The 966,152-nt window shown below is 36.0% G+C and overlaps 55 protein-coding genes, 1 long non-coding RNA gene and 1 other non-coding gene across 73 annotated transcripts; 27 read left to right on the top strand and 30 right to left on the bottom strand.

The window, feature by feature from the left end:
• Nucleotides 1-718: 718 nt before the first annotated feature.
• On the bottom strand, nucleotides 719-10,020 carry LOC137406215 (calpain-15-like). The gene is made up of 10 exons (XM_068092785.1): nucleotides 9,886-10,020; nucleotides 9,446-9,651; nucleotides 8,618-8,801; nucleotides 7,639-7,780; nucleotides 6,726-6,915; nucleotides 6,019-6,180; nucleotides 3,209-3,367; nucleotides 2,476-2,654; nucleotides 1,841-1,965; nucleotides 719-943 (listed from the first exon to the last, which is right to left on the bottom strand). The coding sequence occupies exons 1-10, from the start codon at nucleotides 10,018-10,020 to the stop codon at nucleotides 719-721; spliced, it is 1,707 nt and encodes a 568-aa protein (XP_067948886.1).
• A 2,321-nt stretch (nucleotides 10,021-12,341) lies between these two features.
• On the bottom strand, nucleotides 12,342-28,996 carry LOC137392338 (target of rapamycin complex subunit lst8-like). The gene is made up of 9 exons (XM_068079000.1): nucleotides 28,857-28,996; nucleotides 24,958-25,009; nucleotides 22,741-22,903; nucleotides 22,006-22,081; nucleotides 21,820-21,894; nucleotides 20,682-20,759; nucleotides 19,971-20,098; nucleotides 19,728-19,879; nucleotides 12,342-12,845 (listed from the first exon to the last, which is right to left on the bottom strand). The coding sequence occupies exons 1-9, from the start codon at nucleotides 28,962-28,964 to the stop codon at nucleotides 12,736-12,738; spliced, it is 942 nt and encodes a 313-aa protein (XP_067935101.1). The 5' UTR covers nucleotides 28,965-28,996; the 3' UTR covers nucleotides 12,342-12,735.
• Nucleotides 28,997-29,119: 123 nt separating this feature from the next.
• Nucleotides 29,120-35,890, top strand: LOC137385866 (26S proteasome non-ATPase regulatory subunit 4-like). The gene is made up of 8 exons (XM_068072445.1): nucleotides 29,120-29,257; nucleotides 31,931-32,071; nucleotides 32,380-32,491; nucleotides 34,113-34,268; nucleotides 34,511-34,735; nucleotides 35,069-35,171; nucleotides 35,261-35,430; nucleotides 35,596-35,890. The coding sequence occupies exons 1-8, from the start codon at nucleotides 29,232-29,234 to the stop codon at nucleotides 35,773-35,775; spliced, it is 1,113 nt and encodes a 370-aa protein (XP_067928546.1). The 5' UTR covers nucleotides 29,120-29,231; the 3' UTR covers nucleotides 35,776-35,890.
• A 36-nt stretch (nucleotides 35,891-35,926) lies between these two features.
• Nucleotides 35,927-51,967, bottom strand: LOC137385865 (early endosome antigen 1-like). The gene is made up of 25 exons (XM_068072444.1): nucleotides 51,822-51,967; nucleotides 50,941-51,006; nucleotides 50,372-50,467; nucleotides 50,201-50,270; nucleotides 49,338-49,392; nucleotides 48,693-48,879; nucleotides 48,025-48,153; nucleotides 47,425-47,597; nucleotides 45,654-45,879; nucleotides 45,392-45,445; nucleotides 45,072-45,293; nucleotides 44,563-44,793; nucleotides 44,259-44,396; nucleotides 43,663-43,893; nucleotides 42,954-43,133; nucleotides 42,771-42,851; nucleotides 42,614-42,676; nucleotides 41,547-41,786; nucleotides 41,150-41,281; nucleotides 40,753-40,848; nucleotides 40,407-40,659; nucleotides 39,492-39,546; nucleotides 39,225-39,345; nucleotides 38,417-38,515; nucleotides 35,927-36,415 (listed from the first exon to the last, which is right to left on the bottom strand). Exons 1-25 carry the CDS (start codon nucleotides 51,864-51,866, stop codon nucleotides 36,293-36,295), a joined length of 3,366 nt encoding a protein of 1,121 aa, XP_067928545.1. The 5' UTR covers nucleotides 51,867-51,967; the 3' UTR covers nucleotides 35,927-36,292.
• Nucleotides 51,968-52,083: 116 nt separating this feature from the next.
• Nucleotides 52,084-63,799, top strand: LOC137385796 (dihydrolipoyl dehydrogenase, mitochondrial-like). The gene is made up of 11 exons (XM_068072360.1): nucleotides 52,084-52,207; nucleotides 54,928-54,982; nucleotides 55,836-55,915; nucleotides 59,593-59,829; nucleotides 60,227-60,472; nucleotides 60,607-60,822; nucleotides 61,459-61,595; nucleotides 62,026-62,215; nucleotides 62,662-62,799; nucleotides 63,002-63,091; nucleotides 63,335-63,799. Exons 1-11 carry the CDS (start codon nucleotides 52,163-52,165, stop codon nucleotides 63,398-63,400), a joined length of 1,500 nt encoding a protein of 499 aa, XP_067928461.1. The 5' UTR covers nucleotides 52,084-52,162; the 3' UTR covers nucleotides 63,401-63,799.
• Nucleotides 63,800-74,353: 10,554 nt separating this feature from the next.
• Nucleotides 74,354-75,618, top strand: LOC137393138 (uncharacterized). Its single transcript, XM_068079564.1, has 4 exons — nucleotides 74,354-74,443; nucleotides 74,574-74,700; nucleotides 74,986-75,011; nucleotides 75,181-75,618. The coding sequence occupies exons 1-4, from the start codon at nucleotides 74,354-74,356 to the stop codon at nucleotides 75,424-75,426; spliced, it is 489 nt and encodes a 162-aa protein (XP_067935665.1). The 3' UTR covers nucleotides 75,427-75,618.
• A 602-nt stretch (nucleotides 75,619-76,220) lies between these two features.
• LOC137393129 (integrator complex subunit 6 homolog) lies at nucleotides 76,221-90,081 on the bottom strand. The gene is made up of 6 exons (XM_068079554.1): nucleotides 90,002-90,081; nucleotides 88,493-88,605; nucleotides 86,245-86,395; nucleotides 83,777-83,892; nucleotides 82,008-82,224; nucleotides 76,221-76,961 (listed from the first exon to the last, which is right to left on the bottom strand). Exons 2-6 carry the CDS (start codon nucleotides 88,601-88,603, stop codon nucleotides 76,858-76,860), a joined length of 699 nt encoding a protein of 232 aa, XP_067935655.1. The 5' UTR covers nucleotides 88,604-88,605; nucleotides 90,002-90,081; the 3' UTR covers nucleotides 76,221-76,857.
• Nucleotides 89,578-106,410, bottom strand: LOC137406123 (uncharacterized). The gene is made up of 6 exons (XM_068092685.1): nucleotides 106,347-106,410; nucleotides 106,019-106,114; nucleotides 96,006-96,129; nucleotides 91,614-91,711; nucleotides 90,002-90,151; nucleotides 89,578-89,621 (listed from the first exon to the last, which is right to left on the bottom strand). The coding sequence occupies exons 2-6, from the start codon at nucleotides 106,098-106,100 to the stop codon at nucleotides 89,578-89,580; spliced, it is 498 nt and encodes a 165-aa protein (XP_067948786.1). The 5' UTR covers nucleotides 106,101-106,114; nucleotides 106,347-106,410.
• Nucleotides 106,411-106,534: 124 nt separating this feature from the next.
• LOC137405951 (dihydrolipoyl dehydrogenase, mitochondrial-like) lies at nucleotides 106,535-112,235 on the top strand. Its single transcript, XM_068092472.1, has 7 exons — nucleotides 106,535-106,574; nucleotides 107,083-107,246; nucleotides 109,895-110,031; nucleotides 110,462-110,651; nucleotides 111,098-111,235; nucleotides 111,438-111,527; nucleotides 111,771-112,235. Exons 1-7 carry the CDS (start codon nucleotides 106,535-106,537, stop codon nucleotides 111,834-111,836), a joined length of 825 nt encoding a protein of 274 aa, XP_067948573.1. The 3' UTR covers nucleotides 111,837-112,235.
• A 10,732-nt stretch (nucleotides 112,236-122,967) lies between these two features.
• On the top strand, nucleotides 122,968-124,232 carry LOC137405736 (uncharacterized). The gene is made up of 4 exons (XM_068092148.1): nucleotides 122,968-123,057; nucleotides 123,188-123,314; nucleotides 123,600-123,625; nucleotides 123,795-124,232. Exons 1-4 carry the CDS (start codon nucleotides 122,968-122,970, stop codon nucleotides 124,038-124,040), a joined length of 489 nt encoding a protein of 162 aa, XP_067948249.1. The 3' UTR covers nucleotides 124,041-124,232.
• Nucleotides 124,233-124,359: 127 nt separating this feature from the next.
• On the bottom strand, nucleotides 124,360-182,171 carry LOC137385910 (nuclear factor 1 C-type-like). 5 transcript variants are annotated; one of them, XM_068072520.1, is made up of 13 exons: nucleotides 182,046-182,171; nucleotides 163,025-163,180; nucleotides 156,479-156,854; nucleotides 153,787-153,855; nucleotides 153,459-153,554; nucleotides 144,825-144,948; nucleotides 140,151-140,248; nucleotides 138,538-138,687; nucleotides 137,030-137,142; nucleotides 134,789-134,939; nucleotides 132,402-132,517; nucleotides 130,624-130,843; nucleotides 124,360-125,575 (listed from the first exon to the last, which is right to left on the bottom strand). In XM_068072520.1, the coding sequence occupies exons 1-13, from the start codon at nucleotides 182,076-182,078 to the stop codon at nucleotides 125,472-125,474; spliced, it is 1,806 nt and encodes a 601-aa protein (XP_067928621.1). In that variant the 5' UTR covers nucleotides 182,079-182,171; the 3' UTR covers nucleotides 124,360-125,471. The 5 variants fall into 5 exon arrangements, with proteins under 5 accessions (XP_067928621.1, XP_067928623.1, XP_067928619.1 ...); XM_068072522.1 differs by lacking the exon at nucleotides 182,046-182,171 and adding an exon at nucleotides 166,782-167,166 and having other exon boundaries at nucleotides 130,567-130,843; XM_068072518.1 differs by lacking the exon at nucleotides 182,046-182,171 and adding an exon at nucleotides 166,782-167,166.
• A 493-nt stretch (nucleotides 182,172-182,664) lies between these two features.
• On the top strand, nucleotides 182,665-191,297 carry LOC137394223 (transferrin 2-like). The gene is made up of 14 exons (XM_068080947.1): nucleotides 182,665-182,811; nucleotides 183,302-183,568; nucleotides 183,681-183,770; nucleotides 184,111-184,269; nucleotides 184,379-184,578; nucleotides 185,976-186,109; nucleotides 186,221-186,441; nucleotides 188,473-188,609; nucleotides 188,697-188,809; nucleotides 189,325-189,557; nucleotides 189,714-189,890; nucleotides 190,152-190,318; nucleotides 190,408-190,511; nucleotides 190,618-191,297. The coding sequence occupies exons 1-14, from the start codon at nucleotides 182,721-182,723 to the stop codon at nucleotides 190,859-190,861; spliced, it is 2,337 nt and encodes a 778-aa protein (XP_067937048.1). The 5' UTR covers nucleotides 182,665-182,720; the 3' UTR covers nucleotides 190,862-191,297.
• Nucleotides 191,298-197,144: 5,847 nt separating this feature from the next.
• LOC137407043 (uncharacterized) lies at nucleotides 197,145-204,068 on the top strand. The gene is made up of 8 exons (XM_068093650.1): nucleotides 197,145-197,275; nucleotides 197,616-197,756; nucleotides 197,957-198,180; nucleotides 199,543-199,712; nucleotides 200,691-200,986; nucleotides 201,266-201,439; nucleotides 201,672-201,829; nucleotides 202,978-204,068. The coding sequence occupies exons 1-8, from the start codon at nucleotides 197,158-197,160 to the stop codon at nucleotides 203,233-203,235; spliced, it is 1,539 nt and encodes a 512-aa protein (XP_067949751.1). The 5' UTR covers nucleotides 197,145-197,157; the 3' UTR covers nucleotides 203,236-204,068.
• An 82-nt stretch (nucleotides 204,069-204,150) lies between these two features.
• LOC137405657 (uncharacterized) lies at nucleotides 204,151-218,290 on the bottom strand. The gene is made up of 20 exons (XM_068092030.1): nucleotides 218,271-218,290; nucleotides 216,812-216,914; nucleotides 216,505-216,605; nucleotides 216,321-216,412; nucleotides 215,966-216,054; nucleotides 214,907-215,026; nucleotides 214,533-214,668; nucleotides 213,287-213,385; nucleotides 212,745-212,868; nucleotides 212,084-212,210; nucleotides 211,726-211,950; nucleotides 210,838-211,012; nucleotides 210,574-210,621; nucleotides 209,859-210,053; nucleotides 208,960-209,116; nucleotides 208,486-208,583; nucleotides 205,481-205,643; nucleotides 205,290-205,348; nucleotides 205,012-205,090; nucleotides 204,151-204,268 (listed from the first exon to the last, which is right to left on the bottom strand). The coding sequence occupies exons 1-20, from the start codon at nucleotides 218,288-218,290 to the stop codon at nucleotides 204,151-204,153; spliced, it is 2,328 nt and encodes a 775-aa protein (XP_067948131.1).
• Nucleotides 218,291-219,110: 820 nt separating this feature from the next.
• On the bottom strand, nucleotides 219,111-224,406 carry LOC137405577 (uncharacterized). The gene is made up of 10 exons (XM_068091914.1): nucleotides 224,274-224,406; nucleotides 223,129-223,179; nucleotides 222,726-222,798; nucleotides 221,401-221,531; nucleotides 221,130-221,286; nucleotides 220,346-220,408; nucleotides 219,901-219,962; nucleotides 219,636-219,716; nucleotides 219,414-219,541; nucleotides 219,111-219,243 (listed from the first exon to the last, which is right to left on the bottom strand). The coding sequence occupies exons 2-10, from the start codon at nucleotides 223,144-223,146 to the stop codon at nucleotides 219,111-219,113; spliced, it is 846 nt and encodes a 281-aa protein (XP_067948015.1). The 5' UTR covers nucleotides 223,147-223,179; nucleotides 224,274-224,406.
• A 394-nt stretch (nucleotides 224,407-224,800) lies between these two features.
• Nucleotides 224,801-241,426, top strand: LOC137394270 (DNA primase large subunit-like). Its single transcript, XM_068083723.1, has 13 exons — nucleotides 224,801-224,886; nucleotides 225,445-225,569; nucleotides 228,399-228,505; nucleotides 228,655-228,728; nucleotides 230,547-230,664; nucleotides 230,785-230,868; nucleotides 230,958-231,095; nucleotides 231,213-231,353; nucleotides 232,395-232,580; nucleotides 237,494-237,620; nucleotides 237,809-237,891; nucleotides 238,123-238,285; nucleotides 241,285-241,426. Exons 1-13 carry the CDS (start codon nucleotides 224,855-224,857, stop codon nucleotides 241,395-241,397), a joined length of 1,491 nt encoding a protein of 496 aa, XP_067939824.1. The 5' UTR covers nucleotides 224,801-224,854; the 3' UTR covers nucleotides 241,398-241,426.
• Nucleotides 241,422-252,362, bottom strand: LOC137385253 (palmitoyltransferase ZDHHC17-like). The gene is made up of 14 exons (XM_068074754.1): nucleotides 252,290-252,362; nucleotides 251,358-251,535; nucleotides 251,137-251,254; nucleotides 250,287-250,435; nucleotides 250,047-250,185; nucleotides 249,747-249,909; nucleotides 247,722-247,850; nucleotides 247,384-247,532; nucleotides 244,547-244,772; nucleotides 244,006-244,162; nucleotides 243,824-243,907; nucleotides 242,716-242,864; nucleotides 242,487-242,578; nucleotides 241,422-242,044 (listed from the first exon to the last, which is right to left on the bottom strand). The coding sequence occupies exons 2-14, from the start codon at nucleotides 251,461-251,463 to the stop codon at nucleotides 241,924-241,926; spliced, it is 1,782 nt and encodes a 593-aa protein (XP_067930855.1). The 5' UTR covers nucleotides 251,464-251,535; nucleotides 252,290-252,362; the 3' UTR covers nucleotides 241,422-241,923.
• Nucleotides 252,363-252,986: 624 nt separating this feature from the next.
• On the bottom strand, nucleotides 252,987-263,733 carry LOC137393214 (uncharacterized). Of its 2 annotated transcripts, none has more exons than XM_068079667.1 (5): nucleotides 262,909-263,733; nucleotides 260,947-261,043; nucleotides 258,749-258,902; nucleotides 255,227-255,532; nucleotides 252,987-253,420 (listed from the first exon to the last, which is right to left on the bottom strand). In XM_068079667.1, the coding sequence occupies exons 1-5, from the start codon at nucleotides 263,494-263,496 to the stop codon at nucleotides 253,201-253,203; spliced, it is 1,365 nt and encodes a 454-aa protein (XP_067935768.1). In that variant the 5' UTR covers nucleotides 263,497-263,733; the 3' UTR covers nucleotides 252,987-253,200. The 2 variants fall into 2 exon arrangements, with proteins under 2 accessions (XP_067935768.1, XP_067935776.1); XM_068079675.1 differs by having other exon boundaries at nucleotides 253,281-253,420; nucleotides 255,319-255,532.
• A 667-nt stretch (nucleotides 263,734-264,400) lies between these two features.
• LOC137405489 (band 4.1-like protein 4) lies at nucleotides 264,401-276,488 on the top strand. The gene is made up of 14 exons (XM_068091810.1): nucleotides 264,401-264,493; nucleotides 265,169-265,276; nucleotides 265,862-265,904; nucleotides 266,485-266,575; nucleotides 267,839-267,936; nucleotides 268,737-268,863; nucleotides 268,969-269,056; nucleotides 269,509-269,661; nucleotides 269,866-270,029; nucleotides 271,253-271,414; nucleotides 271,544-271,666; nucleotides 275,172-275,366; nucleotides 275,664-276,189; nucleotides 276,356-276,488. The coding sequence occupies exons 1-14, from the start codon at nucleotides 264,401-264,403 to the stop codon at nucleotides 276,368-276,370; spliced, it is 1,986 nt and encodes a 661-aa protein (XP_067947911.1). The 3' UTR covers nucleotides 276,371-276,488.
• A 126-nt stretch (nucleotides 276,489-276,614) lies between these two features.
• On the bottom strand, nucleotides 276,615-296,053 carry LOC137392776 (recQ-like DNA helicase BLM). Of its 2 annotated transcripts, none has more exons than XM_068079101.1 (26): nucleotides 295,986-296,053; nucleotides 295,388-295,745; nucleotides 294,489-295,168; nucleotides 294,219-294,327; nucleotides 293,920-294,068; nucleotides 293,535-293,641; nucleotides 291,358-291,440; nucleotides 290,822-290,976; nucleotides 290,153-290,193; nucleotides 289,960-290,058; nucleotides 288,641-288,765; nucleotides 288,250-288,352; nucleotides 287,641-287,759; nucleotides 287,325-287,435; nucleotides 287,048-287,146; nucleotides 286,718-286,866; nucleotides 285,733-285,886; nucleotides 284,212-284,325; nucleotides 283,783-283,978; nucleotides 282,970-283,154; nucleotides 282,406-282,535; nucleotides 281,657-281,863; nucleotides 280,541-280,684; nucleotides 279,531-279,716; nucleotides 277,133-277,325; nucleotides 276,615-276,788 (listed from the first exon to the last, which is right to left on the bottom strand). In XM_068079101.1, the coding sequence occupies exons 1-26, from the start codon at nucleotides 295,994-295,996 to the stop codon at nucleotides 276,626-276,628; spliced, it is 4,170 nt and encodes a 1,389-aa protein (XP_067935202.1). In that variant the 5' UTR covers nucleotides 295,997-296,053; the 3' UTR covers nucleotides 276,615-276,625. The 2 variants fall into 2 exon arrangements, with proteins under 2 accessions (XP_067935202.1, XP_067935210.1); XM_068079109.1 differs by having other exon boundaries at nucleotides 289,960-290,025.
• Nucleotides 296,054-301,884: 5,831 nt separating this feature from the next.
• LOC137385355 (large ribosomal subunit protein eL36-like) lies at nucleotides 301,885-310,404 on the top strand. The gene is made up of 4 exons (XM_068071805.1): nucleotides 301,885-301,949; nucleotides 302,280-302,372; nucleotides 302,457-302,591; nucleotides 309,967-310,404. Exons 2-4 carry the CDS (start codon nucleotides 302,280-302,282, stop codon nucleotides 310,054-310,056), a joined length of 318 nt encoding a protein of 105 aa, XP_067927906.1. The 5' UTR covers nucleotides 301,885-301,949; the 3' UTR covers nucleotides 310,057-310,404.
• On the bottom strand, nucleotides 309,995-331,069 carry LOC137385354 (E3 ubiquitin-protein ligase NEDD4-like). The gene is made up of 18 exons (XM_068071804.1): nucleotides 331,033-331,069; nucleotides 328,020-328,117; nucleotides 327,783-327,888; nucleotides 327,346-327,456; nucleotides 326,483-326,593; nucleotides 326,069-326,205; nucleotides 324,179-324,287; nucleotides 323,949-324,089; nucleotides 322,675-322,822; nucleotides 322,434-322,552; nucleotides 321,908-322,137; nucleotides 321,312-321,433; nucleotides 319,975-320,045; nucleotides 316,402-316,571; nucleotides 314,632-314,752; nucleotides 312,103-312,210; nucleotides 311,487-311,656; nucleotides 309,995-310,948 (listed from the first exon to the last, which is right to left on the bottom strand). Exons 4-18 carry the CDS (start codon nucleotides 327,442-327,444, stop codon nucleotides 310,846-310,848), a joined length of 1,959 nt encoding a protein of 652 aa, XP_067927905.1. The 5' UTR covers nucleotides 327,445-327,456; nucleotides 327,783-327,888; nucleotides 328,020-328,117; nucleotides 331,033-331,069; the 3' UTR covers nucleotides 309,995-310,845.
• A 4,892-nt stretch (nucleotides 331,070-335,961) lies between these two features.
• On the top strand, nucleotides 335,962-375,608 carry LOC137394242 (arf-GAP with SH3 domain, ANK repeat and PH domain-containing protein 2-like). Its single transcript, XM_068080966.1, has 27 exons — nucleotides 335,962-336,174; nucleotides 341,414-341,486; nucleotides 345,024-345,113; nucleotides 349,055-349,116; nucleotides 351,402-351,526; nucleotides 352,653-352,782; nucleotides 355,026-355,111; nucleotides 355,196-355,355; nucleotides 355,478-355,657; nucleotides 356,609-356,656; nucleotides 356,903-356,954; nucleotides 357,373-357,421; nucleotides 359,336-359,502; nucleotides 359,596-359,729; nucleotides 360,106-360,203; nucleotides 360,565-360,745; nucleotides 360,964-361,005; nucleotides 362,161-362,252; nucleotides 362,563-362,749; nucleotides 364,059-364,166; nucleotides 364,261-364,531; nucleotides 366,697-366,726; nucleotides 367,823-368,470; nucleotides 369,335-369,404; nucleotides 370,691-370,844; nucleotides 371,995-372,141; nucleotides 375,052-375,608. Exons 1-27 carry the CDS (start codon nucleotides 336,058-336,060, stop codon nucleotides 375,127-375,129), a joined length of 3,579 nt encoding a protein of 1,192 aa, XP_067937067.1. The 5' UTR covers nucleotides 335,962-336,057; the 3' UTR covers nucleotides 375,130-375,608.
• Trnaq-cug (transfer RNA glutamine (anticodon CUG)) lies at nucleotides 345,303-345,374 on the top strand. Its single transcript has one exon. It is a non-coding gene; the product is annotated as a tRNA-Gln (tRNA).
• Nucleotides 375,609-377,160: 1,552 nt separating the features above from the next.
• On the top strand, nucleotides 377,161-380,823 carry LOC137402336 (chymotrypsinogen B-like). The gene is made up of 7 exons (XM_068088837.1): nucleotides 377,161-377,185; nucleotides 377,294-377,455; nucleotides 377,838-378,065; nucleotides 378,293-378,485; nucleotides 379,899-380,173; nucleotides 380,367-380,503; nucleotides 380,659-380,823. The coding sequence occupies exons 2-7, from the start codon at nucleotides 377,404-377,406 to the stop codon at nucleotides 380,821-380,823; spliced, it is 1,050 nt and encodes a 349-aa protein (XP_067944938.1). The 5' UTR covers nucleotides 377,161-377,185; nucleotides 377,294-377,403.
• A 5,617-nt stretch (nucleotides 380,824-386,440) lies between these two features.
• On the bottom strand, nucleotides 386,441-404,905 carry LOC137398883 (ankyrin repeat domain-containing protein 13C-like). The gene is made up of 13 exons (XM_068085053.1): nucleotides 404,858-404,905; nucleotides 403,568-403,830; nucleotides 403,186-403,227; nucleotides 402,415-402,519; nucleotides 397,693-397,824; nucleotides 396,311-396,377; nucleotides 394,620-394,761; nucleotides 394,160-394,291; nucleotides 393,309-393,376; nucleotides 391,381-391,471; nucleotides 389,873-390,155; nucleotides 388,221-388,338; nucleotides 386,441-387,593 (listed from the first exon to the last, which is right to left on the bottom strand). Exons 2-13 carry the CDS (start codon nucleotides 403,818-403,820, stop codon nucleotides 387,578-387,580), a joined length of 1,449 nt encoding a protein of 482 aa, XP_067941154.1. The 5' UTR covers nucleotides 403,821-403,830; nucleotides 404,858-404,905; the 3' UTR covers nucleotides 386,441-387,577.
• A 579-nt stretch (nucleotides 404,906-405,484) lies between these two features.
• Nucleotides 405,485-412,418, top strand: LOC137393769 (cystathionine gamma-lyase-like). Its single transcript, XM_068080462.1, has 10 exons — nucleotides 405,485-405,593; nucleotides 405,928-406,087; nucleotides 406,178-406,259; nucleotides 407,282-407,487; nucleotides 408,112-408,243; nucleotides 408,355-408,490; nucleotides 408,590-408,742; nucleotides 410,779-410,953; nucleotides 411,294-411,432; nucleotides 412,189-412,418. The coding sequence occupies exons 1-10, from the start codon at nucleotides 405,508-405,510 to the stop codon at nucleotides 412,198-412,200; spliced, it is 1,281 nt and encodes a 426-aa protein (XP_067936563.1). The 5' UTR covers nucleotides 405,485-405,507; the 3' UTR covers nucleotides 412,201-412,418.
• A 1,314-nt stretch (nucleotides 412,419-413,732) lies between these two features.
• On the bottom strand, nucleotides 413,733-442,002 carry LOC137385898 (insulin-degrading enzyme-like). Its single transcript, XM_068072500.1, has 21 exons — nucleotides 441,956-442,002; nucleotides 437,283-437,448; nucleotides 436,730-436,806; nucleotides 435,734-435,864; nucleotides 433,988-434,157; nucleotides 429,125-429,247; nucleotides 427,415-427,617; nucleotides 426,426-426,591; nucleotides 425,174-425,346; nucleotides 422,756-422,859; nucleotides 421,536-421,761; nucleotides 421,364-421,446; nucleotides 420,917-421,061; nucleotides 420,714-420,824; nucleotides 419,309-419,478; nucleotides 417,832-417,989; nucleotides 417,397-417,547; nucleotides 417,117-417,258; nucleotides 415,994-416,203; nucleotides 414,566-414,694; nucleotides 413,733-414,276 (listed from the first exon to the last, which is right to left on the bottom strand). The coding sequence occupies exons 2-21, from the start codon at nucleotides 437,446-437,448 to the stop codon at nucleotides 414,169-414,171; spliced, it is 2,946 nt and encodes a 981-aa protein (XP_067928601.1). The 5' UTR covers nucleotides 441,956-442,002; the 3' UTR covers nucleotides 413,733-414,168.
• Nucleotides 442,003-442,277: 275 nt separating this feature from the next.
• On the top strand, nucleotides 442,278-462,928 carry LOC137400093 (lysophospholipid acyltransferase 6-like). Of its 2 annotated transcripts, none has more exons than XM_068086412.1 (13): nucleotides 442,278-442,423; nucleotides 445,686-445,764; nucleotides 446,332-446,474; nucleotides 446,906-446,983; nucleotides 447,151-447,246; nucleotides 449,332-449,439; nucleotides 452,190-452,334; nucleotides 452,738-452,822; nucleotides 457,472-457,570; nucleotides 459,258-459,337; nucleotides 459,450-459,647; nucleotides 461,046-461,197; nucleotides 462,396-462,928. In XM_068086412.1, exons 2-13 carry the CDS (start codon nucleotides 445,711-445,713, stop codon nucleotides 462,508-462,510), a joined length of 1,353 nt encoding a protein of 450 aa, XP_067942513.1. In that variant the 5' UTR covers nucleotides 442,278-442,423; nucleotides 445,686-445,710; the 3' UTR covers nucleotides 462,511-462,928. The 2 variants fall into 2 exon arrangements, with proteins under 2 accessions (XP_067942513.1, XP_067942505.1); XM_068086404.1 differs by lacking the exon at nucleotides 442,278-442,423 and adding an exon at nucleotides 442,483-442,533.
• An 8,320-nt stretch (nucleotides 462,929-471,248) lies between these two features.
• LOC137405406 (uncharacterized) lies at nucleotides 471,249-474,103 on the top strand. Its single transcript, XM_068091693.1, has 6 exons — nucleotides 471,249-471,380; nucleotides 471,923-472,058; nucleotides 472,180-472,350; nucleotides 472,472-472,672; nucleotides 472,773-472,901; nucleotides 473,720-474,103. Exons 1-6 carry the CDS (start codon nucleotides 471,249-471,251, stop codon nucleotides 473,917-473,919), a joined length of 969 nt encoding a protein of 322 aa, XP_067947794.1. The 3' UTR covers nucleotides 473,920-474,103.
• Nucleotides 474,104-477,872: 3,769 nt separating this feature from the next.
• Nucleotides 477,873-529,038, bottom strand: LOC137404356 (phosphatidylinositol 4-kinase alpha-like). Its single transcript, XM_068090556.1, has 38 exons — nucleotides 528,946-529,038; nucleotides 528,469-528,570; nucleotides 527,813-527,981; nucleotides 526,901-527,101; nucleotides 526,420-526,523; nucleotides 525,374-525,648; nucleotides 525,028-525,123; nucleotides 524,178-524,367; nucleotides 523,546-523,621; nucleotides 521,715-521,893; nucleotides 521,163-521,319; nucleotides 519,489-519,619; nucleotides 518,902-519,035; nucleotides 518,475-518,628; nucleotides 514,425-514,577; nucleotides 513,813-513,950; nucleotides 512,911-513,117; nucleotides 510,834-510,993; nucleotides 510,491-510,690; nucleotides 510,066-510,224; nucleotides 506,739-506,922; nucleotides 505,579-505,654; nucleotides 505,016-505,134; nucleotides 503,679-503,837; nucleotides 502,401-502,480; nucleotides 500,607-500,788; nucleotides 499,048-499,180; nucleotides 494,493-494,672; nucleotides 493,294-493,414; nucleotides 491,934-492,134; nucleotides 491,505-491,577; nucleotides 483,459-483,618; nucleotides 480,335-480,439; nucleotides 480,099-480,224; nucleotides 479,900-479,960; nucleotides 479,368-479,460; nucleotides 478,960-479,026; nucleotides 477,873-478,335 (listed from the first exon to the last, which is right to left on the bottom strand). Exons 2-38 carry the CDS (start codon nucleotides 528,544-528,546, stop codon nucleotides 478,110-478,112), a joined length of 5,307 nt encoding a protein of 1,768 aa, XP_067946657.1. The 5' UTR covers nucleotides 528,547-528,570; nucleotides 528,946-529,038; the 3' UTR covers nucleotides 477,873-478,109.
• Nucleotides 495,607-498,642, top strand: LOC137410631 (uncharacterized). Its single transcript, XM_068096085.1, has 6 exons — nucleotides 495,607-495,710; nucleotides 496,495-496,630; nucleotides 496,752-496,922; nucleotides 497,044-497,244; nucleotides 497,343-497,471; nucleotides 498,443-498,642. Exons 1-6 carry the CDS (start codon nucleotides 495,615-495,617, stop codon nucleotides 498,640-498,642), a joined length of 933 nt encoding a protein of 310 aa, XP_067952186.1. The 5' UTR covers nucleotides 495,607-495,614.
• A 7,937-nt stretch (nucleotides 529,039-536,975) lies between the features above and the next one.
• Nucleotides 536,976-540,326, top strand: LOC137401631 (large ribosomal subunit protein mL42-like). The gene is made up of 6 exons (XM_068088076.1): nucleotides 536,976-537,015; nucleotides 537,503-537,566; nucleotides 537,959-538,016; nucleotides 538,626-538,749; nucleotides 539,942-540,063; nucleotides 540,160-540,326. Exons 2-6 carry the CDS (start codon nucleotides 537,506-537,508, stop codon nucleotides 540,212-540,214), a joined length of 420 nt encoding a protein of 139 aa, XP_067944177.1. The 5' UTR covers nucleotides 536,976-537,015; nucleotides 537,503-537,505; the 3' UTR covers nucleotides 540,215-540,326.
• Nucleotides 540,327-540,348: 22 nt separating this feature from the next.
• On the bottom strand, nucleotides 540,349-556,793 carry LOC137405329 (uncharacterized). The gene is made up of 26 exons (XM_068091580.1): nucleotides 556,515-556,793; nucleotides 555,716-555,926; nucleotides 554,713-554,949; nucleotides 554,139-554,342; nucleotides 552,654-552,725; nucleotides 551,550-551,786; nucleotides 550,839-551,052; nucleotides 550,087-550,271; nucleotides 549,174-549,359; nucleotides 548,376-548,636; nucleotides 547,311-547,415; nucleotides 546,576-546,716; nucleotides 546,245-546,420; nucleotides 545,837-546,032; nucleotides 545,165-545,335; nucleotides 544,824-544,987; nucleotides 544,507-544,675; nucleotides 544,182-544,306; nucleotides 543,708-543,861; nucleotides 543,306-543,497; nucleotides 542,773-542,989; nucleotides 542,428-542,600; nucleotides 541,475-541,651; nucleotides 541,146-541,254; nucleotides 540,749-540,936; nucleotides 540,349-540,645 (listed from the first exon to the last, which is right to left on the bottom strand). The coding sequence occupies exons 1-26, from the start codon at nucleotides 556,791-556,793 to the stop codon at nucleotides 540,563-540,565; spliced, it is 4,626 nt and encodes a 1,541-aa protein (XP_067947681.1). The 3' UTR covers nucleotides 540,349-540,562.
• A 1,005-nt stretch (nucleotides 556,794-557,798) lies between these two features.
• LOC137405248 (zonadhesin-like) lies at nucleotides 557,799-571,256 on the bottom strand. The gene is made up of 12 exons (XM_068091501.1): nucleotides 571,199-571,256; nucleotides 568,873-569,144; nucleotides 567,883-568,184; nucleotides 565,259-565,512; nucleotides 564,952-565,077; nucleotides 563,581-563,781; nucleotides 562,753-562,911; nucleotides 562,287-562,442; nucleotides 561,494-561,630; nucleotides 561,094-561,242; nucleotides 558,898-559,111; nucleotides 557,799-558,056 (listed from the first exon to the last, which is right to left on the bottom strand). Exons 1-12 carry the CDS (start codon nucleotides 571,254-571,256, stop codon nucleotides 557,799-557,801), a joined length of 2,286 nt encoding a protein of 761 aa, XP_067947602.1.
• A 2,726-nt stretch (nucleotides 571,257-573,982) lies between these two features.
• On the bottom strand, nucleotides 573,983-606,898 carry LOC137407242 (protein fuzzy homolog). 3 transcript variants are annotated; one of them, XM_068093850.1, is made up of 12 exons: nucleotides 606,801-606,898; nucleotides 602,490-602,651; nucleotides 601,784-601,905; nucleotides 598,383-598,536; nucleotides 596,717-596,827; nucleotides 594,852-595,052; nucleotides 579,788-579,883; nucleotides 578,308-578,411; nucleotides 576,853-576,932; nucleotides 575,517-575,621; nucleotides 574,492-574,621; nucleotides 573,983-574,324 (listed from the first exon to the last, which is right to left on the bottom strand). In XM_068093850.1, the coding sequence occupies exons 2-12, from the start codon at nucleotides 602,565-602,567 to the stop codon at nucleotides 574,273-574,275; spliced, it is 1,233 nt and encodes a 410-aa protein (XP_067949951.1). In that variant the 5' UTR covers nucleotides 602,568-602,651; nucleotides 606,801-606,898; the 3' UTR covers nucleotides 573,983-574,272. The 3 variants fall into 3 exon arrangements, with proteins under 3 accessions (XP_067949951.1, XP_067949959.1, XP_067949963.1); XM_068093858.1 differs by having other exon boundaries at nucleotides 606,797-606,894; XM_068093862.1 differs by lacking the exon at nucleotides 606,801-606,898 and adding an exon at nucleotides 604,234-604,323.
• A 164-nt stretch (nucleotides 606,899-607,062) lies between these two features.
• On the top strand, nucleotides 607,063-623,471 carry LOC137385482 (tetratricopeptide repeat protein 39C-like). Of its 2 annotated transcripts, none has more exons than XM_068071951.1 (12): nucleotides 607,063-607,136; nucleotides 611,808-612,039; nucleotides 612,834-612,928; nucleotides 613,294-613,438; nucleotides 614,439-614,585; nucleotides 619,186-619,419; nucleotides 619,933-620,180; nucleotides 620,491-620,604; nucleotides 620,956-621,117; nucleotides 621,453-621,581; nucleotides 622,692-622,809; nucleotides 622,946-623,471. In XM_068071951.1, the coding sequence occupies exons 2-12, from the start codon at nucleotides 611,829-611,831 to the stop codon at nucleotides 623,146-623,148; spliced, it is 1,806 nt and encodes a 601-aa protein (XP_067928052.1). In that variant the 5' UTR covers nucleotides 607,063-607,136; nucleotides 611,808-611,828; the 3' UTR covers nucleotides 623,149-623,471. The 2 variants fall into 2 exon arrangements, with proteins under 2 accessions (XP_067928052.1, XP_067928051.1); XM_068071950.1 differs by having other exon boundaries at nucleotides 607,080-607,167.
• On the bottom strand, nucleotides 623,404-643,986 carry LOC137385484 (glycoprotein 3-alpha-L-fucosyltransferase A-like). Of its 2 annotated transcripts, none has more exons than XM_068071953.1 (8): nucleotides 643,849-643,986; nucleotides 634,696-634,824; nucleotides 634,212-634,454; nucleotides 632,122-632,417; nucleotides 625,083-625,346; nucleotides 624,727-624,881; nucleotides 624,335-624,506; nucleotides 623,404-623,971 (listed from the first exon to the last, which is right to left on the bottom strand). In XM_068071953.1, exons 2-8 carry the CDS (start codon nucleotides 634,814-634,816, stop codon nucleotides 623,807-623,809), a joined length of 1,416 nt encoding a protein of 471 aa, XP_067928054.1. In that variant the 5' UTR covers nucleotides 634,817-634,824; nucleotides 643,849-643,986; the 3' UTR covers nucleotides 623,404-623,806. The 2 variants fall into 2 exon arrangements, with proteins under 2 accessions (XP_067928054.1, XP_067928053.1); XM_068071952.1 differs by having other exon boundaries at nucleotides 643,790-643,927.
• A 441-nt stretch (nucleotides 643,987-644,427) lies between these two features.
• Nucleotides 644,428-652,259, top strand: LOC137385927 (translation initiation factor eIF2B subunit gamma-like). The gene is made up of 11 exons (XM_068072547.1): nucleotides 644,428-644,614; nucleotides 646,159-646,313; nucleotides 646,411-646,592; nucleotides 646,864-647,026; nucleotides 647,348-647,549; nucleotides 648,287-648,363; nucleotides 648,722-648,903; nucleotides 648,990-649,061; nucleotides 649,431-649,579; nucleotides 651,758-651,855; nucleotides 651,997-652,259. Exons 2-11 carry the CDS (start codon nucleotides 646,166-646,168, stop codon nucleotides 652,044-652,046), a joined length of 1,323 nt encoding a protein of 440 aa, XP_067928648.1. The 5' UTR covers nucleotides 644,428-644,614; nucleotides 646,159-646,165; the 3' UTR covers nucleotides 652,047-652,259.
• A 141-nt stretch (nucleotides 652,260-652,400) lies between these two features.
• Nucleotides 652,401-667,801, bottom strand: LOC137385926 (lysine-specific demethylase 4A-like). 3 transcript variants are annotated; one of them, XM_068072544.1, is made up of 17 exons: nucleotides 667,545-667,801; nucleotides 666,567-666,742; nucleotides 665,695-665,888; nucleotides 665,445-665,609; nucleotides 664,493-664,734; nucleotides 664,013-664,161; nucleotides 661,960-662,123; nucleotides 661,087-661,211; nucleotides 658,386-658,452; nucleotides 656,901-657,064; nucleotides 656,027-656,186; nucleotides 655,225-655,469; nucleotides 654,704-654,901; nucleotides 653,667-653,840; nucleotides 653,436-653,549; nucleotides 653,114-653,206; nucleotides 652,401-652,738 (listed from the first exon to the last, which is right to left on the bottom strand). In XM_068072544.1, exons 1-17 carry the CDS (start codon nucleotides 667,677-667,679, stop codon nucleotides 652,622-652,624), a joined length of 2,682 nt encoding a protein of 893 aa, XP_067928645.1. In that variant the 5' UTR covers nucleotides 667,680-667,801; the 3' UTR covers nucleotides 652,401-652,621. The 3 variants fall into 3 exon arrangements, with proteins under 3 accessions (XP_067928645.1, XP_067928647.1, XP_067928646.1); XM_068072546.1 differs by having other exon boundaries at nucleotides 652,401-652,700; XM_068072545.1 differs by having other exon boundaries at nucleotides 656,027-656,183.
• A 3,232-nt stretch (nucleotides 667,802-671,033) lies between these two features.
• LOC137410477 (uncharacterized) lies at nucleotides 671,034-683,275 on the top strand. Its single transcript, XM_068095894.1, has 8 exons — nucleotides 671,034-671,094; nucleotides 672,251-672,381; nucleotides 673,452-673,554; nucleotides 675,826-676,020; nucleotides 676,357-676,522; nucleotides 681,059-681,116; nucleotides 681,703-681,826; nucleotides 682,504-683,275. The coding sequence occupies exons 1-8, from the start codon at nucleotides 671,083-671,085 to the stop codon at nucleotides 683,110-683,112; spliced, it is 1,398 nt and encodes a 465-aa protein (XP_067951995.1). The 5' UTR covers nucleotides 671,034-671,082; the 3' UTR covers nucleotides 683,113-683,275.
• Nucleotides 683,276-683,809: 534 nt separating this feature from the next.
• On the bottom strand, nucleotides 683,810-728,886 carry LOC137385758 (low-density lipoprotein receptor-related protein 6-like). The gene is made up of 19 exons (XM_068072298.1): nucleotides 728,071-728,886; nucleotides 724,587-724,826; nucleotides 719,441-719,615; nucleotides 716,794-716,997; nucleotides 713,517-713,707; nucleotides 713,053-713,187; nucleotides 712,349-712,546; nucleotides 711,975-712,170; nucleotides 710,131-710,381; nucleotides 706,797-706,943; nucleotides 704,634-704,791; nucleotides 702,692-702,823; nucleotides 695,036-695,262; nucleotides 694,601-694,791; nucleotides 694,300-694,500; nucleotides 693,827-693,955; nucleotides 691,295-691,518; nucleotides 689,538-689,731; nucleotides 683,810-685,853 (listed from the first exon to the last, which is right to left on the bottom strand). Exons 1-19 carry the CDS (start codon nucleotides 728,174-728,176, stop codon nucleotides 684,197-684,199), a joined length of 4,956 nt encoding a protein of 1,651 aa, XP_067928399.1. The 5' UTR covers nucleotides 728,177-728,886; the 3' UTR covers nucleotides 683,810-684,196.
• Nucleotides 728,887-738,665: 9,779 nt separating this feature from the next.
• On the bottom strand, nucleotides 738,666-755,630 carry LOC137385347 (cathepsin Z-like). The gene is made up of 9 exons (XM_068071797.1): nucleotides 755,557-755,630; nucleotides 747,608-747,734; nucleotides 747,243-747,361; nucleotides 744,502-744,623; nucleotides 743,870-743,972; nucleotides 742,784-742,931; nucleotides 742,229-742,304; nucleotides 741,837-741,935; nucleotides 738,666-739,094 (listed from the first exon to the last, which is right to left on the bottom strand). The coding sequence occupies exons 2-9, from the start codon at nucleotides 747,724-747,726 to the stop codon at nucleotides 738,978-738,980; spliced, it is 903 nt and encodes a 300-aa protein (XP_067927898.1). The 5' UTR covers nucleotides 747,727-747,734; nucleotides 755,557-755,630; the 3' UTR covers nucleotides 738,666-738,977.
• Nucleotides 755,631-755,954: 324 nt separating this feature from the next.
• Nucleotides 755,955-766,931, top strand: LOC137385346 (vacuolar protein sorting-associated protein 4A-like). The gene is made up of 11 exons (XM_068071796.1): nucleotides 755,955-756,089; nucleotides 757,420-757,531; nucleotides 757,664-757,811; nucleotides 758,198-758,265; nucleotides 758,502-758,659; nucleotides 759,865-759,983; nucleotides 760,088-760,236; nucleotides 762,847-762,928; nucleotides 763,206-763,421; nucleotides 765,258-765,402; nucleotides 766,479-766,931. Exons 1-11 carry the CDS (start codon nucleotides 756,066-756,068, stop codon nucleotides 766,578-766,580), a joined length of 1,323 nt encoding a protein of 440 aa, XP_067927897.1. The 5' UTR covers nucleotides 755,955-756,065; the 3' UTR covers nucleotides 766,581-766,931.
• Nucleotides 766,886-776,302, bottom strand: LOC137385345 (rho GTPase-activating protein 19-like). 2 transcript variants are annotated; one of them, XM_068071794.1, is made up of 13 exons: nucleotides 775,996-776,302; nucleotides 775,666-775,773; nucleotides 773,989-774,192; nucleotides 773,140-773,330; nucleotides 772,440-772,526; nucleotides 771,631-771,765; nucleotides 770,758-770,922; nucleotides 770,028-770,108; nucleotides 769,758-769,859; nucleotides 769,401-769,496; nucleotides 767,677-767,910; nucleotides 767,238-767,282; nucleotides 766,907-767,023 (listed from the first exon to the last, which is right to left on the bottom strand). In XM_068071794.1, the coding sequence occupies exons 1-13, from the start codon at nucleotides 776,243-776,245 to the stop codon at nucleotides 766,955-766,957; spliced, it is 1,767 nt and encodes a 588-aa protein (XP_067927895.1). In that variant the 5' UTR covers nucleotides 776,246-776,302; the 3' UTR covers nucleotides 766,907-766,954. The 2 variants fall into 2 exon arrangements, with proteins under 2 accessions (XP_067927896.1, XP_067927895.1); XM_068071795.1 differs by lacking the exon at nucleotides 767,238-767,282 and having other exon boundaries at nucleotides 766,886-767,023.
• A 680-nt stretch (nucleotides 776,303-776,982) lies between these two features.
• LOC137385353 (uncharacterized) lies at nucleotides 776,983-784,018 on the bottom strand. The gene is made up of 4 exons (XR_010977765.1): nucleotides 783,923-784,018; nucleotides 778,907-778,962; nucleotides 778,148-778,238; nucleotides 776,983-777,163 (listed from the first exon to the last, which is right to left on the bottom strand). It is a non-coding gene; the product is annotated as an uncharacterized lncRNA (long non-coding RNA).
• Nucleotides 784,019-790,969: 6,951 nt separating this feature from the next.
• LOC137395952 (tRNA N6-adenosine threonylcarbamoyltransferase, mitochondrial-like) lies at nucleotides 790,970-807,228 on the top strand. Its single transcript, XM_068082268.1, has 10 exons — nucleotides 790,970-790,998; nucleotides 792,193-792,287; nucleotides 794,345-794,407; nucleotides 794,795-794,924; nucleotides 795,200-795,404; nucleotides 797,039-797,187; nucleotides 799,405-799,535; nucleotides 806,269-806,343; nucleotides 806,898-807,001; nucleotides 807,100-807,228. The coding sequence occupies exons 3-10, from the start codon at nucleotides 794,370-794,372 to the stop codon at nucleotides 807,120-807,122; spliced, it is 855 nt and encodes a 284-aa protein (XP_067938369.1). The 5' UTR covers nucleotides 790,970-790,998; nucleotides 792,193-792,287; nucleotides 794,345-794,369; the 3' UTR covers nucleotides 807,123-807,228.
• Nucleotides 807,229-809,302: 2,074 nt separating this feature from the next.
• LOC137398948 (polypeptide N-acetylgalactosaminyltransferase 11-like) lies at nucleotides 809,303-833,401 on the top strand. Its single transcript, XM_068085115.1, has 13 exons — nucleotides 809,303-809,418; nucleotides 813,884-814,125; nucleotides 814,795-814,878; nucleotides 815,153-815,234; nucleotides 816,874-817,046; nucleotides 818,624-818,754; nucleotides 820,020-820,249; nucleotides 820,546-820,663; nucleotides 827,578-827,730; nucleotides 828,189-828,407; nucleotides 829,048-829,149; nucleotides 831,807-831,938; nucleotides 832,672-833,401. Exons 2-13 carry the CDS (start codon nucleotides 813,912-813,914, stop codon nucleotides 832,810-832,812), a joined length of 1,779 nt encoding a protein of 592 aa, XP_067941216.1. The 5' UTR covers nucleotides 809,303-809,418; nucleotides 813,884-813,911; the 3' UTR covers nucleotides 832,813-833,401.
• Nucleotides 833,402-833,453: 52 nt separating this feature from the next.
• On the bottom strand, nucleotides 833,454-838,368 carry LOC137398956 (H2.0-like homeobox protein). The gene is made up of 4 exons (XM_068085123.1): nucleotides 838,123-838,368; nucleotides 836,959-837,198; nucleotides 834,368-834,564; nucleotides 833,454-834,018 (listed from the first exon to the last, which is right to left on the bottom strand). Exons 1-4 carry the CDS (start codon nucleotides 838,301-838,303, stop codon nucleotides 833,677-833,679), a joined length of 960 nt encoding a protein of 319 aa, XP_067941224.1. The 5' UTR covers nucleotides 838,304-838,368; the 3' UTR covers nucleotides 833,454-833,676.
• Nucleotides 838,369-847,305: 8,937 nt separating this feature from the next.
• Nucleotides 847,306-870,065, top strand: LOC137405171 (glutamate receptor ionotropic, NMDA 2A-like). Its single transcript, XM_068091418.1, is given in 20 exon segments — nucleotides 847,306-847,656; nucleotides 851,498-851,682; nucleotides 852,528-852,644; nucleotides 853,034-853,167; nucleotides 854,499-854,700; nucleotides 855,245-855,413; nucleotides 855,877-856,026; nucleotides 856,151-856,266; nucleotides 856,406-856,562; nucleotides 857,488-857,671; nucleotides 858,240-858,371; nucleotides 858,800-858,805; nucleotides 859,310-859,438; nucleotides 859,677-859,773; nucleotides 861,102-861,225; nucleotides 863,563-863,723; nucleotides 867,362-867,543; nucleotides 867,734-867,975; nucleotides 869,614-869,780; nucleotides 869,870-870,065. Coding segments are annotated over 20 exon segments (3,201 nt in total).
• Nucleotides 870,066-870,196: 131 nt separating this feature from the next.
• On the bottom strand, nucleotides 870,197-876,149 carry LOC137385411 (uncharacterized). The gene is made up of 5 exons (XM_068071864.1): nucleotides 876,019-876,149; nucleotides 872,015-872,198; nucleotides 871,505-871,637; nucleotides 870,640-870,751; nucleotides 870,197-870,456 (listed from the first exon to the last, which is right to left on the bottom strand). The coding sequence occupies exons 1-5, from the start codon at nucleotides 876,124-876,126 to the stop codon at nucleotides 870,346-870,348; spliced, it is 648 nt and encodes a 215-aa protein (XP_067927965.1). The 5' UTR covers nucleotides 876,127-876,149; the 3' UTR covers nucleotides 870,197-870,345.
• An 829-nt stretch (nucleotides 876,150-876,978) lies between these two features.
• On the bottom strand, nucleotides 876,979-888,690 carry LOC137405042 (cell division control protein 6 homolog). Its single transcript, XM_068091270.1, has 11 exons — nucleotides 888,577-888,690; nucleotides 887,220-887,598; nucleotides 886,598-887,050; nucleotides 885,951-886,150; nucleotides 885,711-885,867; nucleotides 885,350-885,466; nucleotides 883,418-883,557; nucleotides 881,384-881,549; nucleotides 878,585-878,781; nucleotides 877,523-877,663; nucleotides 876,979-877,366 (listed from the first exon to the last, which is right to left on the bottom strand). The coding sequence occupies exons 2-11, from the start codon at nucleotides 887,572-887,574 to the stop codon at nucleotides 877,280-877,282; spliced, it is 2,013 nt and encodes a 670-aa protein (XP_067947371.1). The 5' UTR covers nucleotides 887,575-887,598; nucleotides 888,577-888,690; the 3' UTR covers nucleotides 876,979-877,279.
• A 251-nt stretch (nucleotides 888,691-888,941) lies between these two features.
• Nucleotides 888,942-903,755, top strand: LOC137410659 (pre-mRNA-splicing factor CWC22 homolog). Its single transcript, XM_068096121.1, has 15 exons — nucleotides 888,942-889,066; nucleotides 893,675-893,863; nucleotides 894,002-894,163; nucleotides 894,268-894,624; nucleotides 894,731-894,844; nucleotides 895,290-895,418; nucleotides 896,920-897,142; nucleotides 897,271-897,477; nucleotides 897,729-897,864; nucleotides 899,735-899,875; nucleotides 900,112-900,347; nucleotides 901,639-901,800; nucleotides 902,633-902,751; nucleotides 903,041-903,142; nucleotides 903,417-903,755. The coding sequence occupies exons 1-15, from the start codon at nucleotides 888,969-888,971 to the stop codon at nucleotides 903,550-903,552; spliced, it is 2,511 nt and encodes an 836-aa protein (XP_067952222.1). The 5' UTR covers nucleotides 888,942-888,968; the 3' UTR covers nucleotides 903,553-903,755.
• A 142-nt stretch (nucleotides 903,756-903,897) lies between these two features.
• On the bottom strand, nucleotides 903,898-925,808 carry LOC137392438 (proton-coupled zinc antiporter SLC30A5-like). The gene is made up of 15 exons (XM_068079007.1): nucleotides 925,680-925,808; nucleotides 924,457-924,561; nucleotides 924,012-924,134; nucleotides 922,641-922,872; nucleotides 921,129-921,299; nucleotides 918,960-919,130; nucleotides 917,880-917,999; nucleotides 916,935-917,106; nucleotides 913,727-913,932; nucleotides 910,651-910,808; nucleotides 907,012-907,141; nucleotides 905,275-905,443; nucleotides 904,860-905,086; nucleotides 904,437-904,565; nucleotides 903,898-904,310 (listed from the first exon to the last, which is right to left on the bottom strand). Exons 2-15 carry the CDS (start codon nucleotides 924,519-924,521, stop codon nucleotides 904,161-904,163), a joined length of 2,223 nt encoding a protein of 740 aa, XP_067935108.1. The 5' UTR covers nucleotides 924,522-924,561; nucleotides 925,680-925,808; the 3' UTR covers nucleotides 903,898-904,160.
• A 1,230-nt stretch (nucleotides 925,809-927,038) lies between these two features.
• LOC137407282 (uncharacterized) lies at nucleotides 927,039-931,697 on the bottom strand. The gene is made up of 6 exons (XM_068093887.1): nucleotides 931,533-931,697; nucleotides 931,141-931,280; nucleotides 930,030-930,191; nucleotides 928,346-928,539; nucleotides 928,043-928,192; nucleotides 927,039-927,627 (listed from the first exon to the last, which is right to left on the bottom strand). The coding sequence occupies exons 1-6, from the start codon at nucleotides 931,535-931,537 to the stop codon at nucleotides 927,217-927,219; spliced, it is 1,062 nt and encodes a 353-aa protein (XP_067949988.1). The 5' UTR covers nucleotides 931,538-931,697; the 3' UTR covers nucleotides 927,039-927,216.
• Nucleotides 931,698-934,171: 2,474 nt separating this feature from the next.
• LOC137407289 (uncharacterized) lies at nucleotides 934,172-938,954 on the bottom strand. The gene is made up of 6 exons (XM_068093898.1): nucleotides 938,813-938,954; nucleotides 938,430-938,569; nucleotides 937,722-937,883; nucleotides 936,001-936,194; nucleotides 934,947-935,096; nucleotides 934,172-934,718 (listed from the first exon to the last, which is right to left on the bottom strand). The coding sequence occupies exons 1-6, from the start codon at nucleotides 938,815-938,817 to the stop codon at nucleotides 934,329-934,331; spliced, it is 1,041 nt and encodes a 346-aa protein (XP_067949999.1). The 5' UTR covers nucleotides 938,818-938,954; the 3' UTR covers nucleotides 934,172-934,328.
• Nucleotides 938,955-950,130: 11,176 nt separating this feature from the next.
• LOC137401440 (zinc finger protein basonuclin-2-like) lies at nucleotides 950,131-965,670 on the top strand. 3 transcript variants are annotated; one of them, XM_068087793.1, is made up of 10 exons: nucleotides 950,131-950,233; nucleotides 950,326-950,428; nucleotides 954,866-955,107; nucleotides 956,095-956,238; nucleotides 956,767-957,083; nucleotides 958,019-958,185; nucleotides 958,557-958,789; nucleotides 959,315-959,450; nucleotides 959,743-959,984; nucleotides 964,285-965,670. In XM_068087793.1, the coding sequence occupies exons 1-10, from the start codon at nucleotides 950,144-950,146 to the stop codon at nucleotides 965,083-965,085; spliced, it is 2,475 nt and encodes an 824-aa protein (XP_067943894.1). In that variant the 5' UTR covers nucleotides 950,131-950,143; the 3' UTR covers nucleotides 965,086-965,670. The 3 variants fall into 3 exon arrangements, with proteins under 3 accessions (XP_067943894.1, XP_067943903.1, XP_067943885.1); XM_068087802.1 differs by having other exon boundaries at nucleotides 958,016-958,185; nucleotides 959,743-959,978; XM_068087784.1 differs by having other exon boundaries at nucleotides 958,016-958,185.
• The last annotated feature ends 482 nt before the right edge of the window (nucleotides 965,671-966,152 follow it).

Genomic DNA, 966,152 nt, shown 5'->3' with positions numbered 1-966,152 from the left:
GAACATTGCTAGTGTATTTCAACTATAATTTGCAAAGGCAACTCGACCTTCATGATATATATAAATATATACGTATATACAATTGAACATCAGTGTAATACTGGAACTTCTCGGCCAAAATGAACCATTTTTTACTAGCCAATATTATCAGTGGTTTGAAAATGCATGTGTCTATAGTATAACAAGTCTTGTCCTATTGGAGCATAATGAAAATTAAACAGGGAACCAACTGTTGCCAATAGCAACTCTTGGTTATGCACAAGCTTCCCAAACTATATAAGACCAGTACCTTGGCAGCCCGGTGTACTGTGAGATATCGACTAACTAACTACTAATCGATACTAACTACGAACAGCCCAATTATTTCAAAATAAGATAAGGCAGTTGATTGGTGCTGGTAGCATTGTGTACATTTATGAAGCCAGAAGTCAAGAGCTCGAATCTTATTGTAAGCAATCTTTTTTCTAACGCTCTAAACGTGGCTTGGGACAGATGGACAGACACAGCCCTTACTGTAGTAAAGCTTTTGAGAATTAGGCTTTAACATTAAACGACATCAGACTGTTTTATAACAATTTAATTTTCTTCATTTAATTAATTTAACTTAAATTATTTAACTTAATTAAGGTTGTCATTGTAGGAGTACAGTGGATCAGTGTGTAGTGAACGCTGATGTCTCACATAATATATTGATCAGCTTTTGGATTTAAAAAAAAGATTATTTAGCTTTTCCTAATCGACATATTTTAGCTAGAAATAACCTGTGGCGAGGAGGGATACAATCATCAGTCTGTTTTCCTCTTGAACATGTTATGTTTTCCTCACTTGTTGTGGTCAACTTTACAGCATAGTGATTAGTATCGCTATAGTTAGCAACGGCAAGCATTCTTCCCCACCAAAATGATGACTCGACCGTGTATCTGATAAGTGGCTTGTGGGCTTCCTGTAACATATTGTAGATAAATATTGATGGTCAACATGACAGCTTGATGAAAGCAGACGCATGAAAATGTTAGTATTTATTAAACTGAAGAAGATAAGAGACAAGGAAACCTCTATACTTGACTGTTCATTATTATTGACACTGGAACCACATAATCATGGTGGAGAAACTGACTAGCACACTAACAATGTCCATGGTGCCTACTACCGAGAAGTATCAGAGGTTGGCAACCTCCACCAGACATATACATGTATGTGGTTGAACAAAGGTGACCTAATAGCCAATACAAAGTTGCTAATAATAGCGGCGCAGGAGCAAGTCCTCCCAACTAGGCAACTTCAAACACAGATCTATCCACTAGAAGTGGTCATATGTACAGACTGCGCTAATATGCATTAGAGATTATCCAAAATCTAGGTATATTTCCATATATATCATAACGCATAGATTTCGCGATCGAAAAAACTGAAAATAGGAGGTAACAGCACATTTGAAATTGAAAGGGCACATTTGAAAATTACAAGTTAAAAAAATAGGTAGGAAGGGGAAAATAGGGCCTGATGGTAAACAAACTAGTTTTTCAAAAATAAAAATAAAACAAATGCAAAAGATAATACATGTATTAATTAAAAATGACATCAATAAAATGTACCAATTTAGATATTAGATTTACAGAACAAAAATTCAGCTGTTTGCAGATATGAAAATCTACAGAAAAAAAGAGAACCAAATTAACCAATAATCTAGCCATACCAAACACAACATATTAAAAAGAGATGTTTGGTAAAATTAAGAGCTTCTTATAATCTAATAACCATAGATTTGTTGCTAGCACACTTCTCTTAGAAGGTCCTCAAATGTTATTGGAACTAAGGTTAGGTGCACAGCTAATCTTACCACGCGCTCTCCAACTGCAACGATGTAATTGTAGAGGATATCAGTCATCATGTTTGCAGGATAATCAAAAACAGTCATGCGAACCTCCTCACTGGAATGACAGATTAAAGTGTAGTTCACTGGCTCTAAAACCAAATAACTACATGTATATGAACAAAACACTTACCTACTACAATGCATTGAGATATTTCAGTTGCACGATACTGTGGAGCTCAGGCAGCATGCGATACTCACATCGGTTTAACTTATGTGGATAATTATAACCAACATTTAGAGATTTCGGCAAATTTTCATTGTTACCGAATCGTGTTCTTTAAAGTATTCCAACAGACTATTCCAAATACCCAACCATCCTCTTCCTAATTACGCCTCACAAACAAAAACCACTGAACAAACCAGGCATAAACATCTTTCCTATATCTTGAACAACCTTCTTGTATTACAAGAATTCCTTTTTTAAATACTAATGCTTTCTAATATTATTATTTTTCCACACTACCTGATTTGCTTCAATTGGCATTGGCTGGTAAAATAAAGTTATGCTCAGATCAATATATATGATTTTGAGCGTTTGACACTCAAGATGAGGTACAAGCGCGTGACAAAGACTCAAAGAATTCAATGTTAGGGCTCACCTCCCTTTTGCCATTTAGTATGTGAAAAACAGAAGGCATAATAGTGACCGGAGCGCAAGTATTTTTTAGTCAGGACAAGATTGTTGAGTTCACCAAAGTGAGAACCAATCAACTTCCATTGTGCATCATAGAGAACAAGAAGAGCCTCTGTTTGGCTGTTAATCAAAGCTTCAGGGGACCTAGAACATTAACACTAAGGTCTGTTAATTTCTACAAATTAAAATGAATATTGAGGCGCAACTAATTTTACATTTTAAATTGATCTCATTTATAACTGCGAGCTGTATATACAAATACAAAAATACAAGATATACACGAATACTGATTAAATGAATTCATTTCAGCATACGAGTTACGAGTTTCCTGTTACTTTCACTTAAGCCCCATTTTATTAGGTTCTAGATTAAACTACCTTTAGAGATGACTGTAGAAAAATCTACTTTAATTTACACTAATTGAGATATTATCAACACTAAACACTTTATTGTAACGTAACATGTATCAAAATAATATGCGCAAAAAGTTCCAAAATTCCATAGTGATTAGTTAGTTTTTACTGTAGTTGTATGCAGGTACGTGAAGATCATAGACTAAGCTACTGCCTCCAACAAAGTTATTCATAGTTGTTGAAGTATAACAAATAGATGTAACGCTGTGGATTGTGTTGATTTATCTGTTGAGGCTAATAGGTGAAGTATGTAAAACACAAAGTTCAGGTATCCAGGCTACTTACTGTAGGATTTCTTGTATGTGAATATCAACAAAGGTATCCTTTGCAACATCTATTCTAAAGCCTTGAAAATATGTATCAGGGATACAAGGAAGTTTGCTGGACAGATGGTAGTCGTACCAGTCTGACCTGACATAGCATATGCCAACATCTCGGAAATGTCTAGAAAACAATCTGACTCATAAACCTTTCAAATAGTTCCAACTAATGCTTATCAATTATTTTCTGTCATACAGAAGATAAACTTTTTTGTTTAGACTAGCAACTAAATTTAATAATCTTCTTAATAAGCTTCTTAAATTCTTTTAAGTTTTATGCATTATTGCAGGCTCAGCCAGATGAGCCTTGTAATGGTGTCAACTGCAGTGGAGCAGGAGGAAATTGCAAGTTTATTGCTAAAAAGGGTGCCAGGGTATATTATATAAATAATAAATGGGTATATTATTTATATAATAGATCATGAAACATATAATTAGCAACAGTGACTTTGTCATTGTGTCTTTTTGGGCAACCAGTTAACTTTTTTCTTTTAAGAAGAAAAAATCATCGTACGCCCCACCCTCCTATGTGAATATACCTAGTATCATTTGTTTATAACATTGTTATAAGTGTGTATCTATATAAGACTATTATTTTTAACGGAAAAGAAAAGAAAAAAATATGGACCAACTTACAACAAAGAATAACTTCACTAATTGTAACAATAAAGATTTAAACTCATGTATATCTAAAAAGTACATCTGAAATTCAAAAATTAAATTAAATTCTTGAGTAAACTATGAAAGATTTTGTGGTTGAACATGTCAAACCACAGGGTACTTCACACTCCTGCTCTGTGCTACGCGCAGCGCTCATGCTCAGTGCAAACAAAACTCCTACACCACAGAGAAAATGCTCCCCGCGCGCATTCTGATTAGAAGGCAACTGCCAGTGAAGGGGCGTTTGCTCATTTTTCCACAACAGTAAACAAAGTAAAATTTAAAGAGCAGGTTTCCAAGGTCCAACACAACCTTCCCCCTTGGCGAAACCTCGCACTCACTATTTGAGAAACAATGGTTGAAACTAAAACATCGCAGAGTAGCATACTATTTGACATATTGACAAAGTTATCTGCTGTGTACATACTAATCATTACTAAAATCACCGATAAGAATAACAAAGTCTTGGTCAAGCAAACAGGTTAATTTTGACATTCGCTAGATGTGCATGCTTCTTAGATACATTTGAGATCAGACAACCACCGATGATCTGATGTTTGTCTAAAGTATGCATAGTTGTCCAGATTTTTAAGCTTGTAATACCGCCTTGAAGGTGCTGGCAGATTCCTTCGCTAACTCAGTTACTGGGCAATCAGCTAAAAGCATTTTTAGTCAGAGCTGGGGCAGAAGGGAAACTTATAAGATGTTCGCCAAATTTTCAGCGAATATTTTGCGATCAAATTTAGGTAGCTGTTAGGTAACATGTCAGCGGTATATCATGAACCACTGCATAGCAGTTATAGCTATAGCCTCATGCCTCTTATCTTTTCTAATGTTATTTCCTGTTTAGATAACTATTGCCTCTCCCATATTCTTCAGATTCATCAATCTTAGTTCAGATTGCATGGCTAGCAGGTGCTATACAATGAATTTGCAAATCAATCTTCATGTTTGTCTTAGTGTGAAAGTTCAAGGATGCTCTTTGCTAGGCATTTCTTACCTAATTAGCAGCTTATTTAGCAGAGAATTCCTTATCAGCTATGGCTTTACTAGGTACGTTCTTTATAGATTTATATTGTTTGCTTTCGTACCACTAGCCATTAACATTTGGAAGGCCTAACAAACAACATGTGACAGTTAATATTCTTGGATATGACAAATATTTACCATACATCTTTAGATATGAAATAATTAGTATGCAAGACTTAGTTTCACATTAGGTTTTTGGTGAAAGTTGTGCAAATATGCTCACAGCTATCTTTTGCTTGCTAAGGTGATACCCTCACTAACATGTTATTACTAGTGTATATTTACACTTGAGTTCTGGGAATTAGATGCTGTTGGTCCATGTCGGTGTCAGCACTATGAGGGCTTTTATGACAGGCATAGCCAAACTAATAAGTTCGTAGAGTTACTGAGAAATGACTTGTGCAAAAGCTCCCGTCAATTAAAAAGATGAAATGAAATTAAATTCAACATTATTGCTAATAGGTTAAGTATGTAAAACACAAAAGTTCAGGTATCCAGGCTACTTACTGCAGCCTGGATTGTAGCAGACTGCAGTAAGTAACCTGCTAATTCAAAATAATTCATATTGAATTATTTAAATAATTCAATTTGAATATCTGTAACAAATATAATTGAGAGTATCACAATAAATCATTTTCCGAGTTTAATTGGAATATGAAGTAGAAATAAAAAGGAGAGAAGAAGATTGACGAAGATATAAATTAAAGTAACAACTGTTGAACAAAATGATAAATAAGCTCTTGAAGGAATGGACATCAGATAGACAACAGACGGACAATGGACGGACAATGGACGGACATCAGACAGACAACGGACGGACAACGGACAGACATCAGACAGACAACGGACAGACAACGGACGGACAATAAACGGGCAACGGACGGACAACAAACAAACAACGGATGCTAGTGTGATGTGCTTTCTCCAAATCTTAATAGCAACAACTTAACAGTAATAAAAAAAACCTGTGTTAAGCCTTTTGTACCAACACTTATAAACTTTCTATTAGCAGAAAGCTAAAAGCGACAATCTCAACAAAAAATTTCTGATACAGTTTAGACAACACGATGATCAATACTAACGTACACGAGAATGTCTACATAGGATATCCAAAATATTCCATCCTCACTGCCGCCAATGCCTTCTATTGGCATTTGCTCCTTAGGAACATCGCGCCAGTTTTGAGAACCTTGGCTCCAGTTTCCAGACCAACTCGGAGTGCCCCAAGAATCTTTTAGGCGGAACAGTCTAAAATGGAAAAGAGTTGAAGTACTAGTGGAATCACTACTGTACGACTTCTCTTAGCTCAAGGAGTTAATAATCAGGAGAGACTATCCCTTAGTATTGTGAAAAAGACCAGTTATGTAGTGTGTTACCTTATTAAAAGCGCTATTAACCATAGGGACAAGACTTCATCCTTTTCAAACCACGGTCTTTCTTAGATACAGGTAAGTGAGAGTCATAGACTAAGCTACCAGTAAAGTTACCCACAGCTGTTGGAGTACAAAAGAAAGAGATAACATTGTGTCTTATGTTGATTTATCTATTGAGGCATTTAGTGCAGGGTTGCTAGTAGGTGAAGTATTTAAAACACACAGGCGCAGGTCTTCGAATGCTCCCACTTGTGAAAAGTTTTTTTCCTTTAATTACAATTGAATAATATCTGCAGACACCCTGCATTTATAATGTTCCCTTCAAAATATTTCAAGGAGCACTAGTCCACATCTGTACAAACTGGCAGAAGTGAACCATTACTTGAAATCTCTTTTACGGAAGGTGAAGTGTGTACATACTTGTTCTGGTGAATAGTTTCAACATTCAGCATCAAGTAAATGTGGTCTTTGGTGAGTTTAACCTTAGCATAAGTAGCAGCATCGATGTTCTTCTGATCAGCACAACACATTACGAGCATACCCTCTGAGATTGCTTGACGAAGCTTGGTATGGAAACGATGATAAGTTGGCTGGCTAACGCACTCTTTGCCTGAAATTGGTGGAAGTCTGGCTTTACAGCAACAAATGGTTTTAGTGTATGCGTCTATCATTGAAGTGCTATTGGCTATGAGAGTACAATAGTGTATAAAAGAAACAATAGATATTGTGTAAGAGCAATTGTAAAAACAGTGTTTTAATTATAGAGTGCAAATGTTTTTTAAGTATTTAAATTTCATTTAGTTTATCAATTAAAATATAAAACAATATTTTAATATTCTATTAACTAAAAACAGTGCTATTATGAATTGAACAACTGTGTACTAGTTTTAGTGGATGTTGAGAACTCCGAGCTCTGAAGATCATTAGCCTAAAAAATCTCTTGTTATGAATATTTTTTGTCATTTCAAAACCTTCTATCTTCAAATAATTTAAAATACATCTAATTCATTTATCCTTAAAAGTTTTCATTAAAAGTAAAAATGGATACAAAACTGTTTTGAATTATAAAAGAATAGAAATAGTTTTGTCTTTATTTGGCAGTACACACAGTACATAATAAAAATTGCTGTACTGTTGAATTTCAGAGAATAACAGTTGAAATAAAAAAGAATTTATATTTTTTATAGTTATTAAATTATTTGAAATAAAGTATTTTATAATGTTCAAATATTTTATCATGAAATTTATAGCAAGTTATAGCAGTGCATGTTTCCAGTGGCTCTCATAAATAATTTTTTCAGCATGTAAGAGCATTCCAGTCTAGCATATTTACCAGTAATAAGCATTTCAACCGCTTGCCCAGTAAAAAGATGCAGGCCAGAGGCTACAGAGCCACTTGCTGTAGCTGCATAACTTCCGTATAGCTTTGCTATGGCTTTCTCTAACAGAGGCACCCAGAGTTGCTTACGCTTGGCCTAAAATGTACAACCACCAGAGGGCATGCAGTAAAGTGAAACCTAATATATACTAACACCAGAGGACCTGCAGCAAGGTGAACCTTAAAACATACAATGACCAGAGAGCATTCAATAAGGTGAACCCTAAAATATACAACCAGTAGAGGGCATGCAATAAGGTGAACCCTAAAATATACAACCAGCAGAGGGCATGCAATAAGGTGAACCCTAAAATATACAACCAGTAGAGGGCATGCAATAAAGTGAACCCTAAAATATACAACACCACAGAACATGCAATAAGGTGAACCCAAAAATATACAACACCACAGAGCATGCAATAAGGTGAACCCTAAAATATACAACCAGTAGAGGGCATGCAATAAGGTGAACCCTAAAATATACAACCAGTAGAGGGCATGCAATAAGGTGAACCCTAAAATATACAACCAGTAGAGGGCATGCAATAAGGTGAACACTAAAATATACAACCAGTAGAGGGCATGCAATAAGGTGAACCCTAAAATATACAACCAACAGAAGGCATGCAATAAGGTGAACCGTAAAATATACAACCAGTCGAGGGCATGCAATAAGGTGAACACTAAAATATACAACCAGTGGAGGGCATGCAATAAGGTGAACACTAAAATATACAACCAGTAGAGGGCATGCAATAAGGTGAACCCTGAAATATACAACCTCCAGGGAACACACAGTATGTTGAACCCTAACATGACAACCACCATGAAAAATGTATTAAGGTGAAATCTAACATATATGACTACCTGAGAGAATATTGTGATATAAAATTCAAGGCATAAATGCTAGTTGACTAATATAATTTGAGCCGACCTGCCCAAAGACAAGACAACCTGCTGAGTCACATGGTAGGAGGTCATCAACAATCACTTCAATCCATTGTCCATAAAGGCAGAGGAGCATACCATAAACACCGGATCGATTGTATTCCTTGGTGACAAATATTTTATCTAGGAGATCTGGTTGCGTGCTTATGAGAGACATTGCAGTCATTGCCCTGAAAGGCCAAGCAAAACAAAGGCAAAATTGGAAAACTGTGAGCTGTCGCTGATAACTTACAATGACCAAACAAGGATTTTAAAAGTAGGCCAATGGATTGTCTAGCCAATGCGCTATTGTATGTTACCATTATGCTAGTCATGCCTTCACCATGGCTTGTGAAGGAACAGTCTCTAAAACTCGTCAAAATCAGAGGGTCAGACGTTAATAATCAGCTCAAGCAAGTCAATAAAAATCACTAAATGGCAGCTATGTGTGTAAAATACATGTTTCGCATACAAACAAAAATTCCAACAAAACATTATGTGTAGAAAACAGATGTTTTGATAAAAAAATTTCCCCAAAAGCCTACAATTTTGTCAAAATATTTTACTTATAGTTCATAATTATTGATTAGAGGTTGTTAATTTTCAAGACTGGAAAACTGTGAACTATTTCAATTAAAATTTTAAAAAGGAAATTGTATTATTGTAAATTGTAATTGATATTATATTTCACTGTTTCTATCAAGTATCTTTTCATTGTCTTTCCTTTTAGCTGAAGTTCACATTATGACCAAACAATATAAAAAGATTTATTAAAATTTTGTTTAAATATACTAAACAAAATATAGAGATAAAATCAAATCACTGTTAGCTCTACCAGCAGTTTTCTAGCTTCCCCTGCACTACGTCAGCTTTGTTTTTTGAATGATTAAACAGACTCCATTCAAGTGCCGGATCTTCGTTGTTGACTACAACGTGCTTTGGGCGTCGCCAGCTGCTGACAGAAAATTCCACATTGTCTGAAGGTTTACATAAAGATGTTTTATTAGCTGGAAAGTTCTTATCTATGAATTGAGCATCTTTCTACAAATAAAAACATTTCAACAAATAAACAACTGTGGAAATAATAAACATTCTTCTGTCAAAGGATTTTTATCCAAAAAGGGCTTGGCAATAGCGCAACTTATTAGGCTGCTGACTACGGGGAAAGCTACAACTTCATAATTTCTGTTGTACTCATACAATGTGAAAGTGTAGAGGTGTTGATAATAGTTGTCACATGAAAATATAAAAACTTTTGTATGATTAAATACTTACTGCTTTCCACTCAGTCATTAATACCTCCAATTTTTCTTTTAGTTGCTTAGCGGCAGTGGCATGATCTTTTCTTGTTAGTGAAAACCAATTACTATGACCAAGGTCAAACCCTTGCTCTTCTAACTCTGCCGCCATTACCTACAATCGTTATTCAACTGTTTTAAAAATCTGACGCTAAGCACTTCCAGAGCTGTACAAAGCAAAGTAGAACAAAAATGCATTAAGAAAGCAAAAAGATTAAAAAAGCAGGAATACCAAAATACAATTCGGCTTTGTTAAAATAGCTAATTGATCAACAATGATTCAATTTACACTTAAAAGAGGTGTGGCTGGCTGACAAATTCTACATGGAAATAATTAGCAAGCTGTGTGGAAGGAAAACTGAGCAGTAGTCAGGTTTTAGCATACAGAGTGTGAGAACTTTACATCGCTCAATCAGAAATAGATGGAGCAGTTTGGATCAGGTGTGTTGACAGGTGAAAGTGACAGGTAGCACACATGATGGAGATATCAGAACACTGTAATACTACGCCCTCCGAATGCTGCTTGTCATCAAGCATACCTACTGCTGGAGGGAGGGGGCAAGAGAGTTTTTTGTATTGCATACATACCAAAGTCTCCGATATATTGATGATTCACCAGAAAACTGAATTTTCATAGACCTAATTCCAAAGATACTCTAAATATTTTACATATTACCTCAGACATTCCCTCACTTTATTGTGTAGTGTAGAATAATGAGACTTACTCGAGTAATATACATATATCTGTCTAGTAAAAATGATATACACTTGCTCACTCTAATGTATGGTGTGGAATGATGATATTTGCTCAAAGAATATACATATACTATTTCTCTTGTAAAAATAAGATAAAATTATTTTGTACTCTTTTAAAACCAGTTTCTTACAAGGCATGCACCTATCAATTTGTATGGATTGGTATATCAGTACATGTAAGATGTCACTTCATTTGTTGTATATATATATATATATATATATAAATATATATATATATAATTGGTAATATGTAACACACACATATCTATATACTGTATATATTTCTCAAAGTCTGTCTGTCGTATGTGTGTAGGTTTTCCGGCTGTAGCTATTATTAGAACAGCTGAGCTGGACAACAATGCGGACTCAAAGTAATGGCTTACCGTCATTGGAAGCCTAACCTTATTAACTAGCTTAGTGGAATTTTCCATTGGCAATATGCCAGGCTACTAGCTTGAAAGGTACAGTTATTTGACAAAGTTTTAAAACTTTTACAGTTGTTTTTATTTTCTCTTAATTTACTTCAACTACACGACACACTTCTCTCATGATATGTAGTTTGAAAGTTAGAATGGCAAATGTTGTTATATGTTAAATACAAATCAATTTTCTGTCCAAATACTCTTCTATTACACAGGCAACGCTGGGTGGCACAGCTAGTGTATATATATACTAGCTGCGTTACCCGCCTACAGGAACAGATTCACGTGCAGCATAAGGTTTATTGAGAGTTGTCTTTCGTGCTGTAAAACAACTCCAAATACGCAGTCTACTGAAACTGTTGTACTGATCAGAGTATGCATGCACATATACATGTCAATGTTGGAGAAAACAATTAAAATCTGCAATGTGTTTCACAGCTAGATGAGTGTAAAATCTAGTAAATATTCTAAATTCATGTGTCTAGATTCATGCATCCGTTCATACCCGTCTATATTTGCAGTTGACGATCGCGTACTTTTGCCGCTGAGCCCTCGCCTCGGCTGACCAGTCTTTACCCGCCCCGCAGTTGACAATCGCGCTCTTGCACTCGCCTCACAATCAATCGCTTCGCAATCAACCACCTTGCAATCAATCGGCCCGCACCAGCCTCGCAATCAATCGCCTTGCACTCTCCTCGCAATCAATCGCCTCACACTCGCCTTGCAATCACCCCCACTCGCCTCGCGATGAATCGCCTCACACTCGCTTTGCAATCAATCACAAACGCACGCAGACAGACGATTGCCGTTTATATAGTAGATATGTGTTAAACATTACCAATTACCTTCAACTAATCACTATTAGTCGTATACATGTCACCTACATGTATATTGACATTGTTGTATCGTGCTTTGCCAATACATGACAGGTTTGTGTACTATGTTGATCAAAATAAGTTGCAAGTTTATAGGTATCAATAGAAAATAACTCCATTGGAAAGTTTTTGTTCAAAAACTATCAGTTGTATTTTCTGGGTAATTCTATATTCTTGAATGAGCCAATTCATGTTTATGCATTCTATCAAGTACTTGAAACTGAACGTTTCATAAGAGAGAGCTATTTCCCTATTTATGTGCTACAATATCTTCAAGTGAAGAGAACTCAAATGTGCAAGTAATAGTAACAGATTAACTACTCCAGGACTTGCAACAATAATCACAGTTGATAAGTACGTATTCTGAAGCTTTTCACCGCTCTGTTGTAAGCTGCATATTTATTTGTTGGTACATAACAATAAACAGTACAAATGTGCCAGTGCACCACATATCAGAACCTTGCATTATGAATTGCATGGATATGATATCTCTGCTATACTTGAAAAGCATCGATTTAATTAGCATGAATTGCGCAGACTTCGTGAGAAAGCAACTTCTTAGTGAAGAGTCTCATAAGATGCTAACATACACCATGTAATGATGGTAGTGAACGGGCATACACATCAGCACCAGTAAGGATTTGATAATTTAATAGTAAAATACATGTAAAAGTTACAATACTAACATCAGTAATAAACTGCTTCAGAAAACAAAATGACCTGGCACAATCAGCCTTGGCTTCTAACAATTAATATAATAGTAGAGTGGTGAGGTCAGGACTCCTTGAAGGCAAGACTTGTGATAGCCTTAGTGTGGCCAGCAAACTCTTTCTCAACTTTACCTGTGTCTATGCACCACAGCCTTGCGAAGTTATCTGAAGAACCTGTGTGAAACATAGAAACTACACAAGATCTGAATGCAACTAATATATATACACATTGGGGACAGGCTGCGAAAGACAACTACCGTAAAACATCTAATTGAACGCCACCTCCAATTGATCACCACTCCGAGAGAAGGGTTGAAAAATAGACTGCCGCTCTCCATTTGACCACCACTTTGACATTACTTGATCTTTACGAGCCCATAATATCAACTGATCAGTAGAAAAGTGTCCACACAATCGTATTAATAATGAATCATTTATATCAATAACAATTAATTCTCTCGTTGTCCAATTTTCTAAATTTCCCAAATCTCGTTGTCCTAAGCTTTTTTTTCGTTAAAGCTTTGAAAGCAACAACATAGCAATAATCAATAACGGTCTCAGGCTAGTAGAAGTTATCTGTTTAACGCGGTCTTTCTACTTTGAAATAGCCTACAATGCTTAAAGCAATGCTATAGAAATTATTACTGTCTCAGGCTAATAGTAGACACTTGATTAACGTGGTCCTATTACTTCGAAGGACATGTGTATAAAAACTGATTCGCAAGTTTTGAACCAAAGGTTACGAATCCTAAGCAAACTTTTATGCGTTGCATTAGCGCTAAATGCAGCACGTGAAAGTTTTGCTCTGCTAAAAATTGTTTGGATGTTAATATTGACTAGTTTAGCAGTGCAGAGAAAATGTCGAGGTCAGAAGACATTGTGGAAGGTATTGGACAACCACAACAAGCTCGTGAAGCATCGAAAGCAACAATCAGAACGCAGCTATCCGAGCAAACGATAGAAATATTTTTGTTTTAAAGACGTTAATTTTTGTTTCTGCATGTAATGTAAGTATGATTCGTTTATGTCACTTGTTCATCAATTTATATTTCTCAAAGTACGTCTGTCCTTTGGTATGTCCAGCTATAGCTATTATTAGAATAGCTGTAGCTGGATAATGTTGATGCAACGTCATGGCGTACCGTCATTAAAAACGCAGTGCTTATTAGCAAGCTTACTGGAATTTTCCATGGGCAGTGTGCCAGGCTAATAGCAAGTGGCAAGCAACTCTCATTACGTCTCACTGTTTATAAGTTGATTTTTAATACCACTGACAATGTGCCAGGCTAATAGCAAATGGTAGGCTACTCTCATCACTTCTCATTGTTTATAAGCTAATTTTTAATACCCGGGCAACACCGGGAGGCACAGCTGGTCTATATTTATATTTCTCAAAGTATATCCGTGTGTATGCATTTCGGCTATAGCTATTAAAGTCTTGGAATAAAGAATCCGTACTGAAGAAGATTTAATCTCAGACCCTACCGTTCACCAGTTCGACTCCCTACCCAATGGGCCACAGCGAATGAGTTGATAGCTTTTCGATATAAGTCACTATATGAAAGCACATACCCAACGGCTTTGCATACCACGCAAGGTGATTGCGTAAGAAAGTGATTGTCATTAGTTAGCTTACTAAAAGTTTTCATTGGCAATCTGCCAGGCTAATAGCAAGTGGCAGGCAACTCTCATTACTTCTCATTGTTTATAAGTTGATTTTTAATACTCGGGCAACGCCGGGTAGCACAGCTAGTAAATATATATATATTTGTATCATTGGATAGATTATTATTGTATAATTTATAAATATGCGGATTTATAGCATGTTATTTAATAACATCCTTGCGGCTATCTTAACACGGCTTACAATGGATCATTGCTCATAACTCTACTTCTATCGCACATAAAAGCTAGTTTTGGCTGCAAACTGTAGCAAACATACCAGTGAGCTTTTATGCAACAATGTTAAATATAGATATAAAATAAAAATATGTTTTGAAATTTAGAACGAAATAAAAATTGAAAATGCCTGCAAATTGCAAAAAAGGACACAGGCTATAATATCAGTGCAGGTCAATTGCAAACAATAGATATCAACTGGTAGAGATATTTCTCAGTTTCTCAATCCACGTTTATTAAGAGATCTTTGACAAGTTAGTGGTACAAATGTAAGTTAGCACATTTATTGCATCCAAAAAGTTTAATATCGCTCCACCGAAAAAAAGAGCAAAATATAGGCGACATTCGCTTTGCCCGTAAAAAGGCTAGATTTATCTTCCGAAAATTTTGACAGCCATTTGAAAAATAGACCGCCAGCCTCTATTGTAACGCCGCCTCCAATTGACTGCCACTATAATAGAAAAAGGGTTGAAAAATAAAGCGCCACGGCGCTCAATTAGAAGTTTTACGGTATCTTACCTATCTTCTATCTATATAGAGAAGCTAGGCAAATTATATATATATATATGTAAGTAACTGTATATATAAAGTGTGTATACATGTAACTTTCAATGTTTGTTTGTTTATCCAGTTATAGTAACAAAGTTTTGAAAATGAAAATTCACTGTGCACTGGATTTGGACTCAAAACCTCCAGTTCTGCAGACAGGCATTTATCCAATACACTGGACTGTCAAACTGGCTGTACTGTGGAATAAATTGTGCACGTACTCATTACACATGCCAACCTTTCATGATTTCACGCTAAACATTTCAGCAAGTATTATGCTAGAATTGCTGGCCAAAAGACAAATGCTTAAACTCACATGGGCAGCAAGACTATTGCAATCAGTATAGATTTGTAGTAGGCACTGCAGCTGGTACAGCATGAATTACACAGAAATAAACACAGTACACATAAATAAACACAGTAGACAGAAATAAACACAGTACACAGAAATAACACAGTACACATAAATAAACACAGTACACAGAAATAACACAGTACACAGAAATAAACACAGTACACCGAAATAAACACAGTACACAGAAATGAACACAGTACACATAAATAAACACAGTACACAGTAATAAACACAGTACACAGAAATAAACACAGTACACAGAAATAAACACAGTACACAGAAATAAACACAGTACACAGAAATAAACACTGTACACAGAAATAGACACAGTACACAGAAATAGACACAGTACACATAAATAAACACAGTACACATAAATAAACACAGTACACAGTAATAAACACAGTACACAGAAATAACACAGTACACAGAAATAAACACAGTACACAGTAATAAACACAGTACACATAAATAAACACAGTACACATAAATAAACACAGTACACAGTAATAAACACAGTACACAGAAATAACACAGTACACAGAAATAAACACAGTACACAGAAATAAACACAGTACACATAAATAAACACAGTACACAGTAATAAACACAGTACACAGAAATAACACAGTACACAATAATAAACACAGTACACAGAAATGAACACAGTACACATAAATAAACACAGTACACAGTAATAAACACAGTACACAGAAATAAACACAGTAGACAGAAATAACACAGTACACAGAAATAAACACAGTACACAGAAATAAACACAGTAGACAGAAATAAACACAGTAGACAGAAATAAACACAGTAGACAGAAATAAACACAGTAGACAGAAATAAACACAGTACACAGAAATAAACACAGTACAAAGAAATAAACAAACACCTTCATTCAACACACCAGTTGATATCTATTGCTTGCAATTAACCTGCGATGATATTATAGCCTGTGCTCTGTTGTGCAATTTGTTGGAAATTTCAATTTTCTATTTCATTCTAAATTTGAAGGCATAATTTTATTTTATAATTATATTTAACAATGTTACATAAAAGCTCATTGCACTCATTGATATGTTCGCTACAGTTTGCAGCCAAGACAGGCTTTTTATGTGCAATAGAAGAGGAGTTAAGGGCGACGATCTATTGTAAGCCGAGCTAAGATAATCAAAAGGAAGCTATCAAATAATACGCTATGTCTGCAAATTTATAAGTTATATAGTAATCTATCAAATGCTACAAATATATATTCAAGAACAAGTGACATAAACAAATCATACTTATATTACATGCAGAAACCAAAATTAACATTTTTGAACCAAAAATATTTGCATCGTTTGCTCGATCTGACTTCAACTCTTCCTTCTTCTATACTGCTAAACTAGTCGATATTAGCGTCCAAACAATTCTTTCGCAGAGCAGATAAGTAACAAGAAACCTTTAGCCACATGGTTAAGCACAACTTTTAGCCGAAAACTAGCCATTCATAAACCATCGTAATCGTCAACCATTTTTCACATACGTCAAAGTATTACGAATGCATTAAACAAGAAACTACTATTAGCCAATACAGTTCTTAATTATTGCTATGTTGTTGACTTGTTGCTTTCAACGGTTTAACGAAATTACCGAAAAGCTTTGAAGCTGGAAAACGGACTTCGATACAAACAGAAACAACGAAAGAATTAATTGTTATTGATGAACCTAGGCAGTATTAGCATAATTTTGCGGACACTTTTTTACTGATCAAGTGCTATTATTAGTTCATAAAGATCAAAGAATGTCAAAGTAGCAGTCAAATGGAGGTGGCATTCAAACAAACGTGGGGATCAATTAAAGATTTTTCGGTATGTTGATTAAAGGAAAATTTTCTGTGTAAAACCTTTTTTATTACCCATGCAATGCCGGGCATTAAACTAGTATAAGAATAAGGAAAAAACTAATGAAGTTAATGATGTCCACTGCTGCAAATAGATCCTGTTGTATATATCCTTTAGTATATATATCCTGTTGTATATATCCTTTAGTATATATATCCTGTTGTATATATCCTGCTGTATACCTATTGTTGCTTATTTACTTTATTATACATCATGTTGTATATACCATGTTGGATATATTTTGTTGTATATCTCTACTGTTGTTTATATCTTGATATATACATCCTGTTGTATGTACCTACTGTTGTGTATATTCAGTTGTATACATCCACTGTTGAGTATGTCCGGTTGGATGTATCATAGCGTATATATAAGGTTACATATACTCCATGTAGCTAGCATTTTAGTTGACGCGAATCACACACTTTACTTAACTATACAACTACAAACTATTGATCAGAGCTATTGATCAAAGCTATTGATCAGGGCTATTGATCAGAGTTATTGATCAGAGCTATTGATCAGAGCTATTGATCAGGGCTATATCCAAATCGGCGATAATTTAAATACTCAATTATTTGAAAAAACTAGCTCTTGTGGTAATTCAAGTGACTACTGATTCCCTTGATTAGATGTGAATAAATACAAAACTGATTTACAATGAAACTTAAAGAGCAAATAAAATGATTCACGATTTGGACTTAACAAACAAATTAAATAATCAAAGAGCAGGCTCCTATGTAGCAGTGCTAGTGAACTGTTTATAGGCTGAATAATGGAAGTGAAAGTTAGTCCAGCAGCATAGCTGGACTAACTTTCACTTTTATAGTGAAAATTATTAAATTATTAATACGTTCCTATTAAGGTGAAATTATCTTGAAGGTAGATCTGTTGGTATGCTAGCTAGAACATGATAAAGCCCACAGTAATGATCAATATCATACGATGTTAATGATATCTCGAGGCAGTTGACATCAAGCTGAGGCAATCCAATAAATATGAAAGACAGTAACAGCAGTGAATCAATCAAGTCTTTGTACGCAACAATTTGCTGTTCTTACATTTGACTGATTATAATATTTTAATTTGTAGCTACAAAAAGCAATTCTGATAATAAAGATGGTCTTGGAATATAATTTATACACTCATCATGTAATATAATAACTCATCATGTAATATAATAACTCATCATGTAATATAATAACTCATCATGAAATATAATAACTCATCATGTAATATAATAACTCATCATGTAATATAATAACTCATCATGTAATATAATAACTCATCATGTAATATAATAACTCATCATGTAGTATAATAACTCATCATGTAGTATAATAACTCATCATGTAATATAATAACTCATCATGTAGTATAGTAACTCATCATGTAATATAATAACTCATCATGTAGTATAATAACTCATCATGTAATATAATAACTCATCATGTAATATAATAACTCATCATGTAGTATAGTAACTCATCATGTAATATATACACTTATCATGTAGTATAATAACTCATCATGTAATATAATAACTCATCATGTAGTATAGTAACTCATCATGTAGTATAATAACTCATCATGTAATATAATAACTCATCATGTAGTACAATAACTCATCATGTAATATAATAACTCATCATGTAATATAATAACTCATCATGTAGTATAGTAACTCATCATGTAATATATACACTCATCATGTAGTATAATAACTCATCATGTAATATAATAACTCATCATGTAATATAATAACTCATCATGTAGTATAGTAACTCATCATGTAATATATACACTCATCATGTAGTATAATAACTCATCATGTAATATAATAACTCATCATGTAATATAATAACTCATCATGTAATATATACACTCATCATGTAATATAATAACTCATCATGTAATATAATAACTCATCATGTAATATAATAACTCATCATGTAATATAATAACTCATCATGTAATATATACACTCATCATGTAGTATAATAACTCATCATGTAATATAATAACTCATCATGTAATATAATAACTCATCATGTAATGTAATGACCAATGAATCGTTATGACAACATTGTTCAATTAAATCAATTGATGAAAAAAACTGATGAGTTATCCTATCTTGTTAAACACACGCTTAGCTTTTGTACTGATTGATTCAACAAACATTTCCAAATCATTGTTTAGTGATTTACTATTTGAATTGTGCACATCATTCAAGTAATATGACAAGTATATGACAAGCACAAGAGATTTGATTTCACTCCAATTAGTATTTGTAAATGAGTGAACGATTTGAAGGCAAACAAATAATTTGGCCACAACTCAGCTGTTGAATGAGAAATTTAGTACCTGAGATGATATATGTAGAGTCATCACTGAAGGCGCAGTCCCAGACCCACAACTTACTGTTCTCAGCACCAAGGCTAAGTTCAGCCACCTTGCTGAAGTCTATTGTCTTCCATATTCTGATCGTGCCATCAGCTGACGTTGTAGCCAGCAAACTAACATACAAAAAAACCAATTCTCATAAGATTCACTAAAAATACAAAAACTTTTTTTTAACTAAAAGTTAAATTTATAAACTAAACTCACGTGGAATCTGGACTGAAGAGACATTTCAGAGCATATTTTCTGTGTGCAGTGAGCTTCTCCTTAGGGTGAGGCTGTGTGAGTTCTCCTGAGCCTCTACCCTGTGTCAGATGCCAGATGAAACACACTCCCTGCAAAGAAAAACAGGTAACAGGAGAACCAATCTCAAATTCAGGCATGAAGTGAAGGTGCTCAAGTAGTTATACGACATGACGTAAAGGTGATCAAGTAGTTACATGACATGAAGGTGCTCAAATAGTTATGTGACATGAAAGTGCTCAAGAAGTTTTATGACATGACAGTATTCAAGGAGTTATATAATATTACATGAAGGTGCTCAAGTAGTTACATTATATGACATGAAGGTGCTCAAGTAGTTACATTATATATATATATATATATATATTCGAATCTGTCCAATACGCCCGAGGGCATTATATGAACATAAAATTTGAGATAAAATGATTGATAAGAACGCTAAAACCTAATTTGTTGCAACACTAAGATCGTATTAAAATATGACATGACGTGAAGGTGTTCACGTAGTTACATTATATGACATGACGTGAAGGTGTTCACGTAGTTACATTATATGAAATGACACGAAGATGTTCAAGTAGCTACATTATATGACATGACGTGAAGGTGCTCAAGTACTTATAACTACAGAGAGTGAATGTCTGCTAGAGCACCGTGTATCGACTGAGTACCAACCTTATCAGTGACAGCAGCCATGTGAGTTCCTTCAGCATCAACTGATATAGATTGGATACCTGAAGAGGCATCTGGCACCTAAAAAGTATATTTAGCTTTGCGCAGGTAATTGCCATGGCATATTATTTAATGCGTAACTGTTTGGAGGTATTATTATATAACAGCCAAAGCTGTGTAAATATTTGGAGGTATTATTATATAACAGCCACAGCTGTGTAACTGTTTGGAGGTATTATTATATAACAGCCACAGCTGTGTAACTGTTTGGAGGTATTATTATATAACAGCCACGGCTGTGTAACTGTTCGGAGGTATTATTATATAACAGCCACAGCTGTGTAACTGTTTGGAGGTATTATTATATAACAGCCACAGATGTGTAACTGTTTGGAGGTATTATTATATAACAGCCACAACTGTGTAACTGTTTGGAGGTATTATTATATAACAGCCACAGCTGTGTAACTGTTTGGAGGTATTATTATATAACAGCCACAGATGTGTAACTGTTTGGAGGTATTATTATATAACAGCCACAGCTGTGTAACTGTTTGGAGGTATTATTATATAACAGCCATAGCTGTGTAACTGTTTGGAGGTATTATTATATAACAGCCACAGATGTGTAACTGTTTGGAGGTATTATTATATAACAGCCACAGCTGTGTAACTGTTTAGATGTATTATTATATAATAGCCACAGATGTTGACAAATTTACTGTTTCCATGATGCGTTAATTTACAAGTTTGTATCCGCCAGATGGAAATAACAAGAATCCGCAAGTCAAGTGAGTTTTATTACTAGCAAATTTTCAACAAATGTTTCATGCTTGGGAATGATGGAAATGGCACTTGCGAATGATGCGCAAAAAATGTCACGCAAGCTATTCCACTTTAAACATTTTCCACACTTCGGTCGCTGCTATTTCGATTTCAGCAGTTCTGAAAGCACCGCTATGACCTCTGGTGGACAAATTCTCATCTTTGACAACAAAGCGTTCGCATTAATCCGCATCATGCATGTGTCAATTGAAACGCTTATCGCATGGTAACTCAAAGTGCACACAATTCCAAATCTGCATCAATGGAAAAATAGTGATTATTAACATACAGTGATCATGTAGCTAATACTACTTACATATTGCTCTGTTCGTTCTGATTTGAGGTCCCAGATGTGAATTGCTCCACTCTGATCCCCAACAAACAACTCTGCCTGTGTAAAGAAACAATTATTTCAAACATAAAAGCATTACTACTTAAGAACTGTTAATATGATACTTGGAGGATTAGCGGCGAATGCACTAAACAAAGCTGCTAAACAAACCTGATTTGGATGCAAACAAGCACAGTTGATAGCAGCCTTTGTCTGAAGGGTTCTTTGGCAGGCATTTCCTCTTGCCCTGTAATTACAACACTATCATGAACAGCCACAAAATCTTTCGTAACTTACATCAGAATGTAGCAGTATTTTTCTATCATTTGTGATTGTTTTCGATGTTTGAGGTAATCTGATTTCCAGAATGTTTCAAGTTTAAAATCGATAAAACTTGATCACAAATTAAAACACTCAGATCAAGGGAAAGAGCAATTATGATGTATATAGTTGCAAAGAGACCAACAGAATATAGACGCGTAACACATAACGTAATGTTTCAACTTGAAGACACTAGCCAATATCATCTATCACAACTATTAACATCATTTCACACATATTTTTATTTTGACCGTTTTAATCGTAATCAAGTTATATCAATTTTAATCTTAACACATCCTGACAATCAGATCACCTCAAACATAAAAAAAAACAATCACAAATGATAGAAAAAATACCAATATTTTCTAATAAAACCTACAAAACTTTTGTGTAAGTTCTTTTTTAAAACATGCACTGGTTCATACATTATGGAGTTGTCTTATCTAAACAGCGTAACAACTAGCACTGCAATAGCTCAATGATAACGCAACCATATTTGGTTTAAACTGCAAGAAACGACACTCAAACAACTAAACAAATAAGCAAATGAAGACACTAGATCAAGTTTAACAAATAAAAACTTACCGACGGTCCCATATTCTAGCGGCATGATCTTCTCCTGAGGAGTACATCCATGATCCTTCTTCATTGAATCCAATAGCCGTTATGTTCTTAGAAATATCTTCATATTTTGTCACGGGGTTTGGGTTGCTAGAGTTTATATCAAAAACTCTTATTTGTTGGTAGCCTAAAATGCAACGTGTCAGCAGATCATATATAAGAACAATATGTAACTTGCAGATAGGTAACAAAGCCAGTTTCTCGCACAGGATCAATCCAAAAACCTTGCAGTCTTCAAGTTGCTATAGAATGAATAGGCTGAATGTTAAAACCCTAAGTGTAATAGATATTCTTGTTTCAGTATCAGTCATTTGTAAGCCTAAGTGCGCTAGCATGTCGATGTCATTTTATATACCGTATATATATATTTTTTAGTATAATCTACATATAGATTTCTCCAAGTTTGTGTGTGTATGTGTGTAGTTTCAGCTATAGCTATTAAAATCTTGGAATAAAGAAACCATATCTCAGAAGATCTGATCTCGAACCCTCCGGTTCACCAATACAACACCTTACCAATTCAGCCACACAACTTGATGTATTCATTAGGCGATATATGTCGTTATATGGGAGCAAATAAGAGCAGATGGTGTTACATCATGAGAAGTGTAGCTCTTAATAGTAAGCTTACTCAAAATATCCATTGGCAATGTGCCAGGCTAATAGCAAGTAGCAGACACCTCTCATTACCTCTCATTGTTTATTAGCTGATTTTTAATACCCAGGCAACGCCGGGTAGCACAGCTAGTATACAATATAAAGAGTGCTTAGTTGTTAGTTAACCACTACAGATACGTTTCAAACATACGGGTCTGCTATCATCAGGTGATAACTTCAAAAAGTTCTTTTTTAAAGGCTTTCAGAAAGTTTTAGAAAAGCTTTCTGAAGTTATCACCTGATGAGATGGCCATGTGACAAAATATATCATTTGGTTGATGACTGCTAATGATGATAAAAAGTTATGTGCATACATGCGTTAGAAAGCTTGAACAACACCCAAGCGTCCTAGATGCAAATAAAGACAGCAGATTTTGGAAAATAGCTGTAAAATGTAAGTTTTTTTCTGAAGTCCATCAAAAGAAAAACATTACCTGAAATACTAACTGAACAGATTAATCATCAAAGTACAGTACAACTTTATAGACATTGCTGTATGAATGATATAGAAGGATATGTTAATTGATATAGAATAATATATTAATTCATATATAGATATATATGAATTAATAGAGCGATATGATTGTACCACAGGCCAGCCACACTTCTATAGAGAAATTAGGCTATTCTTATCAATGTCTAGTTTATTGTGATACTATTCAGCTCCATGGGTGGCTTACAAAGATGTTCTGTTACAAATATTAAAGTAATTTTTTCAAAGGTGGCTACAAGGTGTCCTAAGAAATTAAATTTTGAATACTAATTTTATAAGTTACACCTAGGCTCTAGTATTTTTAATGGTACTATCAAACAGCTCCTGTGCTCCCCCTCCACCAACTCCGCTACTGTGGTCCAGTCCTATTTTTAATTTAACCTTTAATATTTGTGATGATTATATCATCAACAGGTATCACAGAGATGGCAAAAGGTAGCAGGTGATTTTTGCTGTCTTGGTTTCATTTCGGCAACAAGATTACAGTGAAGCACTAATGAAATAAACAACCTGAAAAATATTTTGTTTGTGTTTAAACAAGCACCTGTCTGTTTATTCTGAAAAGATAGATTTAGAACTTTAGCAGAATGTGAAACCATACTTTATTGGTCCTTGCACTGACCAAGTTATTCTCTTCATTGGCTGGATGCGAAAGCAATTCAAGATAAGATGCCTTCCTGCCTCCTGGCAAAGGCCTTTTCGGCAATTGAACCAAACCTGTTGGTTGTAGGTCAAGATATCTAGACCTCCCAGACCACGAACACTGGTAACTCAAATATGCAGCTCCCAATGGATTGGGAGCTGCATATTTGAGTTACCAGTGATGAGGATCCCAAATAAACAGAACAAGCCGTACTTTTTCTTTAGTAGCTATGACAAACATATACATATACTTTGAAGTAAGAGGAGTAAGTATACAGATTAAAACATATGAGCAAAACAGAAACAAAGATTTAGAATAGAAATAAGGCTTACACCAGCAATAAACACACAAAAAATAAATTACATAACTATGAGCATATTGGATTTACCTGCGGATGCGATAGATTGTCTGTCAGGAGTGATGGCCAAGTCATTTACAGGCTGCAATAGCAAAAAAAGCTGATGGAAGCTAACCTAGACGACTTCTAGATGTTTTATCACACACACCTAAAGACCACCCTGCTCAGATGTATACAAAGAGTCAAAAACAAAGATAAAAAAACTCTGGGTAAGCCTTGCTGAAAATGTCAAAATTTTTGTTTGATATGTTAACGGTGTCAAAAACTATTAACTTTATCTATGTTAATGATGCACTTGAAAAAACTGCTTCTCAACAGTAACCTTACAACAAATAATGTAATCGGTTTATGAGTACTATTTTATCAACACCTGTATTACAGTTGATGTTTAATAGACGAGAAGGAAAAAGTGGAGGAGAGGAAGAAAAAAGAGTGGAACAGGAAGTGGTGAGAGGGAAGGAAAGTTTGGAGGGCAGCAAAGCGGAGGAAGCCGAAAAAGGGGTGGAGGGAAACAAAGGACTAGAGGAGAGTGTAGGAGTGAAGAGAGAAGAAGGAAGAAGTGGAATGGAGTGACAGGGAGGCGGAGCAAAGAGTGGAGGAAAAAAAGTAGAAAAGACAGAATGAAAGGGAAAAGTCGAAAAGTGGGAGAAAGAATGCGGAGAGGAAAGAGGTGGAGTTGTAGAGGATGTTACAAAGAAGAGAAAAGGAGCAAAGGAGGGAAGGGAAAAATGTAAAATGAGATAAAAGAAAACACAGGAGTGAAAGGAAGAAGGGTTGAAGGGAAGAGACCTGACGATTTATATAATGATAGATATATAATACACTGATTTACATAATTATAGACTTTGCAGATGATTGAATATCTCTAGTGACCTCTGTCCAAGGTTAATTGCCTTCAGTATGATGACAAGCCATGAAGCAAATTCTCAAGTTGTAAGTTCTTAGAACAATATCTTGTGAGCTAGAAAAGTGTCCGCCATACGTTTTTAACAACTACATTTACGCTTATAATTAATTCATCCAATGCTATCCAAAAACCACCTCCTTATAATACATCTCTGTCTTTTCAATATATTGCTTTAAAATTATAACCGAAAACCTGAAGATTTTCGTGGTTTTATCAAATAAGTCTCTGTGATGCATTTACTGCTATTCTCTTAAAGGTTGACTTGCAACAAAATTCACATTACAATTATTTGATATCAAAAGATTCACCATGTCTTACTCTGCTGTGTTGTAGGGGCAAAATATGTGGAAATGGGAAATTGGGAAATTGTGCAATTGGGACATAGTTGAACACGATGGCTTCTGTTTACAGAAGCCATCGTGTACCAAAGTTGGCTGCATGATGGCTTCTGTTTACAGAAGCCATCATGCAGCCTCACTCGTCGAAATATTTCCACAAATATACTTACTATACAAGTATTCAATAAAACCATATCTATTGTCCTTATGCATCTATTTCATCATCATAGTAATGTTGTCACTTTGAGCATTGATATCTCAAAACCTACTGTGAAAATTGGTTTAACTTTTTAACCATAGCTCGAAGGAGTGCATATCATCCTCTGATAAACATGATGAGCCTGTAGGAAACATGTGATAGTCAAAAAATGCTGCAGAAACTGTTCACGCCATTTGGCAGGAAGTATGAGTCACATGGTCAGATTACGATTAGATGATTAGACCGAACTGAAACGAAACTGTAAATTAGTGGGTATCTATGTTTGATATGGAAATTCATATTTTCCATATCAAATATATATTATTTTTTATTCTATTTTCGGTAGAACCCGAAGTGTTTGTCATAAACTAGTGCTACAAGACGTTCTATATTGAGCCTTTTATTGACCTTTCAATTCATGTAATAACATCACGTATCAAAACAATAACCACAATAGTTGAGTATGTCATCGAGACAAAGGGACTCCAACCTACGGCGTTTTCGTGATGGCTGCGATTAACTGTTCTTTTTTCAGAGATTGTAATCACATTTCCATATATTTTGGACCTACAACGCAGCAGGGTAAGCCATGGTGAATCTTTTGATACCAAATAACTGTAATGTGAATTTTGTTGCAAGTCAACCCTCAAGAGATTGTGTGTTCATATGTAGGAGCTCGAGTCTTTTTTCAGTTAGACAGCGCTGTGCTGGTCATGTGCTTTTGCAATCTAGCAAATTCGCTTTAATGCTTTACTTTAGGCTCTCATGTTTCTGATTTTAATAGTAATAAGAGTTAAATAACTTTCTTTCATTTGTCTGATGTTTTGTCGCATTAATTATTGCTAATCATGCCCTGCTTTGCTTTTATCTAATGTATTGCATATTTTTTGCTTTAAGCTTGACGTTGGCTGTCTTCCATAAAGGTAAATTTTCTTTCTTTATTAGCACATTTTTAAAATAATGAATCTTATTGTTTTTCTGTTCTGACTTCGATGATTGAGTTTTTAATTGTTTACCTTTCATCGATTTTGATGTTGCGGCAAGTTGGCATTTTTTGTTAGATTGTGATTCTTCATGATATTTTTCTGCATTGTTATGTGTTCCATCATTCTGACCAAAAAAAGTCAGCCTACTTCGTTGACTGTATTAGGATTACACTTAGGCATCATATTTAAAAGGTTATTTGTGACCTCTTTATTTGAATATCAATATCTAGCTAATTAGGTATTATTTTAACGCACTATCTGCCAAAGGCCTGTGATCACTCCAGCTGGTGCCCTGTGGCACTGCCCAAGGACGATGATAGACAGACTTATCATCCGGCCAGCCACTGTAGCAAGATGGGAATACAACATGTCTCGACCTATTCTTGCCCGTTGCACAACATTTCCGGACAGCCGAGAGAGAGTGTCCTTGGTAAGGTGAAAGCAGAGGGTCACTTAGCTTTTTTGCAATGCAGTTCTATGAAATATGGCAATGATTACAGATCAGAACGCTGAATAGTATACAGAACTCGAGCAAAGAAACTACATACGTACATGAAGAGACAACTGAGGGACATTATGAGGATAAAGTGGTACAACAAAGTTACAAATGAAAAAGTTCTTAGACATGCTAGCCTGCTTACAATGGCTGACATCCTTTTTAAAAAGAACCTTCATTGGCTTGGCCATTCACACAGGATGGAAGAGACAGACTTCCCAGACAAATGCTCTACTCAAGGCTCTGTGAAGGAAGAAGAAATCAGGGAAGGCCTAGACCAAAATTCAAGGATGCAGCAAAACAGAATATGTCTTGAGTAAACATATAGACAACATGTTGGTGAACAACAGCAGACAACTGTGTCCTGGAGAGCCACAATCAAAACAAAGCCATAGTACGGTCTTAGACGCTTCGACTAAGACCTGAGAGAGAGAGAGAGGTATTATTTTATCATCACTTTCATAATCAAGTTCAACTGTCCCAAAACATAATCCAAAAGAGTCACAAACTCTTTGGTGATCCAGTACTCCCCACTATTGTAAATAAAACGAAAATAACCAATCAGTTTTGCATTAAGCAAGTGTCTACATTTGAAAGAAAAGCATGCTACTTAAGCATAGCCGGGTTTCTAGCTATCTCTGCGGGGTGTCTCCTGTAGCTGGATTAGCCTGTAAAGATGAATGGTTCAATTAGGGTACAATAGAGGAAAAAAGAGAAAAAAAACTAGATCTACAACTTGAAAACTCGATTAAAATGGATTTTTCACTGCGTTAGTGTTTATATTGTGCTTTATAGCAAGTTATTGCATCTAGCAAAATATTAAAAATTGGTTTGTATGAACCGATGAATATCTACTTTAAGATCTTGAGATTGGATTTAACTCAAGGTGAGCAGGTCTTTCAGTGCCCATCTGCGTTCAAGGGTTTCCCAATCTCTACTCATCATTTTAAAAGAAATATTATCAAGTTTACCAAAGCCATATGTTTTGCATAGCTAAGTTTACCGAGTCAAGATGTTGCAGCGTCTTCTTGCAAAGACCACTATGGGGCTTCCAAAATCTGATTGAATGGTCATATCCCCCAGTTGCTAATATCACATTGTCGCTAGTCATCGTAACATATAGAATCGTCGTTAGAACTGCACTATGATCTAAAACCTAGCCAATGCTCTGAAGCGAGGAAAGTTTTCTGTGTTTTAATTGGGATCGCTGCATAGATCAACTTATGCATCCCTCTTTCTCATTGGTTGGACCAATAAAGATCGTACAATAGATTGGTGGCTTTCACGCATCTGTGATTAAGTGCTATAGAAAACTTACATTTAAAGAACGTATCGTTTTTAAAATACATATTAACAAAAAGATAGCATACAACTCGCGATGGTTTTGGAAAGTACTATTGTGTGGTAAGAAATAATTGTAGTGAATATAGAAATAAAAATAGTTCATAGTCAACTTCAAAAAGTAACAGAAGTAAAGTAGTTATTTAGGATTTATGTTGGCTTTTGTAACTTCACACCAAGTACGCAATACATAATCAGTGATCCACTTATATAAAATCGCCAATGCAAACTCAGTGTTTAATGTTCTGGTACGTAGGTAGAATTGTCGATTTAGTTTTCAGTAACTCATCCAAAAGCTTAACAGAGACTGGCGGTTTTATCTTACAACAATTTTGGTCAACTTGAAATGTTAGAGCTTTCCTACAAATATAGTTAGCAATTGCCTCATATTGGATGTTTTTATTTAAGGTAAATAATTTTCTGTAATGTTATATTTCTTGTATGATTGGAGTGGCAATTGTTAGAATGCCGATATTGTAGTGAGGGAACAACAGTTTGTATTAGCTAGTAAATTCATGTGATATAAAAGCCCGTCACTTAGGCTATCTATAACAGAAAGACAGAAAACACACTAAACAAGGTGTGAGCAAGAACTAATTAAATATAAACAAGAAACACGAGATATTACAACTATGAAATGGCAAACGTAATGATGGTTAGTTACAGGGAAGGATGGATGGATGATGATGAGACTAAGATCAAGAATGTCACATTTTCCATGTTTTTTTTTCATTTTCTTAATAGACATTTTAAGTGCTCAGTACCCATAACCTCCATTTTAATAAACAAACTTTCGAGGTTGTTCTTTGTTGTGTGATTTATTACATTTTTCAACAAAGGGTAGACTTGACTGGTCTAAACTACATTGCCTTGCATAGGTATCATGCGGCAGAGTTTGAACAAAGAGTTGGTTCTATTGTTGTGTACTGTTATTAAAATGGGAAGAACCAAGTAGATTGTTAACATTTTGTGTCGACTTTTGATTGTTTAGCTAGGACAGTATAATAGCTGGACCATAAGGCACAGCAAAGGTTTGGAGTATGTTATACTTTTACATTGTGAATAAAGTGGATAGTATTATTGTTCTAGAGTTCATATGTAGAATGTGTACCTTTGTGTGAGGAACAATGTAATGGTGTGTCTTGCGATAAAACTTGCGAATGATTAAATATCATAGCAATTAGAAATCATAGCAGTTTCTACAAGGTATTTTGCTTGTTCATTCTGCATCTCACGCTTGAATTTCGGTGTTTGCTTCTCATTATTAAAGACAGTGTTAATAGAAACGGATTGCTACTGGTTGAGTAGGTTTCACTCATAGTCAAACAGCACACAGTAGTTCAAACTGTTTTGTGCATTTTTGACGGTTAGTTTTGGATTAATCTTCAGTGAGTTAAGCAGATTAGCAGTTCCATCTGTATGCTGCCACATATACCGCGGGGCATCCAACACCCAAAACTTACATCCTGTAGGTCTACATTGATAAAGGCGTGGCTTCTTCAAGCCTAACCCGTTACTTGCAGCCCAAATTCTTAAAACGCAACTTGGGGCATGCGTATATAACAGTCAGCACTAGAAGAATTAGTTTTAAAATAAAAAGGATAATTCTATTACATGTACAGTAGGCACCCACCTGTACAACATAATAGTTCATTCTAAAATGTTTACATCAGACCCATAGGGATTTTATGGTATGCTTATTCAAATACGTATGAATAGCCCAATCCTTTACAAGATTTCTCTATACCCAACCCTCTGGCCTATCGAAATAAAAAAACTAAACTTCTTAATTTAATAACTGTACAGTAACTGCAGTATTATTGGTTTGTACTAACAACTTTGCCCCTTTTTTCTTATAACTTTCACTCGATGCAGGGCACACAATTGCGGTAGTTTTGTGTGAACATGCAATGTCAATTTAAATATGTTTTTCACTTTTTTTCTCCACAGCAAGGTTTATTGCTACGAAAAAAAGGAAAACAAATTTATATGTCTAAATCAAAGTAAAGCAAAAAATATACATAATAGATGCCCATCCCTATGCATTATTTCCTCTTACAAGTGCAGCAAGATTAAAAACGATACTTTTAAGGCTAACTATGAGGCTCTTGTTATTCGAATTGAATGTGAGCACTTGCTCCACCTTGACCCTTTATATTATATAGGATTTTTTAGATACTAAGCTGCAAAAACCTACATGAATTCATTACATTTCCTATAATTTATGTAAAAGGAAGTTTACATTATGGGGCGTTTTCTGTAGAGGGTTAGCTAGGTTGTTTCTAGTTATTGTGGCAATAATTGCGGAGTTGTCTGGCTCTGCAAAATTTCATGCAATACACTCTTTCTACGCAAAATATATTTTGCTAACAATCGTTTTGTTTTAATATAACTCAAATGATTCAGACAAAGTTTTATGTAATCTATCCATGATAGTTTTAAAACAGTTTTGCATCAACTTACAGTAATAAAAGAATCCATTAAAACACAGACTTCTAATAATATCAAAATGCTGATATGTATAGATTCTGATATAAAGATTTTATAAGATTTCTTCCAAAATGCGCAGTGAAAGGTTGTGCTAGTTTAGTTGCGAGTTTAATGTTTTTCATAGTACATGTATAGCTTAATTATAGAAAATAGAGAATGTCTATGACAGCAGCTATGAAGAATGAGTAAACATTTTAGAAATTGTGTTCGATTTAAATAGTTATTGTAAACTTGTAAATCTTTTAGCGTGGACAATAGTGACTATATGAGGAATGGAGATTATCTACCTACAAGATTGCAAGCCCAGCAAGATGCTGTAAACCTTGTATGCCATGCGAAAACCAGACAGCATCCAGAAAACAATATTGGCCTTGTAACGTTGGGCGGGTATGATGCTGATATTCTTTTGTGGTATACTGTTTGACAATCTGTCATTTTTAAACATAACAAGATTTTTACGCTACCTTTAAAGTTTTATTACATTGTATATGGTAGAATATTGTGTATAAATGGTATGTAGTATACAATTCAATATATAAATTGTATTGAATATCGTATATAAATTATTTTTTAGCATAACCTTATTCTTTCAGAAATATTATGAAATGTTACAGCTTGTTTAAATATGAAAAGATACTAGTGAGTGATTTGGTGACTGTTTTTTTTTGTCTATAAATATCTCTTTCGTCATTCAGGGGAAGAGTTTTACTGACACTAACTGGTGATGTAGGCCGTGTGCTCTCCAAATTACATGATGTACAGCCTTCAGGCAATATCAACTTTCTTAGTTCCGTAAGAATAGCCCAGGTAGGTTTATTTGTTTATTTCTTACAAATTAGTGATCTTTCATTCGGGGAAGGGAGGTCTGGCATGCACAAGTGGTATGTGTGGCCTCTTAGCTTTTGGTGAGTTTCTTTATAATGTGCTTCAAGTGTTGAGGCTAATTTAGATCAGGTTAGTTCAAGAAAAACCTAATAATTTTGCTTTTCTTTAGGCTTTATGCGTTTATTGGATAACACTTTTGGGCTTTCATTTATGGAGAGCTAATTGAAGGAAGACATAGCATAAGCACTTTGACAGTTGTACGGTATGCAGTAATAGCTTCTCCCTACTTGGATTTCTACCATTAACAGTTGTGGACTTGCCTCTCCACATCTAGCGTTTATGTGGTGGAATGTTAATATGTTGACGAGTACACATTTTAAAAAGTTGAGAATATTGACAATTTCAGTGCAGATAAAATTAAAGGAGTTTCTGTGCGCTGTCTTTTGCAATAAAACAAACACAAGATCAACTCATAAATGTTTCCGACTTTCGAGCTGTTGGAATAGTTATATGGTGTTCCTAATTTTGATAGACAGCAAGTCGCAATATATTTAACTTGATTAACAATGTATTTCCAAAGAAAAATAATTAATATAATTATATTAGTGGCAAGAGCTCATAGTTATATTACTCGTAGATTTGTTATTGAGACAAGTACGAGCAATTAAGCAATCTTGAACAGAATTCTTCAAAAGCTTTGTACGACTGAAAACTACACAGTAATAATGCGCTGCATGGAGGCCTAATTGTTTATTTAACCAAGTAGAGAGTCGGCTTCGTAACCAAATTCTACGGTAGTAATTGACCGGCGTTATTGCTTGCACACGACCATGCTCTCCTGATTAAAACATGGTTGTCTGCTCTATAATAACTGTTTTTGAAAAATGTGTAGACTTAACTGCTATCACATCTTTTTTAGTAAATCTATCAGCACTGTAAATTAATTAGTTATTAGATCAATGCTATTTTGCAGCACTTGCTGCTAGTTAAAATACCAACAGTATTTTTATAGTAGTTTAGACATACATGTATATGGTTGTCATGAGAATTAACAATTTCCTATTTGAAATACAAGAAGAATTTATATACAATTTATGTACATGTAAGTCAGATTTAACGCATTACAAATGTTCTTTCACACTATTAAATGTTGGTTTTGGATTGGAAGGTTACTGTTTCTTGATGTTGAGAAATAGTAAAATAAAATATGCAGAAGAGTTATAACGAGTTAATAACAATTGATAGCATGGTTTTGCATTGAATTATTTTCATATCAACTGGTTTTAACCTACAACTTTGGTAAATTTTCGCTTCTGATAATTACATTATGCAGTTGTTTCTAGAAAAATTTTAAAGTTATGTACATTGTATGTGTTTTTATTGTTTCATTGCTGTTATTACAGGCAAAAAGCACTTCTTCATTGCATATAGATGTAAGAAAAGGTTTTGTGCAGTGGCAAAATATATTTATCAATTAGATTGTTAGTGCAATATATGCATTTCCTATCATGATACTGCATCGTGATCAAGTTTTGGATGCTGGAAATATGTACAGTGTTTTCCAAGTGACGCCTAATAGGAATAGATAGTATCTATCTTGCAGCTGGCATTGAAGCATCGACAAGGCAAAAATCATGCTCAGCGAATAGTTGCCTTTGTTGGCAGTCCAATCGAGTCGGAGGTAGCAGATATGGTGAAATTGGCTAAACGTCTCAAAAAGGAAAAGGTCAACGTAGATGTGGTGAACTTTGGAGAGGAAGTATGTATTACTTGTTGCTTAGTAGAAGAGTTTTGGTTTGCAACCTAAAACTGCTCAGCTTCATTGACCCGGAATGCAGACATTTCTAGTTGGTTTTTCATTGTTATGTGAGAAATAAACTTTGAAAACAAGTCTAAAAATCTAACTAGTCTAACAGTTATTTTGATTTGTTATATTGTTACTAGGGCAGTTGCTTGTTTGACGGATACCTGTAAAAACATAGCTAGTATTCAATCTTATAGGGCGACAATGATGCCAAGCTCACTAAATTTATTGACACTATCAATGGAAAAGAGGGTACTACTTCACATCTTGTCAGCGTCCCTCCTGGTCCAATGCTCTCTGAGGCCCTGGTTCACTCCCCAATCGTGGCCGGCAGCGATGGACAGTCAGCTGCAAGTGCCATGGGCAATACTGGTGGCTTTGGATTTGACTTTGATCCTAATGAGGACCCAGAGCTGGCGTTGGTAGGTGTCTTCCTAGGTGTCACCCGTAGTTGTCTTTGTGTGCAATTCTTAGGTTATGGCAAGGCTAAAGCTATGGTCCTTTGATAACCTATCTTGTTCCAAGTAGTGTCTATCAACCAGTTCAGGGTAGTACTTATTGGTGCAAAATAGTTTAACTATAGAAGGCCAGACCTGGACTGCATACATTATATGGAAGAGGCAACTGTTATGGTACTTGTAGGTCAGTTTAAAAATCCCATGACAGTTTTAGCTGCTCTACAAGTATATTGTATATGTAATACAGTAATGTTAGTAGCTTTACATGATATAAAGGCTAGACTGTTATCATTGCAGGCTCTGAGGGTATCTATGGAGGAGCAAAGGGCCAGACAAGAAGCAGAGGCACGCAATGCAGTTTCAGAGACCCCTGGAGCTGACGCCCCGGCTTCACAGATGGGTGCGTGCATATTATAGCGCTAGTTCAGCGTACACCCATTCCATTATTTTACAATTTTTATTATTAGTCTACTAATTCTCTCGTTTTAGCAACAAATGAAGAGGAAATGCTGAAGTCAGCGCTCACCGAATCTACCCCGGACTACGAAGCTATGACGGAAGATGAACAAATAGCATTTGCATTACAAATGTCATTGGCGAATGATGCTGAAGCTATGGAGACGGCTACTACGCCAGCCTCCGCTGATCCAGTAGTTGCTGTATGTAACAGTAGTATTTGCTTGTAAACTTAATTGCAACCTTATGCTTCTTTCTGTAGTGAGCTTCTTTGGATAACTTTGCTAGTTGGCTGCTACAGCACACAACTAAATGCATGCAAGTATATCTACTAAAATATCGCTCTACACTCTATTTTAATTTTTCAGACCGCCTCTGCAGCAGCAGATGACTTTACTGAAGAAATGGATGACCCTGAGTTTCTCCAGGGAGTACTAGCTAATCTTCCTGGTGTGGATCCAAACAGCCAAGAGATACAGTCAGCTATGAGTCAGCTTACCAAGAAGCAGGACACGAAGGATGATAGCAAAGACAATGAGGGCAAATAAGCAGCTTTTACCCGCAGGGTTTCTCTGACAACCTGAGCCACAATAACGCATATATGCTTTTTACAACAAATACAACATTAGTTAAAATATATAATTGGTATGCATCAATTCCCCTTGCTCGTATCTTTCATTGATGAAAACATCTCGGTGAGAATTTTTTCTTCTCGTGCTCGTAAAATTGCACACATGACCTTTGAATTGAAACGCATTGCATCATGTATGTGGTCAAAGATGAAAGCCAAACATTGCGGAAGCACCATAAAGACATTTTCTTATTCACAAAGGTAAAAAATAGGAATGTTTTACTCTACACACTCAGTTCAAAATACACCAATAGTGTAAAAAGCATACTGACTGTGCACAAATCTGTGACATGTAACGTCACAACCTTCATAGCTGCAATAAAAGTTTCAGCCAGATTACAGATTACTGGTCTCAGTACTGATTGGATTGCCAAGCAAAACCGTTGAGTATAGCTTGAGTATAGATTCTGGTAGCAGTGCTTCTTTTTACAGTATCACCTGCTCAGTTCAACATAGCAATTGTCACAAACTCGAGATGGTTTAGAGCTGATGGGAAGCTGTAGTTGTTTACTTGAGCAATCATGACAGAATATATTTCCACAGTTTCGGCAGTGATGCTGCAAGGCAATGAGACAGCATAGTAAAATTGATTTAAATATATTAAGTAAAATTAACAACATAATATTATGACAACATTAACATGTACTTTTGCATTCGTAACCAAAAGTAGCTTACAAAAGAATGACACCAAATGTTTCTATCATGGACATAAATACAACATTGTTATGTAATCTAGAAAAAGTAAAATTTGATCTGCCAGCTAACAATAATTGCAACAAAATTAACAAAGATGTTACAGCATAGCACCATAGATTTTAATGCCGCAATCTTAATATTAACAATTGTACACAGATTGTTATCGGTATTCTTGTGATTTGTTTAACGATGCCTCTCTATTAACTTCACCAAACATAGTGTAACAAACAACTTGATCAATTTGGAGATCAAGTTTGTTTCCATAAATAAGGTATGTTATATTTGGTTCAGTGATATCAACATCATTTTATATGTATATTAAATATTTTCTACAATTTTCAATTTCACTATTTTAGGATAAAAGCTGTCGTAGTGTATCTTACTGAATGATGCACCAGGACTGACCGAAGCTTTTAAAAAACTATTACTCCTAAAAATACCAAAATGATTAATTTAAATTTTACAACGCGCACTTGAAAATATACCTACTAATGGAGTTATAGATATAATGCTTTGAACAGTATGGGTAAAACTTTCAAATTAGCATTATGATTTCATAGTATCTAGCTAATCAATAGTATACCAAGGAGTAAAAATGCTCTCGAGTAAAGCTTTACACAGGTAGTTTTCCACATAAGCCTTTTTCTTGGATTCTCTCCTCGAGTTCTTGCACATAGTGACTAGTTCCATAACTTCTTTGAAATTCAGTAGACTACATGGCATTGATTTCTTTATTTAATTTACAGTTGAGCATCAAGAAAAGCACTATCAGCAACTTTGTTAATAGCTATATAAACCATGTACTATATAAACTATGTATGTTGCAATAATATGTGATGACAGAGTAGATGCTTTCTACAGAGGTTTATTTTTATTTCTCTGAGTGAAGTCATCAGACCACCTCAAACTACAGTAATTACTAGAGTATAATACATGTATGTTGGTCTCTTGATAAGCCTCTATAACCAGACTTTTACAGCTTTTTAAGCACCATCATACATTACCATACATAGTACATTTCTCCTAACCAGTGATATCGTACATACGTAGTACCCTTCTTTTAACTAGTTATATGTATACATAGTACACTTCTCTTAACTAGTTATATACACATGTATTCATAGTACCCTTCTCTTAACTAGTTATATATACATGTATACATAGTACACTTCTCTTAACTAGTTATATATGTATACATAGTACACTTCTCTTAACTAGTTATATATACGCGTATACATAGTAGACTTCTCTTAACTAGTTATATACACATGTATTCATAGTACCCTTCTCTTAACTAGTTATGTATACATAGTACCCTTTTCTTAACTAGTTATATATACGCGTAGACATAGTACACTTCTCTTAACTAGTTATATATGTATACATAGTACACTTCTCTTAACTAGTTATATATATACACGTATACATAGTACCCTTCTCTTAACTAGTTATATATACATGTATACATAGTACCCTTTTCTTAACTAGTTATATATACGCGTAGACATAGTACACTTCTCTTAACTAGTTATATATATACACGTATACATAGTACCCTTCTCTTAACTAGTTATATATACATGTATACATAGTACCCTTCTCTTAACTAGTTATATATGTATACATAGTACACTTCTCTTAACTAGTTATATATATACACGTATACATAGTACCCTTCTCTTAACTAGTTATATATACATGTAGGCCTATACATAGTACCCTTCTCTTAACTAGTTATATATACATGTATACATAGTACCCTTCTCTTAACTAGTTATATATATATGTATATATAGTACCCTTCTCTAAACTAGTAATATTACATGTGTACATAGTACACTTACATTTAAATGCGATCTTACCTTTCGAACTCGCACATTAAAACTCTTTGCACAATTGGTACAGTCCAACACATCCTCATCTTCCACCCACCTTCTCGCTTGAGCTTTGGTAGTCTTTATCTGCATATTGAGAATCAAATGACTGATGATATCACAGCACAGTTAACATATAGAATTCTGAATAGCGGCTAATACAGGTTAAAAAAAAGTATCACAGCAATTTGGGTGGTCTCTCTACAATAGTACAAAACATGTGCATTTATGGACAAGTAAACAGTGTACACTGACAGTAACATGGTGGATAATGGATGATGGATAATTTTGGGATTTGTGTACATATATGCATTTATCATGAAGCTCCCAAACACTCGCTTCGCTCGTGTTTGGTCGTGGGACAAGTAAAGAGTAACAGTAACAATAAACAATAAACACTAACAGTAACAATAAACACTAACAGTAACAACAAACACTAACAGTAACAATTGCAGTAGCTTAGAACATTAAGCGCCTAATCCCCAGTGAGCAGCCTGAGGTTCTACAGTTACAGAAATGTTGGGGGTAATGTCGAAAAGATAAACTGATTTTAAACATTCCAGTGTTATATTAACAACTTCAGACTTTCTGATTGCAACTGACAGGGCTTGGCCGAACTGCTGTGCAGTAATCGTAAAAGGGATTAACATCTTATCATGGCCTTTGGCTTTATTTGGCTAACCTTTACCAAATTGACCTAAATCATATTTTGCAACTAGTTAAGTCTTATAAATTCAACCAATATTACCTCTGGTACACAAACTGGAGCCATTTAATTTCACAACTTCCTGTTTACCTGCAGGGATTGATTTTCGCGACCGAGTTCATGTAAAGCTGAGTTCAAATTTTCTATTTGAGATCGTAGACTCTCCTTCTCATCTCGCAGCGCTTTGGTTTCATCTTCGCTAGTCATACACCTACATACACAACATTTACTAAAGTATTTTCGATGTTATATATGTACATATACTAACAAATAACGATCTAGATATGATACCTAATCTACGATTGCCAGATGAACCAAAACCCAGGTGGGGTCCAAAAGTACCAATGGCAAATTTACCTGTTCCACAACATATTTCGTTCATCATTGCTTGCCTCAAGCTTGGTTTCCAATTCTACAGCAAGATCAGATAGACAGTGTACATATGATAAACTACAAGATCGCACGAAGAAGCTGTATTATTAGTAACTATCACACAATATTTATTATAATAAGAGCCTACCGTACTTTTCGGACTATAAACCGCACCCCTATATAAGCCGCATCTGCTTTATTTTCAAAAAAATGATAATAAAACAATACATAGACCGTACCTTTGTATAGGCCGCAGAACTCAGGACGGTGCTTTTTAACGCGGCAGCAACTTTCCAGTTTAAAACGAAACAGTGCCTAACTGCACAGTTTCGTATTAATCGATGCTTTTTAACCTAGTGCCTAACGGAATAGTACCGTTAAGCATTGTTTCGTATTTTCTCTCACCGCTAAAGGCGCACTAACCGGAGATTCTGGTTAATGCGCCCTAGCGATGAAAGAAAAAGCCACAGATTAGCCGCACCCTTATATAAGACGCACGACGCAAATCATCAGAAAAAAGTAGCGGCTAATAGTCCAAAAAGTACGGTAGTCTGTTTGTCTGAAGCCAAGCTGAAAATGTGAAAAAAAATCACACCGCACAGGGATTGAACCCAGATATTTTGATTTGAAGCCAAATGCTACCGCTGCACCACTCCTTCACCTTCCTGCCTATTGGAATAATTATGTATATAGTTGTTACACATGATGATCTCTCACGGTGCACGGAACTGCCAGCGCACTAGTGTTGATAAAATCTATGAAAAACAATGTCAGCCTAACTCCAGTCATTCAAGTTAAGTTGCTAAAATGAGTTAAATTGAGTAAGACAGAAAAACATTATAAATTTTTGGACAGTAAAACAAGGAGCCAACCATACATGAACCAGCTACATAAACTGACCAATATTAAACCCGCGCAGCTCATCGTTATGTTTAACAACGTCCATGAGCTTCTCCTGGGTGGCCGTCAGATCAGTCTTGTTGAGGGATAGATTCTCTGTGAGACTCACAAGCTGCATGTTGAAACCAGCTTCAGCCTCCTCCATCTTGGACTTTTCTGCAGCTAACGCAGCTTCCAATATTCTTAGATTGTCTTGTGCCTTTTCCTCCGCCTCATCTCTTGCCACAACCATCTCCCGCAATTCCTTTTCAATCTACATCGCAATAGACCATCGCATAAGACTAACTTGTTACATGCAGGTTGCACCGGGAACAAATGCAAAAATATATTGACCTTAGTTACTGACCTTCAACTTCTCTTCCTCGATTGCTTCATACTTGTTTTGCATATCTAATTTATAAGAAATTAATAGCTGTTTCGTTTCTTCAGAAGTTGTCATCTCCTAAAATAAAGCAAGCAATTGATGAAACTGCAAAGTATTTATGAAATTATATGGATGTATGTTTTAATTTTATTAGTACTGGTAATCACCCACAAAATCATGTTTTCCATTACTTGCCAAAAAGAAAACAACATGAAATGAAAAATGAACAGACAGAAATCACGAATTATTAAGTGAGCTGAACAAAATATTCATGCCTTGTGTCATTCTTCTGCCTCCTACCCTCCTTCTAAGGGACCACGCTCTGTTGACGAGCAGTGGAATCTCAAGCTATATTAAGACTCACAATATCACAACTAACCTGCTGCATAGCTTGTCTGACTGCTTCTAAATCATCCTGTAGTAGCCTGTGCTTTGATTGCCAGTCATCGCTATTCTTCTGGGCATTGAGCAACTGCTCTTCAATTACTGAATTTTCTGTTTTTAACTCAGTCTACAAAAAGGAAGATAGTACGAGTTGTATTGACAATGACGACTGAGATAAAGCTATGACAGAATATAAAATGTAGCAGATAATTATGAAATTTTAATTTTAGTAACATTGATAAAATTTTGCAAAAGTTGTTACGTGAAATAAACAATATAATAATTTGGTGAAATTTATCGGAAAAGCGAAATTAGCCGTTTAAAATTGGAAACTCATCAAGAGAGTTCAACTACAATGACATCCAATAGCCCCTCATCATACTCATACGCACGAGAGCTCTAGTCAGTGCTTCATTCTCGTCGCTAGTCCTCTGTAGAATTTCAGTAGTTTCCTGAAGAATGTGGCTATGATCATCTGATCTCTTGTCCATCTGCTGCTGAAGCGAGACCACCTCAGCCTTTGCACTTTCACACGCTGCCTCCATGCTTTTTAGCTGGCCTTCCGTAGTGTTCAACTTATCTAGGGCAGCTGAGTGCTCTCGCGACAGCGCAGCATTAGTCTCTGATTGTTTCTGCAGCAGAAAATATATACCAGCTTCAGTAGATCTACTAAGAGACCTGAGAACCACAAAAAATTAAACAGCAATACAATAGGCAACCAAATAAGGCAATGAGGATTGCTCTCTCATGGCCAGTTTCGTGTACACACTTATATATGCACTACTGATACTGTCGAATTGGTAATTCGTGACTTCATCACTGATACTATAGTATTAGCAATTAGTGACTTCATCACTGATACTATAGCATTAGCAATTAGTGACTTCACCACTGATACTATAGCATTAGCAATTACTGACTTCATCACTGATACCATAGCATGAGTAATTAGTGACCTCATCACTGATACTATAATATTGGTAACTGGTGACTCTACCACTGATCCTCTGACAGTGATACCTAGTGACTCCATCATTGGTACCATAGCATTGGTAACTTTTGACTCTATCACACATGCTCTAGCATTGAAGCTAGTGACTTCATCCCACTCTTCCAGTATCGGTAGCTAGAAACTCCATCAATGATACAACAGTATTGAAAAATAGAGACTCTATGATACCTTAGAATTATGAACTGGTGCCTCCAATATTGGTACTCTAACATTGGTCAGTGATATCCCTAAGTGTATAGTACCAAAACTCTGCAGAAGACGCGCGCGCGTGCACACACCTTAGAAGACGCGCACACGCACACCTTAGAAGACGCGTACACACACCTTAGAAGACGCGCGCACACGCGCACACACACACACCTTAGAAGACGCGCGCACACACACACACACCTTAGAAGACGCACACACACCTCAGAAAGAACACACACACATAGAAGGCACGCATACCTTAATCTTGTTGTGTAAATCTTTAATCTCTGTTTGGAATTTTGATACTTCTGTCTTTCTTGCCTGTAAAATACATCATTTAAACTGTGATATAAGCTCACTTCTTCTAAGCAAAGAAATATGAATCAACATCATATCCCATTGGTACTTTACCTACAATTTCAGCTTCTTTAGCTGCAGTTCCCATCTGATCAATCTGTTCAAGCAGAGAGTTCTGCAGACTCTCTCCTTCTTTAGTCTACAGAAAAATCAGGTCAAAAGCACTACCCTAAGTAAAATTGGAGACAAATATAGGTCAACTATGATCATTGCGGGTATTAGAAAACTTTAGCCTCTGTACCTGAGTATCGACCTGCTGTTTTAGTACTAGTATGCTGGCCTCCTTTTCTAATACCTGCTGCTTGCTTCTTTCCAGTTCTGCAGAAACAAGGCCTAGCTGTGTAAAATTGTTGTCCGACTGCGTTTGCATTCGCTCCGTCTCTCTACTCAACTCCAATTTAGCCATTTCAAGGCTTGTAACCTGTATTTAAACAAATTTCATAACTAACCTGAATTGAACGATAATCAAAGGTATTAGAACGCTTATGGACAACCAATCAGCCATATTGTCAGACAAGGCATTTTTCATGAACATCTATAATATCTCTTAGATATTGAAGATTATGGCATTCGATAAAAAGTCATATCTACCCAAATCATGACATAAGACAACCGCCATTATCACTTTAAGAGGATCAACATAAAGTTTCCAGCCAACTCTGTGTACACAATTTTTGTGATCACTTCATCTAAACCATAAGAGAAGACACCGAGTAGGAAAGAGACAAGAATAATTTTGACATGTTGCAAAGCAAATTGCAAATAGTAGCTTGGAGACCAATTCAGCTAGTTAGAGAGATAACTATTTGAAGCCAAGAGAGAGAAAGAGGAAGTAGCTCTATGATACGAGAAAGGAAAAGTGATATTGGTGATGAAATGAATACTCACTCAAGGCCATGAGAGAAGACAATTACTCGCAGGTACAAAAAAGTTTGTTAATAGGCAATTACCAATGCTTGCATGCTAATGTTTTCCTCATCCAGTCTTCTTTTTTCCGACTCATTGGAAGACAGAAGTTCTTTGAGCTCGAGTACTTTTTCATTTAACACTGCAGAATCTTCCTGTAGCTGATCAAGAGCGGATAACTTCTCTTGAAGCAATTCTTCCGACGCTTTAAGATCAACTTCTAGCGAAGCAATCCTCTCATTAAATGAGGTGATTTGCTGCTCAAAGTTACGGCTCTAAATATAAGATGTATGAATGCTAACTGAAGGATACATAGAGGGACACAGTTATGTTGTGTCAGCAACAGAAACAAGTAGGTTAAAGTCAGTGTGTAAATGCAAACAATGTATAACAGAGCATTATACATTAATTATATATTTAATGCATGAAGAGGGTGCCTTGTTAATGAAATGAATTTAGTGAAGTTGTGTTGGTCCAATTAAAAACTGAAAGCATGTACTGGTGAGCTGGTGTGAGTTGGATGATAACCATAAAACAACTAGATGATAACATGAAATAAAGACAGCCAGAATATCGCTCATACTAGTAAGTTATTAGCACTTGCTACAGAGTCGTAGAGAGTGAGATAACTGAAACTTACCTGCTCTAGTTTGTCATGGGAAGTCAATTCTAGCTGCTGTTTTAAAGATGCTGTCTCTGTGTCCCTTGCTGCTAACTCATTGGTTAAACTATCATTTTGTGTCACAAAAGAAGACAACTCTTCTGATTGCTGAGCTAGCTGCAAAGTGAGCACAGTTGTTATGAATTTTTTCGAGCCCATAGCAACTACACCTAAAAGGGCAAAATCTTTGAACAAATTAAAACTAGTTAGGCCAACTATGAGCAGACATGGTCAACATAAAACAATTATTATCTACATGAATGTGACGGGTGTCAAAAAGCACCTGCTGTGTAAGGTTATTACAGCTATCTTCCAACTGAGTCACTTTCCCCTCCCTATCAACCAATTTTTGACTGAGTGCGGACACTTCACTATGTCTCTCTTGCAATGATGCAGACACCTCCTCTTTTTCTTTCCTCAGATCCACAAGCTCCACCTCCAGTGTTTGGACAGCATTTGTCTGATGGCTAACTTTGGCCTCAAGACTGATGACGAGAGCCTCTTGTTCAGATCGCTAAATACGAAAAAAACAAACAACTCATTATAAAAAAAGTGATTTCATAGTGAACTTGTGCTTAAGAATTAAAAAAATGAGTACTTCGGAAACGTAGAAAACATTCAAAACTAGTAAGTTGACGCAATAACCAAAACCAATACAAATACCTCTGTACTTTTGTAAGATCTGAGCTATAATAAAATATTTCATTCAAATCTTGTTTATGAATGTTTTGAGCAGCGGTGACCAGAGAAGTACAGATTTAAACAATGACTAGGCAAAAGCAAGCAACGCACCAAAGATGATAGATGTTGTTCATGAGAAGAAACTAAGCTGTCTTTCTCTCGCTGTATAGCGCTAAGCTCCGCCTTCGTCTCCTCCACTTTGATGGTTATAGCAGAAAACTTCTGCTCTAACTCCTTTTGTCTAGCTTCAGCTTTCCTCAATTTTTGATAGCTTTCCTCTTTCTCCAACTGCAGTTTCTCCTCGGTGTGCTTGAGTTTTTCCTGAACGCGAGCCTAGAGCCAAGCAAATCAAATCAAGTGAACCCAAATGATCAGTAGCTGCAGAAGTCAAATGCATGCACACTGAAAGAAAGTTTATCCTAGAAACTTACGTTGTCTTCCTTCAGTTGCGTTACTATCAAATTAGTTCCTTCACCTGCATCTATCTGTAATAAGATTACACATTTGATAGTCCATATGTTATAGTATAACACATTTGCTAAACTATTGGTTATGGTATAACACATTTGCCAAACTATCTACAATGCTATTACACATTTGCTAGTTTATCTATAATGGTATTACGTATTGATGACAAAGGACCTGCAATACTTGTCAATAAGGCAGCACTAGAGGGCAGAAGAGTACCCTTACCCGCTGCACAAAGTTTTGATGGAGATCATCATATTTTTTATTGGCCTCCAAAAGCTCTGTTTGGCTTTCGCTTAGTCTCGTCTCGATAGTAAGAATCTTGTGCTGCAGCTGCTCGTTGTCAGACAAGGCTCTGTCAAAAGAGGTTGTCTTCTCCTGCATAAGTTCCTCCATAGAATGAATCTTAGAGTCCATCGCAGTCTTCATCTCTTCATGTAAGACTGAGCTCCTGTCAGCGATGTATAAAATCAGGTGGTCCAAAGAGTAAATTTAATGCATTTGCTTAGTGATATCATTTCTCAGCCCTGTCCTTCACCTAGTACCAGAGTAGTTATTTGAGTCGCCTAGAACCTTGTTTCCAATGAGAACTAAAAACTTGAAAACGCGTCACATTTTGTGTTTTCCGGTTTAACACAAGTGCAAAAAACCAGGTCATTTAGTGAATTTTATTAATTCCTTTAATTCCTTAATCATTTTATTAATGTTATTAATTTAATTTTTATCAATTTGGCCACTTTGTGTATTTACATTGAGAAAAGATAATGTTGCTGCTTTGGCAGACATCAGTCGACTGCATCCATCTGATGCCAATAAAATGTTGAGCCAGATGTGGCAAGTTTCATAGCTGACTATCAGCTTTGTGATTGGCTACATCACATAAACACAGAGTGATTGAAAATGCTGCCGTTGAAACTTTTTTACCATTCTTAAAAACCATATTTTATAACATGCCTGCATTCACTTGAGTGATAGTTGTCACTACCAAAACCACCTGCTACATTGTAGTCTGTAACTCTGAAAGCCATATTCGTAAAACAGTATAGATTCCTAGTTACCGTTCTATGAATATAAACTTTATTTACGAACAGTGCACGAAGCCAATAAAGTCATAAAAATTATGATAAAATGGTAAAGGTGATTGCTGTCAATGAAGGAAAACACAAAACAGTGATTTGCTCATCAGAGTGGTGTGGCAGCGTGTCAAATGTGTCAATCAATCTTTTACAGCACATGACTGTAGGACTGGAGAGTAGGGATATGACAGCTTAAATGATGTTGTGGAGTGTGTTTGACCTTGAGCACATATTTTGTACCTATTAGCTGTTGATAGGTGTTTAACTCTGTAATGGTTGCCATATACAACCGCTCTGTATAGGATTCTATATAAGGGTATGTGATACGGAAGCAGAGGCTTTGATGCCTCTCTAGTAGGTCTGTTGATTGTTGTGGAACACAGCTATACCAAGCTGGAGCTGCGCAAGACAGTATTGGAATAATATGTCCTTGATAAAATCTTACAAGGCATCTACTTTATGACGTTTCAGCGTAAATAATCCATGAACAGCAGACCTAAATTTACTTATGACTGAATTAACAGGCTCATTGAAGTGCAAACTATTATTCTTGTTCAGTCCTAGAAGTTTTGCAAATTGAGTGTGAGGGATATGAATTTCAAGTGCTAGTTTGATGGATATGAATGTCAAACTCAATCTTTAAAGCTTCTTGGACTGAACATGGATAGTCCTAGAAAACAGTAACTCCAAATACCACTTGAGAAAATCCCTACGAATCGAATGAGTTGCAATGAATAAAATGGCTTTATGGCGGGACACCAAGCCGGTGTCCTGCCGACACCAAGCCGGTGTCCTGCCGACACCAAGCCAATGTCCTGCCGACACCAAGCCAATGTCCTGCCGACACCAAGCCAATGTCCTGCCGACACCAAGACTGGTGTATGCCGGTGTCTACAAGCCGGAGCCTAAGACATGCATACCTCATGAGACTTTCATCTTTTGTCTCTAGCGCCTTCTTCAGCTGCGTAATTTCGCTTTCGTGTTTGATTGAGTTCTGTTTGCCGTCATTAATCTGTTGCTCAAGATTCCTGCAAAGTTCTTCTTTGCCAGCAAGCTTCGCGACAACTTCATCAAATCTTCCAGCAGTTTGTTTCTGCAAAGCAACGTTTATACTTCTTAGAGAATGAATTAGCATTTAATCTGATAAGCTGACAGTGCAACACAAATAAATTAATCTAGCACATGAGTATGACATCACAAGCTTACTGTAATGACAATGTTGCGAAAAACATAATGCTCTTCTCTTAATTTATAATGGACTAGTACCCCGGCATTTTCGAGTGCCATAAGAGATCTTCAGACATGACAATAAAACAAAAAATAAGTATATAAAAATAATTCTAAAAATCTTAAAGGCGAAGGATTAGTATAAGTTTTAGTTCTATAAAATGGATCATTCTATTGAATGATACATTCTATAGAATGATTCATTCAACTACACACACTAACACTTTAATAGTAAACCTCAGCAAGGCTATATAAAAAACGAAAATAGTTTTAGTAAAAGAAGAGTGAGCAACCTGCTGTTCCACCGACACTTCAGCCTTGCGAAGCTGCTCTGAGAGCCTCCTACATTCCTCTTGCACGGTGCCACTTCGCTGCTTCTCCTCTGCCAACTGTTGAGACAGCAGACTGTACTTGTCCCGTTCCTAGTAATACGCAAGCACTCGCTATTAATTATTATAGATAGCACTAAGGCTAACCACCACAAAGAATCTCTGGCTGCCGCTAATAATAAAATCTGACCAGAACGTTCTGCTATGAAGAGATCCTCCACTGAGACTAGGCAGCATTTAAAACAAATTATATCAATGCTTTAAAATGAACTTTCTAAAATTACTAAATATTTTCAATTAATTTGTTATCTAGTTAATTGTGAAAGGCTCTTATTTTCATGAAAAAGACATCAGTAATTTTGCATATGTACATACATATACTTGGAAAGATTTTCCATGACAAATTTACTAATAGACATGAGGTTTACAAGAATATATCTTATAACCTATAGGGTAAAATCAGGTAAAATCAGTAAAAATTTTGCAGACAGCATAATCAAAGCGATTGAGAGTATTCCACTCCCCTTCAATAACACGCAGTTTCAAAAGTTGTCAAGAGTTTTCTGCTCCCACTATAGTAACGTACAGTTTCAAGAGTTGTGGAGTTTTCCACTCCCACTACAGCAACATACAGTTTCAAGAGAGTTGTGAAGTGTTTTTTGCTCATGACGGCTAGTGGTCAGATTCTCCTGTGCCTCCCGGGTACATTTGTCTGAGAGCTGGCACTTTTCTGCCAGTTCTGTGTTCTCTATTTGTAGAAGTTGCAATTGAGTCTCTAGTCTTTGCACTTCTGGCTTTAGATCAGGAGGCTGGTCTGGCCTACAGAGCACCAGTAACCAAGTGAGTTATTCAAAAAAGTGCAAATGATACTACGTAGTTTACAAAATAACTAAAATCATACAGTAATATTTATTTTATTCATTATTATATTATTTAGATATATGTTGCTTGTTGAGTTACTATTTAACTTACAGGTACTTAACCGAAGTTAGCCATCACATTAGTTAGTAATCCATTGCTACTTGACCAATGGTAGCTAGCACACTATTGGTTACTCTAATGTGTCTTAGCACACTATTGGTTACTCTAATGTGTCTTAATAATTCACTTACTAATTTGCTAATGTTATCTATAATATTGTGGTCTTAGTTTATGTTAACTACTTACTGATTGGCTAATGTTATCTATAATATTGTGGTCTTAGCTTATGTTAACTACTTACTGATTGGCTAATGTTATTTATAATATTGTGGTCTTAGTTTATGTTAACTACTTACTGATTGGCTGCCAGTTCTTGCAGCTGTTTCTGCATATTCATCAATTCTGAACTGACTGCAACAGATAAGATAAACTATTAATAAAAAAAGTCTATCGTTTTTGCGTAGTTTTCTATGCCGCAAATAAGCTAACACAGTCAAAACTAATGTTTTTCACCTCTCCATTATACATTTAAAAACTTAAGTTGATAAGGAACTACAGCAGCTTATGTCACATGTCAAATGAAAAAAAGTACATAAAAATATTTCAATTGGCTGCGATAACACCTCGATGTAAAACTTTGAAATATCATAACAGTTGGCACATAGATGCAAAAGTTGTACGCATACTAATATCCAGCTACATTTGATCTGCTGAAGAATGCTCTTCTGCTGTGTCCTCCCGCTGCTCATTTTACCCTTGAAGCAATCTATTTTAATTCTGCGGAACTGCAGAAGCAAACTAAAAGCCAAACAATTTATAACTGAATTTAAAATAAAACACAATAAATATGAGCTTATTCTTTCGCCAGCCCAATAAGCATTGTAAAGAGAGATGTGTGCTGCAAAGAAAACACAATGTTGAGACGTAAAAACTCTCAACACCTATTTTGAGACAGCCACTAAACCCAGTTTTGTACAGAGCAATCGAAAAATTAAAAATGAAAACAAAAAGCAGTGCATGACAAATCTGCTGATTGAGAAAAGACAAGTCAATATTAGAGTTACCACAATTTGAACAAAATGAAAATTTACGTATCCACCTCCTACTCTCAAAGGGAAAAAGAATCTGGCAGCTTATGAACACATTTGAGCAATGGCCAAGCACAAAAGTGCAAGCATGATTATACAATCCAAAGCGGCAAGCGTCTGTCACCACTTACGTAGAGATCTACTTTCCTCAGAGGCTGTTAGCTGCATCTTGAGAAGTTCCAGCTCCTTGTCAGCAGGCACCTTTTGAAGGATGGTAAAATGACATTAGCAAAGTCAAACCATATCAAAGGTGAAGCCTTGACACTTTAGCATGATATTATATAACGGCTACAGTAGGTTACCTGTGCAGAGGCTGCATCACCATGGGAAGCATCAAAGTGTCGTTGAAGCTGATCAACACTAGGGTATGCCTTCATGCACACCGGGCAGAGTAAACCCTGCAAAGTATTACACAGTGGTAAATCACACATCATTATAGGCCAACCTATGAAGAACACCAGTACAACACAAAACCTCAATTATTAGATCTCTTAGACAGAATGCATGGTATGGAATGACGCATTTAGTTATAAAGATGGTTGATAACAGAAAGTCTGCTTTTATTAATGAGTAACAACAAACTTTGAAAAATAAAAATAAAAAAGATTTGCTGTCAACACCTAAAAATAAATTCTAAGTTAGCATGCAGTAACTTGGGAAAGTATTATTTATGACTAAAAATAAAATAGTATAAGAATACTGAAAGGATATGACAAGAAAAGTAGAAAATAGTAAAAAAACTACTAGTAAACATGAAGCCTTTGATTGCATTTTACTGTAAGTGTATAAAAGTGAATCAATCGACAGCAAAAACTCATAAGTGAGCGCAAGCAATGCAAAAATAATACACAGTGTAAAGTTATGGCTCTACCTCTGGGTTATCCTTGCTGTCTGTGTCAACTTGACCATTTTGAATTGCAGGACCTCCCTGTGAGCTCTAAAATGGTATAGCTTTTGCTTAAATATAGATTATGCAATGACCAATAATTGAAGTGATTCATAATCTTGGCTTTTCTAAAATAATTACTCAGTCGTACAAGGCTACTCATTGCTACTCAACAGGAAGCTGCTCAGTTCCAACAAAAAGTGTTTACATGTACTGAAAATACATTGATCATTACAAACATAGCAAAAACTGAAAACGTAAAGTTGTCTTAACAATTAAAACTGGATTGTTATTCTAGGTAAAGCAAGACTTTATGACAGTCCAAAAACTTGGAGATTTTCAAGCTGATCAGAACGACCAATTATCCTACTGTTATTACTCATACATGCAAATTTGGTGTATTATTCATTTGAGTAAAATTTGTCTTTCTTTTTTATCTAAAAAGATTTTATACAGATGACCTTAATCTAGTAAAAGGATAGTAACATCACGTAAATAGAATTCTTAAAATTGCTCAGTAGAACAAATTGACATAACTATACAATTAAATATTATCAGCTCCAAAGAGCTAACACAAGTACATTAGATTTGAAGTGACAAAAATTAAATGACTAATAACTACGACAGATTGGGATTTTGCGAGCTCATTATACCTAAAAAGTTTAGAGCTGAAGCGTTATATGAATATACAAAGTATCTTAGTGAATTGTGCTGATATAACGTTATCAACAATTTAAAACAGCGGATTTCTATACATTTACTAAATTTATAGTTATGTTATATTCCAGCTCAACATTTTATAGTAATATCTATATAAGGCCGAGCTGTGATCTTAACCGAAATGTTTATATACAGTGTTTGCTTACTGTGGCTTGTTGTTCCCGTTTAAATATGCTTTTAAATTTGTCCATGACTAATATTCAGTAGCTATAATCAATATTTGCGCATCTTGTAAGAACTTTAAAACTGTTGTAGATGCTTATGAACATTTAAATATAAACTGGATGCGACAATTCACTTTCCTCCCATATTTATGTTTCCGGTTATTGTGGCGAGCCGAACACAATTGCGAATTGAAAACTTCTTTTACAGGTATACAATTATAACGTTGTTATTCTGCCTGTTTTTGCGGAATTCGGACTAAGTTTGTGTGATCCGCTTGGAAGATTGTGCACCGGCCGCAAGATACAATTACTGCAGCGTCAAGATGCTTGCGTCCTCCACACACGCACTAAGGAATTGTCATCTCAAGGTAATAACATTCATTTGCTCATATAACCATAATTTGCATTACTTAGTTTGATTTTATTGACAAGACTAGTGAAATAGGCGTAAACTGAAATCAGCTTCCAATTAGGTGAAATAATAATTCGAATATTAATGCAAAAACTGATAGTTTCTATACATGGATGGATTTCAAATTTATCGGTGTTTCTTCATAGCCTAAACATATACAGGTAATCTGTAATCTCCCTTTCTCATAAGGTAGAAATCATAGTTAGCAGAATAAAATTAGAAAGGTTTGCTCGTTCCTCGTTGCATAGCAAGACCCTGCGTTCAAAACCTTTTTTGGGTTCGCAGTCAATTGTGTCGAACAAAACTCATTTACACTTTTGTTCATCTGCAGTCTTAAACAACTGATGTAGTGTTAAAGAACCTCTAGAGTCTTGCAGGGATCGGCTCTGGGCCCCCTGCTGTTTTTGATTTTTGTAAACGACATGCCCTTGACTGTGAAAGGCGCATTCTGCCCATTTTATTTTATGCAGATGACACCTTACTAGGCATGAATATTACAGAGTGTGAGGCTGCTGGTTTTCAAGATATCGTAACAGCACTGTATATACAGACTGGTCTGTCCTATGGGGCATGACTTTCAACCCAATCACATGTGTTCATATAGAGGTTGGGAAGAAATTTCTCAATTTACTTTAGAGCTAAATAAAACTTCTATCCTTCAAGCCAACCTGTGTGAGATACTTACGCGTCTTTATAAAAAATAATTTCGAATGGCATGAATACAAAAGTTGCCAAGAAAGGTAACAAGACCACGGGCTTAATAAGAAGTCTTTTTAACACTTCCTGCAAAACCAAGCTGATCACTTATAAAGCAGTTGTGAGGCCAATTTTTTAATATACCTGTCAGGTGTGGTCGCTCAATAGAAGTCCTCAAAAGATAGGCTAGAAACTATCCAGCGATGTACCATTAAATGAATTTTCAGACTAGGGCAGTCATAACGTGTCATCAAGTGTTTGAAAGAATATGCTATAGCTACACTTGAGACTCGACCACAAGAGTTTATTATTAAAAAATTTATTAAAAACATTGAATCTGGTCAATATGACATTGACATAAATGATAACGTCTCTTTCAATAAATGGTATTCTCCTCATTCATCCTTATTCTTGTATCGCTCCGCATTTTCGCTTTGACCAATTCAAGTTCTCATTTTATAATAGAATTAAAAATTCATTAGATGGGCAGGCGCAGACATCATCGGGGAAAGTGCGGACAATTCCTGGTTTCGTTTTAGTGAGCAAAAGGGAAACAGAAAAGGGAAAAAATTTTTTATTTAATTTTCAATTTTAGTAAATATCCATGTAATGCTCGTGGGCTTAATAGATCATCCTGTATATATGATAAAATATAGTCTGGTCGTCAGGACATAAAAAGCAACACCAAAGTCTTGTTGCTGGAAACCTTCATCGGATGACTTATTGTTTAGGCAAGTATAGGCTAACAAATTTTGCTGATGATAGCGCTTTATATTGTGGTGTATATTAAATATGTCAGTAGCCAGTAGCAAAAGATTTAGCAATCATTGATGTTACAAAAAATAGCACCAGGTTGAAGTTGCAGTGCTTGTCTGGAAGTTTCTCTCTAGTTGTTTTTCCTTATTTGATCAATATTTTAGACCAAGATTATCAACGCTGTAAACATTTCTTTAAAATAAATCATATTGCTTGTTGACTGTTCAATGATTTTACTCTGTGTATGCAAAATTACTTTAAATATTCAGCATATTTTCAATGGCCTTCGTTGTTCCTGGTTGCTTGTCCGTGCATCTATCAAGATCCGGACAGACCTTATAAAACATGAATTTTAAAAGGCAATTTTAAATCTAAAAGGCAAATCCTTACAGTCCTGCATTTTATCTGAACTGGAATTTTGTTAGTGTCATCAGTAAAATTCTACTGCTTTTCTCTGATCACTTTGGTTTTTTACGCTGGTAGATTTAGATGGTATTTTGAACAAACTCTACAAGTTATGTCTCATTGGATGAAAAAAGTTTTAAATACAGTTTGTGATTGTCTTTTCTTATTGCGCCACACCCGCAACAGATGTAATGAGTAAAACCGTTCATCCACATAGTCACCTAATGAGTAAAACCGTCCATCCACATAGTCACCTAATGAGTAAAACCGGCCATCCACATAGTCACCTAATGAGTAAAACCGTCCATCCACATAGTCACCTAATGAGTAAAACCGTCCATCCACATAGTCACCGGCAATTCATTTTCATTATATAAGAATCGTTGTTGGTTAATTGGATTAAGCTTTGTTCATTGATGTCCTTCTTGTTTATGTATACATTGTACTTTTATATTCTCAAACTGTTGACAACTTTTACATGTGTTTAATAATCTGTCATTTTCTAGTCCGGTTTTTAGTTTTTGATACAGCTGTAGGAAGATCAGTAACATTTTAGCTGAATAATTCCCTTAAGACCCACTGCAAATTTAATTTAACCACAGAGACGAAAAATTTGTATGTATATATAGATATAACATCTTGAACAACTTCTCATGTTTCCTCAACATCATCTGTGACACTTATATTTGTTTTTGTCAGTTATCATTTAATGTATCTAATTGTTTTCTTTATAAATTTCTCAATTGAGAATAATAATTTGAAGACTATAAGTGGATATACAAGAAGTTGTATTTGTCACTTTGTTCTTTTATATTGCAGCTGTCATTATGCAAGTCTCTTACAGTCAATACGGCAAGACTATACTCGAGCACAGGTAAGTCTGTGTACATTGCAGATGTGTGAAAGTCATATTCTGTGTTATAGTTTGCTGTTTTACTGATATTAAAATAATCCTCAAATATTTTGAGATGATTTACATATTTTGTACATAAACTAATGTGTTAAATGGAATAGCTGTTTATACACTAGCAACACCCATCGCCAATTTTTTGACTAACCTACTCTAAATAGCTTCTAATCAGGTGCCTAAAACTGCTATTTTTATTTGTCAGTTTTATTCTTTATTCTGGTCTGCTTATTATTAGAATTTCAAAGATATTCTACATTTTACTTAATCATTAGACAGTTTGAAAAAATAGAGACCAAAATATTTGTAAATATTTTGGCTTCTTAGATCTCTAATGTAGAATTGTATCCTGTAAAAAAGTTTGTTTTTCCCCTCAGTCATTGGTATAGAAATCATCTGAACAAGAGAACTCAACTTTATAAGGAATTTCTGAATTAAATTCTAATAAACATACTGCCCAACAAACGACCGATTGATTGGTTGTAGGTATATGGGTTTGCCTTCGCGACATTTTAAAAGGAAAAAGTCTTAAACCTGTAAATTCTATTGTTGAAGCGAGTCTTCCTATAAGCCCCGTGATTGGTAATGCTGCTTGGTGTTGTTTTGTTATTGTTTCTATTTTATTTGGCTCACAACATGCGTAGCAGATGTCATTTAATCACATATTTGAGTTTGTATGTGTAGTGTGGCTCTTCATATTTGTACACTTGTAGTTATGACATAAATAAATGTATTCAATCCAAACAATTCTTCACTGAGTATGCGCATGCATGACTCCCTTGTGACTTCATGAAGTTTTGAATTGATGGATGTTTTACAGAAAATGCTGACTTGGTAGTGATTGGCTCCGGCCCGGGTGGCTATGTGGCAGCAATTAAAGCAGCACAATTGGGGCTCAAGGTTAGTCATTCATTCCTACTTGTAATTGGACATAATTTAGTTGTCAGTATTCGACTTGGATCTACCGCTAACGCTTGCTCTGTCGTTCTTTCAGTTCCTTAAAGGTTGACTTGCAACAAAACTCACATTACAGTTTTTTTGTATCAGAAAGCTCACCATGTCTTACTCCGTTGTGTTTTAGGTGTGAAATATGTGGAAATGTGATTACAAGCTCTTAAAAGCTCAAAAACGAACAGTTAATCGCAGCCATCACGGAAACGCCGTAGTTTGGAATCTCTTTATTTTGATGACATACTCAACTCGATGGGGTTATTGTTAGATTAGGTTATTGTTTTGACACGTGATGTTATCACGTTAAATAAAAGGCTCAATATAAAACATATCGTAGCACTAGTTTATGACAAACACTTCGGGTGCTGTCGGAAAGCCCTTAGCAAATATAGATGCTCACTACTTTACAGTTTCGTTTCAGCTTGGTCTTAATCGTTTAGTCGTAATCTGATCATGTGACCCATACGTCCTGCCAAATGGCGCAAACAATTTCTGCAGAATTTTTCGATTATCACAGGTGACCAACAGGCTCCTCATGTTTATCAAAGGATGATATACACTCCTTTCGAGTTAATGTTAAGACATTAAACTAATTTTTAGACTAGGTTCTGAGATATCAGTGCTCATGGTGACAGCATTACAACGATAATGAAACAGGTGTGTAAGGACAATAGACATGGTTTTATTGAATGTGGGAAGTATATTTGTGAAAATATTTCAACGAATGAGGTTGCATGAAAGTGTAAACAGAAGCACATCGTGTTCAACTACGTCCCATTTGAGCCGTTTTGGAAAAGGATTCTAATCTATGGCATTTTCGTGATGGCTGCGATGATTTGTTCGTTTTTGAGCTTTTAAGAGATTGTAATCACCTTTCCACATATTTTGCACCTACAACACAACAGAGTAAAACATGGTTAATCTTTTGATACCAAATAACTGTAATGGGAATTTTGTTGCAAGTTTAACTAGTTGTGCGAGCTTTCTCTGCATTTGATGTCAAGGTTTAGTGTGGGTCTTGTGAAGACGGTAGAGTCTAGTTTGTGACAGGCTTTACTTATCTATGGCCAATGTAACTGTAATTGTGATTTTCTAGAGGATGTTGTAAAAGTTTGATCAAATGACTTCAACAAGTTTATTACATGTAATGCGCAACTTTCCTTCGATTTTTGGCTGTGCACTGCTGCATATTAGCAGAGCAATATGGAATAAAAATGGTGGACATTGTACCCAGTTGCTTTAAATCTGTGTTTACATCTATCCTGAATAGTTAATAATGCGATTGTTGAAAGTTCAGCTGTGACCAGCGGTTCGCTGGCTGTCTTGTCAGTGATGCTAGGAGACTGTGTTCAGGTCTCCTGCTCTGCTGTTTTTTGTACGGATAGCGACTGCATTTTAATATTTATACATAATATTACTGAGCTGTTTATTTGCGCTTGAAAAAATTATTTTCATTATATATGTTACATAATACTATTATTAACTGACTATTCCAACGCCATATGACATCGAAATACTTATATATTATCATGGATATACAAAAGGACAATAAAAATATGTATATATGGATATGATTAGGATCTCACAGTTCAAGCCAGACCTGCTATATTTTTATCCTATGATTGATTATGATGTGGAACATTGTACGTGGCATTGTATTAGCACTCCCTGATAATCTGCTGGAAAGACTGCACTCAACACTATTGTTATTTCTCTTTCTACACTATTGCTGGTTTCATGTACCGCTTGTAATAGAAAGTCTTTTTTAACTACACAAATTTTAACATTCTATAAAACTACCGTATATGCATTTTGGATCATATTTAATTAAAAAACAAAGAAGATAAGATTGGTTGTAAGGATCTTCAGTGAAGATTGTTTATATTGCCTATATTTGTGATAACCAACATGAAGGGTGCATTTAGTTGCCATTATCATGTTGCTAAAGGCTGCAGGTTCAACCTGTATGATTCTGATTTCATGTGTTCATTCCCAACCGATGTAGTATTATTATAGGAGATAACAGTTGTGTAACTGTATTATTATTATATGAGATAACAGTTGTGTAACTGTAGTATTATTATATGAGATAACAGTTGTGTAACTGTAGTATTATTATATGAGATAACAGTTGTGTAACTGTCAGTAGTATTATTATATAAGATAACAGTTGTGTAACTAGATTACAGTCATACTTCGACTTGCGAGCTTAATGCGTTCCGAGACTGAGCTCGTATGTTAATTTGCTCACATGTTGGTGCAATTTATTTATACAGTATATAGAACAATTAAATATATATTGATTGGTTTCCATACTCTAAAAAATGCAAATAAAACACTCAAAACAAGATATTGTAACAGAAAGAACATGTTGGTTATTGTCCTAACTTACCACATGCTTTCAAAAAGCAACAAATAAAAAATAATGCAAGGAAATGTGATTAATTAAAATGTAAAATTAAATACATACAATAGCAGCTAACGCTAGCATTTGCCAGGGAGGGAGATATAAGTTATCCTTCATTACGACAGTTGACTTTGATAAATCTGGATTTTATTAATGTCTTAAAAGACAAACTTAGAAGCAAACCTAAAAGCGAACTTTCATTTTCTTTAAAATTAAAATTTCTTCGGCGTTCATAGTTTGAAGTTTCTCGCTAGTTAGCTAATTTTTCCTTTGTTTCGCTTTCACGACCAGCCGGCCGTTTTAAGATAAACCTATCTAAGGACGTTTGCCTTTGTCGCCCTTTCAACCTGTTGCAATTAGGACGAACACAGGTGTCATCACAAAGGGTTAATGCACGACCACTAGCCAACTTGTCCGAATGTCTATTTTTATAGTTTTGATAGATAGCACCGGCCTTTTCACATAGCATCGTTTCAGTACGCTGTCACCGGCCAATTGTTTATCTTTTATCCAATACCTGAGCAGTCTCTCCATCAGCGGTCGTGAAGATCGCTGTGCCGTTTATAAACTATGGTTAGTTGCGAACTAAATGCCCTGAATATAATCCTTCTGTTTGATAATTGTGGATGTATTTCTGTCAAATTGCTGAGCTAGCTCAATCACGCATACACATTTCGCATATTTTTCAATAATTTTCCGTTTAATATTGACTGTTATCATTCGCTTTTTCTTTGCATTATCTTTCATTTTACTTGCAAACTTATGGTCAACGCACAGTACTTTTAATTCACATAATTCTGCAATGAAAATCGCGCACAAAAAACACGGTACAACAGTATAACCTGAGCAGTTGAAAAATACAGAGTGATGCTGTTCTCGTAAAACACCTCCGGCATACTTGGCAACTGACTCACGTGCTCGTATCTCAAACATTGCTCGTATGTTAGTGCTGAAACTTGCTTAAAAGCTGGCTCGTATCTCAAGTTTCTCGTACGTTGGAGCACTCGTAAGTTGAAGTATTACTGTACTGGAATAACAGTTGTGTAACTGGAATGCTACTGGATAATCTAAATGTTTACGGTACTTTTTTCAACCAAGCTTTCTTGTGAAAGGCCTGTTGTTTTGCAACTTGTTTTCACTCCTAGATTTTTAACTTTTATACATTCGCATGTTGGATGTTTTGTGAATACACAAATGGTTCTTTGCTGGTCCCTTACAGACTGTTTGTGTGGAGAAAAATGAGACTCTCGGAGGGACATGCCTTAATGTCGGCTGCATACCCTCAAAGTCGCTGCTAAACAACTCCCATTTGTATCACATGGCTCAGCATGATTTCGCCAGCCGAGGCATCGTGGTGCCCAATGTCTCACTTGATCTAGAGAGTCTTATGAAGGCCAAGTCCAAGTCCGTCCAGCAGTTGACCGGTGGCATCGCTGGCCTGTTCAAGAAGAACAAGGTGAGTGCCAGTCATACAGCACAGTTTGAGCCCAGTCAAATAGTCAGCCGCCACTACTGATGCAGTACCTGATTAAATTCAGCACTCATGGTTTTCGAGAGCATTACTATTTTGTTTTGCTAAACATCGAACAATCTACTGCATCGAACTATTTAAAGTTTATCTTGCAGTTTTGTAGCATCTAAAAATAATACAGAAATTTTATTTACACCATGGAAGCCAACTGGCATACCACAGCCAGATTGAAAAACATATTTGATGTTAATAAAAATGGTTGCAATACAAAAGTGCTTCTTACATTTTATACTCTTCTAAATTGCATGTTTACTCTGTTCCTAGCTTGTGCTCCTAACATGTGCATTTTCATTTTTATTCATTGTCTGTTCTTTGCACTCAGGTGACTCATGTGAAAGGCTTTGGACGAGTCAGCGGTCCTAATGAGGTCACAGCTACAGCTGCTGATGGTACTGAGCAGAAAATACAGACCAAGAATATACTATTAGCGACTGGGTCTGAGGTGACGCCCTTTCCTGGTATCGAAGTCAATGAGACAAATATTGTGTCATCCACGGGAGCACTTTCTCTATCCAAAGTTCCTGAGAGTATGATCGTCATTGGAGGGGGCGTGATCGGTCTTGAGTTGGTATGTTAGGCTGACTCAGTCTAAGGTATTTTTTTACTAGCATTGCTTTTGACCAAACCTATCTTGTATCTCTTAACTAGCTGGGCAATAAAATGTCTTACAATGTTTTTATGCCTACCTATCATTTGCTGTAGGGGTCCGTCTGGTCGAGGCTAGGATCAAGCGTCACTTGTGTAGAGTTCCTTGGACATATCGGCGGTGTGGGGATTGATATGGAAGTTTCTAAGGCTACGCAAAAGATCCTAACCAAACAAGGTCTGAAATTTATGCTTAACACCAAAGTTACACAGGCTGCTGACAAAGGAGGATCAATAGAAGTCACTGTTGAAGATTCAACAGGCAGCAAAACTGTATGTGATTAAGTTTTTATGATTATTGGTAAAAAAAGGCCATAGCTTCATTTACAGTCAAATCTCTGCTTAACTTGCGAGATCTGCTTTGTATGTCAAAAGCGTTGCATGTTGACACAACTAATTCCATAAGAATACGTTGTAGTTTATATATTTCGTTTCACAGCTCAAAAACCTATTATGCTTCCGTAATGAATGCTGCATTAAAATAAATGTATCATTTTAAACTGTAGAAAAAACTTTATAATATGTAACAAATAGATCAAGACAGTGGTATAGTAATCTATAAATAGATGCTTACATTGTTGCTTTACCTTAAGAACGCAGGAGTGGGCGTGTAGGCTTGGGGATTTATAGATTTGAAGGCATAACTTAGATTAAATAAAATTTAAACCAAATTAATTTATTTCATATTTTTACATACTTTATGTTGTATTTTGATTTTTGACCAACCACTTCATTGTCATTTAGAAATCTGCAGCATTTTTAGATATTTCAAATGTTGTAGCGGAGTCGAATAGTCACACTAATTTCACATCACATTTTTAAAATTTGTATGTTGAGGTGATTGTATATTAGGAGGTTTCACTGCATTGAAATAGCTATGCTATGTCTTAGCCATCTTCTTATTTTTAGTTGGATTGTGAGACACTGCTTGTCTGCATCGGCCGACGACCCTTTACAGACAAACTTGGGTTGGAGTCAGTTAATCTCCAGGTAGATAAGAGAGGTAGAATACCGATCAACGAGCGTTTCCAGACTGCAGTACCAAGGTGAGAATTCATCTGTTTTTCTAATCGCTAAAAACAGTTATATACAAGTCTTGTCATCACTGGAGACGTTACTTCAATAAAGCACTACAACAATTTTTATGATCAAATATTCTACAAGAGAACACTAATATCATAAATTTAAATAATAGATCATCCCGATTGTGGTCTTTTTCACATTTAATCGGTAGAGTTTGAAAAATAATTCTAGCAGCGTGATGCTATACATTGAGTGCAGTGTTGATCAAAATATTCCTCAACGTACATTTGTTGAAGCACCTGTAGTACATTGACGGATAACGTTTTGACTCGATGTCCCAGGTTAACTCCAACAAAGCTGATAGCATGATCATGCAGCATACTGTCAATCTATCGGATCCCCTTCGCAACACGAGCATCCAATCGCTTGAGTTCTATCTTCTTCACTTTCTAGCATATATGCTATTGGAGATGTGGTGGATGGGCCAATGCTGGCGCACAAGGCAGAGGATGAAGGCATCATTTGTGTGGAAGGAATAAATGGCAGCATACCACATATTGACTATAACTGTGTGCCCTCAGTCGTTTACACGCATCCTGAGGTGGCTTGGGTAGGCAAAACAGAGGAACAGCTTAAAGAAGAGGTATGCATACGTGTTACAGAGCTCTAATCTCCACCACATACTCTATATACACTCTGTATATTGTATATAATGATAAATGGGCAGGTGTGTGAATCTGATGGTCTTCAGTCTCTCTTCTTCTGGTTGTGCCGAGTAATATTAGCATGAAGATGTGGCACATGGCGCAGCCTTAAACACCAGTTCTATTAAAATAAGTTTTCCATTGACATAGTTCCTCGTAGTGTAGTCCATTTCTGCTAAGAGTTTGCAGTATTTTTATTTTGCTGATGCATTTGGTTAGCGTCGTTGCCAACAAATTTTAATATTTTGAACGCGAAGACTAATGTTTTAGTATTCATTTTAATTATTAGAATTAATGAGTCTAGAACATGTCTCAGCCAGGCCTGTCTGGGTACCATTCCCGATTCAATTATGATTCATGTCTTATAAATGATTTGTTTATATAGGGAGTGCCATACGCTGTAGGCAAGTTCCCTCTACTCGCTAACAGCCGTGCTAAAACGAACAACGATCAAGATGGCATGATCAAAGTACTTGGGCATAAAGAGACAGACCGTCTACTCGGTGTGCACATGATTGGATCTGTGAGTATGCAGATTACTCTGTTATTCATTTGCCTTGTGTGGTCGGTTTTTACCAATTCTGTGTTTTAGTAGTATGCTAATCTATGGACTGTATTAGTTTATGTAATCTGTGTCTATGTACCGTATAAGTCTACATAATAAGCGTGCCTGTGTAATATGTTATGCCCAAAAATACAAACTAAAGTGTACCTGTTGTGCCTAGGTTGCAGGGGAGATGATTAATGAGGCAGCCTTAGCCATGGAATATGGCGCTTCCTGTGAGGACATCGCTCGAGTCTGTCATGCACATCCTGTAAGTACTTACCTCTATCTTCCATTATTTTTGCACTTACATTTCAAGTATGTATAAACCTCAGCTAGTTCTCCACCTGTTTCTTTCTCTTAGCATCTCCATCAACAGCGGTCATGGCATCTCTCATCAGCCAGTGTAATATGTCTGAAGTTATCTTACCATTGGTTCTATAACTCACCATGCCGTATCCCAGAATCTGGCTAAACGTAATTCTCATCACTATCTGTTCTTTTGCATTTGTAGACGGTGTCAGAGGCGTTCAGAGAGGCTAACTTAATGGCATATTGTGGGAAGGCTATCAACTGTTAGCATCAGGCTCTCGCTAGCATGGGAGCCATGGCTAGACTCCATCTCAATTTGCCCTGTCATTACCTATGATTGGCATACAATAATCTCACTAAAAATTTTATCTTTATTAACTTATTATACGCTGCAGCATTGAGACCAGCTGCCAGAACTTATAACGTGTCGGTTATAAGCTCAAGTGAAACAGCTCGTTTGACTAGTGCTAGAATAAAACTTTTGGAGTCCGTGTCTCAAATATTACTTTCAAATAATGGGCCATTTTGTGCAACTTTATCTTGATCCACCTTCTAAAACTCGGTTACTGGCTTAAACATGCATAAACATTGCCAAAATATACTGAGCTCTGTTGTAAATACCGATAATACGAAAATACATGTATTTGCATAATAAAATGTTTTGAATACAAAAGTTGAAAATATTGAACTGCTCAGCATCATCTTCTTATTCCGAATGGCCAGTTTCTCTCAACCTTGGATCGGGATTTCTTCCTTCTTCGGCTGCGTCTCGAATGGGTGGATGCTGCTCAGAAAAACAAGATAAGAGAATTTACAAACTACGAGAAGTGTAGCTATAACAAACTCTTCTTGTTTGTAGGATTAATATCCAACACTAATACTTATCGCTTCTCACGAACAGCTTTCAGCTTATTTTTAAGGTAAAAAAAGACTAAAGTTTTAACAGCTACCTATTTTGCTGTACACGGAGCTGTGACATCAAATAGGTACATGTACACTTATCTGTAACATTGAATAGCTATCTGTACACTTATCTGTGACATTGAATAAGCTACCTGCACACCTATTACTGACATTGAATAGCTATCTGTACACCTATTAGTGACATTGAATAGCTATCTGTACACCTATTAGTGACATTGAACAGCTATCTGTACACCTATTAGTGACATTGAATAGCTATCTGTACACCTATTAGTGACATTGAATAGCTATCTGCACACCTGTTAGTGACATTTAATAGCTATCTGTACACCTATTAGTGACATTGAATAGCTAACTGCACACCTATTAGTGACATTGAATAGCTATCTGTACACTTATTAGTGACATTGAATAACTATCTGTACACTTATTAGTGACATTGAATAGCTATCTGTACACCTATTAGTGACACTGAAGAGCTATCTGCACACCTATTAGTGACATTGAATAGCTATCTGCACACCTGTTAGTGACATTGAATAGCTATCTGTACACCTATTAGTGACACTGAATAGCTATATGTACACCTATTAGTGACATTGAATAGCTATCTGCACACCTATTAGTGACATTGAATAGCTATCTGTACACCTATTAGTGACATTGAATAGCTACCTGTACACTTATCTATACCTTGAATAGTTACATGTACATCCAGCTACTATAACTTACATCTGCCACCATCATCAGCATTCACAACATTAATATTGAGTGGCTCGGGTGTTTCAGGCCCAGCTAGAGCATCAAATGAAGCATTTGCTCCTTCACCAGCCATCTCTTCTTGCCACTCATCACTTGTTGGGTATTGCGAAAGCTTGTGCGCGAAGAATATCGCTACTAGCTAAAATAATTTCAATGAGTACTCTAACAGCATTACATAGCGTGGCGAAGCATGAAGCAGTTGCTTATATGTAGAACATGCTCAAGGATGCCGGTCTGAAAAATATGATGAAAAGCAATCAGCTAAAATAAAAAATGATATCTTGTAACAGACTTGTGTCTACAAGTGGGTATCTGCTACATACCGTAAGAACATTCATTAGAGTTTTAAGCTGAAGGAATCAAAATAACTTGTGAAAGTACAACCGCTCTTTTTAGTACGCAAAAAAAACTTACGAGAAGAAAGGTAGCTCCAATAGATGTCCCCACTATAACGTAGATATTCTTGCTGAAGACAGTCAGAAACGCGTTATAGCAGCCCTGTAAAAAGTTGATAAATTGGTCTGTTACCAAACAGTTAACGTTTCATTAAACCATTTGCGTAGCACGATTATCATCAGTGCTTTTTTGTTGGTAGCAGTATACTCTATGAAATAATGATTGACTTGCTCAAACCTTTATAGTTTTTTACTACTATAATATAGCAAACAAATTCAACCTTCAATACTAGGAGGATCTCTTAGTCTATGTTACACTATCATTCAAGCAAAGGAACTTGCAAGCAAACAGGACTCACTAAATTTATGGTTTCCGTGTGTGGCAACCTTTTATAGTTTCTTTTAAAAATAGCTAATAAACCACCTTTCGATTGGCCTGTTCCATTTCAGCTGCCGCCAAATTAGGGTGATAGTAAAAAGTAGCCCTAATTTTACCTGATCTGCTGTAGAACCTTCCCCTGTATGAGTGCAGGTTAAATCTTGAATCAACAGATTAGAAAAGTCTTTAGGCAAAGCAGAACCCAGCACGTCTTCATTCTTGCCATCAGAAGAAAGAAGCAGGCAACAGCTTGCAGGAATTAATTGCACTAAGGCTACAAGCTCAAGTCTATCTGTAAGACAAAATCAAAACTATGATTTCACGTGAAGTAATGAGCAGTCATAAACTTTTGCTGCGCTTGTCCGTAGCAAACTGTATGCTTAATATACATATATTTTGTATATTATGATATATATTTGACCATATATAATTATTTGAAATATATATTTGAAAACTAAACTATTGTTTTTATTGCAACCAGAAAAGATTTGTATAACAAACTTACTGACGCCTACTTCTGAAATTAATGCAACACGATTATCAAGGGTAAGTATTTTGTTAGCTTTTATCGGATCAAACTGGGAGATGTTGAAGACCTTTGTGGTTCTGTTCCATACTTTCGTTTGTTTGTAATCTCCACCACTCTGCCATCCACAACAATTATACTGTAACAAAGTATAATTTCCAGGACAGAAATTAGGTATTTTACATACTTGAACATATTGTAGAACTGGTCTGTTCAGCAGATATACGTAGTCAGTTTTTACTTTCTGAACTATGCAATTCTCCGAAGTTACAATTTTAAGGAATTTACAATTATAGAGAATGCTGGATAATTGTTTAAGAGCTACCTTAACTTGCATCCATTGCCACATGTATGTAACAGATGCACCTGGACTTGTGTCATCTAAACCATTTGACTTGCCTGTAAAACCATTATCCAAGGTAATATTACCAAAAGTGTGTATCTTCTCTTTAGCCTACAATATCAGTTATAGCCTAATAAACACATCTGATTGAAGTTGTCTTCTCAATTCTAGTTGTTCTCAAGCATGCAATAATAGCAAGTAATGCATTTTATACAAAGACAAAACAAAACGGTTTTATTAAAACATGTAGATTGCTGTTTTATTTTAGCACCATATAATCAATTTTCTAGGTAGCCTAAACTTTAAGCAACAAGCGAGTGTTTCCAGTTGTTTCAAAGTTACCTGATTTTAAAAGGAGTTGTCGGTGCTTGAAAATGAGTACAAACAGACCAATTATTTCATGGCTTACACTATTAAACCACTTAGTTTATTAGCATTTGTGATCCTAGAACTCTTAAATAAAAATAAAAGTATAAAAAACTATAATTATGTATTACTTTTTTTCATTTACAAAACCTAAATGAGTAAACTTTCAACTAAATTTTTGGTGCACAAGACAACAATTCCAAAAGTTAAATGATTGATTTGTTACGAGCTAGTACATTTAAAAGACTATTTTAATTTCTAACAAATACCTGACATAGTGATTGTCACTTGTAGGCAAGTCACTGGAGCACGACCCTTATACATTTTAAAATGATTGTCTTAAAGGTTTCCTGCCACAGAGAGACATGTGTTGAGCCAATCTCACCATATAAAAATTCAATGATCAAAAAAGGGTTTGCTTAAAACCAAAATAAGGTTGTTCAATGTATCAATAGGAAGACAAATGAAGTTTCTATTTCAATAGGCAATATTATAATGTATTATGGTACTATTACAACATATTATAAAATATTAACCATTTATTTAATTTGATTGACTAATTGTTGCCGTCTTTTTTAATTTCGGTATGGCACAATTAAAAAAATATTTCTGTTTGAAATGAAATTATTGCCAATAAAGTAACAATTAAAAAACAGCTAAAATCAGTTCTTAAAAGTGAAGAAAGATCAAAATGTGATCGAATGAGTTGTTTAAAAACTCTGCACATGCAAATAAGTTTTGTATACACTACGCCTACATGTGAGTCCCATAAACCGTAAGAATATTCTAAATGTATTTGTGGGTCCTGTAAACACAAAAAATTCTACATATACTTATGGGATATTTGAAATCTTTAAAAAACAGAAAACCCTGCATATCCATGTAGGTCTCATAACCACAAAAATACCTTGCATGTACATATAGGTTTTGTGAGCGCATGAATATCCTGCATGTACATATAGGTCTTCTGAGCACGTGAATACCATGCATGTACATGTAGGTCTCGTGACCACATGAATACCCTGCATGCACATATAGGTTTTGTGAGCACATGAATATCCTGCATGTACATATAGGTTTTGTGAGCACATGAATATCCTGCATGTACATATAGGTTTTGTGAGCACATGAATACCATGCATGTACATATAGGTTTTGTGAGCACATGAATATCCTGCATGTACATATAGGTCTCGTGAGCACATGAATATCCTGTATGTACATATAGGTTTTGTGAGCACATGAATATCCTGCATGTACATATAGGTCTTGTGAGCACATGAATACCGTGCATGTACATATAGGTCTTGTGAAAATTAAATTACTTCTATGGCACCAATCTTAAGAACTAGATAGCACAATATTGTAGTAATTTTAAAAAAGCTCATTTGGTATTTCTATGTTATAAATGGCATGTAGAATTAAGAGTGTTATGCTATTGTACTTATCTATAGCTTATCACCTTTACACCCTGTGATGCATTTTTATGAAGTGAAAAAAGCTGCCAAGAATATGTTGAATTTATACCGTGCACACGATGTATGCACCCATGTAAGTCAATTTGATAAAATAAAATATATATTCTTACCGAATCTTGGTTGGCTGCAACTAATACTATGAAAACAATAGTTGCTGCTGCAACTATACCCATAGTCACACTGTACTGAAATAGAAGAATAGAGGTTGAAAATATCACGCGATGGTAAGATGATCGTAAAACATAATGCTAATGCTGACACGATTCAGAAGTGCAAGAAAAACTTGTCTCTGTCAATACTCATAACTTCATTAATAACTGTCTCATACTGCATTGTAAAAACTTGTCTCTATCAATACTCATAACTTCATAAATAACTGTCTCATACTGCATTATAAAAACTTGTCTCTACCAATACTCATAACTTCATAAATAACTGTCTCATACTGCATTGTAAAAACTTGTCTCTACCAATACTCATAACTTCATAAATAACTGTCTCATACTGCATTGTAAAAACTTGTCTCTATCAATACTCATAACTTCATAAATAACTGTCTCATACTGCATTGTAAAAACTTGTCTCTACCAATACTCATAACTTCATAAATAACTGTCTCATACTGCATTGTAAAAACTTGTCTCTATCAATACTCATAACTTCATAAATAACTGTCTCATACTGCATTGTAAAAACTTTCAACACGCTCTCATAGCTCACTCATGATAGTAGAAAGAACAATAATATTAATAAAATTTTATTCTAGGCTATTTTAGTAGTTGATAAAAGACTTATAAACTGCTTTAATTCAAGTTGTATTTACAGTAGAGAGCAAACAATTCCACATTTCTTTTATGTGTTCATGAGATTTTAACCTGATGACTGCATAAAATAACAACTGGTGAGCTTTCATTCTTTTATTAAATTACTATATTAGCAAGACTTTTATTTTTATTTCATGATCATAATATCAATGATTAATTGTTGAATTATTGTACAAAGATGGGGAACCCCTGCTTATTGTTAACAATGTAGGTGCATCCAACAAAAAAACTGCTCAGTGTATGCAGGAAGTGACATCATTTGTAAACAAACTTTAGTATCAACTTGATATTTTTATATCATTGCACTGAATCCACTCGCAAACCTGTACACCCCCTGTACACTAGCTCAAAGTGATCAGTATTGTTATACTTATCAATTGATTATGGAAAACTCAGTTTTAATACTCTAAAATAATATCTAGAAGAGGGTACTGGAGTCAAAATGTTTGCTGTTAAAACCTATTTGTTTTAGTAAGCAAATGACCAATTACGCAACAAACTATTTACGTCGTAATTCCTAATATGATCTGCTATAATTTTAGTATGACAGTATTCTAGAGCAAATTGTCTAAAGTGCAGTAAAGTTATATTACAAAACATTCATCACAATTATCATTTTTTTTGCTGAATAAATTTTTTGTTGAGTAATTGTATACGGTTATCCTGTACAATATATAATGGGAAACATTCTAAGCTATAGATTTATTATAGCTAATACCCATTTTAATTTTGTATTAACATCATTTCAAGGAGTAGACGGAAGATGAATGAGGCAAAGCCTTCTTAGAGTATTTGAGTATACTATTACCATATGTATAATATATAATAATATAATCTTGAGTATTTGTACTCTTGTAATTAACCCACTTACCATGTTAAGAATGCCTCTTTTGTGCAATGCCGCTCCTCCACATCCACAAAAAGAACACAAAGAAATGAAGGAAGCTGTACCAATTGCCACGTATACAATGTTATTGGTGATAGCTTTGATTCCCTCAGCCTTCAGAACATCATAATCCTCATCCTGGTTTATCGATATGGTGAAAGAGAATATTCTCCAAATGATCGCCTTACGGTGCATGGCAAATAGCGCAAGCATGGCGCAGCCTCCTGCCTGAATGGAAATTTACTCAGACTGTTGAAACTTGACTATGATCACAAAACAGAACAGAGACAGTAATCAGGCGCATGGTAACAAGCAAGCCAAAGTTACAAGATACCATAACTGTATGACCATAGCCAATGGTAAGCCACTATTTATTCTCGCATAGCTCTGTGTTGACTACTAAAATTTAGACTTCTGTGTTAGCTTTTCTACCGCTTCCAACTTGGATTACTAACTCACTTATTACACTGTGTATAAATCTACAGCTTGTATGGCAGCTATCAAATTGTAATAGACAAAACTATGAAATTGTTCCCACAACTATTACAAATATTGTCGAGAACTGAGTTTAGTATGTCTGATATGTATGGGCAAAAAATAGCCGCCAGAGTTCTAAATACAGCCTATTCACAAACTTAGCGTAGTTTTCCATGAATAAATAAAGGCACCAATTACATATTTTTTCAGGTCAAGCAATGTTTGCTTATAGAAAAATCTACTAACAGCATGCAACTGACAGCCAAATATATATGCCAGAGTTTACTATGGGTCAGAACTTACTATAAGACAGAACTTACTATGAGTCAGAGCTCACTATGAGTCAGAGCTTACTACGAGTCAGAACTTACTAAAAGTCAGAACATACTACGAGTCAGAACTTACTAAGAGTCAGAGCTTACTATGAGTCAGAACTTACTATGGGTCAGAACTTACTGTGAGTCAGAACTTACTGTGAGTCCGAGCTTACTCTGATTTGAAGCTTATCGTAAGCTCTGACTACTATAATGTCAGGGCGCGCAATAATATTCATAGCTTTTAAAGGAAATGTATTAAAGATGATTACAGTGCCTCAGAAAAACTTAACTATCATTCTGATAATATTATTCTAGCTGACTATTAGAGTGGCTTAAAAATATATTGTTATACTGTTTTAAATTCTTACGGCGGAGATGATGGTAATAATTGTTACTATGATCCTGAAGATCCCTCTAAGAGGTTCATGAGGATCAGCGGCTTGACTATTCATAGACACAGCAATCTGTTGATATCTTTCAGCAGTTATAGAGAACTCTAGATAAAATCTGTTTTTGTTTGCGTTCCATTGTTGAATATCCTAAATAGTTAAAAGATAGTGAGCCAAGTCAAGTGACTGTATCTCAAGGCTTACAATAGCCATCCAATTATATTTTATAATTATATCATATAATCATATATTAAATCATTTGTTATATTCAGGTTTATTTTACTTCATGTGTGACTATATTTTTTCTGCTAACACCTTACACAAAGTTTTCAGCACGGTTCAATTGAACTGTTAACAGATAAACTAGATTGTTTTATCTAGTACATCCTTATATCATTAGTTTCTTTTTTAAACACTTTTGAATTTTATGTTGTTATTGTATTTATTTATATAATTATTTTTCATCATGATTTGATTTGCTTTTTTCAGCGTTAGCTTGTGAAATCAATTTAAGGTCAAATCAAATAATGTAAAAATTATGTTACCATTTTTTTGCAATTGTATGCCATCTAGATTTCAACCTGTAAATTACAGCAATTCACGGCTAACAAAACCTATTTTTCAATGTAGTGATCTTTTGATCCAACCAAATTATGAAGTATTTGCTAAGTGGTCCAGCTCATATGGTAACAACTGAAAATGTCATGCGTACCGCAGCAATAAAACTTTCCAAGGCAGTTGAACTGGCTAGCTTTGCAGGGTGCTGACAAAGGGCAAAGGCAGCTGCTAGATGTGGTTATCAGGTGAATGTTATTCAGTTTAGGTTTAAAGTGGTACAGGAACTCACAATAGTGTTTGATGGCAGAGACTAGATTTTATATTTAAATGACTATTATATCAGCAATCAGCTGAGCAAGATCGACACCTGCAATCTTGAACATTGATGCTGCTGACGCAGCGCAAGAAAATTAGAATCTTTGGATTTCAATTTTATTACAGAATGCTCTGATATCAAACAGATATACATCAATTCCAAATGCAAAAAAAACAATATCTGCTATTTTAAATCTTCTTTTGCTGTGAGATAGTAAAGATAGACTTATGCGAATAGAGTTATTGAAGTAAACAAAGTCAAATAAAACCGTTGAACAACTCTTCAATAAGAGTGGGCCCAGAAAAGGGCTTTTGGAGGAATACCAAAGGGCAAATATGAGAACAGTTTCTCACTAGGATTTATGCTTCTGAGAGTGATTTGCTATTGGTCAACTTCAACAAACCTTGATGAAATTAATTTTAGTAGCATAAAATATAATGCAAATTAGTTTGTTCTAGGAAAAGAAACACAGTAATGAGACCTATTAACAGCATTAAAACAGTCTCTGTTCAAAGTACTGCTTTTACAATAAATAACTAGCCATATTTTTGTCAAGTCTCTGCGCAACTGAAAACTACATATTATAAAACAGACTTTTGCTCTTTACATTAGGAGGTAGAAATTTGTTCCCTTCATAACTCATCGTATTCACAAATGCCGTTGAAAACTGCCGTTCCTATTTTTACACCAGTCTGGAGAATATTAACTAACATTTGGTATGCCTCACTATTTGGAGTTACTCTTTGCCACAACAGTGTTGAATATATGTTATCGGGACAGATGTACTTTTGTAGTTCATCAATTAAACGGACAAAGAATTGATGTTCAGATCAGGATCAGTTAGACAATTTTTGTTGTAGTTTGCACACAGATGTTCATTCAAAAGGAAAATTGCTTAGTGTTTCAATTTGATACCATTTCTTAACTTGATACACTGTAAAATTGGACCCTCACTCCGGGTAAGACTCGATTAAAATGACATCTTATCCTCAGAGGAAGATGAAGAACATTTTCATGTCATCATGCTATCTTTGATCCTTAGTACATACCAGTCATTCAACAAGTTTTTTTTTCGCAACGATGCACCAACTCTAGCAAGCTTTACACTCTTTGCTGATGACCGGAGCTATCTAAATTGTTAGGAAGAGACAACTCCAACCTATAAGGTCGTGGTAGAGATAAAATACAAAAGATTGTGATTGTTAATTGATGCATTCTTTTTTAAATAGACAATCAATTGAGCATATTGTAAACCAACAGCTACACTATTGTCTATGTTTACTCATGCATATGACTATCTAGAATGTACACAAAAGATATACATGTACAACAGGATTAGTGTTAAACCTACTATATACTAACATACTGCAAACCTAAACAAGGCCAACTTGATACAGATGAAAGAAAATGAATATTTTTACAGCAGCAACTTTACTAAACAGAACTATGATCCTAAAATGTTTCTACACGTTTACTATAATCTCAAAGTTAATGAATGCAATATAAAAACATGCAAAACAGTTTATCTAATAGATACGCTAACATGTAATTAATCTTGTGATTCTACAGATTTAAAGAAGATATAGATAGCTTTTTACGAGTTTTTTCCCCAACACATAAAGCCTGTTTTTTAATAAATTTAACATACTCTAATGCGCCACAACTTATTTTTATGATAATTTAACAAATAAATCTCATTAAGAACAAAACAAAGTACTAAATAGTGCCATATGATTTCTCTGGGCAATACAATAAAATATTATGTAATGTGTTAACACATTACATCATGCCACTTCAGTATTTTTTATTTTAATCAACTCTAATTAATTAAAGTTAATGAATATTAAACTCACTTTACCATTGTAGAATATTGTGGATAGGATTTATCTACGAATGACTCACCACAACAGTTACGACTTCAAGTTACCCTTGTTCAATGAAATTAACGTGTTTCACAATAACAGAGTGAGCTTTTTAATTTTAGAGTATGAAAGCCAAAATATTGAGCCACCATTTCTCATGAAGCTTCAATAATTGAGACAACTATGCATGAACATTGAAATTAATTTATAATCACCGCTTTTTAAACTCAGGCTATAGCATTTAGTTAATCTATAGTAATGAAACATATACATAATATTACACACTATAAAATTTTTTTTCTCTAAGTCTACAAAATACATGACTAAAATTATAGGAAATTCTGTTTAGATATCTATGACAAAACTGAGTTGTTATTCACGCATTGGGATTTCCCAAAATCACGTGGTTTCAAACTAAAATGGCCGACACTAACGATAGCGACTTGTATGCTCCTCAAAACACCTCTCCTTCCGTTACACCAATATATCACAGTCGTAGTTTACTATGGGTAAGTTACTCAAGTGTTAATTAAAAAAAATTACTGAGGCTAGAAATATAACTTGTTGCTGATAGAAAAGATCAGATCGGTTCATCTAGCCCTTTGTTCTACTGTTATTGCCAATATGTGGGCTTTGTAGGGAAAAGCCAACAAACTATGCGGCTTTTTGACCTTCTTCGTTGCTGCAATTAGCATTGTCGTTTGCGCTGTAGTGGGTTCGACCAAGGCTGATTCAACGGATTTCCTTGCGCTTCTGAACATAGCTCGTGAGTAAAGTTTCTAATATATAAATTACCTTACAGTTAAACGTAGTAGTAGCTCTTAGAAATATATATATCAAGTTTACATTTGCTAAAATAAAGAAGTTTTGTATAGCTTCTATTGTGTCTCTGCATTGGCTTGCAACTAATGATTTTAAATTGTTTTGACATGATTAAGCATACTAACGCTACAAATTTGACAAGCTGTAATATCTCCTCACTTTATTGTTTTCTTTGTAAAGTTATAGGCTACTTTGCGTCTGTTCACAGCATACTCTGTTTGTATTTTAGTTACGAATTTAATTGCTGTGGTCCATGTAAGTATTCTGCCCAATCTTATGCAAAACTAATCTAAAGCATGCTCAGATGATTTGCACGATCAGCAGGCTCTGATGAAGATTATTTTACAATTTACAATACAGTACCAAGGAAACTATGCTTTCAAAATAGACGTTCAAGTACTAAAGCAAATAAAATTTGTTACAGGTTTGGTGGTACAGAAAGTCACATCTAGCTGAAGAAAAGTTATGGTTTCTTTTCTTCATCTATATGGTTATATGGACTCAGTGTATAACATCTGTTATCTACATCTGCATACAGACAGATGGTTCACTCACACCAACCACAACCACCACTCCTGTACCGCCAATAACCAGACACGCCAATGCCACTGCATACACTTTGCGCCCCGCTTCTACTAGGAAACTGCTCCAAACTATCAAATTAGTTTAACAACAGGTTAGCTCAGCCACAGTCCTGCGCAAATTTTCAACCTATTTGATAGTCCTATATATATAGTTTTTGTATATATGAAAAACTATATCACGATATACATATCATCACTTTTAATTATACATAACTGTGTACGAGCTTAATCATAGCACAGGTATGATACATTTTATACATCCCTTGAAGAGTTGCTAGGACGAACCTGTTACGACAGCAAACTTGTTGACAATGTGTGCTAAACTGCTGAGATTGTTAACTAAAGTAAGTACCCAATGTCCTAAATTCTCTTGCGAGCTTCAAAACTCATTACAATGTCTAATGGTTTGAGGTCTTGTGTACAGAACTTTATTGATATCAATAAGAAAATATAACTCTGGTGTGCTCATAATATAATGATAGCGCGGCTCACATTGCTAGACTGTAGATAGTAGCAGCGTTATTTAGAAAACTAATGTGGTAAAAAATCTGGATCAAAGCAACGGCGGCGTCAATGGAAGAATTTAAATTCATTCTAACAATTAGATATTAGCTTATGGTATCTAATCTCAGTTTTAGCAAGTCCCTAAAAGCATTGACACTATGCTGCATATACAATTTAAAAAATTGTCAAACAGTCACTGCAAGAATGCTCAAAATTTGAACAGGTTGTAAAACTCACAAACTGTATGGCACATACATTTGAATACAAATACATGTAATTGCATGTGCCTGTAGCAGCAATCCCTGAGCGAATCTGCTATACTATGGATTCGTATCTGACAGTGTCTCACTATATCACTAAACATTCCAGCGAGTGGTACGACAAGAATGCACATCTGATATATAGGTATACATATAATATACATAGAATAAACTCTGCAACTCTACCAGTGATGCAATACAAAAATAATGTTGTGATTTGTCTTAGAAACAATGTGATTACAAATGTAGCGAACCAAAAACATTACTAACAGTAACTCTACAAAAGTGATTCAATTTCTTTGACTATGAAAATGAAAACAAATCCCACATATTCATGAAAAAATAAAGGCATATATACAATCAGAAACATGTTAGGTGTCATGACACATTCTTAGTCTCTCCATTTTACCTACCTGAAAACATAGTTGTGTGTATGTCCAAAACAAAAACAATCAGCTGTATTGAGCACCCAAATTGCATACTATTGCACCACACAGAGTGAGCTTCAGCCAAAATTCAACAAAGCTATACAGAAATAAAAGGCAACATATAATACAAATCAATTGTTACCCAGCAGCTTAGGCTATCCTCCTTTTGCTTGCCAGTCAAACACCAGCCTTGCGTGAAGTAATTAAACACACTTGCATGTCTATAAGCATATTTTCTGATGGGTGAGGTGAAGGATACCTTGTGTGAGTCAGTTGGAAACCAAGGCTAACAAAGCAGTATTTCATTTGAGGCAACTGCTAAATGTCAATCACGCTGTTCAGCGCGAGCTCTTCCTAATGCAGCAGGAGACGATGACCTAGATGCTGAAGCTACCAGATGCTCCATATATTGTAACTGTAAAAACCTCTCTGCAAAAGTCCATACAATGAGTGTTAGCTTAAGAACGAAAAGGGAACAAATCTGGTGACATTAAAATGGTGTTACAAAAGCTGCTGCTCAGTGTGTGTCTCATGTCAAGAGAACAATATAGCGTAAGACAACATTTGTGGGTTTGATAGATTGGTCTTCGATGAGTACTACAATAAATTTGATATTCTGTCATTAATTGCTCCAGGCAATTCCCAAGCTACTTAAAATATCGCATATATGACCTGCTGCCAGGAAAATGATAAATAGCCTAGCAACAATTCAACTTGAAAGAGCAAACAGTGACAGCTGAGGACACGAAACAAGCTTGCATTAGCTCAATAAGCGGCTTACCACTTTCACAGCCCACACAGACCAACAAGCAAGCCTATTAGCTCGAACGTGACATCCCGATATTAATGGTGCAATTCATTCTAATCTAGATCAAACTGATCAACTACAAATAGAAATTGTCTATTTATAAGAAGACAACTCCTAATTCTACATGTATTGTTGCAGCACCCATGTTTACACTGCTCAATATAGCTTAATTAGACCTGTTGATTTGGCAGAAGGATGCCACGGAAGAGCAAGTCATCGTTCCATTTTTGAAATAAGTTGCATGAAGTGAATAAATGATGACAGGCCCATTTAGAATACTTTAAAAGCTCAAGAATGGTATTAGACTCCATTAGATATAACTCATTACTATTACTGCCCACGGCAAAAATTTGATAGTAAAAATATAGTTATAATCACCTTTACAACAGCACGAATCAAGAAGATACAGGTTGATACATTTGACATGATATAACTTTGAATATTGATCCTGGCATGAAAATACTACGCATGGTGAAATTTTGACCCAAAGACTGATCCGAAAGTTGCTAAACCATTTATATGGTAACAATCTATGAAATATGGCAGTTAGAATTTGTAACAAAAACGTTCTTATGATAACATCATAAAAGAAAATAACCTTGCGCATACTCGACATTTTATAACCTATGCTACCAACCTTGGCATAGCTTCGACCTTTGTTAATGCTTAAAGCGAGAAGTAATAAAGTTGATTGATAGAGGTTGATCTCAATTTATGTTTTAGAAAAGTAGATCTTTTGGACGAGTCAACCAAGTTTGGCGATGGACATTGGCTAATGAATTCTTCTTGATTTACGTTTGCTAGAAACAGGCTTTGAAACCATATTTAAAAACAGCAGTCTTATCTTTCCAATCCAAGAGCAGTGACATAATGATGCAAGTGTGCTATGCACCAGTTTCTGAAAATAAATGCAACACATGTAGTTGCTGTTATAAGTACCTTTCAACAATCTCACTTTTCTAAAGATGAGTACATTGTAGTGATTTACTTCATTCTTGAGAATCTTTTACTCATTTGCTACGGAGGTTCCTTTTATTTAATTAAACCTCTAAGATTACTTCTTAGCAACAGTATATTTAAAACATGGAGTACAAATACATTGTTATAAAATTGAGCTGAAATCAACCTTGCTTCATTTTATTGTTTTATTTTATCATGAGTAATTTATGTACAGTAATTGATGAAAACTTTGCTATGTTAAAATTTCCTGCATAAGACTTGCACATATTTGAAGAGGTTAGCATCTATAGCTGCATTGCTCATATACACATTAATTAGACCTTAATTGCTTAACATTTACACCATACGTCGCGCGTAGAGTGTTACTAATATAAGCTACAATGTGGGAAGAAAACTCCCAAAATATACCATACAATAATAACCTTTATCTTTTATAAAATTAGCACACAACAGTAATAGTTGTTTGCTAATAATGTTGCTGAACTTTTTGTAACCTGTGATTAGAGGAAGCTGAATAAGAGCAGGAGTACTACTCTTGTCAACAACAGCTGCATTTCAGCAGGTGAACCTCAAAACTATGTATTTGTAAATGTTTGCTCATTTGACCATATTTGTTTTATAACGGTGGCAGGAGTATGTTGTCATTGGCACAGTGAGAAAGCAAATAGTGCTAGTACCTTTCGGTATGTCTGAGGACAATGAAAAATCAAAGCAGCCCTGTGCCGGCCTAGAACCATTAGATATGGATGAAAGCTGTGTGCTGAGAGCCAAGTGTCACAGAAAATTGTGTGCTGATTGGAAAAGCATGTTGTCATGAATTGACTAGTACACCAGTTTGATTGATGTACTTATCGCAATATTGTCACGAGCAATCGTCATGTGACTCTTTCTGACCTTCATTTTCTCTATCAATGTCTATGCTAGTAGTGCTCCAAACTGAAGATACCGAGTGAGCAACCTAGTCCACTAAAACTATGTATGATGTCGACTCATCGCAAGCAATCGCAGGTCATTCATTGTTAATGACTTTTTCATACACTAGTCCAACCTGTCACCTGGTATTTCATTTACGACAGGAGTGCTTTGAAAAAACACGAACAACATAAAACAGCCATGCCTATGGAGCATACATTATACAGTGTAAAATATGTCTATAACTGTATGTCAAAACTAATACTGGAGAACTTGGTATGAAAAAATAACAGATGAATAATAAACAACTGAAAATCAAATTTTACAAATATGTTTTTAGCATAGTCTTTTGAAGATGAGGGTCTAGTTTCCTAGAGTACTTAGTTGCTAAAAGCCGGTTGGTACACTGCACTCATGTAGGACACGCACCAAAGTTTAAAAATCTTACTGATAAAACTCGGGCCATTAGGTATAAATAATAGAATAAACATTTTGATAGCAAATCCTGATATCTACAAAAACCTGTGACTATGACACACTTTTCAAGGCATAGAGATTTTTATTGGTCTTACTAAACTTGTGTCCAGAGCAACTGATTAAAATGTACTCGCTCTGCTCTATGTTAATGCCACCCCATGGCACACATCGCATGGTTTCTAAGGAAAGTAGAAAATCTGAGGACATTTTAGCAGAAAGGACAAAATGGGTTAAATCGCTTCATTTAGACTTAGTTCCTAGTTGTCTCATTTGGGTCACAGCTGTTAGCACACAGAGCCCTCAACCTTGAATGACTATAGTGATACACGCATGGTTCACCGCTAAATATTATTTTTTGTTGAATTTGTCTGAGTGAATAATTTATACAATATACATGTAGGTGCTAAAAGCTTAAAAATTATGTTGCAGCGGCTTAACATATTCAGCTATGTAAATAAGCCTAAATTATATTCAAAGAAAACAAACAGTGCACTTGCAATCTGGCTGACAAATGTATTTGGCAATCGCACTGATCTTTTACACACATTTGTCACACAAGATCGCTGATTATCTGCAATAACCATATCAACAAAAAAGAACAGGTTTATCCATTGGAAGTAGTTTAGAGTGAACTTCATTGCCATTTGAAGCATTTTCAGTAAGGAAGAAATCCAAAAAGCAGAAACACAAATTTTAAAGAACTCATATTGTTAAGTGCTTATGAGAGAATTATTTGTCGCTAGAGAAGTAACATTTAAGCGCAATATAAATCTTGATGATATTCACCTTCAAACGCTAAGATTTCAAACATTTCTCATTTCTGTGAAACTACTTAATGCAAAACTGGACCGAATAAGCTTAGAAAATTTGCTGACCTCTTTTCTGTTTGAAAGGCTGATACAAAATTTTGTTATAACCACAACCTGACTTGAAGAAAATGGCAAAGATATTTATAATGCCTCACAAATTGGCCGAATTAGTTTGAATGAATTGTTGCATGAAAAGTACCAGCTCTTTACATTTAATAGTGACCCCTTTTAAGGAAATTGTAAGAATAAACAGCCTCATATTTGTATTTGATCAAATACTGCTGAAATTGCTCCCAAGTTGATGAGATCTCTTGTTTAGCAAATGTTTCGAATGTTTTTGTACTATTCTGCTTAGCAGTAAATTATGTGTTAAACAGCAAAAAGTCTTAGATGCAATACAGTGTCTAACAGGTAGAATCTAATGGCTAAATACAAATTACACTAGCAGCAAATTTAGTCAATGTGTTGGTCTTGATTTGTAAAATAAACCATTTTCAATCCTTGACACAATTTTTCACAATCACTTTGCGCAAGATAGATATGTAAAACCTGCCAACTATCACACAAAAACAAATTCATAAGTGCATGAAGTGTGGAGATAATCCTAAATATTTCCATCAAAGACATGATAACTCACTAAAAGACAAAGCATTATTCTAAAAGGCATAGTCAAGTCACATCGAATTCATGTAACCTGTCGTACTTTGGTAGCTCAAACAACCTATAGCCAGCCATCTCTGAATAATTACTAACACAAGTGGCTGGGCTGTCTTACGGCTAGGCTAATGTCTCTCCACCTTATTATGAAACAGCAAACAGAAGATGTCCCTGAAATAAACGCAGTAAGAAATAAGCATAGTGGAAAATGAGCGTACAATGCACATATATCTGGACTATGTAGAGTAGAAGAAGAGCATCGTCACCCAACCACCATTTTATTGTTCAAGCTGCTGTCAATACTGTCAGACAGTTTAACTCCCTAACCAGTCATAGAGCATAGCATGAGGCAGCGGCAGCAGTCAAAGAGCATGTTGCTGACGTGGGCACCTATTTCCTTGCATTATCCGTTAGCCAAATTTGATTTTCCACCAGGCAATAGACAGTATTATCGTTTGAAGATAAAACTCTCTTCGACAAATATCAGTAAGACTGATGATCAAAAGATGCATTCGGCCCCTGGCAGCACATACAAGCTCTCGGACACGCCGATGGCTGCCCACCTACTATGCTATACGCAGGAATGAAGCCTCTTGTGAATGACTGACCCAAATCACCTCGGCTCTCATGCAGGCAGTATTAAGTAAAGCTTGAGCAATAACCATGGCTGCCTAAGAAAGCAACATGCATTCAGTTACCCTCTCACAGGAAGCGCGTATATAGCCATAGCTTGTCTCAACATAAACTAGGATGCATGTTCCTTACTCAGCTGGCGGTAGGTGACGCAGCTCTTACCTCTCGCTAGACCAGGGCTAGACTCAGGCTAGATAGACCAAGGCTACATAGTTGTACCTCCTGCCAGGTCGTCGTTGTGAGCCCCAGCCGCGAGGTTGGCCATCATTGTCTGATAGTCCATATTGTCATCCATTTGCAGCAGGTTAGGCGGCCATCTTGGTATGGGTGTTGAACGAGGAGTGGTCCGAGGAGTCGGTACCGGAGAAGCGAGCAGACTGAACGTGGTAGGGGAAATGACTCCGCTGAAGGGGCTGATTGTGGGGTAGTTAAACAACTGCTGGTAGAGAAAGGAGTCAAGGTGAAAATAACTAATCACTAGTTGATTGGCAACAGCGGCAAAGACAGGGTTAATATCTGGAGTATGAACTGTAGTTAGGCTAAGAAGACTATGATGAGAAGCCAGCACGACAAATTCTTGGCAGAATAATGGATACGAAGGTAAGGCTCGTTTGTCACGCCTCATCGCCAGGCCGATCATATCGTATCACATCAAACGCATGTTTACTCTCAAGCCGTGTGCACTCTAGAGTCGCTACTATCTCCTTGTTTAAAATATTGTAATCTAACCGCAAAAACCATGATATCATAGAAGATAAAGGTTGATATCACAATCTATTAAACTGAAAGCGAGTGCACGCGGCTGCTGGGTGCACAACAGTCATGACCTGCAAGCTTAAGAACCAACCTATCAACAAGGAAGCATGACTAACAGACAGACAGACTCTTATCATTGTCTTTAATAAGTCAATGACAAACAGGTTCATTTATTTCTGATGATTTCTTTATCAGACAAAAACTAACTGCTTAGGTTTTGAGTACTAAACACGATTGTTCGCAGGATGGAAGAATTTTTCATGCCAAAAACGATGCGAGTGAATAATATTAACATTTTTATTGCCGCTGCAATGTACCTTAGTAATATTTTTACAGTATGCCAACAAATCTTTACCAACATAATTTACTTCTACTGGGTCCAAAGAACAAAAACATTGAAACCACTAGTACATGGAAAAACACGAATTTTGCTTAAATACAATTGTTATAAAATGTGCCAGCCGCTTGCAACAACTCCAACAAAGCTCCAACAAAGCTCCAACAACTCCAACAAAGCTGTTATAAAGACAACCTTATCACTATTTAAATACACTGATACGTTGTCTACACTGGACTGCTAGTCTGTAGCAAAACACTAATTAATAACAGATGACTAGCATAACAATGTACACCAGAAATGACTAGCTTAACAAAATCTTTGTTTCAGACTTCTTAAGGAAATGTGAAAATGATTGATTTGAGCGTTTTCCTTGCTATTTCATCTACTTTAAAGTAAACCTATGTTGCTGGTAAGCTTTTTGTAGCTACGATGGCATGCTAGCAACTGGTCCTACAGTAACTATAGTTGTTTGCAACACCTTCAGTGCCACTTTACAATTTGCCTACCGTTGTTTGGCTTGCAGCGATGCGGTGAGATTCAAAGATGAACTTGCACAAAATTTTAGTAATTTTATCAGAAAGTATCGGTATTTGTCTATGATTGCTAAAAACGATCGCTTAAAACTAAAAATTATAGAAACTAGTGACATCATTTTGCACAGATTTTCCTTCAGAGTGTTCCAACCGCGACCAAGTTCTTTCGATTTTAATCTTGAAACATCCTGGCAGTCAGATCATCTTAAACATAAAAAACGATCACGAATAATAGGAAAATACAGACTTTCGAATAAAACCTGCAAAAATGTCGTGCAAGTTCACCTTTTAAAACTACATGATTTTGTCGTTTTTGATAGTTCCTTCGACGAAAGTATCAACAACTAAAAAAGTCATACCTGCGTGGGCTGGGGATGAATGTGAGTGAAACCATGGTCTCCTCTGAGATTGAAAGGGCTAGTCATGATGCTTCTCGTCACTGGCACACCCTCCGACATGGCAGAAGGTGCTGGGGCTATAAAATAATCAATAAAAAGTTTGAGATTTTGGCTACGAATGCCTAAAACCTGCTTCACACCAACTGACCAATGCTTGCGTGTAATGCTTACAAGCCTCAAGCGTAATAGATGCATGCCAATCATATGAGGCAAATGAGATGTTTTGCTTGAACAAACTTTTCTGGCTTAACCAATGTGAATTATAACAATTTCAGACAGCGCTTGTGTAAGAGGCGAGTTACAATGTCATCTAAACAAGCGCATGTACCGACAGTCAAGTACGGTGTACAACATGAGAGATTATTTGCCTCTACACCTAAAGATATTCAAAGTTACTCAAAACATGGCAGTTTCACAAGTGAGGATAAAATGATGGGTGATAATTAACAACTACATGGAAAACATAGAAAAATAGAGATGTACGAAATAATTTAAACATCACCTAGTATAAATTAAAGAAGCTACATCACCTCACTGTCCTCTAAATCCAACCTACACATTGTTGAGCAATACTTTTTTCATATGCGTCTAAATGAAAATAAAAGCAAAACTTATATTTATTCATTGCGACTATCAATTTAGCTATTGAGCACCATTTAATTTTTTACAGTTTACATAATATACAGTGCACCTTCGGGTTACGATGACCCTGTTATACAACCTTTTCGCCCTGCTATGTAGAACACGCTGATTTTCACCCCTCTCTATACAAAATATTTTTTGCCATATGAAATCAACAAAACTTTCCCTCGAAATTCAAATTTGGCAGTCAGTGTGCTGATTATGTCGAAATAATAGATATGCTGATATGCTATTCAATGAATTCCCTCTGATAACGAATTAAAGAGATATGATGCTCAATCTCGCTTAGTTTGGTGTTATTCGTTATTAATCATTGTGAAAATGAAACCAGAAACAAATAGGTATAATTTTAGCGATAGTGATATAATTAGTGATATAATTTTAGTGATGAAAAAGTTGAAATTCAGTAAAATAGTTAAAAATATGTACTAAAACTTAGCTTTATGTAAGTATTTAGTAAGCTAAATTCATTTAGATTAAATTCAACGTTTATGTTAAACGTATGCCTCGACCGTAAGAGCTTCCTACGGTACGTACTGCACGTAGTACATTGTATTGTTACACTTTCTTGCAGACCATAACCACTAAATACACTAAAGTTACTGTATGTAACTATAGTTACTAAGGTTAACATATTATTTTGTTACTAATTTTTTAATTTTAATTTAACAAAATAAAATATGTACAGTACCTATATAAAATTTTGATGATTTTTACCAAGGGGTGTTTGCATTAGATATTTACTATAGGTTTCTATACCTCTCTATACAATATTTTTACCTTACGATGCCAACACTGGAACGAATTAAAATGGTATGTCAGGGGTCCGCTGTAACCGTATTATTGCTACATGTAATTATCTGCAGTAGGATATTTATTAGGAGGTAATGAAAGTTTTAGGGCTGAGTAATGAAGTAAGCAAACTGCACTGTAATCTCATGACAATATATATATTTGCTCAAGCATACGTGTACGATGATATTATTATATGAAGCAGAGCTCAAGCATACGTGTACGATGATATTAATATATGAAGCAGTGCTCAAGCATACGTGTACGATGATATTATTATATGAAGCAGTGCTCAAGCATACTGTACGATGATATTATTATATGAAGCAGACCTCAGCACAAATGAACTTCATATGCGGAGGTTTCACTGTATTGTCTAAACTAAGATGTTCATCTTAGTTTAACGCTAAATTGGAACGCTAAACATTCCAATCTTTTAGAAATATACTTATAAACCGATACCATATTTTACCATTTTATTTTCTATTTAAAAAATTAATAACATAGAAATGATTATGTTAACATTTTACTGGTAGAATACTGTGGGTAAAGGAGGGCATATGATTTGATATTTATGTATATGTTAAACATCTACACGACAGTCTCTTAGCTAGCTATATCGAATAATACTGCTTGCGCGTGTCTACTATGCCATCAAAGCCACACCCACCATCTTCATAATGTCGGTTTAATTATCAATCTCGTTATTACCTTCAAAAAATGAGCTGTGATGGCCAGGATTTTGTGCTAAACCTGTTTTTTATTGGCAAAAGTTTAAATAGCGCTAAGACTAGCTCCTTGTTTAAAAAGCGGCTACATACATGTAGCTGAATGGGGTTTAAACAATATCCATAGTGAACCGCGGTTAGCTCTACTCCAGGCCGTTGTAAACTCTATCCTAAACAAAATGTGGGTTCTGTAAAGCAACATACGTAATTTAATGTGCATTAAGCCCTTGGGCCACAAAGGTTTTTTGTTGCACAAAAGTTCCTTACCTGAGCTAGTAGCACCTGAGGAAGTCGTTGCATTCTGTCCGACAAGCGCCACGGGTCTGACTGGAGGTCCCGGAATAGGTGGAGAAACAAAGACGGAGCTCAAAAAATTCATTTTTGCTGCTGAACGAATGGTAGGAGTTCCTGGGTTAGACTAAAAATGGCAATAGATAAAAAGGTAAACTAAAATGCAGAAATGCTATGGACGAAATTGTCGCAGCTTGGCTAGCAACAGTAGCTGAGCTAGACAAGCAGCAGTAGACACAGCCAGGTGTGACCAGCACTCCAGGCTGATAAGCCATCAAGAGATATCAGTTACCTACTCCATCACTGCCATTACTGTCACAGCATAAATCACTACTCACTGGCACATCCTCTTCTCTACACTAAAATGTCGTGATTGATGACAACATTGAAAATTGATTTATCAATATTTTGTGATCGATGCAGCCGAGGGCAGATCAGAGCTGACCTACCACTACACAAAAAAGTGATTGATCTCATTGATCTTGAGTGAAGCGAGTCTCCTATCGAAATAGATATTTCACCACCGACTGAATGCTTTATTTAGCTGCAGAAGCTTACGAATAAAAAGGTGCCTACGCAGACTCAAATTTTCTACTGATACATGTTACGGACATGTTAGGCACATAATTCCACAGGCATCAGCACTAAATCTAGCTGTAGTTGTTGTTCAGCCACTCTTCTGTTTATGCCCTATTGACTAATGCTAACAACAACATTGGCTAATATACCACCTCATCAGTCAATTTCATTACTTGCTAAAACACATAGTAATAGGGGAACGATATTTTTGAAATAAAAATATTGTTCAAAATTGTTCTAAACATGTAACTACTATGCAAACTACGAAGGAATTATCGTTTTTAAAAATTCATTGCAAAAGCTTTGTGCTTTTAATGATAAAAGTTGTCTACAAAGATGGCCGACAACGATAGAACGACGTCACGAAAAAACGAAGGATTGGATTAAGCAAAAGTTAATATTCTTTTACTTACATTTTGTTATCACTGAAGCATTTTACAGCCGTGTTTAAGTAAATCTCTCAAATGGCAAAGATGCATTATTATTTCTTAAAGCATGGCAACATTTTAAAGCATCTTTTATTAAAGCACGGCATCACCAGAGAACATAAATGTAGGATTTTAAGCAAATAGCTAATCATAGCAGTTTTTGGTAAGGCACTTTCAGGGTTAAAGTAATCCTTCTTAGTAACATCCACGTAAAACAAAACCGCAAATATTTATTCACCTCGAATGTCAAAATAAATATGTGTAAGTATCCAGGTTTATTCAATGACAATTCACAGCACCTTGAAAACTACTAATTAGGTATTAGTAAATAGGTGGACAGACATTAAAAACTGCCAGATGTAAAATACAAACATATATTTAATATAAAATCCAATTAACAGCTTACACAAAGATGCACCTATTTAGTGCGCTATATGGTAAATGTGATAAACAGTATATTAGGAGCTAGATTAATATATATTATAAATCCCCTAAATATCATCTTCTTCATAGAATTGGGTAATATTGTAGCCATAATTTCTCATTACCTCATTACAAACATTAATAAAAATGTTATTTATATAATTCTTTTCACAATATATTTTCTACGGCATGAAAGAGTAGCGGCGCTGTACTCGATAGATTTATTCAGATAAGTCTGCAGGGATATCTGATAGTAGCGCTGAATACATGTATACTATAGAGCCATATATACAAGAGTAAGCTGACACGGATAATCTGTGAAAATTGAAAATTAAAAATTCAAATCTTAATCTCATTGCATAAATCACCCTATTGTGAATATTTTCCTCAAGCTTACAGTGACTTAAAATGAAAGCTTAAAATACGATGAGACCGAATTTCAGGTCTTGAGATAATCTGCTTTGAATAGTTCGACAGGCAATAATACTCACGATGTTCGACTAAAGGTGCTTATCATGCCCCATAGCGCATCATTTCTCATGTAATGCATATCTTAGAATAGACGAGCTTGGTAAAAGGAACATTTCTACATGAATAAATAAAGGATTGTAGCCTGAAATGAGCCAATCGTTTCTTGGCGGACACAGGTAGGTAAAACCTCGCTTGTCGCTGTAGGCAGGCATGCCCCTCGTATGAACGATAAACGAATACTGTAGCAGGCAATTTTAACAAAAGCAAGTTACAACTTCTTGACTCGGCGACGAGCTTGTCTTACGGTCGAAGGGAAACCATACCTGATTTGGGTTCGGTTGTTCTTGACAGGCGATCGTGGCAAGATCAGTGAGGGCAGAAGAATCACCACCACTCCCTCCATGCGCTTGCTGCTGAGATGATGTGATTGTCATGGCTGCGAAATATTCACCGACATGATAACTAGTGAGTTTGCCAAAGCATAAACTGAGGTTTGTGAGGTTTGTGTGAATGACAATCAAAAACTATAAAGACTATCAACCAGTAAACAGTATAGCATCTAAAAGTACCTCAAGATCTAAACGTTTTTGTAAAACTTGAATACCAAGTTTGTGAAATATTTTAACAGAATATTTTACAAAAATTGTGAAAACAAAAAATGTAACAATTGAGAAAAAGATGGATGACATAAAACAACATGCTAATTCATGCATTTCTGTGAATCTGAAGCTTCTTCTAATCTTCTTCCTCAAATTACTAATGAAGTTAGATGCTGGATGTAAATATATTATATAAAATAAATATAATTTATATTTATTATATATATGTTATATAATATTAGATTACATATATATTATATTTTACAATATGTCATTTGTGTGGCCTAAACATACCAGGAGCATTTTATATACCTACATTTTTTTGTACATACTGAATATGTTAATCCTCGTGTCATTTGTGTATGAGAGCCAACAAAAGACTAAATTTTTCAGAAGCCTTGTGCAGGTCATGTAGCGTGTGCTATGTAAATACTGGCAACAGTTGCCAAATCATATTCACTTCCATTTTAGAAGTAAAGTACTCTTTTGAGCAGCTGCAAGTAAAATAACTCTCATGCGCTGCATCGTAGGCGCTGCCAACTTCCCCCCATAGCTATGTCAGAAATGAACTCGTGACTAGCCGAAATTGAAAAACATTTTTGATATCGTGTTGCAATAGCTTATGGCACCCACTTCCTGCAGCGCCATCCACCGCAAAAACGTTAATTGTCAAAAATATTTTGTAAAATCACTCACTAGCCAAGTTTTTAGCGGCAAATTTCAAATATATTGTTAATTATTTATTGTTGTGCAAAAATCGACCCCAACTTGACAGAAGCTCAACGAGCCATGTATGTCTGACAATATAATCAGCGCGTGCGTGAATCAGCCAGCCAGTTGTCGATAGGTGAATCTAAGATAAAGAAACAATTTGGCAATTTTCGAATTAGAACAGCCGGAATTTCTTTTGCATTCATTTAGAACAAGCTTTTAGAGCAAACAACCCAAAAACAATTGTGGATATGGAGCTTTATGATGGTAATTGAAATTTATAGTTATGATGAATTAAAACTAAATTTCAATCTGTGTCACTATGAATTATAAAACTTAAGCGTATCTCTACTACGATAAAATATATATAGAATGGTGGATCAAACTGAGCATTTATGAATTTACCGATAAAAAGGCTGCGAAAAACCAGACCTATTGAACTAGTTATAATTCCATGATGAAGGAGAGAAAGTATGCAATATTTGGTGATGAAATATCTAGTAAAGAATTTTGTAAACGTACGTGCTGCCTCTCCGTCGAGTGATCCAGTAGAGTTCCTTTGGAGTGAGCAGGAAACTGATACAAAACCACCCCTATCCCTTTTTATCTTGTCAGGGTGAATAAGATCATGTCCGCTAGGTGAGGTTAATTGGGTTGGACTTTGCACCATTTCTGCAAAAACAAACCGAACTACAGCGAGCTTAGAAGGTGCTGCAAACCGGAATGTGCAGCACCGCAAAATGTACCATTAACTTGTCTGGCTTCCATTTAAAAATTAAAATTGAATTCTCACGTAGAATTTGGCACAACGAATGATAAGGGTCATTTGCGAGTGTTGCTATTGGCTCAGCTTTTATTCTATTGTTTTTGAGCAATAACTATCTATATGCATATTTAAATCAATATTTCTTATATTTAAATACTTATTATATATCCAATGCAAACGCAATGAGAAGCAAACAGATAAAAACATTTATCGCCAGCATCTCTAATGAAAAGTACAGCAAAGGGATCAACGGACCTTCAACAGACGCTACATTCATGGGCTGAGCGGTAGCTGTACCCAGCATAAATTTATCTTTTTTAAAAACCATATGTAATGCATCTTATGCCTTAAATCACAAGGAGTGCCAGAAGTACTGGGAGCATGAGCAGTTGACGCGTAACTATGTGTAAATTAGCCGTAACCATTTTACATTCTGCATCAAGATTGGCCATTTGAAACACATCAGTAGGTCACCGACTTGGCCCGCCATCACTATGGAAGTACAGAGACTTTCAAGGCCAAAATTGGGTTATATTCTAGTCTGAAGATAATAAAGTACTATACAGTTCTAGTGACACTTGACAGCTTCGCTATGCGCAGCCAGCGATGTAGCAGTTTATATATAATTTTTAGGTGAAAAACAGACAAATAATGACACCAGCTAAGAACGAGTGAGCGGGTGTAGATAAAAGTGAAACCTGAATACTGTGATCCGCCGATGATTGTCTTGACATATTATGGTAAAAGTGTAAGTGAAAGTGTAAGCATCATGCATTAGTCACACCTCAACCTTTACCAATTTATACATGAATCTATCACAAGGTTAAGAGGTTAACGAATAGTGAAGGATACCATTACCTTACATTTATGCATTTGATAAATACTTTATTACGCCAGCCATTATAAAACTGTGTTAAAAAAAATAGTTCTAAAATAAACATGATATTTGTGATGTTACTTCACACCGCAAACTAATTTTTACGGAGGAACTTTTGAGGACCTTCACAGCACACCGCTGTTTATGTATAGATTTTCATAGGGCTAAGTTGTCGCCTTACGACTTACCTCGTTCAGTAGTCCCTATTTACCTATATCTAAATTTCAATACTTACTATAATTAGCCATGTGAAGCGGCTATAATGTAATTAGTTTTATTTTACAGGGTTGTAAAGCTTTTCAAGTCTCTAAAACAAGAAAAGGGTATGATGCTATAACACTTAAAAATTCTTGTTAGGAAAGGTAAGGTTTGCATGGCTCCTTGGCTTTGTCACGACAGGCTATCTGGTTTACAGCGCATAATACCATTACTAGACTATGTGACAACCATGCTTAGAAACTAAAATCATGACAAATGTGAAAGAGCCTAACCTGTTGGTGAGCTGGGATACATCGTGCTCTGTCGTATATTATCATTTTCATCATTCTCTTCTCCAGAAATGGAAGCTGATGTCTTAAATCGCTTCTGTCTGCAACCATTGAACAACAACAATACAATATGGTCAGCTATATGAGTGATACCAGTCCCACCAAACACACATCTGCACCACTATACAGAGACATCTGCACCACTATTTTATCGCGACATCTGCACCACTATACAAAGACAGCTGCACCACCATACAGAGACAGCTGCACCACCATACAGAGATAGCTGCACCACCCTACAGAGACATCTGCACCACCCTACAGAGACAGCTGCACCACCCTACAGAGACATCTGCACCACCATACAGAGATAGCTGCACCACCCTACAGAGACATCTGCACCACTATATAGAGACAGCTGCACCACCATGCAGTGACATCCGCACCACCATACAGAGACACCAGTCACATCGTAAGAGACATCAGGTTAACTATACAGCGATCTCCAAGAACCAAACAGTCATTTTTTTTCATATAGGTTGTTGATAGTCTAACCAAGTAGTGGCCCAACTATAATAATTGCTAACTGAAGCTAACTATCCTTGTAACATTCGGAGTAGTGTATAACATTTATTAGCTGACTTATAGAAGACCAGAAGAAAGCTGTGCTAACACAAATGGCGTTTTGCATTCGCCTAAGCAAGCGATTGGGAGAAACCCACATCGAATATTATAACATGCCCAATAATAAATATTAATACCGTTATGTAATGCTGTGTATGAAATGCAAATAGTGATTTTAAATGCATAGAACTTCCAGTGGAATAAATTAGTGAAGATTCCCACAGAAGAGAGACAAATGTTAATATGCTTAGTGATGACTAAGTTAGTGTTCAAACTCTATCAGCAAACTATCACAGCCAATCACAGCCAATCACAGCCAATCACAGCCATCACCCGCTATACGAGTCATCATTTTCATGAATATTGTTTGCAAAAATAAAGCTTTGAATTACAATTAAAATAACTGTACTCAGCAAAGCTTGGTGATATCGATATCACATCCGCAGCGTATTGACTTTGTATTATAATTAGAAGGACGATTTTCTATAAATACATTAATCTGCGAGTGTAAAACAAATGAATAGTTGCTCAACTGTAAGGAGACGGGCGAGATAATCCGCATGCAGGGTCAGTTTAGTATCTTCAAGTGCATAATATAATATGGGGAAACGTGATGGATTAATTCATCATGTGATTATTTGTGAATAACTGTGAATAGTGATAACACTAACCACTTGTGAATGTGTTACCACAAAAAATATATACTGTATATGTGTATATATACAGTATATGTGTAAAAATCCATCTATTGAATATATTAGGATACGTCAATTGAATGTGTCGGCATATGTCTATTGAATGCGTTGGTATATGTCTATTAAATGTGTCAGCATATGTCTATTGAATGCGTTGGTATATATGTCTATTAAATCAAATGGTTCAGCATGTCCTGGTAATTAAAATAACAAATGAAATTTAACAGGCCTGACATTTCTATAAGTACTATAAGGAGGTTACAATGACTGCACCCTGGCAGCATGTCTGAGTGACAAATGGTTACAGCACAACTATAAAAACATATTTAAACAGCTCTCCAAATTTGATGATAAGGATGCAGTGCCAGCGAAATTTGATTATAAGAAAAAGAAATAATCGCAATCCACAAATTTGGGTTCATGAGAAAATAGCAGATCATTTTCTGAACTGTTCTCTTGGTTCTGAACTGGCGCTGCACTAAATGTCTCCTGCACTAAATGTCTCCGCACTCCATTTTTTGCCTATACAAACAAGTTAATTTATTTTGGTCGAGTTAATTTATTTTGGTCGTGACCTTGTCCATTATTCTAACCAGCCCAACCTCACAGTGCATCTTCTATCCTACCTTTGCAACTACATGATATGTCCATTAGCGAAAAAACAGAGTGTCTCGTAATGCGAGTAACAGCTGTTGAGCCGAAAGAACAATACCGTTTATTTTATCGGCAGCTGCTGCCTAAGCTATTGCCCACTGAATATCCCTAGTGATGGTTATAGCTTGCTATTGAAGCGGTTAGTAAGGCGCAATGAGCATGGCATAGGCAAGTTACACACTAAATGAAACAATGTGTTCTAAATTAGAAAACCTAAACCGCAGCTACCAACTGTGTAACTCGTGAATAATTACCTATAATTTAACGCTTACGCATGACATTAACAAGACAGTAGATTTTTAACACATTCATGAACAAGCAGTTGTTCAATAAGGTCAAATAATATTACAATCAAGTTTGAAGTAAATTGTGGGCATCAATGACTTTTGCAGAAACAAAACACCACTGAATGAGTGCTCTTAAAAGAAATGAAATACCTTACAGAAGTAATCTAAAACTGCTGTCTTGAGAGCAGCCATGCCGGTCTGGTATGATAATGAATGTGCATTTCACAACCTTACTAAAATCTACCAATCACTGTTATGGATATGATCTTGGTTCAAGTTTTCATAGAATCTATCAAACAACTTATTGTTGTTTGAACTCAATCCATCTCAAAAGCTAATAACTTGTTCAAGTCTTGTATTAGCTACTCGCATGGCAACGCATGAAGTTTTTACAGTGGGTAGTGGATAAAACCTGAATTCCTACTAGTGGTCTATGGTAACTGATGTTCAGAATTTTTGGGGTTATTCATGAAAGTGAAAAATGACAAAGGCTTGCTAAGGATTATAGATTAGAGTCTCAAGCGTGGATAATCATGGCAGATTTTGTATCATGAGGGGATCATCCTTGATATATATATATTTATATATAATTTGTGGAATTTTAAGACGTGCCTTGTCACAAAACCTGTTATACAACTGGAGGGCAAGAGGTACTGACAGAAAGAAACTACAAAGTATTTAAATACCAGCAGGTTTAATAGAACTGACACTGCTTTGTCACGGAAAATGCGACCTAAATCTTGGAACATCCAGTTGTTGAACGCTTGCTGTATATGAAAGTTGCTGTAAATGCTGTATATGTTTATGAAAGTTGCTGTAAATGCTGTATATGTTTATGAAAGTTGCTGTAAATGCTGTATATGTTTATGAAAGTTGCTGTAAATGCTGTATATGTTTATGAAAGTTGCTGTAAATGCTGTATATGTTTATGAAAGTTGCTGTAAATGCTGTATATGTTTATGAAAGTTGCTGTAAATGCTGTATATGTTTATGAAAGTTGCTGTAAATGCTGTATATGTTTATGAAAGCTGCTGTAAATGCTGTATATGTATATGAAAGTTGCTGTAAATGCTGTATATGTTTATGAAAGTTGCTGTAAATGCTGTATATGTTTATGAAAGTTGCTGTAAATGCTGTATATGTTTATGAAAGTTGCTGTAAATGCTGTATATGTTTATGAAAGTTGCTGTAAATGCTGTATATGTTTATGAAAGTTGCTGTAAATGCTGTATATGTTTATGAAAGCTGCTGTAAATGCTGTATATGTATATGAAAGTTGCTGTAAATGCTGTATATGTTTATGAAAGTTGCTGTAAATGCTGTATATGTTTATGAAAGTTGCTGTAAATGCTGTATATGTTTATGAAAGTTGCTGTAAATGCTGTATATGTTTATGAAAGTTGCTGTAAATGCTGTATATGTTTATGAAAGTTGCTGTAAATGCTGTATATGTTTATGAAAGCTACAAATCAAACTTATGAAGTCCTAAAATTAATTAGCTTTCTACTGCGAGGTTTGACTACATAACCCAATTTTATTGGATGCTCAAACATTCATAGCACCATATCGCACCTTACCGCTGCTTTGTTGGCAAACACTTAAGAAGATGAATATATATAAAACAATAAACAAAACAAGAAAACTACTCCTGATAGCCTAATATTCTTTACCTGTTACATTCTGTACCAGTTACTTTACCAGTATGGTTGTGTGTATCAGCACAACCATACTTTGAGAATAGATAAATCATTCCCTGATACTCATCGGCTCATATTTGTTAAATTGTACAACCAAACTAGTTTAACTACTTAATGAAACCAGTTTAACCAAACAGTAACTCCAGTCTAACCACACAGTAACTCCAGTACAACCACAAAGTAACTCCAGTACAACCACACAGTAACTCCAGTACAACCACACAGTAACTCCAGTTTAACCACACAGTAACTCCAGTACAACCATACACTAACTATAGACCAACCTTATAGTTCCAGGGTCAATTGTGATAGCTACTAAGCAGGAGGTACAGTAGGAGTCTATGGTGAAGTAATCCTGACCAGAGCAATAATACTGACTCGACCATGCAGACATACTGACCAGCAACACAGTCATAAGGCTTGCATAATTAACAATACCTGTGAGCAGCCATCACATCTCCTCCGTTATGAGCAGGACCTGGCATGGACATACTCCTTACACTGATGTACTGCGAAGTGGGCGGCCTCATGGATGATCCATCTAATCCAAGCATTATCGATGCTGTAAAAGAAGTAAACATTGTGACAAACAAGTGACAAATGTAGAGTCATCAATGGTATAATTTTAAATGTGGGAAGCATTACGTTTCACAGCCGGTATATATAATAATCCATTAATGTAATGAAACTCGAAAAACCATATTCTCTCCAGCATGCCGGGACAATTTTATGCAGTCAGTTTTATGACTTGTAAAACTTGTTGGCCATGGACTTCCAGCGAGAGTGCGAAGCAAGGGAGAGAAGATTACTCTTAGGGCTCCCTGTCAATCTAGCTCGTACCAGATTGGGTAAACCGAGAATGGGAACTGTAAGTGGAGAATGCCATGTGAAGAAGACATGTAGCATGCACATTTGCGTACAAAACATTTTTTTTTCAACCATAGCTCCAAGTTTACAGTCTTCTGACAAAATGGTGGGAATACCGATGCTATTTATTTCAGTAGAACACAAACGAAGGCGCATCATTCGGCAGCGTCTAACATCTATAGCGAGAATATATAGAATAGAAACAATCTACGATAACATCTATGATGGCAACATCATAGATGTTTATAATTAGTCACTAATTATAATTCATCACAATTTTTATAATTAGTGAATCAGGTAGAAAGCACTAGATTGGCTCAATCTAACTAAATTGGTTTGAAAACTGTAATAAACTGGCTGGAACACTAAATGGGCAGTCGAAATATAATCAAATAGTAGAGTAAGCAGATAAAACCATTATAGAGAAATTAAAACCAAACTGATAGATAAGTATATAAAAAGCAGGTTACCTTAAGATATTTTATATAATTACTATATATAACAATTTTACATAATATATGTATATTATCATTATTTTATATTAGTAACATATCATTATTATATAAGATATTTTTACGTCAGAATATCACAAGATTTTACAGTTATGAAAAACCGAGCCTCTCAAATGTTATTTCAAGCCATGAGGCAAAGGAATATAGTGCAAATCGTTAAAGCACTTGCCCATTTGCGTCAGTTGATTTGAGGCTCTAGCAACTGCAAGCTCACATATCATTTGGTCATCCGATGTTTCTATAACTCTTCGTACGGCTTATATTTCATGTTTATTTTGTATTATACCCGATCGGATTTTACTGATATTTATTTATGAGAAACGCTGGCATTAATGACAGCAATCTTTCAGAGAGGCGTGACATGTAACAGGTGAGGACTTTATTATACTGAAGTCGTGGATTGTCATTCATGCGAAGGTAATCGAGGCAATCAACTAACCACAGAAAAAAGATTATTGCTGTGCATCGATGAGCAAAATCATACATCAATTAGTTTTTAAATAATTTTTCACTTTCAGCTATGACATACCGATGTGAATCACCTACAAAACGATCTGCTTGAGCGGCAATCTCTAAACAATGGCTCATGAAATATCATAAGTACTCTATTGGTTGCCTCGTTTAACTCTAAACAGCAAACAAAGAGAAAACCTCATCTAACAAAACCTCATACTAAAAAAATCAACTACGGTTAAATTGGAATGGCCAAAAATATTTGAGGCAACCATCAACTGAAAAATACCTCTTGCCATAATATTTTATTTAAAGTTAACATTATTAAGTTTCGTTATCAAAGGGTGCTTAAAATTCGAAATATAGCGAACAGCTAATATACTATAGTAAGTAAATAGCTCAATTTATCACCATATTTTCCAGGTGAATGTAATAAGAAGATATTTTCATTTGGTGTCTGATTGGCCAACCGGATATTGCAGTAACTGAGCAATACTTTTGATTTGGTTATCACTCTACTGCAACTGCCAATGTTGGTTAACGCAAACAAAAATTTATTTAAAATTAATTTTTGTTGTTGTATGTAATTATGTGAAATCTGTTTCTAATTTGGCAAACAAAAAATAAATTTTTATAAAATTGGTTATTTTCATACAAATAAAGTTTGCACAACTTAAAAGTGTGATAAACTTAAATTTAACTTAAAACTTGATAGTTAAAATCTAACTAAAGCCATAAAACGAGCAAATATATTAGCAAATAATAAAATACTTCCACTATAGATAGTTCAATTTTAACTACAGAGTATGAACTGGCAATGGCAATTTCGAGAGAGGTTGATGATCGCTCAAAGTTAAAAAGCTAAGGTAGCAAAAGGACAAATAAATTAAAAAAAAGAAAACTGAGCAGAGATATTGTTGACAAATTATACAAGCCAAACGGTAGCTACTGCTATAGTGTTTTATATGTCAACCTTTCTGCCACCACAAACTTCTATACATACAATTAATGACATAGCGAAAATGTCGGCTAATATGAATCCATGACATACAGCTGAAACCAACTGAGCTAATCAGCATCCTTCTAAAGACTCAGAATAAGTGTGCCAACCCGAGAGAATAACTATTGATTTGTGACAGAAAAAGCGAACAGATAAGTGGACAGACAGATGGCCAACGGCCAATAATACAGACAGGATTAATTTTCATTTCAATTATATTTCAAGCGCCTTGAATATTTTCCTTAAATTAAAAACTGTATCGTATAACTGCGCGACTGTAGATAAGTCATATCTACCCTAAAACGAAAACATTGCTGTCATAAAAAGAGGCTTCATTTCAGTCAAGAAAATGTGGACCCTCTGCAGTTAATGATGAGTTCAATCCTTAGCATACATCAAGGGCAATTGTGACATCGTTATACCTTAAAGCAATTATGTTTTTGAAGAATGAATATTTAACAATGCCGATGCTTTTAGAATCAATTATGAAAGGCCTGACAAGAAAAAGCCAGATGAGGGCTGTAGTAATAGAAATTTCGAGCATAGAAACAAAGAGACAACTCAAAGAAAATATTTTCTTAAATTGAACATAATTTAAAAAATTCTTTATGGTTTTTAGAACAGTGTCATTATTCTAAAGAAGCTAGATTGGTGATATCATATCATTCCATGAACCACCTCCAAGTTTGCTTAGCGCAAGTATTTCAATTAATTGATTTTTTCTTATTAATTGCATAGAAGTCAACTCATGCAACACTCTACGTGTGCAAATGAATAATAATTGTGCAAAAAGACCTCTTTGGGATAAACTGCTATTAACATGGGTTTCACACATTTTTCAACCATATTCTTCTTCGAATAAAAAAACATAAATTTTAATGTTATTAATTACATGTGTGTTTGAGGTTTTCAATCTAAAACTGTCGTCGAGAGAAACAAATTCACACTAGTGCTTGGCAATCGTACACCGTAAGCGGGTACAAATAATTTACAAAGAATACTTAAGTAGTACAAAAAGTAACTTCCTACTAGCAACCTTAATATATATTGAAAAAATTGAGCAGTAACAAAACAAGTAATTGCAGAACAATTGCAAACCACTGATCACTTAGATAGCTTAAACTGCCACAAGTACGTCATTCAGAGATTTTATCTATGATGTTTAAAATTGAAAACCTAAAACTAGGGTTCAAGTATCAGATGGCATCAGCAGACAAAATATTTACTTATCAAAATACATAAGGGGTAATTTTGAGTTCAAATCTTGAGTTCTGCTAATCATTCAGTGATGGTGACTATTAGGATTTGATCTTCAGACCAGCAGAGAATGGACTATAATTATAATGGCACTTTCGAATAAGGACTTCATTGAATGTCACATAGGTTTCATTCGCAAAACTCCCTACTGTTTAGCAACGTCCCACAGTTTTTGGCAAACGACAAACGCAATTTTCGAAATGTGCCAACAACCAAATGTGGCAAAACTTTTTGCACCTGGGTATTATCCGCTTGGTTTATGGCCAAAATGTCCCAATTCAATCTATTTTGGCAAGAATTTATGACTAGGCACTAATACCGCAAATAACGCAGAGAAATCTTTCAGCTGCTGCCGCAAATAGTCGGCAGCTAGTCATATTAACATTATATCTAGCTAAATACATAGCGAGCTATGCAACTAATAGACATCCCCCATGACTAAATTTTTTAGAATTATGAGTGTACAAGAGTAGATAGAATCATGAGTGTACAAAGTATAGATAGAATCGTGAGTGTACATGAATAGATAGAATCGTGAGTGTACAAGAGTAAATAGAATCGTGAGTGTACAAGTATAGATAAAATCGTGAGTGTACAAGAGTAGATAGAATCATGAGTGTACAAGAGTAGATAGAATCGTGAGTGTACAAGAATAGATAGAATCGTGAGTGTACAAGAGTAGATAGAATCGTGAGTGTACAGGAGTAGATAGAATCGTGAGTGTACAAGAGTAGATAGAATCGTGAGTGTACAAGAGTAGATAGAATCGTGAGTGTACAGGAGTAGATAGAATCGTGAGTGTACAAGAGTAGATAGAATCGTGAGTGTACAAGAGTAGATAGAATCGTGAGTGTACAAGAATAGATAGAATCGTGAGTGTACAAGTATAGATAAAATCGTGAGTGTACAAGAGTAGATAGAATCGTGAGTGTACAAGAATAGATAGAATCGTGAGTGTACAAGTATAGATAGAATCGTGAGTGTACAAGAATAGATAGAATCGTGAGTGTACAAGAGTAGATAGAATCGTGAGTGTACAAGTATAGATAGAATCGTGAGTGTACAAGAATAGATAGAATCGTGAGTGTACAAGAGTAGATAGAATCGTGAGTGTACAAGAGTAGATAGAATCGTGAGTGTACAAGAATAGATAGAATCGTGAGTGTACAAGTATAGATAAAATCGTGAGTGTACAAGAGTAGATAGAATCATGAGTGTACAAGAGTAGATAGAATCGTGAGTGTACAAGAGTAGATAGAATCGTGAGTGTACAAGAATAGATAGAATCGTGAGTGTACAAGTATAGATAAAATCGTGAGTGTACAAGAGTAGATAGAATCATGAGTGTACAAGAGTAGATAGAATCGTGAGTGTACAAGAGTAGATAGAATCGTGAGTGTACAAGAATAGATAGAATCGTGAGTGTACAAGAATAGATAGAATCATGAGTGTACAAGTATAGATAGAATCGTGAGTGTACAAGAGTAGATAGAATCATGAGTGTACAAGAGTAGATAGAATCGTGAGTGTACAAGAATAGATAGAATCGTGAGTGTACAAGTATAGATAAAATCGTGAGTGTACAAGAGTAGATAGAATCATGAGTGTACAAGAGTAGATAGAATCGTGAGTGTACAAGAGTAGATAGAATCGTGAGTGTACAAGAATAGATAGAATCGTGAGTGTACAAGAATAGATAGAATCATGAGTGTACAAGTATAGATAGAATCGTGAGTGTACAAGAATAGATAGAATCGTGAGTGTACAAGAGTAGATAGAATCGTGAGTGTACAAGAGTAGATAGAATCGTGAGTGTACAAGTATAGATAGAATCGTGAGTGTACAAGAATAGATAGAATCGTGAGTGTACAAGAGTATATAGAATCGTGAGTGTACAAGAATAGATAGAATCGTGAGTGTACAAGAGTAGATAGAATCGTGAGTGTACAAGAATAGATAGAATCGTGAGTGTACAAGAGTAGATAGAATCGTGAGTGTACAAGAGTAGATAGAATCGTGAGTGTACAAGAATAGATAGAATCGTGAGTGTACAAGTATAGATAGAATCGTGAGTGTACAAGTATAGATAAAATCGTGAGTGTACAAGAATAGATAGAATCATGAGTGTACAAGTATAGATAGAATCGTGAGTGTACAGGAGTAGATAGAATCGTGAGTGTACAAGAGTAGATAGAATCGTGAGTGTACAAGAATAGATAGAATCGTGAATGTACAAGAATAGATCGAATCGTGAGTGTACAAGAATAGATCGAATCGTGAGTGTACAAGAGTAGATAGAATTGTGAGTGTACAAAGTATAGTTAAAAAGCCAGGAAAAAATTGAATGAAAATTTGTTTTTGACACAAATTTAACACAGAAACCAACATGATAATGACAAATTCATGCACAAAGAGATGATAAAAAGTAAAAGCTATTTTGCCTTCTACCCACTATTAGAGAGCCATCAGATGAAAAAGATATATTTGCTGCAAAAGACAATCCATCTTGTATGAGAAACTAATATTCCTGTTTGTTTAAACACTAATTGGCTCCTAATAAAATCAGAGTTGTGACACAAAATGTTTTTTATGTAATTTGCAGACATTGTTCATTGCCTTGTAAAAAAATTGATGTTTTCTAACATTGAACAAATCAACTGTAAAGCATCGACGATAATAAAAACAAGCTTCCTTATAGAGCCCTTAATGAAGTAAGCTTGGATTCTTTTTTGGTCAAAAAATTTTTTGTGGGAGCAACTCATCTTATCTATATCAAACATTGACTTAATTTTACATAAAAACTCTCAAACCATCTGTTGGAAGTCGTTAACTCGAGCACGAAAGCTGATGAAGTTTGTTAATAAACCTTACGGTGAAGCTATTATTTCAGACACACTTATGTAACTAAGGGTGCTTTCAACTTCCCTATGTGTGCCTCTACGGGGTGTGCCTCTACGGGGTGTGCCTCTACGGGGTGTGCCTCTACGGGGTGTGCCTCTACGGGGTGTGCCTCTACGGGGTGTGCCTCTACGGGGTGTGCCTCTACGGGGTGTGCCTCTACGGGGTGTGCCTCTACGGGGTGTGCCTCTACGGGGTGTGCCTCTACGGGGTGTGCCTCTACGGGGTGTGCCTCTACGGGGTGTGCCTCTACGGGGTGTGCCTCTACGGGGTGTGCCTCTACGGGGTGTGCCTCTACGGGGTGTGCCTCTACGGGGTGTGCCTCTACGGGGTGTGCCTCTACGGGGTGTGCCTCTACGGGGTGTGCCTCTACGGGGTGTGCCTCTACGGGGTGTGCCTCTACGGGGTGTGCCTCTACGGGGTGTGCCTCTACGGGGTGTGCCTCTACGGGGTGTGCCTCTACGGGGTGTGCCTCTACGGGGTGTGCCTCTACGGGGTGTGCCTCTACGGGGTGTGCCTCTACGGGGTGTGCCTCTACGGGGTGTGCCTCTACGGGGTGTGCCTCTACGGGGTGTGCCTCTACGGGGTGTGCCTCTACGGGGTGTGCCTCTACGGGGTGTGCCTCTACGGGGTGTGCCTCTACGGGGTGTGCCTCTACGGGGTGTGCCTCTACGGGGTGTGCCTCTACGGGGTGTGCCTCTACGGGGTGTGCCTCTACGGGGTGTGCCTCTACGGGGTGTGCCTCTACGGGGTGTGCATCTACGGGGTGTGCCTCTACGGGGTGTGCCTCTATGGGGTATGCGTAACAAAATTTCCTACTGTTGCCTGAGCGTATGCGATTAGGAATCACTGAGACCTACGTGCCTTATAATCTTGAAGTTATCCTTTATATGCTGCTGCATACGCTGAGTGATCGGAATGGCAATTACTTTATCGATTAAAGGATGATCCATTGATGACTTCAATAAAAAAATTTTTAGCATTCGACAAACATGTCTGTTAGGTAGCTCACAGTTGGCTATCATAGCCTAAAAACAATAAATATGTACCAAGCTCTCTAGCTATAGTTTAGAAGGTCGGTCGAAAGGCGCTTGCTTACTCCCCTCTGATGAGAAGTACAGAACTTGATGTGGTGCCCCAATCATCACACAAAACTATCATACTTTTTTACAATTGTGAGAGACAAGTGGTCGGAATCTGAACACCATATGCCTACCTATACGCATATCCCCTACACGTAGGTAGTGAATGCAAAAGCACCATGATTGATAGCGACACCTTGCTAAACACTAACAGAGCTTCAATATCAAAACCGCATTGCCTCATAGTCCTGGAAGATGCTGACCCTAGCACACAGCTAGCAGACAAAAGCTATCACGATAAAAGGAATACTTGCCACTCAGGTCATGCAAGAAGGTGCTAGAGAAGAGATGAAAGGCATAAAAATGAAAAAGGCAGGATGAAAACCTAGATAGCGAGCAACATTTGCCCTGGTACCAGCTTGCTCTCATTGTTCACTATATCAAAGTGTAACTCTTAAAGAAAGGATGGAAAAGGATTTTTACCATGTTCTACAAGGCACAGCTGTCTTTATTGATTTAATGTTAACTACAATCGGGATTTGCCTTTCTCAGTTCGCTAATCACTCTGTGTTAAACCGAAGTAGCGCTGACTTAGCATTTTATAGCTGCCTATGAGACATCTCATAACTTATAATAACATATGAAAGACTGTATACTGTGTGGAACATTTTCTAAAACTTACTTTAGTTTCATGAAACTCGCTGCAGTTCCCTTGATCGGTACACAAGAGGACTACTTCAAATAAAAAGCATACGACCATTTTTGATAATGATTGCATAGGCTGCGACTGACATGAAATCTAAAAAGATATGATCTTTTACCAACTGGTTTAAAAGTCAGTCAAATATGTTTTGAAACTTTGCAACCATCGTCACCCTTTACTATTCATCTTGAATAGGGCTAAAAATAACTTTTTTAACTACGTAGTTAAAATAGCATGAAGATTGAAAATACCGATTACGCATTGATCATTCTGTATATGTTGATGTGGTCGAGCTGTAACTCGAATACAGCTTTGTGTGGAGTGGACAACACTTTCAATGTTAAGTCCAAATTAATTTTTGCTACCTTCTGCACCTAAAGCCTTGTCAATGCACTCGTGACAATTTTGTAATCATTGTCACGGGTAAGAATGTTTGTGTTGAAGCTGTTATAAAGTATTACTTCCACAATTAATACATTTTTGCTCAAATACTTTTCTGGTTGGCACTATTTGCTTTTCTTGAACTTCAGATATATTTATTGTTAAATAATATTTCAGCATGCTACAAATGAGTTAAAAGTCTTAGGCATATAAAAATTTATTTATTATGCATCTTTAGATTTACTTCCATCCATAAAAAACGCTTCAATATTGCAGCAATCTGCTAGGCCTTTTGTTCTGCGTATAGTTTAAACATGCGCCACATAACAAATTGATCGGTGTCCTTCCGATATTGTTTCTAAAGTATTTCTATTCAACATTGGTTCACACATCCATAAGAATTTTAATAACCTAAAGATTAATAGGGATGGAGTTGTTTGCACAATTAAAGAATATATACATTTTCTGGTAGTGCAAGCAACTCCGCCTATGCTCATATCCCTGAAGGCTACGCATGTGTCACTTCATGGTTCTGCTAAAAAAGACCAACTGTTCACTGAAACCCACAAGCTATAAACATAGTCCTAGTACTGAATCATCAACTTTTGATCATAATAAAACATTCAAATGATGCGATTTTCTTAAAAAGTGGATTGAAATATTGAATTAGTTTGCTTAATAAACCTGTAGTAAAACCATATTCGAAATAAACCCAACATTTAATGGTTTTATTATGCAATAACCTCTAATATTTAGGTAAAACTAGGCCAGTATCATAAAAACTCAATGATGAAAATATAATAAAATCTGTCATAGACAGGTTGACTTCTAAAATGCTTTGAAATGTTACCATAGCTACATGACATGGTTAGCGATGATTATGGTCTAAATACAAGCTATAGTTTTGTAACTACGATTTATAATCCTCTATTTTTTAAGTGACGAAAGAGATTTGGCAATTAGCAAAGCACTAACCATTGATGAGCATGAAGTACACCACTCATATTTAAATAAACATAATTTTTTTGAAGGTAAATGTGAAAAGTAGGGCGACTAGTTAACATAGCATGTTTATGAGCTGAGCTTACCAAATTCAAATGAAAAATTTTGATCCCTAGACGAGTTCACGAGTATGTAGCAGTTACTGGTGTTATACTTCCTTCAACTCCATCATCTTACGTATGACATTAAAAATCACAGATACGGTGATGGCTGATACGTACAAAACAGGACAATAAATGGAATGTTGAAGCAACTGGTAAACTGACCAAGCGCCACGTAGTACTACTAGCACTTACGTTGTGTTATGTGAACCAACTCATGGGCTGAGAAGACACCAGTCGCTCTTATACTTTCGTTGCCCTGAACCATACCAGCCATGTGACCTGAGGGAACTGCAAAACGTCAACATCTTTTACAAGAAACGCAAAACCAGTTTCAGATAGGTGTAAGGACTGCAGCATCGCATTTGGTGAGTTCAGTTAGCAATAGCTTTAGCACCAGCAAGCCCCACAGCCATTCTATGTATTGAGAGCAAGAAGTAAACCTAATGGGTCACTAAGACTTGAAATAGATGGACATACTGCTAGACTGTGAATGAAGTAAAGAGGAAAACAGTAGAGTTACCTGCTATAGAATCAGAATTGTCTACTGCTACAGTGGGACTCGACGGCTCGGCACCAAAATCCCTGGGAACTACAAATGAGAGACTGTGTAGTGGCTACAATCCCCCTGCTGTGATAGGCTGGATGATGTGGAGGCGCGGGAGAAAACAAATAAACCAGAAAAAGAATGATTTGTGTTGGGTGATTGGCATGAAACTGCAGGTTCAGCGTGGCAAACTCCTGCGCAAAGGTATGTATGTATCTCTTGGAATAATTCCTTCTGTTTTCAGAGTGCCTTCAGCATGTGAAAGAGCGCTTACGGATTTGGCGAATTGATGTAGAAGCTCCAATCAAATTAGCACCTTCGAATGTGCGTTTATACTGGTAGACTAGAAATGTATTAATTCTGGTCGACTCTTTTGACACCGTTATTTGACCGATTCTAAACAGTATAAAACAACTTCAAACTTAGTTACCAGTTCAACCTTGTTAGTGACAAAAGAGAGACATTACCAAATTTCAGCATATTTGCTTTGCAGCTAACAGATTATTTATGAAGAAACCTGTGCCTTAAAAATTACAGAATAATTTCTCAGCAATTTAATGATATTTTAGAGACAAAAGATTTAATGAGATATTTAAATCCATATTTCATAAAGTTCCATGGTCAACCTAAGCTGGCACGACAGGGATATTTGTGAGTACATTTTCATTCCGTAATTGAATCACTTGTTAATAGAATTAACTCATACTACTAGCTTGCTGGCAAGTTCCTAGTAGAGAAGTGACATACATGCAAAGCATAGATACTCATATATCTCTAAGCAGTCCGCAGGTGCTGGCAAAAGCAAGCACTAGCAGTAGCCGAGGCAACCATCAAACCTTCATTTTCCTTCACCGTATAAGCGATATGCAGATGCAGGCTGGTGCTTGCTATGGAATGTGGTTGCCAAGCTAGAAGCATGAGGCAAGTTAGCTCAGAGCCACTGCACGGCATACCTCACAAGGCAATATGCAGAACATGCAGCAACACACGTACAGTGAATACATCAAAAACAGGCAAAAATCCTTCACACCATATTTATAGAGGCTAAATATTGGTGTACAATAAAATTCACTTGTAGTCTTAATGTTCTAAAATGAACCATTATTTTAGCTTAACCAGTGATATTGCTCAAGTCAAATATTTTTTCTGTAAAAGGTTTTTGCCCAGTGCTGTAGTCTGAAAAAAACATTATCTTCTATCCTAAACTACATTACCAGATTGTTCTAAGAAGGTGAAACTTATTAAAAATAACGAACAGAGAAAATAGTGGGTATGCAAGCATTTATTTGAGCTAAAACATACAACGATGGGATATTTATTATACACACTTTTATTTAACACTGGCTATTCATTTTTGTTAACCTGCCATATTCCAGTAAATATTATGTTGCCTTAAAAATTATAAAAATCGCTATCAAAAAGGTAAACCTTTAATAATCATCTTAAAAGACAGTTAAAGTAAATAAATATTGGCTTGCATGCAAGGGTCCAGATATGCATGAATAACTGCTAGGTACACTTTCCCTGTCATCTTTCCACAAAGGTAATCAATTTGATTGCAAACTCATTAAAACATCATATTAAATTGATTAAGTTATTTATTTTATTTATAATATTATATTAAAGCATTAATAATTAGAAATCAACATTTGCATTTGACATGTGATATGCGGAGAGGTCATGTCATAAATTTAAACATTCAATGTAGACCATATTTAACCTTTTCACCCTTGCGCGAGTCCCAAAATAGTATTTTCAATAGGTTGAAAATTGTTTTTGTGTCGAGAAGTTGTTTGACAATTTAAGTATAATGAATTGTATTGAGGTGATTCTTTAAGCATGCAAATGATTCGATATAAAGCTGGCTATTGCAACATCAAAACATATTTTACTTTCTGCGACAGCTATACGAATACGTAAAACGGACCCTCCATACAACTTACACATCAACCGATAGGTATTTAGGGACCCTCCATACAACTTACACATCAACCGATAGGTATTTAGGGACCCACCATACAACTTACACATCAACCGATAGGTATTTAGGGACCCTCCATACAACTTACACATCAACCGATAGGTATTTAGGGACCCTCCATACAACTTACACATCAACCGATAGGTATCTAGGGACCCTCCATACAACTTACACATCAACCGATAGGTATCTAGGGACCCTCCATACAACTTACACATCAACCGATAGGTATTTAGGGACCCTCCATACAACTTACACATCAACCGATAGGTATTTAGGGACCCTCCATACAACTTACACATCAACCGATAGGTATTTAGGGACCCTCCATACAACTTACACATCAACCGATAGGTATTTAGGGACCCTCCATACAACTTACACATCAACCGATAGGTATTTAGGGACCCTCCATACAACTTACACATCAACCGATAGGTATCTAGGGACCCTCCATACAACTTACACATCAACCGATAGGTATTTAGGGGCCAACTCAAAACTTACGCAATTCTTTCACTCAGTACCCGAGTTAAGCAACTATATTTTAGAACAACCAAACTTTTTAAATTAAATTAATCATTACCTTTTTTAAGTAGTTTATTCTGACAGGATATGTTAAAATTAAAAGTCACACCCATGTGAAATAGCATCGATCTAAACTGAAAATGGCATCAAACCCGCCTGAAAAGATGGAAATTCTTATTACACGCATAATTTTAGAGGAAATAAAATACCTCCATTTGGCACATACTATAAAGCAGAGGCACCAACTAAGCGATTATTTATTATAAATTATTTACTCTATAGAAAAATGGGTTTGGGTACGTCTGCCAAAAAACTTTTGTGATAACATATTGACAAATTTTAGAATTCAAGTTTAACTACATGTATGTGTCAACAACTGTGAATTACACAATAATTCAATAAAATAACATACTTGGGAATAATGAGGCTTTCGAGATGAAAATCATGAGGCACTACTATGATCTACTTTGTATGTCAAAAGCGTTGCATGTTGACACAACTAATTCCATAAGAATACGTTGTAGTTTATATATTTCGTTTCACAGCTCAAAAACCTATTATGCTTCCGTAATGAATGCTGCATTAAAATAAATGTATCATTTTAAACTGTAGAAAAAACTTTATAATATGTAACAAATAGATCAAGACAGTGGTATAGTAATCTATAAATAGATGCTTACATTGTTGCTTTACCTTAAGAACGCAGGAGTGGGCGTGTAGGCTTGGGGATTTATAGATTTGAAGGCATAACTTAGATTAAATAAAATTTAAACCAAATTAATTTATTTCATATTTTTACATACTTTATGTTGTATTTTGATTTTTGACCAACCACTTCATTGTCATTTAGAAATCTGCAGCATTTTTAGATATTTCAAATGTTGTAGCGGAGTCGAATAGTCACACTAATTTCACATCACATTTTTAAAATTTGTATGTTGAGGTGATTGTATATTAGGAGGTTTCACTGCATTGAAATAGCTATGCTATGTCTTAGCCATCTTCTTATTTTTAGTTGGATTGTGAGACACTGCTTGTCTGCATCGGCCGACGACCCTTTACAGACAAACTTGGGTTGGAGTCAGTTAATCTCCAGGTAGATAAGAGAGGTAGAATACCGATCAACGAGCGTTTCCAGACTGCAGTACCAAGGTGAGAATTCATCTGTTTTTCTAATCGCTAAAAACAGTTATATACAAGTCTTGTCATCACTGGAGACGTTACTTCAATAAAGCACTACAACAATTTTTATGATCAAATATTCTACAAGAGAACACTAATATCATAAATTTAAATAATAGATCATCCCGATTGTGGTCTTTTTCACATTTAATCGGTAGAGTTTGAAAAATAATTCTAGCAGCGTGATGCTATACATTGAGTGCAGTGTTGATCAAAATATTCCTCAACGTACATTTGTTGAAGCACCTGTAGTACATTGACGGATAACGTTTTGACTCGATGTCCCAGGTTAACTCCAACAAAGCTGATAGCATGATCATGCAGCATACTGTCAATCTATCGGATCCCCTTCGCAACACGAGCATCCAATCGCTTGAGTTCTATCTTCTTCACTTTCTAGCATATATGCTATTGGAGATGTGGTGGATGGGCCAATGCTGGCGCACAAGGCAGAGGATGAAGGCATCATTTGTGTGGAAGGAATAAATGGCAGCATACCACATATTGACTATAACTGTGTGCCCTCAGTCGTTTACACGCATCCTGAGGTGGCTTGGGTAGGCAAAACAGAGGAACAGCTTAAAGAAGAGGTATGCATACGTGTTACAGAGCTCTAATCTCCACCACATACTCTATATACACTCTGTATATTGTATATAATGATAAATGGGCAGGTGTGTGAATCTGATGGTCTTCAGTCTCTCTTCTTCTGGTTGTGCCGAGTAATATTAGCATGAAGATGTGGCACATGGCGCAGCCTTAAACACCAGTTCTATTAAAATAAGTTTTCCATTGACATAGTTCCTCGTAGTGTAGTCCATTTCTGCTAAGAGTTTGCAGTATTTTTATTTTGCTGATGCATTTGGTTAGCGTCGTTGCCAACAAATTTTAATATTTTGAACGCGAAGACTAATGTTTTAGTATTCATTTTAATTATTAGAATTAATGAGTCTAGAACATGTCTCAGCCAGGCCTGTCTGGGTACCATTCCCGATTCAATTATGATTCATGTCTTATAAATGATTTGTTTATATAGGGAGTGCCATACGCTGTAGGCAAGTTCCCTCTACTCGCTAACAGCCGTGCTAAAACGAACAACGATCAAGATGGCATGATCAAAGTACTTGGGCATAAAGAGACAGACCGTCTACTCGGTGTGCACATGATTGGATCTGTGAGTATGCAGATTACTCTGTTATTCATTTGCCTTGTGTGGTCGGTTTTTACCAATTCTGTGTTTTAGTAGTATGCTAATCTATGGACTGTATTAGTTTATGTAATCTGTGTCTATGTACCGTATAAGTCTACATAATAAGCGTGCCTGTGTAATATGTTATGCCCAAAAATACAAACTAAAGTGTACCTGTTGTGCCTAGGTTGCAGGGGAGATGATTAATGAGGCAGCCTTAGCCATGGAATATGGCGCTTCCTGTGAGGACATCGCTCGAGTCTGTCATGCACATCCTGTAAGTACTTACCTCTATCTTCCATTATTTTTGCACTTACATTTCAAGTATGTATAAACCTCAGCTAGTTCTCCACCTGTTTCTTTCTCTTAGCATCTCCATCAACAGCGGTCATGGCATCTCTCATCAGCCAGTGTAATATGTCTGAAGTTATCTTACCATTGGTTCTATAACTCACCATGCCGTATCCCAGAATCTGGCTAAACGTAATTCTCATCACTATCTGTTCTTTTGCATTTGTAGACGGTGTCAGAGGCGTTCAGAGAGGCTAACTTAATGGCATATTGTGGGAAGGCTATCAACTGTTAGCATCAGGCTCTCGCTAGCATGGGAGCCATGGCTAGACTCCATCTCAATTTGCCCTGTCATTACCTATGATTGGCATACAATAATCTCACTAAAAATTTTATCTTTATTAACTTATTATACGCTGCAGCATTGAGACCAGCTGCCAGAACTTATAACGTGTCGGTTATAAGCTCAAGTGAAACAGCTCGTTTGACTAGTGCTAGAATAAAACTTTTGGAGTCCGTGTCTCAAATATTACTTTCAAATAATGGGCCATTTTGTGCAACTTTATCTTGATCCACCTTCTAAAACTCGGTTACTGGCTTAAACATGCATAAACATTGCCAAAATATACTGAGCTCTGTTGTAAATACCGATAATACGAAAATACATGTATTTGCATAATAAAATGTTTTGAATACAAAAGTTGAAAATATTGAACTGCTCAGCATCATCTTCTTATTCCGAATGGCCAGTTTCTCTCAACCTTGGATCGGGATTTCTTCCTTCTTCGGCTGCGTCTCGAATGGGTGGATGCTGCTCAGAAAAACAAGATAAGAGAATTTACAAACTACGAGAAGTGTAGCTATAACAAACTCTTCTTGTTTGTAGGATTAATATCCAACACTAATACTTATCGCTTCTCACGAACAGCTTTCAGCTTATTTTTAAGGTAAAAAAAGACTAAAGTTTTAACAGCTACCTATTTTGCTGTACACGGAGCTGTGACATCAAATAGGTACATGTACACTTATCTGTAACATTGAATAGCTATCTGTACACTTATCTGTGACATTGAATAAGCTACCTGCACACCTATTACTGACATTGAATAGCTATCTGTACACCTATTAGTGACATTGAATAGCTATCTGTACACCTATTAGTGACATTGAACAGCTATCTGTACACCTATTAGTGACATTGAATAGCTATCTGTACACCTATTAGTGACATTGAATAGCTATCTGCACACCTGTTAGTGACATTTAATAGCTATCTGTACACCTATTAGTGACATTGAATAGCTAACTGCACACCTATTAGTGACATTGAATAGCTATCTGTACACTTATTAGTGACATTGAATAACTATCTGTACACTTATTAGTGACATTGAATAGCTATCTGTACACCTATTAGTGACACTGAAGAGCTATCTGCACACCTATTAGTGACATTGAATAGCTATCTGCACACCTGTTAGTGACATTGAATAGCTATCTGTACACCTATTAGTGACACTGAATAGCTATATGTACACCTATTAGTGACATTGAATAGCTATCTGCACACCTATTAGTGACATTGAATAGCTATCTGTACACCTATTAGTGACATTGAATAGCTACCTGTACACTTATCTATACCTTGAATAGTTACATGTACATCCAGCTACTATAACTTACATCTGCCACCATCATCAGCATTCACAACATTAATATTGAGTGGCTCGGGTGTTTCAGGCCCAGCTAGAGCATCAAATGAAGCATTTGCTCCTTCACCAGCCATCTCTTCTTGCCACTCATCACTTGTTGGGTATTGCGAAAGCTTGTGCGCGAAGAATATCGCTACTAGCTAAAATAATTTCAATGAGTACTCTAACAGCATTACATAGCGTGGCGAAGCATGAAGCAGTTGCTTATATGTAGAACATGCTCAAGGATGCCGGTCTGAAAAATATGATGAAAAGCAATCAGCTAAAATAAAAAATGATATCTTGTAACAGACTTGTGTCTACAAGTGGGTATCTGCTACATACCGTAAGAACATTCATTAGAGTTTTAAGCTGAAGGAATCAAAATAACTTGTGAAAGTACAACCGCTCTTTTTAGTACGCAAAAAAAACTTACGAGAAGAAAGGTAGCTCCAATAGATGTCCCCACTATAACGTAGATATTCTTGCTGAAGACAGTCAGAAACGCGTTATAGCAGCCCTGTAAAAAGTTGATAAATTGGTCTGTTACCAAACAGTTAACGTTTCATTAAACCATTTGCGTAGCACGATTATCATCAGTGCTTTTTTGTTGGTAGCAGTATACTCTATGAAATAATGATTGACTTGCTCAAACCTTTATAGTTTTTTACTACTATAATATAGCAAACAAATTCAACCTTCAATACTAGGAGGATCTCTTAGTCTATGTTACACTATCATTCAAGCAAAGGAACTTGCAAGCAAACAGGACTCACTAAATTTATGGTTTCCGTGTGTGGCAACCTTTTATAGTTTCTTTTAAAAATAGCTAATAAACCACCTTTCGATTGGCCTGTTCCATTTCAGCTGCCGCCAAATTAGGGTGATAGTAAAAAGTAGCCCTAATTTTACCTGATCTGCTGTAGAACCTTCCCCTGTATGAGTGCAGGTTAAATCTTGAATCAACAGATTAGAAAAGTCTTTAGGCAAAGCAGAACCCAGCACGTCTTCATTCTTGCCATCAGAAGAAAGAAGCAGGCAACAGCTTGCAGGAATTAATTGCACTAAGGCTACAAGCTCAAGTCTATCTGTAAGACAAAATCAAAACTATGATTTCACGTGAAGTAATGAGCAGTCATAAACTTTTGCTGCGCTTGTCCGTAGCAAACTGTATGCTTAATATACATATATTTTGTATATTATGATATATATTTGACCATATATAATTATTTGAAATATATATTTGAAAACTAAACTATTGTTTTTATTGCAACCAGAAAAGATTTGTATAACAAACTTACTGACGCCTACTTCTGAAATTAATGCAACACGATTATCAAGGGTAAGTATTTTGTTAGCTTTTATCGGATCAAACTGGGAGATGTTGAAGACCTTTGTGGTTCTGTTCCATACTTTCGTTTGTTTGTAATCTCCACCACTCTGCCATCCACAACAATTATACTGTAACAAAGTATAATTTCCAGGACAGAAATTAGGTATTTTACATACTTGAACATATTGTAGAACTGGTCTGTTCAGCAGATATACGTAGTCAGTTTTTACTTTCTGAACTATGCAATTCTCCGAAGTTACAATTTTAAGGAATTTACAATTATAGAGAATGCTGGATAATTGTTTAAGAGCTACCTTAACTTGCATCCATTGCCACATGTATGTAACAGATGCACCTGGACTTGTGTCATCTAAACCATTTGACTTGCCTGTAAAACCATTATCCAAGGTAATATTACCAAAAGTGTGTATCTTCTCTTTAGCCTACAATATCAGTTATAGCCTAATAAACACATCTGATTGAAGTTGTCTTCTCAATTCTAGTTGTTCTCAAGCATGCAATAATAGCAAGTAATGCATTTTATACAAAGACAAAACAAAACGGTTTTATTAAAACATGTAGATTGCTGTTTTATTTTAGCACCATATAATCAATTTTCTAGGTAGCCTAAACTTTAAGCAACAAGCGAGTGTTTCCAGTTGTTTCAAAGTTACCTGATTTTAAAAGGAGTTGTCGGTGCTTGAAAATGAGTACAAACAGACCAATTATTTCATGGCTTACACTATTAAACCACTTAGTTTATTAGCATTTGTGATCCTAGAACTCTTAAATAAAAATAAAAGTATAAAAAACTATAATTATGTATTACTTTTTTTCATTTACAAAACCTAAATGAGTAAACTTTCAACTAAATTTTTGGTGCACAAGACAACAATTCCAAAAGTTAAATGATTGATTTGTTACGAGCTAGTACATTTAAAAGACTATTTTAATTTCTAACAAATACCTGACATAGTGATTGTCACTTGTAGGCAAGTCACTGGAGCACGACCCTTATACATTTTAAAATGATTGTCTTAAAGGTTTCCTGCCACAGAGAGACATGTGTTGAGCCAATCTCACCATATAAAAATTCAATGATCAAAAAAGGGTTTGCTTAAAACCAAAATAAGGTTGTTCAATGTATCAATAGGAAGACAAATGAAGTTTCTATTTCAATAGGCAATATTATAATGTATTATGGTACTATTACAACATATTATAAAATATTAACCATTTATTTAATTTGATTGACTAATTGTTGCCGTCTTTTTTAATTTCGGTATGGCACAATTAAAAAAATATTTCTGTTTGAAATGAAATTATTGCCAATAAAGTAACAATTAAAAAACAGCTAAAATCAGTTCTTAAAAGTGAAGAAAGATCAAAATGTGATCGAATGAGTTGTTTAAAAACTCTGCACATGCAAATAAGTTTTGTATACACTACGCCTACATGTGAGTCCCATAAACCGTAAGAATATTCTAAATGTATTTGTGGGTCCTGTAAACACAAAAAATTCTACATATACTTATGGGATATTTGAAATCTTTAAAAAACAGAAAACCCTGCATATCCATGTAGGTCTCATAACCACAAAAATACCTTGCATGTACATATAGGTTTTGTGAGCGCATGAATATCCTGCATGTACATATAGGTCTTCTGAGCACGTGAATACCATGCATGTACATGTAGGTCTCGTGACCACATGAATACCCTGCATGCACATATAGGTTTTGTGAGCACATGAATATCCTGCATGTACATATAGGTTTTGTGAGCACATGAATATCCTGCATGTACATATAGGTTTTGTGAGCACATGAATACCATGCATGTACATATAGGTTTTGTGAGCACATGAATATCCTGCATGTACATATAGGTCTCGTGAGCACATGAATATCCTGTATGTACATATAGGTTTTGTGAGCACATGAATATCCTGCATGTACATATAGGTCTTGTGAGCACATGAATACCGTGCATGTACATATAGGTCTTGTGAAAACTAAATTACTTCTATGGCACCAATCTTAAGAACTAGATAGCACAATATTGTAGTAATTTTAAAAAAGCTCATTTGGTATTTCTATGTTATAAATGGCATGTAGAATTAAGAGTGTTATGCTATTGTACTTATCTATAGCTTATCACCTTTACACCCTGTGATGCATTTTTATGAAGTGAAAAAAGCTGCCAAGAATATGTTGAATTTATACCGTGCACACGATGTATGCACCCATGTAAGTCAATTTGATAAAATAAAATATATATTCTTACCGAATCTTGGTTGGCTGCAACTAATACTATGAAAACAATAGTTGCTGCTGCAACTATACCCATAGTCACACTGTACTGAAATAGAAGAATAGAGGTTGAAAATATCACGCGATGGTAAGATGATCGTAAAACATAATGCTAATGCTGACACGATTCAGAAGTGCAAGAAAAACTTGTCTCTGTCAATACTCATAACTTCATTAATAACTGTCTCATACTGCATTGTAAAAACTTGTCTCTATCAATACTCATAACTTCATAAATAACTGTCTCATACTGCATTATAAAAACTTGTCTCTACCAATACTCATAACTTCATAAATAACTGTCTCATACTGCATTGTAAAAACTTGTCTCTACCAATACTCATAACTTCATAAATAACTGTCTCATACTGCATTGTAAAAACTTGTCTCTACCAATACTCATAACTTCATAAATAACTGTCTCACACTGCATTGTAAAAACTTGTCTTTATCAATACTCATAACTTCATAAATAACTGTCTCATACTGCATTGTAAAAACTTGTCTCTACCAATACTCATAACTTCATAAATAACTGTCTCATACTGCATTGTAAAAACTTGTCTCTATCAATACTCATAACTTCATAAATAACTGTCTCATACTGCATTGTAAAAACTTTCAACACGCTCTCATAGCTCACTCATGATAGTAGAAAGAACAATAATATTAATAAAATTTTATTTTAGGCTATTTTAGTAGTTGATAAAAGACTTATAAACTGCTTTAATTCAAGTTGTATTTACAGTAGAGAGCAAACAATTCCACATTTCTTTTATGTGTTCATGAGATTTTAACCTGATGACTGCATAAAATAACAACTGGTGAGCTTTCATTCTTTTATTAAATTACTATATTAGCAAGACTTTTATTTTTATTTCATGATCATAATATCAATGATTAATTGTTGAATTATTGTACAAAGATGGGGAACCCCTGCTTATTGTTAACAATGTAGGTGCATCCAACAAAAAAACTGCTCAGTGTATGCAGGAAGTGACATCATTTGTAAACAAACTTTAGTATCAACTTGATATTTTTATATCATTGCACTGAATCCACTCGCAAACCTGTACACCCCCTGTACACTAGCTCAAAGTGATCAGTATTGTTATACTTATCAATTGATTATGGAAAACTCAGTTTTAATACTCTAAAATAATATCTAGAAGAGGGTACTGGAGTCAAAATGTTTGCTGTTAAAACCTATTTGTTTTAGTAAGCAAATGACCAATTACGCAACAAACTATTTACGTCGTAATTCCTAATATGATCTGCTATAATTTTAGTATGACAGTATTCTAGAGCAAATTGTCTAAAGTGCAGTAAAGTTATATTACAAAACATTCATCACAATTATCATTTTTTTTGCTGAATAAATTTTTTGTTGAGTAATTGTATACGGTTATCCTGTACAATATATAATGGGAAACATTCTAAGCTATAGATTTATTATAGCTAATACCCATTTTAATTTTGTATTAACATCATTTCAAGGAGTAGACGGAAGATGAATGAGGCAAAGTCTTCTTAGAGTATTTGAGTATACTATTACCATATGTATAATATATAATAATATAATCTTGAGTATTTGTACTCTTGTAATTAACCCACTTACCATGTTAAGAATGCCTCTTTTGTGCAATGCCGCTCCTCCACATCCACAAAAAGAACACAAAGAAATGAAGGAAGCTGTACCAATTGCCACGTATACAATGTTATTGGTGATAGCTTTGATTCCCTCAGCCTTCAGAACATCATAATCCTCATCCTGGTTTATCGATATGGTGAAAGAGAATATTCTCCAAATGATCGCCTTACGGTGCATGGCAAATAGCGCAAGCATGGCGCAGCCTCCTGCCTGAATGGAAATTTACTCAGACTGTTGAAACTTGACTATGATCACAAAACAGAACAGAGACAGTAATCAGGCGCATGGTAACAAGCAAGCCAAAGTTACAAGATACCATAACTGTATGACCATAGCCAATGGTAAGCCACTATTTATTCTCGCATAGCTCTGTGTTGACTACTAAAATTTAGACTTCTGTGTTAGCTTTTCTACCGCTTCCAACTTGGATTACTAACTCACTTATTACACTGTGTATAAATCTACAGCTTGTATGGCAGCTATCAAATTGTAATAGACAAAACTATGAAATTGTTCCCACAACTATTACAAATATTGTCGAGAACTGAGTTTAGTATGTCTGATATGTATGGGCAAAAAATAGCCGCCAGAGTTCTAAATACAGCCTATTCACAAACTTAGCGTAGTTTTCCATGAATAAATAAAGGCACCAATTACATATTTTTTCAGGTCAAGCAATGTTTGCTTATAGAAAAATCTACTAACAGCATGCAACTGACAGCCAACTATATGCCAGAGTTTACTATGGGTCAGAACTTACTATAAGACAGAACTTACTATGAGTCAGAGCTCACTATGAGTCAGAGCTTACTACGAGTCAGAACTTACTAAAAGTCAGAACATACTACGAGTCAGAACTTACTAAGAGTCAGAGCTTACTATGAGTCAGAACTTACTATGGGTCAGAACTTACTGTGAGTCAGAACTTACTGTGAGTCCGAGCTTACTCTGATTTGAAGCTTATCGTAAGCTCTGACTACTATAATGTCAGGGCGCGCAATAATATTCATAGCTTTTAAAGGAAATGTATTAAAGATGATTACAGTGCCTCAGAAAAACTTAACTATCATTCTGATAATATTATTCTAGCTGACTATTAGAGTGGCTTAAAAATATATTGTTATACTGTTTTAAATTCTTACGGCGGAGATGATGGTAATAATTGTTACTATGATCCTGAAGATCCCTCTAAGAGGTTCATGAGGATCAGCGGCTTGACTATTCATAGACACAGCAATCTGTTGATATCTTTCAGCAACTATTCATAGACACAGCAATCTGTTGATATCTTTCAGCAACTATTCATAGACACAGCAATCTGTTGATATCTTTCAGCAACTATTCATAGACACAGCAATCTGTTGATATCTTTCAGCAGTTATAGAGAACTCTAGATAAAATCTGTTTTTGTTTGCGTTGCATTGTTGAATATCCTAAATAGTTAAAAGATAGTGAGCCAAGTCAAGTGACTGTATCTCAAGGCTTACAATAGCCATCCAATTATATTTTATAATTATATCATATAATCATATATTAAATCATTTGTTATATTCAGATTTATTTTACTTCATGTGTGACTATATTTTTTCTGCTAACACCTTACACAAAGTTTTCAGCACGGTTCAATTGAACTGTTAATAAATAAACTAGATTGTTTTATCTAGTACATCCTTATATCATTAGTTTCTTTTTTAAACACTTTGGAATTTTATGTTATTATTGTATTTATTTATATAATTATTTTTCATCATGATCTGATTTGCTTTTTTTCAGCGTTAGCTTGTGAAATCAATTTAAGGTCAAATCAAATAATGTAAAAATTATGTTACCATTTTTTTGCAATTGTATGCCATCTAGATTTCAACCTGTAAATTACAGCAATTCACGGCTAACAAAACCTATTTTTCAATGTAGTGATCTTTTGATCCAACCAAATTATGAAGTATTTGCTAAGTGGTCCAGCTCATATGGTAACAACTGAAAATGTCATGCGTACCGCAGCAATAAAACTTTCCAAGGCAGTTGAACTGGCTAGCTTTGCAGGGTGCTGACAAAGGACAAAGGCAGCTGTTAGATGTGGTTATCAGGTGAATGTTATTCAGTTTAGGTTTAAAGTGGTACAGGAACTCACAATAGTGTTTGATGGCAGAGACTAGATTTTATATTTAAATGACTATTATATCAGCAATCAGCTGAGCAAGATCGACACCTGCAATCTTGAACATTGATGCTGCTGACGCAGCGCAAGAAAATTAGAATCTTTGGATTTCAATTTTATTACAGAATGCTCTGATATCAAACAGATATACATCAATTCCAAATGCAAAAAAAACAATATCTGCTATTTTAAATCTTCTTTTGCTGTGAGATAGTAAAGATAGACTTATGCGAATAGAGTTATTGAAGTAAACAAAGTCAACTAAAACCGTTGAACAACTCTTCAATAAGAGTGGGCCCAGAAAAGGGCTTTTGGAGGAATACCAAAGGGCAAATATGAGAACAGTTTCTCACTAGGATTTATGCTTCTGAGAGTGATTTGCTATTGGTCAATTTCAACAAACCTTGATGAAATTAATTTTAGTAGCATAAAATATAATGCAAATTAGTTTGTTCTAGGAAAAGAAACACAGTAATGAGACCTATTAACAGCATTAAAACAGTCTCTGTTCAAAGTACTGCTTTTACAATAAATAACTAGCCATATTTTTGTCAAGTCTCTGCGCAACTGAAAACTACATATTATAAAACAGACTTTTGCTCTTTACATTAGGAGGTAGAAATTTGTTCCCTTCATAACTCATCGTATTCACAAATGCCGTTGAAAACTGCCGTTCCTATTTTTACACCAGTCTGGAGAATATTAACTAACATTTGGTATGCCTCACTATTTGGAGTTACTCTTTGCCACAACAGTGTTGAATATATGTTATCGGGACAGATGTACTTCTGTAGTTCATCAATTAAACGGACAAAGAATTGATGTTCAGATCAGGATCAGTTAGACAATTTTTGTTGTAGTTTGCACACAGATGTTCATTCAAAAGGAAAATTGCTTAGTGTTTCAATTTGATACCATTTCTTAACTTGATACACTGTAAAATTGGACCCTCACTCCGGGTAAGACTCGATTAAAATGACATCTTATCCTCAGAGGAAGATGAAGAACATTTTCATGTCATCATGCTATCTTTGATCCTTAGTACATACCAGTCATTCAACAAGTTTTTTTTTCGCAACGATGCACCAACTCTAGCAAGCTTTACACTCTTTGCTGATGACCGGAGCTATCTAAATTGTTAGGAAGAGACAACTCCAACCTATAAGGTCGTGGTAGAGATAAAATACAAAAGATTGTGATTGTTAATTGATGCATTCTTTTTTAAATAGACAATCAATTGAGCATATTGTAAACCAACAGCTACACTATTGTCTATGTTTACTCATGCATATGACTATCTAGAATGTACACAAAAGATATACATGTACAACAGGATTAGTGTTAAACCTACTATATACTAACATACTGCAAACCTAATCAAGGCCAACTTGATACAGATGAAAGAAAATGAATATTTTTACAGCAGCAACTTTACTAAACAGAACTATGATCCTAAAATGTTTCTACACGTTTACTATAATCTCAAAGTTAATGAATGCAATATAAAAACATGCAAAACAGTTTATTTAATAGATACGCTAACATGTAATTAATCTTGTGATTCTACAGATTTAAAGAAGATATAGATAGCTTTTTACGAGTTTTTTCCCCAACACATAAAGCCTGTTTTTTAATAAATTTAACATACTCTAATGCGCCACAACTTATTTTTATGATAATTTAACAAATAAATCTCATTAAGAACAAAACAAAGTACTAAATAGTGCCATATGATTTCTCTGGGCAATACAATAAAATATTATGTAATGTGTTAACACATTACATCATGCCACTTCAGTATTTTTTATTTTAATCAACTCTAATTAATTAAAGTTAATGAATATTAAACTCACTTTACCATTGTAGAATATTGTGGATAGGATTTATCTACGAATGACTCACCACAACAGTTACGACTTCAAGTTACCCTTGTTCAATGAAATTAACGTGTTTCACAATAACAGAGTGAGCTTTTTAATTTTAGAGTATGAAAGCCAAAATATTGAACCACCATTTCTCATGAAGCTTCAATAATTGAGACAACTATGCATGAACATTGAAATTAATTTATAATCACCGCTTTTTAAACTCAGGCTATAGCATTTAGTTAATCTATAGTAATGAAACATATACATAATTTTACACACTATAAAAATTTTTTTCTCTAAGTCTACAAAATACATGACTAAAATTATAGGAAATTCTGTTTAGATATCTATGACAAAACTGAGTTGTTATTCACGCATTGGGATTTCCCAAAATCACGTGGTTTCAAACTAAAATGGCCGACACTAACGATAACGACTTGTATGCTCCTCAAAACACCTCTCCTTCCGTTACACCAATATATCACAGTCGTAGTTTACTATGGGTAAGTTACTCAAGTGTTAATTAAAAAAAATTACTGAGGCTAGAAATATAACTTGTTGCTGATAGAAAAGATCAGATCGGTTCATCTAGCCCTTTGTTCTACTGTTATTGCCAATATGTGGGCTTTGTAGGGAAAAGCCAACAAACTATGCGGCTTTTTGACCTTCTTCGTTGCTGCAATTAGCATTGTCGTTTGCGCTGTAGTGGGTTCGACCAAGGCTGATTCAACGGATTTCCTTGCGCTTCTGAACATAGCTCGTGAGTAAAGTTTCTAATATATAAATTACCTTACAGTTAAACGTAATAGTAGCTCTTAGAAATATATATATCAAGTTTACATTTGCTAAAATAAAGAAGTTTTGTATAGCTTCTATTGTGTCTCTGCATTAGCTTGCAACTAATGATTTTAAATTGTTTTGACATGATTAAGCATACTAACGCTACAAATTTGACAAGCTGTAATATCTCCTCACTTTATTGTTTTCTTTGTAAAGTTATAAGCTACTTTGCGTCTGTTCACAGCATACTCTGTTTGTATTTTAGTTACGAATTTAATTGCTGTGGTCCATGTAAGTATTCTGCCCAATCTTATGCAAAACTAATCTAAAGCATGCTCAGATGATTTGCACGATCAGCAGGCTCTGATGAAGATTATTTTACAATTTACAATACAGTACCAAGGAAACTATGCTTTCAAAATAGACGTTCAAGTACTAAAGCAAATAAAATTTGTTACAGGTTTGGTGGTACAGAAAGTCACATCTAGCTGAAGAAAAGTTATGGTTTCTTTTCTTCATCTATATGGTTATATGGACTCAGTGTATAACATCTGTTATCTACATCTGCATACAGACAGATGGTTCACTCACACCAACCACAACCACCACTCCTGTACCGCCAATAACCAGACACGCCAATGCCACTGCATACACTTTGCGCCCCGCTTCTACTAGGAAACTGCTCCAAACTATCAAATTAGTTTAACAACAGGTTAGCTCAGCCACAGTCCTGCGCAAATTTTCAACCTATTTGATAGTCCTATATATATAGTTTTTGTATATATGAAAAACTATATCACGATATACATATCATCACTTTTAATTATACATAACTGTGTACGAGCTTAATCATAGCACAGGTATGATACATTTTATACATCCCTTGAAGAGTTGCTAGGACGAACCTGTTACGACAGCAAACTTGTTGACAATGTGTGCTAAACTGCTGAGATTGTTAACTAAAGTAAGTACCCAATGTCCTAAATTCTCTTGCGAGCTTCAAAACTCATTACAATGTCTAATGGTTTGAGGTCTTGTGTACAGAACTTTATTGATATCAATAAGAAAATATAACTCTGGTGTGCTCATAATATAATGATAGCGCGGCTCACATTGCTAGACTGTAGATAGTAGCAGCGTTATTTAGAAAACTAATGTGGTAAAAAATCTGGATCAAAGCAACGGCGGCGTCAATGGAAGAATTTAAATTCATTCTAACAATTAGATATTAGCTTATGGTATCTAATTTCAGTTTTAGCAAGTCCCTAAAAGCATTGACACTATGCTGCATATACAATTTAAAAAATTGTCAAACAGTCACTGCAAGAATGCTCAAAATTTGAACAGGTTGTAAAACTCACAAACTGTATGGCACATACATTTGAATACAAATACATGTAATTGCATGTGCCTGTAGCAGCAATCCCTGAGCGAATCTGCTATACTATGGATTCGTATCTGACAGTGTCTCACTATATCACTAAACATTCCAGCGAGTGGTACGACAAGAATGCACATCTGATATATAGGTATACATATAATATACATAGAATAAACTCTGCAACTCTACCAGTGATGCAATACAAAAATAATGTTGTGATTTGTCTTAGAAACAATGTGATTACAAATGTAGCGAACCAAAAACATTACTAACAGTAACTCTACAAAAGTGATTCAATTTCTTTGACTATGAAAATGAAAACAAATCCCACATATTCATGAAAAAATAAAGGCATATATACAATCAGAAACATGTTAGGTGTCATGACACATTCTTAGTCTCTCCATTTTACCTACCTGAAAACATAGTTGTGTGTATGTCCAAAACAAAAACAATCAGCTGTATTGAGCACCCAAATTGCATACTATTGCACCACACAGAGTGAGCTTCAGCCAAAATTCAACAAAGCTATACAGAAATAAAAGGCAACATATAATACAAATCAATTGTTACCCAGCAGCTTAGGCTATCCTCCTTTTGCTTGCCAGTCAAACACCAGCCTTGCGTGAAGTAATTAAACACACTTGCATGTCTATAAGCATATTTTCTGATGGGTGAGGTGAAGGATACCTTGTGTGAGTCAGTTGGAAACCAAGGCTAACAAAGCAGTATTTCATTTGAGGCAACTGCTAAATGTCAATCACGCTGTTCAGCGCGAGCTCTTCCTAATGCAGCAGGAGACGATGACCTAGATGCTGAAGCTACCAGATGCTCCATATATTGTAACTGTAAAAACCTCTCTGCAAAAGTCCATACAATGAGTGTTAGCTTAAGAACAAAAAGGGAACAAATCTGGTGACATTAAAATGGTGTTACAAAAGCTGCTGCTCAGTGTGTGTCTCATGTCAAGAGAACAATATAGCGTAAGACAACATTTGTGGGTTTGATAGATTGGTCTTCGATGAGTACTACAATAAATTTGATATTCTGTCATTAATTGCTCCAGGCAATTCCCAAGCTACTTAAAATATCGCATATATGACCTGCTGCCAGGAAAATGATAAATAGCCTAGCAACAATTCAACTTGAAAGAGCAAACAGTGACAGCTGAGGACACGAAACAAGCTTGCATTAGCTCAATAAGCGGCTTACCACTTTCACAGCCCACACAGACCAACAAGCAAGCCTATTAGCTCGAACGTGACATCCCGATATTAATGGTGCAATTCATTCTAATCTAGATCAAACTGATCAACTACAAATAGAAATTGTCTATTTATAAGAAGACAACTCCTAATTCTACATGTATTGTTGCAGCACCCATGTTTACACTGCTCAATATAGCTTAATTAGACCTGTTGATTTGGCAGAAGGATGCCACGGAAGAGCAAGTCATCGTTCCATTTTTGAAATAAGTTGCATGAAGTGAATAAATGATGACAGGCCCATTTAGAATACTTTAAAAGCTCAAGAATGGTATTAGACTCCATTAGATATAACTCATTACTATTACTGCCCACGGCAAAAATTTGATAGTAAAAATATAGTTATAATCACCTTTACAACAGCACGAATCAAGAAGATATAGGTTGATACATTTGACATGATATAACTTTGAATATTGATCCTGGCATGAAAATACTACGCATGGTGAAATTTTGACCCAAAGACTGATCCGAAAGTTGCTAAACCATTTATATGGTAACAATCTATGAAATATGGCAGTTAGAATTTGTAACAAAAACGTTCTTATGATAACATCATAAAAGAAAATACTCTCGCGCATACTCGACATTTTATAACCTATGCTACCAACCTTGGCATAGCTTCGACCTTTGTTAATGCTTAAAACGAGAAGTAATAAAGTTGATTGATAGAGGTTGATCTCAATTTATGTTTTAGAAAAGTAGATCTTTTGGACGAGTCAACCAAGTTTGGCGATGGACATTGGCTAATGAATTCTTCTTGATTTACGTTTGCTAGAAACAGGCTTTGAAACCATATTTAAAAACAGCAGTCTTATCTTTCCAATCCAAGAGCAGTGACATAATGATGCAAGTGTGCTATGCACCAGTTTCTGAAAATAAATGCAACACATGTAGTTGCTGTTATAAGTACCTTTCAACAATCTCACTTTTCTAAAGATGAGTACATTGTAGTGATTTACTTCATTCTTGAGAATCTTTTACTCATTTGCTACGGAGGTTCCTTTTATTTAATTAAACCTCTAAGATTATTTCTTAGCAACAGTATATTTAAAACATGGAGTACAAATACATTCAGTTATAAAACTGAGCTAAAATCAACCTTGCTTCATTTTATTGTTTTATTTTATCATGAATAATTTATGTACAGTAATTGATAAAAACTTTGCTATGTTAAAATTTCCTGCATAAGACTTGCACATATTTGAATAGGTTAGCATCTATAGTTGCATTGCTCGTATTCGCATTAATTAGACCTTAATTGCTTAACATTTACACCATACCGTAGTGTTACTAATATAAGCTAGAATGTGGGAAGAAAACTCCTAAAATATACAATACAATGATAACCTTTATCTTTTATAAAATTAGCACACAACAGTGATAGTTGTTTGCTAATAATGTTGATGAACTTTTTGTAACCTGTGATTAAAGGAAGCTGAATAAGAGCAGGAGTACTACTCTTGTCAACAACAGCTGCATTTCAGCAGGTGAACCTCAAAACTATGTATTTGTAAATGTTTGCTCATTTGACCATATTTGTTTTATAACGGTGGCAGGAGTATGTTGTCATTGGCACAGCGAGAAAGAAAATAGTGCTAGTACCTTTTGGTATGTCTGAGGACAATGAAAAATCAAAGCAGCCCTGTGCCGGCCTAGAACCATTAGATATGGATGAAAGCTGTGTGCTGAGAGCCAAGTGTCACAGAAAATTGTGTGCTGATTGGAAAAGCATGTTGTCATGAATTGACTAGTACACCAGTTTGATTGATGTACTTATCGCAATATTGTCACGAGCGCCTCAAGCAATCGTCATGTGACTCTTTCTGACCTTCATTTTCTCTATCAATGTCTATGCTAGTAGTGCTCCAAACTGAAGATACCGAGTGAGCAACCTAGTCCACTAAAACTATGTATGATGTCGACTCATCGCAAGCAATCGCAGGTCATTCATTGTTAATGACTTTTTCATACACTAGTCCAACCTGTCACCTGGTATTTCATTTACGACAGGAGTGCTTTGAAAAAACACGAACAACATAAAACAGCCATGCCTATGGAGCATACATTATACAGTGTAAAATATGTCTATAACTGTATGTCAAAACTAATACTGGAGAACTTGGTATGAAAAAATAACAGATGAATAATAAACAACTGAAAATCAAATTTTACAAATATGTTTTTAGCATAGTCTTTTGAAGATGAGGGTCTAGTTTCCTAGAGTACTTAGTTGCTAAAAGCCGGTTGGTACACTGCACTCATGTAGGACACGCACCAAAGTTTAAAAATCTTACTGATAAAACTCGGGCCATTAGGTATAAATAATAGAATAAACATTTTGATAGCAAATCCTGATATCTACAAAAACCTGTGACTATGACACACTTTTCAAGGCATAGAGATTTTTATTGGTCTTACTAAACTTGTGTCCAGAGCAACTGATTAAAATGTACTCGCTCTGCTCTATGTTAATGCCACCCCATGGCACACATCGCATGGTTTCTAAGGAAAGTAGAAAATCTGAGGACATTTTAGCAGAAAGGACAAAATGGGTTAAATCGCTTCATTTAGACTTAGTTCCTAGTTGTCTCATTTGGGTCACAGCTGTTAGCACACAGAGCCCTCAACCTTGAATGACTATAGTGATACACGCATGGTTCACCGCTAAATATTATTTTTTGTTGAATTTGTCTGAGTGAATAATTTATACAATATACATGTAGGTGCTAAAAGCTTAAAAATTATGTTGCAGCGGCTTAACATATTCAGCTATGTAAATAAGCCTAAATTATATTCAAAGAAAACAAACAGTGCACTTGCAATCTGGCTGACAAATGTATTTGGCAATCGCACTGATCTTTTACACACATTTGTCACACAAGATCGCTGATTATCTGCAATAACCATATCAACAAAAAAGAACAGGTTTATCCATTGGAAGTAGTTTAGAGTGAACTTCATTGCCATTTGAAGCATTTTCAGTAAGGAAGAAATCCAAAAAGCAGAAACACAAATTTTAAAGAACTCATATTGTTAAGTGCTTATGAGAGAATTATTTGTCGCTAGAGAAGTAACATTTAAGCGCAATATAAATCTTGATGATATTCACCTTGAAACGCTAAGATTTCAAACATTTCTCATTTCTGTGAAACTACTTAATGCAAAACTGGACCGAATAAGCTTAGAAAATTTGCTGACCTCTTTTCTGTTTGAAAGGCTGATACAAAATTTTGTTATAACCACAACCTGACTTGAAGAAAATGGCAAAGATATTTATAATGCCTCACAAATTGGCCGAATTAGTTTGAATGAATTGTTGCATGAAAAGTACCAGCTCTTTACATTTAATAGTGACCCTTTCAAGGAAATTGTAAGAATAAACAGCCTCATATTTGTATTTGATCAAATACTGCTGAAATTGCTCCCAAGTTGATGAGATCTCTTGTTTAGCAAATGTTTCGAATGTTTTTGTACTATTCTGCTTAGCAGTAAATTATGTGTTAAACAGCAAAAAGTCTTAGATGCAATACAGTGTCTAACAGGTAGAATCTAATGGCTAAATACAAATTACACTAGCAGCAAATTTAGTCAATGTGTTGGTCTTGATTTGTAAAATAAACCATTTTCAATCCTTGACACAATTTTTCACAATCACTTTGCGCAAGATAGATATGTAAAACCTGCCAACTATCACACAAAAACAAATTCATAAGTGCATGAAGTGTGGAGATAATCCTAAATATTTCCATCAAAGACATGATAACTCACTAAAAGACAAAGCATTATTCTAAAAGGCATAGTCAAGTCACATCGAATTCATGTAACCTGTCGTACTTTGGTAGCTCAAACAACCTATAGCCAGCCATCTCTGAATAATTACTAACACAAGTGGCTGGGCTGTCTTACGGCTAGGCTAATGTCTCTCCACCTTATTATGAAACAGCAAACAGAAGATGTCCCTGAAATAAACGCAGTAAGAAATAAGCATAGTGGAAAATGAGCGTACAATGCACATATATCTGGACTATGTAGAGTAGAAGAAGAGCATCGTCACCCAACCACCATTTTATTGTTCAAGCTGCTGTCAATACTGTCAGACAGTTTAACTCCCTAACCAGTCATAGAGCATAGCATGAGGCAGCGGCAGCAGTCAAAGAGCATGTTGCTGACGTGGGCACCTATTTCCTTGCATTATCCGTTAGCCAAATTTGATTTTCCACCAGGCAATAGACAGTATTATCGTTTGAAGATAAAACTCTCTTCGACAAATATCAGTAAGACTGATGATCAAAAGATGCATTCGGCCCCTGGCAGCACATACAAGCTCTCGGACACGCCGATGGCTGCCCACCTACTATGCTATACGCAGGAATGAAGCCTCTTGTGAATGACTGACCCAAATCACCTCGGCTCTCATGCAGGCAGTATTAAGTAAAGCTTGAGCAATAACCATGGCTGCCTAAGAAAGCAACATGCATTCAGTTACCCTCTCACAGGAAGCGCGTATATAGCCATAGCTTGTCTCAACATAAACTAGGATGCATGTTCCTTACTCAGCTGGCGGTAGGTGACGCAGCTCTTACCTCTCGCTAGACCAGGGCTAGACTCAGGCTAGATAGACCAAGGCTACATAGTTGTACCTCCTGCCAGGTCGTCGTTGTGAGCCCCAGCCGCGAGGTTGGCCATCATTGTCTGATAGTCCATATTGTCATCCATTTGCAGCAGGTTAGGCGGCCATCTTGGTATGGGTGTTGAACGAGGAGTGGTCCGAGGAGTCGGTACCGGAGAAGCGAGCAGACTGAACGTGGTAGGGGAAATGACTCCGCTGAAGGGGCTGATTGTGGGGTAGTTAAACAACTGCTGGTAGAGAAAGGAGTCAAGGTGAAAATAACTGATCACTAGTTGATTGGCAACAGCGGCAAAGACAGGGTTAATATCTGGAGTATGAACTGTAGTTAGGCTAAGAAGACTATGATGAGAAGCCAGCACGACAAATTCTTGGCAGAATAATGGATACGAAGGTAAGGCTCGTTTGTCACGCCTCATCGCCAGGCCGATCATATCGTATCACATCAAACGCATGTTTACTCTCAAGCCGTGTGCACTCTAGAGTCGCTACTATCTCCTTGTTTAAAATATTGTAATCTAACCGCAAAAACCATGATATCATAGAAGATAAAGGTTGATATCACAATCTATTAAACTGAAAGCGAGTGCACGCGGCTGCTGGGTGCACAACAGTCATGACCTGCAAGCTTAAGAACCAACCTATCAACAAGGAAGCATGACTAACAGACAGACAGACTCTTATCATTGTCTTTAATAAGTCAATGACAAACAGGTTCATTTATTTCTGATGATTTCTTTATCAGACAAAAACTAACTGCTTAGGTTTTGAGTACTAAACACGATTGTTCGCAGGATGGAAGAATTTTTCATGCCAAAAACGATGCGAGTGAATAATATTAACATTTTTATTGCCGCTGCAATGTACCTTAGTAATATTTTTACAGTATGCCAACAAATCTTTACCAACATAATTTACTTCTACTGGGTCCAAAGAACAAAAACATTGAAACCACTAGTACATGGAAAAACACGAATTTTGCTTAAATACAATTGTTATAAAATGTGCCAGCCGCTTGCAACAACTCCAACAAAGCTCCAACAAAGCTCCAACAACTCCAACAAAGCTGTTATAAAGACAACCTTATTTAATAAGACACTATTTAAATACACTGATACGTTGTCTACACTGGACTGCTAGTCTGTAGCAAAACACTAATTAATAACAGATGACTAGCATAACAATGTACACCAGAAATGACTAGCTTAACAAAATCTTTGTTTCAGACTTCTTAAGGAAATGTGAAAATGATTGATTTGAGCGTTTTCCTTGCTATTTCATCTACTTTAAAGTAAACCTATGTTGTTGGTAAGCTTTTTGTAGCTACGATGGCATGCTAGCAACTGGTCCTACAGTAACTATAGTTGTTTGCAACACCTTCAGTGCCACTTTACAATTTGCCTACCGTTGTTTGGCTTGCAGCGATGCGGTGAGATTCAAAGATGAACTTGCACAAAATTTTAGTAATTTTATCAGAAAGTATCGATATTTGTCTATGATTGCTAAAAACGATCGCTTAAAACTAAAAATTATAGAAACTAGTGACATCATTTTGCACAGATTTTCCTTCAGAGTGTTCCAACCGCGACCAAGTTCTTTCGATTTTAATCTTGAAACATCCTGGCAGTCAGATCATCTTAAACATAAAAAACGATCACGAATAATAGGAAAATACAGAGACTTTCGAATAAAACCTGCAAAAATGTCGTGCAAGTTCCTTTTAAAACTACATGATTTTGTCGTTTTTGATAGTTCCTTCGACGAAAGTATCGACAACTAAAAAAGTCATACCTGCGTGGGCTGGGGATGAATGTGAGTGAAACCATGGTCTCCTCTGAGATTGAAAGGGCTAGTCATGATGCTTCTCGTCACTGGCACACCCTCCGACATGGCAGAAGGTGCTGGGGCTATAAAATAATCAATAAAAAGTTTGAGATTTTGGCTACGAATGCCTAAAACCTGCTTCACACCAACTGACCAATGCTTGTGCGTAGTGCTTACAAGCCTCGAGCGTAATAGATGCATGCCAATCATATGAGGCAAATGAGATGTTTTGCTTGAACAAACTTTTCTGGCTTAACCAATGTGAATTATAACAATTTCAGACAGCGCTTCTGTAAGAGGCGAGTTACATTGTCATCTAAACAAGCGCATGTACCGACAGTCAAGTACGGTGTACAACATGAGAGATTATTTGCCTCTACACCTAAAGATATTCAAAGTTACTCAAAACATGGCAGTTTCACAAGTGAGGATAAAATGATGGGTGATAATTAACAACTACATGGAAAACATAGAAAAATAGAGATGTACGAAATAATTTAAACATCACCTAGTATAAATTAAAGAAGCTACATCACCTCACTGTCCTCTAAATCCAACCTACACATTGTTGAGCAATACTTTTTTCATATGCGTCTAAATGAAAATAAAAGCAAAACTTATATTTATTCATTGCGACTATCAATTTAGCTATTGAGCACCATTTAATTTTTTACAGTTTTACATGATATACAGTGCACCTTCGGGTTACGATGACCCTGTTATACAACCTTTTCGCCCTGCTATGTAGAACACGCTGATTTTCACCCCTCTCCATACAAAATATTTTTTGCCATATGAAATCAACAAAACTTTCCCTCGAAATTCAAATTTGGCAGTCAGTGTGCTGATTATGTCGAAATAATAGATATGCTGATATGCTATTCAATGAATTCCCTCTGATAACGAATTAAAGAGATATGATGCTCAATCTCGCTTAGTTTGGTGTTATTCGTTATTAATCATTGTGAAAATGAAACCAGAAACAAATAGGTATAATTTTAGCGATAGTGATATAATTAGTGATATAATTTTAGTGATGAAAAAGTTGAAATTCAGTAAAATAGTTAAAAATATGTACTAAAACTTAGCTTTATGTAAGTATTTAGTAAGCTAAATTCATTTAGATTAAATTCAACGTTTATGTTAAACGTATGCCTCGACCGTAAGAGCTTCCTACAGTACGTACTGCACATAGTACATTGCAATGTTACACTTTATGGCAGATCATAACCACTAAATACACTAAAGTTATTGTAGGTAACTATAGTTACTAAGGTTAACATATTATTTTGTTACTAATTTTTCAATTTTAATTTAACAAAATAAAATATGTACAGTACCTATATAAAATTTTGATGATTTTTACCAGGGGGTGTTTGCATTAGATATTTACTATAGGTTTCTATACCTCTCTATACAATATTTTCACCTTACGATGCCAACACTGGAACGAATTAAAATGGTATGTCGGGGGTCCGCTGTAACCGTATTATTGCTACATGTAATTATCTGCAGTAGGATATTTATTAGGAGGTAATGAAAGTTTTAGGGCTGAGTAATGAAGTAAGCAAACTGCACTGTAATCTCATGACAATATATATATTTGCTCAAGCATACGTGTTCGATGATATTAATATATGAAGCAGTGCTCAAGCATATGTGTACGATGATATTAATATATGAAGCAGACCTCAGCACAAATGAACTTCATATGCAGAGGTTTCACTGTATTGTCTAAACTAAGATGTTCATCTTAGTTTAACGCTAAATTGGAACGCTAAACATTCCAATCTTTTAGAAATATACTTATAAACCGATACCATATTTTACCATTTTATTTTCTATTTAAAAAATTAATAACATAGAAATGATTATGTTAACATTTTACTAGTAGAATACTGTGGGTAAAGGAGGGCATATGATTTGATATTTATGTATATGTTAAACATCTACACGACAGTCTCTTAGCTAGCTATATCGAATAATACTGCTTGCGCGTGTCTACTATGCCATCAAAGCCACACCCACCATCTTCATAATGTCGGTTTAATTATCAATCTCGTTATTACCTTCGAAAAATGAGCTGTGATGGCCAGGATTTTGTGCTAAACCTGTTTTTTATTGGCAAAAGTTTAAATAGCGCTAAGACTAGCTCCTTGTTTAAAAAGCGGCTACATACATGTAGCTGAATGGGGTTTAAACAATATCCATAGTGAACCGCGGTTAGCTCTACTCCAGGCCCGTTGTAAACTCTATCCTAAACAAAATGTGGGTTTTGTAAAGCAACATACGTAATTTAATGTGCATTAAGCCCTTGGGCCACAAGGGTTTTTTGTTGCACAAAAGTTCCTTACCTGAGCTAGTAGCACCTGAGGAAGTCGTTGCATTCTGTCCGACAAGCGCCACGGGTCTGACTGGAGGTCCCGGAATAGGTGGAGAAACAAAGACGGAGCTCAAAAAATTCATTTTTGCTGCTGAACGAATGGTAGGAGTTCCTGGGTTAGACTAAAAATGGCAATAGATAAAAAGGTAAACTAAAATGCAGAAATGCTATGGACGAAATTGTCGCAGCTTGGCTAGCAACAGTAGCTGAGCTAGACAAGCAGCAGTAGACACAGCCAGGTGTGACCAGCACTCCAGGCTGATAAGCCATCAAGAGATCTCAGTTACCTACTCCATCACTGCCATTACTGTCACAGCATAAATCACTACTCACTGGCACATCCTCTTCTCTACACTAAAATGTCGTGATTGATGACAACATTGAAAATTGATTTATCAATATTTTGTGATCGATGCAGCCGAGGGCAGATCAGAGCTGACCTACCACTACACAGAAAAGTGATTGATCTCATTGATCTTGAGTGAAGCGAGTCTCCTATCGAAATAGATATTTCACCACCGACTGAATGCTTTATTTAGCTGCAGAAGCTTACGAATAAAAAGGTGCCTACGCAGACTCAAATTTTCTACTGATACATGTTACGGACATGTTAGGCACATAATTCCACAGGCATCAGCACTAAATCTAGCTGTAGTTGTTATTCAGCCACTCTTCTGTTTATGCCCTATTGACTAATGCTAACAACAACATTGGCTAATATACCACCCCATCAGTCAATTTCATTACTTGCTAAAACACATAGTAATAGGGGAACGATATTTTTGAAATAAAAATATTGTTCAAAATTGTTCTAAACATGTAACTACTATGCAAACTACGAAAGAATTATCGTTTTTAAAAATTCATTGCAAAAGCTTTGTGCTTTTAATGATAAAAGTTGTCTACAAAGATGGCCGACAACGATAGAACGACGTCACGAAAAAACGAAGGATTGGATTAAGCAAAAGTTAATATTCTTTTACTTACATTTTGTTATCACTGAAGCATTTTACAGCCGTGTTTAAGTAAATCTCTCAAATGGCAAAGATGCATTGTTATTTCTTAAAGCACGGCAACATTTTAAAGCATCTTTTATTAAAGCACGGCATCACCAGAGAACATAAATGTAGGATTTTAAGCAAATAGCTAATCATAGCAGTTTTTGGTAAGGCACTTTCAGGGTTAAAGTTATCCTTCTTAGTAACATCCACGTAAAACAAAACCGCAAATATTCATTCACCTCGAATGTCAAAATAAATATGTGTAAGTATCCAGGTTTATTCAATGACAATTCACAGCACCTTGAAAACTACTAATTAGGTATTAGTAAATAGGTGGACAGACATTAAAAACTGCTAGATGTAAAATACAAACATATACTTAATATAAAATCCAATTAACAGCTTACACAAAGATGCACCTATTTAGTGCACTATATGGTAAATGTGATAAACAGTATATTAGGAGCTAGATTAATATATATTATAAATCCCCTAAATATCATCTTCTTCATAGAATTGGGTAATATTGTAGCCATAATTTCTCATTACCTCATTACAAACATTAATAAAAATGTTATTTATATAATTCTTTTCACAATATATTTTCTACGGCATGAAAGAGTAGCGGCGCTGTACTCGATAGATTTATTCAGATAAGTCTGCAGGGATATCTGATAGTAGCGCTGAATACATGTATACTATAGAGCCATATATACAAGAGTAAGCTGACACGGATAATCTGTGAAAATTGAAAATTCAAATCTTAATCTCATTGCATAAATCACCCTATTGTGAATATTTTCCTCAAGCTTACAGTGACTTAAAATGAAAGCTTAAAATACGATGAGACCGAATTTCAGGTCTTGAGATAATCTGCTTTGAATAGTTCGACAGGCAATAATACTCACGATGTTCGACTAAAGGTGCTTATCATGCCCCATAGCGCATCATCTCTCATGTAATGCATATCTTAGAATAGACGAGCTTGGTAAAAGGAACATTTCTACATGAATAAATAAAGGATTGTAGCCTGAATTGAGCCAATCGTTTCTTGGCGGACACAGGTAGGTAAAACCTCGCTTGTCGCTGTAGGCAGGCATGCCCCTCGTATGAACGATAAACGAATACTGTAGCAGGCAATTTTAACAAAAGCAAGTTACAACTTCTTGACTCGGCGACGAGCTTGTCTTACGGTCGAAGGGAAACCATACCTGATTTGGGTTCGGTTGTTCTTGACAGGCGATCGTGGCAAGATCAGTGAGGGCAGAAGAATCACCACCACTCCCTCCATGCGCTTGCTGCTGAGATGATGTGATTGTCATGGCTGCGAAATATTCACCGACATAATAAGTAGTGAGTTTGCCAAAGCATAAACTGAGGTTTGTGAGGTTTGTGTGAATGACAATCAAAAACTATTAAGACTATCAACCAGTAAACAGTATAGCATCTAAAAGTACCTCAAGATCTAAACGTTTTTGTAAAACTTGAATACCAAGTTTGTGAAATATTTTAACAGAATATTTTACAAAAATTGTGAAAACAAAAAATGTAACAATTGAGAAAAAGATGGATGACATGAAACAACATGCTAATTCATGCATTTTTGTGAATCTGAAGCTTCTCCTAATCTTCTTCCTCAAATTACTAATGAAGTTAGATGCTGGATGTAAATATATTATATAAAATAAATATAATTTATATTTTATTATATATGTTATATAATATTAGATTACATATATATTATATTTTACAATATGTCATTTGTGTGGCCTAAACATACCAGGAGCGTTTTATATACCTACATTTTTTTGTACATACTGAATATGTTAATCCTCGTGTCATTTGTGTATGAGAGCCAACAAAAGACTAAATTTTTCAGAAGCCTTGTGCAGGTCATGTAGCGTGTGCTATGTAAATACTGGCAACAGTTGCCAAATCATATTCACTTTCATTTTAGAAGTAAAGTACTCTTTTGAGCAGCTGCAAGTAAAATAACTCTCATGCGCTGCATCGTAGGCGCTGCCAACTTCCCCCCATAGCTATGTCAGAAATGAACTCGTGACTAGCCGAAATTGAAAAACATTTTTGATATCGTGTTGCAATAGCTTATGGCACCCACTTCCTGCAGCGCCATCCACCGCAAAAACGTTAATTGTCAAAAATATTTTGTAAAATCACTCACTAGCCAAGTTTTTAGCGGCAAATTTCAAATATATTGTTAATTATTTATTGTTGTGCAAAAATCGACCCCAACTTGACAGAAGCTCAACGAGCCATGTATGTCTGACAATATAATCAGCGCGTGCGTGAATCAGCCAGCCAGTTGTCGATAGGTGAATCTAAGATAAAGAAACAATTTGGCAATTTTCGAATTAGAACAGCCGGAATTTCTTTTGCATTCATTTAGAACAAGCTTTTAGAGCAAACAACCCAAAAACAACTGTGGATATGGAGCTTTATGATGGTAATTGAAATTTATAGTTATGATGAATTAAAACTAAATTTCAATCTGTGTCACTATGAATTATAAAAATTAAGCGTATCTCTACTACGATAAAATATATATAGAATGGTGGATCAAACTGAGCATTTATGAATTTACCGATAAAAAGGCTGCGAAAAACCAGACCTATTGAACTAGTTATACTTCCATGATGAAGGAGAGAACCTATGCAATATTTGGTGATGAAATATCTAGTAAAGAATTTTGTAAACGTACGTGCTGCCTCTCCGTCGAGTGATCCAGTAGAGTTCCTTTGGAGTGAGCAGGAAACTGATACAAAACCACCCCTATCCCTTTTTATCTTGTCGGGGTGAATAAGATCATGTCCGCTAGGTGAGGTTAATTGGGTTGGACTTTGCACCATTTCTGCAAAAACAAACCGAACTACAGCGAGCTTAGAAGGTGCTGCAAACCGGAATGTGCAGCACCGCAAAATGTACCATTAACTTGTCTGGCTTCCATTTAAAAATTAAAATTGAATTCTCACGTAGAATTTGGCACAACGAATGATAAGGGTCATTTGCGAGTGTCGCTATTGGCTCAGCTTTTATTCTATTGTTTATGAGCAATAACTATCTATATGCATATTTAAATCAATATTTCTTATATTTAAATACTTATTATATATCCAATGCAAACGCAATGAGAAGCAAACAGATAAAAACATTTATTGCCAGCATCTCTAATGAAAAGTACAGCAAAGGGATCAACGGACCTTCAACAGACGCTACATTCATGGGCTGAGCGGTAGCTGTACCCAGCATAAATTTATCTTTTTTTAAAAACCATATGTAATGCATCTTATGCCTTAAATCACAAGGAGTGCCAGAAGTACTGGGAGCCTGAGCAGTTGATGCGTAACTATGTGTAAATTAGCCGTAACCATTTTACATTCTGCATCAAGATTGGCCATTTGAAACACATCAGTAGGTCACCGACTTGGCCCGCCATCACTATGGAAGTACAGAGACTTTCAAGGCCAAAATTGGGTTATATTCTAGTCTGAAGATAATAAAGTACTATACAGTTCTAGTGACACTTGACAGCTTCGCTATGCGCAGCCAGCGATGTAGCAGTTTATATATAATTTTTAGGTGAAAAACAGACAAATAATGACACCAGCTAAGAACGAGTGAGCGGGTGTAGATAAAAGTGAAACCTGAATACTGTGATCCGCCGATGATTGTCTTGACATATTATGGTAAAAGTGTAAGTGAAAGTGTAAGCATCCTGCATTAGTCACACCTCAACCTTTACCAATTTATACATGAATCTATCACAAGGTTAAGAGGTTAACGAATAGTGAAGGATACCATTACTTTACATTTATGCATTTGATAAATACTTTATTACGCCAGCCATTATAAAACTGTGTTAAAAAAAATAGTTCTAAAATAAACATGATATTTGTGATGTTACTTCACACCGCAAACTAATTTTTACGGAGGAACTTTTGAGGACCTTCACAGCACACCGCTGTTTATGTATAGATTTTCATAGGGCTAAGTTGTCGCCTTACGACTTACCTCGTTCAGTAGTCCCTATTTACCTATATCTAAATTTCAATACTTACTATAATTAGCCATGTGAAGCGGCTATAATGTAATTAGTTTTATTTTACAGGGTTGTAAAGCTTTTCAAGTCTCTAAAACAAGAAAAGGGTATGATGCTATAACACTTAAAAATTCTTGTTAGGAAAGGTAAGGTTTGCATGGCTCCTTGGCTTTGTCACGACAGGCTATCTGGTTTACAGCGCATAATACCATTACTAGACTATGTGACAACCATGCTTAGAAACTAAAATCATGACAAATGTGAAAGAGCCTAACCTGTTGGTGAGCTGGGATACATCGTGCTCTGTCGTATATTATCATTTTCATCATTCTCTTCTCCAGAAATGGAAGCTGATGTCTTAAATCGCTTTTGTCTGCAACCATTGAACAACAACAATACAATATGGTCAGCTATATGAGTGATACCAGTCCCACCAAACACACATCTGCACCACTATACAGAGACATCTGCACCACTATACAGAGACATCTGCACCACTATTTTATCGCGACATCTGCACCAGTATACAAAGACAGCTGCACCACCATACAGAGACAGCTGCACCACCATACAGAGATAGCTGCACCACCCTACAGAGACATCTGCACCACCATACAGAGACACCAGTCACATCGTAAGAGACATCAGGTTAACTATACAGCGATCTCCAAGAACCAAACAGTCATTTTTTTTCATATAGGTTGTTGATAGTCTAACCAAGTAGTGGCCCAACTATAATAATTGCTAACTGAAGCTAACTATCCTTGTAACATTCGGAGTAGTGTATAACATTTATTAGCTGACTTATAGAAGACCAGAAGAAAGCTGTGCTAACACAAATGGCGTTTTGCACTCGCCTAAGCAAGCGATTGGGAGAAACCCACATCGAATATTATAACATGCCCAATAATAAATATTAATACCGTTATGTAATGCTGTGTGTGAAATGCAAATAGTGATTTTAAATGCATAGAACTTCCAGTGGAATAAATTAGTGAAGATTCCCACAGAAGAGAGACAAATGTTAATATGCTTAGTGATGACTAAGTTAGTGTTCAAACTCTATCAGCAAACTATCATAGCCAATCACAGCCGATCACAGCCGATCACAGCCAATCACAGCCATCACCCGCTATACGAGTCATCATTTTCATGAATATTGTTTGCAAAAATAAAGCTTTGAATTACAATTAAAATAACTTTACTCAGCAAAGCTTGGTGATATCGATATCACATCCGCAGCGTATTGACTATGTATTATAATTAGAAGGACGATTTTCTATAAATACATTAATCTGCGAGTGTAAAACAAATGATTAGTTGCTCAACTGTAAGGAGACGGGCGAAATAATCCGCATGCAGGGTCAGTTTAGTATCTTCAAGTGCATAATATAATATGGGGAAACGTGATGGATTAATTCATCCTGTGATTATTTGTGAATAACTGTGAATAGTGATAACACTAACCACTTGTGAATGTGTTACCACAAAAAATATATACTGTATATGTGTATATATACAGTATATGTGTAAAAATCCATCTATTGAATATATTGGCATACGTCAATTGAATGTGTCGGCATATGTCTATTGAATGCGTTGGTATATGTCTATTAAATGTGTCAGCATATGTCTATTGAATGCGTTGGTATATATGTCTATTAAATCAAATGGTTCAGCATGTCCTGGTAATTAAAATAACAAATGAAATTTAACAGGCCTGACATTTCTATAAGTACTATAAGGAGGTTACAATGACTGCACCCTGGCAGCATGTCTGAGTGACAAATGGTTACAGCACAACTATAAAAACATATTTAAACAGCTCTCCAAATTTGATGATAAGGATGCAGTGCCAGCGAAATTTGATTATAAGAAAAAGAAATAATCGCAATCCACAAATTTGGGTTCATGAGAAAATAGCAGATCATTTTCTGAACTGTTCTCTTGGTTCTGAACTGGCGCTGCACTAAATGTCTCCTGCACTAAATGTCTCCGCACTCCATTTTTTGCCTATACAAACGAGTTAATTTATTTTGGTCGAGTTAATTTATTTTGGTCGTGACCTTGTCCATTATTCTAACCAGCCCAACCTCACAGTGCATCTTCTATCCTACCTTTGCAACTACATGATATGTCCATTAGCGAAAAAAACAGAGTGTCTCGTAATGCGAGTAACAGCTGTTGAGCCGAAAGAACAATACCGTTTATTTTATCGGCAGCTGCTGCCTAAGCTATTGCCCACTGAATATCCCTAGTGATGGTTATAGCTTGCTATTGAAGCGGTTAGTAAGGCGCAATGAGCATGGCATAGGCAAGTTACACACTAAATGAAACAATGTGTTCTAAATTAGAAAACCTAAACCGCAGCTACCAACTGTGTAACTCGTGAATAATTACCTATAACTTAACGCTTACGCATGACATTAACAAGACAGTAGATTTTTAACACATTCATGAACAAGCAGTTGTTCAATAAGGTCAAATAATATTACAATCAAGTTTGAAGTAAATTGTGGGCATCAATGACTTTTGCAGAAACAAAACACCATTGAATGAGTGCTCTTAAAAGAAATGAAATACCTTACAGAAGTAATCTAAAACTGCTGTCTTGAGAGCAGCCATGCCGGTCTGGTATGATAATGAATGTGCATTTCACAACCTTACTAAAATCTACCAATCACTGTTATGGATATGATCTTGGTTCAAGTTTTCATAGAATCTATCAAACAACTTATTGTTGTTTGAACTCAATCCATCTCAAAAGCTAATAACTTGTTCAAGTCTTGTATTAGCTACTCGCATGGCAACGCATGAAGTTTTTACAGTGGGCAGTGGATAAAACCCGAATTCCTACTAGTGGTCTATGGTAACTGATGTTCAGAATTTTTGGGGTTATTCATGAAAGTGAAAAATGACAAAGGCTTGCTAAGGATTATAGATTAGAGTCTCAAGCGTGGATAATCATGGCAGATTTTGTATCATGAGGGGATCATCCTTGATATATATATATTTATATATAATTTGTGGAATTTTAAGACGTGCCTTGTCACAAAACCTATTATACAACTGGAGGGCAAGAGGTACTGACAGAAAGAAACTACAAAGTATTTAAATACCAGCAGGTTTAATAGAACTGACACTGCTTTGTCACGGAAAATGCGACCTAAATCTTGGAACATCCAGTTGTTGAACGCTTGCTGTATATGAAAGTTGCTGTAAATGCTGTATATGTTTATGAAAGTTGCTGTAAATGCTGTATATGTTTATGAAAGTTGCTGTAAATGCTGTATATGTTTATGAAAGTTGCTGTAAATGCTGTATATGTTTATGAAAGTTGCTGTAAATGCTGTATATGTTTATGAAAGTTGCTGTAAATGCTGTATATGTTTATGAAAGTTGCTGTAAATGCTGTATATGTTTATGAAAGTTGCTGTAAATGCTGTATATGTTTATGAAAGTTGCTGTAAATGCTGTATATGTTTATGAAAGTTGCTGTAAATGCTGTATATGTTTATGAAAGTTGCTGTAAATGCTGTATATGTTTATGAAAGCTGCTGTAAATGCTGTATATGTTTATGAAAGTTGCTGTAAATGCTGTATATGTTTATGAAAGTTGCTGTAAATGCTGTATATGTTTATGAAAGTTGCTGTAAATGCTGTATATGTTTATGAAAGCTGCTGTAAATGCTGTATATGTTTATGAAAGTTGCTGTAAATGCTGTATATGTTTATGAAAGCTGCTGTAAATGCTGTATATGTATATGAAAGCTGCTGTAAATGCTGTATATGTTTATGAAAGTTGCTGTAAATGCTGTATATGTTTATGAAAGTTGCTGTAAATGCTGTATATGTATATGAAAGCTGCTGTAAATGCTGTATATGTATATGAAAGTTGCTGTAAATGCTGTATATGTATATGAAAGTTGCTGTAAATGCTGTATATGTATATGAAAGCTGCTGTAAATGCTGTATATGTTTATGAAAGTTGCTGTAAATGCTGTATATGTTTATGAAAGTTGCTGTAAATGCTGTATATGTTTATGAAAGTTGCTGTAAATGCTGTATATGTTTATGAAAGTTGCTGTAAATGCTGTATATGTATATGAAAGTTGCTGTAAATGCTGTATATGTTTATGAAAGTTGCTGCAAATGCTGTATATGTTTATGAAAGTTGCTGTAAATGCTGTATATGTTTATGAAAGTTGCTCTAAATGCTGTATATGTTTATGAAAGCTGCTGTAAATGCTGTATATGTATATGAAAGCTGCTGTAAATGCTGTATATGTTTATGAAAGCTACAAATCAAACTTATTAAGTCCTAAAATTAATTAGCTTTCTACTGCGAGGTTTGACTACATAACCCAATTTTATTGGATGCTCAAACATTCATAGCACCATATTGCACCTTACCGCTGCGTTGTTGGCAAACACTTAAGAAGATGAATATATATAAAACAATAAACAAAACAAGAAAACTACTCCTGATAGCCTAATATTCTTTACCCGTTACATTCTGTACCAGTTACTTTACCAGTATGGTTGTGTGTATCAGCACAACCATACTTTGAGAATAGATAAGTCATTCCCTGAAACTCATCGGCTCATATTTGTTAAATTGTACAACCAAACTAGTTTAACTACTTAATGAAACCAGTTTAACCAAACAGTAACTCCAGTCTAACCACACAGTAACTCCAGTCTAACCACACAGTAACTCCAGTACAACCACAAAGTAACTCCAGTTTAACCACACAGTAACTCCAGTACAACCATACACTAACTATAGACCAACCTTATAGTTCCAGGGTCAATTGTGATAGCTACTAAGCAGGAGGTACAGTAGGAGTCTATGGTGAAGTAATCCTGACCAGAGCAATAATACTGACTCGACCATGCAGACATACTGACCAGCAACACAGTCATAAGGCTTGCATAATTAACAATACCTGTGAGCAGCCATCACATCTCCTCCGTTATGAGCAGGACCTGGCATGGACATACTCCTAACACTGATGTACTGCGAAGTGGGCGGCCTCATGGATGATCCATCTAATCCAAGCATTATCGATGCTGTAAAAGAAGTAAACATTGTGACAAACAAGTGACAAATGTAGAGTCATCAATGGTATAATTTTAAATGTGGGAAGCATTACGTTTCACAGCCGGTATATATAATAATCCATTAATGTAATGAAACTCGAAAAACCATATTCTCTCCAGCATGCCGGGACAATTTTATGCAGTCAGTTTTATGACTTGTAAAACTTGTTGGCCATGGACTTCCAGCGAGAGTGCGAAGCAAGGGAGAGAAGATTACTCTTAGGGCTCCCTGTCAATCTAGCTCGTACCAGATTGGGTAAACCGAGAATGGGAACTGTAAGTGGAGAATGCCATGTGAAGAAGACATGTAGCATGCACATTTGCGTACAAAACATTTTTTTTTCAACCATAGCTCCAAGTTTACAGTCTTCTGACAAAATGGTGGGAATACCGATGCTATTTATTTCAGTAGAACACAAACGAAGGCGCATCATTCGGCAGCGTCTAACATCTATAGCGAGAATATATAGAATAGAAACAATCTACGATAACATCTATGATGGCAACATCATAGATGTTTATAATTAGTCACTAATTATAATTCATCACAATTTTTATAATTAGTGAATCAGGTAGAAAGCACTAGATTGGCTCAATCTAACTAAATTGGTTTGAAAACTGTAATAAACTGGCTGGAACACTAAATGGGCAGTCGAAATATAATCAAATAGTAGAGTAAGCAGATAAAACCATTATAGAGAAATTAAAACCAAACTGATAGATAAGTATATAAAAAGCAGGTTACCTTAAGATATTTTATATAATTACTATATATAACAATTTTACATAATATATGTATATTATCATTATTTTATATTAGTAACATATCATTATTATATAAGATATTTTTACGTCAGAATATCACAAGATTTTACAGTTATGAAAAACCGAGCCTCTCAAATGTTATTTCAAGCCATGAGGCAAAGGAATATAGTGCAAATCGTTAAAGCACTTGCCCATTTGCGTCAGTTGATTTGAGGCTCTAGCAACTGCAAGCTCACATATCATTTGGTCATCCGATGTTTCTATAACTCTTCGTACGGCTTATATTTCATGTTTATTTTGTATTATACCCGATCGGATTTTACTGATATTTATTTATGAGAAACGCTGGCATTAATGACAGCAATCTTTCAGAGAGGCGTGACATGTAACAGGTGAGGACTTTATTATACTGAAGTCGTGGATTGTCATTCATGCGAAGGTAATCGAGGCAATCAACTAACCACAGAAAAAAGATTATTGCTGTGCATCGATGAGCAAAATCATACATCAATTAGTTTTTAAATAATTTTTCACTTTCAGCTATGACATACCGATGTGAATCACCTACAAAACGATCTGCTTGAGCGGCAATCTCTAAACAATGGCTCATGAAATATCATAAGTACTCTATTGGTTGCCTCGTTTAACTCTAAACAGCAAACAAAGAGAAAACCTCATCTAACAAAACCTCATACTAAAAAAATCAACTACGGTTAAATTGGAATGGCCAAAAATATTTGAGGCAACCATCAACTGAAAAATACCTCTTGCCATAATATTTTATTTAAAGTTAACATTATTAAGTTTCGTTATCAAAGGGTGCTTAAAATTCGAAATATAGCGAACAGCTAATATACTATAGTAAGTAAATAGCTCAATTTATCACCATATTTTCCAGGTGAATGTAATAAGAAGATATTTTCATTTGGTGTCTGATTGGCCAACCGGATATTGCAGTAACTGAGCAATACTTTTGATTTGGTTATCACTCTACTGCAACTGCCAATGTTGGTTAACGCAAACAAAAATTTATTTAAAATTAATTTTTGTTGTTGTATGTAATTATGTGAAATCTGTTTCTAATTTGGCAAACAAAAAATAAATTTTTATAAAATTGGTTATTTTCATACAAATAAAGTTTGCACAACTTAAAAGTGTGATAAACTTAAATTTAACTTAAAACTTGATAGTTAAAATCTAACTAAAGCCATAAAACGAGCAAATATATTAGCAAATAATAAAATACTTCCACTATAGATAGTTCAATTTTAACTACAGAGTATGAACTGGCAATGGCAATTTCGAGAGAGGTTGATGATCGCTCAAAGTTAAAAAGCTAAGGTAGCAAAAGGACAAATAAATTAAAAAAAAGAAAACTGAGCAGAGATATTGTTGACAAATTATACAAGCCAAACGGTAGCTACTGCTATAGTGTTTTATATGTCAACCTTTCTGCCACCACAAACTTCTATACATACAATTAATGACATAGCGAAAATGTCGGCTAATATGAATCCATGACATACAGCTGAAACCAACTGAGCTAATCAGCATCCTTCTAAAGACTCAGAATAAGTGTGCCAACCCGAGAGAATAACTATTGATTTGTGACAGAAAAAGCGAACAGATAAGTGGACAGACAGATGGCCAACGGCCAATAATACAGACAGGATTAATTTTCATTTCAATTATATTTCAAGCGCCTTGAATATTTTCCTTAAATTAAAAACTGTATCGTATAACTGCGCGACTGTAGATAAGTCATATCTACCCTAAAACGAAAACATTGCTGTCATAAAAAGAGGCTTCATTTCAGTCAAGAAAATGTGGACCCTCTGCAGTTAATGATGAGTTCAATCCTTAGCATACATCAAGGGCAATTGTGACATCGTTATACCTTAAAGCAATTATGTTTTTGAAGAATGAATATTTAACAATGCCGATGCTTTTAGAATCAATTATGAAAGGCCTGACAAGAAAAAGCCAGATGAGGGCTGTAGTAATAGAAATTTCGAGCATAGAAACAAAGAGACAACTCAAAGAAAATATTTTCTTAAATTGAACATAATTTAAAAAATTCTTTATGGTTTTTAGAACAATGTCATTATTCTAAAGAAGCTAGATTGGTGATATCATATCATTCCATGAACCACCTCCAAGTTTGCTTAGCGCAAGTATTTCAATTAATTGATTTTTTCTTATTAATTGCATAGAAGTCAACTCATGCAACACTCTACGTGTGCAAATGAATAATAATTGTGCAAAAAGACCTCTTTGGGATAAACTGCTATTAACATGGGTTTCACACATTTTTCAACCATATTCTTCTTCGAATAAAAAAAAATAAATTTTAATTTTATTAATTACATGTGTGTTTGAGGTTTTCAATCTAAAACTGTCGTCGAGAGAAACAAATTCACACTAGTGCTTGGCAATCGTACACCGTAAGCGGGTACAAATAATTTACAAAGAATACTTAAGTAGTACAAAAAGTAACTTCCTACTAGCAACCTTAATATATATTGAAAAAATTGAGCAGTAACAAAACAAGTAATTGCAGAACAATTGCAAACCACTGATCACTTAGATAGCTTAAACTGCCACAAGTACGTCATTCAGAGATTTTATCTATGATGTTTAAAATTGAAAACCTAAAACTAGGGTTCAAGTATCAGATGGCATCAGCAGACAAAATATTTACTTATCAAAATACATAAGGGGTAATTTTGAGTTCAAATCTTGAGTTCTGCTAATCATTCAGTGATGGTGACTATTAGGATTTGATCTTCAGACCAGCAGAGAATGGACTATAATTATAATGGCACTTTCGAATGAGGAATTCATTGAATGTCACATAGGTTTCATTCGCAAAACTCCCTACTGTTTAGCAACGTCCCACAGTTTTTGGCAAACGACAAACGCAATTTTCGAAATGTGCCAACAACCAAATGTGGCAAAACTTTTTGCACCTGGGTATTATCCGCTTGGTTTATGGCCAAAATGTCCCAATTCAATCTATTTTGGCAAGAATTTATGACCAGGCACTAATACCGCTAATAACGCAGAGAAATCTTTCAGCTGCTGCCGCAAATAGTCGGCAGCTAGTCATATTAACATTATATCTAGCTAAATACATAGCGAGCTATGCAACTAATAGACATCCCCCATGACTAAATTTTTTTAGAATTGTGAGTGTACAAGAGTAGATAGAATCGTGAGTGTACAAGAATAGATAGAATCGTGAGTGTACAAGTATAGATAGAATCGTGAGTGTACAAGAATAGATAGAATCGTGAGTGTACAAGAGTAGATAGAATCATGAGTGTACAAGAATAGATAGAATCGTGAGTGTACAAGTATAGATAAAATCGTGAGTGTACAAGAATAGATAGAATCGTGAGTGTACAAGAGTAGATAGAATCGTGAGTGTACAAGAGTAGATAGAATCGTGAGTGTACAAGAGTAGATAGAATCGTGAGTGTACAAAAGTAGATAGAATCGTGAGTGTACAGGAGTAGATAGAATCGTGAGTGTACAAGAATAGATAGAATCGTGAGTGTACAAGTATAGATAGAATCGTGAGTGTACAAGAATAGATAGAATCGTGAGTGTACAAGAGTAGATAGAATCGTGAGTGTACAAGAATAGATAGAATCGTGAGTGTACAAGAGTAGATAGAATCGTGAGTGTACAAGAGTAGATAGAATCGTGAGTGTACAAAAGTAGATAGAATCGTGAGTGTACAGGAGTAGATAGAATCGTGAGTGTACAAGAATAGATAGAATCGTGAGTGTACAAGTATAGATAGAATCGTGAGTGTACAAGAATAGATAGAATCGTGAGTGTACAAGAGTAGATAGAATCGTGAGTGTACAAGAGTAGATAGAATCGTGAGTGTACAAGAGTAGATAGAATCGTGAGTGTACAAGAGTAGATAGAATCGTGAGTGTACAAAAGTAGATAGAATCGTGAGTGTACAAGAGTAGATAGAATCATGAGTGTACAAGAGTAGATAGAATCGTGAGTGTACAAGAGTAGATAGAATCGTGAGTGTACAAGAGTAGATAGAATCGTGAGTGTACAAGAGTAGATAGAATCGTGAGTGTACAAGAGTAGATAGAATTGTGAGTGTACAAGAATAGATAGAATCGTGAGTGTACAAAGTATAGTTAAAAAGCCAGGAAAAAATTGAATGAAAATTTGTTTTTGACACAAATTTAACACAGAAACCAACATGATAATGACAAATTCATGCACAAAGAGATGATAAAAAGTAAAAGCTATTTTGCCTTCTACCCACTATTAGAGAGCCATCAGATGAAAAAGATATATTTGCTGCAAAAGACAATCCATCTTGTATGAGAAACTAATATTCCTGTTTGTTTAAGCACTAATTGGCTCCTAATAAAATCAGAGTTGTGACACAAAATGTTTTTTATGTAATTTGCAGACATTGTTCATTGCCTTGTAAAAAAATTGATGTTTTCTAACATTGAACAAATCAACTGTAAAGCATCGACGATAATAAAAACAAGCTTCCTTATAGAGCCATTAATGAAGTAAGCTTGGATTCTTTTTTGGTCAAAAAATTTTTTGTGGGAGCAACTCATCTTATCTATATCAAACATTGACTTAATTTTACATAAAAACTCTCAAACCATCTGTTGGAAGTCGTTAACTCGAGCACGAAAGCTGATGAAGTTTGTTAATAAACCTTACGGTGAAGCTATTATTTCAGACACACTTATGTAACTAAGGGTGCTTTCAACTTCCCTATGTGTGCCTCTACGGGGTGTGCCTCTACGGGGTGCGCCTCTACGGGGTGCGCCTCTACGGGGTGCGCCTCTACGGGGTGCGCCTCTACGGGGTGCGCCTCGACGGGGTGCGCCTCTACGGGGTGCGCCTCTACGAGGTGCGCCTCTACGGGGTGCGCCTCTACGGGGTGCGCCTCTACGGGGTGCGCCTCTACGGGATGCGCCTCTACGGGGAGTGCCTCTACGGGGCGTGCCTCTACGGGGCGTGCCTCTACGGGGTGTGCCTCTATGGGGTATGCGTAACAAAATTTCCTACTGTTGCCTGAGCGTATGCGATTAAGAATCACTGAGACCTACGTGCCTTATAATCTTGAAGTTATCCTTTATATGCTGCTGCATACGCTGAGTGATCGGAATGGCAATTGCTTTATCGATTAAAGGATGATCCATTGATGACTTCAATAAAAAATTTTTTAGCATTCGACAAACATGTCTGTTAGGTAGCTCACAGTTGGCTATCATAGCCTAAAAACAATAACTATGTACCAAGCTCTCTAGCTATAGTTTAGAAGGTCGGTCGAAAGGCGCTTGCTTACTCCCCTCTGATGAGAAGTACAAAACTTGATGTGGTGCCCCAATCATCACACAAAACTATCATACTTTTTTACAATTGTGAGAGACAAGTGGTCGGAATCTGAACACCATATGCCTACCCATACGCATATCCCCTACACGTAGGTAGTGAATGCAAAAGCACCATGATTGATAGCGACACCTTGCTAAACATTAACAGAGCTTCAATATCAAGACCGCATTGCCTCATAGTCCTGGAAGATGCTGACCCTAGCACACAGCTAGCAGACAAAAGCTATCACGATAAAAGGAATACTTGCCACTCAGGTCATGCAAGAAGGTGCTAGAGAAGAGATGAAAGGCATAAAAATGAAAAAGGCAGGATGAAAACCTGGATAGCGAGCAACATTTGCCCTGGTACCAGCTTGCTCTCATTGTTCACTATATCGAAGTGTAACTCTTAAAGAAAGGATGGAAAAGGATTTTTACCATGTTCTACAAGGCACAGCTGTCTTTATTGATTTAATGTTAACTACAATCGGAATTTGCCTTTCTCAGTTCGCTAATCACTCTGTGTTAAACCGAAGTAGAGCTGACTTAGCATTTTATAGCTGCCTATGAGACATCTCATAACTTATAATAACATATGAAAGACTGTATACTGTGTGGAACATTTTCTAAAACTTACTTTAGTTTCATGAAACTCGCTGCAGTTCCCTTGATCGGTACACAAGAGGACTACTTCAAATAAAAAGCATACGACCATTTTTGATAATGATTGCATAGGCTGCGGCTGACATGAAATCTAAAAAGATATGATCTTTTACCAACTGGTTTAAAAGTCAGTCAAATATGTTTTGAAACTTTGCAACCATCGTCACCCTTTACCATTCATCTTGAATAGGGCTAAAAATAACTTTTTTAACTACGTAGTTAAAATAGCATGAAGATTGAAAATACCGATTACGCATTGATCATTCTGTATATGTTTATGTGGTCGAGCTGTAACTCGAATACAGCTTTGTGTGGAGTGGACAACACTTTCAATGTCAAGTCCAAATTAATTTTTGCTACCTTCTGCACCTAAAACCTTGTCAATGCACTCGTGACAATTTTGTAATCATTGTCACGGGTAAGAATGTTTGTGTTGAAGCTGTTATAAAGTATTACTTCCACAATTAATACATTTTTGCTCAAATACTTTTCTGGTTGGCACTATTTGCTTTTCTTGAACTTCAGATATATTTATTGTTAAATAATATTTCAGCATGCTACAAATGAGTTAAAAGTCTTAGGCATATAAAAATTTATTTATTATGCACTTTAGATTTACTTCCATCCATAAAAAAACGCTTCAATATTGCAGCAATCTGCTAGGCCTTTTGTTCTGCGTATGGTTTAAACATGCGCCACATAACAAATTGATCGGTGTCCTTCCGATATTGTTTCTAAAATATTTCTATTCAACATTGGTTCACACATCCATAAGAATTTTAATAACCTAAAGATTAATAGGGATGGAGTTGTTTGCACAATTAAAGAAAATATACATTTTCTGGTAGTGCAAGCAACTCCGCCTATGCTCATATCCCTGAAGGCTACGCATGTGTCACTTCATGGTTCTGCTAAAAAAGACCAACTGTTAACTGAAACCCACAAGCTATAAACATAGTTCTAGTACTGAATCATCAACTTTTGATCATAATAAAACATTCAAATGATGCGATTTTCTTAAAAAGTGGATTGAAATATTGAATTAGTTTGCTTAATAAACCTGTAGTAAAACCATATTCGAAATAAACCCAACATTTAATGGTTTTATTATGCAATAACCTCTAATATTTAGGTAAAACTAGGCCAGTATCATAAAAACTCAATGATGAAAATATAATAAAATCTGTCATAGACAGGTTGACTTCTAAAATGCTTTGAAATGTTACCATAGCTACATGACATGGTTAGCGATGATTATGGTCTAAATACAAGCTATAGTTTTGTAACTACGATTTATAATCCTCTATTTTTTAAGTGACGAAAGAGATTTGGCAATTAGCAAAGCACTAACCATTGATGAGCATGAAGTACACCACTCATATTTAAATAAACATAATTTTTTTGAAGGTAAATGTGAAAAGTAGGGCGACTAGTTAACATAGCATGTTTATGAGCTGAGCTTACCAAATTCAAATGAAAAATTTTGATCCCTAGACGAGTTCACGAGTATGTAGCAGTTACTGGTGTTATACCTCCTTCAACTCCATCATCTTACGTATGACATTAAAAATCACAGATACGGTGATGGCTGATACGTACAAAACAGGACAATAAATGGAATGTTGAAGCAACTGGTAAACTGACCAAGCGCCACGTAGTACTACTAGCACTTACGTTGTGTTATGTGAACCAACTCATGGGCTGAGAAGACACCAGTCGCTCTTATACTTTCGTTGCCCTGAACCATACCAGCCATGTGACCTGAGGGAACTGCAAAACGTCAACATCTTTTACAAGAAACGCAAAACCAGTTTCAGATAGGTGTAAGGACTGCAGCATCGCATTTGGTGAGTTCAGTTAGCAATAGCTTTAGCACCAGCAAGCCCCACAGCCATTCTATGTATTGAGAGCAAGAAGTAAACCTAATGGGTCACTAAGACTTGAAATAGATGGACATACTGCTAGACTGTGAATGAAGTAAAGAGGAAAACAGTAGAGTTACCTGCTATAGAATCAGAATTGTCTACTGCTACAGTGGGACTCGACGGCTCGGCACCAAAATCCCTGGGAACTACAAATGAGAGACTGTGTAGTGGCTACAATCCCCCTGCTGTGATAGGCTGGATGATGTGGAGGCGCGGGAGAAAACAAATAAACCAGAAAAAGAATGATTTGTGTTGGGTGATTGGCATGAAACTGCAGGTTCAGCGTGGCAAACTCCTGCGCAAAGGTATGTATGTATCCCTTGGAATAATTCCTTCTGTTTTCAGAGTGCCTTCCGCATGTGAAAGAGCGCTTACGGATTTGGCGAATTGATGTAGAAGCTCCAATCAAATTAGCACCTTCGAATGTGCGTTTATACTGGTAGACTAGAACTGTATTAATTCTGGTCGATTCTTTTGACACCGTTATTTGACCGATTCTAAACAGTATAAAACAACTTCAAACTTAGTTACCAGTTCAACCTTGTTAGTGACAAAAGAGAGACATTACCAAATTTCAGCAGATTTGCTTTGCAGCTAACAGATTATTTATGAAGAAACCTGTGCCTTAAAAATTACAGAATAATTTCTCAGCAATTTAATGATATTTTAGAGACAAAAGATTTAATGAGATATTTAAATCCATATTTCATAAAGTTCCATGGTCAACCTAAGCTGGCACGACAGGGATATTTGTGAGTACATTTTCATTCCGTGATTGAATCACTTGTTAATAGAATTAACTCATACTACTAGCTTGCTGGCAAGTTCCTAGTGGAGAAGTGACATACATGCAAAGCATAGATACTCATATATCTCTAAGCAGTCCGCAGGTGCTGGCAAAAGCAAGCACTAGCAGTAGCCGAGGCAACCATCAAACCTTCATTTTCCTTCACCGTATAAGCGATATGCAGATGCAGGCTGGTGCTTGCTATGGAATGTGGTTGCCAAGCTAGAAGCATGAGGCAAGTTAGCTCAGAGCCACTGCACGGCATACCTCGCAAGGCAATATGCAGAACATGCAGCAACACACGTACAGTGAATACATCAAAAACAGGCAAAAATCCTTCACACCATATTTATAGAGGCTAAATATTGGTGTACAATAAAATTCACTTGTAGTCTTAATGTTCTAAAATGAACCGTTATTTTAGCTTAACCAGTGATATTGCTCAAGTCAAATATTTTTTCTGTAAAAGGTTTTTGCCCAGTGCTGTAATCTGAAAAAAACATTATCTTCTATCCTAAACTACATTACCAGATTGTTCTAAGAAGGTGAAACTTGTTAAAAATAACGAACAGAGAAAATAGTGGGTATGCAAGCATTTATTTGAACTAAAACATACAACGATGGGATATTTATTATACACACTTTTATTTAACACTGGCTATTCATTTTTGTTAACCCGCCATATTCCAGTAAATATTATGTTGCCTTAAAAATTATAAAAATCGCTATCAAAAAGGTAAACCTTTAATAATCATCTTAAAAGACAGTTAAAGTAAATAAATATTGGCTTGCATGCAAGGGTCCAGATATGCATGAATAACTGCTAGGTACACTTTCCCTGTCATCTTTCCACAAAGGTAATCAATTTGATTGCAAACTCATTAAAACATCATATTAAATTGATTAAGTTATTTATTTTATTTATAATATTATATTAAAGCATTAATAATTAGAAATCAACATTTGCATTTGACATGTGATATGCGGAGAGGTCATGTCATAAATTTAAACATTCAATGTAGACCATATTTAACCTTTTCACCCTTGCGCATGTCCCAAAATAGTATTTTCAATAGGTTGAAAATTGTTTTTGTGTCGAGAAATTGTTTGACAATTTAAGTATAATGAATTGTATTGAGGTGATTCTTTAAGCATGCAAATGATTCGATATAAAGCTGGCTATTGCAACATCAAAACATATTTTACTTTCTGCGACAGCTATACGAATACGTAAAACGGACCCTCCATACAACTTACACATCAACCGATAGGTATTTAGGGACCCTCCATACAACTTACACATCAACCGATAGGTATTTAGGGACCCTCCATACAACTTACACATCAACCGATAGGTATTTAGGGACCCTCCATACAACTTACACATCAACCGATAGGTATTTAGGGACCCTCCATACAACTTACACATCAACCGATAGGTATTTAGGGGCCAACTCAAAACTTACGCAATTCTTTCACTCAGTACCCGGGTTAAGCACCTATATTTTAGAACAACCAAACTTTTTAAATTAAATTAATCATTACCTTTTTTAAGTAGTTTATTCTGACAGGATATGTTAAAATTAAAAGTCACACCCATGTGAAATAGCATCGACCTAAACTGAAAATGGCATCAAGCCCGCCTGAAAAGATGGAAATCTTATCACACGCATAATTTTAGAGGAAATAGAATACCTCCATTTGGCACATACTATAAAGCAGAGGCACCAAACTAAGCGATTATTTATTATAAATTATTTACTCTATAGAAAAATGGGTTTGGGTACGTCTGCCAAAAAACTTTTGTGATAACATATTGACAAATTTTAGATTTCAAGTTTAACTACATGTATGTGTCGACAACTGTGAATTACACAATAATTCAATAAAATAACATACTTGGGAATAATGAGGCTTTCGAGATGAAAATCATGAGGCACTCAGCAAAACAGAATGATATATACCGCTTTGCATTTACTCACCATACGAGAGGATATAATTGGAGAGATAAAGGTCGAGCTCGCGGACTGACACGCTGATGTGATGTGGATTGACACAGAGACCTGTGTTTAGACACTCCATCGACTTCTCGAGCCGCTCTCCATCTGTACTCTCCAATGGAATTGCTTTAAACAATATCACCATGACAAGGTCGAGTCGCCAGACCTTGTCGGCTTGTCTTAGACAGTCTATTCGTCGCATTTTTCCTTTCTGGTCCGGGTTGGAGAGAACACATGTAGGAGCTCTCTTCCCAGTAATACTTAATACAAAATCTTCTCTGTACTCCTGTTTTATATCTTTCCGTAGCTTCGCTAAAAGTCGAGATGCCCATTTTGATTTCACCTCCTGTTTTTCATTCTGCAAAACAATTAAAAATAAAGATAATCTTCGGGGCAATGAGAGGTCACTTCTAATAGGTTATTAATTGAAACTATTTATAAGGTGACACTAGTGAACGTCCATAACCAGGCGGCCAGGCCACGTAAACCATCTTTTTATCTATCTAAAAATAACACAAGGTTTCCTACCGACCATCAACTTTCCTACGCGCTCATGACATTGAAGTCATCACATAATCCTGTTTTACATACATGTACAGGCTACACTATATTCTTGTAGATAAAGAAGTGTGCTAGTCTAAAAGTGCATATTCAGTAATTGTTGGCTGAACTTGGTGACTTCCTGGTACGTATATATGGTCTACAGAGCATCATCATGCTTGGCGACACAAACAATACAAAACCTTTCCTATGTGCGTCATGTGGTCGTTTCGCCAACCATGCATGCAAACCTGGCAACTTTGGTAAGTAATTTGTTTACTACTGCCCATTATTGACTTTCTGGCATCAGTGCTGCTGCTTAAAAGATAACGCTGGACAACTATTACTACTGACTGATAACATCAACAGGCTTAGTACACTTAGCTGAGAATATGTGGAATGTGTTGGATGACAATGGTGTCTACAGAACACAAATCTCTGATTTTGGATGTATCTTGAGTCAACCATTTGCGATTGGTTGACCTGGACATAACTGGCTGTTTTAACTCTTTTATACTGGGGAATAATTGCAGTCAGCGAAAACTAATATTTGGCAATGGTGCATATAAGTTGTCACGACTTTAAAACTGCAAGGTGGATGAAAAAGATTTTTATACCAAATTAATCAGCATAAAACTTTATATCAGCTGATGCCATAACAGCAAGTTTACAGATGTTACAATGTAGAACGTAGAATGTAAAACAACACAAAAATGTTCCAAACAAAAAACAGACAAACTTTTAATTTCATTTTAGCATTATTATTATTGCTACTACGATTCTTCTGGTTGAAAGAATAATACTGACTGTCACTACTATTATCAATCGATAGAAGCTTATCTAAACCATGTGTATCTACTATTTGGCAAGCCTTGGTAGCTATAATACCTCTGGGACGGTTGGTAACTTTTTGTAGAGAACAGAAATTTTTGTAGAGAAGAACAGAGAAGCAATAAAACCCGAAGTTTCAGATTTTAAACGTGGAAAACACATTTTCCATTATCTCAAAACAGCCAGCAGAATGCTTCCTTTAATTTAAGTTCACGCACCATAGGCTAACTAAGTAATTTCTCACCAAGCAAGTTTTGTTCCACAAAGCTCACTATAATAGCTGCACCACGCAGCTCGCGGCCATAGGCAACTGCTGTGCTGAGCTCCGCAGTGATGAGTAAATAGAACGTGTAAAGGACAAGTTTCCACAAACACCAATGACAAAGGTAGTAGCTGAAATAACCTCTGGTGGATTTAGTTGACCGAGAATACAAGATTTGCTAAGAAAGGGGAACCAAACGCTGCTTTCGGTGATAGTATCACAAGGTGTTGGTCTGTCAACATAAACCTTAGAATAGGAAAAACTAATGATCCTAATTTTTTTGTGATAAAAAATGTAACTTGACTCACTAGCTCATTAGATTTGACCACATTTGCATCTTCTGAATAGCTTATGATAACTTTTTTCTTACCTTGTCATTGCAAAAAATTTTACCTACAAATATGGCAAATAAATGTATTTGTAGTCTCTTCAAGACATCTAGTATCATCAGACACTGCCTCTCTTGATAGGTACAAAACTGAAGCCATACAAATAACTTGCTGGTTTTAATCATTACTGCCGGACTCTAACCAAGTACTTGTAGACATGCGTTTTTCACATATGACATTACAAATAATAAGTTACTTTTTTCATGAGGCTCTTTAGCCTCTGTGATTATTGACTACACACGATATAAAATGCGGATATAAAATTGACAAATAAATAGAGCTCAAACCTGGTAAAATCACTACAACTTCTTTTATGGGCCCTCATTAACACTTATGTGAGGTTGTAATCACGATATAGCAGTGTTTACACAGGTTATATGTGATTTTTAATAACATTTAATTGCATTTTAGAAGATCACTAAACGTAAGAAGAAGGAAACGTAAGAAGGACTTTAGTGTTAAATTACTCGTGACAATGAAACACACTTCAACTAGATTGTTGGTATGATATTTGACGTCTATGATGATGAGTTGGCGCTTTTATATGTGAAAGTGAAAGAACATGAATTATAAGTAGTTTGAGGCAGTAATGGGCTATTCAATTCTACTAATCCTTCAACATTAAGACAAAAGAACAGTAACTCTGGCGGTGTAGCAGAAAGTGGGCTGATCCCTGACAGCAAGAGGGTTAAATCGCAAGGCAAGTAGAAGTGGTGTCAATTGATGTGAATCAACCATGAAACTTGCAACAGTGATAGAATTCTAATGCACTTAGAAATACAATGTAGCAATGTGGTTTAACTAGTTATTAACATTTTCAAGTATAAAATTCCTTTATTCTAGTATTTAAATACTTACAGAAAATGTGGCCAATTTTAAAATTCATTACGCTGCATGAATCCGCCAAATATAAAAGAAAATGCTTTTACAGCCTTATCAGAGAGCCTTAACAAAAAAACAGACAATTTCTGCTCGCAATAAACAGAAAAGCCTTTTAGTGAAAATGTGTGACTTTATAGATTAAATTGATAAAAGAAGCTATTATTTTTTAAAACAAAAATAAATAAAGCTTGAAATAAAAGAAAAATTCACATATTCTAACATGATTGTTATCGATATAATATTATAGGTATTATGACACTTTTATGTTATTTTAAACTTCTCCAAGGACTCTCAACTACTAGCTAGCCGAGTATTCAACTTTTGCGCACCAAAAACAACCCTCAGCAAAGGACGCTATGAAATTCTTTAGCCCAATCAAGTCAGTTGCATCATATTTAATATGACAAATCGCGTTAGTATTTGTGTCGCGTTATGCGCCTCAGACTAAAATTGCGCTAAAATCGCGCACGCTAATAATTTGTTTATCTAATTAAAAGCGTTTCGTCGACGATTTCGGTGAGCATGCACAGCTCAACTATTCTGTCAATTTCGGCCGAACAATTTTGTGTTTTTCGTTCGTTTCATAATTTTGGTCAGAATGAACGAAAAAATCATTACGTGTGACCGTACCTTTAAAATTTTGCGCCGACGACGAGTAACTACCAGCCCATTGGGATTCCACTGACCGACAGAAGGCAACTCCTAAACATGCTTACCATCTCGATTGAGGGTGCATGACTGGCTTATATAAAAATATATGCCATGCCTTACCTGTTCCTGCTGAGCTAGCCAAAAAATCAGCTATGCACATTAGTTTTGGCGCTTGCGTATGCATTTTATTAAGGTCAGACTCGATATATTAAATATATGAAAGCTGAATATTCAAGTGGAATTTAATCGATTAGCATACAATAGTTTGCTCAAATTTGAGATCAGCATTCTCGAATCTCCAGGGATCAGTGCTTTGCCCTCTAGTAACGAAACGTACATAAAAACTTATTTTGCGAATAAAAGCTATATATATTACCAGTTTTAATCTGAAAATCTTTTTACTTTGGCGCTTCTCAGTCAGCCATATAGTAATAGATATGAATATTACAACATAACAAGACATACTGGAATCTTATGTAAGAATATTGGCAGAAAAATGTTTGTCGCATAAAATATATAGATGCAAAAATGCAACATGCAAGGTTCATCATTTTAAAGCAAAAATGTTGTAAAAAAATAAAAATCTGTCAAAACTCCACATACACCATAAACGTGCTTCGAGGTGTCCTTTAATGTTAAATCCACCCATGTTGGAGCAAGTATTTAAATAAGATTATACTGTGTTTTATTAAATTCGTTACACAGCCTACAATTTAATAATAAACACTTTAGGTTTATAGCACCAACAAAAATGCCTTATATTATAACTGTAAATATATAAACGTAAAAAGTAAATTATATTTGAATTATAATTGAATTAATAATCAGCATAAAAAGGTTTTATTGTAACATCAATTTTACATTAAACAAAGGTGAACAGAGATGTAACCTTACCGATACAGAATATGAATGGGAAGGTGCACAGAGAAAGGTAGTCAGACTCAGGCTGCATGAACGTATAACATTTATTGGTAGGCCAAACCTATCCAAGCAAGGGCTATACCTGCCAAAATACTGCTATTGCTAATATTGCTAAGTTTGTGGGGAAATCTATGCCAATTTCTTGGGAGGTTGAATATTTATTTGGCTTGGTAGCTGTGAAGGATCATTCACATTATGTAATGTAGCTATTTCAAGAAGCCTATAGCCAAACATTGTATGCATAAACAGCAGACCTGAGTTACGGTGATTGCATGTTCAATACTCGCCAGCAATCCATCTCTATTGACTGGTCGTCATACACTATATCGTCGTATGACGACGTTTTTTTCAGCGTTCATCGTCGATTATGTGCACCATAAACCGATGGCATTGACGAAGCAACGCGGATACGCCGGGAAAGTTTGTAGCTGTAAAACTTTCACGGTATTTCACCTAGCTTCGACGACCGCCTGTACAATGAGAACCATTTCAGCGATAGTAATTCGCGGATAGCGTGATTTATTTATTTCCATTTATGATAGTCACTGGAGGACTAGTACTCGATTCAAACATGCGAAAACAACATCTACGATCACCGAAGTCTTCGGGCATAAATGCTGAGATATGATGATATAATGTGAGCCAGCCTTAAGCGACTTTAATATTTTCTTATTCGATTCAACAAAAGCTGATTTTGGATTATTAGTGATTAACATTTGAAAGGCATCATATTATCTCAGTATGAATTCTCTAATTTACCAAGGTGGTCCCATACTGAACTCCATCGGCTTACAATAGTCATAATTAAAAATAAACAAATCATAAATAAGCAGGCACATGTCAACATGCATTATAATTTCTCAGAAAAATTGACAACAAAATTGGCATCTTTAATTGAATAAAGTTATATAAAGTTGTACACGCAATAAGATAAAACTAAAATAGAAAAATAGCGCTGTCTCATGGTCTTGCTATATTACTGAATTCCCAGTAGATGCTGCTACTAAACCATAATTTGCTGAGAAAAAGGTGTTTAGAAGTATGCCTGACATTTGCCTGCGCGCTGTGTATTCAGGCACGGTAAGGAAAGGAAGCTAAAAAGCTAGAATTGGTTATGCTGGTAACTATGCAAGATTTAATCAGCCCAGCCCAGTAATGTAACGCATATAACAGCATCTAGTCGTAGTGGATATCCGTTGACTCACACCTCCTAGTAACCTACTAAGGATAGCTGCCTATAACCCACCGTTGATAGCCGTCATCTGCTGCCAGCACATTCATTGAAGCAGCGGAATGCAAACAGTAGTTTCAGAACCGATCAGAGGCATGTCAAACAGCTAAACAAATAACTTTTAATGCTTACTGAAAGCCTAAATGTGCCTTCAAATGGAGAAAATAAATCCGTGAAGGACATATGTGACTTCTACTGCCACGATATATATATATATATATATATATATATATATATATATATATATATATATATATATATATGCAGCTCTATTCACTGTGTTCTCAAGCTGTGAAGCATCTTACATACTGTGGATGGTTGGATGGGCTGTGAGATATTAAATTCTCAGTCTATAAATTAGGGACACAGCATCGGATGATGAATTCTATGTACTTCTAAATGTACTGACTTTTTGCAGAAATAGTTACATAACAGAAACTGACGCATAAACAAACTATAAATCTAATAAAACAATAATTTTATGTCGCTACAAAAATTTGGTGCCATTGTCTCGTTTCAAAATTTGGTGCCATTGTCTTGTCTCAAAATCTAGCCAAAAAAGGTTTCAGAATTATAATTTATGCAGATCACTTTATTCGAAATCATGTGTCATTCGCTGTCAAGCATCTGCCTTCAGTATGCCTTTGATGGGCTTACATGGTTGAGCCACTCACGTTATCATTGGCCGTACCAATGTGTCACCAGCCCAAAATGTCGCTGGCAACACTTCAAAAACGGGAGAGAATACGAGGCAGTGAGGCGAAACTGAATTAAGTTGAGTAGAAATGACCAGTAACCCTCAGAGTAACCGTCAGACTTACTGTTAGCTCCTCTTTAGTTTTCCTCTCCTCGTCCAACGGCATTCGCTTCTCATGTTTCTTGTAATATTTTCTTTTTGCTGCTTGTAGGTTAAACCAGACAAAACTAAAGGATTTGACGTATGGAAGAAGGGCTTCTATGAACGGATGAAACTCGTCCTAAAGAATACATAACCATATGATTATAATTATACAGATGTTATTAACAACTGACACGAAACAACAATAAATTACATGGCGAATGACATCCATCGTCGTCATAACACTAACATCAACATACATGTAGTATAAAGAATCAATATGTTGTATATATTACAATGATGTTAAAATTTTACAATGTAATTTTGCTTTACTATTATTTAATATATTTCTTGTTTCATGGTACAATTTTCTTTGAACGACATTGGTCGGTGATAATAAAGTTCATATCTATCTACAATAGGCCTACGTATTTAGTAAAAATTTTTATTTGAATATGTGTACTAAACAGATTACAGGCATATCCTGATCAAACAATTTTGTGTGTGAAATTATGGGACTAAAAACCCACTTTTTCTTGAGCCATACTAAAAATTCCATAATATGCTAAAAACTTATCTTTCAAAGGCATTAGTTTGTAATACCAAACACAATAAAATAACAAGTTTTGAATGCTGCGTTCTATTACAGGGTGTTTTATATAGAACCGTGTATATATTCATTTTACTTGAATAAAATAACTAATTAATGCTATAAATTATAAAACTGGTAGTAATTTGTAAACATATTTTACTGACTTTTTAAAAAATAACAATGTAATGTTTTACATATAACAAACAGGTTGAAATGTCCAGTTATTTATAGATATATACAGTAGTATATTTGATGCTGCCCAAAGCCAGATACAGGAATTGGTCAAGCACTTAATCTAGCCACTACCGAATGATATACCAGTTCAAGTAACCGCTAGTCATTACAACTTGTTGTTGCTTGAAACTAACTAACAAGTGATTGTTTACATTCTGTGGTTGCCATATTTGTGGTTTAAACTCTTCGCCAACAACTTAACCCACCAACATTTATAATCACACCAATCCTTCCTGGAAAATACTAATAAGTGCAACTAAATAACAGCCGCTTAGCCTTTTCATTAAACACCTTGCTATGAAAGCTTGTTTCATGCTGAATAGCTAGAGCAATCAAGTCCATGTGTGACAAAAAACTTCATCAGATTCTGCGGTGAAACTACTTTTAATACATATAAAGTGGTTTTATAGAATTTCGGCGACTGCTAGATAAATGTTATTCCCAATATAAAAGATGTCGTTTCTTTTAAAAAACTTTCAGAAACATTCACCTTCTCAGTTGGCTACGTGGTTGTGTCAGATATAGTATAAATTGCAATAATTTGCTCGTCTTAATAATAAATAATTGTAACAAAAACCTTAACAGTAGTAACAAAAATCATCCACAAATTAGTTTTTAGTTGAAAAAGAATGTTGCGGCCTCTCATGGAATTATTTTTGTAAGTTTCGTAGTTTTCACCAAACCAAGTGATTCAAAAGTTTAGCCTTGAGACTGTTCGATACAACAAGAAGGTTGTAATCTTCATCACAATAATAGACGGCTAAAATTAAAAACATGCATTGAATCATTCACTCACATACTTTTTTAAAACTAAGGCCACGAGTATTGAATTTCGATTATGTATAACCTAAAAAGTAACTCACATTATTTGATGGAGCAAGAAAAAAAGCGAGACTAATAAATAAACAAACAAAAAGATATTGTGATGTCTTAAATCATATCAAAAATATTTTTGTTGAGATTTCAATTTCTTGCTGCTAGTGCCCAATTTTGCCGAGACCTGTCTCGTAAGAGTGAAGAGTAATATTTTCGACTCCCAATACTATCAGTAAGGTTAAAAAGAAGTGGCTACCTTAACTACAAGAACTCGGGACAGGGCTGGTTACACAGGCTTGGCAAGAATGTTGAGCTTGCATTTTGTTGGCAGAGGATGAATCTGCTACCTAGTACACAGCTGGCCATTGCCCAAACCATTCGCAATAGAGAGCTTTCCCTCCCGCAATACCAATTCAGCCACAATACAAACAATGAGGCAGAAAACCTGCCATTTCCGATGCATTCAAGCAGCCATCATGACTGTGTCTGTAGAAATGTACACCCTCGAGTGAGCCTCCATAGATGGTCAATAGTCGTAGCACAAGCAGTCAATCGAAAAAGTGCCTGCTGCTCTTAGCCAAGATGGAGGTTACAGCTCTACGAACAACTGCAGAAACCGAACAACGCAACACTTTCCTCGTCATCTCTCCGCTACTGATTTTCATAAAGGATCAATCAGCCGGCTAATGAAGCAAAAAATGAAAACCAGTGACTCAAGACCAAAGAACCTTGACTACTTTTTATACAAACTTGGCCATAATATATCATGTATAATGCATTGTAACATGATATGGCTGATTAATAACCTTGTTCATTTCGGCCATCTGTCATGCTGCTGGACCAATATATATATATATATATATATATATATATATATATATATAGGCTATATATAAAACCTTGAAATTAATCACAAATTAATATCTTTGTTAATATCGATAATGATTCCACCTATATGTCATTATTTGAAAAAGACATTCTTCAGATTCATCACGACTATTACCATTCCATATAAATAGCTGAAAGTAGCGGTAATGCGCAAATACCACTTGCATTACAAAGAAACGCCCAAAACACATCAGATATAACAATCAGCTGGGAAAAATTAGGGTGTAATGGGAGAGTTTTCAATTTTAACACATTACTTGAATGGAACAAATATGTTTATCTAATATTTTAATATTTGTTACAAAAAATGCTAGATAGAGTATAACACTAAACTTACTGAAATATTAATTTCTAATAAAGCTAAAGGCAAAAAAGACTAATGAATGATTGCTCGTAAAAATATAGCAATGAAATAATTTGAAGAAAGGGCAGTGTGCAAGTCACATGCTTACAACCTATAATACTGCGCGTTTAAAATTAAGAATTTTTCAACGAAGTAGATTTTTCTTTCAATCAGGTTACAGTTATGAGGGAATGCAAGCTATTAGGATGGCAGGTAGAAGCGTTGTCTTGGTGTCCAGGATTCAGTTCCAGTAACAATGCGACCGAGGCAACGAGGCAACTAGAAGGTGAGGCAACACTTAGTATGCCACTAGGGAGATGTATGCTATGAGGAATAAGAATTAGCATATGATAAATTCATTCTCCAGATGGCTGATGTAAAATACAGATGACAAATGTTTGCTGATCTAAATTTAAACAGAGTGACAGCTGAAGTTAAAGTTCCAAAAATGCTCTCCTGCAATAGCAGTTTGTCCTCCATACAATCAAACAGTCTCGCATAAAACAACAATGGCTATCACAAACATTTAATCTTTGGAATCCAACATGGCTCCTGCGCGGACAAGTAACTTACCCGATATGAGAGCTAAGTGGTTATGAGTATGAGTCAAGCAGTAAATGCCTTCCATGTACACTAAACTTGGATTAGTAAAAGCAAAACAAGAAAGATTGGCAATGGCATAGAAATGTACTGAATATCCTTGGCCACACCGCCAGAATAGCCGAACAGGCGCACATGCCAAGAGCCTTAGGACTGCCAAACATTGCCTTTCAATATACAATAAAAAGAAGAAAAACAATACACTCATTACACTGAAACATTTGGACAAATGTTGCACTGGTGAGTGGATGAACGTAAGAAGCTTACCATTCCAGTCGACGGATAAGACGACCATGGACGATGATCGTCCATCGGGTGTATGTCCGACACGCATGGCATCATGGAATACATAACAACATGTGTAAAGATATCACAGGCAAGAATAGAAATATATGAAGGCTCTCCTAAGGAAATTTCATAGGTATAGAGATTGTAGTTGGATCGAGACGGTCACACTTTTTATGTAGATAAATCCACTGCACTCCTCCGAGTTTAAGCTATATAATGCATGAAGTGTGAGATGGGTATAATTTAATGAGATCGAAGCTTATCCAGAGCCAAGACGAATTGAAGCACCGGTATGATATCTTCAGCTCCTTTGGATACACTACAGCACTGTCCATCCAGAGAGTTAGAGAGTGACAATGGTTATATCCTATTACATCACACAACAAACGATTCCAAATTACACCAATCAATTGGCTCGAAGCGTAGCTGGTCTCAGCTGATTCCAAGACCACTCAAGCAAGTCAAAGTGAAACTACGTTTCTGCACAGACCAGGACTCTACTCGTATACGCTTCAATATAGCGCTCTCAGCATGATGCAAAATTTGGTAATAAGATGCTTTAGAACAGGACTAACTCTAGTCTACCCATGGCTTACCAGCTGTTGGCAGTTGTGGAAATTATATTAATAGCACAAGACAACTTGCTTCTCTGTGAAATATGAGTGATTTTCATAACTGGTTATTGCGGCAATTAAAATGTCAAATGAAAATTCAGCGCGGCACCTTCTTTATGTACAAGTGCCCATAAATGGAAAAAAATCTAACAATAAATATGTTTACAGTATTAGTTGGAATAAAATTTTTTTTCAAATTTAAGAAAAGTGGAAGAATGACCTGCTGACATGAAAAGACAGAGATTTCATGTTCAAGTATTTGAGGGCTGTGAACATTAGCTTGCAAAATATTCCTAAACACTTTTGTAGATATTCAAATAAGTTGCATGAACAATGTAAACAATCTTTTTTATATTTTTGACGATTTGGCTTTTTTACGCAAACATAAGCATATTGATGATGCTAGTGAGAAATAACTTTGTAATAACCAAGCAAAAACAAGGTTACCAAGGGTTTATAAAATTGAAAAAAAATTCACTTTTTTAAATAAAATAATTAAGTCTGTGAATGATAGATTAGTGTTTGATGTGAATTTATTCATGCAAGTAGGATTAAAAAAATGTTTTCATGAAATAATATCACATATACTATTTTATTCTAGCTTGTCTGGCAACTAACAATTTGATACGTATCCCATAATAGCGAGCAAATATCAAATATGCAATTAAGTAGCATTAAAATATGTGGCTACCGGTTGACGTTGTTTGCAAATTCATAATTTTGTTATTCATTTTAGAATGCCACATCCATAAATATTCGTGAAAGCTATTTTCTCCGCCTGAACTCCAAATGAGCAGCAACACCTAGTCAGATAGCAACACTTCAAAATTGAAACATTACGAATATGAATAAATGCCAATCAAAGCATTCTCGTCTGATATTATTTTCCAGTCAAAGTAATGAAAAGTATAAATTTGATATGAAAATTCAACGAAAAAAAATGGAGAAGAACTTTTGAAAGAACTATTGGTTATTGGAGAATGGCAATAAACAATTCTTTTACAAAACTTATATAGGGTGAACTGTTTGTGAAAACATGAATAACCCAACGCAATAATTTATATAAATTATATGGGAAAAAATGTTATGAAACTAAAAAGAAAATGAATTTACCTACAATATTGCTATCACAGTATAATGAACCTTTTTATACAACACATATGACAATAACAACACATAACCACAAACGCTTCAGTTTAGATGCAACCATATGCCTTTTTTTGTTACACTTTTTTATATGTGGTGTTTTATTCGCATGAAAAACTTTCTTTCAAAAATCATTAAAATTAGATGCGTAATAAGGATACATCGGTGAAAATAATATTTATATTTTATGTCCATTTAAAAGGTGATGCAAGCTTTTGTAAGCGGTGAAGCAGAAGGAACCGAGCGCTTTACTGCAAATGGCAGCACAGACAGCAAAAATTTATGCCCAGTGTTTATTTGGCAATGTGGAGAGGACAGTCGCTGGCTGAGCAGTCGATCATGTTAACCAAGGCCACATAATAGTCAATTGTGAGGCAGGTCTAAAGAGGTAGAAGCAGAAGGCAGTGTTGATTAAACCATCAACTATGCTGTCAAGCAAAGCAAGCAATGTTTTCAGACACAGCAGATGAGCATTTGATGAGGCAACAGTTGCTTATAGGCTAGCTCCTGGGCTAACTCTATCATGGCCGAGGCATGAAACTTCTCTGTAATATCACGTGGAATGGCCATCTCAACAATGCTGCCTAGTTTTATCTTCGCTCATAATGGCATCGGAGTGCTGTTATGGGCAGCATTAGACCAGCTATGGCCATGCTTGTCCATAAATGAGCCACCTTACATAACCTCACGCCATAGTTATGGACTTTTCTTTATGTGAGAAAGAATACGTAGGCATAGTACATGACCAGTAATGGACGTTAAAGATAAAGGATTAATAGAAAGTGAAATCTAGTACATGGAGTTCAATGAAAATAGGAAGTGAGGACTACTGTTAATGATACTATAATTGCACATCACATACTGTAAAGGCCTAACTTTGCGTACGCTGGACGCTACTGATTGTCCGAGGCATGATAATCTATCCAGGTATCCGCAGTAAATGACCAAGCCAGATAATCCATACGGAGGATTAATCGTAGGAGGGTACGGCCCAAATTTATAGCATGCTTAACGCCTGCGTGTCAGCATTGATGTCAGATTTTACAAAACCTCTTTCCGTCTCTTTGAAATGACAGATACGTATTTCTCACATTATTCCATCTGTGTGAACCATTCTTTGTCCTACAGTGACTTTCGACTGATTTATCCATGAATAATGACAGAATATTAAAATAAATTTAGTTAGTTGCGCAACTGATGATCAGTAAATCACTGGGGAGAGCCATTAAGCGAGATGACAGTTTGATATAGCACATCAATCACCCATCTATCTATCAACGTTTTCTCAAATGCTTTGATCAGTATCCGAAATCATAAACTGGTTGTGCAGAAAAAGCCTAACGTTACTGACAGACAATTCACGAGCCAGCATTAGATTGCCTTGTGAAACAAGCTAAACCGCGCATGAATAACGAAATGCTTGTTAACTAAAACCTACCGTTACCATAGAGACATATATATTGAGCAATGGATGAGGAATTCTGAGGGAACTGATGAGCCGAGTGTACTACCCAAATCGGTGAGCATCACTATCAATAACAAGTATACCACAAATAGCCCTTCCCTCCACATCTCAAACGAGTAGATAAATGCTCCTGCTATTTGAACCAGAAACAGGATAAACAAAAACAACGTTGTTAGGTATTAATCATTAAACGTTGGCACTTATGCACAATCACACCAATGCCTGACCGCAAGCCACACTGCGCAGTGACAACTGTACCACTATCAAATATAGTAGTGAATACCTCGTGAAAAGCAGATGGTTAGCGGTAATTATGTAAATCTGTTGGCCATCTTGGTGGGAGTTTGACGGAAATGGAAAACGCAGGGATAGTGAAGTTGAGAGACACCGCTCAATACGTGTAGGTGACAGTCACTACGAATACAACTTCTACGGATTTTAGAAGGTGGTCGTGATAGCTTAAACTGGCCTAGACTCACCACAGTGGCAGAGATATTAATAATAATAGTAATAATCCGCTTAAGAATAAATGAATGATGATACTACCTAAAACTAGATGAACCAATATATCTGAGTCAAAGTTGTTTGGTGTCATAGACATGTATCAAATTAAACATTTATCACTTAGTTTGGTATGGAATGTGATGTTACTGTGACGAGATTTTAAGCTGGTGCGACAAAACTGAGCCATGAATTTGGGAGTCAGATTTTGCTTTTAAGTAACAGAGAAAATTCCTTTATTACTAATTGATGAGTAAAATTTGGATGGTCTACAGATTATCAGATATCAAAAGATATAACAAATGAATTGCTTGGCGAAGCGTAAAGACAGTGGCATAATCTATATAGGATTGATCAAATGTTTTCTGGGTAAATCTTGTTATATCTGCCTTTTTGGAACATACCACAATTCATTCCTGATAAATAACACATACAACAATTCGTTCCTGACGAACAACAAATAAACAATAATTACGAATTTATTTATACAAAACTTGCTATATCAATGATACATAATTGAATATTAAAAAGTTATTATAAAAGCTCAAGTGAATTGCCAAACGTGATTACAGATTTGAAACTTCAATGAAATGTAAATATATCAAAGGGTCAGCTATGAAAACTCAATCATGATTATTAGATATTATAATGCTCTAACCTTGGGCAAGATATGTTAATAATCAAGAAATGTTGGTAAAAAAGTGTTAACTAACCATTTTGATAGCAAAAACCTCACTATTTTCTATCCGCTTTAATTTTTGCATTTGAAAAAAACAACATTTCAACAAAATCCTATTGGCTCACAATGATTTTTAAATATTGTAGATTAGAGCCTGCAGAAGATTACTTTGAAATATTAACCATTTTAGTTTATGGGAATGCCCAAATTTAAATAGCAGTAATTGACGCTGTCTTGACAAGGCTAATTAACTTTAAATGCATCAGCTGTAGAAATAGGCTCACAGATGAATACATGTAGAAGAATCATGCAAAAATCATCATAAATTAAAAAGGCACCAATCACCACTTCAATGCGGATTGACCAGCATATGTAGAAACTACGGGTCAAAATATAGATTGGCAAACTGAGGGAAGGGCTTGAACTAAAGGATTAAGCTTCATGCTTAGCAACCGATGTCATTTTTCAGCAGCAAGTCTTCACTTAATCACATATGGTATGTCATTTTTACTGTTATAAAAATCTCTGTGGCTGGTATGACAGTATCGATGAGGTGAATATCGACGAGGTGAATATCGGATGAACAACATTACCTATTTCCTTTGACCAACACGTAGAAACAACCAAAACAACGATGTTTAGTCAATTGTTACTCGTTATCATTATGAAGTCATACGAAAGATTACAATTTGTACAGTTTTGGTTACAAGTGATGAGTAAACATGACACGAGTAGCACACAAATCTCAGTAAACAAAAGTTCATCGCTGATAACCGTTTTGAACGCTAGGCCTATCTTTACTGTTTGACTTGAATCATGCCAGAACCGACCACATGGTACAGCCGAGAACTTTTTCTTACCAACAATTTCCTTAGAGTAGCTCCTACAGAGTTACATAACCGGCCATAGGAAATTCTTTTGCCATAGAGCTCGAGAGCAAGACCTGACCATAACTGAGATCAGAGTATATTGTTGAAGATTGACGTAATCAGACTTGCTGGCTAGTACAGTGTTTTCCTTTCAGATATACAAACTGATAATGAAAAAGAGATTATCGCCTGACATCTAGATCAGAATTCGGAAAATTGTAGTGACTGATTTAATCAAACCGGTGAGCATCTGAAACAAAAATCTAGCAATGCTTCAATTTTTTTCACCAAGCATATAATGCAAATCAGCCTACAGGTTTGTAGTGCTTATTTAGGCTATAAAAACTAGAAATGTGTGATAAGTACCGCTTAAACCAGGAAGGAATGGTGTGCGTTTATGCTTCAAGCCTCACAGTGATGGCTCCATTTACTAGAAGATGGTTCAAATGTGTAGTTATATGCAAAATGAGCAATATACTTCTCAATTTTAATTTTCATTTTTTGTTCATGAACAGAAAACCAGCTGACAAAAAATAGTTTACAGCAAAATTTGAATATTTTAGCATTGATACTGTTGATAGGAAAACTACTAAAATTGTGTATTTGAAGCACTGACTATGCATCGAATAAATGGCACATCAAAACATATTGATGGATCTTCCAATATATATGACAAATATAGAAGCAGTGGGCACGATGAGCAAACAATGAAAACTATCTCCAAGGTGATAACTGGTTTGAGATACGTAAGAGCAATTATAAACAAGATAACTCAATATAAGCTAATCCAGTTAGTGCCAAGTCTAAATAACTCCTCTGAAAAACACTAGCCTACAACACAAACAAGGTTTTTATTTTCCGCTGTATGCAAAACCTACCAGCACAACATAGTGCGAAGCGCAGCGCTATATCGAGGCAGCAAATATCTATCCTATAGTTTGAAGCCAACTACGCAACTTCACAAGAAGCCCAACCAACTAAACAACTAGTGTGATATGATAACCAAATCCGATGAAAGTACTGGGAATATGATCAAGTACAACTTTAAACTTTGAAAAGTCGCTTAATCAAAGAAGCAACAATGATCTGCAGGTGTTGACACCATATCTATGGTTAAAACTTGGCAAGCAACCATGTCAAACAAATGTTAGAGGAGTTGCCTTGCCTTTGACACATTACATCATCATACAACCAACAACTCCCAACAAGCCAAAAATTGCTGATGGCCCTCTCAGATGCAGTAACAGACTGCAACGCAGATTGTTGTTGACCTACCATAATATCAAATATCTAAAATGAAACAACTTGGTTGATCTTTTTTTACCATGCTAGCGCAGTAATGACATTGTGCAGGATACACCAAAGAGTGGTTGGCTAGTTCAGAGCAGGACCAATCGCAGAATGTGCCTTCACATTCATCCTTTAAACAGTAAAATTTCAGAACAGTCCTAATGGTCCTTTGGCCAGTTTTTGCATTATGTATTTTTATAGAGACAGGAAATGGTTCAAGTTTAAATCTTACATCTTGCTGAGAGTGATTACAGTATTAGCAATTAGTGATTATTATCAATCTTTATTAGGTTTATTGACGTCTACATATCAGTCTTAGATGAATTTCCTACATAGTGTCAAATAATGATACAATTGTAATTAAACGGACTTTATAACCCTACATTCGCAATCACCAAGTATCTTGTTATTATTACAAGTAACATGCAACTATATGGGGACTCATTATTAAAAAGGTTTCTGTAGTTGCTTAATACATTTGTTCGCGAGAGCGCAAGCGAATTGGTGTTTACCATGGAGATCATTTAGGTATATTTATATTGATGAATATGTTAAAATGCAGCAACACAATGTTTAAGCTATTAGTATCTATAATATTATACATGCTAGTCACTTGTAAAAGGCGATGCTAGTACTTAAAAATGTATACAAAGAGTGTAGAAAAGTGATGCGAGGTCTGCATCATGTAGTAGCCATAGCTATAATATTAATCCTCCATCAAGTTCGCTCACAAATATGAACAACTAACTACAGTACTTTGCTCCTATTAGAATCAGAAAGGAAGCTAACAATTGTGAGCCACTAGTGGATAGAATTAATACATGTTAAGTTCTAACAACGAAAGAATTATATATGAATATTTAGCTCTTATGCAAAAACAATATCTCAAACTCCACAATCATTAGCCACTCTCATACAAGGGCAACTCAAGCAATGAAGGCATTCCAACATGGAATATACATCTCCCAAATAGAGGTAATCCGTAATAGCGTACGATGATGCATCCAATCATCAAAACAGGTAAAATTATTTAAAACTGGTACATAAAGTAAAATATATTTTTCTATAAAAATGAGCCATGGTCTGCCCAATAAAAGTGGTCTGCTCAATAAAAGTAGTTATATATATATTATATATATAACTGCTTTTATTGAGCAGACCATGGCTCATATATATCATTACAAAACATTTAGACAATGGAGATGCACAGATATTTAGACAAATTTCACAACATAATAGACTAAGTCACCAAATGGGAAATAATTACATGTAATTGCAAAATAACATTGCAAGGTTAACTCTTGCTAGACTTCACCGAATAGACAAGACCATCATCTGTGCAGGTGGATTAGCGGTATACGGCGTGATTAAATGCTCACATTTTTGCATAAAAATATAATTGGGTATGAATCAACCTTTGCATTTTTCAGAATTTTTGACAGTGATTATAAAAACCATCAAATGACAGATTACTTGTTCAGGCCTATGCCAAAAGTATTGAAGATTAAAACATAAATTACCAGGGTTTTTTATTACTTAGCTACTCCAAGTTATAATTTATTTAATTGCATGTTTCACACCTTTGAGAGCTTTTGTGTGCCAATTAATCTGCAGATTTCTACACAGACGCTTTCATAAGCAACTTATTACAAATAAAACTATTCGTAAGTTCCACTATTGCGGTCTTTAAAATAGTAATACTAAAGAACCTAATTTCAGTGAGATTGAAATGTATAGATACGCGTAATGTACATTGGTTCAGTTGGGGAGCTATTAGTAAAATGATTTTTATATTCTTCCTTTAACAAAACATTACTTTTATTTAAGTGCTTTGATGCGGATTATAAAAGTGACAAACGTAAAACTTAGACACCAAGTTCAGATTAAAATTAATTGTAAATCCCTATATCTTTGGGACTTGAGGATTGTACCTAATATTCTTAGCCAAAACCAAAAAATCATTCGAACCGATAAAAAACTGTCTTGATGGTTTGAAACAGACCTGTATCAATGCATTGGTTTAAATGTGCACAAATGCAACTTCAATCTCTAAGCAGGTGCGGACAATAAAAGTGAGAGTTCAGTTCAACAATTCAAGGACCATTTTGTTACATTTTTATAACAATGATGCTTAGCCTAATGCAATGAGCCTGTTCAGCATCTTAGCACAGATTGTAAGATTTAAAAAAAATTATGACACTACATCACAATACGATTGACCAATCACACAAAATTATTTCTGATCAAACAATGCAAGGAGACTATGCCAGTATTTTACCAGAAATCACATAATGTATCATTTTAAATGGTTTTGTCAAAAATGTACTGTAATTAAAGTTAGTCAGCCCTCATCAGAGAGGTTGCTTCAATGTGCGGTATATGCAGGAAAACAAGAAAATTCGCCAAGCTCTTCTGGCAGCAATTCAGAAGACCAGAACATAAAATGACAGTATTTGAAATACACAAAACTCAATTACAAAAATTTCTAAGAAAAGTGATCAAATTTTTACTTAATTTCAGATTTACAAGAGAGCGTGCTTATAGCACAATGAACTAAATGTAAAGAGGCACTAATGACACAAAATACTAAAAACAGATTTATAATTGTAACCTCCTGTAAAGAATAAAGATTTGTTTCAGCACCATCTGTAATTCTGCTAGAAATATGAAGTACCAACATAACTGTGAGAAAACACAAGGTAATAATTTGGTAATTCTTGGGGCACGTAATTTCTTTCAATATCAAGCGTGAATTGGATAAGCAGGAATAAATATTGCATTAGCTTTGATCAACTTCAAATCAATAGGATATTGGATATAAGAACTTCATGCTGAATGTTAGATATAACATTCAGCATCAAGTTATCGATCAAATGTTATATACATAAAACCTCTAATTGAAAGCCACCTCCATTTGACTATGAGAGACAGGTAACAGTACAGCGCCACTCTCTATGTGAACGCCACCTCTATGAGAACGCCACCTCTATGTGAACGCCACCTCCATTTGAACGCCACCTCCATTTGAATGCCACATCCATTTGAACGCCACGTCTATTTGAACGCCACGTCTATTTGAACGCCACTTTGACAATCTTTGATTCTTATGAACCCATAATATCAATGGATTAGCAGAAAAGTGTCAATAACATACATCAATAACAATCAATTCAATCGTTGTCCAACTCCAAAGCAAAAGGCAGCGCGTAAAAGTTTTGCTGTGCCAAAAAATTTTGTTTGGACGCTAATATCGACTAGTTCAGCAGTGCAGAAAAAGAGTTGAGGTCAGAAGATATTGTGGAACATATTGGACAAATACAAGATGTTCGTTCTATCGAAAGCAACAATCAGAATGCAGCTATCCAAGCAAACAATGAAAATATTTTTGTTTTAAAAACGTGAACTTTTTTTCTGCATGTAATATAAGTCTGGGTCATTTATGTCAGTCGTTCATGAATATATCTTCGTAGCATTTGATAGATTATCATTATATCACTTATAAATTTGCAAATTTATAGCATATTATTTTAGCATATTATTTGATAACATCATTGCAGTGATCTGATCTTTCAATTGATCGACGCTCGTAACTCCTCTTTTAGTGCACATAAAAAGCTAGTTTTGGCTGCAAACTGTAGCAAACATATCAATGAGTGCAATAAGCTTTTATGCAACATTGGAAAGTATAGATATCAAATAAAATTGTCTTCAAATTTAGAATGGATAAAAAATTGAAAGCTCGAACAAACTGCAAAGCAGGACACCGGCTGAAATATCATTGCAGGTTAATTGCAAGCAATAGATATAAACTGGTAGAGATATTTCTCGGTTTCTCAATGCATATTTATTCAAAGATCTTGACAAGTGGGAGGTCAGTTAGCAAACTTATTGCATCTAAAAGGTTTAATATCACTCCGCCAAAAAAAAGCAGAATAAAGGTGGCATTCCCTACGCCCGTAAAAGGGCTAAATTTATCTTCCCAAAATTTTGACGAGCCGTTTGAAAAATACACTGCCAGCCTCTATTTGAACGCCGCCTCTAATTGACTGCAACCATGAAGAAAGGGTTGAAAAATAGAGCACCATGGTGTTCAATTAAAGGTTTTACAGTAAGTCCGGTAGTTGTTAATAACTATTGAAGGTTTATCAATATTAATATATATGCCACACACATGAACGAATTAATTAAGAAAAATTATAGGTTTGCAGCGAAAAGAAATTAGGAAAAAGTTTACTAGAGGAAGAACTACTATCATCCTAGTAGGTTAATAATATGTCTGATGAATAGATGGAAATTTTGTTGCTTCTGCGATTGTTCCCAGATATGCTTCGTACGTTTAAACCGTCATATGTTGCAACAAATATTGCTAAAGCAACATACTGCCCTTCGTTTAATTTATTCACCAGTCCAAAATAGGTAAATACACATAGTACCAAAACAAATATGGTATAAAATGAAACTAAGTAAAAACTTAAGTATAAAAAACAGTTAAACGATCTATAAAAAATAAAGCCAAAAATAAATAATCACAAAAACGATATTATTGTCACTTGGCTCTTATGTTAAAGACGAACATACACAAATACACAAACGTTTAGTTGATTCTACCATAAAGTATCAATCAATTCGCATTTTTTATCATTTGCAATTGTTTTTGATGTTTGAGGTAGTCTGACCGCCAGGATGCTTCAAGATTAAAATCGATAAAACTTGATCGTTGTTAAAAAACTCAGATCAAGTGAAAGTGCAACTATGATGTCTATAGTTGCGAAGAGACCGACAGAATATAAACGTGTAATGCTGAAACTTGAACACAATAGCTGATATTAAGTATCACAACGATAACAACTAATGACGTCATTTTCTACGTTTTTTTAGCGTTTGAACCGAGATCAAGTTTTGTTAATTTTAATCTCAAAACATCCTGACGGTCAGATCACCTCAAACATCAAGAACATTCGCAAATGATAGAACGATGCCAATACTTAGTTTTTCTTTTTAAAATTGACATTTTCACAAGCTATATTTACTCGGCGCATCCAGCTCTGCAATTCCACTTGTTTGGGGCTTTCTTTTTTTGCATAGCTTTCATTTTTTTGCACAATAACTACTGAACTGCTCAGTTTTTAAAAAACAGACCTAACCGAGTTTGCCCTAATTTCTACAATTCTTTGCCTCAATTTCAAGGAAAGCATTGCCCTTTTCCGATTTCATCACTCCTACTAATCAAGCTAGTTTTCTTATAATCAGTGATTGTAAAACTAAGAAAGGGCAATATGAAGCGCTACTAAATATTATTCGAAATTCGTACGACCAAACAATGTAAAAGGTATCTGGGTATATAGAATACAGATTTACTAAACTGCAATGTTTCATGATACTTTAGGCATTGTATGTTGGATATTATTTCGCAAATAGAGCCAACTGTTTGTTTAAATTTTGCATCATTCATTGAAAAGTATGTCGGAGTGATTGCACCTGAATGCAATTCAATTTATTGCCAAATTGAGACATCTTTTTTGTAATAGTGAACTATGGCTACAATGTATTAACTTTTAATATAGGCCTAATCGCATACCTTTTTTCTACCCAATCAAGTAATCTTAAAAATACACATATTTTATTATTCAGTATAAAATTCAAATAGTTTTAAAACCTTTTGTAAAACATTGCATATTATTAAGACAGCAAGAGAGTAAACAAAGAGTGTTTTATACCTACTCATGGAGTATGACTCGAGACATGCCTTTTACGCAACTTCTACATAACCACACTCATTTCTGCCAATCTAAACAATGAGCACACTTTAGCACTGATCAAAGTAACTATGTGTACTGATAGTTTGCCAGATAAACCTGCTACTTATTTGTCACTAAAACGAGGGAGGTGAACATGTTTTTATTTTTTACAAACAATAATTCTCAGTTTAAAGAGTCAACAACGAGAGCCTTTGCTTTGTCATTACTAAAATTCTAATGAACATGTATTGGAAGCCATTTCATGAATATATATTTGTATCATTTGCAGATTTATAGCGTGTTATTTAATAGCATCTTTGCGGCTATCTTAACACGGCTTACAATGCTCATAACTCTACTTCTATTGCACATAAAAAGCTAGTTTTGGCTGCAAACTGTAGCAAACATATCAATGAGTGCAATGAGCTTTTATGCAACATTGTTAAATATAGATATAAAATAAAAATATGTCTTGAAATTTGGAACGAAATAAACATTGAAAATGCCAACAAATTGCAAAGAAGGACACAGGCTATATAATATCATCGCAGGTCAATTGCAAGCAATAGATATCAACTAGTGAAGATATTTCTCGGCTTTTTGATGCATATTTATTCAGAGATATTTGACAATTCGGAGCTAAGTTAGCAGATTTGTTGCATACAAAAGGTTTAATATCGCTCAACCAGAAATAGAGGGCAAAATATAGGCGACATTCGCGTCGCTTATAATTGGGCTAAATTTATCTTCCCAAAATTCTGAAGAGCCATTTGAAGAATACACTGCCAGCCTCTATTTGAACGCCGCCTCCAATTGACAGCCACTAAAGAGGAACGGTTAAAAATAGAGCACCATGGCGTTCAATTAGAGGTTTTATGGTATGTTTATTTCAAAGATTCTTGTAAGGATTCAAGATAAGAATTCGATAAGAATTCCAATAAGCATTGCCTAAATTTTTTTGCATAAGCCACATGAAAGGATCCGTTTTAACTTATCTTGACATGATGAAATTATGCTTGTCTAAATTGCTTGAAAGCTTGACCCAGCAAAGCAAGCAACTAGTAAGCACAATTTGAGACTAGTCAAAAGGATAGACAATAGGTGATGAACCTCTTGTTGGACTGCGATTGAATATTAAACATCTTGTTTGGCTGCAACCATTAGGCCTACTTTGTTTTAATTGTATGTTAAATATAGACTTGGCACACATCAAGTTACCAAAGTGTTGGCGTGAGCCGTCGAAGTCAATGGTTCACCAACAAATCAAGCTGGTCCCAGTCAAAATGAAAAGCTTGGTTCTGCTAAACTTAACGGCATATTCCATGAACCCGGTAAAAGGTATGGATGCGAACTGGTTGATGCAGTTTATCCCAGTGTGCTCTATATGTTATTCTGAGATAGAAATACAATTATTATTTATACATGTATGTTATTGCCTGAGCGTTCTTCATGGCCTACTTTCACTAAAATTGTGCCATATTTTCCATTTAATTTCTTTACCTTGAACGGCAGTCAAGGCAAGAAACATGAACATATAGAATAGCGCACAGTAAGAGAAAAAATATTTTAAATACCATGATGAAAGGAAGAGGGCCAAACAAAAATGATGTTTAACATACATTGTTTTGTTACAATAGATAATTGTGATGGTACCACCGACAAGCTTTTAAATTTTCTATAAACTTCTATAATTTTTCTAAATATATATATACACATATAATGTATATATACATTATCAAGAATGAACCAGTCTGAGACAATTTTTGGCAGTCTAAATAGACAATCTAAATAGCAAGCCGACATGGTTTAACCGTTATTAAGTATTCTTAAGCATCTAAGATAGTGTCTTAGACAGTCCCAGGCTTGAATGAACCAAAGCTAAGAAAAAAGATGCTGAAGGCCATGTCTTAATATTACAAGTGAGCGCAGATGAGCTATGTGTTTCATTAGTACGCAAAAAGAGACTCAAAGGGAATGTAGAACAGACAAATCTAAAGCCACAAGCAACGACAAGTATGGTTAGTCCTTCTGAGCTGAACTAAACTATAGTTTAGATTTATGCATAAATAAAACATTTTAAATTTTGTATGAGCGTCTACCAGCTAAGTTACTTTTTCTTGCATAAAACTGTAAGCCTAACTTCGGCATACAAAAAGTTTGACACAGGTAGGCCTATCCAACATTGATTTGGCTGGTTGGCCGGCCCATCAGACTGAACATGGATGCAACAGCTGAATAGTCCATTATTGCCTCAACAAAACTAGATGTAGTTTATGACACACAAAAACATTTGTCATTTAGGTGGTACCATAATTGGAAAGTAATGAGAATATCTAATGGAAAGGCCCAATATTTACCATTGCACCGGTGTTAATGATACAACCTTTAAACAGGTGCCATACTAAGCCCTTAACTGCAAACATGTGCATACAGAAACAATCACATAACTACAAACCTATTAATTCTTGCTTTTCTATATTAATTCACTATCGAATTCTACTAAGACTCTACCTTTGCCCAAGAGATGCAGTAAAATATGAACTATGTAACTAGCTTACAAGAAATATAGTTCTTTCACGTAAAAAGTAATCATAAGTAAATTACACCAAATATATAAATTAACGATTCAACAAGATTGCGTTCAATCTGAAGAGAAACGAGTAATAACCATATAAGTTAAGGTGTATAAAACTAACAATTAGGTTTCCTGCCAAAATAGTCACAATTTACCGGGTTTCACGTTAAAACACAGAGAAAGTACTTAAAAGTTAAACCATTATAACCAAGTGGTTACAACAAGCACAAAGAGCATGTCATTGTATACAAATATTTGTTCGACCCCTTCCTACTCGGCAAATACTAAAAAATACGGATAGATAATATTAGTTACATTCTGTGGTTTGAATTATTTTTTGTAGGCCAACAGCGCCACTAAACTGACCATAGTCATTTTGCTGTCCCCACCATCAGGCATTTGAAAAAGGCATGGTTTTCCTGGCAGTGGTCCAAGTTTTGAAAGAACACGAAATTGGCTGGCGATAGTTTGGTAATGGCCGTGAATTCTTTGCAGATGGTGTTATTCCTTGCAACTATTCGCCAATCACGGACGCGCTTACAAATTTAACACATGTGGGCGTGGCTAATCAATAATTACGAGTTGTCCCTTTTTGTCGTAGAATGTGACAAAACCATGTTTTCAATCTGATACCGAGTATACAGCACAATGCACTTGCAATACTTTTATGAAAACGAAGAGCAGCACACTGCGTGCAACGATCCCACACTAATAGTTACATATTATATAATGTTAATGGTAAAAAGTAAGTTATTGATTTTTGAAAAATAAATTTGAAAAAAATTTAATCGAAATGCTAAAAAAAATATTTGACAATTACGATATTTTTACATTTGACCCAATACAACGTTCAAGGCTTGTGGCATACATAGCTTCAGGTTGTACAATTCTATAACTGAGAAGTCTAGAATGTACGCATATTGCGTGTTACCAATAAAATAATTCTATGTCTGTGAGGAGCTACAGTTCCAAAGCAGCTAACCAATCAAGCGCTGATCAAATGTAGCTATCAATAGTGGCGTATTGTAGAGCTATTTCAAGATGATAGTTTTAACAGTTTCGAGTTTTAACAGTTTGTTCGTTTTCATCTTTTTGTTGTTCCACACTTGTCTAATATTTACAAACAGTCAAGGTAAGGTGTTTTTCAACAAATATATGAATACTGTCTTCATTGTTTGATGAAGCATTGTTAACAAAAAATATTTATAAGACAATCGTTACTTACGTTACTCATAATCGAAAGCAAGGTTAACCTGATCTAGTAAACGAAAATTTCTGATTTTGCTCAAGATTTCGTTATGGTAGTTGAAATTAAACTTTTTATCACAGTGCAGCGATAACATTTTTGACGTTTAATTCCATCAATGTCAAAGGATTACGCGGTACAGTGTAGTTAATTAATTTTGACCTACTTTGGAAGTATGTAAATTTTTGTATGTCTGAAGCATAGTGTATTTGTGCCTATGTGTATTTTAATTCATTTCGGTATATGATCGCACTTTTTTTCACTATATTCTGTAATTTAGAAATTGAGAAGAATGCATTTTGTTTTTCAATCTTTAGGATTTCATCGCATAAACCTAAAGCTAATATTTACTTTTTGCCTAATGTTTTTTTTGTAGAGCTGCGACTGTGTGTTCGAACAGTGAAAGAAGCAGATAAATGCGAATGGCTTAAAGCAGAAGTAGCTGCTAGGAACTATCCAACAACTGAAACAGGGCGGAACATCAACTCTGTTGTGTGCGTGACAGCTCAAGACAGTTATGACTGTCTTGTAAAAATTGAGGATGGCCAGGCTGATGTAGTTAATCTTGATGCTGGAACTGCGTACTATGCGAGTATAAATTTTGTATCAACCTTACTCAACGCAGAGCGTTATGATGATGATGGTTAGTAACAATACAGTATCGATAAGATCTAGCATATCATTTAGCTTTCCAGTTTGTTGCTTCCATCAAACTTAATTTGAGGATACTAAGTTGGGTGCTATTTATGTTGTAGAGGAAACTTATCATGCTGTAGCTGTCATTTCCAGTTCAAGTGAGATTAGAAGTCCTCTTCAACTTCGGGGAAAGCGATTGTGTTCTTCCGGTAATAATGCATGTGACACTGACAGGAATGATAGAATTAGAAAGTCGTTGCTGTTATGCAGTCGATATAATGGACCAAAATAGTATCTATATAAATGATTGTGTATTACTGATAGGTATAATTAATTCATTTTGCACTGGGGAAAAGGGTCATATATGAGATGGCAATAAAACAAACTATATTTACAGGTCTGCACATCTGAATATTAACATTTTCTCCAGTTTCCATGCAGAAATGCCGCAAGAGTTTATTATTCTTAAAAAATTGTATGGTCGTATCTTGTGTAGAAAATGACATTGTGGATAATTTGAGTTGGTAGAAAGTTTCTCTTGTATTGCAGGAGTAGGGGAGGCCGCTGGTTGGACCCTTCCTTTGAGCCTCATGGCAGAGCAAGGCATCATGCCTGTCACCACTTGCAATGTTGATGTGAAGACTGCTGCAGGATTTTTCGGCTCAATGTGTGCACCCGGTTCTCTAAACAGCTATAATAATCCATTCGGTAAAGTATATGCACTTCCTATGCTTTTCTGAAACACCAGAAAGTACTTGAAATTTTAAATGTTTACATTTTATACAGAATAGTGTGGTAAATATTCTATGCCTTGTAGGAGACAACCCTGTATCCACTTGCCAGCAGTGTGGTTCAACTGGCGCAGACTGGTGCACTTATAAGGATAAGTATGCTGGCGGAGAAGGGCCACTTTTGTGCTTGCAGGATAACAAGGCTGATGTCGCTTTTATGCGCTCCATTGATGTAGACTATCTGACCAAACCACATCACGGAGAACCAGCTGCCTACAACCCTGATGTAAGCTGGTCTAGCTTGTGCTCTTCATTGTTTATTGCAAGGAAACAGCTGCTGCGCAGTGACTGCGCATAGCTCTCATGCCGTGGAGACGGATTATTCGAGGGCCGTGAACTAGTAACAATGTTATCCCGTTAATCTTGTTTTTTGTCTATTCGTCCGATCTTCTTTCACCTAAATTTACTTATGGTCTGCACCCACGAGGATGATGAGGTGATTACTTTCCTGGACTTTGTTATCGATGCCAACACTTTTCGAAAAATAGGTGGCAAGTCTTAAATTAACGTTTAAATAATATATTACTTAAAAATACTTGTTAAAAATATATTACTTTGTAAAAATTGTGTTAAGGTTTGTAAAACCTTGTGAATGTGTATTGTAAATAAAAGTATAATGACGACAGAAGCATAAAAAGACCATTTCGGACGTTCGGTATCCGTGATCGATTCTATTTCTCCATCAGGCGATTCGATTTATACAATTTCTCTTCTCTGGCTAATTTGCTGAAAACTACTGTGCAGCATGGAAACGTACAATCCCCTCGACTTCTGAGAGGGCTGCTTCGCAGTACTGTGCACCATGGAAACATACACAATGGGTCTATTCTTACAACGTATAAAACCATTGATGTATTTTTTAGCATTGCATTATTTATATTAGCAGAGGTTAGTTGTCTTTTAGTACAGTAGATGACCCTATAATGTAAACCTCCTTTTAGTACGGTAGATTACCCTATAATGTAAACCTCCTTTTATGTAAATTCCACTGAATGCAAAAAAAATTTATGTTAAGGTTGTACATTGCATTACGTGAAAATTCTATATAGACTAAAGCGTTAAATCGGTGCAAGCTCTCAAGTTCTGTTATAATAATGAGGGTATGATAGTTAGCCTTAGAAGTCTCGTTTGCTGTCTGGATGCCTTTGGGGGAGAAATTGACATACGTATATGGATATTTGAGATATCTATTATATAAACACATATTTTTTCATTTTATTTTAGACATTTTTCCATTGCAGTATAGGCATTGCTTAGGAGGAAAAATAAAAAAATAGACGTAAATTGACATTGACAGTGTCCGCTCTATTAACTTAATGTGAAATTACTGTAATCATGGATCCTTGTTGATACAAAATAATAAATAACTGCAGTTACTGTACAGTCATCAATTTAAGAAGTTAAGTTTAGTTTTTTTTCCACTTTGAAGGGCGAAAGGGTGAGTTTGGGAAGATCTTGGAATGGATTAAGTTACTTACGTGTATTTTACTGTTAGTATAACAAATTTCCTGTCGTGTAAACATTCTTGGAACAGATAATTTACATACATTGTAGTGGAACATATTTGAATGTTTTTGTTTTTTCATTTCTTGATTTCTAATGTAATTCACTACTGCTTCATAGGAATACATGTTACTCTGTCCTGCTGGAGGTACTAAAGAAATTGGATCATACGAGGCGTGTAGCTGGGGCCTCGCCCCCTCCAATGTCATGGTTACCTCTGCTGCCCGATATGCTCAGGATCAGGAGATGTACAGGTTAGTAAGACTTTACAATTCTTATTTTTTCTCTGCGCCACCAGGCGCAATCCTGATAGTGTTTTCATATGTCATTTTTATTTATTTGTTTATTTTTGACTATGTTGATAGGCAGTTTTTTGAAAGACTCTCAATGGATTTTCCCCCGTTGTCGGACTCTGGAGGGCCGAATTCTGGCTCTGCTGGAAATGCGACCACTGCTGCACCATTACCAGGAAACACTGATCGTTTTACACTCTTCAACACCAACTACACTTATGGCCTCAACTCTATCGTCAGCTCAGCTGCTAATAATTTAAAGAAGGAGTATCGAGATGGCTATTCGTATATAAGTATGTACTCTTCATAGCGTGCAGCTAACTGCTTGTATATGTAAATATTAGGTGGATGTCCGGGTAATAAAAACAGATTTTACAGAAAAAAATTATTTTAATTCAACTTATAACAACATTTACCATTTTAATTTTCAAACTTCATATCGTGAGAAAAGTGTTTTGAGCAGTTCAAATAAATTAGGAGAAAATATTAAACAACTGTAAAGTTGTTTAACTGTAATGTGAAATAATTAATAAGTAATGGTTAAATAAAGTCTGTTTTGTTTCGATTAAAATGAAAAACTATTTTGCTTACACTTAAATGATTTTATGTGTTGGCATCGGAAGGCGAAAATATCATATAGGATGGTATAGAAATTCATAGTAATTATCTAATGCAACACTCCCTGATAAAAATCATCAAATTTTACATAAGTACTGTACGTATTAAAAATTAGTAACCAAACAATGTATTAACTTTAGTAGCTATAGTTACCTACAGTAACTTTAGTGTATTTCGTGGTTATGGTCTGCAAGAAAGTGTAACATTACAGTGTACTACGTGCAGTACGTACCTTCAAGACAGAAGTATAACATGAGCATTGAACTTAATTTAAATGAATTTAGCTTACTAAATAGACATTTAAAAGTTTGACTTGCAACAAAGTTCATATTGCAGTTATTTGGTAACAAAAGATTCACTGTCTTACTCTGCTGTGTTGTAGGTGCGAAATATGTGGAAATGTGATTTTAAGCTCTTAAAAGCTCAAAAACAAACAGTTAATCGCAGCCATCACGAAACCGCCGTAGATCGGAATCCCTTTCCACGAACACTAAGTTGAACACGATGGCTTCCGTTTACACCTTCATGCAACCTCATTGAAATATTTTCACAAATGTACTTCACGCATTCTATAAAACCATGTCTATTGTCTTGCGCGTCTATTTCATCGTCATTGTAATGCTGTCACTTTGAGCCCTGATATTTCAAAACCTACAGTAAAAATTCGTTGAATTTTTTAACCTCAGCTCAAAGGAGTGCATATCATCTTCTGATAAACATGACGAGCCTGTTGGTCGACTGCGATAGTCGAAAAATACTGCAGAAATTGTTCGCGTCATTTGGCAGGAAGTATGGGGCACATGATCAGATTACGACTAGACGCTTAGACCAAGCTGAAACGAAACGGTAAAGTTGCGAGCGTCTATATTTGATACAGGCTTTGCAGTAGAACCCGAACTGTTTGTCATAAACTAGTGCTATGAGATGCTTTATGTTGAGCCTTTTATTGGCCTTTCAATTTTTGCGAGAACATCACGTGTCAAAACAATAACCAAAATGTTTGACAACGTCATCGAAATAAAGAGATTCCAAACTACGGCGTTTTCGTGATGGCTGCGATTAATTGTTCGTTTTTGAACGTTTAAGAGCTTGTAATCACATTTCCACATAAGTTGCATCTACAACACAACAGAGTAAGACATAGTGAATCTTTTGATACTAAAAAACTGTAATGTGAATTTTGTTGCAAGTCAACCTTTAAGCTAAGTTTTAGTACGTATTTTGCTGAACTTCAACTTTGTCATAGGCTAAGATTTTATCGCTTATGTGTTTTCGAGTTCGTTTTTACTATAACTCATAAAGAATAACGCTGAACTAAGATAGCGAGCTTCGTGTATTTCTATCAGGCGTTGTTTCTTAAGGTTGTTTATTAAGTTTCTTTTGGTGTCAAGGTGTGTTTGTTAAAAGTGGTGGTTTTCAACTCTGTTTAGTAGCAAAAAGGCCCAATTGCTTTGAGTCGAACAAGGCCAAATCTTGGGGATTTAGCAGTTTAGCTTTAATTAGGCTAGCAAAACTTGTATGAATGACATCGATGTTGCTTTCATTGACTTTTTGTATCATGCAGATTTTTATCAGTTGCCAGTTGCTTTGATTGCCTCAGCAATACCGAGTTTCAGCTAGGTATACAAGCTACCCTAAAAATAGTGTTAAAGAGTTTGGTACTTCTCGCCGTTGGTGAGGCACTTAAAGTTCTATTGTTTTGATAGACGGAAGGATCTTTCAACAGAAAATAGATTCTCTCCAGACCTGCTCTCTTGCCTCAGTCAGATTTTGTGTTGTATCTGAATATGAAATGAGAAAATGTGAGAACATGCTACTTGCTCTCAAATCTAAGAATCTTCGGGTAAGTTTTTACTTGTTGGTTTGGGAATCTTTTATCAGACCAATAAAAAGCATGACCAAATTTTTGTATCGCTCTGTTTTGTTTCAGCCTGAAATGGACTGCATTCTAGATAACTCAACGCAGAACTGTATGCGCAAGATCCAAGAAGGAGATGCAGACATCATTGCTTTAGACGCCGGAGATGTGTATGAGGCGGGCAAGTATGTGTCATTTTTATCTGTTTTAGCATTTAGCTTGTGATAATACTTAATAACTAAAGCCTGGTTTCCATCTCAATTGCGAGACTCCGGTGGCAATATTGTGCAGCAAAATTCTTGCGACGCTAGGCTCGGCGGCTTATGTTCACATAAGCTGCATCGCTAATAAAGGCATAAAAATGTTCGCTCGCAATACCGTTTCGATAATGCTGACCGTCACCTGTACAGGGCTTTTCCGGAAGGTTTTGCCGGCGGCTCTTCGCGAAATTTGAGCAGCACTAAACTCTAGCGTTGCGGCCGGCAACTACCAGCGGTACCCGGCGCGTAGGTTCCCATTTCACTGCTAATAGCCTGCGGTGCTGTCGCCGGTGCTTTGCGACGTATATGGAAACCAGGCTTAAGAGATGTAAATTGCTTGTAAATTACATTAGAGGATGTACAACAGCAATTTGCCAATTTCAACAAAATGAGCGTATTGTATGCTTTATGGGGACAATCTGCACACTTGTCTGTTACAGGTACTACGGATTAGTACCAATAGCTAATGAAAACTACGGAGATACTGGCAGCTTCTACTATGCTGTCGCTGTGTCACGGAAAACTGAGTCAAAACTAACCCTTTTCAACCTTATAGCACGAGATTCTTGCCATGGCAGCATTCGGTCAGCCTCGGGCTGGATCTACCCAGTCCTGTCTCTCATGGAAACCGGGCAGATAACTCCTGGAAAATGCGAGGCTGTGAAAAAAGTTGGTTAGTAATTACTTTATAGCTTCAGTCGAAATATTGTCTCGGTACTTTTGTGACTGACAATAGAAAATTATCAAGTTCAAATATTGCAAGTTTTATCGTAACACATTCACTTAATGAGTTGCTTTTAACCGCTGTAGTGAAGTACTTCTGCTGTAGGTGAGTTGTTCAGGAGAAGTTGCGTTCCTGGTATTCTTGACTCGCACTACAACAAAGCTGGTACAAATCCAGTCAATTTGTGTGAGAACTGTGGGGCTGGAGGCATGGACAGGTGCCAGAGGAACACAAGGGAGCTTTATTATGGAGATAGCGGTGCCTTCAGGTGTTTAGTTGAAAGTACGTAGCTTACTGATGACTTCAAATGCTGTCGTTTCCATTTTAGGTTTGGTTTTGACAATAAGATGATCTGTTGTTTGTTAACATTTGGCTCGAAAAAATTCCTGTTGAGCAATTGGAAGTTTCCGTTTGGCTGCATTGGTAAATAAATAACTGTCATGATATTGTGGTTTTGTTTTTCTCTTTCATGCGTTTGGTGATGCCATCTCAGTCCAGTTGTAAAATTTGCTATCTATGACTCTGAATGTGCTCTCTTTGCAGATGCTGGAGATGTTGCCTATGTACGTCACATGACTCCCAGGGACAACACTGATGGAAGGAATGCTGATTTCTGGGCAAGAAACAGGAGATCAGATGACTATGAGCTCCTCTGCAAAAATGGGAAGAGAGCTGCTCTGGGAAGTTGGAGTAACTGTTATTTGGCAAAGGTAAGGTGGAAGATTGAAGTAAATGTTATCTAGACTAAGTAAAGTTGACAAAGTTGTTCATTGTCAGCCTTTGCCTCTTTGTTTTGCAGATACCCGCGAGGGCTGTCGTCGCTGCTGGATACAGATCAGCAGAGGAGCGAAAAATATTTTGGAATTTACTAAACTATGCGCAGCAGTTCTATTCCTCTGACAGGTACTCACCCTACTGCGCAATTGGTATTTCTCTGTTTGATACGAGAGAATTGTTGTGATAGGCGCTATTGTTGCTATGTTTCTAAAAATTGTACTTTTGGTTGTAGTGATCCATATTTTACAATGTTTGATTCGGGAGTTGACCAAGACGATTTGCTTTTCTCTGATTCTACGGTAAAATTGGTTGAGGTCGCCCCAGAGTTGCAGACATATGAAAGCTACCTGGGTGAGAGCTTCCTCAAGGCGGTCAATACATTGGATCAGTTTGACTGCACTTCTAATGGGCACATAAAAATCTCTCTTACATTATCACTTCTTTTAATTTCTGTTTTATATTGTTTGATTTTCTAAACACATTCCGCATATTGATTTATAACAACATTCCAAGAGTTATAGTTCTTGATATGAAACTGTCAGGATGAAGCATCATTGTGGCCATTCCGCTGTCTACAGGCTCAAGCCTTTTTGGTGCTTCACGTTTCATAACAAGTTGTGATTATAAAATAATTATGCATTTTATGCATACTTTTGGAGAGTAGTGCACTCTTTTCTGTATAATTGCGTGGTTATTTCCTGACGTATAATTGAATTTGTCATGCTGAGACCTGACGTTTTGAAATTTTTTATTCAACATTCCGAAGCGAAATTCTATGGTATACATAGTATTATTTTCATAGTCTGCTTATATGTATTTTGTACATAAAAATTCTGTTTCACATTCTTTTTGACTTTTGCATACATTATATTGGACAAAGTTTCTTGAAATAAAGTATGTATGAAGGACTGACGTCATATCTAGACACTTTTCAGTCAAGACAAAACTAGTTCAAGAAGTTCACAGAATGGTATTACAGTAAAACGTGACTCGCTACAACAGCTGTCAGCTTGTGTAAGCTGATACCTAATTACTAAATTGCTGATACTAAAATTATAGTAAGGTTTCACGGCTTTTTATAGCTAAATATTTACAAGTAAGATGGAACTGGTAATCGGTTGTCGTCGCAAATAAAGCAACTTTTTGATGTTTTATTGGAGTTGTCGGTTCATGCAGCTCGTAAACTACATGATTGACAAATTCTCGATTGCAACTGCCGATTTTATAGTCGCAATGTAAACACGCGCACGTACAATTGCTTCATAAGGTTTTAGAAGAATGCGCTTCACCTACTTCGCATATAGCGTAATATTTTTTATAACAAAGTACATGTACATGTATTAAAAATAGCATGTTTTTGTTGCCTTGCTTTAGCAAATTTAAAACAAAAGAATTTTGTTGTAGTTTTTTGCTTAGAACTTTAAGAATGAACATGTAATGAAAGATTTAATCCAATTAGTGCTCAAATCTACATTACCTATAGCTTTGGCTAAAATATTTGCTTCGGTAATTTGATCATCTTTCACATTTCTTCTGTTTTAGCAAATTCAAATAAAATGATTGAAGAAGTTGTGTGCGTGTTATTTGCCATATATTTGACCAATGTCAAATCATCAGTCAGATATTAATAAAATCATCGATTCCTGTTCTTACAGAGTTATTTATAAAACTGAGTGATCAGTTTATTTTCAACTTGAAAGTGAGTGTTTAAAAAAAATCTATATCAAAGTTATTATATTTAAACTGCAAGGCTCTGTAAGCTAGTTTTTTTTGTACGGCTGTCCTTATTTGAAACCCAGCTGGCCTAATAACCTCTTTACTCTTTAGTCCCAGCATTTAATCACAATGGGATGACTACTGTTTGCATCACCCTTTTCAGACGTAGGGGAGAGTCGGACACATTGCAATGCGGGGCACGTTGAAACATTCCTCAAATTTCTTGCTTGTTTACAGCATTTTAAATCCTTGCCTCACTACCTAAAAAGCTTTCTATGTCATTTTATGAGATATCTTGATTGTATGAAATGAAAAAAAATAGCAATTTCCGTGTGCCATGATTTTGTAAAATTTATTGGTAGTTCTTTACTCTTTTATTTTTATATCCAAATTTAGAGAATTGCATATTTTCTTTGTACATCATCCCATGTTAACAAAAGTCAGTGGAGGCAGCTATAGACATGTGCTCTTCACAATGCACCCACCAACTTCATGATGTTACATCATCCTGAGTTGGGATGAACATTTTGGTTACTCAGTATCGAGTGGGGCACGTTAAAACAAAAAAGGTATGGGGCCAGTTGCAACAGATTTTAATGATAAGAATAGGAAGGCAAGTTGCAACATGTTGCAACTTGTCCTTCTATTCTTATAGAGGGAACAGCTCGAGTAGCATTGAAATTGCTATTTGATACAAACCTTGATGGAAGTTAAAAGTTAATTCTCATGATGAACCCCTAATTTCACGATGAACCCCGAAATTTCATCTTTATATCAACACTAGCTGTACTACCTGGCATTGCCCGGGTAATAAAAAGTCTTTGGACAGAAAGTTGATTTGTATTTAACATATAGGTAACAAAATTTGCCGTTTCAACTTTCAAACTACATATCATTAGAAAAATGTTTTGTGTAGTTTAATTATTTAAGAAAAAAATAATTTAAAGAAAAATAATTTAATAGAGAAAATACAAACAACTGTAATGATTTTCAAACTTTGTCAAACAACTGTGACTTTCAAACCTCATATCATGAGGAAAATTTTTTGTGCAAGTCAAATAAATAAAATTAAAAAAACAATTATACAAGGGTTTAAATGTGAAATAATTGGCAAGTAATAGCTTAATTCAGTCTGTTTTGCTACAATTACAATAAAAGATGATTCGGTAATGATACAATTAATACGAACTGAGAAAACAAAATAAAAATTCTGAAAATGTTGAATTAGTAAAGACAACTCTTGCATAGAAGTGTGTATGTATAAAAAAGGTTACTGTTTCACCAGAAGCTATCATCAAAAATTTGAATACGATGATACTGGTACCTCTCGATACCGGTACAAATGAAAAAATGAGCTATCATACTGTCTTTGTGTGACCGAACAGAGAGAGAATGTCGAGGTTCTTCCTATGGAGATAATGCAATTGTCCATGTGAAAAAAATTGGCCTTGACCGCGATATAGCAATTGAACCTTATAACTTAGAACCTTAAAAACTTAAAATAGAAGTTCAAGAAAGTGTTTCTTAGAATTAATAGAATTCGTAGAGCAAAAAATAATTTAGCATGTGCATACGCTATGCGGTATATGATAGTGTCTTTGGTCAACACGTTTTGTGTAGCCCAGTGGTAGCGCACTTGAATTGATAACTTGTGGTTGCAATCTCCGTGAGTTCAAATTCACATAAGAATGCAGAATTTGAATTAACACAATTTACAAGCTATAGCTGGACATACACAAACACACACAGAAACACCTACAGACAAACTTTGAGAAATATATTTATAGATGTATATAGGTTTTCTTTTATTGTGGAAGTTTGTTTGTTGTGATTGTTGTACACAGTGTTTTGAAGTTCATAGCAAACTCTTTTTAAGTTTTTCTTGCTCAGATATTTAGGGGAAATTTGAATTGTTTGGCTGATAATAAATTCAAAAAACACAATTCTAAAATTAAAATTTACTATGAAAATCGAAGACGTTTCAACGTGCCCCATAGGGTGTTTAAACATACCCCCTACCGGGGCACGTCGACACCAATTATGCAATTAGTACTTTTGTGATATTTTCCAAAGTATACAACCAGCAGAATTGGCATTTGGTATACATATGTAAAACATATTTCTGCATCTTTGTGAGTATCTACACTATATTCGAATATTTTAGGAAAACGGTATACCCGAAAATGCATTTTTTGTTGCGACTTGCCCCACCCTCCCCTATATTGTTTTTGTATAAAAGTTTGTCGTGTGCTGCCAGGAGTTATTTTATAATTGACAAGTTACCCTTTAGAATGCGTCTATAGTTCATATACAAAATTTGCAAAGTATATCACAAACTGTAGCGGATTGTAATTTCCTGTGTTGTGTTTCATTTCACTTAATCAGTTTTACTTGTATGATATAAATTTCTTTACGTGCGCTGTCCTTTCATGGACTAATAAGGTCTTAAAGTTAAGAAATAGGTATAACAAAGTTAGATTGAGGGCACAAGGGTATTGTGAATGACAACTTACCAGTATTTAAAGTAGATCAAAAAGGCCAGTTTCTGTGTTACATGCTTTTGGTCACTAAGAAACCAGATCAAGTTGTTATGTCCACAAAAAATTAAAAAGAGATCTGTTTTACCAAAATAACAGCAAAGTAGTTCATTGTAGAGGCTGAACAAGTAAAAATTGCTCCGCTTTAAATTGTTGGTTTAAAAAGTTAAGATAATTTAGTTTAGGTATTTGATTAATTCACTTGGAATAATCATGAAGATAAAGAGGACACTGACGAAGTTTAAGATCAGTTGTGCACCATGACTAAACATTGGCTTTCAATTAATCTGAAACCTGGATAGACTTCATTAAATGAGTTTGTGACTGAGTTAAGCGACATGACCAGGCTTTGAAAATTGGAGCTTTTTATGGTAGGGTGATCTTGTAGGTGTGTATTTTCGATATAGAATGATCCAGCATAATCGATTGTTGCATAATCGACAAATTCATATGGCGCTAGCAAATGCTCTAGACGTATGCCACTCAGTAGTCAGTACGAATGGAAACTTCAAAACTGTTGCGTGCAAGTTTCAGGAAAAAAATGAAAATGGTGCCCAAGGACAGAACGAAATTGAACCAAAGACATTTAGAAGGCTTTACTGGGGCGTGCTAATGTGTTGCAAGCAGACATCCACCCAATTCTTGTTCGTCATGCAGTAAACAACACAGGTGCCAGAAAATAAATTATTACTCAACTTGTTGCACATCTAAAAACAACATCAGAATAAAATAAGCAAAATCCAGTAACAGCCTGATGCAGCAGTCTTACACCAAATAGAACTACTGCTTAGAAGATGAACTCAGCAACAGCTTGTCTATTACGAAACAAGATAAAGCTATATCACGCTAAACATTCCTACTAACTAGCCAAAGCTGTAGAATTTAGGCTTGACATGGGCTACATGCAGCACACTAACGGAAAGAAGAGAGCAAGTCAATCAACTTGATATGATAGTTCCCACTGCATGCCGTTGGTGTGATGTTTTCTAGAGAATCAAAATAAAAAAAGAGAAGCTCATCATCTCAAGTTTTTGGTAATCAGTACGGCTTAACACAGTTAATTATTGTTATACATGTTTGCACTTGGAAGGCCGTCATTTTAAAAGACTGTCAATCTAGTATCGGGATTTAGTACTTTCCTGGGTACTAAGATGTATCTGTTGTTAAATTAAGTATGATAGATATATTTTGGATTTTTCAATGAGCGATAGCTATTGTACTTAACAATTGATTCTTCTTAAACTTGAATTTGCTCTTTTGCCATTTATGTGATGGCATAGTTAAGAACTATTAAGTAACCATTTTCACAGCAATATTCTTCAATAACAAACATATAGCAGAAATTGAGCTACTTATATATTTATATCCTGGTTCCCTAATATCCTAAATTTTCCATTGACCTAGTACAGACGAGCCTCCGACATACAACTCCAAAGGTTTTTCGAAATAACGGTTTTGCGAGTGAAAAAAATGACAGAAGTTGAAACCGAACTGTATAAATTAAGAAATTTAAACTATATTAGTGTAAGTTGGAGTAAGTTACACAGTATATTCTACATTTTACTATCATTAGCTAAGCAGCTATTATGATCTATCTGTCAAAACTGTCATATATTGGAGCAGATATTCTTATGAGAATACATTTTTATTCCTTTTAATTTGTTCTCGAGCCAGATAATTATTTTAAGTAATTACATATAACTCTAAAACAAATACAATAAATGAAACTATATAAATAACTAAATGGAAATACTAAATTCAATAAGTAATATCGGCAAAAAAGGTTTTTATTGTTACATTATCGTAGAGACAAAAGAGTATGCTTGGCTATGCTTGATCATGGAGTGATATAGTTTAAATTAACTTGAATAATGTATTTTTTGATTATTTTCACATTTTATTCATAATTTTCACCATCTTTTTTAGTTTCTCTTGTTATAAAGTTATAATATTTTGAAAACTTTAATATTTTGAAAACTTTTGCGCATATTGAGACAAATATTTGTTCAAACTTTATGTCGGGTGTTAAAAAATTTGCCTGCAGAATTGATACAAAGTCGAGATTTGACTTTGTACATGTGTGGTACCTGTGTTCAAGATGTTTTATTTTATTTACAGCTAGTAAGCCTCTGCAAAGTTTGCTTGAGAAAACGCGAGACAAATATTTGCAAGATTTTGTATATAACAGCGGGTTAGCCCAACAGTCGCTCTCAAATCAAACTGTTATGGGATGCAGGTCTTGTAAAAACAATAGCACTAAAAGTTACATTAAGCCAAGAGGCGTTAATAGTGAATGCCCTTTGCAGTCTCATTTCGTAACAGTAAGAATGAAGGCTATGCTATAACAGAACAAATGAAGCTGGAGTACAGCTGAGTCAACAGGTGTCCTAGTCATGTATGTATAGTCGTGTTGATCTACTTGCTTGTAAGCCATGACAAGCATCGCAGGTGCTGTCTGTTGCAAAGGAAATGAAGTCTACCCAGGTTACGCAAACCACATACATCTCTGCTTCAGATAAATGGTCACAACTGGGGATGCCATGAGAAACCATTTTAGTCTACACCTCTACAAGTATGGCATGAGGTACATGATCTCTGTAGCCTTGATCTACGTCTTCATCAAATGGATGAATAGAGGTAGGCAGATAGAAATGAAGGTGTTTAAACATTTAGTAGCCCTGATAAAATTGACAAATGTGATACATTGTGTCACTAATAACTAACTATCGAGGGAGGGTTGTGAGTTGCTAAACCCTACATGTATATACTTTGAGGTTTCATTCTCGTTCTCAAATTCTCATCTATAAGTATGGAGGATCTGTCCCATTCTCCCTTTTGCTTGCTAGTAATAAATCACAATGATTACATACTCTTTCTGTTGGATACATATAATAATCTGAGTGGTTAGCCAGTCTACTTATATTTTGACAAGCGGTCTCATTTTTTAAATGATTCAGTATTTCATTAAATTTTGCAGAGCCAAGAATGCCAGACCCACTTCTCCCATCTGAAGTAGATGCCATAGAGTTGTTCGGTGATCAACTTCATGGTGACGGTCTTCACTTCACGTGGGCTCATGCGGTTAACAGTCAAGCCAAGTTAGACTCTGCGCTACAAGGTTTCCCGCTAACAGTTGCTCTGTTGCTACTTTCCTTGGCAAATCGCTCTCTTGGCACAAAAATAGATCAAACATTTGCTGGTTTTAGCTGCACCACATTTTATTAAAAGAATAATGAATAAAGTAACGTTAAATGAATGTCAGTAGACAGACATTCATTGATATTCTTCGTATAAATTGGGATTAATTTGATTCGCTAGCTGGAGTGAATGGCATAGAAGCTGATGTCATACTGAAGAATGAAGGGACAATTGATCAAGAACTTCTTCCTATTATGGCTCATCCACCCGCCCTTCGCAGTGACATAACTCTCAGACTATTTCTTCACCAGACTATCGTTGGTGACTCTATGATTAAACTAGATTTCAAAAGCATCTCCTCTGTAGAACTTTCATTGCAGATTCTCAGCCAACTCTCTGACCAGGTTTGTGTACTAGTTTGTTGTATCTCATTGGTCTTTACTGCGTATTGCTTTGCAATTCTATCAATGTGCATTGATTCTACAAGCAAGAAAATTCAGTTTCATGCGAAAGATGTATTGCCGTTGAACCACATGGCATAGTGCTGTCAAGCTGTGTTATTATATCAGTTTCAGTTTTCAGTTCTGCTTTTTAATAATGATAAATGTGTGCTGTATTTACCATAAAATTACAAAGGTAGCCCATCATTTTACCACCACTAACCCTATCAGTTGGGCATCGCTGGCATACCTCTTTAGTATATTACGTTTGCGTATCCTCAGGGGTCCCTGTAGTTCTTGTACTACTGCTATGCAATTATAGTTGTTGAGCCATCGAGCTACTAGGAATTTTCCAGTTGTCAAGCAGTACGCAATGTTAGAATTCTATTGGGAGTTGTTCCCTGCAGGTTCGCAATTTAGTATCGAAATATTATATGAAGAAATTTAGATGTTCAACTCAAGAGCAACAAATTTAACTTCTCATTGTGTTAGTCAATTTTGACTTGTTTGTGTTTGTTTGACATAAAGCATAAATAATAGATGTACTCATTAGATGTATGTAAAAATATCTAAGTTCAAAGAACCTTTAAAGACTGGTTAGTTGCAAACAAGTTATGCAGAAATTTGCTAGAAGTTGACATACTACAAATACTTTTGCATCACAGAAGGAAAGAAACGATTGATTGTAGTCAAGTAACCACAGGGATCTAGATTGAGCCAATTGACTCGCATCACAACATCAGCGATGACTATTGTTAGCTTTACGCTTTGATGTTACATCGTAATATTTTTGGCAGCCTATTATTATTTCATTTGCAAATGTCAATTTGCAAATTTCTTTCATTTACTAGCAAAGCTTCTAATTGTTGGAACAGCCAAATAAAATGTCAAACAATACAAGTTCTATAACTAATCAGTGATTAGTTCTTCGTCATGAACTGCCATTGCTCGCTCTAGACTAGGATTGGACTATCTCTCTTCAACTAAACTGGCAATTCCAGTTTAACTAGACAAGCGGTTCATTCTTTTGAATAAGTGCAATTATTAAAAATCATTTTGAAAAAAGTCTGATAAAATTGAAATTGGCGATATTTATACTCATATAAGTTATATAACATAATAGGTACTAACTACATTATATATAATTATATTACATTGCATGTATATGTATGTACTACATTACATATAAATATATTACATCATATATACTACATTACATATAAATATATTACGTTATACAGGCTACATTATTATATATAGAGTAATTACGTATAGTCAAATTCCATGTATAAGAATAAGTATTGGCGAATACGCTCGTTGCTGTAGATCAAAGTGCCTGTATGGTTGAACGCTGATATCCTAAAGGGACCAGGGAATGTCGGCCTCCCTCCAGTAGACGCCACGTCCTTCTTGAAAAAGATAGAGACATCTCAGTTCAAGCATTATACGCTGTCTCTTGGCTGGACCAGCTCTGTCGAAGTTTTGCAGTCCTACAGGTTAGCACATTATCTGATGCCAATGGATATAAACAGCTTACATGCAACTACAGTCAAACCTCTATATATGTCCTTGACTTACAACCGCCTTTACGTTCAAATTCTGTGACACAATGTAAAGTTTTAGTGAATTTCTGTATTAATATATGAAGCAATTGCACATCAGGACCTTCTCAAACATTGAGATGTGAGCAAAAGTAAGATGACTGCTGGTAGAGAGAAGAGAAAAATAACAAAATATGTAAATTAAGTTAATTTAAACTAAATCTAGTGTGAGTTAAAGTGGTGTTGTGAACTTGGTGATGTGGAGGTTTACTACCACTGAACATCCACATTGCCAAACCACACTTTTCTCATGTGTCACTGAGGTGACGTGAAATTAAAAGTTTTTTGAACAACTATCACTTTATTAATTTAGTTTTTACATTTGCATTTATTTTTTACATAGATTTATATATATTTTATTTTATATAGATTTATATATTGCAATTATTTTAATGGTATGTGTAATTACTTGTGGTTTTCATTATCGTTTGTTGGGCTCTGAAACAAATTAAACAAAATGCAATGATCCCTTATAAAAGTTCTTGTTCCAAAATACAAAATTTTTATGATACGTGTACAAATAATGGATCAGATTAATTTCATACGTGAAGGTTTGACTCTAACTGCTATTTTCTCATCTAGTGTTCTAGTACAAGGGATTGAGATGGTTCACTTCCCTAGTCATCCGTTCGTCAAGGCTTGTCTGTTTGTTGCATTTGAGTGGAGTAACAAATTGTTTCATTTAAACGAATGTTAAAAGTATGTTTTAAGATCTGGGTCAGGGAAGTTTGTACAATTTATCATAGGAAGGATTATCTGATTCTATTGCTATTGGTTGATGCATGCTAACTAGCCAATTAGAGCTCCAGTTCTCTTCTTATGTCTCATATGTAGATACAGGAATCATGTGCAGAGGGTGATATATATTTCTAGCTGGGAGCACGTCTATGACATGTATAAGCTGTTAAAGCCACGAATAGTCTCTAGCCAGAGTATCACATTTCCAGTGAATGCAGCTTTATTGCGAGGCTCCATCATTCCCCTCAAATGGTTATGCGAACAGTTTGACAGTTCTCTGACTATCTGGCAGTCTCAGGCCCATGTAGAGATTTCTGAACTCGTTTATGCCAGGATAAAGTTTCCAAAGAATAAAATATACTATGATCTGCAGGAGGAAACGATGGCTAAGTTTATAGCTGTTGCTAATGACAACAGAACTCTCAAGGAAGGTGGGTTATGGCTGCAGTCAATGTCCTATACTGTATGTCATTAGATAGAGTTTGTGCTTAGAAACAATGAAGTTTTTGAAACGTGGAATAGTTTTGCTAATTGCTTGCGAATGAGTTTATGACTTCCTCTCCAGACAGCATATGGCAACTTCTTAAAGTGCCTTTTTTGTATTATTACAACCAATACTTAAATAGAAGCAATTATCATCTTTTGGTTACCTTCGCCTGATTGGTCGCTGAATATCACTAGTCATAGAGCGAGTATGGCTGTGTTTATAGAGCATCGGGTGAGGGAGGCTCACTCATATGCCACCCAACACTGGATCCTCAAGGTGTCTAACAAAGAACAAAGCAGTCTGCTCGTCGGTGATGATGTCATTTGGCTCAGCGGTCCTGATGCTCAAGTGATCAGCTCACGAAAAGTCAAGAGAGGAGAAACTTTCTCTATTAAAGGCAAACAAGAGTTGAACAGTCTTAATGTTCAAATATGCTTTTATAGACTTGTGTCAGCATTCAAGATGCGGTTCTGTCAAATTTATTTTTGTTTGTTTCCATTCATACTGTTACTGTCTAATGGCTCATTTCTACTCCGGTCTCCCCAGCACGTTCTGTATTTATACTCCTGGTATAAGCGATATCACTAGTCCTCACTCTTATTGTTTGATCTTTATGCCTCTTTCCATAGGCTCTGTCACTTTCCTGCCAAGAACCGGTGATAAGTCCAACTTACAAATATTCCTGTTTGGCAGAGGAGATGTTATGAACCACCCCAGTGGAATCCGCTGCTCTATTGACTCGAAGGGTCGAATGGTCATAGCATCTGACCATCTTAAAACTTCTCAAGTAAGGCTGAGCATTATTAGACTATAGCTATGCTTGTTGCCAGGTTGCAGATGTGCTGTAGATATGTCATAACCAGGGCTGGGGCCACTTGTAATGCAAGTGGATTTCGTACTGCATTTCCACTTCTACTAGTATAATGCATAGTGGTATGCAATGTATGTTCGGCTAGTGGATAGTGCGAAATAGTGAAGTGCAAATGTTAATGAAAAGTGAATAGTGTGAAATAGTGAAGTGCAAAATTATAAAAAAAGTGCAAAGTGCAGTGCAAGTGGATTAACTTCAACCATAAAGTGCAAAGTATAAAGTGCAAGTGTATGATTCTGTTCTAATAGCGCAAAGTGCAAGTGCATAAAGCTCCACCTAAAAGTGCATAGTGCAGGTGCGTAGTGCAAAACTATGGCTGGCAGTGCACTTTAGTGCAGTGCGTCCAATATTTGCTAGTGGCCCCAGCCCTGGTCATAACCGCACTTATTGCAGAGTTGTAGGTATGCTTGCTGCTAGACCATAGCCATTCCTTTTGCCAGGGTACAGCCATGCTCATTGCTAAGGGTTAACCTTGCTTGTTGCTATAGATTATAGGTTATAGCTTTAGATGTTGCTGGACCATAGCTGTGCTTATTGGCAGGTTATAGCAGTGCTTGTTGCTACGTTACAGGTTTGCTTGTAGCCAGGTTATAACCGGGCTTGTTGCTAGGTTACAGATTTGTTTGTAGCCAGGTTATAACCGTGCTTGTTGCTAGGTTACAGATTTGCTTGTAGCCAGGTTACAGCCATGCTTGTTGCTAGGTTACAGAATTGCCTGCAGCCAGGTTATAACCGTGCTTGTTGCTAGGTTACAGATTTGCTTGTAGCCAGGTTACAGCCATGCTTGTTGCTAGGTTACAGAATTGCCTGCAGCCAGGTTATAACCGTGCTTGTTGCTAGGTTACAGATTTGCTTGTAGCCACGTTATAGCCATGCTTGTTGCCGAAGCTGAAAGATTGCCAGTCCAACGCTGCGCTTGTTAGATCATAACTGCCTTTGTTACAAGACTAAAGCCATGCTTCCTGTTAATAGAAATTAAGATATAGAAGCTTTATCCTTCTTGCTCTTCTTTCTGCATTGTGGTAGCTGTGCATCAGTATAGTTGGTCTACATATTTATTTTAGCTGTACAAAGATGAACAGCTCGATGGTGTACCAGCCGGCTGTATCCAATTTCACATTACCGTTTCTGACAACAATATCGAGTTTTTAGCAGCCGCTCCCGAATCAAACTGTCATGTGATGCAGGACTTAATGAAACCTAAAACTTTACAAGTTACATTAAACGAAGATGAGCTCGTAGTACCCTTTCCTGTCATTATCCGTAACAGTAGGAATGAAGGCTATGCTATAGCGGAACAAATGAAGCTGGAGTACAGCTGAGTCAACAGGTGTCCTAGTCATGTATGTAGTCGTGTTGCTCTGCTTGCTTTTACGCCATGACAAGCATCGCAGGTGCTGTCTGTTGCAGTTGAAATGAGGTATACTAAAGCTATAAATGACTCGGTTAGATTTTGCTCATCTTTATTTTCGTATTGATGACTGAATGTACGCTATATTGTTAATTTATGTTGAAACCTTCTGTTGATGATTTTATGAATTCGTACTCCATCATGTCATCCAGTAAATTGAATTATATTTAAATTGTAAAGCGCTCATATTTATATGGAATATATAATTCCGCAAACAGTTAATGGTGGGCCACAGCGGCTTACAATTCAAGACAGATACAAGAAGTTTTTCGAGCTGTTCAACCGCGTGATAGGTCAACAACCAGTGTCTGCTAGCCCGATTTCCTCAACAGCAAATAGACAGTACTATGTAGCCGGTTTTGGTAAGGTCTAAGCAGTATTACGCACTTTATACTTTTTAAGCACTTATTAGCAGCTTTTTATGAATCTGTACACCATCATGTCAGCCATGAAATTAAACTATATTTGAATTATAAAGCTTTTATATTTTTAAAGAATAATTACATAATTCTAAAAACGTCTCTATATGTAGCAGGTTAAATAAATGTGTTTCATAAGCAGGACCGGAACAGTAAATATGTACAATGCATGACCTACACAAAAGTATCCCATACAACATACAGTATCCTCCATACAAGAAGTGAATTATGGCCAGCTTTTTATCGTCAAAACGTCTCGGCTAATGCCTGTTGGCAGCTTTTGAATCAATATTTGTATGTCTTTCTCCTCTTTTAGTCCTTAATTTAAGACTAGGAAAGGTTAGTAAGCAGCCTTCTAGTCACCAGCCAAAAGAAGATGCCCAGTGGGCTATGATGGAGTCATACTCTCACTGGAGCGCTCTGTGCACCATTGCATTCTTCACGTACTCAGTCCAGGCCATTTCTCGCTGTACTTCGAGTAGCTGTTTCTTGTCTCTCATATTTGATCTCGTTGATAAGAAGGTCCTACAACACACGAAAGGTATAAGGAGCAGAGGCTACTGTGAATTAGTACAGACAAAGAGTTTTTTTATATGGCTGACACCTATGAGAATGGATTAGTAAGGTCAATTGTTAGTGTTAATGTGACCACAAACCTTTGGCACACATTGTTAGAAAAAGTTGGTGCATTCAGCAGAAGTAATCCTCTCTTGCCGCTTTGGTATCTTCACCAGTCTTTAAATGGGGATCGCATAGGTCTTTGACATTACACCAATTTTTTTTGTAAGGCATGAAAAACTAAATTATCACAAAATATTTCATCTTTGCTACTTCATTTGAGCTGTTGTATAAAACTAACATGCATATATATTTGTATTAAAATATACAGGTAAATGAGTCGCTTGGTGAAATAGAGACAAAATCAGATACTTAATTCGGTAAAGGCTGCCATGACAGTGTACACTGTGCTAAGGTCACATAATTCCAATAACATCGGCTACTTGCACAATTTGTTAAGAAATCCATTTTATGGATACACACTGGAAGTAAAACAACCGTAAATTTGCACTCTCTTAAATTGTTACAGACAGGAAGTGTTGTTAGATAGATTGCAAGATGATCATTGCAAACATTGTTAGCCCAATTTGGGTTGCGTCTGAAGTGGTTAACCAATATGACACACTCATCCAACTGTTGGCAGTTAGTAGAAAGTAGATGCACAGCAGACGGAATCATTCGAGCTAAACCGTGGAAGCCTTCGCCCTAACCTTTGGTATGACGTTTGCTGAGGTAGAAACTTGTACTGCTGAAATGCCAGCTGCTGATCATACTTTGATTGCCCTGTAGCTGTATATAAGAAGAAACAGTTAGTGTTTTGAAACAAAAAATGGCTGTCATCTTCAAAGCTGTAGATAATCCATTACGATGAAATGCATGATTTGAAAAAAGTGAAGATGTGAAGTTAAATACGTCAGCAGCCAACCTAGGACACGTGGTCTGTTCACCCCACTTGTTGCATACTATACACTGTTTAAAGTTAACATACCATGCAAATTATGAATTTTCTGAGTTCTGGTGCTGCCACTCTTACCAGTAGACAAATATCTGCAACACAAGTGACAAAAGTGTGAGTAAGCACAAACTCAATACTAGGGTGTAACCTATTTCCTCAGAAAAGTCTAAATTAAGGCAAATATGGAGACTAACATAGTTACTGGAAAAAAATAATTATGATACCTTGTGGTATGGGCACTGAGAGTACGTGGGGCACCCTTGAGCCCCTCCTTCCAACCTGGCACATGCGCGCTATTAGGCCGCTTCTTCATCTCCTCAGAATGGAGATCTCGGCCACCTCCCATCCACAAATTAGCCCATTTGACAGACACATTAGGAGTGCAGTCTGCAGAGATTACAACAAATGTTAATAACTAAGTATCATTAACATCTCAGTATTGTTAGTACCTCAGTACTGTTAACACTTCAATATTGTTAACATCTCGGTATTGGTAATGTACCAGTATTGTCAACACCTCAAAACTATTAACATCTCAGTATTTTCAACACCTCAGTATTGTTACCATTTCAGTATTTTTAGCACCTCAGTATTGTTAACATTCCAGTATTTTTAACACCTCAGCATTGTTAACCTCTCACTACTGTTAACATCTCAGTATCATTAGCATCTCAGTATTGTTAAAATGTCAGATTTGATAAAATCCTAGTATTTTTAGTATCACTGTCTTGTTAACATTTTGGTACTGTTAACATATCAGTATTGTTAACATCTATCTTGTTAACATCTCAATGTTGTTAACACATCAATATAGAAGATGAACAAAGCTGTTTCTGACAGACAGTGATGACGCACATGAACTATTCTGAAGCCCTTCAGCACACAGCTGCTGCACTACATCCATGCAAGTCAATACCATAGTTCACTAATTACTACAAATCATCATTCTTCAACTCTTCCCATGCAGATACTTGGCAAGGTTTTTCCGAACCATTGCGGTGAAATATGCAATGACTAGCTGTGTTACATTGTGGTTAGTCAGCATACATGTAAACGAGGGATTTTCTTGTCACCTTTTATGGTTAATTCCTGAACTGATTTCTGTATTTTTAACAATATTCTAAAAAGTGAGTTTTCCGTCATCTTTTTTGCTGAACAAACTCAAATAATCAGAGAAGTGTGTCATCAACCATTCTATAACACAAATCATGAAATACTTTTACTGAATGATTGAACAAGCTTCAAAAATCAGCCCATATTAATTAATTAGCCCAAAATTCAATTATTAATTCTGTTTAGCTATTTGGCTAATGCTAACTGACTGGATGAACAGCCAACCCAAAGTGTGATTATAGCATACAGCATCAGGCTAGATCTCTTAGACAACTATATCACAAAAAGCTAATCTTTACAATGTACTTGTAGTTTTTTAATTTTTTTGTTATATAATAAAAAACATTTTGTTGATTATTAAACGAATAGAAGTTATACATGCATACATACTTGCAGAAAAGAGCTGTGTTTGTTAATTTGCTATGGTAAAGGAAGTATAGCTGTGGTGTGTGGTGCACATCAACGCATTAATGAGAAATAAAATTTGTGATAAAGTAGTCTAACCACCTACCAAAAAACCTCAATTGAACGCCACCTTAATTTGAACGCCGCCTCTATTTGACTGCCACTGACATTCTTCGATCTTTATGAACCAACTAGCTGTGCCACCAGGCGTTGCCCGTGTAATAGAAGAGTCTTTGGACAGAAAATTGATTTGTATTCAACATATAACAACATTTTCCATTCTAACTTTCAAAGTACATATCATGAGAGAAGTGTGTCGTGTTGTTGAAATAAATTGAGAGAAAAATAAAAACGACTGTAAAGGTTTTAAAACTTTGTCAAACAACTGTACCTTTCAAGCTAGTAGTCTGGCATATTGCCAATGGAAAACTCCACTAAGCTAGTTAATAAGGTTAGGCTTCCAATGACTGTAAGCCATGACTTTGAGTCTGCATTGTTGTACAGCTCAACTGTTCTAATAATAGCTATAGCCGGATTTCCGACGACACACGGATGGACTTTGAGAAATATATATATAGATAATAGAAAGTGATCAGTAGAAAAGTGTCCACAAATCATACTAATATTGACTCCGGTTACTTCAATAACAGTTAATTCTATCGTTGGTTCTGTTCATATCAAAGTTCGTTTTCCAACTCCAATGATTTTCAGTTTTTTGTTAAAACCTTGAAAGCAGCACCATAGAAATAATTAATAACTGTATCAGGCTAACGGTAGTTCCTTGTTTCACGCAGTCTTGATACTTCGACGTATGTGAAAAACAGTTTACATTTGCGATGGTATACGAACGACTAGTTTTAGACTAAAAGCTGTGCATGGTGGCTAAAAGTTTATCATTATTTGTGCGAAATGTAATGCGCAAAAGTTTTGCTCTGCTAAAAAAATTGTATTATAAGTAGGCCTATGGTTTATTTATGCCACTTGTTCTCCAATATATATTTGTAGCATTTGATAGATTGCTATATATAAATTTGTAGATTTATAGCATATTATTTGATAGCATCATTGCGGTTATCGTAACCTGACTTACAATGGATCGACGCTCATAACTCCTATTCTATTGCACACAAAGAGCCAGCTTTGACTGCAAACCAGCAAACATCAATGATTGCAATGAGCTTTTATGCAATATTGTTAAATATAGTTATAAAATGAAAATATACCTTTAAATTTAGAATGAAATAAAAAATTAAAAGCTCCAACAAATTGCAAAGCAGGGCACAGACTATAATACCATCGCAGGTTAGTTGCAAGCAATAGATATCAACTAGTAGAGATATTTCTCGATTTCCCAATGCATATTTATTTGGAGATCTACGACAAGTTGGAGGTAAATTAGCAGATCTCTTGCGTTCAACAAAGGTTAATGTTGCTCCGCCCGTAGGAGAGTGAAAGATTTACGTGACATTCGCGTCTCCTGTAAAAGGGTTAAATTTTTCTTTCCAAAATTCTGACAAGCTATTTGAAAATACAACGCCAGCCTCTATTTGAACGCCACCTTTATTTAACTGCCACTATAAGGTAAGGTTTGAAAAATAGAGCCCCCTAGTGTTCAATTGGAGGTTTTACAGTATATACTTTACGTTCAAACATAAATTTTCGGTAATTAAGACAACGCATCCACAAATGTATCAGGTCCTAATAGAAATACCTGGGTCGAATATCTTCAGGTCCCACTCTAAATTTCGATGTCTAAGCTTTGGTTGAATGTTATCCCCATAACCAACTTGATGATGCCTAGCGGAGGCCCTAAACAGACAAGGAGAATGATAAGAAATATAGCTATCTCTAAATGGAGTAAGGTTAAATTTCAGAAAAGACCTTTTAATAGAATAATGTTACACTGTCATTTTAACTTATCATGGAAACCTGCAGAACTAATGTACAAGTTTTATAATTTGATCTCAATATTGCTGTATTCAGTTGCAGCATGCATTGAAACTTGAAAGTACGTATTTAGAATTCAAAGCACGTTGCATTGAAGTGTAACGGTGACAATAATACTGATAGGGCTCATTGCATTCAAGTGTAATGATGAGACTGATATTGGTAGAGCTCATTGCATTCAAGTGTAATAGCAATGATATTGGTAGAGTTCATTGCTATTCAAAACCATGAGACTAACCTGAAAGTTTCCTCGGCTCGAAGCATTTTGTAAACTGAGTTAATGTTAGCGCTGGGTTGTCTCGAGGAGGTCTGGTTGCTCACTCGACTATGGCACGCCCTCAGATCTGGAGAGTTACTAGGGGCCACATGCCTTTCAGCAATTCCCATCTCTAAGTCTATTATATAAGAATAATTCTAATAACAAATAACTAATTGTAAATACATGTACTGCATAACAGCTGTCTACTCAGCATTGAAAGTAAACCAGAATAATTTTTTAGTAAACTTGGCAATGAAGTTTTCAAATGAAAAACAAAAATCTGTTTTCAAGCAATTAATTAGACATATGCAAAGACACATCAAACATAATTGTGTAGAAATTTAACTCAAATTTTTTAGATTTATACATCTGTGTAATACATGCATGAATATTTTTAGCTAATTTTAATATAAAATGTTTATGCATTTGACATCACGCTAATAAACCTGTATTTATAGCCTTAGAAGTAAAATTGCAAAAGACAAAACCGCTCTAGGTACGATGCGCTGCTGCGATACTCTCACACCTAAAAAATATGTGAGAAAACAACTTCAGACAAAGCATTTGTGATATACCTGGGTCAAAGAAAACTACAGCAAGTGACTGTTTTAATCCTAAAATCCTGTGGATTATATCACACCATTACTTCTAGATGAAAACAAAATCAATGTCTAGAAAAAGAATAACACAAAATGGCAGCTAAAGAAAGGAAAAAATGATAAAAATAAGAAATAAATGTCTAGCAGCTCTTGGAATGAATATCCATATGGTCAGGAAAGAAATAACTTCAACAGAAATGCGGTTGTTTAAAGGAACAGTTGAAGTGAACATAATAACTAGTGAAAGAGTAAAGAGAAGCTGTGGCTCCATAGAATTACCAGTAGTGCTAAGTGTGTCTCTTATCAGGTCTTCCCTAGCAAGAGCGGACAACTCATCCTCATCACTATCTCCATCATCTAGCGTAAACTCAGCTGATGTGTTTAAAGGTGTTGCATTGCTGGCCACATTCTCATCAGAGGTCACATCATGACCAGTTGGTGATTTACAGTTATATTCTAGAAAGCATTCAGTCGCTACCAAAGTTCAAGTACATAGCCTCAGAGAAGGCAACTGTGCTACTGTGAGAATGGAGGATGAATACTGGAGAGAGTGATAAGAAGTAACAGTAGTAACAACCAGCTGTTTGAGATGAGTAGAGCGCAGAGAAGCTGGAGAGTGGTATGAAGTGACAGCAATAACCACTAGTTGTTTGAGATGGGCAGAGACCAGAGTTAAGGTGTTATAAATATTATAAATCTTTGAAATCTTTAAAGGATAAACTCACCAGTTTCTCTTTTGTAACTTTTTGTGAACCATAAAAGCTGATACTTACTTTGAAATAAATTCGTTTTTGCTAACAAGCCACGCTATTTTATGCAATGATCAGTTTACAAGTGAGCGAGGTATGAGATAACACCTCATTAGTAAGCAAAAAGCAAAACATTTCTATAGGAAATTATCACTTTTATTAATAAACCTAAAAAACAGATCTAGAATAAATTCTGATAGGACGACATAACATGGAATGCAAATGATGGGAAAAAGTATTCATACCAAATGGGAAGAGAATATAGGTGAGCGTGCATGGGGTTCGCCTTATCCCTAGCAGTGAAACAATAGCAGAGACTTCAAAGAACTGACAGACAAACAACAGTATAGCAGGCAAATAAGGATTCACTAGAAAAGCTCTAACTCTGGCTCATAAGCCAGTCAACAGCAGACATGTCTGGACATGCCCGCAGGACAGTCAGTGGACATGTCTCAATGTATCAATTAACAAATATGTCTACATATTACTCCCTTACTAAGCCTGTGTACCTGGAGATTGTGGTGGTGGAGATTGAGCTGAAGCAAGCACGTCATTAGCGCTGGGAGCGTGGCTGAGTTTGGGAGGTATTGTAACTCCAATCTGTACGACTGACAGTTGTTTAGGAGTCCTCGGTGTTGGTGATGAAACCTCTGGATTCACTTCTTTTTCGCCGATTGGAGTTGCCTATTAAGAACCAGGGTAATTTTATAGTCTATACATTCATGCGCACAAGATGAGTTATGAGTGATTACAAAGACAACTATTATATTCACAGCTCGATGAAGGAAAGAGGAAGCAGGCTAGACTCAGAGGAAACTAGACACAAACAAATAGCAAGAGAAGGCAGAAAACATAACTGCATGGGAGTCAGCGATAAAGTCAAAGCGACCGACTGCAAGAAAGAGACATGCTGCCATCATATGCCACATGACTGCACAGAACACTGTATTTCCATGCCATACGAATTTGAGTGAAACACTACAGTTACATGCTGTATGATCTTGTGTACAACGCTGCGGTAATGTATCACAATAATCTTGAATATAACACCGCAGTGATAAGCCATGTGACCTCGCATAAGATACCGTAGTCATATGCTACATGACCTTGCAGGGAAACTTGCAGTTGCTTGTCATAGCACTTTGTGCTAAGCACGGCCGTGGTGTGCTATGGATGACTATCTCTATTTCGTTTCTTAAGCATCGATATAAATTCCAAAATGAACTGGGAGCCTCAGTCAAACGAGTTGAGAAAAGATTTAAGCAAAGTTTCCAGGCTTTTTTTCTACATCAAAATTTATGCCATGGTCAATTCTGATTTTTAATACTTCATTTTTATTAATTGTCGTACTTGATGAGATCATAAATTCAATTAAAAACTAAGCAGGAAGTACCTACCGCTGGATTATTATTATTATTGGAGTTGCCTTTTTCGTCTGCAATTGAGAGTTTTTGTAGCTGTACTTCTCCAGGCGGCAGAGCTTGTTGTCTGCTTGGTGGAGGTGAGTGGATGGGTGAGAATGTTGGCACTGAGCTTGGTGCGCGTGGGCTAACAGTAAGACGATCCCGTGCTATATCAGTGTCAACAACTAAACCTTGAACATCGCACTCATCTTCCGACGGCTACAAAACGTAAACAGAAGCAAACTTGCTTTACAAAATGTTATGAGAGTTATCAGAGTCATAGTTAGGAATCATATAATCACAAGACCTTGTACAGCTAGTATGCCGAGTCAAAGATTGTCACGAGTCTTACCATTGGAACTGTAATAGGAGTTGCTTTTCCTCCGATGGAATGATGGCAGACAGTGACTTCGGAACTTCCCATATCAGAGACAGTATCATCAACTAGTTCATTCTTCTTAACGTAGCGCAGACTCACTCTTAAATATTTTAGAGCATTTGTAACAAACAACAGCCAGCGGTATACTGTTGATAACCAGCCACAGACCTACGAGCCGAGTACCTACTAGCCTAATCCAGTGCCACTTGACAGGACTTTCTCAACTCAGCTGTACGATGAGACGCAGCAAAGAAAATCAAAGAGCTACTTTAAAAAGGCCTTTCCACACAAGTGTGTTTCTGGTAGGCATAAAAGCTCTGACAGAAGGCTAACATTATGTATTCTTAAGTCATGCCTGCAGTGCTAATTTGTAAGGCCGTTCAGATTCTCTGAAAACAGTCAGGACACATTGACTACTTGCAACCTGTTCTCTATTCCCAATACAGTCCTTTGTATTAGAAACTAATCACGTTTGTACATAGCATGAATCGCTATGTAACCTGGTATTCGTTACATAGACATCTTTCATTAAACTCTATTCCGAGTGCCCAAGTAAATGAAGCTTCGCTTTTGAGCATATACATAAGGCCAATTACCTTTTGACATTCTATGAGTAGCAGAAAAAAACTTATACCTGTTGCCGAGCGTACCCCGAGGTTTCCAGTATGACTTGGCGCTGTCCCAGATAAGTTCTCTAGTGTCTATATACGCGTAGTGCTCCTCAAACGATGGCGCCTTTGACTGCATAGCGCCGTTCACTGTAGGCACAGCAACATGTGATAAACAGCCTTTGACTTTATGACAGCAAAATAGTAAAAGTATGCATGCGGAAATGACATGATATAGAAACTGCTGTTAAGGCAGAATTTAAACTTGTTAACAGTTAACAAGTTTAACTTGATAAACTTGTTGAGCTCTCATCTTTCCGAGGCATAGAAGACTGATCGGCTTTTAAGAACACAGATCACTATTGACAGAGATCGTTGTTCATGAATCAGCTACACCAAAGCAAAACAGCTCAATCTCTCACCCGCATAAATGCGATAATTACGACACAACACGTAAAAACCAGTCAATAACTAGCAGCAGAAATATAGTATTTAAGAAAAAACATACGTAGCAAGAAAGGTTGCATGACTGGGATGGTTACGGGAGCAAATAACACAGTTCAAATACCTGGAATCATTTCTAGCAATACAAGAGCAATATCTGGCTGAGGAAGAGAGACTACTCTAGCTAGACACTGTGGAGACGTCAGCACAGTCTCACCCACATCTGCAATAGTAGGACTAGTGATAAAGTCTAAGGCCGGCTAAAAGATTTATAAATAGTAAAGCCTTTAGACTGGACATGATAGACAAATTCACGGTTTTTGTTACAGGCATAGATCTTCATAGGCATATTAAAGTGAAATTTTGATGCTATGTTCCATGTCATCGTGCTACAGATGAAGCAAATTAAAAGGAGATTCACTCGAAATGCAGAATTACCATTCATAAACTTAAATAACGCAAGGGCCAACAGCGTGCTCTTTGAGAAAGTGTTCAGAATACAGCAGATGTTATGCTTTTATGAATAGTTGAGAGAAGAAAACTACCTATGTGTGGTATGACAACTCTGCATGGTCCTGTCAAGATGCTTAAATTAACAATCAGAGCAGTTACAGTAAGAAAATGAGTAAAGTTGGCAAACACAACACCACAACTATTAGTTTGTATATTAACTGTACTACTTTTAACCAATACCTACAATAGCATGCATTATCTCACAAATGAACCAAGTTATTACTCCAAATTCCTATCGGTGAAGGTCACGAGACTATTTTTTTTAAACTTGATAATAAAATCGCAATACCAAAATTGCTCGGAAGATTATTTGAGTATATTAAACATTACACACAGACAGAAGACTTGGACACACTAGCAGTGGCTACTAGCAGACAAACACAACAGTAATTCCTAGAGGTTTCTCTTAATAGCCGCCTCTAGCCACCATGGCTGGTAGTTTCCCTGACAGGCTTTGATTTGTGGATACACCTAGCAGTTGCCCTCATAAGTCATTCCTAGCCGTCACTCTTGCAGCCACTTCTAACAGCCACACCACACAGCTAATAACAAGTCTTTAAAAGGCAGACGAGTTGCTGGAAGTAGATTCGCTCGCCTACCATTATTCCTTGACAGTTCCCAAACCATTTCTCTAAATTCCTGACGACTAATCTCTAAGCAGTAAAAACAATGAGATCTGAATCTGTATAACAACAGCTGCTGCGCAATAAACATATGCATGTAGGATATGACACAAATGAGGAATAGGTACTAGGATTTGAGTGAGCTCAATATTTGATAACCTGTATTTGGTATGCTTCTTTTTCAAAAACACTTATTATAAGATTGTAAGGGAATGATGAACGTTGAAGTGTTACCTGGCTGCCTCGCTCTTTCAGGTTTAGCGCTCGTGATACGGGGTGGGTTTGTATTCGGACTCGTCTGCCCTTTCATGTGGTATGATGATGAAAACACAGGCCCAGACATTGGTCGTTTGGGCAAGGGTTTTTTTGACTGCAAAAATGTAACAAATACACTGAAACCTCTGAAACGTTGACTCAATGAGTGGCAGAACTCACTGAAATAACAATCATCTTAAAGGCTGCAGACGAACATGAAATATTCATCCTGAACTTAAGCGTGAAATGTTCAATGCCTGCTGAAACTTGGCAATTGCACAAAGATAATTAATGACATAGCAATGGTCTCAGCTCTGGCTTGTTGTTCTAGTATGCAGGGTGTAACAACTCACAAATATCTTTTGTTCCTCTGATGGAGATTGAATAGCTTTTTCAGGTGTTTTTGCTAAGCTGAACATGACAGCTGATTGAATGAATTGACCCAAAGCTTTAATTTGCTCTGGTTTGCTAACCTGCAACAATCATGTATAACAAGCATTAGACAACATGAATGACATCATCCACAATACACCAACATCACTACAAAACATTTAGTAAAAGTAATAGATTGGTATTATGATCACATCAAGAGATGAACATTCATACGTTTAGTCTAAGGTCTTTGTAACTTCTTGAGACCTTCAACAGACCTTCAAACTGTTAAGGCCTGCAATGGCGATTGTAATCATGAGACTGTTTAAAATAAACACATTATTGTTAGACGTATTATTTGTCCTTAATAGTGTACATAGTTTATAAAGTATTTATTTGATGAATTATGGCAATATACACATCAGTGGAAAGCTAAGGATGTTCTACACATGAATATTATTAAATATCAATTACTATCTGCCTCTTTAGCGTGGAGGTGTGAGGTGTCAGCATATTTTGAAAAAAATCCAATAAAAACTAAATTTTTATTCTCCGACAAAATTGACCCAATGTAAGACTGTTTTTGAACATATGTATACCTGTAACTATGTGAAGGTAAGTAGGTAGCCTTTGGAGTACTAGCAGCATCTTAGTAATTAGTTGGCCAGTCCTATATTTGTAATCACAGGCTAAGATAGAATGGGTACCCAATAAATAGATTAGTATATTTCTTGAGAATACTTTTGGTGGAAGATGGAGTGTCTACAAAACTTGCTTCTCAAATAGATATAGCAGGTATGGTCTGATATGAATAATAATGAATGTGAGTTTATGTTATAAACGACAAAGAACACAAAATACTACTAGGTGGTCTCATTATGATGATTACCACTGCAATAGGGACAATCTGAAGTTTTTTGGGAGTTGTCTCATATTTACAAACTATAGCTTTAGATTTGAAAGGTAGTGATGGCACAGTACCATACAAACTAACACTAACAAACTGAGTTCTTAGACTATAAAACGCTGTTACGACTAACATTTTTCTTATCCAGATCAGCTTTGAGAGTGGATACATTCTTGACTATTTCAACATCACTTGTGGCTGTTGTAGCTAGAGTCATCACACCTGAAAAAGAAAAGATCATCAAATAATTTTGGACTTTACAGTATATACATGTATATACAAAAATATTGCACCATGTATATACAAAAATGTTGCACCATGTATACATGTATATAGAAAATATAGCACTGATACCAAATAAATAAATATAATAAAACAACAAAAAGCACAAAATATGGTACAATTTCAATAAAAGATGAGGTGTATTATCAAATTTCAGCCTTCTCATGAGTGCAAATACTAACATGAACTAAAGGCGGTTGACTCACCGGGTTCCTTCTGCAGATAATCAGCAAATGATGGAACGTAACACATGAGAAGAACAACCTCTGCTGCAAGCAGTGATCTGTATTGCTTGTACCTACATCGTGTCAAAATATGTTAACAGGTGCTTTCCAAGTGCTATACCTAGCATCCATGCCTAGCCAATGAAAGGGAATATAGTTTACTTACAGCCCATTAGATGCTAAACTCGTTCTCTTTGGTGGCTGTTTGATGCACTCAGCAAGTAAAAAGTTCATGCTGAGGTAGAGCTTGTCATACAACCCACCTGACTGTAAATACAGATTACAAAACCAAGTAGAAAGCAGAAGCAATGCGTTTCATTTACTCTGAGATTTCAAAAAACTTTAATTACCACTTCTGTTGATAATAAAAGAAATACACACCTATGACAAGAGTGATGAAAGACAAACAGGTGCCAATATTTAGCTTTACTTGAAACAGTGAAAAAGGATTTTAGAAAGATTTACGACTTCACCTGTTTCTCCAACCTTTCAACCTTGACCGCACTTAGCAGAATGGCAGTGACTAGAGCTCGTGAAGAAGGGGCTAAGGTAAAAACTTCCATAGCATTCACATTCCTAAAACAGAAAGTATCAACTACTAGCCGCTATAAAATCTACCACATTTGGCCATTCCATATTATATTTTATTTAAAAGTTTATCAGTCAAATGAGAGGAGCGTGTCCAATTAAAACCACACACAACTGAATAGGTGTGATGAAATAGCAAAAGTATGGTAGTTGTTGTTCAAACATTTCATAGAACAGAGTTGTGGTCTCCTATCATATATTATGAAAGAGTTGTGTAATCAACTTGGATACTATACTAAGTTCTACTGTCTTGCATTATTATTATTTTATATCTACTATATTATGAAATTCTGACCTTGCAATCTTGCTTAAAACTGTCGCACTGAAAAGATGATATAGGCTTCATAAAAGGTTGCTTTACGCTAGTCTCTAACCCATGACATTCAGCTTGGGAGACCAACATGCTGCCGCTTGCACTACTCGACAGCATTCCAATGTTAAATAACAATCATAAGAGCAATGCGGCGTTAAATTCTCAGGTGAGGGAAATGTTATAAGAGGGGACTCACTACGACTTATTTAATGTGAAAAAAACAACTTTGGTTTTCCATATGAATGTCCCTCGATTTATCTACGCCGAAACTCAAAAATCGGTCTTCGCGTGCTTTAACAACATTTGTCCTCAATGAACATGCTCATGGATTTTTAGCGAAAAACAATTTGCATTAAAAATAAAATAAATCCCAAGCATTGCTTACGGCTAGAATTCAATAAATATGTTTACTGTAGTCCTACACACTTGATGCTCACTCCGTCTTCTGCTGATGTATTAGAAACAAATTAAGTTGGTGATCAATTTATCAGTCCAGGAGAGAAAAACTAGAGAGCAATCATGACCTAGGGATCTAAAGGCCTGCCCTGTGAGCATCAAGCTGGGATTTAATTTTAGACTGTACAGAGTTGTCATACCATACATATAGAGCTTTCTTCTCTCAACTACACTTAAAAAGAAGTATTACATCTGCTGTATTCCGAGCACATTCTTAAAGGTCATACTGTTGACATTATTCAAGTTTCTGTGGTGTAATTCTACGACATCAACTCCTACAGATTAGTCAACAGTTCCTTAGCTGGTGTTTGATGAGAGGAAAATGTTGAGTAAAACTACAGCAACAACTCAACCAAGTTTTATTGGATAGATGATGAGTAAGAGAAAAAAAACTGCCAAATATTAGAAGTAGAAATTCTGCTAACAAAACCTCAGAGCTATGAGAATACAACAGGTAATATTATGTCCAGATAACAAATACATAAAAATTACTAGCAGTGTGATAAGCAGGCAAAAACAAGACACTGCTATGTTAACTTTTACAGACTATTTCATCATTTAATAAAAGTACTCACCCAAATTTGTCTAGTTTCATCAGTTGCATCGTTTCCATAAATAAACTGTCTGGTACTTTAAACTCCATAGATGTCTGAAACACATGTTAAAAGCAATATTACAATTATCTCTGTCTGTAAGAGGCAGCTAGAGTTAAAAAACTTTCTGATACATATTGCTACAATTCATAGCGTCTTGTACTTGATGTACTGAAACTTCTCAAATACAAAGCAAGGGCAGCACATTTGACACCATTCTTTTCATTATGTTCTATAATTATATTTTATAACTTACTTTTTAAATATGCAAAGTAAGTATGGTCTGAGATAAGAACGTGAGTTTATGCCATAAATGACTAAGAATATGAAAGAATTAGTAGATGGTCTCAGAGTAGCGATCATCACTGTACCAATAGGGACAATCTGAAGTTTTTTCGGAGTAGTTTCATATTTACAAACCATAGCCTTAGATTTGAAAAAAAGGTAGTGATGGCACAGTACCAAACAAACTAACGCAAACAAACCGAGTTCTTAGTTTCATCCCAACAACAAAGTCAGCAACGGTCATTGAAAAGAAACTCGATAGCTTTAGCGCTGTGACTGCTGTCCGCTTTAACTGGTAAATTCGAATTTTTAAAGAGAAGTCAGCCATCTTAGTCCAGTTTATTGATATATAGAATGGCTAAATTTCAAACTGTTGGTAGTTGTCCTTTGCTAAGTGCACAACAAGCTTATGTACATGAATGGGAGACATGCACTCCAGGAGGCTACTTAACAAAAACACTGTCTAGTAACCATATTTGAATGAACGACAGCAAAGGGTCAGCAATGGCTGCACAATACAGTCACACAAGGGTCTACTTACAAGTCAGCACACGAGGGTTTACTTACAAGCAGCAACATAATGAACATGTTACACCGCAGCGTGTCTACACTTCTTGCTGCCAACAACTCCACAAGGAACGTTTCACTGATTGGCAGTGGGTGGTGCTTGCTGTGTAACATAAAGTCAAGAAAGAAAGTGCAAACAACAGGATAAGGTGTAATCTAGATAATATAAATCATAGAGGTGGGTGCTTAAAAGCAGCATAAAGTGCGTGGGAGAGAACAGGCAGGTAACATTCCATGAAGCTCGTATGTTACGCTATCAGTTCCTGTATTCACCTTTGCAAGGCATTAAAGTGCAGAATGATATCTTGGGCTACATTTTGAGCTAAATAGTTAAGTCGTCTTTTGTCCAAATCGACATTTGGGGCATCCTGCTTGGGAAAGCGTCTCATCAGATGAACCACCTGAATGCATAGAATTGTAGGCTATCACTTAATTCTAATACACATACATAATCACGAAACAAGTAGTGCAAAAGCTAAATAATAAAAAAGTCACCTTCTCTCCAAAAATGCCATCAATCTCTCGCTTCTTTTGCGCCGAAGGAACAAAACTACGAAATGCAGGAAGCTTGTGTCTCTGCAAAATATGAAGCAACAATTGATGGACGATTAGCTAATACTGACTGACTGGGGAGAATTAATTAAATCACTCACTGAGATAATGCATAATGCATGAGATATTGCATTATAAGTTATTATAATGCATGATTACAGTAGAATGAAGTAAGACAGAGAGATACTGGAAGCTTTCAAGTACTCACAACAGGTCGTTCCGAAACGGCGGAGTCATCAAAGAATGTTTTGACTTGTATTCTCTCAGCAGCTGCAAATCAATAGAATTACGTGAATAGATACCTACAAAGCGGTAGACAAGTGAAGGAATAAAGACTGTACTTGGGCATATGGCTCAGGCAGCATGCTATATACAGTACATGTCAATTACATGAGAGCATCTTTGAGGTTACTACCAATTGCTGTCTACTTGCAAACATTGATAATTGTGTGCTGCTGATGATAATGAAAGCTATGACATAGTCTCTCAGCTCTTCTTTTCCATAGAACCTATCCTTTCACCACTCCAATTCGATCAAGCCAACGGTTAGCTGGGATCTTAAAAGATTGATCGTATTTCTAAGAGGTTTCCCTAAAGCTTGAAAATACCCAAATTTCTTAAAAGAGTATAAATACTTGGCTATCAATGCTTACAAGTCACCAGTCGTCCATCCAACATCCAGATGTTAGGAAGACAGTCTATGACATGAATTCGATCTAAAATATTCAGAAGATAATGCTAACAATCTTCCTTTACTTAACCACCTGCTAGTCTAAATATACAAAGGGCAGCACCAACAGGTTTAATAACCATCACACATTGATTACTCTCCCTAATTGTACTCTGTGATATACGAGCTGTCGTAGATGAATCGATATGAAATTCTACGCACCAAATTAGAAACGCAAACAAATGATTATAAAGCTAGTAGAAGAGGTGATAAGCCTCGCTACTCAGTTTCAATTTATTTGATCAGCGTGTGATTAACTGGAAAAATTCATACCGCCTTAAGTGTTTGTATATACAGCAAACAGACTGTTATTGAAATTGGGTGATAGCCATTTTTAGAAGTAATATGAGTTGGTACTGTTACTCTACACTCAGTGAACACACCAGGTCCAAATTTTCCTCTTCACCCAGAATTATCCCTTTTACTGGTTGCTAAAAATAAATAGCTCTCTATCACGACAGAGAGTAGACCTGGACTAGTGGTCTGAACACCTGACCTGCAAACAACAGATTGGGGGTTCAATTCCCAGAAAAGGTCACATGTAGTGACAAGATTGATATACAATCTTATATTGCTCCTCGCAACTCGGTATGTCTCCAGTCATCAGGTTCCCCTGCATGTTTATATATGACCTTATATTTGCAAAGACTCAGAAGTAATCCACAAGTCAAAGCTGAGAGATCAAGCAAGTAATCTAAGAGGCTCACAATAAGGGTCTTTCTCCAGTTGAGGATTGCCATGTAGCCTTAGGTCAAGTAAGATCAGATGTTGAAGCTTGCTAAGATCAGCCCATGCTAACTGGTTGTTAGATAGATCTAGTGTTCCTAAGGCCACAAACCTTCCAAATCCTTCCAGACATTTCACCTGATGACACAATATTTAAAAACCTCATGGTAATTTATCATGTAAAAAACATTATTTTTATATCTCAATGCAAAATAACATAGTTTGGTGGGAAAGACAAAAACGATTTATTACCCTATTATTGCTGACATTGAAGGACCAAAGCTGTGGGCAGTGCTCAATGCATGTTGACACACTCTCTATCGAGTTGTGGCTGAGATCCAAAGACTGCAGCCTCGTGCATGGGTTCAGCTTTTCCAGCACAGCTGTTCAAGTTGATACAAAGTGACAATTAAATGTAGCATTACGGTAGTAGTGAAAGCGGGATGACTAGAAGGAAAAAATGAGAAGACGGAGTCGCTGATAGGGCATATGAAAAGTTATTAGTAGATGCAAGTGAATTGGTAGGTGAGCAATTGAAGTATAAGATAGAAGATAATCGAAACAACTATAAACTAAAAGACAGCGATAGAAGTCTAGTCCAAGAGCACCCATAACTTTAAAACATGCTCCGCAGTGTCACATATGTATATGTTCAATAAAGCACTAAACATAACAATAAACAAAGACTTTGACTAGAGTAGTCACGCAAGAATGCATTTAAAATGTAATAAAAGTTTTTTAAATCACTGAAATATTTAAGAAAGTGATTTTAAATATATAACCACCTAGTATATTAGTGTGATATCTCATGTCTGTTTGAGCCCTACTAAGACCATGATAGTTTCCGAAATATTAGTAGGAGCTGTAAGTATAAACAGTCAAATAGCAAACACTTCAAATGCTTTTTGGTCAAATAAAATAACTTTGAGCAATGGCACTATACACTGAAATAACCCAGCATGGCTACACAAGCAATTTACATGCCAAGAAATAATATCATTTCTCAATTTTTTGCAATAGGTTAGGTTATTTTGCAATAATTAAAAAAGATGTATTTGAAAGAGAAGGAAGACTAATGACTAGAAAAAGAGAACTCGTCAAAATAAGGAGTAAGAGAGAACTGTTAAGTCAGCCATTTCATTAATATTACAGTTTCGCTGTTGGGTCAGCGTCTCAACAGTTCAGTGACTCGTTGCACAATAGTCCCATAGAAGGCAATATATCGGCATTTGCTCAATTAAATAAGAGCTTGCTTTTGACTGGCTCCACCCAATCAGACGTTGTGTGAAAACATGTGTAAAGAATAAGCGAATGGTCAGACACAATAGCTTAACAATACATGACTGGAGTCATTCAAAACGTTAGGATAGGTATTTCAATGCCCAGAAAGCCATTTCTAATGTTGTAAGTAAAACCTACAACAAAGTGTTGCGGACATCAGATAATAAATACTGCAGCTATGTTTGCGTGGGTTTGTCAACACTCAAGTCTATGTATATCGATAAGCTCAAGAAGTATATTAACATTCCTATGTGTAGATCAAGACTTGAATTAGTGTACCAGTTTGTATTACTTACATATGTCCAGATGAGACAAGTTAAGATGGAGAATAGACTGCAGAGAGCTCAGTCTCGCTTTACTCCTAATCAACTGCAACCACAGACATGTACAACTACAGACATCAACTTACTTATACAAAATTAAATACTTAGGTTTGTATGAACCTGCAGAATTGTGAAACTCTAAATGAGTTCAAAGATTGCGAGCGGATAGGATTGCTAGCTGATCTAGCAACCCTACAAATAGGTGTCAAGCTAATATTACAGGTGTTAATCTACCAAAGAGGAGTTGCACACATATAATAGCAATCCGGTGTAAATCAATATACATCAGATTTCAGCTATAATGGATATTGAACTGTGAAAGGCTGATAGAAACTGCTTCTATACGTAGAGTTTGAGTTATGGACTATCAACCTACCTGGTTAGTTATCTTCATCACAGGTCAAAGACTTGCATCTAGATCCCAATCCTAAAAAATGAAATATAGTAACAATTGCACTGCGTATAATTTCAAAAAATGCTAACAGAATTCAACTTGCTAGTACTATGACAGTATCAGAGTTTATTGTAGAAATGTCAAAACTGCTTACTCTAGATAACTGTTTTTTGTTTTACAATGTAAAAACATATTTTCGACGTTGGGTGTAATTAGACAATCATCTACAACATCTATCCTTGCCAGAATAACCGTTAAAACTGTGTTGAATTGAAGCTATGCGTATAAATAAGAAAAATAAAGCTGACTATTGTGGCTAAAAAGAAATGTAGAGTCTGCTAAAGCATAAAAATAATTCTAGTGGAGAACTTTTGGGCTATAATCAGTCATTCATAAGCAAGCAAACTAAAAAAGCAAATAACATGCTAGCATCTTACAATCTACTAAACAAAGAACAGAGAAAATAAATTCAAACAAATTATGTAGCAGGCTTCAACAATTGCAGTACTTGTGTAAAACCCATTATTTTCATTCATTAGCTCTATGATAGTTACTTTAAAGTAAAAAGTCATTGTAAAATTATTCCAGAATGAATTATTTTAGTGTTCCGTCATACTGCAAAGCCACTAATTGGTACAACAAAAACCAGTGTATACACTACTTTACATATATTAGCTCATCAGCTGTTCTTGTGGGAATAATAATAATGATGTTGATAATGATGATAATGAATAATGATGTTGTGGAACTCTAATCTAAATAATCTTAATATAACTGCAGCTATATTGTGCAAAAAGAATTAGCACAAACTGTACAATTACTATAATATGATCAGACATTCAATATACAACTCTAAACAAAAACAGTTTTAAACGACCTAAGTGTTAATGTGCCAATGCTTGAACAACATTGTCTGATTGCAACAAGACTGGAATGAATATTGGCGAGAAAGACTAGTAACAAACTTTAGAGTGAATATAAGTAGAATATAATCTGTTTGGCATTTGCTATAATTCAAGCAAATTGAATTTGTTTACAGTCAATCCAAGCTTGGCGTATAAATTGTCAGGCTATGTAGGTTAGCTCCGCTGTAGGTCCGTTAACGAAATTGATAAAAATATACTTACGATGGTAGTTGCCAGAGCTTTTTAGTTAAATTGTTATTCACCATGTGTTTATTGTTTGTGAGCCTAACATTGATAGAGCACGATCCCTATGCCAATCAACGGCAAAATACAATAATATTATGCCAACAACCAGTTCACAGAAATCGCATAATGCTGGAAAACACTAGCACGCGGCTGTCGCGAAGTGCCGAATTGCGATGGAAATAAACATACAAATGCGCATAAAAAGTATTGTTGCAGCATAATTTATAGAAACAAATAAAAACAAACAGTTATATAAATCTTTGTTAAATTTAAATTAAAAAACATTTGCAATTAATCATATAATTTATAGTACATTAAAATTATGTTGAAAAATACAAACTCAAATAAAAATATTAGTCAAATTGCGCGAATAAATACGCAAACAGCATAAATAAAAAGGTTTGGCTCGCTATTTATTGGTAAAATCTGAATGAGCCTAAGTTCTGAATGAGCCTAAGACAGCCTCTCCACCCCGTCACGAAACTGCGGTTATGTGTCGATCGCGGGAAATCAAAGAAGACTGCGTTATTAAAAAATATAGTAGTTAATAGGTAGTTATGGACTTCAAAAGAAGCTCAAGAAGTTTGAAGTGAGTGGCAGCTGCCCAGTCTGTTATAATTGTTTTATTTTTGGTGACTTTTCTCGTAAATAACTTCTGATACTCGATCAAAATAATATTTTGCATGCTAGTTAGTAAGTACTAAATGACATTTGAAAACATGTCAAACTTCTAGCAAGTTGGTAGTACTACCAACTTGCTAGAAGTTTGACGTTATCTTAGCCCGCCTTAAATCTGTACGTTGACCAACGTTTCATTACAGTGTAATAATTCAACGTGGAAAGGTTTGGTCTACATAGGAGGCTCTTGTGGTTGAACAATTGTTCCATTTTGGTTTGGGCAATGCCTCTGTGTACATTGGAAGCGGCCTATTTGAAAAAGAAGTTGTAAGCAGTGACTTGAGTAATCGTTTATAGTGCGATTAAAGTTTTACATCGCTAAAGTTAAGCTTTTTCATAGCTGAACGATACCAAACAAGCTCTACATGAAGCCAGGCTTTGGAAGCAGGCCGATTGTATTTAAACGTAGTAATATACATTTGTTTACTAGACAGATTATTTGTACACTGTTTTCGTCAATATTTTCAAGTTATGATTCGGCACATGTCTTGGACCATGGGCAAATATATGGCTACCATTCATTTTACAAGCGAGCTCCAACAGGATCTATAACTCTTCAGCAGTTTGAAGCGTATGCAGTGGAAAGGTTGAAAGGTACACAAATCTGATATTAATTTTGATTGCTTTCCTAGTACATATACATCAGCTTTCAAACTTTAAACTAAAAGTATCTTATAGTATTATTATTAAACTATGAGTATATGATCTCGGTCTGCTTTGAGTAAACAGAGTTGTAAACCATTTCAGTTGACTTTTTGTTTGTTAAAAAAAGCAAACGGGTCTATACACCAAGTCAGTTAAAAGTCATACTAAATAGGCATTGTTTTAAAAAATTGGCTGTTGAAATCTATTGCGATGAGGAATTACATTAGAACTGCTATTAAAAAAGTGTTGGCCGTAAAATTACTTGAAAGAGAATCACCGCATTGACTGCTAGTATTTTTTTATCAAATAAAGTAGCAAAGAATAGCAGTAAAACCTAGTGGCTCCCGTTAGAAATTCCTGATGAGCTCGTCTAATGCTCGGAGACTGTAATCCACCTTAGATATATGCATCTCATATACAGTAAGATTTGCATCTCATATACACATCTAGACACTCTCTGGTCTTATGTCTGAGTTTATTGAATTGTGTTTGGCTTGTTTACGTCATGCACACCAAAACATGCGACAAGTCTGGTGCAGACATACCAAATACACAAACATCACTCACTAAAGATGAGGTGAAAGGTTATTAAGAGTCAAATTACTTTAATTGACCAGGAATCGGATCAACCAACTTTTTTGCCTTGAGACGCATTTTCAGTAAAGTATATAATGGCTATAACGAATCATTGGAAGAAAGATATGTGGATAGCCAGCTACTGGCTACTGCAAACTTTATTAGCGTGCAACTTATTTTGTTAGCAGAGCTCTGTGTGGGTAATTCCTCGAAAAGCAAGCATGTCTGTTTTGCATACCGCAAGCATACTGCATATTTTCTAAGAACATTTGTGGAGCAAACAATGTCTCTGTGAACCTAACTAAAAATATCTGATCAAGCGGCTAGGCAGCTCAGGGAACCTTGACAGCTAGAGACATACTCAGTTTCAGATAGTAACTTACGTGTAAGGTCATATGCCATTCCTGCCTCCCCTGGTGGACTTGTTTGTGAATACAGTCATACTTCGGCTTACGAGCTTAATGCGTTCCGAGACTGAGCTCGTATGTCAATTTACTCGCATGTTGGTGCAATTTATTTCTATATAGAACAATTAAATATATATTGATTGGTTTCCATACTCTAAAAAAATGCAAATAAAACACTCAAAACAAGATATTGTAACAGAAAAAACATGTTGGTTGTTGTCTTAACTTACCACATGCTTTCAAAAAGCAACAAATAAAAAATAATGCAAGGAAATGTGATTAATTAAAATATAAAATTAAATACATACAGTAGCAGCTAACGCTAGCATTTGCCAGGGAGGGAGATATAAGTGTTATCCTTCATTACAACAGTTGAATTTGATAAATTTGGATTTTATCAAAGTCTTAAAAAACAAACTTAGAAGCAAACCTAAAAGTAAACTTTCATTTTTAACTTAGCGTAATTAAAATTTCTTTGGCGTTCATAGTTTGAAGTTTCTCGCTGGTTAGTTAATTTTTCCTTTGTTTCGCTTTCACGACTAGCCGGCCGTTTTAAGATAAACCTATCTAAGAACGTTTGCCTTTGTCGCTCTTTCAACATGTTGCGATTAGGACGAACACAGGTGTCGTCACAAAGGGTTAATGCACGACCACTAGCCAACTTGTTCAAAATTTTATAATTTTGATATATAGCACCGGCCTTTTCACATAGGCCTTTTCGCCTTTTAACCACCGGCCTTTTCGCCTTTATTGAAACATCGTTTCAGTTACGCTGTCACCGGCTATTTGTTTATCTTTTATTCAATGCCTGAGCAGTCTCTCCATCAGCGGTCGTGAAGATCGCTGCGTCGTTTAGAAAGTATGGTTAGTCATTTTGCAAACTAAATGCCCTGAATATAACCCTTCTGTTTGATAATTGTGGATGTATTTCTGTAATATTGCTGAGCTAGATCAATCACGCATACACATTTCGCATATTTTACAATAATTTTCCGTTTAATATCAATTGTTATCATTTGCTTTTTCTTTCCATTATCTTTTATTTTACTGGCAAACTTTCGGTCAATGCAGAGTACTTTTAATTCACATAATTCTGCACTGGAAATCGCGCACAAAAAACACGGTACAAAAGTGTAACCTGAGCAGTTGAAAAATACTGAGTAATGCTGTTCTCATAAAACACCTCCGGCATACTTGGCAACTGACTCACGTGCTCGTATCTCAAACATGGCTCGTATGTTAGTGCTGAAACTTGCTTAAAAGCTGGCTCGTATCTCAAGTTTCTCGTACGTTGGAGCACTCGTAAGTTGAAGTATTACTGTAGAACTCAACCTGCTGTTCACAGGTCAGAGGATCTAGACCACTAGGCCATGGCTAGGCCAGTGTAGTAAGTAACATTCAATTTTCAAAGTATAAAGTACGTCTGTGTGAGTGCATGTTATACTTATACATCTGAGTTGTATAATAGCACTCCGGACAGCATGGAGTACTTGCTGACTCCTGCCAAACCCATCAAGTCAGTTTTATGCAGCCACTTAAAAGACAATCAAAGGTTCATAGGTTTGTTTGATAAGCTCATCTTTTTAGGATAAGGTAATTTTTGAAAACTTTTAGCTTTTCAGTATTCTGTATAGTTTCACAATAATGTGGTGTACGACTTCAAACATATTTCAAATGCCAATAACTGACACGAATTAAACAAGCCAACTGCCAATGACCTATCAATAAATTGCTCACAGCTCGATTTTACTAATAATTGCCACCTTATTGTGTCATGAAACCTGGATACTTACAGTGCTGAAGGCCATAGAGCTCAACAGCATTATGAAAACGAAATATGAAGAATTTGCTATTAAGATGAAGGGACAGTTCAATGAGTTGGGCTGGCATTTCCTGACCTCGGTATGATAGATATACGCTTGCTACTGTTTTATTACTGTGTATTCCCTTTTTTAGGTGTTCTCTACTTGTAAATATGTTTTATAATGGTATTATAAGACTTTTTATTGTAGTCATACTGTGTTGCAGCTGCTTATACATGTATGTTACAGGGAAAGTTAAACAAGGAAGACAATGAGAAAGACCTGATTTCACACCACATACTTAGACTTGCCTATGCTAAATCGTACGTTGGCTATTTCTTTACAAGATTTTTAGTTCTGTCTGTAAGCGGACGGGTATTTTGTTGACATTCTGTAATAATTCAATACTAGCTTAATGGCATATCATGTTAAATTATACTTGAACTAGTCCCTCATTAGCCATTATAACATGACTACAGGTAAGGCTATACAAGCCTGCTACCAGTAATACATGTAACCCTGTATAACCTGCGCATGGGTCTGCCTGCCTGACAGTGACTAAAACCATCAACTTCCATACAAGTGGGAAGGGTGAACCGGGCACCCTTACAGGACCAAAAGCAACATTTGTAAAAATATTACGTTATACTAGTGAAGTACTGTTGCAGCATCTGGAAAGCGAAAATAAACATGGGAGAGAGAGAGTGACCGAGATGCGGTTAACCTCAAATATCACCTAGTCTAAAACCTCTATAATATTTGAGTACCACCTTTTACTTAGCGTCACCTCTAATGGAATGCCACTATAAGGGAAAGGTTGAAAAATGCTGCCCCTCTCTTTAATTGAATGCCACTTCTATCACACCGCCACTTTGCCTTTCATTACGTTTAATCTTTACAAACCCATAATAGAAAATGATCAGTAGAAAATTTTCCACAAAATGGTTTTAATAATGACATCAATAACAATTAATTCTTTCGTAGTTGCTTCAGTGATTGCCAAGGTTACAGTAACGATGTGGCTGAAAAGATCGATCGACACAGTCATCAGAACGACACGCTAATCGCAATCAGGAAGGTCTAAATCCGATCCATTGTTTTTAGAATTGTCCATAATGTGGTTTAAAACCTGATGTGAAGATATTAAAGCATTTTGATGAATGATGAGAATAATCTTTAAGAACAGTGTACAACGTAATAGCAGCCATTGTTCTGGCGTATCGAAGTCTGTTTTCTGACTCCAAAGCTTTACGGTTTTTTCCTTAAAACTTTGAAAGCAATGCTTTCAAAATAAGTGATAACTTTATCCATTTAATATGTTTTACTCAAAGTAGTTCCTTGTTTAACCTGGTCTGATACGAAGATGGTTTAGCAAAATTCTGAGGCCGGATGGCATTAATGACCGGAGGAGAGTGCAAAATAAAGGCGACAACGATGTTTCTTCGTCAGTAAAAGGCTTAAATTTATCTTCCTAAAATTGTGACGAGCTAGTTGAAAAATTAAGCGCCACCCTCTATTTGAATGTGGCCTCTAATAGAACATCACTATAAGGGAAAGGTTGAAAATAAGAGCGATATGGCACTCGACTAGGGTTCAAATATGATAAAAAATACCAAAGTGGTTGGTAAAAATTGTGTTACATTTATTTTAGCGCATGGTGATGCTCTGAAGCTTAAAGCTCTATGGAGATGTGCAGTTCAATAATTTTATAATAACCTATTGGATACTGACCCTTAAATTACTATAATTAGCCTCAGTGCTAGCTAATCTGATATTGACATACACTGTTAGGTAGTGCATCACAATTTCCAAAGTAATACACAATCAACAAATGGTTGTTGTCAACCTCCCCTCCTTACTCTTCACTTTGATATTATTGTTAATGTAAGTAACTTCTACCTCTTTGCGGGAGGACCTACCAAGAGTGATATCATAGATATGTCATATCATACCGAGAGTGATAAGGGCATCCATAGTCCTGTAGCTTTGTTCATGCTAGCGCAACAAATTAGTGATGACCTGTAGTCCTTGGAGTCTTGGATTAGTTATATTCCTTTGGTGTTGTATTAAATTATCTAAGTTTAGCTTTCCGAATGTCTATATTAACTCTACTTCAACTCAATGTTCCTGCTGTAACTCAGGGAGGCGAAGAGGCAGTGGTTTGTGACGCAGGAAGCTGAACTTTTACGGCTTCGAATGTATCATGTCAAGAACCTGATGGACAGACTCCTCGAAGTAAACCATCTTCGATCCAATGTGGTATGTGAAAATACTTCAACCTCTACTAAATTTTGAATACGAAGGTCATTGTTTTTCAACTGGCTTTAAATTCTGCAATGGTCACTGTTAAAAAGGTTGTTAGTTTGATCTGCTTTTTAGGTTCCAGAAAATGAAGCTCAGAACCTTGTAGAAGAACTGAAGGGTTGCCAGAGTGGTTTGATCACAAACCCTACTTATTATAAAGTTAGTTGCTAATGTCCACAGGCAGTATCATTAATGTCTTTATTTGTACACATTAGCTCATGGTTGTCATGGTAATACGCATGTCATAGGTTGCATTTGAGGAAGTGCTTCAACTCGTTTCTATAAGAAAAGTGTACCTGTCGGAGGGCTTTGCATACCTACCATCTAGCGAGCTCACTTCCTTTGTGCTGAACAAGTATAGGATTCACCTAAAGGAACAAATGGCTGTGAGTGTTGACACCTACACTTGCTCTATATCATCCTTAGATCTCTGTAAAATGAGTGAAGTAATTGACTCGATCAGTAGAGAAACAACCTGTACAGTGTCTGGCCTCTGTTTTCAGGTAGCGTGCAAGTTGCTGCCAGGCTTGGAGGAAGAGAATCGTGTTATGAAACAGCTAAATGCACTGAGTGGGGCTGACTTAGGAGCTTCTTATACAGCAAAGGCTGTCGGAGACGAGATCACTTGTGACATGCTTGATGAGGTTGGAGTCTTGGTTGTCTTCCTTACTAGCTACTACAATGATGTCTATGTTGTCTATGTAATTATGAGACCACCTAGTGATTTTTTCATATTCTTAGTCATTTATGACATAAAATCTTGTTCTTTATTATTCATAACAGGCCATATCCGCTATATCTATTTGAGAAGCACGTTTTGCAGACCCTCTGTTTGCCATCAAAAGTATTCACAAGAAATAAAATTTATTGGGCATCATTTTATCCCATCCTGTGATTGACAATAAGGGCTGGCCAACTAAATGTAAGATGCCACTAAGGCACTAATACTCCAAAGGCCACCAATTTACCTTCATATAATTATATTAGATGAGCGCCTGGGTAAGAAACAAAATTTGCACAAAAAATTTGTTTTTCTTTAACATATACAACATTTACCATTTGAACTATTAAATTTCATATCATGAGAAAAATATTTTGCACAGTTCAAATAGTTTAAAGGAAAAACCGAAACAACTGTAAAGGTGTTTAAATGTGAAATAATTAGCAAGTAATGGCTATATAGTCTGTTCTACTACGATGAAAAATGATTTGGTAATGCTACAATTAATATGAACTGAGAAAACAAAATAAAAATCATGAATCTGTTGAAGTAACAATAAAAATGAGTACATAGAAGTGTGTGTATAAAAAGGTTACTGTTGCAGCAAAAGCTATCCATGAAAATTTTGAATACAACGATACTGGTACCTCTCAATACTGGTACAAACCTTAAAAATGAGATATCGATTTTTAGTGGTGTGTACACTTTCAAGCGATTGCCCTTGGGAAGAACCGGAAATTGAGGGAATGTAACGGCACATTTGAAATTGAATCTGTATGTTTGAAAATGACAGATTTAAAAAAATAGTTAATGGTTATAAGGCGTTTAGAAGATTTTCAAAAAAAATTAAAAGCAAAATGGGAATATCAATTAATAATAAAAAGTACATGCTTGTATATAACCCAAAGCCGGGTTATTGAGATACATCTGTTCTCAGTCTTTGCCGCACTTTTGTTTTTGATAGCTGAGTGGCCACTCATACCCTCTATGCATGCAAAGTCTTCACAAGCACATCCGGAGCAAGCACCATGCTAAACATACAGGGCGCATGCAGTACGGTCTTTTTCTCAAGGGCATTGGTGTCTCACTTGAACAGTCGCTTAAGTTCTGGAGGACAGAGTTTTGTAAAGGAGGTATGGAGGTAGACAAGGTGAGGAGTTGTACGACCTTGTGTCCGTATAATCTTAAGAGATCATTTTACTTTTGATGTTTCTATCTTGCCTTGTTATGTCCCAATCGAAGGAAAGAGACCATAGCTCTTGTAGTGTGATACAGGAATCCCACACTTTTCGTGGTTAATCGGGACGGGCACCTCCAGCGATAAGTGAAAATCTGCAAAATAGAAACTATCAAACTCCTATCTAATAAAGTCACTTTTTCTTTAATCGTAAACATTTTCCTCCTTTTTTATGTTCATCAGACAATGTTGAGGGTCGATGGCATATAAGTGACATGATAAAGGGTGTCATAAGCACTTCGCACTTTCATAATTCACAAAACATAACAAGAAAAACAGTGAACCGCAGCGATCTATCATAATATGATAACAATAGATCATGATGCTCGCGGAGAGATCTCACTGGGCCAGAGTATGAGTAAGATTTATGTATTTTACATATTTGATTTTTTTATGTTTATTTATAATCATCTTTTACCCCACGAAGTAGCGAGGGATTACTGTATTAGCCACAATTGAGGGGCAGGTACCATATACCCATGCTAATGAATAATTCTTGGCTATCAATTGGAAGGAAACTTTAGTCCAGCTGCTTAGGTGTGTTATTGTCAAATTTACAAGAGAATATCTCATAGTATGCTTGTTAAAAGAGGCCCAGGGTAGTGTTACAATACTCTGCCGATTATCCGGTCAGGCAGTGGACTTTCTGAAAGCTGAACTATCTCAATTGCAAATTCTAGACATTATCTGTAGGAATGTTAGGCCTTTGGTATCCATGATTTTCACGATTCATGACATTCTCATTTTATATAGTAGCAATTTTTTGTTAATTTCAATTTATAGCTTCAAAATTTAATAATCATAGATATAGTCATAGAGGTACTCCAAGAAGATTTATACTCGTATAATAATGACTAAGAATTATTATTTCACCATTGCTGAATTAAATAATAAAGTGAGAAGCTGATTGTACCCATCGCCTATCTTGAACATCCGCTTTGCTTTTGGGATGTTTCTATATTCAACGACTTTTCAAATATTTCCAAATCATTGTATCATGATTTTTGTTTTGAATTGTGCACAGCAGGTGTGGGATTTGATTTTTTAGACATCAGTAACTGTCGTCAACAGTTAGTTTGACTTTTATCAAATCAATGTTTATGTTAAATTTACAAAGGTGGTTTGTGCACAGCTCTTATTTTAAAGGTTGACTTGCAACAAAATTCACATTACAGTTATTTGATATCAAAAGATTCACCATGTCTTACTCTGCTGTGTTGTAGGTGCAAAATATGTGGAAATGTGATTACAAGCCCTTAAAAGCTCAAAAACGAACAGTTAATTGCAGCCATCACAAAACCGCCGTAGATTAGAATCTCTTTCCAAAACGGCTCAAATGGGACGTAGTTGTACAAGACGGCTTCTGTTTACACTTTCACGCAACCTCATTCGTCGAAATATTTTTTTAAATATACTTCACACATTCAATAAAACCATGTCTATTGTTTTTACGCGTCTATTTTATCGTCATTGTAATGCTGTCACTTTTAGCACTGATATCTTATAACTTATCGTGAAAATTCATTTAATTTTTTAACCTTAGCTCAAAGGAGTACATATCATTGTCTGATTAGCATGACGAGTCTGTTGGTCACCTGTAATAATCGAAAAATGCTGCAGAAAATATTTGCTGTTTGGCAGAAAGTATGGGTCACATGATCAAATTACGACTAGAAGATTAGACCAAGCTGAAACAAAACTGTAAAGTAGCCAGGGATTACGTGTTTGTCACAATTTCCATTTCCATAATTCATTTCCATAACATTTCCATAATTTATTTCCATATTATTTCCATAACATTTCCATAATTTATTTCCATTTCCATAATTCATTTCCATATTATTTCCATTTCCATATTATTTCCATAACATTTCCATAATTCATTTCCATAGTTTTCTCCATTTCCATAACATTTCCATAATTTATTTCCATATTATTTCTATTTCCATAATTTATTTCCATTTCCATAATTTATATCCATTTCCATAATTTATTTCCATTTCCATAATTTATTTCCATAATTCATTTCCATATTTTTTCCGTTTCCATTACATTACCATAATTCCTTTCCATATTATTTCCATTTCCATAACATTTTCATATTTCTAAAATAAAATTTCCATATCCATTTCCATAAAATTATGGAAATATTTATGTTTATGGAAATGGATATGGAAAAGTAAACATTTCCATAATATGTTTAGCGGTCCCTGCAGCAATAGCTTAGCCAGGCATGCATAATGCCTGGCCTTCTTTGTTCTAGTCTCTCCTCACTAATCTACTTGCTGGCCTTGTCAACATTCCTTTATATTTATGAGCTCTACTGAGGCTATTGTTACTCGTCGGAGCATTGAGATACGGCAGTCCTGGTTCTGCTCAGCAATTACCTCTCCGTCGCTCGCTTGACTGTCAGCGTTGAGCAGCGGCTTATGCGAGTTTTTGGTTGCTGCCTAGGTGGAGCGCTGAGTCAGCAAATGATCTGGCTCGCCACAGGAAGTTGCCTTCTATCATGACTAGTGCAAACACTATGTTTCCATTGATTGTCTTCACTCAGTTCTGTCATGAGTCAGGATTTTCACTTTGCGGCTTTTGGCAAAACAGTTATTTGTTGTGTTTGCATGAGTCCATGATAATGTATCCTGGGTATCACACATGATTGCCAAAGCCTAAGAACAAACACCCTAGCCTAAGGACTAACACCCTAGCCTAAGGACTAACACCCTAGCAGTCACGCGTACAGTGTGAGATCGTCAGGTTTAATAACCATACCGTGAGCCGAGATGCCGTGAGTGGTTGATCTACCAGCAAACAGTGGTTTACCGAAATAAATATCGCAAGTTTGAATCCTGTTAGAAGGAATCTTTTTCCTAACTCGTAAGGATGGCTTTGGACACACAGACAGACACAGCTTTTATAGTAGATAAGATTATGGGTGCTTTTAATTTATTTACTGGGACTGGGATGTGTGTGAGTTATTATAGTTGTGTCCCCCTTGAAGTAATCCGTTACTTGCCTAGAATTTCACAACTAAACTATTTTCATAAAAACAAGTCAATTGTGTAGAATTTGGCTGTGTATGTATTATTATATTGCCTTAAATTAGGTAGAACAGCGATACTAAACCATGTAAATACTTGTTGTGAAAAAAACATAGAGATTCTTTTATAGAAGCCCTGGCCAATTCTGACATTTTAATTGAAAACACACTGTCAGTATGACCACATCAGTAGACCAATCATGGTGGCACACTCATGATTATAGAAAACCATGTCAAAGCCTGGATTTGATAAACCTAAAGTAATGATCAGTAAAAACAATGGCAGCTGCTAGGCTGTGTACGTATGTGTGCGCGCTTGCGTGTCAAATAAGTGTATGTGTGCAATCGTCAACTCTATCCGAACATGTGATTAATTTATACATAATATGATTACGATATTTGCTTGCTAATATACTTTATTTAGGGTCCAGGCAACATCAAAACTGTATGCTACCATTGCCTATAACTAAGCCAGAGACGATTTGAGATAGTTTCTTTCAGACTCCCTTAGTAGTTTCTGTAGTACCACTGATGTTAGCTGGGTTTGTGTGTGTTACCATTGTCTGTACATGTAGCCAAGTCCAGAGACAATTTGAGTTAATTTCTTCCAGACCCCTTTAATAGTTTCTGTAATACCACGGATGTTAGCTGGGTTTGTGTGTTACCATTGTCCATAATACATGTAGCCGAGCAAGAGACAATTTGAGTTAGTTTCTTCCAGACCCCTTTAATAGTTTCTGTAATACCACTGATGTTAGCTGTTTGTGTATTACCATTGTCTATTCATGTAGCCTAGTCTATACAATATAACTCCCCTCTGTTTATATTTTGGATTACGTGTATGTTACAATTTCCATAATTCATTTCTATATTATTTCCATTTCCATAAAATTTCCATAATTCATTTCCATAATTTCCATATTATTTCCATTTCCATACCCTTTCCATAATTTATTTCCATATTATTTCCATTTCCATAATTTATTTCCATATTTCCATTTCCATAATTCATTTCCATATTTTTTTCCATTTCCATAACATTTCCATAATTTATTTCCATATTATTTCCATTTCCATAACATTTCCATAATTCATTTTTATAGTTTTTTTCCATTTCCATAATTTATTTCCAAATTATTATTTTCATAATTTATTTCCATATTTTTTCCATTTCCATAATATTTCCATAACATTTCCATATTTTTTCCATTTCCATAATTCATTTCCATATTATTTCCATTTCCATAACATTTCCATATTTCTAAAATAAAATTTCCATTTCCATAAAATTATGGAAATATTTATGTTTATGGAATTGGATATGAAAAAGTAAACATTTCCATAATATGTTTAGCGATCCCTGAAAGTAGCGAGCATCTATATTTGATACGGGGTCTTCGGTAAAACCCGAACTGTTTGTCATAAACTAGTGCTACGAGAAGTTTTATATCAAGCCTTTTATTGGCCTTTCAATATACGTAAGAACATCACGTGACAAAACAATAACCAAATGTAATGACTACGTCAGAGAAATAAACTGATTCCGATCTACGGCGATTTCATGATGGCTACGATTAACTGTTCGTTTTTGAGCTTTTAAGAGCTTGTAATCACATTTCCACATATTTTGCACCTACAACACAGCACAGTAAGACATGGTGAATCTTGATACCAAATAACTGTAATGTGAATTTTGTTGCAAGGAAACCTTCAACCAATTACACCAACTGGTAGCCTGTTCTATGTTGATAGTTGGCCATTAAGGCTTGCATATATTGCTATTTGTCAGTTTGACAAGAGCTATGCATATGGTATCAGACACAATTATGGCAAAGAAGGGAAGCGTGCCGACTACACTCCGTATAGCTGCATGAAAATCATAAACTTACCCGAAGCACAGGCTGACCAATGCCATGGTAAGGTCAGACTGGTGTCTGAGTTGATTATGGATTTCATGTGTATTGACTTTTATGCTAATCCTAAAAGCAAGGTAAATTATATACAAAATGTGTTCTCCTGATTGTAGTAGCGCATCTTGACTTTGCCAAATTATTCTGTAAAATTGGTGTTAGTGAACTTACATATTATCGCATACTTTATCTAGGCTGCCCCTACAAAATAGCAGATGATTTGACAGTTCGACAAATGTTGGAAAAGAGGAAAATATCTTTAGAGGCAGTTGAAGAGGTAGGAGTTGCTTAGATGTTTTTTCGATAATAAACCTGCTTTCTTTGTCTAAAGAATGATTTGTTCTCTTAATGGAGTTGTCTTCACTTTGGCCATAGAGATTTGGTAGTTTGTAAATGTCCTCCACCCTTATATTACATATAGGAATATTTGTTGCATACTGAGATCTAGTGATCCTCAAAAGATATGGGTGGAAATTGCCAACTGATCAGAAAAATGCGCATGTTACAGATTATGACACTAAAGAAGCAAGGCCACTATCAGATAGCCTGCACATCTTTGTTTAAAGCCACTCATCCGAAGGAAGGCTTACAAGATGGGCTTCGACATCCAAACCAGTACTTTGCAGAAAGTCAGGCTATTTTACACGGGACATCCGACTCTACAGAATCAAGTTAGTACTTCCTTGCTCTGGTCTACGTGCGGGTGCTAAGTAACGCACATTTTTGAAGTAGAGGGAAATCTACCATATAAAAAAATGTATATAAACTACCATAACATTTTTATAAGGTGTATGGAAAATCTGTTCTGGGCCTTTTCTGGCTTATTTGCACTTAATTGGCCGAAGTACCAAAGTTTATGTTATGTACTACATAATTGTATATTATATCATGACATATGGTGTGATCTTGTATTGCCACTGTACACTTTGTTGAGAAGTCAGTTCGCTTGTTTGTGTTCACTACTCAGCTTGATACGTCTTCGACGGGTGCAATCTAGTAGGGCCACAATTCAAATAATATTGAAAGACCAGTACAATATTGTAACTCACAAAATATACTAGCAAAATGCAATATCACCTCATGGAGGGCAGAGCAAATAATTTTTCTTTTTAATTTAGCATGATTTAATCATACAAATTGTAAATAAAACGCATTTTATTTGTTGTATAATGGCAGCTTAGTGTTCTTTATCTTTATTAAAAAGGTGAACACAGATTTTTAAATTGTTCAGTACAATAGGTCACGTTTCCTTTTATGTAATTATAACTGAGAGATAGTAGAAAATCAAATTGAAGCAGCTTGGACTGGATGAGCTAGTATTTGGCATTTGATGATCTAAGGCTTCATCTATGGTCAAGGAAAGTCATCCCGACACATTCGCTTGTGTCGGGTTCTCCACACATTTCATAGATACATACTTGCGGCAAAAAATATCGTTTGTTGAATCCAGTGCGGTTAATCTCATGTGTATCCGTAAACTTGGAGTTATCCTATACACGCTATTTCACTGATATATGATCAAATAAACCAAACATTTTTGTTATGAGGCAAGTGTACTAACGAGATTGTGGGCTATGGCTGTAAATGATCCATCGACACTCATGTACTGATCTAGTGTTGACGGACCATATTTACTTATTGCGTAACTAATCAAGGAAAAGGTTACCGTCATTCTGCTACAATTGTGAGGGAAACCTTGTGTCTTCTCTCGTGTATACCCAACCTATCAAACCCATACCCCTATGCGGGGGGGGGGGGGGGGGGAATTTAAAAGCGCCCTTTTGTGGAAATTTCACATCCTTTTTTACTGCGAAAAGCTGGCTACCATCTGTATGCTTGCAACTGCACTGGTCACACAGCAGTATTCCCAAAATCACAAACGCTGTTTTATATAAACATTTAGTTTGTGCTCAAGCATATTGTTTCTTAGCAATTAACTCAAGTTTATTTTGTTAGAGAATTTGTTAAGTTAGGATCAGACTGATGCAGTGTATAATGGAAGCTATAGAGTTCTAAAACTGACAGCAGGTGAATAATTGAAAAGAATAGCAAATTATCCAGAAATGGCCTTCTGTAAGTTGGTAGTTGTGAATGTCCATCATTAAAGATCACCTTTTTATGCACGTCTCAGTTCAAAAGGAGCACCCACGATTAGTAGGACGTGTACGGTATATGCGGGGTGCGATTAATAGTAGTAGGGTGTTACTAGGATATGAATGTAAAGTGTTTGCTGGGTGGTAAAAAGACAGTAGTATCTCACTGAACTTTTCTAAAACTTTTCTAAAAGCTGTGAAAGCTTGTAAATATTGTACCTAAAATTAGACTTAACCTTTTCGTTTTGCACATAGTATGCGGAGTTGATTGACGCAGGTGGCAGTGTCGTTTTACCAAACTAAAGGGTGTAAGTTCAAATCCCGTTAAAAGCAATATATTTCTTAGGCAATGAATTAAGGTAAAAATATAGTGAGTAGATCTATTTATTTTCATTGGCACAATTGTAGTTTTCCAATTCACTTTGCTTTTATACCAGATATCCTACTGCATTTTTGACAAGTTGTCTATCACCATCAACTGACTCATTATATTCCGTCACACACTCACCAAGGCTTAAAAAATCGCTTTTGTCCGGACGGAGTTGTTTTAAGGATCATCATCGATTGCTAGGTATTAGATTACAAATGTGACTGCTTGTTATGCTGCGACTAATAATTTGCGAACTTTAATGGGTTTTTCCAGTTGTAACTCAAGTGAGCTTTGGATAGAATCTCATATCCTACTGACTCATGGTCTTACAATTGTGTATAAACTGGATAGAGTGACATTGCGATGCTATATACCGTAAAACCTCTATTTGAACACCACCTTTATTTGACCCTTACTATAGGAGAAAGGTTGAAAAATACAGCACCACCTTTTAATTGAATGTCACCTCTATTTCACCGCTACTTTGGCATTTTTTGATCTTTACAAGCCCATAATAAAAATATGATAAGTAGAAAAGTGGCCAAATGGTAATAATAATGACTTCGTTACATCAAGAACAATTGAGATGTTGCTGAAGTGGTGGCTATGGTTTTAGCGATGGTGTACCTGAGAAGATTGATCTTCACGATCATCAGAACTACACTCGGATCGAAGTCACTAAGGTCCAAATTCTATCCAACCTTTTTAGATTCATCCATAATGTGGTTTAAAATCTTACCTGAAGCTTTTTGAAGAACAATGCAAACACTCTTGAACATCATACGATGTAATAGTTTTCATTGTTATTTCGTATTTCAACTTGAAAACGTTATGTTCGTTTTCTAACTCCACAGCTTAACGGTTTTTTCTTTAAAACATTGAAAGCAACACCATTGCAATAATTAATTGCATTACTCTAAAATTTTATGATCAAAGTAGCTCTTTGTTCTGCTCGAAGGGAAGTGCAAAAAGGCGACTTTAGCATAGTTTCACCTGTCAAAGGGTTAAAGCTATCTTTCTAGCGCCAGCCTCTATTTGAACGCCCCCTCTATTTGACCGCCACTATAGAAGGGTTGAAAAATAGAGTGCCATGGCATTCAAATAGAGGTTTTACGGTAGCTTGTTTGAGTGAGTTCAGTTTAAAGTATACGCCTTGAGCATGGGCAGGTAGGTGATTTTGAATTGAAAACCCATAACTTTTTTGCAGAGGCGAAGCAGGAGCTACGCAAGCCTTCAAGTCACCGAAATACCTCAAAGCAGTCTAGCCTGAACAAAGAAAACATGGAATTCACTGATGAATTCACTGATGACCTGGAATAAGCCGTGATTGAAATAACTCTTGCCTTAGAACCACAATATCATTATTATATTTATATACTACATCGATGCATGAAACCTAAATATTTTAAAAAGCGATTTTGCCACCTATATACATGGCTTTTACAAATATCAATCAACATGAAAAGGATTTGCCTAATGAATGTAACGTACTGACACATTGTGTATGAAAAGCAATATACAATATGACTAGTCGTTGAGCTGTAGGTCAAAATGAACCTTGCAGTTTGTTCTATATGCTCGTCAGTATTTCAACTGCATTTAAAACCAATATAAGCTTTGCGGTCTATACTAACAGAATGTGGTCTATGCTCAAACACTTTACAGAATGTGGTCTATCTTAGAAGAAATAACAAAAGCTGAGAAATGTCACGCTTGTTCATAGTTTGAAATCTAAGGCTAGTGCATAATGGAAGAAAGAGGCTAGAGATTAGAACTTGTTGCAAGGGAAGAAGTTCCATCGATGCTCATGCAGATAGATGTGGAGTCTAAGCTATATTAAGCTTTATTAAACATACTCCCGGTTGTTATTCAGCTTGTAGACTGTCTTCCAGTCAGTGTGGGAGGGGCGACATAGACCACAACAACTCCATCTCATTGTGTCCACACAATTTTGTACAGGACCACGACTACAGCATCATAATGAAAAATGATACATAATGTTTATAGGTAAATTATGTATAATGCCATTAGATGCTACATAGTACGACAGGTGCTATGTAGTGCGACAGGTGCTATGTAGTGCAACAGGTGCTGCGTTGTGTGACAGGTGCTATGTAGTATGAAAGGTGCTATGTAGTGCGACAGGTGCTGCGTAGTGCAACAGGTGCTACGTAGTGCCATAGGTAATGCTAGATGTAGTTCTAGGCAGCAGTAATATATACTACTTTTAATAGCAATTCCCCAATAGGAAATCATGTTCAAACAGTAATTTGTCACAGAAGCAAAACCAATTGAAAGCCAAGAGAATGATTTTGACAATCCTGGGTTGTCAATAGCAACAGAATGTTCAAGACGACAAGAAAACTTCTAGCACAGGTAAATGCTATATACTAAATAACCAATGCTTACTTGAATGGGTTATAAAACACTCCGTCTTTTTTTAAATGCTTGTAGCGGAATTTGTTGATGTTCTCATTGGTCGTAATGCCTAAGTAAGCGATCTACAACAGGAAACATGCAGCACTATGACAGCAATCTTAAACCGATTTCTTCCACCTACCCAAGATCGTCTTTATATAAAAATTAGCCTAAAAAGTGCTTGAACGTATCAGTTTGGATGAGTAGTGGAAGCTGGTACCTGGTAAACCATGTTGCTAAGCAAGATGCCAACAAAAACAAGATGGACGCAGCAGTGAAGGAAGATCCATGAGACCCAGGGACTGCAGCGTATCACATCTATTATATCATGCATACCGAGTGATGCCATACCGCATCCATTCAGCCAAACTGCAACAAACAACTCAGGTTTAGGTTAAAACGATCGGTACGGCTAAAAGAGGAATGTTAGAAGTGTAAAAGTCCCCAGTAATAGCCTTCTGAGTGAGAGAAAAGATACAGGATTGCTCTGAGCAAACTTGAAGCTAAATAAAGCCTTTTAGAATTTAAATCGATTAAAGATAAAAATTGAAATATTTTATTTAAGTTTTCTAAAGCCGTAAAAGAGAGCTTTTTCTTTATGCCATGAGCACCACATATGACTCTAAGAAATCTTTGGTTTAGAAGCCAGCTTAAAATATAGCATTTAATTATTAACTGCATCATCTGCTGTCAGCAATACTGCTGTAATATGTGGTTTTAAGGAGACTCTCAGATATACTGCTCACATATCACTGAAGCTTTTTAGGGCCCCGTTACATATGCACGGTAAAACATGTACACACATCACACAAATTTCACGCAAATGAATATTACATTAGTGAGAATTACTAATATACTGCTAGTTTCGGCGAAGAAATTGGTAAGTTATTTCTTGGAGGCATGCAGCTGATAATCCAGGTTTTACATCCCAAATCTTAGAGCACACTCCGTTCAATTAAATCACCGAAAAGAGCCAAATCCTTGCAGTGAGAGTACCAGGAGGATATCTATATATTTAAGTAGTAACTCTTTTATTTTAAGATTTGGTAAAAATATAATTTGATCTGTTTTAATTGAACAGTCATGTGGCAAAAGCACCCTCATTAACTGTTGACTACACATACACCAGACTGCACATACACCAGACAGCGATATGTATGTATTTACTTCTCATGATAAAAGCATGACAAGTAAATACATACATACATATCGCCACTATTCTATTCAGTAGGAATTAATGCCGTACATACATCTATACAAGGCTATCATGACCACTTAGTCGCTAACTATAGAGCAGCTGCCGTAGATGATCTGTAACAGGTACTTACAAGTGATACATCCATAGGCACACCAGAGTATCATACCAATCAGGTATGTCAAATAAAGCACAAAGTATCTCACGTTGCTCGCGCCTACAACAATATAAAACATTTCAGACAGGAAAATGATTGCTTGTTCAGGCCTGCTTACGGAGAATGATGACGAAAAAAACAAGTACTTTTGCACTCACCTACACAGTTGTATATCCATGGACAATGATGATCAAACATGGCCACACACTTATCACATATAGAACAATGCTTTGACCTCAACGGCTTCCGTAATATGCATGTGCTACAGAAATCCTCAACAGTTAAAGTGGAAGTCTCTGATAGCTCCATTATTGCCTAGCAACAAAGCACAAAACAACCGCTGATCTCATTTAAATTCGGAGATATCATAACTTTGCTAAAACACCAACTTAGAAAATCCCAGTGGTAGTCTCACTTACATTTCATCGACTTTGACGACCAATTATGTCAATGGTGACTATTCAACACCCACATGCTTTATACCAGTTCAAATAGTTAATAAAACTGTATGGAGGTGTGTCAAGCTGTTCGCAGAAAAGTTAAATGCTGTACATACGATGGTCTTCATGCAAAAGACAGTATCTATATCTAAATGTGAGAAAATGTCAAAGACATTTTGTGAAAATATTGCCATGATTAGGAAGCACTAACAAGCTGACGGCCAAAGGCTATTGACACACGGGGACCATTATTCTATACCTGATGCTGCTGCTCTCTGCTGGGTCGAAGATAGCCAGGATCACAACGTACACTCTTAGAAAAGTTGTACACAAGGAGTACAGTAGTGGCAAAGAAGGCAGCATGTAATAGTAGGCTGTCTATATATGGTAGTGCATAGAAAAACCATGTAAAGTACATCCAGAACTTGGTAGCCATGTAGAGTCCAAATGGTATCGTATTTCCTAGTCGTTCATCAAATAAATGCCTGCAATAGTTTCAGGGCTATTCCAAGTACATAATTTAAAATTTATGAAGATGAAGCCGAGACAAATATACCAGGTATTGATAAGTACACACAATAAAAACCATACATACAGTCAAACTGCACATACAAAGTTAACCGTTCTGATATTTGCTCTGTATGCCGAAATCATCCAACGTTGAAGCAAATATGCTTCTAATAATCCAGTGTCTTTTATTCAACCCATTCCAGAGTTCCAAAACCCATAATACATCAAGTAATACATATAGCATCAAAGCAAATACAATAATACATGAAAAAATAAATTGAAAACTTAAATTAATTAAATTAAACTTAATTAATAAAATAATTAACAACAAAAAAGCTAAACCTTACGGACACGGGAACAGAGTGAACAGGAGTGTATACTCAGCTATGCAAGTTCAATTTAAGAGAAAGTGGTAGAAATAAGCAGCATAACTTACTCTGACTTACACTTCATAGTTGAACCTACTTTATATAGTTTTTGTTATTTCTACGTTAAACTTTTAATTTCCACCAGTTTTTAGACGTCATACGTTAAAAATAACATCATGCCCTCAGACCAATATTTGCAGAAATTTTAGATCAAATGTAAAAAATTTGTATGTGTCCAGTGTCCATGGCAAGTCGAGGTTTGACTGTATTTGAAAATTGATTAAAATTATCTGATAACTCTGATCATAACGAGCCATGTGAGGTAAGAGATTGCGTGTGCAACCAGTATGAGTCATATGAGTATGTTATGAAACCCTATTATTACGTGTACAGCCAGTATGAGTCATATGAGTGTGCTGTGAAACCCTATTATTACGTGTGCGGTCAGTATGAGTCATATGAGTGTGCCGTGAAACCCTGTTATTACTTGTGCAGTCAGTATGAGTCATATGAGTGTGCTGTGAAACCCTGTTATTACATGTGCAGTCAGTATGAGTCATATAAGTGTGCTATGAAACCCTTTTATTACGTGTACAGCCAGTAGTAGTCATATGAGTGTGCTGTGAAACCCTGCTATTATGTGTGCAGTCAGTAGTAGTCATATAAGTGTGCTATGAAACCCTTTTATTACGTGTACAGCCAGTAGTAGTCATATGAGTGTGCTGTGAAACCCTGCTATTATGTGTGCAGTCAGTAGTAGTCATATGAGTGTGCTGTGAAACCATATTATTATGTGTGCAGCCAGTATGAAATATGAGTGTGTTGTGAAACCATATTATTTGATGAGACCCTCCCTAATGTGCGCGAAACCATGAATTTGCACTTATTTAGAAGCTAAAAAACCTGTTAGAATTATTACCACATAATAAACAGGTACATAGAGCAGGCCCTTGCATTGTTACCATGCGTATCACAGGAAGGAGAGAGAGCAAGAGGACCAATAAAAACATGATGAGTGTAAACAAGTAAAAAATGAGGTATCAGCCTACGACCCAGTGAGATTGAAAATTGGAATAAAGGAAGAAGTGTCACTAAAATAATTTACTATTTTTTAAACATTACATGGGTGACAATCAATCACAATAGTTTTTGCCGCAGCATTTTCCTTACAAAAAAGAAGAACAAACAAGCTAGTTTAGACCACTGCTTTCAGAGAAAGCAGCACACTGGATCAAACATCTTAGTTTTTTAATGCACAAGCAATAAAAATGAAATGTTGGTGAAATATGTTTTTATAATACCCTACAGGATAAAAATATTCGATGGATTTAATAATTCGTGAGTTCACGTACAGTCAAATCCACAAATTATTACAATCCGCGAATAAATAATTTCATTTTTAACACAAGGGAGAATAACTACTACCTCAAATTAAAAACTAGCCGCTAGGCGGAGTGAGTAAACGTAGCTGAGTTCCAAACTCTTTTAAAATCTTCGCCGGGGCTTTGAGTTAAGCCCATTGCCAATGCATCACACTTGTTAACAATATTTTTTAAGGTTGTCACAAGTTATTCGGAGTTCGGCGCGGCATCATCATCGACAAAAATCCCCTGCAGTTCTTTACATTGAAAAAAAAACTCATAACTTACCACAAGTTGTTGGTTCACCAAAGGCCTCCAAATCGATGAACATTCATGAAAACCTCTGGATGCAGCCAAAAATTTAAAGCTTAGCATGATCGACATAAAATTCTTAGCTAAACAGAAACCTAAACACGTGGTATACACATGTGAAAGTTATACTCTATTGCTAGATGCTTTCACGAATTAATTTATTCACAAATGTGTTCATCCGTGAATAATTTGGTCCACGAATATGCTTCAAAAAACAATTTTCACGAAATTTAACTTCGTGAATAATTTCATCCTGTAGGGTATGATTACTAGTAGCGTCTTAATTACCAACTATAAGTATAAGCTTTTGCCTGATCGGCTGACATAAGCTAATATGCACACGTTACAGGTACCGATTCAGTCAATCTAAAAAAGCGCAAATTCACAGAGCAATAAAATTTGCAAAGGTTTTATGTCGCTGAATAAATGGTTTTCTAGTAGTCTCGGATGTTAACAATATATTAGAAGCATGTAGTAAGAGTTACGCACTACTTAAAAATAATTTAGGGTTACTTACTGGTTAACGAGCAGCGAAGTATACTTACTGTTTGGAGTACTTCCATGAGAGATATACGAGTCCAAGCAAAAGGAAACGCACCCACCAGAAGCACCACCAGTAATCCATTTCAAAGGTCCATCCAACGGCCCATAGAGCGAAGAATGGGTAACCTATCATGTATTTTTCTCTAAATGCCTACAATAATACTTGTTTGTAATTGCTTGAGTCCATGAAACACTGACATCACCTATCTACATGACACCTGTCAACACCCTTACGATGATCAAGTGAATAAGTTAATCCAGTCACCCATCTAATAAAACGTACAATTAGCTCATTTTTCAATCATTCACATGTCGTTATTTCGAGAGATTTGTTCCCTACCCGGTTATACTTAGTCCTGCGTTGAACAAAGCCCGGGTTATCCAGTCCGCTGTCCAGTCTTTTTTTGGCCAGCCTCTCAATCATCCAGCGATTCTTCTTATTCTTAGCGATGTCGAGTGAAGTCTGACCCTGTTTAAAACATCAACACAGACCCTTGGTCATTCCCCCACTAGACCTGTATTACACTATACACGCTTTTAATAGTTCTCCTGACCTACTATGCATTTACCTGTTCTACTATCACTTTACTAAACCTACATAGATTTGAAATGTCCCATCACTAAACCTGATCAGCTAAGACAGGGGTCAGCAACTCCGCTGCTCCCTCTGACTTTGGATTGTTTCTTTTTTTTATCATATTCCAAGTAATTCATAACAATATCGAAGTTTTATCACTAGATTTTGTAATATAATTTAAAAAATTGTAAATATGGTAATAAATCAAACATTGTCGTTTGCTATGCGTCATTATTTATGCGCCGATAAAGCCGGCAAAATTACGCCAGCCAGCACGACACTTCTTGATTTTTTACCCCAAGTAGGCAAACTATGGTGAACACTTTGAAAAATGACAGAGGAAAACAGAACATTTAATCTTACGCAGGCTATTTCGTTTGCTTTCACTCCTGATGAGACTGGCTCACCAGTTTGCTTAATATGTAATGAGAAATGCACGCTTACTCACCATACACGTCAAAAGACAGCACACGGAAAAAACGTAGGACATTTGCTGCCGTTAGCAATTTAAGTTTGGCGTTTTATTAAAAGAAGGACTGCATTAAACATGAAGTTGCAATTTTTCTTGAAACTAACCTTAAAAACAATGTAATATTGTTACGCTTAAGTTATTATTAGCTATTTTATTGTTGTTTGCAAAAGTGTGATTTTGTTTTCTCAGCAGTTAAATCATTATACACGCCACACTTTTTCGTTTTATGGTGTAAACATGGTATAAAAGCATTAAAAGCTAAACCAAAAAACGTTACATGTAGTAATTATTTTTTAATTTAAAATATCGAAGAGGGTTTGTGGCTCCCACTGCGTTCTTTCCTGCAGAAAACGGGTCCAAATGACTCTTTGAGTGGAAAAGGTTGCCGACCCCTGAGCTAAGCATTTATCCGTCTTATTATTTTACATTTCCTACAGTGAGCTTACTGTCCTCCTACTAGTATATCTGTCCTCCTACTAGTCTATCTGTCCTCCTACTAGTCTATCTGTCCTCCTACTAGTCTATCTGTCCTCCTACTAGTCTATCTGTCCTCCTACTAGTTTATCTGTCCTCCTACTAGTTTATCTGTCCTCCTACTAGTCTATCTGTCCTCCTACTAGTCTATCTGTCCTCCTAGTCCATCTGTCCTCCTACTAGTTTATCTGTCTTCCTACTAGTCTATCTGTCCTCCTACTAGTCCATCTGCCCTCCTACTAATCTATCTGCCCTCTTACTAGTATATCTGTCCTCCTACTAGTCTATTTGTCCTCCTATTAGTCTATCTGTCCTCCTACTAATCTATCTGTCCTTCTACTAGTCTATCTGTCCTCCTACTAGTCTATCTGTCCTCCTACTAGTCTATCTGTCCTCCTACTAGTCTATCTGTCCTCCTACTAGTCTATCTGTCCTCCTACTAGTTTATCTGTCCTCCTACTAGTTTATCTGTCCTCCTACTAGTCCATCTGCCCTCCTACTAATCTATCTGCCCTCTTACTAGTATATCTGTCCTCCTACTAGTCTATTTGTCCTCCTATTAGTCTATCTGTCCTCCTACTAATCTATCTGTCCTTCTACTAGTCTATCTGTCCTCCTACTAGTCTATCTGTCCTCCTACTAGTCTATCTGCCCTCCAACTAGTCTATCTGTCCTCCTACTAGTCTATCTGTCCCCTAGAAAATCATCCATTCTTCTTCAAGTTTTACTATATTCCTACTAAACTACGCATCCTTCAACAAAAGGAATAGGGCTGCTTTTGCAGTTCTCGCGCTTTAGAACAACTGTATCAGAGGAAAGAGGTTTGCATATTTTAAACATACAGCCAAGTTGAGAGCATCGAGGTCTACATTCTGTTTGGTTAAAAGATTGAGAGCAGTCGAATTGCCCACAAGGAGACCCCAGTGTAAAGGAGTGTGTCCATGTTGTGTATCCTTCTTGTTCACATCAGCTCCGAGTGTGATGAGCAGCCGAGTGGGATCCATACTATCAATATTAAAGTACAGCTGACTTATTTTTATGAAATTTTGTTGAATTCTATCATAAATAGCCAAGTAAATATACCATTTTAGTGAAATGTTTTGAGTTGAAAAGATGTCTACATAAAATCCCAGTTTCCTTACCTCGCAGTTCTGTAGCAGGCCCACATCAACGGGGTCATTCCATTTTTATCTGGAGTATCTACATCATAGCCTTTGGCTACGAGGTAGGCCACTATTTTGCTGTGTCCGAACATGCTGCACAGATGTATGCACTGGTAGCCTGTAACAATATTGCTGCATTGCTATAGCATTAGCCCTAACAATAAAAGATCATTAATAACACTGTACAACATGTAACATGATGAGGACTAAGCTGCATACCTTCTCCATCAACAGCGGTTGGATCCGCACCAACTCTCATGAGTTGAACTACCATTGGGAGATGGCCTTGTCTGGTGGCCCAGTGTAAGGGAGTGGAATGGATGGTTCCGCCATATTTGTCAATCACTGCCCCATTGTCAATGTACAACCTGCAAACAAGCATGACAAGCTATAAAATTTATAGAAAGTTTGCAACTAACATGCCTCCAAATTTACTGTATATACCGACCCATGTATAATATATGAGGTTGACATTGGAATCCCAAGAAAAGTTAAAAAAAGTACGGAAGATTCTTTCTGATGTAAGCAATTTAGTCATACCCCGAGTAGAATATAGAAGAGTATAGACAATCATGTAAACATTGTTTTATATAAAACCTCACTTGCGGTGGCGGCACATGTTTAGAAAATTTGCATACACTTGCATTGAGCTGAATTTTTTTACACTTTTTGAAACTTAAAACCCGTGCTAAAAAATAAATATCAACTGGAGGAATTTTATATTAGCTTAAACTAACAAAGAAGTTTAAATTCTAATAATAATTAAAAAATTAATTATTATTCAAAAAATGGATTTTACCAATTATTTGACATACAATTTTGGAGTTTTTTTTAAACATTTAGGAAAGGAAAACTTCTAATATATGGGAATCGCCAACGAAGTAAACAATGAAAAAGTAGAATTGTTGTGGTTAAGTAACCCTAGCTACTTTTTGAAGTGGATTTTTGGAAGGTGAAAGTTAGTGTCTCAGTAATATGTTATCAATTGGAGGCGTGCATTTCCACCGCTACGGCTAACCAGCTATGACGTAATTGTCTAAACTCTTATAATCATAAACTCAGGTCATACCCAGCTATTTCTTGTTGATTATTAATAGCAGCCCAGTGTAACAATGAGGATCCTTCAGCATCTAACTCGTTCACATCTGCTCCTTGCTGTACTAGCTGCTTTACCCGTTCCACACAACCTACACAGCAAGAGTATTAAAGAATGCCACATCATAAAAAGCTCCAACAGGTTAAAACAATAATCTATAGAAATTTATTTATATGATTATTTTAAAAACTTACCAAACTGTGTAGCTTTTTTTATACTGTATGTAGATGGATCCTCAGCAGGTGCGGTTGTTTGAGATTGTTTGAGAAGTTCTTGCTGTTTTTCAAATTCTGCATACATTGGATCACTGGGGTCAATTTTTTCCTGTACAGGATATGGCTTGTACCCATCGTAAGGAGATTCATGAGCATTCTGTATGTGAAAAACAACTAATTTTTCACAATGTGAAAATAAATAACCATTCAATCACGTTGCATACATTGATCGGTCAAATTAAATATGCATGAATGCTTAGTTTCATAGCAATCACTCCAAATAATAAAATAAAATTCAAAGAACATTACCATACGACTCTTTAATTTTAAAACCATATGACTTTTTAATCTTAAACATACAAATCCAGTTAAACGGTGTAAAAACAATGTGACGCTACTCCATTTGACAACATTATAGTTTGAATTTGAGGTTTTTGGCTTTTCTTGTAACGTTAGGCGTGTGTTTAAAATATGAGGTTATTTGGCTTCATCAATATTACAACCAATTTACGCTCTACATAAAAATCCTGTCCTATTTACAATACATGAATAACTTACGAGACAACTTGAAATATCAGAAATAAACATTTGGAAACACCAGACGCAAAATTGAATCGTAAATAAAGATAGTTATGCAAAACATCAACAGTTACTGATAATATATTCAATTATATATTATTTTGTTTAAATCATCATGCTACAGAGTATGCCAATATAGTGACAAGTTATCTAACTTGTACAAATTCATTTTCACCCAAGATAATACGAATGTTAAAAAACAACATTATGGAATTAAAAATGTAGCAAAAGAATGTTCATCAAGGCACACAAATGTTATAATGAAATTAGCGTGCTATAGGCTTATTGACTGCAATAAAATAGATATAGTAATATTAGTAAAAGAGACATACAGAGCTAGAAGCGGCTGCATTTATCACTCTTTCAGCAGGATGACAGTTTATCTCCTTAGCTTCCTTGGAAGTTGCCATGTTGTATGATACCTCCGTTTTGTGAAGATTCGAAACGCAGTTCATGTACTAGTTTATAGCCTGTCTTGACAAACTTGTTTTTTGCGGAGTTGTCTTCCCGTCGAGCGAACGAGCAACACAGCAGTTGTGTTGCTCGAGACAGGCTAACTATAGCCTGGGCATGGCTCTCGTGGGGGATTGGCAGCAACGCCCAATCCCCACGAGAGCCATGCCCAGGCTAGGCTAACTGCTAGTTTGGTACGGGTCATGCGCAGGTTTGCTATATGTGACACAACTCCAATTCGATTGGCGATGGTGTACCGTACAGACATTATTGGAGCAGAAAACGAAACCTTTCACGTAGTATTTATTGGTTTATGAGGGAAAACTTATAATGTTACTAAATTATGACACTTCAAAAACACATGGCGGATAAAGCAGCCAGTTGTGAGATTTTATGTAAATGTGTTATGAGACAAATAGTCAGCTTTCGAATATATTTTATTGGTTCATTTACTTATTGAACAAGTATTAGAATGAATGACTTCATAAACATGTAACCCAAAAGCTTTAGCTCGAAAGACACAAAATTAAATGTTGTGACTGATATTGACTGGAGTTAATAATAAATAAAATATGGTGAAGTCACCTTCTGCTATATTAATTAATATCCATCAACCGTGTTACAAATTTAGGCACTTTGTGCAGACCAAGACTAGTAGTAAATAAACAGTTGTGAAATAAATTGGGCAGTTTGATAAACAGACAGCAACGAGAATCATTCATTTGACAGCTTCACAAAGAAATCTATAAAATAATACACTGAGTCAATAAGATGTAAGAATAAAGACTCCTTAAGGCGAGGGTGGTGCTTTGGGGGCTTTGAGAATTCCACGAGCTCTAAGTGCTCTCACGATCAGTGGAGCACATGTTAAGGTCACAGCAATCCGAGCAGGAGCAAATATCTTGTGAACGGCATATGCGACAGCAAAGGTAGATGCCGTACGTACAGTAGGCTGTGCACCGCCCACCGATATGTTGAAATAGGCCAGTAGACTCATCACATCCACGTTACTACAAAGTAAATAACAATTAAATGAAAGTGTAGGAGGTTGGACTCTTACATTCACTAGACTTCTGCGTTTGTTGCTCAATAACCTATGGTGTTTTTTCATATGCGAGAGCCATTGAAAAACAAGGTGAAGTTATTTATAAAAAGAGTTCCATAAAAAATAAAACCATAACTTTTTTCTTAAAGTTGATATAATCTCTACTGATGACTCATAATTTATTTTAGAGACTATACGGTCATGTGATCCTTAGCAAAATGGCCAAACAAGAAACATGCTGCAGAAATGAACAGAGATCAGTTATCAAATTGTTGATAGCTGAAGAATGAAAACCTATTGAGATTTACAGAAGAATGCTGAATGTTCATGCAGAGGGCAGATCTAGCAAGAAAAAAACCTGCAAATGACAACATTGTTTAGAGAAGACTGGACAAGTATGGTGATGAAGAGAGATCAGGGAGAACGCCTGTTTAGTCTGAGAGGAGGGTACAAGTTGCAGAGATATTTGGGGTGACTGTTGGTACAGCCCTAAAAAATTACTCATGAGGATCTGGCTCATTTTAAAGTCAGCTGTCACTGATTCCCCAAATAGCTCACTCAAGAGTGCAGACAAAAGAAAGTTGAGTTTTGTCAACAAAACCTTTCTCATTATGAAAGAGAAAGTTATGAGTTCTTTAGCAGAATTGTCACTTGAGATGAGACCTGAATTTGGCACTATGAACCGTAATCCAAGTGTCAGTCAATGCAGTAAAAACAAAGCAAATCTTCTGTCAAGAAAAGTTCCAAGTTACAGCGGTCTACCCAAAAAGTCATGCTTGCTGTTTCTTTGGGATATGCATGAGACTGTCACTATTTCCTATCTTGAAAAAAACATCGCTGCCAACAGTACCACCCACTGTGACTTTTAAAGCAGGTTAAGAAGTGTGTAAAGAGTAAATGTTGAGGTTTACAGTCAGCTGGGAGTCATCTTTCACCAAGACAATGCTAGGCCTCATACAGCAGCCAGAACAATAGAGACAATCGACAAATTTCATTGGACGTTGCTACCATATCCTCCCTGCAGTCCTGATCTGGCACCATCTGACTTTCACCCATTTGGGCCTGTTATAATTTCTGAGAGAAACCCGCTTCGATAATGGTGATAAGGTTAGGATTGCAGCGAGTGATTTCAAAAAGTCAATCTAAAGATTTCTATACTGAAGGCACTCAAAAGCTGGTAGGTACCTTGATGGCAAAAGCATGGGTCATAGCATGGAGATCATGTCACGTCACATGATCTCCATGTCATAGCATGAAGTTCATGTTGAAAAATAAAATCTTGTAAGCTTCTACTTATAATAGAACTCCTTTTATAAACCAACTCACACTATTTATTGTATGGCCCTCATATCTAATCCAGATGTAGTACATGAATATCAGCCATGTGTCTACATGTACAAATAACGAAGGAAATCAAATATCACATGAGAAGCGATTTATGTCCAAGAAGCTATTGAAAAAGTATTTGTGATGTAATTCCAAACTTACAGTACCTGGATGAGGTTTCATTCTGAAAATATGCCACTGCCTTGATTATAGCAGCATTACACATGTACATGCATCAAATGACAACTATTGCACCACTAACCAGCCGTTGAGAGAAGACTACCCAAAGCTCACAGACGATACGTTGGTTAGCTGAAACAGGAGCAGTTTTATGATGCTTAGTACTACAAATGCAGAGAAAGCGTTACAGAAGCCTTCGTTGTTTTCCTGTACTATTGTGCTAATAAAAAGTTGGTGCCTTGCATGCAATAGGAAGACGACTCACCTTGCCACCAGAGCATAGAACATGCCAAGAGAGGCAAGAGACATGCTAATGTGAAACACCATCACCGTAGAGCCATAGTCTCGGACTGCTACCTTCAACCTAGTGGCTCTGGAAGGTTTTACAGGGGCTCCTTCAGGCACGCTTTTCACGCTTGCATCCATGGCCTCAGAATTAAATGAATGCTTCAAAACTGTGGGTTCATCTTGCTGCGCCCCTAAGCCATCCTGTCGAGAGGTAGCCACTCTTTGGATTTCTAGATCATACTCGAGGAAAAGCTGAGCCAGTGTTTTCCGACCTGCTATGTACCTTCAACAAAATTAGTTCTGTAGGTTCCACTCTGAATGCATTAGGTTAGAAATCAACTTTTAGGGAATGACTAACTTTACAACCTTTGCATTTGATGTTTGTTAATTCCATACACCATTTTGAATATAGTTTTAAAACTGATGCATTTTGCATCAATTTTCCTTTACGGTTGTTAAGGTAGTCAATGTAGTGAAGGTAGTCAATGTAGTGAAGGTAGTCGATGTAGTGAAGGTAGTCGGTGTAGTGAAGGTAGTCGATGTAGTGAAGGTAGTCGGTGTAGTGAAAGTAGTCGATGTAGTGAAGGTAGTCGATGTAGTGAAGGTAGTCGATTTAGTGAACGTAGTCGATGTAGTGAAGGTAGTCGATGTAGTGAAGGTAGTCGATTTAGTGAAGGTAGTCGATGTAGTGAAGGTAGTCGATGTAGTGAAGGTAGTCGATTTAGTGAAGGGAATCAATGTAGTGAAGGTAGTCAATGTAGTGAAGGTAGTCGGTGTAGTGAAGGTAGTCAATGTAGTGAAGGAAGTCAATGTAGTGAAGGTAGTCGATGTAGTGAAGGTAGTCGGTGTAGTGAGGGTAGTTGATGTAGTGAAGGTAGTCGATGTAGTGAAGGTAGTCGATTTAGTGAAGGTAGTCGATTTAGTGAAGGTAGTCGATGTAGTGAAGGTAGTCGATGTGGTGAAGGTAGTCGATTTAGTGAAGGTAGTCGATTTAGTGAAGGTAGTCGATTTAGTGAAGGTAGTCAATGTAGTGAAGGTAGTCAATGTAGTGAAGGTAGTCAATGTAGTGAAGGGAATCAATGTAGTGAAGGAAGTCGATTTAGTGAAGGTAGTCGATTTAGTGAAGGTAGTCGATGTAATGAAGGTAGTCGGTGTAGTGAAGGTAGTCGATGTAGTGAAGGTAGTCGATTTAGTGAAGGTAGTCGATTTAGTGAAGGTAGTCGATGTAGTGAAGGTAGTCGATGTAGTGAAGGTAGTCGATGTAGTGAAGGTAGTCGATGTAGTGAAGGTAGTCGATTTAGTGAAGGTAGTCGATGTAGTGAAGGTAGTCGATGTAGTGAAGGTAGTCGATTTAGTGAAGGTAGTCGATTTAGTGAAGGTAGTCGGTGTAGTTAAGGTAGTCAATGTAGTGAAGGAAGTCAATGTAGTGAAGGAAGTCGATTTAGTGAAGGTAGTCAATGTAGTGAAGGTAGTCAATGTAGTGAAGGTAGTCAATGTAGTGAAGGTAGTCAATGTAGTGAAGGGAATCAATGTAGTGAAGGTAGTCAATGTAGTGAAGGTAGTCAATGTAGTGAAGGTAGTCGGTGTAGTGAAGGTAGTCGATGTAGTGAAGGTAGTCGATGTAGTGAAGATAGTCGATGTAGTGAAGGTAGTCGATTTAGTGAAGGTAGTCGATGTAGTGAAGGTAGTCGATGTAGTGAAGGTAGTCGATTTAGTGAAGGTAGTCGATGTAGTGAAGGTAGTCAATGTAGTGAAGGTAGTCGGTGTAGTGAAGGTAGTCAATGTATTGAAGGAAGTCAATGTAGTGAAGGAAGTCGATTTAGTGAAGGTAGTCAATGTAGTGAAGGAAGTCAATGTAGTGAAGGTAGTCGATGTAGTGAAGGTAGTCGATGTAGTGAAGGTAGTCGATTTAGTGAAGGTAGTCGATTTAGTGAAGGTAGTCGATGTAGTGAAGGTAGTCGATGTAGTGAAGGTAGTCGATGTTGTGAAGGTAGTCGATTTAGTGAAGGTAGTCGATGTAGTGAAGGTAGTCGATGTAGTAAAGGTAGTCGATTTAGTGAAGGTAGTCGATTTAGTGAAGGTAGTCGATGTAGTGAAGGTAGTCGATGTAGTGAAGGTAGTCGATGTTGTGAAGGTAGTCGATTTAGTGAAGGTAGTCGATTTAGTGAAGGTAGTCGATGTAGTGAAGGTAGACAATGTAGTGAAGGAAGTCAATGTAGTGAAGGAAGTCGATTTAGTGAAGGTAGTCAATGTAGTGAAGGAAGTCAATGTAGTGAAGGTAGTCAATGTAGTGAAGGAAGTCGATGTAGTGAAGGTAGTCGATGTAGTGAAGGTAGTCGATGTAGTGAAGGTAGTCGATTTAGTGAAGGTAGTCGATTTAGTGAAGGTAGTCGATGTAGTGAAGGTAGTCGATGTAGTGAAGGTAGTCGATGTTGTGAAGGTAGTCGATTTAGTGAAGGTAGTCGATGTAGTGAAGGTAGTCGATGTAGTGAAGGTAGTCGATTTAGTGAAGGTAGTCGATTTAGTGAAGGTAGTCGATGTAGTGAAGGTAGACAATGTAGTGAAGGTAATCAATGTAGTGAAGGTAGTCGGTGTAGTGAAGGTAGTCAATGTAGTGAAGGTAGTCGGGTGTAGTGAAGGTAGTCGATGTAGTGAAGGTAGTCGATGTAGTGAAGGTAGTCGATTTAGTGAAGGTAGTCGATGTAGTGAAGGTAGTCGATTTAGTGAAGGTAGTCAATGTAGTGAAGGAAGTCAATGTAGTGAAGGTAGTCAATGTAGTGAAGGGAATCAATGTAGTGAAGGTAGTCGATGTAGTGAAAGTAGTCAATGTAGTGAAGGTAGTCGGGTGTAGTGAAGGTAGTCGATGTAGTGAAGGTAGTCGATGTAGTGAAGGTAGTCGATTTAGTGAAGGTAGTCGATTTAGTGAAGGTAGTCGATTTAGTGAAGGTAGTCGATGTAGTGAAGGTAGTCGATTTAGTGAAGGTAGTCAATGTAGTGAAGGAAGTCAATGTAGTGAAGGTAGTCAATGTAGTGAAGGGAATCAATGTAGTGAAGGTAGTCGATGTAGTGAAGGTAGTCAATGTAGTGAAGGTAGTCGGGTGTAGTGAAGGTAGTCGATGTAGTGAAGGTAGTCGATGTAGTGAAGGTAGTCGATTTAGTGAAGGTAGTCGATTTAGTGAAGGTAGTCGATTTAGTGAAGGTAGTCGATGTAGTGAAGGTAGTCGATTTAGTGAAGGTAGTCAATGTAGAGAAGGTAGTCAATGTAGTGAAGGTAGCCAACCATTGAATAAACTGTTTCATACTTCACGCTTTCTCAAAGCAAAAACAAACATAGGCTGGCATCTCGCAGTAACACTATGAATGCGTGTCAAAACTTACACAACAAGGTCGATGCTATGCATCACGTCCACAGTCATGCACTATTGGCTGTGACAAAACTTAATGGTTTTGCTACTAGGTTGAGCAATATTAAATATAGAGAGAGAGAGAGAGTGCTTACTCGTTAGCAAGCATCTCACACTCCTGCATATTGCCATGGTGGAGACAGTTGGAGAGCCAGAGCTTGAACTGCTCACAGTCCTCGCCTTGAATGCCCTGCGGACACGGATCAGCAACGAGTTGTTCTAGCTCTGCCGCTCTGTATGTTATGTTTCCTGCAAAAGAGAATCAATTTGGATATCCGTATATTATAAGCAAACCATGGGAAGTCTATTAACAAATTGAGTAACAGGAAGGGCTGTTGGGGCGATGGCATTGTACTAAAAGTAATATGAGAGTACAATGGCAAAAATGTGAAAACCGTTAAAAACATAATAAATCATCCAATCAAACTCAGCATCTTAAGAAAATAATAATGTTTCTAATATTGTTTTATATATTCTCTACTATTTAGTAGCAAATGAAAAAGGCGGTTAAAAAACATACTGGTCTTTACTTTGGGTCGCTTTAATGTGTCTAATCAGACTCAAGCTTTGATAAAACCTTTTTAGTTGAACAGGACGGAAGCTGTTAAGTTACAAACATTTCTATTTCGACTGTTGCACTTCAATAAAGCTTCCTTATGTCATCAGTTAGGATCCAGTTGCAGTATGGCCACCCTTGTCTTTCTCGGTCTAACCTTTCATAACTTAATTAACTCCAATACCAACGAAAAGAAGAGGAAAATGACAAGTACCCGACCCAACTGTCTAAGAATAAACTTGTTCAATAGAGAAGGCATACAGGTATATCACATAATAGACAATGCATACAGGTATATCACATAATAGCCAGCAAACCTATGTAATGACCAATGCTGTTCTCTCAGCTAATAGTATGCTAAAAAGAAAATAGAGTAATTTCAACATGTTGAGCAGGCAAACACGGTAGCTGCCACTTGCTATGGTACAATATAAAGGGCTTATTTTCACCACTTACAGCCACCTTGGTACACCTGTCAAACCCGATAGTGAAATACTGCATGTTTCTAGTCTTTTCATAGGACATAGATGATCAAAACTCTTTAACTGCACAGTTGAAAAGAATTAAAATTGTCAACTATGTGAAACTTCCAATATGCCGCAGCTGCAGAATTAATGACAGCTGCAGAATTAATGACGCAGCATTCTTGCACTCTTATCAATATGCACTGCAATGAAGCTTGCATTTATTGCGATATACTGGCGGCACGACTTCGCAACATGATCGATGGCATAGCGAGGGGGTATTGTATAACGAATATTTGCTGAATCATTGTCACATATCCTTAGCCTAATGAACACACAAACTATTGCCGAGAGCAGAGTCAGTGACCCCAATGACAGAGCGACAGTCAATGGTAACAGGACATAGCTATCTGATAGACAGACAGCTTATATGCACATAAGATAAACAGGGTAAGCCCATCCACCAATACACACCCATACACAAACAGCATGAGGTAAATTGGTCATTCGTTGGCAAGCTTAACGCTTTTTCTAGAAGAGTTTCCACATACTAACACCAAAATGCACATTTGTTGCAGAAATATTATTCAAACCATAACAACCACCACAATCCAAGGATTTTCATTCAACACATAGATGCCACAATCACGTTTATTATATGCAGAGCATTCTCATGTACGTTGTACTGGTTTTCACTTCTGTATTCAGTTTCCATTTTGAAATGCTAGTCAAATACAACAGTAACTTTGTATTAGTTGATATCCAATTTAGTTTCCAGAATTCAGAAATTTTCTGAGTTTCGGCTTTCTGATACTAAATACGCATAAAAGATGCTTATTAATAAAATTCTGAAATTAAATTGGATATCATCAAATACAGAGTTACTGTTGCATTTGACTAGAATTTAAAAATGGAACCTGAATGAATGAGTGAAAACCAGTACAATGTACATGAGAATACTATGCAGATAACAAAAGTGCTTCTGGCTTTATAATACTCCAAGATGTTGAGTGAAAGTCACCTAGAAAAAAACTTCTAACAGCAGAAGATATAGCAATAATGTTATGATTCCTAATAAATGCTGTAAGATCTGTTTAAAAAAGGCGAATTCCCCTCCTGTTATAGCACAGTAATACATGAGTACATAATACACTAACAACCCTTTAACCACTACAGAGTTTGCAAAAGTCTTGGTTTAATGAAAATAAAAGCACAAAGCGGAAGAAATCAAGTTGTCACTTGAGAGACAAGTAAACAGTGAAAATGTATATACCGTGTTCATCTAACTGGTTGTAGGAGCGTGGAACAGCAGCAGTAGAAAACTCTCTCTTTCCAGTCATGTCTGATAGCCTTCCTTGTATGTACTTGTCCTGCAAAACGCCATATTATATAGAATATAAGGTCGCACCAAGTATCCAAGAGCTAGCAATGCTAGGCCTAGCATAGGCCTACTTGGGTAACCAACAATTTTATCTGTTATAATGAGCAAAGCAGTATCTAGTCCTTTGCAAGTCTCAACAAAATCTTCAATCTCGGCCTTCCCTTCAATCTCGCTACTGTTCAACAAATGGTTCATGCTATATTCGTGGACAAGAATCCAGCGCACGCACAGTCTTCTGATATAGAAATGACATAACTGACAACTAGCTCATGTTACATAACTGAAACCACAACATAGTATATAGCATAATATGCATATTCACATATCTTCACAGTACCCTAGGACACTTATGTATTCCAGTCATCAAACTTTCGCATTTTCGCGGAGTCATCCTCTCGCGCAAATTTCATGAGCGAAACTAAACTATCATAACGAACGAGCGAAAACACGAAATTAAATAGCTTTGTTCATTGATATCCACAATAAAATCGTCATATTAGAAATGCAAGTAATTTTCGTGTGTGGTTATGCTCATTGGGAAATTTCTGGTAAACTCGTTATAGCTAATACACATAATCAGCAGCATGGCAAAGCAAATTAAGATAACAAGTTTTTTTGGAAAAGCCAAGACAAATGAAGAAGATGATATCAGTTTAGTTACCGAATTTGTAACTGATGAGGATGAAAGTCTGATAGGTGAAGTCACAAAATTGAATAATAATTATTGTAGTGATGAATTTTATTACCAACCAAAAACAATAACAACCCTCACCAGGTCCAACCATGTTATACAGTTTTGGTTGTGAAGTTGGTTGTTATCTATTTTCTTCTTCTTGGGACTTGAGTGTGAAAGACATGTGAAAGTCACGGCGGGAGGGACCTAGACGTCATTGATAGTCCAACAAACAAATGGCAGCAATCGATCAAATTGAATTATCGATCTCACCCACACATTTCTACCTGTGGTTTACAAATACAAACTAGTCCCAAATTGAAAAAATTTTCTTACTAGCGAACTGGACCTGAGGAATCTAATGTTTGTTCCACTGCATTTATTTTCACATCACTATATTTTGGCATTCATCAGAGCCGCGAAATTAAGTTGCAGCGAAATTTTACTCTGTGTGCTACTCACGAAACTAAATACTAGCGAAATAAAAGTGTCCTGGGGTAAGTTAAAATATTCAATAAAGCACATCATTTGCCTTAACATGTGTGCCATAGAATCTTATCATTAGCCAGTTAACAATTTGGTCAATTCACTAGCAATGACTCATCCATGTATCCATCCCTAATATTCAAATTGAAAGGAAAATCCTTTATTTCTAATCTTTTTTTCACACCTGCCATTTATCTGCAATATGCCAATTATGACAAAATTGTGTTCGGCTGTAGTATATCATTATGTTTAACAAGTTTAAGCTAAAATTAGCATAGCATAAAAACTAGCTACCACTAAATGATTCATCCTAAGAGCAACTTATAAAAACGATTTCAGTCTGTAGACAGACATTCAGTAGTTAGTATCTATTTGCGGTGACATTCAAAAATGTAATCAATCATAGCTTTTAGATTTCCATATTGCACAAAACTCAACTGTAGTGAGAGGTTGAGATTCAGAATAGAAGTTCTCAAATGATAAACATTTGTTTTAGTGTTTTAATGACAGGACCGAACAATTTAAAGTACAGATGTGGCTGAGAAACAGTTCAGAAAATAGCCTAAGTTCATTGGGGAGATAATCTATGCACCAAAATGCTTAATAAACACATACTTATTTTACGTGACTATATATATCCACAATATATTGATCAAAGTCGATTAATGTCAAAAGGCATACACCTAGATGCTTACCTCACGACGAGCTACACCACCAGGCATGTTCATGTGTGTAGGGCTTTTTCCATATGGCTCTGGAACTTGAGATTGCATACATGCAGATAAATTAACACTGGTCATGTGATTGTAAACATCAACATGGTGCTCGGATGCGAGATCAGTTTGATAACTTTTAGCAGTTGGTTGCAAGTCATTATCAAACTGATGCAAATCGAAGCGATTGGCTGCCTGCTCAAGCTTTATACTGCTACCAAATCTGTGAAGCGGTTGTCCATGAGTCTCCAACTCATTTGTATTTTCAGAATTACCCGACTTCGAAGGTTCTTGAGTGCCTGCACTTTGATTGTTGTATTCTTTATGAAGAGGTTTACTGGAACTCAAGTAGCGACTTCCCCATGATGAATCATAAATAGGAAAGATTGAATTTGTTAATGGTAAATATAAACTTTTACCGCCGAGTATAGAGGTGCGTGCAAGCCTCGCAGAATGCATATGCATGAACCTAGAATGATTCTGCGAAATTGTTTTAACCGTACTCAAACGAGCTAGGCTTCTTCCAGTGTCTTTCACACCCAAAATCTTAGCAGTCTGCCAATAACCCATAATCCGTCAGTAGTACAATGTGGTTAGCTACAAATAGTTCGTAGCGGCGTAAACCTCTAAGCGAGCTGTAGATTAAAGTAATTAGTTAGGACAGTACTTGACCTAAAACTACTCCAAAATAAATAGATTTCTTGAGCGTTATTCCAGCCAATCCACCATGTTGCAGCTTCCTTACATGTGATGAATAAAAATTGGAGCAAATCATCAAGTAACAAATACTCAATCACTACAACCGGATGTGATGAACACGATAAGAAAGCGTGAAAATTTAGACGCAAGCCTAAATCTTACAGAATTACGTCTGGGCGTTTTAGACTCCCTAAAATACTTGCTGCTTAGAAACTAAAAAACGCTAACTGGCTGTCCGTAGCTTTAGTCACGCCTATATTCAACAGCTAGTGGTTCCATTGGCTAAACCAAATGGTTTCCCCGCAGACACGTGAGTGAGTTCTAATTGAAAGGCTTTTACAACAGCAAATAATGAAGACAAGGAATGAATACTATGGGTTAGGAAGTTGTAGCGTACATTTCACTGCCTGCATAAACCTAAGGCAAGTAAAGCACATCATTTTTAAATCACTCAAGTATAGAAATGTGTCTGCAGCTGTGTTACCAAAATATTTAGTATTGTGGGTTATCAAATTAAACAGAAGTGAAGGAGGATTTATAGAATGTTATATGAGACAAGTTGATCTCTGTTAGTATCATGCCTTATATTCAACCTTCAAAATTATACTGACGAAAGGCTGGTAGCATTGCATTGTTTTGATTTTTCATGTTTATAATATGGACACTACTGAATAATTTTTCGCTAGACTAAATTGTGTTTTTAAAAGTACCAGATATTAATTATTACATTAAGAGATGGTGTCATCATCCTTGTATCCACTTTTGGTTATAGATCATGAACTGCTTTGGTAGATTTCCAATCAAGAATGCTCCATACTGCTGCACTGTTGAACTGCTGGATGGGTCTGAGTTAAAGCTTTATGTCAAGGTACCTGAGCCTTCTATTTCTGTCTATTATGATGTTCAATTATATAACTTTTAATAAGAGTATAAGTATACATAGTTTTTGTTTTTGTGTACATTATCTCTTGCTTTCATCAGAAAATATTAAATACAGATGCAGCCATTCATTCTTCGAAAGCGATGATTCTAGTCATGAGTAATTAAGCTGTCTTTTTGAGTTATCTATTGTTTTAGCCTCTCGTTTGATTATAGATGAGCATTTAGCATTGGAACTATTGATTGCTTTCTACCTCATTGACATATTATTAGGTTATTAGATAATTGCTTTAGAAAAAGACTATCAGTCATATTTTGTTCAGTGTTCAGTCAAGGTCGGAAACTCTGGGATAGACAAGTTCAAAACCCTTCGTTAAGTCGAGAGCTGTGACAAGGCTCATTCTGTTTTTGTGTTAAATCTTTCACCTTAATGTCACACACTGCCACTCATCCATTTTTAAAACTACAGTCTGTGTATGTGGTATGTTCACATACGAAAAGATCGTCTGTAATGGGAATGTGCCATATTCCATATAAGTTTGAAATAGTTAAAAATAAAAGTTAGTATTACTGGCCTGAAATTCCTGAAAACCAAAAACCTGAAATTCCTGAAAACCTTATAAACTAGATGCACAGCACCATATTCGTTGACACATTTTTTTAGGAAGAAGATTGCGGATCAGTTCTGCTGCAGAAGGTCTGGGACAGGTTAAACCTGTTTGAACGAGACTATTTTAGCTTACGATTCGTCAACAGTTCGAACAAAACATGGGTGAGCAAGGTTGTACGCTTAGTAGACCTGCTGGATAGCTTATAGGAAAGCTTGTGTGATGTGCAATAAGTTGGCTGCAAAGACAAAAAATTCAAGCTGTTTATAATTCCGTCAGCCTTGCAATGAAGGTAAATCACAGGATCGACTAGGCAAGCTAACTCTACATTGCAGAGTAACAGCCATACAAAATATTACTTTCAGCAAATTCTATCATTTTTATATACTATATCAAGTAATTTAAAATCAAGCCTACATATGGTACACGCTGAAGCTTTAGATGTGTGCTCTCGTTACAATCAAAAATTTATCCATAGATAGTACCTATATATTTCCTCTCTAAATTAATGGCTATACATGTCGTATAAAGCAAATGACCAATCCTTAGAATATCCACATATATTCCTCACACGAGTGGAATTTGTTCTAGTGACCGGAACTGACCAATCCTTAGATTATACTGATATAGTCCCTGCTAGAATAAAGGTCGCTCTCAAGGTCACGCATTCTCGCTGTTAGAAATTGAGTTTTGTTTAAATGGCTACTACAGAACCTTGGAGCCTTTACTAATACAGTTTATTGTTGTAGTTCTGGATAGATGCACAGAAAAACATACAGAAACAGCTCAAGCGTAAGTATATCAAATCAGCCATTGTGACAGTTTTGTTTTGAAATGAAACAATATAATAAAGTGCTCTCCAGCAAACAAACATTTAATTACAAAGTCTGCGTGGCTATTATGTTGCTTGAGATGGAATGCAGTTAACCAGTACTTTGGCAGTTCACCTTTCCTATAAGCTTTGAAAAGTTTAGTAATGGGTATCGGAACCATCTGCTCATTTAGTACCACTCATTATTTTTGTGTCAAAAGTTTAATTATCTTATTCCCACAACACGTGGGGGCACACAACACGTGGGGGCACGCAACACAGGAGGGGGACACAACACAAGGGGGCCACACAACACATAGGAGACACAACACGTGGGGGCACACAACACAGGAGGCACACAACACGTGGGGGCACACACACCACACATATATATACACACACATACACACAATGCCAAAATGTGATTTATTAATATAGATTGTCTTCCATCAATCTAACCATTTCCTGCTTCAAATATTGGTAGCAACTAAACTAAAACTTTGTAATTGCTGACAGCCACAGTCTATTTTGTTCATATATTTGCCGTATTAAATATTCCAGGTCACGGCATTAGAGAGCGTCATCCAAAGTTTTACTTTGGAGTCAAGTTTTATGCACTAGACCCATGCTCTCTTCGCGAGGAAATAACCAGGTGAGCAGTTAGTTAGCAATTGAGCTTACTCACTAGTTCGAATGTTTCCATTGACCCTGACCGTATGTGCCAGCTCCACTCATTTGAGTTTTTCGTTTGCACATGTAGCTATATGTAGGAAAATTTCAGGCTACAAGCATATTTTTACATGATCAGGAATGGCAACAGAGCAAATGTGGTACGGATATTTTGTATGTTATAGCCGTTACCTATTTTTACTATATTCTAGTGCTGTGTGCTTCTATTTGTTTTAGATGCAAATGAACTTACCATATAAACATTGTGTTTAGCACTATCAAATTTTATATTTGATGATGATAAACCATGCAAAATTTGCATGCGAAATCAATATGCTAGACACAAGTGTAGTGTATTGGTTAATTGGATGTCCGCAGAACTGGAGGTTATGAGTTCAAATCCAGATTGCAACGGATTTCTCATTCTTAAAACTTTTTGGCCATAGCTGGACAGATGGATGAACAGATGGACAGACAAGCATCGAGATTTATATGCATAGAGATTAATGCACATGCAGATATCTAACTCTTAATTTTGTTTATCTGTGTCTGTGAACCAGTAGCTCTTTATTGCATCTATCATAGAGGTATGCTCTTTGGCATAGTATCAGTAGTTGAATATTTAAACACATTCATTGCCTAAAAATTTAATTTTGGGTGATGGGGGTTTTCAAATTACATGTAAGATATCAGGCGAGATGATAGGACAAATCTTAGTCATAGCATTACCCTTCCAGCTTCTTGTTTAGGCATTCTTACTTAAATAATCACACACAGTATATGTAATTATCTTTTTCTATATGATTAGGAATACAATGTGCCACAGCTGCTGGTCATACACAAATGCATACCTACATAAGTTGAACTGGTGAAGGCCTCTAATCGGCAAGCATCATTCTATTCCTCACTAATAAGACGCTTGCGTAATCTGTGAAGGAGAGTATAACAGGGTCTATTTACAAGGACTTGAATAGCACGATTTGAGCAAGGATCAGTTAGTTTCCTATTGTTGCTTGAGCAGGCCTCCTGACACCAATAAACTCTATTGCTATAGGCGGTCTGCATTCTCACTGGGTCGTACGGTCAGCAAGACAAATGGAATTACCATTCAGTAGTAGATGCCCATTGTGGGTAGTTATTATATTACACATCTATAATAATGTAGATGCCGTTTATCTGGTAGCTGGAAATAAGCATACGGTATTAGGTAAAATATAGACCTACAAATCGTGGTTTTTATTTTTAGGTACCAGTTCTTTTTGGAGTTGAGACGAGATGTAGCTGGTGGTAGACTCCCTCTCTCATTTAATTTAAGAGCAGAACTTGGAGCTCTCGCTGCTCAATGTAAGTCAGGAATTAGAAACGTAGACATCAAATTAGAAATTTGATGGTGATAAACACAATGTACAAAAAGGCGACAAACACGCCCAAGTTGAAAGTGACAAACATATCATACTTGAAAATGACAAATACACCATAGCTGAAGCTGAAAATTACAAACATGCCATAGTTAATGATGACAAACACGCCTTACTTAAAAAAGACAAGCATACCATAACTGAATATGACAAACACGCCATAGCTGAAGGTGACAAACATGTCATATTTGACAATAAAAACCCGCTGTACTTGAAACTTACAAACACACTATAGTTGAACTTCACAAACCCACCAAAGTCAAAGGAGACAAATACATCATACTTAAAACCAAAAAACAAAAAATAATAACATTGTTTTGAAATTTCATTTGCTCACATCAAATTATGGCTAAAGCATGAGTAATAATCTGTTTAGTTATTAGCAACCAGTATTAGCAACTGGTATTAGCAACCAGTATTAGCAACTGGTATTAGCAACTGGCATTAGCAACTGGTATTAGCAACTAGTATTAGCAACTAGTATTAGCAACTGGTATTAGCAACTGGCATTAGCAACTAGTATTAGCAACTAGTATTAGCAACTGGTATTAGCAACTAGTATTAGCAACTGGTATTAGCAACTAGTATTAGCAACTGGTATTAGCAACTAGTATTAGCAACTGGTATTAGCAACTAGTATTAGCAACTAGTATTAGCAACCAGTATTAGCAACTAGTTCAAAAGTGACCTTGTATCAAGTTTATGATTTTCTCTCATAATTTCTAGCTGAGCTCGGAGACTATAATCGTAAAGTACACAGGCCTGGTTATCTGCATGCATTAAATCTGACAACTGATGATTTACCTGATGATCTCCAGTCTGCAATTACAGAGATTCACAAACGCAAGTTGAAGTAAGCAAATGTTAAACCTAGTGCTAGTCCAGTATCACTTTTACACATGATTCCACTTGTTTCTCTTTTGAACTGCCCGAGTTGATGCCTTGTTTGATTTGTTAGGGGAATGCTTCCATTTCAATGTGAGCTCATGTATCTGGATATTATCAGAAAGCAAGATATTTATGGAGTGGAGCTTTACAATGTCAAGGTCAGTTAAATATGAAGCTGATGAATGTTCAGCTGCTGTTTGTTATTAACAATGAAAGACAATAATTAGCATCATTGAGTGGATATAAAGACCAGTTGAAGGGCTCATTGGCAATAGCAGGATATTTTAGTAAACTGCGTGTAAGAATGTGTCAGTCAGGTATCTAAATTAATGTAATGAACTATGATGAAATACTGTTGATGCTGAAATGTCTCCTTCAGTCAAATGGCGTACGTGACTTGTAGCTTCATAAGTTGTTAGATATGACGGCATTGATTTGAATGAAAACCTTTTATTGTTGTTGATATTAAATCTATAAACGGATAATCGAGTGTTTTGTGCACAATAATATTGCCTTGGTGACATTAGAAAATCTTTATAGTTCTCTTTTCATAAAATTGTGATGTTAGATACACTGTGAGTCAATTTATCTTAGTGTACACGGTTAACAGGGTTCTGCTGGCGCGGAGTATAAGATTGGGCCAAGTCCGCACGGCATTGTGGTATATCGGGGCAAACACAGAGCAGCCCTGTATCACTGGCCTCGTATAGACCTTATAAACTTCAAATCCAAAGAGCTAATTCTACATGTGAAAGACAAATATGTAAGTAGTAGTCAATACAACATCCATAGGCCGTATTTAATACATAGTTAAATATTTAAAGTAAACAATAGCTGTAATTATTTAAATTAAAGTGAATAAAGGGTCTAGATCCAATGAGTTCCATTTATAGCCCTTTTGTGTCACTCGTATTACAACAGGTTAGTTGATAGCCTGAGAAACTGTATAATGTATGTTGTCACACAGGGAAATGAAACGACAAACCAAAGCTTCACTTGCGCAACAAACAGAATCTGCAAACAGCTATGGAAGTCCTGTGTAGAGCACCATAGCTTCTTCAGGTTGGCAGCAAAACAAGAGTCAGCAGACAAAAGCAAACTTTTTCAACTCGGCTCTAAATACAAGTTTACGTATGTATCACGCTCAGAATTTTTAAAGTTATGTATTATTTTATGTATGAGCTTTGTGTTAATTTTTAAATAAATGATTGACATACATGTATTTTGAAGTCGAAAAACTTCTCATGCATTTTCAAAATAATCCGCTGTCTGTCATGACATTTTTTTAGAGCTTTGTCAATTCACTATTTCTTAATTATATTAAATTTATAACAGAACTGTATTTATAACACATACTGTCCGAACATTAGTAGTGATGAGATTTTTCTCTTTAACTACAATTTGTGCAATATTCTACTCAAAAATGTTAATTTTAGGAAACTGGTACAAAATGGGTTTCAATTAAATACTTGCAATACCTTCGCGTATTATTGACACTAGTTAGCCCTGTGAACATACTCGGGGCTCTTGAACCAAGTTTACGTTGTATTAGTCAGAGATTCATGGTTTATAAAATCACCAGCCATTTCTATATACTAGCACAATGGAGCGACTTTGAGGACAACTATTCACATACCATGGAATGATTTAAGGTCAGAATTTTGATACATTTACATAAGCTCTACCGTTCTTATAAACTAAAAGCGTTTTTTGTTTCTAGTTACTGCAAATCTGCTCAGCTCATGGCTAACAAATATAATATTTTAGCATGGGGTATCGAATATAGTATTACAGCAAAAGGTATCTGATATAGCATTATAGCATGTGGTATCTAATATAGCATTATAGCAAGGGATATCTGATATAGCATTATAGCATGTGGTATCTAATATAGCATTATAACAAGGCTTATCCGATATTGCATTATAGCATGGGGTATCTAATATAGCATTATAGCATGTGCTATCTAATATAGCATTATAGTATGTGGTATCTAATATAGCAATATAGCATGTGGTATCTAATATAGCATTTTAGCATGGGGGAGAAGGGTATCAAACGTAACGTTATAGCTCAGACTTTCGTAATATAACACCATAGCTCTGGGGTGTTACAATACAACATTATCCCTTGGAGATATCAAATACAACATCATTGCTTGGGGGTATCAAATATAACATTACAGTTTGATGGTATCTAATACAACATTATATTTTTGTTGATTAACGGTTTGAATGGTGTCTAGTGTTACATTTGTTGTTTGTTTTCAAAAAGAAAAGTTTTGTATTAATACAAATATTACCAAACATCAACAGTATTATTTGTGTACTTCAACAAAGCTTTTGTTTGTACAGCGGCAGAACAGAGACAGAAATAGCCTCAGTAAGTATGAGAACAGATCAACCCGTTGTGAACAGGCCACTGAGTCGAAGGCTATCATGCAGAAGAGAAGCTAACAATGGAACTTATGTTAGTGAATGGATTGGAGGTAGCAAAGTTGGTGATCAGCAACCTGGGTGTGTTTTATGCTACGAGTTGCTTAACCGGTATAATGTTCTGCCAACACTTTTTTATCAAATGTTGTGAATATCGTTAGTTCTAAGATAACAGTTTTTGTTACTATCATACTTGCAAACTCTTTACAGGCAGAGCATGTTTGCCTCAGCAAATAACTCTCCAGCTTCAGTTAGAAGTCTAAAATTGAAATTTCATCCGAAACCTTCAGACGATGAGGGATTGTCGAGAAGACATGCAAGTAGAAATTCTAGGTGAGAACATTCAGGTCTTATTTCTGTAACTAAAAGATTCTTAGTAAATCAGCTTCAAAAAACTTTTTAGGAAATAAAATTGGATTATATTCATTCTAAATTAACTCTATTATATACTACACCTTTTTTATGGCTAAAATTTCTTGTGGCAGCTACAATGCTGTTTCACCCTTGGCACTCTTCAGGCTGCGAAGCAGCAACGCAGCCTGAAGAGTGCAAAGAGAAATTCTAGTCATAAAAACCATCTAGTTTTAGTACGCTCAACTCTTAGAGTGTAGAGTTATCTTTTTAAATTAATTACTCTGAAATGACATGCATATATTTATAGATATATTTAAAATATATACAATATATAAGACGTATATATATAAAATAAATATATAAAATCTATAAAACATATAAGACATATATTTATTTATCATTTTAAAGAAATTTATGACAAAAGAAAACTCTAAACTTTGCGAGTTGAGTATATTAAAACTAAACAATTTTTGACTAACAATTCTTGTGAGAACTTTTAGTCAAAAATCGTGTTGTTTTATATATAAAGCTGTATAAGTGAATATATATATATTAACAATTACTTATATATATCAAATTATACAGTTAGTACTACTAAAACGCTAACTAAAGAGAACTCTACACTAAATATAGAGCTTCCGTGGAGTGAAATAATAACGATATGAGTAAAGGTAAAAGGTCACTACAAATCTGTTTTGCACAACCACAGTTTCAGGCGACAGCCAGTTGTTTTCTCCTTTTTAAGGACACACTATTGGAGAGTGTCACAGGAATAAAACTATAACTATTGGGTAACATAGCCTACACAACAGCATTTAAAGAATTCAGCTAGTTTTAAAGAAGCTGTAGCTCATTCTACATACGTATATTTTAGCTATAATAGGCCGTAAGCAAGCTCAGTTATAAAAATAATGATATTCATTGAGCTTTATCATTATGTAAGTAATTTTTAGTTAGTAAATATCAGTCTGGCTGTGAGGTCCTTCCTAATAGCCTAGAACACTGGTCAGGCATGTAATTAGGGTATTTTGGAGACAGATAATTGACTTTTTCACAGATCCAGTTGAGATATATTGATCGAGGGCTGCCAGTTGTCAGTCAGGTGGTACGAGAGTCAGTGTGAGGTCAGATGTGACCGACGTGAAACAAAGGCTAGCATTCTAATTCGCAGACAATAGAGGCATTGCGCGAGAGAGGCATGAGCGAATGAGTGTGTTGGAGTATTGCACTCGGCCCCTTCTATGAAAGTAACACAAATAACAATATTTGAACAGCAGAGATATTTGGTTGCGGAGGTGGAAGGATGTATGTATAGCGGAAATCAATGCTGTCATAAAAGTGTCAGGTGTAAACAGGGTAAACCTGTTTGGCTTTGTTGCTTAGGGTATTATATGTTACATAATGCTGTCATGAGAAATACTGTTTCATTAACCTAAAAGAATCATCTTGCAAGTCATTGAATTATTGATTTGGGGCAAACAAATAAAACTATTAGATAGAACTGAGTCTCTCAGACAGACAGATAGACAGACATACAGTTGTCACAGAGCAAAGATTATTTCTACTTTAAAGAGAACACAAGATAAAATTGTGTAAAGAATTGTGCAGGGATACCTGCAGGACTGGTCAAGTTACCGCTGCAGGCGGCTTGACCACCCGCAGGTACTCGTGGGTGGTCAAGTACCAGCTTATACCACCCTGCGGATGGTACAAGCGAGTACTTGATGGTATCGCCCGGCAGGTGATACAAGTATGTACCTGAACTCTTTGGTATGTGGTAAGCCGTAGTATGTGGTAAGCGGACCCACTTACTTGGTAGTACCCGCTTGTATCACCTGCTGGGTGGTCCAAGCAGGTACCACCCGCTTACCACATATCACTGTACCACATGTACCGCAATATATGCTGTGTATGTACATGATTCACAGGTACACTAGCCACACTGCCACGACATCACATGCTAGGCATAACTTACTCTTTCACTTAAAAGATGGATTCCATACATTTTATTTTATTATATAAAACAACTAGCTTACAACTAGAATACCCGGCATTGCACGGGTAATAAAAAAGTTATTGCACAGAAAATGTACTGTTAATCAACATATACAGCATCTACCATTTAAACTTTTAAATTAAGGCGTTTGTTTATTTCTGTGCACTGCGTTTATTTCTGTGTACTGCGTTTATTTCTGTGTACTGCGTTTATTTCTGTGTACTGCGTTTATTTCTGTGTACTGCGTTTATTTCTGTGTACTGCGTTTATTTCTGTGTACTGCATTTATTTCTGTGCACTGCGTTTATTTCTGTGTACTGCGTTTATTTCTGTGCACTGCGTTTATTTCTGTGCACTGCGTTTATTTCTGTGTACTGCGTTTATTTCTGTGCACTGCGTTTATTTCTGTGTACTGCGTTTATTTCTGTGTACTGCGTTTATTTCTGTGCACTGCGTTTATTTCTGTGTACTGCGTTTATTTCTGTGTACTGCGTTTATTTCTGTGCACTGCGTTTATTTCTGTGTACTGCGTTTATTTCTGTGTACTGCGTTTATTTCTGTGTACTGCGTTTATTTCTGTGTACTGCGTTTATTTCTGTGCACTGCGTTTATTTCTGTGCACTGCGTTTATTTCTGTGTACTGCGTTTATTTCTGTGCACTGCGTTTATTTCTGTGCACTGCGTTTATTTCTGTGTATATGTAATTAATACTGTACCGGCTGCAGTGCCTACTGCAGTTCTATACTAATTGCAATAGTCTTGCTGCCCACGAGAGTTTAAGCATTTTTCTTCTGGCCAACAATTCTAGCATAATACTTGCATAATGCTAGCTGAAATGTTTAGCGTTAAGTCATGAAAGGTTGGCATGTGTAATGAGTATGTGTACAATTTATTCCATAGTATAGCCAGTTTGACAGTGCAGTGTATTGGATAAATGCTTGTCTGCAGAACTAGAAGTTCCAAGCTCAAATCCTATGCACAGCAAATTTTCATTTCTAAAACTTCGTTGCTATAACTGGTCATGTGCACAGCCAGACAAACAAAAAACAAAGACTGAGATTTATACCTATATACATGTATATAGATTAGCATATAAGATATGAAGAGCTGTAAGAGGACCAGTTGTTTCACAATGGAGTATTTACTGCATATGAAAGAGGTTGAACATTGTTCCATTTTTTCATCTGGCATTTTTTAATAGCTTTTAATTATTAGCGCTACTGAAACCTAAACTAGCAATGCATGAGTCTACTAGCAATATATTATAGACAAATGGTTAGCATTAAGGGAAAGCTAACCAATATTTGGTTATCTCCGTGTCATTAATATGTGACTAATGTTATATTTTCATTATAGTGTATGAACTCTTCCTAAAAGAATTATTTTTGACTCCATAATAAAAATTTGGTACTCATAAATCATTAAATTCATGTAATATTTTTTTAAAGTCAGACAGCTTAAGATTGTTTATTAAATTAACTATCACAGGTCTCACAGCTCTAACAGAGATTGTACAACACGCAAGCAGAGTGGCAGACGGAGTGAGTCTGCTGAAAGGTACACCGGGGGAGCGCTAAAGAACCAGAGACAAACAGACATAAACGCTGAGCTTGACAAGCAGTCGAGCATTAGTCGCATAGTAAGGAGCTATATGCCTAACGACAGAGCGTCATTCTTTGACAGGTCAGTTGAGGGGCTTGAAGCTTATTGGTGAAAATATTCTATAACATAAAGCTTACTATGGCCTCTATAATTACATTTATTTAATTGAGTGTCATGCACTTTATTGGTTTCACATGAATTATTAGGGACGTTAGTCTATTTGTTCTCAAGACTGTTTAAAGTTGGCCGAAATACGCCTCCAAAGCAGAGATGTATCGAATGCCCTGGGAATTTGTTTATTGGTAGCACTATTAAACATGTACAGTATTGTTCTATAGTACATGTAATGTCATATTTGATTGTTATGCTTTGCAGCAGAGATGTACGAAGGCACAGCGATCGAACACCACTGAAAAAGCGAGAATATGAAAACATTGTCTATAATGAAGAAGGACTGCCTGTTATTCTTGCTACTCACAAGGGTGAAAAGTCTGATGAAAAGATGCCATTCTATCAACAAAAATGGTTACAAAGAACATTGCAGTCACGGTCACGCAGTAAGGACAAAACATCCGTATCGGATAAAGCAAGAGAGACAATTCCTAATAGTGACTATGTTAATGATCCATTGATGGAAAGCATATTACGTCCACCAGCCAAAGATGATACTACAAAACCTAGACAAGGATTCCATGAAGAGAAGCTCATTAGTAGGGACAGTGGTACAGACTCTCCCACCTATGCTAGTTACGATGAACAGAATGTAAATGATTTTATACAAAAACTGGACAAGGACCGCAACAACCTAACCAATGGCGAGCAAACAGAACAAATGGAAGGATTTACGCGACTGGTACCTGCAGCAGCATGCAATCGACAACCTGGAGTTCGAACAATCACCAGGGTAAGCCTCATTAGCTTTATACCTGTTAATAGCCAATGTTGGTGATCACTGGATGACCTAGTTGTAGTCAGAAGTTTTGTCTTCGATAACACATTATGGTTGTTACACACGTATTACGCACAGCATGAGCTTGTAAGTGTCTACTATGCTGTTACAATTATTACAGGTCGCCATGCTTTAAGGAGAAGGAAGGAAAAACTCAGCTTGCTATAAGTGTTAACAGTTTTTTAGATTCTGAATCTGCTTTAAAACTACAGACTGTGAAGGAGATAACTATTAACTTTGTGTCCATCCAACTGTTGCCATAGAAATTGCTTCCTCTTAATTAACACTTACTACTGCATAAATGTATATTATATATGTAAAAATATAAACAAGCTGTATTAAGCTAAAAACAAATATAAAATTGATAAAAGAAAAAGACACGTATTTAAAACTAGAAGCCTAAACCAGGCAAGTGGCGCGACGAGACTGTGGGTGGGGGCATGAAACCTGGACGGGTGACAGAGACTTTCATAGCTGTTGGTCTCTGAGAAGATGAGGTGGCAGTAGTGGAGCCTCTGCTGGTTCCACTCCTATTGTATCTTCCACGACCAGCTCTAAAATGTATACAAAATCTATGTATAGCACTATTCTTTGGACTCTACAATATAGACAAAGTGGCAACTGAATAAAATAATCAAATTTGTGGCTAGCTAAAAAACTAAAGCTGGCCTGCGTCTGACAGTTTCAAATAAAACAAGATCTGTTTGATGGAAGATGTTTTGTAAAGGCACAGATAGACACTTCTGCTATACACAGCAGAAGTAACAGCATAGCAGAAGTATATTAATATATATCAGCTTGATATACATCAAGCTGATATATTCTCTTCACAACTTGAGGAATATTTGAGGCAACATTTTTATTTATTAGATAGAGTACTAGTTATATAACAGCTCACCCCTTTTTCTTGGTGCCTTTAGATCTTGATTTGAAATATCGAGAAGTGCCACCACGGCCCCCACCTCTAGCTCTTTTTGAAGGCTTGCCCCTCCCACTGCTTGACTTACGTTTCATAGCGAATGAGCTGGTCATAGACATACTTGCCCAATCCTCCTCCTTTTCACTGTCTTCTGTCTGTTGTCCCGACAGCTCTAAAAGTAGAGGCAGTCGAGCATAGCAATTGAGTATGACCAAGAGCCATGATGTAGTGCGGCTTTTGTAAGCTTTGTACAAAATGTTTCTGATTAGTGAGTAGGTAAGCCAGTGTCTTTCTTAAATGAGCCAATAGAAACTATGCTTACAGCCCATACAGAGCTAAGTTTAACTTTGCAAAAGCGCAAATTTTTTATTGCAACTTTTTCTTCGCAATGACCAGCCATGTCAGGCGCATTACAGCTACAAAAGTTTATTGATGACAAATTGTAGATCAATAAACTTCTGATGATTTCTATTGATTAATAGAACTAATAATATAATGCAGTGATTATTGCATTTTTAAGAATACAGTAGACGCTCGTAAAACACACTCTACTAAAATAAAGAATTTATTTAAAGTTTTTGCTTGGTATTGCATAACAAATGCTACATAAAGTAAAGCATTGGGTTTGTGCAACTCGAACAACGAGTCTCATAGTTAGCCTTAAAAATATCGTTTGCTCTCTTGCGGCGCTTGAGAGAAGAAATTATGTATAGGGGTGGGGATCTATTATATATACCTATATATACATGTATCTATTCTATCTATATATATATTTCTCAAAATTGGTCGTATGTGTATACGTCGTTTTGATTGTCCAGCTATAGCTATTATTTTAGCATTACGCCCACACGGTACAATGTCCCTGTCAAAATTTTTTTTTTCGTAAGGTTCAATTACTACATATGGGGTCAAGGCAAATTCTTCTCACATGGATATTTATAGAAAGAACATTCTCTCTCCGTTCGGTCAGACAAAGACAGTACAATATCCCATTTTTACATTGGCACCAGAATCAATTGTGTAGTTGTTTTTGTAGTGTTTTGCGTAGTTGAAATAAATTAAGAGAACAAATAAAACAGCTATAAAGGGGTTCAGATGTAAATGTAAAATGATTATCAAGTAATAGCTAAATTAAGTCTGTTTTTCTATGATTACAATAAAATATGATTCGGTAATGATACAATTAATTTGAACTGAGAAAACAAAATACAAATCTTGAAAATGTTGAATTAATAATAACAATTCTTGCATAAAAGTCTGTGTGTATAAAAAAAGTTACTGTTCCATCAGAAGCTATCCATCAAAACCTTTTTCATGATATGCAGTTTGAAAGTTAGAATGGCAAATGTTGTTATATGTTAAATACAAATCAATTTTCTGACCACAGACTTTTTTATTACCCAGGCAACGCCGGGTAGCACAGCTGATATGATATAAATACTACTGCCCTCGCAACCCAGTATGCCATGAGAGATCGTCAGGTGTGTCAATAAAGCGAAGAGAATAAGTAACTGCACAAGTATTCAAAAAGACTTGAAGGCAGTCGATTGATACAGGTGTTAGAGTGTTGGTCTACCAAACTGAATGTCACAAGTTGGAGTCTCATTGAAATCAATTTTTTATCCTAATCTCTAACCCTGGCTTCAGAAAAATGGACGGACAAACAATGCTCTTACAATAGTAAATATATATTTTTGTTTTACTTATTTTTTTAAACATATACAATAGTTTGTATTTTCTTCTTGAGTGGATTTGGGACGATCTTAGAATAGATGAGGCAATTTACATGTATTTTACTGTTCTTATAACGTAAAACACCTGTAACGTAAACGTTCTCGGAACACATTATTTACGTTGTAAGAGGGTCTACTGTAAATTGAATACCACAAACTATAGTAATGGTGATAAATTTTTTGACTTCAAACATTCTTCAAATCATTATTCAGGAAAAAGCGCCAAAAAAGTGTCTGAGCTCATTCTGCAAGACTCAGTAGCCTTTATGTAGATTTTTTATAGCATCAGCTGATGTAAAACTCGATGATTAATTTGGTATCAAAATCATATTTATAGACCTTGTGGTTCAAAAGCTATGACAACTTAAATGGGCCATTGTCAAATCTCAGGTTTTACTGAATATTTAATTATGTTTGGTAAAACAATTAATTGGGCAGCGAAGAGTTAGAAATAACCGTGGACAAAAACAAGCTTAAAATACAAACGCATCAATAAATACAACAACTAAAAATACAACAATAATATATATAATTTTAGAAATATTAATGATAATCCATTTTAACAGTTTAAATACGTGGCAAAGCATTTAACATAATGCATGCAAATATTCTGATTACCTGAAATCCTATTTAGATCGACTTACGAGAAACCTTGTTGTTGAACTCAGTTGTAATGTTCAAGAATTTGAGACCCTCGAACTTGCTGTATTTATGATCAGGAAATCCGTCTATTTGTGTGAGGCTAGCCTTAGTGATCGGCAGTCTCTCAGCCATCATACGAAGTGTGGCAGGGGTGCATACATTTGTATAATTCATCTTACGCTCTTTGGCTACAAATAGCATTTGCAATGTATAGCTATACTACACAAATATGGATACCGGACATAACATGAACCTATATTAATTAACCATATATGCTCAACTTGATCACCAAACTCACAGCATCAATGGTCTAAGACCAGTTACATATGAGCTATGTAGTAGCCCTAAACTAACTACGCACCATAACCATGTCATCAACACCAGTCCCCTCATACTACGCAACAGCTTCATACCACCTATAGTCCTATACTTTATCACCGTGTCATCAACATACCACCCCACTATAATACCACAATAGCCACAGACCGATGACATCCAGCCCAATGTTGTGAATACACCAGATCAACTTCAATTACATAACAACTACACAGCATCCCACATCATTTACACACCATCCCCATACCATCTACACCCATCCTCACACCTGTCTCACATCAACCACAAAATATCCCTACACCATCCCCACATCACCACCACACGAGCCATACATTAGCCACACACCAACTACACACCATCCCCACACCGCCACTACATCAGCCATACACGAGCCACATACCAGCTACACACCATCCATACACCATCCCCACGCCATCTACACACTAGCTCCACATTAATTACACACCATATCCACACCATTCCCACATCAACTACACACCATCCCTAAACCATTTCTACATCAACTACACACCATCCCTAAACCATCCCCCACATCAACTAGACACCAACATCCTTACGCCACCCCCACACTATCACCACAGCAGCTACACACCATCATCCACCACCCTCATCACCAACACACAAACAATACAGTAGCTACACACCAACTACACACCTATATGTCTGCAGAGATTCAGTAGCTGCTCATAACAATCTTCCCTCAACTGAAGAATGGAAGACTGTTCAGAGTCTTTAGAGTCCTTCAACAATGACTGTCTTTTCTTAGCTGACTGTATTGGCAGTGTGATCCTCCTCTTTCCTGGAACATGGCAGTGATTCAGTTGCCACGAGAAGAAGTCGAATTGACTGTGAACTACTTGTCGTTAATGAATTGCAATGAGATAGACAGAAGGGTGTTAGGAAAACGACAGAGTTAGCAGAAATGCAATCGGTTTGACATGGCTTGTTAACAAAACACAGAAAAAATTCACCAGTTCAGATAAAGGCTGTATAAGTAACAGATAATGAATCTCGCCATGGTTGGCTTAGTTAAAGTTTTTACGTCGTTCAACTTTTTAAAAAAGAACTGCAAACAATGGCTATAACCAAAAAAAAGTTTCTGGTTGCTTCTTGAGTAGCAACCATAAATGTATTCATGTAATCGGAGCTCATCATCTTTGAGTATGAGTCATGCTTGATGTTATGCTGATGACGAATAGACATCACAGCTGGTTAAAACTTTTGAATTGCTTGTACTTAATGTATAATGGCCAACTACGAGTATTGCTCTTTCAACAATGATGATAAACATACGTTGTTTAAACAAAAGCAGTTGTCGTTCGTTCTGAGAAACAAAAAGTAGCGCCGTAAAATCATCAGTATAATTAAAAAACAAACTAAATTGTATTTATGTCATAGTTTAGTCATGTAAGTCATGATGCTAAAATATATTTGGAGTTATGAGCTCATGTGACCTGCGTTTGCGGCCGCTGATATAGTCATTTAGAAACCTGACAATTTAAGTAATGATATCAGCTTCAGGTTTTGGAGCTCCCGTCTGCAATTTTACCTATAATTACCAAAAAATAGAATTGCAATAAATATATATCACACTAAATATAAATAAAAAAATAGTTTTAGAATTTTTTTTTAATAAATAAATTTATTCGAGTTGTTGTAACCTACAAATACCCGAAAGTGAAACATATTTCACTCATGTGAATATAAAGAACGATGAGCATAGACAGAGCAGTGTTTAGATAATGAAAAGCAGTACGATACACAAACCCACCACACATAATATCTGCAGCCCTTGGTCCGAGTCTCACGTAGCAGCAGGTGCTCTCATGGGCTGTGATGTGTAGCTGCTCCCATAGAACTTTGTCCAAGACTAACTTTCTTAGCAGCCTCTCTCCATCAGTTTTAGAGTAGGATGTTCCAGCACCATACATACTGTTATGTTGGTGATTGAGGGAAGCTATTTTGCTTGTCTGAGCTCCTGCCATCCAAAATATCACAAATAAATTCCACCTTGTATGCACTACGCTCGCTTTAGCTTGACACCTCAATAAGTCAATATTAAGTTTTTACCCTTCAAGTGTAAAGAGGACACTTTTATAATAATTGACCAGGCGCCAGTAAAAAAGCACAACGAAAAACTATCTTATCTGCAAGAAAATGACAGAAGAGCCTTTTTTTGACTAAATGATATCTAAAATGAGTGATCTCTTAAGCAAATCCAGGTACTTAGGTCTGAACATACCTATATAAAAGGAATTTCATAATTATCCAGATATTAAGTCTAGTAATATCCATATAAAAATGTAATTCATAATTATCAGGAAGTAAATAGCTAAAATTGCCAGTTCACGATTGTTCAGCAGAGAGATTGGTACTTGTTAGGTGAAAATGTAATAGAACTGATGGTGGACACAACAAGCAATGCAGACCTCTCAAGATATCAACCAAGTGTTTGAGGGTGAAGTTGGCAGGTTTGGTATGAGTATTATAGTGCTAACTGACACAACAAGTAATGCAGACCTCTAAAAATGTCGACTAAGTGTTTGAGGGTGAAGTTGGCGGGTCTGCTAGAAACGGGGCCCAAAAGTTCCTTTACACCAATGCATACTTTTTTAGCGTCTTCTGTAACATCCTTCTCAATAAAAACATCCTGTAGCAAAAGAAACACAATGCTGACAAACATGAGTAGAGACATACAAATTAAAGGCATTTTAACTGAGCACAAGCTAAGTATTTGGTATAACTACAATGTGTGGGCATGAGAAATTGAACGTTAACATTACTTTATATATGAGTACAAAGTGGAAACCGGGTCAACAAATTAACTCACTAAAGTTTGGTGCATTTCACTATTGAAAGGTAACAAATCTACCAGAATACCAATTATAATGTGTTTTACAGGCCTTCAAAACTGATATGCACATGTAGCCCTTTGACCTTGAGACATAAATTAACAAGATGTAGCAAAAATTTAAAATGTAACTGAATATGATAAATGAAAATCATCAGAGATGAGTGCAACCTGTAGGCCATTATCTACTAATCTCTGCTATTATAAATGAGCTACTATAAATCACATGATACCTTGCTGCTGCAGTTATCACAGGCAGCGTTAGGGTATTCACTGCAAAGTGACTTGTCAAAGTACTCCCCAAAGTACTCTAGTTGCTGCACACGTCTGCAGTCCATAGAGTTTTCACAGTATGATACCATTCTCCATAGATTATCCATGTGTGTCTTTTTACTTTCTACAGTAGCATTCTGCTCAGCTGAAAAAGGAAGCGAGCACAAGCAATGAGCAAACCAAGCACTGTTAATCTTCAAGGGTGTGAGCAATCCCTCGTAGGTCAAGGATGATCTCTGCTCAGTACAACCAGAGACTGCGTGTTTTTTAAGAGCATTGTTGTACAAACAATGTCTCCGTGACCTAGCCAATCATGACTGAGTTCAGTGGCAAGGGAACCTCAATAACTGAAGACATGCCCAGTTGCGGAGAGTAGTTTAAGGTTGGATGTCATTGCTGTCACCACCAGTGACCTTTCTTGGGAATTAAACCCTAAACTGTTGTTGGCAGGTTAGGCAGGCGCTCTAGACCACTAGTAAACTGCTAGCAATGTTTTATGAGCAGCACATATAACTCAGAGAAAATCTCTGTCATATGATTGCAATGCAGCCATGTTGAAATAAAAATGAAGTGTAGCCTTAGCGTCGCATGGCCAAGTGACAGTAGCGTCACATGGCTATGTGAAAGTAGCCTCACAAGGCCATGCTTAAAAAACAGTAATAATGAAATTTATGTCAAAGGTGCAAATAATTGCTCAACAAGACCAACTTTAGCATCTATAAAAAAAAATATAAACAAGTCTTGGAAACTGAGGCTTCGGATTATCGACTCACATTCTATCATCCTTCGCATGCGGGGCACATCGGAATAGTTGTAGAAAAGAATGCAGGTAGAGAGTCGGCCATCCCTGCCAGCCCTCCCACTCTCCTGGTAGTAGCCTTCAACTGACTTTGGCAATGAGTAGTGGAAGACAAACCGCACGTCAGCTTTATCTATACCCATGCCAAAGGCGATGGTGGCGCAAACAACCTAAGCGATAATAAAAAGCTGTGAAAATCAGTGTTGTCAACCGCAAAACTCAACAAAATGGAATGCGATGCAAACATTGGCTTTAACATCAATATACATACAACACAGATAATTCTAACTGATCAGTGTGAGAATCATTGTGTGAATGTCTATAGACTTCAGTTCTAGAGGTACTTGACTCGGTGTTATAAGTTGTCAACGGCTAAGGCAGTCAAAAGGCTAAGTCAGCCCACCTTACAGCCGTCGTCATTGATCCACCTTCCCTGAATGTAACTCCTCTGTGAGTCATCAAGTCCTGCGTGATATGCATCTGCCTGAACACCACCACTGCGCAGTTGTTGTGCCACCTGCAGCACACATGGAGTCAATGTGAGATCTTGATGCCGACCGGTGCCTCTGTTATGTTCTACTGACTGGTGAGATCTCAATGATTGAATTAGTCAAAGCTTAAAGCTAAGCAGTAAAATTTTATCTTTTTATGTTGACCATAGGAAGCTACAGTGAGTTAAGTTTCAAGGATTTGTCAGCTCCTTTACCCTGTACTGTCGCAGCAATCACCAACGGCCAGTCTTCTTAACATCTTTGTTGATACCCACTTATTTTGCATATCAAACGTGTCAGTACTGTTGCGGGTGAGAAACAGTGAATTTTATTTTATGTATGCTAGACACTCCTATAACGTATACCTCCTACCTATAACGTAAATTCCAGGTAACAAAAAAATTATGTAACATTTTTGCTTCTTATTAGGTAAAACATTTCATATAATGTAAAGGGTCAGGTTGGTGCAAGTTCTCAAAATTGATTTGAATTGTAGCCTATCTCGCAGCACTTGTGAGTAAAAATGATGTATGTATAGCATTATATCTATTATATTTACAACTTCCAAAACATTCTAGTTCGTTGTGATAGATCATGAGATGTGTCGACAAAACAGTGAATAGGTGCAGGTGGTTACCGTGTGAGCCTACCAATCTGAATTTCCCGAGTTGGAGTATTGTGGAAGTTTATCTTTTATCCTAACCTTGACCCCTGGTTATAGATAGAATACGAACAGGTAGACACCGCTCTTTTTGTAGTAGAAATATATTTTTGTTTTGATTTATTGCAGACATATAAAATATTTTTAATTAGTTTTACTTTGCATAATAGACCGCCATCAAGAAAAAATAAACAAATCGTTGTAAATGAATGTCGATTGGTTTGATAAACGATGGATGTGTGCTTCCCATCAACTTGTTGTAAAATTACCAAAATCGTGGTCTATAAAACCAGTAAAATTGAACAGAAAAAGGAAAGAACTTGTCGATGCAAACCAACATTACTGCAGTTACGATACAGCCAACAAATTAAATAATTAAGTCTAGTCTTTCCTTTGGCCAAAGCGCAAAGGGTGAGTTTGGAAAGATCTTGGAAGGGATTAAGGCAATTTACATGTATTTTACAGGTCGTATAATGTAAAACCCTTGTAATGTAAACGTTCCTGGAATGAATTATTTACATTGTAGGAGCATCTACCGTATATGGTAATTGCAAACGCTAATAACTATTTTCTGTTGTTAGAGCTACAAAAACCGTTAGTTCTACTTATTACCTCTATATAACATGTGAATATTGTGAAAAGGTGAAAAAATCAAAATAAAAGAATACGATTAGATTTTTGTTTTCAACAGATCTAAACTTGTAGCTGCTATAGATACTATAATAAGTGTGTGAAACAGAAATCATGTAAATGATTGGTTTCTGCCACTCACATTATCACACTCTTTTCTACTGAGGCAGTAGACAATGCCTGATTGACCTCTAAACTTCGAAATGATAAGATTCTGTATGTCAGCGACGCATGATTTTCCTTTCTTGGGCAAAACAGCGTATTTGAGATTCATCCGATTGAAGGATTGTACAAACCTGCGTAGTATACAAATATGCGTAGTATACAGATATGCATAGTATACAGATATGCGTAGTATACAGATATACGTAGTATACAGATATGTGTAGTATACAGATATGCGTAGTATACAGATATGCATAGTACAAGAATATGCATACTATACAGATATGCATATCTGACATTGACAAACCACCTTTCCAAAGATAGACATAATGAACATTTTTACAAGCAATATACATATACATGTATGTATACTAGCTGTGCTACCCGGTGTTGACCGGGTATTAAAATCAGCTTATAAACAAGAGAGGTAATGAGAGTTGCCTGCCCCTTGCTATTAGCCTGGCACATTGCCAATGGATAATTTGAGTAAGCTTACTAATTAAAGCTACCGCTTCTCATGACTTTGCGTCAGTCATAACGGAGAACTGTAGCGTATTTGCTCCCATATACTGACATATATGGCCTAATGAGTCCATCTAGCTTGTGTTGCTGAATTGGTAAGGCGTCAGCCTGGTGAACCGGAGGGTCCGGGATCAAATCTTCTGCGATATGGATTCTTTATTCCAAGATTTTAATAGCTATAGTTGGAACTACACACATACCCACAAACTATGAGAAAGGAATATATATAGATGCATAGGTTTACCAGTTTATACCCACCGATTTTCCCTATACATGTAACATACTACCGAATATTTGCATACTAACCCAGTTTTTCACTTGTTAAACCTAGCTCAAGTTCTTGCATTATCTTAACCTCCCTTTCCTATCTAATTTATGGTATAATTTAAGCCCCTCAGACAAGGGACATTTACTGTACAAGATTGATTGAAATAATTAACCATTTTGGGTCTCGTAGCTGCAGCTGGTGAAGCACGTCTTTTCTCACTCTGGGAGTTGCTGTTGCTGTCAGCGCCATCATGGGAACATCAGGAAACTTCTCTCGTAATGTTTTTAGTTTTTTGTAGTCTGGACGAAAGTCATGGCCCCACTGAAAAGCATAGTAATCCTGACTGAAACACTGCTAAGTTGACAAATGGAAGAAAGATTAATTCTTTTGCCATCATGTGAGACAACCAAGTGCACGCTTATGCACATTACTAACGAGTCTGAAGACATAAAGCATGACCTTATTGGTGTATAGATTGCTGTGAAACATGAAATAAGCTCACCTGACTCACACAGTGTGCCTCATCAATAACAATTCTAGAGAGCATTTTTCTCCGATTGAGATGTTCCATGGCGGTCATAAACTTGTTGCTCTGCATGACCTGCGAGTAAGCAAGTCATGAGATGCAGGTAAAGCCTGAGACAAACTCTTTTACATTTCTAGCATAAGGACAGTCTTAAAATGATAGACTGCTGTACCTACAAATTCAATGCAAAATAATTTGTTTCTAAATGCATAACAATTCGCTAGTTTATGCTGTTGCAGTAAGTGCTGCCTACCTTTTCAGGGCAGACATAGAGCAGCTTGCATTCTGGGTATTGTAAATAAAGTTTGTTGTAGACAGCATCAGCTGCACCTAAGCAGTCGCCTGTTAAAGAGGCAGCAGGTATCTAGAAAGAGAAAAAGGAATCGATGACATAAAATCTTTATACAGAGTGAGTCAACATATGAGTATTATAATTTACAGCAGCGGATAACAAGCAAGGTTTAACAATCATCAACAAGAAAACATCAGGAATTATGCAATGGCTGATCACCTTATGGTATTCCAATCGAGAATCATCTCATTAACTATATGATGATAAATCAACCTACATCAAGTGAAGTTAGTTTCTCAACTTGATCCATGATAAGGGACTTAAGTGGGGAGATAACTACAGTCACTCCGACGAGAACAACAGCTGGCAACTGGTAGCAGAGACTCTTTCCACCACCTATATGATGATTTGATACACACAATTAGCAAGTAGAATACACCGTCACCTGACTAGTATGCGTGAATGAATTCTCACAACTTTATATATATCTACAGTCCCGACTCTACATTTGACATACACATAATCTCACATACTATTCAAGACAAATAATATAGAGAGGTTATCACAGAGACACATTATCAAACGGCACGTTGAGACTGTGGATGTTTTTATGGCAAAACATTCTCATGTACATTTTATCAGGTTACACAAAAGCTAATGCTTTAAATGGCCTCTGACATTTGGTGACTATGAACAAAGAATTCTGCTGTACACTGTAGTGTTGATGGAGTGTCTGACCTGAATATGGTTCAATGACAGATTTAACTTTCTACATCGAAAATGATGTCAATTGTTGGAACCACTGACCAGCTGACATTACTCAGCCATTCCAACTACGCATGTATTTGTCACCTGTTGGAATCAGCCACCTAGTGTTAATACTTACCTGTCGGCATGAGAATGAAGCAATCTTTACCAAGAAGCGCTGCATTGACAGCCTGTAGTTGATTGTGCCTGAAGTTATGAAGACCAAAGGTGGCATTGAATATCTACAACAAGTTAGTCAATGAGGTTGAGTCTTTCTTACATGAGCTAATATGCATCACAGGTGTGCTTACCTTCTGGAATAAGGGTAATGTGTGTTAGGATTGCTTACTAGCACGTTATCTTGAGAACTTGCAAATAAAAATTGAAAAAGTGTGCACTAAGAATTACTAACGCGCAGACTTGTTTATAGACACCTTTTTTAAATTTGATAAACACTTCATTCTCAGGCTATGCACGCGACAGGCAACTACCATCACATACAGGGTTAGAAAACACCGCAAAATACTAACCGAAAGCATTTCCCGACTATGAGGGAAATTGTAGCCAGTAAATTCGTCAGATTTCCCATCATCCCTCTGATCATCTATAAAGTTGGCTGAGCTTTTACCTTGAGTTGCCCTCTCTTGAGCTACACCTGTATCCACCCATAATAAGCTGCATCAGCTCACACAATTCTGCAATGTCATCTCTGTTAGGTTTCAATTAATTAAACATGTATGTGTTTGACCATTTTTGGGAATACGGCATATGAAAATTTTAACTTTCCTATGATATTTAAAGTCTGCTGCATGATATGACTGTTACATTCTTTAATTATCTGTAAAAATTAGATTATAAGAAACAAGTACATTGAAACATAAAACTGAAAGAACAAATTGAATGTTTAAGCAGCCAGGCATGGCCTACATGTACATGGCTTTGTATGACATGCTTGCTTGTGTCATCCACTAGCTAGTCTAGTCATCCAAGCTGACTAAACCCTTCAGATATTATATACATGTATATAAGTAGGTGTCCGTGTATTGCTTCTCGAAACACCAAAGATTACATCAAACCTAAATATTAAACTATCCAATTTCCATAGATAAGCATAAAAAGTTTATGCAGTTAAAAATCAACTTACAATGGCCTCTACATGTAAATTTTTTAACATATGACGTAAATTTAATTAAATATTTGACTCAGCATTAGAAGTATATTTCCAATATATAACCAAAATTTCTCGAAATATTTCAGTTTTGTAAACAAAAGCAAAAATTCAATAAAAATTAAAAATAAAATATAAAAGTAATAAAGATATGTAAATCAAGTTGAACTAAATCGAGTTTAAGTTAGAAGTTATGCATCCAAATTTAGCCTACAATTCTGTTCATGGCTTTCTAAGGCGTAGTCACAATGAAGACCTCTCTTTCCAGATTATTATTTCATCAAATCAATTTTAAAGTATTATTCAGGTTTTTTCCTCTAGTTTCTTACATCTTTTTACATAATCCATTTGTTTCAACGCTATATATAATAATTTAAACTATTGATTGTTGGTTCGCTGCTACGGAACAACTTAAAAAAAATCTATTCTTAGAAGTATATTTTTAATATCATATGAATTTTTTTTAGAACAGATGAACTTTTTGTCAAGGTTTGTCAGTACGTAGATTGCTGATAGACTGATTGATGCCAGGTTAATAATCAATCAATAAAGCAAAACGTATGAATAACACAAGAGGTGTTCAAGGTGGCGCAACCTTGCTATAACAGGATAAACCAAGTTGACAGATGTCCAACTACTCTGTAATTATTCACAAATGAAGCACTCAGTTGTGAGACTTACGAGGATTAAGGGTCTGCATTGGAGGAGAGGTTGAAGCTAATATGTCAGAGTCATCCAGCCAACTCTCTGTAAACACATCTTCTTCTGTCACAGCACTCGCTTTAATAACATGATAAGGTGCTACATCATTGTCAACTATTCGTATGAATACATTTCAATGACTTTACAAATGCAATGGTACTATGGGACTCACCATTGGCTGAATCAGAAGCATCTTCCATCCACTCTACATTCCTGTAATTTAATGTAGTGAGAACTTTATTATGCTCAAGAAGGGAGAAGGTTGCACAAGAAGACAGTACATAATTGAGAGTATTTTATCTCTGGTAAAATAAAATCAGAACACGGTTAAAGGGTTATAAATGTAAAAACTCTCTTCAAAAAAGAAAGGGTATAAGATCTGCTATGCAAATTGAATTGCGGAGTAAATTACTGGAGGTAGAAGGGGATAGAGCTGCACAGCAAAGTTAGTTTGAATAGTCGTCTGCTCAAGTAATTTGCTATGAGCAGACAACTCATATTACACTTTCAATGATTCGACATATACATACATGAAGGCTGTTAGAACATTACCATGTACTACACAAACAACTAAGCATGTATTTTAATGGTAAATTTGCTATATTTGGCTATAGAGCTTTTTAACATGCTTTTATGAAACTAATGCCTTTTTGCTATTAAAGCCAAATTGCTATCAAGCCGATGATTATATAAGTGGGATATCTTTTTATCATTTCATCATGCACTCAGTTCAGTATACTAATAAACACAAGCATCTGAGAGAATACAACAAAAACAATATTTAGATACGCTAACTGCATGTGGCTAACATCTGCAGCCAGATGTCCTTATATGCACTGACCCCCGCCATTGCGTTTGTGTAGGGTTGATAATTGTTTGACTCTCATCTTCTTGAGTATCAAGAAAATGAGTTGATATGACTTGAGTGGCGGCAGGCAAGTCAGATGTTCCTCGCAATTCATACTGAGTCTCTGGTACAAAGAGTCGCCCTCTTTCCTACAAAGGTTTGTGAGTAACAATCTATGACAGTCTAGTAAGAAGTCTAGTCTATTAAAAACATCAGTTATAACAACATGTTACCTGTTTGCCTTTGTGTAAAAAATACAAAAAATGGTATGTGCACTAGTTTAAGGGAACTTCTGGTGTGCACTTGAAGTTTGTGGGAGTAATATCTAGAATCTATAGCATGATCAGCTTAAAATTCAATCACTAACATGATGTAGATAACAAAGCTATTTACAAATCTTGTTTAAAAGCTGCAAATCACAAGGTTTTCACTTCCTACTATAGCCCAAAAACATAGTTGCTCAGCAATACAAGCTTAACGTATCGCAAAATTTTTCATCCTAGCACATTGATTCCAATAATAGCATTTACCTCAGGTATAGTCTTCTGGGTTGCCTCTACCATAGCTTGATGCACAGCCTTGACTTCATTGTCACCCTCACTCACTTTGCTAGCTACAACGCATCAAGAGATATAACATAATCTCAATGGTCACTAGAAATGTGGCTTTCAGGTTTGTGAACAGCTGCAATGATTTCTTGGAAAAAACCCTAATAAAATAATAGTACTTCGGGTGAAACTAACTAATGCATCATTGTGATATTCAATAAAAGCTTATAAAATGCAGTAACCAACTCTTGTTAAAGTGCCTTTTGTTATCACGAATAAATATAAATACCATATTATTATGGTTATAATAGTAGCGGTAGGCTTGCTCTTTAGTCATAGCATCTACTGCGTATGATTGGCTTATTATGGTGTAATGCATTGCTAATTGGCTTATTATGGTGTAATGCATTGCTAATTGGCTTATTATGGTGTAAGGCATTGCTGATTTGTTTTGCTTCTACTAGATTTTCCCACTCATTGTGGAGTTATTGCTGCCAGAAATATCTTGTTGTAATACTAACACTGTCGTTAGTTGAAGCGCAAGAGCAATTGTGATTGGATGCCCTTACTAACATCACCAGTGGTCCTTGTGTGATTCGACCCAACAATCTACTGATCATAGGCCGGTGGTACTGAACTGTGGCATTGCAGAAAATCTGCATTAAAGTGACAAGTTAGTTCCTATGCCGTTGATGCGGGTGTCACAGCTCTATCGCAGTTCTTTCCCAACTCTAATTATCAAACTCAAATGTTACAATTAAGTGAGAATACTAGCAAGTGACACTACATTACTGTCTTTGTAGGCAGATATCAAAACTGTTAATATTATTTTTATAGTTGAAATTTTATTTTGCGAAGCTCGTGCTCCCTTTGGAAAAACTTCTAGAAGTATTGTAACTCATTTTAACTCACAAACATCCATTAACATATTTTATAACATCAGGTAAGCGATAAATCTATGAAAGTGTGGTCAGGTAAGCGATAAATCTATGAAAGTGTGGTCATGCAAGCGATAAATCTATGAAAGTGTGGTCATGCAAGCGATAAATCTATGAAAGTGTGGTCATGTAAGCGATAAATCTATGAAAGTGTGGTCAGGTAAGCGATAAATCTATGAAAGTGTGGTCAGGTAAGCGATAAATCTATGAAAGTGTGGTCAGGTAAGCGATAAATCTATGAAAGTGTGGTCATGTAAGCGATAAATCTATGAAAGTGTGGTCATGTAAGCGATAAATCTATGAAAGTGTGGTCATGCAAGCGATAAATCTATGAAAGTGTGGTCATGTAAGCGATAAATCTATGAAAGTGTGGTCATGCAAGCGATAAATCTATGAAAGTGTGGTCATGCAAGCGATAAATCTATGAAAGTGTGGTCATGTGCAATTATCAACAACAAAGCAAATTTTTTTTGTTGATTTGAAACTGAAGCAGGTGAAAACTTATGACGCTTTTGCTTATTATCCACCAAGAGCCATGTGTTCTTTTTAATACAATTCACAAATATTTTATTCTTTTGCTATGAAAAAGTAACCCTTAGTAAGTAAGTAGCCCAGTCAAACAGTGAAATCGCATGGATTTTCATTGACATTTTTTGGTTGATAAAATTTTTTCAAAATAGATTTACTCATATTTTTATTGCTACAGATGGATCATTCTTACAATCAAGCGCATTTATACGTCAGGCAAACAGTATGAGGTGACCAATAGCTGATAAATTTAAATACAAAATATCATAAAATTTAAGATTAAAAGTATTTCCTATTTACCTGCAATAAGCACCTAAAACGAATTACTATTATTACTATTCGGATGTTAAGCTGTATCAATTTTTTCATTTAGTTGAATGTACAGACTTTAACTGAACATGTTGCAAAATTGAAAAACCTTTAATTAGACTACTACAACTTTCTAGGTGTACATGCATTTCTGTATATGCATAGACTACATCTCATATAGATGTCTCTATTAGTACATCTAGATGTAGTTTACCAGAAACTTGAGATCGTATTATAAAAATGAGCAATATTATGATGGGGAGGTGACAATGACTGCCATGACACCTGCACACCTTGCCACGATGGCTGCCACGATTCTTTATTGTATAAGATTCAGCAAAAAGTAAACCATTCTGTGTCAATAAAAACTAGTGCATCCTTCACCTGATTGTTGAGATGCTATAGAAGAACTTGCTGAGAGGTTCAGATCTGCCGCAAATTGCTGTGAAGTTTGAGGTGATTGTGAATTCAGATGTGATGATAGAAGTTCCCTGAAACAAAGAAGTTTCATCATTACACTAAATAGATAAACTATTTAAGATGTTTAGACATTGGCATTAGAAGATGGCGACACAAGACAATGTAAACAACCAATCGTGTATCCGGAATGTATATCTGTATTAAATGACTAAAAATAGAAAAATTAATTATATTTGTAGCACATTATTTCTATTACACAATGAAAAAAAACCTGACAAGTGAATGTGAAACACGACCCACCGTATAGTTACGGTTGGTATTTTGTTGAATATTTGCAGGACTGACTCACCATTTTTTAAGAAGAGACGTTAGCAATCTGGTTTCCTTCGCAGATTTGACAGATTCAGTGAGATTATTGGATTTTACAATACGGCAAATCTGATTCATTGTGTCCCATTGTGATCTTCTCAAGGACAGCCTATCGATTGGTGGTGTTTGCTAGCAAAAGAATACGTACAGCTTACTATTTCACAGATATGATTATCAGGTACACACATTTTATGAGCATAGTGACAAGTCGTAGTGAAACGATTAAACGGAAGCGTAAGAACGGAATCATGGGAAGTAAATAAAGTAGGTCAAACTTACAGATAGTGATTGAATGACTGTTTGTGAGATTTGAGATGTAGGAGGTGTACTATGGACTGCACTTGGAGTAGCTAATAATTGAGAGTTATTGGCAAGTTTTGAACCTACCCTGTAAAAAGTTAGAAAATATGTTACTAAAATGGTGAATGACAATCTTAAAAGGGACATGGAATCAAGCTGTTCCTTGCAAATCTAAAAAAGCATGTAAAACACAACATGCTAAAATTTTCAAATATATTTCAAGCCAAGTGTTAAAAATATAATAATTACCTTTTTGTGACAACTGCTGATTGGGTGTTAGACGTGCTTCCTAAAGAAGGTGACGACGTGTTTGGTTTAGAATATTTACTTTCTTTTCGATTAGCTGGAAAAGTTGGGCTAATAGCAGATGTTGGAGTTCCCTTAGATGTCGAGGCTTTCACTGATGCACCAATAATATTGTCTAAACCAAACTTCTTCCCAATATCGCTCTCAGACTGTAACTCAGATTTGCTCTGTGGGAGTTTCTGTTTGGAAGATCTTCTACTTTTATTGTTAGGACTTGACAACAATGAAGAAGATCCTGAACTAATTTTATAATCTTTGTCATTTCTAATGCTATTTTGTGAGGAATCACAAACTTGCTTCTTGGAAAGTCGACAAACTGCAGCTTTAACCGGGAGATATGGAGTTTGATCTTTATTTGTAGCAGCATTCAAAGCATTTTTGTTGCTCTTGGGAGGTGATGCAGACAAATTGTTATCATTTGCAGAAATACGTGAAACAGAAGCACTTTTAATGTTCTTTACGCATGCAGACTTTTTCTTTGACTTTTCTGGAGATGACTGGCTTGTTGGAAACCCTGTAGTTTTTGAGTTGGTAGTTGCTGGATTATGTTGGTTAGGGCTGTTAGACCTCGGCTTAGAATTCTTCCATAAATTAGTGATTTTCATTTGCTTAGTTGGAGCCTCCTACAAAATACACTGCAATGAGAAGTGAATGATTCTCCATTTCAGAACAATGAGACTGAAGCTAAAAATGATTGATGTTCCAGTAATGCTATGACACATTCTATTTTCTATATATTCTACACATTCTATTTCGTCAAATCACTATCTGATACACATAATTGAGTAAAGCCATAAATGAGAACTACTTCTTGATACCTAACATGTCTTTTCCCTATTTACCTTAAAGCTGGAAACACTTGATGACTTTCCAGCATGCTCAGACAGAAACTGAATTTCATCATCACTGAAATCGTTAGTATTCAACTGGCAAGCAGCGGCTGAGGCAAATGGGAAACTCTTCCTTCGATGTTGATTGCTTTTTTTAAAACCTGAATCTTGGATGGCTCTTGTGAAAGTATTGGTTGCTTTGTTGGAGGCATTATTTTGTTCAGGCAAATGTGTGCAGTTAGGAGACAAATGGGAATTGTTTGTGGGCACTAATAGCTGCTTGTTGGGAGCCTTTTCTGTTACAGGGGATGGTTGAAATTCTTCAGATCTGGAATTTTTTAGCAAAGCACCTGGTGTTTTAAAGCTGTATCTAAAATACAAATGACAATGATTAAAACTGCATCAAATAAAGAAGTAACCATGGCAATTTTGCCGGTGCCGTTAGCCTTACACCCTCTTAAACATTTTTTCCTAAAAAAAGCAATAGTTGAACATACAAATTATTACTCCCTGTGCCATAGAAAAACTACTGGTACATTACCGCCAAAATATGTTATTTGATTTGTCAAATTCTAAAATTTCAAAGTTGCACTAGATTGTGCATCATTACCTGCCAGTCATAACAGCTTTTCTGTTTGTGTTCACTGGTTTTTCTCATAGCTCCGTGGCATTGATATCTGTGAAAAAGTGCATTACATATGAATTTTTATATAGCAGTGAGAAGTTCAAGTAAAAAGAGTTAAAACCCTTGCATCGACATCTATTTTGAAAAGTAGAACTACTTTTCAACTACTTTATGTTGTATGTAACTTTATCAAAGGTAACCAAATCTTATCTATCTACAGCTTATCTTTGGCTTTAAATTGACATGTTTGTCTTGTGTCAGTTTGATTATAATATAGTTTCAGACACCTCTTAACTTAGAAGATTTGTTTCCATTAATTAATATTTGTAAGTTCATACATTTACTTAAACGCTTAATCTACCTTATGCTAATTTAGCAAGGAGAGAAACACAGTCTTTACTAAAAGGGCACACATTGTAATACCCATGTATATTCTAGCATTCAAATAAAATGGTGCAATAATGATCCCTGAATAGGCTAACTGCGGATAACTAAAAAACTGAATAACTGTTCATGGACATAAAAGGATGGAATAGGCTCTACGTAAAAGAACCCTATCTATATAAATCTTGTTTTGAGTCTGTCTCATAAAAATGCTGATCTCCCTATTTTTTTCTTTTTAGTTTGAACAAACAACAAATATAGGCTAGTAATAATTGCTGTGATAACTCTATAAGATGGCTCTGTCAATAAAATATTTCTGTGAAAGTCTTTTTTGATCTAGTTGTATCAAAAGAAACATGTTTGCTCATCGTACAAAAGGAAAACTTTGTACGATAAGTTTGGCAGGGGTGCACTTGCATATTTTTATGGATTTTTGATTTCATGCTAAATAATAGATGCTGCAGAAATAAATAAGACATTAATGCAACATATAATTCTATTCTTCAATCAAAATCATGACAAAAATGAAAAGTTGATTCTTCAGACAGTAGGCAAGGATTCTCCAGACAATACCGTTAAGTCAAAAGAAAAACAAAACCTTGAAAATCGAAGACAGCACAAACATAAATAAGCATTTCTTGATTATGAATCTCTATGTCCGCTACTTCCTGTATAAGATGCAGCAACACCTGACTCCTTACCAGAGAATGCAATGCCTTTAACAGGTTGGGGCTACAACAAACACAATAGTTATAGCTTTGCAAAATTATCACAGGTAGTCTTGAAAAGCAACTTACAATTGTACTTAAACATTCCTTATTGAGTGAACTTAAGGTTCTGAGCTGACAAATTTAAAGCAAATTTCTAAATCGCAGGCAACAAATTTACTGTATTATGGTTAACAATATTATATTTTTTTGCTGCATGAATATAAAGACACATAAAATGAAAACGAACTTTATGAACTGGATATAAACGTATAGGTATTATTTGGCTAACTAGCTTAAAAGGCTATGGTGAAAGTTGGTTGTTGGAAACAAGTCCTTTTCATTACTAACAAAATAACAAAAAATCTGAAACGAGATATGTTTGGCACATATGTCTTGGGAATTTCCATAAACATATTGTCATCACTTTAAAAGGACCACATATGAGATACTGAGTATGAAATACTCTGGAGAAAAGTACGACGAAGATGACATTGCAACATTATAATAACAATTTGGCTACGGCCTATAGCAAGTACAGGGTAGCCTAGACTTCAACACATGAATGGTTATCAAAAATAAATGACCTAAAGCCTAAAACATTAACAATTCAATAGCATGATTTAGTAATTTATGAAGTGCTATAAATTGTTAATAGTATACCATATTCTCCTGTGAGCCTGCATTAGGAAGTTCCGTTGGCTTTGATAAGCCTTGACAAACAAGCAAAGCCACCACGATTAAACCTGAAAAAGAATAATCTATAATTATTGTACGATAACTTACTGTACATCAATAATTGATGAAAAATAAAAAAAAATGTAAGATGCATGCAAAAATAAATTAATACATGAACAGTGCAAAGGAAAAATACTAAGTCAGTAAAAAAATGACTTAAATAATTCGCGCATAAATGCACATGAGTTATGATTGAATGTATGATCAAATAACTTACCGATAAAATACACCGCTTTGCAAGACATATTGGATTCTGATGAGCTACGCAAGTTTAACTGTGAAGAGATGATTAGAGCTGTCTCCTTATATATACATGCGCAATTATGCCCAGACATGCTCAAGAGCAGCGCTTACAAGCTACTTGAGAGTAACAACTGGCTTGAAGTGCAGAAAGCAATATTAAAGATGATATAGAAAGTAACACATGTTTGAACAGGTGAGTAATAAATTAACGCGGGCAGTTTGACCTTGCTGTAAGAACATAAGGAAAGTGCACTTTTGCCAAATAATAAGTTATTGAAAAGCCAGAAAACACTAAGTTAACCCAACAGCTACCACGTGAAAATAAGCAAAATAGCTACATCATCTGACACAACAGCAGGATACGATTGTTCATGTAATTTCATATTCCTTTATAGACAAAAAATGCTTTAAAAACAAACTACATCATGCAAGCCCACATGGCTCTCATAAAACCCATAAATAATGGTGACTTCCAAAAGAAGGTTATTTTGGCATTTCAATCCACCATTTTCAACTTATTTTTAATCTAATTACCAAAATGAATGCATACATGCAAATTAATTTCATAGTTTTAAAGATTAGGCTAAGCTAAGGTAGCCAATGTACATTAAGTTAAAATATTATCAACTAGGAAAATACATCACTACTCAAAAAATGTCATGTAATCTCATTTCACATATTAATAGTGCATGTTTATGAGAGACAACTACTGAGAACCATACACTGTGGGACAACGATTGACTCTGAAGCGATCAATTTTATCAATTAACTCGAGCAATCACTCAGAAGTGCATTTACAGGCCTGAGTGATGTCTAAGATACTTAGCAGATGGCAACAAAAGCTAACAAGTACTATTGAGAACAACTTAGGAAGTTACAGATGAGTCTGATGGATTGGAGACGCGTTCCCTTGTACAAAGCCAAAAGTTGATCCAAGCAAATACACTAGACCAAAAGTACACGTACATAGCCCATAAAGTATTACTCCTAGACAGAGCCAACGGAAAACAAATATGAGCATGACTTGACCACTAAATTTGAACTATTCACAACAACACTAGTAACTTTAAGGTAAACTAACATGTTCAGATCAAGTTAATACATTGGACCAAATTGGCATATGTCAGTAGTAAGAATGAGATAGTCTAGCTAATGCCCACAACGTTTTCAGACCAGTCATAGACAGAGGGCCTAAATTAAAAGTAATATATTTATGACAAACTACTAACAACGTTTGTAAATAAAACTGGCATGTTTGTTATATTCCAAATAAACATACAGGCTATATTACCTGGCTAACTGAAATATAGAAAACATGATGATTATTAGACTTTACATTTGAGAGCTGCCATTCAGATACCAGCAAAAACTGCTGCATCATGTTGATAATAACCTTGATAGCTTGTAAAACAATGAATGTGGAAATATGTATTGGCATCAGTAAGCAGCTTACATTCATATTAAATTAATTAAAGAATTGAAATAAATTCTTTACTGGCCTTACATCTACAATTTAAGGTGCACAAAAGCGTGTTAAAGGGTAGTAAGAAAATACAAAAACTAGAAAAAACCAGGGAGCAATCCTTTAATAATCCTCAGTCAATCATCGAAGCGACGTATTCAGAGATTTCCAGCAAAGATTTTTGTATTTTTCAACTCTGTGTTTTAAAGTGTGAGTAAGATATGAGTACCTTAGTGTAGTGGCTTCCACATAAATTTAGTAGAGCTCATGACTAAAGGATATATTTTATACTAGTACTGTTTATTTTCTACACAAAAGCAATCTTTTTGTTTAGCAGTAAGACAAATCTTTTACTAGAGTATGGCATACGATACCATCTGTGCATTGCTGATATAAAGCATAATGGAGTCCAAACAGCCAAATAAGTTAAATGCTTGTGGATTACTATAAAATTTTATTATTTGAAACCGATATTCTAATATTATACACATGAGCTAATTAAAGTTCAGTAAACGTTTCTACAACTGTAACTTTCTGTAAGGCACTAGCAGGTTTTTTCACATATGCTTGGCAATTTCAATAAAAATATTATCACATGCTCATTAGATTTGACAAATTTTTATAAATGGTGCATGTTTTTAACTTTATATTTTCGGTTGTAATTTATACATAAAAATATTGTTGAAAAAATGCCATATACTGTTATGAGAATGACAGCGGTGGATAAGACAGTAGTGTAATACAATGCATCACAATTATCTCCAACTCCTAAGATAAACATGTAGAAATAGCGAATAAATTGAATTCAACATAATTATGGTCTAAATTTCATAACATTATATCTTGGCAACAATGAGATTCTGAGCAACATGCGTGACAAATATTTCTATTTAGACAAGCAATGTTCAGTTAATAATTTCAGTAAAATAATTTTTATGTTACAAAAGTGCTACCGAGGTAGCTAGGCCTATCATAGATTTTGAAACAGAAAAGACAGCTTCTAGTTCACTTTGAGTATTCAGAAGATTTATGCTGTAATAAACAATTGCCATTATTGATTATAAGAATATTCGTAGCGATAACAAATTGACTTCCTACCAAAGGAAATGGTGTATTCCAACAATGAGATTCTGAGCAACATGCGTGACAAATATTTCTATTTAGACAAGCAATGTTCAGTTAATAATTTCAGTAAAATAATTTTTATGTTACAAAAGTGCTACCGAGGTAGCTAGGCCTATCATAGATTTTGAAACAGAAAAGACAGCTTCTAGTTCACTTTGAGTATTCAGAAGATTTATGCTGTAATAAACAATTGCCATTATTGATTATAAGAATATTCGTAGCGATAACAAATTGACTTCCTACCAAAGGAAATGGTGTATTCCAACGTGCATGAATGAAGCTTAACGAGAGAAATCTAGTGAGCCTAAATCATATTGTATGTGTATGGAAAGATACTTGCTTTAAATTGGCTTTTAGAATTTGCATAAACTCATGGTTATTGCATGTAGAATGAATTAGTTAATAGCTTTATTATGGTTTACTATTTTTATGTGGGACAGATTTTGCAGAGCAGCATCGCATGTTTGAAGTCTGTTACGTCATATTTATTATAAAGTTAAAAGTATGAAGTCAAATGGGTGTGACTTTTCGGAGTAGGTATGTATAGAGTTTTAATAATTATACAGTCATTAGCAAATCACAAGCATCACAATTTTGGAGCATGGAATGAGGACCATTCGATGAGATAGAACGAAAAAAAGTGTTTGAAAAATACAGCTTAATTAAACAACAACGTTTTTCGTACTATTCTGAAATTTTCTCATGAAAAGTAATATCTAGTATCTTCACAAACAAATTCTACTAAGAGATGGACCGAATAAACTATGCAGCATGTTTATTCATACGATTAATAATCATTACTTTATACGGAGATTGAAGTTTACTTCGTATATTTACAGTGTGTGATAAAAAATAAACTTGCATCATCATTCCTAAACATTTTGCGACATCCTTGAATTGAAACTAAATGTTGGCAAAAATTAGAAATTTATAGGCCTACATATTTGCTTTGTGAGACTGCTGCTTTTTTGTAGTTTTTGCTTTAAATCGCTAAACAAACAGACAAAACACATATCTTTGTTTGACACCATAATTTTAATTTAGTATAAAATTAGTTTGACCAATATGAGCATAATGCATGCGTAGCATCGAAAAGCAACACTGCTGAAGAAACCGAATCGAGCAATCGACTTAATAGCAAAAAGCAATTAACAGGAATCGTGGGTAATGGTAGTGACCGTTAAGTTTAAGCAACTTTTAATGCACCGCCCCGCATAATATACAGAATATTGCAAGTACTCCCAAGACTCACTTGCATGGTCTTTTCCGGTCGAACCACGAAATTCGAAGGTAAGCGTACAATCAATGTACTTCATCTAATCGCTCTGTGAACCAGTCATCGGGTCTATTTACTCTCACATTCAACTACTAATAAATAAAAATTACGTTAGTGTTGCTATTTATTACATTTTTTTAGTTTAAAAAACTTTTATACTCGATGTTATGAACCCTACTAAAATGATACTATGATTTAGTATCAAACAAGTCGTTTCAATTTGTTAGATGATACAGACATCTTTATTTAAATAATTTCTGCATGGAAGTTATTTCGTTGCAATTGTATATACCATGTAGTTTCTGTGTGTTAATTTCTATTGCCACTTCTTTTTATTTGTATAGATGCCAGTTCGATATGACCTTGCTGTTGGTCTGGATAAGGGGTTTAAGGTGACCAAAAACACTCCGAAGCCAAGAAAATCGAGGACAAGAGGAGTAAGTTTATTTCGAGTTATCGTATTTTAATCTTCATCAAAACCAAGATGAGCCGACTTGATATGACTTGCTTTCCTTTTTTAGAAACTATACAAACGGACTAAATTCACCAGAGACTTAGTTCGAGATATTGTCGGTTTTGCCCCTTATGAACGACGCATGATGGAGTTGCTCAAGATTTCTCGTGATAAAAGGGCGTTGAAGTTTGCTAAGGCCAGGGTGAGCATATTAAGACGCGATTATCATATGTAGTCAAAGAGTATGTTAACTTTTTCATACTGGAGTTTAGTAAATCTTTTAAAGGATCAAATGTCAAATTCGTTAAAATCCTTTTCAATTACTTCGTGAATTTTTCATGATTAATTGGATTCGAATTTCAGAAATATTAGTATGGTAACAACAAACACTGTGAGCACTAAGTTGTTATCCAGAGGTATTTACACGATAATAACATACTGTAAATAGTTGTAGTTAATGCATTTGTCCATCGCCAGCTGTTTGTTTATCTCTCCTGCCACAAATGTATATTCTCGAGTCAGAGTTTTGAGTTACTGTCCATAGTTTAAATCAACAATATTTCACTATTACTTTCAAAAGTCAGCAAGTGTATTAGTGTTCGATTTTGGTGTTTTTTTATTAAAGCTGTTGAGTTATAAAAAAAGAACATCCATAATTTCCTGTTTGGTAACCGTTTGGAATAAGTCATGATTTTTTTATTGGATTTTTTCAAAAACATTGATTACCAGCTTTATTTTCATAACCGCTAACATAATATTATTTTATTTTGTTGAAGTGTGCCACATAAAAACATTAGCAACATAAAAACTTTGCATCACCTTAATTTATTAAAAGTGGTTTTTATTTCAATTTTGGTCAAGTTGTGCAGTTCATATTCACAGTAGACCCTCGATTAGTCCCATTTTTTGGCTGTGAATTCATGTCAGCATTCGTGTCCGGTGTTCAGGACCTTGTAAATGAATGCAAGTGTCAATGCCTTTTTACACCAAGCCTGTTCCTAAACTTGGAGTGCATGATACCAAATGTTGAAAACACACGCGCTATTCCAGTCCTTGAAGCAACAGCACCCAGAACCTGGCCGCTTATCGCTTACAAAAAAATTTGTACTTAATAACTATTATTTAGCCTTTGAAATATTTTAAACTTTGCTCACAGCTAAAAGTCAATTCTACAATCACAGCCTTTGAGATGGGAAAGTTCTGAAAAAAATAAATCAAACATGGTATTTTAGGATGATTTAAATCACACAGCCTTTGACCAAAAAATCATCAAACGTGATTTTTTAGGATGATTTAAATAATTTGATTTTAATTGGTCAACCCTGGTAACCGCCCATGTTCTCATTTTTTATGGTGTTTGTATTTTTATAAAAAAAAATGGGTAGGCCATAGTAAAAATGTATAATAGTCCACTTTTGAACCCATTGCATAAAGGGACGCAAGTGTTTACAGTCAAAAACGAAATACAGTCAAACATGGATAACTCGGCCACGGATAGCTCGAAAACATGGTTAATTCGAACAGTTTCTTTGGTCCGTTCCCACGTAATGATAAATTGCTATAGATAACTCGAACTCAACACTGTTAATTCGAACTGTTTTTTTGCCCAACGGCTACCGAAACGGTTGTTATCGCTTTAGAAAATCACTTTATTCAAAGCCATAGAAGTAAACCTCATATTTTCGTAATTCATAAGCGTTGTTATTACCACCATCGGCAAAATAATTTTGTCAACGACTTTTCTAAAGGTTTGGTCAAATTTGATTTATACTGCTATACGATTAATAGCACGGGCTTGCCGGGTCACGCGCGCAAGGATTTTCGCCACGCACATACAAAACAAAAACAGCATGTTGTTTTGTATGTGCGTGGCGAAAATCTTTGAGTGCGTGACCCGGCTAGCTCGTGACGAATAGTTTTTCGACGTTGATTCCGTGTTGAATCAACGTCGGAATGTTGAATGTTTAAAACGTCTTAAGAATTGTTTTTATTAAACGTATACGTGTCTTAGCTAAAAAAACTATTCATCGTTTGACCTAAACACAGAATACGTGTGTACATTCAATAAGTATCCATTCAAAAAGCGTGAGTGATATACAATGTACCGTTAAACCTCGTAAAACTTTTAATTGAACTGCCTCGGAGTGTTGCTGTTAACGAATCCCAGGTAAAGTAAGGGATTTTTCTTTGGTAACTTTTTCTTGAAGTTGCATAAACTTCAAGAAAAGTCGGCAAAATTGATCGTGGGTAAAACGCTCAAAAGAAAAAGATGTCTTTTCTTTTGAGCATTTCAACAACGATCAAGTTTTGCCAATGTCAATCTAAAAAAACGTCCTGGCAATAACATCACCTCAAACATAAAACCAATCTCAAGTGATAGAAAAATCTCTATACTTTTTGATAAAAACGTTTTAAACTTTACATTAGAAGCATTTAATTTGAAACAAGCCATTTATGCTTTTGATTTATAGTATAGTTTGCATATGTACATGTATCTACTAATAAATAAGTAAATACATGGACTTGTGACAGTGCTCTGATAACTTGAACGCTCTGATAATTCGAACACTTTTGCTCGGTCCCTTGAAGTTCGAGTTATCCATGTTTGACTGTAGATGTAAAAACTAAATCAATAAAGTAATATTAGGTAAAGAAAGCTTTTGTTTCTACATTTGTTTCTGCAGCTCAGTGATGTATGAATGAAACTGTGGTGGACTTATTAATGTATAAGTTGGTTGGCATAATGAGGATGAAAATTAAAATCCTGATCGTAACTTACTCCAACCTACCCTACCTAGCTCAATCTATGTTTTGCTGTTATATTGGACTCTTTGTCAACTTTTGACCATCATTTTTCTGTGTATTTTGTATCCCATCTCCTTTGGAGCCTTATTTATCAATGTATCGGGAAACATTCCTAGAATATAATAAAATATTTTGCCCTAAAACCGATCCAAAAAGTTTCTTGGGGTGGCATTTTTGGCAAGAAGAATCTGTTCACCTCACTAGTTAGTCGTGGAAAAGTAGAAACACTGATCCTGGGTTGATCTGTAAAGTTTTGCTTTACAATGCACCATACGATTTACCATACGATTTGAATCCATTGTAGGGTTGGCATCATAGAGCAAAAATGTTGTATTGAGGGGTATAGAAAGAAACCCGTTGTAATTATATAATGCAAACATATTGTACAATCATTAAAATGTTATACAAGTACAATACATATAAAAAATTAGTAACTTTAGATGAAGTAAGCTTTATAAACACATCCTTGAAGGTTGACTTGCAACAAAACTCACATTACAGTTATTTCATATCAAAAGATTCACCATGTCTCACTCTGCTGTGTTGCAGGTGCAAAATATGTGGAAACGTGATTACAAGCTCCTAAAAGCTCAAAAACGAATAGTTACTCTTCGCCATCCCGAAACCGCCGTAGATTAGAATCAATTTATTTCTCTGATGTAGTCAAACGATTTGGTTATTGTTTTGACCTTGTGATCTTATCACATGAATTGAAAGGCCAATAAAAGGCTCATTATAAAACATCTCATAGCACTAGTTTATGACAAACACGATTTTACCGAAAAGCCTGTATCAAATATAAATGCTCGCTACTTTACATTTTTGTTTCGGCTTGGTCTAATCGTCTAGTCGTAATCTGATCATGTGACCCATACTTCCTGCCAAACAGCGCGAATAATTTCTGCAGCATTTTTCGACTATCACGGGTGACCAACAGACTCGTCATGTTTATCAGATGATGATATTCTGCCCTAAGCAAGCAAAACGCCACATCTGACCATTTTTTGAAAATTCACTTTTTTGTGCTTATATGTACGTTAGGTTGAGATCTACCATGTCACGAAATTTCATACTTCTGAGACCACCAGAAATAGTACTTTTCGCTATGTGCCAAACGCCCTATCCACATTTACCACAAATAAAGTGGCAATCAAAACGCCCTATCTGCAGATAAGGCGTTTTGATTGGCCTGAACATACACAAAGTTGGGCATTATGAGCAGCATCATGTAATCGCATGGTATATAAACAAAGGGAAGCAAAACTGAAGCATATATATATATGGTCATTTCTAAGGCAGCTTTTACAAGCTAGTTCACAGATAAGTGCTCAATCTTATTGCTATATTTTTTGTCATAATATATTTATTATGACAAAACGATGTCTAAGTGACAAGTCTAGATTCGAAAATCTGACTCTGAGATTTGATGAAAAACTTGTTTTAGTTACATGTCCATGGAAAGGTTTTGCTTTCTTAAAATACTGACATTATGGCAAGCAATTGTTTGTTTTAAATTATTTTCAATAATAGCTTTTGATCATATTAAAACTACTATTTTACTTACTCCTTTCATTTCATAACATGAAGGTTTGAATGAGACTTAATTCTTTGATCATCTCTTAACTTTTGAGTTGAAGGATGGCTGTTACAGGGTTTTAATCCATATGTTGGCTGGATGAGTAATAGGAATTGCAACATTTATCCTTTTGTTGACTAATTTCGGATTAATATCAGAATTGAAACTTGTAATCATTTGATAATCCAGCTATAGCAAATGGCCTGGTGGCAAACTAACAATGAGAAACCAGTTCAATTAAGCAATCAAAACGTGATAGGGCGTTTTGATTGCCTAGTGCCAGCTTAGTAAATTGTCAATTTAGGCAATCAAAACGCCCTAAGTGAAATAACTCCTTTGATTTTGAAATTTCACAAAAAAATTTTCTGGTAAAAATCGTTGGATATCTCATCATAATAAATAAAAAAAATTGAAATACTGCTAATACTGATGCCAGGCTCAACCAAAACGCGTTTGTGCTTGTGCTGAACAATTTACAAAGATCAAGATAGGGCGTTTTGCTTGCTCAGGGCAGTATTCACTCCTTCGAGTTAAGATTAAAAAATTAACGAATTTTTACGGTAGGCTTTGAGATATCAGTGCTTAAAGTAACAGCATTACAATGATGATGAAATAAACGCGTAAGGACAACAGACATGGTTTTATTGAATGCGTGAAGTATATTTGTGAAATTATTTCCATGAATGTGGTTGTATGAAACTGTAAACAGAAGCCATCTTGTTCAGTTACGTCCCATTTCAGCCGTTTTGGAGAGGAATTGTAATCTATGGCAGTTTTGGATGGCGGCGATTAACTGCTCATTTTTGAGCTTTTAAGAGCTTGTAATCACATTTCCACATATTTTGCTCCAACAACACAACAGAGTAAGACATGTTGAATCTTTTGATACCAAAAAACTGTAATGTAAATTTTGTTGCAAGTCAACTTTTAAAGGTAGGTTTTATCACATGTATGTACATATTTTTTTAACTATTTTGCTGAACTTCACTTTTTTCATTCCTAAAATTTTATCACCGAACAGTTTACGGCTCTTTTTCACTATAGCATTTAGTCGACCTCGTTAAAACCTTTTTTAAACTAATTCGGCAAGAAAGCCCAAATGATGCTGTTCTTGTAATAAAGTGGATTTTTGTTAGCATATTAAGGAAAGCTGATACCTGAACATTTTGTTCCAAGGGATCGGAACTCCAACTTTGCTACTAGTTTTGAAGTGAAATAGTACTTTTTTTCTTCACACGAGGAATGCCGAAGTGAGAGAATTCGGTTATTGTATCTCTTTCAGGCGTTTCGAAAAGTTTTTTGGCGAACAGATTATCAGCATCTATGTTTGTTCGACGTAATAAGCACACCTACAGCCAAATTTGAATATCAAGCGACTTTTTGTTGAATTTGTATGGTGAAATAGGATTCGTATGACGAGGACGATAAATCATTGCGTTTACATACTTCGTAACATGAAAAGATTGTGTAGCAAGGTCATTGTCACCCTAAGGTGCACTGTAATTATTTTCATAGAGGCAAGAAGAAACAAATTTGATAGATTTGTAAAATGAATCAAATCAAGTCCATTTTTTTGCTGCTTTTTTTGTCATTACATGCCGTTACACTTACACAAACACGTTCAAATTGTTGAATGTTATTTTCTAGACCAACCTTGGCCATGTCTGTAATAACAATTCAATTGTGTTAACTTTTAAATTATTTTAGTTCTACAACAGTCTTTATGGTTTACTATTTATTCTTTTGTTATAAAACACCGAAAATGTTTTAATCAATGCATTTCCCATAATAAGTTATTTACTTTAAATTCTTTTGTAATGTGTTCTGATGTCGGTGAAACAGAATTATTCACTTTTTGCGATATAAACCAATTATTATTATATGTGTGAACCAGGTAACTATAGTGACATTGTGCATATACATCTAATATATTACAGACGCTCCCCAACTTGCGTACGACATGTGTTCGATACGATCATTCGTTAAGTAAATTTGTTCAAGTTGTCTTAGATTATAACTTCTGAAATGCGCATGGACTAAAGCATAACAGTTGCTCTGCTAAAAAGATTGTTTGGCGCGAATATCGACTAGTTAAACATTGCAGAAAAAGAGTTGGTGTCAGCAAACACGAAGGTATCCTTTGTTCTTTAGATGTCATCAATTTGTCTGCACAGCGCGCTGAAGCGCTGCCATATTTGTAGACAAGCCAGCGTCATTGTTTACTGTGCGTTACTGAATGGTTTTTTAGTGTTATTTCGAGTTTATATCAGGATTTTCTGGAAGAAAGTGTTCAGCGTTGCTGATCTAAATTCAAACAACGGCGTCATTAGCAAAATTAATCGCAGAAGCTTAGCGGTTTCATCGGTAAAAGTTGTCTACAAAGTCGAGGGACCACGATAATTCGTAGTCTGCACTCAGATTGCAGGACGTCATGGAAAAATAACGAAGAATCCTGCGTTTTTATAAGAAGTATTGAGGTAACCACAGATTCAGACATTTAATTTATGTAGAAGTAATCGTAGTCAGACACTCAATTTACATAGAAGTAACCTCATGGTTCAGACATTTAACAGCAAGCATGTGACATGCCAGAACAGCCAGAAGATAAAATCGTTCCATACGAAAGCAACAATCACAACGCACCCTGCTGAGCAAACGATGCAGATATTTTTGTTTCAAAAATGTTAATTCATGTTTCTGCATGTATTATAATTATGAGTTGTTTATTTCACTTGTTCTTGAATATATATTTGTAACATTTAGTAGATTGTTATATAATTTATAAGCTTGCAGGTTTATAGCATATTATTTGATAGCACCGGGTGGGTAAATATAGACTCAGGCTATACAATAAATTGATGCTAATAACTCTTCTTATTAAACATGATAAGCCAGTTTGGCTGCAAACTGTAGCAAAGACATCAATGAGTGCAGTTAACTTTAATCCAACATTGTTAAAAATAGTTATAAAAGGTAGTTATGGGATGGCCTCTGTACATCCAGCACTGTTCGTAAAGAGTAAAGTAGCATCTGTATATTTTCGTTGCAGCATTTGTCAAAGATGCACCTATTCAATTTTATTTTTTATGCATGTATTCAGGCGAAATATGCATAAGCAGCCCTGCGTGAGTTTGACCATCTGCTTGGAGTATCTCAATGTATCTTATTATTTCTTGTGTATGTTCCTTTATTGCAGCTTGGTGGGCACATCAGAGGCAAAAAGAAGCGAGAAGAAATCACAGCTTTATTACAGAAGCAACGGCAACAACAACAGCAAAAGAAGTAAAATCGTGTATTGTCATCCATTTCATAAATAAAACAATACCAACATCGGACTTGTAACTTCAATAGTCAATAGCTTCTCCAGTGTTGTAGCAGCCTCTGTGTTAATGTTTTGCATATCATTAGTGTGACATTTTGTAGCCTGGGACATCCAAACATTTGCACAAATCGTGTCATCACTTCATTTACACTGCCTGGTTCAAACGTTGAAGACACATGATTAAAACCACTTCATCTATTCAGCATTTGTTGCTTCACGTAATTTTTGATCAAGTGCAAAACAATTTTACTGCATGTGCAAAATCTTCTTGAATTTGATTCGCAGTAAACCAAGAGTTTAACAGCGTTTCAATTTAGTCTATTTGTAACAATAATAGATAAGGTTTTCGTAGTAGTGTGGTGCCAAATTTGACCAGCCATCTGTAAAAAAACTTCAAAAACTGACAGAAGTTCACTTTATCCAAGGTACTGTTCTATGCAGCATTTCAACAGTTTACTTCAGTAAACTGCACGATGGGAGACGGAAATGAACACTTCATATATTGATCTTATTTTCATTGCCAAAAAAACAAGTATATTTGGTAAAGTTGAGTATTAAATATATTATATATAGAGGCTCAAAATTTATCAAAATGTCAGTTGCTACAAATTGCAAATCATAAAATAGACAACCCCTCACTTGGATAGTAGAGTGTTGGCTAGAAACAATTGGTACACGTTGACCCTGCCGCCATTAATAAATACTATGTCAATATAATACTACTGCTTAAAAAAAGTCTGTAAACTTGATGTTTTAGTCAACCCCTGCAAATCCTTCACAACTCTCCACTGCTGTGGTTAGCCTTTCAGTCAAATCCTCATAGGAAGAATATGGTGGCAGATCGAGTCGATTAAAGCTACAAAAGAAGGGTTGACCTAGTGACAAAAATTTAGATGTTATAACCGATTGCGGCAGATGAATAACTATAATCTGAAATGTGATTGAGATTCAGGACCTATTTACCAACAAATCAATTGTGACCAATTAATTAACCATCAGCACCTACATTGAGTGGATGCCAGTCAACCAAAATTTAAAGTAGTTTGATGAACAGGTCAAAAAAGTACCTACAGTGACAAACAGCACTAAATGCATGAACTAGCACAAGCCATTTGCTACAGATATGCCAAAATATTTTTAAAAATTGCCAAGTAGACGTAGCGATTACCAAATAAAATTTGAGATTTGAACAGACAGCTCTCATAATGCTGCTAAATGTAAGTGCACTAGCAACTTGTACCCTTAGCCAGAAGACTTGTCAAAAGCTATGGTGATAAACTATTGAACATCTATCAGGACCAAAACCTTTTCAACCTTAACGTGACCAAACCTGGCATCCCAGCAACAGCAGTGGATGGATGTTTAAATAAAGCATAAGATAATAGGGGACATACCATGTATGGGCTCTGGGATATTTATCTACCGAGCCCCAGTTTTCTATTGTGAACAGCTGCTTTCCATTACTACCATACATCTCCTCAAATCCATTGGTCGGTACCCTTGATGTACCCGTGACAAATTGTAGCAGCCTCGCTCTTGCTTCATTGCTCATCAAATAGATGCACTGCGTATACAACAAAGTTGGAGAGTAAGGGAAAGCAGGAGAGAGCAAGGGAGAGCAGGAAAGTAAGGGTTAGACAGATACAAGGTGCTTACAAATAATTATATTGATACATGTGAATTGATAATGAAACATAAATATGAACAATTGACAAGCCGTAATTTATTAATTAAAATGATAACATTTATAGCATGTATTTCCCCAAGTTCAGTTTCATGAGGTGGATCTGAAACCTATATTAGCTTATGTGACAACTATGACTTTCAAATGATCTTATGCACTATACAATATATCAATCAAAGGAATACAGTGTGAGACAGGTTAATGGCAAGCTTTACAGAGACCTACATGTATGCACTAACAACATCAGTTTTACCGTCTTCATAACACCTACTTCTCTATCATGCATCATGCCTGATAAAGACATGCACGATTTAGCTACTACATACCTTCCAAAAGTTAACAATCGTTGGGTGGTTTGGACCGTAATCTCCCTTATAGCGTGTGTGTTCTTGCCAGTCTTTCACGTCTATATCCTGGATTCCGCTTAACAGCATCTTTGAAGAAAGCAAGATTAATGTCTGACCAACTATGCTTTTCTATATTGCAATAGTACAATATTTTAAATGACGGAAACAAAGTTGTTTAAATGCAATTATAATTTGGGATTCATTATTTTTCCTTTGAATTACGCCTTAGCAGTACAGCTAAATATGCAAGCAGTAGAAACTCCCGCAAATAATGCTGGGGTTGAAGTGTTGAATACAATAAGAACACATGCATACAAACCTTTACATACGACGTGAACTCATTAGGAGATCTATGTCTGATGCATATGGTAAAAGAATCGTATCATAGAAAAAGATTCCTCTATGAATATACTAGGTATCTTAGAGACAGGCAAATGTAGACGATGGGTTGCCAATGCAAAGGTTCAGAAAAAAGGGGCAATAGAGATACACGGCGTTAATTACTCTTGCTTGGACTAGATGAAGTTTACACCAATATAATGTTATTTACGTATTTTATTGTAGTTTTTTCAAAGTAAGCCTCTCCAGTTGCACCTACGAAGCTGCGCTACTCTGAAAAACTTGGAATGTCGTATGCTAAAAACTACTTCTGGTGTATGGACAAATGTTTATTAAAATTATATAACAATGTAAAGATTTGTATATCAAGGCAATTGAATGTTGATGCTTAACTGTAGTATGATGTTCGAGGCCTGATTGCTTGGCAAACTCAAGTACTGAGTTATTTCAGTAAAGTGGCAAGTCTAACTTACCAAGCCAATAATATTAGTGGTGCTATATAGACCTGCAGAAGTGTGCATAAAATTTTACTCGTTTGAAAATTTCCTGCCTTTGTTCCTACAGACATCAAATTGCTGCTGTATGAACATTTCTTGATGGAATTAGAAAACTTAAAATGGAAACAATATTTATATGAAGTGGACGTCTAATTAGTGTCAAATTGGGTTAGATAAAATTATTTGACCATCATCATAGTCCCGTCCAAAGTGAGGCAAAAAAATTAGCTGACCGTTACAAAGGTGATCTTTAACAACATTAAAATGGCACATAAACCAGACATAGCCAAATTATGAGCCGGACTTAGGAAAGAGCAAGTTTTTTTAGTTCTGACAGATAGGTTTATCATTGCATCAGCAATGACAATGATGCTAAACACAGCCTATTTAAAAGGTCAAGTAACAAAACATTTTTATTCACTTTGATTAAAGTGTGTCAACATGTGTACGAGTTTATCAGAAGAAACTCATCGAACAATCATCCATCCAAATGAGCAGAGAGCACAAATTTTTGAATTCATTACTGAAATGATCGGAATTACACCAACTATGCCAGGAATGTCTTGCGAAAGTAGACGGAGACGCAGTCCACCTCACCTATGTACTCTAAAGAAGACCTATGGAAAAACCATCTAGTTGAGGACCCCTACCTGGTGTCAACTGAACAGCACAGAGCCCACCAAAAGGATGGGGAATGACACATGTGTGTCTATCATTTTACTAATCGCAAGGAGAAGATTGATCAATGCTGGGTTGCACGACAGGAAGGCATAAAAAAGGCACTGCTGACTGTGAGACGAATAAGAGTGTCGCTGACTTGGGCCAAGGACAAGAAATTGTGGACAAAAGCTCAGTGGTGCTGTGTGCCCCTCAGTGATGAATCAACATTTACTGCAGAACCATGCTGGCGACAGCTATGTGAAAAGGAGACTTGGAGAAGAATTCAAGCAGGAGTGCACACTTCTGACCATCAAGCATACAACGAGTGTGATGGTATGGGGACATAGAGGATGAAGCTAAGCGCTGCCGAGCAATTTGATGATGGTAGAAGCTGGTTCTTTCAAGATGAAACCATGCCACGTCACGGGGGAACATGCCGAAGGACTGGATGTGGATGCCTAGCATTAAGTTCATCGAAGCCTATCGAAAACATTTGGCAGAAACTTGGAAGTCTGATAAGGATAAGCCAAAAACTAAGATTACTTTTGATTGAGAAGATAAGGAGGAGCTGGAACCATATCATCACCTCTGAAGAGTTCAACAAACTTGACTCCAGCATGCCAACTCACTGCCAGATGGTGATCAAGAACAAGAGATGGCCGATTACACACCAACTGAAACCTTCTACACCCTAGTTTAACCACAATGGTCCCTATCAAGGTCACTAAAACATTCAAAGAGTTCATGGCCAAGTACGTTTTCAATTCAATCAATCGAGACTCCCCAATCTCTGCGTATGACTATCGATGCAATATTCAACTATTTTATCTTCATGAAACTGCCAAGGAAATTACACAATATACCTGATTTTATATAACAAATTAATATAATGTTTGTTAGGGTTATGCAAGCAAATAAAGGCTTGATAACTGACTTGAATAGTGAATACAATCGGGTTTACGCAACTCTATGCACACTACTGTATTATGAAAATGCTGCTGTATCGACATACCTCTAGCTCATTCTCATCAAATATTTTGAGCATGTGTTGAGGGATGATTTCTGAGAAGCCTTTATTGAATGCCTTCATTTGCCTCTCAATTCTGTCACAAAATCTGTGCTTTATCACTAAGCTGCAATCATAACAATGTGGGTTTCTACAGTACAATATAACTTGCTGCAGAGAATAACTTTATACATGTGCTAGTTGCTGGTCAATTAAGCATTTCCATCATTTATATACCTGTATATGAAATGATACATCTGTGTGCATGAGTCCACACAATTCTTGCGGTATAAACGTCCAAACACCTTTCTAAAGTTTTCTAAAATTATTCTCCATTTAAGCTTGATTAATTGAAAAAACAATAGCTAATTGTAGATTTCATCTCAATTAAACACAAACATATCGTCTCAGAAAGAATAATCTATATTAGCCGCCATCTTGAAATTTTACAAATTCACCCGGTAAGAGATTCAAATGATAAATTTTGCTACATGTAACTTTCAAAGTGCGCTCAAATCTTTGTGAATTTTACTGACTAAATTGTTACTATTCTCTTTACTGTAACAATAGTTTTACTACTAGTTTACTAACAAAAAACTACAATTCGTAATATTCATAAACTTTTTGACTCAACTCATTTAAAAATTTAGGACTAAAGAATTGCGATAATCTCTTTTATTTTACCTAATAGTGTTTGTCTCTATAGATTTCTTTCAACTTCATGGGTATGTTACAAATAATATATTTATTTTTTTGCCACCACAACATATGATGGAACTTTATATTAATTGATACTGAGAAAATTTAGGCAAAAACCGTTTATTACACGTTATTATTGTATTAATAATATTAATATTACTATTATTAATATTAATAATTACTATAATATTAAAAAACAAAAATAATTTACCAATAAAATGGATGTTCTTTTGTATCATGTTTATACATGTATATCTATATATATAAATGTGAGTGTCTGTCCGTCTGTCCGTCTGTCCAGGTAGAGTGATAAAGTTTTAGTAATGAAAAATCAGCTTTGTAGATGATTAGGTTAGATAACGTAATGTTTATAAATGGTTTTTATTACCCATGCAATGCAGGTCATTCAGTTAGCCATCTAACATTTATATTTAGCACCTAATTTGGGCACACATCCTTCTATGTTGCAAACCTATCAGAAAAGCGCTACTACTTACTAACCTCAGAAATGACGCATAGCGTGTCAACTTTAAATTTATTTGCAATAATTTTATAAATTATTTCAATCCATTTTTGCATGTCACCAAACTCGCTTTGCCTGATTTGATTAGTTATATCCAAGCGATCAACTCCAATTTGAAATCATTGAAGATAATTTGTGTTGAAATTATACAAAGCGTGATTCGCCAAAACTCTAATAATCAGCCTAGCAAGGTAATCTATCCACCGATTATCAAACATTAGAATTTTGAGAAGTTATCAAAGCTGAACTATCTAATGATCATCAGAACAGACGCAGCGATGCAAGACTATAAGTAAGCATAGATTTCATACAGTAAGTTACTTTACACTGAATTCGCCTACTTTGAATTGATTGCTACAGTGAAAAGTAAAAAAAAAGGTTTTTAAAAAATTTCAGTACAACCAGAGAACTAGTGTAAAGTGGAATATACCTAGGCGGCTTGCCTTAGCTAGTAGTCATATGAACATATACATATAAACCCAGTGAAACAAATGCAAACGTTATTAGGTCATACAAAGGTGCTACTGAAAAATGCTGGGAAGACAAGATCTTACTTGACATATTCGTGTTTGTTTCGATCTGTCACCGGTATGTTAGCACCATTGGGCTTGAGTGGGTACTCCTCCATCTTGCCAAGTATTTCGTCATCAACAGAAAAGGTCATGTCGAGTCCCTCGACACTGTTGTCTATAATCCAGTTGAGTGAGTTGTAATACTCCAAATCCTACCAAACATTAACAACACGCATTAAGATACACGACATATCCATCTCACTTGCATCAGAAATTGATCAACTTCAACATTTTTAAAAGCAAAAATCAGGCCCCTTGTATAAGCGGCGGAGTAATTGTGACAGCTATTGTATATTAGTATTAGTATTATATTATTAGTATTATATAGTATTAGACATAGTATTGTATAACCACACATAACATAGTATTGTATAACCACACATAACATAGTATTGTATAACCACACGTAACATAGTATTGTATAACTACACATAACATAGTATTGTATAACCATACATAATATAGTATTGTATAACCATACATAACATTAACATATCAAAAAATTGAGCATACCGCACTTTTGCTTAGTATATAAAAAATTATTTAAAAAAATAAAAATAGTTACCGTAAATTCTGGCGTACAAGTCAACCTGGCGTGTAAGTATAAGTTTTAAGGTTTAAAAATCCTGGTTTTTACATGTACCTGCTGTATAAGTCGACTCCCTTCTCTGGCTCAAATCGTTTGATCGCTAATAGGTCGCATCAGAGGAGGGATAGGTGTAGCTAAGAAAATGACATTCAAAAACGCCATCTGCAAAAACGTCCATGTTTTCTGTGCCGTCAGCAATACGTACAACAAATAATAAAAGGACGTGAGACGACAGTTCCGGTAAAGATAACGGGGCACGAAAAACAATACTCGACCATAGAGTTGCCCCGATTCCAATATCGGAATCGGTATCGGTGCCGACATGGGTGTTAAGTATCTGAATCGGTATCGGCCAATCCTTTCTTAAAAAATCGGAAACTTCAGATACTTTTTACAGGTCAACCATTTAGCAGAAAACTGTATTTTAGCCTGCTACACTAATAACAAATCATCAGCTGCAAGTTCCTTTTTTTACCTAATGATTTCCGGGCCTGTCACACAGTCTATTTCATGTCTATAGCCTAATAAACATCCACACAGCTGAGGAATATTTTGGCTTTGGTCAGGACGTAATCACAAAGTGTGGTATTTCCCAATTACAGCGATATGATTTATTGCAGCCAATCACGAACAAAAGAACAATCATGAGAAACAAGAATGTGGTGTAATGTTTCTATTTACTAGCATTACAAAAGTAATTTGAGCAGCTGATGCATAAAGTTATCTATCTCTCACTTGATCCTGACTATATGATGTATCGTTTGTATCGCATAAAATAACCTCAGTGGCTTATCGGTATTTAGCCTGACCTCCATCATCTTTGGCAAGTGGACCTTCGATACTACTGGCTACATCGATCATTGAACTGAAAACCACTAGGGGTGTTTAGTTCAATGACATCGATAGTGATAGAAGATAAAGACGGCTCACTGAGATAATTGAATCACTAACGGTAATTAAACGAAACATTTATTTGCTCTAAACAGTACCGGCGCCGCAGTTCGCTCAGCAGTAGAAGAAAGACTTAATTATCACAGAGAAAGCTGTACCACTAACAGTAATTACCATTAGTAATAACAGATTTCAAGAACCATGGACTGTTTTGTTACTAGATGCACAGTATGGCAGTATGTGAATGTATATACATGTATGTCTTTTTTCCATAAATACAAACAAATAATACATCAATATTTATATTTTCTTTGCATTATATTTATATTTGCATAATAAAATTAACAATTATCTATGCAACCCAAAAGATCTGAATCCGGTATCTGAATCGGGTTATTTTTCAATAAGAATCGGTATATCGAATCGGTATTTGAATCGGCTGGTGAAATTAGAATCGGGGCATCTCTACTTGACCATCGTATTGGCCTGCCTTGCCATTAGAACAAAACTGCCACCTTTGATAATTTGTACGGTTTTTACAGAAAAGCCATACCGCAAGACAGAATTCTGTCAAGAACCGTGATTAATGTACAAGAAAAAAGAAAGATGGATGGTAGTGGGTTGTCAAATGAGTTACCGAAGTGTGGGCAGATACTACAAAAAAAATAATTCGAAAAAAACCCAATGTTTGAATGGCAAAGAATTGGACTTTGAATTTGATCCATCTCGTGTTAAGTAGGATTACTAGTATTTTACTATTTTATAAATACGTAAATACCTATATCTCATATTACCATACTTTTCGGTCTATTAGCCGCTACTTTTGTCTGATGTTTTGAGCCATGCGGCTTGTATAAGGGTGCAGCTATTTTGTGGTTTTTTCTTTCACCGCTAGGGCGCATTAACCAGAATCTCCGGTGAGTGCGCATCTAGCGGTGAAAAAAAATGAAACAATACCTAACGGTACTGTTCCGTTAGACATTAGGTTAAAAAGCGTCGCTTAATACGAAACAGTGCCGTTAGGTACTGTTCCGTTTTAAACAGCAAAGTTGCTGCCATGTTAAAAAGCATCGCCCTGAGTTTTGCGGCCTATACAAAGGTGCAGCTATGTATTGTTTTATTATCATTTTTTTTTAAAATAAAGCAGATGCGGCTTATATAGGGGTGCAGTTTATAGTCCGAAAAATACGGTATGCAATTTTTGTTTGCAATGATTTTTCAAAGTTGAATGTTACAAAAACTCGTGTTACGAAAAACGTGATCGCCGTGAAAGTCGAGAATGGATTTTAAAGCTTGAAATTTGGTGTCAAAATTTCGACTTATACACCAGAATTTATAGTATCAATTGCAATGCTGATGACAATAATTGAACTTCCTTCCATGAGCCAGAGCTCTACAAGTAACACTATCAATGTACAGAACACGCTCCTACAAAGTCAATAAAACGTCCTGAGAATGTTTCTTACAGGACTCTCGTTATTCAAATTGAATATGAAAACTCTAACCACCTTGACACTTCACATTATATGGAATGGCTTACCTCATGTGAAGCAAACACTTTACACACATTCTTTATATTAAAGTGTAATTAATGTATACGATTTACGTTATGGGAACATCAGCCATAAAACATTCGCTATAGCCTGAGTTTTTATAAAAAGACAGTGTGTGAAGGTGTCTAAGGACAATGCCACAGATGTATTTTTGAAAGTCTGCAAAAACTGCCTCATAATTTTATGTAACACTAAAAAAAATTATGTAACCTGTTGACTGAAATTTCATAGTGAATCGTTATTAGAATAGCCATTTGGACAAGCAAGTTCAAGGACTTGCAGTAAAATAAAACCAGACTAGTTTTCAGCCGACATTCCTAATGTTATGTATTGTAACTGGTAATATATAGCTACTCATGACATGGCTGTGATGCATTCACCCAACTGCTATTGTACTTTGCTGAGAAACATTTGGTTCCTAGCATTTGGCAAAAAGGACAATTTTTCTTATCTATTCGGATGTCAACGACAGCCTGCTTTCTACATGCATACAATAGTCTAGAGGGGAGAAAATTGACATACCACGCTTTGCATATCCTGGAGTGTGATTTCTTTGCCTAGCATCATCTTGTAGAAAGGACGGATAAAGAAACCTGAAATTGAATCCAATCATGATATTTATGAGAACCTCCTTGGTCTCACATACAAGTACACGTACTAGTGCGTATCCAGGAATGGCAATGGTCAAACGATGATGTCTAAAGGTAGACTAAATGTCTATGACAAAAGCTTATCACTGAAATCTTGTTACATTTCAATACCGCAAATCCTTGTGTATAAGCCGCACTTGTGAACCGAAAACTTTGTTTACATTTGGGTTGCGGCTTATACACAAAGTTTAAAAATTATATCTGTAAACTTCCAATTACATTCGGGGTTAAGGCATCGTTTATAATGCGCAAATGATAAAAATAATTTATTCAACAATCAGACACTAGGAAATATCTAGTACTTGTTCTTAGAGGTCATTAGTCGTGGTCACTCTTATGTGATATCCCCAGCACTAGATACCATGTGACACTCTCATGTGACATCCCCAGCACTGGATACCATGTGACACTCTCATGTGACATCCCCAGCACTGGATACCATGTGACACTCTCATGTGACATCCCCAGCACTGGATACCATGTGACACTCTTATGTGACATCCCAGCACTGGATACCATGTGACACTCTCATGTGACATCCCCAGCACTGGATACCATGTGACACTCTCATGTGACATCCCCAGCACTGAATACCATGTGACACTCTCATATGACATCCCCAGCACTGGATACCATGTGACACTCTCATGTGACATCCTCAGCACTGGATACTATGTGACACTCTCATGTGACATCCCCAGCACCGGATACCATTCGTCTGGTTGCTTTTCATTAATGCGAAAACTGCGGCAATATTTCAGTTGGTAGTTTCCAAAGCTACGATCACATGTTTAAATTTAAACGCAACGTCGTATTTCGGGCTTCTCGGTGACATGTGTTACAAAATGTGCTGCTGATTTAGCACTTGTTAACTGTACAGCAATTCGCTGAAGTCGTAATGCATCACCATGCCGAGGTGAGAACACTCGTCGACTGATTGCCACCCGGTCAATCAATGCGTGACAACAGATAGAGACGGTCGACTTTGCAAATGACTAACTGGCTAGATTAAGTGTTAACTTAAGTGTTTTAAATAAATAGAAAAATGACATTTGCGGCTTAAACATGCTGTATACCTGCAACTCAAAAAACAGACTGTAAAGTTTGTCATGCAAACATGGATTCCTTCTTGTTGCCTATATATGATGGCGGCTTATACAAGGGGATTTACATTAGTTACATTTACATTACATTTAAATTAGAACTCACAGTCAAGCAGTCGGCCATGAAAGGCAGCCATTCCAGCGACTCTGCCAATGAACTGAAAGTATTTATGGTCATCCGTCTGCAGAGTTCCTGATAACGGGTTTATCTGCAGCGTGTAGTTGTCTCTACAAAGAATTCAAAAATAGTGGAAAACAGATTCCCAATCATGATTACAATTTGAAATTAGATGTAATTTTTCACAAGGGTTCACTGGTAGTGCGCATCATCTTATGAGCACTAGATAGATAGAACAAGATTTCAAATGCCTTTGAATCAATATAATAGCATATGACGTACAGAGCAGAAGATTTTTGCCACCAGTGACTAAATAGCACTAGTATAATTTGGAAGCATTTACAGCAAAAATGATGGTCGCGGCTTATAGAGACAGATCTTTAGGTTAGTAACTAATGTAACAGATGACGTTCCTATCGAATTGGCTGAAGAAAAGTGTAGTAACCGAATGTGGTGATCCTACATTGTAAACACTTAAGGAAAGTCAAGTAATGTAGGTAGAATGAGGTAGGTATAGTTAGTGAGATATTGCCAACAAGAATTTAAGACACGATTTATAGGGGCAAGCAAAAAGCAACACTAACGCTGCAGAGTTCTCAAAAAGGCCATAGTATGGGTTGAACATTTCTTTAGACAGGAGATAGAACCACTCCCGAGAAACACCGCCGTAATCCAGCCCTTTCTCTCCATCAAACTCAACCCAGAGTCTTGTCTTGAGCATGTTTGGATCTGCCTTGGACATGACAGCTTGGAAGGAGGTTTCCAGGAGGTCATTTCTTTTCACTTTAATATCCACTTTATTGGGTAGGTCTGTCTGTAAAAGTCAGAAAGGATTTGCCTCAATATTAACAGCAAATTGGCGACGCCAAGTTAACTGTATAAAATCATGAATTTATATCACACTTAATGTTTTGCAGTTTTAGAAAATAATGAACATTCTAGATGCTCTTGTCCAGCTATTTGCAAATGTCAGAGCAATATAAAACTCTGGAAATCCTTTCAAAACACAATATGAAGAAAACTAGATGCCTGTTTCTAATTAGAGTGAGTATGGCCGCAATGAAGAAGGCAAAACCTACAGCGCTACTAAATGTAAGGAGGATAACCTACAGGCTTACGAAGTGTCGACCTGAAGTAATTATACTTCTGCTGATAATCTCGGTTGTATTTAACAGCAGGACCACCAAGCTTTGCTAGTCGAGGGTCCTCCCATTGCGTCGTTTTGAGCACTACAAAATCATGCGCATGCAAAGAGAACTCTGAGCAGAGATAGCTAAGAAGAAACTAAGTTGAGAATCCATGCATGCATAGCAGCAAATGCTGGTAATGAGGAAGGATAGCCGATACACACCGTGGTTAATAAAAAAAGTTCTGCCATCTGAATGGGTTCTCTCCTCCCATCCATCAGGTAACGGGCCGAGCTTATCTGCACTTTTGATGGCCATTGCTGGCAGATTGCTGCTGGACTCGCGAACTTTGTTGATAACGCGAGGATCATCCTAGATGACAGACAAACAAAACACGTAAATATATGAGTTATGCATATGCACAATGTCACTTTGGCAGATAGGGAAACACAGAAAAAGTACCAGACAAACTTTGATGAAATGAAAACTGAAAGAATTTTTCGACAAAGCCATCAAGCGCAGCAAATCAGGAATGTACACGTAAGTTTGAGAAACTTGACTGAAGAAAACCCAAGGTATCCGGGCTAAACAGCGATTGTTAAAACAGCCAATATGAGCAGTATGGTAACTACACAATGATGATATACTCTTGTTGACAAGATTTAAAACGACTTTTTTGTGTGGTGTCTGCATTATAAAATTAATTGTTATGACAACTACCTTTCTATTGTTTTAAAGCTTCTTTTTAAATTCTGTAAGCATTATCTCAATTAAAAGTTTCTTGTATTTGATTGATATATAATTTTAGACAAGAATAAATGAAATATAATTTTTCTAGAGGCTACTAATTTTCACTAGAGTTTTATAAGCTACATATAGATAGTTACATGAGAGCGTTATATTAGGGGCATGATTTGTGACAAGCTCTGTGACGGTTTTAGCTCACAGGTAATCTGCAAGTTTGCATCATCCGCAAGATAGAAACAACAAATATCCGCAAGTCAAGTGAGTTTTGTTACTAGCAAACTTTTACTGAGTGTTCCATTCTTACGAAAGATGGAAACGGCACTTGCATATTATGCACAAAAAATGTCACGCAAGCTATTCTATTTTAGACATTTTGCACGTATTTCAGTCGTTTTTATTTGAAGTTTGAGATATTCTTGGCATAAAAATTCCTATCTTTTTTAACCAAGCGCCTGCGTTAATCCACAACGAGCAAATGCCCATTGAAACGCTTATCATATGGTAACTCAATGTGTGCACAACTCCAAATCCGTATCATCAACAGTGTCATCATCAAAAGTGTCACCATCGTTGGTGTCAACAACCGTATTTTAATAGACTTTAAGCATTAGGGAGTTTGCCTAGGATACAGTCTTCAACAATCCCAAGCCAAGGTGAACTAGGCCTGTTCCAGTACTACTAAAACTTCACTTATCTCTGCGGCAAAAGCAAAAATAACGGTGAGTGCAGTATAAGGGCACAAGCGACGCACCCATGTTGTTACTCTGTTGCTATGGTCGATAAAAAAGACTTTGCCAGCCTCTGTCCGAGACATGCTCCATCCTGGTGGAAGGGGCTCCGTGTCACTTCCTGAGCTTATAAGAGACGCAGAGGACTGTGTGGCTGAGATTGACTGCAAAAGGATAAAATAACATAAATCATCCATCTCCGACAACACAACTAAGGCACTATATTTCTACATTGCACAGAGCTAATACTCACGGCTCTGTTGGATGTCCTGTGATCCACATCCTCCTGACTGATCTGATGTCGGGTTGTAAGGAACATCTGAGTTGCCTGACGGCGCAACTGCTCAACATCATCGGTATGACTGAAAAAAGAAGCTCAGTAAAGAATAAGAATATTTAACACGACTAATACTCAACTCCAATGACCACAATGGAAAGTAATAAGCAAAATTATATGTATACTAGCTGAAGGACCGGTGTTGCCAGGGTAGTAGAGAAGACTTTACATAAAAAATGTATTTTTATTCAACATATAACAGTTACCATTCTAACTTTCAAACTTTATATCATGAAAAAAGTGCTTAGTGCAGTTCAAATAAATTTAAAAAAAAACAAAACAGCTGTAAGTGTTTAAAGGTGAAATAATTAGCAAGTAATGGCAACATAAAGTCTGTTTTGATACGATTACAATAAAAGATGACTTGGTAATAATACAATTAATATGAATTGAGAAAACAAAATAAAAACCCTAAATATGTTGAATTAATAATAACAATTCGTGCATAGAAGTGTGTGTGTATCAAAAAAAGTTACTGTTCTAGCAGAAGCTATCCATCAAAACTTTTGAATGCCACAATACTGGTATCCCTCGATACTGGCACAAATGTAAAAATGAGATAACGAACTGTTTGTGTATGACCGAAGGGAGAGAGAATGTAGAGACTATTCCTACTCAAGATCTTACAATTGTCCGTGTGAAAAGCCTTGACCGCGATACAGCAATTGAATTTTACGAAAAACTGAAAATAGAAGTTCACGAAAACACAAAAAACATCATAGAGTTGATAGAATTTCAATTAATACGTCATTTAGCGCATGCAATCGAGAAACGGGTGTATAGTAAGAGTATATAGTAAGAGCTATGACTTGTAAGAGCTTTCGTAGTCTCGTGATTAAGGAATTGAATTGCAAACCTGCGGTTGCAATTTTCGTGAGTTCAATTCCAGCAGAACGCGAATTTTTAATTCCAAGATTTCAATAGCTGTAGTGGGACATATCGAGGGACAAATAAACTTTGAGAAATATATATATAGACTAGCGGAATGCCCGGCATTGCATGGGTATTAAAAATCAGCTTATAAACAGTGATAGCAATGCCACACTTATAACTCAGCTTATAAGCAATGCCACTTGCAAGTAGCCTGGCACATTGCCAATGGCTAATTTAAGTAAGCTCTTACTAATACATATAATGACGTTGCGCCGTAACGGAGAGTGGCAGCGTATGTTGACTCACGTAGCGACTTATACTGCCCAATGAGTCCATCAATCTCGGTTAGCTCAATGGTTTCGCATATCGTTTGGGGAACAGGAGGTTTCGAAATCAAATCTTCCGCGATACGGATTCTTCATTCTAAGATTTTAATAGCTATAGCTGGACACACCGAAGTACAGAATAACAGAAAACACACAAACTTCGAGATTTATAAATATCTGTATATATATACATATGATATACATATATTGCTATGGAAAGGTCTATGGCCAGTTAAATCATTAGCCAATAGGAATGGATGTATTAGGAGAGGTTAGCTGCTACCCATGCATAAGAGAGGTTAACGAACCAGCATACCATTGAGCAAGCTTGCAATAATTAGTGTGTAAATCCACATAACTCTGCCCTAGTGAATTGCCGTTGTGAAGTGATTTGTGAAAACTGAATAGAATTTGTGCGTCAGGAGTTGCTACCTCCTGTTGAAATGACACTGAATCAATAAGTATTAATATTAAATGTAAACAAATGGGCAGTCAAGTTTACAATAGCGCAAATAAGTTTACTCAGGAAACACTATCCCCATAAATATAAATAGCAAAGCAGATTTTGTGCCATGTCACGCTTACTCCGGGAGTACCGAATGCGTACCTGACTGGCTCAGTCGGTCTCTCCCATTGTGTTATATGGTTTACATGATCCACAAAGAATGTTCTACCATTTGCATCGACACGTTCCTCCCAGCCATCTGGAAGATTATCAGCACTCGGCCGCTCCCATTGTGTCCGCTACAAGCAAGTCATCGATAACAAAGGTGACCAGGAATCGATAGCAGCTTGAGCAGGTCTGCGAGAACTACCTCATGTTGCTGCGATGATTTTGCTTGCTGTCCGCGAAAAATCTTAATAGATTTACTTTTTGCTGATTAACCAGTAAAATAGTAAAAAAAGAGCAGAGTTATGTAAAAAGACCTAAGGCTATAGAGAGCTGATAGGAAGAGACCGGCTTGTAGCCCAACACCCTCTACCTGTCATCTTCAGGAGAAGGCAGTTCCCATTGAGTCACATGCGTTCGATGGTTGAGATAATATACGCGACCATTAGAGGCAGTTCTCGCTTCCCACACAGAAGATAAACGGGGGCTCGCAGGCCTACGATGCATTGAACTATTTGATGTCTAAAATAACAAAATATAACTTGATGAGTTTATAAATTGAATAAAGGACGGAAAAGAGCCCTTACCGGTAACAAACTTACAAGGGAGAGTTATAGCCTAAGGCTAAGTTTAGCCTAAGCCACCTTTATTTGGTAGCTTGTTACCAGCAACTGCTCAGCAGTACACATTCTGTAGCCTCAGCTCATATAGTAACATAACGGTGACGGGTTTAGTCGATGCATCTACTTTGCTGAAAACCAGAAAAATTCAATTCTGGAAGAATGTAAAAGCTGGTACACGGTATATTGCTGTATGTCGGTGTTAACCACACAATACTTTGGTGATCGTCTGTGACAACATTGTTCACACTATCATAAACCCATCCTCGTTCACATTAGTGCATAGTACGCGGTATAGCATTCACATTATATAATATGGTCTCAGAATCGATGAAGTACTAGTCCGCAGCAACTGTCATAAAAGAAAATATAGATCAAGCAGTCTGTGACAGCCAATCACTCTCGCCGAAGTGATGCACATTACACAGGCTGTTGTGGGTGCTCGATGAACTATGGGGAAAGTTTGACAGCTGCAATCTTTCGCGGTGTATCCGCGTTGCTTCTGCGATGCTATAATTTGATAGCTCGCATAGTCAATGATGAACAGCGGAAGGACGACGTCGACATACGGCGATATAATGTGAACCAGCCGTTAGTGAGTTGATGAGCTGAGGCAACAGACCGACATGAAATACAACCGCTCAAACAACCCACTTGATTTGTGTGATCTATATAGAATGTGCGACCTTCGCTATCCTCGCCAGAAGCCCAGCCAGGAGGCAAAGGCTGTGCAAATGCAGCATCACTGACCATATCCCAATCAAGCTAAAACATGCAATGATAGCGCATCGACTATTCATATATAGGAGAGCAAGTTTACATACTGAAAGGAAAATTAAACTTGCTTCTGCACATGAACATGTCTAAGAAGGAAGAGAGGATCCGCATACGAAGCCCTACATATGAGAGAAAAAAGATGCACCTACCTGAACAAGAGCAGTGTGTCTGAGACAGGACTATGCTTGACTTAAATATATTTATAAAAACACCCTGCCAGCAATTGAGTCATAGAGCTGAAAGTAGCTATAAGAAAAAGCAATTTCAAGAGACTGGTCCAACCCAAAATGCTTAAACAACTTCTACTGTATTACCTCTTCTGAGCTGTCACCGGTAACCTGAATGTCACCACCATCAATCAGTGCAGTTCCTGACACAGCAACTTTGAGTGTTATATATCCTCTGACCCGAGACCTAGCCCTAAAAGAAACAACATACAAGCTACATACATAAAAATCGCTACGCTTCCATGTCAAGAGAACATCATCTGCCAATAGGATACAGTATTATTACAGCTGATACGAGCAATAGACATGCAACCAAATACTTACGTTCTGGGCTTGAGAAGATATCTTTTAGAAGATGCCTGGCTTTCAGATGGAATATGCTGAGCATTAATCTCGACCTGACCCAAAAAGTCATCTCTTGTCTACAATAAGTGGTTATTGCGAGTGTTAACACTTTTGGCACAATTGTAAATACATATAACCCTCAAAGCAGCGCAGCACATACTCGCATCTCAAAATGAGAGCGCTCGAGGATTTATGATAAGAGAAAAGCAATAAGCAATCAACTGATTATTACAAGCAATGACCTAGTACACGCCTTCTTTCCTTGATTATAAATATGCGCGTAAGTGGATGCATCATAACAACTGTTTAGGCGTAGTTGCATCATGCTCACTCATTCTAATAGAGGGGGAAATCTAAACAACCACCAGAATGGGAATGATGGAAATTCCCTTCATTTAATTATTAAAAAAGAAGTCATCAGACACCATAAAAAGCTGACATCTGACACCCTGCTCTAACGATAACTCTTCTATTGGCGAGGTTTGAGTTAGTAGATTACATAAATCATATTACTAGTCGAGTAATCGTAGATTCTAGTCCAGGTTTCAGCCTGCCTGTGCAGAAGAATTGCGGTGATTCCTACTCAGATGTCCGTGACCATTCATTTTAGCGAGTAGGAATTGTACTATACGACGAGTTGCAAGTTGTTCTATCAAATCTGTAATCTGATAAATTTTATTGAGATTGCCAACAAGATTCCCGATAAAGAACAATGAGTGTATACATGTAGATCAAATTCACAAGAAAATTTTTGAAAAAGGAGCTAAAGATATTTCCTCATGATTTTGTCATCATTGTCGGCTTTTTCTGGTTTCAAAAGCGCAAGAGCAGCAAGATCTTGAAGCATGATCCTGCCATTCTTACTTCAATTAAAAAACTAGCAGGCATAGACCCTCCAAGCTTGTGTTTGCAAGACCGAAGTCTAGCCCAAGAACCAGTGGTCAAAAAATGACACGATAGAAAAGCTACAATTCAAATCTATAGAGTAATCACTTTGCTTTCTTAATTTTATCTTTGCGACAAGCAGCAAATACATCGCAAAAGACAGAAGGTTCTTGGCCATTTTCACTTTGCTTTATTAATGATTTTGAATTGTGCAATAACCTACAGCCTTAGGTAATAACTTACAACCGAGCGTAACAACCTACAGCATTAGGTAATCAACAACGACCAAGCACAATATCCCACAATACTTGTCATAAATTTGTTTAATATTAACTTCCCTTATTATTATTTGGCTTTGCAACAATTGCCAATTCTTGTTGATTGCATTCCAAATGTTGTAGAAATTATGGTAAACAGCGATGGAAGCAAATATCATAACATGCAAACAAATATTGATGACAATTTTGGACGAAACATAAATTTGCAAACTCGCCCTAAGAACTCTCGATAGTTCTAGCAAATCCTAATGGGTAAACCACATCAGATCCATATGTATGGTATGCAAGTGATTTATTGTTATTTACATGTCTTCTTAATGATAATACTTATCACGAGTGGAAATTGTCTCCTTGGTTTATCACAACAATCAAAAAATATTTCTGTAGCATGTATTTTATCACAATAATCTATGTGTCAGATTTTACCCAATCCAAAACTGGTTATTTGTGTAAGTCTTGGCCTGCAACACCTGATCTACAAATGGTAGATGGGGTGCAATTCACAAAAAGGTCACATTCTAACTTAAACTGCTTCCTGCAACTGGATATGTCTCTAGTCTTCGAGGTTCTGTTCCCACTGGACTTAGCAGATGAAACGTGTCCAGCCAAGGTCACAGAGCCAGTGTTCACGCAACCAGCTCTTATAAACATGCAAAGACTCTGCTTGTAGTAAACAAAGCAAACCTACTCGATCTTCTAGGGATACTCTATAAACACATTTGTGCAAGTTATATCAGCTTGTCTGATTGAGCAGCATCATATTACTGCTACCACATACTTTAAAAAGCCATTTGCAGCTGAAAAATATACTTATGACGAGCAAATGAATATAATAAACACTCAACTGCAAATAACAAGACGTTCATTAGAGACAGCAAAGTATCTCCAATCAAAAATACTTCTTAATAAAGGAAACAAAAATCCAATTAAAGTCCAACCAAAAATCATCTCAAATACATGAACTTGAGGTTTGGCTGACTTGGAGGTGATGAGTTATGCTAATGTCAGCTGGCCGAGAAAAATACTTGTTCTATTTGACATTTTTCCAAGAGGTACGGAGAAAATGGTTGATGTCTGCCAAATACCTATCCCAACCTTGGAGACAACTAGTGTCTGTGCTTGGTCTACATAACTTTTTACGAAGAAAAGACAAAAAGGCCAAGAGAAACTGCATTACCTCTTAGTTATCCCTCCCGCGACTAACAACAGTACAACTGACAGTATCAGGCTACCTCATGCCTAGGTTGTTGACTTTAACTAGACATAAACACGCCAGGGTGTGAATTATGAGTCATAAGTTCTTTAAGTTCTTATGTAAACTCGCCACTGATAATTTATCATAAGGCCAAAATTATTCTTCTTCTGTCTTCTAGAAGGTATTTAAAAAAGCACTGCTTTCTACAAGTCTTTCTGGTTAGTAGCCTGTAAGATATCTACCATAAATCATACAGTCGCAGTAGCTAATTGAAACTGTAGACACTCTTGGCATTAAAGACTCCATTGCTGCATTGTGTGTGACACATAAACAGGAATCTTAGTAAACTCAAGATAAAATTTGCCACAAATATGAGGATAGCAGGAAAAGTAACACGCCAACAAGTTCTAAATAATTATTCAAGGAGATTGTGGCATGATTATGCTCGTTAGGAACATTAATGTTCCCGAATCCTTGCTGGAGTACTCTAACCAAAGCTTTTCTGATTGGTAACTATTTCAAATTTGAGAGAGACATTCACATGCCTGCTGCCAAGATATTCAAAACTGTGAATGAAGCTGGCCTCTTAGGTGACAAGCATTCTACAAGCTAACCTGTAAGCAATTTTACTCACCACTTTGTTGGCGTCAAACACCTCAAATAGCAAGTAGCTTACATGTACGTGCGGTCTTCGTATCTACAAGCACGAGCAGCACTAAACAACTGATGGTTACAGGCACTTTCAGTGGCTCTAGAGAGCATATGAATTCATACAAAACCGTATTAAAATATGAGATATAAAACAGGCTATACATCGAATGCCTTTGGAAACCAATTCCTCCACGGACCATAACACAGTTTAAAGGGGTATTGATTCATTCCAGCTTCCTTGTATATATGGTCATAAGCGTTTGATTCATGACTATCTGAAATAAATTTTCGGGAGGTAATGGATAGCTGACATCATAGCTGGGGAATATTCCATGGAGGAATCAGTAAGGCAATTGCGTAACACAAACACAAGATACTCACCCTAACGGATACTCTAGCATTCCATACTGGGTTCAGCGTCTACAGTCATAGTATACGGAGAATGGTTAGAAGATTGTATGATAAGAAAAAGTGTAAAAATAATCTGCTTCAAAGTTCAACTGCTATACATAATGACAACGATTGTTTGAATCAATATAATCTATTACTTCTTTTTTGATTGTTTCAACTTCGTTTTGACATTACTAGTCATCCTATTAAAACATGGATTACTCTATGAAACATGAATGACTCTATGAACCATGGATTACTCTATGAAACATGAATGACTCTATGAACCATGGATTACTCTATGAAACATGGATTACTCTATGAACCATGGATTACTCTATGAACCATGAATTACTCTATTCTTTATTTTTAGCGCTAAAAGCTGTAAAAATAAAGCCAATCCTAGAGAAATCTATATATTAAAATGAATAGACTCCACAAGACAGAGCTTGGGCTGTCCTAAAGCGGACTACCAGATTTACAACAGCATGGAAGACACAGTCATTAACTTACCTTTTTAATTGTAATTGTCTTATACTCAGCGGCGAGGGCAACTCCATTGTAGAGAGAGAGCTTCACATACGGGTCACTAAAATATAATGATACAACATACTGCCCACCTGTCATTCCTCTAGAACACAAATGTAGGAAGTAACTCTCGAACATCATACTAGTTGATTACCAGCTTTCACTATCGATGTTTAGTAATCTGATGACAAAACGCAAACAAGATAAGGTGGTCAATAACAACATACATGTATTTTGTTGTTATTGACCACTTGTGATTGAGCCTGATGTCATTGACTAGGTCTAAATTAGTGCTAATACTAAGCAGGAGTGTGAAAGCCCTGCTGGGCTATCACACTCATATCAGTAAACATAACTCCTCAACGTCATAGATGGCAGCATAACTTGAACAGTTACGGTCTGTAGCTTGATCTGTGCCATGTGATAAGACTGCGAGTCTGGTCACTGGATCACGATGTCTTTAAATGATGATTAAAATGCTGTTGAATATAATCAGCAACACGAGTTGAACCAGATGAATAATGCGCTCAGATTCCCTACACACATATAGGGTATACATGGGGAGTACAAGCATGCAACTAAAAGTATGGTGCCTGAATTGTAACTCCTCTAATGGTAGACGAATTAGACTGGTACGCAAGCATCCAGTCATAGAGACCTCCATAAAAATAAACAAGGCATTGAAAAAAGAATGGCCGAGATCTACATTAGCATTTAATGGGCATAGAATATGCTAATTAATGATCTGTCATGAAACGAATGTGCTTAAGAATGTCAAAAATGTTGTTATTGGATTCGTTAATGAGTCGTCCTCAAATCAAAAGAGGAACTACCATGTTGAGCGATTATCATTGCAGTCAGAACACAGGGAATAACTCGTGGTATATAAGTACATGTACACACAGGCCTCGGCAACTGCTTACAGCAAACCTTCAGTCAACAGCAGTTACTTATAATGCGTATTTCCAAGGGATACACAAAGGGAATCTAAAAACACTCTATCACAATCCTAATTCAATAAGTTAACACAATCACAATTTCGTCTCAAGAGAATGGAAATGGTAGCAAGTACAACGGGCACTAATGAAACATAATCTTCATAAAAACATCTGGGTCAATGAACCTTTAACCGGAATATATTCAATAAAACCGGATGATTGACCTTTTAAATGACATGTTTACTATTGACCTGTAGATCCTTCTAATTAAAGGTCAATGGTGAGCCGATAAAAGTTGCAGTAATTTCACAAAAGCTAATGAGAGTAAAACTAAAGCAAATGACTGTACGGACAACATTTGACACGCCCTGCGATTAAATAATATATGAGACTAAAGCTAAACTGCTCAGATGATTATCTTCATAATAAGTAGAGACATTACAACCGTTATAATTTCACAGCTCATCTGTTTTAAGCTCGAAACACAATTTTTTTCTATTTCTATTAAATATATGGTAATTACAAATGGGCCTTTTAAAAACATTCGCATAGTTAATTGGTTGTAAGTCGCGACTTCTGTGATATTGAGGTGACATTGAGGTATTACAAAGTATGGAACTACAAATAGAAACCAATAGACGAGCAGGTTACCTTAACACCAATGAAGATTCATACAAGCTTCAAAATTCATGTGAAACACTAGCCACTGAATAAATGGGTTATAAAGATGTTCTTAAGCATCAAAATGAACCCATGTCTAGTTTTACAACTTTACAAATTATATAGTTATTATTAGTATGTTCTCTTTGGGCACTGATACACTAATACGACTAAAATTACTAGTTTTTATTCCATCTCGAGTGTTTTGTTAACACTTATAACACACATGCAATTTCAATAAGGTCTGGTTTCGACCTTGACAACAATGTTTACCAATGAAAAAGCTAAAATTTCTAGATTATGGCTATTATAAAAACAAGAATAATCAAATGCAGGTCTAAGCCTGGCAAAACCATAATAAATTTATTATTGAAATGATGAATCAGGTAAATATGTATATCAATATGGCAAGACTAAATTACACCTTTATTTGTCTTTGATGGCTGAGCGGGAAATTCCTATGGCCAAGCTGCTCGCATTAGTCTTTGCAGCACAGAATTGATCATGACAAATGATACACGCGATGATGCTGTACACAAATTTATTAATCAAACATGTGAAAGAAGTTTTTCTCTATCATTACATCTCGTAGAACAAAAGGTTTGGTGTTCTAGGACTAACTAGGAACCCCAGACATGATTGATGTCTATGCTATATGTCATGGTCTACTTATTATGCTAAGGAACAGTTCCTTATTTTAGTGTCAACCAGTAGCACATGAGAAACTCTGAGGTAAACCATTACATCGGCCCAAAGTGACATCGTTTAGTAGCGTATACAAGTGTGATGCATATAAGTATAGCTGCATGAATCAATCAACACATATATGAAGTTTGTTTTTATTACATGTACATTGTTTGCAACTCTTTAGGAAATCTAGATATTATTGCAGCAACGAATTAAAAGTTATGATATTTTACCTCAAGCCAAATGTGTCCTTCTTGGCAAGATTTTCCGCCTTGTCAATATCAACAAATACTATCAGGTCATCTGCAAGCTAAAAAATATCAATAAAAATGCGTTAAAACCACTAGTAGTCGCTAACATCAATAATTATGACCATGATAACACCATACCTTATTAGCATGCGAGCTCTTCCATAACAATGATAAGTAAGTAAGATTGATAAATGCAAGACACTAAATTTAATAGGCAATTATTCCTTAACATCCCACAGAATTCATTAAAACTGAACAAGCAGTAAACGATATGTCTAAAAAGGGCTAGTGAGACCTTTCCCTACAAAAAACTGTAGGCCTATGTTAGCGCTTAATGCTAGAACAAAATAGTTAATATCAGCCTTGTCCCAAATCTTTGCTAAAACAGCCAGTATACGAACAAAACAACTAGCAGCACGAAACGGGACTTAATAAGTAATCTTTTCAACAGCTACAGTCACTTTAACACCTACAGTTTCACCAACACCTAGTTACTTGTTAGTCTTTTTTCTTAATTTGTTGAATGAACCAACTTTACAAATTTCGTTCATGATAAACAATGAGATTATTGATGAAGCTGCTACAAATTACTTTTGGAGTAACATTATTTCCTTCAAAAATCTCCTTGGCTTAATTTGAAAACGTCGACATTAACCATCCGGGTGATTCGAAATCTTTGACATGCAAAATTATTTGAAAGAATAATAATTCAAAATCGCTGTCAAGCAAAATTCTTTCCTTTAGGCGTGAGCATTGTCTATTTAACGAACAATCATGGGATTCGACCTATAGGCAACTGTGCCGAAAATACAAAATATTTGCAATCAATCGATTAGTTATGATGATATCGAAGAATAAACTATATAGTTCAGTAAATCAAGTGTTCATTAATTTTGTGAAGTCGTGTCATCAAAACTCATCTCAGGGCAAAAATATAAACTTATAAGAAGCATTCTATGTTGTAGAACTTGTGAAATTTAAGTCTCCTCACAATGTTACTAAAATTATAAGGGTAATTACAACATTGAACAGCACTAGCAGATGTGCTAAAACCAACTATAACTGTTTCACTAATATAACCATTCAATTCACATAAACTAATTGTTTCTTCACTCACAGAAAAAGTAAAAATTGTGTAACTACTTACAGGAGTATCAGGTCCGATTTCATATCGACCCGCCATGATTTTTGAGTAATCGTAAATGAATAAATGCCAGTCACACCATTAACTTATAATCCATCGCGTGCCTGTCACAATTTTCCAATTTATTCTGTATTTTCCGGTATACAATACAGTGCCTGCACAGATGTCAATAGCGAATCTCCCGGAAACGCAATATATAGGTCGATGTTGCGATTAACTAACTTTTCTGAAAGAGAACAGGAGCTTTTTAGCTACTTCACTTCAATCCTTTCTAACATGTTTCCGATTTGGATTTTGATGCGATAGAAGTTAAGCAAAAATATAATATTATGCGCGCTCATGGATTGCGCCAATATAGCCATATATAGGTCTCTTGCACACTTCTTATAATAAAAGAACGTTTGTTCAGTATGAACAACATCAGTGGATTTATTGCAGAGTCTTGGGACGATTTGAAATCTCCAACCACATCGGAGTTTACGTCCAAGAGACACGAGCTCAAAGATTTGGTTGGCAATTTGGAGCAGGTAGGTTAATATCTGTGGCCTTAAATTTAATGTATATATTTGGTGAAGTTAATAATTATTTTGTTTACTTTCAGCAATATTTTAGCTAATGACATAATGCTTAAGTTTTAATAGGAGTGTACTTTTCATACTATTAGGCTACCATTTGGCTAGTATTATCATCATTATGCTTGCTTATGATATATGTGATAGTAACAAAACGATCAATCAGGCTACATTTACCACTAGAATACTTTGCTGCTGAAATCAATTTGTGTGATAATATCCAGTTGTCAACAAAGACGTCGATGGTCGTGTAAAAACGTTAGTAATCAATGTTTTATCATTTAGCGTGCAGTATTTTGATGACAACCACACAAATGTATAATAATTTGTGATGTTCTAAATATAGAATGATGTGCTCGATTGAACTAGGAATCATTTTCTTAGTTAGTATGTATTTGGCCATTAAGAGAATTATGAAATGAAGAGCAGTGGGAGTATAAAGACTACAATCGCACAAATCCCGAGCTTCAAATCAAGTTTTTGCATTCAAAAAGAGTTAGTCAGTTTGGGAGTTAATATCATTGTAATTCAGCAGTCATTAGCAAAACACTTTGCCTAGATTAAGGCCCTATTTATTGTTTCTCTTTTATTAATGCTTCTTTTTTGGAAATTGTTTTATATTGTGAAAGAATATTTCAAAGATGGTCTACAAAAGTATAGTGAGTTCGTGCCAGTGATTTTATTTTTAAGACCAAATTTCTTCAGCAAGTGCATTTTTGGTACTTCTGTTTTTTTATTGGTTTCGTTTATGTCTACTTCAAAAGTTAGACTATCGCCAATTAGCGTTTAAGTTAATCTGTTATACAAAATTTGAGGTCGTCAAAGACAAAATATTGATAGAAAAGAAATTATGTTCTACCGAGAGTTATTAATTCACACTTTCTAAGATAAACGCTGAATTATTACAATGTTTTTAATCGTCTGTGAATGAATAAATATATTTATAATGGTCAATGCACATAGTAAATAGGTATGTAATTTTAAAAACTTTTTTTCTTTAAGTTATGTTATAGCACGATAACATGGTCTTATTCTCCATCAACAGTTTGAAAATTTCCAAACTGCCTCTTAGCATCATTTAGAGTTTCATATATATAAGTTATTGTTAAGTGTTCGCAGTGTTTATTTTTCCATATACAAACGTTGTGTATATATATAAGTTTTACAGCTGTGGAGATCCAATATATAATATTTTAATATAACTTGCACTGCAAAGGGGATTTTGTAAGCGTTGTACCATATTTATATATGTTTATATTCTTTTTGAGGTACGGTATGTACATTATACTGATCTTTTTATTATAGCAATGCTTTGCTCTTAACATTAGTACATATGAATGAAAAGTAAGCAGAACCCTATTGAATAACCGCCTTGTTGCTAGTTGTTACATACTGATGTTGCTCCTCCTAGTAGAGTTATATGAAACTTGAGAATAATTTGAGTCTTTTACATGAAACTACAGTTGTTGAATATTTGATTAGCGCTGTAAACTAAGCAGTTAGCCTTTGTCTCAGAAATTAGTTTATCCATGCTATGGTTCCTAGTATAGTTCACTTCTGGATGCTACTGAAATCATGTTCAAGAAGAACTTAGCGTGTGGTACTTTTTTTATTACACCGCAAATAAAATCTGTAAACGAACTCAAATAAAAAACATGATTTTTACAAATGAAGTCTAATCACAAAATATCATGGTAACCCCAAAATCCTCTAAATTTCCAAACATTTGAATGATTGAAATCATAATTATTTGTAAACGTTTAAATTAAGGCCATCTCTTTCACAACTCAGCTCGTGGTGTCCCCTTCACTGGCTGCTGATAGTACTCCAGCTTTCTGTCTTCCTATTATTATCTCAGTTTTAATGTCAAGGTGATAGCTTGTCCATCTCTTAATTACAATATAAACAGTTGAGACCTGCAGGTGCAGCAACTAATTATATCTGCAGTTGGTATAGTTGTAGACTAATTACTCACCGTGTGTGTAGGCTACTGTGTATTTGATCAAGCTGATATGAAATTGCCTATCATGGCAACTTAATATATTTTACCTTTCACACTGACTTCAAAGTATTGCGAACATTGACATAGTTACAAGCTGATACAATGAGCTAGAACTACTGCAGCACTAAGTTTTTTGTTTGCCAATATCATTATATGGAAGGGTCTGAAATTAATGTTTTTCTTTTACGAGCTTAATGAAATAAGATTGTACTGACAACAAGCAAGCTTCTTTAAAAGATTTGTCATTGGTTCACATTACGGCTGGTAGATCATTACCGGATAAGAAAGATGATACAAAAAACAAACTTTTAGTCAGCATGTGCAATCTAGTCTTTTTAATTTTGAGTAAAACCCTTACATAAAGACTCCCTAGTACGTGTGAATAATAAAAATTCTGTGCATTTTTTAATCTGAGCGCAGTGGCTGCGCATGTTGATCACTGCTCAAAATACATCTTAATTACAAGTTTAAAGAATATCGTTCAACTAGTAATGGAAAAAGTAAAGACAATGTTAACAGTATACATGTCTAGCTTATGGAGCAATATTAGATGGTTAAGCAGACATTTGTTCATTACCACCAGTTTCATAACCTGTCACAGTCAATCTTCAGATCGCTCAGGATTCTTCAACTGTTTAGCAATAGACTAGTTCTCGGGACAATCGAATATCATCAAAGGAACTCGCATGTTCTTTTAATATACCTGTATAACAATGTTCTTCGAGAATAACTATCCAGTTGCCATGTTTAAAACCTTTGACTATAGTCTACACATGTATATTGAACTGACAGACATTGCACTCGGAGTTGGGAGGGTTAGTAATTAGAGATTGTAAGGAAGAATAATAAAAAATTAATGTGAAACTTTAGGGTTGCATTTAGTATTTTTATTTATTCACAATTTACCCATACACACTTCCAAACTGTTTCGACTTGACTGAGAGCCAGGCAAAAACAAATGTATAGGAAGCCTTAATTTAGCCAGATGTGTAAATCTGGACCTAAAGATGGCTCCTTCGCTACAAATTGGTGATATCACAGGATTTATTTACAAAATGTAGATCACCATTTTTTACTTTTGGTATTATGGAATACCAGCATAAAAAGATTGTTAGGTTATGAACAGTTATGTATTACTATTAAATATTACATGAAATATGCATAGATTATGCAGAAGGGTGACGTTGTGTAAGATTATCATGTTAGGTTATGGATTCAGAAAATAATATGACACGATATTAGTGAAGTAAGAAAACCATTGTTATTAGTGAACTAGGCAGAAGTTAAACTTTTTCTTATGTTTTCTGTGCATTGCTAATCCCTTTCACTGTTACTGTTGCAGTTACATAATATACCTTTTGTATATTCTAAGGATTCATTTATATGAGATTTGAAAAGATTTATTTAAATCTTGTGTATTCTAGATATGCATACACTTATTTCATCTTTTACGAGATCTTAATAGTAGTAATGGTTTACCTGGTAGATAGGAAGTGTTAGAATTATCTAGCAATCAGGCCATCGATTTGATGATAATATCTGAGAATGTATTTAAAAATTTACAATATAGAATTATGTTGGTAAGTTTAGATTTAGACTACATGCATATCAATAAAACCGAATAAACCTTAGAAATTCTCTGCAGAGGTCCCAAAACCAGATCATCGTATGCTAGGGCTACTAGAACACGCTTAAGGGGTGGTCACACGAGCACCGAACCTAATTAAATGACGCAAAACGACGTCATTTTCAGCTGTAAAAAGTTTGGCCGAAGACATTTCTGGCCGAAACGAACCATTTCGGTCCTGCTCGAAATTTTGTGGCCGAACCCTTGCTCTTATTGGCTGATTAAAATTCTAGCGAGCACGTGTCACATTTCTCCTTACGTGCGTGTGAGCAAAGTTGAAAAAGAAATGGAACGATACTTTTATTTCGTTAAATAAACAACATGAAGCAATTTACGACAAGGCTCACCCGGACTTGTGATTGTGCTGCATAAATGTAAGATGTTGCACTTAAGTTTTGCATAAATGTAAGAGAATGGTTGTGATTTTCTTTTGTGTAGAATATAGCCTAAGTAATGTGTCATATTCATCCTGATGAAGTATCGTTGACTGATTTATTTATGTAAAACTACAGTACTATGATAAAGACTGTTTTTGTTTGTTATGTACTCAGCATAGAAAAACATTCATATGCTAATAAAAAATATAATTATGTTGATGGGAAGGGTTGGCAAAATCTTTGTATCGAGTGATTTATTTTTGAGCAGCTGAACGATTTTCTGATAAATCTGCTGTGTAATTATAATTTATAATTGTTCCTCAAAGTTTTTTGTTTATAATAGAAATATTTAACTCAAATACATAAAAACTACCAATGAAACAGTGTCCTGTCTCTATACGTATGGTATCTAGGAAGCGAAGTGACTTCGGATGCCGTGTGACATGCGCCACGAACCAGCCTCCGAAACGATCCTACGTCGGTTTGGTGCTCGTGTGACCACGCCTTTAGTGGGACCTCAATTACTGCGACTATGTACTGATTGACAAGATGAACTGCTCTACACGCAGCGTACATATGCAAGTTTGGTTCAGTCTCATTTGAGAATTAATTTGCACACAAATCACACAAAGCCTTTTCAATGAGGATAAATACTGCTGGTTTGTTGTTCATCCTGCGGCACCAGGGGACTTCAAAGTCATGTTAGTCACTGATTAATTTTCTGGCTAACTTAGAAAACTACTAAATTTCTTCTTTGCTTTCTCTTTATCAATAACTAGTTAACCTCAAAGGGAGGAGCAACCGCATGAACATCAATCAGTGTAAAGTGGCACACACTTGGGTTAGAGTCATGGCGCAAGTACTGTAATCAACAAGGAGACCTTCGCATTATTTTCTACGCTCATAACTAACTAGTTGTTACTGTTGTCTGTGACCCAGCGCTGCCGAGGTCCTGATTAGCGTTGACAACATGAGAATAATACACGGCGATGAATCTATTGTTTTTGTAACAATATCATTATTGTGTGATTATACAGCTATGAGTCACCGCTGTTGCTTCTCTGTTCTACTCGCATGGATGCCCTGTTAAACGGAACCATTTCATATTTGGCCAGTGCATTTGCGCTCTTCTCATGACTATGCATAGCTGTTAGAGGGAATTATTGACAATGACTTATCTTTCTGCAGGTTATAGATGCAGACCGAAGCGGTGTAACCAAATTGAGAAAAGCTATAAAGGCGATGCTCAATTCTGGAACTGGTAGGTCTGCGAGAATACGGCTAGCTGTTGGATTTCTGTAATAGTAGGTAAAAAAATGTAAATCACGATTTGAAAAGTTAGAGGCCTCATCAAAAAACATCTCTTCTTAGGATACTTTCGGACTCGGTACTCATTCTCTGCCATATGTTTAAACTGTATGGTCAAATGGTGGCATGTGAGGGGCAATCATTGAGGTTTCTGCAGATCCTTAAACTTGGAGTTGTTTCTACCTGTCACTTTCAATGCTGTACGACTGGCATGCTAATTATTTGAATCTATTAAAACCATTTTAGCACTTTCAAATGCATCTGTTATACTGGAAGCCATCCATTGTTTTAGCTCATAAATGTTGATTAACTATTTACAAAGATCTCTCTGGCCACAGTTTTTAATAGTTTCTAATTGTACCCCTTTTCAACTAGAGCTAGATTGGTTTAAAGCCAACTGACGGATCAAAAACTTAATCGATTGGCAGCAACTTGTAATGTTACCAATTTCGGGTTTCAATATTTTTTTAGTCTCACCAATTACTAGGTTTTATCAAGTCGCAAAAAATTGCTAGAAAGATCTGCTATATTTGCAAAATATCGATCGGAAGCAGCTGCTGTGCTCTATAATTATATTAAAATTGCTCAACTCTTGAGCTAGATTTTTGTTTGTTAAAAATCCTTATTAATTTGTTGAAAAATAGCTAATCTTTGGAGACACTTTCTCTTAATTTCCATTGTGTGTATCGGCAGAATTTAGCGCTAAAGCAATCCACAAGATAAGACATACAAGCCAATCGGTGTAATTCTGTAACCGACACTCGAATACGAATGCAAATCGTATAAATACGACAGACTTTTTCAGTATTCTGTATCTGTTGCGACCCTGCTCCACATATGCCGAAGATCGAGATCGCGAGGCTGTAAACTAATTGCCATACATATAAATATAGACCAATAAGTATTGCTGGTGATAATCTTCTTTTACTGTGAATTTTTTACATAAGTTTCATTTGATGAAAGAAATCACCATCTCCTCTGGAACTTCTTTCCACAGTTCTCTGGACACAAGTTTGCCTCTTGAGAATATCTGAGAATTGAATTGTCCATGATAGAGCCTTTGTAGGGTTCAATAGATACATAGCCTACCATGGTTATATAGACCAATAGGGGTGAATCCACTAAGTGTCCGATATAAAAAAGTTTTTTGGGAACTCTCATAGAGCTCATCAGCCATCTTGCACAGCATACTACTAGGTTGTACTACTAGTGGCTTCCACCATGTGAATAAAAATATATGATGCATGTTACAGCTCCTTAGTCTATAAGGCAGTTTTGTAGTTGCTCATGTGTTATTTTCATTCATAATCTTTATCAAAAGATTCGTTTCTTTTAATCAAAAGAAACAGAAACGAATAATCACGCTATGTTATGACAACAGAAGACACGCTACGACGGATCTACCCGCAATGCCAGTCCTTATCATAAGAATTGTTTGCTAAAACCATATGTTTAAAATATAATGGTGGCTCACGACTACGTACAATTTTTTTAATTAATGGCATGATCAGGGATGATGTTGGTTCGGCTTCCTTGCAACAACCGAACTAAGCTCTTCAAAGTTTCCATGTGATGGTCACAGTTTTAGAAATTCACTAGAAACTTTCAAATATCTGTATGAAATTCAGCAAACTGTTAAACCGATATATTTCACATACAGTCAAACATGGATAACTCGAACTTCACGGGACCGAGCGAAAGTGTTCGAATTATCAGAGCGTTCAAGTTATCAGAGCACTGTCACAAGTCCATGTATTTACTTATTTATTAGTAGATACATGTACATATACAAACTATAATATAAATCAAAAGCACAAATGGCTTGTTTCAAATTAAATGTTTCTAATGTAAAGTTTAAAACGTTTTTATCAAAAAGTATAGAGATTTTTCTATCACTTGAGATTGGTTTGTTGTTTGAGGTGACGTTATTGCCAGGACGTTTTTTAGATTGACATTGGCAAAACTTGATCGTTGTTGAAATGCTCAAAAGAAAAGACATCCTTTTCTTTTGAGCGTTTACCCACGATCAATTTTGCCGATTTTTCTTGAAGTTTATGCAAAGATTACCTCACTTTACTTGGGATTCGTTAAGAGCAACACTCCGAGGCAGTTCAATTAGAAGTTTTATGAGGTTTTACGGTACATTGTATATCACTCACGCTTTTTGAATGGATACTTATTGAATGTACACACGTATTCTGTGTTTAGGTCAAACGATGAATAGTTTTTTTTAGCTAAGACAACGTATACGTTTAATTACAACAATTTTTAAGACGTTTTAAACATTCAACATTCCGACGTTGATTCAATCAACACGGAATCAACGTCGGAAAACTATTCATCGTTTGACCTCAACACAGAATACATGTACGTTCAATAAGTATCCATTCAAAAAGCGTGAGTGATAGAGTGATATACAATGTACCGTAAAACCTCGTAAAACTTCTAATTGAACTGTCTCAGAGTGTTGCTCTTAACGAATACCACTTTCCTTGCTTCCGAAGGGCGATCGTTAAGCGGGTGTTTGGTATAAATCAAATTTCACCAAACCTTTAGAGAAGTCGTTGACAAAAATATTTTGCCGATGGTAGTCATAACGACGCTTATGAATTACGAAAAGTTGAGGTTTACCTCTAGGGCTTGGAATAAAGTGATTTTCTAAAGCGATAACAACCGTTTCGGTAGCCGTTGGTCAAAAAACAGTTCGAGTTAACAGTGTTGAGTTCGAGTTATCTATAGCAATTTATCATTAGAACGGACCAACATGGAACGGACATGGAACGGACCAAAGAAACCGTTCGAATTAACCATGTGTTCGAACTATCCGTGGGCGAGTTATCCATGTTTGACTGTATTTACTAAGTTTCCATACAGAGATAAAGTGTAGCGACGCCTGGGTGCGCCAGTGCTGAAGCAGCAGGGCCAACAAGGAGATCGTGTCTTCATACGACGCTATAGTAGAGCGATGATTATGCGACGATGTCTTAATATCATGGCTGTATCTTAACCTATGCGCACGCACAAGTGTGATGCCGTTGATCGCTAAGGCTTTTTCCATGACGCAACGATGGTGCATCATACGGGTGTTTTGCTTCCAAGCAGCCACACTGACTCACTGAGTGAAGACTATTGTGAATGACACAGCTGTTTCCATGATAACATTGCAGCTCCATAGGGAGGTGTGTCATCGCTATGCTATCGCTGTTGGGAAACTCAGTTATTTATCCTGCAGTATTGTAAGTTCTGCAAGATATTTTCATGACTTTGTAAAGACTACAAAGACTACACTTAGGCCTACAAGCTGTAGCGGTTTTCATTGGTCAGCAGGAATGAAAAATTTTGACCTGGCTAATCATTTCTGTTCATATCGCGTATCTTTTTTGCCAATGAAAATGAGCATTTCAGTCACATTTGCATGGGCAAGGTGGTCAATGTGAAGCAGGCTTTTGAATCGGTTGAATAACTGCTGACTTGACTATCTTCATTGCAGCACATTTAGAAAATGAGAAGATATTCGCAGAGAGTTTAGAGAAACTAGGCTACTATTCTATGCAATATGAAGCAGATGTTCCTGAACTAGGTGAGCTCACAGGATCAGGACAATTGTTATTAAAATGTATTTTCCTTCTAACTCTGTCAACTATTTAAATTGTAACAAAACGTGTATGTGGATGAAGGCAATAACGCTCAACATATAGTGGGCGGGGCTTACAGCGCTGTTGTGTTATCATCTAATACGTTGTTTAGTTAAGCTAGTGCATGCATCGGTGGTTCTATGGTGTAATGGTTAGCACTCAGGACTCTGAATCCTGCGATCCGAGTTCAAGTCTCGGTAGAACCTAATTCTTTTAATTTTGTGTAGCGTGGTTTTACTTAGCCTGTTTTGACAAACTGTTGTTTTTGCGGAGTTGTTCCTCCGTCGAGCGGGTGAGCAACACAACAGCTTGTCACAAGACGTACTGCACCTTATGCATCAGCTGCACTTATAGGGAGTTGTTCTCTTCCGTCTATGCGGCTAGGTTGCGATGTTATGTTGGTCGCTCCATTGGTAATCATAACGAATTTTGCGCAAAAATTTATGTAGAAAAAATAAGATAACAACGTTTAACCAGCGACCAGTCTCTGTGGTAAACTTTAGTAGAACTTGAGAACTCAGGCAACAACAGCGACTAAACATGGCGTTATTTGTGCGCTCAGTCAGTTTCATTTCTATTTTTGTATCAGTCAGTTTTATTTGTTATTATGGATTTTATTTTCAATTTATTTTATTCTTAAATTCTACTAACGTTTACAACAAAGACTGATCTTTGGTTAAACCATAGATATATAAACCTAGATTGGCCAATAATGCCTATTCCCATCGGTTGCCTTGTCAGACTTAAATAGCATGACGTAACGTCATTGTATTGTACCTCACGCTTGACTGCACTGTTATTAACAATGGAGCTAGCTAATGAGGAGAATTTGACAAAATCACATTTATTTTCACATAAAAACCTTTTTGGATACATAATCCAGTAAACTAAAGCAATTCTGTGATAATATCTGATAACCACCTTATATTAAAACTATAAAAGCTATGGATTGTTGCGAACAAATCATGAGCCATCAGGGCTTTATTTGCCACCCTCTCCTATCCCCATTCTCTCTTTTCCCCTTCTCCAAAGAAGAAGTGAGAAGGGGAAAAGAGAGAAGGGAGAAAGGAGAGGGGGGGGGCAAATAGCCCACCCACTCAAAGAGCCAGACCCTGGCTAGGTAAATAGACTAATATCATGCTGAACTAAACATGACTAAATATGATGAGTATGCAAGTATGTCTTAAGTCAAAAATGAGACAGAATGATTATTTTACAGCTGGCTATGTAGCTGGCTAGGTCACCAAAGCTGAAATGTAATGATTGTATCACTAGCATTGTGGATGTTACCAACTATGATGTAAACCAAGCAAAGAATTCCCTAATCACAGTTAAGAATCATGGTGGCTTGACTTTGTCTTTGCCTGTGGTGATTGAGGTTTGCAACCACAGTGAGAAAGCGACGAGAGTGTTGCTCAGTAGTGCTGGATTGGTGAAAAACTTTCCCAGGCTAGCACTAATCGTCACCATGAAGAAGTTGCTGAGGTTCAACACAATGCTATTGTTTAAAGGTTGACTTGCAATAAAATTCACATTACAATTATTTGGTATCAAAAGATTCACCATGTCTTACTCTGTTGTGTTGTTGGCGCAAAATATGTGAAAATGTGATTACAAGCTCTTAAAAGCTCAAAAACGAACAGTTAATCGCAGCCACACGAGACCGCGGTAGTTTGGATTCGCTTTCCAAAACGGCTCAAATGGGACGCAGTTGTTACAGGATGGTTTCTGCTTACACTTTCATGCAACCTCATTCGTCGAAATCTTTTCACAAATATACTTCACGCATTTAATAGAACTATGTCTATTGTTCTTACGCGTCTGTTTTATCGCCATTGTAATGCTGTCACTTTTAGCACTGATATCTTATAACTTACCGTAAAAAATCGTTAAACTTTTTAACCTTAGCTCGAAGGAGTACATATCATTGTCTGATAATCATGACGAGCTTGTTGGCCACCTGTGATAATCGAAAAGTGCTGCAAAAATTATTTGCGAAGTATTGGGTCACGTGATCAGATTATGACTTGACGGTTGAATAATGCCGAAACAAAACTGTAAAGTAGCGAGCGTCTATATTTGATACGGGGTATTCGGTAAAACCCGAAGTGTTTGTCATAAACTAGTGCTACGATAAGTTTTATATTTAGCTTTTTATTGGCTTTCCAGTTCACGTGAGAATATCACGTGACAAGACGATAACCAAATTGTAATGACTACGTCAGAGAAATAAACAGATTCCAATCTACGACGGCTTTTCGTTTTTGAGCTTTTAAATGCTTGTAATCACATTTCCACGTATTTGGCACCTACAACACAACAGAGTAAGACATGGTGAATCTTTTGATACCAAATAACTGTAATGTGAATTTTGTTGCAAGTCAACCTTTAAGCTACAAAGAAGGGTCCATCTCAATACCATTGAGGCATTTACAACGAGGGCATCCTGAGGAACTTAAAAGCGCGTCTAAGAACCTTCAATCCAGCAAATTTATTTTATTTTTAGTTTCTTTCACTAATACCAGAAGTTTTAGGGAAGTGATGGATTTTTGCTTTCCACTATGCTGGGTTATCTATTTCTATATTTGTAAAGTATTTCTTAACTAATCTCTTGTTGATTATAATAGCAGTTGAAAATAAAATCTGTAATTAAAACACTAGCCAAATCATGCCATTAATCTATCACCCATTGAATAGCATTGATCCACTAATGTCTAGCCATAAATTGTAGATTGCATCTATAAACCAAGCCACAAAATATAATGATTGGTGTAATAATGGTTTCTTTTATCTTAGTTTGTTGATGTCACAACATTAGGCTGTAATAGAACTATCTCTTAACCTTAAATGAATAGAAAATCGCCCGTGCTGACCCGGTCCGACCCGATCTTGGCCCTCATTGCTGACCCTGAGTCTGGTCCGACCCTGCATTCCTTGGTCTCCTTCCAGCTCTAGCTAAAAAAGCCATTGATTCCATTTCCCTGATCAGATCAAAACTTCACAGGCTCATCATATTTAGTCATGTTTAGTTCAACATGATATTAGTCTTTTACCTAGCCAGGGTCTGGCTCTTCGGGTGGGCGGGCTATTTGCCCCCCCTCTCTTTTCCCCTTCTCTCTTTTCCCCTTCTCACTTCTTCTTTGGAGAAGGGGAAAAGAGAGAATGGGGATAGGAGAGGGTGGCAAATAAAGCCCTGATAGCTCATGATTTGTGTGCAACATTTCATAGCTTTTAATTAAATTAATTAATAGCATTTAACTTTTAATCTATGGTGGTTATCATATATTATCACAGAATTGCTTTAGTTTACTGGATTATGTATACAAGAAGGTTTTTATGTGAAAATAAATGTGATTTTGTCAAATTCTCCTCATTATCTCCATTGTTAACGATAGTGCAGTCAAGCGTGAGGTACAATACAATGACGTTACGTCATGCTATTTAAGTCTGACAGGCTTTTTCCCTATTGGCCAATCTAGGTTTATATATCTATGGGTTAAACGTTGTAATCTTATTTTTTCTACATAAAGTTTTGCGCAAAATCCATTATGATTACCAATGGAGCGACCGCCATAACATCGCAGCCAAGCCGCATAGATGGAAGTGAACAACTCCCTTTCAGTGCAGCTGATGCATCAGGTGCAGTACATCTTGTGACAAGCTGTTGTGTTGCTCGCCCGCTCAACGAGGGAACAACTCCGCAAAAACAACAGTTTGTCAAGACAGGCTAGGTTTTACTATGTTACCAAATCTTTGTTCGTGCGCATTGTCATAGCTTACGTAATAAATAGTGCCTTTACTATTAAAAAGAGAATTAATCTTGTTTGTTGATAATTTGCATTCATTCATCAATTCTTGACTATCACATCCATGTGAATTCTTTTAGCTGAAGCCTTCATCAAATTTGCTGTTGTAACGAAAGATGTCTCCGCTTTAACGAAGACTCTGGTGGGTTTAGTATTTTAATATATCTGCCTAGGCTGTTCATGCTGTCATTAATATTTTACTTAACATCTGTCAACCACTTCCTCTACTCCTCTCCTTTAAGACAGCTTCAAAATATCATGATGTCGAACCTTATCAAAACTCTTATAGCAACATAGTTGAAGACTTCATTAACACAGATTGGTTTGATAGTTACAAAGTATTTATTTCTTGATAAAATAAATATAAATCAAAAAGCATTGGCGTAAAATAGGTATGATGACTTTTAAATTTACTGAGATCTATAAATCATCCAAGAAAATAATTGTATTGATGTTGACTGTTCCATGGCAATACTACCTTTCTTGCAGCATTCACCTCAGTAAAGCAACAGCAAAATTTCTGCATTCAAACATTTTAGCGTCATAATTCTGAAGAATTTTCTAATTATTTATTTTCCACACTCTTGTTCACCATTCAGTTTGAACAATACAGCTCGTCAATATTAAACTACTACTGAATGCCCGGCATTGCTCGGGTAATAAAAAAGTATGCGCACAGAAAATTTATTTTTATTCAACATATATCAACAGTTACCATTCTAACTTCATATCATGAGAAAAGTGTTTTGTGCTGTTCAAATAAATTAAGAGAAAAAATAAATAAAACGACTGTAAATGTTTTTAAACTTTGTCAAACAACTGTAACTTTTAAATTTCATATCATGAAAATTTTGTTTTGTTGAAATTAATTAAGAGAAAAAATAAAAACAACTGTAAAGGTGTTTAAATGTAAATGTGAAATAATTAGCAAGTAATGGCTAAATATAGTCTGTTGTGCTATGATTACAATGAAGAATTATTTGGTATACAGTTATATGAATTTAATTCGTTTCAGTGTTGGCATCATAAGTCAAAAATATTGTATAGAGTGGTTATAGAGTGGTATAAAAACTCATAGCAATCATCTAATGCAAGCACCCCCTGATAAAAATCATCACAATTCCATATACGCACTGTACATAGTAAAAATTAATAAGAAAAACAATATGTTAACCTTAGTAACTATAGTTACCTACGGTAAATTTAGTGTATTTAATGGTTATGCTCTACAAGAAAATGTAGTGTTACAATGTACTTCGCACTACAGAACATACCGTGGGGAGCTTTCACTTTCGAGACAGACGTATAACATAAACATTGAATTTAACTTAAATGAATTTAGCTTACTAAACGCATCCTTAAAGCTAAGTTTTAGTATGTATTTTACTAAACTAAACATTAACTTTGTCACTGGCTAAAATTTTATCACTTATCTGTTTTTGAATTCGGTTTTACTATAACTTATAATGAATAATGCTGAATTGAGATAGCGAGCATCATATCTCTTTCGCCCACAAGGCTAGGATGAAAAAACATTGTGTTCCATATGGTAAGGCAAAATAAATCTTATAACAGGGGCATCATAACCCGTGAGCACACTGTATTAATTAATAATAAAAAGTACACATTTGGTATGTGCAATCGCACAAAGAATATACAGTATATGATGAGAGCAATGGGGTGATAAGAACGGCTTAGCCTCGTGGTTACGAGCGCTTGTCAGTAGACTCGGGATATGAATGCCGCGAGATCCAAATCAGTATGGAGGTGATTTTTCGTTGCTAGAACTTTATCGCCGTAGCTGGACAGATGAATGACGGACGAACAACAGACACAAACTTTAAGATTTATATATACGTATATAGATTATATGAAAATAGAATCGAGTAGAAGATTCTAGATAGTGTATACAAAGTGTCTTATACGAAGAACCTGGAACTCAATGATGCGCTGTAAAAGCATTATTGATTAAAAGGCGTTTGGTCTCATTCACTTATACTAAAATGATGTTATCTGCTGTTTTACCAGATAAATTATCATAAACATAGCGGAATAGTACAGTCAGTAGTTTTAAAATAAAGGCCATGAGTGATGTAAGCTTGACAGGTGTTTATCATTTTTAACCTTTACTAGATGAATGTTAGTATTTAGCATATCTATGAATATTAGTATTTAGCGTGTCTATGAATATTAGTATTTAGCATATCTATGAATATTAGTATTTGGCATATCTATGAATATTAGTATTTAGCATATCTATGAATATTAGTATTTGGCATATCTATGAATATTAGTATTTAGCGTGTCTATGAATATTAGTATTTAGCGTATCTATGAATATTAGTATTTGGCATATCTATGAATATTAGTATTTGGCATATCTATGAAAGAGAGAATGTAATGTCAGTGTTGCCAATTTTATTTCAGATTGCGAATCTAAAGAAATCAGTCATGCTTTCTTTGGAAATGTTTTCAAAGAACAATCCTCGTGAAACTCACTCAGACTATAAAAGCTCGTATGACAAGGCGCACAAGGATTTGGAAAGTAAATTGTGAGTTTAGAAGTCACTGTCTGATGATAATGCTGCCCTCTTTCAAGTATCTCGTATTCTTTCTTGAACATGTGGAATCAATGAGAATTTTGACTCTTGGTTATGCGGTTTCATGAACTAGTGGTAAATTATTGTATCTTTTAAATATGTGTGTAAATGAGTGTGTGTTAAACAATAACTTGACAAAGCTTACAAGTTTATTAAGCAATCTGGTAATTTCAGTTGAGCTTTTTATCACTCTCTCCAGTGAAGTGTCAAATGTAGCTTCACCATGGATTTATTGGAGGCTAGTTTCATTATTGTTATGGTTGTATCTATTTATAGGTCATACCTTATCTATACTCCTGCAGATAATAGTCAAACAGATGATGGTATATAAAAATATGAAGTCATAAATGGAACCTACAATCAGTGATTGTAGGTTCCATTTATAGGTTCCAACATCATCCTTAACCTCTACAGTATATCACTGATTGTCAATCAGTGATATACTCTAGAGGTTAAGGATGATGTTTGTCTTTTATTCATAAGATCGAAAAATAGTAGATGAAGCAAAAATGGATCGCTTTATAAAGTGTTCCTAATTGATAACTCATTTCCTGTCCGTTCTTTTTCCTTTTTGATATCTATCCGAGTTAACTTATATCAGTTGAACTGGCATTATGCTGTATTTTGATGCGGCGTCATAAAGGAAAATCGTTAAAAGTGTAAATTTGCTATAAATAGGATGAATCCAGTTGGGAGGCAGCATAGCTTACTTGAACCAAGTTTACACATTCTTGAATCTTTAACCAGAATTTTAGACTTGAATTTGCTCACATTTCACTACTTGTCAGAAATGGGTTATTCGCAATTTCGCCTACGACTTCGATGTTTTACGAACAAACAGTTTTGGTCTGTTGTTGTCAACATCTGTGTGAGTTCAGGATCGGGTGCTATTGTTCAAAGCTAAAATTGATGAGCAACACCTTGCAAAATAGAATATGAGCTCGAAAGCTTAGGCATGCGAGACGACTGCTGATGAGTCTTCCAACATCTTGGAGTTGTCTGCTGCTAGTTAAAATTTAAAATTTTTCAAGAAAGAAGTTTATGGTTTGTCAGTGAGTATTTCGACTGTCTGTTGCAGTCACAAAGTTGAAAAGGAGAGGATGAGAACTGCTGAGGCAGCAGGTCTTCACAGAAAGGCAGTGGCCGGGTCAGAGGTAGCTGAAGATACAGACAGGGAGAGAAAACTTCTGCAGCTCCGAGCATGTGAGGTGAGTGTGTTCTGCTGCATACAGAGAGAAGCGAGTTACCGTTGTGAGGTTGTATAACTGGAAGGAAGATTATCATAGAGTTGTGAAAGGAGAATGTTAGAAGATTATGATAGAAATAGGGAAGGTCATTAACAGTAGAGCAGCGGTTCTCTATTCATTTTTATCATCGAACCACCTGCGACTGACCGGGCAATCTCTCACCTCCTTGTTTTGAATGAAACAAAAAAGGCTTGAAACAATGAAAAACAGACATATTCCAAATGTATGAAAACAATATCACAATATTAGAAGGTCATTCTCTCGATAATTGAAAACTGATAAAAAGTGTTTCAAATGATACCTCAGAACAAAAGCTGTTATTAATTTATAAATTTTTAATCGTTTCTTGTACAAAAAAATGCAGTCCAGTACAAAACGGCACAATTTTTCATTATTTTAGCTCCCTGATAGGCTGTGACTATTTATAAAACAATTTGACTTAGATTTTTTGCGACAAAAACATACACTTTCCTCGTCTTCACGATTTATTCTTGTACCTCCGTGAACAACGCGAGCACACACCTTAGGGGTGGGAGCACACACCTTAGCGGTGGGAGCACACACCTTAGGGATGGGAGCACACACCTTAGGTGTGAGAGCACACACCTTAGGTGTGGGAGCACACATCTTAGGGGTGGGAGCACACACCTTAGGGGTGGGAGCACACACCTTAGGGGTGGGAGCACACACCTTAGGGGTGGGAGCACACACCTTAGGTGTGGGAGCACACACCTTAGGGGCGGGAGCACACGCCTTAGGAGTGGGAGCACACACCTTAGGTGTGGGAGCACACACCTTAGGGGCGAGAGCACACACCTTAGGGATGGGAGCACACACCTTAGGTGTGAGAGCACACACCTTAGGGGTGGGAGCACACACCTTAGGGGCGGGAGCACACACCTTAGGAGTGGAAGCACACACCTTAGGTGTGGGAGCACACACCTTGGGGGCGGGAGCACACACCTTAGGGATGGGAGCACACACCTTAGGTGTGAGAGCACACACCTTAGGGGTGGGAGCACACACCTTTACGGCGGGAGCACACACCTTAGCAGTGGGAACACACACCTTTACGGTGGGAGCACACACCTTAGGGGCGGGAGCACACACCTTAGGAGTGGGAGCACACACCTTAGGTGTGGGAGCACACACCTTAGGGGCGAGAGCACACACCTTAGGGATGGGAGCACACACCTTAGGTGTGAGAGCACACACCTTAGAGGTGGGAGCACACACCTTAGGTGTGGGAGCACACACCTTAGGTGTGGGAGCACACACCTTAGGTGTGGGAGCACACACCTTATGTGTGGGAGCACACACCTTAGGGGCGGGATCACACACCTTAGGGGCGGGAGCACACATCTCAGGGGCGGGAGCACACACCATAGGGGCGGGAGCACACACCATAGGGGTGGGAGCACACACCTTAGCGGTGGGAGCACACACCTTAGCGGTGGAAGCACACACCTTAGGGGTGGGATCACACACCTTAGGGGCGGGAGCACACATCTCAGGGGCGGGAGCACACACCATAGAGGCGGGAGCACACACCATAGGGGTGGGAGCACACACCTTAGCGGTGGGAGCACATACCTTAGCGGTGGGAGCACACACCTTAGCGGTGGGAGCACACACCTTAGCGGTGGGAGCACACACCTTAGCAGTGGGAGCACACACCTTAGCAGTGGGAACACACACCTTTACGGTGGGAGCACACACCTTAGCGGTGGAAGCACACACCTTAGGGGTGGGATCACACACCTTAGGGGCGGGAGCACACATCTCAGGGGCGGGAGCACACACCATAGAGGCGGGAGCACACACCATAGGGGTGGGAGCACACACCTTAGCGGTGGGAGCACATACCTTAGCGGTGGGAGCACACACCTTAGCGGTGGGAGCACACACCTTAGCGGTGGGAGCACACACCTTAGCAGTGGGAGCACACACCTTAGCAGTGGGAACACACACCTTTACGGTGGGAGCACACACCTTAGCGGTGGGAGCACACACTTTAGCGGTGGGAGCACCCCAAATCGGGAAGCCCTGTAGTAGAGGAGGTATATGGTATGAGAGAGATAGTGTGGTAAAGGGAGAAACGCGTACATTGATGGGAAGAATAGTCAAGGTAGGGAAGCTAAGGCTATAACAGAGGGTGTGTGAAATAGTTTTTTAATGTGACTTAGAGTTGATATTTGTTTTAGTACTTGTTGAAAGTGAATGAAACGAGGAGCAGGAAAGGGGTGGATCTGCTGTCTAATCTAGTTGAGTACTATCAATCACAGGCCAGGTTAGTCCTTGTTCATGGTATAGCACGCTAAAGATTATAATCATTTTCTTGTACATTTTAGCTGAGTGATTTTTTGCATTTTAGTTTTTTCAAGGACGGGATGCAGACTATACAGCACTTTAATTATTATATAACAAGCTTAATTCCTACACTCAGCAATCTGAAATCGAGACATGAAACCGAAAGAAAACAGCTCGTCGACCTCAAGGAATCTCTAAAAAGCTCACTAGCAGCATACAGGGAGGTGAGTCGCTCGTGCCTCGAGTGCGCTAGTATAAACTGGGATATAAATTAGTTTTGCTTTATGATTCACTTGTAGTAAGTTTTATAGTTCATAGTCAGTGTGTGTATATTTGTTGATTGCAGGAGAACACGACTTCAGTGTTGACCAAGGCAGCTCCTCTTATGCCTTTTATACAGTCTAAAGAGGTCGGCTCTGAGTTTGTTGGATATTTAATGAAAAAAAGTGAGGGCATGATCAAAAAGGTGTGGCAGAAAAGGAAGTGCTCAATAAAAGATGGCGTCATGTCAATCAGCCATTCAGATGTGAGTACTTTACCTATTTATATTGTATGACATTAGCATAGGTGCAAAGGGTCAGCCAAACACTTGTTAATTAGTAAATGGTTAGCAAAAGGTGGTCTTAAGCGTAACAAAATAGCTCCTAGTTTTTCTTGTCTATCATATGATTAGCTAAGAAATCCTAACCAGGTGCACAATCACTGATTGGTTTTTTGTCAAACTGCGAACCGTAACGTATATCATATTTACACTTTCCATACCATCAGCTAATAATTAGGCGCTTTAGGGCTTCTCCTTGCTAACAACAACATATATGTGTTCCTACATTTCAAAGCACTCCAGAAATCAATGTTTTCCGCCTCATTTGCAATTATTTTTACTAAAAACATGACTAAATTATAAAAAAATTTTTAAAAATTTAATGTTTTTTTTCATGTTTGACAGTTAAAATTATAGCAGAATGTTGCTTATTCTGAATACATATTGGATTTATCGTTGGGTGAGTTTGTGTTCTATCAATAAGAATATTCAGATCTCTATAGGAATTCATGGTGAGTTTTAAACAAAGTGAAGTGTATGATATTGTAAATATCTGAAGCTACTTTACTTTCAGCTGAATAAATTATATAACAAGCAATTAATAACAAGCATGGGGCTTCCCTTAACATCTAGGCCATTCGAAATAATTTGCAAAGCTGTCATCATTACAGTCATCAAGTAAATGAAATCGATTTGGTGACTTCAAGCTATATAATTGCTCATTAAACCTCAAGTTTTTCCTGACAACTTGTTATATTCAGGCTATGGGACTGCCTATCGGCTTTCTTGTCTCCTTACCAATAAACTCTCCAGTCTTTTGTGATGACATGTTTTGTATGTGACTCATACTAATAACTATATTTTTCATGTAATCGTCTCATGTGTCACAGTATTCTCTTGTACTTGAACATGCATAGATTTGTCTAATTTTTGTAGGAAACAAAACCACCAGTCAATATCAATTTGCTCACCTGCCAAGCTAAGGTAAATAATACTGCTTTTATTGTTATCATTATTGTGCAGAGATCCACATCGCTATAATATTCTCAAAGCACAGCATTTTACCTGTAGCCTTACTCTCTAGCGAGATGTCTTCTTTCAAGCTGCTACTGTCATTTGCATTTCATCTATTATATAGATGAGGCATTGCACGCTCGTGTTAAAAAGATATCAGGACTACTTCTAGATTATGAACTTTTCTTTTTTGTAGTTTTCTTTTACTTTTTCTAGGTAGTGGCCGATGATCCTAGCAAAAGAAGCTTTGACCTATTGTCTAGCTCAAGTGAGTAGTACATTGTTTAGATTATAAACAAGGGGTTTGTGTGTTCGACATGAGTATGAGGGTTAGAGAGATAGTTACCTCTCAACTCATTGTAGTCCATACGTTGACATTAGCGTCGATATCTCTATAATTTTGATGACACGCGTGTGAAATGCCATCTTACGTATGCCATTAGTATATTAATACTACATGCATCTTTATGACAACTGTATATTTATACTATTAGTAACACGTGGGCGACAGGGTAATATGTCTATACTATTAGTAACATCTGTATGCTGGGGTAGTGTATCTACACTATATGTATGTAATACCTGTGGGACATGCAAATATATATACAAGTATTATTAGGTTTGACTAGTTGACAGTTTTAAATGCTTTAAAAATCCTTCATCATACATGTATATTGTTTTTACAGATAACAGAACCTATCATTTGCAAGCAGAAGATGAACAAGATATGGTCAGGTCAGCGAGCATCTCTTCTTGCTTTATCAATGTTACTTTTTTTTATGTAATGTCTCTCTTCACTCGTCTCTTACTCACCTTCTTTCTTCACTCGTCTCTTACTAACCTTCTCTCTTCACTCGTCTCTTACTAACCTTCTCTCTTCACTCGTCTCTTACTAACCTTCTCTCTTTACTCGTCTCTTACTAACCTTCTCTCTTTACTCGTCTCTTACTAACCTTCTCTCTTCACTCGTCTCTTACTAACCTTATCTCTTCACTCGTCTCTTACTAACCTTCTCTCTTCACTCGTCTCTTACTAACCTTCTCTCTTCACTCGTCTCTTACTAACCTTCTCTCTTCACTCGTCTCGTACTAACCTTCTCTCTTCACTCATCTCTTACTAACCTTCTCTCTTCACTCGTCTCTTACTAACCTTCTCTCTTCACTCGTCTCGTACTCACCTTCTCTCTTCACTCGTCTCGTACTTACCTTCTTTCTTCACTCGTCTCTTACTAACCTTCTTTCTTCACTCGTCTCTTACTAACCTTCTCTCTTTACTCGTCTCTTACTAACCTTCTCTTTTCACTCGTCTCTTACTAACCTTCTCTCTTCACTCGTCTCTTACTAACCTTCTCTCTTCACTCGTCTCTTACTAACCTTCTCTCTTCACTCGTCTCTTACTAACCTTCTCTCTTCACTCGTCTCTTACTAACCTTCTCTCTTCACTCGTCTCTTACTGACCTTCTCTCTTCACTCCTCTCTTACTAACCTTCTCTCTTCACTCGTCTCTTACTAACCTTCTCTCTTTACTCGTCTCTTACTAACCTTCTCTCTTTACTCGTCTCTTACTGACCTTCTCTCTTCACTCGTCTCTTACTGACCTTCTCTCTTCACTCGTCTCTTACTAACCTTCTCTCTTCACTCGTCTCTTACTAACCTTCTCTCTTTACTCGTCTCTTACTAACCTTCTCTCTTTACTCGTCTCTTACTAACCTTATCTCTTCACTCGTCTCTTACTAACCTTCTCTCTTCACTCGTCTCTTACTAACCTTCTCTCTTCACTCGTCTCTTACTGACCTTCTCTCTTCACTCCTCTCTTACTAACCTTCTCTCTTCACTCGTCTCTTACTAACCTTCTCTCTTTACTCGTCTCTTACTAACCTTCTCTCTTCACTCGTCTCTTACTGACCTTCTCTCTTCACTCGTCTCTTACTGACCTTCTCTCTTCACTCCTCTCTTACTAACCTTCTCTCTTCACTCGTCTCTTACTAACCTTCTCTCTTTACTCGTCTCTTACTAACCTTATCTCTTCACTCGTCTCTTACTAACCTTCTCTCTTCACTCGTCTCTTACTGACCTTCTCTCTTCACTCCTCTCTTACTAACCTTCTCTCTTCACTCGTCTCTTACTAACCTTCTCTCTTTACTCGTCTCTTACTAACCTTCTCTCTTCACTCGTCTCTTACTAACCTTCTCTCTTCACTCGTCTCTTACTGACCTTCTCTCTTCACTCCTCTCTTACTAACCTTCTCTCTTCACTCGTCTCTTACTAACCTTCTCTCTTTACTCGTCTCTTACTAACCTTATCTCTTCACTCGTCTCTTACTGACCTTCTCTCTTCACTCGTCTCTTACTGACCTTCTCTCTTCACTCCTCTCTTACTAACCTTCTCTCTTTACTCGTCTCTTACTAACCTTCTCTCTTCACTCGTCTCTTACTAACCTTCTCTTTTCACTCGTCTCTTACTAACCTTCTCTCTTCACTCGTCTCTCACTGACCTTCTCTCTTTACTCGTCTCTTACTAACCTTCTCTCTTCACTCGTCTCTTACTAACCTTCTCTCTTTACTCGTCTCTTACTAGCCTTCTCTCTTCACTCGTCTCTTACTAAACTTCTTGTTTCAATTAAGTTCATTAATTGAGCTTCTGATTGCAGGTGGATTTCTGTGCTGAATAATGCAAGAGAGGCTCAGCTAATGCTTGCCTTTTCTGATACAACGAGTTCGCAGGGCAATGCTAACTTGAGAGAGCTGCAAAAACAGCTAATAGCTGAAATTAGAAAGCTGCCAGGCAATGACCAGTGCTGCGACTGCGGTGCAGCTGGTGAGCAATAAAAACATCGTCCTGTTCGCATTCTGATTACAGTCTGATTGCATGTATGTAGAATTATATGTTTTAACCCGTGTACACTTGCAGACCCAGAATGGCTGTCGGTGAACTTTGGCGTGATTATTTGCTTGGAGTGTTGTGGTGTGCACAGGGAGCTAGGAGTACACATTTCCCGTACACAGTCTCTTGTTATAGATGAGCTTGGCACATCTCAACTTCTGGTCAGTTTCCTGTACTCTCTGCTGCGCTATGTATGTCCTTAGCCTTATTTCATTCACAGTTCTTAGTCGACAGTTTTTCAGCTTTTGTTCATTTTTTGTTTGTCTAACTGTAGCACTATTATAATGCATCATCCATGTCTGTGAAAATATATGATATATTATATTGTTTGTGATTCTGAAGGTTTTTACGTCTTTGATACTCAACCAGGCTCTTGGTGGAGCTTCAAGCAAGTTACTCATGACAAGTAAATAGTGAACCCTGCGACACTCTGAATGTTAGACATTAATTGTGTGTTGTAATTTAATACACTTGCTCTCTATTTAACCATATTTAAATAAGCTATTGATCTGCTATATGGTAACAATTTGTGTTTAGATTGCTAGCGTGATGTCTAATCAAGGCTTCAATGAAATTATGGAAGCGAAATTGACCCCTGAAGCAAAAGATTCACTCATCAAAGCTGACAGTACAAGGTAGAGGGATTATTGATTAGTTATTCCTTTACATTATGCTTGACAGATTAGGTATGCATGAGTGTAAGTATTCTGATCATTAGTGCGTCGAAGGTCAATTCCTCATCATTCACTCCTCACCTTATTACGTGCATATTCACTCATCACCTTATTACATGCACTAAATGGATGTGAGTTTGTGGGAATAACATGATTCAGAATATCAATGCTCATTGAAACTTATCACCTTTTGAAATTACAAATGTTTCAGTATTCTTACTGTTTATTTTGAATACAAGTCTGCTAGGTCATTTGAATGATCCAATGTTTGTTTGGGGCAAATCTGAGACAGATTTAGAATGAGCATTTATTTGGTTTTCAGAGAAGAAAGGGCATCATATATCCGCAACAAGTATGAGGCTAAACGTTACGCTTTCAAGACTTGCGCTGACACAGAGGAGTTGAAGCAAGAACTCTACCAAGCTATTACATCTAGCGATATTTCCGCTCTTTTACAAGTATTTGCAGAAGGAGTTGATTTACTGACTCCACTCCCTATTGAGGTTAGTCAACTTAACTTATGGCATGCACAAGCTTTGCCGACCTTGTTTTTAACAATTGTTTAACTGCTACTGTGTTGAAACTGCTCATATTTGTGCGCTCTCGGTTTGTTCCTGTATTTTCCTTTTTTTTCTGAAAAGTTTCCTTTCTTTCATTCTTTTCTCTTTTGAACTGTATTCAGATATGACTCTTAGTACTTGTTGTACTGTATAAACTATAGGCAACCTTAACACCTACTGCTACCAAGAGAACAGCCGTCTATGTAAGTAGCCTCTCCGTTGACCTCACGTTCTGACTTACTGTTGCATGTCACACGAAAGAGTCGTTCTCTCGCTTAATCAATGAACTCTAAAATTAATCAGCATGTTTCTCATTGAGCTTTCGTTCATCTATATTTTTGTATGTCATAATTATTGCTCATAAAAATTAATTGTCAACTTGGTTACTACAGGAACTACGTTCACTGAGACCTGTTTCAATCTTTAGGATACTTGCATTGTCATAGCAAATAACCATCTGGTGTTTGTTCCTTAATATTGCTGCATTCATCAGCTATACTAATAGCATCCTATTAATTCAGTTTTTTTTGTAAAGTTTGTAAAAATACTTTAGGTAAAGATGTTTTTGTCCACTAAGCACAATAATTCATGTGTTAAAGAAACTCCCAGACAAACAAACAGGCAATGTAAATTGAAAATTTTAGTTTTGCGTGGTAATTATACGGAAAGAATATGCCACAAAATAAAATTCTTATCCATCATTCTACGTATTTTCAAACGAGCTCATCGATTATAGAGTGTGAGTACATTGGTTATATTATAAGCATTTTGGTTATTCTCTCTTGTGATTATAAAGATCTTTTATTTGTTTTAAGAATTGATATTTTTAGTTTTTGTGAATTTGTCTAGTTTAACAGCCAACTTGTCCCCTTAACTTACAGACTCATGACTGTCATGATCACTTCTCATGACTTATTACTTGTCATTATGACTTCTTTTGACCTACGACTTATCACGTGTCACTTCTAGCTATACCGGGTTCTGTGTGCGTCTGCTCGCTATCATTGTATATATCCCATGTCTGCTCGAAATGAATGCTTTCAGTCTTGCCAGCCACTCTTATATTGATGGGTTGCACGGCGAGTAAGATTAAAATTTAACCGTACACTGCCAAAGCAGTGATGAGTATGGGTTGGTGGTTATCCAATGATATTACATTCTTCAATATTGGTGACGGTAAGCTTTTGCTATTCAGAGTTGTCCTCAAGGAATGTGTGCAACTTTGTATACAAATGTATTTATATCCAGCTCTTTAGACACTGCTGAACATTGCCTGCATCACCTTCGCATGTGCTTGAAGATCTTATGATATATTGTAACTGATGACAGGCCTAGTTCACAATCGTAATTACTTGTAGGGGGCTGAAGAAACCGCACTTCATAAAGCTATTGCGCAAGAGACTGGAACCTCGCTATATATTATAGACTTTCTTGTACAGAACTCGGATTGGTGAGCTTCATTATTTTCCTAGACTACTAATTTATTAGCCTTAGATCTATCAAGATGTGGAACATATGCTAGAATCTATTTATAGTCTGTAGTTTAATAGTTTCCATAGCCTGTGTTCTGCATAGCATGCTCTTGATTCCATTTGCTGGTATATACAGTGCTTTGAAAAATAATCATATTATAAGTCTAAACTAAAATACTTGTTAAATAATAATAATACTTCAAGGTGGTGATAATATTATTATTAATAGTGTTATAATATAGGTGATATTACTAGTGATAGTATTATCAATAGCTTGTTTCTTATCAGCAAGAGGCTAGATGTGCGGGGTGTGCGAGGCAACACTCCCCTACATGTGGCAGCTCAATGCAATCAAGGAGAGGCTATGAAACTTATACTAAGAGCTAACACGAGTCTTTCTTCAGTGAAGAACAGCCAATCTCAAACTGTCCTTGACATTGCCAAGGAGAATGGTTTTGATCACTGTGCTGAGCTGGCAAGTACTATTCATTGTTTTATTGGCTAATTCACCACTCTGCTGGAGCCAGTTCATTGAGGAGTTCACTAGTGTTGATACATTGTGAATACAGAAGACGCTCTTAAAACGTGAATAATCCGTTCCTTGAATGTTTACGCTATAAGGATTTTACGTTATATGAACAGTAAAATACATGTAAATTACCTAAGCCGTTCCATGATCTTTCTAAACTCACCCCTTTAGCCACAAAAAACTAGCTTTAATTTTTTAATTCATTGGCGGTATCGTAACCCTAATATTATTAGTTTGCATCGACACTTTGTCTACTTTTTCTGATCAATTTCACTAGTTTTATAGACTGTGATTTTACCATAAGTTGATGTGAAACGCACATATACGATGTCCGTTTACAACTATTCGCTCATTTCTTCTAGACAGCAAAGTATTCTGGAAAGCAAAGCTAATAACAAATATTTTATACGTCTACAATAAAGTAAAACAAAAATATATTTTACTATAAAAAGACCGGTGTTTACTTGCTCGTCGTCCATCTGTCTCCAGAGGTCAAGGTTAGGATAAAAGATGACTTTTGGCGATATTTCCAACTCAAGGCATTCAGATTGGTAAATCGGCACTGTAACACCTGCACCAATCGATCGCCTTTAAGTATTGATGAACAATTGCTCCTTGTTGCTCCCTATTCTCTGTTTTGTCGACACATCTGACGATCTATCATAACGAACAAAAATGTCACGGAAGCTGTATATCTGATAGATATAACAGATATACGTAATTTTTTTCTCACTTATGCAGCGAGATACATGTAGGTTACCATTCAAATCGAATTTGAGAAGTTGTACGTACTTGACAGTTTATGTTATATGGAATTCAGTAGTACGAAGCAAAAACTTGGTATAAATTTTTTACGCCATCTGGAATTTACGTTATAGGAGGTGTACGTTATAGGAGTGTCTACTGTACCAGCAGATTTGCTTGTTTAGGAATGCCTGATGTTCGTTTCTGCTGCTTATATTTTATTGGTTAGCTGATTGTCAGCGAGTATGTTGTATAGTGAAGTTGAAAACGCGCTGAAGTGAAGTAATTTGATTTACCAACAACTGAGTGATTGTACTGAGGTAAAAATTGAGAGTTACTCTAAAATATTTTATGGTAATTCAAAATAATAGTTGTAAAGCCTCATATTTTGCTTTCAGTTCTATAGAATAATCAGTACTTGGAAGTCTTACTACAAGATGCCCATCGTTGCTGAAATTTGTCTTTTGGTTACTGTCATGTCGCTCACCTGACGATCTGGCAACACTTGCAGGTGCAACATGCATTGGATGGCAGAACCAGTCTCTTTGAAAACGTCAACATAGGTTGGATACTTATTCAGGGTGATTATGTAGATTTCAGCGATGATGACTTGGAGAGTGTAAGTTGTCTTCTTTTGGTTATTAACGACAATGCTTCGAATGTTATTCGTTTCTTTGGTTGGCTTGCTGAATGGAAGTTTTTATATACTGCAGCAGCCTCCAGAGAAACCCAAGTCAAGGCCGGCAAGCATGGTCTCTGACATAATTATTGATAAAAGGAAAACACCATCAGACAGTGGCGAGACAAGCAGCCTCTTGTCAGTATCGAGTGGACGATCAGATAAGCGTAAGACAGCAGAGGCCAGTCTTGATTCTGAGGACAAGTATTTGAAAGACAAGAAGTCTACAATAGATCGTATGAGACGTAAAACAACAGATAATGTTGTGTCCCAATTTGGCACCCTCACTTCAGGCTCACCTAAAGGTCAGTTTAGACTCGACCCTGTCTGCTGGTAGTCCTCTGTGTGAGTCAGTTCATTCAAGTGTACAGTAATACCTTGAGATACGGCCTTAATGCAGTTTGGGGCCGAGCTCGCGTGTCAATTCACTCGGATCTCAAATACTTTGTTTTCCTATAAAATATCTAACTACAAATTAATCTATTCCTAACCTCTGCAAAACTACTTAAAGGAATATTACAGAATATTTTAATGGGAAAGCATGTTTTTAAAAAATTTTAATTCACCTCTTAAGCTCACAAAGTAAAAAAATGCCTATCTAATGGTTATGACCTGCAACAAATTGTGACATCATCATCTACAATACTGTATGGAGTTCTTACCTTCGCGACGCACAGTCGCTGCTAGCAGCAGTATGTAGGAAGGAGGAGGGAGAGATATATTAAATTTAAATGAATTTAGTGTACTATAAACACACTTAAAATAAGTATTAATATTACGTTACACTAAACTTAACTCTAATTTTGTTTTATTTTTTTACTTTTTTTCGGCTCAAACTGATCCGATGAGAAAGACCGAGCGATGTTGCTCTGATAAGCATTCAGGTGGGTGCAGTTAGAACATCAGGGAAAGCCGAGTAAGGCAAGAGTGAGGTTATCAGTGTACTTGAGTGTAATTGATTCAGGCCTGGCTGGAGAGACACACATACATAATGCTATATTGGCCACTTAGATGCCCCATCAGGAACCGTCTTGTATGCTCAAAATTTTCTCGTATCTCAGGGTGAATATTTTCTTGGAATTTTCCTCATATCTCAAATTTCTCATGTTTGGACACTCTTATGTCGAGGTATAACTGTAGCCTTATTCACTTTTGATTGTTGTTCTATGATTGAGAGCATTGTTTTCAAAGTCGCTGCTATTTATCCTTAAAATTCCCTGAGTTAATGAGGTGCATCCGAGATTCAGTCATACGATGGCGCATCAACAAATTTGACAAATTTCTACAGACGTATAAAATTTCCAAGTTACAAAAAGGTTTTTTTTTAGAAAAATTGCTTTGAATGATGAAATATGCTTTTAAATATGAAGTGCGCTGCTGGCGGTTTATGCGGATGGGCAGCTCGGTTTGAAAGTGAGGTGCCTGAAATGCGCTGCTATTGGTTGACACCCAGCAACTTCCTGCCATTCCATTGGCCTGTTTGTTTTTTGCGGGTACGTACAATCTGTCTTACTGAGTTTCACTTGCCAATGAAACTCAGTGAATGTCTAATTGGCCAATGTCAAAGTTTACAAACATATTACAAACATACCATTCGTAGTTTTTATTCGTTATTTTTCAGTTCTTTCTTTTTTCCATGTGTACCTTTTCTATTTATTATGCTGCAATCTAATTCTAACATGTATTTGTTACAGGTTTTAACTGTTATTTATAAATTATACAAATATTATGTCCGAGTTTTGTGTGGGGGCTTGAAATGGATTACAGCATTTAGAGGGTAAAAATCTGCTCCTACTTACAAGATCTTTGCTTACAAAACAAGTTAATTTTATATGTAGAGTTTCTACTGTACGAAATATGTTGATTAAGCCAATGATGAATGACCTACCTGCTACCATTATAGGGCTTGATGTATTTTCATAAAAAGCTGGTATTAAATATATAAGCTGTGTTAATATTTGGTTCGTGCTGTCATTGTCTTTCGGGTTGATGACATCATGCTATAAATCTATAGCGATGTATCTCCGTTCATAGAGTGCAGCGATAATACCATAATAATTAAAATAATCAAACCAGTTCTCTGATGCAACTGAGTTGAAAAACCACGGTACGTCAGGTTATAATATTTTTATACACTAATTATAACACACATTGACGTATCTATAGCTCATGGAAATTCAGTGTTTAGTCATTGTCTAGCTTGAGAAGTTACTCTTATTTGTTAAATAAGAAAGTAAGTAATAGATAGGGTATATAAAGGTTGGCTTCAGAAGATATATATTGCACACGAAGGGTCGTCCCCTTGCTTACTAAAATAAACGCTCAACATGTTTACAATTGAGTTTTTGTTCATTGACTCTTTTTAGTTCCTAATAATTTCTCTTGGAAAGCAATTCTGAACAAGAGCATAGATTAGGTTTTAAAAAGTATATGTTGGCTTTTCACCAATGAGAATCTTTTGTATTTACAGCAGTTCAACTTAGACTCACTAGGGCTGGTGGTACGTATGGGGACAGTTGGCATTGTTTCATATTTCTCTAATGCTCTGCAGTTGTAAACGTCTTAAGTTTGAAAGTCATTATGGTGATTCCAATTTACAAGATTTCTAGTTGAAGCTAAACAGGCTTATGGCGGGTTGCTTCATACTGAGTTGCATGCTGAACGGGTTAACACCTCTAATAACTGATTATATATCACCTGAGCATCCATGATTATCTACTCTTTACACCTGTAATTTGTATGCTTGCCAACCTAGCGTAAGCCACTTCATGCTGTTCGTTTGCGCAATACTTTCCAATCTCATCCTAGAGTTGTCAGCGAACCTTTTCTTGGACAAGATTTGGTCTGGTGAAGGCTGTACCCACCATTGTGATGGTATTTTAGTAGCAACCCTGTAGTACAATTGCTCAGTTGGGTCACTCGTCTAGTATATGCTTGCTTATACCTAAAGCTTATTAAGGTTAGATAGTTATGCATGTAATATCCATGTCTTCATCGTTTTCTCTTACGCATCTGGTAATAGGCATTATTAATTCTGCATTCCACTGAATTTAATTTTGCTAAAATTTCTTTTGACAGTCTCTTGAGTAGGTTTCATTTACATCCTCACATTCACTCTCAGCTGTGAGCATGCATCAGTTAAACTGATAGGTCTCTGCATCCACGACTTTCTGTGGGTGGTCTTTCTGAAGTATTGACACCGACTGGCAGGTGTAGCTATTCATACCACACTGGTTTCTCAAGCGGATTTCATGGCTATTTTAGCGTGTCCAGTTAAACACAATGTAGTAGACTATTGGGCAGAAGAGAGCCAGGTTAAAAGAAAAGAGCTACTTCCTGTGACAGATTTGAGCTTGTTCAGTCGATTCAAGTTTTCACAGTTCAGTAGTGAAATGCGTTTCTTTTCGTAGATTTGCTTTTTTTCACGAGTAGGCGTAGTCTCCATTATCCTGGTTGCTGGTACTAAGGCTAGCTGCTATCATCACCTTTTATGCTTTAATCTGTTATATATGTGGTTTGAGCATGCATAGCACTTACCTCAGACCCTTAAACGAGTAACCATAACTACAGATATATCTTTAAGTTAACTACTGTAGGCTCAGTGAAGTCAAAACCTGGTATCGGGGCGCTCGGACATTCAAGGGCAATCTCGGACCACACAGTGAGTACCTACAGCAACGGCTCATCTGACTCCATTCGAGAGCCAACTTTTCATTCATTCACGACGAGCAAGACTCTCTCTACTACGACTCCAGCCGTGTCAACCTTGACTCGCAGCAGCTCAGCCGCAACACCTGCCAAGGCTGAGAGTGTCGCTAGCTCCACAATCAAATCGAGCTCATTCGTAACAAAACCCGTTCAGGCAGGTAGCAGTGCAAAGGCAGCAAGTATTGCGGAACCGAGCAACCAAAACAACACTTTGAAAGCCAAGGGTGATATCACGAGCAAATCTGTAGTTACAGAAACGACCGTAAAAGCAGGTGACGGTAAACCAAAACCAATTGCAGATGATGCAATAAAACTCGTTAAAGGGGGCACTGGTGAAGACACGACAAGTTCACCTCTGAGTGGTCGAGAAGACAGTTTAGTAAAAAGTGAATCTAGTGCCCCATTGGAGGCTAGAGTGACTCGCCCTGGTCATGGCTCACCCAGCTCTGTCAAGGCTCTATCTAAGGTTTCTTCTCCTGGTACTAAAGGCATCGCGCCTCCTCCTCTTCCAGAAAAAAGAACCAAGAACAGCTCTGGTAAGGCAATGTTGACGCAACTAACCTTTACATTTCAGTATCGTAAGTTGCAAAATCTATTTAAGATGAGTGGGAAAACAGAGAGGATTTATGACATATCTGTTCCATTAGAAAGATGGAGCGTGTTATGCTACTAAATATATGCTGCTTGCAGGAATCTATGATCGTTTGGCTGTTAGGCGAACTTGGAAGGGTAATGCCAGTGCGGTTTGTTTACAGCATGGCTAATGTTTGAAGGTTTTCTTATGCCATATAACATCAGCACAGTTACTCATCTAATTGCTCTGTTGTGTCTCTCACTGCCTCGCCCAGTATTGTCGTGAGGCAAATTACACCATACTAACTGCCACCTCGATTGTCATCGTGTGAAGCTATTCAAAAAGTGTAACACTGCAGAATTTCTCATCCCCGCCAACTGGATATCTAATGTTTGTTGTGTCGTAGCTTCGTTTGCCTGAAAGTCTGTTTACTACGCAAGTTATTAGCTTTGTGCTCAGTTGCTACATGTACATAATTCCATCATAATGTATAATCATGCGCAGCATACACAAGCTCCAAGTTAGATTATATGCTGAAATGCTGAAAGTTCATTCGCTTCCTTTGTTGTTCGTTACTGTTCAACCTCCAAACTGTAATAGAAAAAAATTGTGTTGTTTCACTCTCTGTTTCCTGTGTGCTGTGGGTTTCCAAAATTTATTTTGTTTTCAAACTTCCTCCGTAAATTACTATATTAACCAGAATGTAGTTTTTAGCAGTCCAAAGGAGTATCATAAGCAGGGGGTGTTCTTATGTCCTTGAAATCAAGAGTGTTCGTTAATGTTTTAAGCCTGTTCGCAAACGCTTGTTCTCTCATTCCCTTTGTAGGCGGAGTGGCTGGTTCATCTCCTATAGTACCTGCTACCGCTGCCAGTGTTTCAGGCAGCAACAAGGAACAGTAGGTTTCTTAGCAAACATTGAAGCTAGAGGTTAATATTTCTGATGTGGCTTGTTTGTTTTGGTAAAGCAAGAACATACATTCACACTTTATCATTAATAGCATATGCGGATTATAGACTCCTAGAGACAGGTTTGACATCTACATCTACAGTTGCTTAATAATCCTATAGTACAGTGCCGGACAAAATAGTTGGGACGCAATTGTTGAATCGTCAAATTTTTACTTAATTTGCTTTCTCAAAGTTTTGGTAGTTTAACATCTACATGTAGTAACTATGCATATTTATATATCAATGGAGTCCTTACACTCTAAGGAACCCAAATAATCTTGTTGCAAAGGAATATTTTAATCCTCTCTCCATTTACCAAGCAATTTTCATTGTGTGTCAAATTTTAAGAAGTTTACTCAAACCCACTCACTGGAGAATTAGTTCATCTCTCAGACTCACTTTGAAGTTCTAAATGAACTTCAAAAGATGTTTGATATTTTCTCAAGGCATGTTGTCTGTGATTCTTGCATAACTTGAATACTCAAGTTGGCCAATTTTGTATAAGTTAGCTGTAAGCAGTTGAGAGAATATCACTCATTCACAGTGTCTACGCTTCAAGATAAGAAGTTTACTGTAGTGCATCTTTACCCTGAGAAGAACATGACAATACGAGAAATTGTCGACAAATTTGATTGTGTTGTACACGGTAGACTTGGGGATGTTTAATTTTCCTGAAATTTCTTGTATTGTCATGTTCTCCTCCATGTAAAGATGCACTACGGTAAACCTCTTATCTTGAAGCATAGACATTGTGAATGAGTGACATTCTCTCAACAGCTTACAGCCAATTTATACAAAACTGGCCAACTTGAGTATTCAATTTATGCAAGAATCACAGACAACATGCTTTGAGAAAATACCAAACATATTTTGAGTTCTAAATGAACTCTAAAGTTCATTTAGAACTTCAAAATGAGTCTGAGAGATGAACGAATCCTCCAGTGAGTGGGTTGGAGTAAACTTCTTAAAATTTGACTCACAATGAAAATTGCTTAGTAAATGGAGAGAGGATTAAAATATTCCTTTGCAACAAGATTATTTGGGTTCCTTAGAGTGTAAGGACTCCATTGATATATAAATATGCATAGTTACTAGATGTTAAACTACCAAAACTTTGAGAAAGCAAATTAAGTAAAAATTTGACGATTCAACAATTGCGTCCCAACTATTTTGTCCGGCACTGTACTTACAGCCTGGTAGCCACTAATATTGTCTAATCCACTACACTTTACAGAGCATCGTCAACCCCGCAGCCGTTAAACAACATTATCAATAAACCCACAGGAAAGCCTGAACCCACTCCAAGAAAAGGCAGTACACCAGGCTTAGCAGCGATTTCATCTAGAGCTGCCTCCGCCAGTTCTCACAAGCCGACAATACGACCGAAGGTAGATGTAAAAAAAGGCCTTCACTTCTGCGAGCATATTATCTGCACATAAGAGCAATTACTCATATCTGTGGTACCTGTAGATTACTGATCATTACTAGTACTAGCTGGTATAGAAGGCAGCTTTGGTCAGCCGTGGATGTATGCCCATTCTTTACTCTTTAGCATTAGCTAATATTATATATAATACATTACTATTGCGTCTATATATTGTTGTTTTTTGAAAGGCTATTCAAGGTCATGTTCAAGTAAAAAAACCTGTTAACACTATGTTGTCAACACCATGTTGTTAACACCGTGTTGTTAACACTATGTTGTTAACACCATGTTTTCAACACCATGTTGTTAACACCATTTTGTTAACACCATCGTGTTAACATCGTGTTGTTAAGCAGTCTTATGTTGGTTCACCAAATTTCAGGTCATCTTTCAGTTTTCTTGTAGCTGGCTAAAATGTACACTCTTATATGGTCGCAGTTTCAAAACAACTATGGTCTCAACCAGTCATTTGCTAACTTGCAAAATAATTGAGCGTTATTGCTTAGGGCAGCTGACCAATGAATAAACGGCGTTCCAACCTTGACTATCAAACTATCATTGAAAAACCGATAGCTGAATTTCTCAGTTATCCTGTTGAATAAAACTGAATCTTTTTGCAGGCAGATAAAGGTCTACCTTTATTTGCATCTTCTTTGATGATTTCTGATAATATCACTCTTTTAATGAGTTTGTAGACTTCTATTAGGCAAACCGATTCTAGCGATGTGTGGGCAAAGTTTGTCTCTCAGATTAACTCTAGCACTAGTTTCACTGAACTCTATCAGGCCCTATGTGAATATACAGCTGAAATATTGTTTACTCCGGAAATAGATCGTAATTGGTGTGAAGCATTTAGGAACTTTGCCTAACGTTTTGGAAACAATAACACGCAATTGTTTTTGTACATCATCCGTAGGTAAATTTTGTTCATACATTGATTCATGCGTCATTCGTGTGTGATACTACTTAAAGATTCTACATGAAGATTCTACCTAACAACACTGTTAACAACATAGTGTTAACAAAATTATGTTAACAGATTGTTTTACCTGTACATGGCCCAATGGGACCGTTAAGCTTTTTTTTTTACTATCGCCATGTTATATTTGTAGCCTCAGCTTGCAACATCTGCATCGCTGCCGATCAGGAGACGCTGTCGAGCTCTATATGATTGTAAGGCTGACAATATAGATGAGTTGTCTTTCTTTAAAGATGAGATTATAGTAATATTAAAGTCTCCAGCAAACAGCAATTGGTGGGTAGGTAACTAATAGGGATCCAGCACTTAGTTGGCAGTTGGTAAATCTACAGTAATTAGTGAGTGTTCAATTGTAAGTCGGTGATTTATATTTTGGTATTCAATAGAGGGTATTTAATAGGTGTGTTTCCACTAAAAAGGAAACAAGTCAGCAATCAAGTGGCTGTTGTGGTTGTTTTCAACATTAGGATCGTGCAAAGGTAGTGGAAGCGATAACCTAAAAAATCTTTTGCAGATTCAATCATTGGTATAATGAATTTGTGCAAACCTGAATACTGATGAAAGTTCAGTGAGGCTCGACATCTGCTAGCGCACTCTTGTTTGGTGCCAGCTTAATTTTAAGCAGTGTAATCAGACTCACAGTTTAAAATTATTAGATGATCTAAATGAAGTCTGTACATGTATTAGGTAACTTAGGTGAAGCCTGTACATGCATTAGGTAACCTAGGTGAAGTATGTACATATACAGGTGAATTAGGTGAAGCCTGTACATGTATTAGGTAACCTAGGTGAAGTATGTACATATATTAGGTGAATTAGGTGAAGCCTGTACATGTATTAGGTAACCTAGGTGAAGCCTGTACATGTATTAGGTGACTTAGGTGAAGCCTGTACATGTATTAGGTAACCTAGGTGAAGCCTGTACATGTATTAGGTAACCTAGGTGAAGCCTGTACATGTATTAGGTGACTTAGGTGAAGCCTGTACGTGCATTAGGTAACCTAGGTGAAGTATGTATATATATTAGGTGAATTAGGTGAAGCCTGTACATGTATTAGGTAACCTAGGTGAAGCCTGTACATGTATTAGGTGACTTAGGTGAAGCCTGTACATGTATTAGGTAACCTAGGTGAAGCCTGTACATGTATTAGGTGACTTAGGTGAAGCCTGTACATGCATTAGGTGACCGAGGTGAAGCTTGTACATGTATTAGGTGACTTAGGTGAAGCCTGTACATGTATTAGGTGACTTAGGTGAAGCGTGTACATATATTAGGTGACTTAGGTGAAACGTGTACATGTACCAACATGTGCAAAACCCGTGAAATTGATCAGAAAAAGGAGAAAAGTTGCCAATGCAAATCAATAATACTGCAGTTACAGTACAGCCTACAAATTAAAAAGTTCAGTCTAGATTTTCCTTTTTGTATGGCCAAAGGAGTGAGTTTGGAAAGATCTTAGAACGAATTAGGCAATCTCCATGTATGTTACTGTTCATATAATGTAAATTCCCTATGAAGTAAACATTCTTGGAACAGATTATTTATGTTGTAGGAGCACCTACTGTACATGTATTAGGTGACCTAGGTGAAGCATATACATGTACTAGCTGGATGCCCGGCATTGCACGGGTAATAAAAAAAGTCTTTGTACAGCAAATTGTATTTTCAATCAACACATACAACATTTACCATCATAACTTTTAAATGAAGATGTTTGTTTATTTCTGTTTTCTGTGCTTATTTCTGTGTAATTCATACCGTAATTATGGCTGCAGTGCCAACTACAGATCTATACTGATTGCAATAGTCTGATTGGCTATATAAGTTTACGCCTTTTTCTTCACTTATGGGCATGCATGTTTCTTCTGGTATTGCTTCACCGATTTTTTTTCTGGTATGGCTTTACGCATAGTGCTAGCTGCAGTGTTTAACATGAAGCCATGAAAGACTGGCATGTATTCCATGTGCCAAATTTATTCCATGGTATAGCTGGTTGAACAGTGTAGTGTATTGGATAAATGGATGTCTGCAAAACTGGAGGTTGTGAGTTCAAATCTGGTTCGCAGCGAAGATCTTATTCTTAAAATTTTATCACTATAGCCAGACAGATGGAATTACAGACGGACAGAAGTTCAGACGGATAGACAAACATTGAGATTTATATATATATATATTAGGTAACCTTGGTGAAGCATATACATGTATGTATTAGGCGACTAGATGAAGCACATACATGTACATGTATTAGGTGACTAGATAAAGCACATACATGTGTTAGGTGACTTAGATGAAGCACATACATGTATTGGTGACTTAGGTGAAGCACATACATGTATTAAGTGACCTAGGTGAAGCATGTACAGGTACTAGGTAACCTAGGTGAAGCACATACATGTATTAGGTAACCTAGGTGAAGCATGTACATGTATTAGGTGACTGAGATGAAACATGTGTTTTAAGTGATCTAGGTGAAGCTTATACATATACTAGCTGAATTCCCTGTGTTGCATGAGTAATAAAATAATTATCTAATGATTTTGAGTAACTTAAGCTAGTAACTTAAGCTAGTAACTTAAGCTAGTAACTTAAGCTAGTCTAAATCTTTACGATAGTAAGAGCTGTGTCTGTCTGAAACCAGCTTATGCCTATAAGTTTGCTTATAATCATTGTCATATATATGATCATATGTCATGATCTCTCATGCAATCATGATCTTCGAGCGTCCCAATAGTAACCAATATTATTTTTGCAAGTGCTTTAAACGTGTGTGTGTTTTGACCAGTGTAATAAGTATATAAACAACTATTCATTAGTAAGGCCAGTTGTACGTGTCGTGTGATGGATATTATGTCTGTCTCGGAACTGGAGGTTCCAAGTTCAGTTCCAGCGCGGTGCAGATTTTTCCTTCCTAGATTTTAATCATTATAACTGGACATAAAGATGACAAACCAACACTGAGATTTATATATATTAATTAGCTGTGACTAACTAGAAAACAACCAACTGATTAATGGTCACTTCACTAAAAGTTATTCTTGTTAGATGAAATATACAGTAATTTAAGAAGTAATGATTAGCCTCGTGATGTGTTGGTCCATATACCGCATTTTCTCATACCAAAACTGGTATGAGCACTGCCTGCTTTGCGACGTTGCTACCATTGGCCAATAAAAATGTTTCATGTTTCAGGAAGGGGAGATCGACGGTAATCCTAAGAGAAAAGGTCTGTTTCCAACAACTCACGTAGCAGTAGTCAATGATGTCTAGGAGACTCTATCACATATCACATCTGCTCATACCAAATAGTGTACCGGGAGTAGTTAGTTTTTGAATATGGTGCTACACATCATTCTAAATGTTTAAACGCATCTAAATGTTGTACTTGAAAACATTCAGCTGGCTGCATTAGAATGTTATGGGATTAGGTCCTTATTTCTTTCAATCTTTAGAAGTATTACGGAATATGCAATTGCTGTGTTGTCATAATGTTGTTGGTTATTATTTATGCAGTGCATATACGCATACATCTATAATTGATGTCTAGGATATTTGCATCGAATAGGCTCGTTATATTTTTGTACTTATAAAATTATTTAGCAGGGACTCAGATTTTCTTTTCAACTATAATATTTTTATAACGAATGTGTTGGCCGGCAACAAGATGGCAAATCTTATAACTCATATGTTGGCGGGCAACAAGAGTGCAATTTATTATTTGACTGCACTAGTTGCTCTAGGCATGGATTAACTCATGGCATGGATTAACTCATTAACTTAAGGCATGGCTCATGGATTAACTCAAAATATTTTGACTTTGTTATATGTTGCTCAGGCAAACATTCACTATTTTCATAATGTTATTGTTAAATGATTCGAATGATTTGTAGCAAACTCGCACACTACCTGTATCTATTGTAAATGAAAGTTATTATGATAGTATTTCCATTTCCTGTGTTGTCACATATCAGTAAGCTAATGTAGTGGCATGCTAATATATTGCTTTACATGCAAATATAATCGTGGAAGGCAATCTTACGACAATATTTCATTTTTCTTTGAACACCAGTAATTATAATCTATTTGTAATGGTCTCATCCTCCTGTCATTCGTTCTTTGAACCTTCTAAGATAAGTATTGGTTGAAAGTCCACATCATGTTCGGTTTCATAGAACTGTGTCAGAAATAAGTCACAGGAAGTGAGCATAAGTGTATGGAAGACTGCCATATGTTCGTTTCCACCAGTTTACTTAACAGTTGATAGGGCTTCATGTCAGCAGGTGATGAGCCATCTTCACATCACAGTACGATTTCAGATAGTAAAGTCGTATAGGAACATGGCTGTTCTATTGCTGCTGGCAGCAATTGTTGGCATTTCACTTGCCCAAACAGGTAAGACTATCGGCTATCAACTGAGTTTCAAGTATTCAATGTTGGCAATAGATACAATTTAGTTTAAATTATATGTTGCAATTTGCATTTTATTATTAAACTGACATAAAATAGCTAAAAGTAGCTATAAAAATGAATAAATATTATTATTTATATGTTAGTTATAGCTAACATAAAATAACTAGTTAAAGTAATAGGGTATATATTATAATTGACATATTATAGGTAATATAAAATACTTTTAAAATTGTTTTATATTACAATTTAAATGATATAGTCATAGTTTGTATAATCTAAAACTATATATTTAATGCACTCTATTTATTACTTTTGTATATTATATAAAATGACTACTTGTAGTTAAAGCTACATTTAAACAATGATATACCTTTGATGTATATAACATGATACCTATATAACAATGATATACCCAGCCCGCCCTGTGGGGGCTGTATATCATTGATTCATACAGTATATATTATATCACATATAGGCAGAAGTTTGTATATATCTAACCCATTATTTGTAGACTATTGTTCCACCATTGGGGGAGTGTGTAGTTATGAAAAATGCAGCAGATATTATCTACCATCTGGCTCAGCGCAGCTGTGTTCAAGTTCCTTTCAAAGATGCTGTGTCGCAGGTATAAGCCTTAACAATTATCTTAAGTTGTACAAGTATTTGTTTTGATGACCTTGTAATGACTGTTACAAACTGCAAATGTTTATGTATACAATATATACAGAAAGGTGCCTCACAATGTATGGAGGTAACTGCCAACACAGCAGTTACACCTGTTCTGGGTCTTCCTACACACACGATAAGACAAGTCGCCTGTGTGAGCGCACTGTTGATTCCTGCTGTATTCACAATACACCAGGCATTGCCACTACAACTCCTCCATCTGTACCTGGCCCTGTTGATCACTCTGCAGGTAAGCTTTGTGCTCATCTTAAACTTTCGAGCTGTACATAAAACAAACTGTCATCAAGCGATGTCACAGCAAGTCTGTGCTTTCATCACAGAAGATGTTTTACTGTAGATAAATGTGGCAACTATGGAGGAAAGTGTATAAACCAGGCAACACAGAGTTGTGTAAATGGTCAACTCAAGCTGGTGGGTAGCAACAGCGAGATACTTTGTAACAATTGGATGTCGAATAACGAACGCTGCTGCATGACTTCACAGATTACTAGTGGAAAAGGTAGGTCAAATCTTGCGTATGCTTGAAAAGGACAGTCGATGCCTAATTATATAATATTTCAACCATTAAAATTATATCAGGCTTTACAGAATAGCATAAATGTAGAAACATAAGATTACCAGCAAATCAGCTAGCGGCTTGAATGTACAAAAGTAGACAACTCTGGGTTTGGTTTTAGCATGCTGCATTCGAATAAACGGTAATTACACAGTTACACATACTTTAGCATGTGTTTAAACTCTACTATAGTTTTGAATAAACTATTTTTCAGCTTTTTGACCAATATGTTATTAAATATTGAATGTTAGGCTGATTATCGTTTTTTTGTAAAGAAAGGATAACTCTCTAGCTCAACTTGAAATATGTTTCATATGAATTGTAGAGAACTGTGACAATTATGGTGGCCAGTGTGCCAACCAGAACAACTACCGATGCAACAACGGAGAGTTCAAGTTGTTGGGAAGTAATAATGAATTGTTGTGCTCAGCTTGGTCAACCAATAACGAAAGATGTTGTATGGCAGCAAGTCCTATAGTGGGAACAGCAACAACTCGGGCTCCCTCCTCGGTCAATACATCTGTCAAGCCTGCTCTCAATGATGCAACAACAAGTATGGTTTTCTAGGCTGTTATGTCTAAAGATTTACTAGTCAAGTTGTCTACACATATGCCTTTCAGCGGCAAACTCTAGTTTACATTACATTAATTAAACTAACTGAAGTTTTGTCGATATAGCGTGTGTATAATAATGTAATTTATTTTTATGAGCATACAACTCCTTCTAAGTTTTACATTTTTAATTATGGCAATGCTCATATTTACATTGTGTTTGATACAGCTTGTGGAATCCAAAAAGTCTCTGGGTTTAAGAAAAGAGTTATTGGAGGGAATGTCGCTGACAAAGGGGAATGGCCTTGGCAGGTGTCGATAATAAAGAGCACATCTTTTTATGGCAGATCATTTTCACACACCTGTGGAGGAACCATCATCTCTCCTGAATGGATTGTGTCGGCTGCTCACTGCTTTCAAGGGTAATTCAACTATCTGCTGATACTGTAATGGTTGCACTATGACTATGGCCGGACAGCGAAACCTTTTTTTCCCAAACAGGTTTACATATGGCAGTAAAATCTTGACTCCTGATTGGTTTTAGTAATTGAGTTTTAGTAACCAAAACCTATATCATTAGATTAAAAATTAATAGTTAATATTAGAAAGGAACACAAACTTCCAAAATTTTATTAAAAATGATTTAAATCAATGAGTTCCAACTGAGCGCCTTTTTACGTTTTAACATCACTTTTTGAATGATAACATAATTTTTACTACCTCATTTGGAAGTTTGTGTTCCTTTCTAATTATAACTGTTAATTTTTAATGTAATGATGTAGGTTTTGGTTACTAAAACTCAATTACTAAAATCAATCAGGAGCCAAGGTTTTACTGCCATAGGTAAACCTGTTTGAGAAAAAAAATTTCGCTGCCGGGCATGATTCGTATTATCTACGCTATTGAAAGGACTATGAGGTGTTCATACTACTGAAAGGAACAAGGTGTTTGTGTTCATGGAAGTCATTGTATTTTCCATTTAATTTGATTATTAACATCTTATTTTGTTATGATAATTCATAACCGTTAAAATTGTATTATTTAATCTTCAACTAAAAAGAGAATTTACTAATTACTAGTATACAACATTATTTAGTTTTTACGTAATACTTATTGTTATGCAAAAGTTTGTTTGTCAACTAGTAATCTACATACTCTCCTAGTTTGTAGATATAGCTGTGTATCTGTCAAGAGTCCTTCAAACCTGTTAGGAAATAGAGCAATCTGGTAGTACCTTACATCAGCAATGCCCATCTAACTGCTGTAGCAGATCTTTAGTTAGCTTGTGATTGTCTGTAATAATTCAGAATTTAGGTTTAGAACATAGACACCCCATAATAATGAATTATTTGGTTTTACGAGAAATTAAACTTGTTAAACTCAAAATATTTTCATGTTCACAAATCTTGGTGATATCAAGTGAGAAAAACCAGAAAACCTAGATGCAGACAATGTATTGACAAATGAATTAAATTCTCAAGAATGCCTTTCGAGCTCAACAAACCTTTGATACTCTTGAAAAAGATTAGAATTAATATGATATCTAACTTGGTGAATCCATCGAGCTTGAGGTAAAGACAATATTTGAGTATCAATGTTTGATATCAGCATGAGAAGTTACAGAAGCTCGCAAACAGCATCATAGCGAAGCTGCAGACATCTGCTTGTAACCATGGCTGACAGTTCTCATTCACTTCCTGCCGCTCTTATACCGCAAAAATTAATTTTATTATAATTATTTTTTACTTGTTTACTAGTAAAACCGTGTTTAATGTTTTTAATGGTAAAAGGGTGAGAATAAAAGGAGTAGAAAGCCCACTATGCTTTCATTGTAGTTTAACTAGCAGCTACAACATCCGAATGCGGGTTGGTGAGCACAGTCAGTATGTGGATGAAGGCACAGAGTACAATGCTGTTGTCTCAAAAATCATGGTCCATCCTCAGTATAGCTACAGCCAGAACTACAATGACATCGCCCTTGTCAAACTCTCCAAACCTCTCGATATTACCCAAAAATATATTAGAGCGGCGTGTCTACCGAGCATGGATGAGATCTCAGACTTCTACAATAATGATGAATGCTACACCACTGGCTGGGGAAAAACCAGCAGTTAGTACTTGTATTCTGAGCAATGTGTTCAATGTTTGACGATTGTAAAAATAAGCAGATATGTTTGAAGAAATCTGTTTAATTTTAAATTATTTGGTTGAGAATTAAAAAGAGTTACTGGAGATGATCACATTTTCTATTATTGAATGGATTATTGCTAACGCAGAGCTAGGACCATATCAATTTGCTTCAGGTGCTGGTTCAGTGAGCCCAATATTGCGGGAGGTGCAATCCAGTCTAGTAAGTCAATCTTCCTGCCGCAGAAAGTGGGGAAGCCAGATAGACAGTACCAAAGTATGCTTTGGTAATGGCTATAAAGGAGCGTGTCAGGTAAGAGGTAAAAACACAAGCAATATTGCGCATAGGTACTAAAAGGTAACCATAGATTCATGTTGTTATGATAATAAGATAAAGCGGTTAATCAATGAAGCACTTGGCAATCAAAGACAGAAATTTGTCTAGTAATTGACATGTTTATTTTTCAGGGTGACTCTGGAGGACCTCTTGTCTGTAAGAAAAATGGAAGATATAGCTTGGTAGGGGCTGTTTCATTTGGAAGCAAGTCATGTACAGATCCATATGTACCAACTGTATACACAAGTGTAGCATTCTACAAGTCATGGATCGACCAAGTTATGGCATCTAATTAACATACCATTTTAATTAGTTTTAAAATAAAGATATTCCAAATTATTTATACAAAATTATATTTGTAAGGGAAGGTTTTGTCCGCTACCAGACTGTATTCAAATACTAACTGAGATAATTCCACCTACCAGATTGTATTCAATTACTAACTGAGATAATTCCACCTACCAGATTGTATTCAATTACTAACTGAGATAATTCCACCTACCAGATTGTATTCAATTACTAACTGAGATAATTCCACCTACCAGACTGTATTCAATTACTAACTGAGATAATTCCACCTACCAGACTGTATTCAATTACTAACTGAGATAATTCCACCTACCAGACTGTATTCAATTACTAACTGAGATAATTCCACCTACCAGACTGTATTCAATTACTAACTGAGATAATTCCACCCACCAGATTGTATTCAATTACTAACTGAAATAATTCCACCTACCAGACTGTATTCAATTACTAACTGAGATAATTCCACCTACCAGACTGTATTCACTTACTAATTGAGATAATTCCACCTACCAGACTGTATTCAATTACTAACTGAGATAATTCCACCTACCAGACTGTATTCAATTACTAACTGAGATAATTCCACCTACCAGATTGTATTCAAATACTAACTGAGATAATTCCACCTACCAGATTGTATTCAATTACTAACTGAGATAATTCCACCTACCAGACTGTATTCAATTACTAACTGAGATAATTCCACCTACCAGACTGTATTCAATTACTAATTGAGATAATTCCACCTACCAGATTGTATTCAATTACTAACTGAGATAATTCCACCTACCAGACTGTATTCAATTACTAACTGAGATAATTCCACCTACCAGACTGTATTCAATTACTAACTGAAATAATTCCACCTACCAGACTGTATTCAATTACTAACTGAGATAATTCCACCTACCAGACTGTATTCAATTACTAACTGAGATAATTCCACCTACCAGATTGTATTCAATTACTAACTGAGATAATTCCACCTACCAGACTGTATTCAATTACTAACTGAGATAATTCCACCTACCAGACTGTATTCAATTACTAACTGAGATAATTCCACCTACCAGACTGTATTCAATTACTAACTGAGATAATTCCACCTACCAGACTGTATTCAATTACTAACTGAGATAATTCCACCTACCAGACTGTATTCAATTACTAACTGAGATAATTCCACCTACCAGATTGTTTTCAATTACTAACTGAGATAATTCCACCTACCAGATTGTATTCAATTACTAACTGATATAATTCCACTTACCAGATTGTATTCAAATACTAACTGAGATAATTCCGCGTCCCACACTGTATTAAATTTCTAACTGAGATAATCTCATCTACCAGACTGCATTCAATTACTGAGATAGTTCCACCTACCAGACTATAGTAAATTACTAACTGAGATAGTTCCATCTATCAGACTGTGTTCAATTACTAACTGAGATAGTTCCATCTATCAGACTGTATTCAATTACTAACTCAGATAGTTCCACTTACCAGATTGTATTCAATTACTAACTCAGATAGTTCCACCTACCAGACTGTGTTCAATTACTAAATGAGATAGTTCCCCTACCAGACTGTATTCAATTAGTAACTGAGATACATGTAGATCCACCTACCAGACTGTGAGGTAATTAGCCCTCCACATAAATTGTTATGCGGTGAACTGTAGGATGCTAGACAGCAAGCAAAGTTTGGATGCACAAACACACAAAAGGAAGGTCTAAGGAAACAAATCTGACTTTGTTTTAAACACAAAGTGAAGGTTGAAAAAGCTGACTCTCCCAAATGGTTGAAATCCCGTATCACAAATTTACACACTAATAACTTAGAAGAGTAGTTCTAAAAATTAAATATCTGTTGAAGAACAGTGAGTTGCTGTCAGAGGAAATATAAATTAATCAGTGTTTTATAATAATACCACAAAAAAAGGCAATGTATAAAATTAAAATCTGCTTCGCTGTAAATGTTTTTCATATATTCCCTTACATGCTTATAGATGCAATGCATTGCATCTTATCCTAATGTTGTTGATAGCATTTAGAAATTGCTCTGCAAGTTTTTTCAAATATTTAAAACTCTGCTGGAGTACTCATATTATGCATTGACATTCCTCAAACTACAACAGCAATGCTTCAACAATACTTTCAGGAAGAAGCTTTCTCTAACTGTGTGTGCCACCCATTCTAACCTTCATTAGATGTGATCACCAATATATGTTTTCCGTCATAATATGTTCGCCAACATTGGCAGTTATGCTCTTCGCGTTTACAACGCTGCAAGCAGCCATTATAAAATAATCTCTTGTCATTATACAATAATGGCAAGAGGAACTAAGAGTAATACGAAGGCTATATTTTAGCAAAATGAAAGTAAATAAAAGTAATACAATAATGGATTTAAAAAGGTTCACATGATTTAACAGTACCCTTGTAGTAAAATATTTTTTAAGGTCACCGCATTTACTTCCTTTATGACTTGACTAACTGTGCTACCCAGCGTTGCCTGGGTAATAAAAAAGTCTGGACAGAAAATTGATTTGTATTTAACATATAACAACATTTACCATTCTAACTTTCAAAATACATATCATGAGAGAAGTGTTTTGTGTAGTTGAAATAAATTAAGAGAAAAATGAAAACAACTGTAAAGGTTTTAAAACTTTGTCAAACAAATGTAACTTTCAAGCTATTAGCCTGGCACATTGCCAATGGAAACTTGCAGTAAGCTGCTAGGCTTCTAATGACGGTACTCCATGACATTGCGTCAGCATTGTTGTCCAGCTGCAGTTATTCTAATAATAACTATAACCGGAATGCAGACAGACATACGGACATACTTTGAGAAATATATATATAGATGAAAGATGAATGTACAACCGGCTTGTTCCAACTACATATTGATCTCAAAGGGTTACTCTAATGCAACCGTTATTATTGTTAGCGCACATGTGTGGTACCGCCTGGTGAGAAAACAACAAACATTCTGCTGAGAGTTGTCTAGGAATAGCATGTTTTATCAGCTACCATTCACACTTGAATTGTTAGTGTTCCTATTGTACCATAATTATATATGATTTTTTAATTTTCATGAATATGATAGTTGCATTTACCAGGATACTTGTGGTTCGCTGCATCGAGTAGTTTTTAATGCTAATCAACCAGAAAAAAACTACTTTCCAAAGTCTGCAGTGAAGGCTGCTTCTCTGGCAGCAAGAGGTTTTTGGCAGTACGTGTAGTATTGTCTTGAAAAAATATGTACAAAAATAACACATTCACTTTTTGAAAAAAATGCCAAGAACTTATGATATCTTTTCTTATAGCGGGTAACTAACTTGCTATGGTGAATGTTTTACTCCCGATTAATTTAACTAGAACCGTTTATTTTTAATTAAATCTGTATTGCTGTAAGGAACTCTTGCGGAAAACTAATGCTAAAAGATCCTGTCACCCCTTTAATTACTAGTATTCTATTGTTTGAGCAGAACATGTCAATATTGATTGCGTTATTGTCAACTGGCTTACAACATAGTTTCTTTACTCATCTTTACGCAAGCAGTTTAGGCAATACTTATACAGCATCAACAATGCAATGGTTATATGACATTATAGTGCATCATCCATTGAGTCACTAGTCTTAGGATTTGTGCGCTGAGCACACCTAAGGTGGGCTCAGTAAACTGTAACCTGAGTAAACAGCAAACTCAGTAACAGTAAACTCAGTAAACAGCAAACTCAGAAAACAGTCAACTCAGAAAACAGTAAACTCAGTAAACAGTCAACTCAGTAAACAGTCAACTCAGTAAACAGTCAACTCAGTAAACAGTAAACTCAGTAAACAGCAAACTCAGTAAACAGTCAACTCAGTAAACAGTCAACTCAGTAAACAGTCAACTCAGTAAACAGTCAACTCAGTAAACAGTCAACTTAGTAAACAGCAAACTCAGTAAACAGTCAAATCAGTAAACAGTCAACTCAGTAAACAGCAATCTCAGTAAACAGCAAACTCAGTAAACAGCAAACTCAGTAAACAGTCAACTTAGTAAACAGTCACCTCAGTAAACAGCAAACTCAGTAAACAATCAACTTAGTAAACAGCAAACTCAGTAAACAGTCAACTCAGTAAACAGTCAACTTAGTAAACAGCAAACTCAGTAAACAGTCAACTCAGGAAACAGTCAACTCAGTAAACAGTCAACTCAGTAAACAGCAAACTCAATAAACTGTCAACAGTATACTGACAACAGCAGTCTTGTAACCAGATACGAGGAGTAGTGAGTTCATACCATCAACTGCTTACGAAAGAGCAGGATAATGGCATTATACTTTCTCTTGTATATAATATTCTCACTGTAATAACATTACTAGCACAATTGTCTATATTCTCTTTCAACTGAATTTTCCTTCAATTTGTAAGATATCTTGAGGACCATTTGGATAAAACAATACCATTCTGTGAACTTATGGTAGATATGCATACATACATGTAGCTTAAAATACATAACTTTAAAGGTTGACTTGCAATAAAATTCACATTACAGTTATTTGGTATCAAAAGATTCGCCATGTCTTACTTTGTTGTGTGGTAAGTGCCAAATATGTGGGAATGTGATTAAAAGCTCTTAAAAGCTCAAAAACGAACAGAAAATCGCAGCGACACGAGACCGCCCTAGTTTGGATTCGTTTTCCAAAACGGCTAAAATGTGACGTGTGTGCCAGATGGTTTATGTTTACACTTTCATGCATCATTATTCTTCGAACTATTTTCACAAATATACTTCGCGCTCGCGATAAAAACCATGTCTATTGTTCTTACGCGTCTATTTTATCGGCCTCGCTTGGCACATAAGAGCTAGCTAATGGCGGTGCTTACTTGCTGGGAGGTTTGATTCTGTTGAGGATCTTTTTCAGATAGAGCGTCAGACTCGAAATGCCAGGGTCTTAACTCTTCAGAATTTGACATTTTTTATGATCGCAACTCAGACATGAATCGTCGAACGGAATGGCCAAGCCGAAACTGTAAAGTAGCGAGCATCTATATTTGATACGGGGTCTTGAGTAAAACCCGAAGTGTTTGTCATAAAATATTGCTACGATAAGTTTGATATCGAGTTTTATATTGGCCTTTCAATTTACGCGAGAACATCACGTGACAAGACAATAACCAAACGGCGCGGATACGTCATCGAAATCAAGAGATTCCAATCTACGGCGGCTTTTTGTTTTTGAGCTTTTACGAGCTTTTAATCACATTTCCACATATTTGGCACCTTTCACACAACAGAGTAAGACATGGCGAATCTTTTGATACCAAATAACTGTAATGTGAATTTTGTTGCAAGTCAACCTTTAAATAGCAGCTTTCACCCATCACACGTGTAATAGTGTTAACTGTAGCATCTTTTCACTGAAGAAAACTAACTCTACTGTATAAAAATCAAAACAATACAACAAAAACGATGTGAAACATCTTTCGTAAATCCTATCCAAATCTTAAACCGCTGTTATATGTAATACCAACTCCACCCAATACCAATGCTTATTGGAGTTATTGACCTCATACACAAGACCAGAAAATAAGACACCAGCCTTCAGATCTCATGATACATTGTATTGTTGACAAATGCACTGCTAAACAATTAATAGTGTATCACTATCATACACGTATTATTATCATATCGTATTATCAGTGTAATCCGAGTAAAATAAAAAACAGTAACGGAAATCGCCTAGCATATCCCAGCTTGAAATAGAATGACATTAAGATTGTGGTGTTCATACAGGTAACTGAATCCCAATCCACTATAACAATGCTGGTAAGAAATCTAAATATGTACAACCTTGTTGCACGGATACATAAAAAGTAAATCTAACCTACAACAGAAAATATTTAAGTGAGAGTGTGGTAGCGTTAGCCTAACATGCTAGCTGACGGAACGTGCTGTGTTTATGCAGTGACACTGATCTAAAGTTTGCATACATAAAACATATCATTTAATAAAATGTGCATGCGAGGCAAATAATTCTTCAAGATAGCACAAATTTCACTCAAATCTAGTTAAAAATAATTTTATGAGTGAAAATACGAGTCGGCTCTAAGTAAGAAATAGGTATCTGTTGATATTGACAAAATGGTGAACAGTTGGCTGAAGAAATCTAACAAACCAAATTTTTTTTATTAAAAAGAATCAGACTGGGAACTTGGCAAAAGCTTTCCAGTCACTGATGCATGGTTGAAAATGACTGACAGAAGCCAACTTATTTGGGAAAGACAAAAAAGGATTGGCGACAAAACAATTTTCACGTAAAGAAATAATGTATTTTTATTTGTATTACAAAAATAAAGTGAATTAATGTATGGAAAGAAGTTGGTATATGACAATTGGTCAGGAGAGATAACCACCTACATGAGTAAACAGTTTGGGAATGACTAGCTGATGTGAGAGAAATGATAGAATGACCTTCCATCAAGGTCAAAACCGTAACCTAGTGAGTGATGACTTCAGCAGTAATACCATGAAGCAGAAAAGACTTTTACATCACACTTTGGCTAAATTTATTTTACTTTCTTGCTTAAAATTATTTATTTATTTTAATCTAAAAGAATTGTAATATCAGGTCCTGCCAGTCCCAGAACTGTTTGAGGGATGACGATGCCACTGATTTGGCCAGCGTGCTGTCGAGAATAATGAGCAATGTCTAAATTAATGTACTGCAGCTCTTCGAGTCATAGACCAGCAAACCTGTGTAAAAACACAGAAACATAACATTATAGTGGGTAAATTGTTGAAGGAATAGGAACAAGTATCACAACTGAGAGAAAGAACAGAAAGCAAAAGGTTGATAATATTATTGTACCTCCTGATGTGTTTTTGCTAACAACTCATAATTGTGACTTTTCATCAAAACTTTCCTATTTGCGAAGGTAGCAATAATTTCATCCTCGTCCATCCATGACCGCAATACATTTCAAAGGTATTTTTAAGAACATGGCTCAGTAGCGTAACCCGGTTAAGGATGACTTGTTTTTGGTTCTTGTGCAATATGCCCAGCATGTGCGGCAGATTCATGTCTACCCACTGACTAGTCGACACTGACAGAAAGACCAAGTTTTGTACAAGCGAGCGTGGCAGAGAGCATGTTTGTTTAGATAATCGTAACTTTGAAATGTCATCATTTAAAGCCATACCAAAGGGCCCTTCTTCCTACTGTTAGTAAAGGAAACAAATGATGACAGCTATTGTTAATCCTCTACTGAACATTGAAATCACTCGTGTTGGCCTTGTTAGAATCATAAAAAAATTATGTAAAAACAATCAAGGGCTGACAACCCCGATTCCAATGCTTAGTAAAGATTGAGATGATCACACCTGTTATTATCTTCCACATAATGGCTGGGAACATCAAAGAAGCTTTCTTCCAAGTCATTCTTCCATGCAAAATGCTCAAATGCTACTTTAGCAGTGACAGTCGGAAAGACTGGGATTTCTACAAGCAATCATAATTAAACTGTATGTACATTTTCATTACAGCACTTTGCTGTAGGCTAATTCCCTGTTAGGAACTCAATTGCCAAATTTGGTCTGTGTTTCTACCAAACTTGTATCAATTTATAATATTTATTAGCCAAAGAGAGGACTCAAAATTTGACCTTATCTTAAATCAAGCGCACATATATTATACATGTCATATATTGCACTGGCAGATGACATATCATTTGTATGCATACTAAAAGACTCAAGATAGGCCGACGGCTATCAGCTGATGAGTACAATGAGTAGGATATGTGTCAGTTGTTATGATAGCTGAGACTTGTCACTACTATTATCCTAACCTGTCTATTATTTGTGATTACCTTAGAGGTTGACTTGCAACAAAATTCACATTACAGTTATTTGGTATTAAAAATTCACCATGTCTTACTCTGCTGTGTTGTAGGTGCAAAATATGTGGAAATGGGATTACAAGCTCTTAAAAGCTCAAAAATGAAAGTTAATCGCAGCCATCATGAAAACGCCGTAGTTTGGAGTCTCTTTATTTCGATGACGTTCTCAAACATTGTGGTTATTGTTTTGACACGTGATGTTATCACGTGAATTGAAAGGCCAATAAAAGGCTCATTATAAAATGTCTCATAGCACTAGTTTATGACAAACACTTCGGGTTCTACCGGAAAGCCCGTATCAAATATAGATGCTCGCTACTTTACAGTTTCGTTTCAGCTTGGTCTAATCATCTAGCCGTAATCTGATTATGGGACCCATACTTCCTGCCAAATGGCGCGAACAATTTTTGCAGCATTTCTCAACTATCACAGGTGACCAACAGGCTCCTCATGTTTATTAGAGGATGATATGCACTCCTTCGAGTTAAGGTTAAAAAATTAAACGAATTTTCACGGTAGGTTATAAGGTATTAGTGCTGAACGTGACAGCATTACAATGACGATAAAATAAACGCGTAAGAACAATAGACATGGTTTTATTGGATGCGTGAAGTATATTTGTGAAAATATTTCGACGAATGAGGTTGCGTGAAAGTGTAAACCGAACCCATCTTGTACAACTACATCCCATTTGAGCCGTTTTGAAAAGAAATTCTAATCTACGGCGGTTTTGTGATGGCTGCGATTAACTGTTCGTTTTTGAGCTTTTAAGAGCTTGTAATCACATTTCCACATATTTTGCACCTACAACACAGCAGAGTAAGACATGGTGAATCTTTTGATATCAAATAACTGTAATGTGAATTTTGTTGCAAGTCAACCTTTAAATAAAACCTAAGAGCCTAACACCTGTCTGACACCTAGGAACCTAGGCTAAATTATGTAGTCTCTGATAATGTATAAACAGCAAACTATCCATAGCCTCTGTAGCTATAAGTGAGGCGACTTGTTTGTGAGGGTGACTCGTGCATCAGCGCGATGCACGACCAACCTTGCTTGTCCCTAGTCTGAAAATCTCCAGCCCATGGCTAAGCATACTTTTGTGTACATACATAGTGTATGTAAAGACCTACTTACCCAACTTAACAGGAAAGCCAGGCGGCAGTCGACCCGCCATAAATTCTCTCAACTTTTTGAAATGTCGAAGAGGCTTAATGCTCTCTAGGACTGTAAGCAACTGCTGAACTGTCACAGGGAACTCGGCGCTCATTGCAACGGTTGCTTGAAATGTTTTACTTGACTTCTTGCTCTTTGGTGGCCGGCCTATGCATGGGGGTTTGCCTGCTGGAGCGGACCAGTACTCTTTCCATGTTATGTTGGGAAGCTTTGGGGGAGGCAGGGACTCCCTCCTCGTAATCGCCTGCAAAATATGGATATAGTGCTAGTCTATCAAACGACAGATTGCTTTATATTGGAGATTTATGCTAAGGAAATCAATTGGTGAGCCCAGTCTAGAAACCTGTCATAATTAGCCAAAGCATGCCCGCCCTAGTACGAAATATTAAGCTTGTGAAATGTGATCAACCAAAAGAAAACTTTTAGTAAAATGTTTGTAGAATTCAGTTTGCTGTTTCTTCCTACTATCTGCACGGCTCCCTATTTCATATCAACCTTTGGATAAAGTTTTGTATTGTGTCTGATCTAAGATATGATTTTTGTAGGAATTTCATTTGAATAAAACTTGCAATTGTGACGAAATGAAAGTTAAAGTATTAAGCTAACTATCTGTCCAATAAAAATATTATATGAAAGTATCAAAATTTAAACTTCTACCCTTGACAAGCTAGCCTTGACCCTTGACAAGCTAGCCTTGACCCTTGACAAGCTAGCCTTGACCCTTGACAAGCTAGCCTTGACAAGCTAGCCTTGACCCTTGACAAGCTAGCGTTGCTCAATGTGTATTTAACTGCCGGAAACAATATGAATTAAAAATAGAGTCGGTAATAACGAATAACGTGTGGACCAAAAACCAGTCTATCATTTTACCTTTAGTGATGTGTAGGCAGATGACTGAAAATTTTGATGCTAAAATTTTCCGTGATGTCTATCGTAATAACGCAGCCAATTTGGTAGAAGCGAGACTTGATTTTTTGACAGTGCTAAAAGATTTTGTTAGGGCACTAATCACTTTTAAAAATTATTTCACTGTCTAATAGAGAAAAACAACGCTTGTTAATACTTGTATTTATGCAAATAAAAAATACTAAAAATTGTTTAGTGATTATTAAATGCTCATCTGGTGTTTATGTAGCAAACTCAGGTCCAAATCCATGGAGCTGACCTAAATTGTATCAGAAGTGATTACTGTTATTCACAAAATAGAAAATTATTTTATCTTTTCTTTTAGTCAACAGTAGGCAAAGAGCTGACAACTCTTCCTATTACATAGTTGTATCTTATTATAGCTGTCAAACCTGTTCAAGCTTTTTAAAAACGGTTCGAGCGTTTCGTGATCAGGTAAGAACTTTCCTATCATAATTTTTCTATCAGTACAGCAGCTTTACAAAATTGCAAAGCAACATTTAAGACAAGAAAAGGTCAAATTAACAAACTATTGAGAATCAAAGCAATAAAAAGTAACCTACCGCAGGCCCATCCTCGAGCGCTTTATGTATGTTAGACTGATCTATTTTAACTCTGTTAGCTTTTATGTCCTCCTCTGATAGATGCTCCCTCCTACAAAATGTTATTAAGAGCAAAAATAAAAGACAAAGCGCATTGACTACCACACAAAATCTGAAGTCTTCATGGTGTATATGCATATATATCTATATTTCTCAAAGCTTGTGACTTCGTTGTTGTATATGTCCAGGTATAGCAATTTTCATATCTTGGAATAAAGAATCCACAAAGCAGAAGATTTGATCTCGGAACTTCTTATTCGCCAGTTCGACTGCCTTACTAAGCCCCACAGGCTTTATAGTTTCGCTAGGCGATATATGTCGCTATATGGGAAGAAATACGCTACGCTTTTGGTCACTACGCAAAGTCATGGCGTAGCGTCATTCATGAAGTAGCTCTTATTAGTAGGCTTTCTCAAACTATCTATTGGCAATGTGCCAGGCTAATAGCAAATGGCCGGCAACTCTCATAACCTCTCATTAATTTATAAGCTGATTTTTCACACACGAGCAATGCCAGGTAGCACAGCTAGTATATATACATGTATATATATCGTATATATACTGTATATACTGGTATATACTGTAAACGGTAGTGGTATACGGTATACATACCATATACCGTAAGTCCTTATGCTCAAGCCGCGCGGCCTGTCGTTGGGCGCGGCTTCTGGTTCAAGGTCATAGGCCGCGGCTAAAGCCAAGTTTTTAAAACTTACATGGGGCTCAGGGCGGCTTCTCGATAAATGTGGTCTCTGCTCAGTTCTGCGCTATAACCATAGAATCGCAGTCATGATACACTTTTATGTACGGGGTTTTGGCGACCTACTCGTTTATTTTCAAGGTCATGTTTATGGAATAGTTTAGAATAAAGAAGAATTTATTGCTCATGTTTAACTCACCACAGTCATAGGTAATTAACACCATTTCATTCTTGACCGGCATCTTTCCATAAACGTGAAGCCCTCAAACAGTGCAATAAAAATCTAGCTTGAGGCATGGCAAGTAAGTTATTGATGCAAGGGTATAGGAATTGTAATTCGAACGTGGAAGTAAAAGAAAATTCATTTCACGTGTACTGATGTAGCCTGGTTTCTTATTGAAGAGGACGGGGGTAGATCGAAACCCGTCTTAACACTCTCGCTCCCGAAGGGGGTCAAGAACGACAAAACCTCAGTCATTAGCCGCGGTCTGTGGGCATACGCGGCTTGTTGGAGGATTATTTTTTCTTTCGTGAGTCATCTGTTTTTGAGCACAAGCCGCGCGGCTTGAGCATGAAGACTTACGGTATATACATATATACTGTATATATATATACTGTATATACTGTATATGTATATATATATAGAGTATGTAGGAGAGGAGCCTAAAGAGACAGGACAAAAGTCTGAATACTTGGCAACAAACTATATGTACTTGGAATCTGCCAGTCTAGAAAGCTGTGATTCGAAGCCATGCCCAACAGACTGCACAGTCATCAGTGTTAAGAGCTAGCCATAAGGAGATATTTTTTCATACTAATTTTCAGTTTGAGAAAAATAATTTTGATAGGGAATGTTTAGACGTCTTATTTAGGATTTTTCAGAATCTTATTTGACAATAAAAAATGATCTTTAATACCTGAATGGCTTGAATTACGGTCTGATGAAATTGACTAGTAGATGTCTTTAACCAAGTTTTAAGTATCATAAAACTGGCAATTAGTAATGTCATAACTTGAACTAGTTTTAAATTTACAATGTTGATGGCTGTTGCAGAATTCACCAGCAAGATTTGAGCCTTCTACAAGCATTTTTAGCAAACCTACACTGAATTTATCTCCTTTAATACTGCCAATCACAGAAGCTATTCTTTTCTCATGAGACTGAGTTTTCTTGCTCTATAATACCAACCTTTTAACAGAGACAAGTTTGATGCCATGAACATGGTAAAAGTCAGCATTACAGTCAGCAACCACTTCCTGTAAAAAAGAAGATTCAAATTAAATTGGATTCAGTTAAAAGCTACCAACTAACATGTATGTAACACAGACATGTCATGTGAGCAATCTGACTGTATGTAACACAGACATGTCATGTGAGCAGTCTGACTGTATGTAACACAGACATGTTATGTGAGCAATCTGACTGTATGTAACACAGACATGTTATGTGAGCAATCTGACTGTATGTAACACAGACATGTTATGTGAGCAATCTGACTGTATGTAACACAGACATGTTATGTGAGCAATCTGACTGTATGTAACACAGACATGTTATGTGAGCAGTCTGACTGTATGTAACACAGACATGTTATGTGAGCAGTCTGACTGTATGTAACACAGACATGTCATGTGAGCAATCTGACTGTATGTAACACAGACATGTTATGTGAGCAATCTGACTGTATGTAACACAGACATGTCATGTGAGCCATCTGACTGTATGTAACACAGACATGTCACGTAAGTGATCTGACTGTATGTAACACAGACATGTCATGTGAGCCATCTGACTGTATGTAACACAGACATGTTATGTGAGCAATCTGACTGTATGTAACACAGACATGTTATATGAGCCATCTGACTGTATGTAACACAGACATGTTATGTGAGCAATCTGACTGTATGTAACACAGACATGTCATGTGAGCCATCTGACTGTATGTAACACAGACATGTCACGTAAGTGATCTGACTGTATGTAACACAGACATGTTATGTGAGCAATCTGAGGAAAGATGCTCTCATGATACTCACAGATTTTCCTTCCTTAAATATGAAGCCTGAGTGAGCTCTTGAAAACTTGATATCCCGAGTAGATAGTTTGCCCGTCTCATTGTCTGTACTCATGAGTAGGTCAACATCCCCTGCTAGGACCTCTTCTGATTGCTGCATAATGTGATTTCATTATACTTACCGTAGATAATAGTAAATTTCACAATACAAAGAAGGAAGAAATGATACTTCCAAAAGACCTTTAATTGTGTCTACTGATCCAGTGAACACAATGATTTGTAAATGAAATAATAATTTGGAATGACTCATTTGCCCATATGAGTAGTTAAGTTCTGCTTTAGAAAAAACAAGCATATAATGTTATTTTATCATTCTCTAACAGAAGGGCCAGAAAGCCATAGAGGTACCACAGCGGTGGAAAAGTGAAGCCGAGAAAGTGCGGAGAAGGAACAGAAAAAGGCTATAAGAAAGGCGTGCTCACATCACGTATCCACTGATAACATTGCGCCACGTTGTCCATTACCAGCAAAGAGCGAGAACCAAGGTTTCTCCCATCAAAAATGAAAGATAAGTCTCCCCTTTCCCACTTCATGTTCTTGAAATCTATTAGCGTCGTGTCCATTCTACAAAACAATATATTTACATCCTTTCAGTTGAGTGTAATCATTTTTCACAAACAGTATGATAAAATGAAAGCTTCTCCCTAACAGCCAGTCTTTCAATTCATTCTCACTTAGAGCTTGATCAGAATCAAGAGGTTTAGGAAAGTTATCTCCTCACTCACTAATGGGACATCTAAGTTTGAAACTGTGATATGGCAAATAGTTAATAGCCTGTGAGAGGCTATGAAAATGTGCGAAAGTGGAAGGATGAGGGGGAAAAACTTATGTAACACTGTTAGCATTATGTCGTGAAACTCATTATATCTGTTAAAAAATTTGATACACAAGTAATTTTTTGAGATTATTATTGTTTTCTTTGGGATTACATATGAGCGAAGACAAGCCATTAATCGCTGAAACCTAACTGTAACTAGACAAATAAACAAAGGCATGAGTGTGGATGAATACCAGTCCTTTCAAGCCATCTCCTAGATCATCTCACGAATCATTACTCATCAGGCCTGCCACTATATTTTAGCTATAAGATACTGATATATATCATGTAAAAGCTAAGCTATAATAAAGCATAAATCATCTGGAGCACCAGACCAAGTAAACTGGAGAGTGGAAGACCATTAATCCAAACCCATGCCAACATATATTAATATTTAATACCCGCTCCTAGCAATTGGCTGAAACCTGTTACCTTCAACCAATACAAATGCTACTAGCTCAACAGCGAATTAAAAGAGAAGTATGCAGCAGAGAGTTTGGTTGGGTAAGGAGGGTGGTTGGAAAGGAAAGGGGATGGCTGGAAAAAGAGAGGAGGATGTCTGAGAAAAGAGAGAGGAATGGTTAAGAAAGGACAGGGAGATGGCTGAGAAAGGAGGGAGGGTGGCTGGGAAAGGACAGGGAGATGGCTGAGAAAGGAGGGAGGGTGGCTGGAAAGGACAGGGAGATGGCTGAGAAAGGAGGGAGGGTGGCTGGGAAAGGACAGGGAGATGGCTGAGAAAGGAGGGAGGGTGGCTGGGAAAGGACAGGGAGATGGCTGAGAAAGGAGGGAGGGTGGCTGGAAAAGGAGGATGCTAGGAAAAAAGAGAGGGATGGTTGGGAAAACAGGATGTTTGGAAAAAGAGAGGGAGATGGCTGGGAAAGGAGGATGATTGGAAAAAGAGAGAGGGGTGGTTGGGAAGAGAGGATGGTTGGGAAAGGACAGGGAGATGGCTGAGAAAGGAAAGGGAATGGTTGGGAAAAGAAGAAGACAGATGTCAATGAGAGCAAGGAGAGGAGAGTAGAAAAGGAAAGAAGAGATAGGAAAGTAGAAAGAGAGATGGGAAAAAGGAAAAAAGTGATATAAATAAGAGACATTAAAGACACAAAGAGGAGTGAAAAATAGAATATTGAGTTACGAAAGTTAAGAATGAGTCTTTAAAATGAATGAATCTAACGATTGCTGCTGCTGCCCTAAGAAGTAGGCCATTTTAGCGCATGACCAAATAATTCCTTATTCGCAACACAAAAGGCTTTGGCACATGTTAGCATAATATAATAATAATATAATGCAGCCTACCTGATACGGCAGCCTTTCTTATATAAATGGCAAGTGTCACAGGGCAGTAATCTGGAGACTAGAGGCACTAAAACCGAAACATTGCTTTTAAGGTTGACTTGCAACAAAATTCACATTACAGTTATTTGATATGAAAAGATTCACCATGTCTTACTCTGTTGTGTTGTAGGTGCAAAATATGTGGAAATGTGATTACAAGCTCTTAAAAGCTCAAAAAAGAACAGTTAATCGCAGCCACACGAGACCGCCATAGTTTGCATTCTCTTTTCAAAACGGCTCAAATGTGACGTAGACGTGAGAGATGGTTTCTGTTTACACTTTCATGCAACCTTATTCGTTGAAATATTTTCACAAATATACTTCACGCGTTCAATAAAACCATGTCTATTGTTCTTATGCGTCTGTTTTATCGTCACTGTAATGCTGTCACTACTCACTTTTAGCAGTGATATCTTATAACTTACCGTAAAAATTCGTTTAATTTTTTAGCCTTACCTCGAAGGAGTACATATCATTGTCTGATAATCATGATGAGCCTGTTGGTCACCTGTGATAATCGAAAAGTGCTGCAAAAATTATTTGCGAAGTATTGGGTCACATGATCAGATTACGACTTGCGGATTAGACCAAACCGAAACAAAACTGTAAAGTAGCGAGCATCTATATTTGATACGGGGTCTTCGGTAAAACCCGAAGTGTTTGTCATAAACCAGTGTTGCGATAAGTTTTTTATTGAGCTTTTTATTGGCTTTTCTATTCACGTGAGAACATCACATGACAAGACAATAAATAAATTTCATGACTACGTCAGAGAAATAAAGAGATTCCAATCTACGGCGGCTTTTCGTTTTTGAGCTTTTAAGAGCTTGTAATCCCATTTCCACATATTTGGCACCTACCACACAACAGAGTAAGACATGGTGAATCTTTTGATACCAAATAACTGTAATGTGAATTTTGTTGCAAGTCAACCTTATTTAAGAATACATAAGCTAAAATGCACGCGTGATATGCCTTGCGAGTCACTTTTATGACCTAAAATTAAAGCCAAGAACGTTTTTAATGATTGTGCAATACAATGGCAAAAGGAAGCCTATTTGAAACAAATTCATAACACACATTCAACTGCGCATTTAGTGGAAACTATTTTAGGCAAGCAAACACCGTGATGCCCAACAAGATAACTGGATGATGCAAAACAATCTCTAGTCAAATCACTCAAAATGAATCACTCTGACAAGTAAACTGTCTACTTGTAAACTGTTGTCTGACACCTCTACTGTTGGAACACAGCAGATGTGTCATACAAATACTGGTCATACACTGCTACCAGCATCGAGCGCTGAAAGGATATAAAACTTATCAAACTCCACGGCTCTTACCCCAGCTATGAAATTCCCATTTTAATGCCAGCTGGAAGTCATCTAAATCATTGAGGGCCTGTTGCACGCCAGGTCTGTGAGAATCAACAGACTCCTGTGTTTGTTCACGTAGTCTGTGCAGCATTGTCATTACTGTAATAACAATCCACTGTCTCGTCATACGATAGCAAATGAACACTCTTCTTCATCTTAGTGAACATCAACTTGGAAACACTCGACATTCACTGGTACATAGAAATAGTTTGAAATTTGTTGCAAAATGACACAAATCTGTGAGAGTTGATAGACCTTGAACAACTTGAGAGTATTTCCGCATGTTATAACTTTGCATTAGACTTGCTCAAAACTAGATATTTTCAAGTTAATAGAAAGGCATAAGCAACTTGAATATAGTTTTAAAAACAGACATACTCGTTGCATATCACGAAAGCAGGAGAGATAAACAGAGATTGATCTGATCTGCGCGCTACTCGCTCATACAATTTTTCAGCTTGGGCTGGTAAGTCAAGAAATGAAATGGCGTTACAAATGTGCTGCCTTCTCGACTCTTGAAAAAAAATCCATTGTTTGAGTGGCATTAAACACAGTAATGCTACCGCTGATTTGGCTATTATATAACAAAAGGTTAGATAAAGGCAATAAGGACATACGAGTAAGCCTGTGTGATATGAGCAGATTTCTATGTCAGCGGGTGAGAAGCTAAGATAACGCATGAATCAAAAGGAAATAATGGAATAGCATATCCAAATGGAAAAAGCAGCTAACAGGCATTTGAAAAATGATGCCAGGGTGTTGCCCTATAGGCCTATAGACAAAGTACTCTTTGAATACGGTAATACACGGAATCATGCCCCCATCTTACGGAAATACAGCCACTGGAAATACAGTAGGTATCAACTAGATGAATGCCCGGAGTTGCCCGAGTAATAAAAAACTCTTTGCACAGAAAATGTATTTCTATTTAACATATACAACATTTACCATCATACCTTTAAAACCTTATATCATTAGTAAAGTGTTTAGTGCAGTTCAAATGAATTAAGAAAACAACTAAAACTATAAGTGTTTAAATGTGAATAATTAGCAAGTAATGGCTAGATAAAGTAGGATTTGTTAAAATGAAAAGTGAATTGATATCGATACAATTAAAACGAACTGATAAAACCATAGATATATATACCTATGGATATAGGATATATGAATATAGGATATGGATATATGGATATAGGTATATATATCTATGGATAAAACAAAATAAAAATCATGAATATGTTGAATTACTAATAACAATGAGTACATAGAAGTGTGTATGTATAAAAATGGTTTACTGTTGCAGCTATCCACCAAAATTTTGAATACGACGATGCTGGTACCTTTTAATCTACATGTATATATATAAATCTCAGAATTTGTGTCTGTTATTCTGTACTTCGGTTTGTCCAGCTATAGCTATTAAAATATTGATATGAAGAATCCGTATCACAGGTTTGATCTCAGAACCTCCCTTTTTGCCAGGCAAACAACTCACAAATTACACTACGCAAGATTGATAGGTAATTGTGCGATATATGTCGCTATCTGGGTGAAAATACACTACCACTCTCCGTTACGGCGCAATGTAATTTTATGCTTGCTCTCACGGCTATTATTACCAAGAGCCCTAGATAACCAGCTTAATCAAATTAGCCATTGACAATGTGTCAGGCTAATGGCAGGCCACTACATAACCTGACATTGTTTTATACGCTGTTTTTTAATAACCGTGCAACGCTGGGCATTTCGCTAGTACTGGTAAAAATGGAGAAATAAGATATCGAAATTAAATACATCAGTGAAGTGCATGAGGGTACTTTGTCTGACTGAATAAACAGAGAATACAGAGGCACTTTTTGCTCGAGGATGTTCATGTGAACAGTTTTTAGTTTCATAATTTGTAACGAAATGCCCTTTGCAAGAACCGGAAATTGTGTCATTACAGTTGCACTGTAATGACACATTTGAAATTGAAACGGCGCATTTGAAAATTACAAATTAAAAAAATTAATGGATATCAAAATGGTTTTTTAAAAAATTTCAAAAAACAAGCAAACGCAAAAGGTAATATTAATTCATAGTAAAACGTACATATTTACCTTTAATCGCATTAAAGATACCGTAGATAAGCTACTTGATGATGATAAGAACATCTTAAAAATTTTCGTTAGGTGCCCATGTTTGCCTACTTGCAATTGCAATCATCACGAGCTCAATTCTAGTACTGAGGGGATTTTTCATAGGAAGACTTAAATCGATATAGCTGGACACATTGATGACAAAAGAAAAACATCGAGATTAAGCGCGGTTAAGCTATCTAATGAAAATCCGCAGAATTTTAGAGCAATCACATATTCATATGACTCATGCCCAATAGGAGTTAGCCCTAGTTCTTCATAAGACAGCCGCTTATGTATACGCCCTCCATAGCTCAAAATTGCATATTCTGAGTGGTATTTAGCTCTATACTTATCTGTCCGCTGGGCCAAGTATAGCCAAGAAATAGAGCTGGAGTAATATAACTATCCACCTATAATTGACTGTTGAACTTATCTTCTCATACATTGAGCAGCTCAACACAGACCAATAATCTTTGATAATTCTAGTTGCGACGCTTACGAGATTAGTTGGTAAATCAAATGGCCTGAATAATCAGATCTTATTGCTTAGAGATGCTACAGCTCATCGCCGGAGGTAAGAACTTTTTCTAAGCGAACTACAGTAGATGCTCCTATAAACTATACCTCCTATAAACTATACCTCCTATAAACTATACATCCTATAAACTATACCTCCTATAAACTACACCTCCTATAAACTACACTTCCTATAAACTACACTTCCTATAAACTATACCTCCTATAAACTATACCACCTATAAACTATACCTCCTATAAACTATACTTCCTATAAACTATACCTCCTATAAACTATACCTCCTATAAACTATACCTCCTATAAACTATACCTCCTGTAAACTATACCTCCTGTAAACTATACCTCCTGTAAACTATACCTCCTGTAAACTATACCTCCTGTAAACTATACCTCCTGTAAACTATACCTCCTGTAAACTATACCTCCTGTAAACTATACCTCCTGTAAACTATACCTCCTGTAAACTATACCTCCTGTAAACTATACCTCCTGTAAACTATACCTCCTGTAAACTATACCTCCTGTAAACTATACCTCCTGTAAACTATACCTCCTGTAAACTATACCTCCTGTTAACTATACCTCCTGTAAACTATACCTCCTGTAAACTATACCTCCTGTAAACTATACCTCCTGTAAACTATACCTCCTGTAAACTATACCTCCTGTAAACTATACCTCCTGTAAACTATACCTCCTGTAAACTATACCTCCTGTAAACTATACCTCCTGTAAACTATACCTCCTGTTAACTATACCTCCTGTAAACTATACCTCCTGTAAACTATACCTCCTGTAAACTATACCTCCTGTAAACTATACCTCCTGTAAACTATACCTCCTATAAACTATACCTCCTATAAACTATACCTCCTATAAACTATACCTCCTATAAACTATACCTCCTATAAACTATACCTCCTATAAACTATACCTCCTATAAACTATACCTCCTATAAACTATACCTCCTATAAACATATAACGTAAAGTATTAAGTCGGTACACATCCTAAAATTCGAATTGAATAACGAGAATACTTGAAATATCGCTTTCTCTCTCGACAAAACAAAAACGCTTTCCAAACAAACCCGGTCGACTTACTGATCTTTAATGGAATATTCATACCTCACTCTCAATACCTCTCTGTTTTGCATTTATTTTACATTTTTACAAAAAAGTTATTAGTAGCTTTTTGTAGGGAATTTTGTTCTCTTTCAAATGGTGTATGATAAAACAATCAATTTTAAGGCAACTGCTAATTGGAGTAATTTTTGTTGGTTAATGTTGTGGCCTCTCCATTATAACTTATATAAAAATAGTGAGCGTGGCCTCTTTGTTTGGAAACGAGTGAGCTCCCATATACGCTTCCGCGGGTCGCGGAACTCTGTAAAGCTATACGGCTCTGAGTCTACCAAGCTGAATGTCACAAGCTGTAATATATTGTAAATCTATCTTTTATCCGAACTTCAAAGCCTGGCAACGGATAGATGGACGATCAGACAGACCTCGCTCTTTTACAAATAGTAAAAAATATTTTACTTGTTTTACTTTAATGTTTTACTTTATTTTCGACATACAAAATATTTGTTATTATTTTCCTTGGCAAAATAGACCTTGCTTTCTATAAAAAATGAAAAGATTCATGTAAATTGACATTGAAGGTGTGCACTCTCCTTAGCTTATTGTAAAATTACCATAGTCATGGGCCATAAACCGAGTACGTAAAAGTGATAAGAAAAAACTCATCGATACAAACAAAAAATACGACAGTTGCTGTAGTCAGTAAGTTATGCTAAGTTTTTTTTCTTCTTGAAGAGCAAAAGGGGTGGGTTTAGAAAGATCTGAGCTGAGAATGAATTAGGCAATTTACATGTATTTTACTGTTCGTAAACGTAAAATCCTTATAGCGTAAACCTTCCCGGAACAGATTATTTACGTTGTAGGAGAGTTTACTGTACTACTTACATAGTGTCTTACGTATGTTTAAAAGAGGTTTTCTGTTAGATAGCATTTATGAAATATGGACATACTGATCTCACGATTGCCATAGCTAATAGCTTCATTCAACGATGTCTGTGCTTGAAGGTTTTTGGAATCCACCGGAGCATTGTATGCTAGCAATACCTGGACGCATTCTAAAAACAGAAAAACAATATAGTTCTTTTTAATTGACCAACAAAACCTACATTTATTACCAAGGTTAATTTACTTGTTGCGTCCTTCATGCAAAATATTAGAGTCAGATCAAAAGAAGATCAGCTCAAGTGGTTGTGAAGTGATGATAGTGAGGTCAAACAGTGCTGAACTCGGCATATGTACAAATGTCTTTTATCCCCACTAGTACCCTGGCAGTCTGATGTGCCGAGAGAAATCATAAAGCACAGAGAATAAGTATAAGCAACATAATTCCAGAACCCTCCCCGGTGAATTATTGGTGCAAGTGAAACGGGATCAAATCCCGTATGACACAATCTTTTTTTAAACCTCCCACTGTGACTTCGAACAGACATGGCTCTTATCATAGTGAAGATTCGTATGCTTGGCAGTCCCGTGCACCGAGAGAGATCGTAATGAACTATCACTGTTCATAATTAATTCATGAAGTGGCAGGGCGGCTGAGTGGTGTAGTGGTTAGTGCACTGGTCAGTAAATGGGAGTATGGGAGTATCGGAGTTTAATTCCCGTACAAGGCAAGTTTTCCTAATGTTCTGATCTTGGCTTCAAACAGACAGACCAATGATTTTATTAGAGTAGAGATTGGCAAATTTGGCTAGTGTGAGATTATATCCCAATAAATTTACCTTTGCGTCCAAGCATTGAAGCGATATGAAGTGCTGTATTACCTGCAAAATATGTGCTTGCATTACTATTACTTAATTTATAATGGGTAAAGCGAGCTTAAAAATATCGGAAATAGTAATTCAAATTACATGTAATTCAGTTACCAACATAGTCTTACGCATGAACAATGCTTGTCCTACAGAATGTACATGTATGTGGTGAAATACAGTCTATCATTATACATTTTAATTGGTCAGATCTGTTTCCTTAGTTTTTACATAATCGCAATATCCTACAGATTGTAGCTTGTAATAGTCAACATCTGCAGTCATTCATTTTGAATAAAACCAGATCATCTTCAAGCTCTCTACTCGGCCTCCCACACTACTTATTTATTCTCACCATGTTTGTCCTTGAGGCGTGGATCTACTCTATTGTCTCGACTTGACAATGCCTTGGAGAGCGACTTAAAATCCCCTTCAAAAGCGAATTTGTGTAATCTGTACGCAGTCTCATCAGACTCACTGTCCTGCCACTCATTGCTGCCTTTAGAGCTGCACAAATCTAATAGATGTGTTTCAGACAAATCTGCGACTGCGTCACAACCTTCCTCAGGCTCAGTCACTGATCTTGCGTCTATATTCACACCATCCATCGCAGTTTATCTTAAACAGATATGATTGCCAAACTTGTAGAATAGCCAGTTTCATAACAAACCAATACTTGTTGCCAAGAACTCTTGCCAATTCGCTATTAAACTGTACTAAACTGTATAACAGAAACTAGCTTATTCGATGTAGTTGCTGCGAAATATATCAACAGACACCTTCTGTGCAGGAACTTGACATTTTTCTAGCAAAATTTAGTTGCTTGTTATTTTGAGCCAACTTAAAATAATGTGCAACAAGGATGTTAGTAGCAATAAAAAAATAATGATCAAAACTATTAATAAGCCAGGTTCTGCGCTAGGTCATAAATGCTAGCTATATCAGCTACTTAAAACCGAATAGGTACCAGAACGAGCTTGATTTGATACTGACACACATAACTGCCAACTCTCACGCATTGGGCGTGAGACTCACGCAATAACCCCAAAGAAAAAATAGAAATGCGTGAGATTTTTGCCCCAATTTCCACAATTTTATATATACTATCATTGATACGTCAATTGCCCCAAAACCAAATCTCACGCATTGCCCCACTCTTAGGTTGGCAGGCCTGCTGACACATGTGATTGTGCAAGTCAATATTTCTCCGGCCCACAGTTAATTATTGTTTAAATGGGAAAAGGCAAACTTCTGAATTTAAGACTCGCATCTACTGAGATTCGAACTCAGGTCCCAGTTCTATGAGCGACCTCTCATTTGGTGGTAAAATAAAAAGCTTCGGCGACAAAACATTTTTATTATTGAAATATGTGTAGACTTGAGTTATTGTCAAAAAATCCAAATATATAGCCAACGACATATTTAACTGACGAAATATATGCTTGTACGTAACGCTGCTAGAATCCATTTTGATTGAAACAGAAAATTATAGCTAAGAATGTAAAAGAAAAACGTGAGGCCCTTAGTTTCAATCGGCTAGTTTGAACTGCACAATAAAGTTACAAAGAACATGCGCACGCAAACCCTATTCAAGAAGTTATCATCATCGGTCTCGTCAAAGCATCCACTTAAAATAAATACTCACTTCTTCATCTACATGTATATTGGATGCAACTATGTCAATGGATAACGCATTTCCATGAACTTTCACAAACATTAACGTCTTATTTTACTTGTCACTATTTGCCCTACTTTACCGTAAGAGGCTGAGTTGAAAACAATAGAGTAAAATGTGGTATTTTCATAGACTAAGACGTAAAGATTTGTAATAAAAACGAAGAGCGGCTTTTATTTTGCTACAATATGCCCATTGACTTAACAATACGCATTTAATAACAGAGAACAGCTTTTATTTGTCGGGATAGTTCGTACATAGCGTTCGTTCCGTAAATTAACAACTGTACATGAAATACGTATGAACACAAGCCATAGGTTAGCTTGAATCAATGATATACAACCACTCGCCCCGTGTAGAGGGGTTTATATCATTGCTTGAATTGAAATATGTCTACTGATGTGTACGAAATACGAATGTTTTCTTATAAACAATGTAAAATGATTTCAACGACGTTCTATGAAGCTTGTCTAAGAAAACAATTTCCAACTAAAGACTGGCGTTGTGCGCACCAGTTGCAGAGAGCAGATAACTCAAACATTTACAAATACGTAGTTACGTTGCTTATCTTTAATTGGTGCAAATCAGAGGCTTGTCAATATAAATCGACCAATAAAGCTATGGATATTGGCTTTCACTGTTTTCACTCACTGCTCAAACGATCATCTGCTGCCGTTCTGACTGGTTTTGTGTTTCACAGCTGCGGGTAGGAGCTCGCTCACTATTTGCTTCTTGGTAATTGACTGGGAAGATTGATGCATGATAATTTTGTTAAAACGATGTTTTATTAGGTTGTTGTAGTCTATCTGCAAACGGCAGCTCAGCTAATATTTTCAAACAGCTGCTAATAAATTCCATTCAGTGAACGCAATCGTTTTTTATCTATTATATTTGTAGGCATCCCACACAAACTGTGTTATCTCGCTTCAAATTGGAAACCATTAGAATTTTGAAGGCTAAATTTTTACATGAAAAAGTTATGCATCGGTTGCAGTTAGGACACTTATTAGTAGTAGTGTATACTCTAGTTTATTTTCTAGAAATTTTGTATCGATGGCTGACAAGTCAACATTTCCGGGTTTTGCTACTGATGCATTGCATGTTGGCCAGGAGCCAGAGCAATGGTCCTCTAGAGCTGTCATTCCTCCTATTTCTCTGTCTACGACATTCAAGCAGTATGAGCCTGGAGTTCCGTACAGCGTGAGTGATGCATAAGTTCAATGTCTATTGTTATGCATGTCTGGAACTTGAGCGGGGTGTTGGGTAATTCACAGCTCTTATGTCCTACAGGGTTACGAGTACAGTCGGAGTGGCAATCCTACTCGAAGTTGTCTAGAGAAGTGTTTGGCATCTCTTGAGGGAGCAAAGCATGGTAGGCTTTTAACTAATGTATATACATTGTGCTTATAAGTAGGTGTGTTGTAGAACACTAACGATCTTTTCTAATCCGTTGTTTGTTCACTTTGACAGTGTATACATAGCTTTTTTGTTTGCCTAAACATTTTTTATTCACGTTTTTGTTTGCTAGAAAGCTTTATCATGTAGGCAGAGCTTCAGTTAGCATTTGTGAGATATTGGAGAGAGGGTGCTATACAAATGCTATAGCTCTTATAAAAATTTGCTGAGATTATTTCAATTACTAGCTAAGGCACTCCTGCTCCACACTAAAAATAAAAAGGAGATTTATGCCAATGTTCCAATGGTTAATTTAGCATTTGTTTACTGTATATTAACTTGATTAATTCCAATAAATTTGGAGGGTAAGAAAGAAACAAATATTATTTTCAAATCAATTCATAATAATCCACATAGGAAATAGCACATGCTTGCTTTTGAATAAATGTAATGTATTATCAATTAACATAGATTAGCTGAAGGAATTAGTTTAGAAGATTAGTTGAAGGAAAAACCTACACGTGGCAATATTAGTAGCAATCTAAAACAAACTCTGTGCTGCTTTCTCATGTCAACTGGCTTTGTTTTTATGATCATGATTGTTTTTATGATTATTTGTTCTCTTTGGCGTCGCAAACACTATACATTCAAACTTGAAATTAGAGTGTAAGTGTATTGAGATATGTTTGACTATGTGGACGATAGAGAGCCGTGATCTTCATGTTTACCCACCATACTACCGACTAAATGGAGTTACTTCTAAAATGCCAATTATGTATGCAGTACAATTCGGGATACAATACTTGTTTTTTGTTGCCATTACTACGGGCATAATAGTACCTACTTAACAATAGATATCAGCTAATTTTACAGAACATCATTGGCTGATGGTGCACGGCTGTGTTTCAATTTACAGAGACTGATAAATATTGCTCAGGACTGAGTAGTAGTCTGATAACTTAACAAGTACATTTGTCTCTTTACATCCCTTATTGATAGGTCTGGTTTTCTCTTCGGGCCTTGGTGCGACCACAACCATGATCCACACTCTCAAAGCTGGTGACCACATCGTGTCAATCGATGATGTGTATGGAGGCACTAACCGCTACTTCAGCACTGTGGCAAGCAAGTTTGGTGTGGAGGTGACCTTCTGTGACATGACCAACTCAGAAAATCTGCGAGCGGCAATGAAGCCTAGCACCAAGGTATGTGCTATCTAGATGAGGATATGTAGAGATTTTTCAGTTAATTATATTTTTCTCATCGTCTGTATTTGGTGATTGTTTGTTTGGTTGCAGCACCTGACACGACTTACATATATCACGGTTGGCTTGCTGCTGTAAATCTGCTGCCAAGATAAACCTTGAATCTTGTGTAAGAATGACACTGCAAATTATTGTAAAAGCAGCAACGGTTTTTTTGCACCGGCTTCATTGTCTGGACAGCAGATATTGTGGTGTAGGACCTGGTATTGCCATTGCTTCGTTACGTCATTATTTGTTGACCACATCACAGTGCAGGCTGCACGCGAGACAGATGGGCATGGCTGATCATTCAAGATGGCAATGTTTGGGTGATTGCAGAGCTAGCTTACAAATCCTATTTAAATAGTCTGCATCAGTCTGTTTGATGCAGATTGTTCAAATATAGATGTAGCAGGTTATAAATGCAGGTAGATTGAACAGGTATATAGATGCTATTTATATACCTGCTCAATCTATATTTGGCAGAGGCGTAGTTTTACATCTGCTTTGCGTAATGGTACCTGCATGGCCCTACATATGATAGGCACACAAATTTATTTCTTTTTCTTGCATCGCTACCTCCAGATTGTATGGATTGAGAGTCCAACTAACCCCTTACTCAAGCTGGCTGACATATCCGCTCTCGCCGACATCGCTCATCAGCAAGAGGGTGTCACAGTCGTTGTCGACAATACGTTCACTTCTCCGTACTTTCAGGTGAGTTTTTCTTTGAGTGGCCAATAACAAGCGATGCTCACTAAAATGCTAATCTTGTTGGTGCTTTGTGTTTTGCTCTCATCTGACTCATTCTGAGCTAATGTTTGACAGAGACCACTAGATCTAGGCGCTGATCTAACTTTCCATTCCATATCTAAGTACATCAATGGTCACACGGATGTAATCATGGGCTGCTTCATGACCAACAGTGATGATCTTGAAAAGCAGTTGCGATTCCTACAGAATGGTAAGCTTATGAGTTTGTTTAAAGATAAATTGGCGTGTACTCTATTTGTTTTTGCTTTCTTGCAAAATAAAATAACTTTTTACCGTTGGTGTTCACTAGCTATTGGAACAGTGCCAGCACCCTTTGACTGCTACATGGTGAATCGTGGTGTGAAGACTCTGCACCTGAGGATGAGAGAGCATATGCGTAATGGACTAATGGTGGCACGAGCTCTCGAGACAAATCCTCGAGTTACAAAAGTCATTCATCCAGGTACAAGAACTCTTGTAGGATTTCACATAGTGCTAGTTGTGGTGCTGAGCCAAGTCGTCTGTGGTCGAGAATTGAGTTAAAGATTGAAGTTTAAATTTCGATTTAAGGCAGTTGTCAAGTCAATTTATATTTCTAATAGTCCAACGATCCATGGCCTCTTGATGCGTGTTCAGGTTGGTCTAGTGTCTTCATGAGTCTGGTAGGTAAGAGATCGTAAGAAGTAGTAGTGGACCAATATGAGGTTACGAGTCTGAAACACTGTAGCGATCTTTGGGAAATAGACCTCTTTCATTGGTCTAGAAACATATATATTAACAGGGTTCTTTGCGTGTTTGGCAGACAATATCATCTCTCAGAGATGTTTTTAACGTATCAAAAAGCTGGAACTGAAAAAAAATCAGCAAGGATGAAAGCAGGGTGGGTTTATCATTGTCCTTCAAAAGAAATAAGTCACAAAGCAAAGCAGCAAAAATTAGTTTATCATCGGTGTACTGTAGGTATAACTTTGTAGCGTTGGACAACTCTATGCTTAAGGCTATTTATGAATTGTCTTACATTGCAATGTTGGGCAACTCTATGCTCAAGGCCGTTTATGAATTGTATACATCATTGCGTTGGGCAACTCTATGCTTAAGGCTATTTATGAATTGTCTTACATTGCAATGTTGGACAACTTTATGCTTGAGGCCGTTTATGAATTGTATACATCATCGCGTTGGGCAACTCTATGCTCAAGGCCGTTTATGAATTGTATACATCATCGCGTTGGGCAACTCTATGCTCAAGGCCGTTTATGAATTGTATACATCATCGCGTTGGGCAACTCTATGCTTAAGGCTATTTATGAATTGTCTTACATTGCAATGTTGGACAACTTTATGCTTGAGGCCGTTTATGAATTGTATACATCATCGCGTTGGGCAACTCTATGCTTAAGGCCGTTTATGAATTGTATTACAATATCTTTTCAAGTTCTTTTTATTGAAGAACTTCAAAAGATATCCATTTGAGGTGCATATCAATGAATAAGAGATTTGGAAATTATAAAGGAGCATTTCTAGTTCGTTATTTTGGTCTTTTAATAATCTTATTTTTTATTGGTTGCCCTTGTCAATTCCTTGTCAAGTCCTAAAACATATATTGTTTTAGTACAATGGACATTGGAGGTGGTGGTTTTGGAGCATTTATAAGAAGGGTTGTCTTTCAACTGCAAATTTTTGCTAAAAGATGAAATAAATGGAAATATTGAAGTTATGACCATATATGGTTAGATTCATATTTATATGGTCATGATCATACCAAGCAACCACACTTGCTATGTATGCATAATTGAAAGCAATTGTGGTTGTTTTTCGTCAGTAGTTTGTTTAATTAGTGTGATTTTTTAGTAAGGTTTTTGTCAGTAGGGTGTTTTGTCAGCAGGGTGTTTGCTAATAAATCTTGCAGCTACTTCTCTATAACTTATAACGGATACTTATTGTTGAGCATGTTTTGTGAACTGACAAGACTTAGATATACTTTTGTTATTTCTATTGTCTTCAACATCGTAGTTAATGACATCATTTAGAGGGGTGAACTGTGAATTGTATAAAACACATATTTACGTGTATATTGATCGAAACAACCATTTACAGAATCACATTTTGTTCTTTTTGTAATCTCTTTGGATCAGCTAGGATAAACATGTAAACAATAAACGAAGTTAAAAGAGCAAATAACACTCTAATAAATAATTATTGCAGTCATGAAATAACTTTACATGACAAAACAAAAATCTTTTACATGTGGCCCAATTTTCAAAATTAATCTCCCATAGATATTTTTTGCTGAGAAGATGCATGCTCTCTAAAATACTGTAACTCTATTATTTTCTGTATTTGTAACAATTTTTTGAGATTTTTTGCATCTTCAATTTAGATTTGCTAGTGTTAGAATGACAACAGCAAAAATACTGCCCTAAACACATGTATGCAATGAAACCATTTAAGTGTGCAGTTGTCTTGCAATGTTAATAAGCGAGCAATATCATTGACCAGGCTTGGAATCGCACCCTCAACACGAGCTCGCCCTCAAACAGATGAAAGGATTCAGTGGCATGGTTTCTTTTTACATAAAAGGAGGCCTCAAGGAAGCTACCCTCTTCATGCAGTCTGTCAAAGTGTTTTGTCTTGCTGAGAGTCTGGGAGGATATGAGAGTCTGTGTGAGCTGCCGTGAGTCCTGTTATGCTCGTTCTTTTTTGTCAGTTTGTAAATGTTTGGGATTTACTTGACTGACGACTAATAATAGAGGACTTAATTGGCAAAGTAAGTTCTACAGGAGGCCTGCAATTGCCTGGTAAAATCTTATTATTAGTGAGGTTCGCATTGGCTTCCATTGGCTTCGGTGGCTTTAACTTAACAATGCAAGTCAAACCATCAATTGTGCCTTTGACAATGTCTTTTCATGCTTAGTTGTTTGTTTGTAAGTACTTAATCTATTGCAGATGAATTTGTTAAAACTTTCAGTGGTCAATTATGTGGTGAAAAACTGCTTTGATTATGCACATTACAGGTCAGTGATGACCCACGCATCAGTACCTCCGGAGACCCGAGAGAAGCTTGGCATCTCGGATAGTTTGATAAGGCTCTCTGTGGGCATAGAAGACGGAGACCGGCTCGTAGAAGACTTGCAAACGGCTTTGCAAATAGCTGTAAGTGTCATACGTATGTATAGGGGAGACTATCACGTCATCTGTGGGTATAGGGGAGACTGTCACGTCATCAGTGGGTATAGGGAAAACTATCTTGTCATCTGGTGGGTATAGGAGAGACTATCACGCCATCTGTGGATATAGGGGAGACTATCACATCATATGTAGGTATAGGGAAGACTATCACGTCATCTGTAGGTATAGGGAAGACTATCACGTCATCTGTGGGTATAGGGAAGGCTATCACATCATCCATATGTATAGGGAAGACTATCACGTCATCGGTGGGTATAGGGGGTGAGGCTAGCACATAATCTATGGGTATAAGGGGGTAAGGCTGTGATGTGATTTGTAGGTATATAGGGTGGGACTATCAGGTCACTCGTAAGTATAGAGAGTGGGGCCATCATGTCATACGTAGGTATGGAAGGTGAGGCTGTCATGTCATCTGTAGGTATAGGAGGTGAGGATGGCATGTCATTTGTAGGTATAGAGGGTGGGACTATCATGTCATTTGTAGGTATAGAGGGTGGGACTATCATGTCATCTGTAGGTATTAACGATTGATCTGTAAAGTTTTGTGTTATAAAGGTCAGTATAACCATCATGAAAGTCAAATATCTAGTTGCATCAAGATTCTAGTGGATAGAATTAGCTAGCTGGTGACGAAAAGATAATTATGATCATGGTCAAGCTAATAGTCATCGTCATAGTATATTTTTAGTGGTGATGTAAGACAGTAGTTTTCTGTTTCAGGTTCCCATGTGAGGTCAACTTGAAGATGTTTCTAAAGATGAGAGAATCTCCAATGACCAGCATAATCGTAGAATCTAAATATTTGATAGTGAACTTTACATTGCTTTTGCCTATTTGTTTGTCTGCACTTGCAGTACTTTTATGCCTAGTGCTTTCAACACAACTTATTGTTGTGGTGTGTTATATTTTTCATATCCTATGGATATTACAAGCAATCATTTCGCAAACCATTGTGCCACTTGATAATGTGGAGACCTTGAAGCTACAGGGTATTTTGTACATTCATCACATGAGTGAAGTACATCGCATGTAGGCATAAACAATATAGCAGTTAATCATGATACACTATGTAGCTTACCAAGGTGTTTAAGGTAGTTAACCCAGGTACTGCATGCAGCTAACCCAGGTACTGCATGCAGTTAACCCAGGTACTGCATGCAGTTAACCCAGGTACTACATGCAGTTAACCCAGGTACTGCATGTGATTAGCTTAGTTTTTGCATGTAATTAACCAAGTACTGTATGCAGTTAATCAAGGTACTGCCCGGTATTTGTCAATGTGTATATCAATGCGTATTTGTCGATGTCGCATGTCAATTAGCAAAATAAGCATGTCACTCATTAAGGTACAGCGTGTCACTTAATACAAAAAGTGGATGTAGCTTAACAAGATCGTGTGTAGCCTACCAAGATGCATACATAGCTTGCCAATGTGGCATATGCATACCTGGCAAGAAAGTGTATGTACACCTTGCCCATGGTAGCGTGTGTATACCTTGTCAAGGTAGTGTTATGTATACCTGTATACCTTGCGAAGGTGACGTACGTGTACCTTATGGAGATAGTGTATGTACACCTTACTACAGTAGTGTGTGGTAAGCACAATACACTACCTGAAAGTAGTGTATGTACACCTTCTCAAGGTGCTGATGTAGTACGTTGAGTTGTAGCGTATTGCATGATCTAGTATGTTCTGCACAACCTATTTTGTTGTCTAGCTGGTGCATGTGGGATGTTAGAGCTTTGAATATTGTTTGCATTCAAACAGATCAAAAAGAAAGCATGTAACTTGCTATCTTCAAATCCCAAGTCATTTTTGTTCATTTTTAAATTGCTACATTGTAGTAAAATAACTTAATTACACAAACATACCAAAACAAACTAATTTGATTTAGTTTGATTAGTATTTTGTGCATCTCTTTGCAGTAAAAGCGCTTAGAAGAACAGGCATTTTGTAAAGATATATTTGCGTTCAAAACTTTTAAAATTGAGCACTGAATTGAGCTTTGTTTGCATAGAAAAAATCTTTCAGGTAAAGAGCTTTAAACCCCAAAGGTCAGTTTGTGGGAAGCACTTTCTTTTGGCCAGACTGTAGATTGAAATCCTGTGATGTACAGCATTTACATGGTGGCAATAGTTCTAGACATGTCACAACTGTAAACTGTCTAGTAGGCTGCCAGCTATATAGTATCCTACTGGTTCTTCAGTAATTTTAAATATGCATTCAATTAGAGACAATTAAAATATAAATAAAGACATTTTACGAAACCATCTGCTTATCATTTATTAGTTTAATTGGTTAATGTTCAACAGATGCTTGAAGCAGCAGTAAACTAGCAATAGTGCTAGAAATCATTGGACTGAACATAGGTTGATGAAAGCTTGGCTAGCATATAATTAAGTTAAAACATAAAATAACACCATAAATAACATTAGCGATAGGACTGAAATGTACACCATGTCTTCTCTCAGCTTGAAGATAATATTACATGTTGGGCTATCATCGCTCTAAACTACTCATTCTATCATACATGTGCATATGATCAAAATTATCTGAGAATTCTGGAATTGAAGACAGAAAACAATTGCCTAGAAAACTACTTGTTTAAAATCTGTATAAAATATGTGCAGAATTGACTACGGGCGGAAGCCTAGAAAGAACCAGACATCTTGTGGAGTAGCGATGAAACAAATCACATTTTACAACTTGGACATTGTTATGGTGGGTATATCCACTGCAGGCTTTGGTAAAGGGAAAAGCTGAAGGCCTCTCTTGAAGTCAATGTGATTTTCTATGGCAAATGGCTCCTGTATAAAAGAAGAGCATACAGATGTGATGTGAACACATGCCCTGACACCATTGCATCGATAAACAATTCTTGGAACACAATTGTCTAACAAACCATCAATATCTTTTTTATTATCAGCCAGATATTGGAAGACATTTCATCATGTTTTCACCTTTTTTAATCAAAAACTACCAATCGCAAAATACAAGTACATTTTAGCTAGTTGCTAAATGTTTAATCACACAATGACAGCCGCAGCATCTGTCATAGTCTTAGGTTGTTCTAATGGCACCATATTTGAAACTTGCCTTGAGTTTATCAGACTTGACATAGCCATCCACTTCATCGCCTTCAGGTATAAAGTCACTTCGGTGTTCTTTCGCTATGATGTAGATGCTTAGCTTATGCCTCCGTTTAGATTGAGCGGCGATTTGTGTCTGTAAAACGATATACGAAAAACTCACAATAGATAATCCAACATACATGAATAAGAAAAGTCCAGCTGTGAGCGACAGAAGAATAGTACAACTCGCGGTGATGGACATATGGGTCATGATCTCAGAAACCATGGTTAAGTCGGGTGTGTAAGATTTGGAATTATCTACACTAACAAAAGGAGAAAATTCTCAGTTATTTTGAAAAAATTTTTGATTCCAGCTTAATTACAGCAGATTTTATGGTCAATAAACTGAATGCACGTTCACCATTTGTGCAAAAACATACTTCTGAGAAAAATGGTGTTAAAGTTTGAGAAACGAAAACCAATGCACAATTTTGTTTACATTTCAAAACGTCATAGCAACTAATATCAAGGAATCGCGATATTTATCTAGATTTCTGTATTTATATATAAAAAAACTATGCTGAATTCAAATATCTAAACAGATTTCAGCTGGCTGTCATGAGAATAGCTGTATATCTATCACAAAATGTGTTACTTATTCTTAGTTTTGCAGATATTAAAAACGGCTTGGCAGTATTGTCGAGTTTGAGCACAGTCATACTATCACCAACAGAATCTTTAGGAAAATAATAACAATAACATATCGCACACCATCGGAAACTATAAGCTTCCATCTTATAAAATTGAATAATCAATCTTATAATTAAATCTTATAATAATCTTTAGGAACATAACAGTGACATATCGCAAACCATCAAAAACTATAAATTTCAATCTGGTAAAACCGAGTAATTAATTTTATAATTAAATCTTATAATCATTTTATAAAATCGAATAATTAATCTTACAATTAAATCTTATAATAATCTTCTAAGAATCTTTAGGAAAATATCATCATCACTCCTTTCACCATCAGTTGGAATATCAAAGTACTCCTTAAAAGTGTCCAGAATGTCAGAGTTATCATTGAAATTGGCAAAAAATAATCGATGACCTTTACCGGACGCCATTTTTCAGTACTTCTTGTTTAGCATAGCAACAGTTTTAAGGGAATTTTTCCGTGGGCTGGAGACTTCTCTGGCTCAACTGACTTTAGATTCAGAAAGATCACTCTTTGATTGGTCTGGAGGCACGTGTTGCAAAAATTGTGACCGATATAATAAATTCAGTTAGTGCAGCTTCAAAGTCGAATAACTCAACTTCGTGATTTGAGACTTAACCATGGTTTCTGAGATCGCGACCCATATAGTCTAACTGTATACACACACACAGTTTTCTACAAATGCGGAAGAATTATAGACGCAGTAAAAATTGAATAAGAAGGAATAAAAACCTTGAAGAAGTCAACAAGCTGCGCTTGAGTAATGGTCCGAACATGATCAGTCTCTATCTCATCCCTGTCGAACAAGTAGTTCTCACAGACTATTTCGTTCCAGTAGCGTGCATGCTGCTCTCGTAGTTTCTTAGGTTTAGTCAACCGTGCAGTAATGAGTCCTGCAACGTGCTTCTCATAGTCGGCTGTTGTCAGATTCTCCAGTAGTTCCTGCGCATGACCCGTAAAGATGTGTAGCAAAAAGACTCTCACTTATACTGTTTAAGAACATTATGGATGTGTGAATTGAGACTGCATTGGCAATGCCAGTATTTATATCGCATAATACAGAGAAGCCTTAACAGCAACACAGAGCAATATTTGCTCATCTGGAGATGAGCAATTGAGATCAGCACTGCTGGCGATGAAATTATTTCTAATGCGGGAGCTAACCGATTTTTAATCAGGAGAGATGAATGCAATCGGAAATTATATTTAGAAATAGTAATGTTGCCGAAGATTAACTGGTTGACACTCTAGCTAATACCAATAACTAACTGGTTGATACTCTAGCTAATGCTAATAATTAACTGGTTGACACCCTAGCTAATACCAATAATTAACTGGTTGACACTTTAGCTAATACTAATGATTAACTGTGTATATACATGTACTTTAGCTAATACCAATAATTAACTGGTTGATACTCTAGCTAATACTAATGATTAACTGTGTATATACTCTAGCTAATGCTGATGATTAACTGTGTATATATTCTAGCTAATACCAATAATTAACTGGTTGATACTCCGGCTAATACCACAAAGATTTAGTTAAGCAGTTCAGTGAGCCAGCCATGAATATATTACCAAAAATCTTCTCATTGCTAGAGACAAAACATGAAATTAAAAGTTGTTTTTATTTAATCAACAAAAGAAACTCGCAAATAACTCTTCAACCAATATTCTAGCATGCTAATAACTGCTGTCCCGCACAAATATTCTTAGCATTTACTCGATGAGGATTCACAAATCTGTTTATGACTCAATTGGTACATTATAAATCCCCTAGAATCTGAGACATCAACAGATAGCTGTGTTACATATCCTGTCAGAGCATCTTACTAATTTTTCTGTAAACTTACCTCTACTGAGGCTAGAAAAGCCTCTATCCTACAATCGACATAGGCTGGGTGTTTTCCACTCTGCACTACTATTTGCAGACCTTGCACTCCGCTGGCCCTCCTTGTGTTGGCATATACCATGTAACCCAACTGCTCTTTTGTCCTACATCAAAAGAAGAATAAACGTGAGGCATCATATTACAGAGCAACCCGATGACACCAAACGAATCTCTAAAATCTTTCCAATACAAAGTGAAAATGGTTAGTTTTATACAAAATGTTATAATTTTTACGTACATACCTGAGTGTGGAAAAACAAGGATCTCTAATTATTTGATGTAAGAGGTCAAGCAACATGGTGTTATGAGTGTTTTCCAGGCCGAGCTGATAGTAATTGTAGACACATGATGAAGAGTGGATGTCATTGTAGCCGCTGTATACATAGCTGCTATCTACAATCATTCATGAGTTGTCCTCTCATCAAAAATGATAAAATCTGGGAGCAACCTACGTTAGAAATTCCTAACTACAGGATCATTGAAAAAAATCTGAATTCTTCAACAGATGTGTCATGTATGTCAATGAATGGGAACATATGCTAGTCAAGAAAAACAATAAATACTGGAAACAAATTAAACATGTTGAAGATGAGAAATTCATATAGTGACAACTGACAGGTGAGAAAAATTTCTGAGCAATTAGTCTGACTCATAATGTAGAATGTTAAGACACCTACCATCGGGAAGTTGTGCCTCCCTGCGCACTCTAGTCTGTTGGCTGTGGGCCAGGGGTTTGCTCTTCATATTGCTAGTGAGAGAGTCCTCCACAACTTGTACAAGCGACAGTGCAGATGCCACAGTAAAGTTTCCATAGACAAGAGTCTCAAGATATATCCTGCAGAGAGTAGCCAGTCATTGTTTAAATGCACTTTTCTACTAATTAATAACTGATCATAACTTATCTTGTATGAGCTTTTATAATATAAAATACAGTCACACCTCTGCTCATGATTGCTTGAACATACGCATTTTCTAACATATGAAGTAAAATTACAGCAAATGTTTGACTCTAGCGTAGGATTACATACATGTTTAAATTTTTTAAATCATTGCAACTTTGTAACATAAAATGCAGCAATTTATATTGTTATATTTTGCTGAATAAAAATCAACAATAAAAAATCAGTTCAATACAACCGTGAAATAAGGTGAAATAAGAGTTCGTAAAATAAGGCGAGTAAACAAGAGAAAAACTTCAAGTTTTAGTAAAATGGATGAGCTAAAAACTTGAAAGTTTACTTGGACAGTTTCAATTGATACAAATGCTCTTCGCAGATGTGTTACAGTTGGGAATATGTTTGTCCACATATAAATAGCTGTTTGTAAAAACCTGTAAGTGTATCTCATATTAAATCAGCTTACGGTAAAAATGAATAAAATGTTATCAAGAATATGCTAATTGAGAACCCACCCTTTCGACCCATCGCAGATGCATCAATTGCCGTTCTATCGACATACACAAATCAATATGTCCAATTAGAGACGAGGTGTCAGCATGTCAGTAAAGCATTGCTACACAGACGATGCATTTTGTCACTGTGTGTAGCCAACCCTTACATAATGCTGCATATTTTTATCACTGCCTCTACTTCTGAACTTTTTATCACTGCCTCTACTTCTGAACCTATGAATTGGTTCAGAAGTAGAGGCAGGCCAAGCCTAATTGTGTCTCTTATGTACTGTAACAATAAAAATGTACTTTTATTGATTATCACTTCGTTAATTTAGTTTTTACACATTATTTAGTTGTTTTACATTAGTTTGACATAAATTTATATAATTAATTTGTTTTAATATTATGAGTCATTACTTATTATCTACTCAAGTTTTAGGTAGGTTTCTGGGCTGTGCAGCAAATTAGGACAGGTTATTATAAGAATGTTTGCTCTGACAAAAAAAACATACAAAGGATGTTGAACAAATTAATTTTGTGTGTAAAGGTTTGATACTTGATTGTATAAGGTAATCATTATTTCTTGTAAAAATAACTTAGAGTTGTCTACCCCTGACAGAGCATAAACAAGGGGAGCACTCTAGTGAGGTTAATCACGCATCTTAATCACAACACATATTACATGATATCAGCACACAGCTGCAATCATATTAGACAGCACAGGGCTGGCTACGCCGTCCAGCCTCAAACAGTCAAGGTACCTGGAGAAAAATTGTGGAATGAAGCTAAGCAAGTTAGCCATTGTCATTTCATCGACACACTCAAGCAGTTCCTCAATGGTCCAGCCGCCCTCCTTAAGAAGCAGCCCTAGTCGATAGTCAGCGTGCATCGTTGGTTGTGCCATCTTGAAGTTCTTCAGCCCTCTGATGTACTACAAGGAAGAGAATAAAAACCGTTTGATGTACTAGCAAAGAAAGAATGAAGCTCGACTGCTTAGCTTTGATCTTTACAAGTCTTATCTTATGGAAGATTGCGGTAAATAATTTGAGTGACAGTTAATGTTTCAGTAACGTACAATGTTATACTCGCAAAAACCGCCTACACTTTTTCACACAGATAATGTTACGTTACATACTTGTTTTCACAACTAAAACCATTTGGAGACTAACTTAACCTTTTGCTTTGCTAGACGGTATAAGATGGATATGACTAGCATTTGGCCTAAAAGTATTTACAATATTGTTTTAGACAAAAAAAGTGGACATCTAGCTGCATTGGACATGCAATACCAACTGTACATTTTCAATGAATTACGGAGTAACTTAATGCATGCATTAGAACGCATATAGGTACGCCAGCAAAAACTTGGAGTTTATTTTAAAAATTTGTGTCATTTCAGCAGATCAGAGGACAACTCACTTCTAGTAACCATATTTTAGTAAACTTACTATATTTTATTCCATGATTTTGTGATAAAACTTTGAAAAAATATCTTTATAATAAGAAATTGTAAAGCAACAAAATAAGAACCAGTTGCATGCCAAGTTTATCCATAAAATCAGTATCTTCATTTTTTTTAAATTTACTGTTGAAGAAATGCTATTATTGTTACCATAAAATAAATTTGGATATTTTTACTTTGACATACGAAAAATCATAGCACGACGTTTTATAATATTACCTGGTTACTTCTATAGCATATGCTTATATTATTAGTCAACTGAACTGAAAGTGAAGTGCTTGTCAATACTGTTTTTGAATTTTTGTCCAGCTCTACTGCAGTAAGAGAGCAAATCTCTTGACAAAGGCTATGGGAGTTAGTAAGTTTATTCAGGCCTGATGATTATCTATCTAACTAATATGAAAGTGCATCACCACTCATAATACAAGACGTGGAGTTGTGTTTCCTTAATAGGAACCTAAAACCATAGAAAGCAAAAGCTTCTTAATGTACAGTATGTTTGATAGCCTAAAGCCTTCTCAGTCAAGCCAGTAACAAATATATTTGTTACTGGCTTGACTCCCTGACGCATGCTTTTAAAAAGTGATACCAACATCAAATCTTTGGGTTTCTGACTAACAAACAATAGCTAATAAATTTGATTCACAACACCTACCTCACTAATGTCATTAAAAGGATTAATGATAGAATGTATGTGGACTCACCTGCTCTCTAAAGACAGCAACTCTCTTCTCCTCTGGTGTGAATGTAGTGAGTGTCGACATGATCGTCTCCAACAAGACACTCAGTTTGTCTGTATATCCGGCGATGTTTAGCTGTAAGAACATGTGACAGTCAGACACACAGATCGGACACAGATCGGCATTATTAAAACAGTTTGAGACGATGAAACTAATAATATATTAACCACGAATCCGTAGTGAGGAGTCTTAAGGCTGTAGGTGAGCTTGGTCAGCTCAGCCTCGTAGCAGTGCTCGGCAAATGCATCATCAAAGAGCCGGAGGTAGAGCCAGGTGAGGTTTGCATTTAGTGGGCTGTTGACTGCCAGCGGACTGAAAGCAAAAAAAACTAATACAAACTCGCAGATTTGTATTAATTTGTAGTATAAATTAAAATTTAATATTAAAAATTTAATATAAATTTTTAATATAAAAATTTATATTAAAATATATATACATGTATTTTTAATATAAATTTTGTATATTATATATATTGTATGTACATTTTATATTTGTCACCCACTTATGAACCATTCAACATACCATGCATAATTTTTATATGTTGGAGACTAGAGTTAGTATGTGTGAACTGGTACACTGTAACCATAGTGATAGAGACTATAAAACATACGTACCTTCTAATGGCGAGAGTCATGCAGCCTTTGGGTAAGAGAAACTCATCGTCTTGTTTGAACCAACAGCGACTCAGAGCAGTGTTCTAGAGAAAACAGTCAGAAGTTCAAAACATCATGTTTTTTCCAGAATAAAAAAACTTTGTTAAGAGATGTTCCAAGATGCGATGCCAACCTTGATAATCCTTGGAACCTGAGAGTGGTTAGTGTCCCGCTCACACATTTCAAAGTTACGAGGGATGAATGCATTAGGTTCAGGTAGCCTAAGAGCCTCATTGACCTCGGGCTCTCGCCACTTAGCTTCTAATTCTACATCATGGGGATCTATGCAGTAGTCTACACCGTACCACTGCTCCTTCTTGTTAGCTTTAGCGGCAAAGCTTTGACTTACAACGATTGATCTGCAACAAAAAGCCTACATGTGAAACTATGAAAGTGGCAAACATAGAATTGTCACGCATTACTAAGCAAAAACCAAAAAATAGTCAATGTGAATGTGATTTTTAATCCACACAGCCAATTGTTAACTCAGATCTTGACTTTTGGAAGACAATGACTGATAAGGGAATTGCCAAATTACAATACTCTGTCAAGTATTGTTAACTAGCTAATCTTAAATTGCACTAAAATTAAAACCATTGCTTTTAATCCAGTATTTCCTAGACCTAGCTTCAGTGCCATCTGATATTGTATTAAAAATGACATCTTAATTCGACATATAAAAACACAATACCAATGTGATCATGAAACCTATGACTGTTTTAAACTTTGTGTGAAGCTATGTACAAACATCAGGTTTTAAAATCAAGTGCAAGTGATCTCTTGAAAAGGATAAAGCTTTCATATATTATTTCAGATCATTGAATTGAGAATTATAAATGATTCAACTCAAACTACTGATAAAAATGACAATAGAAAGAAACTCCTGATTGCAATACTGAGTGCAAACATTTGGAACTGAGCATCTAACTGGAAATATTTAAAATCATATTCAGCCACCTTGCATGTAGTTATCACCCCTCTTCTTCCCCTCCATTCATTCCCGTTCCAGTAACTCCCCTCCCTCCTCCCTTATTGTTACGGAGGATGTATCGTGTGAGCCAATTGCGACATATCGCGTGATTGACCATATTCAAATTGCAAAATATTTTAAAGGCCAATAAAAGAGGTGAAAAAGTAGAGGGGTAAGTCAAGCATCATTAGTTAGAATTCTTGCAAACATTTGTATGAGAGGTGTTAAAATAACTGTCACATACACAACGTACAGCTTGCAATAATAATATAAACCTCCAACATGTGCACCCTCTCTAACAGCCAATGACTGCCAATTAGCATGCTCAATGCTAAAGGTTTGATGTGATAGGTTTTTATATGGCCGAAAATTGGCATACTTACAACATGTTTTCAGGAACAAGTTTGTCCATGAGTGCCTGAATCACATCAGGTTCATAGGTCTTCCAGATATGAGGCCCACTAATTGTCTCTCTGAGAGGATAGAGCTGCAAATATCAACACCATCTTATTCTTCGAAAACATAAGTAAATACAAACTACAGTAGATGACCTTCGATATTATTCGGCAAACTATAAGTTGATCAATATTGCGATATAGCATAAAAGCATCCTATAACCACATGTTAGGTAAAGACTAGAACAAAAACATATACATAAAATGTATAATAAAATAGGAGAGAGTGCGCTATACCCAAATAATGTGACTTTGAAGCTTTGCATGACTAAACTGTATGTTCTTTGTACTGCTTCCTGAACCAATATTGTACTTTCCTTGTTCTAATATATAACACTTCTTTTTATATGTTTTTGAACATTCAATTGACAAGTAGCGCCTTCATAATGAGAAGGTACATTTCACTAGGTAACCACATAAGATGCATAACTAACACAATTTTATAATTATTAAGAATGTCCAAGTTACTGGCTCATCAATATTAATCGAATGCCTTCAAATAAACTAGAGTCATACTGCAGAGCTTTTAGAAATTGTGACCGTATTGAATTTATGCAAATTTGAATCTGCTATTATGAGCTCCTAATGTCAGCCATTCAAACATTGTTAGTTGAGGCGATTGAATTTTTCAAATTCCTCAAATAGCTGCATATTCTGTTTAAATATCCCTTGAGAACAAAAGTAAGTTTATACCTAAGCTATTCGAATCCTATAGAAGTTGAAAAGGTCACGAGCATACAGAAATATAGGACTGCTGCTTGCATGGACTTTAAATAAATAAAAAAGCATGAGAATGTAACTCCTTTGCAAGAAAATAAACGCAGAGCAATAAAAAGGCCACACAGGGTTAACAGAATAAAAACAGCACACAGTTCCGATGGCCATTTAGAGCATTAATGCAAATTATGACAACAAAAAACTACCAGGAAATTCCTGATGTTTTTTCTTAAAAGGAACTGTGTTTATTTGGACAACTAACACAATCAAAGTCTAATGATCCGAAACGAAAACTCAGCAGCGTAGAATGATGAGTACGTTATTGCTACCTCCTTCCTTAGTCAATCACATCTGAGAAGCCTTCAAATGAGACAGATTAATACAACAACAGCAAGTAGTGCCCCTTGATAGCAGCGCTACTGAAATAGAACTGGTAAAACTGGGCTAGACTTTTGAGTGTGTGCTAACTAACCGAACTTCATTGGCAAATCAAGAACTAAGTTATTATTAGTACTGTATTAAAACTGCCGAACCAGGTTATTATCAGTCATCCCTCTACTCCCTATTGTTATCCTGCAAAAATGTATCATGATAAAAAATAACTAATGAAAATAATCATTAGTCTATTATAATTGGAAACCAACAGCATCTTCATCCTTATCGTGAAAGTTTGGTTTTATTACAAATTTTGACATAAAAGTGAGAATACTTTTTCCGTTATGTTAATGCAGTGAAACATTTTATAACTTTAGAGCTCAATGACTGTTAACGAGATTACTTAAGACTTATTATATAGACAGGGATGATCAGGCATAAGGAGAGAGATAATGAGTTGCATCTGAAGTGAATACCTATCATGTAAAGCACCATGCAACAGTATGGTGTTCTTATTGAGATACTGCTCCAGTTAGCGCTGTCATGTTGAACAACAAAACCATGGTATTATTGTTAGGAAGGTGCGCTAAGGATATACTGACTTTCTCTAAATTAAACTCTAACAGAGAACAAAAAATGCATTAAAACCTCCAGGAAGTGAAAGTTGATCTGGAAGGCCAAAGCAAACAGCCTTAACAAATTTAACAAGCGATATCAGCAAGCATTCGATGAAGCAAGCGATATCAGCAAACATCGGATGAAGCTAGCGATATCAGCAAGCATCCAATGAAGCAAGCGATATTAGCAAGCATCCAATGAAGCAAGCGATATTAGCAAGCATTCGATGAAGCAAGCGATATCAGCAAGCATTCAATGAAGCAAGCGATATCAGCAAGCATCCGATGAAGCAAGCGATATCAACAAGCATCCGATGAGCAAGCGATATCAGCAAGCATCCGATGAAGCAAGCGATATCAGCAAGCATTCAATGAAGCAAGCGATATCAGCAAGCATCCGATGAAGCAAGCGATATCAACAAGCATCCGATGAGCAAGCGGTATCAGCAAGCATCCGATGAAGCAAGCGATATCAGCAAGCATTCAATGAAGCAAGCGATATCAGCAAGCATCCGATGAAGCAAGCGATATCAGCCAGCATCCGATGAAGCAAGCAAAATAAGACTTGTCTATAATTTGGCCTTAACTAACTGCACCAATCACAAGCAGAGGAATATGATTAACAACCTAGACTTACCCGAAGTGCTTCAGCTGCGCAGATCACTACAGATTTAGGTTTTTCGTTATCTTTGAACTTGAAATTCATTAGATTGAGATCTTGTCCTTCTTGCACGATGCGCTGCTGAGGGCCCGCAGCTCTGATCATGTGTATATACTCATAGGCTACTGTGATCACATCATCCACATGTACTGAAACAAGGTCACATATGAAAAGCGTTGAAATGGTAATACTTACTGTTCTACTAGTTATGTAATCCTTTGAACCATTTACATATTTTATTAGAATGTATAACTTACTATTCACAGTAAGCAAGCCATGCTGGGTGTGCAAAACCTTTTTATAATTTAGTTCAATATTACCGGTAATAGTTTTTCAACTGAGCAGATTCAAATGACCAGCTCTTTCAACAACTGCGGTTCTCCCATTTTTTCCCATCATATCATGTACCCTATCATAGCATACGCTTGAATATTTGGTTATGAAACTAAGATTATAAGGCAAAAATTATTATTTTTGCTTCTGGCATAAACAACATAAAACCAAAACTATATTTCAAACATAATACAGTTCCCTGAAGTTTTTCTTAGCTTGCCTACAGCATAAGCAGCATGGTGGATATATGGATGTCTGCCTTATTGGTTTATCAAGAAGCATGTAATAGCATTCTCATTGTACTAGAGAATCCAAGGAACACGAATTACTGGTTCTAAAGTTATAGATAAAACAAATGCAACTGTCTATCATAAAATCACTGAAGTGTCCTTGTGCCTCAATATACAGTGTTTTTAAAGAGCTACAAAAACACTGTTCTCTAACAATATTGTAGCTACAACCATTTATCTGTCTTTTGATAGCATCATAAGGAGTATACATCGTAAGGAGTATACATCGTAAGGAGTATACATCGTAAGGAGTATACATCATAAAGAGTATACATCATAAAGAGTATACATCGTAAGGAGTATAGCATCGTAAGGAGTATAGACCGTAAGGAGTATAGATCGTAAGGAGTATACACCGTAAGGAGTATAGGTCGTAAGGAGTATACATCGTATGGAGTATAAATCGTAAGGAGTATAGACCGTAAGGAGTATACATCGTAAAGAGTATAGCATTGTAAGGAGTATAGCATCGTAAGGGGTATAGCATTGCAAGGAGTATACATCGCAAGGAGTATACATCGTAAGGAGTATACATCGTAAGGAGTATAGACCGTGAGGAGTATACATCGTAAGGAGTATAGACCACGCAGGCAGAGGATACATACCAAGACCTTCCTCTGTCAGGTCTGCATTGAGGGTGATGAACGAGAAACCTGTAGCTCCAGGCTTGCCACCTGCGCATATATTGTTCACCCAGCCTCGGGACTTGAGTGCTGAAAGGAGACTACCCGGGCCCTCGTGTCCTATTAGATGGCCTAGATAGTGTTCAGGCTACAACAGACAGACTTCCATTCACGCATAGGCCAACAGACTAGAACAGGCAACGGAAAAAGCATATACTATGAATATTTTGTAGACATGATTAAGTATTCACAGAGCTGTGTGCATGCAATAGTCAGTCGTGACTTGCATACATTAGTATAATTTCAATATAGAGTCTGGACAAGAATCGGACACGAGTTACTAAGAGTAGTCAAAGACGTGATAAGCGTGTGTTTAAAGAATTAGTTGGTTACCATAATTACGGTAAGATATGGTAATATGCATATATTATTATAGAGTCAATGCATGCTTAATATTATAGGTTGATAACATACTACAAGATCAAACCAACAAGAGAATATAACAGAGAAACAGGAGAAACCCATCCAACTAGCTATCAGTTGACAGCTGCCAGACTGACAAAAGAATGTGACAGATTATATATATTACACTTCTACCATTGTTCCTCTTATTCATGAATGCTATCAGTTGTCAAAACTATGGAAATAATATCTTTAAAAAACTATACAAGCCTTTGACTGTTTCATGCCTGTTTGTGGCTATATTTTACTCTTATCTACATGCAGTGTATTTATGTCATTATAGTATCGTTTAAATTCTTTTCTGAACATTCTGAATACTGTCAGCAGCACATTCATTTCTTATCTATTATTCTATAATTATATACATGTAGTTTAGACTTAGTCCATCGCTCACTTGACTTTAAATAATTCATTTAAGGATGAATTTCAATTCATTTAGGGATGAATTTAAACTGTTTTGTTCTAATTTCTTCCAACTTCAATAAATACACACACAGCTACAAACCTACCATAGACTGCCACCACTTGTGAAGATGATCACACGGCCATAGCAATTCCAGAGTTCTTATATCCTTAATTGGCACGACATGCACCCTCTTCCTCAGTTGTTGAGGACCATACGGGTGCTCAGGCCAGCTTGGTTTCTTTACCCTTTTGTTCATGGTGTTTCCAAACAGCTCGCATACATACATCGTCATTTCATCTAGAGATTCTGTAAGCAGAGTGACTAGTACTATAACGTTAATTAACAACAAATAATTGACATGAATCCAACAGCACTAAATAAATTACTGTCAACAACTGTGCCTCGAACATGACTCAAAAAACTATCTCTCGTTAGCGAGGCTGAGAAAGCTGAGGTTATTTTCTTTGACCTTGAGCAAAAACGCGAGAACAATACTAACAACATTGATTATGAAAAAAATTATTCATCTACTTGAAAATATGTCTTCTCACAAACATTTCAAGGCATCATGGGCTATGAAGCACCCAGTTATGTATAATTACTAGGGGTGAGCAACTGAGGTGAAGGTTGAACACGTAGAATTGTCGCCTCTTGCAAGTATTAGTACAGTTCCAAAAGAACTTTTCTCTTAGGGGTACATTTTAGCTGGAGTGTTAGAGCGTTTATAAAAAAGTTTATAAAAGAGAGATATGAGCCAGCTTGACTGTTCATATAGGATATACAAGTGAATGAGAGTGTTTAGTAATATGACTACTATCAAAAAAGGTGTGACAGTGGCTAGCTTACAACAATTAATAGTTGTTTCCTTGAACAATTTATAATCATTCGGCATGCATGTAGTAACACAGGTCAATGACAAATACATAGGGGTTTATCAGGAAGTTATGAAACTGAATATCTACATGGCTATCTAAAAACTTGAAGCTTTGACCAATGCATTATCACTACGTCTTTTTCTGTTGTTCAAGGCTTTGGATAACTTTGTTTAAGATAGCCTAATATTTGTTTGTAAGTTAAATTTTATCATGAGTACCATTATATAATATCCTTATTCATCATTCCACCTGATTTTTCAAAAACACATGACTCAGAAATTCAAGTCTATTCCGTAGCACTCTCTATCTAAACAAGCCTAAGTACATTGCTACTACAATAGCTAAAACCTAAGAGTTGGCAAAGTTTAACACTAGTTGGAATTATATTGCTGCTTGATCAAACTTATCTACATGTAAATATTTAACTAACAACACAGCAAAATCTCAAATACCTAGCTGCACTACAAAGATGAGACCAGAATAAGTCGTCTATTTTCTGCTATATATTCTTATATGAATCGTTAAGCAATTACACTGAGCAATAGAATACTTGTATGTAGTTGTCAGATTTAACATCCTATCACACAGGGGGCAGACAAAGGGAGGCTAATCTATAATTGAGTTCAGCTTAAATTCAAGTACGAAGAGGTTATTGCCATATAAACTTGTTAAAATTCTGGTGTAACCGCCCTCTAAGCATATGAGAATCAGATATTTCAGTTGTGCGAATGATACAGATGCATCTGAGAGAACACTATCTCAATCATACAGTGCACGTGCATACAAGAACGTATGCACATATCTTATATCTCAATAAGATGAATCACGCATGTAGGTATGAGAAGTATGTCGATCAGACATGATGCATATATGGAAATGTATAGAAATTCCTTATAAAAATCACACGTATGACCAGCAGAAACAAACTAAAAACATACCTTTACATAACACAGCCAGGCTCATTAAATTGGACGAATAGAACTTCTTGTGGAAGTTGAGTAACTCAGATCTGGTATTGATTCCTTTCTGTTTGGGAATTGTCTCCAGCGAGAGCTTGTTACCTGCATATAGTAAGAGATGCTGGGTGTTAGATATCAGCGGAGACTAGAAAATATTATTGTCTAGAGAAGCATTCATCAGAAGTTTGACTGACTGTGGAGGGACGAGTTTGACTGGCTGTCTAGGGAGGCAACTGTATGTTAGAATCATGGAGCGGAAACTAGCGACTGAGAACAATTTCACAAAATAATTTAATCACCATCATAGCAGTTGGAATCCCTAAATGTTGAGCAGTGATATCGAACAAACTGAAACGGGACGATAAGGTAGTGGTGAGGGATGTGGATGACATTGCTATGCTTATTGTTCTGGAAATAGTTGAAAAATTGTAATTATTTATATACTAGAGCTACACTTCTAATAATTATTTATTCACAATAATTTTAACTTAAATCGCTTTAGATAGAACCAATGGGTAGCACCTAACAATATAAAAACAGACTTTATGCTAGTTAAATGCAGAGAATCAAGCATACAGGTGTTGACTATTCTCGTTCCATGCATTGATACTAGAAGCCGAGCCCTTTTTTTTAGAAATTTCTTTTTCCTGGCACCATCAATAAAGCAGTAGAAGAAAATATTAAAAATTTCAAAACTATGTACTTAAGAACAAATTAAATAAAATACAATATGTTCCTAAGTCTAAAAACAAGGTAAATACTTCAGTTAATTACATATAGCATTAGAACAAATACATTAAAACTAAGCAAAAAATAAATACAAAAGCTTAAATTACATGTAAAAACTTGAAAGAGTAAAATTCTATAAAAAACCGTTTGGTACATTACTCCAGAGATACGCAAATAGAAATGTAGGCTCAGCAATGTTTAGGTTCAGTGATAGGGTGAGTGATAGAAATACACAACACTCACTCTAACTTACACTAGATATAAGTTAAATTAACGTAATTTATATATTTTTATTGTTTCTACATTTAATTTTTAAATGTCAACCTGTTTTCTCCTTTAACTGGTAAAACTGTATTGTAATCTTGGATGTTATGGAAAGGGAATTACTTCATAGGTTGAGACAGTTATCTGTTCAAATTTTACGCTACATGTCAAAAAGCCGTATGTAGAGGTGATCATAGGTAAAGGTTTGACGGTGTAGGAATACGAAACTTGTGGCTGCTATACTGTGAACTAAAATATGCATAAATTTTGTACACATGAGCTAAAAGCAGAGCCATACAAAGATTGCAATCATTGAGAGTGCCCTGGTCAAAGCTCTTCTATGAAGTATAAGATGACCCAGGTTGTTATTTATCAAACGAGGAAGGGACTGCGAGGTTTGATAATTCGTGTATGCAAATGCAAGGCTAAGTCGAGTGCTACTCTCAAAGCCGGCGTAAATTTGATTTTCACTATATGCATGAGAGGTGAAGCTGCGGTGGATTACGGAAAGGCCTAGATATTTACTGAAATCACAGAGGAGGCTAATACAGCGCACAAATAGAAACAGTAGGAACGTTTGAGGCACTGGCAGGTTTCACGCTAGAAAACACCAAGCGGATATGGCAAGGCTCTAAATACGGTTACATAAAAACAGAGTTAATTAAGCCTGGCCCACACTTGTCCCTAGTCATGCTTAAAACTTACAGATAAATGAACAGACATGTATGTTAACACTGAAGTCTTATAACATAAATGGAAACGATTGACTCGGGCAAACTTTTCTTCTTCACCTGATTAATGTAAACAGTGATGGCTTCAGACAGCATCTCTGTGGATGGAGTTAGGTTGTATCCGCTAACTTAACAAAAATATTGAACACTCCTAATGTTTAAAAGCATAGCCAATGATTTACAGATTTAGCTTTTAAAATGTTCATTTATTGCATAGTCAGTCAACATTCAATTCAAGTTGTTTTTTAAAATATCTCATAGTCTACTAGCGCTCAACTAATTCTGACCCTAGTTCAAAGTATGAATACCACCAATAAATGACTGTCTGACAGACTAATACTCAGGTTGATGTTACTATTATATATAAAGAAGTCTTTATCATAGCTGGCTATATTGGACGTTACTGTTTATATGGATGTCTATTCATGCAGCTGTCTGTTTGCATTAAAAATCCGGCATCTAATATACATGTAAGGGCTAGTTGGGAACAAAATGGGTTGTTTTAATGACCTTCACCTAAGCTAAGACCGAGCTAAAAGCATTATTACAGATAAAGCCTAGATTAAATCTAAGACTAGATGTACCCTGTATAAGCGTATGTAAACTTGAATTCCCGAAGAAACAGACAGCAATGACATTAGCATGACCTCTTCTGCAAACCAGGGGACATATAACTGTGTAGCAAATAGACCAGGCTTTGCAAAAGCTCTAATTCTACATGCCGAAAACCATGAATGAACAATGTGACCGATGAAGCAATCAAAATGGTTTTTAATAAAGGACACTAAAATCTAGTTAAACAAATGTAACAGTTTCGCTCCACTTAGGCTATAGATTACTTGGAGAAAAGGCTGCAGAAAATGTGAGCTTGGCAGCAAAGAGGTTAAATATAGTACAACAGCGCAATGATATGAAAAACTTCAGCACCTTAAAATTTGTAAATACGCAATTAAATAGGTAACATAGCTATAACACAACACCCTAGATTATCCAATTCCATCAACAAGATTTCCATTGTGCTCTGGTTATTCACAAGGTGACTCATGTTATTCATCCAACACCAGGACCCAGGTCTTGTAACAATGGACGGCTGCTAGCGCCAATGATGACCTGGTCATAATCTAAAATTACAATACTGCGAAAGCAAAAAATATCTCCTAGTTGTTTACTAAAATTCTTATGGAAACGTTGAAAAGCAGTTAACAGCCTCAGTTCCAGAGCTTTGCGCTTTTTTTTAAAGCAGCGCAATGTGGTTTTACGACAAGCACTGCCAGTGCCTGCTATTTCTCCTTATATGGTAAGCAAAAACTTGGAAAAAAACGACCAACATGTTGAGCCAGAAACCCCCAATAAGGCAATAACATATAGATTTTTATGGCTCAAAGTTGGCAGGGGTACCGATAACTATTTTTTCGAAATGGAAATACTGTGTAGAACAAAGCTGCATGTATTTTATGAATGCAAATGAACCATCTCTAAAATTCCCTGACATAGGATTTATCACATATACAATATGCTGTCAATAACATACTCAAAACGTACTCAGTGAACTGTGTAGTTAACAGCATAAATGCTCACTGCTGATATATGATGTAGACTATTGGTATATGATGTTGACTATTAGTATATAATGTTGACTAATAGTATATAATGTTGACTAATAATATATGATGTTGACTATTGGTATATGATGTTGACTATTGATACATGATGTTGACTATTGATATATGATGTTGACTATTGATATATGATGCTAATCGTTGTTCTGATTCTGACCGATAGGATAAAGTATAATGCTTATTAACGTACTAGCGGAATGCACGGGTATTAAAAATCAGCTTATAAACAATGAGAGGTTATGCAGTTGCCTGCCACTTGCCATTAGCCTGGCACATTGTCAATGGCTAATTTGAGTAAGCTTACTAATAAGGGCTAACTACTTTACTCTCATGGGAGAGCAATCATAAAATTACGTTGCGCCGTAACGGTGCGCTGTAGCGTATTTTCACCCACATAGCGACATATATCACCCAAAGAATCCATCAATCTCGTGCAGCTAAATTGGTAAGGCATTTGCCTGGCTAACAGGAGGTTCCGAGATCAAATCTTCTGCAATACGGATTCTTCATTCCAATATTTTAATAGCTATAGCTGGACATACTAAATTACACACAGACTTTGAGATTTATATAAATAGAAAGCATTTTTAAACCACAAGTTATGGAAGCTTTCAGCCAGTCTTGCTAATAGACTGGTGCTCAGTAACTGATATTATATTAGTAACTTGACAGATGCTTCGAATGATGAACCAAGAGGGAAGCAACACGTAACTAGAGGTTAGCTGCTGTTACGTTTCCGAGACAAGAGGAGCCAGCGTCGCAGACAAAGAAGAAAGATCTCACAGTCCATTGACTCCTTAGAAACATTGCTATGATTTATTGGGTACAGCGAGACAGTACATCAAGTAAAACTGACTAAAAATATGCGTTTAATGACACTTGGTATGGGTCAGGTCAGAGCCTTACAAGTCACCAATCCCGTATTCAGATGAGCTACATAACTGAACGTGTGGTTTGCTCACCTTGCCGGTTCATTTGCACTTTCCACAACAGAATGCTAAAATGCCTGAGTAATCCATGGTAGCGAGCACCCTCTGAGAATGGCGCGAGAAAGTTTGTGCACTTATTTGAACATCAAAGGCAATTATGTGGCTGGCCATTTTAGCAATATGATTTAAGAAGACATACAAAAACAACTTCTATTCTTCATCAGAAATGGATGATGACAAATAGAAGTTATATAATCTACCTTATTTAGTTGTTTCGGTAAGACTGACAGATACGACACCAATACCATACCCATTACATAGTGAACTTGAAGTACTGACATCGGGACGAATATAAATTGTTTTTAACAAATTGGAACACTAAATATTAATTCAATAAGTTGGCTATGAGTTGCACAAGTAGTTAGTAATTTCTTTGAGACTGATTGACTTTCTTTGGTGATAACGAACCCAGCTTAGTAGTGCCCTAACTTCTTCCATCAGCATAGTAGTGCCCTAACTTCTCCTTCGCTCAATAAATACATACAATCTAAATACTCATATCAGACATACCTGTGCCAAATTTGTGGAAGTCGTGACCGGGGTTGGAAAGAGACTGTTGCAGTTGGTGAAGCCTCCAGTGATCATTCTGTTTGTTCTTCTCATTCTCGTGGTGGACCGCCTTGAGTTCACGATCGCTCGCCGACTCCGTGAACAGAGGACATATGAAGAACTGCGCGAATCTACAACAAAGTTAGTTTGTCTCTTTCATCACCTTGGTGAAAAAAACCTGGATAATTTTACAATAAATGTAAAAAGGCTTGCGAATTCGCATGTATCAAGAGTGCTTGATCATCAATGAGTATGTTTTCATCTGAAACACATGAAAAGAAAGTAATACATCAAAGTTAAATCAACTTTCATCACTCTAAATAATATAACACCATTCAGAATACAAATGGCTTTAGATATAACATCACAGAAGATAACTACTAAAAATATACAGTACATATTAGACGTGTCATAATAAAAATTGATTTATATTAATGTCAAGGAAAACAGCATGTGCTTGTATTTGATCCTTTTTGTGCTCTCCGTAAAGTGGTAAAGCATTTGTTACACGATTGACGTTATTACTAGTGCTTTACAATGCCTGCTAGTTTGCCTCCAGCGTACTTCAGCCTTTAAATAGGTTACACCTACACATATTAACAAACGCACGCAATATTACCGGATAGATAGTTATGTGGTTATTACAGAGCATGCAAGGGCCCAAGTCAGTGGATTCTTGGCTATGCCACGAAATAAAAAAACTTTCATGATATGGGCCACTAAACATATTATTGTGACGGTTAAACATTATGTCAGAATCTTCAGTTGTGATCACATTAAGGTATTGTTTTTACTATTTTTTGACTACCAAAAATTCAGCGTTTTAATCACGATTACGATGTGTCATTGTCAACATTGTAATGTAAACTAAACAGTAATGAGCTATCAAATTTCTTTTCTCACATAGAGTGGCCCATTGGCAGCATGCCCATTTGGGACAAGCCAGATAGCCGACTCCTCCAGAAATGCTGCAATAAAACTTTATTACCACATGTCTCATGGCTCTACCAATATGGCTACGTGACAATGATATTAATGATATTAATCCAATATTTAACAAAAACAAATAATTACAAGCACCTGTGAAGCCTTACACAAGTACAAAGGACACGGTATAAACAGCTAGCACTTCTAATTGGTATTTACAATGACTGAGTTGGATTTTATTAGTCTTAAGAATTTTATCTACATTTTATTGCTTTTTTGCGCAATACTAAGTATGATGCAACGTATGAAAAAATTTCCAGTAAACAATGGTTTCAAATGTTAGGTTCCAATGACAAACTGACAATAGATAATTATGGTCTATACTGAGCGCCATCGACACAATTTGTGGTTAGACTTGCATTCCAGAGAACAAACATGGCCCGGGTAAAAAATAACAGCCAAATTAGATATGCTTCCGTTTTAAATCTGACTATACGCCCCAAAAGCAAATGTTGAGTTGAATGTAATTACACATTCCTCCGCCTTGGCTTCACGATATGCAATAGAAGTTGCTAAGGTATTCAATGCAGATCTATGAATGAATTATATTTCATGGTGCTGAGTAAGAATAATAGATAGTACTGTAGCTAAACCTCTGGCACCTGAAATAACTCAGTATTCATGATCAGAGAAGTATTAGGGATTTATATACGGATGTTGTGATACGGACATGTTATTAATACTATTAATTCAGCTCAACACTAATGTATTTCTACTTACATATCCAAGGCTTCCTTAAAGTGAGCCGGGGCAATGTCAAAGTGGAAGTTGGTATCCTCCCTTCCTGTGAAAGCATTGGTTGCCCCGCCATGGGAAGAGATGAAGTCTGTGTACATATTCTCACCAGGATACTACAACAATTAAACCTTCTCTCAGCATGTCTCTAAGTAACATTAAAAGGCACTTTCAGATTCCCGTCTAGTGTGCACATGATAAAATATTGAAGAAATATCTATTGTGGAATAACCATCTGTTTAGTTTTATGCGTGCCCATAAACTTGGAGTTATCCTCCATATTTAGCTTTTAGTTACCATATATACATGTCCGACGCAGTATTTACCCAATTAAAGACCCTTTAAATTTAAGTTAAAAACAATTAAAGATTGTTTGTGTGAAAGCTTGTCATCATCGTCATTTGAAAGTGAAATGTAAGTAGCTTGCATTGGAAATGAATAAAATGTCATCGTGTTCGTTGGAATAAACTATTTCAACCAATCACAAATGCATCGGTTTTATTTCCACCGACATAAACCATTAAAACATTTAAACATTAATTTCAAGATAACGTACTGATGCATCAATGCGTTGCATTCGCAAAATAACATTTACTCAGTGTGTGTGTAGCTAGGCCACTACAGAGAGTCGGAAGGAGAAGAGTATTGTTAGTATTAATAACAGCCATATATTTTTCCAAAAAACAGTGCTTGCTTCGCTTGTTATCCGCGACCTTACGACCATGATCCAGAGAGACACTCATGCTTCCAATGCGTGTGAAAGGAGATAGTAAAGGGGCGGGGCTTTTGCATGATGAGCTGGCAACACGAAAAGATCTGGTTGTTATTTACGTCACAGTAATGCATACATACATTCCTGAGCAACTTAAACATTAATGTTGGATAACCAGAATGACAAAAAATAAATAATTAACAACCCGCCAGTTGCAGCTGAGGCAAAAAACTAATGGCATATTATTTTTTGCTCCGCTAAGAACTGACCTTCTTGCTCCCGAGAAACATCATATGTTCACAAAAATGGGCGAGTCCTGGCAAATCGGTTGGGTCACTGAGATGGCCTGGAAATATTATTGCAAAATATTCTGCGCTGAAGTAAAACGTTGTAAGGGAGATTGCAGTAAGTTAGAATGTAGTCAGGTAGGATACAATCAGGTAAGATACACTCCTGGAAGGATACAATTGGTAAGCAGTATTCTGTGAATTGCAATTAGGTAGAATGCAATCAAGTAGTGCAGTCAGGTGGAGATAGCAGTCAGGTAAAATGTAAACATTTAGAATGCAGTCTGGTTGATTCAAGCAAGTAATGAAAGTAAAGAAGACAACCAGGTAGAATGTAGTAAAATATGTTGCAGTTCAATAGATGCCATTAGGTAGTTAAATATAGCAAGAATTTAATTTGTAAATAAATTTGAAATGAAGTGGTTGGTTTTAGTAAGAGACACGCTGAGAATTGCCACAATTACAGCATTTTGTTGATCAAGTAAAACAAGTCACAGAAGCGCACACAGCAGAAGTATTTACATGTAATACCAACCGATTTGGACATTCATGGCAGCAGCTGACTTATCCGTGTCAGGATCGCTTATGAGAAGAATCTTCATCTCATTTTTGAGTTTAAGTGCCCGGTAGCTTCTCTTGTCCGTATCAGGTTTGATGATGTCATCAGTGCTGGTCTCTATGGCACCGTGCAGCTGCGACATCTGCAATAGTGCATCACTTGTATGTAAAGCGTAAGGTAGGAATTGATTGAGTGCAGTGCAAAACAAGTAGCAAAACGAGGAATGTATCGGTCCCCTTAAGATAATAAGAGGTGCCTGCAACTGAAAATAATGAGAATAATCAACAGAATAAACAAGCAACTTAGGTGAGTGCACTTCACCCCTGCCACTGAGTTGCACATATCAATACTCTAAAAAATCATTTCCTCTCCTCTAACAACAAGAAGCGGGGATGATAATAAAAATACAAAAAACCAATGACAAAAATAATTAACTTGTTTTTTGCCAAAACGGATATGGTCGGTTGAATAACTGCTTGCAAGGATGTGAGGAGCCCAAAGAGAGCTGCGCATTGGCAAGTCAGGTATGGTGTTTTATGGCCAACTCAAACTATATGACTATAAGCCATCACTGGGGCTCCACACATTTAGCTGAAACAATAATTTGAAATTTCAATATATGATCAAGCACACTTCACATATATTTCACTGTTAAGCTTGGAAGTACAGTACACCTCGCAGATTCTTCTATCGCAGTTGCATTGCTTGATCAGTCCAATAGACACCGGGAAACAATTTAAACACTTTCGCTTGCCAGAAGGTGGTGAGTAGTGCATATGCGCTAACATTTGCATTTGCCATTTCAAAGAGAAAGCAAGAAACGCTTGCACCCAAAATGTAGAAAAATCTATCGTATTATTCTTTGAAATCTATTCACATAAATTCTAAAGAATATTTGGCCACAGAATGGTGTACAAAAGCAGTATCACTAGATCTTCAAACAGTGGCAAACAACACTTTGACAGTGTATGATCATTTCGTTAAATCACAAGTCGCCAATATGACAGAAACCTTGTGGATCGCTTAAATACATTTCTTATAATATGTCGTGAGTTGAATGTAAATGAGGGCTAGCTGTGAACAGATAGATCTCCATTGTGCTAAGCCAGAATGCAAATTCAGTTCTATCTTTGTTATAAAAATAAGAGTTTATAGTCCATTTGATTAGTAAGTTTGAAACATTGATCCAAATCAAATTAGAATCATAAAAAGATATAAATTTGGATGTTTTTATTTTATTTTTGCAATGCCTTTTTTCCATTTATATAGCTGCATGCTGGAATTACTGAAAACATATCACAAACACATTATCAAACCTAAAGAATAAACAGCAACAGAGTTTTTTCATTGACGTTCGGCGTCAACTGCCATTACCATTTTTCTATTGCATGATGAGAGAATAAAGTTTTTATTATCAAAATAATATGATGCTTTAGAGTACCATTGCACAACTATGCAAGAGGTTTGCCAAACAACACAGGCTTTGTCATTCATGTTTATCGTTCTAAAGCAATGAGCTTTCTGACATAAAAAAGAGGAAACAACTCTTCAAGATGAAAGTGTTGGTAAATAGAAACTTGTTTACAATGATCACTGCAACGAAATCCACCTGCATAAGATCAGTTTGGATTGATTCATTAAACCTGTTGTCTATAAAGCATGTAATAGGTTACCGTAGTGTGTAACAGAAAACTAAAAAAATGCACAGTAATTGAGACGTTAGCTGAGGATTTTTAAATCTTCAGATATTTGAAGTGTTTCATCATCAATGTTATTTAGGCATTTCTGCTATAATGCAACCAACCATTACAGTAACTGTGAAGTGACAAACTAAAAGGACTATATGAATAAAATGCTAGCTCAGTCAAAACTACGAAAATCAAATGATAAAGGCTATTTCACAAATGCATAAGACTGAGAAACATATCGACTTCTAAATTTTAATAAATACTTAGCCTCAGTCATGTCCCTGGACATGATCGCTACAAAAAATTATATATATATTAGGAAATATAATTTTAAACCTAAACAAAACATTTTTTGTTACTATTTACACATAAAATAATTTTAGATGCAATTGTGTTTATATCTGAAAGACAGCCTAAAACATTTTTGCAGCACATTGCAGCAGTTCTTTAAAATTTCTAGTGCTAGCAAACTTACACGTAGCTCAAAGAGGATTTTGCTCAGAAATTTGTTGCTTGTCTCCCCTGCTAATAAATCTTTTGGTAAATTTCCAGACTCAAATGGAATTTTCCAAATTTTCCACTCGATCTCGCGCCTTACTGCTTATTGCTCAACATTCTCGAGACTTTGAGCTCTGCTAAATCATGAAGCCAGTCATTGCACTTTCAATCAGAAACATACATGCTATGACTAGCAAGCACACATATTTGTCATAAATATATCGAACTGTGACGTTAAAACTCTGTCCATTCTAAACAAATTAATTATTTCAATAATTTTGAAAAGCCAGTTTACTCACTTTTTCTATACAACTTTGTAAACAATAGTTTTAATTGTTGATGAGCAAAGAAAATTACATACACTTTAATTAATTATAAATACACAAAAGCAAGTTATCGTTTCATACGTACAAATTGTAGAAAATAACACATATAAGGTCTGCAGTTAAAGTATCTAAGATTTTGTTCTTCTGCTAAAACTCCAACAAAGTATAACAGCTCGGCCGCTCCTTACTCCCATTGTTAGCTGCTATGTATAAATAGCACCTTGAATATATTTTTACAAAAAGTATATTTAAAAGCTGATTGTGTGCAACTATTGGATCTTATAGAATATTAAATATTATAAATAATATTTAATATTCCATAAGATACCACTTACGGTATAATACATTTGTTATGAAATGAATATGGTATTTAATAATTGTCTGCCTTTGGTTCCAAGAATGCTGGTGCAGGTTTATGTATATACTAGTTCTATTGTGCAAAAGCTTACGGTTTTTGTTACCCTTTGTATTGATGATTTATGGTAAGTAAAATTATATAGCTCAATAACAACGTCAAAAGAAGTTAAACAAGAAAGAAAATGTAAAAGAAATCACCCACAAATTAACCCGAGTTTTCAATGTTGAGCGGCGTTGCATCGATATAAATGTCTACCATAATCCTTCCTGGTTTGGGTTCCTATGCAAAAACCATCCTACTTCTCTCATCTCTGAATTACTAGCGTTATATACTAGTGCTTTATTAAAAAATTAAAATTATTTTTTACTACCTTGACAACTGGCATAGCTCAAGTTCAATGCAACGTACTAATGATGATTAGTGTGGTGCAGGTTTAATATCTACATAAATAACGGCAGCGATAACGGCAGCGATAGATGTATTTGAATGACCCAAATACATGTAGAACTGGAAGTATTTAAGGAGCCGAACAAGTTTGAGAAAAGACAACTATTCTCCTTTACTGTGAGATAGTTAGGTTCTGCTGTAATACTATTAACTCAACTTCATTAAAATGCATTAACACTTATTACAATTGTTGGTTTTGCTCAAACCACTCTTTCAAAACTCTGTTAAGTTTTATTGATCACAACCATGCATGTATGACTTAGTCATACTCAATGGATGAACCTTTAACTGAAAACCTTTTTTCAGCACACCTATCTGAACTGTTCAAGTTTTTAAAAAACCTCCCAGAAGTTGATAAAAGTATATACAAAGTAATCCAATAAAGTAAACACATCTATGTCATTATATACAGCATTCAAGTCATTACTGATTTCATACTTTGGTTGTAGACAGTAGATGTAAATACACATATTTAACAAAATAGCAAAACAGAGCATCTCAAAGCCCCACTAACAGTAGACTTGCTAACAAAAAGTGAGTAAAATATTTTCAAACTACATTAATACCTAATAAACAAACCGTACAAACTGTTTAGCATGATTTGGGATCTGTTTAGTAAAGCATTTCTCTCAAGTCATGCATTTGAGGCATCAAAATTTTGTAAATGTGTGTCTACTGCACAAATTTATAGATTTGATGCACATTTTCGCCAATGCAGGCTGATGCAAACAATACCTTTTGACAAAAGGATAAGAACCACGGTAAGATTTTTTAAAAGCAACATTGCTGTCAGTGTCAAATCAACAGTGAAATAAGAGGTAGCAAAGGTAGGCCTACTCTTTTGAATAGTGTCTTTAGATCCTAACAGAAAAGCGGGTTAAAACACGGTTTTTAGAACATGGTGCTAAACACGGTTTTTAAAACATGGTGCTTTGACATATTTTACTTCCACATAGGAACTTTTATGACACCTTTTTTAAAACAGATTGGTGTCGAAACCACGGTGAGCAAATTATACATTTAATTTATCAATTTGCGATGGCTTTGATATTTTCAACATTTAATTAGTTTAGTTGCAATCCATTGAATACTACATTTAAAAGTTATTTTGTTTCTCTGTAATTCAACACGCTTGTTATTTTACTATGTTTAACACTTCACTCACACGGTGTTATTTTTAGTATATGCACCACTGTCCGAGCCTGTTGCATTTGTTAAATGTTTTCTATTCTACACCAAAATGATCCACATTAAAAACATCGAAATCATATTTTATCATTTAATAATTATATTATATGAAAGGTTTAGATATTTATAAACTGGAGAAAATACCTTTTGATGCGAATACACGCCTGACTCCAGACTTTGCGGCAGCCTGAGTAACTAAACAGCGATTCAGTCGCTAAGTAGAACGACAACAATGTCACGACCATAGGCAGAGCATAGATGTACTGTATTACAATTGATATCAGCATATAAGACTGCAATTACCACGTGATCAGTTTTGAGAGTTTTTCATTTGTCGGTCTAATAAAACTCGTTGACTTTTACGGCGAAACTATTGGATTAAAGTCATATGACGTGCCTCTCAGTCCAATCATCTGGCCGCGCAAGCTAAAAATTCCAATATTTTGATAGAGCGGTAACGTCAACAAATATGCTTCTATACTTTTAAACCGAGACTAAATATTAAGTTAGTTTGCTATGATTTGCTCAGAAAGCGGATAAATGAGAACTGGACTATCAGAACGTTCACAAGTTTAACCCCCGTTTAACCAGAGCCCTCCTTGGCTTCTCGAAGTAGGTCTATGCTTTTTACACATTGTAGATATCATGGACCTCAGTCCGTTTTGTTTTGACACTGAAAGTTGCTGTAGCTTGAAGCTCGCAAGTTTTTGGAATTGTTCGTGGTATGTTGAATCGACAGTACAAATAGCCTTTATTGTTATCAGCAAGATTAGTTGTTTTACCAACCAAGAAATTGACCAAATAGGAGCATACATTAGGCAAACTTAAATACATGTATAACCTATTCTTCACCGTGTTTATTCAATTGATGTATTCTCACGTTGCAATAACTTATTTCGTTAGAAAATCTTTTTGTAAGCGTTCTCGCATACGAAACCTCTTCGTCATACACATACTATACAGTAAATGTATTTCAGTTGATCTCATGTGTATACGTGATTCACCTTTTCTGCGTTATTAAATTTAAAGCGGGTTACTGGAACGACGTGCAATTAGTCCAGTATGACCATTTTATTATATCTTATTATTGCGCATTATCGTACCTCTCATTCTGCCGACCATGACTTTCAGCCCGCATTCTCATGTCAAGTTGTGAATGAGTTGTTGTTCAAGTAATGCGTGTTCACGTATGGATGCCTTGTTAGTTTAATGTATCAAAGAAAAAAATGTATAGTCAAAATATTTGCTAATGTTGTAAAAAAGCCAGTAGATCGTTTTACCCTATTGTATCTTTTGACACCTCAGTCAAAGTTGTTGCACCATGTATTCTGCGTGCAAAACCCTGATATTTTAATATCCATATAACTAGCGAATTGCTTGTATGTATATCAGGGTTGGAAAAAAACTACGGCTTTTATGAAAAAACCGAAAAAAACAGGTTTTTTTGGTTTAAACCGGTTTTTATGGTTTAAACCGGTTTTTTATGGTTTTTATAATTTTACCAAGGTTTTTGCAATTTTAAGTCTAATTAACATCACTTACTATAGCTGCATGATTGAGTATTGAACATACATATGTGAAATCATCTGTTAAAAATGGGACTGTGGGAGTTGTTATGGAAAAAAAGAAAGAAAACATATGGAAATTTCAGAATGAGACTTAAATCAAACATGATCGATGAAATACAGAGCAGAAATCTTATCACATAAAGTGAATATTTTACATACAGCTCTATGTATGAGTAGGAACTTTAATCCCAGTGATTAGTCGTGTGGTAGTGTAGAGCAGAGCAATAATGCAGATGCATTGCTAGTGTTTGGAGCAGTGGCAGATGACTCAACTTCTATCACCTGAATATTAGCATCACTGTCTAAATTGGTGTTTTCAGCTTGACATTTTGCTACGTGAGCTTTACGCCTATCTGCGTGACCTCGCATTACGACAGCACACCTATTACATTTTGCCTTAAAACTTTTGCCTTTCAAAACTTTTCAAAACACAACAAACTTGATAAACTGAATCCTAACAATCCAACAACTCTGGCTTGTGCCCAATAAATGAAATAATAGTTTGCAAACTTAAAGCTTTTGCCCAAAAGGATTTTATTGTTTTAATTTCTAATTATAAGTAATCCTTTCTCACTGGCCCGACTTGAGAAAGTATTCATTCATTATTAGAGACGATGATTGGATTAGTATATTTCACATGGTTTTTATATTTCATCAGTAAAGAGATCATCATATCACTTGATAAAACCAATTGAAAATGAAATTCACTAATTCATTGTTGTGCTAGGATTTCATGTATTTTCAACTTGAGCTCTGCCATCAATTTACTACTGTGTCCTAAATAAACTTCCACAGCTGATAATTACATATAATCACATTTCTACTGCACATGAACCACTAGGTGCTTAAAATATTATGTTTTTCATAAAAAATAATGAAAAAACCGGTTTTTTCGGGCTGGTTTAAACCAGGTTTAAACCACTCGGTTTAAACCATTCCGATACTGGTGGCACTCCGATACTTCTATAAATGATGCAATGAATGTGTGTACTCTTTAATATTATAAGATGGTTCTGCGTAATAATACACTTACCAAAATTTTCTTATGGATTAAGATTTTTCAAATAACTAGATAGAATACTATACATTGTGTAATTGTAAATAGGTGTTCACAATTTCAATAAGAAATAGATTAAATGTTCTTACCTTGGGTTTGGGTGTTAAGTATGTGCAGGTAACACAGATTTGTAATGCAATGATTGAGGTTGCCTCAGGTCTTCTAGCTGTGAGAATCTGTTCAGCAGGCATACAAGGTCTTCTTAAATACTAGCCTGGATTGGTGAGGTAAATACCGCGCATCACGTGACCAAAATTGTTGAGGCAGTACAGATATCTCTATATTGATACCAATAAGCTGAGTTCATTTTATGATGACACTCTCCTCCAAGTTTTTTGTGATGACCAAGGGTTTTCTTTCTTGACAGTCAAAAAGGAAATTGCAAATGAGGTCATGGCTGATTATTGTGTTGCTAAGACATAAAATATTGGTCAAAGCATCCTGTGCAATTATTACTCATCTGTCAGTGAATTCATACTTGGTTACTAAAAAGTATCTTGCTTTGTAGGATTGACATTGCTATCAGCATTAATTGCTGATAGCAGGAAACCAAAATATGACCTTTGGATCAGCATTCAGAGTGTCATAAACATGAACTTTATCTGATCTTGTGTGGAATCGAAATTTACTACTAGTAATCAAATATACTTTACGATAACAAGGTCTAATTCACTGCTGTAGGAGCACTTCAATGTGAGGAATATCTATGGTGGCAATTCTAGCTAACTTATATGGGGAAATTTGTTTATTTTTGTTGTTAGCCTGTCTGCTTTTTTAATATATTTCAAAAGCATCGACATTTTATATGGGATTAATTCATATAAAATTATTTAGCAGCCAGTCATTGACGTTCCAAGCTTGTTAACTGAATGTAGCTATATGAAATGAAATAGAACCTTTAGCTCTTTGGGTATGCAACCAATTGGCATGTAGTTTATATGCGTAATTATATGTCATTAATTACATAATTTAACATATAAACATTTCATTGCTAATTATTATAAATAAGACCTGAGAGGGCCATTGCTTCATATTGTAGTCTGGGTTTCACAGAGCCACAACACTGAGTGCTATGACATTTCAACTGACTAGCTGTAATTTACTTTAATAGAGTTAGTCATGGATTGCTTTTAAACACAAACAATTCTAAAGACATTAGCTAAAAGGGAGATGCTAAAACTAGTGTCATTTACTTATATATATTTATTCAAAGTTTTCAAAATATACTTTGCCTTTTTTTCTACTTTAGGTTAGGCACTAGTCATTCTGGTAGTATGGACCTTCCTATCTCTTGGTTAACCTCATGGACTGGTATTGACGCATCTACAGTAAGTATTTATCCTCTTTACTCCACCCTACAGTAAGTATTTGTCCTCTTTACTCCATCCGATCCACTCAGAAACAATTAGACATGGCCATTTGACTCGTTAGAAGAAATGGAATTTTCTTTTCAAGTGCTCTGGTAGTACATAGTCCTATTTTTTATGTTTTGTTTCAATCAAACTTTCTTATTAAAATGAAAAATTAGCGAGAGATTCAAAAAGCGTGATTTCATTTATGTGTATTACAATAAATCGTCCTACAAGTACACACACCATAAAAGTATAATTTTTGCTAAAACAAAGCCAGCTTAAAGAATTGGTTAATTGTAACATATTTAGGAGTGGTTTTTATTGAAAGCGGACAGAAGCGGTGAGGTGGTGATGATTACATAGTGAAGCTTGCGCAAGCTCTCGGCAGCCTTCACCTTTTCCACTCACTGGCTGCCGTTCCTAAACAAATGGTCACACGCACTGCTTTCTATTTTCTGCAGCCACAGCTTATAATAATATAGATAGAGTTAGAGATTAAAAACTAGAATTTCCTTTCTTGGAAAATTGTTTTATGTATTGCAGAGTGCTGGCCTTCTCTCCCATTTCGCAAGCTTTCCATTTGCAATATTGTTTTACAATTATCATCCAACAGTGCCTTCAGCGCCATCCAGAGAAAGTGTCAGCGCTGCGATTGGAGTAATTCTCATAATACTCGCTTATGGCTGGTAAGTTTCCTTTCATGTACAGGAATGAGAACACTGTCATAGGGGAGACAACTCACTCCATAGGACTTTGACTAGCTTCAAGTCATTAACGTTAGTTGTAGGTCCTTAGTCATTCTATTTTCTGTGTTTTTGATGTCTGATAGGTAAGAACTATGTACGTATATGATATGGGAATTATTGACTCATCTACCAGTTGCCATGACTACTGAATCTAACAATTCACAATCAGAGGGCTTTGTCACTTATGCTGCTTTTTGCACATAAAATTACCCATAGTGCATCTGGTTTGGTGTCTCATGAAAAAATCAGGCATTTTAGTGATGATAAACTGATTCAATGTACTACTCAGAACTGTGATGATGACGTTGCGTGGCAAATACACGATGCGATAGTGAAGAAAAAGTTTGTATTGGTTTGGTTTTTATTTACAGGGACACCATTCACCTGTTTTTACATTGGCTCATCGCCTACGTCTTCCTCATCACTTTTCCGAAACACAAGTTGGGCAAGTATGTACCTTGTTTGTTGATTAAGGTGAGACTGTTTTTCCACACGCCCTCTTACATTTTAACATGTCGAGCAACACATAACTAAATCTCCAAATTATGCTAAATGACCGATTGCTAAAAGTATTTAAGCAATTGTTGATAGATAATTGGAATTTCTTTATTTTTAGATACACTTTTATGGTGACTATGTGCCATTTACTTCTCAATCACGCCTACAACATTATATTTCATTATGGTGAGATAGTTCCTATCGACTACACTGGGTGGGTATCATTATGCAGCATTTCCTTCAATCATTTGCTTTCTTTTCTAAGCCTAATGTCAGGGTAGCAGCTAAAATCATAGAAACTTATAACTGGTTGTTTAGCATGCAGTCGGTATGTAATCACAAATTTTCACTCTTTCATGCTTGCATATGTAGAGATAGCCATATGGTTTACCCAGTTTCTGGGTTGTGTGTACAGTATGGCCTCGCGATTTGCAGGGACTGCGCTCCTTACTCCTCGGTAAATAGCGAACAACAGCGAATATTGGAAACAGTTTTACATCGTGAATGTATGAGATTCTATATGGTATTAATTAGTGCTGGGCACGAGTACTTCTTGGCCAACGGGTTTAGACCCGCCCCCTTCTGTTCGGGTTTTTCGAGTATCGGGTAGCTAGTGGTGCTAGGCTCGGGTAATTCTTTGCCTACGGGTTTTTCGGGTATCGGGTTTGTTGATATGGATTTTATGTTTAAATTTTCTAAACAGATATATTTTCAAATTTACAAAGCAATTATATTTTTTTCAATTTATTTATCATTTTTCAGTTTTTATCGGCTGACATTCGTACTCGCAGCGTTAACAGGTGGATTGTTAAACAGTTAAGATAGTCTGGGGCCACAGGGAATTTTCGTGTCAACAGGTGGCAGTAAATAGGGTCTATGGTAGCTTAATACTTAAGCATGTTCTATGGACCTCTCTGATTTTTTGTAGATGGTGCTCCAAATCTCATAAAAAAACTTTACATTATCGGCTTTTTCCGTTAGTAAGGCTTGTTGGCTTAGTAAAACTTGGTTATAATGAATTATGTAATCCATAATAGCTAGCTGTGGTAATCAATTTAAACAGAGTTATTAAATTTCCACTGCTACTACCGAAGCTGATGGCAGTTTCTAACAAGGCGATAGCGGAAACAGACTAAGGACCTGTGTGTTATCGGTGAAAGCAAACACGCGCCGTATTAAAAAAGGCATAGATTTGTTTACGAAGCCGATTTGGCTAATTGCGCAAATAAAATTTGATTTAAGTATTTCTACGCACCTTTTAATGACAAGTAATCACTGCTTGACTACAATATCTCCGGTAGGTATGGTAAATAAGGTATGAGATGCTTTATTCTATCTATTAAATTAAAGACTCGTTATACCCCATTGTCGTGCCTCCTTAGCAAAAATGACACAGAAATGCCCTGTAAGCCCAGACTAAGGGCGCAGGGTGCAATAGACCGAGTTTTTGTTCACACTACCCGACAGATCCGTGTACCAAAACCCGAACTAGAAAGTCAAAACTCGAACCCGAAGGACCGGAATACCCGAAATCTCTATTACCCGATACTCGAGAGAAGATAAACCCGCGAGTTCAACGAGTATTACTACCCGTGCCCAGCACTAGTATGAATGCTTCTCAAACACTCTAAAGATGTTTCTTCTCATTTATTCAGAAATAATTCAACAGTATTGCAGTAATCTGTTTGACAGTAATATATACGGCTCTTTATTTTACTGTAATAAAAAAGCAAACAATTTATTTTCATACAAAAGTTTGATTAAAAATAAGACATAAAAGATGGTGCCATGTACTACCAGAGCACTTGAAGAGAATGTCCCATTTCTTCTAGCGAGTCAAAAGGCCATGTCATTTGTTCTTTAGATTCGACCTGATTGGACATTTTAGGTACCTTCTTTAGGAACATGGTTATTGGCAGCTGTTATAGTTGATTTTTCATTTTGGTGAAAAGGGTTTTGCAGGTTGACATGGCCGTTTCAAATTCATTTGAGAGTTTCAGCAAACCAAAAGTGGGTATGTCACTGACCTACCAAACCCTGGTCACACATAACATGTGAATATGAGGGGATACAAATCTTGTGGGGCCCGGGTTGAGAAACTGTAAATAGTAGAGACCATACTGTACTAGCAGTGCCACCTGTGAAACCTGTCACTTAGTGTGCACATTATCAGTTCTACTTTCATATCACACTTTACTGCTTGCGAGAGTTGCTCTACCCTTTTGCTATCGCTTTAGTTAGCTTTGGCTGTGTCGACTGTCTTGTGTTTCATGGTGTAATGCTTAGCAGTGTTTTACAGGACACTCATGCTTTGTACCATGAGGCTGTCATCACTCGCTTTCTCAATTCAGGATTCTACCAAGCCTAAAGAGAAGCTCACTGAATTACAGCTCAAGTATAGAATAGAGTGAGTTGTAGAGAGCTAATGTATAGAATAGAGTGAGTTATAGAGAGCTAATGTATAGAATAGAGCTAGTTGTAGAGAGCTAATGTATAGAATAGAGTGAGTTATAGAGAGCCAATGTATAGAATAGAGTGAGTTATAGAGAGCTAATGTATAGAATAGAGCTAGTTGTAGAGAGCTAATGTATAGAATAGAGTGAGTTATAGAGAGCTAATGTGTAGAATAGAGCGAGTTATAGAGAGCTAATGTATAGAATAGAGTGAGTTATATAGAGCTAATGTATAGAATAAAGTGAGTTATAGAGAGCTAATGTATAGAATAGAGTGAGTTATAGAGAGCTAATGTATAGAATAGAGTGAGTTATAGAGAGCTAATGTATAGAATAGAGTGAGTTATAGAGAGCTAATGTATAGAATAGAGCTAGTTGTAGAGAGCTAATGTATAGAATAGAGTGAGTTATGGAAAGCTAATGTATAGAACAGAGTGAGTTATAAAGAGCTAATGTATAGAATAGAGTGAGTTATAGAGAGCTAATGTATAGAATAAAGTGAGTTATAGAGAGCTAATGTATAGAATAGAGTGAGTTATAGAGAGCTAATGTATAGAATAGAGCTAGTTGTAGAGAGCTAATGTATAGAATAGAGTGAGTTATGGAAAGCTAATGTATAGAACAGAGTGAGTTATAAAGAGCTAATGTATAGAATAGAGTGAGTTATAGAGAGCTAATGTATTGAATAAAGTGAGTTATAGAGAGCTAATGTATAGAATAGAGTGAGTTATGGAAAGCTAATGTATAGAACAGAGTGAATTATAAAGAGCTAATGTATAGAATAGAGTGAGTTATAGAGAGCTAATGTATAGAATAAAGTGAGTTATAGAGAGCTAATGTATAGAATAGAGTGAGTTATATAGAGCTAATGTATAGAATAGAGCTAGTTGTAGAGAGCTAATGTATAGAATAGAGTGAGTTATATAGAGCTAATGTATAGAATAGAGTGAGTTATAGAGAGGTAATGTATAGAATAGAGTGAGTTATAGAGAGGTAAAGTATAGATTAGAGTGAGTTATAGAGAGCTAATGTATAGAATAGAGTGAGTTATATAGAGCTAATGTATAGAATAGAGTGAGTTATATAGAGCTAATGTATAGAATAGAGCGAGTTATATAGAGCTAATGTATAGAATAGAGTGAGTTATAGAGAGGTAATGTATAGAATAGAGTGAGTTATAAAGAGCTAATGTATAGAATAGAGTGAGTTATAGAGAGCTAATGTATAGAATAGAGTGAGTTATAGAGAGCTAATGTATAGAATAAAGTGAGTTATAGAGAGCTAATGTATAGAATAGAGTGAGTTATATAGAGCTAATGTATAGAATAGAGTGAGTTATAGAGAGCTAATGTATAGAATAGAGCTAGTTGTAGAGAGCTAATGTATAGAATAGAGTGAGTTATAGAGAGCTAATGTATAGAATAGAGCTAGTTGTAGAGAGCTAATGTATAGAATAGAGTGAGTTATGGAAAGCTAATGTATAGAACAGAGTGAGTTATAAAGAGCTAATGTATAGAATAGAGTGAGTTATAGAGAGCTAATGTATAGAATAGAGTGAGTTATAGAGAGGTAATGTATAGAATAGAGTGAGTTATAGAGAGGTAAAGTATAGATTAGAGTGAGTTATAGAGAGCTAATGTATATAATAGAGTGAGTTATAGAGAGGTAAAGTATAGATTAGAGTGATTTAAAGATGGCTAACCAAACTTTTTAAGCTCACTAGCAAAGAAACTAGTGAGCTGTCACATAAGCACGTAAGTAAGTATTGCCAAGTTGCTTGTCTAAAATTTATCAATATTTTTTGGACAGACTGTCTATTACTAACTGATGAGTTTGAGGTTTCTTGTAAGTGTCTTAGTGTTTCGTGTGTCAAGGTTTTGCTTTAGTGTTTACTATCAGGTTTCTCCTCACAACCTCCTGTTAACAGGTTATTATGGAATTTTATAATTTGTTGGATGGAAGGGTGCTAGAAAGGTTTTTAATATCATTATATTAGAGTTGCTGAATTTCTGGAACTATGACAAATCTTATTCTATATAAATATGCTTATGTTTCTGACATTTCATTGCTTTTCTACCACACTTAGCAAGAAACTAACTCTCAATCTCACAAAGCTCTACTAGCGTTTAGCTCGTGCTACCAACTCCTTCAGTTAGTACAAAACTCTACGTACACATTGAATTTTTTCCAAGACTTAGTTCAACATTACCCTATGATATGTTGAAGCCAATATTGCCATAAGAATATATAGTAATTTGTTCAATCCGTTTAACAACCCGAACATCTATGATGTTTTTTAATAAATGCTGCCGGTAATTATATGCAGCAATGAAACAGACAAATTGTATAAAAACAATGTAAAAGTATCTAATTGGATGTAAAAGCTCAGAATTATCAATAAATACGGATTTATCATTACTCATAGAGACATGGAAAAGTGTACACAAGTTTGCACGCTGCAACTTAAACAAAATGAAGTTGGAGGAATTTAGCTTATTTTTATTAATTTTTCTGAAGTTTCAAAATTTTTACTGACCTCTTTACTTCACTTACAAGTGCTTTGAGAAATTTAAAATGTCGCACGTAGGAAAACAATTTCGGTGTAAAGCCAAATATCTACTCAAATTTAACATTTTATTTTAATAAATTCAACCCTTTGTGGCTACCCGCTTTCATCATCAAATATAGTTGACTCATGTTTTAGGCAAGAGCTCAGCTTGCACCAGCACTTTACCTACACTTTCTCTTTTGTTGGTCTCCTATTTGGTCCTCAGATCTTCTATAACGACTATAGATCCTTTATGAGAGACAGTTCATCTAAGAAAAGCTCTACAAACATATACTATCAGGTTAGTAGACCCATCACCTATTATACACATATAGTTCATGTAAGAATAAAAATTTTAGAACAGTCCCTGTGGGCTGGCCATTTGGCGTTTGCTACAACATGTTTACCGCTAGCACTTCATTCCATGTGAAAAACAAGTGATTGCGCACTGTTGCTACCAAGTAGATCATAAGGTAGTGTTGATGGCCCTTCTGCCAATCTAGAGACCTGATTTCTGAAAATAAATACAAACATTGACGCTACATTACGGCTATCGAAAATCAGACAAGGCGTGTCGATCCACAATTCATAACCTTTGTGATACGAATAGCTCTATGTCGTTCAAATGGTGTACTTAATATTTATTAGTGGCTTGTAAATTTTTCTACTGAATGTTACAGACGGAGATCTGTGTTTGTTTGCAGGCCATCAGAACTTTTTTCGGAGGTTGTGTAGCCGCTCTACTCTATCTTCTCTGTTTACCTCAATTCGACGTGAAGAGGAATTATGGTAATGTTACGTTTATCTCTGACTGAGATACTATGCTGTATCTATGTCAGGGTAATGTTACGTTTATCTCTGACTGATATACTATGTTGTATCTATGTCAGGGTAATGTTACGTTTATCTCTGACTGATATACTATGCTGTATCTATGTCAGTACCTTCTTTTATACGTCTGTCTATTTTTATATTACTTTAGTTAATCTAATCAGTCGCTGTAATAAGCGTTACTCTGTTTTTATAAGTTTTAAATTGTTACCTTCGCAGATTGTTTGATAAATGTGTGTTCGTTTGCTGTGAAGTTATGATTATTGCTATTCAGAAGTATTTTATTAAGCATAGCTTGTGAATTAACGTAATTTAAATGTAGTTTGGCCAAAGTTTTTGAACACACCCTTGCTCATTGCCTTCACATCGGTCTGCTGCCAATTTGACAGATGACACCAGATGGTAAGTTTCTACTAGTTTCCTGCAGTTGCTATCATTTAGTAACGCCACTCTAGTGCACTGTTGCAGTTTAGTTGCTTATGCACCCAGCGGTATTGTAGTAGAAGTGATCATTGGATGGTTCACTGACATTGCTAGTAGGAATGTCATGCCCGATCAGAAGGTTTCATAGCTGGTAGTTTATTGTCTCAACAAACCTATTATTTGTAGTCAGCTTCTGGCTTTCAGTGTTTACTAAGTGAATTCATGGCGTTGTGCAGGTAATAGTAATTTTTTGCACAGAAAAGGGATTTTTAATCAACATCTACAACACTAAATTAAATGAAGGTGTTTGTTTATTTCTGTGTGTGCTAAGTCTAAGTTATAAGTCTAATTAAGTTTATGCTATATTTACATATATTTATAGCATTTTGAGTATTTTCCTTTTAGTAAATAAGTTCAAGTGTGCTAAATTAAGCATAAAGTGTGTTTATTTTAACCAATCATGATTAAAGATTGGCAGGTGTAATAAGTATGTGCACAATTATTCCGTAGTATGGCATGTAGGATGTGTAGTGAATAGTTAGATAGTGTAGTTCAACTCCAGTATGAAGTTTTTCGTTATTAAAACGTTATCGCTATAATTGGACATATGAAATACATGTATATACTTGGACACTCACAATTAAGAATAACATATATGATAAGATATGAAATGTATTTATGGATGATTTGTATTTGAGGTGTTGTTTCATCTTGTTCACTGCTGTGGGATTGATCCTGTTAATGCAGTTAAAGCAAATGAGAATCACTAGGATACAGGTTTGATGAATAGGGTAAGCAGTTGATGATTGTGGCATGAGGGTTTGCTAGAAATGGTTTCATGCAGGAAGTCATGTGAGTCGCTGCATTTCCATGGCAAAATTCTGACATTTATTTGCTTTCAAAGTTTCTTGTTGCACACTTTCTCTCACACTTTTCTAAACTATTAAATAACATTTTTCGATGACCTCTTGCTGACCCTGATGTGCGCTCGGGTTGCAATTGCATAAGGCAATGGAAATTAAAGATTATTGAAACTGTTCATATTGGGTTTTTGTGAGCGGGTGAATTTGGCTATTGCGATAGATTTTAATGTGGTGACTTTCGAACAATTGCATAACTTTTTGTTCATAACCTCCTTTTTGCATGTATCCTGGTATGTAGTGAGTTGACCATGGGATTAGAGTAGTGGGAAGGAATATATGAGCACCTTTCGTACCTCCCTCTATTTGATGATCCATACAGGTACTACATGGGACAACTGAGTGATAGTGATTTGAACTTTAATTTTTACATTACAAAAATTATTTGGTCTACTAGTGTACTTGTAGAGTGTGTGCTTTGGTCGTCTTATTATTCTTAATATACACGTAAAAGTCTTCGCTAGTGGGATAATCAGCATAGCGGAGACATATCTTTTGGCATAAGTTCTTTCTGGAATTTGTGCACATATCAATTCAAAATCTTGGGCTAGTTTGTTGTACTCCCCACTTGTTAGTCCGAGTCTGTGTTGATAGGTAGTAGCTAATATGAACTACATCTGGGTTCTTGTCAGAGTTGGCTAAAACATAGTAGTTCTCACTATCTTGCACAATTTAAGATGGCCAGTGCTTTTTACTGCTAGAAGGCTATTGAGTGAACGAGCAACTTCATAAACAGAAGGTAGTTATCTGGGTTAGGCATGTAGTGAAAGGGTAGTTGTGTGGCGTAGGTTCTTACTTGTAATAAAGTTGCTCACCCTTGCTACTGCATAGCAGGCCGGAGGTTGCTCAACTTTTGTTTGGCCTTGCACTACGAATAGTACCCAGGTTTATCTGCCATTTTGGTGGCTTAACCATAACATCACAGTTATCTCCTCCTTGAAGCTGATAAACTTGCTGTAAAACCTCTAATTGAACATCACCTTTATTTCACCGCCACTATAGGAGAAGGGTTGAAAAATGGAGTACCACCCTTTAATTAAATGCCACTTCTATTTGACCGCCACTTTGACATTCTTTGATCTTTACGAACCCATAATAGAGAGTGAGCAGTAGAAAAGTGTCCAAAAAATCGTAATAATGATTCGTTTACATCAACAACAATTCTTTCTTTCTTTCTTTCTGTTCGTATCGAAGTCCGTTTTCCAACTCCAAAGCTTTTCAGTTTTTTTGCTAAAATCTTGAAATCAACACTGTAAAAATAATTAGTCACTGTATCAGGTTAATAGTAGTTCTTTGTGTGATTAACGCTGTCCTGATACTTCAACGTATGTGAAAACTGGTTTGTAAGGTTGAAAGTTGTGCTTAGCGAGACAAACTTTTGTGTTGCATTTGTACGAAATGTAATGCATAAAAATTTTGCTCTGCTAAAACTGTCTGTTTGGACGCTAATGTCGACTAGATCAGCAGTGCTGAAGAAGAGTTGAGGTCAGAAGGCATTCTGGAAGGTATTGGGCAGCCAAAAGAAAATGTTTGTGTTGTCGAAAGCAACAATCAGAACGCAACTGGCCGAGCCAACGATGCAAAAGATTTTGTTGCGAAACGCGAATTTTTGTTTTTGTTTTATGTATTATAAGTTTATGTAGTATAAGTTATAAGTTATAAGTTAAGTTATAAGCATGGTTTGTTTATGTCATTTGGTCTTAAATATATATTTATAGCATTATATAAATTATTATTATATAACTTATAAATTTGCAAATTTCTAGCATATTATTTGATAGAATCCTTATAGTTATCTTAACTCGGCTTACAATGGATCGACGATCATAACACCTCTTCTATTGCACATAAAAAGCCAGTTTTTGCTGCAAACTGTAGCAAACATCAGTGAATGCAATGAGCATGTATGCAAACTTATTAAATATAGTGATAAAATAAAATATGCCGTCAAATTTAAATTTCAATCGAATTTTTAAAGCTCCAACAGCAGGACACAGACTATAATATCAGTGCAGGTTAATTGCAAACAATAGATATCAGCTGGTAGAGATATCTTTCAAATTCTCAATGCATATTATTTATTTAGAGATCCTTGACAAGTTAGCAGATTTATTACATCTGAAAGGGTTAATGTCCCTTCGCTTGAAGGAGAGTGCAAAATATCGAAAACATTCGCTTCTCCATAAGGATTAGATCGATCTTCCTGAAATTCTGATGAGCTATTTGAAAAATACAACATCCTCTATTTGACTGCCACTATACAAGGGCTGAAAATTAGAGCGTCATGGCATTTAAATAGGGCTTTTACGGTAGCTTAATAAAAGTAGATTTGGTGTCATTGGCACACCGGTCCTCCTGTGATAATCTTATGACAGTTTTCATTGTGTGATTATGTGTTAGTTTTTGGTTATACCCATATGCCTTGGCTTCATTCCTCATGTCTAGAAGAATTTTTGAGTATCTTTCAAAGCATAGCAAAAGACTTGTCAGTGTTCAATCCCTTGTTATCACCTGCGATGTTTATTTCCTGTTTCTTGCTTGTGAATGTTTTGATCCGAATGCAACTGCATTTTTCTTTACGGAATCATTATTATCGAGGTTATATCGAGCGTACCAGTTTAATTTCAGAGTTGTGTTGTTGAGTATGCCAGGATTGGAGTAACAAGCTTGTAGTATTCATAGAGTGAACAATGTGATATGTTTCGTTACCTGGCACAGTTGTGTTTCGCAATAACTCTGGCTATTCTAGAAGCTCCACTATCTGTGAGGTGCATGCTAGCAGATCAGGTTTCAAATTGTAATTAAATTGACAATCGATAAGCATATGGTAGAGGGTCGGGTGTTAAAATGTCAAACTATAGTGAGTGTCAGGTGTATAGCGTGTCATTATATATAAACTGTAAAAAAGTACAGGAATTTTTATTCACATTGCTGACATATAATCAGTGTGTGATATATTTAGTTTAGCTTATGAATAACTTGTCATGCATAAGGAGTGCTTTGTGTATCGCTTGTATGAATATCGCTGTGTTGGATGAATGTCATGTCAGCTGCGTCACTTGCGGTGTATGTATCTATTGTCAGGTTTGTATATCATTGCAACAGTTGTTATAGAGACAGTCTGTCAAGATCCCTTCATGGCTTTAAATTATCTTGTAAATAGAAAAACTCATCATCAAATATATTCTGCTGTTGATTGGGTGACTTTTGTATGTTTTGACTTGGTTTTGTCTTGTAAGTGGGAGTTTCGCTTTGCTATTTTAGCTGAAGACGTGCTGGCCAGTGGCTTCCTTTATAAACATCTCGTGCTCTATGTCTCCATGTTTGCTGCTAAATGCAAGTACTACTTTATATGGCTGACTGGTAAGTATCTGGTAATAATTGGCTCTCTTCTGGTAAGTAATAGGACAAACATGTCACATGACTTATCACTGTTCTAATAGGATAGCAGGGAAAAAGTAGACAACTTCCACCATACTACGGGTCTCACACAAAAATACAATAGCTTGCCAGTTTGCTTATGCTTTGATGTTTTGTTCTATAGAATTTGACTTCTGATTTAATAGCCATAGAATTTGACTCACCCACAGCAACTCTTCCAACTGAAAATGTTACTATGTGTTTGACACTATGTGTTTGTCACTATATGTTTGACACTATATGTTTGACACTATATGTTTGACACTGTGTTTGACACTATGTGTTTGACACTATATGTTTGACACTATATGTTTGACACTATATGTTTGACACTATGTGTTTGACACTATGTGTTTGACACTATATGTTTGACACTATATGTTTGACACTATATGTTTGACACTATATGTTTGACACTATGTGTTTGACACTATGTGTTTGACACTATATGTTTGACACTATATGTTTGACACTATGTGTTTGACACTATGCATTTGACACTATATGTTTGACACTATGTGTTTGACACTATGCATTTGACACTATGTGTTTGACACTATGTGTTTGACACTATATGTTTGACACTATATGTTTGACACTATGTGTTTGACACTATGCATTTGACACTATGTGTTTGACACTATGTGTTTGACACTATGTGTTTGACACTATATGTTTGACACTATATGTTTGACACTATGTGTTTGACACTATGTGTTTGACACTATATGTTTGACACTATATGTTTGACACTATATGTTTGACACTATGTGTTTGACACTATGCATTTGACACTATGTGTTTGACACTATGTGTTTGACACTATATGTTTGACACTATATGTTTGACACTATGTGTTTGACACTATGTGTTTGACACTATATGTTTGACACTATGCATTTGACACTATATGTTTGACACTATGTGTTTGACACTATGCATTTGACACTATATGTTTGACACTATGTGTTTGACACTATGTTTTGTCATTGAACCTCCTGACTTTGGCAATGAAGGTTTTGTGATTAATGTAAATATAGTCAAACCGTGACGTACAATCGCTTCTAAATAAAAGTTTTTACAAATGAAGTAAAATTTAAATGCACATTTGTTTTGACTCACCAAGTTATTTCCAACATGCAAGTTTCAATATTTTGAAGCAGTAAAATTTGTCAGTAGTAGAAAAAATGATCATAAACATAAGCAATAAGCCAAAAATAATTTAAAATCAATGGATTGAGTTAATTTGAACTATAATGTAAGTTGGAGTAAGTCACTCAATCTACCGTTGAACTGCGCATATGCTGAACTTGTACTTCCACTCAGCTACTTTCAGCTAAATTAATGATAAAAAATTGTGTTGTGATTATTATTCTACTAATTTTTTGGTTGTTATAGATGTACAATATCCTTGTGTTTTACGCACATATAGCATACGTATATAAAACACGTATGCTATATGTAATTTTTGAAGTTTTATGATTGTTTTTTAACTCTGGAATAAATTAAACAAAACGCAATGTGTTTGTATAAGTATTTTTATTTCAACATGCAATGTTTTTGAAGTAACTGGCAAATATCAGAAAGGATTAATGTTGTGTGTAGAAGTTTAACTACGTGACTCTTGCAGCGCAGTCTTCATGCCTCTTTGCTGGTCTCGGGGAGCATGACATAAGTATAACTGCTACGGTCAATCCTGTACAAATAGAGGTAAGTGTAAGACTAGATCAGCGTGCAAGCTCTTTTGATGGCAGCTTTTTTATGTTGTTAACTATGTCTGCGCTACTGACTGTTTCATCCTTTACAATCCGTCTGTTGACAGCTCTGCACGAGTCTGAAGCAGTTTGTGGATAACTGGAATATATTTGCTGGCAAATGGCTAAGGTTCGCTGTCTATGAGAGAGTATCGAGACAAAAAGCGCTATACACATTTGCTGTTAGTGCCATTTGGCATGGTTTTTATCCAGGATATGCCATAATGTTTGTTCCTCTAGCCTTCTACAGCGTACTTGGACGCAAGGTAAGAGCTGTGCATTTATAGTACCTGCAGTAGATTTCCAGTTTAGGATAGATGAAAAGACAAATTGTAAGCAGCTACCTAAACAAATTTCTGCAGTTCACGTTAGTAAATTTTTTCAACATTTGACTTCAGGTATTTCTGATAACTATATTTCTATATTAGAGAATGGGGATCTGCCTATTAGTTAAATTGCGAGAACGATGGCGTTTTTCCTTGCAGCCGGTTTCACTAAACTAGAAAAAAATTTAACATGGCCTTTGTACTGCGTATGCATTGGTTCTTGTTTGAATTTTTCTGCTGATTTAAAAAAACTTTAAATTGAAGCTCTAGGACAAAAACTCTGGCTTTCACATCAGAAATGCTAGCTGTGTAGCAGCCAAAAACAAAAAGTTTTTTGGCAAAAATTAGGCCCGTATTCCCTGAGACGGCTGAGCCGGCTGGGCGGCTGAGCCGGCCCAACTTTTTAATGATATTCGGTGGCTAAGTACTAAGAATTGCAGTCTATGCTCATTCACTTGGAATTGCCAACAACTAATTTACAGCCTCTAGCATTAGTTGTTGGAAAATCCAAGTAAATGAGTAATTCTTAGACTGCAATTCTTATTACTTGTCTTTTATTACTCGGCTCTAGCGCAACTAGCGATGAAGTGGAGAGGCTCACTAATCTAGTATTGGTTTTGCCTGCCACTAATGTAGTGAGTGAAAGATCCTTTTCTTCATTGAAGTCAATCGAAACAGCGATGAGGAGCACTAATGGGGCAGGCTCGTCTAAATAATCTTTAATATTACACATATATAAAGATGTTGAAATAGATACAGAATCAGTTGTGAAAGATTTCTGCCATGGACACATTGACAGAAGAAGAGCTTTTGAAATACAGAAGTAATAGCTCTTGTTCTGTCAATGTCCCTTACAGAAATCTATAGTGTCATGCGTTTTATATCGTTCGTTGAATAAAGATAAAGTTTTGCCTACCATGAACCATAAACAATAATATATATTTATGTAGATTTTGTTACTTACAATTGATTGCATTTATGCATACTTTGAGGGTTGTTGATGCTTAAAAGGTCTAGAGCTTTGGGGTGCTGCCCCGAACCTCGTTGGGGGCTTACACTGCCCCCAACCCTCAGGTGTTCATAACTAGTTGCCTAACATTTGCAGCCCCAACTTGCAACTAGGGAATACAAGCCCAGCAAAAATGAATTTTGACAGAACAAATAGAAAAATTTCGTAGGAAAAGAGTTGAAGAGCTGAGCAGTTAATTATTACTAAATGTATTAATCACAAACTATATTAGGTCACCGCATACTGAGACTAGTGCGTAAGTCTATTTATCACCCAAACAGCTGTCCCAATTTCACTATCGCTCAGTCTATATATTTACATGTTTGTAGCTGCACAAGGTGGTGAGGCCTAGGTTCCAGGCCAGTCAGTTACTCCGAGTCATCTATGCAATCATCACATGGACAGGCACTGCCATCCTCATCATGTTCAATGGGACTGGTTTCCAGCTACTCTTCTTTGATAAAATATCTCAAGTGCAACTGTAAGTTTTTCCTTAATAACAATGACCTTTCCAAAAAAAATTTTCCAAAAGAAGAAGCTATGTTGGATTGTTAGAAGTCGTCGCCTCTTGTAACAGGCTTCAAAAACCTGTATTATTACCAAGTAGCTGTGGACACACAACAATACTTTTTTTTCATGGCTAGTTGAAATACGCCTATTCAAGTCATTACTCAAACTAACTACATCTGAAAAGTTAGAAGTTTTGATAGGAGTTGGAAAGGAGTTAGAAGTGTTGTAGATGGAAACACTAATAATTGGAGAACTCTAAGATCCAAGGCATTGATGGAAAGCCTAACAATTGTTAGTTGTAGATGGTAACAAGTAACAATGACCTATTCATAAATGGTTAGGTGCAGTAGAGAGCAGTTGTACCATTTTATTTAACGATAATATGAAAATGACATTTCACGGAAATTTTGTGCTTGTACTTTTTGGTTACTTCGACGATTTTGGCTCGTTTGAACAGTTGTCTTCAGTTGATTGTTAGTCACGCCTGTATGGTTGTAACAGCACTACACCGCCTCTCATAGACCTTTACCAGCACCACCTCTCATAGACCTCTACCAGCACCACACTGCCTCTCATAGACTTCTACCAGCACCACACCGCCTCTCATAGACCTCTAACAGCACCACACCACCTCTCATAGACCTCTACCACTTCAACTGAGTCTTTACTAGCGATCAGTATATAAACTCATCTTCTTCAGTATGACTGTCTGTTTCCTGAGTATTCATTTCTATTATATATTCACAGTAAGCCTGGGGATGCCTGGTATTTTTTCATTTTCAATAAGATAGCCTGCAGGTGGGTGTTTGAAAAGGTGGGTTCTCAGGACCCAGATGGAGTTTTGAAACCAAATATTGTGGGTGACCTGGTGGACAGTAGAGAGCATATGCAGGTGAAGTTTGGACGGAAGTTGCTCAGTTTTAGGCTAATACTTACTGTCAAATTCTTGCAGGTCACTAGGTTTTGCATTCATTCTCAATATAAAGACCTTTTGGTAGGCACGATTAATCCAAATGATAGCAGGTTTTCGAACAACAATCTGAATTGTTGACAGAAGGCAGCGAAAAGGCAGCAAAGTGAGGGTCTGAGTAATTTAGTTTTCTGTTGCAAACAGAATGTCTCACATACTGACAGTTGCATGCTTAAAACCCTGGTATACCATATTGTAGGGGCTTCTATTGCTACCCACATCTTGTCGCCCTTCTCCTCTTTCTGGTTGTTCCATCCCCTTCACGTTCATCATCTCAAACTACCTTCCAGTCTCATGAGACTGACCAGAAATGAAGCAGTACTGTAACCCTGTTGAGGTATGACCATCTAGACGAGTTTTTTTATTCTCTCTCTGTTTCTGTACATTCAGTTGTATGTTTGAAGGATGCTTGACAGTATCTATTAAAATATATATCTTTTTTCTAGGTGCCGTTACATATTTTTCTAATCTAAATTTCATTTTATTTTGTTTGGATACTAAATCGACATTTGTTATTGGTTTTGTTTTATTTTGATAACCAGATTTGTGATTGACAGATTACTTACTATCTATACAGAGATATTTGTTGTTACCTTGCTATTCTGAACATTGTTGGAGTTATACTCTCATAATCTATTCCTCATCACTGCTCAGGACTATCATGTTAGGCAGTTATACATGATATGATTATCACATACATGTACTATGTTATATAAACTGGTACTGCCTCATTCTGTTCTATCACTTACTGCACCCAGCAAGACTAGAGTCAGCGTGTTTGGTGTCAGCAAAGAACTTATCTGTTCATAAAAGTGATGTCCAAATAATAATTATTCATAGTGTTTACATCGCTCTACTGACCCGTGATCATTGTTTAAAAAATAGCTGTGACCGTTGATATGTTGAAATGTGCGTATAGTTTATTTGACTCATTCTATATAAACATCGACGCCACCGTTATGTTCACTCAGTAAGTACTAGTGTATTCTTTCTTGCATGAGTCTTTGAGAAACCCAAGTTAGGTAAAATAGTACAATGACAGGCCTCCACATGCACACTAATAAAAAACATGACAGCCTTTAGACATAGATGTGTACTTCAAGACATTTTTATTGTTTGTATTCACAAAAATAATTATGGTCTATGAGGATATTGTGCTATAAGTAATAATTGAACAGCCTACGTTAGCCTAAAATATTGAACAAATACTTGTGAAGGCTGTATCTTTTGTAGGACAACTAAATCAAAGGTATGCAATGAGTCATTTTTCATTACTTGTCATGTCAGGTATAATAGAATGCAATTGGCTATGGTGCATTGTGACATCTCACACTGACACGATAAATTATTAATGTTATGTTTGATAATCATGTGATATGTTATGTTTGTTACCTATAATAGATATGTTATATTTGTGTCTGCTATGGGTACCAGAAGTTATTTAAATATTAAGTAAATGTGGTATATACATGGTCATGAGTTTGAACCCTTGTCTGTGTGCTGTTGTCTCAACAATTTATTGTTTAATCAAGAGTCTGTTATGAGTGTGTCTCCTAAGGGAAGTGGTACATATCTGTATTATGTGTAGTTACAGATTAAAGCTTTTCCCTGTACTATTTTCTCAACAATTGATTGTTGCTAGAAGTACAATAATAGCAATTCTTTTAACTGATCTAGGGAGACACTAGGTACAAGTCTCTGAGTCTATCCACTTTTGTTGAGTTACATCTCTTAGAATCTTGAACTGTGATTAACAATAAACGCAGATTGAATACTTAGTCGATAGTAGGTAGTTGATCCAATACTAAAATGCAATATCTCATAGTACAATCATACTAAAGATGTCACTAACTGAAGCTGTGTTTATTACCAGATTATACCTTTCTGGCTCTGCATGTTTGTTATACCTCCTCGGCATAGGATGAGAAGTTCTATCGGTAAGTGATTACAGTAAGTTTACAGACAGATTTTAAATTGTCATAAGAGTAGTCCAAAGTGTACGTTACTGATGCTAAAAACATTTTTGATGTGTATATTAAGCGCTGGTCGAAAGGGTTGAATGACGGAGTAATACGTCAGCAGGCTTTGGTTGTTGACATTCCTGATGTGTTGTTTGTTCTCATAAACAATCATTCTAGTTCACAAATCTTGCCATAGCCCTGTTGAAGCCTACACTTGATATAAAGTAGTGTAAACATGCAGCAGTTCGTGAATTGGTGACAATATTTCATTTGAGTTCTATTTCTGTGTCGGCCCTATTTTATCTAAGTGAACATTAACTCAACATTTTTTCAAGACTTGTTGCATTCAATAGATCGATTGAGTACTAATTGTGACAAAATAGCCAAGATAAAGATGTTTGTAGAAGATTGACATTTCATCATTGAGAAGCAAAAACTAATGATTTTGTTGAACAGAAATACTAATATACAATATGGATATGTAACTGTCTATGAGTAAAAATGTTGATAGGAGTAGTAATATGTACTTCGGTAAGCAGCAACATCTCGAGACCAATATATCACGCAGCACACAATAAAAAATTATTTGTCGATATGTATCAAATTTGCTGGCTGATGTTTGTCTTAGCGAAAGATTTGTAGCGGGTTGTAATAATTGTCTAAAATCTTAAATTTTAAATTCATTCAACCGTGAAAAATCATGTTTGCCCTGTTAACAATTTCTTCTTACAAAATGTCAGAGTGAATTTAATCTTTGCTATAAAAAGAGCCATGTCTGTCCGAAGCCATGCTTAAAGGTTAGGAAAAATATTGTTTCCCATGGGATTTGAACCCACAACTTTTGGTTGGTACATCTGCACCAATCGACCACTTCCTGATTGGTAGCAGAGCTGTATAGCTTCACGTGAAGCTATTCGACTCTGATTTGTTGGAATAATTGCACAAATACTTGGACTACCAGGGTATTTAATAGTACCCTGGACTACAAGGGTACTAGTAATTAATAGTATTTGCATCACAATACTGACCTGGGATTGTACCAGTTCGGGATTACTTTTCACGTAAGGTTTGTACAATACATAATTGTTGCTGCAATATTTATACTGAGGTAGTATTACCTAGCGTTGTCCTCAGAAGATGTTGCAACAACTAACAAACCATTATGTATCATTGAACAAGCAACTATTCAACCTGTTAACAGCTAGTCATTCTTATTAAAAACAGCTGAAAGCTGAACACCTCAGCAAGAGCAAAGCTCTGGTTTGCTTGAAAGACAGAATTTGTAACAAGAGTTTTTGTATGTTCATCATTGTATCTTACTAATGCAAGATCTGGATGAGTAGATGGTGGCTGCATTCCTTTTGGTATACCTCATCAAGGATGATTATGCTGTTAGTTGCTCAATAATGAGGCATACTGTCACTGAGGTTTTACTATATAAAATAGGTGTGCAAAATAAAATGTGAGTTCTCCCTATACAGTCACACTTCAATATACAAAGTTAATTCATTCTAATTTTTGGATAGTCTGTTGAAACTGTATGTTGGAGCAATGATATACAGCCCCCACATGGGGCTGCATATCATTGGTTGGAGCAAACATACAAGAATACATTGAGTTTTATTTAATTCATTCCACAGCTTAAAACCTTAATCTATATATATATTTCTCAAAGTCCGTCTGTTGGAATTCCGGCTATAGCTATTATTAGAACAGCTGAGCTGTACAACAATACAGACTCAGTCATGGCTTACAGTCATTGGAAGCCTAACCTTATTAACTAGCTTAGTGGAGTTTTCCATTGGCAATATGCCAGACTACTAGCTTGAGAGGTACAGTTGTTTGACAAAGTTTTAAAACCTTTACAGTTGTTTTTATTTTTCTCTTAATTTATTTCAACTACACACTTCTCTCATGATATGTACTTTGAAAGTTGTAATGGCAAATGTTGTTATATGTTAAATACAAATCAATTTTCTGTCCAAAGACTCTTCTATTACACGGGCAACGCCTGGTGGCACAGCTAGTAATTAATATTTCAGACAATTATATCCACCATTAAAGCAAATGCATTATATAAGACTATATAAAAACTCCAGTGATGTGTGAAATAAACTGGACCTTGTTGGAAAACTGAAATTCTCATTTACAACATTGTTACACATTCAAATGTGCAATATTTTATCAAATTAGGCCAATATGAAAACATTCCAATTTTTGCCAATAGTTGTGCAGTAAACTATTAAACCCATTTTGATTATTGGAATTAACTTTTTTTTTTGGACGTGTAAAAAAACGAAATCACGCTACTATTTGACAGCAAACAGCTGTGTGGAATCATCAGCCTGCGGGATCAATACAATTTTTATTGCTTCTCATTTGTTGAGTAATGTTTGAAGACTCAAGTTATACAAATGACATCTTATAGTCACGTTTCCAACAGCTAACAGATATTTACGTAATGTAGTTAGTATAGTGAAAATAGAAATGTGTTCATCGCCCTTCTGAAAATCCCCCACATGCTATAAACAATTCTGTGAACAGCAAAGTTACTGTACAGAACTTCACTTAGAACATAATGGTTGATTGTGAAAATACAAGTAAGAGAGTTTTCGTGTGTCTCATTTCAATCGGATACAAATCACGCAGAGTGCAGTCACAACGTGAGTATCTCTAGAATGTTGGAGTTTTGTTTATTGCTTATTTATTTTCAAGAAATATTGTTGGTTACATCTGACTGGGACCAGTAGGCTTTGCTACAAATGCTGTGGCCATCTACAACAACTTGACTCGTGAAACTACAGATGCGAATGTGTTTGAAGTGTTTGACGATTGTAAAGGCCACTCAAGTCCAGATGGAGCCTACCGCTATCACTAGTTTCCAGGTGAGATGAAACACTGCACAAAAGATAGGTATACACATACATGTAGATTGTAACCATGACACCTTGCTGGAGCAGATGATATTACAGTTTGGCCAATACTCTCTTCGTGTTCACATGTTTAATTTCTAGTTTGTGTTGAAGAGGTCACTGTTCACTGGCGTAGTATAGGATGGAAACCCGATGGAACTTTTTTATTGCTATTTGATGAAACACGTTTACAGTTCATCGAAGCCAAACTATAGCTGGGTAAAACAAAGCTAGTTTTTGTGGATTATTATATGAAACCAAAACGTTAATTTTATTATTTTCACTTCTACTCAAGTTTTTCAAAGACAGTTTATTCTTTCGATGTATCGCATACTAGGATACTTGAACAGTTAAAAACTACTGAAATAATACATGTCTGGTATGTGTCATACATGTCTATTTGTGTGAACGTAGGAGCGAAACACTCATCTCATGTAAAGACCATTTGAGGAGGGGAACTATGGAAGAGACACATGAATCAGTTCTATTGGCTCACTAGTGTAATCGAGGTTGTTGACCTTCAATGTTGAACTTCTGGTGGTACGATACTCTAGTTCAGCATGTAGGACAGCTAACAAAATACGTACACTAAAAATGGTGCAAATACTGTTACCGCATCACAGGGTGCATAAACAGATACACAATATTGACACAGAAAAGATCTGCACAAAAGGATGCATGCCCGAAAAGTACATGTAATTAGAAGCTACATTAGGTATAGTGTTAAGAATGGAGACAAGTATGAAGTTTACTATTGTTAAATTACAGGAAAGATAAGATTTACTATATTCTACGGAAAAACCGATACTTGTTTCAGGTCGTATCGCCCAGCTATGAATTATTTTCTTGTCTACTTCATGCGATGTATATATTTAAAGCACCAAAATCATGAAAAGTTTATATTACAAGTGTAGCTACTAGGTAATCACATTATGCTTTGGGTTGCTAGACCCAATCTGAGCATAGTTAATATTTTTTCTATACTAATCTAATATTTTTTCTATACAATCTGAGCATAGCAGTATTTTTTCTATACTAAAACAAAAAGAAAATACATAATTACATATATATAGATATATATAAGTTACCAGTATATTATATAGTATATTATGATTAGTTGAACTCTAAATTAAAAATTAACTTTATTTCCCCTATCTCAAAGTCTACAAATAGAGCAGGCATGTCCAACAGGACTCCCTGGGGCCGCACCCAGCCCTCAGCTTGTTTTTTTTGTGGCCCCCGAAAGGCCAGCATATTTAAAAATTATTTTACCAGTTTATTTTTGTCCTTAGGTTATAGTTAGCGAACACCACAGCTATGAGTAGTGCGCATAAAAATGCACCAACTAATATTATTGAAAATTTCGAATTTCCTATCTGCTTTTTGAAAATTCCTTTCTATTAGCTGATTGAACATCTCAAAGAGGAATCCCCAATCTGAGCTGGAGAATGTTCTGCAGCTTGCTGGATGCTAGCTCAATACATATTGCTCAGTTACAATTATGGCCACACACAGAAAGGTTGACCGCAAGGGAAGAGTATTTAATAGTAGTTGGAAATTGCAATACTTTATTAAATACCACGGAGAGAGCCAAGCAATCTGCGTCATATGCAATCAAGTAATTGCTGTGCTCAAAGAGTACAACATAAGGCGGCATTATACAACCCGTCATAGCGCATATGAGCAATACTCAGGTCATGACAGACAGGAAAAATTCGACTCACTATCATCCAATCTGCAGCAACAGCAGCAACGTTTTACAAAATATGCAGAGATTAGTGAAAAAGCCACAAAATGCAGTCTTGCTATTGCTCAACTAATTGGTCAATGAACAATTAGTTGAGCAATATGGGTAATTTGCTAAGGAGGTAAGCATTTTTTAAAATATATGTCAAATAAGAGTTGCATAAAACAACTACAGGTGTAGAGTTGTAGCCCTTAAAAGACAGAGGCAAGTTATAACTTTTTGCATAGACTGGTATACCTAGAAATAAAATAAAATTTTCAACAAAATATTGTGTGGTTTGCCATTGTTATTATATTTTAGTAACTATTAATTACATTGATTTTAACATTGCTTTATTATTTTTAGGCACTGGCAGTGTTTGTGGATGAATTCTGCCTCGATAAAAAGAGCAATTTAGAAAGTGTTGCTCTGTCAAGAAACAACGTTGCAAGAAGAGTGGAAAATCTGAGTAAGGACATTGAGCGTACAATGAAAGCCCAGATTAAGAAGTTTGTTTATTTCAGCATAGCATTAAATGAGAGCACAGATCTGTCTGACACTTCTCAGCTTGCAGTTATGATACGGGTGTTGATAATGAGTTCAACGTTACTGAGGATTTCCTAACAATGAGTAGTCTTCATGGCACAACAACTGGAAAAGATGTCTATGAGAGTCTATTAAAAAACTGGCTGAGTTCAGCCTACCACTGGAGAAGATGTCTGGCATTTGTACTGATGCAGCACCTTCAATGGCAAGAAAAAACACTGGACTAAGAGGTCTTTTGCTCAGCTCTCACTGCTGGGATGTTCCTCTTGTGGTGTACCATTGTGTCATACATCAAAGAAACTTAGCAGCACAAACTCTGAGGATGGATCATGCTATGGGTCTGGTTGTATCCACTGTTAACTTTATTCAATCACGAGCATTTAACCATCGACAATTTAAAATTATACTTTGGGAGATAGAACGTGAATATAAAGATGTGACATATTACTGTAAAGTCAGGTGACTCAGCAGCGGTAAAACGCTGTGAAGGTTTTACAGTGTGCTACCAGAGAATGATTCATTCATGAGAAACAAGGGTCGGTGTGCAATGAGTTCAAAGATCAATTCTGGATCACTGATTCGGCATTTCTAGCTGATATCACAGAGCATATTAGTAGTGAACCTTCAGCTACAGGGAAAGAAACAGGACATATCTTAACTCTGGAGATACATCACTGAATTCATGACAAAGCTTGAGATGTGGGAGCAGCAACTCGGAGAGGAGAATTATGCTCACTTCACAACTCTGTCAGAGTGTCAGCAGAATGGCCAATGTGTTGAGGTTAACTTTGAGCAATACACCACCATCGTGTCAGATCTATCAGCTCAATTTGCAAGAAGATTTTTTCAAGTTTGCAGAAACTGAAAATAAGATAAAGATATTTGCCGATCCATTTTCTGTCAACCCTAGCAGTGTAGCAGCCGAGTTACAGATGGAGCTCATTGAATTGCAGGCTAACAAACTTCTCAAACAAAAACATCTCAACCATGAATTCATAGAGTTTTATCATGATTTCTTTCCAGCCGGCACATATCCAGCTCTACATAAACATGCTCTTTGAATGGTCAGCCTCTTCGACTCTACCTACTTATGTGAGCAGTTCTTCAGTCGCATGAAGCATACCAAAAGCAAATATCGCACAGGACTAACCGATGAGCATCTAGCTCAGCAGCTCAGGATTTCATTTTCAGACATTAAACCTGACCTATACAGGATTGTACGAGAGAAGCAGTACCAAGTGGCTCACTGAGAGTAGTATGCTCAGTACCATTACTAGTGAAAACTTAGCACCGCAATATCTCTTCAACAAGAACACTGCACATATATTTCATATGATGCTTTTTGTAATTACATGTATATGTATTTAAAACCAATATTTCGACGCATTTGTGATTTTTTAATTACATGCAGTTAAAGCCAATATATTGATGTATTGGTTTTTTGTAATTACATGTAGTTAAAATAAATATATTAACTGTGGACAATGAGAATTACACGTGATGGATGGAATCATGTTTTGCAATATATAAAATTATGGTAATTCAATTATTTGCGATGTACGTAGCAGCCCCCATCCCCCCACACGTATGTATGGCCCCCAGCCTAGGCTTGCCTTTACATAATGGCTGCCGCTCTAAAAAGGTTGGACAACTCTGAAATAGAGCATATTTATGAATCTTATGGTTGAGCCAAATAAACCATTTGTGCTGAGCATGTGACATACTACTCATCATAGCGCGATTGGACCCTGTATGATTGAGTATGTGAACAGGGATATCTTTAACAAACACATCAATGAATTTGAAGCAGCATGACCAATCAAAAGAATTGATTGTAAAGCAGAATTATAATGCAACGCTCAAAAGGGGCTTTTTCAATCAATAGTAATAAGAGACAGAGGGGAAAGATGTGTGGGTCAGTATTTAGCATCAACGTGCCTGGCATGGAGGGCTTTCGACTTTTCATCGTAGTTATTTGGTTAGCTAGTGCGGCTGCCTTGACAAGTGAAGAAAAGGCTGCATTTGCTGCTGACGTTCAGGTACGTGATGTTCTTTGCCGTACAATTTACAAAGTTGAGGTCATGTCGAGCTATGGCCATGTAAAGTTAAGGTCATGTATGTCGAGCTATGGTCATGCAAAGTTAAGGTCATGTCAAGCTATGGTCATGTAAAGTTAAGGTCATGTCATGGTCATGTAAAATGAGCAGAGTGTGAACGCTGACTTTAGCTCTTGTTTAGCAAATGTGTAGTTACTGTGGTTAAAGTGTGCTCCACACTTCCTTCTCTCTCAACCAGTATGAAACCATTTGACACGAACTCATAATGAGTCTGTGCAGCAGAAATTTAGAAGTCTTCACTGCCATTTTTTTTTACTCGTGTCCACGTTGAGAGAAAAAATTATCCGCATAACTAGGCTTATTATACAAAATCCAGCGTTGACTTTGGCTTTCTTTGTCATATAGCAAAATATCACTTTTGTCACGATCTATTTAGAAAATGGTGGTCGCCAACAAGTAAGCGTATTGTGAAAAAGTAATTGTTCAATCAATCAGGTAACTCATTAATTAAATCTATGATTTAGCTTGTAGAGAATGGAGACATGTACAGCTTCTTCTCTTCCGGATACCCTCCACACGCGATAGATAATTCCGTTAATCCCAACGACGCAAGCGTCCAGAACTTCACGTACAACATAACTATTAACCCCGACAACACAGGTAAGAGAGGTTTTGATATGTCATCTTTCCATCGGGCATAGAATGCAACCACTAAACCACGTGGCATGATCATGTGTTGAAAATAGAAAATATTTGCCGTCAAATCTTTCATTGTTTTCAGGGAATACTGTCTGGTGCACATCACTAGGACCTGTAGGCTTTGCTACAAATGGTGTGGCCATCTACAACGCCTTGACCGGTGAAACCACAGATGCAAATGTGTACGAAGTGTTTGACGATTGTAAAGGCCACTCCAGTCCAGGTGGAGCCTACCACTACCACCAGTTTCCAGGTGAGGCAAAACATGGCACAAAAAATGGACACCCCACATAAATCGTTAACAAAATATATCACTAGAGTAGATGATGAAGTTTAGCCAGTACTCTTTTCAAGTCAACACGTTTTACTTCTAGTTTGTGTGGGAGACATCACTGTAGAGGATCAGTTCATTGGCATAGCATTGGATGGAAACCCAATCTATGGCCCGAAGGCGAGTGACCAGGTCAATCTATTGACCTCTGCAGACTTGGATGCCTGTCATGGCCGATTTTTCAATTCGGAATATCGCTACCACATGACAACAGACTTTCCATATGTGATTGGCTGCTATAAAGGTGGTACACTTGTGTTACGTTGCTTTACATTGCAATTTCCTGTCATGTATGTATGCTCATCACAATTAGTGTAAATTTTCCATCGAAAACATCATTACAGCGGAGCCAGCAGCAAGTACGCTAGGCGGTGGCCCTGGAGACCAACGACCACCTCCAGGTGGCAATGGACCTCCAACTGGCAGAAAGAAACGCCAGACCGACCAACAAGCCACATGCACAAACACGGACGGTATATTATGGTTTATTAAAATTACTGCATAAGAGCATTCTGTTAGAAAAGTTTTGGACAAGTTCACCCCTATGACATAAGCTGTAAAGCCGTCAGTACCTGGTGGACACTAGTTACTCACTCCTGTCAACACCACACCCTATTGTGAGGAATGGATTTCAAGCGTAGAACACGCCTCTGTCAAAAGTATAAATTTTACAGAATACAGTCACACCTCGACTTAAGGTAACCTCTACTTGCCAATTTTTTAATATACAACATAAAATTTGACAAAAACTTTTTTCTCAACATACAATATCTAAAATATTTTGAAACACGCCAGTTTTGTACTTGAAAATAGAAGGAGCGGTAGAAATTAAAAACAACATGTAAAAACAAGAAGAAAATATAAATTAATTTAAACTATATCTAGTGTAATACGCCACATATTTTTATCGCCCTGTCCGCTGCAAAGCCTGAGCACTGAGACTACATTTCTGTTCACATGTAATGTTAATGTAACAAAAAACCTCTTCATGTCGATTATTTCGTTATCAACTTTTTTTAAATTTAGCTTTTAACATATTCTCATTCTTTTTACATATAACACATTTTCAAAATATACATGGCATTTGTTTTAAATGCCATGTATATTACCTGCAACCTATTGGTGTTTCAAGGCTCCGAGACACATTAAACAGAATCTCATTAATCCTTATAAAAGTATTTGATTTGACATGCGAAACAAATATCAGAACGAATAAACTTTGTATGTCGAAGTTTGGCTGTACTGCGTGCGTAACAACCCCTATTTGTTTGTGAAAATAGCTGTTTTACAGGATCTGGAGAGCTATGCGACTGCACAAGCGGTGTACTAACCAGATGCGACACCTTGACAGGAAGTGAAACATGCGAATCGACTAGTAACCAGAATGCAGCTGAGGCAAGCACTGTTGAAGATGGAAACTCTGGCAGCCGACTGAAAGCTGGCTGCATGGCTGCTGCTACAGCTATCTTGATGATGACGACGATAATATAAACTTTGCCTTAGTGCCAACAGTGTGTGCAGTTTGTAGATTTTCAAATAGGCTTATACACAATGTCAATATTGCTCTGTGTACAACAGAAACTAAGCTGATGTCAAATATAGACTTGAGATTTACGTTACCTTAAACTAAAAGCATTGATAATTGCACCATGGAGGGTCATGGCTCACTCGTCTATCCCTGATACAATGCAACGTTATAGTCACCATAATTTCACTTGATTGGCTACCATGCAATAAATGATGGGAGAGTACATTACTTGAGCTGCACTAATATTTATTCAGGATCGCTAATGTCAAACCTTTTTTAAGCCTGCAAGTGACTTATATTGATATCATACAACAATTGAGAAAACTGAATACACCAAACAACAAGGCACACAGTTGATATAAGCTTACCTCTGGGGCATCTGCCTCTAGGCTGTGGGGCGTCACCAGATACTGTATCGTTATCGGTATATGACAGACGCTTTCAGGCTGCAGACGTACCAGCCTTGTTACCTCCTTCACCAAAGCATCAGAGTTGTGTAACCTATCCGTGTAGAGCATAATATAACACTATTTGTTATAAAATACCGACCTTCCACCATAATAGAATCAATATATGCAATAAAATACACCATCATATCACCAAATCATTATGCTTCATGTCGAGCTGACACTGTCATGACTATGAGAAAGATTTAAAATTTCTTAGCACATTGATAAGCTTGTCTATATACGCGTAGTACCTATGTTATTATTGGCTATCTTGTGCGCAACTCTCTGTCCACCTATTAACTTCTGTCACAAAGCAATCTTTATTCGCTGACTAGCCGAATGAACGCGTGGCATGGGTATTATAAAACAGCTTATAAACGGTGGCAGGTAATGTAGTTGCCTGCCACTTGCCATTAGCCTGGTACATTGACAATGGCTAATTGGAGTAAGCTAGTATCCGTATTGCTAAGCTTACTAATAAGAGCCGTGAGGGCAAGCTTAATTGATATTGCGCGTAATGTAACTCAGAGTCGCTATGCATATTTTAACCCAAATAATGGTTCATATCGCCAATGAATCCAACGCATCTCGCATAGCTCAATGGATTATTTTATCGCTTGGTGGCCGGGAAGTTCTGAGATCAAATCTTTTAATCAGTGCTAGATACTAATCGGTACTGGACAGACTGACAAACATTGAGACTTCTATAGATTCGCACAAATATTCTGAGATTTCTATAAATTGGCACAAATATTCTGAGATTTCTATAGATTGGCACAAGTATTCTGAGACTTCTATAGATTGGCACAAATATTCTGAGATTTCTATAGATTGGCACAAGTATTCTGAGACTTCTATAGATTGGCACAAATATTCTGAGATTTCTATAGATTGGCACAAATGTTGTGAAATTTCTATAGATTGGCACAAATATTCTGAGACTTCTATAGATTGGCACAAATATTCTGAGATTTTTGTAGATTGGCACAAGTATTCTGAGACTTCTATAGATTGGCACAAATATTCTGAGATTTCTATAGATTGGCACAAATGTTGTGAAATTTCTATAGATTGGCACAAATATTCTGAGATTTTTATAGATTGGCACAAGTATTCTGAGACTTCTATAGATTGGCACAAGTATTCTGAGACTTTTATAGATTGGCACAAATATTCTGAGATTTCTATAGATTGGCACAAGTATTTTGAGACTTCTATAGATTGGCACAAATATTCTGAGATTTTTATAGATTGGCACAAGTATTCTGAGACTTCTATAGATTGGCACAAGTATTCTGAGACTTCTATAGATTGGCACAAATATTCTGAGATTTCTATAGATTGGCACAAATATTGTGAGATTTCTATAGATTGGCACAAATATTCTGAGATTTCCATAGATTGGCACAAATATTGTGAGATTTTTATAGATTGGCACAAATATTCTGAGACTTCTATAGATTGGCACAAATATTCTGAGATTTCTATAAATTGGCACAAATATTCTGAGATTTCTATAGATTGGCACAAGTATTCTGAGATTTCTATAGATTGGCACAAATATTCTGAGACTTCTATAAATTGGCACAAATATTCTGAGACTTCAGGTATTAAATGTGATTGATAAACTCACTTGGTTAGAGTGTCAATTGAATGTGATAGGTTCAATTTCCATTATCTGCTAACATTTTAGTCATCCATTTATAGCATGTACATAATTTTGTGATTACATTTAAGTTGTTACGTTTAAAACAACTGCTCGTACTAAAACAATGAAGGCTTAGACATCCATACAGCACATTATCATTTTTGCCAATTTAATATTGATTCAAGAGTCACCTTTTACTAACGACGATTCTCAAATGAAGCTGATTTTAGATAAAAAGAAATAACAATAAAAATTGTAATCTGTACAATGAAGACGACTCTTTTAGCAAATCCAATATAGATAACTTATTTTTCATTCATCAATTACGAAGGCTTATGAATGGAGAGATGCCCTTCATAAGCTACCATTTGGCCGAATGATAGCTATCAACTGGCTTGTTTTATCATGAATGACAGTAATGCTTAGCACAGGTAAATGTAGAAAATTTAGAAAGACATGAAGAATTGTCTTCATCATGCATTCAATCTTGCTATTTTGTTTAACTTGTGGTATCTTCAAAAACCTGCAAGCCAGAACAACATTACACGTGCAATGAAGAGGCTATGACTGATTTTAAGGCGTTAGTTCCCTTGTATGTATCAGTCTACAACATCTCAAGTTAACATATCAAATAAAAGAGATATGAATGACGTAAGGGGCAACATGATGGCAATAACTGGTGAGATATTTCATGCTGTCCGCACCATCTCCTTGTAACCTTTCTCAGTCACTTCTGTATTTCGCCAAGGAGTGAGCAACTCTTCACCGGGTATGGCCAACTCGGGACTGCCGAGTGGGTTATACCAAATGCTCATTCTTTTTATCTCTGTCGACTATAAACATCAACTTTTATCATCTGTTTAGCAGGCGCAGAATTATGTTTGCGTTCAAATATTAAAAATCAGTGAAGGGTGAGGTGCACAGCCCACACTGAAAGCATAGACAGTAACGCAACGGTGATCCTTACACGGTGAACTTTTCTACGACTCAGTGTCTGAGGCTCTCACTTGCTGACTTCTGACCTCCATGCCATCATTGGCCCCATAAATATAGTTAACCATAGATAAAGTAAGGGTTTACTATATCTATGGTTGGCCCTTATACCTAACTTACTTGAGGACGGACCTTCAATAGAATCTAGCATAACACTTTGTTACAAAATTCATTTGGGCCACACCAATGAACCTGTTTAGGTGGCAATCAACCAATGTTACATGTAGGTTTTATAAAATCCTCAGGGAAGCAGATCGATATGATTGGATACTTATAGCTTTTATCACCGCCCTATTGGATGAAGCTAAATCTATACTACTGGTCAATAGTTCATATTAGATGAAGCTAGATCTATACTACTGGTCAATGGTTCATATTAGATGAAGCTGGATCTATATTACTGGTCAATAGTTCATATTGGATGAAGCTAGATCTATATTACTGGTCAATAGTTCATATTGGATGAAGTTAGATCTATACTACTGGTTATTGAAAACCAAGGCATTAGGCATTATTAGAATTGAATGGTGTTTTTCGGGACCAAATAATGGTGATTGCTAACAACGTAAGACTGGCAGTTTACCAGCCTGTGGTAATTAGTACTAGCTAGTAACAGCCTGTGGTAGCTGATAGTAGCCTGTGGTAGCTATTAGCAGCCTGTGGTAGCTGGTAGCGGCCTGTGGTAGCTGGTAGCAGCCTGTGGTAGCTAGTAGCAGCCTGTGGTAGCTAGTAGCAGCCTGTGGTAGCTGGTAGCGGTTTTTGATAGCTGGTAGTAGCCTGTGATAGCTAGTAGCAGCCTGTGATAGCACACAAGGATTAATTTAACCAACAGTGGATGGTTTATTAACTTCCTAGATACATTCTCTCAGCAACACAGCAACAGGTAACAACAACAGTAGGATACGGTGAAAACAAAATCCCTCTTGTTATAACATCACCGATAATAAGTAAAGTTACAAAAATCTTCATGATAAATTAAAATCTACCAGCAGCTATCACAAGTAAATAACAAAAAATTACTTTATTTTAAGAATAAGTTCATTTTCTAAGAGATTATTAGGAACTAATAGGGAATCTCATTCTGGTAGTACTGAATAAGGTCATAGGCTTTGGCTCTCCAGTTCTTGCAGCAGTCTATCACGATCTTATCCATGTGCTGAGCGGCTTCCTTCTCACTTGCTGAAGGGAAGAATCGTTGCCGCAGAAGTTTGATAGTGTGACCACGGAAACACGGGAAACCGGTGTCAAGCATCAATGTGACTAGAGACACAATCGCTTCTCTGTACGGCCTGCAGGTCAAATATCAATTGTCTCACAATGCTTAGCACAGAAACAATGAAACGAGTATCTAGACAATCTGAGGGCTATAAAAATGCATAAAGCTAAAAAAAGTCAGTAATGACATGAGGCACATTCCTAATAGTTGGTACGGGCTGCACTAACTCTTTATACAGCACTTGTTACATACTGTAAGTGTGCTGCTCTCTAGTTGTAACTTTGATGGTATTGCTAGTGTTTACCCAAACCTATCGGCAGCTAGAAAAGTTAAATGCTGGAAAATTTACCTTTAATGCACTAATTAACCATTATTATTATAATCTCTGCATAGAATTATCTAAGAATTAATATGAAACTCGTAGCACAAGCCAAACACAGTGCAGCTGTGGAAACAAGCTTATGCAGGTACATGGACTCTCCTCTTCAGTCAAAAATTCTAATATTAAGAAATAAAAACCTGAAACGGAAGAGTGAATACTATTACTATAAGATGAAGGACCAGAAAGACTGAGAAATAAAGTTGGTTAAAATAGTCATCCATCTAGTTGAACTAGTTTACAGTTACATCACAATAGACAATGTAACTTTATCGAAATGACCATTTTGATAAAATTTAATAGTGAGACTACACATACCTGCATGCCAGGTATGCCTGGACACAGAGCTCTCGAAACCACTGAAAAGGCTCAGCATCCACTCGACCTAAAAGTGTAAACTTCGGTATGAATGTTTAGCTTTAGCTAATACAGGCAGCCGGTCAGTAATTTTCATTAGTTAAGCATATCTTCTGCTTCAACACCATACAGATATCCCATTACAGTTGTACCCCATCAAATCTAAAACAGAGCTAACACAAGGGTGCTGACAGTTCTCGGAACTTTGCTATTCAGCTGCGGCTATGACAAAAAGATCTTTTAAAATTAGGCAATGCAAGTTGTAACTGAACTATAAACCTTCAGTGTCAGTTGGAAACTGCTACGTCTGTCATCTGAAATCATATGATGCTGGTATCAGTTAAGTTACAACTGGGTATAAAAACTGACCTCCCATTATCAAAACCATCTCATCTGTAAGTTTAAAGTCAGGCTCAAAGCCCAGATTTCCTCCAGGGCTGCTTTCAAACAGGAATCCAAAGTCTACCAAATACCAAAAAATAATTAGTGCTAACTAGAGAGGGTAGCATTTTGGAGGTTACTTAAAGAATGAATTAACCTTAGTCTCTATTTCAGAGAGACAAACAGGCGACTACGTTGATGCACTGCAACTATTAATATGGATAAAGTGAGCTATGAGAATGAATGAGCTTAGAAGGCCTAAAGAAGAGAGTACTTGTAAGAGAGTGACCTATATAATAGTGACCTATATAATAGTGACCTATATGGATCAAACTAAATAAGGAGAATGGTGTCTGTAAAGGTTACGTAGACAACTATTACTAGTTTCAAATAGCACGCTTGAACTGGGCAGGCCAGAGTGTATCATTCCATACATGTAGATGTGCTTGCTGAAACTACAGCGGACTAACTATACAATTGAAAGAACCTGCACACGAATTGACCTTCATAATGGACTGACCTATATGTATGAGATGGCCCTTGCTATTGAGCATGATATTCCCGTTGTGCCTGTCCTTGATCTGGAGAAGGTAAGTGATTACGCTGTACGCAGCCATGCTGCGTATGAAATTCGATCTGGCCTACAAAATAACCACTGCATGAACCGCTGTCTGAGACAAGAGAGAAGCAGACCAGGTACTCAAGTTAATCATACTCACTGTCTGAAACTCTGTCGACAGTTCGTCTCCATACATTTGTCTGAAGTACTCGTACATACCGATGTCTGTTTGTCTTCCGATTTGATCTCGCGACTTTGAATCAGGAACACATTCTATGACACCACACTACAATCGAATCACTAACAAAGGTTATTGACCGTTAGTCCTTCCTATTGTCAGTGCAAAACTCTCTGAAGTGAGAATAGTTAAATACAATAGTTTGTGAGTATACTTACCCCAGGGGCAGTGGCCACCACCCGGTATGGAGCCAGGTATACATCTATGTCAGCTAATTTGAAGACATGCTGAAACAGCTCCATAATCTGCAAAGCTAGCATGTCCTGTAAACATAAGTGGGTAGAGTGTAAGACTGTCACTAAACTTGGTGCCAATACAATATGTCAGTGCAATGATAAAGGAGGTCAAGTCTGAACATAATGTGAAAATTAATACAGGTCAAACAACTCTATATTAATTGAGAGTAATCTCCTTATGAAATAATTTTCAGTTATTCCAAAGCTGACATGACACCTGCGCTGACGTGACACCTGCGCTGACATGACACCTGCGCATGACGAACAATACAAATAATCATGATTATTGTTACATACTTAACTATCAATTCGAGCCACCGAGACTATGCAATTGACATCACAAACAGTTTTTAGATATGAGTCTTTTATATATCCATGTTTAACATACTCATTATTTACAGGAAAATAAATCCTGCTATTGACAATTGTGGCTACTTTTTAACGCTTAATGTCCTTGAGTACACAATGCCAAGGCCGTAAGTCTCTTTTAATGCTTTGCAATCCAGCACGGAATAGGTAATTGCATTTTTATTAAATTTACTTACATATTACAAACAAAAACATTTGTCTTCAGTTGTAATTTGTGGCTGTTCAGAGCTACAAAGATATTGCTGTAAAATCAATACAAAGATTATTAGTTCAGCAAGTTTCAATAGACCTCATGACACATCATCTTTAAGACAAACCTGATACGGTTATACCTCCACATATATGCGCCCCAACACACGAAAAACGCGATATACGAGCTGACTTTCTAGCAAGTTTTTTGAGATACGAGAAATCTTTGAGATACGAGCGTACAAACCGGTTCTTGATGGCCATTACACTCTATGGCCAATTATGCGAGAAGCTGCTTTCAAGAACAGCATTGATCGGCCTTTTTCCTCGATCAGTTTGAAAAAAGTTGTCAAGAGGTTGGCTAAAAGTTGTAAGCGAGACAAAAGGGCATAATCGAAAACAGATACTCAAACATATGACGACAAAGTAAGTTTAATAAAAGATTAAAACTTAGCTTCAAGTGTGTTTAGTAAGCTAAATTCATTCAAGTTAAATTCAAAGTTTCTATTACATAGGGTCACAAAAGATTAGTGTACCGAATGTGTTGCTCTCAAGTCACTCAGACCGCCGTTATCCACAACGTCTGTTTTGAAGGTAAAAGCTCCATTCAGTAGTGCGCATAGTGATGTTACATTTTATTGCAGATCATAACAACTAAATAAGTATTTGTTACTTTGTTAGTGTAGGTATTGAATTACAACAATTAAAATTGTTTTCCACTGTAATAATCCCATCCTCGTCGCCAGCTTAACACTTGTGCATCAATCTAAGCCATTATATTGCTATATGCTATCGATTAATTAAGAAGCCGTCAATTCAACAATTAACATCGTTTATTTTGTAGCAAGAACTCACTGCGCATTCGTATCATGCACATATGCATATATATAATATATATAGTATATATATAATATATATTATATATATAATACATATTATATATTATATATAAAATATCTTCCTTAGGTGGATTTTCATAGTATGGCAATGGATTAATTTGCACTTAGCTATTTTATGTAGGAGATAGTGTCTTGAGACCCAAGTAAATTAACCTAGGAGCTCAGTCCTGCGCGCATTAAGCTCGTATATAGAGGTATGACTGCATAAGTCAGAGCGATCCATGAATTCAACTGATGACAGAGAAGACGAATCCATATATAAATCTCAATGTTTGTTCGTCATCTGTTGTTCGTCTGTCAGTTATTTCGATAAATTTATAGAAATGCTAAATCTTATTACCACTGGATTTGAACTCAGAACCTCCAGTTCTACAGGCAGGCTCACTATCCACTAGGCCAAACGCCGACATCACTATACAATGGAATAATTCTAGTCATACTCGTTACACCCGGCAATATTTAATGCCGATTGGTTAAAACAACACACTTGAAGATCATGATTACGTGAAAGATCATGATGCATTCTTTTTTCCTAACGCTGGCTTCAGAGGAATGGACACAGCTCTTATTATAGTAAAGATTTAGACTAACTTAAAGGTTGACTTGCAACAAAATTCACATTACAGTTATTTGGTATCAAAAGATTGGCCATGTCTTACTCTGTTGTGTTGTAGGTGCAAAACATATGGGAATGTGATTACAAGCTCTTAAAAGCTATAAAACGAACAGTTAATCGCAGCCACGCAAGACCGCCGTAGTTTGGATTCTCTTTTCAAAACGCCTCATATGGGACGTAGTTGTTACAAGATGGTTTCTGTTTACACTTTCACGCAACCTCATTCGTCGAAATATTTTCACAAATATACTTCACGCATTCAATAAAACTATATCTATTGTTCTTACGCGTCTGTTTTATCGTCATTGTAATGCTGTCACTTTTAGCACTGATATCTTATAACTTATCGTAAAAATTCGTTTAATTTTTTAACCTTAGCTCGAAAGAGTACATATCATTGTCTGATAATCATGATGAGCCTGTTGATCACCTGTGATAATCGAAAAGTGCTGCAGAAATATAGTATAATATAGTAATGATTTAAACTAGCTCAAGTTACTCAAATTCATTGGGTAAAAGAACTTAGCCAATGGCAACTACATTAACTGCTGCTGTTTATAAGCTGTTTTATTATTCACGCAATGCTGGACATTCATCTGGTAGGATTATAAAAAAGTTTCAAGTGCTAAAAGCCGATAAAAATTCCAAAGCAAAAATGAAGTGGTCGCTATATAAGTGTACAGATGTAGCGTCTACTGGCACCATAGAATAGCTGAATATGCCTAATTGCATTGTTATACTAGCTACTACCTAGGATAATTCATGTCGGTAAACTTACGTAAGACAAAACAGAAAACCTTATTGAATTGAAATATCAACAAAAAGACAGTGCTTGAAATAAATGTACCATACAAAAGTCTGATCTGAAACAAGACAAAAGGAGAGACTCAAAGAGATGAAGGCTGGTTGAAGGTTAGTATGAAGAAGATGGTCGAGGTTGTTGTTAGTGAGGAGGATAGCTAAGTCAACTCACCTGCCGCACGTCATCGCCGACCTTGAAGATGCAGCCTTGCCACAACTGCTGACTTTCATCTGTGAACGCAGGGAGTTTTGTTACAGTTCCAAGTGTTTCTAAACCAGCCAGCCCGACATGCTGTACTTTAAACTTGGCTAGGTATGGAGCCTTGGCAGCACTATAACATTATAAGCGCTGTATTATTAGTACAAGAAATTCCCCTGTCATACAGCCCATGACCAAAGTGATAATGGAATAAAGAAAGGGTACTGCTGGTTGTTGAAAAAGTAGTTGCCAACAGGAATTGATAGAGTATAGTGTAAATGAGAGTTGTTCGAGATGATGTAAAATAAATTTGAGGGAGCACGACTCCAAAAAAGTGCAGCAAAAATTTATTTTGGAGGTAGAGTTGGGTTGAAACCAGGTATATGAGTAATTGATTAATTGTTGATATTACAGTTGTATTTGGTAGTGTAATATAAATAGACATATATAAAGGTAAAAAAGTTCTATTTTAGAAGTGTAAGTATAGAAAAATGTTAGGAATGTTGTGAATGGAAAGTATATGGGGAATGTAAAGTTATATATAAAGTAATAGAAATGGAATATGATATAGAATAATGTTGTAAATAGATTTATATGTAAGCCCTATATAAGTATATGTAAAGTATTTTGTATACGAACTAATAACAAAGGAAATAGATAATAATAGAAATATAGAAAAGGAAATATATAAAGTGTTTAGAAAAAGTTCATATGGAAAATAATAGAAATAGTTTTGTTAGATAAGTGCAGTGTTCTGTTAAAAGTCGCGCAATCTAGTCTCCTCTCTTTTACATTGTAGGATTTGGCCATTGATAGCTAATCGAGTGATGCGCTCCCTTGCGAAGTTATTAACAAGTAAGTCATTAATGTTTCACACTCGAGAGAGGGATAGTTCATATTGGAAAGTTTGTTTCTTGTTACAACGGTAAAATATTGAGAGTTGGTTTGTGTGAGCCGATGAATAGTAACTTTAAGATCTTGAAATTGGATTTTACTGAAGGTGTGCAAATTTTTCATTTTCCCTAATAACAGGGAAAAGTATAATAGTTCAGTAAAATCTAATCTCAAGATCTTAGTTACTATTTTCAATATTTTACTGTTGTAACGGAAAATGAATGTTTTCCAGTGTGAACTGTACTCTTCCAAGAGAGAGCAGCAACAAACGATATTCCAGCGGTAATTTCGGCCATAGACTGGTGAAATGTGCACGTTTTTCTCATGAAATGCGCACGACTTTATGGTTCTACTATCTGTCGCACGGCTTTATGGGTGTTTAGTTGGCCGGTCTTAATTTTGATTAAAAAGGTTTGTCAGGTTTTAATGGCGATTTTAGGCCAAATTATTCTTTCTAGTTATGTATAATCCGATCAGATGGGTAGGTTTTAGGATATTGTCGACACTTTTCAAAGACTTGGTAACATATTAAAATAGGTTTATATGTGTTTTGTATCATTATTATACTTAAACGACTCCACAGAAAAATGGTTAAATTTTTTGATGGGATTTCGGTACAAGGGTTTGGGTATGACTTAGCCTGTCTTGACAAGCCGTTGTTTTTGCAAAGTTGTCCCCCCGTCGAGCGGCGAGCAACAACAGCTTGTCACAAGATGTACTGCACCTGATGCATCAGCTGCACTTATAGGGAGTTGTTCTCTTCCGTCTACGCGGCTTGGCCGCGATGTTATGTCGGTCGCTCCATTGGTAATCATAACGGATTTCACGCAAAAATTTATGTAGAAAAAAAACAAGATTACAACGTTTAACCAAAGACCAGTTTCTGTGATAAACCTTAGAACTTAAGAATAAAATAAACTCAAAATAAAATCCATAAGAACAAATAAAACTGACTGATACAAAAATAGAAATAAAACTGACTGAGCGCACAAATAACAACATGTTTAGTCGCTGTTGTTGCCTAAGTTCTCAAATTCTAATAAAGTTTACTGCAGAGAGGGGTCGCCAGTTAAACGTTCTTATCTTAATTTTTCTACATAAATTTTTGCGTGAAATCCGTTATGATTACCAATGGAGCGACCGGATTAACATCGCAGCCGAGCCGCGTAGACGGAAGAGAACAACTCCTTATAAGTGCAGCTGATGCATCAGGTGCAGTACGTCTTGTGACAAGATGTTGTTGCTCGCCGCTCGACGGGGGGACAACTACGCAAAAACAACGGCTTGTCAAGACAGGCTAGGTATGACTTTGATGGATACTTTTCGGGAGTTGTGTGCACATATACATTTATCATTAAACTCGAATTTGGTCGTGAGATTATAGTATTATGTAGCCATACTATACACTAGTTTTTATATACATGACTGTAACTTCATCAATTTCAACAAACATTCTAAAAATTTATTATGATTTTATGTTTGAAATGATTATTTCAAACATGAGACTAGACTTAAACCAAGTCGACTCATTATTGACTTGAGTTTGTCAAGTATTCAGCGAAGAATTTGGCAAGTTTTCCTCATTTCAGAAAATTTCATGCTTCCACCATACATGATTGGACACACCATTTCCGTGAGCTTTCCTTCAGCATTATGTATCATATCCAACAACACCTTTTTAAAAGGTTGAACTTTTACTTGAACATAATGTTGCTAAAATAGATTCAATTAATTAATCAGTCACTGAATAGTTGAAAATGACCAAAAAAGTGAGTCAAGACTCGCTGTAGCACAGCCTGCCATCTTTTATGTATATCTCGTATAAATCTCAATGTTTGTCTGTCTGTACATCTGTCTGTCCAGACTATAGCGATAATGCTTTAAAAATAAGAAATCTCCTGCGAACTGGATTTGAACTCACAGCCTTTAGTTCTGCAGACATTCATTTATCCAATACACTACACTGTCCAGCTAGCTGTACCATGGAACAAATTGGGCACAGACTTGGAACACGTACCACTCTATTATGGCTTCATGTTAAACACTGCGGCTAGCGTTTTGAGTAAAACCATACCAGAAAAAAATCTGTGAAGCCATACCAGAAGAAAAATGCATGCCAATAAATGAAGAAAAATGCTTTAACTCATATTGCCAACAAGATTATTGCAATCCGTATAGAGCTGTAGTAGGTACGGCAGCTGATACGGTATGAATTACACAGAAATATACAGAAATAAACGCAATAAACAAAAATAAACAAACACCTTCATTGAAAGGTTAGCAGGGTAAATGTTTCCGTTAATTAAAAGTAAATTTTCTGTTCAAGAACTTTTTATTACCAATGCAACACAGGGTATTCACGTAGTTCATCTACAGTGCACACTCAAGATATGATTACCCTGATATACGACTTTTTCATTTTACGAAGTGTAACATAATGATTTTTCCACCTCACCTTGTGAGTCTTATTTGACCATACGAAATTAATAATAATTTTCTTACGAGTTCAAAATTGGCAGTCGGTGTGCTTGTTACATACGTGAAAATAACAAAGACGAAGAAATGCTGTTTGCCGAAAATATTTTTACAACGCTTGAAAGAGACACGATGATTGATTTCTCTCAGTTTAGGAATTTTCGTGCGTAAAACGGTAATATTTTACTTTTGGAACCGTTGGCAAAGTTTGAGTTGCAATCCTTTCAAACAAAAGTTTAGTGATCAGATAACTTCTCTTAAACAGCTAACAAAAACCCACTTTATTATGAAAACAGCATTGTTCGGGCTTTCTGGCCAAATTAGGTTGAAAAAGGTTTTAAACAGGTCAGCGAAAAACTATAGTGAAAGCGAAGATAGAAACAGATAAGTGACAAAGATAGGTGATAGGTGACCGATAGGTGACCGACAGGTGACAAAATCTTAGTGATAAAAAGTTGAAATTTAGTAAAGTATACAAAAATAATTAAAAATACTTACTAAAACTTAGCTTTAAGTGTGTGTGTTTAGTAAGCTAAGCTTATTTGAGGTGAATTGTACATGTATAAGTTTGTATTATATGTACGTTATTCTTGAAAATAAAAACTCCCTACGGTGCGTACTGGACAGTACATTATAGTGCTACATTTTATGGCAGAATATAACCACTAAATACAATAAAGTTACTGTAGGTAATTATTGCTACTAAAAATAACATACTATTTTGTTGCTAAATTTTATTATGTAAAGCACTTGTACAAAATTTTGACTATTTTTACCAGGGGATGTTTGCATTATATAATTACTATGGTTTTTATACCCCTACATACAACTTTTTCACCATACGATGCCAACCCTGGAATGAATCAAAATTTTATTTTGAGGGTGCATTGCATAAATCTTAGTGTTTGTGTGCCATATGTGATTCTGTGATTCAGCCTGTGCGCCTATAGCTATTAAAACCTTAGAATTAAAAGCTCACATCATGCTAGATTTGAACTCACGAATATTGCAACCACAAGTTTGTCAACCAATCATCTAACCACAAGTCTACAAAGGTTCTTACGATTCCATCGCTCTTACTATATACTGTATACCCTTTTCCCTATTTCACAGGCTACATGACGTATTAATTGATATATCGCGCCTACAGGATACGGTGTCCCTGTTATAAAATATATTTTGCCTAACTCGACGCTTTTTTGTCCTGCCCATACTAGGGTGAATTTGTATTTGGTTATATAAATATATGTATTTATACATATATTTATATATAACCATATACATAAATATATGGATTTAATCTAAAGTTCAACACATATACAGTAATACATATTATATATCTATATAATACATGTTGAATGTTTAATACATATAATAATACGTATTATGTTGCCAAAACTTACATTAAACTCGTTTTATTGCTAGTAGTCTCGTACGCCTGAAAAGGCAAGTACATGTGTAGTCTAGTCTACTAGTTTTGTCAGTACTACTAGCCTGAAAAGGCAAGTACATGTATAGTCTAGTCTACTAATCTTGTAAGTACTACTAGCCTGAAAAGACAAGTACATGTATAGTCTAGTCTACTAGTCTTGTAAATACTACTAGTCTGGAAAGACAAGTACATGTATAGTCTAGTCTACTAGTCTTGTAAGTACTACTAGTCTGAAAAGGCAAGTACATGTATAGTCTAGTCTACTAGTCTTGTAAGTACTACTAGCCTGAAAAGGCAAGTACATGTATAGTCTAGTCTACTAGTCTTGTAAGTACTACTAGCCTGAAAAGGCAAGAAAAGGCAAGTACATGTATAGTCTAGTCTACTAGTCTTGTAAGTACTACTAGCCTGAAAAGGCAAGTACATGTATAGTCTAGTCTACTAATCTTGTAAGTACTACTAGTCTGAAAAGGCAAGTACATGTATAGTCTAGTCTACTAGTCTTGTAAGTACTACTAGTCTGAAAAGGCAAGTACATGTATAATCTAGTCTACTAGTCTTATAAGTACTACTAGCCTGAACAGACAAGTACATGTATAGTCTAGTCTACTAGTCTTATAAGTACTACTAGCCTGAACAGACAAGTACATGTATAGTCTAGTCTACTAGTCTTATAAGTACTACTAGCCTGAAAAGGCAAGTACATGTATAGTCTAGTCTACTAATCTTGTAAGTACTACTAGTCTGAAAAGGCAAGTACATGTATAGTCTAGTCTACTAGTCTTGTAAGTACTACTAGTCTGAAAAGGCAAGTACATGTATAGTCTAGTCTACTAGTCTTGTAAGTACTACTAGCCTGAAAAGACAAGTACATGTATAGTCTAGTCTACTAGTCTTATAAGTACTACTAGCCTGAACAGACAAGTACATGTATAGTCTAGTCTACTAGTCTTATAAGTACTACTAGCCTGAAAAGGCAAGTACATGTATAGTCTAGTCTACTAGTCTTATAAGTACTACTAGTCTGAAAAGGCAAGTACATGTATAGTCTAATCTACTAGTCTTATAAGTACTACTAGCCTGAAAAGACAAGTACATGTATAGTCTAGTCTACTAGTCTTGTAAGTACTACTAGTCTGAACAGACAAGTATATGTATAGTCTAATCTACTAGTCTTGTAAGTACTACTAGCCTGAAAAGGCAAGTACATGTATAGTCTAGTCTACTAGTCTTGTAAGTACTACTAGCCTGAACAGACAAGTACATGTATAGTCTAGTCTACTAGTCTTGTAAGTACTACTAGCCTGAAAAGACAAGTGCATGTATAGTCTAATCTACTAGTCTTATAAGTACTACTAGTCTGAAAAGGCAAGTACATGTATAGTCTAGTCTACTAGTCTTGTAAGTACTACTAGCCTGAACAGACAAGTACATGTATAGTCTAATCTACTAGTCTTGTAAGTACTACTAGTCTAAAAAGGCAAGTACATGTATAGTCTAGTCTACTAGTCTTATAAGTACTACTAGTCTAAAAAGGCAAGTACATGTATAGTCTAGTCTACTAGTCTTATAAGTACTACTAGCCTGAAAAGGCAAGTACATGTATAGTCTAGTCTACTAGTCTTGTAAGTACTACTAGCCTGAAAAGGCAAGTACATGTATAGTCTAGTCTACTAGTCTTGTAAGTACTACTAGCCTGAAAAGGCAAGTACATGTATAGTCTAGTCTACTAGTCTTGTAAGTACTACTAGCCTGAAAAGGCAAGTACATGTATAGTCTAATCTACTAGTCTTATAAGTACTACTAGCCTGAAAAGGCAAGTACATGTATAGTCTAATCTACTAGTCTTGTAAGTACTACTAGCCTGAAAAGGCAAGTACATGTATAGTCTAGTCTACTAGTCTTGTAAGTACTACTAGCCTGAAAAGGCAAGTACATGTATAGTCTAATCTACTAGTCTTATAAGTACTACTAGCCTGAAAAGGCAAGTACATGTATAGTCTAATCTACTAGACTTGTAAGTACTACTAGCCTGAAAAGGCAAGTACATGTATAGTCTAATCTACTAGTCTTGTAAGTACTACTAGCCTGAAAAGGCAAGTACATGTATAGTCTAGTCTACTAGTCTTGTAAGTACTACTAGCCTGAAAAGGCAAGTACATGTATAGTCTAATCTACTAGTCTTATAAGTACTACTAGCCTGAAAAGGCAAGTACATGTATAGTCTAATCTACTAGACTTGTAAGTACTACTAGCCTGAAAAGGCAAGTACATGTATAGTCTAATCTACTAGACTTGTAAGTACTACTAGCCTGAAAAGGCAAGTACATGTATAGTCTAATCTACTAGTCTTGTAAGTACTACTAGCCTGAACAGACAAGTATAGTCATTAGATACTATGATGACAGTGAAGGATCTACTATAGAATTTTACAAGCTAAATTATTAGAGTTTGACAATGTGATGCCTCTGTAAATTCAACATATATTTTTTCATTGTTCCTTATTAAGTTAATTTCTGCTATTAAGGCTACCCATTGCTGCAATGTATACAATGTAGAATTTAGAGTTCTTTTTGTTGGTCTTCGAGCGGCCATATCTAATTACTAAAATCAGTGGGCATTCTTTAATCTTTGCGTCTAGAGGAATGCATATGACTATTGAATCAGGTCTTAAAAGTGTTGCCGGTGAGTCCTATATAAGTCTAAGTTTTGTTGTTGCTTTTTACTGTCGCCTAATATTTCTTCAGAGACAACTTCCATCAAGTGGAAACTTGATAATTTCCAGCAATTGCAACTTCTCTTCATGGAGTTTGTCTGTGTTTTGAACAACACTACTTTGTTGTAGTTAGCTATAATTTGTTAGATGGTTTTAGGGCAGCTAAAACATATTTTAACATTTTTTCTGCAGAAAAATGAATGGAATACATACCAGCAGAAAAATGTAAATCTATTAGTTTAAAGAACGTTCTGCCAATATCGATTAAGATCAACTTGTTATAGAGGGAATTATACAAAAGTATTTGGTATTTCTGTGATCTCTTGGGTTGTTGTGGAGGAGATGGTATGCTGGCAAATGATAATTGGTACTTGTATTGTATATATAAAACTTTTTGAATGTGAAATCTTTGAAATAAAGTAAATGATTTTTGGAAGTAATGTGTCTATATAGTTACAAAACTGCTAACAATATGAATGTAAAAAGTTAGAGTATTTCTTACCTCTGCATAGGAGTACCAGATGCGTAGTCAATCTCCAACACAACCGATTCAGGATTTGAAGGGAGATAACAACCTAGAGCAGCATGAATATAGTACATAAACCTTTGCATAAGCTCCTATTTATCTGCATAGACTCATGATTATCTATTTAAACTCAAATTTGTTTTTATCTTGCATAGGCGCATGTTTACAACAATATATACCCTAATCTATTTAAATATGTCTACAACTACATCTATGTGTACATGAAGCATATAAAAATGAATACGCCTACATCACAAATGCTAACATTTACGGCAATAAAACATATTGTGTTTGTGAGCACATTTGAGAGTTTGTACATACCCATGCCAGTAAAAACATACCCATACACACAGAGGTAGTTTCTACTTGCCTTCTGCCCCGGATTGGATGGGTTATTAAACTTACCATCAATTAGTTTAACCTTGCTGAGTGCGTCTAAACAAGCTTTCTTTCTCTCTGGTCCTTTAGGTGCAGGCCGAATAATGGCTGACACACCAGTGATTCTATCAAAGAATGCAAACTCTCTCTCGTAGAATTTCCTGGCGGATCCACTGAGCTGAGATATTATCACGTCAATAAGCTCACCTAGCTTTTGGCCAATGGCTTCTAAAAAGATATAGGACAAATCTTACTTGGACATGAAGTAAATCTTAGTAATATATAGGTCATGTCTTACTGATATGCGGTATAACATAGGTCACTTGTTGTTGATATACAAAGTAGGTCGTGTCTTAAGAATATCTAATGTAAGTCATGTCTTACTGATATCTAATATATATCAGGTTTTGCTGATTTATAATGTAGATCAAGTTTTACTGATACACAATATAGATCAAGTCTTACTAATATATAATGTAGGTCACGTCCTGCTGATATATAATATAGGTCATGTTTTCCTGATGTATAATGTAGGTCATGTCTTACTGATATCTAACTTAAGACACGTCTTGTCGACATATAATGTAGGTCAAGTCCAGCTAATATATAATGTAGGTCATGTTTTTCTGAAATATAATGTAGGTCACGTCCTGCTGATATATAATATAAGTCATGTTTTCCTGATATATAATGTAGGTCATGTCTTACTAATATATAATACATGCATAAGTCACGCCTTGCTGATATATAATGTAGGTCACGTCTTGCTGATATATAATGTAGGTCATTTTTTCCTGATATATAATATAGGTCATATTTTACTGACATATAATGTACATGTAGGTCATATCTTGCTGATACATAAGTATCGGCAAAATATGACCTACATAACCTGATAAACGTATAATGTATATGTAGGTTATGTCTTATTGATATAAAGGATGAGTCTAAAGAAACTTCATGGTTTGAGTTTGGAGCAAAACATCTGCCTAAGCAGAATATAAGTGGTCAGTGTGTCAGAATAGAAGTGGTCAGTGTATCAGAATATAAGTGGTCAGTGTATCAGAATAAGTGGTCAGGGTATCGGAATATAAGTGGTCAGTGTATCAGAAATTCCAAGGACTAAGTTAATAGAATTGGAAAGGTATCTAGGGTCATATATAATAGACAACTCGCAAAATGTTTTGAAACACATACTGTAAACAAATGCAAATGATAGATACTTATACATATATGTAGAATATCTAGGAGTATACAGTGTGAAGGCAATTATGACCATGTGTTGGACTATGCGGTCTGTAAGTAACTATGAATACATGTAATGCTATAGAATGTGCAGGTATCTAGGAGTATAGCTAAGACTATTATGGAGCATCTGGATCCTGACCATCAAGTATTTGAGCATCTTCATCAGTGTACATGTTCGACTTCATGTTCCAGAGTAACTGATGAGTCAATAACTGAGATCTCCTTGCTGTGCTGACAATGAACTCTGACACATAGCCCATCTGAAAAGCATAAAACGATACAAAGTTTAAATACTAGCTAATTTTTGCAACGCAAAAATTAGCTAGTATTTAAACTAGTGTTTAGCTAGCTAAATATTACTACATATTATCAGGTACACTAAATTTCAATGAGTTTTAAAAAATAAATTTGTAAGAAAGTGCGCAATAGAACGCAAATAAATTTGATTCCAATGCCTAAAAAGGATAAAGGAGACCATACAAAAAACCCAATCCCAACATCGGAACTTGAATCATTAAGGATTATCATTTCATTTTTTCGGCTTTTATTAGCATTTTATTATTTCCTTACTTTTACGAGGAAGGATAAAATGGTAGATATTTGCGCACAAATTATGCCCTAAATTATATGAAATCACTGCTAAAAAGAATTGCAACAGTAGTTTAAGAATTTTAATAACTTTAGTTGTCACTTTTGATAATAATAATAATAACAAAAACAAAAGAAACAAAGTTTCAAAATCATTTTATAGTATTTTTGTAATTAAAAGTTAATGAATTTCATTACACGCATAGCCTCCCTGCTCCAATATAATTTACATCATGTGAAAGTGATCATTTTTATTTGTTTTGTTTTTGGTTTAATATACCCGATTCTTTGTACACGTTATTGTTAGTCCTTGAAATCTTTGTGAATAAGCTTCCAGATAAATAACTATGTTCGATGTTACCTCCATCTCGTAACTAGTTCTCGTACCTTACAAGTTAAACAATGCTAACTTACTAATAAATGTCAGAATGTGACATTATTATCTTTCAGCTGTTTGTTACGGTTTACAATAGAAAATGAAAAAAGATAAAATGCTACAAAATTTGTTTTAAGTACTCGCTTAATAAAAAAAAGAGCCTTATATACGTTCAGGGATAGGTCAAGGTCAATCATATTATTATTTCATTTTGATTAGAATGTTTTTAAAGTTATGTATTTAAGACGTACACAAATTAACAAAAAAGTGTTTGAGGTATGTATGTGAGAATCTCATTGCCTCGTTGAGAGCGACCCTGCCCAACTCATTTCATCCATAACCATACAGGCAACAATGGAAAACACAACACCTACCGTGTCATAGCGAAGAGCCTGAACGATCTGAGGAATGTAGAAGAGTAAAACATCTGGTGAATAAGCGTTAAGGACTCTGAGGGCATATTGGGCAGTGATTGGATGAGGTGGATACTGTCTAGAGAAGTAGGAGAGGGCAACTACTGGTGGTACTATACTCCAGTTCAGCATGTAGGACAGCTAACAAAATACACCAAAAATGGTTCAAGTATTGTTACGGCATCACAGAGGTGTATAAAAAGATGCACAATATCGACACAGAAAATATCTACACAAAATATGTATGCCAGGAAGGTAATTAAAAGCTACATTAGGAATAGAATGCAGAATGGAGAAAAGCATGAAGTTCCCCAATGTCAAATTACAGGAAAGACAAGATTCACTATATTCTATGGAAAGAGCGATCCTCGTTTCAGGTTGTATAGCCAAGCTATGAATTATTTCAATATCTTCTTCATGCGATGTATATATTTAAAGCACTATAAATCATGGCAAAAATATATTACAACTTTAGCTACTAGATAATCACATGCTTTGATTGGCTAGACCTAATCTGAGCGCGTCTGAGTCCAATCTGAGTGAATGTTTTTTCTATACTAATCTAATATTTTTTCTATACAATCTGAGCATAGCAGTATTTTTTCTATACTAAAACAAAAATAAAATATACAATTATATATATATAAGTTAGCAGTATATTATTTGTGTATACCATGAATATTTGAACACTAAATTAACAATCAATCTTATTCCCCCTACCCTAAAGCCTACAAATACAGTGTCTCTCTAAATTTTATGGTTGAGCCAAATAAACCATTTGTGCTGAGCATGTGACATACTACTCATCATAGCGCGATTGGACCCTGTATGATTGAGTATGTGAACAGGGATATCTTACATACTACTCATCATAGCGCGATTGGACCCCTGTATGACTGAGTATGTGAACAGGGATATCTTTAACAAACACATCAATGAATTTGAAGCAGCATGACCAATCAAAGGAATTGATTGTAAAGCAGAATTATAATGCAACGCACAAAAGGGGCTTTTTCAATCAATAGTAATAAGAGACAGAGGGGAAAGATGTGTGGGTCAGTATTTAGCATCAACGTGCCTGGCATGGAGGGCTTTCGACTTTTCATCGTAGTTATTTGGTTAGCTAGTGCGGCTGCCTTGACAAGTGAAGAAAAGGCTGAATTTGCTGCTGACGTTGAGGTACGTGATGTTCTTTGCCGTACAATTTACAAAGTTGAGGTCATGTCGAGCTATGGCCATGTAAAGCTAAGGTCATGTATGTCGAGCTATGGTCATGTAAAGTTAAGGTCATGTATGTCGAGCTATGGTCATGTAAAGTTAAGGTCATGTATGTCGAGCTATGGTCATGTAAAGTTAAGGTCATGTATGTCGAGCTATGGTCATGTAAAGCTAAGGTCATGTATGTCGAGCTATGGTCATGTAAAGCTAAGGTCATGTATGTCGAGCTATGGTCATGTAAAGCTAAGGTCATGTATGTCGAGCTATGGTCATGTAAAACTAAGGTCATGTCGAGCTATGGCCATGTAAAGCTAAGGTCATGTATGTCGAGCTATGGTCATGTAAAGTTAAGGTCATGTCATGGTCATGTAAAATGAGTAGAGTGTGAACGCTGACTTTAGCAAATGTGTAGTTATTGTGGTTAGAGTGTGCTCCACACTTCCTTCTCTCTCTCAACCAGTATGAAACCGTTTGACCCGAACTCATAATGAGTCTGTGCAGCAGAAATTTACAAGCCTTCACTGCCTGTTTTTTCAACTCGTGTCCATGTTATGAGTTGAAATTTTTGCATAACTAGGCTCATTATACAAAATCCAGCATTGACTTTGGCTTTCTTTGTCATATAGCAAAATATCACTTCTGTCACGATCTATTTAGAAAATGGTGGTCGCCAACAAGGAAACATATTGTGAAAAAGTAAGTGTTCAATCAATTGGGTAATTCATTAATTAAATCTATGATTTAGCTTGTAGAGAATGGAGACATGTACAGCTTCTTCTCTTCCGGATACCCTCCACACGCGATAGATAATTCCGTTAATCCCAGCGAGGCAAGCGTCCAGAACTTCACGTACAACATAACTATTAACCCTGACAACACAGGTAAGAGAGGTTTTGATATGTCATCTTTCCATCGGGCATAGAATGCAACCACTAAACCATGTGGCATGATCATGTGTTGAGAATAGAAAATATTTGCCGTCAAATCTTTCAATGCTTTCAGGGAATACTGTCTGGTGCACGTCACTAGGCCCAGTAGGCTTCGCTACAAATGGTGTGGCCATCTACAACGCCTTGACCGGTGAAACCACAGATGCAAATGTGTATGAAGTGTTTGACGATTGTAAAGGCCACTCCAGTCCAGACGGAGCCTATCACTACCACCAGTTTCCAGGTGAGAAAAAACATGGCACAAAAAATGGACACCCCACATACATCGTTAACATAATATATCACTAGAGTAGATGATGAAGTTTACCCAATACTGTTTACAAGTCAATGTGTTTTACTTCTAGTTTGTGTGGGAGACATCACTGTAGAGGATCAGTTCATTGGCATAGCACTGGATGGAAACCCAATCTATGGCCCGAAGGCGAGTGACCAGGTCAATCTATTGACCTCCGCAGACTTAGATGCTTGTCACGGCCGATTTTTTAACTCAGAATATCGCTACCACATGACAACAGACTTTCCATATGTGATTGGCTGCTATAAAGGTAGGACCTGTGTTACGTTGCTTTACATTGCGATTTCCTGCCATATATGTACGCTCATCACAATGGATGTAAATTTTTCATCGAAAACATCATTACAGCGGAACCAGCAGCAAGTTCACCAGGTGGTGGCCCTGGAGGTCAACGACCACCTCCAGGTGGCAATGGACCTCCAACTGGCAGAAAGAAACGCCAGATTGACCAACAAGTCACGTGCACAAACACGGACGGTATGTGATGGTTTATTAAAAATACTGTATGAGAGCATTTTGTTAGAAATTTTGGACAAGTTCATCCCTATGACATAAGCTGTAAAGCTATCAGTACCTAGTGGACACTAGTTAGCCACTCTTGCCAACACCACACCCTATTGTGAGGAATGCATTTCAGGCGTAAAACACGCCTCTGTCAAAAGTATAAATTTACAGAATGCAGTTGAATCTCGACTTATGGTCACCTATACATGCCAATCTTTCGACACACGACTTGAAATTTGACAAAAACATCTTTCTCAACATACAAGGTAACTTCCAACATACGATATGTAAAATCTTTTTGAAACACGCCAGTTTTGTTTATGAAAATAACAGGAGTGGTAAAAATTAAAAACACCATGTAAAATCATCATGTAAAAACAACATGTAAAAACAAGGAAAAAATATAAATAAATTTAAACTATATTTAGTGTAATACGCCACATATTTTTATCACTCTGTCCGCTGCAAAGCCTGAGCACTGAGACTACATTTCTGTTCACATCTCTCTAAGTTAATGTAACAAAAACCTCTTCATATTGATTATTATGTTATCAACTTCGTTTAAATTTAGCTTTTAACATATTCTCATTATTTTTACATATTACAAATTTTCAAAATATATATGGCATTTGTTTTAAATTCCATATATAATTACCTGCAACCTGAATCTTATTAGTGTTTCAAGGCTCCGGGACACATTAAACAAAATCTCATTAATCCTTATATAAGTATTTGATTTGACATGCGAAGCGAATATCAGAACGAATTACATGCAACCTATTGGTGTTTCAAGGCTCCGAGACACATTAAACAAAATCTCATTAATCCTTATAAAAGTGTTTGATTTGACATGCGAAGCAAGTCTTGAAATGAATAAACTTTGTATGGCGAAGTTTGGCTGCACTGCATAACAACCCTTGTTTGTAAAAGTAGCTGTTTTACAGGATCTGGAGAGCTATGTGACTGCACAAGTGGTGTGCTAACCAGATGCGACACATTGACAGGAGGTGACACATGCGAATCGACTAGTACCCAGAATGCAGCTGGGGCAAGCACTGTTGAAGATGGAAACTCTGGCAGCCGACTGACAGCTGGCTGCATGGCTGCTGCTACAGCTATCTTGATGATGACGATGATAATATAAACTTTGCCTTAGTGCCAACAGTATGTGCAGTTTGTAGATTTTCAAATAGGCTTATACACAATGTCAATATTGCTCTGTGTACAACAAAAGCTAAGCTGATGTGAAATATAGACTTGAGATTTACGTTACCTAAAACTAAAAGCATTGATAATTGCACCATGGAGGGTCATGGCTCACTCGTCCATCCCTGATACAATGCAACGTTATAGTCACCATAATTTCGCTTGATTGGCTACCATGCAATAAATGATGGGAGAGTACATCACTTGAGCTGCACTAATATTTATTCAGGACCGCTAATGTCAAACCTTTTATAAGCCTGCAAGTGACTTATATTGATATCATACAACAATTGAGAAAACTGAATACACCAAACAACAAGGCACACAGTTGATATAAGCTTACCTCTGGGGCATCTGCCTCTAGGCTGTGGGGCGTCACCAGATACTGTATCGCTATCGGTATATGACAGACGCTTTCAGGCTGCAGACGTACCAGCCTTGTTACCTCCTTCACCAAAGCATCAGAGTTGTGGAACCTATCCGCGTAGAGCATAATGTAACACTATTTGTTAAAAAATACCGACCTTCCACCATAATAGAAGCAATATATGCATCATTGACACACAATTGACCATGATAATGTCAGATTCAATTGAATCATGCTTCATGTCGAGCTGACACTGTCATGACTATGAGAAACATTTAAAATTTCTTAGCAGATTGACAAACTTGTCTATATACGCGTAGTATCTATGTTATTATTGGCTGTCTTCTGTGCAACTGTCTGTCCACCTATTAACTTCTGTCACAAAGCGATCTTTATTCGCTGACAAGCCGAATGCTTGCGTTGCACGGGTATTATAAAACAGCTTATAAACGGTGGCAGGTAATGTAGTTGCCCACCACTTGCCATTAGCCTAGTACATTGACAATGGATAATTGGAGTAAGCTAGTATCCGTATTGCTAATCTTACTAATAAGAGCCGTGAGGGCAAGCTTAAGTGATATTGCGGAACGTAACTAAGAGTCGCTATGCATATTTTAACACAAATAATGACTCAAATCGCCTAATGAATCCAACGCATCTCGCATAGCTCAATGGATTATTTTATCGCTTGGTGACAGGGAAGTTCCGAGATCAAATCTTCTGCAATACGGATTTTTCAGTGCTAGATACTAATCGGTATAGCTGGACAGACTGACAAACATTGAGACTTCTATAGATTCGCACAAATATTCTGAGACTTCGGGTGTTAAATGTGGCTAATAAGCTCACTTGGTTAGAGTGTCAGTTGAATGTCATAGGTTCAATTTCCAACATCTGTTAGCATTTTAGTCGTCCCATTAATTGCATGTACATAATTTTGTGATTACATTTAAGTTGGTACATTTAAAACAACTGCTAGTGTAATACAAAATGAAAGATTAGACATCAATAGAGCGCTTAATCATTTTTGCCAATTCAACATTGATTCAAGAGTCACCTTTTACTAACGACGATTCTCCAATGAAGCTGATAAAAAGAATAACAACAAGATTAACAATAAAAATTGTAATCTGCAATATGAAGATGACTCTTTCAGCAAATCAAATACAGATAACTTATTTTTCATTCATCAATTACGAAGGTTTATGAATGGAGAGATGCCCTTCATAAGCTACCATTTGGCCGAATGATAGCCGAATAGTAGCTATCATTCGGCTTGTTTAATCATTAATGTCAGTAATGCTTAGCGCAGATGAATGTAAAAAATGTAAAAAAGACATGAAGAATTGTCTTCATCATGGATTCAATCTTGCTAGTTTGTCTAACTTGTGTTGTCTTCAAAAACCCGCAAGACAGGACATAACATTACAGGTGCAATGAAGAGGCTATGACTGATTTTATGGCCTTAGTTACCTTGTATGCATCAGTCTAAAACATCTCAAGTTAACATATCAAATAAATTAAACATGACTGACCTAAGGGGCAACATGATGGCAATAACTGGCGAGATATTCCATGCTGTCCGCACCATCTCCTTGTAACCTTTCTCAGTCACTTGTGTATTTCGCCAAGGAGTGAGCAACTCTTCACCGGGTATGGCCAACTCGGGACTGCCGAGTGGATTATACCAAATGCTCATTCTTTCTATCTCTGTCGACTATAAACATCAACTTTTATCATCTGTTTAGCAGGCACAGAATTATGTTTGCGTTCAAATATTAAAAATCAGTGAAGGGTGAGGTGCAATGCCCACACTGAAAGCATAGACAGTAATGCAACAGTCCTCCTTACACGGTGAACTTTTCTAAGACTAAGTGTCTGAGGCTCTCACTTGCTGACCTCTGACCTCCATGCCATCGTTGGCCCCATAAATATAGTTAACCATAGATAAAGTAAGGGTTTACTATATCTATGGTTGGCCCTTATACCTAACTTACTTGAGGACGGACCTTCAATAGAATCTAGCATAACACTTTGTTACAAAATTCATTTGGGCCACACCAATGAACCTGTTTAGGTGGCAATCAACCAATGTTACATGTAGGTTTTATAAAATCCTCAGGGAAGCAGATCGATATGATTGGATACTTATAGCTTTTATCACCGCCCTATAGGATGAAGCTAAATCTATACTACTGGTCAATAGTTCATATTAGATGAAGCTAGATCTATACTACTGGTCAATGGTTCATATTAGATGAAGCTGGATCTATATTACTGGTCAATAGTTCATATTGGATGAAGCTAGATCTATATTACTGGTCAATAGTTCATATTGGATAAAGCTAGATCTATACTACTGGTCAATAGTTCATATTGGATGAAGCTAGATCTATACTACTGGTCAATAGATCATATTAGATGAAGCTAGATCTATACTACTGGTCAATGGTTCATATTAGATGAAGCTGGATCTATATTACTGGTCAATAGTTCATATTGGATGAAGCTAGATCTATATTACTGGTCAATAGTTCATATTGGATAAAGCTAGATCTATACTACTGGTCAATAGTTCATATTGGATGAAGCTAGATCTATACTACTGGTCAATAGATCATATTAGATGAAGCTAGATCTATACTACTGGTCAATAGTTCATATTGGATGAAGCTAGATCTATACTACTGGTCAATAGTTCATATTAGATGAAGCTAGATCTATACTACTGGTCAATAGCTCATATTGGATGAAGCTAGATCTATATTACTGGTCAATAGTTCATTTTAGATGAAGCTAGATCTATACTACTGGTCAATAGTTCATATTGGATAAAGCTAGATCTATACTACTGGTCAATAGTTCATATTGGATGAAGCTAGATCTATACTACTGGTCAATAGATCATATTAGATGAAGCTAGATCTATACTACTGGTCAATAGTTCATATTGGATGAAGCTAGATCTATACTACTGGTCAATAGTTCATATTGGATGAAGCTAGATCTATACTACTGGTCAATAGTTCATATTGGATGAAGCTAGATCTATACTACTGGTCAATTGTTTGCCAGAAAGTGTACTTACAAAATGTTTCTAGTCATGAAACGACTTTCAGAATGAATTAAATTTCCAAGTAGAGGCGCCGTGTATAAATGTTTTAGAGAACTTGAATAGTTCTATTAGATGATTTGTAGAATTACTGACGAATTCTATCAGTTTTTAAATGTCTTTACCCTGACGACTATATGCAAGACAGGAGTAATAAGCAAAAGAGTAATGCAGGATTGCAACTCTAGAAAACTGGTCAGCTTCAAGTAAAGCTTACCAGAAGAGACAGAATAAGGTTTCTCCTTTTCATGTAATCCTTTGTAGCGCCTGCTCCTTGGCCATCTTTAGTTTTGTACACTGAAAGAAATGAAACTGACGCTGAAACTGGAATCACAAGCTACTCTGCTCTAGTCCGAATACATGGTTTGGGTGCTTGCATAACATACTGGGTAACCTCCGTACTAACCAGATAACCTTAATATTTACCAGATAACCTCAATATATACCAGGTAATCTGAATATTTACCAGATAACCTCAATATATACCAGGTAATCTGAATATTTACCAAGTAACTTCAATATTCACCAGGTAACTTCATTATTTACCAGATAGCCTCAATATTTACCAGATAACTTCAATATATACCAGATAACCTTAATATATACCAGGTAATCTGAATATTTACCAGGTAACCATAATATTTACCAAGTAACCTCAATATATACCAGGTAACCTCAATATGTACCAGGTAACCTCAATATTTACCAGGTAACCTCAATATATACCAGATAACCTTAATATTTACCAGGTCACCTTAATATATACCAGGTAACCTCAATATTTACCAGGTAACCTCAATATATACCAGATAACCTTAATATTTACCAGGTAACCTTAATATATACCAGGTAACCTCAATACAATGAAAGACACCAGATGAATAATAGCGCACCATCAGTTATTGATTGTTGAGTTAGCTAAGTCTTGCACTGGTGCAGATATGGTTGTTCTATGTTTAATATGCATGTGTTTTTATGAACATCTAAACTAGGTCTCAAGAATCTATCAAAAACCTTTTGTTTTATTCTAATTTGATGCCGCATTTTTATTCAAATAGAACAATTACATAACTATTCTATTTATATTTTATCATATTAGAAATAATATATAAATCAATTTCATGCAACCCTTATTGGCAACAACAAAAAATTTTTACTACCTGCAGGGTATTCAGTGCACTCTTTCAGGACTCTTAGGTTCATGTTCAATGAAGTGGCTGGAAATGACTGAATTTATGCAAATATCTTATATAGAATATTATCTACACTTGTTCAAATGAACTGAACTTGAAGCTATGAAATCTTCAGAAAATGGTAGAGAAAAAGTGCACGATTGTGCATAAAGGCTCAAATGTTGCTGGATACCTTTGATGTTAGTAAGTGCTGGATAGGGCTATTCAACTTAAGATAGCAAGAAATCGTGTTTTTTCCTTACTGTAACCACATAAAGCCAGGTGTAGCAGAACCATTAGAAATTAGATCAAAGAGTGCTTACTTGACGAAACAGCTGCTGAACGCTTGGATACATTAGCAACAGAAGAACTTGTAGTTAGAGGGATTGTATTAATCCAGCCAGAAGGCGCTCGGCTATGTGAATAGGCAGCAGGACCACTAGTTGAATCTATCCTGTCCAGCTCAAAGGCAAGGGGAGCTTCTATAACAACACATGACTGGCTAGCTCTACAGATAATCATGCCGCTGCAAGGATTGAAGCTGGCGAGCAAAGCCTTGGTCATCTAAGGAGTCACAACAGAGGATATGAGAGCAAGCCAAAAAACATGCTGAGCAGACTAAATGTACACATTGTATCCCCTCATCCCTCTCTTTTATCACAAGGATAACACATGATTACAACATACATACCGTAAAACCTCTATTTGAATGCCATGGCACTTTATTTTCAACCCTTCCCTTAGAGTGGCGTTTTATTAGAGATGAGGGTCAAATAGAGGGTGGTGTTATATTTTCCAAATAGCTCGTCAGAATTTTGGGAAACTAAATTAACCCTTTTACGGGCGAAGCAAATGTCACCTATATTTTGCACACTCCTTCGAGCAGGGCGACATTAACCCTTTTGGGTGAAATAAGTCTGCTATAACTTACCCCAACTTGTCGTGGATTTCTAAATAAACATGCCTTTGAAAGCTGAAAAATGTCTCTATCAGTTAATACCTATTGCTTGCAATTAACCTGTAAGAACCTTATAGCGTGCATTGCAATTTGTTGGAGCTTTTAATTTTTTTATTTCATTCTAAATTGGAAAGTATATCTTATAACTATATTTAACAATGTTGCATTAAAGCTCATGGCACTCATTGATATGTTTGTTACAGCTTGCAGCCAAAACTGGATTTTTATGTGCAATAGAAGATCGATCCACTGTTAGCCGAGTTTAGATAACCGCTATGATGCTATCAACTAATATGCTATCGGTTTGCAAATTTATAAGTTATATAATTACAATAAAAACAATAATCTTGCAAATGCTACTAACGTATATTCAAGAACAAGTGACATAAACAAACCATACTTAAAATACATGCAGAAACAAAAATTGACACTTTTGAAACAAAAATATTTGCATCGTTTGCTTGTTGTTGCTCTCATATGGAATCATTTTATCTTCTTTTGGCTGTCCAATACCTTTCACAGTGTCTTCTGACCTCAACTCTTTTGAGGTGAGAAGACTCACCTCAAAAGGTGATATCAGTATACTACAGGCGTTGGTATTAGTAAACTACAGGTGAAGGTAGCAAAAAACTACAGGTGCAGGTATCAGGTGCGTAGGTAATTATATCAGGACAAAAGTATGCACAGCAGCTTTGGACTCACCCTTGGGTGTATTTTTGTAATACTTTTTTTCAGCCTGAGTCATCTGCCAGAACTTGATGATGACCATGATGTCTTCCTTTAAAACCTGTCCTTTGATCAGGGGAAACCGTGGCTTCACACTACCAAAAAACACAATCTTTATATATAAATCTCAGCGTTTGTCTATCTGTCGTTCGTCTGTCCAGCTATAGCGATAATGTTTTAGGAACAAAATATCCGCTTTGAGGATTTGATCTCGGATCTAATCCACTACACAACGATGTCCAGTTGACCGTATCAATGAATGATTTTGATGATGTTCATTGCATCAGTTAAAATATGCTTAAAGTGCTTGAGGTTATTAGCTAGCACGGTTGATCATTAAGCTGGCTTCAAACACGCCTATTGTATTAGTAAAGATTTATACTACTAGCTGATCAGATGAGTTAATCATTGAGTAATTATTTGGGTAGCACTTGGCTAGTAATAATGTACGAAAGTATTTAATGGTTCAACAGACAACACGGATGCAATGCTAGCAGCTATGTGTAAATGGTAGAGTGCAGAATAAATGAGAAACAAACCTGAAGTAGTCGAGGGCAGTTGAGTAGACCCGTTCTCTGAGTACGCACCTGCATGCAGCACTTGATATAGTGTTGCCTAAAGGAAACACGACAATACTTCATAAAAACATTGGTAATACTGTTTGAGAAATAAGAATTTCAACAGCAGACATGCCTGAAATATGCCTTGGTTGAAAATGTCACTGCCCAGTGGCAAGTGAAACTTGCCAACTGGAGAAATGCCGGTTAGATGTCATTTCTGTCACCACCGGTGGCTTTTTTGGTAATTGAACTCCAACCTGTAGTGTGCAGGTCAAGTGTTCTAGAATCTAGACCATAGATGCTCAGAGTACCATAATAAATTTTTGAATCACGCCTAGCAGTCTGTGTTACCCTAGCAGTCTGCGTTACACAACGTCACTTAAGCCTGGTTCCCATATCGATTGCGATACTCCGGCGGTAACTTGCGCAGCAAAACGTTTGCGACGTTAGGCTCGGCGGCATATGTTCACATATAAGCTGCATCGCTAAACATAATCGCGTAATCAAATAAAATGTTCGCTAGCCATGCCGTTTCTATAATGGTGACCTTCACCCGTACAGTGCACTTCGGGAAGGTTTTGTCTGCGGCCTTTTGCAAAATTTGAATAGCGCTAAACTATTGCGATGCTGCCGGCAACTACCGACGGTAACTACCGACGGTCCTCGGTGGTACCCGGCACGTAGGTTCCCATTTCACCGCTAATAGCCTGCGGTGCTGTCGCCAGTGCTTTGCGACGTATATGGGAACCAGTCTTTAGGCTTCTTCTCCCGCAATACAGATATGTAGCCTACTACCTTACATAAATTAGTCATTGGCAATGTGCCAGGCTAATAGCAAGTGGCAAGCAACTACATTAGCTGCCACTGTTTATAAGCTGTTCTTTACCTACATGTATATACCCTTTCTATAAGCTGCACCCGTGCAACACCGGACATTCGGCTAGTATGCTATGAAAGCTAAAGCAACAGTGGCATAATGGAAACTTTCTATTCACAGCCATTTCTGAGAGTCGAAGCAAATTTCTAAAATCTACCCATAATTATTGTATACCACGCTGCCATCTGATACGTTTGGGTGCAGCATGTTTTAAGCTGTGACCAATACACTTAAGCTGAAGTAGAATGAAAACTAAACTTACTCTGTAGCAGAGAGAGTCCGATGCTTAACAGCATAGCCCGAGTTCCCAAAGCATTCACATGCCTAGATATCTGGCTCACCGGACGTCCCACATTGATGGATAATGAGCGATGGATGATGACACAGAATATATCTACTTGCGCTTGACTACAATACTTGGATACTTCCACCCTCTCTGACAAGAACTGCAAAAGTTAATATACGGTAAATACAACCTATGCTACTGATATTCAACCTGTAACGACGACACGGCACTTGTGATAAACACGTGTGATACTTGAAGCACCGATATAAACCTGCCTTATTCACTATGTTTCCATGATGCGCAGTGCTTCGGAGTTGCGCTATCTCCGAATCATGGAAACGGCGTCTTCGCACTGAAATCACTGCGCACTGATCAGTGCGAAGCCAGTGCAAATTCGCAGCAAGGAAACAGCGACTGCGCAGTGGCTGCGCATAGCTCTCATGCCGTGGAGAAGGATTCTTCGAGGGCCATAAACTAGTACAAAGGTTGTCCTGCTAATCTTGTTTTTTTACTATTCTTCCGATCTTCTTTCACCTAAATTTAATTATGGTCTGCATTCACGAGGATGATGAGGTGATTACTTTCCTGGACTTTGTTATCGATGCCAACACTTTTCGAAAAATAGGTGGCAAGTCCTAAATTAACGTTTAAATAATATATTACTTAAAAATACTTATTAAAAATATATTACTATGTAAAAATTGTTTTAAGGTTTGTAAAACCTTGTGAATGTGTATTGTAAAAAAAGTATAATGACGACAGAATCATAAAAAGACCGTTTATGACGTTCGGTATCCGTGATCGATTCTATTTCCCCATCAGGCGATTCGATTTATACAATTTCTCTTCTCTGGCTAATTTGCGGTATTTGCTGAAAACCACTGCGCAGCATGGAAACGTACAATCCCCTCGACTTCGGAGGGGGCTGCTTCGCAGTACTGCGCACCATGGAAACATAGTGATTGAGCTCCCATGTCAATGGTGCAGATTTCAAGTTGGTGTTTCTCGTATTACATGGGCGTATGAAAAGTATCATGCCAGTAATGAAAGTTTGATGTCAGATATTACATGAGTGACGCAGGTGACATGTTGGCAGGTGACAGGTGACATTTTGACTCAGCATGAGATGAAGCATACACTGCTTATATTAAATCTTCACCACTGACAGAAGCCTGCATAACCAAAATAATAAAAAGACATCCCCACTGACAACGGCACTGCTGTCATGGCACCAGCGATGCCGTCCTGGTACCCACAACGCTAACATGACATCTGCACGACTGGCATGAGATGATGACATGACACCTGCGACACTGTCATGACACCTGCGTTACTGACAAGATATCTGCGGCACTGACAAATACCCGCGACACCGACATGACACTTACGACACTGACATGACACCTATGACACTGACATGACACCTATGACACCGACATGACGCCTACGACACCGACATGACACCTGCAACACTTACATGACACCTACGACACTTACATGACACCTGCAACACTTACATGACACCTGCAACACTTACATGACACCTGCAACACTTACATGACACCTACACCAAATGATATTTACTATATTTCATTGTCAAACGAGCTACTGAAGAGACCTAACAGCTAGCATCGATAATGACTGCCCTGATCCTGTCTCTCTACAGATTTGATTTGTAGTAGAATATAATTGAAGACAATACAATAGCTGAAGCAAGTAGTCTGCTGCAAATCTAATAGTCAAGTTTATCACTGCAATAGCATTTGCAATGCTCTATTGTAAATCATTTGGCAGGAATTTATTCCGGAAGCAAAAATGCCTTCCAAAATTAAAAAAATCTTATTAATCATAAATTAGGTACAAACAGGTGTTGAGAATTAGCAAAGAGTAAATTTAATGTCAGCGTATCTCAATCATAGATCTAGGGCTAATATTAAGACATTTAATCGCTGTAATAATTCATTGCCGCTTCATATTACACACCTAATTATTGATCTATTGTTGTGGTTGTTGCTGGGAACTGGCCCAAATAGTCAATAAAACAAGGAGAGCTCATAGTAACAGGAGCTTGGCAAACACTTCTCCAAACAGAAATTACCTAACAAAAGGACTGTAAACATAACTCCAACTAGCATTCAATAATAAACGCAGTGTGCTGTTCTCTCGATAGCCCACTGGCGCTAAGATGTTTTTCTATGACTACAGCAAGTCTTGAGAAAGAATTATTTAAGGACAACAAAAGATTCTATTAAAAATCCTTCCATTTAGCTAAAATGGTAAGAACATAAATCTATCACGTGTTGAAACAATAAACTAATAGTTCGATAGTTTCCAGTGATAGACAGACGCAACACACTAAATGCAGTACTAACAATTGTAAACGGCTTGTACATAACGTACACTATCAGCCACTCAATTAAATGCATTGGATGAATATTGGAAAATGAATTATTAAATGAAATAGTTAGTTTTGGTGCAGACGCATCTAATTTGTAAGTAATAAAGCTATACTTCCTAGCCAGTTTATTTGAACAAACTGTTGTGGCTAAAACCAACAACTAAGAGAAACACAGACATCAACAAAGACACTGTCTGATCATGCACAAATGCGAAGGTTAGTTGCTCACTGACCAGGTTTCAGTGTCTGAGACAAGTACTGAGCCTATAGTACAAGAACTATCAAAAACTATTTATCAATGCCACAACCTTGAGGCTGCTTGTCCATTCTTACATCCAAGATCAGTATTCAAAGCTTACGATGGAATTTTTGTAAATATTTGCTATGAAACTGTCACTTCCTTCTGAAGGCAATTTTGTTCTTATTACAGTCATATTTATATCTGGTATCGATTTTACAGTAAAAACCCCGTTAGACTGTTTTACAGTAAACACCCAGTTAGACTGTTTAACAGTAAACACCCTGTTAAACTGTTTTACATTAAACATCCTGTTAGACTGTTTTACAGTAAACACCCTGTTAGACTGTTTTACAGTAAACACCCAAAAGTTGTTAGACATCTTAAACATGTCACAAGAGTCTCCAGAAACATTTTCACTTTCCTGGCGCTTATTTTCTTGGCTATTCTGGTACAGCAACAAAACCAGTTAAATTAGTGTCCAGGTTAAACAGACAGCAACACATACCCATAGGCATTTGTATCTATTGTTACTCGAATACACATCAACTATAGTCAGGCCTTTGCTAACACAAACCAACAAAGAACACTAACAAACACCTCAGAACTGACAGTTACAAACCTCCACCTGAGGTGAGAGCATGATGATGAAATAACGCTTGCTTACCTTCAGCCAGATCCTGTGCGCTGCCACATCAGGCTGTTTGATTTCCGGAACATTCTCATCACTAGCCATGAGAGGATTTACCTCCTCCTCATCGGCAGCAAATATGCCAAGTCTTCGGTCTATTGTATACTGCCATGCTGCCGCCATCTCTTGAATGAACTAGAAATAACAAATTTAAAATGCTGATCAGTGTTTCGCTGATGTGCAAAGTATGTAACTGGTACAAGCTGTTATGAAAGAAATTCTATGAGAAATTCAAGATAAGGCCCGAGACTAATTATATATTGCCATAAACAGCACAGCAAAAAGATTAAATAAACATACTATTGTATTGCTAGGAAATACAAAAGACTGTTCCGCCTGCACTACCTGTCATCTAATTTTAACTACATTACAGATGCCAAAACTAGTAGTCTAGAACATACCTCGATGGTTAGGTCTGATCGAGCGCCTAATAACCACACCCAACATGCTACACACGTCTCCATATTAGCCTCAGTGAAGTTTCTCACTGGCGCCCAGCATATCACATGCAGAAGCTGTCTGTGGGAGTTACTCGCTGTTGGCTTAAGACTCGTTAGGAGGGCACAAATCCTGAATAGGCACTGAGCTAAGTTCTCAGGTTCTAAAAGCATGCAAGGAATATTCTCTAACAGGTTGAAGAACAATCAAATAGATGCAAACAGAACCAAACAGCGTCGAATACTTTTCATGAGAAAAAGGTTTTGCGCCGGCAGAGCATAGCAATGGTTTTGTCATTAAGCTTACCATTCGTATCCTCAGCATCAGATAAGTTCTCCAGCAAACGTTGTTTCAACATGTCCATATTTCCCTGAAATGCAGCTTTCATGCCAACAATTTCTCCCATGTAACGAGATCTGATGTTGAAATGAACCATGAACTGTGAAGCACCGGTTATATTTTTTCCCTGTGAAAGAAACAGAACAACACTCTCGACCATGATCCTGAGGACTACGTACATACACATGGTTATCCCCACACGGTGAATCATATTGGGCCTCCATAGCGCACTGCATAAGCAACCAGCTCTCAGCTAAACATGCATAAGGTTGCCAGGTTTGTGTGGATGTTAGCCTTATTTCTGAACTTTTGCTTTGTCTTCATGACAGGTTCGTACCTGGTTGCACCCACATTTATTAATAATCTAAAGCAAACTTCAAGTAGAGATAAATCTACTTCATCATTAGATCTAAATACATGTATATCTAAATATAAAACCATGCAAGACAAACATACATAAATCTGGATAATTTTCACTAAAGTATTTATGCTAAGCTGCCATACAGCAATGGTGTAGTGACATGTGGTTGCGCCAGTGCCGAAACACTACGCTGGTCTGACAAGCAAATCACGTTTCCATAGTTTTCTATTGTTGAGTAATGGTTGTGCGACGCATAACACGTCTGCATATGAAACAAAAAAAGAGCAAGACCTATGCACACGCGCAGGTGCGACATGGCTGGTCGCTAAGGCCATTTCCATAATACAAAGATGGCGCATTGCACAGGTGTTCTGCTTCCAAACAGCGATACTGAATCACAACATAATGAGAGGGACACTGCTGTTTCCATGAAGGCATCAAATAAAGGTGCATTGTTATGCTATTGCTGTATGGAAATTTAGTATCAGTTATACTGCTTAAAAGACTACAAACTCCAAAACTTCCAGACTGGAAACGCCAAGCCCTAGATAAGGTTAACCAGCTTTAGGTAAGCAACGGAACAGTCCACAATGCTTGGAAAAGCCAAACCCATGCTTGGCTGTTGCAAACTCTTTCGCGGATGGTGATCAACTTCACACGAGGAATCATAGAATGGCAGTGAAACACAAAAAAATACTCGTTTGGCTTACATGATTCATCAGCAAAACTGAAGCTATGCGATGCAGCAATAACATGGCAGCAATAACAATGCGGCAATGACATTGCAGCAATAACAATGCAGCAATGACATTGCAGCAATAACATTACAGCAATGACATGGCAGCAATAACAATGCAATAATAAAAAAACACTAATAATAATGCAATAGGTAACATAAATGCAACTGTAGTGGTAGAATATAATACAAGCCATTAGAACAATGCAATGGAGCAAACTTGAGGAAGGAGGCAGTAGCTTACCTTCCGCAGGTAGAGCTAGGTAGTAAAACTTAGGCCAGTTAATAACGATGTGTCTGCCAATGTGTCAGAATTTTTGCAGTTTGTAACACTGGAAATTTGGTTCTTATGAAACTGACAACCGACATGGCGGCAATCCGAATTCTCAAATTCCTTGACAGACAGCACAACCAGCTATGTGTGTGGCAAATATGTAGTTTAAATGCATTAAATGTTCTCTTCACCAAATAACATAGACATTAACTTTCTTTTCCAAGCATATAGTAAAAGAAGAGTTTAAAAATAGGACACGTCAATCGAGCAAGTGAGGCCATCTCAAGTACTCCCGGGAGCATAAGGGAGCTTCAATAATATGGCGTCTGGCCACTCACTTCAGAAAAAAATCCTAAAAAACTTCGCAGTATTTTTAAAGAGGTTTGTTACAAATACCATTATTGAACCATGTTTTTCTCTCCATCGGCAGATATTTTTAATTTACTTTCCTCTGTATAACTGACAACAAAATTAGAAAAATGGAAACTAACAATGAAAAGTAACGGTCTACTACAGCTGAGCAGTTGAAAACTCCTGGTATAGAAAACATAATACGGTATTTCTAACAATATTAAAATAACCTCAGCGCTAGACCTGCAATAATGCTATAGAGAAGAGGGCCCTGGTTTGCACCGACTCTGTATAATAAAACTGGCCGGCTGAGAGAACTCACCTGAATGTTGGTAGGGCTGTTAGAGTAGCCGGCATGAGAGAGAACGCTGCCGGTAGCAGGCATGAGTCCTGTCTGACTCGTGAGATGCACGCAAGACTCAATCTCCATAAGGTACTCGATTAGAATAGAGCGGACCGATTGAGGAGCCCAGCTCATTGCCTCTCGCAGAACACCGGCGCATCGCTCTGAGTAGTCTTGAATGGTTTGCTGTAAACGTTTTCATTTGTAGTTATTACGAAAATAACTCTAGCAAAAACTCGCTCACAAGCTGAACATTGACATGGAAATCGTCAAGATATATTTTGTTTTTAAATATGCAGTAATACTAGTGGAGTATGCTCAACTAGTTTACCAACAATGTTGATAGCGAGCAGACGATTGCTTACGTACACTCCTAACTATACTTCGGTTGCATCATGCCCAGCTAGTTGATGGTTCTCAGTGTGCAATAACCTGTCGGCTTCTTATTTCAATTAACCAATTTTTGAAACTACAAATTTACATAACTACAAATTTTACCTCATAAAAGCTGATCGTCTAACATCTAATCCATAAGTCCGTTCCAGCTGGTGACATTAACATTTGATTTCATAGAATGATTAGGTTTCGAGAAATGAGATTCAAATAATAAAACTTATGACTTTAAAAAAATATAACTCCTTCATAGCGCAACATGAAGCAGAAACCTTTGAACTGACATGTTTCAATTGTGAATGTATAGTTCATTGTGTAGATGACTAGAGACCAATCGTTTTCAGTAACCATGAAACAAGTTCAGTGATGGTTTACAGTAACTCTACTCAGCGATTGTTTGACCTTTGACATGCAGTTCAGAATATAAATTATAACCCTATAAAAGCCCAAGACTTCATTCAACAATTAATTTTGTAATGAGCAGTCACCTGTCGATTAGAAAGATTGTCATGGATTCTGAGGCAAAATGGAGTACCAGGGATCTGAACGCTAGGCGCTTCCTTATGAGGGTCAGAGTTCAAGGTCTGGCCCAAACACTGCAGAATATCCAGCATGGTTTTAAGCACCTGCAATTATGACGTGACTTTAATTAGATCACATCTGTAAAACTGCTTCATATGACAACACTTGCATAGGAGACAACTCCTACATAAGCAAATTCTAAAAATTGTTCTGGCCAGTTTGAATTCTAGCAATTTAAGTAACTGCTTATAAATTATTTTTGTTTGAAACAAAATTGAGTAAAATGAGCAGTTAGACGAACTAATTACAAGAGCATGCATATTTCTATAATTTTGAAACTGCAAATGAAGTCAAAAATATGCCAAATCAATTTAGTTTTTTTTTCTGGGTTTTTCATGTACATGAGCAACATAACGGGGAGATATGACAAATGCATAAAGCTTAGACAAGGATTAAATTGATTTTTTATCACCACTTTAAAACAGTTTCAAAAAGTAAAATCTTTAGAAAAATGTCTTTTCCTGTAAAAAGAAGACACTACCCAAAAATTCAAAAGCTACTGCATCTTCAGCACCCACCTGCCCATTCCACAGCAGATGTGGATGCCTGTCGACCAACCCAGACAGGTACTTGTCAGCTACTCTCCTAATTTTTTTGTGAACGCTGTTAAACTGCACAAGCAAGAAGTGAGCATGGAAGACAAGGTCACTCTCTATCCTGCTGTCTTGTGGCTGAAGTGAAAACAGAATTTCATGTAGAAATTATAACAATCCTGACACACAATGAATAAAATGGGAATGATGAATAATTTTGTGACCAAGCAGGAATTACTGGCCAATCACTTGGCACAAGACTGCATCGGATATTGACCAAAGTTCAGTCAAGCTATATTGTGAAAAATTCTATCTAAAAACTGACAATTGCTTTCTCTCTAACTATGTATACAGCGAAAACAAACAGCTAAAGGCCTAACGATCCTAAGAAATAGGAAAGCAACTCCAACATAGTACAGAAACTCACAATTTAATTAATTCAAGCTCTGCTGGCAAAGAGAAACCAAACACCAGTCTAACTATGACAGCAGTTGCATTGTACACCAAAGATAGCTTGTCAGTAATTTATGTTATGGAACAGTCCAAGCATGACTTCCAACAAAACGAGATTTGACAATAAAAAGACAGAAAGTCTTCATTAGCAAGCTAACGCTGAGCATTGTTAAAGATTAAGGTTATCTCCATTAATCAACTATCCAACAGCATTACTTATACACAAAGAACAAGGGAAAGGTCGAATATTAGTTCTAGTAACATCACAAAAATTAGAAAGGAAGCCTCTCCAAACGTTACCTTACGCGAGGCCAGCTATAACATAATAATACTTGCAACATAATGGGAAGCAAATAGGTGCGTTAAAATGATCTGAATTACTAACTAGAACTCAATATTGCGACATTACATGAATTCAGGTTTTGTACAGGTCATCGGTTTCATATATTTAACAAACGCTAAGATGTGGTGATAAAAATCCTCCATGGATGTGGCACAGAAACAAAGTTTAAACATTTGCAAATATAATTATGAAAAAAAATTGAAATCAACTCTTGAAACAGGTATTATTATTAGTATTGCATTATTTATCATTTTGTTTTTAAATTCAGTGTCAGTATAGAACATAGTTGGACGCTAATTAATTCTCCTAACCACTAATAGTGATCAAAGCAGTGATGCTCTGCAGTGCCATCAAGTTTGCTTAACGCCCTAGGACACTTACGTATTTGCCTCATCTAACTTTCGCGTTTCTGTGGAGTCATGCTCTCGCGAAAATTTCATGAGTGAAACTAAACTATCATAACGAACAAGCACAAACGCGGAATTAAATAGCTTTGTTCATTGATAGTCCAGGAAACAAATGGCAGCAAGCGATCAAATGGCATTATTGATCTCGGCCACACAATTCTACCTGCGGTTTACAATTACAAACTAGTCGCAAATTGAAAATTTTTTTATTACCAGTGAACCAAACCTGAGGAATCTAATTAAGTTTGTTCCACTGCATTTATTTTCACATCACTATATTTTCGCACTCATCAGAGCTGCGAAATTAAGTTGCAGCGAAATTTTACTCTGTATGCTACTCACGAAACTACGTAAATACTAGCGAAATATAAGTGTCCTAGGGTATCGCTAAATAATCAAGTCTGTGACGGCTTCTCATGATATTATGATGATATTTAAAACATTTCAAAGGTCAGCAAAGCTTATAAATAATCAGTTTCCATGATTTTTCAGTTAAACGTGTTTAAATCTTATACAAAATTTTCCATGTTCAATTGATCAATTTATTGCATGATAATCTTATTGAAAACATTCCTTAGGCAGCTTTGAAATATGTAATCTGTAGTACTATAACATATATTAGCAGACATGAGAAGCCAAGAGAAAAAATAAAGACGTTTTGTGTTGGTTTGCAAAAATTTTAATAATCATTTGTCACAGTTTTTTGAAGCTAGGGGATCCTATATAAACAACAATTGTAAGACCCAGGATGGTACCATGTGAAACAAGTGTGTCAATATACAATATTAGCTACCAACGCGGGATATGAGTAAAAGCTAGGCTATATTCACCCCCTGATGAAATACATGGCCATAGATAGAATAGTTAGTACATATCTATAATAGACCATCAGTATGCTGTCATGGTAATAACGCTTGCGCAGTTATTAAAATTGCTATAGTTTTGCTGAAGGAAAAAAGCACTAAAAGTTAACAATAGTAAAATAATTTAGGCTCATGAAATAAATCCAACAATATGAACCCTACAGCAGGTATAATCAGCTAAAGGAATAGCTAAAAGGTTTAATGGAGGGTTTCAACTGACCCCAGCGACCTTGACATATCTGTAGCAAATAAGAATATTTCTATTTCAAATAACCATATAAATAGTTATTTGAGTGTAGGCCCATCATTATCACTTGATAGCGAAGCTCAAATAAAATCAGCTCACGCTGAAAATGAACAAAATGGAACCGATATTGTGTTCACTAAGAATCAACTCGTTCAGACAATCAGCAAGGTACCAGCTTCCTTTCTACCAACATAGACCAACAGGTTTTTTAACCACACTGCCTACAGGTTGACTACGCAAACGATATATTTCGACAGTCTATCATCAGCATAAAACTTCTCTCCAATGACTGTGACCTCGATAACTGCAAAACTTTATTTATCCTCCATTCCTATGGCTATATCTCTCAGGCAAACTAGACACAACCCTCCATTTCTATGGATATATCCCTCAGGCTAACTAGATACAACTCTCCATTCCTATGAATATATCCCTCAGGCTAACTGAATATATCCCTCAGGCTAACTAGACATAATTCTCCATTCCTATGGATATATACCTCAGGCTAACTAGACACAATCAACCTTCCATTCTTATGGATATATCTCTCAGGCAAACTAGACACAACCCTCCATTTCTATGGATATATCCCTCAATCTAACTAAACACAACCCTCCATTTCTATGGATATATACCTCAGGCTAATTAGACACAATCAACCCTCCAATCCTATGGATATATCTCTCAGGCTAACTAGACGCAACCCTCCATTTCTATAGATATATCCCTCAGGCTAACTAGACAGTCCTCCATTCCTATGGATATATACCTCAGGCTAACTAGACACAACCCTCCATTCCTATGGATATATCCCTCAGACTAACTAGACACAAACCTCCATTTCTATGGATATATCCTCAGGCTAACTAAACACAACCCTCCATTCCTATGGATATATACCTCAGGCTAATTAGACACAATCAACCCTCCAATCCTATGGATATATCTCTCAGGCTAACTAGACACAACCCTCCATTTCTATAGATATATCCCTCAGGCTAACTAGACAGTCCTCCATTCCTATGGATATATACCTCAAGCTAACTAGACACAACCCTCCATTCCTATGAATACATCCCTCAGACTAACTAGACACAAACCTCCATTTCTATGGATATATCTCTCAGGCTAACTAGACACAACCCTCCATTCCTATGGATATATCCCTCAGGCTAATTAGAAGAAACCCTCCATTCCTATGGATATATATCTCAGACTAATTAGACACAATCCTCCATTCCTATGGATATATCTCTCAGGCAAACTAGACATAACCCTCCATTTATATGAATATATCCCTCAGGCTAACTAGACACAACCCTCCATTCCTATGGATATATACCTCAGGCTAATTAGACACAACCCTCCATTTCTATGGATATATCCTCAGGCTAATTAGACACAATCAATCCTCCATTCCTATGGATATATACCTCAGGCTAACTAGACATAACCCTCCATTTATATGAATATATCCCTCAGGCTAACTAGACACAACCCTCCATTCCTATGGATATATACCTCAGGCTAATTAGACACAATCAACCCTCCATTCCTATGGATATATACCTCAGGCTAACTAGACACAGTCCTCCATTTCCATGGATATATCCCTCAGGCTAACTAAACAGTCCTCCATTCCTATGGATATATACCTTAGGCGAACGAGACACAACCCTCCATTCCTATGGATATATCCATCAGGCTAACTTGACACAATACCTTAGAGGACATTTTATTGAGGAACTTTTTGAAGGCCTCATCAGTGATGCAGCGAATGCATTGCCACATGTTGGTCTTGTCATTGTAAATATTAGAGTCCTCAAGGTAACGAAAGAGACATTGATAAGCTCGTGGATCACTCGAATGTACCACCCTACAAAGAAAATTCATAGAAACAATCCATAGAAACAAATATAAGATTCTACAATCTTGCATAATATTTAAAGACATTTCATTAAAGAACACAAGGTTAATTATATAAACTTCATGGATTTTCAAATTTTTTTATAGCAATGTAGCAATATTTGCAGCAATGTCTAACAATTGCAGTGACAAGTTCTCCGACATACTTTATCTATTAAAATCAAAGTGATAACCAGATACTAAAAATAAATACAATATTTAAAGAAGCAGTGAAGTTGCTGACCTGAGAGTTTCCAGTTTGTAGACAGCCAACAGGTAGAGACACTGGTTAAAATTCATCCTGTTGACAAAGGGTGCCACATCTTGAGGGTGCCCCAGCTGGTGTATAATGTTCAGTCTCAGCTCTACTACCTCAGTCTATGCAACAGAAGCAGTTGAGAGAAATTTAACTAAGTTATCACGCAACTGCTCATAGACTTACACATCCCGAGTGACTTCTCAATTGAGTAACTAAAATGAGTATAAAAATTACAGCTCGTGTTCTTTCGTAATCAGCAATTAATGCATCAAAGCATGCACCAGAAGTGATGTCATGAGAGATGTTCTGGACTCTTCTAGCACAGATTGGACCATTACCTCCCATTCCGCGATTTATTGAGAGATTGATGTTGATATTCATGTAAAAAGAACAATAATAACAGGACTCAAAATGAAGCTTGGCTCTAATAAGCTTCCTATTACGACAAATAAACATTCCATCTGCAGCAAGAATACCAATGCTCCCACTAAAATATCATAAAAATTAGTGTAAATGCGAAATTTGTGCAATAATACGACCATAAACTGAACAGACATGATGGCCCCTCCTACCGAAGCAACGTCGTCCTCCTTAATGGCGGTGGTATAAAGTAGTTCAGACCTGAGATGTTCCCTAGATATGAGCATGGGAGAGCGGGTGGCGATCAGACACACTCCGTTGTACCACTCCGAGGGCCAAAGACCTACATGAGAACAAGGTATATAAATCAAACAAAGGAAATCTGTAATTGTTAAGAATAATCAAGGTTTAATAGGAGAGCAACTTCAGGGATGCTTGAGGGCTATTACTAGAACTTTATGAAACGAATAAACTTAATAGCTAAAGCATCAATCTAGGAGAAAAAAACATCGAAAGCTTTACTATAATAAGAGCCGTATCCATCCGTCAGTCTGAAGCCACGGTTAGAGGTTAAGAAAAATAATTGCTTTCAAAGAGATTCAAACTCATGATTTTCAGGGTGGAAGTTTGACACTCCACCACCTGCGCTATATGCCACCCGCGTTATATGCCACCTGCGTTATATGCCACCTGCGCTATATGCCACCTGCGCTATATGACACCTGCGCTATATGCCACATACGCTATATGCCACATACGCTATATGCCACCCGCGCTATATGCCACCCGCGCTATATGCCATCCGCGCTATATGCCATCCGCGCTATATGCCACCTGCGCTATATGACACCTGCGCTATATGCCACATACGCTATATGCCACATACGCTATATGCCACCCGCGCTATATGCCATCCGCGCTATATGCCATCCGCGCTATATGCCATCCGCGCTATATGCCACCTGCGCTATATGACACCTGCGCTATATGCCACATACGCTATATGCCACCCGCGCTATATGCCATCCACGCTATATGCCACCTGGGCTAATTGCAAAATAATTGTACAGTTAGTTATTACACCTAACGATCAGTCACGGCGCACTGGAATGCCAGGGTACTAGCAACAAATAAATAATACACAAATCTCTACTTACTATTGCCTTAACACACGATTGTTTCAACATGCGACACAAAGTTCTGGCAAATATTCGACTTAACACCCGACATAATTCTCAACATACCGGTATGATGTTCAAAGTTTATTAGAGCATCGCAGTTTCCTAAGTTAAAAAGAAGAGGCTGGTGAATGGTGATAATTGAAGAAAAAGTATATAATAGAAAATAGAAATATAAGTATTTAAACTATGTCAGGCTAAACTTCACCTCAGAGCTCATGTTAATTATTTCTACCTCTGAGGCTACCCATCAGCAAGCCTGCACTTCCCTTCTCATGGCACTTAGGAAAAGTAACAACAAAATCTTGAATCTTTTTATTATAAAGTTGCTTTTTACAAAGTTGTACATGAAGCATTTTGTTAAATGCCATGTGTAATTATTTTCAGTATTTATTAAGAGGTCATCAAAGGTTTGTGGGGTATCAAACAAATTAAATGAATTACAGTGTTTCCTCGAGGGAAATTTTTCACCATATAATTACATATGGTAAAAACCACATTACCATATTTTACCATATGATGGTCTTAACATCTCGATGCAGGTATTGACGTGATTTGACTTGGGTGTAAAGGTAGACTGTACAAAGAATCGAAGTGAACCTTATAGAAGTACTATCAAGTCATGTTTGTGGACCATTACTACAGATGTCCATAGTCGCACTATAGTGATGCAGCAGATTATGTGATTAAGGATAAACTATGTCTTACCATCCTCTTTTGCAAAACCCATGATGCTAGCATAGAACCAAAAGTCTCTGAAGAGCTTGTGCAATCTCGGCTTGGGCTCCTTGATATAAGGCAGTCTTTCAAGCAGTTTCGCTATAATAGGTATTAAAACTCCAAGATTTCCTGCACTTCCTGTAGCCTAATAAAAGAGAAACCAGGGTTAACAACAGAATATAAGGTATATCCATGTACAACAAGAATAATAAAATAAATAAATGCATTTGAGAAAGCTGAAAACTGGGCAGCCTCAAACTTGATAGAATCAGTTGTGATTTTCAGCATTTTAGAATATAAATTACATCCAAGCGCAATGATGATTACAAAATAAAACAATATATATTTGAACAACTCAAAAATTCGTGTCAAACCCAAATATCGGTGACCTTGAACATTTTTAGCAAAGTCAGCGTCTCCCGAAGAGCTGTAGTACCTAAGGATAAGATTAGTATATGTTTGAACTAAAGTGGCAGGAATAGCATAAACTACCAATGGTCATCATTTTCAAAGTTTAAAAATGGGACAAAAGCTGCTCACTTTAAGTGCATTTGAAGTTTTCACCGAGTGCTGCTTGACATCCAGTCCTAGCTGTACGAAGAGCTCGAGCAGTCTGATAAGAAAGTCCATGAGGTCTCCATCCCCTTGCATCTTTTCAGCAATCATTTGAAAGGAGACAATGATCTTGCTTGCGACTGACTTATACTTTTGGACATTTCCTGCACAGATCAAGCATTGAGAAAGAATGAGCAGTTGAAGAAGGCATGTAATAGGCATTGAATACTATATTATTATATAATTTATATTATTATATATGATATATTTATATTATTATATAATATTATTATATATTAGATTATATTAAATACGACATAAATACCAAAAAGGTGACTGCTATTTTAGATGGTAGATGATAACATCTAGCACGAAACCAACTGCAAATTTTTATGGAGTTGTATTCTCTATACGTGGTAATAGTCATAAAATAAGATAAACACAACTGAGAGCAACTCCATAAAACTGATTATTAGGTAATTTGGTAACAGCGGTGGAAGCACGAGCAGAAGCAATTAAAAAGAAAGTCAAGATTATGCAGGGCTATAAAAGACAATTATAAATAATATTGTAACAAAATAAAATCATCAATGACTAAATTTTTGACTTCATTGTAGATTATATTTAGCATAACATTACTAACTTGGCTAATCAACTCAATATCCAGTGACCATGAAAACCTGAGCATTACATCCACTACAGACTACAATATCAGTAAAAGAAGCCAACTTTGTAAATATTATAAAAGATAACAAGACAATAGCACAGAATTAACTTGCTGAAGGAAATTTGAAAAACTATTTCAACTTGGATTTTTTATATTTGTGTCGAAACAAAATTTAATTTGCCCCTTTGACAATCATGCGCTACTCATGAATTCTAGATGTGCGGAAAATTGACTTTTTTGCTACAGTAGCAGTTGGTATAACGCCATAAAACAAAAATTTGGTACAATTCAGGTGATTTCAACTTCAAAGGTTAGCTACAAATATAAGATTATACAATCTTGCATAATATTTAAAGGTATTTTATTGAAGAATACAAAAAAGGAAGTTATATAAAAATCATTGATTTTCAAAATGTTTTTTATAGCAATGTAGCAATATCTGCAACAATCACTTCTACCTATTCTAGTAAACACAATAATTTTAGCGATGCACAACTTAAGTTCAATTCGGCAACAGAGCAGCCAAATTGAGCTTCTTTATTGATTATCTTTAATACTTTGATCCGTATTAAAAATAATCAATAATATCTAGGAACTGTAGACAAGGTCCTACACAAATATCAGATCTGAAAATATGACATGGATAATTGAAAAAATACTCTTTTTAAAAGCCAATTAAACAGAAATAAAATGCAATTAACTGTTAGCAATCAATTGTACCGCTGTCATACCAGTTTAAATTCAGGCAAAAGATGTTTATATATGCACTAGCAAGATGCTACAATCATTAGCGTAATCAGTCAATCAGACACACGAGAATCTCATACCCACCAGAGTCTGTAGACAAGCAGAATACATTTACTGGAAGTCATACACGGAATTTCGCTGAATGTCTCATAAGATTAGACAGATATTAAATAGTGTGTCTTGTATGTACTTGATACAGAGATGGATACTCATGCTAGAAATATACTAATGTATTAGTGTTATAAATTTAACTGCAAGTAAAGACAAACAACTGACTATTACAGCGAGATAAGACAATTGACACGTAAGTTTAAGCCAAAGAGAGTTGACATATGCCCAAGTGCTATCAAAGGTCAAAACGGAAAGTCAAATGTATTATGAGACTCGAGATGACTCACTGACCTGGAGGATGATAGGCTTGGCTGCTCTCTACACAAACTCTGGTGAACATCTGCATGATTTCAGGGTACACAGCGGGCTGTAAGTATAAAATATGATCTCTTTGCAAAAATATTTTTCACAACCATGAGCACAATGAACTCTAAATTTATGGTCTATACAACTATTTAAGTTCAGATTAAAACAGGAAAAAATCTAATGGTTATTTTTAGCATAATAATAAAATTACACCGCAGATTAATTTTGTCTAATCCAATCAAAGTGTTGGATGTTGGATTAACACCCTTTCGGAGGCATTTTAATCCAACATCTGAAAATTCATGAATACTGCAGACCACATTATAACTTCAACTCATTCACTCATGCTATAAAATGATTCCGCAAAAAATATTTCTGTTCATCGGTTTGTTCTATGACCGGGTCCATAAATAAATGAGTAGCGATTATGTTTCTAAGGTTTTTGTAGTATTGCTGCTAATAAATACCCCATTTGATTTCTGAAAACCATGATAGCGTTGAATTATATTGTCAAATTAAAAAGCAAAAGGAGCTGTAATAGTATAACACCGTGCTATCATACTTAAGAGCATTAAATCATTACAACGTTCATACATACTGCTAGTGCTAGTACTTACACATCCTGCTATGACAATTTCAGCAAGTTGTGCAACAATCATTGAATCGAGGACTGAGGGAGGGCTGCAGAATCTTTGCTGAAATATCTGAAGTACACACTCAGCAGTGCGTCTGTTCTGAGTATATCGAAGGTTCACCCCGATGTATCCCAGAGTCAGAATGGCGTTAGTAGAGATGAGCTGCGATTCCCTACAATATTTCATGGCTATGATTGACAAATAAAATACCAAATTGTTTTGTACAGAAGGGAGTTGCAAAGGAAAGAAATGAAAACTATTGAAAGTATGTATAGTAGCTTTTAAATGCGATTTGTATGCTTGGCTTCAATAGCTTAGATTTAGTCAAGTGAAATTGAAAATTGTGAAATAACCAAAAAATTTTAAAACTCAAGTGAAGTTGTATTTCCCTGCCACATTTAACAGATCGTACCACCTAGCGATACAAAAGTAGATTAGGTACTTTTCTTGAAACACCTGCTGACTGTTGACAATATAGATGATATTCATGTATATGATAGGTTGCATGGGTCTTAAGACACCTGCAGACTGTTGACAATATAGATGATATTCATGTATATGATAGGTTGCATTTGTCTTTAGACACCTGAAGAGTGTTGACACTACTATAGATGATATTCATGTATATGATAGGTTGCATGGGTCTTGAGACACCTGCAGACTGTTGACACTATAGATGATATTCATGTATAAACATAAGATTACTCTGGTGTGACTCTAAGTGAAACTATAAAAGTGATACAGGTTGATACATGTAACTGCAAATTTTTACATGGCTTTTAGCACCAGCTACAGTTACAGCGTTTCTATCAAAGATCTCCCTACATTATACCTGTCACTGTCATCCGCTGTGTAGAGCCGGTTAGACAGGGAAGATAGAAAAGCCTGTATGCAATCTTTATCTACCTTCAGACCTGATCTCAAAGCTCTACAAAAAGAAAAAAACAAGCTTATAGAATGAAAAGTCAGTTTGCTATACAACAAACTTACTGTGGCCTTTCAAACTACGTCAAGTATTTGTAAGAGAGAGTACCAAGTGTTTAAGAAAATATCAGAGTTTTGCCATAGACCCTTATTTTTAGAATATAACCTACTTTACAGTGGTCTCAAACAACTTTACAAAGATCGACAATAGTAAAATAATTAGGATTTATTTATAGCATACAGAACCAACTAACATGCAGACGTTCTTCATGGCGATATTGCGCAGTTGATCGAAGGCATCAGTAATCTTATTAACAACAGCAGAAGAAGGAAAAGATTTGTCTTGTTTTTCTGTAGGCTGAGTCTTCAAGGCAGCGCTCTGTTGGCTGGAGGCCTTCTGCTGCTTTAGAGCTTCTGAATGGCGATTGAGTCTGTCGAGGATGGGGGAGGGCAAGACTAGGAACTCCCGTAATATTGTGACGACATTGTTAGCAAGTGCTGGGAACTTGTCGGCCAATGACCCAAGTATCTAAAAGTATATGTTGGTGGTAAATCAATGCTAAAATTAGCGAATAAAAGTGCAAATATTTGCTAAAAGCGCGAATAACACGGTGAGAATTTCAACACAACAACAGCTGACGAGTCTTATGCTAATCAATAGGAGACTTCAGTAATTGATAATTTTCAGCCTTCCTTTGCAATAGAACGTTAGCAATAAGATTTGAATGAGAAGCCCATCTGTATTATCAAAAAGCCTATGAGGCTGATCCATAGCAGCCTAGCCTATGAAAACCATTTTAGCTTATGAAAGTCTACATACGTTAATTCAATGTATATACTACATCTATGGTATACATATATACCTAATATTGGCATAAATGTTACACCTATGTAATGTAGTCTATCTCATCATAACACATACTGCATCAAAGGCATACCATATTATTATTATAACATGCATGCTACATATCATGGATGTAACATATATGCTACAGTTTAACATGTGATATACATAATTACTTGACAGTAATACCCAAGCTGCATTAATGGCATATCATATATCTCATCACAACATTCATGCTAAATCTATGACATAAGATCTATATTATCATAACATTATATGTATACCATCGTAATACATGTGCTAAATCTATGACACGTCTTATTATCATAAAATATATGCTAGGTCTATGACATGCATTATTGTCATAGCACACATTCAAACTCCATGTCTATGGCATATGTTATCATCACAACACACATGCTGTTTTTATAAAAAATAGTAGTAAGATTGACCAACTTCGAGACAAGTCGTAATGACAGGCATCTGCGAGAGAGTGTACTTGAGGTTGTAGTTTCCACTCAACTTCTCCCCGATACGGTGGAGTAGAACCGTGTCAGCATCTGCCACACAAACCATATTCCACTTGCCAACATTTCTATACATGAGCTGAGCTGCTTAAAACCTCGGATGGTAATGAATGAAAATTAAGCTGGGTTGTTAATTAATAAAATTATTTAAGTTGCTTTGATACCACTTCATCCCTTTAATCGCTCGGCACTGCTGTCAACTGGCAGATTTGAAATTATAAAACATCTAAAATACATTATACCGAATATAAATCACATCCAGATTATCCATTTTAAAAGCCATTATTTCCACCAAAATCTTGTTAGACAAGTTTTCCTGTGAAAGCCTGCCATTAAGATCAACATGGCAGGCTTTAAGGCAACCATATCAGTTACCGGCTAAGAAAAATACTAGCGACAACACTACTCACCCGTCTCGTCACTCATTGTCCAAAGCACGAGCTGCACGCTGACGGAGGTGTTTTGCGCAGCGAGTTCGGCAAAGTTAATCTTAACGGGCTCGGGTGTAGAGCTGCCGGCCTGAGCAGGCTTGACAGAACTGTCTGTGAAGCTGGTGTAGAAGATTCGCTTGGCAAAAACTGAAACTTGCTTGACAAAGTCGGCCTTCATAGCTAGTAAAACATTAGAGCAACATTGGTAAGGTTGACTGACATACACGAGAAGTACTCTTTGAATATATAAACATGTCTGGCTTTAATCAGACAGCTGGATATCCAAATAACTACTCCTGGTAAAATTACCTCCATAGAACAACTGTTCCCATAGGACAACTGCCCCTGCCTAAACAATAAAATTTAAAAAAATTTTAATTTTATGAATGGCGAGCATGACAAAAGACTTTGAAAGTTGCCATTTGATAGAATTCTGAGATATATAGCATATGGTTTACAGTTTCAGTTCAAGAGAGAGGGAATAGGGGTCAGTTCTTTTTTATTTTACGTATAAAATAAAAAAGCTTTTTATTTTATACGTAAAATAAAAAGTCACAAATAAGCTTCATTTTACCACATTCACCCTCGACAAACTCCGTGATGGGCGATAATGGTGTGTCCGAATACCGATGTCATGATTATTAGTAAAAAAAGGGATTATAACTTTTCATTTTGTTCTACATTATTATTGCATTTTGAAAGGAAAAATAAAAATATTCTTTAAACTTATTATTCAAGAAATGGGCAATTGTCCTTTGGGCGCACTTGTCCTACGGGGGCACTTGTCCTACGGGGGGCACTTGTCCCACAGGAGCAGTTGTCCGAGGCAGTTGTTCTAGAACTAGACAGCTGGTATGAGAAGAAAATAAACATAACATGTAGAGTACAAACCTTTTTGATAGCAAAGGACATCGCGGAGCATTGAGACAAGTGTAAGTGAGAGCAAAGAACCATAACTTTTGTAGCGCAGTTTGTTAGCAGAGCCCTGATTGGTTACATTGTATTCGATGAGCATCTCATCCAGCTTAGAAGGTATTCCCGATAGTAAAAGTTCCTTGCACTACAGATGCAAAACACACTGATAATGATGTTATTTCCTTTTTTGCAGCAGCGCGAGACGACTGCCTCACTTCAGCCATAAGCATATCAACCGACTAGCCAGACACCAGCCATATCATGTAATGGCTTCTCTTAACCCTTTCTCTTAGGTGTTTATTTTAGGGCTGACTTTGCATGATGCTAAGCTTATTTTACAACAACTCGGGCCGCAGAGTATTGAACAACCTTGAGACGCATATAATCAGTTGGTTATAAATAATCAGGTTTGGCCAATGTTAAAAATTTAGCTAAACAACATGTAATATGATGCCTTCTACAGAAATATCACAAGAGAGCTCGGTCATAAACAGTGCAAACCTCATGGGATATTTCCCTGACATCCAAGCTTACTTTTAAATATCTACTAGCAACATCTACACACCTCTGCAGTCTATATGATACTTCACACTAGGATGTGATTTTTATATAAATTGCTCGCTGCACATTACCAGAGTGAAGACGATACGAAGCTGATCCGCATTGAGCACGATGTGCCGCCTGTCGTGGCTCTCAGCATAGCCTTCCATTGCGTCCGACAAGCAGGAGCCAACCTGCAAAAATAGGTAAATGAAGGGGTTGCTATGGTGTTGCTATGATAAACAAACTAAGAATTAAATGAGCAACTATGAGAGACTATCTTATGTCGCTCTCATTCTCCTCAACAGGTACATACTCGTGTCAGTTACTTATGAACACTAAAGAACTTCTACCTTCACGCAGAAGACAAAGCTGTTCGAATCTTATCTAAATAAGAGAATGGTAAAACAAAATTGCCATTAATTGAAATGGTATTAAAATCTGTCTACTCGTCATATATGAAACAAAAAACTGCACTGATACTTATTTCTACTTTAAGCATAACCACACACTGAACTAAACTGTATAGTTTATATTAGCCTTTTTAGAGGTAAAATAATAATTTGCACCTCGGAGAAAAAACGGGTCGTGAGATCAAGAGAACCGTCTGATTTACTCTTGCGAGGCAGTTTTCTATCAGCGGGCTGAGTCTTACGATCTGACCCGATAGGCTTGGACCCACGCTGACACGGGAAAAGCCGAGGGAAGATAAGAGGACTTGTGTCTCTACCACACGCCCTCACTGTGCCAAGGAAAACGGGCACTAGAATCTGACATACTCGGTCTACAACAAATACCTATTTTAGCAGTGTTGACTGTGAACCTAAAACTTAAAATTGGAGAGTTACAAAAAAAGACCGTAGACCACTAATTAGGTGATTGGTTAACAAAAGTAACCATATCTGCTTGGCAAATAAGTTTTTTAGAGCTACAGTATTCACACTAAGATGAATTTGCCAACATTTTGAAAAACAGATTTTCCCTAACAAAAAAAGGCATGAATCACTGCAGTGTAGCTTTGTTGCAACGAGCGCAGATGTTTGGTTGTATTTCTCAAAGTAATTCAAATTAGCAGATGATATTAACTAAGGCCATATTACAACCGCCTCTCCAATTGACATACATATTGCAAGAGCCCGCTATTCAGATCAGAAATTAGTACACGAGTGAGTAACTACCGATTGTTAGTGGTTGTCAATTGCAATGAGTTGCTTAGTGAAACTGCCACTTACAATTGCCTCAGCATACAAATTTTCTAACATGCGGTGTAAAGCCTGAATAAGTATTTGCCTCTACACAGAATTTCTAACAGCACTGTATGGTGCTTGAAGTTTCTCGGTGCATCGCAATGAAGCAAAAAATGGTGAAAAGGTTCACGCTGAAAGTTAATGAAAATTTAGCAAAAAATTATAAAAAACAATGTCTAGTTTGTGAAAGCTTTACACACTCATTTCTTTGATTGCTATTTGTATATACTGACGAGTTATCGTAAGGTCTGGACTGCAGAATAAATTAAACGGATTACGGCGTAATCTCATGCGAATACTTGATTCAACATAACAGTTTTACACACAAAGAAAATTCCAGAACACATCAAATTTGTATATAGAGGCTCCATTACAATAATATAGAAGTTGTATTGATTGCGAGTAGCAATGATTCACCTTTGGAGCTGTTTCCTTTCTGGAGTAATTTGGAGATGGCTTCCAACAACTCCAATTGAGCGGATAATATCTACAAGAATTCAAGAAAACAACGTGTCTAGTTACCTTGACACGCAGAAGCTAACTAACGGGCGTGTCTAGTTACCTTGACACGCAGAAGCTAACTAACGGGTGCAATTATCTCAGACTCAGATTTAATCAATAGTGAAAGTGTTAAAAAAAAATGACTTACACTTTGCTGTCTGGCGATATCCTCTGACAGGGAAATAACATCACAAAGAAGACAGTTGAGTGAGAAGGCAAAGCACTCCGCTGTAGGCAGAGCTGAAACAAAATAAACATTGATGTCTCACTGGAGAGAAAAAGGTCCATGCTTTGGTAGCAATTTTCGTATTATTGCTTTTAGCAATTTCCTTTGATCCATTGCTTTATTATCATAATATTTAGAATGTCTGCTTACAGGTTGACTTGCAACAAAATTCACATTACAGTTATTTGGTATCATAAGATTCACCATGTCTTACTCTGTTGTGTTGTAGGTGCAAAATATATGGGAACGTGATTACAAGCTCTTAAAAGCTAAAAAATTGATAATACAGAAATGAATGGTCTGTAGACAATCATACTATCATTGACTCTTCTAGCCAACCATCTACAGGTGGTAAGTGAGAAAAAGTGTATGATATTTCACGAGTGGAAGGAGAATAAGATCATTGAGAAGATTGAACAGCTGCAATTAATAACAGATGAGGCATCAACCACTGACTTTGTTCCTTAAATGCTTTTTGGTCATCATTCCGCCAGACTGCTGAAGGAAGGGCTTTCAGGACCTTCAGTAGGTATGGTAATATCTTGTCAGCAAACTAAAATTGATAAAACTCATGAGAGGTATATACATGTAAACATTTTAGGAACGTATAATGAACAAATGAATGATAAAACATGTAGACCCTACATGCGTGTACACATGTTTCATACAAAATTAGCATTCTATTCATCTGTCTCCTACTTTTGATAATAATCACTTGTACATATTTTTTCAGCCAAGTACAGGAATGAGAGATGAGAGTAAAAGACCAACCTTGAGTTTGGATTCGAGAAAGTAGATACCCAGAGCATGTACAGCTATTTGATATCTACCGTTTAGAACTAAAGGCTCTCCATCTTTAAATTGTGGGCAAAGGTTCAGGATGTAGCTCGCCTGAGAAGAATACGACTCTGCTTATTGATATTGTAAACTCGATATGGAACAAGCTAAGTAAACACAAGGAATCTGCTCTTGTGCATAGGTTAATTATTATAGTATAATCGTATATTGTCCATATTGTCTTACACTGCTCCAAGCTGGTATTCCTTTGTATCAAAAACTGATTAAGAAAAATTAGAACGCTTAAAAAAATTATGCTTTAGAGTTATGCTACCTGATATGGACAGTTACGATAAGAGTCTGAATGCCCTTAATGCAGAAGAGCAAAATGTGTTTTTAAATATTTGCTGTTTAAAATGCTCAAATCGTATATCTCCGATCTGCCTGTTATCCATTACATTTCTACATCCACAAAAAACCACCACACCTTCTACCGGACATTAACACCTTGCCAACTTACATTTTAGAAGAGTGTTAAGCAAAAAGAGCTTTTTTCAATACGCATAATTTACTTTACTTTACTATTTTTTGTTTTTTTCGTCTCATGGTCTAATTTGTTTAAAACAACATTGATCAGTGATAATGATGTTCATATCCATGTATCTACACAGCATATTCAAGCTAGGAAAATGTGACGCGTGTAATAAGCAGAATGTTTTAATGCCGGTTTGAAGCTAGCAAAACTGCTTAAATCTATGGCAAATAACCAACAGAAATAATAATAGAGCTACTCTGGTATTAGCCTCGATTAAAGGATGGCTGAAAGCTGACAAAAAGGTGCCACAAAAGACGGAGTTGAGAGAAGAATGACCTGAAGGTAAATGTTTAGTTTACTATTTGGTATGAGAGATGTACATGTATGTTATGTTTTTTTTTCGATCTCAAAACGAACTGGTGTTGATATTGTTTATAGCTTCAATATTGATGACATGTATATTCTATTCACCAGCTATTTGTACTGTGAGAGCTTATCTAACTCTCTTCTTTTGAAACCAAATCTAATTCTAGTGCCTTTACTTGTAAAAACGTTGGAAACCAAATTTAATTCATAGGAACACTGGAAATCAAATCCAATTCATAAAAACATTGGAAACCAAATCTAATTTATATGAACATCCTATAAATTAGATTTGGTTTCCAATGTTTCCTATTAGGAACACTAGAAGCAAGTTCTAGATAGGTGGGAGCACGTTTAAATGACTGGGTTTGATGCCTAACATAGTCAGCATCAAACATCACAAAAATATTGTTATATTTGCTTAATCATCAACCAAGCAGGTCCTAGCTGCTCAGATAAAACCTTTGCTGAAAACTGCACTTTTGCATGCAAATTCGCTGAAAACCTTAACTGCAAAGTATCAATAAAAATAAATTGCAAAAAAGAAGCTTGCAATCTACTGAACATATGATGTCTAGCTATGAAAATCTAGCTATATGATGGATTTGATGGCAGACAGGAAGTTTGCAGTTGAGACAGACTACAAGCCTGTTTGTGCCAACCTTGAGTGGTTAGAAGATAACAAAGCTGGCATATAATTACAACATCACAACACACCAAACTGGTCCTGGCAGATGCTTACTCATGATATTGAAACAGGATCATTGGCAATGAGCTTCAGGAGCTATGTACTGAGATTTTAGATGGATTTTCAATAGCAACTATTAAGATTTAAAATAAAACCAGCTTTGCTTCACAACCAATCAGTTATCTTTTTAAAACAAACCAGGAGTGTACTAAATCTTTCTTATTCCTTCAGGAATTGCCTGTCAAGCACCGATAGTGGAATCTACTATGGTCAAAGAGTTCACACAACAGATCTAGAAGGAAAAATATTATATTCGGTATACGAGATTATTATAGTAAAAGCAAGTCTATTCAACAAATGTTGAATGTGGTTTGGTGGCTCAATTTGAAAACAGAAAGTCACAATTTGGTGTAGAGTTGCTAATTACTCAGAGACCCATTATAGACTCGCCCTTCCATATTAATAGTGAGACCACGGTTCAATCTATAAATCTAGTAGTGACCCTTTTTGTTATGAACTGAAGGAATTATTGATACGTTTTTAATGTTATCACTATCGCTATCCATGACCAGAAAAATTAATCTATTTTTATAGCATTGGCTTTGGAATGACTAGTTTGCTTGCTTAGGGTCAAAAACTGCAGAGAATGGCAATGGACAACAGTTTGTCTCCAACCACTTCAAGCATAATTTTTACATAAACAAGACATTGTGCAGATCACTAATTCTCCCCCCCCCTTCCTCAAAACAATGGTAAAACTCTTAATGTCCAAGGATATTTAGATGAAATACTGGCCTCGGTTTTGCTTTTAGCTTTGATGCAAATGTAGATACCGCAGAGAGACATCACTTTTGCAGCAACCAAATCAGCCAATCATGAGGAAATAAATAATTTATATCCTACTAGCCTTAAATTTTTACAAATAACAAGTGGCACAAATATTCTGACAATACAAAAAATTAGGTGTTTTATGATAAACAAGATATGCGATCAAAATATTTTTAAACAAACCAAAGGCTTTTGAATACATATGGACACCTGCATATTTATCATTTGTGCATTATTTTGTAAACAATAGCCCATATAAATAATAGCCCAATAATCTGTTCCATATGGGTTTAAAATGTTAAGATGTAGAAAAGCAGAACTTTGCTGTTCAATGCTAAATGCTTGTTAGTCCAAACCTGCGAACTTGAAAACTTTTCAAAGGGCTAAGTCGTAAAATATTGGATGGTTAAAATACCGTAAAACCTCTATTTGAACGCCATGACACTCTACTTTTCAACCCTTTTCCTGTGGTGGCTTTTTATTAGAGGTGAAGTTCAAATAGAGGGGGGTGTTGTATTTTCTAAATAGCTCGTCAGAATTTTGGAAAGCTAAATTTAACCCTTTTACGGCCAAGCAAATGTCACATATATTTTGCTCTCTGATTCTGTTGGAGCGATATTAACGATTTTGGGTGCAATAAACCTGCTATAACTTACCTCCAAGTTGTCATAGATCTCTAAATAAATATATTTACAGAAGCACATATTGCATTGTGAAAGCGTATAATTGTTCTATTCTATATTTGCATTGGGAAGTTAAGAAATATCTCCATCAGTTGATATCTATTGCAATTAACCTACGATAGTCTTATAACCTGCATCGCAAATTGTTGGAGCTTAAAGTTTTTTATTTCATTCCAAATTTGAAAGCATATTTTCATTTGTAGCTATACTTAACAATGTTGCATTAAAGCTATTGCACTCATTGATATGTTTACTACAGTTTGCAGCCAAAACTGGCTTTTTATGTGCAATAGAAGAGCAGTGATGAGCCTCGATTCATTACAAGCCGAGTTTAAATAACCGCTATGCGGCTATCAAAAAATATGCTATAAACCTGCAAGTTTATGAGTTATGTAATAATAAGCTAGCAAATGCTTACAAATATATAGTCAAGAACAAGTGACATAAACAAACCATTCTTATAATACATGCAGAAACAAAAATTGACATTTGAAACAAAAATATTTGCATCATTTGCTCGGCAGGCTGCTCTCTGATTGTTGCTTTTGTATGGAACCATTTCATCTTCTTCTGGCTATTTAATACCTTTTACCATGTCTGCTGACCTCAACCTTTCTTCTGCACTGCTGAACTAGTCGATATTAGCATCCAAACAATTTTATTAGCAGAGAAAAACTTTTACGCGTTGCGATTCGAAAAACTTTTCGCAAAAATAATGATAAACTTTCAGCTTCATGCGCACTAGTTGTAGTCTGAAAATAGTAGTACAGATTTCATCGTAATTATAAACCATTTTATATACGTCAGAGTATCAAGACCGCATCAAACAAAAAACTGCTATTAGCTTGATACAGTTATTAATTATTTTTACGGTGATGCTTTCAATATTTTAAAGAAAAAACCGTAAGCTTTGGAGTTAGAAAACAGACTTCAATACGAACGCAACCATGAAGGAATTAATTGTTAATGATGTAACCGAGTTATTATTAGCAACATTTTCGGACACTTTTCCACTAATCACTTGCTATTATAAGTTCGTAAAGATCAAAGAATGTCAAAGTGGTGGTCAAATAAAGGGTGGCGCTCTATTTTTTCAACTCTACTTTTATAGTGGCAGCCAAATTGTAATAGAGGTGACATCCAAATAAAGGTTTTACAGTATACTAGTATAGGCTCAATAAAATAGTAGCTTGATATGCATGTAACTAGGCCTGCCAACCCAAGAGTGGGGCAATGCGTGAGATTTGGTTTTGGGGCAATTGACGTATCAATGATAGTATACATAAAATTGTGGAAATTGGGGCAAAATTTTCACACATTTCACACGAATACTCATTTTTTCTTTGGGATGATTGCGTGAGTCTTACGCCCAATGCGTGAGAGTTGGCAGGTATGCATGTAACTCAATTGAATTTATTTGTTTATAACACTATCATTAACCAGAAAAAAGGTGTTTACTATACTGGCTACATTACACAAATCTCTGAGGAAAGTATGGAAAACTTTCAACATAGGTCAGTCCCCAAAAATGCGTAATGGACAATGCTTCAAATATCAGTGACAGGCTTGTATCAATAACAAGCATTGTTTGTACGACGTTTTAACACGGACGGTTACATTACTTGAAACATTCACACAACTGTATAACCACATTGTACCACTATACACTGTTCATCTCATTGAAGAGACCATAGACATGTTTCTGGGAGTAATAATACCACCAAGTTTTTATTTTAATACTCACATCACAACACAAAACTTATAATATCACAAACCAGAAGCTTGATAGCAGTATTCTATGCCCAAGGCATCTATAAAATATCAAATCTTACGACTATCTCAAACATATAGTTGGAAACCTGTTTAATAATTTTATTAGTGAAGGCAACAAACAAGTTCGAAACCACGCTGCACACTGAGGAAAAACGACCAAAGAATACATGGCATAACCTAATTTTTCTGGACCTCAATATTCTCAAAAACAAAAAAACGTTTCCTTGTTACTGAGTAGTCTCAAATAGCGTTTCCTTGTTACTGAGTAGTCTCAAATAGCGACAGGTGCCAATCTTTCTCATCAGTATAAGATGAAAATGTCAACAACCAAGATGGGACTGACTACTGTTCTTACACATGCAGCAAACAAAGGATAATTATCGTCCGTTTAGGCCTCTTCTCAATTTCTCCTAAGGATTGGTTTGTGTAGCTTTATAGCAGCATAAAACTAGTGACAATTTGATGCAGTCTCTAATATATGCTATATAATAAATTTCTAGAATATCCGATACTCGCCTTTTCCCATGTAGCTGTTTTGGAATGAGCAGCACAGATAGCCAAATGAATTACTGTGTCGGAAAACATCATTTATTATATGATGCTTGCGATCAAATTTTTTTACTATTAAAACAACATGTTGTAGGCAATGCGGGTATATGTACTGATATTGTGTGCATAGTCAGGAAGAGTTCCGAGAAGCAGGAACGGACAACGGCAAAAAAACGCCTGGTTGAGTGATTGGCTCAGTTAGAAACCAACGACTTAGATTCGATCCAGAGGCTCCTGCCAGAGCCATTGACACTCAATGGCTCTGTCGTGCACGCGCTCGAACGCATGGGTATAGCGATATTCGATAGAAACCCATACGTACGTGGAACGCTGGTCAAAACAGCGAACACATTCTACTTTATTTATTCATTATTCGTCTGAATAAAAGAAAAAGTCTATCGAATCTGTCCGTTCGTGAGCTCAATGATATACAGCCCCCCCAATCAAATCAGGGGGCTGTATATCATGGGTGAGCTGTTGTGCTCTAACTCCTAAAAAATTTTTTACCCATCAATGATTGCAATGTGTTAATAAAACATGAATCAATATTTTTAGTAAATAAAATGTTGTATACTTGCTGAAATGTCGTAGAATTATGGTATTTAGATCATTGTTATCAAATATGCTTGCCCTAATTAGTTTGGGTGTTTTATTGTATCAACTAATAATCATTGCATGTTCCTTTATTTGCTGTTTTTGGCCATATGGAAATTTTGTTTAACTAATAATTTTATTTCATGTGCTAGCTACCGTAGAAGTCGAATGTTCAAGTCTACATTATGACTCAGTATTTGTAGACATTTTCTCATTTATCATACTGACTATTCAGCCCGTTATGGGAATTTTCGTACTACCTATTATAATGATTCTATGTTTTGAATTTTATGTCAAATTCAGATTTAACCAGGGCTCTTAAACATTAAAAGACCATCATTCTTTATTTTAGTTGCTTTTAGATAATGTTAAAAGCTACAAAAGATGCGTTACACTTGAGGGGTGCTGCAGCTTTTGCAATATCAAGTAAGTCTAAATGGCTAAAATTCACTGTTGCCTAATTTAGACACGTTGTTTGAATTAAAGTAATATACATGATCTTAGATTTTTTAAATGTGTTTCGGGCTAGAAGTGTGTGGATTATTTTGAGAGATAGAAAGCATAACAATAGTATGAGTGACATTATTTCCGAGCAGTTACACAGACAATATAGTGAGTATTGCATATGAGTAATATACTAGCGAGTATGATTAAGTATGGTTGTAACCAGATGCACTCCACAAAATATTTTATGGCACATTCTTTTTCCAACATTCGTGCCATTATTTTTCTTGCATATAGTTCTCAGTATATGCGATGAACAAATGTCAAATTTTTTCCAGTTACAATTTGACTGAATTATTACTGTATTGCTTTAGGGGCACCGAGTTGCTTGGTGAAAATTTATAAGCACACCAGTGCTTGCCAGGAATCTATGTAAGTAAAGTGTGATATAAGGTATTTAAACTTACTTTCTGTTTCTATAAAAAATGAATTCGTGCAGACATTTTTCATCACATCATTTCAGTTATGTCTTGCATACAGATTCAATTCATTTATAGACTAGTTCTAGTAAATTCATTTTTTTGTTCATTTAATGAAACTAAGGTTAGCTGTTATTTTGAAATTGATGCACATGTAACCATGCTTGCATATTGCATGTACTACTTTTGTAAGTAGTACTGGGTGTGTCTTCACATGTGGTTATGTGTATTTGAACTCTTAGTTTGCTAGTAAATGTTTTGATATGCGTAAGTGTGGTTAACTATGTCAGAGCTTCAAGATGAAAAGCTCCAGGTTGGTATTAGTTAACTTTTGTTTCTGTAATTTGGTTACTCATTGATAGTTTCTATTTATGCATAACGACACATGAATATTCTTTGACATTTCATTCAAAATATCATCTGTTTTTATTTGAACAGATTATTAAAACAGTTATCATTCTGTAAATATCTCTCATGTTTTTATTGTCATGTGCAAGCTTTTTGATACTTGATCATTACTGAAAAGTCATTAATAATGGTTCTGTTATTATTAATGTTACAGTCCTAACAATATTGTCACAACCAATAAGAAAGGTGATGTTATCTTGTTTTGGCATCCAGAAAGACAGATACCGTATGAGCATACAAAACCGCTTTCTTCAGTGGCAAGGTTATGGAATAGTGAGGTCAGTAAAGTGTTGTATGTTGAGTGTACTCGATCCTGATCTTAGTGAAGTATTTTCAACTAGTTTAGATACAGACACTTACCAGACCTCTTTCTAGTTGACATGCCTTGAGATGTAGGTACTTATTTGGGTTCATTTTTAAAGTTGTAAGCATTTTGCCAACTAATCCAAAGATTTCAATTTAAGCTTTTAATTTAGTTTCAATTTACAATAATTTTAAAGGTTGACTTGCAACAAAATTCACAGCACAGTTATTTGGTATTAAAAGAGTCACCATGTCTTATTTTGCTGTATTGTAGGTGCAAAATATGTGGAAATGTGATTACAAGCTTTTGAAAGTTAAAAAATGAACAGTTAATCACAGCCATTATGAAAACCCCATAGGTTGGAATCCTTTTCCAAAACAGCTCAAATGAGAGGTGGTTGAACACGATGACTTCTGTTTACACTTTCATGCAACCTCACTTGTCGAAATGTTTTCACAAATATACTTCATGCATTTAATAAAATTATGTCTATTGTTCTACGTGTCTCTTTCATCATCATTGTAATACTGTCACTTTGATCACATATCTCAAAACCTACCGTAAAAATTTGACCTCAGTTTGAAGGATTGCTTATCATCCTCTGATAAACATGACAAGCCTGTTGGTCACTGGTGATAGTCGAAAAATGCTGCAGAAATTTCTCGTGCTATTTGGCAGAGAGTATGGGTCACATGATCAGATGACGACTAGATGATTAGACCAAACTGCAGCGAAACTGTAAAGTAGCAAGCATCTATATTTAATAAGGGTTTTTCGGTAAAACCCAAGTTGTTTGTCATAAACTAGTGCTACGAAACATTTTATATTGAGCTTTTTATTGACCTTTCATTATACGTGATAACTTTATCACGTGTCAAAACGATAACCTCGTCGAAATAAAGGCATTCTAAACTACAGCGTCTTCGAGATGGCTGTGATTAACTGTTCATTTTTTAGATTTTAAAAGCTTGTACATGTAATCAAATTTCTACATATTTTGCACCTACAACATAGCAGAGTAAGACATGGTGAATCTTTTGATACCAAATAACTGTAATGTGAATTTTTCTCATGTCAACTTTTAAAAAGAATGTCAGGATATGGAACCAGAATTTAAATGACAAAATTTTGATTGAATGTACAAACTTCTGCAAACAATGTTACAGGAAGACTCTCATCTACTAGCTAAACATAATCCGGATACATCTGCCAAATATGCAAAATATGGACCAACCTATAAGGAACTGGCTGACATGTTTTATGTCACCAAACATCGTTTTATGCCTCGGTATGTGACTGCTTCCTTTTACTTTTTTTAGTCAACCATTGTCCATTAATATGTTTGAATTGTGGCACATTTTCCCTGAATGGAATTATTTTTTAGACCCCAGTTGAAGAGAGCCAAAACAGACACACCCAAGGACAGAAATGCTCTTTAAGGCTATCGGCTTGTAATTCGTAAAATGTTGACAGTGTGCTATTAATAACTACCTAGGTGAAGAATCGGCTCTATTGTCTGTAGAAATTGGTATATATTGCAATAAAATAATATCAAACCTAAAACTTTGCACTTTTGAGAATTCAATGAAAGTGTTGCACCCAATAAATAATCATCAATATCACAAAAGAAAGAACAAATTATGCAACAGTGGTTTTTACTCCCAATGGTGATAATAATATAGTAGTTATTAATAATAATAATAATCTTGGAATAAGAAAATAAACACTATAACCATTAAATTACTTGAACCATATCACAGTTACAACCATAAATATGTAGAGTTGAGTTATTTGTCGTTTGGATCATCAAGTTGTGAATAGTATGCCCTTGGCCATCTTGGTGCAAAAGGTACTGTTGAACCTACATGTCCTGCAAAACAACAGATAGTTAATGTATTTGCATATTTTGAATTAGTATGTTCTAAAATGCACACTCACCAAAGCTGGTACATCTGTATATAGATTGTTTTTACCTTCAGTGCGGTGAGTGCGTGTTGTAGCTGTAGATACACTTGACATGGTTTCAGACATATCGTCACGCACACTTCCAACCGGGAACTGATAGTTGAAAGCTTCAGTAGGTAACCTACTTGGTGGGTTAAATAACGCGGGACCTCTAGCGGTGCGGCTCGCGAACCCTCTTGGATCTCGATGCAGCACTCTGCAACAATCAAGCACATAATCGGTTAATGCAGTCTATGTGAGTGAGACACTAATTTGTTAGTACAGTCTATGTGAGTGAGACACTAATTTGTCGAATAATCTTAGCTGAAAAGCTGCACCTCAAATAAATTCTTCCAATGACTTACAAGTAAGGTGAACTGAAACATACAGAATGGGTTACATACAGAACATAATTATGTTACTTACGGAGCTCGTCGTTTGCGTTGGTATACAAGGACTAGTGTGCAAGCGAGTAAACCACCTAGTAGAAGAATACCAGCAACTGCCACTGCAACCCACAATCCAAGTAGATTTCCTAAAGAATAGAATGTATATTCATTATAGGTTTTAATTTGCATCAGTCGGGTCACTCGCTTGAATGTAACTCATTGCATTATTCAAGAGCATTGGGATAATAAAATATAAATACGTTTTTTTTGCCTGCACAGTGATTGCAAAGTGGTGATATAAATGTACGTGTAAATGTAGATATAACTACTCTCAATGGTACTAATATGCTTCTCTTGCATGCTCACCTGGACCTTCTACATTGATATTTCGTTCTACATCACAGTTATATCCTTCATATTGACTGTCACAATCACACATCGGGTAGTCATTTCCTATAGCGTGTACACAGATTCCGCGGCCTTGGCAGTCTATGATCTTTCTAGTCACTCCATTAGTTGTTATCACGGTATCGCAATTCACATCTGTAAAATTTAAAAAAATGTAATATTAATTTTGTACGAGAACCATTAGTTTGTATATGTCAGCAAGAACCTCATCAGAGGAGGTCGAACTCTTACATTTTGGTAGCATTTAATATAAGCAGTTGTATGGTGGAATAAAGAATTAAGTATTTAGATACACTATATTTAAATAGCAGCGGTAATATAGTACTGCATAGTCAAACCTATACTATGTTCATCTTAACAAAGTCTTGTGTAATACATTGTAAACTTTGAGAAAATGCCTTACTACTTTATCTTCAAAGAAATTTTCAACACGGCTTTCAAAGTTGTTTTCAAGTGACAATAAAAAAGACTTGAAAATTGCTGACAAAATGCAAAAACTACTAATAAAAAATAGCGAGTCAAGTTATTTAAGACTTCAGCTAGTCAAAGTTAAACTAAATTATCACCATCTTCACATTAAAGCGTTTGCATCCCTTCGTCTACATCGCCGTTTTTGTGCCTCTGGCCATAAAATATCTTTTTGTTATTGATTACTGTTGCTTTATCAATATAGTTTTATTCATTCTATTCATTTTTTTGTAGTTTTATATTATGCACTTGTTTTAGTGCCATGAAATATTTACGATTATTGAATTGAATGATATACTTGTACACTATATTATTGGCAATCTTTGCTCTATTTATTACTGTTGAGACATATGAAGCAAATCCTTAAATAAGTTACTGTACTCTTGGTGATTATTCTCATGGGAGTTCTGGTATATTTGACCAATTGTTTGGCTACAACATACCTCCATTGTCAAATGCACCTGGATATGCAATCATAAGCTGGTCAGTTATGCTGCTTCCATTAAAAGTGAGCATGTATTTATTACTGATGAGGTAGTCAATAGCTCGGTGAATAACCTCTCCATTGTCAACATCTTCCTCAAATACAGCATGATAGCTGACTGCTGTCGAATACCTGCAAGTTGATCAATGGTTAGGGCTGTTGGGAATAGTCCCGTTTGCAGTATAGAGTATTCTACTATTAACCATTAACAGCACTATGTTGTCAATTTGAGACGAGAATAGAGCTACTACCATGAACATAGTGAGCTAGGAGTTGACACGGAGAATGCATTGTTTGTTCTTACCCAGCTGTGTTTCTTTTTTTCCGAGCACTTGTTGAATTGGTATTGAATGCACTGATTGATAAGACATTTATCCCGAGAAATTCTGAGAACGATGCATACATTGGTGATATAGCTTCTTCCATTAGACGATCAAATACTCGTCGTACTTCAGAGGTCTGATCTTCCCAAGCGGTGTTGAAGTTCAGGCCAAACACTTGTTCTACTTCTATAAACTCCGCTACAAAAATAAAATATATTCTAATATCTTTTCCCTCCATAATATAGACTAACTACTAGATATGCAACATCAAAGTAATTCGTCTGAGGTATGTTGTGAAGCATTTGCTTCTGTCAATGCTCTACTACATGTAGTTGGATAGTTACACAACTGGGGGTTTAGTACTTTGGGTTGATACCAAATAAACATGTTTTTCTGCTGGCATCTCAGTAGCTAGCACTATTACTTTACTGTTGTCATTTGACTGTAAAAATAACAGCTTAATCCCAAGTTGACAGTACTTGTTTTATTGACACATGCTTTCATATTTCATTACCTGTCTTTACAACATCTTCACAGTTGTCTCCTCCATAACCAGATTTGCAGCGACATGTATAGAATGGTTGCAAGTTTGTACACTGCACAGCCTCATTGTTGCCGCATATAGTTGCGTTTAGACATTCATTAATATCGCTGCAAACACCCGATACCTTTGCAAAGCCTTCTTTGCAGAAACATTCATACGAACCTACAACAATGACAAAAAAAAATTGCATGGACCGGAGTAGAATTATGAAGTTCCAGCTAGAATGCAATAAAATTTTCTGCAAGACCATTTGATTTTCTCAGTTTGAAAGTAGCTCACCAAAATTACAGAAACTTTTCAAAACGATTCCAAAGGCTTTCACAAATTAAATGTATATATCATTAGTTAACCACTAGTGTAAAAAACACTTACCAATGGTGTTAGTGCAATTTTCAGTGATAGCATCGCATGCACCTCGGTTGCATTCATCTATATCAGAGCATGTATTCTCTGTGTCGGGACTAAGGATATAACCTTGCTCACAGGCTAACACGCAAGTATAGCTGCCATTTGTATCCTCGCATCTCTACCATATAAATAAAGCATAGCTATGTTCATTCGATACACTGTGGTTAACGACTAAATGACTTGGAAAAATGCATAAAATCTGCTAGTGGTATGCAAAAGTATATGTAATTTAATTACTGCACTGCATTATCTATATCATTGTAAAATGGTGTATATCAAATTTCTTTTTTCATTAATTAGGAATGCCATCAAATATAACAGTCAGTCAACTTTGGTGAACCATTTACAGATACCTGAAAGGGTACCCTTGAGACACACTAATGACAGCCAGTGTCTTTGGCAATTGCGGAGGTTTTAGTTCTAAATTGATATACTCACACTCTGTCCATTCTCTGGTGCTTGACACGCGTATGTACCTCGACTACATTCATCAATATTAATACAAGTTGCGTTGTCCACATTTGCTCTTTCATAGCCAGCCAAACATGTGCATTCGTATGAACCTAAATAATTGAAACCATAGTTGAACAAAGACAAGTCATTACATAAAATTAAGATTTTTTAAGTAATGTTAAGGTGGGAAGAAATCATTATTGCTGTGTAAAAATTAACTATAGCTACAATTAACTTCGGATGTCCTCTCCGACATTTTAGAATGACGACTTGAATACATCTAATAGAGAAATCAACAGGTTATCGGTACCATTCTTGTTTGTGCAGACTTGTGTGTCGATATCGCATGGATATATACTTCCTTCACACTCATTGATATGTTCGCAAATGAGAAAATCTCCAGAGTTATCAAAGGTCAAGTTGTAACCTCGATTACATTGAGTCTCGCAGTTATATCCTCCATCAATGTTAACACAAGCCTGCAAAATTGGTAAACAGCTAAGCCATTTTTAGAGGCTGTAATTCAACCAAACCATTCAAGTTCACTGTTTGATATGAGATCTTTTTGACAAGCTTTATGGTTTGCAGTATTACACTAACAATTCAAGGATGTTTCACTAGGCTTACCCCAAATCCATTTTCAACTGCATGAGAAGTGCAATTATGAGAGTTCTCTTGGCATTCATCAATGTCTAAGCATATCAGTCCATCACCGATGTAGCCTTCCATACAGACACAAGCGTATGAACCTTCTGAGTCCACACACTCACTGTTCTGCCCTTCGCATATATCTAAAACGATCATTTGCTCACCATCTTAACACATAATTCAAATGTACTTACACAAATGTGTAGCTTAACTGCACTGTAATCAGAATTTTGCGAAAACCACAAGTTGAGTTGTTTGTAATAGATCATTTAAGTTTTTTTAGGTTTGATAACAACACTAAAAATAAGATTGAACCGTACTTGATGCTTCAACACACTCATTGTCATTTTCACACCCTGAACCAGCTCTTTTGCCGTTGCCATGATATCCCTCAGGGCACACACACTTGTACGAGCCCCGTTCATTTATACATGTCGCGGTCATTACACATGGAGAGTCGGAACCATCTGCAGGTGAGCACTCATTTATATCTGCAAATACAATAAAGCATCTAACTATATTAATCATAGGTTTTTGGTTTCTTGTATGTTTAGTATTTAGCTACACAGTAGCTAAAACCATGGGAACAATTTTCAAAAACTGTTATATAGTAGCTGTTTGGCACTTTATTGGGCAAAAATACTCCGCAGCTTTCGCTAGTTTGGTTTCAAAACTTATGAGCCATTGGATTTTTTAGAAAGCTATATTTTGCCTCAGGAAGGGTTTCATAAAAACTGATAATTCTAGTAACTAATTTTAAAACTACTGTATAAGCTGTTATTTAGAATTGAATCACTCGGGTGACTACCATACCAATCCTCAGTGATTGGTCACAGAGTGAAAGTGAAGCTGTCTAAGACAAAACTATTGAGACTAAATATTCTGATTTCATTATTGCAAAACTAACCTTTTGAAGTTAAATTGTATAACAGACGCCTAAACGAAGTGTACTAAGCTGTAAAATTTAGATTTGAAGTGGCATCTGAACGTACCATAACAATTGATTCCGCTGCCAGTAAAGCCTTCATTACATGTGCAGTTAAAACTGCCCTCTGTGTCAGTACATTTGGCAAGCTTGGAGCATGGTTCAGATGTGATGCACTCATCGATATTTACACAGTCAGTAAAGTTTAGGTTCATAAAACCATCTTGACACGCGCAATGGTAAGATCCCCGGGTATTTGTGCACTACAAACACAAACATTTGGGATATTCACCACAAACTGCAAGAATTTGCTTTGACGTCTTAAAATTATTATACTATTCAATCCATGGACCTGGCTAAAGGCATAGTATAATTTACAAAGGTTACAAAAGCAATCAAACATAATTTCTTTGAATCCATGATCCATTCTTAGATCTGTGATGCTTAATACAAAGCAAGGTACATGTGCCCTTACATTAGCCGAGGCACCGCATGGGTCATTGAGGCATTCATCAATATCAGTAGAACACTGATCTCCTTCCCATCCACTGTTACATTCTGTACATCCGAGAGTAGCATTGCAGGCTCGAGCTCGATCTCCACAATCACATTCCTTCCCACAGTTTGCACCATAGAACCCCACTCCACAAGCTAGGAGTCAAACATATCCTATCAGAGATGTTTCACAACATCTAACACAAGAGGCAGCGTTGCTAATGCTGTTGAAACAAAACAGGATCAAATTTGTGAAAATCATAAAAACAAGAAGGTAATTTTATCGTTGCATAAGGTAGTTGGCTACTCACGGATACAAGGGTCGTAGCTGTGTTTCAAGGTTTGAAATCCGATTAGAGGGCACTCGCATGTATATCCCTCCTCGGTGTCATTACATATGGCTCCACTTTCTTCATGACACACATGGGTTCCGGCAGCACATTCATCCACAACTGTGCAATACACAATCACCTCTTTATAGTTGCTAGACCCCTACTATTGACACTAATACAGGTCGCATCACATACATCACTTTAATGTAACATTTATATTGTGACATTATTTGTGATGTCATTTTAGCATGCAGATCATTTATAAATCTTGCTCTAAAATATGCAGCCGCACAGTTCCTTTTTGGGTCAGATGTTTTCTGCTGATAACTTTACTTACAGTGTATAAATACTCGTCTGGTTTAAAAATGCTTTTCTCACGAATATACAGCATGGCTGTGTGCAACATATTTAGATCAACAGCTGATCTATTTTAAAAAGCTGTCATCATAAATAATTTATACAAGACACTGCTTGTGAACAGTTTGACTTCCTGTCCTTGATTCAGGTTTAAGTAGAATCTATTTATTATGTACATTTGATGTCTAAACTAAAAACCAGCCTATATTGTATGGTTGTTCTAAAAGAACTGATGTCTTTCACGCACCTGTTGACAGTTGCCACCTGTTTAGCATATCCCTAGATATCACTTTTTGGCATACACTTGCAATGGCCAAACATCTAAAGTTTACAACACCGTCAAAAAGTGCTACTTACCATTGCATGAATGATTGTTAGCATCCAAAACTTTTCCTCTAGGACATATGCAGGTACTGTTCACAGTGCAGGCATATTCACAGTTAAGCGAACTACACAGCTGCTCTACGAACAAAAAATTATTAGTTTTGACTATGACTCCAATTCAAGCACATCAAGAAACTAAAGTTTAATTTTTCATAAAAACAAACACATCAGCTAACTCTACATAAATGCAACTGTTGATATTTCAGAAAACCCGAAAAAATCCTGATGCAATAAGGCTACATAAACATTGAATAATTAAAATTGGTCCACTTTTGATTAAGAGGTCTTTTGGTCCACTTCTGATTCCGATATGTTAGGCAAGGTTAGTCAGGTTCAAAATAACTACACACAGAGGATTCTCACATAGAATTTTACCCACAACCATCACCCACAATCACCATCACCACCCAGCAGTCCCCGAAAGAGCATTCCGAAAACGATAACTTGTCATAACAGAAGCCTAATTACCAGCCATCTCACAGCACAACAGAATAGCTGGTCACCACCAAGGTAAGGTTAGCAATTGCAGAAAGTGCAAAGAGGAACAAAACCAAACATTCCATAAGCGATACATACATGCCAGATTGTAATACTTTATGAGTTACTGTAACCAAGTCAAGACAACTTCCCGAGATCAAGTCTGAGAGCTATCAGCAAGTGATAAATGCAATGAATTGCAATGAAAATTTTAATTATTACAAACTGCGTAAACTCATAATCACACAAATACACTCGCTGCTAGCTCAGACTTTGCACGAACAACAACATCGCGGGGGCAAACAAACCTGCTGGTGTTGGCGTTGTAGCTGTACAATGAACACGCAAGAAACTATGATGACAAACAGATAAACAGTGAAAAGCAATCTACTACTTTTCTTAAAAAATTTTGTCAATCGATTATCCATAATAGGTCATACAGCATCCGATATAATAGGTGAAGTGTCTTATCAAGTGTCTTTTGAAATTTTAGGTATCAACGCAAAGGTGAAAATTTTTTAGCACAGTTTCTAAACTTACGGTTATGGCTTAAGAACTTACGAATAAAAGGCTCAGGGTTGCACTTATACCCATTGACATCGAGGGTGTAACCGTCAAAACAAGAACAGAAAAATGCACCATCAGTGTCAACGCAGACATCAGTGCAATTGTCCAGCCCTTTCTCGCACTCGTCTACATTAGCGCAGTCTGTCACCGAGCCATTGGTATAATCATATCCTTCCTCACACACACAGGTAAAACCTCCAACCATGTTAGAGCAGTTTGCATGGATACAAGGTGATCCCTGACACTCGTCTATATCTGCAAGCATTTGTAATAAGGTTACATTTGTGATGAAAGATGTGAAAACTCACTGGCTATGGGACTCAATGAACAGGGGGTATTTTTTACTCGTGGTTTTGTCATTATAGACCATTTGATTGAAATATTCAAATTAAAAACTTAAATCACATGTTCCTTGACACTCCCTCTTTGTCCATCCGTGAGCTAGGCTGCACAAACCTTTCTTTTTATTTGTGTCACACAATTATCTTTCTACATCGCTACATTTACTACCCAGCAAGAAACTTCTAGCTAATATCTGTTTTTGAGAAAATGCGAGATCCTATGCAGGGTAATTTAAATGATAAAAACTACATATATAACTCCAATAAGGGAAAGCCTTAAAAGGTGGATGGCAGGCATTAAATATTTTTATGTGGATTAGCTGTAACTATGTTTCAAATGGAGGCAGATGTTCCGGAATGTTCCGGATTGATCAGGTCTAGTACTGTTGTCTGACATCTAAGTTCTAATAAATGTGCATGTGTTGAATACTCCTTCAGGATATCCGCCTACCTGTACAGTCTGGTTCCATTATCCCATCTATTACCTTCCTCTCATAGCCAGCAGGGCAGTTCTCAATGTTACAGTCATATGTCGTGCCATTAAGAGGGTCATAGCTGGCCGCTGCCACATCTATACATTCTCCCACTACGCATGGATTGTCTATACATCCATCATAGTCTTCTGCGCATGTACTGCCTATTGACAAACGATTGTATAGATCACCAGACAATTCGATATTGAAAATTTGCATCATTGAATATATCACGATTCGCGATATATCACGAATCATCTATTTATAGACTATTCACGATATATCACGATATTATTATCATGTCAAAAACTGTCAAGTTTTTGTTAAGATTTATTTGTATATTTAAACTTGAAAATAAACTGTTTTTTGATCATTAAAAAATTTATTTCATGGATTGTTTCATGGATGCTCATGTGTTTTAGTTCCATTATTCCTCGCCTTGAAAATCATCAGGTGTGAGGTAAATCATCAGGTGTGAGGTAAATCATCAGGTGTGAGGTAAATCATCAGGTGTGAGGTAAATCATCAGGTGTGAGGTAAATCTTACCATCCCATGTTTAAGGTATATCATATATATGAATGGCAAGATCTCTTTAAATGGTGACAAATCTCAAACTGTCTACTTTCAAAATCGCCAGCAAACAATTAAATTGCCATATCGTGAAGCTTTATTATAATGTGATCAAAGATGTTACAATTCTAAGAAAATATTAATGCGTGAAAAAGTTCTTTAGCTATACTTTTAGGCGTTGAACTCTGTTCAAAAAACCAATTATAGCAGACATTGTGACAACTACTGCTAGGTTAGATAAAGCTGCATGTTGTATCAGCTTTGAATAATGTATAATTGAATAATTCAATATCTCTTGAAGCTGAAATGGATATACGTACCAACCCATCCGGCGTCACAAACACACTGTACGACATAAAAATTAGGAGTAAGAGCTCCGTTCACCGCGAGAGTCTCAAAATCTGGCTGACCATTCTCGCAATCATCACTTAGCCAGACTGTCACCTCAAATATTGGTGAAACAGCAGGAACAGCGTCCACTACTCCAGTCTCATTGGCTGAAAGTCTAAAATTTCAATATATAAAAATATTAAATTAGAATGATCGGAAGATACCAGTTTATGTTAGATGGTGTTATTTTCAAAATTTGTGGTTTCGTTAGTATTTCTTTTAAACTAATGCCATCCGCTACCAGTTGTATAGCACCTCGGACAAGGAGAGCAGCGCTAATGCTACTTCTACTGTTTCTGATAGCAGTTTTAATGATATTCTCTGCTGGTTAACATATTCAAACTGCCTAAAAGCTATTTTGCTTTTGAAAAGAGCAACATGGGATTGTAGTGAAAGAAAAGTTATAATTACTCTAAAATAAATAAGAATGTAAAGTGAAGTTGACACCTCATTTATAATTTAAAGTTCAAAAGGCAGTGGACATGGACTGCAGGCTATTTTATTCAATCAGAGGTTTATTGTTTCATTTCTCGTCAAATTCTGGAATAAGTGTTCAGTTTTTGTGAAATAAAGCCTTTCGCTTTATGCATTTTAACTTTGCATTGTTCATACATTTCATTTTACTTTTAGATTTTTTCTTGAAATCCTATTACTGCTTGCTACAACTGTTTGCATGTCTTACTTGATGCTGTGAGGAGAGAGATCAGCTGGAATCCAGGTGAATGTATATTGAGTTCCATTTGGGTCTTTCTCAAATGTCGCATTAGGTGGCATGTCAAGCATGAATAACTCGACAGTGTTGTCACCACTATAGTTGGCGTAGTAGACAGCAGTTATAGGGTAATTGACTGTAGCATTGATATACGACTTGCCCATCACATTTGGTGCATTGTTTCCTATAAGTAGCACAGTAAAACCTTGTAGAGCTACTAGTAAAACCTTGTAGAACTACTAGTAAAACCTTGTAGAGCTACTAGTAAAACCTTGTAGAGCTACTAGTAAAATATGCAACAAAAATTATATGGATGAAAAAAGATCTTAGTAGCATTTGTTGAAGTAATGATAACAAAATACATTAACTCCTCTTTGGAAAAATGCTGCTTAGCAAGTTTAGACAGCAATTTAGTTCAGGCCAGCAATAAGCCATAGACAATTGTTACTCAGCTAGAAACATTGAAATTAAGATTTGTCATCCTATTTATTCCAGTTATCTAAAAGAGCTGACAACTTCTTATATCTCTTATCTATACGTCTTATATCAGTTTGTCAAGCTTTGTTTGTAAAACAAAAGTTTGTCAACTAATCTTCAATGTGACATTTCAATAATTGTTTGACTTGAGTGTTTTGTGAACAGGTTGCAAATTTTTCAAACAATTTAGAAAAAGTGACCAACCCAGTATGCTTGCTTTATCCTCAACTTCTAGCCTAATGTTGACTGTGTCCTGACCAAGGTTTGCGTCGTGGGTGAGGTAGATGTCATATTCACACTCCAGATCATTGTTACACACAGACAAGTCGAGCCCCGAAGTGGAGTTCAGAAAAAAAATAGGCTCAAAGTTTTTATTCGTGTATGTCGTCGTGCTCCAACCGGGCTTGTACCAAAACAAGCTCTCTCCATCCTCCAGTCTCCCTAATTATGTAACGGAATGATTAATAAAAATTGACATCTATGTGGAGCAATATACTAATTTAGCTAATCTATCGAGATGCGTGTTAGTTACTAGATATGACCAGAATAACTGGCTAGTGTGACTGAGTGCACAGTTCGCATGAATACTGGATATCACTGGGCATAAGTTGTTTATACAGCTCTACTCACTTTTGGTGGTTGTGTATTTGAAAGCAGCCTAGTAAATACTAGCCTAGGCAGGATTAGGAGGTCTCAGCTCAATTTACATATAAGTCGCATTAAATATATAAAATATAATGTAAGGCAACGCAATGTAACATAATGTGATATAATTTAGTATAACATAAATAAAATATCAATAATACAAATAATAGATATAGAAAATGATTTAATTATAATATTATTATAATATAATAACAATAATTATATATTAGTATTAAACATAATTCATGATATGATTCAAATAATATATAACATAACTTATAGTATAACAAATTAAATAACATATAAAATTCTCATACATGATATAATATACTAATAGGTAATATACTACGAAACATAATAATGTTACAGACTATAAAATAATTTAATATAATGTAAGATAATACAATTTATTACAATATTATATTCCAAATCAGGATAACTTATATAATACCAGGTAACATGAAATGCTATAAAATGTTGTCAGCTAAGTTTAGCTTGTGATTGTGATGTCACACTTAGTAAACTTACACGTCTCTCCAAACTCGTAATGTATTTTCATAGGATCACAGTCTATGCCTATGGTACAAATGACTGTACCATTCCGACTTGTGAGATCATTCGTCGAGTTACCATCATAGTGACCGAGGAGACCATCAATCATGCCTTCCGCATAGTCAGGTACAAATGTCTGGATACTCAGCACATTCAGCCGTAGAGAAAACCTGAAAGTAAATCCTGCAACAGACAAAATCTATTTATATCACAATTCTTGCGTTAGTGAGGAGTGCAAGTAACAAGTTTTTTAAAAATAGTCACAGAGTAAATACAACTAGAATTTATAAAGTAAACGAAGTCCAGAGGCCCTGAGATGTTTGCAGAAGTTCTTCTCCAGCTGAACTGAACGCTACAAACTGATCACTGTAAATCTTACTAACTTATCAACTGCACTCTCTTTCTATTTAATGGTTCATAAAAAACATATGTGTACTAATGATGTTAACTACTGCAACATTTACTCTTGTTCGGTCTTGAGTTGTCATCTCGACCAGTTAGTATTAACAGACTAAATTGCTTTATAGCTAGCAAAGTTTTCTAAAATATTTTGGCTAAAAGTTTTGACTTGACAACAAGTCCCTATGTTTTGTTTGTGTTGTGTAATCTGTTTACTTTTCTATATCAATTTCAGTGTTAAAAGCAATAATAGCTTTAACAAAGTAAGTGAAACTATTTCAACATACCAAGTGTCAGTTTAAAAAATTCTGTTCGTTATCATACTGTAATTTCCTTCTGACTTATTTAAGAATTAAACGCTAGATGACAATTTATTTCATGAAAAACATTTTTCTGTTTATCTATAGCGTATGTAAGAATAAGAGACACTACGTACTGGTAAAAAGGTGTTTAATGCTAGATAAATTTTATTTTAAGATCAATCTACTAGCAATGTAATTTATTCTTTAATTTAAGGTCTATTTTTAAACTATTTTAAATTAGAGCAGAAAAAGAGATAACCGGGTTGATAGAGCAAATAGAAGCAATCAAAACAATTTATTTTTTAGAATCAAATTGGGACTACTTCACCACTCTCAGTAATAAGTATAAATGTTTCAGTTGTTTCAATTATAAGTAATGTTGGTTATTAAAAAAATATCATTATAATAACATAAAATTTTTATTTTTTCCTCCTTTGAATGCTAATTTTTTAACTGATTTAATAAATCTATAACTGCAGCAATGCCCATCTGATTCTTTTACAAAACTTGTTAGGATTCAGACAAGACGCCATAACCTGAACCAAATCAAATATTTAGCATCTAGAAAAGCTGACAAATAGTGCTGTCTGCTGTATTTGTTGATTAGTTATGATTTGACAGAGGAAGGAAAGGCCAGAGAAATGTAGAAGGTACTACCTCCACGCACAATAAGTTTTTGAGCCGTAAATGCGAGTGAGAAGTGGAAGGGAGAGATGTAGAATGTAATAATTTCATTCATAAGTCGACTATCTATGAGTGTAAGTGTGGGTGTAAGTCAGTCAACTATAACAAGTCGACAATCTATGAATGTAAATATGATTCTAAGTCAGTGATCCATAACAAGCTGACTAGCTACATGTGCAAGTTAGTGGATGAAGTGATGTACTGCTCTCACCAGTATCAAAAGAGACGCTAATGGAACTATTGTATTTCTTGAGCACGACTCCGGTGTACGCAATCACTTGCTCTTTCACATCATTATCCAGTAGATTAGATATAGAGTTTCCATCCACTCGAACTTGGAAATCTTTAGAGTAAACACAAAAAGACTGACGGTAAGTCAGCTTGTGAATACACGCTATAGGTGGATTATACGACTCTGTAAGGCGACATTATCTGAGAATGCACTTGATGTCAGGTGTGTGGCTAGAGGAACGCCCTGTGCATATAAGCATTTTTCGACCAGCATGCATAGTCTATCGAAGATATCCTCATCAAAACAAATATTAACATATCTAGTCACTGTCAGATGTTCTTGCTTAACACAAATTATTTGCCATTCATGCTTCCTCCGATCACACTCAAATATGTTTTCATTTAAATTAATAAATGTAACACAATACTTAAAACTTTATCAACGATACGCTGAATATTTCAAATTGGTCTTAAGCAAGGTGATCATTTTGAATACTATTTCACCATGACTGCACTGAAACAATTTATTCTTGCTCATAAAATTTAGATTTTACCTGTTCTGTTATTATTGATCTCTAGATGGATGACCGATGAGTTGCCACTATGAGACGTCATGACAAACGCCCCAAACTGAGTTGCGTGAATGAGCTTGAGGTCAGTATCAAGTGACTGTATCATCCGGGCTTGCATGCTAAATATATCTGACTTTATCATCCAGAACTCTCCTATCGGGTTGTATGTGTACAGCGCCTGATCAAGGGTGTAGATATGTGGGTCTCCATATCCACACGCTGCAATTAGATGAGTTACTCGACACTGAGCAATCTCAAGAGTTTAAGGTGGCAGAGCTGCATATAAAAAGGGCATATATGGACATACTAGCTGAATGCCCAGCATTGCACGAGTAAAGAAAAAAATAAAAGTTTTTGCACAGAAAAAATATTTTTGATCAACATATTCAATTACCATTTTAGCTTTTAAATAAAAGGGTTTGTTTATTTTTGTGTGTAACCAGACAAACACGCGACAGATCATTGACAGACCAACAAATGACCAACAAACGACAAATAACTCTCGCATTTATATGTACATATATGTTCATATGTCAAAATGAACATATATGCTTGCTCGTTCGTATAAGCATATAGTGACAAATTTCAGAAACACGTCTACTTTTTTCCAGTCTGTGATACCGAGGTCTTAAGGTTAGCCATGTTAATCCTCATTTACTGTAATACTCCTAATTACAGTTTACTCATTTTAGCATTACTAATAAAAATAACTATGTTTTAATGTGTTCAGGTATTACCTGCCTACTCTTTGTGAATGTAAAATGTTGATAATGACTAAAAACAAAATGTTAGAAATATTAATTAAAAACATAACCTTAAACATGACAGCGGTATAATAAATTGACATAATTGGATGGTTCAATCAGCAATTGTTTTGAGAAATAAACCAAAGTGATTTTTTTAACTGCACAAATATGGCGCATTGTGAGATTCAGGATTAGGCTCAGCTGATATACCTGTCTCAGAAAGATTAACTAACACCTACCAATCTTAGGTGGTCTATACTCCTCACATTGGTCCACAGGCCTGTACTCTCTGTAGAGGTTACACAGATTAGAACTTTTGCAGCAGTGGATAAATGGAGTCAGATCGACAGCTTCGTATGTCGCATAGTTCATCAGCGGATGAAAAAACATGGGAAATCCAGCCTTAGTAGAATCCGTAATCAAGGCACCATCTCGATAATAACAACATCTCTAAAACAAGTTTTAAAGTCTGAGCTGAAGTAGTGACTAATGCTAGGGTTGAACAGCTGGCAGCAACTTGGCGGCATGCCAAGTTAAAGAATCATTGAAGCTGAAGCATTTTAGTAACATTGCTTTGGGGAATTTGAAAGCGGGAGGTAAAGCAGCTGTCGCTAACCAGTCTAAGGCAGCATACCTCCCTTTCTATGCCTTTCTTATGCCTTTCTAATCTAAGGCTTATGCCTTCAGAGCTTGCTTTATATTTTCTATTCCCAGTTACATGTATATTAGTATGTACACGTATATATTATTATGTATTATTACATATTGTTAAAAATTATGTTGTAGTTTTTATATTATCATCAAAATTGCTATTTGATGTTTAACTAGCCCAAGTTCTTAAAAATGTCTTCTATTGGCTTATCTTCAGCAACATTAACGGTATGAGTAGAGTCCAGCTACGATTCTCTATAAAAAATATCCCTCAATCACGCGTACAAATGTACTTTAACATCCTGGCTTAGGATACACTTCCACATAGACTTGTTCTAATTGGCTTACTAATTTCAAAGCTTGTACAGATGACTAATGAAAATTCACCTGAAAGAGAGAGTGACCAATCAGTGTGAACTTCTTGTTCAAGCTATACGCACAGTTTGCACTGTAGTCAAAGTAGAACCTCTCATCATATTTGGCAGAGGCAGCGTTGCATGGACACGGATCTCCTAGAGGCTCTATCAGACCGAATGGAAAAACGTAAAACTTCTGTACATTGTACCACTGAATACACTTGGCAGCATATGGATTGTCTGGTCCAAGATTTGCAACCTCAAACACCCAGCGACCGGCCACATCTAAAAACAAATATTTCCTAAACATTTCCAAACATTAGGCTTTATTCGGGTACTAGCAAAGCATCAGCTCAAGCTTTTCTAACTAATTCTCAGTTTCTAACTAGTTCCCAGCTTCTAACTAGTTTCTAGTTCTTTATTAACTTTGGTTAAATACTAAAAATGGATCGTTGCGGGCAGTCGTACATAGCGAAGCAGTATTATCAGTTAATTGAACTGGGCTCAACTATTGACTAACTAAATGCAGGATATAGGATATGATTTGTTGGTGCACAACATCTGACTCTAACTGCTTGTTGGTGAAATTGATGAAACAGTTTTCTATCAGGTGTTATTGTTTCTTGCTTAATAGACTCGAACTTTTTGACAATTTAACACATGATGGAGTTTAGCTGATGAAGCGATAGATTGTTTTCACAATTAGAAACTGACTCTCTTAGAAGATATACTATTTATAAAGACTAATATACTAGTTTGCGGGAACATATACTGTTTATATAGGCCAATCCAATACTTTTTTGGAGGCATGCGCATTTTATATAAGGCGATGTGACCACTATTTTTGTATATGATACCAGTATTACATAATATGCATTATATATAAATCACTTCTCCATACTATCTCTTTGTTTATAACACTTAGTTGAGGATCTGACTTGACATTCACAATCATTTCCAACATAAAGTGTTTGAAATTACAGATCTTTGAATATACGCAACATAAATTGAAAATAATAAAAATTGATTGAAGTGAATTAATTTAAACTATATCTATTGTCTGTAAGTTAAAGCAAGTTACACCCATTATCTCTATCTCTATTCACTGATTTTACTGGTTATGACTTTTTTAATTAATTCTTGCAAACGTTTACAAAAAGGTTATATAAGCCCTTTTTTAAAGTTTTATATAATGTATTTGTAATGTTTTATTTAATTACTTGAAATAATTCTCCTTCATTTTGGGCTGTGAAATAAATGAAACAAAATACAATTTAATCCTATATAAAAGTTTGCAAACATACGTAATAATGCATCAACTTTCTAATTTTGTAATAGAGCAGACAATTGTGAAGTTACCCGTATTTGATGGATCTATGTCTATGGTATTGATGCCAACAGTGGCTGACTTGTAGTAGTTGAACTGGTGTACACCCCCATCTTGAGCGTTAAAACCCATATAAATAGAGCGGAGCTGATAGAGGGACATCAGTGTGATGCCTCCTGTTGGATAGATGAATATGGCATATGTCCGCATGCCATTCGTTACGATCACACACTGGTAGTACACAGCCTGTAACGGAAACATTTGACATTCATATCTCCTTAACATGATCATAGAATCACATGGCATTCTTCCATAATTTTATATTCACATATGATACAAGTACATTGTAGCACAGTACCATAAAAGAATTAACAAGTTCGTACTCATACATAGATGATACGGTATACACTGTAGTATTCTAGCAAGAGCAGTTAGTAAATATTATATAACTCTAAAAACTAATTTTATTAATGTGTATGAATACAATGACAAGCATGATAAGAATCTAAACTTGTGTTTGCTAAATATTCCATTATATTGTTTTATACAAAGCCTACATAAAACAATTTTTTTAATCATTTTTTGGTATTGCTTAAAAACAGTGTCTGTGAGTAAATTGTATGAATCATAAAATAATTAAATAAAAACGTGTTTTTAACAGGTTTGAGAAAACAATTTTATATCGAGCATACTGAGTTGAAACATTATATGATGGGAGGTGCATGTATATATAAGGGAGAAAAAGGCTAAAACACGCATGTAATTTGCATGAATTACATCGTTGTTTTGTTGTCTGTTCAATGTTTATGAAGTGTAATCGAGTACCTCTGACTTTTAGAGGTACAGCATCAAAAATACAAAAAATATCTTTTTATTAGAGCACACAATTTATTTGGTTTTTATAAATGCTTTCACATTAGCATTAACACAACATTTCTTTATGAAAAGTATATGCATTACACGAACGATATTTTATACATTAACTATATTATTATTGGATTAAAAAAATAGATAGAATATAAGTATATACAATCTACTTAAACTTGAAAGAAATTGTTGTTTAATACATATAAATTATGATGCTCACTTCTCTATATTGGTAGAAGACAGCTGGGTTAGGCACTGTATTTTTCCATGAGATAACCATGGCAAACTTGGGATGAAATGCCAGAGCGAGTTCTCTGTACTTTTCATAGCTTCCCAAAAGTATCTGGATTTGGTTGAGTGCAGTCTCTGCCTCTTTTTGTGCAGCCAAGTTGGAATCTATCTGGTTATATAAGCTGACTTTCAACTCTGATTTGCTGTAACAGCAGTACCAAAAGCTTGATTACTATTAGGTGTGAAACTGGACTAGCTCAAGGGTAAATCACACCATGTTAACTAGTCACACGAAAGAATCCTTCACAGCTAGTATATATACAGTTAACTGTGTACTCTATGAGTATACACTGGTAGTATATCTACAGTTAACTGTGTACTCTATGAGTATACACTGGTAGTATATCTACAGTTAGCTGTGTACTCTATGAGTATATACTGGTAGTATATCTACAGTTAGCTGTGTACTCTATGAGTATACACTGGTAGTATATTTACAGTTAGCTGTGTACTCTCTGAGTATATACTGGTAGTATATATGCAGTGTATCTGTGTATTCTCTGTGTATACACTGGTATTATATCTACAGTGCAGCTGTGTATACACTGGTATTATATCTACAGCGTAGCTGTGTATTTTCTGTGTATACACTGGTAGCACAGATACAGTGTAGCGGTAAATTTTCTGAGTGTATCCTGGTGGTACATATATATTGTATCTGTGTATTCTGTGTATATATTGATTGTACATCTACAATTTAGCTGAATTGATAGCATATATGCACTGTATACACTGTATTATACCCCGCAGGTGTGTATTACATGTAAAAACTTGCACAAGACTGAGAAACTTCAGAAGCCAAGCAGTTATACCAGCTGCACCCATTTATGAAATACACAGCAATCACTCTGAAGGAACACAACCTTTTAGCTGCCCTTTAGGGGCATACATCAACCCAGCCATAGAGTTATATATGAAAGCGATTAGTGGAAGCATGGCTCATAAAAATACCATATTCTAGGGACCAGTACCATATATAATAATATACTATCTAACACGAAATGCAACCCATTTACCCGTTGTTGAAGGACTGATGGGAGCTCATAGTAATATTTTTACAAAAACTGACATGCCAAAATCTAGCCTTATACAGTGTGTTTGAAACCTTCCCAAAGACCATCAGGTGGATATTTGATGGCGCGAGCAACTTTGCCGAACAACCAAAGCTTTCAGAAAGGAAGTGCAAAATCAAGCATACTTCTGCAAACAAACAGTTGTCACATCATAGCAATTATACCTACTTGCTCAGACCTATTATTGCTCTGTGACTGTAATTAACAGACAAACAGACATGACAAATAGACATGACAAATAGATATGACAAACAGATATGACAAACAGATATAACAAACAGATATGACAAACAGATATGACAAACAGATGTGACAAACAGATGTGACAAACAGATGTGACAGACAGACTGACATGACACAACCAGTACAGAATACTTTACATTATACATTGTTGTTAGTTCAAAATTATCGAGGAGATATTGCAAGATTTTAGATGGACAATCCAAAGTTTAGGTGATAACATGGCTGAAAGATGAAAAAACAGATAAACAACAAGAGAAGTGGTGAGAAAAGATAAAAATGATAAATGGAACAGCAATAAAGTGTAAAGTTCTATTAATAAGCTCAAGAGACAAATAAACAGAGGTATTAAAAGAATTGAAAAATTAATAACGTGAGTGGAGAGCAGTTCAAAATTGCTTATGAAGTTCTGCTTATTATATAAAAATTTCATCATAAAATAGTTTATATTATTTAAGGATTTTAAAAATGAACAGTAAAACTGTATGAAAAAGGCCCACTTCATTTTATTTTGTTGTGAGAAAATTAAGAGCTACACCTTTACTCAAGTTTTATAATACTGGTTATAGCAGTAAGCAGCTCTTACAGGCTCTAAATAAATTACATTTACATGTACATATATTCAGTAATGTTTTATAAAGTCTTACATATCAAGCATATATAAAATATAAACAGCGATACGACTCCTACGAAAAACTATTTGACAAAATGTTTAATGCTTTTTCTCGAAAAGTATGTTGATGTTTTTGATGTTCTATGTTTCTATTGAAAGCTCATTTAAAAAGCTAAAGACAGTAAGAGTTTATAGGTACCTGTTATATACTGGGCTAATGCCTCCGTTCACTCGAAGGTCCTGACGAAACCAGAATGGAGCGAGAAGTGGTTCATTGACAGTTTCAAGATTCTTGGGTACACGACCAACATATGACTTCCCAAATGACACAACTCCATTGGTAGAAACCTGCAAATTGGAATAGCTACAACACCTCACCTAGTCGAGATGCCAGGTAGTCGAGTCTTTTAAAATTTTATAGTTATTACAAATGCTGCCAAGATAGTCATACGTATGAGTATGTGAGTATTCAACTTTTGTTGGAAGATATAACACACAAAAACAGAATTTGTAATGAAAGTTTAAAACTTTTTCTAAACTATGGCTGTGTCAATTCTTTAAGCATTAATAATGGCTTAAAATTTTGTTAGATCGCTTACCCAGACTTCACGGAAATGCTGCCCTCCATATGGGAGACCGTTGGGCAGCACATCTGCTGGAACTCTCACCAAAAAGGTCTGATCAGCAACCTGAGTGTAAACCAGCGAGTTAGGCGAATCTCCAACCATTTTTATATCTGCAAAGCAACTAGCCTTAGATACTAAACTTACAAAATGCTGATAGTAAAATATAATTTCAAAAAAAACATTTTGGCCACAAGAAAATCTAATTTTAACGCATTTCCAGGTTGCGAGCCATCTTACCAGCTTAAGCATAACTTAGGCAGATGACGTTATCAGCAATCAAAGAAATCCATTTACGCCACTCCATTATTTACAGATTACATCAATTTTCAGGAGCTAAAGAAGATTAGTAAACCAGAGTGACACACTGCAGGTAGCCAAGTGTTTATTTTAATATCAGTTACATCTATGCTGACGGCTTTCATTGCAATCTGTTACGTAAGGCAAAGGTTGAAGGTCAAAATTGTAGATGCGTCGGTCACGACTTACTGCTCACTTCGGTCTTTCATGAGAAGCATTATTATCATCGTTAATATAATTATTAGCTCTTTCTTTGTGCAAAATACTAGTCGGCAACTTGAAAAATACAGAGGCTGCGACAGCAAAATGCACAAACAAGTTAATAGCTCATCCAGTCAAAACGGAGTGTTTAGTATGCTGTCAACTTTTAGTGGGTCTCCATTTTTGTTTTGATTTTTTACTTAGCACGAATGGCGACAGCTGACAGCTGACAGCATACAAAACAATCTAACAAAACTGCCTCGACTACCTTTGCAATCCGAAGCAGAGAGGGAACCAGTTTCATCTGTAACCTGACCACTTGGACAGAGAATACAACTCTCGGTACCCCAGTCTGACTTGTAAGTGCCAACCGGACAGTCTTCACAGTTGTCGGCAATAGCCTGCTTTCCAGGCTCGCAGGTTCCTGGAATCAAAATACACATAATTAAAATCAACCTGCTTTACAATAATAAAGAAATTGATTTTGTTAACCGATATTTAGGGTTATCCTTTGCATTATCTCGTGCTGGTTTTTAAAATATAAACATCTTTTTTACAAACGTTTACGTCAAGTTTCTGTTTTATCATTTTCATTAAAACACACCTATGTACAAAACTAAATATTAAAACCCTTAAATTTATTAGAGACTTGCAACGGCAACATTCAACAGGCTATATAAATGGAAATAGAGCTACACTAACTTTACGTCTCACGATACAATAAAATGACTTACGGCTGCAAGTTATACCATCTCCGATGTAATTCTCAGTGCACACACAGCCTGATGGTGTGCATTCGCTGTTTTCTGAACATTCAAGTGTCTCTATGCTTATCTGGTTGGTGAGGACACACGTGAAGTTCCTTGTGCACAAGTTATCTACCCACCACTCTGCTACCTTAGAATATAACACCGATATATCATCTTGTGTTTTAGCAGCTGATCACAATAACAAGAACAAACTTAATAAGAAATAAACATTATAGAAAATTAATAACAATTAACAAATTAATAACTAATGTATAATTTATAATTGCTGAAAAGGCACATGACTTAATGTTAAGAATTGTTTATGATATCGTTTTTACAATTGTACATATACTGTATAAGAATACTTGTACCACTGTGGACAAAGCTAGTTTGATATTAGACTAGATAGATATGCTAATGTGAGCATATACGTTTAATATGTCTATATCTAATATGTAGCATACACTTGTATGTGAATATATGCTACACTATTAGATGTTAAAAAGCTAATTAATGAGAAGTAGAGCTGAAAAGTTGGTTTAGACAGTTTCAATACTCACAGGCTATTACTACTGCTACTATCACTAGCTGGATTCAGACAGATGAAACCAACCAATAAGATTTACAGAAACTCATTTCATATTGAAAGAATCTTTTTTTTAAACAGACTTTGGTTATTATGCCATAAAACTTCATAAATGTTTTGACAAATGCCACCTTTTTAGGAAAGGCTTTTTTTCTTTCAAACCTAATAAGTATCATACAGAGAGGCAGTATGTTGTGCTGTAGTAAATAAGGCAGAGAGCTGTTAACTCACCTTGTAGTACTCTCCAGTGTTGCCGTCAGAGCACCCGCAGTAGCTGCTTGGTACACATGCGTCTCCTTCCTTCCACTCGTCAAATCCACAAACACACCCGTCGATGCCTGTCGCGTCGCATCGGTCAGCAGCTAGCCCACACACATTAGGGCAATATGGACCATTCTGGCTGTAGGTTCCACTCGAGCAAGTGATCACTAACAAGTAAGTAACAGCTATGTTCAGGGCCAAAGTTGTTTTACAACATGGGCAGGAAATACTAGAACATATGACTTTTATTAGACATTCATGATTACCAGATAGGCTGTTGGTATACTTAAAGTCAACGACTCGAACGTCGAACGACTCGAACGACGAATGACTCCAACGACGAATGACTCCAACGACGAACGTCGAACAGCGAACGACCCAAACGTCGAACGACTCCAACGTCGAACGACTCCAACGTCGAACGACTCCAACGTCGAACGACTCCAACGTCGAACGACTCCAACGTCGAACGACTCCAACGTCGAACGACTCCAACGTCGAACGACTCCAACGTCGAACGACTCCAACGTCGAACGACTCCAACGTCGAACGACTCCAACGTCGAACGACTCCAACGTCGAACGACTCCAACGTCGAACGACTCCAACGTCGAACGACTCCAACGTCGAACGACTCCAACGTCGAACGACTCCAACGTCGAACGACTCCAACGTCGAACGACTCCAACGTCGAACGACTCCAACGTCGAACGACTCCAACGTCGAACAACTCCAACGTCGAATGACTCAAACGCCAAACGACTTGAACGTCTCAAACGCCGAATGACTTGAACGTCTCAAACGTCGAACGACTCCAACGACTCGAACGTAGAACGTCTTGAAGGTCGAACGACTCAAACGTCAAACGACTCAAACGTCAAACGACTCAAACGTCAAACGACTCAAACGTCAAACGACTCAAACGTCAAACGACTCAAACGTCAAACGACTCAAACGTCAAACGACTCAAACGTCAAACGACTCAAACGTCAAACGACTTAAAAGGTCGAGAAACGTAAATGGTCGAGAAACGTAAATGGTCGCGAAACGTAAATGGTCGCGAAACGTAAATGGTCGCGAAACGTAAATGGTCGCGAAACGTAAATGGTCGCGAAACGTAAATGGTCGCGAAACGTAAATGGTCGCGAAACGTAAATGGTCGCGAAACTTAGATGGTCGCGAAACTTAGATGGTCGCGAAACTTAGATGGTCGCGAAACTTAGATGGTCGCGAAACTTAGATGGTCGCGAAACTTAGATGGTCGCGAAACTAATCAGCCGCAAAACTTAGCGGTCGTATAACTTAATGGTAGTTTGACTGAGAGGTCATGTGACTTACATGTCCGGTATTCCGTTCTCCATCCATCATCAACAGTGTAGTTAAAGGTGTTGCAGAGCATCACAAACACTTCTGCTATAGAATTGATAGCTTCCTTTGCCATGGCCTCATTTCGCACGCAAATTGCTAGAAAATTTAAGAGAAGGCTAAATTTAAGGCTAAATTGTTTTCACAGTCATAACTGCAACAACAATTCTCATATAACCATGAACAAGCTGATCCGCAGCCGCTAGCAAAATTGGATAAGAAGCATCTGTTAACTTTGTTTTATCTTGTTACAATTATTATTCTACTTCTAACTAATTACCGCTGTTGTCTTCACAACCACTTGAAGTCATCTCACTGTCTGATGCCATCAGGTAGTTCTCGCAATAGTCATACTTGCAGAGATCAAAAAATGTTGCTGCCAACTCAGGCCGTTCCGTCACACACTTGCTGACACCCTGGTACCCGCTGCCTTCGTACAGCCCGCACATGTCTCCAGAGTTAATGACCATTTCTTCTTCAGGCACATTAGCGCAGACAGATGGTATAAAGGGAAGCACCTGCCCGCTATCAGGTCTACAAATAAAACATCTAGCCTTCACGAAAGTGTAGTCTTTGATATTTTGATTACATTCAAAAACCAGATCTTTTTTAAAGCTTGTGAAAAAAATCTTCCCAAGTCTACTATTTAATGTGTTGTCTTGTTTGCAAATTGTTTGCATAATTAAATAAAGTAATTTAAAAAACGTTTTTTTTCAAACCATAAATTTTAATTAACGAAGATTTGTTTCCGATTTATACCATATTGATGTTACCACACAGTTACTCCTACCAAAGGTACTCAGATAGTTTATAGTTTGTTAGTTACTAGCAGCTATAGTAGAAGTACTATATATAGCTTTAGACCCTAAATCTGTCACTATAGTGTTTGAAGTAAACTAACCAGGTAGGTTAATGTACATTTTGTTTTAAAGATCATGAATGGTGAAAATGAGGACTCTTGTGTCAAGTCTTGCATACTCAGGAATAACTAAGTACGTAGCACTAGTAAAACCGCTTTTCAATTTTTAGAGCTGCATGTAGTATTCTACCACTGCAATCCAATGTTAGAGCGCCTTTTGCGTGTCAAAAGCTGTATTGTTATATGAAGCACTTGTTTGTACATGTCGAAATGAATGAAATTCATAGTTGGCTCTTCACTTTCCCAGTTAGCATATTTGCCTTTTGATTTATAAGTTATAAAATTTCAATATTGAACAAACATCTTATGCATATGCACTCTGAAATTTCCTATTTGCATAATGACTATATATTGCATGTTTGGGATTCACATCATCCGCATTATTAGAAAAGTTCTTACATGTGACCTTTTGAACCTTTTATAAACTATATAGAAACAACCAGTCTATAAGCTTTGATGCTAATTTCTCAAAAATTTGTATATATACAGAGCAGTTAAAGTGAGTGAACATAGATTGATGAGCAATCAATAATAGATTCCCGAAAGATTAGTTTATTTAAGTGATTAGGTCCATAGGATAAGTATCCAGATATCTGCTGAGCTTTTGATAAGAAAAGCCTTGTTCACTTTCATGCTGTTACAAGTCCGAGAGAAATATGAGCTCTAAGTTTTTTAAAACCAGTTACACTCTTTCTTAACATTGCTGACATGCGAAGTAAAGTGCAGATATTTGACATCACGCCGCACTTATGTATTTCCAACCTATAGAAAAATTAACATATCACCGGCAATATGCTAATTAAAATTAATAAAGCAAATGTGAAGACTTCTTGTTTTATGTACTTTTAACTTGCTATCAGCTGAATACTCTGAAGAAACAGACTGAGTTAAACACACAGATCTTTAAAAGTGTGACTGGTGATTTCTATTTACAATGGTAAAATATAGAACAGTTATCCACCAAATTCAAATTTAAGCAACAGGCTGGTTATACCTGACTGCAATGGTCCACTGTTCATCAAGTTATGTTTTACAATGTTATTCCAAGAAATGCAAGTGAATGCATGGAAGTCAAAGTAGCTGAAAAAAGAAATCGAGGTGAGTATTTTATAACATTTTTATATTATTATTATGTTATATATTATATTATGATTATACAATCTTTTAACTAGTGATTAATTTGTATGCAGAGCACTTTGTTATCGAACTACCAACCTTGTACGCTAAATGTTATATAGTTTGATTCTCTGCTTGATTCACATAAAACTTACGTGAATCCGGTTGTAGTCACCATATTACATAACATTAGCAAAGTAGCAATTTAAATGAAAAAGCTTGTAGGGTGAATTCACAACAATTTTGACTTGGGTTTATGTAAATAGATTGGCAGTAAGGAGATTATAAACTACACACATTAGACAAACTTCCGCTCATGGGAAGCACTTTAGTAAAATACTCATGATGAATCACAGGCTGAATGTAAAACTGAAGGAAAACTTTCATTGTCAGGTTTTGTATAAAAACTGCTCGTACAAATAGTTGTACTTGATGTCAGATGACCTGCCGTTACTAACTACATGTACTGCGCTAACACAAAGACAGTGCATCTGAGAAAAATTAAAAGTAATGTTTTACACTCAATATTTCTTTCAACCTACTAGCAAAAATACCAAAATTAAAATTTAACATATTTATGTGATCTCCTTATTAAGCGCTTATGTAAGAATTTACATACTGGTCAAAGAAAAGAAAAATATCCATTGATGGATTGGTTTGTAAATGATCTACAAGTAACAAGCTGACTGCTTTATAAATCTCAGCAAAAGTGATGGGGAGCAGCTTAGCCTGTGTACCATACTGCTAATGCAAGGAGTACTAAAACTGATAGAAACTAAGCACCGCGACTATAGAGGACAAGTTTAGGAGAAAATGGTAAAACACAGCCATAGCTGCGATGAGAAAACGAGAGAAGACAATTCACTCACGGTACTAGATATGACTGAGCGATTCGTGAGCCCCTCGTGTAGATGTTCTCAGTAGATACATCCTCTCCTGTTGCTGTCCTTAAGTCATCTGTCGGCTGGTCGTTGTAGTTGCCACACAGACCACAAACTTTGGTCTTATACGAGCTTGGTATGGTGAGAGTGACGAGGCCAACCCTAGTTACTGACACCCTAATCAAGGTGTTGGCCACTTGTATCGCTATCTCACGACCCCGAGTGCCGTAGTACACCATTAGGTTGCTGTTGCTCGTGAGCATGGCATCGGCTATATCATCACCATTTACCTAACGAATAGTCAATATCATACCAGTAATTCGTACCTCGACTCAAAATTCAAATTTGAATGAGAAACTCTTCAATGCGTGAAGGTATTAGAAGAATTTGTTGCTTCTTGCATTTAGATTAAAGGTTAACGACCATTTTTACAAGAGAAATTCAGCAGGTTAAAAGAGACCTTAACTTCAAGGTTTCCTCTAGCCTAGTAGGCTTTTATCAGCTCACTAGGTTTTGTTACTAACTTAGTTGGTTTCTACCAAATAAATATGTTTCTACTAGCCTGGTATGTTTAAAAATCGATTATTATTATGATTATTATTATTTTTGAAAATCGATTATTAAAAATGTCAAGAAATGTCATTTTTTTCCATTTCTGAATTTGAGGTGTTCTAGATGAGACAATATGATATTTTACCAAACTATGTGAAGGATATAAAATTTGGTAATAATTCCTGCTCCATGGTGATGCAATCCCCAAACTGTAAACTTTCTGACAAGCACAAATATGCCGTTGTCTGTTTTTAATATTTCACCAGTATTTCAAAAAACATTTAGATTTCTAACTTGTTGCATGTTAATATACTTATATTACAGAAAATCAGTTTTACATATTTAAGCCCCACGCTTCTATCTTTACTAAATAATTAAAATCTTTTGACAACAATGTGAATAGAATGAATAGAGGGAAGCACTTACTGATGCCGTCTGGTCGGTACAGATCATAGCGATGTCTGCCTTGTATACCAGCTTGACACATTTTACTTGGGAAGCCGAGTCAACATTAAAATATTTGTGTTCATTGAGAATAGAAATGTCAAACGCTGCCTGAACCTGCACTGCCGGTGGACAAGTTCTTGCAAGAGTCAGCTCCAAGTCAGTATTAAAATCTATGCGCTGTTTATCAAATGTAAACACATGTTGGGTACCAAACACGTAGCAGCTGGCATCCTCTGACAAAACTCTTGAAACTACAAAATAATGGTTAAAAATTTAGGAGAAAATAGATTTTTTCTACAACAATACTCAAAACATTAGCTTCTGTTTTTAAGAACTATAGTTCAATTTTATATTATTTGATAAACCTTAAAATATTTTCCTTTTTTTGCATGTTTGTTACATTGAATCATATAAATAATAAACCCTTTATATTATATCTATGCATTATGCATGGTTTATTATATTGAGTAATAAAAATGTCTTAAAATGTCAGCAGAATAAGTAAGTATGAATATGCAAAGAAATAATTTTTTGAGAATCCGTAATCTGTTGGACAATGCGCGACAGCATTCTTTGAACAACTTATTTGTGTATTACCTCCGCTTAACTCAGATTTAGTCAGTTTAGTTTATGACCTTGAAATGCTTGTAGTTTGAATTAAGAATTTAATATGATTCTGTCAGTAGCATTTTAACTGCTGCGTAAATTAAATAATGATAAAATGAATACATTTTTAAAATAAAACAGTTATTTTCTACAACGATTAGTTTCGGTATATTCAACAATTGCAACACTATGTTTATTCTCAAGTATCAGATGCTCTATGCAGCAACGTTCTGTCTTAAATATTTTAGCTTGTTCAACTCTAAAAATATTAAGTGCGTTGGTATTTTATTCACAAGTTGCTTCATACGTCAAACGTATGATTAAAACAACATTTCCATAAAAGTGATGACTTATATAAATGAATTTTTGGCCACCCTTCAAATGAAACTGTGTGTGTAAATTACAGCTTGTAGACTGCGCATGGAGGGTGTGTTTAGGCCGTAGCTGGTAGGCTAGGGGTGTATGTAGAGCATAGTTTGTCAACTGTAGATAGCGGTGCGCAATGTTGACCTAAGTTCAAATACACACTGAGGATAGAAGCTAGAGGCTTGGCAAACAAGAAACCACAAATTGATAGAGAAGATAAGAAATGCTTATTATTTCTACTCTGCACTTGACTATTAGCAGTTTGTTGCTTTCAGAGTTGGTTTAATTAAAACAACTGACTCTCTCGCTATTAGACATCGATTAAGTATTTTACAAGCTAGTAAATTTTGACGTTTATGAAGAATGCTTGGCAGTGTTACTCTTCTGACGTAATAAATAAAGAAAAAGTCGTTGCAGTTTTGGTTTCAACCGATATAATTGTTGGTAGAGGGAATGTGAATGAGCATATTAGTTGCAATGTTCTCAGCGTATGAAATGACAGCCGTTAAGTAAATAAATGGTAATTGTTTTATGAATACAGATATTTGCCGACGGAACTTTGGCGAATAATAACAAGTGGTTTTACCCACAAAAGAAGAGCTTTCCACTAAGGCAGTGCATACAAACTCTAAGAGTATCAAATAGTGTCCTGATTTATCTGTTTATGGTATGTGACACTCGGTATGTGAGTTGGATGCTAAGGTCATCTCATTGTTTCTAGCTGGTCTAGTAATCGCTCTTTTCGCCTCATAAAAACTATATAAGAAAACCAAAGTAAAAGAAACGACATATATATATATTATAAACAGAATTATTGGAAAAAGGATTTAACAGATTTCATATTGTTGTATCATTTCAAGCAAGAAGCATCTCGTTTACCAACTAAAAATTAAAAACGCATTCAATGGGAAATTAGCACATCTATATATAAATCATAAAGTTTGTCATCTGTCTGTTGTCCGTCTGTCATTCCCTGTCTGTCCAGCTAAAGCTATTAAAATCTTAGAATGAAGGATCTGCCTAGTGCTAAATGAACTCATGAAGATTGCAATCACAAGATTGCAAACAAGTGCATCTACCACAAGGCTACGCCGTTCTTACCATATACGGTGTACCCTTTTCCCGATTGCCCAGGCTAAATTAGATATTAATTAATAACACAGTGCGCCCACGAGTTGCAATGCCTATGGGATAAGACTTTTTTGCCTTAATTTATGAAACACTATGCTTTTTTTGTCCTCGCCATACTAGAGTGAATTTGTTTTCCGCCATATAGTATCAATAAAAATTTTTCTAGAAATTAAAATTTGATGGTTGGTGTATTGATTACAACAAAATAACAAAAGGGTCACTATGCTATTCGCCAAATACCTTCTATAAGTGTTATTCATTAAACAAATATTTGCAAACAGATAAATGACAAAATTTTAACTAAAACATTGAAGTTTAGTAAAATACATACTAAAACTTCCTTTAAGTATCTGTTTAGTGAGCTAAATTCATTTACGTTACATTCAGCGTTTATGTTACAAAGGTAAGAAGGTCTTGTCTCGAAGGTAAGAACTCCCCAAGGTACATGCTGCACATAGCGCATTGTAATGTTACATTTTCTTGCAGATCATCACAAATAAATACTCTAAAGTTATTGTAGGTAACTATAAATTATAGTTACTAAGGTTAACATATTGTTTTGTTACTATCTTTACCAGGAAGTGATTGCATTAGATAATTTCTATGAGTTTCTATACCACCCTGTGCAATATTTTCAACTTATGATGCCTACACTGAATTTGAGTAAAATCATACAATTCTATACTGAATAATTTTTCATTGTAATTGTAGCAAAACAGACTATTTTTAGCCATTACTTACTAATGATTTCACTTTTACATTTAAGCACCTTTACAGTTTTATTCTTCCTTCTAATTTGTTTCAACGAAACATTTCTTCCATGATATGAAATTTAAAAGTTACAGTTGTTAGAAAAAGTTTGAAAACCTTTACAGTTGTTTTCGTTTTCTTTTAATTTATTTGAACTGCACAAAAACACTTTTCTCATGATTAGAAGTTTGAAATTAGAATGGTAAATGTTGCATATGCTAAATAAAAATATATTTTCTCTCCAAAGACCTTTTTATTACCCAAGCAACTCCGAGCATTCAGCTAGTTCCTTTATATTCTTACTGGAATAAAATGGTTGTGAACTACTTATTCTGAGATGTATTAAACAAAATGTAATAATATCTTTGTATGATTTTACTAGGCTTCAAACTTGAATTTGTTGGCCAATTAGTATTAATAGTTATCAAATACATTCAACTCCGTACTTTTTATCTGTGCTCAACAAGGTTGGCAGTGAAGAACTGCTAAAACATTGTGGATGCTGAAACTCTGATGCAAAAGATCTCCTCTACTTTGTTATTAAACAATTGCTCCTGTTAGACATCCAACTGTAATTTTTTACTTATCACAAGTAATTTTTACAGTTCATCATAGCAGTTGTACTAATTGTTGTGTGCTCTTCTGATATCATCGTGAAAACCGTTATGCTGTTATAAGAATTATTCATTAGGCTGATCGATTAATACGAATTTCAAATCAGATATCAAGAAATTTTCAACGTGAACCAATTTTATCAAGTTTTTCTAATCTCATTATTACCTACATTATTATGCAACTCAAAAATATAGTAAATCAATAATTCTTTATGACAAATAAACTGTGAAACATATCACAGGTAAAAGACTGACATCAGGAACCAGGATTAGTGCGAATTTGTACCCTACAATATTTCGCTTCCGTAAAACTTACAACATGAAATTAGTTACAAAAAACAATTGGACACAACTTCTAGGCTTCTAGTGCAACTAGGTTATGACTAATATTTGTGTTGTACAAAAATATCATTTGAGGTTACAGCGAACCTTTAAATCTAAGAATGGTCTAGATATATTTACCAGGTGGCAGGTGTCATAGAATTTACTCAATGGACATACCTGAGAAAAGTGAGAGAATCGTAAAGACAGTCAGCAGTAACTCTCCCAAGCAATGGGCACCCATTGCTGATGCTGCGGTGAATGTTCTCCAGAAGGCTGTATAGCCAAGAGGTACGTACGGCGAGTAGATTTTGCAAGAGCGGTGTAAGCTTTCAGCTATAGCTAATTTACGAATAATCAGTTACTGTTTAGAAAGTGTTTCATGCACCCGCCTAAGCTCCACCCTTCTCTCGTATGCTCCGAGTAAACACTCTAAAAAGGCTAAACTCTACCCAAATAGCTTAACCGTGATAGCTGCGTATAGCTTTACATGTAATACCTTTGTTCAGTCCGGCCATAGAACTGAATGACGAAAAGCACTTTTTCAATGATGTGTCAAGGCCTTGTCAATTATCCTCACTAATCCTAGGGTGTTGTAAGAAAGCCCAGAATATTTACTGGTAATTTAACCGGCATGAAACTTTAAACACCTGATTGAAGGTAGAATCTTCAATCAGGCGTTTCAGACAATTCAAAATAATGCTTGTTGAATTATTTCATGATATGTATCAATACTGTTAAACTGAACGAATGGAAAGCTTGATACGCAGCAAGGTACATCATGTTGACAGCTTATTTTTTATCTTAATAAGTCCAAATTTGTCATGGTGTGTGTCTGTCTGTTAGTCTGCGTGAATGCTGTGCATTTCCATATTTTTTGCCACTTTCATTCAAACTTCCCACACATATGCTCCGTACCTTCTACCAGGTCTCTAAAACATTTTCTTTTGAAACACCATCTGGTTCCTGAGAACCAGCTCCTCAAACACCCACCTGCAGGCTATACGATAGAAAGTGGAAGATATCTCAAGGATTGCAAGGCTTACCGCTTGTATAATAATACAACAAGAGGCAGCCGCTGAAGGATGCTCAAAACTAGAAAGATTTAGAGATGACGGCATTTAATTTTCCTGTGTTATACGAACAGGAAAATTCTTAGCGTGATATTAAAAGAAACAGCGACGTGGAATGGTAACAAAAAACTTGAAACTCGAGAAATAAACAGAAACAATCTCATGTTTTAAACTTTTCAAGATATAGATAAAAACAAGAATAGTTTTACAGCTATATTTTACTTGAATTATAATAGTTTCCAATTATATTTATGGAGATTAAAGCATCACGACAACTTGCATAAACCATGACTTGATGATATTATATTTACAGTAATACTTACAATAAGAGTAAGTAATGTAAGAGTAATAAATATCAAAAGAGTAACATGATTGGAATACTTAGATGTTTACAACAATGTAGATTATATACAAACTTAAAAAAATTTTTAAAGACAAAATAACAGTCTTGGCGAAGAGAAATATGCATCTGTTGTGCAGATTTTTGCACAAGTTAGCAAGAGGTGTGATTCCACTCATCAGATAATCCTGTCTTTAAGTACCACTTCCAGAAGCTTCCTAGAGACAGTGCTGAAAAATTGAAAGCAATTTTAAAAACTCTCTTCAATATATGATAATACAAAGAAATAGCAAAAGTGATATGACAGCATCCAGTCATCCAGCAAAGCATAAATACAAACATCATTTGGCAGTGTTCTTTGATGAAAGAGGTATGAAATAAAAAGCTGTAGTTTAACCTCATGGCATATGTTGGCACTTTGGCAGAAAATAAGAGAAACATGTTGTGAGGAGGCTGATTGACAGCGTAGCATTTGTAAAGTCGAGCACAGCTGTATGTCTCCATGGCAGTTGTTTTGCTTTTTGATCCTGCAAAAAGATATCATCAACAAATTTATACACTTGTTATTTCATTTACGCATTAATTAATTAAACTATATATTCAATACATATGATTGCAATCACATGACTCATTAGTTCACCTTTAACGGGAGGTATTAAATTTGTTTCAGTTTCATTACTAGCTATTAGCATGACTTGATGACAACACCTCCAATACATGCCAGCAATGAACTCAGCACTGCCATTCAAGTCGATCAGTGGAATGTGTGCGACGACAAGCTTCATTCTTATGGCAAAAGATTTCATGTAGGTGACCGCATTGATTTAGACAAGAATATGCAGAGAAAGGAGCAGGGAGGGAAAGAAAGGGGAGAGGAAAAAACAATGGCAGATAAAAAGGGAAGGAGGGAGGAAGAGGAGACCGAATGAGAGACATAATCAGAAAAAGAACAAAAGAGGGAAAGAGATGGGAAAGTGGAAAAAGAGGGCAAAGAGAAGGAAACAGGGAGAAAGGAATGAGACAAGAAGAGAGGGAGAAAGAGGGAAAATGAATAGGATGAATAAAGAGTGAAAAAGATAGAAAGGACAGAGAAGGATTAGGTGGGGAGAAGATGGATGGAAGAAAAAGAGGACAAAAAGAGGTGAGAGAAAAATGAGGGAAATACCAAAAACAAAGGGAAAGTGAGGGAGAGGAGAAAGAGGAAAATGGGGAGAAAGTTAGGGAGATATTGAGGGAGATATTGAGGGAATGAGAGCAAGACTGTGAAAGAGAAAGGAGAGAGAGGGATGGAAAGGGTAAAAGAGTGAGAGAGAGAGAGGAGGAAGGGCAGAGATAGCAAGAAAAAGGAACGAATAGACAATCTAGAAAAAAAATAGAGGGAAACCCCGATATAAACAGTAGAATAAAGAGAAGACAACTCACCACTGTCCAAAACCTCGAGACCACTGAAACTTGGATACATCTCAAGCACAGATAACACAAACTTCTTAAGTAGATTTCTTTTTGACTCAATGTTAGAGGAAAGTGCTAAAACACAAGTTGGTAGAAGTGTTGTATATGAACGACAGCTGTGATTTGTCCTATAACATGTAGTTCATACATATAATTTGATGTATCTGATGTATTATATATGATGTATTATATATATGTATATTTGAAATATGACGAAGAAACTCGAGGGCAATACTTGGTTGCCAATTGACTTTTCCTCCCTCTTTCTCTCTCTCATTATATTTAGTTGTATGCAGATGTGTTCATTGCAGTTTATGAAATGCTGACTGTATTTTGTGCTGGGTGTAGTAACATATTATTCTATTTTTGCATTTTCATTGCGAATTTATTTTATTTTAGAACAAATGAAATTTCTATGCTTACTTATTTTTGCACAAAAATCAGAAAAACACGATTCTAGTGTTGGAGCTGCCACAGTTACAGGGTAATGAATGCCCCAGACAGTCTGGGCCAGACTGGTTTAATTATTAATAGAGTGGTTATGAGAATATCTGTCTGCTTTGTATATTACCTTCTCTTTATATACAGTGTAAATAGTTGGAAAAATTAATTTTATGTTCTTGGAATAAATTACTATTATTTACATGTTGTAGAATAGGCGAACAATTGGGATTCCCACAATTCATTTTTGAAACAGCTATCGACAATGAATTATGGTTGGAAACTGAGACCAGACTGTAGCCTTAGAAAACCATGATTTGTGTATAGTGTATAATGCCTAATAAAGCACAATAGCTTGATTTCACCAGTAGGACTGTAGCTTTTGATATAGCAAGTAGACGACCTTCAATAGAATATAGTATGTAGGTGACCTTAAATAGAATATAGCGTGTAGACAACCTTCAACAGAATATAGTATGTACACGACTTTCAGTAGAATATAGTAAGTAGATGACCTGCAATAGAATATAGCATGTAGATGACCTTTAGTAGAATATAGCACGTAGACGACCTTCAATAGAATATAGCATGTATATGACCTTCAGTGCAATATAGTATGTAGACGACCTTCAATAGAATATAGTATGTAGACGACATTCAATAGAATATAGCATGTAGACGACATTCAATAAATTATAGCATGTAAAACTGTGATGATTTGTATAATCTGTAAGCCACAACCTATGGATTTAGCCTGTGGTGCTGAAACAGTTGTATATGGCGTGTCAGACTATAATGGATTTAACTGAACTGTTTAGAATATGCATAGAATATGCATATGTAAAAACGAGATAAGGAGACTTACCTAGCTGACTGTTATACTCATCTGGCTCTGAGGGGTAGCAACTGAGGCACTTGCTAGTCCTGTTGTTCATAAGGACAAATCTATAGATGAGTAATAGTAGTTGAAACAGTGACTATAGTGTACTTTATGATAGTAATAGTAGTTGAAACAGAGACTACGGTGTACTTAATGATAGTAATAGTAGTTGTAACAGTGACTATGGTGTACTTGATGATAGTAATAGTAGTTGTAACAGTGACTATGGTGTACTTGATGATAGTAATAGTAGTTGTAACAGTGACTATAATAGTGTACTTAATGAGAGTAATAGTAGTTGAAACAGTGACTATGGTGTACTTGATGATAGTAATAGTAGTTGTAACAGTGACTATGGTGTACTTGATGATAGTAATAGTAGTTGTAACAGTGACTATGGTGTACTTGATGATAGTAATAGTAGTTGTAACAGTGACTATGGTGTACTTGATGATAGTAATAGTAGTTGAAACAGAGACTATGGTGTACTTGATGATAGTAATAGTAGTTGAAACAGTGACTATGGTGTACTTGATGATAGTAATAGTAGTTGAAACAGTGACTATGGTGTACTTGATGATAGTAATAGTATGTAGTTGAAACAGCAAATGGCTATATTGATATAAACCTACATTACCCTGAGTTATGGTGACTTTGCTGTAACATATTATTTTAGCACTAAACCTTAATTAAAGGTTGACTTGCAACAAAATTCACATTAAAGTTATTTGGTATCAAAAGATTCACCATGTTTTACTCAGTTGTGTTGTAGGTGCCAAATATGTGGAAATGTGATTACAAGCTCTTAAAAGCTCAAAAACGAAAAGCCGCCGTAGATTGGAATCTCTTTATTTCTCTGACGTAGCCGTAAAATTTATTTATTGTCTTGTCACGTGATGTTCTCACGTGAATTGAAAGGCCAATAAAAAGCTCAATATAAAACTTATCGTAGCACTAGTTTATGACAAACACTTCGGGTTTTACCGAAGACCCCGTATCAAATATAGATGCTTGCTACTTTAGAGTTTTGTTTCGGTTTGGTCTAATCGGCAAGTCGTAATCTGATCATGTGACCCAATACTTGGCAAATAATTTCTGCAGCACTTTTCGATTATCACAAGTGACCAACAGGCTCGTCATGATTATTAGACAATGATATGTACTCCTTCAAGCTAAGGCTAAAAAATTTCGTGTCTCTAAAAATCTTTGTGGCTGCGATTAACTGTTCGTTTTTGAGCTTTTAAGAGCTTGTAATCACATTTCCACATATTTTGCACCTACAACACAACAGAGTAAGACATGGTGAATCTTTTCATATCAAATAACTGTAATGTGAATTTTGTTGCAAGTCTACCTTTAGGCTACCTAAGTAAATCATTCTTAGACTTGACAAAAAATAGCTGTGAAATAACAAAGTAAAAGGGAACTATTACAACCCACCCCAATATATTGCTGTCGACATTGATGTCTTTGGGCAAATTCCTGTCCACCGAATTCTGCACAGACTTTAGCGAATCCAAAAATGGCTGCCAAAACCTTCCGACCTGCAATCAAGGCAGCAGCTAATGATGACATCAACTATCATCTACTACAGTATTGGCTAAACGACTGAAACACAGAATAACATACTCGTGATCTCTTTTGTACAAGAGGCTAAGATCAAACCAAATACAACATAAAATTAATGTGGTACATAATGGGTGTGACAAAGGAAATTGAATGCTACAGGAGACGGCATGCCAGCCTGAATACCGTATGCAACTTAATGTGATCGGAAGAATAACGTGAAACTTTCAATCAAAAAAAATTAATTAGCAAGGAAAGGAAACTTAATTCTTAATGGAAACTCAAACTTAATAAAAAAATTTTAAAAAAATTAATTGAAAAGTAGCAATTCCAGTTGACAAAAGATTAAATATTAAGATTGTATAGTAGATGGGAAAAGAAGAGACTGTCATATCAGCCATCTGAACATTACCATCATTACAATATTATTACAATAAGCGAAGATCAAGAGTAACTGTGCCTCTAATTCAGGGGTTCCCAACCAGGGAGGATTTCGCCCCTAGAAGGGAATTTTGAATATACATGGGGGAACAGAATCGTGTCTGATTTGTAAAATTTTTAATTCATGTCTTATGGTGCCGTGTGAGTTTTGGTGTCATCATTTAACATTTTGGTTTTATCTATAACACTAGTTGCTAATAATGAGCTACTAGTCAGAACCCAGATATATGTGAACGCATCCATCTAGATTTTGATTGGATATTAAGTTAACCTAGTCATAAACCATGCCAAAGGTCATGTATTGTTGTGTGTTGTACGCGCGTTGTACAAAAATTAATAATATGTTGTTATATGTTTAGATATGCACAATAAAATGGGATTATAATTTGTATCGGTTGTTTTTAGTCATGAGCGTGGCTAAAAGTGTGTGGGGAATCAAGTTTATAGGTAGGCATAAAGGGGGAACTGAATGAAAAAGTTTGGGAACCCCTGCTCTGAATGTAATAATCAAATTTTTAAATATAAAAAACAGCTTTAGGTTACTAAAACTGCCAAAACTTTATATTTTCTTTCAAAGCATTTATTCACTATCAAACCACTGTTTCACAATTATTTCATTATTCGATATAAATGTAGTGAGAAGACAAATCCAAACAGGATACATTACTCAGGTTGGTCCCAAGCGGACCAGGAAGTGACTAAAGCAGACCTTTAGCTAATAGTAGCTGATCAGACTAGCTCTATACAAGCCTATTCAGAGTTGTTAAAAGCATTAAAATAACTGGCTGAACTGTCCTCTAAGTACGAGGGCTTTAGGAAACTGGTTCTGCAGATGAACACTGTATACAAACTATATGTCGGGCTTTGATTATCCTATAAGAATCTTGTTGAAGTTAGCACAATTAAAGATTACCTCTTTTTCAAGTTGAGCAAGACTTGGGGTTTGCCCGCACAGCAAGCATACCTCAACTCCGTCCACAAGTGTAAAGGTGACCAGTCTTTGAGCTACCTGGAAGACGGCAGATAGGTCTCTCTTACTTCACATATGATACAATTTCGATGAAATTCAAACTTAATGTATCCGCTGCTCAAACAATTGACTGTCTGTTGACACAAGGAGATAATGTTAAGTTTTCTAGGAAATGATTACAGAAAAAACTTCATATAGAAATAGCTGTCAGCAACACCCCTATTTGTTAAATATTATCTCTACTCCCTTATCATCAAAGGGAATGGTTTGGTTATGGCCTCACTAGGCCTACTCTGTAGAGCCCTACATAATTCACACTCGAGTATCACTGGGTCTGATGATAAGAGATCCTTGATGACTAGGGAAAAATACCCAACTAGTGAAAGGCCGAAAAAAATGCAAAGGTAAAATTTCTATGAGGCTTAAACCATTGACCGCTCACATAACAGTGAGATGTTTGAACCAGTGTTCGGCATGACAGAAACATTGTACTCTTAGTTAAAAATGATTATTCAATTGCTGTATTGCGCATTTCTAGGACTTCCATAAAGCGATTATCAACTGATTGCTGCGCTAGGGGAATTCGTGACCTGTTCAGTCAAGGTCATTGAGTTTTACAATTATGAGTTAGTAAGGAAATCATTTGAATTGTTAAACAGCTATGAACTGACTGCGGAGTATGAAGAGTTGTCTGGTTTGTTTGTTGCCTTATCCTTGTTAGCATAAGGCAACAAACAAACCAGACATAACAAGCATATACAGCATAACAACATAACAAACAGAATTGAGCTGTTCCGTTGTTTACTTCTGGTTATCCATACTGTCTGCAAACAAACATGTGCATTCAATTGAGTCCGACATACATGAACGTTGATGCAATGTGTCATCTTGTAATGATAGTCTCGACAACTCCTATATATACATATATAGTATATGTATACACATATACTATATATACATATATGGTATATGTATACACATATACGCATATATACATTTTATTTTGGTATTATATATATGCATATATATATTGTATATATATACTGTATATATATAAACATATGTTTATATATACAGTATATATACATGTATATACAGTATAGTATATGTGGTTTACACTGTAAAGTAAAGTGCTCAATAATCGAGTCAATTAGAGCTGTGTATGAAGTTTATTAAAAACTACAGGTTAAAATCATTACCATCAGTTTCATGCAATCGTGTTGCAATCTTCAGGTAGAATGACTAAAATGTATATTGTACAAGCTATAAAATTACTTAATAAAGCTGAGGGCTTAATACTATTGTGTGATATATATATTCCCACGACCACACGAGCGGAGCGGAAGTTTTATGATAAATGCATGTGCACACAACTTACGAAAATTATTCATCAACAATGAGACGAACCCTCGTCAAGAAATTTTATCAAAAAATTTAAGCATCGGAATTTAAAGTCGTTAAAGTATAAAAACGATACAAAACACATTTAAACCTATTTAAATATGTTACCAAGTCTTTGTAAACCTACGATAATATCTTAAAACTTACCCATCTGATCGGATTATACACAAATAGACAGATTAATTTGAACGAAAATTGCCACAAAAAGCTTGAAAAGCTCGGTTTAATAAAAGTTATGACCGAAAATTGAAACGCCAATAAAGCCGTGCGACCGATTGTAGAACTATTTAGCAGTGCGCATTTCACGAGAAAACCGTGCTCATTTCATCAGTCTATGGCATTTTTACTTGTAATCGAATTTGTTCGAAGGTTTCTGTAATAAACGTAGACCATTTGAGGCGTAGACCGATTTACAGGTACGAAATTGTGGTACACAGTTTATCAGCCTGTGTTTTTTGCCCAATCACCGAAGGTTTCATTATTTGAAACGTTAGCCGAAATTCTTTACAACTTACGTACAAGCTAGGGCCAAACTACAACGCCCTTTCATGACGAGAACATTTTTTATTTTGCTACAATTTTATACGCGTGAATGCTCTTACTCGCTTTCTGTTAAAGATCGCTTATCAAAACCATTCTACATTCAACGCAACCAACTTTCAAACTGTGTATAGTACACAGTAGCTTGCCATTTTACTTCTAATTTTGCATTTCAGGGTTATAATAAACATATTTCTTTATTGTTGTTGAATTACATACATTACAGTAAATTAGGCCTACAGCTTTATAACACTTTTATAACAGCTTTTATTTTGCTGCAGTTTGCAGAAATCTTCGAGACGCATGAACGCTCATAGGTTTTTTATTATTGCTGTATTACTATATTAACAATATTGGTTATTTTAATAATATCAGTGCATTTTACTTATAATATTGGCCAACATTGCATTTCTCCTATTGCAAGGGAGAGATATAAACGTGTAATATTTTCCTTTCATTGTTGTTGTTTGTCATGACCAAACACTTTTTAAATAAATTTTCTAAAAACCTATATAAATACCACAACTTCTCGATATTGCTACCTATGACGTTTTGAAATGTAAACAAAATTGTGTATTGTTTTTCTATTATTACTATATTAATAAAATTGATTATTCTAAGAATATCAGTGCATTTTACTTCTAATATTGGCCAATATTGCATTTCTCCTATTGCAGGGGGAAAATATAAACATCTTTTCCATTCATTATTGCTTATTGTTGTATATAATAACACCCACACCCAGTACATTACAGCTACCATTGCAGTTATCCTATTGCACTGCAGAGCCATTTGATTGCTAATATTGCATTTCTCAACCATCAGTACCCTTTATTTTTTTGCCAATATCTCTGGCCATCTCTTTGGTCGTGGGCTGAATGACAGTGGAATTTCTAGTATAGTATACAGCAAATTATGTAGTCAAATTATATTATTGAGCTAATTAGGTGTTTTCTGGCATGCCGGCATGTAGATATCAGCTCACTTCTAGTGTTAAGGCTGGCTAACTTCGGTTCGAATATGATGAAGTACTTTTCCCATAGACATAACTGGCAAGATTTTGTTGATGTGTTGTAAGACCGCGCTCTTTTGATGATCTTCCAGGTTATATTATAGCGAATGTTCTTGTCTTTTAAGTCCCATACGTATTTACTCAATTCTGTTTGTAGCCTTTTAGTAGGATATTTAAAGGATGTTTTGTGGTTGGCTAGTCTTGTTTTAAAAGTTGTTTCGGTGAGGCCTACATACGTTTGTGTCTCTTGCCCATCGCGTTCTTCATACTCTACGGTTGCCTGATATACTATGCAGTTTGAAAGGCATTCTCCATTTAGAGGGCACTTTTCCCGATTTTTGCAGTTGCATTTTCTGTCGATGTTGGTTGGTTGCGATAGTGCTTGTTTATTGTGCCCGCTAATTATGTGGTTGATATTTGAAGTACAGCTATAACTTAGTTTTACAGAGTTTTTGTTGAAGATTTTGTGTAATTTGTGTTCTGGTGGAAATTCACTCTCCAGGATCTGGAAAAATTGTTTACCGATCTTGGTGTTAACAGCTTTGTTGTATGGGGGGTTGTACCATATTGTTTGGCGTTTCCTGTTTCTGTGTTGACTGGTTTTTTTGTTGGGGTTGTTGCTCTGGTATTTTAAAGAAAAGTTGTATTTACTGTTAGAAAGTGCATTTTGAAATGGGGCTTTTGTTTCCTCGAGGAGTTGCTTCTTTGACGAAATGTTGGTGAGTCTATTGTTGATGGATTCAGGTATGTTTCTTATGATTGATGGTGGATGATTTGAGTCTTTGTGTACATATGTGGTTGTGTTGTTAGGTTTACTATACGGTTTGAAGCTGTTGCTGTTAAGATTCAATGTTACGTCTAAGAAGTTCACTACTTTCTTATTTGCTTCGATGGTGATACGTAAGCTGTGTTTACGGAAGATTTCACATAGTTCTATTTTAGTGCGCTCGATGTTTCGTGCAGTATCTTTTAGTAGTCCTAGACCATTGTCTCGATATAAGCCAAAGTTTTTGCCAAGCTTCTCAGTGATAAGGTGTAGCATGAAGATTCCGATAAGTTGGCAGCTTTCTGCTCCGTCATAAGAGCCCATTGTTATGTCATACAAGTTTGCAGTTGATCTCTTACCCCATGGTTCATTAGTGCTGTAGAGTATAGATTTCTTTGCGTGGTGTATTATGTGCTTGTCCAAGTCAGATATATTTGTGTATTTAGACGCAAACGTTAAAGCTTTGTTAAGTAGATCTTCCGTTATTGAGGGATAAAATTCAACAACATCAAATACAATGAAAGAGTGCTGGGATTTGTTAGTGATGTTTTTAAACCAGGTTAGCACCGAAGTTGTATTTTTCCACATATTTAAATTCAGTTGGTTGAGTATTTCCTGGTTGATGCGATCAGTGATTTGTTTACTGACTATGCCTATCTCCGATTTGCTAGGATTAATAAGCCGGCAAGTTGGTTTCTCGGGGAAGTTTGCCTTGTAGTCTTTAATGGTGATAAGTGCTTCTTGCTCACTAGTTTTATATATGCGGTCTGCGATATTAAGTTTGTCTGCGATAGCCTTTGTTTCTAAATTGATGGAATCTACTGTAGCTGTAGTTATCTTTTTGTAGTCCTTCGTGGTGTTGTTGGTTAAGAGGTTGTATATACAGTATATTTATACTGTATATATACAGTATATAATATATACCGTCTGTATGTATATAGACTGTGTATATATATACAGGCCAAAGAGACTGTATATATATATACAGTTCTCTTGGTCACCATAGGCAAGTTACTAGGTAAATCTCACTGGGTTGATGTGACAAGGCAACCACACACTGCCGATTAGGGACCTGACTGGCACAGCTAGGAGTATACCAACACAGAGCTGTGATAGTAGCACACAAACCAGAATAAATTACTTGGACAAAACACATGATTTATGTAGGCAATATAAAAACTCTCCTTCTCTCAGTGTGATGATGAACAACAAAGAATTGTGTTTTCACAAATTAAGAGTACGCAAGCACCTCAGCGACTGTTGTTTGAATATCAGCCTATGAAAGACATAAAAAGCCAGATTTTTTATGGTGAGAACTTAAAATTTAACAATGAAATCTTTTACATTTTATACATAACAACTTTTGGAAATTACAATAAAGTAGACCTGGCAATCTGAAAATCTACAAACTCGGCATAATTAAGCTGGAAAAGAGTAAACCAACCAGTAGACAGCTTGGAGCAAAAATGGCTACTAGTGAGCAGCAGACAGAGACCAGCAGAGTCAACTGGTTTGAGAGTGATTGGGTCGAAAATTCTTTGTTAAAAGTGTTCATGGCATTGCTGCCTACAGTAGGATTCCTCCTCGCTGCAGTTACATATTCTTTAATTAAATGCTGTAAATTGGGGAAGGTAAAGCAACAGAATACGCAGGGTTCTGAAATGCAAGCGAACCCGCTGCAGATTAATCCACATTTGCAAACAATTATGAGCCTGAACGAATTGCAAAACCAGTTTGGATGGAAGCTGCGGATGCAGCAGATGATAGAGAGAATGACACTCGAGTACAAAATGAGACAGCTGTCACTGAGCATCGCTGAGCAGCATATGATACTTCAAGCACATCAGGCTCGGCAGCAAAATGAGACAGCAACCTTTGGTGTAAGTTCAGTCCTGAAAGGGCTGTTAGAGCAGTTTGAAATGACTGCAAGCTGCATGTTTTATGTTTTCATGCTGGTTTCTCACTTTTCCTTGGCTGATTAATGATTCAATCGGTGCTGGACTTTTAAAGCCTTTGCTTGATGCTCAAGTTTTTTTCAGATTGTTTATCTTTACAAATCTGTACGCAAGGTCATGTTAAAACAATTCTGAAGGAAAGTACCATGTAAAAGACTATATCAACAAACGATAAAAAACTATAGATTATGGAGAATCGTGATATGTCTGTTACGATGATCATATCTTAAGGCTATATATAAAGCTATCTATGTATTTTCATTTAAAAACAGTTGAAGAAACTCGTGAAAAAATGGTTCTGTTTACAATACTTTTAGTCTAGTTGAGAGAATTCAAAAGAGATAACAACTAAATTTGATCAATTTTATTACAAAACATAAAAATTTCTTTTAATTAGAAATTATTTATTAAAAACAAAACAATTTAAAGGGACAATGTGTCAAGAATTCTCGAATTCATTGGATCATTTAATAATTGGAACAGACAATACGCTGAAAAGTAATTTATAGACTATTAAAAACTAATTTATAGACTATTAAAAACTAAGTTATGGATTATTGAAAACAAAGTTATAGATTATTGAAAACTAAGTTATAGATTATTGAAAACTAAGTTATAGATTATTGAAAACTACGTTATAGATTATTGAAAACAAAGTTATAGATTATTGAAAACAAAGTTATAGATTATTGACAACTAAGTTATAGTTATTGAAAACAAAGTTATGGATTATTGACAACTAAGTTATAGATTATTGAAAACAAAGTTATAGATTATTGAAAACAAAGTTATAGATTATTGAAAACAAAGTTATAGATTATTGAAAAAAAGTTATAGATTATTGAAAACAAAGTTATAGATTATTGAAAACTAAGTTATAGATTATTGAAAAAAAAGTTATGGATTATTCAAAACTAGGCTATGAATTATTGAAAACTAGGCTATCAATTATTGAATTATTTTCACATACAGGATTGTCAAAAATATACTGAAATAATAGTTTTCTGCATATGAATAAAACAGAATAAAAAGTATAAAGTAAAATATTGTTTAAAATAGTTTTATTTTTCAATACTGATTTGTTTTCGCAATATTAAAGTCACAAATATCTAAAAACACAATGTTATATTTTGTGTAAGGTCAATGATTATGCATACAATAACAAGCTGAGCCAATGCGTGAGTCAGTGAGTCTAGTCCAAAAATGTATGTTTTAGCTATCAGCGTTAAATCTCTATTTCTATTGCAAGTAATGACTTTATCATGGAGTTCAAGGTCTGAATAAAACAAAAATATATTCTTTTATGAAAATATATGTGACTGGCCACAAATGATGAAAAGAAAACAGTACTTTTTAATAAAAAAATACAGTGCATGGGAGTAATAGATAGAAGAACACTGTCAGAACTTAATAATATCCCTACTACTAAAGGTCATTACCATAGTTATGCAAGTGAACACACACATATGAACATAATAAATAAACACTCATGGCAGTAGTGCAGTTATTATTAATTCTAAACCCAGTAGTTTATCAACAGTTATTCAACCCGATCCTATTAAACCGTGTAGGTTGAATCACCAGAGGAATTGAGTGGCTCCCAAAAAAACCAACTCACTATAATTTATTTACTTTTTACCAGCTTTTAGTTAAAGAAGTTGAAACTTTAGATTTTGCTGACGATTGGCTTGCATTTAAATTAGAAAACGGATACACATATACAGAAATGTAAAAAAGTATAAGACAACCTACAACAATCTATATATATATATATATATATATATATATAGCATGTAGACATATCTTCAATAGAAGTCGGTCGGTATATATATATTCAATAGAAGCTACCTTGTCGGTAAATAAATAAATATATATATATATAGCTGAATTTCAATCGGCTGCTCTTACAACGGACCTACATCCTGATGATGAGGAAATTGACTGGCACACGAAACCTCTTCATGGTGCTTACCACCAACAAATATCTAAGGATGTCGATCTTCACCAGACATATATGTGGCTGAACAAAGGAAACCTAACGGCCAATACAGAGTCGCTAATCATGGCAGCCCAGGAGCAAGTGCTCCCAACAAGGCAACTCCAAACGAAAATCTATCACACTAGAGACGATCCTAGATGCAGACTGTGCAAAGATGCACCTGAGACCATCCAACACATCATCAGTGGATGCAAGCAGCTAGCAGGGAACGCATACACTGAGCGACATAATCATAATCATGTCGCAGGTGTTGTGTATAGAAGCCTATGTGATGAGTATGGCCTTAATAAACCACAACACTGGTGGGAAGCTCCTGGTAAGGTCAATGAAAATGACCGCGCTAAGATTCTCTGGGACTTCTACATTTGAACTGACAAGCATGTCCTAGCAAACCAACCAGATATAGTGGTGGTAGACAAGGAGAACAAGAGGGCTACTATACTAGATATAGCAGTACCCAATGACTACAATATAGCCAGCAAAGAAAAAGAAAAGGTAGAGAAATATCTCCCTCTTGGAGAAGAAATTGAAAAATGCTGGAATGTAAGAACAACTGTAATCCCAGTAGTCATTGGGGCACTGGGCGCAATAACACCGGCGCATAAAATGTGGCTTGCCCAAATACCGACAGCAATCAACTCTGGTGAGTTGCAGAAAAGTGCGCTATTGGGAACAGCTAATATCTTGAGGCGAGTGCTCAAACTCCCAGGTCTCTGGTAGGAGACCCGAGTTAGAGCAGAATTTACCACCCATACGGGGTATCCGAGGCGAGGAAACAATTTTTTTTTATATAAAACTGATTTATTCTTATTTACCAGTCTTTAAAAGCAATATTCTGGTTGTTACGCCATTAGCATTGTTAAATGTACATGTTGTTTAACAAATGCTATTTAAGAAATGAGTGCCTAAACTGTCAGAATAGACTATACTGCTCGGGAAATAAAAAAGTCAAACATTGAAGAAAACTTAAAACAATTTAACGCAACGGCTTGAAAGAAAAAACTGCCACCTATCAACATTTGCTAATGTTTCATTAAAACAGAAAAAGATCTCATCAAATGAAAAGGAAAAACAAAAAAATGAAAATTAACTCAAACAAAAAATAACACCACAATAAAGTGTACATTTTAAAGATCAAAATGGTATATAAAATTATTTTAGTTGAGTTGACTATGTTAGGCAAACTGGGTCCTAAAAATCAGCTATATGAAAAGTATTATGTGGTATTATAGTTTAGTATACGACTGTAATTAATGTGTCATGTCCAATTCTAACCCACATGTTTTCAGAACGACATGAAAAGGAATCTTAAAGCTGAAGTTGCGGATAGACTTTATAAAAAATATTTGAAAGCGATAACAGAAAAAAAAGGTGAAGTTCTATCTGAAGAAGAAAAGGCGCAGGAAGCGATAAGAAGAATGTACAGTGATATACTCAAACAAACAGAACAAAACCTTCAAGAAGATACACCGACAAAAGTATTGATGAACCAACTGGATGCGATAAATGTTGACTATGAAAAGATAACAGCTCTGGCAGAGAAAACTCTAAAAGATGACCCACAATGTAAGTGTAGCCAGATATAAATACCAGCATATTAAGCACTTACAATGCAAAAACAAAAAGACACAATTGAAGAATTTGTTTGCTTATAGATATACGCGCTCAAAATTGTTGGCTATGGCATAGAGTGAATAGTATTTACTATCAGTGATATATGATTAGTATTTACTATCAGTGATATATGATTAGTATTTACTATCAGTGATATACAATTACTATTTACTATCAGTGATATACGATTAGTATTTACTATATGTGATATATGATTAGTATTTACTATCAGTGATATATGATTAGTATTTACTATCAGTGATATATGATTAGTATTTGCTATCAGTGATATATGATTAGTATTTACTATCAGTGATATATGATTAGTATTTACTATCAGTGATATACGATTAGTATTTACTATCAGTGATATACGATTAGTATATTTCTATCAGTGATATACGATTAGTATATTTCTATCAGTGATATATGATTAGTATTTACTATCAGTGATATACGATTAGTATATTTCTATCAGTGATATATGATTAGTATTTACTATCAGTGATATACGATTAGTATTTACTATCAGTGATATACGATTAGTATTTACTATCAGTGATATACGATTAGTATTTACTATCAGTGATATATGATTAGTATTTACTATCAGTGATATATGATTAGTATTTACTATCAGTGATATATGATTAGTATTTACTACCAGTGATATATGACTAGTATAATTTTCTATCAATGATATACGATTAGTATTTACTATCAGTGATATACGATTAGTATTTACTATCAGTGATATATGATTAGTATTTACTATCAGTGATATACAATTACTATTTACTATCAGTGATATACGATTAGTATTTACTATCAGTGATATATGATTAGTATTTACTATCAGTGATATACGATTAGTATTTACTATCAGTGATATATGATTAGTATTTACTATCAGTGATATACAATTACTATTTACTATCAGTGATATACGATTAGTATTTGCTATCAGTGATATATGATTAGTATTTACTATCAGTGATATATGATTAGTATTTGCTATCAGTGATATATGATTAGTATTTGCTATCAGTGATATATGATTAGTATTTACTATCAGTGATATATGATTAGTATTTACTTTCAGTGATATATGATTAGTATTTACTATCAGTGATATACGATTAGTATTTACTATCAGTGATATACAATTACTATTTACTATCAGTGATATACGATTAGTATTTACTATCAGTGATATACGATTAGTATTTACTATCAGTGATATATGATTAGTATTTACTATCAGTGATATATGATTAGTATTTACTATCAGTGATATATGATTAGTATTTGCTATCAGTGATATATGATTAGTATTTACTATCAGTGATATATGATTAGTATTTACTATCAGTGATATATGACTAGTATTTACTATCAGTGATATACGATTAGTATTTACTATCAGTGATATACGATTAGTATATTTCTATCAGTGATATATGATTAGTATTTACTATCAGTGATATATGATTAGTATTTACTATCAGTGATATACGATTAGTATTTACTATCAGTGATATATGATTAGTATTTACTATCAGTGATATATGATTAGTATTTACTATATGTGATATATGATTAGTATTTACTATCAGTGATATATGATTAGTATTTACTATCAGTGATATATGATTAGTATTTGCTATCAGTGATATATGATTAGTATTTACCATCAGTGATATATGATTAGTATTTACTATCAGTGATATACGATTAGTATTTACTATCAGTGATATACGATTAGTATATTTCTATCAGTGATATACGATTAGTATATTTCTATCAGTGATATATGATTAGTATTTACTATCAGTGATATACGATTAGTATATTTCTATCAGTGATATATGATTAGTATTTACTATCAGTGATATACGATTAGTATTTACTATATGTGATATATGATTAGTATTTACTATCAGTGATATACGATTAGTATATTTCTATCAGTGATATATGATTAGTATTTACTATCAGTGATATACGATTAGTATTTACTATATGTGATATATGATTAGTATTTACTATCAGTGATATATGATTAGTATTTACTATCAGTGATATATGATTAGTATTTACTATCAGTGATATATGACTAGTATTTACTATATGTTATACATGATTAGTATTTACCATCGGTGATATATGACTAGTATTTACTATCAGTGATATACGATTAGTATTTACTATCAGTGATATACGATTAGTATATTTCTATCAGTGATATATGATTAGTATTTACTATCAGTGATATATGATTAGTATTTACTATCAGTGATATACGATTAGTATTTACTATCAGTGATATATGATTAGTATTTACTATCAGTGATATATGATTAGTATTTACTATATGTGATATATGATTAGTATTTACTATCAGTGATATATGATTAGTATTTACTATCAGTGATATATGATTAGTATTTGCTATCAGTGATATATGATTAGTATTTACTATCAGTGATATATGATTAGTATTTACTATCAGTGATATACGATTAGTATATTTCTATCAGTGATATACGATTAGTATATTTCTATCAGTGATATATGATTAGTATTTACTATCAGTGATATACGATTAGTATATTTCTATCAGTGATATATGATTAGTATTTACTATCAGTGATATACGATTAGTATTTACTATATGTGATATATGATTAGTATTTACTATCAGTGATATATGATTAGTATTTACTATCAGTGATATATGATTAGTATTTACTATCAGTGATATATGACTAGTATTTACTATATGTGATACATGATTAGTATTTACCATCGGTTTGCCATCTGGGAGTGCATAGTTATTGTATATCAAAAAAGGTATAATAATTACTGGCATGCTAGCATGCATATGCATGGTGGGTGCAGCTACCAAATCAGACAACATGACCAATAAAAACAAGTTATCGACAAAGTCTACTGATTGACTGCTTTACTGCAATATATAAGTATATTTAAGATATACCAACACAATTTATCTACAATAACAGATTCGAAATCTTGTGAATTTGATTTTTGTAGACAGCATAGCAGTGCCAACAGAGAGCGCGGCTAGCGTCGGTAAGAAGATAATATAACCATTCCCTATGCATAGAAATATGACGTTGATTGGTGCTTGATGGCATAAATATTACTGCAGCTTTATTCATGCTGCAATTATACAGACTGCAATTATACAGACTGCAATTATACACACTGCAATTATACACACTGTTATTATACATACTGTTATTATACAGACTGCTATTATACAGACAGCTATAATACAGACTACTATTATACAGACTACTATTATACATACTACTATTATACAAACTACTATTATACAGACTGCTATTATACAGACTGCTAATATACAGACTACTATAATTATACGGACTGCTATAATTATATAAACTGCTATTATACAGACTGCTATTATACAGACTACTATTCTACAAACTACTATTATATAGACTGCTATTATACAGACTGCTATTATACATACTGCTACTATACAGACTACTATTATACATACTACTATTATACATACTACTATTATACAAACTACTATTATACAGACTGCTATTATACAAACTACTATTATACAGACTGCTATTATACATACTACTATTATACACACTGCAATTATACACACTGTTATTATACATACTGTTATTATACAGACTGCTATTATACAGACAGCTATAATACAGACTACTATTATACAGACTACTATTATACATACTACTATTATACAAACTACTATTATACAGACTGCTATTATACATACTACTATTATACAGACTGCTGTTATACAGACTGCTATTATATAGACTGCTATTATACAGACTGCTATTATACAGACTACTATTCTACAAACTACTATTATATAGACTGCTATTATACAGACTGCTATTATACATACTGCTACTATACAGACTACTATTATACATACTACTATTATACAGACTACTATTATACAGACTGCTGTTATACAGACTGCTATTATATAGACTGCTATTATACAGACTGCTATTATACAGACTACTATTATACAAACTACTATTATATAGACTGCTATTATACAAACTGCTATTATACATACTGCTATTATACAGACTGTTAATATACAAATTGCTACAATTATACAGACCATGATATTAATTTAGTATGGGGTATTATATGTATATGTTAATTCAGTCAAAACTCGAACACAAATGAAAGCTAAGCTAACCTTACATTTATGTCTTTTTCAAGGTATTAACAATGCCCAAACACCGTTGTTGGGAAAGTCAGTTGTCACCAAAACAGCAACAACAAAAGGGAGCGACTGATATGATACCTTAACTGTATGCTTAGGGATATATTCTATAGACTGTTATATTCGATATAATATTATATTTTCCTATTATTACGGTAACTGTAATAAAACACGATTTGTACATACATTACTTGACTTAACTTTTCGAAGTTGTTTGACGATGTATGAATGATTGAAGTGGTAAGACAAAAAGTTGGCCTTGACTTGTACGATCTTTAAAACAACTACATATCACAGGCTATAGGAGTTGAACGAAATTTATGAGAACTTCAATTTATAACGAAAATTGTCATTTCTAGTGGTGTTAGTCACAAAACAATGCTATGGTACACACAATCATCATTGTAACCAAATAAAACATTGATCAACAGAAATGTACTGGGAGTAAGGCCATCTTTAGATGCCCAAAACAAAGGAAAATTTTGAAGAAAACAGTGAAGACAATCAAAGGATGAGGTAAGAATCATACAACTGGTGGCTTAGCAGTCACGTCCATTCACAGATTGCGGCTCGTGGTGAAACCTCCAGTCAACTTTAACCGAATTGTGAATGCTAACACGGGCTGTATATGTGGCAGTCTGATGAGTGCGGAGTGACGAGTTTACCAAATCAGCAGCAAAAAAGAAGTTTGTTTTTTCATGTATGTGCATTGGCACCTCCGCAGACAGTTTATGAGCAGAGAACTGCGAACTTACCTGAGCTCACATATTTGCCAGCAACCTGTACTAATATAACAGCCAAATCCGTCTGTTTGTCCAAAGCCTCCAGAAAAACCATTAGAAGAAAGAAAATGCATCACACATATATCGAACTCACATACCCAGCTTTGTAGCCAAAGCCACGAACTCGACCAACCGTGCCACTAGACTAACTTGCGGCTTCATGGAGTAATTGCACACATATTGATTATACACTACTGCGCACAGGCACAGGACTGCCAGCCTAGTAGTGTACTATAATAAAAGTCATGGCCGTCTGTCCCAAACCATTAAAACAAGTTGAAAAACTCGCTTTATACAAGATCCAAACTCACAACACCCAGCTTACCAAACAAACACGGTAACACCTGCACCAGTCGACTGCCTTTTCAGATTGAATAATTGTGCCTATAATAGGTATTACACCTGAGTCTCTTACAGTACACTCATGTGCCAGGGTACTATTATGATATAAATATCTGCCTTTATGTCATTCAAAACTTTCCTCCCACGCAAAACTTCAAGAGATTCATGCATTCAACATGCAAAGCCTTTTTTAGTTTGCGAACTTTTGTCCACATTGAATCCACTTATTTTTAGACACAGTTGCAAAGATACTATAGCACAGCATGCAACAGATAAAAATGATGTCTGATCAAAACTCTCACAAAAATTGTTCAACTCACATTTGGGCTTGTGTTAGGCAAGTATATAGGTACATCTCTTGCAGCTGGAGCGAGGTATAGGGAATTGACAGCATGACAGAGTAGAATCTGTTCTTTGGCACTGAGCGAACACCATTCGGGGGTGGCTACCATCACCCGGCCATTAATGAGCAGACAGCCATGGAGGCTGCTGGCAGCATCAGTGAAGGCATTCAGAGTATTCTATAAGCAAACAGAATTTTACTGTTGCTGACTGTGAAGATGCTCGGCTAACAATGGTCATGCACCATTGGAAAACATTTTAGCGTGTCACATTATTGTTAATGACTGTGTTTGCTTTTATAATAGAGGCACAGAAAGTATTTAATGAAAGTGCATGACCAGCCTTCGTAGAGCTGCTGTCAAAGTTGTTACTTGTTAAACTTTGTTAAAAAAATGTCGCTATGTGAACATATTTTGTTAATATTATTATTAATGATAATGATAATATCAATAATACTAGTAATCATTACTATATTATATTATTATTAATAACATTATTAATATAATACATTAATAATAACATAATTAATATAAACATTAGGAATATTAATTATAATAATAGTATTATTAATAATAATATTAACATTGTTATTAATTATTTCTACTGTCAATATTAATAATATAAATTATTATTATTTTACTATCAGTTGGTTTATTTATAGTTTAATAAATGTAACAGCGTTGAGATAAGTGTAGGTGAAGACTTATATAAGATGGTTTCAGATTAAAATTATTAGCTAAATAACCATAATAATAATGGCATGCTTCTGTCATGTAGTGACAATGCTTGGTAGTGTTCTCTAGTAGAGAAACACACCACCAGGACTAGGTTTTTATAAGCTACCTTGGGTGGTCCTAACACTTATCAAGGGCTTCTTCTGGAACTGTCAGATTAACCTGAAGGGATACATTTTTGCAACACGTCCAGTCTGACAGAGCCAGGTAGACATTTCACTCGTCCAATGTGTGAAGGACAGGGGTGGATCTTTAATTTGCCCACGTTGTCAGTGTGGTACACGGGGCCTCCAAGTTAAGGTCTAGATCCAAAAGACCCAGCAATTTAGGGTTGAAAGCTTGCTGAGAGCGTTTTGTCGAATTGGCATTAAGCAGGGCTTGAACCACCAACCCCGTGGTTGAAAGTCAAAGATGATACCACTAGGCCACCCTGACACCCTTGGGGGTCGTGTTTCATGTATTCATGTATTCATGAAGAGATGGTTAAGAGCTTACCCATACAGAATGTAGCTAGATAGGACACCGGTGGGGTGTTGCTGTTGTATAGAAAATATGTATGATTATGGTTATTTAAGCATACATAATTTCTATACAACAGCAACACCCCACCGGCGTCCTATCTAGCTACATTCTGTATGGGTAAGCTCTTAACCATCTCTTCATGAATACACAAAACACGACATGCAATAAGTGTTACTATAACCAAGTCTTACCCTTCCTCTTCAATATACCATAAATATCATATCAGTGTAAAAACATTTGAACTGACAGATAATTGCTTCATCTCTGTGAGTTGCATACATACCCATTACAAGCAGCTAAAGGTTGCAGATAAATGGTACAAAATTAACACTTCACTGTAAAGCTGGTGTCGTAAAATATGTTCATCCAAAAGTGCCCTCTCAAAACACCTTCACAAGACCACCATCTGATTAGTGTAATATAAAGCCATTAGGTAGCAAAATCCGTATATAAATATGGCTGGCACTTTCAAATATTTTAGAAAATGTAGAAAAACAACTAAAGACAATATATGAGTCATTTAAAATAATATGACATCAAATACAAAAGTGTAAGATGCGATGTAAAGTTGACCATTGTCAGCTCACCTGCAGAATGTCAGAAGATTTGCTAGCGAGTATATCTACGCACTGGGTGATGTCACTGTATGAGTTGGTAGAGTATAGCCTGAGTATATAATCAAGTAGTGCGTAGCTGACCTGTGAGAAAAAACATTGGTGGCATATTAGTAGACCAAAAATATTCATTAGAAATGTATTAGTTGTCTAAATGCGTTTATTGGTGGCGGTTTAGTTAACCAACTTTACGCCTTGGTGACAAATTATTTAATCAATTGCATACGTTGGTGACGTATTAGTTGATCAGATGTAGTCAATCGTTCAATATTAGTTGATCAGATGTAGTCAATCGTTCGATATTAGTTAATCATATGTAGTCAATCGTTCAACATTAATTGATCAGCTGTTTTTCTTGCTGGTGTACTAGTTTGCCAACTATATGCATTGGCAGCAGATTAGTTGATGAAATATATTCATCAGTGACATATTAGTTGATGAAATATATTCATCAGTGGCATATTAGTTGATGAAATATATTCATTGGTGGCATATTAGTTGATGAAATATATTCATCAGTGGCATATTAGTTGATGAAATATATTCATCAGTGGCATATTAGTTGATGAAGTATATTCATCAGTGGCATATTAGTTGATGAAATATATTCATCAGTGGCATATTAGTTAATGAAATGTATTCATCGGTAATATAAAGCCATGAAGTATATTAGTTGATGAAGTATATTCGTCAGTGGCATATTAGTTGATGAAATATATTCATCAGTGGCATATTAGTCGACTAAATGGGTTATTTATCTTATACAAATCTAAAATTTGTGAAACTAGAAAAAAGTTGAGATGCAAGTGCAGTTCGCTTTAACTTTAAAATAAAAAGTTTTGGTATTTGGATAACTATTTCACCAAACAATTTACGGTCGCTCATACACTAATTTTAATGCTTCAGTATCAAATGCACAATGTCTGTTAGTCCGAGTAAATGCTATGCATTCCTACATTTTAATCGATTTCACCCAAACTTCACATGCATATGCTCCATACCTTCCGACAGATCGCTACAAATATTTGGTTTCGAAACCCCATCTGGTTCGTATAAACCAGCCTTTTAAACATCCACCTGCGGAGCATCTGATAGAAAATGAATGAAATACCAGGCTCACTGCTAGCTGATTATAAACTGAGAGACTACTAAAAGGGTGTAACTAACATCGGTTGCAAACAACAAGCACAAGAAGTACATGGTATTAATGATGACTATTTACTCGTTACTATAAACATCAGATTTGTGAAATGGTCAAACCTGTAAATTACTAGATAAAATTTGATCAAAAGCACACATACTAGCTACGAGCATAAATGAGTGTGTAATGCATGTAGTGCATAATTAAAAAGCATTGATAAATGTATAATGCTTAAAGTGCATCAGTAAAGAGCATTGATAAATGTATAATGCTTATAGCGCATCTCAGTAAAAGGCATTGATAAATGTATAATGCTTATAGTGCATCTCAGTAAAAGGCATTGATAAATGTATAATGCTTATAGCACAGCAGTAAAAGGCATTGAAAAGTGTATAATACTTGTAGTGCATAAGTAAAAAGCATTGACAAGTGTATAATGTTTGTGGCGCATTAGAACAAAAGCATTAAGAAATGATTGATCACTGTTCCCATACTCACTCGAATATCTCGTTTAAATCTTTCAACATTTTTGATGGACACAAGGTCATCAATACCAAAAAGCATGACCATACCATCAAATGCTGTCTGCAGGAGATCTTCTATCTGTCGCTGGTTGTACAGTCTCTTGTCAGCAGCAAGTATTAAGGTTATGCTGAAACACAGAACAGTATGAACATCGCTAGTCAAACTTACCTCTACTTATAGTCCATTCATTTTGCAGCACAGGCTGAAATTTGAGTCAATGTTTGACTCTAAACTTCAATTAATTTCTAGTGAACAGCATTCGTAGTTTCTCGAGTCATTGCAGTTTTGTAAGTAAATGTAAAGAGGCTGATAGTTAATAATAAAACGTGAAAAACTCAAGCAAAAGAGAAGATATATGAAATAAGTAAATAAAGTTTCATTTAGTAAGTTACACAGTGAGTCTCTATCACCATGTCTTCCTCCAAACCTATGCATCACCATGTTTTCCTCCAAACCTATGCATCACCATGCCTTCCTCCAAATCTATGCATCACCATGTCTTCCTCCAAACCTATGCATCACCATGTCTTCCTCCAAACCTATGCATCACTATGTCTTCCTCCAAACCCATGCATCACCATGTCTTCCTCCAAACCTATGCATCACCATGTTTTCCTCCAAACCTATGCATCACCATGTTTTCCTCCAAACCTATGCATCACCATGCCTTCCTCCAAATCTATGCATCACCATGTCTTCCTCCAAACCTATGCATCACCATGTCTTCCTCCAAACCTATGCATCACTATGTCTTCCTCCAAACCCATGCATCACCATGTCTTCCTCCAAACCTATGCATCACCATGTTTTCCTCCAAACCTATGCATCACCATGTCTTCCTCCAAACCTATGCATCACCATGTTTTCCTCCAAACCTATGCATCACCATGTCTTCCTCCAAACCTATGCATCACCATGTCTTCCTCCAAACCTATGCATCACCATATCTTCCTCCAAACTTAAGCATCACCATGTCTTCCTCCAAACCTATGCATCATCATGCCTTTCCCTAAACCTATGCATCACCATGCCTTCCTCCAAACCTATGCATCACCATGTCTTCCTCCAAACCTATGCATCACCATGTCTTCCTCCAAACCTATGCATCACCATGTCTTCCTCCAAACCTATGCATCAACATGCCTTCCTCCAAACCTATGCATCACCATGTCTTCCTCCAAACCTATGCATCACCATGTCTTCCTCCAAACCTATGCATCACCATGTCTTCCTCCAAACCTATGCATCACCATATCTTCCTCCAAACTTAAGCATCACCATGTCTTCCTCCAAACCTATGCATCATCATGCCTTTCCCTAAACCTATGCATCACCATGCCTTCCTCCAAACCTATGCATCACCATGTCTTCCTCCAAACCTATGCATCACCATGTCTTCCTCCAAACCTATGCATCACCATGTCTTCCTCCAAACCTATGCATCAACATGCCTTCCTCCAAACCTATGCATCACCATGTCTTCCTCCAAACCTATGCATCACCATGTCTTCCTCCAAACCTATGCATCACCATGTCTTCCTCCAAACCTATGCATCACCATATCTTCCTCCAAACTTAAGCATCACCATGTCTTCCTCCAAACCTATGCATCATCATGCCTTTCCCTAAACCTATGCATCACCATGCCTTCCTCCAAACCTATGCATCACCATGTCTTCCTCCAAACCTATGCATCACCATGTTTTCCTCCAAACCTATGCATCACCAAGTCTTCTTCCAAACCTATGCATCACCATGTTTTCCTCCAAACCTATGCATCACCAAGTCTTCTTCCAAACCTATGCATCACCATGCCTTCCTCTAAAGCTATGCATCACCATGCCTTCCTCCAAACCTATGCATCACCATGTCTTCCTCCAAACCTATGCATCACCATGTTTTCCTCCAAACCTATGCATCACCATGTCTTCCTCCAAACCTATGCATCACCATGCCTTCCTCCAAACCTATGCATCACCATGTCTTCCTCCAAACCTATGCATCACCATGTCTTCCTCCAAACCTATGCATCACCATGTCTTCCTCCAAACCTATGCATCACCATGCCTGCACTCTTTTTACACGTCTCTAAAGTACAGTAACAACCTCTCTATATTAAGTATTATATTATTCATTTAGTCTTTACACGTAAATTCAGTTTTATACATTTAGGGTTTTTGCATCGGTTTATATAATGCAGTTGCTTCAATGCTATTTGTAACTTTCTGCAGTATTTATTGAGGAGTTATTGCAGGTTTTAAAGCAGAATAATTGAACAACAGTGTATATATTTCCTATGAATGTTTACTTCAAAATCTTACAAATTTGACATATTTTGAAATTTGACAATGTGATTATGTTAAATTGTCAAATTTGACAATTGGAAATTTGGCATATACATGTAAATCAAATCTCAAGATTAACTTCATATGTAGAGATTTGACTGTATAATGCTTAGAAGCCCTACTAAATCATATTGAGGTAAAATAACATGTTACCCGCATGGTATGTAACAGTTCAGGATATAATCACTTAACTTAAGGCCAACTAAAGCACTATACTATCTGTAACTTCCTACAGTTTAACCTTGTGTTTGGCCACAGCTTGAAAATTATCTATAGTCTCTCTAGTCACTCAATGAAATGCGTAAGTTCATGTACTGCTGTTTATGTCAACTGACCAATGAATTTGCTGCGTGCGCATAGAACAATCATATAAAACTAATCACTGAATTTTTCACTTAATTTATTGAATAAAGCTGAATCCAAGCTAAAGCAGAAAGTGACAGCCACACTTGCACTGATTTGATCATTAGTAATAGTTTGACTTCATCAATAAACTTGTGGACTTTTAAAGTGTAAGATACGCTTGAGATGTCTAAGAAAAGTTAGCACTTCAAGGACTTTTTTATTTACAATCCTGAGTTGTCGCTGTTTTTAATTTATTGTTGCTTTGTTGGTAAAAGTCTTAGAATCCTAAAAACAAGTTCTGATTGGTTGAAACATTTTAAAATAATTTTAAAGACACGTTCTGATTTGTTGAAGAGTTTTAAAAACCAGATTAGCATTTGGAAACAATAGCATGTGAGATAATCCATGTGTCAGCAAGTGGATGATTAAAATGGCAAATTTTTTCAAGTTTTAACCAGCCACATACAGTGTATGTACATTTTTACATGTTACAAAAAAACTAATAAGCTGTCTCCAACCAATCATAAACAAACTCCACACACTACAAAATGCTGCCACACTTTTTTTTATAAAACAACATTTTTGTTTTTCTAAAAAGCTATAAAACACATGAGCACACCTGCCATATAATATTAACATCAGCATTATAAATGCCATTTTACTTATCATCAATTGCTTTCATACCTGTCATGAAAGGTTTTCCAACAGATGTTGAACTGCTCAGAATATGCGGATAAAAGTTCCACATCACCACTCTTTCCATACATGTGAACTCCGTTAAGAGAAGCCACTACAGGATATGGCAACTGCAAAGAACATGGGTTTATTAAAAACATTAGCAAGGTATCATTGTATGCTAAGGTATCATTATATGCTAAGGTATCATTGTATGCTAAGGTATCATTGTATGCTAAGGTATCATTGTATGCTAAGGTATCATTGTATGCTAAGGTATCATTGTATGCTAAGGTATCATTGTATGCTAAGGTATCATTGTATGCTAAGGTATCATTGTATGCTAAGGTATCATTGTATGCTAAGGTATCATTGTATGCTAAGGTATCATTGTATGCTAAGGTATCATTGTATGCTAAGGTATCATTGTATGCTAAGGTATCATTGTATGCTAAGGTATCATTGTATGCTAAGGTATCATTGTATGCTAAGGTATCATTGTATGCTAAGGTATCATTGTATGCTAAGGTATCATTGTATGCTAAGGTATCATTGTATGCTAAGGTATCATTGTATGCTAAGGTATCATTGTATGCATAAATTTAAATAGATAAAAATAACAAAACTTACTAAAACTTCATGCTTTGTGTAGATGATTCTAACATGCTAAGTTTGAAAAGGAAAACATAAATTTTTCAGGTCAAGCATCACTTACAGGTTTGCCATCACCTAAGGTACGAGAGTAGAGTGGAACACCACCCGAGCTTGTGAGTGCATAAAGATAAACAGCCATTTTATCCGATGGTGGCACTGATCTGGGTCAAGCTAGCACCCTCTTGTTTCAACTCATGTCAATGCTGTCAGAGACCTTCCAATTCTGCACATGATTAAAAGGAAACAGTTACATAGCTGTTAAAAAATAATCTACCCTAATACAGGGAACTCATCCAATGATATTCTAGTCAAATGTTCCGTGCTACAAATGCAGCTAATGCTCCATATATCATATTATAAAAATTCTCTTGTAACACAGAAGGCTCTAAATTTGAAACCATGCTAAATCAATTTGTTCTATAACAGAACATTTACAGAATTTATAAATTTATAACTTATATATATAAATCTCTGCGTTTTTCGATTGTCTGTCCAGCTATAGCGACAAAGTTTTAGAAACGAAAAATCTACTTCGCAGAAGATTTGACCTCGGAACCTCCAAGTTTTCAGACCGATGAGCTAATCCATTACACTATGTGTTCAACTGACCGTAGCGATTAATAATTATAGTGAGGATGTTTATTATATCAGTTGAAATGATCACACCTAGAATGCTTAGGAAATTCCTATTGGTTACTACTAGCATGGTTGATCATTACGCGTAACGTAACGATTATTAAGCTGGCTTCAAACATGGCTATTGTTATAGTGAAGATTTAGACTTTAACTTCCTAGCTTACCAGGTAAGTTACTCAAATTCATTGGCCTATTATTTTATTATTATTATTGTTTATTATTTTGTAACGCTAGGCATTAGCAAGTATTTATAGAATAAAAATTTTTTACTAGTACTAAAAATTTAAAATTTCTCAATTTAATATCTTATTGTACTATTCAAAAGCACTAACAATAATGTAATGTCACAGTCAGCAATGATGACTGGCTATGAATCTTGTACACCATTCATGACAAGGCCATCTGATTCTGATGACCTACAAGCTGGTGAGGATTGCAGCTCTAATAAAAGCCTAGTTATATATTTGCTAGAAGTATTTATATCAATAAATACTTAATTTAAATAACTTTAAATTGATGCCTCAAATAATATTAGTAATGACGTAAGTTATGGAAAGATAATAACATTAGTGAACTCTGACATAAAGTGATATGCGTAATAAACTGAACCCCTTTGGTGGAAAACTAAAATTTTGATTTACAACGTGGTTATTCATTGAAAATCACAGCGCATACATTTTTAATTAAATTAAAACAAAATAAGGATTACTTTCATATACATTGTATAATGCATAATTACAATTATTAACTAAATTCAAAATGAGTAATAGTGCTGTAAATGAGAATTTTAGTTTTCCAACCAAGGAGTCCCGTTTACTTCGCACACCTCTGTGTATGACAGACAATTCATAGAAATTGATACCTAAGCAAGCCTGATTCTTGGTGAGTTGGTCCTCATAATGTTGGAGTATTATTAACAAAGAAGAAAAAAATTAGCAAATTTTCTGTATACATTTGTATATTCACAAAAGGCAAAAAACTGTAGAAATTTCTTCCATTGTATGCTGTTAGCCATAGCAATGTCTCTTTAAGGATAGTCAAGGCTTTAATAAACTTTATACAGAGTATATTAAGCTCCAATTTTTACATGACACTGAGGAAAATATCTAACAGTCCATTACAACAGGTTTCAGGGAAAGACAACCACTAAGATACGTGATAAGTCTTACTTTTTGCTTTCACAATGCGAGTAGATAGTGTATGTCTAAACTCCAATGCTTACAATTGTTTTGTTTGTCAACCACCAGAATTGATTTTTAATACACCAGTAAGTTTTTGCTTCAATTCTTGAGCCTGTAGATACAATGAATCAATTGACATCAACTATTGGCTTTAAACATTTCCTGTAATCACTTTAGCAAACAATGATCGAAGACATACAATTAACACTAGCCTGTTGTTCTACACTACATACTGTGTGGCTATGTTAGTTTCTTGTCCGGAGATTCTGCTACTGAGATTAAGATTTGAAGGCTTGTGACCATATTAGCCAATTTTTTAGTTTTTAGACAGCAAAATTAGCGTCTGCCTGAAACTAATGAAGAAGAGACCTGGAGAAAAGTTCAAGCCGGAGTACACACTGCCTACCATTCAGCGCCCAAGGAGTGTGATGATAGGCGAATGCATGACAACTGTAAGAGTTGGACGCTTCACAGTCTGTGAAAGAATGATGAACAAAAAGTACATCAACACTCTAGAGCAGACGTTGAAGCCAAGCACTGCTGAACAGTTTGAGGATGACAGAAACTGTATTTTTCAAGATGACAACGGGCCATGTCAATTGGCAAACTGAGTAAAGGACTAGTTAAGAGTGTCTATCATCAAATCCTTTGATTGGCCTGCACAGCCCCTGGACCTGAATCTTAACAAGAACTTATGACAGTGACTTGTTGATAGCAAAGTGTGGAAGTCTGATAACAAAGGACAAGTCAAAAACTAAGATTGTGTTAATAACTAGGAATAGCCTTATTACCACTAAGGACATCAACAAACTTGACTCCAGCGTGCCAACCCAACATATGATGATTAAGCACAAAGGGTGTACATGTACAATTAAATATTGACCGACACCTTTTACACCCTTGTATAAGGCCGACTATGTTGATTGCTCTGTTGGTCTTTTAGTCGGTGATACTCTGAGATCTAGAGAATATGCCAAATCAGGCAATGAGAGTAACAAGAGGACTTGAAGGACGCAGAGGAGTGACTGAGACAAAACAGAAATTATAGTTGGGATCTTTAGCTAAAGAAAAATAAGGTTGAACTACTTATGAAAATACTCACAAAAAAGGAGGCTCATCCAGTTGTATGTCAAGCAGCATGTGATGAAATAGTCAGCCAACCTGAAGCAAATGCACACACTTGCTCTCAAGCAAGAAGCGTACCTGATCTTTTGGATCCGATCAAAAATGTTTTTAAAAAAAGCTTTATTCTCCAGGCCATTTGAGATCTAAAAATCTCACAGTAGTCACTCAGGAGAAATTAGTAGGCAAGGTCTTGCCAAACTGACCAACCACTGATCGGATACTATAATACGCTGAGCCCAAATAGCATACCATATGCTTACCTTGTAATGAAATACTGTTTTTCAAAATGTTAATGCGTACCAAAATATGTAGCATGCTACTACTGTCCTCTCAGATAGTCTTGCACAATGACCACACTCTATGCAGTTCAAAGCAACAAAAAAAGGTATCACTTGAGACTTCTATTAATAAAACTAGCACAGCTATCAAAGCTAAAACCTCTTTTCTTAAAAAGAGATCTTAACACAAAACTAGCCCAACAAAGCGAACTAAAACATGTGGCTATTCTTTCTGGCGAGTAATATAATCTCAAGGTATAGTCTATTGATAACTTTTTACGACCGCTTGCTGCCTAAATGTTTCTAATACCCAAATGCTCAGTTGGTGGTTTTAATGTTGGTCTTGTAAAGAAATTATAAGACCCTAAGTGTTGTTTCAATTTTTTCAACTACATCGCTATATTACCTCGTAGATTTCTTCACATTAATCTAACTAGGGCTGTAAAAGACACGCCTTGGATAAATACGAGTATAAACAATTTTAGGTCAGGTTTCCAAAAGCTAGATTCGTATTTAGCATTTATTCAGACCATCACACGCAAGCTCAGCCTCTCTTGTGTGGAGGTACAGCGCACAGCTGATCTGTGTGACTGGTTTTTGTTTTGCTAGATTTTTGAGCTCTGTAATAGTTTTAGATAAAAAGCTGTTATGATAGTCTGCTGTTTGTTTGACTGAGGTGGGTTTGTTAGACCCTAGTCTTGATAAAGCTGTCTGGTCGATTCATAATTTCATTATAGGATTTAGTTAGAGGAAAAAGAGTCTCTTCTTTGCTGAGAATTTTCATTAGCAGACGTAGTCACTGTTGTTGTTGTCTTTGTTGTAGCGTGATAATATCAAGTTTGTTTTTATATCGGTGATTCCTCTAGTGCTTTTGATTCCTGCTATAAACCTAAACGCTTGGTTTTGAGCCTGCTCTAAACTAACCATTTCTTTCTTAGTACTTGGATCTCAGACTGCAGCTGCGCACTCAAAATGAGGCATACAAAGAGATTTATATGCTAAAAGCTTAGCCCTCTGAGGCGCCCCATGAAGTGCACGCTTGATCATGTACAAAGCTATGAGGTTAAGAGTACTTTAACACTGATTTTTGCATCATCAAAACAGTCAAATACATGTATTTAAATAAACGCAAAACTTGCATGACGTACATACACGAACAGCTGTGTCCCAAATATTGGCGCTTATTTTAGCTGGTTGGTACAAAATAAGGTGGTTCCTAACCAAAACAAAACCGACGCTTGTTAATAAAAACGTTTATTTAAGGACTCGCTATGTAGACTGTGAACCTTTGAAGATACTTTAATGTTTCAAAGACGTCGATCATTAACGTCGAGCACGCAAACATTTTCCCATTGCCTAAACTCCGAGTTAATAACTGATCGGTGTCAATGTTGGGGCTGTTATTGCGTAGCTACTACTCGTGACCGTGACGCTGCTATTAGATAATCCGAATTACGATATTTAGTTCATTAACCAGTACTTCTATAGGTATCTACGTACTATCTACCTATCATCACATGTACGTTGTGTTATTCATACAAAGCAAGTAACTTGAGTAATTGAAGTTACAAAATAAATTAGAAAACAGTCGATATTGTTGGTTAAAGTAAGTTTTGATATTGACTGAAGTAATCACTGCTTGTTTTAACAAATGTAAGGTTGTCGTTTAAGAGATGAGGGGACAGTTTTTAGACATTCTTTGGTAGTACAGTTTTGGTTATTTTCGGATTATCTATCTTTGTTCTATTCTAGCTAGTCGATGCGTAGCTCTAATAAAAGTCTTTAAAAGCCATCATAACTATAGCCAAGTGATAGCTATTAACACTTTATTTAATTTTTGCCTCTTAGTTTTATATGCTTCTCAAATGTATATAAGTAACTGATTTTAGATTTCTGCTTACCTATCTGTGTTTCTGGTTAGTTAATGAAACTGTTTTGTTTGGCACATTAGTTTCACTTATAGAATGTTGTATTATATCATTTGACACACAGTAGGTAGCTTCATCGCATACATATTGTGGTTTGTCAGAAGCAGCAGTTTACAACGAATATCAGACCGGCTGTATATTAGATTTTCCCTTTTGAGTATGAAGCTCCTTTCACTGGAAGGATGTTGATAAACTAAAGGCAATTAACGGGGTCTCTTTCATTGGGCTAACGGGTTTACCAAGTAGGCTACTTTCTAGTTACAAATGAGATGAATATTAAAAGCTAGTCAACCATTTTTGAGCATATAAATTTGGCAGATTTGTAGTTGTACCATTGAATAGTAGTAGAGGAAGTGACTGTACGTCTAGAGTCCCTCTACTCCCAATTACTCTTGTGTCCATCAGCTGGCCTGGTAAAGGCCGACACCACCCATGATTTTTTTCAAACGAATGCATCGTTTGCTGTACAAAACATCTCATGATTAATTTATTTTACAATATTGTTGTAAGTGCAGTCCATGATCTTAAATCAATGAAAATCACAATAAAGTGGATGCATTATATTATTAGGACGCACATGTGATTAATAAGGTTAATAATAATCAAAAGATTAAATTTAAGCCTTGAGTCATATTGTTTGGTCTATTTCTCTGTTGTGGATACGATGTGTGAATGGCTAAAGAGATTTTGTATATAAAGATTTAAAGTTTGTAACTAAAATCGTTGGTGGAAAAATGGAGCACGGAAGAGTTACAGCTTGCTATGGCGCCTTACAGTGCCTCGCGTTGCGCGTTCACAACCCAAGTTGTACGACTCGAGTTGCACAACTCGAGTTGCACAACTCGAGTTGTGAACACGCAACGCGACTTTTCAAAAGTAAGGTGCAATATATTGGTATTACGGTAGCATAATCGTAGATCTGGTTATATTAACAATGGTATATCAATAGGCACCCGTTAGCTAATAGAAATTAAACTATGTATGTACTGTAAAACTAAAGCTAATAGCGAATTATACTGCGCCGAGTTTGCAACTCGAGTTGTACAACTCGAGTTGTACAACTCGAGTTATATTTACCAACTCGAGTTTGTAAAAATAACTCGAGTTGTACAACTCGAGTTACACAACTCGAGTTTATCAAAAATCCAGGCCGAGTTCTTTTAACAGCAACTCGAGTTCAGCAACTCGGCTTGAGAACATCTCATCATTTCATTTTCTCTAGTTATATTTTCTATATATGGAATTTATTTTGGTGCATCATTAAATGACGTTGAAATAATTTCTATGTTCATTTTCGGTGTTCATTCAGTTTTTTGTCAGGTTCTAGAGAGATAACTCTTTTTTCATTTGAAAAAGAAGTGGCCTACCTCCCACATAGATTGTTTTTAGCTTGCTTTTTACATTCTACAATTGTTTTTGTCTCGTTATATTTATAGAAATAAATATGCGCAAATATCGCCAATATATATATAATTTAAATGTGTATATATATTTAAACTATTATTATTAAATTTCTGTAAATGTTCTGTAAATGAGACACCCCAATTACTCACTTTGCTTTTTTACAAACCCGTGTTAGTTTTGCGAATAACACAACTCAAGTTAATCATAAATCCAGGCCGAGTTGTACAATTCGGCAACTCGAGTTGGACAACACGGCAACTCGAGTTGTATAACTCGAGTTGTGAACGCGCAACGCGAGGCACTGTAAGGCGCCATAGCTTGCTTAGTTTGTGCCCAGGGCAACATTTGACAATGCAAGGTTTGTATGAAAAAAATATTTTCCAAGCCTTTGGTCATAATATAAGGTAGTATATAGTTGCTTTTAAAAGGAATATGACTTAATATTGATGAAAATGCATCTTCATGGTTGGAATGAACAAGTATATAGAGGAAAGTCTGAAAATAATCGTGTAATTTTCTACATCGTAAAATAGATTCACCCACCTACTGCAATATGTGTTTTGCAAGTAGTTGTAAAAATCGCTCTGGTGACATTGTTGGATGTAATTTGTTAAGCAGACAAGATGATGTAGTTTGTGGTAAAGATGACTCTATCGACTCGTCAATGATTTCTGCCCATCTTGTATAATCCGGAAAGCATAATTCCTAACGGACTGATGATGCAACGCGTTAATGAAGTGCAATTATTGCTATTTAAAACCTGGAAAATTAGAGCAATTGTAAAGGTGGTAATCTGATGATAATGTGCTTGTGCTGAATAGTGAAATTAAACTATCAAAATACTTGAACAGTGTGATTTACTAGAGTTGGGTACAGATTGTAAACCTTTTTGTCAAGCATCCTGTTTAAGGTTGGGAATTCACAAACCAGTTGTCATCTTACTGCTTATGATACAAGTCATACTAAAGTTTATAATATTGCAATGAGGTCCATTTTCTATAACTGGAAAGCGAAGATTTCATAACAAGGTGTCGATTGCTTGGTAGAAAAGTGGATGGAACTAGACTCTACCTACTTCCAAGTACTAAGAGTTTAACCATTCATTTAACTCGCTCATGGTCTGTGAATATCTTTGAAAACTAATACTGAAATTATGTTGTGCACTGGAGTATGACAGTGCTTTTAAGTCTGTCATTGCAACATATCTGCACACTTGAGGAACATGTTTGTGTATGGTTGAATATGACCGTGTTTGGTATTTTAAGCTTAGTTCACTTTGAGTCAATGAGCTATACTGATCCTGAAGCAGTTACAGAGTGTTTTTACTGCTACAGTGGTGATCGCAATTATGAGACCACTTGAAATAAACACATTTTTTGTTAATTCATATATCATTCTGTTGGTATTATGTGAATTATGACAATATGCACATCAATGAAAAGCTCAGAATGTACAGGATAAGAATATTATTTAAAACTAACTGATATTTGCTTTATTAATTTGATTTTGGTACAATATGGCATTTTCGGCATAAAGCGGTACAAAAATCCAAAACCAATAATGTGTAAATTTGTGGAAGGCACAACTTAATTTGACATAATTTTAGAACATAGCTTTATAAAAGTTAATTGGTGGTGTTTTTAAGTTCCTTTAGAGTATTTCTAGCACCCAGGCTAGTATTTAGTATGACACCATAAGCCATAAGGCTAGACTGACCTGATAGGAATTTAAACATATTTTATCACTAGAGTGTACCTTTGGTGGTAGACAGAATGTCTAGAAAATTTACTTTTCAAATTTGTATAATATGTATGGTCTGAGATTATAGGGAAAGGGAGTTTAAGCCATAAATGAAAAATATTATTATGACATTACCAGGCTGTCTCACTATTATGCTCACCACTGTAAAAATCAATGTGTCTATATTTACAAAGAGAACGCTGTCAGTGGTCAGCTAGTTCAGATGATATGTCTCAGAGCTTGACTCTAAGAACCAAATCAATCTGACTCATCGGTTCATTATTTCTGTAGAAAGTAACAAAAATTACTTGCTAATGGCAAAGGTTGACTGACATTCTGCCAATAATGATACTACTATTCTATTCACATTTTTATGTTGACACCCAGGATATTAATATATGACTTTTGTTGTGTCATGCTTACATACTCAATAGTGTTAGCAATAGAATTCTTACTCTTGAAAACTTGAATTTTCAAGTAAAATATTACAATTGCACTCATCATCTTGTTGTATAATAGCTCACTGTAGTTGTATATTAGCTCACTGTAGTTGTATAACTCACTGTAGTTGTATGATAGCTCACTGTAGTTGTATGATAGCTTACTGTAGTTGTATAATAGCTCACTGTAGTTGTATAATAGCTCACTGTAGTTGTATGATAGCTCACTGTAGTTGTATGATAGCTCACTGTAGTTGTATAATAGCTCACTGTAGTTGTATGATAGCTCACTGTAGTTGTATAATAGCTCACTGTAGTTGTATAATAGCTCACTGTAGTTGTATAACTCACTGTAGTTGTATGAAAGAAGGATTATGCATGTATAACTTTTTAGTAGCATTTATTTAGAACTTATCAACAAAATGGTGATTTTTATAACACACAAAAAAATACCTGAAATTATTGAATGGGCTGAAAAAAAGTATTTTACCAGTTGGTAATCGTTTACTTTTCAGTTAAAAAAAAGTTTAGTAGGATTATACCATTCATACCTAAATACTTGTGTATGTGACAGAGTATCAACTTTTCTTTACATACATCTTGATTAAATGTAATAAATTCTAGCAATATTTCCTCATCTTTTACAGATTAATTATAAGCGTTTCTAGATGTCTGACACTGATGAGCAGGCAGTTGACCTTTCTGCTGGTCTGGACAATGTGCAGATTGAGGACACAGAGAATGACAATAATCTAGGGGTCAAGGGAATTGTCTTGTTACTGAACAACCACTGGGATGAAAGCCGGGAGCTTTTTGAAAAACATCGAAGCCAAAGTCTGGTCATGCACTTTGGTGGAGCATTCGTTCATGTACTGCAAGGTATTGCCCCACTCTCTAAAAAATCTAGCTGTCTTTGATATACTATCTCGTTTAAGTTAGTTTTATCTCATTCAGCACTTTGATTGTTTGTTCTGATAAGATAGGTGGTTCACTCCAAAGGCCACCTATCATGTCCATCGCGTCGGAATTCGTTCTCAAATTTGCTTGTATTCTTTTATTTTATGCAATCCTCCTCTCTGATGCAACGTAATGAAAATGTTGATGTATAAAATATGACTATCATTTTATCTGTCCTCCGGGATGCAGACAAAGACATGATGTTTGTTTAATATTTTGCACAAGTTTTTGGCTAACTGTTTGACAGGCACATTCATACCAAAAGTTGGAATTTCTGTAAAAACAGAATTAGTCAAAATGATCTGAGTCACTCAAAACAATTATGAAAACTTTTCAGGTTATTGGAAAGAAATGTATTGCTTTAAAATTGCCTGTTATTTCATCTCCGAGGTTGTTATTGTTTGATTTATTTTAATTATAAACAAATGCGGGATTATTCTTTTGTATGGCCTATTTTATTCTTATCAGGGCTCTGTTAAACTTCTTGTTCATACCCGAAAAAAGAAAGGTATTTATTATTTACACTGAATTACGCGGCTATAATACTCACTCCTGCTAAGATTCACAAGTGTAATGATAGGCAGCTAGCTTTCAGTGTACTAGGTTAGATTCTTTTGCCAGAATTTTGTGTTTTAGATTGGTACACTATTAGGGCCAGCGCCACATATTACAATTTAACATTTGCTTATATGACTTATTAGATTAAAACATTGCAGCGATAATGGCTCTTGAAGAGGAAAAGATTGCCGCAGCAAAAGTTGGTATGGAGGATGTAGAAAAGAAATGCCGAGAAAGTTTGCATCAGATGAAAGTATGCTTATCTTGTTTGTCAGTGTAATAAATATTGTTGTTATCAGGAAAATTGAAATATGGGAATTTAAAAATTTATGTGTTATTTTTCTCACCACTTTTGTCATTATGCCTGTCTAGTTTTTCATTCCAAGAGCCGATGGTGCAATAAGGTAACGGGTTAATGAGCAGCTTGCCTTGCATGATCTGCCTAATTGCCAGTTAGTCAGGTTTATAATTATTCAGGTAGAAAACTTAAATGTGGCACTTTTGAGAGCGACTGACATACATTGTCAGGGTTTGTCACTTTTCTCAGTTTCACAAATTGGGAGTGAAGCTCGGCGATTCACAACTGGTCAACGAAATCTTGTAACATTACTCTTTTAGAAACAGAAGAAAAAGTCAAAGGGCACTCAGTCTGACACTGCTGGACAGGAGGATAGGTGGATGTGTCAGATCATAATCGCTGACTCTCTCCTTTTTCAAGCAGTCATGACATTCATGAACCAGGACATCCCTAGTTATATGAAAGGTGAATTTCCCCATGCGTGTAGAGTTGTGGGTTTATCGTAGCATAAGTAACTGCGCGAAAGTTCTGTTTCATAATTTAGAGTCCGAAATAGCTAAAAGAATCAGCCTATCTATACGATTTCTATTATCGGTATGTCCTGAGCAGATTGTCTAACGGTCTACTTATTTTTGTATAAATAAAAAACTTTGATAATAAAAAAAAATTAATTTAGAGTTGTTATTGTTGCCAGCAGGTATATTATGCAATTCTTCATCGTTGTTTCAGCATTATGATTGAATTTGTGAATGTTTTGTTCCTAACATGAACAAACTTGACCCTTACAAGTACAGCATGGTTGTCATACATTCCTCAAGCGCTGTGTCGTTGTTGGTCAAGGAATTTCCATCCTCCTCATCTGTTTAAGGTAGTACTAGGGTCTCTCAGCACATCCTACTGACATGTTTAAGGTAGTACTAGGTGCTCTCAGTACATCCTACTGACATGTTTAAGGTAAAACTAGGTGCTCTCAGTGCAACTTCGCTCTCTTAAAGGTAGTTTTGGGTACTATTTATCAGTCTGCTCTACTTAACTGTTTAAAGCTGGTTCCCTGCTGTGATTATTAAAATGGTTTCGCTGCAAGTCGTGTTCGCTAAAACTTGCAGATTGTTCTCTACCAAGTCAACATACCTTCAGATGTAAATTTCTGTAGCTTTTCTGAGTTTCATTACCTCTCTTTAGTTACTAGCTCTATCTGTGAACTTTTGCACACAAGGTCCTTATCTGACTACAACATTCTAACCTGGCATTCTCATGTCATCTAGCTTTCTCATTCATTGCTGCTGGTATAGCTGATATACAGTGATATTGCGTTTGCATGGACAAGATAAATCATAGCTATTGTTCATCAGCTGATACTAGGCAATGGTGGCTGTTGAAGAGATGCTTTGCTGAGAATGGAAGAATAATGTGTTCATTTGAGACACTGTGGCCCAGTATGCGTATTTACTTTTGTTCAATGCAGGTGGTTGGTTATTACGAAAGTCATGGAAAATATATGAAAAGGTACATAAAGACATATCAGAGCATTATGACGACAGCAGAAAAAATGGAAAGGTCAAAGTGCGTGCTGACTCTACAAGCATTGTGGATCAAGTTGACAAAGAGGAAGGTGAGCGAGCTATTACCTATTTATAAATGCCTAGTCAAACCACAACATACCAAGTTAATCTGTTCCGCTGTTTCATTCATATATCAAACTTACCATATGTTGAAGCAAAAACTCTTTTAAAAATACATAGTATTTTGTATAATTTATTTAAGAAATAAAAGCATTGATAAATATTTGGAATAATTGCATGTAGCATTAATGATTGCATTATGTAACAATATGTGAAAAATTAAATTTAAAAACCTTAATAATGCATAAAAAATTTAATAAAATATTAATCTATATACTGAGTTTCTTATTGTCATCCTACCTTAGAGACACTAGAACAAAAGTGTAGGCTTCAACGGGAGAGCGAATAATCAAAATAATCAACATAACTTAGTCTAACTTATACTATATATTTTTTAAATTATCTCTATGTTAATATATTTTATTTTTTAGTAGCTGTTTAATTTTACTTTGAAACCTGTAACGCTTTAAAAAGTTGGGACATTTATTTGTGGAATTACTTCGTATGTCGTGACAAATAGTTGCTCCAATTCTATGTCCTACATGGACAAAATCATAGGGCAAGGTGATCATAAGTTGAGGGTTGGCTTTATTTGAATAAACACTGTGACTGGGATGAAATGCAGGCAATTCTCAACTCCAAGTGTCTTCTTGAACTCAAATTGTCTAAATTGCACAAAATACTCATTACAATAAACAAAAAACAAGCATTTTTGTTTGGGTCAGAAAGCCTGTATCTCTCGCATGATGCAAACCGTTTTGAACGGTGCCCACTTGGGTCAAAACTTAACTTGAAAAATGAACATCGCTTCAGTAATTATGATCGCCAAATTTCGATTTTTTGCATATTAAATTTATACTGAATTGATTGATTGTGAAACTTTAAAGTGAATATTGCGCTCGCTACTATTAAGTTGTCCAATCAAACATAAGCATGAGCGGAGCCATTCTGTTACGAGCTGTCACACTTTGGGTTAATTCACTTTGCTTCTCTCAAGTGAAGCTTCTGATGTTGGAAGCTCTGGTTCAGTTACCATGTTGCCACTTCTTAATGGTACTCAGCATGTATACAATCACCCTTGCATGTATACTTTGACCACCTGCTTAATACACCGTAACTAAGTATGTGCTAAAATCTCCATGATCATTTGTGTCAGTCTCTCTGTCTAATGTGCCTTTAGCTTGAATCTAATGTAGTTTGGCTAACTATGTCACCCGTAGGCAACTCACCTAAGAACAGCAGTACATAGTTTATCATTATTTATTTACATGTAAATGGCACTATAAATTGCTGGAAATTTCATTAAGCAGTCAGAAATCGTAGTTTTATGCCTCTGCAATATGTAGCACGTCTGTAACTTGTGCACGTCTGAGACATTGCAAATTGGGGCTGTATGGACATTTCAGTGGAATTAAAAACTTGAAATGGAAATAATATTTATATTAAGTAAACTTTCAAATTATTTATTGTAAAATTTAGTTGGATAAGATTATTTGACCATCATCATAGTCCCATCCATAATGAAGCAAGTGAAAGAGATTATCTGGATGTAAGAAAGGTGATCTTTAACCTCCTCAAAATGGCACATAAACCATCAGTAGGCAAATTATAAGTTGGTCATTGGAAACAACAAGTTTTTCTAAACCTGACAGGTGGGTTTTTATTATTGCATCAGCAAAATCATTCACTTTGATTTGAGTGTGCCAACATGTCTAAGGCTTTATTAGAAGAAGTTCATCGAATGATCATCCATCCAAATGAGCTCAGAGTACAGCGTATTTTTTTAATTCATTACTGAAATGCTGAGGATTGCTCCAAACTCTGTCAGGAATGTTTTGATTAAGTAGGAGATCGCAGTCCATCACACCTGTGTACTCAAAAAGAGACCATGGAAAACCCCTCTATATGAGGACCACTATCTGGTGTTAACTGAACAGCATGGAGCTTATCAAAAGGATGGGGAATGACATATGTGTGTCTCTCATTTCACCAATTGTTAGGAGGAGATTGATCAATGCTGGGTTGCGCACCAGGAAGGCATAAAAAAACACTGCTGACTGTGAGACAGATAAGAGTGTCGCTGACATGGGCCAAGGACGAAATGTTTTAGACAAAAGCTCAGTGGCGCTGTGAACTCTTCACCGATGAATCAGCATTCACTGCAGAACCATGCTGGCGACAGCGATGTGAAGAGGGGATCTGGAGAGAAATTCAAGCGAGAGCGCACACTGTTGATCATCAAGCATCAAATGAGTCTGGTGATATGCGGATGAATGTTGCTTTAAGAGTCAGACGCTTTCCACTCTGTTAGAAAATGATGAACGACGAGAAGTACATCAACACTCTGGATCAGACGATGATGCCAAGCGCTAACTGCCGAACAATGCGAAGGACTGGATGAGGATGTCTAACATCAAATCTCTTGATTGATTTGCACAGTCTCTGGTCCTGAATACTATTGAAAACTTGTAGCGGAGACTTGCAAGTCTGATAAGGACAAGCCAAAGACTAAGATTATGCTGATTGAGAAGATAATCAAGAATTGGAATCATGTCATCACTTCTGAGGAGCTCTACAAACTTGTTTCCAGCATGCCAAATCATTGCCATATGATGATCAAGAACAAAGAATAGCTCATCAAATATTGACCGACACCTTCTACACCCTATTACCCCACCTCCGATGGCCCTTATCAGGGCCATCGGAAATTGTAATAGGGCCACCGAATCATTCAAAATTCATGTTCAAATACGTTATCAGTTCAATAAATCGAGATTGCTGAATCTCTACATATGACTATCGATGAAATGTTTAACTATTTTATTTTCATGAAACTGATGCGAGAATGCAAAAATGTGCCTGTGAAGTTCTCCAGTTTTTTTTTTCAAAATTAATATACCATTTATGTAGGTTTGAAGCTTATGAGGCAATTGTGTGAGGGTATAAAGGCTTGATATGTTAACTAACGTGAATAGTAGAATCAACCAGGCAGGCAAAACTTAATGCACACCACTGTATGAGAGATGTTCTTCTTTCAGATCATCATTGTGCATAGCAATGCTCTGCAAAATTAGGGTGGGCTACTAGTTGCCTCGTTCCTATTTTTTGACCATACACTGAGTGTTTTGCTATTTTTGAAATTCTTCTATCTGATCGGCATACAGTTACACGCATTTCTTTTGCTGCAGACTCAGTGCAATGTAGCGTGAACAAGCCACAGACATTTTTGTGTTTCCTAGTCACAGTCATAATATGTACCATTGTTGACTCCTTTGCCATAGGGTAAACTAGGGAAGGTGGCAAATTGGTTCATTGGCATGGAGAGTCTAAAGCCTCAGATAACCACAATTATAAAGCTCTTGGTATGGTATTTGTAGTCTCTGTTATAGTGGGCCTCAGTATTCGCAGTCACATAAATGGCATTCGAGTAACATAACCTAGTTTAGACATCAATGTTATATTGTATATTCAACATCAGTAGATTTGATTTGCTACGCGGCAAGTTAGAGATAAGCTTAGAGGTTGCTCCTTGGATTATGTTGGAACACCAGCAATTACAAAAGTTTATGAGTAATCAACCAACAGTGGTTGTCCGTAGTTTGAGTACACATACTGTTAAATTTATTAAATACATGTATTATTCTTGAAAATATTAACAAAAAATTCAATGGTCAGAATTGGATACTTGACATAGTGGGACTTTATTGTTGACTTTGAACCAATAAGTTGCTTGTATATACAGATACTAGCCGAATGCCCGGTGTTGCACGGATATTTAAAAACAGCTTATAAACAGTGGCAGGCATTGTAGTTGCCATTGGCTAATTTGAGTAAGCTAGTATCTGTAGTGCTAAACTTACTAATAAGAGCTGTGAGAGCAAGCTTTAGTGATGTTTCGTAATGCAGAGTGCTATGCGTATTTTAGCCGGCATAACAACTCATATCACCTAACTCGTATCCATTGCATCTCTCGCGTAGCATTGCATCTCTCGCGTAGCATTGCATCTCTCGCGTAGCATTGCATCTCTCGGTTAGGTTATCGCTTGGTGAATGGGAGGTTTTGAGACCAAATCCAGCATGAAGCAGATCTTTTGATTTCTAGGTTTTTATAGCTATAACTAGAATAGCAGTAAACATAGCTAATAAAATATAGCTCACTGCTATTTGTGATCTGGTATAAGCATATAAGTAACGTTTTTGCAATGGTTTGGGTAATCATACTTGTAATTTTGTTCTTGCTTTAATTGCAATAAGACATTTATAAAAGCTCATTGCTGCATTATTTCTGTATACAGTTGTATTTATATGGTTCACCTCTCACAGCTCATTCACATTTACAGTGTATAATAATATGGCTACTTGACAATCTATTCACCCTCAGCCAGTGTTAGAGTTGTTAGTGGCAGACAGTCTTTGAGTGATGGTTAAACTTGTTAGACTTCATTAGGGCTACTGGAACAAGAGGAGGAGAGAGTGGACACGTGTTAATGACAATGAACGCCAAGTTTGCCTCAAACTAGACTTACATGTGAATAAATTTTATAATCCTTTACCTAGTGTCTTCCTGCTTGAATCCCATGATGTTTTTAGGAGCAAATGGCGAGCCAAAAATAGGAAAGGTAGCAGAAGTCCCTGCGGCTGTCGGCTCAGCTGAGGGCACAGCGGAGCTGATGACAAAAGAGACTCTGAGCAGGCTGCTTGGCGCAGTCAGTTTTGGTTACGGAGCCTTCCAACTAGCACTTTCTATGCTGCCTGATAAGGTGCTCAAGCTGATAGAGTTGATAGGTTTTCATTCAGATAAAGAGAATGGGCTAAAAGCTCTCGGTAAGAGACAATTATCTCCTGCAGTCGAAAATTCCTTACAATTTCTAGACTTTATATGACCAGCCTTTTCATATCTGTCTTTGTAATGTGTTCAAGCAAGCTTTCATTGTGAAAGCTTGCCCGAACACGTAACAACGACGGATATGAAAAGGCTTTCAAGAATGAACGCTGTAGATTTCAAGAATGAATGACTGCAAGCATTTTGATCATTCATGGTTTCCTATCCGTGATCCACAGTCCATCATTTAATTTCTTACAAACCCGTTCATATAAAAAAATGTACTGTTTTTCATTTTATCTTAAAACCTTTGTCCGATGGAATTCGAGTGGCTACGCGCATTCTTCATGTGCAGAGTTAGCAATGTCTGTAGAAAATTTGAGTATAATTTTGGAGGACATTCCCACCTTGTGCTTAGTTTTTGCTGTCTAACAGCAGTTTTTTGCTGTTTCTGACAGCTTATATTAAATTAGATATTGCTTAGATTCTGTTTTATTCTTGTCTCAACTTTGTAGAGTTTTCAATGCATTCCAAGGATATGAGGGCACCCCTGGCTGTGCTTACTATGCTCTGGTACAAGGTTCTCCTCAAGCCATTCTACACAGAAACATTTCAGGATGAAGAGCTCAAGGAAGTGACTGATCTTATTGAACAGTACCAGTCCGAGTATCCAGAGTCGGCCATGTTTCTTTTTTTCAAAGGTCGTGTCTGTCGACTGCAAAAGGATCTAGATGGTGCCCTAGCAGAATATGAAAAAGCTAAGGTATTATGCGTGTATATATAATCTTTGTAACAGGAATGATTTTACTTGTCACTTGCTTTTCTTACGCCTTATAAATAGCTGACTGTTGATAAACCAGACTGGACTGCTCTAGATTCTTGTCAAACAATGATGAAAATGTCAAGGTTTAAATCCAGTGACAAACTTTCATGTCACACAGTGACCTTAGTGTCACTGTTAGTCCTTAGTCACTAGTTAGTGTTTGGAGGATGCGGGCTACTTTCCTAGACTTGTGCGTGATGCTGAAGAACTGATTTGTATCAAAGAAATTTACATAGCCATCAAATTGCAGGAGCTCTGTGAGGGCCTCATTGAGCTAAGAAATGGGGCTATGTTTGAAATAGGTTGGTGCAACTTGATGAAACTCAATTATGACACTTCCATGGAGATATTCTCCACACTCTTGGTATGTACACTCTATTTTGAAGCTAGTTTTCTTCAACTAACTCAAAAAAAGCATTTTAGGTGATGTTCATATATTGCTGGCACTTATGATTTATGCTACCCCCGAAATTGACCTATCATAGGTCCTTGTCATAGGTCCTTGCACTGGTTTAGCCAAACTGCGAAGACATTGAAGCTCTATAACTTTTACATGCAGATCTACCAATGTCTCTTATTCCGTCTCTCGGCCTATCCTTCCATTTTTCCTTTAGTTTGTTTTAATATCAAAATGGATGCTTTATTTTATCGTTTAGCCAAAACTGTTGCAAGTTGAATAAGCAATTCTCAGGCTGTTACTATTGTCTGTTGATAGGAAAGTTCCAAGTGGTCTAAGTGCTTCTACACATACATGGTTGCTCTGTGCCAGGGAAGCAAAGGAGCAGTTGATATAGCCAGTAACCTTATGAAGACTGTTCCAGGTCTCGTTAAAAGGAAAACCAATCAAATTGAAGCCTTTGTAAGCCGCAGGGCCCAGGTAGGCTAAGTCAGTGTAATCTCTCACCATTGCCCGTATTGTACAACGGCTACACCACATGTATTCACCACGTATTGTACAACGGCTAAACCACATTTATTCACTACGTATTCTACAACGGCTACACCACATGTATTCACCACGTATTATACAACGGCTACACCACATGTATTCAAACTTTGCAGTATTTTATTTGAAAATTCTAACTAATGAAGGATTCTAAAATTATTTTTGCTCTTGTTGCTACCCATGTGTCACTTAATTCGAATTACATGACATGAGTTTGCAAGAAAAATCTTGTTTTCTGAAATTTTTATTCTGACTTATATCTACAGCAATTCAAGAAAATAAAGCTGACGGACACCCTGTGTGAGCTGCTCATACTTGAGCTGATATACATGTGGAACAACCTATCTCAGTGCAGTAGGAAGGAAACGGACAAGATGCTCGCTATCTGTGGAGCTGTAAGCAGTTACTCACAATCAGTGTTATGTTCTCAGACACAACTAGAGACAGGTAGACGAGAGAAAGTTTTTGTAGAACTGGAGCTATTATTTGTATTCTAAGGCTGCTGAACAAATAAATGTAATTAGATACAGCCAACATTCTAAACTAGGTATATTGTCTGGTCAAATTGTTTATGCTGATTGATGAGACATGAATGTTTAATTTCTACACCCATAAGTAAACATGTATTTGGTGTATGTAACAGTTCATTCCTTATTTGGGGTCTGTTGCTAGCTAAAACTGGAAGATTGGTTAACAAATAACTGCTGGTTTGCACTACTAACGGTTCTCTGATTCACGGGTACTTCCATCTTATTAGATATAACTTATTAGGAACATCCTTACCTTATTGTGGTTATAACCAGGATTGGGTAAGAAAGTCATCAGACATTTTGTAGTTTGTCTGTTTCAGACATGTACCAGCCAAAGTGCATTGTCAGTTTCTTTGATTTTACTATTTTAAGACCATATCTTTCAACATCTCATTCCATGACCTTATATCATTAGATCAGTGTCAACCAAGTTTATTGTGACTGCAGCGCTGTGCTTCTTCTCTATGTGCTAACCATCACAGCTCTAGAGTATGGATATTTTCAACAACATGTGACTTTGTCACCTATATAGCTCAAGTTTATGCTGATGGATAGGGGAATATTTTTTAGCAGTTGCTAGCAGTTGCAAACGCATCGTTGTATACCCAGAATATTTGATCTGGTCAGGTACACTCGGGTGGAAGCATTTAGAGCTCTGTCACTTATGAGCCATGTTGGAGTAGGTTTAAGGAATGTCTTGTGAATTCCACTCGTGTTTTAAGATTTACACGACTAATTTGATTTTCTGGAATCATTCATGTCTCAAGCAACGCATTTTACACAAAAATTTGCAATACAGACAAATTTATATTTTTTGGAGTAATTTATTCTGTTTTGTAAAAATCATAGTAATTTTTACCTGCTAGCTTTTATAAACTACATGTCATTTCTACATGCCATTTCTACATGCTTCGCTACATGATTGGCATGTCAGGTTATAACTTATGCCAACCTTAGTCTATCATATTATTTTAGGTTGAAGAAAAAAAGTTTTTCCACGTACGTAGTTTAATTGAAGGGGCTATCTACAGACAACACGGAGACCTAGAATTTTCTGATCAATGCTTCAAAGAGGCACTGGCCAGGCATGAAGGTAATACAATGTATGATAGCTAAAAGGGGATTGTCAGTGCTGCATTCCTATTAGCAGTTAACAGTTTCTACACGCATTGAATTGTGTACAAAAACTGTAGGAGAGAAAAGACACTCTGCAAAATGTATTGTTTCAGGACTAAAATATGATTACCACATCGCCGCTCATGCCCTATATGAGAGAGGCAACTACCGAGTTCAAAATGGTGAAAAAACAGAAGAAGGGAAGAAAATGTTGCTCAAAGCCAAAGATGGCTTCAAAGAATATGACTTTGAGAACAGACTAAATGTGCGAATACGCGCACTGCTCAGCACCCTTGATGGACAGACCAAGAAATGATAACCTTTGGCAAAGAGGTGTTAGCTTGGATTTGACTATCTTGTAGGCAAAATCAGTTTTCTAAAATATTCTTATAAATTGTTATATTTTTTATAACATATTGCTTTGTTCTATGGATAAAGCTGACACATTGTGCCAAGAATGCAATGTAAAAATCTTTTTATCTAGAATGATTTCCCATTGCAACTATATGAAAGTAAGCACATGTATACCGTTGCACCTAGATGTTTACGTAAGACATGTGTGCCACAGATATTAATTTCACAACTTTTGACAGTTTATTGTTTCCATCAAATCTGAAAATAAATAGGTATATAATCAGAGCCAGGCCAGTTGTCATAGATAAATGCTACATATACATGCTGCTACATATACATGCTGAGTTGTAACAGGCACATTAGTGGATTAGTATGGCAGCAGAGCTTTTTATCACTTCTAGACCCTGGAAAATGCACAGGCGAAACTATTTTAAAAATGCAAAACCAATAAAAATAAGGAAAAAACAGTGATAGATTTAACAACTTAAATGTGCACCGAAATAATAGCAGAGACGTTGTGTGAACATGATTACTCATGGCGTTGTGTGAAAATGTAGAATGAACTGCGACTAGTCGACCTGCAAATCAGGAATTGCATTGTGGTAATTACCTTGGCCTAATTACCACCTTGGCCATAATCCTGAGCCCAAATTTTTACAGACACCTTGACCTCTCCACCAACTATCTAATTTATCATAGGCTTTCGGTGGCGGAATAACGTCCTTGGCATGAGCCATGGCGCACACTCTGCACCAGAAGTATGTGTTAAGATTGTCACCAGTGCCCTACAACAACAACTATGATGAACAGGAAGGATTACATAATAACATTGGCTGATAATAAGGCGTAAGATAAATCCATAGACCTATTAACTATACTGTATAGTTAATAGGTCTATGGATAGATCACTGCTAAGTCTGTTTGCTTGTTGTACTGCAAGAAAATTATTGGTTTTATGACAATGACTGTGGCACTTGCGCCTTTATTGCTCAATTGCTTTCATGTTCTCATTTTCTATTGTTATGTAGTTCCCAGACATTTGCTCTATGATAAAAAGCTTTCAAGAATATCTTCAACCATGTCCTGTTGCGCAAAAACCATATCGAAAATTTACTAAACACAATCCAAAATGAACTACGATTTATTACCTTCCAACGAAAATATTCATTGTATTTATCATCATCCTTGTCCAACTCTCTCAAATACTCGGCGAGTTTTTGAGGTGACTCGAAATCATCCACATGAATGTATGAATTTTTAGGTGCAGCGTGTTTATAGTCATCTGGATGGGCTCCCATTACTATAGGAATAACATCATTTCTACAAATAGATCAAACTGCGCAGGACGATATTACAAAACAACAAGCGCATAGACTGCAAGATAATTTACCTCTGAGAAGATAACTCCAGAACATTAAATTCACATTGAACAAACTCTCAGCGCGGAAGAATGTAGGAAGACATTATGCCACTGATTATCTAATACAAGACAATATAGAATAATTGTTAGCTAGTTAGATGTTAGCTGATGAGCACTCACTTGAGACCATTAACAAAGAACTTTTCAGTGATGTAATCTCGACAGTTTGAGTTTTCAAAGGCTAGGTAAAACTTATAGGTAGTTGAGAGGAGATCAAAGCAGTGGGAAGAAGCTCTTGGACAATTCATAGATCCGCAAGCTCCATAGATGTCTACCTGTCAATGCAAATGTAAGATGTTGATTTTAACCAATCAAATCATTGATAAAATTAAAAGATCACAGAGTCAAAATGCAGCAGAAGCTGGGGACGAAATGAATTATTAAGATGAACCTGTTTTATCTGGAATTCATAGAGAGTGATGTTTGTATATAACGATCGATGTCAGTGCAGTTAAGATTTGTTGGCCATTGCATACCTGAATGTGCTTGCCGAGTTCCTTGGCATATCCAAGACGATTATTCCTAGCGCCGCAGTTAGATACAAACCAAGCAACCATTTTAGTTTTTCCGATTGCATAGTTTTTAGCTAAAGGTAGTTCCTCCACAGAGGAGTTGAAGAGAGTAAAACGCTCATAAGGAGCGACAATAGTGGAATCCCTTCGGTAGGTCGCAGTCCAGTTGACCTTACCGTCCAGGTGTGTCAAGCCAGGAGTATGGTATGGAGATTCCAAAAAGAACACCTGAAAAGTAAAATGCTAAGCTATTAACACTATGGCATAGCCGCAAAGTCAATTTCATACACTCACTGCGGCGCTACAGCGCGAAGAGTTCATACTCATGCCAAGTTACCAGATTATTTAGAGTATGTTCCAACAATTTAAATTAATACAAATGGCTGAGCAAAAATACTGAGACAGGAAATGATGAGAGGCGAGACAACAAGGACCAGAGAGAATCAACTGCAGAAACCTCTATAAGATTTGAGTACATATAACCATAAGGCTCATCAAAGTATGCTTAAAACATGATTTTAAGCATCTATATTTTCAAATAGCACAAATTCCAATAAATATATTTGCAGGCAATGTAAGGTAAAAAGATTTGAGAAGGCAATTAGGAACATAGATGGTCAATAAAAAAAATCGAAGAAGGTACAGGTTGCAAATGAGAACTGTAAAAATTGAAGTAAACAGCGCACAGCAATCGTCAGACAAACTTTACTATAATAAGAGCCGTGTCTGCCCATCTGGTTGAAGATACGCTGAGAGAATTAGGAAAAAGAAGTGTACCACACGGGAATGAAACCCAGGTAATTGGTTTCCCAGCCAAGTGCACTACCATCTGCACCACTCAACCACCATGATGAAGAATATTTGTGCATACAGCTATTACACATGATGATCTCTCACGACACATAAGACTGCCAGTGTATTAGTAGGAAATAACCAAAAAGGCACAATAACATTAGTCCACATTGCCTTAATCACAAAATGAAACAGCGACAGAGATCATACGGCAACAAAAGCAAAACCGTTCATAGACTGTAGAACACATTCAACACGCGCTACGAATGTGTTATTAAAATAACCAAATACATGTACCAAGAATAATGTAACACATAGCCCTGTCGAACAGCACATTGAGCATTGATCTACAAGCTGATCTACTAATCGTAAGCACACCACTCCTATTGTATGACCAACTGCAAGTCTAATCATAAGCACACCACTCCTGTTGCATGACCAACTGTAAGTCTAATCGTAAGCACACCACTCCTATTGTATGACCAACTGTAAGTCTAATCGTAAACACACCACTTCTATTGTATGACCAACTGCAAGTCTAATCGTAAGCACACCACTCCTATTGTATGACCAACTGTAAGTCTAATCGTAAGCACACCACTCCTATTGTATGACCAACTGTAAGTCTAATCATAAGCACACCCCTCCTGTTGTATGACCAACTGCAAGTCTAATCGTAAGCACACCACTCCTGTTGTATGACCAACTGTGGGTCTAATCGTAAACACACCACTTCTATTGTATGACCAACTGCAAGTCTAATCATAAGCACACCACTTCTGTTGTATGACCAACTGCAAGTGTAATCGTAAGCACACCCCTCCTGTTGTATGACCGACTGCGAGTGTAATCGTAAGCACACTCCTCCTATTGTATGACTGACTGTTAGTCCGATGTCCTACATGCTATGCAACTGTGTCAGAAAAATGCCAAGCCTAAGAATTGCAAGTGTCGCTTCAATAGGAAAACTAAAGCTTTAAAAAGTATCTGATGAGTCGTCCTGCACTCTTCTAAAGGTGGTAAATCTGATTCAATGCCCCTCATTCTAATATGTGGCAAGTACACTTGTCATTTTTAGTTGACATCCTTTGGGGCCACTGCGGCCCATGAGCTAGGTTTCATGTCAACTAGGTCAAAGCTAAGTTAATCATATGACCGGATCATTGTTGTCAAGGATGTTCTACAATTCTACTTCACGGAGGATCACAAAAAGCAGACTGACCCTTAGCACATACATTGTAGCTGTGTGTGCTACAACATCACACCACAGACATTATTAGGTACAAAATATCGTTGAGCACGCTCTTCAAATAAATGGCAAATGTATAATGCTGTAATAACCATGTAATAATACTGCGCAACAATTATGTGTATACATGAAGATAGACCTGCATCATTACATTTTACACTCTAATCCCAGATTACCAAGTAGGCTATATCCTTAGAAATACTTTGTCCGACAAACTTTGAGATACAAGCTTGTGTATGTTTAATAAATATCCTAATGTACTCTTTGATACACTCTTATGTATGTTAAATATATTCCGACATACTTTTAGTTACACTCTTGTGAGAGTAATACCTTCCGATATACCTTTACACCCTTGTGTATTGATAAATTTCAATTTACTTTTAGATACATTCTTGCGCATACTTGATAAATTGCAATGTAGTTTTAAATACGGTCTTGTGTATTTTTAATATATTGCAATGTACTTTTAGATATACTATTACGTGAGTAATATCTTACAATGTACTTTTAAATACACTCTTGTGTACGCTTATTAAATTAAAATAATCTTTCACATGTATTCTGGTGCATATTTAATACATTCCAACGCACCTTTACATGCACTCCTACATGTATGTACGTTCGATACATTGGTGTATTTTGAGACCCACCATTGTGTATGTTTAATACATTTCAGTGTACTTTTAGATGCACTCTTACATATGCTGGATAAATTCCAATGTACTTTTAGATATATTCTGGGGTATGTTCAATACATTCCAACATAACCTTAGATACACCCTTATGCATGTTTGATACGTCCCAGGGTATTGCTAAATGCGCTTTCATATATTGTTAAGTTGCTTTGTACACAAATTATTAGGAGCGACTCGTAAATCTATCAACAATCAGACAACACTTATCCGTAGCCTCAATACGACGTAGCCTGTCTTGACAAGCTGTTGTTTTTGCGTAGTTGTCCCCCCGTCGAGCGGCGAGCAACAACAGCTTGTCACAAGACGTACTGCACCTGATGCGTCAGCTGCACATATAGGGAGTTGTTCTCTTCCGTCTACGCAACTCGGCCGCGATGTTATGTCGGTCGCTCCATTGGTAATCATAACGGATTTTACGCAAAAATTTATGTAGAAAAAAACAAGATTACAACGTTTAACCATAGACCAGTTTCTGTGATAAACTTTAGTAGAACTTAAGAATAAAATAAACTCAAAATAAAATCCATAAGAACAAATAAAACTGACTGATACAAAAATAGAAATAAAACTGACTGAGCGCACAAATAACGACATGTTTAGTCGCTGTTGTTGCCTAAGTTCTCAAATTCTAATAAAATTTACTGCAGAGAAGGGTCGCCAGTTAAACGTTCTTATCTTAATTTTTCTACATAAATTTTTGCGTGAAATCCGTTATGATTACCAATGGAGCGACCGGAATAACATCGCAGCCGAGCCGCGTAGACGAAAGAGAACAACTCCTTATAAGTGCAGCTGATGCATCAGGTGCAGTACATCTTGTGACAAGCTGTTGTTGCTCGCAGCTCGACGGGGGGACAACTACGCAAAAACAACAGCTTGTCAAGACAGGCTAAATACGACGGAGCATATCTATCCATATGATATTTGAAAAAGTATTTCAAACCCAAAAGCTTAGAATTAATATTGGGAGTACAATGCCGCTGTTACAGTGACCTTGTGACTGATTTGAACCTAGCATAGTGCTCTGTTATTTGATTATTAAAAGGGGTGGCTACATAGTTGAAACAGTTGTTCGCATTAATATGAACACTTGAGGTTCAACCTCGGTTTTTGATCACAATCTATTGCAAATGGTTGTTCAAAAAACGATTTGTTCAAATTTTAAAACAATTTTCCTATTCCAACTAATGTGAATAATTATCAACCATTTTGAAAATTAAAAAACTCCTTTTTCAACTATTTTTACAAAATTTTACATTAAAAAGTGTATATTAAAGAAGCAGGTAATATATAAGGTACATTAACTTATTCATAAATACTTAATGAATAGAAACCAATTTGCAATCACGCTCACCTAACCACAAGGCTAACTGGCTAAGCCATTCTTATTTTTGTTAACTAATTTACCTCTGGTATTTTTATCGCTAAATGAGGATGCACTTTTTATTATTAGTTAATATTGCTTTTCGCGTTTGTTTTGCTTTTTTAAATTTTTTACAAAGCATTTCAAAATTCATTACCTATTTCTTAATTTGTTATTTTCAAATGTGCCGTTTCAATTTCAAATGTCCGATTACCGGCTCCAATTACTAGTTGTTCCTCAGGGCGATCGCTACGAGCTATTAAATTTAAAACTTTTACATCTGGGCTGTTGTATTATCGATTAAGAATTGTATCTACATTCTCTCTTCGTTTGGTCAGACAAAGTGCCAGATAAAAACAGTCTGATATCTCATTTTTACGTTTGTACCAGTATAGAGAGGTACCAGTATCAAAATGTACCAGTATTGTTGTATTTGAAGGGTGGATAGATAGCTTTGGTTACTACAGTTACCTTTTTATACACACAGTTCTATGTAATCATTGTTATTATTAATTCAATGATTTGATTTAATTCATGATTTTTGTTTTCTCAGTTCGTATTGATTGTATCAGTATTAAATCATTTATCATCGTAATCATTGTAGTAGAAAAAACTATTTAGCCATTACCTGCTAATTACTTTACATTTAACCACCTTTACAGTTGTTTTATTTTTTTGTAAATTTATGAACTATACAGAAAACTTTTCTCATGATCTGAAGTTTTATAGTTGGAATGGTAAATGTTGTTATATGTTAAATATAAGTAAATTTTCTGTCCATAGACTTTTTTATTGCCCGGGCAACGCCTGGCATTCACCTAGTCCCTATAATAAGAGACGTGTCTGTTTGTCCGAAACTATGGTTGGAGGTTGCGAAAAACTGCATCCTATGGGAATCAAACCCTCAACATGCAGCTTGGCTGTCTGGCACATTACCACATGCACTAAAGCAGTTGAAAATGATTGCCTGTATACTCATTCTCTGTGGTGTATTAACACACCTAGCGATCTCTCACGGTACATCCTACTGCCAGGGTGCTAGTAACAATCCAGCAAAAATTCTATGACCTTCATGCAATTGAGGTCAATTCTCATTGGTCAATCAATTTGCCAATGCAATACATCATTTATAGCGTCCATCACTGTATCCGCAGCAGATATCTACATCTACATGATACATTGGTTAAGCAATTTGCAAGGGCGTGTAGCGAGGATTCTAAGGTGAAATAAGTGAAATGCTAATTCCACAAGTTTAAATGATCCAATTAGAAAACAGTGCCTCAAGATGTTAATGAGAGACAATTTAAACTGCCAACTCATGTCACAACTGATAAAGAAATCAGTGAGTAAATCCAATAGCAAACAAGTTCAAAGCCTCACGCAGATTTTAGCGCAATGTCATGTGGCTGAACAATCAAACATGTTGAAGTAACGGTTGCTTTCATATAGGAAAAGAACTTAGATATTAAGACAGAACACTTTTAGAAGCAATGTTTTGGTTGTCTCTTTTGTACTAACAATAATACATAACCTTGGTATATTCTGAAAAATATTGAGGTATGTATGAAGCCACAACACTGTATATTAAGTATTTTATAGATAAGACGGCGTGTTGATTGACTAAAGCGTCTCTGTAGTGGAAATATTGGAGAAACTTTGGCTAAAGAAATGACAAGAGTGTTTAAAAGGGCCACTCATATAAAACTTTATAAGATTTTATCAGAAAGAATAAATATTTTTTATCATTTGAGTTTCAGTTTGTTGTTTTAAGTGATCCACCTGCCAGGATGTTTCATTTAGGTCGGCTGGGTGAGTAACTAGTTCTAATCTATATATATAAATTGAAGTGTTTATTGTATGTTCAGTTAATAGCGATTTGTTAAAATATGCACGCATGCAGTCCAGTTCGCTGTGAAAGATCATCACGTGTAATGATTATACGCACTATTATTCCGAAGCGTGGCAAGATGGCTGCATGGTTTAGGAGCAGTGCGCTTAGTTTCACATTTGTGCATCTGAACTCTGTTTTGATCGGTTTGATCTTTGTGAAGTGCAATCATTTTTCCTAATGCTTTTAGCTGGCTTTGGACAGACTCTTATAGTATATATACATATATATAGACGGCTCTTATAGTAAAGATTGAAAGCTTAAGTAAATAGCTCAAGCTACTCAAATTCATTGGATAAAGAAATTAAACCGGTTCACTTGTTATGATGTTTCAAGATTAAAATTGACAACTTGATCATAGTTAAAACACTCAAAAGTCTGCATCTCGCTGTCATAGTATAAGATCCTGACATTCTACATGGACACTAATAAAGTCTCAATGTCCTAGTATGAGATCCTGACATTCTACATGAAGTCATGGACACTAATGAAGTCTCGCTGTCATAGTATGAGATCCTGACATTCTACATGGACACTAATAAAGTCTCGCTGTCATAGTATGAGATCCTGAATATTCTACATGGACACTAATGAAGTCTCGCTGTCATAGTATGAGATCCTGACATTCTACATGGACACTAATGAAGTCTCGATGTCCTAGTATGAGATCCTGACATTCTACATGAAGTCATGGACACTAATGAAGTCTCGCTGTCATAGTATGAGATCCTGACATTCTACATGGACACTAATAAAGTCTCGCTGTCATAGTATGAGATCCTGAATATTCTACATGGACACTAATGAAGTCTCGCTGTCATAGTATGAGATCCTGACATTGTACATGGACACTAATAAAGTCTCGATGTCATAGTATGAGATCCTGACATTCTACATGGACACTAATAAAGTCTAGCTGTCATAGTATGAGATCCTGACATTCTACATGAACACTAATAAAGTCTACACTCTAATACCTAGTTGCTAGTCTAAATAAAAGCCTCTGATCTCACCATCCATATCTGTCCTGGTGGTCGCTTTCCTCCGGGTAGCGATACGTGATCTTGCCATAGAATCACATCAGCTGTCGTAGACGCAGAGCGACTGTACGTGAGCATACAATTAGTAACTGGGCACTGTTGAGAAATGAAAGATGATCTACCTTCCATCATACCATCTCTTTGACCAGAGTAAACCAATATCTCTTTTGGTTTAGTCTCAGAGGCCTCGACAGAACCATATGTCATTTGTGAGATGATCCTATCATCAAACTGGATACTGGGATCAGGCCAAATTAAAGGTCTCACATCTGAAACGCAGTGGCTGAAGGTCAGCAGCGATGCTATGCACAAGGACATATATAACCAAAATGCGTGTGTTACAATATTGCTCAAAGGAACATATTTGTACCAGTTAGAAAGTAACACCAAAGCTGAGACAAGCCACAAATTAGAGCCGGCAGTAATCAGGGAAATAGGAGTTAATATAATACGAATAGCTGTGGTCACTACAAAGTTCGCCTACACCAGTTTGTTTTTCGTACTCCCCTAGTCGCCGAACGTATGAAATTATTTTTGAAGAATTAGTTGATAATGGCAAGAAATGCACTAAAAGAGCATATGAAAGAGTCTAAACTGACACAACTTACAACAAATGTCTGTATCAAAATATATTGACATCAAAATATACAGACATAACTTTTAATGACATGAACTTCTAACTCATTCAAAATCATTACAAACAAATCATTTAAAGGTAAAACGCAACGCAAGCTCTAACTGGAGAATTCAAATGAAATGTTTTAAAGCTATGATTTTTAGCTGCTGTGCTATTAATTATGTGTTTAACTGTGTTACGTTGAGCACATGTTAAACGCTATGTTTAACTGTGCTATGTTAGGAGAGAGAACTGTGGTACCGCTGTGAAAGAGTTGTTGTACATGTATTACAATTATAATGCTGAAATGCTTGTAAAATGACTGCAGTTTGATTTACAATATGTACCTTATAGTACTCAGGCCTAGCAAACTACCGAGCTAGATACAAATAAGCCCTTTTTAAAGAAAAACAGCTGCTATAAAATACCACAAACTAAACTTAGCCAGAAATTCTTGTTAGTTATAGATAGCGCATATTGGCGTGGTAATGTCTAAGCAACAGGATTAACCATTCATAGCCCTATATCTATATATACACACACATAGATTCAAATCACGAGTTAATAGACTTGACATAATTTATCTGTTAAGTCAACTATTCACCTAAACAGTTGGCTGTGGTTTATGTTTGTAGCCTAAGAGACCGGCGTGTCAGGAGTAAATGAGACAAGACTGGTGTAGGTGAAGGTAAAAGCAATCAAAAGGAATCGCAAAAGGTTAGCCTAATTTAGTTCACACGGCAAGTCAACGGTCAGACCTCACAAGTGTGTGACAACCGCCTTTACCTGTTATGCAGCAGAACTTATTTCGCTAAAACAGCAAATATTGTGAGTTAGGAGGTAGTGCACGCGGCCACCGCCATAACAGGCAGGGAGCTATCACAGCCTGCGTATAGTGAGACCAAACTGTGTTAGATGGGTAAACAATAAAATGGCAATAGAAGGTGGTTGATAGGAATGACAACTGAAATAAGCTAGAGAGAGACTAGTAAAATATGGTGGTTAGTGAGAAAGAGTAAAAGTGGAGGAGATACAGAGGAGATAGGAATGAATGCGTGTGAAGGATGAATAACAGGAAGAAGAAAACTAGAAAGGGAAATAGTGACTTTACAGAAAAACCAACAAAAAGGAAAACAGTGTTCTATATCATGCAATATTGCCAATGTAAATACCATCCACCGGATAACAAACATGCGTGTAGAACACCACTACTAAACATATATCGCGGTAGCATTAACATTGTTGTTGATAAGCAGCTTGATTATGTTAAAATGACTAAACAGACAAAATCTGATGTAAACAGGCAAGCTCACGGTGTGGAAAGCCAAGCCAATCGTGCAGATAGATACAAGGGCATCTCATAAACAACAAAAACTCATAAATAGACAGACGTAATTAGGAATGTACTCTAGAAATGGAAAAGATAATTTCTGACTGGGTGACATACTGTGATGGAAGTTAAACGTCTGCCGAGGCTTCAGAAGCAGTGTGTTGATATATTCCCTATCTGCCTCAATCGGCGGTACCACCGCTTTAGGAGCCTTTTCATCAGCATTGGCTCGCTTTTTCTCAGCTTGAAAAACTTTATCCTGAAACTTTGCATTACCTGGAGCCCTTGGTTTTACAGAATCATGCTTCATGGTTTCCTGAACAGGAATCTCTAAATGAGCGAGTAACTTTGAAGGTTTGGCTGCAACAAACCATGTAACCATTGCTGTTTAGACGCATGTCAACTTAAGTTCAGCAAAAAGATTAATCGAAGACATGCCCAGAAAGCTAACATATTGGTAGAAACTGATGTATTACACTCTTGCTTAAACTAAGGAACAACAAAGCAGGAAATACTAATAGTTGTGTAAGAGAACGCTCTGCAATTGACAAATGAGGTCAGCTACATATTGCATGGTACATTGTCTGCTACGTGGACTTACGGGCATCTCGCTTGTAGGGAGGTTTTGACTGTGAGTTCATGTAAAGAATCTGAACAAAGATGAAGTAGGTGAAGAGAACTACCGCTGCCAGTTTTATGAAGCGCCATACTAGCTTATTCATATTCTTCACTACAAATATTAAACATGAATTGAACATAATACAATGAATACCTAATCAAAGGTTTAACCAGATGGTGCAAATTAAATTAAAAAACTCTTATTGTAGAAGATGGAAGACAAGGAATTATTTAGCATAACATGCGCTAGTTGTCATTACTGGCTAATATTCCTCTAACCTAGGCATTATTTTTCGTCTGAAGCGTTGCATTGCTTGAAAGCAAATTATCTATGTATTATTTACGCAGATTACGAATTTTCTTGTGAAAAAAGTTCCAAAAACTAGTTCCACTAGTAGAAATGGTTTCAAACTACAGAATTTCGGTCATTCCTAAAAGATGCAAAAATAATATACAGATATTCACATTAATTAATCAAAGTCTTACTGTGGAAAGAAGAACACAGCTAGGAATTCATTGATTCTCAAACATAATTGAAGAAAAAGTGCAATGACCTAGGATGACTGAAAAATTCGAAAAAAATGAAAACAGGGATCAAATATTGTAGCTCATATGAATCGTTCACTAAATAAGGCATTATGGCTCATATGAATCGTTCACCAAATAAGGCATTGTGGCTCATATGAAAGTTGAGCACTATTATAAAGCTGTGAAAACATTATGCCCAATGGAGTGTTTACAGTCTGTGGACTGTCCATAACTTATTTTGATAACTAAAAGTTGCCATTTGTTTGCTCAAAATGTATAAATGCAATACAAACGGAGGCCTTAAAATGTCTGAGAAAACGGAGCAGTCAGGAAAACTAAATGGGCCACATGTAAATGCAAAGCTGTCAAGCTGCATTTATTCACAATCAAATCTTATGCAACAAGCAAAAAAAGCCTGAAATGAAGTTGTTGTGTTCTATTCGTTGGTGGAAACCTGCAGTTACAGCTGACGTAAAATGCTGCTAGTCCCAAGGCACAGAACAAGAAGAAAAAGTGGTAAAACTGTACTGAGAAGATTTAAAAACCTACAAAGAATCCTAGTCATCCTTGTTATCAAGACTAATTAAAATGATCCCAATATTATCAGTTAGCATTTGGATTGGGCTAGTTTGGACTGAAGAAGTTGTAATTGTCGCAGTGACTATGGCAGAACACCAAAACCTTTGGGAAGCCACTGTTGGGTATATCTGATACTTCGTGATCTTCTGGGGCACACTTTATTTAAGGCACATATTAAGTTCAACACAAACCACGCAAATGACCTTAAATAGAATATTGCTTAGATAAGAAAGAGTCGTTTAAAAAAATTAGATGCTTAAAAAATAGGCAGCTAATTTTTTTTAACTTGCACGACATCTAGGATCGCCCGCTCTGCCCGGCTTTTGGCCTGCAAAACAGTAATGACACTTAGAACCCTATTCGATCTAAGTATAATGCCCCACTACCCACCGCTATTCCAAGTAAACCATCAAGAAGGTAAAGGTTTTAACTAAACAAAAAAATACTTTCATAATCAAGATGAAAAAGCGCAGTTTCACAGAGAATTTTTAAAAATAAGTAAAAATGTTGATATCTACTGTTGACACCCTGGGACCAAGATATTGTACGTGTTTGTTTAGATTTATATGAGTTTCATATAATAATGCAAATGCCCCAGACCAGAGCTTCCTTCTATGAACTACCAGAAAATTGACTTATCCATGATAATTGGCACTAGTTGCTACTTCCTACTTCATAATGAAGACCTGAACATAACTTCAATATACCCATAAGAATTTAATTTTAGAGAAATCTACTTTCAGCTCATTGATATACAATGACAAAAAAGATGTATAGGAAAATAATAAAAAACTTGCATGACAAAAAAGATTTTGCTACAAAATCATAGGCTTAAAGCATCTTCGCATGAAAAAGGAGTAAGCAGCTCTGAGACATACTCAAATAGATTATTAAAATGGAAAAATTTTACAATGTTCTGATTTAACCAAGTCAATGTCAACTTTTAAAAAATTATAAGGTAAGCACATAGACATATGACGGCTAACAGGCCCATAGTATTTAACAATTAGGCCTATAAATCGGACAGCTTAACAAATCTATACGGATAGTACTGTTTCAGCAATCGTAAACCTCTCCCTCTGTCTCCAAAGCTTCTGATGTAGAAATAATTGTAGCTTTATATTAGCACCTAATCAGTCTATGCTCAATCTCACCATATTGGCCTTTTATCTCATCTTGACTAGGTGATTGGTGTTATACAGTGCACCCTCAAGATACGATTTTAATCCGTTCCAGGGTTGGCGTCATATGGTGAAAAAATCGTATAGAGGAGTTTAGAAACCATAGTAATCATATAATGCAAACATCTCCTGGTAAAATTCATCAAAACTTTATACAAGTACTGTACATATTAGAAATTAGTAACAAAATAGTATGTTAACCTTAGTAACTATAGTCACCTACTACAGTAACTTTAGTAGATTTAGTTAATGTATTGGTTACTATCTGCATTAAAACGTAATGTTACTATGAGCTATGAGCAGTACTACGTACTGTAGAAAATTCTTGCCTTCGAGACAGACGTACACGTAACATAAACTTTGAATTCACTTCAAAATAAGTTAAGCTTTCTATACACACGCACACACACACGCACGCACGCACGCACACACACTTATGCTAAGTTTTAGTATGTATTTTTAACTATTTTACTGAATTTCAACTTTACATCACTAAAATTTTATTACTTATCAGTTTCTGTCTTCATTTGTACATTAACTTTTAGCCGACCTCATTAAAACCTTTTTAGCCTAATTCGCCAAGAATGCCCAAGCGATGCTGTTCTCGAAAAAGTTCTGTTTAATACATAATGAAGCGAATGTTTGTTAGCAGGTTAAGAGAAGTTGTCTGACCACTGACCTTCTGTTTAAAGAGATCACAGCTCAAACTTTGATTCTGGTTTTAAAGGGAAAATGTTACCATTTTACACAGGAAACGCTGAACTGAGAGAAATCAGTCATCGTGTCTCTTTTTAATGTTGAGAAAATGTTTTCGGCAAACAGCATTTCAACGTCTATGTTATTTCGACATGCGTAATAAGCACACCCACTACTAAATTTGAGCTTGGACAAAAATTTTGTCGAATTCGTATGGTGAAATAAGATTCATTTATCAAAATGAAAAAATTATCATGTTTTACCTCATAAGGAAAAAATCGTGTATCAGGGTAATCGGATCCAGGTGCACTGTATATGCGTCTATGCATATTATAGGCTCTGAGGCTACACAGGACTCGCCACACACAGATTAGGATCAGGACGTCACATGGCGTAAAGGCTCGCATAGCGTAATTGGCTCTTTCAACTACCAGTCAGGGTATAACTTTTTGAGTTACGTTTAATGAGATATAATTACACTATTTTTCATACTCCAGGCAAAGATATGTTCTTGGCAGACTCCATGAGCCAACCTAATGAATATGCTTGCGATGAGATTGCAAAAATTACATGCCACGCATTAAAAAGCTATGCATATGGCGTAGTTTTCTCTAGTACATATTAAGATGTTAAAGAGGAAGTAATGCTTAAGGCTATGCAAAAAGAAAGTTGAACTAGAAAATGCTTAGCGTATATGTGTAGTGAATGGCCAGATAATGTAGAAACATTTGGCGGTAGGCATATGCTTGTAAGGACAGGTTCAGTGACTAAAATGGACTTTTCCTATACAGTTCCACAATCTATAATCCAAGTTAATGCGAGCTGAGTACCTCAAAAAAGGTGTCATGAGGGTCATCAGGATATTACAAAATTTAGTAAAACACACACACAGTGACATTTTGGTGGCCAAGTGTTAACAGAGAGATTGCAGATATGGTACGCAGATGTAATGTTTGTATTATGCATTCCCAGGTTAAGCTTAACCGATGCAAGAGCATGAGTTACCCACACCACCGTGGGAAGTTATAAGCACCGACGTATTCATCTTTGAGAGTGACTTGTATTTAATTATTATTTACTACTTTTCTTAATGGATTGAGGCTTTGCCAATATAAACTCAGACATCTAGAGAGGTGGCTGAGGTGAAGTGGCTAGGGATGTTACAATAAAACATTGTCTCAGATTGGCTAGGAGCAGCCACAGGTATCCATGTTCAAATAGCTTAAAAGAGAGTGCAGTCAAAACAGTAAAGCATTTGTGGTGCAGGACCCATGGTAAAGGTGTAGCTTTGTCAGCTTATTCCCATAAGCTGACAAAGCTATTGTCAGCTTTATGAAAGTTATGTAGACTATGATCAGTTTGAGAACGACAAAACTTCTAGTACGCATAAAATTAAGTCTAATTAGAATAGGAAATACCTAGCAAAACAACCCTCCGAACCCTCCTACCTGAGCAAGTTGTGTAAGTTAAAGAACATAAATTATATATTTTTTTATTGTATATTTCAATACATCAGTCTTGGCTTTCGAATGAGCTATTGTTTGCCATGGTGAGACAGACATTGGTTGGTGTATATAGGATTTCCCCAGAGCTCTACCGCGAATAAGTTTACTGGCATAGTCTCGAAAATTGTGACGTCACAATTCTCATATTCGTTGTTGTGTGCTCTTACAGCTTATTTATCAACTACGAAAGTGACGATAATGACGCTAGTGGCAGGCGAAGGTAGCAAAACTCCAGATAAAGAATAAAGATGACAAAGGAATCAGTGTCATTAGTTCTCCATGTACATATTATTTCTATGATAGGTACCTCAGACTCCAAGAACCATACTATATTTTCCCGATGATGTTATGCACTAGCTCTTTATTTTTAATGCGATGTTAAGGGTGACGACTGAGACTAATTAATTTTAAGCATTGCGTGATCTCGCGAAAGTGCGATTGACATTTAGTCCTAGGGCCACGCAACCGCAGGTCATAATTTAATCGATGTGATTTCATTACCTTTATTAACGACAGTACATTTATTGAAGCATAATTAATTAACCCAGAACATGTGTTTGTATTCTTCGGGCGTTAGCACGATCGCGGGCATTGTTGAATATCTAGAATCTTAGTTTATTATTAGCGCTTTCCGGGTTTAACAGCACGGATTGTCACAGAAAAACGCAGCCTCAATGGCAGCGAAAGGGATCGACGACCTAAGGCTAAATGAGAATTATGACGCCACATTTTGAGTACCTGAACCTGAACCTAGTGTTTTTTTTGCAGAATGTACTTTTGACACCCCGCTTTTCATAATTCTATTATTCTTTGTGTATTGAATATAGGCTCATTCGAAAGCCAAGAATGATGTATTGAAATATATAATAAAAAAATTATGTAATTTATGTGCTTCAAGGCTCTTACTGATATTGGAACTAAAGGCACTGATGTTGAGAGATAATGCCCCTCCTGATAGTTACTGGGTTACGGTGACAGAGTGAAATCCAGAGGAACAAAAAACACCATTTTGTGTTACATCCTAATCTTTCTGGTGGCTGCGACACATCCAATAAAGGCGAGGATGGCGAAAGCTGCCGTCAGGCACTTTCAGAGATACCAAGGTTGAAATACCTCTCCCAACATATGAGCAAAAGGTTGAGGTGTCATGCCAACTGGGAACGTGGGGATAGGAGATAGTGAACGACCTAGGCATGAACAAAAGGTTGATAAAGTGATGCCAACAGGAAATAGGGTACCAGAACAAGATGAGCAACCTGAGTAACCAATAAGCGTTCAAAGTGCACGCCAAAGCAGTGTTCAGGTGACAAGATATGGCAGAGTTAGCAAACCACGCATTAGACCGGGGGTCAACAACCCGCAGCTCCGGAGCCGCATGCAGCCCTTTCATCCCCTCACTGCGGCTCCCTCTGACTTGAGATTTCTTTTCCTTTTTTTACCATATGCTGAGTAATTCATAAAAATATAGAAGTTTCATCACTAGATTCTGAAATATAATTTAATAAATTGTAATCACGGTGATAAATCAAACATTGTCGCTTGTTATGCGTCATTAATTTATGCACCAATAAAACTGCCAAAATTACACCAGCCTGCACGACACTTCTTGATTTTTTTTACCACAGATAGGCAAACTATGACGAATACTAATGAAAGAAAAGTGACAGAGAAAAATAGAACATTTAATCCTATGTGGGCTGATTCATTTGCTTTTACTGCTGATGAGACTGGTTCACCAGTTTGCTTAATATGTAATGAGAAATTTGCAAAAAAAATGTCAAATGTCGTAGGACACTTTCAGAATAAAGTCAGCCTTCGCTCAAAAATATCCAGAGAGAGATGAGAGAAAAAAGGTCATTTCGGAACTGATGCGTAAGGCTAATTTGAGCAAAAATTGCTGCATGAATGACACTGCAATTAGAATTCAAGTTCGGCGTTTTGTTAAAAGAAGGACTGAATTAAACATGAAGTTGAACTTGTTCTTGAACGTAGCCTTATAAACAACTTGATATTTTCATGTTACGATCAAGTTATTATTAGCTATTTTATTGTTTCTTTGCGAAAGCGTAATTTTTTTTCTAAGCAGGTAAATCATTATACATGGCGAACCTTTTCGTTTTATGTTGTAAACATGGTATAAAAGCATTAAAAGCTAAACAAAAACGTCACATGTAGTATTTATGTATTTTTTAATTCAAAATATCGAAGGGAGTTTGTGGCTCCCACTGCGTTCTTTCCTGCGGAAAACGAGTCCAAATGGCTCTTTGAGTGGAGAAGGTTGCAGCCCCCTGCAGTAGACTGAGGAACTACAAAGTCAACTGAAATATATTTGTAGTTTTAGATACAGATACACATGTCAAGCTCTAGTTCTGGGGCAAGAGAGATCAGAGATCCAGGGACAGGAGAGGAGACAGACCCTCCAAGGAAACAGACAAGTCCACCAGATGTGTAAAGATGATGGGAAACCTTTCATCAGGAAAGTATATGGTAAGCCAGGCCATGAATGTTGCTTTTTCTGTTGTACTTCCAGAAAGCATGTTGCAGCTATCTGGCCCTAGCAGCGTCTGAAACAAGTGTGGCAATTCAGGACACTGGGTGAGTGAGTGCAGCACACAGTTTTGTGACTGGTGCGCCCAGAAGCAACATACGATGGCTGTCTGTCCCATTGGAAGTAAGGACTACCTTGCAGGTAGGAAAGAGGAAGGCTAAACCATCCTTAAAGCCAGCAGCAAAGACTAGGCCTAGCTCAAGCTCTGTAGCCGAGAGGAGCTATGTACAGGCATCTCAGGGTAAGCTGCAACCTTTCCTAAACCAGGCAAGCAGCTTGATGTAAGCAGCTTGATGTTCAGTCAGGTTTTACGTCATGTGAAGTTATGCAACAGCATAAACATGCCTTTGATGAACGCAGGTCGACGATTGAGAAACAGTACAGGAAAGCCATTGCAGCTATAGCCGTCGATAAATGCCAATGAATGAGCATGAGAGTATGAGCTCTAGAATGAGCATGAGAGTTCAAGGGTGCCTTGGCAAACTTGGCCACCCTGACGAACAAGGTTCGGAAGGATGCTGGTAAGGTACTCGCTCTCCAGATTCAGGTAAACTTTCCCACCGGTTGTCTGCTGGTAGGGAGTCTCAGATAGATCACAGCATCTCAAATAAGAGAGGTGCAAAGGATGCTGTCCTCGCAGCAACCGATACAAGCCATATAACTAACCATGTTCAAGCACAGGCAAAAGTACCTGCAGAAAATCAGCTGTCTGTTGGTGGAGAGACTCAGATAAATTCCTGCATTTCAAAACAGGGAAATGCAGAAGATGCTGTTCCCGCAGCATCCTGTACTAGCCGTGAGGCTAGCCATGCCGAAACAGGTGACATGGCAGCCCAATAACACAGTTCTTGACTAATCCCTCTGAAACAACAAAATCTCTGGGGGCCGAAAGAAGTGCCGAAAAATTATATTCTGAAGAGGAGTTCAACATCCACCCGTTGTACGACTCCAATGACTGCCGCTGACTGGGATGACCCAATGCCAGCGGCAACATTGTGACCAGGGTACCTAGTCAAGGAATGGGAGCAAGTAAAACATGAACAAATACACTCACATGACTTGAAGGTTTGAACTGAAAACAACAGGTTTCTGAGTTGGCACGAGCTGCTTCAGCCCGGAAAGTATGTATGGGAAGAGAATGACTCAACCCAAACAGATAAGGCCAATAGTAATTTTGGTACGAGGTTAACATCTGGCTCGTAGGCTGTCTTCATGTTTATGTACTAGTGTTATGTTTTCATTTAACACCTTGGGTGAGCTTGCTAATTTCCTTTGCTTTCTGTGTGGCCATCACCTTGGCAAGCTAATGATGACCGCAGGCCCAATCAGTGTACCAGCGGCTAGTATACATGCAGGTCAGCCACCGTGTCTAAAGCTTGCTGCTTCCTAACATGTTTCCTGGTGGTGACAGGACCCATGTTTGAACCTTAATGGTTACAGTGTATATGCTCAGGTGTCAAAGAAAAGAAAGGGTATATTATATATGCGTCTATGCATATTATAGGCTCCGAGGTCTCCCGGGACTCGCCAAACCTCGGATTAGAATCAGGACCTTACATGACGTAAAAGCTATATATATATAGACATGAAGTGACCAGGTCACGTGTTCTTTCATTTGACATTTTCTTACTGGTAAGTGACCAGTAGAAATAAAACAATTGGCACTTAATCAATATATGATCTTTTATCTGACACACGTTCCAAAGAATGTGGAGACTCAACAAACTAGTAGCACAAACAACATGACCAAACTACGCTTATTTTTGTAACGTCAGCTACAGAGACTACTATACTAAGACTTGAAGAAAAAATTATCACAAAAATTGATGTTATATAATGTTGGCTTTGGTAAACAGCTTTTGAATATCATAACACAAAACAACGTGTAATGACATACTTGTTATATCTACAGCTGTATATGCCTACACTTGATGCCAAAGCATAAATTACAGCTACATTCATAATTGCGACTTTAACTATGAAATTAATCAATAACGTTGATAATAAGTTTTTTAATTAAATACTCCATCCAATACTCACTTTATTCACAGGAAAGGGTTTTAAGGTGTTGAAGATAACTTTTGACAAAATATGCGTACCTTACGTCCCCATGCAATCACTATTAGAATAGCGTTTGGTGCACCATGACTTTCGCTATTTACTAAGTTTCATTGTAACACATCGCTAAAATGTTTTTGGGATTACGCAGGCGTTATAACTGGGATAATGGAATCGCAAGGCAAAGGCGTAACGACCAAGCGAAAGCCTTGGATCTAGAGTAATTGAGCCTACTACAAGCCAAGATTGTTGTACGGTAACCTTTCATGAACTCGATTCGAAGAGAGGCAACTAAGATACAGATTTGTCTACTCTTCGAACAAACGGTCGCAAAATATTGCAGGCTTACCATTTCGAGCCATGTTGATTCATTCACACGTATAAAGATTTATCGTTCATGTACAATTTTGGCCATTCAAATCAATACATATAACGTAAAACAAAATGTAGATGGCAACTTTTGCTGATTAAAAATCGACTAAAATGAATGCCGTATATTTCATTTTCTGAACTATTTCTGAACTATTTCGTTTTACTCGGCTCAAGAGGTCTTGGGACCTAATTTATCCAGATCCAGATCCAGATGAACACTTCCTGTTATAAATTACTTGTGTTATCAAAGTAATGTTTATCTGACACTATCTGCAACCTTTTTATAAATTTGCTGTGACATATTAAAAGCGTAGTAAAAGCATTCTGTTCAATATTCGGTTTTTTTGCCATGCTTTTAAATGTTGTCTTTAACATAACCTTCTCCAACCGTTTGCTTAACAGCCATGATGCCATCGATTAATTATAAGGAAAATTGTGAGTTTGCAAACGCTTTGTGTGATTTTTGCGCGAGTTCTTCTTATAGATGTTTGTGCAAAGTGTACCGTGTACTGGCTTACAATTGGGGAAACAGTCCCAACATCGACAAGTCCGAACCTAGACAAGCTGTTGGTTTATGTGGTATATAGTAGAGCATAAATAGCCGAGCCGCATGTGTCAGTGAGTTCTAAATCAATCTGTCAAAAACGTAATCTAGTTGGTAGGTTCGTCAGCAGGATGCAAAAGAACGCTCAATTGTCTTTTTAGTTGAAAGCAAGTTCGATGCGGCTAGAGGTCAGCATTTGCAAAAGTGTAGTGCAGTAGAATGCAGCTGACTCAATGTGATGAAGCGCTATAGTTGTTTCTAATTTGAAAAAGCACTAATGACTAAATGTGCTGTTCTTTTAGTTGGAGAGTCGAATTCAAAAGCAAGTTATTTTTTATGTGACCAACGTTTAGACAATGTTGATTCACATCCATATCTTGGTATCGTGTTGCAAAATAACCTGAAATGGGAAATTCACTATGTAAAAATAATAAGCAAAGCTAATAGAACATTACATATGCTAAGGAGAGTTTTAAAGCATGCTGACACAAAAACTCGGCAGATTGCTTATTTTTCTTTGGTGAGGCCACTTTTAGAGTACGATTGCACGGTATGGGACCCGTTTATGAAAAAAGATATCAAAAGATTTGAGAAAATACAGAACACCGCTTTAGGGTTCATTTTTAAACTAAAGGGGCAAGTCAGTTTTACAGAAATAAGAACAAATACAGGGGTCGAGAGTTTAGCTAAACGGTGAAAAGATATTAGCTGTGCATTTTATTTAAAAGCAGTGGAAAGGAACTTTACGGTCCCTGATTTTAAAAATACTATCAAGCACCACAACACTCGACAGAAAGCAGGTCTGTTTGTGCCAACAATCCGGACAAATGCGTTTTTTAATTCTTTTTGGCCGAGAACAACTCGAGACCTGAGAGGTTTTTAGTAAAGAATTTTTGTAATAAAAGAGTTCCCACGCCTTTCCTTCTTTCTAGAAGGGTGTAGTGGGAAAATTTTAGATTAGATTAGACTATTTAGTGTTTGTGACTTTAAGCATGCGACTTGTCACTGCAATGTGTTATAAGCTTAAGCTCAAAATGACTTTATTTTTTAGAAATCATACTATTTTAGGCACTATAGGAACAAAGCTAAACTTTCGCGGGTGTAAATGAATTGAAAACATTAAATGATGCGTGAAGCATAGACGATATTTTGTGTATGACGACTGAAAACATATATGAAAAAGTTAATTAGCCTGTTTAGCGATTATTCTCTTAGCAATTCTTCATATTATTTTTGTTGGTATCTCTACATTTCCAACGGACACACTCACTTATACCGGATGGTTTCCCAACACACTTGGATGTGTAATATGTTGGTGAACGTTTTGGATGACCAAAGTGTGCCAATATAAGAAATTAAACACATCAAGCGCATCACACTTTTATTTAAATTTTGCTTGAAATAAAGGCTACTAACAGATATATTAATGTTGCAGTTCAAAAATGGATTTTCAGCCTGTGCTGATGGCAGCTGGCCGAGGGAGTCGTCTTACCCCTCTTTCTGACAATATCTCAAAATGTTTGCTGCCGATTGGAAATATTCCTATGCTCTGGTTTCCTCTCAGATCATTTGATCTGGCAGGTTTCAATGGTAAGCACGATTTTGCATTTTACATCATTCGTCTACTTGTGGTAGTGATATTTTAGCAGTAGTTCAAAAATTGCTGATGAAACATTTTTACTTCTAGATATCCTTATTATTGTGTTGCAATCCTGGAAAAACAAAGTGCTACATGCTCTGGAACAAATGCAGAGGCGGGTGCCTTGGTCAACACCAGGATTTCGCTATAGTTTTCACACCATCACTGATGACTGTAATGAAGATGAAGGAACTGCCACTACCTTGCTAAAAATTCCAGAAACCAGAAAGGTTTGCAGGCAGTCTCAAGCAACTCTTGCTTGGTTTTTTTTTAAAAATTCAAAATTTCTCTACTCTTACCAACAAATTTCAGATAGTAAATTCTTATTTATCCGTTTTAAAAAAGTCATCTATTGTTCAAATTGTTATCTGATAATAAATAATATGAGTACGGTACTCCTTTGGGTATGCTTGTATAGTGACTCATCTAGTTAGCGCATAGGAGTTATTTTGAGGTAGAACAATTGATTGTTCTCTCCAATATTTGCTTGGCTAATCCTAGACAGACTTGTTGGTGATGAGCAGTGATCTAATAACTACAACCCCTCTGAAGGAGCTGATGCATCAACATTGCTTGCATCAGTCCACCCTGACCTGTCTGATGAAACAGCAAACCAAACCTGATGGTCCTATTCCGGGCTTGAAAACCAAGTCTATATCTAAAGGTGAAGGGTCAAGAATAGCAGGGTCTTAAATATCTTATTATTTTGTAAAGTATTATTATTCTATTGTTTTATTATTTTGTCAAGTGTTCAGCAAAAAGCTTTACAATTATTACGCAGGTAATTTTTTGTTTGTTATTGCAATTCATCATAAACAACTATAATGGAAATAATAATGGCTCTGCACACTGCAGAATGTAAAATATTTGAACATAAATGACAAATCTAAAATGGTTGTTCAAGGTTTTAACTACTGTAACAAAGATTATGAAAAGCTATGCTCTCTGATGGTTACCGCTGTTCTAATCTTATATTTCATTTCAGAGAGTGATATTATTGGTCTGGACACAGCCGACAGCAGACTTCTCTTTATATTCTCTGAAGCTGACCATGAGGACTCAATACCTGTAAAGCAGACCGTGTTGGAGAGACACCCGTGCGTGGATGTGACATCAAGACTGGAGGACTGTCATCTCTATTGTATATCAAAAACATCTGTCTTCAATGATGACGTGAAAGTTAGAGGGTAAGAAATATCCTATATCGTTCAGTACCATTTGCCCCATGTCAATTATAATATTATAACAGCCTTTGTAATACCTGTTTTTGCCGAAAACAATTTTTCTGCTTAAACGATTCATTGGTTAGAAGAAAGCTGTCTGATTTAGAATACATTCATTTGGTTGTTACTCGAGTTGATTTGATGCTGTTGATAAAATTAATGAGAATTTACTGTTGTTATTGCCATACTTACCTGTGCCAATAGGTCAACATTTGCTGTTGACCTATTGGCGCAATAAACTATTGCTGACAATAAACAGTTTATGTTAGTCTACTGTTAATTGGCCCTTAACACGCCAACTACCTCAGCGCAATTGGCAGAGTTGATGCATGAATAAATACCAATTGGTGTTAACTTGGTATTCCATTCCTTTCACCACATTTTTATATTTGCTTGCTGTAAATTCACAATTGAATGAATTTTCACTAGATTTTCGCTGCTTTGCATTAGAATCCTCGACTTACACACTAACTTTTTTGGAGAAATCTGTTGCTCCCCCATAGTATGATGTAAATATTTGATTGTGGAGTTGTGCCGAGTATGTTATGACGTGAGTTAGAGCGAGCCCTTTTCTACAGATAGGTATTTTTCTATAAACACTCTCGATCTTTTTTTCTATAACCTACCTCCGACACGTTCAACTTGCAGATGGCTGGCCAAAAAGAAAAACTGATAAGCCTTATTGTTGTGTTAATATTTAGTTGCAGTTCATTGCGATCAGAGCTGGTGCCCTACTTAGTTTCAAGACAATTTGAGTCCAGCAGACCTCAAAGAGAAGGTTCGTTTATACTCGCAGGATATTTTATGATTACTGTTGATTTTATTGTCACAGAAAAATATATATCTATTTGAAGTGACATACATGGGCACGCATAGCTACACATTGCGTGATGTATGGATTTAAATATTACTGTGACCGTTAGATTTTCCAATGTTATCAGTATACATAGTGAACTTGCCTAGCACACTTTTACCGGGGAGATCTTGGGTTGTATACCTTTGCGCTTCAAACGACAAACTCGCATTGGCATATTTCAATTTCACAATGTTTACCATTCGGTGTTTGTAATTTTGAATGCTTTATGTATGTCATTTGTATGAAGCAAACCATTGATGACTTGGCTTACACATTGCAGATTGTGTGGAAGAGCTCTCGATGGACCTAGTTACTAAGCTTTCCTCATGGACTGACCACACAGGTGATATGGATGGGCCATATCATGACAGCAACGTTAAATGTTACGTGAGATTAGCTGACCCAAACAGACTATGTCTCAGGGCCAATAGCTTACCAGACTATTATGAAGCAAACAAACAGGTTGGAGTATGGTCATTCAGTATCATCAATCACTTTTTGTTTCCAATCTCACTACAAGAATGGTCAGTGCCAAATTTCTTTTGTAGATTGGATCCTATGCAGAATATTTTGGCCTAACTAATTTCTATAAGCTGCCGAGTGAATTGAAGAGAAGTCAAGTAGGTTATGGTTATGTTGCTCGGGCGCCATTATCACAGCGCAATACAAACACTAGGGTTGACCGTAGGTCAGTGTGACATTTGTCTATAGGTGCTTTATATGAAATAGCTATTTTCCAGGAACACACAAGTGAGCTGCATATTGACCGATAAAAACTATTTTGTTGGTTATTATACTATTTTATTGAGAGTCATCCAGTTATTTTCAGGAAGTTTATCAAAGTCTTGAGATATACTGCAAAAAGTGTACTGGGCACCAAGAGAGTAGCTGATGAGATGCAATGCAAAATTCCCTCGAACAAACACGCGACATGTCAAACAATAGCACCAGCATTAGTGTGAAGCATTATTCTCTGATTCTATCCGCAGGCGGGCCAAGACAGTGCCATAGGCACCCAATTAAAGTTAGGAGAGAAGAGTGCTATTAAAAAATCGATCATCGGGAATGATTGTGAAATAGGAGCTCGGGTGAAGATAAATAACACCATCCTCATGAATAATGTGAAAATCAAGGATGGGTAAGCTGTTCAATCCTGTCACTTTATTTCTAGTCATATACATGTATATATCTATATGACTAGAAATAAAGTGACAGGATATGACTAGAATATTTCTAGTCACATATACATGTATATAGTAATATATATAGTAATATATATAGTAATATATATAGTAATATATATAGTAATATATATAGTAATATATATATAATATAGTAATATATATATAATATAGTAATATATATATAATATAGTAATATATATATAATATAGTAATATATATATAATATAGTAATATATATATAATATAGTAATATATATCTTATATCTTCTATATACATATTTTGCAAAGTATTTCTGTCATTCCAGCTATAGATATAGTGCACGCTGATTATTTTACCAATGCTGCCATGTTCAATTACTACATCGGGGGTCAAGGCCAATTCTTCTAATGCGGACAATTAAACAGTACCATATCTCATTTTTACATCTGTACCGGTATCGCGAGATACCAGTATTGTCGTATTCAAAGTTTTGATGGATAGCTTCTAGTGAAACAGTAACCTTCTTTATACACACACACTTCTATGCAAGAATTGTTATTATTAATTCAACATATTCAGGATTATTCTTTTGTTTTCTCAGCTCATATTAATTGTATCATTACCAAATCATGTTTTATTGTAATAGTAGCAAAGCGACTTAATTTAGCTATTACTTGCTAATTATTTCACATTTACATCTAAACCTTTTTATAGTTGTTTAATTTTTTTAATTTATTTGACCTGCACAAAACATTTTCCTCATGATATGAAGTTTAAAAGTTGTTTGACAAAGTTTGAAAACCTTTCCAGATTTAATTTTCTCTCTTAATTTATTTCAATTACACAAAACACTTTTTATGATATGTAGTTTAAAAGTTACAATGGCAAATTTTTTCATATGTTAAATAAATTTTTCTGTCAAATTTTCTGACCAAATACCTTTTTATTACCCGGGCAACGCCGGGTAGCACAGCTAGTAGAAATATATATAGTGTATATATCTATTTCTAGGCATACCCTAGGACACTTATATTTCGCTAGTATTTAGTTTTGTGAGTAGCATACAGAGGAAAATTTCGCTGCAACTTAATTTCGCAACTCTGATGAGTGCAAAAATATAATGTGAAAATAAATGCAGTGGAACAAACATAATTATATTCCTCAGGTTCAGTTCGCCGGTAAGAAGAAAAATTCAATTTGGGACTAGTTTGTAATTGTGAACCGCAGGTAGAATTGTATGGCCGAGATCGATAATGCAATTTGATCGCTTGCAGCCATTTGTTTCTTGGACTGCCTGTAGCATGGAATTTAATTACGCTGAAAATTTTAACGTTTTTGTCATAATTTAGCTTGTTTTTATATTAACGTATTTTAATTTTAACGATCAACGGTGTTGTGTATATTAATTTTAACGTTTTCCCAAACACTCAACTGCTGCTAATAATTGCCGAACATCTTTAATCTTTATTACAGTAATTACAAGTTGTACACAAATACATACATGATACAGCTGCTAGTAATACTACAGCTACAGATACTAGCACAGTGTGTAGTTATTATAACTTCTTCTCTTCCTTTTTTATTAGTGTTATTTATCAGAGCTAACTTTTTCTCTTCTGAATCATTACAAGTTATTGAAGAGGTGTCAGTGGTGAATCCAAACTTTTCCAGAGCCATGCTGCTTGCGTAGTACTGTGAGTGTCAGTGTGTCTTATTTTCTTTCAACACGCGGTGCTCACTGCATTGATTGATGTCCCCAACAAACAATAACGCTACTAATGCGTGTGCATTGACACCAAGTTCCTATCATAATTAATGGGAAAATAATCATGATATTTTTATAAAATAATAACGTAATAAATTTTGACAGTCAAATTATTTTGTTGCTTTATATCTTAACGATGCTATAGTGGTCGATAAAAACGTTAAAATAAATGTCATTATAAAATTCCATTCTACAGTATCAATGAACAAAGCTATTTAATTCCCCGTTTTCGCTCGTTCGTTAGGATAGTTTAGTTTCGCTCATAAAATTTTCGCGAGAGGATGACTCCGTGAAAACGCGAAAGTTAGATGAGGCGAATACATAAGTGTCCTCGGGTATATCATTCTTGCCTATCCGCCACTATATAGCTTTTTATTCATGTTTCAGTTCAGTTCTACAGACCTGCATCATATGTGAGGGTTCAACTGTAGAAGCCAAAACAGAACTAAAAGAGTGTATTGTCAGTGCCAAGGTGGCACAACCAGGCAAGTGCATGCGTAGCAAAAGTCATCAATCTAACTCTTAAGAATTCAGCTGTTTCATCATACACCATTTCAACATTTAGGGGGCTAGTTGCTGCCGAGTGCCTTTTCTAGATATTTAGTGATGCTGTTGCATGCTTGTAGGAAAGTACACTAATGAGGTGGTAGCTGATGATGATGAGTTTGCAGATTAGTGATATCAGACTACAACGAGGAACAACTCCAACCAAAATGCTGGCCTGCTTCAAACAACTGTCTTTTTTATGTTTTAAAGAAAGTTATATTGAACTAAACTGGTTAAATCACTCTCACTATGCATACCGCCTAACCCACTTCTTTACAGCTGTCTAGAACATCTCATTTGTTTCAATCACAAGATGCAAATACAATGAGAGTGACAAGAATAATTTAAACTACCCTTTCTATATACATACACGGGGTGCAACGGGTAGCGCATATCTAGAATCATGTGAACAATGGAAATAAATCAAGAGATTCTAGACCAATTGTCTGTTAGGAATTGAACAAGTGAACTATAATGTAGCAAGAAATAATAAATAGTAATTTTTACATTCATTGAAAAAGTACAGAGAAGCATGATTGCGTGCCCAATATTAATTACAAAGCATTACCTATTATAGTCTTGCTACGATTGAATGAGCTGGCGCTCTTTCGTCCATTATTATCTCCTGCTGTATCAAAACCCATACACTTCTCAATACGAGTGCGCCAGTTTGGTTTGGTACACTCCGAGTCATCTACACACATATCACATGGTGTCCCATTTATAATTGTAATTGACCTGCACACCGCGGGTCCTCGTCTTTGTTATCAAATCTTTATCCTTCCTATAGAATACATCATTCTTCATCTCAGTCGCGCATGACTGCAAGAGTCAGGACTCAAATATCAGCATGATTTCAATACAGAACTAGCAAAGTGTGAATGATTCGACATGAGCGCGTTGTTACATGATATTTATCATGCTCCTATTTTTCCTTTGCCAAGCTGCTGATGTCGTAGCCCTTTAGATTTTTACAAGACCCGAAAAAGCAAGGTCGGTTCCCACACAAGCGCAAAAGTGTTGTAGTCTTCTAAAGAAAAGGCATTTGTAATAAAATGTTAAACTTGCCTGTGCTTAAAACATCTCGGACAGCAACAAAGGTTACCACACTAGAATTTTCAGAGGCAATGGTAAAAAATTCACAGAACTGAGGAACTATCTGCTCCCGCATCACCAATTCTGAAAGTTACTGCATACCAATTTTTTCTGCACATGAGTAGGCAGTTGCTCATGTATGGAGTAAACATGCTCCTTCTCTAGCTGTACCTCTGAACCATTTTCCAATAGAACCTAAAATTAATAAAGAATGTAATAAACATGAAGAATCTGGAACACTTGAAGCACTTGTCAATGGTAGTGGCAGCGTGTTTAATAGAACCTGTTTAGGAGCAACAGGAAACCTAACTGGTATGACACTTTGTATTGTGAGACTCGGTACACAACCTGTAAACTATCAGATGTTGTATCAAAGACAGACTGGTGCTTCAGGGTTTTTGATTCAAAATCTAAAGGAGCTTACTGTGTAGAGCTGAACTGTCCGCGTGCCTTGAGAGAATCCCTGGTATATCAAGCCATCTGTCCATTTTACACTGACCCGAGCGCCAAGAGGTGGCACATCTCCAGGTGGATAGTTCTAAAATATCAAATGAATATTTCTTTCATGATCATAAAATAAGATTGTATAAATACATGCACTACTCACTCAGATGATTCTATCAACTCTGTGAAATTTATAAGCATTGGCACTGACCAAAATATCTTGGGGGTAAAGATCCTTGCTTGACGAGTTGTCTTCAAACAGAACGCAATAGTAGATTTGGGTGCATATATCTAGCAGCTCTCCTTTGTAGTATCTCCCGTTCTTGTACTTGGCATAGACTTCATCCTTCAACTCCAGTGCGGGACGAGTGGCCTGCTCCTCATGCTAAAAACAAAGCGGCATTGAAAATCATATTCTTTTAAGTGCAGGAAAATAAAGGGACAGGGAATCCAATACCATTGTTTGAAGATGCAAGCAATAACCGATTACATTGGAAGATGTTCATCAGTCACAAATAAATTTAGCGATTTTTCCCATTCTTAGACTTTCCATGAATTTAAAAAACTCTAAACTACTTCAGAGTTCAGCAAAATGGCATTAGCCACTTGTCAATCATTTCTTCAAAAGTATTAGTTGTATGCTTAACCAATGAATTAGTCTTTTCCAAATTCTGACAATAACAGACACGTAAACATTGGCATTTTTACTAGCAACAGCTTTTAATAAACAAAAGGTTAGATTTGAATATAACATTTTTTAAACAGGCTTAATTCAACACAAAATAAATTACGGAACAACAATCAAGTAAAGGAAGAGCGACAAGATCCAAAGCAATGAAACACAATGTTTGGATGTTATGTCTAGTGGCTCATGTAGAAAATATGATGTCATTGATGAAATAAGTTTATAGACCAAGCAAGAGGCGTGCAAATCTCAAATTACTGCATGTATTAGACAGACTTTTCATTCACATTAAGATTTGTAATTCTAATTGTGATGAAGCTAAAGTTGCATTCAGATCTAGTTGTTCCAGTAACAAGCTACCAAGAGTAATGGCTTGTACAGATAATGAATGGATTTTCATTGTATAATCAAAATTCAACCTGTATCATGCCGTTGTTCGGTATTTCAATGGCCTGGTGTCGTGGCATGAGTACTGACTATCTAATCAATGATGCTATAATGAAGACCCTACATTTACCAGCTGGTACTATATATATATATAATGCAGGTTACTAGACACATACCCTGCGTGAACTATCGGAGTGTTTGTAGCATGTAATATGTAGTCGCAATGGTCCTGTACCGATGTCTATCTTCAGTCCCGCAGCCTGAGCACACGTCAGGTGGAAAGCCTTGCTGCACTGTCCTGTGGAACATTGCACACACTTGCCATACCTGTCTTTTCCATTCACATGCGTCACAGAGCCACAATAACAGCATTTCTACAAATATTCAAAGATTCAATGTACTGCAAATCATGCTGGAACAAACCCACAGGAACTGAGTTCTTCTAAAATATAAAGCTCATGATTAGACTGGATTCTATAGCCACATATAAAGAATTATGGTTATGGCGCATTAATTTTTTGCAAAAGGTCTATGATTGCATGTAAATCTCTAACAGATAATCTTTAATAAAAAAACGAAGTTAGCTATAGTCAATGTTATGTTGGGCTGTCAACCAAGCTGTTTCGCTGTAACACAATTGGGTGCAGCCGAAATATCATTAGATGAGATTGGCATGTAAATGAATGTGTAGACTAACCAGTGTGCCCCTCGACTTGCTGATATTAGTGAGAATGATGGGCTCACGTGCATTGTCCCACCTAAATGAGACTTCGGAGTTAGCTATAGCGCAGACTATATGGGCCCATTTATCGTCTGAAGTGTGTTTGAGAGCCCCGCCCCTCAGGCAGCATAGAACACACTCAGCTGAGACACACCCGAGCACACACCTACTGCATTGCCAGTTCATCGGCCCATTGGGTAGGAACTTCACTCCATAGCAAGCTGCAAACAAACAAGTGTTGCAAGACAACAATGCCACAATTGAGCTATTCGCAAACCAGCTATCGGCATAGGAAAACTACTGGCATAAGACAATTACTGGCATAAGACAACTACCGGCATAAGACAACTACCGGCATAAGACAACTACCGGCATAAGACAACTACCGGCATAAGACAACTACCGGAATAATACAACTACCGGCGTAAGACAACTACCGGCATAAGACCACTACCGGTGTAAGACGACTACAGGCATAACAAACTAATTTATAACATACTAACGGAGAAACTGAAGTCTTTCTACGAGCTATCTTTACCATAAAAAAGCTTTATACAAATACACGATACAAATGATAAAAAAGTATGTTTAATTCAACACGCCTACAATATGTTTGACCAGATAGCAATGTAGTGCAACTATATAGCTAAAGAAAGAACAATAACCTCATTTATACAAAAATAAAATATTTGATTTGGAATTTTCTGTGATAAACGGTGCAATATTCATTGCATCCAGCAAAAAGACAATTCTGCAGATAGAGATAACTTCGACTTACTGTCGTGTACACAAACATTGCAGTCTTTGCATATGAGCAATACACGAGGCTTGGTGCTGAGTTTGGGGAGCTGGCCCATTTCTATTGACATGAAACAAGACTGAGGTAAGAGTGGAATTGTGGTTGGAGGAGTTCGTGACTTGACTGGTTTTCCAGCCTGCTAAAACAAGCAACTTCTGTAGACATGTAAAGACATCCTATCTAACAGTTAAGTAGATACGCTAAAAGAAAAACATAAACAACATAAACAGTTGCATCATGTCATACACTAGCGTTACATGCTACGAATTTTTGTCGTATTTTTCATCTTCGTAGCATGTAAATGGTTTAAAATGGTCTTCATTGGGGACGTCTTTACAGCATCTCTATGCAGCTCTGTTTTAACACACATATTTTAAAAATATTATCTCCAAAATAAAAATATCAACTCCGAATTTGAATGAAAAATTCCCTACATGCTTTGACATTGACACTTGACCTTAGACGCATTTTAGGATTGTCAGCCACGATATAAAACATGCGCCCTGTTGTAGATAAAAGCGCAACAGACTAATATAAAAAACGAGGATTTGTGCGACAATGTCTTCGTAGCATGTGAACTCGACAGCTACGAACAATTGGGAGTTGTGCAACCACTCCTGCGTATCATGTAAATACATCCTCTTCATTCCTACGATTAAAACCACAACTTCGATTAAAACCACAACTTCGAAGCTCAAAAGTTCATAGCATGTAACACCAGTGATAGACTGGATGAATAGATACATGGAATAGATATGGATGAATGAGAATCCTTACGTAATCTCAATTGTTTATACTATATGAATGACTAGCACATTGTTTATACTATATGAATGACTAGCACAGTGCTTACACTCTCTTCATGGCTTAGCACACTGCAGACAGCACAAAATGGGGCCCTCCGACTCATCTTGTAGTTGTATCGTTTCTCAGCATCAAAATCGATTTTATTAAATTTCCAGAGTCTGTTTAGAGATTTTGCCCAAGGCTGATTGATTTTAATAATACTCGAATCATCTACAAAAAATACATAAAGCCATCAATAAGTTATGGATAAGTCCTTCGGGCTGGGGTAGAAAGCAGCAGCGGCAACAACAAAGCAAGCAGAAAGTTTATAGGTTGCAATGTGGGGAGTATTTGAGCCAGTAATTACAAGACATGCATGATAAATATTTACCCACAAATCAGCCTTATAATAAAACTGTATCAACGTGCAGAGTCAATTTTAAAGTCGTAATGACATGCGTAGATCTGGCAGCGAATGATAGTGACAAAAATTGGCAGCGACTGATAGTGGCAGAAACTTGAGGACTTCCAAGTCTCATGAAAAAATGAATATGACACATGATATGATATGACAACCAGGAATGTCAGGTATGAGCTCACAAGCTGGCACCGAGGTTGAAAAACATCGGTGAATTTCAGTGAATGTTGGCTTATAATTTCAATATTTATCTTCTTTTAATCATTTAATGGGATGACATTGGCGATGTCTATGCATTTTCAAAAATTATTACAAAGTGATTAGATTTAATCAGGAGTAAACTTTTATAGAAAAATTTATAATTGTCCTGCATGCTGGAGCAACTTGTCTGTTCGTCGTCTATTTGTACCCAGGTGTCAATGTTAAAATAAATGATAATTTTCGGCAATACTCCCAACTCGTGACATTCAGATTGGTAGACCGACGATGTGATACCATCACCAATTCATCGCCTTCAAGTATTCATTAACAATTACGCAGCTACCTATTCTCTGTTTTGTCGACGCATCTGAAGATCTATCACGACGAACTTAAATGTCATGAAAGTTGTATGCATAATAGATGCAATGCTATATGTATGTCGTTTTTCTCACAACTGTGGCAAGATATATTATTATTCAAATCGAATTTGAGAAGTTGCCCCTACTTGACACTTTACATTATAACAATTTTTTATAGAGTATGAAGCAAAAACTTTGCATAAACTTTTTACATCATCTGGAATTTACGTTATAGGAGGTATACATTATATATATTTATATTCACATATATATACACATTCACATATATATATACATGTATATATACATGTACATATATATATATGTATATATGTATATATATATATACATATATATATATATAGTTGGAACTCATCCAAATTTTCTCTTTATACAAAACAAACACGAATATATTACAAGGAAAAACTACTTTTAATGCATAGATGATATTCTGCTATACCTGAATTGGGCCGAAATATTTTTAATTTCCTAACTTCTTTATATAAATTATTGCAGCCCATGTCAGAAACAGGTGTAATTGTATAATAATAATAACAACAAGTTGCAATCTTACCACTTTTGTGCTTCTTAGATTTGCAGGTTTTCGTACGAGTGGGTGAATCACTACATGCTGATGCAGTCTAAAACAAGTAAAAATGATGAATGAATGTAGACCTATTTAGTACACACTTCAAACAGAGCATAAGTGAACCAGTAACCAACGGTTTAATAATGATTTAGCAAAAATGGCACATTCTGCCTCTTGAACACAACTACATGCTGGGATTACTAAACACATGAATAACTGTAGGATTAATGACTGACATATGTGTCTATTTTTCATGCATGCTTTTTCAAATTTAACCGAAATTCTAGAATATAGGCACAAGGCTCACCCTAATGTTACTATCAAGCAAACTGGATAAGGAGATTTTGTATAAGCAAAACTCATAACACAGAACAAATAAGATTTTAAACCAATATGAGTAGCTAGTAAAATTGGCCGAGTGCTAAGCTGATCAGAGCGTTATTGATTAAATCAACATAGAACGTGTTAGAGAAGCCAAGCTACAGACTACCGTGCCACTATTGCTGCCGTTCTGGTAGATACTACAGCCACAATCATCTGTACTGTCCAAATCATCAGAGGCAGCATCGCTGGAGTACGGTGGATCATCTGCGTGTGTGACCAAACACACCTGCTCGTCATCCTCTGCTTCATCTCGATCATTAATATGTTTTTGCTGCCAAGGTTCAGCACATACCTCGGTATCATCAGCCAATAATGCCAACTTCAGCAACGATGTTTTCTGCTGAAGATGAGACGGCTGTGACGCGGTAGACACTGCATTATTTGATGACAAAACGACTTGAGTAACATCTGCATCTGACTCAGAATTACCTGGCATGGTTACGGTAACAGCTGCACAATTGCTATTGTCAGACGGCGTATTCCGAGCAGAATCAGTTAGATCAATGCATGATGCAACAGGAGTGATGTCCTCTGTCAACGGCTTGTAGAGAGATGTAGAACTGTCATTTCCAATAGTGGCACCAGACCGTGTCATTTGAATGTGAGCAGTATGGTCTGGCATGGCATGGTGGTAGGATCCTGCATGATGACTGCTCAATGCGTATCCTCTATACAAATCACTCGTATAACCAAATTGCTGACTATTATTACTATGGTAATGCCATTGATGGTTATCGTAACAGTTCCGATGGCAAGCAGAAGGGAACATAGGCCGCCTCATGTTCCCCAAAAAACCATTTGCGCTTGCATAACAATGGTGCTGGATAGGGTAGTATCTCACTGACGGGTAGCCCAGACAAGAAGAGCCCATCACCTGATGTGGTCTCATTATAGGATATGGCAAATACCTGCTATAATTGGAGCTATATCTATGCTGAGCTTGAACTGGATATGTGCCATTTGCCGGAGGATAAGCTAACAATGGCAGCTGCATTTCCACCTCACCTTGCCAGCTGTAGCTCGTGCTCATGCCTTCAGAATTGTATCCTGTCACACCGTTTCTACTGAAATAGTCGCATTGCACGGATGGCTCTAAGTTGCAGAATTCCATTGCATAGGAGGGTCCACCAATCTCTGTGGCCAATGAGTTGATTGCACGGTTAAGTTCCGGCGGATGATCATCGAAAGACGATTTTGCTAAAAAGCCGGAGTCAGGAGTTGTTGGCAAGGAGCAAGATATGGGCATATGAGTAAATTGATCGGCTGACAAAGGTGAACGCGGGAAAGGCCCATCTCCAGCAGCGGTTGGCACAGTAACTTGAAAAGCTGACATTGATGGCAGCGACTCATAAGGCTTTTCTTCTGGAGTTGTGGTCACTAAAGGTTCTGCTTGTGGGGAGGTCAAACCAGTCAGGTACGCTTTGCCAACAGAATTATCCCTAATATCACTCACATGGTTGAGCATGTTGTAATGCACTCCCTCGAGCCCATCCGAGCTTTCCACTGATGCTCCATTTTCCCAAGGGTCGCACCAACCACTAAGTTGCTGACCCATTTGTGAATCAGTAGTGGTTGGCTCATGCACGCACTCCTCTCCATCACTTATATCTTCATACATGGCTTGAGGAATATCAAGATCGGTGTATTCGACCGCCTCTGGTGACTCTACAAAACTAGAAGGCCCTTCAGGACTACATGTTCTACTGGAGACATAGTGGTTAAAGTTCTGTACAGTATTTAACAGCTCAGTGTTGTAATCTTCCTGCCCATCTTGGTAGTCATTTACAATAAGAGTGTTGCCAACGAAAGTATACCCTTCTACAGAACTAACCATAGTTTCTTCGAGATGTGCCTCATCATCAACAGTTGCGCCTCCATTGTGTTCATCATATCTCTGACTATTACAGCCAACTTCATCGATATGTTGAAAATCAGATTCAGTGGAAGTGAGATACTTTTGTTTTCCATACGTTTTGGTAATTTTAAGATTTGGTCTTTTACATCCAAAGGCGGCACGAGCACAATCCGATTCCAGAGAATGCTCATCTGTTTGTTTGAAACAACTTTCAGTGGTCATGAGTTCTGTATCTGCTACCGTAAGCAAGTCTTTCACCGATGACCCAGTGCTTGTTACACCTTTTAATCCATCTGGCTCCACATCTGTTATGCTGCTAGAATCTTCGCCCTCCATCGAATGCTCAATGCTACTGACTGGCTCATCAACATCATTTGAACTCGTAGTAAAAGGCAGTACATGAGTTTTCACAAGTGAGCTACTTGCTGTGTCTGCATGCATACTCACTTCATTAGATAGTTTTTGTGAGCACGTTTCCACTTCTACATCTGTCAAGGCGTCTGATAAATCTGTAGGGGCATCTGAGACGTCTGTGGGTTCATCCATGTCTGAGCCAGAGACTTTTGCGTCAGCTGATGATAAATTATGAGATATTGAGACTTCATACCAGCATTTAGTATCAGATTGTTTATCTGCAGTGCAGGCTAGTTCAACAATGACAGACATAACGCACACACATAAATTGCTTAGTCATCTCAACAAAGCATCTAAAAATATAACGCGACAGCCACTTAGAGACTTCACATATATGCATAGATTTTAATAGGCCCCATCCAGCTATGGAGTTACATTTTACTGATATAATATTCGCTGATGGCCAATGCCTGTTTTTACCCGTTTATTTCAAGTTTTATGATTGACCTGAAAACAAACTCGGCATTGACCATAAATCAACGTTAGGTTTAAACTGGTTTTGGGTTTATTCCATCATGGTTACCGAGGTTGACTGGCAGAAGGCAGAGCCCAATTCATAACTCTGATCTCATAAGCTAAATGAGAATGAACTTGGAACGTTTAGCCACAAATCGATTTGCAGAAACTTTTGAACAATTGAATACATTATGGAATCGACATGCTTTTCTGTTGGAGGTCAAAATGCTTCCCTAGATCCTGGCTTGAAATGGCAAAATATTATTCACATTAAACCTTAAGTATTCATTCCGTGTGAGCGTTTCACAACAAAGTTTTTTGATATTTTATATTCCCCTTTGAATAACCTAACCAAAATGCTGTGTGTAGTTAGACTGTAGAAACATTACAATAAGCAAAAAGTTGGAGATACAAGTGACACTGAAGCTAAATGTAAAATGCTTTACCGACCCAAAGACTGAGGTTCCTTGTCAGTTGTATCTTGCTCATCTGTAGATGCGCTCGACTTACGATGCTTCTTCTGAGAAAGCTTTGCATGCGCAGCTCCTCCAAGTGCATGCTTTTTGCCTGCTACCACAACCCTCTTGCTCGGGCTTGTTGAACTCACGATCTCACTAAATGGATGTTGAAAAGGACTCAAAATAAACACAGTTTTTCTTCTAAAAATACGCTCAGAGTAAAACAATGCCTTGAATCAGCCAGTCCGCAAATAAACTGCAAATTTTGCTTAAAAAAACTTGACTTGCGAGCAGTTATCCACACCTTGTTGACTAAGAGAGGACAACTCTTTAGAGAAGGAATATTAGTGTCCAGCAAGCTAATATATACGTAAAAGTACTTGTCACACAGAAAAAAATGTTGTGAAATGCGCAAAGCGTAGCTGATGAGTGCTTTATGTAGCACTAGTTACTCACACTAGATATATTATTGGGTAAAATGGAAGAATTCCAGAAAAATAAATGTTATTGTTTTCTTCACTTTCAAAGCTCCTGTCAATATACCAACAGTGTCATGCACTGTAGCTATCACTGCAACAGCATCCGTAGTGATCATGTCTAAGCTTTTTTCTAATGAGGCAAAGAATTTAGCTATTCTGATCTACTTTGCTATATGAAACAGAATACCATCATTACCATAAGGAAATGTACACAATCAGGCTCTACAATACACTATTCAAGACGGAAAAGCTCGATGAATGCTTTGAACATTCCAAGTTTCAATCCTGCTTTGCGTACAGATTAGAGAGAATATATAATAATAACCCCACCCTCAATATAGATCACATTGCACTAACGCACATCAGACACCAACACAAATGTGTTGCAGCTATACAAAGCAAATTAAACAAAATAGACAAAAACAATCAGTAGTTAGATGTATATTTCATTAAAATGCACACCTTAACTCATTCGCACCTGACTAACTTCCAGGCGATTAGCCCCAAATACCGCTTATTTTTCAGAAAGTTGCCATAATTCAAATTACTACTACAAGAGACAGACTTGAGATAATTTACTCATTCATGTTTCACAAGAACCAGTCAAGTCTCCTCTTTCAAATGATATTACATTCATATAGACAACTCATATCCCTTTCATGTAGATCTGTGTCTCAATGAAGGTAGTTTCAGAAAAGTCCTGATTTTGAAAAAATTGTTATTTGCTGAAACAAAGTTAGACTTGCACCATAAAAATTGCAAAATATACGAAGTTTGACTAAAATTACTTATTTATTACATACAATACACAGTTATGAATATTATTTATACATATACAGTAGTCATGAACATGAAAATCATGAAACTCTAACTTCGAACTTTTCCTCACGAGTATCCTTCAAACCAAAGCATAGCTAATCTACATGTCAATATAACTCAAATAAACTGTCATAAACATGTTTCAAATAATGAAAATATGTTCAATAACTCTGTTCTTAACTTTTCAGACTTCATAGACAGCTCTAAGAATCAATATGATCCTATCGAAAGTGAATGATAACTTAGACTGACTACTGCTGGCTGCCTAAAAAGTGCATTTTGATTCGAGCATAACGATTCAAATTGGCAAAAATTAAAAATTAATGAAAACCTTAAAACAACAAAAATAATGTTTTAATTTGATTTCTGCAGTTTTGCACTGTTTTACCACTTCTGAATCAGCATATTCACTTCTGAAGATGAAAAAAATTGATCGCGAACGATAAAATCTACAGTCACCGCGATGATTTCCGGTTTAGTCAGACGTCGATATGGGTCTAATATTTTAGTTACAACTTTTGCCAGAGGTATCAATGAGGCATATTTGTAAATTTTTCTGATTGGCCAGAAATTTTTCTTTTCAATCAAAAATTGGGTTCTATAATTTACAAATAACGATACAAAGAGTAGGTGAAGTTTAGAGGCGAGATAACTCGCGTTGGGTGCCTAGCAAGGTCATAAATCCACGAGTTAACTCGCATCGGGTGCGAATGAGTTAAGACTCGGAATAAAACACATGTCACTCACTTGTGGTGATGGTTGTAGAGTTTACTTCGGTCATCCTCAGGATGAGGGGCGTAGTCTTTGCCCGCCTTCCATAAGTCATGCAGGGCAGGCTGAAACTTTCTAACAAAAGGGCCCATGTCAATCCGGACACCATCCTTACGACAGAAGCACTGAAACAGAAAAGAAAATACAAACTATTCTATAGAATCACATTTGTATACAAAATTAAAGGAATTGTTCGTTTTACTTCACAGCGTCGCATTTAGCTGCTTTTAACTATCAACTTTCAAATACTTCAGGCTTTAAATTGATGCTCTGATTGAAAACTAACAAAAAGCTTTAATACTGGTTTTAAAAAAGGAAGCTGGTAATAATTCATCTATATTTATTTACATTATGACCTGAAAGTACAGAAACAACAGTAAGTAGAATAAAGAGTGTTTTAGATATACAAACTACTGAAAGCATGCTGAAAAGGCATCATAACAGACGACGATCTACCTGGGCACACCGCTTGCCGTACTCGATCCAACGACGACTTGCAAAGTTGGTAGATTCAGCGCAGTTGAAGCCATGATTAAAGCCAGAGTGGTAACCATAGGGAAAGGTTATCATTATCTCACCGGCTCTCTGCACAATCGTATCACACGGGATTGAATAACGTTTGAGTATTGTCGGAGAAATTAGCGACATCTTGTGTCTGAGAAATGCTGGACATGTTTCCGAATTCTCTGAGAAAAAACCTGGAAAAAAAGAAATATGTTTGGAGCTTGTCGAGGTGTTGCAGCGATATCTATAGACTCAGTGGAGTGAACTTTCCTGAGCATTACCTAGCATTTGCAGGCTGCTAAAGTTTAACCTATATCCTTTGTCTAGTATCAAAAGAAATCACTACGAAAGAAACAGATCATCATGGCCATGAGACAAATTTGATTAAAAAAGAGCAATACTAGAAGATCTATGAAAAACAGCTAGAACTAACAACTTACCAGCAAACATCATGAGAACCTGATGAAGATGATTGGTACGATATTAAAGACTGATCATATTGAGAAAATATCGCTCAAGAAGTCGTCTCATTGCAAAGCAACATATATGGCCCAATTAGCAATTTTTAATATCAAAATATTTCCATAAATGATAAAACTAAAAATGGAAAAGCTAAAAGCACATATTTATGATATCCTGCAAAACCACGGAGCCAACCTTGACACGGTTCTCTGAAGGCCACTACAGCTATTATACTGGTATCTCCAACCCTTAAAAGAAAGACTATGGAGTCAATTAATAAAGGCTGACCTTATGAAGTGCAATTGACAACATCAATGTTAGCAAAATGGACATTTTAAACTAAACTTTTGTCAAGGACAGTGGCCAAAAAACTGTCACCAGTAATTGTCACCCAGTTCATACATCCCTCACCTATTTACCTCAAGGGGATATTTATACATACCAGCAGCCAGTCTTTCAAAACGACGGCCATGTTCTGGTGGTACTGCGTACCACCTTTTAGGAGCCCCATAGTGTACGTAGTTGATGCTGTACAGGTCCATATCTTCAGTATGCCACGCGAAAGTTGTCTTCCACATACCAAAGTACAAGTAGGCTGTGTTCACTCCTAATAAATTTATTCAAGCTCAACAATAACCAATAAAATAAATTGATAATAAAGATACAAACAGATGAACACTGAACAAACATACCCTCTATTGATATTCCGTAGTCCTCTGTCAGACAGTCAAGGATGCTGCCCAAACGCTGAATATTCCAGTAGTCTTGATCACGGTCAGTCAGCGAGCCTGAAACGTCTGCTCCATAAATAGGGTTGACAAAAGTTATATTCTTCCAATAACGCCTTTCCAAATCATCATCATCAGTGTGCGGCGGAGTCTTATATCTGCGAATGATTAAAAGTACCGCTAATGCTTTCTAAAAATTACCTTGATTAATCCGGGACCTCAAACGATTGATCCATGATTAATATTCTATCAAGAATTCCTATGTTACAAGCATCACATCAGACACTTACAATGATTATGAATGCATTTACTACAACTACTAATAACTAGTTCATCTTGAATGAATTTACTATGATTATTCTATAACTGATTATCTCCTCAAACATTTTATATCTCTCGAGACAATAAAAACAAAATGAATGCAAACACAGTTTTACACTTGTTGGAACTTTGTAGCTACATCAACTAAGGCAGCAGAGTATACATATGATTAAGAGACTGGTAGATATCCTCTCATCTCTGATAATCCTGCAGCTAGCGAAGAAGCCCATGTCACACAATGCTATTAGACTACTCCGGGTAGTTTGTTTTTAAAACCGACTTACCAACCTCTGAGAACAAACTCTCCAAGATAAAAATAAAAGCAATAAGCAACTGATTTGGATCCAAAAGCCTGTTTGAGTAGATAATTAATTCAATCTATTTATCAATTCAAACCAAGTACATCAGTATAAAAGAGTTGAAGCTACAAATCTATACAACAATTAGAAATCCAATAAGTCACTAAGCCAAGAAAAAGTATATTATAATACCAAAACAATTCGAATGCAACCTACGCAGGTCGTTCTGTTAGTCTTTGAAATTCATCCAAAGCAATGGGCTTTTTCTGCACATTCAGTTGTGTGTACAGACCTTGTTTGCCATGCACCACCTGCTGAATAGGTGCTGGTATGATAAGATTTACATCTTTGTATCCTCGCTTCCTGGGTACCCACTCCTTAGGAGGTATAATCTATTTGAAGGCAAATACTCTGACGTAAAATGAGGTAACTTAGGAAAAGCAGGCTCCAAAATTTTTTATGAAATTGTAGGCTATGTGCAAGTGCAAACTATACATGTAGCCATGATATTGCTTATCATAAAACAAAAACTATAATGCACTTATTAGTGCAAGAAACAAGGTTTTTATGGCCACAAGTTTTGAGAGAATTCTTCACACAAAATAACTTTCATCTCAACAGCAATTGCTCCATTGCACGTAGCTTGCTTATCTCTCTTATTCAGATGTTATCGAGAAAATTGTTCGTTTCTTGCTTTATTCCAATTATATGATTAGGAGTTGAACATGAACGCTAATTTTATGGCAATGATTATCTTACAATAAGCTTATAAAAATATGACTTTTACTAGCAATCATATCATTGTCAGTAGATATAAAGTGCAGAAGTTAAATATAAAACCAATGCAAGCATATACCCAAAATTTAAGGAATGGCAAATAGTAGTTTGGTAATGCTGAAACAATCCAGTTGCGAGATCATGTTTAGATATATACATGTATTTAACAAAAACCAATAAACCAGATATTTAAAATTAAGGCGTTATTGTTCTTACATAGCTAAAGCATGAATTTAAAAAACCTGCAAAATTTATAGCTAGTAATTGTTTCAAACTGACTGTTTCATAAAATTAGCTTACCTGTACATAAAACCTTCTACTGTTGCATATGCAGCTCAGATCGGTCGCACATTGCATTATTTGACATTGCATATTTGCAGATGCAACGATTGAAAGTAAACGACAATTAATAGTTACCTTGCAAACCCCTGCTTTGTGAGCACCCTGTGATTCCACATACTCAATGTATTTGTTGAAGTCTTTGAATTCCTCCCAGGTAGGACGAAATGTCATGATCTTTTTCACATGGTTACCACCACTTGATGCTTCCATTATAATACTGATAGTGTTAAACAGTTTAACATGCACGTATTTTTTTTGCTTGTAAATATAAGCTAAAAGCTGTTATAAGTCTTAGGAAAATGCCCACAAAAATATATTACTGGTTAGTCACGTATACCGACGACGATGAGGATAAAGGGTTTTTCTCGGGTGCGTACACACAAATCGCGTTTGTGTGTGGCTATACTAAGAGTCTTCTAGCCAATCAGCGCCGCGGATAAAGGTATTTCAAAGATGTTAAACTGCTCAAAATACGGAACATCGTTTTGGCCAATAATCTTTTCGATATTAGAATGCAGACAGGCACTTTACATTAGTGCGGGCTGTGCTAACACAAGACGTACGAAGAAGATGCTTTTACGGTACGAACTAACCTACATTTTGCGTTCGTTCTTTTAAATTGCTCTCCAGCTACGTTTCTATAGATACATCGACCTTGACACAACCGTTCGAGCGAATACTGTCCAGCCGTCGCATGATATACATGTAGAAGACAGAATTTTTTGGTAATAATAACAGAAAGCTAACCACATATGTATTTAAATGCATTTTTACTTTACAATTTGTTGGCTATTTGATAATTGCTAACGGTACTTTTACATATTTTTAATACGTAGCCTACCATGTTGCAAAAGTGCAGCGGTCACGCGTGTTTGGGGAGGAAATTATGTTATGCATAACTAATCAAAATCTACACATTTTTACACGTTTTTCATCTTATTCTATTTTAACTATGTTTAATTTTTGTACTTTGGTTTAGCTTGTGTGCACTAGTTTGATAACTACTGGTTCAGGTACTAGTGAAGGTGTTAAGCTATTGTAAGCAATACTGATTTTTGCCAGTAAAAGTTACTGCTTTATTTTATAGGTACAACAATTATAATACAAAACTAACAAAATTCTAAAACACTAATATTAATGACAAAAGGTTAAAATAGCTAAATAACGTTACAACCTTACTGGAATGGGTATCCATACTTGTTTGCTCAGTCCCATACAGCTGCAAGTCTTGACAGTCAAACAAGAGCCATGGCAGTCCATAGGTGAAAAGTTTCAGAAGGTGGTCAGAGAAAAGAAACTTTACAGCAGAAGGGAGAGAGAGAGAGAAAGAGAGAGAAAGAGAGAGAGAGAGAGGCTCCTCAGCAGGCATAGGGGAGAGCGTCTAAGTAGACAGAGGACAAAGAGTGTGGCTCCAAGGGCAAAAAGACGAGAGAAGAAAGCTCTACAAGCAGAGGAAAAAGAGAGGATCAACAGACAGAGAAAAAAACTTCAACAAGCAAAGAGAAAAGAGAGTGGCTCCATAGACTGAAGGAAAAGAGGAAGCTCCACGAGTGGAGGAAAACGCCTGAGCAGGCAGAAAGAAAGAGACTGAGTCATTGAAGCTGTTCTCTTTTATAGATGTCTTTGTTAGTCTGCTAAAAAGTGTTGTTTTGATGATCAGGTTCTGTTTTTTGTTGCAGAGGGTTAGCAATTGAGTCAACTTATTTTCAGCTTGTCATGGAAATGTAATGATTAGAAATGATGGCTAACTTCAACTGTTTTGATCATATCTGGTAGAGATCTAATATCATTTGATAGTTTTCTGGCAGACCAATTGATGTCTTTTTTCCATGAGTTAATTTTATGAGATGTTTTCAAGTCGCTTGCAGATGGGTATATGATGGCTGTCTTTGTGATGGTTCCCTGGTGTCATGTTCATTGAAATATTGCGCCGACCTTCGGTGGTTTAGAAATTTTTTCATTATGTGTCATAATGGAGAAATTCCTAAACCAATTTCATACAAAACAGCTATACTAGCAAATCAAAACCTTTTTGCAAAACCTTCCTTTTATATAACTGGCTCGCTAGCTGCCAGACTTTGGAGATAATTAATAACATAAAGCTTGCTTTTAATGTAGTCTGCTTAAAATGTTTTTTTACAATACCTAGTTACAGTAAATTAAGCATTTGAGTTTTTAAATATCTTGTCTTGAATATCAAACTACGGTATTATGATTTCTTTGCGTCAACCAATCAAATAGATTTTTTTGTTTTATTAGTTTATTGGTTTGGTGCCTTAAAATATCTTACAGTAGTTGCAACTTAAGTTGTTCAGAGTTGCTCAACTCATAAAAGCCCGTAAGAATATAGTCAATTGACAAAAGTGTATAACGTAAAATACATAGTTAATGTGGTTAGAAATGTTAAATATTGGCTCAGGTATTCTAATAGTTCTTTTGCAAATCTTTTTAGACTTTAATGGCTTTTGCGATTTGCTCACAAAAATAATGATTTGTTGTAACATAAAATTGTTTAAAGATTTGATGAAACTTTAAAAAGTATTTGTTTTATCACCTGGTGGAAGAGCAAGAAATAGAATTTAGAGGATCTCTACAATTGTTATCTAATTTTATTGTAATACCGGTCAAAAGATCTATGGATGCTTACAAAATTATGTATCTCATTAAATCATTATCATTAAAACAACTAAATAAAGGGCTTTATATAACTTCGATAAACATTACAAAGGTTAATTGCACCCTGTACAGACTCAGATCGTACAAAATATTGATATCTCATTCATAAGCCGCCAACTCCGGAAGTAGTGAGAGGATGATTCAAAATAGTTTTAAAAACGATAGCTCTATTTACCTAGAACAAAAAATGAATGGATGAATTAAAGCCTTATTTGATATTAATTGTTCAATTAATAAATAAAGTTTTGTGAAATCAATTCTTAAGCTAATATAAAAGTTCTTTTAAAAATCTGTATTAATAATTATAGAATTATGTTTAAGATGTCACCAATATTATCCTGTATATTTTCAGCGTTGAAATCACTTCACCCAGGGCAGCATGTTTCACTTGCAGTATAACAGAATTCGTGGTTTCTTTGACTGGAGCGAGTTGAGGTATGTTGCCACTAGCAATGTAATGTTATTAATATGGTGTATACAAATACCATTTCCACAAGCGTCCAGTTTAATATTGTAGGTTGCATAGATTAATGCCTTGTTTTTTATTAAATTGTAGGTGCTTGTGTCGGGCTTTAGGGGTGAGTTGATTATTACGTATCATTAACACTGTATGTTTAGATGATGATAAAATAAACCACAATTAGATACGTTTAGCAAGGTGCATCATAACATTAGTCAGTTTAGTTGCTGTTCTCTTTTCATGCATAAAGTCCATCAAAAATGGTTCATCCATTAATAAGAAATTACAATATACTTACATGCTGTGTTACATTTTAGGACACACTGAAACACTGATTTGACAACCATAATTAATAATTGGTTTCAATCATGTTTCATCTATCGAAGTTTGGGTTCTAATGTATTATATTTTCTACAGTTTCAACCAGACCTGATTGCAATAAATCTACCGAAGGAGGTTGATCAGACTGAAGAAGGGATGAGCATCAAGGTAATGTCACGTTGTTCGGCTGATTCTACCTTGAATTTAGGAGATGAGAATAGAAAAAGCAGCCGCTTGCACATTTTCAGAAAATCAAGCCACAGTATTAGCTGCATAGCACAACAAACAAAATTAAACTATGCTTTTTTGCGCGAACCATTTTATTTTTGAGAAAGTTTTTGTTTTTCTACATTTTTGACTTTGCAAACTGTTTTATATCGGTATTATTACAAAGATTTTGGCCACATATCAATATGTGGTGAGAATTGAAGCTTGTCTGTAGACCATTCAATGCAAAGGTCCACTTATATTAACTTATATAGTAAACTGCAAGTCTAACGACTTTATTTGCACTTTGCATCACAAAAGTTTTAGTCTCAAGCGATCTCACATTTACCATTTTTAATCCTATTAGTTAGCTAGTGGCACGAGCTGGGTGATTTTTCCTCTTATGAAATCTAACGCTCAACAAACTATAAACCTTTTTATTCTGAATGTAGCTGCAGTTGAATTACAGAAGCTATCAGTTTATGGAAAATAGAAAATTCTTTCTACAAAAACTACAAAATTCAATAACTAGCCAACATCTACTAACTTCTTACTAGTTTCAGTAACTAACCAACATCTAGTAACTCCTCGCTAGTCTCAGTAACTAACCAACATCTAGTAACTCCTCGCTAGTCTCAGTAACTAACCAACATCTAGTAACTCCTTATAGTCTTAGTAACTAACCAACATGTAGTAACTCCTGACTAGTCTCAGTAACTAACCAACATGTAGTAACTCCTGACTAGTCTCAGTAACTAACCAACATGTAGTAACTCTTGACTAGTCTCAGTAACTAACCAACATGTAGTAACTCCTGACTAGTCTCAGTAACTAACCAACATCTAGTAACTCCTCGCTAGTCTCAGTAACTAACCAACATCTAGTAACTCCTTATAGTCTCAGTAACTAACCAACATGTAGTAACTCCTTACTAGTCTCAGTAACTAGCCAACATGTAGTAACTCCTTACTAGTCTCAGTAACTAACCAACATGTAGTAACTCCTTACTAGTCTCAGTAACTAACCAACATGTTGTAACTCCTTACTAATCTCAGTAACTAACCAACATGTAGTAACACCCTATAAATCTTTTCAATATTGTTTAATCGTTTGACAGGATATCCTGAGGATAATCAATCTGAAATACCTTGATTTGGCTGTTGATAAAACATTCAACTCTCACACAGCGGACTGGAACCTTTGCGTGTTTAAAAAGGCATTTGCTTTGCTAGACCATCGGGTGCTGAGGTAAGTAATCAACGAGATTGTGTTAACAACAGTTTACATAAAAAGTTTCATCAGATCGTATCAGTGAATTTTATCACTTCACTTCTACAATACAGAATATTTAGGGTTAGCGATAAAACGTGAGCAACTATTATTGTACAAGTGAATGTTTAACACAGAGTTCAGAGTTGAGATCTCTACAACTATTACATCTCATGAATGCAGCTAAAGCTTTCTTTGTTATACTTGTTGCTTTAACATCCGAAAATTTATAATTTGTAATTTAAATAATTTTTTAAATAGTCAACTAAATAAAAATATGGCACAATGTAACTTAAATGGCATTTGAAGCAATCGTAGCCGGAGGTTAAAGGGTTGGATAAGTAGGACTTCTGATGTTAATACTCCTGAGCTAGCTTCAGAGTTCACTAGGCTAACAGGATGATGGGTACACTTTCTCCCCAAGACAGGGGTTATTATGAGAAAGGGCAAAAAGTGTTCGTGTTGTTCATTATCAATTGTACATTGCTTACAAATTTATGTTAGTTCTAACAATATATCTGTATATTATAACATATTTTATATACATATTACGCTCTATTATATTATGTTACATGTATATTATTTTATGTTGCATGATATTATATAATACATTTCATTGTACTATACTGCATATATACTACGTTATATTACAACATAAGATAACATTTTGAGTTGCATGTATATTATATTATAACATATTATAATGCATGTATATTGTGTTATATTGCATTAGAATATAGTATATTAAACTACAAGTACATCATGTTATACTGTATTATAAAATATTAAATTACATTATACCACATGTATGTTATTTTGTTCTCATGTGTATACTACTGCTGAAAAGTATTTTAAGTAAACTTTACAAGGCTTTATACTGATATACTTACAGCTACTAGTCATTTAGACAGAAAAATTTTTAGAGGCTTTTTACTCACTTCTAAAAAGAGATCTAGTATATAAAGCTGAAGGTGAGGGAAACCAACCACTACACTAGTTAACTAGTAATAAGTTGAGTGAAATCCCTGCCATGCATTGAAATGTTGCAGCTATGAAGAGCTTCATGACATCCGAGTAGCATTCTGTGCCTATGAGCATCAGGACCTCAAAGGTATGGAAATAGATGAGAACACAATCATCAGATGTCTCAAGGTGAGTTTACAGCATCTTATAGCATTTAGTCAAGGCTCACTGAGTCTGAAGGGTAATGTAACCTCAGGCATAATGGACTACTACGTTGCTTGATGAATGAGGTCATAATAAAGGAAGTAATGGGTCACCATCTTCTATCTAATCAAGTAGGGAAGTGACGTTCGCAATACTCATTTATGTGAGGTTTATGGTTTGGGGCGCATAATAAACCATCTCAGTTACCTAAGCCAGTTTCGATATTAATGCAGACTGATTGATGCCTGGTGCGCTTTTAGGAACAGAAGTTTATCTAAATTGCTAGATGGACATACAGTACTGTTATGGATTTTTATTAACTGATCAATATTGTTAAAAAATAGATGCGTCCATGCCAAGGTACACAGTGCACAAATGTCTGTCTAGTGTCTATGAAGGCTAGTTGGAAAAAATGTTAGCACTTATTGTGCGTCTTCCACAACAACATAGGGCAGACTTTTATTTGATTGGCCATAGTGGTTAAATGTGATGATGGTCAATTATCACAATAGTTCAGTGGTCGTGCTGTCACTTATGCACCATGGTGATCTAGTGACCAAAGCTATAACACAAATTGCTTAGAAACTTTTAGTGGTCAACTGCAGCTTGATCACTGAAAGTTTCTAAACAAATTAGACTGTTGTTCTCATGGTTGGAGAATCTAACTGCTATACAGCCATTATGCAGCTGCTATACTTGTTGGTGACGAGTAAAAATTATGTAATGATTTGTAAAGTTTGTTTATTTGACGTGTAGTAGAATACTGTATTGTAGATGTGTAGTAGAATACTTTATAGTAGATGTGTAGTATAATACTGTATTGTATATGTGTAGAAGAATACTGTATTGTAGATGTGTAGTAGAATACCATATTGTAGATGTGTAGTAGAATACTGCATTGTATATGTGTAGTAGAATACTGTATTGTAGATGTGTAGTAGAATACTGTATTGTAGATGTGTAGTAGAATACTGTATTGTATATGTGTAGTAGAATACTGTATTGTAGATGTGTAGTAGAATACCATATTGTAGATGTGTAGTAGAATACTTTATAGTAGATGTGTAGTAGAATACTGTATTGTATATGTGTAGAAGAATACTGTATTGTATATGTGTAGTAGAATACTGTATTGTAGATGTGTAGTAGAATACCATATTGTAGATGTGTAATAGAATACTGTATTGTAGATGTGTAATAGCGTACTGTATTGTAGATGTGTAGTAGAGTACTGTATTGTAGATGTGTAGTAGAATACTATATTGTAGATGTGTAGTAGAATACTATATTGTAAATGTGTAATAGAATACTGTATTGTAGATGTGTAGTAGAATACTGTATTGTAGATGTGTAGTAGAGTACTGTATTGTAGATGTGTAGTAGAATACTATATTGTAGATGTGTAGTAGAATACTGTATTGTAGATGTGTAGTAGAATACTTTATAGTAGATGTGTAGTATAATACTGTATTGTATATGTGTAGAAGAATACTGTATTGTAGATGTGTAGTAGAATACCATATTGTAGATGTGTAGTAGAATACTGCATTGTAGATGTGTAGTAGAATATTGTATAGTAGATGTGTAGTATAATACTGTATTGTATATGTGTAGTATAATACTGTATTGTAGATGTGTAGTAGAATACTGTATTGTATATGTGTAGAAGAATACTGTATTGTAGATGTGTAGTAGAATACCATATTGTAGATGTGTAGTAGAATACTGCATTGTAGATGTGTAGTAGAATATTGTATAGTAGATGTGTAGTATAATACTGTATTGTAGATGTGTAGTATAATACTGTATTGTAGATGTGTAGTAGAATACTGTATTGTAGATGTGTAGTATAATACTGTATTGTAGATGTGTAGTAGAATACTGTATTGTAGATGTGTAGTAGAATACTATATTGTAGATGTGTAATAGAATACTGTATTGTAGATGTGTAGTAGCGTACTGTATTGTAGATGTGTAGTAGAATACTGTATTGTAGATGTGTAGTAGAATACTGTATTGTAGATGTGTAGTATAATACTGTATTGTAGATGTGTAGTAGAATACTATATTGTAGATGTGTAGTAGAATACTATATTGTAGATGTGTAATAGAATACTGTATTGTAGATGTGTAGTAGCGTACTGTATTGTAGATGTGTAGTAGAGTACTGTATTGTAGATGTGTAGTAGAATACTATATTGTAGATGTGTAGTAGAATACTGTATTGTAGATGTGTAGTAGAATACTGTATTGTAGATGTGTGGTAGAATCATTGCTCCTCTCAAGATGCACCATAGGATTAAACATATGAGCCAGATGTTTGATGAAGACGGTAGAATACAGCTCTATGAATTCCTTGACCTTATTCTATGGACAGAACTTTATGACGCGCACAAACCAAGTGAATCTACAGTTACCAATAGAAAAAAAGAAGGCTCAGACATATACCAAGTTAGTTTATGAAAAGAGAATGGCAGTTTCAAGTTTTGAAAATGAATGTACGCCCTCATTGTCAGTAGTGATAGTGCTTATTAAAATATTATTGTAGTTTTAATGTTTTTGTTTTTTATGTGTAACTAAAACAAATAGATTATTACTTGTGGTCTGATTGGTTTTAATAAATAAACTGTTTTATTCCTTTACACAGGCAATAGCTTAGAATGTTTAAAACAAGCTTTTTAATAAAAAATTAAAGTGAAATTTCAATTTTTTATTCTCAACAATGGAGTAAAATTATGTCTCTCGCGGTTAGGAGAAGGTTAAGTTATTCTTTTCTCACTCTTTAAGGTTGAAGACTTTCAGCAGATCATACAGCACTATGACGAGCGCCTTGCGCAGTCTCTCAATGACCTCTATCTTCATGAAGAGTGGAGCTTCGGCAAAGAGGAGTTTAGCAAACAGAAGCTGCCAAATGAACTGCCTGTTAATCGAGATTTTCGTCTGCACAATGTGAGTACAGCGCGAGACTAAACGGTAAGCAACAACAGTATGTATGACAAACTATATGAGTGCAGTACGATAGGCAACAACAGTATGTATGACAAACTATATGAGTGCAGTACGATAGGCAACAACAGTATGTATGACACACTATATGAGTGCAGTATGATAGGCAACAACAGTATGTATGACAAACTATATGATTGCAGTATGATAGGCAACAACAGTATGTATGACACACTATATGAGTGCAGTATGAGGCCAAGTTAATTAGGAGACAAGAGTTGTGAAGATAGTGTGAGATAAAAGGAGTGTGTACCATTTGACAGTAAATAAGTGAGTACAGTACAAAATCAGAGATGTGAACACGTTGTGAAACCATCGGAGTAAGTACTATGTTAGACCAAGTGTGAGTATAAAGTGAAACTAAAGTGCTATCAGACAAACGATCCCAGCCCAACGACCAGTGTAGTTAGTCCACTTGTGTCCCATCCCAAGATAAATATTATAATTTACAAACCTTAATCTGTAATTGAGCTCTTTTAGGTTCAGAATCGTTGCGAGTTTATGTATTATTTTTGATAAAAGATCATGGCATTTGTGCTTAACTAATAACGGACAGTGTTGTCCTACATTAGCAGATGATGTCATCAAGTAATCTGTAAGTTTAACCCAACTGGCACATTCATAAGTATTGAGAGTGTCTCAGGTATTCTGCTATCAATCGCCTGCCGTGAATACTTACTGAATTAGTATGCTGGTTACTAGTTACTAATTATAGCATACTAAATCTCACTTCTCTTTATTCAATAGAATGCTCTTTTAAACTTTCAGAGACTAAAAATAATTTTTACAATCGTCTAACACGATTCTCTTTGGCTGCTATACAGTATCGTTGTTTCTAAAAACTCGGTAGGAGAAGTCTCTCAGCACCAGTCGTCTTTCTTCCTTGTAGATGATGAGAAGCAACAAACACTACAGACATTTGAAGGATCATGTTGGGAACTCACAAAAAACTGTTCATCTCACTTCTACCGGCCATGTGCGACCACGACCTCTAACAGCACCCAATCTTGAAAAATATGACCAGTCAGAAAAATCTTCAATATACACTGCAAATTCACAGCATAAACTCAACGTTGCAGATATGATTAGAGACTACATCCACCCACCGGCTAGATTCACCAGAAGTGGTAAATCAAGTTTGCTTGGTAGATGTTCACAAGCAACAGGATAACATTTGACTTGGTTTAAAAATCTGATATAGAAACAGGGCTGGCTTATGGACCTACATGTTTACAGTGTTTGCACAAGTAGTACAGTTCTTTGTTTAGTCATATTAGTCTATATATAAAATTATTTTTTCGTTTTGCAAACTCTGATAAAATGGCTTTTTATTTGAATGCCTGAGCTCTCATCTTAAAATTTTAGCTGTTATTACATAACGCTGATATGTGATCAGTTGTTGCGAACTCCGCGATACATATTTTTATATATTCATACACACGTTTCAACTAATTGACCATTTTCATTTTATTAAAAAAAAGTTTTAATTTAATTTTAATAAAATGAAAATAGTCAATTTTTGAAAATTATTTTTCAGAATAATATTCAAACTCAAAGTAAACATTTTCAGAATTTTTAAATTAATGAGATATAACAGGTAGCAGGTCATAACTACTAGAAATACTTACAGCAATGTTCATTGATTTCTTAATTGTAGAATTGCCTCCACTTACTTGTAATCCAAGTGGATCGACTTTTAGAAAGAAAGCTTGAAAGTATTTTTTAAAAAGCCACAAGTGTTTAGTAAGTTGTGTGATTTATGTATTTGTAGCATCATCAAGGTTGAAAAGTGTGACACCTGCTCCAGTAATGACTTTACAACATCACTACATTCCGGTATCACCTGCTGTCACATCTGAAGAGAAGAAGCAGAGAGAGCACGACTTGCAAAGTTTAAAGTTTCACATTTCTACCTTGGTGGGTTTTCAAATTAGAATTTCTCACCAGACGGTCATTTGAATGACTGTGAGAAGCTTTGATATGTGCGATGTATCAGATATAATGATATTTGCATCTCAAGTGTGTTGACCAATTCGAGATGTGCAAGTTTGCTCTTTGGATACAACTATTCAATTTGGAGTTGTCATACCTATCATGCAATAATCAAGATTCATTTTTATAACACTTTAATGCATTGATTATCCCATATTCCAATTTTACCTGATGGATTAAGACTTCATATATTTAAAAAAGTAACAAAAACTTCTAAAATGTTTAATTTGTATGCACATTTTCAAAGGTCTGATTTATATGTAGAAATAATTGCTAGCAATAGTTGACATGGATTCTTCTCCCATTAATTTTTACAAAATCTTTTACCAAACCTGATAAGCTGTACACCTTGCTAATATTATTTAAACCTGGTAAGCAGTATATTTTGCTAATATCATGTAAACCTGGTAAGCAGTATATTTTGCTAATATTATTTAAACCTGGTAAACAGTATATATTGCTAATATTATGTAAACCTGGTAAGCAGTATATTTTGCTAATATCATGTAAACCTGGTAAGCAGTATACCTTGCTAATGATATTTAAATCTAGTAAGCAGTATAAATTGCTAATATTATGTAAACCTGGTAAATAGTTTCCTTTGTTAATATTATCTAAACCTAACCAATGAACAGCCTAATGACTGATGCTGGTTGAACACAAAACGAAATCTGTTATGTGAGCTAGACAAGATGTCTGCACACAGTCAACAGGTCACGATTCTCACCTTGCTTCTGTAGGACAACAGATATGACCAAAAGCTTAAGATGGACATGGAGGAGCAATTACCTAACTACGTACCAAAACCCAAGCTGCCAGGTTAGTAGCTGATCTATCTACCATATTGAAAGCAAAACTAACTTCACTAGGTTATTTATCATCCTTACAGCAGCTAAAAATATTCCTGCAAGTATTTTCTGCAGAAAACCATGATCTATTCCCTTAACTTATTTTATTTGACAGAGGTTTGTGGTTTAATCTTTTTTCATACAATTTCACACATATATATAATTTAATGATATTTAACTATGCAATTATTTATTTACTAAACCTGCTTGCCAACAGTTATAGGTCTTATTTATGATAATTTACACATGTGTTCTGATTGGTGAACTTACAGATTTGTAATACTTACTCCATTTGTTCATTTGTTTGTTAAGACAGCAATGATTTCTCTGGCCGCTATACTTGTATCAAAGGTTTCTTTATTGCAATTCTAGAAGAAGAGGTGTTTGAGGAAGGTAAGGTGACTGTAGAGAAAGTAGCATATGCATGTGTCACGGTTAGTCACATACACTACCTACTCTAAAGTAGCACGGCTGAATACGCTTAACACTGACTAGCTAATTTCTTTGTGTCTCAGCCATAACTCGCATGACACATTACTAGTGTCTCTGCTCAGTCTGCTGTATTACTTGTTTCATCACGTTTGACTTGAATGGAAGGTGATGCTTTCTCATGCTAGAATCTCTAAATAACATCTAGCCTTTTAAAACTAACTATTTCATAATTTATTTGAGTTTTTTTCATACATTTAAAATGTTTTTTCCATAATTAGAAAATGGTGACTTGGAGAAAAGAATTTTGACTAGCATTATAAAAATGCCGTAGTAGTAGTTTGACGTCTTATGAGAGATGTTTGTATGTATATTATGTATATATATATTGATATGATATATACAAACATAATATATATTGTATATATATAATATATATTATGTTTGTATATATGCCAACGATTACTGATGCAAATAAATATAATAAGGATAAAACTATTTTAAGCTGACGGCTTGTGAAATTTCTCTGCCATTTTGTTCAGAAGCAACCGATATAGATAATAGTTCTGAAGGCTAACTAATTATTTAAAATACGATCAGATTGCTATTACTATCTTTTTCATTTTATGAACAAATTGTTTATGGCTGCCTTAAGAATGTCACCATGTCTTATGTGCTAGCTTTCATGTATTAGTTTCATCGCAAGCTCCTGCATCACCGAATTGTTAAATACTTCTGTATGGATGTCGCAAGCTCTGTGCTAGCTATCTGTGTGAGCTACCTGTAGTCATTCATATATGTGCTGTACAATGCTATATCACATACTCACTGGCCAAGACTTACTCTGAATGCTATATTGAATGCCATACATAAAACTATATCGCTTTGGCTAACATTTGCGTGCGTTGGATACTGACTTGTTTTTAGAAAGCTAAAAAGTTTGGTTTGTCAAAGCTGGTTTAGAAGTTCACATCTGGCTGGGAAAGGAAATTGTAACTGGCAAGTTACAATATCCTTGAAGACTTGACCAAGATTGTGGTCAAATTTTCTAATTACACTAGCTTACGCTTTCAAACTCACTAACTTTGCTTTTCCGAACTCACCCCATTTGGTAGTTTGCTAATAGGTAAAAGTATTTTGTATTTTAGAACCACCTAAACTACAAAAGGTGCCAATCAATCCTGCACTTCTTCCTGAACACATAGACAAATTAGCCTATGCTCCATACAGACCTCTTCCCAAACCAAGTCATGCTCAGAAGTGTGATGCGAGGTGAGAGAGGCTAATCTCAGATGGATGCTCGCTAATTTCTTTCATTATATAAATCACAAGTCAATGTTGTTTCAACAATATCTAGCATACTTGCACTAGACCAGCTCTTACCTTATCAGACTTGAAATGAGCACAAGCATACCCACCACTGCAGTTTTTGAAGGTGGTGCAGTTTTTGAAGGTACTATCTCCTAAAACAAACTGCGCAGCGCTACTCTTCGATCAAAGTTATTGGAATCAGATACAGCAATGCAAATAGTTGCAATCAATTTCACTGTAATATCATAAAAACTCGCTTTTTATAATTAATTTAAAATACCAATTTTTATTGTTGATCTCTGCTTAGTAATAGAACACTAAATATTCAGTAAGAAACAACAAACAGTTACAATAATGTAATAACAGTCCTGCAGAAGTTCTGTAATCTGTGACTCAAGTGATAACACTTTTTCATTTAATTATTAGTTTGTTGAGAATTTTTTCAGGAAAAAAAGCTCTCAGGTTCCCATTGGGAAACTCACTACCACCTAAGACTAGTTTTCTTAAAGCACTTAGGATCTCCTATAAATATCCATCTGATACTTAGGTACCGAGGCTGGCACAAGGTAAAGACTACTAAAGGGCCACACTATGTCCTCACAACCACTTCCTTCTCTACTAGTCCCAATGCAAGACTGCACTCTCAGGTCAACAAGGAGTTTAATAGAGTGGTAAGTGTGGTGGACTATCAACTGGAGTCTTTGGCAGTTTGCATTCTATTTTGATTATAAACAACATAAAGCATGTTAACAATTAACCAAGCTAACAGTTTTTTCTGTGATCCTGTGCTAAATGTTAACAGTTAACCACATCAAGTTGATTTCTGTCCTATAATCCTTTACATTAATTATGTTAGCAGATATCCAAGCAAACAGTTTTTTTTGTTCTGTGGCCTTGCTAGGTTTTAACAGTTAACCAAGCTAACAGATGTTTGTCTGTTTTAGGACTCTTTTCTATAATTTATGTTAACAGTTAACCAAGCTAATAGTTGTTTTTTTTGTTTTATAATCCTTCACTATATGTTAACATTTAACTAAGCTAACAGTTGTTTTTTGTTCTATAATCCTCACTATATGTTAATAGTTAATCAAAAAAATGTTTTTCTGTTCTATGATCTTTTACTAAAAGCATCATGTGAAAATATTGCACTGTAAATGAAGTGCTGACGCCTGAACTAGTAGGCTGAACTGACCTTGACTTATTGTATATGGAATTAAACACTGTTAACCTAAATACTATACAAAACTTTGGTTTTACATCGGTAACTTTGTTGATCTCATATAAAGCTGTAAAACCATTGTTAAACATCTAAAGAGATTTGATCCACCATGAGCTCTGATATTTGCAGGTGAAAACTGTGAAGGGAGACTGTGTGATTAGAAGAACAACATCTGAGAATGTTAGACCAGAAATAACTCGTCCAAGCATGCCAATACCTGCTAAAATACCTCAGTTCCTCGAATCTGTACCATCTAAAAGCTCAGAACCGCCTGTTCAGACTCCAAAAACACACAAGTCTTCAGGACGACTCCAACATAGTGCTCTTGACACAATTAAGGAGGGAGTTGAGTCTAGGAATACTAGTGCAGGGCCTAGTATTGCTGCTTCAACAAACAAAACTTACAGTTTTGGTGACTTCAACTTATATTCTGAAGAGTATGACAAACCAGAAGAAAAAGCCGAGGCAGATGCTAAAAATCTCAAAGATACCCCAGCAACAGATGAACTACTTTCTAAAAAGCCAATTACTGCGCGGCGGTACTCACAACTCAGTGGGGATACAATTGCTAAGGAAATAGTGAACGAAGTAGACAGCCGGGAACATTCTCTAGAGTACAGGGTTGGAAAAATGCAAAAGATGAGAAATTTAGTACAAAGAAGGAATTTGTCTGGATATGCTCGGAAGAGACTTATGGCCTCAACCATCCACCAAGTTCGAGCAGTATCTGCTTCCTAAGCGATGGAGGAACACGCGGGTTGGCGATCTTTGATGAATATCGATTGCATGTATTAAGCGTAATTACCATCTTTACCTTGTTGGTGGCAAAAAGGCCATCAGCCTTCCTAATCTGATCTCTGTAATTGTGATGTCAACTAATCGAAACTCAAACTACCAATGAATCTGCATAGCTTTATCAGTGTTTTTTGACAAAATGATACCTTATCTCTGCTGCAACAAGAGATTAATTTAACTAAGGAGTTTCTTCAAACTGCTTTCAAATATTTTAATTGATATTATGAAGCTCATTTTTTAGGAAGTCAATGTGAAATAATTTTTTTCAGAATTGGTATTCCATTACCCGCTTGGATTAGCAATAACTGAAATTTTTACCTATTTATTTTCACGAGTCCCTTTTGGACACGAGTTTGAAATTTGAAGATACTGGTATTTTCTTCATCTACTATATACGATTTGACAAGCTAAGCTATTGAATGATTTAAGCACGAAGCGCTACTGGATAGCACCACACACTACAATGCATGTGTCACCTCAACAGCATTCACCTATCAAGGCTTGCTCATCTGCCATAAAAAAATTCTTCTGAAAGCGAGACTTCTATGTAGAGTACGGCTGCATGATATGCCAAACTTTTTTTTATAAAAAGCAAACACATTGTGTTATTTGAGCAACGAAAAGCAGAAGTTGAAAGAGCTAGAGCATTGGTATTGCATTTAGTATGATACCGATACAAAATAATGTACAGACTAAATATAAATAAAATGAAATACAGATTCTAATAGGCACCTTTTGTACATAGAATCTGTAAAACAACACAGTGCAGTCATATATCAAGCGTAAAAAATGGCATTAATGTAGAAGCAGATACGCACATTTAACCAGTGCAAGCAAAAAATTTCCTGAGAAAACTGTGTACTAATTCAAAGACAGATGCAGTAAGCCGTAGAATATTAAAGTAGATTTAAAAATAAATGTAAATTCTATTTCATATCAAACATGTACAATTAACTCAGTAGATATATGGAGTAAGAGTGCATACACACCGTGTGCACATGAGTTTATTGCAAAAAAGTAGCTATGGTCAGCTATTATCCGATGTAGGCTCAGGTGAAGGAGGTGGAGGATAGGGATTGTTTATGGTCGACCTAAAGCTCCTGACAGTTGAGGGTGAAGGCGGACATTCACTCGCCTCATCCGCTGAACATATCTGACTGCGACTGGGTGTGGGAGGTGGGGGTAGAGGCTCCATTGCCCCATATTGCTTTAGCAAATGATATTTCTTATTGCTCTTTCTTTTTAGCCTTGGTCTCTGCGTCGAGTAGTTGACCATGGTCGGCTCCGAATCATCGCATGTTGATATCGGTGTTGTAGGGGGCACCGTGACATTGAGTCTTCTGCTGTGGGGCTGATAAGTCGGATACGCAGAGGATACCAAAGTACTCGAATCATCCACATCAACAGTATTTCCTCGGCCTATGAATGCGGAGCGTTCGGTAACGGGAGAAGGCGGAGGATTGAAACCCGCATGCAGGTGTGTCATACTTGAACTACTAGATGAAGCGCCTGTCACATGGTTTCTATCGTAGACGCCGCAAGAGGTGCCTGAAGAGGCTGAGATTACTGTAGTAGCTGTCACTGATTGGGCACCAATGTTAGCTGTTGGGTCCAACCCGCCTGTACCGAGAGAGTCAAGAGAAATTACTTGCCTGGTGAGCATAGTAGGATCTGTGTAGTGTAGATTGGTAGAGCGTTTATGGCATTTCCACACCACAAACACGACTATAAACAAAATAAATACTGATACTATACAAAGGACAACTATTATACCGATAGCATACGGGTTACTCGGCGGTGTTGTCATTATAAACTTGCTCTCATCGGATTCATCGTCACAGTCTCCGATGCCATCACCCACTTTGTTGCTAGATATGCATGCAAATGAATTCGCGCACATGAATTGACCTGCAGCGCAACAGGTGTGCTTCTCATCGGACGAGTCAGCGCAGTCACCAATCCGATCACAGACTCTCGACTTGGCTATGCACTCACCGCTGCCGCACATAAACTCGTTGTCACCGCATTGTTCGGGACAGTTTTCCTCATCGGAACCATCCGCACACTCTTTCTGACCATCGCACCGCCAGTCCGATGGAATACATGCCACCTGGTCCTGACGTGTTGCGCACACAAAATCTGTGGGCTTGCATGTCGGTGTTGGCTCACATGTCAACTGATTCATGTGAAGTTGCAACCCGACTGGACAGCCGCATGTCTTCACTCCGATAGAGTTTATATAGCATATATGTGAACAATCACCATTGTTATTTGCACAAAGATGTCGCTGTCGATTGATAATACTGTCGCCATTGACAGCGTGCACATCACTAATAGGTGTGTGACTTCTCTGCACTTGCTGCGGATTTTTGCCAGTCGTCTTATCGACGAAATAAAGCATAGAGGAAGGAGCGTAATAAAGATTGTTGTTGTATAATGTTAGTGAGTTGACATCTCGTGCATCCTGCACCAGCACTCGATCACTCTGGCCATCCGTGTCACAAACTCTGATCGTTGAGGTGCTTGCATCGCTGTAATAAAGCCAGTCTCCTTGCTGGTCAACAGCCAGGGCGGCTACTGATCCACCCGTCACGATAATCGCTTTTTCGGAACCATCTAAATTAATTCTTACAACTTTGTTGGTGTTTAAATATGGATCTGGTTGAGTTGTGAAGAACAGGTACCTGCAAGTTGATCATAACGATAATGAATTTAGCCAAGTTACGAAGAACAGGTAAGTGAGAGTTAATCGCACAACAATAAAAAAAGTCATAGATAGACAAGTCATTTTTCTAGAGTTGCTCCATTCCACATTGATACTGTACGGCAAATTTCAATCTCATTTAAATTAAATCTCAGTGAGTAAGCAACAGGCTAAAAAAGCTACAGCAGAAGCTGTGATACAGTTGTCATTACTCTATGATTATGTAGAATCCACAGAGCGAACATTGATAATAACATTCAAATACCTATCAAAGTACAGTATACGACAATGACTGACTATGCAACTACATAATGATCATCTAAGGTTGGTATTAGGTTACATAGGTGTATATTCAGGTTAATAAAGATGTCTCAAAGCTTGATACGCAGCGACATCGAAATAATAAACTGTTGTAAATCAATGTTCGTTAGATAACACATTCATGATATTTAAAGTTATGACCTTGACAAGTTGCATTGGGTAGATTAATTTTTTATACAAATTCTATCTTTCTTTGGCCAAAAACAAGGCCAAAATTTAAAATATAAAAACAACTTGTATTTTCCATTCAATTGCTAGAGCAACTGATCAACTCACAGGTTTGAGACTCTTTCTGTGACAAATGCATAAAAACATGCAATAGCCCAACCACTACTCCAAACAGTAATCCCTTGTAAGCATGACAGATTTTCAAAATATCCCATTTAACACCTAAACATGGCTAATTTAATTGTAAAACTCTAAATTCGAATTGCAGATTTTACATTTAAGATAAAAACTCCATATCACCAACAATTACCTACATATCACCTACAAATAAACTACAACTACATACATACAACCTACACTTACCTACAAATCACCTAAAACTACTTAACATTACCTACATACCACCTAAAATTCCCTACATATCGCCTCTAACTACCTACTTGTGTGTGCGAGCGATGTTTTATTGCATGTAATTTAAAGGTAAAACAGAAATTACTAGAAACACTAACATAACACAACAGGGACCGTCCGATATTTCAAGACTAGCAGCAGGACAGCCTCGAATTACCTACTTATCGAACACAATGCAAAAATTCCTTTTAAAACATGTTAAAAGTGTGTTGGGTACACATTAGTGCTGGGGCACGGGTAATAAAATTCGTTGAACTTGTGGGTTTATCTTCTCTCGAGTCTCGGGTAATAGAGATTTTGAGCATTTCGATGTTGCTGGTTCGGGTTTTGACTTGCGAGTTCAGGTTTTGGTACACGGATCTGTCGAGTAGTGGACAAAACCTCGGGTCTATTACGCCCTGCGCTCTAAACAGTGTTTGATAATTAGATTATTAATTAGATATAATTGATAATTATAATTAGTATTATAGAATTCTTTATTTGCATCACAATCATTTATAACCTACCAACAAAAGAGTCGTGTTGATTTTTTCGCGATATCGCTCAAATAAAAGTTGCTATTAAAACGAAGAACGTAAAGATATTTGAAAACTGCTACAAATAGAAGTGAAATTTCTGGTATAATATCTTTTGCAAAAATTAATTTGATTGGTTTATGCTGATACTTAGAAACGGCTTTTGTAAACAAAGCTATGTGAATGCCGGAACTCCGGCTGATAGAAATTCTGACACACCCCACGCAATGCCTGGAAACTGACAGTTGGTGTTCAAACTTCAAAGGGTTAAGGCTGCGAGCACGAATATCGGTAGTTAGAAAATAGTGAAAAACAATAAATAAATTGAATAGAATTATAATTGCATTGTAAATTTTAGAATATGTCTGATGTTTGGAAATTTTAGACATAAACGCGTATCAACAAACCCAACCCGATACCCGAAAAACCTGTTGGTCAAGAAGTACTCGTGCCAAGCACTACTATCTACCCGATACTCAAAAAACTTGAACGGAAGGGGACGGAGTCTAAACTCGTTGGCCAAAAAATACTTGTGCCCAGCACTAGTACACACACAGATGTACTGCATAGCCGACACATAGGTATTTGTTGTGACTACACACACTGACGCTACTGACACAAGTGTTGCATTGACTAATGAGAAATGACTCAGCCATGTGAAGGCCATGAAATCCTTGCTAGATTTTTCATTATTATTTTTTGAGTAATGGTCTCATATTTTGTATCTAATATGAATCATCAGTAATTTGAGATGGCACTGTTTGTCCAGCTATTTGTCTTTTGTCCATAGATATAAATGTGAGTGTCCGTCTGTCATCCGTCCAATGATAGTGATAGTTTTAGGAATGGAAAAAATGCTTCATATTGAAATTCAACCCTTAAACCCCAGTTCTACAGACAGGCATGTTATCCATAACACCACACCGCCTACTCGCAATACTATGGAATAATCGTGTACATACTTATTATACCCATCAATTTTTATTAACAATTGGTTAAAATACCCACGCTTCCCGATTAAGTCGGCACGCTTCACGCTTCAGCCGTCGCGCTTCACGCTTCAGCTGGTATGCTTGAACTAATTTCTTGTAAGAAAACCTTTACTTAAAATATTTTGCCAAAAGAAAAATTTTACTAAAAGAAAAATACGTGCCCAAACTTGCTTACAATGCTATAAATATACACGTTTATCTATACCATAAACTTAATTAAACTTATAGCACACACAGAAATAAACAAACACCTTCATTTAAAAGTTAGAATGGTGAATGTTGTATATGTTGATGAAAATAAATTTTCTGCGCAACAATTTTTATTACCTTATTTTATTATATTTTTGCTCAAAGAAAATGTTACAAAAACACAGTGAAAACAGCCAAGCACAAAAAATTTTGAGTTCTTGACTTGAATCAAACTGTAAACAAATATGGTTTTAACAGATTTAATTACCTAAAGAATTATGTGAAAGGTTTTATCAAGAATTTCAATTTGCACTAATGGCCTTCATATATTAGATCTGTTTTAAGTGAGAATATCTTTGTCCATATATATAAATAGTTGTTTGTTTTGAGGCTTATTGTAAGCGTCAATGGAAAGCGAATCTTCTATGAATCAAACCTGCTTGAAAAGTGAATAAAATGGAATCGATGTTATGCTTATTAGCATTGACTATTTCAGCCCATCACAGATGCAATAGTTTTTATCTCATGTCGGCTAGGTAAAAATAAATATTCGTTGGTGCGTAGCCAGGCTTTGTCAGTTATTTGACGACTGTATACTACAGCATTTTCGATTGCTACCACATAAACTCATTATCAAAGAACTTTGAGATAAGATCAGGAGTTATATTGAACTTGAATGTGACTATGATTATCTATGAAACAGTAAGCTCCAGACGCTCAAACAGATTCTAACCACGATTGTACTCTCTGTACAGTCATGAGTATGTATAGAGTACGAGGGAAGTTATAGAGTACGAGAGAAGGTACAGACTGTACATGAACCATCTCTCGTACTCTATACATACCCTCCTTACACTCTATAAATATCCTCTCTCGTACTCTATGCATACCCTCCTTACACTCTATACATACCCTCTCTCGTACTCTATACATACCCTCCTTACACTCTATACATACCCTCCTTATACTCTATACATACCCTCTCTTGTACTCTATACATACCCTCCTTACACTCTATACATACCCTCCTTACACTCTATACATAGCCTCATTGTACTCTATACATACCCTCTCTGAGGACTGATGGCCAGCACCATAGGCTTGTTCTTTTCATCGAGATAGATGACACCAACGGGCCTCTTGCTCAGAGTGCTTGCATTGATCAGACTATTCTGGCTGTCTACCCAAAACATGATCCTCGAATAGGGGTCTATTGCCATGCTGCTCGGAGAAAAGCTTGTGTCATGTAAGAACAATTCCAACTAAAAGAGACCAATAAATGATATGATACCAGCACAGGCAGCAAGTGCAACAACACTCGATGAGAATATTACAAACTAGATACTAATTTTAATAGGTGAAAGTAATGATTTAATACTTATGTTTTCAGTAAATATATTTTGTATGATCAACATATTCACATGCAAAAAGTGGCACAGAAGTACCAGGTTTCCATCAACAATAGCTTTACTTCAGGTTGCTGAGTTCAAAGGAAAACGTTATTTAAAATGACACTATTTGAAAGCCAATGACAAAAAGCTAGAGAATATATTGTACTGTATATATACCATAACTGTATTTATAGATCGAGCACAAAGAAGTACACAAGATACTGTACTATATGCATACTATAGTCACACTGTACAGCTATAGATCGCAGGCTTTAGTTAACACTCGATGTATTCTTGTACAATTTTTAGACAATATGGGTCGCGGTCACAGAAACCATGGTTAAGTCGCAAATCACGAAGTTGAGTTATTCGACTTTAATGTTGCCCTAACTGAATTTATAATATTGGTAAGGATTTTTGTAACACGTGCCTCTGGACCAATCAAAGAGTGATCTTTCTGAATCTGAAGTCAGTTTAGATAACAAATGTCTTTAAACCTCAGAAAAACCCTTAAAACCGTTGCTATGCTAAATAGGAAGTACCGAAAAATGGCGTCCGAAAAATGTAGTCGTTTCTTTTTTGCCGATTTGAAAGATAATTCTGACATTTTAGACACCTATGAGTACTTTGGTATTCCAACTGATGTCAAAAGCAGTGTAAGTAAATGGAATGATCATGATATATTCCTAACCATTCTTATAAGATTATTACAATATTTAATTATAAGAATAATTATTCGATTTTATAAGATTTATTTATAAGAAAAAATATTCGAATTTGCAAGATCAAAGTATAGAGTGACCGATGATGTGCAATATGTTACTGTTATTATTTTTTAAAAGATTTTGTTGATCATACTACAGTTGTGTTCAATATCGCGGCACTGCTAAGCCGTTTTTAATATCTGCAAAATTAAGTAATACATTTACTTATAGATATACAGCCATTTCTATGACAACCAGCCAAAGTCTGTTTAGATTTTTAAATTCAGCGTAATGTTTTTGATAGAAAGACAGACATCTAGATAAATATTACAACCTCTTAATATTAGTTGCTATGACGTTTTGAAATGTAAACAAAGTTGTGCATCGGTTTTCGTTTCTCAGACTTTACCACCAGTTTTCTTGGAACTATGTTTTCGCACTAATGGTAAACGTGCATTCAGTTTATTGACCATAAAGTCTGCTGTAATTAAGCTAGAATCAAATTTTTCTTGCAAAATAACTGTGAGAATTTTCTCATTCTGCTAATGTACATAACTCTAAATCTTATAATCCCGACTTAACCATGGTTTCTGCGATCATGACACATATGCTGACATTTGACAATGTCACTAAAACTATTCAACGCTGGAAGCTTTGGCAGCCCAATAATTGGCGTTACCTTGAAGTAGTTAACTCAAGTAGAGAAAACTGAAAAAGCAGTGGTACATACATCAGAGCCATCAACAGAAGATCTTCGAATGGCCTTGAACTTGCCAGAGTCGACTATCCAGTATATCTCGTTGTTGAGTGAGTCATACTCGAGGGTCTTCACACTGCGCATGGCTCTCATGGGCAGGATGAGCTCTGGAGATGACTTATCCAACAGCCTCTTTATTTGCATGTCTCGAGACGAATCATCTGTCTTTTCACTCAACAAAAGGAAGTTTGTTGGTGCTAAAAAGGCAACAATCTATTCACACATCTAACTGTAACCAGGCAACAATCTAATCACTCATCCAACAGTAACCAGGCAACAATCTAATCACACATCTAACAGTAACCAGGCAACAATCTATTCACATATCTAACAGTAACCAGGCAATAATCTAATCACACATCTAACAGTAACCAGGCAACAATCTATTCACATATCTAACAGTAACCAAGCAACAATCTATTCACACATCCAACAATAACCAGGCAACAATCTATTCACACATCTAACTGTAACCAGGCAACAATCTATTTACACATCTAACTGTAACCAGGCAACAATCTATTCACACATCTAACAGTAACAAGGCAACAATCTATTCACACATACAACAGTAACAAGGCAACAATCTATTCACACATCTAACAGTAACAAGGCAACAATCTATTCACACATCTAACTGTAACCAGGCAACAATCTATTTACACATCTAACTGTAACCAGGCAACAATCTATTCACACATCTAACAGTAACAAGGCAACAATCTATTCACACATACAACAGTAACAAGGCAACAATCTATTCACACATCTAACAGTAACAAGGCAACAATCTATTCACACATACAACAGTAACAAGGCAACAATCTATTCACACATCTAACAGTAACAAGGCAACAATCTATTCACACATCTAACAGTAACAAGGCAGTATGTATGACGCAAGCCAATAATAACATCTCCAACTAGCTAGCAAGGCAAGCAATTTACAATTTAAATCCACACCTTTGTTTTATGCATGAGCTGCTATCAATTCGACCCACAGCCTACAGTAATTGTTGCTGGTTACATCTATCTTTGAACAATGAAATCTCCTTCCAAACAATTTTTCATGACTGCAACCATCAGAATAAAACTAGCCTTGATTTACCAATGTTGAGCCTCCGCCTTACATATCCTTTGAATATAATAGAGAAGTGAAAAGTTAAGTTTTAATATCAAGCCAGACTGGCAACTACCATAAAACCTCTAATTGAACGCCACCTCTAGTTGACCGCCACCTCTCTTTGTCCACCAATATAGGAGAAGGGTTGAAATTCTTTCGTGGTTGCTGTTGGTATCAAAGCTCGTTTTGTTAACTTCAAAGCTTACAGTTTTTCTTTATAATTTATTCTATGGCAATGCCATAGAATAAATAAATGTATCAGGCTAATAGCAGCTCCTTGTTTAATGCGACCTTGATACTTCGATGTCTATGAAAGATGGTTTACAATTACGATGGAATCTTTACTGCTATTTTCAGACTATAACTTGTGCTAAGTGTGCATGTGTCTGAGTTTACCGTTATCTTCGCGAAAAGTTTTTCAAATAGTTATTCAGATTTTCAGTAAAAGTTTTGCCCTGCTAAAAAAACTGTTTGGACGCTAATATCGGCTGGCTCAGCAGCGCAGAAGAAGAGTTCAGGTCAAAAGACACTGTGGAAAGTATTAGACGGGTCGAAAAAAATCAAATGATTCCACACGAAAGCATCAATCAGAGCGAAACCTGTCAAGCAAACGATGCAAATATTTTGTTTTGAAAATGTTAATTTTTGTTTCTGCTTGTATTATAAATATGGTTTTGTTTATGTCAGCTGTTCTGGAATATATATTTAAAACATTTGATAGATTATTATTATATAACTTATAAATTTGCAGACTAATAGCATATTATTTAATAGCATCGTTATGGCTTTTTAAACTCGGCTTACAATGAATCAACACTCATAACTCCTCTTCCATTGCATATAAAAAGATATTTTTCACTGCAAACTGTAGCAAACAAACAATGAGTGCAATGAGCTTTAATGCAACATTGTTGAATATAGTTGCGAAATAAAAATATGTCTTCAAATTTAAAATGAAATAAAAAATTGAAAGCTCAAACAAATTGCAACGCAGGTTATAAGATTATCGTAGGTTAATTGCAAGCAATAGACATCAACTAATAAAGATATTTCTCAGTTTCCCGATGCACATTTATTTGGAGATCTACGACAAGTTAGGGGTAAGTCATAGCAGATTTATCACATCCAAAAGGGTTAACGCCGCTTTGCTCAAAGGAGAGTGCAAAATATAGGCGACATTCGCTTCGCCTGTAAAAAGGTTAAATTTAGTTTCCCAAAATCCTGACGAGCTATTTGCAAAATGCAACATCACCTTCTATTTGAACGTCACCTCTAATAAAACGCCACTACAAGGGTTGCAAACAGAGTGCCATGACATTCAAATAGAGATTTTACGGTATTCGAGAGCAAAGAAACTAAAAATATTAAAAGTTATGCCCTACCAGAACATGTTTTGCCGTCTTTGTTAAGAAGGTAGTGTGTTGGACAACCGCATTTAAACTCTAGTCCTTGGCCGGTGGAGAAACAGAAGTACTGACAGCCACCATTGTTGGTTTTGCAGTTGCTGCTCCCTACAAAACATAGTTATAGTTAGTCACACTGATCACAAATCCTCTACAAATGACATGCAACATTTGGATCTCATAAGATCAACAGCTGTATTTAAAGTTAAACACACTAAATATTAAAAGAAGTACAGTCTAAGGTACTACCAATAATTATAATCATAAAATGATATATTCACCAGGTCGCTCATTAAATGTGACCTGAAGATATTTGTGGGAGCAGTATATAAATTTTAAGTTGAATAGTTAAATTCCTTCCTAGTTCATATGAACTCGGTGGAATATAAAAACTTTGTACATATATATTTAACAGGAATGTACATCAGTGACTCAGAACGTGAACACCAAACCTTGTTGCCTTGACTCATGAAAGACGATAAGGTTAACCATAGTCGAGATTCCTGTTTGCACAATAGCCTCATCCTCAGGGTCAGTCTTGTTGACACGGCGAATGGCTTGGTCACGCAAGTCATACCAATAGACATGGTTACCATAGAGATTTAGGGATAATGGCTCCCTCAGCCTTGATTTGATTGTCTCTATATGATCCCCTGAAAGATACAAAAAAGAAACAATCATAAATGCGATGCTTGGAAAAGTTAAGTCAGGAGAACATGAGAAAGAAAGTGAGCGAATGGCGAGAGAACTAACCATTTAGATCGGCGGATTGAATAGACCGCCGATCATAGTTTATCCAGTAGATCTTGTCAGTGTCCATGTCTATGTTAAGCGCTCCACATCTACCGATGTCAGTGAGGAGAGACATCTGATCTGAGCCGTCCAGTTTCGCTCTGCCGATTACAGGTTTACCGCCATCATTCCAATCCGTCCAATATATAAAACTAGAGAAAAGAATAAAATATAAACTGGTTAGAACTCTTGCCTCTAGCAACAGTCACATCATTACTAAGTCAACACAATTTTATCAACTCAAATCCCAAAATAATGAAGACTTCTTATACAATAAACAAATCATCAGGAGCTTATGCGAGCAACATCAGCGTGTAGCAAGAAATCACTGATAATCTCTAGCAGAAAATCAACAACGAAACAGGTTGAGGCAACAGTTCGTAGATAGTTACCCACCCTTTTCCGGGATGCAGACCGATGTTTCGAGGATCACCAAGCTTATCCCAGACGATAACCTTCCGAGCGTTGCCATGTATGTTGTAGACTTCGATAAGCTTCCTACCATCATCAATGAAGTAGATGTTTGCGGAAAGCCAGTCTATGGCCATAGCGGTAGGTGATTCCTTGCTGAATTGCAGCACCATAGAAACAGCGCTGCCATTTAGATATGACTTCCTAATGCTCTATAAAAATGGAAAGCGGCATAAGACAGAGCTAGACAGTGCCCACAGCTGTCCGACAGAAAATTTAATAGCTAAAGAGCACAGAAAATATAGTGCACAATTAATAATTCCAAACTTCCTTTTCGAAGTGATGGTAGCAGTGTTTATTGACAATGATTTTCATTAGTCTTAAAAAGCTCTTAGCTGAGACATCACAAAGGAAATAAGCATCAAGCAGCCAACGCTGCCCTCCATGTTTGTCTGTAGGGCTACAGAAGAATACCATCTGAAGTGACAAATAAAAAGTCGCAGATCATTTTATAATTTTCCTCATGCCTCATTGCAAGAAAGGACAAATCCTAGTGCGAGTTAATGCAATGTTCTTTTGGTAATACACTTCTAAACCAATTCAGCCACAGAAAGAATAGCGAGATGAATAAGCAAAATTGCAAGATTTACAAAGCACCTGGTCGAAGCTGTGAAACGTAACATTTATGAGCGAATGCAATGGGTGCTTACGTGCAGTGATAATGACATCGCATAACGCTATAGCAACAATAAATATGAAAAGAAATATAATCGAAGCGATAACAAAATACTCATACAAGACATCTGCTGGTTGACCATCCTTAAAATGAATGCAATCGTTATCAATGATAATAATATCGACCTCATTCTACAATGATGGGAAAGCGTGTGGCGCGCATTGCAATAACTTTGTGGGCACAACCCTCATAGTTTGATGCAAACACTAGCTAGTTAAAACATTAGGAACGAGAAGAATAAAAGGCAATAGTAATACGGTGCTGGGAAAAGAGTAGTTGGATTGAATGACAGCCATGGGAGATATGCTACATACAACCAACCATAACCTACAAAAGTTAACCAGAAAGGTAAAAATAATGCGAACACAAGAGCATAAAGTGAACCCAAAATCGATGTCAATTTCACACAACAAATTGTTTCACACAATCGCATGTGGTTACATGTGTCAAATGTGACACAATCGAATATTGTTGATGAATGTGGTTGCATGGAAGAACTCCTACCGCACAAGCTGAACCCATTTTAATTTAAGTCCGTGTGTATTTTTTTATAGCCAGCTCAAGCTACTTATAAAGGGAGATTTTCATTTTAGTTACCATATTAAAAGGCGAGAGCTAGTCATATGAACCAAATACAATGCATATCTACATTAATTTTATTGTACAACTAGGCATTTGTTTTATGAATAAACTTTTAGCAAACAAAACTAGAAAATGAACTGATACTTATCTAAAAATCTGATAAAACTACAAAATAAATTTATTACATTCTACATGTTTTAAAGAATTAAAGCAACTGCAAACAAATAACTGAAAATTACTTTTATCAACAACTAAAACGGTATTATATCAATTCATTGTTTGTCCGACTAATGGGCAAATAAGTGCCTTCAACGCGGTTTTACATACAGTAATACTTCAACTTACGAGTGCTCCAACGTACGAGAAACTTGAAATACGAGCCAGCTTTCAAGCAAGTTTTAGCACTAACATACGAGCCATGTTTGAGATACGAGCACTTGAGTCAGTTGCCAAGTATGCCGGAGGTGTTTTATGAGAACAACATCACTTTGTATTTTTTCAACTGCTCAGGTTATACTGTTGTACCGTGTTTTTGTGCACGATTTTCTGTGCAGAATTATGTGAATTAAACGTACTGTGCGTAGACCGAAAGTTTGCCAGTAAAATGAAAGATAATACAAAGAAAAAGCAAATGATAACAATTGATATTAAACGGAAAAATATGCGAGATATGTATGCGTGATTGAGCTATCTCGGCAATATGACAGAAATACATTCATAATTATCAAACAGAAGGATTATATTCAGGGCATTTAGTTCGCAAAAGGACTAACCATAGATTCTAAGCGGTGCAGCGATCTTCACGACCGCTGGTGGCATTGGACAAACAATTGGCCGGTGACAGCGTAACTGAAACGATGCTATGTGAAAAGGCCGGCGCTATCAATCCAAACTGTTTAATAGACATTCGGACAAGCTGGCTAGTGGTCGTGCATTAACCATTTGTGACGACACCTGTGTTCGTCCTAATCGCAACATGTTGCAAGGGCAACAAAGGCAAACGTCCTTAGATAGGTTTATCTTAAAACGGCCGGCTAGTCGTGAAAGCGAAAAAAAACGAGAAAAATTTCTCGCTAACCAGCGAGAAACTTCAAACTATGAACGCCGAAGAAATTTTAATTACGTTTAGTTGAAAATGAAAGTTTGCTTTTAGGTTTGCTTCTAAGTTTGTCTTTTAACACTTTGATAAAATCCAAATTTATCAAAGTCAAATGTTGTAACGAAGGATAACTTATATCTCCCTCCCTGGCAAATGCGAGTGTTAACTGCTATTGTAGGCTATGTATTTAATTTTACATTTTAATTAATCACATTTCCTTGCATTATTTTTTATTTGTTGCTTTTTGAAAGCATGTAGTACGTAAGAACAATAACCAACATGTTCTTTCTGTTACAATATCTTGTTTTGAGTGTTTTATTTGCTTTTTTAGAGTAGGGAAACCAATCAATATATATTTAATTGTTCTATATATAAATATATTGCACCAACATGCGAGTAAATTGACATACGAGCTCAGTCTCGGAACGCATTAAGCTCGTAAGTTGAAGTATGACTGTATAGTAAAATGTACGCAAATCAATGAAAAAATAAAGCGCCTAAATCAACATCAGCGACTTAGAAGTTGCTCAAGAAGCTGACTCGTATCTTATTGAAGCGTGCACAGTCTGTTAGTCTGTTAAAATATCTGACACTATCAGTACATGAGTAGAGGTGGAACGAGACAGGTTTTTTAAGTTCGAGACGAGACTCTGCCTTGTAAAAATTCGAGACTCGAGACACGAGACAGTAAAATAATGAGCATTTGGTGATGATTTCACTACACAAGTACTAGCTACTTGGTATATATAAAATTAATAAAACTCTTTTTAAATTGAATTTTCACCTGGTGTAAACGATTTAAATACAACATTTTAATAGTGATATGCATGTAGTTTTTGTAAACAAAAGTGACACAAACAGCTCTAAAATACCGAAGTTATATATTCTAAGAATTTTGAGTTTGATTGATCATAATTATTATACACATATTGCTTTGTACATGTATATTTTACCATCTATTGAATATGTCTTACTTTTTACTGTAATGTGTAATGAAACTGATAGCCGTCGCTCTACATACCGAAATACCGCAACTAAAAGAACACGTGATAACACTTTCATTCTTATCGTTTCATTAATGTTAAGTTTTGTTTGCGTATTAACTGTAGTATGTGAATTATATTTAAATTGTACTCATGAAATTATATTAATTACTGTATTATACATGTACATATATATTCTTATATTGAACTAACAATAACATTGTTAACCGAACACGGACTATGGTCGACACGGCCTTTCGTTCGTTTTTCCGTGTTCGGGCAAGTTTTACCCGCGATTGGTAGGATATAAAAGAGGCCCGAAATTTATTAAGGGCAGTTGGTGTTTTGACACGATACGATAAAATACAGACATTTTACCCGCAAAAGTATTATTTATTAAATTGTCCGAAGGGTAATTAGATACGACCCGATATCTGTTTTAAGGACACAGAACCGAACTACAATACATTAACAGGGCCGTTGTCCGGACTACTTGATTAGACTCGGTTGCCAACATAATCAATAGCAACAGGTAGTAACGGACCAGGTATAACTTTAAAGGCAGTTGCCCGCAATCCATTACAATATATATGGAGTTGTTGCTACCGCAAGAAGCCATGTTTTAACAACCGTGCGCAGGCGCTTTAGTTCTATTTCCTGTCTCGAGTTTGGCAATAGTTAAGTCGAGACCGATACGAGACAGGTTGATACTCGAGACGTCTCGTGTCTCGTTCCACCTCTATACATGAGTACATGAACTCATAAGTAACCTTCTGTACTTATGAGTTCATAAGAGAGCCTGTTGTACCTTCAAGTAGAGATAAGGTAACTACTTACAGTAGTTGCATTACCTTAACATTGACTTGAATGTACAAGAGCTGCAACCTTATATGCTTGACATGTTTTTAGTAAGAACAGTACAGCACAGTGTCTGATGTGCCTGATAGTTCTAAGCGAGAGACTAATGATGCTCTGTGGCATAACCAGATGATGAGCACTTTTAAATAATATTAACACCTAGTAACTGTGTTTTTTAGTCAACAATATAAAAAATAATGCTGTATTTTTGCAAATATCTGGAGTTATATATACTACTAGCCACATATCGGAGTACAGCAGCGAGCACAAATCGTTTGCCAGCTTTTTTGCATTCACAGCAGGCAAACGGGTCATTACTGGCAGCTCAATGGTTAATATCCCATTGCACTACTATATAACAACACATTGAACGGTAGGTATAACATTGAACGGTAAGTATAACATTGAGCGGTAGGTATAACGGAAAATTTTAACATCTTCATATAGGAATAATTTCTTCATGATTGGATTTATGCCAAAACTTGCTTATTCTGCCTTTTGTTTAGCTTTGTGGACTGCTGAAGCGCGGATGCACTGTAATATTTCATGGATACATACATGATGAAAAATTAGAAAGATACGCTGGCTTAATATTTTGAGTGCAGCTAAAAATTAAATATTTCGCTTGGTGGCTGCGTAATATTTTACAAAGTTTGATGAAAACAAAAAAATTGATTCATATTAAGTTTGCTAAACTTTGAGCTATTCATGTAGCAATATAGTATTGAGAGACAGCAGCAGCAGAGACCCGGCGTTGCCCGGGTAATAAAAGTCTTTGCACAGAAAATTAATTTTATTCAACATATAACAACAGTTACCATTCTAACTTTCAATCTTCATATCATGAGAAGTGTTTGTGCAGTTTGAATGAATTAAGAAAAAAAAAATAGAACAGCTTTAAAAGTTTTCAAACTTTGTCAAACAAACTGTAACTTAAGACTGTAACTTGAGACTGTAACTTGCCAACTTCATGTCACGAAAAAAATGTTTTGAGCAGGTCAAATAAATTAAGAAACAAAATAAAATAATTATAAAAGTGTTTAAATATAAATGTGAAATAATTAGCAAGTGATGGGTAAATTAAGCTTTTTTGCTACGATTACAATAAAAGATGATTTGGTAATGATACAATTAATACAAACTGAGAAAACAAAATAAAAATCCTGAATATGTTGAGTTAATAATAACAATTCGTGCATAAAAGTGTGTGTGCATAAAAAAGGTTACTGCTCCATTAGAAGCTATCCATCAAAACTGAATACTACGATACTGGTACCTCTCGATACTGGAGGAAAATGAGATATCGGATTGTTTTTGTCTGGTACTTTGTCTGACCGAATGGAGAGAGAATGTAGAGGCTATTCCTACTCGAAATAATACTATCGTTTGCGCGAAAAGTATTAAGGTACGGCCACACGTAACGAATTATTCATTCATTTTGACCGAAATCACAAAATGAACAGAATTGTCTGAGCTGTGCATGCACAACAAAATCGTCGACGAAACGCTTTTAATTGGTTGAACAAACTTAGCGAGTGCAATTTTAGCAGCTTTTGCCATTGGTATAGTCCAAGACACCTACCTCGACACACATTAAAGTATCAGCGCAATTCAACCTGATACATATGATGTAATCGCCTAGATGCGCTAGAAATGGTAACTGTTTCTACAATGGAACGTTTGCTGCTAAGAAAAAAGGTTATTATTGAAAAAGAAACGATTTGTAGCCATAGTGTGCAAACGATAAAGAATCAACAATAGCGCAATCTAGGCAGTTGCATCGTATGTACTATGTAGAGTTGCGCTGGTACTGCTATTGTGTGTCTTTATACGGTTCTTGGACTATATTTAATTGTAAAAGCTGCTAGAATCGTGCTCGCTAATAATTTTACAATTAAGCCAATTAAAAGCGTTTCATCGACGATTTTGGTGTGCATGAACATCTCAGATAATTCTGTGAATTTCGACCGAATAATTTGTTCATTTCGTGATTTCAGTCAGAATGAACGAAGAATTCGTTACGTGTGGCCGTATCTTTAGCCTCTACCGATTTAGCAATGGGACCTTATGAAAAACTGGAAATAGAAGTGTAACGGCACATTTGAAATTGAAACGGCACATTGAAAAATTACAAATTAAAAAATAAGTAATGGTAGCCAAAAATTAGTTTTTAAACAATTTCAACCTTCATGAGTTCAAATCCAGCAAAATGTGAACTTTTAATTCCAAGATTTTAATAGCTATAGCCGAACATACCAAAGGACATACAGAAAAACTTTGAGATCTATTAAAAACAATACATTAGTTGGAATGATAACACAAATACACTCATAATTATATTAGTGATAACATTCTTATCGATGGTCATTGTTTTCTTAACCAAAGTTCTAGAAAGGCAACAGAAAACAACGAATTATCAATCAATTGCCCTGGGCAGTATATCTTCCAGTAGTCCGGTAGATAGCTGGCTACATAACTAAAGAGCAAGATTTAGTCATTTTAGTGTTTGCCATTGGTCCCCATCAATGTATGTGTACTAGTTTGTCAAATGACTATAAATTGTCTCATGAGGAAATAACTCTTGATTAAAGTAAAGTTGTCTGCTCCGTAACCATTTGTGTAAGATGAGTAGACTTTCTCACTATCACACCTTCATTAATTAAGCCTTCTCCGCCTGATGAGCCAAATGATTCACATTGTATTACTATATAGGTTCGCACTGTATCTGATCCAAAGAAGATTTTCATAACTTGTACTGGTCATGAATTCTAAAGTTGTCTTGTAGTTCAAATTATTCAAAAGTCAAATAAGCTTCCTAATAATGCGGATGTCTTTACTCTTATTGTAATTCATAACTTGACTTGAAATAAAGTTTTCAGTATTATTTAAAAATGAAAGCAAGATGGACACGATTTAGTTTTGGTTCCGTGTTCATATATTGCAGTATTGTTCCGCGCGATTCGCAGGCAATCTTACTATCTGTCTAAGTTGGTCAAAGTCTCTACACTGACAAAGCAGCTGTATCTAAACTGTCTAAAAATGGCCTGTAATATATTATCACAGGTATGAAACTCTTTCCTTTTGCATCTGTTCTACTTAAACCCTGAGCTGGTCAAATGAACTTTAAATTATTTTATTATTGTACTATTGGTTTTACGCAAATATTAATTAAGTTAATTCATTGTTTGGAACCACGGTAAAGCTTTTGTGTCTATAATTTAGCTACACCGTATTCCATAAAGATTTAGGCAGTAAAAATTGCTCTGTAAAGTAGTCTCTGGCAGTAAAAGAGCTAGAAAGTTCTAGAAAGTTCACAAGGAATGCCCATGGAGGTATTTTTCCTATGCTGAAATAATATCCCAAAGGATAGAAAGCAAACTTACTCCATTGACGTTGTCAGAGAAGTAGATGAGCTTATCAAGTACATGGATATCTAGAGCTGTGACATTGGCAAGATATTGGATAGGCAGAGAGACATCTTTGTGGGTATACTGTATAGATGCTCTCTTTATTGTCTACAGACATCAACAAACCACATTCAGATATGCAATATAAATATAAAGGTCAGGGTTGAAGCAGTCACGCGTAACTAACAGTTAACATAACAACTTCATGCTAGAGGATTACAGTGGGTAAATATAATTCTCAATTATTGCTGATTCATAGATTGAAGGGCAAGAGGCTTATTTATGTTCAACTATGATATCAGTGAGACAGCTGACAGTTTTATGTGATATTTCATCATACAAATATGCATCAAAAACATTCAAGTCTAAAAACAAATAATTGGCTGCAGGTTAAAAACAAACAGATGGCAGACTTCTGTTATGCAAACAAAATAAATGTGAGCCATACAAGTCTAGTGACACCTAAAAGGCAGTTTAAAACAGATTGGAAAACTGTTAATTGTATGTAACTACTGATATATATCTTTCAATTGCAAATAAGGCTAAATTACTCTGAAAAAAAATTAATTGATAGTAAAACCATAAGCCAAGCACAGGTCTGCATGTACACTTGAATGCTCATATAAAATTTACAAACAAAATGCGAGTTCTAACAAAGCGTAAAGTTAAGGACCATTGAAGATTGCTTTGCAACTCTAAAAAAACAAGGAATGATATATCTCTACCAGCCAATTATGATAATTAATATGTATTGGTATTTGAGTACATGATATAATAATCAAATTAATAACCTTGTGCCATTTAAATTGCCTTTCTTGCTAATTCTCAAAAAATAGCTAATTTTCCAAATGGATTGAGTAAGTTTAACTTAAGGGTTGACTTGCAACAAAATTTACATTACAGTTATTTGGTATCAAAAAATTCACCATGTCTTACTCTGCGGTATTGTAGGTGCAAAATATGTAGAAATGTGATTACAAGCTCTTAAAAGCTCAAAAACGAACAGTTAATCGACGCCATCACAAAACCGTCGTAGATTGAAATCAGTTTATTTCTCTGACGTAGTCATTACATTTGGTTATTGTTTTGTCACGTGAAGTTATCACGTAAATTGAAAGACCAATAAAAGGCTCAATATAAAACTTCTCGTAGCACTGGTTTGTGACAAACGCTTCGGGTTTTACTGAAGACCCCGTATCAAATATAGATGCTCGCTACTTTACAGTTTTGTTTCGGCTTGGTCTAATCGTCTAGTCCGTAATCTGATCATGTGACCCATACTTCGCGAATAATTCTGCAGCATTTTTCGATTATCACAGGTGACCAACAGGCTCGTCATGTTTATCAGACAATGATGTGTACTCCTTCGAGCTAAGGTTAAAAAATTATATGAATTTCCACGGTAGGTTATAAGATATGAGTGCTGAAAGTGACAGCATTACAATGATGGTGAAATAGACGCGCAAGAACAATAGACATGGTTTTATTGAATGCATGAAGTATATTTGTAAAAATATTTCGACGAATGAAGTTGCGTGAAAGTGTAAACAGATGCCATCTTGTAAAACTACATCCCATCAGAGCCATTTTAGAAAGAGATTCTAATCTATGGCGGTCTCGTGATGGCAGCGATTAACTTTCATTTTTGAGCTTTTAAGAGCTTGTAATCACATTTCCACATATTTTGTACCTACAACACAGCAGAGTAAGACATAGTGAATCTTTTGATACCAAATAATTGTAATGCAAATTTTGTTGCAAGTCAACCGTTAAAAAAAGTTTACCTACAACACATACCCCTGACAGCCAATATTTTAGCAAACCTGCAGAGGAATATGCCTAGGACAAAAAAACAAGTGCTGCGATAAACTGTTTACATAAACAGAGTACTTTGGTTTAGCAAAAAGGAAAGACTAACCTTGGGTTGAGAGAAGAGCAGGAAGGCCTCAGGAGTGATGCATGTTCGGTTATCTGAGTAGAGCTCCATACCCATGGGACAGGCACAGACAGGCCCATTCGGAGTATTGAGACACAGGTTGCTACAATCGCCATTCCTTGCTACACAACCATTCGTATCTAAAATTACACCATAAGCAGCTTTGCTAACACCGATACCATCAGACACCAAAGGAGATAAACTCTCACAGTAAATGCTGTTTTATGTTGACAATAAATATTTCGTGCATTCCTAAAAATTGCAAGATTACATTCCTTTATATTTTTATGAAAAAGCATTATATTAAAATATTGACAAGTTTGATCAATTGCTTTCAAGTTCTAGTCTAAACACTTGGGAAAGAGAAAACTGAGCTTGAATCAGCAGACAGCTGCCGTCTAATGTTGAATCGATGAGTGTTAGAGTTTGTTTGTTACTATCTTTGATACGAAGCCTAAGAATGCAAACTGCTTTAGATTACTATATTTATAAACATGCAAAGGCCTGGTCACACTCTTGCAAATAGTCTAAGAGATATAAGGTTAGAGAGACGCTAGGATGAGGATGTACAGGAGTTAATAATTCTTTTCCTCTTCGTGTTCCCTTGCTTGCTTCTCAATTATCAAGTCAAGTGAGTAGACAAAGAGTACACCAATAATCCAAATTTAAAATTATTGAATTCATTGTTTTTATAAATAATAATAAATGTATAATAATAAAAGCAGTCATTAATTAAACCAGTATTAGTTATTGGTTTGAGATGAGTTAACAATAATTGAGGGATAAACACATGACACACACACATACACAGATATAATTAAAAAAGGGATAAAGATTCTACAATCCTAATACTAAGTGGAGCGATATCTAGATGACTTATGTTATGTCATTCGAGAGACAGAATTGACAAGATAACCTTGACATAGTATTTTAACCATCAATTAGTAGCTTTCCAAGACTGAAGATTTGGTTTTTCGGCATAGGAATGAGTTTGTATGTTGAAGAATAGTTTGCTGATACATTCAGGTTTTTTTGTTTGAAGTACGTGGAAGAACTAGGTTGATCGATGTATCATATTCATATTCTGCATATCGAGTCATGTCACCCTGATATATTGATGAACTATTAATGATTAGAGATATAATAAGGACAATCTTAAAACGATTTATATCAGTCATCAATTACAACAGTGTCAATGTCCTTGACACTCAAACCACTGTGACAATTATTGGTTATGCATTGGCTCGTGTTGACAAACATTTGAACCAGAGGATGCGCTATGGAGCTCGACACATCCTCACACGACAGCTTTGTCAACATAGTATCATCTCAATGCATACTCAACCTTATGCAAAATATTTATGTAATGCATCTAGCCAATTAAGTCTATTCACTCCACCAGAGCAATGCATTCATTCATTCCATGATTCAAGGCTATGGCTTCAATGCATCTGCACAATCTGTCTATGCAATTGCTTCTATGCAAAGCATTTACTAAATATATATACATCTGTATAACTAATCGATCATTGCAATGTGTCAATTCAACACAACCTATGCGATACGTCTGACCACTGCAGCCTTTTAAGATGCGGTTGGTTTCTCTACGCGTCACGTAGCATTGAAAAATGAGGTATGCAACAAGCATTTATTTAGTCCTACGCGTTTCCATAAACTTATCTTTCAGAGTTATCTTTTCCATGCCACTTTCAATAATGTGACCAAAACAGTAATTACTCTACGGATGACGACCCCCACCCCAACCCCGAATGAATCCACTAAAACATTTTAGCATACACTGACAATTTGTTTTATAAAGTAAACATTCGATTATCGAAGCCTGCAAACACTAAACCATTTATAAATATATCATTATATGGCTTTGAATGATGCACTGACACGCATATGCTTATCCTCCTTCAACAAATCCAACTTGATTCTTGTGTACCCATGTCTACCCCTCAATCATGGCAAAAACTACCATAATTTTTCTACAATTGTGGGGGATACATGATTGAAATCTGAACCCCACACACTACTCTAAATGTTTAGCCCATACACTATTAATCTTCTCACCACCTGCATCTGACAAGCATATCAGGTACTGTCAGCAGTGACATGCGGTATGAAAGACTGGACACTTACAGGAACGATTGGGTTCCATGGCGATGGCTCTAATAGACATGAGGTCTGGCAACTGGTCAACTACAACCTGTCGTGTTTCAGATGGTATCAACTTGTGTACCCTCTCTATTGTCCTTCTCTGCCAGTCTGTCCAGTATATATAATTGCCTAGAAAAAACAATCCAGTCATAGTCATATGCCCAATCATCATATATTTTGCAACATATTTAAAATAAATGGAACTTATCCAAAGTTTGTATCGCTTTGGGGACTAGTATTAATCTCAACAATCTGCCTGACAGAAGGGTGATAAATTCCTGAATTTTAATGTTTCATGCATATTTTTACAAGCAATTTATAAATTCCCATCATTATTTCTACTTCAATTTTTTTTATTTTTCAAAAAGTGCGGTCCTGGTTTAGCTATATCAATTAACAGAAGATCAAGTCCTGGTTCAATCTGACCAATTATCATGTAGTATGAATTCTGGTTACCAATTACTATATTTAGCAGCTAAACCACATTACCTGCATCCTGGTCCAACCATAATAATTACCTGAAGCCAAAGGTACTGGTTCAACCTTACCAATCACACTCATTGCAATAATCTTAGTTGAACCTTTTCAAAAAACCATAAAACAAGAACTCTGACCCAAATTATATTGTTTATCTCTTTCAAACTATATGAAGTAAGTTGACCGTACACTCCTGTAGCAGCCTACCTGTAGTTGCTGTAGCAGCCTACCTGTAGTTGCTCATTACAGAAAATAGACAAGTTAACAGTAACTGGAGATTCATATCTCTGACGGCAATCACCATCAGCTATCATCTGTGTTATTTTGAAACAGTTTGTAGCAGGAAATCAACCAACACCAAAGTAGCTATAGTTTTCATTGACTACCTATAAATTATTGGTATTATTGTAAAACCAATATATTATAACTGCGATGTTGACATCGCAGTAAAAATATATATCGCATATATTCACATAAATTAACTACCTATTGTATATGCACATATTAAGCCCCATGGAAAAATAGCTCATTTTTCTCAAATAACCTAAACCTCTGAAATAAATCTAATACAGCAAATCTATTCTATTTATTCTATGAATCCGTGCAGTTTTATTAAACGAATTACTATAAAAACGTTTACTTGAAGGCCAAATCTAACAAAACGCCACTATAAGAGAAGGGCTGAAAAATACAGTGCCATGGCGCTCAAATAGAGGTTTTACGGAAATAATAATAAAGAGGTCAACTGGAGTGGTCAATTAGACAGTTGTGAATAGAAGTTGAAATCAGAATTATCTCTTTTTATGCGAGTATTTTGGCACAATCATTACAGAATCCTCAAATGGAAGCATGTTAGATATTACTACTACCAGTCCTAGCCACCCGCGTAAACAGGTGCATCATATGACAACTTTCATTGTGGTTTTTCTTCTTTGAAAAAATCTGACTACAAAATTGGGGTATGTAAATACATTGACTACACTGAATGTTCTCAACTTTCGAGCTGCACCACTGCCCACTATGCAGACAGAGAAAGAAGGTGAAAAAAAGTCAGCGCTCATGGTTGAGTGATGGCACTAAAGAGTTATTTTAGATGCAGACAAAAACATTTCAAGGCAAGCAAAACAGCGAACTGAACTTGAAAAGTGAACTATAAACTGGCAAAGAGTCAGATTTACTGTCACTGTTGATATTATATTTGAGCATAAACAAACGCGTAAACAATTCTGACACAACGATGACAAGCCCGGTTGTTTGTGGTAACTTGAAATGACACGTTAGATAACAAGAGGAGCTAGTGAAATAGCTTAAGTGTCACATTCAGGATGTTGTGGCAGACTGACAAGCCGCGCAGGTTTCTAGCTGAGCTGACACCAGGCATCCACACAACATCTGCCAACATTCTCGAAAGGCATGCCACTGGAATGGCTGGAGCCAGTGTCATGATGCTAACGAATGAACGTGACAATGTTTTTCTGTTTTGAAATGATGAAAAGGGTGCAGAAGTTATGTGCAAATAACTAATCGTTTTCATCGCTTAAAGCGGTGTCTTAGCGGCACAAAGCTCAAGAGAAGTGTATTCATATAGCAAAGAGAAGACAACTTTCAAAACTTAGCCTGTGAAGCGACAGAGCTTTAAGTTATGGGTCTTTGGCTTTAGGATGTATGTACGTGATGAATTATTCAATGCAATTTTGACAAAGTAATGTATCGGTATTCTCAGGTGAACAACAACTTAAGCCTTTGCCAGGTGAAATGCCTATATTTGCTATTAACCAACTGCTTTAGAAGAGTTTTTAACACTCTGGGTCTGTCACACACTTGCTATTCAATGCCAACTAACTAATCATGAGCTGAGCCATGAGAGAGCATCATTGCCTTGCATCATCGCAAGACAAATCTAAGTAGCAGAGCCATCAGCCATACTCTCATCTCCAACCGTGTGCTATGTGTTTATTAATCGTTAACTCATCTCAAACCAATAACTAATACTGGTTTAATTAATGGCTGCTTTTATTATTATACATTTATTATTATTTATAAAAACAATGAATTCAATAATTTTAAATTTGGATTATTGGTGTACTCTTTGTCTACTCACTTGACTTGATGATTGAGAAGCAAGCAAGGGAACACGAAGAGCAAAAGAGTTATTAACTCCTGTACATCCTCATCCTAGCGTCTCTCTAACCTTATATCTCTTAGACTATTTGCAAGAGTGTGACCAGGCCTTTGCATGTTTATAAATATAGTAATCTAAAGCAGTTTGCATTCTTAGGCTTCGTATCAAAGTTAGTAACAAACAAACTCTAACACTCATCGATTCAACTTTAGACCGGCAGCTGCCTGCTGACTCAAGCTCAGTTTTCTCTTTCCAAAATGTTTAGACTAGAACTTGAAAGCAATTGATCAAACTTGTCACCCATTACTCCCTTCAAACAAAACAGTAATTAACTTACAACAATAGACAGAAAAAGCAATAGGTAACTATGAAATTAATTACTCTCTCACTTTACCAAAAATTTATGTAAAAATATTTTTATGACAGTATAGCGCTTTTTCATAACGATATAAAGTAGAAGTCTAACCGCTTGAGTACGGTCTAGAATGAGTAATAATAATTTGTACAGATATGCTAATCTCCAGGCAACATTGTCCTTTTATTACCCTTCCAGCAGTAGTGTCTACAACTCATTCACGCGTATAACTAGAGTCAAAGGAAGAGAATCAACCCAGATTTTGGTTGCTGTACCTAAACTGATAACGCTCTGATGGGTTTTCCGTTTGGTTTCAAGCGATGAGTTGAAGAAAATAGGATGAGCTAATAAAAGACACCCACCCGCTACATCAAAGCCAAACACGTGCGGCAGCTGACTGTCCACAATGATCTTCCTGTCTGTCCCATCTAAGTTAACCTGCTCAATTTTGTCCAACTTGGCATCCGCCCAATACAATCTCTGGTACTCAAAGTCTATCGCGAGTCCATTGGGCCAGCCAATGCTGCTGTTGATCAGGGTTTGCCTCATTGAACCATCCATTGCTGCCATCTCGATCTTGGCATGCGTACCCCAGTCTGACCAGTATATGACCCTGAAGCACAACTCTCAACGATTATTAAACAAAATTGACAGCATGCTGCTTGCACAAATTCTGTACTGCATACATTCTAAAGTAGAATTATATGTTGGTATAGGTTATACGCAGATGAAACAAGAGAAGGCATGCTGATGCATGCTACGTAAGCAGACATAATAAGAAAAGCATAACGGTGCCAGATATATGAGCCATGTGTGCCAGGCAGAGGGAGAAAAATGATAGCTTGACAAGGAAAGACAATTGTGACACTATTTACTGATCAGCCATGACATGCCATGTAAATCGGACATGTCCGAGTGTCACAGGCTAGGTTACACAATTAATAGTCTTCCCTTCAGTTTGTACACTCGCTGTATCCGTTAGACCCATTGCTTCCTAATCTTAACATGAAATTAAACCTTTCCTACTACAGTGCTGGTCAGACTGGTCTTCTATTAGAGATAAATACAAAGATATGGAAGTATTTTATAGCGAACTTGAAGCAATTGCTAGCGTACATTACAACCTGGTAGACTTGAAGCTCGATGGGGCCAGAGAACAGGCTTGAACAAGTGACAAGCATTGGCCCATCTGCTGCTGTTCTTACATAAAATGCTAGAGGTATGCCAACAAGCAGATCTCTGATCGAGCCACTAATTAGAAAAGCCGTTAATTTCGAGGAGTAGGAGGTATATCCCATAAACTCTAGGCATTGTAGGTCAATACACCTTAGCTTGCCGCAGAGCAGCAGCATTATCTCTATTTTTTGAGAAAAGATACTCGGTCTACCAATCGTGAATGCACACAAAAATGCCATACAAGGTCAATGAAACTCTCTTACAATCAAAAATAGAAAAGGAATGATGCAGCCCTTCTTTTTCTCACATGAAGTTAGGTTAGGCGTCTGTGGAATCTAAATGACTAACAAGAAATGAAACAGCTAAAACAAACTTTTCTTCTTAAGCAGCACACCAAGTAGTGAGTAGTTAAGCCGGTCTTATAATGATGTATGCATGGCTGGACAGATGCTTTACTGATTTACAGAAATTTTTACTGTTACATCGATATGAGCGATAGCTGATCTTTTGTATTGATAAAGGCAAGGACACTAGAACCAATATATTTGGAGAGCAACAATGGAAAATAAATCAACAGGCTGGTGAATGCATAACGCCCGCGTATCCTAAGTTACCTTCATTACGCACATTTTTCTGGTGACAGAAATGATTCTGCTGCCATTGCAATGAATTTCAAACCTTTTGCCATCTTATTGACCAATGTTGAAGAGATTTTATATATTACAAACACGAGTATAAAGATATGAAGAAAACTTTGTCACACTTGGATGTTTACAATGCGTGAGCTGAACAATGATGCGTAAGACATCCGTATATAGGAAAAACATGATGTAGCTCTAAGACTACACAACATTACTGACCAATGCTTGAGTCTGAGTCTACAAGCTATTGCACAATGCAGAGTATGATGGGACACTTCGATACAAAATCAATAACTAAGGCAACAAAACTCTTGGCATCATTATGCGATATAGATGATAGGCTGCCCTGACCAAGAGTTTCCTAATTTGCCCAAAAATAACTAGCTTACCCATTCATAGGATCCAAGGCTATGGCGCGCGGTTCTTCCAAGTCATCAGATATAATGACACGCCTTGATGAGCCATCCAATCGAGCAACTTCTATCCGATCTGTTCCCGTATCAGTCCAAAAAATGTTCCTGCTTACCCAGTCGACAGCGATGCCATCAGGGTTGAGGACCTCAATGCTGACTATCGTATCCTTTCCTGTCAAGCCCATTAAACAGTTAAGAATAAGCCTTAGTCAAACAAAAGCCACATGCCGGCTCCACGGACCTTTATCAAAATCCCAATAAATACATGTTTGCAAAGCATCCCATGATTTAACAAGAATGCTACGATCAGAATGGATAACACAAAAAGCATAACAAATTTAAATGCTTACTTGAGCCATTCAATAGAGCTCTGTTGATAACCCGTTCCTCATCATCTGTCCAGAAAACATATCCATCTATAGGATCATAGTCTATGGCAATAGCATGTGACACTTCGCCAACATCAATGATAAAGTCTGTGTAATCTGGAGTATCCAGAGAGATCATTCGGAGGTCAACTCTCCTCGCCAGGAATATCATCTTTTGCACTGGAACAAACACAGAATCTCATATCACTAGTCAGCAAACCGTACACCAATTTCGATCTCAAGGTATTAGGACACACATAACTTCAGACCTTCAAATCAGTAGAAAAGAGTGCATTGGGCTGTGGTAGAAAAGATGCGCCTCAGCATCAAGCCAGGGCTTCATGAGTGAAATAGTAAAAGTAATTTAGGACATATATTCACTATTGCGATATAGCCTAGCTATCATTCTCCATAGTAAACCAGCAAAAATGCTGGAAAGTTCCACACAGTATCTTCTAGTTCGACAAGAATCAACAGCAAATAAACAAAATCTAAAGACTTGATACAGAGTTGCTTCAGTTGTAGTTATCAAGGTCGCAATATAAAAAAGCAAAAAGACAGCAATTTACTTTCTGAGAATACAGATGTGGCAAGTCGACCTGCAGTCGACAAATGAGAATGCTGAGCTGGGTGGTAAATGACTACACACACATACCAACCATAAAGCCGAAGTCAGCAGAGCTTACCATCGGCACAGGTGAGGTTGTCAGCGTTGAGGAGTGTTCCGGTAGGACAGGCACAATTGAGACCTCCTTCTGGAGCGAGTAGACACAGATGAGAGCAGCCGCCATTGTTAACGGCGCATGGGTTGGTGACAGGAACTGAGAAAACAAAGAAACTCGCGATAAGTTGTGTTTCTGGTGTACAGCACACTCCAGTACTCTAGTGTACAGCACAATCCTGTACTCTGGTGAACAGCATACTCCAGTACTCTGGTGTACAGCACACTGCAGTACTCTAGTGTACAGCACACTCCAGTACTCTCATGTACAGCACACTCCAGTACTCTCATGGACAGCACACTCCAGTACTCTGGTGTACAGCACACTCCAGTACTCTGGTGCGAACTACTCACCATCTCAACAACTGACCAATATAAAATGAATGATTGTACATTTAATTGATTAATGGATAGCATTGTAGGTATTACCTTGTCTGGCAGGTTCATATATATCTATATCCATGGGCGCAAAAAGGTTGCCTTGCACCTTCGAAATGGTTGAACAGTCCGCCTTTTTACATGAAAAAACACTTTTGTTCCTCCAGTCAGTCCAATAAAGCGAGTCGTCGTACTCCGTGATAGCAAATGGATGGGAGAGAGAGCCAGACTTAACGACTGTTCTGTAGTATCAACACACTTCTATTAAAAACTATGCACATCAACCACACCTCACAATCAAAGTATTAAATCTCTATGAACCATAGTAATAATTATTTCAAAACCACAATAATCTTCATTATGTGCACAATTTGCTAATTATTTTTTATTCCAATGTTACAACGGATTCCTACAAGACCAGGCTACCTTACAAAAGTTTGTTGCGCATCTCAAAAGCTTTCAGCCGTTTTTACGAAATCCAAAATAAACACATCCTATTTAAAATATCTAAAATATTCGACAGCAGTGGTTAAACTACCTACAACACAGCAGTAGTTAAACTACCTACAATACAAGGCAGCAGTAGTTAAACTATCTACAATACAAGTAGTTAAACTATCTAGAATACTTTTGCAAAAGGCTTTTTAAAAAAATATTCAGCGATTTTATGAGGTTGCAGGCTTGCAAGAGCAACACATCAAGTAATGCATAGCTAGTTAATGCATAGCTAGTTAATGCATTGCTAGTTAATGCATAGCCAGTTAATGTATTGCTAGTTAGTGCATTGCTAGTTAATGCATTCCTAGTTCATGCATTGCTCGTTAACACATTGCTAGTTGATGCATAGCTAGTTAATGCATTGCTAGTTAATGCATAACTAGTTAATGCATAGCTAGTTAATGCATTGCTAGTTGATGCATAGCTAGTTAATGCATTGCTAGTTGATGCATAGCTAGTTAATGCATAGCTAGTTAATGCATTGCTAATTGATGCATTGCTACTTAATGCATTGCTACTTAATGCATTGCTACTTAATGCATTGCTAGTTAATGCACTGTTAGTTAATACATTGCTAGTTTATACCAAGAACATTCTGACACCAAAGCATACATTTGTGTTAGAAAATGATTTACGCAGATGATAACTATCATAATTGCTTAGACGTAAGTCTAGGAAAAATGAACCGAACTGCTACGTATTTGATGAATTTTTGTGAGAATCGTTCGTAGAGCCCAAAAATGATCACAACCTTCAATAGAGATTTTAGTCTTTTAAAAAATATATGGAAAAAATTTATCACAGTCAAAAATGCAGATTTTCTCAATGCGACTAGGCCATCCAGCTGGAATCTAGTTCTTAGTAATGGATTAGAAGCTAGTTCATCTTAAACTCCAATGTAACGAGGAATTTGTTTTACAAGGTGGTGCAATTTAACGCTTAGTTTTACACCAGTTGTGAAGGTTGCCTAGAATTGTGAAACCAAATCAGCAAACTGAGCAAATAATGTCGAGTCACCATAAAGTCGAGTTATCCTAAATTGCTTTGGCGGAAGATTCTCCTTCAAAGATCTGAAGTAAACGTGACATTTAGTAAGCTGTTTATATTTCCTTTTTCACATGATTTTTGATGTAACTGATCTGTTGTATTTTCCGCTGTTTCCTTATCAATTTCTGCAATTTTCTGTATTGTATCTTAACATAGAATGCTTTCGCTGCTTTATGAGCAAAACATACAAAATGTCTACCTCTTGTTTTCTATTTTCATCATCGTAGATAGAAAACTTTTTATTTAAAATAAACACAATCTATCTACCCATTTATATTTATAATATGTAGTATACAGTACAGTTTATGATGTGAAATGTTAAAAAAATGCTTTACCGAAGTTGTTTTCTCGGCTTGGAATGGATTAAAATTTACATACATTAATTCTAATGGGATTAATTGTTTCGGATCTCGAACAACTCGGTTTTCGAACAACCTTCCGGAACGGATTATGGTAAAGAACCGAGGTTCCACTGTAGTTCGAAATTGGATATAAATGTGGACCAGTTTCAACCTAGAAGAATTTATAAAACTTTTTTTTATAAAATAAGTTTTTCTAGTATCATCTTGACACAGTCACACCGAAAATCTCAAACAAATTGTTTTACATTTAAAATCAAGATATAATTGTGAAATAGTTTATATAATGCTTTTTATTTGCATATATATGTATTTATTCACTGATCTCGATTTATTTATAAGTCAAATTTTAATTAAGCAGTTACAAATGAGCGTTTTTCTGTTAGTTTAGGAATTAAAGTCTACTCCAGACCTATCAATTAAGGAAGCAGGGTTTTGTCTGGCGTGAAATGCCGCTACTAAAACCTTTAATAGCAATATACTTTGTTAATGCGAAACTTTGCCCTATAGTCAAATCTGTTTGAAACTATCGAGGAGTGAGAATGGAAGTAATAATTTAGTTTGGCAAAATGTCAAATACCAATCAGATCAAATATTTACTCTGTGACATGTTCAGATAATCTGACGGACAAGTTTAGCTTGAGCTTTTGCCAAATACCTTTGGCGTTATATTATTGTGCGTATTTAATGCAGCTGTGCCGAAAACACCTCGAATACTCAAACATTTTGCATGATGAATGGCCATCACAGATGGTAAGAAAGAGCGCAAACTAATTCCGCTCTGAACCAGCAGTGGAGTGGTGCAAGCATTATATTAATACCATTGATAAATTGGACAACAATGAAGAAATTTAATTCTTATCCAAATAGCAAAAGGAGTCCGATTGCAACTATGACTGGATTTGTTTAGGTAGGTACACTGGGTAGGTTTAGTTAATCTTAACGATGAACTTACGTTCAGATTCAAGAAAGTGCGATTATGACGTCTATAGTTGCAAAGAGAGCGACAGAATAGAGACGTGTAATGCAGCAACTTCAACGACGCAATAGCCGATATCGATAACTATATAACTATAGATCGTCATAACTATTATAGATGTCATATAGACATCTTTCGCTTGAATCTGAGCATTTTAACCGCATACCAGTTTTGTTGATTTTAATCTTGAAACATCCTGGCAGTCAGATGACCTCAAACATCAAAAACAATCGCAAATGATAAAAAATACTGATACTTTCTGATGAAATCCACTAAAATTTTGTGAAAGTTCATTATTAACCAGCAGCCACAACTCATCAAAAACAAATCACTAGCCTGTCTAGAGGCCTTTTAGAATCACTTAGATGGTTCAGTTTATTCAAGGATACTCAGATCACACTCTGCTGCAACAGATATTTGACAATAGTTATTTACTAATATGTACCTGTTGCTACCATCGAGGTTCACCGAGTGAATGTAGCTGAGGGAGGCATCTACCCAGTAAACCAGGTCCTGCTCATAATCAATTGTCAGTCCATTTGGCCAGACAATTAAATCGGCAACGATAGTCGACCGAGTGGCTAGGTCGCCATTCATACCAGCTCGTTCTATCTTAGGCTCTTGGCCCCAGTCAGTCCAATACATGTACCTATAGCAAAAATAACATTGAAACAGCCACCTGTTGACTCCTGTCAAAGCATTAAAACAACTGTAGATGTCTCACTCAGTGCGATTGACACTAATTCAATTTGACCACTATTTATTACATTCAATGAAACAGTTACTTCTTGGCGCAATCGAAAGCAGTTATGTGCAATCCCGCTGGCCTAAATCCCAATCGATTTTCATAAAATAATGGCTCATGAATAAGCATGAATCAAAGATATAAATACCTCCTCTGCCAAATGCTTTTATGACAACAACCTCTGACAAATATGAGATGTTTTTCCAAACATTCATTCAATTGCATGCACAATAGCAAATAATTCTTTCCCATTCATCCATTTATTTACATTTCATACCGACACATGTCAGATTGACAGAGTGTCAAAACACAAGGTGCAGCAGCTAGGTATCTATACAAAGCAGGTCTTTAGCATGCTATGTAGGGGACATTACTTGGGGACATGGCGGGCACTAGCCTAGCATGCCTTTGTTGAGCTGCACGCATTACACCTAAACCTGGACTGCTGAAGGTCAGGTCTATTCAGAGCAAACATGAAATCTTATGAAGATGAATATACTGGTGTAATTTTGTAGCGATGTCTCGCCCTCACTAAGGATGCTTTGGCATTTCCTACAGGTTCAAGCAACATAAACCTCAAAATATATCCAAGGAGAAATAGGGTGCACTATAAGCCATAAGGATTAATTTAATTCTATGCATATCAAAAAATTTGGAGTTATCCCCTATATGTCACCTTCGGCGATACTTTCAACTGATACTGAATCCAATAAAACATTTTTAACATAAACCAAACGCGTTTGCCATAAGGTAAGCATTCAGTTATCGCTGCCTGCAAACAAATTATTCATAATGATCTAGGTCTTCAGACTTTAATGATACATCAATGTTAACAGGTTCTACCCTCGTGTTTTCCAAAAGCCAGAAAATACCCAAATTTCCAACAGTCTAGAGGGTTTGCGATTGGAATCCAATTGTCTCTCATGCAACCCAATCCCTGCCTTGGTACCTAGCAACCTGAAAGCAACCCAATCGCTGCCTCAGTGCGTAGGAAACTGAAAGCAACCCAATCACTGCCGCGGTGTGTAGGAAACTGAAGATATATTTTAGCAATATTAATAAATAAACATTCTCGTAGATCACATGCATAAGCTCGTTTTCCTAAAAGGATGAATTGAATTTGTTTGACTAGTCTACACATGCACTCAATAAAATGTCCGTGTAGTGCCATGAAATACTTATATTGAGTACTTAATATTGACTGCTACCTGATGGGTTGGGGTGAAAAAGGAAATGAGGGTGTAAGCACGATCCTGCGGGTTATTTACATGCATCAAAGGTACAAGAAAAATTTTGACTCAATTAAAAGTAGAATAAGGGTTTTTGATGAGCCAAGTTTATGATTGCGCTAATTATCATAATTGCAATATATAGCTTGACGTTGAGTCATTGTCCATGGTATCGATTTGACTAACAAAAAATCATACATTAAAAATTGGTAAACTATACCCATGCACCGACATCATACCAAAAAGGAGGAAATTGGATCAATCCAATTGTTGAAAAAATTTCAAATATAGATCTTGTCAAGAAAATGTTGTGAATGAAAGAAAGTTGACCAAAGTGCTGCGCAAGAAAGAAAGCCGACCCTGAAAGATCGACTCGATTGTACTGACAAGTAGCTGGAGCATAGCAATAAATATTGCAGACAACTTGCATATAGACAAGCAAATATTTCCAGAAATAAATAATATATTAAAATACAAAGGAGCAAAAAAGTCATACAATTTCTTCGGTATGTAATACGGTCAAGGTCGCTACAGTTCTAACTTTGATATTTTTAAACAGAAAAAGTGATGTCATGAATTTAAAAAATATTGATTCTGTAAAATCTTGCAGATCAGCTAACAAATCTCACGATTTTACATTTTAGCATGATCAATGTTTTGAAAACCAACCAAGTTTTGGTCGCGGACAATAGTTGATTGCAGGCGATGTGTAAGCGAATGAGGGGGGAATATCAAGAGCGGCTGAACAAGATCTGATACAAAGCTCTTTCCACCTCGGTTACAGACAACCATATTGACATTGTTCATATGGCAGCGCCAGAAATATGTGAGAATAAGCACCATTGAGACTAAATCTACCAATGACAATGTTCTGGCAGATGTCAACTGTCAAGGTATATCACATATTGTCATACAGAAATCCATATTAATTGCTTAACAATCACATGGAAAAATTGCCAATGTAATGTTATTTGAAACAAAACCAAAAGCAGAAGGCTTGGCATGTATGATAAACTACAAGCCAATAACATGACATTGAAAAAAATGCGCCAGTAAAAACACAAAAATGCGACACGTTAGATATTTGTAAAGCATGAACAGGAAAACAGATTACGAACCCATTGCGAGGGTCAAGGGCGAGTGCTCTTGGTTGGTCCAGCATATCATAATATAAGATTTTCCGGTGCCGGCCGTCCGGCAATTCACACACTTCGATCGTCTGTTCTCCAGAATCTACCCAGTAGAGTTTCCTCGTCACCCAGTCTATCGCCAAACCAGCGAGTGATTGCAAACCTACAATGGTCCACAGAGTAGTAACCACAAGGAAATTTAGTGTGTAGCAATTCCGGCAGCTGGTACAAGTATAAATCAGGTTGACTGATAACTGAGTAGACAGTCCAACTACAAAACTAAACCTAAAGTAGTAAACACTTTCACGTAAGCAAAAGATAACTTTAAAATCATTATATGAGTAGATTTTCTAACTAATTGTGACTAGTTCATATAGAGTACTGAAATATATAGTGATGCCATGCAATTTAAAAAAACGCAAGGTGAAGCACTGTATTTCCGTCAAAAGCACTATTTCTACTTATTCATCATATCTGGAAAGGCTTATTACCAAGTGGTTTTGAGTGCAAATGATATAGCTTAGTATAAACTGTGACCTCTGGATGCAGACTTCACAAAATTCTGACCAACTAATGAAAGACTAACTTTCAATCAAATAACATGTCTTAATGGCCTTCCAGGTCACTAGCACAAGCAATAAATCACTGCATAAAGCCATTTGTAGGCTAACTAGAATACAATTATAGTGATGTAAAAACTGCAAAATACAAATGAATCAAATTATGTGCACTTAACTTCATGGAAGCCTGTTGGAACAGAATGTGATGAAATATTTATTGAACAAGAATAAAGTGCATTATGAGCAGCATGCTGCTCTATGAATTAACAATTCATAGAGCTTTCATAATATTAAACGATGTTAAAAACTAGCAGTGATGCATATAAAGCAATGGAACATCCAGATACAAAATAACAACAGCTCCGAAGTATGAACTATTCCAAATAGCAGTACCTAAAGAACTATCATCATTTTTTCTATTATCACATAATAGTATAATTAAAATTATTAGTTTATCAGTTCTGCAGCCATTTTAATATTTCCTGCAAATTGCGTAAAAAGTTTTAAATCCACAATCTTTTTATATAAAGTTTATATAGATAAAGATATAAAGTTTGTTATTGATTGATTGCTTTAGGTTCTTGCCTTCTTTAAGCCAAACCAGCCAAAATGAGCAATAATGAATTCTTCAAAAGTGAAACTAGGAGAATACAAAATTTCAACTCTCAAGTCAGACGACGTGAATACAATTTGATTGTTTATTGTAAGCTTGCATTTCATTAAAAATAAACCAGTAAAAGATTCTGTCTCATTTCCAAAGGGAAAAACAAGAATTTTTTCCATATCAGTTATTTCCATTAGAGATCTTTGTGTTAGACATTTATATACTAGCTGTGTTTCCCGGCCTTGCATGGGTATTAAAAATCAGTTTATAAACAATGAGAAGTAATGAGAGTTGTCTGCCACTTGCTAATAGCCTGGCACAATGCCAATGGAAAATTTGAGTAAGCTTACTGATGAGAGCTATTAATCTCGGTGACGTTAATATCAATCACCCTACGTAGTACGCAAAGCCGTTGGGTATTTGCTCCCATATAGCGACACATATCAGCTAGCGAACAAACAATCTCTGTGGCCTAATTGGACTGGTGAACGGGAGGGTCTGAGATCAAATATTCCTCGTTACGGATTCTATATTCCAAGATTTTAATAGCTATAGCTGGAGGGACACACCAACACTGAGAAATATATATATATTATATATGTATGTAGCAATCTTTCAAGATATACAAAAAACTCTGCAAGTAGTAATTTTTTGGAAGCACAAACTCTGACAAAACAGCGTTAAGAGATTATTAATCGCCTAACTTTTAGTATTAGAGTAACAGCTATTAGTTTCAACTTAAATTTCATAATTTTTAACAAAAATTTAGGATATTTTAAGCTGTAACCTATTTAATTATCAAATTAGTTAACAGTCAGTTTTTAAAAAAGAAGTTGTCTCTGCGTTGTGCTCAATCTACGCAACAGAAAATAGGTTTTGACTATTTGGGTTTACTCATGTACTGATCAAACATTTATTGAATAAAGAAAAAGTGAAATATTTACAAGGCACGATGTTATTAGTTTATTACATTGCCTGAACCACAACTAGCTTGATGGCATATAACAGCCTGCTATGATTGTATTCGCCAAGTGCAAGTAATGCAGCCAGTTTGCAGATTAGATAACAAATTCAGCCAGTCATAATCTGGGTGTTCATATCAACAAGTCAAAATGAGATGTCACCTTTAAGCTAATCATTCCAGATGACACATATCTACCTATATGGCACACTGACCTAATCTCACAGTCTAAGAAGGGTTGGTGTCTGTAGGCTGCTCAAAGCCAATTTATCGCAAATTAATCAATCACTGAGGTTATCTCTGAAAAGACGCACCGCATTCTTTTCAAGAATAAGAACCTTTCCATCATTCTAGGGTGTTTTATATCGCTATGGTAACTAACATAGAATTCAACCCATACATGTAACAGAGCACACTTCCTAAATGAGACTCTCGATAGATAAGACATGTTGAATAGTTTTTTAGTTTTTTTTTACAAAAAACATCTTACGGCTTATGAATATGTTGCACCACCATCACCACATGAATATGCAAAAAATTTTCCAAAAACACTAGAGATCAATGTATATCCCCTAAATTATTTAAATTTGATTACCAGATTATGATTAGATGAGCAAGTGTGAGGTTAGTTATTTCTTTTTTACTTTGGTAAAAATCTGACAGACATAATGTAATAGCCATCCAGAGTGAAATTTACTGAAGCTGCATGTATCTCGTGAATCAATTAAAGTATGTTTCAAAGTGTAAACTCAGCTTCTTGTCTTCGATATTGGCTAATGGTTCCAAAGAACTTTAACTATATAGAATCAAAAACAGAAGAGTCGGCGCTACCAGATAATTGGTTTAGGACGAACTCATAGTAGTGGCGACATCACAGTTCCACTAAATGAATCAAGTATTGTAAAAATTTTACACCCTAGAAAATTTATCATCGTTCTGCATTATTTAAATAATGCTATTTTTACTTCACACCTACATATCAATCTTGTATTTACTCAATGTGGGTGATCAAAATAAACAGTTCTATTAAGGACCCATCATCTGAATAAAACTAGTGGTCTAATAGCATTTAAATCGAATAAACAGCAAGATCTTTATTATTTGGATAATGGTGCATGAGAAGCTGGTGCGATAAAATCAGGAGTAAATAAGGGACAAGCTGTGACAGAAACGGAGTATCGATAGACTCATATCATTTCCATGCTTCAAAGATTGGGCTTTTACAGTAACCCTCGATTAAAGAACACACTCAGAAACTGCGAAATTTTATATCCTTTACAAAATTTTATTTATTTTTGAAAGAATGCGACCAACAAAGGTAATGCTTAATTAAAAGAAATTCAATTGTTACAACACTTGAAGGTGCCATATACTTTCTACTAAATTGTTATAACTGTTACCATGTCTATGCATATCGATACAATAAGATTTAATATAATTCGAATCAGCAGCTTAAAATGCCAATGGCCGACCATCGCTGAATGATTAATCCTAAAATGCTACAAAAATAAATCAACACCACAGGAAAATGAGAGCAAAAAATAACGAGAATCGGTATTGCTTGTCCTTGACAACTACGTAGCCCATCAACTGAATGTTGTGTTTCTAGTACAGCAAGCCTCTCGGAGCTAACAAGTTTGATTTATACAAGAGCTGCTTTGACTGCGTGACAACAAATAGGAAATAACAACTCCGATGAAGGATATTCTCAAAAGGATTAATCTCATTGGTTAGCTGCATATTGCAAGCGGCTATAAATATCTTCATATAATTACATTTTCGCCATTGTGCTGACAACGGTAACATATTTACAAATTATGGATTTTTTGGTAGATGCGGGTATAAAATGTTACACATAAATATTAATATCTATAATTGTAAAATAATATGTTTAAACTAACATTAATCTCTAAAATAAACAAGAACAAACTCTCCTACTAGTGCAAACTACACCTAAAATTGTTATGTTATGACGCAGTGAAACTGCGTGCACTACTATAAGATGGCTGAGCAGTGCGATTCAGCGACGAATAAGTGAATCCATATAATTACACTCAACACAACCAGTTAGACAAGGCATCAGCACAATAGCTGGAAGCACTGACTATTATTAGTAAAGTATTTGGAAGGTGTGCATTCTGAATAACTAACCAATAACCGTATCTAGTTTTTAACCGACACGAGTGCTGATTTAAGAACTTCCCTCATTTAGATCATAAGAAATTCTGCATTGCTGTCATTGATCAAAGTTGTGATGTTAACAATACCTGGGAGTAAAGATCTCAAATAGTACTTCAAAACTGTGATTAGCAAAAATTGGAAACGTTCTGACAGATACAATCTGTGACGATATTATTGTAAACCTTGGGGTCAAATTCAGAAAGTGCATCGTAAATTAAGAAAAAATCATGCAGTATTGTGAAATCAATTCCTAAAATAACCATCGGAAAGTTTTTTGAAGCATCAATTACATTTTCCCACTCTAACATGTATGATATAATAGTACATGGTTATGGTTAGTTACATTGCTCTATGATATGTACTTAAACTGACTCCAATAATCTAGTGATGTTTTGGTATAAGACATTAAGTTTCCATGTAGGGATGTTTGTAAAATATCGTTATAAAGCCGCTGCATGGCTTTCAGTATTAGTTATTACTGTATTACCGAAGAATACATACCATGATTCTATCAAACGCTACATTGAATATTAGCTAAAGCTGAAATTGTATACGCTTAAAAACTGAACATTAAGACTACTTTTGAATAATGGATTCAATCAGGCTAACCAACCAAATATAGATTTTGGAGAGAACCAACATTTCAATTGGATTCTTAGTGAAAAAACCTTGAAGATTAGCAGGGCACCTGATTTCAGGAAATATAACATAGCTTTACTTAACCCAAGTTCTCAATACCCACAATAGTGGAACAACCACACTGCATTCTTATACATAGGTCCTCACATCTGCCATACTTAATTACTACACAAGTATGGAGGTACTTACTAGTGGAGACAATGGCAACCGGAGAGTCCAAATGCTGAATAGTTGCACAGTATAGTGCCTCAAAGTGTTCAGTCCAGCAAATTGTAGATATATCCCTACCCGAACTGTCCTTTTCATATAAAAAATCAATGGCAGCAGCCTCCGACAAATTCGTAACCAAGACAGATGTATTCTGCACAGAGTTAGAGGAGTCGATTAAGAGGATATCTTTTCGATTGGAAAACAAAAGCCTCGGCAAACCTAAAACAAACAAGCAGACAGCGGTAAGGGTGCATTTCGAATCATACCCGCTGTGAACGACTGACGATAAAACTAATGCAAGTAATACATTAAGTTTATTTTTGTTTCACATAGCAGTGCGGTTCATCTCAAAACAAAATTCAAGTTCGAAAGAGTCAATATTAAGTCATCAGGAATGGAAATTCTAGGTATAGATTCGGCAGCGCCTAAGCTAGTTGATAGTACAAATTGACTGAGCAAAATATAGTCAAGTTGGATTATGTATGGTTCACACTGAACACAGGTTGAATTGAGAACAAATTACATTGTTATTAACCTAACATCTTGAAGGAACTATATTCCCTTCCTTATACACGTAGAAAACTCTTCTTACAACCATCTAGTCTTAGAGATACTTTGGACTCTGTCAACAACGACTGATTTTTGAAAATCTTTTGTTTAAAAACGAAAAATACATTGTAAAATAGTGATGTAGTTTTATGATGTTTACATATAGTACTTTATTTATGCATATGTTTATATATATATTATTTTGTTTACGATTGAGTACAGAAAAGGCGCTCAGATTCCAATCGCATATTTTTACAGTTCTAGAAGTACGATAGTCTTTGCCTTAATTGGGAGACTTGATAACAAAGCGAGGTAGCGTATGATGATAGTGAATAAGTGTATGCATGATGATGCATCATTGAATGCCGCGCTCATGATATTTGTAAATATTATAAAGCTTTTGGGCTTCATATCTTATATGTCACATGTCTTGTAACAAGCACATTAGGCCTGTTGAAAAAATGTTTCATTTGATTCCTTTGCGGGTCTTCGATATAGTAATCACTATGTCGATAACGTATCGCTAAAATGACTTGTAAAAAATATTTCCAAGTTTATGAATATACATACGATTAAGCGAATGCTTGCTTACTGATTTACTGCAAACTTTCTTAAATGCTTACTTTTGACATTTTGTCACGCATAGCTCTCTAGTTTACACATGGATTCTGAAAGTGCCCTAATGATATAGATTTGCAGGTCTCTGGCTGGGCCACTAATTAAGAAAGCCAATAGCTGTAAATGTTAGGCATTATAGGTCAAATCATGCCCCTTAGCTTGTTTTCTGGAACAATACTGTAGTGTTCATATTTTTATCATATTAAGTGTGATCACAAACAACGATGGCAGCAATCGTCAACAAAACTGACTGTCTCATAAACTAAAAAGCAACACCGCATTTCTTTTTCATACGGACTGGACTACCGAGTGCACCCACTCGTCGAGAACAAGGGAGATGATGCCTCCCTTAAAAACTTCTCTTTTCACGGCCATTCTCAAGACCTCATACCAATCTAGTTCGCACCTGAACAAGTTATGTAACAATGGTATCTGTCTGGTATGCCGTGTCACCTGCATGGTAATTAATTTGTCAGATGCATTTCTTTACTGATAATATTCTAGTTTTAAACTGCATGCATAATTTGTATAATACTGGTAGACTAGGAAAACCTAAATTGATATAATATTGCCAAGTGTTTATAAACATAATTTAAAACATTTGAAATGTTTAACAATCATTTTAAATTAGACATATAAAGACATTAACTGATGCGGCTAAGGCTCATCTTAGCCAAATAGGGTAGAGTAGTACAAACTTGCCAAAATTTCCCGTATACATTTGATTCATGGAACAGGTCTTTTATGCCAATGTTCACATAGGTCTATGCATCCCATCATATATAACTTCAAAAATGCTGTGAAAGAAAGTCTCCAGAAGAGTCTTCATTTAACTAGACCTACTTGTAGGAATTCAGTCAATTTAAATTGCAACTTTTTGAATATAGATGAATTGGCAATCATTACTGTATTAGCCCTAATTAAAATTAAGGGTGTCATCCAGCTTGAGGTGTAACTTTTCTGCATATAGATGAATGGTGCCAACGCACTGTAAGAAGGCTTGCTTCATTGAATCAAGTCTATCTAGGGAGTTTTCGCTTTACACAATTAGATTAGTAGCTTTTTTCAGATAGGTACGATGTGACAAAATACTTCAAAGGGTTTAGGATTATCTACATGTATGTATTATAAACTCTTGTTCTTTTTTCTAACACTACCAAAAACCTATACAAATTTGAGAAAACATAAACAATTTAAAATGACCTATGACAATGCAAATATGACAGACATTATGACTTCAAAGGGGCCTTGGAAAACACTGAAAATTGCAATTATTAACAAAAATGATACTACTTCTAGCAAAATATTAACATTACTGGGTTGAAATTGTCTGCCTTTAATAAGTTTTAATGTGAAATGACAGTGGTTATGAATTCCTACCAATAAAAAAATCACTTGACAATAACTTACCACTTAGGCTACCGATAACTTAACACTTACCATAACTTCCAAAGTAACCAGCAACTTTGGAAAATCTAAAACTTTCTAAACTTAATTTTGAAGGTGTATTATGGTATTAATTTTTCCTATGTTATGGTAACAAAAAAATAAAAGAGCCTTGCAAGAATGAGTGTTACCAGTCAGTTAGGATCAAAAATATGGTTCCACTACTGAAAGAAGACTTGACCATGAGGCATACAAAAGCATGCGCAATTAGCAGCGTGTTGTGTTTCAACAAGACAATTTTTCACTTCCCCAGTTGAAACCATGGAGAAAGAAACATTCATAACGTGAATGATGAACTCCAGACCATCCTGCTCGTTTTACATTCTTCCAAATATGTAGCTAACGCTTAATTAAATTTTTAAGCACCACTAATTAGTTTGTGCACTGATGTGAATCATTTGTAAGTTGATGGATGCTACTTTAACCCACGGCTCGCCACTTAGAATGAAGAGGGAATGCTCAGATGGGTTTGAATGTGTCATGCATTAAATAGCTCCGAACAAAGCACACGCTAATGCGTTCACAGCAAATAGTGTTTGGTAGATAACTTGACGAGGCTATACCTGCAGTTATTTATTTGGTGTTTTTTCAGCATTCTAAACATTATTATTATGAGGTCAGGTAACAGTCATAACCAGCCTCATTGGCATTCTAACATAAAAAATTAACAAACATCACAATAAATCATTTGGTCGACGATCGGCTAGTTATACAAAAGGACTAACAGAAAATACCTACAATTAGCAGGAAGGCAAATACTACTTTGCTACGCTGACATTTAATTTAGACATGTATAATAACAGTTATTGGCAGTTAGAACCATCAAAATAGCACTACTAAAACTACTCACCTTCAATACTGGACGGTAGAACAACGAAATAAGCACCAACAAACACGAGAAGACATAGCATTCTAGAACATCCTGATAAATTCTTCATTATCAGGTCATCCTTCATGTGTAACGTTTTATGCAGATGGAAAGTTACAGTTATAATTCATGCCTTGATGTCTTTGGTACGATTTGAAAAATTGTTGAATGAGCAAATATATTTATATTCCAAAGCAAGCTAATAGCTGGAAAATAAATGCGAAAACTGTCAGGGTTCCAGATTCAGCCAGGAGATAAGAAAGAATGAAATATCTTCATCAACAACATGTTAATGAGTCAGTTCTCATATTTATGGACCCATGTCCGCACTCTGGAATCTTTAGCTCCGTTAACTCATTTGAGTACATAAACAGGTTTCTACGATCCTTGTCAACAAGCTGCCTTTTAAAATATCATCGGCGTGCGTTAACGTACGGTACTCTTTCAGCACTCAGTAGTAGATAAATAATCCTTCAGATCAATAGTCCAGTGTCTCCAAAGATCAAATAATTTACTCAAACAACGAGTTATTGCAAGTAAAAACTTGATACAGTGTTGCAAATAATCACTGACAGATTGTTCTTGAAGGCAGCGTGCCTTGTCTGCTGCTGCCTCTATTCTTCTGGTAGCCCTTTTCAACGCACTCTATACAGCAGTACACCTTGACGTTGTTACCATTAGAAGTTAAGCAAATGTGTGAATTCAGACGTTGGCGGTGTACTGAAAAAGAAAACCTTATTGTATTCAGTATAAAACCAATTTACCAACCACCTTTGTATGTGTATGTTTTGGTATATCAGTCCGCACAAACCGGAAACACCTTTCTTAACTGTTCGTCACCTGCGCGAAATGAGCTGCGTTCTGCAGAACACATTTCTTTGTCGTATAACCTGGTGTTGAGCTAATAGGTAGTATAGATTAATAAATTCATACTTTTACTTGGCACAAAAACTTTATCAAACATAAGTAGCAAAAACATTTAATGTCGCGGCAAACAAAAAACATGCTCCATATGTTCACGAAACATTTATTAATAGGGAGTTGTGTTTTCGTCATCTGAAGAAAGGCAACTACAGTTAGGCAGGTAAGCGTAATTCAAAGACAATGCCAAAGAAACCAGTCATGCTTCCGTTGCGCTTGACTCAATAAGGACAAATCATTTGTACTTTCAAACTATTCCTTATTGAATTTAAGTTTGTATGGATACAAAACTCAAAACTTTAATAAACAATATACTGCCTAAAAGTAATACTTATAGCACAAAGGCCATCCCACAACAGTTGAAAAATTGTGCATTAAGAATTATGATAGTTGAAGAGCATTCTCATATTTTCTCAATTGAATTATGTAACCAACATTGCCCCATTAATGTGAAAAGCTTGTTTACAATAAATAATCCAGCGAAGACCAAACTTACAGATTGTAAATGATTTCCTGTTTAGCTCATTACTCACAAAAAATAAATAGCCATGGGCCTTCTGATAAACTTTGTCAGGCAAAGGTATAGCTAGTCGGGCTTGCAAAGTATATGAAAAGAAGGCTGGTAAATTTTGTGCTGTTCAATAATACTAAAATCAGTGACCTCGCAATGCCCATTCAGCAGTAAAGGTGATAATACTTGATTAAGAGTAGCCCACCTTAAGCAATTCAGAAAAATTATGTTCATTGAAGATACCTAATATTAGAATTTAATTATATTTTTTCCAATTAGCGTTGCCTTGTAGCAAAAATCCTTTCATTACAAATAAATTACAGCATCACCTATAAGTGTAACTTTTTGAGTCACTCAGTGTGCTACCTATTTATTACCCGCATAAAACCTATCAAATAAATTGTAAAGTAGCACATCAAGTTTATGCTCATAAAACAAGACAAGCTCTGGCAAATAAAGAAAATATGCCAACAAAACAGCGAAAGAATAAATTCATGTTCAAAATACAATATTAGTTTTTAAAATATATTCAAAGTTGTGTAACAACAGTACAACCAATGATATACAGCCCCGCCCCCTGTGGTGGGCTGTATATCATTGGTACAACTCAATTATAAAACAATGTGTTTCAACTACATGTTTAAAGTAGTAAAAAATATACATGTAAATGCAGGAATTTGAAATTTCAAAAAGAATGACTATCTTTTTTCACGAAAGGTTGTGGAAAAACCCTCCAAATTTCCATAATAAGAGCTCTAGCGTTTTGACATTTTGTTACCACATTTTTGTTTATTATGTCAATTGGTGTGTTAACTGTTCATTTGTTCTGTAAGCAATATCGTCCAGAATGCGTATTGAACAACACCAGAGCACGAAATTTCTCATTCATAGAAACTAGCTACTGGATTTGCAGAGCTACCAGATCACCAACAATCAAGTGATATCACATTGAATTAGTCAACACATCACTACACATAACTTACAGTTATTGCAGCAAAAGCAACAACCACTAAAGCAATATTTTCTGCCAGCTGACATATACAAACAACCAAAATAGAATAGTACAGGTGAAATTACTTTTATGTGTAGCAGCCAACTTATGATATTCAAGTATTTTCCTCTTTAAGCCAATATCACACACTGAAGGAGCAATGGCTCTATTCTTTAGTTGAAGAGACTTAATCTGTGCTTCTCTGGCTCCTTGACAACAACACGTGCCACTGGCTGAGCAGCATGTGGCACTCATTTCTTGAGTTCTAAAAGCAACTACAAGTTAGTCAAATCTATTAGCGGGTGAAAGAAAATTGAAAGCATCGTAGGTGAACTGCAGGCAGAAAATTGAAATAGTGTGTCGAATTATTGTCAACGCATACACTGCCACATCAGGACTGCAATTATTATGTTATCACATACCACCATTGTCTACCATCTGATGTACACACGGTCAAAGGATTGCCAATATGAACTAAGTTCATATTATATATAATACTAGCTGTACTACCCGGCATTGCCCGAGTAATAAAAAAGTCTTTGGACAGAAATTTATTTTTATATAACATACCGTATACAACATTTACCATTTTAACTTTTAAACTTCATATCATGTGAAAATATTTTTAAGCAGTTCAAATGAATTAAGAGGAAAAAGAAAACAATTGTAAAGGTTTTCAAGCTTTTTCAAACAACAACTTTTAAACTTCATATCATGAAAGAAGTGTTTTGTTGAAATAAATTAGGAAGAAAAATAAAACTGTAAATGTGTTTATATGGCGCCTTACAGTGCCTCGAGTTTGCAACCCGAGTTGATAAGCCGAGTTATATTTACAAACTTGAGTTTGTAAAAGTAAGGTACAATATATATTGGTATTACAGTAGCATAACCGTAGTTCTGGTTATATTAACAATGGTGCACCAACAGGCACCGGTTAGCTAATAAAAATTAAACTATGTATGTACTGTAAAACTAAAACTTATTGCTTTCACCAGAAACTCGAGTTTACAACTCACAAGTTATAAACCAATTTTGAAAAACTCGGCTTCTGCAAACCGGGAGAATCTGCTCGAAAGCAAATTGAAAAACCCGAGTTACTGTTTTCAAGTTGGCAATGATTCAACTCGACTTTTTAAATATAACTCGGTTTATCAACTCGGGTTGCAAACCCGGGGCACTCTAATTCGCCATAAATTCTAGTTTTACAGTACATACATAAATAGTTTAATTTCTATTAGCTAACGGGTGCCTATTGATGTACCATTGTTAATATAACCAGATCTACGCTTATGCTACCGTAATACCAATATATTGCACCTTACTTTTACAAACTCAAGTTTGTAAATATAACTCGAGTTGTAAACACAACTCGAGTTCGTCAAAAACCCAGCCCGAGTTCTTTGAACAGCAACCCGAGTTCAACAACTTGGTTTGAGAACATGGAACGCAAGGCACTGTGAGGCTCCATATGTTTAAATGTAAATGTGAAATAATTAGCAAGTAATGGCTAAATATAATCTGTTTAGCTATGATTACAATGAAAAATTATTTAATAAATAAGGTAATAAAAAGTCTAGTTTATTTTTATATAGTTTTAATTTAGTATAAACAAGTATAATTTATTTTTGTTTAATATATAACAACATTTGCCACTCTAACTTTCAAACTACATATCATGAAGGAAAGGTTTTGTGCAGGACAACTAAATTACAAATAAATAAAACAACTGTAAAGGTTTTCAAACCACTGTAAATTTAAAATTTCATAACTTTCAGCTTTCCATTCCAAAAGGTTGTTCAAAAATCGAGTTGTTCGAGATCCGAAACAATTATTCCCATTAAAGTAAATTTATGTAAATTTGAATACGTTCCAAGGCGAAAAAACAACTTCGGTAAAGTATTTTTTCAACATTTTATACCATAAGCTGTACTGTATACTGTATACTGCATACTATAAATAGAAACAGATCGTGTTTAATTTTAATAAACGGTTTTATTTATGATGATGGAAAAAAAGTAAACATTTCGTGCATTTGGCTCTTAAAACATCAAAAACATTAAAGGTTAAAATACAATACTAAAAATTGCAGAAATTGAAAATGAAACAGCAAAAAATGCAACAGATCAGTTACATCAAAAACCGTAGGAAAAATAAAATATAAACAGCCACGGCACGTTTACTTCACATCTTTAAAGGAGAATCCTCCTGCAAAACAATTTAGGGTAACTCGATTAGAGGGTTATCTCTCTAGCAAAATTTTTCGATAGAGGAGAGGTTTATAAAAATTTTAAACATGTGTGGCCGGCATAACTGAACCGTTCTAGCTACGATTAGCTGATTGGGTTAATAGGATATCACTGTCCATGCTGGATTTTCCGCCAATGTAGTAATAAATTACCACTCATACATGTAGATATACTGAAATCTACTATATAAACAGCAAAAAAATCTGTCTATATATTTGTGTGTGTGTGTGTGTGTGGTTTATCCACCTTATAGAGCGGTCTTTCCTTTATTCGTCGTACGAAGCGAACTGAATTAATATGAGTAGTAAATAAATTATATTGCGGTCTTTCCTTTTTTCGATTCAGTCATACGGTGAAATTTATAAACACTCTATTTTGGCATAGATGCCGTTTAGACCGCCTAGTGTTAAACCGAAACAGTCATTTTTTGCCACAGGTCACGTGAATGTTTGTTTTTTCGGCCACCTAGACAATCTTTTCGCGTCGAAAATTACCTACTAAGTTTCTACTTCCAAAAGGTAAGTACTTCTCATTCAATGTTGTATTGTCTATGAATTGTCACACCCCACTACTTAAAAATGTTGGATTTGTCACTGTTTGTGGTAGTAAACATTTTCATTTCCTTCTGCTACTGAGTTACTTTTACTTTTTTTTAGCTATGACTACTACAGCTACTACAGAATTTGCACGGGTACTCCGAGCGTTGTGATAGGCGACGGTGAGGAGAAAGAAAGCAGGGTATATTACAAAAAAGCCCACCATCTCATTCACTTTTCGAAATGCTCCCAATTGAAAATATCCCTCAAATAACCTGAAAACCAGAAGTTGTACCAATTAAAATGCTCACCTCTTGAAGCAGTACAATGCCTCTCAAAAAGCATACTGCCATAACCGAAGAATAAATTGATTCCTGTAGAGAAAGAGACCAAATTCGCAAAGCAGCAGCTAGAAGAGCAGAAACTTCTGAACAAACACAGTTACGTCGAGATCAGGTCAGAATAGATGCTGCTAGAAGTGCAGAGACTGCTGAGCCGACTCAAATAGCTCAGAGCAGCTGCGACAGCTGCCAGATGTGCAGAAACCACTGAGCAGATGCAGCGGCGACAAGAACATGATGCACTAGCTACAGCAGCTGTCCGGCAAGCTGAATTTCCAGAGCAGACGCAACGGCAACAACAGCATGATGCACTAACTACAGCAGCTGCTCGGCCAGCTGTACATTGCCTGCTCATGAGTAGGCCCAAGCCGAAAACCTTTTGTTCATACACCCAACAGAAAAACAAAAAAATGTGGTCTATCCGCAAGTATTGCGTTGAATTAACAATGTGTTATTGTTATGTTACGCTTGTATCAAATTAACTTTATGTTAGTGTTATGTCATGCTATGTCCTTTATGTTCTGCTATACCTACATATTATCCACATGCAGTATTTTCTAACATATCTTTCAGTATATACATGCATATATTTTCATGCATTAGCTTTCTTTATTGTATCTCATAAAAAGGCTATTATGTTGGCGTTGTTTTATTATTGTAAGGTGCTAATGCTGTATCTGCTTTGACATCATACTGTCTGTGGTGTTATACATGTAAATTTTGCTGATAGTAAATTTTATCAACACAACCACATCATTGTTGCACTGTTTGTATATACCGTGTCAAAACACAGGCTATAGACGAAGAACTGGTGAGCCATGATTAGTGTTTTAAGCATGTAGGAGTCTCCATTTAATAAATGCTGGTGATAGCAAAATATTTTGTAGAATTTCTTAAAACACGCAAAATCTTTCAATACTGCCAATTTGAAGAACTTCAGTTTGCCTAGATATGTCAATTTCATTATCAGTCTCTGTACAAAAATAGGACAACTCCAATTTGAGTGGTTTGAGACTGATGCATTGTAGACTAGCTGTCAAACACATTGCAGATTTCCATTGTTATCCCCAAAATTACTGACATGTATGACTGCATATGTGTATGCAGTCTGATCAGGGCAACAATTTTAGAAGGTTGCATATTTGGAGTTGTTTTACAGCATGAAAGACAACTCTCAATAAACCTATTGCTGTTTGTAAATCTGTTCCTGTTGACGGGTAATGCAGCTAGTAGTAATAATAAATTGCAGCATTGACTCAAGTCTTTTCACTTATTAGAAAATGGAGAATTGAGTCAATTCGTCTGTGATAGCAGTAACGACTCGATTCAATTCTTACTGGTAGGATGCTCAGAGTCATTTCAATTCTACAGTATGTAAAAAATACTAGAGAATTAATTTAATTTAATTCGTTTGCAAATTGAGTCTTGAGGCTTGCTCAAGCAAGCATGTTAACTCGAGCGCTTATCTCTAAAAAATATACATTTCTTACTGATATTTCTGTAATTATCACTTGAAGATACAACTAAGTGTATAAGGATTGTAATTCTTTTGGATTATTTTCTGTCTATGCTTGATAATTCAGTTCCATAAGTTGCCGTTGCTCCCTACTTCATTTGACCTTTTAAAAGATTTAAAATAAAGAGCACTGAATACACAAATTGTTGAAGGAAATATACTGTGATATAAAATATAAAGAGTATTTAGCTGTTAGTCAGTCCACTACAAGCTTGTTTCAAACGGACTTGCAGTGGGGCCTCATAGTAGTTGTGTTTTCTCATAGTCATAGTGCTGCCTCATACTAGCAGTGCTGCCTCATTGTAGCGGTGCTATTTTTGAGTAGTGTTACCTCATATCAGCTGCCCTGCCTCATTGTAGGGGTGCTGCCTCATTGTAGTGGTACTACTTCATAGTAGTAGCGCTACCTCATAGAAGGGTTGGTGCCTCATAGTAGCAGAGCTATATCATAGTAGATGGCTACCTCCTGGTAATGTTGTTATCTCATAGTAACAGTCCTGCCTTATAGTATCGGTGCTGCCTGATAGTAACATTCCTGCCTCATGGTATCTGTGCTGCCTCATAGTAGTGGTGCTGTCTCATGGTAGCGGTTCGTCAGCCTAATCTACCTCAGATAGTGTACATTGATAAGGAGTGACATTATTTCCTATGCTACCAATCCCGAAACTTGTGGCCATTTTGCCTGTATATAGGGTAAATGTAAACAAGCCATTGCTTATGTTAGCCAAAAATTAAACAAATTTTTACAGTAGGTTTTGAGATATCAGTGTTCAAAGTGACAGCATTAAAATGATGATGAAATAAACGCATAAGGACAATTGACATGGTTTTATTGAATGCATGAAGTATATTTACGAAAATATTTCAACGAATGATGTTGCATGAAAATGTAAACAGAAGCCATCTTGTACAACTACGTCCCATTTGAGCCATTTTGGAAAGAGATTCTAATCTACGGTGGCTTCATGACGGCTGCGATTAGCTATTCGTTTTTGAGCTTTTAAAAGCTTGTAATCACATTTTCACATATTTTGCACCTACAACACAGCAGAGTAAGACATGGTGAATCTTTTGATACCAAATAACTGTATTATGAATTTTGTTGCAAGTCAACCTTTAAGCAACGCGACCAGACTGCTCAAGACTAGAAGTTAGTATTTTCGTTCATTATGATGAAAATATTACATTGAAAATGAAAAATAATTTCATGATCAAATGCTCACCATACTATCATATGTATGACCTATTTAATTATTTATTTTTAAAGATTAAATTATAGAATATTATTATAAAAGTAACTAACATTTTAAGTAACATTGGATCTAAGTGAGAGGTATTAACATATTGAGAGAACTGTTTACACTAACGATATTGACTACTAGCTGTAAAAAGACAGTCTACCATTATTTTGCTTAGTGCTGCGTGGATACCTATTATATATACAATCAGATTATACAAAATTATTATATCGTCGTTGTTGCGTAACCAAAATATTGCCGCATATCTCAATCCTATCTTTGAATTTCGATGTTCTTTAAAATCTAAATCATTGACAAGAGTGACGAATAAGCTGCATTGATCATTGGCACTTACATTACGCGAGTTTTTAATACCGTGTGAACTTGTCTTTTTGCACATATTTTGTTAATAATAACTGCAGGTTGGATACAGGTAATGCCATTTTCTATTTATAGTTGAGGGTGCTATAAGTAGTAGCTGTTTGGTAGCTTACTCTTTAGTCTTTGGTCTTAAGAATGCATTTACAATTCTTTGTTTATAGCATACACTGATGTATTGGTGTTGGCAGTTTGTTAAGTTTCATGCATTGAAACTTTGTATGCACTTGAGACTTCACGCACAAACTTTTCCTATCGCCAAGTTTGTTCTTATGCTTTTCAACAGCCACTGAACCATCTATTAAAAATTTAATTTATAAATTAAATTGATGTAATTAATTTATTGGGGCACAAGATAAAATACTGAAAACCATGTAAAGCAAAGCATGAGGTAAAAGAAGAAGACTCTCAGCTCCAAAGGACTGCTGACTTCTTTAAGTTTCTTATTGTTGTTTTCTGTGTGACTGATAAAAAATTGCAAAATAACTTTATATGGATGATTCTGACATTTTTACACATGGTAACAGTCCCTTTAAAATGATTTTATAAAACATAATTTCCAGTTTATTAATTTAGTAAAATAAACATGACTCATAAGAAATATTGATGATGAAAAACAAGGAGATCATATATTCTTGTTGACATTTATCACAATCTTGGTTTGCTTTGTTCTGTTCATTACAGGTTATCATATTATAGTAAAAATTAGCTGTGCTACCCGGCATCGCCCGAGTAATAAAAATCAGCTTATAAACTATGAGAAGTAATGAGAGTTGCCTGCTACTTGCTATTAGCCTGGCATATCGTCAATGGCAAAATTTAGTTAGCTAACTAATGACAATCACATACTTATGCAAAAACCCTGTGTGATATGCAAAGCCGTTAGGTATGTGCTACCATATAGTGACATATACTGGTGGGTGTTAAACTCAATCTCTGTGGCCTATTGGGTAGGGTGTTGGACTGGGCACTGACAAGGTCCAAGATCAAATCCTCTTCAGTACGGATTCTATATTCCAAGTATTTAATAGCTATCGCCGGATTTCCACACATACGGAAATACTTTGAAAAATATATATATATAGAAGATACTATGAGTGATTGCATTAATGAAAGCCATAAAAAGTAAAAGCATTCTGTTAACCAAATTTAGTGTACATTATTTGATGGTTCTTAGCATCACAAATAACTGCAGCTATGCTAATAATATATATTTTTGATAATTATATAAAAAACTTGAACTTATCATTTTTAGAAGACAACTCTATATTTGATGCAATTACAGCATGTCAGGTATAGTTTGCAAAAAGGCACTACATAAAATTAGTTAAAAAAAAGCAGGAAGCATCAAATGTTACTATTTCACTCAGTTGCTGTATAAAAATTAGCATAGCATCCCAACAGAAGACGTACTCACAGAATACTATTTAAAAAAGCGCATTGTATTCATTAATACTCCAATTGTTTGGATTGTGATCACCCGAATACACCATCTACGAAGTTTCAATTAATATATTTTGCAAGCCATTCAATATAAAGCGGGCTAGAAACAAACATTGATTCACTACCTTTGCATTTTAAACTGGCCTATTTTGGTCAGGTGAATCCTAAAACAATGTTTGCTTACGGTACACAATGCACTCAGTACTTTTTAAATATAGGTAGATATACATACCGTATATTCTGTTGAATATACATACCGTATATTCCTTGAAACAAGGTTACAATTATTTGATAGTTCATTCTGAACGCTGTTCGTGTTCTGATTGACCGCGCTTACATTTTTGTTGCAGCGTTGTCCTAGTTATTATACTTGCATTTAACACTGTCTGTAACATCAGTTGGCTAATGTGAGGTAGATTTGCTCCCTTCTTGTTAGCAATAAATGATGTGTTGATGCCAACAATACGAAAGAGATGTTGCATATTGGGCATTACACACTAACATACAATATAATATTCATTTTTGAGCAGGCTCGGAATAATTTATAGGTAAACAACAATTAAAAATATTTATCATAAAATGTTTAGCAAACCTCCACCAGAAAAGAGCACAAAGGACAAACTGTTATTTTTAAATTTAACGAGACAAAAACAAAATAATTGACAGCTGACATCGAGAGAAACCTAAGACTGTATAGTCTATATGTGTAGATAAAACTATGTTTAACAGAAAGATTATAGACATGACAAATACAGTTACGCAGTTCAATCAATTATCAATGATAGGGTCGGCGTAGCCGCAGAATGACTCAATTGCCAAATTGTAATCATTCCCTGTACCATTCTTGTATTTGCTGGTTACTATTCGCAAGAAGCCACGCTCTCCCTACAACAATAAATTGCAGTTTAATTTAAACTGACAGGTTTTCATAAATAGATAATAGGATACTTTCACTTAAATTTTTATGGAAGTCTCTGATTGTAAACAGATAAACAATGTATTACCTCCATTTTTAAAGAAGATTTTGGTTGCATTAACAAGAGGTAATACTAATACTAATTAAAAAGTCACAACATGCAATACTATGTAGAACTATGAACAAAAACCTAGCTTTCCGCTAGCTACTACATGTGCATTATCTAATACTATCCAGATAATGCTGAGCCTCTAATAGTAAGTGTCAGTCTACATATTACCATAGCAGTTGGAGTTGAGACATTTACTAACTTATTTACACCAGTGATTGATAATGTTATATCGGTTTAGTTTTGGTGCTGGGGCATTGAATAAAATACTACAGCAATACAAATTAGTCCTTGACACATCTATTTGATTCAAACTAATTTATTATTGATAAGCTAAAGTGTTCGCAAGCAAAAATAGCCTTGGGATGAAACTAATACAACAAAATATGTGTTTGCTTAAAATTACTGCCATCTGTGATTGGCTGATTGACTACAACGAATCACTTCATCTCGACACAAATAGATCGTGGGCAATTTCGATGCGCGCTATCATGATGACACTTAATTTGCTATATACATGTTATTTAGATATACATGTATATCTAAATAACATGTGTAGCAAATGTATATACATGTATATGCTTGTATATATGACATAAACATGTAAATTTGATATAGGCTATACATGTATATTGTATACGCACATAGGATATATGCAGGTACATATACGATATACTGTAAAACCTCCAATTGAACACCATGGCACTTTATTTTTTAACCCTTCTTTTATAGTAGTGGTCAATTGGAGGCGTCGTTCAAATAGAGACTGGTGGTCTATTTTTCAAATGGCTCGTCAGAATTTTCGGAAGATGAATTTAGCCCTATTACGGACGAACCGAATGTCGCCTAAATTTTGCTCTTTTTTCGATGGACCGATATTAAACCTTTTAGACGCAATAAATCAGCTAACTTACCTCTAACTTGTCAAAGATCTCTTAATAAATGTGCACCGAGAAATATCTCAACGAGCTGATATCTATTGCTTGCAATTGACCTTCTTTGCAATTTGCTGGCATTTACAATTTTCATTTCATTCTAAATTTGAACACTTATTTATTTTATATCTATATTTAACATTGTTGAATAAAAACACATTGCACTCTTTGATATGTTTGCTACAATATGCAGCCAAAACTAGCTTTCTATGTGCAATAGAAGTAGAGTTATGAGCATCGATCCATCGTAAGCCGTGTTAAGATAGCTGTAAGCCGTGTTAAGATAGCCGCAAGGATGCTATTAAATAACATGCTATAAATCTGCATACTTATAAATTATACAATAATAATCTATCAAATAATACAAATATATATTTATGAACAAGTGACAAACGAATCATACTTATATTACACGCAGAAACAAAAATTAACGTTTTTAAAACAAATATTTCCATTGTTTGCTCGGATAGTTGCGTTTTGATTGTTGCTTTCGATGGAACGAACATCTTCTAGTTGTCCAATACCTTCCACAATATCGTCTGGTCTCAACTCTTCTTCTGCACTGCTGAGCTAGTTGATATTAGCGTCCAAACAACTTTTTAGCAGAGCAAAACTTTCATGCGCTGCATTTAGCAATAATGTAACGCGTAAAAGTTTGCTTACTAAACGTAACCTTTGGTCTAAAACTTGCGAACTGATTTTTATACGCATGTCCTTCGAAGTATTAGGACCACGTTAAACAAGAAACTACTATTAGCCTGAGACAGTTGGTAGTTATTTCTATGGCGTTGCTTTCAAAGTTCCATTTACCATTGTGAAATTGAGCTGTTTTTTATATGTAAGCTACATGTACTTTGAAGTAAAAAGACCACGTTAAACAGAGAACTACTACTACCCTGAGACCGTTATTGATTATTTCTATAGTGTTGCTGTCAAAGTTTTAACGGAAAAAACAAAAAGCTTTGGAATCGGACAACGAGAGAATTAACTGTTATTGATATCAACGATTCATTATTAATACGATTTTTTGGACACTTTTCTACTGATCAGCTAATATTTTGGGCTCATAAAGATAGAATAATGTTAAAGTGGTGGTCAAATGGAGGCGGCGTTCAATTGGAGAGCGGCGGTCTATTTTTCAACCCTTCTCTTAGGATGGCGGTCAATAGGAGGTGTCATTCAAATAAAGGTGGTGTTCAATTAGAGGTTTTACGGTATATGTACATGGCATATGTTCAAATGATAAAAGCATGTACATATGATATAGGCATGTACATGGTGGATATATATAAGCCTACATATGATATATGTATGTACATTAATATGTATATACATGTACATGGTATATGGACATATGACAAATTCATTTACATATGACATATGATATATATACATAAACTTAATATATACCCTATCATGTGCATGACATAATTATGTACATATGCATGACCATATGATAGAGACATGTGCATGATATATGTACATATTATATGTGCATGCACAATGGTATTTAAATGTACATGATACATGTAGGCCTATATATGATATGTGTATGAACATATGACATATACAAGGGCATGGCATATGTACATATGACATTTAGATGCTCTTATAATACATACATGTACCTTAAGATAATTATAAACAATAGAGTAATTGGCACCTACCCAAGGCTCTCCCCAAGAATTTCTCACAATCCAGTATTCAGTGTCTTCATTGTCGAGCATTCCTTTACCCCATCCGACCACGGATACAATATGATTTGTCTGCAAATAATAATATCTATTTAGAAGAACTCATCATTGTCTATTGTCAAACATTCAAATACAGTCAACTCCATCTGAAGCATTCAATTACAACTAACTATATCTTTGGCTTCCTATCTTAAGCTAAAGCAGACACAATGAATCAGTCAAAGGAATAAAGTTCTGCTTAGCATTGCAAACTACACGTATATCCCGATTATTCATAAATAATGAATTTTCAAAGCAAGTGATGCATCCACAAGAAAATCATATCAGAATAATAAAAAATATCAGAATACTGCAAATATACTCACTGCGGTGCCTGTTCTGTATTCTGTATATATTCCACCAATGTAAGCGTCTAGCTTAGGTGTAGCAAATATAGAACACCTTCAAAAAAGATGATTGTTGTGCAAAAGTACAAATCTTGTATCAAATCATATCCTATTATATTTTAGAGTTTTTCATAAGTTCTAAAATGTGAGTAGCTCATTTTATAGAAAAGATTAGAACCCATCGCATGAGTTATACAACAATATGGAAGCTAGCTTCATCTTGCAATGTACTGACTATCAAAGACAGGCATGAGAAATAAAACGAGAAACAATCCATCAAAAGTTAAACTGCCAAAATAAAATGTAGTTTGTAATTTATAAGAAAAAGAGTGTAAACTGAAAGCTGTTTGCACTTACTAACCTTTTATATAAACTAGAGCTGATCATACATGGTCGATATGTGATTCACTCTTATCTTGTTATTCGAGATAACTTCTAGCAAAATATTTTGATACAAGTCCTCTGTGATGCATTCTCATGGCAGTATTGTGTTGGTTATTCAGCACAGTAAGACCATTATCAATGTCTACTCACGCAATAGGTCCATTGGTGTATATTTCTTTCATCATCTCATCTCTACCATAAACTTGTCCATAGTCACCGACTTTGAACACCGTGGCATTCTTGACAGGGGCGCATGACTGAGGCGTGCAGGTACCACACTGGTTGAATGATGTACATTCTGCATACAATACAAGTGAAACTATATCAAAGGTAGATACAGTAGACGCTTCTCCATGTACTACGTAAATCAGCCATTCCGGGTACGTTTACACTAGAGCAATTTTACGTTATTCGAACAGCAAAATACATGAAAATTGCCTAATCTGTTCCAAGATCTTTTCAAACTCACCCCGTCGGTCCTTCCAACAGAAAAAAAATTGACTCAATTTTCAATTTATTGGCTGTACTGTAACTGTAGTATTATTGGCTTGTATTGACAACTTTGATCCCTTTTCTTATCATTTTTACTCGATCTACGGTCTATGATTGCAGTTATGTGACAATAAGTGCACACTTCTAATGTTAATTTACACCGATTTGTTCATTGTTTTCTATGATTTGCGGAATAAGGCTATTCCGCAAAAGAAAAATGATAAAAATATTTCATCCATCTACAATAAAAACAAAAAATATATTTTGACTATAATAAAATCAATGTCTATCTGTTCATTCATTTATTCGTCTCCAGGGTTCAAGGTTAGGATAAAAGATAGGTTTCGACGATAATCCAAATCCTGACATTCAGATCATTACTGATTCTCTGTGCTTTATCAACACACCCGACATTCTCTTATAGCGAACCTGACTGCCAGGTACTTGTGTATATATTATAGAGATAAGTGCGGCATTTAAGTGCGGCAAGATAGAAAGCAATACATGTATTGGTAAGGCTAACTACGAGATTCTTGTTACTCAAATCGAACTTGATAACTTGCGCAGACTTGACATTGTACGTTGACATTTTACATTGCATAAGGTTGGTGAGCATCCAGTTTACTTGTAATCCAATTTACCAAATGGGCAGAAACTGATAAATGAGTACATTTACTCTGTTTGGAGGTGCTTACAAATCGTTGTACGACAGAATTTTATTGCTAAATGTTAGCGCCCATTTACCTTGATTCTTAGCCTGGTAGTTGTTACATGTTTCATCAGGTATTCCCTTGTCATGGGCATATTGGTAAACGGGTATGATGTTTCCACCATAGCAACTTCCAGCCTGCACGAAATATTTTGCTTGAATGAGCTCATGCTAATTACAACAAATGAACAACGGGTAACAATGTCATGGCAACACCAAGATGGACAACATACGGAAAGATATTATGTTATAAAGCAGAATCTTTACTATGATAAGAGCCGTTCTGTCTGTCCATAGCCAGAGTTAAAGGTTAAAAAAAGGATTGCTTCCACCGGGATTCAAACTCGTGACATACAGCTAGGTAGACTGACACTCTAACGCCTGCATGAATCAACCACCTACCATATTCCAAAATAATTGTACACATGCTTATGCTCTGCGCTTTACTGGCACACCTAACGATTCCTCATGACACACCAGACTGTCAGTGCACTAGTTCTAATAAATTTTCAAGCGTATGTAGAGACTTTACACTGACTGATCACAAAAATAATTTTCTGCATTATTTTCAGGACGAAAAGCTGCAAAAGATACATCAAGATAGACACTCAATTTACAGATGAGAAATAGGTTTTCTAAATACATGCTGACAAAAAATGACACGTACATTACCGCAGTCAATGACGTTCTGCACGGAGAGGTAAGCTCCAGGCCAAGCATTCTTCCTCCGGATGTTGATTCTATCAGCTAAGGCACTTGTACTACCCATCGCCCAGCAGGAACCACAGTCTAAACACACCAGAGTGAACACACAAAGTTTTATACTTATGGTTTATTAAATGTAAAGTTTTAATCTTTGCTGTAACTAACAGCAATACCGGGCATTGCCAAGTCACTTCTATAATATAAAGTTTGCATGTGGTTTACCTTTCAACTTTATTCATCAATCACACACATCATATTCTACAATAATTTCTTACACAATCAACAATTTAATCTGACCATAAAATCATAACTTCTAAAAACATAATGCTTAAAATTTCACAATGTGAATAACAGTACTTTGAGGACAATAGTTTTTGTTTTTTTTTCCCATTGCATAAATGAACAAATTCTTTGGATTTCCAACGCTTGAGCACCCAACATACAAGTGACCAAGAAAGAAGCGTGGATCTTCTAAATTTAGTCCAGCGGCAGGGAGGTTTTGTACTTGAGAGTTATTTATGGACATGTCAAAACTGAGCCTAATAGGAATTGTAACCATTTTAACTTGAAAGGAACATCTGAGGTGGCATTTTATATGCCCCTTTCAGAATCACTATAACTTTCAATGAATATAATCACTAATCCCTAAACTTTCAAGCAATGTTGTCTTGTTCTATGAAAACCTTTAAATGAAGCTGACAGTTCAAGATCTTCCCCATATAAACTCTTCAAGAAGCATCGACATAGAAGTATCTTGAAGAATCTAACATACTGTAGATATTTCACTCAAGAAAGATGGCATAACCATTTCGTGATTTAGAACAGTGGCCGATTAGCTCACATCAGCTCAAATCAGTCAAATAAGCAGAGTATCATGGGTTTAGCCCCGTATTGGCCAACACCTTTTTCATTTCATGACGAAATCGCAGTTCGCATCACTTTCCATTAAAAAACTGTCTTTTTTAGCTCTACCATCTCCTATGGGTAGTGACCCCAAAATAATTTTTGCCTAAAACCCGGATGAGTGTCAGAGAAAACCAGATGTACATTTTTAGACAGATTGTTTAATTATAAGTTAGTTTCTATAGAAGACAAACAAACACACAAACGAAGACAAACTATACGTAGGTAAAAGCCATGTCTGGTTCTGATTTGTCCGAAGATACAGTTAAAGGTTGGGATAAAAGATTGCTCCGTACAGGAACCGAACTCATGACCTCGGCTTGGCAGCCGAACACTCTAATGCCAAGGCAAACCGCCCGCCATCCAGTTTTGAATAGTTGTGCACATACTTATTCTCTTATTCTTTGTGCTTTCTCAGCACACCTGAGCATCTCTCATGGCACACTAGACTGCCAGGGTACTAGTATATATAATAGAGATCTCTCATGACACACTAGACTGCCAGAGTACTAGTATATATAATAGAGATCTCTCATGACACACTAGACTACCAGAGTACTAGTATATACATGTATAATAGAGATCTCTCATGACACACTAGACTGCCAGAGTACTAGTATATATAATAGAGATCTCTCATGACACACTAGACTGCCAGAGTACTAGTATATATAATAGAGATCTCTCATGACACACTAGACTACCAGAGTACTAGTATATACATGTATAATAGAGATCTCTCATGACACACTAGACTGCCAGGGTACTAGTATATATAATAGAGATCTATCATGACACACTAGACTGCCAGGGTACTAGTATATATAATAGAGATCTCTCATGACACACTAGACTGCCAGAGTACTAGTATATATAATAGATATCTCTCATGACACACTAGACTGCCAGGGTACTAGTATATATAATAGAGATCTCTCATGGCACACTAGACTGCCAGATTACTTGTATATATAATAGAGATCTCTCATGACACACTAGACTGCCAGAGTACTAGTATATATAATAGAGATCTCTCATGGCACACTAGACTGCCAGATTACTTGTATATATAATAGAGATCTCTCATGACACACTAGACTGCCAGGGTACTAGAATATATAATAGAGATCTCTCATGACACACTAGACTGCCAGTGTACTAGTATATACATGTATAATAGAGATCTCTCATGACACACTAGACTACCAGGGTACTAGTATATATAATAGAGATCTCTCATGACACACTAGACTGCCAGGGTACTAGTATATATAATAGAGATCTATCATGACACACTAGACTGCCAGGGTACTAGTATATATAATAGAGATCTCTCATGACACACTAGACTGCCAGTGTACTAGTATATACATGTATAATAGAGATCTCTCATGACACACTAGACTGCCAGGGTACTAGTATATACATGTATAATAGAGATCTCTAATGACACACTAGACTGCCAGAGTACTAGTATATATAATAGAGATCTCTCATGACACACTAGACTGCCAGAGTACTAGTATATATAATAGAGATCTATCATGACACACTAGACTGCCAGAGTACTAGTATATATAATAGAGATCTCTCATGACACACTAGACTGCCAGAGTACTAGTATATATAATAGAGATCTCTCATGACACACTAGACTGCCAGGGTACTAGTATATATAATAGAGATCTCTCATGGCACACCAGAGAGTACTAGTATAAAATAAAAGAATACTGCGTCATTTAAAAGCAATTGCTGAGTCAAGGCTTAACAACAAGATGATTAAAAAATCTCCCAACATACATTGAGGAATGTGCTGGTTTCTAGTGGTACTGCAGAAATTGACTCCATTAGCATTTCTCCAGTCCCACTTGTCAGGAATGTCAGCCATTTTCACATGCTCATGACCTCTTTTATGCGTTCTATAATGTAATATGTTGAATAGTGAAATTACACGAACTACCAAAATGATAAGAATGTATTTGCATCTAATTGAACAGTATCAATGATCGAAGTATCAATGTTTTTGTATAGGAGTAAATACTCAAAGAGCAAATTAAACACTATTGAGATGAGCTTACTAAATATGCGCCAATCTCAAGCGCACTTGAAGACAATCTGACAATTCAATAAATACCTAAGATGGTGGTACAATGATATAACCCTACCTGATGCCTTTGGCATGTTGGTCAATATGCTGGTTGATATAGCATGCAGGGCTGTTGAAACTTGATTCCACGATAACAATTGCAATCAGGCATAACAGCAGACAGTAATGGGAAAGCATGTTGGCCTCTAAAAATAAAATTAAAAAAAAAACAATGAATAGTAGTCAAGTCTTAATATACATAATCATTCTGGAAAACAATCCAAATGTATTCTGGGCGTAGTTTAAAATTTTTTATAAAACATAGCTGTATAATGACTCTTACACTGTACAAATTGTATCAGTTTGAGAACTTACTATAAACTCTTACCTTTAAAAAAAAATATATTATTCAGGAAAGATAAAAAAGGTTTAGTGAAAATAATCTAATATGTACTAACTTTCCAATTTGACAGTTGATAACTATCACACATGTCAAGTTGGAAGCATATTTTTACACAGTTTGTACACAGAAATCAACACATAGTAGAAAAATGCTTTTCTAATTTAAGCAGTCTATTAGTTTTATGAACTAATAGACTGGTGAATGTGTCAATTGATCAACAAAACACTAATACACCGCTATTGTTGTGTTGTTCCTCGTTAGCATTGAATACTTTCTGTTAAAAATGTAATTATGGCACCTGATGAGGATAAAACGAAAGATGAATAGGAATCAGCCTGCCTTTTAAATGGCAGCAACTTATTTCACAGAATGTAACCGTGTTTACAATTACACAGTCCCTCCGCATTGCTGACAACTAAAGCAAAACTTTGGATCATGCTAAAAAATCCATAATAGCTTTTTTGCGAAATTGCTTGCATCAATCTTTCAAAAGTAAATTCAGTCGATCTAACTGTATTCAATTTTGAACTGGGCTAAATATCTGTATAGTGAGCTAAACCCTGAATAAAATGCAATGATTATAGCATCTCAATCTCGACAGTATAATAGATTGGTAATCACTGGTAGTGAATGAATGAAACAAAGATAGTTAAACTATTGAAACAATGGTGATAAATAGAAAATATTGCTATGCGTATTTCATAACAATAGTTTGAATGTTTAAAGGCACCACAGGCTAACTTGAACTAAAGTGACTATCATGATTATTGAAAAATTATGGCCAACTGCCATTTAGAGTAATATCAACCGAATGCTTAAAAGGGCTAACATAACAAATACACAAAGTCACTGTGCCTTTCTATCAGCGCCATATCTTAATAACAGTTTGGGGCTAACCAGCCAACTACATACAACAAGCACCAATGACAAAAATGCTAAAAAGGAACACACAAACTTCTGAATATACACAAAGACATTGCTAAAATGACTTGGCTTTAGTTGGCTTGATATTTTAATATTATGAATAAATTTTATAATGGTCAAGAAATTTAACACTTGTTCATCAATCTAAGCCATTATATTACCAGATGCTATAGATTAAGGGCCAGGCATAGCGTCACACATACAGGCAATTTCTTTCTAGCTTTTGGTATCATAATTTTTTGTCAAATAGAGAATAAACATGTTCAGACATGCAAAAACATCAAAATTTTTATATTGCAATCTTCTTTCATGATGATATGGGGCATACAAGTAGATTTTCCTGGTATGGTGTGTGACGTGCGGGACAATAGGCCATCTTCACCCAAACTTTGCTATTCATTCTGAAATATATTTTGCTTTTCTTTTATAATCAATATAAGAGTAGATTTTTTTGCCCAGGTGTTTTTTCTAACAAATGCAATTTTTCCTTACCATTCAGGCGAGCGAAGAATAGTTTGCCCCGCGCGTCACAGTTTTATTGCATGCAGTTGCAGCCTGTTCTTCCCAAGTTATCTGAGGTAAATTTTTTTTATCTATAATTCGATTTTGGGCTGCTATGCCTCAGTGAAACTCGCCAATTTGCTGAAAATATGGCAGGTTTCTGTTTTATATGCACATGGAAGTACTTTTGATGGGCGGGACATTCTTAACAATATGACGACGTCTGCCATTGTTTGAGATATTATTTTGATACCCTAGCATGTGAAAGCGATGCTGGATATTCCAAGTCAAAAAAGCAAGTTTCTTTAAAAGAAATGAAAAATTGGCATTAATTTGTAATGTTTTGTAACTCAGAACATGGAGTTTGTCAAGATTACCCTACTGATACACACACTTGGCGTGGTTACAAAAACTACATCACATGGCAAAGGTGCAATAGATGGTATTGATGGAAAGCATCAAACAACAGGTTCTAATGGCAGTGTACCGGAAAAGGTATGTCGTAAACTCTGCAGTCATTTGCGGAAGCTGCAACAACAATAACTTCCAAATCAGCGAAACCAATAAAGATATTCTCCATCTCAAAAGATAAGATAACTGAAACAGCGCAGATCTGCAAAAAAACCTGGTCCATGGTGCCTCTAATTCATGGCATTCTATTGTGCCATCACATAGCAATTAAAAAAGATAGTGATGTTGTTTTGATGGAATGGTGTCCTTCTCTCTGGCAGATAACAAATGCATGTGACACCCAGAGCAGCAAACCTAATCAGGAGGTACCCACAGAAAATATTTCACAAACACTAACACAGTCTTCACCACAAATGCTGGGCGCATTGACCTATGACTCTGAAGTGTACATTGAAAGAATTCTCACATCGGAAGCCAAAGAAAGTAGCTACACTATAAAGTACATGCACCGTGCATGCAAGAAGTTCATGTGGCCAAACCCCAACGACAAAAGAACCACCCAGAGGAACTTTCCTCTTAAAGTATCTCTAGTTATTGCACCAGCGAGAACTATCAGATCACTGAGATACTTTTTACTAGAAAATTAGGACATAATAATGGCAGATTATGACGATTTAAATAAATGGTTTGCTGCATAAAAGTCTGACAATATTTTAATCGTATGTGTTTTATGTTTCATGTTAAAACAAAATAAGTATAATATATACTATTTCAAATTATTGGTTAATTTGCTACACGTATATGGATAGTGTAACTCCAATTCATGACAATTTGTTGCCTAACAACTGCAAAACGTTGAAAAATTCTGGATTTTTTATGTCATTTTTGTCCCACGGGTCAGTCCCGCGCGGCACAGGCGATTGCCTTCTTTAAAACCTCACAGAATCATTAAACTTGAACCTGAAATTGAAACAGATCATATTTCTAGTAGAAGGATTGTAGAGATATGAGCTTGCCCAACAATAATGTCATGAGTCAAAAACTTCAGAAGATTTTTACAATGGATCACAAATTAGTTTTTTATGTCAAGTTATGATCTCGCGCGTCACACCAGCTTTAATATTTAATAATTTTTCAATCCATTGCATGACAAGGATAAAATTTCATTCAGTGATAATTGGTGTCAAGTGCTATCTAAAACAGCATAAATGACAGCAAAAGTTTACATCTGGGCTGTAAAAAACGCGAGGAAGCATTCAAATGTCCCGCCCGTCACAATCAGGCCAGAAAGCGTCAATTTAACAACGTTTATTTTCTAGCAAGAACTCACTGCGCATCCGTATCACGCATGTGTGCACAGGTACTTACATTGTAGTCTCAAACAGGGAAATATAATGTGAATGTAAGCACTACAAGAAGCCACTATAAACCAGAGTGAATGACACAACGATGATGCCGATATTTATTTAAAGTATGTCACAGTTACCGGTAAATAAGAATGCAATCATGGACTTTTTCTCACTCCTGTTTAAACTTAAAGACACACTGTTATCACATAACGTTAAACTATTCAAACGAGCTAACAATAACCTAATAAAAAAAATAACACAAGTAACTTGACCATGAAAATAGTAGAAAAAAGTATTTACAACTAATATGACTGTTAAATAAACAAGGCATAAACCATATAGCCACATCACCCCCCTGATCTGCAAGATCAAGCAAGGCTCCGTCTAACCGCAACATTTACAAACATGGAACTGTCAAATCAATGCACGTAAAATCTGCAAGGTACGATGACGGATTACCATCACTAACTGGCCTTTCATTCATGACATTGTCACCTTCACCTACATTATTGGCAATCAAACCGTCTTCAACATTTTCTTGTAGCTCGACTACGTTGAGAGGCAAGCAGTCTAAACCTAGATCTTTTGCATGCATAGTGCTGTCAGTTCCATCGATGCTTCCATTGTTGCTCGATAAACGCACATCACTAACATGTCTACTTGTTCCATCAATTTCCACTACAGTGTTGGACACTATGCCAGTCACTAACACTTTTTGCCACTTTGTCTTACATCTGGCATTCACTGGTTTGACATACACTGTCACCTACAGTATATGGGTTCTTACTTACATCTCTGCTACTGTCATTACCAGGTGACACTTTTGGCAGGCAGACATCGTATACGCACAACATATTTTTTGGTACAATGTGATCGCTATTAGGCGTGTTATTATAAAACACAATGCTTTCCAGATTTCGCCTTGTACACCCAGCCATACGCTTTATTGTACGATGACATCGCTCAACTAGTCTGTTACTGGATGTTTTGTTTGTGCAACTAAATACCTGCCGAATGTGTGCCATTAAGCCAGCATAGCCTTTAGCTTACTACTTATAAAGCAGAGCCCATTGTCTGTAAGCATCTCAGCCGGTGGCCCTCTCTCCTGGTAAACTCTTTGTAGCTGCCGTGACACTGCTTCTGGTGTTTTATTTTTTAGCCACATGAACATGACAAATCTGCTTCAGTCTATAAGGCTAAGATATGGTACTCCTTGGTAGTGAGTAATGTCTACTGCAAGTCTATGCCACACCTTGGCAACATTCGACGATCCTTTCTCCCAATTAATAGAAGCTGGATCAATCCTTCTGCATGTTTCGCAGTCTTTCACTACATTTGGAATGATATTTTCATCAATGTCTTCACCATAATATTGTTTGTGTATCTGTGTCACATGCTTGTTGCAGTCTGGTGTAGCTGCCATCACGCCCGTATTTACACACGGTGTATTAGTTGACGACAGCCACTTTTTATTGACATGTGTAAGTGAATCTGCAGGATTTTTAGCTGACTTGACCAAAGAAATATCCAATGTCAGACAAACTCCGCCATCAGCTGTGCTATCACCTCTATCCTTCGCTTGACATCTATCTTGCTCATACCATTGACTTGACCATAGACCATTGGGTCTATGAGTATCTGTAACCACTGATTTTACCCAGCCATAAACAGTCATCGAATCGGTATAGACAAACACCTGCTTCATGTTCTATTTTAATGTTAGATTTAGCCTTTTTAACACCACATTCAATTCTGCTACATTGGTATGCCCACAGTCATCAACCTTTCTCATCCATGATGCATCTTCCACTAACTGTCCATTGATGGTGAGGCATACACCTAATGCAATACTGATGGCATCACACCACTTGTCTTCCACTTGCCATCTCCCACAAACTGGGTCACGAAGCTGCACTCTTTCCAGCATTTCCTTGAGCATAGCCACTGCTCTGTCTGGTATAGCATTATTGCAATCACCCTTTTGTGACGTTCGCTTCAGAAAACTACACGCTACACAAAGCCAGCCAAAGGAAAGTGCCCGATTAGCTTCCCACAAATGGAATATAACTCCCTCCAAGTAACTGTCCTACCATTATCAATTAAGCCCAATAAGGGAGGGTAGCTAACCATCTCTATGCCAACTATGACTAAGAGAGGGTATTTAACCATCTCTATGTCAACTATGCACTCCATCACTGTCTCTGTATACTGTTAGGCCCAACACTCTGGCATCCGCTTTTGCCACAAGATCCTCGGTCACCAAGCCAAAGTTCAACAAATGCTCTCGGACAACATCCACAAGGACTATCTGTTCGTTCACAAAAATGTCATCTATACAATGATCCATACCTGCAGCTATATCATGGTCTATTGACAGCGCCGTTGAAAGTATTTTAGGCATAACTTGTGCTGCAATGTCAAATTTAAATCCCATCCTTGTCATAACATAAAGCTTACCATGGCAACGCACAGCCTGAAATCTTTGCAAATTTTTCCGTACATGTAGTTGAAGGTAAGTCTTTCTTAGACTCAATATACTTGCTTTGTCTACCCGCATGCGTCATTTACGCAATTTATCTTGACATACTGCTGTATCTGCACCAGGATTGTTACTGATGTGGCCATTTAGTTCTTTGCTATTATCTATAACAGGTTAACCTTCTTGGGCTTATTGGGCTGTAACGCAGCTATAAGGGGTATAACTCCAGCCACTCCTCCAGGCTCTTTCTCATTATGCACTTCTAGCCACCCGTCATCTATTCACTGCTGTACTTCCTTATCATACTCATGGCAATAGTCTTCTTGCACAGCGTACTCAAAACATTGGTTTTTAAGCAAAGGTTCATCTCCACTTCATTTCCAAACCACTGTCCATAGATGACCATCGAATGTTGCACTAAAGTCCGTGTCATTGAGTTCTATAGCAAAATCATCTACCACATTGCTGAGTGTTGTGCTGCCCATTTTCACAATAGCACCTGCACACCTGGTATTCATTCCTCCAGCAAATTCTACTTCACCGCCTGCATTAATAATCACACCTCCAAGTTTGGAAATCCAACCATTCCCAGTATTACCGGGCAATTAGCTACCAGCTGAGGGAGCTATCAAAAAATTCAACTTTACACTTGGCTTTTACTCACATATACTACTACAGATGTCTCACTTTTACAGGTTGCCATGCGTCCATTTAGCATAATGACTTGATGCTCTGGCCCATATTTGTGCAAGCCTAGCTGCTCCACTAACTTCTGCATAATAACTGACTGCTCACATCCACTGTCAACTAAAGCCTTTACTCTCACTCCATTAATTGAAATGTTAATAATGGGTAACACCGACTTAATTAGAGGCTGGGGGAGCAACTGGTGCTTACACTTCCCCAATGTAGCTTTCCTGTGGACATTGAGCCTTGGCATGTCCAAACCTCTGGCACTTATAGCACAACGAGTTACAACAAAATACAACATGTTTGCCGGCAGTGGGGCACTGATTAACCAAATGCTGTCGTGACGATCAGATATAACATTTCCTTATTTAGGTTTGTCTTACAGCACAAGTTAGCATATCAACTGCCCTTGTCAATAACATCATCTGAGCTATACCAACCAATTCACTAAGCGAGAGATCTCCAACTGCAGCGATCGATTTTAACTGCATATCCGATATCCGATAACTGATATATCCGATGGCATCCCTGCCATAAATGCACACTTTATTATAGGGTCTGCATCATTCTGTCCTATGAGTGCAGTCAAACATCGTAAGTCGGCCAAATACACATTTACAGTCTTTCCTTCTTTTAATGATCTTTTACGTAGCTGCTCATATGCATCGTAACTACTTCCATAAAATGCTAAAAACATTGCTTTTCTGAGCAACTCTAAATTCTTCTTCGTGTCATCTGACTGTTGCTTATATACAGCAAAGACTGGTCCATACAAAAAAGTTGAATGAAGGATACCAGGTCAGTGATCCTTTGTAGCTTTGCTACCAGCTCTTGTTTATCTCAACGTTCATTGAAATCTCCACTGCTGTGGTTGTCTTCGTAACTCTTCACAAGGTCTAATACTTTAACAGATGCCATGTCGTTTGTTCTCATATTGCCAAAATATCTTATGACTGTTGAATATGAATGCAATCATTTATTTCTTTTTCACTTCTGATCAAACTCCCAGACACACCGTTATCACATAACGTCTAGCTATTGAAACGAGCTAACAATAACCTACTAAAGGAAAAAATAACAAAAGTAATCTAACCATGAAAATAGTAGAAAACCAGTATTTACAAATAATATAATGAATGTTATATAAACAAGGCATAAATCATACCCACAAAGTACATTTTTTGTTGATAATAGGTACATGTGGTGGGTACATAACTATCAATAATGACATTGGCGTAGGGACTACGTAAGACTTCAGGGAATTCCCTTACCGTCACAAAAAACTTTGCTGCTGGACCGAATGTTGACTAACGGGCTAGTGACGATTGTTCATTCTCACATGATTGATCGCTGTAGTCTATAGCCTAAATTTTAATGTTAAGCCAAATGACGTTTGTCGGAGTCTTCATCGATCTACCGGTAATACATGTACGTACATGTATTACTAATACTAAACAATGACATCTTATTTTGAAGATATCGGCATCGTTTTACACTCATTCAAGTTTGTTTAAAGAGATCCGTTACGTTACTTTCGGTCATCACAAAATCGGCCTATGACTTTTTGTCTCGACCTACTGGGATAGTACTGTACTATACAAGTATACAAACTAGACAATCGACAAATTGTTGCAAGACATCGTAGCTGGCCGTATTATTTCACCCGTTTGCTGTTTTGCTGTGATCGCATTAAGGAAACGAAATTTGTCCTGGAAAATTTCATAAATTTTCGTCAAATTAATTGTATTCCTTAAAACTTAAAAGCAGAACTTAATCTATCATGTCTCATGGGAGTTCGTTACAAGTAAGCCTTAATTCGTGCGATCCTTATATTTACTACCAATATATATAGGTTACTACTTGTATGTGACTACCATTTCTTAAAGTTCTTTGTGTTATGTTATATTATTATTACATTAATTTCAATTGATTCATATTCATTCGGATATTTGTTTGTTACAAGTGAGTAGGCTATTTGTTAAAACAATTTGTTGTAATAGAGTGATGGTCATCTAACCAGAGAAGAGATAAGTTCAATATCGAGTTTTAGCTTTTCGCGTGTTTTTTACATTTGTTAATGGCCACTTACATGCCAGTCCAGTCATCTAGTATTAACCCTAAGTCTTTTATTTTTAGAGTTTGGTCGTCAAACCATTTTGATTGTTGGTTAAGTAGTCGAAATAATAAAACACGGTGTAAATATCAGTTGTGTTCAAGTTGCAAGGGTCCCAGAGCATGTTGAGCAGGAGTAGGCCTTACAAAGATAACTCATATGTTTGAATCTCAATTTGTAATTGCTTGTTAGTTTTTTGTTTATGGGAAACTGATTGAGCGCAAGCTTAATCAGGAAGCTCAACCCTTGTAGTAGGACAGTTGAAATTGAAATAAAAAAGCATTCGGGTGTTTGTCAATAATATCATGATAATACCACAAAAAGATTTCTTCATATTGAAATAATGTCAAGTATCTGCACAACAACATGACATTAAAATGTATGCTTAGTAGTGGCATGAAAGGTTTGATTTGTTATCATTGATTGAAGTTGTTGATAAATAATTGTGGAGTCAGTAAGTTGTGCTTACATATTTTAGAATATTTTACTTTTAGCAGTTAAATTAACAAATGTAGGTCGATTGTCCATGTTTGTCCTATTTTATATTTTGATCAAAGTAGGCCATGCACAAATATAATACTAGGCCCTCTTCATTCACTGTCTAATCATGGAAGTTATATGCACTGTAAAAATGGTTTGTCATACACACTGGAGTGTCATCTACAAATGACAAGTAAGTGTAGTTTGTTCATTAAAAAGCAACAAACCCTCAATATTTCAGTCACTCACCCAACATTCCTAAACTGCCATTTTTAGATCAAGGCTTTCAATGAAAATTCAAACCGTAGTGTGTTATTAACATGCATCTGCTGCATTTAACATAACATGAAGTCTCATACTTTACATGATTGCACTAGAAAACACTCTAACTATTTCTACATTATCATAAAAGCTGTCATATCAATGAAACGAGAGCAGAGGTATTTTAATTTGATGAAATTATTTCTCATCATTCTGTTCAAGAATGCTAACCAAATGTCTAGATAAATTATATTGTAACAAATTATCGTATTTATTGTAGAAGGCAATAGATCTGGTCACAAAAGCAACTGAAGAAGATAAGAATAAAAATTACCAGCAAGCTCTGCATTACTATGAACATGGCGTGGAATATTTTTTGCATGCTATGAAATGTAAGTTCTGTATCAATAAAGATTTTGGTTTCTATTTCAAGTTCAGTATGAGCAAACCACAGTTTATTTTTTATAAACAAGCTTAACATTTTTGCTAAAAAAAATCTGTAACAGCTTTTCCTTACATTGCAGATGAGGCTCACAGCGACCGTGCAAAAGAATCTATACGTACAAAGTGTGTCTCTTATTTGGATCGAGCAGAAAAATTGAAAACATATCTTGCAAGTGATAAGAAGAAACCTATGAAAGACCCATCAGCTGGAGGAACTGCCAGCAAAAAGTATGTTTTCTGTCCGGTTTGCACTACATTTAACTTTTTTTACAGCGTTTCCTTCGCTAATCATGTTTCTCAAATTCTTCATGTTAACATGATGCATTCTTACTCTGCTCTTTTGCATTACTCGTCTTTTGTCGAGTTTTTTAGTATGCTCTGATATTTGGTTTATTTCTCGCTGCTATTTGTCAACCTCTGTCCTTTATAGCCACTACCTCAGCTTCTATCCTTCATAGCAACTACCTCAGCCTCTGTCCTTCATAGCAACTGCCAGTTTATCACCTGAATTCGCTAATATGGTATTATTTAATCGTTTTATATACCCATTTAGATTGTATCAACTACCATATTTGTAATTGTCACTATATGTATATTTTATAATACTCTTGTAGAGGAGGTGATGATGATGATGACAATGAGGCAGGCACTGAGACTAAGAAGATGAAAGATCAGCTTTCTGGTACATAATCTGATCCTGTTTGTTGCCTCAGTTGTATTTAGTTAATTAATTCTAAATAATTATTATTATTTATTAATATCATTAATTTCACCTACTTTTTTAAACTTTTGATCAGGCTTTTTTTACTGTGAGACGAAAGCTAAATCTTTTTTTATTATTAACCTGTCAATATTGAGATTTCAGATATATAGTTTTACATCGGTTAAGCTACATACAAGCACGGGTTTATAATGCAGGTGCTCTGGTGATGGAGAAGCCAAATGTTAAGTGGGATGATGTAGCTGGTCTGAATGCTGCCAAGGAGGCCCTCAAAGAAGCTGTCATTCTACCCATCAAGTTCCCACACTTATTCCAAGGAAACAGGAAACCCTGGAAAGGAATTCTTCTTTTCGGGGTAAATTAGATGCATATTTTACTTTCATTCCTACCGTCAAAATGTTTTGAGTTTATTCAAGTACAGTAGGTGCTCGTACAACGTAAATAATCTGTTCCTGGAACTTTTACGTTATAGGGATTTTTCATTACGTATAAAAACAGTAAAATACTTGTAAATTGCCTAATCCGTTCCAAGATTTTTCCAAACTCACCCCTTTGGCCATGAAAAAAGGAGTAAACTCTCTTAATTTGTGGGCTGTACCGTAACTGCCGATTTATTGGTTTGCATCAACAACTTTTCTCCTTTTTATGATCGATCTCACTGGTTTTATAGATGATGATTGTAGTAAATTTACAACAAGTTGGTAGGGACTGCACATTTTTTGACGTTCATTTACAACGATTTGCTTAATTTTTTAAGCAGCAAAATCTAATCTGCCAAGTAAAACTAATAACAAATGTTTTTTATGTCTACAACAAAGTAAAAAAAAAAAAAAAATTTTTACTATAAAAAGCGGTATTACCTGTTCGCTGTCTATCTGTACCCGGGGGTTATGGCTGTGATAAAAGAGAACTTTTGACGATACTACCAACTCGCCATTGGTAGATCGACGCTGGAACACCTGCGCCAATCGATCACCTTTGCATTTATGAACAATTGCACAGCTACCCTATTCTCTGTTCTGTTGACACATCTGACGATCTGTTACGACGAACTAGAATGTCACGATAGTTGTATAAATATAGTAGATTTAACGCTAGATGCCCACCGTTTTTTATTTTACAAGTGCGACAAAATAGATTAACATTAAAATCGAATTTGAGAACTCGTCCGACTTGCCACTTCATGTTATACATGTAATGGAATTTTCACGTAGTATGAAGCAAAAACCTTACATAAATTTGGAGGTTCACCTAGGTTTATAGGTTTACCTATAGAAGGTTTAATTTATAGGAGCTTCTACTGTTTTTCGATGTGACAATTGATAGCAAAATGACACATTGTTATTGCTCTCTAATTAATGTTTGAATTAGCCTCTTTAATGCTTTTATTAAAATTTCATTTATATATATTATGATGAGTTTGCCAGCTTATTCAGTGGTTCCTAGAACTATATATTATACTGGATATTCATTATGGCTTGGAATAGCTTCATTCTCATTTGGATACATTCATCTAGCCTTCTGCATCGGAGTGATCAAACTTATTAGTGAATTTTGTAGCCTCCTGGAACAGGAAAGTCATACCTGGCAAAGGCTGTTGCTACAGAAGCAAATAATTCCACATTCTTCAGTGTCTCTTCAGCAGATCTCACATCGAAGTGGCTCGGAGAAAGCGAGAAGTAGGCACTATATTGACTCATAGAAATCTATCAAGTACTGAAGATCACAGTCATTTTGAGGAGTTAGGTTCATGCCACCAACTTAATGAGATCATATGTTTTAGGTTGGTGAAGAACCTGTTCGCCATGGCCAGGGAATATAAGCCATCGATTATATTCATAGATGAGGTAGATTCATTGTGTAGTGCAAGAGGAGACAATGACTCCGAGGCTTCGAAGCGTATCAAAACAGAGTTTTTGGTGCAGATGCAAGGTATGTGTGAGTGCTGTCAAAAATTCCTTCTATTAAGATAATCTTTTACAGTTCATTGGACTGAAAATTATAACTTTCTGCTAAAGAAAGCCAATGTGACAACAACAAGACCGTTTTTTACCATTTATTGCAAGGCAAATCCTTTATCTATTGAACTGATTTTACTGTGTTACTGGCCTCAACAAGTAAGCAGATCAGGCTACCCATTTTAATCAGAAAGTACTAAAATTGGTTAGTTAATACTCCCTACATATTTGACTCACTCTTTAGAAATTACCAATGATTTATTATTGGTTGAATTATCCTTAGTTTACTCTCAAGGTTTAATGTAGCTTCTTTGGTGCTCGCGATGACACCAAAGAAGTACATTCAACAGCATATGGCTGTTTTTCTTAAAACATTGTCACGGTGCAGTCGACCGTTTTGAAGCTTAGATGGTCGATGCTAACCTTTAAAGACTTCATTTTAGGTTTGAACAATCTTATACAAATGGCCCGTTTAACTATCCTGGAGCATGTTTATGCCATTTAAACTGAGTTACAGTTTTCCATTATTAAGCTGAATCTATAGTCAGTTCTGTTACTCATAGTCCAATTGTATAAACTATAAATGTCTAGTGTAGCCGAGTTATTGGTCATGACAGCTAAAGATTTATAGACTTTCGCAATAACCATTGGTACATTTGCGTTAAGGCAAGTGATTAGTTTCAAGGAAATTTCCGATTGATTTGTTGCTCAGCTACTTGTCATCTTTCATTCTTGAATAAAATAATGTTTTTACCGCACTAATAATTCTTTAAAAACACCCTGTCCTAATCATAAATATGTCACTAAATCTCAAAGTATATGCAACTTATTGCTTATGTAATGATGAATAAAAAGTGTCAGCGTCTTCAAGATGTTTTCTATGTCTCTTACACCGGATTGAAATATTTAAATAGCACACGAGACATATTTTTGCTTGTAACATTTGTGATACTACATTGAGTTTAGTTTTATTAGTGTAATGTTATTATTATCAGTAATTATTACCTATTTTTCATAGTAGTTATAGCAAATTAAATTTTCTTGCATTCAGCAATATCGGTGATTCGTTTTGTAACTTTGGGCATGTTTAGATTAATTGCTTAACTTTATGGATAAGCTAAGATATTCTTCTTGTGCTACTTAATTTGGTTGTTGTGGTTTTGTCACTTAAATTGAATTGCTACGTGAAGCGTTAGATGTGATACTTCTTTTGACAGCTCCTTGTTTATTGTAGGCATCAATAATGTTTAATTGATTTCTGGTTAGTTAGTTAGTTTGCCGGTTGCAAAGGATCTTAGGCTTATTACTGACTAGTCTACTTGGTTCCTGACATACTTCACCTACCTAGTTCAGCTACTAGTCTGTATCCTTGTGAACCTACCTAGTTCACAAGGATACATACTTAGTACTAGTCTGTTAGGGTACTAGATCTACTACTATACGCCTATCCACTACTATACTATACTACTACTACCTACTACTATACCTACTACTATACCTACTGCCATACCTACTACTATACCTACTGCTATACCTACTACTATACACCTATCCACTACTATACTATACTACTACTACTTACTGCTATACCTACTACTAACCTACTGCCATACCTACTACTATACCTACTGCTATACCTACTACTATACCTACTACTATACCTACTACTATACCTACTGCCATACCTACTACTATACCTACTGCTATACCTACTACTATACACTTATCCACTACTATACTATACTACTACTACTTACTGCTATACCTACTACTAACCTACTGCCATACCTACTACTATACCTACTGCTATACCTACTACTATACCTACTACTATACCTACTACTATACCTACTACTATACCTACTGCTATACCTACTAGTATACCTACTACTATACCTACTACTAGTCTACCAGAGTACTATGCCCATTACTAGGCTACTGGAACTACTTACAATAGACAAAAATGTAGTCACAGGTGTCCATGATTGCCCCATTTAAATTGCCACTAAAACCTGTCTTTGCCAGTTTATGCATAATTTCTCAAGTATCTTTTGCGATGAAAATTTGGTTTTCATCACTTAGAACTTGAGATCTGTTTAGTTTTAGAAATACAGCTGATTTCTAATAATTTGTTGGGTTATTTTGATCCTAGTCAAAAATGAAATACAACACACGATGAAGTTTCAGTGCCAGCTTAAATGGAGCCATTAAGGGCATACACCTGTGACTATATTCTATACACATTTAACTGCATTTCAAGCTATATGCAGCTGTACATATAGCTAAAAATGCTTACATAGGCTATATGTATATTGCTTGGCATCGGTCACAACAAAAATTGTTTTCACCAAATGAACGACGGACAAATGTCTGTTTATTTTATCAGGTTTTCCTGTGTGGCAATTCATGAAGATATCGGCTTGTCGGTTTTGGGTTTGCTAAAACATGCTCAACTTCCCTAACTTCAATTTTTCATGAATGTCGTAAATTGAGAATGACAGCATTAGTCTACCATACCTACTTCTGGTCTGTAACCAGTAGTGTGTTATTAGGCTGTTTTTCAGTCAGTTTGTGTCTCATATAGGAGTTGGCAACGATACAGACGGCATATTGGTGTTGGGAGCGACTAACATACCATGGGTCCTCGATTCCGCTATTAGAAGAAGGTATGTTATTAATTTTATTGTTTGGTCTGCCCAAAAGGCATCACAGTCAGATAAAAAGTGCATAACTGCTCTACACAATTGCCAATGAGGATGTTGGTAATTTTATTTAGCTAGCTACATACCCGCCCTAGCTACATCCTATGTTGATGTCTATGTTGAGGTACCTGCAATTTTACAGGTTCATATTTATACGTTTGTGTTAGTAAGAGTATTTTGCCTACTCAGTCATCTATGTTATATTTCTTTCTAGCAAGCGAATCATAGTTATTTGTTACAGATTTGAGAAACGAATATATATTCCACTGCCAGAGGCTCCAGCACGGGCTGATATGTTCAAGTTGGCAATTGGTGACACTGCAAATGAGCTGACCGCGAGCAACTTTCAAGAACTTGGCAGGTTGACAGAAGGCTTCTCTGGCGCAGATATTAACATTCTTGTTCGGGATGCTATGATGCAACCTGTCAGGAAGGTGCAGACTGCTACGCATTTTCGGTATGTTTATGAACCTCTCAATGTGATGGAACATCTCGCTAAAAAGGTTCCTAGTAAAATTAGCATTTGGACACACATATTTGCAAATAGTTATATTTTACTGCTGGAAGCTAACTCCTTTTACTAGTTGGTCTCAAGTTTGAATTTGCATAGATAAATTTGCTGAGAAAACTATCATGCACATGAGTATACCTTAACACATATTTTCTTGCATACAAAGTAAAATTCTTGCAACTAACTGACTCTAAACCCGATGTACTTTTAGACATGACGTTTGAAGCTTCTCGTAGCGAAGAGACTGTTGGTAATTTGGAAGAAAACTTTGAAAAGTGAATTAATAACAAATATGTTAGTTTAAGCTTCGACTAGATTAAGTTAGTGTATGTTACACCGCATATCTCTGTTACCACTCTTACATCTGAACATATTGTATCGCCAGTTTACACTGATGAAATTTATAAGGAGAACTGAAAAAAATTACAGTTATAAAATTATGTAAGTTAGTTTAAGAATTACTTAGCTTAAAATAGAGTGAATTACTTCAAGTAACTCAATCTTCATCTCTACTTCTAAGCCTACATGTACCTATTGCCAAGTCTACATGTCTGTCTTCATATATCTAAGACGCACTGACAATAGGAGCTTGCTTTTGTTCATCATCGCTTTATTTTTTTCATACATTTTATTTTTTCATGTTTTAATGCTATGATTAGTTACCCACAGTATATTTTTTAGGAGTAATTGTAGGTTTTTGAGCTGTAGAATGAATTAGATGAATTAAAGTGTGATGGTTTAAATATCTGAAGTAGATCTCGTATGTAGAAGTTTGACTACATTGGGTATACAAACTTACATCTGTAATGCGCGATTCTTTTTGCTTTTATTGGCAAATAGCATTCACAATCGAATAGCCGATAGTGATAAATAATCCAATCCTTGGCATAAACATTTCTTATTGAGAATTAATTATTAGTGAACCAAAATTCATGCAATCGACAACATTCTTATGATAGCACTGATAGGCACTCGCTAAAATCAGATGTTATCTACAGTTGTCAAGTTGATCTCTAAAGAAAACAGTACAGATGCTGGGTAATTATAGCTAATGCAGTCAGTAAAAATTATGTTTGCGATTCAGTATTTTTTAACTAACAAATCCTCACCAGGTTGCTTAGTGTAAACATAGCTCAGCGCTTCTCAAGTAGAGGGACGCGAGGCTCCATCAAGGAGGGTGCGCTTGTTTGACCTCAGACAACATGCCTTTTTATTTTGTGCTGTCCAAGAAATAAAATGCAATTATACTTTTACTACCTTGGGAGTTAATGGGCACTCATCGTCAAAGTGTGCGCAGGGAGTACTCGCTCTGCACTGAATGGGTTCACACTGAGCCTGGGCGCAGCACTCAGCGCAGAAGTATGAAGTGTTAAATCTTTTTTGTTACAGTTAATAAAGTTAATCTTTGTAATAAGTTGGTACATATTTATTTTTTATCTTTAAAGTTAATAAGGATATAGTGTTTTGCAAAGGTGTACTTACAACAATTTTACAGACAAATGGTACTATTTATACTTACTGTGGGGAGGTGGTTGTGAGATGCTTTGTTTTTTTGGGAGTCATAAAAAATAATTGAGAAGCACTGACAGACATACATGTAGCTTCACTTATTCATATATAAAGCTATATTTAGGAGGATTTTATGAAGAGTTTTCATCTGCGAATATTAGATTATAAAGTCAGGTTAAGTTCATGTACACACAGTCTCAGGTGTGCTCATAGGTTAAGCATATTCATTTAAACGACAAGTAGGTGACATTCTGTCATACGTTGAACATGTAGGAGAGTGTCCGGGCAATCAAGAGAAGACCCGGATGTGCGAGTGGATGACCTGATGGAGCCATGTCCTCCTAATGCCGCTGGGGCCATGGAGATGAATTGGACTGAAGTGGAAGGAAGTAAGCTCAAAGAACCGCTCGTATCTATGGTAGGTTGGTAACATTTTGTTAGGAACGGGTGGTATATTTGAGAGTGGCATGATGACACGCTTAGAATTACTATGAAACTATCCCAGTTAGGGCTGCCTTAAACAGTTTTAAAGCGACCTGAAAGTTTGCATTTTTGTGTCTTTAATTCTCTGCAGTTCCCGGTTCAATTTTTCTTTTGCAAGTTTCATTCTCACACAATTGTATGGGATATCATGGTTTTACACAAATATATGGGATATCATGGTTTTTACAAATATATGGGATATCATGGTTTTATACAAATATATGGGATATCATGGTTTTACACAAATATATAGAATATCATGGCTTTACACACAAAAATTCACTCCTTGAGTTAAGCTTTACTAGGTTTCAACCAAAGTTGTCGAACTAAACAGCAACACCACTCAATTGCACAATACGTTCAAGCAACAATAAATTGTAACATGTATTTTTAATCTCATAAATGCTTGTACCAATTGTTGAATTACTTATCCTTTTTTATTGTTACCAATTCATCACATAAAGATAGTCCATTCTTGGCGGACATGACCTTTTCAGCAGTCTATACTAGTATTGATTAGTGTGCTCAATAGCATGTCTGTTAAAAATTCCTTTCATACAGGGAAGACAGCGTAAATCACACATGATGTAGAGATAAACGGTAACTGGTTGCCTAATTTACTTTCAACTTGCGACTTGCTGTGGTTTAATAGCTATCCTCAGTCTTTAGGTTGTTACTAGTTACATAGTTACCATAAGATTATGTTAAAATTGAGTGTTATAAAGCAATGGGGTGATTTTCAGTGGGGTGACAATTTCCTCCAGCTTTGTTGTAACAAAATGTTAGCTCATGTTTAATGCTTGATTTCGATGACTATAAACTTGCTTGACCGAAAACCAGGTAAAAGAATAGATTTGGAAATTTAACTTGTTTCAGATCACATAAAAGATTTGGGTTCTACTGTTTTTTGTTTTAGAGCAAACTAACACATGTTGCGTAGTATTATTCTTAGTCCGGCGTGCAGATTAAATGGCTTATTCTAACGCAGTGATTAATATTCATGCTTTGCAGGCTGACATCAAGAGGTCACTTGCTAGTGTGAAACCGACAGTTAATCATGAAGACTTAACCAAGTTGCAGAAGTTCACAGCCGACTTTGGACAAGAAGGTTAAAAAGGAGGCACATAGAGTATTTTATCGTTGAGGAGATTACTCGGCGAAACACACTGTCCATTTATGATATGTATGTGAATGGATCAGCACTGCTTTCAATATAACAGAACTTTTATTTTATTACTATGTATGTTTATCACAGGTAGGTATTGTTGCATTTTATACATATCTGTATCTTCAGTTAAACAAATGCAATATTATACCTCTAGTAAAAGTTGTGTCTGTGACATGTCTATCTCTACTAACGTGATATACCGCACTAACAATTTGACACTAGGGCAAGTATATTCATACTAGAGTAAGATAGCAAGGTTACTCTAACTCTTGGTAAAATACAGTTTAAAAATTGTGGTTGGTTGTTGGAGAAGACAAGTCTAAAACATGAGGTTGGAGTCCACTAGACTGATCTTCTTAATGGGCCTTGGAGGAGTTGCTTGGTAATCCTACAGAAAAAATACATGCGTACTAAGCAAGCTCGATCCAGCTGCATGATGTTAGCCAAAGAATAAAATGCAAGGCAGGAAAGACAGAAACAAACACACTGTGCAGGGAACGAGAGTGTAGGACAAATTATAAAGGAAGCAAGAGGGCTATAATAGAGTACAGTAATCATGTCTGTACATGTACTAGGTTACAGCTACAAAGGGCTGAGCTTACCCTTGCACTAGACAGTCGTTGGTACTTGACCAACTGAGTCGCTTGCTGTCAATAGAGTAACAGCGCGTTATCCAAAACCATAAAGTAGATATAAATGATATTGCCATGCAAGTTGATTAAAATAATAAAAAATAATCAAATAATTAGAACTTGCACCATCAACATGGGATCATCTTAATATAGCTAAGGCCTATTTATCAATGATGAAATATTTGTATGATATATAAAACAAAAACAAGATTCGAGCAATCAAACAACACTTCTATGTTTGATGCGTCAATTCTACTTTTCATTTTTGACATCTTTTTCACCAGCTAATGTCCAGCTGGCTGTGAAAAACATAAAACGCAGCTTTAATACATTGGGCTGGTGACTGTTAGGTTTGCCTTGAAATATATTGAAAATTATATCAACAAGCCAAGATTTTCGTAAAACTCACTTTTGTCTTCTTCATAAGACGATGTTTCTCCTCACCACGCACAAGGTTACTGGGCAGTAGAGGCTTACGAATAACTGGTGCAATTGGATCTAGATCTCCAGAACCCTCCAGAGGACTAGCAGGAGAAGCAGTGTACACAGGAGAAGCCGTGTGTGCAGGAGAGTCTTGTTCATCTAACCCCTGATTAAGTCTCTTGACAGCGACTGTATTGACAATTACCTCTGCATTTTCATCCTGCAGATATATAGACACCATTACATACATCCTGCAGATATACAGACACCATTACATACATCCTGCAGATATATAGACACCATTGCATGCATCCTGCAGATATATAGACACCATTACATGCATCCTGCAGATATACAGACACCATTACATGCATCCTGCAGATATACAGACACTATTACATACATCCTGCAGATATATAGACACCATAACATGCATCCTGCAGATAAACAGACACCATTACATACGTCCTGCAGATATACGGACACCATTACATATATCCTGCAGATACATAGACACCATTACATGCATCCTGCAGATATACAGACACCATTACATGCATCCTGCAGATATACAGACACCATTACATGCATTCTGCAGATATACAGACACCATTACATGCATCCTGCAGATATACGGACACCATTACATGCATCCTGTAGATATACAGACACCATTACATACATCCTGCAGATATACAGACACCATTACATGCATCCTGCAGATATACAGACACCATTACATGCATCCTGCAGATATACAGACACCATTACATGCATCCTGCAGATATACAGACACCATTACATGCATCCTGTAGATATACGGACACCATTACATGCACCCGGCAGATATACAGACACCATTACATGCATTCTGCAGATATACAGACACCAAAACATGCATCCTGCAGATATACAGACACCAAAACATGCATCCTGCAGATATACAGACACCATTACATGCATCCTGCAGATATACAGACACCATTACATGCATCCTGCAGATATACAGACACCATTACATACATTTTGCAGATATACAGACACCATTACATGCATTCTGCAGATATACAGACACCATTACATGCATTCTGCAGATATACAGACACCATTACATGCATTCTGCAGATATACAGACACCATTACATGCATCCTGCAGATATACAGACACCATTACATGCATTCTGCAGATATACAGACACCATTACATGCACGAGTCAAGATTACAACGTGGATGCTCATACTAAAACAAATAAAAGACATCTGCCATATTTAAAAGCAATAAACTCAATGTTGTCGTATAAGAGGCTAAATTTTCTGTAACTGAACAAATGAATTTCCTGTTTATATGCCAAAATACCATATTCACATAGATACGAAAAGTGTAATGAAAACATAAATACTGTTCATGTTCTGAAACTGGACAGCAAGCAGATGTGTAATAAGAGTCCTACAAATGCAGGTTCCAGAAATCTTTACTTAAAAGTATTATAGGAATGAAATGCAGGTCGTACAAGTATGCTAACAATGTCAACTGATTATTCCCTCATGAACTAGTGGTTGAAGACCCAACCACAGGGCTGATTGGAATGAAATTATGTCTACTGGACGAAGCAGAAACCATCCCATTGCTGCAACAGCAAATCTTGAGCTAAGCAAAAATAATAACAACGCACAGATTATTAATAATCAAAAATTGCTACCATAACCTACTTTTCCTTGAAGGTTCTTAAGGCTAGACCTATGGAGAGCGTAAGGTGAGTTATGCAGTGAACATATGGTGATGCCATCAGTCCTTACATTCTCCACCTACAAAACAAGTGATGCTAAACAAGAAGGTTTATCACAAAAATACATCCTGCTTATTAGTATGTACAGCTATTTTCTACTAGCTTTGTAAATGAGCGGGTTAAAAACATGCATTGCACCAAGTGAAGCAAGGCTATATAGCTAGAGTGCTGACATGTGATAAGCAAGGCTATATAGCTAGATTGCTAATGCGTGAGAAGCAAGGCTATATAGCTAGATTGCTAATGATGAGAAGCAAGTCTATATAACTAAAATACTGACTTGTGGAGTGCAAGTGATAGTGCTATTGATAATCGGAGAAGAGATACTAGGTGGATCCCTTGTAGCACTCTGGGATCTCCTTCTTCTCTTGCTTAAATGTCGCTACAACATTCGGAATTTTGATTATGAAAAGGCTAAAACAATCCACATTTCCTCAAAAATATGCAGAAGACAGAGGACAAGATTACGATACATTTCAACCGGAGATTCTACTCGGTATGAATCTGAAGTGGACAAAGGTAGACAAGATATCAAATATATAATGCACACCTTGATACTTTGGCCAAATGAGCGCGTTCGACTTCGTCGCTTCTCCTCTATCGGTGATTGACTAGATTTGTCTTCCTTCACCTATGAAATGGAATAATTATCTATGTATATTATTTGCAAGAAACAGAAATATAAACATATCTATATTAATGAATTTCACTTTGTCATTGTGTCCGTCTATTAGTCTGCCTAAATACTGTGCGTTTCCATATTCTTTGGCCAATTTCATCCAAAATTAACACGCATATGCTCTGTGCCTTCCAGCAGGTCGCTACAAATATTTGGTCTCAAAACTTCATTTGGTTCGTGAGGACCAGCTTTTTAAACGCTGGATGACAGGCTATTTGATTAAAAATGAAATGAAAACCAAGCATCACCGGGCTCAATGCTAGTCACAGATATATGTGTTCACTTCATATAGTCTCAAGTTAGAAATCATTATATTATTAAGTAACATTATCAAACTAGGAGAAATTGACCTTACTAACAGGTCTTTCAGTTGCGAGGATTACAACCTGAAGACAAACCTCCATGATAGCCAGTGCGGAGCCGACAGGAAAGTTTTAATAAACTTGATTATCCAAGAGCGATGACATTGACTGTACATATACAATTACTTCAGGCCGTAAACAGGAATTTTCTGTCCATTCAGGTGTCATGGAAATTAATTAAGCGTAACAAAAGTTAATCAAATAAACAAACACTAAAAGCTTCTGTACTTTCCACCTACTCGCTTCATGAAGATCTGCTTGTGTCTCTCATTGTCAGGCAGTGCCTGCACATAGCTGTAAAGTTTGGCTAGCTCTAACTCTGTGTTGTTCTGCGACTTGCCACGGTCAGCAAATGTGATTATTGTATCCATAGGATCGTCTTCAAATTCATCAGTTGAAGAAATCTGGCAAAAATGCGACATAAGAATATTTCTGTGGAGTAGTAAACCATTGACAGCAAAAAAGATTTGCCTATTGTACAAACACTGATCAACAAATTATAGCTCAATTGTTCTCCGGAAAAGTAGGCTATAAAATGCCGAGGCAGTAAGGAGATGCTGTCAAGTAAAACCTCATATAGAGATGTTTGATAAAATATGTATAAGCAATATCAATGCAAAAAACTAATGAATTAATAAAAAATATAAATGTCAAATTTTCCCAGTGAAACAGAACTATAATCATATGTATAACATTGCAAAAGACATAAAAACATGAGAAAAAAAGTACATTTAAAAATACTTCAGTTCAAGTTGGTTAATTAAATAGTTATAGAATTCATATTACTAAAATGGACACATTTTTTACAAAAATGAAAAACATGAATATTGGTGCAATTTGACTGTTGTGCTACATAAAAGAGGTATATTTGAAACTTACGAATATCATAAAACCGCATATTTTGCTATTCAAACGACGCCACCATACATACAGGTGAGTCAACAACTTAGGTTTAAACATGACCATTTCGGTAACCTCAGCATAAATCTAATCTTTTATAAAACTGAACACCGCTATAAGACATTCGAGGACATATGTTTCAGAAGAAAGTAAAAGTTTTGACACAGTTCACTATTATTGAGCTGTGATTCCAATATGAACGCTAATCTAACCTTCTGTTTTCTGGTAGACTTGCTATCACTGCTGTGTGCAGATTCAAAAGATAGAATTGAATCAGCAGAAGTGTTTAAAGAAGCTCTAGACTTCCTAATATAATTGGCAGCGTCCATCACCAGCAATTCCGGTGGCTACAAGAGTAACGAGACTTGGTAAACCTTAGAAATAAAATTGGAAGTAACATTGACAGGATAAAATGGATATAGTAAACTATAAATAAATAATATGCGGATTATACTCCAGATTATCAGCATTAATCACCATTCGTATTAGTTTGTTGTAATAAAATGTAATTTGACATATTTTTCATTTAAAATTAACAAAAGAGGAAACAAAATGAGCGCTGTTATACCTACTTTTAAATATAAATAGTGTAGCTAATAACCAGTTGGAGCAGGTTTACAGTGTAGCTTGAGAACGTACTCTAGTTGCAGTCTAACAATCGGATGGAATTAAGGAGATTAGGCTAAATATGATGCTTTTCAATTGTATAGAAATCTGAGTGCAACTACATCTTTAAACGAATAACGACTCCTATAAGAAATAACCTCAGTGCATCAGAACCTAGTGATTATTGCAGGGTTCTCCTCTTTCATAACTGACCATAAACATTCTACCTGTGAAGAACAATAGTAATATGTGATGACTCTATAAATTAACCATAGCCTGTAAAAGCACTAGCTTTGTTGTGTCCTAGTACCACAATCTTCAAACCATATGACAAAATTGGAATGTTTATAACATTACTTATTCCTTGTCCGTGAATTAAAGGGCAAGCATTAGAGGTTTAATCTTGGTGTCTCACCTTAAAGACTTGAGTAGCATTTTTAATGATGAATGATACGACTGCTTGAGCACTGCTAGCCATTGCCTGTAGTTCGGGAGCTTTGGCCTGCAGCAAAGGTTAGTAATTGTAAGAATGCAAAAATTTACTTAGTAATCCAGTGCTGGACAGACTAGTTAATCAGGCTAGAACCAGTGTACAAATCTGTCTGTATGAACAAATCTATTTATATATGTAAATCTCAAAAATTGTCGTTGTGGTCATTATCTGCCTGTTCGTTTGTCATTCATGTGTCCAGTTGTAGCGATAAAGTTTCATGTACAAAAAATCCACTTCGCACTAGATTTGGGCTCGGATCCTCTAGGTCTAAAGGCAGACGTTTTATCCACTAAGCCAAATGGCTACATTGCTATACAATGGAATAATTGTGGTCATATTAATTACATTGGTTAAAATATACATCACGACAATGTGTCATACGGCTCTTATTAAAGTAAGTTTAGCAATATAAGCAAGCTTAAGTTATGTAGCTTACTTTAATCAAATTAGCCAATTTGCTAATTTTGTCATAGGCTAATTAGTTGACTTGGCCAATGGCAACTACATTACCAGGCACCGTTTATAAGCTGTTTTTTATTACCCATGCAACACCGGACATTCAGCTTGTATCTAATAAGATAAAAATTAGTTAGCTATAAATGGCATAGCAATATATTCAAACCTTCTTAGAGCAGAGTACATGGGGAGCGAAGATTGAGCCAAGGTTATCCGCATTCATGCGATTCTGAGTTGAGAGGAGACTGACTTGGTGTAGCAAGGCAAAGAGACTTTTGGCAATGTTGTAGTGAGTCAGAGACAGCATTTGAATCAGCAAAGACACGACCTTCAGCCTAGTTTCAGGCTTTGTTATTTCTAGAAAAGTAAACGAGCTTTACAAAATCATCACAGAGCATTGAGGTCTCAGAATCTTCTCATAGCTTTGTAGTTGGTTTTATATACTAAAATCAAACTAAAAACATAGCGTCATGAGCTAACTCAGTGATTGTGAGATCGGGTACAGCGAGTTCACTGACAGAAAACTTACTAAGATGGTCAAGCTAACCATAGAATGCAGAGTCAATATAAGAAATATGACAACTTCATGACCTTTACACAACTATCTCATGTATTGGCAGTATTTTGAATTCGTGCTACCACTTCAAATTAGCAATAAAAGTCTTGGAATTATTTCCTTGACAGGTCCGTTAATAAAGGCATTTACAATAAACAGTCAACACAAAGTAGAGCCAATTATACTCTGACACTCAGATCATAACAACATCGCTGGTAGCTGGTAGCCTCAGGATAAAGCTCATTTTGTAAATGCAGACTTCAAGTCCTGCACTAAGAAATAACTCACCGATGAGTGTTAGACAAGAAAATATACCATTGTCTAGTAAGCTCTCATTCTGGTAAGCTATTTATTACAGAGACTGTACAATATTATGAGGTCATTATGACATGAATTGCATAGTAAGTCAACAGGTTTGACCCTGTAAGACAATAGAGATAGTGTGCTGATAAAACTAACTCAGGGAAAAGAGATGAGCATTGATAAACCTCTCATGGAGCAACGGCTCCGGCAATTCACTGAGAACGGATTTGAGAACTGAAGCGTAATCGTGGATAGAGTCTATTTCAAACGTCGCTGAATCAGATAAGAGCAGTTTCTGTTTTAGTTCCTTCTGTCGACAAATGTTTCCACTTTTCCTGAATATTCCTTCTTGCGATAATTCTACATTCAACAAAAACTGTTTATTACAAGTGAAGAGCCTGACATACAAGAATGTGACACTAAATTGTCAAATTACAATCAAAACTTATTCTTAAAAGCTAATGCTAGCTTATTAGCTAATGCACTTTGGTGAAGGCTAGCTGATAAATACTTGCCACTATTGAAGTTGGCAAACCCTTAAAAGAGTACGAGTTAAAACCAAATGAAAAAATGCAACGCGATCATACACAGCCAATTTACAGTTTTATTGCCACAAACTAAATGAGGGTTGGCACGAAAAAATCAATGATTTAAACCAATTTTTTAAAAATTATAATTTTGCAAAAAAATCCGTGTTTCTTGATAAACATTCTTGGTTTGATGTGTGTGTTTGTAACAAATATGTAAACACTCTGTCCTGTGTAAGTGTGTCATGTGTCAAGTGTAATGGAGATAATTGACTGATATTTAGTGTAAACCTCAAAGCAGGATTAATAGTGAGGCAGCAACTGTAACTGGTACAGTTTTCCCTCCCTACTCTGTTCAATAAATGACATCAAACATTTTACTGTAATCAACTCAAGTGCTCAACTGAACTCAAGTATCAAGAGTATTTTCTACCTATTGCTTCGTTCATTAAAAATGAGAAACTGGCTAGATATTGAAAGAATCCGGCAAACTTGTATAATTTATGTATCACATGATCAACCGCATCGATCCCGCCAAGGAAGAATGTGCTTAAATATTTCAGTGTCATTTTATGTCTTTGGCTTTCATTCGTACTTTGTATGAAGCTGCTAGTAACTCTACTCCACTAACTTACATGTAGTTTGCTTATCTTATGCAAACTACATTATTTATATATTTATATATATGCAAACTCACTGTTTTTATGTTTGAATAGCCATATAAACAGTGAGGCTATTCATATGGCTATTCACTCAACAGCCATATGTTTATATGGCTGTTGAGTTCAAAAAATATATAAATTTGTTAAATTGAAGCCTGTAGGGCGCCTAACACTGAAACACAGGTTCACAAGTATTCTGATGTGCAATGCAATACACAGACAAATTGTATGAGCAATAATGAGCAAAAAAAATGACACTTATGAAAAAATCATGTAACTCGAAAAAACCGATTCAAATTGAAAAATTTCTTACCGATAATAATTTGATTGCACAATTATTTATGGTCATACAAAGACAATGCTTCCTTTTAGATAGTTTTATCAATAGTAGTAATACATCAAACCGTTTGCAAGAGATCCAGAACCTAGAAGTCATCCAACTCGAAGACACAAAGACACAATTAAGATAGTTACAACTGGTAACTACTTATGCAAGGCATGAAGCCGGTCCAGGACTACTTCATATTAATATACAGTATAATAAAATAATATATATAACAATAATATAATAAACAAGCACAACCATGTTGATCCACATTCAGTAATGTAATTCACAGGTTATCTAGCACAAATCTTCAACTTACTTTTTGACTTTTGCAGTGAGTGTATAAGTTGTATTACAGCCGCTTCCGTATACGGATTGGTGGGTGATTCACGGTCGGGGCTTTCGCAATGATCATCTAACATGCTTTCTACGAATAGTACATCCTAAATCAGTATCGCTAATAAGATCAACTTGGTCAATTAAAATCAAGCACCAAAACACCTAAGTTAAATGGTCGACGCAAACAAGTAACCTGTTATTAGCACTAAATTTGATGAGAATGGATGCATTTACATATCTTCACATCTACAGATCTTTCTACCGTATTGCTTAATTATTACCGAAACGTCAATGAGCATCATCACTTCACCTGTACTTTTCTTTCTGGCTAAAAAGTTTGAAAATTTTCCTTTAGGGAGCTGTTGTTGCTTATCTCCAAATAGTTCATCAAAGCTGCTGCTGCTACCCATATCGGTCAAGAATGAGATGTGAAGTTTGCAGAATTGCTGAAGCTTCTCAATATCCTCAGAACGCAATTTGTTTAAACATCTTTCTTGAGAACGTGCAGTTAAATGTCTTCGCAAATTCTTGGAGGTTTTTGCATAATCTTCCATCATCATGGATTTGGCATCTACAAATGGCACCTTTACAAATCGCCAGTTCTACGAGTTTCCCATATTTTCATTTCAAGGGTGGCGGCGTATTTACGGAATAAGCAAACGCACAATAAGGTCAGCAATGATTGGTCATTTCGGTGATAATACAACAGCGATTGGGTCTTGAATTATCTATGAATAACCGTTATCAAGTAAGGACAACTCCACTAACGACTTTATGCTCAAGGAGAAAGTACAGCAGTACATACATTAGTGAAATGGAGTGGACGATAGCTCTACTTTGGAAGTACATTACATGTAAATAAAACAACCTGATGAGATATGCTATTAATATAGACTGGTTTTGACCCTGTATTATTTAATTTAAAGACTTCAACCTGACTGAACTTCTCAGCCATAACTCTACAAGCTTAATTTTGTGCAGACCTGACAATTCTGATGAAAAAACATATACTTTTGATGCACCAATATGTACATGTATATTTAAAACGATGGCAATCTACTTTAGTGGTTGGTGCAAGTTTCTGTGGGGCAAATATTTTAGTCAAAATGTTATTTTGTAGCATAGTTATGTACCAAGGTGACAGTATACCACACACGACGTCTTCATGTGAAATGCTTGATTGTATGTCATATTGCAACTGGAGTTCAATGCTGCAACATTTCGTGCTGCCTAACATTCTACCATCAACTTGCAACTACTTGCATACAGATAGTTCATCAGAGGGCGCTATTACTCATTTTGGACTTTTAGATTTTATATTACTTTGTCAGTAGATGAGAAGTACAGATATAGACGGAGAAATTTAATGCAAAATATTGAAAATTATTCACAGTAAATGGCAACAGTCTGAAACGATATGCACAAAAGTATTCGTTGTCATAGCATTACTCTCAATATCATCTACTTCTTCTTTGTACCTGAAATAGAGATGCAATGGAGGATGACAGTCAATATAATAGTACTGAAGAAGTACACGGCTGAGTGGATGACGATGATTGTTTCATTGTTTAATAAATTTCAGTAGGCAAGTTTCGATAAAGGTGTGAGAGGGAATAAGTTTACACATACTGCAAAAAATGATTAAGGGACAGACAACTTCACTTTTATCAGGAATAAGTTCGTTGTGGAACAGTTTAGAATAGCTTGCCACACTTACACACGAGCAGTAGCACAGGTCGATAACAAAACTGAATTATTATTTTAGTCATATAGTTAACTGTCGACTCAAATGACTAAAATAACTACTGTATTGTTTTTTTGTTGTTGACGGACTCTGTAGAAATTGATTATAGTAGTTCTTGTTAGTACAACCAATTTCACTACCAATATGATTATGGATGTATTTTCATCACAACTAATCATTTGGGAACATATTAAATTAATAAGAAGCTATGTCTACTGCATGCATCTGCCTGTAAAACATAAGTGTTATTAAACAATGTCAAACAGTGAAAGTCATCAAAATTAAACTAAACTTTAATTTTTGTTTTTTTTGTAGCAAAATAATTTAAATATTAAAAATGTACAGCAGATTTCCCTTTTTCAGCTGCTTTAAAAATAAGAAAACAGCACATGTCAAAACTTTGGCTGCATATGTTTATATGACGTTTTGCTCAAGCAATGATGGAATTGTGTAATCGGTAGCATTTGAACAAAGCATCACGGAAAAGGCAAACCAAGAGGGCAAATCTAAAATGAAATTTGATATATTAACCAAAATATTAATAATTGATTACTGGATAAAGTTTGTAAAATTTTCATGTTATATCTCCTTCAACTGATAGAATATTAAGCAGGAAAACATGACAGGAAAATAGCTTATAGCATCCTCATAGGTGCTCTATTTAAATGATGAGCAAGCATAAGTACGGCAGCTCATCGGCTGCATTGGTAAAACTTACTCATTGGACCTTTTTTACCGGCAGCAGCTTTCAACTCAGCCATCTTCTTCGCATCCTCTTTCTGCTTGTCTTTGAATGCTTTATCATTTTCCTAAAGGTTTATAGAAAACAACAGATTAACAGTACCAATATTTACGAATGAAAGATGCTATTTCTTGTTTGGACATAATTTAGTATTTCTTTCTAGTAATTCTATTTATGCGTTTAATAGCCTGAAAGATAGAAAAACAGTTTATGGGAGTTATGATGAGATAACAACAGTTATTTTGTTTCACAAACTGGAAAAACACTACAGACAGATCTTTATTTTAAACGGTCTCTCTCCTGTTTATCAGAATCCTGATGCCCGGCATATTGCATGACAGAGCAATATATACCAGTAATCCTAGATATTGAAATATAAATGTTAATTACCCATCTGGAGGCACATCTTATCAATAAAAATAGTGGGCTTTATTGTCAATTGGAGACTATGAGCAAATAGTGAGACTTGTCAATAGAAAGCCTGAACACCTAGGTAATACATGCAGTATGAATATCAGCCTGAAGAAAAGAGATGCAGCAAACACTAAAGCCACAAAACTTTTGTTTCAGGCTGAATTATTTTATAGTTCTTTCTCAATGAAATTAAAATCAGAATATGCCATTTTAAGAGATTGATTAGTCGTAAACTAAGTTTGTTGTTGAATTGTTTAAGATAGAGAAGTAAATAAGGTAGAGATGAGCAGCTTGTAGCTTCATAAACATCTAGATACTCACGTCTTCATAGTCACCTCCTTGCTTCTTTGGCTGCTTCAATGGTTTTTTCTTGCCTCCTGTTAACATTCAATGACACAGTTAAAACAATTCAGGAACACTATGTCACCTTTGTTAGTCGTTTACTAAATTAGCCAGGTGATGCTAATTTATGATCCATCAGCAAGGTCGATGAAGTGTTTGACGTGATATATTTTTGACACAAATAAACAAATAGCAAATAAATTTAAAGCAAAGCAAACAGCATTTGCTACGGACGAAGACCCAGGGTACATCAGCACTGATATTCAGGATATAAATAGCAGTCAGCAAAATGAGACAACTACCAAGTACCTAAGACAATGTAAAAAGGTTTGTCCCAAGTTTTTTCTCTCACTAAAATATCCTCAGATGTTGATACACCTGGCAATTCACTTGTTGTTAGACTGTATAAGATGTAAATGCATTTTGGCTCTAAGTTTGGCAATGGTACAAAGAATGAGAAAAATCGGAACAATATGCAGTGTGCGAAGACATGTAAATGACAGATATTGAATTGATATATAGCATCTGTCTTATGAACATAATATACATGTACATGTGTTTATTAAAACAGAGGTTAATGTTGGCAGTTGAATTCGATTAACAAAGTGTGTGAAAAAATTATGTCATTTCTATCAAATATCCCATCCAATAATAGAAAGACAATCAAATAGGTCAGATTTGAGTTTTAGGCATGCGGAGTGGCTCAGTGAACAGCTAGGCAGTTGAACTACTAGAAGAGGGTGATGAGAGCAAGCTTTGTAATTATAACTGGCACTATAACTTATAATTAGCACTAAAGAGTGCTTGGATGTGTTGGCCTTTTATTATATGCCAATGGAAATAATCCTTTTAAATTGTCAACATTTTGACTATATATGTCATGAAGCGTTAGATGGACCCCACTAATGCTTTCCTGTTAACTAATTCTAATTCAAACCCTTATTAGGTATTTGGATGCTCAATAGGTCAAGCCATAATATGTTTAAAACGACAACTAAGGTTTTACAGTGTGTGTAACAGGACTCCGTAACTAACCTCTACTTATAATGTCAATTTGTAATGAAACCTGCTTAAAAACTTTGCATGTAACTCAAAATTTTCCCATTAATGCTTTTTGGTACACACTCAAGAACTTACCATAACTTCCTATGAACTACTGGAGGTTATAACGCATGATATTAAAACAAATGCCTTGCATAAAACTATGTGAAAAACTAAACATAAAAAACAGAATGTACAAAATTAAAGTAATAATTAGGTCAAGTTAAAACTAATTCAATCAGTATAGTTGCAGCTGGTGTTTGTGTTTTTGGTGTCTTATTTTTAATTATTACCAGCCTTGTCCCTTTCACTTATGAACTGTAATGTTTAAAGAAAATTTCAATGTCGTCTTTTGCTAATTACTCTGTATTATGTATGTGTTATAGTAATTATAATATTAATAATATTATTACAACAAAATAATAATAATGTATTATAAGACTACAATGTATAATAAAATTCAATAGTTACTCAAATCCAACATCATATGTTGAAAACATAAATATCATTGAGCATCATAGCAGAACACGAGCTAAAAGCACGTCATGACGTGTAACAGAAAAAATTAACGCCTCGATGACATGCCAGTATTTTGTGTGAAGGCAACATGAGGAGGCTGCATAAGACAATAGGTGGATTCATGGAGTTAGGAGAAAGATAATGTACATAGCGATCTTGTTTAGGATTTGGAAGTTTATGAAAAATTATACACCAGCCAAATTTGGAGGTTGATAAAAAATTCTGAATCATATCACAGAGCAGCAACTTTAAAAAGGTTATACAGCAAATTTAGTAAGAGATAGTATAATGAAGGAATAATTTACAAGCAGAAACATATACACCGCAGTGAACACTATGCTAGGAAAGCATGACTTGTAAAGGTGAGTGAGAACTTAGAAGTAAGCGATGCACATTAGTTTTCAAACTGTGAGTCTCAAGTGAACTAGTGTAAGTGGTAGTAGCGGTGCAATAACGGAAGACGGCAATGCTTTTCTTAAAATTAAAGTGAAACATTAAAAAGAACATGTATTAGCAAACATAAAAACTACAAAGCGATGTAAAGAAAAGCAAGATTTTATTAATAAAATGTATACAAATATAACAAAAATACCAATGCTAATTTTAAGTTTACATGGCCAATGTTAGACAAACTTGCATTGAACATCACCTTTAGCTATGCATTTTCTGTCTTCTGTAACACCAACGCTATGCCTTCGTTCTCTTGACTTGAACAAAAAAGTTCTTTTTAGTGAATAATATTTTATTAAGTACATTTCTAGCATATAATTCAGATTTTCACATTTACTTTCTTATTTAATGCATCTGTCTTGACTCTATATGTAATTACCGTACCTGAACTATCTATAGATAAGTTTTTAGACCGAGGAATGAATTGAATACAGCATATTCTTAGGGAAATATTTTCTCTACTGTATAATGGTTCAAAAATTTTTTGGTGATGGACAACTGTGCAAGTCAAGTTTGGCTACATCTTCAATGTAAATACCAGTTTCAGCAGTAAACATTACATGCAAAACATTGTAGCTATGCAGTAAACAAGTTAAACAATTTCAATGTAGGTAATAGCTAAGATTAAAAAATAATGGCATGTAGGAAGAAATAAGAAAGGAAGGCGATATCTTTCATTTTTAAATAGTATTAGATTTCACCGTAAAAACATTTTGCGGCCAAACAAAAACAAAAAAAGGTTATAAACATTGATATAATTTTACCATTAATATCTCAGACTCTTACTTCAGACTAGGTAGAACTTCCTAGCGATTTAATATAAATCTAAAGGAAAGCCTCTATTTATTGGGTTTGTTTTGGGTCAGGGTATAATTTGGAGAGCAGCACACTGCTGCTTAGGATTATTGAGTTTTAGTTCTGTGCCCTCTGATGTCTCGAATTGTTCGAGGCAAAAAGCTATTGTGGTAGATATTTTTGTTTGTTGTTACAGAGTTAAGTTCTCCCCTGGAGGCTTTTCTTTTTGTTATTGTCATGTTTTTATCTGTCTTGGTTGATTTCATCGTATGCTTCAGAGAGAATGGTGTTTTTCTTCATTCTGAAGAATTCTAAAGAGCAGACATAGTCGGTGGCTTTTTCGCCTGTCTTCCAGTGATTTTATACCTAGCTGGTTTCTTGCTTCCGAAACACTTTCCCCACGCCCTCTCATGTTACTTATGAACCGTATAGCATCATTTTGTACTAGCTCTATGCATTGGATTGTGTTTTTATTGGTTGGGTCCCAGACTGCATCTGCATATTCTAGAATTGGTCTACATAGACTTGTGTATGCGAGCAGTTTAGCCTCCTTTAGAGCTCTATACATCAGATGTTTAATCCCCCCAGTATCTTCCTTCATTTACTACATTTGCTCTTTATGTGTTGATCGAATTTCAGATCCGACTGAATGATCACACCTAGATATTTTGTGTCCTCTGTCAAGACAAGAGGCGAGTTTCCTAGGTTATACGTAAACTGCTGGCTCACTGTACCAAAGCATATTGCTTGGCACCTTTTCTCATTGAATGGCATTTTCCATTTTTTGACCAGTTGTACACTTTGTTAAGGTTATTTTGGAATATTTTGGCATCCCCTGAACTATTAACTACTTGATAAATTAGTGTGTTATCTGTGTAAAGGCTAAAATTGCAGAATAAACTCTCGGGTAGATCATTAATGTAGCATAGGAAAAGGGTAGGTCCCAGAACCGAGCCTTGTGGGACTCCAGATGTTACAGCCAATTTCTGAGAACTCTTCCCGCTGAGTACTACAGATTGTTGCCTGTCAGATAGGAAGTTGTGGATCCAGTTGGTGTGTTGTGTGTTTATCCCTGGTATGCTTTGTAGTTTTTCAAGGCGCAGTAGATGTGGAACTTTGTCAAAAGCCTTTTTGAAATCCATGATGATGGTGTGAGTGGTATGCCATCGTCTGCTGCTTTTGCCAGTCTGTTGTATGTGGCACAGAGCTGAGTTTGACAGGACACTCCCCTCCTAAAGCCATGTTGTCGGTGATGAAGTGCATCATCAAATGTCTTGTTTAGGTAATGCAACACTATGTGTTCCATCATTTTACAGGGTATGCTTGTGAGTAATAGTGGTCTGTAGTTATTAGGTAACTCTGGGTCTCCCCCTTATGTACAGGGGTTACATTGGCATATTTCCACTGTTCAGGAAGTTTTCCAGATTTTAGAGAAGCTTTGTAAATCAGTGCTAGTGCTTTCGCAGTGGTTGGCAGATCTATTAGCATATCAGGTTTCCTAATTCCATCAGATCCTGGTGATTTTCCATTTGGCAAGTCACGTATGAGTTTCGCCACTCCATCAGTTGTTATGTTTAGACTGTCATCATCACTCTCTATCTGTTTAAAATCCCTAGCTAAATAACCGTCTTGGAACTGGTTGTGTAAGAAAATGTTCAGTAGTTCAGCACATTGCTCAGGGTCTTCTGTGAGGATATTTTGACCATCCCTAAGTGTTATCTCGCTAGATCTTTGGCTCTTGTCTGCACCAAGGAGTTTGAAGAAGGGCTTTGAGTTTCCTTTTTTAGTGGTTGATATATTCTATTTGTATAATATGCTTTTCAAATAGCGTTTAGCTTCTTTTTAGTTTCTCTTCGTGTTTGTTTGTATTTGAGTCTGTCAAATTCTGTACCATATGATGAGGAAATCAAAGACAAACATTATTTATACGCTGTCAAGAATGAAAATGCCAAACATCATTTTAAATTGTGTTCAAAGTTAAAAGTATTACAAGTTGCTAAAGTAGGTGACAAATATACACTACAATCTCAGAACATCTCAACGACTGATGATCCGACGCTTTGTCGTTGAGCTTGTCCGTGATACAAAGTTATTAGCCGAGCATCAACACGTTATTTAGGTTATTACTTTGTAAGCAAACGTGCCTGATAAATTAATCTATTGCATTTAAAAGTATTGTTAAAAAGTTACCTGCTCTTCCAGACATAGTGATATGTTGATATTTTTAGGTGTGTAAAAAAATGAACTTATCGTTCTAAAGATTTGTGAATAGAAAGGAATTGAGAAGGGCTCGTTGAAACTAGCAAGCCAAGCCACGTTTGTCATCGAAACGGGCTAATTCCCTGTATTCTCGAACAATGCTTCTCACGCCTGAGAAATTTCTAGACCGGCAACTACATTTCATTCACACTTTACAGTCAGAGACAATCCTTGGTCTGTACATGCGGGCGCAGTAGCAAAAATAAAACATTTAGCTGCACTTATAAACAATTGCAACACGAGATGAGTTTTTTTTATAGTTGTACACAGTGTTTCCTGACTATTATATGTTTGTATGCTGAATTACGCTCTGTAATTTTATACTTTTAAGCTGCGCACAATCTTCATCTACTGCTAAGTCTTTAGTTTTCCAGTAATGCAAAACTATAACGCGTTGTACTAAAATTAACCAAAACGGTAGAGATTGAAACTTACAACGAGTTTATGCTGCAAACTAAACATCACAGCAATCTATTGTTGATATACTGGTCACTGTTATACCTGGTAGGAAGTTCATTGCTCAAGTTAGCAAACAATCATCATATATCAAGATTGAAGGTTTTGGAGGCTTTTGGTCACAGTCTGTCGCAATAATCTGCGTTTTTTACTTGACACAATACAGATGAGAAATTTGGAAGTTTCAGCTGCATAAAGCTTAATCTCAGTTTCAACATGGTCAAGTCAAAGTAATATCGCTTGCTTTTCCAGATCAAATCACAAACAGATGATAAAAGTTTGTTGATCATCATTCCTTGAAGTTGTAAAAACTACAAAATCATTGTATTTTTTTCTGAGCTTGTGTTTGATAGGGGCTCACAAAGTTTTCAATCTCTCGTCTTAATGGTGCTGTTGGGCCATATTCAGGTGAAACAAGCAGACTTTTATGTTGAATCATCCAATGTCAGGTCATTTGACACAATGTTTGTCTTGTAACTAGTTAAAATATAAATTCGAATTTAACCACAGCTAAAAAACAACAGTGTTTACCAGTTTTTGCCATTTTATGATGTATAAAAATAACTGTGCATTACTGAATTTAAAGAAGCTGCCTTAATGAATTAGTCAGGTTTGAACTGAGTTTTTTGGTTATCCTATGAAATAAAGCTAAATCATTGCCGAGGCAAATAAGGGGCTACCTTTACTTTTTTTGCTTCTCGTAGCATCACTCCTTCAATGAGTTTATTGACTTATAAAAGTAACATATTCTAGTGGTGTGTGTGTGCGCGCTCCTGCCTGTGTGTGCGTGGGGGTGTGTGGTGATGTGTAGGTGGTGTGTGTATTTTTTATTTTATCAATTAGTAGAGATATAATAATAAACAAAAATAATTATAATTGCAATAAATGAAAAAATAAATAAAAGCCTAATTTCAACATCAAGGTATGATGATGCCCACATGCGCGGTAGCACTGCAGCTAGTCGAATCGCTGAGCCTACAGAAGTTGGCACATTTCGGCAATAAAGACAAATTTTCATCATTTCATCGAAATTTGATTAGTAGGTCGGTCTTGATTAATCTAGGCTTAACAAGTGGCTCCTGACATTCCTTTTAAAGCTACCAAGTGTTGAAATTTTTCGTAAGCCTTTTGGAAGACTGAACCACTGTGGTAGGTCTGATAGAATCATCTGTGATAGAGTCATCTGCATTCAATTGTTTTTGACCGGAAGCAGTATAAAATAATGGTAATGGTAGATTGGATTTCAAAAATCTAGTATTATAGCGTTATTTTTTCTACTCTATAACCATTTAAATAAAATTTTGAATGCGCTATCAAAAGAATTTTTTACTAGTCAAGTCAACAGGCAACACAAAAAGCTGAGCAAAAGGGGACTGAGATGAAGTCAGTGCCGGCTTATCAAAGATGAACATTAGACGCTTTTGTGATATTAATATTTTCCTTTAATAACAAAATGGAGCATTTCCTCATGACTTCAAACATTAACTGTTTTTAGAATTGATACATGTGTTGCATATTGGTTTCATGGCACTCTGAGTAAAAATTCGGAACATTTACTTATTAGGCTCGACATAGATCTTGTTAGTTTATTTAGCTTCAATGTGTGCATGCCATACCAGCTATCTGTCCAAATGAATTTCTAGGAATTTGAGCGAAGATGTTTCCTGAAGCTCCAAATCAAGTAATTTATTTTTTCTCATTTAATTTTGTTTTGATAATTTTTGATTACCATGTACATCGTTTCGTCCATATTTGCAGTTTATGTGTTTTACACCATTGTTCAATTATTTAACTTCATTACTAACTATATCTATGTCATTATTTAAATTGCTAGACTTGAAAAATAAATTTGTATGTCAGCATACAGAATAGGTTTCAAATGATTAGTAGACAACACAAGATCATTATATACATCAAGAATAAAGTTGGACCCTGGATAGAGTCGTGAGGAATTCCACAATTTATACTTAAAAAGTTAGATTCAGAGTTTTCCATTAATGTTACCTGTTTTTTATATTCTTAATAGTTTTTATCTAGTGAATAGAAGATGATGAAAAGTGCATTGACTTTAATTTATGAATGAGTATCTAATGGTCAATAGTGTCAAATGCTTTACTAAAATCAAGAAATATTCCTAGTAAGCCTATTTCTTTGCCACAGTTCGTTGCAGATAAATGTTTATTTGTAAGCTCAGTTAGTGCTTGGCTAGCTTTTCTGAAATCTAATTGTTGTGTTGTAAGTATGTTGCTATTTTCAAATTATTTGGGTATTTGCTCTCAAAAACTCTCAAAAATTTTACTAAAACCTGGCAATATAGATATTAGTCTGCAATTTCTTACAAGCGTTGATGAACCCTCGTTAAACAATGATTTTACTTTTGCTATTATAAGGCCATCAGGGAATATACCTAATTGTAAACTAGTATTTATAATATGAGTTAGAAGATAAAGCAAAGCATGTGTTGTTAAAGGCTTGGATTAATGTAGCTCCTATGAATGTAAAATATAGGTTAAAACAATTGGCTATTTCTGGGGTTTTGGATTTTTGGATCGTTTTATATAATTGTTTTTGGAGCGCTGCTACAGACTGTTGATTTAAAATTTATTAGTATAATATGGCATCGCCGACTGACTTTAGTAAGTTTTTAAAATATTGGAATTTTGCATTACGTAGTCTTTTGTTTACCAAGTTTCGAAAAGTTCTGAATTTTTGTTTCAATTTTGTATTTAAAGGGAGTTTAAAGATTGTTTATATATGTAATCTCTCTATCTTTTAATTTATTAGTCCAATCAAGGATTAGCTCACTTTTTGTATGCTTTCGTACTGGAAGCAAAGAGTATAGCAAACTTGCAAAAGCCTAGGACGAGTCCGAAGCTATCACAACAACACTCTTGTTGTTGTGATAGCTTTGATGTTGTCCAGATTCCCATACATTGTTTCTTGCATTATGTTACAAACCTAATTTTTAATGTGAGTATTAAATTAAGTGATATAGTTGCACATAAACAGCATTAATCTTTATTTTTATCTTTCCAAATTTTCATATTCACACATTAGGTGATGAAGCCGGATGTTCTAAGAGTGGAGATAGGCAGAAGTTAAAATTTTTTAAATATTGCAAGAGTTTTATGGGCTTTTTATCAAACAGTGAAATAACAGAATAATGACTATTTGTAGAAAGTGCTGTAGTATCTTGTTTCAACCTGTGAAATTCAACAAAATTGGAGACCATCGATCTCAAAGGTCGATAACCGGTTAACACTGCTACAGAGTTTTGCAATATATTAGAATTAATTTTCATTTTTCAAATTTTTCTGTTGTAGCTTTCATCATTCAATAAAGCTGATAGTCGACTTACTACAGTCGATGTACATGTATAGTTAAAGTTAACTACTGTAATTTGTCCATGTTTGTGTATGATGCATGTCAAGCTAACAGCAGTCTACACTTACACAAATAAAATTGAACCTTTCAAAGTGGAGACTCATCTTCTTGCCGTCTTCTGTACATGAAAATTTTGCATAGCATAATATCTACTCACAATTTCATCGATTTATAAACAACTATAACTAGTTTGTTTTTGTATTTTAATTAGGTTTGATTAACGCCAAGTTATATGCAACCAAATTACTAATGAACATGTTTCTAAAAGACTAGAGATTGATAAAGATAATGCATTGACTTTCAAAGTTATTAAAACTACATGTATTTTGTAAGTATTGAATTTGAAAAATTCAAAGATTTTAAATTGTTTGAATTTGAAAAGTCAAATTTCAAATAAAAGTTTAACTAAAAATTTTAAATTTGAAAACATTTGTACTTTTAACTTCATACATACTTAAATTATCATGCAGTCAAATCTTGACCCCAATCATCTCTATAGACGAATTTCTGATGTGTATTTTAAAATTTGAATAAATGCTTATCTTAACATGCAAAGTAGTTTGAAACAAATTTTTAAACATAAACTTTCCTGAAACATAACAGTTTTGTAAAAAAACTTGAAAAAGTGGTAAAAGAAATTTAAGAGTAGTCACAAATAGATATATGCTATATATATAGTAAGATAACTAAGTATCTTCATTGTGTGTTCAGAATAGATGATTTCTAATCTTACAGAAACTAACAAGAAAAAATCCTACTGAGCCGTGCCAAGAGTAACTCCTAGGACATTAGATTTTTATTACTTCATTAGCAATATGGTAGTTTCACTTCAGTTTCCAGCATTTTTACCAGCGTTCATGCTTTATCCTAATGTTGTAGATCTTATGCAGTGGGCCTCTCGCTTGCTCAGGCATGCCCTGACAGGCTCCGTCAGTCCGACCACTCGGTCATTATCTATTCTTGGAATTGAAACGAGTTGTGATGACACGGGTGTGGCACTGGTTACTCATGAGGGCAAAATATTGGCGGAATCACTGCATTGTCAGGGGAAGATGCACAGAGAGCAAGTTTTATTTTGCCTTATTTTGGTATCATACTTGTTATCGTCATGTTTATGTATATTGCAAATGTAGATATTCCGTCATGTAATTGGGTTCTTACTGGTTTAGCATCAAGCTCTTTTGTTATGTGATGATTGCGTAAAGTTCTCATTTTGTGTCAAACCGTCTCATTTCCTGTAAATGGTATTTTTAAAGTCAATGTACAACATGCCAAGTTAATCCATGTCAATATCTGCTTCATATATTGAAACCATCGATGTTGGAGTATATATTCTCATATCATTACATTGTACAGTAATACTTCAATTTACGAGTGCTCCAACGTACGAGAAACTTGAGATACGAGCTGGCTTTTAAGGAAGTTTTAGCACTAACATACGAGCCATGTTTGAGATACGAGCACGTGAGTCAGTTGCCAAGTATGCCGGAGGTGTTTTATGAGAACAGCATCACTCTGTATTTTTCAACTGCTCAGATTATACTTTTGTATCGTGTTTTTTGTGCACGATTTTCAGTGCAAAATTATGTGAATTAAAAGTACTCTGCGTTGACCGAAAGTTTGCCAGTAAAATGAAAGATAATGCAAAGAAAAAGCGAATGATAACAGTTGATATTAAACGGAAAATTATTGAAAAATATGCAAAATGTGTATGCGTGATCGAGCTAGCTCAGCAATATGACAGAAATACATCCACAATTATCAAACCGAAGGATTATATTCAGGGAATTTAGTTCGCAAAAGGACTGGCCATAGTTTCTAAACGGCGCAGCGATCTTCACCGACCGCTGATGGAGAGACTGCTCAGGCATTGGATAAACAATTGGCCGGTGACAGCGTAACGGAAACGATGCTATTATGAAAAGGCCGGTGCTATCTAGGAAAACTATAAAAATAGACATACGGACAAGTTGGCTAGTGGGTCGTGCATTAACCTTTTGTGACAACACCTGCGTTCGTCCTAATCACAACATGTTGAAAGGGCGACAAAGGCAAACGTCTTTAGATAGGATTATCTTAAAACGGCCGGAAGTCGTGAAAGCGAAACAAAGGAAAAATTAGCTAACCAGCGAGAAACTTAAAACTACGAACACCGAAGAAATTTTAATTACCAAAAAAACGTTAAAAATGAAAGTTTGCTTTTAGGTTTGCTTCTACGTTTGTCTTTTAAGACATTGATAAAATCCAAATTTATCAAAGTCAACTGTTGTAATGAAGAATAACTTATATCTCCCTCTCTGGCAAATGCTAGCGTTAGCTGCTATTGTATGTATTTAATTTTACATTTTAATTAATCACATTTCCTTGCATTATTTTTTAATTGTTGCTTTTTGAAGGCATTTGGTAAATTAAGGACAATAACCAACATGTTCTTTCTGTTACAATATCTTGTTTTCAGTGTTTTATTTGCATTTTTAGAGCATGGAAACCAATCAATATACATTTAATTGTTCTATATATAAATAAATTGCACCAACATGCGAGTAAATTGACATACGAGCTCAGTCTCGGAACGTATTAAGCTTGTAAGTCGAAGTATGACTGTATTCTGTTTAATTGGTTCTTCGGCTCAAAAAAACAATGATAAATACTTCAAGTAATAGCGTTAAAACAAATGCATTATATAAACAATATAAAAACCAAATGCAATTAATAAAGTATAAAACCAATATTACCAAGTATATAAAACCATAAATATAAATAAAAATTATAAAACCAAGTATAAACATTCAAAAGAGGTTTTTTTTGTTACTTTGCCTTACAGATCTGTGAACAGAAATGTGAGTTCCGCAATGTAGAGAATCAGTATTAGAGAAAGTGGTAAAGACATGTCGCATAACTTAACTGTTTGCACCCCTGTTTTTTGCATGACTTTATGATGTCTAGGATTTCAGTAATGTCATAAATTGGTCGTTTGGTGGCTGTTGATCATCTTTCATGTTTCGTCTTAAAAAGCAGCTGATTATCATTTGATTACAAGCCCTATCGTTGCCTGGTTAATTCTTAGATTTGGAGGGATAATACCAACGGTAGCTCGTGACTTTCATGTTGCAAATATAGATCGGCTCGTCACGGATACTCTGAGGCAAGCTAACTTGGATATTCAGGTGATTTTATAAAATCATACTATTGGTTTGGGTGATGCTTTATTGGGTGGGGGTTTATTTGTGAGCAACTTTATGTTAACAAGAAACGATAAACTGTTAATTTCTTTTAACTCTGTGCTAACATATGCTAATCCTTCATTAAATTGTTTTTTCAGTAATGATGACAGACATCTATAAACGATGTCAAAGCGTATAATTTAATGCCTGTAAGAATTACTGGTTTGGCTAATTTGTCTGCGCAGGCTCTGCTGTTGTATGTTTGGGAAATTCATTGTTAGTTCAGCAAGGATTTCAAATGAATGATTTTTATAGTATTAGTTTAAACGAGCTGTCAGTAAACAGGGATGTAGGGTTCTGCAATACCAGGAGTTGTTCCCTCTTTTCATAATATTTTAGCGAAAAGGGCAAATAACTCCCAAAGTTAGTATATTATGGTTTGTTATAAAAAATTGTTTATGATATCTATATACAATCAGTCCTTCCTCTGAAGAGCTACAATCATTTTTTTTAGAAAAGCATTTACAAAGTTTTGGACAACAGGTTTAAATTTTCCCATTGGATGCCTATGAATGGTATGACTTCCACACTTTTCATATTCGTCCTTTCTCTAGATCGGTAAATGATCGGCAGCAGGTATTTTCAATATTTTTATTTAGCCATGATCTCATTATTATTTCTAAATAAAGAGCGAGGATAAGCTGAAAAACATGCTAGTGTGTCTGATTTCCACTAGAAAGCACAGATATCTTTTGCTCTTTTACGTTCATCTAGGAGAAAATGTCTAAAAATCTGTAAAAGTTAGTTAGCTGTTGCCGATGTAGAAGTTTACAAATCATCTTGCATTTGCTGCATGTAAATTCGTAAACCAAAGTTAGCCAGCCGAATGTAATTATCTTGTTTGAACTGTTCAAAATTTTGATGTTTTATTATGTATTTATGATATGCTTGTACTTTGCAAAATGGCATCCATGCACCTGAATGTACATCTTGAATATCTCTGCTTCTAATCATATCATAATGCATTGTTGTTGCCATTGTTTTTGGTTATCATTTCGTTCCTGGTTGTGTTTGTGTCTTTGCGCATGAGGATATGTAGAGTCACTGAGACCAATTTTGGTAGTGAATGTCACACCTCCATCTACTCTGAGTATTCGTTAGTCTGAGAATTCTCCAAATGCAATATCTTTATTCTAGAATATAGATGCGGTGGCTGTCACCAACAAGCCTGGGCTAACATTGTCACTATGGGTTGGAATTAACTATGCGAAACACTTAGCCTCGAATTCAGGGTATGTTTTATTTAGAGATTTGTTATAGTAAACCCTAGTGCTAATTCTATGGTCTTATTTAGGAATCAAGTCACGGGCAAAAATCAAAAGCTCTATAAAGCCGAGATTATACCTAAATATCTGCTCAAGAAAATTAGTTGTGTGGCATTTCTAATAAACATGTCGCCATGCTGCAATGATCAAATAGTTTCAATTCACACTTATTAAAGCTCTGTTTGTTGGTCACCAACCAAATCTGCTCTATAGTCATGTACATATATGATATGTCTAGCTATGAACTTGCGTGTTATACAGTGTTATATTCCTGTATCCTGATTGACCTTGAATAAACTTACGTACGCGTTATTACTACACCTACATGCTACTCTAGTCTCTATCTACGACTCTATTACTGCTTGTGATAGATGTTAGGATGTCATGACCTTGTCAGGGATTAAATGGTGTTGATACTGAGTTTGTTGCCTTCATCATTGGTTAGTTCAAACACTCTCACTCTTGCGTAATTATCTTTCTTTCTTTGGTAATCTCATAGACTTCTGTTTTTTTATTTATATACATGTATATATAAATGCTGTGATATTGAATATAAAGAGTACTTTGCTGTTGGTTAATTCACTGCAGATTTGATTTTTACAGATATAGATGTGCTCTTATCAGGTAACAACTTGCGGATCATCTGATGCACTCAACTTAGTGTGTTGAGTGCTCCTTATTTATTATTCTTATTTTTAATAATTTTACGTATAAATATATATATTTGTATAGTATATGTAATATATAAATATATATATTTATATATTATCTATATAATATATAAGTATATTATATATATTGTATATGTATAAGTATATACACAATATATTTATATAATAGATAAGTAGTCAGGCCTACTTCTAACAGCACTCTACCCTCTGAAAAGTGCGAAGTGTTATAACTAATTAGAGTGTTGGAATAGGTTGAAGGTTGATTTGTAACAAAATTCACATTACAGTTATTTGGTATCAAAAGGTTCATCATGTCTTACTCTGTTGTGTTGTAGGTTCAAAATATGTGGAAATGTGATTGCAAGCTCTTAAATGTTCAAAACGAACAGTTAATTGCAGCGAAAAATCCGTGGTTGGAATCCCTTTCCAAAAGGGCTCAAATGGGACGTAGTTGAACACGATGTGCTTCTGTTTACACTTTCATGCAACCTCATTTGTCGAAATACTTTCACAAATATACTTCACGCATTCAATAAAACCATGTCTATTGTCCTTATGGGTCTATTTCATCATCATAGTAATGCTGTCACTTTAAGCTCTGATATCTTAAAACCTAGCCTAAAAATTATTTTAAGTTTTTAACTTTAGCTTGAAGGAGTGCATATCATCCTCTGATAAACATGATAAACAGCCTGTTGGTCATCTGTGATAGTCGAAAAATGCTGCAGAAATTGTTCGCGCGGTTTAGCAGGAAGTATGGGTCACATGATCAGATTACAGCTAGATGATTAGACCAAGCTGAAACGAAACTGTAAAGTAGAGACCATCTATATTTGATAAGGGCTTTCCGGTAAAACCCAAAGTGTTTGTCATAAACTAGTGCTATGAGACATTTTATATTGAGCCTTTTATTGGCCTTTCAATTCGCGTGATAACATTACTTGTCAAAACAATAACCACGTCGAGTTGAGTAAATCATCGAAATAAAGGTATTTCAACCTACGGCGTTTTCATGATGGCTGCGATTAACTGTTTGTTTTTGAGCTTTTAAGATTTTGTAATCACATCTCCACATATTTTGAACCTACACCACAGCAGAGTAAGACATGGTAAATCTTTTGATATCAAATAGTTGTAATGTGAATTTTGTTGCAAGTCAACGTTTAAGGCTACTTATCTTAAAATCCAGGTTGTTGTTCTTCTCTGGGGTCACGTCGGGTCTGTTTCGTGCTTCTGCACTCGTCAGGTGACTTGTGCGTTACATGGCGTTACATGATGTGCGCCAAGAAGAGGATATGTTGACACTTCGTGTCTTTTGCTAATTCACTGATGCCATGCCTTCTCTTTATTTAGGAAGCCCCTAATTCCGATTCATCACATGGAGGCTCATGCTTTGACTGCTCGACTCACAAACAGGTTGGTATTGTAACTTGCTGATTATAATCATTCTAACTATATACCCAAAGCGTGTCTATAGAGCTTGTCACCCTTTCTAGAGCTTTCTATAGAGTGCGTCACGTCATCTGACCTGCTAATTCTAATTGCAATTTTATAGTGCTATGTGTCATAAACCCTTCTATTATAATAGAGCCTATTAATGATAGTCAAGCTCATCGTCTCAGGGTTGTCTTCTCCCATACATGGATTTTTTTAGTCCAACTTCATCATTTAGTAACAAGGGTGACATATGGGTGACACTTAAATTTGTATTACGGCCAAAAGAAGAACGACAATATTGTCGAACTGTTGTCGGGCAACTGAGTTAGAGAACTGCTGACCAGTGAACTTATTTCCTACAACTAGGATCGAGTTTCCTTACCTGGTGATGTTGATGAGTGGAGGGCACTGCCTGCTTGCTGTCGTCGAAGGTGTCACCAAGTTTAAACTTCTCGGCACTTGTATAGACACCTCTCCAGGTGATATGTTTGACAAGGTATGCTTCCTTTTTTTCTTATGACACTAAACTGGTTTAAGAGATGTTCAGTAAACACAGTTCGCAAAGTATGTGTCGAATTTTGCAGTATATATTTAGTTTGATTTATTTAGGCAGCAGTATTTAGTTTTTATGATAAGACTCAGTACGGGTAGGTTTCAGACACTTATTGGATTAAAGACTTATAATTTATCCTATGACAGCTATTCTTTCATTGTCATGGCGATTAGCCCCCTCTGTTTGTGTCTACTGGATTGTCAGAATGTCTGTTGCAGACTGCAAGGCGGCTGAAACTGAAGAGCCTGCCTCATCTGGAGGACATGTGTGGAGGTGCAGCCATCGAGCATCTGGCTCTTCAAGGAGATCCTCACAAATTTGAGTTTCCTTCTGTACTTTCTCACTTCAAAAATTGTAATTTCTCATTCTCAGGCTTGCAGTATATGGCAAAGAAGTACATTGAGATTGAGGAGAAAGAGCTGGGTATGATTTTGTACTTTGCATAACATGATTGCTTCGTGGCCAGTTTTCTGACTTCGTTCTGTTATTTTTTCGAACACATCATTTTATTCTTTGGATTTGTGAACAGCCTGCTTTTTCTAGTACTTTAATCTTGTAAATATTAAATTATAAAATTATAGTTTACAATTGTAAATTATTATATCCTAATTTATAAATTTTGCAGTCGACTAAGTTTTTCATAGTACAGATACTGCAGGGTCCCTCTGCTCAACACTAAAAGAACCCAGGTTTGGTGTTTCCTTAGAACTTACTAAAAGGAGTAAATCTTACAGAAGTTAATTCTGTTTCTCCAGTCAGTTAGCCGTATAAATGCTGTGGTAGGAAGTTTACCCATTTTTGCTGCATCAGTGCAGTAGACGCTCCTATAACAGTACAGTAGACACCCCTATAATTTAAACTTCTATTTACATGAATTCTACTAAAATGAAGAACTTATATAGAGTATTTACTTCGTATTGTGTAAGAAATCCCATATAACATAGTTTCATGTAGGTGCGAGTTTTAAAATTTGATTCAATTGGCAATTTCTCTTTTGCTGCACTTTGGAGAGAAAACGACTTGTAGGGGTTTCTATAATATTTTTTTACCTATTTAAGGCATGCACAATTTTTTTAATTTCCATCATAGACCTTATGGTAGAAAAAAGGTGAAGAAAATCGATTTAAATTGACATTGAAGGTGTGCTCTTTCCTTAAGTTAAGGTAAAATTACTGTGATCACTGTGTACCCTAAACCAAGTTTAAGCGATAAAAAAGGAAATTTGTCAATACCAACCAAAAATATTACCGTTACTGTACAGTCATTAAATTAAAAAGTTTAGTTTTCCTATGTGAAGGGCCAAAAGAGCAAGCTTTGGGATGATCTTGGGATAGTTTAGGCAATGTACATGTATTTTACTGTTTATGTAACTCAAAATACCTATAGCGTAAACGCTGTCATAACGGATTATTCACGTTGTAGGATCTATTGTATATGAGTAGTTTTTGGAAAGTTTCAGACATCAGAGAGTCACTACATTAATGTAGTATTTTTCATTATTTTTTAGCTAAAATTTGTCTGCTACCAGCTTTGATACACTGCAGTTTAGTGGGCTTTTGGTAATCATCTAAAGATGTTTGCTTGTTCTAATAGTAAAAACTTCCTATACTATCCCTCATCATGAACATTATTGATATTACCTATAGTGTACACTATCTAAAAGAATAGGTGTGCCTATGAAATTAAACACATCTTTTCATGTGACTTGTTGGAATTCCTAGGGTCATTGTAGATAATATTTACTATTGAGTGATGAGCAATTGAACACCACCTCACACTGAAATAAGTAGGTTAACATATATGATGTGAAAGGCTAATTGTGTGTGTGTGCACTCCCGCAATGTGAGAGGTCAGCCTTCAAGTTACCTTCTGCCACTTCATGTTTCAGAGTGTGTTGCTGCATGCACAATGTCACAAACATACATAAGTTTTATATAACGAATGTGGTCAATCGACACACTGTAATCCATGCTAAAAATTCTTTTGTTAAACTTCTAGCAGCTGCTTATGCTGTCATGCCAACAGTTAATTCTATGCAAACTATTGCTTAACTGCAGGTTTGGGTGCTGCCACTGTGATACCATCAGCTGCCGACCTTTGCGCTTCGCTTCAGTTTGCTGCTGTCAACCACTTGGGCAAGAGGCTTTATAGAGCGTTTCTCTTTTGTGACATGAAAGAGCTGCTGCCAAAGGTTAAAAGAACACTGGTGAGGCTTGTAGCGAGAGATTCTGATTAGAAGTCTATTAATGTCATAAGTAGTATCGGTATCTTGCTCATTAGTGCCTTGTCATGATGTATGCTAGTGCTTTGTAGTGCGCTAAAAGGTGCAAAGTTTAATAGAAATGTGGTAATAAATATTTGTTGTTAGTGAATGCCCGGCGCCGGGTAATAAAAATGCTCGGGTAATAAAAATCTTTGCACAGAAAATTTATTTTCAGTTAACATACAACAACAGTTACCATTCTAACTTTTAAATTTCACAATCTTAAAAAAAGTGTTTTGTGCAGTTCAAATAAATTAAGAGAAAAAATCAAACAACTGTAAAAGTTTTCAAACCTTGTCAAACAAACTGTAACTTTTAAACTTCATATCATGAGGAAAATGTTTTGTGCAGGTCAAATAAATTAAGAAACAAAATAAAACAACTATACAAATGTTTAAATGTGAAATAATTAGCAAGTAATGGCTAAAAAGTCTGTTTTGCTATGATTACAATAAAATATGATTCGGTAATGATACAATTGATATGAACTGAGAAAACAAAATAAAATCCTGAATATGTTGAATTAATAATAACAATTCGTGCATAGAAGTGTGTGTATGAAAAGGTTACTGTTCCAGCAGAAGCTATCCATCAAACTTTGAATACAACGATACTGGTACCTCTTGATACCGGTACAAATGTAAAAATGAGAAATCGGACTGTCTTTGTCTGGTACCTTGTCTGACCGAACGGAGAGAGAATGTAGAAGCTGTTTCTACTTGAGATAATACATTAGCCGTTATCGGAAATAGAAGTTCACGAAAACACGAAAAAGCATCGTGCTTCATAGAGTTTATAGAGTTTCAATTAATACGTCATTTAGTGTGTGCAATCAATGATATACAGCCCCCAAGGATAGCCGACGGCTCTCATATGGGCGGGGTTTAATGATGGAGCTCTGTTGGGATAAACCCGAACACGGCACCCGAACAAACAAATATGCTGAATAAAGCCCCTTGTAAATGTACAAATATTATGAACTGTAGTGGTTATTTTACTTATCTGTTGAATTCATTTTGTTGTCAAATAAATATAGTATTCCAATATTGTCACCATTATGATCAGTCAGTTGCCATTTGCAAGCATTCGTGATATTAATAGTCACAATCGTAAAATAGCCCAAATTCGGTTTTGTATTTAGATTTTGAGTATGAAAACAACACTGCACAGCTTTGCCTGCTGTCCCATCTTATTGGTCAGGTAAAACGATATGAGAACGATGAAAGACTTTGTCATTTTCTATAAGGGGTGGCAACATATTAATCAAACACTAGGAAAAAAAGGCTGTTGTTCGGGTAATTTTGGGTAAAATATATTCAACTTTAAGCATATACTACGACCTTTACCAATTTAAAAATTACTAAAAGTAGGTAATTTGAAATGTTTTATTTTGCATGGATCCATTATTTTGGTTAGGTATCACCCCTACAATGTAGAAATTCAAGGTTTGCTATTATGAACCGCGGGGTTTACTGACTGAATGAGCTAATGAAACGATAAACAGCGAGTCGTGTTTTCCAAAACCTAACAAGGCAACGCGACCGCCCCGCGAGAGTTGTGTTTGCTCCGAAACCCAGGTTAGCGCAGTCCTAACTGAGCTCCATCATTAAACCCTGCCCATATGATAGCCGTCGGCTATCCTTGGGGGGCTGTATATCATTGGTGCAATCGAGAAAAGAGTATACAGTGTATGATAAAAGTGATAGAATGCTAAGGACTGTATAGCTCAGTGGTTAATGAGTAGTTTTAAAACTAGTGGTTACAATCGCTGTGAGTTCAAATCCAGCGCGCAGTGAGCTTTTAATTCCAAGATTTTAATAGATATAACTGGACAGGCAGACATTCGAACAGACGACGACAAACTTTGAGATATATATCTATAGATAGATTACACAATTGTAGAGAGTTAACAGGGAAACTTTGAGATATATACTGTATATCTCAAAGTTATATATATATGTTGTGTATGTTATGTTGTGTATATATATATATATATATATGTATATATATATATATATATATATATATATGTTGTGTATATTATGTTGTGTATATATATATATATGTTGTGTATATATATATAATTCGTGTGTCTGTTTTGACTTGCAGTCCAGTTAGATGTTTGAAGTTTTAATATCTTTAGAATATTATGACTTGCAGGTATTGTCTGGAGGGGTTGCCAGCAACTCGTATATCAGGAATAGTCTCGCATATATAGCTGAATACTTTGATTGTGAAGTTGTCTGCCCTCCTGGGCGCCTCTGCACAGACAATGGAGTTATGATTGCCTGGTTAGTACCTCAAGTCTGGCTTGTATTCACTCTGAATACTTATTGTTTTATCTGAAAGGTGACGAAACTTCATATTCGACAACGACTTTGGCAAAGTATCTTTTTATCTAACTGAATGTTTATATTATCACAATTGAGTTTTATCTTACAATCACCTGCACATATGCGTTGTTGGAGAGTGAAACCTAAAATTTTTGCAAATAGTTATCTCGACAAACGAAGTTATTTCCAACACACGACATCAAAGGTTTCTTAAAACAGTTTTCTAAGTAAAAGTAAAAAAGCTGATATAAATTGAAAATAAAATTTAAAAATATAAAATATAAAAATTGAAATAAATAACATCATAGGCCTATGTAGTATGAGTTACAGTACATTATATTGGGTATTTGTATCTCTCATTCTATGACCAAAACTACGTATTGTCAAACCTTTGTATTTTTTGTGTTTATAAAGTAAAACAACTATAAAAACTTTTGTTTATTAGTTATTACTTTTTTAGTTCAATTTTTTCTATATAATTTAAGGTGTTACATATAAAGTTCTATTCAGTTTTAGAAAATGTATTTGTTTTAAGGCTGTGTGCAATTACTTAAAATAATTATCATTGTTTATTGTGCGCTAGAACATTGAAGAAAGTAAAATGTATTCTTGCAAGAATATTTGTTTTTACAATTGATTTCGACATCTGAAATAACTATCAGAAATGATTAATTTCATACGTAGAGGTTTTAAATTTTTCTAATATTTCAAGTTTTCAAATATTAAACAAGTTTCCAGCGTTTAGACATGTTTTATGTGATTATTCAACAAACATAGCTGTTACTATAGATAGTTAATTAATGCACACTAAATATTTTAAATTTAATTTAAAACGTCTGTTTCAGCTATTGAACTATCATAACAACCAAGCGATGTTCAGTAAAAAACTTTTTTATAAATTTGTTGTCGAATATTTCAACAAATTTAGAATTTAGTTTACTGTCTCATTGCAGAAGAATTATCATCTTGAAAATTTGTGGCAACAAAATTGCAGCCAGGTGGGGCTAAAACCGTAGGTAGTCTGTCGGATTGATATCTCTCTATGTACTTGCTCAAGCAACAGCTTAGAAAAATATGAAATAACTCAATTTTTAGTATCTGAAGTATTTCTTTCAGGACTTGTTAAAAGAGACACTATCCCAGGGTTAAATTTGTATCAGTACTAACTGAATTCCTGGCGGTGCACGGGTAATAAAAAAAGTTTTTGTACAGAAAACCTACTTTTAATCAACATATACAACATTTACCATTGTAACTTTTAAATGAAAGTGTTTGTTTATTTCTATATACTGTATTTAAACCAGTCTACAGCAGATTTGTAAAACGTTAGCGCTATAGGCGGACAGACAGAACACAGACTAATATTGAGATTTATCTATAGATTGCAATCGAGCTTTGAAGAATAGAGAAAGCATAATATTATTATGCTTTATTAGTTATCTTGAGGTGTTGACTGATGTTCTAAAAAAGAATCAAGGAGATTGACCCACTAGAAGCTGAGATATAGCCAGCCAAACACAGGTCTACCTAATAACGAATCAGAGGAAAACCCTTCGAAAATCCCGAGAATTGTGACGTATGAAATCGACTTATTGGTCATGTGCCGGAGTTGCGCACCCTTACCGCCGTTACCTATAATGATGGTTTTAGGCTACGAGATGTGAAACGCTTCTCGCGATAGTAAAGAATTTACAGACTAGCTCTGGTTTCTCAAGAAAATCAAGCAAACATTGTGTGGTAAAGGCATTTGCCCACAACCCCTCGCCATGATTTTTCAAAACAGAAGAGCAGATTTTGACTATTGTGCTTCAAATTTTAACTCGATCTCCACGGATATGCTCCGAAGATTCTCTGTTCAACGAATGGCGCGTGTATAGTCTATAATTATGCGATATCCGCGATTTGCAGTTTGTTTAGAATAAGAAATGGGAATGTGAATTTTTGTTCATTCATCATTTTTCTACAGTGTACCCACTACAGCATTCAGTTGATTTTCATGATTATCGTCACTATTAACAGACTGTAAGTTAACTACAGCCATAATTTTAAAAAGAATAACTTGACCGTGCTGCTCTTGCTGTAAGAAAAAAAACGATAACTTTTGATTCGATTTTTCTATTTATCTATTATCTTATCTATGATTATTTTTATGATTAATATAATAATCATAATGCATATTATACAAAATAATAATATAACTGCGTATAGAATAAATGATGTAACTAATATAATTTGTAGAAAATTATAAATGATAACCGAGATTGATTATTGATTTAATTGATTCCATTTATTAGCTATAGATAAAAAAATCTGAACAGCGCTAAAGATGAGTCTGAATAGGGAAGCTAAGTGGGAGAACAACAAAACTGAGCTGAACTAGCAAGATAGCGAAATGTTGCGACATAATAGACGCGTGTAATTATTTCATGCTAAAACTAATCTACAGGTCAGAGGGACTGGTTCGGAATTATCAGAGCAATGATTGTTAGGCCCAATTGGATTGTTCTATACTACCAGAGATTAAACCAATTAAAACGCCGTGATTGTTATAGGAGAGCGCATTAGTTGGCTTAATTGACCAATGGCACACAAGTCGATTTCATACGTCATATATTGATGATTACTAAAACACTTATGTTTTTTGGTAGACCTGTGTTTGGCTGGCTATATCTCAGCTTCTGGTTGGTCAATCTCCTTGATTCTTTTTTTAGAACATCAGTCAACACCTCAAGATAAATAATAAAGCATAATAATATTATGCTTTCTCTATTCTTTACATAGATGAATATTCTCTAGATTGGATGTTTAATATTTTCCTATATTAATATTCAGCTACGCGCTATATCCATTGTAAAGCATTAAAAACTCAAAAGCAATTTTTACTTCATGCTTTTCCGGTCAGTTTTAATCACCTTGCAGATGCTGCTCGTATTAGTATCTGGAATATAAAATATTTTTATTTATTTACATACTATTCTGTAAATTGACTCATTTATTCCAACACAAAGAATTTGCATTGTTCTTAGGTGGTCAACTCATAGTTGGAATTGTCAAATTGACCAGTAAACTGAGACAGGGTTATATGGGGTACAGTAGTTGTGGTTGCAAGTTCGCAACCACCACTATTCCTAGCATTGCCTTGACTGAGTCTTGAACTTCAAACTTCTCGTGTAAAAGAATTTATATGCTTCACTATGTGTATTTGAACATACATATACTGTAAAACCTCTAGTTGAACGCCATCTATATTTGACCCTAACTGTAGGAGAAAAGTTGAAAAATACATCGCCACCCTTTAATTGAATGCCACCTCTATTTGACTGCCACTTTGATATTCTTTGATCTTTAAAAACCCCTAATAGAAAGTGATCAGTAGAAAAGTTTCTATGAAATGGTACTATTAATGACCCAATAACATCATTAACAATTAATTCTTTCGTGGTTGCTGTTTGTATCAAAGTCCAGTTTTTAACTATAAAGCTTACGTTTTTTTCTTACAAACTTTGAAAACAACGTCATAAAAATAAGTAGTAACTGTATTAGGCTAATAGTAGTTCCTTGTTTAATGTGGTCTTGATACTTCAACATATGAAAAACCGATTTAATGTTAGGATGAAATCTGTACTACTATTTTCAGACTATTACTTGTGCAGTGCACATGAAGTTCAAAGTTTATCATTGCTTTTGCTCTGCTAAAAAAATCTTTTGGACACTAATATTGACTAGTTCGGCAGTACAGAAGAGTTCAGGTCAGCATACACTGCGGAAGGTAATGAACAGCCAGAAAATAACGAAAAGTTTCCATACGAAAGCAACAATCATGACACAACCTGCCGAGCAAACAATGCAAATATTTTTGTTCCAAAAGTGGTAATTTTTGTTTCTGCATGTATTATAAGAATGGTTTGTTTATGTCACGTGTTCTTGAATATATATTTGTAGCATTTTAAAGATTATTATTATGTAACTTATAAGCTTGCAAATTTATAGCATATTATTTGATTGCATCAATGCGATTGTATAAATTGAGCTTACAATTAATTGACGCTTATAACTCCTCTTCTATTGCACATAAAAAGCCAGTTTTGGTCGTAAACTAGTAAACATATCTATGAGTGCAATGAGCTTCAATGCAACATTGTTGAATATAGTTATAAAATAAAAATATGTCTTCAAGTTTACAATGAAATAAGAAATTGAAAGCTCCAACAAATTGCAATGCAGACTATAAGATCATCATAGTTTAATTGCAAGCAATACATCAACTGATGGAGATATTTCTCAGCTTTCCGATACATCATTTTTTAGAGACCTACAACAAGTTGGTGGTAAGTTATGGCAGATTTATTGCACCCAAAAGGTTTAATGTTGCTCCACTCAAAGGAGAGTGCAAAATATAGATACATAGATTAATAGATAGACATGTAAAGATAATTATACCGATAGATAAACATATAGATAGGCAAATGTGTAGTCAGATAAATATCACTTGGATTTCTGGCTCAGAGCAGGCCACTGATAAATTTGTTTTTAAGAGCAGAATGGTAATTTTATTGGTGAATGATTTTAACGTGCTCATTAATCTACAGGCATGTAGAACAATGACTCAAGTTTTTAATTTTATAACTATTAGCTACTTGATGGGGGCAAGTCTGTTGATGGTGTGGTGCATAATTGGCACATGGCCACTCTCTGTAAGCCTCTGTGTGCACACTTGTTTTGTGTGCTTTCCAAGACATGGGTGTCTGTGTGCAAAAGGTGTAAGGAACTTTTGAGAAAAATATTTAAGGTGCTTGTAGCCAATGCATGGACATTCATACAACCAAATTTGGTATTGAGGTGTAATTTTGTTTCAGATTTGTCTACTTTCATAGTTTCATAGCGAGAACACCATTTTTTTAAGAATTTGTTTAAATTCAAACTCGGTTTGCATTCATGTAGTAATACCAGACACAGGATAATTGATGTATTAGGTATATTACCATCTTATTGCTGGTCGCTCATAGTACAGAAATTAGGCTGTTTTAACCACCTGATGCCAAGAAAACTCGGAGTCACCTTCGCAGTAACTTTACAGCAATTTTACAATAACATTATTACATGTATGTTGTTCGCCAATAAAATGTGTCGATCGAGTAATTCATTAAAGTAACGATGTTAATTAATTTAGTAGATATCGATGTCCATGCGATTTAATAATAGAGTAAAATCCCTAAATTTTACGAGTGATAACATTTATTACAGCCTATATAAAAATTTCGCGCTGATGATTGGCTAAGGGAGCGTCCTCATATTTATCGCTCGTGGTTTCTTTTCAGATATATTGCTTGTGACGTCACGAAAGAAGCACCCGCTGGAACGTGAGCTTTTTAAAAGAGGGCCTCATTCAAACGCATATATCTCTGGACAGGGTTGGTCTACAAAGACAAAAATGGCATCAAATTGTAGCTGATGTTTTAGCCTTTTATGGGTCTTAATTTCATTAAATCGAACTTTTTGACGCAACCACATCTTTAAGCTTTTTTGTTGAAAAAATTGGAGCTGTGATTTTCCATTAGGAAAGTCTTACTGCCATATTTACTTTGCAAGATTTGTTTCCAGCTGGTTGTGTCATTTCTGCGCTATCTTGCTGTTGTGAAGGCTGTGAGAAAATTTTTTTTTTGCTTATTCGTTTTGCCCTTCGGAGCTAGGCTCACGCGGCTAGATCTATCATCTCATTTAGGAAGGAGCGCTTGAACCACTTTTACTAAGATTATAGGTATGATCATGAGGTGGTCACAAGGGCAGATCTTTTTATCGGCACGGATATCTTACCACCCTCCTTTCTATGTGGCTGTGCATGTGTCTGAAATTTTACAAATAAAATTATTTCCGTGGTGGGAATAAATATTGGAGTTGTCAAAAGATAGCTTGCATGGTGTCAGTTAGAGGAAGTCGAGAGTCTTTTAGGTTAAATGTGATGTGTTATAGCAGTAGATGTGAAAAAGTTTTAAAGTAATTTGTGATCATGACATATATTTTTATAACGCTATCTTATACAAGTTGTCCTTTCGTAGCAAAATATAGCCAGCTGTCATAGATTGCAAGAAATATTTTCAACCTAACTTACTCCTTATTACATAGGATAAGTAATAACTATCTAACAGCCTCGTGTATTGAATAATCACATAAAACACGTTTAAACGCTGGAAACCTTTTAATTAAATACTTGAAAGTACTGCAATTGGATAAGTAATTCTTGGAAAACCTCACCATTTACTTATCTATAAATCAAAATGTGTAACCGACGTAGCATTTGAATGACTGGCATGTGAAGGATTTGATTTTTTTATATGTACATGTAGTTAGTTACCATACTTTTGCACAACCTTCACAGTAATTATTGCGCAGGTGTTAATATGTATGGTTGGAGAGCTACTTAATACCAGCCTTCACTATATTATGGATCTTAAATGTGAGGCTAAGTTTATTTATAAGGTTCTTCTCATTATAGAACACACGCAGTACAAGAACATAAAACACAAGTTTGTGTAGTTCTTAATGCCTTCCTAAAATTTGGATTGAAAACTTGTGCTGCTGCCCAGCTTATTGCTGCTCTGAACAAGGTGGTAGGCTATTGACGAACTTGTCTTTTTTGTTTCTGTCTTACATAGGCTGAGTTCATGACATCGTATCCAATTGTTTGTTTTAGGAACGGAATAGAAAAACTGACACAAGGTGTTGATATGATATATTCAAACTTTGATGAAGTAATCGCAGAGCATCGGTAAGTGACGTCATCATGTGCTCTGTAGTGCTTTATAAAATGATTGACAGTCGTTTTATTGTGTGGTAAATAAGTTTAGAGCTAATCTTTGTTTAGTTTCACTGAGACTCTAGTAATGAAAATCACTAGTGACTAACTTGGTTACTCCTATTCAATTTTGATAGGCAATTTCTCTGTCACAGCGGGTGCCAGAGCAATTGTCTTTTTACATTTCTGTGTATACTGCAGTTTTTTCAGCCAGAATGTTCTACCAGGAAGTTTAGTAGGCGCAGGTTTTATTGAGAGTAATTTAGACGCTAGGGAGGCGGCTCTTGGTTTGTTTACACCGACTGCCTTATTGGTAATAAGGAGACAATGCTGGTGACGGACACACAATACGCACTACTCTCATGTTATAATAGCCTCTTTCATTGACGAGGCTATTGATTATTACTTCTCTAGTACTAGTATAACGCAGTCATTTTTTGTCCTTTGTGTGCTTTAGTATGCGCCTTGACCTAACCGATGTTTATTATCAGATTATTTTGTAATGCGTTGAATGCTTTTACCTGTAGGAGCCCGCTTGGAGTTTCTCTCGTCGACGAAGTAGTCGAAGCTGATCTGAAGGTCAATAAAATCAGTACGCATTTGCTGAAAGGTCAAAAGACTTCCTCTAAAGGTACGTTGCGAATCTTCTCTCTCACCTTATGGTCTTTGCTGAATCTGTAGATATTGGTCGTTTTTTGCATGGCTGGTAGATTATGTCGTTTGTTGTAGGCGGTGCTTTTACAAGTTGCTGACCTCGAGGTGTCCAACGTTAATCATCCCACATGGTGGATTTCTGAAGGAACTCGAGCAGCATGGCTTACGGAGTTGAAATGTACTACATCGGGCTTGCTGTTAGCTTGTTCACCTTTTCCTATGTCTACATGTTTGCCATCTGGAGAGTTACAGACTCGAGTCAGCAAGCTAGTTACTTACCACCTTTTGCACACCTGCTTCAGATGCCTAATGGCTTCAAAAAATCTGGACATCACATACGCTCAGGCAATACTAGTCATGTCATTTGTTCTTCGAATGATGTCGAAGAGTGGAGCAAGGAAATTCTTGACAGGTTTTCTATCAAATGCGGATTACAGGGCCTCCGGCAGCTAGCACTCGAGCTGAGTGTGGGTATAGGTCGGCGAGACAAGGCGCACCGAGCACTCACCTCAAAACTGCTCGACTTGCATGCTGCCTTGAAACAGGCATATTCTGTGGCTGACAAAACTGGTCAACTGACTTCTTCACAAGTTAAACTGTCTTCTCGAACATCATTAGCTTTCCTGAAAGCCTATAAGGTAGGAGGCACACACATATCTTCACTGTTAGCCATGTATGCTTACAGATACAATCTAAATATAGACCCTCAGTGGTCATATAAAACCACCAGTGGAAAAAAGTATGATTCATGTGTGGATGTAGCCGGCACCCATCACCCATCGCTCAACTTTTATGAATCGGCTGCGAAAAGTTCAAACGAAGAATATTTCTGTACTTCTCCGCATGTCTTCATGTTTGTACGAGATCCCATTGAACGGATTTGGAGTGCATACAATCACTACCGACTGTTCTACTCTACCACCTTCTATGGCTTCCTAAAGACCAATCACAACACCTTAATTCCTCCTCACCAGCTCCTTTCTACAAACTTTCATCGGAGTGTTCAGCTTGCTACCAATATAACTATCTTATCTGCAGACGATATGGATACTTCTCTCGTGCTACTAGCAAAAAATGCTGGCATGAGTGTCTGTGACATTCTGACAGCCCCTTGTAGCAATCGGAGTAACACATGGGGTGTAAGCAAGTGCAATGATAGAAAACTAGTTTTATCTGATAAGACGGCTGCTCTCATATCACAGCATTTTCAATCAACAAATGAGTGGTTATTCTACTCAGAAGTAATGGTGTCATTTAGAAAAAAGGCTATGGATAATGATATTATGGAGAAAGTGAAACAATATTTATCTATTCGCAAAAAGGCTTTAAAGGTTTGCTCGTCTGATCTCAGCTTTAAAGCTTTTGAAACTGTGTTTTATGCTGATCCCAATCTCAAGCTGGTGTCACCCGGTAGTCAGTGGGTGCTGAAGGGAGAAGACTATTATCAGATAGTACCTACTTGGTTGTGCATGCAGTTGTTTTGTCGAGAGTCGGGAGAAAGCTTTCTCTAACAATTGTTTTAGTATGTACCCTTTTACTGAGTTCTACTGGCTGAGCAGTACTTCATCTGATAAAAGCTTGCCATGTTTGACAATCTATCAAATAGAGTGTCTAGGGTCACAGTATGCCTACATGCTGGCTGTTTCTTCATAAACAAAAAATACTAGCAGCTTGGTTAAAAGACATCATAATTAAGGATGCTTATATAAGAAATAACATACAGTATTGCGAGTCAACTATTCTGTTAACCTACAGTATGCAAGTGTTGTCATACTTGCTTCGTTTAAATGGTATAGTGTGATATGGGTTTCATTTAAAGCTTACCAACTTTTTCAAGTAATTTAATAATCTTATTATCTCAGGATGATCTTAACATCTCATATCAATAACAAACAAAATTTTATCATTGTCCTTAACAAATGTGTGTGTGTAGAAGTGTTTGTTCTTTCTGGTTTAAAAAAAATTGTATTTATATCAACTGTCATATCTGATCTCGTAATAGCTTGTAGGCCTATTATAGGTTACAAGTAAACCAGTATTGATTTGCCAAGTGATGCTGCTATCATTTTAAATTCTCTCGTACATGTACATACTGCAACCATTATACTCGCTTTAAGATGGAGTTGTTGCCTCTACGTGTAAATAATAGCTTAGGATCTCGCAAGCGATGTCCAGGGACAACGAAAAGGCTATCAGCAGCAAATTCCTAGCCGTTCAGTTTATTGTGGAAAAAGATCTCGTGTGTTCCATTTGTTTCTGTTTTTAGCTTTTAATTACGCAGATTTAGGTTTGTTTGAGCAGCTAATGATTTACTAGTCGGTGCTAAGTTTCTTGGCCATGCATTGTCTTGGGTGGTATGGTGGAAAGCTCAGAAAAGCATAGCATACCTCAAAGGTAAATAATATAGACTAAAATCTTACACAGCTATATCGAAACAAACCTGTTGCTTTATGTTGTGGAAGTCGGCGCTGACTAGCCACTTGCAAGTGGGTTCCGCGTCGTCTTACACTGAATGAGTAGTAGCGCTCATGCACAACTGTAATTGATGCAAGCAAGGTAACTGGTGAATAAGCATGGTTCTTTACTACTGGAGCTCTATAAGCATGAAACGACAGAACATTTAAGTACAGTTCAATGCAATCCAACGCAATGTTGAAATGAGTGTATGAATAGGAGATGCTCAAACATTTACACTTCTAAGAGCAATATGTCAAAGATACACCTATATATACATGTATATGCACAAAGCTACGCAGAGATTAATTTATGCTATTACGCTGTTCTCTACGGTGACATGGAACGTATTTCTTTCCCTTTTATATATGTAGTTCTTGGCTTTGTTGTGCGCAGTGCTCTCTGTTTTTCTCTAACACTGGAGCATGGTTGCTTATATAGCAAGTGCTGGGTGTTAGTTCAATGACTTTTCATGCAAGCTGGCTTTTGCATTACGGGACCAATCTGACAATAGCTTGACGCATATGTCGATTCGGGAAGCTCGGCTTAGTAAATCCATCACATTCTCCACCCTGAGATGTGGTGACAGTATTCGAATATTGTCTTACGAACGTCATTAAAGAAATTATGGATTAGCCCCAATGATGACAACTCTGTTGAATCCTTAGGTTACAAACTTGTTGTAACCTTAGGTTACAATGCTTAGTTGTCTTGATAATGCATCTTGTTAGGGGGACTCAAATGTCTTAAGTAGGCATTGACCCTATAGCGGGCTCCGAGACCGTAAATAGAGGCATCAGAAACTCCCCAAATAAGTCTCCAAACTTGGTGTAATCGGGCATACAAATATCTTCTTTAAAGGCCTTGAAGTTTATTGGGTCTACATCATAACTTGTCTTTAACTAAAACTTAATACAACACATGATCCTTCAATCAAGGAGGTTCTCTCAGGGCGTGCCTTGGCTGTTCAGGAAGCAGAACTTGTTCTTCCCAGGACATTTTGAGGTTATCAAAATGTTGATCCATATCATTGGGAGAATCATTTCTTGGCTGGTCAACATCTGAGCTGTCCCTTGGACTTCTCAGTTGCCCAGCTGGATCAGATGCAGGTGTAAACAGCCTGAGACGACATTCGTTGATGGTGCCTTGACCTGCAACTTTGTAAGTGCTGTTATCAAAGACCTTTTGGATAATGTATGGCCCATTAAACTTTGGTATGAGTTTTTAGTGAATTCCATTTCATCGCCGCTTGTTTGCACTAAAACCAGACCGCCTTCTTTGAAGATGGCATCTTCCTGATCAGGTAATCCAGGAGGTAGCATTTGTTGAGTGCGAATCAACTGGTAAACAGTATTTAACCGATTATGCATACGTGAGGCATAGTCACTTTGTGTAGTCTCATCAACATTATTTGTACCACCTCTTAACTGGTCAGGTAGCCTACATTCCTGCCCCAGCATCAAATAGTTTGCAGTTTTCTTTGTTGCTGTATGTGGGGCTGTTCTTATGGCCCTCATCTGTGGAGCATAATGTCCCAGTTTTCTTGAGCTTCCATCTGACTGAGTAAAAGACAGCGAAAGGAATCACCCAAAGTCCTATTTCCATGCTCTACCATGCCTTTACATTGAGGATGATATGCTGTTGTGTGAGTTTTAGTGAGCTTTCACGTAGCGCAGAGTTCTGTCATGAGATCGCCCTCAAACTGTGTTTTTCGATCATTGTGCAGCTCTTTGGGTAATTCGCAGTAGCAAAAGACTTGGCTATTTAAAACCTCATCAACTATAAGAGCTGTAACATTAAGTAGAGATATAGCGTTCTGCCAACGAGTAAAATGGTCTATCAACACTAGAATCCATCTGTTTTTTTTCTAATGGTCAAAGGTAGCGGATCCCACTATGTTGATAGCAACCTTTTGCCAAGGACGGCCACCCAGAGAGGTCCATAACTTGAAGAATTTTGCAAACCTCCAAACTTCGCTCGCTGGTATATCTTGCAGCTGTTCACCAGACGTCGAACATCAGAAGTCATTCTTGGCCAGTACCTTGACAGCTTAGTCTCTGGAGGGTCCTCATTATGCTGTCATGAGAAAGGGTATATGTGTTCCACACCACCCACTTTCGCATGTTCATAGGACAAAGTATTACCTCGCGAGAACTTTTCCCAACAAGTATACGAGTTACCAGCACTTGATCTTCTCTTATTCGCACTAAAGAAAGCTTGGTGTTAAGCTTACGTAGTTCTATACTGCCAAGGTTGACTGCAGCTGGACCCAGAGATTGTTGATTCTTGACAACATTGTAATTACATGTAGTTGCAATATCACTTGGGAGCAGCTGCACCTGACACAATTCATCTGAGCTAGGTATATCTGAATGTGGTGTTGGCTGCAGTAGTCAGGTATTGGCGAATGCTGGTTGCTATCCATTTGTTGATTAGTAGAGCAATCTAAACTGTTCTTGATCGTTCTGGAAGCCATCACTAGTGCTGGAATTTTCTACCGTGCAACAACTATTACCATTTGTTGGGATTCAGTTGGCAGCTTGTGAGGACTCTGGTCTGCTCCCACCTTCAGTATGGACTAAGGAACCATATACAGTAGCTGGTTTGCCATTATCAAAGACAGCAAACTATTGTGCACTCGTGTATTTTTTTACAAAGCATTAAATATGTTGAATGAGGCAAAGTAGCAGAACTATTGATATTACAGGGTGTAGCAGCTAGGTTATATGTGAATTGGCATATCTATAATTATAACGTTACTGAATTAATATTAAAACTTGAATGGACAAACTTGATTAAAATATCGTGTAAATTGATTACGACAGACAACAAACTGCACTGTAGTGCTCAGTCAAAACAATGTATTTTTGACTATGCGTTTTTGACTCTGTCAGCGTGTTTCGACGGGCTGGACAATTATTTAACCGCTTTAGTTTGGGTTTTTTATGTTAGCAGTGTTTGTTGTGTGATTGTATGAATTGTTATCGAACACATCTCACACGGAAAATTGTCTATGCCACCCACTGTCTCATAACCACTTATATTAATATTAGGTTTAAGGGAAATAAGGGACATATGACGCTTTATTGTTTTTTTGGAGTAATATTACATACATGTACAGGGTTTGTCATTGGCTGAGTGCTGATTATATGCAAAGCATTCGTATTTTAAGTTTAGGCCTATTTGTATAATTCTATAATTTACTACACCTAAATTTTGGGAATAAGTGCTGTGCATGTGCCTCTGCCAAATATACGACAGTTCTGATGGCAGTATACGTAGCAACACAAGCAGATACTAGGCAAACATGTTCACTCTAGACGCCTTACTTTATACAGTCTAATCTAGCTGCTGAATTATCTTTATTGCCCTCTCATCAACCTGGTTCATCAGTTTGATAGAGACTGAGTTTATGGGCAGGGTCTTTTGTGTATCACATGTTCCGTATGGCGTAAGCAGTGCAATGTGGTTATTTTCTTCAACCACATTGCAGTCACTTTACATCTTGCATTTATCTTTCTCATCTGTTATCTGTATTTATAGATAATGTATTGCTGTCATACTGGTAGAATCTTAAATTGCAATTATTTCATGTATTTATCCTTATCTATACATATAAATCTCAATGTTTATATGTCTCTCTGTCCGTATAGCCAACAAGACTATTGCAATCAGTATAGTTCTGCACTAGGCACTGCAGCTGGTACAGTATGAATTACACAGAAATAAACATGGTAAACAGAAATAGCACATTACACAGAAATAAACAAACACCTTGATTTAAAAGTTAGAATGGTAAATTTTGATGTTGAATATGTTGATTAAAAGTAAAATTTTCTGTACAAAAACTTTGTTTCATTACTTGTGCCACGCCGGGCATTTAGCTAGTACTAGCATATACTCAGTTTATCTGTATACCAAAGCATAATGACCTAAGCAGGTTTATATGTTCTCATTGACTAGCTGGCTGTCCAGAGAGCATGCAATATCTTACCAAATACTGTGAATCCAAATTCAATTCTGTGTGTCATATTTATCAGTGGAACTGCATTTAACTGTCAGTATTATTAAGTCACGAGTTGTTCCAGTATTTTACAAGTGTATGTTTATCGCAATTTTAGTAACTTTCTTTATTGTTAATAATAACTACCTGAACATCGTTCTCACACTTCAAATTGCTTTTCAAAATAAATAATTACTATTGCTACCTAAAACTCGGTCGATGTAAGTTATACCATTAAAACATTACCACATCAAAAGGTTAGGTCAATAGCATCCTTTTTCAATGACAAGGTTTTTGTTTGAAGAATTATGAGCATGTCCACCTGCTGTAGCATAGACTACGTACTGATTTTTGTTATTTATCATTCTATTCATTGTACGTCTGCTCTGTTTTATATTTTAGAAGTTTATTTGGCTGAGTGACCTAAAGAATGCGGCTCAGTCGCAATGTTAGTTGTTGCTTTGCCGGTGCAATGCTGGCATCGATATCATGGGGAGTCACATTCTTCATCCATGCTCATTTCAACCACTCGCAAGGCATCTCTAAGATGGCCAAGCCACGTGCATATCATCATTCATTAGTTGTCGTAAATTCGCAAGAAAATCGCCCGAGTCGCAACAAAATTGATAAACATCAGACTTACAGTGAGAACTTTTAAATTGCTGATTTTATATGGATTGTTCTATATTAAGGTTTTAATTGCTCTTTGTATTTAACTGCAGGTTACAGCAGTGTGCTTATCCCACACTTAGCAAATAGTGTATGGTGATTTGGTGATTAACCCACCAATGACAAGTTTGTTACTAAATTGTAGCAGTTGAGAGCAATCGATTTCTTGGAAGAATCGAGTTTAGCTGGTAGCGGTAGTCAACTCAGGGTTACCTTGTGCTTAGTGTGTGCTCTCTCTTGCAGTCAGTCAAGAGGGCTAAACTGTCTATGGTTGCGACTTGAGTATGATAGCGGATCTCCAATCAGTTCATTTACAAGCAGTCATTTGCCATGAGTTTGTATTGATCTGCCTCCATTTTAAATTCCTCTTAGCTACTTCTTTATAGCAAAGCCTTGATTTTATTTACCATCACATAGTTGCGAGTAAAATATATAGTTGATGTGGAAGCTGGTCTTGTTCCATTCTGTGTACATGGCCCAAATATCTCAGACTTTTTCAATAATGATGCCAGCTATCGATAATAGGCCTGCCCGTTTTATTGCGCAGTGTACATGGTATGATTAAGTGATATGTAGCAGTGTTTTGACTAGGTGATTTTATGCTAAGTTTGATTAAGAAGTTTTTATGTCATTGTTGTGACTAGGTGATGTCATAGACGGCATATATACTGACCCTTTGGAAGCGAGCAAAATTTATACTGATGAAGATCAGGCAGAGTACGATAAAGGTTAGTCTTTGATAGAGCATAACCAGTTTTGTGCTTGGTGATACTACAGTCGGAAATACTAAGGTTTATTATTAATAGCTTGGGAACGCTTTCTTGTTGGTAATTTTTAGTCACTTTTTAGTAACCATCCGTTTTTTAATGAAACCGTAAAATAGAATTAATGAGTTATATTTCATTAACTGTAAATATCAAGGATTGTAAGTGAATTGGGCAATTTGAATAGCTGTTGACTCATTAAGTTCTCTGACTTTGACAACTTCTTTCTTGTTTGTAGGAAAGAAGTCACACTCGTTTAACGAGTATCTCAGCAACCGACTCAGCTTTTCCCGTCCCGTTCCAGACACAAGAGACTTAAAGTTAGTTGATATCATTCAACTTGTAGGAGTGTACTATTGTGTGCAACCTAAACCCTCCATTTGCAATGACCCAGTATACGCATTCAAATTTTACTTGTAACTTATATTTATTTGTGTTATGTGTATATGTATACATTTATGCAACCATTCACGTAGATTAGGCTTATTATGCTCAGCCCAAGTTGGTGTCTCCTGGTTAGACCAGCACTTCTAATATATAAATCTCAAAGTTTGTGTCTCTGTTATTCTGTGATTCTGTACTTTAGTTTGTGCAGTTATAGCTATTAAAATATTGGTATAAAGAATCCGTATTGCAGAAGATTTGCTCTCGGAACCTCCCATTCGCTAGGCAAATATCTTACCAATTAAGCTATGCGGGATTGGTGGATTCATTGGGTGATATATGTCGCTATGTGGGTGAAAATATGCTACCGCTCTCCGTTACGGGGCAATGTAATTTTATGCTTACACTCACGGCCCTTACTAGTAACAGTCTTAGATAACTAGCTTACTCAAATTAGCCATTGGCATTGTGCCATTCTAATGGGAAGCGGCAGGCAGTTACATTACCTGCCACTGTTTTATAAGCTGTTTTTAATACCCATGCAACGCCGGCCATTCCACTAGCCAATATATATTTTTAACAATATAACCTGTCTTTTGCGCCTTTCAAATTTTTTTCAGTTTTTTCTCTTTTGTGCCGTTTTCTATTCAGCCTTATTTTCTCGTTCTCTGTATCTCGGTGTTCATTCTGTAATCTTGATGGTCCGTTATTCATTCTGCATACATACTAAGCCTAACTTCATTGTGTTTTTTACCTACCTTAGGATATCCACTGTTGTTTGAGATCGCGTTTGTCTTTTGCATGATATATCTAACATGATTATTTTTATTTGTCTCTGATTAGTCATCAACTTCTGTTCCTTGTTTCAGTTTTGAGTTTGGGTGTATGTGTCTCATGTCATAGCTGGTACAACATGTGCCTGAATGTTTATTTTCTTTTACCACATTGCAGTTGCTTCACATCTTGCATTTGTCTTTGTCATTATCTGTATAAATAATGTATTACTGGCATACTGGTAGGATCTTATCTTGCAAATGTATCATGTATTTATCCTTGTACTTATCTGTATGTTACTTACTAATTTATATACCTACTTTACTGAATGTTCAGTTCCCTGCTTTGTTGCCTTTAGAAGAGTCTTGAAGCATTATTTTATGTAATACTCACTGAAAACTAGCTACATCATGTAGTTTAGGGGAACTAGTTCATGGTACTTGTTCTCTGAGTCCTACTCCATGGGGGTTAATCTATGAGTGCTACTCTATGAAAACTTGTCCAGTAAAACCACTCAACCATTTGATAGAACTACAGTACTTATTAAAAACTTAGCTTTCACAACTGACTACTCAATAAACACTACGCTATGAGAACTACTCTATCCATATTGGTCAAGAAAACCGACTTCATAACTAGCAAGATCAACTTGTTAAAGACTAGGACTAGGGGATCACAACCAATTACTCTATGTGAATTGGTTTACGGAAGCGTATTGAGGAGAGTTACTATGTAGTGGTTTTCAAATGACAATAACTTTAAAAAATCAGTATTTCATAGATGTTTGTATTCAACTTGCAGATGTCCTTCTGTCATGTCATACGACAGCGCCCACCTTGAACCTGTCAGTATAATAATGTGCTTCTATAACGAAGCATTGAGTGTTCTTCTTCGCTCTCTACATAGTATATGGAGCCGCACTGACCACGCCCTCATCCATCAAATCATACTTATAGATGATGACAGCAGCGATGGTTAGTCATATCTTCTAATTGTACAAAGTAGCTTTCAGATTCTGCAACTTCAAGTGATATGCCTGGTCTAAATAAATCATGTTGGTAGAGTATGAGAAGGTTGGACAAGTCATTTGCACCATGAGACATACCGTCAGAGAGATGGAAGTGCTAGTGTTATCTGGCATCAACCATTCTTTCCTGCCTTTTATCTTTGGCCTACACCTTCTAAACATGACAGAGCTAGTTCACGTGATCGCTGTTATATCATGTTTTTTAACCTTTTAGTAGGTGACCATGCTTTCTTGCAGATTAACTAAAGATGATTCATGGCTCTACTAGTACTATCACTATATAGTAATAACTTGAGATACGAGTGTCTCGTCATACGAGAAATTTGAGCTATGAGGATAATTCCAAGCAAATTTTTGCTTAGAGATACAATACAAATTTGAGATACGAGCATACGAGAAGGTTCTTGATGCTACCGCTAGGTGGCTGAGTATGCGAGAGGCTGCTTAAGAAAACAGCATCGCTCGGCCGTTTTTGTCTTATCAAAAAGGATTTACAAAGGCCAGCTAAAAGTAAAGGTGAGATTGAGTCTAAAAGCAAGGCAAAAAGAGCTGAAAGAAGAAAAGAATGAAAACAAGATTGGAATTAGGTTTAGTGAAGTACTAGCTGAATACCCAGCATTGCACGGGTAATGGAATAATTACCTAATGAATTTGAGTAACTTACCTGAAACGCTAAATCTTTACTGAAATATTTTCTAAAATAATATCCACATTTTAGGCCAGCTTAATAATTGTTAGGTGTATCGGTCAACAGGGCTAGCACTTTGAGCAAGCAAGCACTTTAAGCAAGCGCTTGTATAAGCAAGCAGGAGTATCTTAACTAATGTGTTGACTATTTGCCCAATGAATCCATTGTATTCTGTTTAGCTTAATGATTAAGTTCGCTGCCTCTAGATCTGGAGGTCCTGAGATCAAACTCAGTGCTGTGCAGTTTTTTCATTGCTAGATTTTAGTTGCTATAACTGGACACAGGGTTTAACAAAAAGCCAAAAAGACAAACTTTGAGATTTATATATATACAGATTATAGATTAAAACTTATTGTTAAGTGTGTGCATAGTAAGCTAAATTTATTTCAGTCAAATTTAAAGCTTATGTAATGCTATAAAGTGTCACAGAAGTGTAGCATACCAAACACGTTGCCGTCAAGTCTCTCTCACACTGCCGTAAGTCACTGCGTCTGTCTCGAAGGTAAAAACTCCGTACAGTACTGTACATAGTAACATTACATTTTATTGCAGATCATACCCACTAGATAGGTATCTGCTACTTTGTGAGCGTAGTTGGTGAATTAGAATAATTAAAAACATGTTTTGTCTTTTGTAACTTCCCGTTTTTATGTGTTTTTGAGAGGGTGCGAATAAATTTATTGGTATTTGGTTATTTTATATAAGAAAATTTGATTTGATCCGAGTAAATTAAAATTCGAGCACGGTCCCGGAGCCCATTAAGCTCGTATCTCATGGTATTACTATAGACTGTTTGAAGAAAATTTGTGGTTTTGTATCTCGTGTTACTATTGTAGTTAAACTAAAAGGTACTTTAGAAAAGTACGTCAGCCAAACTTTTGGTGAGGCTGTGACCATTATTAGAAATAGTAAAAGGGAAGGATTAATTCGGTCACGAACTGTTGGAGCTAAGGCTGCTGACTCCAAGGTAGGTTACTTTATTATGTCTTCAATAAACTGCAACAGATAAACTAGTTCCCATTTCGACTGTCGTTACTAAAGGCTAACAGAGACTTGATTTCATTCATGAATTATCAAGCAAAGAAAACACAAGTTGAGACAATTTCTGCAGTGAATATACAAAGTTAATAGTGGATTCACTAACAAGTGTTACAACTACTAAAACCTAAGTTCTAACGCTATGAATAATGCAGGTTTTTATAAAGCGACGTCTTAGATCCTATTTTTGCTTCTAGATTGTCTTATTTCTACTATTGTTTCTCATCCCGACACTTATTGTCACCCCTTTCATCACCCCCTTTCATCACCCCTTTCATCACCCCATTCATCACCCCCTTTCATCACCCCCTTTCATCACCTCCTTTCATCACCTCCTTTCATCACCCCCTTTCATCACCTCCTTTCATCACCCCCTTTCATCACCTCCTTTCATCACCCCCTTTCATCACCCCCTTTCATCACCCCCTTTCATCACCTCCTTTCATCACCCCATTCATCACCCCCTTTCATCACCTCTTTCATCAGCCCTTTCATCACCCCTTTCATCACCTCCTTTCATCACCTCCTTTCATCACCTCCTTTCATCACCCCCTTTCATCACCCCCTTTCATCACCCCTTTCATCACCCCCATTCATCACCCCATTCATCACCTCCTTTCATCACCTCCTTTCATCACCTCCTTTCATCACCTCCTTTCATCACCTCCTTTCATCACCTCCTTTCATCACCTCCTTTCATCACCTCCTTTCATCACCTCCTTTCATCACCTCCTTTCATCACCTCCTTTCATCACCTCCTTTCATCACCTCCTTTCATCACCTCCTTTCATCACCTCCTTTCATCACCTCCTTTCATCACCTCCTTTCATCACCCCATTCATCACCCCCTTTCATCACCCCCTTTCATCACCCCCTTTCATCACCCCTTTCATCACCCCTTTCATCACCCCCTTTCATCACCCCTTTCATCACCCCTTTCATCACCCCTTTCATCACCCCCTTTCATCACCCCCTTTCATCACCCCTTTCATCACCCCTTTCATCACCCCCTTTCATCACCTCCTTTCATCACCCCCTTTCATCACCCCTTTCATCACCCCTTTCATCACCCCATTCATCACCCCATTCATCACCCCTTTCATCACCCCTTTCTCTTTCAATTTATTCTGTCCCTTCTTTTCTTATTTGAGTCATTTCCCTTTATTTTTAATGTTTCTGTTCTCTTAATTGCAGGTGTTAGTCTTCTTGGACAGTCACATAGAGGTGAATGTGGGTTGGCTGGAGGCACTAGTGAGCAGAGTATCTGGTTCAACAGTCGTTCTTCCTGTCATAGACATCATAGATCCTGATACTTTCAGCTATAAAAGCTCCCCACTTGTCAGAGGTGGCTTCACCTGGACTATGAGGTTTAGCTGGGAAGAGATACCTGCATCTGTCCTTGACATAGATCCCTTTCATATAAGGTAAGCTAATCTATAATCATACAACATTTGGTCTGTACAATAGTATTTGTTGAGAATTGTGAAAAACTTGGCTTTGGTCTTTACCGTTATGTACGCTAACGACAGTGTTAGATTAACTTACTGTTATGAATGTTAAGTGTTACATTAACATACTGTTATGCATGTTAATAGTTACATTAACATATATCATGTCAGTTAACTGTAAAGTTGCATTTGAAGGGGAAAATGTTCTGATGTAGGAGTAACTGTGGTTGCATAGTTAACTTGTTATATTTGGCGTGAAATTTATATTACAGCTCTCCTACTATGGCTGGGGGGCTTTTTGCTATGAGGAAAGATACTTTTTTTGATCTTGGTGGATATGACAATGGGATGGATATCTGGGGTGGAGAGAACATTGAAATGTCTTTTAGAGTAAGTTTATTCTCTGGTTTCATGTTGAGTCTTGAGGCGAATTTCAATCCAGGTTTTGCTCAGTGATTCTGCACAAGTAGCGGACATTATATCGTTGCATCATGGAATTTCTAGACTGATATTGTATCATTGCATCGTGGAAAATCCATACAAATTGAATCAACTTTCATAGCATGCTGACCTACCCTAGGACACTTATGTATTCGCGGCATCTAACTTTCGCATTTTCGCGGCAACATCCTCTCGCGAAAATTTCATGAGCGAAACTAAACAATCATAACGAATGAGAGAAAATGCGAAATTAAATGGCTTTGTTCATTGATATTCACAATAAAATCGTCATATTAGAAATGCCGGCAAGTTTCGTGTGTGGTTGGCTCATTGGACAATTTTTGCTAAACTCATTTTAGCTAATACACCGACTGAGCAGCATGGCAAAACAAATTAAGATAATAAGTTTTTTTGGAAAAGCCTAGACAAATTAGGAAGATGATAATATTAGTTTAGTCATTGAATTTGTAACTGATGAGGATGACAGTCTGGTAGGGAAAGTCATAAAATTGAATAATAATTATTGTGGTGATGAATTTTATTACCAACCAAAAGCAATAACAACCCGGAGCCATGGTCACCGCGTGCTATAAATACTTGAATTCTAATATTGGTACCACATAGGTCACTGCGGCAGGGACCTTGACGTCATTGATAGTCCAGGAAACAAATGGCAGCAAGCGATCAAATTGCATTATTGATCTCGCCTACACATTTCTACCTGCGGCTCAAAAATAAAAACTACCGTACTTTTCGGACTATTCGCCGCTACTTTTTTCTGATGATTTGAGCCATGCGGCTTATATAAGGGTGCGGCTAATCTGTGGCTTTTTCTTTCACCCTCTTTCTCCCACTAACGGGAATCTCCAATTAGTGCGCTTCTAGCGGTGAAAGAAAATACGAAACAATGCCTCACGGTACTGTCCCGTTAGGCACTAAATTAAAAAGCGTAGGATAATACGAAACTGTGCCGTTCTGCACTGTTCCGTTTTAAACGGCAAAGTTGCTGCTACATTAAAAAGCACAGTCCTAGTTCTGCGGCCTATACAAAGGTGCGGCTTATGTATTGTTTTATTATCGTTTATTGGAAAATAAAGCAGATGCAGCTTATATAGAGGTGCGTTTTATAGTCCGAAAAGTACATTAGTCCCAAATTAAAAAATATTTCGTACCAGTGAACTGGACCTGAGGAATCTAATGATGTTTGTTCCACTGCATTTATTTTCACATCGCTATATTTTCGCACTTATCAGAGCTGCGAAATTAAGTTGCAGCGAAATTTTACTCTGTATGCTACTCACGAAACTAAATACTAGCGAAATATAACTGTCCTAGGGTAGCACATATCTTGTTCATTTCCTCAGGCCAATTGTAGTTTAAATATCTTATCATTAACATTTACAAGTAAATCATTGCATCCCATAACATTCTCCAAGATGTAGGCCGATATGCCTTCGCATGCACTCGTCTTTTTTCTAAATATTTCCACACAGTCTGTAAAAGCTTAAACCTTATTCCCCAACGCTTACAATAAGTTTAAGCCTTCTGCAGTTCTTGTCCATATTCTATCGTTAAATTCAATCTTTTGCATTGAGTGTGCACACTTTTGCTGTAAGGAACTGCTTCTCTTTCCATTAAGACGCTCACCATATTTTTGCTGAGAGGACTCCTTTTATTTGGCAAATTATTCACATGTTTTTACTGAGAGAACCTGTTTTTATCTGTCAGGTTTTTGCGCACAGCCAAAAGTTGTTGGTCACAATCATACCATGTTTTATGCTGTTTTTGACCCTTCTGTTTTATGGTTTTTGAGAAGAAAACTACCAAGCATTTTAATTTTCATCCCAACTTGTTTAAATAGAACATTGATTGCGAAATGGTAAAAGTTAAATTTTTTTATAGGGTGTTGACCAATATATTTGTAAATATGTATGTACGTATGTATGTGAAACGCCTTCTTAGTTTAATGTTAGAACTACGCATGCGACTATTTTCAAATAGAGGAAGCTGGCAAGAGGAGTATGGTTAATTTAGCTCAAAGGTAATTTAGAGATTATAATATTTTTGAGACAACTAATAAATAAAATTTACCAGAATTAACAATGATTGACTACAACTGGTAGACTCTTGTTGAGAACTCTATAAGTGTATAGATCTTCTTCCTAAAATATCTTCTGCAAACATTATTGGAAAAGTCTCGCTACAAAAAATCTCGTTACAAAAATTCTCGCTACAAACAGTCTCGCTACAAAAAAGTCTTGCTACAAAAAGTCTCGCCACAAAAAGTCTCGCTACAAAATTTCAGATAAGTAATAATAAAGACAGCGATAAAATGAGTACATGTATTTAACGCTGTAACAGTATTCTGTCTGGTGGTAGCTGACAGGCAGCAGAGTTTAAAACCTGATTTCACCATAGTCACTGCTGGTCGTCTTTTTAAAAATATCTGTCAGCTCAGCTGGTCTGTTTTGCATCTGTTTAAGCTCACTAGTATCAGTGCTCTAAGATAATGTGGTGCTATTACTTTTGCTATAGTATCAGTGCTCTAAGATAATGTGGTGCTATTACTTTTGCTATAGTATCAGTGCTCTAAGATAATGTGGTGCTATTACTTTTGCTATAGTATCAGTGCTCTAAGATTATGTGGTGCTATTACTTTTGCTATAGTATCAGTGCTCTAAGATAATGTGGTGCTATTACTTTTGCTATAATATCAGTGCTCTAAGATAATGTGGTGCTATTACTTTTGCTATAGTATCAGTGCTCTAAGATAATGTGGTGCTATTACTTTTGCTATAGTATCAGTGCTCTAAGATAATGTGGTGCTATTACTTTTGCTATAGTATCAGTGCTCTAAGATAATGTGGTGCTATTACTTTTGCTATAATATCAGTGCTCTAAGATAATGTGGTGCTATTACTTTTGCTATAGTATCAGTGCTCTAAGATAATGTGGTGCTATTACTTTTGCTATAGTATCAGTGCTCTAAGATAATGTGGTGCTATTACTTTTGCTATAGTATCAGTGCTCTAAGATAATGTGGTGCTATTACTTTTGCTATAGTATCAGTGCTCTAAAATAATGTGGTGCTATTACTTTTGCTATAGTATCAGTGCTCTAAAATAATGTGGTGCTATTACTTTTGCTATAGTATCAGTGCTCTAAGATAATGTGGTGCTATTACTTTTGCTATAGTATCAGTGCTCTAAGATAATGTGGTGCTATTACTTTTGCTATAGTATCAGTGCTCTAAGATAATGTGGTGCTATTACTTTTGCTATAGTATCAGTGCTCTAAGATAATGTGGTGCTATTACTTTTGCTATAGTATCAGTGCTCTAAGATAATGTGGTGCTATTACTTTTGCTATAGTATCAGTGCTCTAAAATAATGTGGTGCTATTACTTTTGCTATAGTATCAGTGCTCTAAAATAATGTGGTGCTATTACTTTTGCTATAGTATCAGTGCTCTAAAATAATGTGGTGCTATTACTTTTGCTATAGTATCAGTGCTCTAAGATAATGTGGTGCTATTACTTTTGCTATAGTATCAGTGCTCTAAGATAATGTGGTGCTATTACTTTTGCTATAGTATCAGTGCTCTAAAATAATGTGGTGCTATTACTTTTGCTATAGTATCAGTGCTCTAAAATAATGTGGTGCTATTACTTTTGCTATAGTATCAGTGCTCTAAGATAATGTGGTGCTATTACTTTTGCTATAGTATCAGTGCTCTAAGATAATGTGGTGCTATTACTTTTGCTATAGTATCAGTGCTCTAAGATAATGTGGTGCTATTACTTTTGCTATAGTATCAGTGCTCTAAGATAATGTGGTGCTATTACTTTTGCTATAGTATCAGTGCTCTAAGATAATGTGGTGCTATTACTTTTGCTATAGTATCAGTGCTCTAAGATAATGTGGTGCTATTACTTTTGCTATAGTATCAGTGCTCTAAGATAATGTGGTGCTATTACTTTTGCTATAGTATCAGTGCTCTAAGATAATGTGGTGCTATTACTTTTGCTATAGTATCAGTGCTCTAAGATAATGTGGTGCTATTACTTTTGCTATAGTATCAGTGCTCTAAAATAATGTGGTGCTATTACTTTTGCTATAGTATCAGTGCTCTAAGATAATGTGGTGCTATTACTTTTGCTATAGTATCAGTGCTCTAAGATAATGTGGTGCTATTACTTTTGCTATAGTATCAGTGCTCTAAGATAATGTGGTGCTATTACTTTTGCTATAGTATCAGTGCTCTAAGATAATGTGGTGCTATTACTTTTGCTATAGTATCAGTGCTCTAAGATAATGTGGTGCTATTACTTTTGCTATAGTATCAGTGCTCTAAGATAATGTGGTGCTATTACTTTTGCTATAGTATCAGTGCTCTAAGATAATGTGGTGCTATTACTTTTGCTATAGTATCAGTGCTCTAAGATAATGTGGTGCTATTACTTTTGCTATAGTATCAGTGCTCTAAGATAATGTGGTGCTATTACTTTTGCTATAGTATCAGTGCTCTAAGATAATGTGGTGCTATTACTTTTGCTATAGTATCAGTGCTCTAAGATAATGTGGTGCTATTACTTTTGCTATAGTATCAGTGCTCTAAGATAATGTGGTGCTATTACTTTTGCTATAGTATCAGTGCTCTAAAATAATGTGGTGCTATTACTTTTGCTATAGTATCAGTGCTCTAAGATAATGTGGTGCTATTACTTTTGCTATAGTATCAGTGCTCTAAGATAATGTGGTGCTATTACTTTTGCTATAGTATCAGTGCTCTAAGATAATGTGGTGCTATTACTTTTGCTATAGTATCAGTGCTCTAAGATAATGTGGTGCTATTACTTTTGCTATAGTATCAGTGCTCTAAGATAATGTGGTGCTATTACTTTTGCTATAGTATCAGTGCTCTAAGATAATGTGGTGCTATTACTTTTGCTATAGTATCAGTGCTCTAAGATAATGTGGTGCTATTACTTTTGCTATAGTATCAGTGCTCTAAGATAATGTGGTGCTATTACTTTTGCTATAGTATCAGTGCTCTAAGATAATGTGGTGCTATTACTTTTGCTATAGTATCAGTGCTCTAAGATAATGTGGTGCTATTACTTTTGCTAAAGTATCAGTGCTCTAAGATAATGTGGTGCTATTACTTTTGCTATAGTATCAGTGCTCTAAGATAATGTGGTGCTATTACTTTTGCTATAGTATCAGTGCTCTAAGATAATGTGGTGCTATTACTTTTGCTATAGTATCAGTGCTCTAAGATAATGTGGTGCTATTACTTTTGCTATAGTATCAGTGCTCTAAGATAATGTGGTGCTATTACTTTTGCTATAGTATCAGTGCTCTAAGATAATGTGGTGCTATTACTTTTGCTATAGTATCAGTGCTCTAAGATAATGTGGTGCTATTACTTTTGCTAAATCTGTTAACAAATCTCATTTTTCTGCTAAATAACTACAGAATGTCTATTTGATGATGATATGGCCTTAACCATTGTCATCAAGTCAAGTCATTGGTTTAAATTGGTTTAAATTTCTTCTTAATCTTTCAATGAAACTTTTTGCTATCTCATATCTGCAACCTTTCCATGTGCTCATTCAAAGTTCAATTTAATATGCTGGGATTTTCCATGATTTTCAAATACGCACAATTGTTAATATTATATATATTTTTAGGTCTATTTATTTTATATTCCTGATCCTGCAATTTTCTACCTTTTTATTAAAAATAGTATTATATATAAAGCTGCCATCTTGCTCTGTAACGTTTGTTACATTTATGTAAATGTCAAATATTTTGAGTTGTCGACTATTATCTATTAGGTGAAAGGAGGAAGATAAATCATTGTAGACTAACAAAAACAACTAATAATTTCAGTGTTCAATAGATGAGTTTGGTGGCAACCTTTCAATATCTTTATTTTTACTCGCATCAATTCTTTCAGGCATTATTTCTATATATGCTGACTGGTGAAGATTGAAATGTGCAACTTTACATGCGCTATTTATTAAAGTATCTGAAGACTGATTGCTGTTCTGTATTGGAGTCGTCTTCTGCTACATTATGATAGGTTGCTAAATGATTGTTTATGTTAAATTGTCACCTTTTTGGTGGAACTTAATATTGATGCCTTGTCTCTATTTTAACGATTTTGCTCATTTTTCAAATAGAACACCGTGTTTGAATGTTGTAAAAACGAAGGAATGGGATAACTACCATTTGTACAGACAATTCTTCAATTAGTCAATCCTTTTCTTGTATTCGCTGGTCATTGTGATGGAATGTTGATGAATATCTCATGTATGTAAACAGCTCGGCCACAATACTGGTTAAATAGTTATTACTGTCCCTTCCCTCAGACAAGAGCAAATAGCAAGATCTAAAAACCATACTGCAACTTTTGTTGGAATCCATAACTTTTACTATTGGTCATTCAGAGGCCATGTCACGGCCATGTCACGGCCATGTCACGGCTGAATATCAAACTAATGGTATCCAGTTAAGATAGCATGAAATAGTGTCTGAACATGGAGAGTAAAGCACCATAGCCTCGTGTCTTAATATACAATGTAGTAGCGTGAAGTACACTGTACGACATATCTTGGCCTTGCGTGATATTAGGTTGTGTATTTTCCAATGGCATACATTTAATCCAGAAATCTAGTAGAGTCACACATGTAGGTGTAGGTCGTATTAATTATGAGGTTAGGTGTTTTTCTATCTATATGCACCACTTTTTCTTAGCCACAAAGAAGGCTACTTCGCGAGTTTTTTAATATAATGCTAATTATAGTCCTGTAGAACATACACTATACATGTTCTTGAATCTTGCTCTTTCAATTGAAGGTTTGGATGTGCGGAGGTAAGATCGAGATAGCCGTGTGTTCAAGAGTTGGGCACATTTTTCGTCGTGTCCGTCCGTATTCATCTCCAACTGGTGAAGATACATTGACGAAAAACACTCTACGCATGGTGAATGTTTGGCTGGATGAATACGGAGTATGTAACCACTGTGATATGCTGTTGGGTTGTTGTTGTTGCTTCGAGTGACTATTGCTGTTTCTGGTTTTTACCATTTCCTGAGATTTGCATATATTACTGCGTTAATCTTATACAGAGGCTATGGTGTGTCATTCTAGAGGGTCAGTTTTAATCCTAGAGAAATGTTGTTGTAGCCTCCATTCATACACTGGTGCCTTAAATTTCATAACTCCGTCTGATTTTTATGGTTTGATTCTGCTCTAACTTTACTAATGCGTTCTCTTTGCTGGCGTTCTTACTGATTTATATTACTGATTTGTTGTTGATTTACTATGAACAGTATTTAGCATCTGCAGAGTTGCTCAATTTTATACAGTTTGGCGCAATTAGTTAAAGGAGATCTTTGGTTAAAAGTTGGTGTTGATGAAGTGGTAAGATGGCTTGTTTGTGTCAGTCAGCATGACTACTGCTTGCAGAAAAAGTACCACGATGCCACTCAGGGCAGATTCACTGAGCGAGAGTATGGGGATGTCAGCGATAGGCTTTTCCTCCGACAGAAACTAAACTGCCACGACTTTGGCTGGTACCTGAAGAATGTGTACAGTCCAGAGGAGAGGGCAGCCCAAAAGGATGCTGCACCTCAGCCGGCTGGCAAACGACGGTCCTCAATGCTCAATCTCATCAATAAGGGCAAGGTAGGCTTACCATTTTGGTTCTTTGCTATTTTCATTGACTTGCTTCTTTTTGGCAATTATGTTTTAAGTATTATGGTATTAGGTATTGAAATAACATGCTCTGTAATATTTGTGGGTAAATAGTAGTTGGTCATTGTTGTGTAGCAGTGTTGATTACAGACATTTAACCTGGTTTAGTTATAAGTAGGTTTGACAAATATTGGAACATTTTGGTAGTTATCTGCTCTTAGTCTGCTTCTCCAAGTTGATACTGCTTTTTCCAATTTGTAATGGTCTGTTCACTTATTAAATCTCTGTCTCTTTAATGCCATGCATGCTCATACTGAAACACGGAAGTGTTCTTTTTTGTCACAAATGTATGAAAATTCAAATACTAGAAAGATTCAGTGTTTCACATTGTAAGGTGCTGATGGAGTAAAAAGACAGACCTACTTCAACTTGTGTGAAACTTGGATAACATCCAACCTACTTCAACTTGTGTGAAACTTGGATAACATCCACACACTATGCTCGAATTTACTATTTAAAGGTCTAATATGTTTTTGTCTGTTTTTGCTGTTTGGCACTATGAGAGGTCTTCAAATTAGGTACTATTAAACTATATTATGTCTGTTAATAAAATTTCTTTTCTATATACCAGCTAAAGCTCTCTGGACACGACCTCTGTATTCAGCCAGACCCATCAGCGGTGATTGAGAGAATAACGCTGCTCACACTGGTCCAATGCTCTCAGGCAGTCCAGGTTAGTAACTTGTGATTTTATGTATGAAACAGATTATATGTGCTCATAATTGACATATTCGATTGCTCATCTGTCTCCTAAGGCTGTGTCGGTCAAGTACAAACCTCTGGCAAGTCCATACGCGCTTATGTAAGCTATATACGTCTTTAATATTACTACTTTTAATTGATAACCAGTTGAATACAAGTCCTTAAGAAAGTGTTGCTGTCCCTATCACTCATGAGTCTTGAGTGCCACTATTTTATATTGTGAAGTCTTTATTAGCAATGTCTATTCCTAAAGTCACAGGTCGGACCTTGTAAAAATTCGTTATGCAGCTACGCCGATCACCTGACCACTAAGGCTAATTGTTGCTTTGAGGTGTTCTGCTGCAGGTTCTAGCTTTTTAGTGTTTGAATACTGCAAATTCCTTTTCTATTATATGTATGCACTTACAACTGTCTGCTGTGAGCCACTTGTCTGTTACACGTATATACTTACAACTGTCTGCTGTGAGCCATTTGTCTGTTTCATGTATGTACTTACAACTGTCTGCTGTGAGCCGCTTGTCTGTTACATGTCCATGTATGTACTTAAACCATGTTGAGTACAAACCAACATGACGTTGCTTGAAAGTGTTAAAATAGTAATTAACATCCATAATATAGAAAGTGTTTAGAATGCTTTTGGTATATATAACAATGTAACAATGTGTTCACTGGTAATATTGTACGACCACAGATGTACGGAGTATCATGTCACAGTCACCTCCTGTAGAATCTATGTGCTACTATATACTATCTATCTAATGCAGTATGCTATCTTGCCACCTCCTTCCATGTATTCAAGAGTTTGTTTGTGATTGGTAGTGCTTTCTTGCACAAAAGACCAGGTTTAACTCCCCCTACATCGGTAAACTGCTATCGCTGATGGTGAAGGATTTATTGGCGTTGCTTAGTGAGGGAAGGATGCTACTAGATAAAGAGAGTAGGAAGCTGGTAGCTGAAGAGGGTAGGATACTGGTAGATAAAGAGGGTGGGATAGTGGTAGATAAAGAGGGTAGGATAATGGTAGATGAAGAGGGTAGGATACTGGTAGATAAAGAGGGTAGGACACTGATAGATAAAGTGGGTAGGATACTGGGAGATAAAGAGGGTAGGATGCTGATGGTGTAGGGGCAATATGCTTGTGGGTGGAGGCTGTGGACTGCTTGTGGGTGTCAAATGCGAGTTGCAAGTGGACAAGGAGGGCAGGTTTGTCATATTTTTTGACTATAAAATTAATGGTGGTCTGTTGGTATTGTTGTTCTTGTAATGGAGGCTCATTCACGGCCTTCTAGTTATGGTAGTATGAAGTTTTGACATTTCCGCTATAGCTAGTTCTTTCGATTCATATAACATTTCACCTGCTGCAAGCTATCTCATCCTATCGAAGACTGGTGCGCCATTTGCGATTTGCCAGTGGCAAGGGAAATGACTGCAATGCTGTTACAAATGAATGTATGTTGAGTCGCTAGAGCGCTCTTTGTTTACGCGCAATTTCTTAAATAATAAAGTCAAGGTTCCTGACTAAAATCAAAGATTTTACTAGCTTGTCAAAAAAAGTAAAAAATGCATGAGGTCATTCTGCTTTAGCTGTATTTTGTAAATAGACCTAAAACCAGCTAGGATATTTATATACGACTAGATTTCAGAATACTTATACTTATTTCATGGTGAGTAGTTTAAGTATATGCAAGAATTTAGATAAATTCTTATACTAAGCATATACCAAGACTTTATCTAAACATTTAGATAACTTCTTGGTATACACAACGCCAACAGTTGAGTTCAGTTAGTTACACCATGACCAAGAACTTCAGTTTTTGGTTACACTAAAGGACAGTACATTCGAGTCAGTGCTCAGTGGAATGAGTTAGTAGTACTATAGTAGGTAGAAGATACAGGTTGGCACATAGTATTTGACCTACTGTACTTACTCAGTCATTAATGTGGAAAGTAATGTAAAGCAAGGAAATAAGGTTTACTTAATAGTCAAAGATTTTTACATAATCTAGTAGGTATTTTGAAATCTAGTCATATGTAAATATCTTAGCTGGTTTTAGGTCTATTTAAAAAATACAGCTAAAGCAGAATGACCTCATCCGTTTTTACTTTTTTTGACAGGCTGGTAAAATCTTTGATTTTAGTCAGAAACCTTGACTTTATTATTTAAGAAATTGCACACAAATGAAGAGCGCTCTAGCGACTCAACATACTTTCATTTGTAACATCATTGCAGTCATCTCTTCTGCCATTGGAAAATAGTGCAGCGGTCCTCGATATCATCTCATATAACATGTCAACTGCCACTTGCTATCTCAAGTTATATACGTATATAACTTGTCAGCTTCTGCCTGCTATCTCGAGTTATATAGCGTGTCAGCTGTTTCTAGCTTTCTTGAGTTATATAACATGCCAGCTTCTGCTTGCTATCTCAAATTATATAGCATCTCAGAGGTACCTTGCTCTTTCAAATTATACATATATGTATCCTTCAATTGTCGCTTGCTGTTTCAAGCTATTTGAAGTCAAATGTTGCCTTCATTTTTATAATCTTTATTTTCTCTGCATCGGATGTTTCGGTGTCTTTTGATGCACTGCCTTTTTGGCTGGCTCCAAATTGACTGTCACTTTTAGAAGTGGCTTGAATTGGAAGGTGGTGGGTTCCTTATAGACAAGAAGAGCTGTTTAGACGTGGTGTCATACACACCCACCATAACCAAGTGTACTGGTCAAGGTGGAACTCAGCAGTGGATAGCTCAGGATCAAGTAAGCTTGCCTGCTTGTTTTTAGAGTTCCTTTTCATGTTAATCAGCACTATTTAATTATGCTTATAGTTGCATTATTATGTCTCCAGCTCAGTACACAATAATATTGATGCTAGGGTACACAGCCTACAACAAAGTGTACTGCAGTATTGATGTTAATGTACACAGGCTGCAACACAGTGTATTATAGTATTAATGTTATTGTACACAGGCTACAATACAGTGTACTGTAGTATTGTTACTATGGTACACAGGCTACAACATAGTTTACTTTCATTTTGATATTATGGTACACAGGCTGCAACGCAGTATGCTGTACTATTGATGTAATGGTACGCAGACTACAACACTGCACTGTCGTATTGTTGCTATGGTACACAGGCTGCAACACAATATACTGTAGTATTGATGTTATGGTATACAGGCTACAACACAATATACTGTAGTACTGATGTTATGGTACACAGGATACAACACAACGTACTGTAGTATTGATGCTATGGTACACAGGCTACAACATAGTGTACTGTAGTATTGATGTTATGGAACACAGACTACACCACAGTATGCTGTAGTATTGATGTTGTTGTGGTACGCAGGCTACAATACAGTATGCTGTAGTGTTGATGTTATGGTTCACAAGGTGCAACATAATGTATTGGAGTATCAATGTTATGGTACACAGGCTACAACATGGTATCCTCAACAGGTACTACATATGCTATCTTTTGTAGCAAGGTGACTACGGACTTATGTTGAACCCGGCGACTGGTAAATGTCTGTCAGTGCGAGAACCTGTGCTAGGTAGTCAAGTCAGCCTAACTGCTTGCCAGGAGGGCTCGCTCTTTAAGTACATAGTCAAAGGAAAAACGTGATGACATCAGCAACGGTCTGTCACTTCACTGCGTAGGAGACAATCTCAGTTTTTCTAAATGTGTCAATGATACATGCCCTACTTCTTGCCATTTTCCAGGTTTGAGTTTTATCCTTTTCATGGATGTTATAATCTCAAATCCCACATTCTTGTATAAGAATATATGTGTGCATACATACATATATTATATTTATGGATATAGCGTATTATTAAATTGTATGCATTCATTTAGCTACTTGCATACAATAGGCATGCCTACAGCTAGTACTATGCTACCTGAATATTAGGCATACATGTATCTAGAGCTATGCTCTGTCTTCCATTAATTTTTGGAGCATTTCTCTTATGATGGATGTTGCTATATGTACATTCCATGGTTGTGTCTATGTTTCTTAACATTCCAACCTTTATAACATTCTTATTATTGCGTCAGGACTAATCATTATATGTACTCTAGATAACATTGCTTACATATAACACTGATATTTATGATGCACTTTATATGCACTTTAAGGTAACATAGCATTAGGTATCTTCTGGTTATGTCATATATTCGTATTTGCTGCATAAACCATTTTGCTGAGTTGTAAATAACAGTAAATTTACAACTAATAATAATAATTATAATAAGCATTCAAAATGCACCGGTTTAGTGTTAGTACATCTGCGATTCTACGCTAGACATGTAGATCTCTTGTTCAAACTGTACCAGCTCACCTATACAGTAATCCTCATAACCGTGCTCAGAAAACTCATTTGGCAGTATTAGATGTATCATAAGTTGTCATAGTCATCATTCGGTTTATAGGTATGACATCAGAGGTCAAAGGTCAACTGTAGATTATTGTTTTGGCTCAATCAGCGCTTAGTCACCATCTTTATTGCTGAGGTGATTGGTTGAAGAGTTGTCAGTCCACTCCTCAGGATCTGTCGTCTGCGGATTCTGTTGAGCTTCTGTCATTAGTTCACCGCTCGTGCTGTCTGTCCTTCTGTCTGTCTGCTGGTCAGTATTCGGCACAAGTGGACTGTTATTGTTAATAATATCATTTTTGCTATCTGTTATCGCTTTGGTATTGCTTGAAATATCATAGTCGAGCTCTTTGTCAGCGTGAAGCCGCACTTCAGCGGATTTTGGTGTTGATGAAAGGGAGTCTCGTTCTTTATGGTTTCTCCATTTCATTCTGCGATTTTGAAACCAGATTTTTACCTGCAGCAAATAGGTCAGTTATGTTGTTTTCCTTGTTTTATGTGCATGCACATATATTTACCTAGCCAGTTTTACAACGCTAGATAGAAATAGGTATAGAAATAGATATATCTTTTGGGCATTCTTTTGGAAAATAGTTGCATGGATACAACTAATATACATGTATTTACAATAGTTGCATGGATACAACTAATACACGTACATTAGGATACTTCACCATGTTAAAAAAGGTTTTTCAGACATAGGTAAACCGAGCTGGAACAATCCTTAACAAGGTGAGCTAAGAGATGATCCAACCCAGGACCTTATGTCAAGCATTGGTCAAGCAGAGTTAAGCAGTAGTTTTTACCTGCGTGTCTTTCAACCCTAGCCTATCAGCAAGTTTCTTTCTATCTGGTTTGCTGATATATTTTTTCTTCTGGAAGGTTTTTTCTAATCCCCTTCTTTGCCCATCAGAGAACACGGCTCGCCTCAGCATACTACGCCTCGGTTTACCTCTACCCTGACTGAGGAGGGTAAGTTCTAGACCTTGACCCATCGGTGATCCTGCAAAAGAGATTGGGCCGTTTGACATCATTTTAAATAGCAAATAATCTCAGCTGGTAGCATTCTCTGCTAGAGAACTCTAAAACATGCCTGTATAATTCCAATGCAATGACTTTTATCAATGCTGACCACTGTAATGAGAAATGCTAACGCATAAAGTCGACATTTTACATGTTTAAGGACATCCTTGACTTGTAACTCAAGTATTAGTGTCATACGCGTTAGCAATTTCTTTCTGGTGAGCCTCGATGAAAATTTCACATAGAAGAAAATATGCCAAATCTTTTACACAATGTACACCCATTGACCGCTGTAAGTTGTAGAAGGGTCATCATTGTGTCCAGTTGGTGGTCATCAAGATGGTTGAAGAGTGTTGTCTGTCAGCTTTCGGCTCACTCACCATTCTTTTCTCTTAGAAAGTCCACTGTTCGTGGCAAACATGAAGAATACTTGACTCACAAAGTAATCTCAGCTGACAAATGACACTCTTGGTGAGAAATGAATTTGTACGCAGCAAATATTATCTAATTGCGTATTATTGTATTGTTGCTTTTGCTTTAATAGCTGGCATATCATTCTCCAAATCCCTTCAACTGTGAGCAGCCACTGGGCATTGGCTTAATGCCATCATATCTAATTACATAATTTCAACGGAATAAAATTTTAAAATGGACAAAACCTTTTATTGAAGTTGACGAGTGCACACTGAATCTGCTTTATACTCTCTGAGAATCCTTTGAAATTGAGAGCCATTAAAAGATAATATCTGGTCACAATTGATTATTTGGATGGAAGTTGTTGAATTGTGATACATTTGGCAATTCTTGAGAATTATATGGCCTAGCATTATGGCGTGTTTGTCGCTAATTCGCTTTAATAGAATTCGCTATGTCATTTCCATCAATAGGATAATTGACCCAAGCTTTCAGCATTTTTATGGTTTTTTATGAGTTTAATATACCGGCTAGAAGAGTGGAGCATTTAGCGGTGGCACGTCTATTATGTTCCGCCAGGCAATTCTCACCTCCACGTCTTGTTTGCTTGGCTAGTTATTCAATGAATATTTGCCCAATTAATGAGCACAGTTAAATATTATTTGCTTTTATGGGTTTTAAGTGCTCAAAGAGATAATCAGAAAGTTGTTTGCGAGTGAGTGGTCTTTGGAGATTGAGTGGATAATGCTAGCTGACAAGTTTTCTCTTTTAAGCTGAGCAAACAAACTGATGAATGAGAGCCGAGTAACTTTTCACACTTTTCCTATTAGAATAAAAAACAAGAAGCTTAGCTCGTGTTGAGTGCCTGTTTAATTAGCTCAATCACTTTGCCTCACTCGCTCTCCTAACGGAATCTCTTCTCACCACTCACAAAGGCCATAACTCTGCTTGTTAATTGACTCTTGGCTAAATCAAAAGAGCTGACACTAAAATGTGACAAAATACACTAATGACAGCAGATGGGAAGATAGACTACCATTCATGTCTTAACTGCAGTTTTGGTAAATGAACCCTTTGTCTATTTTATAGCAAAACTAGCTGTGCTACCCGGTGTTGCCTGAGTAATAAAAAAGTGGACAGAAAATTGATTTGTATTTAACATATAACAACATTTCCCATTCTAACTTTCAAACTACGTATCATGAGAGAAGTGTTTTGTGTAGTTGAAATAAATTAAGAGAAAATAAAAACAACTGTAAAGGTTTTAAAACTTTGTCAAACAACCGTAACTGTCAAGCTATTAACCTGGCACATTGCCAATGGAAAATTTAAGTAACCTGCTAGGCTTGTAATGACGGTATTCCATGACGTTGCATCAGCATTGTTGTCCAGCTACAGTTATTCTAATAATAGCTATAGCCGAAATGCAGACAGACGTACGGACATACTTTGAGAAATATATATATTAATTTTTTTAATTTTGCGATTTGAATCTTTTTTGCGTTCTATGCAGAGCTATAGCAACAGTTATGGCGTCAAATTATTCCTTTTCAAATAACTTTTACTTTCTTTTTTTTAGAATGAATTGTTAGTTTTTGCATAATCAGTATAGAGAAGCTAGAAGTCAATTATCATTGTTGCAAATTACTCGGGTCATTGTTTGCACTGTTTACAACTAATGTAATAAAATTGCTATATCTAAATGTATTAAATTCTTAAAATCAGACACAAAAATACCGTTTGGCTGACCAGCACCTATGCACAAGCTGAAAATGATATGGTTTAGATGAGCTTTCCTTTTATACATTGATTAGATAGCACTGAACTCTCAGATCTATCAGCAACATTAATACATAAGTTTGTTCTAATGAATTCTTTATTGAATTATGGAATTGAATGAAGTTGTGAATATACATAACATAAAACAAAAGGTTTTCAAGGATATGTGAGTGTAAAATACCTTCTGACAGCGAATTGCTTGGAAGAGATTGATGGGTCATGGCTAGTGGTTGCGTTGTCATTAATTGTTCTGACAGTCCTGGCGGCAGCATAGCTGGCAGGCAGCTCGTTCCAGCAGCTGTTAAGTGTACAGATGGATAGAGGAAATGAGGAAATGGAGTGGAGCCGAGCATGTGCAGTGGTAAGTGTGGCAGCTGCTGGAGCTGTGAAGCGCTGGTGAGAATTGCCTTGTCTGTTGCTTCTAAAATATAGATGCATTTGTGGCAACTTATTGTTGCTTTTTATGTTTTATTGAATCTAATGTTTTATCTCTAGCGGTAAGCCTGGTAATGCCTGAGATTTTTTTAGTTGTCAATAAAACAGCCAGTAGGTGGGTGTTTAAGTGGCTGGTTCTCAGGAACCAGATGAAGTTTGAAACCAAATATTTTGGTTTCAATCTCCATCATTCTTGTAAATGATGCTCTGAAATGATTAACTACCCACTTATTTTTATATTATACTAGCAGCAAGCTCCAGCGATACCTGAGACGGTGACCTGGCAGAAGGTACGGAGCATAGGCGTGTGAAGTTTGGATGAAATTGGCAAAAAATATGGAAATGCACAGCATTCGCGCAGACTAACAGACAGACACACGCAATGACAAATTTGGACTTATTAAGATAAAAAATAAGCTATCAACATGATGTATCTTGCTGCGTATCAAGCTTTCTATTCGTTCAGTTTAGCAGTATTGATACATATAGCCAGATATTACACCAGATAGAGTTGTTAAACCAAATATTTTTGTCAGCCTGGTAGAAGGCATGGAGCATGTGCGTTGAAAGTTTAGATGAATTGGTCAAAAATTGTGAAAAGACAGTATTTATACAAACTAACAGGTACAGGCGCACACACAATGACAAAGTGGGGTTTATTAACATAGATTATTAGATTATATACATTCTGTTTATGAATTCTTGGAGAAAGTGTCGACAAAATGAAAATAGTTCAACAAAATAAAAGTGATGATTGTCTGCTCATCAGTATCTGAATTTAATTTGTTCACCAACAGCCTTATTTTCCTCTCTTTGCTATGAACTTGTAAACTCATTTTCTAGTAAAAACATTTCATTCCTTAGGTCTCAAGTAAATACAAACTATCAGTACAGGTGTACTTAGACTAACCTTTGACTGTCTTATCGCTAAGTATCTCTGAAACTCCAAATTTTAATGGAATATGGCTTTCTGACGCTGGTTTATTTGGTTCTGGCAATCCTTTTTGCATGAGTGTTAGTTGCTCACTTCGCTCTCTTGCATGGCTCTCAGCCATCTGTCTGTATTTTACGTGCTGCATCGCTGTTGCCATGAGCCATGCTGCCGATGGTACAGAAGAGACAGCAGCCTGTGGTTTAGATTGAAATGGAGTAGGCTGTTCTGGCCATAGTTGATGGTTCAACATGCTGAGCAGCTGTTATAGTGTGTGCTCGGCGTGCGTACATGGTCGAAGCTTATAAAACCTTTTCTTATGCTAGCCGTGCAAATGATTAGTTGAACAATTGACCAATAACCATGCTTTGCAATCTTCTCAAGGATTATTATGTTATAAATGGTTGTTGTCATTTGAATGCAATCAAACACTGTTCTGTATCACTATGAACATAGCATATATGCAATTGTGTGCATCATTACGAATTGATGGCTCTCTATTCCTATGCAGAGTATATAAATGCGCCTTTTTTGTGGATTAATGATCTGTCAAATATTTTAAGTGCATATACACTGATAATAAAACTGAGGACACCCTGGTACGGCATCTAAATCTAGCAGTACATGGTAACAGTAGCATATCTAGAATGCTGTTCACACCTCTATCGACTGTTGAACATAGTCAGTTGGTTTGCATTTACATATATTTATTATATATTACATTTATAGCACAGCTAAATAACTAGTAAAATATGCAAATATAAGCTGACAATAGAAAATTATGTTTTGCTTTAATTCAAATGTATTTTCCAGGGAAAAAGACCTGAGATACTATTGTTTGAAAGTTAGCCTACTACGGTGTAGATGCTAAGTTTCAGAAGGAGTCGTCACAATAGTTACTATACACTGAAACATATATAATGTGAGCAAAAAGACCAAACAAGTGTTGAGATGTTGTGCAGCAAACAGCAGCTTCCTCAAAGAAGTGGTAGTACTTGGGATCCTAACGGCAACTTAATATCATTGAGGATGATCTTCCATGCGTGCCCACATGTTATGTCATTGCCATTAAGTGACTATATTATATATATTTTAGTTTTGAAGCAATAACTCTGTGTCTCTCCCAAAACTTTTGTTTTCACAACTAACTCGAGTTGAATTATCCACATTATGAGTGGGGCGACAGGTGTTCTCTGATGAGCAAACATTGACAGCTATCCACAATTGCGTCTCACGATAGCACTCGTAATACAGATGAATGTGTTAAAAACGCTGTTTAATTTTATGTAAATAGACAAGCTGTTGCGCTATTACGGTCCTCATCATGCTAATGTCCGGCCTATTGGAATATAATATCTCTATACTTCTTATAAGCTTGTGAGAATAGGGTTCCGAAAATCATTAATTATTGTCTGGAGTGGGTTGTCTTGGTAATGGCCAGACTCGGCAATGACTTAATTTGATGGGAAACAATACCCTGGATGTCAGAGGCTACAATTATTAGAGGAATATTTTTATTAATTGCACTGCTTAGCGTATAATTAATTTTTATTTTATTGGTTCTAATGTCATGTTAGGTAACAATCATGGGTTTATGAAGATACGAGAAGTTAAAGCGTAGGCTTTGGTGGTACAACTACCTGTAGATTGCTCATACAATTTATTATATCGTCAATCTTGGTAACATTCCAAATTATATAAAATAGCGCTAGTTCTACAATTTCTCACACATATCAACATTTATTTAATAAAAGTATAGAATGCTATATTTGACACATTCTACTCAGGCTTTAATTCCAGCGGTTTTACTTAAGCTTTCATTTAGTGTGATGATAGACTTGCAGGACAGTTTAAAGAACCGCCTTTTGCATTTGTATAGGTGAGTAGTAGTAAAAATATCCTAGAATTTATTTATTGTATTAAGATATATAATTTATTTATTGTACTATGATTCCTGTGTGGTTTCTCTAATAAACCTGCATGTGTAGAGTTTGACTTGTGTTGTTGGTAATTTTAAATAATAGAATAATACAATTAGAAGCAGCAGTTTTTCCATTTATTAGTTTATTTATATTATTACTACATTTATATTATGTGTCATTTTATTTTTGTATCGTTAATTCATTTATATCATTTATTAACTTATTTATGTTATTCATTCCTTTATATTATGTTATTACACATTTATATTATGTATTATTTTGTTTTTGTATCATTAATTCATTTATATCATATATTAATTCATTTATGTTAATAATTCCTTTATATTATGTAATTACACATTTATATTATGTATTAATTTATTTATAGTAGGCCTATTTATTACGCTTTTTATATTATTAATAAATTTATATTATGTAATTACACATTTATATTATGCATTATAATTTTATTGTTATATTATTTATTTATTAATTTATTTATATTGTTAATTCATTTATATTGTGTAATTATTCAATTATTTTATGTTATTGTAATTTTTTATTATTATATATATATAATATTATATTATTTATTAATTTACTTATTAGTTAAGTGCGATCTACATACTTTTTATCAGACAAGTAGTACTGATGTAAAATATTAATATAGACACCAGGATAGAACCATTTTTGCAGTTGCAGTATGCTGTTATTATATGTTATATAATATATAAATGTTTAATGAAAACATTTAATGTCATGTTTCCAAATTGTTTTCAAATTATGTTTCATAATGATCTGAAACCGCTGTATGTTACATCAGTTGGTACGATTATGCATTATACATCTGTATGCGTATCTAATAACTGCAACTACAGGGCCTATATGAAAGAGTTGCTGTTATATATTGCTGTTCTCAGCCGAAAATGTAGTGAGCGTTTATAAAATTTATAACACACTTTTGTAAATGATATATTTAGGAAAGTTTTGCTGTATTTAGTATTGCTTATAATATACTTAAAGAAAGATAAAAAATTTAATTTAAAGTAATTAAAAGCTGACACATTAGTAAATGAAAAATATTTTAGCAAACATTTTAATTCAAGTGGATAAGAACAATGATGTCCTCTTTTAAGTTAACCTAAAGGTACCAAAGACCGGTGCGCCATTTGCCATCTAAAACATATAGATGTCTACAACATACCATAGATGTCTACAACATGACAGTTAGTAAAGTCAGCTGAAGTGTGGATTTGTCATATATTGGTGTTGACTTATACGGGAAGGCTAAAAGACTGTAGTTTAAGAGTTGTCTTCTTAATGGCCCTTTATAAAATGATTGGCTAAAATGACAGGAATAGTTTGATACGAAATAAAACATTTACAGATTACTTTATAGTACAAAAAAAGGCAGTTCCACAAAAGAATGTATACTTGAAAACATGTAACAGAGTGATTGTGTGTAATAATGTTGTTACATATACATAACTATGGTCTCTTAATAACCTAATATATGTTTCCAACTGCCTAACTTTTAGAACACGCTACAAAAGATAAGATAAAATTATTATAGGTTTTAAAAAGGAAGATAGTTTTATAATAAAGTAATGCTTATATTAAAATAAGATATGAAATGTTTCATCTAGCTTTCCACTTTGTCTTTTTTCAAGAAGCAAATATTTTGGAGCCGTTTTTCTGTCAGATTAGTGATACTGAACTACAAATGCCTAACCAGTTTTTCATAATAATAGCCTTTGCGCTGCAGGTTAATAGCAAAATTTAATAGAATTATTGCTATCATTTTATATAACTTAGATAAACTAATATAGAGACAGACTCTCATTAAAATCAACAATAATAAAAGGAAAGTATCTTAAAGTGTCTTGTTAAATTTATTTCCTAATATCCCAATAAATACAAATTACTGAACATACACAAACTATAAACCTAATTGCAATATAAGGTATATACAGTAGAGTCTTACCTTATTTGGCAATTATGTTTATAGTTTGTGTATGTTCAGTAATTTGTATCTATTGGGATATTAGGAAATAAATTTAACAAGACACTTTAAGATGCTTTCTATTATTGTTGACCCTGATGAGAGGCCGTTTCTATTTCTTCAAAAATTCTGAAATTAAAATAAATAGACTTCTTAATATTTATACTAAATGTTGACTTTAGTAGTTTGACATTTGAAATAAAAATGAATACTTTTTTCTGCTTTTCAACTATTTTTGTTGTAAAAATTAATTCACTTTTAAGAGCTAATTTTAGACATTTTAGACATATTAATATAACTTGCAACAGTGCACTGATTTACGGCTGTGATACACATGGAGTGCCCCTTTATTACCTGTCATAGCTAGACCAGCGCAATAGCTAGACCACATGTGCCCCTGCAGTATGTTTTTATAGCTTTTTGTTTTGCTTAACCTAACTTGAAATATGTCCAAAGATTGGTCCCATTGAAGTTTCCTTCTCCACCGAATAAAAGCTACAAAAGAAAGTGTCACGTGTCAGGTGTCACTCGCCTGACATATTGATTAACAAGTTTGAGTTACCAGATTAAATAATTTTCCACCTTTTGGTTTCTGCCTATTTTAACAAAATCAGTGGTCACCTTAGACGTACTCTTTATAAAATTATGTAATCGCGATAGACTAGATTGTGCAAAGCTATAATATCATTAATATAAGAAATGTTCGGCAGACAGAGTTGGCTGTTTACGTGCCTGCAGGCAGCAAAATTAATGTACTAACTTATCAACCCTTATTATTTCAGATTAATTATACATTGCCAAGCAGTTCGTGCGGACACCCATTGCTGACTACACCGCATAAGGTAGACTTAACAGGAGAAGGCGGAAAAATTTTAAATGTTGTTTTCAAAGTTTCCAAAAAGTTCTACAGTAGTCTGCAGGCAGACGTAAGGTAGGAAAACAATTACTGGTATGTTATGTCATAATGTGGCTATATCAAATATTTCGAGAAAGAACACAATACACTTAATTTAGCTAAAACCTTATTTTTGTTAACTTGTAGTTCCAATATTTTCTATATAACATACATTTAGACTTTTATTGGGCAGTTCATAATCATTTTTATAGAAACAATGTTTTACACGTGGTGCTACCAAAAAATAAATAAATCAATAGATGAAAAGGTATTGGCACGTGGCACCATAATCACAAAACCAGGAAGACTTGAAACTACTAAATTCAAGTATACATCTTATTTCTTCAAGATCTTTATAAATCGTGAATTTATGTATTTCTCAAAGTTTGTTTTCTGCCGTCCTTCGGTAGGTTCAGCTGTAGCTATTAGAATCTTGGATTTAAAATGCTGTGTCTGGATGGATTCAAACTCTTATATCCAAGCGCTCCAACACTGAGCTACATAAGGCATGTTGCACAATGATGCTTTCATATTCCATATTCCATATTCCATATATCTTATGCACACGATAACTATTTTAGCATTGTGCCCACGCGTTACGATGCCTCTGTTAACAAATATTTTAGGAACTAAGTATATGCAACACGATGCTTCTTTTTTTTTTCGTTAAGGCAAATTTGTTCAACCCTACGATATCAACAATAATTTATCTCGAATTTAAAATTTGGTAGTTTGTGTACTGATCATATACGTTATTAAAAGATATATGTTGCTAAATTTGCCATGGCGAGTTATCCATATCTATTATCCGGTATATCTGGTATCTGTTATAATACAAACGATTCGCAAATTTATAAATGGCAAATATTTTGTTAAAAGTTTATTTAAATGCAGACTAAAACTTTCTTCAAGTTTGTGTTTAGGAAACTAAATTCATTTGAGTTAGGTTCAGCGTTTACGTTAGACGCCTGTCTCGAAGGTAAGAGCTCTCCACATAGTACATTGTAATGTTTTATTATCTTGCAGATCATAATCACAAAATGCACTAAAGTCATTGTAGGTACCTATAGTTACTAAGGTTAACATAGTATTTTGGTACTATTTTTAGTGATGATGATTTTTACCAAGAGGTGATTGCATTAGAAAATTACTGTGTGTTTTTATACCACTCTATGTACGTCTATAGCCTACGACATTCTCGCATGCCAACACTGAAATGAACTGAAAGCATAATTGTATACCAAATAGTTTTTTATTGTAACCATAGCGAAATAGGCTATATTTAGCCATTACTTGCTAATGATTTTACATTTAAACACCTTTACATTTTTATTTTTGCTTCAAATTTGTTTCAACAAAACACTTCTTTCAAGTTATGAAATTTTAAACTTACAGTGGTTTGAAAACCTTTACAGTTGTTTTATTTATTTTTAATTTAGTTGTTCTGCACAAAACCTTTTTCTCATGCTATGTAGTTTGAAAGTTAGAATGACAAATGTTGTTATATGTTTAATACAAACCAATTTCTGACCAAAGACTTTTTGTTACCCGGGCAACGCCGGATAGCACAGCTAGTCTCTTTATATATCTTGATGGTGTGATGAACATAAAATAACTCGATTGCACACCTACTCATCTAACAATAATGCAATAATGTCTTAGAGTACTTAATCAACTTCTGACATACATGTAGCTCTCATTGGCTACCTCAGCACGAAACATTAAAAATTCTAATATATGTGAAAGCGGGATTTAACCACACTTTGGTAGTAAAGAGACATGAAAACATTTAAACCGGAAAGCCTTATTATCTGTTGCTAAAACGTATTCGTATTCAATGGAAAGAACACTCGACATTTTAGCAAACAGTTTAAAAGATAGTCTATCAACTTTTCTCATTGCGATGTTTTAAAAAGTATGTACATATGTACAATTACCTTCTATAAGAGTATTTGTAGGCTAAGGTTAGAACAAGCATTTGGCCTAATTACATAATTTTTTCTTAACTGGGAAATTGCTGTTTATGGTACTAATCACTGCACACTTTCTAAAAACAGTTTTTAGAAAGCTTATTTTAAATATTTTTGCCATGATGTGTAAGTTTGTTGAATATTTCAATTAACTTTTAATCTTTCAATATTTTAATGAATTTTATTTGTAAATACTCTTAGAACATGCAATCAAGCTAAAAACAATACATCTAAATGCTATGAGATTCTAGCTTTGGTAGTCGTTATATTAAAAAAATGATTTCAATCTTTTATCTTGACCTACATTTGTATATAATATATTGTGATCAATATAATACTAATAAACATAATATAATATACATGTAGTATAATATGTTGTGCAAAATATAATCTTATACAACATAAATTGTATTATTAAATTGTAAATTTTATAAAATAATTTAATATATATTGTATTATTTTAAGTTATAACATAAAATAACATATATGTTATTTAAACTTGTATGTTATTAATAGTTATAACATATTTATAATATATATAACATAAAAGGTATAAGATATTACAAACTAAAAGATGTAAAAGCATTTGCTGCTTGACTTTTGTTGTGCAGCATTAATATTACATAATAATGGAATAATAAATAACCTTACTTATTGAGGATGCAAAGATAACCATGAAAAAGTTTGTTTCTTTTTGTTAACACCAATACTGGATTGATGGGATTCTTAAGCAATCGTGAAATGTTGTATAATTCTGGTTTGACTTGTCAAAGTTACATTTGTCATAAAGAAACAAATACACAAGAGTTCTATTGTTCTCCCATTTCATCTTCTATGTGTATCTTATCTAGGCCTCATTGGAAGTTCAACAAAAATATTCATCAAGTAAATAGTTCAACCAGTTTTGTTTTTACCAATCCGTGAGCACAACCAACTTGACCAACTCGCTTGACTGCGACTTCAACTTGCTTGATAGCTCCAGGACTATACACAAAACATGACATCACAGTTTGTCTAGCTATTGATTTCAATGCTCTTCCTATCTAGATATAATTCTAGATGGTAACATGTCGTCTCACAAAACCAGAAGGGCCTTTACAATGCGGCTAAGAAAAAGTTGAAATATTAGAGGCAACACTCCATTAGTGAACAAAAACGATTTTTCATGTCACACTGACAGGCCAATACATAAAATTCATTAACAACATAGTCCTTCGGCTCTTAACACAGAACGGCATTCTACTAAAAGTGCTGTATGGTAAGATAATTCCTTTTACAACGTGAGGCAGCGCCTCATTATCAGCTCAGATCAATGATGCTCTGCACCGAAGGCTGTCAGTGTTTATATTACATCCCTAATCTGCCACTTATAAGCTGAGTAAATAATTTGATTATAAATCCTCTGGTGCGAGGATGTGCGAAGGAAAGTGATGCTGTTCTGGTCTTGTTATGAACATCAGTACTTTCGAGTGATGGAGAAGGCTGGCTGGAGTATGCACCTAGCAGGGGTACATGCTCATGCACTGGATTAGCTGCTGGTGTTGAAGGTATCAAAATATCTTAACTACTTCTTGTATAAATCTGCTTTAATTGGAGCTAATTGTGACTTTCTGTCGTACATAAGAACATTTCACCCTGTTACAACTATGAATTCTGTAAAACATATGTATGTATATATATATTGTTTATATTATATTATATTGTATGTATATATAACTTTTTACTAGCATTAGTATTCAGCAACAAAATTATGTTTTTAGTTACATGCGAAAAGAAAAAAAGGAAAAGACAGAAATCAGGAAATATTGAGGGAATTGCACAGAAGTATTTTAAAAGTTGGGAATTTAATAGTAATGTGGAGGTATCGGGTTAGTGAATTGAAGATTGTAGTAACAGAAACTTTATAGACTACAACATATGACTGTGGATGTTGGTGCCACAGATTAGAAAATGATGTTTATCATTTGTGTAGAAGGATAAATATCAATATTCTAGACATAGTTTATGACGGGTTATGAAACCTGTAATATTTGAAGTTTGTTCAAGAGATAACTAGTTAAACATTATGCGCTTATCCGTTTAATTATATTTAATAGCTTCTGTGTATATATCAGGTATATGGAATAGAAAAACATGATAACAATTCGAAATTTTTTTAAATGTTTTGCAAAATTATTACTTGCTACGAAATATTTTGCAAGCAAGTGACACCGACAATATACTGGCTACTATGTATGTTATTGAGTTAATGACAACTACATGTGAATCTGATTTGTAGCTCCGCTGTACATTGACTCAAAGATGCTGCGGCCAACTAAAATTCTCCAGCTGCCAAATTTGGTTCTTGTCTCATCTATTTTTCTTTTCCTAATGATGAGTACATATGGTAGCACCCAGTACAACCTCGGAGTTGTCATTCTTGGCAATGTGGCTGCACCGTCAATGACCCTCCGCAACTACCGTTCCAATCTTACTTGCGCTATTAACTATGACGTGGACAGTTCCCTCGACCTCGGTGTCAAACTTACAAATGTTGACCTCAATCAGCTGTCACCTCGATCAATCATTGATGCCTTGTGCCAGTTTGAGATGGAGGTTAGCTCTGTTGTACTCATTCTACCAGACAGCAACTCGTATGACTATCTGCCGATATATAAATACGCCGTGAACCACATCTCTTCTCTCGGAATTCCTCTGATTGTCTGGAATAGCTACATGCCAAATGTAAGTAGTTCCCTTTGGTTATGTGTCCGCAGGGTGTCGGTGTCAGGAGTGGTATTAGTTTCAAAATTATTCAAATAATTAACTGCCTGTCTCTGTGAGCTTTTCACTAGGAATGAACCATGAACGCAAGTTCTATTACCTCAGTGGTGTAATACATGCATAGTTACATTTCTTCCATTAAAAATTTTAAAAAAATCAAGCCACTAGGTAACTGTTAAACATAAACAAAATCTACACTGTCTCTTGCTCAGCTCAGTAACCGAGGGTCTGATAATAGTCAGGTAAAAAGGTTTGGCTTGTAAATTTTCAACTCACCTATATAGTACATGTATGAGTTGGTATTCGTTACATAATTGTTCTTCTGTTTTTTATATACAACTCAGCTTAAAGTTTTAGCAAAGGTGTTGGTAGCTTCTGGTATGTAAACTCTTTCGATTTCAAATGCATAGAACATTACATAGTTTGCCAATACACTCATATCATAAAAACATAAAATACATTAATATCCTTCATGGATAGATATAGGCTAGTTTTTAACCAATTTATTTTGCTCAAGGTCTAATTTTAGCTTAAATTATTTAGCTATACTGTAGTTACAGAGTGATATCAGCCCAATGTATTATCATTTTATTCTCTTCAGTTCAATTCCAACTCAACCACAATGTATATAGATTTGCTTCAATCAGATTCAAATTAAAGATTTTAATTCAACTTAGTTTGTACATTTGAAAAAGGCTGATGAAATGACATATCGATTCAACAAACTGTAGGTGTATCAGCTAGCTATGGTTCAACATACAGTAGGTGTATCAGCTAGCTATGATTTAACATACAGTAGATGTATCAGCTAGCTATGGTTTAACATACAGTAGATGTACCAGCTAGCTATGGTTCAACATACAGTAGATGTACCAGCTAGCTATGGTTCAACATACAGTAGATGTATCAGCTACCTATGGTTCAACATACAGTAAATGTATCAGCTAGCTATGGTTCAACATAAAGTAGATGTATCAGCTAGCTATGGTTCAACATACAATAGATGTATCAGCTAGTTATGGTTCAACATACAGTAGATGTATCAGCTAGTTATGGTTCAACATACAGTAGATGTACCAGCTAGCTATGGTTCAACATACAGTAGATGTATCAGCTAACTATGGTTCAACATACAGTAGATATATCAGCTAGCTATGGTTCAACATACAGTAGATGTATCAGCTACCTATGGTTCAACATACAGTAGATGTATCAGCTAGCTATGGTTTAACATGCAGTAGATGTATCAGCTAGTTATGGTTCAACATACAGTAAATGTATCAGCTAGTTATGGTTTAGCATACAGTAGATGTATCAGCTAGCTATGGTTTAACATGCAGTAGATGTATCAGCTAGTTATGGTTCAACATACAGTAGATGTATCAGCTAGTTATGGTTTAGCATACAGTAGATGTATCAGCTAGCTATGGTTCAACATACAGTAGATGTATCAGCTAGTTATGGTTCAACATACAGTAGATGTATCAGCTAGTTATGGTTTAGCATGCAGTAGATGTATCAGCTAGCTATGGTTTAACATACAGTAGATGTATCAGCTAGCTATGGTTTAACATGCAGTAGATGTATCAGCTAGTTATGGTTTAGCATACAGTAGATGTATCAGCTAGCTATGGTTCAACATACAGTAGATGTATCAGCTAGCTATGGTTCAACATACAGTAGATGTATAAGCTAGTTATGGTTCAACATACAGTTGATGTATCAGCTAGTTATGGTTCAACATACAGTAGATGTATCAGTTAGCTATGGTTTAACATACAGTAAATGTACCAGGTAGCTATGGTTCAACATACGGTAGATGCATCAGCTAGTTATGGTTTAACATGCAGTAGATGTATCAGCTAGTTATGGTTGAACATACAGCAGATGTACCAACTAGTTATGGTTCAACATACAGTAGATGTATCAGCTCGCTATGGTTCAACATACAGTAGATACATCAGCTAGCTATGGTTCAACATACAGTAGATACATCAGCTAGTTTTGGTTTAACATGCAGTAGATGTATCAGCTAGTTATGGTTTAACATGCAGTAGATGTACCAGGTAGCTATGGTTCAACATACAGTAGATGTATCAGCTAGCTATGGTTCAACATACAGTAGATGTATCAGCTAGCTATAATTTAACATACAGTAGATGTATCAGCTAGTTATGGTTTAACATACAGTAGATGTACCAGCTAGCTATGGTTCAACATACAGTAGATGTATCAGCTAGCTATGGTTCAACATACAGTAGATACATCAGCTAGTTATGGTTCAACATACAGTAGATGTATCAGCTAGCTATGGTTCAATATACAGTAGATATATCAGCTAGCTATGGTTCAACATACAGTAGATGTATCAGCTAGCTATGGTTCAACATACAGTAGATGTACCAGCTAGCTATGGTTCAACATACAGTAGATGTATCAGCTAGCTATGGTTCAACATACAGTAGATGTATCAGCTAACTATGGTTCAACATACAGTAGATGTATCAGCTAGCTATGGTTCAGCATACAGTAGATGTATCAGCTAGCTATGGTTCAACATACAGTAGATGTATCAGCTAACTATGGTTCAACATACAGTAGATGTATCAGCTAACTATGGTTTAACATACAGTAGATGTATCAGCTAGCTATGGTTTAACATACAGTAGATGTATCAGCTAGTTATGGTTCAGCCATAATATACTAGCTAGCTATGGTTTAAGGCTTTAAGCTGTACAGAGGGTTTTTTACGGATGACTACATAGCTAGGATTCTCAAACTGATCCGATCGTAACTGAAATCAGACTGTAGCTGATCAGACCAGAGCTGAAATTTACAGTAGATCAATGTTCATGTAACTTTACTACACAACACAAACTGTTGTAACAAAATTTACAAAAAAACCTGTTACAGGTTGTTTATTGAAAGGTGATTAAGAATAGTGGGAAGGTCAAGCAAAGTTTATCAATTCATGATTTTTCACGAAATCAACCTTTATTCATCTACTCTTTGTGTGAGTTAATGAGCAATGTGTTTTCGTGGTTCATTGATATTCCCTTGGTAGAATAAGTTGGAACTATAAATGTTGGTTACTAAAATATAACTGAGAACAGAGATGCTTTTAAGTAGGCCTGATTCAAAATATTACCATATTTCTTACCCAGATGAGTATAAGTATAGAAGTTTACTTTTGCTGCATATTCTTACTTATATTATCATAGAGACTGTTATTTAATTGTTGCTGTTGTTGTTTGCTGCTCACGTAACTTATCTTTTTATATGGTGAGCACTCATGTATGTACCTAGTATCTGCATTGGGTACTTGTCTTGCACTGTAATTTTACTGTTTCATGTATCAGATGATGCATCAACTGTCAGCTAAAACCTGTACGCTATAAACTTAGATGTGCTACTTGCGGCTGACTGTTCTTGGAAAATGAGGTATCAGAAGAATGTCTCTGTCAGGATAATATATTTACCCAGAAATAGGGTGTTTGTGTAGTTTTGGTGATTCGACTTAAGTTGTATTTAAATAAATTTTACTTCAATCAAATCCAGCGTTTGGCTGCTTTTTTCATTCATATAGAATAGTATTTGTTACACGTACATAGAAACACAGCGAGTGTAAATACATGTCAGAGTTAAAAATAATAACGGACAATGTTGTTAATACTAACAGGAGTTGCTGAAGGGAATATTTAAATACACAAAGTGAAGTGTAAGTGTATATCATTCTACTCTATTATTTATTCTCTCCGTGCTGGCGACATGTATAATAGACAGTTTGTATATGTGTACACAGAACCAGGTCTACAGAACTATAGTGCAGATGGGCCCGCAGTATGAGCAGCAGGCTGAGGCATATGTCTCTCTCCTCAAGTATTACAAGTGGAGTAAGTTTAGCTTGCTAACAACGGAGTGCCCTGGTCACATCGAGTTCAAGTCGGCCATCAGGCGTCTCATTCATGACCAAGTGAAAAAGAAAGGGTATCAGCATTTATTTTTCTTTCATTTATGATTTGACAATATGATAATAGTGATAGTAATAACGTGTTGTCAATGATGTTATCTATTCATCACCTTTTGTGTTATTCTGCTATTTTTTCGCAGAAGGTACTTTTGTTATTTCTTTGCTCTAATCTCTATGATATTTAAGAACATCTCTCAATTTCACTTCAAATCTTTCCTTCTCAATGCCTTTCTAGTTGTTTTCTCTCACTTTCTTTCTCTTGTTCTCTCTAACAGTTCTTCCTAGGCTCTCTTTGTCGCTCAGACTATCTTATCTTTTTGCTTGTTTACTCTCTCATGTTCTCTCTCATGTTCTCTCTCATGCTCTCTCTCTCATGCTCTCTCTCATGCTCTTACTTATGCTCTCTCTCATGCTCTTACTTATGCTCTCTCTCTCATGCTCTCTCTCATGCTCTCTCTTTGTAGTGCTCTTTCCCTCATGCTCTCTCTTATGCTCTCTCTCATGTTCTCTCTTATGCTCTCTCTCTCATGCTCTCTCTCACGCTCTTTCTTATGCTCTCTCTCTCTCATGCTCTCTCTCATGCTCTCTTTCATGCTCTCTCTCTCATGCTCTCTCTCTCTCATGCTCTCTTTCATGCTCTCTCTTATGCTCTCTCTCTCATGCTCTCTCTCTCTCTCATTCTTTCTTCCTTGTTCTTAACTTTTGCCATCCCAATTTCATAGTTTTTTCTCACCCCTTTTTCCCTTGACTTTATTTTTCTTACTATCCTTTCTTCTCTGTAATTTTCTTTCTTTCATAATTACTCCTTACAGACTCTGGTTTATAGTCCTTCTTTCATACGTACTATATGTATATTCTACAGAGAGCCTCTCATGGAGATACTTAGCAGTCACCACATAAAACGTGGAGAGTCTATAATGGACAATCTGAGAAAACTCAGAGCCTCTGATACGAGAGTTATCCTCCTACACATGACAGGGTAGCTACTGTAGATACAACATTTCAGCAGAAACTTAAAATGAACTTACTAGCCTGAAAATAAGGCTGTGTCTATGGTAACTCTAAAAAGAAATTTGCTAGCTTCATTTTTAACAGGTAGTTGTCTTCTTTTTATTTACTACTTTTCCCAGACAAAGCATGCCAATAGCTTTTAATACGCAATATAATAATATTAATAATAAGATAACATAATAATTGCTTTAATTAGGCAATAACAAGTGCACAACGAAGAGTACCTTTCCTACATACAAAACTTGACACATGTAATTATGTCTTTTGGAAAGGCTCTTTAAAATACAGTATTGTGTTTAAAAGTAAACCAACTAGCCAATCAGACTCAGTGAAACAGTCTTCTGACTATGTTGATAGGACTGAAGTGGTAGAAGTGATGAGTGTGGCCAGAACTCTACAGATGGTAGGAAAAGAGCACATGTGGCTTGGTACGACTCAGATATATGATAAGAGTGCATTTCAGCCTAAGAAGTTACCAATCGGCATGATAGGTATGCACTGGTATGCTACTATCTGTAACTCATGTGATAGGTATGCTGTGGTATGCTACTATCTGTAACTCATATGATAGGTATGATGTGGTGTGATGCTATATATAACTCATATGGTAGGTATGATGTGGTGTGATACTATATGTATCTCATATGATATGTATGCTGTGGTGTGATACTACATAGAACTCAAAAGAAAGGTGTGCTGTGGTATGATACTACATGTATCTCATATGATATGTATGCTGTGGTGTGATACTACATAGAACTCAAAAGATAGGTGTGCTGTGGTATGATACTACATGTATCTCATATGATATGTATGCTGTGGTGTGATACTACATAGAACTCATAAGATAGGTGTGCTGTGGTATGATACTACATGTAACTCATATGATATGTATGATATGATGTAACTACATGTAACTCATATGATAGAGATGATGTGGTGTGATACTACATGTAACTCATATGATATGTATGATGTGATGTAACTACATGTAACTCATATGATAGATATGCGATTGTATGTTACCAAGTTAAATGATAGGCATTCTGTGATATTCTACCCATTCCTATAACATACATGCTGTCATGTAACAGTAATGCCAGTTACAAAGGCAGACTTCATTCTTAGTTCTAACACAGACAATGTAACTTTAAATGTGTTTATGTTGCATATTAATTTGGTGTAATAAACTATAAAATACACTAACTAAAAATTTCAAAAAAATTGTGTGAATTTTAAAATACCGAGAATACTTTGGTTTTTTTGATGATCACAAGATATTATAAATTTAAAAGTGAAGCTCAATTGAATAAATTGCGACAAACCCAAAAAACAAGCTGTTACAATGATCAACCATCTTTGAAGTGGACCTTTCGTTTTGTTTAATTTTTCTTATGCTTCTGGTTATAGCCATTTCTATAACAACAATTGTCAGAAACATTGTTCATCATGTCAGACTAGGTTAGTTCTAACTCTTTATTACTGTACGGCTCTACAGCTTTATCTCTGGTTGCTGAGTGCCTTAGCCTTAGCACCGTGTAAACTTGTCTACCCTGGCTGAGTTTGTTATTCACTTGGTACCTGAGTCTCAGCTGACAAGTACGCCAAACACAAAATATTGCAGACATATTGACATCCCGTACATAGGTACTCTAGCAAACAATTGGTCAATGGCCAGTTATAGGTGTATACAGTTTCCTTAAATAAACCAAAGACCTGATAGTAACTGTTTATGAATAAATGTGGCTTTTAGAAACTTGATGTGTTTAGAAAATAGTTGTTTTGTATTTCAATATTCATTTGGTTTATTTTATTGCATCAGCATTGGCCTATGTGGCCTATGACAAACCGGATACCCTATCCAATCAGCTGACACAAGCCATGATAACTACAGCCAACTTCTGGAGAGAAACCATTATAAAATATAACAAAACAGGGATGGATAAATTCGACCGACCCACGATGATGTCTTGCTCAAATGCTGATTCCACAAAATTCTGGAGAAGTGGAAAGGCTTTGTACAAGTAAACTATGCAGCTATGCTACAGATTTGAAAACTTTCAGCTTTTAGAGGCTATTTTCTCATCTCCATAATAGGCTTTTTCCAAGTATTTACATGTCTCTCAATCAGTAGTAGGAACCACAACTCCCAGTGTTCTGGCACATTTGAATCTGGATATGTTTAATCTGTCGTACCATCAATCCATTAATGGACCTAATTTTTTGGTACAGCGTTTCAAAACAAGCACAATTTGTGCAGTTTTTCAGAAGCACGAAACTTTTTCACTTGTTATTAATGTGGAACTAGTTTTGTTTTAGCTTGAGACGTCTCAGGGTTAGTTTCAGTTTAGTAATAGGAATTGCTGAGAAAGCTCACGGCAGTTTTATTTTTCTTTAGTAAGAATTCCAAAATGTCTCCCATGTACAATGTAGTCACATATTTTAAAAGCACAACTTCTAGATTATCTCTAGTTAGTTCGTTAAGGGAATAAAGTAATTCTTTTCGAATGCTTATAAACTGATTGTTGTGGCATTGCCACTGACCAAAGACAATGCTATCTGATGCAGCGCAATGACAGGCTATACAATTGCTAAGAAAGATATTGGATGCGGCCCAAAATCTCAAGAGATGAACACGATGGCCATAGATATTGATCAAAATGGTCTGAATAGAGAAGCGAGCCTAATCTTCTTGAACCTTGCTCCTGGCGAGTCTTCCAACAACATCTGGAAATCGGTGTGTTTTGTCTGGAGCTGTCTGGTCATCGGTGTGTCTTGTCTGGAGCTGTCTGGTCATCGGTGTGTCTTGTCTGGAGCTGTCTGGTCATCGGTGTGTCTTGTCTGGAGCTGTCTGGTCATCGGTGTGTCTTGTCTGGAGCTGTCTGGTTATCGGTGTGTCTTGTCTGGAGCTGTCTGGTCATCGGTGTGCCTTGTCTGGAGCTGTCTGGTCATCGGTGTGTCTTGTCTGGAGCTGTCTGGTCATCAAGAATGTTGATGTCTTACACATAACCCTGAGCTTTTTTGCTTTCATTGCAATCAATGTTCTTGTTTGACATTTGCTAGATGAAGTTTTTGTATAGAATGTGATGAGATCCAGCCAAATGGTTACTGTTTACAAGGACAGTGTAAGACAATGAAGTGGATTATGTTCAACTCTGACATTCCAATCTGTAAAAAGTTGACGTGTAACACGAGTGCAGGGCCTAGTTAAAAAGTTAAAAAAACCAATGATACTCTTTTGGTAGATTGGCTCATGGCAAGCGCCAGATACAGTAGAGTTGCGTGATATTGCCTGGCCGGGCCATTCAGCAAAACCACCAGATGGAAAACCTGCTCGCAGCTTCCTTAGAGTATGTATAACATTTCAACTTACCAACATGTTGTTTTTTTTATTTGAGATAGCAAATACTTTTATGTGAAAAGGTTTACACGCTTAAAGGTTAAAGGGTAAGCATTTTAAGCTGTCTTCTGCAGGTAGTGACTCACAATGAGCCGCCATATGTAAAGTTCACTGACCCCAACCCAATAACTGGCGAGTGTGACCTGATAGGTGCTGTCATGGTGAAGCTGACAAGTCTGAATTCAAGCGTGTATGTGTCAGTCACTTTCTCTTAGAATACATCTAATCGCTGACAAACTTGTTTATGTTTTAATTGTTCATTGTCTAGACTTCTAGACTGCGTGCTTCTTGTTATGAAATCCGCACCGCAATGTGTTTTTAATCTGTAGTTGTCCGGAATGCACGAGAAATAAGACGCTGTTTCAGTGCGCTACCGGACTCTGTATTGACCTTCTCACCAAGCTCCAGGAAGACATGCAGTTTAACTATGAACTATTTCAAGCTCGAGATAACAACTGGGGAAACTATATTGATGATGGAACTGGGGTAAACCATTAGATTGGCTGAAAGAACATTACCCTATATTGGCTGTACTTTGTTAGCAATGCATAATTCTAATCTACTGGTTGCCAACAAAAACTGGAGTCAGGTTATATTAGCTTCATGAATACACTTTAGTCATTTGGTTATTGAGTAGTTATCCTCTCCTAGGTATCATTAATAAAACTACCATGACTTTGTTGGCTAATTAATTGATATATGACTGCAATAACAAAGTATTTAAATATCACCAAACATGAGCAGTTGATAGCCAGAGCACCTTCACGTTGAAATTCTTACATCCCATCGATGACCCTAATACCACTTTGACAATGAAAAATGTGTTAGCATTGTTTTGTCATTCATATTTCTACAAGAATATCAATGACAAAACAAATATTTCCGTTCAAGAGCTTGCAATCAAATTAAAACATATTAATAGATTTGTAGCAATTTTATTGTTAATAAAGTTTTTAGCTTGAGTCACCTTATATTTTTGCAGAGAGGTTCAGTCTATATTTGAAATTGAACTATTTTCTTTTGGCTTTGCGGGTTTTATTCTTAAACTTCTGGCAATCATGGAGTCCAATCACAACAAAGTGACTGCTCAAATATCAATCACTGAGATGAAACATAAATTGATTCTCGCTCATTGCTGAATCTGCTTACAAATTTTAACCGTATTACTTTATTTTAACCATATACTCTAACCTTAGCCCTCTGATGTAATTAATATTAGAATGACTAACACGCCATCAACGCTTAGTTTGTGTCACATATTCTATGCTAGGCTTTGAAAATAGCCCGGTAGTTTAGTTTAAAATTATAACTTATAGGTTGGCGAGTTTACAAACAGAACACCTAACATCGTGTGACATTTCATTGTTCCATTTCACAAATGCCCATGCAGCTGTTTGACATGTTGTTTCAGAAGAAACAATGGAATGGCTTGATAAAGGATCTCATGGAAGGATACGCAGACATTTCTATGACATCACTGAAGATTGGCAAAGAGAGAAATGAAGCTATAGACTTCTCTGTACCATTTATTGAAACTGGTATAACTATTATAGTACTTATTAAGAAGGGTGTCATCTCTGCGACAGCATTTCTAGGTGAGCCTCTTTCTGAGTATTATTTGCACAAATCTACTTTGAAAACGAAGTACATACACAAAACGCTTCAACTTTTTGTAGTAGTACTTATAAAGCAGACCAACACATAAAACAAAGCAGCTTTAGAAAGAACAGAAGTATGATTTAGCAGAATAAGTTATGTAAAAGTGAGAATGAAAGCAGAAAGTACATTTATGTATTAAAAAACTTTAGCACAGTAAATATAGTTTTAGAGGTTGTTGTTGTGGATTTAATTAATAAGACGGTGGGATATTGTAGAATGTTTAGTATTTAGTGAAAGTAACTTGTGAAATAATAAAAAATACAAAATACTTGTAATACTGTGATTGGCAGCTAACTAAGACATCATTATCCTTCAAGGATTATTCCATGTAACATTTCATCTCACTATTATGTTAGCAGACCTTGATAAAAATTTTATTTTACTATTATAAAGATAGCTATATTTAGTTGGCTGACCCTGTATCTGTAAACTATTCATATACCAAGCTAGGCATTTCGGATCGATCATTGATCGTATCCATCATAGACCAATCATCTCTTGCAGAGCCTTATGAAACCTCTGTTTGGGTAATAGTGTGCTCTGGACTTTCCATTGGTATCGGCATCAACATATTTGTTTTTGAGTGGGGTAGCCCTAAAGGTCTTATCAGCCTAAACAAAAAAACTTATCTCAAAGGTACATTAGTGTTGTCTTAACCTTGCTATCTCAGTGGTATTTGTCCATTAGTGTCGTCTTGACCTTGTTGTCTCAAAGACATATGTACATTAATGTTGTCTTGACCTTGTTATCTCAAAGGTATTTGTACACCAGTGTTGTCTTGACCATGTTAAAGCACTGCCGTAACTTTAGCAATTGCAGCAGTGACATAGCCTCCAGTCTTAATTAGATATATTCATTTCTACATTTGCCTGTTTTTCTTATGTTCTTGCTGTTTTGGTAGACTATCCTGTTAGTATATTGTATGTAATACCGCTTGAAGTGATGCTGATACCTGCTACAATAACAAGCACTTATTATCAAGTTTCAATTTGACCTCATATTTTAAAAAAATTGGTCAAAAAATAATAATTACTGTTGATGTGTCCAAACAATCTAATGTCTAGCTACAGGTTACGATTGGCTGCCAATGAAAGTTTGAGGCGGGATGTTTTGCTCATTGAAAATACTTGCTGTTTCATGACGCATGGGCTTTCAATCCAATCCTCGCATTTTTGTTTATTGGTTTTACTACAATTGGATAGGCTATAACATTTCATTAAAAATAAAAAATGAGACAAACTGCAAAATTGTGTCAACCGTAAATGCCATAATTTTTCAAAGTACGGCATTTACTTTTTCAAAGAATGAATACCATCTCAGCTTAAGAAGTGACAAATTCACTCACGATTACATCTTCAGATTTTTGCTTACCATGCACCTTTAAATGAATCTGAATATTCTATGGCCACAAGATGTTTTTATTGTAAGAGAAATCCTGTGGAAAATGCAGTTTTGAAAAGTTTTGGCAAAATTGAAACATTTGAGTCAAAACTAACCACCACAGCTCTTCATCAAATACCATTTTTAGTAAAGTCAGCAGTGTAGCTCTGTGTTGTTGCTTAACGTTGTTGTAGAACCCTATAATTTGGCCATTTGGATGGTCGTTTTGGTTGGCATGGTGCATGTAGTCGGGTTCTTCATTCTTTTCTTTGACTACCACAGCCCGGCAGGCCATGAGAGATATACCAAAAACATCTGGAAAGGTCAGTACTGTCTGCTACAATTAATAATGTGACCTTTATACATTCTTGCCTGCTTCAGTGAGATGTCAAAACTGGCATCCTAACTAAATGTCACACTTTCAACCTAGTAATAGGTAAATGTCTTTTCTTTGCCCAAAAAATGTTTGAGAAACATTACTATTCCTTCCACAATGATCCTACAACTCCTTTGGAATTTAGAGGTTACAACAAACTTTCTATATTGTGTACAATCGAATAGGAGAGAAATTCTCACTAGCAAGAAGTCTTTGGCTCATCTGGACTATACTTTTTGGCGCCGCTGTGGAGACAGACAACACCAAGGGCCTGGCTAGCAGGTAAGACAGCCTTACAACAAGTTTTAATTAGGCCACACTGATGGTTAGGTCTACACACTAACAGAGGCTGAGCAATACCAGTCTTTTCTGTATTAGTTACCTCATAACTTAAATGGATGATGTCGCTCATACACTGACAAGCACTCCAATCTATGTTTAGATCGAATTTATCTAGTAGATAGAAAAACTTACTCCTTAGTTGAATTGAATTATCTGTTGAAATATACACCGACAATCGACGAGGTTAGATAACTTGGTTATTCAATCATCTCTAAAAAACACATGATGAATTTTTGTCTTTAAAAGTGTCATGTAGAAACTGCGAGGTTACTTTTGCTAATAATCAATGTGTGTATTAATATGTCCAAAAGAGCTCACTCAGTCCAGGTAAGTTTTTGTCTCCACACCTTTGAGGCTGTTTTAAACTTCTCAACCCAGCTCTAAGTTACTGTTTTACGGTATTTGTGTAGCTTGTCTGTAATGGCTTACGACATCAATGTGTATATTGTACGCGAGTGTCTCAAGTTACTATTCTTTTTTCTTGTTGCTTTACCAATCTGCTAGTCTGGCCCTACTGTACATGCAAGTTTCTGTAGTTTTAATAATTACTATCAGTAAGCCTGGTATGTTAGAAACTTTCAGGAACCAGACAGAGTTTTGAGACGAAATAATTTTGAAGACCTTATGCAAGGCATAGAACATATGCGCTTAACGGTTTACACAAAATCCGCCAAAATGGTGAACACACACAGGTACTCCCGCCTGGTACCCCGCCAGGTACTCTCGCCGGGTAGTCCCACATGGTACCCAACCAGGTACTCTCACATGGTACCCAACCACGTACTGTCACATGGTACCCAACCAGGTACTGTCACATGGTACCCAACCAGGTACTCCCGCCGGGTACCAAGCCGGGTAGTCCCACATGGTACTAAACCGGGTAGTCCCACATGGTACCCAACCAGGTACTCTCACATGGTACCCAACCACGTACTGTCACATGGTACTCAATCAGGTACTGTCACATGGTACCCAACCAGGTACTGCCACATGGTAACCAGTCAGGTACTGCCACACAGGTGCCCAGTCAGGTACTGTCACATGGTACCCAGTAAGGTACTGTCACACTGTACCCAACCGGGTACTGTCACAGGGTACTCAGTCTGGTACTCCCACATAATACCCAGCCAGGTACTGTCACACGGTAGGTACCCAGTCAGGTACTGTCACACGGTAGGTACTCAGTCAGGTACTCCCACATGGTACCCAGCTAGAAAGCTGACTGACCTAAACATCAGGAATTTATGTACTAATTGCCATATTTGCAGGTTTCTGACAGCAATCTGGTCATTGTTCTCTTTGGTGTTTCTGGCGAGCTACACCGCCAACTTGGCAGCTTTCATGATTACTAAAGAAGAATTTTTTGACCTCAGAGGACTGAACGATGAAAGGGTAAAAGACTATCCTTCTCACTAATCCCTGCTATTGTGAAAATAACAACCAATATAGCTCACATGCCCTAAAGTGCCTTAGGTTGTGTCTAGACATGCCTAGTTGTGCAACAAACAAAACTTAAAAAATTTGCTCATCGCACCAATGGTTTTACTTTTTACTGGTTCATTTGGTTAGCTATTCATCATAGCAAGCACAAAGTTATACAAATGTTCCCTAGCTAGTAGCGTAGTAATAAGAAATAAGCAAAGGTAGTCAGCAAATGCTTACTCTGACATAAACTGCTGGCATTTACCAAACGATTGACTGCCCGAAAAACTATTATAAAGCGTGGCCTTCTTAATACTTCGGTAAGCATACATGATTTGTAACTGGCTCCACACCAGTCAATAATATATCAAAATATAGATCATTGTTTTACCAGCTCGAATGCTTTTCACAGCATACTAAGTAAAGATGGTCCTTTCTTTCATCCGCCCAAATAGTATCCAAGTTTTGATGATCAAGATTATAAAACTACCCACTTTGGCACCATGGTGCTTCGCGCCTACCGTCTCTAGCTGTTCATATATGCATTAATTTTTTTCAAGTTAACACGTGCATCAACAAAATTCTAGTGTGAATAGTCAGTGCTTAATCTAGCCCCTATTAGCTTGGCTACAGTGGCACCATTTTAATGGCTAGGGTTTGTTTCCTTAGATTACTACTGTAAACATAGTAAGTGTGCCACATTACCAGGCTAGCAGCAATCAATGTAGTGATTGGGCAGGCAAGACATCATAAATACTATGTCAGATATGCTACTCCTCCTACATGTGGATAATCTCAATTCTTCATATAACAAATTGTAGCTGATATGCTGTGCTTGCATAAGCTCATAGCACTACACCATGTATACCATCTATGTTATGATCTCTTTGAGCAACATCTACGCTTACTCTCTATGAGTCACATGTACACTTCCTCTCTACGAGTCACATGTATGTTTCCTCTCTACGAGTCACATGTACGCTTACTTTCTACGAGTCACATGTACGCTTACTCTCTACGAGACACATGCATGCTTACTCTCTATGAGTCACATGTATGCTTACTCTCTACGAGTCATATGTATGCTTACTCTCTACGAGACACATGTATGCTTACTCTCTATGAGTCATATGTATGCTTACTCTCTACGAGTCACATGTATGCTTATTCTCTACAAGACACATCTACGCTTACTCTCTACGAGTCACATGTATGCTTACTCTCTACAAGTAACATGTACACTTACTCTCTATGAGTCACATGTATGCTCACTCTCTACCAGTCGCATGTATGCTTACTCTCTACGAGTCACATGTATGCTCACTCTCTACGAGTCACATGTATGCTTACTCTCTACGAGTCACATGTACACTTACTCTCTACGAGTCACATGTATGCTCACTCTCTACCAGTCGCATGTATGCTTACTCTCTACGAGTCACATGTATGCTTATTCTCTACAAGACACATCTACGCTTACTCTCTACGAGTCACATGTATGCTTACTCTCTACAAGTAACATGTACACTTACTCTCTATGAGTCACATGTATGCTCACTCTCTACCAGTCGCATGTATGCTTACTCTCTACGAGTCACATGTATGCTCACTCTCTACGAGTCACATGTATGCTTACTCTCTACGAGTCACATGTACACTTACTCTCTACGAGTCACATGTATGCTCACTCTCTACCAGTCGCATGTATGCTTACTCTCTACGAGTCACATGTATGCTTACTCTCTACGAGTCACATGTATGCTTACTCTCTATGAGTCACATGTATGCTTACTCCCTATGAGTCACATGTACGCTTACTCTCTACGAGACACATGTATGCTTCCTCTCTACCAGTCACATGTATGCTTCCTCTCTACCAGTCGCATGTATGCTTCCTCTCTACGAGTCACATGTATGCTTTCTTTCTCCGACCCACCTCTATGTTTCACCTCTATGAGTAACCTCTATGCTTCACCTCTATGAGTAACCTCTATGCTTCATTTCTATGATTCATATCTTACACAAAGGGTTTATGCATATTCAAGACGCAGCATGCGCTCTTTCATTGATGTCACTCCTAGTTTGCAGCAGGCTAAATCAGAATTTTCCAAGTGAACATACGATTATTAGCTATGCTGTACTGTGAATCATGTGCGACAATAGAATACACATAAATTGATATCATTTCTAATAAATTTGAAATAAAGTTTTGCAACTATAGATATATTAACCAGAGGATGTAAACACTTTGTTTGAAATAACCAATTATATTTAAAAGTACATAATTAGAATGCGATCCTATTGCAGTTAATGAACCCACAATCAGTGTCCCCACCCTTCAGATTCGGAACAGTGCCAGATGGCAGCACAGCAATTAACCTGAAGAACAATCAGCCCGATATGTTTAGTTACATGGAGAGATTTAACAAGAAGACGGTTATAGATGGCATAAAAGCTGTGAAAAACAGGTAAACTATAAATATTCCCACCTGCTACAGAGCAGTGCATTCGAGTGAACATCTGTTTAATGTTTTTAAGTTACTTTGCTAAGGAGATTGTTGTTTGCCTGCTGCTGCGGTCAAATATGCCTACAAAATACTTGTTGAGTTGTCTGTTAACCTCCATGAACATACAGAAACAGCAAATGAGAAAAAATGAGAAAAACCTATGGAGAAAAATGTTGGAATTATTTGTATGTCAGCATACGCATTAATTTGGAAAATTAGAAATAGAAATTGGATAAATGAAAATGTTTTACAAGTTAGCATTTCTAAATAAAATCAGTTTTTGTTCTCAAGTTTTTGAAAGAGTTCTCGCTAAAATGCATTTAGTTATCTTCATTTTTATTGCTAACCTAGAAGTACATCAAGTGAATCTTTCCTAATCATCAAGTTATCAAAACAGTATCACTACATAAAATTGTCTCAAGATATAAACTTTGCATTATGATTTTGGTTTTTTAAGGTTGGCTACAATTTTGCTAAGAAATAACTTTCGCAATTCAAAATATGGATCCAAAGCTTCTGAAATGTTTATTGACCAGAGTATTCTTTAGCTTAATCTCTTAGGCTATCACTTTTTGCTGTTGACGACGATGCAAAGATTATTGAAGAAACAAAGTCAACACCGAAAGTATGCGCAAAGCTGCGGGTGCTATATTTCATAATTGTCAATATTTTGTTAAAAACCAACTGAAGTGAGGTACCAGTAATGAAAACATTTTTATCGTCCAATCACAAACATTTCTCACAATCACTGTGAGTTGAATGCATTTAGTCTACAGTTATTTCGTTGTGGTTGCCAATCAGAAAAGACTGCAGCCTCCAAGTGTAAAGCCTGGTTCACCTTGGCCGTTGTTTACAAGCGCGAAAGAACGAAAGAAGAAAAACTATGTATGCATGAAAATAGCTTTGCCGAAGATGCGCTGGTTCATCTAATGCTCATAAGGTCTGTTAGCCTAGAACCTTTTAAAACTTGATTCACATCACTAGTCGCTCACATGACACAAGTAAGAATATTAGACTAGGTCAAACATATTTATTTGTATCCTGCATCTTTTACTTGTGAATGGCGACCAATGTACACCAGGTGTAATTTCGTGTCAAAACGCAAAAGTGAGTGACTTACTGTTTCACCTTTAAGCTCTATCATGATCTTTTGGGGTTGTTATATCTCTGTTACATGAAAGACTATTACATTGTTACATATTTTCAAGTAGTACCAAACATCTCTGGCAACAAGATCAAAATGAAAATTATCGCCAATCAATAATGTTGAGTAAGAAGTACATGTGGCTCCAAAACAAAATTAAACGCACAATAAAAATAAGTGAAGGTCCCAACAGAGAAAATTTCACATGCGCCACAAAGCGAGGCAGAGGAATTTGCGATTCATAAATTGTTAAAATTATGCCTGGAATCGTTCTGTCAATGGTAGAACACTTTCTCAGCAAATTAATGTTATGGGACCACATGTGAAACTTTATAATCGATGGAGTTGCTTAGAGGTTAATCACAAATAAATGTTGATTGTGGCACTCTACCAGGTTGACATTTGTTTTTTGGTAAGTGGTGAAACAACATTTGTATAAAGCATAAGCCTACAAATTTGGTTTTCTATAAAATTATGTTGGAATATCAGGAATTCGCTTTCTTAAACAGAGAGCAACAGTGAATCGAATTGTCTGAATTTTTATTATAAAAATCATTAAATCACATTCAATTGGTTAAGATTAGATTTATAGGCAAACCATGACAGAGCTTAAAATTTAATAAATGCATTGATTCAACAACTGTTATTGCAAAACATATTCATAAATATTAGAATGACTGAGTCAAAGATAAAACAAAAAAGGGCCACTGCTCAACATCGAAATTAAACTATTTGGCCATGACTTTTGACCTACATTCAAATAATGGCCTATTAGCTAGTAAGGCAAGGGAAATATGTGCATAAATCATAAATAACAATGGCAGTCGAATGGAATAGAATTGCATGGTTATTAACAAGTGCACACGCAACTTAGTATTGTATGTTAGATTTTACATTTACACAAATCTATACATATAAATGTGAAAGTATGTCCGTCTTTCCAGCTATAGCTATTATTAGAATAGCGTATCTGGACAACAACGCTGTGACACTATGTCATGCCTACAGGCATTATTAACTAGCTTGCTGGAATTTTCCATTGGCGTTGTGCCAGGCTAATAGCAAGCAACTCTCACTACTTCTCATTGTTTATAAGACAAAACACTTTTCTCGTAATATGTAGTTTAGAAGTTAGAATGGCAAATGTTGTTATATGTTAAAGGTTGACTTGCAACAAAATTCACATTACCGTTATTTGATATGAAAAGATTCACCATGTCTTACTCTGTTGTGTTGTAGGTGCAAAATATGTGGAAAGGTGATTACAAGCTCTTAAAAGCTCAAAAACGAACAAAAAATCGCAGCCACACGAGACCGCCGTAGTTTGGATTCCCTTTCCAAAACGGCTCAAATGTGATGTAGTTGTGAGAGATGGTTTCTGTTAACACTTTCTTGCAACCTTATTCATCGAAATATTTTCACAAATATACTTCACGCATTCAATAAAACTATGTTTATTGTTCTTACGCGTCTGTTTTATCGTCATTGTAATGCTGTCACTTTTAGCACTGATATCTTATAACTTACCATAAAAAATCGTTAAACCTTTTAACCTTAGCTCGAAGGAGTACATGCCATTGTCTGATAATCATGACGAGCCTGTTGGTCACCTGTGATAATCGAAAAGTGCTGCAAAAATTATTTGCGAAGTATTGGGTCACATGATTAGATTACGACTTGACGATTGAATAATGCCGAAACAAAACTGTAAAGTAGCGAGCATCTATATTTGATACGGGGTCTTCGGTAAAACCCGAAGTGTTTGTCATAAACTAGTACTATGATAAGTTCTATATTGAGCTTTGTATTGGCCTTTCAATTCACGTGAGAACATACGTGACAAGACGATAACCAAATTTCGTGGTTGCGTCATCGAAATAAAGAGATTCCAATCTACGGCGGCTTTTCGTTTTTGAGCTTTTAAGAGCTTGTAATCACATTTCCACATATTTGGCACTTACAACACAACAGAGTAAGACATGGTGAATCTTTTGATACCAAATAACTGTAATGTGAATTTTGTTGCAAGTCAACCTTTAAATACAAATAAATTTTCTGTCCAAAACGGCTTTTCTATTGCCCGGGCAACGCCAGGTAGTACAGCTAGTATTATATATATAAAATATATATTAAAGAGTGTGCTGATGTTAAGGCTGTGCGCGCATACAAAACATTAATCTCTGACAAACACCCTAGAACGTTGGAACTGTGTGTCCAAAGGTATATATGATATACCTATCTTATATATCTGTGGATACACAACTTCAACTTTCTATGGTGTGTGCCAGAAGTTGGAGTTGTGTATTCACGAGTATATATGCTATACGTTTACCGGTTTATATCTTATATACCTGTGAACAAACAACTCCAACTTTTAATGATGCCTGCCAGAGTTTGTTGTTTTGTACACTAGCACAGCCTTAGATGAAAACCATTTGCATATTTCTTGCCACAGTGAGCTGCATGCCTTCATATATGATGCTACGGTACTCGAGTATGAAGCAAGCCGGGATGAGGACTGCAAACTAACCACAGTTGGCAACTGGTATGCTATGACAGGCTATGGGGTTGGATTTCCCAAGGGATCTAAATGGAAGGATAAGTTTGATCAGTTGCTGACGAAATACATCAGCCAAGGTATCAATGCCTAGCGATTAGTTTCAGAAAGAGAAAGTTTCCTTTTGCAAATGGAGCTACACACTGTATACTTTATTTCATATGATGTTACTGTCACAATGAGTGTACAGGTACTCGAGTATGACGTCTTACTCACAGGGACACTCAGAGTGTCCCTGTGAGTAATGTTATCATTATCATTATATGACAGGAGAGATGGACAGGTTGAGAAAGTTTTGGATGACAGGAGCTTGTGACAAGGCAAGCAATAGTAAAGGAAGAGAGTCTAGCCACTCATTAGACATAGCCAACTTCACAAGCGCTTACATCCTGCTCATCGCAGGTGTTGGCTCAGCAATACTTCTTTCACTCTTTGAGCACATCTACTTCACCTTTGTCAGAAGGAAACTTAGAAGGATAGACAAGAGTGGCTGCTGTTCACTACTGAGTTTGGTAAGGAACGGGTCCTAAAGCGCTCGTGAGTGAACAAAGAAAATGGTTTAGCTCTTACCCTAGGTACAAAGAAGAGATGCACGCTGTTTTCGATTGCACCATAAAACATATCTATTTAATTTCAGAAAAACTTCATGGCAATCATAAATCATTACTATAAATTTTGATGAAACCTAAACCATATAAAACTTCTAATATGTTAAAGCATATATTCTTAACTATAAAGTTGATTTGTGGAGTGCATCATCTGAATTTAAATTGAATTTTTTCTCAATGAAAGCTACAATCAAATATATCTTAATAGACAAACAACTTGAATATAACACAAAGGAGCATGTAATTGATGCTTGTATTTTTGCTATGTCCATACCATATTGACATTGGATAACAATGCAAAGCTATGTCAACCCTATGGTTTCATGTAATCTCATAACATAGCATTTCCAAAAATAATCTCATTGATTTTCATGAATAAAAGTTAAACATAACTGCATGTATTTAGATATTGTCTCCCCCTAATTTATACGCGTGTCATATTAAACATTTATTAGATTACCGATGTCCTATTAATGTTCATTACGATAAGTATGAAATAAGAATGGAGCCCAACAATAAACAAACTACAACACACTTTAGTATCAGTAGTCACGCTAAAATATTAGCAATCACTTTTTACTTAACCTTCTTTGATAACACGATTATTTTTAACAACCAGGTTTCATATTTTGTATTTGCAAGTAGATAATTGGAAGAGCAAAAGTATAGCGATTACACATTTCACAATAGTCTTTGTGTCACCGATGCAAGCCTATTGCTATATCAGTGAATAAATATTGATATACATGTAAAAGCTTTGCTTTATTACAATTAATTGAATGATGCGTACAACAGTACAGTAGCTTGTAGACTCAAACCTCTACTTTCCTCTAATGATGGTTACAAACCACACTCTGCGCTCTCTCTCCATTGTTGTTACAAAAGTTCAACTTAGATTTACTAATGAAACAAGAAAATGCTTTCTGATTGCTGCCTGTAAGCTTGCACTATGGCCTTTCCAGCCTGCACCAACAATTAACATTATGAAGTGACTTTTCCATTTTCAACTACTGCACAGTTTAGTTAGAGTAGTATCAATGGATGTCATCACATGAACCAACATATCCACCAAACCAGACAGCGCTCGTATATGACCTGTTTGACCTTTGACCAGATCAGTTGTGAATTTCCTTCAAGCTTTTAAACTCATATATGATGCTATTATATGGCTCAATTTTTCCTTGCCCTTCATGGGGCTATCTACATACCACCCGATTATTACAGTTAGCAAAACAGATGGAGGCATGGCACCAAGAAAATCATGAGGCCATGGGCTTAATCAAATGGTCAAAACTTTTCAACATTAAACACTGTCAACATTGACTATGCAAAAGTTACATCTTGTTGTTTAATCAGAGAGCTCAACTCTCACACTCTCGCGTATTGCTGCAAGAGATCTAAAGGAAGATGACCGATGCAGCTTATTAGAAATAGGATGATTCACAAGCTTTTAAATGGATTGCTAATACTTTTCGCTACACATTTAGATGTACAAAATTTAGAGCTAACCAATAGACCACTTTGTTGCCTTTACTTTTACAGAGTATGGGGGAATCACTAAGCTTTGAGGAAACAGTGATGGAGGTTCTCGAGTCGACAATGCACATGACCTGCCAAAACGACCTCTGCAAAGCCAACCAACAGAGACTTTCGCATGAACTTGACATGGCAATATGCCGACTCAACATGATACAAGCAATGATGCACAGGTGAGAGTCGTAACATGCCTCTCTGTATGTCCCATGATAATAAGGCGTGTACAGAATGTCAAACATACACCGCTATTGGTCTGTTATAGAAGCCAAAATAAAGATGATCTTCAAGGAAAACCATCAATTTGGGCAAAAGCAGCGCGATTTGCAGGAAAAATGGAAAGACCAGCGATCAGAGATAAAGAGATGAAACAGGACAAGGAGGAAAGGCAGGAGGAAGGCAAAGAGCTGATCACAATACGATCTAATGAGCATCTGGAATCAGTCGTATCATGCCTCTGAAGAGACTAGTATCATGAGATACCAAGATAACACGGTTTACTAACATCTCAATTACACGTAGTTTACTACACACCCTTTTGTTTTCTTTACAATATGTGAATAAATACATTACAAAAAATAATTCTCACAAATAAAACCAGGTGCTGCCGACATACGAGTGTAACAAAATGAATTGAGAAAACAACCTGCAAGTCATGCCAGTATTTGCTTAACGACATTCTGCCTCTATGTGCCACTTGTCTAGTGTGTCCTAAATGACCTGAACCACCTATGACGCATGTCATGAAGTAGAACTGGATAAGGAATCTATGGTACTCCTGAGCTTTGCGAGTCTCTCCACTTGCTCATTGACAGCATTGAAAGCACCATTCATTCTGATCAACACGCGATCCTATAAAAAGCATCCAGCATTGTGCTTTATTTTAACACAATAATTTTAATAATGTATATGTACCATCCACAAAAATTTGGACTAAAACCAATTATTGTAAAACCTAGTGTATGGCTCTAAAAAAACAATACCATAGCACCAACATTTGCACTCTATTTCCTTTCTGGCTGTAGAAAAACTTACAGTTTTATTAGGAAAGTCCTTTGCATTGGTAGTAGTCCAGGAAATAGTATCCAGCAGGTTGCTCAAGTCTGATAACAAGGGACTGATCATCGTAAAGAATTCCACAACATATCTGCATCAGACGGCTAGTAGGTAGATTGACCAGCAGTAACAGTTGCTAACACTTTTACATACATTATACCAGATACAGTACATGAGGATGCTAAAGATTACACAAAAAAATACTGTTATTAGGAGTAGACGACTCCCTACATCCACTATAAAATATTAAATCTGAAAGGAAACTAAACCAAAGAGCTAGAGCAAGCATTCACACAATCTAATCATTAATGTGAGAGAAAATGAATTATGAGCTAGCCTCAAGGCAGCGTATTAGAAATACATTTATAATAGCCATAATCATTCTTTGAGTCATCATGCTTTGCTGTTGGTGCCATGGCACAACTCTTAACTACAACTCATAGCTACAACTCTTAGCTGTACAAAGTGCATCATTTCTTACAGCATCACTGTGAATAAAGAGCATTCTGTCTATTGCAACTGTAACCTTCATTGCTGTTAAATTTACAAATATCTATCCATTTTGTAATCATCTGCTCCCATTCTTAAAACTAAGATGCCAGCCAGAGACTAGAAAAAGCCAGCTGTGAGTCTTGAGTCTCTTGACTAATACTTATACACAGCATTGCAATGCATTGTGTGACTACTTACAAATCATAGTCTGTCTTTGGTAGGTACCACCACAGCATTTTGTAGTTAGCTTCTTAGACTATTAAATCTACCCATTTATATAATATGGAAACAAGCGAGTAGAGCATGCTCAAAGGTCAGACAACTCCATCAGATCACACTAAAAGTGGCTCACTTTTGAAGAGAAGCATCGATGAGGAGATTTTCTCTACTATATGGTTTCTGTAGACAACTTGTGATAGTAGATTTTTTATCAACAACATCTCCCAGGTGTGTGCTTAGAGCTGCTAACTTGCTTAGCCTGGACTCTGTAACAGAATTAAGAAGAGTTGCCTGAAAACGTTGTGTCAAAGTTTCAACAGGCCAGGCTTGTATTTAGGTGTTCCATAAATCTCCTTACAAGATTTTCATTAAGGTTTTTTTCACTTTATTTGTTTCCTAAGGCGAGAGGAATGTTATAGAAAACTGAGAACTGACATTCAGTGCAGCTTGTCTGAAGAATTTGAAGATTGAGACAAGCTTCTTTCATCTGAGAATGTTCAAGCCAATCTTCTCTCTGCATGATGAATTTGACTACCATGCCCTTTTTAACAATGCTACTATCACTGTTACACACATACATCAACAGAGACGATATTGGCAGCACACAACGTATGGCTGAGCTCAGGTGGAACGAATGACTTACCGATGACTGTGAGGTTGGTAATGTCATGAGTTTCCTTGTCCAGTAGGTTCCTATTGATAGCCCTGTTCAGAGAGTTTAGCTCCTCCTCAGTAGCAGAGATCTCTGACATAAGAGATAGCATTCTAATGCTGTCATGGCTCTGGACAGCTTTCATCTGATGCGCAGCATCATCAGGTGTGTCAAACTACAAAGTATCAGTGAACAATGATGCCAAAGATGAGCCAGAACTCACTAATATAATAGATATATTTACATAATAAATACAATAATATTACATAATAAATATATAAACATGTTGTATTAAGCTATAGCTGCTTTGATTATTTATGAACAAAATTTGTTATGGTTGCAACTTTTCTCAGATATTATTATGAATATCTAAATTTAGGCACGGGAGTGAGCACGGGAGTGGGCACGGGAGTGAGCACGGGAGTGAGCACGGGAGTGGGCACGGGAGTGAGCACGGGAGTGAGCACGGGAGTGGGCACGGGAGTGAGCACGGGAGTGAGCACGGGAGTGAGCACGGGAGTGGGCACGGGAGTGAGCACGGGAGTGAGCACGGGAGTGGGCACGGGAGTGAGCACGGGAGTGAGCACGGGAGTGGGCACGGGAGTGAGCACGGGAGTGAGCACGGGAGTGAGCACGCACACGCATGCATCCATCTTTCAGCTAATTGAAATTAGCTGCACAGTTGCTAAATATTCAGGCTATACTGGATATGTTTCATGCTGGTACGTCAAGCTAGAATCCTTGTTCTGTCAAAACAATGTACATCCAAATGATAAGTTTACAGCATTGTAAAATATCAGTAACAATCAAACAGAATGTTATGGATTAAAATGATTGGCAATAATGCTATGTGACTATTATGCAAAATATCAGACAACCATAAAAACTATAGATACAACGATTTTTTTCTAATGAAAAACTTGTAAATTTTCCTAAAACCATTTTGTAGTTACTTTTATCAAATATATAAAACAGCATGTGTAGGCCTACTAATATTTAGTAGATAAGTTTAAGCAAGAGATATAGTGATATAATATATATGACTTTATTCAGGTTTGTATGACAAACCACCCAGCAATAGAGAACGAAACACGTTATATATCCCCATTCAACATACTAGCTCATAGCATAATAATATATATAATTACAGAGTGAGTGCAGGGTAATTAAATAGGATAATAGCATGTCATCCCTTAATGAAATCAGTCTGGACAGTGAGTTAGATTGGTTTATCCAGGACACTAAAATGATTGCGTGATGGTACTTGTAATCAATAATTGTTACATCAGAATCTTAAAATAACACATAACTACTTTAAATATGTTGTATGGAAGTACTGGCAAAAGGAGATAACATAATGGAGAGATGCCTAAACCACAGGAGATATATGCAATATTAAACTGAAGATGACACCTAATACATCATAAAACCATCATAAAAACAGTCATCCACAAGCAGATTAGAAACATACAGTAGAAATAATCCATTAAGAGAAAGACATCTATCGGGCTGCCAGAAAACCACTAAAAGAAATTAGAAACAATTAAATTAAAAAAATTGGAGTTAGTAATCATTTCTAACCATTACACTCTTATGACGCATGAAGTCCAGTCAATTGCCAACCCTCTGCAACATAAAGAACAGAACCTCAGCGCCTAAGCACCTTCTCACAAGCCAACGGAGACCGCTATAAAAGAAAACAGCTCCAATCACTCAGCCTCTTTCCCCCTGCCTAGTGAGGCGCTTTCCTCTGCCTGTAGCGCCTCCTTCTTTTTTCCTTCTGCCTTTAGAGTTGCTCTCTTTCCCAAGGACCTGCTGAGACTCTCTCTTCCCCTCCGCCAGCATCTACAAAACCTCTACTGCCCCTGCCTATGGAGCCTTCTCCATCATCAACTGAGCTTCTTCTTACTTCACTATCTTAACCGCTGTGCCTGTCATCTAAGGACTGTCATGACTCTGGTTTGACTGTCGAGATCCGCAGCTGTATGGGACTGGGCAACGAACATGGACGACAGTTCGAGTAAGAGTGTAATTTTTATTGGCTCTTTTAGCCTTTTTCATTAATATTATTGTTTAGAATCTTGTTTGTTGTGTATTCTAATTATTGGACTTACAGAATAAAGAAGTAACTTTTACTGGCAAATATCAGTATTGCTTACAATAGCTTAATACCTTGATTAGTACCTGAATCAAGGTACTAATCAAGGTATTAAGCAGTAATAATCAAATTAGTTCACGCAAGCTAAGCAAAAGTGCACAAACTAAACATAGCCAAAATAGAATAAGATGTCAAAGCAAATTCAACATTGATGTAGGCCCTAGGTGTGGATTTTGATGAATTCCGCATAACATAATTTATTTTCAAACACACATAACAAATACATACAACTACCACAATACAAAGACAAGTTCCATGCTATGTCCCTTTTTAGACAATTACACCTCAGCTGGCCCAGCTGAATAACTCAGTTAGGTAAAGCCTAAGCTTATAGACAAAATGTGGTAGGGGCCATTGTTTTTTCTAAATTGTTATCAAGCAAGCCATACTATTAAAAACCAGCAAACGAGGTTACGATAATCAACAATTTTAGTGATATTGCATATCACCTTAACCCAAGTCGTTCATATAAAATGCAAATTTGCTATGAAGTATCATTAAAACCTTTTAACAACAGCATTGACAAATAAATTAAAACTACTTTTTACCTGTTGCTTGCACATATTGTTATATGTGTTTAGGATGAAATTATGTTATGCATAACTAATCCGAATCCACACACAACATCAGTGTTGAATTTGCTTCGTCATCTTGTTCTATTTTAAATATGTTTACATGTGGTTGGTGTGCTTTTGCTTAGCTTGCGGGAACTAATTTGATTATTACTGGTTCAGGTGCTAGTGAAGGTACTAAGCTATTGTAAGCAATAATGACATTTATCAGTGAAAGTTACTTCTTTATTCTATGAGTCCAACAATTAAAATACACAACAAAATTCTAGAACAATAACACTAATGACAAAAGGTTAAAATAGCTAATGAATGTTACACCCTTACTTGAACAGTCGTCCATGCTTGTGTCATGACAGTCCACGAGTGTTATGACAGTTAATAGATAGAGCGTTTCAGAGAGCGGTCAAAAAATAAACTCTACAGGCAAGAGGAAGGCTCCTCAGCAGGCAGAGAGGAGAGCGCCTAAGCAGGCTCTTGGAAAAGAGGCTGGTCCATTGGAGCTGCTCTCTTATAGATGTATAGCATGTGAGAAAGCTAGCCTGTGGGAGAAGGTTGATTGTTAAGGTTCAATGCTTCATGTAGGGTGAGCGATGATTTTTTTGTTCGCATAAGTCTTCAGCTGGTGTACCCCTCAGAAATGTAGGGTGAAGCTTCTGACTTACTCCTGGTATTTAGGTCGTGTCTGACAGAGGATGACAGATTTGTATATAGGCCTACATTGTAATCATTTGATTCGTATTCAATGTTTCTTTGGTGGTTTTCTGGTGGCGGTTTTCTGGCGGTGGTTTTCTGGCGGTGGTTTTCTGGTGGTGGTTTTCTGGCGACGGTTAGTAAATTTAATTTCTTCTACATCTCTTTGGCAGTTTCCCCAGCTGGTGTTGACATAATCTCTATGATTGATTCCTCCAATTTTGAAGTTTCTAAATTGCTTTTGACGTTTTGAAGTTTTGGATCTTTTGCTGTTTGTACGTATTATATGTTAATCTTATGGTCTGGTTGCATTTCCTTTTGGCATGTTGTTTTTGTGATACATGTATTTCCATACAACAATATCTAAGCGACCTTATGTTCTAATAAAATAGCTAATTAACATAGCGTACTAAGTTTAATGACTTTAGGCATAATGGCTTAAAAACCATGAATAGTAAATCATAAGGCTACCAAATGGCAGCAGGGTTTGACGAGATAATGAGAGTACACCGAGTCATCACAAAAACTAATTTACTGCAAGTGTTATGGCTGCATGAGATTTGAATTTTACTTACTTTGTAACCTAGGTCTCTAGCTAAGGACATAAGCCGCCGAGTAGAACCATACCGTCGCTCCTCTTCTTCTTTCCATGGATTACTCTCAAAACTACGGAAATCCATCATACTGCAAAGTTCAAAAACCTTAAAACAATCGCTAATGCAAATTGAATTTTGTGCATTTAACACAGCCTAAGATCTACTGATATCACTTGTATAAAACACTATTTGTTAATGAACGTTCTAATGAACTACGGGTATTTTGCAACAAGCGAAGGCTAGCATTTTACTCAATCGACATCGAAAGCTTGCTGAATAAACGTACTGTGTATTTCATAGCACGAGTGTTTTCTACATCAAAAATCCCATAAATAGGTCTACGTTCAGAGACAGCGCCTACGAGAGGTTACGCCCATAGAGTTATCTTCTCTGGGAAATATAATTCTATGGTTACGCTTTACAAGTTCAACCCCTTGCCGGAGCCGTAAATTTATAGAGTCCCGCGACCAAAACCAGAAACAAAACACTTGCTTCAAACAAACCCGATCTCAAATGGAGCATTCATACATCACTTTTTTGCATATATATACTTCAATTTTACAAAATAAATTAGTGGTAACCTCTTGTAGGAGATTTTTTTCTTTTAAATGGTGTATAATACAGCAATCAATTTCAAATAGATTTGTTTGGAAACGAGCGAACTCCCATTACGTAGTATACGATTTCGTTGGTAGCGAGACTGAGCGTAACGACGTATTTGACGCCTATATTTTAGTTCATGCATTTGGGGAGCACCATAGATATGTGGTAGGGTTTATTATAATAATTATATACATGTATATTATATAGTACTAATGAGTTATCTCCTCCAGACAAATATTATGAGTGTCTAGACTCTAGAGTGTAGTAGAGTATAGATAGCTAAAGGTACATCGACTATTATTTTTTGGTATTATGCACAATTTTCATAGCCACAAACAGTGTTTTAATTTGTATTTGAAGACTTATCCATGACAACCTGTTGACATTTCAAGCTGAAAGAGATTTTGCCTACTAATGAGGGCAAGTAGGTATTATTAAAGACACCCTGCTATCAGAACAGTGATGTTGGGCAAATTCAACTAGTATGATACGTTAAAAAATGCATGATAGATACCAAATATTTAGATAAAATGAACAATAGTTCATGCAATGCTAAAACAATAATTAACAGAAATAAATAAAAAAGTTGTTTCCAAACTCATTAAAAATGCTGTCCAGTAATTGTAAGATCACACGATTAAAGGCCTCCTTCCAGTACAGATGATATCAATAGCTTGTCTTTCAGGGCAAACTCCAACTCCTTCGTATCCATCTTGAGGGCCATCTAAAACACCAGCTACATACAGCAAACGATATAAATTTGCGAGCAGGCACTACACATAAGGCGACTCAGGCAGTACGGGCAAGGTCAAGATTCTCCAGAAAAACAGAATATAGCTTGTCAAGATAACTTATTGGTAGCAACTTTAGCCACACATACTTTCATCATACGAGTATCTTTTGCTTTCTTAAGAGCGATGAGCCCCCTTGTTTCAAGTAGCTGACACAGGCTGACAAACTCCGACTGATCGGTTGGAGCCACATCTTGCTTTCTACACACTCTGCAGTACGCGTCATGCACCTAGAGAATATTGTTACAAATACTCAAAAAGTTGGAATAAGCAGAGGCAATTAGTAAAGGTTTCAGACTAATATCTTTCTAGTGACCCAATCAGCATTGCATTTTGCCATGGAAAATGCGGTGGACAGATTGACACCAACAACAAGCACGAAGTATTACAACTCTACAGTACTCATGCTATACTCCCAACTTCTACATTCGGCTGAGACTAAGCACGTTGGCTGACTGCCAAGTCATAAACAAATATAACAACCGGTAACAAACCAAAACGTTAAAAAAGCTGAAACAACGATCAAACTCAGTATTGCATCTGCATTATATTTAGTTTATAACAGGGCTTCACGATTCCCGGCTGTTGTTTGCGGGGAGTAAGAGTCAATCATTAAAACTGGTTATCCAACTCTGAAAAACACTAACAATTCTTGTTCTATTTGTAATTTGCCTACATGAATCCAGATTTGCATCTCTTCTGTGCAACTATGAATATTCTAATACTTACAATTCTAAAAATGGTCTTCGTATTGCACTTAGCCACTTGTGGGTGAGTGCAATACGAAGACATATGCGATACACATTTTGACCAGATAATAGCAGAGAAGAGGCGGGATAAGTTGAAGATTATATGGAGTTTTTTTTATATGTTACTGCTATATGGAAACGTTAGACTCTTTGTAGAATGACCTTCCAATAACATAGTGTTTTCATATACTTAGAATACCTATGTCCATTTTTTATTGTTTTTAGCTTTTTTTTGTTTAATTCAAAATGAGGGGATGTGAGAAGGCCTTCAGCAGTTGTAAAGGGCTCGGCAAAGCACTGCTCCATGGTATGAAATGATACATGAACCCACAACAGATGGATGCAACATAAGCAAACATTCGCTTACAATCATATGAAAATGAAGGCAACCAGACACTATACCTTGCCAAGGTTCATTTCCTTGAATTTGCTAGTCTTGAGCATGAGAAGAAGTGTACAAACTATGAGCTTCTGTTGCAATGGGAATGTACATGAACTGGCTGCACTACTTGCGCTGCCATAGACATCTTCTACCACCTTGGCTACTTGCATAATGCCTACAGTAGCTTGCCCCTGCCTAGAGGCCACTGGAGACCCACCTAAAGATAAAATGGGAATTTATTAAATGAAATACTATATAGAGAGCAGCATCAACGATCATATCTGACAAATGTTTTTATCATCGCTGTGTTTCCATACTTCGAATGGGTTCACAGTCACTCGCTGCCGACGAATTTGCTCCAGGTCCTTTCAACGATATTCGAAGTTGCGCTACAGATCTTTCCACAATTCGCGACAAACAAAACTTATTAAAGTAGACTCGCTTTCGGGTCACGGTAACTCGTCAATTCATGTGTAGTCAGTCAACTAGTTGCACTAAAAAGTAATTCATCCTCTAGGAGCAACCCATTCTTGGCATGTAAATGTGTCATGATCACAGAAACCATGGTTAAGTCGGGATTATAAGATTTAGAGTTATCTACACTAGCAGAAGGAGAAAATTCTCAGTTATTTTGCAAAAATTTCTTTGATTCTATCTTAATTATAGCAGATTTTATGGTCAAAAAACTGAATGCATGTTTACCATTAGTGCGAAAACATAGTTCTGAGAAAACTGGTGTTAAAGTTTGAGAAACGAAAACCAATGCACAATTTTGTTTACATTTCAAAACGTCATAGCAACCAATATTAAGAAGTTGTAATATTTATCTAGATTTCTGTATTTATATCCAAAAAATTATGCTGAATTTAAAAATCTAAACAGATTTTAGCTGGTTGTCATAAAAATAGCTGTTTATTTCTAAGAAAATGTATTACTTAATTTTGCAGATATTAAAAACGGCTTGGCAGTATCGCGATATTGGGCACAGCCAAATCAACAAAACCTTTAGAAAAATAACAACAGTAACATATTGCACACCATCGGTCACTATATACTTCGGTCTTGTAAATTCGAATAATTATTCTTATAATTAAATCTGATAATAATCATATAAAACTGAATAATTATTCTTGTAATTAAATATTGTAATGATCTTGTAAGAATCGTTAGGAAAATATCATCGTAATTCCCTTTACTTTCACTACTTTTAACATCAGTTGGAATACCAAAGTACTCATAAGTGTCCAAAATGTCAAAGTTATCTTTAAAATTGGCAAAAAAGAAACGATTATATTTATCGGACGCCATTTTTCAGTACTTCCTGTTTAGCATAGCAACGGTTTTAAGGGAGTTTTCCGAGGGTTAAAGACTTGTATTGGCTAAACTGAGTTCAGATTCAGAAAGATCACTCTTTGATTGGTCCAGATACACACGTTACAAAAATCGTTATCACTATTATAAATTCAGTTAGTGCAACTTCAAAGTCGGATAACTCAACTTCGTGATTTGCGACTTAACCATGGTTTCTGTGACCGCGACCCAAATGTTAATATAAAGGCAAAATTCAAGCAGAAACAGTAATGAGTAGCAGTAGAATGTTTCCGTAGCAGAAAGCCGCGTGGTTGTGTGCTAACTCTTTTACCTCCGCTGGAGAGAGCTTAGCTGAGACTTATTGATTCGGATCCAACGACAGTGAGCATTTCTATGATGTTGAATAGTTCCTTTGCCGCAAAAGCCTTCACACAAAGTTAGCAATGCAAAATGGTGTCGTATGGATTTCACTGTTTCTAAGATTCGGAGTGAAATCAACTCATAACCCATTCAAAGTATAGAAACACAGTGAATAATATGACTAACGGATTGAGGCGTCTGGTAAGAAGGATCAACAACTGCTTGTGTCAGATATAAAGGACCAATAACTGCATGTGTCAGATATAAAGGACCAATAACTGCATGTGTCAGATATAAAGGACCAATGACTGCGTGTGTCAGATATAAAAGACCAATGACTGCGTGTGTCTGATATAAAGAACTAATGACTGCATGTGTCAGATATAAAGGACCAATGATTGTGTGTGTCTGATATAAAGAACCAATGACTGCATGTGTCAGATATAAAGGACCAATGACTGCATGTGTTAAATATAAAGGACCAATGACTGCGTGTGTCAGATATAAAGAACCAATGACTGCGTGTGTCAGATATAAAGGACCAATGCTTGTGTGTGTCTAATATAAAGAACCAATAACTGCATGTGTCAGATATAAAGGACCAATGACTGCGTGTGTCTGATATAAAGAACTAATGACTGCATGTGTCAGATATAAAGGACCAATGATTGTGTGTGTCTGATATAAAGAACCAATGACTGCATGTGTCAGATATAAAGGACCAATGACTGCATGTGTCAGATATAAAGGACCAATGATTGTGTGTGTCTGATATAAAGAACCAATGACTGCATGTGTCAGATATAAAGGACCAATGACTGCATGTGTAAGATGTAAAGGACCAATGACTGCGTGTGTCAGATATAAAGAATCAATGACTACGTGTGTCTGATATAAAGGACCAATGACTGCGGGTGTCTGGTATAAAGGACCAATGACAGTGACCATATAGACAATACAAGAGATGAGACAATCCCTAACCATATTAAAATACCAGTTTGTTTTTAAATGCCGACAGCTCATTCCGTTGTCAATAAGGTAAGTTTACGGGTATCTTTAGAGAATAATTCCGCTGGTTCATGAGTCGGGTAGAAGTCCTTACAAACAGCACAACCATGCCTGAGCCAATCAGAGGACAGGAAACTAACCTTTTGCTCTGAGGAGTTCATCTTTCCTGCCAGCGAGCTGAGTTAGCTCGACCGAACGTCTGCAGATGTCTAGGGCCTTCCTCATGTCTCCTGCAACTGCTGAGACTTTTCGAGCGCAGAGCAGCATCGCGGGTTTATCCAGGACCTGGTACGTAGCCTCTGGTCTCTACAAACAGAACAATTTTAATTTAAAATAGTTTAAGACAAGGTCAAAAAGTGTTTCAGTGGAATCATGCGGGTGCTTAGTAGGATACACCACGAACTTTTAAAGGAATCGCAATATTACAAACTACACATAGTACTACAGGAGACGCTCCTATGTAAATAATGCATTTCGAGAACGTTTACATTATAGAATACATACAGAATCTTATTATTTCGAAGTTCAGAGGTCAAACAGGCATCATCTACCACCTCAGTGGAAAATAATGTGAAAATGTGAGTGGCAGGAACCAACCATTTACATGATTTCTGTTTCACACACTTATTATAATATCTATAGCAGCTACAAGTTTCGTTCTGTTGAAAACAAAAATCTTTTCACAATACTCACATACGCTATATAGAGGTAATAAGTAGAACTAACAGTTTTTGTAGCTCTAACAACAGAAAATAGTTATTAGCATTTGCAATTATCATATACAGTAGACACTCCTACAACATAAATGTAATCATACAATGTAAACGTTCCAGGAACGTTTACATAATATGGACTTATCGATATACAAACAGTAAAATACATGGAAATTGTCTAATCAGTTCCAAGATTTTCCTCAACTCATCTCTTCGGCCTTTCAAAGAGGAAAAGACTAAACTCAACTTTAATGTAATGATTGTACAGTTTATTACAGTATTATTGTAATAAACTGTAGTATAATTGGTTGGTATTTACACCTTTCCTCTGTTTTATCACATTAACTTAGTTTAGGGTTTGTAATTACGACAAGTTTATGTTTATCTAAAGGAAATGTACACTTTCCATGTCAATTTAAATAAATTGTTATTCGTTATTCTAGAAGGTAAGGTCCATGCTGCAAAAAATTTATTTGATTAAAATGAAGTAAAAAAAGTCATTACTATAATAAGAGTGGTGTCTGTCTGTCCATCCTAAGTCAGGGTTAACCGTTAGGATGAAACATTGTTTTGTAGAACATTTGAATAAAACATTCAGCTTGGTATACTGAAACTCACTGCCATGCTCGATTGCAAGGGCACCCACTATATGTCATTTTCTATTGCAAGTGCGACAAGAGAAAAATTGGTATTTTATTGGTATTGCCAACTAAAGAACTTTAGTTATTCAAATCAAATTTGTGAACTTGCTCTGATTGATACTTTACGTTATTTGGAATTTCTTACGCAATGCGAAATAAAAACATTACATGAATTCTTGATGTTCTGTGGAATTTACGTTATAGGAGGTTTATGTTATAGGAGCGTCTATTGTACTTGCGATTGTTAATACCTTTAGTTGAATACCTTCCTCTAAACACTATTTAACAAGGTAATTAAAAAGCGTCAAACAAAACCTAGCAGTTAACAAATCCTACTAAATAGATGTACCTTGAAACTGCAAGTGGTGTGAAAAGCAATTACGTCAACAAACAGTTAACTCATGAGTTTTAGCGAGTACGACTACAGATGAAGCTGCTGAACTGTTGTGATTATTGCAAGTTTAGTCGAAAAGAATCTACCTGATTCAACATAGGTAGAATCCATGACAGCGATGAGAGAAGTCTACCTGCTTCAACCTAGACTATGACAGTGATAAAAGGAATCTACCTGCTTCAACCTAGACTCTATGACAGTAATGAAAGGAATCTATCTGCTTCAACTTAGACTATGACAGTGATAAGAGGAATCTACCTGCTTCAACAGCGAGTCTGAAAGTGATAAGACGAATCTACCTGCTTCAACTGAGACTCTATGACAGTGATAAGAGGAATCTACCTGGTTCAACCTAGACTATGACAGTGATAAGAGGAATCTACCTGCTTCAACCTAGACTCTATGACAGTGATAAGAGAAATCTACCTGCTTCAACCTAGACTCTATGACAGTGACGATTTCATCCTTTGTGTAAGGAGGGAAATGCAAAAGCTCGGGTCTCGATCCAGCCCTTCCATTGAGTCTCGGAAGTATCCGGTCAGTCAGGTCTAACGCATTAGCTATACCTGTCAATAGTAAAGAAACAAGATCAACCAGTGCTATGCCTACTGTTAATGGTTGACTTGCAACAAAATTCACATTACAGTTATTTGGTATCAAAAGATTCACCATATCTTACTCTGTTGTGTTGTAGGTGCCAAATGTGTGGAAAAGTGATTACAAGCTCTTAAAAGCTCAAAAACGAAAAGCCGCCGTAGATTGGAATCTATTTATTACTCTGACGTAGTCATGATAGTTTGGTTATTGTATTGTCATGTGATTTTCTCACGTGAATTGAAAAGCCAATAAAAAGCTCAATATAAACTTATCGTAGCACTAGTTTATGACAAACACTTCGGGATTTACCGAAGACCCCGTATCAAATATAGATGCTGGCTACTTTACAGTTTTGTTTCGGCTTGGTTTATTCGGCAAGTCGTAACCTGATCACGTGACCCAATACTTCGCAAATAATTTTTGCAGCACTTTTCGATTATCACAAGTGACCAACAGGCTCGTCATGATTATCAGACAATGATATGTACTCCTTCGAAATAAGGCTAAAAAATTAAATGAATTTATACGGCAAGTTATAAGATATCATTGCTAAAAGTGACAGCATTTACAATGACGATAAAACAGACGCATAAGAACAATAGACATGGTTTTATTGAATGCGTGAAGTATATTTGTGAAAATTTTTGACGAATAAGGTTGCATGAAAGTGTAAACAGAAACTATCCTGTAACAACTACAGCCCATTTGAGCCGTTTTGGAAAGAGAATCCAAACAAATTAACTGTTCGTTTTTTAGCTTTTAAGAGCTTGTAATCACATTCCCACATATTTGGCACCTACAACACAACAGAGTAAGACATGGTGAATCTTTTGATATCAAGTAACTGTAATGTGAATTTTGTTGCAAGTCAACCTTTAAGGATGGCTTCACTCTACAGACTTAAAGAAATGTTACAGGCTTACACACTGTCTCATGATATCTACTTCTATGTTTATGCCAAGGAATGTGACTATCAGAATTGAATAAAAGAAAAGCAAATTCCCAGCATAGAAGTTGACTCGGAGTTGCAGTGCAACTGTTAGTTATTTGTTGCGACTTGTGAGCTGAGACAGATAGTCCTTAGGAAAGTATTAAAATTTCCATGACTTCCTTCCACAAGCATAAATACAGGAGACACAAATCGTCAATAAAACAAGCGTAGCCTTGAAATAGTTGCTGAGCGGTTTCTAAATTCGTACCAACGATGTGAATGTAAAAAGTATCATGTAATATGCACAAAGCAACATTCACCATAATAAAACCACACAAATAATTTTGCACTAATAAAGCGCTACGTATGGCTTGAGCAGACACAATCCCTTCGCCTTCATGGTAATATCAAAATATGGAAATGAAACTATCTGTTTATGCCATGTTGTGTATTCAGCAGGGTGTTTTGCGTATAACAACTATGTTTTAGACCAGTTTCATCTTCAGTCTGCTCGTAGCCTGATAAAATGTACATGCTTCCCTTCACTTGATAAACAGCAAAAAACGTAAACATTCCTGGATGCCATACATGAGCATTATTAAGCTACCAAACTGACGTTGCTAATGATCTGAAATTTAGCGATTAAACAGTCTGCTGCATGATATGTTATTAAGAAATTGTTCAGTACCATCATAGTTCAGGAACACGGTGTAAGCTGATAGAGTCGAGCATCACACTATCCATCTAATTAATGTTTCTACTATAGTACAGCAAGAATGGCAAGTCATTTGATGGCATCTTACACCTATAGCCATCAACACAACCGGTACCTATTAGTAGCAATCTACTGTGGGAAAGACTTGGCCACTCAAATACTGTGTACAGAACTTCCTGATGTCGCGAGTCGAGCTGGTCCAATTCATCTAGTACAAGAAGCACCATTTTACCTGTAACCGAGATACAAGAACACCTTTGTCACTAAATGGATGGTTGAAGCGAATAGGAGTGAAAGTTTAAAGCTAACAGTATTTGGCAGTTCAGATGTTGACCGGTACCAGGATCTGGCGATATGTATAAAACATGCTGATTATAACTGATGCATTTAACAGATGTTTGGAGGGAAATTCTTCAAAAATGGCAATAAAACATGCTAAACATGGAATAAAGAGATAACGAAAGCAAATGCAATACCTGAAGATACGAGATGCTTCATTATTAATGAACAGACAGACTTGGAATTCTTTGGCAATGTTGTACTGTCTCCGATGAGCTCTTTGGCTATCATTTTATACATGGAGAAGGGTGACTTAACTGTCATACAGTTGATGAAGATCTTCTGACTAAGACCCTGTAAAAGGAAGGACAGCGTCAGCACAACTAACCATAAATTAGGGCTGAATGAATAACATTGATAATAGCAGAGGTACTTACCCGGTTTCTTTGTTCGAGAAGGTGCCTGATGACAGCCGTCTTTCCAGTACCAGGAGCGCCTGATATATAAAGGCTTCCTGGTTTATCGGCCTCCACATGACTGTCCAAAAAGGTGCTTATTTTTTTAATCTCATTGTCTCTGCAGAAGAGTTGCTGAGGCTGCTGCGTGTTCAATGCGCATTTAGCTTGCGAAAGGACTTCTACACGATACAACAATAAGACGATCAATTGGAAAGAGTAATAACGATAATAATGATTCAGCAAGATTTGACAGCAATGGCATATTGTTACATACATCTCCAGGAAACCTTGAGCACTTGCCATCTATATAGAGTTATATACACATACCAGTAGTAACCAATAGTATTTTCGCTAGGGCTGCATAGGTATGTGTACGATTATTCTATAGTATGACAAGGACAGGGTAGTGTAGTGGTTAGCTTGCCTATTTGCATAACTAATAGTCCCGAGTTCAAATCCAGTGTGAAGCAGATTCTTTCATTATTAGATTTTAATAACCGAACGCATGAAAGACAGACAAACACAGAGTTTTATATATAGATTAATACAAAACCAGTTTCTTTAGTAAATTCAACATGACCAGAAACATAATCATACTGCCTGCTTCAGTGAGATTTAACACTAACCTTTGTTCATGGGAATAGACTTGTCAGATGTCTTATTAAGGAACGGTTTATTTTCATTAGATAGACATTTCCCTATACCATTCTTGTTAATTGAGTTTTTCCTGGGTGATAAACAGTCCTCTTTCGCACTTTTTCGAGGTGACAAAACCTTTCTCAAACTTTTATTGGGTGATGAATCAGATAATGTTAAAATTTTCTTGGGTGATGAATCACTTAATGTTAAAAATTTCTTGGGTGATGAACAACTTCTTGTTGAGCTCTTCCGAGGAGAATCGGACAAAGATGGTCTTTGTGGCTGTTCACACAGGCCACAGCATTTTGTTAGTGATTGTTTTCGAGGTGATGAACGACTTGTTACTGCAGGCTCACAAAGATGTTGCAGAGCACTGTAGTCCTGTATAGGGATGTTCTCGGAGCTTCCTAAGACCAACTGCTTTCTTGCTGTGACGCGTACTACAAGCATTATTAACTAACAGAGAGCTCGGTCAGGGTAAACAAGTAATAAATATGTATAAATCTTCATGAAAAGCTTTACTTACACAATTGATGCACGACCCATGTTTGTATCACATATGAAAAGCTCTAATGGGTTGGCGACATATTTTACTCAAAGCAGACATACCTGAACTCCGTAGAGTTGAATTATCATTGCTTAAAACAGAGGGGGATGGTGGAGTGATAGCAGTGTGAGGGGTTTCCTTTGCAGCGCGTCTTTTATTAGGGGATGAATCATCACTGAGAATAATGGCAGCATTTCTTTTGGTGGGAGTAGTTGTACACTTTTGAGCAGCACTCTTCACAGGAGTTCTGTGTAGAGATCTATCATTGGAAGGTTTAGAAGAGGTAACACTGATATGACTAGTAAAACTATTTCCAGAATCTTTCAAAGTCGGAAGAGTATTTTCTTTGTTTTCTTTCTGCTTGTGCCTTGCCGATTTGCGAATCGGAAAATTAAGCGATCCTTGCTTTACCGGCATGGCAATTCTAGATGAAAGGACAACCTAAAAGTGCCAAAGGTTATAGCTAGCATTCGGGCAAAAAATTTACTGATTTAATCAACATAATTAGGAAGGCAAATAATCAATCTATTAAATACTGTTATAGATATTATTTAACACACACAAGTAATTTGATTTTAAATTATTTACTTTCTGATTGAAAATAACTTCCTGATTAGGAACAGCTCCGTTTCCAACACCTACAAAACTAGCTAACTCTTTATTATGGCTCCCAACTCAAAAACACGTACGTGGACTTATAGACCGAATAAAAGTTTACTACTTTACCTAACTTTACCCCATGCCTATCACAACAAATGTTTTCTTCTTTATTACTTAAAATAGGCTGTCCACATTGGACATATTAATAAAATAATTTTATTAATCACGGCAGGCTCCCTGTTCTAATATTCAAGAGCCAGCTATGACCTTAAAATGGGCTGTCCACATTTTAAGGTCATAGCTGGCTCTTGAATATTAGAACAGGGAGCCTCCTGTGATTAATAAAATTATTTTATCTACAAATATCCCTTTATATATATAAAATGTGCAATCAATTCGAATTCTAGCCCAATTGCTATATTAAATGTTTAGCTTTTCGTATATCATGTATATACTGTGTTCAATCTATTCTACACCCCACCATATTTGCTTTGCATTCATGCCATACCTTATCCACTACTCAAATCATATCATTTACGCTCTATTTAGTTTTTTCATTTTCTAGTATTAGTGAGGTCGACAGAATTCTGTATTCCCATGCTAACCTCAATAATAATTGTATACGTGTAAACAAACACCATTAACTCGTTTTTGAACATTTGCTTTACAAGGCCTATTAACCTGTATTAATAAATAAATAATGATAACTCTAGGCGTAGGTACCACCACACAATCTTTCTCGTTTAACCACAGTATCAAAGCGAAGAGACAAGAAAAAATGTTTGTGGACCCAGTATATTGATGTAAATCACACTGTACCCTTGTTGAGACACAATATAATTGGTCAGAACTTTGTAATATTCAATACAAGAGAATAAAATAGCAAACTGCCCGACAGATCAGAATAAACTAATTACTGTAACAAATGTTCGTTTCGCAAGGTCGTACGCTCTTTGGTTGAAAAGCGGCAATAACTGACACACGTCTTTCACGCAGCTTTCCCGCCTTGACCTTACCAGTTCTTTATTGGACAGTATTGATATATGGGTCAATAGGTCATAACAATTTTAAAAATAAGCAAAAACTTTTGTTGTTAATAATGTTAAATTAAAAATAAAATAATTTTGTATACAATATTTAAAATTTTTAGCTAAAATAAAGCTTACTGGTCTGTTTGTCCGTAAGTGTTTCCGGCCGAACTAGCGTTTTATATGCGTCAAAATTGCGATCCATTAGTTAACGAGTGGTGTAGTGTACCATTAGAAGTGATCGCTTCATTTATTCCACTTTCTACTAGTGTGATGCTGAAGTACGTAATTATATTATTCTACCATGTATAAATGGTTTGTTTTATGGTCTGATCGCAGTTGTAGGTTGAATTGTCCTATCCCACCGATTTACAGAATTCTGGTTAAAATTGGATTATTAAAAGTATATAAACTTACTAGCAGACATGCGTATATAACGGTTGTAGGGAGCATTAATAGCTGATTTGCTATGTCATTATTGTTTTATGCTGAGTGACTTAGATATTATTAGGAGCGAATTCAATTGTTGAAAAGAAATATTTTGGATATAATTTTTGTACAGTAACGTGTACTTTAAGACACGCTTCGACGAGCGCTCAACGCTGATATTATTTACGATAGGGATGAGGTAATGGGTTGGCACGCGATCCAGGTTTGGAAAGTGACGAATGGCGAATGATGGTATGCTACATAAACGTGAGGAAAACATGGTTCACGTTCAATGAACATACTTAGAATTGTACAACACACTGCAAAACAATGTTACTGTATGCTTCAAATCATCTCAAATTAATGAAAGTGATGACGAAATATCTGTGAGCTATACCATTCTACTTTCATGACTATCTTGGCATGTGCTCATTCAATGGTTCTCATTGCAATTGTTTTAATATTACAAAACTCGAGGAGACACTCGTGTAACACCTTTTTAGTTGAAAAGACCAATTCACTCAGCTTCCTGTAGGTTTTTGTAGGTATACGCAGGAAAGCTGAGAATTAAGTCTTGTTTATCGAAACTGTTTCTCATATATGCAATACACGAATATTCTTGGGACTCCCTAGAAGTAAAATTTTTGAAGCAGTCAAAATCAAAAGCGTTGCTCAGCTTTTTACATAAAAATATTTGTCGCAGCTGATTTTTTTAACACTTTCAATGTGTTTGTCTAGCAGGCAACAAATCACCCCAGTTTGCACGAACAAATGCTAAATTGTGATTATGTTACATTGCATGTTCATCACTTTATGTAGTATGTAGGAGAAGTATGGGATGAGGGAGAGGGGAGAGAGGAAGAAGAGGGAGGTATGGGAGGAACATGAAAGGTTTGGGATGAGTGAGGCAGAAGGGTGTAGGAGAGAGATGTTGTAAGACTAATAATTAGAAGAGTGGGAGGAACAAAGTAACCAGGTGTGGGAAGATGAGAAGATATTCTAAGAGACAAGTACAACCTCGATAGTGGACTATTTTTTTAAGCATCCTGTTTTACTAAAAATATTTAAATAGTAAATTACTTAAACTATCTACAGCCCAATGATTTGTAATTTTTTGTTTCTTTATTACATTACTCATCAAGTTGTGTTTCATATGCCCATTCTGTTCTAGCCAGTCTTTATTCATCTGTCGAATTGAAATTAGAAATCAACCTTTACGGTAACTAGAGAAATTAATTAAAGGGTGACTTGCAACAAAATTCACATCGCAGTTATTTGGTACCAAGAGATTCACGATGTCTTACTCTGCTGTGTTGTAGGTGCAAAATATGTGGAAATGTGATTACAAACTCCTAAAGGTTCAAAAACGAACAGTTCATCACAGGCAGCCATCATGAAAACGCCGTAAATTGGAATCCCTTTCCAAAATGGCTCAAATGGGACGTAGATGAACACGATGACTTCCATTTACACTTTCATGCAACCCCATTCGTCGAAATAATTTCACAAATATACCGTACTTGAAACCATGTCTATTGTTCTTACGCGTCTATTTCATCATCATTGTAATGCTGTCACTTTGAGCACAAATATCTCAAAACCTACAGTAAAAATTCATTTAATTTTTTAACCGTAGCTCGAAGGAGTGCCTATCATACTCTGATAAAAATGACGAGCCTGTTGGTCACCTGTGATAGTTGAAAAATTCTGCAGAGATTATTTGCGCTATTTGACAGAAAGTATGGGTCACATGATCAGATTACGAATAGACCAAGCCGAAACAAAACTATGAAGTGGCGAGCATCTATATTTGATATGGGCTTTTGGGAAAAACCCGAAGTGTTTGTCATAAACTAGTGCTACAAGACGTTTATATTGAGCCTTTTATTGGCCTTTCAATTCACGTGTCAAAACAATAACCAAAATGTTTGAGAACGTCATCAAAATAAAAAGATTCTACACTACGGCGTTTTCGTGATGGCTGCGATTAACTGTTAGTTTTTTAGCTTTAAAGAGCTTGTAATCACATTTCCACATATTTTGCACCAACAACACAGCAGAGTAAGACATGGTGAATCTTTTAATACCAAATAACTGTAATGTGAATTTTGTTGCAAGTCAACCTTCAAGTTGCAATATCTCTTTGTTGGCACCAAGCTCAGTGATGTATTACTCATCATCATCTCTCTCTCTCTCCTTATTTTGTGTTTCGTGCGAGTTAGTTTGTTTGCAATTTAAAGAATTGTCCAGTTGCTGCAAAGTTTTTAGACTCAATCAAACTTCATTTTTTGTGACTTCACAGTGGCTGCAACAAAATTATTATCGAGATCATTTGTATACTATTTGGGACACTAGAAACCTTGAAAATTCTCTTTTGCCAGTAAGCTGCCCTTGTAGTTATCTTTGTTTTTTGTCACTATATCATTATATTGTCATGTGGACATGAAATGCAATAGATAGAACCTATCATTCTGATTGTAGTTATTAACTCATCTATGTCTATGGTTCATTGGTTCATGACCATAGTCAGTAACGATGAAATGTCAATATACATTTAGAAAACAGTCATCAATTTTTATTCGCACACAGCTTTTTAAAATTTCATTTGCGGTATTCAATATAACATACTTAATGATTAGTTTTTTATTAACTAATCATTACAAAAACATTCAGGTGTTGGAATCAATGCATACATGCAACAGTTGAGTTGTTGTTCACTTTATTAGATTTGTAAGGCGAATTATAAGTTACGCAGATCTTTTGTTATTTGCGTATTAGTGTCATGATAGTTCCTTTAAAGCACATAAATTACATAATTTTTTTATTGTATATTTCAATACATCAGAGTCTTGGCTTTCGAATGAGCTATTGTTTGCCATGGTGAGACAGATATTAGTTGGTGTTTATAGGATTTCCCCAGAGCTCTACCGCGAAAAAGTTTACTGGCATAGTCTCAAAAATTGTGACGTCACAATTCTCATATTCGGTGTTGTGCGCTCTTACCGCTTATTTATCAACTACGAAAGTGACGATAATGACGCTAGTGGCAGGCGAAGGTAGGACAACTCCAGAGAGCGTATGAAGATGACAAAGGAATCAGTGTCATTAGTTCTTCATGTACATATTATTTCTATGATAAGTACCTCAGACTCCAAGAACCATACTATATTTTCCCGATGATATTATGCACTAGCTCTTTATTTTTAATGCGATGTTAAGGGTGAAGACTGAGACTAATTAATTTCAAGCATTGCTTGATCTCGCAAAAGTGCGATTGACATTTAGTCCTAGGGCCATGCAATCGCAGGTCATAATTTAATCGATGTGATTTCATTACCTTTATCAACAGCAGTACATTTATCGAAGCATAATTAATTAACCCAGAACATATGTTTGTATTGGTCGGGCGTTAACACGATCGCGGGCATTGTTGATTATCTAGAATCTTTATTATTAGCGCTCTTCGGGTTTAACAGCACCGATTGTCACAGAAAAACGCAGCCTCAATGGCAGCGAAAGGGAGCGACGACCTAAGGCTAAATGAGAATTACGACGCCACATTTTGAGTACCTGAACCAAGTGTTTTTTTTGCAGGACGTACTTTTGACACCCCGTTTTTCATAGTTCTATTATTCTTTGTGTATTGAATATAGGCTCATTCGAAAGCCGAGACTCTGATGTATTGAAATATATAATAAAAAAATTATGTAATTTATGTGCTTTAAGCCTGAAGACTTACTTTTAGATTCTTATTGTTAACACTTTAGCTAACAAAGTCTAGTTAAACTGTCTAAGAAAACTGTACAGTCAAACCTCCACTTATGAGCACCTCCACATACAACTCTTTCTGGCTGATATTGTGAAGTTTGAGTAAATATTTGTCTAGACATCTGCACTATTTTCTATCATACAACATCCCAGGTTTTTCAAAACATTAATGATTGGTAAGTAAAAATAAGCAATCTAATAGAAATTTACAATATAATGTAACTATAATAATAAATATCTAAAGTAACTTAATTTAAGCTGTATCTAGCGTAAGTACCTTATCTAGTGTAAGTTACACCAAGTTCTGCCGCATATTTTTCAATTGTTTTCCTACCAAACTAATGCATTGCTGGGCCTGCACTTGCATTAACCCATCTCCAAGGTAAAATAACAATAAAAACACTTGCTAATTATTACTTCAACTTCTACATGTACATATAACTTAATTTTTTGAGCTTAGTCTTTTTGCCTTGTTTTTTTCATAATTTATGCATCATGTTTTTGAGCTCTAAAATCAATTAGACAAAATACAATGTATAAAGATATCTACTCCAAGTTTTGATATACAGAGCAAATAATGGAATGGATTAACTTCGAATGTCCAGGTTTGACTGTACAGTATTATGAAACATGTAATCTGAAACTGCATACACCAATAACTTTATTCATATTCTGTTGGTTTTGTGGTTTAGATCGGAAAGTACGCATAGAAGTATATCACCAATAGGCTATGGAGGGAACAGTTCATCTGAAGGGGAATGTTCTACATCGGATGATGGTGTTGATTCTGGTTTAAAGAGCACAATAGCATCGGCTAGCAAGCTGTCCACATCACGCAAAAAAAACTCTACTGGCCCACCGTCTGACACAGGAAGCTCCAGGTTGACTGTCTTTAAAAAAATTTTCTATCAATAACATGGTCAATCCTGCTTAGTCATTTGTTAAGGGTTATTTAAGCAAAGCTGTAGTCAGTTTCTATCACTAAATGACTGCGCGTTACTCAGTACTGCTCTCTGTAGCAGCTCCCACTCTCCCAAACCGAAGCGAAGAAGGTCTGCTTCCCACACTGATGACACTTCTGAAGAAGACATCCCTGATTGGAAAAAGGAGCGGTCTTTTACTCCTGAGGAAGAACGGAAGCCTCGTCAATGGACTGCAGCTTCTGGTGAAGATCGACCAAGGTAACTATTGCTGTTTTTTCATACATTTAATTTTTGTGTAATGAGATGTATAAAATATATTATGGATGTTTTTTCTACATTTGCAGAAATTTTGCACTTTTTAGGCGCAGCCACCGTGACCGAGAGGATGCAAAGGAGAGAAGGGACCAGAGACGTCTTGAAGATCGAAGGAGGCGGTTTAATGACGATAGAGATAGAATAAGCAGCGGAAGGCGGGGATACCCACAAAGATCAGAATATGATAGAAGAGATAGGCGGAACACCGAGGAAAGGGAGAGGTGGGAGAGGCGGAACAGGGATGACAGAAGGTATGAGGACAGGGACAGAAGATATGACAGGACTGAAAGGAGGGAAGATAGACGGTATGACAAAGATCGGGATAGAGATAGAAATAAAGATAAAGGTAGAAAGGAACAGGAGGATGATGCTGAAAAGGAGAATAAAAAGGATGAGGAGAGCAAGTAAGTTTAAAATCTTAAAGTATTTTATTGACAGCGACTTAGGGAACTTACATTTGGGTTAATGCAGGGGCAATGCTTTGATCATCTAAGTAATTTGTTTATACAGAGAGCCTAAGGAGAAGAAAGACAAGGAAGCAACCCTTGCTACTCGAACTGGAGGTGCTTACATTCCTCCCGCTAGATTGCGGATGATGCAAGAAGCTATCACAGACAAGAGCAGGTGAAAATTTAGTCTTATTAAGTCACTATCTGTCATCCCTTATGGTTGGTATTGCTTGCATAAGGTAGATGTGTTGGTGTTCAAGTAGATGTTCCTAACCTGCCCATTGTTAAGTATAAGTTACTCTAGTTGCCATGGAAATATAAATGATTCTGAATGTGTGAGACAAGTTGTACAACTTATTCAGTATTTCGACATCAGGGGTTGTCATCTATTATTGCCAAGAGAAAGCATCTTGCTTATCGTTTGTTTACATATTTGTTTCATTAGTATGCATAAAAATGTCAATTAACTTATTTTTGAGTAATTCTTTATAAGCAATGATCTCTAAAGTTACTATGAAAGACCGATTTATTCATAAAGTTCCAAGGTATATTTGAAATGTTGCTTGTAGACCCTTCATCTTATATTTATGTGACATTTGTGATCCTTTCATATGCTTTAGTGCAGAATATCAGAGGATATCATGGGAGGCATTGAAGAAGTCAATTAATGGTCTGGTCAATAAAGTTAACGTGTCCAATATAAAAGAAATCATTCCTGAAATTTTGGCAGAGAACATAATTCGTGGCAGGTAAGTATTGCAGAAGTAATGGCACCCGGAATGCAGTGGTAGTATTTGAGAATTGTGGTGGGTGTTTTGGACATGCTTGTATATCGAACTCAGCAGTCGTTTTGCAGCTCGCTTACAAAATACTTCGACCGTAAATGCTTAAATGTGTTTCTTTTGCAGAAATGCTTTAAAGAGCTAAAATATTTCTTAGTTTTTGTTTGATTGGAGGAGTGTTTCAGTCAGACAGTGTAACTTTTATTCTGCCAAATGGCCTTATAAAGATAGTCGGTCTGAAATTATTTTTGTTTTCTGGCCTATTGCATTTCATAGATTAATATCACTTGTTAACTTTTCTGTTATGATACGTTTTGTCAACTGTTGGTTATGTCAGACTAGAGATGCCCCGATTCTAATTTCACCAGCCAATTCAGATACCGATCCGATACACCGATTCTTATTGAAAAATAATCCGATTCAGATACTGATTCAGATCTTTTGTGTTGCATAGATAACTGATAATTTTATTATGCAAATATAATGCAAAGAAAATATAAATATTGATGTATTTGTTTGTATTCATGGAAAAAAGACATACATGTATGTATATATAGTCACATACTGAAATTATGACATACCGTGCATCTAGTAACAAAACAGTCCATGTTTCTTGTAATCTGCTATTAATAATGGTAATTACTGTTAGTGGTACAGATTTCTCTGTGATAGTGAAGTCTCTCTTCTACTGCTGAACGAACTGCTGCGCCTGTACAAGTTTAGAGCCAATAAATGTTTCTCTTAATTACCGTTGGTGATTCAATTATCTCAGCGAGACGTCTTTATCCTCCATCGCTATCGATGTAGCCAGTCGTACTGAAGAAGGACTCACTTACCACAGATGATGGAGGACAGGCTAAATACCGATAGGCTACTGAGGTTATTTTATGCGATGCAAACGATACTTCATATCATCAGGATCAAGAGAGATAGATAACTTTATGCATCAACTGCTCAAATTACTTTCGTAATGCTAGTACATAGAAATATTACACCGCATTCTTGTTTCCCATCATTGTGCTTTTGTTCGTGATTGGCTGCAATAAATCATATTGCTGTAATTGGGAAATACCGCACTTGGTGATAACGTCCTAACTAAAGCCAAAAGATTCCTCAGCTGTGTTGATATTTATTAGGCTATAGACATGAAATAGATTGTGTGACAGGCCCGGAATTCATTAGGTAAAGGTTGGAAACTTGCAGCTGATGATTTTTTATTCGTGTAACAGGCTAGAATATGGTTTTTTGCTAAATAATTGATCTGTAAAAAAGTATCTGAAGTTTCCGATTTTTAAGAAAAGATCGGCCGATACCGATTCAGATACTTAACACCCATATCGGCACCAATACCGATTCTGATATTAAAATCGGGGCAACTCTATTCCAGACACTATTGGTAGCATCTTATGTATGCACTCTTACAGTATCCTTGGCTTGTGGCTTTTCATTTTCGCTGGCAATTTTTTAGGGGCTTACTATGCTTGTCTGTGCTGCGAGCGCAGACAGCGTCTCCAACTTTCACCCATGTATACGCTGCCGTCATGGCTGTAATTAACTCCAAGTTTCCTCAGATCGGTGAGCTGCTACTGCAGAGACTCATTCTTCAGTTCCGCCGAAGTTACAGACGTAATGACAAAAACGTTTGTCTTACAGCCTCACAATTTATTGCTCATCTCGTCAACCAACAAGTCGTGAGTTTAGCCTGTGGTCGTTACTTCATTTTCAATCGCTTGTTATTGCAGAGACTCAGTATTGAAATCTCTTCTGTTATACTTGTGCCTTATAAAGAGTGCTCATGATTTTTTTTATCAATAATCAGGCCCATGAGATTGTGGCTTTGGAGTTGCTCACCCTTCTCTTGGAGAAAGCCTCTGATGACTCCGTGGAGATTGCTGTGGGCTTCCTAAAGGAAGTTGGCATGAAGCTAACAGACGTGTCTCCAAGGGGCATAAACGCCATATTTGACAGAATGAGAAATGTCTTACACGAAGCCAAAGTGGAGCTCAGGGTTCAGTACATGATAGAGGTTAGTACAACTAGCCGATACAGACAGGCTTAAAGATTGCACATTATAGTGTTGGCAGTCTCATTTCCATGTCTTGTACGCGATGTAGTCTGTGCCATGTAACTGTTTGATAGACTCTTTCAGGCTTCCACTCAAAAGTCTACTCGCATTTATGTGTATGAGTATTTGCACACGGTGTCACCATGCATTGCGGGTTTGAAATAATCTCCCTTACCTTTAAAGGTGTGAAATAATCTCCCTTACCTTTAAAGGTGATGTTTCAAGTGAGGAAAGACAAGTTTAAAGATCACGCATCAGTGATTGAGCAACTTGAACTCGTCGATGAAGAGGAACAGTTTACACACTCGATATCTCTGGATGAAGTGACCAATGGCCAAGACTTATTAAGTGTGTCTCTACGTTGTGTGCTAATTCATTGCTGCTATAACATGACAGCCCTAAGCTAAAAGGCTCTCTAATTTACACCCTGATAGTAACCCTGACTATTTTATCAAATTCATTAGAACACCGTAGGGAAAATCACCATCTTATTTGGGTGGTTCAACGCTTTATCTGGCCCTTGTTAAAGGTTGACTTACAACAAAATTCACATTACAGTTATTTCATATCAAAAGATTCACCATGTCTTACTCTGTTGTGTTGTAGGTGCCAAATATGTGGGAATGTGATTACTAGCTCTTAAAAGCTCAAAAACGAACAGACAATCGCAGCCACATGAGACCGCTGTAGTTTGGATTCCCTTTCCAAAACGGCTCAAATGTGATGTAGTTGTGAGAGATGGTTTTTGTTTACACTTTCTTGCAACCCTATTCGTCGAAATATTTTTCCAAATATACTTCACGCATTCAATAAAACTATGTCTATTGTTCTTACGCGTCTGTTTTATCGTCGTCGCAATGCTGTCACTTTTAGCACTGATATCTTATAGCTTACCGTAAAAAATCGTTAAACTTTTTAACCTTAGCTCGAAGGAGTACATATCATTGTCTGATAATCATGACGAGCCTGTTGGTCACTTGTGATAATCGAAAAGTGCTGCAAAAATTATTTGCAAAGTATTGGGTCACATGATCAGATTACGACTTGACGATTGAATAATGCCGAAACAAAACTGTAAAGTAGCGAGCATCTATATTCGATACGGGGTCTTCGGTAAAACCCGAAGTGTTTGTCGTAAACTAGTACTACGATAAGTTTTATATTGAGCTTTTTATTGGCCTTGCAATTCACGTGAGAACATACATGACAAGACGATAACCAAATTTCTTGGTTACGTCATCGAAATAAAGAGATTCCAATCTACGGCGGCTTTTCGTTTTTGAGGTTTTAAGAGCTTGTAATCACATTTCCACATATTTGGCACTTACAACACAACAGAGTAAGACATGGTGAATCTTTTGATACCAAATAACTGTAATGTGAATTTTGTTGCAAGTCAACCTTTTAAAGCTGAAAAAACGAACAGTTAATCGCAGCCACACCAGACCGCCGTAGTTTGGATTCTCTTTCCAAAACGGCTCAAATGTGACAGTTGTGGTAGATGGTTTCTGTTTACACTTTCATGCACCCTTATTCGTCGAAATATTTTCACAAATATACTTCACGCATTCAGTAAAACCATGTCTATTGTTCTTTCCCCGTGTTTTATCGTCATTGTAATGCTGTCACTTTTAGCACTGATATCTTATAACTTACCGTAAAAATTCATTTAATTTTTTAACCTTATCTCGGAGTACATATCATTGTCTGATAATCATGACGAGCCTGTTGGTCACCTGTGATAATGGAAAAGTGCTGCAAAAATTATTTGTGAAGTATTGGGTCACATGATCAGGTTACGACTTGCCGATTAGACCGAGCTGAAACAAAAGTGTGAAGTAGTCAGCATCTATATTTGATACGGGGTCTTCGGTAAAACCCGAAGTGTTTGTCATAAACTAGTGCTACGATAAATTTTATATTGAGCTTTTTATTGGCCTTTCAATTCACGTTATAACGTCACGTGACAAGACAACTAAACTGTAATGACTACGTCAGATAAATAAACAGATTCCAATCTACGGCGGCTTTTCATTTCTGAGCTTTTAAGAACTTGTAATTGCATTTCCACATATTTGGCACCTGCTACACAACAGAGTAAAACATGGCGAATCTTTTGATACCAAATAACTGTAATGTGAATTTTGTTGCAAGTCAACCTTTAAGTTTGTTCATTTAATAGCTATGAGCAAATATCAGATTCGTTGTTCTCTTTCAGATGTATTCAAGGTGGACCCGGATTTCATGGAGAATGAGCAGAAATATAAAGACATAAAAAAGGAGATTTTGAGTGATAGCGATGATGATTCTGGGGAGAGTCATGATGGTTCTGGCAGCGACAGCGGCTCAAGTAGTCCAGGTTATTTGTTATTGATGGATTTCATTGCAGCTTCCACTTTTTTTGTGCTCAAAAACTGTTCTTTTCTATCACAGTTCGCCACTACCCAATCGAAGGTGGATAATTTACTATTTGAGCATCTTTGTTTCTACGTTGCTTTGCAAGTTCCATTTTCTGTTGCACGCCATTGTGGAATTGTTTACATAATAGTTTTCCGGTTTTTCTCTAGCCATTCATCATATTTATTCACCATCCAGATGAGGCTGATGCTGAAGAACAGCAAAACATACTTGACATGACGGAGACGAATTTAATAGGTCTGCGCCGCACCATCTATTTGACTCTTCAGTCGAGTCTTGATTACGAAGAGGCCGCGCACAAACTTCTCAAGCTGCAACTCAAACCAGGCCAGGAGTCAGAACTTTGTAACATGGTGCTGGACTGTGGAGCACAACAACGGACTTATGAGAAGTTCTATGGGCTACTTGCGCAGGTGCGCTTCTACTTAACTCTAGCATATTCCTAGTCAGGCCAATTCTGCTGTTATATCCACTAGTACCCGGGCAGTTCAATGTTCTGTAGGAGACTATCAGGTGTGCTGATGAAGCACAGAGGTTACATACTTGCACAATTATTCGAACACGCACGAAGTGGGTCGAGGTGTTAGGCCGCAAGGGCCAGAAACCTTTTTGACTGAGAGAGCCACAAAACCCATTAATTTAATTTTAGAAGAGCCATATGTATATTTTAAATATCGAAAACATAAAATGAAAAAGGAAGACCAGCAAATTTAGCATGTTTGAGCAATTTTAGAGTATAAGAAAACTGGATTTATTTTTAACAACGTTATAAAAAAGGTATAAAAAATACTTCTTACTATTAATGCGACTTCCGATCCTGCATGCTTGTGCTGATGGCTTGTAGTCCGGTTGATATGTGGTGAGGTTCATCTTTAGGCAGGCATTTAGGCTTCCATCTGTTAAACGTGACTACAGGTTCGTCTTAATGTTCTTCATGTGTGAGAACGATTGCTCGCACGCATACATTGTATGTAGAGCAAAACATGGTCAAAGCATACAGCGGAGTACAGAAAGCGCTAGAAACTATTTTCTGGGTGTACCACATCAAAAAGTTGCAAATGAAAAAATATTTTTATTAAATGGACGTTATTTTGTTCATTTTTACTGTAATTTCAGCATTATCTTTATTATTAGGTTAATTAAATTAGCAGCAAAATTATGGATTATTTTTTCTGCTGATTTATCAAAAAGCCAAATGAAATCATCAAAAGAGCCACATATGGCTCGAGAGCCATAGGTTCCCTGCCCCTGTCAGTTAGGGTATTGGTCTACCAGACTACCAATCAGTCTGCCAATTGGTCTACCAATCTGAATATCACGGGTTCAAATCCCCTACAAAGTGTTCTTTTTTCCAACCTCTGTGGCTTCGAACAAACACGGCTCTTATTGTAAAGACGAGTGTGCTGGTAGTCCTGTGTGTCATGAGAGATCATCATGTGTAATAACTCTGTGCACAATTATTCTTGAATGTGGCAAGGTAGTGTGTCAGTCTACCAAACCAAATATCCGAGTTCAATTCTCTTGTGATGCAATTCCTTTTCCTGACGCTGTTAGCGTAGCTTCAGACGGATGGACATGCCTCTTATAGTAAAGACTGCAAAAGGGTTTGTTGATGCCATATACCAATCTGCATGTTTTGGTGCTTGGCAGTATGGTGAATAGTAAGGAATAGTCTGACTGACACACATTGTCTGGTGATTGCAGAGGTTCTGCATGATCCACAGAAAGTATGTGGAGCAGTTTGAGAGTATGTTTATGTCTCAGTACGAAACGTGTCATCGCCTTGATCCAACAAAGCTTAGGAATGTGTCAAAGTTCTTTGGCCACTTGCTACATACGGATGCAATCTCGTGGGGAGTCCTTCGGGTAAGTGATTAGTTGAGTATCAGTCGCCCATAGTACAACATTGTTAAAGTTGAAAAGTTCTATACTTTGAATGACTAGGGCTTTGGTTTATGAAACCTGACCTCCACTCTTACCGGCAGTGCATTAGAATTAGAAGGTTGTGAAGACATCTTTTCCAATGTTAGCTATTCCGTTTTGGCAGCTATTAAACACTTCTAGGTCCAGCACTGGTAGGTACTTGAGAGCCTTGGTGCGTTTACATGTTTTGTTGAATAACTTTCTTAAACCACTCACAGTATCTTTTAAATAAATCAGCATATCTGCGCATCATTAGATAGTATTAGTGGTCAATTAGAGGTCACCATTAAATATATATTACTATATATTTAAAATATAGTAATATATATTTATATTACTATATATTTTAAATATATAGTAATATAAATATATTTATAGTACTATATATTTATATATAGGCCAAATAACATGTGTTATTCATCAAAACAGAGGATAAGAGGCTACACTTAAATAGAAAGAACTCATTGGACCAATATGAACTGAAATATTCTTCATATGATTTGTATAGTTTAAAACATTGTTGGGCCTTCAAGTGCTGAGGTTTTAGTTCTGTCAAGGTTTGCTGAACTTGCATTGATTTAAACAGTCACACAGGTGGATTGGTTGACGTTTTACTCATTCACCTACATGTATGATTATGTACATCAACACATGTTAACAAACTTGCGGTTCATGTTCAACAAGTTGCTGTTGAAGTCACACACTCATCACACAGTATATTTGTATATCTTCAGGCATGTATGACATATATACTTACAGTTATGCATGCTAATAGGTTGTCAAGATGAATGAAGATGATACTACTTCATCGAGTCGGATATTTGTTAAACAGTTGTTCCTGGAACTAGCCGAGTACATGGGCCTTCCCAAACTGAATGAACGACTCAAGGATGAGTACGTTGGTCTTCTTACCTGTTACTATTATTTTCGTGTACTTCCTCTGTAAATCTAACCATATTTTATGTTAACATTTAGTTCAAAATTTCCTTTCATTTACTTTAGTCAGATTGTGTCAGACTTTTTGAAAGCAAGATACAACAGGTGGAGTAGTCCCAGTATGATTAACGATGTGTTGTTGCGAAACTGCCATGCAAATACTTTTAAATCCATCTCAGTCAATTAAGTTAGGTTATAATGCAAATTTGTAAGAGCGGATGACTTCAACACAATGTTTGTATTGCAGAACGCTACAGAGTTATTTTGAAGGCATAATGCCTAAGGATCACCCGAAAAAGACACGCTTTGCTATAAATTTCTTTACATCTATTGGACTTGGTGGTCTCACGTAAGTGCTCGTAACTTCTGTTTTCACTGTAACCCTCTCGGCAGTTCTTGCCATTGAATTCCCATATTGCATTGTTGAACCTCGTTGTCCAATCATTTCAAGCAAACATCTTCTCTTGAACTATCCTATACCTAGTTTAAGCCCAAGTGCAATATTTTGGCTTGAAGCTATACTTCAAACATAGCTAACAGGATTGAGGCTGTACACACTTTGGGAACGTTAATGGATGTGTGGGTCATTCAACCGCATTCACTGAACATGCATACCATTTCAGGGATGGATTGCGAGAGCACCTAAAGAACATGCCGAAGCCTAGTACAGGAAACCTTCCACCAAGTAGTAGCAGCAGTAGTAGCAGCAGTGACTCAAGCAGTTCCAGCAGCTCCTCTGATAGCAGTGACAGCGATTGATGGGACCTGCCTTCCCGAGACATGCTCTTACATATTTAATGTATATACATTTTTACCAAAGGGCTTGCACGCTTAGTAGTCTTTGACTGTGTATGCTGTACATATTGTAATGGAAAGTTGTATCTGTGTAATGAGCGGTATATAAACAGTATATACGTTGTAGATAGCGGATTACGTTCTCCTATAACTTGTATCAAGAGATTCAGATTGAATTTAGTTTTTTCATACACCTGTTTGTGCTTTCTTGTAAGATTGTAAATCAATCTTGTAAATTGTCTTTTGCGTCAAGAGCAGAAAAACATGGTAAAAAATAAGGGTTAGTCAATTAAAAACCATTTTTAATCCCCCTTCATGTCATTTTATTATTCTTGCAGCCATATATCTAACAATAAAATTGTAACAATAGAATGCTGTAAGTAAAAGCAAATACTGTACAAGATAGTGTTGTTCAGGAAATGCTAGGTCTTCAATAAATAAAAAGACATGTCAAAAATTTATGGAAACGTTTTGCAAATAGGATAAAAAAATTCTCAACTGCCACGTCTATGTATGTACAATAGACAGACTGCTAATTATATGTAACCTGTGCACTAGCTAATTCTTCAATGCTATATAGCTCTAACTATAGACGAGTTATAAGACAGATTAGAATTGAGAGTGGAAGGTGTGTTCAGAGCAGTAAGATGGTGATAGTACTGCTCCTTCTCAACCTGTAGGGTGAGATTCTTTATACCAATTCCCTTTAATATTGACGCGCCCTGAAATCAGTTATCATGGTAAAAGATTTAGGTTCGTAAGCTATAAAATCACCAAATAAACTGATACATGACCATAGAGATATGTTCAAGTCAATTACCAGATGGCCACCAATAGAGCCGACTCACCTGCTGTACAGTGTGCTGCTCACTGGCTGAAGGAGAGATCTGTATATGCAAAGTTCCACATAGCACGCTACCAGAGTGCCTCCAGAAATGCTGATCTCTGTATGACAGGACGCCTTCCAAAGACAATATCTAAAATTCATTACATTTTGACGATTAGTAAAACAAAATAGAAAACTAATGGTCAAAGAATCATGAGCGATCTATCCGTTCTAATAGGAGACGTTAAACAACTGACCAATCAGTGGAATGCCAGCTGACCTTTGGCCACCAGAGCATTTACAAACAGCACGTAAAATAATCAAACTTATTTATTCTATAACAATTATACAACTGTATGAATGATCTCCACACTGAGATTAACTGAAAACTCAATCACCTTTATTAAATATGTTCCATTTTGACTTCCATTTACTTTCTACTTACTTTTTGTAGAGCTATGGATATATCGGACTGCAGTTCTGAAGGAAGCCGAAGCAGCAAAACGTTTGCTGTGTCTGACAATAAGGGTATGACACTAATAAATATCATCACCCCAATAAAAATGGAACACAGCGGGTCTGCTATATTCCAGCCAAAGTACTGAATGAGTAACGTAGAGATGATAACTCCCACACTGCCTAGAGTGTCAGCGAGCACGTGAAGGAATACACCTGTAATGAATGACACGACAAGCCCTTATGAATAGTTGATAGTATGAACACTTAAAGCAATTATAATTTTTGCTTAAGACAACAGGATGAGTTAACCAGTGCACGTTATTTGTCTCTCACTTGAGCTGATAATAATCGTTTGAGAGGAATATTGGCATTCCTGACCATCTCAGCATGTTCTGTCTTACCTCGCATGTTAGAGTTTCCTTTATCATCACCATGAGAATGGCCATGGCTATCAGCACCGTGTGAATGACCATGTCCACTGTGTGAATGTCCACCACCGCCATGTGTGTGTGCATGGCTAAAGGCAGCTATGCCAAATAAATTGACTAGAAGTCCAAGGACAGACACGACCTACGCAGATTGAAAGAGATCAACAGGAATTGGGTGATTTGTGTGCATGCATGTGGGATGTGCATAAAAGAAGCAGTTAACATGAAATTGTTAGCCTTTGTTTCATAAACGAGTTAACAGTGTTAAATATATAGCATCCACAAATTCTTATTACATTACACAAAAGGATAAGCGGGTGTTTAGCATACGACAAGCATGTGATGCCTTGGCTGTTATGGCTGACACGAGTAAGTCCTCTTATAATACTCAGTATTGAAAACGAACTGCGGTTCAAATGTTTAAACATGCATACACACGTCATGCAGGCTCGTCAATGCATAGGTTCCAAAGTGAAGGTGCTGAGAGATGGGCTGTACACTTTACCCTACCTTAAACTAAGTAAAGTTAACAAAATAACTCGGTTTATAACCGTTTTATTATTTTAATGCTTTATTTCTAATTTTTAATCATCCTCTTTATATTAGGTTACGCAACTGCAATGTTTCAATAACTTTTGAATGTAGTATGCCCTAATATACTTCGGTTGTTGAGTCAGGTAAGACATGTTGAATATCAATAGAAACGATAGAAATAATACTTAATTTATAAATCATGTGTTTAAATTGAAAAAACTGCACTTTGAGTTTTTAAAGATGCATGCACATGTCAAAAAACCACAAGTAAGATATATTAGCCCAACAAAATAAAATAAAAAATAAATAAAAAATGCTCAGTAAATAAAAAAAGTGACATCTATTGGGAACACATTCTGTTACTTAACAAACGTTTGTTCACTACTCATATTGACATGACTGCCGACAGCAGATTGTGACATTGATAGATCAATAATACACAGTCAGACATCAGCGTAAGAAGTTAATCCATTTTGATATTTGCTGTGCATGTCGAGACTGTTATATGTTGAGTATATATTCTTACAAGGGTGCATTGTATTTCATTCGCTACGTTCAGCAGCCCAAAATAACCATAAATACTTCAGGTAATTCATCTAGCATTATGTAAAACTAAATAGAAAAACTGAATTAGACGAAAACTGAAATTAATAAAAGCATGATAAGTCAAAGGAGATTGTTATCGCTCCTCTACCTTAGAAACACTTGAATGGAATATGTATGTTCGGAAGTAGAATAAATAATACAAACATGCGCTGTAACTTACTCTATATACGAGGTAAATTAATTTATATACTTTTTTATTCCTATCTTTTAATTTTACTTTTTATGAATTTTTTATTTTTACTTACAAAACTGTAGATGTTTAAAAAATTTAGGATGTCATATGTTTGAGATTACTTAATACTAAGAAACAAATATCTGCTCAAACTCTACATCGCATGTCGAAAACCTCCAATGCAGAAATGATCACAAGTAAAGGTTCGACTTTATCACAATAGAAATATTCATACTTAACGATTTTACAAGTCAAAAAATGAATTAGTCGGAACAAACTTGGACAAGAGGTTCTCCAGACAGAGATATTACTAGCCTAGTTGGAAGAAACAACTGCTATGCGTAGTGCTAGTCAACCTTTATGAGATGAGTTTCTCGTTAGGAACTCTATAGACTTACTAGGAGCCTGTCGGTGTTGATGTGCGGGGGATGGAGGATACGTGAAGCTGCAGCCAATAAGATGAAGAAGGAAACTATTACCAAAAAGAGGCCATTTATAAAACCTGAGAGCGTCTCTACTCTGTCATACCTGCAATACAAGCAACGGACTAATTTTCATGCAGACACGACATTCCAAGTTACAAATCGATGTCAAAGCCTAAAAATATGGCAGGTCCAACCCGACAGACCTCTTACCAGGGTTACGACCATTACAAAAAAACAACGTAAAATGCTAATATGTAAAATGCATTGCAGTTGACTGCAACTTTTTGACGTAAATTTTTGACTGAAAATCCATGTAATTGCATTAGCAGTGCAATAATCGAGCAATTATACTGCTACAGGCAGTATAATTGCCCGACTAGGACAAGCAATTACACTGCCTGTCTTAGTCAGGCAGTGTAATTGCAATGTGTACTTTTATTGCTGTACAGTACGCCGTATACACGCAATACAATTATTTTCTAATTCGCAGTAAGCAGTATTAGTGGAGTCATAGTATTGCCTACCGCAGTCTGCAGTGCTAGATGCAGAGGAGTGTTGCTAGCACATATTTCGCAGAGCTATAAGCATTAGAAACTTTTGAATTACACTGTATGCATATAAATGCACAACGCAATTTTATGCAAACTCATCACAGAATCAAGTATTGAGCTGACTTTGACTCAGCCACGACACAATCGAATGATATGAATACTGCTCAGACTTGGGTATGAGTGGGAAACAAATTGATCACATGACCATTTTGTATATAATTGAAACGAACATTTATTATGGTTTTAATATATAATGTTAATGAAAACTAGAGCTGCACAACGATTATAAAAATTGATCGCGATTAATAACTGGTCTGAACCAGTTAATCTTCGATTAATCTTGGAATTAATCTAGCAAAAATCTGCATATTCAAAAACAAATAATACAGCTACCTATAGATTAATTATATTTTAGACAATTGTTAGCAGTAGTACATGTTATGTACAATGTACATAAGTTACAATGTAATAATTATTATGAGTATGAAAACTGTCTATGAAAGTCTATAATCAAGTCAGCCAAGAGTTGAGACAGCACAGTTTATTAACATTATCTGAATAAAAAGATGCCCTCTTCCTACATACAATATTGCCAGCTTTAGAGAATAGCTGCTCACAGGTAGTCAGTAGTATTATTTATTGTCTGCGACAGCTGGTGATGATTTCTGCGCGGTAGGATGAAAATTAGTTAAAATATATCTTAATGATGATGTGCTGTAGTGGTAAGCAGATTCTTTCTGGCATATACTGCACTTAGCTTTCTTGTTTACGCTTCCAACAACTTACAGAAATGCGCTATCTAGGGTGGAAGATATTTTCTGCTTTCATGTTCCAATAAAGTGTCAATCTTATATAACTGATATTCTGAAGCTGAAATATGATTGTGACTTTTTTGAAAAATGAAAATACATGTATAATTTACTTGAGGAAGTTTTTAAAAATAAACAAAAATAAACTGTAAGATACATATTAAAAAATACTGAAATCGCTTTTGTTGCTATTACCTAGAAACATGTTCAAACAACTAACAACATGGCCACTTACAGCTAGATCGGCACGGCGCTTGTGCGTTGTATAAAGAAGTTTAATGTTAGCGACTCACTGTGTTTTCATAGTTGAGTGCAAAATAATTGTGGTTGTAATTTATTGGTAAGAAAGTGTTGCTTGTCATAATCTTTATTTGTTAGTAAATTAAATGGTAGTAACCTGCTATGTTAGTATTACTAACTTATGGTAATAAACAATACAAAGGAAAGGAACCACATCAAGATCATCACCTCGGTTGTATTTTAATTGAAGATTAATTGGCCCAACTCAGTTAATCGTTTATTTGTACTGGCCGCGTTAATCGTTTAATTAACGCGATCATTGTGCAGCTCTAATGAAAACACAAAGACTCCAATTTCATCGATTGAAATGGAGATAATGCTTGACTCCATATTCGGAAATGACATAGAAGTTAGAGCGCACGCTCATGAGCTTGCTAAACATAGCATCTGACAATTTTTATACAATGCAGTTGGAGTAAACATATGGTACAGTAATACTTCAACTTACGAGTGCTCCAACGTACGAGAAACTTGAGATACGAGCCAGCTTTTAAGCAAGTTTTAGCACTAACATACGAGCCATGTTTGAGATATGAGCACGTGAGTCAGTTGCCAAGTATGCCGGAGGTGTTTTATGAGAACAGCATCACTCGGTATTTTTTAACTGCTCAGGTTATACTTTTGTACCGTGTTTTTTGTGCGCGATTTTCAGTGCAGAATTATGTGAATTAAAAGTACTGTGTGTAGACCAAAAGTTTGCCAGTAAAATGAACAATAATGTAAAGAAAAAGCAAATGATAACAATTGATATTCAACGGAAAATTATTGAAAAATATGCGAAATGTGTATGCGTGAATGAGCTAGCTCAGCAATATGACAGAAATACATCCACAATTATCAAACAGAAGGATTATATTCAGTGCATTTAGTTTGCAAAAGGACTAACCACAGTTTCTAAACGGTGCAGCGATCTTCACGACCGCTGATGGAGAGACTGCTCAGACATTGGATAAAAGATAAGCAATTGGCCGGTGACAGCGCAACTGAAACGATGCTATGTGAAAAGGCCGGTGCTATCCATCAAAACTATAAAAATAGACATTCGGACAAGTTGGCTAGTGGTCGTGCATTAACCCTTTGTGACGACACCTGTGTTCGTCCTAATCGAAACATGTTGAAAGGGAGACAAAGGCAAATGTCCTTAGATAGGTTTATTTTAAAACGGCCAGCTAGTCGTGAAAGCGAAGCAAAGGAAAAATTAGCTAACCAGCGAGAAACTTCAAACTATGAACGCCGAAGAAATTTTAATTACGTTAAGTTAAAAATGAAAGTTTGCTTTTAGGTTTGCTTCTAAGTTTGTCTGTTAAGACATTGATAAAATCCAGATTTATCAAAGTCAACTGTCGTAATGAAGGATAACTTATATCTCCCTCCCAGGCAAATGCTAGCGTTAGCTGCTATTGTATGTATTTAATTTTACATTTTAATTAATCACATTTCCTTGCATTACTTTTTATTTGTTGCTTTTTGAAAGCATGTGGTAAGTTAGGACAATAACCAACATGTTCTTTCTATTACAATATCTTGTTTTGAGTGTTTTATTTGCATTTTTTTAGAGTATGGAAACCAATCAATATATATTTAATTGTTCTATATATATATAAATTGCACCAACATGCGAGTAAATTGACATACGAGCTCAGTCTCGAAACGCATTAAGCTCGTAAGTCGAAGTATGACTGTATCAAGTTTTGAAGAATGTCTATTTGTAGTATGCATAAAGCAGGTTTCAGTTAATTCTTCGTGGAAATGCGCAGTAGATTGCAGTATGAGCACAGTTGCAGTAGCGGCAAATGTCTACTGCGCAATAAAAAGTTGTAATGCACTGCAAAATTACTGCGAACTGTACTGCGATGACGCAACGCAGTTCTAACGCATCACAACCTTGGCTGTTACTCTAGATTTACTACTTTTAGATGGATTAAAACTGTTAGATATCATTGGCAGCTCACCCATAGGAAAATGTTCTTGTGGGCTTCCAGCGACTCATGACAGCGGCATATAGCCCGACCACCAGAGCTGAGCAGTCAAAGAGCATGTGAAAGCCATCTGATATAAGACCAAGGCTATTCGTCCACGCCCCATACGTCAGCTCCACAAATGTAAAACTCTGTCATAAAAAAGTACCTATAATAACATGTTTGTTGAGCTAACAGCAATAGCATGTATTTGCAAATTATAACTTGAAATAACAAAAGACTGATGAATCGAGTGGTTCATTTGTGTGAACTTGAGGCTATTCCTGTTTTGATACATTTTAAACATAAAACTTTACTATAGTTTGCATCGTCAAGATCGCGACAGCTCACCAAGTTTTACACACTATCTAGAATGGATATCAAAAAGCTAGAGAGAAACATAGACATAAAGAACGGTGATTAATAAAAGAGTTGCGACAGATACTTTACAACATCAACCCACCGATTCTCACCTACTGACCTTCTGACATCAATCAGAAGGTGAGAAAATATGAAACAAAAATTTTATAGCATTTTTGCTTATTAATAGCTTCAAAAGAATTTCCATATTAAACTGTTTGCACTAGTTTTTTTTTAATGTGTATGGCAAGCATTACTTAACCATATTGGGATGCATGCCAGCAAGTTTCAAATTATACAGCACAAGATATGGAAATGAAGGAACACGAAGGAATCAATAAGCACCTGCAAGTACATCTGACAAAACATATTCTGAAGTGTCGTCTCCAAAGAATTGTGCCATGGCAATTATCTTGTTCAATAGATGCGATAGCAAGAATGGGAAAGCCACGGATTATATATGCCGCCAGATTATAATATCACATAATTACAGTAATTACAGTAATGAAAACAATTACCGATTGTTAAAATTGAACACCATTTAATTTTAATCACTCTCAATGTCCCTGGCTGCATTAGGATTGCTGTATAAAATTTGGAACCAGAAATAAGAGCCAAACGTAAGTGACAAAGATTACTCAAGACAAGAGAAAGAACCTGGCAGCGATGGCGCGAGCAAGTGACACCCGACACCATAGAAATGCGACAAGCTCTCACGAAGCTGAAGTGTCAACCAGAGAATGTGCGGTATAAAAAGTGAAGTATGATAGGCTCTTCAAGCATTTATCAACTTCTGTCTGCCAGAGAAGCATGCGAGTTATGTCTGCCAACGATTACGTGCGTTTTCAGAGATCCATACGGAGGTGCATAATCAGAACGGAGAGAGAGAAACGATCAGCTGAGTTCCAACTAGCTCTCATCAACCAGAAAATAATGGACCTACAGCAGCGAAGACGACGAAGGTTGCGACTCGGACTCAGTTGTTCACATATCGAGATCGCCTGCGGCGTAAGACGAGTCTACATCGCCCTCATACGTCAGAAAGAAAGAAAACTTGCAAAACTTTGGAAAGATTTAGCCTGAGAGCCTACTGACCCACCACCAAAATGGCCTTTTTCAAGGCCACCCATATTGCAAGGAGTTGAACGTTCTTAAATAGGGCGTGTATGCTGTCTCTGCTAAGAGATCAGCCCAGGCGCAGAACTTAGTTGAAATTGGCTGTAATACGCTAGCTGTGACATTCCTATTGCTTGCTGACTTTGTTTCAGATGATGGCCAATCACGATAAAGCTCACCCATTTGCTGTGAGCATATGAAGCCAAAGCACTTTTGACCTCACATTCCGTCCATTTGAATAAAAATATCTTAACTTGCTCTCGCCTGCGCGTGTCTTGAACGATTCAACAGATGTTTATCACATCAGCACCATACCATACCATCTTACAGTAACCTGGTAAGTCAACTTACTCAACTAGTCAAGTTTAAAAGTACTAGAGCTCAGAATATTTTTAGTACAGACCATATTAAACCGTTATGAGATCTCTTCGCCTATTAAAACTGTTGATGCATATGATGCATAGTGCTAAAGCAAATATTTTCACAAAAAATACTTTGTTAGTAAATACTGAAGATAATTGCATTAAAATCATTACTATTTACATTAAAAGAAATACATTATAATTATGAAACTAATGTGAAAACCTAAATTATATGTAAAAGTTACATTAAGAAAGAGATTTTCAGAGTTATTCTATCTTAGAGTTATGCAAACAGAAGTGCAGGCTCGTCAATGCATAGGTTCCAAAGTTAAGGTGCTGAGAGATGGGCTGTACATTTTACCCTACCTTATACTAGGTAAAGTTAACAAAATAACTCAGTTTATAATCCTTTTATTGTGTTTAACGTTTTATTTCTAATTTTCATCATCCTTTTTATAGTCAGTTACGCAACTGCAACACTACAAAAACTTTTGAATGTAGGATGTCCAAATATACTTTGGTTGTCAAGTCAGGTAACAACCATTCAATTGATGTTCAACATGTCTTAACACGTTGAACATCAATGGAAATAATACTTAATTTATAAAGTATGTGTTTGAATTGAAAAAAAACTACGCTTTGAGTTTTTAAGGTGCTCAGTTTATAACCGTTTTATTATTTTAATGCTTTATTTCTAATTTTAATCATCCTCTTTATATTAAGTTACGCAACTGCAATGTTTCAATAACTTTTAAATGCAGTATGTCCTAATATACTTCGGTTGTTGAGTCAGGTCAGAATTGTTGAACATCAATAGAAATGATAGAAATAATACTTAATTTAAAAAGTATGTGTTTAAATTGAAAAAACTGCGCTTTGAGTTTTTAAAGATGCATGCATATGTCGAAAAACCACAAGTAAGATATATCAGCCCAACATGGTGCTCAGTAAATAACAAAGAGTGATGTCTATTAGGAATACATTCTGTCGGTTAACAAACGTTTGTTCACTACTCATATTGACATGACTGCTGACAGCAGATTGTGATGTTAAAAAAGAGATAAATATTAAATAAACGTTGGAAAATAGATCATTTTAAAAAATACTCCAACTTCACATTTCCTAACATATGAATTGCTTAAAACTAGTTTCTAACCATCTGGTATGAAGATGCTTAGTCAGAGCATGTTATTACTGTTTTTATGTTGTTATTGTTTTTATGTATAACATACGAGGTTGAGTAAAAGGAAGTAGAAGATGCTCCTCGAGTCCCTCTCCTCGAGGACTTGTCGTACGCCACTTCGTATGACTGAGAAAGTAGAGTGACCAGACTTGTGCGTGTGCTCCTCAGGAAAACTGTATAGAGGCTGACCGGCTGATGAGTAGCCGACAATGCTGCCACGACTCTGCTTGTTCGAGCTCGTCAGCGTGGTGGTCGCTGAAAGGTAAGAGACAATCAGTTACTCCATAATTATCGACATATATCTCTACATGATCTCTACGTGAGCTCTAGAGTTCCAGTGAACGGTTCAACTCGAACATATTAACAGAACAGAGATAAGCAGATACATTACAGCAAACGATAATACATTTACTTGAAAACCATTGACCTACGTATCCTACGACCTACCTACCATATTCACCAAAGGAATCCAATTAGGAAATTTATGTATTGCTGTCAAAATGCTTTGCTAAAACTTTGACAAAAGCTGTAAGCGAGTACGAATAATCTTTTACATGACTCATTCATCAACCATCTTTAGTGGCTTTTCATAATTTGTGAATTTCTAAACGAGTCATGAATATAGCATTCAGGATGCAAGGCTCATGAATAATGATCAGTAGCCAGAATGAAACAACTGATATCGAAGGAGTAGTGGCTGAGCAGTGTCCTACTGTACTTCTATGAAAATGGCTCTATGTTTTTACTTTCCTTGTAAGATCTATTAGTAGATCTCATACCTGGGTGATCAGGCAGGTTGTTGAATTCTTGTAATTTAAATATATTCATTTTCCTCTTAGTTTTGTGTCAAGATGTTAGCACTAAACCGCTCAGAAAAACTTCCAATTATTACTCTAATCCTGTAATTATGATTGTTGAAGATGTTACTGTTAGAAAGAAGACTGACATTGTCTGCAAACAGATTGGTTAAAAGGCTAAATAATTTTAGGTTAAGTTTATCGTTCAAACAAGGCAGTATAAGTTAAATTTCTTTGGAAAAGAAATCAAATGCTTTCAAAATCGAAAAGTAAAAAACAAAGTTTTCAACAACTATACCGACATCAACGGCAGCAAATAATTAAAAAATTTAATGAGAGGACATTTGAATATCTTTACTTTTTTTATACCAAAGTTGAAATCAGAAATTAATCATGCAGTTTTGTTTGTAAAATTTGTTGATTCAATATTTTTCTAGACTAATTAAATTACTATAATTGATTAACATTATTGCTAAAATTGAAATAGTACAATAGCCGCTGCAACTCAGTGTGGTACCTTTGTTTTTATATACCAAAATTAGCCTTAAAGTTTGATAGCAGCTGATACCTTGAAATACAATTACATGAATTTATGTACAGGTCAGAGGGTTAGAACATGTCCTGCAATTGGTGTTACATGCAGCATCGAAATACTACCTATACCCACAGCTTTCCTTTCAGCCATAATTCTTTGGCAATCTCATACCCACAACTCACAACCACAACTCCTACCCTACCCACAACTCATGCCCACACTAATACAGCCCATGTTTAGCTTTATCTAATCTTTATTGTTTATTGATTACAAATTTAGCCTATGACCTACAGCTAGAGGTGGAACGAGACAGGTTTTTTAAGTTCGAGACGAGACTCGAGACAGTGTCTTGCAAAAATTCGAGACACGAGACAGTAAAATAATGTGCATTTGGTGATGATTTCACTACACAAGGACTAGCGTACTTAATATATAAAATTGATAAACCTCCTTATAAATTGAATTTTCACCTGATGTTACCAATTTAAATACAACATTTAATTGCGATATGCATGTATTTTTTTGTAACTAAAGGTGACACAAACAGCTCTAAAATAGCGAAGTTATATATTTCTAAGAAATTTGAGCTTGATTGATACTAATTATTATAAACATATTGCTTTGTACATGTATATTTGTTTTTAGTTTTGTTTGTGTATTAACTGCAGTATGTGAATTATATTTAAATTGTACTCATGAAATTATATGAATTACTGTATATATTCTTATATTGAACTAACGATAATATCATTGTTACTCGAACACGGACTATGGTCGACACGGCCTTTAGTTCGTTTCTCCGTGTACGGGCAGGTTTTACCCGCAATTGGTAGTATACAAAAGAGGCCTGAATTTTATGAAGGGCAAATGGTGTTTGGACACGATACAATAAAATACAGATATTTTACCCGCAACAGTCTTATTTATTAAATCGTATTATCCGGAAGGTAATTGGATACGACCCGGTATCTGTTTTAAGGACACAGAACCGGACTACAATATATTAACAGGGCCGTTGTCTGGACTACATGATTAGACTCGGCGGCCAACACAATCAATAACAACAGTTAGTAACAGACCTGGTACGTATAAGTTTAAAGGCAGTTGCCCGCAATTCATTACAATATATGGAGTTGTTGTCACCGCGAAAGCCATGTTTTAAAAGTCGTGCGCAGGCGCTTCAGTTCTATTTCCTGTCTCGAGTTTGGCAATAGTTAAGTCGAGACGAGACCGATACGAGACAGGTCGATACTCGAGATGTCTCGTGTCTCGTTCCATCTCTACTTACAACACTAATTAAATTTCTTATGAAGGAAGTTAATAATGCACTCACATAAAATGTTAATTTTTTTGCTAGACATGTCGTTATTTTTGCCTGAAATGCTAACCATCAACACAATTTGGTAAGCATAATAAAAAATGTAGACTTTCATGTTATAAATAACAACTTAATATGTTATTTCATTGTAACTATTTAAAAATATCCAATTTTCAAAAGCAACAAAATAATGAAAACCTGCGTCTACTAACAACCGTTTTTGCGATGCAGTAAACCAGGTTAGTTTAAATAATAAAAAATTCCTTCATGAATTTTTCAAAGCTAAAATTTTTAATGGACCAAGTCCTTTTTAGGAAAAACAAATTTAAAAAATGATATAAACAAATTAAACAAAGCAATAGAGTCACCATAGGCACTAATACGCTGGTAGTTCCGGGCACCGTGAGATATAATCGTGTATAGTCAGTATGTGCACAACTATTCCACAATGCTGAGGAATGTCCCGGTGGTACAGTTAGTAGCACGCTCAGCTGCAAATCGGGATATTACAGTTCAATTCCTGCGCAATGCATTTTTTTCTAGCGCCTTCAGCATGCCTTCGGACAGACGGACGAACATGGCTCTTATTATAGTAAAGATTACCTACCAATAATCATGAGTATAATAGAGAAGATAACTCCACCAGAGAGAAGATGATCTTCGGTAATCATTTCCTTATATTTAGTGAGAGTCGTTAATGCCTCTACAAATGGATGGCTCCAGACGAGACTCAGGAGCAATCCTGCAGCGAATATAGTCAATGAACCTGTCTTGGCCACCTGCAATAAGCTGAGCCGTACACTAACTGTTGGCACAAGATATAGATTATGCCGTATCTCCTTCATTTCACCTTCCACCAGATTCTATGATACGCTAATCATAAACTGGAATAATTTAGGGATCATATTCATGCCTAATATGTAAAGTAAAGAGTGAAAAAAAACTGCAAAAAAGATACTTGAAAAAGGTTTCACATAATTGTCAAAACAGCTAAAGTGCCCAAGTTATTAACACTTATGCAGTTTACACGGTTACTCAAATCTGATCAGGTGAAGCTCGAAATAACTTTGCTCACACATTCTCAGATGACAAGTGTAGGCACACAGCAGTACCTTATGACAGCTGTATGTGAAAGTCCCTAATAATTTAGAAACTCTTAAAGCAGTTTGACAATAATCAGGACAATAATCATTTCTCTAATAATTATTATTGGAGAAAAGAAATGCTTCAGTTCCAGTTGAAACGTGTTTCATATCTGAGCAAGATGATAAATTAGGAACAATTTTGAAACGCCTTAAAACTCCGTTTGTTCGCTTGTCATACCCATTCTGACTATTCTGCTCGCCTGCTAACAATTTCAATAAATATTTAATATTCAATGACCTTGGCCTCTGGGTTAAATAATCACAAGCAATTGATCAAGGCTGAACTAAGTGAACACAGATGAACTAAACCAGTGGACACGTCTGACACTCGGACAGAGGCTAAGGGGACATAAAATAATGAGAGAAAGTCTAAAACAGGAAATAGAACAAATGGAGAGTGCACCAACCTGCATAGGTTCGAGCTTGTTGGAAGCGACTGCCTCTACATAATAGTCGAGGAGAAATACGGTGATTATGACTAGAGTAAATGGGAGGAGGCCATTGCTGAACGCTATCCATACGCTCTCCTGTATGCGATAAACAAACTAAGTGAAGATCACAGTGATGAAGAGTAGCATGTCCTATCTCTAATAGCAATTGACAACCGTAAACTGATAATAATACAGGTAGCAACTGATAATAATACAGGTAGCAACTGATAATAATACAGGTAGTAACTGATGATAATACAGGTAGTAACTGATAATAATACAGGTAGTAACTGATAATAATACAGGTAGTAACTGATAATAATACAGGTAGTAACTGATAATAATACAGGTAGTAACTGATAATAATACAGGTAGTAACTGATAATAATACAGGTAGTAACTGATAATAATACAGGTAGTAACTGATAATAATACAGGTAGTAACTGATAATAATACAGGTAGTAACTGATAATAAGACTGATAATCACAGAATGAATACGTTCGATAAAAATTATCCAGTTGGGAAGAAGTTTATGTACACAATAGAATTCTAAAGTTCATAAACTAAACAGTAATACAATATTATGGTTTGACCAGCCACACAAAATTAGATATTCCTAGTTAAACTACAAGCATTTCAAATTCGAATCAGAAAAATATATTCTCACAACCATATGAAACACAATAAACATTGGATTAGACCATGTCTACACTGTGTTAAACACAGCCCACTTTGAGTTAGTGACCACCCACGCTCAATTAAACAGTATCCATTCTGTGTTAAAAAATCTCAAAACTGTGTTCGTCATCATCCACATCATATTAAACAAAGTCAACACTGTGTTAGAAAATGTCAAGTTGTGTTTGACAATGTTCACGCTGTGTTAAACAACGCCCATACCATGTTAGGCATTGATTACACTATGTTATACAGGTACACAGTGTTACACAATAGCCACACTGTTGAATAATAGTGATCCCTCTAAAAAATGTCTTTACGATGTCTGCAAGATATTAAACCAGCAACAACATATATATATATACACTGGATTCACCTCATCCGTTGAATGTATGAAAAGAGCCCAAGGAAGCAGCATCATAGTTGATAATGCTGTAGATAGAGCATTCACTCTCTTTGCACCTCCGAGATCCAAGGCCAACTTCTTGGACTGGTTGTGAAAAACTACGCTGGCCAAAAGTGTGACTGCCAGTAGAACCACACCACCCTGTCGTGAGAAAAGCAGAAATTGTTGAACATAGGCTACATGTTGAGCCACAAGTTATTATATTGATGAATTAGAGACGTGTACAAGAACACCTGCTAGCACTTGTTCTCATGTGTAATAGTAAAAGTGCTATGGACTCTCATCAAAGAAAACTTAACACCAAATGTATTACAGATTCAAGTAAAACTTTTGTCACATTCTAATCTACGGCAAAACAAAACACAAATTTTCCATCCTTTGTCTGGTCTGCCTTTCGAATCAGCGACCTATAAAACAGTATATATGGGTGAGTATATAGCAGAGCTTGAGAAACGTGGGTTGCTTCTATATGTCTAACGCAGATCAAATTGGAAATTTCATGTTGTTTATTTTTATATATTACACACAAGTTTGATTAAAAAGGATGAATTGTCCAAAATTTAGCGACTTTTGCTTTTGTCTTTGAAAGGTCGCACCTAAAGTATGAGTAGGCAATGGGCGGGGAACCCTTCAAAGATCAAGCATGATGACTGCTTAGCTCACTGCAAGCAAAGACTGTGTGTTTTTAAGAGCCATTGTTGTACAAACAATGTCTCTGTGATCTTGGCTGGACATATCTGAGTCCAGTGGCAGGAGAACCTTGACTACTGGAGACATGCCGTTGCAGAGAGATACTAAAGGTTGGATGCCGTTTCTGTCACCCCTGGCGGCCTCTTTTGGGAATGGAACCCTGTTCACAGGTCAGACACTCCAGGCAACAAGACCACAGCAAAAATACGGCCACTTCATCAGAAAGCATCTCTAACTATATCAGTAACGAATTGAAAATAATAGTAGTAGAAGCAGAGAGCTAATGACAGACCTAAACACAATATAAAATTCTAAAAGAATGACAAGATAATCATACATTACCAACTGCTCAAAGCATTGCAGTTAAGCCAGTTGAAAGTTAACTACATAGTACTAGTAATAACTGAATGATTAAAGGTTGACTTGAAGAAAAATTCACATTACGGTTATTTGGTATCATAAGATTCACAATGTCTTACTCTGTTGTGTTGAAGGCGCAAAATATATGGGAATGAGATTACAAGCTCTTAAAAGCTCAAAAACGAACAGTTAATCGCAGCCACACGACACCGCCGTAGTTTGGATTCGCTTTCCAAAACGGCTCAATGAGACGTAGTTGTTACAGGATAGTTTCTGTTTACACTTTCATGCGACCTCATTCGTCGAAATATTTTCACAAATATACTTCACGCATTCAATAAAACCATGTCTATTGTTCTTACGCGTCTATTCTATCGTCATTGTAATGCTGTCACTTTTGAGCACCGACATCTTATAACTTACCGTAAAAAATCGTTAAACTTTTTAACCTTAGCTCGAAGGAGTACATATCATTGTCTAATAATCATGACGAGCCTGTTGGTCACCTGTGATAATCGAAAAGTGCTGCAAAAATTATTTGCGAAGTATTGGGTCACGTGATCAGATTACGATTTGACGATTGAATAATGCCGAAACAAAACTGTAAAGTAGCGAGCATCTATATTTAATGCGGGGACTTCGGTAAAACCCGAAGTGTTTGTTATAAACTAGTGTTACGATATGTTTTATAGTGAGCTTTTTATTGGCCTCTCAATACACGTGAGAACATCACGTGACAAGACGATAACCAAACTGTAATGACTACGTCAGATAAATAAACAGATTCTAATCTACGGCGGCTTTTTGTTTTTGAGCTTTTAAGAGCTTGTAATCACATTTCCACGTATTTGGCACCTACAACACAACAGAGTAAGACATGGTGAATCTTTTGCTACCAAATAACTGTAATGTGAATTTTGTTGCAAGTCAACCTTTAAACAATATTCGATGAGGAAGAGGACGACTTCTGATGAACATCAAGGGTTCTGCCTCTTAAATATTTTTACGTGTTACATAAACTTTGCAGGTTTTACACACTCTTTCAACGCTATAGCTATTATACACTGACAAGCCAATTCCAATAAATACCTTGTGATCAGAGAGGCCACTCCAGGTGAGAAAGTGATAAAATGTGTGTTTAATTATTCCGTTGTGCTGACCTTCAGGATGAAACGACTCTCCATCAGATGCATCATAGTCATCATGGTCAAAAAAGAGGATTCCAAAGATGGCAAGTAGCAGAAATATAGCCCCTCGAAACTGCAATCCATTCAACTGCATTGAGCCACGAACACTAACAATGTCTAAGGTGGATGTATGCATAACTTGATTAAAGGGTGCACAACTCCTCATTGCATATATAGCCAAGTCAAGCACTACAAGGTTTAACCTCAGCAAATTCCACTGCTAAAATGGCGGTACCCGTGATTGGCAGAGAATTATCAATTGACAGATAACAACTTCATTAGGATACCGAAGAGTCTGCTGTCAGGCTGTGAATAAGACACAAAATAAATAGGCTTCTACCTCAATTGTAATAACTTCATGTCCTGCTTTGTATATACTTGAGAGAAACGCATGCTAGAGAGCTGCTTTAGTAAAAGTTGTTTTTTCCTTAAAGGTTGACTTGAAACAAAATTCACATTACAGTTATTTGGTATCAAAAGATTCACCATGTCTTATTCTGTTGTGTTGTAGGGGCAAAATATGTGAAAATGTGATTAAAAGCTGTTAAAAGCTAAAAAAAAACAAACAGTTAATCGCAGCCATCACAAAAACGCCGTAGGTTGGAACCTCTTTATTTCGTGAAATGAAAGGCCAATAAAAGGCTCAATATAAAACGTTTCATGGTAGCACTAGTTTATGACAAACACTTTGGGTTTTACTGGAAAGCCCATATCAAATATAGCTGCTCGCTACTTTACAGTTATGCTTCAGTTTGGTCTAATCATCTAGTCGTAATCTGATCATGTGACCCATGTGTTTTTGCAGCATTTTTCGACTATCACAGTTGGCCAACAGGCTCATCATGTTTATTAGAGGATGATTTGTACTCCTCCGAGCTAAAGTTAAAAAATTAAACAAATTTTTACGGTAGGTTTTGAGATCTGTGCTCAAAAGTGACAACATTACAATGATGAAATGAACACGTAAGGACAATAGATATGGTTTTATTGGATGCCTGAAGTATATTTGTGAAAATATTTCGACAAATGAGGTTGCATGAAAGTGTAAACAGAAGCGATTGTGTTCAATTACGTCCCATTTGAGCCTTTTTGAAAAGGGATTCCAACCTACGGCGTTTTCGTGATCGCTGTGATCAACTGTTCGTTTTTGAGCTTTTAAAAGCTTGTAATCGCATTTCCACATATTTTGCCCCTACAACTCAGCAGAGTAAGACATGGTGAATCTTTTGATACCAAACAACTGTAATGTGAATTTTGTTGCAAGTCAATCTTTAACAAAATTTATTTCATGCATTGCCTATAAAATAAATGGCTATAATCAACTTCCATACTAAATCACACTAAACTTTATCAACTGGTCTACATAACAGCAGTGATCGAGTCAGCTAGTGAATCAACAGGAATATAAACTAACCTTGGAAGGACCCCCGATACTTTTAAAGAGAGCAGCGGTAGCTGCTATAATAACCTGTGGACTTTGTTCAAACACTAAGATAGTCCTTAGCGGGCCGCACAGACTCAGTCCGAACAGCCAGAAGAGATTAAGGAAGCAACTAATAAAGGCATGACGAATGAGACGGAGCAGCTGTGCCCTATGAAGGCCACGACACGCCGGCCTCTGAAGGAGCAAAAATCCGGCAGCGGATCTGTAGGAAAGACCAAGGAGAATTCAGAGACGATTTATAAACCCTATTGACAATGTTTACGGCAGATAACTTATAGCACAGCTACAGACATACATATCTAGTCAACGATAGTGTTTTATGCCTCTCTATATAAAAATAAACCATAAATGATGACTCATCTAGCAACTGAGAGTCATCATAAAGTAAACTTCACAGACCATAAAAATACAATGATAAGCAATGAAAAAACATTTTATTAGCAGGCCTCCAAGACAACAGTTTTGAGAGTTGTCTCCTACTTTCCTACCAGTGACTCTACTGGTAATCATTAATCATATACTCTCTGGAAATCTGTTGACTGCTTGGTTCTGTTAAAAAATTATTTTGGTATTTATCTTTGTACAAAAAATACAGATACTTTTTTTGTAAAAATTGCACGATTTTATGGATATGGTAAAATTATGTTTACTAAAATTGAGAGAAGCATTACACGAACAACACTGCTGTGAATTATGATCACCAGAAGTTTACAAACCAGCTACTCGTAGTACAAGAGACTGTATCATATTATCTCATGTAGATATACAAGGAGATATAACTTCTATTTGTTATAAACAAATCGTAGATTTATTGTTTTTAGCAAGATCTTCAGAGTTTAAAAAAATTAACTTATGTCTAACCTAGTGTGCTTTGTTTGTTAGACTAGTTGTCAAGCTGGTCATAGACGTAGCTACAAAATTAACAACAGACTAGAGGCTACGACTGCTGGTATGCAAAGAAAACATAACACTAACCAATGAGTGTCAGTAACTAGTCTAATATATCACACCAGACCGGCATATATACACATTTTATTTCAGTCAACACATGATGACTCTACAGAATAGCAATTACATCTCTCTCCGGTAATATAAATGATTTACCAAAGTTTACTGAATCCACTTCCATAACAATCTATATTAAGCATTCAATTCACAAGATTTGGTGTGCATCATGTGATGTGATGATCATGTGATGTGATGATCATGTGATGTGATGATCATGTGATGTGATGATCATGTGATGAACACATTGTATATGCAAGTTGATGATTTGCTGTTTCTAATTCAAAACATAACAAACTTCACCATGTGGATGATTTTTCCTTTAAGAAGACTTACCCAGCTTTGACAATGAAAAGGAAAGGAACTATATGAATCAGCTTTAAAAGATCATATGTAAGGTAGAGTCCGAATGCCTTCAATGTCTTTGTGAGAATTAGCAATAGTGAGTACCAGATAGTCCTACAAAATAGTCAAAGTGTAGAAATATAAAACGATAGCTAGAGTTGGGACGAGCCAATAGAATGATAGCTAGCGTTAGGACTAGCCAATAGAACAGTAACTAGAGTTAAGACTAGCCAATAGAACGATAACTAGAGTTAGGACGAGCTAATAGAACTATAGCTAGCGTTAGGACTAGCCAAAATTCTGTAAAAAAATAAGCATCATACAACCATTAGAAATAATATTCATATAGAAAACATTATTATATAATCCTCTCTCCCTACTCATGGAAAAGACAGTGCATTGAAAAGATTAGTTGCTAGGCACAATGCTGGTATACCTTTGTTTCGGATATATTGTTGTTGAAGGGAGAATGCCGTCTTCATATCTAGGACTGGGGCTCATTCTACCTTCACAAAGTCTCCAGTTGTGTTGACAAAACCAGCTGAAACAGACGTAAAACAGTGTAGCTATAATTGTACATGAAACCATGTAAGAATAGAACTAGCCGATATGATATTATGCTTTGAATTTACCAACTATTGTTTGATGTGCAATTTAAGAAGTCAAGAAACATCCACAAATGACTAATGGCGGCTAAAGAATTGTACCCAAGAGGCATCAAAGTAAATTGTTTTTGCATGTTTACCAATCATATTGATACTCTTGGGCGCAGACAAAATAGTTTGGAAAAAGTAAAAACAGAAAAGTTACAGCAGTTTGCTTTGTTGGCTTAAACCCCATTGGTCAGACTCTGACGATAGATTTTTTGTTCTAAAGACAATACATATACATGAATTTACAACTTTAGGACAATAATACCAGTTAATAGAGATTACACGGGATGTGAGCATTCTAGCTACAAATATCCTGAGTTTCTATCAAGCTTAGGCATAAACGAAAAATCTTTACAACACGATAACACACTTATTTATTGTGAGCCTACGTAGATATGCTATAAAATCGGTTAGCTAAGGTAAAATATTCCTAAAACAGGTATTGTAATATGATTCTCATCATAGTCAACTTTCACCCTACAATTTAAACCATCTGTCACTCACACAATACTCCATGTTTGTAGGGGGGCCTATTGTTCTATTCGTCTGCTCGCACTCCATACTTTCATGTTTTAAATCTGGCACAGACAGTTGATAGGCTTCGATGTTATGCGATACTAAACGAAGTACAACACAATCATACATTAACAATACATCAACACAATCTTACAAGTATAGCGCCGTCAAAATTGAATAACAAAAAACTTTGTAGTTCGTTTCGTTCGCAGTTTACTTCATATTTTCGTTAACTACGATATAGTCGAAGGTCCGACTCTTGTCGAAGGTGATAACAATACCTGACACAACAGAAACGTACAAAAAACTAAAACTTAATTAACAAGGTATTTCGTAGTGAATGTCTTAGTACATTAGTTGCATAGCTACTGAACAGTTGCTATCAGGTGGTGTTTCTAGTGCAGACTACAATACTTGTCACTAAAATTACATAGGCTAAAATGCTAAAAGAAAAAATTGCTTCGTGTGCGAAAGCTGTAACGATAGTTACCCTTATCCTCAATATAAACATCAGGGCACTTCTCGTTGTAATCAACATTAGAGTTAAGTTAATAAATTGAAAACTTGTTTCAACATATTTCACGTGGCGTTGCAATGTCAACCGTATATACAACTTTCTCTTCCCACTAAGTCAATTTTCAAAAAGTTACAGTGCGTAACGATGCTTGCACTGGCGATGTCTTGGACAATATGAACTCTTAATCAAAATACCAGTAGAAGATAACTCCGCGAAAATTAAACCAAAATAATCACGGTACTATCTCTGCTGATGTGACGTTGTTGTTGTGGATTCATATCTCATATTATGATATAAGAGTATGTAGATTTAACTAACGCAATTAAATTTAATCTAAATTAGAACTAATCGTACTTTAAAGTGAACATAAATAACTCCCACTTCTGAGGCAAAGATTTTCCTAAGTTTATCAAGAGTGTGCACGCAATGATATACAGCACCCTATGGGGGCTGTAAACCATCGGTGCATGCTAAAAAAACTGCCAATTGCAAAACACCATACTGCTGTTGTTGTTACTCTGGCCATAAACTGGATAAAATGTGGTGTTAAACGCTAGTTAAACCTGTCAGTTTGCCAAAAATTTGTGTTACCTATGAATATTCGCAAAAGGTACGATACCGTCAACCTTGAAAAGTCAAAACACATAATAAATTTTAGCCATATTTTTAATATCAGTTGTTTGAAAAACAAACTTAATTGCTAGTTAACACACTGAACCATTTTTTGCAAGCAGCAGGCAAAATAATTAGACCAGTCCATCAATAAAAGTAAGTAGACACATTTACATAGCAGTAGTTCTAAATAAAAAGGTCTGAATAAATCACTGATAAATACATCAGTACGTATAAAACAGAAGCTGAATTCTACTTGCACCAGTTAATGAAAATGGAACTTGCTGTTCTTAAACTGTTAAACTACAGAAAAGACTTATTTTCCTACCTTAAGTATGCATGGGCATTTTTTGTTTTTAAAATATTATTCCGAGTATTTATCTGTTGTAAGAAATTATTTACATTTTGCTAAACGCAGTAAATTACACAAAACAAATAGGGTAAAAGTTGGCCTTTATCAGTAAATTGTGTTTACTTTCCCTGTAAGTATTCCTTAATGTTAAAGGCTGAAACTTTCCAGCCAGACTAAATTATTATTATCATAGAGTGCCTCACTCCTGTTTGTGATGAGCATATTGATAGAGTTATTAAGTATTATTATTCATCATATTTAAGGAATGTACTGTAGAACTTGCTTAAACAAATTTGTAAGGGATGTAAGATGTTCATCAACTTGTTAAATAGCCAATGGGTAAATGTTTTAACATTTTTATTGGTGTTAATAAATTCCCTTTGTCAGTTCTGAGCATCACAACTGTAATAATACTTTTACATAACTACTCAATCTAAAAACTACAATCATCTTATTATGTACTCACATGCTGCAGAAATTAAACATAAAAACATGAAAATATAAAAATATATTTTATAATGGCCTAAGCTAAAAATTATTCAAGTATTAAAAGTATTGAGGATGCTTGCTATTCAATCTTACAAACGATTTCAATTTATGCAAGGTGACATTAAATGCTTGTTTGACTCTGCCAAAGATGTTTCGGTGATTAGCCATAGAAGTAAAAATAGCATAAACATCTCTTTCACTGTTGATTTGCTGTAGCAAAAGTGTCACAGGAAAACTAAGTAGCACAAAGGAAGTAAGATGGAGTGGAGACTTGTCTGATTTAATTTTACAATCGGAGTTGTCATTCGTGTTTTCACCTTCCTTCTTATATGTTATGCAGACTCCTGTTGATACCAGTGATTCAAATGGCAGCACTGAATCACAAGTCACTACCACTGAAGAACTGCTCGCTGACTTTACTTCATGGCTCTCTGATAATTTGTCTTCTTTTGACTTCCTCAACTTCCCCTGAAAGAAGAATTCAAACTAATTACACGTTGTAGTTACAGAATAAAATAACTAACTTGAATTCTACTAAAAATATTTTTAGGAGATTAAAAAGGTTTTTGACAAAAAAGCATGTTCTGATAACAATCATAGAGTTATCTCCTCCTAGAGTGATAACTCTATGATAACAATTAACTAATACCCAATTTACATAATATATAGCACAGTAATTAAATAATAAATCTTGAAGTATTGGAATGATACTTTAGTATCATTTTCCAAAGTAGACAAATCCCAAAAAAAACAGTATGTTATGGATAATTGTCTTCTCTTGAAAAATTGAACTAGTAAAATCAGTTATCACTGCATGGACTCTTTACAGATTTCAACAATACAGCGCCACTCTATAAGTTTTATAGTAGAGTTGTTTACTTACATCCACTTCATCTGTTGGCGTATCATGGAGTATAACTCTCTCTGGTACTACTAGTGTATCAGACTCATCTGTTGGAGGAACATTTATTTTGGGTGTTTCAGAACATTCAGCTGTTGAATCTGAATGTTCTGTTGTGGGCTCACTGGGCACCTGACAATGAATTGTAAAATATAAATATTATATAATATTTCGCTGAACAATCAGTTCTTGTTGTCATATTTATATTAGTGATATGGCATGCTTCAAAATCTTGAAGCCGTATTTAAGTATATTTTGAAGAATTAGTCATATTTTTTCACTTACTGCGCCTTTGTAGATGTTATCAAACGTGATGCCTGTCCAGTATTCAGTGCTGCCGCATTTGGTGCTTTCAACAGCTTCCTCTAGCTCACTTAAACTGTCAAAGGCAGCATATACTGCCAAAGCACCTTCGAAATTTGGCTCGTAGAATAGAAAAAGTATTCCTTGCACCAGCAACTCCAGAGACTTGTAGCCGTCTGACAAAGAAATGGAAAACTCAACAACACTTGCATAGAGAGAACATTGATTATCGATGACCATTAAAGCACCTGTCCCCCTCTGTCTAAAGTACTCGGACCACATCTCCAGTCTGCTCCAACCGTGGATTACATTCCTATTTCTACAGGAAATTACTGACTAACAGATAGTCATACATTCCTATTTCTACAGGAAATCCATTGCATATTATACTAGACAACACATTGTTAACTCACATTATAGAGTAGCGCTTTCACAAAAAAATTCGTTTTAAATGGCATTAGCTGGTGATAATAAGGTTCATATTTATCCATCCATCTATCTATATAGTAGTAAGTTTTTTAGGAATGTAGTCAGAAGGTGAGAAGGAACGGATGATGTTTTTCAGCATCTGGTGCAATTAAACTTTAAATGAAGTATTCTACTTTTTACGCTTTGTGTTAAAAAGCTAAAAATCATTTAGTTTAAGGTTTCACTCATTACATTTTTATATTACTTTAGTTATTTTTATTAACAAAAATAAGTGGTGTTCATGTTTATTGGTTTAACTAGCACTTACTATTATGTAACTCTATGAACTATAAAGTCTATAATGTTTAGCACATTTAATACCGGCAGCAGACAGACAAACCTCTACTCTAGTTATTCATCACCTCTACATACAAACCTTTTGACATGAAATTTAGGACAATATTTTAAGTTTTAACATCCAACATTCAAAATTATTTGAAACAGACTCATAAGTAGAGGTTACAAAAGTAGGTGCTGCTACTGAACCTGCACTACACTTCTGTTTGTGTCTCTAAAGCAAAATAATAATGGTACCTAATTTAGTTTTTATATAATTCAGGTTTGTACATTAAATCTTTTTACAGTTTTATATTTTGAAGCACAAGTATATGTTTGCAATAGCCTAATTGGTATTTTTATGATGCGTATTACCGAAATTCCAAGTTTTTAGGCACCCTGACAAGCAAAGATATGTTATCGGCCTGTTAGTTATTTTAAACAAATCTGCAAATAAATTTAAGACTGTTGTTGGTAAAAAAAGATAAATATATTACATACAAGCAGTAAACCAGCAGATGCCTAGAATTTCCTTCGTTCTCAATAAGATAGTCTGTAGGTGGGTGTAATGGAGGCTGGTTCCCAAAAACCAGACAGAGTTTTGAAACCGAATATTTTAGCGACCTAGCAGGTGCGTGTAAAGTTAGGATAAAATGGGTTAAAAAGGGCAGAAATGCAAAGTGTTTGTGTCAACTAACAGATAGTCACACACAGAATGACAAAGTGGAACTTATTAATGCATAGATATAGATGTCTATGCTTGTTAAAACGCCTGGAAACTGAGAGCTTTATTGATTTGCATCATGATATATAGAAGTATATTGAAAACAACACTCATTGGTTTATATTAATGGACTAACAGCATTACAAATATTCCATTGGGTAAGTGCCTTGACAGCGGCTTAGACAAGAGTCGTCTCACTTTCATATTTAGTCCACTCATCAAGGACATTCAGACAAATTTCACCACCATGGTTGAAGCAGATATTTGGATGGCACACGACAGATATAGCGACAACATCCAAAGTTTTAGGGTAGCAGTTGAGCGTTGCTAGGAACTTTATTTCACAGGTTTTGTAGAGACCTGCAACACACATAAGCAGGTGCTGTTACAAACAGCTACTACAGAAAATTACAGTTGTAAAATATGGTTTTAACTGCATATGAGGTTGATGAGCTGGGCTCTTGAAATGCAACACTTAAGACTCGTTGAACCTTTTTAATAACAAAAAGTTAAATTTTTGTTTGTTTTGAAAATTATCACTAAAATGGTAAAAACAGCACTAACAATAAATTATGCAAATTTGATACACAAAAAAAAGTATACATATCGCGTAAAAAGAAATAATTGAAATATCTATAACCATTTGCATACTAGAAACATATGAATATCACATTTAGAAATTTTTATAAAATCTCACTACTATATATAATTTATATATATATATATATATATATCTCAGAGTAATGAAATTTTACATAATTTGAGTATACATGTATATATATAGTAGTACCCAATGACTACAATATAGCCAGCAAAGAAAAAGTGGAGAAATATTTCCCTCTTGGAGAAGAGATTGAAATTGAAAAATGCTAGGATGTAAAAACAACTGTAATTCCAGTAGTCATTGGGGCACCGGGTGCAATAACATCTGCGCATAAAATGTGACTTGCCCAGATACCGACAGCAATCAACTCAAGTGAGTTGCAGAAATGTGCGTTATTGGGAACAGCTAAGATCTTGAGGCGCGTGCTCAAACTCCCAGGTCTCTAGTAAGAGACCCAAGTTAGAGTAGAAATTGCCACCCATATAGGTTATCTGGGGTGAGAAAACAATTTATATATATAGCCCTATATGTTTATATATATATGAAACTATTTGTAAACTGTAGGTGACTATGGAAGGGTTATTACGCTGCAGGTACATCAAAGATGACTAAACTTTTTATGCAGACAAAATATGCCAAACAATGTAACATAAGCTTTGGAAAAGCATATTCAAATGTACGGGCAGTGTAGATAAGCCCCCTTACCAGCATTTGGTCGAACTGTGAAATTAAGCTCAAGAGTGTCTGTATTCAAGGCATCATCCTCAAGTAGAACCTGCCCATCAAATGCACTGTCCAGGCATTTCATCAGCGACTGATAGTCTCTGTACAGCCTCTTCACATCTCTACAAACATTTTGCTAGTTTATTAATGAAGAAATCATGTACCTACCACATGTGCCCTAGTACCACACGCACTGGAGATGGGTACGAGTGGTGTGAAGTCTAATTATCGTTATCTATACACACTGTATTGATCTCTAGCTCTTAAAATCGACCTCTCATTGACCTTTGTATACAAAACTTGGAATAGATAAATTAACTCAAACAGGTTTTCTATAATTTGAAGGGACACCAAATACATGTATTTACACTCACCCCATGATTAATTTTCTGTCTGTTTTTGGTGTCAGAGAGTGTAGTAGTAAACATATCACAAAAGTCAATCATACTGACTATAGATGTATCTCCCTTCTATCCCTGCATGTCTAAACAACTTGCTATCCCTTGTCAAGCTGAAGCTGTATACATGTAGTTCTTGAATGCATCTAGTAAGCTTTAACTAGGCTGCTATGCGATACGCTTCGCTTTATATATGCAAAACATTGCTGATGTAATGTCAAAGCAATGTTGATTATCAGGTCGATAGCATGACTTATTACAGTTCAATGGTATTGCCTCTTACTCGCATTATCTCGTCAATACGCAGTAGCTCATTATGAAACTTAGTCTATTGATAAAATTCATTTAATGGTGCAATCATATATCAATAGCCCATAGTGAGAACTTAGACTTTGATACTTAAAATGATAATAGACTAAGAACCAAACAGAAGTTGACAGTCTCCACACTGAAGAGGTGAATTTGAATCGTAGGATAGACTTCATACACAAAAGGACAGAGTTCCCAAAGGATAGACTTCATACCTAAGGCAGAGTTTCCTTATACTAAATTGATAAGTACATTGTCTTCAATGAAGCACTACCAGTGCAAAACATTCACAATATTATCTTTGTGTTTTTTGTTACGGAGCATCAGAGGAGATGGTTCCCCTTATTAGTTTGCTGCTAGAGCTTTTGTACAAGTAATTTAGAAACTGGTTGATAGAAGCAGAGAAGCTGATATATCTAATGTGGGTTGGGATAGAGTGGATGGTTTGGACTGGAATTGTGGATATGTGTGCGTGCGTGGTTGAGGTATGCCGTGTGACATGTGGTGTGTGGTGGGGTTATGACGTGTGATATGTGGTTGGGGGTATGGCGCGTGGCATGTGGTGTGTGGCTGGGTGTATGGCGTGTGATATGTGGTGTGGGGTTGGGGGTATGGCGTGTGACATGTGGTGTGGGGTTGGGGTATGGCGTGTGACATGTGGTGTGGGGTTGGGGTATGGCATGTGACATGTGGTGTGGTGAGTATGGCGTGTGAAGTGTAATATGTGGTTGGGGGTATGGCGAGTGATATGTGGTGTGTGGTTGGAGGTATGGAGTGTGACATAGGGTGTGTGATTGGGGGTATGGAGTGTGACATATGGTGTGGTTGGGGATATGGTGTGTGAGATGTGGTGTGTGTATGTATGTATTTCCATTTGAGAATAAAACTCTAGTTATTCATTAAGTTCAGGCAAACAATCAAAATAGTAGAATAGAGTTTGTGCCACACCATAATATGGCATTAAAAAGTAAAGGTGTTCCTTCATCAAGGTCCGACTTTTTACTCTATGCAAAACAGTGGTGTGGGCTTCATTGTGCTATGACAAGCTCAGGGTGAATATTTTGAACAAAAGGAAGATAGTGAGATAAGAAAGGATTAGACTCACAGATACAAGGATGTTCTTTAGAATGGATGTGGTCAAGCGTGTCCACAATTAAGTGTCACCACTGATAACTTTCAATAAAAAAGCCATAGAATTAGCACACTATGTTCTTCCTCATGCACCCAACGCTGATCTTGAGTTACTCTAGTCATACTAGTATCACAGGGTGAGTGGAATTTTCCATAAATGACTAGCAGCCTGTTGCTCCGTCTGCTTCCTTAATGGTTTCTATAATCCAAGTTACCATAATAGCTGGTAATTACATTGTCTTTAATGAAATCACTAGTACAGGCCATTCACAATACTACATGTGAGCTTTCTGGTACCAAGCTTCAGAGAAGAGCGTTTTTCCATGTTGATTTGCCGTCCTAGCTTTTCGTAGCATTGCAACTAGCAACATTTTTCTAGAGCAGGGGTTCCCAACTTTTTTCATTCAGTTCCCTCCTTATACCTTTACATAAATTTGATTCCCCACACACTTTTAACTCATATGACTAAAAACAACTGGTACAAATTATAATCCCATTTTATTGTACATATCTAAACATATAGCAACAAATTATTAGTTTTATACAGCACGCATACAACACACAACAATACATGACCTTCGCCGTGGCGGTGAATTGGTTTATGTCTAGGTTAACTTACTATTCAATCAAAATCTGGATGGATGTGTTCACATACATCTGGGTTCTGACTAGTAGCTTATTATTAGCAACTAGTGTTATAGTTAAAATCAAAATGTTGAATGATGAAACCCAATTACACGGCACTGCAGGACATAAATTAAAAATTTAACAAATCAGACACCCTCTATTCCCCTCTTGTATATTCAAAATTCCACCCTAGTGGGGAATTCTTCCCTGGTTGGGAACCCCTGTACTAGAGCAACTAGCTTCTTGGCTTACTTCCTCTATGGACTCCATGACATTATGATAGATGGTATTGTATTTATTAGTAGAATCCGATGCGTAGCATCGCAACCAATCAAACTTTCTTTGTGTTCAGTAACGAGTGCTGGACATGATTTCTATTATTTACATAATCTCCAACAACTCTCTACCTTTCATTTACAATCAATATGCAGGTAGTAAGCTGTTTCAATCTAAATCTAATTAAACAGTTATCTTTACTAAAACCAACTGTAAAAAGAATAAATTATCTCAATTTGTACTCCTTCTAATGTAAGGTAAAGTAAGTTCTGTCAGACATTTCTATCCCTAAATCAATCTACAAACTTCAAACGTCTTGTAATATATTTACATGCTGCAGACATTGAATATAAAAATACAAAAATATAATTATTTAGTAAGAGTCCAAATTAAAGTGTATTAAATTATTGCAAACAACAAGAATGTTTGTTATTTAAAGCCACAAAAAGTTTTCAATTTATTAAAAGTGATGTTAAACACATGTTTCAGACTGCCATAAATTCTTTGGTGAAAAACCATAGAAGTATGGATGGCATAAACATCTCTTTCATTGCTGATTTGTTGGGGTAAAGGCATCGAGAGAGAACTCGGTGTAATGAAGGAATCAAGATGGAGAAGAGACCTGTCTGGTTTGACTCTTAAATTGGAGTTGTCATTCGTGTTTTTACTTTCATCCTTGTATGTTCCACAGAGCTCGGCTGATTCCGGTGATTCAAATGGCGGCATTGTACTACAACCCACTTCTACTGAAGAATCTTTTGCTGACTCTACTTTATGGCTCTCTGGTTTATTGTCTTCACCTGATTTCCTCAACTCCTCCTAAAAGAAGAATCAAGACTAATTACCCACTGTAGTTATAAAATAAAATCACTAATATTTTAGTATCATTTTTCAAAGCGGACAATTCCCAGAAAAAAACTATGTTATGAATAATTGTCTTATTCTGAAAGATTCAACTAGTAAAATAATTTATCACTGCATGACTCTCTGCAGATTTCAAAAATACAGCACCACTCTATAAGTTTTATAGTAGAGTTGTTTACTTACATCCACTTCATCTGTTGGTGTCTCATGGAGTATAACCGTCTCTGGTACTACTAGTGTCCCAGGTTTGTTTGTCGAAATAACATTTGTTTCTGGTATTTCAGAAAATTTATCTGTTGTTTCCAAATGTTCTGTTGTAGAGTCACTGGGCACCTGACAATGAATTGTAAATTAGAAATATTATATAATATTTTTGCCGAACCATCTTGTTGTCACATTCACATTAGCCTGTCTTGACAAACTGCTGTTTTTGCAGAGTTGTCCCCCGTTGAGCGAGTCGAGCAAAACAACAGCTTGTCACAAAACGCACTGCACCTGATGCATCAGCTGCACTGAAAGAGAGTTGTTCTCTTCTGTCTATGCGGCTTGGCTCCGATGTTTTGTCGGTCACTCCATTGGTAATCATAATGGATTTCGAGCAAAAATTTATGTAGAAAAAATAAAATACAAACGTTTAACCAGCGACCAGTCTCTGCGGTAAACTTTAGTAGAACTTAAGAATAAAATAAATTAAAAATAAAATCAATAAGACCAAATAAAACTGACTGACACAAAAATACAAATAAAACCTACGGAGTGCACAAATAACAACATGTTTAGTTGCTGTTGTTGCCTAAGTTCTTAAGTTCTACTAAAGTTTATCGCAGAGACTGGTCTCTGGTTTAACGTTTTGATCTTATTTTTTCTACCCAAATTTTTTGAGCGAAATCCGTTATGATTACCAACGGAGCGACCGACATAACATTGAAGCCAAGCAGCATAGACGGAAGAGAACAACTCCCTTTCAAAGCAGCTGATGCATCAAGTGCAGTACATCTTGTGACAACCAGTTGTTTTGCTTGCCCCACTCGCTGGGGGACAACTTCGCAAAAACAACAGTTTGTCAAGACAGGCTATATTCACATTAGTGATAGCTATATTTAGCTATATAGCCATATATAGCTATAGCTATATATATATATATATAGCTAGATAGCTATATATTTGGGTGAAGTTATAAAGTTTTTGAATTATGTTAAAGTATGTTTTGAAGAAATTTTCATATTTTCCCACTTACTGGGCCCTTGTAGATGTTATCAAATTTGATGTCTGTCCAGGAAAGAGTGCTACCACACTTGGTACTTTCCACAGCTTCCTCAAGCTCACCTAAGCTTTCAAAGTAAGCGTAATCTGCCAAAGAATCTTCGAAGTTGGGCTCGTAGAATAGAAAAAGTATTCCTTGCACCAGCAACTCCAGAGACTTGTAGTCGTCTGACAAAGAAATGGAAACTCAACAACACTTGCATAGAGAGGACATTCATTATCAATGACCATTAAAGCACCTGTCCTCCTCTGTCTAAAGTACTCGGACCACATCTCCAATCTGCTCCAACCATGGATTACATTTCTATTACTACAGCAAAATCCTTTGCATATTATACTAGACACCAACACTTTGCTAACTCACATTATAGAATAGCATTTGCCAAAAACTTAGTTTACCCAATATTAACGATTTTCCTTTACAATTCTTTATTTTTGGGCTCGTACTCTGATTCGTTTTAAATGGCATTAACTGGTGATAATAAGGTTCATATCTATCCATCCATCCATCTATCTATATAGTAGTAAGTTTTTTAGAAATGTAGTCAGAAGGTGAGAAAGAACAAATGATGTTTTTCAGCATCTGGTGTGATTAAACTCTAAATGAAGTATTCTACTTTTTACGCTTTGTGTTAAAAAGCTAAAAATCATTTAGTTTAAATATTCACCCGTTACATTTTATATTATCTTAGTTACTTTTATTAACAAGAAAAGGTGGTGCTCATGTTTATTGGTTTATCCACCACTTACTTTTATACATTTATATGAACTATAAAGTCTATAATGTTTAACACATTTAATACCGGCAGCAGACAGACAAACCTCTACTCTGATTTTTCATCACCTCTCCATAAAAAATTTTTGACCTGATGATTAAGACAATATTTAAAGTTTTAACATCCGAAATTATTTTGAAATAGTTTTGTAAGTAGAGATTACAAAAGTAGGTGCTTCTACTGAACCTGCCCAGTACTGCACTTCTGTTTATGCGTTTCTAAAGCAAAATAATAATGGTACCTAATTTAGTTTTTATGTAATTCAGGTTTGTACATTTAGTCTTTTAGAGTTTTATATTATAAAGCACAAGTATATGTTTGCAATAGCCCATTAAAATATGCGTTAACAATTGGTTTTTTCATGATAAGTATCGTCGAAATTCCCAGCTTTTAAGCGCTCTTGCAAGCAAAGACATGTCATCGGCCTGTTAGCTTTTTTAATTAAATTTGAAACAAAGTTAAGACCCTTTTTTTTTAAATTATATAAATGTATTAATGTCCAAGATTTCTTTTATTCTCTATCATATAACCCGCAGGTAGGAGTTTAAATGGCTGATTCTCAGGAGCCAGATGAAGTTTTGAAACCAAATATTTTATTCCGAATTACTAAACCGAATATTTCGACCGATGCAGATGCGTGTAAAGTTAGGATGAAATGGGTTAAAAAGGGCAGAAATGCAAGTGTTTGTGTCGACTAACAGATAGACACGTTCAGAATGACAAAGTGGAACTTATTAATATACGTAGATGTCTATGCTTGTCAGAACGCCTGGAGACTGAGAGCTTTAATGATTTGCATTATGATATATCGAAGTATATTGAAAACGTCAATCCTTGGTTTATATTAATAGATTAACAGCACTGCAAATATCCCTGTGGGTAAGTGCTTTGACAGTGGCTTAGACAAGAGTCGTCTCACCTTCGTACTTATTCCACTCATCAAGGACATTCAGACAGATTTCACCGCCATAGTTGAAGCAGATATTTGGATGGCACACGACAGATATAGCGACAACATATGGAGTTTCAGGGTAGCAATTGAGCGTTGCTCGAAACTTTATTTCACAGTTTTTGTAGAGACCTGCAACACACATAAGCAGGTGCTGCTACAAACAGCTACTACAGGAAATGACAGTTGTATAAAATGGTCTAAACTGCATGTGAGGTTTATGAGCTGGGCTCTTGAAATGCAACACTTGAGACTTGTTGAACCTTTTTAATAATATAAAGTTGAATTATATATTATAAATATTATGATATATATAATAAATATTATAATATTATAGTATATATATTTATATATATTATAATAAATATTATAATATATATATATAAATATTATATATATATTTATATTTATTTATTTATATATATATAAATATATATATATATATTTATATATATAAATATATATATATAAAAATATATATATATGACTATTTGTCAACTGTTGGTGTCTATGGTAGAGTTATTACGCTGCAGGTACATCAGAGTAAACCTGTGGGTCTAAGACTACGAATGAATTGACTAAAATTAGTCACGCTGACATAAGGTATGCCAAATAAAGATACAGTAGCTTTGGAAAAGCATGCTCAAATATGTGGGCCATGTAGATAAGCCCCCCTACCAGCATTTGGTCGGACTGTGAAATTAAGCTCAAGAGTGTCTGTATTCAAGGCATCATCCTCAAGTAGAACCTGCCCATCAAATGCACTGTCCAGGCATTTCATCAGCGACTGATAGTCTCTGTACAGTCTCTTCACATCTCTACAAACATTTTGCTAGTTTATTAATGAAGAGATCATGTACCTACCATTTGTGCCTTAGTACCACAGGCACTGGAGATGGGTACGAGTGGTGTCTAATTATCGTTATCTATACACACTGTATTGATCTCTTGCTCTTAAGATCGACCTCTCATTGACCTTTGTATGCAAAACTTGGAAGATACAAATTAACTCCCAAACAGGTTTTCTATAATTTGAGGAGGCACCAAATATTTACACTCACCCCATGATTAATTTTCTGTCTATTGTTGGTGTCAGAGAGTGTAGTAGTAAACATATCCCAAAAGTCAACCATACTGGCTATAGATGTATCTCCCTTCTATTACTGCATGCCTAATCAACTTGCTACCCGTTGTCAAGCTGAAACTGTATACGAGTAGTTCTTGAATGCATCTAGTAAGCTTTAACTAGGCTGCTATATGATACGCTTCGCTTTATATAATTATGCAAAACATTGCTGATGTAATGTCAAAGCAATGTTGATCATTGGTCGATAGCCTGAATTATTACAGTTCGATAATGTGCGAGTTACTTGCATTGTCTTGTCCAATACGCAATAACTGATTGTGAAACTTGGCCTATTGTTGAAGTGCCCTTAGTGGGACAATAGCATATCGATAGCCCATAGTGAGAAATTAGACTTTGATACTTAAAATGAGAATAGACTAAGAACCAAACAGAAGTTGAAAGTCCCCCCACACTGAAGAGGTGAATATGAATCGCAAGACAGACTTCATACACAAGAGGAGAATATAAGGCATACATAAGATAGAGTTCTCTCTAGTTACATTGACAGATTTTCCTTATTCTAAATTGATACGTACATTGTCTTCAATGAAACTCTACCAGTGCAAAACATTCACAATATTATCTTTGTGGGTTTTCTGTAACCGAGCATCAGGGAAGATGGTTTCCCTTATTAGTTTGTTGTCCTCAAATAAAGGATGTTTTAAAGAGTTTGTCCTGTTTCTCTACCTACTGTGCCTTGGTAGATGTTACCAAATGTAATTTTTCTTCAGAAGACGGTTCTAAAAACACTTGTTGCTTTTAACAGCATCTTCTCACTCTGATAAGCTGTCAATGTAAGTGTGGTGGTTTTCCAGGATTGATAGTAAAATAGTCTCATATGGGTGCATTTGATTATTTTGTATATACGCTTATTTATAGTGTGATATAAAACAATTTATTACAATATAGAGATAGTTAAAGGGTAAATAAACAATTATTGACTACTGGTTGATAAAACAGAATTAGAAATATGAGCTATATAAAATATGATGGTGAGTAAATAATGTACCTCTTTCACCCTTTCCAAGAGTAAGTTGATAAAATAAAAACTGTTAAGATATGATAGTGTAATAGAATTGCTAAACTTTACAACCTCATGGTAGAAGAATATTTGTGAGAATAAACAGAAAAAAACATAACATATAGTCAAACTATGTGAAAACACCCTGTTGTAGCAGTGACAACGCATAAGCAGGGAGAGTTTGATGGTACCATACAATTACCACATTTGTCTGGAAACAGATTTGAGAGGGTACTGTAGCCAAACATATGAATAGACCACCAATATGGTGACAGCAAATTCAATAAACAAGTTACCTAATTAAAAGGAAGACTAAAATTTTATAGCTAACTGGCAGACTATTACACAAGCGTATACTGCCAAAAGCATCTTGAAAATTTGGATCATAGAATAAAAAAAGTATTTCCTGCACCAGCAACTCCAGAGTCTTGTAGTCGTCATGATTATGGTGATGTATTTACTGCTAGATTTTGATTTCTAGCATTTCTACCACTCAAACACTTTGCGTTCAGTAAAAAGTGCTGAACACAATTTTTGTTAGTTACACAATCTCCAAGAACTCCACCTTTCATTTAGAGTGAGGGTGCCAGTAGTAAGCTGTTTCAATCTACCTGATCCTACAGTGTACCCTTGATTAAAAAATAAATTGTCACATTTTTAGCATTGACAAGCAGTTCAATATTCTGCCACGAATTGAAATAGACCGTGTTAATGAGTCAATATTTTCTACTTTTTATAAAACTCGGTAGCACCGTGTAAAAGAGGTAAGTGTTCTTAACGTCAACCTAAAACCGATACCTGTATATTAACTTATTAAGTCATCGATGCTAGAAAAAAGAGTGCATAAAAAAGAGGCAAAGGTTAACAAACTGCACCCTTATATATGATCAGCATACCAAGAGAGGTCAGTTTACCTCGGAGGTTAGTATGTATATATTGTTATGGAAACCAAGCGCTGTAATTGGCTATTGAGTATAGTGAGAGTTGTTCTCTCTGTGGAGACAACTTGCATAATATTCTACAAATACATGTACTTAACACGGAATTGCTGTCGTTTGTTTATCTGGTAACAAAGCTGTTTGATACTAAGGCATAAGTTATTTCCTAAAAACATATACAAACATCAACAAACCTTAAATCTGCTGAGCTAAGGCTAAATTTTTTCATTTACTGCTAAATCTTTCATCTTCACCCTAATCGGTGCAATTTTGGTATTAGGTACTTTTTTATAGTTAACTGTGAGATGTTTTATACGCAGACGTTGTCTGAAAAATTGATACTATGTATAACCTTACCTGCATAGGGCAGGTCTAAACTAATTCCATATTTAAATGTAATAAAGAATATTGACCGAAGGTCACAACTAATCACAGTTCTCAAAAGGATTAAAGCAAATTACAGCAACATCTCAGGCCGTTTGAAATTGACAATAATAAACTACCTTAAAAATATTGTCTACTCCTGAACAAAGAAAAGGCAATTTCTTATCAGTAAAAAATAACAAGGCTAAATAAAGACATGTGAATAGCTGAGTAGTATATATATGATTCATTATATTTTTTCACTCACAACAGCACTTGATAGAACCCTTATTTGTTTATAAGGAACCTCCTCACCTCTCTTGTAATGCACAGAATGTAGAAGCGTACTGAATCTTGTAGAAGCATATGAAGCCTCCTGAATAATCTTCACAAATCACAACTCCTGGGTTCATTAAATTAGATTTACTCCAGCCGCCGATGGAAGTCACTCTGAACACCATACTTTTAGTTTTTAAACAGATTTAATGACTGCGATGTTCTACACTTTATCATAGAAGTTTCTAGAATTAAAACGAGAGCACTTTATGTTAAACTGTCAGAACTGTGAGCTACCCTGACTAAACACTTTGCAGCTGTTTATCAAAGCTAATATGCATATGTACACATATGGCCTTTATCTATAAGGATCACACTACAGCAGCAATATCCGTCTTCAGAGTTGGCAGCGTCAAACAAATGGACGAAATATGTTCCCGATAATAATTAAACCAAGGTAGTTGGTAATTTCTCTTACTAGCACATGACTATGTTACTGTGTAAAGAGGAGGTAGCTGTATGGCAGGCTCTTTCGTCATCTATTACATCTAGGCTTCCTTATTCATCTATTTACATATATGGATGGCAGTGAGTGAGCTGGGCTGGTTTGTTAGGCAGCATGAGCAATGATTAGATGTCTTCTGATTACCTCCTTCTATCGTACAGGATGTCCTTTAGAGAATTATAAAGCTTGGTGATGTCACCCTTGGCTGTGACTCAAACCCTACCGGACACTATCAGCTGTCTATCGGTTTGCGATCAAGCCTCGTTTTTGATAAGATCATCAACATAGGTGAGAATGCGCCTCAGCGGAGATGCGAGTGGACAACTAGTCTAAGTGACATGATTTACCTGCGGAATGGCATACCTCACCTACATTAAGCCAGATGAAGGGAACAACTGCTTCGGCTTTAAAGAGCAAAATTTGGTAGTCAGCGCGGTGCTAACCAGAGTAGGGAAATGTCAATTATCTCAAAACTCCATTTTTTGCTGATCCTCACCATTTGTGGTGGTATTACTTGAGGAAGCTTTTAATTTACCAATGACAATAATATTTTTTAGGTGGAGTCTCCTTCTAAAATCCATTAGATTTTAATTGCTAGCTTAACTGACAGCAACAAAATCCTATTTCTTGGATAGTTAATATTTCGACTATCTGTTCAGAGCTCCTAAAATGCATCGGAGTGAAAATCAATTTGATATACAATTTAACCATTCATCGCAGCTGAACCTTGTTTTTTTCATATAATTAAGATTTCAACTATCAATTCATTCTAAGCCGATAATAAAGACTCTGAAAATTCAATTTGACATTGTTGAAGTAAGAAAGTGTAATAAGCCATTGTCAGTGTTGTGGTATTAAAATACTTATGCTATGGGATTTGTCTTTGTAAAATATTATAATTGATTGAGGCTAACTATTTTCAGATAATAAGCCGTGGTTTTCGTAGGAAGTCTAGCTTTTCATTTTAAGCCATCTGCAGTCGGAATCTAAATGAAGGTTTAACCGAATTATTGCATCATATTATTATCCAATTGTTCTAATTTAATACTACAAAAGGAATTGAAATTTTGTTCTGAAATATATCTGTGTGCTCAATCAAGGATAGAAAATTACATGACAATTGTGGTTGCTTTAGGTGATTGGTTCTTGTGCTCAAACCATATAATGATGACAGTTATAGTCGAGCTAAATAGATGTTCCGACAGACAGCCATCAAACACCATAAAATTCAGATTAACAATGATGTGTAGAGACGTTGATGGGACCTCCTATCTCAGTGAAAGACTTTGTATGGGCATCCACATCTAGTCAATCTTTAGTAAAATCAGGCTGTTTCCAATAGTGCATAATCGGTCTCTTGTCCTGCCTTGACATAGGATTGTCCATTACAGGCGCTTATTAACAAAATATAATTAACTCCAAATGATAGATGTTACTACCCTTTCATACATTATATAAACTCGATAACAACTTTAACTGGTTTTTCAAGTTTTAAAAAACAGATGTCGTAGTTTTAAGAAATGAAATTTGCCATGCAACAATGATTTGTGGGTAGAGAAAAATCTCCAAAAGTAGAATGGCCGAAATATGCTATTTCATCATAGGCTAGCTGAGGTTTCCCTCGTGTCATCAGCTCTGCAACAGAATACATACATGATAGGTATGTCAACAGACTTAGAGCACAGCTTCTTCAATGAAGAAACGCTTTGACACCTAATACTCCGGTACGGAGATTATAAAGACATCGGAAACTGAAGGACAGTAGGTGACGCAAGGTAATTTTTAACAAACTCGTTCCAGATCCTATAATTAAGAGGAAACATAAAAACAAAAAATTCAGCATTGCGACAGTGAGATATATTAAGCATGAGGTTACAAGCTTTGAGGATTACGCTTATTACGAGTGTGTCATCGGGTCAGCCATTTGACAGGCTCTCAAAAGTAATCGATGTCGCGGAGAGATGATAGAGTTGAAGAGGCTGCAAGTGAGTAGTGTTTGCATACGCGACTCTGCGGGGAGCACTTGTGACAAGATTAATAACTTTACATTGTGATCATAAGTCACCTCTAAGCTTCTTCTTTTAGCCCCTACTTGATGCCACCTCTCCTGGTTCTTTCCTCCTGTCCGCACTTGTCACACACAACACTGTCTGTTTTTGTCACTTGTCGAAGGGAGGGAGTGATAGAATTGGTCAACAAAGTTTGCAGTGTTTCTGGCTGCCTCAGAAGAGTGACTAAGAAATGAATACAGACATAGATGTATATATGTAGAATAATTGGTACACGACATAAAGTAGACAGGCTGTGTTATGCATGTGTTTGCATATGACATTTCTGGCTGATGTTAAGTGAGATTATATGAAACGCTAATGTAAATGACAAGGGCTTAATATTTATTAATCATATTAAAAAGGGCAATAGCCAGTTAGAAACATAGAAAGGAAATTATCATAGATATTGTCAGGTTCAAATGAATTAGAGAAAACATATCACTTCATAAATTTGCTCCAAATGTTGCATTGGTACGCAATAACTTTCAAGTGAACAGAAAACTCGTAAGCAACTATTGCATGAAACCTGTTTATGGAGGTTTGTGAGAACAAATTATTGTTTGACAGAAGGACCAAACGCAGAACATAAAAGGAGAGCTGGTGAGAGTGTGACCACGGGTCTGTTGAATAATTAATGGAAGTAACGACACTCTGTCACCGAACCCTCGCCAGTCAGTGCACATATATCGAGGCTTCATATTAAGACTTTAGAAAGGACCATGAAAGGATCATAGACGTTCTGTCAACACGGGGGTAGCCGAGCTCTTTCACTCCTGATAATAGGTAGCCGGATAACAGCACAATTATTTTCTGTATTAAATCACAAAAATCTATAAATGCCATTAAATTCAATATAAAGAACTCTTTTTGTCTCGAGGCGAAATGTAAAGACTGAGGACATCAATCGGCAGTTTTCTCACTGCTTTGAGGCCTTATACTGTCACATCAATCTAGTTGTTACCAACTGCCATTGCGACGTTGCGCAAAAACCATTATTACGTTTTTAAGATCTTTGACTAAGTTAAAATCGCTGAACATTAAAATGCTTTTTGGATATTTAAGAAATTTCGTTGACAAATTTCTGAAGGTTATTTATCATGTTAATGATGCAAACAGTGACATTAGAACCTCTGATTGTCGTATCAGTTAAACTGGAGATAAGCCACTTGCGCCTTTGGTTGCTAAGGAGATTACGATAGTTTTTTTCTGTCACTTTCTATTAAGATGTGGTGACTTATGTATTTGCACTCTTTTTGTGATATAATCGGTCTCCAACTTGTTCCCCAGTGTCTAGCAAACCTTGCATAACCTGTCACACCACTTGAGAAACTATTAGTTTTCAAGAGTGAAGAGGCATTCGCAGTTAGTCATAAAAAAATCATTCATCGGGTGACAAAAAAATTTCAGAACAAAAATCGCGCTTTAACAATTTAAGTTATATTTTGTTTGAGCTTTTTACTTATTGCTTGAGACGGTCGACTGCATTCTCACAGCCACCCTCCATCGACTTAACGATTGATAAATTAATAAATTGAGTAATATTGATAAAAAACAGAAAATTTTGTCTGCTTGGCGTTATAGATGATCATTGCTATGTGAACTGAAGATCTCGAAGCATAGAAAACCAAATGACTAAACTTTTTTCGACATACTAGTTTTGTTTTTTGCAAACTTTCTGTTTGCATATATGTAAAAGCGCCTGAAATCATTCTATAAAAGATGCCATCAAAACTGCTATACCAAACAGGTTATTTTTAGTACTGCAAGAGTCTGCTTAGCTCGAACAAAAGACCTTTAGAGGCTGAATACTAAAGTTGTGTCAGGTGACACCTTCTAAGTGTTAATATGATCCAATTACTCATCAAGCTAACCGATTCTCTGTGGTGCCGGGGCCTCAAGTAGAGCAGCTCAGAGCGTGACAAAATGTCACCAAGAGCTGATTTACACAAAAGCGGGTGAAACCAATGGCTCAAGTCCTGCCATCAATGATCAAGTGTAAAGAGACAAAGACATCAGTCACAGCGCCTGTGGTTGTCAGACTTAATTAGAATCACATTTTGGTACCGGCTGACTGCGGCAGCGCTGCCTTGTCTTGAGTTCTTGTTGTGATTGTCATTGCTGCCGGAGTACAGGCAAAGGATTTGTTGTTTTGATAATTGTGAACATAAGGTGACATTGTATGCTTGCATTTAGCGAATGTATTATCATTGTTTTCGAGTCCTTCCTATTGTCGAAACAGCGTGACTGCTGACAGACGGAGTGATATGGGCGGCTTATCTAGACTTATCTGATTTTATCAACCAGATGGCCAATTTGACACATATGATAAAATATTTGTGCGTGTATTCCTCATAAAGCGATGATCTAAACATATATGACTTTTTGATGAACCCGCTAAAATAAAAGCAGCGATCAGGTGGGTAATAACCACAGAGTCAGCGAGTCTGTAATGCTCTTTTCGCAGACGACGTGCATAGTTTATCAACATGCTCTGTACTGGACAACTCATGAAGTGTGCTAACTAATTGCTTTAAGAATAATTAAGACAGAACATTCACTCACGGCTGCCATTTTGTCGATTGTCAAAGTTTAGACTAACTTGAGGGCATCATTACCTTACGGTGGCCAGGTGCTGGCATCTACATACTTTATAAGTCAGCTAGCTGAGCTTGAATGGCTGCCTTGATAGACACTGACAGCGGCGAGTAACCTGTCTGTATATACAGTCAATCAAAAGGATTTAAAATGATAGTATTTTAATAGTTTTAAATATATATAGAATAAGGAAATATGAACCAAAGGTTCAGATATATCTATATTTTAAAAAATATAATTTTTTGTAGAATTAGGGACATGCTATTTCAATGAAAAACTTGATGCAATATTATCGAAAAGAGAGCTTAATCGAAAATGATACTTTGGTTTAATAAAACTAAAGGAAACAGAGATTGAATGTTTTAACGACTCCCATCGAATACTTATGCGTCGAACAGCCGATGAGCTTATTCCAACTATTCGCGATTAATAATATTTGCCCGGTTTAAAAAGCTTTAGTCTGACATCTGGTATACTTTAATATCCAAGTTCTGAGGGGAAGGACGTAGTAATTTGCATAGTAATAACAAGTGAATTACAATTTGTCAACTGTACGTAGTGAATAATTGGCATGTTTGAAGGCAGGTGATCATGTATTGTGGTCCGTGCCCAGCCCACTCATTTAATCCATTGCACGATGCGAGGCTCGGAGAGATTAACCAGTTTATGAATTATGTTTAAGGATAGGTAGCAGCATCACAGCTACTAATCAGCAGGTTGATAGACTCCAGCAGGTCACCTCCGGATGGCGGCTGATGACATGTTCTTTTTCTCTTAGCAAGAGATAATGAATAATCATAATGTATAGGGAAGTCCATATGACAACAATGTCTTTGATGTCACTAGTAGAAGAATTGATGAAATGCCCGCATACACACCTTGTATTTAAAATACCTCATTGAAGATTAATTAATGGTGGTGTCTGTGCGTTTGTCATTCAGAAGATGCGACGGGCGAGAGGTCAAAGTCATAAAGTTAGTCAAGGAAATTATAATATTAGTAAGTGCTGACGCTGTACCAAAACATCCATGTGTCATGAGGAAGGAGCTCTTGAAAATTAAAACAAACCTATGAGCAATATCCACCACAAAAATAACAATTCTGGCTCATATTTGAGTAAAAAAAGCATTTTTTTATTGACTGTCTTTTCTCAGTTTTTGTAATTTTTCATAGTAAATGATCTTTTAAAGCTAAAGGTAAAATGGCTTTGCTAAAAGGAATTTTTTCTTTCATTGTTGAGAGATCAGATATCTGCCTAGAGGGTGTATTTGTCACAGCTAACTCGATTGGTTTATCGATTTTGCATGTCGCATACATGTGAAGAGGTTACAAAGAATACTTAGAAGTGGAGAATACTCCAAGCCTGGCAGATTATTACAATACGCAATGGGCACATGACATTGGCTAAAACCATCTCTCACGCAGTAAACGCATTGATTGTGACAACATGTATGCGAGCGTTATAATTGGTCAATTTGTCATTAGCACGTAACGCGCCACACCGAGCTGAAGGTAGAAGTCTAGCAATAGAAAAGATAAGAGAGACAGAGTATTGTTACATTTCACACTGCCTGCTGACTGATATTGGCCATGGTGACAGGACTGATCTGCTGATAGACAGTGACATGTGACAGCGACAACCTCTGATAAGACTCGTGAATATTTTTCTACAATTCTATATCGACTGTGGCAATAGATATCAACTCTACGTACATAAAGGCTTCAACTTTGGACAGAGCGGATGGTTTGTCACTAAAAGTGGTCTTTGCATTGTTTTATTAAAGCCTGCTGTTTCTCATCACTGGCTCGTGCACAAAGACATCTGCTAACAGGCAGCCGGAAATTAATTAGTTAAGCTTATATGTGTGATCATCTCTTTGTGCCCGCTCTAATCACCGGCAGCACGACACGTGATTGGTCAAACTTGTCAGCATCGAGTGAACGGGTATTAGGTGGACTCTGGTGGGGGAAAGTTCTGCACTCGTCATTAGTGAATTAATCCCCCAGTAGTTGGTGGTTTGTATGAACAAGTCAACACAACAATCAGTACTGTGCGCATGACACAGAGAAGCTGACTCGACTGGACAAAATAAGGACAGCCATGTCTGTAGGCCGACACATCTCACAGGTATTTCACTTATACAATTTCACTATTACTCTGCCAAATAGCATTCATGCCCAGCTCCATTCTTCCTTAGCGTAAAACGCTGGATGGCAAAAGACAGGGCGACATCTGCTCCTTGACACCTTGTTGCACTCGGAACTGATGACAAATGTTTTTTTATGATCAACTAGTTGTGTAAAGCAAGATTTGCTCACTGTAGAGTTGAGCTGTCTGAGTGCATCAACAAAGCGATTGGATCGTATTAGTGTCTACGAATCTAGTTGGATTTGCAAAAGCCGAGCATCAGATAAAATTATTGGACAAGCCCGAGGCGGAAGACTTATTCGATGCGACAGCTATTATTTGTCTTAGGTTTTACTATTTTGACTCTGAATTAGTCGTGGGGCAAATTATATTTATCCTAATTTGGCCTTCAGCCATCGGGCTGATTTCTTTACATATCAACTTATCGAGTGGCATATTTAACAGCATAAATAGGACGACACGGCTGCGAAAGTGATAGCGAGGGGAAGACACTCTAGAACAAATGGAAAGACACGTATTAGCTTTATTCCATTGATCCATTCTAATGCTCGTGTCTTGTAAATGAGTTGAGGTCATCAATCTTGCTCAGAGACCTCTTTGCTTTATTCAATTTTATTCCAAGCTTTGTATCAACAGTGTTATTGACAGCGTCATTAGTACTATTAAATAGATCATATTAGCACATTGTCTCATCTTCGTGATTCACAACTCCACAAAAAATTAGGACACAAATATGAAAGGAAAGAAATTTTATTAAGCAACAAATTGTCTGTTTGGCCCCTGGGGGGCTATTCTACTCGTGTTCGTATGTTCGTCTTCTCGCGGTCTCACACATGTTACTGACAATTGAATTGTTTTTCAAAATAATAGACAAGTTAAACAATGAGACTAAATGGGTACGTGATAAAGGTAGTTCACGCCGCCTGTAGTCAAAATGTGAAAGTAGCTAGAACACGGCAGCGTTGGCAGCAACTACATTACTTAATGTCGGTCGTTAATGAGAGGCAGGTAGTGGCTATATCAATTAGTGTTCAAGCTCATCAAAGTACCTGACATTCAGTGGAGGCAGGAGTTATGCCTGCTCTCAATCTTACTCCACGTATTGTCCAATGTTTTGGTATGAATTATGTGTCTATATACCTAATATGACCCCTGACTGCACAATCATCATAAGTAGCTTGGATCTTACACACCAGCCAGATGATAATTAATCTAATTACGGAGAGATAGCAAAAGAAATGGAGCTTAGTTGTTTTATATAGGGATCACTTGGCTCTACGGGAACATGCCATCGACGCTAGAAAAGGAGACGCGGTTGTTTATTCGAACGATTTTGATTAGAAAACGATCATTCATTTTTTGAGAAGAATGTCTCAAACTCAGCATCATAGAAGAATGAACTTAATGAACGGAGTAATGCGGAACCTGTGGAGAGCGCCTCCGCAACAGAGATTCGTGGTAACCAGTTCTAAAAACTAAAATCTTCTAACTTTAATATTATCCTCGAGTGTTATTTTAAGATTTTTTACCTTTGTGAAATCGTATTACAGGCCATTAGATGCACTTTCCCCAAGTGTACTTGCGAGTGCTTCTCATCAACAAAGAACCAAATAAGGACATGTCAAAGCTGTAATCACGGATGGGTAGCACATGGTAAGTAAGCTCCTACTTAACTTCTAACACAGTTGAAAATAAATTAATTACCTCGGAAATGTGATATACAAATCTATTGTCTAGCCGAGCTCGGTTAGTTGTAATCTCTGTATTATTGTAAATAATCTAGTCAGGTAATATTGAGAGTTTGAGAAATATTACTGTCATCAATCAGCGGGTGTCACTTAGCCTACCCTCTCCTACTTCTCTCTGACCGCAAAAAACCTACCAGCAAAAAATACATGAAAACTATGTATCTTCATTATCACTCTCCATCGGGATGTTATGTAATTGACAATCCGTAACCTTCTAGCAATAAACAGTATTAAATACTTTCTAACAGTTTCTCATATGAGAAGGCCAGAATAGTTCTTGGAAGATCTTGACACATGCCAAACGGCTTCAGAGCTGAAATAAAGTTCACGCGACCGGGTGCTCCTTTTGCTTCGACAGACATTGTTATGTCATTTGAGGCCATGCTGCTTTTTATAAGCAAAGATTCATGCTTATACTTGGGGACGGGAGCATGGCACCCGACTAAAATCTATTTTGAGATATAAGATAATCTGACGCAATCTAAAACAAAAATGTATCTCAGGTTGACACCAAACTCTATGTTGGTTATTTTGTATTGCAAAACGTCAAATAGCATCTCGGATAAGCGATGTGATGACAAGATTTTATCGGCTAGAAATTCTGATGTCGCTGTCAAACTTTGGCGCTGTCACTCAAAAGTACACTGGGTTCAGCTGAGAAAGGAGAGAATGTCGAAATAGAATACAAGCTGGTACAAGCCGTAAATACGAAAAGAATAAGTTTATGAACAGCCCGCAACATTAAGGGACATCGTATTACTGCCCTGGAATGTGCGAGACCCAAAAGAATAGCATAAACAATAGAAATAAACAAGAGAGTGGAATCTGATAGCATCGCTACTGTCTCTGCGAGGACTAACGAAGTAAAATGAAACAAAAGAAAGTTTGAGTGCGAGTATGATATGGATATAAGGAGTTACATGAATAAACCAAAGACAAGTAAGTTCTGCAATTACCATAATGCTGTGGCTAGCTGAGGAGTGAACAAGTCAGCCGATCAAAGGAGTGACACACTCTGTGAGCGGGCAATAGCAATTATAGAACATTTTGAGCGCTCTGTCAGGTCAGTGGTTGGCAATTTCGAGCCATGATTTAGTTCACGACACCGACTTGTCAATTTGTCATCGCAATCAGCTCCTAAAACCAATTAAAATACTAGCCCGCCTGCAAAAACACATTTCTCATTTTTTGGCAATAAAGGCGATAGCAAGGCTCTAATTCTCTATTAACCAATATATTTCTACCTCGTAATTAAAAGGCTGGTAATAATCTATCATCTAGATATCTAGATCCACCAATCCGAACAGAATTCTTCATACTGCCCGCCGAGGAATTTGTTTCGGTGAAGAGTGGTCGCGGTTTTTTATAGATCTATATTGTCATCGCCGGTGTCTAATAGCGCCAGTGGGAGCTGACGACGCCTTTCACCATCTCGCAATGACACTCGCTTTATCTTGCACAATGTCCCTAATTACATGTATACACACTTCATTCAGCTCACGGACTCAAAGTTTGTAGGCGTTGAATATTTTTTTAGACCATCTTATTACAATAAAACCTATTAAATTCAGTTAGATCCGCAGGGCAAGACCCATTGAAGGCTCACACAATGCCGGAGGGGTGACGAATGAATTGGTCATTTTCATTAACAAATGACATCATAGGTAAAGAAAAAGCTAAAACTCTCCCCAGAGCGCAATAACTAGAATACTCGTAGAATGGCGAAAAGGTTTACACGACAGCAGGGTTTATACGGCAGCAGGGTTCACCAGCTGCGCTTACACTTTTTTATTGGACCAAACATGGTATAGCGAGATGATGAACTGGCACGGTCAACAACACAATGTAGGGTTTTGTCACAAGCGCATAGGACAGTAGGTCTTTTGTCAAGCGAATTCTAATCGCATATCATGTAGCGTTGTGATAATATCCCATTACAGCACTATCTCTGCATCTCCCTCCAGTTCTCACTGCTTCAATTGTTGTTTTAGATTATGTTCATACCACATGTTAAATTATATACCAACAGCTTGGCCACAAATTACTCGCTTTTAAAAAGATTTTCTTTCTCGTTACAAAGAGCTCAGGGCACAAGAGATTTGACAAGCTACTGCCATGACAAGCGGCAATTCATAACATTTATAAGAAAAAACAAGCGGGCGTTAATGACTGAGAAATGAAGAGGTCAGTGTGCCGTCACGTAAGAGCAGAAGTTTGTAAAATTTTATTTCGATACAAAATTGAGAGTGGGTTATAGAAGGAGGATGGAGAGATCGTAATTGACGAGTTCACGCTGCTAATAGGAAAGGTTGTGTTCCCAGGAAGCCATGCTCATCGCTGCGAGTCGGCCATTATAAGGAGTATACCTGTGCTTTGTTTTAAGGAAATGACTGCTGTTAATGAATGGTCTTTATATAATTAGGCACTCATTCCTTAGTGAAAAGGTCATTAGGCCTTGCGTATTCATGCGCCTGTCAAACTGACACATGCAGCAGCTCTAAAGCTCTCTGCGAAGCGTATATACAATCATCTTCGTATATCTACCATCGTTTTTGACTTCGCTCGTTTTTAATGTTTATCCGAACTGCAAAAAGTGTCGTCGGGCAACACATCTCATGGTAAAGACGCTTTTAGTGACAAGGAAATATATAAAATGCAGTAAAAGCGTCACAGGGCTGCCTTCTAAGGCTGAGGGAGAGTTCTGCAACATGGCTGGCACGCTCACATCAATTAGGGAGGCCTGCCTGACTGATATACATCACTCGCAGCTAGACAGGACAGCTTGCCTTATTATCAAACACTAGCTCTGCAGCTGTGCTTTTCAATGGCGTGGCTAGAAGATCTAAAATTCCTACAGACGAGTTACGATAAAAAGTGACAAATCTGTCCACTGTCAGCCCTCTGTTTCATAATATTATTTTATTTCACACACACGAGGTCTTTTGCAACAAGCGTCCAGGTTTGATCACATTACTGTCAACGCTTACTTATTCATGGACTGTCATTGTAAATCAAAGGACATCAAGGTGAGGGCACTTGACAATACTTGTCAGTCTAATCACAGCCTGCAACAGCTTGTCACATATTCTCTTTACATATATATATCAATATTGACATTTTATTATGTCTCACATTCGCTGTGTCAAGTAAAGTGATTAAGATAAAAATTTATGCAATTACACCGTCCCATGACAGACTAGCTGCTAACTCGTGTCACGCTGATCGTACTGATATAGGCGGCCGCCTTAAGTTGACACATAATTTGCTTTAAAGGGCTGTTATGTATCCTGGCAAACTATAAGGGCAATCACAGATAAAGAGTGTTGGCTGGTGTCATAAGATTCTTCCCTAACTTCATTAATTTTAATCGCAGTTAATTAGAACTTTAATGAAATGCAGACCATAATGCAAATTAGAGAGGCTTAACATAAGAAGTTGGAAAAAATATGAAAGACAATCGTTTGTGATATAGTGCAGCTTTTTCGACTAAACGCAGGAACGTTATTACAAAGGATAATGTAATCGCGTAATACTATTAAAGATAAACAAAGAGAGGCAAGACATCTGCAGCTATTTGTAGGCTTCACCTCCATAGATGTAGCTCGGGCAATGCTATGACATTCATACTTGTTCTAATGTTTTTATGATCACAGGCTGCCATTTGTGGAATAAACACATCATTAGGCAACGATATGGCTTTCGCCGTGCATTGTTTATCAGACCTATTGAAGAAAAGTGAGATGATAGTCATGCTATCCCATATGGCAGCCGCTGCCGCAATAGGTTCCAGTCATTAGCTGATATGCTTCTCTTGCTGCCCCGCTCCTCACCAGCTCTTCCCAGCGTGTGCAGCTGTGATGATTGTGATAGTTGACTCACCGGGCAGATAGTGCTGCCCCACGCTGACTCCTGCTCACTCGCATACGACTTGGCGATAGCTGGGTGCAAAGTTGAGACAGCTAAAAGAGTTGGTATGGGCTATGTGGCTTCCTATAAATTTGCCTTAAATAGCCTAAGGTGTATAAAAAGAAAAATGAAAAACATTGCAAACAATCACAGAATAATTTTAAGTAACAAGATTAGAATTCTACGAAAAGATAATTAGAGCCAATTAGGAGACCTATAACATACTAGCACAAAATTGACTCTTGTGACATGTTTGCTTGACCCTGGACACTTTCTGCAGTATATGATATCTCAGTACTTTACCAATATCAATACAAGTTTTATCTTTAGAAGTTTTATCTTTATCAACCTTATATTACATGCAAACATATCACCATAATAAGGCGGCCAGCGAAAGAGAAACAAAACATAAATAAAAATGTGTTTTACTTTGTAGCGATTGGAAAGCTTATCTCGTCAAACCTCTTCTCTGGCGTTGGGTCGCCTATGGAGTCAATTAGCCCGAGTATTGTGTTTGACATCGCTAGTCTCATACTCTATGGATGCCAGGCTATTCCCATCAGACTAAAGATGTCACTCGACAGACTTTTTTCAGCGCTTCAGCATGACGAAGTGCTTCAGATACTCCACGGTTTCGGTTGGTCCTACGAGGACTACGCGAGAGGATATATATTGCAGGTAAATTCTTAAACATGAAATTAAAAGCAGAAAAATTATTGTTGTATATTTATACAATGATATGCCAAAAGTTAAGAACTTCCTGAAATATTTTTATGAGCAGTATTTGTAGAAGCGTGTTGTTCATTTGTCTCCATTTGGCGATTTTTCTAAAGAATGGCCAAATCCCTTAGATAAGGCTGATGAACTCTCTAACATTTAGTCTATTTTTGGTGGCCTCTCATGCACCTCTTTTCTTAATATCAAAACAATTTATCACAATTTACAAAATATTTTCTTGCTTGGTTCGTCTGCTGATGGACATGCAAATCAGATGTCTCTCGATTGTTTACACTGACAGCTGCTATATTGAGTTTTTCGAGGCAGGCAGTCATTCTATTGACAAGACAGCTTCTAGAACTTTTTAAAGGGTCGTCACACATGCCCTGATGCTTGTTCTTGTTCATTGTTTCTTGCTTGGAGCCTTTTTGTATCACTCCCGCTCCATTGGCTAATCCTTAATCAGTGAGCGCGATTTTTTGTGTTTTGGAATGTCTCCATTAACACAAATCTTTTAGTGATTACTAATAATAGTACATTGTTATTAAAAACAGCCATGAATTTACTAGCCAACGTGAATGTTATTGAAAAATAACATTTTTATTAAAGGCAAAGTGAAAAGTGTCCTTGACCTATGTGACCAATAACGATACTGCTCTTCGTCGAGCAGATATCGGCCTGTGTAATCTTTTAAAAATAATCTTCTTAAACAAAAGGTCTGACGCATTAAAACTGCTTAGCATAAACATTTTTTATCGGAAGATACGCAAGAGGGTAAAATTGCAATTGGTTACTCGACCACAACTGTCAATTATGTAAGCGCTCACTGTTGAACATCCATACTTGAGCTAGGTAAACTTATTATTCACCTGAGTACTATGCACGGATGAAATCAACGTACCAAACATAACTCGCTCTTTAAGTCTTTGGTTGTTGTAATCACCCTAGGACCCGAGTGGACGAGTGTTGGAGAAATATTCTATAATATCTAGAGAGGAAGAAATCACTGTCCTTCAACAATTTACTCGTTTCGTAGAGACCAGAAATATCTCTCAAGAATTACTGCTACACGACAGCAAATCCATGCATCAGGTAGGTTCCATCGCTGTCTAGCAGAATAGAAGTCTTTGTTGACCTCTTTGTATTTTGTTTCCTCCTTTTGCCGTAACATTTGAGCCATCTTAGCAAAGGTGAAGCGGATGTCATGAACTCTGTAACAAGACATTAATCTACTGACACGAAAGGTCTCAATGTTCACAACAGTGCAATCGCTTCTACCATGCCTTCATGGTAGAAGCAACCACGCTTCCTCAGTTATTACCGATGTTATTACCATAACAACATGATTCAACTGAAGACTTTTTCTAGTTAACCAAAAGGTTTTGTCGACGTGCTCAAAAGCAAATAGCCTAAAAACAACATTTATAGCCAATAATAAATGTAGGCTGATTAGGATATGAGGCCAGAATAAAAACCATAACCTTTCTTTGTTACATTGAAATAACCTTGAAAAAATGCTGAAATGCTTGAGCTGATATATAGCTTTAAATCATTATGCTCTGTATGTCTGTCTAGAACTTTGGCTAAAATTTATGCGTAGAAGTTTATTCTCTCTTGCAGGACGTAAGCAGCCAATCTTCTGCCAACCAATCAAAATCTGACTCAGATATTCGGAAGTTTATCGAAAGAAACAACATGACATTCATACAGAGCTATAACCTGGCTCTTAAACGGGCTTTTGACAGCCCACAATCTATTTTGTCAGCAATGGGCGCTGGCTTTCCTCCTCACCTCAATTTAGCTGCTGCTGCCGCTGCCTCGCAGTTTGGTAGAAACTTTCCTGCTGTCGGAGGGCTGATGTCAATGCCAACCGGTAGTTTTGCGCATGCCTTGGACTCTAAACCAGATCCAACCAACCCGAGTGAACCTTTAAGCAGGTAGTTCTAGTCTAGCCTATTTTCATTTGATAGTGGATACAATTGATAGCAGGCACATTTGATAGCAGGTACAATTGATTTCAGGTACATTTGATAGCAGGTACGTTTGATAGCAGGTACGTTTGATAGCAGGTACGTTTGATAGCAGGTACGTTTGATAGCAGGTACGTTTGATAGCAGGTACGTTTGATAGCAGGTACGTTTGATAGCAGGTACGTTTGATAGCAGGTACGTTTGATAGCAGGTACGTTTGATAGCAGGTACGTTTGATAGCAGGTACGTTTGATAGCAGGTACGTTTGATAGCAGGTACGTTTGATAGCAGGTACGTTTGATAGCAGGTACATTTGATAGCAAGTACGTTTGATAGCAGGTATGTTTGATAGCAGGTACATTAGATAGCAGATACATTTGATAGCAGGTACATTTGATAGCAGGTAAATTTGATAGCAGGTACGTTTGATAGCAGATACATTTGATAGCAGGTACATTTGATAGCAGGTACCATTAATAGCAGGTACATTTGATAGCAGATACATTTGATAGCAGGTACATTTGATAGCAGGTTCATTTGATAGCAGGTACATTTAATAGCAGGTACATTTGATAGCAGGTTCATTTGATAGCGGGTACATTTGATAGCAGATTCATTTGATAGCAGGTACATTTGATAGCAAGTACAATTGAGCTAAGTTAAAAACATGTTAGCTATTTTGGACTAAATTGAATATAAGCTGACTGGCAGGTTGATTATGTGTTGCGCATGTACTGAACTTTTTAGACGATTGAGGTAGTCTAGCTATACACTCAGACTATTTTGATCATATATTTGGGCCAAGTTGATGGTCACTATGACTAGACACCGTGCTATTAAAAATGGCTATCTGCTATGACTATGTGCTTTCTTGGTAACCTCGGGAGATATTCTTACAGAAGGACGTCTGCGGAGCCATATGATCTTACAAAAAGGAGTCCAACTGAATCTCATTCAAAGTCTTGCAGCCCTGCATCATCAGTTTCCATAGCTCTGCCTAGCAACTCCAACTTAGCTCCCTCCTTTCCGAAGTTGGAGAGAAGAGACAGGGAGGAGAGCAATGTGAATGGTGAGGAATCTGTGGCTTTCTATCTTGACTCAGATAATTTATAATTTATGGACACTTAAATGAACAGATTCAAGTGGAAATTTTGCAGCCCAAACCCATTTCATTCGTTAACTGCACATTGAAGATATCTGGCTTTGTACATGTACATCTCAAAGTACATGTCACTATGCTATAGTCAGTACAAACTATGTACTTACACTTCAATATGCCATAGTCAGTACAAATGAGTTACATTCACCTCATTCTTTTATAGTTAGTACAAGCTATGAACTTACACAGCAAAATGGTTTTGTTTGGTTTGTTGGTGTATATGTCCCTTGATACCTCCTACACAGATAATAAATATCCTCTAAATGAAAATGTGTCTGTAGGTGCCCTTATGAATGATATCGGGAAACGCAATGCATCGCCTCCTTCAACTCCTCTCAAAAGACCAGCCAGTCCACCTTCCTCAAAACAAGCTTGGCCTTTTAACAACCCAGCCTTTGGCCAGACAGTTTTTGTAACACCGAGTGGGAAAAAGCGAGTGTTATGTACTGCCTGTAACAAAACTTTCTGTGACAAGGGAGCCTTAAAGATTCACTACAGCGCCGTACATCTCAAGGTACACGTCACTATGCCATAGTCAGTGCAAACTAGGCACTTACACTTCACTATGCCATAGTCAGTGCAAACTAGGCACTTACACTTCACTATGCCATAGTCAGTGCAAACTAGGTACTTACACTTTGCGATCTAAGAGTACATACAAGCTAGGCACTTACACTTCACTATGCCATAGCCAGTGCAAACTAGGTTCTTACACTTTGTTATTCAAGACTACGTACAAGCTAGGTACACACACTTTACAATGCCATTGTCAGTACAGACTTGCTGGAGTACAAACTTTCATGTTTGAGGTATCTACGTTCATCATAAAATATAATAAAGATTTTAGTCCAGCTATTTCTAAATGCCTAGTAAAAACTGAAATAATATCAAAAATTTAAATACGTACTGCTGATTAAAACTTAGCATAAGCTGCCGTGATCTTATGACAACTGCCAAAATAATGTTTCTGCATAAAATAACTTTAACCACAGCTCCTGGATACAACAAGTACTCTCAGTTATCCATCTTCTTTTTGCAGGAGATGCACCGGTGTACCATACGAGGCTGTAACATGATGTTTAGCTCGAGAAGGAGCCGTAACAGACACAGCGCTAACCCTAACCCAAAGTTGCACACACCGCAAACCCGAAGGCCAAGAGAGCGATACGAATCCGGTAAGCAAGTTTTAAACATTTTAGACAAGGCATATCTCCACATCAATTGTTGTTAATGTCTGACTGTTTCTCTGTCCCAAAACACAATCCTCATTCCAATTCAGCTATGCTAAATATGCTAAGAACAAGTCGAGAGTGAGTGACAAGTGAGGTCAAGTTCAAAGAGTTGGTTACATCTCTTTCGCTAGAGTGGAACTAAATTATTTCCTCCTCAGCCAACATCGATATAACAAATCAACTTGTGTAGTAGATGGGCTAACTAAATGCACTCATGAGTTTATTATTTTGTTAGAACAAGATCGCATGGCAGCCATGATGGGACTGGCAACAGGAACCAAACTAGAGCCTAAATTAGAAAACGATGGCGGAAGTTCAGTCGACGATAATGAGATGTGCGATGCGATGCAGGACAAAATAGGCATGGACGAGTTCATCAACAGAGACTCAAATACAGTGTCAGAAGATGAGCAGTGTGATATAGAATACAGCGGCGAGTTTAGTGGTGAAAGAGAAGAGCTGCCAACTCAGGTAAAGGTATGGAGAGGACTATATCTGCCATAGATGTGACCCTCTTCCCTAGTATATACCGTAGATATCTAGCATACACTGTAGATATTCTATTTTGCCTGAGGTTTGAATTGTACATCCTACAAGAATAAGCGTTGTTTGAAAGGTTGATGGGAAGATGAAAAAGGCTTTAAATGTAGTGTCTGTTGATAGCGCAGCAGGTGTAGATACGGCCTTGACTCTATTGTTGGTTCCATGCATGTTCAAGGATGCAGTGCTTGTTGATAGTGTAGCAGGTGTAGATACGGCCTTGACTCTATTGTTGGTTCCATGCATGTTCAAGGATGCAGTGCTTGTTGATAGTGTAGCGGGTGTAGATACGGCCTTGACTCTATTGTTGGTTCCATGCATGTTCAAGGGTGCAGTGCTTGTTGATAGTGTAGCGGGTGTAGATACGACCTTGACTCTATTGTTGGTTCCATGCATGTTCAAGGATGCAGTGCTTGTTGATAGTGTAGCAGGTGTAGATACGGTCTTGACTCTATTGTTGGTTCCATGCATGTTCAAGGATGCAGTGCTTGTTGATAGTGTAGCGGGTGTAGATACGGCCTTGACTCTATTGTTGGTTTCATGCATGTTCAAGGTAGTATTCTGGATCGATCATTATATATATATATATATATATATATATATATATATATATATATATAAAACTATATGTACTGTATATATATATATATATTGCATATGTATACTGTATATGTATACTGTATATATACTGTATACATGTATGTACACCATATATGTATACTGTGTATGTATACTGTATATGTACACAGCATGTTTACTGTATATGTATATTATATATATACTGTATAAGCATATTGTATATACACTGTATATGTATGCTGTATACTGTATTTGTACACTGTACATATATACAGTATGTATACTGTATATATATATACACATATATCTATAATATAAATAATTTAAAGAAAAGTTGGTATTTAGCTTTCAGCTGCTGTCAGTTTTAAGGATGCGGTCTTTCTTCTTATCAGGCTGTGCTGCAAAAAATATGTATATATATATGTATACACATATATATGTATACATATATGCATATATATATACATATATATGTATGCATATGCATACACGTATGATGTGTACTGTACATTTTTGAAATGAGAAATCTCTGGCTATATGTTCAACTCACTGGAACAAAGATGACATGTTTCTGGGAGTGCCCAAAAGTTAGCGATTTGAAGTTTTGAATGATATGCAGTATAATAAGACTATCTACGCATGTGTACTTACACTGACCAATGAAAAGTACTAATATTTACATTAGCCAAGAAAATTACCAAAACAAGTTTCTTTGAACAATACCAACTTTTTAATGATGCAGTAGATTTCATTAAAATTGTATATAGGTGAGCATAATACTATTAACCATATAGTATAATTTTCAGAAAATGCAGCAATATTTTTCAAAAATATCATTGAGTAAAATAAGCTTTTAGGAGTCAATAATACATAATCATAAAATAATTGTTAGAATGTTTTTCAGAATATTTTAAAACAGCATTAAAAAATTCCGCAGATTTTGTCATAGTGTAAGCGGAGAAAATTTTTAGATTTATCATTAATTTACATGGCATTATATTTTCAACTCACTCTGTTAACTTATTCCAATGGTGTAGCTCGCTATAAGCCAGAGTAGATTTTGTATATAAAGTTAGACACATTCACGAAGAGACGACGCTAACATCGCTAGAGCAAGAGAGAGAGAGAGAGAGAGAGAGAGAGAGAGAGAGAGAGTTGTCATCTCTAGTCAATGAAAGTCTTTAAAAGCTAAATTTTATCCACACTTGAGATATTTTGTGGTATTTGGGAGTTGACGGAGTATTCTCATTTCAATCCCAAATATGCATAACAATCCTTCTCAAGTCTTTGTACTATTTTCTGTCAAACTACGTTAAAATAAGGATGTTGAACTGAAGTCATGTTTTTCAACATTTTGCTCATGAACCCTGCGTGAACAATTGTTTGCGATTGTTTTAATGACACTCTAATGTTCTGAGTTGGCAAATGAAAATATAGAGGTTGAGCTTTAAGTTTTAATAAACTACGTCAGTGAGATTTTTATTTGACTTGAAACCTACACATCTTAACAAATCGTTCGGTAGAGAGACAACCTTGACCAGTAGATAGGGCTATTACAAACACCAAGTTTTTCAGCCCAACTTAACAGTTCAGATTACAAGTATTTTAATCAAAATTATCCAATTTTCTAGAAGAATGATAGATTATGGCGTCGAGGCACTGAGGTAATACGGTCCCTTCCTCTCCTCTAACAATAAAACTCAGCTAATTAGCGCTAAATATCAAGACTTGCATTAAATATCTGTCAAACGAACTCGCTCTCAATCTTTCTCATAGATCTTTCCATTACATACAGAGTACACTTATCGTTTTGTGATTCAGTGAACTAGACATAATGACATTTTGTGGTTGAAAACTTATCAAAAGCATGTGGCGACACAATAACAAAATTAACATTATAATATTAAACTTATTTAATTTACGAATACGACTTATATTTCTCCCGAAGAACGTTACGCAAATGCAACACCTGCGACCAAAACCTGATGTGATTAATAGGATAACATTCTCAATTGTCTCTTTGGCCACTTCAAAACTTCATGGACAGCCTCGTTCTCTCCATTTGCAAACCTCCGTCTCATTAGCATAGTTTATCATTCATTGCAATACATACCCGGTACAACCTGCCTTCATATGTCAACCAAATTATCTTCTGTTATTTGCTATTCATTTAGTTACCAAGATGCTGATATAGAAGAAACAATAAAACATAACAATATATTATAGGGTATCAAGTATTTAACTGCTGATTGGCTGCTATGTGAAAAATTAAAAAAGTAAACGTTAATAATTTTCACTTTGTCGCTGCGTGTGTCTGTCTGTTAGTTCTCGTAAACGCTACGATTTTCATAAATTTTGGTTGAATTCATCAATCTTTACATGCATATGCTTCATGCCTTTCACCAGGTCGCCAAAATATTTGATTTTGAAACTCCATCTGGTTTCTGAAAACTAACCAATCAAACACCCACTTGTGAGTTATCTGATCGAAGGTGAAAAAATTCCGGGCATCCCGTACTTACTACTAGCGTAACATGAACAGCAGGGGTTGATGAGAAGATTCAAATGCGCTGCCTAACTCATGATGCCTTAAGAATGGATTAGCTAGCTGCTTAAATTAGCCAATATCACTAGTAAATGAGCTTTGCAGAATTCTCAGTTTCCCAATGAACCATTTTAGTAATGAGATAAAAGGGAATACTTAAAAGTAGACAACTTAGAATACGTATGGGAGTTGTGGTTTTATGCTCTATATAACTCTATTCAACAGCTAGTTTTAGTCCTTACACCTGTTCATCAATAAAATCAGTAGATTAAAAAATAATTTAAGAAGTTCGTACAATTTTCAGATTTAATTAAATACTTTTTACTGCAGACAAATTGTGGCTTCAAGTGATCTGATTGTCTCACTTTGCCTTGAAAAAGAGTATTAATATTGAATGTGTCATTCATTTAGCTATTTTTGGCAAAGTTTTGCAAAAATAACAAAAATATCAGAGGTTTTAATATTTTTATCAAAGAGTTTTTCTAGTACCTAAAATATTGTTAACATAAATAACTAGGAATTGATCGATTTACAGCTTACACATCATTGATTGATAGTAAACTAAAATAACATAGTCATAATAATAGTTTATATTTGTTACACATATTAAAACCATATTAGCATAGTATTGTTTATGTAAAACCTATTTAAAAGTGTAGCTGCTTTCAAGTTGTGCCTTTGGGCAATAGAAAAAACAACTATTTATTGCCATAAAAGTTAGTAACAATTTATCCCATTTGTAAAATTAATCTTCTGAGAAATAATTTTTATGTTCACAATGTGAGAGAAGGAAGGGGATTCTCACCAAATAAGCTGGTGAGAATGAAAACTCAGCTGTAGTATCACTTGTTTAGTTTCCAAAAGACTGCACATATGATTTGAGGTCTAATACACTATCATGGGAGTCATTGTATCTTGTGCTCTGGAGCTGCATGGTACAACAACAGCTCCTACTAGCTATTTCTCACAGTGACCCATAATTATGCTAACAAACACAAAATAGATAAATAAAACTTCTGAAAAAATAAAGAGAAAAAACAAACTAGTGTTTTCTGATTAGTTGGATTGGTATACAATATTACATATTCATAATCAATTGTTATATCGTTACAGATGAAGCCAGATGGCCCGCTCTATCGTTGTAATAAAAGAAAGCGACTAATGCCCACTAGAGTACAAATGTCTACGACACCGACCGGCATTGAGGAAGACCTCAGGCCGGATGAGGACAAAGACACCGCTAATAGCTCAATGGAGGATATGGTAAATGTTGGAAACAGTGAGCGTGTGCTGCCTAACGGCAGAGATCAAATAAACTGTGAAATAGGAGAGGTGAGGCTAAGATCTCCAGCAGAGCCTGGTGAAGTCATACGACAGGAAAGCCTTTCAGATAAAAACAAACTCATGCCGAAATTTTCGATGGCGAATCTGAACAAGCAGAGTTCTATGATGCAATCGTTATTTTCATTTCTGCCTCCAAGCGTCGACAATCAAGGAAGTGCTTTTTGGTCGAACATCATCCAGCAAACTGCGGCTGCCGCTCAAAAAGCAAATCAACACCTTAATATAGAAGACAACTCCGAAGATGAATCGAACTGCTCTGAAATAGACGAGAGAAAATTTGAGTGTAAGATTGAAGGATGTAATTCATTATTTGACAGCGAGGAAAGCCGCGATGTACATTCAATGAATATTTCTTTGCACTGCAAGATGTTTGAAAATAACCAGACAGTTGATGAAAGCAATGGTAACCAATCAAAAGAATGTCTCTTCTGTGATAAGTCATTCACAGGGAATGAAGCTTTATCCAAACACTTACAGGCAGTGCATCAGGGTCAGCAAGCACTGTATAGTGATGCCAACTTTTCAACTCAGCTCGACTCTCTCAAAGCTAAGACTCCAGTAATTGCATGACGATGTCCATAGGTGCTACCTGACTACTTCCTCAAGAAGTCAGCTTATATGTATTCTGACAGCGTTATTCACTATAAAACATTATTACAACGATACTACAAACCACTCTATCGATAATCGAGAGTGAATTCCTATTAAATTTATTGCTATTATTTATGATAAAATACGGTGTGCAGAGATTAAGTTATTGTATCTAAGTTTATTTTTATCACTAACACGGTTAACCTCTCCTCGATATACTCCCTGATTAGATAATATTTTTGATTTAAAATAGATTTATTTTAAGCTTTAACAAATTTTAATCTCTGGTAGCTATGACTTCTAGCGCATTCGCCGTTGCTACGTCACCAAAGATCTGGATGTGAAGCCTCCTTTGTTTTTCATTTTATAAGGACAGAGAACTTTTGATGCTTTGCTCATATAATTTTATACAGATTGTAATGCCGAAGTGCCTTTACCTCTCCTCATGGCCGCAAACCCAAATCTCTCAATGCGGTTAAATATTTATTTAGAATACTTTCATGAATTGGTTCTCTTATTTGTTTTGTTTGCTTTTACTTGGTACAATAGAACTCAAATAACAGGAAAAACCAACTCACAGATTATGAATGATTTAATCAGTGGTTACCAACTGTTTTTAACAATAAAAACAATAATATTATGACACAAATACTACATTTGCTGAGAATATGTGAATCACAATAATGATAATAATTAGCGAACCCCGTGAAAATTTCATGGTTGTGTATTCCTTGTTTAGTTACCAATCTTCAAGCCAGTCAGTCGACAGCTCGTGTTAGTCTATATTAGGGTAAACAATTAAGGATATATACTCACAATAATGTGTTTTTTATTTTAAATTTATAAATCACTTAAAAAATTCTTCAAGCGTTTTTGAACAGCAAAAAAATTGGCAAGTTGCTGCTTACGAAGGTAAGTAAGTTTGAGTGAAGCTGTATATAGCTTTGTATCTGTGATACCATAATTTCCTAAAGAAGGACAAACGCTTCACAAAATACAAATATTAAGCGATATTGAGATGCTTTTAATTTATTCATATCTAATTA

The sequence above is a fragment of the Watersipora subatra genome, chromosome 1 (assembly GCF_963576615.1).
Source record: "Watersipora subatra chromosome 1, tzWatSuba1.1, whole genome shotgun sequence".
Taxonomy (NCBI): Eukaryota; Metazoa; Bryozoa; class Gymnolaemata; order Cheilostomatida; family Watersiporidae; genus Watersipora; species Watersipora subatra.
Note: the sequence above shows the minus strand (reverse complement) of the source record. Positions and strands in the feature narration are given on the sequence as shown.

What these genes read in the sequence shown, in the direction of transcription:
- LOC137385484 (XM_068071952.1), bottom strand. An exon ending in TCCCTACAAGCGAGATGCCC is followed by an intron (nt 634,455 to 634,695) that starts GTAAGTCCACGT and finishes GGTTTGTTGCAG; the next exon opens with CCAAACCTTCAAAGTTACTC. An exon ending in TTCTTTGTTAATGGTCTCAA is followed by an intron (nt 624,507 to 624,726) that starts GTGAGTGCTCAT and finishes ATCTATTTGTAG; the next exon opens with AAATGATGTTATTCCTATAG.
- LOC137401440 (XM_068087784.1), top strand. Translation starts at nt 950,144, where the DNA reads ATGTCTCAAACTCAGCATCATAGAAGAATGAACTTAATGAACGGAGTA. An exon ending in TCACGGATGGGTAGCACATG is followed by an intron (nt 950,429 to 954,865) that starts GTAAGTAAGCTC and finishes TTTACTTTGTAG; the next exon opens with CGATTGGAAAGCTTATCTCG. An exon ending in CCGAGTGAACCTTTAAGCAG is followed by an intron (nt 957,084 to 958,015) that starts GTAGTTCTAGTC and finishes ATATTCTTACAG; the next exon opens with AAGGACGTCTGCGGAGCCAT.
- LOC137392338 (XM_068079000.1), bottom strand. Translation starts at nt 28,964, where the DNA reads ATGACTAGCGACAATGTGATATTAGCAACTGGGGGATATGACCATTCA. An exon ending in ACAATCTATCGCATCCGCAG is followed by an intron (nt 22,904 to 24,957) that starts GTAAATCCAATA and finishes GTTGCATTTTAG; the next exon opens with GCTACCAACAAATAAGAGTT. An exon ending in CAGAACGAACAGAGCAATAT is followed by an intron (nt 20,760 to 21,819) that starts GTAAGTAGTATT and finishes TATACTTTTTAG; the next exon opens with GTGCCAGATGCCTCTTCAGG.
- LOC137398883 (XM_068085053.1), bottom strand. Translation starts at nt 403,820, where the DNA reads ATGGATGGTGTGAATATAGACGCAAGATCAGTGACTGAGCCTGAGGAA. An exon ending in ACGCCTCAAGGACAAACATG is followed by an intron (nt 403,228 to 403,567) that starts GTGAGAATAAAT and finishes CATATTTTGCAG; the next exon opens with GTAATACAGCACTTCATATC. An exon ending in GTTATCAGTGGATACGTGAT is followed by an intron (nt 394,292 to 394,619) that starts GTGAGCACGCCT and finishes CACATTATGCAG; the next exon opens with CAATCAGAAGAGGTCCTAGC.
- LOC137407282 (XM_068093887.1), bottom strand. An exon ending in CACAGTTCGACCAAATGCTG is followed by an intron (nt 930,192 to 931,140) that starts GTAAGGGGGCTT and finishes TGTGTGTTGCAG; the next exon opens with GTCTCTACAAAACCTGTGAA. An exon ending in ATAACATCTACAAAGGCGCA is followed by an intron (nt 928,193 to 928,345) that starts GTAAGTGAAAAA and finishes ATTCATTGTCAG; the next exon opens with GTGCCCAGTGAGCCCACAAC.
- LOC137393769 (XM_068080462.1), top strand. Translation starts at nt 405,508, where the DNA reads ATGGATATTGGCTTTCACTGTTTTCACTCACTGCTCAAACGATCATCT. An exon ending in AGCCTGGAGTTCCGTACAGC is followed by an intron (nt 406,088 to 406,177) that starts GTGAGTGATGCA and finishes TATGTCCTACAG; the next exon opens with GGTTACGAGTACAGTCGGAG. An exon ending in TCACTTCTCCGTACTTTCAG is followed by an intron (nt 408,244 to 408,354) that starts GTGAGTTTTTCT and finishes AATGTTTGACAG; the next exon opens with AGACCACTAGATCTAGGCGC.
- LOC137392776 (XM_068079101.1), bottom strand. An exon ending in AGGCACACTGTGTGAGTCAG is followed by an intron (nt 286,867 to 287,047) that starts GTGAGCTTATTT and finishes TATGCTTTTCAG; the next exon opens with TGGGGCCATGACTTTCGTCC. An exon ending in AAAGGCACCAAGAAAAAGGG is followed by an intron (nt 276,789 to 277,132) that starts GTGAGCTGTTAT and finishes TATACATTTTAG; the next exon opens with AGCTGGTCGTGGAAGATACA.
- LOC137395952 (XM_068082268.1), top strand. Translation starts at nt 794,370, where the DNA reads ATGGAGGCTCATGCTTTGACTGCTCGACTCACAAACAG. An exon ending in AATGGAGTTATGATTGCCTG is followed by an intron (nt 799,536 to 806,268) that starts GTTAGTACCTCA and finishes TGTTTGTTTTAG; the next exon opens with GAACGGAATAGAAAAACTGA. An exon ending in GAAGTAATCGCAGAGCATCG is followed by an intron (nt 806,344 to 806,897) that starts GTAAGTGACGTC and finishes TTTTACCTGTAG; the next exon opens with GAGCCCGCTTGGAGTTTCTC.
- LOC137404356 (XM_068090556.1), bottom strand. Translation starts at nt 528,546, where the DNA reads ATGGAAGGCTATGCTGAGAGCCACGACAGGCGGCACATCGTGCTCAAT. An exon ending in GCCATGAAGAACGTCTGCAT is followed by an intron (nt 525,124 to 525,373) that starts GTTAGTTGGTTC and finishes TTCTTTTTGTAG; the next exon opens with AGCTTTGAGATCAGGTCTGA. An exon ending in CAAGGTTAAACTAATTGATG is followed by an intron (nt 491,578 to 491,933) that starts GTAAGTTTAATA and finishes ATGCTGCTCTAG; the next exon opens with GTTGTTATCTCCCTTCAAAT.
- LOC137393138 (XM_068079564.1), top strand. Translation starts at nt 74,354, where the DNA reads ATGGCCGACACTAACGATAGCGACTTGTATGCTCCTCAAAACACCTCT. An exon ending in ACAGTCGTAGTTTACTATGG is followed by an intron (nt 74,444 to 74,573) that starts GTAAGTTACTCA and finishes TGGGCTTTGTAG; the next exon opens with GGAAAAGCCAACAAACTATG. An exon ending in ATTTAATTGCTGTGGTCCAT is followed by an intron (nt 75,012 to 75,180) that starts GTAAGTATTCTG and finishes AATTTGTTACAG; the next exon opens with GTTTGGTGGTACAGAAAGTC.
- LOC137407043 (XM_068093650.1), top strand. Translation starts at nt 197,158, where the DNA reads ATGGTCACAACTGGGGATGCCATGAGAAACCATTTTAGTCTACACCTC. An exon ending in GTTAGACTCTGCGCTACAAG is followed by an intron (nt 197,757 to 197,956) that starts GTTTCCCGCTAA and finishes TTGATTCGCTAG; the next exon opens with CTGGAGTGAATGGCATAGAA. An exon ending in CAACAGAACTCTCAAGGAAG is followed by an intron (nt 200,987 to 201,265) that starts GTGGGTTATGGC and finishes CTGTGTTTATAG; the next exon opens with AGCATCGGGTGAGGGAGGCT.
- LOC137385347 (XM_068071797.1), bottom strand. Translation starts at nt 747,726, where the DNA reads ATGCTTTCCCATTACTGTCTGCTGTTATGCCTGATTGCAATTGTTATC. An exon ending in AATACAGAACAGGCACCGCA is followed by an intron (nt 741,936 to 742,228) that starts GTGAGTATATTT and finishes TATTATTTGCAG; the next exon opens with ACAAATCATATTGTATCCGT. An exon ending in ATTCTTGGGGAGAGCCTTGG is followed by an intron (nt 739,095 to 741,836) that starts GTAGGTGCCAAT and finishes TTATTGTTGTAG; the next exon opens with GGAGAGCGTGGCTTCTTGCG.
- LOC137406215 (XM_068092785.1), bottom strand. Translation starts at nt 10,020, where the DNA reads ATGGCGGCAGAGTTAGAAGAGCAAGGGTTTGACCTTGGTCATAGTAAT. An exon ending in GGTTGAAATGCTTATTACTG is followed by an intron (nt 6,916 to 7,638) that starts GTAAATATGCTA and finishes CACCAATTTCAG; the next exon opens with GCAAAGAGTGCGTTAGCCAG. An exon ending in TCCTATGTAGACATTCTCGT is followed by an intron (nt 3,368 to 6,018) that starts GTACGTTAGTAT and finishes ATTGTTTTCTAG; the next exon opens with ACATTTCCGAGATGTTGGCA.
- LOC137385898 (XM_068072500.1), bottom strand. Translation starts at nt 437,448, where the DNA reads ATGTCGCAGCTGCACGGTGCCATAGAGACCAGCACTGATGACATCATC. An exon ending in CCTGGCTGTGTTATGTAAAG is followed by an intron (nt 427,618 to 429,124) that starts GTATGTTTTTAG and finishes CTCTGCTTACAG; the next exon opens with AATCTCTAGATGAAATGACG. An exon ending in CTTTTCTAGCCTCAGTAGAG is followed by an intron (nt 416,204 to 417,116) that starts GTAAGTTTACAG and finishes GGTCATGCGCAG; the next exon opens with GAACTACTGGAGAATCTGAC.
- LOC137385926 (XM_068072544.1), bottom strand. Translation starts at nt 667,679, where the DNA reads ATGGAAGCATCAAGTGGTGGTAACCATGTGAAAAAGATCATGACATTT. An exon ending in ATCTAAGAAGCACAAAAGTG is followed by an intron (nt 657,065 to 658,385) that starts GTAAGATTGCAA and finishes TATTTTTTGTAG; the next exon opens with ATGATTCGAGTATTATTAAA. An exon ending in GCAAGTCGAGGGGCACACTG is followed by an intron (nt 654,902 to 655,224) that starts GTTAGTCTACAC and finishes GAATATTTGTAG; the next exon opens with AAATGCTGTTATTGTGGCTC.
- LOC137398948 (XM_068085115.1), top strand. Translation starts at nt 813,912, where the DNA reads ATGCGGCTCAGTCGCAATGTTAGTTGTTGCTTTGCCGGTGCAATGCTG. An exon ending in AGATGATGACAGCAGCGATG is followed by an intron (nt 817,047 to 818,623) that starts GTTAGTCATATC and finishes TTACTATTGTAG; the next exon opens with TTAAACTAAAAGGTACTTTA. An exon ending in AATGCTCTCAGGCAGTCCAG is followed by an intron (nt 829,150 to 831,806) that starts GTTAGTAACTTG and finishes TGTCACTTTTAG; the next exon opens with AAGTGGCTTGAATTGGAAGG.
- LOC137406123 (XM_068092685.1), bottom strand. Translation starts at nt 106,100, where the DNA reads ATGGCTGGTATGGTTCAGGGCAACGAAAGTATAAGAGCGACTGGTGTC. An exon ending in GTATCCCAGCTCACCAACAG is followed by an intron (nt 90,152 to 91,613) that starts GTTAGGCTCTTT and finishes TTGTTTTTGCAG; the next exon opens with AAATGGTGCAAAGTCCAACC. An exon ending in ACTCGACGGAGAGGCAGCAC is followed by an intron (nt 89,622 to 90,001) that starts GTACGTTTACAA and finishes TCTTTATCTTAG; the next exon opens with ATTCACCTATCGACAACTGG.
- LOC137385345 (XM_068071794.1), bottom strand. Translation starts at nt 776,245, where the DNA reads ATGATGATGGAAGATTATGCAAAAACCTCCAAGAATTTGCGAAGACAT. An exon ending in ATGTACTCTGCTCTAAGAAG is followed by an intron (nt 772,527 to 773,139) that starts GTTTGAATATAT and finishes CCTTTGCTGCAG; the next exon opens with GCCAAAGCTCCCGAACTACA. An exon ending in AACGACTGTCTAGTGCAAGG is followed by an intron (nt 767,024 to 767,237) that starts GTAAGCTCAGCC and finishes TTTTTTCTGTAG; the next exon opens with GATTACCAAGCAACTCCTCC.
- LOC137401631 (XM_068088076.1), top strand. Translation starts at nt 537,506, where the DNA reads ATGTTAAAAGCTACAAAAGATGCGTTACACTTGAGGGGTGCTGCAGCT. An exon ending in AGTGCTTGCCAGGAATCTAT is followed by an intron (nt 538,017 to 538,625) that starts GTAAGTAAAGTG and finishes TTAATGTTACAG; the next exon opens with TCCTAACAATATTGTCACAA. An exon ending in AAACATCGTTTTATGCCTCG is followed by an intron (nt 540,064 to 540,159) that starts GTATGTGACTGC and finishes ATTATTTTTTAG; the next exon opens with ACCCCAGTTGAAGAGAGCCA.
- LOC137393214 (XM_068079667.1), bottom strand. Translation starts at nt 263,496, where the DNA reads ATGGGTTATTGGCAGACTGCTAAGATTTTGGGTGTGAAAGACACTGGA. An exon ending in TGTGAGATGCTTGCTAACGA is followed by an intron (nt 255,533 to 258,748) that starts GTAAGCACTCTC and finishes ATTTTGTTGAAG; the next exon opens with GTACATAGCAGGTCGGAAAA. An exon ending in TTCTATGCTCTGGTGGCAAG is followed by an intron (nt 253,421 to 255,226) that starts GTGAGTCGTCTT and finishes TTTACTTTGTAG; the next exon opens with TAACGTGGATGTGATGAGTC.
- LOC137385866 (XM_068072445.1), top strand. Translation starts at nt 29,232, where the DNA reads ATGGTTTTGGAAAGTACTATTGTGTG. An exon ending in TTGGAAAGTACTATTGTGTG is followed by an intron (nt 29,258 to 31,930) that starts GTAAGAAATAAT and finishes TAAATCTTTTAG; the next exon opens with CGTGGACAATAGTGACTATA. An exon ending in TGGTGAACTTTGGAGAGGAA is followed by an intron (nt 34,269 to 34,510) that starts GTATGTATTACT and finishes TCAATCTTATAG; the next exon opens with GGCGACAATGATGCCAAGCT.
- LOC137393129 (XM_068079554.1), bottom strand. Translation starts at nt 88,603, where the DNA reads ATGACAATCACATCATCTCAGCAGCAAGCGCATGGAGGGAGTGGTGGT. An exon ending in CTCAGGTGCTACTAGCTCAG is followed by an intron (nt 83,893 to 86,244) that starts GTAAGGAACTTT and finishes ATTATTTTATAG; the next exon opens with CCCCAGCACCTTCTGCCATG. An exon ending in TTCATCCCCAGCCCACGCAG is followed by an intron (nt 82,225 to 83,776) that starts GTATGACTTTTT and finishes CTCTACCAGCAG; the next exon opens with TTGTTTAACTACCCCACAAT.
- LOC137410631 (XM_068096085.1), top strand. Translation starts at nt 495,615, where the DNA reads ATGGAGGGCTTTCGACTTTTCATCGTAGTTATTTGGTTAGCTAGTGCG. An exon ending in AATTTGCTGCTGACGTTGAG is followed by an intron (nt 495,711 to 496,494) that starts GTACGTGATGTT and finishes TCTATGATTTAG; the next exon opens with CTTGTAGAGAATGGAGACAT. An exon ending in TCACTACCACCAGTTTCCAG is followed by an intron (nt 496,923 to 497,043) that starts GTGAGAAAAAAC and finishes TTTTACTTCTAG; the next exon opens with TTTGTGTGGGAGACATCACT.
- LOC137407242 (XM_068093850.1), bottom strand. Translation starts at nt 602,567, where the DNA reads ATGGCTGTTTATCTTTATGCACTCACAAGCTCGGGTGGTGTTCCACTC. An exon ending in CCTTAGGTGATGGCAAACCT is followed by an intron (nt 601,906 to 602,489) that starts GTAAGTGATGCT and finishes TGTTCTTTGCAG; the next exon opens with TTGCCATATCCTGTAGTGGC. An exon ending in TGCCTAACACAAGCCCAAAT is followed by an intron (nt 579,884 to 594,851) that starts GTGAGTTGAACA and finishes GCCGTCTTCCAG; the next exon opens with GTAGCTCAAAGACTGGTCAC.
- LOC137394223 (XM_068080947.1), top strand. Translation starts at nt 182,721, where the DNA reads ATGATAGTTTTAACAGTTTCGAGTTTTAACAGTTTGTTCGTTTTCATC. An exon ending in TCAAATCTAAGAATCTTCGG is followed by an intron (nt 188,610 to 188,696) that starts GTAAGTTTTTAC and finishes GTTTTGTTTCAG; the next exon opens with CCTGAAATGGACTGCATTCT. An exon ending in CGAGGCTGTGAAAAAAGTTG is followed by an intron (nt 189,558 to 189,713) that starts GTTAGTAATTAC and finishes CTTCTGCTGTAG; the next exon opens with GTGAGTTGTTCAGGAGAAGT.
- LOC137405329 (XM_068091580.1), bottom strand. Translation starts at nt 556,793, where the DNA reads ATGTTTAGGAAATATTTGTTTTTAGATGTGGCCGGTCGCTGGGTGTTT. An exon ending in CTCTCTCCTCACAGCATCAA is followed by an intron (nt 550,272 to 550,838) that starts GTAAGACATGCA and finishes TTGAAATTTTAG; the next exon opens with ACTTTCAGCCAATGAGACTG. An exon ending in AGGTGCATTTGACAATGGAG is followed by an intron (nt 541,652 to 542,427) that starts GTATGTTGTAGC and finishes TAAATTTTACAG; the next exon opens with ATGTGAATTGCGATACCGTG.
- LOC137385354 (XM_068071804.1), bottom strand. Translation starts at nt 327,444, where the DNA reads ATGGTCAGTGATGCTGCATTTGCACAGCCTTTGCCTCCTGGCTGGGCT. An exon ending in CTTTTTGAGAACTCTGCAGC is followed by an intron (nt 321,434 to 321,907) that starts GTTAGTGTTGCT and finishes AATTCTTTGTAG; the next exon opens with AGACAACTACACGCTGCAGA. An exon ending in TATCCCAGAGCCCATACATG is followed by an intron (nt 310,949 to 311,486) that starts GTATGTCCCCTA and finishes CTTCTTTTGTAG; the next exon opens with CTTTAATCGACTCGATCTGC.
- LOC137385355 (XM_068071805.1), top strand. Translation starts at nt 302,280, where the DNA reads ATGCCAGTTCGATATGACCTTGCTGTTGGTCTGGATAAGGGGTTTAAG. An exon ending in GAAAATCGAGGACAAGAGGA is followed by an intron (nt 302,373 to 302,456) that starts GTAAGTTTATTT and finishes TTCCTTTTTTAG; the next exon opens with AAACTATACAAACGGACTAA. An exon ending in TGAAGTTTGCTAAGGCCAGG is followed by an intron (nt 302,592 to 309,966) that starts GTGAGCATATTA and finishes CCTTTATTGCAG; the next exon opens with CTTGGTGGGCACATCAGAGG.
- LOC137385927 (XM_068072547.1), top strand. Translation starts at nt 646,166, where the DNA reads ATGGATTTTCAGCCTGTGCTGATGGCAGCTGGCCGAGGGAGTCGTCTT. An exon ending in AAATTCCAGAAACCAGAAAG is followed by an intron (nt 646,593 to 646,863) that starts GTTTGCAGGCAG and finishes GGCTAATCCTAG; the next exon opens with ACAGACTTGTTGGTGATGAG. An exon ending in GTGAATTGAAGAGAAGTCAA is followed by an intron (nt 649,062 to 649,430) that starts GTAGGTTATGGT and finishes TTCTATCCGCAG; the next exon opens with GCGGGCCAAGACAGTGCCAT.
- LOC137394242 (XM_068080966.1), top strand. Translation starts at nt 336,058, where the DNA reads ATGAACAACATCAGTGGATTTATTGCAGAGTCTTGGGACGATTTGAAA. An exon ending in TGCTCACCTGCCAAGCTAAG is followed by an intron (nt 356,657 to 356,902) that starts GTAAATAATACT and finishes TACTTTTTCTAG; the next exon opens with GTAGTGGCCGATGATCCTAG. An exon ending in CAGCAAACAGCAATTGGTGG is followed by an intron (nt 372,142 to 375,051) that starts GTAGGTAACTAA and finishes TTCATGTTTCAG; the next exon opens with GAAGGGGAGATCGACGGTAA.
- LOC137385796 (XM_068072360.1), top strand. Translation starts at nt 52,163, where the DNA reads ATGCTTGCGTCCTCCACACACGCACTAAGGAATTGTCATCTCAAG. An exon ending in AAGACTATACTCGAGCACAG is followed by an intron (nt 54,983 to 55,835) that starts GTAAGTCTGTGT and finishes GATGTTTTACAG; the next exon opens with AAAATGCTGACTTGGTAGTG. An exon ending in GTGTGCACATGATTGGATCT is followed by an intron (nt 62,800 to 63,001) that starts GTGAGTATGCAG and finishes TGTTGTGCCTAG; the next exon opens with GTTGCAGGGGAGATGATTAA.
- LOC137385411 (XM_068071864.1), bottom strand. Translation starts at nt 876,126, where the DNA reads ATGATGGATTTCCGTAGTTTTGAGAGTAATCCATGGAAAGAAGAAGAG. An exon ending in TACCAACCTCACAGTCATCG is followed by an intron (nt 871,638 to 872,014) that starts GTAAGTCATTCG and finishes ATTCTGTTACAG; the next exon opens with AGTCCAGGCTAAGCAAGTTA. An exon ending in AGGACTTTCCTAATAAAACT is followed by an intron (nt 870,457 to 870,639) that starts GTAAGTTTTTCT and finishes TGCTTTTTATAG; the next exon opens with GATCGCGTGTTGATCAGAAT.
- LOC137400093 (XM_068086412.1), top strand. Translation starts at nt 445,711, where the DNA reads ATGGACCTTCCTATCTCTTGGTTAACCTCATGGACTGGTATTGACGCA. An exon ending in TCAATCCTGTACAAATAGAG is followed by an intron (nt 459,338 to 459,449) that starts GTAAGTGTAAGA and finishes GTCTGTTGACAG; the next exon opens with CTCTGCACGAGTCTGAAGCA. An exon ending in ACAGCGTACTTGGACGCAAG is followed by an intron (nt 459,648 to 461,045) that starts GTAAGAGCTGTG and finishes ACATGTTTGTAG; the next exon opens with CTGCACAAGGTGGTGAGGCC.
- LOC137392438 (XM_068079007.1), bottom strand. Translation starts at nt 924,521, where the DNA reads ATGAGCCCCAGTCCTAGATATGAAGACGGCATTCTCCCTTCAACAACA. An exon ending in TCATACATTCAACGGATGAG is followed by an intron (nt 918,000 to 918,959) that starts GTGAATCCAGTG and finishes TATCGCATACAG; the next exon opens with GAGAGCGTATGGATAGCGTT. An exon ending in ACAAGCTCGAACCTATGCAG is followed by an intron (nt 917,107 to 917,879) that starts GTTGGTGCACTC and finishes AGCTTATTGCAG; the next exon opens with GTGGCCAAGACAGGTTCATT.
- LOC137405406 (XM_068091693.1), top strand. Translation starts at nt 471,249, where the DNA reads ATGTGTGGGTCAGTATTTAGCATCAACGTGCCTGGCATGGAGGGCTTT. An exon ending in TATTAACCCCGACAACACAG is followed by an intron (nt 472,059 to 472,179) that starts GTAAGAGAGGTT and finishes CATTGTTTTCAG; the next exon opens with GGAATACTGTCTGGTGCACA. An exon ending in TGTGATTGGCTGCTATAAAG is followed by an intron (nt 472,673 to 472,772) that starts GTGGTACACTTG and finishes ACATCATTACAG; the next exon opens with CGGAGCCAGCAGCAAGTACG.
- LOC137402336 (XM_068088837.1), top strand. Translation starts at nt 377,404, where the DNA reads ATGTCGAATAACGAACGCTGCTGCATGACTTCACAGATTACTAGTGGA. An exon ending in TCTCAATGATGCAACAACAA is followed by an intron (nt 378,066 to 378,292) that starts GTATGGTTTTCT and finishes TGTTTGATACAG; the next exon opens with CTTGTGGAATCCAAAAAGTC. An exon ending in TGGCTGGGGAAAAACCAGCA is followed by an intron (nt 380,174 to 380,366) that starts GTTAGTACTTGT and finishes AATTTGCTTCAG; the next exon opens with GTGCTGGTTCAGTGAGCCCA.
- LOC137394270 (XM_068083723.1), top strand. Translation starts at nt 224,855, where the DNA reads ATGGACTTCAAAAGAAGCTCAAGAAGTTTGAA. An exon ending in GCTGGCATTTCCTGACCTCG is followed by an intron (nt 228,506 to 228,654) that starts GTATGATAGATA and finishes TGTATGTTACAG; the next exon opens with GGAAAGTTAAACAAGGAAGA. An exon ending in CAAACCCTACTTATTATAAA is followed by an intron (nt 230,869 to 230,957) that starts GTTAGTTGCTAA and finishes CGCATGTCATAG; the next exon opens with GTTGCATTTGAGGAAGTGCT.
- LOC137385482 (XM_068071951.1), top strand. Translation starts at nt 611,829, where the DNA reads ATGTCTGACACTGATGAGCAGGCAGTTGACCTTTCTGCTGGTCTGGAC. An exon ending in GAATGGGCTAAAAGCTCTCG is followed by an intron (nt 619,420 to 619,932) that starts GTAAGAGACAAT and finishes TCAACTTTGTAG; the next exon opens with AGTTTTCAATGCATTCCAAG. An exon ending in CAGAATATGAAAAAGCTAAG is followed by an intron (nt 620,181 to 620,490) that starts GTATTATGCGTG and finishes ATCAAATTGCAG; the next exon opens with GAGCTCTGTGAGGGCCTCAT.
- LOC137405657 (XM_068092030.1), bottom strand. Translation starts at nt 218,290, where the DNA reads ATGAAACTAGACAAATTTGG. An exon ending in TTATCTGCAGAAGGAACCCG is followed by an intron (nt 216,055 to 216,320) that starts GTGAGTCAACCG and finishes TTTCTTTTTCAG; the next exon opens with GTGTGATGACTCTAGCTACA. An exon ending in CTCCTATTACAGTTCCAATG is followed by an intron (nt 211,951 to 212,083) that starts GTAAGACTCGTG and finishes TACGTTTTGTAG; the next exon opens with CCGTCGGAAGATGAGTGCGA.
- LOC137405489 (XM_068091810.1), top strand. Translation starts at nt 264,401, where the DNA reads ATGAACTGCTTTGGTAGATTTCCAATCAAGAATGCTCCATACTGCTGC. An exon ending in TACATGTGAAAGACAAATAT is followed by an intron (nt 269,662 to 269,865) that starts GTAAGTAGTAGT and finishes GTTGTCACACAG; the next exon opens with GGAAATGAAACGACAAACCA. An exon ending in GGCTCTAAATACAAGTTTAC is followed by an intron (nt 270,030 to 271,252) that starts GTATGTATCACG and finishes TTGTTTGTACAG; the next exon opens with CGGCAGAACAGAGACAGAAA.
- LOC137407289 (XM_068093898.1), bottom strand. An exon ending in CACAGTCCGACCAAATGCTG is followed by an intron (nt 937,884 to 938,429) that starts GTAGGGGGGCTT and finishes TGTGTGTTGCAG; the next exon opens with GTCTCTACAAAAACTGTGAA. An exon ending in CACCAACAGATGAAGTGGAT is followed by an intron (nt 934,719 to 934,946) that starts GTAAGTAAACAA and finishes TTCTTCTTTTAG; the next exon opens with GAGGAGTTGAGGAAATCAGG.
- LOC137398956 (XM_068085123.1), bottom strand. Translation starts at nt 838,303, where the DNA reads ATGGCAACAGCGATGCAGCACGTAAAATACAGACAGATGGCTGAGAGC. An exon ending in TAGCGATAAGACAGTCAAAG is followed by an intron (nt 837,199 to 838,122) that starts GTTAGTCTAAGT and finishes TCTATATTTTAG; the next exon opens with AAGCAACAGACAAGGCAATT. An exon ending in AAGCAATTCGCTGTCAGAAG is followed by an intron (nt 834,565 to 836,958) that starts GTATTTTACACT and finishes TCTCTTTTGCAG; the next exon opens with GATCACCGATGGGTCAAGGT.
- LOC137405042 (XM_068091270.1), bottom strand. Translation starts at nt 887,574, where the DNA reads ATGCCGGTAAAGCAAGGATCGCTTAATTTTCCGATTCGCAAATCGGCA. An exon ending in CAGTAGATTGCTACTAATAG is followed by an intron (nt 883,558 to 885,349) that starts GTACCGGTTGTG and finishes TACTATTGACAG; the next exon opens with GTATAGCTAATGCGTTAGAC. An exon ending in TGAACTCCTCAGAGCAAAAG is followed by an intron (nt 878,782 to 881,383) that starts GTTAGTTTCCTG and finishes TTTTATCTTTAG; the next exon opens with GTGGGTCTCCAGTGGCCTCT.
- LOC137385758 (XM_068072298.1), bottom strand. Translation starts at nt 728,176, where the DNA reads ATGAAGGATGACCTGATAATGAAGAATTTATCAGGATGTTCTAGAATG. An exon ending in GCCCTTGACCCTCGCAATGG is followed by an intron (nt 716,998 to 719,440) that starts GTTCGTAATCTG and finishes TTTTTGCTATAG; the next exon opens with GTACATGTATTGGACTGACT. An exon ending in TGCTCTTCTCTCAACCCAAG is followed by an intron (nt 702,824 to 704,633) that starts GTTAGTCTTTCC and finishes TGATGTCTGTAG; the next exon opens with ACAATAAAGAGAGCATCTAT.
- LOC137405951 (XM_068092472.1), top strand. Translation starts at nt 106,535, where the DNA reads ATGAAACTGCAGGTTCAGCGTGGCAAACTCCTGCGCAAAG. An exon ending in TGGCAAACTCCTGCGCAAAG is followed by an intron (nt 106,575 to 107,082) that starts GTATGTATGTAT and finishes TCATACTACTAG; the next exon opens with CTTGCTGGCAAGTTCCTAGT. An exon ending in TTCCAGACTGCAGTACCAAG is followed by an intron (nt 110,032 to 110,461) that starts GTGAGAATTCAT and finishes TTCACTTTCTAG; the next exon opens with CATATATGCTATTGGAGATG.
- LOC137405248 (XM_068091501.1), bottom strand. Translation starts at nt 571,256, where the DNA reads ATGAATAACACTTATAGAAGGTATTTGGCGAATAGCATAGTGACCCTT. An exon ending in TGGTTGTGAAGACAACAGCG is followed by an intron (nt 565,078 to 565,258) that starts GTAATTAGTTAG and finishes TAAATTTTCTAG; the next exon opens with CAATTTGCGTGCGAAATGAG. An exon ending in GAGAACGGAATACCGGACAT is followed by an intron (nt 563,782 to 564,951) that starts GTAAGTCACATG and finishes CTTACTTGTTAG; the next exon opens with TGATCACTTGCTCGAGTGGA.
- LOC137405577 (XM_068091914.1), bottom strand. An exon ending in ACTGGAGAAAGACCCTTATT is followed by an intron (nt 220,409 to 221,129) that starts GTGAGCCTCTTA and finishes TGAATATTTTAG; the next exon opens with ATCGAATTCATGTCATAGAC. An exon ending in CACTTTAATGCCTTGCAAAG is followed by an intron (nt 219,244 to 219,413) that starts GTGAATACAGGA and finishes TATGTTACACAG; the next exon opens with CAAGCACCACCCACTGCCAA.
- LOC137385253 (XM_068074754.1), bottom strand. Translation starts at nt 251,463, where the DNA reads ATGTATGCAGAATTTGAAAAACAGCAAGAACTTCTCAAACAATCTCAA. An exon ending in TCATGGAAGTACTCCAAACA is followed by an intron (nt 244,773 to 247,383) that starts GTAAGTATACTT and finishes AAACTATTGCAG; the next exon opens with GCATTTATTTGATGAACGAC. An exon ending in GCAGAGAGCAGCAGCATCAG is followed by an intron (nt 244,163 to 244,546) that starts GTATAGAATAAT and finishes CTTTGTTGCTAG; the next exon opens with GCAATAATGGAGCTATCAGA.
- LOC137385910 (XM_068072518.1), bottom strand. Translation starts at nt 166,865, where the DNA reads ATGTATTCCATGATGCCATGCGTGTCGGACATACACCCGATGGACGAT. An exon ending in CAATTATATCCTCTCGTATG is followed by an intron (nt 153,856 to 156,478) that starts GTGAGTAAATGC and finishes TCTCATTTGTAG; the next exon opens with TTCCCAGGGATTTTGGTGCC. An exon ending in GTTGGTTCACATAACACAAC is followed by an intron (nt 144,949 to 153,458) that starts GTAAGTGCTAGT and finishes CTTCTTTTACAG; the next exon opens with CATCGATAATGCTTGGATTA.
- LOC137410477 (XM_068095894.1), top strand. An exon ending in CTAGACCATCGGGTGCTGAG is followed by an intron (nt 672,382 to 673,451) that starts GTAAGTAATCAA and finishes GAAATGTTGCAG; the next exon opens with CTATGAAGAGCTTCATGACA. An exon ending in CAATCATCAGATGTCTCAAG is followed by an intron (nt 673,555 to 675,825) that starts GTGAGTTTACAG and finishes ACTGTATTGTAG; the next exon opens with ATGTGTGGTAGAATCATTGC.
- LOC137385346 (XM_068071796.1), top strand. Translation starts at nt 756,066, where the DNA reads ATGTCTCATGGGAGTTCGTTACAA. An exon ending in TGGCTCGGAGAAAGCGAGAA is followed by an intron (nt 759,984 to 760,087) that starts GTAGGCACTATA and finishes CATATGTTTTAG; the next exon opens with GTTGGTGAAGAACCTGTTCG. An exon ending in GTTTTTGGTGCAGATGCAAG is followed by an intron (nt 760,237 to 762,846) that starts GTATGTGTGAGT and finishes TGTCTCATATAG; the next exon opens with GAGTTGGCAACGATACAGAC.
- LOC137410659 (XM_068096121.1), top strand. Translation starts at nt 888,969, where the DNA reads ATGCGTCAAAATTGCGATCCATTAGTTAACGAGTGGTGTAGTGTACCA. An exon ending in TCTGGTGAAGATCGACCAAG is followed by an intron (nt 894,164 to 894,267) that starts GTAACTATTGCT and finishes TGCACTTTTTAG; the next exon opens with GCGCAGCCACCGTGACCGAG. An exon ending in TCTATGGGCTACTTGCGCAG is followed by an intron (nt 900,348 to 901,638) that starts GTGCGCTTCTAC and finishes TGGTGATTGCAG; the next exon opens with AGGTTCTGCATGATCCACAG.
- LOC137385865 (XM_068072444.1), bottom strand. Translation starts at nt 51,866, where the DNA reads ATGGACAAATTTAAAAGCATATTTAAACGGGAACAACAAGCCACA. An exon ending in AACAACATCTATCATCTTTG is followed by an intron (nt 44,794 to 45,071) that starts GTGCGTTGCTTG and finishes TTTCGTATTTAG; the next exon opens with CGATCTGAACAAGAGGCTCT. An exon ending in TTAATGTGCGAGTTCGAAAG is followed by an intron (nt 36,416 to 38,416) that starts GTAAGATCGCAT and finishes ATTGCCTTGCAG; the next exon opens with CATCACTGCCGAAACTGTGG.
- LOC137405736 (XM_068092148.1), top strand. Translation starts at nt 122,968, where the DNA reads ATGGCCGACACTAACGATAACGACTTGTATGCTCCTCAAAACACCTCT. An exon ending in ACAGTCGTAGTTTACTATGG is followed by an intron (nt 123,058 to 123,187) that starts GTAAGTTACTCA and finishes TGGGCTTTGTAG; the next exon opens with GGAAAAGCCAACAAACTATG. An exon ending in TGCGCTTCTGAACATAGCTC is followed by an intron (nt 123,315 to 123,599) that starts GTGAGTAAAGTT and finishes TTTGTATTTTAG; the next exon opens with TTACGAATTTAATTGCTGTG.